At 38.8% G+C, this 1,153,433-nt stretch overlaps 5 protein-coding genes, 4 long non-coding RNA genes, 1 other non-coding gene and 2 pseudogenes across 29 annotated transcripts in view; 5 read left to right on the forward strand and 7 right to left on the reverse strand.

Moving 5' to 3' along the window:
* The first annotated feature begins 60,338 nt into the window (after positions 1-60,338).
* Positions 60,339-61,630, forward strand: LOC129491688 (RNA-binding motif protein, X chromosome-like; annotated as a pseudogene).
* A 44,192-nt stretch (positions 61,631-105,822) lies between these two features.
* On the forward strand, positions 105,823-620,001 carry COL25A1 (collagen type XXV alpha 1 chain). 6 transcript variants are annotated; one of them, XM_063611091.1, is made up of 38 exons: positions 105,823-106,744; positions 107,816-107,885; positions 359,656-359,700; positions 361,671-361,678; positions 404,753-404,770; positions 444,072-444,098; positions 444,238-444,264; positions 477,516-477,587; positions 478,320-478,427; positions 481,078-481,113; positions 498,279-498,305; positions 500,626-500,670; positions 518,721-518,774; positions 520,716-520,742; positions 523,151-523,195; positions 530,147-530,179; positions 530,628-530,663; positions 535,655-535,699; positions 557,819-557,881; positions 563,790-563,858; positions 564,624-564,668; positions 566,189-566,233; positions 567,479-567,556; positions 574,288-574,311; positions 574,934-574,978; positions 578,410-578,454; positions 581,014-581,094; positions 581,982-582,044; positions 582,663-582,713; positions 585,495-585,521; positions 592,827-592,862; positions 595,101-595,154; positions 600,402-600,455; positions 608,593-608,619; positions 609,583-609,636; positions 614,501-614,578; positions 616,398-616,436; positions 619,738-620,001. In XM_063611091.1, the coding sequence occupies exons 1-38, from the start codon at positions 106,448-106,450 to the stop codon at positions 619,738-619,740; spliced, it is 2,001 nt and encodes a 666-aa protein (XP_063467161.1). In that variant the 5' UTR covers positions 105,823-106,447; the 3' UTR covers positions 619,741-620,001. The 6 variants fall into 6 exon arrangements, with proteins under 6 accessions (XP_063467161.1, XP_063467160.1, XP_055152743.2 ...); XM_063611090.1 differs by lacking the exons at positions 361,671-361,678; positions 614,501-614,578 and adding an exon at positions 589,025-589,105 and having other exon boundaries at positions 359,656-359,708; XM_055296768.2 differs by lacking the exon at positions 592,827-592,862.
* On the reverse strand, positions 140,877-195,260 carry LOC129492006 (uncharacterized). Its single transcript, XR_008660686.2, has 4 exons — positions 195,049-195,260; positions 173,801-173,887; positions 168,741-168,864; positions 140,877-141,230 (listed from the first exon to the last, which is right to left on the reverse strand). It is a non-coding gene; the product is annotated as an uncharacterized lncRNA (long non-coding RNA).
* A 44,324-nt stretch (positions 620,002-664,325) lies between the features above and the next one.
* On the forward strand, positions 664,326-686,133 carry ETNPPL (ethanolamine-phosphate phospho-lyase). 6 transcript variants are annotated; one of them, XM_055296772.2, is made up of 13 exons: positions 664,327-664,563; positions 667,454-667,572; positions 667,862-668,003; positions 671,545-671,619; positions 673,314-673,404; positions 675,262-675,378; positions 677,253-677,335; positions 678,797-679,022; positions 680,134-680,288; positions 681,308-681,397; positions 681,630-681,760; positions 684,295-684,362; positions 685,548-686,132. In XM_055296772.2, exons 1-13 carry the CDS (start codon positions 664,508-664,510, stop codon positions 685,674-685,676), a joined length of 1,482 nt encoding a protein of 493 aa, XP_055152747.1. In that variant the 5' UTR covers positions 664,327-664,507; the 3' UTR covers positions 685,677-686,132. The 6 variants fall into 6 exon arrangements, with proteins under 6 accessions (XP_055152749.1, XP_055152747.1, XP_055152746.1 ...); XM_055296771.2 differs by having other exon boundaries at positions 667,844-668,003; positions 685,548-686,131; XM_055296775.2 differs by lacking the exon at positions 664,327-664,563 and adding an exon at positions 664,787-665,215 and having other exon boundaries at positions 667,844-668,003; positions 685,548-686,131.
* A 65,693-nt stretch (positions 686,134-751,826) lies between these two features.
* Positions 751,827-769,193, reverse strand: OSTC (oligosaccharyltransferase complex non-catalytic subunit). 3 transcript variants are annotated; one of them, XM_055296780.2, is made up of 4 exons: positions 768,982-769,193; positions 764,334-764,427; positions 762,302-762,499; positions 751,827-752,404 (listed from the first exon to the last, which is right to left on the reverse strand). In XM_055296780.2, the coding sequence occupies exons 1-4, from the start codon at positions 769,118-769,120 to the stop codon at positions 752,386-752,388; spliced, it is 450 nt and encodes a 149-aa protein (XP_055152755.1). In that variant the 5' UTR covers positions 769,121-769,193; the 3' UTR covers positions 751,827-752,385. The 3 variants fall into 3 exon arrangements, with proteins under 3 accessions (XP_055152755.1, XP_055152754.1, XP_063467177.1); XM_063611107.1 differs by lacking the exon at positions 751,827-752,404 and adding an exon at positions 752,967-756,405 and having other exon boundaries at positions 768,982-769,182; XM_055296779.2 differs by lacking the exon at positions 762,302-762,499 and having other exon boundaries at positions 768,982-769,183.
* Positions 767,539-767,645, reverse strand: LOC129492352 (U6 spliceosomal RNA). Its single transcript, XR_008660814.2, has one exon. It is a non-coding gene; the product is annotated as a U6 spliceosomal RNA (small nuclear RNA).
* Positions 769,194-794,831: 25,638 nt separating the features above from the next.
* On the reverse strand, positions 794,832-799,559 carry RPL34 (ribosomal protein L34). Of its 3 annotated transcripts, none has more exons than XM_055296778.2 (5): positions 799,450-799,559; positions 798,014-798,087; positions 797,831-797,930; positions 797,417-797,520; positions 794,832-794,963 (listed from the first exon to the last, which is right to left on the reverse strand). In XM_055296778.2, exons 2-5 carry the CDS (start codon positions 798,076-798,078, stop codon positions 794,879-794,881), a joined length of 354 nt encoding a protein of 117 aa, XP_055152753.1. In that variant the 5' UTR covers positions 798,079-798,087; positions 799,450-799,559; the 3' UTR covers positions 794,832-794,878. The 3 variants fall into 3 exon arrangements, with proteins under 3 accessions (XP_055152753.1, XP_063467182.1, XP_063467183.1); XM_063611112.1 differs by having other exon boundaries at positions 799,338-799,465; XM_063611113.1 differs by having other exon boundaries at positions 799,248-799,464.
* A 5-nt stretch (positions 799,560-799,564) lies between these two features.
* On the forward strand, positions 799,565-822,961 carry LOC129492010 (uncharacterized). 2 transcript variants are annotated; one of them, XR_010114048.1, is made up of 3 exons: positions 799,565-799,755; positions 818,630-818,762; positions 822,779-822,961. It is a non-coding gene; the product is annotated as an uncharacterized lncRNA (long non-coding RNA). The 2 variants fall into 2 exon arrangements; XR_008660688.2 differs by lacking the exon at positions 799,565-799,755 and adding an exon at positions 814,743-814,830 and having other exon boundaries at positions 822,779-822,958.
* Positions 822,962-856,200: 33,239 nt separating this feature from the next.
* LOC129492011 (uncharacterized) lies at positions 856,201-859,287 on the reverse strand. The gene is made up of 2 exons (XR_008660689.1): positions 859,202-859,287; positions 856,201-856,695 (listed from the first exon to the last, which is right to left on the reverse strand). It is a non-coding gene; the product is annotated as an uncharacterized lncRNA (long non-coding RNA).
* Positions 859,288-1,003,704: 144,417 nt separating this feature from the next.
* Positions 1,003,705-1,005,815, forward strand: LOC129491587 (exocyst complex component 7-like; annotated as a pseudogene).
* Positions 1,005,816-1,056,272: 50,457 nt separating this feature from the next.
* On the reverse strand, positions 1,056,273-1,081,851 carry LOC129491811 (uncharacterized). The gene is made up of 4 exons (XR_010114049.1): positions 1,081,767-1,081,851; positions 1,081,322-1,081,441; positions 1,059,089-1,059,143; positions 1,056,273-1,056,587 (listed from the first exon to the last, which is right to left on the reverse strand). It is a non-coding gene; the product is annotated as an uncharacterized lncRNA (long non-coding RNA).
* An 8,122-nt stretch (positions 1,081,852-1,089,973) lies between these two features.
* The window catches only part of LOC129492013 (uncharacterized), a 164,831-nt gene continuing 101,371 nt past the window's right edge, over positions 1,089,974-1,153,433 (reverse strand). For 2 of the 5 annotated variants that reach the window (XR_008660690.2, XR_010114040.1), the window contains 2 exons: positions 1,112,453-1,112,622; positions 1,089,977-1,090,609 (listed from right to left, as the gene is read on the reverse strand). The gene's annotated coding sequence lies outside the window, so the exon portion shown is untranslated. Of the gene's footprint in view, positions 1,090,610-1,112,452; positions 1,112,623-1,116,949; positions 1,116,984-1,153,433 lie in introns of those variants that run through there. The other 3 variants (XR_010114041.1, XR_008660693.2, XR_008660692.2) reach the window with 3 other exon arrangements.

The raw sequence follows: 1,153,433 nt of genomic DNA on the forward strand, positions 1-1,153,433 counted from the left end.
ATTCTGGAGCTACAGAACTGAAGGTGGGAGACAAGCTCTCTGGGTGAATCTGGTTAAGGTTCTCTTGATGACAGTCCTTAAGTCACAAAAACACACCACCAGGCCAGGCGCGGTGGCTCACGCCTGTAATCCCAGCACTTTGGGAGGCAGAGGCAGGCAGATCACGAGGTCAAGAGATCGAGACCATCCTGGCTAACACGGTGAAACCCCATCTCTACTAAAAATACAAAAATTAGCCGGGCGTGGTGGTGGGCACCTGTAGTCCCAGCTACTCGGGAGGCTGAGGCAGGAGAATGGCGTGAACCCGGGATGAGGAGTTTGCAGTGAGCCGAGATCACGCCACTGCCCTCCGGCCTGGACAGAGCGAGACTCTGTCACAAAAACAAAACAAAACAAAACAAAAAACCCACTACCAACCTAGATACCAATGTGGGTCTCATTCAGTTATCTAGGCATTTTTCTCAGCATAGAGTTTTTGTAAGTTCTCCAGGTGGTTCTAAAGCATAGCCAAGGCTGAGGACCACCGCCAGAACTGCTGAGACTTATTTACAAACCATCTCTTACCTGCAGTACAAACCTGCCTCTGCTCTCCTGATTCTTGTGAGCCTTTAATTACCGTCTGTGCAGTTTTCCCTGTATTCAAGGAAGATGGACTATAATGCCAAAGTTCTTAAGCGTTTTAATTCCTTGTGGCTTGGAGAATCTAACAAAAGCAACAGACCCTCTTCCAGGAAAACGCACTTTATCTTGGATATAATTTAAGCATCATTTAGAATCCCTGAATCCCATCTCTAAAAGCACAGATTAAAGTCTCTATCTTATCTAGATAATGTCAGAAACCAGATGCTCCTATTCTTTAACTTGAGTTGTTGCTTCTAAAACCTGTGCCTGAGAACAGGTGATATGGTTTGGCTCCGTTTCCCCACTCAAATCTCATCTTGAATTGTAATCCTTATAATCCTCATGTTTTGAGGGAGGAAAGTGATTGGATTATGGGATTACCGTTTCCCCCATGCTATTCTCATAATAGTTAATTCTCACGAGATCTGATGGTTTTACAAGCGTCTGACATTTCCCCTGCGTATTCTTCTTCTGCTGCCTTATGAAAAAGGACGTGTTTGCTTTCCCTTCCACGATGATTGTAAGTTTCCTGAGATCTCCATAGCCATGCAGAACTGTGAGTCAATTGAACCTCTTTTTTAATAAATTACCCAGTCTCGGGCAGTTCTTTATAGTGGTGTGAAAACTAATACAACAGGAGACTAGTGCATTTGTCATGTCCTTTCATAAGGAAGTTGAAGAGGTCACTGGTAAAGCCCCATGCTGTAGTCTATTGGTGGGGCTGTTAAAAAGTTGTTTGGGCGTGGCGTGGTGGCTGACACTTGTAATCCTAGCACTTTTGGAGGCTAAGGCGGGTGGGTTGACTGAGCTCGGGAGTTTGTGACCAGCCTGGGCAACATGGCAAAATGCCATCTCTATTAAAAACACAAAAAATTAGCTGGGCATGGTGGCGTATGCCTGTAATCCCAGCTACTCAGGAGGCTGAAGCACAAGAATCACTTGAGCCCGGAAGGTAGAGGTTACAGTGAGCTGAGATCGCACCACTGCACTCCAGCCTGGGCGATAGAGTGAGACCCTGTCTCAAAAAAAAAAAAAAAAATGTTGTCTGGAACTCTAGAGGTACAGGGACAGGAATATAGTAATTCAAAACCAGAGCATAATTCCAACAGTGCAACCCCATAAAGGTTACAGAAAGATGAAGTGGGATGATTTGTTTAGGTTTGAATGACCAGAACCAATCTCAGCAGCAGAGTAGATGAGATTAGCTTGATTGGTTTAGTTGGTGTTCATCCACGCAACAGGGAGAGAGTGGATGGACATTACAGGGGCCACTGTGGAAACAACCACAGTCAACACAGGTTCTCTCTGGTTACACTGTGGCAGCTCTAGAACATGTTATATTAACTGCATGTTTTTGGATCTCTTGACTTCACTGACATGTCCACATCTCTAAAGCAGTGGTCATCATTTTATCAGGAAACTCCATACATGCACCTAAGTTCAAGCACCCTTTTATTTTATTGTTTTTCTATCGTTGAATGATTTTCCATCTAAAATTTAAGAAACTGTATAATCAGTATAAATGGGCTTGTCTTATGGCAATTTATACACAATTTAGTATTGAACAAGACACATTTGAAACTAGATGGTATTGTTTTGTGTTGCTTAATAGAGAAATTGGTTTGAATCATAGCTCCTCTAAGTATTCATCTGAACTGAGATTTTTTTCTATTGTGAAGGAGAAAGAAACAATGTCATCTTTAATCCCAAGAAATCCTCTTCAGTTTATTTGTATGAAACATTTAGATTTGTTGGTTTTTTGGTCTTTTCTACTTGGAAGCACTCAAAGTTAGAAAATCCAGATGAAATGAATGATAGTCTTAAAACATGACTTAGAGTTACAGAATTTGTTTAAATCATTAACTACAGTAGATGGTGGAAAGTAATTAACTATGAACACCTTCTCCCAAAGAAAATACGCCCAGTTTATGAATGAGTTCTGCAAAACTTTTAAGAGCAGATAATTATTATTATGAACTGTTGAAGAATATTAGAAAAGTAGAGGCTTCTTTGTTTACTCTATATAGCAAGCATATCCCTGAGAACAAGAATGACACTCAAAGGGAAATTATAATCCAATTTGAGAATATAAATGCAAGTATACAAATTAAATATTAATAAATCAAATCTAGTGGTATATTAAAAATGCACGATGAAAAAATAGGTTTCATCTCATGAATAAAAAGGTGGTTCAACAATACAATTAATATTAATCAAATTCCCTACGTTACAAATGAAAATGGGCCAAATTCAATCTTCAATTGGGAAAATCATTTAAAACATTCTTTGTAAACTAAAAGTAGAGAACTCCCTTCAATGCCACAATAAACCCGAGTTTCATCCTCGGGAGCCATCTCCACTATAATTGGTAAAAAGGCAAAGACAACCACTATAACTGTCACCAGGTAATGTTTTATGGAGGTTCAAATAAATCAATAAAAAACATCAGGTAAATAATCTGTAAAACTATTGTGACTTACAAAAAAATTAACAAATGTGGTTGGAAACAAGGACATACAAAATTTATGGCATCTACAATTACCAGTTAGAAAATAAAATGAATAAAATAATACCATTTGCAATTAGCAACTCATCCCTAAAAGACCTAATAAGAAATGTTAGAAATAGGCTGGGCATGGTGGCTCAAGCCTGTAATCCCAGCACTTTGGGAGGCCAAGGTGGGCAGATCACCTGAGGTCAGTAGTTTGAGACCAGCCTGGCTAACATTGCAAAACCCCGTCTCTACTAAAGATACAAAAATTAGCCAGGTGTGGTGGTGGGCACCTGTAATCTCAGATACTCGGGAGGCTGAACAGGACAATCTCTTGAACCCGGGAAGTGGAGGTTGCAGTAAGCCAAGATCGCACCACTGCACTCCAGCCTGGGCGACAGACCCGGACTCCGTCTCAAAAAAAAAAAAAAAAAAAAAAAAGAATATTAGAGCTATATTAATAAAATTAAAAATACAGAACATAAGTCAAAGCATGTGTGTCCTGGATGGGAACATCTAACATTATTAGGACATAAACCTATTTTAAAGTTACTGATAAATTAAATACAACCCTAATCAAAATTCCATCAGAATTTTTGTTAGAAACCTGAAGTTCATTCTAAAGATCACATGAAAGAGGCAAATGCACAAAAGTAACAGATACATTCATAAAAAAGAACACAAAGGGTGGGGCTTCCCCGCCAGGCAGGAAAACATATCATAAACCTGTAGTAAATAAAACAGTGAGGCAGCAGCTCAGAAATAGACATAGCGATCAGTGAGACCCAAAGAGGCCCGAGGCAGGCTCTTGCAAATGCAGGGAGTTAGTTTTGTCACAGGCAGCCTTTCAAATCTGAGATAAAGAGGGGACAACTTAGTCAATGATTACTGGACAACTTCTCACACATTTGAAAAAAGTCACTATATCTGTTATAGAGCACTAGGGTCACTATAAAGTTCTTATATGTTTGCAAGAGATGGATTTAAGAAAAGACTAAAATCCTTTTGGAGGGTAATTTGTCACTATAAAAATTAGAAAACAATATTACAGAGCAAAATTATAAAATGATTAGAAGAAAATATAGGAAAGCATTTTTATAACTTCAAGTTGAAATAGGCCTTTTTAAACAAGACACATTCTAGAAATATATAATTAAATCTTTTTAAAAATTAATATAAAAGAATGAAAATATGAGCAATAAGACTGAGAAAAACATTTACAATTTATTTAGAGACAGGTTCTCATTCTGTTGCTGAGGCTGGGGTACAGCGGCACAATCATATGCTCTGTAATCTTGAACTCCCTGCCTCAAGCAATTCTCCTATCTCAGCATCCCAAAGTACTGGCATTACAGGCATGAGCCACTGTGCCTGGCTACAGTATATTTAACAAGCAAAGACAAGTCAGCAAGATATAACTTAAAATAGCTGAAGGATACAAATAATCCATGGAAAAGAAGATAAAAATGGACAAATGAAAAGATTCTCAATCTCACAAGTAATCAAAGAAATACAAACTAAAGGCTTTAAATAGATTTTTACCATTCAACTGTCAAAATTAGAACATTTATCTCAATTTTTTGGTAAAGATGCAGGAAAACATATTTCTATAAACTCTAGGCGAAAGTATAGCTTGATGTAGCCCTTTTAGAAGGCAATTTGTTACTCTATAAAAATGATAGTTCATGCCATTTGGGTCATGCATTTCATTTCTTGGATTCAAATCTTCAGAAATACAATAAATCTAGAAACAAATCTGCAAAGATATTCTAGCATTGTTTCTTAGCATGAACAATTGGAAACTAAATCTTCAGCAAAACATAGTATCTCTATTACTATTGAATACAATATAGCTTTTAAAACAATAATTGAAAATCATCAAGTCACAAAACATAGCTAGAATAACATGATATAAACAATTTTGCTTATACTGCATAGCCCAATGATCATGAATTCCCACCTTGCAGCCTTTTCTACTGCAATCAATAAATACTCTTGACTACCTGGCAAGTGAACCCAGGTGTTTAATCCTTCTCTTCATGATAAAATTATTCAGCTGAGCACTGAAATACAAGATTAGATCCTCATAGAGTGAAAAAGCAAGACACAAACTGGGAGAAGATAGTCACAAAGCATATATTTACCAATGATTTGTATCTAGAATCAATCAAAATGTTAAATAGAAACTCCTATAAATCAATAAGGTAGAAAGCCAAATTAAAAATAAATGGCAGAAGCACATCTGGGAAGGCAGATGAAGGACCTCCAAAAAATCCATTTCTATGTAAAAGCAGTAAGAACGTTAACAAGTGGAGAAAAATAAACTTTTTCAAAACTCTGAAAATTAGCCAAAGGTTTACAACAATCGAAGGGCATATCTATTCAAAGAAAAAAGGTGTAATATCAGTAAAAACAGTGAGCTTTGGGACATTATAACTTGCTCCATCCTCTTCCCACTTGCTCTGCAGAAGCTATGAAAGCTAACAGTCTTGTAACCATGGTAACTGTAAAACCCAGCAGCCTAGCAGCTACTGGGGAGAAGGGGAGAACAAGTTTGGAGCTGCTCCAAAAGCTCCATCCCCAGAAAATTGTTACTATTTGACCTGTCTGGCTGTTCTGAGAAAAGCTCCACTTTCAGAATTTGTCTCTACTTGACCTAACTCAGATCTTGCTTTTGCCTATCCTCAGGGTGTTTATCAAAAACAATAAGTGTCAAGATTGTTTGACATCACAACAACCTGAGATGGGGATACAAGTTGGGATACACAGGAGGCTGATCAAAAGACTTAAAAGAAAAAAAAACATGGGAATAAGTTATCCACAGGGCAACTTGGAAAGCTCTTGCCTATTCCTGGGAATCTAGAAGACTACATGCCTGTGCAGGGCTGTGCACAAGCTCAGGAAAGACCCAGGAAAACTTTAGTCTCTCACATCTGGTTTACTTTGAGGCTCTGTGCAAATAGAAAGTGAAGTCTAATGCAGATTTGTATACAGATGCAGCATAAAAGGCATGTTGTAGCTCATACCCAGAGCTCCTTGGCAAAGGCTGGGAGGCTTGCTGGTTCAAGGAATTTAAGGAATCTCTGTTCAATCATTATCATACTCAGCAGAGACTTCAGGGCTGCACACAAAAAGAATAAAGGCTTTACAGAATTAGTCCAGGAAAGTTGCTAAACAAACACAAAGAGCAACAGCAATGACCTGCAACAATGACAAACCCATACAGAATGAGGGGTGATCTGATTTCCAGGATTGCTACATGTTATCATTTGAAATGTCTAATTTTCAGCAAAAATTATAAAATAGAAACAGATAAGTATGGTTTATACACAAGGAAAGAAAAGCAATCAATAGAAACTGTCACTGAGGAAGCCTAGATGTTAGATATACGGTACAAAGACTTTAGATATTGTAAATATGTACAAAGAGTTAATAATGTTTGAAGAATTCAGGGAAAGAATGAGAATGATGTCTCACCAATTAGAGAATATCAATAAAAATAATTGCTTTCTCAGACTTTTGGCTAAGATAAAGTGTAACAGAAGATACAAATTATAAGAAAATAGAAATTGTTGTGTTGAAAAGTAAGAAGATTTTAGAGTATTTCAGCAGAAAATTTGAGCTGATAAAAAGAAAACTATCAGTGAACTTAGTCACTTGAAATTTTCTAGTCTGAGGAACAGAAAATAAAAAGAATAAAGTCAAAAAAGTTTCAGAATTCAATCATATGCATAATTCAGAATCAGTGTTTCAGGAGAGGAGAAAGGGCAGGAAAGTAGAAAGAATATTTTACAAAATAATGGCAGGAAACTGCCAAATTTAATGAAAAACATTCATCTATACATATAAGAGACTTAACAAATACCAAGCAGGACAAATCCAGAGGTCAAAACCTAGGCACTTCAGAGTTGAAAGTCAAAGACAGATAATCTTAAAAGCAGCAAGAGAAAACTGACTCAGCACATATAATGGATCCCCAATAACATTAATAGTTGACTTTTTTTTTTTATCATAAATCATGTAAGCCAGATGGCAGTAGAATGACATTCAAGTGCTGAAAGAAAAAAAATGTTAGCTGGGCACAGTAGCTCATGCTTGTAATCCCAGCACTTTGGGAAGCCGAGGCAGGTGGTTCACGAGGTCAGGAGTTCGAGACCAGCCTGGCCAACACAGTGGAACACTGTCTCTACTAAAAATACAAAAATCAGCTGGGCATGGTGGCCGGCGCCTGTAATTGCAGCTACTTGGGAGGCTCAGGCTAGAGAATTGCTCGAACCCAGGAGGCGGAGGTTGCAGTGAACTGACATTGCGTCACTGCACTCCAGCCTGGGTGACAGAGCTAGATTCCATCTCAAAAAAAAATTGCCAACCAGTAAGTCTATATCAAGAAACACCATCCTTCAAAAAGTAAGCAGAAATTGAGATTTTTTAGAAACAAATGAGAGAATTAATCACTACTATACTTGCCCTCAAAAAATACAAACTCAGGCTGAAATGAAAAGAAAAAAAACACTAGACAAATTCAAATCCATAAGAAGAAATAACACCAATAAAGGTAACTACCTATGTAAAGTATATAAGGCATATAAAGTATAAAAGGTAATAACAATGTGCTTTTGTTTTTTGTTTTGTTTTGTTTTGTTTGAGACATAGTCTTGCTCTGTCACCCATCCTGGAGTGCAGTGGCATGGACTCAGCTCACTGCAACCTCCACCTCCTGGGGTCAAGCAATTCTCATGGCTCAGCCTCCCAAGTAGCTAAGACGACAGGCAAGCACCACCATGCCCAGCAATTTTTTGTATTTTTAGTAGAAACAGGATTTCGCCATGTTGGCTAGGCTGGTCTGGAACTCCTGGCCTCAAGTGACCTGCTTGCCTCAGCCTCCCAAAGTGCTGGAATTACAGGCGTGAGTTACTGTACCTGGCCAATATCAATGTACTTTTGTTTGTACCTCTTCTCTACACTTAACATGATTTAAAAAGACAACTATATAAAACAATAATTATGAAGGTATTGAAGAAGTTACAGTGTATAAAAATGTAATTTGTTTGACAATAGCACAAAAGAAGGGGAAGAAATAGAGGTGTATACAAGAAAAGTTTTTGTATACTTTGAAAATTACGTCGGTATTAATCTGAACTAGATTTTTTAAACTTTTATTTTTGACTGACCCATAGTAATTGTACATACTTGTGGGGTAAAATGTGATGTTTTGATACATGCGTACATTGTGTAATGATTGAATCAGGGCGATTAGCATGCCCATCACCTTAAACATTGATCATTTCTTTGTGATAAGAACATTCAAAATCCTCTTTTCTAGTGATTTTGAAATATATAATACATTATTATTAATTATAGTCGTCCTACTGGGCAATAGAACACCAGAAGTTATTCCTCATACCTAACTAATTTTGTACCCGTTGGCCAACATCTCCACATCCTTTCCTGCCGCCCCCCCCCCCCCGTCTACATCCTCTGGCAATCACTACTTTCTCAACTTCTATGGGATCAACTTTTCTTAGATTCCACATATGAATGAGATCAGATGGTATTTGTCTTTCTGTGCCTAGCTTATTTCGCTTAACACAATGTCTTCTAGATTCATCCATGTTATCACAAATGACAGGATTTCACTCCTTTTTATGGTTGAGTAGTATTCCATTTGTGTATACATACACCACATTGTAAAAATTTATTCATCTTTTAATGAACACTCAGATTGGTTTCATATCTTGGCCACTGTGGATAAACATGGGGGTTTACTGCAATAAACATGGGAGTGCTGATGTCTCTTCAACATACTGATTTTATTTCCTTTGGATATATACATATACAGTAGAAACATTGCTGAATCACAGTAATGAGTTCTAGTTTAAATTTTTTAAGGAATTTCTATTTTGCTTTCCCTAATGACTGTGCTAATTTATATTCCCACCAATAGTGTGTAAGAGTTCCCTTTTGTCCAAGACCTAGATTATTTTAAGTTAATATGTTAATTACAATCCTCAGAGTAATCACTAAGAAAATAACTGAAAACATATAGTAAAATAAACAAGCAATTAAAATGTCATACTAGAAAATGTAAATGTAAAACAAAAGAAGAAAGTAATGGAGGTACAAAAGAAGAAAAAATATATAAAAAATGTAGAGTAAAAAGGCAAAAGAGTAGACAAATTCTACATTATCAATAATTACACTGACAATAAATGAAACACTTAAAAGGCAGACATTGGCAGAATGGATTTAAAACATATAATCCAAGGATATGCTGTCTACAAAGAAAAATGATTTATATTAAAAGAAACAAACAGTTTAAAGGTAAAAGGAGGAAAAAAGCTATGCTATGCAAACAGTAACCCAAAGAGAGCTACAGTAGCTCTACTAACATAGACAAATTGTTGATAGAGACAAAGATGGACAGTTTATAATGATAAAGGAGTCAGTTCATCAGAAAGTTACAAGAATTGAAGACATACATGTATCTAACAACAGCGCACAAAATGCATTAAACAAAAACTGAGTGCATTGAAGGGAGAAACATAATATAAAAATAACAGTTGGGGACCCCACTTTTAATAATGAACAGAACAACACGGCAGTAGGTTAAGAAGGAAATAGAAGACTTGAACAACACTGTAAGCCAAGTAGATAAGGCAGACATCTATAGGATACTCCACCCCAAATAATCAAAATAGACATTCTTTTCAAATGCAGATGGAACTTTCTCCAGGATAAACAATACATCAGGATATAAGACATACCTCAGTAAACTTGAAAGGCATAAAATCATACAAAGTATGTTCTCTGACTTTGAGGAAATGAAACCAGAAATCAATAACAGAAGAAATTGAAATCAGAAGAAAATTCAAAAAATTGACAAATACGTGGAAATTTAATAAGTAGAAGTAATGGTAGGCTTGATATTGGGTACAGTGTACACTGCTCAAGTGATGGGTGAACCAAAATCTCAGAAATCACCACTAAATAATTTATCCGTGTAGCCAAAAACCGCCTGTACCTCAAAAACTATGGAAATAAAACGAAAGAAGTAGTGGTAGGTTGGGGTTTTTCTATGACTTCCTCAACTAAATGATGGGGATCATTAAAGTATTATCATCCCCTTCCCTCTCCTCCCCTCTCTCCTCTCCAACACAGTCTCCTTCTTTCACCCAGGCTGGAGTGCAGTGGCACCATCTCACCTCAATGCAACCCCTGCCTCTAGGGTTCAAGTGATTCTCCTGCCTCAGCCTCCTGAGTAGCTGGGACTACAGGTGCACACCACCACACCTGGCTAATTTTTGTATTTTTAGTAGAGATGGGGTTTCGCCATGTTGGCCAGGCTGGTCTCAAATTCCTGACCTCAAGTGATCTGCCCACCTTGACATCCCAAAGTGCTGGGATTACAGGCGTGAGCCACCACACCCAGCCTATTATCATTCAGTTCTAAATATTTATACATTTTAGTTTGCTTATTTGAGTTGTGAGTTTTGTTGAATTGGGATTTTTCTAATTTCTAGGTTTCCTATCTTTTTGCTATTCATTCTAACTTAATTACATTTTGGTCAGAGAATGTGGTCTGTGTGATATGTATTCTCTGAAATGTGTTGAAAATTTATGTCCCAATATGTGATTGGTGCTTATTAATGTTTTTTTCTTTGCTTGAAATTAACATGTATTATCCAATTAGTGCTGGCAATACTTTACTTGATTTATGTTCATTAAATCAAGCTTGTTAATTGTATTGCTTTAATATTTTATCATTTCTGGGTTTTTTCTTTTGCCAGATCCATAAATGACAGACAGAGATTTAAAATGTGTCACTACAAGGGTGGATCTGTCAATTTATACTTACAGTTCTATCAATTTTCTCTTTATTTTGAGGTTCTGTTAGGCTGAATTTAATCATTTCTTCCCCATATTTAGTAAGGGACTTTATAAAACTCTAGTAATGTTTTCTACGTTAAACACTTTTTTCTTTTTTATATGAATGCAGTAATTATATCCACTTTCCCCCCCAGCTCTATTTTAGAGTAGTATAATTTCAAGCTTACAAAAAAGTTTTATAAGGAATACAAATGCTCTAATATCTCCTTCACCCAGATCCCCAAACTGTCAAGATTTTACCACATTTGATTCTCCCCCCTCCAACCTCAGTGGGGCAACTTCCTTAAAGACAAGGAAGTGATAGAAGAAGAGAGGAAGGAAAGGGAAGGAGAAAGAAAGAAATGAATGCCAGTTTTTCTTTGATTATCTGCCTGGTATACAATTTCCCTTTTAAAATATTTTAGTGACTCCTTTTTATAATGTTCTTACACATATAATGTGACTGGATTTTTGTTATTCTAGCCCAATAATCTTTGTGTCTAAGTGTGGAGTGCAGTCCACTTTTACTATAACTTTTGATATATTTGGGCTTATACCTGCCATCTTGTTTTGTGCTTTCTATTTGTAAGAACTCTTGGTTTTTCCTTTTTCTCTCTTGCCTTCCTTTGCATTACTACTGTGGAAATAAAATGTTCTACTTATTATGGTTACTCTAGAAATATACTATATTTAATAAAGTCTAAAATTAGTCATTATCAGCCAAGCACCGTGGCTCACGCCTGTAATCCCAGCACTTTGGGAGGCTGAAGCAGGCAGATTACCTGAAGTCAGGAATTTGAGACCAGCCTGGCCAACACGGTGAAACCCCATCTCTACTAAAAATACAAAAATTAGCCAGGTGTGGTCGTGTGTGCCTGTAATCCCAGCTACCTGGAAGGCTGAGTCAGAATTGCTTGAGCCTCGAGAGACAGAGGTTGCTGTGAGCAGAGATCGCGTCACTGCACTCCGGCGATAGAGCGGGACCTTGTCTCAGTAAATAAATAAGATAAAATTAGTCATTATCTTTACCTTTGTCCCGCACAATACAATGATGTTAGGACACTACCTTGAGTCACAGGCATCCTGACGCACTTACTATTGCTGTCCAGCAGTGTCAATGAGAGCCACCAACCTTTATTAGTGGGCTTGCAGTTAGGAATTATAAGAAGAAATTTTTTCTCCTTTTACCCAGAAGCAAGATTGATACAACCAGGTTTCTTTTCTGTTCCCTTCTGCAGGGCAAGTTTCTTTCTACTTCACCTTTACCCTGACTGTGTATCTCTCTAGGGTCCTGGCTTCCTGTAAGGGCTCCTATTAGTCTCTCTTGTTACCTTAGGCAGGTTCCAGGTTTGGTCTCTTAGTCCTTGACCTTGCACAGCCTACAAAATGGAAGCAACGGTGGCCAGGGTTTGGCACCTTGGCATTTGGACAAGTTACCTGTGAGTAAAGAGTTATATCAGGCTTGGGTTGATGAAGGCCTGCAGAAAACAGTGGAGCTCAGATGAACAGGGAAGGTAGTGTCTACTTGTTTGCTGTATGATAGTCAACACTTGCATCATGGGAGGTGTTAGCTAGCATACAGCACGTGAATCCTCATAACTAGAGGGGTTTAAAAGATTGGTGAAATATGGAGCCTGTGGCTTCTGTGTGTCAAGGTGACCTACACACCTTGCCTGTTGTCTCTGGCAGCCCCATGTGGGTAAGCGGGTGGGAGAATTGTGTAGTTGGCCTCATGCCGGGTCAGTCAATGAGACAAAAATGCTGCACCTGATGTATCTGCTGCCTGGGATCCTTCTATGATTCTAAGTAAACAGAATATTTTATTAAAGGCTATTTGGGTCTCCTAAGTCTAACTGCAAACTCAAACCCCTAATTCAGCCATGGTGTTATATTACTTGAATGCCCTATGCCTCGATTTCTTTACCTGTATGAATCCCATAGATTTTAAGAGTTGTGTACCTAGCCCAAAATAACTGTTACATAACTATTAGTTGCTATTACTACTATAGTCATTATCTTACTGAACAATTGTGGTTGTTTTCAGTAGGAAGGTGGTTTAGTTTCCCTAGTCCATCACACTGCAGAAAATAGAAGCCTGTACATTTGTTCACAAGCAGGACTGTGCAGCTAGCTGTGTTACCTGAGGCAAATTACTTGACCTCTCAGTTGGCAGGAGGCTGGAGAATTCTGCTTCCATCAGTCTCTCCCTCTTGGATGCTGCCACACAATGCATTAAGATGGTTTCTAAGAAGAGTCTGCAATCTGTACTCTCTTCTTGTCTCTCAATTGCATTCTGTCTCTATCTTTTCCTTCTCCTCCTTGATATTTTAAAAGCATTATAATGGACTAAGCAAAAATATATGAAGATACTTTACAGAGAGGGAAGTAAAATGAAATGACTTTATAGTCCACTATACTAATGGTCTCCAACTCCAATGCCTGTAGGAGTGAGACAGGTACCATAAGTAGATGAGGTGTGCTGGGCCAGACAGTAGCGAATGGCGGGGACTGTGGTGAACGGGAGAGCAAAGGCCTCATTCCAAAGGGTGCTGCTCCTACCCAGCTCCAGCCAACTGCTACCATGCAGGAATGTGGGTCCAGAATAGTCTTTTCTGAATTTTTTCCCAAAAGACAGAAATAATAGTTTGTTTTGGTAAAATCTCCTAACTTTTAAATATTGAAACTATTTCACATTCTGTTTTAAAACCATTCTGTGGCTGGGCACTGTGGCTCACACCTATAATCCCAGCACTTTGGGAGGCCGAGGTGAGTCGATCACTTGAGGTCAGCAGTTCAGGTCAGCCTGGCCAATGTGGTGAAACCCCATTTCTACTAAAAATACAAAAATTAGCGAGGCATGGTGGCAAGCACCTGTATTCTCAGCTACTCGGGAGGCTGAGGCAGGAGAATTGCTTGAACTCAAAGGATGAAGGTGAGGTGAGCCAAGATCACACTGCTGCACTCCAGCCTCAGCAAAAGAAGGAGACTCTGTCTCAAATCAATTAATAGATAAAAATAAAACCATTCTGCATGCCTAACAAACACACTGGTAAGTTCTCTTCAGCTCATGGACTGTCATTTTGCAATTTGTGAGTGAAACTCTTCTTGTTCTTTTTTCTAGGGTTAGGTAATTATAATAAATCTCTGGATATAAATACTCATTTCAAATACCTTCGTTAGTAGCTACTTTACCATAATATATAATGAATAAAATTCAATAAGAGTTTTACTTCACTAACGATGACATAAAATTAATGGTAATCCAATTGTCTGGGAGTTAATCCATTGTGGGGTAAAGTAGTATCCTTTCTCTTGTGGAAAATTGTAGTAAAATGTGATATATTTTTAGAAGAATCACTGGCAAGTGGAATAGGGAATAAAAAGAAATAATAAAATAGACCTGCATTTAAAATAATAGCACATAGAAAAAGAATTAGAGAAAAGATAGATCTAATGACATGATGTCAGACTTATAAAAAGCATATGAATATATAATCTCCTGAAGACAAATACCAATTCTTTCTTGGCTTTAGTGATTGCATCTAAAAATATTACAGCTTCCTTTAAAGCAGGTTATAATTCAAATGAGTATGTGCAAACAGCAAACCTTGGAAGTTATAGCGTAACCCACAGTTAGCACTTTTCACCTGGTCAAGTGAGAAAACTACTTCAGGGTCACATATCCAGGAGAGCAATTGAACCTGGAGAAAACAGGAGATGCTGGCATTAGGCTAGGCCTGGCTTTTACTGAGTTTGAGATGGAGTCCTGATTATAGATGCTGAGTGAGATGCTTTCTAAAGGATGAGGGAAACAGTTGGAAAATAGTGGTGCTGCAAGTCTGTTGAGTCTTATTTCTAATAAAAAGAAGGGGAGCCAATACTTTTTATATCTGATAATTGCAGAGAATGTATTTGGGAATAGGCAATTGTTGAGTTTCATCACTCAAAACATTAATGGGTAAACATAATCATTCTAAGTCATGGTTCTCTGTCTGACTACCTGTGGAAATGAAATAACACTACCTTAGGTGACAGTATTAGTTTCCCAGAGCTGCCGTAACAAAGTACCAACAACCATGTGGCTTAAGACAACCAAAATGTTTAGTCTTATAGTTCTGGAGGCTAGAAGTCTGAAATTAAGGTGTCATCAAGACTACGCTCCCTCTGAAGGCTCCAGGGAAGAATCCTTCCTTGCCCCTCTTCTCAGCTTCTGATAGCTCCCAGCAATCCTTGACTTGCGGCCTCATCACTCCAATGTCTGCCTCCATCTTCACATAGCCTTCTCCCTGTGCCTTTGTAGCTTTAGATCTTTCTCTTCTTAGAAGGATGGCAGTCATTGATGTATAGCCCACCCTGATTTAGTAAAAACTCCTCTTCACTTGATTACATCTGCAAAGACTCTGTTTCCAAAAAAGGTCATATTCACAGTACAGATTGAATATCCCTAATATGAAAAATCAAAATCCAAAATGCTCCAAAATTTGAAACTTTTTGATTGCTGACGTGACACCACAAGTGGAAAATTACATTGCACACTAGACCTCATGTGACAAGTTGCAGTTAAAATGCAGGCACATGACACACATTTTATTCAGGGCTCCCAAGGGAAAAAAGATGACCATAAATGACCTGAGGAAACAGAAAGATAAACGATTGCAGTTCTATGCTGAAAGTGATGAATGGACGTTAATGAAAAATAGAAAAACACTGCATAAAACTAAAAGTGAAGATTTTGATTGTGTATTGAAAGGGAGGATCCATCAGCATCACAGTGAATGCACAGCACTTAATGGTTTGCTGATCATAAAACAAGCAAAGATCTATCATGATGAACTAAAAATTGAAGGGAATTATAAATATTCCACAGGGTGGCAGTAGAAATTTAAGAAAAGACCGAGCATTAAATTTCTAAAGATTTGTGGTGATAGAGCATCTGTTGGTCACAAAGCAGCAGAGAAATTCATTGATGAATTTGCCAGAGTCATCACTGATGAAAATTTGATGCCAGAATAAGTCTATAATGCTAATGAAACATCACTGTTTTTGTGTGACTACCCCAGAAAGATACTACAGGCAATTAAACAGCCCTTACAGAATTAAGGGTGCCAAGGACAGAATAACTGTTCTAGAATGTACTAATGCAGCAAGCACACATAAGTGTAAATTTGCTGCAATAGAGGAACGCTTGCATCCTCGCTCCTTTCAAGCCATGAATTAGTGACTTTCTTACCAGCCTATTATGCTAACAAAAGGCATGGGTCACTAGGAACATCTTTTCTGATTGGTTTCACCAACATTTTGTGCCAGTGATACATGCTCACCGCAGGGAAGCTAGACCAGATGGTGACTGAAAGATTTTGTTATTTCTTGACAACGGTTCTGCTCATCCTTCAGCTGAAATTCTCATAAAAAATAATGTTTATGCCATGTACTTTACCCCAAATGTTACTTTGTTAATTCAGTCATGTGACCAGGGTATTCTTAGATCAATGAGAAATAAATGTAAAAACACCTTCTTGAGAAGCATGCTAGCAGCAGTGAACAGAGGCGTGGATGAGAGAAGGCTTTCAAAAGGAGCTTAGCATGAAGGATGCCATGTATGTGGTTGCCCATACTTGGAACACAATGACTAAAGACACAGTTGTGCATACCTGGAACAAGCTCTGTCCTGCAACTATGTTAAGTGATGATGATAAGCAAGATAATTATTTATGTTAAATGAGGAAGAAAAATGACAGTATGACCTCCTTACAGATGCAAAAACTATATCTTCAGAGTCCGTTAGTAAGCCGGGAGAAGTGGATATTGAAGAAGCTTTTAACATCCATAATGAGGCTCCAGGTGTTCATTTATTGAACAATGGTGAAATAGCCAAAATTGTTTTGAATCAGGGTGACAGTGATAATAGTGATGATGAAGATGATGATAACTCTGAAGCAAAAGTGCCTATAGACGATATGGTGAAAATGTATAATGGGCTTGTTGAAGGACTAGAGCAGCATGTATTCACAACAGGACAAGAAATCACACCAGTTTATAAAATCAAAGAGCAATTTCCAAGACAAAAACCCTCGTTAAGGAGGCAGATGACTATGGAGGGAACATTTTAAAACGCCACAGTAGAATGCCTCTTCATCCCTAGAAGACCCACTTTCTGGTCCCTCAACTTCTCGTGATGTTTTTATTTTACTTAAAAAATACAGTGTACAGTAACATCTTAATCACAACACAGTATTATAGGTGGAGACTAAATGCCTGTTGCTGTTTATTGTTGCCTGATGCAGATATTCTGATGATGCTACTCTGCTGCTTAGCTACCTTGAGTACATTTTTTTTTTTACTGCGTTGATGGTATGTCATGTTTTTCACTGTGTGAAGAAGTGTAAGAAAATGATTGCTTTTCTGTGACATATAAATTAACAATCAGGATGATGGTGATGTCAAACAACCACAGATTGTCCACATTGGGTGACTGAGATAGTGACAGCTTTGCTTTGTACACATATTTTTGTTTTATGCACAAAATTATTTAAAATATTGCATGAAATTACCTTCAGGCTATGTGTATAAGGTGTACATGAAACATAAATGAATTTTTTTGTTTAGACTTGGGTTTCATCCTCAAAATATATTATTATGTATATGCAAATATTACAAAATCTGAAAAAATAATTCAAAACCCAAAACACTTCAGTACTGGACTTAGGACTTCAACCAAGCTTTTTGGAAGACACAGTTCAACTCGCAACAATGACCACAGCTTGAATAACTATGTAAAAGGCACGTGAAAGAAATGAAATAGAAATCTTGCTTTCAAATATTAGGTTGGTGTAAAACTAATTGTGGATTTTACCTTTTTTTAACTTACATTATATGAAAGATCTGACACAGATACAGATACAATTTAAATACAATCCTATGCATAAAATATGGAGAATATCATTTTAGAGCTTGAAATGATCTTCAAAGTCATCTTTCCAGAGCCTTCATTTTTACATATGAAAAATTGTGGTAAACTGGAACTATCTTTGTTTTATTACTGTACAGAATATAGATATTCTAATTTATTGATCTTTTCATTTTCCTTTTGCTATATCCATCAAGGTATTTCCCAGCCCAGAATTTTAATATTGTGAATCAATATTACTTTATAATTTTAGTTTTTTACACTTAAAACTTGTGTGAATTATAATATAGAATGCTCATTAATGCTTTTTTCCAAATCACTTAATTAAATAAGTTAGTTCAATAATGTTTAGCTAACTTATTATTTCTTTGCTGACTATAAATATGATGATCTTCCTCAATCTGCTTCTTTATGTTCTGTTTTTTTTCATGGATTTGTCAATTCCTGAGTCAGATGAAAACTGTTTTAATTTCTGTGGTTTTACAGTATGGTGCAATATACGATAAAGTAGGTCTTTTCAATCTTTTTTCAAACATATTTTGGTAGATCTCAAGTTGTTCTTCAAGTAGAATTTTTAGCATTTTTTTTTTACAGTTCTGAAAATATTTTGTTTGGAGTTATGGTTGAGATTACATTACATTTATGGACTCCTGCCAGGGCACATCAGAGACAGAGCAGGCTAAGGAAGTGTTTACGTGGAGGGGAAGTCTGGAGTAGAGTGTCAGAGCCCAAATAAGGGGAAGAGGGAACCATTGCATAGCTATTGCTTGGTATTGCATGTTAAAGGTTGAGTAGGACATGGAGAGCTTCCACAAAGCGGGGATGCCCCAGTGGAGAAAGTCAAAACATGACATCAGGTCTATGATATTCCTACCAAAGATGCATTATTTAAATTCAGTCCTAAGGAAGTATCAGACAAGCCCAGTGTAGAGAACACTCTACAAAACAACTGGCCAATAGTCTTCAAAAGGATCAAGATCATGAAGTCATGGGAAAACTAAGGAACTGTTAAAGACTGAAGGAGAATAAGGAGATACTATAATGAAATGCCATGCATTCTGAGCTGAATGTTTTTGCTATAATTTTGTTTTTTGAGTCAGGGTCTCACTCTGTTGCCCAGGCTGGAGTGCAGTGGTGCGATCTTGGCTCACTGCAGCCTTTACCTCCTGGGCTCAGGTGATCCTCCTGCCTCAGCCTCTCGAGTAGCTGGGACTACAGGGATGCACCACCACACCTGGCTAACTTTTGTTTGTTTTGCAGTGATGGGGTTTCACCACATTGCCCAGGCTGGTCTCAAACTCCTGGGCTCCAGCGATCTCCCTGCGTCAGCCTCCCAAAGTGCTGGGGTTATAGGCATGAGCCACCACACCCAGCAGCTATAAAATATTATTGAGACAATTGGTGAAACTTGAATATTGGGTTTGATGATTAGATGGTAGTAATATATCCATGTTAATTTCTCAGTCATAATAATTGTACCGCCAGTATGTAGACCATCCTTCTCTGAAGAAATATACATTAAAAGTTTAGATGATGGGGAAACAGGAAAGCAATTAACCCTCAAATAATTCAGAAAAAATACAGGTCATTGATTATTCAACTTTTCTATAACTATGTGATTGCTTCAAAAATAATTTTCAAAACAGGAAGCAATTAAGTGTTGAAAGTTAATTTATAGACTAATTTGAGAGAGAATTTAATGTTTTTAGGATTAAATTGGAGAGAAAATGGAATGTTTTCAAGATTAAATTTTCCCTTCTAGGAATATCTAATATATGCCTCTATTCAAGACTTTACAAAATGCTTTCCAGTGTTGTTTCTTCCATACAGGACTTGTACATTTCCCTCTTAGGTATTTTATAATATTTTTATTGTTGCAAATGGATCTTTTTTCCATTTGCTGTCACATGAAAAACCAATTGACACTCATAGGTTTATTTTGTACCTTTGGCACTCAGCCTACTTCTGACCTTTCATTAGTTCTGCTATATCTTTAGTTCTTGCTCTTGTATTTCTTAGTGCTAAATTATATATCTGCAAATAATTTTAGTTTTATCTCTTCATTTTGCAAGTTTGTACCTTATTTCTTTTCTTATTTCTAGTAATTCCAGAATAATGTAATACATAGTTTTTTAAAATCTAGTTTTTAATTGGCAATAATTGTACATATTTATGGGGTACATAGTCATGTTTTGATACATAATAATGTATAATGATCAGATAATGGCAATTAGTTTTAAAAGCTGTTATCCTTGTCTTAATCTGGGCTCCAGTAGGAATGCCAGTCATGGTTTCTTGTTAGCTCTGATATTTACTATTTTTTTTTTATTTTATTTATTTATTTATTTTTTTGAGACAGAGTCTTGCTCTGTCGCCCAGGCTGGAGTGCAGTGGTGCCATATCCGCTTACTGCAAGCTCCGCCTCCCGGGTTCACGCCATTCTTCTGCCTCAGCCTCCCGAGTAGCTGGGACTACAGGTGCCCGCCACTATGCCCGGCTAGTTTTTTGTATTTTTAGTAGAGAGGGGGTTTCACCATGTTAGCCAGGATGGTCTTGATCTCCTGACCTTGTGATCCGCCCACCTCGGCCTCCCAAAGTGCTGGGATTACAGGTGTGAGCCACCGCGCCTGGCCTGCTATTTATTTTTAATACAAAATCTTTATCAGAGTACAAAAGTATCCTTTTATTCCTTAGCTTGCTAATATTTTTTTCCCTATGAATTGGATATTGAATTTGATCAAATATCATTGTGACAATTATCAAGACATTTATATGACTTTTCTTATTTAACCCAGTTGATTAATTAAATACATAGATTTCTTAAAGTTGACTCATTCATGAATTCTTGGAAATCATTCATCTCTGGGGTTTACATAGCATTGGGTTTAATGTGATAATGTTTTAGTAGGATTTTTACAACTATATTTATAAACAATATTTGTCTTTATTTGTTCACATCTATTATGTTCTTGTTTTTAACTTTAAGGTAGTGGTAACCTTATAAAATTAACTGGAGAACATTCCAATTTTTCTGTTTTCTATAATTGCACAGATAACATAGGCTTTAATTAAACCTTTGATGAATAGAGAGACATTGCTCCTAAACCCTGAGGGTCTATTGTCTTTCTTTTCTTTTCCTCATGATTTTTTAACATTTTTGGTTTCTTTCTTGGTTATTATGCTATGCATATCTGCTGTGTTCTTGAGTATATATTTTCCTGGAAAATTATCTCTTTGCTATGTATTCTAACTTCTTTTTGTTTTTCTTAAAAGCAGATGAAATGCAGTATTCTAGCTTCTTTTGCTCCCTTGCTGTCTTATCAAAGTTTCCTTTGATACTTTCTAGTGATTTGAAAGTTACATGTCCAATTTCTATTCTTTTCCTGGTTATCTTTACAGTAACAATATATTTGAACTCACATTCCTCTGCCATTCTAAAGAACAAAATAATATCTACTTACTCACCTCATGCTGTCTCCCACTCCTTCCCAAATAAGCTAAAAACTTTGGGAGGCCAAAGAGGAGGATCATGAAGGGAGGAGTTTGAGACCAGCCTGACCAACATGGTGAAACCCTGTTTCTACTAAAAATACAAAAATTAGCCAGGTGTAGTGGTGTGCACCTATAATCCCAGCTATTCAGGAGGCTGAGGCAGGAGAATCGGTTGAACCCGGGAGGCGGAAGTTGCAGTGAGCTGACATCACACTATCGCATTCCAGCCTGGGTGACAGAGCGAGACTCCATCTCAAGAAAAAAAAAGAGTTAACATGTTTTACATCCCTCTTTCTCCAATCTCTTCCTAGATTTTACTTAAGTAGCTCCAGGTTATTTTCAAAAATATTATACACTTTTATTTTAAAATGTATATTATTGCTTTACTCTTCAAAACCATAATAAATTCTTACTAAAGTATGTATTTCTTTTTAATCATCAAGTAATACAGGAATATATTCTAATTGTAAAAGTTTAATCCTTCTACATACACCTAAAGTCTTTTATCACCACCTGCAATGCCTGTGCTTTCCAAAGAAGGTATTACTGTTATAAATTTGGTATATATCTTTGCAAATATATGATGATACATGGCCTATATACCCAATTGTATAGGTATGTGCAATATTTTTAATAAATAGTTTAGTGTGGCTTAAATGATTATATAACATCCTTTCTTATAAACTGACCAATACACTTTGGAGATTTTTCATGTCAGTATGCATAGTTTTACTTTACTTGTTTGAACTGTGGCATCCCATAGTACGAATGCACCATAATGTATTCAGCCATTCCCCTATTGCTAGGCAGGTAAGTAATTGTTCTTTTGAAGTTATTACAGTGTTCCAGTGAGCACATGTACAAGTGTTTCATGTGCATGTATCAGCTGGGCTTCAATCTAGGAAATAGAAAGTGCTCTAGGTTTTCCAAACATGAAAGGATTCAATATAGAAGTAAGTTGTCAATAAAATAATTATACGTGTAGAAGACAGGTTTTATTCTGTTGGAACTTTGACTTCAATTTTAACCGTTGTTGATGTGACTCCAGGATTAGGCAGTTGCTGCTGCTACTACTACCAGAACTGGGGCCAGCACCCATATCCATGGAACTGGTGACAAGACAGTGGATTATAAAGTTTGCCTACCGCAAACGTTCTCACCCATTAGAGCTTTCTTGTGGGTCCATACAGTTGCAGAGAGATGGTGCATTCTTCCCTTCTGCCTTTAAAACAGCTCACGCAAAATGCATCTAAGTGGCAGAACCAAGTTTACATGTAGAATCCTAGCAGCAAGTCTGGGAAATAAAGTTTTTAGCTTTCTAATATATTCACATAGAAAAAAGGAATGAATTAGGAGTTAAGACAGCCAAACCAGTTATCTCTCACAGTCTAAACTTTTGACTACTCAGTATTCATAAACAAATTTGTATGCTTAGGAAATCTTCCAGATGCCCACATTGGCAACAATGTATTCCCACCCAACATTTTGCAACTCTGCCTCATACAAATAAAACAGACTTCCCCTCTTCCCAAAGAAAAGACCCAAATCCCATCAAAAGCTGTATCCATCCCTGATGATCATTCTTTTCTCTCATTCAATCATAAACCTATCTTGCTATCCTATAACCCCAAATTAAATTACAGTTAACCACAACCTCACAAAAACAGAATGAAGAACAGAGGAGAGAAAATACAAAATTGGTTAATACATACAAATATATTTGTACAAAGCAAGGAGAAAAATATGTGCAGCTATTATGATAGTCTTCAGTCCTGCAACAGGTCATAAAAACACAGTTGGTATTTATAGCTTCCTTTGTTCACTACCAATTGCATGGATCAATTTGCTCTCAGTCAGCAACTCAGTGGTAAGGGTTCCATGTCTAGTAGACTGACCCAAGTCTTCTCCCTAAGTGCCCATGTCCTTCCTGGTTTTGCCTGTATTGAGTTGTATGGTTTTCCATTTATCCTTTTTATTGGACATAAGAGATTGTAGGAGACACCCTAGGGAACTCTCTGAATTATAAATAATCCTTCCTATCCTTGATATGCCCCAGTAACTCCATTTCTGCTTGATAATCAAGGTCCATCACCCAAGCTAGGGCAGTAAACCTCTTCTTTGTCTATCAGTTCAGTAACATGAGAACCCCAAAGTGGCCTCAAGTGGCCAACTCAACTTTTAGTTCAGTGAAACCATTGTTGTGTCTTTGGTGGAAGTAGCCCTGCACTGGGAAATTAGGTGCTTAACCCAGCAGAGGTCAAATATGTGGGAATGGTGAGCAAAATGTTTTCAAGTGAATAATTAGATATAATCATAAAAGAAGCCACTCCCACATCACATCTTTGATTCCCAGATGCTCCTATTTAATCTTCAGGGAGTTGGCACCATCATGTAGGACTGCCCCCAATATCACTGGGTGTTATCTTTCAGCAGATGCACAAGTGAGTTTTCAGTGGACCATCCAGCATTGTATAAGGCATTTGGAAAACATGGTAAGATTCATAAATTTTAGAACAGTGAGCCCATTGTCACATTTATTTTTAATATGAAGTGAGTTCCTTGGGTAGAAGGAATATTGGGTGAAATACGATAACAAAGAACATTTAGTATAAGCACATGGATGGTGACTGTAGCAGAAGCACTTGAAGAGGGGAAATCCATAGCCAGAATGAGATTATTTTCTATGCGTTACGTGTAATAGACTAGGTACAAGCAGGTCACGGGAAAATTTCGTGAGCTCCAACTGCAGAATGCTCACTCATAGATTTGAGAGTCAGCTGGCATGCAGAAGTCTGGCCATGTCTGATGTGAAAATACTTAAATACCTGGGTACTGGATAGTAAACGGTACTTCCCTGAGCCCCTTAACTCTTTCCTTCTCTGAACTCCAGGCTGCCCTGGGTTCCTCCTTTCAGATCCAGGCAGCAGGGTAAGCAAAGATGTAAATGATCTGCTTTTGTTATGGTATAATAACACTGTTATTGTTATTTTAAGGATAAAAAAAGAGAATACAGCTCAGGAATTTCACTTCTGCTCACATATGATCCCTGGCCTTCCAAAATCAGTTTAGATGGAAACCTCCTTCATACTGAATAGTAACGTTAGTTTTTCCTGCTCTATCTGCATATCTTGTGAATACATAGAACTCCTCACCATATTTTGTTTGATAAACTAACATTTTGTAAATTACGCTTTGATTTGAAACTTTCTCTGAGTTCCAACCCGAGACTGAGGCGCAGGACTTGACTTTACCTTTTCTGGGCTTGTCCTATCCCACGTTAAGGAGGTTGTGGAAAGGAAAGGGAGGGATGCTTTATGGCTGGCTCTTAGTTTGGGCTGCCATAACAAAGTACCATAGACTGGGTGCCTTTAATAAAAGAAATGCATTTCTCATAGTCCTGGAGGATAGATGTCTGAGGTCAGGGTACCAGCATGGTTGGGTGCTGGTGAAGGCTCTCTTCCTGTTGCAAACTGCTGAGTTCTCATTGTATTCTCACAAGGCAGATAGGGAGCGAGAGAGCTCTTTGGGGTCCCTTTTATAATGCCATTCATGAGGGCTCCACCACCATAAACTATTCACCTCCCAAAGGCCTCACCTCCTAATACCATCACATTGGGGTCAGAATTTCAATATATACATTTTAGGAAGACACAGACATTCAGTTCATTGCACTGGCTTTATTGTCAGGCTCTCCCTCCAGAACAAGACCATTGTCTTGAATTGGCAGGTAGGCTCATCACTCACTTCTCGCCATGCCCCTTTCTGCTTACACACACACACACACACACACACCTTCCAGAGAACTTCCCAGTCCTCGTGTATATGCTGCCATCGTGCCCTGGCTTACAGCAGAGTCATGGAGTTTATTCTCCTGTAGAGTCATCTTGTCTCAGTGGGAAAGTAGGGGAGGGAAGGAATGAGTCCTATAGGTTGGGCTGCCATGTCTGTCTCAAAGAGTCCCTGATGAAGTTTATTTAAAAACATATAACATTCTGATAATAAAAGTAATATATGGACGTAGAAAAAAGTATAGCATAAAAATACATAGGAAATGAGACTTTCCCTTATTCTTATTCCCCTCTCCAGTGATGGCTCTTAGCATCAGTTTTACATCATAAACACACACACATGTATACATATACATGTATATATACTATATCATAGTAATTTATTGGTATATTTACCAAGGAGAATATTAGTATACAGTTGCACATTTTAAAATTTAATAATATATTTATTCCTATGGATCATCTTATTCTTTTGAACAGTGATATAGTATGCAGTGTAATTTATCTAAATCAATGTAGTATTAATAGATATCTAGTAGTTTATACATTTTGCTTTTTGATATCTATGTACATGTGATAACTTAAGGTAGAAATGTCATCTTTTCGTCTCTGGGTCTTGGACTCTTCTCAGAGGCTAGCAAAATACAGGGGCCACCTAAATGTATGGATTCATCGATTTGCTTAGAAAGCTAGATTTGCTTTAGGGTGTTAACTCAGAATCATTTTAAAGCAAAACAGTTTTCTTTATTTTTATTTGGAGAACAGAAAATTGAAGTGTGTGGTGTTGATGGGTGCAGTCTGTGTATAGCTATTCCTTAAATTAATGTCTAGCTCTTTAAAGAATGCATCTATCTATAAAGCACACTAAAATTAATCTTTGTTTTTGTCTTCAAAGAAAACAATCTGCACAATGATATTTCAACTAAACACATGAACACACACACCGCAGAAGTTTCAACTACTTAGATTAGAAAGGTTTTTATACTCTACTTGTAATAACCTTAAATTTTTTAGGCACTGAACCATTGCATCATCAATTTTCATTTCTTTTTATTTTACTTTGAGATGGCTTGGTTCTAAGTTGACCATGTCACATATTTAAAACAATTAAAAGTTTCATATTGCAGAAGAAAAATACTCTTTTCTCCACCTTGGAGTGTGTCCTTTTCTCCATTCATTTATCACCATAATACTGAAAAAAAAATAGTAAACCAAAGCAGCATTTCACATCTACCCTTCTTACTTCAAACATCCAAAATGCAACTTTTGAGTATATCTGAACTTCTGCATGTACTCTTGGAAGAGGCATTAAAACAACTAAATATTCTTGAAATTACATTTACAAATAATGTTTGTATATTTGTAATCTTTTAAGAGTATTTTATGCTGGAAAGGTGCCAGAATACAACAGTTTGTACAAATGACAAACCAAGGTGAAGGAAGAAAAGCATGTGCTGGTAAAAGGAAACATCACTTATTTGAAGACAGTAGGTGATGCCCATTGGTCTTAGTGAGGTCGCACTAGACTGTGACTACTCTTCTTCTGCAATCTACACTTCCTACACCCTTCCCTTCCCATTTCTACCAATTTTTCTTGTAGATTCATTGCACCCATTCGTATTTCTCCAACTGCAAGTGATGAAGACCTGAGAATTTCCAGGCACAAAGAATTAAGTGGCGGCTATCTTGCAGGGAGAAGAACTCATTGTTGGGTTTACTTTGCTCCTTACATAAAATTAAGAAAGCATTGATTGCATATGGAGATCGAGACCATCCTGGAGAACAAGGTGAAACCACATCTCTACTAAAAATACAAAAAAATTAGCTGGGCATGGTGGCGGGCGCCTGTAGTTCCAGCTACTCGGGAGTCTGAGGCAGGAGAATGGCATGAACCCAGGGGGCGAAGCTTGCAGTGAGCGCAGATCGCGCTACTGCACTCCCGCCTGGGCAACAGAGCTAGACTCCATCTCAAAAAAAAAAAAAAGAAAAAAGAAAAATAAAGAATGCCCTTCCCAACCTTCAACCCAGCAACATCATTGCTTTGAGAATGCACAGGATGCTTGAAGAGAATCTGCTGCAATTCTATTGCTTCACACGTAGTGAGACTGAGGCCCAATAGCTGAATAATGCTAACTGTTCGGTCACAGCAAGCTAAGGGCAGAGCTGGAGTCTCCTATCTCCCACTTCAGTGCTGATATTTACAGAGTGTGTTCAAAATGATCAGCAATGACCACAACCTTGAATGTGGGTTTGGAATGTGCCTTATATTTCAGTGTTGCTATTCCTGATCTTCTAAGAATTCAACTTAAATGAAATAATCAAACCACACAGCAAAGGCCTCATCTAAGGGGATATTGAGAATTGAAAAAAAAATTCACTTTTTTACTTTCTTATTGCAACGTCTGTTGAACTTTTCCTATAATGATGTTGTCATTGAATATCCAAGTATTCTCTCTGCTGCATGACAATTTCATTATCTGGATATGCCAAAATGTTTCAACAATGATAATTAGGAAGTATGTTGTAAATTCTTTTAAATAACTGAAAAAAATCTAAGGAGAATCTGTAATAAATTTGAAGGTAAGGTCACTGCTTTACCTACGATGACCATTTTATTTTTGGTTATATAGAGAGTTGAAAAAACTGGGATGATGGGATCAAAAGGCTCTCCTTGAAGGCAGAATGTTTTATCTCCTGTCAGTGCATCTTCCTAGTCCTTCACTGGAGAAAAAATACATGGGTATCTTAACAGTACACCTATTGCTGCTTGAAATGCACATTATTTACCACATGAAGATAAATATTGATGTGAAGGAATTCAATGTTTGTTTGCAACAATTCCAAAAGTTGTTTCAGGAAGTGGATTCCCACATAATGACACATCTAGGAGGCCAGATTGAATGCTATGATCTAGGGACAGGCATTACATCTCAAGGTGCAATGATCTAAAGACACAAGAAATGTTGGCCCTTTCAGCAGGTGCAAGATTTTCAGTAAGGGGAGCAGTGCTGCTGGCCACAAGAACTTTCCTCAGTGGTAGAAATGTTTTATGTCTGTGTATCTAGCACAATAGACACTTGCCACCTATGGCCATGGGCACTTTAAAAAATGCTAAATTGGCTGAGTGAAGTGGCTCACATATATAATCCCAGCACTTTGGGAGGCCAAGGCAGGAGCATGGCTTGAGCCCAGGAGTCCAAGACCAGCCTGGGCAACATGGAAAGACCCCATCTTCACAAAAAATTAAAAAATTTAGCCAGCTGTGGTGTTATGCACTTATAGTCCCAGTTACTCTGGAGACTGAGATGGGAGGGCTGCTTGAGTTCAGAAGTTCAAGGCTGCAGTGAGCCACATTCATGCCACTGCATTCCAGCCTGGGTGACAGAATATAAGAGACCCTGTCTCACACAAAAAGAGAAAAAAAATGGCTAAATGGATAAAATGTGACACATATACACAATGGAATATTATTCAGCTACAAAAAAAATGAGATCAACACGGACGGTGATATGGTTTGGCTTTGTGTCCCCACCCAAATCTCATCCTGAATTGTAATCCCCAGGTGTTGCATAGACCTGGTGGGAAGTGTAGATTATGGGGGCAGTTCCTTTCATGCTGTTCTTATGATAGTAAATAAGTTCTCATGAGATCTGATGGTTTTATAAATGGTAGTTTTTACTGCACTCTCATGCTCTCTCTCGCCTGCCGCCATGTAAGATGCATCTGCTTCCCCTTCAACCATGATTATAAGTTTCCTGAGGCCTCCCCAGCCGTGTAGAACTATGAGTCAATTAAACCTCTTTCCTTTGTAAATTACCCAGTGTCAGACAGTTCTTTGTAGCAGTGTGAGAACGGATTAGTACAGATTGTCCTGGAGGAAGTTATGTTAAGTGAAATAAGCCAGGCACAGAAAGACAAATATTCTATGTTCTCACTCATATGCACAAACTAAAAATTGAAATGATTGAATTCATGCAGATAGAATGGTGGTTACCACAGGCTGGAAAGGGTAGCAGGGAGGGGCAAAGTGGGATGGTTAATTAGTGCAAAAATATAGTTAGAATGAATAAGGTCTAGTATTTGGTAGCACAACAAGGAACTACAGTCAACATTAATTTTTTACTTAAAAAACTAAAAGAGTAAAATTAGAATGTTCCTTACACAAAGAAATCATGGTGATGGATACCCTAATTACTCTGATGTGATTATTACACATCGTATGCCTGTATCAAAATGTCACAGGTATCCCATAAGTATATGCAACTATTATGTACCCATAATAATTAAAAATATATTTTAAAAAATTCAAAGTGACTAGTACAACTGAGTAACTGAATTTTAATTTTATTTAATTTTTATAAATTTAAATTAAAAAGCCACACATGGTTAGTGGATACCAAATTGGTTCACGCAGTTCTAGAGCATAGAGGAGTGCTTAAGAGTGAAAAAAACCGACACTGGAATAAGTCATGATAGGAAATATACTTTGTCCTCTGGGGAACAAAGAGTAAGTTGAAGATGGCCGGGGTTCAGGGCCCTGAAATTGACATAAAGGATAAGGTCAGGAGCACAAGTGGGAAGAATGGCTATGGACTGTAGCTCACTGCCTGACAGATTAGAGGACACAAGGCAAGGATGGGAGCAAGAGAAGCTATAACTTATAAAGGGAAGGAGAAAATCTGAGGAAAGTCATATCAGATAGATTCAATTTTCGCCAAGTAGCAAGAGACCAGTGGGTCTACTGAAGTGGAGGGGATGAAAGAGTAGAGTGGCTGGAAGATGTGGAGAGAATACAGTTGTTCTGAAATGACTGGGGAGTGGCCAATAATAAGTGAAAGGCTTTCCTGGTGTTAAGAGAGGGGGCACAGCTGGAATTGAAGATAGTGGGTTTGAAATGGTTCCAAACTGCAGTTCCAGAAGATCATTTATGTGGGTATGAGACTGGAGAAAATGTATATTGTTATAGGTCTAGGGTTGGAGTTCCCCAAATAGTCACTGCAAAAGTCCTGGGTGAAAAAAAATTGAGAAAGCTGGCAAGGAATTACTTTAGATTATAATGGGAGGTCACAAATGACCTAGAAGAGCAAGTTAGGTCAGAGAGTAAAAAATTTGAGCTGAAGACTTCAGAGGCACAAATGTGACCCATAGATCCATGATGTGGCCATGCTAATAGATGGCTGAAAAGGGCTAGAGGTGTATGTCATTGGCGATGATGTGCTGGATGGCCATCCACATTAACAATGAACAATATGGCAAGACTTGGGAGAGAGGAGGAATGGGAGCCAAATGTAATTAATAAACAAAGAGTTAAGACCTCAGAAATGAACCTCAAGAAGGAGTAGGTGTCCTAGGAAGAGTAGGATGGCACGAGCATTAAAAGGTGGGCATTTTTACATGAAGGCAGAGAAATAATGCCACCTCTACCTTTGGACCCCAGAACAGTGCTGGGATCTTCGTGCGCAGTCTCCCATGGCTAGGGCTGTGGGAAAGCAGTGACCTTCAGAGTAGAGGTGGATTTCAGTTAATGAAGGCAATGGAGCAAGTGTTCAGTGACTAAGTGAATGTTACTAGGAAGCTTATTTACTGGGTGTGGACAGTTCCAGAGAGCCCATGGGTGATATAGCAGCAAAGGGCGTCCTTGAGACTATAGAGGAAGAAGTCAGCTAGAGAAATTATAGCAAAGGGACACAGCAAGATCTTTTATGGTGTGACAAATTTGTTAATAGAATATATAGTCATTTTTGCTGACTTTCAGAATGGTTTAGAAAAAAGTAAATAGACTGTGGACCCTAAAACCCTATCACCCGCTAGCTACGGGGCAAACAGTCTTTACTACAAATATGGGACAACCAGGTCTAGAAATTGACTTTCTTTCTCATCTATTAATAGAACATGATGACCGTGTATTCAGAAAGGAAAGGTGCAATGGAAGAGGCTTGTTGATCTAATTTGCTGAATGTCTTTAGAAACAGAATGAATTCTCATTAGTCTGGGATGATTCAGGTGTGACTGTCTACCTGAAAGAGAAGGATAAATTACATTGCCTTACAAATGCTTTTACATCCCAGTGATTTCTGTAAATCTAAGCTAAATTAGCTGAGATTCTTGAGTATTATAAATGTAGTGGAATATCACTACATTAGAGCTCGTGAGAGCTCCTGGCGCCCTTATTTTATAAACTTAAAACAGGTGGTCCAGCGATAGATGTTTTCTAATCTCTAAATTGAATAATATGGAATCAAGTTTGGTTAAACATTGAACATGCTGCCTTTATAGGAAAGAATAAAATAAATTTAAAATGGAATTGTCCCAGAGAAGTCTAAGATATATGTCTACTATACTTATAAGTGAGAATAATTTATCACGTGGATATTTCAGTAACCATGTCTTTTTTTTTTTTTTTTTTTTTTGTTTTTTTTTTTTTTTTTTTGAGACGGAGTCTCGCTTTGTCGCCCAGGCTGGAGTGCAGTGGCGCAATCTCGGCTCACTTTAAGCTCCGCCTCCCGGGTTCACGCCATTCTCCTGCCTCAGCCTCTCCGAGTAGCTGGGACTACAGGCGCCCGCCACCACGCCCGGCTAATTTTTTTTTTGTATTTTTAGTAACCATGTCTTTTTAAATATATTTTAAAAATTCTAATCTAGGACATAGAATGTCCCAGTGAGTTCCAGTGGAGTTATCCAAATCCAAGAAATGAAAGATAAAATCCTTATTGAATAATTTAGACTTTTCTCCACTTTAAGGTGCTTTGGCTTGACACTGGTGCCTTGTTTTATTCAACTGTTCAGAAACGCATCATCTCATTTAAATTGAAGAAGCCATTGAAAATAAGTTGGCTCTACTTCCAGAATTGTAACTAAAAGAAAATTCTTTCTTCTGCAAATGATAAAGAATTTTCAGCATGTTTATCCACAGCTAATCCTATTCCTTTGGGTACAATGTGGTACTGCACATTGAAACGTTGTAAGAGCATTACCCCGCTAGGCAATAAACACACTTCAAGAGCTTACTGGTAGTATGCTGACTCAAAGCAGAAATAATAATATCATCATTTTAAGTTGTCACATCTTCATTCTTCTTTCTAAAGACCCTTGCAGGTTTTTCAAGGTCTTTTGCCCCTCCATGACAGTTTGCTTTTGTAAGAGGCTGGTCTCAGAATTCAGATTTGTTCCATGATCTTAAAATACAGCAAAGCAAAAAAGCAAGAAAACCTTGATATTTATTTGAAATTTCCTGAGGTGAAGACTTCTTGGTCAAAAGATCAAGTAAGCCTCTTATTACTGGTGGCATACTGGAGTCACCTACAGGGTGTTTTGGGAACTGCCTGTGACATAGAAACTACTTTTTGTTGGGAAGTTTAGATGGGGTTGTGGGAAATAAAAGAGAAGAAAAATATAAATGTGAGAGGGGAATGAGAGGGTAGAAACCCCACTAGAGCCAAAAGTGGGCCACATAGGCAGAGCCAGAGCTAGATTAGGGGTTTCTGAAACTAGGGCTGTGGGAACAGGAGATGATTTCCCACTACATCTGGAATTGGAGGAAAAGGGAGGCTTGAAGTATGAATTCTTGGAAACTTGGGAGCTTTTTCTGAAGTTCCTAGATATTAAGAATGGGAGTCAGCTGTCTTGACTGTGAAGACACCGTGGGGTTCCCTGAGCTCATAACTACTCCATCTTACTATTTTTTAAATTCCCTCTTCCCTATAGAAACACTAGTAAATCCTTTAAGAGTGAATTTGGTCCATGAGTTTATTTTGAGACCAGTGAAGAAGGGACAAGCTAGGGAAAGAGAATCTTCCGTTTCCAGGTTTGGTGCACCAGGGAACAGAGGGTACCCAGCAGGAACAGGCGTCTTTAAAGAAGATAGGACTCAGGAGGCCTCAGGTGACCTCAGAGGGGCTCCTCCCAGAAAGCCAGCCAAGAAGCCCCTCAGGAGTTTGGGACGGCAACCTTGGCCTGGCGGTGGCCAGGAGAATCACTGGATTGGGAGGATCTTTGAGTAGCTGTAGTTCTGGGGGTCAGAGTCAGCCACTCTGGGTGGAGCCATGGAAGAATTCATGGGGTGTGTTTAGTCTCCATCTTTTCAATCTTTCATCTTGAATTAGTACACTGCACTCCTGTCTCACTGACATTTAAAAGCTATTAATCCCTAATAGCTCTCTATTATCCTCCAAATATGGTCCAGACTCCTTGACAATAAGTTCATGGCCAACTAAAGCCCACTGCCACTTCCTGATGAGGCATCCTATTTCCTGCTCTGAGTTTTGTAACCCCTCAGGAATTCCATTTTTGTTCTGCCACAGCAGGATCCTAGCTTCATGGCTCTCCCCTTCCTAGTCTTGTCTCCCTGGGTCAATTGGAGTATGACAGGTCTTTTGTTGTACAGAAAGCCACTGAGTTTCATTCTTGTTGTGTATCCAACTTATTTTCTACCTAAGCATTTTCAAGAGAGGCATGAGGGACTCTTTCTGATGCTCTGTGTTTTTGTGTAATGGGAAGAGGCGGAATGTGGGAAGGCATGGGAGATGGGAGGCAGCACACAATCCTTTCACTTCCCATTGTCATAATGACCTTCTATCCCTTTTGCTTTCTGTTATATGATTACAAAATCTCATCTCTTCCCTTTGTGCTCCCCAAGGCAGGGATTGAATCTTATTTAAATTTGTAGCTCCCAAGTCTAGCATGGTCCCTAGAACTCAGTACATATTCATTGAGTGAATTACAATTGGAATTCTCTTCCACTCTCACAACACACAACGAGTGACATCGCTCAGTGACATTCTCCATCAAGTCACCATCTGAGGCTTACAAGTTGACATGGATGACCTGTCAATTCTTAGTTATAGGTATCTTTGGTATAATCCTAGAAAGTTTGGCCCTAGAGGAAAAAGAACCTGGTGAGACATACCAGAGGATATTGACACAGCTTGTAATGGATTTAGTGCATCCTTTCTGCTAGTCTTCTTGTGTTGAAATTGCCGTATGACCCGGGCACTAAAAGCTTCCAGATAAAATGGATGCATTTCTCTTTATTGGGGATCAGATCCTACTTTAAAAGACCTAGCTCCTTTAAGACCCCAAAGGACAAGCCCTAGGGGCAGAGCTGACTGGGGAAGCCTGAACTGCCTAGCTGAAGCACCAATTGCTCCAAGCTTTCAACTGACTTAAGCCTCTCCTTGAGCTTGCTTCAGACCTGGCCTTCTGACTCTGGGGAAGTAACAACTCTCATTGCACCTTGCCCAGGGAGGTTGCCGTGGGTCTTTACTCATGACTGGGCCTCAGATATGCCCCATTCAGTAGTAGTCCCCATCCATCCTTCTGTTTAGCCTAGGCCAGTCTCAGACCTGCCAGTGTCTTGTCCCCTGCACAACCCAGCCTGGCCTTGTCTCTTGCATAGACCAGTGCTGACAATGATCCTGAAACATCAAATTCCAAAAGACACAATCCCAAATGCCATAATCCTGAATGTTGAAATCCCAAAAGAGCAAAATCCCTAAAGTTCAAATCCCTAAAGTCTAAAAACCCCTAACAACTAAAATCTTTAATGTCTAAAATCACAGTCCTGAAAGATTAAAATCCCTCATATTGAAATCATGAAAGCCACATTCTTCAGAAGGGATTAGTGTGTTTTCAACAGTATGAAGGATAATTGCATCATATTAGGCAGAACTATTAACTTGTTTTTGTCTTTACTTGGAAATTGTGGTTTAAGATGCATGTGGGTGCCAACTCGATAAGGGGTGAACTTGTGGACTTAATTTAGGTGTCAACTTGACCGGGTTAAGAAATACCTAGTAGGTATTCTTTTGGTTGTGTCTGTGAGGACTTTTCCAGAGATTAATGCATGAGTCTGAGTGGGCTAGGTTGGGAAGATCTGACCTCAATGTGGCTGGGCACCATCCAATCTGCTGGAGGTCTAAGGAGAACAAATACAGAAGGCAAATTGGTCTCTCTCTAGGAGCTAAGACAGACTTTTCTTCTGCTACGTTGGACATCAGAACTATAGGCTTGCCAACATAATTGTTATTGGTGCTGCAAAAGCAGAAAATTGCTTCATTGCAATGGCTGAGGAATAACGAACCAGACTTTCAAATGGGCAATGTATACTTACAAAATGTGTAGACCACATCCACCCTCCAAATACAAGTGCATATATGGTATTCTCCCCTAGATGCTGAAGTGACTGAGCAGAGGATGGCTTGTGCCAATGGGGTGCAGGGCCTGGGTGAGCCATACCATATGGCTTATCTATACCCAACATCTGTCTTCCTGGCCAGGTATGGTGGCTCACACCTGTAATCCCAGCACTTTGGGAGGCCAAGATGGGCAGATCACTTGAGGTCTGGAGTTCGACACAGCCTGGCCACCATGATGAAACCCTATCTCTACTAAAAGTACCAAAATTTGCCAGCTGTGGTGGTAGGGGCCTGTAGTCCCGGCTACTTGGAAGGCTGAGACTTGAGAATTGCTTGAACCTGGGAAGTAGAGGTGGCAGTGAGCTGAGATTGCACCACTGCACTCCAGCCTATCTTAAAAAAAAAAAAAAAAAGTGCTCACAAACATCAGTCTTCCGGTGAAATCAGGTGAAACTAGTATCAGTGTCATCAGGAAACAGCATTTACTGAGTCCTTTTTATGGACCATATGTCACATTTTCTAACCCATTTTTTTTCTTCCTAACAACACTCTAAGGTCAGTGCTATGAGGTGCATGTGGAGAGCCCAGGAGTGAGCATCTCAGTCTCACTCAGGGAGACTTGTTGCCCCAGCTGGGAGTGCTCTCAGCTCCTTCAGGGGCTGCCTCAGCTGTAGAGCATCCCCTCTCTCAGGGCATGCCCTTCCCATGGTGGCTTGCATCTAGTGGCAGATCATTCAGGGCACAAAGACCCACGTGGGGACAACTCTGAGGGCTGACTGAGTCCTTTTCTGGTCTGCATGGCACTTCAACTTCTCCCGTCACCCAGTCCTGCTTCTTCCCCCTCCCTTCTGCAGGTGTTGATTTCTTATAAACATCCTGCACCCAAACACGATCTCAGCATCTGCAGAAGCCAAACTGTGACACCCACACTGCAGGACACTCCCAGGACCTGGCTGATTGTGAGGATGCACACCTGACATCATCCAAGCTAGACCAGAGACTCTCCCCTGTGGATTGAGAATGGTGCTGGAGAGGGCTGGTTCAGCTCTGCAATGAGGCCAGACTTAAGATGGTCAGCTTAAACCTAAGTCACTTAAAAAATTAATATGAATGCTGATTATATTCTAGCTGGAAGAATGTGACTAGTTTATGGTATTTGAATTTAATTGCCCACTCTGCTACAGGAACATATGTGTAAAACTCTCTAATTATGTGTCAAAAATATGTACAGTAATATGTAGGACTAGATATGTCAAAATCCTACAACAAGTCATCTAAAACTACCAGGAGAAAAACGCTTTTCTTTTCTTTTTTTTTTGAGATGGAGTCTCACTCTATCGCCCAGGCTGCAGTGCAGTGGCGTGATCTCAGCTCACTGTAACCTCTGCCTCCCAGGTTTGAGCGATTCTTCTGCCTCAGCCTCTCGAGTACCTGGGATTACAGGCACCCACCACCATGCCCAGCTAATTTTCAAATTTTTAGTAGAGACAGGGTTTCATCACGTTGGCCGGGCTGCTCTTGAAATCCTGACCTCAAGTGATCCGCCCGCCTCGGCCTCCCAAAGTTCTGGGATTACAGGATGCGCCACCATGTCTAGAAATATGTTTTTTAAAAAGTCATATAATTGGAGAGTCAAGAAAATTCTTGGGCTCAGGGACAAAGTGAGAAAACCAGTCTGAGGTGTGTATGGATTGCTGAAACTGCTGCAATGTCTGAGAACAATCTATTGAGCCTCATTCTTAGAGCTTTTCCTAAAAGAGAGTTAGGACAGGCTAATATCTAAGAAAATGGATGAATAAGAAGAAAATAAGTCCAGAAGGCTCAGCAGAGAAAACTCTCTTAGCTTCCATTTTGGGTGGACGTGGAAAAGAAAGAATCTCCCCCAATATTTCAAGGCCAACAGCCATAACAAGGGGTTTTAGGCTTTGTATGTGCACTATTTGTGTCATGTAGGCAATCCCAAGATAAATGAGGCCCTGGTTAGACATTGCCTTATGTGACCTCAGAAGTAAAGACAAATTCTTTCTAGAGCAATGCACCTTCCATCCAGCCCTCCCACTCCCATAAAAGAGAGTTCCTACAATTGTAAGCCCTTAAAAAAACAAAACAAACAAAAAACAAACAACAACAACAACAAAAACCTGAACATACAAAGACAAGCCAATATGAATGAGAGTTAGTAGAAATAACAAACACAGAACTGGACCCACGAAGAAGTATAGAAGGCAATAAATAAAACAACTAGGTTTAATATATTTTTTAAAATAGAAGTTTGTAAAAGAGTAAGGCAAATTGGACAAAGATCAACTTTAACTTCTAGAAATTAAAAAAATGATTTAAATGGAAAACTTAATGGTATGGCTGAAGAGCTAAATAAACATAGCTAAAGAGAGAATTATGAGGACTCCAGATTAGAGAAACGGATCAAAATATAAAAGAGAGAGGTTAAAATGCCTGAGAATTTTTCTGGATTGTTGAAAAATACATCTCTCCAGTTCAAAAGACCAACAAATGTCTATCTAGGTAAATACAAAAAATCCATAATTAGAATTGTCTCAGTGAAACTATAGAACACAGATAATACAAAGAAGTGGTTAAGAGCAGCCAAAAATGGGGAAAAAAGGCAATTTACCCAAGAAGAAATAACGATTAGATTGAAAGCTGAGCTGTCAACAGCAGTGATGGAGCCTAAAGATGGTAGAATATTAAAATCTTCAAAGTATAGATGGAAATATAAAGCACGAATAATGCCGGTTTGTTGGCTCATGCCTGTAACCCCAGCACTTTGGGAGGCTGAAGTGGGCAGATCACTTGAGGCCAGGAGTTCGAGACCAGCCTGGCCAACATGGTGAAACCCCTACTAAAAATATAAAAATTAGCTGGGCGTGGTGGTGCCCCCTTGAAATTCCAGCTACTCAGGAGGCTGAGGCAGGAGAATTGCTTGAACCCGAGCTGCGATCATGCCACTGCACTCCAGCCTGGGTGACAGAATGAGGCTCTGTCTCAAAAACACAACAAAACAAAAGAAAACAAACAAAAAAAAAAAACCCAAAAGGACCAAAGAATTGCATCCATAGCAAAACTATCTTTTACAAACATGAAGAAGATATTTTCTATATGATAAAACTGAAAGGATTTACCGCCAATGTATTCTTGTTTATGGAATTTCCAAAAAGTGTTTTTCAAGTGGAAGGAGAAAAATCTCCAAAAGAAGATCTGAGCTGTAAGAAAAAATGGCATATAAACAAAATGATAAATATAAGATCTAATGTATATTGATAGTACTAATATAAAATGATGTCTGATTTGTGAGGTTGACAGTAGACAATATTGAGTTAAAAGACTGAATAAAAATTGAATCTAAGCTGGGGGAATGGGTTGGCAGTGGTTGGGAATTTTTAAAAAACTGTATTATTTGAGACAGAGTATATTATTTGACAGCTATATATACACCTGGTATAACAGACCAAAAATATATGAAAAAAATTAGTAGACCCACAAGAATAAATCGCCATATACAACCTCAGGGTGAGAAATTTCAACATAACTTTCTCATTATTTACAGGTCAAGAATAACAGCAAATATAGAAAATTTGAATGAAACAATTAGCAAGCTTAACTAATGGGCAATATGAATTACAATTAAAGAGTGTAAGTTATTCTCCAATGTACATTTACAAATTAATTATGTACTAGGATATAAAGCAAATCTTGATAAATTTCAAGAAACGGTTATCACATAGACCCCATTCTCTGACCACAACCCAATTAAATCAAATTTTAGACAATAAAACAATAAAGTTTAAAAATTTAAAGGAATTTGGAAATTAGATAATAGGTCAAAGATAAAATGAAAATTTAAAATGCTAAAAACTAAATAATAAAAAATATTGTACAGTGAAACTTGTGGAATACACAAGTTTCCCTCCAAGGGAAATTTATATGCAGAAAATGTATACTAGAAAAAGAGAAGGTTGAAACCATGCAATATCCAATTTTAAAAGTTAGACAATAAAATCAAAGATGGCATAATAAAAATAAGAGCAGAAATCCATGAAAATGAAAAAAATTCAGTGAAGAAGATCAAAAAAGGTAAACATATATTGGCTGAAAATAATGTAAAACTAGACAAATTTCCCAAGAATGTTAAAAAGAGAGAAGACACAAATAACAAAAAATATTAATGAAAAAGACATAAATACAAATGCAGCAAAGATAGAAAAGAGAATGCTGTCAATAACATTTTTTCTAGTATGTTTTGAAAACTTACATGAAGTAGAAAAATTCCTAGAAGATGTAACTTACTGTACCTGAGTATTAAATAAAGCAATAGCTAAAAATGTTTTCAGAACCAGTTTTACATGTGAGCTCTACCAAACTTTTAAGGAGCAAATCATTCCAATCTTTTATTAACTCTCCCAGATACATGGGGTGGGGGCAGAGGGAAGACAGTGCTCCCAAATTCATTCTGTGAGGGCAGTTTAACCTTGATATTCAAATCAGTTATGAACAATACCAGGAAGATATTAATTGTCGAACCGTTTTGCTAATTGATGTAAAATTTTAAAATCATTTTAAAATTCTGTAGATTAAGGCACCACATTTTTTTTTTAACATTTTAACATCTCAAGATTCAAGACACTGCTTTGAAAGACAAGTTTTGTTGTTATTTAGTTATGGCAACACCAGCAGATCAGGAGAATGGCTTCCATTGAAAAGAGCTTGTAACTCAAACAAAGTAAGTAAATGAAATAAGTTGTTTACTATCTCTAGGAATTACCTAATCCTGGGAGAGGCAGTCCCTGCTGTGTCAGCGAGGCTCCAGATATCAAAGCATCAAAATACAGAAAATAAAAGACAGGGTTAACACAAACATTTTTTACAATCAATGGTAACTTACAATAGCTACCAGATAGAAGTCATAGCATAGTTGCTATTGTCTTTGCACACATGAGCTTGGCTGTTATGACTTGGACAATGGCAACCCCTTGATATTTCAGTCAAGAAATCATCTATTTTGTTTGGAAAAAAAAAAGATTAAAATGAATCCTTTCCTAAACAAGTTTTCGTTTTCTAAGAAAAACCTTAAAAATATATTTGAAGAAAATATAGATGAACATATTGTATTATGAAAAGGTGGCTTAGACAAAGTACTAATAATATTTTAAAAGACTGTAAATTCAATCGCATTAAAATTAATAACTTATATTTTATCAAAAGGCATTTTAAGTTAAAAGAAATAATTAGCTATAAAATGAGAGGTTATTTGCAATACACATGACCGAAAGACAGATGCATGTGTGTGTGTGTGTGTGTGTGTGTGTGTGTGTATGTGTGTGTATCTGAACACAAATAGACATTCATAGTAAACACATATGGTTAATAGACAAAAAGATATGCTCAAGCTCAGTAAATAAGAAATGTGAGTCAAGATCACAATATCATTTTATACTAATTAATTGGCAAATGTTTAATTTTGTATTTACATATTTTTTTGAGACAGGGTCTTGCTTCATCACGAAGGCTGGAATGTACTTGCAAAATCATAGCTCACTGCAGCCTCAACCTCGTGGGCTCAAGCAATCCTCCCACCTCAGCCTCAAGAGTAGCTGGGACCACAGGCACACGTCACCACACTCAGCTAATTTTTTATTTATTTTTATTTTTTGTAGAAACAGGGTCTCCCTATGCTGCCTAGCCTGGTCTTGAACTCCTGGGCTCAAGTGAACCCCTCATCTTGGCCTCCCAAAGTGCTCGGATTACAGGTGTGAGCCACCATGCCCATTTGGCAAATATTAAAAACCCTGACATCACCAAGTGTTGTGGCATCCTAGCGGAATCTCTCACACATTGCTGATGGCTATGCCACTTGGTTAAAAACTTTGAAAGACAATTTAGCATTTTGAAAAGTTGAACTTATTCACATTGCAGCTCAGCAATTCCACTCTTGCACACAGGCATTATTCTTGCCCACCAGAATGTTCACAGTAGTAGTGTTGTGATAGCAAAACATCTAACCCTGTTTATTGGGCTCATCTGGGCAGCAGACGCTATGACTGAATTAGAAGTGCAAGGGACTTATGGGGGAAATGTTCATGAAGGATAAAAGGGAGGGGTCTCAGGAGTAGACAGAGAGTGACTTCAGACTGTGATGCAGGTCTGATACCTATGAAAGAGAGAGGAATAAAATATAGGGTAAGAAGATCCTCAGACTGCAGTGCAGCTCACAGAAAGTCTCTACCAGTCTGATGAGGACCCCAGAGGTGAGACCTGCTGTGGACAGAAACAGCCTGACTCAAGTGCCCTTGTGGTGCTCAGCTGTTGGTTGGGGGTAGCTGGGAGAGACCATGACCTCTGTAGGAATCCTGCAACCACTAAAGGATGTCAGCTAATTTGGCTCCTCAAAACAAGTTCTCTCTTGAAGGGGTAGCTGAATGCCCGTCTCCACATCTGCCCTAAATCAAATGCTCATTGCTAGGACACTAGATAAATAAATTACAAAATGGACATACAATGAAATACTATACAGCAGTAAAAAATAATCTGGAGCATAAAAATGTGGATGACTCCTAATTACATAAGGTCAAATGAAAATATCTCCATTCCAGAGGACTACATAGGAAACTTTTTATAAAGTCTAAAAACACACAAATCTAAATAGTACGTTTTTAAGGCACACAAATATATGTGAGAAAGTGACTTTTAAAACAGCAAAACAATGAAAAGAGATTAATAAAGTCAATGTAGTTATTACCTTTGAGCATGAGACTAAATCATATATGATGGAATAAAAAAGGTGTTCATAAATAGCATTGTTAGTGATATCAATTCTTAGTCTGGGTGGCAGGTTCACCTGCATAAATAACATATGAAAAGAAACACAATAAAAAGTAAAAGGCTAGATAACAAGGGTGTGTAAGCTTTGAGATGGGTGATAGGATTTAAGCATCTTTTTTTATTATACTTTACGTTTTAGGGTACATGTGCACAACGTGCAGGTTTGTTACATATATATATATATATATATATATATATATATATATATATATATACATGTGCCATGTTGGTATGCTGCACCCAGTAACTCGTCATTTAACATTAGGTATATCTCCCAATGCTATCCCTCCCCCCTCCCCCCACCGCACAACAGTCCCCGGAGTGTGATGTTCCCCTTCCTGTGTCCATGTGTTCTCATTGCTCAGTTCCCACCTATGAGTGAGAACACACAGCGTTTGGTTTTTTGTCCTTGCGATAGTTTGCTGAGAATGATGGTTTCCAGTTTCATCCATGTCCCTACAAAGGACATGAACTCATCATTTTTTATGGCTGCAGAGTATTCCATGGTGTATATGTGCCACATTTTCTTAATCCAGTCTATCGTTGTTGGACATTTGGGTTGGTTCCAAGTCTTTGCTATTGTGAATAGTGCCGCAATAAACATACGTGTGCATGTGTCTTTATAGCAGCATGATTTATAATCTTTTGGGTATATACCCAGTAATGGGACGGCTGGGTCAAATGGTATTTCTAGTTCTAGATCCCTGAGGAATCACCACACTGACTTCCACATGGGTGAACTAGTTTACAGTCCCACCAACAGTGTAAAAGTGTTCCTATTTCTCCACATCCTCTCCAGCACCTGTTGTTTCCTGACTTTTTAATGATGGCCATTCTAACTGGTGTGAGATGGTATCTCATTGTGGTTTTGATTCGCATTTCTCCGATGGCCAGTGACGATGAGCATTTTTTCATGTGTTTTTTGGCTGCATAAATGTCTTCTTTTGAGAAGTGTCTGTTCATATCCTTTGCCCATGTTTTGATGGGATTGTTTGTTTTTTTCTTGTAAATTTGTTTGAGTTCATTGTAGATTCTGGATATCAGCCCTTTGTCAGATGAGTAGGTTGCAAAAATTTTCTCCCATTCTATAGGTTGCCTGTTCACTCTGATGGTAGTTTCTTTTGCTGTGCAGAAGCTCTTTAGTTTATTTAGATCCCATTTGTCAATTTTGGCTTTTGTTGCCATTGCTTTTGGTGTTTTAGACATGAAGTCCTTGCCCATGCCTATGTCTTGAATGGTATTGCCTAGGTTTTCTTCTAGGGTTTCTATGGTTTTAGGTCTAACATGTAAGTCTTTAATCCATTGTGAATTAATTTTTGTATAAGGTGTAAGGAAGGGATCCAGTTTCAGCTTTCTACATCTGGCTAGCCAGTTTTCCCAGCATCATTTATTAAATAGGGAATCCTTTCCCCATTGCTTGTTTTTGTCGGGTTTGTCAAAGATCTGATAGTTGTAGATATGCGGCATTATTTCTGAGGGCTATGTTCTGTTCCATTGGTCTATATCTCTGTTGTGGTACCAGTACCATGCTGTTTTGGTTACTGTAGCCTTGTAGTATAGTTTGAAGTGAGGTAGCATGATGCCTCCAGCTTTGTTCTTTTGGCTTAGGATTGACTTGGCAATGCGGGCTCTTTTTTGGTTCCATATGAACTTTAAAGTAGTTTTTTCCAATTCTGTGAAGAAAGTCATTGGTAGCTTGATGGGGATGGCATTGAATCTATAAATTACCTTGGGCAGTATGGCCATTTTCACAATGTTGATTCTTCCTACCCATGAGCATGGAATGTTCTTCCATTTGTTTGTATCCTCTTTTATTTCATTGAGCAGTGGTTTGTAGTTCTCCTTGAAGAGGTCCTTCACATCCCTTGTAAGTTGGATTCCTAGGTATTTCATTCCCTTTGAAGCAATTGTGGATGGGAGTTCACTCATGATTTGGCTCTCTGTTTGTCTGTTATTGGTGTATAACAATGCTTGTGATTTTTGCACATTGATTTTGTATCCTGAGACTTTGCTGAAGTTGCTTATCAGCTTAAGGAGATTTGGGCTGAGACGATGGGGTTTTCTAGATATAAAATCATGTCATCTGCAAACAGGGACAATTTGACTTCCTCTTTTCCTAATTGAATACCCTTTATTTCCTTCTCCTGCCTGATTGCCTTCATATATATATATATATATATATATATATATATATATATATATACATGAAGACAGCCTTCTTGTGCTTACTGGACAGCACTTCAGCAGTGCAGTCGGGGACGATTTTAAACAGTGAAGTCACCGACAAAAAGCACAAAAATGTAAAAACTAAATTGACAGAGGAAAGGTCACTTGTTTACAGTATGAGAGCTGAAAAATGGAGAGTGTCACCTTGTTCAACTCAGTGGGGAATGTGTGCATTGAGCGACTCAAAATTTTCACTGCTCTACGAATGACCATAGAAGCCCATAAACATTGATTGTTGGGGTTCAAATAGGTTTTAGTGAGTAGGCAAATTTGCAAATACAGAATGTGCAAATAATGAGGATCAGCTGTATATGTACTTACTACTAGTTAGTATTTGTTGAGTGCTTGCTAATGCCAGTATTTATTTTAGGTTTCAGAAATATATCAAGACAGTTAATTCTTATAAAAGCTCTATTAGGTAGGTATTGATATTTTCTCTATTTACATATTATGGGGAGAAGTTAAGTGAAGTTTTTCAATCCACAGCTGGTAAGTATCAGAGTAAGGATTGGAGCCAGGCAGAGTGGTTCCAGAGCCCACATAGTTATCCACAGTGCCATGCTGCCTTTTTAAAAAAGTCCTTCTATTATTATTGTTCACATTTGGAGAACATTATCCTATCAGTGATCTTTTTCAAAGGGGTGTTTTTATGGATCATTCGTTTATTCACTTAATTAGAGAAATGATTTCGTGTGTGCCTACTTTGTGATGGCACTGTGAGGGTTTAGCAGTGAAGAAATACATGACTTCTGCCCTCACACAATTTCATTTAGCTTACAATTAGATAAGATAATATAAATTATATAGCTTAGGATTACAATTGGCTTTATATGATTTTAAAAATACAAATTAAGAGTGATTTAAACATGATAGAAATTGATTTTTCTTTTACATGAATAGAGTCTGGAGGTAGGTTGCTTAGGGCTGGTATGAAAACTCCACCATCATCAGTGACCCAGGCTGCTTCTATGTTGCTGCTCTGCCATCCGCATGCTGCTCGTAGTTCAGAGCATCTGGTCTAAGCTCCAAGCGTCCTGTCTGCATTGCAGTCAACAAAAAGGAAGGAAAGGGAAGAAGAGCACTTCTCTTAATGAGACTTGCTGTATGTTCCACTCACCTCACTCAGATCTCATTTGTCAGAACTCAGCTACCTGGTTACAACTAACTGCAGAGGAGGCTGGGGAATGTAGTCTGTTAGTTTGGTGGCAATATGCTCAACTAAAACCCAGAGTTCTACTTCTGTTCCCAAGGCAAAGGAGAAGAACTGCACACGGGAGGCAGTTAGCAAACCTCTACATATATGGAAACATTTTCTAAACTGCAGAGACCTTTATAAAATTAAAGATCTATTAGAGTGGGATAATGGCTGCATTTGTTTGATATTACATCTATTGTCTAATGGTTTTCAGTCTTCCCTTGTAGTAATTATTTTTCATTTAGAATCTAGAGTTGTCGTTTGATTTCTTTAGCAACTCCAGTATCCCTGAACTTATGCTCATCTTTTTGTTGTGCTTTGGGAAAAAGAAAGCTACATGACTTCATATATATTTTAGCATATATATTTGGGGGGTGCCCAAACCTGGGAGTGAACCAGGGACTTATTACATGAAAATTGTAATGTTCTCTTTGACATTATACATTACACAAAAATCTTTCAAAATACCTCCAAGAGGTGAATAATCTTTAGAGGATAGTTAAAGAATTAATATTATAATAAAGATTTTAAAAAGAACTTGTATTAAAAAACTGGGGAAAATGAAGACACTGTTTTGAATGGAGTTGATTCTTGCACTGTCCACATGGAAAAGGATGAAGCATTGAAGTACTTTAATTATGTAAAAATCTCAGATAAAAGTCGTTTTATGTTTTCTTTTACATCTGTGTAACTTAGAAATTTCTTCAATTCTCTATTTTATTGTTTGTACATGTATCACTCAGTATCCTTGCAGGAAGCAGATAATACAATTAAAGGGATCAATTGAAATGAGTTTGATGGAGAGACTATTCACAAAGGCTGGGCATGGTTATGAGAACCAACAAGAAATGGTGACTACCTGAGGACTAGCATCAGTGGGAAGCTGTTAGAACTGTGAGGCCTGAAGCAGCAAGTGGAGAGGAAATGACTTTACTGAAAGCTGATGAGAACTGTAGCCATGCCACAAGGCTCATCCAACATGAACTCTGGCCCTACACAGAGTAACACAGTCATTGTCAAACCAGAGCCTGGCAGAGAGAAAGAGGGAGTTGGACAGGAAAGGATGCAGAACATATCCCCCGATTTCTCCATCCTCCAGCTTTCTCTGATCTCCCGACGGTTCCCTATTATAGAATAGATCTATATGACAAATAAATAATAACCAGCCTCCGGGCATGGTGGCTCACTCCTGAAATCCCAGTACTTTGGGAGGCTGAGGCGGGCAGATCACGAGGTCCAGAGATCGAGACTATCCCGGCCAACACGGTGAAACTTCGTCTCTACTAAAAATACGAAAATTATCTGGGCGTGGTTGCATGTGCCTTTAGTCCCAGCTACTTGGGAGGCTGATGCAGGAGAATTGCTTGAACCTGGGAGGTGGAGGTTGCAGTGATCCGAGATTGCGCCACTGCACTGCAACCTGGTGGCACAGTGAGACTGCATCAAAAAAAAAAAAAAAAAAAAAAAAAAATAACCAGCACAACTTGTAAAGGTGATTGCAGTCATTTGAACAGACCCTATCTCAGTCATTATCACTGATTAAATAATGCCTGCTGACATCAGTATTATGCATTAATATCCCCAATCTGGCTGCAGATTAGCTTTTCAAGTGAAAACTTTACACACATGCTTTTTATTTCGTTTTATTTTATTTTATTTTTTTGAAATGGAGTCTCACTCTGTTGTGCAGGCTGGAGTACAGTGGAGCAACCTCGGCTCACTGCAACTTCTGCCTCCTGGGTTCAAGCTATTCTCCTGCCTCAGCTTCCCGACTAGCTGGGACTACTGGCACACACCACCATGCCCGGCTAATTTTTGCATTTTTAGTAGAGATGAGGTTTCACCATGTTGGCCAGGCTGGTCTCGAACTCCTGACCTCAAGTGATCTGCCTGCCTTGGCCTCCCAAAGTGCTGGGATTACAGGCATGAGCCATTGTGCCCGGCTGAGAGACATACTTCTAATTTTAAAACACGTTATCTATTTTTGTTCTTTTGATTTTGGCTATACTTGTCCCTGAAAATGGCCACAGTTTTAGAAAATCATGCTAGTGTGTAAAGATGTTAGACATAGAACAAACGCACCTGTATTACTCGATTTCACTACCAGGATCCATCAGTTGGGTTCTCGCTGTGAATCCTTGTTCTATCACTTCAGTGTTAACTATGAGCTGATGGAATCAGTCATGGATGGCTTAGTTCGGGTTCAGGAAACTGCAAAATTCTCTGTTCTCAAATGGTTCTTCCATCTATTTTTTGCCATCACATTCTACCTGATGTGATATTCCTGCCATTAGATACCACTCTTCTAGACCAGAAAAACGTAGGGCCTTCTTTCTATTTTTTTTTTTTTTTTTTTTTGAGACGGAGTCTCTGTTGCCCAGGCTGGAGTGCAGTGGCACGATCTCGGCTCATTGCAAGCTCCGCCTCCTGAGTTCACGCCATTCTCCTGCCTCAGCCTCCCAAGTAGCTGGGACTACAGGCGCCTGCCACCATGCCCGGCTAATTTTTTGTGTTTTTTTTAGTAGAGACGGGGTTTCACCGTGTTAGCCAGGATGGTCTCAATCTCCTGACCTCGTGATCCACCCGCCTTGGCTTCCCAAAGTGCTGGGATTACAGGCGTGAGCCACTGAGCCCGGCCAGGGCCTTCTTTCTAAAAGGAAGCCCACGATGCAAACTAGAAGGAGGGTAAGACCCATTTACCTTCTTCTATTAGCCAAGAGGTTTTTATGTTTTATTTTTTTCAGATTACTTGGTTTTCTTTTGACATGCTCAATGAAACAAATGTTGAGGAATCTTGGACAGGCAAGTTTGGGACAGAGGGAACAAGCAAATAACTAGGCCAAAATGAGCTGGCAGTGCGAGTGGCCCGGAGACTTAGAGGAAGGAGGTCTGAGTAGGAGGTTTTCACATGTATTGTCAAACTTTTCTTATTTGAGCCTCATCATCAGCCAGTGGCTTACACACAAAATATAGTATTTCTTTTTCAAAAAGTTAAAGATTATAAAACAGACAAAACCAAACTGAAGCCCAGATAGGCTTAAGTAACTTACCAAGAAAAATGGCTCAGCAGGCCAGGCCAACAACAGGAAACCGTAGATCTTCCCCATAATTGTTGTGTGGCTAAGGGCAGACCACTTTGCTATTCATGGTTCATTTCCTTTTCCTCCTTGTGGTATAAAAGAGTCTTTGAGAAACACACAGTGAAAAGTTCTAGAAATTCTTTAAAAAAAAAAACACCTTGCATAAAACATTAGTAACCTGGCTTTTTAGTCTTTTGACTTAAGCCCCCTAAGGCTTATCTTTCTTTCCCTCACTTAGCCTAGGCAAAACAATGGGAAAGGCAGGAAGAGAACTGGGAGAGAGTGACACTGAGGAGAGCTGGAGCCTGGGCTGAGGGGTGTTCAGGCACAGCCTCACACTCTTCCAAGAACCTCTGCTCCTTCTGATGCCTGGATTGCATTAGTCAGTTCTCCAGAGAAATAGAACTAATAGGATATATAGAGATACACATAAGAGGGGATTTATTATGGGAATTAGCTCACTTGATTATGGATGCTGAGAAGTCCCATGGTATGCCATCTGCAAGCTGGAGACCCAGGAAAGCCAGTGGGGTAATTCAGTATGAGTCCAAAGGCCTGAGAACCAGGGGAAGCCAACAATGGAACTCCCAGTCTGAGGCCAAAGGATTGGAAACTAGGGGGTGCTGGTGTAAGTCCTGGAGTCCTAAGGCCCAAGAACCAGGAGCTGTGATGTGCAAGGACAGGAGAAGATAGATGTCTCAAGAGGAGGGATAAAATTTGCTCTTTCTTTCTCCAACTTTCTGTTCTATTTGGGCCCTGAATAGATTGGATGGTGCCTGTGCCCACATACCTTAGTGAGGACGATTTTCTTTACTCATCTCCTGATTCAAATGCTAATCACTTCTAGAAGCAATCTTACAGACACACCCAGAAATAATGTTTTGCCAGGTATCCAGGTAACTTTGGTCCACTCAAGTTGACACATAAAATTAACTATCACACAGGACCTGACTAGCAAGGTCATTAACCACCCTGGTTTGCCCAGGACTGAGGAGCTTCTCAGGATATGGGACTCTTGGTGCTAAAACTAGGAAACTCCTAGGCAAACCAGGACCAATTGGTGACCCTATGCCTGTATTCTCTCCCTCTCTCTCTCTTTTTTTTTTTTCCACCAAGACAGAGTCTCACTCTGTTGCCCAGGCTGGAATGCAGTGGTGCAATCTCAGCCCACTGCAACCTCCACCTCCCAGATTCAAGCGATTCTCTTGCCTCAGCCTCCCAAGTAGCTGGGATTACAGGCACGTACCACCATGCCCAGCTAATTTTTGTATTTTTAGTAGAGACAGGGTTTCACCATGTTGGCCAGGCTGGTCTCCAACTCCTGACCTCACGGGATCCGTCCAACTCGTCCTCCCAAAGTGCTGGGATTACAGGTGTGAGCCACTGTGCCCGGCCTCTTTTTTTTTTACACAAGTTAATTTTCAGTTTCCCCTCTAGCTTTAGAAAAGATCAGTGTTTCTTCATTAAGAACCACATGTATTTTGGTTTGCATTTAGGGGCTATAGGTATGAAAAACATATATTTTAAAATAATAGACTCATGCTCAGTAAGGTGAGATGCTCATAGTATAAAAGCATATCAGGAACAGAATATATCCTAGGAAATAGCAGACTCAACTCCAGCTGGAGCTTACACGGGGTTATAAATTCACTGAGAAGAATGGCTATGGAACTGCAAGCATTGTTGAAATTGTTATTTATCTTTTCACTACCCAATACCCCTCGCCCCACAGGCATGTAAAATTAAATTCACAGAAATTAAATCCCTCCACTGATGAAAAAGGCATCAGGGTGTAAAAAGAAGATTAATCTAGCAATCAAATACCTCAATGAATGTGCAGAGTGGCTTGGAAGTGAGCAGTAGTTAAAAACAAATGTAACAAAATATAAGATGGAATACTTCACATCACAGTTTTGGCTGAGGCTCCAAAGACTGAGAATAAATCAGTATCTGCCCAGTCACCACTGTGTGCCAAAGGAGGTGCTGGATTGCCTCTTCAGGACATGCTACATGGATGGAGAGAAGATTCCTTGGGGAGATTTGGTGTGTGCATAACCAGTCCCGCCAGCACTGGAGAAAGGAGGAGGCCTGCACAGGTTGTACACGATTCTTTCCACCTGGAAACTTGAAACATGTGCCCTGGAGTTGAGGATGCTTGGTTTAATGATACTGATCTACAATTGAGAAGACAAAAAGGGCGAGACATACCTTCATGCAAGGCGAGGATCCATGAGTTTTCCTGTGAAGCAAGTGAGACCACTGGAGCTTGGTATAGGGGAGTGGACTCTCGGGGCCAACTTAAAAGTCATCTGGCTGACGAGCGCGGTAGCTCATGCCTGTAATCCCAGCACTTTGGGAGGCCGAGGGGGGCAGATTACGAGGTCAGGAGATCGAGACCACAGTGAAATCCCGTCTCTACTAAAAACACAAAAAACTAGCCGGGCGCGATGGCGGGCGCCTGTAGTCCCAGCTACTCGGGAGGCTGAGGCAGGAGAATGACGTGAACCCGGGAGGCGGAGCTTGCAGTGAGCCGAGATCGCGCCACTGCACTCCAGCCTGGGTGACAGAGCGAGACTCCGTCTCAAAAAAAAAAAAAAAAAAAGTCATCCGACTGAGAGGGCTCTTTGAATGGCGATGGAACCCCAGTAGAGAGAGGCTGGGGTGGACTGCCAAATGCCCGGGAGATTAGAATTGAGGTAATTAGTGACTAGCCAGAGAAAAACGACCTCTTCCTTTAAAAAATGTAAACTTCTGAGAAAACTTCCAAAGCACTCTGCCAGGGAAAGTACCAGCTCTAATCAACTCCCAAGCTCAGAGTGCTTCCATAATACCCACTTCTCCCGGGGCAGGCTTTGGAAGGGTTGGGAATGCTGACAAGGATACTAGCAGAGGAAGTAAAGCTAGTTGGTGAGAAGGAGGGAGAGCAAAAGCTGACCCTTCACATCCCCTCTCATCCCAGCCAATGCACAAAGCCTTCCAGGTATAAATGGTTTCAAGCTGGGATAGAGGAAAATCTCTACATTCGATAAAAGTTGGAAATTCTAGTGATTTAATACTACTCTATGTTTTAATTATTCAAATATAACTTATTGGGATAGAAGATGATTGGAGTAATCTTGAAAATTATGGAAAAGTTATAGGATCAGTCCAATATTTAATCCAAGGAAGAAACAAGATCTTATAATGGGTTTAAAGGGACTCGCGTGAGTGTGTGTGTGTGTGTGTGTGTGTGTGTGTGTAGTTGAGGAAGAGGAAGTGCACCTATTGAGCTCAGCCTGTTTAATAACAGCTGGAATTTACAAAATGCCTACTACATGCTTGGTACTGTTATTTTACATGTGATAAGTCATTTAATGTTCACAGAAAATCTGTGAAACAGGCGTTATAATTACCCTCTTTTTACAGATGATGAAGTTGAGACTGAGAGGTTAAATAATTTGCCAAGGCCAGACAATAAGTGGAGAATCTGAGGTTTAAACCTAGGAGTATATAGCTCAGGAGTTCATGCTCCTAATCACACTATGCTTTGCTTATTATCTGAGAAAATGGCTACAAAAAGATGCCGTGGGACTCACAGAAAAGGGACTTTTGAATGAGCAAGTTAGAACAATGGTCTAGAAGCAGCAATTGGAGGATCCAAGTACCAGCACTTTGGATCTCCAACTGGAACTTGGGTTCAAAATTATTCTGGGGCTGCAGTGGGTCTCCACTCCCAGGGAGCTCTCAGTTGACCTGGCATGGTGGGCTACCACTTCTTAATAATAGAGAAGACGTTCTTAAAGGTGGGCCTATTTAGGGTTTTTCGTTTTAAACATTACCTAATCTGTTTTGTCGTTGTGGTTTTGAATTATTTTGTTTCTGCTCTGGCCCTACTATCTGGGTAACTTTCTTTCCTGAGTCAGCAAGGGGCTAATGTTAAAAGCCATCATAATTATTTAATCATGATCCCCTTTTAACTCCAAAATGACACTGTATTGAACTGAAAAGCTTTTCTGATTAAGTATCTACTAATTGCCATATTTCATTTATAATGCTCACCTTTGTATGCAAGGAATATAGACATCACAGCTCCGGAATGGGCTCAAAACCATTTTATCTGATTAATTATTCTGATAAAGACTTGATTCCCATAATAAATTGGACATAATGGAGAATACATTCATGAAAAAAGTGGGTAGATAAATTTTTGCACAGAGTTTAATTTTCCAGTTTTGAAAGTCAGAGAATACAAAGTAAATTTTCATGAACTGTATTACCTTCTCATGCTTTTTACATTCCTAAAATACAGTGGAAGCTATTTTATTGCATGAATGCAAAATTAATGTCAAAATAATGAGGTTGCATTGAGGCTTACAGCAGGAAAACTAAGGAACTCAAATGATTTTTTCCTATCCTGTTCATTCTGGCCATAGCACCTAAAGTGTTCCATAACCTCCTGCCAGTCAGCTGTGAGAAAAAGGTGGCTGCAAATAGTGAGGAATCAGAGAAAAAAGGTAAGATTGTGAAGTCGAGTTAGTTACCTAGGAGTGGCCTGAGTTCCCCTCCTCTCTCGCTGTCACCTTTACCTTCCAACTTGGAGTTAATTGCTTAAAAGAATAAAATTTGGATAGGTTCAATAGGAAATTCAAGTTTTTCTAAATTAATTTTTTTATCATATTAATATTTGCATGTAGTTAAAATGCAAATCATATAAAACCTCATATAACAGTCTAAATTGGGTCAAAAATTTCAATTGGGTAGAATATAGGGTTGCAGTATTATAAACTTAACATAATTGGGGTGAGTCTAGCTCAGAGCACGGGAACCCACCACCAATTCCTTCAGTTACACTGAAATTCATAATATTGTGAGGTGTGTGGTCAAGGGGTTTTCCTGAAGTTCTAAATGTCATGATTAAAAGCAGAAATTTCCCTCTCACCTTTTCATACTTCCCATCTATAATCTGTTTCAATATTTTGAACTCTTCCTACTGGTATTGACATTTTTAGATAATAATTCAGATAATTCTAATAGATGTACAGGTATCTGCAAGAGAGGCATTTAATTTTAATTAATGGCATAATGCATAGATAATTTGTATTTTTAGATAATATTTTGGAATAACTAAAGAGAGTTATATGGTTGTGATATGTGAATATTATTTACTGAAGTTAAGTAATATGATATAATTATGGTTTCTTTCTTGTATAATTTTTTTTTTTTTTGAGACGGAGTCTCCCTCTGTCCCCCAGGCTGAGTGCAGTGGCGCCATCTCAGCTCACTGCAAGCTCCGCCTCCCAGGTTCAGGTCATTCTCCTGCCTCAGCCTCCCAAGCAGCTGGGACTACAGGCGCCTGCAACCAGGCCTGGCTAATTTTTTGTATTTTTAGTAGAGAGGGGGTTTCACCGTGTTAGCCGGGATGGTCTCGATCTCCTGACCTCGTGATCCGCCCCCCTCGGCCTCCCAAAGTGCTGGGATTACAGGCGTGAGCCACAGTGCCCGGCCTCTTTCTTGTATAATTTTTAATTAAATTTACTTATTCAGTTTTTCATATGTTTATCCTCAATTCTTTCCACACATACCATCAGATCTTTCATATATCAATTTATTTTCCAAATGCTCAAATATATCAGAATATCATCTATCTATAATGTAAATTTAAGCTTACCTTTAGTGGCAATTAATTAATATTAGATTTGCTGTACTCTATTGTTATAACTACCCCCTCCCCGCCCAAAAAATGAGTCAGAAAACAACAGGCACTAGTCAGTTTTAGAGTTTTATTCCATTAAATGACTGGGAAAAGTTCATTGCTTAATGTATATTTTAACTACCTTAGACTATTGTTTTAGTTTTTGAAATTAGAATAAAAATAAAATTTTACTCTTGAAAGAGACTTCATTCATTCACTTATTTATTTTTTTAACAGATGTATTCAACAGATTTTTGTGTGTGTGTGGGTTTTTATTTTTTTATTTTTATTTTATTTTTCCAACAGATTTTTTAAACACTTATTCAACAGCTTTTGATCTACCAAAATGGCAGTTTCATGTGATTCAAATTAATGCTGTGAGTCTGGTACTCTGCTAGGCACTTGGTCGTAACAGTCTTATTCCGTCTCTCACTTTACATGGTGGAAGGAAAAACAAAGCTATCTATTGATAAAGATTATTTATTTTAAGAACAATAAAGAGTAATGCATTTCTAAGAGCTAAACAAAAATATGATTGTTAGTACACGCATTAGAGGTTTACTTTCTGCAGCTTTATGGTTCCAAAGGCATTTCCTGATACTTTACTGTTCTAAATTTGAGCATGTTGCTGAAGTTCTATGTGATAGGTACTTAGAAGATGAAAAAGAAAACCTCCCTAAAGTATAAACAAATAAAAACATTATAAAGTGGGAGAGTCTGAAATCATGCCTATTTATTTGCATGTTAACGTGGAAAAGTCTTTAGCCTCCTGGGTAAATATTCATTATCTTAATTGGCTCCTGGCTAGTTAAGTCTTCAGGAGGATAAAAAAAAATAGCCTGTGGGTTAAATATATTTGCAGGGAAGTAAGAACTTTGAAATGAAATGAAATGTTGAATGAAAGCAACATCTGAATTTCACTCTGAAACCAGAAAATCTAATACAGTAGTAATGATTTAGTCATGCTGCTTTTTCCAGGAATGATCAATAAAAGAGGGGAAGTCAAGTCCTACCTTGAGCCCTCGAATTCAATAAAAAATAAAGCATAAGAGCTGAAAAAGGAATCAGAACTATATTATTTGGAAGCACAGATTGGTAAGAGAAAATCCAAACAGACGAGTGTGAAGAGGAATGGAAAGAAACAAAACTGTTCCATTAAAAAGGTGTTTAAGGGGCTTATTCTCCCTCAGTGTGCATGCATATAAATTCCATTAGTGTTAATAGGACCTAAATGCATAACTCAAGAGGAGAATAGAGTGACTTGTATACATATGGTTACATGAAGTCTAGGAAAAGTCTATTAAAAATGACAAAGGGTAGTTTAGGAGTCTAACAGACTTATAGTTATCTGCAAGAGAGGCATTTAATTTTAATTAATGGCATAATGCATTTTTCTTTTACTAAGTCCCCCCCCAAAAAAAAACCCATGAAAATGACAAAGGGAAAATAATTTTAAATAACCCCAAACTTAGCTCTCAAAATCATGGCTTAATGCTAAGGAATATATTCTTGCACTCCAGGTGGTAAAATTGATCCCTTGTGCAAGGTTTATAATTTACATTCAAATTGGAATATTGAGTTGTATAGAGAATTCAGCTCATTATTCCCAGCCTTCACTGTGTGTGTGTGTGTGTGTATGTGTGTGTGTGTGTGACAGAGAGAGAGAGAGACAGCGACAGAGACAGAGAGGTTGATTTCCATTGAAACTAAACTCTAGTCTTTGGTTATTTACAAAAGGGAGCATAATCAAGCCAGATTTGAAAAAATACTTAATAGTGCACAAAGTAATAGATGGAAATCTATTGAGGGAGAAATCTGTTTCTGGGAGAATAATTTGAGATTTCTTTGCGTAGTTAATATAGTTTCAAGTAAAGAATAAGGTTCTTTATCCAAAAGAGATAGAAAACTAAGGATATCTTTCTTTATTGAGAAAAGCTGGGGGTTACAAATAAATAAATTTAAATAATATTTATTACTTCTTTTTTTTTTTTTTTTTTTTTGAGACAGAGTCTCACTCTCTCTCCGTCTGGAGTGCAGTGGCGCCATCTCGGCTCACTGCAAGCTCCGCCTCCCGGGTTCACGCCATTCTCCTGCCTCAGCCTCCCGAGTAGCTGGGACTACAGGCGCCCGCCAGGACACCCCGCTAATTTTTTGCATTTTTAGTAGAGACGGGGTTTCACCGTGTTAGCCAGGATGGTCTCAATCTCCTGACCTCGTGATCCACCTGCCTCAGCCTCCCAAAGTGCTGGGATTACGGTTGTGAGCCAACCCACCCGGCCTATTATTTCTGCCATAAGAACGTTGAAACAGGAGCGTTATAATCCTCCACTTTATTCTTCATAATTCTATGTGCATTAAATAGGTGCTCAAACACTTACATAAAGAAGAATGCATGAACATGAGGGTGGAGTTGAAGAAAATGCAATGTCTTACCTGAAGTGCTTTCTTTGAAGTGTCTTATCTATCCTCTGCATTTGGAAAAAGTTGAATTTAGCACTGAGAAATGCTTTAGCGGGAAATTGAATGCCTAAGAATTTATATGATCTCTTTTCTAGTAAAAGGAACTACATTTAGGAAGAAGAACGTGAGTGAATTCTCTTTTGGGTAAATTTAATAAGAAGCAGATCTTAGAGGGACTCAATATCACACACTTGCATTACACTTTAATCTTCACTCTGTGATGTTTCCAATATTATGGCACTGAATCATACTTCTTGTTGTGAAGAAGTAAGTCTCTAATATTACTATCTTATTCCCATTCACTTTCTTTTTAGTAATTTTAAAGGGTTCTTTATATTTTAGGATCTAATACAGCATGATCTTTTTTGAAATAAAAGGTGTATAAAATTTTCACCTACTAGCACCAGGGGTGTGTGTGTATGTGTGTGTGTTTGTGTGTGTGTGTCTGTGATTACATATCTATGATTGTTACTATCAGATAGCTCCAAGTTAAGAAAAGTTAACTATGAGAAGTCTAAGAAGACCATACAGTGCGTAGTGCCATTTCTTTACTGACGATAGTGCATATCAGGTAGCACCAGAGAGGTGAATTTAAGTTTAATGTAAATACTTATTAGCACAGGGAATGTAGGGATAGAAGGTGGGGATGGGAAGCCAAAAACTCTCTCAATACAGTGGGAGGCAGGTGAGCTGTATAGCATAAATGAGGAAATTTATTATGAGGAATTGTACTTATTTGCCCTTACTTTTAATGGCAGAAACCGCAATTACTTTTGCACCAACCTAATAAAAGGGCTCTGCAATACCAAGTGTGGTAGGTACATTGTTGCAACCACTTTGAAAAACTGGGTGGCAGTATCTATTAAAGTTGAACATTTGCAAATCATGTGAACCAGCCATCTCACTTCTAGGTACATAAGCAACAGAAATGTTCAGATATTTGCCAAAAGACTCAGGCAAGTGTGTTATAACAACATTTCTAATAACCAAAAAACTAGACTCAACCCAAATACTCATTAATAATAAGATGGGTAAGTAAATTGTGTTATATCAAGTAAAGAAATATGTATAGTAACAGAAATAATAAATGAACTATAGTCATCTGCAAAAATATGAATGAATCTCACAAACATAGTATTGAGCAAAGAAGTCAGATAAAGACAAGTCAGTATTGTTTAATTTTATTTATGGAAGTTTAATAAGAAGCAGATCAAATTAAACTAGTAGGTCTCCAATAGGAAAAAGGAGAAGGATTGCAACTGTTTCTTAATCTGGGTACAGGTTACACAGGAGTGTTCATTTTGTAAAAAGCTATAAAGCTGTACGCTTACATTTTGTGCAGTTTTCTGTTTTTGTATGTGTGTTAACCTTCAATAAAAAATTTACCCTCCTTCTCAAATAAGTATAGATTTTGTAGATTCTTGAAAGCTACCTATAGGGGCAGAACTTCAGGAAGACAAGGTGATGCAGAACTTTAAATAGGAAGAAAAACTGGGGGAAGTGTGCAGCCGATGCCTCCAATCTGAAATCACTTAGGGGGATAGAATTTGTATTTGGGTAAAATCTTAGGTCATGATAAATCACAATATAGATTGACATTCAAAAGATCTGAGGAGACTTAAGCTTGAGTCAGAATAGACACAAATCAGCATCTGGTAATTTGTCTGATAATGGATATCAAATAAGACCAAAGGCAGGGACAGGCTGGAATGCCAGAGTTTAAAAACTAAACTTTTGAGGTAGGAGCAGTTTGTCACACAGTAGCTTAGAATGGTCTGCCAAACTCTGCTTGGGTTTAAATGACTCTTGTCCAGGAGTGAGAGTGTGACAACTTTATATGGGTTATAATTATATAAAAGGCTAGAGAGAAAACTACATGATGTAACATTTTATTTATAAGTCATTTACTCATATATAGTCATGCCCTGTGTGTGAAAATCTCATTTTTCAAACTATGCTGTGACTTCTACATGTAAAACATGGTGTAACAAATACACCAGCTTTTATTTACTCATTTAATTCTTAGTCTCCCATCAATGTAGGGTTATAATTAAGACTGACAAAGACCCAAAATAAAATTCTTACTGATTTATGGATTCTTTGTGCCTTAGTCCATTCAGGCTGCTATGACAAATAGACCATAGGCTGGATGGCTTAAACAGCATTTATTTCTCACAGTTCTGAAGGCTGGGGAGTTCTAGATCAAGATGCTGGCAGATTTGGTGTCTGGTAAGGGCCTGCTTCCTAGTTCATGGACTGCTGTCTTCTCCCTGTGTCCTCACATGGTGGAAGGGGCAAGGGAGCTCTCTGAGGTCTCTCCTATAAGGGCACTAATCCCATTCATGAGGGCTGCATCCTCGTGGTCCAATCACCTCCCAAAGGCCCCAGTGTCTATTATCATTGCACTGGGGGCTAGGATTTCAATGTATGTATTTTGAAGAGCTACAAATATTCAATCCATAACACTATATAAAGAGAAGCAATAATAAAAGCTAACAATTATGGAGTAGTTGCTATATACCAGGCACTGTTCCCAATACTTTACATATATTATTTAATCATCACAGCTAGTATGAAACTTAGAGGAAAAGGCACACAGTAGTAAAGGACACAGCCAGGGCTCAAGGCCAGGGTAGTCTGACTTCAATCTTTCTGCTGTGTTATTCTGTCAACTATATTTAGCCATCAGGCATAAAAATGCTTTGAAATCTCAATGAACGTGCCTGTAGGTTTCCCTTAGTTCATCCCTCAGCAAAAAGAGGTTACCCTTACACCATACTAGGCCTCTTTTCAATTATGAGAGCTGGAGCATATCCACAGAGAGTAGGCAGAGGTAGATGGGTAGGGCAGTGGGAGATTTTTCACTCCAGGAAAGACTAGGTGACCAGCTGGCAAAGACAATATAGTACACAGCTCTCACACACTTGAATAGTGTCCCTTACAGTAAGATTCTTTCTCTGTGCTGCCAGGTTTCAGCTCTTCCCACTCCTGAAAGGTAAGCTTGTTTCCCCTTTTATCATTCTTGGTGCAAGCTCCAGTAGCTTAATTTATTTCCCCAGTAGTCCATAAAAATAGAGCCCAAAGTTTTCCTCTTTTTGGGAGAACAAAGAGGGATGAGTCTTTTTTTTTTTCTTTTTTTTTGAGACAGAGTCTAGCTCTGTTGCCCAGGCTGGAGTGCAATGGCATGGTCTTGGCTCACTGCAAGCTCCGCCTCCTGGGTTCAAATGATTCTCCTGTCTCAGCCTCCCAAGTAGCTGGAACTACAGGTGCTCGCCATCAGGCTGGGCTAATTTTTATATTTTTAGTAGAGAGGGGGTTTCTCCATATTGGCCATGCTGGTCTCGAACTCCTGACCTCGTGATCTGCCCTCCTTGGCCTCCCAAAGTGTTGGGATTACAGGTGTGAGCCACCGCGCCTAGCTGAGGGGTGAGTTTTTAAACATAATTTCTTCTCTACTTTTCAGGAAAGAGTTTAACAATTCACTGTTGCGCAGTAGTGCTAGCGGCTTTGTGGTTTGGTCCTCAGACCCAGCAGCCGCCACTGGTGATGAGCTGCTAGGAAGCCCCTGTCGGCGAGCTCCTTGGAACTTGAACCCACTGTCACCCCTCTGACTCACCGGCCAAAAAAAAAAAAAAAAGATGAAGCAGGTCGTCCAGGAAAGTTCTTCATTGGTGGGCTTAATACGGAAACAAATAAGAAAGCTCTTGAAGCAGTATTTGGCAAATATGGACGAATAGTGGAAGCACTCTTGATGAAAGACCATGAAACCAACAAATCAAGGGGCTTTGCTTTTGTCACCTTTGAAAGCCCAGCAGACGCTAAGGATGCAGCCAGAGACATGAATGGAAAGTCATTAGATGGAAAAGCCATCAAGGTGGAACAAGCCACCAAACCATCATTTGAAAGTGGTAGGCGTGAATTGCCTCCACCTCCAAGAAGTAGAGGCCCTCCAAAAGGTCTTAGAGGTGGAAGAGGAGGAAGTGGAGGAACCAGGGGACCTCCCTCATGGAGAAGACACATGGATGATGGTGGATAGTCCATGAATTTTAACATGAGTTCTTCCAGGGGACCACTCCCAGTAAAAAGAAGACCACCACCAAGAAGTTGGGATCCTCCTCCTAAGAGATCTGCATCTTCAGGACCAGTTCGCAGCAGCAGTGTAATGGGAGGAAGAGCTCCTGTGTCACATGGAAGATACAGTTAGGGAGGTCCACCTGGAAGGGAACTGCTGCCCTCTCGTAGAGATGCTTATTTGTCCCCAAGAGATGATGGGTATTCTACAAAAGACAGCTCTTCAAGCAGAGATTACCCAAGTTCTCATGATACAAGAGGTTATGCACCACCACCATGAGATTGTACTTACCATGATTATGGTTATTTCAGTTCACGTGATGACTATCCATCAAGAGGCTATAGAGATAGAGATGGATATAGTCATGATCATGACTATTCAGATCATCCAACTGGAGGTTCCTACAGAGATTCATATGAAAGTTATGGTAACTCACATAGTGCTCCACCTACACGAGGCCCCCCCAATCTTATGGTGGAAGTGATGATTATAGCAGTTCACGTGATGGATATGGTGGAAGTTACTCAAGCAGCCAAAGTGATCTCTAATCAAGTGGTCATGATCGGGTTGGCAGACAAGAAAGAGGGCTTCCCCCTTCTATGGAAATCCTCCACGTGATTCCTACGGCAATTGAGGCTGTGGAGCACCAAGAGGTGGTGGCAGTGGAGGAAGCCGATCTGATAGAGGGGGAGGCAGAAGCAGATACTAGAAACAAACAAAACTTTGGACCAAAATCCCAGTTCAATGAAACAAACAAAAAGTGGAAACTATTCTGTCATAACTACCCAAGGACTACTTAAAGGAAAAATTGTGTTACCTTTTTAAAATTCCCTGTTAAGTTCCCCTCCATAATTTTTATGTTCTTGCAAGGAAAAAAGTAAAACATGTTTAATTTTTTTGACTTCTTTTATTTTTATTTTTTTAAATTATACTTTAAGTTCTAGGGTACATGTGCACAACCTGCAGGTTTGTTACATAGGTATGCATGTGCCATGTTGGTTTGCTGCACCCATTAACTCGTCATTTACATTAGGTATTTCTCCTAATGCTATCCCTCTCCCTGTCCTCCACCCCCCAACAGGACCCGGGGTGTGATGTTCCCCGCTCTGTGTCTAAGTGTTCTCATTGTTCAATTCCCACTTATAAGTGAGAACATGCGGTGTTTGATTTTCTGCCCTTGTGATAGTTTGCTGAGAATGATGGTTTCCAGCTACGTCCATGTCCCTGCAAAGGACAGGAACTCATCCTTTTTTATGGCTGCATAGTATTCCATGGTGTATATGTGCCACATTTTCTTAATCCAGTCTATCATTGATGGACATTTGGGTTGGTTCCAAGTCTTTGCTATTGTGAATAGTGCCACAATAAACATACGTGTGCATGTGCCTTTATAGTAGCATGATTTATAATCCTTTGGGTATATACCCAGTAATGGGATCACTGGGTCAAATGATATTTCTAGTTCTAGATCCTTGAGGAATTGCAACACTGTCTTCCACAATGTGTGAACTAGTTTACACTCCCACCAACAGCATAAAAGCATTCCTATTTCTCCACATCCTCTCCAGGACCTGTTGTTTCCTGACTTTTTAATGATTGCCATTCTAACTGGTGTGAGATGGTATCTCATTGTGGTTTTGATTTGCATTTCTCTGATGACCTGTGATGATGAGCATTTTTTCTTGTGTCTGTTGGGTGCATAAATGTCTTCTTTTGAGAAGTGTCTGTTCATATCCTTTGCCCACTTTTTGATGGGGTTGGTTGTTTTTTTCCTGTAAATTTTTTAAGTTCTTTGTAGATTCTGGATATTAGCCCTTTGTCAGATGGGTAGATTGCAAAAATTTTCTCCCATTCTGTAGGTTGCCTGTTCACTCTGATGGTAGTTTCTTTTGCTGTGCGGAAGCTCTTTAGTTTAATTAGATCCCATTTGTCAATTTTGGCTTTTGTTGCCATTGCTTTTGGTGTTTTAGTCATGAAGTCCTTGCCCATGCCTATGTCCTGAATGGTGTTGGCTAGATTTTCTTCTAGAGTTTTTATGGTTTTAGGTCTAACATTTAAGTCTTTAATCCATCTTGAATTAATTTTTCTGTAAGGTGTAAGGAAGGGATCCAGTTTCAGCTTTCTACATATGGCTAGCCAGTTTTCCCAGCACCACTTATTAAATAGGGAATCTTTCTCCATTGCTTGTTTTTGTCAGGTTTGTCAAAGATCAGATGGTTGTAGATGTGTGGTGTTATTTCTGAGGCCTCTGTTCTGTTCCATTGGTCTATATATCTGTTTTGGTACCAGTACCATGCTGTTTTGGTTACTGTAGCCTTCTGGTATAGTTTGAAGTCATGTAGCATGATGCCTCCAGCTTTGTCCTTTTGGCTTAGGATTGTCTTGGCTATGTGAGCTCTTTTTTGGTTCCACATGAACTTTTAAGTAGTTTTTTCCAATTCTGTGAAGAAAGTCATTGGTAGCTTGATGGGGATGGCATTGAATCTATAAATTACCTTGGGCAGTATGGCCATTTTCACAATGTTGATTCTTCCTACCCATGAGCATGGAATGTTCTTCCATTTGTTTGTATCCTCTTTTATTTCGTTAAGCAGTGGTTTGTAGTTCTTCTTGAAGAGGTCCTTCACATCCCTTGTAAGTTGGATTCCTAGGTATTTTATTCTCTTTGTAGCAATTGCAATTGTGAATGGGAGTTCACTCATGATTTGGTTCTCTGTTTGTCTGTTATTGGTGTATAGGAATGCTTGTGGTTTTTGCACATTGATTTTGTATCCTGAGACTTTGCTGAAGTTGCAAATCAGTTTAAGGAGATTTTGGGCTGAGACGATGGGGTTTTCTAAATATGCAATCATGTCACCTGCAAACAGGGACAATTTGACTTCCTCTTTTCCTAACTGAATACCCTTTATTTTTTTTCTCTTGCCTGATTGCCCTGGCCAGAATTTCCAACACTCTGTTAAATAGGAGTGGTGAGAGAGGGCATCCCTGTCTTGTGTCAGTTTTCAAAGGGAATGCTTCCAGTTTTTGCCCATTCAGTGTGATATTGGCTGTGGGTTTGTCATAAGTAGCTTTTATTATTTTGAGATATGTTCCATCAATACCTCGTTTATTGAGAGTTTTTAGTATGACGTGCTGTTGAGTTATGTTGAAGGCCTTTTCTGCATCTATTGAGATAATCATGTGGTTTTTGTCGTTGGTTCTGTTTATGTGATGGATTACATTTATTGATTTGTGTATGTTGAACCAGTCTTGCATCCCAGGGATGAAGCTGACTTGATCGTGGTGGATAAGCTTTTGGATGTGCTGTTGGATTTGATTTGCCAGTATTTTATTGAGGATTTTCACGTCAATGTTCATCAGGGATATTGGTCTAAAATTCTCTTTTTTTGTTGTGTCTCTGTCCGGCTTTGGTATCAGGATGATGCTGGCCTCATAAAATAAGTTAGGGAGGATTCCGTCTTTTTCTATTGATTGGAATAGTTTCAGAAGAAATAGTACCAGCTCCTCTTTATGCCTCTGGTAGAATTCGGCTGTGAATCCTTCTGGTCCTGGACTTTTTTTCGTTGGTAGGCTGTTACTTATTGCCTCAATTTCAGAACCTGTTATTGGTCTATTCAGAGATTCAACTTCTTCCTGGTTTAGTCTTGGGAGGGTGTATGTGTCCAGGAATTTATCCATTTCTTCTAGATTTTCTAGTTTATTTGCATAGAGGTGTTTATAGTATTCTCTGATGGTAGTTTGTATTTCTGTGGGATTGGTGATGATATCCCCTTTATCTTTTTTATTGCATCTATTTGATTCTTATCTCTTCTCTGCTCTGTTAGTCTTGCTAGCAATCTATCAATTTTGTTGATCTTTTCAAAAAACCAGCTTCTGGATTCGTTGATTTTTTGAAGGGTTTTTTGTGTTTCTATCTCCTTCAGTTCTGCTCTGATCTTAGTTATTTCTTGCCTTCTGCTAGCTTTTGAATGTGTTTGCTCTTGTTTCTCTAGTTCTTTTAATTGTGATGTTAGTGTGTCAATTTTAGATCTTTCCTGCTTCCTTTTGTGGGCATTTAGTGCTATAAATTTCCCTCTACACACTGCTTTAAATGTGTCCCAGAGATTCTGGTATGTTGTGTCTTTGTTCTCATTGGTTTCAAAGAACATCTTTATTTCTGGCTTAATTTCGTTATTTACCCAGTAGTCATTCAGGAGCAGGTTGTTCAGTTTCCATGTAGTTGTGTGGTTTTGAGTGAGTTTCTTAATCTTGAGTACTAATTTGATTGCACTGTGGTCTGAGAGACAGTTTGTTGTGACTTCTGTTGTTTTACATTTGTTGAGGAGTGCCTTACTTCCAACTATGTGGTCAATTTTGGAATAAGTGTGATGTAGTGCTGAGAAGAATGTATATTCTGTTGATTTGGGCTGGAGAATTCAGTAGATGTCTATTAGGTCTGCTTGGTGCAGAACTGAGTGCAAGTCCTAGATATTCTTGTTAACCTTGTGTCTCGTTGATCTGTCTAATATTGACAGTGGGGTGTTAAAGTCTCCCATTACTATTGTGTGGGAGTCTAAGTCTCTTTGCAGGTCTCTAACGACTTGCTTTATGAATCTGGGTGCTCCTATATTGGTTGCATATATATTTAGGATAGTTAGCTCTTCTTGTTGAATTGATCCCTTTACCATTATATAATGGCCTTCTTTGTCTCTTTTGATCTTTGTTTGTTTAAATCTGTTTTATCAGAGACTAGGATTGCAACCCCTGCTTTCTTCTGCTTTCCATTTGCTTGGTAGATCTTCCTCCATCCCTTTATTTTGAGCCTATGTGTGTCTCTGCATATGAGATGGGTCTCCTGAATACAGCACACTGATGTGTCTTGACTCTTTATCCAACTTGCCAGTTTGTGTCTTAATTGGGGCATTTAGCCCATTTACATTTAAGATTAATATTGTTATGTGTGAATTTGATCCTGTCATTATGATGTTAGCTGTTTTTTTTCCCCATTAGTTGATGCAGTTTCTTCCTAGCATGGATGACCTTTACAATTTGGCATGTTTTTGCAGTGGCTGGTACTGGTTGTTCCCTTCCATGTTTAGTGCTTCCTTCAGGAGCTCTTGTAAGGCAGGCCTGGTGGTGACAAAATCTTCCAGCATTTGCTTGTCTGTAAAGGATTTTTTTTTCTCCTTCACTTATGAAGCTTAGTTTGGCTGGATATGAAATTCTGGGTTGAAAATTCTTTTCTTTAAAAATGTTGAATATTGGCCCCCACTCTCTTCTGGCTTGTAGAGTTTCTACCGAGAGATCTGCTGTTAGCCTGACAGGCTTCCCTTTGTGATAACCTAACCTTTCTCTCTGGCTGTCCTTAACGTTTTTTTTCCTTCATTTCAACCTTGGTGAATCTGACAATTTTGTATCTTGGGGTTGCTCTTCTCAAGGAGTATCTTTGTGGTGTTCTCTGTATTTCCTGAATTTGAATGTTGGCCTGCTTTGCTAGGTTGGGGAAGTTCTCCTGGATAATGTCCTGAAGAGTGTTTTCCAACTTGGTTCTATTCTCTCCATCACTTTCAGGTACACCAATCAAATGTAGATTTGGTCTTTTCCCATAGTCTCATATTTATTCGAGGCTTTGTTTGTTTCTTTTTACTCTTTTTTCTCTAAACTTCTCTTCTCACTTTATTTCATTAATTTGGTCTTCAATCACTGATACCCTTTCTTCCACTTGATCGAATTGGCTATTGAAGCTTGTGCATGTGTCATGTAGTTCTTGTGCCATTCTAACTCGTTCTAGTTTGCCATTTGTCTAATCTTTTTTCAGCATTTTTAGCTTCCCTGCGATGGGTTCAATCATCCTCCTTTAGCTCGGAGAAGTTTGTTATTAAAGACCTTCTGAAACCTACTTCTGTCAGCTCCTCAAAGTCATTCTCCATCCAGCTTTGTTCTGCTGCTGGCAAGGAGCTGTGATCCTTTGGAGGAGAAGAGGTGCTCTAGTTTTTAGAATTTTAGAATTTTCAGCTTTTCTGCTCTGGCTTCTCCCCAACTTTCTGGTTTTACCTACCTTTGGTCTTTGATGTTGGTGACCTACAGATGGGGTTTTGGTGTGGTTGTCCTTTTTGTTGATGTTGATGCTATTGCTTTCTGTTTGTTAGTTTTGCTTCTAACAGTCAGATCCCTCAGCTGTAGGTCTGTTGGAGTTTGATGGAGGTCCGTTTCAGACGCTGTTTGCCTGGGTATCACTAATGGAGGCTGCAGAACAGCAAATATTACAGAACAGCAAATATTGCTGCCTGATCCTTCCTCTGGAAGCTTCATCCCAGAGCAGCACCTGCCTGTATGAGGGGTCAGTCGACCCCTACTAGGATGTGTCTCCCAGTTAGGCTACACGGGGAGTCAGGGATCCACTTAAGAAGGCAGTCTGTCCGTTCTCCAAGCTCAAACACTGTGCCGGGAGAACAACTGCTCTCTTCAGAGCTGTCAGACAGGGACATTTAATTCTGCAGAAGTTTCTGCTGCCTTTTGTTCAGCTATACCCTGCCCCCAGAGGTGGAGACTACAGAGGCAGCCGGCCTTGCTGAGCTCTGGTGGGCTCCACCCAGTTCGAGCTTCCCTGGCCACTTTGTTTACCTACTCAAGCCTCAGCAATGGCAGATGGCCCTCCCCCAGCCAGGCTGCTGCCTCATGGGTCGATCTCAGACTGCTGTGCTAGCAGTGAGCGAGGCTCTGTGGGTGTGGGACCCACTGAGCCAGGCACAAGATATAATATCCTGGTGTGCCATTTGCTAGGACCATTGGAAAAGTGCAGTATTTGGGCAGGAGTGTCCCATTTTTCCATGTTCTGTCTGTCATCCCTTCCCTTGGCTAGAAGAGGGAAATCCCCTGACCCCTTGAGCTTCCTGGGTGAGGCGATGTCCTGCCCTGCTTCGGCTCGCCCTCCGTGGGCTGCACCCACTGTCCAATCAGTCCCAATGAGATGAACCAGGTACCTCAGTTGGAAATGCAGAAATCACCTGTCTTCTCCATCAATCATGCTGGGAGCTGCAGACCGGAGCTGTTCCTATTCAGCCATCTTGGAATAGAATCCAAAATACATTTAATTTTATTTGACTTTATGACATTGCTTTTCAGCAAGCAAATATTAAATGTATTAAGACTTGTTGCAGTATTGTTGTAACTTTCCAAGTAAAAGTGTCCCTAAAAGCCACTTCCTATCTGATTTTTCCCAGTAAATGAGGCAAACAATTCTAAGATCTTCCAGAAAACATCTAGCCATGTAAAATGGAGAAATGAATCATTCTGCCTATACAAACAAGCCAGCTATTAGAGGGTGGTTGGGGTATGCTACTCATAAGATTTCAGGGTGTCTTCCAACTGAAATCTCAATGTTCTCAGTATGAAAAACCTGAAACCAGATACCTATGTAAGGAAAGTGCTATTCACCCAGTAAATCCAAAAAAGCAAATGGATAATGCTGGCCATTTTGCCTTTCTGACATTTCCTTGGGAATCTGCAAGAACCTCCCCTTTCCCCTCCCCCAATAAGAACTTTTAAGTGTGTGTTAAACAACTACAGAATACTAAATAAAGAGTTTGGCCAAAAGAAGAAATTAACATTTCACATAGGTTAGGAGTAAGGTAAAGCCACCCATTTTCCATATGTTAAGTAAGTCCTCCTAATGAAACAAAACAAAGGGGGAAATATCAGTTTAGCTTCATAATAAAACAAGTTAAATATTTACATCCTGCTAATATAGTATTAATCCAAAAGATTGAGAAGAAGAGGAAAAAAGTATAAGTACAAATGTGATAAATAGTAAACAAATAGCAAGATGATAGGTATAAATCCAACCATATTAACAATTACAATATACATAAAGTATATAAATGTTCTAATGAAAATACAGAGTTCTCTGACTGGATAAAAAAGCAAGACCCAACAACAACAACAAAATACACATACACACACACACACACACACACATACACACACAAAACTGCACTTTAAATAAAAAGACACAGGTTAAGAATAAAAGGATGGAAAAAGATATACTATGTAAACATTAAGCACAATAAATAGATAAAATTGCTGTATTAATATAATATAAATTAGACTTGAGAGCATTAAATATTATTAGGCATAAAGAGAATCTTTTCATAATTATAGAGAGATGAATTCATCAGGAAAATGTCATCCTAAATGTTGATGCACCCCAAAACAATGCTTCAAAGTACACAAAATAAAAAAGACCTGAAAAAAGAAGAGACCAAAACTCTCTTCAATTACATTGGAAGATTCTATGGCTCATGTCTCCATCCCTGACGGGAAAAAATAGACAAATCACTAAGGATAATAGAAGACTTGAGCAACACTATCAAACCAACCACCTAATTGATGTTTATAAAACACTTTACCTAACAATAGCAGAATACAAATTTTCTAACTTCATGTGAACCATTCACCAAGATGGATGATATGTTGTCCATAAAACATGTATCAATAAATTTATTTTAAAAATTGTTCTATTTTATTTTATTTTTCTTAGGGAAAGGATCTTGCTATGTTGCCCAGGCTGGTCTTGAACTCCTGGCCTCAGGTGATCCTCCTGCCTTGGTCTCCCAAAGTGCTGGAATTATAGGTGTGAGCCACTACACCCAGACGATCAACAAATTTTAAAGGACAAAATCATAGAAATTATATTCTATGACTGTTATGAAATTAAATTAGAAACAAACACAAAAAGTTAATCTGTCAAATCTGAAGTTTTGGAAATTAGACAAGACAGTTCTAAATAAACTATAGGTAAAAGAAGAAATAATAAGAAATAGTACAAAATAATTCGAACTGAATCAAAATAAAAACAAAACAAATTAAAATTTGTGGGATACAGTAAAGTAGTGCTTAGAGGGGAATGTATGGCTTTAAATGCTTTTATTAGAAAAGTCTAAAATCTGTGGTGTAAACTTCATCTTTAGAAACTAGAAAAAGGAAAAGCAAAAAAGAAACAAAAACTAACACAAAATAATCATAAAGAGGAATATGTTAAAGATAAAAGTCAATGAAAAGAAAATAGACAAATAATAGAGACAACCTACAAATATCGTGGTCAACTTATGCCAGCATATTTACTAATTTAAATAAAATGGACAAATTCCTTGAGAGACATATATTACAGCATTTACTGAAGTCATATGAATAGCCTTTATCTATTAAATAAATTGAATTAGTCATTAAAGCCTTCTCCAGAAGAAAACTCTAGGCCCAGATGGCTTCTTATTTAAGGAGAAATATTAGCAATTTCACATATACTCTTTTAGAAAAATGAGGAGAAAACATGTATCAACTTATTTTTCAAGGCCAGTATTACCTCAATACCCAAACCAGACCAAGACACTGTAGGAAATGAAAATCAAATTTAATCCCCAATACTATATAAAAGGACCAGGAATCTGAAGTTGGTTTAACATTCAAAATTAATCAATGTAATTGATCACACTTACAGACTAAAAATGAAAAACCATATGATCGTCTTAGTAAGTGTTGAAAAAGCTTTCTACAAAATCCAGCATATATTCATGATTTTTTTAAAAAGACAACTTCTCAGCCAATTAGGGATAGAATGAAATTTCATAAATCTGATCTAAGTCATCTACAGAAAACTGGAAAATAATATCATACACATTATCAGAAAGCTGAATGCTTTTTCCCTATCATCTGGAACAAGACTAGGATGCTTACCCCTACTATTCATACTCTACTATCTATTAGAATTTCTAGTCAGTGCAACAAAGCAGGGAATAGAAGTAAAAGGCATACATCTGTCTATGTATGCAAACAACATGATTGTGTATGCAGAAAATCCTGAGACATCTACCAAAGAAAATCCTTACCAGACTAATGATTAAGTTTAATAAAGTCACATGGTACAAGGGCAATATTAAAAAATATTAAAAGGGCAATTGTTCTTCTAAATATTTTCAATGTTTAATTGGAATTGAAATGGGAAAAGCCAGATTACTTTCAATTACATAGAAAATATAAAATACTTAGGGATAAATTTAACAAAATGTATGCAAGACCTATACAAAGAAAATTACAAAAACATTGCTTAGACCTTAAAGAAGATCTAATAAATGGAGAGATACACTATGTTCATGGACTAGAGATTTCATATGGTTAAATGTCAATTCTTTCAAAGTTAGACCCAATACAGTATCTACCAAAATACCAATAGGTTTTTCTGTAGAAATTAACAAGCTGATTTTTAAAATTTATATGGAAAGACAAAAGAACTAGAATAGCTAAAACAATTTTTTAAAAACAAGAATGAAGTTGGAGAGTTATACTACCTAGTTTCCAGACTTATAGAGTTATAGATTTCAAGATAATGTGGCATTGGCATTAAGACACAAATCCATATCAATGGACCAGGATATAGAGCCCAGAAGTTGGCCCACACATATTATTGGTTGATTTTTTTACAAAGATTATTAATGCCATGAGAAGAAATGATAGTCTTTTCAACAAAGGTGCTGGAACAACTGAATATCCATATGGAAAAAAGGACTCTTGATCCTTATTTCATACCATACATAAAATTAATTAAAATAAATCATCGACCAAAATATTTACAAAACTAAAACTATAAAATTTCTAGAGATAAACCTAAAAAGAAATCTTCATAACCTTGGGTTAAGCAGATTCCGTAGAACACTGAAAGCATAAACCATAAAGGAAAACATCAATAAATTGGATTTCATTGAATTAAAATTATTTAACAAAAGATACTGTTAAATAATTAAAAGGCAAGTTATAGATAAATACTTGAAATACATGTCTCGCAAAAGACTTAGATCCAGAACACATAAAGAACTCTTTTAAAATGGTCAAAAGATTTTGACCATTCTCTTAGTTTGGGCCTCAGTGGCACGCATCCAATCCCTCCCTACTCTAAGGTGTTGACTTACACAGCAGCTGCCCGCCCTTCAAGTCAGTTAGGACAGTGCTTTTCCTCAGTGCTAAGCTTTCCTACCTGTCTCTGTTCCACTGGAATCTGCTCTGTGCACTTCCCTTAGCACACTATTATTTGCTCCTTTAAATGCATGGATACTTTAAATTTCCAGCCACTGTGCTTCTGGCTCCTTATTTCCTCTTTATAGAGTGAGATCTTGGAAATTCATGTTATTCTCACCTAACCCCCGCCCTGTTAGATGACAACCTTACTCATCAGTTAGATTTAATTATATTTTTCCTGATTAGCCAGCTGAAAGGGACACCTCTTAATGGACCACACCGAGAGCTTTGACTGGAGGCTCTTGACAGAAAAAACAAGGAGTCTACTGACAGAATCAAACAAGCTTTCACGAGGCCTACAAGAAACAGGGCTGTTGTTAATAATGATCGCAAATTACCAACATCTGTCCAGAAACTTGTTCCTCCTTAGAATTTCACTAGTTAGCTCAAGCTGCAGGAGCCTTCTCAATGCTAGGAATCTGGTGTGAAGCTAGAGCCAGGATCCCCGGTCTCCTACAGATGAGTTTCTATTCCTCCTGCATCTCTGAGCTAGACTACAAATTTTCCTCTAGCTCAGAATGATTAGATGATTAAATATGTCCTAAGGGCTCATGGAAGAATAGTAGAATCTGGTACTCAGACTTCAACTTACAGGTAATAGGACACAATCCCTAAACCCTATTCTGAAACAGAACTCTTAGGGGTGGCTTCTCCTCTAAAGCCTCTGGCAGTAAAACTGCTGGGAAGGAACTTTCATGGACTCGCTGTCCCACGGACTATGCTGCAGGGATAGGATCAACACACAGAGGTCATAAACTTAAGTGTCTACAGGAAGGATATTTCAATGACTGACGGTGGTGGTGAGTCCTTGTGGTCTAGATTTTCTATATAGAAAAGTGGGGTTAACGATGTGTGTGGAGGGGGTGGAGGGTGGGGGATGAAACTGAAGGCCTAAAATTGGCTCTCTGATTACTAGAAGAAGGGCTGGAAGCTGCATTTATGTAACAGTTTTCATTAGGTGGAGAAGGTGAACTGTGCGGGGTGTGAAGGCTGATGGTGGGGGACTGATGGGAAATGTGGTGACTGGAATAAATGAGGCCCTCTCCAAGGAGGCAGCTTCCACTCGGCTCCAGCTGATGCTTGCCAGTTGGCAATGAGGACAGTTGCCAGATATTCTGAGTTTTCAGAAGATGGAAATCCAGATTTTTTTTTTAAATGGGAAATCTCTTATTTTTAAAACATGATGTGGGCCAAACCAAACACGTTTGCGGGCTGAATTCAGTCTGTGGCCTACCATTTTGAGACCTTTGATTTATAGTCCTCACAAAACATGAAATTTCTGTTCCAATTTGTAATCTCGAGGCGTGTTACTTCCAGAGTCAGTTCATTCTCTGCACTTCGCCCTCCTCCTTCACTCCTTTATTATTTATACGTATGTCTGACTCCCCCTCAAGATTATACATTCTTTTAACGACACAACTTACATTGTTTCCATTTTTGTATCTTCTCTGTGGTTTACTATAGTGCCTTAAAGAGGGTAACACTCAGTAAGTGCTGGTTAAAGAAGTGTTTGTTAAATAATGCATTTTCAAAGCTAATCTAAGGAAACTTGAAGCTCTACTTGGGGTCCATTCACTGAAACACAGTTTGCCAAAAACCAACTATCTGAAAGCCAACTGGGGATTTCCACTTCCAGTATTAGTCAACCATAATTCAGTCCAACCTTCATACAAAATATATCCAGAAAAAATATAGAAAACATCTTGTTGGTAGTATGAAATGCCTAAGAACTGGGAAGAATTGCCTTGAGAGAATAGAGTGATTGTAAGAGCAGAAACTGGTGAACTGGTAAATGTTTTATCCTGGGGGTATTTGCCATCCTTAGGAGGTGAAAAAAACAAGGAAATTAATAAATGGGGTAGGGCTGGAGAACAAGACAGAGACCCTGGAGACCTATCCGCCTTTCTTCCCATGTCCTTGGCGCTCTCCTTCCCCGACTTTAAATCTTTGACCTATTTGGGGAAACTGAGCAGTGCATTGGGCTTTAGAATGGCAGGAATAGAAGCTCAGAAACTGCTGTGACATATCCTTTCCCTGGGACAGGCTGGTGGCCTGGGTTTCCTTATTTGGCTTCCTTTCCTTGTAACTCACTTCTGATAAGGCTAGTCCTAAGTGAAATGACTCCTGAATCTATGGTTAATGCAGCTGTTTAAAGCTATGCAAAGTGTGCTGAGCATTAGCCTGAGGCAGTACCACCCTTATTCTCCAGGCCTGTCCTTTCCAGAGCCCCTGTTTAGACCCTCCTCCAGTGATTCTCCTCCTCACAGAGTGAAGACTCCACTGGGCCAAGGGCATATGCCCACCCAGTTCCAGTGCTGTTCTCTCTTCCCAACCCCAGCCATGCTCAACATACTGGACAGTGGAATTCCCTATCAAATAGTGGCCGCATTTCATAGGCCTCCACCTTCTTCAGGCTCATCCTCCAAAGGGTATAACTTACCATTCGAGTGTGCATCCCTTGGCCCCAGAGGGTGCTACAGGGCAGGCTGTGTGTGTTCGTTTGAAATGGGTGTAGAGAGGTGTGGACAAAGTTGGCCTATGAGGTTGAGTACCCACAAGACCCCACATGATGTTTGATTATAGGACCCAAAACAGGTTACTGAAAAGAAGCAAACTATCAGTCATCCTGGGAGCTTTATGAACCTGGGACTGTGTAAGGTTCTCTGTATGGGATTTGTTACTATAATATCAGAGTAGTCAAATCATCATGACAAAATTGTACCTAACACCAGTCCTGTTGTAAGGTTTGGATTCCCAAATCAAAGAAAGTTCTTTTTCAGGTGCCAGATGTGTAATAGATGCTATAATAGGTGGCCTGGAAAACTTAATTAATGAGGCAATTCAAATATATAGTCTGTCTGGATCTCTGCCTGTAGCCCATTGTACCCACTGCTAGGCCCCTCCTGATGCCATGCTCCATCCACTAGCAGAGATTTCCATGCAGTACTTATTCCTAGGAATTTACTTAATCACGTCTTAGATCCAGACACATTAGTGACAAGAGTAATAATAAGGATACCATGTTAGCAATGAGCTAAATATACTATTAATTATATTTATTATAATACACTATTATTATATATTATATATTATAATACATTTTATATATTATAATATGTATAAAAATATACTATTAATTATAATTATAGTAAGTGACGTCTCAAAAAGTGAGACCTCAAAATATCCTTTGAGATGTCAACATGCTCCAGAAAAAGCTTTCTGCTTTTCATAAACAAGCACTTCTGTCTTTAATACTTGTTTTACGGATGTTGGGACCTCATGCCAAACACACTGTGTTGGGAGAAGTGAGTAAAATGTGTTTTTTAAAAATTTTTCCCCTGAAAAACTATAAACTCTAACTGCATATTATATTCCATTTCAATTTGTATGTGGCAGATACGCTGCATGGGTGAGATGCTTAATCTTGATGTCTTTTTAATGTTTTAATTCTGTTGAATACTTGGTATAAATGGAAAGAAGTTTAATGCACAAGTTTTTAAAATTAAGGTAAAATTCACATAACATATAATTAATGATGATAAAGTATACAGCTCAGTGTCATTTAGTGTAGTCACATGCAATGTCGGGCAACCACCACCTCTCTCTAGCTTCAAAACTTGTTCATCTCCCCAGAGAAACACCCTCATTCCCATTGAGTAATCACTGTCTCTTCCCTGGTCACCCGGTAACCACGAATCTACTTTCTGTCTCTCTGGATTTGCCTATTCTGGATATATCATATAAAAGAGTCATATAATATGTGACTTTTTTTTTCGTCTGGCTTCTTTCACTTAATGTACTGTTTTTGAGGTTCATCCAACTTACAGCATTTATAAGTATTTCCTTCTTTTTTATGTCTGAATAATTTTCCATTCATGCATATATCACAGTTTATCCACTCACCCACTGAGGGGCTTTTGGGTTGTTTCTCCCTTTTGGTGGGACATTTATGGCCAAGTTTCTGTGTGGACATGTTTTCATTTCTCTTGAGTATATACCCAGGAGTAGTACTGCTGGATAATTGGTAATATGGTAATTCTACATTTAACTTTTTGAGGGACTGCCAAAATATAGCCAAGTTTTGTACATTCTGATTATATCTGAATTTTAAACATGTTTCATCTTTTCTTGTAAATGATTTTATTGAGCTAGAATTCACCAATCCTAAAATTCACCCATTTAAAGTATTCTATTCAATGGTTTTAGTATACTCAAAAGGTTATGTAACCATCACTACAATTTAAAACTATTTTTATCATGTCAAAAAGAAACGTTGTACTCTTTAGCAGTCACCCCCCCTCCCCACCCCGTTCCCTTTATCACCTCCAAGCCTAGGCAACCACTAATCCACTTTTTCTCTCAATAGATTTACTTTTTCTAGAAATTTTAGGTATTTCTTATATAAACATAATCATACAATACGTGGTCTTTTGTGACTAGCATCTTTCAATTATCATAATGTTTCTTTTTTTTTTTTGAGACGGAGTCTTGCTCTGTCACCCAGGCTGGAGTGCAGTGGCGTGATCTCGGTTCACTGCAAGCTCTGCCTTCTGGGTTCACGCCATTCTCCTGCCTCAGCCTCCCGAGTAGTTGGGACTACAAGCACCCGCCACCATGCTCGGGGTTTCACCGTGTTAGCTGGGATGGTCTTGGTCTCCTGACCTCATGATCCGCCCATCTCGGCCTCCCAAAGTGTTGGGATTACAGGCGTGAGCCACCGCGCTGGGCCTATCATAATGTTTTCAAAGTCCATCCATGCTGTAGAGGTATGAAGTACTTCATTCCTCTTTATGGCTCAATAATATTCTATTGTAAGAATATGCCCGCTATATCTTATTTATTCATTCATCAGTTAATGGCCATTTTAGTTATTTCCACTTACTGGTTATTGTAAATATTGCTGCTATAAACATATGTGTGTAAGTTTTTGCATAGACATATGCATATGTTTTTAATTCTTGTAGGTATATACCTACAAGTGGAATTGCTAGGTTATATGGTAATTATGTTTAACCTTTTGAGAAACTGCTCAAGGTGATGGTATATGGAGGTGGGAATTTTGGGGAGGTGATGAGGTGCCCTTGTAAAAAACATCCCAGGGAGATTCCCCCACCTCTTCTACTATGTGAGGTTATAGTGAGAAAATGGCTGTCTATGAAGAACGTTCTTTATAAGCCACCCAGTCTGTGATATTTTGTTATAGCAGACCAAGACACTAACACTTGTTATTATTCATCATTTTATTATGACCATCTTAGTGGTGTGAAGTAGTATTTCACTGCAGTTTTGATTTGCATTTCCTTGACAGTTATTGGTGGTGTGCATTTTTGTATGCATTTATTGGCCATTTGTGTATCTTCTTTGGTAGAAATGTCTATTCAGATCCTTTGTTCTTTAATTGGGCTATTTTCTTTTTTATTATTGAGATTTAAGAGTTCTTTGTATTTTTTAGATGCAAGTCTCTTATCAGATAGATGATTCGCAGATTTCTCTCCCATTTTGTGGTGTGTCTTTTCTCATTCTTGATGGTGAACTTGGAAAAGTTTTTAATTTTGAGGAAGCCCAATTTATTTATTTTTTCTATTGTTGCTTGTGTTGTTGGTGATGTATCTGATGAGATTGGATACAATCAGGGTGGTATGGCCATAGATTGTAGGTGTTGTGTCTAACAAATTGCTGCCTAAACCAGAGCCATAAATATTTATTCCTGTGTTTTTTTCTAAGCACTTTTTATTTTTAGCTCTTACATTTAGATCTTTGATTATTTGGGGTTAATTTTTGTATATGTTTTGGAGTGGGATCCAATTTCATTCTTTAGCACATAGATATGCAGTTGTCCCTGCCATATTATGTCTTTATATTATTGATATTATTTTGTCTAAAAATCTGAACATTTTCCCCGCAAATAAATTTATCTGCCATATTTCCCCATTTCTGCCAGTGGTATCATCATTTTTCCATAAAATGGAAACCTGGAGTTACTCTTTACTTGAATCTTTCAGTCCTGAACGTCTCATTCTTTTTCACTACTCCTTTCACAATTTTTTTGTGTAATTTCAGTGTTCAGCCAGGTGATTATTTCAATCGCCTGGTGACAGCTTTTTGTTTAACTTTTTTATTCCAAATGATTTTGTCCTACAGCTTGTCTCAGCCATTACCCTTAAGGTCTTATTCTAAATCAGTGGTTCTTAATTAGAATTAGAATTAGTGCTCGAGTAGAATTATCCAAGGACCTTTAAAGTAATGCCAATGACAGCCCCACTCCAGCCTAATTATATCAAAATCTTATGGCATATGGGATATATTTCTAATGCACCACCGGGGTCAAGAAACACTGCCCTAGACATTGCCATCACCAGTGACTTTAATCCTTTCCTTGTATCAAGCATTCTACTCTCCAGTTGCCACACCTGTTTTCCTGTTTCATTGCTTTGAGTGTCCTAACTCCAACAAATCTATTGGGATCTAGAATCCATTTCTCTGCACATCTTTTCATTGTCCCTCACATCCCTGGTGTCTATACTTCCCTTATGTGGTAGTTTGTTATATCAGTAGTTTCCAGGGAATCAGGCCTCCCTGCATTCATGTCTATCTGTAGTCTCCTCTTGAAATGGTATTAGCCACATTACTTGTTTTAACCACTAACATTCAGTGGAAATGACAATGTTCTATGAGAAGAAGCCCAGTTACCCTGATGAAGAAATGATGTGAAAAGACCACAGAAAAAGGCCACGTGGAGAAGCAGTGGCCAAAACACGTAATAGATTCAGAGAAGGCAAATTACAGTGAGAATTCATGGTTCAGACAGTCTGGGTGATTCCAATGTGCAGCAAAAGTTGAGAACTACTGATTTCTATATGGATGAATCCTAAATATCTCTACTGTCCAATGGTACTTTCTGTGAAGCTCTATAAGGTTCTCAATGATGTACTCTCCACCTTGTTATCCCTCTAACTTTATCCCTGCTTCCCCTTGCTTACTGTACTCCTGCAGGCTGATCTTGCTTTTCCTCAAACACACCCAATATGCACCCATTTCTGAGCCTCAGACTGTTCCCACTTTCTGCAGTGATCTTTTTCCAGATAGTCATATAATCCATGTCTCACTCCATCATCATTTTCTGGTCTTTGCTCAATGCAATGTAATGAGTGCTGCAATTGAGTTAATTTTGCTAGTCTTGTTGAAACGTCAACTAGCACAGATTTATTAGAATATGTGAAGATAAGAAAATAATAAAAAGTGTTACAAATGCCAGTTGGTGAGGGTGTGGAAAAAGAGAAATTGTTATCTATTGCTAGTAGGTGTATAAATTGGTACAACATTTTTGGAGTATAATTTGGCATTATCTAACAAAGTTGATGATGCATATATTCTTTTTTTAATTTTAATTTTAATTTTAATTTTGAGTTCCGGGGTACATGTACAGGATGTGCAGGTTTGTTACATAGGCAAACGTATGCCATGGTGGTTTGCTGCAGCTATCAACCCATCACTTAGGTATTAAGCCCAGCATGCATTAGCTATTTTTCCTAATGCTCTCCTTCCCCTGGCCCACCCTTTGACAGGCCCCAGTGTGTGTTGTTCCCCTCCCTGTGTCCATGTGTTCTCATTGTTCAGCTCCTACTTATAAGTGAGCACATATAGTGTTTGGTTTTCTGTTCCTGTGTGAGTTTGCTGAGGATAATGGCTTCCAGCTCCAGATAATACATATATTCTATCAAGTGGAAACATAGCTGTGGTGGTTTTAAAATAAGTCTGGAAATTATGTCATAGGTGGGGCTTAATCCCCTCATCTTGAATAGGGACTAGACTTAGGGACTCACTTCTAATGAATGAAATATGGTGGAAATGACAGTGTATGACTTCCATGAATAGGTCACAAAAGGCATTATAGCTTCTTTCTTACTTTCTCTCAGATCGCTTGCTGTGTGAGAGAAGCCAGCTGCCATGTCATAAGGACACTCAAGCAGATTTTTGGAGAGACATAACTGACAAGGAACTGAAGTCTCCTGACAATAGCCGGGGAGATACTAAGTCCTCTCACCAAGAGCCATGTGAGTGATCCATCTTGAAAGATCCTTCAACCCCAATGAAGCCTTCAGATGGCTACAGCTCCAGCTGACATCTTGACTGCAGCTTCATGATAGACCTCAAGGGCCACCATTCTCAAATTCCTGTTCCACAGAAACTGTGAAATCATCAAGTTTTGTTGTTTTAAGCCGCTATGTCTTGGGATAATTTGTTACACAGCAAAAATAACTAGAGAAACTCTCGCACATCTGTAAAAGTAGATGTGTGGAAGAATTCTTATAGCAGCATTGCTTGAAATGGGGGAAGGGGGAAGGAAACAGAGACAACTCATAGGCCCATCAACAAGAGAATGGATACATTGTGGTATAGTCATACAATGGTATATTTACAGCAGTAAAAATGTTTAAACAGTTACAACTTAAACAGATCCCTCAAATATAATGCTGAGAAAAAAAGGAGTACCTTTATATGAAGTTAAAAAAATATAAAGCTAAATAATATATTGCTTATGAATATATATGCATGTGGCAAAATTAAATAAATGAAGGAAAATTAATAGTCATATTCAGGATATGGTATATTTGTTATCTATTGCTTCATAATAAGTGGTCACCAAGATGAAGTGGTTTATAATAATAAACATTTATCTCATAGTTTTTGTAGGTCAGTAATTTGGGAGCAGATTACCTGGGTATTTCTGACTCTAGTTTTCTTATGAGATTTCATTTAAAATATTGGTTGGCACTACTGTCATCTGAAGGCCTGAATGGGGCAGGAGGATCCATTTCATCCATATACTTGGTAAATTGGTGCTGGCTATTAATAGGAGGCTTCAGTTCTTCCCCACATGGGCTTCTTCTTAGGCTGGTTGAAAGTCTTCATGGCATGGCAACTTGCTTTTCTTAGAGAAAGCAATCTAGGGGGAAGCAAAATATACTCATCCTCTCTCAAGACCTCCCCAGATCTCATCACATTGCAGCATCAGTTTGGAATGTATCATGTTCAGGGCTCCTGAGTAGTCCTAGTTAACCAGCTTCCTCAGGAGCAACTTCCCTTTGGTCCAATTTGCATCAAAGATGAGTCTTAGAAATTGTCTGATAGTCAAGCAGTTTATTCATTCTGGCATCATTCTTACAAGATGGATAGCAAGAGCAGACTGTAGCATGGGCCAGATAGTTGGGAGTCAGATGGCCACCTGACCAGGAGGGTCTTCCTCTGAAGACCATTCTCAGAGTTTGGGAGATTCTTCCCCATTTCTCATACTTGTATTCAATCTGGGTCAGTTGCCAGGTCTTTTTTTTTTTTGAGACAGGGCCTCCAGCCCAGGCTGGAGTGCAGTGGTGAGATCATATAGCTGCAGCCTCAAACTCCTGGGCTCAAGTAATCCTCCCACCTCAGCTTCTTGACAAATCACCATGCCCAATTAATTAAAAAAATTTTTTTTTGTACAGATGGGATATTGCTATATTGCTTAGGTTCATCTTGAACTCCTGCTCTCAAGGAATCTTCCTATGTCTGCTTCCCAAAGTGCTGGGATTATAGGCATGAGCCACCATGCCCAGCCTCAGATGTTTCTTTCAAAAAGAGAGTTTAAGTATTCTTGTAATAGTAAGCAATGTTTTCAGGTTTATGAGTTGCATCGTGCTGAGGTGATTTTGTCTCCTGGAAATCCCTGGGCCAGGATTAGAAAATCCCCAGGCCAGGCTGCATCATGCTGCTAAGTGACACATAGTGTTGGCTCTCTGAGATGTTTGTGTGGGTCTTATGGCTATCATAGGCACACTATGTCTCTCACTATATCACAAGCCTTATGGCTATCATAGGGACACTATATACTACATTTGTCAAACTATACAACAAAGTCAAAGATCTCGTCATCTAGATCAGATCCAGGTGTGAATGAAGCTCTTCAGATGTGGTTCCTTGATTAGGAACCTCAAGTTCCTCTCCTCAAATATAGTTACTCTTCGTATGAGGACCTGTGAACTAAAGAGACAAGTTATGTGCCCCACATCTACCAAGCATATGATAGTGAAACTGATGTAAGATAAATGCTACAGTCATTCCTGTTTAAAAGTGGGAGAAAAAAGACCACAGGAATAAACAATCCACAGAACTTCTGAAATTCAGCTAGAATTTGGAATGTTTGAGGTTCTTTGATTAAGACTGAGGTCTCTTCCATTCCAGGAATGATTTTTTTTGTGGCTCTTGGCTCTGCATTCTGGCTCTTTTTTCCTGCTTTTAAGTTATTTTTCCTTTCTGTAAAAGGTAGCTTGTGTTTGCAGCTCTACAATTTTTTCAGCCTGCTTCCTGCCTATAGAGGTTTTGGGGTCTGAAGGCCTCTTTTCCTCTTTTACTGTTTCTGTTCATTTCAGTCTAAGTAGATGTTTTTGAAATTATTATTTTCTTTAAATATTTGTTGGTCTCCTACAAATATTATTGGCATTGATTCTACCTTGAGTTTCTGCTGAGCCTACTGAGGAACAGCACCCCTAAGCTTTTAAGAAGCTCCATTGTTTGACTAAGCATTCTGAGGTATTTCTAAGGTCTTAAAGATTTTTATAACCATACTCAGCTTTTCTGTGTGTCTTCTTGATTCGACTTTGTTCAACAGTCACTTATTAATATTAGTGTAAGTTGTCATCTGGAGAGGCTGAGAATTTTTAATCCCAGCAATTCCTGGCTTCTTTTGATTTAACTGTCATTAGCTTATCTATCTTCTTTTATATTTTACCATACACAACCAGAAGAAACCTGTTGGCATCTTCAAAACTCTAAATGGAATCTACTCAGGTAGGTCATATAGTTCATTAAGTACATTTTTTATACTCTTTATGTTATTGCAGGCAACAGTGTTGTAGCATCTGCCTCTACATAGTACAAATCTCTTTCATTAGAGTTTTCAATGACACTTCCTCACTTCTTCAAGCTGTCTCCTGTAAGGCAATTAGACATTGATATGGTGTGGCTCTGCATCCCCACCCAAATCTCATCTAGAATTGTAATTCCTACATATTAGGGAGCGACCTGATGGGAGGTGATTAGACCATGGGGGTGGTTTCCCCCATGCTGTTCTCATGATAGTGAGTGAATTGTCATGAGATCTGATGGTTTAAAAGTGTGCATTTCCTCCCCATCTCTATTTCTCCTGCCACCATGTAAGATGTGCCTTGCCTTCCCCTTTGCCTTCTGCCATAATTGTAAGCTTCCTGAGGCCTCCCAAGCCACACAGAACTTTGAGTCAATTAAACCTCTTTTCTTTATAAATTACCCAGTCTCATATAGTTCTTTGTAGTAGTGTGAAAACTGACTAACACAGAAAACTGGAACCAAGAGTGGGGTACTGCTATAAAGATAACCTGAAAATGTGGAAGTGACTTTGGAACTGGGTAAGAAGCAGAGGTTGGAACAGTTTAGAGGGCTCAGAAAAAGAAAGATGTGGGAAGGTTTGTAACTTCCTAGAGGCTTGAATGGTTTTGTCCAAAAAACTGATAGTGGTATGGAAATGAAGTTCAGGGTGAGGTAGTCTCAGATGGAGATGAGGAACTTATTGGGAACTAGAGCAAAGGTTGGACTTGCTATGCTTTAGCAAAGGGACTGGCAGCATTTGGCCCCTGCCCTAGAGATCTGTGGAGCTATGAACTTGAGAGAGATAATTTAGGATATCTGGCAGAATAAATCTCTAAGCAGCAAAGCATTCAAGAGTTGACCTGGCTTTTTCTGAAAGTGTACAGTCATATGCATTCACAAAGAGATGATCTGAAACTGGAACTTATGTTTAAAAGGGAAGCAGAACATTACAGTTTGGAAAATTTGTAGCCTGACCATGTGGTAGAAAAACCCATTTTCTGGGGAGAAATTCAAGCTGGCTGCATACATTTGCATAAGTAACAAGGAGCCAAATGTGAATAGCCAAGAAAATGGGAAAAATGTCTCTAGGGCATTTCAGAGATCTTCACAGCAGCCCCTCCCATCACAGGCCTGGGGCCCTAGGAAGGAAAAAATGGTTTCATGGACCAGACCAAGGGCCTGCTGCTCTGTGCAGCCCCAGGACATGGCACCCTGTATCCCAGCCACTCTACCTCCAGCCATGGCTAAAAGGGGCCAAAGTACAGCTCAGGCCATTGCTTCAGAGGTTGCAAACCCCAAGCCTTGGTGGCTTCCACATGGTGTTGGGCCTACAGGTGCACAGAAGACAGGAGTTGAGCTTTTTGAGACTCTGCCTAGATTTCAGAGGATGTATGGAAATGCCTGGATGTCCAGGCAGAAGTCTGCTGAATGGGCAGAGCCCTCATGCAGAACCTCTACTATGGCAATGCAGAGGGGAAATGTGGGGTTGAAGCCTCCAAACAGAGTCCCCACTGGGGCACTGCCTAGTGGAGTTGTGAGAATCCTCCACACCCCAGACTGGTAGATCCATCAACAGCTTGCACTGCACATCTGGAAAAGCTGCAGTAACTGAAAGCCAGCCTGTGAAAGCAGCCAAGGGGGCTATACCCTGCAAAGCCACAAGGGCAGAGCTGCCTAAGGCCTTGTGAGCCCACTTCTTGCATCAGCATACCCTGGTTGTGAGATATAGAGTAAAAGAAGATTATTTTGGCACTTTAAGATTTAATGACAGCCCTGTTGGGTTTTGGACTTGCATGTGGCCTGTAGCCCCTTTGTTTTGGCCAATTCCTCCCATTTGGAATGGAAGCATTTACCCAATGCCTGTATCCCCACTGTATCTTGGAAGAAACTAACTCGGTTTTTATTTTATGGGCTCATAGGTGAAAGGGACTTGTCTTATCTCAGATGAGACTTTGGACTTGAAATTTTAGGCTAATGCTGGAATGAGTTAAGACACTGGGGGACTGTTGGGAAGGCAGGATTGTGTTTTGACATGTGAAAAGGACATAAGATTTGGGAGGGTCCGGGGGTGGTAAGATATTATTTGGCTCTGTGTTCCCACTCAAATCTCATCTCGAACTGTAATCCCCGCATATTAGGGAGGGACCTGGTGGGAGGTGACTGAATCATGGCAGTGGTTTTCCCCATGCTGTTCTCATGATAGTAAGTGAGTTCTCATGAGATCTGATGGTTTTAAAGTGTGGCACTTCCTCTCTCTCTCCTGCTGCTATATAAGATGTGCCTTGCTTCCCTTTTGCCTTCTGCCATGATTGTAAGTTTCATGAGGTGTCCCCAGCCACACAGAACTGTGAGTCAATTAAACCTCCTTTCTTTATAAATTACCCAGTCTCAGGTAGTCCTTTATAGCAGTTTTAAAGTGGACTAATACAGCTAACATAGGCATCTACTAACACAGTTTTCTAGGCTTTCAGACTTTTTCTATTACTCTCTTCAAGGTCCTTCCATAAAGGGTTTACTTATGTTCAATTTTACAGATAGTGACAGTTTTCTGAAATGCTTGTGTAAATTTACATTACAACCAGCAGTGTGTGAGTTCCAGTTGCTTCACATTCTTGTTTAAATTTGTTATTGTTTATCTCTTTAGCCATTGTGGTAAGTGAACAGTGGTATCATATGGTGTTTCAATGTGCATTTTTTTCTTATTACTTATAGGGTTTAGCACATTTAAGAATGTTTATTGTCCAAACAACCCCATTAAAAAGTGGGCAAAGGACATGAACAGGCACTTTTCAAAAGAAGACATATATGTGACCAACAATCAAATGAAAAAAATCTCAATATCACTGATCATTAGAGAAATGCAAATCAAAACCACAGTGAGATACCATCTCACACCAGTCAGAATGACTATTATTAAAAAGTCAAAAAATAACAGATGCTGATGTTGCAGCTTCTTTACTCCCATAGTTCAGCGAGCAGGAGGGAGTGACGCCCAGTGGCTTCTTCATTCCTGTAGTTCAGTGAGGAGGAGGGAGTGTTACAGCTCTTTCACTCCTGCAGTTTGGCAAGTTCCAGGTTCTTGTCTCATGACCAAGTGGAATGAGGGACACAGACACTGGAGAGTGAATAAGACAGAGTAGAATTTTATTGAGTGACAGAAAAAAAGCTCTCAGCAGCAAAGAGAACCTGAAAGTGGGTTGCCATCTGTGAGGCTGAGTCCAGGGTTTTTATGGGGTTAGAATGGGGGAATATGTGCTTATTGCTTATGGATGGGCTTGGAAAAGGCACCATTCGATTTGTTAAAAGGCATCGTTCAGAAAGAACTCATCGAGAGAGAGAGTGGGTAAGACGGGGATGGAAGTTCTCACTCAGGTCCATGGATTCTATCCAAAACTGGTAGCTTGGTTTTTAGGCGTTAGACTGTCCTTGGCTTGAAGGTCAAGTTTCACCAGGGACCTGTCTCTGTCTGCCCAGGAATTTGTCTGTCTCCTGTCCCTATCAATTCCCCCTCTGAAGAGGTATATCTAGCTGCCATTAGGATAGGGATAATGACTACTCTACATGCGTCATGCTGACAGGGGGTATTGTTTTGGGAAATGGCAGTCAGATCCCTCTCAGAGGCCTATTTAAGGGTCCCTGGTAAAAAGGAGGCTATCATTCAAGGCTCCATTTGCATGACCATTTATCATTCGATGACCTCTAGGTGAGAAGAAACAAATTTTACAAGGAGGTTAAGTATTCATGGACCAATTATGAGATTATAAAAAGAGGAGCTAAAAAGGAAAAATCCATGCCAGTGTGAGAGATAACAGAAATGAGAAGTAAAATAGACTAGTCATTCTGAAAACAATGTTGTGACCAGAACTGTTTCATCCTTGTGAAATAAATAAAATATTGTATAGGGGAGGGCAGTTACATTTTAGAAGAGATAGCGGTTTAGGAGAGTAGATAATCTAATGGGTATTCAGAATTAAGGGGTCCTTGGCAAATATGCTTTGTGGTGAGGAACAGAACAAAGGCAAGAACAGCAAGTATAAGCAAGACTATAAAGAGGATATCCATGGAAAGTTAATTATTGACACAATCTTTTTTTTTTCTTTTTTTTTTTTTGAGACGGAGTCTCACTGTCACCCAGGCTGGAGTGCAGTGGCACGATCTCGGCTAACTGCAGGCTCCGCCCCCCAGGGTTCATGCCATTCTCCTGCCTCAGCCTCCCGAGTAGCTGGAACTACAGGCACCTGCCACCTCGCCCGGCTAATTTTTTGTATTTTTAGTAGAGATGGGGTTTCACTGTGTTAGCCAGGATGGTCTCGAACTCCTGACCTCGTGATCCACCCGCCTCAGCCTCCCAAAGTGCTGAGATTACAGGCGTGAGCCACCACACCCGGCCGACACTTAATCTTTTATGATCGTCAGCTTGAGGTCTCTCTTCACATTGGTACTTCGGGTGGTCTTCTCAGTCAACAGAAGTAATTCTGTCAGTTCCCCAGGCCTTTACTTGAGTATATGAATCCAAGAATCTATTCCAGTGACCTTTACTGCTGAAAGAATAGAAAGAACTGCTGTCTAAATTCCCTCCCAATCCAGGCCTAGAGTGGGAAAAAGAGAAGGAAGAGCCTTTACCAGTACTAGGTCCCCTGGGTTGAATAAAGGTGGCCCCCTAGTTCACGGGATTGGGCCTCCAATAGTTGTTTCAGTTCCTGTTGGAAATGGGCCAAAGAAGTTACATGTTTAATCAAATAGGAGGTTTCTTGGTCTAGCAAGCAATCATTGGTGAGAAAATGCTGTCCATACATCATTTTGAAGGTACTTCAAAGGGGTGTTTCTAACACATAGTAGGGCCATAGGAAGAAGAGTAATCCAGGGGAGATGTGTCTCCCGAGACAGTTTTCTGAGGTGCCTTTTGAGAATATGATTTGTCTTTTCTACCTTTCCTGAGGATTGTGGTCTCCAAGCACGATGAAGATGGTATTGTATGCCTAGTACCTTTGAGACCCCCTGGGTAATAACTGCCTTGAATGAGGGACCATTATCACTCTGGAGGTACTTAGGGCATCCAAAGTGAGGAACTGTCTCATTAATTAGTACTTTTATTACCTCATTGGCTTTCTCTGTTCAACATGGAAACGCTTCTACCCAGTTAGTGAAGGTATCTACCCAAACCAGGAGGTACTGGATGCCCCTTATCTTTGGCATATGGGTGAAATCTATATGCTAGTCTTTTCCTGGGTGGCCTCCCATTCTTTGGGCTCTTGCAGGGAGAGGCCATCAATTGAGGGGATTATTATTTATTTATTTTTTTAGAATGATTGTGTAGAATTTTATTTATTTTTTTTTTCTTTTTTTTTTTTTATTATACTTTAGGGTTTTAGGGTACATGTGCACAATGTGCAGGTTTGTTACATATGTATCCATGTGCCATGTTGATTTCCTGCACCCATTAACTCGTCATTTAGCATTAGGTGTATCTCCTAATGCTGTCCCTCCCCCCTCCCCCCACCCCACAACAGTCCCCGGAGCGTGATGTTCCCCTTCCTGTGTCCATGAGTTCTCATTGTTCAATTCCCACCTATGAGTGAGAACATGCGGTGTTTGGTTTTTTGTCCTTGCGATAGTTTACTGAGAATGATGTTTTCCAGTTTCATCCATGTCCCTACAAAGGACACGAACTCATCATTTTTTATGGCTGCATAGTATTCCATGGTGTATATGTGCCACATTTTCTTAATCCAGTCTATCGTTGTTGGACATTTGGGTTGGTTCCAACTCTTTGCTATTGTGAATAGTGCCGCAATAAACATACGTGTGCATGTGTCTTTATAGAAGCATGATTTATAGTCCTTTGGGTATATACCCAGTAATGGGATGGCTGGGTCAAATGGTATTTCTAGTTCGAGATCCCTGAGGAATCGCCACACTGACTTCCACAATGGTTGAACTAGTTTACAGTCCCACCAACAGTGTAAAAGTGTTCCTATTTCTCCACATCCTCTCCAGCACCTGTTGTTTCCTGATTTTTTAATGATGGCCATTCTAACTGGTGTGAGATGGTATCTCACTGTGGTTTTGATTTGCATTTCTCTGATGGCCAGTGATGAGGAGCATTTCTTCATGTGTTTTTTGGCTGCATAAATGTCTTCTTTTGAGAAGTGTCTGTTCATGTCCTCTGCCCACTTTTTGATGGGGTTGTTTGTTTTTTTCTTGTAAATTTGTTTGAGTTCATTGTAGATTCTGGATATTAGCCCTTTGTCAGATGAGTAGGTTGCAAAAATTTTCTCCCATTGTGTAGGTTGCCTGTTCACTCTGATGATAGTTTCTTTTGCTGTGCAGAAGCTCTTTAGTTTAATGAGATCCCATTTGTCGATTTTGGCTTTTGTTGCCATTGCTTTTGGTGTTTTAGACATGAAGTCCTTGCCCACGCCTAGCTACCAATGACTTTCTTCACAGAATTGGAAAAAACTACTTTAAAGTTCATATGGAACCAAAAAAGAGCCCGCATCGCCAAGTCAATCTTAAGCCAAAAGAACAAAGCTGGAGGCATCACACTACCTGACTTTAAACTATACTACAAGGCTACAGTAACCAAAACAGCATGGTACTGGTACCACAACAGAGACATAGATCAATGGAACAGAACAGAGCCCTCAGAAATGATGCCGCATAGCTACAACTATCTGATCTTTGACAAACCTGACAAAAACAAGAAATGGGGAAAGGATTCCCTATTTAATAAATGGTGCTGGGAAAACTTGCTAGCCATATGTAGAAAGCTGAAACTGGATCCCTTCCTTACACCTTATACAAAAATTAATTCAAGATGGATTAAAGACTTATATGTTAGACCTAAAACCATTAAAATCCTACAAGAAAACCTAGGCAATACCATTCAGGACATAGGCGAGGGGATTATTTTTAAGGCAAGTCTCACAAGCATTAATGAGCTGTTTGGTCATTTTTAGCAGATTTTTACCTGAGAACAACTTTTGGGTCAATTAATAGGTTTTATCCTTTCCCAGGTAGAAGGCTTGGTGAAGAATTTTAAGAACTTTCCATTGGCTGGAAGCTGGTAGATGAAGTTTGCCATCCTCTTATTGTAGACACTCTAAAGGCTAAAGGGTGTATCCCCAAGAGGTGGCCCATTCTGTTTCTGCAGGAGAATATTGAGGTTTTTATTTCTGTTATGGAGCCCTCCTAGATCAGAGGGGCTTCAAGTGGATCAGAAATCTGGGGCCCTCTCATTGCTGATTTACCTGCTTGGTCTGCCAATTTATTTCCCTCAGCTCTTTCATCCATCCCCTATGGTGGCCTTTACAATGTGTTACTGCCACTTCCCATGGAAGGAAAACTGAGGATAATAGTCTATTAATTTATTGATAGTATTTAATGGCAAACCCATTAGCTGTGAGAAAGTCTCTCTTTCCAGATAGTGGGATGAGCATGAAGGACTAGGAAAGCATGCTTTTAATCAGTATAAATGCCAACTTCTTTCCTTCTGCTTGATTCAAGCACTCTCAAGCTCAGCTGTTGAGAAATTGTGCCCGAAGAGAGATGCACTCTCAACAGTGTCATTCAAGGTGACTACTGCATACCCTGCTTCATGGATCCCTTGTTCTACAAAAGAACTTCCATCCATAAAGAGAGTCCAGTCTGGGTTCTCTAAGGAGATTTCCTTGAGGTCCTCTCTGGCTGCACAGGTTTGCACTGCTATCTGTTTGCAGTCATGTTTAGTCTCCTCAGGTTCCTCTGGGAGGAAGGTGGCTGGGTTTAGACAGGGACAGGTTCTTTTTTTTTTTTTTGACAGAGTCTCGCTCTGTCGCCCAGGCTGCAGTGTGGTGGCGTGGTCTCGGCTCACTGCAAGCTCTGCCTCCCGGGTTCACGCCATTCTCCTGCCTCAGCCTCCCAAGTCGCTGGGACTACAGGCGCCCGCCACTACGCCCGGCTAATTTTTTGTATTTTTAGTAGAGATGCGGTTTCACTGTGTTAGCCAAGACAGGTTCTTTTTTTTTTTTTTTTTTTTGAGACGGAGTCTTGCTCTCTCTCCCAGTCTGGAGTGCAGTGGCACGATCTTGGCTCACTGCAAGCTCCGCCTCCTGGGTTCAAGCCATTCTCCTGCCTCAGCCTCCCGAGTAGCTGGGACTACAGGTGCCCGCCACAATGCCTGGCTAATTTTTTGTATTGTTTTTAGTAGAGAAGGGGTTTCACCGTGTTATCCAGGATGGTCTGTCTCCTGACCTTGTGATCTGCCCGCCTCAGCCTCCCAAAGTGCTGGGATTACAGGCGTGAGCCACCGTGCCCGGCCCCAAGACAGATTCTTAACTGAACTGTAGATCCCTCTAATAGTAGAGCCTGATATTTGAGGAGGCAGTTGTCTGTTAGACAACTTCTAAGGGGGAGTTAGAGGAGTCCTGCCATATTATGTTGTTATTCTCCACGGTTAACTTAGTAGCCTCTGGCACTAGCAAAGCTACCACTACAACCGCCTGGAGGTAGGCTGGCCATCCTTTAGCTACCAAATCAAGCTCCTTGCTTAGGTAGCCTACAGGCTGCTGGGCTGGACCTCAGGCCTGGGTTAGAACTCTCAAGGCCATTCCCTTCCTTTTTGATACATAAAGATTGAATAACTTCCCTATGGAAAGACTAAGGGCTGGTGCCCCAAGCAAGGCTTATTTCATTTGGTCAAAGGCCCTTCTGGCCTCTGGTTCCCAAATTCGGGAGTGATCCTGGCTGCCTGAGGTTATTAGGTGATACAAGGGATGAGCTATCTCATTGTACCCAGGTATTCATAATCTGCAGAATCCTGTCATGCCCAAGAATCCCCTCAGTTGTTTGAGGGTTTGGGGGAAGGGAAAGGAGGAGACAGGCTTAATCCTTTCTTCACCCAGTGCCCTGGTCCCCTCTGATAAGACTAGACCTAAGCACTTCACCGAAGTCTGACAGAGCTGAGCCTTAGATTTTGAGACCTCATATCCTGTTAGCTAGAAAATTAAGAAGAGGCTTAGTGTCTTCCTGAGAGATTTCCTTAGCTGGGGCACAAAGGAGAATGTCATCTACATTTTGTAAAACTTTAACCCGAGGATGAAGGGACCCAGAGAGATCTTTTGAGAATGCCTGTCCAAACAGGTGAGGACTATCCCAGAATCCTTGGAGTAGCACCATCCAGGTTAACTGGGTGGTCTAGTTGGAGAGATCCTTGAATGCAAACAAATTATTGGGAGTCAGGATGTAGCAGTTTGCAAAAAAATGTGTCCTTTAGGTCCAGGACTGTGAACCATTTAGTTCCCTCAGGTATTTGAGTTACGAAGGTATAGGGATTGGGAACACTGGATGAATTGGAACCACAGCCTCATTAATGAGGCAGAAGTCCTGGATCAATCTCCAATCCCCATTGTGTTTCAGTACTCCCCATATTGGGGCACTACAAGGGCTGTTGCAGGGTTTGAGGAGGCCCTGCATCCTCAAGTTATCAATGATGGCTTCTAGCCCTTTCCTAGCTTCTAGTGTTAGGGGATATTTTCTCTGGTTAGGGAAGGAGGTGGGATCCTTAAGGTGGATCCAGATCAGTATGGTGGTTGTGGCTCAGCCAATTTTCCCTTGAGTTGCCCAAATTTCTGGATTGATATCAGTCTCCACCAGGTGGAGGCAAGGAGTGTGTCCTGGAGCCATAAGGATGGTGGTTCACATATGAACTAAAATATCCCTTCGTCGCAGAGGAGTTGGGCTTTCAGGCATGATTAAAAAGACATGAGTAAACACGAGGTCTCCCCAACTACAACTAAAGGGTTGGGAAAAATATCAGGTTAAAAGCTTTCCTGAGACACCCCTCATGATCATGCTAAGGGAGGAAGGGAGGCCTGGATTGGAGAGGAGAATAGAAATGGCTGCTCTGGTATCCAGGAGGAAGTTCACCTTCCTCCCTTCGACCTCCAGAATCATTCAGGGCTCCTGGATGGTAATGGCCGTCTCAGCTGTCAGAGCCAGGAGCCCTGGCGCCCATCAATCCTGTTAGACACTTGTGAGACTGGCTTTGGACCTGGTGACCTGCATCTCTGGGGACAGTCCACCTTCCAGTGGTCCCCACCACAGATTGGACAGGGCTTCCTCAGCTGTCAGAGCCAGGAGCCCTGGCGCCCATCAATCCTGTTAGACACTTGTGAGACTGGCTTTGGACCTGGTGACCTGCATCTCTGGGGACAGTCCACCTTCCAGTGGTCCCCACCACAGATTGGACAGGGCTTCCTCATGCTGCCTGGGCAGTCCTTTTTAACATTCTCTGGGTTGCCACATTTGTTGCAGTTAACAGGTGCATCTTTGGGATTCTGGGGTTTGTAAGCCTGCAGGGTGGCCAATAGATTTTTCTGTCTTTTTCTTGCATCTCCTCTCCCTTTCTTGGCACTGTATGAGATACAAAGCTCATCTACAAACTTCTCTGCTGCTTGCAGGGCTGACTGCTTCTCAGTGGTAGTCAAGGTTTGATTTAAAAGTAACATAATATCCTTCCAGGAGAGTTCAAATACTTGGTTTAAATTCTGGAAAGCCTCTATATACCCATCAGGGTCATCTGAAAACTTACCAAGATCCCCCTTAATTTGTCTTAAGTCCTGTAGAAAAAAGACATGAGTAAACATGTCTAGACCTTAATGGGGCCATATTCACAAGGCATCTCTTGTAGGGGCATGAGTGAGGCTGGGACCTGCCTGAAACGAGGATTCCTAGGACAGGACAAGCTTGAGAGAGAACCTGGATAGGGAGGACATGATGGACCAGGAGTAGGACTGGAGGGGTCTGATCCCCCTGCTGGAGGCACCTCTGGGGTTTACTTCCCTGGGACTGTCCTTTGCAGCCTCTCCTAAGATGACTGCTAGGCAGGCTGGATCTATCCTACAATATCAGCGAAGGTCCAGATTATCCTGCAAGGCAAAGAAAACCTGCATGTATGAGACCTCAGACCATTTGCCTACATGTTTACAGAAACGGTCCAGCTGCAGGATAGCATTAAAGTTGATACTTCCCTCCAGAGGCCAGGCTTCTCCATCCTGCTGCTTATAACCTGGCCAAGCCCTTGTGCAAAGGAATATACAGCATTTTCTCTTCAGAATCTGCAAGTCAAAGGATTCCCAGTGATTCAGGATGCACTCTAGAGGAGTGCAGGCTGAAAATAGTTTGTTACCCATCTGAAAAGAGAGAGGGGAGAAAAGGTATCCTTTAGACTCTCCTCTATCCTCTTGAATTCAAGTCATCCCCTGAATCTCAATACCTAGTACTAGTGCCATGGATGGGCTCGTGGCGTTCACATCGTGGATGTGAACATGACCTCCACCCATGAAGTGGGAAGGCCTAATTGGCAGGGATAGTCATTCTTACCTGTGCTGTGCCCCAGCCTTTTGCTGTTGACTGCCTTTGGTCTCTCAAATCTAGTTTTCTTTATAGAGCTCCAAATTGAAGCTTGGAAAATACAATGGAGTAATACTAAGGCGAACGTGTGGAACCAGATCCTCCTCAAACAAAGGAAAGAAAGGAAATCCTGGGAATTGGGGACCTGGCCTAATAAGATGCCTCCCAAAAGGAAAACATTAATCCCTTGCATAGAAAAGCTCCTTGTATTCTCAGGATTATGTTGACTCCTGACAGGGTGGGAAAAAACAACTTAAATGCAGAGGAGAGAAGGTGCCTGGGGGAAATAGCCTCTTGTTCTGTGGTAATGAGTTTCTTCAACAGGGGAAAGAAAACTCTCTTAATTGTTACATTCCTCTATTTCTAAGAATAGACAGAAGCAACATTGTTCTGGATTACACTCCTGGTGACTAAGCTAAATCCTCATTCTATCCAGTAATAGTATCTCTTTTGGTTGCAAAAACACCCATAACATTGTCTATAAAGAGGGGATAGCAGTCAGGACACTCTTGAAAGAAAGAAAATTAGATAGAAAGGACTGAAAGCCTTGGCCTGGCACCTGAATGGGCTGTGGGGGATTGGAGCTGGTCCAGGAGCCTTCAGGTAACACCAAGGTGTGCCTTGGCCAGATACCTTCAGTTGTTCAGGAACTTATTCCAATCTCATGTAATGGCTAGACTTCCATGAAAGGAAACTGGATTGGAACAAGGCCAACATTCCCAACACCTGAGGATGAAGGGGGACTGACAATGTCCTCCCCAGCAAGCCTGTCCTCTGAGTCTTGTAGACTGGCAGTTGGTCTATTCACCCTTAACTGACAGAGACTTGGTGTTTTATCTGTTTTCAAAAAAAAAGTGAGGAAGAGAACCCTCAGAAATGAAAGTAAAGGGTCACAGGTCTGCTCTTACTCACCCTTCTGAAGACCTGGAAGAGCCTCCAGAAATGTTGCAGCTTCTTTACTCCCATAGTTCGGTGAGTGAGAGGGAGTGGCTCCCAGTGGCTTCTTCACTCCTGTAGTTCAGCAAGAGGGAGAGAGTGGCACCAAGCAACTTCTTTACTTCTGTAGTTCAGCGAGTGGGAGGGAGTGTTACTGCTCTTTCACTCCTGCAGTTTGACGAGTTCTGAGTTCTTGTCTCATGACCAAAAGGAGTGAGGTACATGGACACTGAAGAGTGAGTAAGGCAGAGTCGAATTTTATTGAGTGACAGAAAGAAAGCTCTCAGCAGCAAGAGGGGACCCAAAAGTAGATTGTTATCAGTGAGGCTGAGTCCAGGGTTTTTATGGGCTTAGAATAAGGGAATGTGTGCTGATTGGTTTATGGGTGGGCTTGGAAAAGACACCATTCAATTGGTTAAAAGACATCATTCAGAAAGAACCTATTGAGAGAGAGAGTGGATAAGGTGGGGATGGAAGTTCTCACTCAGATCTGTGGCTTCTATACTGAATTAGTAGCTCAGTTTTTAGGCTTTAGACTATCTTTGGCTTGAAGATTGAGTTTCACCAAGAACCCATCCTATCTGCCTAGAAATTTGTCTATCTCCTGTGGCTATCACAGCCAAGGTTGTGGAGAAAAAGGAACATTAATACACTATTGTTGGGAGTGTAAATTAGTTCAACCATTGTGGGAGACAGTGTGGTGATTCCTCAAACACCTAAAGACAGAAATACCATTTGACCAAGTAATCCCATTACTGGGTATATAGCTACAGAAATAGAAATTGTTCTATTATAAAAAACATTCATGTGTATGTTAATTGCAGCACTATTCACAATAGCAAAGACATGGAATCAACTTAAATGCCCATCAATGATAGACTGGATAAAGAAAACACGATACAAATACACCATGGAATACTATTCAGCCACAAAAAGGAATGAGATCATGTCCTTCACAGGGACATGGATGGAGTTGGATGCCTAACCTTAGTAAACTAATAGGAGAACAAAAAATCAAATGCTGCCTGTTCTCACTCATAACTGGGAGCTAAATGATGAGAATATAGGACACATAGTGGGGAACAACACACATTGAGGCCTACTAGAGGGTGCCAGGTGGGATGAAGGAGAGGATTTGGAAAAATACTAATGGATATTAGGCTTAATAGCTGGGTGATGAAATAATCTTTACAACAAACTCCCGTGACATAGTTTACCTATGTAACAAACCTGCACATGTACCCCTGAACTTAAAATAAAAGTTAAAAATGTTTATTAGCTGTTTTTTATTTTTCATTTGTAAAAGTGCTTATTTAAGCTTCTGCTAATTTTTTTTTATTAAGTTGTCTGGTGCTTTTTCGCACTGATTTGCAAGAATTCTTATACATTCTAGATAATAGTCTTTTTTCATTTCTATGTTTTGCAAATATCTTTTCTCATTCTGTGTCTTGTATTTCAATCATTTTAAGTTTTTTTAATAAACAGAAAATCTTGATTTAATATATTGCAATTTATCAATCATTTCCTCTGTGGCTAGCTCTTTATGTATATCATTTAGAAAACCTTGCCTCAATCCAAGGTCATGATTACATTCTCCTTCATTATCTTTTAAATGCTTTATGCAAGGGATCTTCAAAAAGTTCATGGAAAAATGGAATTAAAAGGTAAAAATAAAAAATATAAACTTTATTTCTCAAATTAAGCTCCATCAACTTCTAGACACTTTTGTCATCAATCATCCAGACCTTTCTTTAGTTCATTCCTAAAGAACTGAGGGTCTTGAGAATTTAACCATGTCAATGCAGTCTTTTTTAACGTTATTACCTAAAGAAAAATGAGTGTTCCTTAAAGATTTTTTAAAGATTAGGAAACAAAGAGAAGTCAGAAGGAGACAAATCAGCACTGTAGAAACTCTTCCCAATTTCCCCTTGTTAAGTGAGAAAAGAACAAACAGGAGAATTGCCATGGTGCGGAACTCTCTGGTAAAGCTTTCCTGGGCATCTTTCTGCCAAAGCTTTGGCTAAGTTTCTCAAAACATTCTCATAATAAGCAGATATTATAATTCTTTGGCCCTCCAGAAAGTCAACAAGCAAAATGCCTCAAGCATCCCCAAAAATTGTTGCCATGACCTTTGCTTTTGACTGGGCTGCTTTCGCTTTGACTGGACCATGTCCACCTCTTGGTAGCCATTGCTTTGATTGTGCTTTGTCTTCAGGAGCATACTGGTAAAGCCACGTTTCATCTCCTGTTACGGTTCTTCAAAGAAATGCTTCAGGATCTTGATCCCACTGTTTAACATTTTCATTGAAAGCTTTGCTATTGTTGGCAGCTAATCTGGGTGCAATGGTTTTGGCACTCACTGAGTAGAAAGTTTTCTCAACTTTAATTTTACAATCAGATTGTGTAAGCCAAACCAGTTGCAATGTCTATGATGTTGGCTATTGTCTCTGTTCTTAATTGTTGGTCCTTTTCAATTAGGAGATGAACACAATTTTTTTTCTCATGTCAATGAAAAGAGTCAAACTGTAAAATATATGAAGAGTTTTTTTCTGCACCAAATATGAGTGACTAATAGCCTGGGGCACAGTCCCAAGGAGTCCTAAGAACATGTCCCTGGGATGGTCAGCCTACAGCTTAGATTTACACACTTTAGGGAGACATAAGACATCAATCAATACATGTAAGATGTACATTGGTTTGGTCTGAAAGGTGAGACAACTCAAAGCAGGGGCTTCCAGGTCATAGGTGAATTCAATTATTTTCTGACTGCCAATTGGTTGAAAGAGTTAAATTACTGTCTAAAGACCTAGAATCAATAGAAAGGAATGTCTGGGCTAAGATAAGGGGTTGTGATGACCAAGGTTTCCATTATGCAGATGAAGCCTCCAGGCAGTAGGCTTCAGAGAGAACAGGTTGCAAATCTTTCTTTCTAGACTCAAAAAAGTGCCAAACTCCCAGTTGATTCTCTCCTGGATCAGGAAAAATGCCTGAAAAGGGAAGGGGATTCTCTATACAAAATGTAGATTTTCCCCACAAAAGACAACTTTGCAGGGCTGTTTCAAGATATGGCAAAGAAACATATTTTGGGGTAAAATACTTTGGTTTCTAACAGGCCTTGCTATCTGTCATGCTGGTATCTTCTTGCTATAAAAAGACTGTTCTGTCAGTCTTACAGTCTCATTTTAATGTTAATGCTGGTCAGCTGTGCCTGAATTTTAATGGGAGAAAGGTATAATGAGACATGTCCAACCACCCATTCCCATGATAGCCTGAACTAGTGTTTCAGGTTTACCTTAGAATGCCCTTGGCTGAGAGGAGGGGTCCATGCAGCTGGATGGGGGGCTTAGAATTTTTGGTTTACACTCACAAATTGATGTATTTATGATGATAAATTGGAGCTTTATTTTCAAAACCATCTTGTCTCTTCTTAAAATGAGTTATCCATTTGCAAATTGCTGATTTCTTTGTGGACACTGTCTCCTTAAGCTTTTTGTAAAACATCAATGATTTCACCATCCTTCCACCTAGCTTCACAATAAATTCCATAAATTTGGTATCTTTACTTGCTTCAATTTTAGGAGAACTCCTGTTGTTCTGATGGGGACTTTTTTCAAACTGATGTTTTATCCTTAATGCCTCAAACTAGATCCTATTAAGATATGGTCTAACAAATTAGTATGAGTTTATTTTGGTGCAAAACATTTTGAAATCCATGCATAGTTTTTTCATAACATGCATCTCCCATGAACTTTTTGAAGATCCCTCATGTTATCATCTTTTATATTTAGGTTTATAAACCATCTCCCTTTAATTTTTGTGAATTCTATGGAGAAAAATTTAATTTCTTTTTTTCTGTGTGAATATATAGCAAAATGGATTGAAAAGTTCACCTTTTCCTTACCCCTCTGCAGTGTTATTTCATTCTCATTTTAAGTACCTATATATATGTGGGTCTTTATTCTACTTCTTTGGTTTAATTTCTATCTCTGAAGCAATACTAAACTGGGTTAATTACTATACGTTTATAATATATTTTACTATCTGATAGAATCACATTCTCTTTTCTGTTCTTTATAAAAAGTGTCTTAGTTAATCATTATCTCTAAGTGACATGAAATTGTTTTCTCTGTTTTTGAAATATACAAAATAAAAACTTGTTTATACGTATTCATAGCAGTTTTATTTATAGAGCAAAAAATGGAAACAATTTAAATATCCACCAAGTGAACAGATGAACAAGTCATGGTGTATTCTAACAGTGGAATATTATGTCATAATAAAAATGAACAAAATATAACACTATAGACAAATCTCAAAAACATGTTGAGCAAAAGAAGCCAGGCACGTAAGAATATCTATGGCTGGGCACGGTGGCTCATATCTGTAATGCCAAAAATTTGAGAAGCTGAGGTGGGAGGATCACTTGAGCCCAGGAGTTTAATATCAGCCTGGGCAACATAGTGAGACCCCCATCTCTAAAAAAAAAAAAAAAAATTAGCTCGGCATGGTGTCACCTGCCTGTAGTTCTAACTACTACTCAGGAGGCTGAGGTGGGAGGATCACGTGAGCCCAGGAGTTTAAGACTACGGTGAGCTATGATCATGCCGCTGCACTCCAGCCTGGGAGACAGAGTGAGACTCTGTCTCAAACAAAACAAAAACCCCCCCAAAACCCCACCAAAAACAAATAACAAGAATATATACTGTATGCTTCTATTTACGTGAAGCTCTAAAACAGGCAAAACTAATCTAAAATGATATCAAATACATTAATGGTTGCCTGTTGTAGGGACTTTTCCAAATCATCCAGTAGCTGAAATGTTGCCCTGATGCTATTTTATACTTGTAAACTGAAATAGGACTAAAATCACGATTAGGATATACCGTTGCCCCATAGCATAATTGTATGCATCGTTCTTGCCTTTCAGAGTCTATAGTCAATAAACTGACACTTTTAAAGTAATAATAACAATAGCATCAACAAGAGGTAAATGTATATTGCACTTAATATCTACCAGGCATTGTAATGCCTTCACAAACCACTCCAGCGAAAGATCCTAATGTTTCAGTATTATCATTCTTGTTTTATATATGGCCCAGAAAAATGAGGCTCAGAAAAGTGAATTAATTTACCCAATGTCCCACAGCTATTAAGTGGCAGAGCTGGATAATGAATGCAGGCAGACTGGCCTTGGGTTCTGTGTTCTTAATCATGCACTGACTCAATGATATGAACATGTTCAGTGTATGTAGCATTATAAGAAAAAGTTGATTTGGAAGTTCAATGAAAAGTTGCCTCTTGTTTGAGTTAGCAATATAATTGGTGACTTTTGGGGAAGAACCCATTAAGTGGGGCTATTAACTTGTTATTTAAGATTTGAGGGAAAAAAAATACCTCCTCCTTCCAAATAAAACAAAACAAGAACAAACAACAAACATAAAACTGACTCTGCACAGAGGATTGATACTTTGGAGGGCTTGTATTATCCAGATTATTGCATTCATACAGTTGTAAGCCCCTTGCTTAACCAGGCTTGTATAAATAGGATCAGTTCCTTGATCTGTTTGAAAAAGAATTTTTCCCTGTCACTAAGAGCCAAATCCTTTTCTGCTCTTCTGCTCCTAAAGATATTTATAATTTGTTTATGATTTATTGAAATTTGCCTGGCTGTGGGAGAACTGCATCTTTTAAGTTTCAGCTCACTTAACTCTTTGCTGCCTACTTCATTCTCTTTAGGAAACTTTGTCTTCTTAAAAGATGTTTCCATGAGCTCACATTCTCATCTGAAGAATATAAAATAACATGCTTAATACTGTACACAGTGTATTCTCTCATTTTCTTTATTAAGGTACTTAGTGGACGCAACAGGTGGTTGTGGGTATATAAAGATGGCCACGGACTGGACGTGGTGGCTCATGCCTGTAATCCCAGCACTTCGGGAGGCTGAGGCGGGCGGATCGCCTGAGGTCGGGAGTTCGAGACCAGCCTGATCAACATGGAGAAACCCCCGTCTCTACTAAAAATACAAAATTAGCTGGGCGTGGTGGTGCATGCCTTGTAATCCCAGCTACTCGGGAGGCTGAGGCAGGACAATTGCTTGAACCTGGGGGGCAGAGGTTGCGGTGAGCCAAGATCATGCCATTGCACTCCACCCTGGGCAACAAGAGTGAAAGTCAGTGTCAAAAAAAAAAGAAAAAAAAAGATGGCCACAAATCTCTTCATACACTTGCTTCTGCTTGTTAGCTTTGTTGGTGAACTTTGGTTAAAATTGTGGTTATAAAAACCTAAGCCTCAAAAACTAATGGTGCTAAAATATATTTTCTAATGAAACTAAAAATTTTTTTGCAATGTAGTTAATAGCTAAAAAGAACATACCATGATTATCTCAGCTGTTTACTTTGGGCAGATAATCTTTCTAAATACACACAAACCATCAGAAATTTTAATATATGTTAGTTCCTCACTTCTATGCTTTATCTCCTTTAAAGATTAGCCTCTTAGAGGTATATAGGAGTGGATTATGTCTTTTTTAAAAATCAACAGTTTACCCACTTAAAAATCTCCTTTCTTCTGTCTCAATTTTCCCCCTTATCTTTTCTTGCTCTTTCTCCAGGTGCTTCCTTTCTTTCTTTAACTTCCTGATGTGCCTCTTTGTCATTAGTCTTTATTTCATTTTTTCTGGCATGGAGATTGGTAACAATAGTACTAGCAGGGGGCTGGGTGCAGTGGCTCATGCCTGTAATCCCAGCACTTTGGAAAGCCAAGGCAGGAGGCTCACTTGAGTCCAGGAGTTCGAGGCCAGCCTGGACAACACAGTGAGACCCCATCTCTACAAAAAATAAAAAATTAGCCTGGTGATTACCTGTGGTCCCAGCTACCCAGGAGGCTGAGGTGGGAGCCCAGGTGGTCCAGGCTGGAGTGAGCCATGACCATGCCACTGGACTCTAGCTGGGCAACAGAGTGAGATGCACTCTCAAAATAAATAAATAAATAAATAAATAAATAAATAAATAAATAAAACAGTAGCAATGCTGAGTCCTGGGTCAGGATCCTGGCTAGGCTAGCATTAGTAGGGAGGAGAGATGAGAGTGACTGTATAGCTTGGATGATTTATTGTTTTTGAGTTGCATTAATGGGAGGAATCAAGGAAACAAATTATTTTATTCAGTTTAATATGCCTTCATAAAGGGCATCCTAATTTTACATGACATGAGAGAGGGCATATCTCTCTGACCCTTTCCCAGTGGGCCTGTCAATGCAATAGAAATGTATAAACATTTGACAGGGCTTTGTTACTACAGGGCCTGCTTGAGCTATAGGGCATTATGGTGGTTCCAATATCACTTAGGCTGTAGCAGATGAACATTGATTTCCTGTGATTGCGATGATATTGGTTTCCTTTGCTCTTATAACAAATTATCACAAATTAGTGGTTAAAAACAATACAAAGTTATTAATTATAGTTCTGATAGCCAGAGGTCCTAAAATCAAGGTGTTGGCAGGGCTCTGTTCTTTCTCTAGGCTCTAGGGGAGAACTTGTTCTTTATCTTTTGCAACTTCTGGAAGTTGTTTATATTCCTTGATTTGTGACTCCCTTCCATCTTCTATACCAGTATTCACATCACTCTTACCTCTGCTTTTGTTGTTACTCTTACTCTGAGACCCTGCCTCCCACTTAGAAGGGCCCTTGTGCTACACTGGGCCCACCCACATAACTGAAGAAAATCTCCCCACTTCCAGATCTTTAACTGAATCATATCTGCCAATCTGTTTCAGCATGCAAGGTAACACATTCACTGTTTTGGAGATTAGGACATGGTCATCTTTGGGTTTCCATTATTCTTCCCACTGCATACCTGTCCTATAGCCAGCTGTTTGCATTTTACTATTAATACTATTGATATCAGGCAAATTGGAGTCAGCTAGACTATAGCATTTTTAGTACTATTTTTACTTTTTTGGAAGCCTCCACATGGGAACCAAAATAACTATGCTTTGATGAATCTACAGAACAGCATGCGTTCAAACCCTCAGAGCTTTGTTTATCCACACGTTCTCTGTGCTTGATGCAGAGAATCTACCAGATTTTGAAATCTTAGCGCTAATGGCTGATACATTTCTGAGGTCTTGTGCCCACCAAAGACATAAAGCAAATCTAATCCTCTGGATAAAGATCTCAAAGCCACAAAATTCCAACTCTATCTCTCTACTAAGATCTAATAGTGCTGAAGGCCTGCCAGAGTTGTTAATGTACCGTCTCATGGCCAATTTACACAAAGCATGCTATAAGAACATTGCATCATCCAAATTAAATGTGTAACCTACTGTAGGTATCAGTTAAGACAGAAAATGGCTTTTCTACTGAAATTTTAAGAGTGGTATGTTGTCCAAAAGAAAAAGCTCTTTATTCTCATTGTCTCCATACTTCAGAGAAACTGATGTGGAGAGTTTGAGAGGAAGAATGAGCAATGAGGCTGGTGAGATGGTAGACAGGGGGCTTTGTTGTGGGGGTCGAAAGATGTAAGATCTTTGCCCTAAGGACAACCAGAAGTATTGAAGGACTCTAAATAGATGAGGAGAGAGGGGCAAGGGAGAAGTCAGGGCCGGCTACTGGGTATTTTGGCTTGGGGAGACTGGATGGATGGCAACTCCATTGGCTGAGATGGGAAACAGAGGAAGCAGACAGAGTTTGGAGGTAAGCTGCAGGTTACACTGGAAATGAGAGTGAGACATCCAAATGGAGGTGACAAAGAGGCAACTGGCTATGTGGATCTGAGGTTCAGGAGAGAGGTTTGGGCTTTCGATATGAATTTATGACTCATCAGTGTAATGGGAACTCTACTGGAGAGAGCATACAGAGAAGAGAAGATGGAATAGACAGAGACCCAAGGAGCACCAACTTTCAGAGAAATGAAAGAGGAAAAGCCTGCAAAGGAGACTAAGGAATAGTTAGAGGTTACAGAAAGAGTTGGTACATTAAAATATTTGTACCCATTATTTGGGTCCTGTTATTGGAAACATGTTTAATCACAATTAAATGTGACTTGAAATTTATCTCTTTATTTTAAAATTTATTCAAAAATTTTGTTTATATTTAAAAGAGGAACAGTAAATCCTCACATAGCAGGGTTATGAGGCTCATATACAAAAAGTATTTGAAAATATTTTGGAAAGTATTATACCAGTGGTTCTCAAACTTTAGTAGTATATATCAAAAATTGAAGGGCTTGTTAAAACACAGATTGCTGGGTGTTTTTTTTTTATTATTATTATTTCAGTAGTGGTAGTAGCAGTTTCTGATTCAGATCTGTGGTAGGAACCTAGAATTTTAATGTTGTCTAAGTTCTCAGGTGATGCTGATGTTATTGGTCTAGGACCATCCTTTGAGAACGACTGTGTAATACAAATGAACTATGGTTTTGACTTTATAGCAAAATTCATTGAGTTTTCCTCTAATGTTAGTCTCTTTCCTCCTCTAATGCTGTTATTTCCTTACCTTGCTTCATACCTAGCAATATCCGTTTACACATGTGAAAGACCAACTTAGTGAAGTATTTTGTTGATTGTTTACAATAGTAAGCAACGACTTCAGGTTAGCTTAATTAAGGAGAATAGAAAAAATATATGGTATTTTTTTAATAGAGAGATAAGAAGGAACTCTTTGGAATAAGAGGTGGGATTTCTGTTTTCCCCAAAGTCAATTAGATGTCAAATGCTACTTGTTACCAACTTTCCAAAATCCCATTAGAGACCTTGTAATTTGATCCAGAGAGAACAGCATGAGAAGAGTCAGGTAAGAGGAAAAACTGACTTCATTCTTCATTCCTTTCCTAAATCCTGAGAAATGTGTATACCTCAACACTCCCTTTTCCAATCCCGCAAAACAGGGAATCAGGAAAACACATTAGCACCCTAGTACAGACTAGGAATACAGAGCTGGGAGGAGACTCAGTGCCGTCAAGACAAGGAAACTGGGGGAGGGGAAGGAAAACTTCCCCTCGTTGGACAATCTGCGGGCTGCAGTGGGAAGAGAAGGGAAGTGGGGAAATGTACCTCAGACGTCGGCCAGACACTTTGCCTCTGGGCATGTGGGAAAGTGAGGGAGGAGGGGAAAACGCTGCACCAGAGCGAGATAGCAAGAGCTCCTACGGCTGCTTTGAGTGAAGATCAGGAGAGATACAGCGTTCCGCTTCACATCTTCTTCCCGGAGGCCATTTCTCCATTTTTAAGTGGGATAAAAAGGGGGCGCTGGGCTGAGTCAGTATAAGCCAAAGTTGCCGCCTCTTGCGCAGCCGACCCTGCTTCGGCCCCTGGCCCAGGCCGGAGAGGTGGCCTTCGGGGACGCTGAAGTTACTCAGCGCAGGGGGAGGGGTCGCCAGGCTCCTCTCCAATCACGGTGGCCGCTCCAGCTATTTGCATATATTATGCTAATAACAGACCTCCTGCCCCGCTCCCACCCAAGCTTCCCGCCCCGCTGAGGGGTTCCCTGGGCCGGCCCGCGGGCTGGGCCAAGGTGAATATATTATGATAATAAGGCGGGCTCCTGCTTTGGCTTCCGAAGGGGGGCGCGCAGCAGCGGGAGCTGCAGGCCGGACGACGGGCGCCGGGAGGGGGTCGGGGGAGGGACGTCGTGCTCGGAGCGCGCGCGCAGTCATACACTCACTCACACGAGCATCCCGAAGGGTATTTAAGGATCGCGCACGCAGGGCTGCGGAGATCCTTCGGGCAGCCGCGACCTCGGCTTCGCAACTAGCATTGGTTCCTTGGGTTTATTTCGTTTTCCTTTCTCTTCTCCCCCTTAGCCGCCCCTTTCGCGCTGCGCTGTAGCGTGCTCTCACAGCCTTTTTGCCTCGAACTGAATGCAGGTGGGAAACAGGTCGGCGTTCCGAAAGACACCGAGTAGGTAGAAATAAGGCAAACTCACAGAGGCGCAACAGGTCCGGTCCTCCGTGGCCAGGGCGAGCCGCGGCCCCGCGCGGCGCCTCGGCCGCTGTCCCTCGGACCCTGAGCGGCCGCTGTCGGGGACCTCGGAAGAGGTGTCGGTCCTCTGGGAGTCGGAAGAGCTGCCTGGGTGGGTTTCGTCTTGCTTTTTACCCCACCGCCACCCAGTCCCCGGACGGAGGGTGCTTTTCACTTCCAGCTGGGAGGAGAGAAGAAAGCGGGGATGGTGCACGCCTGCGGGTCTGGACGCTGAGCAAGGCAGGGGTGCATATCCGCTCGTGGGCTTGACTCCACCAACTAGTTGTGCAGCCACAGGGACTGAACTTTGGAAGAATCGACCTTTTTCTTTCCTTTTAGGATTATTTGAGGTGTAGAGGGTGGGAAGCGAAGCCGAGACGGCCGACCCCGCCACGATGCTGCTGAAGAAGCACGCAGGGAAAGGAGGGGGCCGGGAGCCCGGATCCGAGGACCCGAGCCCTGCCGAACAGTATTGTGCCCGGACCATGCCCCCGTGCGCCGTCATGGCGGCCCTCCTGTCAGTGGTGGCCGTGGTGTCTTGCCTGTACCTGGGTGTGAAAACCAACGACCTCCAGGCGAGGATCGCCGCTCTCGAATCCGCCAAAGGGGCCCCCTCCATTCATCTGCTGCCTGATACCCTGGATCACCTCAAGGCTATGGTGCAAGAGAAAGTGGAGCGACTTCTGGCTCAGGTGTGAGAGGCTGGGGTATTTTGCACGTGGGTAACATCTTGTACAAGCGTGAGTCTGTGTGCATGACTAGCCGCTACCCTTACTGTACGCATACTTGGTGTGGCTGTGTGTGCGCGCGCGTGTGCATGTGTTGGCCAAGGATCTATGCTCACTGTAGCATATATTTATATGTGCACATCCCTTGATGTCCCCATCCCTATCTCTAATCTTCCCTCACTCTCTTAATGTTTGCGTATTAAACACATAGGAAGGTCTAAAGGGGTTCGGAAAGGGCATTTTATCTCTTTTTAGTTGTCCTAAGTCAAACCTAATCGTGGAGAGAATATTTCTTGCAGAGATAGCATCTGTTAAATCTTTTACATGTTATAAGATGGTTAGGGTCATAGATGTTATTAATATACAAAAAAGGTAATCACTCTTAAATGTAAAATAATCTCGTATATAATTTAAAATCAATAATTTCACACGTTGAATCTTTTCATATTAAAAGTTTAAACTTTTTTTTTTTTTTTAAGTAGCTTTATTTTTGGTAAAGGATGCAGTGCCGGGGTATTTATGAATGAAGAGCCCTTGGAGCTGAGAGTTGAAAGGAATCTATGTTATGTTTAAGGGCACCTTTAGACTAGAGTAAGGGGGTTTTCTGGAACCTTACCCTAGCGGGGAGCCTATTTGGCAGTAGTTGCAGCCTCGCATGATAAAGAAAGCAGTTGACCTTCATGTATAAAATATTGGCTGTTATTGGTAAGCCGCAGCTTACCTAGTACTGCAACATTTTAGTGCTAGGTTTTTACACTGACTACATATGCTTCAGCTGAGGGAGAGAGTGGTGGTAGGGAAGAATGTAGAAAGATGTTATACAAGTCCAGCAATCTTGATACCCTATCAGTGGTCATTTTCTTTTTTTAGGACTTAGGAATGGTTACTTTCTTGACTGGAGTCCAAGTACATATGTAAATGTTAGTTATGCAGGTTATGAAATGCCGGTAAATCAGGCGTATGGCCAGAGTCCCTAAAGACTCCATCCCCCTACAGTGCTACTAATGATTGTTAATAACTCTTCTTTTCCTACAGAAATCCTATGAACATATGGCTAAAATAAGAATCGCAAGAGAAGCATCTTCAGAATGTAACTGCCCAGCAGGTAAAATGGAACTTATTTAACAAGGTTTCCTCCAGAGCAGAGCATTTTAAAACAAAGGTCCTGTGTCTGTCAAGTCTACCTGTAAGAATAGTAAAGAAAGAATGCAGACCCAACTTGCTTTAATAAAATCAGCATGTCTCATTCAAAAGGATGGCAAGTAAAGCCCCAAATATTATTTTAAGCAGCATACCAAGGCCTGTTATGGGAAGGCAAAGGAGATAGAGATAATCACCAAAGAAAATATAGGCAAGGTGATGTACAAAGACAAACTTCTTAGATTCACAGATTGAAAAATATTATTCAATTAAATTGTCTTAATGTCTACAGTGAAAAGGACTGTAGAACTGTTAGATTCTGAATTCCTGGCTTGCTCATATTGTGTTGGTGCAGGGGTTTTTTTGTTTTGGTTTATTCCCTTTGGCATATGATTATGTTAGTAAACCACCTTCACTTCCTTTCCTGCTGTTTCTATTCTATTAAAAAGATTCCATCTCCTAACCTATAGCTAGAGATGATGACTGAAAGAAAATGAGTTCTTTATCTTGAGCTTCCCATTACAAACTCTTGCATTCTCAATGACTTTTGAAGAAGAGGCTCTTATATTTTTACCTTTTTTTCCTGTGTAGCTTCAGGGAACTATATTAAAGGCAGCATATTAGTAGAAGGACAGAGAAGAAGGACATCATGAATAAGACCCCCTGGGTAATCATTAAATCTTCCTTCATGGACCTTTGAGGGCTTGGTAGTCATCTTAGACCTAACAATTTAGAAGCCCTTCGAGTATGGCCATTGGAAACATCTAGTGGATTCAACTCATGTAAGTCATGAAAAACTCCCATGAGTTGAGATGTTTATTTCAGATAAGCATTGTTAATACACTGATGAGCATGATAATTTCTTTTATCATCACTCATGGAAAGTGAATCTCTTAAAATTTCTTTAGTATTAAGCAACATGATACTTAGGTGCTTATATATGAAAAGGCAAGTTCTTATATTTTTTCATATTCTGAAACGTTTTCCCCCTCATGATAACTTGTTTTGGCACAGCTACACAAGGCACCACATTTAGAAATTTTAAATGTCAACTCCAGGTTGTACATTATACAAATTTTACTATTTATATTCTGTTAAATTTTTGAACATAATAGAGCTATATTTTTAAAATGAAGCCCTTTTGATCGAGGAGACATATACGTTAGGTACCAGAAAAACAGAGTTAACCTTTGGCAGTGTAGGTCTCATTCTTAGTTGTTTTATGTTGGAAAATATCTCAGAAGTCAGATATTCAAGGAAGGCACTTTTCTAGTGTGAGAATTAACTCACAACCACCTCATCAGCCTGTAGGGATTATTTAAATTCCCAGGACAGTTGGTACAGGACTTCACTGATCATACCACTTAGAGTCCAGCATTTTTTTGTATACAATATTCTTACCAGCTCTGTGAAAAATAGCTAGTGCTTAATTAATAGAATTCTTAATAAACTTAGTAAAAATAGAAAAGTGACAACCACAACATTGAGTTCCATTTTTTGAGAAGAGATAATTGTTTCGTGATGTTTAATGTAGGCTAGCTACTGAAGTCTAACTTGCAATTTAAAAGAAATCTATTACATTTAAAATTTACTGTATATTATCTTAGATTATTTTGGACCATTTTTCATCTTAGCATGTGAACGTAATACTAAATGGAGATTTCCTACGCTTTTTTGTTGGCTGCCACTAATAGCTGCTTTACCTCTTGCCACCACTAGAGCTCCACATTACATCAGTTTTTACCTGGCAACTTCCAAGGTAAACATTTGAAGGTGTGCATTCTAATATGCAGAATCAAGCAGGTTTCTTGCTGACAAACTGCTATTATGGAAACACTCTGTTTTGCTTGAGGAATAATCAGACATCATCAAAATAAGGACATTATGCTGAAAATAATATCTTGGGGAAAACTATTTATTTCAAATATGGTCAGTGAGGAATTGTCTTAGGGAATGAATGGGCTGACCAAGAGGATTAGAAAAGAGATTCAGCACTTCCACCTGGTTTGGCTCTAACCCTGGTTTGCAGTGACTAAGAGTTGTCACCTAGACATCTGTTTGTAGGGCAGAGTGAGACAAGTCTGTGACCTCAGCTCAGTTCCTGTGGACAGATGCCCACCCCTTGAAGTTGACACTCTTGTTGACAGTTTTAGTCACAGAGCCAAGGACTGATAGCAAAGAAGCAATGATGTGTTGTTTGTGTTCACTCTAATTTCTTTTGATAGAACTCAGTCCCAGTGAGGTTTATTCAGGTAGGCTCTAAGGTAATCATAGAATTTATAGATATATTTTTATGCACAAAAAGGAACCTGTGTGAGAGAGAGATGAAAAAGACAGTTTTAAAAAAATAGCTTCTAACGGCAGGGGATGTACTCTCTAATTTAATTTTCACAATGACCCTGACTTAAGTATTAGTAGTCTCATTTTACAGACGAGGAAACTGAGACTCAGAGAAGATGATTAACTTAACATAGTAAAGGCAAGGTCAGGATTCATGCCCACATCTGATAGAACCAAAAGCCCAGTCTACCAAGGAATAGAGAATAAGTATAGGTTTTGGACCTGGATAATTCCGGATTGGAATCCTGGATCTAGTACTAAATAACTGTGTGACATTGGTCAAACTAATGAGCTTCCCGATGTTCTAATTTCCTCATCTGCAAAAAAAAAAAAAAAAAAAAAAAAAGAAAAGAAAAGAAAAAAAGACTAATAATACCTTCCTTTGGGTAATAGTTTACCTAAACAGTCTGGTATATTAGTGGCTATCCATTAGACAATAGAAATTACTATTCTTTTTAGTATATTATATGCTACTTAGTTCTGCTGTGATCTACAGAGACACATGAAATAGGTGGGAAAACTGAGACCTGGAGATGTTGTATAATTTGCTAAAAACCCAGTGGCTAATTAATGGCAGGTTTGGACTAGAACACTATACTTAATTAAACAAATATATCTGTAGATTATTCATGCAGATAATCATACTAGTCAGTATTTCTTGGTGCTATATAAATAAAGATTGGTTCTTTTTGATATTTATATAAGTCTCCTAAATTATTCGCACAAAAACTGCAGGGAAAACTTTTGACCTTTTAGGTAAACCATGATTGAAGTGGATAGGACCTGGGCTTAAAAGACCATGGGGATATTAAAGGATATCTTTACAGTTTTAATACCAGATGTTTCCAAAAAGAAGTAGCTTAATTATGTGACTCCTTTTCAATTTTTAATAGCCTATGGCAGTAAAATTTATAATATTTACCTATTTTAAGATTTTTAAACAGATTAATAGAGTTGGGCAGCCATTACCACAATCCAGTTTTAGATCATCTTGTCACCCTGGGAAACTTGCATTTATTTCTTTAATGCAGTCAGAAAGGCTCTATTTAAAAAAAATTTGATTTAAAGAAGCCCAAAATGATAATTTTAAAAATAATAATTTTAAAATTTCCATACAAATTGAAGCTGTGTTTAGCAGAATATTTGATTTAGCAGTAGCCGAACCAGAGAAATTCAGCTGGCATCTGTGGCTTGGCCTCTGTAAAATTCAACTCTAATTGGAAAGAATAAGTTGGCTCTTTGCTATGGCTGTAGAATTTAGTTTTGGGTTCTGTTCTTGGAGTCCTACATAAAATATGCATAAACCAGGCATATCTATGAGAAGGTTTTTATGTTTCAACTGATAAAGAACATTGGGAACCAGGCAGCCAACCAAAAGATGTGTAGATTACAAAGATTTCTCTATCTTACTCATCAGTTGTGTTGCCTGCCCAGGATATTAGGTATAAGAACCTCTGTGGTGTAATGAACGAAGAATGTGGATGCAGAATAAAGAATCCAAAGTTCTAATCCTGGCTTTGTCATTAACTTGTTATGCAATTTTGGGAAGTCATTTCCAAGAACACCTCTTACGGTTTCTATTTTCATATCTCCGTGCTGGACAAGAATGATTTTGAAGGGCATTTGTCAGTTCTTCAGGTTAAATGAAAAGGCTGCTGTATGCCAAATACTGTACTAGACATTGGGAAAATGTTGATGTACAAGGCAGACTTGGTATCTTCCCTCAAGAAACTTACATTTTGATGAGGATGACAAACAATTCTTTAAAAATGACATGAATGTACAGGTATGACAAGTGCAACCAAGAAAAAGTATAGTGTGCTTTGGGGCAGATGACTAAAATCTCTTCCATTTTTGTAAACACAAAGATTTTATTTTTCTTTTCTCTGGGGAAAATAAAGAAAAAAGTATAATTCTTTTCTAGAAGTTCACAATAGAGAAAATCTGGTTTCTGATGAAAATAAAAGCTCTAGCAATGGATAAAAAGCTGATTTGCCTTTTAGCTCTCCAAGAATTTATGAACAGATAGAGGTACACTGATACCTGGTATACTTACCCCATGTGAAACACAAAAAAGGCACTTTTAATATATAAAGCGTTGTTGTAGACAGGAGGATGATGGCTTATTTTTCTACTTTTCTTCTGAAAATAGGGAGAGTTAGGTTGAATAAGGAGAGAAACTTCATGTCTGGCTTACTGAACAGTACCACTGGACCTGGCTCCTGTACATTCGTGATAATCATTCAATGTAACACAGCTAGTCATTTGCTTGGAGAGTTTAACTAGAGATAGAAAAGATACACTAGGTAACTTCTGAGGTCTCTCTATACATTCCAAGTCCATGAAAATGATGGTGTACAAAATAAGAATACATGTAGGCAAGCAATTCACATAGGCAAGAAAGATTCATAAATGCAAATGATATTGCCCCTGGTGACTGACCTTGTTGCCTGTGTTCTCAGTTTTGGGTGGAAATAAATGTTAACTGTAGCTTAATGGTTGTGTGCTCTTTCCCATTGTATAAGAAGAACCTTTAAATTACCTTTCTAACATAAATTTACTTTCTCACATAAAACTTGTGTTTCGTACTATACGTGGTTTTTCACTTATGCTGTATGTTTTTATCCTAACACTCTGCACAATCTATGGAAAGAGTGCATCAAGTAAGGGGATAATAATGTGTAGATTTTCAATTATGTAAGGTAAAGAATAGTCAGAAACAGTTTGCAGAAAGAAATCAAATTAAAATGCTATAAATTGTATTTAAATGAGAATAGCAGGCATTCCTCTCTTCTTATAAGGCCAGACAATACAATGTGACATCCAAGTGCCTTCAAGCATCCATGTTAAATTGTTTCAGTCCTAATGAGTACAACAGTTTGGGCCTAACACTTTTAGTTGGTCCAGGAGTGACAGCTGGTAAAAATGCCCAGTCACCCAAAGGGCCAATGACAAATTGCCTCTTGAAGCAATGTTCTTGTTTCTTAGCTTCTCTTGCTTCTCTTGTCTACAAGTTATTAAGAAGCTAATTCTTAAACTACTCTTTTCTCTTTCTTACCTTAATAATTCTATTTTTTCATGAGCTGGGAATTACTTAAAAGAGGGATACAAATTCTGCATAGAGTTTAATTCATTCTAGCTCATTCAAATTATATGTAGACATAAAAAACCTCTCAGGGCCATAATATCCTACTGTGCTTCTGATTGCTTTGTAATTGTGCAAAATCAACTACATGATGTTAATGAAAATAGTATCTGAATGTCAGGCTTAGGTCTAGGGATGGAGAAGGGGCATCCTCTTATCAACAGGATTAGGTAAATGGAGAGATGATGGGGAAATATGTCAGAATCAGGACTGCTTTGCAGCCCAGGGGGTCATTTCCTGTTTCAGGGAATCTCACAGGACATTTATCCAAATAACATCAATCTATGTTATCCTGAGTGGAAACTGTCCAGAACCTATCATGAAAAAGGTTTTTATTTCATACTATCACTTTATAAACAATTACTTGGTGGTTTGAAGGAAGCTGAGAATGTGAAAACAATGTATGAGTCAATCCGGGCTGCGGCTATAGCCTAGTGTGCAATGGTTAAATATAGACGCATCCCCAGCCTCCCTGGTTTGCCAATATGGGTGAAGTTCCATGTGGTGGTTTAACACACCATAATATTTAGCACTTTTTCCCTGGTTTGTGTTAAAAATTACTGTAGTATGCCTGCATACTCAATTCTTAGACACGGATAGTTACCGCTTCATTTGGGATTTATTCAGAAATCTTGCAATTAAGAAATATTATTTTAAAATTGACTGTTTTAAAAAAGTAAGTATAGAAGAGTGAGAAGCAGAAGTAAGTGGAAATCACTTACAAATTAAAATTGAGCACTTTTCATTGGCATCATATATTCCTCCAAATGACTATTCTGTGAGTCATTTAAACTAAAGGAGCCGTTGAGGAAATGGCACCAGATGGCAGGCACCTCCCCCTTGTGACCACTAGGAGGAGGAACTGAGCTGAATAGCAGCACTTCCTCACTTCTGCCTCCTTCCCGGTTAAACCCCTAGCTGACTTCTATCTTTTGACTTCTGTTTGAAATGAAAAAGATTCATGGAGGAAGCAAGGAATTTCTTTCACCTGTATTTGAAAACTCTAGTGTCCTATCAGCTTTAAGATATTTAAAAGAATCTAGTAAATTTCACATTTATATTAGTCAAATCGTTCATTTAGTAGATAAATTCACAGATACGAAGTTTAAGCCAGTGTCCCCGTAGAAAGAATAAATGAACTAAATGTAATTGAACTTACCTGTTGAGGATTTTGTACTTATATTTTGGAATTTCTCAAAATCCAGAATCATTTGGAATCACTGTCATGCTTTTGACATAATGTCATCTGGAGTCTTCATTTCAACGTTAAGTTGCCACATAATATGAGAGTTGAAACGCATTTTTAATTTTTCTTCTTATTGTGTTCTTTAGTCTTGTTGCTAAATTCATCTTTTTGCTATAAAGGCATGTTTAGTAGATGTAGACCTTATTTGTCATGAATGCCAAGACTATGTCTGTTCATTTGGATGTTAATCATTTAGATTTTAGGAGCTCTAGTTTCCTGGTTTATATACACAATGTTTTTATTCTTGCATTTGAAATGTGGTCAGCACATTTTAAAACACAATTTTCACATTTAGTCTAAGTGGCTGAGTAAATTGTATGAATTGTAGCCAGCTCTAGTTTGTACATTATGGTAATACTGAGAGTCAGAATCTGTCTAACTAAAAGTAGCTGGTCAGGGAAGGGGTAAAATCTATTTTTTCCCTTCTTTACCAAAGAGTTCACGTGTAAGGAGAGTAAAAGAGGGGAGGAAAAAGCCCCCTTTATCCCTTTATCTCTCAGAATCATATTTCTTTATCATCATACTTAGAAAGCTTGATATTTTAGAGTTCTTATTGTTATATAATTCTGGACAATAGTTAGGGAGCCAGAGGAATTCTCTGTTATAGCTTTGTATTATACCTCCATTTTTGATCTTTAAGATGCTGCAGTGAAATATGTCAGGAAAATTGATCCATTTCTTACTCAGCATTCTGATGTCTTAGGTCAATGCTGGGAGCTGTCAAAGGTTAAGTTGTTTGTATTACCCTTCCAGGAATTATGCCCCAATTTGTCATCTCAGGGACTCCAGATTCCAGCCAGCATTTTAAGATAATATATGATATGATCATAAGATGAAAGTGATTTCCACAAACCACATTGAAAAACCAATGCTTTTACTTTAAAGTCATGCCAGAAATGCTGGCCGGTTCTAGGGCTCCTAAGTGAACTTTGGAACACTAAAAATCATTTTTTACTGAAAGAATTAGGGCACAAGGTCAGAGCAGATGATGTTCAAATGGAAAAATGCTTCTTAAATAACTGCTTTTCTCAGGATGGTTATCAACTTCATTGGGAATCAAGTGGGTTAAGTGGGTCAAGGATCAAGTGACTTTTGTGGGCAGATCCTGACGCATGCTAAGTGGTAAGTGGCCTCATGGTATAATTCTGTTCTACCACCAATGTCACTTATGGGCTCTCCAAACCCCTATAGATATACTTACAGTCTCTTCCCAGGTAAGCGGTCTCATGGTACAGCTGTATTACCAATCTCACTTGTGAGCTCCTTGGCAGGGCCTCTGGTTTGTATCTGTGTATCTCTAGGGCTCATCGTAGAGCTCTCTATTGAAAGTTCTCTATAAAACAGCAAGATGTTTATGATGAAGATCTGAAAATGTTGGTTGAGGCTTTTAATATGGTGCATCTCTTTCCATGCATTACTATTCTCATCTCCATGCTTTTTAAACATTTTCTCTGAGAACTTTGTGAGCCATAACATATTAAAACTAATACAAATCTCGGAGATTAATTAGTACAGGGATTTTATAACATTTCTTTAAAAGGCTGAACCTTTTTTAAAAATGAAATTATATGAGAAACCCCATCATATGAAATTGGACGCAATGTTAGCTACACTGATTGACCTCAGAGACTAGAGCGGGCAGAAGCCAATAGCCTCCATACTCTTTCTTTCCGCTGCCCACCTCTCTCCCTGATGCTGGCCTCTGAGGCATCTCCAAAGAACCTTAGGACTCCATAGGACACTATTAGAAAATTATTGAAAGTCCAAGCCTCAGAAGACTTACACTTGTCAACACACAAGTGATCTTTGAAATACTGTACTGGAAGCATGACTAGAAATGATGGTAGTAAAATTATTTATTCAAATTAAAGTCTAAAAATGACTATTGATGTAATATCATCTCTTTAATGGGTTGGAGTATTCCAGCAAGGAAGCTGATGTAATAATAGTGTCACAGGAAAGCTGGATAAACTGTGTAACTGAGCATGGTACTGTTCATTAGAAAAATCTACATCTCACCTCATCCTTTTTGTTAAAGTCACTTATTTTTTAAGACCTCAAGTCACAATATTGTTCTTGTTCTTTTAATGACAATTTTCTGTGTTTCTTCAAATTTCTTCCCTTATGTTTTTACTTATTTTTTAATTCTAGATATTCATATGGAGCTTTATTACCAAGTTACAGCAATTCATTCTTTTAAAATGTGTTTACTTAAAGCACTTGATTTTTTGACGAATAGTTAATATTTAGTCCACAAGGTAATATATGAAAAATAACTCTCCCTTAAATTATGTTATTTATAGAAAATATACATTATAAGACTTCTAAGATCTTCTAAAGATACTTCTAAGATCTCTGAGACTTTCTTACTTGATTTGATTTTTGGTTGTGTATAAAAATGATGATGTTTGTATATTGAAATTTAAATTGATGGCACAATGAGAATACATGAATTGCACATAAGTAGTAACAGGAAAAAATCTCTAGGAATTAACAGGATTTTAGCCAATAGCGAGTGAGATATACAATACATTTCACATAGAAAGTATAAATCTGGCTACAATCATACTGTAACAAGTACTGCAAAAGAAAATTTGGAAGACAATACTCTATCTCGCATTGAAATGAATGCCCACTGTCATCAGCAGCACTATTTACTGTATGAGTAGCTAGCTGTGGACAGTTGTTTGGCTAAGTGAAGCACCTTTGTCACTTGTCTGGTAGGACACAGAATGACACAGCAGTTCTACAAGTTATCAAGTGTTGGTGAGCAATTTATTTTCTGTTTAATACACAGTCTCAAACTATGGACTTCAAGGAAGACTGGAAGAGAAAATGACTTCTTTTTTAGCTGGTTACTTTGTCTTCTGCAAAAAGACTATCAGTAAAGCAACAAAGATAGGAAAGTTGAACAAGAAAGGCTGGAAAGACCACATAGGACAAGCTTGTCCAACCTATGTCCCTGCAGGCTGCATGTGGCCCAGGATGGCTTTGAATGTAGTCCAACACAAATTCGTAAACTTTCTTAAAACATTATGAGTCTTTTTGCAATTTTTTTTTCTCATTGGCTATCAATGTTAATGTGTGGTCGAAGACAATTCTTCTTCCAGTGTGGCCCAGGGAAGCCAAAAGATTGGATGCCCCTGATACATGCCAACCAAAGCTATTATAAACTACAAAAAAAGAGATTTAACTAAACAAACTATATTTCCTAAATTTCCTTCCCAACCCCTATAGATATACGGACAGTTTCCCAGGAATTTAAGCAGCAAGTCTGACAAGTGTGACTTAGTACTACCATACATGTTAAGCATCTGGAAGTTTTTAATTTGAAAAACCCGAAACCTCTAGCATTGAGAAATTACATCCGTAAAGAGACCAGGACTCTTATGTTCTTGCATATAATTTCCTCTGTACAAAATTATTTAATGCTCCAAGTTTTAGCTATTTCTGAGGACACTTTCCTGAATATTGGGTTGGTTTCTGCAACCAAGTTCTGTATGAGGAATGCTATATATTGGTGGTAAAATTTATTTACCATTTTTGGAATTTTTTAAAAAAGGTTCATTTATTTTTATAGCAAAAAATGCCGTTGAGTGGAGAAGCCTGAGGTATACTTTCTGTACTATGTGGGTGAGCTCATCACACATTAGGGTCAGAATGTGTTTTATTCTTTTAAGCTTTCATCTTTTTGAGCAGAAAACCCTTGCTTCCATCATCAACCCTCAAGAAGAAATCTCAGAGGAATTTTATAATCAGTAACATGTATCGCCTGTATATATGTATCATACGTCATTTTTTCTCATTATTTTCAAGTTATTACATCTCTACTTTTATTTATTTGTAATAATATACTGCTAGCATTTTAAACATTCACACTCTTTCACATTTATAGGATGTGATGAGAATAATGTTCGTTGGATTCCTAAAAAACCAAGAGTAAATACAGCAAACAGGCCCTCAATCAACAAGCATTGCCCTAATGTGATCCGTGGTTGGCAAGCAGAGTGGACAGGATTGTCTTTGGGAGGTAGCCATATAGCTATGAAACTACAAAAACAGAGGATGTTCTGTGTTCCTAAATAAGAACCCCATTCTACTCAGGGGGCTCCCCTATCTTCCCTCCCCTTCTCTAGCATGGATAGAACCCCTATTTTGCCTCCATTCTGTTGATGACACTTTACCTGGATTACTGTCAGCTTCTGATTTGGAGCTTCATCACCGTTGGGCCCCAAAGCCTCTAGACCTTTCCTGGGTGACAGCTATATTCATGACTCAATTTAGCAGCATAACTGAGAAAATATCAATGGCAAATATCAATATTTCTCCCACATTTCAAAAAGTAGCTGATTATTTTCTCAAAAATTACTGTTAAAATATAAATTTCAAAAAATAAAATTATGAGTTTCATACAGATGTAAAATTAACAAGTGTTAAAGATTTTACTTAAATCATTAAAGAAGGCACTAGTAAGGTATTATAACTAGTTCAAAGGAGAGTTTAAAGACATACATATTTTTAGTTCAGGAATGTTGAAATGGATGTACAAAGGGAGGCAAAACGGACTTTTTCACGGTGGGAAGTCAGTTATACGCAGAGTTTGCAAGTCTATAGATAAAAGTAATTTTGTTTTTCTATTAATTATCTACAACTTACACAGTTATAAAATAGCTCTCAAAGAATCAGAATCAGATACATAGGAAAGATGTGCTGTAGACAATGCATAGTTTTCTATAGGAGCACAAATTTTTTCCTACATTACTAAAGCAACTACATAGGAAACAGTTCTTTAGGTAAGCAAAAATTTTGTATATATATGTGTGTGTGTGCATATATATATATATATAAAATTTAGTATTCCTGGTAGTAATGATTGTTTATTATTCTGTTTTCTTTCATATTCCTAACCTATGGATTTGGGGGGCTGAATGTTTTCATTTCTGTTAAAATTAGTTATTTAAAAGACAGTTCCTCTGAGTTTGGGCTTTATATACTTTATCTGCTAGGCCCATGGGGTGGTGCTAATTGCTATGCTTGCATTACTGATATGATTTACATCAGTGTAAAATGGAAAATTGTAACACTGACAATTTGTTTGAGGCGGACACCACTTTGGAAGACACTGCTTCCTGTATTTAGGTACCAATGAATAGTTCCACTAATGTTAAAGAAGGAGTTGCTGACCTTGCCTTGTGTTTTGGGAAATTATGTACAGGTAGTTACATTAGCCTTTCTCCCTTTTCTGTACTTCCAGGGAACCATCCTATTAATAATAGGGTCCATTATAAATATTTAATATAAAAAAACCAGAAAAGTAAGATATACAAAGGGGTTAAAGAGCATCTTTGATCATAACGGATTTTGCAGGGAACCACATTGTGATTAGAAAAGAAAATGTTTGTGAGTAAATCAATTCCATGCTCCTGTCTTATATTTTTCACTGTGTGTATTTAGCAACAGAGCAAACAGAGCATGTTATACCAACTCCATTACTGTATTTAAAATTTTGAGCTCATAAATGATATTTGTTTCATAATCTACAAAAATATCTAGCCTTTTTCTTTTACACTAGCAAGAGATGTAGAGGAGGAAACTCTTAGCTCTTCCTGGGCCTGAGTAAGGCTGAGGAAGGGGAAGGACTGAAGGACCTTTTTGAATGGAGAAACCATTCATCTGTAGACAGCATTTGCCTGATATGAGCATATGGTTGCCTCTGGGATTTTACGCTGCTATTTTGGCCCTCCTGGCTTTGACTTCAGATATCTCATCTTCTAGTTTGTTTTTTTCTTGGATACTTCCGGCCAGTTTCCATCTTACTCATGCATGTGTTGTTGCTTCAGACAACGTTGTTTTATCCATACTTTGAAAGATTTGTTTGCCTATTCTTGGCCCATATGTCTCCCATTGGTCTGCCTTGTTTGATCTTGCTTTACCTCTTTTACCCACATGCAACCCGCTTTATCAGCTCCTCAAACAGCTCGGCCTTCAGTTTCCTAGGTATGCGGATGCTCTCCTCTGCTCCTGCCTGTCAGTTGCTGCCACCTTTTGGCTGAGGCGACTTGGATTCTGGCAGAAGAATGGCTGAAGCTAGATGATGGCCTTGCCTATACATTCTAGGAAGAAAGTATGTCAGAATGGGGCCTTTGGTTGAGGGGAATCCATCGAAACTGCAGGTGGATTGGTGGGTTTTGTAGGGAAATATTTATCTTCATTTAAAAGCAAGTTACATTCTGGTTGTCTCATATTACTAGGTAGAGGAGGGATTAATTATAAATATTAAACATTTTAGATATTAGTATTTAAAAATGATATATTGTGGATGGTAACTGACCTTTGGTATCACCTAATGCCAGTCGACTCTGGCAAAGGTGAAAGGTCATGTGTATAGCAGTCTTTAAAAAATTTTTTTATTCAATTAACTAATAAAATGTTTATTGTGACTTACTATGGGTGAGAACCTGTGCCAAATGCCTGACTGTTTAGAGAAATAAGTAGGCTGCTAAACCCTACTTATTTCTTCACCTAAACATTAGGTGAAGAACTAATGGTGGCAGAGAAGCAGACTGAAGACTGCAATAGAATTAACAGTTACAAAACTATGGCCTGTAGCCAACCGTATCCAATTTTAATGGATTTAAAACTACAATGATAATTGGTATTTGAACTCGTAATTCCAGTTTACTTTTCATGACTTCAAAAATAGTAACATGTTATCAGAAAAATTGGTATTTGGATTTTGTGTGTGTGTGTATTATGATACTTTGCAGAAATGCTGCTAACACACCAATGAGATGGTTTTTCTGAAGATAAATGATCTCTGCCAGTTGTTAGGTCAACTGTCACATTTTTAACTCCTCCCCAAGATGCCTTCTGGCAGTTATTGGAGCCTTGCTGGCTCTCCTAAATGTTGGATCAGACTCTATGGTCATGTTTTCTAGCAAAGGCAGAATCTCTGGGTCTTGGTTAGACTCCCTTGGGTTGTAAGAACAGAGATCGAATTAGGTGGCCTTCAGTAACAGTGGTATACAGATTTTCAACCTTCCCATTATTGATATTTTGGGTTGGTTAATTCTTTATGGTTGGGGGCTGGTCTGTGCATCATAGGATGCTTAGCAGCATCCTTTATTTCTATCCACTAGATGCCAGTTGCAGTCCTTGGCTTCCATAACCAAGCTGTTTCCAGATCTTGCCAAATGTCCCAGAGGAAGCAAAAATCATTCCCAGTTGAGAATCATTCTTTACTTATTCCTAGTGAATAAAAAAGGCAAGAATATATACTCTGCAGCTAGTTCTCTTAGAAGAACAGGAAATGAAGGGTAGTCAGAACAGTCAGGATATATGATCATCTTCTCACCAGGAGGCATCCATTATAGTGCCTGCTGGGGCCTAAGAATTTTATTTCTATTTCTATTGTTATATCAAAGCTGTTCTTTCCTCTGCATTATAGGTGCTTCTGTTGCCTTATGCTCAAGGTGTACCTCAAGGTTGAACTCTTTCTTTGTGTTTGATGATAGTATTGTTATTATTATTAAATGATGCATGCATATAACAAGAATGCAAAAATTTGAATTAAAAGTGGTATACAATATCCCATCTCTCTCTCTTCAGAGGTGTCTATTGCTATAGTTTATTGCATATTTTCCTAACACAAATTGATTTACATCATTCTTTTTGAAGGCTATACACTATTATATAATTGTACCACAGTTTAATAGGATGACAGATAACTTTTGAAAGTTCAGATACTATTTCCTGTTTCTAGTTTTTCTGTTTCCTGAGGAAGATTACTTTGATTTCTACTTCTATTCCACCAGCCTCAAGCTGTATATGTGGGAGCCCAGTCAATTCTTCTTGACTAAGATATTACTGATGTGGTATGCTGCTGATAAATGCTTAATCACTCTCAAAAAAAAACACACAAAAAACAAAAAAACAAAAAACAAAACAAAACAAAAAAACCCCAACAAAAAACAACCCAACTCTGATTTGTGCATTTGCAAGTTTTTCGGGTGTAAATATCCTACCAGGATTGATTTCAAGTTAACAAAGTAACATTAGGAAGTGATATTTGAGTGTTTATTAGCTTTGCTTTTAGAGTAATTTTTAAATGGTAAGTTTATAAAATTTGTTTTAATAATCACTGTGTTTAACAATGGGCTTGCAAAGTCCTGAAAGCTGAACCATCAGCTCTCTTGAGTCAGCATTCAGCTTCTCACACCCACTGGCACTGATAATCCCTTTTTTAGATTGTGTGAATTGCGTTATTCCTGATAATGTTGCCTCCAAGGGACAACGCTGCCTCGGCTAGTATTTTAGAATCCCAGTGTTGGAGAGAGTGTGTTTGAAAGTTGTCTAGACATACATTGCATTTGATACTTAAATTCCCTTGGTGACATTCTGGCTATAATAGTTGGTGACATAAGTCATTGAATTTATGATCATCATTTGAAATAGAGCTTTCAATTTTGGACAATTTGTTAGAAAACTTCATCTTTTTGTTAGGTTGAAATTCTTCTCTTTATATAGCATGGATCATTTGATTCTGTATACCATTCTCACTCTACATCATAAAAAACAAGTTGAGTACCTCTATACTACGATAACTCTTCGAGTATTTAAAATGACCTATTATATTTCCTATTGATGGCTTTATTTTTAGAATAAATTCCCTTAATTCATTCAGAGATTTAAGCTCATCTATTTCTTTCTTAAATTTGTACAACTGGTTCTCAGTGAAGCTCCAGATATGGCCTGACAGGCATATGCAAGAATGGGAGAGAAAAAGACTTCCCTAGTTCTAGAAACTATACTGCTAACTAAGGCAGACTAAAATTATAATAACTTTCTTGCTGGTCTTGTAATTCTATTGGCTGATACTGAATTTAGCACTGATGAAAATCCTTAAATATTTTTCTTATATATGCTGTTAAGTCCTGTCTTCCTCACTCTTTATTGTATAGGTTTTTTTTTCCTGGGTGGGGCATAGGGGGGACAAATTCAAGACTACATATATATTTTTACTAAATATTTATCTATGTTTATAAAACCTAAATCCAGCCTTGTCAGAATTTGTTGGAATAATTATTCTTTCAATAAATTTCCAGCTTCCTTTGCTTTCATGTGACTTGGAAATTTGATGAAAACTGACTAATGGTATTTTCTTCTGATTCTGTAATAAAATGCCTAAGCATGAGAGAGTTCAGCACAGAGCCCCATGGCTTTCTGGTAGTTTTTCTCTTTTAGTTGCCAATAATCTATTTATGAGCACTTTTGGAATTGCTTTTTTACAGTGATCCATTTACTTAATTGTCTTCTGTGCATTGCAGTGCTTTCAACTGTGTTCCTCAGAGCACCATTGCTTTATCTTTTCTTTTCTTTTTTTTTTTTGTTTTTGACGGAGTCTCACTCTGTCATCCAGGCAAGGCTGGAGTGACTGGTGCGATCTTGGCTCACTGCAACCTCCACCGCCTAGGTTCTAGTAATTCTCCTGCCTCAGCCTCCTGAGTAGCTGGGATTACAGGCACATGCCACCATGCCTGGCTAATTTTTGTATTTTTAGTAGAGATGGGGTTTTGCCATGTTGGCCAGGCTGGTCTCGAACACCTGACCTCAGGTGATCGGCCCGCCTCGGCCTCCCAAAGTGCTGGGATTACAGGCGTGAGCCACTGCGCCTGGTCCCGTTTCCTTTTTATTGTTAACAAATGTAAGGACGAAGGTTTTCAAGATCAAATAAATCAGAGATACACTAAATTAAACACATATACGCAGATTTATTTACTGTAGGTTTTGTGCCTTGTGAATCTCCAGACTGGAGAATATAATATAGCATGTTTTCTAAAATGTTTTTGGTCATAGAACACTGTTTTTTCCCATTTAGATAAAGTAATATAACTAACAATAAGCTGTTCTGTGGGTTGATAGATGTTTTCCACTGGAGATATTTGGAGGTAAGTAGTTTGGAGGTTTGCAGAACTTTAGCTGAGATGGTCTAAGGTTAGTAAAGAAAGTGTTTCTCAACTTGCAGAAGTAGGGCTTGATGAGTTTCTAGAAAGCAGGAAGAAATGGAAGAGAAGGGGAAGAAATGGTTAATATAAATGAAGATACTCTGGGTTGGACTAAAGTCTAAAGCCAGATGGCAAACTCAAATGTCAGACAAATAACACACTTGTGTGAAGTTTGTTAGACTAGGCTATCTTGCCAGCAGATTGGATTGTAAGACCTACCTAAAAGCATTCAAGTAATTTTTAAAAACACGTTGCCAGCTGATGGGGCTCATGCCTGTAATCCTAGCACTTTGGGATGCCAAGGTGGGAGAATCACTTCAGCCCAGGAGTTTGAGACCAGCCTGGGCAACATGGTGAGACCCTTTCTCTAAAAAAAAAAAAAAAAAAAAAAGAAAAGAAAAGAAAAGAAAAGAAAAAGAAAGAAAAAAAATTTGCCTGGCACACGCCGGGAGTCCCAGCTACTTGGTGGGCTGAGGCAGGAGGATTGCTTGAGCCCAGAAGTTTGAGGTTGTATGAGCCATGGCCACGCCACTGCACTCCAGCCTATACAATAGAGTGAGACCCTTTTTATTTAGTGAGGTCTAAAGCCTGAACTTTTGCTTTTTGTTCAGTGACCCAACTCAGCTATAGCAGCTATCTAACTCAAATACACAGAGATATTTTCAGTTTTGGAGAAAAAAAGAAGTAACTTGTATTTTATATAAATTTCTCCTTTTCAACTCAATTATCCTCTCTACTTAATGCTGCTTAGTTTTGTGTGTGACACATTTCAGAGTATACAGCTTGTTCTTATGTTCATTAAGAACATTATAGTATTTTTCTTTCCTTAAAAATATGATCTTTATCCTTTTTTCTTCAGTGCTCTACCATGCATAGAGCAATAGTAATACAGTTTAGATAGTAACTAGTCATAATTAGGTACAATAAATATTTTAGTTTCATCAAAGCCTTTTATGTATAGTCTGAATCAAGTAGCCTTAATAATACATAGCTTAAGTGAGTATTCTCAAGACTTCATATCTAGAACACAGCAAACTTAATGTATCTGTGTGCATTGTTGATAATTACCTATGGGTGGAATTACTGGTTCTAATTTTATGAACCCATAATGTGAACAGCTAAATGGCACATTAGCCAGGGAAAGAAAGTTCTGATCTCCAGGTATCCCCACCAGCACTGTGTTGAACTCTCAAAGGCAGAGTGATATAACCATAGTATAAATGATTAACAAATGATATTGAAGAATATCTTTAACAGTTCTTGACTCTATAAATAGTTAAATGACACCTTCGCAGAATTCCTGCCAAAATCCCAGTTCATTTTTCCACTGTACCACAAATCAGTGATGTTTTGTTGGGTTCAGCTTTGTCTTTTTCATTATTTTTTCTCATTTTTATGCAACACCTTTTAGTTCTTTTCCACTTCTGCTACTGGGTCCATTTTTGTGCCATAGAGGGGAAAACATTGTAGTTATCTAAGATCAAAGGAGTATTTTTGTTAATAATAATCACTCTTGACGTTTTGTCCTGAAGGTTTTGCAGGAACTTTCATTTCTGTTGTTCTTACTCTTTGGGGAACTGGATTTAAAACCCAGCCAGAAATCCATCAACATTTTACTGTGTTTTTTAGAGTAGCCGAAAAATTGCTGAGTATGAGTGTCAGTGTTCATATTAAAAAAATGATTTCGTTGAGAGATGAACTAGCTTTAAAAACAAACTTGAAGCAAAAATATAATTTAACTGTGCAAATCATCATTTTTCCCAGTGGGTTGGTTTTTTGCTGCCTTAGGCTCAGCTAGGAGAATTTATGATTATATTAACAATAGCACATTCGACTGTGACTTAGAAAGAGCACTCACTGTTCTTGGGGGAAAGTGTTTTTAAGGAAGTAAGTTTAGTAGTATAACAAACAAAAGTGCTTATATTGCTCTAAAATAAAGGTATAGTTTTAAAAGAAAACACCCTCTTGTAGTTATCTTTGCTTTAGCATTACTCCTTATTAACTAGATGGGTATAATCTTTTAGACCAGTTTTCTTAAAAAGGATTAGATTAATAACCATGGAATAAACATTTAAGAACTTGGAAGTGGCTTTTTCTGTTACTGAATGCTATTGAGCTTTGTGCATATAAAATATGGTTTTGAGTAGATTATTAGTAGTCAACAATCATTGTATCCCTTTAGGTCACAACCAGCTCATATCCAGGTGCCTTCTAGAAGGGACTGTCTGATCACCTAAACATTCCTAAGGTGGTTTGAGTGGTGGAGTGCTAGTAGAAATTAAAATTTCTACTGTTTGATTAAAAAGGAGCCTAAAATGTCAAAATAACTGTTCTTTCCATCCCTCCCACTTAAAAAAAATCTTGTTTATTTGGAATTTAGATTTTTTTTTTGCCATTTTAAGGAAAATAATGGAATTGTAAAAATATAGGAGCTGATGTGGAAGTTTGTTCAAGAAAACAGTTTTTGGAGAATGACTTTAAGTCAATTTATAACAACCTTTGTACTGTATGGTTACTTGATGGCATTCTGGCTAATCAAGAAAAGTTAAGCAATTCCCTGATCAGCTTTAGTTTAATTGTAATTTTATTCTTTGAAAACTAGTGAATGGTAACTACTATATATATTGCTTGTAGTTAACTACACTTATTTAGAAGAGTCCTTTGCATACTGTTTTGTAAAGTGTATTCTTGTACTCTCCCAATTAATTAACTTCTTTTCCTATTTAATATTAAAGTGTAACATTTTAAGATGTGCTTCCTTTGTCTATCTACATATTTATATCTATCTGTAGCTACATGTGTATGTAAACACATACATTTTGTTGAACCATTCAAATGTAAGTTGTAGATATTATGACACTTTACCATTAAGTATTTCAGCCACTTTGGGAGGTCGAGGTGGGCAGATCACAAGGTCAGGAGTTCGAGACCAGCCTGGCCAACATGGTGAAACTACATCTCTACTAAAAATACAAAAAATTAGTTGGGTGTGGTGGTGCGTGCCTGTAGTCCCAGCTACTCGGGAGGCTGAGGCAGGAGAATCACTTGAACTCAGGAGGCTGAGGTTGCAGTGAGCAGAGATCTTGCCATTGTGCTCCAGCCTGGGTGACAGAGCAAGACTCTGGCTCAAAAAAAAGAATTTCAGCATGAATTATCTAAAGATATAACGACAATACTGTAATCATACCTAAGAAAATAATTTCCTAATGTCATCTAATATTCAGTATATATTCAGGTTTCCACCATGGTCTCATGAATGTCTTCATAGCTAACTTTTCTCCTCCAGACCAAGATCTAGTCAAGGTTTATGCATTGTATTTGTTAGAACGTTCTATGGTCTCAATTTATTTGTTTATGCATGGTGTTATTTCACTTGTCTGCTATTTCTTATGTTTCCTGTAAACTTAGTAAGATTCAGGTTAAACATTTTTGGCAAGAATATTTTATAGATGACGCTGTCTCATCTTTTGCTGCTTTAATATCTGAATAGAATTCCATTGAATGGATGTGTAATTTTTAAAATAGTCTGAGTTGATGGATATTTGAGGTGTTTTTTGTCTCTAAACTTCTTTTGAACATATAGTAATGCACACTGGTGATCAACAGAAAGGAAGCCTCAACATTTAATCATGTTGTCATTTTCATTGTTCAGTCCTGTGACGTGTTTAACATTTTTAATTTTTATCTTTGTTTTTATAGCAGACCCAGATAGACCAGTCCAGGTAGTGCAGGTCAAACTTGTGGGAAAGCTCTAGGAACTCTAGTTTCCTCATAAGACAAAGTAAACCCTTTCCTAGATCTTAGACCCTGCCTCATCTTTCAGTATCCTGAGGATCATCAGATTGAGAATTCTTTATTAGAGCAGACTGCTCATGTTGCTACCCCAAATGTAGAATTTTCAGAACTGATTTGGTCTACAGAAAACAAATGTAAGATAAGAAAGTAAAGCTCCAGGATGCTGGAGAAAAAGGAAATGTAGATACATAGTAGAATAAAGGGCAAATGTTCACACGGTTGTTGTGGATATGGCTCATTAACAAAAAATAATTAATACAATTGATAAAAGCTTTTCAACACGTGTGTATGTGCCTGTGTACACATTTATCTTTTATATTAGTTTATTTACTTTTATAAACATTTTACTTTTCAAAAACTCACAGTTTATTTCTAATTATGAGAGAGGTATATTTTTTATTTTAATTGATTGAGACAGGGTCTTGCTGTGTCCCCCAAGCTGGAGTGCAGTGGCACAATCAGGCCTCACTATTGCCTGAAAATCCTGGACCCAAGCGATTCTCAGCTCAGCCTCTTCAGCAGCTGGGACTGAGGTGTACAGATTAGCCAGACCTGGTTAATCTTCTAATTTTTTGAAGACATGGAGTTTTTATTTTGCCCAGGATGGTCTCAACCTCCCAAAGCACTGGGATTACTGGCGTGAGTCAGTCACTGCACCCAGCCAGAGAGGTATATTTTTTAAAAATCCTAAAATTCCCTTCTTTCTGGCCAAACACAAAATCTGTTACATTCCTTGGTCCTTGACTATGAAAGTCTTACAGTAAGCCATATAATTAATGCAGAAATTAAAATAGAACTGTGAACCAGTTACAACAAATTGGAGGATTAATTGATTTTTTGATGTGGTCTGGGTGTCTGGGTCTCTCCCCCACCGCCCAAAACTCATATGTTAAAAAAAAAAAAAAAAAAAAAAAAAAAAAAAAAAAAAAAAAAAAAAAAGAATCTCCAGTGTGATAGAATTAAGAGGTACGTCTTTTGAGAGGTGACTACTTCATGAGGACAGAGGCCAGATAAATTGGATTAGTGCCCATATAAAAAGGTCCCTAGGGAGTTGACGTGCCCCTTCCACCATGTGTGAACACAACTACAAGGTGCCATTCAAGAGGAAGCAGGCCCTCACCAGACACTGAATCTGCTGGCACCTTGATTTTCGACTTCCCAGCCTCCAGAACTGTGGGAAATAAATGTTAATTTTATAAGCTACCTAGTTTATGATATTTTTGTTAGAACAGCCTAAAGGACTAAGAAGCTTTTCTTAAAAAAGAATCATTTGTCAAGAGAGAGTCCTTTAAGGGAAGTGAACATTATGCCAAGTCACCAAATTCTTTATAAACAGAATTGAAACTAGAAGGTGTTCCATGGGAACAATATTCTTGTTTTAACTACATCACTAACAGAAGGCAATTTCCTGCAATTAGCCAGACCTAAGTACTCAGCATATTGTATTGCAAATTTTCATGAGAATACATTTCATATATATTTGATAGTATATTTAGTTTTTCAGAATACTGAAGGAGCTGGCCAATGCACCTTCAGCTCTACAAATGTAACTTTCTTAGGAAAAACATAGAAAACATTTTCCGAAGCATTATAGGACTAAATTCAACACAAATTAATAGTTTAAGGCATCCAGCCTTTTTCTTTGATGAAACTGCCAAATATTTCTCTTTGTAAGATACGATTTCAACATATATGAAATACGAATGCCAGACAAAGGATATAATCACTGAACATTTGTAAAGCTACATAGCTGCATGTTCTCTGACAAGTAGATTATGTTGGATTTGAAATTATATAGATCAAATTCTATTTCTGTGCTGTAGAGAGGTGACCTGAATAGATATGCTGCTTCAGCTCAAGTTCATTAAAGTAATAGCACTTGTTTTTTGTTTTTTTTTTTTAAGATGGAGTCTCGCTCTGTTGCCCAGGCTGGAGTGCAGTGGTGTGATCTCGGCTCACTGCAACCTCCGCCTCCTGGGTTCAAGCGATTCTTCTGCCTCAGCCTCCTGAGTAACTGGGACTACAGGTGTGTGCCACCATGCCTGGCTAATTTTTTGAATTTTTAGTAGAGATGGGGTTTCACCGTGTTAGCCGGGATGGTCTTGATCTCCTGACCTGGTGATCCACCTGCCTCGGCCTCCCAAAGTGCTGGGATTAGAGGTGTGAGCCACCACGCCCGGCCAATAATAGCACATTTTGTTTGCAGTTCTAGAAATGGGAAATTATGTTTACATGCAAGTCATGGTATAACATAATAATAAATGTATTAATTGGGCCAGAAAACTCAAACATTGGACTGTAGAATCAGAAATGGATACATGGAAATGCTATATAATCTAAGTTCTCTGGAAGATTCCCAGGGTATTTACTATTAAGTGAAATTTTTCTGTGATTTATGTGTTGGTATTTTCAACAAAGACTCTTATTTGTTGTTTGAAGTGTATGAAGATACAGGTCGTCTGGGGAAGTTGTTCTGATATTTTCATATAGGACAAATCTAATTTAGTTGCTAGATACTTTCAGAAGAGAAAATTTTTAAAAAATCTGTTTCAAAACTGAAGAATTCAGTTAAGATTTTTCCTCCCCCACTCTCCAGCTCCCACCCTAGCCCCACTCTTGCTTTCTGTCTTTCAACCAGACTAATTACTTGAAGCAACTGCTTTTAATCCGTGGCTTTTAACAAAAGCTCTAAATTAGTATGAATATGTGGATAATAATGGACTTTATACACGAGTTTCTCTCTGTTTGGTTAAATACATGGTCATTGAGGAAACAGAGTTCCTAAATTCTATTGAAGTTTTTCATTATCCGTTTTAGAAGCATGGAGAGAGGGATACAAGGAGAAGGCTAAGGGGGAATAATTAATGCAATATTAATAAAAATATTGTTCGTGGAACAAAGTAAATAGTAGTTCTATTACATGATGCACAGTTTGAATCATGCATGCGGTATTTTGTTTCGTTTAGAAGGAAATGGTTACAAACTAGAGCAGTTCCAGGCGGGAGCAATGAAGATGAAAGCATCTAAAATTTATCTTTTAGGAATAACCGCAGAAGAGAATGGAAACATTTAGCTTGCAAAGGACAAGAGCTAGAAGTGGTTGGTGGTAGTGATGTTAAGGAAAGTGTGGTGGTTGTCTTCCAATGTGTGGTGGGCTAGTTCTCCAATGTGTGGTGGGCAGAACTTGGGTCCCGGGGTGGAAATGAACAGGGAGCACATTTCTATTGAAAATAAGAGAATTTTTTCCACTCTAACAAGGTTGTTTAAAAATGACTTTCTTTTCATGTGGTGGGCTCACCATCATTGAGAGAATTCAAGAATTGCAGTACAGAGCAATTCCTGCCTAGACCACACTGACTAACTGAAACTGATTACCCTGAAACTACTCTATGACGGACACCAGCCGCTAAAACCCTGAATGTTTCCTTCCCTAACCTCTTCTACCCTGTTGGAGATCCTGCTAAGGCTTCTTCAAGGTGGTGCTCTCTTCTGCTCAGTAAGTTGAATAAAACCCATTTTTGTAAGATTTCCCCCAAAAGAATTATACTATAAATAGTTATTAAGCACCTACTATGGCAAGTACTGTGTTAGATGTGTAAAAAAAAGACAATTTTTTTTTTTTTTTTTTTTTTTGCGACAGAGTCTTGCTCTGTCGCCCACGGAGTGCAGCAGCGTGATCTCGGCTCATTGCAACCTCCGCCTCCCGGGTTCAAGTGATTCTCCTGTCTCAGCCTCCCGAGTAGCTGGGATTACAGGCACCCATCACCATGCCTGGCTAATTTTTTGTAGTTTTAGTAGAGATGAGGTTTCACCATGTTAGCCAGGATGGTCTTGATCTCCTGACCTCAGGTGATCTACCTGCCTCAGTCTCCCAAAGTGCTGGGATTATAGGCATAAGCCACTGCGCCTGGCCAAGAAATAGGACAATCTTTATCCTTGAGGGTTTATCATCCAGTAAGAACATGTAATGATAATTAAATGTTATCAGTTCTATGACAGCAGTATATATGGAGGAGAAGAGTGAGCAGGGAAGTCTATAGAAAAGGTTGTCTTTGAGTTCAACACTGAATAATGGGTAGGTGTTTGCCCAGTGGATTGAGAAGCAAGGGTGGTGGAGGGAGGTTGTGAGGAAGGAAAATGCTCATATGACTTTCTCTGAAAATGCTGTAGAAGGCCTCTTGCCATTTTGGCATCAGGGTGGTGGCTAGACAAACCCTAGGGACTGTGACAATTCAACAACCCTACCAAGTAATTGCCTTCTAAAAAAAACTTTACAGAGAGAAGCCTAATGTTGCACTCCAGTTTTAAGTTTGCCTGGGGTCGAATAGGAATTGTCGTTTCTACTAATAATTCTTGGAGAAAGAGTGAAGGAGACAGGATCATTACAACTCTTTGAAAGAATGCTTGTTGGCATTAAAGAGCACTTGTTTCCAAGTGAAGACAGAAGCCCTCAGCCATCCTCATTTCTTTTCCCTCAGGCGCCTTTGCATATTCTGTAGTTGACTACATTCACTGTTCTCTATTCTGTATGGCAAGTGGGTCACACATCTCTGTGTCACTTTATGCTGGGACATACTAATCTTTTTGTTAGGACATGAGTGGTCACCTTAGCCTAAACCCTATGAAACCTCTGGGGAAAAATAGCTAGAGATGAACTTTTTGTGTCAGATAGCCGTCAGTTCAAAGCCTGTTTAGTGTCAGGGTTGAAGGAAACTATAATGGCTCGTGAGAAGAGGCTCACAGGGGGTCCTTTTTCAGGGTAAAAGGACAGATGGTTTTCTCTACTTGAGATCATACACAATACACAATAGACCCAGTACTTGCTTCCCAGCCATGCTACGTGCACGCCTTCTTCATGAGGGGAACATACACTTTTTGTAGACCCAGCGGGGGGACATTTACTCATTGCTACTGTTCTTTTCAGCTGTTTTGTTGGTAGGCTCAGAGTGTCCTTTTGTAGAGTGACAAAAAGGGGTTGTAATAAAACATTGGCTTCATAAAGAGGGCCATTGTGTATACATGTACCTTCTGTGTAAAAACTAATTTTATATTTTAAATACAATGAAAGGGAAGTGCAATAACCAAAAACTCTGGGTCTCAATTATTTGTGGTAATATATGATCAATGGTTTTACTGTGCCAACACATACTGAAAATTTTCATAGAGTTAATTATTCGTGTGTTATATAAGAAGATTCACAGTATAATATTCCTAGACAATTTGTATTATGGATGTATGTTTTGTACTAGGCCATTAAATATCCAGTGTGCCAGTTTAACTTGCTGAATTTTGTAATTTTCTAGTTATGTATAAAATGTCATTTTCCAATTAATATTTTCAGGGGTCTTAAGTACTGAGTTTAATTTTAAAAAGAAAAAGATAGCTGTGCATATTTCTATGAATTCTTAAATTATTTGTTTTAACAAAAAGTAATTGGCAAGATAATTTTTAGCATTTTAAAGTGTCTATCTCTTTTCTTTAAGATATTTTGGCATATGTTCCAGATATTCAACAATGTTAATATAAAATATTAGATGGAAGACTCTTTATTAGCTATTCATTATATGGAAATAAATAATCTTTCCATAGTTGTTAACTAATCGGAGGAAATCATTTCTCTCTCTGTAAACCAGTCTAAAGCTAAAAAGAATAGCTGTTGATTTATTAGAATCTTATAAAATGATATATTTTTCTTTTCATCTGTTTTTGTTATGTCCATCCTTATGGCTTAGAAATTTGTGATGAAAGTAATTTGTACACAGAAAATTAGGGTATGTTTAATTAGAGAATTGGAAGAGTAGACTTTGAACTTTTGGTTATCTTTTTTTCATTGAAAACGTAAATAGAACATTTGATTGAAAGGAAAATAAAAGATACTTTGAAAAATTCAAAATGGTGCAATGTATATACAAAGAAATATGACACCATCCGAGATTGATTTTCAAGTGAGTGATACCAACTGTATGTGCTCTGAATTCTGAGGAAAGAGGATTAATAGTTCCGTTTTTTGCCACCTATACCCATTACATGAGGGAATTGGATTAAATGATTTCCAACAAGTATTCCTGCTTTAAAATTTGGTTATGAAAGAGCAATAACAACTTGGTGTATTTGAAAGATTCCTTAATTTGTTTTCTTTTTTTTGCAGTTTATAATTGATCTCACATTAATTGTCTTATTTAATTCCAAGCAATAACTTGGACAGTAGGACTGACAGGCATTACTATCGCAATTTGCATATAAGAAAACTGAGGCTCAGGGGTAAGGCTCTTTGCCCAAGGTGGAGGTGTTAGTGTCTTATTTTTCTAATTATAAGGATGGGTTTTCTGCTGATGCACAGAGTGATTATTAGCCTTAAAATAGGATTGTTGTTGAACTGAGAAAGGTGGTCTTTAGTACTTTTGATAATATTGGAAACCACTGGGTCAAATATAATTGCTTTCAACCAACTAATTATATATATTCAGAAGTAATAATCATATGAGAACATATTGTCTTGACAATTTGGCATTTCATCATTTTCTAATAAGCAAGAAATATAAATGTTATATTACTTTTCTGTGTATTAATGATTATTGAACAACCTAATTTACTGATGTATTCAGTGCCAATTTGCTCCTTCCATAGGACTGTATAAGACTCTGCATGGCACTTAGCAATTTGAGGTACATTAAAATGTTCAATTATTAGCATCTAGTTTAATAAACAATTGGGGATATATTTTTACACGATTAATTTTAATTAAAAAATCTCATTACCTTTTATTGGAAGATTTCTACTTAGTAATGAGGACAATTCCTATAATCTTTGTTTTTTTAATCAATTGAGAATCTGGTAAGAATGAAGTATCTTAGTGGGCCTATGGCTATAGTGGATTACAAAGAAAGTAACACCATGTGTGGCATCTGACCTCTTTTCATCCCCTTTGTCTTTAGTTCATATACCCTCCTTCCCCTTTCCCATCCTCCCTTCCCCAGTTGATTTTTCATGGGGCATATATTGGGATATTTCTAAAATGCAAATGTTGTATCATGCTTAAATACCTCCATTCCTTCACCATTGCTTTTTGGATGAAGCCCAAATTGACCCTAACTTTCCTTTTCTGTCCCACTTGACACCGTACTTAATACCCAGCCATGGAGGCCTTCTCTCCCTCAGACCTGCTCTATTCCTGTTGTGTGACTTTGTCTCCCCTGCCTGGAATGTTCAGCACTCTCATTCTCTGCCTGGTAAATGCCTACCCATACTTCATGACATGCTCAAATGTCAGTTCAGATGATAAGGCTCCCTGCACATCTTCCAAGCATGGATGGAAGCTCTATTAGGCCTTGATCCATTGCTCTTTATAGTAATACCACTTTGCATCTCAATTATTTATTTCTGGGCCTGTCTAACTCCCACAGCGCCTTGTCCGTAGTACATACTTAACTAACATTTGATGGAAAAACTCTGCTTTCAAAGAACTTTATGAGGCCGGGCGCGGTGGCTCACGCTTGTAATCCCAGCACTTTGGGAGGCCGAGGCAGGCGGATCACGAGGTCAGGAGATCGAGACCACGGTGAAACCCCGTCTCTACTAAAAATAAAAAAAAATTAGCCGGGCATGGTGGCGGGCGCCTGTGGTCCCAGCTACTCGGAGAAGCTGAGGCAGGAGAATGGCGTGAACTCGGGAAGCGGAGCTTGCAGTGAGCCGAGATGGCGCCACTGCACTCCAGCCTGGGTGACAGAGCGAGACTCCGTCTCAAAAAAAAAAAACTTTATGAACAGTTGGGAAATGAATACAAACACCAGTGAATACATATTACAAAGGAGATTATTTGGCTAATCTTAGCTAATACTCTCATAATTCCCTCTGTTCTATATCCATTACATGAGGGAATTGGATTAAATGATTTCCAGCATGTATTCCTACCTTAAAATTTGGCTCTGAAAGGGCAGTAACAAGTTGGTATATTTAGAAAATGGCATGTAGCAAGTGGCAGTTCATTTACACAATGTGGCACACATCAATGAACAATTTCATTCTCCTCTATGATTTTGTTGTAATATAACGGAAAAGAGATATAACCTTGATTTTTATTTTATTTATTTTTGAGACAGGGTCTTACTGTGTTGCCCAGGCTAGAGTGCTGTGGTGATCATGGCTCATCGCAGCCTTGATCTCTCGGGCTCAGGTGACTCTTCCACCTCAGCCTCCTGAGTAGCAGGAACTGCAGGTACACACCACCATGACTGGTTAATTTTTGTATTTTTTGTAGAGATGGGTTTCATGTTGCCCAGGCTGGTCTCGAACTCCTGGGCTCAAGCAATCCACCTGCCACAGCCTCCCAAAGTGCTAGGATTACGGGCATGAGCCACCATGCCCACCTTTGATTTTTAACTTTAAAAAAATTTACAAAAATACACTTTATAACAAGTTGAATGAGAATTTACTGAAAATACCACTTACAATAAAAACATTGCTAGAATTTTGAGAGGAATTTTTTCTTGTAAATTATTTGAAAAAGGTTAGTGTGAGTACGATAAAATTATACACTTTTTCCTCAGGTTCTTAACCCCCATCTTAAAATTTGAAGTGAGAAGGAAATCGTTGGTATGAAAAATCACTATGGTATTCAGGGTTGAAGTTTTTGATGTAAAGAACTCCCTGGAAAGATGCTGGGCAAATTTCTCTTCTGCATAGTTCATAGCATGTGACTGACACTCAATAATATTTAATATAATGAATTACAGAGGCTTTGAAAATTTAGGCCTCCAAAGAGCAAATCCAAGATGGTAGATAGGATTTTCACATTACCGTGAAGACAGGGTGGATGTTGACATAGTTGGTCTTCTGGGAGTGCTTCATCACCTAAGTGAAAGAACCATATTCACCTAATTTATTTTACCAAGGGAAAGACTATTTATTCTCTTTATTAGCTGCTTATTTAAGGTCAAAGAGAAAAGAAGGCCAAAGGAAATATGTAATATAGTTTTCAGCTAGGTGAAGTAGAATTTAGTACACTATAAAATTGGGCATTTTCTCTTCCAACTTCCTTTAACCAAGAACCTTATTTTATTGACCTTCATTAAATTTACATTTTAGTTTTGCTTTTCTACATTACTAGGAAATTTGCACCTAAGTATTTTTGTGTAACAATAATAATAAAAAAGAAAAATAGCATTATATTGAAAATGGTTGCAAAAAGAATCTTGATTATTTTCCATTGAGGCAGCAGTGGTGTAGCCAGTGGAAGGGGCTCAGGCTTTGGAACCAGATAGACCTGGCCCTAATTCTGGCTCAGCTATTTACCCACTCTCTGGGCTTGGCAAATTATACTAAAATCCTTCCAGTCTCAGTTTCCTGATCCATAAAACTGAAATGCTAATATCTGTTAAGAATTAGAAATAATGCATAGTAGGCATTCTAGCACAATGCTGGCCCATAGGAGGGGATTCAATAAGTGAGTTATAGTGATTATGCTGGCAAGATATTAGATAATTATGATCTTTAGATTCTAATATTTATTGAAATAATTATATGCCATAGGTTTTCCAGGTGCCTAACACAAGACCTGACATGTAGTATAGTCTCAAAAAATATTTACTGAGTAAACAAATGGGTTTAGTTTTGTGCAAAAGGGGCTTGGTTCCATATACCGTTAGTGTCACATGGTAAAATATGAGATCAGAGTAACTGAGGAACTCAAGAGTGGAGAAGTAACCAAGTGTGCCAAAATCCTTGAGATGTCATGAAGCAGTGCTAGCCTGTATTCTCCAGGAGCAGGCTCTAGGAGAAGGACCTGCCCTTTAAGAATTTGCATCTTAAAAATGATGAGTTCGTGTCCTTTGTAGGGACATGGATGAAACTGGAAAACATCATTCTCAGTAAACTATCGCAAGGACAAAAAACCAAACACCGCATGTTCTCACTCATAGGTGAGAATTGAACAATGAGAACTCATGGACACAGGAAGGGGAACATCACGCTCCGGGGACTGTTGTGGGGTGGGGGGAGGGGGGAGGGACAGCATTAGGAGATACACCTAATGCTAAATGACGAGTTAATGGGTGCAGGAAATCAACATGGCACATGGATACATATGTAACAAACCTGCACATTGTGCACATGTACCCTAAAACCCTAAAGTATAATAAAAAAAAAAAAAAAAAGAATTTGCATCTTTATACGGGTGGGTGGAGGGACGGTTAACAGTGAGGTAACCATGACGGAGGGAGCCACAGGAAGCCTCCTGGTTGAGGAAGTGACCTCCTTAGAAAGAGGGAGCCTTTGGTCTCACAAGCTAGGCAGCTTGTTCTTCTGTTGAGCCAGCTCACACCGTTGGGGCTAGCTTTGCTGTGCCTCAAGGCATCTGGATTTGTTTCCTTTGAGCAGTGGAAGAAATCTTCTTTAGAAATTGCTTCTTCTGGTTTATACATATTAGGTTATCATGACTGACATGTAATCTGTTTCATAAATGATAGTTTTAAATTTGCACATGTCTTTGGCTCTATATATTTAATTTTAGAATAGTTGTTGTTTTTAAAAGGGTTACACAGGTTCATTGTACAGGAACAAAAAGGTAAAAGAGGTCCTACCCACCCCTAAGCCAAACTGCTCATCTACCCAGAGGAAATCACAGTAACTGATAACTTGTGTATTTCTCTAGAGGTGTCCTATGCACGCAAGTAGCTCTGTTCCATATCCTTTATAAACTTGGGCAGAGGTCATCATTTTCTCACCTCACAACAACAAGAATTTACAGCATCAAATGGATACAAGAATCATGAAAAAATAGACATAAATGCTTATCTAATTTTAATAGTCTCCTGAAAAGAAAGCAAAGCAAAGAAAAAGGAAAATATTCAGATTATTGCAGACATTCTTCAGTCGCCCAGATCTCTTAATGCCTATGCTATTACCTGTGACAAAAGTAATTGTGCTTTGATAAAACAATGTGCTCTTTATAATATATTGCAGATATTCACACCTCATTTTAACATGTTCAAAGGTGAGTTTTCAATCAGTAAAATGACTTACTTGCAGTGCAGATTTTATGGTTAATTTAGCTTGACATTTTAAAGTTTTAGATTTCTCTCCAAATTATTTCTCCTACAATACAAATTTTTTTTTGTAATAATGAAGTGATCTTGACTGATGTATGTCATGACTAAGGAAAGGCAATATAGACTAGATCCAAACGTCAGATGAAGTCAGATCTGATTAAAGCTCTTTTAGACTGTTTTATATAGGTCGAGTATCTCTTATCTGAGATGCTTGGGACCTGAAGTATTTCAGATTTTAGATTTTTTTTTTAAGTTAGAAATATTTGCATTATATACTTACAGTTGACCATCCCTAATCTGGAAAATCCAAAATCTGAAATGCTCTAGAGTGTTTCTTTTGGACATCATGTTGGTGCTCAAAAAGTTTTGGATTTTGGAGCTCTTCAGATTTCAGATTTTTGGATTAGGGATGATTCAACATGTACAATGTTATCCATAAAGGAGATATACTATACTGACTAAAGAAGAAACTGAAGAGCTAAAATATATTGTTTGATTATAACACTAAAAACTTACAGTGGAAATGCATTTAGTTTGATGGGAGACATTGAAGATTTTCTTTTAATTGGGTTATTTTCTAGTTTCTTTGGTTCGTTTTTCTTTTTTAGATTTCTGGATCTTTACAAATACAATTGAATAGGAGAGAACATTTAATGTTTTGGATTGAAAATGTTTTTTGTTTACCATGACTTTAGAAAGCTTTTATTCAAATAACAGGTAAATACAGGATTTAACCTGATTTATTGGGCTTTCTATATTTTGCTAGTTACAAGAATGAGAATTTGCAGTATTATTTGTCACTAGTGCTCGATGAATGAGAGTTTCTGATATCATATTTATATCATTTTTCGTAAACCCACAGAAAACTCAGTGGACTTTTCCTGTGTGGTTTTAAGAGCTACAGGTCAGTGTTTGGGTTCATTAGCCTCTCTACCAGAGAAAGGGCTGCATGCTGACATGACTTGGTTGCAGTTGCTATTGCTTAAAAAAATGCACACCAGTAAAATTTGTTACATTCTTTCTGTTTTCTTTGGTTGATTTTCTGAGTGCTTATTCTCTTAATGTTGCCTGTTTTAAATTGCCATCTAGCAGGCAGATTTAAGATGATCTCAGATTCAAGTGATGCGGTTTAATCTAATTAAGACATAAAGCAGAATAACTTGGAGTGCAATAGCGAAGGCTCCCAGAGGAGTCCCAAAAAAGCTTAACAGCACAAAAGTCATGGGTTCAGCTTATAACTATAATTGCTACTTGGTTTTTGCTTGAAGAAAACATGTAATTCAAATGTACAGAAAAAAGATTTGTATCCACGTTTTCATGTCACCTTTTCTATGGTTGAGAGTAATCTTTGTCTTCTCTTCCCACAATGAATACTTTTTTTTTTTTGATCGTAGTAATGGATGTAAACATTACAAACTGAGGTCATGCCGACTGGTCAGGAGGCAACCATTTATTTATGAAAGCCTGTCCTAGATTATTAGTACATCCTCCCCAGCCCCCCATATCTTCATAGGTTTAGTGCCAACAACATAAACAATCCACAAAGTATATTTTAGGGTCAGTGGAGCCTTTAAAACATTCTGTTACACTGCTTAAGGCATGAGATTGATATTGGCATTCCTTCTTCAAATCGCTCCATTGTCATGTGAAGATTTCTGAAGGTCATTCATCTTCACCTCATCATTTCTAGAGAATAACTGTAGCTTGTCCACTTCCTCAGCTGTTCATCCATAGCCTGCCAAGCAAATTATAAAAATAATAGCTGACATTCATTATTCTGACTGCCAAGCACTGTTTTAACATCTTTCTCATGTATTATCTTAGTTAATTTTTACAATAACCTGTTATCCCGGTTTAATAGACAGGATAAATGAGCCCAAAGAAGTTAAAAAACTTTTCATGTGTCATATAACTTTTAAGTAGCAGAAGTTAGCTATGTCTTATTCAAGTTCAAGCTTTTAACTCTTTAATGGTTACACCTGTTAGTCCTCAAGAGAAGACCTGTTTTAAAAAAACTTTAACACAGGAAATGTTTGGAGGTAGTATTGGTAGCAGGAAGAAAAGTACCTGAGAGAAGAGAAGGGCTATGGAAAACCACTAGGTTAATCTGAGAGGAATCCAGAGAAAGGGCTGCATGCTGTCATGACTTGGTTGTAGTTTCTATTGCTTAAAAAATGTACACCAGTAAAATTTGTTACATTCTTTCCATTTTTTTGGTTGCTTTTCTGAGTGCTTATCCTCTTAATGTTGCCTGTTTTAAATTATCATTTAGCAGGCAGATAATGAGAGAAAGCAGATTAACGATTTGAAAGTAACATTTAGGAAGGTCTGGTGATGTGCAGCACAGGACTGCAACAGTGGCTGTTCTGGAGAAGAATCCTGAGATCACTGGTATTCTCAAGTTACGGTATCTTGAATTCTTTATATAGTTCAAATGACATAAAAACACAAACACTTCGTTCTCCTCTTTAACACACACACACACACACACACGTACTGTTATTACTGTAAGAAAACACATGCAAGAATAGAAATTTATTGCCTCAATTATAACTTTAGTTTAATGGAAAAAGTATAAGGAAAGTGTTACTGTTAATTGAAAAGAGATACTAAAGAGAAAGCGTAGTTGATTTGTTTAAAGGAACTAGGGCAGTTTAAATCGTCCTTTGGACTTCAGTGCGGAGTATTTATTGACTATGTGATCATTAATTCAAAGCTGTAGCTCATGCTGAATACTGTGCAGTGTTTCAGCTCCCAAATGTTAATAGATAGGTTAACAGAATAGGAGAGTTAAAACAGATATAGCTCATGGTTTGCCCTGAAAACTGGAGGATTTTCTAATTAAATACTAGATGATCAGTGAACTTTGCTCAGCTTACTAAATCATGAATTTTTCCATCTTAGTGACATGGCTAAAATTGGAAATGCCAAATATGTCTGAACAAGAGCATGATTCATGAACTTGGACCTGAACTTACTTTCCATCTTCTTTATATAAAAAAGCATTATAAGTAGATTAACTGGAAATTATGCTAAAAGAAAGGTTAATTTCTTTTATGCTAAAAGAAAGGCTAATTTCTTTTAGCAAGGCTGTGTTTCTAAGTTGGAAAACATTCCCTTCCTTCAGGAAAGGTGATGTTGATCTTTATAAACTATAATGAAATTAATTATTTATTTAACATTAGAGTAAAAATCACGTGGTCCTCATTGGTGGGAATGAGTGGGATTGCTGAAGATACTTGTGAACCAGGGAGTGCCAATGATATCACATGTTGCTGGATTTCATTTGAAATCACCTTGGGGGAATTTGACCAGTGGGCCTGATCTATAGTTGGGCATCTCCAATTAAAAATGGCTCAGACTGAATCTATCATTACCCATTCCCCACTGAATCTGCTCTTCGCCCAGGCTTTTCTCAGTGAATGATGCTCATCGTTCACACCAGACACTTGAGAACTATTCTTGACTTCCCTGGCACCACCCATAATTTTTCATTCACCATGTCCTATTTTCCTCCCGATTTTCTCAAGTTTGTCCATTTCTCCCTGTTCCTTCTGTGACTCCTTTAGTTCTGCCAACCAGTATTGTTCCTTGCGTGATGGTAACAGCTACCAATGGGTTTCCCCTGGTCCATTATTGCTCTCCTCCAGTGTGTTCTCCACACCCACCCAGAGTGTTCTTTCTAAAGTGAAATCCATGCAATCCCTAATAAAACCCAACCATGCCAGCACGGCTAACAGGCTGAGGTTTTCATTATCCTGCTTAGCTGAGTCTCTCACCCTTCCCTCTGCTGGTCGCACTATTTTCTGTTGTTTTCTTTTTTCAACTTTTTGGCCTTCACCCAAGATGTTATTGGAGAGCCTTCACCCTCTTCAGCCTTTAATTCTAAGCTTAGGCTTCTCTTCTTTTTTGAAGCTTAAGTTCTCCTGCTTATATGCTTTTACAGAAATCTGAATTTCAAAGAATTTTGTTTTTAAAAATAATTTGTACTTAAAATCCTTTTTTGTTACTTCTTGTTGTATAATTTTTCTGTTCCATTAGGCTCTAAGTGACACGAATGAAGTGACTGTCTTGCTCACCATCTTATGCCAAGAGCTTCTCATGGTTTCTCATGGTGCTTGGTCCATAGAGGACATTTAGCAAGTATTAATGAATGAATGTTGAGGAGGTGTGCTGTTTTGTTTTTCCTTCTTGGTTGAGCATAGTATCTTTTATGTCATTTTGCCGAATGCCTTCTCAAGGCAGTAGGAAAAAAGAGTATTTAGTAAAAGTAAGTAGTAGAGAGCAGAGGGCCCAGTGCTCTGTGACAGAAAGCAAGGCAGCAATACAGTATGAAATTCCTGAGGCAGAGAGGGCTTTGTTTTAAACAACGTTCAGTTTATTGTTCTGTCCATCAATTTCCTAGCAATTTCCAAGGGAACAGAGCTATAGTTTTCCATGGCAATTGATTGTAGAAACCAATAAACTTTAGGGAATTCTTTCTAATATCTAACTTATATTTCTCTGCTTTAATATAAACTCATTTCTGATTTTTCTTAGGTGAAATCAAGAGCTCAATACACTTATATCATTATTAAGTTTTCCCTGTTTCCCTCCACTATCCAATATCTCCTCTTTCTTATAACTCTTGCTTTCTAATATTTTAATTATTTTTCTTACTAGTGTTTGAAGCTTTTTGAGTATGCCACCCTTTGTCATTAACTGGGATAATAAAAATCAGTTTAGTACTGAATTTAACGAAAGGACTACTGCTCTTTAAAGGCTCATTATTGTGTTCTTTTAAAATATATCTCCAGCAACTCCCCAACATGATATATTGTAAAAGACTTCGTAATTAACAATTTAAATACATTGCTCTTAGTTTGAAAGGTTTTGTTGTTGTTGTTGTTGTTGTCGTTGTTGTTGTTGTTTTGAGATGGAGTCTTGCTCTGTCGCCCAGGCTGGAGTGCAATGGTGCGATCTTGGCTCACTGCAACCTCAGTTTCCCAGGTTCAAGTAATTCTCCTGTCTCAGCCTCCTGAGTAGTTGGAATTACAGGCGCCCACCACCATGTCCAGCTAATTTTTGTATTTTAGTAGAGATGGGGTTTCGCCATGTTGGTCAGGCTGGTCTCGAGCTCCTGACCTTAGTTGATCCGCCCACCTCGGCCTCCCAAAGTGCTGGGATTACAGGCATGACTCACTGCGCCTGGCCTGAAAGGTTTTGATAGAAAAATTGCCAGACATTTATTTTCTCTAATAAAATACTATTGTGCTTAACTTAAAACCACTGTGTATGATTTTGGGGGATGTTAATGTGTGTAACTATTTCAGTGTTTTGTCTATATTGTTACTTTTATGAAAGAAACTCTAAAGAAATAAATATGCATTTTGCAAAGTGGATGAAATTTTGCTTCTGAAATTAATAACTTTTATCGATGAACTGAAAGGAATGGTTCTTAACATATAGTATGATGCTTACCCTAAACTTTTTTGTTAATAGGTAAACTTGGTTATGACTAATGTAGGAAGCTTTTTTTTGTTTTTTTGAGACAGAGTCTAACTCTGTCGCCCAGGCCGGAGTGCAGTGGTGTGATCTCTGCTCACCGTAACCTCTGCCTCCCGGGTTCAAGCGATTCTCTTGCCTCAGCCTCCTGAGTAGCTGGGACTACAGATGCATGCCACCATGCCCAGCTAATTTTTGTATTTTTAGTAGAGACGGGGTTTTGCCTTGTTGACCAGGCTGGTCTCGAACTCCTGACCCCAGATGATCCACCCGCCTCAGCCTCCCAAAGTGCTGGAATTACAATTATGAGCCACTGCACCTGGCCTGTAGGAGGCTTTTAGAGCTTGCATTATTTCATGCATTTAAAAATATAGTAGGTAAATGAATGTGTGGGAGGACGTGGAAATGCTCTGAAATGAACAGGTTAGAAATCAAGATGATGCTGGCACATGAAGGCATGTTCTTTAACCACTTATTCTTGCATTGATGAAAAGTGCCCTACTTTAGCGGAATGAAAGGGAAACAACGTGGGACCAGGATGTTTGAAATTATTGTATATCAGCCGGGTGCTGTGGCTCACGCCTGTAATCCCAGCATTTTGGGAGGCCGAGACAAGCAGATCACGAGGTCAGGAGATCGAGACCATCCTGGCTAACACAGTGAAACCCTGTCTCTACTAAAAATACAAAAAAATAGCCAGGTGTGGTGGCGGGTGCCTGTAGTCCCAGCTACTCAGGAGGCTGCGGGAGGAGAATGGCGTGAACCTGGGAGGCGGAGCTTGCAGTGAGCCAAGATCATGCCACTGCACTCCAGCCTGGGTGATAGAGCGAGACTCCATCTCAAAAAAAAAAAAAAAAGAAAGAAATTATTGTATATCAAAATATTACTTGCCTATGCTATTATTACCTGTGTAAGTCAATAATAATCTGCTACGGGAGCACCATAACAGATACTTGCAGAGATGCTCAAGGGAACAAACTTTGCCTACTAAAGGGAAACAAAATGAATTTCTTTACATTTATTTATATTAGAGACAGAATCTTACTTTGTTGCCTATGCTGGAGTGCCATGGCATGATCTTGGCTCATTGCAACCTCTGCTCCCCGACACCCGCCCAGGTTCAAGTGATTCTTGTGTCTCAGCCTCCCAGGTAGCAGGGTCTACAGGTGTGCTCTACCACAACTGGCTAATTTTTGTATTTTTAGTAGAGATGAGGTTTCGCGATGTTGACCAGGCTGGTTTTGAACTCCTGACCTCAAGTGACCCGCTTGCCTCCCAAAGTGCTGGGGTTACAGGCATGGGCTACTGTGCCTGGCCTAATTTCTTTATATTTAAAAGCTGATTTCAATTAAATACATAATTATCACTTATAATGTCTAGAGTTAAACTGTGTAATGTGAGGAATGCTATTTTTGATTTTAAGACTAAAGATAATAAAATCTCAAGGAAATATATTTTGAAATACAATAATTTGAAGTAAGGCAGCTTAAGCAATTCTATGGTTTTTACCTTCCAGTTTTTATCAGAAATATCCCTTGTTGCTTTATTTTGAAAAATGGCAATAACAATAGCAATAATTTATATAATTCTTGTAATTTATAGATTACTTTTACATATAGAAATAAATTGAGCTAGTCCTTTCATCTTGATATTTCCTCTGAAACTAAATTTTGAAAATCTTTTTTCTTTTATAATATTGGTTTTTTTCCCTCCTGATTGTGAAATTAATATAAACTTTTTGGGAGAAAATGTAGCATATAGAACTTACAGGAAAAATAGTTCTACTCACCCATGGCGACAACCGTTAATGTTTTAGCATGTGTCCTTTTGCTTTTTATAATGTAAAATACATTTTTTTCGTAGTTGAGATATGCCATAATGTTTTATTTTACTTTTTCATTTAATATAATTTAAACATTTTTCATGTAATTAAAAATCTTCATAAACATTGTTCTTAATATTTACATGATAAAGGTATGCCATAATTTATATAATATGTCTACCTATTTCATATACCTTAATTTTTCTTGTAATACAGCTTAAGAGAGCAAGCAAACAAAAACCAGTATATGGCCAGGTGCGGTGGCTCACGCCTATAATCCCAGCACTTTGGGAGGCCGAGGCATATGGATCTCTTGAGGTCAGGAATTCGAGACCAGCCTGGCCAACATGGTGAAACCCCCATCTCTACTAAAAATACAAAAATTAGCTGGGCATGGTGGTATGCACCTGTAATGCCAGCTACTCAGGAGACTGAGGCAGGAGAATGGCTTGAACCTGGGAGGCAGAGCTTGCAGTGAGCCAAGATCATGCCACTGCACTCCAGCCTGGGTGACACAGAGAGACTCCGCCTCAAAAAAACAAACAGAAAAACCAACCAACCAAACAAATCCCAAACAAACAGTATACTTTCAAGATAAGACTTTGGGAGGGGGGATAAGATATATTAAAACAATAATAGTTATTTGTATGAGTAGAGATGTTTATTTCCTGTTTAAGTTCCAAAATTGTTACTCCTTCCCCATTGTACCCAATTAAAAAAAAAAATTTAACCCACTGTTTTCCCGGTCACTTTTCTATGTAGCTCTCTCCAAATTAAGGACTCAGCTTATTATGAGAATACTTCTTCTCTTGTTTGCTGTTGACCAATACCTATTGAGTAAAAAGATATTTCAAAGAACTTACAATATGATATCTAGCAAAGAAAACATCGTCAAAATATTGATGTAGAAAATTGTGGCAGCTTTCTATAAGGAACTGGGTTAAACTAAGGACAGTTTTTTCACCTGTTCTACTTTGTACCTGGTACAGCTGCACCTTGACTCATAAATGAGAATTCTAGCTCTCCAGTAAAAATTTGAGAAAGAGTTCATGCATCGCCTGTTAGTCGTAAACTAAATTACCATTTTCAAGACTCTTCCTGCAAAGCATGCAATGCATGGATGATAGGGCAGCCTCTGGCTACATTGCTTATGTCTTTTCCTTTCTGTTTTTCTGTTGTTTTGAAACTGGTGTTGCTTTAATGGGATGCCAGAGGAAGGTATAGATGCCAGAGATAGGTATAAAAAATGGAAATAGTACGTATCTGCCTGCACACACATCAAAGGTTGTTTATGTGAATGTGAATACTTAGAAATATAAACATGAATGTATATTACATGTTTAAATTGATGCTTTTGGTAATTCTAACTATAATCTTTAGAGGTAGCCATAAGTCTTGGTAAGACTGTGCTGTTGAAGTGTAACGTGGCATTCCTACTGGAGCAGAACTAGGGTAATGCCTTGCGTAATTGAAATTAATCAACCTTGTCTTTGGACTTTATATATTAAATCAAAATAAAGATGTAGGAAAGGAAAATGCCATTAGTCACAGTGACAGAATTATAGCTCCTGTCTACAGACTTACTCTTCCAGTCACCAGGGCGATGAAATCCCATTTTTCTAGTGATTAAGAAGTACCAACAATATATTTGGAAAAAACAGGTGACAGTTTGCAGCAACAGACATTTTAAATGAAAATGGATTCTTTTAAAGTTGAAAAGCCATTTCTTAAAGAAAAATGGGATTTAGTATCTAAATACCTTGATTGATTTTTTTTCTCATTGTGAAAAGTAGTTTGTTTACTTTTTTCAACCGCTCTATTGAAACTACTTGCATGTGAGGGATCAATAATCTCCACACAGAAATCTGTATAGGCCTCCTTTATGTAAGGTGCAGTACTAAGGGAGAGTGACATTACATAGAGGTGTAATTCACAGTCCCTGCCCTGAGGGGCTTTACACAGAGAAATAAAACATAAGGAGTGATACACTTAAAAGTGATTTGCAAACTTTGACATAATATGAAAATATAGTGGGTTAAAATTTACTAACAATAAATTAATAAGTGCCACATAAAATGAAGATGAAAGCGTAAATGGAATTCAAAACTGTTAGAACATGAATTTTAGCTGTAAGAAAGATGTCTTAAAAGGGGTAGTAATTGGGCTGGAATTTTAATGATTATATTTAAGAATTTGATAATTTGAGAATGAGAAGATCCTTTAGATATAGAAAATAGAAGGAACAAATGCTTGGAGTTATATTTTAATGACATTAATCAGATAATTTTTAATGGGATTATAGCATAGTGGTTAAAAGCATAACTTTAAAGACATATTACTTGTGTTTAAATCTTGGTGCCAACACTGCTATCATTATTATTGTTAATAACATTTATGTTGAGGTGTTATACAGTATTTGGCCAAAAAGGCAATAGCAATTATAATTGCATTATTTTATTATAAACTTAGTAATGTAACAATGATAGTGATTACTGATATTTTTAAAGAGCTTATTCAACAGTGCAGGCACTGTTCCAAGTGTTTTACATATTTTAGTCTCAAAATAATTATATGAAGTACATACTGTTATTTATTCCCATTTTACAGATGATATACTGAGGTACAGATAGAATAATTAACTTACAGAAGGTCAAACAGCTAGTAAAATGGTCATAGAGCCCACAGGTTGACTAGGGCAATATTGGGATTCAGTTTTAATATAAAAATGCATATAGGCAGTGGAAAAGACTGTATGGATGAATACTGTATGGTAGTGGAAAACCATTTTGATTTCTGCACAGAAGTGTAATATGGTCAAAACAGTGTTTTAGGAATATGAAGTCGTAAAATACGAAGTGTAGATGGACCAGGGCACAAACGGGAGACCAAGCCAGTACATTTGTTCAGCTGTGAAATGATGAGTCTGAGATTGGGTGGGAGCAAGAAGAATGGAAAGGCAGGTCTGGAACTCAACTGGGCTCTGTTAATTGGTAAGGGAGAAGAAGGCATCAATGATGATTTATAGATGTCTCCTTAGGTTAATGGGGATATCACTAACAGATGGTTAGTGTGTTCTCATATTTTACTAACTTCCTAATGCTTAATATTTCCCACCATCCTTCGTTTGAAATTCTCTTTCCTTTTCCATGTTGGTGACCATCGTTAAATTTTGGTTCTCGTCTTAATTCCTCCTTCACAGTTCTTTTCTGGAGTGTACAGTCTTTGAAGTCTCAATCTGGGACTAATTTCTCTTTCCTTTACATGCCCACTTCATCATAAACTGCATATGCTGTCCCATTACCTTTAATCTGGAGGCAGCATAACCTCATTGAGGGAGACCACGCTGGGCCCGAATTCCAACTACACCATGCTTAGTTGTGGAATAACAATGTCTTTAATATTGGTTTACTCGTTTATAAATGGAAACAGCCTACCTAATGGAGTTACTATGAGCACTAAAAGTCTGCGGAAAGATAGAACACAGTAGTCCCCTGACAAGTTTCATTTGCTGCTTTTGTTCCTTTTCTTCCTATCCAGATATTTCTTTTTAGTTCAAGTTGCTTTCCTGATGGGGACTCTTCCTACATTAAGAGAAGTAGTCATGATTTTCTTTTGCTTACCAGATGTTAAACTGTACATGATCATCTTTCATAGATGAATAGCACAGTAATTGTCTTTGTTTTAAGCATGGAATGAGTTAATACTCTAAAAATATAAGATAGGGACTACAAAGAGATGTAATAATAAACTGGTTTTATGTGAAATTACATTTCAGACTGAGGGTGAAAATTTATCTTCACATTGGATTCTTAAGTGCAGCATGAAGACAAGTTGTGGGAACATGATATATGAAATATAAAATCTTCCAAACCCCTTACATATCTAGAAATTTTATTTGTACAGATGTTACAAATGACATAATGATCTTTTATGTAGCAATTAGGCTAGGAATTTCATTTGATTGAACAGATGCTATTGTGAAAAGTACTTATCTCGGCAAAATACTGACTCATACGGAATGATATAAACCACCTTTTTCTGTAGATAGATGAGCCTAGATAAAATTGTTAAGGGGAACTTGTCAGTGTGGTCAAGTTAGTTAAGTTCTTGTTAGGGGATTAGAAGTGACCCAGAGAAGACTTTTCCCTAATTCAGTTAACCTTCTTAGATTCCAGTTATCTCAAAGATAAAATATTAAAAATAATCACAGAATATAGATTAGAAAGAGGTTTAGGTATGATCTAGAACAACCACCTTGTTTTACAGAGGAAGAAACTCAGACCTAAAGATTTAAAAGAACTTGCCAAGATGCCTATAATAATAGTGGCAAGTCAGAGGTCAACTTAGGTCTTTTAATACCCGGTATTTTCACTGTTTTGCCACAGAAGCTCCATGTGTGTTAACATTATGTCAACCAATCACTGGTCTAGAAATGAGGCTTCTGTGAAATTGGAAAAATGTAAGTAATAAGACATGGAACTAAAACTTGTTTAATCATTATCCCTGATTGCTTTTTCTACTCTTATTTTTTAAAAAATAAATTAAAAAACACTTTGAGATCACAAAAATTCAGTTACCTCTCAAATATTCATGTGACATGGCTGCGTTAGGAGCCTGTACCACGTTGGTACCTTGTGCACTTTCATTCTGCTGAAGGACATGTACCTGGTTTGAGAAGATGCCTTAAAGGTCGCTTATGGCTAGGCTATTTGCAACTGTACGTATTCACCCAAGGTGAATTTGATTTGAAGAAAATTTATTTAACTGTCCATACATTTTCTGAATGAAAAAAATCTTACCATTTAACTATTGATCAAGTTTAATTTTGCAAAGTATCAGACATATAGCACCAGAAGGCTACTTTAAAACAATATGGTAAACTCTTGTGCTCTTCTCTCTAGGTTAAATTTGTACTCACACACACGCACGTGTGTGCACAGACACACACACACACACACACACAAAACTATGCTTAAAATGTTAATATCCACATGTATTTTCTCCACGTGGCTACTTTAGGAAAGGTTTCAGGTTCATGTGGAGGAGGTGAGATTAGCATTGATGAGCAGATGATGTGGGAACTAGGTATGCTCTGTTCTAAACGCCATTTGTGACTTCTGGACTGCCACTTGAAATCTTCTGTAAAATATTCATTTTACTTAACTTACTAAGGGTGCAAGAGCAGAATGGAATTGAAACATTCTAAACTCAAAGCAAGTTTTGTTGGAGTATATAACAGATGCAGTATTCATTGTGAGGTAAATATAGATGAGATTGTCAGAAAGCATCAATATTATAAAATTACTAAGCATTTTAATGAGAGGAATTTATTTGTTGTTGCTATTTTCATTTTTCTATCAGCTTCTCACTTTTCTTCTGGCTTAGGGGAAAACTAGAAAAGGGAAAGAGGTTTTTAAAAAGTGTCTAGTGCATAATAATGATTGTTAGAATGAATGAATGAGCAGTTTCTCATTTGGGAGATGGTGTAGTTGTGAGGAGGGAAGGGGTTTCCATAAGGATTCTCTAGGTAGTCTGTCCAACTACAAATATTCACCGTCTTTCCCATTCAGAGACACTCCACTTAGGGGAGAGCCATGGCTTTAGAGCAGCAGTTGAAATAAATCTGGAAAACACCCAAACCACAAGGCCTGTGAGCTTTGCACCAAATTTTCAACTTCAGTTGGGTCTGGGTTTGTTTTAGCAATGGGGCATTTTTTGGGTTTTGTGATTTAAGTTTTATTTTTAAATTCATTTGGAATATAAGATGAAGTTATCCTTGAAATATATGAGTTTAAATATTACGAGGGTACTATTTTATGGGCAAAATAATTTTTCATTATTGCTAAACTCAGAATTTTTGATAAATTACAAAAGTCATATTCATATTGTCCCCAGTGGCAGAGATCTTCCATCAAGTAAACTTTCATTGAGAAAAGACATTTTCCCACCCAAACAGGATACTTATTTTTAAAAATAGTTCAACTGCCAGCTTTCACTTCATAGAAGACAGCATTTTCCTTGCCCAGTGACTCCAATTCATCCCTGACAGGTGAGATTTTGTTAACCTTGTATTTGCATTAGTGCAATTCTGCGAAAGCACTTAGCACCGTGCCTGATGCGTGGTAGAAGCTCAATAAATGCTAATTTTCTCTTTTTCCTTTTTTTTTTTTTGGAGAGATATCTAGAGACATACAGAAGTCTTTTAAAAGAATTAATATATTTATTGGTTTGAAAACCCTGTCAAAAATCTAGAAAAATCTCTTTGCTGGGCAATGTGTCTTATTTTTAAGCATATTGATCAAAACATAGTAATAGTTAAGCTTATTAAAGGAATTTCTTTAAATTCAGCTCAATTTAACCAAAATTTACTTATTATCTACTATATGAAAGGCACTTGTGTAAACATTGTTGGAGACAGAAAGATGAGTACAACATCGTTCCTGTGTTTAAGGAGTTGATAATCGCTTAATTATGATAGCGATTAAGAAATACAATACATAGTCTTTTCTGGCTGTGGTGACATAAAATTATCTATACCACAACTTGTTGGTGGGATTCATCAGGGTTTTTGCTTCCTTTGTTCTTTAAACAATTCTTTTTTTGTTTTTTTAGACGGAGTCTCACTCTGTCGCTTAGGCTGGAGTGCAGTGGTTTGATCTTGGCTCAATGCAAGCTCCGCCTCCTGGGTTCACGCCATTCTCCTGCCTCAGCCTCCCGAGTAGCTGGGACTATAGGCACCCGCCACCGTGCCCACCTAATTTTTTGTATTTTTAGTAGAGATGGGGTTTCACCATGTTAGCCAGGATGGTCTCAGTCTCCTGACCTCGTGATCTGCCCTCCTCGGCCTCCCAAAGTGCTGGGATTACAGGCGTGAGCCACCACGCCCAGCCTAAACTTTTAAAAATCCTGTAAACAGAAATACTTTATTTTTCTAACGTTGCTATTATTTGGCGTTGGTCAAAAAGTGGATTTTAGAGTGATTCTAGGTGGAAAAAAACACCTAGATTTTTTGAGTAAAAGTTAGATTAAAGTAAATGTTTATGAGTTTTTGAACTATGGTATGATAGTTAATTTTGTGTGTCAACTTGGCTGGGCTATATGGTACCCAAATATTTGGTTAAATATTTTTCTGGGTGTGTCTATTATGATGTTTCTGGATGAGATAAACAGTTAATTCCATAGACTGAGTAAAGCAGGTGGCCTTCCCCAATGTGGGTGGGCCTGAATAGAACAAAAAGGCAGGGTAAGGGAAAATTTGCTCTCCCTGCCTGTCTTTAAGCTAGGGTATAGGTCTTCTCCTGCCTTTCAACTCAGACTTGGACTGGAGCTTATACCTTTGGCTTTCCTGGTTCTCAGGCCTTAGGACTCAGGTTGGAATTATACTTCTAACTCTCCTGGGTCTCTACCTTGCTGGCTGAAGATCTTGGAACATTTCAGCCTCCATAATCATGTGCACAAATTCCTTATCATAAATCTCCTTACATCATCATATTGGCTCTGTTTCTCAGGAGAATCCTGCATAATACAGATTTTGGTACCGAGAGTGGTTCTAGAGGAACAGAATCTTTAGTTTGAGTTTTCTGAATTGGTTATGGGGTTTCTGGAATTGGCTTTCTCATTTGATTAGATTTAAAGAGCTAAATGACTCAATTTCCAGTAGGAAAGAGAAGACACAAGTAAGTTACATGAAGAAGCAGCCCAAAAGCTTATGATCCCAACTCCTGCTGCCTTGACTTCTTTCTCCCAGTCTGTGCCTATGCCCTCACAGAAAGTTTGCTATGATCAGTTGAGAGAGGAGGAAAGACCTGGGCCAGCTTTACAGATGTTTCCACAGGAACCACGTGAAAGTGGACAGCAATAACACTATAGTCGTTTTCTGGGATACCCCTGAAGGTTAATGGTGAAGGGAAACTCGCCTAGTGGGCAGAGTTCAAGCTGTGCACCTGGTTGTAAACTTTGCTTGGAAGAAGAGATGACCAGACATGCGATTATGTACTGATTCATGGGTTGATCCAGTGATTTTTCTGGACAGTTAGGGACTTGGAAGGAACTGATTTGAACATTGGTGACAAGGAAATTTGGAGAAGAGGTATATGCCTGAATGGGCAAAAAACATGAAGATGTTTGTGCTCTATGTGAATGCTCACCAAAGGGTGACCTCAGCAGAAGAGGATTTTAATTATCAAATAGATAGGGTGACAATTTTTGCAGATACCAGTGAGCCCCTTGCCCCAGCCACACCTGTTCTCACCCAGTTGGCTCATAAAGTAGCCACTGTGGTAGGGATGGAGGTTATACATGGGCTCAGCAATGTGGACTTCCACTCACAAAGGATGATCTGGCTACAGCCACTGCTGAGTGCCCAATCTGACAGCAGCAGAGACCAGCACTTAGTCCCTGATATGGCGCCATTCGCCAGGGTGATCAGCCAGCTACCTGGTGGCAGGTTGATTTCACTGGACCTCTTCCATCATAGAAGGGGCAGCATTTTTTTCTTACTGGAATAGACACTGTAGATATGGATTTGCCTTCCCTATATGTAATGTTTTTGCTAAACTACCATCCATGGACTTATAGAATGTCTTATCTACCCTAGCAGCATACACACAGCATTGCTTCTGATCAGAACTCACTTTATAGCAAAAGAAGTGGGGCAAAAGTCCCATGCTCATGGAATTCATTGGCCTTGCAACGTTCCCCAACATTCTGAAGCTGCTGGCTTGAAAGATGGTGGAAAGGCCTTTTGAAGCCTCAGTTACAGTGCCACTTCAGGTGGCAATACCTTGCAAGGCTGAGGCAAGGTTCTCTAAAAGACTGTATATCCTCTGAATCAGTGTTAAATATACGGTGCTATTTCTCTCATATCCAGAATTTATGGGTCTAGGAATCAAGGGTAAAAATGGAAGTGGCACCACTCACTATTACCCTTAGTGACCAGCTAGCAAAATTTTTGCTTCCTGTTCCCATGACCTTATGCTCTGCTGGTCTAGAGGTCTTAGTTCCCAAACGAAGAATGATTCTATCGGGAGACACAACAATGATTCCATTGAAATGAAAGTTAAGATTGCTCCCTGGCCACTTTGGATTCCTCATACCTCTGAATCAACAGGCAAAGAAGGGAGTTACTGTGCTGGCAGGGGTGACTGACCCTGACTAGCAAGGGGAAATTGGACTGCATTCTACCACAAAGATAAGGAGGAGTGTGTATGGCATATAGGGGATCTCCTAGGGTGTCTCTTAGTCTACCATGTCCTGTGATTAATGTCAATGGAAAACCACAACAACCCAATCCAGACAGGACTGCTAACAGCCTAGATGCTCCAGGAATGAAGGTTTAAGTCACTCTACCAGGTAAAGAAACATAGGCAGCTGATGTGATTGCTGGAGACAAAGGGAATACAGAATGAGTGGTGGAGGAAGGTAGTTATCGATACCATCTATGACCATATGACCAGCTACAAAAACAAGAATTATTGTTATCCTATTTCCTCTTTATTTTGTTATGAATATGTTTGTGTGTGTATGTGTGTGTGTAAATATATGTAAATATATTAAGCAAAAATCTGTTTTCTTCCCTGATTCCCTTATTATGTAACATAAGATGTATCACTTTCATATGATAGTATTAAGTACTATTAATTTTACATCATAGTATTTAAATTATGGGATATCAAGAAAAATGTAGAAACATAACTCAAGGACTTTACATCCTCTTCTGGAGAAAGGATTAATGTGTTTTTGGGGTTATGCGGAATTGTTGTATCATGTTAGGCAGAGTTATAACCTTGTTATTGTCTTTAATTGGAGATTAAGTATGGTCTAAGAGGGTGTATATGGGTTAACAAGGGTGAACTTGTGATGGTTAGTGTTATGTGTCAACCTGACTGATTTACAGAGTGCCCAGATACTTGGTTAAATATTATTGTGGGTGTGTTTGTGAAGCTGCTTCTGGATGTGATTAACATTTAAATTGGTATACTCAGTAAAGTAGATTGCCCACCCCAATACGGGAAAACCTCTTCCAAGCCACTGAAAGGCCTGAATAGAACAAAAAGGTAGAATAAGGGAGAATTTGCTTTCTCTATCATCAAGCTGGGGCACAGACTTCTAACTTCAGGATCAGACTTGGGCTGGAACTCATACCATCGGCTCTCTTCGTTCTCAGTTCTTAAGACTTGAACTGAAACTATACCATTGGCTCTTTTGGTTCTCCAGCTTGCCAGTTGTAGATCTTGGGACTTGAACTTCTCATCCTCCATAATCATGTAAACTAATTCTTTACCTTCTCTCTCTCTCCCCATAAGTGTGTGTGTGTGTGTGTGTGTGTGTGTGTGTGTGTATCTCCTATTTGTTCAATTTCTCTGGAAAACTCTAATACATATGGTTAGTAAGTTTACCTCCCCCCCAGATGTTTATGCCTTAAAGCCTTTATGTTGTTTGGATGATACTAATTCGCTATAATATATCTTTGAGACAATTCATAATGAGACTATTGTTATCTTATTTTATAGCAAATCTATCAAGCTGACATTTTTAGAAAAGTGAACAGACCCGGAAAGTTTAAATTTGTTGCCCCAGGACAAAGAGCTCATCATACCAGCAAGGGGCCTAGAATCTAGGTCTTCAAACTCTTAAGCTATTACTCTTTCCACTATAACATACCCCCAGTACTACTGGTTGCCCATCTCCTCTACAAAAAAAGTGGGTTTTGATTCCTACCTTTCATTTACTTAGTCAGTGTAGCCCTTAAGTGCTTCAGTATCCTCCACATGTTAAGATTTCTCTCATTAAATTAGAGCATTTGAAGCAAGTGGGGGTGAATTTGCAAAGTATAATAATATAGATTATTTATAAGTAAGTATAACTTTAAAATTATCTCAAGTACGTAGTTACCCAATTTCCTTGCTAACAAAACCTTTTGTTGATAGAGGAAAGTAGGAATGTTATTTGGCCTGTTTCAATGAATATGTAAGATTTTAGTATAATTGATGTTTTAAAAATATCTAAAAACAGTTCATCTAGAAAGCTTAAGTAGGTCATGAATATTTAATAACTTTTTCTTTTTAGTAAATCCTTTCTTTAATAGGTGCAAAGGTGAAGTTAAAACCTATCTTAATCAAAGTGTGCTATGTTCGGTCTTATTGACATGGAATTATGATTATTTACTGTATTACACTGATACATAAAAACATTTTTGTTGTTTATTTTGTCTCTCCATTTAAATTTCAAATTTGATTTTGGCTGTAGCGAATAAGACGATTCCCTCCCCACCTACCCCAAGCATCTAACTGTGTTGGGCTAAGGTGGACAGCAGGTAGTCCATTAATACATTAATTATGCAAAGAACTACATTATGTTCCGGGGAATATGAATATATTAGAGACATGAGGTATGAAGATCACATGAATCTTGGCTTCAAGTTACTTATAGTCAATTAGGAGATGATGCATATAAGGAATTACAGTGTGGAATGTTCATCATGTTCCATAACAGAGGTCCAAATAGAGTGCTGTAAGAATTTAGAGAAGAGTCATTACTTTTGCCTGTGGAGCCTCAGAGAAACCTTCCTAGAGGAGCTGGTATTTCAGCTGGGCTTTTAAAGGCCAGGCTAGATTTGAACAAAAGAAGACATTCCTGGACAGTGTCTACCATGTAACTAAGTTAGTTAAGTTGATAAAATATCTAGTCCTTATTACAATGTCTGGCACCTAGTGGATTTACATTAAGTATATGCTGAATAAGTCCATGAACCACAGAGTTAATTGTATGCAACTAGCTGACTGTCTCCCTTATATGAGGGATGTCAGAAAAGCAATCAGAAAATTTTTGGCCAGGAGCTGGCTTGAGCAGTGCTTCTTCTTATCAAGGACTTTAACTGCAGTTTCCTTACATTCGTCTTCCCATTAACATTAACCATCATGGTTTGTCCCTGAAAAATGGTGCAGCTGCTTGGTGGCTATTTCACCCACCCCTCTTTAATCAGCTGTTCACCGGAGAGCTGGACTGATGTCTGACAAACTTGATCCCCTGCAGGGCATGAGAGGAGGAGTAGTCTGGCAGCTGGGAGGTACTAGTGCTTTGGCTTGGCTTTACTGCATGGCATGGGTGGAGATAGATGGATGCTTATTTTCATGCCATTTATGAAAATAGGAAGATGCTGATTCTTTTTGTGTGGGATACTTCTGAAATGCTGTGTCAGTGGAGGCAAGCAGAGTATAGAGCTGAGTACAATGCTGCTCTGGATTCCTTGTCTTCACTGCTGCTAGTTGAATGGGTGGCTGGAACAGAGGAGTTCATCAACACAACTGCCCTGATAACCAGTGAAGATTTCAGCCTCCTTCTAGGATCAAGATATATTCTGGACACACTTGTTAGTAAAATAAATCTTTACCATAGTTGAATATATGCATATTTATTGATAAAAAGTTTGAGAGTCTAAAAAAAGGAAATATTAATTCTATTGAATACTCATAATTCTGAATAAGCTAGATGAAGAATAAAAGGTTTCAAATTACCCTGGCTAAGGACTAGAGAATAATAGTAGTTATAATCATAGCAATACATTTATATAGGTATGTGTAGAAGGTAAAATATTCTCATATATTATCTTGACTGTGGGACAATACGGGTTTTTCTCAGGTCTTTTCAACTCTTTTAGCAATTGACTCTGTTGACTATACCTCCTTCTGTGAACTTTCTTTCCTTTGACTTTCAGGACAGTAAGCTCTCTTGACTCTCTTCTTTCTCTTATCTCTCTCCCTTCTTGACCCGTTTCTTGCCTTTGCTGGCTAAAAGCATCCTTTGATGTTTTACTTGGATCTTGTCTCTTATGTTTCTGTATTCTTCCTCTTGGTGTCATCTGTTCTGATGAATCTCAAATCTTTACTTTAGGTTTTGATCTTTTGAGTTGAAGACACATGTTTTTAACTACCTGGTGGTTATCCCATGTAGAATGCCTTAGTTTTACTTCCCACCTAGCATGTTCAAGGCTGACTTCATCTGCTAAATATGCTCCTCCTCTATCTATTTACTGTTTTTTCAGTGTTAACTTCCTCCAGGTCTTCCTTTCCTATGATTCTTACATTCATTGGTTTTAAAGCCCTTGCATTGTACCTAAGCAATATTACATGTTCCCTAATTCAGGCCTAAGTGACTGTCTGTAGGCTTGTCTAATAGTTTGAGCTGGTCTTAATTGCTGTTTTGCTACATAAAAGCATTAACTGGCTTCTTTTCTTTCACATTTCCTTACCTGACATTCAAGCCTTCCATGATGGGCTTGTTTCCACATTTTCAATCCTCCCTCCCTCCTTTCCTTTTTTTCTCAGTCTTGCTCTGTCGCCCAGGCTGAAGTGCAGTGGTTCGATCTCTGCTTACTGCAAACTCCCCCTCCTGGGTTCAAGCCATTTTCCTGCTTCACTCAGCTTCCTGAGTAGCTCGTATTACAGAACCACGCCCGGCTAATTTTTGTATTTTTGGTAGAGGCGGCGTTTTACCATGTTGGCCAGGCTGGTCTTGAATTCCTGACCTCAGTTGATCCGCCCGCCTCGGCCTCCCAAAGTGCTGGGATTACAGGCATGAGCCACCACACCCGGCCTCGAGCTTATCTTTCTTTACTTCCTTTTTCTATGTTCCAGCTGATCTGGAACACTTTACATTTCTTAAATACACAAACATCAAGCCTTTTTGTTTTAGGTCTTTTATTGTATTATTCCCCTTTTAAATCCCATTTCAGATGTAAGTTTCCTATCTAGAAATAATTTGTTCATCTTCTGAACCTACTTGCATTCCAGGGCATATTTTGTGCATTTTCCACGTAAGCTTGAAGATAGGACTCATGTTTGGTTTCATCCTTGTGTCCCTTACAAACCCTAGAACAGAGGCCTCCTCCTTAATGATTTAACAAGTTTATAAAGTAGATAAATAAATTAATGAAGAAGTTTAACACAGAATAGGTAAGAAAAAGAGAATAGAATCATATACAGGAGAAAAATAAGCATAGTAGAGTCAATTTTTTAGAATAATTAAGTAAGAATACAATTTAATTCTAAAATATTTATAAAATTTTAAGATTTGTTGAATGCCTATTCAGATTTTTTAAAATTTATAGATAAAGTTATAGATGTACTGATTATCATAAACTTGGTAGGAAAGTTGATACAGTAAAATATCAAATCACTTTTGAGAAAACAAGAATTCCTTGAGATTTGGTGGAGTACTCACTCATCAATTAAAATGCCATTTACTGTCTTTACCCTGTTTGACTATCTAAGGTCAGAATTTCATTGATATAGGTGAAAATGATATAGTCTCTAGAGCTTACTTTTACTTTATTTGTTTACTGCTAGAAGTAGTAGTTTTCTAGCTCTACCAGCTTACTGCATAGATTTGTCATTTGCATTTTATATCTCTGCTTAATTTTATATTAAGATATTGACATTTGCATGTAATACCTTGAGGACAATTTGAATATTAATCATTATAATCTTCATTGTTTTAAAATGTTACATCTGAGCAGCCTTAGAAATTTGAAGTATCTGCTATGATAGTATCTATTTTCATGCTTAAATATTTTTTCCTACCTTAGGTACCCATATTGCTGTTAATGTCTTCATTTTGTGTATTGTTTACGTTTTTAAATTTTTTTTGCTTTTAACAAAAAAGCAACTAGAGGTTCATCTACTGAAAAACTAGTTTTCAGGCCTGGCCTCTGCATATCTCTCCTCCCCATGGGCAAGGCCCCCTGGTCTTCCATCAGCCGGCCTAACCCTGATCCTGATCCCCAGGACAAGTCCCTATCATGTGGTGTGAACTTGCCTGTCTCTAATCATCGAGTTGTTTTTTTGCTGCTACCTTTGGGATATAGTTGTATTAACTGAAGTTCTGTTCTATTCCTGTTCCATGATTCTTGACATAGGACTTCTTTTTCTTTCAGATTTAATCCTTAAGTTGTGCTATAGTTTTTGTAAACAATCATCTGCTTTGTTTTTAGCTGATATTCTGTGTTGGTAGCTACTGCTATACTCATGAACCCAAGCTTAAGGTAGACTTTGGTTCATAGCAGGTATTCATGTAATGCTTATAGGTGATTGGATGATTAGATTCAGCCCTTTAATTCCAAGGGCTTACTGATTGTTTCCCTGCTTGCCTGGTACTCTGAAATGTTCCTGCATTTTATTCTGTCATCACCATGCTCCACACATATGATAGGATACCTTTGTTATTTCAAGTTTGGCTTCCACCATTGCTGACTTCTCCGGACTGGCCTTTTGATAGATGCTTTAACCTCCAAAATGAACTTCCTTTCTGCACCTTCATACCAGTTAATTACCTCCTGTATACCAGTCCCAACCCGGAGGACTAAGTTCCTGGAGACCTTGCAGATTCCTATATTTGGCTATAACAAACTGGACCATATTGGTCCATGATAAGGATGTTCACATTTTCTAGATTTGACTAGGAAAGTTCTGGGTATTTTTTTGCCTATTATTCTGGTATAATTATCAATAGGGCCTCCTTTACTCTCAAAGTATCTAGGTTTAGATAATAAAGTATATAATATAGTCACTTAAACCCTTCCTAAGATATGACAGAAGCTGAACTCTTGAATTTTGTCTTAACTGTGTCAATTATAATGCCATATTGAGAAAGTTGAAGGTTTACTTTTAAAAATCAGATTTTTAAAGTTATCTAGTGTATTAAGTGACTTTTAGTTTATGGCTATTTGAATAGAGATTATAAAAATGTAAATATAAAGATATCAAGACACAAAATATTTTTCTAGAGATCCACATATTTATTGGGCACTGTATTATCATAGTATTAAGAGTTTCTGGGAAGCAAATTTTAAAAGATTTGCTTCATGCCCTTCATCAAATATTCTGTGAGGCAACGCACTACCCAGACACTTAATTTTAAGCCTCTGTGATTGTATATGTTTAGTTATGTAAGCTCTTTTGGGGACTGCAGTGCAAGTGCTGCAGTTACTGAATCACTCAAGTGAAGAATGGTAACATTCTAAAAATACTGCGTCTTGGGTATTTTTTAAAAGTGATTGGATGCCTTTCATGTGCAACATAGCGGAAAATAACTAGGCCGTCATAATTATTCTCAGGCCTGCAGTTTGTGAATTAAAACTTAAATGCCTTGAATTGCAGATGCTTCAACTCCTTTTTATTCACTTTGCAAAGTTGCTTAAAATTGTTGCAAATTACCACAGTAGAAGGGGAAGAGTGGGATCTTGTGAGTACTTTTAAATGAAGTATAATCATAGGAAGGCCTACAAAGTGACACTTTTTTTGATAGTCTGTGAATTTAAGGATATTATCATCCTGCTTTTTTTAGTATGTCGATGGATACTAAAATATTGGAAAGCGGAAAAAGATAATCAGTGTAGACACTGTTTTTCTATTGTGCATGACTTAGGGAATTGGGTTTACCTTGACTTAGGGAATTCAGTGCCTGTTTTTCAGCTATTTTTCATGGTGGAAAAAAAAAAAAACATACTTTTTTTTTTTTTCTTTTTATTTGTCTTTACTTCTTCCAGGATAGGTAAAGAGGATAGTGTTTGTGTATGACTGTGAGATCAACAAAGGTAGGGGTTTACTGTAGTCTAGAGCTGCTTTGTGTAGGTCTGAGAATCCTCTATGTAGAAAAGAACCCTTATCTACTAGACTGTTTTAATCTTTGATGGTTAACTTCACTGCTTTCAGTACTTTCTTACACAAGTAATTCTACGTGCTCAATAGATGCAAAAGAAACTGACTTAACAACCATAGATTTTATAGGTATAGAAAAGACAATGAAAGAATTTATTCTCTGGCCTTCCATTAGCACCACAACTCTCTTCTACAGGAAGATGGTAATCTATGTCAGATTTAAAGACTTCAGAGTGGCTATTTCATTCCAATATTAAAAACCTCACTCTCAGAGAAATCTTTCTTAGATCTGATCTACATTTTTCATATTGGAATTTAAGGCTATTTCTTTTGGTTCTGTCCTCATTGTAGATAGAGAACAGCTGGTCACTGGAATAACTGATCAAATACATTAAGAATGTTTTTAAATCACTCATCAGTCTTCCCTTCACCAGGTGGAATAATCCTAGTTTCTTTATTCTTTCCCAATAGATACTACCTACCAACCCTTTAATTATCTTTGTGGCTCTTCTCTAGTTGAGTTAAATTTGAACCCTCCAACTTAGGTATGGATTTTAAAAAATTGTTTTTTTTAGAATGAAGAGTAACTATCTGGTCCTACAGAGCTCTTATCTTAATTACAGCTGTTCCAAAGTCCCCTCTCATCTCACAAGCAGAGCTGGTTCATAGACCTTTTCCTTCCAAGTTCACAGAACCATTTCTTCTATGTGTACTGATGGCATGAAGATGCATGGAGTTGAATAGAGATGAAGACTCAACTTGAAGGTTATACTCTTTTTAACTCCTATTTGCTCTCCCATCCCACATTGTAAAATTGTATTTAGTTTATGAATAGAACTATTAGTTGAAGATTCAAATAGTTTAATATTAAGAAATGAAAGTTTTTAGAGATACTGAAATCTACCTAGAAAAAGCTTTTCAAAAATTTCATAAAAGTAATACAAGGGAGATGTCGGTCAAAGGGTATAAAGTTGCAGATATGTAGGATGACGAAGTCTGGAGATATAATGTCCAGCATGAAAACCTTACTTACTAACATTGTATTTATACTAGAAATTGCTAAAAGAGTAGATTTTAGGTGTTCTTAATACATATATACACACATAAGATACCTATGTGAGATGTTGGATGTCTTAAGTGACTTGACTGTGGTAATCACTTATGTATATCAAAACATCATGTTGTATACCTTAAATATATACAATAAAAGATAAAAGAAAAGAAATATATTTGCTAAATTCATAATGAACAATTATTATGCATAAGGAACTTCCCAAACTCTGGAAATAAAAGAATTAAAAAAACTTTGGTGAAATAAAAAGTCAGTCACTTCTATCTATTTTTATAAAAGCGTTGGTGTCTGAATGCAAATAATGTCAATATCAAGCCAACTTTTACATAGAATGTGAGTTTTAAGGAACAGGGAAGAATCATCCGGAATAGTGTGTGACTTATGGTCTCCTGGGATTATACCATAAGCTTTGTCCAGTTCAAGCTCCATCTTAAGAATACTAGTGTTGGCTAGTCTCCCAGACCATAAAACAACCATTTGTAATTTGACCTTCAACCTCATCCCCTCACCTCTTGAAAAACTTTGACAAATTGAGTGTTGGTATGTGTGTTTATTGCAGAGAGTGAAGTGAAGTGCAGGTGGGTTAAGGACATTCATTATTCCAAGGTTAGTATTTGCCTTTAAAAAATGGGGCTAAATACTTTTGAACAGAATAGGCTGTTAGAAAAATTGTTAGTGGAATTGACTGTTTTCTTAAACACATGATGTGAAGCGGGGGAAATGTAAATGTGAAACAGCAGCTATTAGAGCGTTTGTAGAAAAAGCTGGATGGCAAGAAGATAAGTGTGTGCAAAACAAGCAGCATTCCATTTTACAAAGCCTCGGGACACTAATGTCACAGAGAATGTGACATATATGAAAGGTGAAGCCCATCAACCATTAATATTCCAGACCCAGGGCCCTTGATCTTTGTAGTCAGCTCCCACTACAAGCTTGACACAACTCAAGGACACAGGGTGGAGAAAAGTCAAGTCTTGATATGGTGACTTTCGACTTTTTAAAAAAAAGTGCAGTAGAAGTATATTTTACTTGTAATAAAAAAGACTTATGAATACATCAGGAATCTGTACAAATGAATTAAAGTTATCGAGGTAGTTGTCTAGGGGTGAGATTGGGGTTACTAGGTTCCACTAACTCTACTTCTACAACAAATTCTAAATGTTTCCTGTGTTGTAAATTAAAAACTACTTGTTTTTAATTAAGACCATCTGTAAGCTCAAAAGGACATGGGGACTAACAGAGTGCCAAGGTGAAAACTGGTGGTGTCTACCTGAGTCATTTATTCCTCAAGCAATTTTTTTTTTTTGGCTAGACAAATGCTTCATAGATTTGACTTAGCACATGACTTGTTTCCTCCACAGGTCCCCCATTAAGTGGCTACCAGGTGATTTAATGAGGGTGTATTCAGAAACCATCTAGAAAACAGGCCACCCTCCCTGGTGTATATATGACTTAGTAGAATTTTTAGCAGTAGATCTTGATTATTAAAACAAAGTTTCTGTTATTTTAAAGATTGCACAAAGAAGGTGAAAGTGAAGAGACAAGGCACTCTAGAAAATACAAACCATATTAGGTGACATTTTGGAAAGAAAGAGGGCATTTAAGGGAAAATGTTGGCAAAGCTAAAAAGGAGTGGCTTCAAAATAGAGGAAAAATTATTTGACTCTAATGGATATTACAGGTTTCTAGAATGTGAGAATTAAAAGACACCGTAGAGATTCTGTAGCCCACTCCTTTGCATTTATAGATTAAAAAAGGAAAAACAAAACCAAACAAAAAACCTCTTACATCCCAGAAAAGGTTTCCTTTCTTTTGTTTCTGTATTCTTCTGCTGATAGGCTGATGGGATAAATACTAAGGTAATGAACAGTAATTCAACAAATAGATGTCAGAGGCATTGCGTAGTGTTCTGGAAGAACTAATCTCTATTCAAATTAACAAATAATAACAAATTGACTTTAGGAAAAGCAAATAAGTACCCTCAAAAAATTATTTGTACTCTCCATTGTTTCTGAAAGAATTTATACTATAATATGGGATAAAAAGGTGTACAAGTGATCACAGTAACAATTGTTGAACTTAATGAACTCCCAGACTCCTGGACAGACAACTTAAATGTACTATTTCATTCAATTCTTTTAGTGACCTATAAGGTCACTTAAGAAGATGAAGTACAGAATATTAAATCACTAGCCCAAGTGACGGCATCAGGGTTTGAACTCAGGTCTTTCTGTCAGTGGGGTCTCTTCATGACTGTGATATTACTGTGTCGCTGATTATAAAGGCAAAATACTAACATACTGCAAGAAAGATGTAAATGGATGTGTGAATTCAATGAGTGATGAAAACCATTTGGGCCAATGGAGCACAGGGCTGGAGGTGCATCTGATTTGGTGGTCCTGGTAATGGCTTTTGAAGGATGGGAGATTTTAGACATATATTAATGAGAAGTATGTCCCTGAAAGTTTAAGGATGCCACATTACAGTTTTGCACTGCATGACAATGCTTAGAACAGTAACAAACTGCATATATGACCCATCAGATTTTAATAGATTTTAATAGAGCTGAAAAACTGTCACCTAATAATGTCATAGCTGTTGTGATGTCATGGCACAATGCATTACTCACATGTTTTTGGTGATGCTGGTGTAAACAAACCTACTGCACTTCCAGTCATACAAAAGTATAGCACATACAGTTATGCACAGTACGTAATACTTGGTAATGATAATAAACAATTATGTTAGTGGTTTATATATTTACTATGCTATGCTATTTGTCGGTATTTTAGACTGCTCTCCTACTTATTAAAAAAAAATTTAACTGTAAAATAGCCTTAGGCAGGTGTATCAGGAGGCATCCAGAAGAAGGCATTGCTGTCACAAGAGATGACAGCTCCGTGTGTGTCATTGCCCATGAAGACCTTCCAGTGAGACAAGATGTGGAGGTGGAAGACAGTGATATTGATGATCCTGACCCTGAGTAGGCCTTGGCTAAAGTGTGTGTGTTTTAGTTTTTTAACAAAATGGTTTAAAAAGTAAAACCAAAAAAATTTAAAAATTGGAAAAGTCTATAAAGAAAGTGTACAATGTGTTTGTGTTATAAGCTAAGATTTATTACAAGACAGTCAAAAAATTAAAAACATGATGAAGTTTGTAAAGTAAATAGCTAAGGTTAATTTATTATTGAAGAGAAAATTTTAAAAAATAAATTTAGTGTAGTCTAAGTATACTGTGTTTATAAGGTCTACAGTAGTGTACAGTAATGTCCTAGGCCTTCCCATTCACTCACCACTCACTCATTGACTCACCCAGAGCAACTTCTAGTCCTGCAAGCTCCATTCATGGTAAGTGACTTATGCAAGTACCACTTAAAAAAATATTTTATACTACCTTTTTACTGTAACTTTCCCATATTAAGACTTACAAATACCATTGTGTTACAATTGCCTACCTGCTGTACAGGTTTGTAGCCTACAAGCAATAGAATATAAATAAATACACACACACACACACACACACATATATATAATAGAGCTACATTATATAATAATATAAATATTACTATATTACTATAATATAAATATAATATTACTACAATATAGCTATTATACATAGTATAGCTATATTATATAGCCTAGGTATATAGTAGGCTATACCATCTAGGTTTGTTTAAGTACACTCTATGATGTTTGCACAATGACAAAATTGCCTAATGATGCAGTTCTCAGAATGTATCCTCATCATTAAACAAAATATGACCATATTCTTTTAGTAATGATGGGATGGATTTAAGAGTAGTTGGTTCAAAGATTTCCATCAGTAGAAACCTGTTTGACTTGAGTAGTTGTCATTGCCCTTATTGGGCCTCTCAGGAGTTACTGGTTAGCCTATGAATGGGTTCATGACACTGCTCCCATCCAGAAAGTGGCTACCTCTACTCTCCTACCCCCACCACTCTGCATGCAGGAGCTGTTATCTATCATCAGAAGGGAATTTCCACTGCCTGCTCTGTACTAGAGAAGTGCTAGGCTTCATAAATATTGGTAATGGATGCCTGAATGGGGTGCAAGTTGGCAGACCCTCCGGAATCTGGACCAAGATATACAGAGAATGGGCTAGGAATGGGGAAAACAAGGAGTAGTCCCAAGGAGAAGCAGAGCTGCTGTGAGAGGCAGAGAGCAGCCCATTCATGGTTCTCTGACCACACACCTTCTACTTCCACGGTGCTCAGAGGGATCTCTGTTTGTAAATGAACAAGCACAAAACACAGGACCATTCATTTGGCAGAAAATTGAGATCAAAGCTCCAAAATGCATGATAGTGATACCTGGTACTGCAAGGACAAAAGGAAAGTTCATTAATACTAGTCTACAGAGCCTCACATGCAGTAAGCCCTCAAGCACTTGGTTGATGATTGAACAAAAATTGCAAGCAGAGATAACAAAACTTTGAGATAGTTGCCTGACATAACCTTTCTTTGAATTCACTTATTCAGTACGTGGGTGCTACTGAGATTATCATAATGGGCCAAAACTCTGCCTAAAGTCTGAGGCAATACTTAGAAAGTATGTGTTTCTCTATTCTCTCCCTAAAGCTGCTTGGTAAAAAACTTGATTAGGAAAAAAAAATCTAAGCCCAATAATAAAAGTGTACCAAAATATTAAAAACAGAATTACCGTAAGATCCAGCAATTCCACTTATGGGTGTATACCTCAAAAGAAATGAAAACAGGATCTCAAAGAGATAGTTGTATACCCACATTCACAGCAACATATTAACAATAGCCAAAATGTAGAAGCAACACAAGTATTCATTGACAGATGAATAGATAAACAAAATGTAGTATGTATATACAGTGGACTATCATATAGGCTTAAAAAAGAAAAGATATTCTGACTCATGCTATGACATGGATGATCCTTGAAGATACTATGTTAAGTGAAAGAAGGTAGGAACAAAAGGACAAAAAATATATTGTTTTACTTACATGAGGTACTTAGAGTAGTCAAATTCAGAGACAAAGTGGTTGCCAAGAGCTGGGATGGGGGCCTAGAACAGGCAGTTATTGTTTAATGGGCACAGAGTTTCAGTTTTGCAGGTAAAAAATGTTCTGTGGATGGGTGGTAGTGATGGTTGTACAACAATATGAGTATACTTAATGTCACTGAACTGTACAATTAAAAATGTTAAAAGGTAAATTTTCCATTATGCATATTTTATCACAAAATAAATAATTTTTTAAAGCAAAAAAAAAAAAAAGATTGCCATCAAACCATTCCTTTACCAGTATACATTCTGTGCATTAGTACCAGTGGAAACTTGCCAATTTTGGCTTTAAATAACCCTTACGGCAACTCTCTTATTTATTCATGTGATTTTTATTTCTCTCTTTACTGCCCTGGTTGAAGGTTTATGCCCTTGTAAATTTTTCATTTGAAAAGTTCCATCTGGGTGAACCCTAATTTTCTCCCACAATATGTTGAGCTCTGAAAGATAACTTTTCTAAATACCTCATGTATGAGATGTTTTATTCATCTCCACTTATGAATGGAGACAAATTGCCCTTCCTTTCTATTTCCCTAGCTGTGCCATTTATTTGAGCAGTTATGCTTCAGCACTTATTTTTTGTAACGTGAAGATCACATTAGAAATGTTTTTTTGTTTCCTCTCTGCTTTCCCATGAAGGATAGAAAAGTATTGCTACTGGGATCCTGGGATGATATCTAGTGTTTTTATAAAATAGGGCATATTGTAAATGCTATCTCTTATAAATAAGTGATTCAGATCACTTGGCTTTTTAGCATGTTCAACTAACTGGTAGTATAAATTTTTGAAATTTTTAAAAATCAGATTTTAATTTTACATGCTTATGAGATATTTTGATGTATTTCCTTCATTTTCAGTGACCATTCTACATAATGTGAAACTATATAACAATGTTCCTAGAACTTTTTTTTACACTTAAACAATTTTTTTTTAAGAAGAGCAAAAAGAGTCTAGTCTGGCTATTTTGCATATCAATTCCTGTTGAGAACTAGACATAATAAAGACTCATATCCAGCATCCATAGCTTTTAACATGGTTTGTAAATGATATTTAAATAATGTAAGTCATTGGAGAGAAAGATTGCATCAAAAATGTTCTCAAAACAAATAAGATTATCATATTTTAAAGTGTGCAGAACTAAATAAAAAGGCATTTCTAGAAGAAATTTTTGGAGGAGACTCAGAATGAAAATAGTTTTCTTGGATAAGGATGACTTTTTAAAATATAAACAATATTTAGCAATCAACTAAATTTTGTGCCAGGCTTATAGATTGAACATAATATATTCATTTCCTGAAGTATTGAATGGAAAAGTGGCCATTTGTGGTTGTACTCTTAAGTTTTACGAGAGCTTTTAAGAATGAGCTATAGGAGTTACAGGTGTTTGGGGAATGGCTTTGCGTTTCATTCAATTCAGGACTAATGTTCTCTGTCAGGTTCTGCTGCCTCTGATGCCTAGCAAACCAGAAAATTCAAAATAGCTCTTACTTAGAGGAAATAAATATTGGTTTCTTATATCTTCCTTTATTTGGCAAATATATTCTGGAAAAATTGTGTATGACATAAAGTTTTATAAATTAAATGTTTTAAATGCATGTGGGAGCTTCTAATTTAAAGTGATATTACAAAAGTGAAGAAATCTTTTGTAAAGTGAATCACTTCTCTAAAGTTATACTTTTAAAAACCTAAGTGTTTGTTTCTTGGTGGTTTCTTGAGCTGCTATTATTTTACAATGGGATATAACTTTTAATCCTTAATTTTATGAATATGAATGAAATAACAACAAAGTATAAGCAATATATAAGAAATCAATATTACGTATTAAGCACCTACAGTATATTCAGTCCAGTGCCTAATTACTATGGGGTGTGGAGAAGTATAGAAGAATCTATGTCACGAGGAGATTCTACCTAGAGCTAACTGCCCAATCTGTGCCAATGAGAAGGTTATTCTTAGAAATAACTTTACTATAAATAGATAATGAATACCTTCACCATAGATGAAATTACACCTGAATGTAACTGCAAAATCTGTGTCACACAAGAGATTACACTTAGCCCTAATTGTGCAATCTATGCTCATAGATTGAGTTTTACCTGTACCTTGCTGTTTATTTGTTTTATGACTTTACTGGATGAATTCTTTCCTCTTTGTCATATATTGCCACAGAAGTATCTGCTCATTGAATTTAGTGGTCAGCTAATGATTAGACTGAGATATCCTTAAATTTTTTGAATCAGTAAGTCTTCCATTCTTTGCGGAGGGGCTGTGTGTGTGTGTGTGTGTGTGTATTTGTGTGTGGGTGTATGTTTGTTGGGGGCATACCTTCAGTGCTCCAGCAGTTTACAACTCTGTCTTAGCTTTCACTTCTTGCTTGTGCATTGCCTTAAGGTCAATCAGAAATGAGAGATGAGTATCTTCTCAGATCTTCCTTGGATAGACACACAGCCCTGCACATGCAAGTGCCTATTTAGATCCCCCAGGAGTATATTGGAGCTTTTCAAAGCGTGTTATGAATGTCTTATTAACCAGATTTTGATTACAATTTTTTTGTCAGTCTCTTGTTAACCCTAACTGGTATCACTGACTCTGGCCACTGAGATCTTAAAAAATTGCTGCTGATTGTTTTTAACAAACACTCTGGGGATAGGTATTTTCTCACTTAGCAATCTCTGAGTGGGGTCAAAAATTTATTCCTGAGAATAGAGCTTGTCACTGGTCAAATTGTGACAAGTCTCTGGGATGGAGCTTTTGGGAGGAGCTCCAAACCTGTTCTGACCCAAACAATGACTGTGGGGTTTCACAGCTTCCATAGTTTTGAGGCTACTGGTATTTAAGGTTGGGAAGAAGGGGATGGGAATAGGCTAAGTTAAAATTCCACAATTTGCTGTTCTTATAGAGATTCAACTGTTTTTCCTGAATAAAAATTCATCAGATTGTTGCAGGCCTTTGTTTAATTTCCAGAGTTCTGGAAAATATGATTATGACCATTTTTGCTGGTATTCTTATTGCCTTCAGGGAGGAGTGAATTTTGGGAGGTCCTTATTCTGCCAGTCTGGAAGTGCTTCTCTGGTGGCTTTATACTGAGGCAAGCTTTTTGTTATCTAAGATGGCTGCCAGCAGCAACTTTGACATGTTTCCTGATTCTTATCATGCAGGGGGATGGGAGAGAGAAAGAGTGCAGGATTAGCTTTTTTCCTCCAGAAACCCTGAACAAACCAAATTGACATAGACCTACTCTTTTCTGAAACTAATATTAACAATTGTCAACAGAGAAGAAATTGCCATAGTTGGCTTACTTTAAACATTTAGGAGTAGAGTAGATGTTGGAGAGTCTATCACACTGCTAACAGGCTTACTTCTGGAGAATAATGTTAGAAAAGGGGAAGGCACAGTCTTGAAGGAGAAAAACAGTTCAGAAAAAAGAAGAGTGGAGATGATTGAGAATTCTTGCCCAAGCATTATCTTTAATGCTTGGCCTTTATTTATGCAAAGAGACATTTTGATGTGGGAAGAATATTTACTTTAGTTATACCATGGAAAAAATTAATTTGTCCACATAGGCTTCTACCCATTATTTTTTCTATAATGTGATAATGCAGTAAAATTGAATAAGGCTGCTTCAAGAAATAGTGTGGGGCAATAGATTGACCATTGAGAACAAGTTTGTATGGAGTAAATAGGTAGGAAAGCAGAGTATTTGAAGCTGAAAGTATTCTGTTGCACTTCTGTTGCTCAAGTTGTGGACCTTTTTAACAATGCAGTATTATGTTTGGAAGCAGTAGCTATGATCTGAAGACCACGAAATTGTTGAGTAGATGGAAAAGGGTGACAGAGTTGTGCCTATCAAGCAGTATTAAGTATGGTACATTATGTACTTTGGCCTCTAGAAACCTATAATTACCCGCTGTAGAACACTGCAGCATGAGTAATGGGGCTTCATGCACTATATAGTAATGTCAAAGCCCTCATTTATTAGTCATTCTTCACAATATCTTTGTGAAGTATGTCAGTATTATTATAATCTTAACTGTCTCCTACATGATGAATAAATTGAATCTCAGGAATGTGGATTACTAAAGGTTGCACATATTAGCTTATAACTGGGTTTTTGAATCTGTTCTTCCAGTGCTTATTCAATGCTCAATGAGCTTCCTCAAACAAATGGAATTAGATATGACTTTTTCCAATAGTCAGAAAAAAGAAAAAATCCACATACTCACTGTCTTTCAATATCTCTGTTTCCTGATGTTCATGAGGTAAGATAGTTTTGTACTGGTTGGATCAGAATGAATATGACAGTCAGACTACTATGGAAAGAAAACCAAGTGTAATTAACATGTAGGGACAAAGAAAGAACAAGACAAAGAGAACATGGAATTAGCAGCCTCAAAATAAAATAAGTAATACATTTATTAAGTAGTTGATTATAAAAGTAATTATGTTTTCATTAGGCAGTACATTCCTCTGTCCTGCTAAGTGAATTGGAATGCTGTACAGATGATAAGCATTAAAAAGCTGTGTCTGCCTTAAAGAAATAAAAACAACCCCAGGTCCTTAAATTCTTAATATGCAGGTGAAAGCCATATTTGGAAGGAAGAAAAGAAGGAAGAATTCGTAAGTAACACAAAAATAGTTTTTGCTAACATTTGGTCCAATTCTAACATTTTGGAGTTCCTCTTTTCCACTGAAGATAGCAGTTATCACTTTTTAATGTGGCTTTGAAATTTTAGAACAGAATCCTTGTGAAGTGCATCAAACATTCTTGAACTGTTTTCAGGACATTCTTTTTATGAAGCCACAGAACCAGCTGCTCTTCTGCCTTAGTCAGTTAGTGTTTTGTCACTGATGCTTTTAAGAATGTGGGTATAATAAAACAGCCTCTGAGACATTGATCCAGTTGTAGCTATTTTAAGGAGGCGATTATAGCAAAATGAGACACTGATTTATAATGTATTGTTCTTTCTGGTGTAGGCCAAATTACATGATTTGTCACAGAGGTTACTTATATATATCTCAGAAAGAAAAATTCTATGGATGTAATTGCAGACCAATTGAATGGATATATTTTGTGTGGTAAAGGAGAATGCAGCTTACATTAGGAAATTATTATTGGCTAACATTCTTGATCAAGTCTTTCTTGGTAGCTACACAAGTGCATTTAATCGATAACACAACTATTAGGATAATTCAGTCTAAAATCTTTCTGTTGAAGACAATGACTCTATATGTTATAAAGGTGAATCAAAATTTCAGCCACAGTTTATAGGAGTGTTGTTACTTAACATCAATATTTTCTCATTCAATATCTAAAGTCATCTTGTAATTTTTATTGACTGAAATAGTAATACAAACTATCTTACTTATTTTTCAGTGTGTCATGTTAGAAAATCAATTCATATGATGAATTCTAAGTATATTATGCCAAAGACTTAGAGGGAAAAATTGTCAGCATGAATTATGATATGTTCTCTTGTTCATGGTGTGGCTTTATTGACAAAGTATTGATTTTTGTACTTAGGATTTAAAGGTACATTTTTCTGTTCCCATCTGCTTACTCCGCAAATTGGTTGTATTAAGGACTGGGTGACTTCTGAAATCAACGACAATCATATTTGGATTTTTGGTAACATCTGGGCTAACCCAAGAAATTGAAATGATGACTTCAGAATTTTTTGACATTATCCACGGCCAAAGAGCTATCATATGTTGAGAAATTGTATATAACTAAGTTCAATGTTAGATATTCTTTATAGTTTAAGCTGTTTGGTTTTCAAAACACTACCATTTTGTGTAAGAATTTAATTTCCTTCTTCTGCACATAAAAAAAACAAGTTCAGCAAGTTTTTAACTTGCCTAAAATCACATGTTTAGTAACAGAGTGCTGAGGTTTAGACCAGGTCTGCCTGAATTGCAAGGTCGCTCATTTCCATTCTTCCATGTTGCCTCTCAGCAATAAAGAAACATCTTTTCCAATAAACCTTAATAAACCTATTTAGAAAATCCCATTTAGTTTGGATGGTCAGAACAGAATTTAGAGTAGCTTAAAAAAATAAAGTAAGCAGAGCTACAGTGCTCACTCAAATGGTCTTGTTTGATTTCATCCCTGACCACACACCTCATGTCATGTAAAAAGAGCCACTGCCTCCCTGCAGTTGTCTTTCCTGGATTTCTCTGTGAATTTTTGCCTTCTTTGATATATAATACACACCACAAACAAGAATGTGCTGCAGCTTGAGATTACTGTAAACTGAGCTGGTGGTCACTAATATGTAAAATGAGGAGGTTGAACTAAATAATAGCTAAATCTTAGAAATTCTACATGGTAGAATTCTAAAATGTGTAGATTAGTTTGTCATGTAACATGAAGCTTGACTATGAGTATTTGGTGGGTTTGGAATACTGGAATGTAATAACAGTTGTTATGAGTCACAATTATATTGTAACTCTCTCTGGCCATGAATAATTTTATTGATTAACTTTAATGTAAGAAAAATTTTAAATTTATTTATTTATTATTATTTTTTATTTTTTTGAGATGGAGTCTCACTTCTGTTCCCAGGCTGGAGTGCAGTGGCGCTCTATCTCGGCTCACTGCAACTTCTGCCTTCCAGGATCAAGTGATTCTCCTGCCTCAGACTCCTGAGTACCTGGGACTACAGGCATGTGCCACCATGCCCGGCTAATTTTTGTGTATTTAGTAGAGATGGGGTTTCACCATGCTGGCCAGGATGGTCTTGATCTCTTGACCTCATGATTCACCCACCTCAGCCTCCCAAAGCATTGGGATTACAGGCGTGAGCCACCGTGCCTGGCCTTAAATTTATTTTTTACTTTTATCTTGCAGATTGACTTTCATTTTTATCAATATTTTTGAGTTTGTATTTTAGGTCATAGATATCTATTTCTTTGTCACCTACTTCCGTTTCTTCTCTGTACCGCTAATTCAAACGTCTGTTTGAGTGTGCTTTTTTATTATTTTATTTTATTTTTTGATTAAGCATTTTTGAAATAGAACCTTTGGACTGGCATTCTGACATTGGCATAGATGCTCCCCTTTTGACAGTTTAAACAATTTCATGTGGCTATTAACATCATTGTTAAGTTTTATAGCATCTTCTGGGCACTTAAACATTTGCAGAGTGCTAAACACATGTGCCTTAATTAAGGCCACATTATACATTTTTAATAAAATACAGCAACTGTTGATTGTCACAAGGCAAGAGTGATTTAAATAATTGAAAATGTTACAAGTAACACTGTTTATGGTACAACAATATATTTTGTTGCAGCATTACATCACTGAAAAAGGACCTTAGAAAATGCTGCTCTGTATGTATCAAATCTAAAATAGGGACTTCCTGTTGATGGTATGACTTTATTGACCATGATGGTGAGAGTATAGTTGATCCTTATTATTCATTGATTTTGTATTTGCAATTCACCTACTTGCAAAAATTTATTTGTAACCCGTTGATATAGTTTGGATATTTGTCCCCACCTAAATCCCATGTTGAATTGTAATCCCTAATGCTGGAGGTGGGGCCCGGTGGGAGGTGTTTAGGTCATGGAGGCGGGTCCCTCATGGCTTGGTGGTGTCTTTGTGATAGTGAGTTTTCACAAAGTATGGTTGTTTAAAAGTGTATGGCACCTCCCCACCCCTTGCTCCTGCTTTCGCCATGTGAAGTTCCTGCTTCTGCTTCACCTTCCACCATGAGTAAAAGCTCCCTGAGGGAGGTCCCCCAGAAACAGATGCCCCTACACTTCCTGTACAGCCTGCAGAACCACGAACCAGTTAAACCTCTTTTTTTATAAGTTACTCTGTCTCAAGTATTTCTTTATAGCAATGCAAGAACAGCCCAACATACCCTCCAAATCAATATTCACAGCACTTGCACAGCCATCGTCAGACATGTGCAGAGGGTTGAAAAATTTGAGTTGCCCAACACTCTAACAAGGTGATGCCCTGCCTTCTTGGTTCAGCTCTTATAGTGTAACCAAGTGTCATTTTCAGAATTTATTTAGTGCCACATATAAACAATTTTTGTACTTTTTGTTGGTGGTTTTGCTGTTGGAAATGGTCCCCAAACACAGTGCTGACTTCTTTCTAGCGTTCCTAAGTGCAAGAAGGCTGTAATGTGTCTTACGGAGAACTTATGTGTGTGAGGTAGGCTTTGTTCAAGCACGAGTTAAATATGCTGTTGGCAGTGAGTTCAATGTTAATGAATCAACAATATATATTAAATAAGGTATCTTTAAACAAAAACATACATGAAGCAAGGTTATGTATTGAATGGTTGCCGAAAATGTTGTAACCAGAGGCTTACAGGAATCTAACCTTATATTTCCCCTAGGAGCAATGGTTCAGAATTTGTGAATTCAGTGTTTGCGGCAATCTTATACACTATAACTTTTGCAAATAACAAGAATAAGTTTGTCATGTTGGAGTCACATGACAAAATGCCTCTGGAATAATCAGGAAGACCTTACAAATGTAGTTATTTAGAAATCCAATTTTTTAGGGGAGAGGGGTACCCCAGAGCTTAAAACTATGTTATGTTTTCAGCAGATGCCTCTCTGGGGGTTTTCTTTAAGATATTAAAATGTCTCTTGTGCATTTTTGTTCATTCTTACTTCCAAATTTTGCTACTTCTCTAGATCTGTACTGTAAGTTACCATATGATTGTATAAAAATGAACATTTCAGTCAGTTATGCAGTTGGGCATTTAAAAATAGATTTTGTTTAAAGAATGATGTAAATAACTCTAAGATAGGCTATTCATAAACTAACAGAGATGGAAAACATTTCCTACATCTTAGCCACCGTACTATCTGGAATTCCACAGTAATACCAAAAACTTCAGTGGGCCCTGCAAATCAAGGGATGATGGTGCTAGCATATTTGGTCTCTGGTCAAGAAAGGGATCTAGAGAGTCCTATAGCAAGTTTTCATATTGTAGGAAAAGCCTCGGTGAAATTCATTTTTGCCTGCTCCGATGGCCTAAGAAAGCAGTGCCTGTCATAATTTAGAGAGACGCAACCCTGAACACCATAATCCCGAATGTTGAGATTCCAACAGATCAAAACCTTTGAGGATCTTTTGATCCTTAACATTTAAAATCCGTAACATCTAAAATTCTAAAAATCCCAGTTCTAAAAGATTAAAATCCTGAGTGCTGAAATCCAAGAAGCCGAATTCTGGGGAAAGGGATTAGTGTATATCTGGCTGTGTGAAGGATAGTTACATCATGTCAGTTGCATCATGTTAGGTAAAACTATTACCTTATTATTGTCTTTATTTGAAAATTAAGTATGGTTTAAAGAGATGTGTGTGGGTGCCAAGTAGACAAGGGGTGGACTTGCGGATTTAATTTTACTTCGACTGGATTTTAACTTGACTGGATTAAGGAGTACCTAGAAACCTGGTAGAGCATTATTTTAGGTGTGTCTGTGAGGGTGTTTCCAGAGGAGATTAGGTGGGGAAGATCTGCCCTCAACATCAATGGATACCATCCAAATGGCAGGGATCCTAGAGAGAACAAAATAAAGAAGGCAAATTGGTCTCTCTGAGAGCTGAGACAGACTTTTTTTTTTTTTTTTTTTTTTTTTTTTTGAGACGGAGTCTTGCTCTGTCGCCCAGGCTGGAGTGCAGTGGCGCTGAGACAGACTTTTCTTCTGCCGCTGGGGACATCAGAACTCCAGGCCTGCTGTCCTTTGGACTCCAGGACTTATACCAGTGGTGCCCCAGGTCCTGAGGCTTTTGGCCTTGGCTTGAGAGTTATATACCATTGACTTTCCTGGTTCTGAGGCGTTCAAATGTGAACTGAGCCACCATTACCAGCATCCCAGAGTCTCCAGCTTGTAGATGACCTGTCTTGGGACTTCTCAGCCATCATAATTGCATGAATCTATTCCCCTAATAAATCCCCTCTCATATATCTATATATGTGCCCTATTGGTTCTGTCTCTGGAGAACCCTGAGTAACACAGATTTGCTATCAGGAAGTCGAACATCATTTTTTTCTTATCATATTCGTTGTAACACAGTGGAAGAGATCTGTAAAATTGTCCCCTTGCAGAAAGGCTGTGATAAGTGTATGAGGCTACTTAATGGTGAAAGATAAAAATTTAAAAGCTAATTAATTGATGCTGCCAAAGCAGAAAATCGCTAATTGCAATGGCTGAGCAATAACCAGACTTTCAAATGGACAGCTTATAGTTACAAAATTTGTAGACTATAACCACTTTCCAAATACAAGTGCAGCAAGTGTTTAGAAGATTATAGAAAAGTGAAAATGCCAGCAAAAATTACAAGAAATCTCCCCTGCCAAGTTATTCAGTCGTGTACGACTACTGCTCCTTCACACATAGTAACAATTCATTATGCTATGTATTTCATCTTCACATCATTTTTAATACCGGAGGTGTAAATTGTGTAAATAATTTTAGAGAGTTCTAACTTGTTTTATGCAATTCTTTTTTTTTTTTTTGCTGCGAATTTGACTCCATTAAAGTGCGTTATCATAATGTTGGCTCTGTGGGTAAGAATTGTATTTGTATATAAAAACATTGAAACCTCCTCAAGAAACGAAGAAATTTCCTTTTTGTACATTTGCATTTGTGAAGGATGAAATTTCTCAAGATCTTGACTCTTACTACGTATGTAGTGGTGACCTGTCATAGTTTGTGATCAATCTTGTTAAAAGACTTTGGTTATTCATCATGGTATTTCAGATAACTGCAGTTATATAGCTGGGTGCCCACAATTACCAACCACAGTGATATATGTTTTGCATTTTGCATTTTGACCAATTTCTTTATGAATCTGGTTCATCTACTCACAACTGCTATACTCATGCAACTATTGTTACTATACCTGAGTGTTTGTGCTTGCAAAAATATGTATATTATTATTGCCTATTTTATTGTATTAATATAAGGTGGCCTATCAAGTGTTCTGCCATGTTTTTATGTTTCCCAAATAAATCCCCCTTAAAAATGTAAATAAATGGCTTTAAAATATTTTTTAATTATTTTTTTCCCCAGAATTATATTTTTGAGATTTTGATCTTTTAGGACTGTGATTTTAGGGATTTTGGACTTTAGGGATTTTGGTGTTTCAGAGTTTCAGCATTCAGGATTCGATTTTTTAGGATTGTGTGTCTCAGGATTATGGCCCGCACCCCTAACAAAGAGGGGAAACCTGAGATGTTTTTCCTTGGGATTGATAAGAGATAAGCCTTGATTGATATTGAACATATGTAGGGATTGAATGGTGCTTTTCATAAATCTCTGCCATTTTTCAGTGGGAAAGTTAATATGAAACATTTATTTTACTGAGAAAAATTATTATTTTTTTCTTTTTAGAAAATAGAAAAATAGGGTACAAGTGCAGTTTTGTCACATGGATATATTGTACGGTGGTAAAGTCTGAGCTTTTAGTGTAACCATCACCCAAATAGTGTACATTGTACTCATTAAGTAATTTCTCATGTCTCACCCCCCTCCTACCTCCCATTCTTCTGAGACTCCAGTGTCTGTTATTCCATACCCCATGTCCATGTGCACATATTATTTAGCCCCCACTTATAAGTGAAAACATGTGGTTTTTGACTTTCTGTTTCTGACTTATTTAACTTAAAACAACGGTCTCCAGTTCCACCCATGTGACTGCAAAAGACATGATTTCATTCTTTTTTATGGCTGAATAATATTCTGTTGTATATGTGTGTGTATTACAAATACAGCGGAATACTATTGCATTTCATTACAATAGTATGCATATATTTGTATAAATACAAACTAGCGTGTGACTAGTGTGTAACAAGTATGTATACATATTTATATAAATATATATGTATTCTATTGTATTGGAATACGATAGTATTCCATTTTGTATATGTAAATATGTGCACACAATGAAATTGTATGTGTGTATGTATATATATAAACAGATATTTAATAATATATAATTAAATTATACACACACACAACAGTTTCTTTATCCAGTCATCCATTGTTGGACACAGGTTGATTTCGTATCTCTGCTATTGTGAATAGTGTTCTGATACACATACAAGTGCAGGTCTCTTTTTGATATAATTTCTTTTCTTTGGGGTATATACCCAGTAGTAGAATTGCTGTTTCAAGTGGTATTTCTCCTTTTAGTTCTTTGCAAAATCTCCATACTGTTTTCCATAGAGATGGTACTAATTTTCCCACCAACAGTGTGTAAGTATTCCATTTTCTCCACATCCTCGTCAACATCTGTTATTTTTTGTCTTTTTAGTAATAGCTATTCTGACTGGAGTAAGATGGTATCTCATTGTGGTTTTAATTTGCATTTCTCTGATGATTAGTGATGTTGAGCCATTTCTATGTCTTCTTTTGAAAATTGTCTATTCATGTCTTTTGCCCACTTTTTAATGGAGTTATTTATTCTCTTCATTGTTTGAATTCCTTGTAGATTCTGAATGTAAGTTTTTTGTCAGATGCACACTTTGCAAATATTTTACTGAAAAGAGTTCTTTGTGGATTATTTTTCAAAGTTCTCAGATATACCTACTGAAGTGATAATTTAATTGGAGAGTCTAACCCTCATGAGAGCTGAGTGCTCTGTTTCTTAAAGTGTGGTTCCAAGCCCACCTCTATCATAATCAGCTGGGGAATTAACATTGCAGATTCCCTAGGGACTTACTGTAGGCTGATTAAGTCAGACTTTCTGGGAGTGTGACTCAGGTATTTGTATGTATGTATGTATGTATGTATGTATGTATGTATGTATTTATTTTGAGATGGAGTTTCGCTCTTGTTGCCCAGGCTGGAGTCCGGTGGCACAATCTCGGCTCACAGCAACCTCTGCCTCCCGGGGTTCAAGCGATTCTCCTGCCTCAGCCTTCCGAGTAGCTGGGATTACAGGCACTTTCCACCACACCCGGCTAATTTTTGTATTTTTAGTAGAGATGGGGTTTCTCCATGTTGGTCAGGCTGATCTTGAACTCTCGACCTCAGTTGATCCACCCACCTCAGACTCCCAAAGTGCTGAGATTACAGGCGTGAGCCGCTGTGCTTGGCCAGGCATTTGTGTTTTTAAGGTACACTACAGTTTGAGAATCACTCTTAGTGAGTTGGTAGAAACAAGAATTTCTATCGTATTTTAGTCAAGTAATTTACATTCTTTGACTGAAATGGATTTGATGATTTTTAAAACTTTAAGGAGTACAGATGTAGCCCAAGTTAAGTAAACATAATACATGAAAATATAGACAAACTCCCAGGTGAGATTTTAAGTTAAGATGACTGATATCTAAACATATATGCCTGAACTTAGAAGGATAAATAATCTTGTTCCTTTCAATGCAGTCACTTAAAGGACCTCCATGTGTGGTTTCTCTCCAAGGCCTTAAAGGGTTCTACCCATATATTAGTGGGCAATTCCAATGACCTTTTTTTTGATATTTCCTGTCAGAGTTTTTCAGAACCTGGTTGACCAAACCCCTATACCAATTTGATTACTTTTTTCTCCTCCTCCTCCTTCTTTTTAAACACAAATGGTATTATTTATTATGTGTATCACTATTATCACAAGTCCTGGCTCAGAAAAACCTGTGTTTCTAAAAATCATATGTACTTTTAAAAAATAAACAAGCATTGAGGATTTTAAAAAACATTAAAAATTCCAAGACAGGAGTTCAGAGTATATTTCAAGCAATGAAGTAAGTATCATTATAGCACTGTAAGGTTTTTACTTGGAAGAAGATGACATAAATTCTGAGATATATATTTCCAAATCGGTAGATATAGGTATACTTCTTAGATATGTAATTCATAAATCTTTAGGGATATCAGTATCTTACACTCAGCACTTGTCACACACTAGTTTGTATGCTATGCCTGGTTCTAAAAGACATTATTTAGTAACAGAAATAAAAGATCTCTTCATTTAACCCCTTTACTGGTCCCTATTAGATACAAGATGTTTTGTTAAATAATCGGCTGATTATTAAGACCTAACTGGTAGGCCGGGCGCGGTGGCTCACGCTTGTAATCCCAGCACTTTGGGAGGCCGAGGCGGGCGGATCACGAGGTCAGGAGATCGAGACCACGGTGAAACCCCGTCTCTACTAAAAATACAAAAAAAAAATTAGCCGGGCGTGGTGGCGGGCGCCTGTAGTCCCAGCTACTCGGAGAGGCTGAGGCAGGAGAATGGCGTGAACCCGGGAGGCGGAGCTTGCAGTGAGCCGAGACTGCGCCACTGCACTCCAGCCTGGGCGACAGAGCGAGACTCCGTCTCAAAAAAAAAAAAAAAAAAAAAAAAAAAAAAAAAAAAAAAAGACCTAACTGGTAAATGCAGCAGATAGGGCACACTTTCCTGTACTCCAAGGAGTTCTTTAGAAAGGGATTATCTTTATCCAAATGAAGGCCATTTCCCTAACTGTTAGGGTCAAGGTGGAGGTGGGGGAGATGTCCCCACTCACTTTCTTTCAGAACTCTTTTCTGACTTGGTTTTGGGTGCTGCCAGCTGCTAGCAGCTGTCCCCAACTAATTCTGCATACCCTGAAACTTTGGGGATATTGTATTCTAAAGTCAATATTTAAGACATAGAACTATCATTAGTGCAGTTTTTTTTTGGGAAAATGTGGAATATAATAATAATTTCCAATGTTTTCATGTAAAAATGCATCCCAACTTTCTAAGAGCACACAACAATAAGATTGAGGCCTGCCTGGTTACAATAGACATGTTAGAATTGTAATGTTTATTTTTGGGTAAGTCCACATTGGTGACCTGATTAATAGGCTGAAATAGTTTGGAAAGATAAAAATATCTACAGTAACAGAACATTTAAATTTTCATTTCTCTAAATGCCAGGAAATTACAAATTAAATTGTGACATGAGGAAATGGAGGCTGACAATAAAGAAATGTCTCCTAATATTGTATAGATCTAAAGCATCCTTCAGGAATTAATTCTTGGTCTATTTGAGTTGGTATATATGTGATATAGCTGAAGGCGAGAGGATCAGCTTCTGTGATTCTGTTTAGGTCTCTGAATACAAAATGTTTATACACCTGTAACGACTCACACTTATTGTTAGGAAATCAATTTGATTTGGATAATTTTTTAAAAATTAATAAAACTAATCACATTTCTTTCCAGATATATACAAGACAGAGTTATTTAAACAATAAAGTAGATTTGTAGAGAATCTGTTTTGTCTGGGAGTTATTTAAAACAATGCAGTTTTTTCATTCAGCAATATAGGTTTGCTTAATCTTGAGCCCAAAATGGACAGCCTCCTTCGGGAATATGTCTGGTTTATAGCTGTAAAGACAACATGACTTTTTAAACTCTCTTGGGTCACTGAGGGAATAGTTGACTAGGTGTGTGAAGTAAGGATTCTAAATCCTACATTTAGCAAGTAAAAGATGATGGAATTTATTAGTTAAACATATTAAAATGTTTATGTAGTAATTATTAAAATTGATTGCTAAAATTAAATAGTTTAATATTAATTCTTGAGAACATAAATTCTTATAATTACTTACCAGGGGCCTAAAAGATTATAGAGTTGAGCTTTTAGTTTAGCAAGTTTCTCTGAAAATCAGTTCTTTAAAAATATGATTGTTCAAATGTTAAATGTTAGAATTGAGGTTAAAGAATAAAAAGTTGGCCAGGCGCTGTGGCTCACGCCTGTAATCCCAGCACTTTGGGAGGCTGAGGCGGGCAGATCACGAGGTCAGGAGATCGAGACCATCCTGCCCAACATGGTGAAACCCCAGCTCTACTAAAAATACAAAAATTAGCTGGATGTAGTGGCGCATGCCTGTAATCTTAGCTACTCCGGAGGCTGAGGCAGGAGAATCACTTGAACCGGGGAGTCGGAGGTTGCAGTGAGCTGGGATCACGCCGTTGCACTCCAGCCTGGTGACAGAGAGAGACACTCCGTCTCAAAAAAAATAAATAAATAAAGATAAAGAATAAAAGAATAAAAAGTTATTTAGAGCACAAATACAAAAAGTTACTTAATAGTTGATGTTATTTTTAAATTTGTTAGTTTCTTGGAAAGAATATGCCTATTTTGCTGAAACTTGTGACCACTTTATTCTTTATCTTCCTTTTGTAGGAGTTATTACCACAGCAATGTTGACCCATGATTGTGTCTTTATGAAAATTGGGGCATTTTATTTATTTATTTATTTAGGCATGAAAAGTCCTTAAAATGTATAACACTGAAGAAAATCAACATATAGGAACGTTAAGATATAGATACTGAATAATGAAGTCTTTTCATTTCAGATATGATCATAAGTCCATGCATTTTATAGGTTGATCAGTGAAAGGAAGGCCAAGATAGCTAGGTTTTTAGTAACACTGGTTAAGAGCCCATAACACAGAAGGTGTAAATTGGGTCACTTAACTGTTAACAGCATTGCAGTGACTTACAATCTGATACTCAAAAGTAGTATTGGTTAAAATAATAGAAATGTTAAAGCGTTATTTTCTGTTTCATTTCCCGTTTAATTCCATTTTCTTGTTACAACAGATATGCATACATGTTTTATGCATTACAAGTGAAGTACTTATATATTTTAAGGTCAGCAAAAACATGCTAGGTTCAGATGTGTTTCTGCATACTCTTGGAAACAGTAATTGTGATTTCATCCATTACTATTACAAACAAGGTTAATGACTGGATGTAATTCCTACAGGTATAGATTTTTAAAGTGCAGCTTACACTTTAAGAACTCATTGGAGAAATTTGCATGGACTTTCATTCTACTCTGATTTAAAGGTTTTAGGCAAATTTGAAAAATTTCAAAATTGCTGTATTTTTCATTGAAAATTTGTTTACACAAAGAGTAATATAGGGCTTTTTTTGCTATAGAATTTCATCAATTACTCATCCCATATTGTTTAGTACTTCGTATCTTATGCATATTAAGTAATTTTATCAATTATTCATCCCATATAACTTAGTACTTAATATCTCATGCATATGCATATTAAGATGCATACTTAGTATCTTATGCATATTAAGTACTAAATAATATGGGATGAGTAATTGATAAAATTGTGCAGGGTTGGGAAACTCTTGCTTCCTGGAAGTTTATGGCTCTGAAGACTTACCCTCACATTCATTTTCCACATTATTCAGTCTTGGTTCTACATTTCACCCATAAAATTTTCTGGAAAGATATCCACTCATATCAGTAAAATAGTTGTCTACTTATATTCTTTTCAGAGGAATTATAAATGCAGAAACCTCATAAGCAATGTGACATTGAAAACAGTGAAATAACAATATTATAGGGAATAAATCATAATATGTTTGAGTACTAAAAAGAAAGAAAATTGTTTCCATGTGCTCTAAAGGAATTTGAATTTAGTTTCCAGAATTTGGATTTCAATAAAGTACTTTTGAACCTTTTTCTATTATTATAATCTTAGTAACATTATCCTCATCAGGTTTGATTTGATTTTAATAGCAAAATACATTTCTATATGCTTGTCAAATAATTCTACTATTAAGATACTGCTATGTATACAATATTAAACATATCATTACCATAGCTGATACATGATAGAAGTAGTCTGGTCTTCAGATCTTCATTAAATAATGTTATTAAAATTCCCTGCATTCCATGGGGGAACCGCAGTGTGTCTGGTGTAAAACCTTTTGGATAGTCTTTGTGTCTAGTTTGAATTGCTTTTGTTCATAAAATTCTGCTATGTAGTTATTTCTGAATATCTCATCAGTTGAGATAAACCACAAGTACCTGAAGCGAAATGGATGTCTGTGTAATCTCAAGAAATCTTCAGATTCAGAAATATGGGTTCACTGAAGAGCAAAATCAGTTAATCTTTAAAATAAAATGTAATGAACCAATAAAAGAACCACAGTTCAGATGGCTGACATCATACTAAATGTCTTCCAGAAAACAGAGATTTTCTCATAGTGTGTTTTTTGGATGAATTTTTCCCTTATAGAATATACAAAGACTCAATTGATTGAGAACTCAAAGCAATTGGTGGCTCTGATATGGGTTCATTGCCTCTATTAGATTAGAAGTAAGACTATAAATGACAGATGGTATCTTCTAGCCTGCTTTCTAATTAGAAAACAAGTGATACATATAGGTTTTCCATCTCATTATTGAACACAGATACAAATAAAAATGACTTATTTTTCAGAAAATTATAATAGCATAGAGATAAAAAATGTACAACTATTTTTATTTTAGCACAGATTTCTGTTTAGTAGGATAACAAAAGAAGTTGATTTTTCAGAAGTTAAATTGGCATTTTGTAATTTTATATTGTCATATAGAAGGTGATCTCAAGAAAAAACTAAAATTATAGCTATAACTTGGCCACCAGAAAGTAATAGCTTTTTCCTTCAGGCATTAGTCAACAAAGTCATAGGAGGCTGCTTGTGCTAGGATGTTAATTTCCTGTTAAGTTTATGGAAAATAATAGACAGGAATTATCGAAAATAAGGGCGTGGCTATAGGAGAGGTTAAAACAAAAGTAACAGAACTCATGCCCAGCTTTATGTTTCTTTTGTGGGGGGTGACACAGAGAGTGGGAGTGTGGCAGGCAAGGTGGGATTGAGGAGGGTGAGAACCAGAGGAAGAAGCAGGGAACAGAGGGTGGAGACTAAGAGTAAAAACTGATAATTTAAAGAATTATTTGTTCTCAGTCTTTCTTTGTACCTTAAAAAAAAAAAACTCATTCTCTGTGTGACTATTGGTAGAAACTGCCTCAGAATACCAGGCCCTGAGAAGCAAGAAACAGTCTGAATCAGTGGAGAATACACTGGACTAGAAACCTGGTCATGTGTAAAGTCAGTGTCTTCTACAGCCTCAATTTTATCACCTGTAAAATAATGAGTTTATAGATTATCTGTACAGTTCCTTCTAGTTTTATTTTATTGTGATTTGGTAATTTAATAAATAAAGCCTTCCAGACAGACTTACTTGCTTTTATTCTTGCAGAATTCCAACTGAGGATCATAGACAACCTTCCCAGGGAAAGTTTGTACTAACTCATTAATATAAATTTAAATGGGTTTGCTCCGACTCCTAGAAATTTAAAGGTGGCTGATCAGATTCTCCCTATAACTAGTTTGACATCACTGAAACCTCTCATTACACATTTCACGTCCAGAAAACAGAAGTTTTGTGAGCCATCAAGAGCCTTGTGGAGGTATTCTAACTATGAACCTATTTTGGCAGCAAATTTTATGAAGAAGAAAGAATTATCACTTTAATTCTAAATGCAAATCTATTTTAGATTTGAGTTCAGTATAATCTCATTAGATAAAAAACTCCCATGAGAATGGCAGCTGAAGATTTGGTTACAGGGCTTACATATTCAGGGACATGCAATGTGTTCAAAGGGTGAATTTTATGTTTTTTGAAGTGAAAAGGATAAAAATTAGTGATATATAATATTAGATGCAAACCATTAAGTATTCAAAAGCAGTTCATTGGGTAAGAATATTTACCCAACATATTCCTAAAGTTAGGAGACTCATGTGGTTTCTGGCATAAAAGCTGAGAGAGTACATACTGCAGTATTTGAACAAGGACATGGCAGAGTGACAAATTATATCAAAATCTGAGATGGATGGAGGCACATCTAAACAGAGGCTGGATTGTCCTGGGTTTGGATAGAGTTTAAAACTTTCATGGGGCTTCTCTTTTTAAGCTGCCATGGAGAGTAAGTGTAGTTCAAAAGCCAAAAAAAAAAAAAAAAAAAAAACAAAACAAAAAAAAAAACCCAGCAATTGATTCTGCAGAATTTTAGTATTTAGTAACACTTTCCATTAATGGTACATTAGTAAGTCATGTCTCCTAATGTACAAAGTATTGTGAAGCTTCCAAATTGTATCTTGTCAAACATAACAAACCATATTACAGGATTCATCCAAAAGGTGAGTGTTCATTTTCACCATTACTGGCAACTGAGAAATGATTTTACTATATGACTTATAGTACTGTCAGTAATGATTTTACTATATGACTTATAGTACTGTCAGTAATGTCTATAAGTGAGCCAACTTCAGGAAAAACACATATCTCCATTAAAAAGACATGAATATGGAACAGTGCATAAAGGTGTAGGCTCTGGAGCCAGATCGCCTGAGCACAAACCTGGCTCCACCACTTACTAGCTATGGGAATATAGACAGATTACATACGACTTGTTTATACAGTCAGCCTCCGTTTCTGTGGGTTTAGTATCCTTGGTTTCAACCAACTGTGATTTGAAAATATTCAGGGAGGAGAAAAGGATGGTTGTGCCTCTACTGAACATGTACAAACTTTTTTCCTGTTGTTATTGACTAAACTCTACAGTATAACAACTACTTACATAGCATTTGCATTGTATTAGGTATTGTAATACCTAATGTGTGTAGTTTATATGCAAAATACTACACCATTTAATATAAGGGACTCAAACATAATCCACAAAGGACTCCATGGATTATGGTATCCTCGGGAGGTCGTGGAACCAATCCCCCACAGTTATGGAGAAATGATTATAACTAGATATCTGGCTTGTCAGAGCCTACCTGTAACCAAGGTGAAATACTAGAGACACATTGCATTGTATATTTCAAAGCTTCAGTGTTTCCACCTGCTAAATTATTAATGGGTTATTAATTGTATTTCTCTTAAAGTTATTTAGACTTAAAAGACTAATCTACAAAAGAGTTTATAACTATGTCTAACACATAGTGTTTAAAAAAATAATAGCTATTAGAGTAGGATGATTATTGTCTGTTTTGTATTTCAAATATATTAATGGTTAGATGGCCAAAGGAATAAACAGGATTTGCTTTAAAATATGGTCAAAACAAAAAAATTAAATATTAAATATATAATTAAACATAAAATACCCCCAGTAAAATTAATAGAATTATAAAAGTAACAAATTGCATATCTGCCATCTGAAAAGTTGCATTTTGGCATCTGGGGTAAAATATTAGCCCATGGTAAGAGATTGAACTTTAGTGTCAGATTTGTCTATTTCTTAAGTTGTTAGGCATCCCAAAGATACTATTTGTTAGGCAAACTTGCATTAAAAATTAAGGAAAGAGATTAAATACTAAACTAAGAAAAATAATTAGGTTTTTAAAAAGAATAATGTAACCTGTTGCTCTAAGAATTTCCTTTTTAAAATTCCTAGTGCATCTTTCATTTACTCATTGTTCTACAATCAGCTTTGGTTGAATATTACAGGAAATGTTTTAGTTAGGCAAAGTTTGTCTTGCTACAATCTTCCACTGTGGTTTTTGAGACCCTTCCCTTAATATACCCTTCTTTTATTGTGCCCAGTTGTATTAGTTTTCTAGGGCTGTTGTAATAAAGTATCATAAACTGTGCCTTAAAACAATAGAAATTTATTCTCTCCCAATTCTTGAGACTCAGAAATCAAGATGTTGGCAGGGTCATGCTCCCTCTGAAGCCTCTAGAGGAGGACCCTTCCTTGCCTCTTACAGTTTATGATAGTACCAGGCATTTCTTGGCTTGTGGCAGAAGAACTCTGATCTCTGCCTGTCTTCACATGGCTGTCCTCCTTTTGTGTGTGTCTGAATCTCTTCTCTTTTTATAAGGACAACAGCCATAATGGATTAGGACCTACTCTAATCCAGGATGACATCATATTAATTTGATTATATCTACAAAGACCATTTCCAAATAAAGTCATATACACAGGTATTATGGGTTAGAACTTGAGCATATCTCTTTGAAGAAGCACAATTCAACCCATAAGCATTTTTACCATGGCAACCCACTGAGTTTCTTCTTTCCCTTCCTCCCTCCCTCCCTCCCTCCCTCCCTCCCTCCCTCCCTCCTTCCTTCCTTCCTTCCTTCTTTCCTTCCTTCCTTCCTTCCTTTTTTCCTTCCTTCCTATACATCCATTACATAAAATGAACATCTGCTGTGTGTCCGACATTTTCCTAGGCAGTAGGAACACTGGATAGAGTGACATAAAGTTCCTGATCTCATGCACTTATATTCTATTAGAAGTCAATAGACAAGTGACATTAAACATATAGAACATATTTGAGAATAATTTTTACAAAGATCAGTAAAACAAGGAAAGAGAATCAAGAGATATGGGGGCAGAAGGGGATAGCATGTGGGTGAGAGGTACATTTCAGACTGGATGGTCAGTGCCAGCTAGCTGCCCTGCTACACATATCTATCTGAACCCAGTGTGTTGACTCATGCATGTAAAGTATTAAAAAGGTCTTTCTATAACTTATTAAGTCAGAGGAGGGGTGTTAATATAGATTTGATTTTAGAATGTAGAAAAAATGGCTTTGAGGAAGGTCTTAGGCTGTATTCATCCTCCCAATATGTGCTGAGTGCTTACTGGGTGCCGGAGCTGTGTTAGGTCAGAGGATGCAATGGTGAGCAAGAAAAGGTGGCCTCTGCCCTCATGGGACTTCCTCTCAAATCCTGATACAATGTGGAAGGCATTCTTAGATAAGAAAGAACTAGCAGCTGATTGGTATATGGGGAGGAGTTAATTCAGATTTGACTTTACTTACATCTTTCCTCCTGATCTCTAGCCAAAATAACTGAATATAGTCTAATTAGTTGTTTTAAAGACATATTCTACGTACTTATATCTTACTGACAAAAGGTCAGGTATCAAAATTATAGGGAGGTGAGAAAAGTTTTAGTGTAAGTGTTGATGGCTGACCTCCAAATAAACTATATTGTTTTCTTTGGATTCCCTTAATATGTTCTAGGATTATTTTTACAGAAATATTGTGGTGGAAAATATTGTTGTGAGCTACATAGCCCAGATGTGAGTCATGAAAGCTGGTATAAACCAGATTTTATTTGATGATTTGTTTATTGACTTTTAGAATAGAGAATAAAAAGAAATTATGTAGTTTCATTTAAGAAAACAAATCTTCATTTTGTGAAGGACAAATCAAAGTTTGCTAAGTAGCTCACCTAAAAAATGACCTAACTTGTTACCCTGATTTCCTGTAGACTGTGTGTATCTGCCAGCTATTGTTTTACTAGGATGAGTGAATCTCTGCCAAAGGATTTAAAAGCTCTTCTAGAACTAGAAAATTCCTTAGGGTACAGAAATAAGATTTGCTGAGATAAATGTTCATCAAAAGGCAATGCATCAAGCTAAGGGAAAAATCTCCAGACACACAGGCATATTGTACATTTAGACTTTCTTCTATGTCATGTTAAAAATTATGAAATGAATCTGTTGCTAGTCTAGGCACCAGACTAAACCAGAATGAAACCTGTCAAACTCTGTCTCGCTAGCGCTATGCCAGCCATGGTGAGATCAGAGGGTAACCATGGCTTTCACAGAGCACTTCCTCAGGTCGTTTTGGTGTCTTTCACTCAGACTAACATCACTAGTTCTGATCTCTTCTGCTTTCTGGAAGCACAGGGTAGATGGTTCCTTACTTCCCTTTTGTTGTATGTTTTATCCTGCATTGATACTTTTTTTTCCACTTGGCCCCTGTCCAACACGTAACTTGTTTTACAGATTATATATATGTATATATATTTATATATCTCCAAATGGAGGCGTTCAAAGTACTGTTGCAGGAAAATAAAAAATATATATTTAAATAATTTTAAGGCGACTATTAGTGTTTCTAACAAAGTTGGTAATCTAGGACTTTTCTCAGTGTTACTGGTTACTAGTGTTACTGGTGTTTCTTAGTGTTATTGTACTTAAACAATGTAGATTGACTTGGTTACTACGCCCAGTTTCCCGTAGACCACGTATATAAAATATTAATTATAAAGTTAAGGTATAACACTGTCTATTCCGCCTCTAGATGTTTTTGGTTCACTACAATGGAGCCTCATTTTAATGCTATTGTATGAAACAACCTAATTGATTTTATGAAGTTTTCAATATGTTTTTCTGTTACTTTTTTTATTTGTTTGAGGTTAAATTGGTCACAATGGACCGTTTATGAGGCTGAGGACACAGATTAGGCCCTATTAGTCTGAAGTTTTATTCCCTTTCATAATCACGTATCATACTGTCTTTAAGGCCCAGATCATTAATCTTACCAATAGATATCATTGGTTACAGAGAGCAATCAGGCAAAAGGCTAAGGATGGGTTGAGGCTAATCTATGATGACTATGGGGGACTCTACCTTCTGATGTGTGACAGTAGGGTCACATTCAGAGATGAAGGTGATCATGTGGGGGGCACTATTTTTAATATCTACACGATAGCATGTCACGTTATAGCTTAGATCTGTTGCATTACTCACCATAAAATATGATGGTAGATTCTCATGTTAGATGAAGCTCATTATCTTTAACTTACTGGGGAAAGGCAATATTAAACTTACAATTTGGACAGCTAAGGTTAGGACGTTGCATTGTATAATAAGCCATCCTAAAACTTGATGGTTTCTAATAACAATAATCATTTAATTTGCTTACAAACCTGCAATTTGGATAGGATTTGACTTCGTTTCATGTGGTGTCAACTGGGACAGCTCAATTGGGGCTGCAGGATCCATTTCTAAGATGACTCACTTACATGGCTGGTAAGTTGGTGCTGTTAACTGGGAGATTAAATGGGCTGTTGACCAGGGTTCTCAGTTCCTCCCCACATGGTCCTCCCCATTGGGCTGTTTGGGCTCCCTCAACAGCATGCAGCTGGTTTCCAAGAACAAGTATCACAAAAAGACAGAAAGTGAAAGCTGCCAGCATCCTAAGGCCCAGAAACTGGTTCAGCATCTCTTGTGCCATATCCTATTGGTCAATTAGTAGTCACAGAGCCCACTAAGATTTAAGGAGAGGTAATGTGGATCTCATCTTTTAATGGGAGGAGTGTTACATACTTTGCAGCTGTCTATAATCTACCACACACATTTCTTATGATGAGTATTATCTCTGTAAAAATATAGATACTCAGGCACTTCTGTCAGATTAGATTCTGCTAGTCATATTCCAAAACAATAGAAGCAAGTCAACAGATACCATGATTTAATAATTAGTGTTCTAGAAATCCATTCTAGCTTTTTTAGTCTTTTTCTGTTTCTAAGCACATACTGATGCATGAATCCCTTGTAGTAAACTTGAAGTCATCCCCACTTCTGGACAGAAACAGGACACCCTGTCAGTGGTCTCCAAATATTATAGGTTATGCATCTCTATTATCACTTATAAAAAGCAAGTATTTCTCCTATATATGTGGTGAAGAACAAGTAGGGACCTATGTCACTAATTCTTACACTCTCTTACTGTCTTCTTCAGCAGAAGACAGATAATTCCTTGCCTTCATTCCTGTTACTGAAATTTTTTGAGCATGTACCATACGTGTACCAGAGTACTGCTATTTTGTTTACTTTATACAACAATTAGAAGTTTTAAAAGCAAAAGATAAAAAATTTCAGAACTTGTAATTTTATCCTCATATACATCTCATTTTAGGGAACTCACCGGTACTACGTTTCCCCCTTCCTTGGCTTTCCACTTTCCTCCACAGTCATTTGTGGTAGATAGTCTATAAGCAGTTGTTTCTCTTCTGACATGGGCATACTGTCTTCATATCATGAAATGGAGTTTAATTTCCCCCTCCTTTAATCTGGGCTTGCCTTGATTTCTTAACCAATAAAGTGTGGCAGAAGTGATGTCATGCACTAACTTCTATAAAGGCATTCGGCCTCCCAATAGGCCTTTTAGAATGCTTGCTCTTGGAGGGCTCCCTTTTGGAACTCAGCCTCTATATTGTAACAATGCCAAGTCACATAGAGAGTCTATGCGTAGGTGGTTTGGTTGTCAGGTCAGCTGAACACTTAGCTGATAGCTAGCATTAGCTACTGGCCAGGTGCATGAGCCATCTTGGATGTCCAGCCCAGGTAAGGCTTCAAATGACTGAAATCTTAGCCATCATCTGTAACCATATCAGAGCATTGCCCAGATGAGGCCACACAACCATAGGATAATAATAAATTATTCCTTTAAATCACTAAGTTTATAGGTGGTTTGCTATGAGCAATGAATAACCAGATCATCATTCCTCTGCATTCTGTGTAATTGGTCTTCCAATTATTAATGCCCTTCTATGAGTTATGACTAGAGAATTATTTAAAATATTAAAATAACGTATTGTTTTATAGATGAGGAAACTGAGACTCAGAGTTATTTACTCCAAGGGCAATCAGGAAATAAAGGGCCTGGAATTCAAAATACAGGTCTTATGATTGTGAAAGCCCACATTCTTTCTCCTGCTATAGCATTCTTCAGGTCGAAGCATTGTGAAATAATATTAGACATTGGTCAACATGGTTGCCTGGAATTCTGAACAGACTATAGCAAATGGAAGTTCCAGTTGGATCTTTGGGTTCCTTAGGGTATGGAAAGAGGTTAAACAGTTAAACAAACAACCAGATTAGAAACAAATTTGGCAGGGTCAAAGAATCTTCAGCAATGGAATGTCTCTAAAATCCTTCATAGGCACCCTGCTAATGAAAGAGCTTTTCTTTCTCTTAACATCTTTAATTTTTTTTTATTTTTTAAGTTTTTTTCTGAGTATCTTCCAGGTTCATAGAATGGGATGCCCACTGATGACAATGCCAGGTAATTTAAGTAAGAACATCTTGCTCCCCATACCTCTTCTCCCTCATTATCACTCCCCATCTCTTAATGCCATTTGGAAGGCTCAGAATGAACAGCTAGCAAACAGGATAGGAGATGATCAGAAAGGAAAAGTGTCCCTCATGCCCTTCCTAACTGGGAGGCTTTAAAAAATGCTTTTTGTATTTTTAATTGTTTCATATATATAATATATATATATATACACACACGCACACAACATATATATATATATGTATTTAAAAATATATTTTTTCTTTTTTCTTTTCAACTTTTATTTTAGGTTCATATGCAATGCAGGTTTGTTACATTGGTAGATGATGTGTCACAGGGGATTTGGTGTACAGATAATTTTGTCACCTAGATAATGAGTATAGTACCCGATAGGTAGTTTTTCAGTTCTCATCCACCCTTCTCTCACCGTTCACTCTCAAGTAGGCCCCAGTGTCTGTGGTTCCCTTCTTTGTGCCCATGTGTACTCAGTGTTTAGCTCCCACTTATAATTGAGAACATGCGGTATTTGGTTTTCTGTTCCTGTGTTAACTCGCTTAGGATGATGGCCTCCAGCATCATCCGTGTTGCTGCAAAGGGAATAATTTTATTCTTTTTTATGGCTGTGTAGGATTCCATGCTGTATATATACCACAATTGCTTTATCTATTCCCAGGTGGGAGGCTTTATCCAGGAACAGGGGAAACAGCTGGAATATGGAGTGATGTTGGCATCACTTAATTATAGCAGGAGACTCACTTTCTAGGGGTCAGATTGAGACTGTATTTTGCAACCTAAAGAAAATATAGGCATTTTATTACATAAGAGTTATCAAAAAGGTCACGATTGTATGATTTTTCAGCCATGGCAGGGGAAGAACTTCACCCACTGTGTAAATGTTAAAAACGGTGGGAGGGAAAATAAGATCACATTGCAATTTTGTCTGTTGGAATATGCTGGCTCACCTTGCCTGCAAGTATCTTGGAAGGTATCTTACAGGTAGACTGCATTCTGCAGTGTTTTGTAAGGTGGGCAGAAACTTAAAAGAGAGAGCGACTATTTTGAACTTAGACCATTATCTCTTTTGGAACAGAAGTGAATTTTAAAATTTTAAGTAGAAGAGCAGAGACATTCAGAGGTTTTAGACAATTTTATTAAAATTGTGAAAATTTCAATATAAAACATTACAGTTATTCAATATAAAATGGAGTTTTTTGACAACCGTATTATGTGACTTGCAATTTGTTTTGATACTAGTAGGAGCTTTTTACCTCTTAGTGATTTTTTTGGAGGCTTCGCTCCTTTATGTTGCACCCTCCCTTTTCCCTTCCCAAATTGGTTCATCACAGAGCTATAATGAAATTAATACCTAACAAGAACCATATACTGAATTTTAATATTTACTTTTTCTTTTTTTTTTTGGAGATGAAGTCTCACTCTGTCTCCCAGGCTGGAGTGCAGTGGTGCTAATTTGGCTCACTGCAACCTCTGCCTCCCGGGTTCAAGCAATTCTCCTGCCTCAGCCTCCCGAATAGCTGGGATTATAGGCGTCCACCATTACGCCCGGCTAATTTTTCTATTTTTAGTAGATGGGTTTTCACCATGTTGGCCAGGCTAGTCTTGAATTTCTGACCTCAAATGATCTGCCCAGCCCGGCCTCCCAAAGTGCTGAGATTACAGTCGTGAGCCACCTTTCCAGGCTCGAGGTTTACTCTTGAGAGCGAGTGTTTCCATTGAAAACATAAGATACAGTAGTAAAGAGTGGGGACATCATATACTCCTTTCTGTGAAATATATACATTATGTAGAAATACTCAGTCTGTATTTCAAAGATAATAATTATTTACTGAATGTTTTTGAAAATAAAGTGAGGGAAATTTATTAATGTTGTTACTAATAACGTTCAATTCTGTTTTATGGATCTCATAAATATCCCCAAAGATACTAAAATTTACTGCTATGTGTCTGGAAAGAAATAGAGTTTATTGGTTAATCTTTTCTTTTAATTTTACATTTTAATGTTGCCTATATTTTTATTGAGAGAAACTCTCATTGCTTTGGATGATATTTCATCTCTGAAGGAGTTCACTGGGTTATTCAGACACATATGAACATGTTAGGAACTCTCATTTTTTTTTCTGGCGTTGTCTCCTATCTAGTTGTTTGGAATAAAAATGAAATCTTTACTATTCAGCATTGTTATGTGATTAGTTTCATCTGCTTTTGGAAATAGAAATAGATATAGCTTATTCTGAATATGTACAGAGCAGTGTTCACCTTAACCCATTGTTTTGGTGCCATTCTTTGTTGCATGTAACTCTCACCTAGGCTGTTACATTTACTTGAAAATATTAATTGAAGGCCATCTTGCTTTACCAGTATATCTAGAGGAAGAGGACCCGCAAAGGAAATGCCCCTATATAACATTCTTTGTCATGTAAATGGAAGAAATATTCAGTGAATACAATGAAAAGCACAATAATAAAACATTTCATTCAATTAACTACTGTTTATTATATACTCCCTATTTTCTCAGCACAGTGCTGAAAGCAGGAGGTAGATAAGTGTAAGAAACAATCTGGTTTATGTTTCTGAGTGTAAGTGAGAATAGAGAAAATGCAGTGGAAAATGATCCTCTTCAGGGCACTTTGTATTCTATGTAAGATGGTTCTGTCACATGCTACTGCTCTCTGTAGCTTAGTATTAAAAAAATCCAACTTGGTAAGATATAGGAAAGTTATGTGGACTCATGTATATGTGTGCCTTCTCTCTAAAATGGAAACAAAATCATTTATTTGAGTTATCACTTTCCTTCGTAATGTGGTTCTTTGTAGTTTGTTCAATGAAGCTAATAATCTTTTTTATAAAACAGTATATTAAAAGTTAAAAAAATATGAAATCACTATGCAGATAGTGATTAACTGTTGAGAAAAATTCCTGTTTTTAAACTATCTGAATAAGATCTAATAATTTGTTTTTTTTTCATTTTATTAACTAGTATCTTCTTTCTTGGAAAAAAAAATGTTCCCTTCAGGGTTCTCCATGTTCTGAAGTGCAGAGTGAGGTGGAGGCTGCATCCTTAGGGCGTGGAACAGTGTCTGCTAAAAAGAGACTCCTCAGTGTATGTTTGTTGAATGGATGAGTCAATGTGGATGGAAAGAATATGATAAATGACTTCATTATTTTTGGTGTGCTGGATTGCTCGGATTCAGAAGCATAAGAGCTACCTCGTAGATGGAACTCATTCCTTAAGTGAAAGTAGTTTTGCCCAGACTGATGCATGGTAGATAAAATGCAAGACTCATTTCAGAGTTGTTAATTATGTTTTAGCTGATCCTGTGCTGTGATTTTCATATTGCATGCTGTGTTGGAATTAGCAGAGGGCATACAGAGTGCGTATATATGTGTGTCTCTTTCTTTCTATAATGCTCTGTTAAGATTCAGGACAACCTAGTTTGTGATCACTAGGAAAAGTGGTGATTATATTAAGCCTGCTTTAGAAAGACTAGAAGAGGTCTTTCAATGATTTTGGAAAAAGTTTAAGAGTGTCTTGGCAACCATTTTCAAAGTATCACATTGAGAAGCAATTCTTTAATAGAGTATACTTTATTGCTAGCATGGTGTAGGTAGGATTGACTTATAAAACATAACTTTAAGTATTTGGTGTATTATAAGTTGAATGTTTACTTTCTTTTGTTTCTGACTCTTCAGCATCCTAAATATTTTTTAATGAGCAATTACAGGTATGGTTAGTAGTCACTAAGTTGTAAATAGAATTAGCACACATTTTGAATTATGGGGCAATGTGTAGTGCTTATTTCAAAACTTGTCATTTCTGTTTTCTTTAACACTTATCTGAACAGATAAGCAGTGTTTTCTTGTTAAAAACATTGGCTTAAGGGAAAACCACGCAGTAGAAAATTAGCATTTTGAGAAATTTCAATGAAAAGTGACATCCAACACCTGAGCTATATCTTAAGTGTTTTGTCAGTGATAGAAACCTCAGGGACAAGCCATCAGGAATGAGAGTAGAACTGTATTGAAGACCTCAGTGATCCTCTTGCAAATCACTCCAGCTCTGATATTACCTTACATCACTGTAACTATGCTCCAGGAAGACTGCCAAGATGTTAAAGCTCCCCCACCCCCACATCACTCACAGCTAATTGATGATCTGATATGGGATGCTTTGACTCAGCTGTATCACATATACACACAGTGAGGTACAGAGGCAGCTGGCACACTCCTTATTTCTTTGTTTGGCAACTTCCTAAAACAGCATGGGGTGTGCAGAAACATTTGGCTCTTCCCCTAAAAGCAAAGAAGTCTGTTAGTTAACCCCAGCACAAGGTAAATAGGAAGTTAGCCAGAGTCATTAAAGTGTTGGATATTAGGGTAAGGACTGTGATTTATGAGTCAGATTCATACAATTTTGGCCTTTTAATTTACAACCGTAAATTCTTATTTCTAAATTATCTGCTGAAGCTATGTACCTAAAGCAGATTTCTGTACGTAATGAAGCAATGCCAACTAAAAGATGTTCATTTGGTTGAGTTGGAGGCCAAGCTCAGCAGACTGGCTGGGTCCTCAGAGGTCGCTGATGTATTACAGCAGACAGTAGATGTGAGGGAGTTGTCAGACTGCCACCAGGGCTTTCTTTTTCCCACTCATCCCCGCCCTGGTTCTTGCCAAATCTGCTTTGCATTTGAAGTTGACTGAAATGGGTTTCACTGTTAACCTGTCAACTGAAACCTGTGATTTAGAAAGCTTTTTGTTCATTTCAGTTGTTGCAAGACATTGAAGTAAAAAATCTGGATTCTTTTAGAGCACTGAAGATGGCCAAATAGAGCAGCATCTGGACTTACCCCTAATTAATCGAAAAGTGTTGTCAGGTGCAAGAGATGAGATTTTTGTAGAAAGGTGGTCCTTCAGTACCAAAAGTTTGTTGTGGGTAATGACCTCTCTAGGGCTGTTCAGCAAATCCCTGGAAAACATTATAAAGAATTATACCTTCTTGGATTTAAGGTGGATTTATTCTTCCTAAGAGCACAAAATGCTTTCATATATAGGTTATTTCATTTATCTTCATAACATCAGCATGCAATAGTTTGTGGCAGGTATAATTATCCAATTTTTATGGAGAGAGAAGATAGGGTGCCAGGGGAAACCTGAGAGCCACAGAATGTTTATGTTTTATAGTGTTTTTCTCTCTGAATAGATAAAAGTACTTTATAAATATCTGAACCTGTCTTTAGTATATGAGAAAGCTATTTGTTGTGGGTAAGATGTGTACAATAGAAGGATATTAACCGTTTTGTGCCATAAGATAACGTTAGAGAAAAGCCGTAAGTTGCTGTCTATTAATCTTATATATTGTGTTTTTGGTGAATTGCAAAGACTATGAATGAAAAATATTTTTTTTTCTGAAAAATGAATTAAAATAATCTTGTTCTTGGTCCCTGAAAACTGGGAATTTAGCTTGCCCAGGAGTATGAGACAGAACCAGATGTTGTTTTCCAGGGCAGAAAGCAGCCTGACGTGAACACTGGGGTCATGGAATCTGGGGGTTAGGTCAATCTTAAAGCATTGTTATTAAATTACATCAGAGACACTGTGAAGAAAAATGATGTAAAATTATGGAAAGGGAATTGGACTCTTTGGAAAAAAGGTGTCTGGCAAATTTAGTACGTTGTCAAGAGCCCCTGAATTATATTTCAGGAAAGTGTTAGGTGAAACTTTATTAGATAGGATACAGATTTTTCTGAGGTAACGGAGAGTCTAAAAATACAATGACAATCAAGATAGAAGTTTATATCCCCTCTTGTAAGTCTGGGTAAATGATCAGGGGTGGCCTGGAAGCTTGACAGTATCAGGAACCCAGGATCCTAATGTCTTCCGTATTTGATCTGAGGCTTTCGTTTTATTGTCTAAGATGACTGTTTTTATTTTTCAATCTGTGGGGACTCCGAAAGAGGCAGTGGGAAACCTGCTCTTTACTTTTGAGTGCACAAACCAGAAGTCCTATTTGTCAATGTCTGTCCACAATCCATTGGCCAAAATTAGTCCCATGTCCACATCCAGCTTCAGGGAGGCTGGGAAACATAGTCTTTAGCTAGGCAGCCATATGCCCAGCTAAAATGTGAAGGGCTGATTACTGAAGCAAGCAAGCAAGAATGGATATTGAAAAACCAGCATTCTCCAGCACAGAAACATATTGTGGAAAATATTTAATCTATTTTAAGATATGTATCAACTCTATGATTGTTTTAGAGCTCAGTGTTATTCAGCATGCTTTCTGGATAATATTGCTGATGAATGCATGTTCTCTAACAGATTTTCCATAGTTCGGTGGAGACACATGATGTAGCTGAACCATTAGGATAATGAATTATGTATTTCTTATATTATAAGGACAAAGATAAGTTCAACACTTTTTGCCATGCTCCTTAATATTTTATATTGGAACAATCACACTGTGGTAACACACACACTAAGATAGTAAAGTTTTGTGGAAGCGTTGAGAATTTACTTATCTACTCTATAGTATAAAATCAAATTTATCAGTCATAGTAGAATCAGAACTGCCATTTAGCTGCAAGGCAGAGTAATGATAAAAATTCCCATTGGGAATTTTCCCAGAGTACTAAGAATAATTTTTGGGGTCCCGTGTGTGTATTTTCCATTTTTTTGTCTTTTATTTGGTAGGTATTGTAACACCTTTAACAATAAATTTCTTTCAAATACCTTAGAAATGTTTTCATTTACAGGATAGACAATATCAAATCACTTCCTGCTTTCTGTTGTTGAAACAAAGTAGTCATGCTGTGTCTGTAAGCAGATTGTTTCTATAAAAGGAAAGTTCCTCATGGTTTCTATTTCTTTAAATGGCATAATTGGTCATTTAATCTTAATGTAATATTTAAATTATTATCTGAATACACTACTGCTGGTGGTAATTGTTTTTGTTTTGTTAATAACCGTTACTGTATTTTGCTTTTCTGCTTGTAATAAAAGAGTATGCCTATTATACAGGCCATTTTTTCCAAATTATTCCTAAGCCATGCGGGGAAAAGAGCTTTCTGGTTGTGGCCTTTTTCTGATTCCTTCATACAACGTCTTTCAGAATTATTATCTCAAATTATAATGCAAAACTGATAACCTATATAAAAATGTCAAATTCCAAGTTGGAGTAATCCAGCCACTTTGGGATCCTTTAGGATAAAATATTTTCCTTTGAAATTTTAAATGACATTAATATAGGTATACAGTTTTAAAAATCATGATGATTATGATAAAAGAGTGTTTTTCTACCCCACCTTCCCTCCACCCTCAATTTCTGTTTTATAGAAGCAACAACTTGAAATCGTTTAGCTGCTGTTTCTGTTATTTACCTTCCTATTTCTAATAATAAGTTTGCAGGACTACTTTTTTATTTTAAAAAGTGTGTATTATAAGTTTTCTATTGATAACTAGCTTTTATAGATGAAGATTTTATTCTGTTATTCCTTCAGTTGCTCCACTCAAAACGCACACGTGTCTTCCCCTACCCTTTCAATCTAGCTGTAATCATAGAACAGTATGACCCAACTGTGGCAAATTTCTATTTAATCATAATACAATATTCACTGATGTTTATTGAACCACAAGTAATTGTTTGATTTTATTACAATTAAGTAGAAATTTGTCACAATTGGGCCATATTGTTCCATGATTAAATTTTTTCCCTTGGAATTAAACATTGCTTTACTTTTATTTATTTTCTTACTTTTCTACGCACCCTTTACTATTTATTTCACCTTAAGATACTCTGCTAAAGCTATCAAATTCATCACTATGGTAAAATCAGACAACCTGTAGGATTCTTTTCATTTGTTTTCTTGGTGGCATCCTGCAGGAGTTCTCAGTTCTCCCTCTGGACTGGTGGTCTCTGGCCTTAGAAATTGCTTTCCTGAAGCTTCCCCTTAGCATCATCCTGTGAATTCCTTTTGTTTCTCCTTCCTCCTTCCTGGGTCCCATTTCTTCTTCTTTGGGGGAGGCTCTGGGTTTGGTGGACTCCATCAGCTCTTAATTTCTGAGAAAGGGCAGATGAGAGGTAAAGTTTTTGAGAACTTTCATTTCCAAAAATGTCTTTGTTTGGTTGACATATCTGATTTTTAGTCTAGTTAGTAAAGAATCGTACTTTGGAAATCATTCTAGTTTTAAAATTTGAAGGCATGGCTCGTCTTGTCTTCTGCTTTCCATTATTATGGTTGAGAATTCTGATGCCGTCCTGATTATCCCTCAGATGCATCTTGTTTTTCTATCTGTAATTTTGTGAAGCTTCCTTTAACTACAATTTTCTGAAATTTCAGTATGGTATGGTTTTGTGTGAGTCTTTATTTAGTCATGAAGGTGGGACCTGGGGCCAGGGACTTTTCCATCTACAACATCGTCTAGTTCTAGGACTTTTGGGGGGAAGAAGGTTTTATTTCTTTGATTTTTTTACGCCCCTTTACTGCTATTATTCATTCTCATTCTCTCTTTCCTCCTGCTTCTCTCTTTCTCCCCCATGGCTGCCTCTCCAACATATCCATATATCTGTACAGTTGTAGATATCTCTCTCGCCACTTATCTATCTTTATAAGATATAGATGTCTATGTATCTACAAAAGTATTATTATCTCCATATAGCCAGATATCTCTATAGATATAGGTATACACACATATATAAAATATAGATATGTATCTGTAGATAGAATGATCAATTGATCGATAGATAATCTATTTTGTAAATATTTTTCCCAGTTTGTGGCTTGTCCCTTCATTCTCTTAACAGTGTCTTTTGTGAATACTGACAAACGAATTTACATACTATTTTATGAAGTCCAAGTTTTTAGTTTTTTCTTTTATGGATAGTGCTTTCGGTTTTGTATCTAAAAATTCATGACCAAGTCCAAGATCACATGGATTTTCTCCTGTGCTATTTTCTAGGAGTTTTATAGTGTTGTGTTTTTCATTCAGGTCAGTTATCCATTTTGAGTTAGGCTTTGTGAAAGACGTAAGGTCTGTGTTTGGATTCATTTTTTTTTTTGCATATGGATATCCAGTCATGCCAGCACTATTTCTTGAAAAAACATTCTCCATTGAGTTGCCATTGCTTGTTTGTCAATGATCAATTGGCTATATTTGTGTGGGCCTGTTTCTAGGCTATTTTCCTTTGGCCCGTTTGTCTGTTCTTTTGCCAGTACCACATTGTCTTGATAACTCTGGCTTTATAGTAAGTTTTGAAGTCAGGTAGCATCAGTTCTCTGATTTTGTTCTTCATTATTGTGTTGACTATTCTGGGTCTTTGGCCCTTTCATATAAACTTCAGAATTAGTTCATCAGTATTCACAAAATAACTTGCGGGGAAGTTGATTGGGATTGCATTGAACCTATAAATCAAGTCAGGAAGAATTGACTTCTTAAGGATATTGAATTTTCTGTTCAGGAGCGTGAAATAGCTCTCCATTTATTTGGTTCTTTGATGTCTCACCAGTTTGGTAGCTTCTCTGATGCAGACTTTGTACATATTTTATTAGATTTGTATCTTTCTTTTCAATTTGTGATAACATAAGTGGTTTTTATTTTTAATTTCGAATTCTAATTGTTCATTGCTTGTATACAAGAAAGCAGTTGACTTTGCATTTTAACTTCATATCCTGCAACGTTGCCATAATTGCTTATTAGTTCCAGGAGTTTTTGTTGATTTTTCAGGTTTTCTATGTTAACAATTATATCATCTGTGGAAAAGACAGTTGTAAGTTTTCCTTCCCAGTCTATATGCCTCTTATATCCTTTCCTTGTCTTATTGTATTAGTTAGGACTTCCAGTGATATTGAATAGAAGTGGTGGGAAGGGACATTCTTGCCTTGCTCCTGAGTTTAGAGAAAGAGCTTCTTAATTTCTCACCATTAAGTGTGATGTTAATAGTTTGTTGTTTGTAGGTGTTTTTTCTCTGGTTGAGAAAGTTACCCTCTATTCTTAGTTTGTTGTGTGTTTTTATAATGAATAGGTGTTGGATTTTGTCAAATATTGTTTCTGCGTCTATTTATATGACTGTATTATTTTTCTTTCTTAGCCTGTTGTGTGGTGGATTTCATTAATTGATTTTTAAATGTCGAATTGGTCTTATACCTGGCATAAATCCCACTTGGTTGTGGAGTATAATTCTTTTAATATATTATTTGATTTGATTTTCTATTAAACTCTATTCTTTATCATAAATTACTGGACCAAGTGCATACCAGCAGAAAAGATAGCCTTCTTCATATTTTCATAGCAGTCTTGTGTTAAGTTAGTACTGAACACAGATAGGATTTGGGAACTGATTGAATGTGGTTAGTGAGGAAGATAAGATTATTGAAGATGACATTGAGGTATTGAGACTTGTTGAGAATATCAATGAAGAAAGGACAGGAGGGAAATAAATATTCAAAAATATAAGTTGATTTTTGTGGTTCTAGTGATATGGGTAGGAGATATATATATATCAAGTAACCTAATATGCAGGAAACAAATTTAGGATAGAGGGTTTTGGGAATCATGTGTATATGATAGTGAGGGCTGAAGCTGTACAAGTGAATGAGATTATTGGGGAGAAATGAAAAAGAGATGAAAGATCTGAAAAAGACCTTAAGGCATACTTACACATAGAGAAATAAGAACTAACAAAGGAGACTTAGAAGATTCATGTTAGGAGAGGCTGGGTGCGGTGGCTCACACCTGTAATCCCAGCACTTTGGGAGGCCAAGGTGGGCAGATCACTTGAGCTCAAGAGTTGGAGACCAGCCTGGCCAACCTGGCGAAACCCCGTCTCTACTAAAAATACAAAAAATTAGCTGGGCATGGTGGTGCACACATGCAGTCCCAGCTAGGCTGAGGCAGGAGAATCGCTTGAACCCAGGAGGCAGAGGTTGAAGAGAACCAAAATTGTGCCATTGCATTCCAGCCTGGGTGACAGAGAGAGACCCTGTCTCAAAAATACCCACAAAAGATACATGTTAGGAGAGAACCAAAATGATACCGTATCAGAAATAAAAGAAAGAAAAATTGAAAAATTGAAGAGCCATGGATTTGGCGATTCAAAGTTCTTTGATAAAATTGCCAGAATGCATGAGGTAAAATGGAAGTGAAGCAATGATTGTAGACTATGCTTTCAGAAATGCTGGCAGTGAAAAGAAGTTAACTCCTAGGCATGGCAAGATTGAAGGAAGTGTCTCACCAGCAGTGAGGCTTGAGCACATCTGATTGTTGTGTGAAAGGAGATGCTGGAGAAAGACTTCGACGATGGAAGATGGAAAGTGAATAATGGAAGGAAGTTACCATTTCATATATTGCTCCTGAAAATAAGCCAACAATGTGTGATTGGTTACTTTATGATTTAGCTGCCTCTTACAAAGCTTTATACTTTAATATAGAAGGTGTGTGTCAATTAGTTTAAGCTAGGTTACTCTGTGATAACCCACAGTCCTGAAATCTCAGCAGTTTAAAATAACTGAGGTGTATTTCTTGTTGACAGTCTATGTATATTATGTAATAGGTCAGCTGGTGCTTTTGCTGCAGTTTGTTCTTACTCTATACCCAGGCTAGGAGAGCAGGCTTCTTCTTGAGCATTTCCAGTCACCCTGGCAGAGGACAAGAGTCATGGTAAATTACACACTACCTTTTAATGCTTCCAATCCCAAGTGACTTTCAGTCACTCTAACACATTTCGTTGACCAAATGAAGTCCCATGACCATGCTGGCTTCCAAGGGCTAGGGAAATACAATCCTAACCCATGCTAGGAAGGAGAGCTAACCACAGTGTTTGTAAATATCTCTGATGGCAACTATGAATATATACTTATTTGGATTACTGTATTCATGTATTGTTATAAAAATCTTTGTATTCATTTCTATAAAAAGTTAGGCATTAGTTTTTTCTTCTGGAAAATAATCGCATATCATAACTTTGCTTCTCAGGGGCAAATAAGATTAAATATATATCTCATTTTTATTCACAGTGCCGTTTTCAGAAATGCAGTTCCAATTTTGACTGGGCACGGTGGCTCATGCCTATAATCCCAACACTTGGAAAGGCCAAGGCAGGCAGATCGCTTGAGCCCAGAGTACGAGACCAACTCGTGCAATGTGGCAAAATCCCATCTCTAGAAAAAGAAAAACAAAAGAAATGTAATTCCAATTCTGTACCAGAAGTACACATAGTGGTGGTAAAGACATGACAGGGATCCATTAGATTTTGCCAATTATTCACTTTAAAATTAAAGTCAGAAATAATGAAATGTGTTAATAAGTAAAATTATAAAACATTTTTCTTTGAATGAGTTGATTAAAGATCCTTTACATTCTTTAAAAATACTAGGTAATTCTTATAAAAAATGTCAGGTGCTTTAAGGAGGAAATAGAAAGTGAAGAAAAGATCTGAACTTGGCTGCACCCATCAAATCTCAAACTAACAGTTTATCTCCTTCTACCTGTGCACTCCCATGTTGAAACATTCCCTGCTATCCCAGTAGGGTCTTATTTAGATTCAGTAACCAATTGCAATTTGTAAATTCTGTGCCAGGAAGTGTTTAGTGCTCAGAGAAAGTGCTGTACTATATTATCCTGGCTTCAAGCACAAGACTAATCTCATTAATCTGACAGATTCTTCACAAATGTACATATTAGAAGTCTTCAGGAAAGCATCCCAGACATCTGTAGCATTATTAAAGATTTAAATTATAAACCATTGTAAGTGTGGGCATGAGAGAAGTAGCCATTTTATGGATTTTGAAATATTTTTCTCATCACAGCTGAAACAGATTTTTCATTAACACTTTGCTGTGTCTGTTCAGAAGGGAGGCTCTAGAGCTAGCATAGAATGCAATCAGGGTGTTATTGCTGTTGTGTGACTTCCATTTCCTTGATGTCCTCTACAGACTTTTCAAGAGGCTTTCTCTAGGATTTGATTGTTCAGTGAGTTTTACCTGGTTATCAGTAAATTTAAGAGAGTAAAAGGAGTCTTTCTCTACAGTATTAATAAAGTTCCTTTGGAACACTTAAAAAGAGTTGAAATCAGATGTTGTGAAGCCTGCCAGAGAGACAAAATGGAGTGTGTTCTGAACATCGGTTTTCTGTTGATTAATGCATAGTATTAATAGCTACATATCAGTGTGTGTGTGTGTGTGTGTGTGTATGTGAATATGCAGAGTCCGATGTGGTTAATAAGGTGACTTAACTGTTCAGGGAGCTAAGAAAAGATGAATTATTTCTAAAGAGGGCCCTCCTGGCCTGTCTTGTGTTGGGTTAACAAGTCCACAAAAGAAGGAATCATTGGCCAGAGCCACACGCTCATCTTTGAGACCACCGGAGTAAGATACAATGAAAAACATTCAAAGTAAAAGCAAACAATTGATGTAAAAGTACAAGAAAAAATTACTTTTAAGACATGAATAATAAAAAAATCTTGCTGTTATAAAGAAGCAGAGCTTGTTTGATGTATGTTTTTATGAATGAGAAAATGTGTTGGATGAATGTAATATTGACAACATAGTAAAGTTGCATGTATATTATTCATCTCAGTTTACACTAGCATGCATTCCACTGGTATTTGTTAGTTACTTAATTTTATTGAATATAAAATGTTTTGACAGGATGAATAACTTATTCATCTTTTGAATCAGTCACCTTTAATCTGTAATAGTCAGGTATACATGCATATTGTCAAGTACTGAGTCTTACAAATAATTAGTTGATTTCAAAGACTCTGGATTAAGGTATTGGCTTGGTATGTTAAGTGAAATAAGGGTTTAGAAACAGCCTGTATAATGTTAGTGCTATGAAAATAAGTTACAGGCTTTTAAATTTACATGATTCTCAATGAGAGCATGCAAATTTTAATGTGAAATTTAAAAAAGATTGTCCTGTGACTCTCTCTCTCTCTCTGTTATTTATATATATATAAATTTAAGAGATATAGATCTATCATATTTATATATATAATTATTTATATATATAATAGAGAGAGTGTGTGTGTATATATGTATATATATATACTTGAGACAGGGTCTTTCTCTGTTGCCCAGGCTGAAGTGCAGTGGTGTGATCATAGCTCACTGCACCTTTGGCCTCCTGGGCTCAAATGATCCTCCTGCCTCAGCCTTCTGAGTAGCTGGGATTACAGGCATGCACCGCCACACCTGGCTAATTCTTTTTATTTTTTATTTTTAGTGGAGATGAGGCCTCGCTTTGTTCCTCAGGCAGGTCTCAAGCTCCTGAGCTCAAGTGATCTTCCCACCTTAGCCTCCCAAAATGCTGGGATTACAAGTGTGAGCCACTGCGCCTGGCCCTGTCCTGTGACTTTACATATTTACTGTTGAACATATGGTTTGATAAATATATGTTTGTGGAATATATACCTGGTAAACAGATTCTAAATGGACCATGAGTAACAAGAAATAGCAATACTATTTGTCTAAAAGTCTTTGAATTTTAACATTACTTGATAATTGTGTTAAAGACTAGCCTCTCTAAAGTAATTCTGATACCTTTCAGTATTTGCACATTGATAATCAAAATGTCTCTGCAGGTGTCTGATTTTTCTGTGTTGCTCAGGAGCACTGTAGCTTTCTTGTTAAATCCACTACAGAGATAGTCTTGGAGTGTAACATATGTATGATAAAGTACAGTCTCTGTTCTTACTTCTGAACACACAGAAGAATGTTTTGAAATGGCTTCTCTTTACCCTGAGCTGCACTAAATTTTAGCTGGACAAATGAAGAATAAAACTTTTCTTCAAAAAGATGTGGAGAATGCTGTCAGATTGTTGTTTGGAATTCTGGTAGAGATATGGTTGGGGATACATGATTTATGTCTGTGCTTACAGCTATATTAAATGCATTTAACATATACCCTGTATATAAACGTATATGTTTTCAAACATTTATATATACTTATATACACATATATACACACAGTCACATATATACATGTGTTACAATGCATATGATATTTTTATATTTATTCTCTCATACACTACAAACTATCTGAGAAACTTTTTCCTTTTTGTTTAGATAGCAAACTTTAAATAAGCATCCAAACTGTGTACAAATCTGTAAATGTTACTTTGGACTTAAAGAGGAAAGGAAGGAAGGCTGATTGCATTTCCTTTCAACACTGCAATGGTGATTGCCTGAGGTCTTGTCTCCCTGTAATGGATGTACATTATCTTTATTTGGCTCTTCCCAGCCACTTGTATACAGTGCACAGAGATCTTTGCATTAGGTATGGAGCATGACTCCAAGACCACTACACTAGAAAAGTACAACATTTACTCTTTGGTCAATTACCTTCTTCGCTTCTGTTGCTATTTCAGGGACAGGACAAAGGGTAACACAGGGCTCTGTAAATATGAAATTAGGAAGAATAGCTGGAAGTCCCTATACTGGGAGCCAAGTATACTTACCACATTCACTTCCTTCATAGAATACAGGAAAATGAAAAACATATGGGTTGACTTGTTGAGTTGATTTTTGTTCTGTACTCTATTCTTGTTATGGATTTGTTTCCAGAATCAAACATTTTGACTGCTTCTTGGTGGATGCATGTGGGTTTGAAAATATCACAGCATGTGAGACCCAGTAAAACATGAATTTTGTTTTCCTTGGCTTCTGTATGTCATGATGTGTTCAATATGACAGTCTGGGAAAGAGTACATTTTAGTAAGGTCTTACGACTGAGTTGTGGACTTTACTTCGGTGAGTCTGGTAATGAGAAGTTGACTCATGTTCAACTTGGTTCTCCCATTTGTACAATTCATATTATTGGGTTTTATAGTTTCTTACATTTTTGAAATTAGAACTTCTAATTATATGTCGGCTCATCCTACTACAATGTTTTACAACATGTGCAGTGCTTATTCACGTCTATTAAATGAACAGAACATTAAGATCTATTAAGATAAGTCTATATAAAATGGTATCCAGTCAATTGTTGCTATAATAATGCAACGTAACAAGCAACCATAGTATTTCAATGAAATACAAGTCATTTATGAAGCTCATGTGTCTGTGGGTCAGCTGGAGGTCAGCAGATCTAGATTGGGCTCATCTACGGCAACTGGCTGGGGCTACTCTGTTCCATGTGCTTCTTTTCATCCTCCTGGGACCAATGGGCTAGGCCTGGCCATGGTAGAAATGTAAGAAGGCAAGCCAGTCACACATGTGCACATCAATTTTTTTGTCTATTTAAATATTAATTTTTTAAAATTTTTGTGGGTACCTAGGAGGTGTATATATTTATGGGGTATATGAGATGTTTTGATACAGGCATGAATTTGAAATAAGCACATCATAAACAATGGGGTATCTATCCCCTCAAGCATTTATCCATTGAGTTGCAAATAATCCAATTATGTCTTTATTTTAAAATGTACAGTTGTTATTATTGACTATAGCCACCCTGTTGTGCTATCAAAACACATCAATGTTTTGATGGGAGGGTGTCACATTATACCTAAATGTTAGCCAAAGCATGTCACATGGATCAATCTGAAGTCAAGGAGCAGAGAAATATTCTTTCTCTTTACTAGGAGGAATTGCAAAGTCACATGGTATAAAGTGCGTGGATACTGGTAGTAGTGAAGAACTGGGTCCATTAATACAATCTACCACGAGATTATAACTTATTTTCATATTCTTCCTTTTGATGAGAACAAAGTATGTATCTAGAATGGACTGATGGAATCAAAGAAGCAGTTTACAAAGTTACCCATCCTAACCTATTGCCCGATTTGGTATATGATTTCCTAATTATATATCTTTCTCCTCCTCTCACTCCTTCTATATACTCCGTGGGGTAAGGATGACATCTGCTTTATTCATTAGGGTATACCAAGGTCTAGAATAGCTCTCGGCATGGAAGCTCAGCAAATATTTTTGCAATGAATTAGTGAGTTTTATCTAACACTAGGCTTCTCTCAAAATCAATTGAGATAACAGGCTAATAGATTTGTAAAGTTTTTCTGGGCACTTATGATATACATGACACTATGATTAACACTGTGTGGAATATGACATTGTAAAAGAGTAACCTCTGACCTAAAAAGGGGGAGATAAAATATACCTGCAAATATTCATTTTTTACATTAGCCTTTGCCACCACAATCCTCTCTACAGTTCATGAAAATGTCCAGTAGGATAAGGAGTCCTGGGTTTATTGTTATCAAATCCATTCCTTCTTGCCCAAATATTTGAGATCTTGCCATTAAAGAGTCTGAGTTAGAGCTACCAAAAATGCTTTAACAAGTTCGTATGCCCATGTTAGTGCTTAAAACAAATTGCTTGTTTCACATAGTCTATTTTTTAAATAAAGAGAATGGTATTAGTCAAAGACCTTGCTCATCAATTAATACCTTTATCCTTTAACTCTTTCTTCTTTCCCTTTTCAGTGGTTTATTCCTCTAGATATCATAAAGGCTCAAGTTGATTATGCAGTATCCTAAGGTTTTGGCCTATGACTTCCTGTTGTGAGTATGGCAGGGCTGGTTCTACAAGTTCTGAGTAAGAACCTGGTAGAAGACGTCTTTTCCTGATTTTTGGCAATGTTGTGTATTTAGTGACTCTTGGAGCTCATCTGTATTACTCAGGAGCAACAGGGGACTCCTACTCAGCATCCTGTCACCACAAAGGCAATGAAATATTAGGGGTCTCTGACCGAAGTTGGTGCAGCAGGAGAACAAAGTAAAAGAAGAGGTGGTGATGAAATCACCTCTGTATTTTGCTGCCATAAAACCAGATGGTTTCTGTGGTCATTTACCACTTCTTTCTCAGTCTCTGTCTCTTCACTTTGCCCGCAAGCTTTAGGTGTTCCTCCAAGTGTGTCTTCACATTTTTATTCTTATTCCTCATTATCTTCCTGAACAACCTTGCCTATTCCTACAGACAAGGAATTCCTCGTCTTCAACCTCTATCAAGATGACCGCAAAATTTAGCTCATTCCTGAAGTATTGCCACATTAACAATTACTTAATTTACATCTTTACATGGATTGGATGTCTTGTCAGAACTCCAACTTAAAATTTTTCAAATTGAATTTTTTTTTTCCTTAAACCAGCTTCTTCTAGTTGGTTGAATTCCTACTGTTTATGACATTTCCTGGTTGCTTGAATTGAAATCTTGTTAACTTTTACTCTTTCTAATTTTTCTTTCTCTGGTTGTAGCCGATTGCTCTGAATTAATCCTTTTCTAAATCGCTTACATCGTCCATTCCTGTATTACAGAATCTCCATTCCTGCTCTTACTAGTTTGCAAGGGCTGCCATAACAAAGTATTACACAACGATATAGAAATGTATTTTCTCACCATTCTGGAGATAGAAGTCCAAGATCAGGATGTCAGCAGGGTTGGTTTCTTCTGATATCTTTTTTGTTGGCTTGTGGATGGCCATGCTCTCTCTGTGTCTTCACATGAGCCTCCCTCTTCATGTGTCTGTGTCCACCGTCCCTTTTCGTTTTTTTAAATTTTGAGCCAGAGTCTCACTCTGTCGCCCAGGCTGGAGTGCAGTGGCATGATCTCAGCTCACTGCAAGCTCTGGCTCCCGGGTTCACGCCATTTTCCTGCCTCAGCCTCCCAAGTAGCTGGGACTACAGGTGCCCGCCACCACACCTGGCTAATTTTTTTGTATTTTTAGTAGAGACAGGGTTTCACCATGTTAGCCAGGATGGTCTCGATCTCCTGACCTCATGATCTGCCGTCTCGACCTCCCAAAGTGCTGGGATTACAGGCGCGAGCCACTGTGCCTGGCCCACCTTTCCTTTTCTTAAAAGGACACCACTCCAGTTGGATTAAAGCCCACCCTCATGACATCACTTTAACTTAATTACCTTTTTTAAAGACCCTGTCTTCAAAAACAGTGACATTTTGAGATACTGAGGGTTAGAACTTCAACATACGAGTTGGGGAGGGGCACAGCTCAGCCTATAACACTGCCTGTTCCCGCTGGTAACTGTAGTCAGTTCATGACTTTTATCTAGACTGCTGCAGCCCCCCACCCCGAATTCTCTGCCTTTTTTCTTTCACCACTTTACTACACACAATTACTGGATTAATCTCTTTAATGCCAAGATCTTTTCTCCTTAGTGACACCTTAATCACTCTCAGCTTAATATATATGGTCATCCATTACCGGGTTGCCTCTGCCTTTCCAGGATTGGCTGCCACTGCTCCTCCACATACCCTGTATTCTAGCCAAATGGAATCACTGCCGTGTCCCAAGCAGATTCTGTACTTCCCTTGGCTGTTGCTCTCTATTTCTAATGCTACCTGCCCTTCCAGACTCAGCTTAAATGGCTATTTAACCTAGGAAGATCTCTCTGACACTTCTTGTTGGAATTAATTTCCCTTTGACCACTATTCCTGTTGCACTTCTTTTAGAGAAGTTGCCACATTCTCCTTTGATTACAGTAATTTAGATGGCTCTTATCTCTGGTATCAGTGTGTAAATTCCTCTAGCATAGAGATTGAATCTTGAGTTTCTCCACAGTGCTTTCATACACTTGGTAAAATAGAATCTCACATTTATGGGGTACTTAGATGCCTTTTCTGTGCTATCTTACTTAGAGATTCAATAATTTGTGACATAAATTTTAAAAAACAGTATTGCTATATATATAAGTGCTTCTCACAGTTCTTATCACTATCAGCAATCAATAAAGGATTTCAACTATAATCACTATTTTTGGGGCAATAAATATTGGGTCTATTAACCTAGAATATGTAGACACTTTTTTTTTTTTTTTTTTTTTTTTTTTTGAGACGGAGTCTCGCTCTGTCGCCCAGGCTGGAGTGCAGTGGCGCAATCTTGGCTTGCTGCAAGCTCCGCCTCCCGGGTTCACGCCATTCTGCCTCAGCCTCTCCGAGTAGCTGGGACTACAGGCGCCCGCCACCAACCACGCCTGGCTAATTTTTTTTTTTTTTTTTTTTTTTTGTATTTTTTAGTAGAGACGGGGTTTCACCGTGGTCTCGATCTCCTGACCTCGTGATCCGCCCGCCTCAGCCTCCCAAAGTGCTGGGATTACAAGCGTGAGCCACCGCGCCCGGCCGTAGAGACTCTTAAGGCCGAATGCACTCCTTATGGAAAACAGGAGAGTCCTCAAAGCTGATGGTGGTTGGCCGAGGTGAAAGCCTTTCAGGGAAGGTGGCTGGAAACAGTGGGTTGCTAAGCCCTCAATCTTTTGAGCAGCTGCCAAGCTCCCTGTGTTTCACTCTGTCTTGTGGGTGACAAGTACCAAATCTACATGGCACACAAGGGAATGAAAATGAGAGTTTGGGGTTCCTGGCCTCAGCTGCTTGAATTTGTCACCCTGGTCAAATAGCACGAATTCCCTCCTCTCTCGTGCATTGTCCTTGATTTCCCACAAGAACGTATTTTTCCCAACCTGACAGGCAAATACATAATTTATTTCATCACTGAATTTACTGTGAAACTAATTGTTTTCCCAATGTGTGGAACCAATGTAAACCAAACCAAGAAGCATGGTTCGTGGCTTATTTAAAATCCTGCTTTCTGTGTACTATTCTAGCAAGCTGTTTGCTTCGGAATAGTGATCTGGTATGTATTAGCAACCTTGCAGGAAAATGCTGAAGCAATTTGCCATCTTCCCTTAAAAGTAACATGACTATAGACCAGAAGGGTGATAGGCTTTATGCCACAGATCTAAAATAATTTCAGACCTCATAAATTAAAGCCATTCTCAAAGTCTTATTTTGGATGATCATTTTCCCTCCTTATGTGAAACAGCACATGAAAAGATGCCACTCTGCAGTTCTGAATGTCAGTTTTGATGAGTGTCCCCAAGTTTACTAGTTAGCTTTAAAATCCACAGGCCTATATAGAGAGGAGATATGGATTATGATATAATAATGAAATTGCAAGCTTTAGAATATTTAGCCTCTTCTATGTAACTGATCAGTTCTTATTGCATCCATCCACTCCATATTTTCTTCAAGAAGAAATTACATCAGTGATCAGGCAGTTTCAGGCCTGTAAAAACTTCATTACTGAAAATTTTTCCATTTTATCCATTCATACTTTCTCTTAGATGCTGACCAACCTACTGTCTTATTTTACAACCTCAATCTCTCACCTGCTCCTGCCAAAGTTGCATTGTTTATGTTCCAGAAAGAGTCTGATGATCCCCACAATGGGATTGCATAGGAGTGTGGATATATGTTTGCCACCTATTTGTCTTTCCTCCCTTTCACCCTCTTCTTCCCTCCTTCCTTCCTCAATCTGAATGTTTTATAAATATTTTCCTTATTCTTGTGATTAAAATATTTGTCAATATGTTTCTGGGCTTTGGTCTCTTAAATTTTGCTTAAAATGTGATGAGCCCATCTCATTTGTATATCCATGATTTTTTTCAGTCTAGGAAAGTTATTCTTTGATTATGTCTTCTATTATTGTTTTCATTCCAATTACTTTGGAATAAATACCGAAATAATAGGCTGGCTCTGCCTTCTTTGGTCTACAAACATAATTATCTTCTCTCATTTATTTTTCATCTGCTTGATTGCTTCTACATTTTTAGAGAACATATCATACTTTTTTTCATATCACTGATTATATTTTCTTAAACATATATTTTACTGTTTATTGCCTCTGCTCGTTTATTTCTATCTCTGCTTTGTTAGTTTTTTTAAAACATAAAATTGTAAATTAACATTTAGAAACATACCACAAATGAAAGGAAAGGCATAGGACAAATATTTAGTGGGGAAAATATCCCACCAACAGTCAAAGTCGTTAACCTTAATGTAAAAAAGCTCTTTCAATTAAAAAAGAATATCAATGCCTTAAGAGGCAAAAATGGCAGAGACAATTACAAGTTATTCAGAGAAGACGAAAAGATAGACAAATACAGGAAAAGTGCTCAACCTAATTAGTAAAAATTTTAAATAAACATTAATACTTTCAAATATGGAGTATTAAGATAAAAAGTAGATACAGTGCTGAGGTGGACTTTGTGAAATGGATAATCACAAATATTGCTGATAAGAGCACAAACTTCAACAAACGTTCTTGAAACCCACTTGTTGATATGAGTGAAAAATGTTTGTTTCTTTTTTTTTTGAGATGGAGTCTCTCTCTGTCACCCAGGCTGGAGTGCAGTGGCGTGATCTCGGCTCACTACACGCTCTGCCTCCCGGGTTCACGCCATTCTCCTGCCTCAGCCTCCTGAGTAGCTGGGACTACAGGTGCATGCCAGCACGCTGAGCTACTTTTTGTATTTTTAGTAGAGACGGGGTTTCACCATGTTGGCCAGGCTAGTCTCGACCTCCTGACCTCAAGTGATCCACCTGTCTTGGGCTCCCAAAGTGCTGGGATTACAGGTGAGAGCCACCATGCCCAGCCAGAAAAATTTTAAATAGGAGGAAATTCATTGACACATCAATCTTATTTGTGGGAATAGATCTTAAAGAAATAATCAAAGATGTTATGAAAATTGTAAGCACAAAGGTACCCAGTATGATTTAAAACTGGAAAATATAAAAACCTAAATACCCAACAGTAAGAGAATTGTACATGATAGAATACACATGATGAAATATTATCCATCTTTTTAAAAATCCTGTTTTAAAAGAAAATGTAATGGTTTGAAGAAAACATTCATTTTAGTGTTAATTGAAAAAATAATTTAAAAAACTGTATGATGTTCATTAACTAAATTACCTCCCCTGCCCCCTACCCCCACCAACACACACAGAATCTTCATATATTTAACATTATTACTATTTACCTGATCCCATGGTTTTTTTTTTTTTTTTTTTTTTTTTGAGAGGATATCTCACTCTGTCGCCCAGGCTGGAGTGCAGTGGCGCCATCTCTGCTCACTGCAAGCTCCGCCTTCCGGGTTCACGCCATTCTCCTTCTTCAGCCTCCCGAATAGCTGGAACTACAGGCACCCGCCACGGCGCCTGGCTAATTTTTTGTATTTTTAGTAGAGATGGGGTTTCACCATGCTAGCCAGGATGGTCTCGGTCTCCTGACCTCGTGATCCACCCACCTCGGCCTCCCAAAGTGCTGGGATTACAGGCGTGAGCCACCGCGCCTGGCCCTATCCCATGGTCTTTTAATCATATTCTGTTTTCTTCTTCTGGATTCCCTTTTCATGAAAGGCCTGCTGTTTTGCATTCTATGGAGGATTTCCATGGCAGATAATGTTTAGATGTGTCCTCGTTTTTCTGATTGACGGTCTCCTTACTTTGTAGTAGTCCTGTCCTTTTACACATTTGATTTTTCTTTACTCAATCTTGAGATAAGAGATAGATCTATAGATGATGATTGCCAGTGGCTTGCCTTGTCCCCATTCTTGGGACCCCTTTGGTACGATTCCATTCTCAAAGCTACAGTTTCCTGGAAGTTTGACACATGTATCTCTTAGCCCAGTTTTTCACATCTAATAGGCTTTTATCCAGTGTAGCTTAGCTGGACTGAAATGGTGTCTTCTCTTGTGTTTGATTCCCCCACCCCACATTTCTCTGATACTCTGAAATGTGAAATCATGAAAAACTGCAAGGTGGAGTGTATTGCTTTCCGAAAGCTTCCTGGGTCTACTCTCAGTTACAGGATCCAGAGTACCACCAAGTGTTCCCAGCCTTCTCTTCCCAAATTTTTTGTCCAATTGTTTCCTTCTAGCTCAGTCTCCTTGGAAGGAGAATTAGTGAGGAAAGAACTGGATAGGGCATGAGGAGCATCCAGGAGAGGGGTGGCTGACCAGTTGGATATTTGTTGTAGTCCCTGTATGAATGTTGTAGTCCCTGTATGTATGAATCAAAAAGAGATGGTACGGAGGAGCATCGGAACATCGGCTCTATAGTCCCACTTTAGAGTTGACATTGCAATTATGATCTCTTACTGTGTTTTTCGATTAGTTTCATTGGCCTTGTAATTAGTGGGAAATTCTTCCATGTTCTTGTCACAGGTTTCGCTTACTCTCACTTTTCATTATTGTGACTTATCTCCTTTTGGAGGGTGCCTTCATTGATGTTTTTTCAAGAAGTTGGAAAAGCTTGCTTGCTTTAGGGGCTGCTTAACAATATGTAATTTTAAGTAGGAAGAGTGAGGAAAGGGTTTTTATTTTATTTTATTTTTCCCTTAAACCATTTTTCTTCAGTTGATGCACTTTCATTGCTATAGTATGAGAGAAGACATCACATCCTTGTACTTTGGGCAAGGGGAAAGCTGATTTTAGCAAAATTACCACATTTCTCCATTGCAGCCTGTATTATCACATTATAACACTACAATCAAATGAAGCCACCAATCACAGAGGACTGAGAAAAAAATAATCTTTCAAAACTGTGTATTAGCTTCATTTTGAAGCTACAATATGCTACATAAGTATGAATTAATAATACCAAGTTTTGTAGCTTTTATAATGTGCCAGCTACTGTTTTTAGCATTTTGCATTTATTAACTAATTTAATTCTCGTGCCAACCCTATGAGGCAATCTTACAAATGAGGAAACTGAAGCAGAGAGCAGTCAAATAACTTGCCATAGGTTTTATAGGTAAGTGTCAGCTAGGATTTGCAATCAGGCAGTGTGGCTCCATTATCTATGTTTTTAATCATGTTAGACTAGCAAAGGCCAAATGACTGAACATCCATCTTGAAATGCTTGATGAATTATTTCTGAATCTACTTAATTTAAATAAACGTAAAGAAACCTGGAGAAGTCTTTGAGAAGAGGAAAAGATGGAAAAGTTAATTATGTGTGTGTGTGTGTGTGTAGAGAGCGAGAGAATACACACAAAACACATGACTGTGTCACTATTAAAAAAAAGGTAGCATCACATGGCAATAATTTCTGTAGATTCTCCTTTCTTTCAAGTATTAATATTTTAAAAATAATTTAAATCATTTGCCTTCTTTTATAGAAAAATAATAACAATGATTACCCCAAATCATACCCCTAAGGGTTGTTCCCCGTAACAATGATCAAATTACATTAGCTCATTATTTATTTTCTAATACCACTTGCCATAGACCATCAATAGTTTGAATTTGTGAGCTAGATGAACACAGTTTTTAGTCCAGTTTTCAGTCACAGAAGAGAGCAAAGCATTTGCTGATGTTGAATGCATGACCTTGGACCTCCTCAGAAACATTCTCTAATCAAATGAACTCCTGGGAGCAGATTATTTACATCTGGAAGGCAAACATTATGTAAATATTTATTCTTCTCACATTTGTTTAGAGGGACTCAGAATTATCCCCAGGTGGGGAAATATACATTTTATTGTCTCTTTTTGTAGTGATCCTGTCCCATTTGTCAGACTATGTAAGGGGACCACTTGAAAGGCAATCACAGAAGGGCTTCCAATGTCTTCAGTGACCTTTTTGGATTTTCAAGAATTCCTGAAACTGCTAGAACATTCTTAGATTCTCGAGATGCTTTAAAAAAAAGTTGTGTTGGGATGTTTTTATAGGTAGCATACAATAATGTAATTGATGAGGTCGCAAGCAAAATTAACTTTAAAGCTAGAGATCTCTTCTGAAAAATTACTATTATTTATATAATTTTTCTTCTAATTTGTTTACATTAAAAATCCAGGGAATACAAATATCTGAGAAAAAGAGAAAAATGGAAAAATATATGCAAAAAAAATGAGAAAGATTAGAAAAAGTTTTGTTTTCATACAGATAGGATAATAGAGTGTTAGAATTGAGATCTCTCAATTTACCAAGAAAAGAGTTGACCAAGAATTGGAGTGGTTTCTGTAAAGCACAGCAGTCAGCACGTGGTCCATGGGAAGGAGATTTCCACGTGCTTCTCTTTCATCTCATTCATTCCCAACTGGAAGGTCGGAAGAATGACAAAAGGTCCTGGCAAGAGAGATGCCTCATTGCCATTCTTTTCTCATATATTTGGTAGGTTTTAGCAAATGATAGAAAGATTTTAAATTAGTTTGCCCAGGCTGCCACAACAGAATACTTATTTATGTATTATGACTGGGTGGCTTAAACAACAGAAATTATTTTCTCACAGTTCTGGAGGCTGGAAGTCCTCCAGATCTAGGTCCTGTGGGGTCTCTGAGGAGGCCTCTCTTTCTGGCTTACAGATGTCTGGCTTCTTGCTGTGTGCTCTGGTGATGGGGAGAGGGAGAGAGAGGAAGAAAGGCAGAGAGGGAGAGGGAGGAGGAAGTGGGGCAGAGAAAGGGAGAGGGAGAGAGAGAGAGAGCACACTCTTATAAGGACACTAATCCTGTTAGATCAGGGCCACACCCTTATGACCTCATTTAACCATAATTATTGCCTTAGAAGCCCTATCTCCAAATATAGCCACACTGGGGATTAGGGCTTTAGCACTGAATGGGGAGGGCACCAATATTCCATCCTTAACAGACTTGTAGTATCTTCTAATTTTAAAGAGGATTGACAGTGCTATAGAAATTCTTTCCAAAAAATAAGACAGGAAGGTTTGAATAGCAGAATAAATTTAGCTTAGGAATCAGACAGATCTGAATTTGAACCTGTGGCTCATCTACTGACTACCCATGTAGAAGTTATTTACTCTTTCTGAGGCTTAGTTTTCTCCTTTGTACCATGAAGACAGTAATGCTTCAGCTATTGCATAGAGCACCGAACACAATGTTGTTTATAAGGATAAGTGCTCAATGTATGAAAATGATGATTATTATTATCCCAGAGATTAGGTGTATCCCAAGGACTCAATTTACCTAATCCAAGTAAAACTATCATAAACAAGTATTTCCTCATCCTTGACTGCCTTATGAATAATTTTAGGGGAAGTAAAGCTACGATTATGAAATACATAATTAGGGAAAAAGCAAAGCTAGCCATACTTTTTTTAAGCCTTCAAAAATACCTTTCTTCAACCTTAACAATATTCTTGACTGCTCACAACACTTTCTTCTTTTCTACACATCTTTGAATTTCAAAAAACAAACCAAGTTATGCTAGTGAAACTTTTCCACTGACTCATCTTGTTCTGGGGGCCCTAGAGGCCAGAATCAGGATCAAAAGATGGGATTCCCCAGGAGAAAGATTTAATCTCTACTAAAGCAGGAACTTTGCAATAGTTTGAGCTGTTGAATAAGGAATGAGTTTCCTCACAAGGTGGTGAGTTCCTCATCTCTGAATGGGAGCCACTTGGCAGGAATATTGTGGTAGCATTTCAAGCAGTGGACAGGAAACTGCTATACGTGACCTCGGAGAGCTCTTCTGCCCTGAAATTATGTGATAACAGAATGTCACTTTCAGGAAGTCTCTCCTTTTAGAAAAGGATGTACAAATGGAAATTACCTCAGTGTCTGGCTTAGGACCTAGAAAATAGAACTCTGATTAACTTGTTCTGGCAGCCCTGGAACTTGAAGTTCTTTCAGACTGTGCCTTAAGTCCTAGGGCTACTGACCATGACTTTGGAGCTAAATATAGTCTAGAAAGTACCATTGTGTATCCGACACTAGGAGCCAGTGCAGCCGGCTTGCTTCTTACCTTGGTGTCTAACACTTCATTAGGTCCTGGACATGATCCTTTTGTTAGATGCGAGCACAAGCATTTCATTACAGATTCAGGAAATGATGAAGAGATAAATGTTAGAAAGAATGTTTCCAAGGAAGATATTAATGGAGTGTTAATGCATCTCACTCTCTTCCCAGAGCAGAATCCTCTAGAGGGATTTTAGATTTATGGGAGTGAGAGTTAATCTATGCTAACAGAATCTTTACCTTCATTTAGCAACAAAGTAAATATGAATGTTAATTAAAGTGCCTGGTTTAGCACTTCCTTGTAAGCAAAATTCCTTGAAAACTGCTATCTGGAAACAAGCCATATCCTTGCTCAGTCATGGAAATCTAGAGCCAGGAAAACTAATGTATGCTTTTCCTACCTCTGAAGTGGAAGACAATAACAACATTGTATTCTCCAAGCTGAAAAATTTTAGACAACAGCATTTTTTTCATGAAGCGGGCTTCAAAGAGAGTTGTGAAAGGACCTTTGAAAGAGTTTCTGGAGCCCAATCTTTTTTTTTTTTTTTTTTTTTTTGAAGCTGCTGTGTGTTTTAAAGGTATAAGTAATATGGACTTCATAAATATTTTAAGTTTAAACATCAATTTATTCTTTACCTTTCAACTTGCACACTGGAAATCATGATGCTATTATCAATATTTTAGCTATTATTAAAAGCCAGCCAGGGAAATGCACATATGGGCATACGTGTTGTGCCTCCCTCATAAAGTTTGCCTTTAGGTTTAGCATTTATTTCTAATGATAAAGAGTGCTTTATAGTTAGTAGCATTTTTTCACATTAATCGTTTCTAATGTTTTCAAGATGCCCCAGAAATCTGAAATACCTCATTATAGTTCTTGATCTATACAAAGATAAAATACTGCACTTGCTACATCTACAAATCAATTTAAAAATTACCTCCTAGATTTGAAATCACTTGGAGTATGGGAAGAAGAAAGAGAAAAGCACAGATAAGTCAGACAAGCTTGTAAAATGAAATAAAAGTCTTTGCATTTTTCTCATGAATCACAAAAATGATTGTTGTTTGCTCCTGAGGGTTGAGGTGTGATAATCTATTAAATTGTTATGTGTTCATCATTTGGTATGGGTCCAAACTTTTTGTCTTCAGTTTTTCTCTTTTTTCATTGTCTCCTCTTTTTTCTCCTTTGTAGATTTTTGGCAGGTGGGTATGGGAGCAAACCATCAGTCTTTGATATTATATCATCAGGATGCTGGTGGAGATGCTGGTTGGGTTAATTTAATTTAAAACTTCCTTTAATATGTTCGTGGACATGGATGGGGTGGGAGGCTTCTCTCTCTGACACTGTATTACTGAGGTTAATGTCATATATGGCTAATACATTATAGTTCTAAGAGTTGCATGTAACTAAAGTAACTAGGCTAATCCTAGTTTAAAATATTTCTGATGCCTTGGTAAAAAGATTGCAAGAATAATGAGCAATGAAGTGGGAACAAAAAGGATTTTGATAAAGTGAAGCTGATTCTTTTTTTGTGTGTGTGCTATGACCTCTATTGTTCTCCAAAAAGCAGCTTGAAGCTTGAAAGGTTAATAGGAAACCTTTTTTCCCCTTATATTGTAGCATCAAAAGCTCTCAGGCTGCAAGTGTAATTTATCCTAACACCTGCTGGGGTAGACACCAGGGCTCTATATCTGCCTCTAATTCTAATGGTCTTGTGATGTGACCTCAGTCACTTACCCATAAAGTGAGGGAATGTTAAACATCTGTCATCGCAGTTTTGTTTAATAGGAAGATTATATATATTTTATGTAGTGCTATCTAAATGAATTTTGTTTTCAGCTCTTACCTGGGCATTCCTGGCTCTTTAGTACTCTGTTGGAACAGATGTGAGATGTCAAGAGTACCTATTCACCAGAAAATTGCTGAAACCTTTACCATGTTTACTAAATGTTATACTTTTAAACACTTACATATTTTTAAATGAAGGATATCTTATTCAAATACTATTATGTAGCTGATGGGATCAATATAATCATGCTATAGTTTACCCTTTGCCTTCCTTAGTGATGAATAGACTCTCTTGTACATGCTTCCTGCTCTGTTCTTTACACAATTGAAAATAATAACAAACAGCCATGAAAATGGTAAACCGTTGGTGGTAATATAAATTATGGCATTATGGAAAACAGCCATTGTGGAAAACAGTGTGGAGGTTCCTCAAAAAATTAAGTCGAACTACCACGTGATTCAGCAATCCCACTGCCGAGTGTACACCAAAGGAAAGAAAATCACCACCTTGTAAAGATATCTGCATTTCCATGTTCATCTCAGCATTACTTGCAATAGCCAAGATATGGAATCAACTTAAGTGTCTGTCAATGGATGACTAGATAGGGAAAATGTGGCCTATATACACAATGAAATTCTATTCAGCCTATAAAAAGAGGGAAATTTGGCATTTGTGGCAACGTAAATGAACCTGGAAAACATTATGTTAAGTGAAATAATGCAGGCACAGGAAGACAAATACTTTGTGATCTCACTTACGTGTCGAATCTGAAAAAGTTAAACTCATAGAAACAGAGAGTAGGATGGTGGTTATCAAGGGCTAGGGGCAGGAGGGGATTGGGGAGATGTTGGTCAAAGGGTATAAAATTTCAGTTGATGGGAGGAAAAGTTCAAGGGATATATTATACAACATGGTGACTATAGTTAATAACAATGTATTATATACCTGAAAATTGCTGAGAGTAGATTTTCAGTGTTCTCATCAAAGCAAAATAAGTATGTGAGGTAATACATTTGTTAATTATTAGCTCAATTTAGCCATTCCATAGCATATTCACATTTCAAAACATCATTTGTACATCAAAACATTTGCATAATTTTTATTTGTCAATTTGAAAAATTTAAAAAGTAATACAGTATATTCTGTTTGGAAATTTAGCTATTGTTCTTTACTTTCAAAAGATACATAGCAATATTTTTAAATATATATAACAATATAATCTGATATCTTTACATAGAAATTAAATCTGTGTTAATTTCATCTGTATTTCATATGGGCAAATGATGTTTTACTGAAATATTAAATTTAATTTCAGGGTAAAATCAAATAGTCGTCATTTAGAGTAGTGAGTTCTATGGATGGAACTCTGGTCCATGAAGTCCCTGAAGTTGAATGTAAAAGATACATGTAAGTGAATTTTCAGGGAGATGATCCATAGCTTTTGCAGATCCTCAAAGGAGTCTCCTCCACCCCACCCCAATCGTATACATATAAAATTCCAGAACCAGAGGATTAACATAAAGTAGAATGGGCTGTCAGAAGCTTGGTGGGCTTGTGAAAGGCTTAAAAAATGTGTTTTTAGGAGTGCTGTAATTTAATGACCCTGAAGCTCAGTGAGAAAGTGCTTCCTGATGGACAGAGCCCACTTTGCTCAATGCAGACCTCCACAAATGTCTTCATGGGAACTTGCATTGCATAGATGATATTGGTGTTAGGAATTATGACATTATATATTTGATTCTACCTCTTCTTCAGAAAAAAGATATATCTCTAGAAATGTCACAAACATGAATCAAATCATGTTTTAATATTGTGTTTTATAAATACTAAATAATTAGCCAATGAATATTTAATCTTTTCATTGAAAATGTGAGTAACTTGCAAAAGCTGCTTTTATTTTCTAAAATTGCAGCCCTTTCAGACATATTTCAACGGAATCTTCCTTCAAGCCTTAAAACTATAGGTTTGAAGCTTATTTTATAAACTTAATGGAAATCTTCTTAATATAAATTTTTGGTTTTAAAAAAGTATATTTGAATTCTGAAAGCCCTGTATATAATCATCATCATTATCACCACCATCACCATCTGTAACAGGTGCTATTCTAAGTATTTTTATCCATTAATTCATTTAATTATTACAGCAATCCTATGCAGTAGATACAACTTTTAGCCCCATTTTACAGACTAGAAAATAGAAGCAAAGAGAGGTTAGGTAACTTGTCCAACTCTCTATAATAATGTTTAAATGAGTAAATAAATAAATGAATAAACTTCACTACCCTTTAGAGTTTTAAAATAACTAGTTGTCAGAGATGGAGAAATAAAAACCTGAATTTTTATGCATTTAACTTGTTATCTGCACTTCAGAGTCAAAATTATTTCAGTAATCAGCTTTGTATTTTGAGGCTACTTTGGCAATGTTGCCAAAGGTCTTATGTTATGGTCATTTGTGTGTATTTACTAATTAACTTGACCTCTACAAGCAGTTTATTTACATTTTAATCTTCCTAAATTTCTTCTTCTCCAAATAAACTCTGAGAGCAAGATAATAAACACACTCATTAAAATGAAGGCTTCACTGTAACCAGACATATTTCCATTTTAACATATTTATGCTTCTAACAACATTTATATATACTAAAAGCAGAGCGTTAACATTTTACCCAAACCACATGGTGCTTACTGCACTGAGGCATCTATTTGACAAAAGCCCTAGAACACAATAATTAAAATATGCAAATCTCCTCATAATAGGCTGATTTTACAGTCTTTGCTCATGGAAAATCCCTATTGATTTCATATGTGAAGCATTTTGTCATTAAGTTTTAATTGTTGATTAAATAACAAGAAACATACACAGAACTCTCTAAACCTCTACTTAAAAATAAAGCAACATTTTGATGAACACTTTCAGTAAGTTTCCAAGTTTCCAAACTGTACAGAAGACCACATTAAGAAAAATACAGCTTCAAGAAGTTCAAGTTTGGTTTTGTGGAAGATCTGAAAAAAGACAGCTTTATAACACAGAAAGTAATCAATAAGACAGGTGTTTAAGTGTTTTGTGACTGGTTATTTCAAATAATAAGATTTTTAAAACAAATTGAGATAGATGATTGTATATTCACATGGGAATTACCTTTCTCAATCCTAACATGCAAGGTTTCTAACAGGGGGTTTGCTTTCTGAAATCCAAAAAAATTGAATGAGGAGCAAGTGTTTAGGATCACGAATGCATATTAGAAGTCTCAGATGACCATGGCGTAACAGGATGGGATGGACATGCATAGTTGAACGGTACAGGGCTTTGAAATCAGCAGCTCTGGTGGGAGCTGCCCAAACAGCTGTTGTGTCAGGTGCAGTGGGGGGAGGTGAGGACAGTTAAGGCAGGTTGCAAGGAAGGCTGGGACTCAATAGTGGATGTGCTTCTCTTGCCAGCTTGGAGGCATCTCAGAGATGTTGATTTAATGGAGTGGAACACAGGTGGTGACCGTCATCTTGAAGCTCCTCCTGTCATTGCTGTGCCTCCAGACTAGGAAGTTGAGGATAAGATTTCCTGAATTCATGTCCCTGGTGGCAGATGAAACTTGGAAAAACATTTTAGGACAACTTTTTTTTTTTTTAAATTTTAAAAATGCTAGTCTGACATTTGCTTAAATGAGTATATTCCTTAATGTTACTTGTTTGAATGATTAATATTCTACGGTCCTATTGAGGCTTTATGTCACAAAGGCACTTTTATATACACTATTCCATTTGGTTTGGGTCTCAAAATTCATGTGAAGCATGGCTAGGTGATATGAAATCCATTTTTTTTTTTTTTTTTTGGAGACGGAGTCTTGCTCTGTCGCCTAGGCTGGAGTGCAGTGGCGCAATCACGGCTCATTGCAAGCTCTGCCTCCTGGGTTCACGCCATTCTCCTGCCTCAGCCTCCTGAGTAGCTGGGACTACAGGCGCCCACCACCACGCCTGGCTAATTTTTTTTTTTTTTTTTTGTATTTTTAGTAGAGACGGGGTTTCACCATGTTAGCCAGGATGGTCTTGATCTCCTGACCTCATGATCTGCCCGCCTCGGCCTCCAAAAGTGCTGGGATTACAGGTGTGAGCCACCGTGCCTGGCTGAAATCCATTTTTTTAGATGAGAAAACTGAGGCTTAGAGAGATCAGATAGTTTGTCCTCAGCCTCATTGTAGCTAACAAATTCAAGGTCAAATGTATACCTGAATTATTTGGCTCCACATTTAGTTCAAGTGCTCTTTCTGTACAAGGCTCCCACTGGGTGGAAAAATCTGGCTATTATTATTTTTCTCTTAACTCTCCAATGTTCAGGCTAAAAGGACAATGTTTTAAAAAAGTATGGACCCGTACTTAATAAATCCTTACCCAACATAGTTGAAAACGTTTTCAGCATTTTGATTCTTTAGGAGAAACGTATTTGGCAATTCCCTCTTTTAAGGAATGCTTCAGATGTTTGTTATACCTTATTTGAATGATTGGCATGAGGATGTATATAGGAGGGGCCATAAACTGCCAGAAAAGGACAAAGAAACTTATTTAAACTTATTTAAGTAGATAACTGAATTAGGGCAAGAAATTGAAGTCAATTCCCCAGAAATGGTATCAGTTTGTACTTAAACCTATTATAATGGACAAAAATAGGTATTCTACTCAAGTTTAATTCTCTTATTCATTTAGAAGCATTGCATTTGAAACACTTTATCTTCACTGTCTTCCCTCACAAGATTAACATGTCTCTCTGCTCTTTTGCAATATTTATATGGTTAATTTTGCTAACAGGCAGTTTGCAATCAACTGATGTTTGCTACAGAGGCACCCCAGAGGCACCCCAAACGCAAATTTAACTGGAGCTGTAATTACACAATGAATCACATTACCTGGCAATTTATGCTTTCGTTTTAAATTATTCAAAAATGTTTTTGTTGGGAGTCCTGGCACATCCTCATTAGCATGGAGCTGGTCAGCCAGGCTGCATCAATCATGCAGGGAAAATTCGTGTCCTGCCAGGCTTGTCACCTCCTGTTAACTCACAAGATAAACTTGGCCTGGAACTCATCTTGGCTGGGAAGAGTATAGGCTGTATTGATAGCAGATGGTGCCCACTGTATTTGGTCTAAAAGTTCAGCATCAAAATGAAGGAATAGGGTCTGGGATGGGGGCTGGTTCAAGGAGGAGACCTGTCTGAATAAAAGTTTTGTAGCTCGCTTTGGTCCCTGGAGTAACACAAGATATTCCATTTTCATGTTTTTGAGTAGAGCTTTTTACCAACATTCCCCAAATGCAGTGATGGGTGGGGGGTTCTTTAGGCTGTTGTTTAGGTTTTGTTTACGCTACGTTTTAACTCTCAACTTACTCTTTCTCAGTACCCCTCACTCTACAGATAATGAAATTGAGACTCTGAAAGGAGTGTGTACAATGACGCAACTAGGGAACGACAGATGGGGCTTCTGATCTAGGCCAATACAGACTCTACCATGTTCCATCTTTTTTGTCTTCAGAGACAAGAATATTATTTTCCAATTTAGAAACTTGATTTTGTGTGTTTGCATATTCCTTCCTGCTATTCATTCCTAGACTAGGAAATCCCTTTCAGGTACCCCACCTATATTAGATTCCTAGGGCTTCTGTAACAAATTACCACAAACTCGGTGGCTTAACACAAATTAAATGTATCCTTTCTCAATTCTGGAGGCCAGCAGTCTACAGTCAAGGTGTCAGCAGCACCATGTTCCCTCTGAACTCTAGGGGATATCTGGCCTTGGGCTTTCCAGCTTCTTGTAGCTCCAGGTGATCCTTGGCCTCGTGGAGCTCCTGCCTCTGCCTCTCTCTTCACGTGGCCTTCTCCTCTATGTTCCTCCTCTTCTGTCTATGTCTTTTCCTTTTATTTTAAAGAAACTTGTCTTTGAATTTGGGGCACCTGGTTAATCCAGAATGATCTATCTCGAGATCTTTCACTTAATTACATCTGCAAAGACCCTTTTTTCAAATCAGGTCGTATTCACAGGTACTGGGGACTAGGGCTTGGACATCTCTTTTTGGGGGTCAGAGTTCTACCCAATATACCACCCTTAGGTTATCTTAACTCATTCAGCACTCTACTCTTTTTCTTGGAACTTTCTTGTTTTCACTTTTTCTTTTCACCCCAACCTGTATTTGCTGACCATTTCTAGTTTTTGGGAGAAGCATCAATTATCAGTGTTTTCCCTGGATCCTATCCTCCACTCTTTTAAGCCAAGTCTCCTCTCTAGCATTTTTTTTTTTTTTTTTTTTTTTTTTTTTTTTTTTTTTTTTTTGAGACAGAGTCTCACTCTGTTGCCAGGCTGGAGTGCAGTGGTGCGATCTTGGCTCACTGCAATCTCCGCCTCCTGGGTTCAAGCGATTCCCCTGCCTCAGCCTCCTGAGTAGCTGGGCCTACAGGTATGCACCACCATGCCTGGCTAATTTTTTGTGTTTTAGTAGAGACAGGGTTTCACCATGTTGGCCAGGATGGTCTTGATCTCCTGACCTCATGATCTGCCCACCTCAGCCTCCCAAAGTGCCCTCTCTAGCTTTTATGTGAGCTCCTTGAGGACAGGAATTGTATAGTTTATCTTTGTAGCATCAATGAGTGGTCCTGGTAGGTGTCCAATAAATGTGTGCTGAATAGATGAATGACTGTATGGCAATCAGAACTTTTTGAACATTTATGGTCTATTATACAATTCTCTAATGCAGTTGTATCAAACAACGTTCTTCACTATAAGTTAAGGTTTAACTCTTACTGGAAAAGACATTTGCTAGGTCATAAAGTATAAGCTAAAAATAATTATAAATGAACTAGAAAGTACCAATACCATGGGCCTCATAAAGATGCAGGAAAAAACTTATTAGTTACAACTAGACATCTGTATGTCTTCATTAGACAGGACTTGACCTGTATTTTCAACTGTACCATGGCATTTTGTGTGGCTTAGACGTATCTATTGAATGGCTAAAAGTTCAATAGATATTGAAATATTTTATCCTCTGAACAATTAAAACTATTCCTAAAAATTAAATTTTGGGGAAAGATGAATAAATAAAATATCATGTTTTATGAATATTTGACTAAATTGACTTAATGTACCAGTAGAGAAACATTTAATCATCAAAACGATGAGGGGGAAAAGTAACATGTTTTTAAGACATAATCACAACTGTGTTTTATATGAAGAACTCTTATTGGAATGCTGTGTAGTTCCCCAATATTGTGGTTCAGTGGAACAAGATTCCTCAGAACCTATGCTAATGTACATTAGTTAAAGTTGGTTAATAATGATTACTTTGTGGAATATTCATTGAGTGGTATAGATTCACTCTCAGGGCCCCAGTGTTCAAATCAAAAGGTATCAACTGCATAAAAACCCAGGTTTGGGTTTGGCACAAACTATTTGCTTTATAATGCTAGAAACTTGATGTCATTTTTTATGACCTTGGCCATGAGTAGAAGCCCCTAGAAGCTTCCATATCCTTCTCTGGCAGTAGAGCTGAACACTCAACTGAAATGATGGTCTATAACAGAGGTCCCCAACCTTTTTGGCACCAGGGACCAGTTTCATGGAAGACAACTTTTACACAGATGGGAGTGGGTGGGAGATGGTTTGGGCACGAAACTATTCCACCTCAGATCACCAGGCATTAGTTAGGTTCTTATACGGAGTGCACAACCTAGATCCCTCACAAGTGCAGTTCACAATAGGGTTCATGTTCCTATGAGAATCTAACACCACTGCTGATCTGACAGAAGGCAGAGCTGAGGCAGTAATGCTCACTCACCTGCTGCTTGCTTCCTGCTGCTAGGCCCAGTTCCTAACAGGCCATGGACCAGTAGTAGTCTGCAGCCTTGGCTTTGAGGGCCCCTAGTCTATAAGAACAAAAGGTGAGTGTTTAATTTTGCATTCAATAGTCAATAAAGTTGCTGTTTTAATTGCCTCTCTTTTACCCCACTGATGAAGGAGAGATTCCTGCCCTGGAGTTCTGGGGATGGTGGAACACACAATACGCAATATGGGACAGGTGATATTGACAGCAGTTTCCTAGTCCCCTGTTCTCATGGCTGGGGGAGGAGGACTCCACATGTCCTGCAGTGCCACAGAGGGGTTACACCCAGGAGCAGTGTCAATGAGCAAATGCTGTGAGAGGCAGGCTTCATAGTGTCAAGAGGGTGGAGTACTCCCTGGTTCCTGTGGGAGGATGTGATTGGCTTGCTTGAAAAATTCTGTGGATTGGTGGGGAACTGAAACCTGCTACTCAGGAATAAGCAGGAGCTGTGTCTGGTCCGTGTGATAAAAAGGGATGTTTAGCTAGGGGACTTTATCTGTCAGGACAGAATGGGGAGGGGGAGCTGCAGTTTGGCCATTTGAGGCCTTCGTGATTTCACCACATGTCAAGGCAACATTTAAAATAGGGCTTTATTTTAGGCCTTACACCACAGTTGCTACTTGTATTCACAGACTTTTAATGTTTTTAGGTATAAAGCTGAATTCATTTCCCGTAAATATCAGAGATTCTGAAGGTGATAAATTTTTATTTGTAGTCTATGGACAGAATTTAGAAAGCAGCCTTAAGGTTATGGTTTCCATGGGCTAGCACGTCTCTCAGTATTTAGCTTTTAATACTCATACAATTAAAAAATATAGCCATATAGATTGAGCATCCCAAATCTAAAAATCCAAAATCGGAAGTGTTCTAAAATCCAAAATGTTTTCAGTGCTGACATGATGATGCTCAAAGGAAATACTCACTGGAGTATTTCAGATTTTGGAGTTTTGAATTTGGGATGCTCAACCGGTAAGTATAATGCAAATATTCTCAAATCCAAAAAAAAAAAAAAATCCAAATCCTCACTGATGGTCTCAAGCATTTTGGATAAGATAATACTCAGCCTGTACTGAATACATAAGAATTATATCTGACAATAATTATGTTTTTGAGTTTATGAATGATTTATTTTAAACTGAATATAATTATTGACATATAACAAATTGAGTTCATATTCTGTGAGAATTTCTGTAATTAAATTTCTTTTACGCTAGTATTATTGCCAGTTCAGATTTGCCATTTGGTGGCTCACAGAAAAGCAATACTCATAGAGAAGCTCATAGAAAAGTAATCAATTTCATATTAAAAAAGAGTATAACTTTGCATATTCTTATATACCATAAAATTTTATGCTTCTTTAATGCAATGCGATTTAATATACTCAAAATAAGATTTCCCACAATATATCAGTCAGGAATCTAACTGAAGGACATTTAATTCATCAGGAAATATCTTGGATATCAGAATTCCTTGGCCTGTGATCCAAGCACTTTGGGAGGCTGAGGCTGGAGGATTGTTTGAGCCCAGGTGTTTGAGACCAGCCTGGACAATATAGTGAGACCTCATCTCTACTAATTTTTTTTTTTTTTTTAATTAGCTGGATGTGGTGGTGTGTGCCTGTAGTCCTAGCTATTCAGGGGGCTGAAAGGGGAGGATCACGTGAGCCCAGGAGTTCAAGGTTACAGTGAGTTATGATTGCACCACTGCACTCCAGCCTGCATGACAGAGTGAGACCCTGTCTCTCACACACACAAAAACCTCACACCTTAAAGTGTGGTTTCTATAATGTCCAATTTTAAGAAGTACCCTGGCAACTTCTAATGGTACTTTTCTAAAGATCAAACTTCTTTACATTGCAAGCTACTGGATAGAATGTCATCAATCCTAAGATGTTTGAAATGCTTAAAGATGACATTTTAAGTAGTATTTGTATAACATCTCAAGTTTGTTGACCAGCCAATCATGTTACTGCATACCCCATGATGAATCTTCCGTTATGTGGATTTGATTTGTTTTCCCATTCAACTTAGATAAAGTGAAGGCTTGACAGAAGGAGGAGTGGCTGTTTTAAAGGCACACAGAACATTCTATTGCTACTCTCAGGCTTAAGAGGTTTTAGGATGCTGTTTATTCAACTGAATTGCATTAGAGAAACTTTCAAATTTTGGCCTCAGAGAGGGATTTCAGATTTTAGCATCCTAACAGGACAAAAGAGAGTTCAGTCATTACAGAATTGAAATGGTTTGTGGCAAAGTGGTATAATCAAGATGGATTATAATCAAGATGGATTATGGTCCTACAGGCAGGACACTTAGACCCACAGGAGGCAAGAAGGATCGGATTGTGGTCAGGACATGGATTTGTAGAAAGGCTTAAATCAATTAAATTCATCTTCAGGTCCCAACTTAGACATTACCGCCTCAGGGATGCCTTTTCTGCCTCCCACTCCCACCCCTTGGGATTCTCTTCTTGACAAATACCTCATTCTTCCTCGATTATATCTTATTGCATTTTTTGTATTTGCTTGGTTAAATATCTGTTTCTCCTGCTTGGCGGTACACTTTGTAAGGGCAAAGACTGTAACTGCATTATTTATTTTTCTTATCCCCATCCCTTAGCACAGTGCCTGGTGCAATGTATATTTTTGAACAGTGGATGGAAGGAGAAGCAAAAAGAGGCTTAAGTAGAAGGAAGTGTTCTCAGTGCGCTCAGTAAGCAAATTGCTCCTACCTCATCTCAGGCTTCCAGAGCTGATGGTTCAGGTGGCCCTGCAGGACGTATACACCTTAAAATACCTGGAACAATTGTATCAGGTCCTAACCCCTTGAAGGGGAAACACTTAATTAAATTTTCTCATTAGGCCTTATTCTCCGGGATATCTCTGTCTCTGTCAACACAGAGACCCATATTCTCTGTGGAGACTGGTCTTTAAACAAAGGCCTGGACTTCACATCAGTGATACCTTAGGGGGCACAGTCAAGGGACTAGAGGGCTCATGCGAGAAGTGTCCTGGCTATTCATCATCTATAGAAAATGGATTATCTTATTTGCATGCATTTCAAGGTGTGTGGCCATCATTTGTTCTGCAGACATATGTGAACACCAATTACATGTCAGGTGTTATGTCAAAGTAGTGGCTATTCAAAGATGAATAAAATACAGCACTTACCTTGGAAAAGCTCTGAGAAAGACAAATAACTGAGATAGAGGAGTTTTTAATATTTCTCCTGTTATTTTCACTTTTTATTTCACACCATTCACTTTATATTTTGATAAAATGAAATTAGTCTGTGTCTTAGCTTGAGTTGCTGTAACAAAATGCCATAGTCTGGATGGTTTAAGCAACAAACACTTATTGCTCAGCTGGCTAGTTCTTTGGCCTCTTGTTATAAGGGCACTATTCCCATTCATGTGAATTCCACCCTCATGACCTAATTATCTCTGAAAGGCCCCACCTCCAAATACTATCAAACTGGGATTAGGGTTTCAACATATGGATTTGGGAATAGGGGGAGGTGAGTCAGAATTATTCAGTCCATTGCATTGTCTGTTTTACTCAATCTTTATAAGTCAATGAAGTGAGACAAGAAATGAGAACTTTGGGATAAGAGTCCCAGCACTCTCAGTTGGCATGCCTCTGGCTGGAGCCTCTGCGATGCCTCCTTTTACTTCTTCTTAGTCATCCAGTTCTGCACATGTGACCTTTCACTGGATAGCAGGGCTAGGATTCAATGGATAACAGGTCTTGGTGGTAGGGTTCACATTCATTTATTCCATCAGTAATAATGTACCGAGCAGGGGACCAGGGATACAGAAGTGAAAAAGATAAAACAGTCCTTTCCCTCATGTAGCTTGCATCCTGTGGGAAGTGCCTCTACACATGTGCAGTTGATAGAGGAACTGGAAAGCAACAGACAGTACCCACAGGAACTACCACCATGTGAAATGGTCATAGAAGCACAATGTGGGTCAGTTAGGTCTGCAGGAGCTATCCCATGTCATACACACCTGGACAACGGAATTGAGGGAGAATATGTTCTGATTCGTTGTTTAAAAACTTTGGATGATACCTAAGCTATTTCTGCAAAGGATTGTTTACAAATAAATATACCACTATGTGTTATTCATTTTAAGGAATCTTACTGAGTTCAAGTAAGACAATGCATTTATTTCTCCTTCTATTCCTTCCTCTCCACCTGCCCATCTCATGATCTCCTTATCCATCCATGTGTCTGGGGGCATACCATGGACATGTGTACTCTGAATTGAGTTAGAATAAGTTCAGATTTTCTTTTCTACCCAGGAGCCAGGTTTTTTGTTTATTTGTTGTTGTTGTTGTTTTTAATCAGAAGATCATTTAGGCATTCATAGACAGTAAGAGTTCACACTGAATATCGGTGTTCAGACTCCTGAAGAGATGTGTGGATTCTATGGCCTGCACCAAACAGGAGTAAATCCAGTTCTCTATTTGAATAAACAAAAGAGGTGAAAGCTGCTTATCATAAAATGTTTTTAGAAGGACTGGTATGGATTTCCTGTTTCAAGAATTATACTTTTTTAGCTATAAATAAAATTTTATCAGTAATTTTCATCTTCCCTATTAGGGAATTATCTCTTCTCCTTAGTAAATAAAAGACCAGAAAAATAAACATAGAATACTGTTTAATTTTATCCTCGCTTGCATTTTTCCAATAGAAAATATTGATTCAGTAAAATTTATGGAACATGTCCTCAGGTCAGTTCTATGACATATTAATTTTTGTCTGAACCAATCAATGTTCATAGCTAGAAACACCAAACCTTTTAATATTTATTTTCTTGACTTGTACAATTAATATGAATGTTTATTCATTTATTATATATTATACATTTTCACATAAATGAAAATATGAACTAATATAGTTTTCAATAAGTATGGAATTTTTAATATTGAATTGTGTAACTCTTGTGGCTAATTAGACAATACCAGTATAACAATATGTTGCAAAGATGCAGGCTGTGTAATAAGAAAATTTTAAATATTTTCATTTATTTCTTTTGCTCTTTTCCCTTTTGAAAGAAAAATAAATATTCCTGTGACTTTAGGTAAACTTTTAAATATAAATCCAAATAAATTAGTTGAGGAAAAGGTATAATTAACCATATTATAATGGAAATTAGTTTTTTTATAGATTCATTTGGACTATTTTGTCAAATTAAAATTTCTAGGGCTGCAATAGAGACTGATCAACTTAGCCTAAATGGTTCAATTCAGTCTGAATAAGTCTTAAGAAAAATCATTTATCCAGCTGTCATGAGCACTTATATAAAGTATTAGACAGGTGACAGAGATATAGATATGTGCAAACACACAAGGATAATCAAGACATGGTCTTTGCCATCAAAGATTATGTAAGCTACAGCAAGTGAAGGAAAAGGGAATACACACAAATGTGAGTCATATCATAAGACACACAAATAAGTGTCATAACACCGATGAACAAATTGCCATGACAACTTTGTTAACCATTCCTGGCTACATTAGAGAAGGCTAGATTAGGAAGTTTGCCAGGCAGAGAACGGAGGAGTAGAGAATTTTAGGCAAAGTAAATTGTATGTACAGAAGGATTTAGCAAGGAGCACATATGGGCAGAAATGAGGTATTGCATGTAGCAGGACGCACTGAATGAATGAAGTGGAACAGTAGCTGAGGCTAGAGAGGTAGTTTGGGGATATATTTATATAAGGACACTTCTACCAAGTTAAAGAATTAAAATGTATACCATAGAGTGTGGGGCGCATGGGGAAGCTTTTAGACAAGAAGACATTATCAGATTTTTAACGAGAATTTTCCGCATAGTGTGGAGGAGGGAGAGGTTGTGGAGAGTAGCCTAGAGGCACATGCAGTAGTGCAGTTGAGAGATGCCCAGAGAGATGCTAAGCTGCTCGATATGTGGATGCAGAATGGCAAACATGGATGTTCCAGTGAATTCACATCAAGAGATATAAAAGATTCTAAGAAATTTGGTTTAAAAACGTTTTATTCTCTCTAGGATAAGTCTTAGGATTTATATGCCTATGATACTTTCTGAATCCAATTCTGAAGTAGTTTGAGTCACAGCTTGGTTTAGTTTTGTCTGGTTCCAGATTAAACTTTTGGCACGGCCCTGAAAGAGCACCTCTGCAAGGACACTTTAATATGATATATAGTAGCTCCTGAGAGTCATATATGTCAATGGGAACTGGAACTCCATCCGTAGATTCTGAGTTTAGAAAAGGATATACTATAAATAATAATATAAATTTGTGAATCTTTTATGACTGAGTGTTCTAAGGATTGTTTATGTGTATGTTTCTGTGTAAAATGCATGCAATAAAATTAGCTGGAATAATTATCTTTTCCTATTTGTAAGTCAAAGGAAGAATCATAACTTATGGTGAAATTCTAAAGCAAGAGAAAGTCGTTGCATTTACAAAGTGTACTAGCTAATACCCCCACTCTGTTGCTGGTAGTTGCTTTTGATCTCCATATTTATTTGGTAATATTTCTTCAGTCCATGATGGTAAGCATGATCTAATAAATTCACTTAAACTTATCAGGATTTTAAAGCCAGAGCAGAAAGCAAGAATGTAGGGTTTCAGTGGAGGAAGATTTCAGAGGGATATACTAAAATTTCACATAACCTTGAAAACAATCCTAGCCAAGGAATTGCCACGGCTCCATTTAATTTTTCATCAAGATGCAGAACCTTGTTCAGAAGAAACAATGAGCCATTGTGAGAGATTTGGATTCTCAAGTCTTAGTTCATCATTCTTTCTTAGGAGCCTCATAAATGGCAACCTAAGAAACCAACTATTACTGTTAACCATGCCCTTTCTACCCAAATTGACTGGGTTACAGAATTAAGGAAATACATGAGTGGAGGCCAAGATAAACAGTTTTGACAAAATCGTGTCTCTAGTTCCATGAAATCATTAATTGGCCCACCTCCCCTCATCTATCTGAAATTATAGATGAGTTTTTGTGTCACTCTAGATTGTCTTCTGTTATTTGTCCCCAGAGCATTGGTACCTCTCCATTTTTTTCTTTTGACTTGTTCAATGCTAGTCTTTTCTTCTAGACTGTAAGAGACTCATTCATCTTGTCAGTGGGGTATATCCAGAGCTTGACACAGTGTTCAGCCCCAAGCTAATGTACATGAAGTAACTCAAAAGCAAGGGAGAGAGAAGTAGGGAGGGATAGTGGGGAAGAAGGGAAGCTGATTTTGAAAAATAGAGAACTGGGTGAAATCTCATCACTTCAATTACAGTTACAAATGTAATTATCCTAAGGTTGTTCCTAAAATGAGAGAAATGTCATAATGATACATTTTAAGAACAATGTCTAGCACAGTAAGTATTTTTCCTAGAATTTCTCAAACTTATTGTTCATTCATTCGAGAGGCCATAGAGAAAAAAAGCTTTATTTCTTCATTTTGTATTACACACGTGGAATTAGAGACCAAAATACAGAGGAGTTATAGGGCATAACTCAGAAAGAACTTGGCTTTACTCTTGATGTGTCCCTTGCCTCACTTTGCAGCCATATATTGCCTAGGATTTGCACACATGTTATCCTGAATGGGACTCTTGAGAGAGAAAGACGAGTTTTATAAAATGTACTTCGAGTTCAACTTCAAGGATTATTTAAACCTACTTAAGATGTTACACAAATTCCTATAGGATTTTTGTTTAATACCCTCACGAACATTTGTCTAACAGGGCAATGTTCTCATTTTCACTCAATTTTGTAAGATTCAACAAAAGCAAATTTGTTAAACAAAGACCTCATTGATCATATTCATTTTCTAGAAATTTTATTAAAATTAACTCCCCAACTTCAAAGGCACATGATTTACATGAATCTTTCCCACCGCCCTATAAGTACTTTCCTCTTGCAGATTTTCCAATCACTAACTAGAATGAAAGAAACTCTTACAGAAATATCAAATTCAGTAGAAATGTCTATCACTCAGCAATTACAAAAAGCAATTTCACGCTTCTTGAAAAACCCATTAGTCACAAGCTCTAATTTGTATATTAGATTCATACTCGATGAATGCATTATTTGGCATTAGTTTCCAGAGAGAAACACAATGGCAAAGTGCAACATTTAGAACCTTCCTAGGGCTTGTGTGCTCACAGTGCCAGGAAATCTTTTCATTGTAAATATGCATTGTTGTTAGCTATGACTTTACACAGATCAGTGGAGTGCAAATCTCATTTCACAAATATTTTGATGTTTGGGCCTTGGGAAGACATAGCACCTGTTCTAACTCCAAATACAGTAGAGTCACAGTAGATGGCTTGTTTTTGTTTGGGAGGCAAAAGTAACAGGGAAAATTAGAATTCTCTGCACCAGATTTGTTGGAAAACTGATTCAGTTGAATTCTCAGCCAAAATAAAAGCAGGAAAATGACACTTACTTGGTTGAGGACATAAAAGAAGGAAAAGTGACAGAATAATAGATTGGCAGAAAGAAGCTGCATCCCAGCTGTATTTACAGGAAAAGCTTTAAGGATGTTTAAGCATAAGTAGTGATGGAAGGAAGGAGATGGAGACAATTGTTCTACTAGACATGCCAGATAAAATACATTTGTTATTCAGTAGGAAATCTGGAATATGCCATGGAATACCTTTAGCTCATCTTATAAGTTGCAACTAAAAATACACGCAATTTCACTCACTCATAGACAACTTACATTGATTTGAACCCTACTGATTTGAAATTCAGGCACTACAGTATGTGTATGACTTTTAAGTAGAAAAATTGATCTAATTTTATTCTTAGTGCAAGTTATTTTAAAAAGGAAAAATGGAAATCTCAACTAAAAAAGTCATTTTTTTAAGGCAAGAGCTTAAAAAATTGGAATTTTTAAATGTTGTAATTCCAGATGTTTTTGATACTAAAGATATTTCAGCTCAATAAACATTTATATTGAACAACTGTTTATGTACAAGCCTTCTTCTAGTTAGAAACTGTACTTAATGCAATTTTAAAGTTACACTTAATTTACTTAAAAAGTTCTTAATATTATGGAGATAGCATACACTTAATGTGAACCATACTTTTTCTCACTAGTGTACACCATCATGACTACTAATTATTATTATCTTTTTTGAGTCAGTCTTGTTCTTCACTCAGGCTGGAGTGCAGTGGAATGATCATGGCTCACTGCAGCCTCAACCTCCCAGGCTCAAGTGATCCTCCTGCTTCAGCCTCCCAAATAGCTGGGATTATAGGTGTGTCCTACCATACACAGCTAATTTTTAAAATTTTTTGTAGAGATGGGGTCTCAGTATGTTGCCCAGGCTGGTCTTGAACTCATGATCTCCAGTGAGCCTCCTGACTCAGACTCCCAAAGTGCTGGGATTACAGGCATGAGCCACCATGGCTGACCCTTCGTTATTTTTTTAAACAATGGACAGTGTCCAAAATTCCCTTTAAAGATGTTTGTATATGTATGCTCTAATTTTACCCATTTTCTTTTTTTTTGGAAATTATTAGAGATGACTCTGATAACTGATTTTAGGTCTTGACTGTTAGCTAAGAAGTTTTTTCTTAGCCTACATGCATGAGGACTTCGTGACCACTGTCTGTATTCTGCTTGAAAGCTATAAAACTTAAAAAAAATTTAAATTGCCCTTTCCTGATTATTAACTATTAAGCTTACAATCTAAATTTGAGTTAATACATGTGCTTGAATTCTTATTTCTGATAACTCAGAGAATACACAGTCTAGTTCTATGTGCAAAGGATGTTACATGACTATTATCATGTTATTTTTCTATTTGGAGGTAACAGTTTTTGTTGCAAACATTTGGAAGACATTTCTGAATTCAGGTATGGAGTCTAAAACCACAGAATGAAGTAGAGCTCAATGGTTTGGGAAACATATTTCTGCGAGACATCCAACCAGACTTAGTAATAAGCAAATTATTGAAAAGCAAGAAAGTGATGGTGTTTCTAACTAGATATAATCGTGATTATTCAGATAGACTGGGCTGGAAGTTTCATATTGCTAATTAATATTATAAAGCAAATTGTTGTGGAAATGCTTAAAATATTTAAAAGAACAAAAAGCATCCTCATAAACATAGAAGAACCATTTGATACAATGAATTCGCATAATTTTATTTGGTCCTATCCGTTTATAAAGCATGCACTCTAGAGGACTTTTGAACAGATTAACACGAGATAATTGATGCTTATTAAGTAAATGATTAAATGAATATTGCTAACCTAGTTTGAATTACAAACTTACACTAGTTGGAGTAACCAACACTGTTTACACCAACAATTTCCTCAAATCCTGTCTCTTAACATAAAAAAAAAAAAAAAAACCCAATCAACCAACAAACAAATATATTTCTTGATTAGGTCAAACTCCAATCTCCAATGTGGGAGATGGGGGTATGAGGGTAGAGGAGATGTCTCTGCTCTGAGTTCTTTTAGGGATCCAGGATTCTTTCATTGTTTCACTATGCTGAATTCCTTTCAGGGCTATGTCTTCCTCTCTTATCAAGCAGTGAATAGGAAAAGGAAAAAATCATGGAGGATTTGCATACCAGGTTTCTTGCACAAGCCAGGCCTACTTCTGCCTACATTCCATTGTGTGTCCAAGAGAAAAAGCAAGCAGAGTTTGGTGAATACACAGCATTCTCTTCCATAAGCATTTCTTAAAAAAAAAACCCTTGTAATTCATAATTTTCACTAATTGAAACTGAGCCATACCACTCGTTAATTTATATTACTCAGGTTTTACTACTTGGATTAAGTAATTACTTAGCAGAAGTGTTGAAGCAATTTACAATTTTGTGATCATCAGCATAGACCAGTTTCACATTGGTTCAAAGCTGAAGGGTCAGGAAATCCTTATGAATTATTTATTTTACTTTTGTAAATAAAATGACTCTTTGGTGCACTGCAACAGATCAGAACCAGAAACCAGCAGGATTTGATGAGCAGAGACACAGGTGGCTTCTCATAATGAACCTGATATGAGGGATTGGGAGTAGTTCAAGAGCCGAGCTGACTTCCAGGTGTTCTTGTTCCCAAAGTCAGACTTCAGTTACCTGCCAAAGAAGTAAAACCTCATTCATCAGAAAACACCTTTAGCCATTTATGCTGTTTAGGCTTCCAAAATCTGCCACACAGCCTGTGCAGCAGGAGTTCCTGCTGGGGGGAAATGGTTGATCTTCTGCAATTAGTCTGCTTCTATTTCCCTGTTGCTGCTTTTCTGTGTGTTGCTAACCTACCTCTCTTTGTCCTCAGTTCCTTCATATCCCACCTTGCATATTCTCTAGTCATATAGGCCAAAAAACTCTGCACAGTTTTTACATGGCTTCAGCAAAGGCCATTGTATCTGGTGGAAACAATTTTGGGCAGATGAACTGGCAACATAAAGCCTGTGCCACCCACTTAGTAACACTGTACACATCTCTAAACCTTGCTGGATTTGACCACATAGATTGAAAATCAGCACACTAAGTACTTGGGTTGAGTTTCATTTAGTAGATAGGATAGCTTTTGTCTTAGCCTGGGATGCCCAGAAAACATGGCCTAAGTCAGAAGCTTAACAAAATCCTAGCACTTTACTGAGGAGTGCAAACCTAGGGAAGCAGAAGTGAGGGGGAAATGGAGCAAAGCAGGGGAGGTGAAAGGTAAGTGAACAACTATAAGGAGAACTTTACCAGGCTGCAGTTTCACAAGAAGCACCTCAAAGACAGCTCAGTCTCACGGCACATCATCAGAGAGGACGTAGGAACTAATGCATGTCAGAACAGTGCCTCAAGGGGAGGAAGAGAGAACGACTTATCCACTGGCTCCCTTTTTAAAAAATTAGATAAAATTCACATTAGTTAAAATAAATTCACTTCTTGGAGAGGAGGTCATTAACTCTTTTGCATGTTCAGGCAGCTGCTGGGATGCCAGTTCCCCACATGTTCAGTGAGGCTGGTCTCTGTCAGACAGTGCCTCTCAGGCCACATCTGTAGCATAGCAGGTAAATCAGCTGTTACAGTCCAGTAAACTTTGACTCTTTCCATCTAATTCGTGTTAGTCACACTCATTCTTATTTCTATAGCTCCCATACTATCCACCTCATTTTAAAGTGCTCTCATTGACTCTAGACATTCCTCCTGGCAACTCAAACTCAGTGCATGGAACTTGCATTGTAGTTAGGGAGACCAACAAAAGTCAAGTAGGTAAATAAAAATGATTTTAGGGAGTCACAACTGCTATGCAGGAAACAAAACAAGCTGATGGACAGTAGTTGCAGGTGTCTTGAGAATCCATACAGCCTGGCACTTGGATGATTTCACCACTTCTTTTCCCTCTTCTGCATTAGACTGCTGACGTTAACAAATTAATTTCTGAGCACTCTCCAGTATGATCTACCTGCTCCAGTCACTTACAACTACTTGCAGTTCTCTGACTTTGATTTGCTAATTTCTATTTTTGGGCCTTTGCATGTACCAAAAATGCCCTATGCCTCTTTCTAGCCAATCTTTCTCCTCTTCTTCCTTCAAAATCTGACGAAAAACCTTCTACAGGAAGCCTTTCCTGATATATTTCCCCTGTTATTTCTTCAATTGCCTGTATTTATGTCAACTGCACCATATTATACTAATTTGAATTGAATTCTATGTTATCTTAAAAATGTCCTCATGTTCTTTTCTATGTTCTTGATTCTACATCACTTTCCTGGCCCCATATGCAGAGCACTGGACATGATGTTGGAATGACTGGCAGAGACCACACAGGAAAGTTCAGGGCCCTGCAGAATGATTCACTAGATGTTACCTGTTGCCTGAGATTTGGAGTGAACTACTTCTTCATACCTTACTCTAGTTAACACACGGTCCCTGGTGAAGTCACTAACTGGTCCGGGAATCTCAGACACTTCTCATCTTATTTCTCACCTATAAGAAAGTTTTACAAATGAACTCCAATGTCTTTTCCATCTTCAGTATAATTTTAAAGTATTAATATAGTAACTGGAATGTTATCTGTTTTCGTTTTTCTGAATTGTTTAAGAAAATACAATATAACTTCCAGAGTTTAAACATGGAAAAGCAAATACTTTGTTATATAAAACAAAGAAGATATTTGGCTTCCACAATTCAGAGTGCAGCAGAAAGACTACAGTGCTGGATATCAATGTAAATTCCCTTATCTCTTTCCTAGCAATTCAGATTCATCGTCAGGGGTTCAGAAAGCTTATATTTAAACAATCAATTCAGGTAAGTATAACAATATAATGTTACTTGATGTAGATATTTAAGGATAAGAAAACAGATTTACTAGATTATAAGGCAAATCAATAAGAGGAACTAATTCAGGTTTCTATCAACTAGAACAACCTTGGCACTATTGACATTTCAGACCAGATAATTCTCTGTTTTGTGTGGCTGTCCCATACACTGTAGAATATTTAGCGGTATCCTTGACTTTTACCCACTAGATGCCTCTTCCACCTTCTAGTTGCAAGAATCAATGTCTCCAGGGGTTGTCAAATATCTCCTGGGTGCAAAATTTCCCCTGGTTCTAGTTCCCCAACTAGATCATGATGTAGTTGAAATTCATATAAAATAGTTGAGGCCATGTGTGTAATCCCAGCATTTTGAGAGGTGAAGGGGGAGGATCGCTTGAGGCCAGGAGTTTGAAATTAACCTGGGCATCATAGTGAGAACCCTGTCTCAAAAGAGAATTAGAAAAAGAGTTATACTACGTAAATTATTATAAATATTTCATATATGGATTATATAAGATATACAGAGTGTAACAATATTCAAATTTATAAAAATAAAATGCTGTATTGTTATAATAAAAGGAAATAAGCCAATTATATAATATGTATGTTGGTAAAGGGATTTTAGGGTATGCTCATTTAAAAACTTTAGTTTTTGAGTTTAAAAAAAGAGTGAATCCTAATGAGAATTTTTAGTTCTTTCCTCACTTACAGGTCAGGCCAGCAGGTCACTGGCCATCCCTTGGGGTCAGTGTGTGGGTCATAGAGCTCTTCCTGCTGACCTCAGGCTCACTGACTGTTTGTGGGACCAACAATAGGCCAGTCTTGTAGTAATTAGTGCAAATATGCTAAATCGTGCAGATGGACAGAGCCTGTTCCCAAGGCATCTTATAGGTAGTAGTGGCTTATCCATGACAGGTTGAAGCCGGGCGAACTCAGGTATAAAAATATAAGTAGAAATCTCCTCTGCTTTTCTTTACCTTCAATTTAAAAACAAAAACTTGCAATAATATTTATTACTTAGGGTTGAGTATGGCCAATTTCCAAGGCAATTTTACTTTCTGTTAGTAGTTTGTTCTATTTATAAACATAACTTAAAATTTTTGTTTGATTTCATTTTGCTAATTCAGACATTAAAAATGAACAAAAGAGATGTTCTTCTCTTCAACTTTACATGTATGTTCAACTTTAAGGAGCGATTGTGTTTCTTCTCAGACCTTTATTTACTCATGGATACTACATCTTGACTCTCAGTTAAGAAAAGCAATATAAATTTCTATGATAGAATACAAATTAGAAAAAGCAATGTAAATTTTGGCCCTGGTGTTTAAACTTTAGTCATAGCTTTATTACACTATTCCTTTCCAAGCATGGTGTCTTTTATGGTTTTTCTATTTACCTATTATAAGAGAAACTGGTTTTGTCACAATTACAAACTTTTGTTATTTTACACTGTGACCTCCTTGAAAGTACATGATTTTAAATATTTATTTTGTGTCGTTTGTACTGTGGTAATCAGTTTTATTTCCTACCTCACTAGCAATCTTTGTTTGGATTGCCTCTATATTATATGTAGATTGTTCTGTTTGTTTATCATGTTGACAAGCTTGCTTACTTTCACACTTTCGACCCTCTCTGCTAGCTCACGAATATTTCTTCTGTTCCTGTGGATTTCACTCTTCTGCCTCCAAAATGTTAGAAATGGTCTAATGTTGATAATACTTTCCAAATCCACTATTTTAGCCACATAGTTAGAACCCTGTCTTGTGAGTTTAGAATACCTCAAATTGGAGCCTTTTCCTTACATTTTTCTTCATGATTAATGTTCTTCATAGCTCTTTCTTTTTTCTTTTATTCATTCTGTATTGTGAACCATGCTTCATACTATCAAATTACTCAACTGCTGGCCATTGCAGTTATTTGGAAGAAATCCTGAGGGAGCCAGTGCTGGGGAGGCAAAGACCTAGCAAAGGATGGTGGGACAAGGGTGGTGCTAGAAAGCATGGGGTGCAGAGGATTCCCTGTCATGTGTATTCTTGTACATGTCTCCAGTAGTGAAGTGACAATTGCCCATATACGTTATCTTTTTATTTCTTTAAAATATTGTCACCACACTCACCACTATAAGCATCATGAACATTAGGTTAGATCATAACCCAGTTACCCACTTAAGTAATTTATTCAATTATCTGAGACAGTAATTTTAAATTTAATTAAAGCCTTGTACTAGAGCATATTTTTAAAGGTATTCTTGCCATTTTCTTTTTTCCATCTAGAATGCATGTTATATTTTCTATCTTGTTTCCTGTTTCTTATCTTCTTCTCTACTTTGAAGCATTCTAAAAAATTTTTAGCATGTTTAATTGGTAAAAAGAGAATTTTACTTGATACATAGTAACATCGGAAGTCTGTTTTTATGGATTGCTCCACTTACTACAGAATGGATTTTAGTCATAATAAAATACATACTACGTAAATACATAATAAAATACAATATATTCATGAGAACGTCATTGGCAGGCAAAGCCTTTATTAATCAGGGAAGCAATATTAGAGTGTTATAAGAGACTCTTGTGTTAACATTGGATGCTTAAAGGAGAGCAAGGTAACCATGGACAGGTGTTACAAGGAAAGTGTTCAACACACAACCATTTCTTCCTTTTGAATTTTTGAAGCAGGTAACTGTTTAAAAAATAGTGTTAAAACTTTATAACTTAGGGTATTTTCTTTAAAATTCTCAAGCTTGTTCCCTGCAAAACCTATAAATTGCTGAGGCACAGTACCATGTACATAGCTCTCTAGATCCGTGAATCACATTTAATTCCAGTAATTGTCCATGATCTCTGTCCCCTTTATGGATAGTCTTGAGGGCAGGGCCACGACTCAGTCTTCTTTTTATCTCTGGAGCCCAGATTTGCTCCTAGAATTTTGTAGATACTTAGTAGTTTTTTTATAAGTGAATAGACATCTTATTTGTCTTTTATGTTTATTTCCACCTTGCTTTACTACCATTATGCCTGCATATTTAACATGTTCTGAATAAAATAATATACTATATAGAAGAATACAGCTTTTTAATAGTATTTCCTAGAAGAGTTTTAGTTGGGGAGAGTTGGAGGCATTGTTGGGAAAATGTGTAGCCTTTTTTTTTTTTTTATCTTTAAAACATTGGCATTCACAGGAAGACACACAGATTGGTAAACATTATAACAAAGATATCCCCCTGCAACCCTAAAGCATTTTGATAAACTAAAGTGTAAAATTTTCTTTTTTTTTGTTTTTTAATTTAAATTGTCATAACTCTCCATAGGCTGGATACTGCAAAGCATTTAAAGTAGAATATATGTATAAAAAATTCAAAGAACCATTTTTACAGGAATATACAGGGAAAAGTGGTCTTATAGGGGCACAATTTACTTTTTTTTCTTTAGTTCAACAGGTGGTTTGTCAACATCCATGTAATTTTATATAGAAGTATTCACAGGCTTTAGTGCTGGCTCCACATCTAGAGCTGTAGATGGTGGCATGCCAATTATGCCCGTGCCTTTGATCCTGCGTGTGCTTTAGCGCCGGGAATGGCACAGTGCCCCACGCTGTGCTCTGCAGCAGCGGCTGTATGGACACGTGCTAGGTGCCAATAGCCTAGTGTCTTGTTTCAGCGACTGCCCCCCTGGGCGTAAGCAGGGAGCTGTACTTGCAAAAGATGTATTTTTTATATATAGATGGTTGTCTTGTTACCAATAACCTATCAAAATCCTTGTAAGACAGGATTGGCGATTTATAAATAAATAGGAAATAAAACTGTGCCAGCCTTTAAATTTTGCTTTAGCAAGAGTATTAACATGCTTTTGAATGTATTACTATCTCTCCTTAAGAGAAGTGATTATCATCTCTCTTTAGGAGAAATGATTACCATGTTTCTTTATGTACACATTGAACATATTGTCTTCGAGGTTCCCTTGAGGAATTATGAGATAGTACAGGTGACTATATTGGAGAAACCCCACAGGAAGCACCTAAAGTTATTCTGTTGGCTAAATTATGGAACAACTTGCCTCTCTACACTGCACTGAGGAGGTCATCTACCAGGGAATTTCCTATGCTGAGTTAATTGAAAATGGTTAAGAACTTACTGGAGTATGTTCTTTGGATTTTAGTTGTCTTAACTCGAATTTTTCAATGAGACTTAATCTTGAAGATATGAGATTTTAAAAATCACAGTAATTTTTGTTGAGTCAAAATTCATTTTGTGAACTTTTATTTCAATTTCTTCATTAATTGAGAATATCCATAATACACAGTTCTTCTCTTCCTTCAGTCACTGTGCCCTTCCTGGGAATGCCTTGTAAGTTGTTCAGTTTCAGGAGCTACATGGAAGGCAATTGACTGTCAGTTAAAAATTTGAATGTACGCGTATGATCTTGCCCTGGGTCTTGTACACTTGTTTGCTGTGATACTTTTGCTTTTGTCAAGCTCAGGTTGAAAATGAAAGAGGTTCTTTAGATATTATAGATAATTAGAATACACCTGCAAATTCACATAAATCTAGAAAAGTGGCTCTTGAGTTTTGTTGGGTCACAGACACCTTTGAGAATGTAATGAAACGTACAGTACCTATACACAGAAAAAAGTACATTTGCAAAATCTTAACAGATTAAACGACTCACTGGAGTTCAAATAAGAACCTTTAATCTAGAGTTCATTGAAAATAAAAACTGGATGGAATAGAGTGCATTTTTGCTTTGTTTCATGCTATTTTCTTGTATCTGTGTGATTTATAGTTGAAATCCTAAATTATCCTTTTTTCCCATACTCTTTCCCCCTTATATCTTCAAACAGGCCTTAGTTTTCGTATCTCAACATATGAGTTTGCTTTGTAGTTGACGTAGCAATAGCAATATAGTGTAGACTTGGGGCAATTCCAAAAGGAATCAGCGGTGATGGCAAATTGCGATGGGAAGCCAAATTTAAAATCACTAACAGATGAATACCTTTCATAGCTTGCTGTTTGACCACTAAGAATTAAACATTTTTAACTAGCTAATTTTGCTGAAATATGGCATATAGCTTGTTATGATACTCCTCTGTTTTTACAAAGTACACCAGCAGACTTTGGGGGAAAAAAATCAAGCCGGCTTTCAGTATTTGAGTTGTCCTCATTTTAGTCCAGGGAAGCCTGCTTCAAAAGCTGGGTCTGAAAGGTCTTTAGCTTTTATCTAGAAAAGACAACGTGCTTGAGAAAGTTCCTTTAGTTTTTTGTTTCAGTTGACATTGACACACTGGGTCAGACTTGTCCTGAAGCACCATGTCTAAATGGCTTCCTTTGTGTGGTTCTAATTGGGATTCTTTCTCAGGAGGCCAAATTAGAGCTCCTGCAGTTGGAGCTACAGCACTGGCAGTTGACAGCATCAGCTCGGTTCTGCCTCTTGAGACATGTAAGACAGCCACTTAGAGTTTGTTCCTACAGACCTTTGACAAATGGCCCTACTCTGACTGTGTACCTAATGGACAGTTTTTGTTTTTCTTATGGATCTGTGCCAAAAACAGGGTTTTTTCCTTAAGCACCTTACTTCTGCTTTGTTCTCTTTGCTTTGCCTTTTGTTTGCTATGATTCAGTTTGTCCAAAAGCATTGGCTAATTTTCTTGTTTATGAATCATATCTGGCGTACTTACGTAATGGTGCCTGGTTTAACCAAATTCATTCTATGTGAATGAACAAAACAGAACTTTGGACATCTGAATTGCTCTGTTGGTCCGTGGATGAAGATAATGCATGATAGATTAGTCTGTGATAATTTATTTTGAACATCATAGCAATAAAAATTAGTTGATTAGCTATGACAGGATATGATCTAAGATTCATTTATTCATTGATTACTTTCTATGTAGCAAGACCTCTGAAGAGATACGTTTAGTGTGTTACTTTTAACCTTATCTCTCTAGCATTTTGTTATACAGGCTTTCTAGGATACTATTTTGGGTAGCTTTGAAACAGGGAGCTTTTATAAAGATTTTAAATTGCCTCATACATCTGAGTTTAGTTACTGGAATTTAAGTACCTTACAGTGTCTTTTAAAAACCCTGTTGTTTTAAAGCCCAAGAAGTAATTTATGACTGTAAAAATAGGAGTGATAAATTGGAGACCAAAGTATGTATTGCTTTTTCCCAACAGCCTGGGGGATAACAGAGGAGGTCAGACAACTTAAGTCTGTTTCTCTTTCTTGGGTCTGTAGTGTTCTTGTAGAAGAAGGAGAGGAATTGTTTCTGAATAGTAGAAGCAACAGTGCCAAATGACTCTTATCCTCAAGTGCTGTAAAGTTTAGTTAGCTTTATGCTCCCTTGACCAGAGTTGCTTAAAAAGGGAATATTTAATCTTATGAATATACTTAACACTATTAACATCATCCCTGCCTTGCTCTGAAATACTTTAAGTGATATCAGAGCTTCCTTTGTAGTCAGAAAGATCCAAATATATGGGAGGGGAAAATGGGAAGGAGGGAAGCTAGGGAGGGTATAATGGGATAATTTTCCCCCTTGCTATAATAGCTAAAGATATATTTGCCAAGCCCTTCTCCCTTGTCCACTAACGAAAGAAGACAATGTATCTTAATGATAGAAAGGATTGCTTAGGATTGAAATCTCAAGAGTTGGGAAGTTAAATTAAAAGAAGAGAAAGACTTTCTTTCATATTATTTGCTTCAGTTGACACTCATGGGATTTTAATTCCTTGGGGAAGATGTTTTTTCGTTTTCCACCAAGGATTTCAATTTCTTATTTGCATGAGCTTATTGATGATGATTGTGAATGTTTTCTGACTCACTCATGTTAGGCTATGTCTTCATATTCTTGCTGAGGATGGATCTGCCTCAGCTATGGAGAGGAACAACTGTCCTGCCAACGTCTTCAAGTCTGTATGTGCCCCACAGACATGACCCAACAGTCACACCATGCAGTCCCTAACTTTTTCAGACCCACCTTCCTCAGCGATCCACTCTTCCCTTGAGCTTTGGAAATAACTAAAGTTTGTTTTTGTGTATGTGTGTGTTTGTGTGTTAGAAAGAGAGATTTTAAGACAGCTCCTGAGTGGCAGAGGACTTCAAGAAATTACCTTGGATAACACTGTACATAAACTGTAGAAGACAGATGGTTGTTTTTGTCTGTTCTGTATTCTTAAAGATTCTAATACATAGAAATTCCATCATCTCCCTGGGTAGCCTTTAATTGCTACTCATTATTTAGAATATGAAATATATTTAATCTAGATTTGATTTATTATAAAGGTGAAAGTCATAAAATATATTTAACCTAGATTTGAGTTATCATAAAGATGATAATCATAAAGGATGTTTAGCCTAGATTTGATTTACTATAAAAGCAATAGTCAAAAATCCCTGAATTATTTCTAGTTTGCAAATAGATTATTTTTTAATTTCCTTGCTACTACTTTAAATTTTTATTTGCTCAAGTATATTGGTTTCTAATTGCTCATGGGCAAGGGCCATGTGTTGGTAGTACAGTCAGGCAGGCCCCTCTCAAACCCTGTGTGCTGCTCAGCAAGCTGCTTAGTCCTGGAGCTTCAGCTTCCTCATCTGAAAAGGGGCATAACACTGACCTTATGGGATTGTACTATACAGCAATTGAGCTAAAGTATATATGGTGTTTGGTACACAATAAGACACTTAATAAAAAATCGTATTTTTTTGTAAGATCCCTAGAACTCATAACCATGATGAGCATATGAAAGTCAGTGTTAGTTGAGTAATCACTGGTTGATAAAAATAATTAAATATGTATAAATTCTACAGAACCAGTATCAACTCCCTTTTCTAGTATATTCAAATATTATGTATCTTCACGAAAATCAATCAAGGTGTCATACACCTTGTTGTTGGTGACTACTAAATTTCATTGAGAAGATGAGTGGTAAAATATGTTGCTCTTCTTTGGAGGCATCAGCACTAGAATGAAAAGGAATAGAGCCTCTTGCGAAATATTTCCCTTTGGTTTAACACCTAGCTGTGCAAGTGCTGTTACTCTTCTTTTTCCTTTCCTTTTTGGTTATTAAAAAAACACATACAGAGTAATTTTTTTTTTGTTTTTTGAGATGGAGCTTTGCTCTTGTTGCCCAGGCTGGAGTGCAATGGCGCGATCTTGGCTCACCACAACCTCCGCCTCCCGGGTTCAAGCGATTCTCCTGCCTCAGCCTCCTGAGTAGCTGGGTTACAGGCATGAGCTACCACGCCCGGCAAATTTTGTATTTTTAGTAGAGATGGGGTTTCTCCATGTTGGTCAGGCTGGTCTCGAACTCCCGACCTCAGGAGATCCACCCACCTCGGCCTCCCAAAGTGCTGGAATTACAGGCATGAGCCACTGCACCCGGCCCAGAGTACTTTTGTAGCACTTAAAAGTACTTTAAATCTTTAAAATTGCGGTATAATGTGTTAATACATGATATAATATATAACATATCTCTTTAACCACTTAAATGTACAGTTTTGCGGTACATTCAGGTTGTCATGTAACCATCACCATCACCCATCTCCAGAATTTTTGCGTCTTCCCCAGCTGAATCTCTGTACCCATTAAACCCTATTTTCCACCCTTCACCACTCCCCGGATTCCTTTCCCTGCCCCTGGCAACCACCATTCTACTTTCTGTCTCTATGAATTTTACTACTGTAGGTACCTCATATAAGTAGAATCATACAATATTTGTCTTTTTATGATTGGCTTATTTTACTTAGCCGTATGTCTCTAAGTTTCATCTGTGTTGTAGTATGTGTCAGAAATTCCTTCCTTTTTAAGGCCAAATTACATTCCATTGTACGTATATACCGCATTTTGTTTTTCTGTTGATTCATTCATGGGTGTTTAGGTTGCTTTCAGCTTTTGGCTTTTGTGAATAATGCTATTTGTTTTGTTTTTTAAATGCCATAATTAGGTACCATTTAAAGTAAACTTTTGCTTCACTATATGACAATTAAATATATAATACCACTAATGTGGAAATACTAGTATTTTTAATATTATCAGGGGAGAATAATTTTTAGGGAAAAATGTGCAGAATAGCTCTATATATTTTACAGTGTTGGATACCTTCTTTCTCTTAGGTGCTATTTCTGAATTTTGCTTAGCCAGCTATAATTAAATATATGCTAATGAGTTTGTGTAATGTAAACCCATCAGAATTCAAGTATAATTTTTGAACTCCACTTATTGTATTCTGCTAAGTTAAATTTTGTCCCATTGATATTTTATCACAATAAATATTAAGGATTATTTATCTTCTTTGGGGTTCATTATTGAGATTTATTTTTCTGTAATACATACACTTGAAAGTAAGAGTCTCTCTTCCCTTCTTAGTGTAAGGTAAATGCCACTTTTTTTTTTTATTAAAAAGTCATGCTTTCTATTGAAAATTACCTGTTCATATAGAGAATTTGAAGAATTGAAGTTGTACTTCTAAACACATACATTTCATCTAGGAACATCATTAGGAAATATTGGACTAGATCTAGTCAAGCATCCAATTAAGTAGAAGTTTAGCAATCAGCTTAAAACTCTAAGCACAGATGATTCGTTGTAATGTATACCATTTTATGGAAGCTAAGTTAGCTTTATTCACTGGTTAGTAACAATTTCTTTGTTCTTGGCCTATATTGCCTGATGCAATCAGATCAGATAAAGGTTGGTCATATATTCAGAGAATCTTTAGAAACATGGAAGACTCTATTTTTAGAGTCAGCGTGGAAGACTGTTTTTATAGCCAGCTTTGGAGGAATAGAAAAGTCAGAAAGTGGTGATTTGTATATACCAACAGTGTGGAATTTTACTTTCAATATTTCTAGGATTTCTAGGGACAGCTTGGAGGGATTCCTATAACCAGTTGATACAAAGTAAACAATTTTCAATGCTGCTACTGGACTTTAAACTTTGTTTTTCAGGAAAATCAAGATTTTTTTTTTTTTTTAAATAAGGTTACTGGTGTTATATATGCCTTACATAGATAATTTTTCTCCCATGGAATTTTAATAAAACACTAATGCTGAAAATTGAATAGTCATAAGGTTCTGTGCTTATTTTGTGGTTAATGCCATTACATCACTATGGGAGAGTTAAGAGAATGCTAAGTCTAGTGTGTCTTAGAAGAGATACCAAATGGTCAGCAATCTGAGGAGGTTTTCCAGTTAGGAAGACATCATACATTGGAACATTTGCTAATTTGTAGGTAACTTGCAGCAGGATAGAAACAGTCTCTATTAGCATCCATACATTTTTTCGAGGGGAAATTAATATAAGATAAAATTAATCATTTTAAAGCATGCAATTTAGGTGCATTTTGTATGTTCATAATGTATATACTGTTTTTTACTAAATGATAAATACCATTAATATCTGTGGCATTTTTAGAATTTACTTTTACGCAGTTGAAGACCTTTTAAAAACATCTCAAATTTCTCTTTTTGCAGGTTATAACTAATTAATTTTCAACTAACCAAAATAAAAGTCTGGTAAACAGAAATGTAAACAGAAACAGTAGTGATTATTTACTCCTGCATTTGCAGAGCTTAATAAGTTTGGAAATACTAAGTTAAAAAATGAGTTGAGAACATAATCTATTTTTTAAAAGTTTAAATGAAGGAATATAATCTTAAGAGTAAACAAGTTCTTTAAAATGAAATTCAATTATAATATAGTGTACACGTCATCTTGACATCTGAAATTATTGTCCTGATGGCAAAACTGTAAAAAATATAAATGTGTATATAATATTTTCCAGCATTGAAATTTGTCATTAGACATAAACGTCCCAGTGTCAAGTTTAATTCTCATAGAAAAAGTCGTTTTTCCCACTTTAATTCTACATACAGTTTTCCTATCTTATATTCTGCTGATTATATTAATGATAATTATTTTTGAAACACACTGCTAAAATAAATTAGATAGCTGCAAGAAACTTTTCACCACATCTCGATATTTTGCCTTTTTACCTCCAGACTAAAATAAAAGTTCTTGCTATGCAACATCCCTGGGGTTTATCCAATGTATAAATTCCCATTTTCTTGACAGTCTAGAAATTATGACCCCAGTTTTCACTCATCTCAGAAGTACCCTTAGGAGGCATTACCTGATTAACTAGACAGGAGAGAACTGCCAACGACCTTAGAAACTTAAGAAACCTAATAGATTCTCCTTTTAAGAATCACAGTGGGGCTAGACAGCTTTTAGAGAAATCATAGAAAAAGAGATCAGAATGTGATCATTCATAGTATTTGATGGCCTATTTGATTTGTTTTCTGTGTCTCAAAATAATAGCAACTAGTTTGTTCACAGTAAGTTAGATAAGTTAGAGACAATACAGACTACCACGTTCACATACACACACATACAGACATACAAACATACACATACACACACTATACATACATACTCACATACACTCACGCACATACATACACATACACACAGATACACATACACACAACCACACATACACACACATACATACACACAGGTACACACACACACACACACATACATACACACACACACATGCACATAAAATTATTTCCAAAAAACTACCAATCCAGAAAATTTAATTAGGTGTGAACCTAGAAATGGCCTCTGGATCATTTATATATGTCTACATTATCATTCATCTAATCCTGTAGAACAACTAGCTATTTATGCTTCACATCATTTTTCATATATATATATATATGCATATTTTAAATACCCATTTAAAACATTCCAATTGTTTAAGAAAGAAGCTGCAAATAAAATACAAGTAGCACTGTGCCAGATATTTCATTATAACCACAACTCAGCATCCATAGAGATGTCTGATTTGTTGTGTTTTGTAGACTCATTTACATGTCACAACCTCGCACCTCAGTGACATAACATATATTATCCTTATGGCTGCAGCTGATGCCATAAATTTTTAGATTGTAAATTCCCATGGGCAGAGGTTATATTTTATTACTTAAAATCACCTCAGTACACAGCACTGTTATATATTTGAGTAGGCTCAATAAATATTCACTGATGCCAACAAGCCTGGGCAACACAGTAAGACCCCCATCTTAAAAAAAAAAATTCATTGGTGAACATTGAAGAACAGTGTAGTTTTTATATATTTCAATATTTAATTGCTGAAATTTAATGTTATTAAATGATTTAATATTTTTCAACTTTTCTTTGATCATGACAAATAATCCAGTAGGAAACCATTTCCGAAATAACTCATGATCATTGTCCATTGCTAATCGCAAAGTCATTGCAAAGTGATTTGACTCCACAAATGTTTATAGAGTACTTACTTGTAATACAAACACTTTATTGGAAAGTAAGGCTACAAAAATCAACATACAGCTCATAATTTACGGGTGAATGTGAAAGTTGAGATTAGGGATATCTGGAAGAGACATGTATGATAATACAATTGAAAGATGTTGTGATGATAAACTTGTAGAAGAGCAATTGACTTATCTTGTGTTTTTGAAGAAAGACTTCAAAGGGAAGGAGAGGTGAAGATGTGTGAAAATACGTAAGATAGAGAGAGGAGGAAGAAGAGAAGGGAAGTGGGTGGGAAGAAGATTCTACAAACAGTGAGAAGCACTAGCCAAGCCACGGAGAAGGAACATTGGAGAAAGGTGAGAAGGCTGGGCAGCTACACTGTAAGACCTGGCTGGAGGAGGGGAAGCAGGGGAAACTGGCCAGAGGTTAAAGCCAGAGTGGGAAAGGCCATGGAAACATGCTGAAGGGTGGCGATAAGGAGCCACCAGAGCATGAAAAGCAAGAGAGTGACAGGGTCAAAATTGCAAATGAGAAATAGAATTATTGCAACAGTATGGAGGATGGATTAGGATTGAGCAAGACTGGTGGCAGTGAGACAGGTGATCAGCTCCTGGAATAGAGCAGGGCAGTGTGAAGGGAGACCAGGAAACAGACTCGGGAGACTAAATGTGGTGACGGATGAGCAGGCATCCACGGGAGTGTTTCCAGTTTCTAATTTGGGTACCTGGTGGGATGGTAGAATGAATATTTGTTTTGGACAAATTGACTTGAGGTTCCTTTGTAAAGGTAAGAACAGGCAATATATTCTTTGTGCATGTTAGGTAACCCTTGGAATTCATCGTAAACTATGTATAAGTAAAATTGACATCTGTTCCTATTTTAAAAATATTGTTATTAAATCTCATTTTATGTCAATTTTTTATATCTGGAAAGTTGTGTGGCAAGTGTTTAAGAATTAAATAGTCACTAAGATTTGCTAAAGTTCTAGATGCTGTGACTATAAATTTCTGTTGATCTAATTATTTGAACTGAAACATTCGCATTGAACAAAAAGAGACAATAGTAATGAAATTCAAGTTCTTTATACTTATTGATACCTTCTCTCTGTAGTATTTATTTTCACTTTAATTTGCACTCCCTTGGCCCTTTTAAAACTGTAGAAAGTGAGGGAACCCCTACCCTAACAACCAGTCTAAAAGGGACTATTCTCTCCTGAACTCTTAGCTCAGTGATCCTGACCTTCTGCTATCTCCTATGGTAAAAACAATGTATTCTCTCAACCTGGCTGACCTTATAAGCACTCCATTCATACAGGCAATACATTCTCATTTTTAAATATGTAAATAGAAATACTCCAATACTTTTTTTTTTTTTTGAGACAGAGTCTCTCTGTGTCACCCAGGCTAGAGTGCAGTGGCACAATCTCGGCTCACTGCCAACTCCATCTCCTGGGTTCAAGCGATTCTTCTGCCTCAGCCTCCTGAGTACCTGGGACTACAGGTGTGTGCCACTACATCCAGCTAATTTTTGTATTTTGACTAGAGACAGGTTTTCACCATATTGGCCAGGCTGGTCTCAAACTTCTGACCTCAAGTGATCTGCCCTCCCTGGCCTCCTAAAGTGCTGGGATTACAGACGTGAACCACCATGCCCAGCTCTAATAATTTTTCAATGGATTATCAGTATAGACCCAGAATAAAATGAATTTTAAAAAACCTGATTACAAATACTTTTTGAAAGTAAATATTTGAAAAGCAGTTTCTCCTTAACTAATTCTCCTGTCCTAGGGTTCAGAGGAGTGAGAGATTCCCTTAGGGTTGTGCACAGGCTCATGGTGAGCAAAGTGAAGCCTCCTGTTTTAGTGCTAGTGGGTGGTTGATGCGGAAGCCCAGAGACTCTTTCCTGTTTCCTTGGGTTAGAAGGGAGGAACAGATTTCACTGATTTAGTGTTAATCTGTAAATGTGTTTGCAATTTAGAAGCCTGCATTTAAATTGTGTTAATCATTGGGAATTTTAAATTGAATAACAAGCTGAGAAGCAAACTCAGGTTACAATTAGGGAAATACAGGTGAGAAATGCAAATATTGCCAATGGTCTTTAACTGCTGGCGATTTTACCCCTTCTCTTGCCAAAGCATTTCTCATAGAGAATACTTTGATCCTCCCTAGGTCCACGCAGTTTTGTTTTTTTTGAGTTTTACAAGGTTTTGGTGGTCCTTGTTCCAGTTTGTGTCAGGTAGCTATGAAATGTTTATTTCCACTGTGTGTACACACACATACACAGATTTGGTCCGAAGATGTTTGCAGAATCCAGGAACACACTGATGCAACATTCTTAAGCCCAGTAGTTATCCAAGTGTAAAATTTGGAGGTCATTAATTGAAATAAATCATGGGAAATGAGGAAAGGAAACTTCATATTCTGCAAGAGTGGAAACCCACTTCTCTGTCTTTAAGGGAAATTGCTGCTGGGGGACATGGAATGCATCACCGCTGCCTCTTGACAGGTTCACCTTGGAGAGACACAAATTAAATCCTTTCAGTTGCTGTTTTGAAGCTAAAAGTGTTTGACCATTTCAGCCCCTGAATGGTGTTTAAAGAATAAAGAGAAAAGAGCAGGAAGTTCTAATTGGCAAATTACTCCTCGTTATTTAGTTTGGCTTCCAAGTTGGAAATTCCAATAATGAAGAGCTTTGTGGGACTTGCCCTTAAGCAGAACCAGGGGGCTTTTTGTTCAATTACTATTTAATGTGAAGATATTCAAGAAACATATTGTAACATTTAAGCCATCACTTTCTATTAAACAGTGTCATATAATGATTTTTAAATCTTTCTCCATGGATGCTTTTATGATTCTGAACCATTTAAGTGAAGTGTAAATTGCAAATAAGATGAAAATAGACTTTTCTTATTACATAGTAATTATGAGGGGTGTTAGTACTTAATGAGAGCTTCTCAAAATGTTAGAAAATACATTTTTACTTAACAGTTACTTCTTAATCATGGTTATTCTAATTCTGATTTTAAAAAAAAAACCTCAAAAGCTTTTAAAAAGTCATTCCAAACTGAATTTACAGCAAGATGAATATTTCTTTTGATACTAGTATTTCAAAATGTTAATGAAGAATTTATTTGATGGTTTATATTAAGTTACAGAAGAATTTTTTCACATTAATTTTGATTTACACATTTAAATTAGAAAGAAATAGGCTTCAATTTGCCCAATTACCTTGCACATTAATTAATATTACTGTAGCAAGGTGATAATATAAAATATTTGGATATTTGGAGATATATCCAAGTGGTAAAGAAGAATATTTTATACTTTCTCTCTTTATTTTTATTTTTATTTTTGAGACGGAGTTTAGCTCTTGTTGCCCAGGCTGGAGCGCAATGGTGCGATCTTGGCTCACTGCAACCTCTGCCTCCTGGTTTCAAGTGATTCTCCTGCCTTAGCCTCCTGAGTAGCTGGGATTAGAGGCACCCACCACCACGCCTGGCTAATTTTTTGTATTTTTAGTGGAGACAGGGTTTCACCATGTTGTCCAGGCTGGTTTCAAACTCCTGACCTTAGGTGATTTACCCACCTCGGCCTCCCAAAGTGTTGGGATTACAGGCATTAGCCATCGTGCCCAGGCTGTACTTTCTCTCTTAATGGTAACACTGAACTTTAGTATTTGACCTTGTCAAAAATTATAAAAGGAATGAAATAAAGAATTAGAGTTTTGCTCAATGAAAGGCAATTTTAAGGATGAATGATTACAGTATGTGTAAGTTTTCATTGAACTTCAAGAATGTGGCTATATCATTTAGATAAAAGCTGAGGTTTGGCTGGGCGCGGTGGCTCACGCCTGTAATCCTAGCACTTTGGGAGACCGAGGCGGGCGGATCACGAGGTCAAGAGATCAAGACCATCCTGGCTAACACGGTGAAACCCTGTCTCTATTAAAAATACAAAAAATTAGCTGGGCATGGTGGCAGGTGCCTGTAGTCCCAGCTACTCGGAAGGCTGAGGCAGGAGAATGGCGTGAACCCAGGAGGTGGAGCTTGCAGTGAGCCCAGATTATGCCACTGCATTCCAGCCTGTGTGACAGAGTGAGACTCTGTCTCAAAAAAAAAAAAAAAAAAAAAAAGCTGAGGTTTTTGTTGAAAAATTCTGCTTACTTTCATTTCGTAGAGAGAGTCACTGGATTTTGTAGGAGGTAGAGATCGTTCCTTTCTTGATTACTGGAACTTTCCATAGTCACATAACAGTTTGTTTCTTGGCTAAAGGATTTTATTACATCAATATTACCTGAAACAGTTGTGCAGTTGAAATGACTGTGAATTAATTACTAGTTTCCTTTTTACAAATAAATGTCTCACATAGGAACAATTTATATAATGCTTTTGGAAATGCTAATGGCTCCTGAGGTACTAATCTTGCCTTGTTTCTGAATACTTACACAATTGTGTCTCCCTGAGTGGGCCATGGACTTAGACATTACTGTGAAGTGCTACGCAGAGGTGTTAAGTTGGTAAATGGAATAGTTTTCTGAAGAGATGTGAGTCTGAAGTTTTTCCCCAAATATATTTGGCTTCACTGAACAAAAATAATGAAATTTCTTGGGCAGGGTATCTCTGAAAGAAAGGCAGCAGCCCCAGTCAGGGGCTTATAGATAAAACTCCCATCTTCCTTGGACAGAACACCTGGGGGAAGGGGCAGCTGTGGACGCAACTTCAGCAGACTTAAACGTTCCTCCCTGCTGACTCTGAAGAGAGCAGCAGATCTCCCAGCACAGTGCTTGAGCTCTGCTAAGGGACAGACTGCCTCCTCAAGTGGGTCCTTGACACCCGTGCCTCCTAACTGGGAGACATCTCCTAGCAGGGGTCGACAGACAAATCATACAGGAGAGCTCTGGCTGGCATCTGGCAGGTGCCTCTCTGGGATGAAGCTTCCAGAAGAAGGAACAGGCAGCAATCTTTGCTGTTCTGCAGCCTGTGCTGGTGATACCAGGGCAAACAGGGTTGGGAATGGACCTCCAGCAAACTCCAGCAGACCTGCAGCAGAGGGGCCTGACTGTTAGAAGGAAAACTAAGGAACAGAAAAGAATACCATCAACATCAACAAAAAGGACATCCCCTCAAAAACTCTATCCAAAGGTCACCAACATGAAAGACCAAAGGTAGATAAATCCACGAAGATGAGGAAAAACCAGCTCAAAAAGGCTGAAAATTCCAAAAACCAGAATGCCTCTTCTTCAAAGGATCACAACTCCTTGCCAGCAAGGGAACAAAACGGGACAGAGAATGAGTTTGATGAATTGACAGAAGTAGGTTTCAGAAGGTGGGCAATAGTAAACTCGTCCGAGCCAAAGGAGCATGCTGTAACCCAATGCAAGGAAGCTAAGAACCTTGAAAAAGGGTTAGAGGAATTGCTAACTGGAATAACCAGTTTAAATGACCTGATGGAGCTGAAAAACACAGCACAAGAACTTTGTGAAGCATACACAAGTATCAATAGCTGAATTGATCAAGTGGAAGAAAAGATATCAGAGATTGAAGATCAGCTTAATGAAATAAAGTGTGAAGACAAGATTAGAGAAAAAAGAATGGGAAGGAACGAACAAAGCCTCCAAAAATATGGGACTATGTGAAAAGACCAAACCTATGTTTGATTGGTGTACCTAAAAGTGACAGAGAATGGAATCAAGTTGGAAAACACTCTTCAGGATATTATCCAGGAGAACTTCCCCAACCTAGCAAGACAGGCCAACATTTAAATTCAGGAAATACAGAGAACACCACAAAGATACTCCTCAAGAAGAGCAACCCCGAGACACATAATCATCAGATTCACCAAGGTTAAAATGAAGGAAAAAATGTTAAGGGCAGCCAGAAAGAAAGGTCAGGTTACCCACAAAGGGAAGCCCATCAGACTAACAGCAGATCTCTGCAGAAACCCTACAAGCCAGAAGAGAGTGGAGGCCAATATTCAACATTCTTAAAGAACAGAATTTTCTTTTTTTTATTATACTTTACATTTTAGGGTACATGTGCACAATGTGCAGGTTTGTTACATATGTATACATGTGCCATGTTGGTGTGCTGCACCCATTAACTCGTCATTTAGCATTACGTATATCTCCTAATGCTATCCCTCCCCCTTCCCCCGACCCCACAACAGGCCCTGGTGTGTGATGTTCCCCTTCCTGTGTCCAAGTAAAGTACATAATTTTCAACCCAGAATTTCATATCCAGCCAAACTAAGCTTCATAAGCAAAGAGAATTAAAATCCTTGATAGACAAGCAAATGCTGAGAGATTTTGACACCACCAGGCTTGCCTTACAAGAGCTGAAGGAAGCACTAAATATGGAAAGGAAAAACCAGTACCAGCCACTGCAAAAACATGACAAATTGTAAAGACCATTGACACTATGGAGAAACTGCGTTAACTAACGGACAAAATAACCAGCTAGCATCATAATGACAGGAACAAATTCACACCTAACAATATTAACTTTAAATGTAAATGGGCTATATACCCCAATTAAAAGACACAGACTGGCAAATTGGATAAAGAGTCAAGACCGATCAGTGTGCTATATTCAGGAGACCCATCTCACGTGCAGAGACACACATAGGCTCAAAATAAAGGGATGGAGGAAGATTTACCAAGAAAATGGAAAGCAGAAAAAAAGCAGGGATTGCAATCCTAGTGTCTGATAAAACAGACTTTAAGCCAACAAAGATAAAAAAAAGACAAGGCCATTACATAATGATAAAGGGATCAATGCAACATAAAGAGCTAACCTAAATATATATGCACCCAATACAGGAGGACCGAGAATCATAAAGCAAGTTCTTAGAGACTACAAAGAAACTTAGACTCCCACACAATAATAGTGGGAGACTTTAACACCCCACTGTCAATATTAGATCAACGAGACAGAAAATTAACAAGGATATTCAGGACTTGAACTCAGCTCTGGACGAAGCAGACCTAATAGACATCTACAGAACTCTCCACCCCAAATCAATAGAATATACATTCTTCTCAGCACTACATCACACTTATTCTAAAATTGACCACATAATTGGAAGTAAAACACTCCTCAGCAAATGCAACAGAATGGATATCATAACAGTCTCTCAGACTGCAATCAAATTAGAACTCAGGATTAAGAAACTCACTCAAAACTGCACAACTACATGGAAACTGAACAACCTGCTCCTGAATGACTACTGGGTATATAACAAAATTAAGGCAGAAATAAATAAGTTCTTTGAAACCAATGAGAACAAAAACACAATGTACTAGAATCTCTGGGACACAGCTAAAGCAGTATTTAGAGGGAAACTGATAGCACTAAATGACCACAGGAGAAAGTGGGAAAGGTCTAAAATCGACACCCTGACATCACAATGAAAAGAACTAGAGAAGCAAGAGCAAACAAATTCAAAAGCTAGCAGAAGACAAGAAATAACTAAGATCAGAGCGGAACTGAAGGAGATAGAGACATGGAAAACTCTTCAAAAAATCAATAAATCCAGGAGCTGGTGTTTTGAAAAGATTAACAGATAGATCACGAGCCAGACTAATAAAGAAGAAAAGATAGAAGAATCAAATAGACACAATAAAAAATGATAATAGGGATCTCATCACAGATCCCACAGAAATACAAACTACCATCAGAGAATACTATAAACACCTCTATGCAAATAAACTAGAAAATCTAGAAGAAATGGATAAATTCCTGGACATATACACCCTCCCAAGACTAAACCAAGAAGAAGTTGAATCCCTGAATAGACCAATAACAAGTTCTGAAATTGAAGCAGTAATTAATAGCCTACCAAACAAAAGAAGTCCAGGACCGGATAGATTCATAGCCAAATTCTACCAGAGGTACAAAGAGGAGCTGGTACCATTCCTTCTGAAACTATTCTAAACAACAGAAAAAGAAGGAATCCCCTCTAACTCATTCTATGATGCCAGCATCATCCTGATACCAAAACCTGGCAGAGACACAACAAGAAAAGAAAATTTCTGGCCAATATCTCTGATGAACATCGATGTGAAAATCTTCAATAAAATACTGGCGAACCGAACCCAGCAGCACATCAAAAAGCTTATCCACCACGATCAAGTCAGCTTCATCTCTGGGATGCAAGTCTGGTTCAGCATATGCAAATCAATAAACATAATTCATCACATAAACAGAACCAATGACAAAAACCACATAATTTTCTCAATAGATGCAGAAAAGGCCTTCAATAAAATTCAACACCCCTTCATGCTAAAAACTTTCAATAAACTAGGTATTGATGGAATGTATCTCAAAATAATAAGAGCTATTTATGAGAAACCCACAGCCAATATCATACTCAATGGGCAAAAGCTGGAAGCATTCCCTTTGAAAACTGGCACAAGATAAGGATGCCCTCTCTCACCACTCCTATTCAACATAGTATTGGAAGTACTGGCCAGGGCAATCAGGCAAGAGAAAGAAATAAAGGATATTCACATAGGAGGAGAGGAAGTCAAATTGTCTCTGTTTGCAGATGACATGATTGCATATTTAGAAAACCCCGTCGTCTCAGCCCCAAATCTCTTTAAGCTGATAAGCAACATCAGCAAAGTCTCAGGATACAAAATCAATGTGCAAAAGTCACAAGCATTCCTATACACCAATAATAGAGAGCCAAATCATGAGTGAACTCCCGTTCACAATTGCTGCAAAGAGAATAAAATACCTAGGAATCCAACTTATGAGGGATGTGAAGGACCCTTCAAGGAGAACTACAAACCACCTCAAGGAAATAAGAGAGGACACAAACAAATGGAAAAACATTCCATGCTCATGGATAGGAAGAATCAATATTGTGAAAATGGCCATACTGTCCAAAGTGGTTTATAGATTCAATGCTATCCCCATCAAGCTACCATTGTCTTTCTTCACAGAATTAGAAAAAACTACTTTAAATTTCATATGGAACCAAAAAAGAGTCTGTATAGCCAAGACAATCCTAAGCAAAAAGAACAAAGCCAGAGGCATCACACTACCTGACTTCAAACTACACTACAAGGCTACAGTAACCAAATAGCACGGTATTGGTACCAAAACAGATATATAGACCAGGGGAACAGAACAAAGGTCTTAGAAATAATGCCACACATCTACAACCATCTGATCTTTGACAAACCTGACAAAAACAAGCAATAGGGAAAAGATTCCATATTTAATAAATGGTGTTGAGAAAACTGGCTAGCCATATGCAGAAAACTGAAGCTGGACTTCTTCCTTACACCTCATACAAAAATTAACTCAAGATAGATTAAAGACTTAAATGTAAAAACCATAAAAACTGGGCTGGGCACGGTGGCTCACGCTTGTAATCCCAGCACTTTGGGAGGCCGAGGCGGGTGGATCACGAGGTCAGGAGATCGAGACCATGGTGAAACCCCGTCTCTACTAAAAATACAAAAAATTAGCCGGGCGTGGTGGCGGGCGCCTGTAGTCCCAGCTACTGGGGAGGCTGAGGCAGGAGAATGGCGTGAACCCGAGAGGCAGAGCTTGCAGTGAGCCGAGATTGCGCCACTGCACTCCAGCCTGGGTGACAGAGCAAGACTCCGTCTCAAAAAAAAAAAAAAAAGCCATAAAAACTCTAGAAGAAAACCTAGGCGATACCATTCAGGACATAGGCATGGGCAAAGACTTTATGACTAAAATACCAAAAGCAATGGCAGCAAAAGCCAAAATGGACAAATGAGATCTAATTAAACTAAAGAGCTTCTGCACAGCAAAATAAACTATCATCAGAGTGAACAGGCAACCAACAGAATGGAAGAAAATTTTTGCATTCTATCCATCTGACAAAGGGCTAATATCCAGAATCTACAAGGAACTTAAACAAATTTACAAGAGAAAAACAACCCCATCAAAAAGTGGGCAAAGGATATGAACAGACACTTCTCAAAAGAAGACATTTATGTGGCCAACAGACATATGAGAAAAAGCTCATCATCACTGGTCATTAGAGAAATGCAAATCAAAACCACAATGAGATACCATCTCACGCCAGTTAGAAAGGGCTGGATGTGGTGGCTCATGCCTGTAATCCCAGCACTTTGGGAGGCTGAGGTGGGCAGATCACAAGGTCAGGAGATCAAGACCATCCTGGCTAACACGGTGAAACCCCATCTCTACTAAAAATACAAAAAATTAGCCAAGCGTGCTGGTGGACGCCTGTAGTCCCAGCTGCTCGGGAGGCTGAGGCAGGAGAATAGCATGAACCCAGGATGTGGAGTTTGTGTGAGCCGAGATTGTGCCACTGCACCTCCAGCCTGGGCAACAGAGCAAGACTCTGTCTCAAAAAAAAAAAAAAAAAGTCAGGAAACAACAGATGCTAGAGAGGATGTGGAGAAATAGGAATGCTTTTACACTGTTGGTGGGAGTGTAAATTAGTTCAACCATTGTGGAAGACAGTGTGGCAATTCCTCAAGGATCTAGAACCAGAAATACTATTTGACTCAAAAATCCCATTACTGAGTATATACCCAAAGGATTATAACTCATTCTGCTATAAAGACACATGTGCACGTATGTTTATTGCGGTACTATTCACAATAGCAAAGACTTGGAACCAACCCATATACCCATCAATGATAGACTGGATAAAGAAAATGTGGCACAAATATGCCATGGAATACTATGCAGCCATAAAAGGATGAGTTCATGTCATTTGCAGGGACATGGATGAAGCAGGAAACTATCATTCTCAGCAAACTAACACGGGAGCATAAAACCAAACACCATGTGTTCTCATTTGTAAGTGGGAGTTGAACAACGATAACACATGGACATAGGGAGGGGAACGTCACACACCAGGGTCTGTTGAGGGGAGGGGAGCAAAGGGAGGGATAGCAGTAGGAGAAATACCTAATGTAGATGACGGGTTGATGGGTGCAGCAAACCACCATGGTATGTGTATACCTATGTAGCAAACCTGCACGTTCTGCACATGTATCCCAAAACTTAAGGTATACATATATTAAAAAAAATGAAATTTCTGTTTTCTCCCTACTTCCTTAATTTCTCTTAATTAGAGCATGTATTTCAAAGGGGTGATAATAACCAAACATGCTTCAACTTCATGGCTTCTTCTTTGAGATGAATGTAGGATACTTTACTCATTGGTTAATAAGTTCAGATTCCTTTAACCTGTTGAGGAATTGTACCAACCACTCCACAGATGTTTTTTGAGATCCTACTAAATTCGGGTTCCTGTACCCAGTCAAAATTGTGATTTGGGAGATGATGGAGAATAAATAGGAGCCATGTCATGGAAATAAATATGTGATTTGTATAGCAGCTTATATTGTTTTCCATAATCTAATGGGATATATGATACTTAGCTTCTGCTTTTATGAGGATAATCTTAGTACAGTTTGGGGTGGATGGGAAGGACACCCTAGGTGGGGAAATGATTAGGGGGTTGTTGCCAGTGGTCCAGGTTGGAGATGATAGAGGCCTCAACTAAGGCAGTGATCCAGTGGATCTCAAGTGGAGAGGGGAACTTCTACAGTGTTTAAAAAGTTAATTAGATTGATTGTTGAATGATTAATTTGAGGAGTGAGGTATAAGTTTTATACAGGATATTGAACTTGAGAACTTTGTAACAGAAAGTGTTGTTTGCTTAATTTTTATTTTCATTGATAGTTCCAGATTTTTATTTCAAGCTTAATATGAGAGTGCTACTCAATGTCTAAAATTGCAAATAGGAACATTTCATCTTTCTTCCTGCTTAAAACTCTTCAGCAAATTCTCATTCTTTTAGATTAATGCTCAACTGAATTCTTTAACATGGTGTATTAGCAATCTATTGCTGTGCTAACAGATTACCCCAAAGCTCAGTGACTGGAAACAACTCGCATTTATTACCTCACAGTTTCTGTGGGTCAGGTGTCTAGGAATGGGTGTTCTGACTCCGGGTCTCTCACAAAGCTGCAATCAAGGTGTCAACCAGCGCTGCAGTCATCTCAAGGGAAAATCTGCTTCGAAGCTTACTCATGTCGGCCCAAAGAACATGCGGGCCTCTTCAAAGGAGGATGTGGCAGTTGGCTTCCCCCAGAGTGAGAGATCCATGGAAGAGTGAGGGCACCTGAGATAGAAGCCCTAAATCTTGGAAGTGACATCCTGACAATTTTGCTGTATACTGTTTGTTAGAGGGGAGGCCGTGATCCACATGCAAGGGCTGACGACTGCACCAGCTGGGGGTCACTGAGGCCTTCTCAGCGGCTGCCCGCCACACATGGCTTACATTATCTACACCCTAACTACCCATCTCTCCAGTTGATGCCTTGCCAGTTTTCCATTCACACCAGACTCCAGGCAAATCAACCTTTTCAGTTCCTGAAATGCTCCAAGCAATGGGACGTTCTTCCTTCTCCTCTTCATTTGACTAACTCACGTGTGTAATACAGACTTCAGTTTGAGTATTACTTCCTCAGGATGCATTTCCTGAAACTAATCTCTCCCAATTTTCCACATTTGGGTAGGAGCTCTTGCTCTTTCTTCAATTATAGCATGTATTGGGCTTTAAGATTATTATTATTATTATTTTGAGACAGAGTTTTGCTCTTTTTGCCCAGGCTGGAGTGCAATGTCACGATCTCGGCTTACTGCAACCTCCGCCTCCTGGGCTTAAGCGATTATCATGCCTTAGCCTCCCGAGTAGCTGGGACTACAGGCACGTGCCACCACACCTGGCTAATTTTTTGTATTTTTAGTAGAGACAGGGTTTCACCACGTTGGCCAGGCTGGTCTCGAACTCCTGACCTGGGGTGATCCACCGCCTTGGCCTCCCAAAGTGCTGGGATTACAGGTGTGAGCCACCGTGCCTGGCCTATTATTATTTTAAATTGTGTGCCCTTTATGCTAACTGTAAGCTGTATCCCTACCACCGGGGCTTCTGCCTGGCACAATACTAAGTATGTAGTAATATTTGTTGAATGAATGGATAAATGAACACCAAGATGCTTATGCCGTATATGTGAGACCATGTGCTTGTTGATTACATTAACTGTGTCTCAGACTCTAAGCTGTGTACAGTCTGTACAGTGAATGTGACCAACAAGCTTATGCTCTCTATATATGGATCTGTCAGAGAGCTACCACATGAGAGTTCCTCTCAATACATTTTATTGAGTCAGGTCTGAAGTCTGTGGCTTTGGGGGAAAAAAAATCCAAATTTCTGTTTTATATAACTTTATTCTATTTTTGCCTCTCATGTTTTATGACTTTATGACTTAATAAATAGATGTGTGTTGCAGATTGAATTTGGAGTTTAGAGGATAAGGTTAAGAAAAAAAAAAGCTCCATTTAAGTGAAGCTTCAATTGTTTGGGAGGAACCAGTTCCCATTTTAACTTAAGTTGTCCTCACTTGTGTTGAAAGTTGACAGCACATTCAGAAGGATCAAGGGAATTTAGTTTGAGTATAGTATATTTGCTTCTAATCTAGGTGGAGTTTTAGGTGGTATTAAAATTTTTGCATTGAAAATAGGGACATAACAGTATATATTTCCTGGTTTCACCATTAGGGTAAATTTATGTGACTGTGCTTTTCTTTTTTATTTAAAAGAATGATAAGGACACGTTCTTTTTGGTGAGTAATGACACAAGGCAGCCAGAAAGAATTAATATATTATAATTTATTCAAAGAGTCGTTTCTTTTCACTATAGTCATTCCCTCAGTTCCTACTCACTCTTCAGTTTGATCTAACCTGTCTTCTACCTGCCTATCTTCATGGAACATCTGGCAAAGCTCAGTAAGACCAGCCTACTACCAAAGCAAGAGGGCCCAAGATTTGATCTTACTGGACTTTTCTACCCCAGTTCAACTTGATCACCACCTTTTTTCCAAAACTCTCTCTACTTGGGTGTTTCTGGATAGCATTCTCTTGGTTCTTTTTTTTTTTTTTTTACAGAAAAGTTTACTTTTTGGCAATTTCTTCTCTGTTATCTTCTTGAGTTCCTCTTTGCCCACTCCCTCAGGAGGACTCTCCAGGTTCTATTTTGACCCTCTGTTTCTTCTTGATCTATAAGCGATTTCCTTACTTGCATTTTATCCATCATCTATATCCCAATGACTTCAAATCTCTAGCTCAGAATTTTTCTCCAAGTCTGACTTGTATTTCTAATTCCTATTGACCTTTTCATATAGTTGTTTGCAGGCATCTCAGACTTCAAACTTGCTCCTTCTCTGCACCTTCCTCCCCATCTCAGTCGATGGCTTCACCATCCATCTAGTTCACACAATAATCGTGGGTTCCTGTTTCCCCATCACTCACGCCTTTATGTGATTATCTAATAACCAAGTCTAGGTGATTTTCTTCTTATGTTTTTCTTCCCCAAACACCTGTGGGCTATGTCATGCTTATAGATATCATAATGGGTTACAGTGTTACTGACTCTCATTGGAAATGGGGAACGCGCTTCTTTGCCAAAAACTTTAGAGGGAGTGGAAAGCCCTGGGTAGATTGAAACAGGCTCCCACATGGTTCTAATAGACTCCAGAGATTGCGAATTGCCGTCCTAAGCATTGTGTAAATCAGATGCTCCTTTCCTTGCAGATGCTACTGTATTAGTTCAAGCCCTTATCAATTTTCTCCTTGACTCCTAGAACACCCTTCCACCTTCTGTCTAATCTATCTTCTACATAGTTGCCAGAGCAATTATCTAATATGAAAACCTATCATCTCCTACTTACCACTCTTAAAGACTCCTCATTGCCTGTAAGAAAAAAAAAAAACTCCTATAATCTGGCCCCTGTCTTCCGTTCTAACTCTGCCTTTCATTTAATTCACAGCCATGTGGAACTTGTCATTTTTGAACACACCCTTTTTTTTCTCATCTTCATGCTTCCCTCTGTCTGAGGTATTTTCTTTGATTCTTATCTGGCTGTTTTTCATCATTTAATACTAATTTCTTTCAAGAAACATTTCCTGACTCCCATCCCTCTCCCTGTAGTTCTTCCAGGATGTGTTCAAGGTGTTTACATAGAATTTTGTGAAAACCTCAATCAGTATACTTGCCATATTTCAGTTTTATTATCTGTTCTTTTCTATCTCTCCTAATAGACTGAGAGTTTTTTGAGGTTATGCTTCATATTTTATTCATCTTTATTTCCAATGTTTAATAGAGTGTTTCTATATGTTCATAAATGTCAAAGAAAAAGGTGAATTAATAGACAAGCAATTATCCATTCTTTTACTTTAAAATATTTTTTGAGTGCCTACTTTGTGCCAGTCACCATTCTGCACACAGAGTGTTGCAGTAATAATTTAAGTTCATAAATTCGTGCTGCTATATATCTTACATTCTACTGCTAATATATATTAACATAATAACTACAGATATTTACAAGAATATTTTGATAAGGAGAGGAGACTTTCCTAACAAACATTGAACAAATTTGGCCCTTTCTTGGTGAACAACTGAATCTCTGCTTGTTGTTTTCTTAATTTGTACTGCGGATATTTTTTTCCTTCAATGTCTTAATGGGCAGGTACTTATTAGGTAGAGTTTTGGGGAAAATAACCCAACAACGACCCTATAGGTCATAATGGTAAATATTAGACAATATCAGATAATAGTAAAAAATAATATTACAATAAGATCTAGTGTTTTCATAAAATGTTACTTCTATCACTTGGGTCATAGCAGTAAACCTTACTTTAATATCATAACTACAAAATATATTCTTTCTTCAATACTTAACACAAACTAAATTGTTAAATATGTTTCCTTATAGATATTTCATTCTAAATGTTATGTCAAGTAAGAAAATAATTATATTCTATCTGAAAACCAGTGTACAATAGACCTAGTAACAGATCCATAACTGCAGTCTAATGTAGTAGATGGTGTTCTAATTAATATTATAAATGAATTCTACATTGAAAGTTTTTTCTCTAAACAAGAATGAATATAGTTATTTTCAGGAGGAAAAAAGTCAGGTCCACAAATCAAGTATTTCATTATGAAAAATTTAAATGAATACATAAGTCTAATACTCCTATTTTTGTGCCACATTATATCACCGTGAATTAATCCTCATAGTTCTAATACTGCTATTCAGTATTTGCAAGTAGAAAAATCAAAGCATAACATATTTCCACAAAGTAATATGGAAATCTAGAAGGTTTACAGAATTGTATTATTAGAAGTGGCTTCGAAAATTATTCTTTCCAATCTTTTATCTCCTGAAAATAAAAAATCTATGTCATTACTTAATGACTTTCTTACCTTCAAAGAAGGATAATGCATAACCCAGAAAACACATTCCAATATGTCAAAGCTCATATTATAATTTAATTTGTTTTCTTAACAGCTAATCAAAATTTCTCCTTTTACTTAAATTGATTCTATGATTATTTAATGTATTTTTTTTGGATAGAATAGAATTCATTTAAAATGTGGTTTACAGAATCAAATTACGAAATAGCCTTTTGAAATTTTTATTTAAAATTCTCTTATATATTGTCAGGATTAAAGTGAATAAAAGCAAATCTGAGATAAGGCCTTTATTTTATGTCTCTCAATAATAGCTGATCTGTTAGTATTGGGTTCAAGGAAAGTAAGTTCTAGAAAGGGTATGGGAAGCAGCCTCTTCGAAAACTTTTCTTAAGAATCTGGGAGTGAAATTATCGTAATAAAAGAAAGTAAAAACAAACCATATAAATACATGTGTGTGTGTAGGCATGTGTGTGTGTATTATATATATTGTAAAGATCTAGACTATAGACTATTGAAAGTCTAATGGCTTTCCCTCCATGAGGCTTTGTTGGATGGGCCCCAACCATTCCGGAACTCTCTCTGTGACACGCTTACTGATGCATTTGTGACTATCTCTGCCCAATTCTTTTTGCTTTTTCAAATCTAATATTTTTCATTTTAAAACCTCATTGGCACTTCTCAGTACCATCTCTGCAAGTCTAGTTAGGATGAAGTTATTGAGGGGCCCTTATCTCTTGCAAAGAATGGTGCTCCTTTCTGTTTGAGTCCCTGGTAGTATGAAGAGAGAGCTGAGGATCAGCATCCATTAGATGGTATCAGTGGTGAGTGTGCTGGCATCGTCCAGCAACAGCGCATCCTTATCCTTCTTGGCACTGCGGGGTTTCTCACAATGCACTGCCACTGTTCAGGGGCACCATCTGGGTTCCTGGTGAATGGGGAGGTGAGGAGGACTTGCGCCTATGATGGGCCGGCCTCAGTATGTGCTGCCCTGCCTTTTTGTGAATGTCACACTCCTGCTCTCCTGAATATAGGTCGCATCTGGATAATGAGATATGAGAGGGAAGATTTTACTGCTCTGGTTGGTGATATTTTGATCACACAGCTTTCATCTCCCTGTACCCTGATCATGAACTCCCCCTCACCTTTTTTTCCTTGTATATTCCCACTGAATAGCTATAAAATATGTGGTATTAAATAACAAAATCATATCCTACCAAAGATGATCTGATTGAGTAAGGCAGTGAGTACAGCAGTATGTTTAAAACAATATTCAGAATTATCTTGCATTCCATCATATTTTACATTTCTGCCACATCAGTATAGAGGGCAATACTGTCCAATGGAAATACAATGTGAACCACATATGTAATTTTAAATTTTCTAATAGTCACACTTTTAAAAGTAAAAAGAAATCAGTAAAATTAAATTTAATAGTACTTTAATAGTAAATTAAATACATTAAATTTAATAGTACTTTTATTAAGCCAATGTTTCCAAAATACTATCTTTTCAATAAGCAACCAACAAAAACATTACTGATGAGATTTTAAAATTATTTTTATCTTCTCTTTAGAGTTATTTGTCATATAAGGCTAATCATGATTGTCTAACCATATCTTATTGTGAAATTATTTGAAATTAGCCAAAAGAGTGTTTGAAATATTGTTTCATTTACTATCATTATGCTGAACCTTGAGATATTAAGTAATGATGGTATAAAACTATCATGATCGGCATGATCAGCAAGATATTTAAAATTATTTTTCATTTCTTCTTTATGTCATTCCTTTAAATTTTCTGTTTTGGTATATGAATTATAAACAAATGGTTTAGTAATATGCAATATATATAAATATGTATTTTTAATGCAGTTTCGAAAATGAAAGGGTTACATGAACAAAAAAGTTTTATGACCAGTAGCATATAGGATAAAGTACAAATATTTCAGATTAGTTTTTCAGTTGCCTCTTTCTTGCCAGATATTGACCCATTGAAACTACCCTTGCTTTTGCTCATGGTTCCTCTAAATCAAGGCCATCAACTAAAAGCCAGATTTTTTTCTCTTTACTTGTTTGCTTGGTCCCAACATACTCATTTACTTCTCATTTCTATGATTTTGTTCAAGCTTATTTTCTAGTTTGCTTCACTCCTTCCCCTTTTTACTGATAAAAATATTCATCTTTGATGATTCAGAACAATTTCTATCTCCTGGAAATCATCCTTGATCACTCCATTCTATTTTCCTATCTTTCTAGCTGAATTCTTACGTTATTGTTTTTCAGTGCCATTCTTTGGGACATCTATTTATGTACTACTTTCTATTACTATTTATAATTCTTTAGTGTGTATATATTCACAACTAAATTTTGAGTATTTTGAAAGTAGAGACTGTATATCTTTTGTGTGAACATTTACTGTCTGTTATAATGTAGAGCACTATATAATATTATGCAAATAAACACTAGTGGAAGCAGAAATTTAAACTCTCCTCTTGATTTGACTTTAATCATCCTCATCAGTATGGCCTATTTTAGTCTCCACAGTCTAGAGAGATTTTATTGATTAACGTATGTATATGTATGTATGTATATTCTGTGGAAAGATGGATTTAATAAATTACTAATTGCTTTGTTAAGCCAAGGAATTTTCATCTGTTATCTCACCTCAAAAATCCACAATTCTTTTATTCTTAAACAACTTTGCAAGAGAGAGAGACAACTTAGAGACTTTCCTTCAAGGGCATATTAAACTTGGCCAAATCTATACAATCTATAACTTCTTAGTTTACTATGACAGTCCAGCAGGAATGAAAATATGGTATGGCTGCCACATTGGTTGCCAAAAAGATAACATTTAACATCTGTCGAAGGAATAGGACAAATTTTACAAATCAAAGACTAGCCTGGCCCAGGTTTCAGTTTTATCACACCATATAGTCATCACTTAATTCATATTTTGCCTATGTTATTCATAAATTGTCCACTCTAAACATTTTTGTGGTATCTCTTTTGAGTATTTTTATTACTTTTGAAGAATATTATATTACTTTATATGTTAGATTTGAGCACAATGATTGGGATTCAAGTGAAAAACTACAGAAAAATAGAAATTATTTGACAAGGGCTGGGCGCAGTGGCTCATGCCTGTAATCCCAGCACTTTGGGAGGCCGAGGTAGGCGGATCTCCTGAGGTCAGGAGTTCGAGACCAGCCTGACCAAAATGGAGAAACCCCGTCTCTACTAAAAATACAAAATTAGCCGGGCATGATGGTGCAGGCCTGTAATCCCAGCTACTCAGGAGGCTGAGGCAGGAGAATCGCTTGAACCTGGAAGGTGGAGGTTACGGTGAGCCAAGATCACACCATTGCACTCCAGCCTGGGCAACAAGAGCGAAACTCTGTCTCAAAAAAAAAAAAAAAAAAAAAATTATTTGACAAAATAAGGTCCAACTAAGTAAAGGCATGAATTATTTCACTGATTCCCAAGCCTGGTTGTACATCAGAATCACCTGAAGAGCTTTCATAAAATGCTCATATCCAGGCTCTCCTTAGACATGTTGAATCAGACTTTCCAGCCTGGGAATCTGTGTTTTGAAATCTCCCCAGTTTAGAAATTCCTGGCTTTTTCGGTTCCCAGTTTCACATATTGTTATAACACAACATGCTTAATACCATAGCTGGAGTTCTACAAGTAATACTGGTCAGTGGTCAGACAAGCCAGAAGGAACCTTAGATACCAGCTTCTCTGATTTGCTTATCTAATGCTCTCTTATCCAAAGGAGACTTTGGTGATTAGATAGCAGAAAAGTCCCTGAAGTCACCATTGCAAGGTTTCTTCCAGTATACCGTGGGCCCCTGTTTTAGTCTTACATTAGTGTCAAGTCACTGTGCTACTCTGGGATACACAGAAAAGGAAGGTGTTTATTTGCAGGGCACCAGACAAGGGCAATCTGGGTAGCTCATGCTTAAGACCCGAACTCCCTGATGTCTTGCAGGTAAGAGTTTTTAAAGGCAGGAGTAAATTTCAGGAAAGAAGTTACAGACAAAGTCATAAATCAATACACGGAGGCTACATTGGTTTGACCTAAAAAGGAGGAAGAGCTCGAAGCAGGGACCCACAGGTCATAGGTGGATTGAAAGATTTTCTGATTTGTGATAGGTTCGGGAAGCAAAGCTTTGTCTAAAAATTTGAGGTCGGCAGAAAAGAATGTTAGCTCTGGCTCATGAGCATCACCTCCTCCAGGCTCCTCTGGAAGAAATTTTGAGTAAGGAATGGTGGCCAGAGTTTGATCCTCAGCTTCCTCTTATCTAAGGTCTATGTGCCAGCAGATCTGTTTGGTGGGGGTTTGGGTTTCTGAAAAACAGCTCAGGACATATGCTGTTAGTTTTAGTTTCTACAAAGGAACCAAACATCTCCTGACTCTAACTTCCTTGGCTATTGTTTTAGGCTACTATTACCTTCTTGTTTATCAAGCTGCTTATTTACTTCTCAAGGCCAGCTAGGTGCTTGGAATTTCCCTTGAAGGAACTCAAGGTTTTATTTCCATGCTCAGGAGACTGCAGGGCCCTAAAAAGAGCGTCCCTGCTCTGCCTCAATAGCAAAGAATAACTCTGTCATTTCTCATTAGTTTTGACAATTTAGGTTCTATTTAAGTTTATTTTATGCAAGACTTAAAAATCACTTAAGCTGAATGATACATTAACTGTGAGCATTGCTGTACCTCCTCTTTTGTCTACTCATGAAGCAGCGTCCTTGTCTGGGGTAAATACCCGAGGTTCATTGTCTCATGCCAAGGAAATCAGGCATGCAGATAGACAAGAAGTGGGTTTAGGAGCGGAGGTTTAATAGGCAAAAGAAAAGAAAGAGAAAGAAGGATAACTCTCTCCTGTGAGAGAGAGGGGTGCCCGAGTGGGACTTCCCCCGGCGGCAGAGTGCACGGTGTTTTATAGACAGGCTTGAGGAGGGGGTGTCTGACTTACATAGAGCCCAAAGAGTAGTTGGACAAGGTGTGATGTCTACATAACCTGCAGGGAAACCTGGCACTCCACCCTAATCTTGTTATGCAAATGGAGTCTTTGCCTGGCCTTCACCATGTTGTCTGCTCCAGATTGCACATGTAATTGTCAAGGAAAAGGGAAGATGGAGCCGCCATTTTGAACATGCCTGGTACCCAGGTAGCCCCTTTCCTATTGGCACAACTGCTGGCATTCACCCGTGCAAGCTTCTATCTTGCCTTGCTATGTCTGCACAGGCTGCTCTTTGTTAGAAAAGAAAATGATTTGGGGGCTGCTTTTCATTAAAAGGAAAACCTTATCAAGGACCTCCTTACCCTCACTATCTGCCTAAATAATTTCTTTTTAACTCCTATATCACTCATATGTCTGGGAATTGTGTTTAAGTTTGTGTATGCAGGACCAATTTTCCCCCCCTTAAAAATGTGTATAAATTTAGGGGACACAAAAGTGCAGTTTTGTTGCATGGATATATTGCATAGTGGTGAAATCTGGGCTTTTAGTATACTCGTCACCTGAATAGTTTACATTGCATCCATTAAGTAATTTCTCATTCCTCACCCTCTCCCACCCTGCCACCCTTCCGAGGCTCCAGTGAGTATTATTCCACCTTCTGTGTCCAGGTATACACTTTATATAGTTCCCGCTTATCAGTGAGAACATGTGGATTTTGACTTTATGATTCTGAGTTGTTTCACTTAAGATAATGGCCTCCAGTTGCAATCATGTTGTTGCAAAATACATGATTTCGTTTTTTTTTATGGCTGAATAGTATTCTATTGTGGAGGCTGAATAGTATTCTGTTGTGGATATATATATCACAATTTCTTTATCCACTCATCCATTGATGGACATTTAGACTGATTCCATGACTTTGCTGTTATGAATAGTGCTGCTATGAACATTCAAATGCAGGTATTACAGGGCCAGTATTATATATACTGTTCCCCATTCAAATGATAATTATGACCATCACATCACCATCACATTCAGTAATATTTCTTTACTAATTAGATACATATTATACATAGATACAGAATATAAAGACAATATCTCAAATGAAAGAAGCTAACGTTTACTGCCTACTAAGTACCAACTGATTTTTAGCCCATTTAGCCCCTCGAGGTTGGTTTTTCCTCTTTTACTAATGTGGAATCTAAAGCTCAGAAAGTAACTTATTTGGCCAGGCGCGGTGGCTCACACTTGTAATCCTAGAACTTTGAGAGGCCGAGGTGGGAAGACTGCTTGATCCCAGGAGTTCGAGACCAGCCTGGGCAACATAGAGAGACCCTGTATCTATTTAAAAATAAAAATAAATAAATAAAAGAAAGTAACTTGTCTGAGGATACCCAACTAATAACCACTAGAGCTGTGTTTATGTGCTTCACATATATGAATCAAAAATCAATGATTTTTCTACTTTGGCATACTGTTGCAACTAGAAGTTACTTATACATTGATAATTAATCTCTTCCTTGAGTATTGGAAAGAATAATGGACCAAATTATGACCAAGCAGTGTTGAGGTTCTATTACACCTTATAAATGTTTAATTAAAGTAGCACACACTAAGGAACAAAGGCATGGTCCTCATACTCAAATGTATCAACACACTTTGGAATATTGTATTGCCAAGAAATAATATACCGTGCCAGTGTAATGTTCTATCAGATTATGAATAATTCTTTTCTTCAAACTTTTTAAAACTAACACCCTTGAGCCATGTGATTATGAGTAATTCTTATTCACTGTTCTGAAGCTTTTATCTCTTTCTCCATTTCTATTATTGTTCCCATCTGTTATTGTTCTTTCACTGAATGAAAAACATAAGTTAGCAAAATAAGAATGTAAAAGGGAAGTGAAGAAGTGAAGAGAGACGTTTCTTGAGAGGTAGCAACTCAAAGCTCTTCAAAATGAAAAGTTATCAGGTTATCTAATATAAAACATAAAGTTGGGGAAAACATAAGTTGGGAAAATAAGAATGTAAAAGGGAAGTGAAGAAGTGAAGAGAGAAGTTTCTTGAGAGGTAGTATCTCAAAGCTTTTCAAAATGAAAGTTATCAGGTTATCTAATATTTGGAATAAATACAATAGACATTGTGTAAGCCTGTAGTATCTGTTATAATCTGGCTTCTTTTGTCCTTAAAATAAGAAGAGCTGTTATAACTTTAGAACATTATTTAAATGTGCAATGTTTTAAATTTACATTATACCCTAGTATCATTGTGTTTTGTTTTTACTGTCAGTATATGACATAGTGATATGGTAATGAAATTTTCCCAAATTCTTGATCTCAAGTCAAAGCAGACCAGGTTTGGAAGCTTTGTTCTACCTTCTTGTTTTCAGAGTTGGATTTAGATTTTATTCACATTGTTTGCAAATACATTCTTATTCCTTGAAAGTCTCGATTTAAAAGAAGTTATATACAAAATGAAGTAAATTAATAATCTCTGATGACTCCGTTTGTCTTTTTAGAAAAAATGTCAACATTTATCAGGAAAGTATGTTTTTCATTTGCATGCTTTACTTTTCTTTTTTACCATAAGGATTATAAAAACATTCGGGATTTAAAAAAACCTCTTTCCATTTCAAGTAGCAAAATAACAAAATTTTCCTACATACATGTTTTCTTCCTATAAAAAATATTACGGCACAGCAAAGCACATAGGAAATAATTACAGAACTTGGTGAAGGAGTAAAAAGCTTTGTGGCTTAGTAATATGAATTGGAGTTACTATGTGTATCTCTTCCCACCTTTTAGTTTCCTTCAAAACAACAAAGGTAACGGTTAGTAGATAGTATTTTTTAAGGTCCCCAAATATTGCTTATTTAATAATCTTTCAAGAAAAATGGCAATGTTTGTGTTTACTTGATGTTGAAATCATGTCACTCATTCTTTCTGTGTTTGTATCTGATCAGCTCCCTAGGGCTTCCAGTGTGGGGCAACTGTTACCTCTTTCCTACAGGAGTTGTGCCAGTATCCAGTTTATTCTTCAGTGGCAATAGGCCACAGATGCCATGTGTTGAAAATTGATCACCATTACAACAATAATAATGATGTTAAAATAACTGTTCCATCAACTGCTAGTTCTTCTCAGCCAGTGACCACGGGCACACAAACCTTAGGAATAATTTTATAGAGAAATGAAGCGAAGAAATGTTGACAGTTTGTATTCTAGAAATACTTGGTTTAAGAAGATGTATTAAAATTGCCTATTTTAGTCTCACTTTTTGAGATTCATTCAGAGCTGGTTCAGTGTGGGCATGAAAATATACTCATTGAAAGAAATCGAGTGTTCAGCACCCTGCCAGTTGTATTTAGCACACAGTTCCTGTAATTTAGAAGGGTTACTTCCTGAGAAGGCTATTTGCTCTGTCACTAGGGAAAAATTTGCATATTGAAGGAACTACCTAGATTGCAGCAACTGCCTTCCAAAAAGTCCTTGTCATCATTTGTGAGGTAATACCATCAGGATTAGTTCCTTAAGGGATAGCCATCTACTACCTGCCTTCTCTCCACATACACATTGTAGTAATAGAGTTTAACTTTATACATCCCATTGATAACTCAGTTTCCTGTTTGTAGACATAGATTCTATCAGAAAATAGAGTCTTTTTAGGTGGAATAAAATCTTAAGACACTTCTGCTTACCTTTGTTGTTGTTATTCTAGGCGAAAAGTTTGGGGGGTGTTGCTTTGTTTTCTGTTTTTAAATTCTGTAATATTAAGCAACCATGACAAATAGATTATTTCAAGCTTTCAGGACATTTGGTCAGTATCAAACACAGTTAAATATATTCATTGACAAATTCCTAGTTTAAGTTAAGGGGGAGATAATATATACATATATTTTTATATCTTGCTATATGTTTTTCTACCCAAAGAAGAAAGGTAAATGTGTGATTTTTTTAAAGAATGAATTAGTAGAACTGCATTATTTGGCTATATAATTCTCTGTTTTGCTCATTTGATTTTGGGTAGAAATCTTTCTAGGAGTTAGGACAATTTAAGGTGAGAGATGGAGCATTTTGCATTTATTGTTGGACATCTGCTGTAGAGGGAAAACTTAATTATTTAATTAAATTTAATTAAATAACACATTTATTATAAAGGCATGATAACCGTTCTCAACTAGCAATGAAAGATTAGAAGCTGGAAAAAAATTTTAATTCTTCAGTCTTCGTGAGCTGATGTTTTTTATGTGACATTCTTTTGTTGTTAGACTAGAAAAATAAAATTAAAAGTTTGTGTATTAGTAAGGAGAGGTTGTAGCCAGAATGGAAAATTTCACAAAATCATATATTTTAAACTTTCATTTTAGAAGGTGATTATAGCTAATAATGTCTAGCCTTCTCTGAGTAATTTGCCCACATAATTGCATAGGATAACTTAAAATTACATTTTAGGATGTTAATTAAAACCTTGAATTTAAGTCAGAATAAAATGCTGAAAAATACATGGGAGAGGAAAGCTGAATAACCGTCTTACTTCATAAAATTAAAGAAATATAAGGAGCAGGGATTGTCAAAAATACCATTTGCATGAAGTAAAATGCTGATCTTACAAATTTTGAAGTCAATGTCAGTGCCTGAAACAGAATAGTAAAATAATAGAAAGTAGAGTTTTTCTTTGTGTATTTCTAGTTTTACATTTTGTGAAATATTTTTTTGTGAATGAAACATACTCTGAACTTTTAATGTAAAGTCATTAGTGAAAAGTTTGGGACTGGGCAAAATAGGTTGAAGTAGCATGTAGATTTTATGTATCTGTTTCTCAACTTGTATAAACTTACTCAACTTATAAACTTGTATAAACTTACCTTGTTTGTTTCCATTTGTGTGTCAGAGGCACACAAATCAGGATCAGGAGATACAGGGGTTTCAAGATGAAGGAGAAATCCTAAAGAGGGAGGAATAATCCATGATGGCTGTAGAACCGAGGCCTATGTCCAACAGCAACATCTGACCTCATTGAGCGCCTTAGAATAATTGCATATATATCACGATTCTTTATATTAATGTGGAAATAATTTCATTTTTCAATTCCAGCATTATCAATAGAATATTATTTCTTTGTAATTGTGAAATGCCTTACTTCTTAATCTTTGGTTCAAATATAAGCATATTACTCCATACATATTTTGTTAGGGAGAAGTTCAGTTTACTCTATGGTTTGTATTTCCATGTAGTTATTAATTTACCTAAACTCTATTTTTGCCAGAACTTAATCGTATCAACTTATTTATTTATCCCTTTAGCTCACATTATTAATATGGGATAGGCTTACTATAGATCAGATTGTGAAAATAATTAAAATAAGGTTTCATTTAGAAGGACATATTTAATAGAATGATATGATTTTGTTTCAGTAAGCAAAGGTTTATAGATTATATTTAAAGAAAAAACAACCTTTGTTTTTTTTTTTTTTTTTTTTTAGGCAGTCACTCTAGTATCACTGGCATTGGATCCTTATTTTTAAGGCTGCTGTTCATTTATTGGGGAGGGAAGACATCCTTATTAAAGTTCTTGTTGTCAGAGAAAATTTGATAAATATCCCACAACTCAGCTATTCATGTGAATATTCTGCCCTACACTTGAAAGGCATCAAATAGATACCTTTGGGAAGAAATTTCAAATCCATTAAATAGTGGGATTAATCTGCAGGATATTTGATTCTTCTTGCATAGCTTTTGTGGATCCGCAATAGTTACATTTTAGCTTCTTTTATTAAATAAGCAAACTGCAGATAACTAGGTATGTCATCTGGCATGATTAGTGCTGAACAGCACAGTCCCCTACAAGTCTTGATTGTCTTTATACTTGTCTGCTCTACGGTCATTCCTTGGCATTGGCTTATTTCTGAGGACTGTCAAAGTGTGTGAGTAACTCAATAAGTATATTTCTCTATGTTCATGGTTCACATATTTTCCTGGAAAGTTATTGCTTAGTAGATTTACTGTCAAATATACTTTTGGTTATATCTAAAAACCATGCTTACGTGTCTCTTTCTGTCCTTGATAACATTCACAGCTCCAAATGTCCTTCCATTAGAATTATGACTTGTTTCCCTTAGAAAGTTCACTGGGAATTCATCACAGTCCCATAATCAAAGTTGCTATAAGGTATAACTTACATGTTACAACATATGAGTAATGTCTTCCTTTCCTAATTCCTATAGCACTTTCTTTGTGGGCATCTTGGGCATAACTCACACTCTATCTACTTTCGCTGCCAAATTTATGACAGACTTCCCTTCTTCTCCCCTCGATTCCCCTCCCTTCCTTCCTGCTAATAAACTTAAATTTTTAGAGTAGTTTTAGGTTTATAGCAAAACTGAGTGGAAAGCGCAGAGAGTTCCCATGTACCTGCACCCCTCTTCACCTTCCTGTGCTATCAACATCCCATGCCATAGTAGTACCTTCGTTACAATCAATAAGCCGACTCTGACACATCATTATCACCCAGAGTCCTTAGTTTACATTAGGGTTCCCTCTTGGCACTGGACATTCTGTGGGTTTGAGCAAATGTATAATGACAGGTAGCCAACACTGTAGTATCATACAGAACAGTTTCACCATCCTAAAATCCTCTATGCTCAGACTGTTCATCCCTCCCTCTCCTCTAACCCTTGGCAGCTACTAATCTTTTTGCTGTCTCCATAGTTTTGCCATTTTCAGAATATCATATAGCTGGAATCATATAATATGTCGCCTTTCCAGGTTGGTTTCATTCACTTATTAGTATGCATCTTAAGTTTCATCCATGTCTGTTCATGGCTTGATAGCTCATCTCTTTTTAGCCTGAATGGTATTCCATCGTCTGGATGTATCACAGTTTATCCTTTCACCTATTGAAGGGCATCTTGATTATTTACAAGTTTTGGCAATTGTGAATAATGCTGTTTTAAACATCTGAGTGAAGATTTTTGTGTGGATATAAGTTTTCGGTTCCTTTGGGTAAATATCAAGGAGCAGTATTGCTGAATCATGTGATAAGAGTATGTTTCATTTTGTAAGAAACTGCCAAACTTTCTTCTAAAGTGGCTATATCATTTGGCATTCCTACAAGCAATGAATGAGAGTCCCTTCTGCTCCACATCTTTGCCAACATTTGGTGTTGTCAGGGTTTTAGATTTTGGTCATTCTAATAGGAGCATAGTAGTATCTTATTGTTGTTTTAATTTGCAATTCCCTAATGACATATGCCATTGAAATTTTCGTATGTTTACTTGTCATCTGTTTATTTTCTATGGTGAGCTACCTTTTTAGATCTTTTGTCCGCTTTTTAATTAGGTTGTTAGTTTTCTTATAGTTGAGTTTTAGGAGTTCTTTGTATATTTGAGATTATCACCCTTTATCAGATGCCTCTTGCAAATATTTTCTCCCAGTCTGTCTTCTCATTCTCTTTACATCGTTTTTCACAGAGTAGATTTTAATTTTAATGAGGTCCAGTTATAATTTTCATGGTTTGTCACTTTGGGGTTTTATCTAAAATGTCATCACAAAACCCAAGTTTATCTATGATTTCTCCTCTGTTATCGTATAGGAGTTTTATGCTTTTGTTAGTCCTTCAAATTTGTTCTTCAGTATTGAGTTAGTTGTTCTGGATCTTTTGCCTTTCTATATCAACTTTAGAATCAGTTTGTTGACATCCACAAAGTAACTTGCTGGGATTTTGATTGGGATTGCATTGAATCTATAGATTAAGATGGGAAAAATTGATGTCTTGATAATATTGAATATTCCTGTCCATGAATATGGAATGTCTCTCCATTTATTTGGTTCTTCTTTGGTATCTTTCATCAGAGTTTTGTAGTTTTCCTCATATAGATCTTGCACTTTTTTTTAGATTTATAGCTAAGTATTTTATTGTTTTGTGTGCTAATGTAAATAATAATTGTTTTTGAAATTTTGTTTTTTTCTTTTGTTGAGACAGAGTCTCACTCTGTTGCCCATGCTGGAGGGCAGTGGCACAATCACAGCTCACTGCAGCTTCCACCCTCTGGCTCAATTGATCCTTCCACCTCAGCCTTTTAAGTAGCTGAGACAACAGGTACATGCCACCACACCAAGCTAATTTTTGCATTTTTTGTAAAGATGGAGTTTTGCCATGTTTCCCAGGCTGGTCTCAAACTCCTGGGCTCAAGCAATCCATTAGCCTTGGCCACCACACCTGGCCTGGTAATGTGTTTTCAATGTCAAATTCTTCTTATTTAGTGTTGGAATATAAAAAAAAAAAAAAACTGACTTTTGCATATTAACCTTTTATCCTGAGATCTTGTTATTATTGCTTATTAAATCCAAGAGAGTTGTCTTTTGTTTATTTTTTCCAATTTTCTCCAGAGGCAATCATGTCATCTACAAAAAAAGAGGCAGTTTTATTTTTTCCTTCCCAATCTGTATACCTTTTAATTTCCTCTTCTTGTCTTACTACATTAGCTAGACTTTCAATACAATGTTGAAAAGCAGTGGTGAGAAGAGACATCTTGCCTTGTTCCTGATCTAAACTGGAAAGCTTTGAGTTTCTCACTCTTAAGTATGATGTTTGCTGTAGGTTTTTGTCAATGTTCTTTATCTGGTAGAGGCTCTTCTTTATTAGTTTGCTGAGAGTTTTTGTCATCAATGGGTGTTGGATTTTGTCACATGCTTTTTCTGAATCTATACATGCAGACTATGTGATTTCTCTTTTTTAGCCTTATGCTGTGATGGATTGCCTTAATGAATTTTTAAATATGGAGCCAGCCTTGCATACTGGGGATAAATTCCAGTTGGTTTTGGTGTATCATTATTTTTATACATTGTTGAATTTTATTTGCTAGTATTTTGTTGAAGATTTTTGCATCTGTGTTTATGAGAGATATTGATTGATAGGTTTTCCTTTCTTCTAATGACTTTAACTGGTTTTGGTGTTAGGATAATGCTGGCCCTGTAGAATAAGTTAGGAAGTACTTCCTCTGTTTCTGTCTTCTTGTAGAGCTTTTTAGAGAATTGATATACTTTCTTTTTTTAAATGTTTGGTAGAATTCACTCAAGCTATCTTGGTTTGGTACTGTTTTGGAAGAGTGTTAATTATTAATTCATTAATAGGCCTACTCAGATCTGTGTAAATGAGTTTGGGCAGATTGTGTGTTTCAAGGGGTTGGTTTATTTAATCTATGGGCATAGAGCTGTTCATAGTATTCTTTTGTTATCCTTGTAATGTCCATGGGTTCTGTAGTGATATTCCTACTCTCATATCCTTTATCTGCAATTTGTGTGTTCTCTAGAGGCTTATCAATTTTATTGATTTTTTTCTAAAGAACCAGTTTTGAGTTTTGCTGATTTTCTCTATTAATTTCTTATTTCTTTACTTTCTGCTCTAATTTTTATTATTTCTTTTATTCTGCTTATTCTGGATTTAATTTGTTCTTTTTTAGTTTCCTAATGTGGAAGCTTAGATTATTAATTTTAGATATTTCTTCTTTTCTAATACGTGCATCCAATGCTATAAATTTTCCTCTAAGCACTGCTTTCACTACATTCCACAAATTTTGGGAAGGTCTGTTTTTATTTTCATTTAGTTCAAAATATTTAAATAGTTCTCTTGAGAGTTCTTCTTTGACCTATGTGTTATTTAGAAGTATATTGTTTAATCTCTAAGTATTTTGGGATGTTTTAGCTATCTTTCTGTTTTTGATTTCCAGTTTCATTCCATTGTTATCTGCCAGCAAACATTTTATAGTTTCTATTCTTTTAAGTTTGTTACGGCATGTTTTAGCCCAAAAATGTGGGGTATCTTGGTGAATGTTCCATGTGAAATTGAGAAGAATGTGTAGTCTGCTGTTGGTTGATGAAGTAGTCTATATGTCACTTATATCCAGTTGATTGATGGGTCTGTTGAGTTCATCGATTTTCTGTGTGGTGGATCTGTGCATTTCTGACAGAAGGGTGTAAGTGTCCAACTATAATAATGGATTAATATATTTCTCCTTGCAATTCTATCACTTTTTGGCTTACATAATTTGATACCCTTTTGTTCGGCACATACACATTAAGACTTGTTTTGTCTTCTTGAAATGTTAACCCCTTTATTATTATGTAAAACCCTCTTTATTCCTGGTAACTTCTCTTTCTCTGAAGCCTGCTCTGTCTGAGATTAATATAGTTATTCCAGCTTTCTTTTGATTAGTGTTCCCATGGTACATTTTTCTCAATACCTTTATTTTTACTTTATTTACTTATATTTTTAATTGACAAATAAAAATTGTATATATTTATGAAGTACAATGTGATGTGGTGTTACATGTATATGTTGTAGAAAGAGTAAGTCAGGCTAATTAACATACCCATCACCTCACCATGTTATCTTTTTTTGTGGTGCGAATGTTTAAAATGCATTATTTTAACAATTTTGAAATATGCAATATATTATTATTAACTGGGGTCACTATGCAGTGCAATAGATCACTAAAACTCATTCCTCAAGTCTAACTGAAACATTGTACCCTTTGATCAACATCTCCCCTTTCTCTAGTAATACTTTTAGTCTATATGTCTTTATAGTTTAATTGGATTTCTTGGAGACAAAGTGTATTAATTATTGTTTTTTATTTACTCTGATAATTTCTGTGTTTTAATTGCTATATTTCGACCACTGATGTTTAAAGTGATTATATCATATTTGGTACTGTTTTTTGTTTGTTGTCCGTGTTCTTTTGTTCCTATTTTATATTCTATATTTTTTTCTGCCTTTTGGTTTTAATTGAGCATTTTATATCATTCCATTTTCCTCCTTTTTTAGCACATCAGTTATACTTCTTTTTTATTTTTATCTTTTTAAAAACACTGGTTTTAAGTAGTTGCTCCATAGTTTGCAATACACGTTACAAGTAATCTAAGTCCACTTTCTAAATACACTATACCACTTCACAGATAGTGCAAATAACTTATAATATCAAAATATTTCTAATATTCCTAATGTCTTTCTTCCATCTCTTGTATCATTGCTATAATTTCTCTTATGCATAAGTATATATAAGCATATATATAATACACATGGGCACACATAACTGAATACATTGTTGCTATTATTTTGAATAAAGTATCATTTTTTAGACCAACTAAGAATAAGGGAAATAACAGTTTCCATTTTACTTTCACTTAGTCATTCTCTGATGCACTTTGGTTATGTAGATTTGAGTTTCTGACCTAATACTTTTTCTCCTGTCTGAAGAACTTCTAACATTTCTTGCAAGGTGGTTCCACTGGCAGCAAATTCTCTCAATTTTTGTTTGAGAAAGTTTTGATTTCTTCTTTATTTATGAAGAAAAATTTCACAGAGTACAGAATCTGTTATGATGGTCCTTTTTCCCTCAACACTTTAAATATTTCCCTTTACTTTCTTCTCGTTTACATGGGTTCTGAGAAGAAATTGGACATAATTCTTATTCTATTTAGATTGTTCCTCAATAGATAAGGTGTTTTTTTCCCCCCCTCTGGTCTGTTTCAAGATTTTTGTTTATATTTGATTTCTGAAGTTTGAATGTGATATGTATGCCTAGGTGTAGTGTGGGGTCATTTATCCTGCTTGGTATTCATGTGTGGTTTGGTGTCTGACATTTATTTTGGAAAATTCTCAGTCATCATTGTTACAAATATTACTTCTGTTTTTTTCTCTTTCTTCCCCTTCTGATATTCCTATTACACACGTTAACACTTCCGTAGTTGTCTCACAGTTCTTAAATATTCTGTTTTTTTTCTTTTCTGTCATTTTTCTCTTTAGTTTTCAGTTTTGAAAGTTTCCATTGTCACATTCTCAAGTTCAGGGATTCTTCTCCTCAGCCATGTCCAGTCTGCTACTGAGTCCATCAAGGCATTCTTCATTTGTGTTACAGTGTTTTAAATCCCTAGTACTCCTTTTTTAATGCTTTTTTAAGAATTTCTGTCTCTTTTCTTGCATTAATCATCTCTCCTTGCATATTATACACTTTTACCTTTAAAGCCCTTAGCATATTAATTACAGTTTAAAAAATCCTGGTTTGATAATTCCAACATTCTTATCATATCTGACTCTGGTTCTGATGCTTGTTCGGTCTCTGACACCATATGTTTTTCTTTTTAGTATGCCTTGTAATCACTTTTGAGATGTGGGCATGATAAACTGGGTAAAAGGAATTGTAGTAAATAGGCCTTTAGTAATATGGTAAGTTGTGGGGAGAGGAGGAGAGTTCTACAATTCTATGATTAGGTCTCAGTTTTTGGTAAGCTGTGCCCTTGAGCTATGAACCTCACCAGTGCTTCTTATTTCCCCTTTCCTTTAAGTAGGATAAAATGGCTAGAGGAAGATTTTCCTAATCTTCAGGTAGATTAGGCTCTGATAAAATCGCAACAGGCTACGCTCTGTGAAAATAGATTCTCCTTATGGAGGCCTTGTTGACAAGAAAAAATGCTGTTGTTATTTCAGAATGGCTTATTTCCCCTCCTTCACCTGAAAGCATGACATTCACTGTCTTTTTCTCCAGTATTCACTGCGAGCCCCTGGCAGAGCTCCTAGAGATAAAACTCACAAAAGCGTGGGGGCCCCATTACTGTGTCCCTCTGGAGTTTTTGATTCTCATTGTTGTCCCTACTGAATCTCCAGCAATTCATCAACTACAGTTCGGGTTTTCCTATCCTGGCACTGGTTTCTGCTGAGTTCCAGTAAGTTTTGATTCTCTGTATCTGCCTGTCTGTCTCTCCAGTTTTTGGAGCCATGATTTGTCCTGTTCCCTCACTTCTCTGATAGATTTAAGAAGATCAGCATCTTATCTGTTATGTATGTAACCCAGGGGTCACCTCTAGGATACATGGTAGGTGCAGAGGGTGTTTTGTGTGCAGTATTGAGGTGTCATCTTGGCAGCAGCTTCTCTCCATCTCATGCTCCTTTTATATATCTCAGTGCTGCTTGGTCTCCTTTTCACACTGATAGTTTGGGAACTAGTATTCGAGAACTATTGCTTTCTTGATGCATCTGTCTGTACCCTGGCCTCTGGAGAAGGGGGTATTAGAAAAGCTACACTTCTTTTTTATTGCCTAATATTTTAGTCGTCTCCTGAAGGTACATCCTTAACATCTCCACATGACTTCCTGTGGTTTTAATCATCTTTGCCCAAGGAATGGGGATGATTGGTGGATGTTACAACATAGAAGAAGAAAGATACAAAATTGATGTTGTGACCATCCCCTTAGTTCAAATGAAAGGAGCTAAAAATATTTAAGCCCTACCCTTTCCATTGTGTAGCTTTGTTCCCTGACTTAACGTCGGCGCTTCAATTTTTGACAGAGCCCTTCAAAAACCTACATTTTGACTCTTTACCTGCTCCCACCAAATTTTACCCTATAGGATTTGGGATTCATCTTCCTTTCAACACAAGAAAGTCTTTAAGATGCATTAATCCTATAGCAGTTCCCACTGCCTGTAGTGTCGCCTAAAATAATATCTGGAAGTGGAGAAGAGAAAAATAAAGGTATTTGTTTTCTTTGTGTTTAGGCAAATCCCGTAAGTATCAGGTGTGGGGTTATTTTTTTCAGCTGCTGTTTATGTTAATTATAACTACTATTACAAGAATGTTATACCTTATTTTGACTCTTATCCAATATGTGAATTTGATTTTGGGCCAAAAGCATTTTAATGTATTTTGTTTCTGTTTTACAAGTATTTCACTTGATGCCTATGTTCATAAATTTTTAATAACATCCTGCTTCCTACTGTTCTAGCAATTAGTGGTGTAGTCATCTAATTTGACTGTCGTTTGATTTTGCTTGAACAAATACTTTATTGAAGCTGTTCTTACTATGCTGGTAATTTTCTTATGCCTTAAATAGATAGCCACTCCTTTTGGAAGACCAAAAGTTGGGTGGTCCTGATTATGTAGTACTACCACAATTTAAGTGCAACAGTAATTTTGGCATCCACATTGCCATTTTTAGTTGCTGCCAGTATTGCACATGCCTTTCATAAAGGAAAGACCCCATTCTCTAGGGTTGGCAACATCTGACTCTAGTACCTGCCAAAAATGAAATTCCTGTATGTCACATTGATATTCTTGGTAAATGTGTTGCGTCCTATGCTCCAGCCTTCCTGAAGTATTTGTAATTCCCAGGATGCACAGGGCTTTCTTATGTCTTCACGACTTTCACATGCAGCTCCCTGGTCCTACGTGGCACATTCCACCTCTCAACTCCATTCTACATCACTTTCTGCACCTGGATGACTCCTGATGTTTCAACGCTCAGCTCAGATGTCAGATCCTTTGAGAAGGCTCTTTTTGATTCTGTCATCTCCCTCAAGTCTGGATTGAATGTCCACCTACATTCATACTTACTCATAGTCATCTGTCTTTGCAAGTATACAGTTGTGTAAACCCCTGTCCTAAATTGTAATCCTGTTGATCTCAGGAACTATGCCAGTATTGAACTATGTCGATATTGCCAGCACATAATTAAAGGTTAATTATCATTTAATGAACTGATGGAATATTGCTGGTAAGTAATTAGTTGAGTGTTCATTCTAGATTTTCTGTTGTTCTTGGATGATGTATGCAGAGTTTATCCTTATACAGAACTACTCACAAATCCTGTAGGAAGGATGTTTCACTTCTTAATATCTTTGTATCTTGTTCTAGAACTATTATCATTGTGTTTTTTTTATTTTTTGATGATAATGGACATTGACAATTATTGGCATCTTATTACATGCAAGACCTTCAGCTAGGTGCTTAATATATTTTCTCATTTAGTGCTTATGGTGATTCTTTAAGATTTGTTTTTTCGTCTTCATTATATAATTGAGGAACTGGATACTTGGGGATGCTAAGTTACTTAGTTAATTTCATATCTGCTCAGTGGTAGAGCTAGGATTTGTATTCTATTATTTAGAGCTCATGCTTTTTGTACTACATATGTTGTCTTTCTTCAGCTGCGTATGGAAATGCTTATGAAAATATGTAGTGCTCATGAAGTGCTTATGAAGGGTTACCATAAGGACAGTCTCTTTTATGGAAATAGCATCACTGGAGTGATTCATAGAATGGTTAGTTCAGTCAGCAAGCTTTCTTTATTGCCCAATTTACCATAAACAGCTATTTAGTTTTAAATATGTTTGATGTTAAATGTATCCATTAACATTTTAACATTAACAACAAAATTAACATTTTGAAAAACTATATTGATATAAAAATATCAAAATGGACACATGAGAATTAGAGCAAATGTAATAATAATATTTAAACTAAAAACAAAATCACATTTGAGATCACACACACACACAAAATCCATATATGTTAAGCCATCAAGACAGAACTTTGTGTTAAAAATTCTCTTGTGTTATTAGAGGATCACTTTGGAATTCCCTAAAAATGTGATACTGCAGCTCTGCACAATGTCCAGGATACAGGGTCTGGTTTGCACATTGGTGACAAATCTCTTTCCAGAGCTGCGAAACAATTTGTTTCTGTCATCAGGGGGTTAAAGAACCAGTTTTCTTCCTGTGCTGTTGAGAGACATTTTTTTCCCAAAGAGATCAGGGAAATACATCAGAAGAAGAGATTATTCACATTTGCCCCAGTGCTACTAAAAGAGTTGTTTGTTTTTCCTCTCTCCGGTGTAGAAGCCTTTCCTATTCTCCACTTATCAAAGAAATTGAAGAACTAAACCTATGTACTACCACCGCTGCTGATTCAGTTCTTTGGTTTCCCCCTTATCAATCAGAGTTAAACTTGACTGTTCAGGGGTCTTTAGTTGAAAGCTCAGCTGAATTTGGTGGTCCTTCTGAAAGTCTTTATGGATGTTTGCCAATTTTATAAAACTACTACAGGGTTCAACAGACTTTCTCATTCTTGGCAAGGTTTTGCCTCTGAGAGATCTGGGCTAAGAACAGAAAGAATGCTGCACAAAGAAATAGAAAAACCTTTGTGGAAATATGATGAAGTAGTTTATATTATATACTTGTTCACTTTTCTCTGCTCTGTAATTATACGAATTTTTCAGGTTGTCTTAAACATAAAATTTACTTTCTTTGGGACTACTGTCATTTTTCTTTCTTTTTTGAGGATAAGTTTCCTTAATAAGGAAATATGTGCATATTAGTTTTACTTGAACATTTAATATAAACTGAGGAGATATATTGAAAAAATAAAAAATGAAATCTGCTTTTTAATAGATGGCATGGCAGAATAGAAACACTGTTTTTTTCTAATATTTTGTAAAATCATATATTTTAAAAAGCAAATAAACATAATTCTTAACCAAAGAGGAATTTGGGGTAAAAAAAATTTTCATTCCATAATCCACCACATTTATTATGGTCAGACAAGCATTAGCTTAGGAAGGACACATGTGCCTTTATTTACTTTAAGAAAAATAGACTGTGCTTACTGTCTTTCATTCCATCTACTTCCCAGGAGAAGAAGTAAATCACCTCAGAATGTTGGGTGGTTGAGTGGGGGAGGAATCTTAGGCCCCATTTAAATATCCCAAAGATCTCCTGTAACAACAGTTTATTAAACATGTTTATTGATAGGAAAATGAACATGTAGCAGGGGAATTTAATTTGTACTACTAAATCAGTTCAGTCATTCATTTACTGTTTTTTTAATTCCCTCAATAAACATTTACTTAATACAAATAAAAACAAGAAGATAAAGCAACCAAGACTAAGAAAAACAGGCAAACAGAAACTCGAAGGAGTAGCTAGGAACAATAATCTTAGATTAAACATGAGATTCTTCAAATGTATTGGTACATGAATTTCTTTAGTCTTAAGGGATTATTCACTGGAGAAAAATAGTATTGAACTAGCATTTTATTTCCCTTCGATCGTTATGTATTAAGCATCTACTATATTCCTGACATTGTCTGGTATTGTGGATATAACATAAATACCACAGTCTTCCTTTAAAGAGCCTATAGCCTAATGGGAGAAAAAAGTAAACAGATATTAATTACAGGATGAAAGCCGTGTGATGGAAATTTATCCAAAGCCTAAAAATTAATGACTCTGGAAAGGGTAAGGGGAGGCTTCACAGAGAAGTATACTGTTTGAGTTGAGACTTAAAAGCTGAGATGAATTTTACCAGAAGGTCCAGCCATTATCCACTGTCTGAGGCCAAATCTAGACCAGAAGCACTGGGCTGTGTCCAAGGAATCCTTGAGAGAAGTTCCAGAGGAAGGATTCTGAAGGCAAGACAGCGAGGGCACATTATTGGCACTGGGCCAGAAAAACAAACAGGTTGTGACATAAGACATGAGATGATGGGTTATGAATGGAAGAATTTGTAAAGCAAAGAATCCACCATAGATATAGGACTACATATAATGGGAAGCCAGGAGGATATATTGGCACTTCCAGTCTAGAGGAGGCTAAGAACAACTGAGGAATGACTGTGGGATAGGGTCAGGCCAGGGAACATTTTCCTGGACTGGATTCTGGCCCTCACAGTTGTTGTAAAGCTGTCAATTCCTGCTGGATACAGGGAAATGGAAGAGAAGACCTTTCCTACAGAAAGAACAGTCATTGCAAAAACACCACATAGTACATCAAATAAGCACAATTTATGCTGAATAAAGACTCCATGTGCAGGGAGGAGGTAGAGAAAAATCTGGAACAGTGGCCAGAGAAAGATTTTGAAGGGCCTTATGTGCCACATGGGGTTTTGAATTGATCCTGTAGACAATGAAAAATGCTTGAAGGGTAAATGTTGTCAGCTTTGAATTTTAGATCACTCTAGAACTTCTTTGGAGGAAAATTTCAGGAAGTTGGAATTGGAATCATGGAGCCAGAGTAGGATGCTATTGCAATAGTGCAGACAAAAATAGATGAAGAGCTAGACTAAGATGGTGGTAGATGTGGAAAGAGGAAAGGGAAATATATATTCTCCAGAACTGATGGGCTTTGGAAACTTATTTGTTGTGTGGGGTGACACAGAAGTCAAGGAGAAACTCCGATTTCTGGGTAGACAATTGTACCATAACTCTTGACTGAAATTAGGGAATGAAGAGGAGCAGGAAAAGTTGGAGCAGGAAAAATGGGGAGGAGAGAAGGAACAATGTGAACATTTCATCATTTCATTTCTTACACTTGAGGGGTCTGGAGAATTTGCCCATGTGAAATTGTTAATATTGACCTGGAGATCAGGAGTGATATGAGAGCTAAAACTACAGATTTGGGAATCATTAATATTTAATTTGAGTGACAGAAATAGGTAAGCCCCTGCAAGAAAAACAGCTAATAGAGAAGAAAGTAAAGGACATGAGCTTTGAGAAACACTAACGTTCCAGGGACAGTGAGAGGAAATGGGGTCTATACATAACAGATGGGATTATGGGAAGCAAAAGGAAAGAAGTTTCAAGGAGATGCTAAAAAATGTAAGCACTCCAGAGAATAAATGAGGCTTCCTGGGTGAATGCCAGCTGAAGATCAACGCTGGGTACAGATCACAAATCACTGACTTGGTACCTTTTTGGGAGCACCTGTTTGTCTTTAGCCCTGTGATTCAGGAGTATTAATATAAGAAGAAACCATTTTTGCTCTTGATGCTAATTTTTGAACATCCCTCCTGTACTAGATGTAGACTGAAACCATACAGAATGAAACACAAAGAATCCCAGACCTCTAGGTTCTGAATATGGGGCAAGAAAACACAAATTCGTACAATCCTGGTGTTCATATTTTTGTGAGAAAAGAAGAAAAGAAACGTGGTGAAGGAATGGCCACACTTGAGTTTATAAGATGGAAATAAGGGATTTAAAGGAAGTAAACAGTGACACGTGAGATAATAAGAAAGCTGATATGTGTGTCTATCTTCTCTGTGAGGGTAGGAGTGTCAGTGAGGATGCCATCACTGATCATCTCTGTTTCCACGTCTGCTACATCTTCAACACTGGTTCTGGAACTGCTCAGATGTGGTTGTAGACATTAGGGAGCAAGATAGCCAGTCCTGCATTTTTGGGATTAACAGTCCAGAAACAGTGTTAGGTGTGGGGTTAAGGGCATTTCAGATGGGTAAACTGGGCATATACATCCCCAGGTACAGAGTACCTGGTGACAACCATGAACCGTGAAAGGGAGCCACTGAAGCAGAGGAAAGCGGGGAGAGTTCACATTTCATTAGTTGTTTTAGGTAACAGCTACTTGTTAATGTAAAGATGAGTTTAGGCCGGGCACAGTGGCTCATGCCACCTGTAATCCCAGCACTTTGGGAGGCTGTGGCGGGCAGATCACTTGAGGCCAGGAGTTCGAGACCAGCCTGGCCAACATGGCAAAAACGCATCTGTACTAAAAATACAAAGATGGTGGTAGACATGGAAAGAGGAAAGGGAAATATATATTTTCCAGAACTGATAGGCTTTGGAAACTTATTTGTTGTATAGGGTGACACAGAAGTCAAGGAGAAATTCCGATTTCTGGGTAGACAGTTGTACCATAACTCTTGACACAGCCAGGTATGATGGTGCACACCTGTAATCCCAGCTACTTGGAAAGCTGAGGCACTGGAATAGCTTGAACCCAGGAGGAGGAGGTTGTAGTGAGGAGAGATTGTGCCACTGCAATCCAGCCTGGGATAGAGCAAGTCTCTGTCAAAAGAAAGAAAGAAGGAAAAAAAGATGAGTTTATTGGCATCTTCATTTTTTGAAAGGAATAATTATTTGCCAGTTTTTAGAAGTGTATATAAAGTATTTTGGAGTTTTCTTTCTTTACTTGATTGTACAGGCATACCTGTACAATGGGCTCAGTTACAGACCACCACAATAAAGCAGATATTTCAGTAAAGCAGATACCACAATAAAGCAAGTCACACAAATGTTTTGGTTTCCAAGTGCATGCAAAAATTATTTTTACACTATATTATAGTCTAAGAAGTGTGCAATAGCATGTCTAAAATGTACTTAATTTAAAATACTTTATTGCTAAAAAAAATAAAAAACCATAATGCGTACCATTTTAATTTTTTTCTTTTAAGAATCACCTTAGGCCGGGCGCGGTGGCTCACGCTTGTAATCCCAGCACTTTGGGAGGCCGAGGCAGGCGGATCACGAGGTCAGGAGATCGAGACCATGGTGAAACCCCGTCTCTACTAAAAAAATACAAAAAATTAGCCGGGTGTGGTGGCGGGCGCCTGTAGTCCCAGCTACTCGGAGAGGCTGAGGCAGGAGAATGGCGTGAACCCGGGAGGTGGAACTTGCAGTGAGCCGAGATCGCACCACTGCACTCCAGCCTGGAGTCTCGCAGAGCGAGACTTCGTCTCCAAAAAAAAAAAAAAAGAATCACCTTCATGAAGGATTGGAGGAAGAGAGAGGAGTTATTAATAAGGTAACAGAAACATCTAAAATTAAAGCTAATTATTTTTTATAAACAGAAAATAAGTGGTGAGTAACGATAGGTTAGCAAAACTGGAGGAGTAAAGAGAAGTGATGCTCACTGGTGTCTCTGAGTGCTCTGTAACAGGGCATGCAGTGCTCGGTTCTTCATGACTGGGTTACCGAGCATCCCGATTAGCACGTGTGCATCACTGAGTTGTAGACCAAGGGCTTTCCACTGATCTGTGTCTTAAAGGAAACAGTGTGTTGTAACTGGAGGGATAAGAAATACAGAAGATGTGGATATAATGCTGACCTTTACACACGTGACAATCAGTAGCTACTCCGCTCTTCTACCCTGAATGGTGATTAATTCATGCAAACATTTAAAAGAAAAGCTCTCCTCAGAAATAATTTGTCCTTGGAATTTATGGCACACACTCAACCTCCCTGTATTTTTTCATAGTATTTCAAGGTATGGCTATACTAGGAGTAAGTATTTGGGGGTTTTAATACTATATGTGTATATGCAAATGCTTCTCTAATTTATGTATGTATATGTTTTGTAGATTTGACTATGCATTGAAACAAATATAACCTAAACACAGTATTTGATTTCTCTATCCACAGACAAAAGTTGTCATTTTTAACCTAAAATGTAAAATTTTTACAAATATTTTCTACCAGATGCTATAAATAACTATCTATATTCTTACTTAAGATGTAGGTATTATAAAAATTGTCCATGTACATCAATAGCTTTTATTATTATTATTATTATACTTTAAGATTTAGGGTACATGTGCACAATCAATAGCTTTTTAAGGTATGTAGAAAGTTTACACTGATACTTTTCAGAATGAAAAGAAAAAGAATGGGAAGAGTTGATCACATGGAATTAGAAGTTAAATGGAATTTTTTAAATGCTGTTACACATTCACCCCATCCTCTGTTCAGTGGTAAGCTCTGTATACATGAGGTGCCCACAGTGAGAAAAAGAACAAAGAGCTTGGATTTATTTTTCAGTATTTTTTGTTTCTTTTGGTAGTCACATTGGTGGTCCTCTTTTGTGTAAAGGCTATCAGTTCTGGTATTTGTTAGAATGACTTTACAGATGTCAGTAATATTCTAGATGCTGTTTACCTAAATAAGAGAAGGCATCCCTCTCTAATTTCTCAGTCTATTTTATGTAAAATCACGTGATGAAAGGGGTGCAATACCTGATCCTCATCTCTTCTTTTTTCCTTTGGGCTTTTCTTCTCCTCATCTCCAGCATTTCCAACTTTCACTTGTCAATGATGAAAGAAATGTCATTATCTTACTAAATGGCAAGTGGTTAGTTTCCTTTTCTCAGTAAAATAGATGAAAAATGTTATATCACAGCTCAAAAAAGCCATAATACATATTACTCCTGAATTGTTACACTGAGGTATAAACTTCAAAATATCTAGTCATCTTTGAGGTTGAAATAGGAAAAATAAAATCTGTAAATACAGACTTTGTGGAAAATAACTCCTGAGGACCTTCATTGAAGTCCATTTAGAAACCTAGAATATATTTTTTCCTAAAAAATAATTTTATCTTAGGCATTTTGTGGAGACAGGGTAAAAAAAGGTGTTCTTAGTAACTGCCTAATTTTCTTTAATATTACTTTTTATCTAAATTGCTTCATTGGAACTTATGGTGGATACTGAATTTATCATTATGATTTACACTAAACTAAGTTTTAAAAAACATTTTGAAGCACTTATTAAATTTTAAATGGACCAGTCATGTGGCTTATGCCTGTAATCCCAAAACTTTGGGAGGCTGAGGAGGAAGAGTTGCTTGAACCCAGGAGTTCAAGACTAGCTTAGGCAACATAGTGAGACCCCATCTCTACAAGAAATAGAAAAAATTAGCAGAGCGAGGTAGCTTGCGCCTACAGTCCGAGCTACTCTGGAAGCTGAGGTGGGAGGATCACTTGAGCTTGGGAAGTCAAGGCTGCAGTGAACCATGATTTTGCCACTGCACTTCATGCTGGGCAACAGGGTGAGACCCTGTCCACTCCCACCCCCCCAAAAAAATTTTTTTTAAATGGATATTGCGAATTACACATGCATATAGTCCCAAAGTGATTGGTGGGGCTGAAATTCTGCTCCATTTTGGTGAGAACTTTTCATCCTATTTTTACAGCTAATATTCTCTGCCCAGTGTTAGTAAGATATAGGCACAAATGCTCTTGGCTATACTTTTCCAGAATAACACTAATCACATTGATTTTTTTTTAAGTTTCTGAGATAGCTTAATACCTCTTTCAGTGTCATGAATAATCCTATAAGGTAGCTGTGGATGAGCATAACAGTCTTAATCACAAATCTCTCTTGTATACAATATCAGAATGTCCTAGGTTTTGTATTTTGGCTAGGGAGATGGGGGCAAACTTTAAAGTAAAAACTCATTGAACTATCCAAGTAAATACAAATGCCAACATATTGATTTTAAGTCAGTGTAGTTGGCGGGAAAGTTGACAATTTAGGAGGAGTTGGAACAGAAATTTCACTGTTCATCACTCCCAAATTTTAAGAAATGATGCTTGTGGCTGGTGTCATAGGTCACTGTCACAATAGTCTAGTGTAGAAAATTGTGGGATAGGAGTAGGGAGGCAAAAAAAGAAAAATAATTTGTATAGCTCATCAGTATGTTTAGAATTTATGTTTATTATACGGAGATTAACTATTCTTTTTCCTATGTCATCATCCTGATTATGTGAGCGAGATCCCTCATACTGAAAATGTAGAAAGCACAGTAGTTCATTCACTAAATGTAATAGAGGATGGTGTCTGACATCCTTAATAATAAGATATTCTTGAGTAAAATTGATAATTAAGATTGTCATAAAGTAGTTTTGACAGAAAACTTTACAGCTTCTAGAAACTAACCATATTCAATAAATGGAAATAAAATTGATAGTTTCATAAAAGAAGTGTATTTAAAAGGAAAAGCTGCTGCTTGGTACATTAAAGTTTGCAGAAGAGGATGTGGGGTTTTATTTAATATCTTTAGCTTCTGTTTCCTTGGTAGAACCATCCTTAAGGGCAAGTGCCAGAGTTCTTCCTAGGGTCATTTTACAGTCTTCAAAACCAGGAAAATGGCGTATTTCCAAGTTGTGAAGCCTTATTTATCCACCCTTTCATAGCTCTCCATTTTTCTTTCTGTTCTTTCCATTACATATTATGAAATTATCACCAATAAGATTATTTAATGAACTTCTTCCAATTTCTTTGTCATTTAGTTTAAATACAATGAGAGAGCAGAATTTAGATTTTAGAATTTTGTTTGTTTGTTTGTTTGAGATGGAGCCTCTTACTCTGTATCCCAAGCTGGAGTGCAGTGGCACGATCTTGGCTCCCTGCAGCCTCCATCTCCTGGGTTCAAGTGATTCTTCTGCCTCAGCCTCCTGAGTAGCTGGGATTGCAGGTGTGCACCACCATGCTCAGCTAATTTTTGTATTTTTAGTAGAGATGAGGTTTCACCATGTTGGCCAGGCTGGTCTCGAACTCGTGACCTCAAGTGTTCCACCTGCCTCGGCCTCCCAAAGTGGTGGTGTTATAGGTGTGAGCTACTGTGCCCAGCCTAGGATCTTTTTATTATAGAAAATTATAAAAACAAATGCAAAAGTATTTAAAGTAGCTTCACAAAATAATTTATCCCCAACTAGCCTCCACAGTGATCAGCATATGGCACCTATTCCTACCCACTTCCCCCTACCACTGGGATTATCTCGAAGAAAATCCAAGGTAGAATATCATTTCATATGCAGGCATTTCATTATTTATCTTTAAGAATTAGGACTTTATTGACCATAACCACAATACCATTATTGCATCTAATAAATAGCAATTTTTATTAAATCAACAGCATTATTGCATCTAATAAATAGCAATTTCTTATTATCACTAGAAATCCAGTGTTTTCCTCTTTCTGATTGTGTTATTAATATTTAGCAGTTATTTTATTTGAATCAGAATTCAAACATCATCTTACAACTGGTTGAGATGTATAAGTTTCCTTTAATTTATAGGTTGCCTCTCTCTCCCTCTCTTTTTTTTTCTGTTGTTGAAGAAATTAGTTAATTTATCCTGTAGTTTCCCAGATTCCAGATTTTGTTGTTACATTCCTAAAGGTGTCTTTTAATGTGTTCCTCTGTTCCTTGTATTTCCTTCTAATTGGTAGAGTCAGAGGCTTAGTCAAAACTAAGTTCATGTTTTGGCAAACCCATGTCATAATGGGAATTTTGAGCTTGTATTAGGAGATACATCATGTCTGATTTTTGCTCCCTCTTGCTCTCCTTTATCTGACTTTAATAAACATTGATTGGAACCATTAATTCATTACAGATTGCAAAAAAAAGAGTGATTTCCTTTTTATTTATTTATTTTTTTTTGAGATAGGGTCTTGCCCTGTCACCCAGGCTGGAGTGTAGTGGCACAGTCATAGCTCACCGTAACCTCAAACTCCTGGGCCCAAGGGATTCCCCCACCTCAGCATCCCAAGTAGCTAGGACTATGGGTATGTGCCAACATACCCAGCTAATTTTTCATTTTTTTAATGAGACAGGGTCTCACTATTTTGCTAGGGCTGGTTTCAGACTCCTGGCCTCAAGTGATCCTCCCGCCTCGGCTTCCCAAAGTGTTGCAATTACATGCATGAGCTACTGAACCTGGCTAAAAAGAGTGATTTTCTAATTCTAGTATTCCTTTTGCATTTGTAGTTGGAATATTTCTATAAAAAATTTTCTGTTAAAATGTCTGAAATCATTGTCTGTTGAGTTATGCTGAGCCATAATTTCTATAGAAAAGAAATGATTCCCATTTAAGTCTTTTTCTTTATCAGTATTCAAAATAAGGAAGTCATTTTCTAGCATCTTCCAAAAAATGGCCGATGTGTATATTTTTGAATCATTAAAAACTCATGGACTTAATATGTCAACACTTTGTAGTTATTAACCTTATTAGTGATCAAATTGCACCATCTTTTATCCAAGTTGGCTCTGAGCCTTTTGAGAGAACGCTAGTGGTTGTGATAGCTTCCATGACAAGATGCTTCAGGTTCAATTTGTTCATTTTCCATTGTAAACATGAGTTCAGATACTTCTCCAAAGACTCTTCATTCCTTTCAGTGAGAAATGGCATTTCAATACCACAATTCTGGGTATTTTTGTGTTTTTTGAAGAAAAAAATTACTTTGAAACTTGTTTGACAATTTAAGAGAAAGTACATACTTGGTTATATGGGCAAATAAAAAATTGGTGACTTATAAGCATGACCCCATGGCTTTAGGTATGATCCTAAAAGTAGGTGGGAAATAAATTTATATTTTAATGATGGAATAATTGACTAATACAGATAGTGCAGAATAAGGGGTGAGGCAAAAAACAAAAGTATTTAGTAATGCTACCAAAGGAGCATAGATTGCAGAGTCTCACTGAAGCTGTCTAGAGAGTTAACATTTAACAAGATTTGATTTGTGAAATTATTATTTTAAAAATATAATTTGGTGCAAAGAAAAAGAATGAACTTTCTATGAAAACATTGAACTTTTATTATGGTTTCTTATTTGTTTTGCATAGTGTTGTATTAGTTTATTTGAAGTTAATGAAATAAGATCTCTTTGTAGCATCAGCTAAGGACAAGAATGTGTGTTTCAGAACATCAGTGTGTTGCTTTGGCTCGTATTAAAGGTTTCTGTGTTAAGACAACTTTTGTTTCTTGAATGGTAGTGCAATTACCAAACTAGTACGATATCTATAGTATTTACATGATTTATAAATATCTGCTTAAATACACAGCAAGATAGAAGATTTAAATTTAAACATAATAATAATTGCATTAAATGTAAATAGTCTACACACCCCCAATTAAAAGGCAGAGATTTTTCAGATTGGATAAAGAGCAACTGTTTGCTATCTGCCAGAAACTGACTATAAGCATCAAGTAAGCTGAAGTGGCTATATTAAAATCAAAATAGATTTTATAAAAGGAAGATTATGAAAGGTACATAGAGATATTTTATAATGACAAATGGGTCATTTCATCAAGGAGACATAACAATCCTAAATGTTTATGTAACTAATAACAGAGCTTGTAAGTATTTGAAGCAAACATTAACAGAACTGACAAGAGAAAATAGAAAAATCCCACAATTTTAGTCAGAGATCTCAACACCCTTTTTTCAGAAATTGATAGAACAAATAAGTAGAAAATTAGTAATGAAATAGAATACTTGAAAAATATTATCAACCAACTTGATTTAATTGACATTTGTAGAACATTCCACTTAACAACAGAAAAGTCTGTTTAAGTGCACATGGAACATTCAATAGCTAGACTATATTTCTGGACCATTAAACAAGGCTCAATAAATTTAAGAGGATTGAAACCATACAGGAAATATCTGACCATAATGAAACTAATTCAGAAATCAATAGCAAAAAGATATCTGAAAATTATAAAACCATCTATAAATTACACAAAAGTTAAGGGAAAAAAATCACAAGAGTAATTAAATATGTATTTACCTACCTGTATAAAATTTATAGTTTTATACATTATATTTTACATGTAAAATACATGTGCATGCATAAAAAGTTGAGTTTCAAACATGTTTGAGTTTTTGTGAAGTTAGTGAAATTAGAATAATTGAAAGCAATTGATTTCTATAAGGTGAACATGATAATCATATTATACTCTGTATGTAAAAAAAGTTCTCCTTATAAAGAATTTATATCCTAAGGGAGACAAAATATCACAGAAACATACATGTGATGTATTTCATATTAAGCTTTTATAAAATTGATAGTCTGGATAATGTGTAGTGGGCTATTTATGGAATGGGGTTCATTAAACTCTTGGTTGTGAGTTTTCATGGGGGACAGGGAAGAACATTTCATCTGTAGCTCAGTAAGTTCAGGGTGCGTGAAAGGGGGGCCCAAGAGAAGCATTGAAAGGGTCTTTGCTTTCTGAAAGAGACAGCCAGATGTCAGCCTGACAAGTGTGCTTTGTCTACTTCCATGCAGAGTGGAGAGCATTTCATGAAAGAGATAATAAACATATGGAATAAATTACTGGGAAAAGCAATTGGAGGAGCATAGATGAGTTCAAGAGACACCTAGACTTGTTTCTGGAAAAGAGGAGTTGGTGAATATTATGGGAAAGCAGGAGGATTGGATTAGCTTCTGCAAACAGAGTAGTGATACTGAGGGTTTTTTTCTTTCGTACATTTTGTACGTTTTTGCATATTTTGAAATCTCCATTTTAAGAAGTATCCCCCTCCGCCCAAATTACCCTGATCTTTTAACAATTCTTTTACAACTTTATCTTCCACAAGGCCGGATAGGCTTCGGTTTGTGGCACCAGGGGCATTTTACTGTAGCTTATTTAGCAAGTTTTGCTGCTACTGACTGCAGCTTTTCTCCACTGTCCTCACTCTTTTCTCACCTGCAGTCACCGAGGGCTCAGCCTTACCTGTGCATTCCTCCCCAGCTTCTACCTCTCTCATCACTGTCATGGAGAAATCACACAGTGTTTGGTGAAACACGTTGAGTCTTGTGGTTCTTTTTTACTCCCTTTGAATTCGATTTTGAAGTATTTTCAAATTGGCCAAGACAATTCCGTGACATCAACAATAATATTCTCATCACACTATAAAGGGGAAGTTTTGAGTTGTGTCCTATTCCTGTTATATTCCACTTCGATCTTTATCTAAGGCCCCTTTGAAGTAGCCACTTTAAAATTTTCCTACAATGATGGCTCTAGAATTCTGAGACCAGAAATAGCTAGCTAGTAAACTTTTATTAAATTGGTCAGAGAAAACCAACCTGAGTGTGGGTGAGGTCACCTTTTCATAACCATCACTGCCTGAATGTCTACCTTTCAGTTCTGAAGTCTGATTATGAAGCAATTGGAATCGGGAGTATTTCACTGTCTCTGGGGTTGCAGTGTATAGCATACCTCCTTCTCCAGTGTCATATTCCCAACTATGAACCCTGTAAAACAAACATTTACAGGTTATTTGTATGGAAATTCATAATTAACAGTACTTACTAGAGGTTAACATTTTTCTCTGGAGAAGATAAGCTTGGTGTTAAAGGTGTTAAAGAAGAGATTTTTATTCTTTAGGTATAGAAATGCTATAGGGAAAATATGTATAACTTTTGTGGCCAAAAATTTAGATAATATGAATAAGATTAACAAACAAACAAGTAAATGAAAAATTGAATTCTCCTTATTTCAATCACCTACATACAGCATGAAAGTGAATTCTTATTTCAATCACCCACAGACAGCATGAGACCTACCTCCTATTAACTTATGGGTGTATGTTTCTAGTCTTTTTTTTTTTTTTTTTTTTTTTTACAAAAATGGGCTTTTATCTAGTTTTTGTAGTTTTTGTCATTGGTTTTGATTTTATTTAAAAGTATTTTGAAAATGTTTTTCATATCTAATTGACATTCCACTTTTACGATTTTTAATGAGGGCTATCATCCTTTGATAATTTACTTAATGATTCTTCATTGCTGAAAATGACTGCATGTTTTACAGTGAACAAACCCTTGAGTGCCTCCATGATTATTTCCTTAAGTTAAATTACTAGAAGTAGTGTACCAAATAATATGCTGAAGTTACTAAACTGCCCTTCAGAAAAATTGCGCCATTTCCACTCCTATAGCAGTGTATGGATGTGCCCGATTTCTTGTGAATTTGTCATTCTTTTCAATAGTCTTAATATTTTTAGAGTATTTTGGGCTTACAGAAGGATTGAGAGGAGGGTAGAGATTTCCCACATGCTGTCCCCACACATGATGCTGTTATTTTTAATCTGCCAATTTGGAGGTGAAAAAATAATATCTCTGCTGTTTTAATTTGAATGAAAGATGGCTGTCCAAATATTAGCAGTTCAAATAGTTTTAAAATATGTCTATTGGTCTTTTTCATGTGTTTCTGTGTTTTGGGTTTTTTCTTTCAGATTATTTTTGCCCTCATGTTTTCATCAGAATTTTTTATACATTAGTTATACATATATATTTATTTTTTCCCTAGTTATTTACCTTTCAGACTAATTTATGGTGTTTCAGGATATGTAAAAGACTTGACTTTCATGTATTCAAATGTATTATTTGTTTTTCTTTATTGTTTTTATAACTTTGGGAGAACCTATTTTTAAAAGACTTCTCACCTTGTTTTATGTCTAATATTCAATTATTGATTCTACAAGTTCCATAATTTCTTGGATCTTTTTTCTATTTATTTTTGACGTTACATATAAATATTTCATTTGTAATATAGGCAAAGGATCACTTTCATGGAAGTTAAACAGAACCTTTGGTAAGAATGGTTTGCTATAAAGGTTATAGATCATTAAAATATACTGCCTCTTGTCTAGATATGCAAATATTTCAGTTGGAAATCTGTGCAATGCTGGCTTTTCCAAGTCAGTTTACCAAACTTTTATGTTGGTGTAGATTTCTCATTTCTTACTTGTTGTTACATCTACCTTTTCCCAAGCAAGGCAATCATTCTTCTGATTATCCGCTTACAAAATTCTACAAAAGGTTCAGGTTGATGGTTTTGATTTTGCTAATATTTCCCACCATACACAGAACTTCTTAAAGGAAAGCATCTTATTAACAATATTTAGATCATTAGAAAATAGTGTAAAATAATAGTAGAGCTAACCTTCATTGTGCATTTGCTGTGTGCCCTACATGCCCTGAATGCTTTACATGGATAACCTCCTGTAAAGTAGCTATTTTGTAGATAAGGAGACTGAGCTTTCACAGATTGATATCCAAGCTCACAAAACTGCTAAGTACTGGAGCCAGAAGTGAACCAAGGCAGTCTGATTTCAAAATCCATACTTTTAATTACTACCTAATATAACTGCTACTTTATTTCACTCTGTTGTCTAATCTTTCAAAGTTTGCAATTAACATTGGTTATAGACTAAACATCCTGTGCTTAAAGTAGGTTGGGGAATAGGGGTCATTTTGTTCTTTATCTTCTCGATGAATTATATTCTTCCTATCAGGTAAAATTATTTGACCTAAACAGTACAGTTGGTTAAATGAGTAAAGAATACTAATGTGAATAAAGAAGATTGATGAAGGCTTCAATGATCTAAGATGAAAATTTTGTTTTGTTTTGCTTTCTGAGCATAAGAAGATTTAATTATCCAGAAAGTGAAAATGATGCATAATATTGATCATAATTGAATTATACTTAAACTGCATCTATGACACAGGCAGATATTTACTCTCATATGAGCACTTGCTTCATCTTATCCAAAGTCTTACATCTACATGGATTACGGGTCTCCTTGATTAAAGCAGGTGCTGGTATCATGAACAGAAACAGCCACTTGTCCAGAGGTGGGGATTCTTGGGTTCCCAGTTTCCTATATTTCAGAACACCTCTAAGTAACCATCACTTACATGTCCGATTACCCAGGGCCTTCCCTTGGCCCACAGACACTTCTGCATGGGTCTTAGAAACTGGGTATCAGCTTAAGCAATTTAGCACTTCTGTGTCTGCCTAAAGAAAAGTAGCATACTGTAAATTGAGAAAGTAGATGATATTGATGAAGGGTAGTAAAAGTGTTGTCTGGAGCAACAAAAAAAGTATTCATGTAATGTGCATTCACAGAATAATAACAATAGTTTCCTGAAGCAGAGGCTTTTATGAAATTGATACACCATCTATCCCTAGAGAATGTCATTGCTCCATCATTTTAAATGGTTTTAATTTACATCTTAAAAAATGAAATTTGTGCCTGGTGCTGGTGGCTCATGCCTGTAATCCCAGCACTTTGGGAGGCTGAGGTGGGCGGATCACGAGGTCAAGAGATTGAGACCATCCTGGCCAATATTGTGAAACCCTGCCTCTGTTAAAAATACAAAAATTAGCTGGGTGTGGTGGTGTGTACCTGTGGTATGAGCTACTGGGGAGGCTGAGGCAGGAGAATCACCTGAACCCAGGAGGCAGAGGTTGCAGCGAGCCGAGATTGTGCCACTGCACTCCAGCCTGGGCGACAGTGCGAGACTATGTCTCACAAAAAATAAATAAATAAATAAATATATAAATAAATAAATAAATAAATAAATAAATTTGATGTTTACCTAACATAACGTAATTTTATTTATTTATTTATCTATTTATTTATTTATTTTCTAGATAAGGTCTTGCTTTTTTCACCCAGGCTGGAGTGCCATGGTGCCATCTGGGCTCACTGCAATCTTCGCCTGCCGGGCTCAAGTGATCCTCCTACCTCACCCTCCCAGGTAGCTGGGACCACAGGCGTGTGTGACCAAGCCTGGCTAATTTTTGTGGTTTTTTTTTTTTTTTTTTTTTTGAGACAGGGTTTCTCCATGTTGCCCAGGTTTGTCTCAAACTCCTGGTCTCAAGTGATCCTCCTGCCTTGGCCTCCCAAAGTGCTGGGATTACAGGCACAGGCCACTATACTCGGCCAGATAACATAATTTTAATTAACATGACTCACTTGTAAGTGTTAAGCAAAAATTATAAGAGGCCATTGTTTTGAACTGAGCTCTTGCACTAGGCACAAACAGACCAGACCAAACCAAAACGGAGTCAGTCATGCTAAATGCCACATAATCAAACTGAAACATTAAAGAAGCAGATAGATACTAAACAGGCCAGTTTTTCCTACAAACAGGGGATTTCAGTCTACTTGAGCCAGCATAACATGAAGTTCCTTCTGTTTTTAACCCTTACAAAGAAAGTAACCTGAAGTAACTTGAGGTTAACTAGTCAACTTTTTTCCTATTGTTCTGTTTCCTTGTTCCTACCTTACACAACCCACTATTACGCCATTGCCCAGTGGGAGCTCTCATTCTATTTTGTATAATGGAGGATGCCCCGATTCATGAATCATGAATTAAAGCCAATTAAATCTATAACTAAATTTGTCATAGTATTGTCTTTTGACATCAGCAACTGGTTCCATAATCAGGGAGAGGAAATAGCTATTTGTCAGGAACTGCAGCTGAGTGCCGTTCTATGACAGGCCTGTTTTTTGGTTGATTTATTATACAAAATTAAAAATAGAAATTGAACTTACGAAAACTTTCTATTAAGCTAACACTTTGACAAGTGGCATTTTAAATCTATATAACTTTTAATAATAATACAATTACGAGTGACTTGATGGGGATATGTTCTGAGAAACACATCATTAGGCAGTTTTGTCATTGTGTGGACATGACAGATTGGATTTACACAAACCTCATGGTATAGCCTACTGTACACCTAGGCTATGTGGTATAGCCTGTTGCTTCTAGGGTACAAACCTGTACAGCATGTTACTGTACTGAATATTCTAGGCAATTGTAACACAGTGGTAGGTATTTGTGTATCTAAACATAGAAAAGCTAATTTGTTGTGCTGTGATATTACAAAGGCTACATCACTAGGCAATAAGAATTTTTCAGCCCCATTATAATCATATGGGACCACCATCATAAATGCAGTCTGTCATTGACTGAAGTGTCATTATGTGGTGCATGACAGTAATCATATTACTAAAGGAAGTCTCTTAGTAGTGAACTGTTGAAGAAAAGTTTTATTATCTACTGAAAAAATGAAACTAGGGCAAAGTTTGTTTACAGTCAATACATTATTTTGCTATGCATGAAGAAAACATGCATTAAATGGTTAAGTGATAATGACAGTATTCATTTGGCTGTCATGTCGCCAACCCATTGTTTTCTATAGCTGTCTAACCCTTCATTCCAATTCCAGACACAATTGCTCCACTTCAGTTTCCTAACCCTTCACTCAGTTAGTGAATTCATCTTAAACTTGTGTATAAATTCCCGTCTTTGACTCTGCAAAGACCAAATTTCTACTCTTGGTAAACAATTTCTCTTGCTACTCTTCTGTGATGAATTTTGTGCTGTGGACATGCCCTTTAGGGGTTGCCAGGGATCATATGGCAGCTGATCCCCTCTCTCACTTTTCCATATAAGTGCCTCTATTAAGTAAGAAGATCACTTTGTTAGTCCAGCTAGGCCTTGTTTTACAAATACCCTTATCTGCTACTCCATTACTCTTAATTTTACTGCTATCTTATTGAAAATAATTCTTCAAAGGCTTTTCAGAAGGGCAGCTGATTTTCAGAGCTGGTTGCAGAAGGTTTACTTTAGCTTTCCCAGGGAACAAATGAGTTGTGCATGCATTGTCTCTGCATGATCTCTTGATATGAAGCCTTTGGGCCCCGACATATTGGCTGCATGTGGGCTGCACACCAGTAGTGTGCACTTAAGCACATAAGTCAAAAGAGAACCACAGTCTCTATTCATTTCTGGCACTTTGGTTCTGCATCATTGTGCCCTCTTCCAGTGAAAAATAATGGAATGAGTTTCCCAAAAGTATGTCTGAACACCAAATTTTTACTATTCCTAGGTTTTAAAAAAACACCAGTATATTTTGTTAAGAGAATTACATTTATCATCTACTTTGTTCTAAAGAAAGCTGAGTCCTTAAAAGCTGAGTGTCTTTGGTGTTCTGACAGACAAAATGGAATGGATTCTTACTGCATCCTAGAATCATTTATTAGTTGGTAGCAAGATAATATGTCAATTTACTGTCATTGAAAGAGTTAGCATTTGAGGAATTTCTGAAATTTTAACTCATTACTTTGAATATTGAAGTAACTCATTTTGTTACATGTGCTTGAATTTTTCAGTGTATTGCAACATTATTCACAGTGAACACAGTTTATTTGGGATGATGTTTTACCACATTTGCAATGAATGGTGGTTGGTTATAATGAGAGTAGAATAAAGTGAATTGTATTCTTTGAAAAGTTGTAACAATTAGAGAAGGGAGAAATGTAGACCAATTATTCAAATGCATGATTAGTATATATTTAAGCTGATTTGTTCTTGTCTAATCATTAGAAGGCTTTGCTTTACTTTTTGTAGTTTTGGAAGAATCTGTTTTCAAATATAGTCTTTGTAACTCATCAGATGACTTAAAGATAGACTTATTTTGACTTTTGGGGACAGCATTTGCAAACTAATCATCAACAATCTACATTTCCACTGATGATTGTCTGAAATTCTAAAGTTTTCAGACATGTGGAATGAAGTGTATTGCCAAAACGTAGTATCTTAATGCTGTGTGATTTAAATGATTTGATTAAGTCGATAGTCGGCTACCAAACATGAGAACCTCATGTCAAGGACTAGGTATGAATGTGAATTAAGCTAAGTCCAAAAGAAAGTTGTAGTTACAAGAAGGGAGTAGACGATTCCTAAGTTAGCAAATGTAAAACCACATATTCTCTTTGAGGAATCATTTTTAATTTTTTTTTAAAGAAAGGAAAGTTAAAAAGTGTTATGGTACACAGTGAACTTGAATGTTCAAGAGGATTACAGTGATATATTTAATGGTTCTCTTCTGATGGGGCTAAGTGTCTGCCAAGCAAATGATAATGGAAAGGAGGAAAATTAAATTCAAGGGTTTGCCTTGTGAAACTTTAGTTCTTCTGGCAGGATCTGAATGAATATTTGCTTGACTAGTCAACTCTAAATACTATCTTTTATTCATCATGTGCCTGTGGTTTGGATGGGTTTCTTTTTGTATTTTTATGCAACTGACAATGGAGAAAGGAAGAACCAACTCTCTTTCACTAAAGGATATTTCATATATGTAGAAAAGTTTTACAAAACCTTGGAAGACAAACTTATCATTTATTCACTCATTCATTTATTGTTTCCTTCATTCAGTACATATTTATTGAAGCTCTGTTGTTTTTTAGATACTGTGCTGTATTTGACTAGTCATATAATGTTAATAAACAGGGCCTGTGAAATTGTAATGTCTTTGATTTGGTATGGATATTTTCCAACTAAAGTTCTAAATGGTTAAAAACTTTTTTTTTTGCAGTGAGAAATGCTAAGTTGCTATAAATTTAGAAAAAGGAAAAGGCTTTTGATGATAAATTTGAAATTAACAAAATGTTGTCATCTAAATTGCATTAAGAATTAGTGTAAAACATGCTTTTAAAAATGTTAATTTCATGTTTGGCCTCATATATTATGTTACAGGATTGCCGTTAGTTCTGAAAATTTTTCTTAGTCCTTGAACTACAGTATTTTACTTTAAAACCCACATTTTGGCTGTGTGTATTTTTTTTTCTTTTAAGAGATAGGGTCTTGCTTTGTCACCCAGGCTGGAATGCAGTGGTGTGATTATAGCTCATTGCAGCCAGCCTCAAACTCCTGGGCTCAGGCAATCCTCTCACCTCAGCCTCCCATGTAGCTGGGACTACAGATGCACACCACCACAGTTAACTAATTTAAAAAAAAGTTTGTTTTTTTTTTTTCCATAGAGATGGAGTCTTGCTGTATTGCCCAGGCCGGTCTCAAACTCCTGGCCTCAAGTGACCCTTTCACTTTGGCCTCCCAAAGTATTGAGATTATAGGTGTGAGCCACTGCACCCAGCCTGTATGCATTTTTCAAGAGGAAGGATTAAATTAGTTGAGACGTCAAATGATTTTTAGTTGCAATCTACAAAATGGTTAGGAACTTCATCTTAGACTAAATAGGGGGACAAAGAGAATGTGATTTTTAGTTTTAGTTGGTATTTTCCAAAGCCTTATTAAAGTCATGTCTGATAGTTCCCTTTTATCATTTTAACTGCACATGTGCTTGGAAGATCTCCGGGTTTAAGACTTCTTGCTTTGTTCTGGCCTGGAGTAGGAAATCTGACCAGTGTTCAGTATAACCTTTCCCAGTGAGGATAAAAAAAAAGTGACTGTAATTTTACTTGATTTTGTAAAACAGTTGGCAGAGGTAAATTTTTTTTCTGGCAATAGTACATTTAACCTTCAATCTTCACAATCTCCTATGAATATAGGTTATTTTTACCCCAATTCTATAGGAAAGGAGCCTGAGGTTCACACAGATTGAGTGAGTTACTTGAGGTCCGAGACTCAAGCTGGATCTTCTCATGCCAAGTTGCATGCTCTTTTTCACTCCATTATAGCAAACTCTAAGAAATCTTAGGAAGTAAGGTGATATGCATATAGGAGCACTATAAAATGTCTTGTAGACATTGTCACTTGCCTTCACAGTTACCAAAATCACTTTTTAAAATTGACAGTAAGAGGGACAAGTTTAAGCAATTTTGTCAAATCCATAATTTAGTACAAGTACCTTAGAATTCAAGATAACTTCTAAGAGAGTAAGAAGGTAAGGGAGTGGACCTTGAGGGTTGCCCCAGAGGAAGTTTATTCTTTGTGGAAAGTGATGGCTGTGTGTGATGTGGGTGGCGTGGTGTGTACATGCATGTGTGCATCTCGCTCTGTCACCCAGGCTGGAATGCAGTGGCATGACCATAGCTCACTGCAGCCAGCCTCAGACTCCTGGGCTCAAGCAATCCTCTCACCTCAGCCTTCCAGGTACCTGGGACTACCTGAGACTGTGCACCACCACACCCAGCTAATTTTTTTAAAAAGAAATTTTGTAGAGACAGAGTATTGGTATATTGCCCAGGCTGGTCTTGAATTCCTGGCCTTAAGCAATCCTTCGACCTCAGCCTCCCAAAGTGCCGAGATTACAGATTACTTAAGTTCTTTTTAGGCTTTGTGCCTCTGTCTCAGATCTCCCTGTGGACTTGTGGTAGTGGCCCTTGTCTTATGGTCACTTTCCCTGGGTCGCAGATAGCTTTTTTTATTGCATCAGGGTGCTATAAATTTCTCATGATCCCAAGCTGAGTTTTAACCAGTCACCTCAAGGTGAAAAGCTCAGTATCACATTACTGTTTCCTTGGGCTGTCATCCATTGCTCCTGACCAACATGTCATAAATGTTTTAAGAGTCTTCATCTTTCGGCTTTGGGCTTGCTGCTAATCTGAGGCATACAGCGCTGGCTCACATCTTAATGAATCTTGGAAAACTTACTCCTGCACTTGTGTGTTTATGCAGAGCAGCCAGACCCTTCAAAATAAGTGGTGATGTGTCCTGGCCTATTTCAGATTAAAATGGATTCCCTCTGAGTCTGGTATTAAGGATTGCAGTATTGTACAGGGCTTTTTTTTTTTTTTTTTTCCACCTAAAGAGTTATTAGTCAGATATCTGAGCCACTATTTTACTAGTAAGCAGAAAGGGAAGAACTGTCTTGGAAATGCTTTAGCTAACTTCTAAAAGAACTCTCAGGAAGTGATATATGCTCTTGGGAACTCTATTGCCGTGCATGGCGAACTATGTGTTAGGTGTTGTGGGTTTGTATAAAAGTATAGGCTAGATAGACAGACACGCACACACACACAGACGATTTGGGTGAAAATAACGGTTTAAAAAACAACACAGGACATCTCAGAAAGAAATGCATGATAATTGAGAATTAAATTGTATAGACAATTGCTGTAGTGGTTTTGAGTGTAAAGGAAATACTTTGGACTGAGAAAGACTTGGTAAAATGAGTTTGAGTTGCATCTGAAATAGTAATAGGACTTAGAGAGACAAAAAGGGGAGAAGAGGGTATTCATGAGCACACAGAGGGAAAAAGCAAACACCTTTTGGAGGTGTAGGGAGAGACCAGTCTAACTGTAGTTAAGGAGTTACAGAAGGAGAATCAAAGCATACAAGTTAGAAATGAAGGTTGTAGTCAGAGTATTGAAGGCTTTGGATGTCAGTCTGTTGACTAGACTTTATTCTGAAGCATTTCAAAAACTGCTTCCTTGAACTGCCTTTTCAGCCACTTATATAATTCTTTTTCTTCCAGGAGATGTTGCCAAATTTGTGTTTTGCCCTTCACAGCTGGGGTAGAAAAGAAGGAAGCCAGGAAATTTAATGTCTATTCCTGTATATAAATATATAAGCTGTCCTGAGGAGAGGTCTTCCCTCAGAACAGTTCATTTGAAAATTTTCCCTTTGTTCAACCCAGGCTATAAATGTTAGCAACTTTGATTTAACTTTGATGATACACACTCATCCCTTGAAGATGTCAATCACTAATGCTGAGTCCAAAAGACTGTTTCCCAAGTAGTTACATCACATCATGCTGCTCCCTATAGTTCTCAATGATGTTAATTCAGAAAATAAACTTTCAAATGGAATTTTAAACTGATAATATTCCACTTGGCATTCTGACCAAGAAGTAAGTGGGTGAAACTAAGTAGTAAAGAAGGTTTTTGCTTTTTAAAAAAATAGCACTCATTTTCAAGTGTATTATCTTTAATAAGACATTTAGACATAACATAACTACATTTCAGCACTTGCAAGCAGTATGTTTAGTTCTAGTTGCTGTGAGTTCTAAAACTGTATATTTTAATTTTAAATTCTGAAAGCACTTTCATAGTTTCCTAACAGCCTCTTGACTTTTTGATAAATGCAATAGAATGACTGATGACAAATACTCTCCTCTATGTTTAATTAAGAAGAAAAGTCACTTACCAAAGTGAAAAAATTTTCATGTGAAGGTAAAAGGTAGAAGAAAAATAAAGAAAACCTACTAACAAGGAAATCATAGGGGACAAAAATTCAGATTAAACATTCATGAATAAATTAGCAAAGGTTTGCTAAAGTAGGAATTATGTAAAACTATCGGTTCCGTATGGTTTCTATAGGTCAAATGTACTACTTTAAACTTAAATTCTGTCTAGAGAAAAAGTAATTTTGCTTAAGAAATAACTTTATTCTGAAATAGAAACATCTTACATGTTTCTATTACATGTAAGTATTACGTTTCTATTACATTTTACGTGTTTATATTATATATGCACTATATTCTTAACTAGAAATGTGTTACATTTATATATACTGAATTTGGTAAACTCAAACTTCCTGCAGAATTTATAGTACTTCATATTTATGTCACTTTAATTGAATTTTTGAAAAAAAAAAAAAAACCCTATGCAGCAATTATACTTCTAAAATATAGCTGGGTGTCGTGGCTCACACCTGTAATCCCAGCACTTTTGGAAGCCGAGGCAGGCAGATTGCTTGAATGCAGAGTTCGAGACCAATCTGGGCAGCATGGCAAAACCCCGTCTCAACTACAAATATAAAAATTAGCCGGGCATGGTGGTGCATGCCTATAGTCCCAGGTATTTGGGAGGTTTAACTGGGAGAATCACTTGAGTTCAGGAGGCAGAGGTTTCAGTGAGTCGAGATCATGCCATTGCACTCCAGCCAGGGTGACAGAGCAAGACCTTGTCTCAAAAAAAAAATTTTTTTTTTAAATATACTCAAGTGAAATAATAGATGTAACTGTCCTATATGCTGCAAGTAGATCTGATCTCATAATTTGTAATCATTCAAACAGGAACTGAAATGATGTTGACCTTTGTGTTATGGAAAAAACAGAGTAAATAAAATGAGTACAGGTTTTATATAAGAAATTACTGTCAAGCACTTTTTAATTCTCCACTTAGCAGAAGAGAATCTATTATTTATTAAATACTGGAGCTGCTATATGCCTTCTTCATGTCCTATGAGGTGGGCATTCTAGTAAAGGAATGAAAGATGAGAGATTGAACTGACCTGCCCAAAATGGATTAATGTAATTTCATTGGAAATTACCTGATCATTTTGCCAGGATGATTAAATGGTCCTTTCTCTGCAAGGTTATGAAGTTATGTCTCTATTTTGATTGTTCTGTGTCATTTTTTCCCACAATGTGATGGCTTTTCCACTTCATGTCTTCTTTTGTTTAATATTTCCTTGAATTACTCTTTCCAAATGTCCCACTGTGCTTGTCCAGCCCTCCTCTTCAGGTGCTGGTCATGGGCAGGTGAAGCTCCTTTTTCACTTATCTCTGAAAATTTTTTAAATAAAGAGTGAACAAGTCAGGCAAAGATGCCATTTATCTTTCTGCTTCTTTCTCTTTGCTGTACGTGGTTGATTTATAAGCGAAGAGGGTACCACAGTATTAAAACTGGAATTCTCCCAGAGAAAACTGCTTGAAAGAGTTCTCTATAATCACTGTCTTCATTCTCCTACTCAGTTGGGTTCTATCCCCATCATTCATTCTCTTGTCCAAATCACCAGTAACCTCATGTTGCCAACTTCAATGGTTACATGTGGCCCCACAGAGAAGAGTATGTCTTCTATTCGAATGTAAATCCCCTGAAAGCAGGGAAACTGCCTCACTTACTACTATAAATTCAGTGCCTGGAACGTTACCTGGTTCTTAACAAATATTGCTAATTGCATCGTTATCATTCATTCATTCATCAGTTTTGAGCGTCTACTTCATAGGCACTGTATTAAGCTTCATGGGAGGAAGTTGAATGGGATAAGTTCCTGTTTCTAGACATTTATAGATTTATGGTGGAGGCAGACACATCAACCATTTTAGTACAGTATGACTCATAAATTATAGTGTCACCCCATAAATTTATATAATTATAAATTGTCAATTTACAATGAAAAATAAAATTACTTATTTGAAAACAAAACAAAAGATCTCAGAACCACTGATTTAGCCTCAGTTCAGTTTTGCCACAGGTTGCATCAGAACCCTAAACCATGCCCCATACCTGCTCCTCATTGTGGAGCCATAATTGCTCTAATTTTTCACGGATTCAGACTCATAAAGCTGAGAAAATTAAAGATGTTTTTGACACTCAACACAGCCTCTAAATTGCATCAACTTTATCAAGTACTAGACAAGATTGATAAACTTAAAACTTACAAAGCCTCTGTCAATAAGAGCAGCATAAAATATGCCTTTCTATGTGTGTTGATTAATTTTGAAATATTATTTCAGGTTTTAATATATATATTAAATATATGTATTTAAAAATGTATTTTCAATAAAAAAGGAAACTTAGAGTCTATTCATTACCACAGAAGCTTCAGAGTATTAAATAACTCCTGTACTAACTTTTTGGATACCAGTCAAGTTGTGTGTTGTTTCTAAAATATAATGATATGAATAGTATATAGAATGAGGTTTAAATAATAATCACAGAACAATGTATATCTCAGTCCACTGCAGCTATTTGACCCAATTTCTAACTATTGTGGGAATTCTAATTATTCAAGAAAAAATACAGGTGAGATTTCATATGCAAAAAGCAATAAATTTTTGAAGAATATATTTCCTAATGTATTTGAATGTCTATATTTAATAACAGAGCTTATTAAAATAAAGGAAGCAAAGTGAAAGTAATATGACTTCCACAGTGTATAGTAAACAGATCAGTCAGTAGTATATTAAATGTTTCTAATAAACCTGAAGTGTGCTTCAATAGAGTAGAGGACCACTGAATATGAAACAAGGGTCATCAATATATTTCTTGATGTGTGCATGTAAGTTTAGAAAGGCCACTTCTATTTTCAGGCAAGAGTGGTCCATGGATCACTTCAGAGAAGGCACCTGGATTTCAAGGCATGAGTTAGGCAGTGGCATTTCTATGTCTGGTGTCATTTAGGTGTGGTGCAGTCGGGGTGGGTAGCGCAGTTAAATTTCTGTGTTTTAGGTGCAGACCCCTTTATTGCTTTGTTCAGTCAAAAAGTTTTATGCAATCTTAAGCTTTCTTGTCTGTGCCGCTTCCCTCAAAGAGAGTTTTTTGGTTGTGATTTTTTTTTTTACACTAAAAGAAACAATAATGCCACAGCATGGATGCTAACAGTCACATTATTGAGGGCTGGGGTCCAGCCATGGCTCTTGGACTACTTGAATGTTGCTTCTCTCCTAGCTTCTTGGAACATTTTGCCATTTTGCCCACACACTGGGTGGTTGATAGGCAGGTCCATATTCATCCCTTTGTACTCATACTTGCATTCTGAGTAGGAGGGATCCTACACAGACTAGGTGACAGCAAGTGTCCCATTGTTCACTGACTGTTGACCCTTTTCTTGTCTCCCTCAACCTCCACTGGGCCACTTTGGAAAGAGACAGCACTCCATGTCAGTAGTCCTATCAATGAACTTATTTGTGGTATTTTCATAATGCTATGGGCACTAGCATGTGATGTTCAACTAACTCCTGTAAAGGTGGTTAAGGGGAGCCCGCTGCATTGCAGAACAGCTTTCCTAGGTCCCTCTGAGTAAAAACAGACTCTTCCAAGAAGACAGCCAGAGTTTTAATTGAATAGCCAGGCGTGGGTGATGGATAATTATTAATAGTCAAAGAGCAATTCCCAGCAGTCACGCATAAAACAGGGAATAACACTGATTTCTTATTTAGATGCATTAAGAGCCCTACTTACTTATTATAATGACAGAATCAGGAAGGCTGATTAGAGAATAGACTACAGAGTTTTTCTATTTATTTTTGAATATTTTAAATGTCATATGGTTCAAATCCTATTATAAAGGTCTCATCACAAAACATATCTCAAAGCAAAAATAGAAGATGATAAATTATCTGGAAAATAATCCTTTAAGGGAGGATTTTCCCCACTGTTCTTCCAACTTCATCATCATTACTAGACAAATTGGCATCTCTTCCTTCAGTTTATGGATGTTGAGAGTAAAACATGCAACATATGTTTTAATTTACCAAGTAAGGTTCCTTTTCTCTGTTGGTACCAGAATGTTTTTGAGCTAAACACTCAGCATCCTTTGGCCAGTGTGTTAATTATGCATTATTCATAGTGAAAGGTTCAAATTTGTTATGCTGCAACTGTTCAGCCCTTGACAAATGACTCTGATAGGTGACACTCATTTTTAAGTAAATAAAGAACAGCAGGAACTGAATTTCTTCTAAAAAAAATGTGTAGTACTGGGAGCTTCTTTGGCAAGTTACCATTTGCCCTCTTACTTTAAGTCTAAAAAGTCATTTGCTTTCCAACAGAGCTAATAATCTTTCAGGGGGAGTGTCCCCCTGGGGCTTCCTTAGTAGCCTCCATTCCCATTCCTCCTTTGGCTGGTTCTACTCTTTGGATTTAGTAAACTTTATAGTAACTTCTGCCTCATCCTTATAAAATATACTGGATGTTATTTTCAGGGTAAAAGATTCTTATAGGCTATCATTTATTCTTTTAACAAATATTTATTGAGCACTTTTATGGGCTAGGCAGTGTTCTTGGTGCTAGCAGTGTAAAGATAAACATCTTCACTTGGAGTATGCACAAAGATTTAGTATGTCAGTTTTGCTGAGATGCCAGATCCCCAAAGGGAGGAGAAGAAAATAGGTTGAAAAGGTGGTAGATATGGTAGATATTGCAGGGAACACTGAATTCTAGACAAAAGTTTTTGCATTCTATCCCTTGATGGCTTTTTGTGCAGTGGAAATAAATAACCAGATATGTCCTTAAGGAAGCTTCCTTTACATAAGAGCAGTGTATTTAATGCATTGGAGAGGGGAAAGACTAGAAACTAGTTCACTGAGAACTTTACAGTTGTCCAGGTGAAGGAAATTGACCTAAATTGAGATGGAGTAAGTGCAATCAGAAGAAAGAATGAGTGCAAGATATATTGCAGAATAGACGACAGAGAAAGGGAGTAAACTTTTAAATGAAATCAGAACCTGAGAGACAAGGAATATGCTATACTTCATCTGAAGGGAACCTGCATTCTGTTTCAAAATGTTGAATTTGCAGAGTCTGGAGGTTCTGTGGACATAGAAGGCAATTAGGAATGCAGGCTGGCCTCTTGTGTGGGGCTCAGCTGACTCTTTAGATGCAGGACTCAGCCAGATAGTGGTGATGGAGCCCCAGTTGCAATGGATGAGCTAGTACATAGAGAAGACAGTGGCACAAAACCTTGGAGAACAGGCACACCGATGTCACAGAGTGCATGAGAACCAGGATCATTTGGTGTCACAGAAACCAAAAGGAGGAGAAGTGCCAAATTCTGCTGTGACATCTAGACATGGAGACTGAAAAAAGAAAAAGGTTATTGAATTCGAAAAGTTATTGGTGACTTTTGAGAGGGCTCTGTTGGAATTGTAGGGATAAAAATTAAAATGCAAGAAAGAATAAGGCATTTATTAAAATGTAATGTAGTTTGCCATTTGAAAAAACAAAAACTAAGGAGCACTGGACAGTATATTGCAGAAAACAAAATAAAATGAATGCCACAACCTGAAAACTAACCAGGTAGCTCTCAGATGTGAAAACTACTGATTTATACAAAATGAGAGATTGATTTTGCATTCTAAATGAATCATGCTGGGCCCACAGAATACAATGGAATATGGGCTTAAACACAGGGCATAAAAACCTGATGTGTTGTTCTTGCTATAGCATTGCTTGTATAATAACATACAAGAATAAATTCTCAGGGAATTCAATGTAATATAAAAAGTAGTTTAGGCTCCCCTGTAGTGTTAGAGAGATTAAGTATGTGATGTGAAAATAAACAGGCTTCAGTCATCTGGGTTACCAGCAATGATCCTATCTTGTGAATTCGCAGTGAAAAGTGTGTTCTTTCTACTTTATGTTGCTGATTTTTTTTTCATTTTGAGAGCTAACTTATAAGCAGCTTCCTTCATTACAGTTTTAGTTTTTAAATTTCAACTCTGTGAGAATAGTATTAATACTGTGGCCTTAATTAAGGCAAGGCATACCTATAACTTACTCATTTTTGTCTTTCAACACGTTAGTTAGGGAAGTCTCTTTCAAATTCTGTACGGTCTACCGAGAAATCCAAGGCAATATGTGTCCTTTGCCCTCAAGGAACTTCCAGTCCCACAGTCAAAACAGATGGAACAAATTAATACAGTCATCTGTTTTATTCTCTAAGACAGATAGATGTACATGACTGGAAGGGGACTCAAAATGAGGAAGCTCTAAGTTCTGCTTCAGGACAAGGTCCTCAGGAAAAAGCTTTGTAGAGTTTGTGACATAAAATGAGTCTTGTGTAGTGGATTGTTCTCTTTTCTTAAAACAAAACAAAATGCCACATGTAGTCTTTTTCCTTTAAATTGTTTTTCTATTGTATGATAGACAAAAATGCAGGATAGAGAGAGGTGAAAATATGAAAGGCAAACCGACATGAAAAACTAGGGAGATAAAAGCATTTCCTTTTTTGTTCTCTTACTTTGTATCTGCCTTTGTGGAAGATTATTACAGAAACCTGCCTACTCTCTGTAGTTTTGTATGTAAAAATTATTGGTGTTTCTGTATTTGGTCATACTAAATAGCAGTTAAAGAATAAAGCAGTCTGGAATGTATGGAGTAATAAAATTGTTATGCTTCCCTTTAGAAATTTTTTTTCATTTTTTAGGCTTTCCTTTTTTAGCCTTTCACAATATCATTTTTTGATATTTAGAAACAACTAAACAAACTAATTTACATCAGTAAATCGCATTGATGACTATTATGGAGTTAAAAATATCAGACATTTTTAAACCAGACTTAGGCAAATACTTAGATTTGTTTCTCAGAAGGTCCTGAAATAGATGAATGCTTCTTTGTTTGGAAGTCCTATTAAATTTTCATTACAATATCAGATTTTTAAAGCTGCTTGTGCCTTTTACAAAGTTTTATTTTAGAAATGGCTGTATCAAACTTATTTTATATGCTACAGTTTTCATAAATATCCTTCTCTCATCATATTATATTTCTCATCTAATAATACTTAATGAGATTCTTTTTAGGAAAAAAGAGCATTATTTTGTTCAAAATATCAGTTTCTATTAACTATTGGGTATTAGGCTTAGTACCTGGGTGATGAAATAATCTGTACAACAAACCCCCATGCCCGTAGTTTACCTATATAACAAACCTGCAAATGTAACCATGAACTTAAAATAAAAGTTTTTTAAAAAAGAAAAAAAAGTGAAAAGGCAACCCACAGAATAGGGGAAAATATTTGCAAATATATCCCACAAGGCATGTGTATCTAGAATATAAAAAGAACTCTTACAACTCAGAAATAAAAAGACAAACCAATTTAAAAATGGCCAAAAGATCTGAATAGACATTTCTCTAAAGAAGATAAACAAATGGCCAATAAGCATATGAAAAGATGCTCAATATCATTAGTAATCAGGAAAATGCACATGAAAACCCCAATGAAATACTACCTCACATGCATGAGGATGGCTGTAATAAAAAAGCCAGATCATAACAAATGTTGGTGAGGATATGGAACCCTCATACATGCTGATGGGACTGTAAATGGTACAGCCTCTTTGGAAAACAGTCTGGCAGTCTCTCAAATAATTAAAGATCGAGTTTACCAAATGACCAGTAATTCCACTTTAGTCTATGCCTAAGAGAAATGAAAACATATCTATGCAAAAACTTGTACAGAAATGTTCATAGCAGCATTATTTTTAACAGCTAACCACTATAAACAGCTCAAATGTCCATCAACTGATGAATGGATGAAGAAAATTTGTATTTGCATACAATGGAATAATACTCAGCTATAAAATTGAATGTAGTACTGATGCAACATGGATGAATCTTGAAACATTATGCTAGTCCTAAAGGACCACATAGTATATAATTCTATTGATATGAAATGTACAGAAAAGACAAATCTGTAGAGATAGAAAAGAGATTAGTGGGCTGGGCGCGGTGGCTCACACCTGTAATCCCAGCACTTTTGGGATGCCGAGGCGGGCGGATTACCTAAGGTCAGGAGATTGAGACCAGCCTGGCCAACATAGTGAAACCCCATCTCTACTAAAAATACAAAAATTAGCTGGGCGTGGTGGCACATGCCTGTAATCCCAGCTACTCAGGAGGCCGAGGCAGGAGAATTGCTTGAGCCCGGGAGATGGAGGATGCAGTGAGCTGAGACTATGCCACTGCACTCCAGCCTGGCCGACAGAGTGAGACTCTGTCTCAAAAAAAAAAATAAAAGAAAAAAGAAAATAGATTAGTGATTGCCCATGGCTGGGTCTGGGGTGGAGATGGATGTTTAGGGGTTGATAGCTAAAGGGTATGGGTTTTCTTTTTGAGGAGATAAAAGTATTCTAAAATTTACTGTGGTGATGGTCGCACATATCTATGAATATACTAATTATCATTCAGTTGTACACTCTAAATGGATAAACTATGTAGTACGTGAATTACATAGAAATAAAGCTATTACCAAAAAACACACCAAAATATCATTTCTGAAAAAAGAGTATAGTTAGATCAGTTTGGGTTCATTACTAATGTTTATTAAATATTTCAACTGTAAAAAATGAAAGCAAGTGGAAATCTAATCTAAAGAGATTTTCTTTAATTTTTGTATATCCCTTGCCCTTTTTTCTGAATAGATGATCTAGAGCATCTTTTTTGATATGAGATAAAAAAACTATAGTGGGTGATAGAGTATTGAAAGCTGAGCCATAATGGTATATTAGATTGGAAGGACCTTGTACATTGTTCCAGTCAAGCATAAAACATACATTAGTCAATTCATACGTGTGAGGCAGAGGAGATGCACAGTAAATTACAATGGTATCTTGGGGGAATATTGACCATGCATGAAATGCTTCTGAATTCTCCCAGTGACCCTACTCACCAGCAATGTGACCTTGCGCAGGTTATTTATTCTCTGAAACTTTTTCTTACCTGTTCAATGTGGATACTACTACTCCGCTCAGAACTTTTATGAGGATCAAATTAGATAAGTATATTATGCATCTAGCACAATGCTTGGCATATCATATGAACTCAGTAATTTAAGACAGTTGATTGCAACAACTGAAGTGGGAGATTGCCGAAAATAGAACAGTTTCATTGAGGGTGGAAAGGAAGGAATATACCTAGAAAATATTCATAAAATTTAGGTGGTAAAATCTAATTATGTACAATTGTGAAAGAATAGTAATAAATAGGAAGCCGTTTAAGTCTGATATATCTAAATAACATAAAAAACAGAGGGCTCCCATGTAATACTCATTAGAACCCTGGTTCAACATCTTTTGATAATTACATAAAAAATATCACTGCTCATCATTGTTCTTAAGGTAATTAGTGAATTATGTATTTTAAAATTAATCCTATATGTTGGGTTATTTAGGTGAGAAAAATAGAGGAGTTTTTGGAAAAGAACTTGTCAATTTTTGCAGTAGAACACCTTTGGGTAAGGGTATCACAGACTTATGGAGTCCTACAGGTGATTTATCCCTTGCTTCTTATGTAATTTAATATTTTTTTCTATTAGGATTAACTCTCTTAGGTAAATATTGTATTACTGTATTTATTATTATTATATTTTTTAAATCCATAGAGAAACAGTTTAGTATAACAGTTAAGACCAAAGACTCTGGAGCCAGACTTCCTAACTCTACTACCTAATAATTAGTTAAGAAATTATTTAACTTCAGTATGCCTCAGTTTTCTTATCTATAAAATGGGAATAACAGTAGTACCTATCATATAAAGTTGAGGTAAGGATTACAAGAGTGATTAATATCTATAATAGCACAGTACCTGGCGCATGGCTTATGCTACGTGTTAGTTGTTAATGGTGGTGTGGTGGCGGTAATGATAACGACAGCTCAATTTGGTGATGACAGTTTGCAAACAGAAGTTGGCACAGCCCAGTTCCTTGAGTAAAGCACTCAACTGATATCAGTATAAACACCTCTATACTGACTGGAAAGAAAGCCATTGACCCACTTCCTATTTCCATTACTTTTGTAATCTGAGTTTAAATTACGTATCAATGGTTCCTATTCCATATTGCCCTTGTAGTCTGATTATTTCAGTAGATATGATGAAATTCTCAAAACAGCACCAGTTTTAACTCACTTCAACTCTTAAAAATGTAAATAAATAAGACTTTTCAGGAAGATTGGAAGCCTGTGACACAAAAATGTGCTTATCAGCTCCAGAATGCGGAAAACTACTCTAAATGGATAGAATTTTTTTTCTTAAGTTTTGCAATGAAGAGATTCAATTTTCTCAGCTGCTGCCTCCTATAAGCCAGAATTAACTCCTTTTATTGTGTGCACTTTTTAGCTATCCGAGCTTGAATTTATTCTAGCTCTTATCATAGGTGTTTGTTTATCTCTCTGTACATACTGAAATCCTCACATGGATAAGGGTGATGTGTTATTTTTCAGCTTTTCGTCTCAGGACTTAGCACAGTACCTAGCCCATAAAATGACAACATTTTTTGTTGCTGAATAAACGAATGTATGAGTCAATTCAGAAGGATTGCTCAAATGGCTATGAAAAATTTTCAGTTAATACCAAACACTATGCTACACAGTTAAAGTGGATGGATTAATGGTAAATAGTGGAGAATATTCTTCAATAGAACAATGAGAGCACTCAGCTGTCCAGCTGGAAATCTGTCTGGACACTGAAAACACATGGAAATCGTGGGTAGAAAAAAAAATCCACCTGAAAGATTGGTGAAGCTTTACTTTAGCTCAGTCTGAATCTTGGGATTATTATGAAACTGTATTTCACAATGATCTGTCTTATTTAACACCATTCTTTCACTCACCTCCTGAAAAAGCACAGTAACCTAGATCATCAATCTGTTTCCAGAAGCATCAGCAGAAATTGTAAGATTCTTCTGACCACAAGTCTCTGTAGGCTTGCCAGTGAAAACATGGATTTTTTTTTCCTTGCCTTTTGCACTTGGCATTCCATGTAGTAAGCAGAAACAAATATCAGGATTCAAAAGCTCTGTAGGCTGCTCTTTCCCCAGAACTCACATTCAGAAATGCATCTTTGGAAGCCAGTGTGCTGTAGCTGCTAATCATACTAGGGAGGTATTCAAGATTACAAGGGCAGGTAGGAAGTCTGCCCATGCTGCGGATTTGCAGGCACTTTACAGTGTTGCTACTTCTGTCACAACATAGTCCATGCTAAATTTCTGCCTTGCAATTCATCTAGTTTTTCCCTTATGGATTTTAACATTTCACCTAGAAATAACTTTCCTTCATATTATAAGCCCTATTTAAATATTTGGATGGGCTTTTGTGTAAATAGTGTCTTTTTTTCTAGATTCCATTTTAATAAATGTGTATTCTTAATCTGATGCCAGAAAGAGGTGTGAAAAGCAGCTTTATGATAAATATTGTTTAAACATTCTTTTCTAAACTTTCATTTTTTAAGAAAAGCCTGCATGACAGTTTTGATGATGCAAATGCTGTGTGTCATTTATTTTATTTAGTTTAAAGAAAAATGCAGACTTGAGAGTATCTGGTGATTTATGATAGATAACTTCAAAAATTATATAAAGTACTGCTGAAATTCACATGGTTAACTTAATTACACTGTGGCACATACTCAGAGGGAGCATCATAAGTATCGGAGGCTACTTTTAAATAGAACCAAGATCCCTGACTCTTACTTAAAAAGCAAAGCAAAACAAAAACCTTTAACAAATTCTAGGAAATGAGTTATGGGTGATGTTATTCCAGTGTTGTTTTGAGTTTAGGAAGTTATAGGAAAATTAGCAGAAAATTAGAGTTTAATAGAGAAACCCAGGCACTGCAAAAATCTTCTTAAAAGACAAGTCAAGAGGCTATCTGGACAGACCCGGAAAATGGGTGTCATTGTAAGATCAGCCGAGAAAAGATAAGAAAACACCCCTACTGCTACGAACAGACCACTTCTATCCTCTCTCCATCCCCAGAATTATCCTTTATGGGTGATGGCCAAAGAATTGAATACCTATATCTCAGACTACTCTAAATGTGAACATTTATGTCACCCAAAAAGCAGCGCGTAGGGAGACGACCCTCGTCAGAGTTATAAATGACCTCCTCACATTGCGGAGAAATTTTACTTTCTCCTGCAGTCTTATCCTTCGGCACTTGATCTTACTACAGCTTTCAACACCATCTATTATGACATAGCTTGAAAATGCTTGAGGGTGTTTGCCTTTCTGTCTGTTTCCATTTTAAAATAGTTTCATTCTTACCCTTCAGATGGTTGACATCATGTATCAATGGCTGCCCATTGCTCTGGGGCTAAAATGTTTGAAGCTGGTGTTCATTGGGCTTCTAATACACACTCATAGCTATTTAAAATTTTTAGGCTGCCTTTAGGCCTAGCTCCTGCTAGACAGAATAGTGGCTGTCAGTGTTAGCTGAAGAAAATAATGTTTAGAATAATGTTCCCGCTTTTGTTCCTTAGCAGAAGTGGTGGTGGTGGGGGCGGGGGGAGAGGCAATAGGTGGAAAGCTAGTTTTGTTTTTATTAGCATTATGGAAATAGAAATCTGAAAGAAATTCCACAAGCTGATAGTTTATCCCATGTTCCCTAGAGCAGTGCTTGGCCTTGTGCTTAAATATTGCTTTATAGATACGGATTCCACAATCTCTCATTTTCTACTGTTTCCATTCTAAAAGTTTATTGTTTTTAAAAATTTTCCTTTATATGACTTTAATGCATCCTGATTTAGTTTTCCATTTTCATTTAGCCCATGGTGGTCACTTATCAAACTCTTTACTTATTGTTTGGTATTGTGCCAATTAGCTTATCTGATAATTTGCTTTCAACACAGCAAGAGCAATCATTGCAGGACCCTCTACTGCAGAGGTCCCCAGTCCCTTCAAAGTTCGAGTATCGGTCCGTGGCCTGTTAGAAACTGGGCCTCACAGCAAAGGAGGTGAGCAGCAGGCAGGCAAGCCAGTGAAGCTTAATTTGTATTTGTAACCGCTCCCCATTGCTTGCATTACTGCCTGAGCGCCACCTCCTGTCAAATCAGTAATGGCATTAGATTCTCATAGGAGCATAAATCCTATTGTGAACTGTGCATCTGAGGGATCTAGGTTGCACGTTCCTTATGAGAATCTAATGCCTGATGATCTGTCACTGTTTCCCATCACCCCCAGATGGGACCATCTAGTTGCAGGAAAACAAGCTCAGGGCTCCCACTGATTCTACATTATGGCGAGTTGTATAATTATTTTGTTATCTGTCACCATATAATAATAATATAAATAAAGTGCACAATAAATGTAACGCTTTTGAATCATCCCCAAACCACCCCTAACCACTGGGTCTGTGGAAAAATTCTCTTCTACAAAACCAGTCGCTGGTACCAAAAAGGTTGTGACCACTGCTCTACTGTACTTACTAGTGTAGCAGATATTCTTATTAGGAATCATATGCAAAATGTTCTTCGTTGTTGTCTCAGGAATCAGCAGAACACCAGGGTTAGCACATAAAAAGCACTTGATAAGTGATAAATTGATTAATACATTAATAAGCTACTAGGGTTAATAAAAGTTGAAAGTGGGACAAAGAACAAATTCCCTCTTAAAGAGAGAGATAATTTTACTGTGAAGCACAAAGCGGATATTGCTGATATAGTTTAAGACATCTAAAAATCATATTCATGTGACCCTTCAGAATTCAGATGAATGTAGATATATAGTTGTTCCTTGGTGTCTGTGGGAAACAGGTTCCAGGACCTCCCATGGATACCAAAATCCATGGATGCTCAAGTCTCTGATACAAAATGGAGTAATATTTGCATATAAGCTATGCATATCCTCCCTCACACATTAAATCATCTCTAGATTACTTATAATACCTAATACAACATAAGTACTATGTAAATAATTGTTATACTATAGTGTTTAGGGAATAATGATAAGAAAGAAAAGTCTGCACGTGTTCACTACAGATGCAATTTTTTTCCCAAATATTTTCTATCTGTGGTTGGTTGAATCTGCGATACAGAATGCATGGATACTGAGGGTTGACTGTATTTATTGTTAATGCTTAAACATTTGAAATTTGCATTGTCATTTAGAATTCTCAGGAAACACTCGATGTTTTGGTATTTATATGGCTTTTAAGTGCATACATAAGATCATATAGATTGTTAATTTGGCTAAGTCTGTGTGGACTATATGGTGGGTAAAATATACACAGGAAGTGAAAGACATAAAATTCTTAATATATTTTTATTACATATTGTGTTAACTTTTTTCCTTTGGGGCTACATTTTTTCAATGTTAATAGATGTCTTTGAGAAAGAAAGTATAATTTGAAAGTGTGTACTCTCCCACAATTTTATGAGAAGATCTAATAGGTAAAAAATAAGGTTTTAATATACTTTGATATTTCATCTATTTTGTCATTCTATTTTATTCATATCACATAATATCAATTCTTATGATCATTTCCCCCCTCAGACATGATTCTAGTCATGTCTTTAATTCCAAGTGTATAGAATAACTTAAAATTTCTTCTCTATTTATATGTACATCTAGCTCTATTTATAAAACGCTTCCAATTTTAAAGTATATGTATTTAGACAGCTAATTTAGTAATTATTTTATTATAATAGGAAAGAAAGTGACTACATAGCACTTGAAAATTATTTAAAAGAACAAAATAATGAGACTAACAGTGATATTCTGTTCTGGTGTTAAAACTTCCACCATAGATTCTAGAAACTCAGGAAATGCTGGTGTTTCCTGGATTTTGAATGGGTACTTAACTGTCATATTCTCATCATAAAACTGTGAGATGATGTCATCTGGGGAATATTATCTGCTTTTAGAGGACTTGTGTTACTGAGAAACTTAATAACCTATTTTGGTGAAATTACCTTTTCTTTGTTGTTTTGCTTCTTTGTTAGGGATACGTGCAATACAGAGCTCACCTTACTTTAGCATTGTGTTTTGGGGGACCTATTTTGTGTACAGATGTGTGAGTTTATGTTACCAATTCTTAAGTCATGCGCATACTTCTTACAATCTTATTAAGAAACTTTATGCTTTTCTGGTGTCTGAGTGGTATCAATGGCATTCTAGTAAGTAAAAATTTGCTAAAACAAGCTCAGTTTTCTTAAATGAAACATCTATGATTTTCTTAGCTATATGGTTCCATTGAATGCCTAAATGGTGGCACTATTATGAATGAGTAAATCATTTAATCATCTCTCATAATTAATGAGAATAATACACAGAACTCCCTTTGGATAGTATGTTAATTTCATTACTTAAACTAAGTCACATCATCAGGAATCCAACTGCCCATAGATTAAATTTGATATTGTTTAAGGAGCTTGGGAGAACTCTTTGGATTGTATACATTAGCTAACCCTGTTTAACATTTCATATAAGTTGGCATATAAATGAATGTTGTACATTTCACTTTCTATGACAATGGGAATTTTTAAGAGTAGTTACTTATTCTTTCTTCAAAGCAAAGAAAGCCAATAATACTCTGAGGTGAGGGGACTAGAATTGTTTATTTTTTCTGGTGCCATTTTGATTTATGTCTCAACTAGTCCAAACAGCCACACAAATATTGAGTCTGCCTAAATCAAAGGTCCCCAGTCCTTGGACCACTGACCGGTCTTGTTCCTTGGCCTGTTAGGAACCGGGCTGCACAGCAGAAGGCAATCAGTGGATGAGCGAACATTACTACCTGAGCCCCACCTCCTGTCAGATCAGTGGTGGCATTAGATTCTTATAGGAGCGGGAACCCTACTGTGGAACTGCACATGTGAGGGATCTAGGTTGCATGCTCTTTATGAGAATCTAATGCCTGATGATCTGAGGTGGAACAGTTTGATCCCAAAACCACAGCCACCCACCCTTGTCAAAAAATTGTCTTCCCATTTATGCAGCCAAAAAACACATGAAAAAATGCTCATCATCACTGGCCATCAGAGAAATGCAAATCAAAACCATAATGAGATACCATCTCACACCAGTTAGAATGGCCATCATTAAAAAGTCAGGAAACAACAGGTGCTGGAGAGGATGTGGAGAAATAGGAACACTTTTACACTGTTGGTGGGACTGTAAACTAGTTCAACCATTGTGGAAGTCAGTGTGGCAATTCCTCAGGGATCTAGAACTAGAAATACCATTTGACCCAGCCATCCCATTACTGGGTATATAACCAAAGGATTATAAATCATGCTGCTATAAAGACACATGCACACGTATGTTTATTGTGGCACTATTGACAATAGCAAAGACTTGGAACCAACCCAAATGTCCAACAACGATAGACTGCATTAAGAAAATGTGGCACATATACACCATGGAATACTATTCAGCCATAAAAAATGATGAGTTCATGTCCTTTTTAGGGACATGGACGAAACTGGAAACCATCATTCTCAGCAAACTATCGCAAGGACAAAAAACCAAACACCGCATGTTCTCACTCGTAGGTGGGAATTGAACAATGAGAACACATGGACACGGGAAGGGGAACATCACACTCTGGGGACTGTTGTGGGGTGGGGGGCAGGGGGGAGGGATAGCATTAGGAGATATACCTAATGCTAAATGACGAGTTAATGGGTGCAGCACACCAACATGGCACATGTATACATATGTAACAAACCTGCACATTGTGCACATGTACCCTAAAACTTAAAGTATAATAATAATAAAATAAAATAAAAAAAAGAAAAATTTAGGACAAATTAAAAAAAAAATTTCTTCCATGAAACTGGTCCCTGGTGCCAAAAAGGCTGGGGACCACTGGCCTAAATAATCTACATCCTTTTGTGGGTTGAATGATTAGAGTCTGGGCAAAAGGACGTTGTTTTTGTTTTTCTATTTATTAAACTATTATTTTTAGTTGTGGCCTTGTATCATGGAAATGACATTGAGAAATTAGTAGAATCCAACTAGTGAAATGACAGAAAATTAGTCGACAGAAAAAGTGAAATTAGTAGAATTTGGCAAAATAATAGAGACCTGAAGATATGATCTATGAGTAGATATTAAATGCAGTGTTTTCAGCCTCTAAGGAAAGCAGCCAGGAAAGATATGATAGCATCTCAAAGTATGTAAATTATTGCTACAATGAGTAGAGGAATATTGATTATCAGTAGACCACACAAACAGATGAAGCTACAATATTCCAAAGGATACCTTTTGTTGTGGTTCAGAGATAAACCTTAAATATCTAGCAATCAACAATGAAATGTTATATTATGAAGCCAAAATCCCAGGGGGCGCTTATTAAAGAAGATCTGCAGCAATTGTGTTATTATTTTTGAGTAAATACACACCAGGTGGAGGAGCCAGCTCAAAGGATGAACATGAGTTTTGTCCTTTTGGAATCTCTGGTCTAATGGATCTCTACATTCTCATGATGCCCATCATGGAGATTATTTCTAGAGGTATTTCCAAATCCTAGAGTGAGTTTAAAGGAAGATTACCAGCCAAAGTTACATTCAGGAGTTGAAAGATGTTTGAAGTGCTCATTTATTCTTAGGTAAGAGACCAAGGGGTTTCCTCCCTCCACCATGCCTCCCCTCCTGACAACCAGCAAACACCCATGCACATGCGCCACACACACACACACACACACACACACATTATCAATATCAGAGGTTCTCTGAAATAGGCCAGATTGTGTGTATAACAGTATAGTGATCCCATCTGGAAACTGAAGGAATAATGGTAAATCTGTCCTCAGAGAAAAGTCTCAATCTGATAAAACTTGATTTCAGGGACCAGCCCAGAACACAGTGGAGGAATGGAATAAGCCATTAAATCCTACACTGTGCCGCAGAGTCAGGGCAACTCACCTTGGAGGTTGGAATGGGGTGGTGCGGAGGAGTATAAAGTTTTATGTGGGCCCCCTGTAGAGTTATGCAACTGATTTAACACATCTGGGCAAGGAATAGCTTGGCAGCTGTAGTGCTGATTGCGAAATTTATGATTGAGTAATAAGACATCTTGGTGAGAGTGGAGATGCATAGTGGTCATGGTGTTGTCATCTCAGAGCCTTCAAAGGTTTCAGAAAGAAAACAGAAAACTTGCAGAAGGTTCTGCAAGCTAAGAATGTGGGTGAGTCTGTGTTACAGACCTCAGAAAGGACAGAAGTGGTGAAATCACTGTTAGCCACCAGATTTGGGAGACCCATATCGATTCTGTAATTACAGGGAGAACAGAGTTCTAAAACCTGGGATCCCCATACTGATTCTATAATTACAGGGAGAACAGAGTTCTAAAATCTGGGATCCCTGTGATATGACTGGGTTACATTTTACATGAGAAAGAAAACGTCAATGATAATAACCACAAGACCAAATCTCAAAATAACAGAGAGATTTCTCATTGTTTGACTCTCTCAAAACTCATCCATACAAAATATATAAACTGAGCTTGTGAAAGAGAAAATGTAACTATTAAATAAAAAATGTTCAGCTTCATTAGGAAAGAAGAAAACTGAGTTAAATTAAGGTAACATCGTTCATCTGTTAACAGAAATTTGAAAATTAATGAAATTATCCAGTGGTGACATAGGTATGGAGACTCAAAGTATTATATATTTTGATACATAATAGTCATTATAAATTAGTATATATATTTTAGAAAGCAATTAGGTAGTACGTGTCAATTTCCACAAAATGGATTTTCAACTCCTCTTAGCCCAGGAGTTGTATTTCTCATACTTCATCCCAAGGAAACAATCCCTATTATGAAAAAAAAAAACAACAAAACTCTATCTGCACAAAAATGTTCCTCATGTTATAGTAGCCAAAATGTGTGCATGTGTCTTTATAGCAGCATGATTTATAATCCTTTGGGTATATACCCAGTAATGGGATGGCTGGGTCAAATGGTATTTCTAGTGCTAGATCCTTGAGGAATCTCCATACTGTCTTCCATGATGGTTGAACTAGTTTACAGTCCCACCAACAGTGTAAAAGTGTTCCTATTTCTCCACATCCTCTCCAGCACCTGTTGTTTCCTGACTTTTTAATGATTGCCATTCTAACTGGTGTAAGATGGTATCTCATTGTGGTTTTGATTTGCATTTCTCTAATGGCCAGTGATGATGAGCATTTTTTCATGTGTCTGTTGGCTGCATAAATGTCTTCTTTTGAGAAGTGTCTGTTCATATCCTTCGCCCACTTTTTGATGGGGTTGTTTTTTTCTTGTAAATTTGTTTGAGTTCTTTGTAGATTCTGGATATTAGCCCTTTGTCAGATGAGTAGATTGCAAAAATTTTCTCCCATTCTGTAGGTTGCCTGTTCACTCTGATGGTAGTGTCTTTTGCTGTGCAGAAGCTCTTTAGTTTAATTAGATCTCATTTGTCAATTTTGGCATTTTTGCCATTGCTTTTGGTGTTTTAGACATGAAGTCCTTGCCCATGCCTATGTCCTGAGTGGTATTGCCTAGGTTTTCTTCTAGGGTTTTTATGGTTTTAGGTCCAACGTTTAAGTCTTTAATCCATCTTGAATTAATTTTTATATAAGGTGTAAGGAAGGGATCCAGTTTCAGCTTTCTACATATGGCTAGCCAGTTTTCCCTGCACATTTATTAAATAGGGAATCCTTTCCCCATTTCTTGTTTTTATCAGATTTGTCAAAGATCAGATGGTTGTAGATGTGTGGTATTATTTCTGAGGACTCTGTTCTGTTCCATTGGTCTATATCTCTGTTTTGGTACCAGTACCATGTTGTTTTGGTTACTGTAGCCTTGTAGTATAGTTTGAAGTCAGGTAGCCTGATGCCTCCAGCTTTGTTCTTTTGGCTTAGGATTGTCTTGGCAATGTGGGCTCTTTTTCAAAGACTTGGAACCAACTCAAATGTCCATCAATGATAGACTGGATTAAGAAAATGTGGCACATATACACCATGGAATACTCTGCAGCCATAAAAAGGGATGAGTTCGTGTCGTTTGTAGGGATATGGATGAAGCTGGAAACCATCATTCTCAGCAAACTATTGCAAGGACCAAAAACTAAACACCGCATGTTCTCACTCATAGGTGGGAATTGAACAATGAGAACACTTGGACACAGGAAGGGGAACATCACACACTGGGGCTGGTCCTGGGGTGGGGGGAGGGGGGAGGGATAGCATTAGGAGATATACCTAATGTAAATGACGAGTTAATGGGTGCAGCACACCAACATGGCACATGTATACATATGTAACAAACCTGCACGTTGTGCACATGTACCCTAGAATTTAAAGTATAATAATAAAAAAAATAGTAGCCAAAATGTGTGGGCAATCAAAATGTTCAACAGTAAAATCAGGATCATGGATTTTGTAATTATTCTAAAATGAAACATCTACTTAACCAAATATGATTAAAGATCATGAATATGAAGGTTGACATAACATGGAAAAGGCTTATGATATGGGATTAAGTAAAAAAAAAAAGATTAAAAAATGTTATGCACATGAAATAAACTTATCAAATACATGCTCATAAAAGTACACTGGTGCCAAACAATAGTCGTGTCAGCAAAGTGAGAGGGTTTTTTTGTTTGTTTTTTGAGACAGAGTCTCGCTCTGTCTCCAAGGCTGGAGTGATCTCGACTCTCTGCAGCCCACCCCCCGGGTTCATGCCATTCTCCTGCCTCAGCCTCCCAAGTAGCTGGGACTAGAGGCATGCGCCACCATGCTCAGCTAATTTTTTTGTGTGTGTGTATTTTTAGTAGAGACGGGGTTTCACCTTGTTGGCCAGGCTGGTTCCGATCTCCTGACCTTGTGATCTCCCCACCTTGGCCTCCCAAAGTGCTGGGATTATAGGTGAGAGAGTTTAAAAAAAAAAAATTATTATTGCTCTTCTTAATTTTTGAAATTTCCTATTATATAGTTATCTTGCTTTTATTTTCAAAAATTGTATATTTTAATATTTAGCTATTTAAGGTAAGTAGCATATGCTTATTTCATATATGAATAATTAAAGTGAGTTTTCAAATGTTTAGAAGCCAGCAGCTTCCACGTTTCCTGGACAATTCTAGTTCTCATGATTTTCTCCAGGAAAAGAAAATATCACCATAGAGGGATATGAAGATTTCATTTACAGAGAGCCCAGAAAGTGTTCTTGTCTTGGCTTGCACTACACATCCCAATTCTTTATTGTTCCACCTTCCTTTTAGATGTAGTCACAAATGTTTGCCATTCAGCTTTTGACTTCAGCATACTTACACTGCTGGGACTGGCTTAAATGATCATGGTCCCTGATGTTCTACATTTAAGCAGTAGTTAAAAGTTGACGTGAAATTCCACATACTTTAAAACTAATTAGGGGCTGGGCATGGTGGCTCTCACCCAGCACTTTGAGAGGACTGCTTGAGGCCACAAGTTTGAGACCAGCCTGGGCAGCATAGCAAGACACCTTGTCTACTAAAAATAAAAATAAATCAGCTGGCTGTGGTGGTGCATGCCTGCTGTCCCAACTACTGGGGAGGCTCAGGTGAGAGAATTGATTGAGCCAGGGAGGTCGAGGCTACAGTGAGCCATGATCATGCCACTGTACTCCAGCTTGGGTGACAGAATGAGATCGTGTCTCTTAAAAAAAAAAAAAAAAAAGAAAGAAAACTAATTAGGTATTGTTAGTTTTAAATTGCCTTTTTTTGGCAAGTCTGCAAGAGTTTTCTGCTAAGCCAAAAAAAATTTTAATAGTTTAAAATATTTAAATATTAAATATTTTAAAAATATTTGAATTTTATAGAGTGGTTAAATTATAAAGTGAAGAAATTCATATTTCTTGAGGGCTTAATATGTGTCATAGCCTGTGCTATTCATATCTCACCTCATTCTTCATCATAATTGTTTCCTCTTATAGTACCTGACTATGTCTTTCATAGGACTAATCTCAGTATGTAAATATGTGACGTATTTCTTGTTTTCCTTGTCTCCCGTCTCCTCTGTTTGTATGTAAGCTCCATTGTAAAGACTCTGTGCATCTTTTCTTTGTTTTAACTGTACCACCGAACTCAGAGCCAGGCCATAGTAAGGTCTCTAATTATTTTTGAATAAGTAAATACTTCATGAGGTCATACTTATTATTTCCATTTTATAGATGAGGAAACTGAGAGTCACACAGTTGTCACATTTAGAGAATCACATATTTAGTGGTGATAGAATTATAATACAGACCTATAAGCACCAAAACCTATTATCTTTTCATTTGGCCATGCTGCTGGTTTTATATTTTAAACTACTATATAGGATTATCCGATTCATCATAGAAGATTTAGAAGTAAACTTCCTTTGACAAACTAACAATTTTTAAAATCCTGAGTTTGCGTTCCCTCCCATTTCGCTCTCTCTTCTCTCCTTTTCCCTACCTCCCTCCTCTTCCCTGCCTCCCTCCCTTCCTTCCTTCCTTCTTTCTTTCCTTCTTCTCTCCCTCTCTTTCAGTCTGGCTGTCAAAAATGGTAAATCTGTTGCATGTGCACCAGGTCCTTAGACTAAATATCCTACTTACTCATTACTCATGTTTCTTTGTTGCTTTTATCTTTTTATTCAACTGTAATAATCCAATGTTGTTTGAGTTTGGGGAGCCTTTAATATGTCATTAGGAAGACTTTGATAAAAGAAAAGGGCAGGTGTCCCACCTGTGAAAAAGCAATAATACAGGAGATTAGTTTCCCAAGTCCAGCATGGGGCTTACTGCACTGGCCAGCTTCCAAGCTACTGAAGATATGCACAGCTGGCCTTGGAGGAGCCACCGAAAGCAATGGCATGCACCCCAGTAGACTTCTGGTTATTGTGTAATGAGAACTGCACTTAGAAGACAAACTTGATTTTCGATTATTGTTGCATCTTTGACATTCCTTTGGTGAATCGGGCCACATAATACCCAGTATGGATTACCCAATGAAGGCACTATCTCATTGACTTTGGTTCTGAGATCTGACCCTCATGATTTCCCAACACATACTTTAATTGTGTTGAATTCTATTGGGAAAACTGTTCATTTCTCTAATCCCTTTTCTTCCATCTTTTTCTCCTATTCCATTTTGCTTATTTTCCTCCTTAAATCATTACCATAGTCTTGGCCTCAAAAAAATCAGCATAAGCCAAAGGCAGTCTCTTGAGGGAGATATTACTTTCATGTGTGGCCTAAACTTAGTATATAAACTACTCCTTGGAAAAGAAAACAAAAACTGTTCACCAGGAGATGGAGAATATATTATTCTGTAAAGAAATTTTTCCACTGTGCTTCCTGATATCCTAAATGTTCCCCAACACGATGAAACAAAATTTAGGTTCCTGTTTCTGGCACCAATATATTGTCCAATGGAAATATTTTTAAAAACACTCTGTGACTGTAATTTTTAAATGCAGTGAAGACAAAAATATTTTCAGTGTTTTTTTTTCCCTTAAACATCCAAGAGTTTCACTATGTTTAGATTAAAAGTGCTGGGGTAGGGGACACCTGTGCTCAATGGAGTCTCAGCCATTATATACATTCAAAAAGTATGGGTATTTGAAAAATACAAGTTCTTGAGATTATTTCTATAGTGAGTCAGATGAAAGGGTTTTATCTTATTGTTGATATTTTTATATCCATAGGATGTTCTCTTATAAAGCTTATTATGCTTCCAGAGGACAGTGGCGGGTATAAGACATGAAGCACAACTAAAAGAGTTCCCTCTTGGGACCATTAGTTCACCACTGCTATCTTCCTATGTGAAACCCAAAAAAAACCTTGAAGGCCACATGTGTCTATATGAAAATCCTTATAAGAAGTTGCAAATATTGTGTAAGAATGAGAATAATTTTATCTGAAAATACTATATTATCAAAGTGACATGGTGAAATTTGATTTTGGGGCTGGATGTAGTGGCTCCCACCTGTAATCTCAGCATTTTTGGAGGCTGAGTTGGAAGGATTGCTTGAGGCCAGGATCATTAGAGACTAGCCTGGGCAACATAGTGAGATCCCATCTCTACTAAAATATAACAATAAAAAAATTAGCCAGGTGTGTTGTCATGCATCTATAGTCCTAGCTATGTGGGAGAGTGAGGCAGGAGGATCCCTTGAACCCAGGATTTTGAGGCTGCAGTGAGCTATGATCGTGCCATGGCACTCCAGCCTGGGAGTGCTGCAGACAGAGCAAGATCCTGTCGCAAAAAAAGGAAGAAAGAAATTTGATTATTTTAGAGTTCATTCATCCATAGGTTCACCAAGTGTCTATTTAGAATCTACCATTTTCCTAGGCACTAGAGTTCAAAGATGAATTAGACTGGTTCTCTGTTTTTAAGTGCTTGAGAATAGTAGATTAATGCTGACTTATAAAGAAATAAGTGCAATACAACATGATATGTGCTGTAATGATGATGGAGATAGGCAGGGTAGTATTCAAAGTATTAATCAATTTGCCTTTCAGCAAATCATAGTGGATGCCAGTCTCAATGCTGGAACAGAGTATGGGAGACCTCCTGCTGGGCCAGGGGTTTTCTTCCTTGAGTACCCGTTTTGTGCGGCATTCCAGGGGCTCTGGGGAAGGGGCTAAGATTGTCAGGTATTAGGAAAAGAGGCACTTGGGGTGAGTGGTGCTTCTAAAACTGACCAACAGCCAGTGTGGTAGTGCTGATGTGTACCAGCTGCAAATCAGCTCTGGATTTAGGGTGATCATTTCATTCATTTAAATATGAATGTCCAGATATTTCTATCACTATTATTCTAGATTGCTGTCTATTTTAGCTTCACTGAGTATATTTCTGCAGCTGTCACTAAGCTTTGCTTCAAATGGTGTATGCACCGCCCTAGGGCAGGTGGGGCATGTAAAGAAGACTTTGATGGGCTCTGCTCAGCTCCAGGTTATGGATTTAAATGACCGATAGCATGTGTGCGTTCACCAAAGACATTACTACTACAAAAGGGTAGTTATGTGCTACCTTTAATCTGACCATATTGCATTTCATCATTGGTTGCTGCAGTGAAATAAAAAACCTTGCCATACATTGAATACTTTAATCTGTCATCACAAGGAAGGTCTTGTCACTTGTGGCTCAAAATCTAGGCCTAATGACCAGAGATAGTCATTAGACTGGCATAGTCTTTAAATAAAAATAGAATTGTTTAACAGGTTCTCTTTGCAAGACTTCCTCTAAATTAATATTAGATACTTTTGTTGTTCATCCAATGGAATAAAAGTAAGGGATAGTATTAAGGGAGAAAAAATTTATTTCTTAAACACACATGCATGCACCTGCATGTGCACACACATACACACACACACACACACACGCCGCACCAAAAAGGTATTTGCATGCCATTTGGTGTTGTTTGGATTACTGCATCAACATTTTCTAGCACAACAAACACAACATGTTTCTGTCAGGTAACTATAGAAAACAGTTCCCTACATTCTTCTGGAATGTAGAACTGATCTGGCCAGATTATAATTGACATGGCTGGACAAGGACTGGCTATTGATTTATCACAACTTGTGATGCAACTGAATGGGAGTGTTCCTACTTCTAAACAGTCCTCCCTCTCCCTCACAAGAAAGACAGAGTGTGTAGCCAGATCAAACAACTGTGCTTCATGATTGCGTGTACTCGGGCAGAATGATTAGGACTCCAGAGGGATTTGTGTGCCTGCATCATGCCCTGGGCACTTCCCTTCCTCAATCCCTTTGGAATTTCTCAGCTGTAGCCATCAGTCCAGTCCGAGGGGCTAGATGAGCCCAAAAGGAGCAGAGCACATTGCTCTCATTCATTATGACTCCCGAGTTCTTGCCACAGTTCTGGAAAGCCAATAGAATTCTGTGGGCTGACTGCCCTCCTTACCAGCACATTGGATACACCATGCTCTGCTTCTACCCTGGACCTCCTCAAGGAGGTGCTTCCTATGATACTTACATAATGATCCACATGCCTATTGGATGTGAAATCAATTGACTTGGCTGGCATTCTTGTATTTACTTTGATGGACCTAGGGTTAGGGCTTTTGTAGGTACTGGAGACCAGGTGTGGTCATTTAGTTAGAAAAAAATGATTTTCTTTTGCTTCTCATAGAATCATATTGTTGGAAACACATGGAGCACCAGTACAGTCCTTTCATGTTATAGATAAGAAGTCTAATATTCTGTAGAACTTAATGACAATGCATGGGAGGTCTCTGGCTCTCTAGCCACTGTTCCTGCTGTCTTCTTAGTTCAGGAATGATTCAAATCAATATTCAACTGATGAAAATTCTGAATTAAATCACTGTATTTGAGTGAAAATATTGGAATGGATTTCACAGATTTTAAGGGAATCGATAGAAAGATACAAACAACCTTAGTAGGTTTGGCCTCCGTTTGATGATTTGTTGGTAAGGATTCTGTATTATTAACATCAACTTATTATCCATTTACTTATAGAACTTTGTAATTATGTCTACAAAACTAACTTTGCATACTATGGATGCCCAAATACAAGAGCAAATGTTTTCCAAGTTTTGGAGCAAATCTTCAATTATAAAGGTCTGTGCATATCGTGTTAAAAGAAGAAAGGCAGACTCCACAGAGGATCTAATTCATATAAATATGCCAATATTCTGAAACTGTTTCCAAGGCCCAAGGTTGACATCTGACTATCATGTTAATGGCAGAGGGATCTTTTGTTTACTCTATCCAATATATGTAAGTAGTACCACCAATTTTCTATTCTACAAGGCTGAAATCCTTGGAGACCATCTTTGACTTTCAACCTGTTGTATTCACCTCCTAAATCCAATTAATCCTTCAACTTTGACTCTGTTTGTCAAGTATTACTTTCAGTATCTATTTTTTGTCCCCATTTGTCACTAGTCCCTTTATCACTGTGCCTTAGCTTCTGTAAGAGACTCGTAATTGGCTTCCCTAATTCCTGCCAGGTTAGTCCTCACAAAACACCACTTTCTTCATGTCATTATCTTACTACTCTATCTATATTTGATTCCTGTTACTTATTGGATAATTTCTTAACTTTTTCTCCTGCTATTTGAGGACTTTAATAATCTGGATGGGGCTTACTTATCCAGTCTTATTTCAAATAAAAATTCCAGTGAATGTAGTCTTATGGTAAGCTGCAGTGCATGTGGCTAGCTGTGTTTATGACGTATTATTATTATTAGAGACAAGGTCCCACACTGTGTTGCCCAGGCTGGTCTCGAACTGGGTTCCAGTGATCCTCCCGCCTCCGCTTCCCAAGATGCTGGGATTACAGATGTGAACAACTGCACTGGGGCTGTGCCTCATTTTTTTTACCCTTCCTTATCCTCTTTTATCCACTTTTTTCTTTTTTTTTTTTTTTTTTTTTTTTTGAGACGGAGTCTTGCTCTGTTGCCCAGGCTGGAGTGCAGTGGTGTGATCTTGGCTTACTGCAACTTCTGCCTCCCGGGTTCAAGCGATTCTCCTGCCTCAGCCTCCTGAGTAGCTGAGATTACAGGTATGTGCTACCAAGCCTGGCTAATTTTTGTATTTTTAGTAGAGACAGGGTTTTATCATGTTGGCCAGGCTGGTCTCAAACTCCTGACCTCAGGTGATCCACATGCCTTGGCCTCCCAAAGTGCTAGGATTATAGACATGAGCAGCCGGCCTTTTATTGACTTTTTAAAGTTAAATTAAAATTTCACTTTTCCGACAACCTTTTCTCAACACTTTTCTCTGAACAACTGTGGCATAATCAATGCCATTTGCAGTGTAACACTGTATTATATATTGGCTAACATTGTTCTTTATTTTTATTTTGTTTTTGTTTTAGGCCTCGCATCTCTCACAAATTCATGAGACCTTTTCAGAAGGAAACCAAACATACACATAAAGTGTTGATGGCATAGGCACTCATGGCTATTCTTTGACTTAAAATATTTTAACAGTCAAGAACTGTTTTAGTTATGTCCATTTTTATCTCAGCATAAAATATTCAGAGAACAATCAAATTCAATCAGGTGTCTTGGGGATTTATGTTATTTATAGTAATCCATTTTCATGCTCTGTATTAACAACTAACTTCAAAGCTTACCAGTAGAATTTAAGAATTTCTTAATAGTGATTGTCTAATGAGGAGGCTGAATATGAGGAATGATTAAACCTGATTAAGTCATATTCATAAATATGCATGTGGATGGAATATAGGTTGTATCAAAGTGGATTAAGATCCTAATTTCCTCATTTTTGTTCTTAAATATGGATATGAGAATCATTATTAATGAAAATGTATTCTATTGAATATATTTTACACAAAGCTTTGTGTACAGAATTTATTTTACTTATATTGTACGACTATCTTATCAAGACATCTTTTGTGTCATTTTACTAAGGAGCATAAAATAGACTTCATAGAATCCATTCTATTTCGATTATTATAATTCTTCTATATTTACTACAGTTAATTTTTTCCTTGAAGGTTTTCCTTCTGATGTTACTTGATATCATAATAAAATGCCATATTTTAAAACTCTCCTATTTTATGAAAAACCTTTATGATAGTTAAGTTGCAAAATAAAATAACTCAAATTCTACTTAGAAATTACCTTCTCCCTCATAACTTAAAGTTGTAATCCTTGAACTTTCACTCTGATAGTTAGCCCCAGAGCTCTTGGTCTACTTGATCAAGGACCTTTCATAAGTCCTTTAAGTTGATTGGCACTTGTAGTTAGGCCTCTGACACTCGTCCAAACCTCAGCATGCTTTGAAGCTTCCCATCTTCATTAGTACGAAAGATGCCAGATGGAAAGCCAATAAAATTTTGGTGTATGTTTTCTTTATTACTTAAGGGCAAAAGAGTGTGTGTATATCAAGGCGTTTGATATTTTTTAAAAATTCTGTGTTAGTTCCTATGCAACATAGAAAAGAAACTCAACCTCAGAAGTTAAAATCATGTCTTGGATTGGCCCGTCTGTAGTTTCATTGGAAAATGCTTACTTGCTGTGTGATAGATATAGCAGCAGTAAAGTGCTAGAATTATTATGAAATCATATGGGGAAACATTTTATTCATAGAAATCTACTCATGATGTTTTTGTATTCTAGGGAATTTGCCTGTTAGTATGAATCTGAGATTTAACTGTAAGGAAATAACTGTGTTTATTCCGAAGGAGGCAATGAAACTCAGTGGGGGAGGCTAGGCGATTTCAAGTATCTTTTTAAATGGCCAAATGGGATTTGATTTTCTGGTGAAGATCACCTATGTTAGCATTTTCTATGGGAGGCCAACCGTAATCCTAACCTACACTGCATTGTGTTCTCAGTTAGTTTAGCAAGATAATTTGGCATTTTGTAGAGCACTTTTTATATGTATGACATTTCCAAATACATCATAGCATTGAGCAAATTAATTCCTTAAATAGACAAAATAGCAGCTCCTCCTTAAACTATAGTTTGAAGTGTGAAATCTATTCCTATTCCTATTTAGGCAACTGGAGTAAAGTTTTAAAAATTTTGTACTTTTACTTAACAACTCTATTAAAATTGAACTGTATTAACCTGGTAGTGATAGTGAAGAAGGCAGAATTTCTGTCACAACAGGAATCAATTCATGGGTAGGTTGGAAAAAATACTAGAGGAGAAAAATGGGCCAAATACATGGCAAAGGAGAAAGGATTGTCACTCCTCTATTATGTCTTCTAGAAATTAGATTTAAGTAAGGAGAGCACAAGAGTGATGAAAGACCAAGGATTAGGCAAGACAGACTCTTTTAGGTAGTATGGAGACTTAGGGTTGAATTTGTTAGATAGGAGAAAACCTTGTGTGTTGGACCAATGTGTAAGTACTTCCTCACTTATGTAGCATGAAAGCTTATTGATCTGGAGAATTGCATGATGAAAATAGGTTAAAATGATTACCCTAGTAGTTTATGCAGATGGATTTGAGAGAGACCAGTAAGCATTTAGAGTTGAAAAGTATGGGCCCAAACTATAGCATCAGCATTGGGAATGAAAACAAAGGGACAGTCAAGAGTTGTTTCAAGGAAAAATATTGATGAAACACTAAATTTCACAAGAATGTGAGGGAAGGACTAAAAAATTGCCTTGATATTTTAAGCTCGGGTGAATGAAAAATTGTGTCATGACAGCCCAAATTCTGAGAGCCATGAACTCATTTTGCCAAATGGTTTTTTTTTTTTTTTTTTTTTTTGAAAATTGAGTCTGAGTTGGTACTGAGCACCCAACGTGTGGAAGGTACCATCTGCAAAGGACTTCCTAGACAGATGAGAAACATTCAGAGATGTGAAAAATCATTACAATTGGCAACATCTAAAGAATGTTTACTCTGTGCCAGACATGTATGTAAATGGACCAACTGCTAACATGTTCACAAAAATGAAACAGATGCTATGATTTACCTCATCTGCCAGAGTACATGTCCATTATCATTATGCTATGTGATACTGTTAGGGTCTGGCATAGCAAGGGGGCAATGAGGTGGGGGTCAAGGGGGCCATGGAAGAATTGTAGGAAGGGACAGATCGTTTTGGGAAGCTTGTGAGGGCTGGACTGTAGGCTGAAAAGGATTAGAGGTTGCTCTTTCCTCCCCGATTATCTAATTCATCAAAGTCCCCTAACCTAAATATCTCCTAAGTAGCACTTGCCTTTATGGGCACAGATGCCGTGTCTTCACAGCTGCTACGTGCTCAGTACCTCACAGGTAAAATATCTCACTTGACACTTAGAACAAGTCTGAGATAGATATTATCTACATTATAAACAGTCTGAAGCCCTTTATTTAAAGATGAAAGCAAGGGTTTCTAAGAGGTTAGTTTGTCCAAAGTCATGTAGCTAATTTGTTGAACAGACAGGTTCAAACATAGGTCCTTATGGCTGATTTCAAAAGTTGTACTCTGCCATTTGTTTTGTTTTGTTTTGTTTTTAACTGGCAGAAATACTACAGAAGTGTTATTGTTATTTCAGCCTTTTTAAAAAAAGGTCATCCATTTAACATTTAATTATGTGCCAGGTACTGAGAATGCAATAATGAAGAAGACAGGCAATATCCCTCCTTTCTAAAAGTTCAATATTTTTCTTATTTCTGTCACTTTAAATATATATAACAGCCTGGGTAAAAACTGCTGTGCATGGTATAAGAACATATTAACTGAGCTTAAACATAAATATGTGTTAATAACATCCCCTTAGGCTAGCCATGAGTGTTCTCAGTGTATGAAGAGAGAACAGTGTCTTTTTAACTTTGTAAAATAGAAGTTTATTAACTGTTGGCCAGTGATTTCTTTTGATTATTTTTCCTTTAAAATGAAAAGCTAAAAATAAGCCTATAAACAAAGATTTTAAATAAAGGGCTTCAGAAATACTCATGAACATATTTTTTCTAAGTTGACTTAAATCTCCTATTTTCCTTCAGGCAGTTGTGTGTTTTTGTATCAGAAAATACAGTGATCTATAGTGTGTTTAATAAGTGACCAAATTGTTAGTTTCAGCATTTGTAATCCAAGAGTCAGGCTGTCTGGATATACATCCCTAACCCACCATTTACTACCTATGTGCTGTTGAGCAAATCTTTTAATCTATCTATATCATCACTTTCCGAAATTGTATTGAGATCACACAACTAGTAAAAATAAGTGAGACCAAGCATGTACAGTGCTTAGCCCAGTGCAAGGTGTGTGATGGCACTCATAAATATTAGTCATCATCATTGTCCCTTGTATTATTTCCTAGTATTTTGTGCTTTTCCCCCACATGATACAGGGGCTCACTAGGTTCTCTGGCTTCCACAAACAGATCTCATGCTATCATTCCTGCACTAATTGTTTTAGTATGCCCGTGTCTTCTTGCTTATTTCACTGGGTCCAGACTTCTGTGTTACCCTCTCTCTCTGAACTACTCCTACTCTTACTCGAATGGCTTTGTCTTGCCTTTCTGTTTATTCATTTTCCATCACTCATTTTCAGTGTTAAACCAGTTCTGTATTATTATTCTATGAGTATTTTTACTACTGGGTGGAAATTTTGGCATCATGCTAAATGATTAATTTAGCACCCGCTTAAATATCTGGGCCATTTGCATATGTGTAATGGTGTATGTGGCGCTGCTGTGTTTAATTCATCCATCGGCAATTTGGCAAAAGCTTGTGGTGTCACAAAGCCATTAATAAAAACAAATCCTAGTTTCTATTAGCCCACTTTTTAAATTTTCTATGAAGATTATTTCAATCTCTGATAAATAAAAATTAACATAATTTTATTTATTGAATATTTGAAAAACTACATTCAACTTTTGTTCTTATTTTTTTCTGTTAGTTTAACATTTTTATCTTAACAATGTAACCACTCTTAGTTCCATTAGAAACATATAATCTGCAAAGCTAATTTAAAATATTTTTCTGCAAGCTCGGAAACTGTTTTTCATGTTAATATATTACACTGTATAGATAATAGCCACTCTTGTTACATAGCATGTAATCTCACAAAGAATCATGTCTCTCCTATTTGCCAACCCCTACCCTCTGACATCTTGCAGCCCCCTTCCCCACAAGTAGGAATAAAAAAAGCTGTCATGATAAATCCCCTGTAGGATCCTGGGGTAAAACATTCTAGTACCATAATAATGAAACACTTTATGTGTGGGAAAAGAATGATAGAAATAACAACTGTGCCACATCAGACCTCATTAAAGTCAATGAACTGCAACATCAGGCTATTTGTAGTCTTGAACAGTTTCTATGGAATATTCTACTATATTTATTATGTAGATATTAAAAACAGCAACAAAGATAACCCCCATTTTCTGGAATTCCATTTCTGGAAACAAAGCATCTATATAAAGCCCAGAAAACGTTGCACTCAGTTTGGAAATCGTTTCTTTTATTGTTCAAGTGCAGTAGTATTTTCCAGTATGTCCTTGTGAGAGTCTCCAGCTATCTCATGAATGTGATCAGTTTTTTCTACTTATAAAATTAATAAATAGCAACTAATTATCAGTTAAACTTGACATGCTTCATTTAATCCTGGCACCAGAAAGAACTAAACTTACACTGTGATAACTGGGAAGAAGTTTTAGAAGGTAATTTTGGTTTATTGACCTCTCTCCACAGGAGTAGAAACTCAACCAGTTTAAAAATAACTCTAATGATCACATAATGTTGAGAATTATATTTACCACAGTTCTGATGTAATTAATTTGTATTTACTTAAAACATCTTAATAGCAATTGTTAAAATTTTCACTTTATTTCAAATCAAGGCCAGGCACAGTGGCCTATGCCTGTAATCCCAGCACTTTGGGAGGCAAAGGCCGGCAGATCACCTGAAGTCAGGAGTTTGAGACCAGCCTGGCCAACATGACAAAACCCCATCTCTACTAAAAAAAAAAAAAAAAAAAAAAAAAAATTAGCTAGGCGTGGTGGTCCCAGCTACTCGTGAGGCTGAGGCAGGAGAATCGCTTGAACTCAGGAGGTGGAGGTTGCAGTGAGCTGAGATCATGCCACTGCACTCCAGCCTGGGTGACAGAGTGAGACTCCGTCTCCATAAGTAAATAAGTAAAATTGAAAAAAAATACAGAAACAAATAAGAGTCCTGCTCTCAGTGCATTTCATGAGAAAGATAACATGCTTTGCCAGAAGGGCATACCTTGCCGCTTAGTAACTCTCCTAGCCCAGGTACGATGGCTCACACCTTTAATTCTAACTCTTTGGGAGTCCAAGGCAGGAGGATTGCTTGAGGCCAGGAGTTTGAGACCAGCCTGGGCAACACAGTGAGACCTTGTCTCTACAAAAAATAAAAAACTTAGCTGGTCGTGGTGGTGTGTGCCCATAGCCGAAGCTGTTCAGGAGATTGAGATGAGAGGATCGCTTGAACCCAGGAGTTTGAGGTTACAGGAGCTGTTATCACCACTGCACTCTAAGTAGCGATGTTCGACACCACTTACACTGTCATCAGCCTTGGTGATAGAGTAAGACTGTGTCAAACAAAAAACTCTCCTAATGAGAAGTATATTCTGGAATAACTAACCCATTTTCTTCTAAAGTACTGGCTACTACACCAAGGAATATTACATTTTACATTTAAACCAGTACACACATACATATCCTCTTGGTTGACTTTAGGTGGTCTAATGTATATACTGATAATGCACCCACATTTATTAGCCACTTGAAGAGAGTTTTTTTTTAAATCTTTTTGTACCTTCCATGGGCTTTATTGTGTTTTATCTTCATTCAGTGAACATAGTTTCTGCATATTCTTTATGTTTTATAAATTTTATGTGGAATTGTCATAAATCCCTTGGTATAAAAGCTTGAAAATAAGCATACTTATGAAAGGACTATACATAAAATTAAATATTTGGTATTTTTATTTGATCTGAAAAATATCCTCTAGGAATTTCACAAAACAAATCTAATTACTCACTTTAGGGGAAGAGTATATTGTAAATATTCATAACTTTATTAAAATTATGTTGCCCTGATTAGGTTATAAAAAAATTTGGCAACTTAATTTTTGTTGTTTGTAACCAAAATACAGTAAAAATCTTCTAGCAAACAATTTAAATACATTTATTAGTTAAAGAATGTGTAAGAAAATAGTCCCTCAAACATTTGTTAGTATATCTTTTCTATTGTTAAAAATAAGGGAGAAAGACTTCCAAAGTTTCAATTGAACTCATTATCTTTAAAATGATTACTGTATATCTGAATAATACTCTGTAGTGAGAGTTATGGAACTTGGCTATTGTAAGCTGAAATTATTTCCTATTATTTATTATGATTAACTTTCGTTTATAAACTGACATTCCACAGAGATTAAAACTTGAGGAAATTTGAAACAAAAATAAACACATAAAAGATATTTAAAACAAACAACCCTGTGTTATATACAGTGGAGTACATGCTGATTGAGAAAATCTTGAGAAATAAATCTCCTGAATAAAAAAAGTCATTTCTTCTAAAAAATTAATGTATTAGGTTGGTGCAAAAGTAATTGTGGTTTTTGCCATAATAGTATGAAATAACGTTGGTGTGCATCAAATAGCTCATAGACAGTGCTCCTTTAAAGTTTTCCGAGTGGTCAGCCTCATGCCTGCTGCTGGAGATACAAGGATGAATAAGAGAATTTCTCCCTTCGTGAGCTCACAGTCTAGTGGAAGGCTGTCACAAAGATTAATAATACATCTGTCTAAGTAGCGATGTCCGAAAAATACGAGGTGGGCCATTGATAAAATAAAGTACTTTGGAAAGTTCGCACTGGTTATGGCTGGTTGTGTCTGTGGAATGTGAATTCAAAACTGACAGGCAGTGTGTTGAGCCACGGAACTCTCGGTTTGGAATCAGGAAGCTGGGATCTGCTGTGTGGGACTGTGGGCAGGTTGTTTCACCTCTGCTGGGCTCAGTTTTACATTTGCAGAAATGTGAATCATTTATAAACTTGTTTTAGTCATGGAGGTTTTACTTTAAACGGTTGCAATTCAGTTTGGCAATCTGGAGGTGCTCTGATGGTCCAGGTTCCGAGCAGAGCATGAAAACCTTTGGCTCATATGACTTCATGGGTCTGTTGTAGTACAGACATTTTATGAGTATGGAGAGAATAAATTTTATTTAGTGTTCTACTTCTACCAGGCATTGCCATTTAAGCCTTTTACTTCTAATTGTGGAATGAAACGCTTTGGTCCATCTTGAAGGAATTTCAGGCATTAAGCAAGCAAACAGGTGGGAGGACTTTGGGGAGAGCTCTGAAATTAATCTGTGCCTGCTTGTAAGGTTAATCCAGAAGACCTGAAGGTAAACCTGGTTTAGTCTCTGAACGTAGCTGGAGGATGGGGGAGGTTGGTTCAGAAAGGATGATCTGCTGTCTCCTCCGTGCCCAGACAGGTTTCTCCCTCCCAAGAGCCAGCTGCAGCTGTTGGCGACCTGTTCAGGGATCGTTTGGGGTGGAGGAGCATCTTGGGTTTGCACACATTTGTCCTCCAGACTTCCCTACCCCAGCGTGCGTCCATCAAGAGGGCTGCTCCATCTGCAAACAGCTTCGTCCTCACTCTGTCCCTCCCAGACCACAAGTTCAGTTTCCTGCCCTTTCCTTTGCTGTAGCATCTCCATTTTCTGCCTCCAAAACTCTGAATAAGAGTATTTTTTTTGGAATATTTTCTACGGTTTGAGGTATTTTATGATTTTTCTTATCTAATGTACTTGAAGTTCTCTGTGCTTCTGGGGATGAAACTTCTAAGTTTCAGCTTTTTATTAGAATGTGTCAAAATCTTACTATTTTAGAATTCTTACTATGTTTAAAAAGCTTACTATTCTTATTGATGAATATGACAGTAATATAGCACGGAAATGGTTTATAAGCTTCAACACATGAATGAAAAATGAAGGAAACACTTGTTTAGTATAATGTAATAGCACTTTACAGTTTCATCCTCACAATAATCATACAAATGGGGCAGAATGAGTATTATTTACCAGATAGCAGATTAAAATCAAAGAGATTAGTTGAAAGTCAGCTCAATTCACACAGTAGTGAAAAATCCGTAGGTTTTTAACTCTGTGTTCCATGTTGTCTTTAGTATATTAAATTGCCTCTTTGAAGAGTTTAATTATAAGGTGATATTAATCTCTTGCAATCTTGTTCACATACATAGTCAAATTTTATCAAATTCTCAAATAGAATCACAATGGACTAAAAAGAAAATATAAAGAAAGTAAAACTGGGAGCTAATATTTATTGAAGACCTAGTGTGTGTCTTTATATTCATTAATTACCTCCTCCATTCAGTCAGGAATTTATTATCTAATGACCTGTGTCAGTGGTGACCGTTAAGCCATTCTCGTAATGAGATAGCCACCTTCTCCCTATTCTCAGGTGTTTATGACAACACACCTAAGCACAATCACCCAGGGCGTTAGCCATCCCTTTGCTTTTTATCCACATGATACCTGCTCTCCAAAAGCAGACCCAGCCAGAAATGTGTGTTGAAATAGAAAACAAGAGGTCAAAACAAAACACCCAGCCAATGATGAATTCCGAAACTTTTCTCTAAATGCTTCATGTGTGTTTATTGTAAATGTTTATAAAAGGTAAAAATATTTTCAAAGACAAATAACATCCCTGTGAAAAAATCTCTTCTTGGAGTACCAGGAAAGATTACGTTTAAACTCAACCTTGAAATATTATACTCTTAGGAGTGGAGAAGAGTGAACAGATATAAGTAATAGGGGTAGAATTGACAGGTTTTGGTAATTCACCTGATGAGCTAGGGAAGGGTATTCCAGCTACTTCCAATAACCACCCACCTTCACGATCATGTGAGGGCCCATGGAGTGGCATATGTTTCCTTCTAGGTACATTTCTAACTTTAGAGAAGAGCGTTTTCAAGTGGATACATCATTAGTGAGGAATAGAGCGTTCAAACAATATTAGTCATGGGCCAAAAGAACTGGCGTGGTTTAGGAGGCTTTCCTTTGTTATTTGACGAATGGGATCTGTCTGGAGTTGAGTTTATAGTCATTGGTTTTTAAATAATTACCATGATGGCAAATTTTTACTAATTCTATCACAGACTGACAGCTTGCATCTATTTTTGAAAGTTAGCAAGAACTCTTTCTGAAGCATGAATAGTACCAATTGTCCTGAATTTTCTAATCCTGAAGAGCAATCTGGTTTTGTCGTCTCTCTCCGTTTTCTCTAACACATTCTTCATTGAATGAATTTTCTGCTTGTAAGTTTTCACTTCCTCTGTTGCTGATAGCTTCTGTTTTTTTCTCTTCCCATTCATGTTCTTGTACCAGTTTCTTTTGCAGAGTCATGTTTTTCTGCTGATAGAATTTACTGAGAATTTCTGTTGTAAAGATCTGGCCAAGTTTAGTGAATGAGAGCCATGTTCCAGGTTCTGCATGTGTTCATACAGCTCATGCCTGGTTGACAATTCATCACTCAGTTTGGAATGGAAAGGGCCACTATCTTTTGTGACAATTGTTAACATCAGTTTTGTCTGATTTTTCTTTTCTGATTTTCTGTCTTCTCACTCTGTTCTGCCAGCTATCCATTGCCAAATTCATCTCATCCATTTCATTTTTATTATTCTTTTTGTCTTTAAATTCGGAATCAAGATCAAATTATCTTATCTGCACAGTAGACTTCTTCAAACATCAAATTATTCTCTTTGTAAGTAAGATCTTTATCTAGGCTTTTCTGAGAGTTTTGTATAATTTATTAGTTCACCGAGGTCAGTATAATGCTCCCTGCAGTTTTCTGATTCTGATAATAATTATAACCTGCTTTTCTTAAATCCAATATTTTCTTTGTAAATTTATTAGAGTTTAGATTCCATCTTCTCATAACTTAGTTTAAATTCATTTTCTCTGTCAAATATTATGACATTCTTTGTAAAACCCTACCATATTCAACAGATGTGTGTCTTGCCAAGTGCCATTTGAGTTTGCTTGCATCCCGTTCTTCAATTCTCAGTATGACCAGCAGATTTTCCACAGCATTTGATTCATTTCTTTAAACTTTCTGATTGAATATTTAATCCAGATATGTTCAGAAATATTCATATTTTGGTTTTTGATTTCTTCAAAAGATGTGAGTGCTTCTTTAGTCATTTTTTTCATAATCTTCTGTCTGTTAAATAAAATAAAAATTTATTCAAGTTATTTCTTAAACATTTGTGCAATCTATTGTTTTTATTTGATGAAATCCACTGTTGAAAGACACATTCTTCAGGGGGAAAATGGCAAATAAGCTACTTCCCAATAAATAAGTAATAATTAGAGGCCTCTAAGACATGTACAAATCAGGGCTGGGCCTTTCTGGCACCATTGTTGTAGATAAGACAACGGTCAGTCAAAGTACTTTCCATTATGATTTCCCTCTGGTATTTCCTAACATTTTTTTTAATCTTTGAATATTCCTAAGTTTCTCCTTCCACATGGTTAGGGTGAATTATTCTTACATGCCACTTGAAATATAAGTTCAATCATAGGACTACTATACTCAGTTTTGGAAAATTCTCATCTGTCATCTCTTCCACAATGGCTTCTAATGGTCCTACCATGTGAACCACAGACACTATAAGTATATAGTAGTTGCTAGAGAGTTCTGAGTTTAAGTGATGTTGTACTAGAAAAAATATAATTCTTAGTCTTAAGGAAGTTTTATATATCAGATTATGTCTGTATGTATATGTGTGTGTGTGTGTGTGTGTATGTACGTGTGTTTGAACAGATGTATTAACTTTATATTTTCGTACATTTTAGGGTTCTTTGGGCTCGTTTACTGATTTATATGATTCTTCTCCTGTTCCCAATCTGGCCAAGATACCTTGAATATGATGAAAACATCCCTTTATTCTAGAATATAGAAAGAAATCTGAAATTTCTATTGACGGTTTTGGACTTTGCTACAAAGCTTATTCTCCTAATATTTTCAATAGGTTTTATTGCTTAATTGTTTCTTAACCTCTTACAAAATACAGATGGTCATACTTATTCTGCATAAGGGACTTGGAGGAAACTAACTGCCCCACTGATGTTTTTGTTTCTCATGATAGTGTTTCCATGTGGGAGCCGGTAGCTCAGGATCACATTGAAAGTCGCCTGGATACTAAGGCCTGTGCTGCTTGTGTCTTGAACTTTCTAAAGTTTGGAAGTCATCAGTCCTACTTAGCAGCTCATTCTTTAAAATCAGGCAGTTCTGTATTTTCCTTGGCCTTTTTCTCCTGGCAAATATTATAGGACCTCAATTCTCATTGTGGGCTAATTATTCTCTTCTATTTGCCTGAACCATAATTCAGTGCAAGGCTACTCCTGCCCAAGGAAATGAGGACAGAAATTATATAATTGAGAATAATGGCTTGAAAGCCATGAATGTCTAGAATCTTGTGCGAAGTCTGATACATACTAGCTTGGTGGTCTTTACCAGTAACTCACCGAAAAAAAAAAAACAACAAGTTTTTTTCTCTGCTTTTAAAATGGGATCATCATAAAGGCTAACTATTTATTGAATGACAATAATGAACTTGTCCTTGTAGAAAAATCAGGCCTATAATTACTACCTAAACACTGTCCTATTAAAAAGGTTGTGATTTTATTCAGGTGGTTGTTGATCGGTGAAATTCCAATATATTCACATTTAATGAAATATAAATATTTGTAAGGATTATTTTCCATTACTAATATATACATTTAACTAACTGCTAACTACGCATTTTCAGAAAATTATGATGGACCTGACTGAAAAGAAACTATAAATCATTTGGACTTAGTACTTCTAAATTATTAATTAGTACTTTAATTATTCATATACTGAAAAGAAATATTTCTTAGAAACATAAAACTCAACTACCAATTTTCTTAGCAAACCCTTTCTTTATTGATGATATTAAAGCAGGATGAACAAAAATTCCGAGTCATTAGTTTTCTTAAGTAACACTAGATGATCATGTATCTAGAGTAGCTTTTATAATTAAATGAACCTTAAGAGTTTTGCTGAAACACTAAAGACAATACTGACCTTTACAAATATCTGATCCCTTTCTTGAAGTTGGTAGTTAAAAACAATGAGAAAAAATATATAAATCATTTACTAGCTATTTTGGAACCAGGAAAAAAATTAAACTACACTAAAAAAATTATCCTTTGTATTTCAGGCCCTCCAGGGAAACGAGGTAAGAGAGGCCGAAGAGGAGAATCTGGTAAGTCTGTCTTTCAGCTGCTCTGTGTCACTCATGTTCTGGTTAAGTTCCGACATCTGTTCTTCCTAATTAATGATAATATTGTCTTGTTGGAGGTTATATGTGTGTGTTTAAATCTTTCTCTGCTAGACCTAGTTTTTATTTGTTTATTTATTATTTTTTAATCTTCTCCTTATTTCTATCAAACTGTAAAAAGGAGAAGTTTGCAAAGTATTGTTAATTGCAGTTTAGTAACAATTGGTACCCATTTGAGGCTTATTTACTCGGTCAAGTTAAGTCTGTCCTTTCTATGTACAATGGAGTGTTTCTCAGCTGCACACGGTGTGATAGCATCACCCACGTTTCCATCTATATAGGTAGGTGGTCAGTCAATGCAGGTCCTTTGCAAAAACATCTGCCTTGGGACACTAGGGCACATGTCTTAGAAAGCTGTGTTGTTATTTTATCCAATTGGCACAATTTTGTCATGCTTTTACTCTCATCGTTTTCAAACTTTGGGAATGTTTTATCCTTCTTGTACAACCATGGAATTTTAGTGATGACAGGAGCCTTAGTAATCAATCTAGAATTTTCATTTTGTAGTTGAGGAAATGGAGGCCCATAGCAGTCAGGTGATTTGGCCAAGGCAGAACTTGAAACAGAACCAATTGTCCTGATTCCTACTTCAGGACATTCTTGCTTTCAGGCCAAATCCCTATATGTAAAACAAATCCCCAATGTAAAACAGAAAAGTCAAGTAAAATTTCTTTGAAACTGAGATGATCTGTATAAATGAGTTCACTTACTGTTTTTCTTTTTTTTTTTTTTTTTTTGGAAATGACCACATAAAGTCTTATCAGGCCATTAATTCTTCCATGCAAGATAAAGTAATTTAAGGTTGACTCTAGCATGCTATAAATTATTTTTCAGTATTTTCTCTAAGTATATATCAATATTAAAAATAATCAATTACTAAGTATTGAAACAGAAACATTAACCTATCAAGAGCTGATAGCAGATTAATGTGTGGTTTTTTTTCTTGCCTCATTTCCTCTTCCATTTTAAGAAAGATGTAAAAGTAAAAAGCATTTGTGAAAATTTATTAATTTGAGCAGTGTAGTTGTTTATTTTAAAGAGTGTTGTCAAAAGCTACCTTTAAAGCTCATTGAATCTAAATAATTGGAAACTTGTATAGGTATTCCTTCATAAAGTGCAAAGTTTTCTAATAGAGGATACTTTATAAATTTGTTTTGAGGAAAAAGAAATGATAAAACATTAGTGGAATCAAATAATCATAGAAATGATCTTTGATCTTTGTCAAAAGAAAGAGGATTATGGGGAAAAAGTGAAAAATTTATGCTTATACAAAGTTTCATAGAAAATAAAAGCCAATTTCCAACTTCCTAGCTACTTAGAACTGGTATTTTAATTGAGCATAATGGTGTGTGAAATATTTAAAATTGTCTTAGACTTTGCTTGTTTTGATTGTTTTAAAGAAACTTAGATAAATGTGAGGACCTAGTCTTTTATATATTTACAATATTGTTGAATAAAAAATTCTAAGGAAAAATAATAGGTACGTTTCTCATTTGGCTGTTTTATCAAACTCAAGAAGTTATATATCAATTCTCTATAACTGGTCTATCATAAATTACCAAATATTCTCATAATTCATACTTATCTAAACTTTTATAAATTAGTCTGTACTTAAGATATATGAACATCACAGTAATTCATAGACAGGCTTCAGGGAATCTAAAAATTACTTGAAATTTTATGTAAAATTTTGTGTGCAATTGTAAATTTTTCTGAAATGGTCTGAAAGGCTCCATGGTCTAAAAACGATTAACAATCAGTGAATTTTAAAAAACTTCCATGTCTATTATGTCATGCTGATGATTATGCTCATATCTTTTGTTTGATTTTAATATTTTGCATATTCACTAACTCCTCTCTCTCTCTTCTTCTCTCTCCACCTGCTCCCCCCATAGGTCCTCCTGTAAGTATGTTTGCTGCACTTTGGCTTGTTTGCATTTTTCAGGATCATGTATGTTAAAACTTTGTTAAAACACCAAAATATAGTCTCTATGTGTATTAGAAAAATATTACTGACCTTTTAAGAGTATACTTAAAGTGGCCGGGCGTGGTGGCTCACGCCTGTAATCCCAGCACTTTGGGAGGTTGAGGCGGGTGGATCATGAGGTCAAGAGATCGAGACCATCCTGGCTAACACAGTGAAACCCCATCTCTACTAAAAATACAAAAAATTAGCTGCGCGTATTGGTGGGCGCCTGTAGTCCCAGCTACTCGGGAGGCTGAGGCAGGAGAATGGCATGAACCCCGGAGGCGGAGCTTGCAGTGAGCCGAGATCGCACCACTGCACTCCAGCCTGGGCAAAAGAGAGAGACACCGTCTCAAAAAAAAAAAAAGAATATACTTAAAGTTTGGAAAATTATTTGTTAGATACACAATTTTGTGATCATGTGGTATGTTAGAATGCAATATGTGTCCATTTAAATTTGTTTTGAATTTTTTATTTCCATAGGTTATTGGGGAACAGGTGGTATTTGGTTACATGTTCTTTAGCAGTGATTTGTGAGATTTTAGTGCACCCATCATCACCTGAGCAGTATACACTTCACCCTATTTGTGGTCGTTTATCCCTCACCCCCTTCCCACCTTTTCCCCCGAGTCCCCAAAGTCCATTGTGTCATTCTTATGCCTTTGCATCCTCATAGCTTAGCTCCCACTTATGAGTGAGAACATATGATGAAAAACATTTATTTTTGATATGATCACACACCAATACCCTCGTGGGATTTTTGGATAACTTATGAAGCTTCTGATTTTAAATCCTTTTCCTGGAATTCTGAGGTTTCTTTTGCAAGCAAATCTCCAAGCTATTTCACACTTCTTTTTTCATCTGTTTAAACTTGTATCTGAAATATTTGCATTTGCCAGTCTACCAAATGTAGATGGCAACATGATCATGGAAATGATACCCCCAGTGAGCTTGGGCCAGTCCTCCCTCCTTAGGCAACACTCCCTTTGAAGTCTGTTGGAGTTTTGCCTGCATAAAGAACATGAGATGGAGTCCTTGGAGAGTTTCACTTTCTTTTTTCTTTCCTTGAGTAGGTCATAACTGCAGCATTCCAGTCTGCTTTGCACTCACAGGAACAGATTATCTTGTCAGCTCTGAGCTAGATGGGTTTTTGAGTAATATCCTGGATATCTGGGTCTGACCCCAGTGTTTATACTGTGCAGTGTGCATTTACGGTAGCAATGATCATTGGCCTTGAGATATTTTCTCATCCTGGATAGTCAGTTTGCTCCAAGGTTTGCAGACTCCACGTTGGCAACTTATCTAACAGGCCAGCATGGTCCAGGGACAGGGGCTTAGCATATACTTATTTACTTTATTCAGAGGAAACATTGGCTTCCAAATATCTTTTGCAGTCTTCCTGCCACGTTCAAGGATGGAACATTAATCATGTTAGAAATGACTTTGCTTCTGTAACTGACTTTCAGCTCTTGCTTAATGCTAGGCAGATGGCATGTTTTAGGTCTACAAGTCTTTACTTTTTGGCTTCATACTTAAGTCTCTTCATGTTAAGTAAGCAACAAACCACTACTACCCAGAGGAAACTCCTGAGGTTACGGCTGGAGTAGAGTGTTCAAGACTTCTTTCTTTTTGGAATCCACATTAGCTATGCCAAGATTTAACTAAAATCTCATTTCTGCCTTATGAATTCTTCAGGATTCTAGTACTTCTTCTTTGATTCCTCGAAAATTCAAGCAACCCTATAGCTCTTGCTTTCTTGAGGCCATCTGTTAGTCCAAATTTTCTACCTAAAGATGTCAATTGTTTCTCCTTTTCTTATTATATATAAATAAGAGGGAATTAGCATTAAGCCCCTAGTGTAAGGCAAGCAATATTCTAGGTACTTTACATGTACAATTTCATTTTATTCTCACACCAACCCTCTGATGTTACCATTCCTATTGTTCAGTGAGGAAACTGAGGCTCATAGAGGTTAATTACCAAAGGTCACACAGCTAGAGGATTTGCAAAGTTGAAATTCAATTAGATATGTCTGATTTCAAAACGATTCAGTTTACCACTTTATTCCATTCCTTATGAATTATAGTTGTGTTATAATATGGATCATTGTTACATGGGTTTGTCAGGCCATGGGTCAAATCATATTCCTTAATTAAAATAATCACATATAATATAAAATTATGGCCGAAACTGCAAAATGGCTAATCTATAAAACAAGTATTGATACTGTCCCACCTTTACTACATTTTAAAGAAGTTATAATATGTTTGGCAAACAGTATCAAATCCAAGAAATAAAGTATTATCATGAGTTTCCATACTGACTGGAAGATAATTCAAGTTGCTTATGTTTGATAAGATGATAAAACATTGATTGTACAAAAGAGAAAAAAAAACATTGACTGTGCTATCTTTACTAATACAATAGAACCCTACCATAGTACTTAGGACCAAATATCATGGGCTTCCTTGTGGGTAAAATACATTATGATGAAATCTTCTCGAGCCTCCAATTCCTAAATCTCCATGTATAATATCTAAAAAGTATCTGCCTTCTGTCAAATTTTGCTTTAGAGTAGGTGGCTTTATAACAAATTTCTGGCATATTTTTTATATCTGAGTAAATATTAATGAACAATGGGATTATTACAGTTAGATAAATTTATCAGCAATATGTTTATTTAGAGGCAATACCCAATTATTCACAATTTTAATTTCTAGGGACTATTCCTATTTTTACATCACCTTAATTTTATGTACAGTTAACCCTTGAACAATGTGGGGGTGAGAGGCACCAACCCTCTGCTCAGTGAGAAATCCACAGATAACTTCTGACTCCCCAAAAACTTTACTACCAATAACCTACTGTTGACAGAAAACCTTACCGATAACACAAATGGTTAATTAATATACATTTTATATGTTGTATGTATTACACACTGCATTCTTACAATAAGCTAGAGAAAAGATGTTATTTAGAAAATCACAGTGAAGAGAAAATACATTTACTATTCATTAAGTAGAAGTGGATCATCACAAAAGTCTTCATCTTCACTGTGTTCACATTGAATAGTCTGAGGAGGAGGAGGACAAAAAGGGGTTGGTCTTGTTATCGGCAGAGGAGGAGGAAAACTGGCATATAAGTGGACCAATGTGGTTCAAACCCATGCTGTTTAAGGTCAACTGTATATATTTTCCTTTCACTTTTTTGCCTGAACTAAAATCTTACAGTTTCTGTAATTTTATTTTTTAGAGAAATGTATTGTCCTACTTTGTATCTTTTAAAACATTATTCAACTATCTCCACAAGAGAGCTATCGAGGCATATATTGTCATCTTAATCACAGTTGCCCTTGCCTCCATTCTGCACTCTAAATACAAAGCACAAGATTGGTCTGAGGAGTTAATCTTGCTTCTGGTGAGCAATCCTTGGCACAGAACCTACATCAAGTAAATTTCTCAAACTTCCTACTGGCTCGTAGTTCCCATGGTGCTGTGGCTTCATGTGTACAGACAGATTAGAAAGTGTAACCTGGGGTCTTGATGTGTTTTTTGCTGTCATTCACTTTCACTTCATTGTGAAATGTGCTCCAATAGTGCAAGAGACATTTGGACACTGAGTAAAACAAACTAACTAACTAATAAAAAATCAGGTGGCCCAAGGGATAATGGCAGGTCTCACTGTAAGATTAAAAGAAACAAAAAAGAAAAGCATTGATGATAAAATTTAATTTGGCAACCATATATTTGCAACTTTACTTAGAATGTTTTGGAAAACTTGGATATATTCCACTAGAATTATGTGTGGATATATAACTATGTGTTTCTTTTGTCAGTTTTTGTAGTCTTGTATATTGAGATCATTTATAATTTAAACTTGAAATACAACTGGAATTAGATCCCGTGTATCAATTTATTCTCTAGGAAGCTTTCAGCTTATTACTCAGCCTTATCTATTTGGAGATATATATATATATATATATATTTATATACATACACACACACATACACTATCAGAGGAGTCTCTGCTAAAAATGGCTGCAACAGAGCAATTTTGTGATAATGCATATAATTTGTTTTTAAGTGAATATCAGATACTTTTTTCTATTTTCTTTCTCATAAAGGTAACACATATTAGAATATTGTTCTAATGGACTCTATGCATATGCTTTGAGCATCAAGCTCAGATATCACAACTGTATTTGCTAGAATGATTTGTCAGTCCATTGTATTATGTGACTATCAAATAGTACCTTCTATTTTGGATCACTTAAAAATAAGTTTGCACTTTAATAGGAAGCAGAGAGAGTTTGATCAAAATTTACAAAATGACTTTAGGGTTTTTAAATGGAGCAAATTTTACACCTAATTTTGATCTTTTTCAGAGTCAATAGTGGATGCAGTCTCTCTGTCTCTTTGTCCCAAAAAGAAGTGTTATTGTAATATTCACGGGTCACAGAATCAAGCAAGTCCTGTAACTATAGCCAGAAAAGAGCCAGGAGACCTTTTTTTTTTAAACAGGCTGTTTTATTTGTATCAGTCTATCAAGCCCTATAATTATGCTTGACTGACAGAGATATGATGTTATTGTTGGTCGTGTAGAACCCTCTGAGGTGTGAAATACGACTCTGTTGTCAGCCTGCTCTGTCCTGTCCACCTTTAACAATTGTCAACTCGGTTTGAACCCTAGAATCTTGTTGACAGATGAATGAAGCAGACTTGGCCAAGTTAAGCTTACAATGCTATTTCTGCCAATGTGGTAGATGAATTAGGAAAAGAAATCTCAGTAGAACTTTTAGATGAAAACCTCTGATACATTTACTTCATATTGAAAAAATGATAAGATTTTTAAGTCAAATTATGTCTTTTCCTGATATACTAATAACTACAATTTATAGCAGCTACCTACCATGTGTCACTTTACATACCAGTTCTCAGACCACCCCGTGACCTAGAGAGTTACTATACCTATTTTACAGAGGAGAAAGGTGAGGATTGGACCAGTCAAATAGTTTGCCCAAGGGTGCACATCCAGCAGGAGACAGAACTGAAATATGAACCCAGGTCTGTCCCTTTTCAAAGTCCCCCATATTTCTATAAGATGTTTTTCAGGCAAGTAAGGTTTAAGTGATACCACCCTCTTTGTAAGCATCTTCTTTGTTGTATCTTATCCTATCCTCATCGTGTATGGTTCATATTAAGCTGTTAGTTATTTATAGATCTTACATCTTATGCCTGCTTTTTTAAACTGCCAGTTACTCAAAACAAACTCGTAAATCATCTAATTATCATTTAACAGAAGCAAATCATGTGGAGGTATGAGCTTTGCCTCTTGAGTTAAGAAAACTAGGTATAAAATTTTCTTGAAGTTTTTCAGCAAATATTCCTGTAATTACTCCTTTTTATATTCCTAATTATTGTAATATTTAAAAATTTATATTTGGACTCAAAGTGTGTGCTTTTAAATGTGTAGTAACTGTATTTTTTCTATAATAACAGGGTATTATGATTATTGATGGAGGGAACAAACCATTTATCTTGTAGGAGGCAGTATGAGTGTAAAATACCAGCATAGCTAGATCAATTCAGTCATTATAACAGTCACCATAACGAACCAAAGAAGCAAAAGCCCAGAGAATTAATTTGCACTGAAAGACTGTTTGGGGGTAGAGTTTTAATAGAATGATCTCAGGCTGTCACTTGTCAAATGAACAACTCAGTTTGTTCATTTTGAGACCCTGCACACTGATTTGTCTTCTAGGACAGAAAGCAGAAAAAGAAAAAGAATATGACTATGAATGTGTACATAGAATAGATTCTCTAGTGTCTTTTCATGTCTTCTGTATTGAGTGGCTTGGGCTTCCATGTTTGTAGAGGGCACTGTGTTCAGTGGCAATCTGTTTTAATGCTTCCTCTGCTATTGTTTCTGTAGATGTAGTGCCAGGTTAAGCAGAAGTTTGGAATTCTGGAAGTGGCAACAATAAGGGGCAAAGAGCTGCAAATTGAGCTTAAATAAGGCTGTTAAAGTAAAAAAATGAAAAAAGTTAAAATTTTAAAAAGGAACAAGGAAGAAGAAATAGACATACAAAAATATTGACTTTTTTTTTTGCAACATTATTTTTTTCTTACGGTCTATTTCTGGATACTATCTGTTTTAGAATAACTTTAGCTGTTGTAACAGACGGACCTTAAGATGTTAGTGGCTTACTATAGTAAAAATTCATTTTTTATGCATAGTGATGGGCAAGGCTCCTTGTAGGAGCCCAGACTGATGGAGACTCTGCCATCTTTAACATGTGTGTTCCAAGGCTATCTTGGGCATGGATGCCCAGCCATAGATAAGGAAAGAGTGGAGGGTCAGATGGAAGGATTTTTTTGACCATTATTGGAAGTTTAGAATTTTATGATTTATATCTCTTCTGACCACATTCCTTTGGCAAGAGTCAAGTCACATGTTCATACCTAACTGCAAGAGAGGGAGAGAAATGTAGCTGTGGGCTCAGAGGGAAAAGTAAACAAATTTGGTGAACAGCCAGTCTCCACTGCCCTACATCTCCACTGTCCTACTGGAAATAATTCCTGAAGAAATAAAAAGAAGCAGAAATCATCAGAGAAACGTACATTGGTATATCACTTGGGAATAATGTGGTCTCAGTCTTGTAACATTTTAAAGAAGAACATTCATTAAAACTATTATCACTAGAAACCTAGAACAGAAAAAAAAATTAAAGGAAGAGGATTTAAAAAAATGGGTGACATAAAAGTTAAAGGGTGGTCTGTAAAAAGAGAAAGGTATTAATGGCAGGTCATGAGACCCAGGCCTTCCAGATTACTTCATAATCTCATTGATAGTGAGGACTTTTTATCTTTCAGTATTTCTCAAATCTTTAAGCACCTGTATTCATTGTTACGGCCTTCTCTTTCCTTGTACTGTTTCTCTTGCCATGGAGTGGCTTAGATCAACAGGTTTGGGTCCAGGGTAACCTCCTCAACTAGGCACAACTCTGGTTATGTGTCTGGTTTCATATTCCCAATAGTTTCAGGATAAAGTTTAATTTTTAGCAATGCTTCTGTGAAAAAAAAGTGACTAACACTTTTAGAGTCAGTTTCATGAGGCTTGAAGAGTGAGCCACTGCCATTCTTATGGTAGGAAACAGGATAACATTTTAAAAGTGAGAGTTTAGGACTGAATCCTTTCTCTCTCCAGGATACTTAATAGGTAAAATTGAATTTGTTTCTTTTCAAATTAAAAAATAAAAACCAAAACAGACAGTACAAGGCAGTCAAAATTTCTAAAAAGAAAATTCAAAAAGAATGCCTCGGTTTTAAAGTCTTTGCTATTAGTTGATGATTGGACACCTGTGTACCGTTCTAATGTCCAGTCTCCGAACAAATAGAGTGTCATGTCACTGCTTCCTGTTTGCTTTCTTATGACCAAATACTGAGTCATGTTGCTGAATTCCTAGGGCTGTCTGCCTAATGCAGACCTGTAAATATCTTATGGGACTAATTAGGGAAGTAACTATATGACTCTTGCAGGTTTGTGAGGCAATAACTAGCTATATTCAAGAAAGCCACTTGAAAATAAAGTGCTGTTAAAAAGCAGCTTAGACACATTTTGAATGTTAATATTTTGAACAAGGTCAGATGAGTGATTTGAATGATTATTGTTTCCTCATGAATGGCTAAACATTTAATAATCTTTGGCAGCATGTGATAAGAGAAGGGCTCAATGTTCCCATTCTTCCAAACTAGCTACGTAAAATGCTGTGATTCCTCTTATACAAAGGGTGGCTTCTGCATAATTCTAATTATGTGGACATCATGAAGCTGGCCTACATTTGGCCTAAGTTAACTAAGTGCTGTGTTTGGTCTTAACTGGGTCATGGACTATAATGTGGAAAGAATCCCCTTCTTTAGTCATTAAATAAGTTTTTGTTTCTGTTTTAGTGGAATTAAAAAGACATCAAGATGTGGAATCTAAAGTGTTCCAGGTTACCTAGATGTTCTTATGTTTTTAAAAATTATTAATGATATTTTTATCATACTTTTTGAAACAAGTTCTCATGCATCCTTAAGATTTGCATAGGGTTAAATGGAATAAAACATGCATCTTTTGTTACTTGCTAATATCTTTGGCCTCAAAGATATATACACATACAAGCAAATACGCACACATATCTCTAGTTCTTATTTCTGTGTAATTTTGAAAGAAGGTATTTCTGTATGGTCAAGGAAAGAAAAAAGGATGGAATATAGAATTTAGAGACAGGAGAGACTTTAAAGGATTGTTAATAATTAGTTCATAGAGTTATTTAAAAAGATAATGCATATTCACACACTGATTCATTCATCAAACTAATACTGAGTACTTAATATGTACCACACCCTCTGCTGTATGATGAGGATAAATGGCAAATAAGATGTGACTTTTGTCTTCAAGGTCCTTATCATCTAGAGAGGAAGAAAACAAAACAAAAACATAGCAATCTTGTGAGAGAAGTATGCTCAGGATATGCCAAGATGCAGTGGGAGGACAGTAGAGAATATAATCCAGATTTAGATGTGGAGGGCATCAGAAATGCCTCTGGATCTGAGATCAGTGAAGGACTTGTCTGGGTGAAAAATCGAAGTAGTGTGTATTTTCCAAGAGGTTAGCATTTTCAAAGCCTTTGGAACCCAAGAAAAAACTGGCATTTTGGGAAGTGGTGTATGAAATAAAGCTGAAATGTAAAGTTCAAGAAAGAGATTAGGAAGTAACTAGTAAAAATAGAGATCAGAGAAGGATGAGGCTATGGAGAACTTTACATGCCATTCCAAGTGGTTACCCTAAAAGTATGCAGTCTTAGAAGGGCTAAAGGAGCAGGGTGGCAGGGTCAGAGGAACATTTGAGAAGGCCGTTCTGCTAAAGGACAAGGAGGAGGACAAATGGGAAGAGAGAGATGATTAGGGTATTGTTGCAGCTAACTAGGGGGACATAAAATGGTCTGGAAAGAATGGTAGCAGGGGAGATGTAGAGACTGGGGCAGATTTAGGTGGCATTAATGAGGTAGGAATGACAGATGCGTGATGATGTAGGAATGAAGAGACAGAAGTGGAGGTGGCTCTCAGTCCTCATTCTGGCGAATCATAGTGAGGCCACTGAGATGGAGAATAAAGACGGAAGAGCAGACTTGGGTAGGGGTTGATGCTGAGGGCTTCATCTGAGAAACTGTTTCAAGGAAGAACTATAAGGTTGCTGGAGTAGACATGAGCAGTCACCCAGAGGAAGAAGGGAAGGATGAATCTCCAGTGGGTGCAGAGGGGGACACTGCAGGAGCAGCAACTCAAGAAAAGAAGCCTCTTATGGGAAGCAAAGATTTCTGTTTTGAACATTTGAGTTTGAGCTATTGGTAAGACAGCTAAGTAGAGATATTTATTGACTTTGAGAGCCACCAAACTCTTCTCATCGTGTCCAAAAATGCTCATTTGCTCAGGACTTTATTCTGTCTACACTGTATTGCTGGCATGATTGGAATGCACATGTTCCTGCAAAATGGCAAATAAGATAAAGACTAAAAAGAATCCATTGGGATTACCAATAAAAACAGCCATGGTGATTGTATCACTCAGGGTGCTCCAGAGAAACAGAACCATAGGGCATCTATAGAGGTATGGGGATTTATTTTATGGAATTGGCTCATGCGGTTGTGGGAACTGGTAAGTCTGAAATCTGTAGGGCAGGCCTGAAGGCTGGAACTCAGGCAAGATTTCTAAGTTATATCTTAAGATAGAATTCTTTCTTCTCCAGGAAACTTCAGTTTTTGTTCTTAAGGCCTTCAAATGATTGGATGAAGCCCTCCCGCATTATTGAGGGAAATCTGCTTTTCTTAGTGAACTGATGGTAAACATTAATCACATCCACAAAATATCTTCACAGCAACATCTAGACTAGTATTTGTTCAAACAACTGGGCACCGCAGCCTAGCCAAGTTGACACATCAAATTAACCATCACAGTGAGGTTGTAAACAGACACCTCTTCAAGTTCTACTTTTTCAGATCCTTACTGAACATGCACAGCTATACCTTCACACTTGTCTTTCATGGCTTTCTTCTCCTCTCTCTGTAATTCCTTCCTCCTTCTTTTATCCATTTCCTTGATTCAGCTTTCATATTCCATGTGCATAACCTTGTAACTTGGCAGTATTGTGTAAATATGCATGCCTGATTTGATAAGCTTTCCTGGCTAATAATAATATAATACATTTAATTGAAAGTAAGTCATCAAAAGCCCGTTCACATAGGTCATTTGATGCTACGACCCCATGAAGAAGGCAGGACTGATGAAATTGTGCTATTTTACTTTATAGCTGTCCGCAAGGGCTCAGAGAAGGAGAGTGACAGACTTAGGGCACACATGGCTGAGAAGTGACATGTGGGCCAGCTCTAAGCTGTGGAAGGCTTACATTTTATTTTTCTGTAGCAAATAAATACAGACCCACACACTTTTAGAGAAAAGTTACAAAAGAGTCTCTCTGCTACTGACACATGCGAGGATGAAACATTCCTGGAAAACTGGCATTTGGAACCTATGTAAAAGAAATTGATTGGTGCTAGCATTTCTGCTGCCCAGCAGAGGGGCTGGCCAAGGATTGAGGGTAGCACTAGTCAGGAGGGTTTTGAGAGGCAGCCAGAGTAGGCTGCGCTGCAGACCATGCCAGACAGCCTCAATGTGTGCTCCCCTCCTCCTGGCTTTGGATCCATCATACCTCACTGTGTTCTGTGGAGGAAGAGGAGAGTGGAGATAGAAGAGCTAAAGAATCCATGCAAAGTGGCCGAGTCACCACTTCCATTAATAAATGAAATCCATATTTGTGCAGCTAACCCATGAGAAAGAAGGAGAGTATTTGGCAGGCAGAGTAGAAACCCAATCTGGAAACTACAAATTTAAAAACAATTATTTTATATTTTATATCACAAGCTTCCTTTTGGAGGCCTTTGTTTGCTACATCTGTGTTATGATGTTCTTCTGGGAGATGAAATGGAAGCATTCTAAGAGCTTTGTGCTGCCGAGAGCACAAGGATTTTATAGGACACATGAAAGCATACTTCTGTCCTGTACTGCAGACACGGTCTTTTATTCTGATATATAATTTCATTCAACTGTAGTAGACACACATACTTTGTCTCTTGATTTGCAGTTTGGGGAACAATTTCAACTTGCTCCCTTCCAGAGAGCATTATTAACAACCAGTTGGCATACAGTTCAGGCTTTTTCACAGGTGAGAGTGAAAATTGAAAGAGTGGATTAGAGAGTTCTCTGCAGGCATGCTGGATAATTTATCACCCTTCTGTGGTAATGGCTGAATGTATATATCTTTCACCATATGTAGCCTTCCATTTAGACTTCTAATCAATGGTGAAGAATAACAACTGGTTTTTAAAAACCATCCCTTGGAGTGGAACTAATCAGCTCGTGGTTTCCTTTCAGGTAGTCTGACCATTATTCAATATGCCCTATGTATATCCTTGGATAGGAAATGACCTAAACTTCCACTTCCAGTTATGTGGTTTATTTATCCTGATGCCCTCTCCACATCCACCCAACCCTCTACTTTGCATATTAAAGTTAAGCCTCTAATCGTTGAATCTTCATATCTGGAAAGCTGATCAGGAGTTGCCATTACAGACAAACTTACTTTGTACATTATATGGCATGAGTTGAAAAGAAACTATTATAGAATTCTTGTATTGTTTACTAGTTTGAAAGTCGTGTGAAAGATGAGAATTTATTCCTTTGTCTGACTAGATCCCCTGGGTTTTATTTGTTAAGAATGTTATTTTCCCACAGGCATTAGCTCCCTTGTTTAGAGGGGAAAAAAAAATCCTTTTTAAATCTTTAGTTTGGGCTGGGCATGGTAGCTCATACCCGTAATCCCAGCACTTTGGGAGGTCGAGGTGGGCGGATCATGAGGTCAGGAGATCAAGACCATCCTGGCTAGCACAGTGAAACCCTGTCTACTAAAAAATACAAAAAAGTAGCTGGGCACGGTGGCAGGTGCCTGTAGTCCCAGCTGCTCAGGAGACTGAGGCAAGAGAATGGCATGAACCCGGGAGGCGGAGCTTGCAGTGAGCCGAGATCACGCCACTGCACTCCAGCCTGGGTGACAGAGTGAGACTCCGTCTCAAATAAATAAATAAATAAATAAAAATAAAAATAAAAATAAAAATAAAAAAACATAAAAATCTTTAGTTTGGTGATATTAGTAGAGTTTAGGAGAAGAGAGTTTGAAGAGCATAAACAAACTGGTGGCAATTTTAGATCATTGGAACATTTTAAACAAAATGAAAAATTGCTTGACTTTGTATCAAATATCATAATTTATAAGGAATTCACTACGAAAATTGTATATTTCCTATAATACGAAGTTTCCTATGTGTAGATTTTAATGAAAACCACAAGGCAAATGAATTTGGATTGGGAAACCTCTTCCTATTCATCATTGAGAAGGAGAAGTTTTTATTTTGTCATTAAAAAGTATCCTTAAAAAGTAGGAACTTTCTTTCATTCCTGTTCATTTCTAGAATTCCAATACTGTCTAGAAATTCCAATAACTAAAATACCCCGGTCATTTCTAGGTTTCTATTCTGTTAAAAATAAATTTAAATAGAAAGTTTTTATTCTTATAAATTATTATTGGAAATTGATCTGTCTTCTCTCTCTTTATACTAACAGGAGCTCAAACTATTGCTCTTAAGTACTGTGACTTCCAAGATGTAACATACTTTGATACTTGCAATGATTTATAATACGCTTATTATTTTGTCAGTAAATTAGACTCCATGGACAATATAAGCATTCATTTTAGGAAGAGTTTGGTAACAGTTTATCAATGGTTTACATTAGAAGGTTTCTTGCTTGGGGACTGGAAGTCAGCATCATTTCAGATGTGCCTTTGTTGGCTGATAGTAGCTATGGCAGGTAGCATACTACTAAAATCAATATGATAAATCTCTTGAAAAAGGATACTTTTTCTATTACCTATATATTCTCACCTTGTCTCACCCTATGCTGGGTATGCTTTTAAATACTTTAGGATACCAAAAATGATATCCTACATTACAGGCCTTCAAACTTCTTACTTTTAAACTATAACCAAAATTAGCTAAATGTTGTTTGACTTTATCCATCAAGGCATCATATGAATCCCAGTAATATGAATATGTGTCCTTATATAAGATTTCAGTTCCCTGTCTAAACATCCAAATACAAAGCCCCATAGTGGAGTATTAAATTTTAATATTTGTCATTTATAAGATTTTAATTTATTTTAAAGAAATTTCAAAGTGATGCATATATAGAAATTGACCAAGATATTGACTTATCTTGTCAGAATTGTCTTGTAGCTCAAACTTTTCTGCTAAGTAGATAAAAAGAATCTTTCAGAAGGATATTTTCCTGAAATTTTATCTTCAAACCATGAAAAGTTTCAGAGTGCATAAAACATTAAATTTATAGAATTGATAAGAGTTAATAGAAAACTTAGAGATTGGGTCCAAGCTAGGTCTTCATTTTTTAAGTTAATGAACTGAAAGTGAAGCCCAAATAGGAATTTGAAGAGGGACCTTGTCACATGGACAGAACCACTCTGCAGTGATGAAAGTGGACACAATGAATTATGGTATACAGTATGTTGTTGTATCTAAATTAATTCATTTCTAAGGGAATATCTTTTTTAACACTCCATATATTTAAAAGTTCAATTCATCAAAGTCATCGTGCCATATCTGTTAAAAAGATTCATTTCTTGCTGAACTATAGCCAACAAAATTTCCAGAAATGACATTTTTCATAGTTTATTGTGTCCTCATTATCAAGGCAAAAACCACATCAAATGTGTTTCTTGAGTGACACTCAAGATGAATGAGAATGAGCATTCTGTTTCTGTATTTGGAGCTTTTAGTTTCTTGAGAATAATGAGAGCTTTTAGGTAAAGATGTTTTTCAGGTTTCAATACAACTACATTTTTGTTATTTAAATATTTGTGTGGTTAAGGAATGGAATAGTACTATCAAGGGAATCTATTTTCTTTTTTTTTTTTTTTTTATTATACTTTAGGGTTTTAGGGTACATGTGCACAATGTGCAGGTTTGTTACATATGTATCCGTGTGCCATGTTGATTTCCTGCACCCATTAACTCGTCACTTAGCATTAGGTGTATCTCCTAATGCTGTCCCTCCCCGCCCCCCCCACCCCACAACAGTCCCGGGAGCGTGATGTTCCCCTTCCTGTGTCCATGAGTTCTCATTGTTCAATTCCCACCTATGAGTGAGAACATGCGGTGTTTGGTTTTTTGTCCTTGCGATAGTTTACTGAGAATGATGTTTTCCAGTTTCATCCATGTCCCTACAAAGGACACGAACTCATCATTTTTTATGGCTGCATAGTATTCCATGGTGTATATGTGCCACATTTTCTTAATCCAGTCTATCGTTGTTGGACATTTGGGTTGGTTCCAACTCTTTGCTATTGTGAATAGTGCCGCAATAAACATACGTGTGCATGTGTCTTTATAGCAGCATGATTTATAGTCCTTTGGGTATATACCCAGTAATGGGATGGCTGGGTCAAATGGTATTTCTAGTTCTAGATCCCTGAGGAATCGCCACACTGACTTCCACAATGGTTGAACTAGTTTACAGTCCCACCAACAGTGTAAAAGTGTTCCTATTTCTCCACATCCTCTCCAGCACCTGTTGTTTCCTGATTTTTTAATGATGGCCATTCTAACTGGTGTGAGATGGTATCTCACTGTGGTTTTGATTTGCATTTCTCTGATGGCCAGTGATGAGGAGCATTTCTTCATGTGTTTTTTGGCTGCATAAATGTCTTCTTTTGAGAAGTGTCTGTTCATGTCCTCTGCCCACTTTTTGATGGGGTTGTTTGTTTTTTTCTTGTAAATTTGTTTGAGTTCATTGTAGATTCTGGATATTAGCCCTTTGTCAGATGAGTAGGTTGCAAAAATTTTCTCCCATTGTGTAGGTTGCCTGTTCACTCTGATGATAGTTTCTTTTGCGGTGCAGAAGCTCTTTAGTTTAATGAGATCCCATTTGTCGATTTTGGCTTTTGTTGCCATTGCTTTTGGTGTTTTAGACATGAAGTCTTTGCCCACGCCTATGTCCTGAATGGTATTGCCTAGGTTTTCTTGTAGGATTTTAATGGTTTTAGGTCTAACATATAAGTGTTTAATCCATCTTGAATTAATTTTTGTATAAGGTGTAAGGAAGGGATCCAGTTGCAGCTTTCTACATATGGCTAGCCAGTTTTCCCAGCACCATTTATTAAATAGGGAATCCTTTCCCCATTTCTTGTTTTTGTCAGGTTTGTCAAAGATCAGATAGTTGTAGCTATGCAGCATCATTTCTGAGGGCTCTGTTCTGTTCTATTGATCTATGTCTCTGTTGTGGTACTAGTACCATGCTGTTTTGGTTACTGTAGCCTTGTAGTATAGTTCAAAGTCAGGTAGCGTGATGCCTCCAGCTTTGTTCTTTTGGCTTAGGATTGACTTGGTGATGCGGGCTCTTTTTTGGTTCCATATGAACTTTAAAGTAGTTTTTTCCAATTCTGTGAAGAAAGTCATTGGTAGCTTGATGGGGATGGCATTGAATCTATAAATTACCTTGGGCAGTATGGCCATTTTCACGATATTGATTCTTCCAACCCATGAGCATGGAATGTTCTTCCATTTGTTTGTATCCTCTTTTATTTCATTGAGCAGTGGTTTGTAGTTCTCCTTGAAGAGGTCCTTCACATCCCTTGTAAGTTGGATTCCTAGGTATTTTATTCTCTTTGAAGCAATTGTGAATGGGAGTTCACTCATGATTTGGCTCTCTGTTTGTCTGTTATTGGTGTACAAGAATGCTTGTGATTTTTGTACAATAATTTTGTATCCTGAGACTTTGCTGAAGTTGCTAATCAGCTTAAGGAGATTTTGGGCTGAGACAATGGGGTTTTCTAGATATACAATCATGTCATCTGTAAACAGGGACAATTTGACTTCCTCTTTTCCTAATTGAATACCCTTTATTTCCTTCTCCTGCCTGATTGCTCTGGCCAGAACTTCCAGCACTATGTTAAATAGGAGCGGTGAGAGAGGGCATCCCTGTCTTGTGCCAGTTTTCAGAGGGAATGCTTCCAGTTTTTGCCCATTCAGTATGATATTGGCTGTGGGTTTGTGGTAGATAGCTCTTATTATTTTGAGATACGTCCCATCAATACCTAATTTATTGAGAGTTTTTAGCATGAAGGGTTGTTGAATTTTGTCAAAGGCCTTTTCTGCATCTATTGAGATAATCATGTGGTTTTTGTCTTTGGTTCTGTTTATATGCTGGATTACATTTATTGATTTGCGTATGTTGAACCAGCCTTGCATCCCAGGGATGAAGCCCACTTGATCATGGTGGATAAGCTTTTTGATGTGCTGCTGGATTCAGTTTGCCAGTATTTTATTGAGGATTTTTGCATCAATGTTCATCAAGGATATTGGTCTGAAATTCTCTTTTTTGGTTATGTCTCTGCCAGGTTTTGGTATCAGGACGATGCTGGCTTCGTAAAATGTGTTAGGGAGGATTCCCTCTTTTTCTATCGATTGGAATAGTTTCAGAAGGAATGGTACCAGTTCCTCCTTGTACCTCTGGTAGAATTCAGCTGTGAATCCATCAGGTCCTGGACTCTTTTTGGTTGGGAAGCTATTGATTATTGCCACAATTTCAGAACCTGTTATTGGTCTATTCAGAGATTCAACTTCTTCCTGGCTTAGTCTTGGGAGGGTGTATTTGTCGAGGAATTTATCCATTTCTTCTAGATTTTCTAGTTTATTTGCATAGAGGTGTTTGTAGTATTCTCTGATGGTAGATTGTATTTCTGTGGGATCGGTGGTGATATCCCCTTTTTCGTTTTTTATTGCATCTATTTGATTCTTCTCTCTTTTCTTCTTTATTAGTCTTGCTAGCGGTCCATCAATTTTGTTGATCTTTTCAAAAAAGCAGCTCCTGGATTCATTAATTTTTTGAAGGGTTTTTTGTGTCTCTATTTCCTTCAGTTCTGCTCTGATTTTAGTTATTTCTAGCCTTCTGCTAGCTTTTGAATGTGTTTGCTCTTGCTTTTCTAGTTCTTTTAATTGTGATGTTAGGGTGTGAATTTTGGATCTTTCCTGCTTTCTCTTGTGGGCATTTAGTGCTATAAATTTCCCTCTACACACTGCTTTGAACGTGTCCCAGAGATTCTGGTATGTTGTGTCTTTGTTCTCGTTGGTTTCAAAGAACATCTTTATTTCTGCCTTCATTTCATTATGTACCCAATAGTCATTCAGGAGCAGGTTGTTCAGTTTCCATGTAGTTGAGCGGTTTTGACTGAGTTTCTTAATCCTGAGTTCTAGTTTGATTGCACTGTGGTCTGAGAGACAGTTTGTTATAATCTCTGTTCTTTTACATTTGCTGAGAAGAGCTTTACTTCCAACTATGTGGTCAATTTTGGAATAGGTGTGGTGTGGTGCTGAAAAAAATGTATATTCTGTTGACTTGGGGTGGAGAGTTCTGTAGATGTCTATTAGGTCCACTTTATGTAGAGCTGAGGTCAATTCCTGGATATCCTTGTTAACTTTCTGTCTCGTTGATCTGTCTAATGCTGACAGTGGGGTGTTAAAATCTCCCATTATTATTGTGTGGGAGTTTAAGTCCCTTTGTAGGTCACTGAGGACTTGCTTTATGAATCTGGGTGCTCCTGTGTTGGGTGCATATATATTTAGGATAGTTAGCTCTTCTTGTTGAATTGATCCCTTTACCATTATGTAATGGCCTTCTTTGTCTCTTTTGATCTTTGTTGGTTTAAAGTCTATTTTATCAGAGACTAGGATTGCAACCCCTGCCTTTTTTTGATTCCCAGTTGCTTGATAGATCTTCCTCCATCCCTTTATTTTGAGTCTATGTGTGTCTCTGCACGTGAGATGGGTTTCCTGAATACAGCACACTGATGGGTCCTGACTCCTTATCCAGTTTGCCAGTCTGTGTCTTTTGATTGGAGCATTTAGCCCATTTGCATTTAACGTGAATATTGTTATGTGTGAATCTGATCCTGTCATTATGATGTTAGTTGGTTATTTTGCTCGTTAGTTGCTATAGTTTCTTCCTAGCCTCGATGGTCTTTACAATTTGGCATGTTTTTGCAGGGGCTGGTACCGGTTGTTCCTTTCCATGTTTAGTGCTTCCTTCAGGAGCTCTTTTAGGGCAGGCCTGGTGGTGACAAAATCACTCAGCGTTTGCTTGTTTGTAAAGTATTTTATTTCTCCTTCACTTATGAAGCTTAGTTTGGCTGGATATGAAATTCTGGGTTGAAAATTCTTTTCTTTAAGAATGTTGAATATCGGCCCCCACTCTCTTCTGGCTTGTAGAGTTTCTGCTGAGAGATCAGCTGTTAGTCTGATGGGCTTCCCTTTGTGGGTAACCCGACCTTTCTCTCTGGCTGCCCTTAACATTTTTTCCTTCATTTCAACTTTGGTGAATCTGACAATTATGTGTCTTGGAGTTGCCCTTCTCGAGGAGTATCTTTGTGGCATTCTCTGTATTTCCTGAATCTGAATGCTGGCCTGCCTTGCTAGATTGGGGAAGTTCTCCTGGATAATATCTTGCAGAGTGTTTTCCAACTTGGTTCCATTCTCCCCATCATTTTCAGGTACACCAATCAGACGTAGGTTTGGTCTTTTCACATAGTCCCAAATTTCTTAGAGGCTTTGTTCATTTCTTTTTATTCTTTTTTCTCTAAACTTCCCTTCTCTCTTCATTTCATTCATTTCATCTTCTATCAGCGATACCCTTTCTTCCAGTTGATCGCATCTGCTACTGAGGCTTCTGCATTCTTCGCGTAGTTCTCGAAACTTGGCTTTCAGCTCCATCAGCTCCTTTAAGCCCTTCTCTCCATTGGTTATTCTAGTTATCCATTCTTCTAATTTTTTTTCAAAGTTTTTAACTTCTTTGCTATTGTTTTGAATTTCCTCTCGTAGCTCAGAGTAGTTTGATCGTCTGAAGCCTTCTTCTCTCAACTCATCAAAGTCATCCTCCATCCAGCTTTGTTCTGTTGCTGGTGAGGAACTGCGTTCCTTTGGAGGAGGAGAGGTGCTCTGTTTTTTAGAGTTTCCAGTTTTTTTGGTCTGTTTTTTCCCCATCTTTGTGGTTTTGTCTACTTTTTGTCTTCGATGATGGTGATGTACAGATGGGTTTTTGGTGTGGATGTCCTTTCTGCTTGTTAGTTTTCCTTCTACCAGACAAGACCCTCAGCTGCAGGTCTGTTGGAGTTTACTAGAGGTCCACTCCAGACCCTGTTTGGCTGGGTGTCAGCACCGGTGGCTGCAGAACAGCAGATTTTCGTGAGACCACAAATTCATCTGTCTGATAGTTCCTCTGAAAGTTTTGTCTCAGAGGAGTACCCGGTTGAATGAGGTGTCAGTCTGTCCCTACTGGGGGGGTGCCTCCCAGTTAGGCTGCTCAGGGGTGAGGGACCCACTTTAGGAGGCAGTCTGTCCGTTCTCAGATCTCCAGCTGCGTGCTGGGAGAACCACTACTCTCTTCAAAGCTGTCAGTCAGACAGGGACATTTAAGGCTGTGGAGGTTCTCGCTGAGTTTTTGGTTGTCTGTGCCCTGCCCCCAGAGGTGGAGCCTACAGAGGCAGGCAGGCCTCCTTGAGCTGTGGTGGGCTCCACCCAGTTCGAGCTTCCTGGCTGCTTTGTTTACCTAAGCAAGCCTGGGCAATGGCGGGCGCCCCTCCCCCAGCCTCGCTGCTGCCTTGCAGCGTGATCTCAGACTGCTGTGCTAGCAATCAGCAAGACTCTGTGGGCATAGGACCCTCCGAGCCAGGTGCGGGACACAATCTCCTAGTGTGCCGTTTTCCAGGCCCGTTGGAAAAGCGCAGTATTAGGACGGGACTGACCCGATATTCCAAGTGCCGTCTGTTTCCCCTTTCTTTGACTAGGAAAGGGAACTCCCTGACCCCTTGCGCTTCCCAAGTGAGGCAATGCCTCGCCCTGCTTTGGCTCGCACACAGTGCGCTTCGCCGACTGTCCTGAACCCACTGTTAGGCACTCCCTAGTGAGATGAAACCGGTACCTCAAGCAGAAATGCAGAAATCACCCGTCTTCTGTGTCGCTGGGGCTGGGAGCTGGAGACCGGAGCTGTTCCTATTCGGCCATCTTGGCTCCACCCCAAGGGAATCTATTTTCTATTCTTTTAGTACTATAATATTATTCTTTAATTACTCGAGTTAAACCTTAAAACTTTGTTAGTCTTTAATTGCTTATGTTTCACTTTAATTTCTGTCAATATAATTGAGAGGAAGTTTGGGAATCCTTTTTAATTAAAATATTTAAGTAATTTGCCATTATTTATTAACTTTGATTTTATTATTCCTTTTGGATTATTATTGTTAATATTTGTACAAGTGAAAGAATGAAAATTTATTATGTAATGACATAAGATTAATGATGTTTGGTGCAAAAGATATTACTATCAAAATAAATTAGCTTTCTTTTCCTGCAAAGATTAGAGGAAAAATTGATTTTATAGCATTATTAAATGAACTAATATTTCTCATTATTCTTTACCTGCTATGTGCTCTTCATGAAAGGGAGATGTCGAAGACAATTTAGAAACCTGGAAATTTCCTACAGCAAAAAATAGGCAGGTTAAAATTCCATTCCTCAGGACCACAAAAGCAAAGAGGTTCCAAATGTTTTGTTTCCTTTCAAAATGTGAAAAATCTGAGCCATAGCTTGGTTTTATTACTTGACCTCTCTCCTCTGATGGGGACTGCCTTTCACTGTTCCTGCTATCACAACATGACTGTGCAAACAAGGGGGCCAGATTTCATTGTGCTGTGGATTGTTCATGTGGGGCACGATACATGGAAGCTAAAGGAGCCTGGAACTGTTACGTGCCTGCCCTCTGACATTGGTGAAAAATGCTCCCGTGCCTAATGGCACAACCAGGTCCCTTGACTGCCTCTGTGAATAAGGATAGTGCTACATAACTCTCATGTCCTGGTTCATGCTTCATACACCTATACACTCTTTGTGTGTATGTGAATCTGTACATGTGTTGTGTGTGAACTGAACTGAAACTTTTCCCTGAACTTTCCTTTCGATGAAACAAAACAAATGGCTGAGGTTTGCAATTTGTCAAAAGCTTTGAAAAGATTGCTTTAGCAGACTTTATTTCTGAAGGTTCATACTGCCTTTCCATCCTTTATGGAGGACCTGGTGGGATAGCCTAATTTACTTCTTGCACACCAATTATTAATACAAATGTCTACCTTGGCCTACTTCCTTTCATTTATACAATTTCAGGGATGGCTAGTCAGCCATGCTCCAGGCGGGACGCAGACCCATTCATGCATGAGGCAAGTGCTTTATTCTCTCCCCAGTAGACTCCGAGCATGCTGTGGCTACAGCCTATGGAACACTTTCTTTCATCCCTCAGCAGTTATTTAGAATCGTTCAGAAAGAACCTGCCGAGCCTCATTAATAGAGGTAATTTAGCCAGTGGCTCTAAAAATGCTAAGCTACATTTCCTGTCTCAATGGAGAACATTTATGCTATAAAAGAAATGTATTCAGATACTCTTAATTATAACATTACAGTATCTGATTTAATGTCAGCATCGCTAATTGTATAATGTTATCTGTTAAATTAAGGTGGTTGATTTCTCATTATAAAACATTTTATTGCAGTGAGAAGAGAGGACTTTAACTAGTTTTCACAACTTGAGCCTCTTTCAAAAGATTTTCCAATTGCTTGGAAAGTATGAGAATAAAGTATGTGAATCTTAAAGTGCACTAACCTCTTTGTGTTGCTTGTGACCATAAGTTCCCCTGTTGAAGAGTTTAGGACTTATTTTTCCATGTTTGTCTAGCATCACTGCGGTGCCTGGCTTAATAAATATAGGTTGAATAAAAATTCATATACGAATGATTTTTTTAAAAATCAAATGTTTTTGGCACGCCTTCCACTGTGGAAGGACTATGTGGTGTAACATCATAGTTGAAAACCCAGTCTCAGGAATCTGGCAGACCCGAATGTATGTCTCAGTATTTCCATTTACTAGTGGTGTGATCTAAGACAAGTCACTCAACATTTTCTGGTCTCAGTTTCCACAGCTGTAAAATGGGGCTAATAATGGTACCTACTGATGTCTGCAAAACCAACATCACAGTACCTGGCATATTGTAACAACACCATAAGTGTTAGCTGTTCAAGGAGCATGCGGTTTAATAGAAGAGATAAGCTATCAATACCTGTATTTTAAGGCAGAATGTAATGCTATAAAAGAATTGAGACAATGATCTGTGTATATTTGGAAGAAATAAAGTTCCCATCTGCTATAGGAAAGCAGACAAAGCTTTGGAAAGAGGTGAAAGCCTCAGAGCATGGATGGGATTTTGAGAAGTGAATGAGTGGGAGGACACCCCAGGTTGTGGGGATAGCAGGAACAAGAGTGTGCTAGGAGTCAGGAGCTTATAGCAATTGGAGGGAGGTCACGGGGCTAAGGGCCTCTACAGGGGCTGGAGCTAAGGGTTTTGACTGCCAGGTCTAACTATGCCTTGATTTGGTCAAAATGAGATGTCATTTTCTTTGATGGAGTACAAGTAAAGCTTTAAAATGTGGTCAGTACATCTCGCTGGAACTGCCTGAGTGCTCCAAGTGCCATTGTTCTCCCTCTGGCATTTCAGCAGCACTCAGCTTACCCAGCTGCTGTCATCCTTAAGGTTTTGTGACCTGGTAGGTGAAGTTTATTTGGTCTCACTACAGAAAATGTAGGAATGGTGATTTGTGTAAATTCTTTTTTTAAAAAAAAAGTATTGTAACATGGCCAGGTGCGGTGGCTCACGCCTGTAATCCCAGCACTTTGGGAGGCCGAGGCGGGCGGATCACGAGGTCAGGAGATCAAGACCATCCTGGCTAACACGGTGAAACCCCGTCTCTACTAAAAATACAAAAACAAAATTAGCTGGGCATGGTGGCGGGCACCTGTAGTCCCAGCTACTCTCGAGGCTGAGGCGAGAGAATGGAGTGAACCCGGGAGGCGGAGCTTGCAGTGAACCAAGATCGCGCCACTGCACTCCAGCCTGGGTGACAGGTATTGTAACACTTTAATATATGGCATATAATTATTGAAAGTTGCTTGGCATAAGAAAACGGGTCTGCATAGTAGTTATCCTGATACACACTGCATAAAATGGAGTTTTGACCAGGCACAGTGGCTCATCCCTATAATCTCAACACTTTGGGAGGCTGAGGCAGGTGGATCACTTTGAGTCCAGTTCAAGACGAGCCTGGGCAATATGGCGAAACTGTCCCTACAAACAAATACAAAATGTTAGCCAGGCTTGTGGACCCAGCTACTCGGGAGGCTGAGGTGGGAGGATCACTTGAGCCAAGGAGATGGAGGTTGCAGTGAGCTGTGATGGTGCCACTGCACTCCAGCTTGGGTGATAGAGCGAGACCCAAAACAACAACAACAACAACAAAATGAAGTTTTACCCTTTTAAAAATTTTTAACAGGCATTGCATTGTGGTACAACTGGAAGCCTGACTTTAATATTTCCATGTTGATGTGAAGAATCACTGCACAGGCCTTTGACCTACCTCAAAGCTCCCATACAGACCAGAGAGTCTACATGGCTGAATCTTTGCAACATCAGTAATTCACTACATTAGCCACTTATTCAAGGGTCTTTCACAGACATAATCCTCTTTTGTCTTCACAACTACTGAGTTCGTGCTGTGGGTCCTTGGTGGTTCCCTTCCTCCTAGACCTGTCATCCAAAGCCCAGCTCATTCCTTGCCCCTGCCTGTCCTCCCTGGAGATGCACTAGAGGCTATTCTACTTGAACTCTGTGGCCAGTGCTGAGCCAAAGTGTGCCCGATGGTGGGTGTAGGATGGGAATGATGGGGCAGCTGCCTCTCTCATAGTTCAGGTGTGGGGATTCATGAATTCTAAAGACCAGAAGGGGCAGGGAGTCAGGCAGCAGCTGCTTCCTTCTGTTGCTGTTTCTTTCATAGCCTATCTTGTTGGCTTCTGTGAAATGATGACCCAGGCACCACCTCTCTGGAGGGATGTGATACACTGACCTGCCTTCTGCTGCTTGTGTCTCAGTTGGCCTGCCCATGAGGCTTGGCCATTTATTTTCATCCTGAGGAAGTAAAGGTTAGAGGATCCAAACTCTGAGGAGCAGGAGGTGTGGAGAAAGGGTGTATTAATGTCCGTAGCAGGTATCAGCTATGCAAGGAAAATATTTAAAGCAGAGAGTAGGTGTAGGTTCTTTATCTATGAGGTGCCTGGATGCCTCTGATTTCCTGTTTTCAGAGTAAATTCTATAATAGCTCATCATGAATAATATATAAAGACAATAATATCTAAGAATTATAAGGAAATTAAGAATACTGTAGGCAGGAAATTACAAATTTGTATTAGCACTCTGTATTTCTGAGTTTTTGAGTTCTTATTGAATAAATATAGACAATATTATCTATATTATTTTTACATAGTAGTTCCTTCTTGTCCAAGGGGATATGTTCCAAAACCCTCAGTGGATGCCTCAAACTGCGGATAGCACCAAATCCTATACATATATGTTTCCTCCTAGAAATATGTATACACACATACCACACACATACACCTATATAAAGCCTAACTTATAAATTAGCTACAGTAAGAGATTAACAACAACAATAATAAAATAGAACAGTTATAACTATATACTATCATAAAAGTTATATAAATGTGGTCTCTCAACATATTTTATTGTGCTGTATTCACCCTTCCTGTGATGATGTGAGATGACAAAATGCCTACATGGTGAGAAGAAGTGAGGTGAATGATGTAGGCATTGTTGACATGGCGTTAGGCTACTATTGACCTTCTGCAGGTGACGTATACAGCATAGACACATTAGACAAAGAAGTGATTCATGTATTGGGCTGGATGGAGTGGGATGGCATGAGATTTCATCCCACTACTCAGAATGGTGTGCAATTTAAAACTTAGGTATTGCCTCCCTCCTGTATCATTGATTTTTCCTCTCTTTTGGATAATTTCATTAGCATAGAATTATGCCATAATATCTTTTGTCCTCAAAACGAAACTTCCTTGACCCCATATGTTTCCCAGATGCTGTTCCATTTCTTTATAGCTCCCACTCCCTTTTACAATGAAACTCTGGAAAGAGTTGCCCACACTCATCAAATATTGTTTTCCCACTCTCTCTCTAATCTAACATGGCCTCCATCTCTACCACTGTACTGAAAACATTCTTCTTAAGGGCACTGGTTACCTTTATTATGACAAATTTAGTGGTCAGAATTCAGTTCCAACTTTGCTGGACCATATTCAACACGGTGAATTGGTCTCTTCTTGAAACACTTCCCTTGTTTATCTCCTTGTTCTTATCACCTTTCAAGGTGCTCTTCCTATCTTACTCACCACTCCTCCCTTGCTAGCTAGTCCTTTTTCTTTCTTTTCTTTTTTTTTTTTTTTTTTGAAATGGAGTCCTGCTCTGTCACCAGGCTGGAGTGCAGTGGTACAATCTCGGCCCCCTGCAACCTCCGCCTCCTGGGTTCAAGTAATTCTCCTGCCTCAGCCTCCTGAGTAGCTGGGACTACAGGTGCACACCACCACGCCCAGCTAATTTTTGTATTCTTAGTAGAGATGAGGTTTCACCCTTGTTGGCCAGGATGGTCTTGATCACTTGACCTTGTGATCTGCCTGCCTTTGCCTCCCAAAGTGCTGGGATTGCAGACATGAGCCACTGGGCCTGGCCCCTTTTTCTTCTTCATGATTTCTACATGTTGGAATGGGCAGGGCATGGTGGCTCATGCTTGTAATCCCAGCACATTGGGAGGCCAAGACAGGAGGATTACTTGAGCCCAGGAGTTCAAGACCAGCCTGGGAAGCATAGCAAGAACCTGTCTCTACAAAAAAAATAGAAAATTAGCTGAGTGTGGTGGTACATGGCTGTAGTCGTAGCTACTGGGGAGACTGAAGTGGGAGGAGTGTGAGACTGCAATGAGCTCTGATTGCACCACTGCACTCCAGCCTGGGTGACAAAGTGAGACCCTGTCTCAGTAAATGAATGAATGAATAAATAAATGAATTTTGAAATGCCTGATGGCTCAGAACTTGGACCTTTTTTCTTCCTTATTTACATTGCCTCATTAGGTGGTCTCATATAATCTCATGGCTTTAACTATTATCTATGTGTCAAAGTCTCCCAAATGTATATCTCCAGTCTGAACTTTCTGAATTTTGGACTTGCATATCCAACTATCTATTCAACGTTTGCACATGGATGTCTCCTAGAGATCTCAAACAACATGTTCAAAACCAAATTCTAGTTCAAAACCCTTACCCTCCAAAGCTGCTCCTCTTCCAGACCTTCCACACATCACTAAAGAGCAGCTCCACTGCTCTAATTGCTCTGGTCAACCTTTGGAGTCATTTTTTACTCCTCTTTTTTCTCACACCCCACATTCAATCTATCTGCAAGTCTTGCACCAGAAACTGACCACTTTTTACCTCCTTGGTTGCTATTACCCTGGCCCATCCCATCCTTTATCTTTCACTTAGAATGTTACAAAAGCCTCCTAACATCTCTCCATGTGTACACCCCTGCCTTTCTACTGCCTTTTCCCCATAGTGGACATGATCCTTTTCAAATATAATTCAGATTGTGTCCTTTCTCTGTGCAGAACCTCCTCGCCATGGCTTTCTATTTCATCCAGATTAAAAGCCAAGTTCTTATCATGACCTGCAAAGTCCTGTCTGATCTCCTCCCTCCCGCTCTGTAACTTTCCTCCTTATTCTTTTTCCTCACTCACTGTAGTCCAGACGCACTGTCAGTTGCCGGACACGCTAAGCACATCTCCATCTTACAGAGCATTACTACTTGCTGTTTGTTTTTCCTCCTTTTTTCTGTTCAAGGCCCCCCATGACCACCCTGTAAAATAGCACCCTCCCGTTGAGTTGTTCTCTAGCCTCCTTATCCTCATGTACTTTCCTGCTGAGTCCTTATCGTTGTCTGCCATGTTATTCATAAACATTTCTCTTAAAGCCTGCTTCTCCCACAAAAGTGATAGCGGGGCTTTGTTTTAGCTACCATATTTACTATATTTCTAGTACGTGAAGAATGCCTGCACACTGTAGGTGCTCAACAAATATTATGTGAATGAATAAATAATCAATTTTATTCCTCTCACATCTGCCCCATCCCTAGCAGACTTCTATTTCAGAGTCCTCTGAGATTTAAGGAATGGAATACATCCATTTTCTGCCTCTGTACAGCAAATTGATCTGTATTTATTCTCACTTTCTTTCTTCTCATCTTATACAAGATGATGTTCTTTCTCTGCATTCTTCTTCTCTGACTCCACTTCCTTTTGTGTTCTCTTGCATGCTGATATTGCTCTGCAAGCCATTTCTTTTCTTTATGTCCTGTCCATTTGTAAACATTTTCAAGTACCTTCCATCTTACCACAAAAACAAGCAAGAAAAATTTTCCTTAACCCTATATGCCTTTTAGCTACTCTCCTATTTCTTTTCTTCTCTTCATGCACCGTTACTGAAAAGAGGTATCTACTTGGGCTAGCAAATCGTCGGCACACATGTTTTCCACTGTTGCTCTCTGTAGACATTCCCTATCAATCCCACACCCTTTTCCAAAGTCTATAACCAGCCTCCAAACCTTCTAAACATGTTATTCCAGGCAGTCATTAATAACCAGAGTTGACACTTCATATGATGCCTGCTTGCCATCTACGGAGCTTATTCTTTTCTTAATTTCCTCACCTCACTGCTTAATCAATTACAATACAAATTCCAACTTTCTACTTGTTAAATGCAATGGACTCCTTGTTTTAATCAATTTGCTTTCTTGAAATTCTCTCCAATCTTGATTTCTGTAACTCTAATTTTGTTGTCGTTTTTAGGTTTTTTTCATCCTCAGTTTCCATTTTGGAACACTTTTCCTCACCTGCTCCTGAAATATTTACATTACATTACATTACCCCTAGTCAGGGGTTCTTAACCCGAGTGAATTATTTCCTAGAGAATCCACGAACTAATTTAAGAGTGTATGTGTGTGTGTGTGTGTGTGTGTGTTGTGTGTGTGTGCAGTGTTTTATATGTGGATATTTCTAACCACTGCAGCTATAGCTTTTATCCAGTTCCTAAGAGGGCTAAGAATCACTGCTACTTTCTTTCTCTGGGTAATCTCGCCCAAGCCCATGGGCAGCCAGCATGACACAAGTGAAAGCTCAAAAGGGTCCAAGTCAAATAAACCCAGTTCATAGTTTGAACTTCCCCCTTTAGAAGCTGTTTGACTAAGGAAACGTTATTTAACCTCTCTGAAACTTGGTTTGTTCAACTGCAAAATGGTAGAAATGACCGCTAATTTGCAGCGTTGTTTTAACAAAGAGAGATGTCATTTGTAAAGCTCTTGGTGTTGTGTAGTGGTCAGTAAGTGGTAGCTATTACGATTCAGCCACAAACATCTGGGTCCCTCAAGAACATAAGCTTGTCACCTTGCAGAGCCTCTCCTCCCTCATTTTAAAACAGGCTTCATTTTTAGGATTCTGCCTTAGAGTGAAGCAGTTAGCATGATGTGACTCATGCATTATAAATTAATTGACTCTCTGGGTGTTAGAAATCTGCTAGCATGCATTTATTAATGTGAAACATCTAGGACAGCTGCAGAGAGCACTGTCAAGTCCATCTTTGTGCACAATATTTAGAAAATCAGAATTGGGCACATATAAATTTAATCAGACTGAAAGATGTTTATAAATTGGCTTCCAGTATTTATCTGGAGCAATCAAAATAGCACACATTAAGAATGTTATTAAACATAGCAGAAACCAAATTACTGAATATATACAGTGTAATAAAAATTGGTAGGGCAGTAAAAATTGCCTAGGTATGTGTTTTTAAAGCAATGGAAGCTGAGCAGGTCTCTTTTCAGAGGTCCTCCATGTATGTTTATTGTATCCTACTAAACATGTCTATAAAACTGATCATTTACTTACACCTTGATTGCCAATGCTGATTCCATGCCAGCTGGTGAAAAGGCTTGGATAAGCAAGATGTTTTAGAAGCTTGACAAATGTTTATAGTCAAAAGTGTAAGTTATTTATACAACTCCATAAAATAATGCAGTTAAATTACAACCCAGATATTTTGGTTTGCAAAACAGCAAAGGATCCAAGGGCCTCTATGCCTAGCAGGGATCCCTAGTTGATGTGGAGCCATGACCTCTTCAATTGGTGTCTAACTATATAACTCTCCTCCCCCTTTCTCTATTCCTACTTCCAAAAGTGATATGTGGCATACAGAAAGGTACATATAAAACCCTTACTTACTGAATTTTTGAGAGCATATCTTAAACATTTTGCAAGATTCTTCCAAGTAATTAAAAACACCCTGAATTGGGAGAAAGTTGGAACCTGGAATTCAAAAATCATTGACCTAGGTCTTTGAGTAAATGACTAATATGGAAAAAAATTAACAACTTAATTAAAAGTTTAAAAGTTTTCTGCAGTTAATTAGTTATCATGTGACAATATATTTTTGTAATCATGAGATGGGGCTGGTAAAATTTAGAGATGCATAAAAAACTTAAATAATAAAAATATTTACTTATAATCCTATCATCCATAGGGAACCACTATTTTTGTACATGTTTTCTTTCTTCCTCTCTTCCTCTTCATCTCTTCTTTTCTTTTCCTTCTCTTTCTTTTTTTAGATAGATTTATAACTATATGTCTGAATAAATATGTATATACACAAAAATTATATCCTAGAAAATATATAACCTGTATTTTGTATACTACAATATAAATGCGCATAATATATAAATATATATAAAGTTGATGATTGGAATAACATTGCATTTTTAGTGTTATAAATAGTCAGAAATATAGTCAGATATTCACAGATGCTCCTCAATTTATAATGGGGTTATGTCCCAATAAACCCAGAGTAAGTTGAAAATGTTGTAAGTAGAAAATGCATTTAATACACCTAACCTACTGCCCATCACAGCTTAGCCTAGCCTACTTTAAATGTTCTCAGAACACTTACATTAGCCTACAGTAGGGCAAAATCATCTCACACAAAGCCTATTTTATAATAAAGTGTTAGCTATCTCATGTAATTGATTGAATACTGTGCTGAAAGTGAAAAACAGGATGGTTGTATGGGTACTTACCATGAAGTAACATAGACAGAAGAATGCCCACTGGGCCTGAAGAATGTTTGAAGCATTGAACTAAAAATAATTGCTGGATGATGGAGATCTTGCAGCAACAGGGTTATCAATCTCTCTCTGTCTTCTGAGAGGCTTGAGAATAGCGGGTAGAAGGGCATTACACTTGTTGATGGTTTAGCAGGCACAGTGTTCTTCTGGAAGACAGCACGTTTTGACTGTATGGTTTGTTTCTTCTTTTCATTATCTATTTCTCTTTATTGCAAACAAGAGCATCCTGTGTCTGCCATCAGCACTTGTGAATCTCTTGTAATTGACATCCATTTCTCTAACTTCCAAAAGCCATTGCTAATAGTAGTAGCAAATATTTCTGCCAGTTTCTTTGCTGTGAACTTTCTTGGTGCCTTGGACATAACTTCTGCTTTCTTTGCCTCAACTTCTTTACTTCTTTCTTCCTCCAGTTCAGTCAGCTCCTCGTTGGAAAGTTCTTCAGCCTCAGTGCCAACAAGCTCATAAATTTTCTCTTTATCAATGTCCAATTCTAGTGATTTCCTAAACACTGGTATCTTGTTACTATTTAATTAACGGCAGAATCTTTGTTAAAACCTTTGGATGTGTTCACATATGTCTTCAAAACTTTCTTCCAAATGCCGTTCATGCATTGCTGTGTGACTTCTTCCCTTGTTGTGGTGATGTTCTGGATATAATTTAGAATGCAGCCAGATTTAGTTGCTCCAACAGCCTGCGCAAATGTCTGGCCTATCGGTATACTTTGAACGCAGCTCTTGTGCCTTGGTCCATTGGTTGAACGAAAGCATTTGTGTTCAGCAGCAGATTCACAACATTTACATCAAGATGCATGTCACTGATATGCTGTGGAAGCCCTGGAGCATTGTCTAAGATTAGAAGAATCTTGAATGGAATGTTGTTTTGCCCACAATATTTTCTTGCTGTGGAATAAAACAGTTCAAAAATTAGTCTTCAAACAATGCTGATATCCAGGCTTTTTTGTTATGGTGATATAAACAGGAAGCGTATGGTGCTCACATTCTTGAATGCTCTTGGGTTCTCTGAGTGGTAGATTAGGAAAGGCTTTAATTTGAATCCTGCAACATTTCTACCCCAAAGCAACATTTCCACCCTAAATTAAAGCCTTTCCTGTAGCACCCCAAAGCAGTGTTACACAGCCTTTGAATGCCATAGACCTTGGCATTGGACTCTTGGTGAATGTATGTATGCTGTGGCATATACTTTCAGAATAAGCTTATTTCATTGACTTTAAATATTTGTGCTGGTAAATACTTCTCATCCACAGTTACCCTATGTGGCTCTTCCCAAAAGCTTTGGTACCTTCAATATCAGCACTTGCTGCCTCACCACAGACCATCATATTATGAAAATTATGATGCATTTTGAAGTGTTGGAACTGGCCATGTCTTGCTATAAACGTTTGTATATATGTAGGATCATTGGTATACTCTTTGAACTTACAGAACACACTTCTTACCCTAGCCTAAATCATCAGTCGGCTAAGCGGTATGCATCTCTGTATCTGGTTTTCCATCCACATGACAAGTAATTTTTCCATGTTATCAAGCAGCCAAGCTCTTTTCTTTGTGATGATAATGGATTTAACCAATGCTGATGATTTCACTGCCTCACTGATTCACATCTTATCCTTTAAGATGGTTGATATCATGGATCGTGAAATATCGGGGGAACCCACCCCCAATATTTCAATATAGGTTCTTTCTATTTTCCCTAAGTGTCAGCCAGTCTGAGAAATAAAGAGAAAGAACACAAAGAGAGGAATTTTACAGCTGGGCCACCAGGGGCAACATCACATGTCGGCAGGTCCATGATGCCCACCTGAGCCGCAAAACCAGCAAGTTTTTATTAGGGATTTCAAAAGGGGAGGGGGTGTATGAACAGGGAGTAGGTCACAAAGATCACATGCTTCAAGGGGCAAAAGGCAGAGCAAAGATCACATGCTTCTGAGGAAACAGGACCAGGGCAAAATCAGAAACTCCTGATAAGGGTCTGTGTTCAGCTGTGCACGTACTGTCTTGATAAACAGAAAACAGGGTTCGAGAGCAGAGAACCGGTCTGACCTCAAATTTACCAGGGCTGGGATTTCCCAATCCTAGTAAGCCTGAGGGTACTGCAGGAGACCAGGGCGTATCTCAGTCCTTATCTCAACCACATAGGACAGACACTCCCAGAACAGTCGTTTATAGACCTGCCCCCAGGAATGCAATTCTTTTCCTAGGATCTTAATATTATATTTCCAATAAAATTTAATAATGCAAATTAATGAATGAGTCTTTATCTTTTTTGTGTTCTGTATGTGAAATTTTTATAACAAAAATGCATGTGATAAAATTTTTTACTTATGTTCCACATATGAACATGTTAGTCATAAGAGAGAAAAAATAAATATGGTATTGTGTTAGACAATATAATATTTTAAAATTAATGTGACAACTTGTTAACGTGTTTAAACATGAGTAGATTTTTAAATACAATTATATATTTATGAAAAGCAAATATCATGGAAGAAATCTTCCAAGTTTTGAATCTTTTTTTTTATATTGAAGCCCCCCCATAATAATCTCCATGCTCATTCTTGCTGTCTGTCTCTTTCAAATTTTTTAAAAAAGAAATATCCACCAGGTTTTAGATGAGCCACTTATTTTCCTCTGGAGTAGAATATGGCTTTTGCTTTTCAGCATTAAAACCATTGAGAATTCATTGTTTTCCAAAAGAAAACCTTAAATTGAAAGATTCTTATCTAAGTAATATTATTTGACTGCAGCTAAGGTGCAGATTAATATCTATCCTGTAGGATAGCACAACAGGTAATATAAATTATGAATAATGTTTATCTCAGTCAAGTGTATAAGAATCATTGGAGGCAAGAGCAGCTTATAGACATTGGGAGATTATGCAGTCTTTGCAAAGCCATTTTAAAATTAATACACATAATCCATAATGCTTTATGTTTTCAATTGCTTCTCTCTCTACTATATCATTAGCATATAATTAGTTTTAAAAATTAGTTGATACTTTATCTAAATTTGAATGAAATGAAGTGTTGGAATCAGATATATAACCTATTTTAAACCTCCATGCAATACTTACAGAGCATAATTTACAAAGTAATTTGATATAATATTTTCATGTTAATTGGATATGGAGACCAAATCAAACTAGAAAGTAATTTTTCTTCAGGATGGAACTTTCATGCTTCTCTTTTGTATTGGTAGGTGTATACATAGCCTCCTCTGGCCTTTGGCTGCCTCAGTTTTATCTTTATTATCTGAATAAAATTCCATTGAGTGTGCATTATATGGTTTGGCTCTGTGTTCCCACCCAAGTCTCATCTCCAGTTGTAATCCCCATAATCTCCACATGTCAAGGGAGGGACAAGGTGGGAGGTAACTGCATTATGGGGGCAGTTTCCCCTGTGCTGTTCTCATGATAGTGAATGAGTTCTCATGAGACCCAGTGGTTTTATGAGGCAGTTTTCCCTGCTCTTGCTCACTCTCTCTTGGCTGCCACCATGTAAGACGTGCCTGCTTCCCCTTCTACCATGATTGTAATTTTCCTGAGGCCTCCCCAGCTATGTGGAACTGTTAGCTAATTAAACCTTTTTTCTTTATAAATTACCCAGTCTTGGTATATTGGGGTCTGGGACAGAACTAATAGGATATATATATATGAGAGTTTATTAAGTATTAATTTACATGATCACAAGGTCACACTGTCTGCAAGCTGAGGAGCAAGGAGAGCCAGTCTCAGTCTCCAAATTGAAGAACTTGGAGTCTGATATTTGAGGGCAGGAAGCATCCAGTGCAGAAGGCTAGGCTGGTCTCTCTTTTTCACATTTTTCTGCCTGCTTTTTGTTCACTGGAAGCTAATTAGATTGTGCTCACCAGATTACGGGTGGATGTGCCTTCCCCAGCCCGCTGACTCACATGTTGCTCTCTTTTGGCAACAGCCACACAGACACAGCCAGGATAAATACTTTGTATCCCTCAATCCAATCAAGTTGACACTCCCTATTAACCATCACACTTGTGTATGTCTTTATAGCAGTGTGAAAATGAACTAATACAGTAAGACTTCCTTTTCAATATTGATGCATTTATTCTGCAGTGAACAGAAGCCAAGAGAATAGTTTCTGGAATATTAGATTGAGAACCTACATTTTGAAAATATACCCCTGTAATGTAAGAATAGTAACCATTCTACTGGTTCTTTAAAAATATTGTCTACCCTCTTTGGGCTAGTCAAAATGAGTCTCGCCTTTCAGCAGTTGAACAGTTGTTTCAGATGCACCTTATAGCTTGTGGTCTGAGATATTGGAGAAGAAAATGCAACATATTCACAGAGTTGAGGATGGGAAAGATCCCTAATCCCTGGTGCTGCAAGTGTAGAATACATCTGTTCCACTAACTGACACAGACTCTAGGTCAAACTGCAACTCTTGTAAGGCTGAGGGTCCCATTGAGAGGATGGGGCCAGGCACAGTGGCTCACGCCTGTAATCCCAGCACTTTGGGAGGCCGAGGTGAGTGGATCACCTGAGGTCAGGAGTTTGAGACCAGCCTGATCAACATGGTGAAACCCCATCTCTGCTAAATACAAAAAATTAGCTGGGAGCGGTGGAGCGTGCCTGTAATCCCAGCTACTTGGGAGGCTGAGTCAGGAGAATCACTTGAACATGGGAGGTGGAGGTTGCAGTGAGCTGAGATTGCACCATTACACTCCAGCCTGGGCAACAAGAGCAAAACTCCATCTCAAAATAAAAAAAAAAAGAAAGAGGATGGGATCAGGGGCCAGGAGAGGGTTCCATGTCAGGACACCTATTGGCCCTCAAGACCTCCTGCCACCAGAACAATCCTGCAGCTGCTCAGAGTTTTTTGAGGTGGTTCTAAAGCTTTATCTGGATGCCTACTACAGGTGTTATTTTATAGGTGCTTTTCCTTTCACCTGAAAAGAAAAATAAGCTTGACATCTCAGTGTGTGAATTTGAGAATTTTAAAGATAATGAAATTACAGTAATCATTTCAAATGATTGTTTTAGATGGCAAGGAATCCAACAATTCAAGAGAATAAAAACATTTGAATATGAGTATACTAAAATAAAAGTAGTAGTCAAGCTTGGGTTTCTTAATGATGAGTTTCTGAGTTATTGAGGCAATTTCTTTCTAATTATCTTGAAACAGAGGCAGTACCTTTTAGAGTTGTATGAACAATATTAATATTTCCTCAAGTTTTTGTAGATGGAAGTTTTTTATTTAAAATTGGTCACAGTAAAGATGTATGTGAATCTGTTATCCTAATCAATATTTCAAAATAATATTGTACTTTAAAACTACAACCTTTCTGTGCCTATCTGTGAGTGTATTAAATGGGAAAGCAGCATTTGTCCCATCTGAAAAGGAAAGACACAGATTTACCATCCATAAAAAAAGTATCATGTAGTGAAACTAATTGCCTCAGTCAGAGATCCAAATGAGTTTGTCAATTCAGAGAATTGTGTTAGAACTTACTGGCAACCATAATTGTGACAATGTCACAGGATCCTGTGGGTGTCACTTTTCCAACTGGAAACCTTTGTGGCCAGTGGCGCCTTTGCTTGAGTTTTGTTCAGACCCACTGGGCTCATTCTGCCCACTTGGCCTGGCAGGCTGTGCTCAGCTTGTGCTACCAGCCTGGGTCCCACACATGCCAAGGGTGAGCCAGATGCCAAATGGTGAGGGGTGTGTGAGTGAGCGCAGGGTCCAGCCATTGCACACAGCCAGGTACACTGGCTGCTGCAGTGGGGCAGGCAGCTCCAGGTGCTGTCACAGATGTCGGCTCTGTGCAAACCTGTGGCTGGATAAGATGCACTGCAAGTGGCTTCTGCTGGGGGCACCCATGTCTGGACAAGGGGAATGTGGTGGTGCCCAGAAACTTGAAGACACAAGAAACCACAGAGCCCCAAAGAGGGAGTCACAGCCCTGGCTCAGGGAGGCCCTAGGTCTGGGTTCCCTGAAGGGCCACAGCTCTTCTTTTTTTCTGGAGCTCGCAACATGGCGAGTGAGGGGCAGGTGTTTAAGCTCTGTTTGTGTTATGGCTCTTTCAGTCTTGCCATTTGTTGGGTCTCAAGTTCTTGTCCCACATTCAGGAAGAATGAGGTACATGGATAACTGGAGGATGAGCAGGATGGAGAGGAGCCTTATTAAGCAACAGAACAGCTCTCAGGAGACCCAGAGTGGTAGCTTCTTTCTGCAGGCAGGTCATCCTGACAAGTGTCCAGCTCTCAGCAGATAGGAGACCCAGAGTGGTAGCTCCTTTCTGCATGCAGCTCATCCTGACGAATGACCAGCTCTCAGCAAATAGAAGACCCAGAGTGGTAGCTCCTTTCTGCAGGTGGTAGTCCCCATGTCTGTGTGAGTCTGTCTGAGTCTGGGGTTTTTATGGACTTCGGAAGGAAGAAAGTGTGTGCTGATTGATCCATGGGCAGCCATGGGTTGGCCTGGACCCGGAATTGGCAGTCTGGTCCCCAGGCTTCAGGCCTTACCTGGCTTGAAGGAGGGGTTTCACCAGGGACCCACCCCTTTCCACCTAGGAATCTATCTGCCTCCTGCCATCATCAACATGTCTTCTATGGCACCTTGGCTGTTCATGCCAAGAGGCACCTGCAGGCCTGTACTGCACCACCCTCAGCCCCACTGGCCTCCATTCTGTGCTCATTGGCACTTAAAGTCTGGAGGGGGCTGAGGCAGCGGGGGGCTGCTGTATCAGCACTGCCCTGATCATGCACACACCCAGCTTGGTTGTGACAGTGTCTGGGCTCGGCCACAACTTTGCTCCACTCTGGAGCAGACACTAGGAGTAGGGAGAGGCCGGAGAGTGGGAGCAGGCACTTCTAAGTCTGCAGGGGCAGGAGGGGTTTCCCAGGTTCCCTAAATGCAGTGAATGCCTGGGTCTGGAGCCAAGATGCGGCAGCTGCAGCTGCCCCCAGAAGTGCGGGGCACCTGCCCCACCAACTCAATAGGGGGCAGGGATCCTGCCTCTTCCTGTCCCTGCTGGCTTCATGGAGCACACAGCCCTTGCTGCACCTCCTCTGCTGCAGCCAGCGTCTTCACAGCAGCCACACCAGATGGGCTGCTGCTGCCATCAACAACAGTCTAACAAAGAATAGTTAATATTGCTCTTTAGTTGCCTAAAGTAATGTATACTCCTGTGATAGGTCATCTCATTTATCATGTTCCATTGTGGCTTACTTGCATTGCCAAATTTTCAACCTCCTGTGAATACTTTCCTGTAAAACATCAGCTACTGGCTGATTGTTTTCCATTTTGCTGTTCTGATTACCAGTTTTTAAGATCAGCTTCTCCTGCTGTTTCTTCTTCTTCCTACTAGTACCTAAGCTGCCCCGAGAGCATTGCATTTAGCTGTTGACATACAGTGAGTCAGTGACCCAGAGCACTCAGTATTCTCCACTTTCTCATGTATGTTCCTGACTTCAGTATGTCTGTGACTTAACTGTTTCACTTGGTATGGCTTTTACGTTTACTAGATTCAGGTTTTTATTTATGAAGCATTTTGGTGATGCTTGGGAAAAACGATCTTTTCAGGAATTCCATTTTTAAAAAGGCAACTTACGGTGTGTTTTGTGAACCTTAATCATAATTTATAACTACTCATTCAGGTTGTCCTTTAGAAAAAGTTAACCTTCACAGTTAATTATTAATAGTGGTCACTACCTTTAAATTACAATAGACTAGAACACTACTACTCAGTAACGAATGAAAATATTTGTATTAATCAAACTACTCAGAAGCAACTTAAGGAAATTCTGAGGTGTTTCTTTTTGATTAGTCTGGGACAGTCTTTATCACCACACGCTCTCAGTCACTAGGAAGTTTCTGAGACACTCTCCTGCTCTCCCTCTATTCCACGGCTCCTGCTCAGAGTAGATACCATTACCATATCACCAGAAACCTCTCCTCTGGTCATGGCCCTGGTTTGGCCAGATGGCTCTATTATGACGACTGCAAGACTTGGCACTGCTGGACTGTCTTTTTGCAGATATTTTAGGTGTTGACTGTTAGGTCCTAGTGAGTGACAGGACGTGGTGTAGGCAGTCCTGGAATCTCATAGAAGAGTGGTAAGGCCTGTGTTGTGTATTCCAAGTTTTAGATTAGAGTTACCGAATTTGTTACATTGTATGCTTTGTTTCTCTGGGAAGCTTCTCTATCAACCACTTCCTCTTTTCCCTCCTTTTCATGTTCCCTCCCCCAACACACACACCACACATCCCTGAAATTCATATTACACATTAGAGTAATGTGAGTTCTTTAGTGCTATAAATTCTCCAATGCCTATATAGATGTCAGTTTTTAGTAGTAAACAGTCATTTATGGCTGTTTGTTCTATCACTAACATAAAATCCATAATGCAGTATATATTTTATATAATAGCATATAAGTATATGCACACATCGTGCCATATCATTTGGTCAGTATAATGGCAGGAATGCGATGTATTAAAGATGGACAGGAAAAGTCTGTCACTTGTAGAACAACCACAGGAGTCTGAAAATATCACAACTATACTAAACAAATTTATGTTTGAAGAAATTCTTCCTGATTTTAGAGAATCCTGCATTTTAACTTTCACATAACACATATAAGAGATGTAATATATTCTGGGATTCTATAAAATATTCATGTTTACACTTTTTTTTTTTTGAGACAGAGTGTCACTCTATAACCCAGGCTAGAGTACAGTGGCACAATCTCAGCTCACTGCAACCTCTGCCTCCCGGGCTCAAGTGATTCTCTCACCTCAGCCTCCCGAGTAGGTGGAATTACAGGTGTGTGCCACCACGCCCAGCTAATTTTTGTATTTTTAGTAGAGACGGAGTTTCACCATGTTTGCCGGGCTAGTCTCAAATCCCTGACCTCAAGTGAACCGCCCACCTCAGCCCCCCAAAGTGCTGGAATTACAGGCATGAGCCACCACACCCAGCCACATGTTCACATTTCTGAGTTTGCATTAGTTCAAAACATCAGAAAGATCAGAAGCTTAAAGCTGAGAGGGGTTGGTGGGGTGGGGGAAGAGTGCACAAGAGTGACCACGTGTTTGTAATTTTGTGTCCGAAATTGGTGGGTTCTTGGTCTCACTGACTTCAAGAATGAAGCCGCGGATCCTCGCGGTGAGTGTTACAGTTCTTAAAGACGGTGTGTCCACAATTTGTTCCTTCTGATGTTCGGAAGTGCTCGGCCTTTCTTCTTTCTGGTGGGTTCGTGGTCTTGCTGGCTTCGGGAGTGAAGCTGCAGACCTTCGCGATGAGTGTTACAGTTCTTAATGCAGCACGTCTGGAGTTGTTCGTTCCTCCCGTCCCAAGTTGTTCATTCCTCCTGGTGGGTTTTTGGTCTCGCCGGCCTCAGGAGTGAAGCTGCAGACCTTCGTGGTGAGTGTTACAGCTCATAAAGGCAGTGTGGACCCAAAAAGTGAGCAGCAGCAAGGTTTATTGCAAAGAGTGAAAGAACAAAGCTTCCATGGTGAGGAAGGACACCTGAGCGGGTTGCTGCTGCTGGCTCAGGCAGACTGCTTTTATTCTCTTATCTGGCCCCACCTGCATCCTGCTGATTGGCCCATTTTACAGAGAGCTAACTGGTCCATTTTACACAGAGCTGATTGGTCTGTTTTACAGAGAGCTGATTGGTCTGTTTTTGATAGGGTGCTGATTGGTGTGTTTACAGTCCCTGAGCTAGAAACAGAATGCTGATTGGTGTATTTACAATCCTCTAGCTAGAGGTTAAAGTTCTCCAAGTCCCCACTAGATTATCTAGACACAGAGCACTGATTGGTGCATTTATAAACCTTGAGCTAGACACAGAGTGCTGATTGGTGCATTTACAAACCTTGAGCTAGACACAGAGCACTGATTGGTGCATTTACAAACCTTGAGCTAGACACAGAGTGCTAATTGGTGCATTTACAATCTTTTAGCTAGACGTAAAAGTTCTCCAAGTCCCTACCAGATTAGCTAGATACAGAGTGCTGATTGGTGCATCCACGAACCCCGAGCTAGACACAGAGTGCTGATTGGTGCATATACAATCCTCTGGATAGACATAAAAGTTCTCCAAGTCCTCACCTGACTCAGGAGCCCAGCTGGCTTTGCCTAGTGGATCCCACGCCAGGGCTGTGGGCAGAGCTGCCTGCCAGTCCCGCGCCACACGCCTGCACTCCTCAGCCCTTGGGCAGTCAATGGGACTGGGCGCCACAGAGCAGGCCCATCAGGGATGCTCGGGCCACATGGGAGCCCACTGCGGGGGGGCTCAGGCATGGCAGGCTGCACGTCTTGAGCCCTGCCCCGCGGGGAGGCAGCTGAGGCCCGGCAAGAATTCGAGCATGGCGCAGGCGGGCCGGCAGTGCTGGGGGACCTGGTGCCCCCTCCACAGCTGCTGGCCCGGATACTAAGCCCTCACTGCCCGGGGCTGGCAGCGCGGGCTGGCAGCACCGGCTGGCCGCTCCGAGTGCGGGGCCTGCCAAGCCCGCACCCACCGGGAACTCACACTGGCCTGCGAGTGCCATGCACAGCCCCAGTTCCTGCCCGCACCTCTCCCTCCACACCTCCCCACAAGCAGAGGGAGCTGGCTCTGGCTTCAGCCAGCCCAGAGAGGGGCTCCCACAGTGCAACAGTGGGCTGAAGGGCTTCTCAAGCGTGGCCAGAGCAGACGCCAAGGCCAAGGAGGTGCTGAGGGCGAGTGAGGGCTGCTAGCACGTTGTCACCTCTCAATTTCACCCAGTACATGGATCTGGAAAGATCCATAGTTACATATAAGTGGTTCTTGGGAGAAAACCTTTGTAGCCAGCCTAGGCAACATAGCAAAACCTCAAAAAAATTTTTTTTACAAAGTTAGCCGGGCATAGTGGCATGTGCCTGTAGTCCCAGGTACTTGGGAGGCTGAAGTCAAAGGATCACAAGCCTGGGAGGTCGAGACTGCAGTGAGCCGTGATTGTGCCACTACACTCCAGCCTGGGCAACAGAGTGAGACCCTATAACAAACGAATGAACAAAAAATCTTCATAGTGTCTCCACAGAAATCTTCTCTATGTTTAGTGCTGATTTTAGAGCTATTACTCTCAAGAAGCTTTGCTGAACTGGCTTCTGTATATGTATCAGTTGCAGGTAGGAATGCCTACTGGTCCTAGGTGTGCTTCTGGAAGCAAAGATTCATGCTGTGGCAGCCCTGGAGTGGTTGGGAAGTTGAGAGTGTTACCCACTTGAAGAATGCTCTTGTACTATAGTTGATCAGAACAAGTCTGTATACAACTGTCAGCTTAAACTTCTAGGCCAAAAGGCAGAATGACCTGGTAGAAAATGTGTAAACCTTGAAATCAGATTTGGGTTTAAATTCTGGCTTTTCTATAAATTTGTATAAGTTGTGACCTTTAGCTTATTTCTCTGAGCCTCAGTTTCTCCATCTGAAAAATTCAGGGCAGTTATAAGAAATAAATGGAATAGCATATCCAAAAGTGCATGGCACTTGGTAAGGAGTTAATAAATGTTATTCTCTTTCTCTCTCTCTCCACCACTAGAGAGTACAGGAGTGGGGTGAGTAACATCTGCAGTGACTTGGTTTGGCTCCGCTTCCTAGTTTGACCTGCCAACTACATTTTCAGGCAAAGTTCTTGGAAATCATCTGTTCTATCTTCAGTGAGTTAGAGAACAAGTACCTAAGGAAATTGCAAGCCTGGAGAGACGCTAAGAGAGACAGTTCCCGGGACTTCTCTGGGAGTTATATTAGCTCTACACTTTCCTGTGTGATACGTGGTGCCACACAGCTGAGACAATGAGACTGCACATTATTTATTTACTTTTTAAGATTTCTTAACTTCAGTGTGAACATTTTCTTTAATCTCATCTGACACAAAATCCAGTTGGAGATTTTAAGAAGGTGATATGTAATCTGTACTTTTATTCACAGGTGATTGATCTTTAGCTAGAAGCATTTACAGTTATACTGCTTTGAAATTTTTGATCAGCTTAAATAAGAAAATGACATTCAAAATAAATTAGATTGGACAGAGGTCAAATACTCCATTGACTGTGTGAAGAGTTAGGATACATGATCCAAAGACCTCTCATATCCTTTTAAAATGTCCTTAGGCTCAGTTATGCAAAGTAAAAGATAAAGGTTTATTTTTTAAATTAACTTAAAATATCATTGAAATAATGCGAAATTAAAAGACTTGATGAGCTCTAACACTAAAGTATCTGCCTTTGTTTTTTTAAAATGTAACTCCGTCATGTTTGAATATGTAGCTCACAGTCTGCGCTTTGAATAGCTCATAGTTTGGGCTCATAGCCTATGCTGGAAGACTCTTCCTTTAAGTAACCCCTTCATCACAATAATACTAGGTGTGGTATTCCTTTTGCCTTCTCTTTTTCCAATTAAATTTTAGCGCATGCTAAAACCCTGGAGTCATTTTGGAGTTAAATAGACTATAATATCAGGATTTTAGATAAATAGCATAAAGTAAAACTAGTAGGATGCGATATGATTTTTTAAAGCCACAAGTGAAATCTGTCAGTAGTTAGGATATTATCTTCAGAAATATTTGTAAATATTTCCAGAACTAGTTTCAGTTTTGGTAGTGAAAATATTCACTTAGGATACAATTTTGTAATTGTTTTCCTTTTTCTTTTTAATTTCAGGGTCAGCCTGGTCCTCAGGTAAGATAACTCTTTTCTAGCAAATTATTTTCAATTTAGGATTTTCCCAGTGTGGAGGTCTTTCTGCAATTCTTTCAAAAGCTATAAAAAAGCTATGAACTGATAATCACGACACCACACAGTAGACCAAATATTTCCCAGGAGTAAACCCTTGGGGCCTCTTCAGGATTGTGTGAGCCACATCAGCTGTTGGGCCAGATGGCAGATTTAACAATGTACTATCATATAAAGCAAAACTCTTAACTGATCTGAAACAGTGCCACAGGACTTTAATGTAAGACAGCATGACATAAAAGTTGAGTATGAACTGGTTTGCATTATGTACTGATTAATCATGTACCAATAATATTGTTGTGAATCCCTGCAGACTCTGATTATTTAGACCATGATCCTGCTAGCTACTTTTGATTCATTATAGACAGATATTGAATTTTTAATTTAGAAACAACTGCCAAAGACATGATTTATAATTAAGCATGAATGCAGTCAACAGAAAATCTTATTGAGCCCTAAATCATATTGAAGAAAATGAGCAAATTTTAGGAAGGGGAGGAATGTGGTATGAAGATGGAAATACAAAAGAATACGTGAGTTTTCAGAAGTGAAGAGTCAGTACGAAAAACTCAACAAACAACAATATCAATACTAATTATAATCCCTAGGATTCTATAGAGAAGAAAATGCAGTTATTAATGTTTTACTTTTAATACTCTAGTGCCTATAAATAATTATTTACTGAACTCATCTTCCATCTCTTTCCCCTTGATGTACTGAATGCTATTTCTGCTTCAGATTGTTTCACAATAAGCCATTTTCATGATAGCTTTGTAGTCAATATCATGAATTATCTATTGTGTGCTCCACCTCATACCAGATCACAAGAATATTATTTATGGTTTTTATGATCTCTGTATATAGATGTCTAATGAAGCAAAAAATTCCACATACTTCAGTAAACAACTTCTTTCCACACCAAGCTTATGAGAAAGTTTGACTTTTAATTAACTTATAGTGATATCTGAAAATACCTATATTCTCATTATTTGTGATTTTTACTCTTGTATTCCATGTTTGTTCAAGGTAATTGTTAATGGAATAAAACCCACAGAAGAAAGTTATAGCTTGTTTACTAAATTTGAAATGGCCATATTACAATGGAATGAGAACAAAGTAAAAGATGCTTTGCATGGTTTTGTTTTTGTTTGTTTGTTTGTTTGTTTGTTTGTTTTGTTTTTTTCTGAGACCGAGTCTTGCTCTGTCGCCCAGGCTGGAGTGCAATGGTGCAATCTTGGCTCACTACAACTTCTGCCTCCCGGGTTCAAATGATTCTCCTGCCTCAGCCACCCAAGTAGCTGGGATTACAGGCAACTGCCACCATGCCTGGCTAATTTTTGTATTTTTAGTGGAGATGAGGTTTCACCATGTTGGCCAGGCTGGTCTTGAACTCCACTCCTGACTGTAGGTGATCTGCCCACCTTGGCCTCCCAAAGTGCTGGGATTACAGGCATGAGCCACCGTACTCAGCTTGCATGCTTTCTTTTATTTGATGCTTACAACAGCCTTGGAAAGTATTATTATCCTACGTGTGTGTGTGTGTGTGTGTGTGTGTATAAACATACAGAAACAGAAGACATAAATTACTCACAAGTGACACCATGAAATGGGAGCTAAACTGAAGTCTATCTCTAAAACCTTCATACCTTGTAGTGCTCAGCCCTTGAGAGAAGGTGGTGAGACAGCCGATGATAAAAGAAGTTGATGAGTTGGTTTTGAGAGATCGTAATCTTTAACATATTTTAATTTTTAATAGGACTTCCGTCTTAGCTGGACCTTCTTTCCTGCATCCCAAAGCAGTTCTTAAGAATTTCAGCATAAATAATTTATTTGAGAGATGATCCTAGAAAGCATCGTGAGAGAGTGGAGAAATGACATAGGGAAGGCAACAAAACCAAAAAATGGATGCCTCAATTAGCAGGTTACTGCTGTGGACAAATGGGGCTCAATCCTGCTGAGGAATCTGGAGAGACTGTGTAGAGTGTATCCCAGAATCATCCCAGAGACGGACAAGGAAGTTGGTGGATTTATCCACTAATTTCCCTGCCTTTACTACTGAGGGTCGCAGCTGGATGTTGGCTTTTCAGCACTCCTGGCCTGCTGTGAAAGGAATTTAGGAAGCCATAGGGACATATGGGACCTGTATTCTAGCACTGTCTTGGAGCAGGTAGTGGTGGGCAGGCACCTACATCTGCCACAACATCCAAGTGCACGTGTCTTATAGTCAAGACAGAGTAGGAAATTCAGATATGTATAGAAAGAATTGGGAAATTAAATATAAAGGCAGCATTCAATGCATAGTAGTTAATAAGATACTAAAGAGAGAAACTATAAAAAGAAAAACAGTCATAGTAAATCTTGAGTATACAGCCTCAGTTAATAAACAGAAGAAAGATCATAAACCAGCACTGGAAACCAAGAATGGACAGGACCAGGAGAACCGTGGATGATGGTGGCTAAGAATGAACATATATCATGGCACTTCAGAACACCTTCACATCAGGTCCTATATTGACTGTGTCTCTGCAGAAACATATTCTACCTAACTGCCTATGCTAGAAAATGTTGAAAATTTGCAAGGAGGTTGGGACCAGCATTTTCAAATGGTCCTGTTAGAAACCTGCTCTGGTTTCCTTTGTTTTGGCTACCAGTTTGCCTTTAGTGGATGTGAAATCTCATGATCATTTAGTTTAAGATGTCTTCCTCACATCACAGCAAAAGGAAGTGAATAAATTGAGGAAGGATAGGTATTAGGGAAAACGTGAAGCCAAGACATACCCTCACGTGATCTTTCCACAGCAGAAAAAACAAGCAAAGAGTTGTTGTTTTGTCCCCAAGGAAAAGCCTGGCCTACCTCTTACGCTTACATCATTATCATAATATTTTTCCAAAATCTACTACATGTATCATTTCTAAGTGCTCATATCTATGATACTTCCATTGATAGATTTGAAATTAAATAGCTCTTAATGAAGTTTTGCATTTGGTGCTTGATGGTCATTAGCTTTTCTCTGCTATTTTTAAAATTATAGATGAATTTTATATAGGCTCCTATCCATCTGTATGTTTTGTTTCCCAATTACCAATGTGTTACTTTCCTAACCCCTGCTCTGCTCTTGGGAAATTTTCTTTTACAAAAAAAGTGGACCTTAAACTGACTTTTTAAAAATTACTCTTCAGCAAAATGGGTTTTATTTATTTTTAACTTTTATTTTAAGTTCAGGGTTATATATGCAGGATGTGCAGGTTTGTTACACAGGTAAACGTGTGTCATGGTGGTTTACAGCACAGATCATCTGATCACCCAGGTATTAAGCCCAGAATCCATTAGCTATTCTTCCCGATGCTCTTTCTTCCCCCAAGCCCCCACAGTTGCCCAATGTGTGTTGCTCCCCACGATGAGTCCATGTGTTCTCATCAATCAGTTGCCACTTATAAATGAGAGTGTGCGGTGTTTGGTTTTCTATTCTTTAAATAGGCTTTCAACCACAAAACAAATTTTATCTATCAAAAATATGAGCACTTAAAAATGATACATGTAGTAGATTTGATTATCAATATGTGCAACAGTTTTTGTATTTTATAAAATTGTATCTTACATTAACACCTTACTATAAGCCTACTTTTTCTTTGAGTAAATTTACATGAACTGTACATTAAATCTGTTTAACATAGATCTATAAGGTACATACAGTGTATTAATAAGCAATATGCATTTAAAACCCAAATTAGAGGCTGAACGTGGTGGCTGACACCTGTAATCCCAACACTTTGGGAGGCCAAGGCAGATGCATCACTTGAGGTCAGGTGTTTGAGACCAGCCTGGCCAAAATGGTAAAACCCTGTCTGTCCTAAAAATACCAAAAAAAAAAAAAAAATTAGCTGGGTGTGGTGGCACACACCTGTAATCCTAGCTACTAGGGAGGCTGAGGCAGGAGAACCACTTGAACCTGAGATGGTGGTTGCAATGAGCCAAAATAGCTCCACTGAACTCCAGCCTGGGCAGCAGAGTGAGACCCCCCTCGCCAAAAAAAAAAAATTATAAACTTGTGATGGGTTTTTAAGTTGTTGAAAGCTTTCTTTTATTTGATCAAATTTTTCTTAAAATTTCCATGTTCTGTTTACTTGGCTCACTGAAAATGATCCTTTTCACATACAGTATATGTCTAGTAACAGGAACTTGAAATTTTGATTGTCTTCTTTTTCTTTTTTCCTCTTCTTTTTGTTGACTCAAAATGATACCTACTTTTCTTCTTAAAATGTCAACCCTTTTGATTTCTTTGATTTTATAAGATTTTGACCTAAAATGTCAAAATTTGTTTTTTGTTGTTTATTCTGTTCCTCTCCAGCTCTGGGTCTCCCTAGCACATGCTGTTAGCTATGGGAAAATGGAAGGGTATGGACATTGCAAAACTTCTTCTTTCACTCCTCGTCTTCTTTTGCAACTAGTTAAGAAAGAGAGCTTGTCATCTGTGCAAGGTTTCTACAAACAAATTCTCCCTTAGCCAACCCTTAAACGCACATTTCCCTGCCTGAGTCATGACCATGTCATTCAGACTCTTCTAATCCACATTTCTGACTTTCAATGGATTTTTCATTAAGACACTATTATTAATAATGGTCTTTTGCTATCGTATTATGGGGATATCTTTTAGGTACTTTAGGAATAGGCTTTTGTGGATTAGGCTGGGAAAATAACCATATTCATATTGTGATTCCTACAGGAAGATATAATTAGGTTTCCCAACAAAATACTTCCCCCAAAAAAGGGTTGTAAATGTTTAAGTTGGGGGATTGATATGGTTTAGACCTGTGTTCCCACTCAATCTCATGTGAATTGTAATTCCCAGTGTTGGAGGTATGGCCTGATGGGAGGTGATTGGATCATAGGGGTGAATCTTTCATGAATGGTTTAGCACCAGACCCTTGGTGCTGTTCTTCTGACAGAGTTCTCATAAGATCTAGTTGTTTCAAAATGTGTGTAGCAACTCCCTGCCATCTCTCTCTTGCTGCTGCTATGACCTTGTGAAGTGCTGGCTCCCCCTTTGCCTTATGCCATGATTGGCAAGGAAGCTTCCTGAGGCCTCCCCCAGAAGCAGAAGTTGCTATGCTTCCTGTGCAGCCTACAGAATCGTGAGCCAATTAAGCCTCTTTTCTTTGTAAATTACTTAGTCTCAGGTATTTCTTTACAGCAGTGCAACAATGGACTAATATAGGGATTGGGCATCCTTCAAAGTTTATTAAAAGACTTGGACAGAATTGTAATTAACAACTTGTTATTCCCGTGCAAGTGTTTATATCAGTGAGAATTGTCTCGCATAGGCTGAACATTCTCTTTGTTAAGCTGTTCTTGCGTCATTATAAAGAAATACATGAAACTGGTCATTTATAAACAAAAGAGATATAACTGGCTCACGGTACTGCATGCTTTACAGGAAGCATAGTGCTGGCATCTGCTCAGCTTCTAGGGAAGTCTTTGGAAGCTTACAATCGTAGTGGAAGGCAAAGGGGGAGCAGGCACGTCACATGGCAAAAGCAGGAGAGAGAGACAGAGAGAAGGTGCCACACACTTTTCAACACCCAGATCTTGTGAGAATTTACTATCTTGAGGACAGCACCAAGAGGATGCTAAATCATTCATGAGAAATCCACCCCCATGATCCGGTCACCTCCCACCAGGCTCTACCTCCAACTCTGGGGATTACATTTCAACAAGAGATTTGGACGGTGGCAAATATCCAAGCTCTATGTGTTCCCACATCATCTTATTCATAGTGTTTATATTATACAGTGCAAAACTTCTCCTTAGAGAGTAAAAAAAAAAAAAAAAAAAAAACCTCAATTCTACTTCTATATCACATGTTATTTTATAAAGCCTTCCAGATTAATAAGGTTTTATTTTGCAGACTGATGGTAAAAAGGGAAACTGTCTATTATTCAGTGAGTGGTTCTGATCATCTTCCTAAAGCTGAAGACAGCGTAGATTGTTAAGAATCGCTGGGACTAGAAAGCTAAATGGCAGCAAACTCTTTTACAGTCATAGTATGAAATTAAATAAGAAAGGAGACCTTAGGGAAGAGAGGTGAGTCTTTGCATTTACCTAAATGGGTGAGAAAATGGTTCTTGACAAGGGAAATGAGATGGTGAAAGGGTATTAGAATGAAAAAAAATTAAAAAAGCAATTCTCGCAGCTGTGGTTAAGATGGAAAAAGGGCCAGGGAAATGAAGAGAGAGGATGTTGCTGTGAATCTCCTGAATCAAGGGAAATAAAACTCTTGGAGAGGAAAAGGAAGGGAATAAAGTAAATAATGTCACAGCAACTTGGAAAAATAACAAGTAACAATAGAAGGTAAAGGCAGAAAGAAGAAAGGGAAATGAAAGAAAAGGCAGATGAGCATTTATATTTCGTTTTTTCGTTTTTGTTTTTGAGATGGAGTCTCGCTCTGTTGCCCAGGCTGGAGTGCAATGGCGCGATCTCGGCTCACTGCAACCCTGCCTCCCGGGTTCAAGCTATTCTCATGTGTCAGCCTCTGGAGTAGCTGGGGTTATAGGCGCCCGCCACCACGCCCAGCTACTTTTTGTATTTTTAGTAGAGACTGGGTTTCGTCGTGTTGGTCAGGTTGGTCTTGAACTCCTGACCTCAGGTGATCCACCCACCTTGGCCTCCCAAAGTGCTAGGATTACAGGCGTGAGCCACCGCACCCGGCCTTTTATATTTCAAACTAGAAGTAATGAGAATTATTTGAGGGTAAGGCTAAATTTATTGAAATGAAAGTTACCCTGACATTTGTTCATTAATTCATATTAACATAATTCAATTAACTACTCAACGAGTATTATTTAGCCCCTATATATAAGGTACAATGTGCAAGGCACAATAAGGCAGTGTAATTGTGGTGGATAAGCAGACCCAGTCTCTGTTCTTGTGATCGTTCTGGTTTTTTTAATTTTAAAAATTGTATAAATTTGTTTAAGTTCTTTGTAGATTCTGGATATTAAACCTTTGTCAGATGGATAGATTGCAAAAATTTTCTCCCGTTCTATAGGTTGCCTGTTTACTCTGATGATAGTTTCTTTTGCTGTGCAGAAGCTCTTTAATTAGGTCTGATTTGTCAATTTTGGATATTGTTGCAATTGCTTTTGGAGCTATCATTCTCAGCAAACTAACACAGGAACAGAAAAGCAAACACCACATGTCCTCACTCATAAGTGGGAGTTGAGCAATGAGAACACATGGACACAGGGAGGGGAACATCACACACCACAAACTGTCAGGGGTCGGGGGCAAGGGGAGCGAGAGCATTAGGACAAATACCTAATGCATGCGGGGCTTAAAACCTAGATGATGGGTTGATAGGTGCAGCAAACCACCATGGCAGATGGATACGTATGTAACAAACCTGCATGTTCTGCATATGTATCCCAGAACTTAAAGTAAAACAAAAAAAAATTGTATTTATATTTTTATTTAAAACTACTTAGTAGACAAAGACTGAATATACTCAAGATGTACAATGTAATGATTTCACATACATATACATTGTGCAATATTATAACAATCAAATTAACATATTTCTCACCACCCATGTTGTATATTCAATCCTCAGAACTTGTTCATCTTGTAACTGAAAATGTGTACCCTTTTACCAACATCTCCCCATTTCTGCCACCCTCCAGCCTTTGTTCTATGCTTCTAAGAGTTTGACCTCTTTAGATTTCACATATAAATGAGATTATAAAATATTTATATTTCTGTGTCTGGTTTATTTCACTTAGCACAATGTCATCCAGGTTTATGCATGTTGTTGCAAATGGCAGGATAGTCTTTTTTGTGGCTAGATAATATTCCATTGTGTATGTATACTGCAGTTTCTTTACCTGTTCATCAGCTAATAGACATTTAGGTTGATTCCATATCTTGACTATTGTGAGAAATGCTGCAATGAACACGTGCATGCAGATATCTCTTCAACATACTGATTTCACTTCCTTCAGATATATACCCAGCTGTGGGATTGCTAGGTCCTATGGCAGTAGTTCTATTTTAATTTTCTGAGAAACCTCTATACAATTCTCCATGATGGTTGTACTAATTGACATCCCTACCAACAGTGTACGAGGATTCCCTTTTCTCTACATCCTTACCAACACTTGTTCTTTTGTCTTTCTTACAATAGCCATTCTGACAGGTGTGAGGTGATATCTCACTGTGGTTTTTCATTTCCTTGATGATTAGTGATGTGGAGCACCTTTTCATATCCCTGTTGACCCTAGGTATATCTTCTTTGGAAAAATGTCACATCTCTTGTGATAGTACTTTTAATATTATCAATAATAGTCTATAAAGTGTCAGAGTTCTCAAATGTTGCAGACCCATCCCTTCCAAGGATGACTTTAACCCCACCTGCAAATCCTGCTCTGGCTAATCTCCACCTGCACATCTGGGTAATCTCCAGGTTCAGTGGAGACCTTAAGCATGGGGCATTTAAATAGGCCCTTTTCCAGCATGCAGGTGACTCAGGATCAATACTGTTATTCTAAGAATGGTCCTAGAGTCATGCCTTAGTTCTCTGTTAATTGAGTTTCTGCTCAGATTCAAAAACCCTTGTTCTGGAACTAAGTCATTTCCTGGATCCTCACCTCTGCATTCCCTTTCTACCTTATACTCTTCATCCCAGTTCTCCTTTCCTTTTCCTCATTACTGACAGGTATTCAAGTGTGCAGCTTTGCCAATGGCAGACTGAACAGTTAAAACCCTCTAGCTCACTGCCTACCTGACAGGATCTCAGATGCCTGTTTCTTTTAACTGTGGTTTCCCCATTGCCATTCTGCACACTGTGAAGATATGCCTGTTGTCTGGCCACTCATTGCTGCAGAGAGGCAGGTCAGGAAAGTGAGTGGTTAGCTTTTTCTCTGTATCTGTAGTGCAGGCATTTGGGATTGAGTGTACTATCAACCAGTAGCATCCTAATACAATTATATATCATAGTTCTGATTATGTCACTCTTCTGATCTCAAAACCTTGAGTCTTAATGGTTTTCATTTAGAATACAATAGAATCTAGATTCTTGCTTGACATTCAAATCCTCTTATCTGGCCTGTTTTCTAGCCTAATCTGCCATTAATTTTTCATTAATGCCCTTTCTAGACTATGCTTCACCAAACCAAATCAAACCATTTACTTATTTTCTCTTCAAATCTTTCTTTTTCTTTTTGCCTTTTCTTAAAGTAGCCTTTCCTCCTAACCCTTAGACACACTCAGTTTCCACAATCCAAATAGGATACCCCTTCGTATTTGAATGCTGCTTCTTCTATTAAGAAGTCTTTACTCTCCCTTAACTAAATGTAATTTCTCCCTTTTTCTGAATCCTGACAAAGTTTTATGTGTATAGTTTTTGTTTTTTTTTTTTTTTTTGACAGAGTCTCACTCTGTTGCCCAGGCTGGAGTGCAGTGGCACAATATCGGCTCACTGCAACCTTTCCCTCCTGGGTTAAAATGATTCTCCTGCCTCAGCCTCCTGAGTAGCTGGGATTACAGGCTTGTGCCACCATGCCCAGCTAATTTTTGTATTTTTAGTAGAGATGGGGTTTCACCATGTTGGCCAGGCTGGTCTCAAACTCCTGACCTCAGGTAATCCTCCTGCCTCAGCCTCCCAAAGTGCTGGGATTACAGGCGTGAGCCACCAAGCCTGGCACTTTTTATATAACTTTTTATATAACACTTTACAATTAAAATAGAGGGGCATGGACTTTGATCAGACAGATTACATAATTCAAATCCCAGCTTTACCACTTACAAACTGTCTATCTTTGGCAAGTTACTCAATCACGCTAGTATCATTTTCCTCATCTGTACAGCAGAGATAATTATGTCTTATCTCAACAGTGTGAGGATTAAAATAATATATGTAAGACATCTAATGTGGTGCCTAGTCCATAGCAGTCACTCAGTGAATATTAATTTCCTTCCTCCAGTTTCCTCTTTAAATTGTATTATAACTATTCATGAACACTTTTTTCCTTTCTCTCTTTTTTTTGCAGAGCTTGTTTTTATTGTTATACTTTAAGTTCTAGGGTACATGTGCACAATGTGCAGGTTTGTTACATAGGTATATATGTGCCATATTGGTTTGATATAATCTTCAACTTGTCATTTACATTAGGTATTTCTCCTAATGCTATCCCTCCCCCAGGCCCCCACCCCACGACAGGCCCGGTGTATGATATTCTCTACCCTGGGTCCATGTGTTCTCATTGTTCAATCCCCATCTATGAGTAAGAACATGCGGTGTTTGGTTTTCTGTCCTTGTGATAGTTTTCTGAGAATGATGGTTTCCAGCTTCATCCATGTGCCTGCAAAGGACATGAACTCATCCTTTTTTATAGTGGCATAGTATTTCATGGTGTATATGTGCCACATTTTCTTAATCCAGTCTATCATTGATGGACATTTGGGTTGGGTCCAAGTCTTTGCTACTGTGAATAGTGCCTAATAAACATACGTGTGCATGTGTCTTTATAGTAGCATGATTTATAATCCTTTGGGTATATACCCAGTAATGGGATCGCTGGATCAAATGGTATTTCTAGTTCTAGATCCTTGAGGAGTTGCCACACTGTCTTCCACAATGGTTGAACTAGTTTACAGTCCAACCAACAGTGTAAAAGCATTCCTATTTCTCCACATCCTCTCCAGAATCTGTTGTTTCCTGACTTTTTAATTATTGCCATTCTAACTGGTGTGAGATGGTATCTCATTGTGGTTTTGATTTGTATTTCTTTAGTGACCAGTAATGATGACCATTTTTTCATATGTCTGTTGGCTACATAAATGTCTTCTTTTGAGCAGTGTCTGTTCATATCCTTTGCCCACTTTTTGATGGGGTTGTTTTTTTCTTGTAAATTTGTGTAAGTTTTTTGTAGATTCTGGATATTAGCCCTTTGTCAGATGGATAGATTGCAAAGATTTCCTCCCATTCTTTAGGTTACCTGTTCACTCTGATGATAGTTTCTTTTGCTGTGCAGAAGCTCTTTAGTTTAATTAGATCCCATTTGTCTATTTTGCCTTTTGTTGCCATTGCTTTTGGTGTTTTAGTCATGAACTTTTTGCCCATGCCTATGTCCTGAATGGTATTGCCCAGGTTTTCTTCTAGCATTTTTATGATGTTAGGTCTTACATTTAAGTCTTTAATCCATCTTAAGTTAATTTTTGTATATGGTGTAAAGAAAGGATCCAGTTTCAGCTTTCAACATATGGCTAGCCAGTTTTCCCAGCATCATTTATTAAATAGGGAATCCTTTCCCCATTGCTTGTTTTTGTCAGGCTTGTCAAAGATCAGTGGTTGTAGATGTGTGGTGTTATTTCTGAGGCCTCTGTTCTGTTCCATTGGTCTATATATCTGTTTTGGTACCAGTACTATGCTGTTTTGGTTACTGTAGCCTTGTAGTATACTTTGAAGTCAGGTAGCATGATGCCTCCAGCTTTGTTCTTTTTGCTTAGGATTGTCTTGGCTATGCAGGCCTTTTTTTGTTCCATATGAAGTTTAAAGTAGTTTTTTCCAGTTCTGTGAAGAAAGTCATTGGTAGCCTGATGGTGATAGCGTTGAATCTATAAATTACCTTGGGCAGGATGGCCATTTTCATGATATTGATTCTTCCTATCCACGAGCATGGAATGTTTTTCCATTTGTTTGTGTCATCTTTTATTTCATTGAACAGTGGTTTGTAGTTCCCCTTGAAGAGGTCCTTCACATCCCTTGTAAGTTGGATTCCTAGGTATTTTATTCTCTTTGTAGCAATTGTGAATGGGAGTTCACTCATGATTTGGCTCTCTGTTTGTCTGTTATTGGTGTATAGGAATGCTTGTGATTTCGGGACATTGATTTTGTATCCTGAGACTTTGCTGAAGTTGCTTAGCAGCTTAAGGAGATTTGGGGCTGAGACGATGGGGTTTTCTAAATATACAATCATGTCATCTACAAACAGAGACAATTTGACTTCCTCTTTTCCTAATTCAATACCCTTTATTTCTTTCTCTTGCCTGATTGCCCTGGACAGTACTTCCAACACTATGTTGATTGGGAGTGGTGAGAGAGGGCATTCTTGTCTTGTGCCAGTTTTCAAAGGGAATGCTTCCAGTTTTTGCCCACTCAGTATGATATTGGCTGTGGGTTTGTCATAAATATCTCTTACTATTTTGAGATACGTTCCATCAATACCTAGTTTATTGAGAGTTTTTAGCATGAAGGGCTGTTGAATTTTGTCTAAAGCCTTTTCTGCATCTATTGAGATAATCATGTGGTTTTTGTCGTTGGTTCTGTTTACTTGATGGATTATGTTTATTGATTTGTGTATGTTGAACAAGTCTTGCATCCCAGGGATGAAGCCAACTTGATCATAGTGGATTAGCTTTTTGAGGTGCTGCTAAATTCTGTTTGCTGGTATTTTATTGAAGATTTTTGCATTGATGTTCATCAGGTATATTGGCCTAAAATTCTCTTTTTTTGTTGTGTCTCTACCAGGCTTTGGTATCAGGATGATGTTAGCCCATAAAATGAGTTAGGGAGGATTCCCTCTTTTTCTATTGATTGAAATAATTTCAGAAGGAATGGCACCAGCTCCTCTTTGTACCTCTGGTAGAATTGGCGGCTGTGAATCCGTCTGGTCTTGGACTTTTTTTGGTTGGTAGGCTATTAATTATTGTCTCAATTTCAGAACCTGTTATTGATCTATTCAGAGATTCAACTTCTTCCTGGTTTAGTTTTGGGAGGGTGTATGTGTCCAGGAATTTATCCATTTCTTCTAGATTTTCTAGTTTATTTGTGTAGAGGTGTTTATAGCATTCTCTGATGGTAGTTTGTATTTCTGTGGGATCGGTGGTGATATCCCCTTTATCACTTTTTATTGCATCTATTTGATTCTTCTCTCTTTTCTTCTTTATGAGTCTTGCTAGTGGTCTATCTATTTTGTTGATCTTTTCAAAAAAACAGCTCCTGGATTCATTGATTTTTTGAAGGGTTTTTTGTGTCTCTATCTCCTTCAGTTCTGCTCTGATCTTAGTTATTTCTTGCCTTCTGCTGGCTTTTGTATGTGTTTGCTCTTGCTTCTCTAGTTCTTTTAATTGTGATGTTAGGGTGTCAATTTTAGATCTTTCCTGCTTTCTCTTGTGGGCATTTAGTGCTATAAATTTCCCTCTACACACTGCTTTGAACGTGTCCCAGAGATTCTGGTATGTTGTTTCTTTGTTCTCATTGGTTTCAAAGAACATCTTTATTTCTGCCTTCATTTTGTTATGTAGCCAGTAGTCACTCAGGAGCAGGTTGTTCAGTTTCCATGTAGTTCTGTGGTTTTGAGTGAGTTTCTTAATCCTGAGTTCTAATTTGATTGCACTGTGGTCTGAGAGACAGTTTGTTGTGATTTCTGTTCTTTTACATTTGCTGAGGAGTGTTTTAGTACCAATTATGTGGTTAATTTTGGAATAAGTACGATGTGGTGCTGAGAAGAATGTATATTCTGTTGATTTGGTGTGTAGAGCTCTGTAGATGTCTATTAGGTCTACTTGATCCAGAGCTGAGTTCAATTCCTGGATATCCTTGTTAACCTTCTGTCTTGTTGATCTGTCTAATATTGACAGTGGGGTGTTAAAGTCTCCCATTATTATTGTGTGGGAGTCTAAGTCTCTTTGTAGGTCTCTAAGGATGTGCTTTATGAATCTGGGTGCTCCTGTATTGGGTGCATATATGTTTAGGATAGTTAGCGCTTCATGTTGTATTAATCCCTTTACCATTATGTAATGGCCTTCTTTGTCTCTTTTGATCTTTGTTGTTTTAAAGTCTGTGTTATCAGAGACCAGGATTGCAACCCCTCCTTTTTTTTTTTGCTTTCGATTTGCTTGGTAGATCTTCCTCCATCCCTTTATTTTGAGCCTATGTGTCTTTGCATGTGAAATGAGTCTCCTGAATACAGCACACTGATGGGTCCTGACTGTATCCAATTTGCCAGTCTGTGTCTTTTAATTAAGGCATTTAGCCCATTTACATTTAAGGTTAATATTGTTATGTGTGAATTTGATCCTGTCATTATGATGTTAGCTGGTTATTTTGCCCATTAGTTGATGCGGCTTCTTCCTAGCATCGACGGCCTTTACAATTTGTCATGTTTTTGCAGTGGCTGGTACTGGTTGTTCCTTTCCATATTTAGTGCTTCCTTCAGGAGCTCTTGTAAGGCAGGCCTGGTGGTGACAAAATCTCTCAGCATTTCCTTGTTTGTAAAGGATTTTATTTCTCCTTCACTTACGAAGCTTATTTTGGCTGGACTTGAGATTCTGGGTTGAAAATTCTTTTCTTTACGAATGTTGAATATTGGCCCCCACTCTCTTCTGGCTTATAGGGTTTCTGCTGAGAGATCCACTGTTAGTCTGATGGGCTCCCCTTTGTGGGTAACCCGACCTTTCTCTCTGGCTGCCCTTAACATTTTTTCGTTCATTTCAACCTTGGTGAATCTGACAATTATGTGTCTTGGGGTTGCTCTTCTCGAGAAGTATCTTTGTGGTGTTCTATTATTTCCTGAATTTGAATGTTGGCCTGCCTTGCTGGGTTGGGGAAGTTCTCCTGGATAACATCCTGAAGAGTATTTTCTAACTTGGTTCCATTCTCCCCGTCACTTTCTGGTACACCAATCAAAGGCATATTTGGTCTTTTCACATAGTCCCATATTTCTTGGAGGCGTTGTTCGTTTCTTTTCACTCTTTTTTCTCTCATCTTGTCTTCTCACTTTATTTCATTAATTTGATCTTCAATCACTGATATCCTTTCTTCCACTTGATTGAATCGACTATTGAAGCTTGTGCATGCGTCACAAAGTTCTTGTGCTATGGTTTTCAGCTCCATCAGGTCATTTAAGCTCTTCTCTACACTGGTTATTCTAGTTAGCCATTTGTCTAATCTTTTGTCAAGGTTTTTAGCTTCCTTGTAATGGGTTAAAATATGCTTCTTTAGCTCGGAGAAGTTTGTTATTACGAACCTTCTGAAGCCTACTTCTGTTAACTCGTCAAACTCATTCTCCATCCAGTTTTGTTCCCTTGCTGGCGATGAGCTGTGATCCTTTGCAGGAGAAGAGGCACTCTGTTTTTTGGAATTTTCAGCTTTTCTGTTCTGGTTTCTTCCCATATTTGTGGTTTTATCTACCTTTGGTCTTTGATGTTGGTGATCTAGAGATGAGGTTTTGATGTGGATGTCCTTTTTGTTGATGTTGATGCTATTCCTTTCTGTTTGTTAGTTTTCCTTCTAACAGTCAGGCCCCTCAGCTGCAGGTCTGTTGGAGTTTGCTGGAGGTCCACTCCAGACCCTGTTTGCCTGGGTATCACTAGCGGAGGCTGAAGAACAGCAAATATTGCTGCCTGATCCTTCCTCTGGAAGCTTCGTCCCAGACGGGCGCCCTCCTGTATGCAGTGTCTGTGGGCCCCTACTGGGAGGTATTTCTCAGTCAGGCTACATGGGGGTCAGGGACCCGCTTGAGGCAGCAGTCTGTCCCTTCTCAGAGCTCAAACGTCATTCTGAGAGAACCACTGCTCTCTTCAGAGCTGTCAGACAGGGACATTTAAGTCTGTAGAAGCTGTCTGCTGCCTTTTGTTCTACTATGCCCTGCCCACAGAGGTAGAATCCATAGAGGCAGTAGGCCATGCTGACTGTGGTGGGCTCTGCCCATTTGGTGCTTCCCGGCCACTTTGTTTACACTGTGAGCTACTCAAGCCTCAGCAATGGCGGACGCCCCTCCCCCCATCAAGCTGCAGCCTCATAGGTCAATCTCAGACTTCTGTGCTAGCAGTGAGCAAGGCTCCATGGGCATGAGACCCGCTGCACCAGGCACAGGAGAGTATCTTCTGTTCTGCCGGTTGTTAAGACTGTGGGAAAAGTACAATATTTGGTCAGGAATGTACCGTTTCTCCAGGTGCAGTCTGTCACTGCTTCCCTTGGCTAGGAAAGGGAAATCCCTGGACCCCTTGAGCTTCCCGGGTGAGGCGACACCCCTCCCTGCTTCAGCTAGCCCTCCATGGGCTGCACCCACTGCCCAACCAGTTCCAGTGAGATGAACTAGGTACCTCAGTTGGAAATGCAGAAATCATCTGTCTTCTGTGTCAATCTTGCTGGGAGCTGCAGACCAGAGCTGTTCCTATTTGGCCATCTTGGAAGCAACCTCCCCTCTGCCTCTTTTCTCTCTTTCTTAATAGATTTTCTGACCTTCAAAGGCAGGATCTATGCTTTCTTTCACTGTTAGTATCCCCCACAACACCTAATTTCTTTTCTTTTTTTTTTTTTTTTTTTGAGATGGAGTTTCACTTTCACTGCCCAAGCTGGAGCGCAATGGCATGATCTCAGCTCACTGCAACCTCCGCCTCCCGCATTCAAGCAATTCTCCTGCCTCAGCCTCTCGAGTAGCTGGGATTACAGGAACCTACCACCACACCCAGCTAATTTTTGTATTTTTAGTAGAGATGGGGTTTCATCATGTTGGCCAGGCTAGTCTCAAACCCCTGACCTCAGGTGATCCACCCTCCTCAGCCTCCCAAAGTGCTGGGATTACAGGCGTGAGTCACCACACGCGGCTTACCTAATTTATTTTCTTGCACACGGTGGAAGTTCAACAAATATTATTGAGTTGTGAATGGTACATGTGAGTGCTTTAGAAAAAGGAAGTTGAGGGAAAGAGAAAACCATTAGCTTTTTATAATTGGAAGTGCCTTAGCCCATTGTTGATGAATGGATAAAGAAAATGTGGTATGTTTACACAAGGGAACACCTATTCAGCCTTAAAAAATGAAGGAAATCTTGTCATTTGCAACAACATGGATGAACCTGGAAGACATTATGCTAAGTGAAATAAGCCAGGCACAGAAAGATAGCTACCTCGTGTTCTCATGCATATGTGGAATCTACAAATGCTGATCTTATAGAAGCAGAGGGTAGAATGGCAGTTATCAGCAGATGGCAGGGTTTGGGGTGGGAGTGTGGGATGATGTTGTTCAAAGGATACAAAACTCCAGCTAGAAGGAATAAGTTTAAGAAATCTATGGTACAACATGGTGACTACAGTTAATAACAATATACTGTATTCTTGGAAAATGCTAAGATTGGATGTTAAGTGTTCTCGCCAAAACATGATAACCATGTCAGGTAATGCATATGTTATTTAGCTAGATTTGGTCATTCTACAATGTATATATACTTCTGAACATCATGTTGTACATGAAAAATGCATATAATTTTTATTTCATTTAGCCTTGACTTGAGACTCAGAATACATATAATTTTCTCTGTCAATTAAAAATAGAATAATAATTAAGAACAAAAAAATAACAAAACAAACAAAATATAATGATCTAGTCAGTAATATCATGTGTGATAAATAGTGCCATTTAAATGACATCTCTGAGGTTCCTAAGCCCTGAGATTTTACTGAACACTTAGCAGTTTCAATAACTTGCTTCCACATGGTTTGGAGTGTGGATACCTTTGTTTCCTTCATTATAGTAGTTTATTTATATTGACATTTAATCTTTGGCGAAAATAAACAGTACTAACCCAGGGCCATACTTATGTTATGTTATTTTATTTTGTAACAATTTATTTGTGGGGTCCAAGGCTTGGCTTTCTTCGGACTATCATAGAAAGTAGTTCATGGTGGTTGTGTATAACCACACATTGCTTAGATATCAATATTCTTCCACTAATAAAGACTTCGATACAAATTGTAGAAGCTAGTTATGTTTTAAAACTTTCTCAGGATTCTATCCTGTATTCTTTACAAAGATCTATGGACCATGACTTTGGCCCAAATAACCCCATCAGTATCTTCAACAGAGGATGGTGAAATAGTGGAACATTGTATTAATGCTCTTCCATACTAAGGCCATTTCTTTTGCATAAAATTGTTAGTTTCAAAGCCTCATAACTCTCTTTTGGGGTTTCTTGAACATAAAGGAGATATAATTCCCTTAGGAATTTGGAGGACTAAAGTGTTATGCGTGTTGTAATTCTGTATTACTCAGTGAGAAAAAAATGTGAGAGAAACCACAAGCAAATACCATCAGACAACTGCACGCAGGGGCTTGAGGCTGCCATTTGTACTTTTTCAGATGCCCTTGAAAAGAAGTGGAGGATGTCACTTTGCCTTTTGCCCCAAATCTTTCTTTGCTTCCTTCTGTGTGTGTGTGTTCTAATCATTAATTTCATTTCACAGTAATTTCCTAAAATTTACAAAACTCAAGCTGTGTGTGCCTTATAAAGGAATTATTCCTGAATAAAATATTATATTTTGGGGCAGTATTTAACTTTCAATTCATATGTTTTTAATTATATACTAAGCTCCTTCTAACCTAACACTTTAGAAATTCCCATATTTCATGTTTGTGTTTCAGTCCAGCCTTTTTCAGATCATATAGCCTGACTTGGGGGCAGGGGGTGGAAGTAAATATACATTCTCCAAGAAATTCAAAAAGCATGTGCCTTTGCATGCATATGTGTGCATGTATGTGCAGAAAGTATTTTGCTCACTACATAATAGAACTATCATGTTAAACTAAGAATGTAGTCTATCCCAAAGAAATCATGCTAGACTTGCAAAGTATTGTCATTTTCCGTTATCTATATTTTACGTGGTGGTTACATTATAAGGAGAATGATAATAAAAGTCTTAATATATTAGAATTTTTGATGTTTTATGAAGAGATGGTTAATACGATATGAAAAACTCCATTGTACTCCAGACAGTTTATGTCTTTAAGAGTACACATGGTATAACAGCTTATTTTACTATAATCCATATTTCATTGTTTTTAACATGATCATTTGTGTATTTAAATGGTATAGTATCATCTCAGAGTTTAATTTTATCTTAGAATTTTTTCTCACTGAAATTAGCTGAAGGATTTCTATTGCCTACTTTGTGCTATGTTTTCTAATATATTCCTCTCACTTCTGCCTGAATAAAGGTGAATAACACGTAGCATTTCATGAATAATTAACTTAGTCCAACAATGTTTTGCATCTGTGGAAGCTGTTATCACTCCCTGAATTTACTCGTTATTGCATCTTTATACAATATTGATCTATAGAAAATGCACAATAAACTTCTGTTAAGTAAATGTATATATTTAATCATTCAGATTTAATGATAATTTTATATGCATTTGATGATCAAATTCTGAGCCTACTGAAAATATCAGCTTTTAGCAGTCTGGTTGTACAATAGCATATGAAACACACACAGGGTGAAGGGTATGGGCTCCAGGGGTAGGTACCTGGGTTTAAGTTGTGGCCTACCACTTATGAGCTGTATGACTTTGGACAAGTTAACTTTTTTCCTTCAGTTTTTCAATGTAAAATAAAAATAGTTGGTTTAACTTAATACATGACCTAATGAAGCACTTAAAACAGTGTATTGGCACACATATATAACTATTATTAGTAAAGGCATATTTATGCACATGTAAACACCCACATATATACCTTCTCACATAAGTACTCACACTGAGATAGAGCCATAATGACTTGATATTGCCCTTAGAAGTGGTACTTTACTTGCTGGATAAACACTTAATATAATAATAACCTCAAAGTAGATAGATTTTTTGGGATAAATAATTCAATATTAAAGTTAAGAAATAATGGAGCAACTATCACTGTTAGATATGGTTATAGCATAGGACCCTCTATGTAAATAAACATTTATGTGCACATGGTGTGTATAATTTTCTTTAAAGAGAGCACAGAGTTTTAGTTCAAAATGTTCTTCAGTGAAATAAGATTAATTCACTTTGAAATATTTCAAACTTTAAAAATTTTACTTATAAACTTTGTGATATATATTATTTCTGTAGATATAATTTCACATATATATTTTTATGGATTCTTTTGTTTTATTTTATATATATATACGTATATATATACATATATACATATATATATATATACGTATATATATACATATATACATATATATATATATACATATATATATATATATTTTTTTTTTTTTTTGAGATGGAGTTTTGCTCTTGTTGCCCAGGCTGCAGTGCAATGGTGTGATCTCAGCTCACTGCAACCTCCGCCTCCCGGGTTCAAGCGATTCTCCTCTCTCAGCCTTCTGAGGAGCTGGGATTACAACCTTGCCACTACACTCGGCTAATTTTTGGTATTTTTAGTAGAGATGGGGTTTCACCATGTTGTCCAGGCTGGTCTCAAACTCCTGACCCCAAGTGATACGCCCGCCTTGGCCTCCCAAAGTGCTGGGATTACGGGCGTAAGCAACTGCGCCCGGCCCATTTGGTAATTTTTATATCCTAGCCAAAATTCTTGATAGGCTACTTTTATTTTCTCTAAGCATCTTCAGACATTTCAACTGATACCACATTTTAAATATATACTTATTTTTTGGATAGTAGAGAGATTAAAATGGGGAATGCTATATGATGGTAGTTAGAAAAAGAGTTCCAGAAACATTTTGTTTTGTTTTCCTTCTTTTGGGTAGGGCATGCTTTAATCTTGTTAGCACAGTGAGTGTAGGAGAGTCTAATTTTTCACCAAGTTAATGTTAGCCTATATACTTTAAGGTTTGTTTTTTGTCTCCCCAAATTATCAGTATATCCAGTGCTAATTATTGGAACTCTTAAATCCGGCAGAATTGATCATAGTAATTCAAAATTAGTAAATTTTATTTTAATAAAAAATACGCAGAATTGAAGACAAGGCAAAGCTAATGTATCCTTAATTGATATAGTCAAGTAAATATCATCAATTATCATTTTGCTTAGAAGAGTTATAGCACACCTTCCTTGAAACCTCTTACCTGGCAACCTCAGCTATCGGGCTATTTGAAAAAAAATAAACATAGTAGAACTTTTCATTTGTGAAGGAAACATTACTCCTTGCAATAAGCTCAGCACCACCATTGACATTTGTGCACACTGTGCACTGCACAAAGCAGCTCAGCCAAGGGGCAGGCACAGTTTGAAATCCAGCTTCTGCCCCACTTGCCTAGCTGGGAGCCTGGCAGGGAGCTTCATCTGGGTGGAAGCCTCCTCTAACTGATCCAGTCCCAATTTGGGCCAGCAGGACCCTGAATAAAGTGCATGCGGTTTACTCAGAAGAAAACTACCAAGTCTTTGTGGTGAACATAATGATCTGAGATGAGAATAGGACATCCAGGAGCAGATGTAGAGTGGTCAGTAGGCAGAGTCCTGGAGAGAGGCCACAGTGGGATAGAGTGGACAAGTAGTAGCTGACACTGTGGAAATAAAGGGGATCCCCAGAGACTGTGTAGAGGGGAAGAAAAGACAGAAATGAGGGTAGGGTTAGTTATGAATTGCAGAAGAGGGAAAGGTCCAGGGAAGGAAACTGAGAAAGCCCCATTAGTCAAAGATCCAGAGGAAAAGTGTTGCCAGTGAAGCTAAGGGAGGAATGGTGAGCATGTGAAATGTTGTTACTGGGTTTACAAGTAGAAAGTTATTCAGTAACTTCAGTAGCCTGGTGGTTTTCAGTGAAGCATTTGCCACGGTTTCAGGAGTGACTCGTTATTGAAAATGTGGGGAGAGTGAAAACAGAATACTCTTTCTAAAACTTTGAAGTCACAGGGAGGAGGGAAACAGGAGCCAAAAATGTATGCCTGTGTTTGAGATATGAGAAAAACATTTCATTGAATACTGTTCATTTCCTCTCCAGGAGACTGTGCAAAGTTTTTATTCTTTCTTCTATTAACTCTTCTGACCTAGTGTCATAAGTCAACACATGAGAAATTGTAGTCATCCCAAAAGGCACAACTTCTTGATATAATGTATCCTCATACTTGAACTGTATCCTCATAAGCACTCATTAGAAGCATGTTGGGTACACAGATATCTGCATCTTTTTTATTGCTCTCAGGCTATTCAGAAAATACTAATTTTGGTCCCGATGTCTTGTTAAAGGCCTTTGTTGCAGAAAATATGCTAATGTATTTATTGGATATTTACCATGTACAAGGCACAAAGCTACACATTTGAGAGGAAGGGAGCGAAAGTAATATTTACAGAAAACCCTACATTCTTTTAATTACTTTCTACAACTTGCATATGAGGTAATTATTCTTTGCTCTAGGTTACAGATGTGGAAACTGAGGCTGAGAGAGGTTAAGTCATCTGCCAAAGGTCACATGGTAGTATATATTAAAGCTTCCAAAGTCAGTGTTTGTTATGTTTCCCCATGTCCCTCTTTTCCTACCCTCAAGGGCCCTGGTATTTTATTAAGAAACAAATCTTTTCCTAGCAGGATGAGCTAAGTTTCATAAAAGTGACACAAGTGCTTTAGGAGTTCAGAAATAAGGAAAGGACATATTCAAGGGATAGTCTGGTAATGCTTTGGGAAGCGAGATCATGGAGATGGGTCATCAATGATGGCTATAGAGATCATGAGCTTATGGGGGAGGTGGAGATGGGACTGTACTGCAAGAACAAAATTTTCTTCCAGAAACTCAAAATTTCTATGTTTTTTTTTTTTTTTTTTTTTTTTTTTTTTTCCAAGTAGCTTCATAGCTCAGACTTCCTGGTAAGAGGTTTAAGAAAGGTATGCGTGGCCGGGTGCGGTGGCTCATGCCTGTAATCCCAGCACTTTGGGACATGGAGGCGGGTGGATCATGAGGTCAGGAGTTCAAGATCAGCCTGGCCAAGATGGTGAAACCTCGTCTCTACTAAAAATACAAAAAATTAGCCAGGCGTGGTGGTGGGCATCTGTAATCCCAGCTACTCGGGAGGTTGAGGCAGAGAATTGCCTGAACCCGGGAGGCAGAGGTTTCAGTGAGCCGAGATCATGCCGCTGCACTCCAGCCTGGGCGACAGAGCGAGACTCCATCTAAAAAAAAAAAAAAAAAGAAAGAAAGAAAGGTATGCTCTAACTATTCCAAGCAAAATGAAAATTGATAATGTTTATTCAGGAGAAAGAAGAAGGATGTAAGTAAAGATAGAGTGAGAAGAGAGCGGGTCATTCTGAGAATAGATGATATTGAAGACAGGCTGGAGGAGAGGCTCCTTATAGAGAATTGGGGAAGATAAGGCAGAAAAGGAAAATTAGGAGCAGGTTATAGAAGGCTTTGGACACAGGTAGAAGTTAATACTTTATTTGCCATGAATTGGAAAAGCATTTTAAAATAAATTTTAAAATTATATAACTACTATGGGAATGTTCAAAGATTCTCAAAAGGAGGAGAAAATAGTATCATAAAGTGACCTAGACCTATCACCCAGCTTCAAGAAACATCAGTTGCTAATCTTACTTTTATGAATCCATTTCCTCTCATTTATTTGGTTTTGTTTAGTTCTTGTTGGTATATTTTAAAGCAAAGCTTAGATATTGTGTCGTTATATTTACAAATACTGAAATATGAATCTCTAACTGATAGAGGCTTTGGAAAACATAACCACCATTTTATAATCAACCCTAATAACATTAACAATGATTTCTTCATATCAATACCCAGTCCATATTTACATTTCACCAATAGTCTCGAAAATGTCTTTTTACAGATGTTTTGCTAGAACCAAGACCCAAAGCCTGCACTTGGCATTTAATTATTAAAACTCTTCAGTCTCTCTTATTCTATAGTGGTCTTCCTTCCCCTTATTGTTCCATGAAATCAGTTTTTCTAGGACATTTATTCTATATTTAGAGTGTCCCACATTCTGGATTCGTCTAATTACTTCCTTGTGGTATTATTTAACTTGTTCCCCTATGTTGTCTATTTTATTTAAACTATAGGTTACATTCAGAAGATTGAGTAGGTTTGGCTCAATTTTTAGGAAAATCTGTAATAAATGTATAGTATAATTCTTAGTTCATTATATCAAGAAGTACATGGTTGATCAGGAGGTCAAGGTGTGTTGACCTGATACCCAGCAACCTTTCACCAAATACATCTATTGAAGATTGTTGTCTATGGCAACTTTTTCATTGTAGATTACAAAATGGGCCCCTGAAGTTCTTTGAGCTGAGGAATGATATGCTCAGCAATGTGCTTTAGAAAAATTAATCTGACAAAAGTATGTAGGATGGAGTAGAAGAGGGAAGGCCAATAGAGGCTTGTAGATTATTCCAGTTATCCTGGAATAAGGGTGCAAGAAACATGAAAAGATGGCCATAGATTCAAGGGATTTTGTGGAAAATGAAATCTATAGGACTTGGCAATAGATTAAGTTAAGTGAATCAGATATAATACTCAGCTTTTAGGCTTGGAGGAGCAGTACTGTGTTTAACAAAAATAGGAAAAATAGGAAAGTCAAGAATCATGAATGGCTTGCAACAGAAATTGAGAAATTTGGTTTGAGAATGTTGAATTCGAGCTGATGATGGTATATGTTGGCTTATACCTCTGGTGACCAGTGGAGAATGCAGGATTGCAGCTTGAAAAAGAATTTAGGCCATAAGTCAGGTAATAGTTATAGCCTTAAGGGTATATATTTCATAGCTAATGAGGGAAGTAGAGTCAAAAACAAAAAAGGTTTACACACAAATTTGGGCAATCTGAATGTTTACAAGTTTTGTCAACCCCATCTTCCCAAAACTCCAGTTTATTTGGTTTTAGTTTCGCCAGAGATAACTCCTCTCTTGTGCCTGGAGGACTGGCTCAGCCATTTTCCTTTCCATAGTTCAGCTTTCTTCTTCCTAATGCAAAGAAATGTCCCCAAGATCAGTATGTGTTTCAACTCATGTTTCTTTATTTTTCCCAAAACAGACTATAAAAATATGATGTCTATTCTGCCTCCTCCCTTTCTGTCCTCCAATTCAACTTCCTTTCTATGCCCAATCTATTATTTAGGGAGACATTAAGGAAGAAGACAAGACATTAAAATGAGGGAGTAATGGGCAAAGGCAACTTTGCTTCCCCTTGTCTTTAGGAGAGGATGAAAGAACATGTTCGAAGAGCAGGAGAAGAATCCAAGGTAATAGGAATGATTGAAGAGACAAGTGAGGAAAAGAGTAACTGGGGCAAGGCTGGGGAGGAGGCACAGAAGTGGGTAGGTACAGTGTCCTTCCCTCCACAGAGAGAAGGATGAAGGTACAGAAGACTCTGAAGATGGGGAGTGTGGTAGTTGTAGAAGCTCATATTAAAAGCCTTTGATCATCTTAGGCATCAACTGAAAAGGAGGGAGATCCAATATACATTGGAAGAAGGAGAATGGTAGACAAGCCCTGAGAGTCAGACTGTCCTAGCCTCATCTGAGAGTCATTTTTTAATTCCTTCTGAGTATCTCTCTAGACTCCAAGGAACATCCTACCCTTATCCTGTGTTGTGCTCAGCGGCCCTGCATAAAACCTTTATTGCTCTATATGCTACTGCAAATGAAGCAAAGAATCGAACTGACCGGCAAACAATGTTTCTTAAGTAGCCCGGGTAAAATTATGTTGGGACAATATATTAGGAAACATGCTGAAATCGATGATTGTAGATTAAGCCCAAGGTATAAACATGAACATATCTCTGAATACATTTGAGTCGTTTTGAGGACAGTAAGAGCATTGTAGGATAGATTGCACCATTAGCTGTAAAATCACAGGCTACTAGGGTATTAAAAGTTGATAGTTTCTTTCGACAAAAGGAATGTTTAGGATTCCAAGTCTTTCACCATGGAGTTCATTTTATTTGACCTCTTAAAAATAAGTAAAAAAAAAAAAAATCAAAGTTAAACAAAGAAGTTTTAGCAATTTCTTAAAACATTTAAGGCAAGGAATGATGCTAGGAAGAAGGGCCCCCTTGGTTTTGATTGGCAGGAGGGGTAATTTGACTGTATTTAATTTGTATTGTGTTAGAAAAGAAAACCAGAGAGAGTGTCCCTGATTCCTGCTGTTTTATAAGCCTTTAACTCCATTGAGCTACATCAGTCTTACTTTTGAGAGTCCTTTTTTAATGTTTGGTTTTTCTAAATTTTCTTTAGTGCTAGACGCACTAATTGCTTCCTTATGGCAGCTGCTTATGATTTAAGACTGATCATGGGCACATATAGTCCCTTGTTCAGGGCTCAGATGGACATCACAAAAAACCTTATAGTTATGATCTTACGATGCAAAATGCCCAGAAAATAATAGCCATAAAAATTTGTTTTCTAGTAAGTGAGGCTGGTTTTGATATTTTAAAAGTTTCTGTTTATACCCACCCCCTCTGCTTGGTCTCTTTTAATCTTCAGTGCACACTGAAAGGTGTAAAGTCTGAAGCTATAAATCTGTTTATAGCTATAATTCCCTTCCCTGGCTTAGCAGAGTTTGACACTATAATAAACACGGTTCTTCTGCAGCAACATTGAATCTGGTTCTTCTATAATTCTTTATATGTTGCTGCTTTGAACACTGAGAGTTTTATTGCATTCTTTTCTTTCTGGGCCTTTCAATTCAGCAAGAACTGGTTGGGCACCTACTCTATGCTACGGGTGACTAGGTGGTTCTCGGGCTTGATGTTTAGTCTATTTTAATCATAAAAGTAATGTGGTTAAAACTACGATGAAGTTTATTTGTTTTGTTTGGTACTAGTTCCTTAACAATAGAGGTAGACTATGTTCGAACTTCATATTCTAGAAATATTTTCACATCCCCCCAGGACATTTCCCAAGGCATTTTTCTTTGGTTTAGGAAATCAATTGTATTTCTTTTTTGTTTTGTTTTTGTGTGTGTGTGTGGTTTTTTTGAGACAGAGTCTCACTCTGTTGCCCAGGCTGGAGTGCAGTGGCATGATCTCAGCTCACTGCAAGCTCCGCCTCCCCGGTTCAAGCAATTCTCCTGCCTCAGCCTCCTGAGTAGCTGGGATTACAGGCACATGCCACCACGCCTGGCTAATTTTTGTATTTTTAGTAGAGACGAGGTTTCACCATGTTGGTCAGGCTGGTCTTGAACTCCTGACCTTGTGATCTGCCTGCCTCGGCCTCCTAAAGTGCTGCATGAGCCACTGCACCTAGCCAGGAAGTCGATTGTATTTCTTTTTTATTTTTTAATTTATTATTATACTTTAGGTTTTAGGGTACATGTGCACAATGTGCAGGTTGTTACATATGTATCCATGTGCCATGTTGGTTTGCTGCACCCATTAACTTGTCATTTAGCATTAGGTATATCTCCTAATGCTGTCCCTCCCCCCTCCCCCCACCCCACAACAGTCCCCGGAGTGCGATGTTCCCCTTCCTGTGTCCATGAGTTCTCATTGTTCAATTCCCACCTATGAATGAGAACATGCGGTGTTTGGTTTTTTGTCCTTGAGATAGTTTGCTGAGAATGATGGTTTCCAGTTTCGTCCATGTCCCTACAAAGGACATGAGCTCATCATTTTTTATGGCTGCATAGTATTCCATGGTGTATATGTGCCACATTTTCTTAATGCAGTCTATCGTTGTTGGACATTTGGGTTGGTTCCAACTCTTTGCTCTTGTGAATAGTGCCGCAATAAACATATGTGTGCATGTGTCTTTATAGCAGCATGATTTATAGTTCTTTGGGTATATACCCAGTAATGGGATGGCTGTGTCAAATGGTATTTCTAGTTCTAGATCCCTGAGGAATCACCACACTCACTTCCACAATGGTTGAGTTTCTGCCAGAGAGAAAGGTCAGGTTACCCACAAAGGGAAGCCCATCAGACTAACAGCTGATCTCTCGGCAGAAACTCTGCAAGCCAGAAGAGAGTGGGGGCCGATATTCAACATTCTTAAAGAAAAGAATTTTCAACCCAGAATTTCCTATCCCGCCAAACTAAGCTTCATAAGTGAAGGAGAAATAAAATACTTTACAGACAAGCAAATGCTGAGTGATTTTGTCACCACCAGGCCTGCCCTAAAAGAGCTCCTGAAGGAAGCATTAAACATGGAAAGGAACAACCGGTACCAGCCCCTGCAAAAACATGCCAAATTGTAAAGACCATCGAGGCTAGGAAGAAACTGCATCAACTAACGAGCAAAATAACCAACTAACATCATAATGTCAGGATCAGATTCACACATAACAATATTAACTTTAAATGTAAATGGGCTAAATGCTCCAATTAAAAGACACAGAATGGCAAACTGGATAAGGAGTCAGGACCCATCAGTGTGCTGTATTCAGGAAACCCATCTCACGTGCAGAGACACACATAGACTCAAAATAAAGGGATGGAGGAAGATCTATCAAGCAAATGGAAAACAAAAAAAGGCAGGGGTTGCAATCCTAGTCTCTGGTAAAATAGACTTTAAACCAACAAAGATCAAAAGAGACAAAGAAGGCCATTACATAATGGTAAAGGGATCAATTCAACAAGAAGAGCTAACTATCCTAAATATATATGCACCCAACACAGGAGCACCCAGATTCATAAAGCAAGTCCTCAGTGACCTACAAAGGGACTTAAACTCCCACACAATAACAATGGGAGATTTTAACACCCCACTGTCAACATTAGACAGATCAACGAAACAGAAAGTTAACAAGGATATCCAGGAATTGAACTCAGCTCTGCACAAAGTGGACCTAATAGACATCTACAGAACTCTCCACCCCAAATCAACAGAATATACATTTTTTTCAGCACCACACCACACCTATTCCAAAATTGACCACATAGTTGGAAGTAAAGCTCTCCTCAGCAAATGTAAAAGAACAGAAATTATAACAAACTGTCTCTCAGACCACAGTGCAATCAAACTAGAACTCAGGATTAAGAAACTCACTCAAAACCGCTCAACTACATGGAAACTGAACAACCTGCTCCTGAATGACTATTGGGTACATAATGAAATGAAGGCAGAAATAACGATGTTCTTTGAAACCAACGAGAACAAAGACACAACATACCAGAATCTCTGGGACACATTCAAAGCGGTGTGTAGAGGGAAATTTATAGCACTAAATGCCCACAAGAGAAAGCAGGAAAGATCCAAAATTGACACCCTAACATCACAATTAAAAGAACTAGAAAAGCAAGAGCAAACACATTCAAAAGCTAGCAGAAGGCTAGAAATAACTAAGATCTGAGCAGAACTGAAGGAAATGGAGACACAAAAAACCCTTCAAAAAGTTAATGAATCCAGGAGCTGGTTTTTTGAAAAGATCAACAAAATTGATAGACTTCTAGCAAGACTAATAAAGAAGAAAAGAGAGAAGAATCAAATAGATGCAATAAAAAATGAAAAAGGGGATATCACCACCAGTCCCGCAGAAATACAATCTACCATCAGAGAATACTACAAACACCTCTATGCAAAGAAACTAGAAAATCTAGAAGAAATGGATAAATTCCTCAACAAATACACCCTCCCAAGACTAAACCAGGAAGAAGTTGAATCTCTGAATAGACCAATAACAGGCTCTGAAATTGAGGCAATAATCAATAGCTTACCAACCAAAAAGAGTCCAGGACCTGATGGATTCACAGCTGAATTCTACGAGAGGTACAAGGAGGAACTGGTACCATTCCTTCTGAAACTATTCCAATCGATAGAAAAAGAGGGAATCCTCCCTAACACATTTTATGAAGCCAGCATCGTCCTGATACCAAAGCCTGCTAGAGACATAACCAAAAAAGAGAATTTCAGACCAATATCCTTGATGAACATTGATGCAAAAATCCTCAATAAAATACTGGCAAACAGAATCCAGCAGCACATCAAAAAGCTTATACACCATGATCAAGTGGGCTTCATCCCTGGGATGCAAGGCTGGTTCAACATATGCAAATCAATAAATGTAATCCAGCATATAAACAGAACCGAAGACAAAAACCACATGATTATCTCAATAGATGCAGAAAAAGCCTTTGACAAAATTCAACAACTCTTCCTGTTAAAAACTCTCAATAAATTAGGTATTGATGGGACGTATCTCAAAATAATAAGAGCTATCTATGACAAACCCACAGCCAATATCATACTGAATGAGCAAAAACTGGAAGCATTCCCTTTGAAAACAGGCACAAGACAGGGATGCCCTCTCTCACCACTGCTATTCAACATAGTGCTGGAAGTTCTGGCCAGGGCAATCAGGCAGGAGAAGGAAATAAAGGGTATTCAATTAGGAAAAGAGGAAGTCAAATTGTCCCTGTTTGCAGATGACATGATTCTATATCTAGAAAACCCCATCATCTCAGCCCAAAATCTCCTTAAGCTGATTAGCAACTTCGGCAAAGTCTCAGGATACAAAATCAATGTACAAAAATCACAAGCATTCTTGTACACCAATCACAGACAAACAGAGAGCCAAATCATGAGTGAACTCCCATTCACAATTGCTTCAAAGAGAATAAAATACCTAGGAATCCAACTTACAAGGGATGTGAAGGACCTCTTCAAGGAGAACTACAAACCACTGCTCAATGAAATAAAAGAGGATACAAACAAATGGAAGAACATTCCATGCTCATGGGTTGGAAGAATCAATATCGTGAAAATGGCCATAATGCCCAAGGTAATTTATAGATTCAATGCCATCCCCATCAAGCTACCAATGACATTCTTCACAGAATTGGATAAAACTACTTTAAAGTTCATATGGAACCAAAAAAGAGCCCGCATCGCCAAGTCAATCCTAAGCCAAAAGAACAAAGCTGGAGGCATCACGCTACCTGACTTTGAACTATACTACAAGGCTACAGTAACCAAAACAGCATGGTACTGGTACCACAACAGAGACATAGATCAATAGAACAGAACAGAGCCCTCAGAAATGATGCTGCATAGCTACAACTATCTGACCTTTGACAAACCTGACAAAAACAAGAAATGGGGAAAGGATTCCCTATTTAATAAATGGTGCTGGGAAAACTGGCTAGCCATATGTAGAAAGCTGAAACTGGATCCCTTCCTTACACCTTATACAAAAATTAATTCAAGATGGATTAAAGACTTAAATGTTAGACCTAAAACCATTAAAATCCTACAAGAAAACCTAGGCAATACCATTCAGGACATAGGCTGGGCAAGGACTTCATGTCTAAAACACCAAAAGCAATGGCAACAAAAGCCAAAATTGACAAATGGGATCTAAATAAACTAAAGAGCTTCTGCACAGCAAAGGAAACTACCATAAGAGTGAACAGGCAACCTACAGAATGGGAGAAAATTTTTGCAACCTACTCATCTGACAAAGGGCTAATATCCAGAATCTACAATGAACTCAAACAAATTTACAAGAAAAAAACAAACAACCCCATCAAAAAGTGGGCAAAGGACATGAACAGACACTTCTCAAAAGAAGACATTTATGCAACCAAAAAACACATGAAAAAATGCTCCTCATCACTGGCCATCAGAGAAATGCAAATCAAAACCACAATGAGATACCATCTCACACCAGTTAGAATGGCCATCATTAAAAAGTCAGGAAACAACAGGTGCTGGAGAGGATGTGGAGAAATAGGAACACTTTTACACTGTTGGTGGGACTGTAAACTAGTTCAACCATTGTGGAAGTCAGTGTGGCGACTCCTCAGGGATCTAGAACTAGAAATACCATTTGACACAGCCATCCCATTACTGGGTATATACCCAAAGGACTATAAATCATGCTGCTATAAAGACACATGCACACGTATGTTTATTGCGGCACTATCCACAATAGCAAAGAGTTGGAACCAACCCAAATGTCCAACAACAATAGACTGGATTAAGAAAATGTGGCACATATACACCATGGAATACTATGCAGCCATAAAAAATGATGAGTTCATGTCCTTTGTAGGGACATGGATGAAACTGGAAAACCTCATTCTCAGTAAACTATCGCAAGGACAAAAAACCAAACACCGCATGTTCTCATTCATAGGTGGGAATTGAACAATGAGAACTCATGGACACAGGAAGGGGAACATCACACTCCGGGGACTGTTTTGGGGTGGGGGGAGGGGGGAGGGACAGCATTAGGAGATATACCTAATGCTAAATGACGAGTTAATGGGTGCAGCAAAACAACGTGCCACATGGATACATATGTAACAACCTGCACATTGTGCACATGTACCCTAAAACCTAAAGTATAATAATAAAAAAAAAAAAAGAAAATGTGGCACATATACACCATGGAATACTATGCAGCCATAAAAAATGATGAGTTCATGTCCTTTGTAGGGACATGGATGAAACTGGAAGCCATCATTCTCAGTAAACTATCACAAGGCTAAAAAACCAAACACCGCATGTTCTCACTCATGGGTGGGAATTGAACAATGAGAACACATGGACACAGGAAGGGGAACATCACACTCCAGGGACTGTTGTGGGGTGGGAGGAGGAGGGAGGGATAGCATTAGGAGATACACCTAATGCTAAATGACGAGTTAATGGGTACAGCACACCAACATGGCACATGGATACATATGTAACAAACCTGCACATTGTGCACATGTACCCTAAAACTTAAAATACAATAATAAAAATAAAAATAAATAAAAAAATAAAAAAATAAAGTCTATAATAATTTAGTGGTCTGAAGAAGAAATGTCTCTAAAAAATATGTGCCAGTAAAACAGAAAACTATGTATGAGTTTAAGGTGGAAGTAAATACTCGAAAGAACACATGTTCACATTCTAGTTGGAGGTAAACCTGTACTACATAAAACACTTTTTTTGAGAAGTAGAGTGGATGTATCGTCACCTAAATACCTAGGATCCCTATTTTTCAAGTAAAACAGTAGATTTTCAATTGTTAATACTATTTGCAATGTAGTTTTCTGCAATTTTGGAGACCTATTAAGAAACTGTGGTACCAAATTCAGTTTCCTTGTAAGTGTGGGGTTTGAGTATGTGTGTCGTTGGCACTATGAGCCAAGTTCATCATGCGATTTAGGGAGTAGGCAGTAGAATTGAAGCTTCTATCCTAGTTGTACAAAAGAAAAACGGGATATCCCGCTTCCTCCCTGGGAGATTGTGAACATCGGTAATGTTTGCTTGTGCCTGAGCACATCAGAAAGAAGACCCACATCAGACGTGTGGTGACCACTGAGGTTGTGCTGTGCTCCTAGAGAACGGCTCTTACAGCAGACTGTCTTCTTTATCTTTAAAAGAGTAGGAAACTTGTGGAGTTTAAAATATAATAATTCCATATTCAGTTTACAGTTGAAAAAGTAGAGGAAAGAAAACGTGATAAAGGTGTCCTCTATTCAGAAGTTAACACGGAAGAATGGTGGCTTCTGAGGGGAGGCAGTCATGACTACCTCTGTGCTGCTTCTGCTCAATGGTGATGATAGAGAGAATGTTTTCTCTCTCCTCAGCTATTTCCAATTATGCCAGCCGATGCTGCCAACACTGTGGATTTGAAATATAACACTAAAACCAGATTTAAACTCTATTTGATTCACTTGGCCGCGGAACTGCTGTGTTTATCTACGTTGAACCAGCTTAGGCCAATGCTTGTCTGCAAATACACTAAATTGTGAACCTTGAAATGAGTAGGACTTGTTAAAACATGTTGACACCTGTCAGTGGCCCCCATGTCCAATCGGTTAACTAGTCTTATTGATTTTTACTTGAGAAATGTCTCCTGAATCTAGAACTCTCCCTGTGCCTCCACTAGCACAACCTTAATTCAAAGCTTTACCATCTCTCTTTTGGACCAAGGCAAATACTTCCTAAGAATCCCAAACACCCTGTGTTCTCAGAGTTCCACAAAACAGAGCACACTTCATGTCTGCACTCCCTGTTACACTGATGACAGAATCCAGCCCAAACGCCTGAGTGTGGTTAACCAGCCTTTTAAAATCTCTTTCCTGCTATTTTCTGTCTCCACTCCCCACATGTTCTTACCACCCTGAACTCTTTTCTCTGACAGAGTGGTGTTTTCTTACAACTGGGCATGTGCATCCCTTCTCCCTGGCCTGCTTAGCTCCTCCTCCCTCCATCCCCTTATTCCTGGATATCTTTCAAGAGCCAGTTCCAATAGCATCTTTTCAACTCCAGCTCTCCCACTTCTTTCTGCTCTGTACTCCCACAACACAGTATTTAGTCCACTGATTGTGATTATATTTACATGTCCCTCCTCCAGACTCAGAGTATATCGCCTGGCTGATGGTGAGCCAGAAATGCTTAGAGAATGAAGCTTGCTTGTCCTCATATTTCTACAGCAATGAATAGATTAATCAGAAAAGGTTTTGTTATATTTCATGAATAAAAATAAACTTATCTATTCTTTCCTGGGATAGAAGTCATAACCTCGTCCTTATTCCAGGCACTCGGGCTGCCAAGAATTCCCAGCGTTCGCTAGTTTTCCACTTTTTTCTACCTCAAGCAGAATTTAATTTTGTTTTCATGATTGTCATCTTTTAAAAACTATTCCTGCCTTAGTTTTTTCCAGTTCAAAGCAAGTATAATTTACAGTTCCAGTAAATAAAAGACCATGATTGGGTTACTCCAGGCCTATGAATATATCTCTCTTTTCCAGCTGTATTTCCGTTGCTGTTATGTAGATTGAAATTCAATATTTTCCTGAATGTCATTCATTGTGCCTCTCTTTGTTTTTAGTTTGGTTTTATCATTTAATTGAAATAGACAATAGAGCATAGGAAAAAAGCTAAAACCTTAGTTACTTAAACAGAAGTAGATTTGAGGAGACTTAAATTGGTATAGGCCAAAATCCACATTAAAGGCTTTTTACAAATAAAAGGGTGGTTCCTGCAAACTCTGAATGTAAAGCCGTTTGAACAGGGGCTAATTTGAAGTTTGCCACGGAAATTTAGAAATCCTTTGGTAGGAAGTTGATAACATTCCAACAATGCCCTAAAATAAATGTTCTAATTACTAACAACACTAATAAATAAAAACTTTATTAGCACCCTTAAGTACTCATTTATGTAATTAACTTTAGGATTAATTACATACAACTAATTCAAAAGATCTTTTCAAATATTCTTACTTACTTATTAAAGTAGGGCTTATAAAGATTTGACTATTGGACTCTAGACCAAACCAGGACAAGAGTCCCCAGAAGGCCTTCTATAGAGCTGTGACTCACTATTCACTTCCCTATGACTGCTAATTTTACCATCTTTCCTTTCCATTGACCTTAACCTTGCTGGAGCAACAAAGTTTTATCTTCAAATAGTTACCAACCAGCCATTGATACTGTCACCTGAACAATAAATATGTCTACTAAATATTAGATTGTTGAGCTTGGTTTAGTTGGAAACAGCAATGTGCCATTGAAAAATAATTTTTAATTCAAATAGCCATTAATTTTTATTGCTACCTATCCTTTAGTTAATACTAGTTAGCTTTTTTAGTGCTAAAGATAAAAAAAAATTAATACCCCAATTTTAATTTTAAAGGCTAATGTTCAAATAAACCTTTCTTTCATTTGTAATTTTTTTGACTTAGAAAAGAAGTATGGCTTCTAAATTTTGGAAATATTATACCATCTGTGTTTACTAAGGTAGCCCACTTTGTTCTGCAAATTTAACCCATATTTTCAGTGAAGAGGGTCCAATTCGGAAGGAAGAGTGGGATTTCAGTCAGAGCAGAAGAAAACACCTGCTGTTAATCCAAGTGCACAAGTGGGGGCTGGAGCGTCCGAAGCAGCCGCTGCAGCTGTGCATGGAGGTTGACCTCGGCTTTGCTTCTGTCCTAAGCTGGCAGGTGCCAGGACGCCATACTGTCTGCTCAGAAACACCCTCTTTTGAGGCAGAAATATTTATTGCTCAATTGTGGATGCAAATTAAGCATCCTTGCTCAGGGCACGTTGGCTAAAGAACTCTAGTTGACACGTGGATTTGGCATGAGTAATTGGATTTTGAGGAAAAGGGTTGTCTCTGTTCCTCACTGTCAAATAACTTCACAAAAACTTTGTCCTTAAAGATGCTGTGTAACCTAACAAGGTGCCTTTAGAGGGCTGGTACAGTGGGAGATGTGGCCTCTGAAATCTCACTGGCAAAAGCAAACGAAAGTTTAAAGAGAAACTTGGGAAGGGGGTGGATATGGAGGCTGGGGAGGTGTCCGTAGTAACAGTTGACCTTGATGTAGCTGAATTTTCTAGAGGTCATTTTTTCTTAATGCTAGTATGTGGAAACTGTTTGCCTTAGACACCAGGCTATTTAGCTTCTCCAGGACAGGGACCATGTCTTTCTAAATCAGCCTTTCCCAACATATATGTTCCACCAGTGCTTACAATGTTGCCACACTGTATAGACATTCAACAAATGTGTGTAAAAATCAAAATAAAGTTAACTAACATGCTACTTAAGTCAAGACTAGAATCTCAATTGTATTTTTTAAATTTGGTGATAGCCTCTCATTATTCTTTTCTTTGGCTTTCATCTGCCCCACCACAAATAAAATCCTACTTGTATAACCTTAATAAGCATTTTGCATGTGTTAAAAATAATTGAATAAAGTCCTTAAACTTAATTTTCCAGAGATGAACACGCAGACTGTACTCACTAATTACTACTTGATTCATGGAAAATAATAAAAATGTTAAAAATTTATTGAAAACAAAAATAATTTTTTCTCTATCCTCTTTTAGCTGGCAAAATGATTTTGAGGGTAAGAGATAAAAAGGTTTTATAAAGTTGATTCCATTTTCTTAGTCCCCTCTGCCCCTCCTCACTCCTCCTCAATTCCCCTTTCTCTCATTTTGAACTTGAGACATTGGGACCAGTGTCTGTGACACTGTGGAAAATGCAGTGGGGAGGCATTTTAGGTGGCCCTTGTTGAAGGCAGGCACCAGATAGGTATCCTTCTTTCTAAGACTCTAGTTCCAGAGCTATGTTCCAATACTTTGTGTCAAAACCTCTGCATTTAAAGTCACACATACTGGGTTAAAGTCCTGGCTAACTCACAAGAAGCCTAACATTGATAGTCTTTGAGTTTCATTTTTGGCATCTATAAAAGGATTATCATAATACTTATCTTGTTGGATTGTGGAAAAGATTAAATGCAATAACAGGTGAAAAAGTTTCTTGTCAATGGTAAAAGACCCAAAGTATAGGACATGATGTAGTTATTAGAAATTTAATGATAATTTCACAGCTGTTACCAGAAGGGCCACACTGAGAATGGGAATTTGGTGCAGTTACTCTGTAGCTGGTACTTAGCAGAAGGAAATGTTTTGGAAGGTGGAGCATTGCTACATTCCCACCTGCAGTGACATAGCAGCGTCCACTGGCACCTAGGATGGGGTACTTTGCTAGAAGCTGGGCCTGTTTCCAGTCCAGCCTTGTCCTTTTTCCTCAGCCCTGCTGAAAATGGTGGTGAGAGAAGGTGACTCTGAAATGCTCCAGCTCCTCAGGTGGGCTGAAACCAAAACATGACTTTATCTTTAAGAGCTAGAAAATATAACATATCAGTGCCTCTAGAATTAGTATTTCTGTTCAAAGGTAAAGAAAATCTCAATAAGGCCCAGGAATAGACAGCTGCCCAACAAAATAGAAATTCCTGTAAAGAGCCACATACATAGAATCACTTAACTTATGACAAAGGTAATACTGTACTATAATGGGGAAAAGGTACATTTTCAAGAAATGGTGTTTGGTTAATTTGATATCCACATTTTTAAAAAACATCTTGACTTTTACCTCACATCATACACAATCAGTTCTTAATAAATTCAGATTTAAATATGGAAGATAAAATAATGAAGCTTTTGGCTTTTAAAATAAACTTTAGCTAAAAAAAAAGCTTCTAAAATAAAATGGAAAGCCCTCTTTATGACATTGAAGTAGGCAAAGATTTCTTAAGTGGAATATAAAAAGGGACAACTATAAAGAATAAAAAATGTTAAATTGAGTTTTATTAAAATTAAGAACTCAGAGGTGTTCATCAAAAACACCTCTAAGAGAATGTAAAGGCAGTAAACAAAGTGGGAAAATATATTTGCAGTAAATATATCTGACAAAAGACTCATTCAAAATATATAAATAACTCTACATCTACCTACATACATATGTACAATGTATAATATATAACAGATAAAGAAGTCTAGCAAATCAACAGGACAATTCAGTAGGCCAAGGACAAAAGGTATGAAGAGACACTTTATGAAAAAGGATGCAAAATGGTCAATAAGTGTATTAAAAGAGAGTTCAATTTACTAATCGCTGGGTAAGTACATACTAAAACATGATGTGAAATTACTACATCACTACCAGAATGCCTAAAATGAAAAAGATAGAAAATATCAAGTATTGGTAATATGGGGCAACTGAAATTCTATACATCGCTGATGGAGCTTAAATTGTTAAGAATTACTTTGAAAAACTATTTGGCAGCATCTACTAAAACCGAATATATGTATAGTCTATAACCTAACAGTTCCTTTTCTAGATATACACCCAGCAGAAATGAATATACATTTTCATAAAAGACGTGAATTACTATGTTCATAGCACTTTTTTTTGAGACGGTCTTGCTCTATTGTCCAGGTGGGAGTGCAGGGGCACAGTCTCAGCTCACCTCAACCTCCACCTCCCGGGTTCAAGCGATTCTCCTGCCTCAGCCTCCCAAGTAGCTGGGATCACAGGCATGCGCCACCACACCCAGCTACTTTTTGTATTTTTAGTAGAGATGTGGTTTCAACCATGTTGCCCAGGCTGGTCTTGAACCCCTGACCTAAAGTGATCCACCTGCTTTGGCCTCCCCAAGTGCTGGGATTACAGGCGCGAGCCACTGCGCCTGGCCATAGTGTTTTTTTATAATAGCCAAGACCTAGAAACTCCTGGAAACAAATGGCTGCCAACAGTAGAATGAATAAGTAAATGATGATATAGTCATACAGTGGAGTATTACAAAGCAGTGAGAACAATCTACAACTACACACAAAATTATGGATGAATTTCACACTAATTAAGCAAAAGAGGCCAGACTCTATGATTTTATGTACATAAAGTACAAAAACAGGCAAGCTAATCTATATTGTCAGGGGTCAGAATAGTGGTTACTGTTGGTAGAGGGTAGTGACAAGGAAATGTCCCAACAGGAGCTTCTAACTTGGAGGTAATGTTCTATTTCTTTAACTGGGTTCTACTTGCATACATGTGTTGAGTTTGTGAAAATTTATTCAGCATATTATGTACTTATGACATGATATGTACAGGTATATATGCACAAGCATATATGGTTATATGCTTCACATTCTAATATGATTATAGTTTAGAAACCAAAATTTCTTGAGAAACCTCATTGACAGCTATCTCTGTATTCTTTGAATGAATCTTTTAACTAACCTGGCTGATCTATTCAGTTTACAATATCTTTTTTTAATTAAAATTTTTTTCTCTTTCTTTTTTTCAGGGCCCTCCTGGTCCAAAAGGCGATAAGGTAAGAAAATGCATACCAGAAATAAAGTTATTGGAGATCCATATTGGCATGACCTACACTGTGTTACATTTTGATCTTTTTAATGAACATCATGTATACATTTTGGCTAAAACTATTATCTCACCTTTCTATTCTACAGGGAGAACAAGGTGATCAGGGACCTAGGGTAAGTTGTGCTTTACCCATCTTGGGCAGAAAATTAGTTTCTAACTCCAAGTTTATTGAATAAAAGTACCCCAGCTTCATAATTGCCTTTGTGCCACATGATTCAGTAATGGCTAGCAAAAATACCATACCACTTGTAAGTGAAAAAACCTAATTAACAATTTGGATGTATTCTGTTGCATTATCTTTACTTGATGCCTATAAATAGAAAATTCTACAATAATTAGACATACTGAGTAAGGGCCAGAATCACTTCTAAGAGTCAACAGCAGCCACCTTTCCAGTGACTATTGAGTCCTTCAGATTTGCATGAATTGTTTCGCAACATAGAGGCCATGTGGATTTCTATTGAATTTGACCTTTTGCTGCAGTTAAACCTTACGTGCTGTTGCATACATGTTTTTTTTCACAGATAAAATTATCAGTGCATTTTACACATTTGTTCTTTGCCATAAGTTTGTATAATACTTATTTGAATTTCTAGTTTTTATAGATTTTTAAGCAGATAAAAGGTGTAATACAATTTAGCATTGCAGGGAGGAGGGAGCATTCTTTTAAGCTTCTCAGATGTGGCCCTTTTAACCGTTATAACACAATGGTGAATGCTTTGTTGTTACCTTGGTAGTGCCAAGTCCTCTACTTCACATCTGTGCCTTATTACCCAAATGTTCAGACATACTGTTTCAATGATGTAGTGGCTCCGTTCAACATACCTCTCAATTTTCTCATGTCACTATGCACAAAAGCAAGTATTTGGCTGAATAGAGTAATTTTTTACAGTGGAAAGGCTCATTTAAAACTTTCAGGTTTAAAAAAGAAACTATGTAGGTCTTTCTGTAAAATTCACTGTGCTTAGTTACTTATTAAATGCATTTATACTGCATAGAGATATTTTTGCAAAAGATGCAGTTGATGCAAACTTGAAAGGTTTGTAGTTGTATTATCTCCTCATGTTTCTTAAACTAGATAAAAGTTATGCTATGATTTATCATACTTTCCCTTTTGTTCTTCAGCCACTTCTTCATATAGAAATACTGATTATGCTTCACAGCATTTTGTTTCTCGTGGCAGTTACTCTGGCTGATGACTAGCTTCAAGCCAAATACTCATTTTAGGAGATTAAACACCACGTTATCCACTGTCATGGATGTGAATAAAATAAGACTCTCATAACCTTAAGTGATTAGAATACAGCCATTTGCTCTGTATGTGGTGATTATTTCACATGACATGTCTCCTCATATCGAGTATCATTTCTTTCTACACGCAATATCAAAATCACTCAACCTCCCCTTTCCAGGTAAGAGGGAAACTGTTTCCATTCTGAGAAATCTTCTTTTGGCAAAGGAAGTGAAGGGTGGTTCACAGCTTAGCTGTCATCAGTATGCATGCAGTCCTCATTTTCAAAAAGGTGTGTTGGCTTTCATCGTTACAAAGAGTGATGATTGATTATAAAGCTAGGCCAAATTTTCAGGATGAAACCTGAAACCATCTGAAATTCACCTGGTTTCGTGTTGCATTACAAACTAAGACTTGGACCAGGTTCCTTGAAAGTTTGGCCAAAGTTCATGAACTACTTCGACAAATCCAGACTGCCTTTCATACAGATTTCAACCAGTTTTCGCACTGAATGGGGCCAAGTTTCACTCAATTCAGAGCACATTTAGCATTGCAGGTGGAAAGTGGCAAAAAGTGATTTCATTTTCCTTTGTATTTTGCTTTGTATTGAAGGAATTTGGATTGAATTCCTAATACAGGATGAATCTTCATGGGTACGAATCTAAGTGTCCTGGAAAGTAGAGGTGAAAGAGAATGAGAACCCACTGACTTGCCTGTCTTTTCTCAGATTCCAAGCAGGTCTCATTCAGTGCTCTTAGAATTTTATAAACATTACTATCTAGTAAGATAGTATTAGCTACATATTAGGAAATTGATCATATCAAGATAGTAGGATGAAGGCTCTAATTTCAAAAAACATCAAAAATAAGAACTGGAAAAGTCTCCAATTTTAATGAAAATTAATTTTACCCACATTCTCTATGTAGGCACAGTATTCCTGCTGATGACCAAAGGCTCTCTTTTTTTTAATGTAGTGTTTGTATTCCAGTACCCTGTCCATTTTCATCCTGTTGAAGATTTTGAATTACGCATTTTACCATTTGTTTCCAATAGTTTATTTCTTCCCATAATTAACAATATGAACTCCAAACTCCATCATGTCAGCTCTTTGTCAGGTGAATTTCCATTATGAGACCTATATCATTTTCTTGAATATTTGGAAGTTTCATCTCTTTGACTCCCCAAGTGTCCAGTGGGAATAAATTAAGCCATAAGAGGTAAATCAAAGCTGGAAAAACTTGAGGATCACATAGAAATTAAGAATGTGAGACTATTTTTAAGTACTTGGACATATATTCAGCAGTATATATTGAGCAGCTACCATCTTTAAGATACTGTGCTTAATACTATAGACACAATAAATGTGTCCACTTATCTCTCTTTTCTACTAACCACCAAATTCAACTTACTTTCATATTCTTGATTACTTCAGTGGCTCTCCAATTAATCTATTTCCACTCTTAACCTTGTATAATTCATTTTATACATAGCAGGCAGAGAGATCACTTGACATTGTAAATTAGATCGTGTTACTCCTGTGTAAAACTTTAGAATGAAATCCAACCTGCTGTGCTTAGCTCTTGCCCATCCCCACCAGCTCATCTCACACTAGTCTTCCCTCCACCTACGACACTCAGCCACACACTGTCCTCCATGTCCTCTTCAGACACACTGCACTTTCACCCAACTCAACAGCTTTCCATTTGCCCTCTTCTGGTCTTCTTGTGATTGAGTTCTTCTTATCATTGAAACTTCATCTCAACTATCACCTCCTCTGACAGAACTTCTCTAACTACTCAATCTAAACCAGAGAGTATTCTATCTTGTTTATGTATTTACTTGCTCATTATCTATAAAATATGCCCCCCTCCCTCCTTAGATCCTATATTCCATAAAAGCAAGGTTCTTCTCTGTCTTGTTCATACTCCTTCACATAGAATAGTGAAGATACAATAAATATTTATTGAATGTATGAATAAAATATTGTTATATCATTATGGCCCTCAAGAAGCTGATAATCTCATGGGTACCTGAGTAAGAAAACTGTGGTTATATGTTATATATATACCTCAAATAGATATACCAAGAGGTGCTAGAAAAGTGAAAATTCTTTCATTTTAAATGAGCACTGGCAACTGTGGAAGAGGTGACACTTGAGCTAGAACTTGATAAATGGGTAATCTTTAGGAGGATATGCTGAAGAGCAAGACATTACATATTCCAGGAAGAGGAAATAGTATAAACAATATTATCCAAGTAGAAAATGGCAGGATTTAGTTAAGGAACAATAATATTCCATTTGTGATTTTTAAAAATGTGATATACACAATGGAATACTATTTAACCTTAAAAAGAAGGGAAACTTTTCATTTGCAACAGCATGGATGAACCTGAAGGACATTATGTTAAGTGAAATAAGGCAGGCACAAAAAGATAAATAACTGCATGATCTCACTTACATGTGGAATTTTTAAAAGTTGAATACATGGAAGTAGAGCATTTCATGGTGGTGACGCATGGCTGGTGGGGAGGGTTTTGGTAGATGTTGGTCAAAGGATACAAACTTTCAGTTAGATAAGAGGAATAAGTTCAAGAGATCTACTGTAGATCAACGTGACCACAGTTAATAACAATATATTGTATTCTTGAAAATTGCTGAGAGTGCATTGTGTTCTCACCAAAAAAGATAAGGATGTGAGGTAATACAAATGTTAATTAGCCTGGTATAGCCATCGCATGAGGTATACATATTTCAAAACAACATATGTAACAATATATATATAATTTGTATTTGTCAATTAAAAGTAAGCTTTTAAAAGGACCCTAAAAAATAATATTCCATTTGCCAATAAATAGTTTAAGTAAAATATTGTGTCATATAGACTGAAAATTTTGGATTGAAGTTATATTATGGAGCATTTTGAATGTCTAGTGTGGTAGGCATTAGAGAGCCATTGAGAATTTTGAGTAATCTGTGCTTATCTTATTTTGAGACTGTCTGTGCTTATTACCAAATGTTCTTTATAAAAATATTTTTGAGGCTGGACGCAGTGGCTCACCCCTGTAATCCCAGCACTTTGGGAGGCTGAGGTAGGCAGATCACCTGAGGTCAGGAGTTCGAGACCAGCCTGGCCATCATAGTGAAACCCCATCTCTACTAAAAACACAAAGAGTAGCCAGACGTGGTGGTGAGTGCCTGTAATCCCAGCTACTTGGGAGGCTGAGGCAGGAGAATCACTTGAACCTGGTCGGAGGAGATTGCAGTGAGCCAAGATAGCACCATTGCACTCCAGCCTGGGCAACAGAGTGAGACTCAGGCTCAAAATAATTATTTTATATATATATATATATATTTGGTGGTAGTATCTGCTGTAGAATACAATTGGAAGAGACTGAAAGCAGGGTGACCAAATAGACCAGGAAACTATGTCACTTATTTAGGACAAAGTCATAAGAATCTAGCCTATACAGACAATGTCCAGTCCTCAGTGGAGAGGTAAGCGGAAAGGATAAGCTGACTTAGCATGGAACATCAGGTATCATTGGAGGCAAGGACACATACTGAGTAGAAGGGTCAGTGTCAGAGTGAGAATTTCAGTGGGGGAGTTAGGGAGAGAGGTGAAGTGGGAGGTGGTAAGTTGATGAACCAAGAAAGAGATTCCAAACTGGTCACCAAGATACGGACAAAAACTCCAATTTCACCATGAAAGCTAGGATATGAGTTTATTTTTCTCACATAAAAAGAAGTTTGGAGAAGGCAGTTGATAGTGTTATTTATATAATTAAATGGTGTTACTGTTGATTAAATGATGTTACTAAGTCTGTGAATCTCTTGACCTTGTCTCATGATTGCAAGAAGGCTGCTTCAAGTCCAACCGTTGCATCTAGGCGTGTATCAGCAGGAAGGATAGAGAGAGAAGAGTCTGAATCAAGAAAGCAACATTTTCCCTATGAACTTCTTAGTAGACTTCTGGTTATGTCTCATTGGCTAGGTTGTGTCACACAGTCATCCAAGAGCTGGAAGGGACAAGGGAAATAGGGCTGAAAGGGAAGTTAGGTCATCCAACCAATAAGGTTTATCACAAGTGCCAAGCAAACACCTGAGTGGACAAAGAGGGAAATCAGGGCTGACACTGATAGAGGAGCATTTGGTGAGAGAGAAGTCAAGAGGGTGAAAGATGGATCCCGTCCCTATTTGACTTACACTGAGGACCTGTGACCGTGGGTGGAGTTGTAGTCAGGTTAAAGTTTTTTAAAAAAGCAGTCAGGAAGTGAAATGGAAAGATGCTGAGGTGAAAATTCAAGACCAGTCTTGAAGCCAATTGGATGTAGGGGATGAAGTTGAAAAAGAAGATAAAAATAGGGCTAAAGTTTCTGGCTTGATGCTTGATAAAATAGGTCAGAAGAAATTGGGAGGATAAGTGAGAAGATAGATTTTAATTATGTTGAATTCGTGATCTTGATGAGATATTTCATTGGAATAGTGTAACACACAGAAACATGAAACTAGAATTCTAGGCAGTGCCATAACTGGAGGTAACTGTTACATAGCTGAACTATCACAGAGGGAGAATTGAAATCCTAGAATTAGAAACATGTTAGGCAAAAGAGTAAGAAGAGTACTGCCCTAGAATAGAGCCTTTAAAAATACTCACACTTGGCCGGGCGCGGTGGCTCACGCTTGTAATCCCAGCACTTTGGGAGGCCGAGGCGGTCGGATCACGAGGTCAGGAGATCGAGACCACGGTGAAACCCCGTCTCTACTAAAAATACAAAAAAAAAATTAGCCGGGCGTGGTGGCGGGCGCCTGTAGTCCCAGCTACTCGGAGAGGCTGAGGCAGGAGAATGGCGTGAACCCGGGAGGCGGAGCTTGCAGTGAGCCGAGATTGCGCCACTGCACTCCAGCCTGGGTGACAGAGCAAGACTCCGTCTCAAAAAAAAAAATAAAATAAAATAAAAATAAAAAAATAAAAATACTCACACTTATAGAGTGAGATGAAGAAGGAAGGAGTGTCAGCAAAAGAGAAAGCATTTGAAGGTAGAAGTAGGACACTGCAATGTGTGAACACCATACACAAAACTACTTAAAAAAAAAAAAAAAGAGTGGCCAATATAATGTTCTCAATAAAAAGAGAGCCTCAGGGATGAGATCTTTAAAAAGCTTTTGGATTTGCTGTTTTGGAGTCATGGGCTATTAAAGGAATATCTTTTGTTAAGTAGTGAGAGTGGAAGTCAGATTGCAAGAAGGTAAAAGGTAAATGGTAGGAAAGTTGACTGTCTTTGAATACAGTTGATGGCATATGATTTAATGCAGGAGGAAGTGGGCTAACTTTTCAGCATTAACTTTCTTTCAGTGTACATTGAACCAATTTCAGGCCTACAGTTTTAGGTATAATATAACAACCATAAATATCATTTGGTTTTATTCTACGAGGCACTGAGTGTTAGATTTCCACAAATGAATGCATCCTGACATAAGAATTGCACTTCCCGCCTTGATTCTTGGGGAGATGTCATTGCAGATTTGCCACTAATCTTTAATTCATTCTTCCAACGCTGCATTTCATTAGGCCTTTAGGCTTAGGGTCAGGATGGTGCTTTATCTGTGCTGTCAGTCACCACACATCGAGTAGCTAGGCACAAAGAGATAATTGATTCTCTTTATTTCATCCTCGTAGCATTGTATTGCAAAGTTTTGAGGCTATGACTTTACCTTGTATTTAAGTAGAGATTGCATGACCTGCTGAAAGGAAGTTGTCAGGGATTCCTAGGTTGAATAAGAAAGTTGGACTAGGAAATAAGACCTCATATAATAATTATAATTGCTGATAGCTTAGTCTTAACAACTTGCTGGATACTTTTCTAGGTAAGTTGCACACAGCATCTCTAAGCCTTACTGTAGTGCAGAGAGATAGATTATCAGGGAGGAAAAATAGGAAAAGTAGATGCAGTCGAGTTAAATGATTATCCACATGGGCTGAAGTCAGGCTGGACAGGGATCAAATTCTAACTCTACCACTATTTCTATGATTATGATCAGGATTAATAAAGTAATATATGAAATATCTGTAATAAGCTCTCAACAAACCGTATCTGATTTTTCTTCCCATATTTCTTCTGAGGAATATTGGGTAAAGTAACTTGCCCAAGTTGACATAATTTGTATGTGGTAGAAATGGGATTCAAACCTGACTTTCTCAGCTTGTAGTTTGTGCTGTTTTCAGTGAACAAGACTGCTTCCCTATCAATAAGGTAGTTGTTATAAAGTCATCGACATTAATGTGAAATGATAGGGGTTACAGAAATATCTGTGTTTGAAATAATAACAATAAGGATACTTTTATTGAGTTCCTAAAATACGCCAATCACTCTATGATGTCACACCTTATTGCAACAACCCTATGAAATACTTACTTTTATTATTCTCATTTAGTGGATGAGGAAACCAAGACTTAGAAAATTTAAATATTTTGTCCAAAATAATAATCACTCACTGGCAGAACCAGAATTTGAACCTAGTATTTACAGATTACATTTTCCATGTATTCTCTCATTTATCTTCTAAAGTAATGCTGTAAGTTAGTAGAATACGTATTAATATAACTTTTCTTCCTTTCTCTTTCTCTTTCTTTCTTTCTTTTTCTTTCTCTCCTTCCTTCCTTCTTTCCTTTCTTTCTTTCTTTCTTTTTCTTTCTTTCTTCTTTCTTTTTTTTTCTTTTCTTTCTTTCCTCTCTTTCTTTCTTTCTCTTTTTCTTTCTTTTTCTCTATTTCTCTCTTTCTTTCTCTCTTTCCTTTTTCCCTTCCCTTCCCTTCCCGTCCTTCCTCTTCTTCCTTTCTTTTCTTTTTTTTCTTTTCTTTTGTCTTTTCTTTCTTTTCTTTTAAGACAAGGTCTCACTCTGTTGCCCAGGCTGGAATGCAGAGCCACAATCATGGCTCACTGCAGCCTCAACCTCCCAAGGCTCAGGTGATCCTCCTGCCTTAGTCTCCTGAATAGCCAGGACTACAGGCACACACTACCATGCCCAGCTATTTTTTTATTTTTTATTTTTAGTAGAGACAGGGTTTCATCATGTTGCCCAGGCTTGTCTTGAACTCCTGGACTCAAGTAATCTGCCTACCTCAGCTACCCTGAGTGTTGGGATTACAGGTGTGAGCCACTGTGCATGGCCAACTTTATTATTACTAATTTTTTCTCATGAGGATTGAACTCAAGCAGATTAAGTGACTTGTTCAAGTTCTTTCACATACATTTACCAAAAGACAGTGTTGGGACTCAACGCCAATTTCCAATCCTGCTGTCTTTCCACAGCCTCCAAATGGCTGCTGGGAACCCTTTCAACTTGAAAATCCCAGGGCTCTGTGAATAAGATTGAAAAAGCTGGGGAACACAAGCACAAATAGGTGGATATTTTTTCTTTGCACTTATGATAGGCTGTTTATGCAGGCCATGCACTGTCAGCCCAACAGAAAACAAATGAATGGATGAATGCCATATAGTAATACCCCCCAAAACATAAGTGAATGAATGATTGCCACATAGTAATACTCTAGAACCTGTCTGTCACTGAGTAATTCCTTAGAACTCACTATATGGAGCAGAGAGGCAATGTTGGCCCCCCTCCAAGGATTGTAAGAACACCCAATTACCTTGTTATAATACAGATTTTACTTCTCAACTCAATAGCACCTATTCAAAAATTGTATATATTATCACACCAGTCTTAAACATTTTTTAAAAGAAAATTGCATATCAAGATCTTGCTTATACTTGCTATTAGTAATTGTTTCTTCAGGATAACCAGATGGATGAAGTTTGTTTTCTGCTCTTCATAATGCTGAGTTTGCGTAACCTATAAGCTATGTTGTTGATTCCACTTTTATTCTAAGTTTCTCTTTTCAAAAAAAATGGACTTCACTTCTTTATCAGTAACAGAACCTCAGTGTCAACTGTAAAAGTCTCAAGATTTTTAATGCTTCTCCCGTTGTCATCTACACCCACTACCGCTACCGCTGTCTCTCTTCATCATTAAAGAGGGCTTTTTGTTTGCCCAGTTCATAAGGGCCTCTGCCCTCATCATGAACCATAGCCCTGGAATCACAGTGACACCCAGGGCTTTGATGATAATGGCTCATATTTCTTTTCTATATCTTAGTGACTTAAAAACATAGCCTTAAAAATAAGCAAAGCTGTTTTAATGTTTAATAATGACTTTTTAAAATGGAATACCATGTTTTTCTGAAATTGTGGCAAATTTATTAATCAAACATAGGCAATAAAATGAACAAACATCATGAAGTTATCTTTTGATTATATATTAATCTCCTAATCAGTTGGTTACCATCACCTTGCCAAATAACACAGAGTCCTGATAAATAGGAGATTTAGTGGTTATTGGTCTCGACATCATCAGCCAACAGCTGGTTTTAAATGAGTCCTAAGCTCTCACAGTTTGAATAAAGCCACCCAGGAGCTCTGCTTCACTATTTTCATAAAATTCCTTTCTCCTCCTAGTGTATTCGAGTAAATTTTCATAACAGCTGGGACTATGCAAAACTGATAGCATCTTAAAAACATCTTTGGCAAGACAGATTAAGTTCCAGAAAAGGAAAGCATTTAGTTTATTTTATTATCTTAACCTTTGTTGACTTGAATGATTAAACAGATTTTTTGGCTCTGCTAAAACATTTAGGCCTGGATATTAATTTGATGTTCTTATTTGTTTAACCCTTGCCTTTCTCTGTCACCTTAATGAATATACTACTCATTGGGTATTGAATGTATTGCCTGAGAAAAGGGAATGGATATAACAAAATGGAAAGAAATAAATTATGAGAAAATTATTTTAACACTTTCCAGATTCAGAAGCTGGCATGGAAACAGTAAGCTCATTAAGATTTGCAAATGTTCTTATCATAGTTTCTAATCAGAGTTCTCTTTTGAGTGTTCTCTGTCATACTTCAAACCACCAAAAAGTTGTTGCATTGAATTGAACCCAGGTATATTTGTAAATTTGTCCTAATATGAGTCAATTTAGAAAATAAATTATTTTTTACAAACAATGGTAGATGTGTTGATAATATTTCCTTGGAATTCAGTGTTGTAAACTTTATCTCAGAGTTAGTGGTTGAATGGCTGGGCTCATCAAATATGAAAAAAAGAGATTTGGAAAGGATGAGGAATAATGGCTTTACCTATATTATGTCACTTTAAATCTTGTATATATGTCTTTAATGTAAAAGATTATGTAAGTAAATCTATCCCTACTGAATAAATATAGTAATTCAGTTGAGTAAACTTTTACACAAAATATATGAAAGTAAGAAGAAACACTTTGCAAAATGCTCATATTTATAAAATAGTATAGTAGTGGAATGCCTGAGATGTGAGCCTTTAACTGAAAATTCTGTTAATGACCACAGAGATATTAAAATCAAAACCAAAGCCAAAATCCAATCCTAAGCACATCCTCTGACAAGAAATTCTGGAAGATGATACCAACCAGTTTAAATAACCATTGGATTTCCTTTTTGTCTTTCGAGTACAGTGACCATCATATATAAATAATTATTTGATTATTTACATTATTTAATTATTTTAATTAATTTTATTATTTAATTTATTAATTTATTAATTTAAATTATTTACATTATTTAATTATTTAATTAAATTACATTATTTAATTATTATGATATGGAAATAATTATTTACATATGGAGTAAAGAGATTTCATTTGTCCATACTTTTGTGCTCATTGTTTATGTAAGCTGCAATAGTCTTCTTACCTTTTCATGTGACATATATCTCTGGATGTATGCCTTATCTTTTCAGGCTTAGGGGCACTATTTCATATTTTACTTGAAATTAAGCAGAATGACATATTTTAATTGAAAGAAAATATATTTGTGTATAGATTTAATATTATTCCATTATTATTCCATTTATATTTCTTTTGTTTGGATTTTTACAAGTGCTGCTTTTCATAAAATATTGGTTAAATAATGTAAAGACTTCCTTGATAAGTAATATATTAATAATCCTCTCTCAAACATGAAACTATACAGGTTTTATTCTTTGTCTTATATTTAAGCAAGCCTATTTTTTACTTGAATCCAAATATAAGATTTTTAGATTTATTAATTCATGTAATGTAGAGCTATGAGTTGCACTAATGCCTACAATGGAAGCATATGCTAAAAATGTGAAGGTCGATTTGGGGTTGGTGACTTTCGATATCGTATAGAGAATGTAAGGCTTTTAGTAAATCTACTAAAACCTGTATTTGAAATGGACAAAAAAAATCCAATTTGTACTTTAACTGGTAATACCTATGAATAATGAACACATTGTGGGTAGAAAATACAGCAATTTATAAACAATTTATACTAACAAAATTGAACATTATTACCACCATTATTTTTATATCACCCCCAAATGTAGAATTATGGTTGCAACTGGAAATATTTGAAGTGAATTAACCAAATAGAAGTCAAGAAAGTATAAAACAGCAGATTTTAATGATGCATCACGATTTACAGAAGAGACTGGAGGGCAGGATTATATTTTTGATTCTTCCCTTCAGAATGGGTGGAATAATGGCTTATGCATTGATAGATCATGTTCAGGGAGAACAGTTCCTGCAGGTCTGAACGAGTTGGGTCTCTGGAAAGACATTTAATGCCAGACAGCAGCATCCTTTCATAAGCATACCTGCACTAATGTGTCCAGCAGCCCCCTGTAGCAGACATAGCCTGTAAATCACAACTGGCAAACAAGACTGGCTTTGTAGGAAAAGGATGTCAGTTCCAAGGCCCTACTTCAAATGTAATTCTACAGTGACTTTGGGGGAGTGAGGAAGCTTTGCTTTTCATCTCTTAGAAGCCAGTTAAACTTTGCTTGAAAAACGTTGATATTCAGAGAAGTCTTTATTGATCACTAGTGGGTTTTATGAGCACAAATGAATTATTTAACACAAACATAGAGAGACAAATAGCAATCATAATAATAATAATAACACTATTGGTTTTACAGTTCCACATACTTCCACAACTTCCACATACTTCCACATACTTCCGGGCATTCTTATCATGCTTTATAAGCTTGTGAATTTAGCGTGAATCTGGTTGTCAAAAGAGTCCATGATGGAAAGGTAGTACCAAAAACCTCCAGTGTAGCATTCCAAACCATCAAAAAACTGGTTACATAGGATACTCTTTTCAGTACAGGTATTTTAGTCAGCTTCAGGCCTAAAGTAATTCCTTATAATTAAGAATTAAGGGCCGGGCACGGTGGCTCACACCTGTAATCCCAGCACTTTGGGAGGCCGAGGTGGGTGGATCATGAGGTCGGGAGATCAAGACCATCCTGGACAACATGGTGAAACACTGTCTCTACTAAAAATACAAAAACTAGATGGGCCTAGTGCCTGTAGTCCCAGCTACTTGGGAGGCTGAGGCAGGAGAATCGCTTGAACCCAGGAGGTGGAGGTTGCAGTGAGTCGAGATCCCACCACTGCACTCCCGCCTGGGCATCAGAGTGAGACTCCGTCTCAAAAAAAAAAAAAAAAAAAGAGAGAGAATTAAGGTAGAGAAATGGTGGTGGGAAAACAAAAAGAGAGAGAAATTGCCGTGGCAGAGTGAGAGTGCTGTCCTGGCTTGAAGCCTGTGGGATGCAACGGGAAATGGCAGGAACTAACTCTAGCATTAGGAAGGGCAAGAGAACAACAGGTGGTAATTTCTGTCTCATTTGCCATGTCTTCAAAAGAACATGTCAGCCTGAATATTCTGTTTATTGGCAGGGGAAGAAAAATCTAAGGGAGATACAATCAAATTTTTAATTAAGAATACATTCAATTGTTTTCAAAAATATTTTTATTCCTTTGGCCTTTCATCAGGCTTATTATTTTTAGAGGCTGAGTTAATTTACTTAGCTAGACTATTTAAATTATGGCCCATTCTTGAAATTTCTTGCCAAAATCTTGACCTTGTCATCATTGAGAGGAAGCGATCACTTTGTGATATTTCTGGGACTGCTAAAGGGAAATTCTTCCACTGGTGAGGTAGGAAGTACAGAATGAAGGAAGTGACTGAGGGAGTGATGCCCAAACACAGAACAGAACAGAACAGAACAGAACAGAACAGAACAGAACAGAACAGAACAGAACAGAACAGAAGAACAGAACAGGAGAACCTTCTGAGATGTGCCTTAGTTTGAAGTTGCATATGCTGTAATCATATGCGACTGAAAACTAAGTGGCAAATCTTGCGAAAGACAATCAAAATAATACATTTTGGATTGTCTTTCACAAGATTTATGAATTACTTCTTATATTAAGAATTATCAAACACTTGCCTTTTATAGCCAGTTGTTTAAAATATTGTACTGTATCTCATTCCATATGCTAGTGTGTGAACATATTTCAGTTCCCACTGACAGGAATTAGTCTATCTCTAGGTATATTTTATATACACATCTCTGTGTGTGAATACTTACTCGTAATTACACTCACCAATAATGTCTTCATGAAGCAGAGTTGTCCATAAATACAGATTCTCCACGTATACAAGATCTAAACATGTACAAATGTGAACCTATTCTTGTTTATACTCTAATTCCTGTTAAGAAAAGATAGGTAAATGTTCAAAGCAACTTATGAAGCTTTTTAGATTAACTTGATATGTCTTCCTTAGCTTTTTGCACAAAAATTATTAAGTTCCTCATCTTCTAATTAATTGTTTTTTAAAAAGTATTTTTCTATTCAGTGTAGCATTTCAGGATTAAAGAGAACGTAAATTAACAATAATTTAGTGCTAGAGGTTTCTGCTTGCATACCTTAACATGCAAGGAAATCATTTTTAATATTTCTTTGCAAAGTGAGTTGGAAGCAAGCACAGTGGAAGTTCTTGATGATCACATCAAAGACTGGCTCTGACTTCCGAATAAAGTCACACGTTTTCGAGATAATCTTGAAAAGCAAAGATTTACCTTGACTTCAATTTTAGAGAAAACTTGGAGACTAATTCAGGAGACAGATGACTTTTCTTAGATATATCTTTTCTTTCTATTTTGTAGTGGTTGAAGAAGATGGTTCTAGAATGCCAGCACCAAAGCTTCCTTTTAGGAATGTAAACTTTTAGATATAAAGGGGGCTCTAACGTAGTCCTTGAATTTAACAGAAGTTATAGCAGCACTTTGTAATTTTTCAGCCTTGATTCTTCCCTATCCTCAGTTCATTTTTTATCCTACTGAACTGTGCATTGAGAACATAGCATTGGAAAGATTTTAACCCACTGGCATAGTTTTATCTCATGTTTTGAACATCAAAAATTACTGTATTTTGTCTTTGCTAACATGGCTTATATGCATGATATGGTAGAAAGCCACTAGCTACAATTTAACCATTTTTATTAATGTTTTTACATTTCTTTGGTGGTATATCTTTGCTGTTTAAAAAATGCGTAATATATTTGACAATCACTATAATTTTGATGATGAAAAGAATAGTAAGGAATATGTTGTCTTTGAGCAATCTCTTTTTCTTTCTCTGCCAAATAGATAACTAGTATGTTTACGTTAAGAGCTTTACCCCACTACACACGTGATTTCATTTTCTGGCATAGATAAACACATTATTTCTATGTTGACAAAGTGAATTTTCTAAAGGATCTTCTATATTAGGAAACTCTAGAATACAACATTATAAAGCCATTCTATTTTTGTTGCCTTTTTTGTTCAGTACAAAATCACTTTTCAGTCTTGCAACCTTTTGTTTAGTAGTCATTTGCAATTATTCAAAAATTTTATAAAAGGAAATGAATTTTGAGGAGTTTCAGGAAGATGGGAATATCTGGAGATCTATTAGACTTTTTGGATTTGTTCAGAAAGCTAATGTAGAGATTTACAACTTCACCCTTCATTTTACATTTTTAGGCAGAAAAGTCAAACAAAATTGAATTGCAGAAAGCTTGCTATGTCACCAGTACAATGTTGAATGTTAATGCTGTAACTCTATGCTGGTCTGTGGTATTACTTCCACTTTGGAGCCATGTACTTCTAATAAAATGTGTCAGAGAAGAATGCAAAGTTTGAGTCATTGTATCTACCCAGAATTTTATATTATAACTGTTACAATAAGTCAAGATTTTTAGAATGTGTCAAATGTAATGGCATGTGCCAACAGGGTTGTAGTTTGAGAAACTGCCACAACTTATATGGAATTTCTTTTTAGGGTAGAGACTAACACCTTTGGTTGTAGTGGGGAAAAGGAATTCAATGTCTGTATTTTTTCCTATTATTGGAATGTGTTCACTATTTGTGCAATCTTCCTTCTGTATTTTAAATTAGTAATTCATAAAGGAGCAGATTAGAGGCTACAAACTGGTAGCCTGTGAACCAGATTTTGGTAGTAGATACATTTCATTTTTCTTTCTCAGATTAGTTGCTAATATTGGGCAATTTCATATAAATCTTACTTGAAACTTTCTCTTGAAAAATTTAAAAAGCTGGCACCGTTGAGTTTACATTCCTTTATAAGGAAGGTTGGCTGAAGGTGAATGGAGTCTGTCTGCTTTAGGTAGGACATGCATTTTGGATTATCCCCAGTGACACCCAACCTGTTCCATTTACTTACATATGTGTGCAGTTTCTGTTGGCATTGGAGTTTGCAATACCTGGATTAGATGTTAAGATGATTTTGCTTTTGATGTTATGATGACAGAGTCCATCAAAATATACAAACACATAGATCACAAAACAATTAATTATGAATCATTTACTTTCTAGAAAAAAAGGCTATAATAGTGCCTTTAACATAATTTACATACTGTTTATTTTAAAAGTATATAGAATTATTTTTGTACTTGTGGTTTTCAGTCTGTGGTAGTGTAGAATTTTTATTAGTATACCAGTCTGCTCAAAGACTAAAATTAGTATAGTTTAAACTTGGTAGTTTTACATCAAGATTCCAACAGAATTTATGTTATCTTCAAGATTTTTTTCTTTAACATATAAATTATAGAATAACAGAATTTTTAGAAAGTTAGCACAGTTGTAGATAGAATAACTATCATTAAGTAACATGTAAATAATGTCAAAAAGATGAATTTTAGTCTTTTAATTACATATGTTTAAAATTAGAAACATAGGAGACTTTGAAGGGGAGAATTTCAGAGTCACTCCTTTAAGGAAAAATGGGACTCTAAATTTCAGAATTTCCTAGAGGTTTTTTAAAAAAAATGTTGGTTTATTACCTAAGATGATCTAGCTTAGATATCTTATATAGGTCATAGCCAAAGTTCATAGATATTTAGAATCACATCATATTTAGTTGCATGTTTTCATTGTTGGACCCAAATAATTTCATTTATAATACTAGTCCGGATACTTCTAGAAACACCCATGTTTTAAGTTATTATGTATATTTTCTGGATTTTCTTTGTACAGTTGGGTTAATGGAACATTTTCCCTTATAAATATTTCTAACAAAATTGCTCTGTTGAGGCACCAAAGAGGAACAAGATCATGAATTGTCTGGAGTTGCCCCTTATGGTTGTATTGACAAATCTTAAAGAGGAAGAACTAATTTGGGTCAGTATTATTGGATTCTTTTTTCTTTGTGTCCACCTTGATGTAAAAATAAATTGAAAGTTACTTTATCTGAGTGCAATAAATATAGAATTTAATGAGATGGTCCAAAGGTTAAAAAATAAAAAAGATAACATAAATGGAATCCTATATGGTAGATTATATTTCCTTTTATGGGAAAGAGTTGAATGCATCTGAATTTTTTTTCTTATAGTGTTTTAAACTATTGGGTAATATAGGAGGTCACATTTTGCTTTTTATTAGAAGGAAAAATGGTTTGACAATGCCAGAAAGGCTTTCTAGGTAAATGTTAGTTGTCCTATTTTAAAAGAGTGATGAGGGGGAAGATAATATGGATAAGAGAAATTCACTTGCTGCCTCATCAAACTTTTTCTTATAACTGCAAAACAAACCCACTTCACTCATTTAGACAATTGGCCCTGCCAGCTAATTGCCTAAAAACTTCTATAGGATGTCCTAGGCTGAGTTTTATTCAAACATTTTCAGTGACAAGGAACTCACTCTTTTAAAAAGCAGACTATTCTAATCATAGACAGTTCTAAGATTACAAAGTAATTCAATCATTCATTCAAGAAATATTTATTGTTCCTTCTTTTGAATCAATATCTACCATTCTCTACTTCCTATACATTTAGTTTTGGTCCTGTCTTCTGAACTAATTATTCATCCACATGACTGTCCTTCAGTGGTTTATAGAATCACTGAAGCTCATGAGTGAAATGAACCTTAAAGCTCTTCCATTATTGGTTACATTCTTTGACAGTGATGGCCCAGCCTAAACTGAATACACCATGTGGTGGTGGTGGTGGTTCTGCTCTGTGCTCTCCCTTCAGTTTTCAGCCTGTTTAAAATACCTCTCACGTCCCATCTCATCTTCTCCTGCTCCAACTCCATCTTCTTCATCCAGTCCTCATGTGAACAGTTTTTCCCCTCTTACTGTCCTGGTTCTCTATTCATGCTCCTATATCCTCCTTAAAGGATAATGGTAGAAAGCAAACACATTTATCCAGGTGGGCCTGGATAAATGTGTTTGGGATAAAACCTACCTGTGTATGTGTCTGTTTATGTTAATACAGTCTGGAATTAGAGGAGCTTGAAATAACATTGGCAGCCATATCATATATTAATGTATAAATTTATCGACTTAAATTCTAAAATTTTTTTTTTACTGTTACTGTCGGCTCTTCAATCATGTATTTATGTAACTTGTTTATTGGATTCACACACCATTACTTTCTTTTATTCCATGTTAGTATACCACTCTCATCATTCCATCCTGTTGGGGTCCCCTCTGGATTCTGATTCTGCAATCCAACAAACATTATGTCTCTTCTTCTTTCCCATTTCCTGCAGATTTGAGATGTAGATGTAGAAACAGACATTCATGTAGAGACAAAAATCATTCCCACACCCAAAGTTTGAGAAGACTGATTCATTAATACATGTATTGAGGCCGGGTGTGGTGGCTCATGCCTGTAATCCCAGCACTTTGGGAGGCTGAAGCAGGTGGATCACCTGAGGTCAGGAGTTCGAGACCAGCCTGGCCAACATGGTGAAACCCCGTCTCTACTAAAAATACAAAAATTAGCTGGGCGCGGTGGCACGCACCTTTAATCCCAGCTACTCGGGAGGCTGAGGCAGGAGAATCGCTTGAACCTGGGAGGCGGAGTTTGCAGTGAGCCAAGATTGCACAATTGCACTCCAGTCTGGGAGACAAGAGCAAAATTCTGTCCCAAAAAACACGAACAAAAGTAACATATATTGAATGGATCAGTCCTGAGGTCCTGAACTGTGTGACTGGTTAAGTATTATTATCTGTGTAGATTGTTCAAGTAGTTATGAATCCATTCTTTTCATTGATTTTCGGTTCAGATTTCTCAATATAGAATCTAAGGATAATATAAGAAACCTTGGCATACCACTTACTGAAATCCAGTTATATATGTGCACCCACCTACTAATAACCCTTTTAAAAAAAGGAAGTAAAGTTAGTATTCTGTTATAAATTTTCACCAACAATCCTTTTAATAATATATTTTCATCTTAACTTAGGTCAATACAAATTTTAGCAATCTGTCTATACTTCACAGAGCTACCTTTTTCTCTCTTCTATTTCTTCTTGCACTTTTCACAGTTCCCGAAAAAATGATATGAATGGTTGAATAATTTTTTTTGGCAAATGCTCAGTATTTTGAAAGCTGTTTATTCAGGCTAAAACACATTTATATTTCCAAAGTTTTCATTAGTAATCTCTTCACTTTTCTTGGCATTTAATACACCAGTATCTGTGGCAATGTTTAATTCAAACAACTCTATTTTTTTTCTGTTTGACAGAGAATTAGAAGCTAAATAGGAACTGGTTGCTACTGCTTTCTTCTACCAACTATTCACATTTTATTCTCAGTTGACTGAAAAAAATAGATCTATTATTTTATTATGCTTCTCTGTCTGAATCTAACTGAATATGCTCTTTTTGTTGCCCTTAGAAATTCATCCCAGTCTTCATGGGGCCTAAGTGCTCCGACACAGATCATAATGTTCCATGCTACTCTTCTGCGTTAATCCTTGGATTGACTTTCACTTCCTTTTTTATTTCCTTCCTTATTTGTAATTAAGATATTCATAAAGAAGGAAATCCTACAAAGAATAGGAGAGGGGAAGGGAAGTCCACTCTGCAATTTGTGAATTATTAGGCCCTTAGTAATTCACAAATTGGATAATTATGCCTTGTACAAAAGTTGACTCGCATTTCTCTTGAAAAATCTTCTTTTTCTTAGTCAAATTCGTTTTGTGCCACTTTTCCAACATTAACTTCCCCAACATTTCACAAGTCAAGAAACACGGACGATTGCACAATTAAAGTTTATGAAGCTTAATCTCCACTTTTTATAATGTTATGAAGCTTCATCCCAAAGCTATAAAATATTAACTTCTTCTTACTCTCTTTCATGTTTCTTACTTGCTAAAATCCCGTATCACCCAAGTAGAATGATTGACAGTCCCTTATGTGAAAATAAGCAATTCAATTTCAATAATGACATGACAGACATACATCTTGTAATTTTTTAGCCACATATGTGAGTCATAAAACTTGTAGCTAATGAGGTGATAGAACTGGTCACTTATCTGGGTATCCCAGATGCCACCTGGTTTTTAAAACATAAACTTTATTCCTATGGGTATTGAAATCGAAGACCCATTTTAAAAAAAAGATTTATAACATACATCTGTAGTTTGTAAATTGGGCTATTGCTTTTAGATATTTTAAAACATCAGAGAAAGTTTTTTCCTTGGTCTTGATTAGTTATGCTTTCAAACCCAGAGCATGGTCATTCCCTTTTTTTCTCTTTTATTTAATAGCAAATAATGCATATATATCATTTAAAATTTACTAAGTTGAAAGACCATGGTTCACTTTGAATTAATTCATGTAACCATAAAAAGAGAAAATCTTTTTTTCTGTTATATATGGACAATTTTCTTTGATAAATGGAATATTAAGTACATTTAAATAAAGAAAGAATTGTTCCTATTCAAAATTGCACCTGAGGCATATTTTGAGCCCTCATTTTCAGTAAGGAAGACAATCTAATCTTTACTCTTGACATTTTTGTGTGCCTTATTATTATCTAAATTTGGAAGCATAAAAGTACTTGAGATTTGGAAGTATAAAAGACTTTTGAGGTTAAATATGAATATTATCAGTGTAGTTATTTCAAGTAAATTATATGTGCAAATAAATATCACTTTTAAGAATTAAATATAATAAACATGATAGCATGTGATACACTATTTAATATAAAAAATCTACTGCATTTCATTAAATAACAACATTATCAACCACAACTAGGAAATTAAAACCAAAAAGTAGAAAGTTTATTTTATGATTTTTCAGTATTTATGTCATTCTAAAGTTTAGATTTAATTTCACAGAAGTCAGGAAATTCGGTTTTGACATTCCCAGAGAAACCATAATTCTCATGTAGGTTACAACAGCCTCTTTCATTAACAGCAAATCATGGGACTCCTCCCAAATGAATTAATCACTATGGGATGTAGCTACGTCCTTTTCAAAAAGGAATTATACCTTGTTCTGTTCTTATTCCTGCTAGAGATAGTGTATAACAATCATATTTTGACATTTTTATGATTTAAGAATCAGTGCTCTGAATTACAATGTGTAATTGATGCAATAAGAACCAGTAACCCTTTCCTCAAATGCTAATGCAACAAAATAAAGTTCTATCAGCTGGGCTAAGTGTGCTATGAGGCAAAGTCCTACAGTTGTTTTGTTTGTATTTCACCACTCAAAAACACTAAATCAGAGATCTTTAACTGGTGATCTGTGAGACAAATCCTACTACCGAATGTATTTTCATTTGGAATATAAAATATGTAAACTAAATTTGAATTGTTAACAAACATTAAAATCTGAAGCATTTATTTTTTTCTTAAAAAAAGACTTTCATTTCTGGTTTCTCATGGAGCAGGTGAAGATGTAGCCACACTAGGTCTGCTTTCATCTGTGGCAAAAATCAAGGGATGTTATTGTTTCCTTTCAGCCCCAGCTTCACTCTTCTATTCAGCCAAGTCTCCCGACTTCCTTTTGTCTTAAACCTGCTTCTTTATTTATATTATCTGCCAAGTTCTTATAGTCATTTCAGTTTACTCCATATGTACAAATGACATCATATATAAAAATAATTATAGGATGTTCAAACATGTCCTAAATTGCAATAAATATTTTAGCCTCTTTGGGAAACAGGCAGAGTTCATGGATGCCCTCAAGCAACAGACTCTATTTTACTTTTGTATAATTGAACAAACCCTGAGAAAACACTACAAAATTAGGATTTGAACTAAAGGAGGATGTTGGAGAATAGGACCAGATGAATAGTACAGAAAGGTACCTAGAAGAGTACCATTGCAAATAACGTTACTCTACTGTTCCAAGCACTCCATTATCTTTTTGTTGCTAAGGTCACTTTTGAAGAGTTCAGTTATCCCAGAGGGCTGTCAGGCATTTGCTCTGGGCTAAACCTTATTTAGGGTAGATGTTGAACTTCAGAGGTATACAAGGAAGTACAGGATGATGTTCCGTCCATTTTAGCCATCTACTTCTTCCATGAATAGGAAAGAGGCTGCCATTCAGGGTGCATGCCCAAGGAATTTTAGAGTCAACTCAATCTAATATCAAACAAAGGATGTTTAGCAAATACTCATTAAACCAGAGTACTAAATAGAGTTTCCAGAGAATGGCAGGACACTTAATGCTTTCTCTCCCAGCATGAGACATGCAAAAAAAAAAAAAAAAGAAAGTTGAGTTTTTCTCACAGGCTACTGAAGAAATGCCTGTTTTCCCTTTAGTGTCAGGTGCTCTGTCAGCTACTGATCTTCTTTCCTGATCCATGCTGTGCCTCCTCTCCCAGATGTAGACTGTTTCCTTTCAGAAAATGGATAGGATATATTCAAGTTGAGATGAGTCCTTGACCTGGCAACCTCAACTGAAGAGCACCCTAGGTTTTATAGAAATGTAGTTCCAAAATATTATTGTATGCATGCTATTTTTATACTGCACCATCTTAGAAGACTTTTTGAGAATTAAAAAACTGTAATTTGAGCTCCACAATTCAAAATTTGTATTTCAAAGGCATATTGCATGAAATTCATATGAGGCTGAATTCAAGCCCGCTTTTGCACCATTTTTGTTTCCACAGGGAGGTTTAAGCAGATTTTTATGCAATGTTTGACAAATTGACTTTCTAAACAGGACTTCTGGAGAATTTTTTTCATTTCATAAAAAGATAAAATGTTCACAGTTTTTTTTTTTTGCTTATTTGCAAAACAGATGCTAATTATAAATGTGCTTATTTATTCATTAAAGCAATTAATTAAAAGATGTATACCAGATAATTGATCATACTAGTTCTCATTAATATGTAATACTGAAATCATAAAAGTAGATTTATTTTCAATTACTACAAACTGGTATAAATTATAATGTATAATGCAGATTGCCATATATTGAGACAAGGCATTTTTTAGACTTGTCTATAATTAATACATTTTATTGTTCAAACCCACATTCATTTCCTTAAATTCAAAACTTACCACTCTTTCTATAATCTTTAGTTCTGCTAAAGAGCTCTTTGTCATTAATTTTGAACTAGGCTCACAATCCCTTCTTAAAACTCTTATTAGTCAAGTGTGTTTCAGAACTTAGGGTTTTTAGGAATTAGAAAGTTAATTTAGTTCATGCTACGCATATTGTCTGACACCCTTAGGGGCCTGAGACACCTTGTAATCAAACCATCAAATTCTACAGTGAAACATATGCATATTCACACTTAGAAGGATTATTAACGAGCATAAATAGCCTTACATCTGTTCAAGTAAGTTTTTGCCATCACATAAGTTTCCTGCAAGCAGGAAAAACTTTAAAACTTAAGAAAAAATATTTTGGCTGGGCGTGGTGACTCATACCTGTAATCCCAACACTTTAGGAGGCCAAGGTGTGTGGATCACCTGAGATCAGGAGTTTGAGACCTGCCTGGCCAACATGGTGAAATCCCATCTCTACTAAAAATACAAAAATTTGCCCAGCATGGTGGTGGGCACCTGTAGTCCCAGCTATTTGGGAGGCTGAGGCAGGAGAATCGCTTGAACCTGGGAGGTGGAGGTTGCAGTGAGCCGAGATAGCGCCACTGCACTCCAGCCTCCATGACAGAGCAAGACACCGTCTCAAAAAAAAAGAAAAAAATTTTTCTAAAAATGAAAAAATATTTATCTTCAGAGACTTTGGATTTTGGAACTGCAGATGAAGGATCATGAACCATATCTTGGCTTTTAATCTGTTCTTTACTTTTGTCAGAATTGTCTTCCTCATACTCACATGGCATGGCACCTTCATTGTGTAAAAACCTTCATGGCTTTCCACTACTTCCCTCTTGAAGCTTCTTTTAAGACCTCCCACATCTGTGCCCTATCAATTTTTCCAGGCATTTCTCTAAAATGTGTGTGCTGCACCACAGCCAAACTCACCTTACCAGAATTTCCTGAGTGTTCCTTCTCCTTTGTTCACTGTGCTACAGACTGGAATACCTTCTTTCAGAGGCCTCCTGTCCATGCTTCACTGCAATACCAGGGTCCTAATCATCTTCACGTGTCCCAATTTCTACCTTTATGGGAGTCTTACTCCAGTCCTCAGACAGAATAAGCTTAAGTACTGCCTGCTCCTCTAACCAGAGCACTAATTTAACACATTTTCCATGTGGATTGACATTCATATGACAATTCCCTCTCCCCCATTAGATTTGAAACCCTGCAGCTTCTTTCACTGTTCTTGGTGTATAGCATGTATTCCAGAGATGTGTGTCACACGAAGGAATGCATGTTTTAGTTCATCTCTCTTGTTCTCATCAATCTGACCTCCCACAGGAATCCTTACAACCCTTTGCCATTGCCCTTATCCTGACCTTGCCCAAATTGAAGAACAGAGTCTGCGTCTCAAGGGAGAGTTCCTAAAATAGAACCTAATCTCTGTATACCAAGTGTTGATTCAATATGTCTTTAGAAAAGGAAAATATATTTTCTATTTTTTTTCCAGTGTTCATCTAGGTGGAAGTATCAGGAAGGAAAGCTATTGTTGACCTTTGAGAGTGGCTAGCCACAAGGGTCTCCTAGTGTGTCACGACTGCATCTGTGGGGCATGGGAATCTTTCTGCTACTTCTGTGCAGTGCTTCAGGCAGGGGAATCCTTTGCACGGCTGCCCACATATGTCTGTCTGACATGTCACATGGCCATTTCTTTGTGGTGTTGCTTTCCTGGAAGTGCTGCTGGGAAGCAGAACTTAGGTCCCTCTCTGCTCTCGGAGACTACAGATCTCTTTCCTCACTTCTAGTTTGGTGGAGTGTCTTTCTAGGTATTTTTCATTTCTAGAAATGTTGGTAGACAAGTTATGTCTTGCACTCTGCCTCCTCATGCCTCCGAGACCCTAAGCAAAGGGTCATCTAAGAGCTTGATGCAGGAGTGGGGAGGAAATGAAAAAATACAAGAGAAAAAGAGCATGGATAAATGTTAGCAAAATTGATCCCAGCCACATTTGAAGTTGCTTGTTTCATGTCTGCCTGCCTTCATACATTCTAAGCTCCATAAGGCCTGGTATAAGGTCTATCTTGTTTACCACTCTAATCCCAATGTCCAAATATTGCCTTGGTCATTGTGTGATTGTGTTAAATTCTTACTGAATAAATGAATAAGTGGAAATGAAATTCAGAGACTATGAAAAATTTATGGAAGATATGGGGCTGGGTGCAGTGGCTCATGCCTGTAATCCTAGCACTTTGGGAGGCTGAGGTGGGCAGATCACGAGGTCAAGAGATCGAGACCATCCTGGTCAACATGGTGAAACCCCGTCTCTACTAAAAATGCAAAAAAAATTAGCTGGGTGTGGTGGCGTGTGCCTGTAGTCCCAGCTACTTGGGAGGCTGAGGCAGGAGAATCGCTTGAACGCAGGAGGTAGAGGTTGCAGTGAGCCGAGATTGTGCCACTGCACTCCAGCCTGGGTGACAGAGTGAGACTCAGTCTCAAAAAAAAAAAAAGAAAAAGAAAAAGAAAAATTTATGGAGAATATGCTGGTTAAGATGGTTGACACTGGAGCAGGTGGCCAAGGGGTGACTGTTGGCTCTGCCACTTACAATTGGGTGGGCAAGACCCCTCACCTCTTCGTGTCTCAAATTCCTCATCTGTCAAGTAGTTGGTGTGAGGATTAAAAGAGCTAATATTTAGAAAACTCTTAGAAGAATACCTCACACGAAGAAAGTATCATATAAGCCTTGACCACTATTAATACCATCATCACTATTGTCATTATTTATTATTTTAACTATTATTAAGAAACCCTAAGACAGGACTGCTCTCTTGATGTTTATTTATAGAGAATAGCTCTGATCCAGTTCTAGCAGAGTGTATATAAATAAAATCAATACAGTTTTATTTTTCTACATCTTCCCAAACTGCAAGGCTGTTTTATTTTTCTTCCTTATATTCTGTGTCTATACTTCTCGGGTTCACTCAGACCGGGAAAATGCTTCTTCAGGAATTCTACCTCTTTTCATGGGGTCTCATCTTCTATTGGCCTTTCTTAGCTGTATGTCATTAGGAAACACTTTACAACAAGTCCTGGAATCCCCTAAAAGATCGTATACAGCAAGTAGAGCCTTTGGCACTATATGAGTAGTTTAGGCACTTTTCTTTTCTTTTTTTTTTTTTTTTTTTTTTGAGACGGAGTCTTGCTCTGTCCCCCAGGCTGGAGTGCAGTGGCGCGATCTCTGCTCACTGCAACCTCTGCCTCCCGGGTTCACGCCATTCTCCTGCCTTAGCCTCCCGAGCAGCTGGGACTACAGGCGCCTGCCACCACGCCTGGCTATTTTTTTTGTCTTTTTAGTAGAGATGGGGTTTCACGGTGTTAGCCAGGATGGTCTCGATTTCCTGACCTCGTGATCCGCCCGCCTCGGCCTCCCAAAGTGCTGGGATTATAGGTGTGAGCCACTGCGCCCAGCCTAGACACTTTTCTTATACTTTGCACTTGCCAGTGTTGAAGTTTATCTGCCGTCTTCTTATTCATAGATCTTTTGCAGGCTGTCTTCACTTACTTAGCATTTTAGTAGCTACAGTATTTAATGACATTTGTCAATACAGAGATTGCATTGTTTTCTTTCTCTTCTAAATAACTTGTAAAATTATGCTTATCATCAACATATAAAAAGTTAATTCCTGGAGTAACTAGGGTTAATATTTATGATAAAACATAGTAGAATGGAATTTAGAGTATCTATAAAAAAGAAAAACAGTAACTTTTTGAGCCAGTTGAAAATATTATATTCAAATAACTTGTAAAATTTACACTTACCATTTATAGACAAAAAAAGGTAATTCCTGGAGTGACTAGAGTTAGCATTTATGAGAAAACATAGTAGAATAGAATTTAGAGTATCAATAAAAAAGAAACATAGTAATTTTTTGAGCCAGTTGAAAATGTTATATTCAACTACAGAAGGCTAATTCTTCCCATAATTAATACTACCATGAGGCAATCTTTTACCATCAGTTATAACTTCGGATTTCCACAGGCTCCAATTCTCATAATACATGATTGTTCAAAAATTCTTTTAGCTGTTTAGCTTTATATAGTTGATTTTTCTATTCAGACAGATAAATTATACCATCTACTGCAATATGGAATGATCTAGCTGCAAATTTCTTTCTCTTAAATTCTTTTCTTTCTTAATTTAGCCTTCTAACAGTTTCTGCTAAACTGCAGCAATTCTTTTACCTAAATATTTTTGTATCCTGTTATAGTATTTCCCCATCTGGTCTCTCTTAGCTAGAAATTATTTTATCAACTTTGAGGAGTATTTATCTCTATTTATGCTGCACACATGCCCACTGTAATGGTCGTGTTGTAATGCATGATGTATTTTGGGCAAACAGAATCATGATAGTATTTACATTATGGAGAAACTTGGAGATTTCATTTCCCAGCATAATGCATATTTTTTCTTTCAATATGACTTGCTATTGGGGCCCCTTGATTCTTTATAATTAAGATAATTATCTTTTCCTCCATAGCCCTACAACCTCAGGTACACACCCTTGTGCTGATCAATGATCAGCCATTGTCAGTGACACTGGCCATTGTTAACCTGTTCTTATTATGAGTCATTTATGTGCATTTAGGCAGCATTATTGATGATGCAATAAACAGCAAAGTAAAGTATGTGTATTTATCATTTTGAGTCATTTGCCTGACTAGAATTTTTGTAAGGAGAATTACCATTCCTCCTGCTTCTATAGCCACTCCTTTTCATCTTCTTTGTAGTTGCCTCTTCCCCTGTTCATCCCTTAAACCTAAGTCTTTTGAAGGGTTCTTTCCTACGTCTGCCCTCTCTACAGCCTCCCTAGGTGACTTCACATATCCCTATGGCTCATAATTCTCCACCATAATACTTATCACTCTGTATGATAACTGCCAGCTTATTTCTATTTCTCCACTAGACGGTAAACCCTGTGATCTTGGGACCTTGCTCACCATTCAATCCCCAGAGCGTGGCCTAGTAAATGTTGCACAGAAGGTGCTCAACAAATGCTTTCTAAATATTGTTGAATATTAGTCAATTTTTAAGCTTTCTAATATTTAAACTGTAAAGCAAGTAGAACAAAATTATAAACACATAAATTGCATAATGACAAAGTTTAGAATCAGAAGACCTGGATTGAATTTCTGTCTCTATCATTGCCTTACTGAATACTTTTGAGAAAGCACAAAATTTTCTCACGATCTGTAATCTTATAACACTCATTATTACTGAGTACACAATAAAACTGACAATAACACCTTGAATGTATGGCCTCTAAGTAATTAGAAGCATTTCTTATGAATTATTTATTTGTTCAATATCCCTTTGGGGTAGGCTTGCATTGTTTCTTCTAGATGGTAATGAAGGGGGAGATATAGCCTTTCCTGTAATGATGTCAAAATATTCGTTGTGAGATGGTTGCCGACTTCACAGAATGTCATGAAGATTCATGAAGCTGTCTGAGGCTTTATGCTCTCAGGAGGGAAAAAAATTAGTTATATATGGTTGTTTTACAGCTCTTATACATCCGATTCCTTAAGAATTCAAAGTATTTGGGGGTGAAAATATGTACAGATTATTTCAGGCCAGGTGCGGTGTCTCACGCCTGTAATCCCAGCACTTTGGGAGGCTGAGGTGGGTGGATCACTTGAGGTCAGGAGTTCAAGACCAGCCTGGCCAACATGGTAAAACCCCGTCTCTACTAAAAATACAAAAAATAGCTGGGCATGGTGGTGCATGCCTGTAGTCCCAGCCTACTGGGGAGGCTGAGGCAGGAGAATTGCTTGAATCCGGGAGGCAGAGGTTGCAGCGAGCCAAGATCGCGCCACTACACTCCAGCCTGGGCGACAGAGCCAGACTCCATCTCAAAAAACAACAACAGAAATTATTTCAATATTCAGCTTATTCTTGGATTTTTTCTCCATATTTTTCTGGAGGCACATTTGTTTTTCCACACCTACTCAAACCATCTGTGTACCAGGCAAATTTTCTGACATGCAAAACCAAGTAAAATATGTCCATTTTATTTGTTTAGAAAGGCCTATGACTAATGATACTGTGGGAAAAAATGGTATAGTTAATAAAAATTATATCTTCCGTATGAGCGGCTAGAGAAGCTTAGCAGGTGTGGCCACACAACGCCATAAGGTGTCAACACCTGTACTGAGGATAGATGTCAACACCTGTACTTTACAAACCAACCCTCCAAAGAACTCATGCAAGAAGCAGAGTCAGTGTCTACCTAGGATCTGGAGGCAGCCCCTGTGAAATGGGATTTTTTTTACCACCATCAAATGGTGAAAATTTTTAAAACGTATTCAATTTTGAATGCTATAACCCTATAATATATCAATGTTTGCTTTACATAATAATGTTTAAATTTATTTGCCATTAATTAAGTAGACTTTTTAGGAAGATGCACCATATTTGTTAATGCTTTGAAACAGTCTCTAGGATGCTGGCATATACTCTGAGGGTTACTTTTACCCCAGTTTGAAAAGCACAGGGTCCTAGGACATTGCAGCCCAAATCATGGGATTTTTGTCAGAATTTAAGAGACTCTGTCCACATGTCCCCTTTTTACTTTGCTACACATAAACTTCTGAAAAATTCCTTGCCTAGCATGCTAATGAAATCTTTAAAATGTAGCACTAAACACCTAATTGGTAGCATTTTCACAGTCAAGATGACTGAGGAATATAAATCAGCTTCCTCAAATAGAGATTATTCTGTTTGAGGAAAAAGATCTTTCTGAGGTGAGAATTACCTATTCAATTCTCTCTTTAGATCTCATTAAAATTAGAACCCAAACTAAGGAGTTATAAAACTTAAGGCTTTTTTTGTGAGCATTTTGAAAATATGATCAAATAGAAAGCTGGTCGTGCTCAGAGATGAGTACAAGAAGTGACTTATCTATACATTCAGATTTCAAAATATTAAGGCCTACCATGTGTGCTGCTAAAAGGTTTTTAATTTAAAATTATTTTGTCAGATAATCCTGTTTTCGAGTGACATTATGATTTATCGCCACTAATCAAGATTCTGATCCCTCATAGACTTCTTGTTTGTATCTGTTTTTGTTCTTTGTTACATAAATATGAGGTTTATATATAAAATTCTGACTGTGTAATATAAGGCTAATGAGTCACAGATGGAAAGATGCTGGCACATTACCATCTAATAACATTTTAAACTCATATTCCATAGTAAAACAAAAGCAAATTGTATACATCTGTTTTCCAACTTGTAGCATTTCTGAATTTATGCAGAATCTGTATTTAAAGGACTTGTATTTAGAGAGAAGAAAAAGAGGACATAGGTCACCTCAAAACTACACAGCCACTTAATAGCCTTATCAGAACGGATTTGGCAAAAGAGATAAGATTTTCTCTGTTTTGCTTCCTGAGAAGTTGTAGTACTGAAGACTGAGAGTCAAAGGCATTAGAGCTGAAGAAATGTCTTCAGACTACAAACTAATTTTACTGCCTTTCTTAAAATGAAAAACATATCTCTAATATGAGGAATGTGGGGGGTGAAATATTCATGAGACTAATAAAATTAAAAATGTAGAAAATGTAGAAATTTCCTCGGCTTTCCTAAAATATCCACAAGATAAATTTGGGTGGGAAGAGGGAGAGCCCAGGCCATGTATTGCTGTGGTTGTTGTTTATTTTATTTATATGGTAAACATGTTCTGTTTTTTTTTTTTTTTTTTGAAAAAAAGGAATAAAAGGCTTTAGCTTCACATGTTGTTAGAAAAGAAATAGAACAAAGGCAAAATTTCTCTCTCAGACTTGCCCAATTGATAACGCCTGTGAGGAGGAGTTAGTACAAGTTATTGAAGAACAAGTGTCTAAAACATCTCTCCCTGTTCTCCTTGGATAAGGAATTCAAAACCACTTTTCTACATTAAGGGGTTGTGTGAACTGTCAAGTTCTTTTGGAAAAGTTATGTGACAGAAGTGATTACTGCAGAGTGTGACCATAAATCCCCCCGACGTGAAATACACATGTTGTAAGAGACAGATTTTCATCCACTACCTCTGCATGAATTCCTGAAACAGGAGAGATCTGAGATTCGTCATATGATTGGAGAGAGAAATTTTGATATGTGGGTGTCAAGACTATATTTTGTGAGGTGTGCTGTGTTTATTCTGGGGAATAAGTATGATCTGATGGCAAAATTTTGTTCCCTGTTGTTGTCCAAAAAAGAATTAATACACGTATTGTATGTCCTGAGTTGTAAACAGAATGTCAATTGAGGGAAATTACAGTGTGGTTTTTGTAACAGTGTCTATAGTTATCTCCATTTTGTACTAACATTTTGTAATTAAGATGTTGTAATTTTGTAAGGAAGATTCCAGAAATGCTCCATGTAGCAAATTCTTTACACCGTGTAGACGCAGATGCCATTGTACCTGCCCCAGGCTCAGTGACAATGAGCTCTCAGTTTCCCTATTCCGTGCTTTAAGAAATTATTGGTTTGGCTGGGCATGGTGGTTCACGCCTGTAATCTCAGCACTTTGGGAGGCCGAGGCAGTCAGATCACTTGAGGTCAGGAGTTCGAGACCAGCCTGGCCAACATAGTGAAACCCAGTCTCTACTACAAATACAAAAATAAGCTGGGCGTGGTGGCACACACCTGTAATCCCAGCTACTGGGCAGGCTGAGACAGAGAATCACTTGAACCCTGGAGGCAGAGGCTTCAGTGAGCTGAGATTGCACCACTGCACTCCAGCCTGGGTGACAGAGCAAGACTCTGTCTCAAAAAAAAAAAAAAAAAAAAAAGTCCGGACGTGGTGGCTCACACCTGTAATCCCAGCACTTTGGGAGGCTGAGGCAGGTGGATCACCGGAGGTCAGGAGTTTGAGACCAGCCTGGCCAACATGGTGAAACCCCGTCTCTACTAAAAATACAAAACTTAGCTGGGCGTGGTGGCAAACGGCTGTAATCCCAGCTACTGGGCAGGCTGAGACAGAGAATCACTTGAACCCTGGAGGCAGAGGCTTCAGTGAGCTGAGATTGCACCACTGCACTCCAGCCTGGGTGACAGAGCAAGACTCTGTCTCAAAAAAAAAAAAAAAAAAAAAGTCCGGACGTGGTGGCTCACACCTGTAATCCCAGCACTTTGGGAGGCTGAGGCAGGTGGATCACCGGAGGTCAGGAGTTTGAGACCAGCCTGGCCAACATGGTGAAACCCCGTCTCTACTAAAAATACAAAACTTAGCTGGGCGTGGTGGCACACGGCTGTAATCCTGGCTACTAGGGAGGCTGAGGCAGGAGAATTCCCTGAACCTGCGAGGTGGAGGTTGCAGTGAGCCTAGATCAGGCCACTGCACTCCAGCCTGAGCAACAGAGTGAGACTTCATCTTAAAAAAAAAAAAAAAAAAAAGATTTATTTTGGGGCCTCACGTGTCTAATTTTGTTTATGGTATATCAGATGAGGCAAAACTCCCCAGGAAAGGGAGGCGCTAGGTATGTGCTTGTTTTGTTTGTCCCCCAGTGAAATGTCTGTGTGACGTTTTATGTCGTGTTGTTTTGGTGCTGTGCTACGTCCATAGGGCCTGCCAGGCTTCCCCACAGTTGCTGCCCTGCACAGTAATCAGATCCTCACCGTCAAGGTTTGTGGTTGTCACTCATGCCTGCACAGTCAGAAATGCAATCAGCATAAGCGTGGGCAGGAACCATTCAATTGGCTTGCCAAGCCCGTTGGCTTCCTGTCATGGTATATATCAAGTTATTGGGCACTTGGGACCCCACTTGCATCATTGAAGTCAAATGTCTATTAAGAGGGTGTATCCTGAGCATACTTGAGAGAAGGATATTGATGTCAAACAGGTACTGTGAACAGAGGTGGGCATATCGATCTAGAACCATGCCATGCCTTGATGGCTTAATTTGCATGCATTCTAATGCTCTGTAATATTTTTCCAGTCAATTAAATAATCCTAAGTACTCTCTCTGGACTTCAGGAGTCAATAAAATGGCAGTCGAGTTCATGCCACATTATGCTGGTTGACAAGTCTGACGGAAATGGAACTGGCATTTTTGTCTCTAGACTTTCTGCTCAGACTTAAGAATGCAGGGGTGCACCTGCTTACCTGCTTCTGGGAATAAACTACATTAAAAAGATCCAACATCCACAGCGAAATGATGAGGCACAAAAAATGTTCATTACTACTGAAGATCTGGTCTCAGCATCCCATTTCAGGATTATATTTCTGTCAAGAAGAGCCAGTGGGTCTAATGTTAGACCTAAGTGCCAGTTCTATTTTGTTTAACAATCATTATAAGTCTAATGTGGATATCTTTATTTCTTTCTTGGGGCCTTCTGATGTCTATTCTTCAACTCTCTCATCTCTGAACTTCAACCTTTGACCTCACCTGACTGATCAGATGGTGTTTCCTAAAATCAATCATGGGTTTCTCTCTGCTGATCAGCAGCTCATTAAACGCCGCCTGATTAAGGTAGTGCTTATTCTTGCTGAAGTCTGATTTCTTCTTTACATCGGTTATTGCTCTGTGTGCCTATTGCTTTACCATTTATCTCTTATGAGTGGGGTGTGGGTGGTAGGTGGGCATTTATTTGGAAATATCCTCAAACAAAATTATGTTTAGTGAGCTGCATTTGTTTGAAATGTTAGATAAAGTTATCAAAAAAGGTATTAAAAGCCTATCTAATTTTTTCTTAATTAAAAAATTGTAAATTGTAACTACTAATAGATCCAGTTTCTAAGCTCTCTAGCTTTGGTAATTTATAAATTATTAGGCAGTATGATGGGAGCCTCATATGCTTAATTTTGTAGGGTATGAAAAAGTAAACACATTTGTCTAACTATAAATGCAGCCATTTTATTAAATGAGGTGAATGTAACTGATGCAGTGTGTCATAGATAAAGTAATGCACACGTTTTATACCAGCTCTGAGTATAGTGGTAACATATACACTATTTCCAAGAACTGGAAGTGCTGGTTCCTGAACTGCTTTGATTTTAATAGCATCTACTCAGTCACCCAGCATGAATATTTATTTGCTCCCTGCTGGGAGGCAAATTGCCTACAGGCTTTATATTTGTGGTTGTTCTGGTTCTTTTCATAGTGTAAATGTGGATTAGATAATACAAATTTAAGGTGCTGAAAAGAAGACCTGGGTCTTTATCTTTCATAGTTATTGCTGGTCTGTTCCCTTCTCCATCACAGGGTGACCAAGGACAGGCAGGGCCTCCAGGACCCCCTGGCCCTCCAGGACCAAGAGGGCCACCTGGGGACACAGGGAAAGATGGCCCCCGTGGAATGCCAGGAGTACCCGTGAGTCGCTTTTTGGATCACTTATTCTCACATGTTTTGCTTCATGTTAAGGGCTGACAACTAGGGTGGAGTAGGGTGGTGAGGGGCACCAGGTCAGGGGGTCAATTGAGTGGAGTGGGTTGAGGGAAGTAGGATGACGGGAAAGTCCCCAAGCAGCACAGGGCACTCCCAGCTGCATTCCTCTTTACCACTGAATCCACTGGGGATCCAAGCAAACCACAAGAGACACCTCGAGGCAGCCACTAAACTGTTTTTGAGGTAAGCCTCTTGAAGTCTCTGGAGTTGCCCAATCCCAGGCGTATCCTCACTGCCATAGTGTGCACCGGGGCCTTTGGTTTAAATGGGAGATTAGTCTGAAAAACTAAGTAGGAGGCTAATAACATTTTCCAAAGGTTCAACAGCAGACCAATAAAGTCCTATACTATTTATGGAAAGTAGAGGAAGTAAAATGTTCTAATATTTAATCCCTTATAAATAACTTGAACCCCCAAAATTAATAACCATAAAATGAATGGTTAAAACGTCAGTGGGTATGGTTTAAATATCATTTGTCTTTTGTATGGAAGGCTTATTCATAGAAATAATTTAAAATTAATCTCAATACTTGGCTACTAAGGTTGGCCAAGTGTCAATGATATAATAGTAAAAGGCAAAAGATAAATGGTTTGATTTCATAGAGGCAACCCAGCAATTAAAAGGAATATATGGAAAAGATCAAAAATTTTAGATTTATTTTGTGACTTTAGGACTAGAAATTAAGGTTTATTACTGGATTAAATTATTTATTCAATGTATTTATTTAACAAATTATTTTCATAGTATTTTTGTAGTACATAATAATAATGAAAATATTTATCCACAAAGCAGAAATTTTTGAAAATAAAACCAAAAAGAAAAAAATAAATTTTTTTTCTTTTACAATACTCATTAATGTTTACAATATTTACAATACTCATTAATGTTTTGGTATATTTTCTTTCATTTTTATATGCATATATTTATGCATTTTTAAAAGAATGACTCTTTATAGGAATATAGCATACTTTAAAACTTCTGAGACAGCCTCATAAGCCCATATTCCTTTCTGAAAGCTGCTGTGAATTTGCTGATATAAAATGAGGAACTGTCTTTCAACATGTGATTTGCTAGTTGTTAGGACTGCTTTTACTCAACCTTCAAAGACAGTGGTTGAATTCTGTAACTATCTTCTAATGCCTTGCTTTTTCTCATGATGATATTCCAAAAGGCATAGAGATCCACAGCATTAGGGATATTTAAAGCTCTCCCATTGATTGCTGGTTGCCAACAGAAATACAGTGAGTGTCTTTTCAAAAAGTAGTTAAAACCATTTTGATGGTACATTAGTCAAATCATTGAGCATTATATATTATACTCAAATTCAAGATAGAAATTACTTTTAAAAAACAAAATTAAAGTATGACAAACCACACAATCCAAAATTATATCATTCTTTAAATGAATATAGTTTATTCATGTAAATACGAAATGGAGCTTTCTACACATAGGACAAATTAACTTGTTTTAAAATTTTCAAAAATATAACGAACTGTATATGGTCTCAGAGTTTATTTATGTATACTATGATGACTGCTAGAAAAAGATTTTTTTTTTTTTCTGAGACGGTGTCTTGCTCTGTCACCCAGGCTGGAGTGCAGTGGTGCGATCTCGGCTCACTGCAACCTCCGCCTCCCGGGTTCACGCCATTCTCCTGCCTCAGCCTCCTGAGTAGCTGGGACTACAGGTGCCCATCACCATGCCTGGCTAATTTTTTTGTATTTTTAGTAGAGACAGGGTTTCACCATGTTAGCCAAGATGCTCTTGATCTCCTGACCTCGTGATCTGCCCGCCTCGGCCTCCCAAAGTAGAAAAAGATTTTTTTGTGTGCAATGAGGTCTTTGCTGTGTTGCCCAAGCTGTAGTGCAGTGGCTATTCACAGACGCCATCATAGCACACTATAGCCTCAAAGGCCTGGGCTCACACAGTCCTCCTGCCTCAGCCTCCCAAATAGCTGAGATTACAGGCATGTGTCATCATACCTTGCTAGAAAAAGACTATAAAAATTAACCGTGAAATACTTACTTTGAAAGACCAGCAATATCTATATTTATTGGCAATTTAAGACAAAAATATTTTTAGCCAATGACTGTCATTATAGTGACAATAAAATATAATTCTGTATCAATCTGAATATAAGAAAATGATAATGTCATGATATAGTGTAATTTTCTGTATCAAATGTAATAAAACATATTACTGCAGCCATCATTAATCCAGGAAGACCAAAATTTAACGTCAATCTCTGCTCATTTTATTAAACAGCTGCACTAAGATCAATTGTCTCTCCGTCCTATGTATGAAAGTTCTGAGTTCTCATAAAGACACCATGTCATTACCTTTATGTCATCCTAAAGAAGACATGATAATCTAGACTAATTTTATTAAACCCTAAATTTGTAAAGTTTATTTGTAGAAGGGAAATTAGCTCTCTTTTAATGTGCTACGTTCCTCTATTTAACCTGAAGAAATATACTTGACATTTACATGCCCCAGTCAAAGAAAAAAAAATGATTGAAGGGTCTTTTTTTAAATACTTACAGCATTACTAAAATTATCACTATTCTTTTTTAAGGGTGAACCAGGAAAACCAGGAGAACAAGGCTTGATGGCAAGTATCTCAATTTATCTTTTTCTATACTAAGCCAGGTTGTTTACAACTATGGTCAAGATTATGTGTGACAAATGTATCTGTCATATGACAGACTATAATAAAAAAGTGAAAATTAGTAAAAGTTAAAAGTAATGTGGCCTATCTACTACATGCTAACAGTCATAAGACTACATATTTACATTGCTGATGCAGGAGAAAAAGAAAGAGATTCCAGGTGTGGGGAGCGACAGAGACGCTGCAGGTCAAAGGAGAGAATTAATTAAGTGACTCTGCTGTAAGAGAGATTAAATTTAGGGACATGCCTATTAGCTTAAATAGAAATAGAAATCCCATTTTCAAAGGGGTCAGGTCTGACTAAATGAATTAGCACAGCAAACTTTGCACAGTGATTCAGAGTTTTTCTACTGTTGAACATCTCTACCTGGAGAAAAATCATTGTGCCTTTTGGTTCTCTGTCATTTAAAAAAAAAAAAAAAAAAGGCCCTGAAATGATTCCACATGGACTTACTCATAGACACACAGGTCCCAGTTCCCCATGGTTTGTTTATCTTTTGCTGGTAGAAAAGATGTTTGGTTAGGTTGGTGGCTCAGGAAGAGTAGAATTCCTTCAACCTACCTCATCCTGTCCCCTCCTGTCTGTCTCCTGAGCTGCCTCTCTAATCTATGTTATGATGTGAACACTATTGGGAAGCACGGGGTAATTCTCTAATAACCCAAATGCCAGAGGACGGCTCACACTCATCCTGGATACTGAAGGAGTGGGCCCAGAGATTGCCAGGGAGCTGACAGGTGACCACAATCAGCTTGACACTGTCCGTCCTGCATAATGTTTGGCATGCAGCATGCAGATGTTCAAGGTATAAAATGTAGGCTGGGCACGGGGGTTCATACCTGTAATCTTAGAACTTTGGGAAGTCAGGGAGGGGAGGATTACTTGAGCCCAGGAGTTTGAGACCAGCCTGGGTAACACGGTGAGACCCTGTCTCTAAATATATATATATATATATATTTAAAAAAACAGGTAGGTCCTAGTGAAACTAACACATAGAGTCAGGAATCAACAAGGCTTCTTTGGGCTTGGAATGCATTCAGCAGCTCTCCTGAGGAGTCAGCTGTAGATACAGCTGCCTTTGCAGGATCCCTGGTGAAATGAAAGCATTCTGGGTCCAGATCTCACTCACTGCCTGGAAATTCTCTGTTCCTGACCTGTAATATCAAGACACAATTTTTTTTGTTGTTGTGTTTGAGACGGAGTCTTGTTCTGTCATCCAGGCTGGAGTGCAGTGGCGCAATCTCGGCTCACTGCAGCCTCCACCTCCTGGGTTAAAGCGATTATCCTGCCTCAGCTTCCTGAGCAGCTGGCACTACAGGCGTGTGCCACCACGCCCGGCTAATTTTTGTATTTTTAGTAGAGACGGGGTTTCACCATGTTGGCCAGGATGGTCTTGATCTCCTGACCTTGTGATCCACCTGCCTCGGCCTCCCAAAGTGCTGGGATTACAGGCGTGAGCCACCGTGCCCAGTATAGATAATTTTTGGTGCTATAATGGTTTTTGTTTGAAAAAGAAAAAAGTGGAAGGAATGGAAAAAAGTCCATATGTAAAACTTAAACAAAACCTTTGTCATCAGTGGTAACTGCATACAAGTGCAGCATTAGCTCTCAGTGGTATGGAGTTACAGAGTATGAAGAATTCTGGGAGAACTACAATATAAATTTTGAAATTAATTTAAGCAATTGAAGGTACATGTGATTTTTGTCCTGGAAAATGGTGAAAACACATTCTTCCCATATATTCTTATATCGAAAGCTATGTGGGCTTCTCAGGAGCCTTTGTTTGTCCCCAGGTGTGCACAGACTACTCAGATTTTTATCGCTGGCATTGGCTTTTTTCCCTGATACCAAACACAGCATCCTAATATACAATGTTCTAAAATAAAATGGATATATTTTTAAAAATTCTTATCTTCCACTCAAGGAATTCTCTCTTACGTATTACATATGCTCTCTAGGATATACTATGTGAATAACAATATAATCTCATTTGCTTACAGTTCCCAGTTTGACATTGTTAAATTCAAATGTTTGACCTGATCCTAAATCACTTGCATTATTATCTTAGTGTGCTCCAATTTTCATTTCATATCAAAACTTTCTCGGGTGAAACAATACTGGATTTTTTTTTTCTACAAACTTTTCTTGACTCTTTAAACTTATGATTTAGTTCATGTTTTTATTTTTTAAATGCATTTAAGAAACCTAATGAAAATGACAAATGTTTCAAGGATGTGTATATTAAGTGATCTAAATGGCATTTAAAAATTACTGTTTTTAAAGATGTAAGATTCTTTTCAAAGAGAAAACCTCTTTAATGTATATAAAGAAAAGTGACAAATTATAGTGTATATCCCAGTGAATTTTCACCAAGTGAACATAACTGTGTACAAACCAGATCAAGAACGAGGACATTATCTTAAACCCTTCTTTACCCCCAGTTGCCATCCCAGAGGTAGCCTCCACCCTGACTTCTGTCACTATACATTAGTTTTGCCTACATTTGAATTTTATAGTAATCAAATCCTACAGTATGTACACTTTTGTGTCTGGCTTCTTTCATTCAACATTATATTTGTGAGATCATCTACTTCTATTTTAATGGCTTTCACAGCTTGTTTAAAAAAATAGGAGGAAGAACCATATTTCCTTGACTACCTCGTTAAAACTACATCATTCTGATAGCAGTAAATGAATGAATGTCCGTCTGACCTTGGGCAAGTCACTTAACCTCTCAATTTCTCATCTGTGAAGAAAGGATCATAATACCCTCTCTGACTGCCTTAAAAGGTTGCCAAAGACAATGCAATAAATTAGGGGAAAGCACTTTAAAACATATAATGAAGAACTATATGAGTATGTTATTATTATTATCACTCAATTGTTCTCTCTGGAGTAAATTACAGGTGAATGTGGATTTATATAACAGTTGTATTCCTGTAAAGTTTTGTATAAATCAGATTTTCTTAAATCAACATATTTTGAATGTGCCAGGGAATTTTGCTGTTTAAAAAATCCTATTCAGAATCTTTCTGTAAATCAGTGTAATCCCCTAATTCTTCTCCTCAGCAAACTGAATTTCTGTATTTTATATTTGCTTAACATGAAGTATTTCTCCATTCTAAAAATCTATCTTTTTAAAAAGAAATCATGATTTGTTAACTTGAATAGCACCTGTATATTTTAACTCATATCAAAGAGAGAAGAGGATACTAGAAATACAGCTGCAATTTTCATGAGAAGGAAATTTTTCTTTTTTTCTTTTATTATTATTTTTATTATACTTTAAATTCTAGGGTACATGTGCACAATGTGCAGGTTTGTTACATAGGTATACATGTACCATGTTGTTTTGCCACACCCATCAACTCATCATTTACATTAGGTATTTTTCCTAATGCTATCCCTCCCCCAGACCCCCGCCCCGCCGACAGTCTCCGGTGTGTGATGTCACACCCTGTGTCCAAGTGATCTCATTGTTCAATTCCCACCTATGAGTGAGACATGTAGTGTTTGGTTTTCTGTCCTTGTGATAGTTTGCTGAGAATGATGGTTTCCAGCTTCATCCATGTCCCTGCAAAGGACATGAACTCATCCTTTTTTATGGCTGCATAGTATTCCATGGTATATATGTGCCACATTTTCTTAATCCAGTCTATCATTGATGGACGTTTGGGTTGGTTCCAAGTCTTTGCTATTGTGAATATTGCTGCAATAAACATACGTGTGTATGTGTCTTTAGAGTAGCATGATTTATAATCCTTTGGGTATATACCCAGTAATGAGATTACTGGGTCAAATGGTAATTCTAGTTCTAGATCCTTGAGGAATCATGAGGAGGAAATTTTTCTTAGAAACTTAGAAATTTTCTTTCACACCTTGTGTGTGTGTCTGTGTGTGTGTGTGTGTAACTGTAAACTTGAAATCTGGTAAGGAGAAAAGTACATTGTATCAGTAGTTTCGGTTTTAGAACTACTTAGTGGTGTATGACTATAGTCTGTGATCCTTTTTACTGATCTATAAAATGTAGGTAATAATTCCTATTCTACCTGTCTCACTGGGTTATGGTGAGAAGCAAGTGAAATGATAATATGAAATGTTTTATGAACCACAAAGAGTTCCATAAATGAGAAGTATTACTATTAAAACAAATGTCTAGTGATATAACTTGGCATACAGAAAGGTGCTCTAAGAAATGTAAGGGCTAAGAACAGTTGAATAATAGCTACCAATTAAATTACAACATGTCAAATACTGCAATTAAGAGTATAATTTATTGCTTTTGTCCTATTGGTAGTTGTTGTTTTAGCCTTCTTCTCCTAAATATCATATCATCTTACATTATTAATTTTTCATAACATTCTCCTTCTCACCCACTTATTAAGACAAACAAAAGATAATAAATACCATTACTCTCATCTTTTTCACATTATGTAAACCCCACTATATTTGTTGGTTTGTGTCATGGAGGAGTGCTTGCTTACATAAGGGTCTTAAGAGGCACTAGAGAATTGTTATAAATTTAAAATGTCTCTGATGATGAAATGAACAAGCTAGAAACAATCTAAAATTAGCTCTTGCAAAACTGTATGAGTGTATCAGGTAGGGAATTAGTTTTCATAATCTAAGATATATAGTTTATATTGCAGAAGTAATCATCTGCCGATTAACAGCATCTATGATAGAATAAAAAAGAAAACCTGCAGCTCACGCAGTTCCACATTGATTTAATCCTGCCATCCATCTATTCTGTAAACATGACCTTTGGGTTTCCAAGAAGTTCAAGATGAGCTTTTAAGTGCAGATTTTGCACTTAAATAAATTTGACTCCATCTAAATAAGGAGAGAGCTGCTGTATCTTATAAAACTAGACCCAAGAATGAAACAAAGGAATGACCGTAATTGGAAGTGATCAAGTTCTGAATCCTAGCACAAATGATCTTTATCTTTCAGTTCTTCAGAAATTCAAATCGTTGTTAAAACAGTATTTTAAAAGGTATCTTTCCTTTCTATATTCTTGCTGTTTCTTTCTTTGACAGATGCAGAAATTTTCAAAAGCATGAAAGATAGACGGTATTGAAAAAAATACACCAAATTGCTCCAGTTTCATGTATATTATTTTTTGTTCCAAATTGTCTATATCCAAGTTTCAAAAACCAAATCACTTTCCTGTTTTGAAACTCTTTATTCCTTTCTTCTCCTCCTCTAAATATATATAAACTCCATAACATATTCATTTATCTTCTACTGAATTATAAGAATACTTAAAGTGTTCCTCATTGGGCCCTGGTGGTATCTGAGAGTTCAAAACTCAGAAATATTTGCTGTTGTGGTGCCTTAAAGTGAAATTTGGACTTTTGTCCAAACAGTTGATACTTTTAGTTTATTTTAATTTTACCTGCAAACACATTTAATACATTTGGGTGAAGTGAATATAATGTTTTTAAAATATTAGTCAATAACATAAGCATGAAAATGTTTCTGTTGCATTTAAAATAAAATTGAAATACCCAGTATGTGAAGGTTTACTTTAAATATGTTCAATTTATAATGCATTGCTATCCCATGGATTTGATAAAACTCATGGCTTTCCTTCACTGTGCTTTGATCTGCCTGCTATCTTGATCAGCAGATGGCAGACACTGAAGACAACAGCAGACTTCCTGATTTGGATCTGGCAGAGGAAGCAAGACCCCCAAACCTTCAAATCACAAATAACAAAAATGATTGAAATCATCTTATTGTAGTTAGTTATTAGACTAGATTTGGACAACAAAATCTTGTTTGGTAAAACTGCATGTCCTTCAGTTGTGCACACTGCCTGCTGAGATGCCTTAGCAACCATTCTAATGCTTTATCAGCCTCCCTTAATCTGATTGTCCATGAAGTACATATAAAATGGCACACCTGCAGGGCTCTTCCCACCTCCTTGGCACTTTTGCCCAGAGCTTGTAGTGCTGTTTTTCAAATGGACCAGAGAAAGTAGACAAGTGATGCCTTCTATTTCTGGTGCTGCCCCACCACCCCTTCCAGGGAGCCCTGCCAAAGAATCAACACAGTGGAGCTGTGTCTCCCCAGGCTGGGGGGACCTGCTCTGTGTTTATTCCTGTGTGCACAGACTTCTCTAGAGGTGTCTAAAGGTTACTTAGTGAGGTGATAGGAGGGAACATTTGACTTTCCTTTGAAGCTGGTTCTGTCTCCTAGAAATAAAACGTCATCTTGGGGAACATTTTCAACAATGATTTAGAAGCATGATTATGTAGCAGAAAGACAGTCTCAACAGCTGAGTAGATGACTCTGTCTGTATTCCTCTCTCGTTACTTCATTTTGTTTTCCTTAATGACCTCTAGGCTGTGAATCAGCTCTATTATTAACTATTTTTACAATGACTCCAGCTCAAGGTCTAATAAGCTCTATCATTTGGACAAATTAAGATATCTAGGCCTTAGATTCCTTATCTGTAAAGAATGGTGAAACTAAACGGCATGATTTCCCTTCCAACTCTAAAATCCCGTCATCCTACTCTGTTTCTATTATGAGTGCACAGATGCATATTATATGTATCTATTATATATGTTCTGTAAATAATTAAAAGCAATGAACAGTCATATGCTGTTTTTAATAGAAGAAAGTCTTAAAAATTGTCTCATTCTCCAAAATCATAATCAACTTCTCTAGTTGTCACTTCTTTTAACTTTAGAATCCAGCTTATTCTAGCTCTACTGAAGCAAAATAAGTGACTCTTGTATGAGAATATTAACTAAGTTATAATTGATCTGTCCCATCAAATTCTCATATTTCATCATTAGATAAAGAAGAAATTTTTAAAATAGAGTTAAATCTGTCTGAATGTGCTTTACATTTGCAGACTTAGGGCAAATGTACAAGTTTTAGGGCAAGAGGAAAAATGGGAGTCCTTATACAAAGTGTCTAAATATTTAAGTTATAAACCAACCTAATAAAACTGTTCAGCAAAATATGTTCTATCCCCCAACCTTTACAGATATATTCTCATGACGACTTGGAAAGTTCAAATCCAGAATTCTTGCACTCTTTGGAGTTTAAAGCCACCGTGTGGTGGCACGAGGAGAGCTGTAACTAGCCCTAGCCCTATCCTTGGCCTGCTTCCCTTCTCTCCCACACCTTCCTCCATTCTTCAACTTTATAAGACTCAGCCTCTAACTTTATAAAGGTTCTTGAATGCTCACAGGACCAAATTTCATCTATCCCCCTCAAAATACCCACCTGTTTGCCTTCTCTTTCAATTTGTTGTGGTGCACACCAGTGGTATGGTTCACCTTCAGAAGAACAGGACTGGGAAGAGGCAACACATAGTCTTTGAAGTGAGCTCAAGTCACTGGGGCAGAGAATTCCGGAGTCCTTAGTACCCGAAGGTCAGGTGGCTGGTTGGGGGTGTAGTAGGGCTGAGGGTGGAGGGTATATATGCAGGTGAGCATGTTCTCTTAGACCCACAGAGTCCTAACCCCCTGGGAAGCACAACCAGAAAAGAGCCCTTTAAAGCATGGGCGCAAGAAAAAAGCCTCCTTGCCAGATTTAAGGGAAGTTCAGGATCCATGTGTCTGAGTGAAACCTTAAAAAAGAAATAGGCTTCTGCTTGGTCACCTCCTTTGAGGAAACCTCACACATGCATACACTTTCACACTCCCCCAAGCTAAGTTAGAAGCTGTCTTCTCCCCTTCTCCACAGCATTTGTCACATCATATAATAGTTGTTGGTACTTAGTGTGTTTAATGAACAGAGTGACGGAGTGATACGAGTTAATCAATTAACAAATCAGGCTCTAATACAAAGAAATTAGCTTTATGTTTTTCTCCCAATTGATGTCATGTCATTACGCCCCAAGGGTAGGATTGAGCAGGATAAATCCAACAGAATTACACAAAATTGCTCTTCTTTTTCTTCTTTTGTTTTGTTTTGTTGTTTTAGAGACAGGGTCTTGCTCTGTCACCTGGCCTGCAGTGCAGTGGCATGATCACAGCTCACCTCAGCCTCAAACTCCTGGGTTCAAGGAATCCTCCTGCCTCAGCATCCCAAGTTGCTAGGACTAAGGCATGCACCACCATACCTGGATTTTTTAATTTTTATGTTTTATGGAGATGGAGGCTTGCTGTATTGCCCAGGCTTCAAGCAATCCTCTTGCATGGGCCCCCAAAGTGCTGGGATTACAGGTGTGAGCCACCACGCCGGGCCTGCATCTTTTTATATTTTTATATGTATTATAGATTATTTGGAGTATATATGTGCTTATAAATATGCATGTTGTAACTAAAAGGATGATTTTCATGAGGACAATGGAAAAGTAATTGCATCAATTTCTAGTCACACCAGCCGGGTGCGGTGGCTCATGCCTGCAATCCCAGCACTTTGGGAGACCAAGGTGGGTGAATTAGCTGAGGTCAGGAGTTTGAGACCAGACTGGCCAACATGGTAAAACCGTCTCTACTAAAAATACAAAAAATTAGCAGGCGTGGTGGTAGGTGCCTGTAATCCCAGCTATTCTGGAGGCTGAGGCAGGAGAATCACTTGAACCTGGGAGGCGGAGGTTGCAGTGAGCCAAAGCCGCACCATTGCACTCCAGCCTGGGTGATAGAGTGAGACTTGGTCTCAAAAATAAAAACAAACAAACAAACAAAAACAACCAAACAAATTCTAATCACACCATATGGCTGTTTATTAAGTAGGATATAAAAGGTTTAGAAGAAATCTTAGAAATCATTTAGCTTAGCATTTCACAGAACAGCATCAGAGTGAAAAAGAAACAGCCAAGGTTACAAAATAGTTAATGGCAGAACCAGGCTAGAATCCAGTTCACCTGATTGCAGTCTTGGTGTTCTATTGTCTAGATCTGCACTGTTCAATGCAGTCACCACTAGCTACCTATGGCTCTTTAAATTTAAGGTTGGCCAGGCTCTGTGGCTCATGCCTGTAATTCTAGCACTTTGAGAGGCCCAAGCGGGTGGATCACTTGAGCTCAGGAGTTTGAGACCATCCTGGGCAACATGGTGAAAACCCATTTCTACAAAACAAACAAACAAAAACAAAAATTAGGCTTGGTGGCTCATGCCTGTAGTCCCAGCTACTTGTGGGGCTGAGACAGGAGGATCGCTTGAGGCTGGAAGGTGGAGGCAGAGGTTGTAGCAAGTCGAGATCACGCCACTGCACTCCAGCCTGGGTGATAAAGTGAGTCCCTGTAGAAATAAATAAATAAATAAAATTAAAAATTCAGTGTCTAAATATTGTACTGGCCACATTTCAAGTGCTCAGTAGCCATATGTGATTGGTGGCTATCCTATTGGATTGACCAGTATAGAATGTTTCTATCATTAAAGAAAGTTCTGTTATTAATAGACAGTGCAGGTCCATCTAGGTAGAAAACAGATCTGAATAGGATATGACTATATATTATAATCTTAAATTTAAGAACTTTTTCTGTGGATCATGACTTATTTAAATTCTAGCAGCCAGTGTTTCTCAGCATTGTTGATTTAAAATAGGAAAAGCACTTACACTGCTCAATGGAAATATTTTTTACTGACTATACTGTAAGGTGATAGGCCTTTGTGAACCATAAATTTGTTTCCTTTATAGTACTTGAGGGAAGTATGTTTAATCACAGAGGACAAAGAAGCCTGTTAATTTTTCTTTCTTTTCAGATCATTTCCATTTTGGGTTTAACAATAAGAAGCAGTTTATTAAATATTTCGAAAGGATGGAGTGAGCTAATTTTAGTGTGGATATCTGGCAAGAGGTAATATCGAGTCTCAGTTTTGGAATCTGATCAAAAATAGATTTTTATATACCTAGATTTATCTTTAATCTATGGTATATAATGCTCAATATTTAGTCTTGGGTTCTGGTTTTGTCAAGTGGTGAGAAAAATGTATTACTTCTTTAATTTCCTGGGCTTTAAGAGACCTCCCTTAAAGAGGTCATAGCCTCATGATTTTGAGAAACACCATTAAATGAATCATCCTGGTTTAATATTTTCCTCAAAAATTCAGCACATGAGATGGAGAAGTCAAAAAGAATTTACTCTTTTAAAAAATAATTACTGCATGTAGAACTTTTTTTCATCAAATGCTCCTGAGTAAATATAATGACATGCCATCTTCCTAACAGGCTCTGGGTTGTAGAGGACTTTTTTCAAATAATAGAAATTATGGGGTGATATTACTGAAACAAAAATCTCAGATACTTAAACAGAACAACTGCCTCAAAACTGGGAACTCTTTCCAGTGATAGAGGTATGATAATATGAGTGTTGAAATAATGGTGGAAAGCCACTCAACAGAATTTAATAATTTTTAAATTCATTCATTCATTGTTTCCCTTTAGTCAATAATTATTTATGTGTTAGGCACTAATCTAGGTGCTGACGATGTGAAATATATGGCCTGAGGAAGTGGATTTTTAGTCAAGTGGATTTTTAAAATAGGTAAATATGTTAAAATATAGCCAGTTGAAATGTGCTAAAGAAACACAAAGGAAAAAAACAAGCTTTGTCTGGGTGCGCTGGAGAAGGCTCACAAAGGAAGTGAGTTATGACCGCTGGGCCTTGAAGAATGATTAAGAACTTCACATGAAGACTGATCGGAGAAGGATATGGACTTCTTGGGAAAATATAAATGATGAAGTGTGACTGAAGACAGGATCCATGAAAGACCTGAAACAAGAGATGAGGCTCTCCCTTCTCAGCACAGTCTTGCTCTGCTCTTGTTTATACTGTGTTCCTTCATACCCACTTCAACTAAATCACCGGCTTTTACATTGAAAACATTGCAGTGCACTCTCTTATATTCTAAACATTTCCCAATAGTTTCTAGTTGGCATTTCCACACACTTAAGCTATGAAATCCAAATCTTGTAAAACATCACTTGAATTACACTCCAGACATACATATAATAGTGGCTAGAGTTTATGTTTCTTAACCTTCCCACATCAAACATCCAAGCAGAACATGGCATTTTATATACATGCATCTTAAATGATTCTTTCTTAAGTAAGATAAATTTCCTCTTACTCTTTATAAACCAAGTTTATGTATTTTGTGATCTCATGATGCATTTCACCAGGTTAATATCTTTCAAAAAATTGTAATTAAAGTCTGTTGTACCAAACCCTTGAGAAAGTCTGGTACTAAAGTTTTATGACTCCATAAGTTAGATTATACGTGTTATCATTCTTCTCTTTGCAACTAGACTTTTAAAAGTATTTTCTTCATTTTGCCTAACTTTTATTAAATCGTGGAAAAATTCTTAAAAAGGAAATAATTTTAAATGGCTTAATAGTTTTGGGCTTTTATCCTCCCCTTCACAGAGGGACCACCTCTTTTTTGTTCCCTGTGTTTTTTATTACAGAAGCCAGTTGTGTATTCTTGTGTCCAGAAATGACCAGCAGCTCTCAGAGCTTCAAATTTTACTGTTAGTCATCAGGGACAGAACAGGAACTGTGTCCGCCCCCTACATCATTTCCTAATAGCAGACAACCAGAACTTGCCTTAAAACATGTCCCAAGAGGCATCCTAAGGCACATCATTTAGGAACTCAGCATCCTGTTTAAGTAATTAATACCTCAATCAAATTTGTGCTAACATCAGTAGTGTCAGAAAAATTCATTAATTTTTTTCCATCCCATGATGTATCTTTTTGTGCTATTTTTTTGTTCACAAACTGGAAAGTACAGCCAACGCATAATGGTCACAGAGTCATTCTTTTCTTAACAGCCTACTTTGAAGATTTACTTGGGTTGACAATTCTATCTACTGTTTGCATAATTGTTTTCTGAAGTGCGTTAGAGACCTTAGGCCTACATACACATACACAATACTCATTGTTAATGATACCATGTAATTTGGATGATTTTGGCCTTGCTGTATTCATATGGAAGTCATGACCTAAATTCCTCCACTCACACTTGCAATTAGAGCTAATCTTGAGGCTATTAGAATAGGCCAGCAATGTTAAAACGAGTCAGGTGAACAAAAGGGTGAAAAATCCTGCCATTTCTGTCTTGAGACACTATTGTTTAAAGTTTAAGAAAAAAAAAAACCTGATTTGCTTTATGTATCCATTTATTCATTTCTGTAAATTTTATCATACTCAAAGTAAACATCATTGTGCTTACAAGCACCTGCAAGGCCATACACACACAATTGTTCTTCCCTGTTCGCATCCCCATCTCCTACTACTCACTGATAGCCTCCTTGGTGTTCTTTGAACACACTTAGCATGTGCCCAACTCTTGGTCTTTGCATTTGCTCTTCCCTTGCCTGGAATATTCTTCCCCCTTCTATATGCATGTCTCTTTGCCTGACCTCTTTATCACTGAGAGCTTCACTAAATGACCACCCCGCCCCCACCACACACACAATTTAAACTATTCCATCAACTTCTCACAATCCATATCCCCCTCTTTGCTTTAGCAGTTACCACCTGACACAATTTTATATTTTATGTGTTTACTGTCTTACTACATTCACTAGTATATGAAGTCTAGGGGTGTGCATTTTTATCTTATTTTGTTTTGAGTGCTCACTGAGTGGTAGACAAAATAGAACTCAGTGGGCTCTTAAAAACTATTATGTGAGTGAATAAATGAATTAACCTCAAAATGATCCACTGAGCAATCACTATGTGCCAGCTACTGTGCATGATAAAGGCAATTTAGAGTGAATAAAGAAGTAACCAGACAATTATGATTATTGTTGGAAAATTCTGTGAAAACATCATAGGGTGCTTTGGAGAACAAAAGAAGGGCACCTAACCCCAAAGGTGGGGGCACTGAGCTCTGATATTTGGAATGGATGCAGGAGAGGACTGGGGAGAAGAAAGCCCCTTATAGGAACAGACAGAGGTGTAGAAATGTGGAAGCCTGGCTTATGCAGAAAACTGCAACTACTGCCAAAGCTCAGACTCTTCTACAAGGCTATGAAAAGCCATTGAAAGATATTTAAGTATGGGAAAGGTATGAAGCCATTAAGGGAAGCTCACGCAGGCAGCAGTGTGCAGAAAGGATTGGAGGAGACCCAAAGTAGGGTGGTCGTTAGCTGAACGTTACGTTAGCTAAGGGAGGGAGAAATGGGTTTAACAGGAATGTAGCAATGTGACTGGAGAAGAAGGCTGGACCACAGAGATATTCTTAAGTATCTGATGAACTGCAGTAGGAGGAGTGACACTTTACTCTGAGGCCCGAGTAACATGCTTTTGATAAAGACAGTCACCAACATGGGGTCTATCATGTTTCTGTAACTTACTTTCTCACCATATGCTGAATATTGTACATAAATCTTTAGATATGGAGTCTAGTGGGGAGAGGAAAAATTGGAAAGAATATCAAGTATACTATATAATTTCTTACTGTGTTTACAAGTTTTTATCTGAACTTTATTTTGCATAACTTTCCATGGTGTTTTCTGAAAGATTATTAAAACTGGTATAAATTTATATGCAGATTAGTGATGTTACTCCATGCTTAGAATTTTTCAGTGACTCTTTGAGTTTTTATCTTTTTGATAAAGTTATATTCATGATGCAGAATTCTTCAATTAAAAGTTTTTACAATTTATATCACCCAGGACCTATATTTAAATTAGTGTATTTTAAGGTTCTAATTATAGTTGACGTTTCTGGAGTTTAAAGAAATATAGCTTAATATGTTGAGATTCTGTATGTTACAGTTTTTAATCTTGAGATATATGCAAAGAAATTATTTTGAAAAAATAAAACTAGATTTTTTCATCTTAACCGGTTATATACAAAGTATATGCAAATATAAATAAGGAAGGACCACTTCATCAATTAATAAAGACGAACCAAAAAGATTATGACTCTAGGTTGGAAATCTACTTGATCCAAACTTACTAAATCATGAGGATAACAATAATGGAATTGTTTTAGAAATCTTGAATCACTAGAACAATTGACTTTAATTTTGGGAATAATCAGCATTTGTTTGACTAGTGAATAATGAATTTATGGCATTATTCATCCAAGTTGTTGTGCAGGATGAAAATATAAACAAGTGTAAGGAAGATTAGATAGGCTAAGAGTAGTAGCTAACACTTGTAATCCCAACACTTTGGGATGCCAAGGTGAGAGGATCGTTTGAGGCCAGGAGTTTGAGACAAGCCTGGGCAATATAGCAAAACCCTGTCTCTATAAAACATTAAAAACTTAGCCAGGCATGGTGACATGTGCTTGCAGTCCCAGCTACTTGGGAGGCTGAGGCAGGAGGATTTCTTGAGCCCAGGAGTTTGAAGCTGCAGTGAGCTATGATCATGCCACTGCACTCCAGCCTAGGCAACAGAGTGAGACCCTGTCTCAAAAGAGAAAACAAAAAAAGATTTGATAAATTAATGAATGTTTCTATGGTATTTGCCCATTACTTTATAAACTTACATTTGTACCAGAAACCGCAAGACTAATCAAATGTAATCATCTTAACCAACTGGTAGCAACATACCCTAATTTTAAAATCAATTTTTGAGTAGGGAAACTTTGATCTGTAAGCTTAACTTTAATTACCACAGTGTTATAGATATATAATGGTATTATTAATCTAAGGATACTCAAAACAAATGCATATATGTAAAATCTTGCTCAGTTAAATAACTGGTATTTCTGGATGTGTGCATGCATGCGTACACATGTCTGTGTGTGTGTCTGTGTGTGTGTCTGTCTGTACTTAAGTGTCCTATATTTTATTCTGCCTTAATCCCAGGTATCCCTCCCCCAGTAATGGATGATACTCTTGTTAGATCCCTACCATTTTTCCTGCCAGAGAGATCAAAGAAGTACATGCACATTTCTGGTAACTGTGAATATATTCTTGGCAGCATAGTTATGAAAATTCTATAAGACATGTATTCCCAATTCAAAATTAATGTTAAATCTTAAAAACTGCTTTTATTTTTAGAAGTTACCAGAAGTAGCAGTAGTTTCCTAACAGTAAGGGAAAATACTGTCTTTGTAGCTATCCTTAGATTTTCATTAAATATTGTGTTAAAATATACAACTTATTTAATGTTATGAATTTCAGAGTTGTGATTAGTCATTCTAAATCTCTGATTTTATGTGATTATGCAGCAGACCAAATTAGAAAATATCAGATATGTTATTCTCTAATTAAAATATTGATGTAGAATCCACTGTTATTTTCGTTTGAAATATTCCCTCCAGGGTTATATATCAATGTGGTGAAATAGACAATTTTAGTGAACAACATTTTTTTCAAGTGGCAGTTAGGTTTGCAGTGGGAAACAAGCCTTTGTGAATTGAACATACACATTCTCAGTCTAAATACTGAATTAATGTACTCCTTGTTCTATGATTTCCTTTCTAACATCCACATTTTAAGAAGTAAAGTACTCTAGAGACACTGGAGAAAATGATAAAACCCAAGTCCTTTCTTCATTCTCAGATCTCCTATCACCACAGCCTCCAAATTCTGCCCTTACTTAGCATGAACATTCACTTCCCAAACAATTTACCCAAGTGAGGAAATGATTAAATATGTTTATATGCTAAGGGGAAGAACAAGTTAAGAAGTGGAGCCTCTGATACAGATGCAGGGGTAACTGATTGCAAAAGATCCCTGAGGACAGAGACAAGGATGGATTCCAGAGTATACCGGATGAATTTGCCTTGTATAGGAGGAGGGGCTCTTCTTCCTCTGATACAGGAAAAAGGTACACATACGTTTGGTTTGATGAGAGACAAGATGTCGAGGGAATTTACACCTGATAGTCTCTATTTTCTCTGCAAAATCTAAAACAGAGAATTTTAAATAAAGGGAGTGAGATAAGTAGGGAGAATGTCTGACCACACAGGTAAACCAAATGACAAGCTCATTAAACAGTTGGTTGAGTAAATTAAATAGAAATATATAAAGGCAGTATTGCACAGTGTACTTTCAATAACCTAAAGCTGATTATATGAGGAAATTGTTAGTCTTCCTGTGAGGATTGCAAAATAACATGGGGAACAGATTCTCTGAATGTTCCTAAACATTATATATTTTTAATAAAAAGGATGCATGAGCAGGTCTTTTTCTGACAACCACCCTAGTGTTTTATTTAGTGTTACAGAGTGAGAATGCAACATGCTGATTCACTGAAATGTCACACACTGAAAATAAGCTGGTCATTAGTTAAATGTCATGGAATAAAGAGCTTTTAACATGAAATGATGAGTGTCTATAACTTTGCTAAAACATACTAAAAAAATATTTTTGAAAGAACTAGAAGAAAATGCTTAATAGTTATATTTAAAAATAGATACAAATAGAAATATAGCTATATCTCTTTGAGTTATTTTCCACTGTCTCAAAGCCATGCCTTGCTCTAAATAAAGCCAAGAGAATCCCAACACTGACTTTGTGGTTGAAAAACTGCTAAATCTCAAAACTGCTGCATTTCTATGCTGTATAAATATTCTCATTCATCTCACTAAATCTCCTCCACCCAGTATCTTAGTCTAAGAAACAACTGACAGCATCTTTTGTTCCCTTTTCTAGTATATACTCAGTATCACAGTTGACACTGGCCTCCCCTAGTTTGTAAACAAGTTTTGGTGCAGGTTAGTTGACCATATTTCCTAAGAGGGAGAACAGAAAAAAAAAAACATGTTTCTTTGTAATGCTATTCAATTATTTCCTTTGCAAATCTGCTTACTGAAGATTTGCAGGTGCAGAAGTCATCTAATGTGTCCATTTGCTGAGAAACTACATTGCATTTTAACTGCTTCTAGGGACTATATCTTCAGCCTTCTAAATGAGATTGATGTGATACATTTATAGGTATTTTTTTAAAAAAACAATATGTGCTGGAATGGCAAAGATTATTTTTTTAATAGAGAGGAGAAATCAGAATCCTGCTGCATATGCTTAGTGTTTTTCAGAAGAAAATTAGAAGAAAAGATCCATTTGGAACTTCAAACTGAAATTTTTCTTTTCTTTTTTTTTCCTGATATATGAAATGTCAACATATTTCAGTACAGCAAAGAGAATCTTAGAGAATAGGACAGTTTAAATTGGTCATCTAAGCTTAAATGGCTACAATATTATGTTAATTGAATTGTTTTTCTTTTTTAGGGTCCTCTAGGGCCTCCGGGACAAAAGGTAGAGTATAAACAACAATACTGTGAAAGTAATTATGCTCTCATGACCTAATGGCAAGCAGGAAAGGTGAATGAAATTAGCTACTGTAAGCCATGCTGAAGCAGTTAGTCTGGTTCGTGTATTCTGCTTTCTAAAAATACAGTCACATAATGTGAGCATTAGATTTCTAATTGACTCCATTATAAAAAATTCAATAAATCCAGAGCAGACTCTTTTTAAGTTGTCTGCTGAACTTGTACATTATTGAATTTTAATTCACATACTGGTAAAACATGACAAAATTTAAAATGTGGGAGATAATTTGATATTGCAAAATAAATGCATGGCCTTCCTCAATTATATGATTGCCAAATGGCCAGAGAACTGAGCCGAAAAAAAGGATATTGCTGGGTTCACTATATTCAAGTAGCCTACTGGTGTCCTTCTTTGCTGAGGTAACCTGAAAAGTGACTTCCTGATTGTCATTTCATTGTTATCGACAATCATCAGAATTGACCATTAAATTCTGATGGAGAGGCCAGGCACAGTGGCTCATGCCTATAATCCCAGCACTTTGAGAGGCTGAGGTGGTTGGATCACCTGAGGTCAAGAGTTAGAGACCAGCCTGACCAACATGGTGAAACCCCGTCTGTACTAAAAATACAAAAACAGCTGGGTGTGGTGGCACACGCCTGTAGTCCCAGCTACTCAAGAGGCTGAGACAGGAGAATCGCTTGAACCTGGGAGGCAGAGGCTGCAGTGAGCCGAGATTGTGCCACTGCACTCCAGCCTGGGTGAGACAGAGCAAAACTTGGTCTCAAAAAAAAATTTTTTTTTTCAAATTCTGATGGAGAAGATCTAGGGTTTCCAAAATTATACTTATCCTATAGCAGTAAATATATTAATAGCAAATAGATGGCATTTTGCCAACAAAATATCACTAAGTCCTCATTCCCCCATCCTTACACCCCTCAAGCCGGGAGGGGGATATTTAACCCGTGGAAAACTAAAGAAAACAATTGTATTATAACAGGTGGAAAAGTGATTATTCTTTATCTTTGGAATCCATCAAAGATAGAGACTTTTTATCCCCCAAGCACTGGGCATGTGGCATCTGTTGAAACATAATCCTACAAACCAAGTAAAAGTCCATGGGTTGCGAGACAACTTGTGCATAGGAACACTTTGTCCTTCACAATAATGTCTCCATTAAGCATAGTGTGAAATTGTAAAGCTACTCTAATCCACATACGACCAGGATAAAATTACTGCTTCAGGCTTCGGGAAGTCCTTTAATGACCCATTAAATATAATCATTGAACGCACTAAGGAACTTGCCATCTCAATTTGTTTTGATTATAATTACTGTTTTTTTAGTAGACTATTTTTTAGGGGAGTTTTTGGTCTATAATTACTATTTAAAAAAATCTTTTCCCCATTATTATTAAAGAAATGTAATATCAGAAAAATCTGTTTTCCAGTTTTAGACAAAGAATAAGCACATTGTATTTAAAATGGTTTCTCCAGAGCCTAAATGGAAGGTGTAATGGAGGGAAATGACATCACTGTTTGAAAATATTTGCTAATGTTTCTGTATCCAGTTAAATGTCATAGATTTTCTCAGGTAATAATTAGCTTTCTTATTCTCCAGCTCACCCATCTATGTCCAATCATTCATACTCATGCCACTATGCATGTGCACACACACAGCCACACGTGCTCACACACACACCTTAACATTTTTTGTATAGAAGTTGTGTTGTTCCTGGTCAGTGTATAACATTTTTTACACCTTTTTGAGTCACTGTGGAAGACATATTCACATTCATGTGGCTTAAACTTACTCCTTGAAAGTCTGGGAGGAAAATGCTTAAAATACAACAAATTTGAGTTTACGACATGGGCCCCTTATTTAACTGGGGAACAAATGGTTGTGATTTTAATTACCTTTGTTTTATGGTATTTTAACTCATGAAATCCAAGTGTTACTGCTACTGGTAGGCTTTTTTCCGGATGGAACTAAGCCTATTTATTCTTAAAAACATGAAAATTTAGAGCCATGTGGCCCTCTGATAGGTATGATTAATTTATCATGTAAATTTCTTTAAAACATATTAAAGTTAAGTGGATACTTAGAAGCAAGGTTTAATTTTAACCCTGTAGTTTCTGGGGAAGCTTGAGGAATCTGCTTACATTATATATTTGAACACATGGATAAGGTCTGAAAAATAAAACTTCCTAGAAATGTTTTAGCAAGGCTTACATAACTAATACAATATCAATTTAGAACTGAAATATTGTGTGTATGATATCAACTGAATTTAATCATGTGTCTCTTTAGGGTTCTATTGGAGCACCTGGAATTCCAGGGATGAATGGGCAAAAGGTGAGTTCTATAGAATATTGTATTTTAAAAACAATTTGCTGAGCATTGAAATCACAAAATTATTCTAGTCCATAATGTTAGTAATAAGCTTATATGCTTATAAAAACACTACGTTTTGAAATACAGGAAAATTGTGCTACAAATTACCAAATTAGTTTAATTTTTAAAGATGCATTAAATAGGAATTCTTTGAAAATTTTCCATTTCAAGTATTTTGGATGTGTTACTTTTCAATAAATTATGTATGTGATACAACTATATCTTTCTCATAAATATGGAATTGGAAAAATTTATGTTTAACATTGACTGTGATAAACAAAATGTACTTTAGTTTATTCTGGTCATGGTAAAACTAATATGTATTAATAATTGGCTAACAAAAGTTATTCTCATAGGAGGAACTAGTCAAACTTTCTGAATCCAGAAGGTAGCTCTTTTCACTGTTAAGCAAAGGTAGAAGTTAAATAGATTTGTCCTGCTTTGGTATTACATACACTTTTATTGTACTGTTAATAATGAGGGGAAAAAGTAAAGTGAAAGAAACAACACACTCTACATACACATATCTATGTGTTGTGTATATTTACTCCTGCAACATACTTACTAGTTGAACAAAGCATAGCTCCTCAACATCCCTGACTGGCTCTTCAGTCTGGAACCTTCACAGAAACCAGGAAAGCCACTGTGGCAGCTGACAAAGCCCATTGCTGAGCCAGTCCGTCAGGAGCCAGGAAGCTGAGCGAGGGACTTTCCTGTCTTCCCCAGAGTTCTTGGCCTGGCCCTTTTATACCCTGTGACCCATTATCTTGCCTTCTCAGAGTATTTTAAATCCATGCACCCTGGACCAAATTCTGAAATCATATGGAACTCAACCCTTTCAGATGCAATAAATACTCCTTGTGACCTTTTCCATCGAGTCCATCTTTTCTTCCTATCAATAAGACATAAACAACCACAATGTTAAACCTGGTAAGTTGCTAAGAGCATGAGTCTTCCCCTCAGAGGCTGTGTGAATTTTGGCAAAGTCCTTGGAATTCTCTGGCCTCAGTTTCTCATCTGTAAAGGGAGTCAATGACAGTGCCTACCTAGTAGAGTCAATGAGAGTTAAGGGAGTAAATAGATGTAAGGCCCTTAGACAGTATTTGATATTACCATTAAACTTTTCCTTCACTTCAGTTAAGTGAAATTCCGACAATTCCGTTAATCTATGTTTTTAAGAGGCTCTCTGTTCCTAGAAGTACTCAATTCCCACATGAAATTAATGTTCTCAGCCAAGGCTTATGGTGTCTTTTAGTCCATAAACCAAACACCACACACTCACCAGTAGTTAACCGCCCATGTCACAGCTACATTTTCCACTTAGTAAAATGCATATCCATTTGCTTCACAAATCCTGGCAAAGACAGAAGATTTAGAATATTTAGAATATTCTGTTTGGAATATTACAGATCATGGAGGGAAACCTAAGCAAAAATTTAAAACTGTATTCATTCTCAGATGGATTTGAAAATTATATAACTTAAGATAACATTTAGAAAGAACAAAATACAGATATGGCATATATGTTGTTTTTGACATTGGCGAAAAACAAAACTTGTATGCCTAAGGTTAATAATGTTTTCCTTTTTCTTCTTTGTTTCCTTTCATTTTTGAACTTTGACACAATCATGAAAATTTATAGGAACTTTTAACATGAAACAAAACAACTTTAAAACTGTCACATATTCTCTTTTGAAGACTGCATATTCTTTATTTTTGCAAAGGAAATATGCAATTTCCTTAGCAAGAGAAAGGAATGTGACATTTCCTTGTCCTAGTCACCAAATTTAAATTATATTTCAAGGAAATAGACAGTTAATATTTGCAGTTTTATGTCTTGTTATACATCCTTGTGGCATTTTAAAAGTGTTTTCTATAAAACCCAGGGAAATGAAATGATTTCACACTTTTATGAAGGTATCAGCAAAATGTAATTTAAATTTTTTTCCCTCCTTCAGAGAATTGAACCTAAAGCTTTGTGTATGGTATGGAACTTCTGTTAGGTCTAGTAATTACTTAACATTTGTAATACTTGCTATATCATTTTTAGGAAAAGAAAGTGTAAAAAACACAAGTCTCCTTCACTGAAACAGCAGGTCACTTAGAGAGTAAAAACAAAGTTGTCAATAGAGTAATAATTTTACATACTTAGAGCATATGAAATGAACTCTAGAATTTGTTTTTTTATTTTATTTTATTATTTTTATTATTATTATACTTTAAGTTTTAGGGTACAAATTTCTTGAACTCTAGACTTTGTTTTTCTGGAGTCTTGAACTCTAGAATTTGTTTTTCTAAGAAAGGAGATTACAATGACATAATAATTTTGTTTTAGTAAGAGCACCTCAATATCCTTAAATTGTCTTGAGAAAACATTTTGTTCTCCATTACAATTTTGCTTTTTCCAAAAGATTACTTTTGATACTTAGAAAAGTTTTCAGACAGTGGTTAGGGGAGGATATAATTTCTAAGCCATCAGAAATATGGCAAGTAATATCCAGCTACTTGGGCGGGGCGGCGCTCAGGCAGAAGGATTGCTGGAGTCCAGCTTGGGCACCATAGTGAGATCCTATCTCTTAAAAAGAAAAAAGTAAGAAATATGGCAAATAAAAACTAGGGAATAAAAAATTCTTTTCTTATGTTTGAAAAAAAGAAAGAAAAGTATACCATTTTAAGAAAACGCTGGCCAGGCAAGGTGGCCCATGCCAATAATCCCAGCATTTTTAGAGGCTAAGGCAGGAGGATTGCCTAAGCTCAGGAGCTAGAGACCAACCTGGGCAACATGGTGAAACCCTGTCTCTATTTAAAAAAAAAAGAGAGAGAGAAAGAGAAAAAGAAGACAAAAATGCTTTGTTTCCCATAGAACATTGTCCATGCATTCAGGTTGGCAAAATAGGTGATGGCCTTAGCACATAAACTTGGTGTGACGTTTTTCCTACACATCGTCTTTTACATTTTGATCACTTTGATTGCTAATCTGAATATTTATTTTTGTAATGGTCTTTCAGTTCCTCTGATTGTATTAGAAAGGACTGCTTATGCAGTGGCATGGCATTAGACTCCAATCTTGCCCCTTCTGGCATCACAACCCATGAAGGGCTACAGAACATCCTTCTGTGAAAAGTAGGAGGCAGTGTGATACAGAGAAAACTGCGTGGTCTCTGCATCTGAGAGAGAATGCTCTATGTCCTCATTTGGGCCAATGACTTAACCTTTCTAAGGTTCCAGTGTACAATATAGAGACAGACCTTGTAGTATTAATTAGACAATATATCTAAAGTGAATATTATGTAATAGATGCCCAATGAATATTGTCAAGTATCTCTAGTAGTATTCTCATGCCTTAAGAATTTCAGCAGGCTGGGCACAGTGGCTCATGCTTGTAATCCCAACACTTTTGGGAGGCCAAGGTGGGAGGATCGCTTGAGCCCAGGAGTTCAAAGTTACAGTGAGCCATGATCATGCCAGTGCACTCCAGTGTGGGCAACATAGTGAGACCCTGTCGCAAAAAAAAAAAAAAGGTTCAGCAAATGAGCCTTAGACTTACATTCAAGCAGGGAGGAAAAGCCAGTTGAATTCCTCATAGAGAGAAAATGAATATGCAGAATTACACATAGAGGTAGAATGTGTTCTCTACCCCCTGGCTGTCTCCCTGACCCTAAGGACTAAGGGCCCAGCTCTCAAGGATTGGGTAGTTGGAATGTCACTGCTATAGATATAAGAAAGAGAAACACATGTTTCACATTATTATGAAAGCACAGTCACCAGTAGGCTGATGTAGGAGCCCTGTCCTGGCATCAGAACACTCTGTGCTCTTTCACCTCTTGTGTAGCCTTTGAAGGATCCCTTTTTTCTTTTTTTTTTTTTTTTTTTGAGACGGAGTCTCGCTCTGTCGCCCAGGCTGGAGTGCAGTGGCGCAATCTCGGCTCACTGCAAGCTCCGCCTCCCGGGTTCATGCCATTCTCCTGCCTCAGCCTCTCCGAGTAGCTGGGACTACAGGCGCCCGCCACCATGCCCGGCTAATTTTTTGTACTTTTTAGTAGAGACGGGGTTTCACCGTAGTCTCGATCTCCTGACCTCGTGATCCACCCGCCTCAGCCTCCCAAAGTGCTGGGATTACAAGCGTGAGCCACTGTGCCCAGCCGGATCCCTTTTTTTCTCTGCGTTCAAAGGGGCTTCATTTGTAAAATGAGAGCAGAAGCTGTACCAATTTATCTCGTAAGTTTCTCAGAGATACTATGAGTACACAAAAATTCCCCCATCCCCATGTCTTGTTTCCAATGCAACCAGCTTTTGGCATCCTCTGTTCCCAATTCTGAAAGCTGATGTTTTCATAATTTGGACTTGTTTCCACCAACCAAGCAGTTAGGGCAGATCTAATGCAAATCCTACCTAAAAATATAAAATGTTATCTATTTCTTCTTTGGCTAATTATATTGAACACAAAAATAATATAATTCTCCTGAAGATCTTGTTGGTTTAAACATATAATTAACATTTTATTTGTCCTTCGTAATTTATTCTTTCCCCCACTACACACATGTGCATGAGTGCATGCACGCAAACACACACACACACATACATGAAGTGATGTATATTTGAATATTGGTCAATTAGTTCCTACTTCAAATACTCTGGAGAAATATGAGCTATTTAAAATAATTTTATGGTAGAACAATGTTTTTAAAGTGAATAATTTTTTGGCAAAATAGATTGCTGCCTACAATTTTTGTTTATATACTTATATGTCACTTTTAAAAAATCTGAACTGTTGAAAGGTGCTATTAAAACTCTGCATTTGTCTACTTTTTCCTGATTTTCATCTTTCTTAGCATCCATAAGAACAAATAATCACTATGACAATTTATTTGAAAAGCAATTAGTGCCCAACACTGTGCAAATGCCATGAAAGAGGAGCTGGAGGTCGGGTGTGGTGTCTCACGCCTGTAATCCCAACAATTTGGGATGCCGAGACGGGTGGATCACCTGAGGTCGGGAGTTCGAGACCAGTCCGACCAACATGGAGAAACCCCATCTCTACTAAAAATACAAAATTAGCGGGGCATGGTGGTGCATGCCTGTAATCTCAGCTACTCGGGATGCTGAGGCAGGAGAACTCTGGAGGCGGAGGTTGCAAGTGAGCCAAGATCACGCCATTGCATTCCAGCCTGGGCAACAAGAGCAAAACTCCGTCTTAAAAAAAAAAAAAAAAGGAGCTAGAGACAGGAAGAGTCCAGACAAAGTCCCATTTTTGCTCCTCTTAATTCACATCCTTGTCTCCTGATTACTATAAAAATAATGTTGAAGATTTTCAGAATTAAAATGAAATTTTTTTTGTCTATGCAAGTTAGAATTTTTCTGAGGCCTGCAGAGTCACAGGGATTGTTTCCAAAGCAAAAGATAAATATCAGATGATCTTGATTTGTGCAATTTTAAGTGCTTTCTAGAGTTTATTGTTATTTATAAAACTTCAAATATAACATAAATTTAAAAATTGATATTAGTGTGTCACCTATGAATCCATCACAAATAGCTATGTGATTTTTAAGTAACATTAAATTTTAATTAGTTTATAGTTATGACATTTGAAATTCCTTTTTATCTCATACATGGGTAACACAGTTCTTCACTGACATTAATCTTCACAGCATATTTTTAATGGCATTTGTATTGTAAGTATATTTAGAGAATAGATAAATTGAAGCTCTCAGACTTTCAAAGCTTAAGCCATTGATTCAAGTCTGTGCAGTGGACGATACAATAAATCCAATATTTTTTATCCCCCATTCACTTACTATAAACACTAAACACAGTTTTTTTGTTATTTATTTATATATTTATTGCTACCTACATTCCTGAAAGTTTTCAATATGTTGTAGGGCTGTTTTTGTTTTCTAGTTAATCAGCTTAAAATTTTCCTTTAGCAGAATTTACCCAGTAATTTATTATGCAATATATGTATGACTTTCTAATGCTAAACTTTAAGAAAAGATATTGAGACTAAATTAAGTGATAGATTGATGATTCCAGATTAGTTAATAGTTCAAGGAAAGTATCTTACAACAATTCAATCTTTTTTGTGTTAAAAGTGAGAATTATATTTTTTAATTTTTCAGTTTTTAACATATTTAATAATTGTATAGATTAGAATTCCAAGAGTACATGACCATTTTCCTCTAGTAACTACAATAAGAGGATGAATGCTTTCTTCTAAAAGAAGCACCATCATTTCCTGTTACAGATATTTCATAAAGTCAGATCACTTCATCCATTCCTGAGAATGATTTCTACATTCTCAGCCATTTTTATATACAAGCCTACTCTACTTTTAAAGACATTTTTCACTCAATTTTACTTGTTAAGCAGAACACAAGATATTTCTTTTCTTCATGTAATTATTTTTGGGTTTCTCTAGGGGGAAACAAAAAGTTAGTTGAAGGAAGTTTTTTCCTGCTGGCTTGAAATAAAATAAGTAAGATTTTCTTTAAAACCACTTTCTCACGACTTTATTTAGGCATGTTACTATAAAGTTTGATACCAGTTATTATTCTAGAAAATGAAAATATTGGGAGAAGGAAGAATAAACAGTTGAAGGATTGGGATTGCTGAGAGAAAGGGGTAGCTGAGGAAGTAAAGCTCCTCACTTGCTGTTGCGAAACAAAAAAAAAACAGCGAAGCAAATGTTTATTAATGAATTATGGCATCATGAAATCCACTATTTTCTATTTTAATGTAAAAGACACTGCATTTTATAGAAGAAATCACAAAAATACTGACATATTACATCTGATTAAATTGTATCCATAATTGGGAAAAGCTTTTTAAAGAAATTTCCCTTAAATGTACCCATTGATTAACTTGTTAATTTCCTCGATCATTCATTCAACAAATATTTATTTAGCCTTCACTAAATGTGAGGCACCAACTGAACACTGAGTTTACAGCTGTCTCTGCCTCATGGAATTTCTAGGCTAATGGGTAGTAGGGGGATTAAATGAACAATTGTATGAAAAATCTATAGATTTTTAAATTAGAGTACTGTGAAGTATTATAACAGAAAAGCACAGGGCTCCCTGGCCTGGTGCAAAGGGCTGAGTAAGAGCACTTCCCTGAATCGGAGACTTTCGGTGAGGTTCCCAGTGTAAACAGGAGTTGGCAAAAGAAGAGAAGCTATCACCATGTTGCAATACTTAAAATTTATACTACAGATAACCTTGGTCTTAGAATTCTGTTCCTAAAACACCGTATTATTAATATCATTGATCACTATAGGATTTTGTATTCATCATGGACAGCTTTTCCTTAAAATTTCTGACCACTAAAATATTAAATCAATATAAACCACACACCCTGTTTTTGTATCATTAGGTCTCTTGATTTTGAAATTTGTATTAAAAATAAGGCTGCAATGTAATAATTTATTGTCAAAACCATAACAGGTGAAATCTACTCCGTTCCATTTATTTGACACCAGGCCACATTGCCAAGGGGTAGCCATGATCCAACTGTGAGACAGCATCAGTGGGTTTAATTTACGAGAAACTTAATTCCTTTCAGGATCCTCTTCTCTGTCTTCTCTGCCTAGTGCAGAGAATAGAAGCAGTGTATCATAATTACTAAAATGTATCCAGTGTTTATTAACTGCTGAGCAGCATCCTAAATGTTATAGGCATCTTAGGTCATTTAGTCCTCATAGCAATTCTATGAAATAGGCACTATGATTATCTCCATTTTCTTAATGAGGAAACTGAGGTGCAGAAAGGATAAAAGAAGCCCAAGGTCACCCAGGTGTTAGTGGCAGAATAGAGCTTAAAAGCCAAGCAGTATGCTTCCACTGCATAGTAGTGGTCGAGAGTGTGGATTTTTAAATTCAGAAAATCCTAGCTTTGCCGCTCAGTGTTTGTATGACCTTGGACAAATTGCTTACCTTCTCTGAGCCTTAGTTTCCTCGTTTTTCAAATAGGGATTATAATGTTTACCTCTAAGTTTAATCAGATAAAGGAAGTAATACATATAACTATCTATTAAAAGACTGTTAAATAAGGGTAGATTGTTTTCCTCTTTGAATTGGAGGCATTAATACCTCTATGATTCAGAAACCTCTTAGGTGTCCAAGTGAGTATCAGTAAGAAGTATTATCTCATTCTCTTCATTGACCTTTAGAATTTTTCCACGTGGACATAAACATTTAAAATTTCTATTAATAATTAAACACATTCTCTTTCCAAGAGAAAGAATAATTTATCATTGAAACTATACACAGTATCTTTAAGAACTATACTTTAGGAAATAAGGAATTAGCTGGGTTTTAAAACTTTAAAAATGGATATATTTTCAAGGATACATTATGTTACAAGTCATGGAAATTTAAGGGAACTAGGTGAAAAAAGAAAGGTATTTCCTTAAGTCACATGAGCTTGAAAGTCCAGTGCTAATGCAGTCTTCAGCTTGGCTTTGTTCTGACAACTAAACTTCATCACTAAGAACCCAGGTTCATTCATCTCTTGGCCCGTCCTCCATGTTACTGCTGTCAACCTAGTTCCCGCTTTCCTCTCCGTTGTAACATGGCTGCCAATCACTCCTGGCGCCACCTGCATTCAGAGGGTGAAAGAATGTCTTTCCCAAAATATCCAACAACTCTGTTGAGCTCCTTTCTGACTGGAGACACGTAGATAGAGAGGTCTTCTCCTCAACCTCTTGCCAGGGGAATGTCAGATGAGGATTGGCCACTACTGCTGAAACTTCTTTTCTCATGGTCCCAGTCCAATGGAAAGTTGTAATAAACACTAATTGTCCAATTTAGAAGAGATTCTTGTAACAGAAGGGAGCTGAAAAACTGCTGTATCTGACTTTTCCCAGCCCTAAGAAACTCACTTCATATGACCCCCTTCATCCATTTTGATATTTCATATTCCTAACCTGTAAGCTTTTATTCTTAATCTTTTTCCCCCATAAGAGTACACATTGAGGACAATATTTTTATATCAGAACAGAGAACCCTCTGTGGCATTATGCTCTCTGGCTGGTTTAGGCTCACTTTTGCACCTTTCATGTTATTTTAAAAGGGGATACTGGGTAGTGCTTCTCTTGGATGCGGGCGAGCAGTGCCCCTCTTCTAAGCCTCCTTTGTCCATCTTGTGGTATCACCCTCCTCACAAATGAGGAGTCCATAGGGCCAAGGAGACTTGCCTGCCCATAGCCCTGTCTTCCCACTTCCAGATCATGTCTCAGGTACCTGGAAGCCAAGAGTTCCTGCCTCATCTGTCTTGAGTCAGCTTCCAGTGTTAGTAATGGGCCCTCCCCAGATCTGTATTCAGAAAGAGTGGACCATACTGCTGGCACATGCACCCCTAAGCCCATGGGTGGCCGTGGAGCACTGTTGACGAGGAGCTATGAACAGGGCTTGGAGGCTGTGGTGTTCACGTCTAATCCCCAAGGCACTTCCTAGAGAGAACTAGGGCTGGAGAGACAAAGAGGATGGGAAGAGAAAGGAGGAAATTATCAGGCAGGGAGTGGAATGGGGAAGACATCTGTGTGACCATGCATACTCCTGCTTAGACCTTCAGATTTTGTGAGTGTCCTCAAGGCAAATAATTCCTCTCATTTATGTAAATTTCACCCAAATAAAGTCAATTTAGCTATCTTTCGTGACCGCCCCCAAACTTCTATCTCTCTGCATTACATTTCCTTTGTTCAAATTGTATTGTAGATATTTCTGTCTACATGAACAGTATGAAAATCTAAAATTAAAAGTGTTAACCAGCAGACTTATTTCTGAAACACCTCATGCTGTTATATTATCGATACAACTATCATGTTTTCTTATTTATCATTTTTAGACATTTGTAATTTTTAAAAAAGCATAAGGAAGGTTTGGTCACCAGGTTAAATTTAGTTATTAAACAGTTTAAGTCCCATTTCAGCAAATTACCCAAAAGAGGGTATTTGTATTAAGTTCCTGGCTGATACACTTGTCTACTTTTCTGCTAGTCAGTATTCACATTACCAATGTGGACAAAGAGATTGAAACTGCCTTTGCAAAATTATAACTAAGGAAATTATGACAGTGAAAGATATCAGACTTAGCCAACTCCATCTTGCTTTTAACCTCTAAACTGTCCTTGTCCATTCCTGGGGGTAGGTTGAACTAGTCTTGGATTTTAGTTATTGTTTAAATAATAGCCCTTCCCAAAAGCTAAACTGTTCCTGTAAAATGAATGACAGGCCACCAGCCACCAAATAAGGAGCAGAGGGGCTGGAGTACTAAATGTTACCAGCCGTTATTCTGGAGGTCATAAGATTTGCAACTTACATCACTATTGTGAACCTAACATTGGCCTTTTGAGATGTCTTTTCAGGGTTTTGCATTTCTAACTGGATGGCCCCACCTCGACCTGCCAACTGGTTCTGTGGCCCCCACCCAGGAACTGACTTAGCGTAAGAGAACAGCTTCCACTCCCTATGATATCATCTCTGAGCCAACCAATCAGCACTTCCAATTCACTGGCCCCCTACCCACCAAATTATCCTTAAAAACTCTGATCTCCGAGAGTTTGGGGAGACTGATTTGAGTAATAATAAAACTCTGGTCCCCTGCACAGCCGCCTCTGTGTGAATTACTCTTTCTACATTGCAATTCCCTTGTCTTGATAAATTGGCTCTGTCTGGGCAGCGGGCAAGATGAACCCACTGGGTGGTTACGCGGTTCTAATTTTAGGGAGGGAGTTTGCTGTTTAGATAACGCAGTAGGGATGCCAGTTCTCTGATGCATAAGCAAACCTAATTGTCCAGGCTAGGGGTTTTCTCTTTTTACTTTTGCGTGTTACACAGCTTCCTCTGCTTCCAGGAATGATAAAGAAAAAGAATTAGGGATTGGGGATGCAAGTAGGAGCTAAAGACTGCTGAACTGCTACACAGAGAGAGAAGCTGATTTCCTAGGATGTTCTAGGAGGGAGGAAAGAAAGAGGACAGTGAGGTGGAAGAGGGAGAGAGGAGAAGCCAGTAAGATGAAGACAGACTCAGCTCCGTGATGACGCCTTCCTGAGAGTACCAAATGGTGAATCTTGAATTCACAAAATGCCTGCAGAGAGGAATTCTTGAGGAAACTGGTGAAGAATTGACTGAACCACCTGAATTGGTATGGGGCAAAGCAGAGACAAGTATAGATGCAAGGCTTGAGCAGGGGGCTGGAAAAAGCAAATCTTAGACTTGAGCCAAATTTAGTCAGATCTCTAAGAAATAAAGAATGACCAGGTAACATCTTTAGTCCAACAACAACAAGAGGAGCAACAACAACAACAACTAGTAATAATAATAAATCTTACTCCTTTAGAGTTGGAAGAAGCCAAATATTTGATTCAGCCCCACACACTTTACAAGAGAAAAACAGCCCCATGGAAGCATAAGCAAATTGTTCTTTGTCAGAACTGGAAGTTCAGTACATCTAACACCAATGTACTGAACAGCTATTATGTGGAACAGCTGGTATTACGGTATTAGGCTGGTATTAGTGTCCTAAAGCCACTTTACTATTTTATGTGAAAATTAAACAGAAAAGAAACGATAAAATTGAATGAGATTTTTAGACACAAGCTGCTTGAATAGAAAAAACACAAGATGAGGAATCAGAAGACCTGGGTTTTAATCTCACATCTACCTCTTTGTGGCTCTTTGTCTCTGGAAAAGTTACTTCCTCTCTCTGAATGTGTTTCTTCCTCTGTTAAGAATGACTGGCTTGGCTCCTTTCACTAAAATATTTCACTGTTTTGTGAGTGCTTCTGCTTAGGGAAAAGCAGATGTTAGTGAGTTCATGGAGTAAATGATGACACTTGTGTAAATTCTGAGAGGGTCTTTGGGGAACTTTAGATGACATGAAAATTTATAGAACCAGCATCGTCCCAGCTACTTCTCGCCCCTCATCTGAGGCACTGGGGGTGAAGGAAGAAGAAGCAGATAGAAGAGATGAGCAGTACGTGGAAATGTCGACAGTGCCCCAGGCTCTGGACCCACAGGCTGAATGTTGGAGCCTTTAGTCCTCTAGGTAAACACTCTTCCCCCAACAGAGTCCTGGAGGGTTTTTCTTGGAAGCCATTAAAGTTCTCATTCCTGTCACCCTGCCCTTCACAGACTCCTCTTCTAACTCACACTCATCTCGCTTCACTCCACCCCATGCTGTGCCTGTGTCCTTCAATCCCAGTGATTTGGACTGACCTGGGCATGACTTGGAGGTGTGCCACTGCAGGGTTAACATTTCTCCCATCTTTTCCTTGCTCCCTTCTCTTTTCCCGTGATGGCTGCCTTGCGGTGCCTGAGACAGAGCCATCTCTTGCCATGACAGTTCTATTATTTTCCAAACTCCCAGTTGGGCAGCCTTGCTGTCTCGTTTTCTACCTGGCCTGTTCAGTGCTTCACATCTTCATGTAGGCTTAATGCATTTGATTCTCCTATATTCATTCATTCCTCTAACACTGATGTACTGAACAGCTATTATGTGTGAGTGGTTTTAATAGGCACTGTGAAAGAGTAATGAGCAAAATAGACCAAGTCCTCTGCCCAAGGAGCTCATAGACCAGTGGTGATGGGGATGTGGGAGTGGAAAATATGGTTGTCAGATAAAATATAAGATGCCCTATTAAATTTGAATTACACATACCAATTGAGAATTTCTAATATGGCTATGTCCCATTTAATATTTGGAATATATTTAACTAAAATATGATTCATTATTTATCTGAAATTTAAATTTAACTCAGTCTCCTATATTTTTGTTTGCTAAACCTGAAAGTCCTAATGGCAGGAGACAGAAAAGAAACACAAAGTTGCATCTCAGGCGGCAGTTGGTATAATAGAGAAAGGCACAGGCATATACCTTTATAGGGAGTGGTGCTGTGGTTAGCGGAGTGGGGGAAATTCAGGGGTAACCCCTGTAGTAAGGGGATATTTGATCCAAAGTTAAAGGAGGTGAGAGAGCAATCCTATGGCTATCCAAGGAAAAAACATAGGAGGTCTGTTAGAGAGCGCCCAGATGCAAAGGCCCTGGTCAGGTGGCTGCTTTCCACACTGGAGCAAGGTGGGGCCGAGGTTCAGTGTGGCTGGAGTATGTGAGGGGGCAGCAGAAGGGAGGTCAGAGGAGCAGCAGGGGTCAGATCATGTGGGGCTGGGGCCATTGTAAGGATGTCGGCTCTTATTCTGAATGAGATGGGACAGGCTTGCAGAGAACTGAATGAAGGAGCTCTTTGCCTGACTTGCTTTTAAGAGAATGTTGGAAGCTGGTGGGTGGCAAAGAACTCCGTTAGTTGGTCCTTAGAGTCAGCCTCTAACCACTGCTTACCATACAGACAGTACAGAGACCGACTGTGGCTGTGCCATGTAACACACAAGAACTTGATCTCCTGGACCCTCCAAAAGCCACTCTGTCCTGAGCCAGAGCTTGCTTCTAGTCTCTCCACCCCCCCACATACTGCTCCAGCTTGGCAGAGTTCTCTGGTGCATTTTAACTGCATATGCAATGGAGTGGAGTCTCCATTCTGAAGCCTTGCTGTATGTTGACTTGCTTTAATACTGATAGTACTCCTTCCTTGATTTTAAAGGCTTTTGGTTCATGATGTCTTCTAATAATTAAATAATTTTAGAGTTTAAACCAATGCTCAATAGAAACATAAATATAATGCAAACCTCAAATACAAACTGCATATGTAATTTTTAATTTTCTGTTAACCATATTGAAAAAAGGTAAAAAGAAACAAGTAATATTGTTTTTAATAATGTAGTTTTTAAACTCAATATCTATTCAAAATTATCATTTTAACATGATATGAATTAATATTTCAAGAATAATAATATTCACATTTTTAGTGAGATATTTTACATTTTTTTCCTACTAAATCTTTAAAATTGTATTTTGCACTTACATCCATCTCCATTAGGACTAGCCACATTTCCACTGCTCCATAGCTGCCTGTGGCTAGTGGTACCAATTGGACAACACAGGTTTAAAATCTGCTCATTTTCCAGGTATAAGGTATAGGTCCATTCCATTCTAATTCCAATTTCCAGAAAGGAAGACTATCGTGATTGAAGTGATGATGAGCAATATTACTGCTAGATGACCTACTTCCTTTGAGCACTCAATATTCGTAAGAAAACCACATTTCTTTTTATCCTTAACTATTCATTCAAGTTGCCCTTGAATGACAGAACCTGAAATAATTGTTATGGCCTTGAGTGATGTTTTACATTAGAGTTCTAAAAGAGTTGTTTTTTTTAAAAAAAATGAAAGCAGCAAGCCATCCTTCTTAAAAGTCAGTCCAACTTGTTTTCAGCTTAAAATGGAAATGGCCATTTTGGAATGGTCATACTGGGAATAGCCTTTAAATTTAAAGTATAGTAGACAAAACCCCATTAATCTACCTGTGGTTAGGATGTTAGCTGCCGTTTTTCTTTATTACCATCTATGGAATGCCCTCAGTGTTTTAAGGATGAAATGTGTTCAGAAATAGATGGATACATTATGCAACAAACATGAGACCAGCTCCCCCCTCCCACATAGACACACACAACCTGGTTCCCATTTTTTTTGTTTGTACCTTTCTGATATATTTTTCTGTATATGTACATGTTCACTATTATGTAATAGTGTAACATCATTACAACTTTATTTAGAGGACTCATGATAATTTTTGTCCTTATATATTGAAATACTACATTAATACAATATAAGATGTATGCTTTATTCCTCAGCAAGACTTCTTGTTGATTTCTATTTATTATGCTTCTTACTTCATGAAGTGTAAGAAAACTTTGCCCCCAAAATTGTTTCATGAACTCAATTAGATGCCACCTAATGTGTATGTGTGTATGTGTATATGTATATATATATGTATATATTTCCCCCACTCAAAAATAAGCTCTTTGGGCACAGGCACCTGTCATGTCTATTTCATCTTTATGTCTCAGGAAACAGTCCACAGTAGAACGTATAGTAAATTTTCACTGTTAGTTGAATAATCAGCACCTACAGATTCCTATAGCTTGGCTATGAAACTCAGACTTGTACAGTGGTTTATCGTTTATATTCTTTTCACAGAACCTGGGAAACTAAGTGTGGACAATAACAGAATGCTCTGTAGTCCTTTAATCTAACTTGGAGTATGTGTTTCTTGATGTAACTATTATAAGGGTAAAATGCTATCAGTCATTTTTTCCTCTAGCTTTATTCACTTTTCAGCTGTAAAATTTTGTGAATACCTGCTTAAATTATGAGCCCACCAGAAAATATTTAAGCTCACAAGTGAAAAATTTAAAACTGAACAACAGTAAGCTCTCATTTGTGCTTATTAAAATAGCCACAAAAATAATTAAAATTGTGATATTCAATGCTGTTGTGAAAAACCATTGTTGTAAAAAGTTGTGAAAAAGTAACACAGAGTGGATGCCTATAAAAGCAATGCCTATAAAATTTTTCTGAAGTGCCTATAAAAGCAAATAAAACTCAGAACTCTTTCAGAAAGCAATTTAGAAATATGCAGTTAGTGCCATAAAATGTTTCCATTGACTAATAAAACAAGTTTAGATAATTTATCATAATTAAATTATTTGACAGAAAAATATGAGTATATTTACAGAGGTATTTATTTTAGTTTATCTTTAATAGTAAAAATTGGAAGAACACGAGTATTCAACAATGTGGGACTGATTAAACAAGTGGTCACACCTGACTTTGATAGATGATTAAACTATTCACAAGACAGTATTCACAAACACTGTGTGAAAACAAATGTGCGTATAAAGATTTAAAAAATCAGAACATCAAGCTATGCAATATGTTTACAATTGCTTGAAAATATGTAACTGTAAATAACAAAGACCAGAAAGCGACAGGACAAAATGAAAACAATTATTATAGAGCGATGGGGATTACAAGTACAATTTTTTGCTGCCTTTTATGTTAAAGATTAGCAACATAAAAAATCAAAGAAAAAAAGAAGATCAAGCCTTCGTCCCTCAATGTTCATATATTAAGGAGAATGTTATGCAGATACCTAAGCAACATTTCTCTTCCTTGCTTCAAAATCTCAGCATGAATTTTGTCCGGTTCCAGGAGCTTAACCATTTAAAAAAAAAAAAAACTCTGGCTACCATGGTTATTCTTTCAAAGTCTAAACAATGTTTGCATTGTTTCCTGGCGGCATCTCTTATTTGCATTAAACCATGAGTTATGATATTAGTGCTTCCTGTTGTGGATTCTTTGAAGCAAGCAGACTCCATAGGTCTTTTTCTGGTTGCACAGTAAATGATACTCCTTTTTCAGGGTGTATTCTGTTTCCAAGTTTTTATCCTTTGTTATGTACAAATGGCATATCAAAATCTTCCCATAATGACCATCATTATTCTAAGTCAAAATTTTTTTCCCATTTTACCAAGGAAAGTGCAAGAGTTACAATTACAGTGTGACTTTATATAGGAAGCAGAATTTTTTTGCAGGAGGTTAAGACTTTAGCAATTTTAATAATCCATTATAATAGTAAAATGCTTTTCGCTATTCTAGACACTACAAGCTTCACATTGCTTAGTTTATCTGGTAGATATTAAAAAATCATCTCTATGTAGGTTATATTTAATTCAGGTTTCTACACATTCTGGCAGTCATTTATAAGTGGGACTATAAACCAAATAATAATTAAGATAGAAATATTCGTCATCTACTCTCTCCCAATTCCTAGATACATTCATTCACTTATCAGTGTAACATGGTGTTAAGAGCATACCTTCTTAAACCACGAAGTTTCAAGTCCTGACTATAGTTATGTAAATCTGGACAAATTACTTAACTTCTCTCTGCCTTAGTTTCTTTGCCTGTAAAATAGAGATAAAAATAGTACCTACCTCATAGGAATTTGTGAGAATTGAGTCAATGAATATAAAGATCCTGGCACTTAAGAAATGTTACTATTATTATTAATATACATGTTTTTGACGCTGAGAACACAAATATAAAAGTGACAGAATTCTTGCCCTCCAGGTGACTTAGAAAACATTCTCAAAAATCAGTTAAGTTTGCAGTGAACCTAAAACTGCTCTAACAATAAAGTCTGTTTTTAAAAAATCAACGAAGGAGCAACTTTACTAGCCTCAATGGAAAGAAGAAAGTTGTCCAGTAATTGGGGCACACAGTGAAGGGCTTTCAGAATGGTTTAAAATGAGAACAGAATTCTAATTGCTGTAAGTGTGAGCCACATAGAAGCATAAGGGTCCAAAGTATCTTTTCCTTGTTTCTGGGCACTTCAGGGAGCTTTGTCTCTTTGGAAAACAATTGCTGGTTCAGAGTCTTGAAAGACTGGTAGACATCATCATCTTTCTGAAATAGGAAATTTTTCTAGCCTAATAGCCATCATCTTTTGCCCAAAAGCCTATCATTCAATATGACGATGAGATCCGTAAGTCTGAATGTTTTATTCTACTTATTTTTATGATGAAATTGGAAAGAAAAACCAAAGCTATTTTTAATGTTTACTTTTGTGTCAAATGTGTCTAAATGAATTAAGTAGGTGTTCAAAGATGTGTATGTTCTTCAAGATTTAGGTTTGTAAATGTTCATTTAAGTCTAATGTGAAAACAGAATGATTTATTCTTTCTTTTTTTGAGCTGATTAATCACTTAAAAGTTTTTTGTCAGGAGAGTCTTGTATTTTCAGATGTCTTTTACTCATTCAAAAAGTATTTATTTGATGTTCACAATGTAGCCAGCAACATGCTAGATGTTAATTTCCACTGATAAGTTGCTTCAGTTTTCTTAATGATGAGAAGACTGAACAAAGGAAATTAACCCCATTGCATCCTTGCTTCATTACATGCAGCATTTTGGACCATGGAAGCTAACTTGAATTTAAACTAATAGTCACTTATTCTTTATCTATTTCTAGAGAATTATTAGATGGCTGTCTCCTCTAATGATCCATGTAATGTGTTGATTTTGTCTATTTTACTTAGTAGTATCTGTTTTTCTATTTTGAGGGTGAGCCCGGGTTGCCTGGAGCAGTAGGACAGAATGGAATACCAGGACCAAAGGTTAGTACAAATAAAGCCAAGCAGAATCATTTGACACATGAATTGTCAGGAAATTGTAAGCCATTATTTAATACAATTTTTAACAACCTCACCAGTTGCACTTAAATGGGTATTTTGTGAATAGTATAATATGCTACAGTATAGAACTTTGTTACTAATGAATTAATTATATTTGTGATTCTCATTAGTATTAAATGCAGAAAAATAAATGGGATGTGATCATCTAACATCTTTATTCTGAGATACTTAAATAACATGAGTAGGCCTATGTTTCCAATATGGCTGTTGTCATTTTATCACTTAATGGGTATATGAAAACATAGGTCATATCCATATTGCCTAAAATTTTTATATTTACATGGCTTACTAAACATGACATTCACTATGGCTTTTCCCCAAGATTTGGCCACCTCCAACTCTTACACAACATACCCAGTTAATCAGATGAAGGCAGAATAAAGATGTTTAAAATTTAAAAATGGATGTAGTCTGAATTACTAAATAGGGAAAAAATGTAATGAAGATATTTTTTATTCCAAGTTTTCTTTGTTTCTTAAAAAAAAATTGAATCAGTTAAACATAAAAAGATTGGGGACAATTTAGTTTAAATCAAGCAGGCAGCCAAATCCCAAATCCTTTGATGAGTGAACATCCCTTGAAGTACAAAACTAATGTTTAATCCCATCAGCTGTGCTGGTGTGTATTCGTACCCACAGATGCCTGTCAGCTGATTTTACAGATCATTTGCTATTGACAGACGCCTAGGACAGACCTTAAATTTATAGACCTGTTCTTTGTCCTGCAGGAGAGGAAAGAAAATATTCCTTCTGGGACTCTAGCTGTTTTCCTGTCTTCTTCTCTCTCTTTCTCCATGCTAAAAAGCCAAACAATGGGAGTTAATGCTTAATGCATGTTCACAGTGCTATTCTGGTGTTGCCTAGCGACCATCAGGATGGGTGTTGAGCAGTGAAGGTGACCAGAAATGCAGAAAGCCAAAGGGTCAGGTTGAGTTCCAGAGAAAAGAGTCTTGCTTCCAAACTGACTTCTGCAGTGGGTTATAAATTTAAAAAAATACAATAATTGTCTTATTTCATTTTTTTTCCAAAGCGGTCTGATCTTATGGCAACATTCACTCAAGCTTTTCATAGGAAACTATTATCATAATGTATATGATTTACTTTAGGACTCCTACTCTCCTGCTCCAACCTCTGCCCTTTCCTGGGTAAAGTGAAAATGAGATTCTCTTCAGGGCACCATTTTGCATTTTAGTCCTCATGCTATCCAGGTCATCATTTTGAGTAAGGACATCATTCCTAAACTCACTTCAATTTTGCCCCATTCTAGTGTCTTTCCTTAAGGTGCCTCCTAAAATATACCTGATCTGGAGCATGCTCTTTACCAGAACCTAAAGAGAGTTTATGACATTGTAAGGGGTTCAAGATTAGGACTGTTTATGATCATGTTAGGGCAAGACAGATTGGGTAACTACCCTGGCACCCTAGACCCTTGAAATGATCTATGAACCAGGGAACACTTTGAATAAAAGGATTTTCAGAAAAACATGCTAGTCCACCTTATTAACTCTGAGTTTAAGCAGAATGAAAAATTGTAGGCTAAGAAGCCTCTCAAGATACTGAATTGTCACACCATCATTCTCCTTAGTGCTCCAAAAGCCAGTTTCTGGATGATAATCTTCAAATACATTTCTTTAGTGCTATAAAAGCAAAAAATTAAGATTACATTTGATAATTGATATTCATACTCAAATTCTCCAGGAAACTCATTTTATCATTTGTTTTCATACAGCAACTACATGTAGTCAAAATAGAAAGTGTCATGCATAATTTACCTAGTAAGCTCAATATCTGTTTTGTTTAATAATGATAATAAAATTAGATGTTTTATGATTTGATGTCACCCAATCTCTGTCCTTTTGCTCAGGGAGAACCTGGAGAACAAGGTGAAAAGGTAAGAATGATTCTGCCTGTATTTCTCTCTCCCTACTCCCCACCACCAGCATACCAAAGAAGTACTCAAACTAAATTGTATGCATGAATGGATGGGTGGATGGATGGATGGGTGGGTAGATTAATAGGTAGGTAGGTAGGTAGATAGATATAGATATATAGATATAGATATAATGACTCTTGTGTTTTTTCAAACTGTTAATTAGTGGAAGGAGGAAATAGTGTGATTCTTATGTATAGACAAAAATTTGGGTTAAAAAAAGTTTTAAAAAATAAAGAGAAAGGTGCCGATGTACCTTCAGAACAAATATTTAATAATGAAGAGAAAGGGAGCAAATTTAAACATTCTGTGTCAGGCTTTCAAATGGGTTTCAAAAATCCTTAGGCCTGCAAAATCTGGTCTGCCTACTTGCTAATGCCCTTCTAATACGTTTCCAAGCACCCACATCTCTCTCTACTGCTTCTGATGTCACTAGGTTAAAGGGATACAGATGTTTACCTGCAGCAATTATCTGAAGGTTGCCCACAAAGAATTCCCATAAAAACCAAAAAGAGAAACAGGAAAAGCACGGTGTTAAGTTATTCCTAGACTCTTTTTCTTACTTGGGCCTGTCCTGATTATTTTTAGGCTCTGATTGCATATTATGATACTTATTTTCCTGGTTCTCATGCTACTTATTTTAATAGTGTTTGAAAAATATGCTGAGTAGGAAACTACCAAGTTACTACAACATACTCTTTGTAAGTGATATGGTCTTTCTGACAAATCAGTATTATAACCTCTAATCCCAAAAGAAGTTTATGTAAAGATCAAGAAAAATTCTTGATTATAACTATTTTTCAACATTGTAAAGAAAAAAACCATTTATTTAATGGAGGGAGAGCAAAATACGTGGGTGGAAAGTGCAGTTTCCTGAGGGGGCAGCTCAGTTAAACCCTTCACTTTGCAATTACTCTGAGCCAGTTTCCCTGCTAAGAAGGCTGGTTTGTTTGTTTTGTTCTGTAATAGAGAGATTTTTGTGCAATTTTATAAAAAGCATGCAAATCAACTGCCTATCAAAGATCCCTCATAACACATTACTAGGACATTTATTTAGCATCCAATCAGTTCATGGTAATTAACCTGAAATTAATTAGTCACTGGGTGACTCTTTTGTGTAGAAATTAGGAGGGAAAAGGAGCAGTATCAGCACCATACCAGGCATTCATCAGAGAAAGTGTCCCAGGCTCTTGTGGCCTGCCGCAGTGTATTCGTCACGATAAACAAATGCCCAGGCAGACTAACTTCATGCTTATTTGAAAGAATAAAACAAAATACAGAGAAAAAAGTGAAAGTCTGCCTTCCCAACTTCCTTTCTCCCCCCTCCCAAGAAAGTTATGATCAATAGTTTCTGTCTTATTTTAAGAAACTTTTTGAGTAATAGAAAAGTGACTGCATTCCAGCCTATGGAATATGTGAATAGTAATGCATTGTTATCATTAATAGCTTATGATGTGCCAGATACTGTCCTAGTTGCTTTACACACAGTGTAGTACTTATTTCTTGTAACTGTAAATTATCCTTTCCATTACATTGCACAGGAGAAACCTGATGCAAAAAGAATCTCATTTGCCCAGTAGGTGCTGGAACTGGTCTGTCTCCCTGGCTCCAAAGTCCATAACATTTCCACATAACATATTGTAAGACTTATATTGAAGAATTCAGAATTTAAGGAAGATAATAAACGAATGCTTTATTTCCCTAATGCATTGCTTTGTAGGCAGAAAAGAGATGTCAGTGAGGGAACAGGCATAGGAAGTCTCAAAAATAACAACAAAAAAAGCATAAACTGTGATTTTTAAAATTTTTCTAGTAAAGCATAAAACATTCATTTCACAAATGCAAAACCATGTACGCCCAGATAAATAAATATTCAGTCCACAGGTTTTGAGGGCCCTGTCATGTACTTTGAGGCCCTGGAGATTTTGAGATATGCTTGAAGACAGGGCAGGATTTATACAGATGGAAAAGGAAAGAAAGTGACAGGAATGGTATGAAGAAGGCCTCAGAGTTGGCAAGGCCCATGGCATATTCAGGAAACTGTCAGGAGAAAACCTTTGTTTGAGTGGAGCTTTGGGCAGACAGAATTAAGAAGGCTTTAAGTGCCCAAATAAGGCATTGGAAGACAGATAAGTGTTTTCTATTAATACTGTGGAATAGTTTAAAACTGTTCAGCCACGTTCGTTGTAGTAAAATTTCTTTTATTGATATCAGACAGACTGGTCAAGTATAAATACATTATCTCTATAGAGCATTTGCAACAGATTTTAATATATAGTGTTCGTGAAAGAAAGCTTAAAATAATGAAAAATATTATTTGCTTAATGTCACCAATGTATTTTACATGTGTCACTTTTTCCCCTCCTCAGGGAGACACTGGAGAGAACGGCCCCAAAGGTGACACAGGCGAAAAGGTACAGTTTTGTAAGATATGAAAGGGTACATATATGAGCAAGAAATATATTTCAAGTTTATGAAGACGGGGGATTTTTAGAGAGATGAGTGAGAGTTGCTTAACATGAAAAGGTCAGAGATCGTTCTCCAAGATTAGAAAACATTTAAATATTTGATTTATAAAAGGTGATTATTCCACAAGCTCCTATCCACAAATTAAAATATTTTCAAAGTAAAATGATATGTCAAAAATTACAGAAAATGTGTAGCTAGGTTTTCAGTAATATGGCTTTCAAGGAATTAAAACACTTATTCATGTATAAATGGGATGCTCCCTTTATACGCAGGGATATGAAACTAGAGGCCCTAAAGTGATTCAGTTTGTACCAGTTTCAGGAGAGAACATGTCAGAGGATTGGAATGAGATTTAAAAGTCTGAGGCCGGGCACGGTGGCTCACGCCTGTAATCCCAGCACTTTGGGAGGCCGACGCGGGTGGATCATGAGGTCAGGAGATCGAGACCATCCTGGCTAACATGATGAAACCCCGTCTCTACTAAAAAAATACAAAACAATTAGCTGGGCATGGTGGTGGGTGCCTGTAGTCCCAGCTACTCGGGAGGCTGAGGCAGGAGAATGGTGTGAACCCGGGAGGCGGAGCTTGCAGTGAGCCGAGATCGCGCCACTGCACTCCAGCCTGGGCGACAGAGCGAGACTCTGTCTCAAAAAAATAAAAATAAAAGAAAGTTTGATTATAAGGCATAAGAATGATATAATGGACTTTGGGGACTTGGGGAAAGTGCGGGAAGGGGGTGAGGATAAAAGACTACGCATTGGGTATATTGTACACTGCTTGGGTGATAGGTGCACCAAAATCTTGGAACTCGCCACTAAGGAACTTATCCATGTAACCAAACACCACCTGTTCCCCCAAAAACCCATTGAAATCATAATTTTAAAAAGAACAGGAAAAGAAAAGTTTGATTATAAGTTAATGTTACTTGATTAGACCCTCTAATGCAATCTTGAAAATTTACCTCAATTCAAATTCCACTAAATCTGGGTATTTTGTCAGGCTTCATATTCTGTCCTGGGGCAAAGGGTCTTTTAAACCATTATTAGCATTTATACTGCAGTAGTCTTGTGGCTTGTCTTCTGCCTCCTCTCTTCTTCTTTTTCCTCAGGCTATCATTATAGCTTTCACCTGGATTCGTACTTTATAGATACCTCTGACAGAGGAAGGATGTTATACTTCACTTGTGCTATGTGTTAAGGATTAAGAAGATCTTTTAAGAAATTGAAAATAGAATAAAGTCAGATGGGTTTTAATTTAAATCAAGCTAAGTAATTGAGTGATGAAAATTTATTTATTTAGCCTTACAGTTGAGACTAAGACTATTCCACTTTGAAAATTATTACAGTACAGATGGATAATGGTTAGTCATAAAAACATAGCCACAAAATAAAAAGAAACTTATCTTTTTTCTTCTCATAAATATTAATATAAATATGGCATGTGTGGTAGGAATGAATTAATGTCACCAAGTAGCAATTATATTCATATTTGAGGAGTCTAGAAATTAGAGTGGGCTCCATTTCTTATGGATCTGTGTTTCTCAGCCTCAGCACTATTGACATTTGGGGCCAGATAATTCTCTATTACGGGGCCCTCAGATGTTTGGCATCATTTTTGACCCCTACTCACAAGATGCCTATAGCACCTCCAAGTTGTGACAATCAAACATGTCTCCAGGCATTGTCAAACGTTACCTGGGGGACAAAGCCACCCACAGTTGAGTATCGCTGCTGTAGGCCCATTTTATTTATCTGCCAAATTTAAGTATCATGCTGCAATCAAATATGGCATGAATCTGTTTAATACAAATGAGACCAGTGATATACCCTGATTACTCTCAAAGTCAAAATTTGAAACCCTAAATATATAAACCTGATGTTACATCTAACTTGCTTGTTTTTGCTTAAAAGCAGAAGTCAGTAAAGTGCCAGAACATAAATAGTTTAGATTTTGTGGGCCATGTGGTCTCTGTCACAGCTACTCAACTCTGTTGTTATGGCATGAAAGCAACCATAGACAATACATAAACAAGTGATAGGCTGTGTTCCAATAAAACTTTATTTCTGGACACTGAAATTTTAATTTCATGTAATTTTCATGTGTCATGAAATATTATTGTTATTTTGATTTTTAAAAACCATTTTTAGCTCCTGGGTCTTGCAGGTGGCCAACTGAATTTGGCCATAGTTACCAACCTCTGCTTAAAAGAAAGGAAATATTCTACGCAGAGGGCAATTTTTTTCAAGTGAAAAAAATTTATACTACATCTGAACTATGCCTATGTGGATTTATGTAGAGAATTTTATGCTTAAAAGATGTATTTTTAAAGTTTCATTTTTTGAATGTAGGCCAATAATTTTCTTTAATCATATTGTAAAATTAAATTTTTTGAAATTTAATTTTACAGTGGTAAAACAGCTTTTTTCTTTGAAAAGACCAAGGTCATCTCAAAGGAATACTGTTCTTATTTTATATATTAATGCAAATCATTTACCATACTGACTCACACATAATAAACTCTCAATAAATATTAGCTTTTCTTCCCACATGGAAATTGAAATCAACTAGATTGTTATTCTTTTTTTATCAAAAAGTTTTATTAGTCAGCTGAAATTAAGTATAAGAAATGCTTTGGTTAAAATGGAAATCATTTCTATAAACCTTCAATGGGTCTAAACGGGGGATTGTAAATAGGAATCTGTAATGTGTATAATATGTAATCCGACCTGTAGCATTTATCCCAAGAATGCTGTAATTGGAATATAATTTTTGATGTGTTTTTTAAACATTTCCTGCTTCTGTCATATAATTTGTTTCCAGCATGTTGGAAACACTCTTCTCATGGCCTTTGTGTTCAGTATGTGAAACTCATTCATCGTTTACCAAATTTAAGATGTAAAAATTTTTAAAAATCCTTCTTTTCTGCCATTGATGTAGTAAATTACGTCACTGATTGACTTTAATAGGATTTTTTTTTTCCTTTTGATTCGACTCAGCACCTTTGGATGGTAAAGTAATCTAAACCTTTCCAGACTGGTCATCTGGAAATACTGTGGAACTATAAAAACCACTAGGCTGGGTTTTCTCTGTGGCCAGCAACTTCAGCACACTCTGGCCAACAACCATGGTACACCGTAGGTTTAAGAGCATAAACCTGCCAAAGACGGGAGTTCACTCATGCATAGAGTTATTATTGAAGGATTATGTCCCACTCTTTGGAGTGTTAACCCCACCAAAAAGTGTAGAAATTGATTCCTTATCTATTTTCCCCTGTGCGAAATGGGGTATTTGTGCTGTACACTAAATGGTTTGGCCACATCACTCTACTCTTCACAATTCTGTCTGTTGGTTCAAAAGCTCTGCCTTCACTTTCTTAGCATTACCTGTTTTTTTCTTTGCTCCCCTCTCCCCCATTTCCATTCCTATGTGTATTCACACTGTCTTCATCTTCATACTTGACATCTACATAGCAAAGATGCATGTATGAAGTATGAAGTATGAAAATGCATCTTTGACTTGCATCCTCTGAGCCTTTTCAGAAGCCACATCATATTTGGAGCCAACCAAACTGTCTTCTTTTCATAAAATCACACCTGAAGGCCTATCCCAGTGGGCATTCCCACCCTAATCAGTGCCAGGCCTTCCCTAATTAGCACACATCATTCCCATAATTTAGAATACTGTTGCTGTCTGTCCTCCGCCCCCTGACTCCTCATCACCACTTCTCTACTTTCTAATATTACTCATTCTTCAGTCCACTGTAAACTTAATTTATACGTCATTTCCCTGGAGCAGCCTTCAGTCTCCTTTGGATTAGGTAGGTCACCTGCTATATGCTCCACAGCACTCTTTATAATTCCTTTGATAGCCATGCATTTGCTTATCGTGTCTTTTGTGCATGCATAGTGACACAGAATTTTCCAAATATGACAGTCTCTTCCTACACCAGATTTCAAAAAAGAAAAAAAAGGAAAGAAAGAAAAAAATAAATTATTGTTCATGCTTTCTATCAATAATATTTTTGCACTACATATATTAGAAAATGATCATCGTAACGCAGGACAAGGACAGGGATTGTAACTGCATTGTTCACTGTTATCTCTCAGCTCTCAGCATCTATTAATAGATATGTCTGGCACACAATTAGTGCTTGATAAGTATTTGTTGAATGAATTAATAACTGATAAAAATAAGTCACTACATTCACTTCATATATCCACATGTGCCTTATTAACACACATATAATTATCTGAGTGTTGTTTTGAAAATAATCACAAACAAAAATGGAAACTGTGCTTGAATGATACATAGTAAAGTCAAATTCATTTATCTCAAGTATCTTCTCATAGTATTTCCTCATCTATAACTTACCCTGTAGGAATTTTTACTTCCAAGCCAACTGACTTATGAAGCTAAGAGTATACTTAAGATGCAGTTGGGGTTTTTCCCCCTACTTTAATCCAGTATTCATTTTCACTTTGTGGGGAAGGAGGATTATAAACACACACAGTTTTATTTCCACTACTTGCAGCATTATCCTTTAAAATGTTCAACTTATGACTGTCTTCCAGCAGTCATGTTACCACTTAAAAGTTATAAAAATTCCTTGAGATTTCACAGTTCTAAGTCTTTAAAAAAGAAAAAAAAATCACCCTTAGTTGTTCGTCAAATGGAACTGCTCATATTTCCACAAATATATTGGCCTTTCAAGAAACTGTCTTTTTCTTTCCATCCACTGTTTATGAGAACTAAATCTAGTCTTTACTCACATTAGGGATTATCTGGATGCTTTTCATTAAGATATTGAATTAAACTACAATTAATACAAGCAGCTTCTTTGTATTTACAAGTTTACTACAACCTTTATGTCCTGTTGTCAAAATGAAATAAGCCAACAATTTTTTTGTATTAAAAAAAAAAAAACATAAAACACGGCAGTAGAATTTAGGAAGCCCCAAATTCACTTAACCTCTAGCTGCTTTGATATCCTTGTTTATTAAGTGGAAATAGTAATATCTGCCCCCTTTATTTCATGAGAGTTTTGTGAGGTTTAAATGAGATAAAGTAGGAACTTTGTAGAGTCAAAATTGCTTTTATGAATTCAAAGATATCATTGTATAAAATATTGCAAACCTGATTCATTGGTACTGATGGCTTTCAGACTTAATTTAGTAGAAATAAATATTCTTTTTATTGGACACATTTATGTTGCTTCCCATTTGGAACTGAATTGGATATTAATGATTGGCAAGAGGAATCAGTCTCATTCTACAATAAGACAGTATTAGGGTCCTCTTCTTTTTTATGTTTAGTTACATTTTAATTTTCAACAGGAGGAATAGCAATTATAGATGTCAAAGAAATTCACATAACTATTGGTTTACTTAACAAGCTAATTTGCTATTTCCTTCTCTTTCCTAAGCTTTTTTTTTCCCCTTCCTGAAGAATTTACATTTTGATCCTTGACAATTAACCTGTTTAAAAATTTTTCTGAGGTTTGTTCATTCGTTCACCATATATGTATTGAGCATATACTATGGGCCAGGGAACTGAATTAAAATAGATCCAGAATCTGCTCACATGCAGCTAACTGTCTAACAGAGAGACAGACAATGAATAGGCAGGAAACATAAATAGCCAATTAGAAAGTGAGCTGCGGTGGACATGAACAGAGCATGATGCTACAGAGTAAGATGTGTGCATGAGGGGCATGCGTCTGATGTGTCTAGGCTGGTTGGTGAAGGGGTCTTTGAGGCAAAGCCACTTAGTCCAAGAACTGAAGAGAGAAAGTGCCAGCCATGGGCAAAGGGAAGAGAAATTGAGGGAGCTGGGCAAGTGGCCCGTGTACAGAGGCCTGAGGCCTTATGTCTGTCTCTAAAAGAGATTGATGAGCAGCTTCTGGAATCTAGAACAAAGAAATGGGCCCCCAGAGCTCCTTGAGCATTTGTACAGATGAGACAGCTGAGGAAATCCCAATATGTGCCTCCCTCCTGTGGCTGTTTCTATTTTCTTGACAGTCTCAAATGACCTTTTCTTTTTCCTTCTAGCGTATTCATGAGACAGAGAGGGCTAGAAGGAACCTGAAATTCTAGGCCCTTTGCTGACTTCATTTCAGAAATAAGCAATATTCCCAGCTACCCTCCATATTATTTTCCCCATTAGTTCCTGTCTGCTTATTTACAACACATTTTCTGTAGAGAAGTATTCACCCTCTGTGAAATCTGGCTGGAATACAGTGCCTTTTAAAAAAACAGATTCTGTCTCAGGACTTTCTCTCAGAGCTCACATGTGTCCCCCTCACCCACAAGTCATCCATCATCCTGTAACTTCCTGGTGCCTGAGTTACAGTGAAATAAGTGTAAAGCTGGAAAAAATGTGCCCATTGTAACTGTGACAGTGCTTCATGAGGAAAACAAACTGATCTGCTGCGTGGCTTTTTCTAACTCAACATCATTAACCTCTGACTTCATCTGTTGAACCTTGACTTGCTGAAGAGCAAAAGGGTCAGGGAACTCCCAGTAAATGATAGCTGATGGCATTAATAAATTCCAGGAATAGAGAAAGCCAAAAGTCATATCCCTAAATTGTAATTTATTGCTTCACAATGTATTTTTAGCACTCTATCAAGGGAAGAAATTCATATGTTTATTTCACAGAATGTAGTCCTTATATATCTGCATGCGAAGTAAACCCAGTTTTTAGGAAGTACATTGTCTATCTTGGAAATTGTTGACATCTTAACAGCTGAGATATTGGTACAAAGTCTTATGGAACATAGTTAGGCCCATTAGTCATGAGGTACCCTTTGAGTACCTGTGTTGGTGATGGCTCTCAGTGCTTGTGATGTTTCCTATTCCCATAACTTGTGGCATAATCTCTCCTGGGTTTCATTTTAGGGTGACCCTGGATCATCTGCTGCAGGAATTAAGGTAACTATAACCTTGCAAGTATTTGTACTCCAGGAGTTACAGTTCTGATTTTTATAGGCCTCTACTTTCTCTCCCTTTTTAGCAACTTTGATGGTTATAACTCTGTTCTTATTCTCCTGAAATAACTAGGCTTCCAAAAACAATAGGGAATATCTGTGGGAAATTTGATGAAGGTTTAAATAAGAAGTCTTGCATTCTCTTCCCTTTCTGATTGGTTTTTATGGAAATGTGATTTATATGTTATCTATACCTATATTTACAGCAAAAAAAAAAAAAAAAAAAAAAAAACCCTATGTCTAGTGAGATGTAGAGTCGCAGGATAAAGGAAATAAAAGACATGTAGTTGAAGAAGGGGACTAGGCCATCCCTGTGATGGTGCCCAGAGGCCTAAGGGTTTTAGAAAATTCTTGTAAGACCATCTTTTTCACCTTTGGTTTTCTTTGGCCAGGGAGAACCTGGGGAATCTGGTCGTCCAGGGCAAAAGGTAATATCTCTATCTCTAGTGTGTTCTTACTGTCTCATATTCATCATTTTATATCTACCATCCACTGTGTAATATGAAAACAATTATTACAAAATGATGCGGTTTTCATGTTTTGCATTACAGAGTGTTATTGTTGTTTTGCATTTTAAAAGGTCTTGATGATGACCATAGCACAATGTGCAAACAAACTTTATATATGTAAAATATGCTTTGTGAAATAAAGTCTGCATATACTTAGCTGTTTGAAACTAACAAAGATCAGGTGGGTTGGAATGCCAACAATTTATCCTGCATGCTTAATGGTAATCTGCATGTTTCTATCTTTTTTTAAATAACTTTTTAATAGGAAAAAATGTCTATAATTGGCTGTGTTACTTTGCTGTTTCTATCTAACTGTCATTAAACTGTCTCAGTAGTAATGGACAATTCTTTATGAATTATATTCCTTTTCCTATCATTGCAAATGCTTCCATACTGATAATTTTTTGTGTGATTTATATCTACTTGTGCCATGACTGTTGTTATACACACTAAATTTGTTAATGAACTAAATTTTAATTAGAGGCACTAGCCATACCATTTTATGGATACATTAGTTTTTGTTTTTTTATTTGTATGTCACTTTAGCAATAAATTAGAAGACATGCAGTGAATATGTTTAGATTCATACTCACATTTGAGTCTGAAACGGGAAACATATGCTAGCAGTTTATCATCTGAGCATTTGGATATCAATGCCCATACAGTCAGATTTTAGACCACAGATGTAGCTAGCAAGTAAATGTGGATTCTATATTAAGTTGAATCTCTTAAAGATCATAAGATCATGACTCTGCCTTTGTCTAGCAGTAGCTGATGTTGTAGATAAACATATGAATAGAAAAATAAAATTTACCTCATTAGCAGAAAAGGGAAGAGGGAATACATCCCTTCTTGTATTTTGGAACCTTAAGATGTAGTAAAATAATGTTTCCAACTTCTTGAAGTCATTGAGAGGATAATTGCTTCATTTTAAACACTTAGGATGGACATAATTTTTGAGGAGGTCTTTCACATTCTTTTAACATTTCTCTAATTTAAAAACAGATTTTTCTCTTAAAACTAAGAGTCTAAGCAATGACTCATTAGGCCCAGTTTTAGGTAAAGTTGAGACTCTTTCAAAGAGCCTAGCAGAACTCTGCGAAATTTACTATTTATTTTCTAAGATTTCCTATCAATTCTTTATTTAAGAAACTTGGAATTAGTGATACAGAGATCCATGGTCTGCTTTGGTTTGAAAAAGCAACTGATCTTCTCAGACAACCTAATTTTAGGTCCCTTAGTCTTTCAAATTTAAAGGCTAAGTTTTTACTGCTCTCCAAGTCTGTGATTTGCTAAAAAGTCTGTAAGACAGTTGTGTCTCTAAAAAATAAACCAAAACAAACCTGCTATAATCTCATATAGTTTACACTGTTTTCAGAGTGGAATATTCAAATAGATTTTCAATTACTTAATAAAACATTGCCTTATCATAATGATTACTTAGAAATACAGTTTAGATTCATTCTGAAAGTTTATAGATTTACTTATGGGAACACTGGATTTCCTTTGCATTGCACTAAAAACCAGTTTTAAATTATATTGAGAGAAGGGGTAGAATCCTTAAAAGCTTACAGTGCTTCTGAATGAGTATGTGCCCTAAAGTGAGCATCATCTTTTTCATTAATATTTAGGCCAGATTCTACCATTTGATACAATCCCACTTTCCCACAATATTATGAATTCCTTTGTCTAATATCGGGATTTGGCAATACTTAGCCCAACATTGATTTAAAAGTAAATTATATCCATGCTTGCTGCTGATGTAGATTAGAAAAATAAACTGAACTGAGTACAGAATCTCTTCAAGAGATCTTCCACGGCATTTTCCTCTCCATTGCAGAACCATGCTGGGGGTTCATTGGCACTTAGGCTCCTGTGTCAGAGACACTCCCAGAAAAGTACAGAATGTGCTTTGTGACACAGCAAAAGCTCATCAGTTAGCTTTCTACCGTGTGGTCTTTTTCAGCATGAGAGTTTGAGATCTAGAGTTATATTTATAATGTAGGAATGATTCCATTGGATTTTCTTTATTTTATAGCCTCAAGAGTGTAGTATGTGATTGATGTGTGAGTTGAAGTGTATATATGTGCTTGTAGAGTGAGTGTGTAGATTTATAAAATAAGTATTGTGTTTCATCACCTAATTCTTTCCTTCCTAACTTTCCCACATCTTTTAAAAATAAATATTTTAATTTTAAATGAGTAAAATTGATCTCCTATCAGAAGGGCCCCTCACAGTTAAACGCTCTAGAAATATTTAGGGCACTCTAGCAGGGACATGAGGTGAAGGCAGAGTCCTGATTTTGAGGTTCTCCTGTAATGGAGAGTGAAAGGTGAAAAGAAGGGGAAAAAAGCAAAAGTCTAAACCTGAAGGTTAAGCTTTACACAGATATGTTACACTTTTGATTTATTTTGATATCCCCTTTGAATGGGATAACGAATCAAATCCTAATTATGACCAAGATCTGATCCCAGATTTTGGGTTGTGCATCCCTAGATTGAGTTCTTGAGAGAAGCCCTTGAGCCAAGGAATAGGCAAGAATGGAGAAGTTAACTGAAAAGCTATCACCTAGTTCAGGAGTGTCCAATCTTTTGTCTTCCCTGGGCCACATTGGAAGAAAAACTGTCTTGGGCCACACATAAAGTACATTAACACTAACAATAGCTGATGAGCTAAAAAAAAAAAAAAAAAAAATCACACAAAAAATCTCATAACATTTTAAGAAAGTTTATGAATTTGTGTTGGGCCATATTCAAAGCCATCCTGGGCTGCATGTGGCCCGTGGGCTGTGGGTTGGACACAGTTGTCCTAGTTAGAAGATAACCTTTTATGGTATAAAGACAGAGGATTTATATAGGAAAAAAATGTCTTTCTAAAAATGTTAGGCGATGTTCCACAAAGGGTAACATTACATGTATTATAATCTTTCATCATATCAACTAATAAACATAAACTTGAAAGTTCAAATTATGAAATATGAAAACTATGAGAAATATGAATTTCTAAGTATCTGTTCACTAAAAAATACATTTATTACTTAACACACATACGATGTAGAGAAAAGTTAAATGCTCAACCTCTGTAAGTAGTCAATCTACATTATAAAATATTCCATAATGTCTTACACATCTTTTTCTTGATTAAAAACATGGGTGTGTGTCTATGTATGCATGCATGTTTAAATAAATATCTTTCTTTAAAGTAGTCATTCAATCCTTTCATTTGGTAGGAAGAAAAGAGGTGACAAGAACACCTGTTGGACAATAATGTTACAACCTACGTATTTCCACAAATGTTTCAGATAGAATGTCTGCAAAAATGAGTTTGGGGGGACTTTTCTGAAAGAATGCAAAGCTATAGATTTGCCACCAATATGTTTACTTTTATTAGTTGTATATTCTATTGCAATTTACTGTTTTCAAGGGCCTTATACTTTTTTAACATAAAAGAGAATTTTCAGCAAAAAATATATACAAGCTCTTTTTACTGGATCCTCTTAAACTCATTGATTGAAAGGTAAAAGAGAAAGTAAAAGAAGATCAAATATATAATGTTATATCTGTGTGAAATTTAATCTACTTGGACATTCTTTGAATGGAATAACAAGTTGTTGATAATCAGCCTTTCTCCTCTGGCTTAATCTCATTTTAGTCTTATTGTTCACAGTGCAAACCTTCATTTATGTAGTTTCAGATAGAATTGTTTTTCTTTTGCATTCCTGAAGTAACTTTGACCTAAATCATCAAGAAAACCATTGTCCTTTTTTGGTCTAATCACACAGCTTAACAAGCAGTCTCAGGCATCACTTTGTGATAACACCAGAACAAACTATGGTGATTCATAATTTGAAAATAATAATACTAAAGATGAAACTTCTGGTTGGACTTAGTGGATGTTCCTTGAAATGAGGATTGTTAAAGCATTTAAATGAAAGGAAATGCTTTCTTTTGTCACTTCACTGTTAGTTTAATGCTCCTGTGTCTTTTAGTATAGTTGTCATCCCACAAACTGGCCATCACAAAATAGTATCACCCTTTTGCCTTCAAATGTTATTTCCACAAAAAATAGTCACTTCAATCCAACAGAGAGGGCTTTCATTTTCTCCTGAGATTCCTTTATATTTCTTTAGTAGAATTCAGGAGATTTTCTAAGCAATGGAACCTCTTGTTATCATTCTTTGGGCTTAAAATAATGTAGACAACTCTGTGAAAATGAGAAGGTTAAGCTTGACTCCAATATGCTCACCCAAAATGTACTACTTAATCTCAAACCTGTATTCAGCAACAGCTGCATAGTACCATTAGCCCTAAGCTGCTAAGCAGGGTTGCTCAGACTCAACAATTGTCAGAAATACAGACTGGAGTTAGGTTTAATCTTAAGTATTCATTTATCTTCTCATCATTCAGGAATGAAAAGGAAAACTTACTATACTTTTTAAGTGAGCAAGACTTTTAATGAATATTGTTTTGATGTGACCATCTGTTCATATAGCCAACTCTTGATTATCTAAGGTGGGGGAATACTGGGATAGGATGCATTGTTGAAATGCACATATTATCTTCATTTGGGCAAATAGATTCAGCCTCCCCAACAAATCATTTAATGAAGAAATAATGAAATACGGGAGTTTCTTCTCTTTTGACTCCTCTTTCTCGCCGTCTGACAGAGATACCAATGTGCAGTGAACTGAAAGGAAGAGAGAATATCCCGAAAAATATGTGAAGTGGTCAACCCATTTCTAAGTCAAGAGTTGACTGAATTGTATAATCTCATCAAACTTTTAGAAAGTAGACGGTTTTTTAATTTATCTTTGCAGAAAGTATTGAGCTAGGAACATTTGCCATGTTTTTCTCCAGATATTGTGACTGAGTGAATATCATTCTATAATGCTATATGATTTTCCTATGTAGGGTGAACCAGGGCTTCCTGGGCTTCCTGGACTTCCGGGGATAAAGGTAAATACTGCACAGACAGTCTTGGCTTCACAGAACTGTAATTATGAGATTCACCCAAATTGGAGGAAAATAGGGAAAAATGAAAACTAAAAATAGAATGCTGTTCTCTAAGTACTCTCCAGCCATCTCAACTAACTAAATTTTTAAATTAAAAATTAAGCACAGATACCTCTAAAGTTTGCAATGGCAATATGGATTATTTCTCCATTTAACTTACTATTGCCCCTTAAATAAATGTAAATGTCCCTTCATTTGAAGTCACAGGAATTCTTTAAAGTCTAAAATGTCTCTTTACCTTCACATTTTAGTTTTATTCTTAAGACCCTATCAGATTTTGATCAGAATTAGAGTCTTAACATCCCCATAAAGCTAACATTTAGGCAGCTGTTTTTGTGATTCACCCATTATAATAATCTCTCTAAAACATTTATCTTCTACTTCCTCTCAATAATTGTCACTGCAAAGTACAAATCATATTACTGAAATATTTTGACCCAACACATACACTGTCCCCATAAGCTTTCTAAATATCTTTTGAAATAATTGCTTAATGTTTAGTTTGAAAACATTTGTTTTAAATGGGCATAAACCACTTAAAAATGTTAAAAACATTTTTAAAAATTTTTTGCAATTTTTTGCATGGCAACTGACAAGACTTAAAGTTCTACTGCCTTAGCTATAGTTGCTCCTTTAAAATCAGCTTCTTACTTTAAAACTTTTTTTATATATTCTAGAACCACTTAATAGGGGTTAACATAATGCAAATACATTTTCTTTTGTTATTCTCATCTTACAAAGTTTTGAATCAATCTCTGTTGTACATTAGTCCATTCTAAACTTAGTATTTCTAGGCCGGGCACGGTGGCTCATGTAATCCTAACACTTTGGGAGGCCGAGGCAGGCGGACTATTTGGGTCAGGAGTTTGAAACCAGCCTGGCCAACACGATAAAACCCTGTATCTACAAAAAATACAAAAAAATTATCCGAGTGTGATCTCAGCTACTCAGGAGGCTGAGGCAGGAGGCTCTCTTGAACTCGGGTGGTGGAGCTTGCAGTGAGCTGAGACCACACCACTGCACTCCGGGCTGGGCAACAGAGTGAGATTCCGTCTCTAAAAAAGAAAAATAAATAAAGTTAACATTCCTACTTCTAGTGTGAGAGTTGTGTATACTGTTTTATGAAGGTTCTGCTTCAAGTGTGAGTTATGTGAAATAATGTGATTTTAGGATAGATATATTATTGAGTTCTCAGAGGTCATATGATATGTATAATATTTTATGAGTATATTTGGTACAATTGATAGACATGAAAGCTATGTCTTCTTGGTTGGCATTCAGCAATTTTAGTTCTATCTTTTTGTTTGATGTTTCTAGATTAGTATCATAAAAGTTCAGATATGTCCTTTTAATAGATTTTTAGTCTTTGGCTTCTTTGGTGAAAAAGTAACACTCTTTGACAACAGTTTACTAAATAGTTGAAGTCACTTGCTTATCATTTGATATTTAGCAAAAATAACTTCACAAATTAATAGGTGGTTTCATATTATAGAGTTAAATTATGGCATTTCTTAGTAACATACACACACACACACACACACAAAGATGGCTTTTTACAAATAATGGGAAGATCATAAAAATTTAAAAACTATTTGTTTAGAGTGATAAGAAAGTGATACTCAGCATTAATCAAAAATAACCTTGTAGCATTATAAATAAAGGGGAAGGCATTTAAAAGGAAGGGCTGAAGCAGTTTGCTGCAGCAAGTGCTTGTAGGTTGTCGGGGTACCAGCTTCTCTCGCAGGAACCTCTGTGCTTTGAAATCCAGTTGTCCCTTCTCCTGAACTTGAAGCACTTTCTTGAAGAGAGAGAGTACTTGAGAACGTGGAATTGATTATTTCCCTCCAAAGGAAAAAGAAAAAAGCAATTTTGATTATACTATTTATCATCTTACTTTAGTCTTATATCCTCCATCACAAAAATATCCCACTGGACCCTCGGAATTTGCCTAGTCATCTGTGGACTAGTCAGAATGTTTTGAGCTTTTTGAAGTTGGGAGGGATGTTAAACGATTTGCCACCTCTAGTAAATGCTTTTATTCCTCAGGTCTTAGGAAATGGCCAGATGGAGTTTGTGGAGGTCAGGTAGCTCTGATATTTTCTTTTGTTTTTCTCTGCTTGACTGCTGACTATACTGAAAAGAAGCTATTAATTGACAAAAACTGTTTACATCAATCACTAGACATACTCTTCTACATAATTATCAAGTACTGTTGGGTAACTATCTGGTATTTGATTTAAATCTTAGGCTCTACTTTTGGTTTAATAAGCTTTGTCTTCTCTAATCAGGATGTGGGAGATAACGTTTTCCTTATAATGTAGTCAGTGCTCACTATAAATTAGTAATTTTGAAAAGGAGACAATTTAAAGATACATCACAACTACTAGTGGTCATTGGATATTTATAAATGTAGAGTTAAAGGCTTATAATTTTATGACATAGTTTTCTTAACTTAGAATGTTCTTTTTTCCTTTAATTTACATTTCTTCTATTAGGTAGCCACCACAGGGCAGTTAACTATGATTTCATAGTTTGAACGAGTAACAGTATTTAAAAGATGAAACCACCATGTATGGATATAGAATGTGTGGAAGCAAGCACATTATTTATAATCTTCCTAGACCTGTGTGTTTCTTTATGCTTTGGAAATACTTCCTGTTGCTATTCATCTCCTTCTTATCTGTTGGTGCTACAGAGAGCATGTGAATGCCATCCGTTATTTCCAAGACTTTGAGGAAACCAACCATGACATACCAGGGAAGCTTTGATTCACCAGCTGTTGCTCTCGGGGAATGGTTGGAAACTTAATGAGCATCCACATGCCTTCCACAGCTCTCAGGAAATGAGCAAAGTGCCTAAATACAGACAGCATACTCATCTATCTATCACCTCAAAGTCCCACTCAGAGAAAAGTGCTAATACCTTAGGCATACATAATAAAAGTCACTAAGAACAGGCATAACTTAATTTCGAGCTACTCTTAAGCTTCCTGCAGAAGTATCCAAAAGTCCTCTTACCATATGGAAGACATTTGAAATTCCTGTTTCGTGCATTCGTGGTTCATATAGTGTCACGATGTTCAACTGGGAAAATTAAATTATGTACAATGTACCATGTAGACATTGATCTTCTGGAATAAGATTTGAACCCAGAAAATTAGTTTCTGAAACAAGCTTTCACATATTTTTAATGGGTAAAATTATTGTAACCAGCTTTTCTGATATCACAGAAAAGAGTAAGATTCTAAGTTCCTATTTTCTTAGGCTTTGCTCTCTACACTTATTTTGAAAAATGTAAATACATTACTTACCCCCTTTCTATGGTTATGTTGCCCTAGCAGTAAGCAGGATAGAGCAGACTTCATAACAGACCACCAATGTGCAGATCCTTGTCCACCCCTTATCAATAACATAATGTGGGGCAACTTCTATCATCTCTCTGTACTTCAGTTTCCTCGTAAGATGAGACTCACTGACCATAACTCAGAGAGTTTTTGTGAAAATTAAATGCACTAATACATGTGAAGTTCTTAAAATATTGCCAAGCATGTAGTAAATGCTATATCGGTTTTGATTATTGTTATCTCTTTTTTTTGGGGCAGCTCAAAATATTGGAAACATTGGTTACGCACATGTTCTATACAATCTTTCCTCCTGTAATTTTAACCTATAGGATGTAAAGCCATGTATACTCTGTAGGTTAGTAAATGTAAATCCCAAAAACTCCTTTGCAGTGACGAGTGGATGTTACTTTAGGAGCAGCCAGGATCACCTGCTTTTTCTCCAAACATGACATCACACTATACCCCTTTCCTATTACCCAAATGTATCCCAGGAACAAAGGATGAAGAACCACAGTGTTACGGGGATAGGACGTGGCACTGTCAATGTTCTTCTTCCTGGTTCTGTTCACAGGAAAAGTAAAAGCAAACCTTGACATGTAATGATGGAAATTCTCCAGGCTCCAGTCAATGTTGCCTAACCCAAGACATTTTTCATAAATGTAGATTTTTAGGCCGGGCGCAATGGCTCACGCCTGTAATCCCAGCACTTTGGGAGGTTGAGGTGGGTGGATCACCTGAGGTCAGGAGTTTGAGACCAGCCTGACCAACAAGGTGAAACCCCATCTCTACTAAAAATACAAAAATTAGCTGGGCATGGTGGCAGGCACTTGTAGTCCCAGCTACTGGGGAGGCTGAGACAAGAGAATTGCTTGAACCCGGGAGGCACAGGTTGCAGTGAGCCGAGATTGTGCCACTGCTCTCCAGCCTGGGCGATGGAGCAAGACTCCATCTCAAAAAAAATTAAAATAAAAAAATAGATAAATATAGATTTTCAGCACTTGCTTTTCCTTCTTTCAACATGTACCACCAGGCCGGGCACGGTGGCTCACACCTGTAATCCCAGCATTTTGGGAGGCTGAGGTGGGTGGAAAACTTTAGGTCAGGAGTTCGAGACCAGCCTGGCCAACATGGTGAAACCACATCTCTACTAAAAATACAAAAATTAGTTGAGTGTGGTGGCGCATGCCTGTAGTCCCAGTTACTTAGGAGGCTGAGGCAGGAGAATCACGAACCTGGGAGGTGGAGGCTGCAGTGAGCCGGGATCATGCCACTGCACTCCTGCCTGGGCAACAGAGTGAGACTCCATCTCAAAAAGAACAACAACAAAAAAAACCCATATACCATCAGTTTATTTCACCATATTCAGAAAGCAAATTGGGGGGGAAAAAAGGGGAACAAGAGAGATGTAATACAGTAAGAAACATATGAAATCATTTTAGTGGCAAATACATTTTCACAGTCGTATCATGCTTCAAAGCTTGATATTTTTGTTCTGGCTTCCACATTAGTGAAAATTTGACATTAAGATCAAGAACTTGGGGACTAGGAGGGTATGAGACAGTAACTAACTCTTTATATCCCAGCATATGAAATCATTCTTGCCACTAAATTATATAAAGACTAGCTTTTACAGGTGGCAGAAGCATTTACTCTGGCATTCCTAGGATTAAGTACAGTGCTCAGTAATCTAATAGAAGCTTATCTTCTAAATCCACCAGAGATGAGGTTCCTTCCTCACAAACATCAAATCACATTTTAAAAATAGCAGAGAAAAACTTCTGGAAGCAACATAGGATGTGAAATGAATTCCTAAAAGAGAAAAAGAAAATGGAGTACTGGTTAAACGAATAACATTGTGTTATCGTTACTTATAATTATTTCCTGTCTGCACGAAGTTCATCTGAGAAGTTGAATAATTGGAGAATCAAATTAGGAAACTCATATAACCAGAAATCAGAAGTTTTTAGCTGCCAGAATGAAACCTCCAATAAATACAAGGAATATGCTTTCATGACGTAAGCCAGTTAAGAAAAAAAAAGTCAGAAAGGTATGTTTTCTGGATTTTAAATAAACCTACTATTATAGTTCATTTTCATCAGTGCCACCAAGATGTTTTAATTTATACTAAAATTTGATCCTTACGGGAAATAAATGTTTTGGGGGCAGACTCTACTTTCTCATTCTTTTTTCCCCTCAATAATTTTACATATCAATCATTACCAAAACTGGCTGCCTGGTGGTTCTTATTACAACAAATGTTCTTACTGTAATCCTCAAAAGCAGGTATCATGCTGTCTTGAATTCTAATTAGCCTTTAAGCAAGAAGAATATTATATGGCTAATGCATTCAGTGTCAGGACACGTTAATCAAAATTATTGGTGACGCTTTTAGCACCCAGGCAGATCAGCACATATTTTTCAAGCCCTGCTGTACTATTTATTGGGCAATGAAAACTGGATCTTCTCGGGGGTAATAAATATCATGGAAAACATTATCTGCTTTAACCTGTTATACTAGAGGTTTTTTTTAGAGAGGTTAAAAAGTATTTTTTTGCTCCTTTAATTGATAATGACTTATAAAAATAAAACAAATGGTAAAATGAAGAAACCAGAGATTTTTCTATGGGCAACAGCTAATCAGTCAGGACATTCCAGCCACCATTCCATTTAGCAGATGGTAAATTCTGGAAGTTTATAGAAAAACACCTGATGAGTCATTTCTGTATGAATGAAGCTGTCTCCTCCTTTCTTACATTGACTAATAATCCCATCTAAGTATTTGTTGATTCTTATCATCATTATGTAAATTGGCAAAACAGTGTTAAGTGAACTGTCCCAATAACCATTTTAGAAGATAAAATAAGGTCACCTGAAATACTTTCTTGCTATGTATTACATATGGGTTTGAAGAAAAGTCAGTCAAGATTTTATTATTGAATTCCAAGACTTAATAAGACCTTTGATGGTCATTGTTAGATTTCAGAAATATCATGTTCCTAAGGAATTTTCCAGCTTTGCCTTGCCTTTCTGTAAAATAGAAGACCAGTTTTTGTTTGTTTCCCTTGTGGCTTCTAGAGATGATAGTTGTTCATGTGGTTTTTTTTTTTATTTGTTAGTTTTTTGTTTTTTGGCCAGAAGACAGTATTTAAGCTGCTATCTCAGTAGACTATTCGAATTTTTTAAAAGTAATAGCAAAGGAGTTGAGGAGAAGTGGCTTCAGTCAAAAATCTTACCTGAAAGGTATCTATCTTATATAGAATGAATAGGACCCACTTTCCTATAGCTAAATCTTCTGTAGTTTACGTCATTTCTGTGTGTACATATAGCCAGTTTATGGACACAAGAGGAAAGGAGAGAAAGAGAGGTTTAATGCTCATACACTAATTGACAAACTTTTTGTTTCATGCAAAAACAGGATCCTGTTTCACATATAGTTCACGTTAGGTACTGTAGCTGATAGTCACTGAGCTTATACTACAAGATTGAAGTTATGACTGCCTAAATGGAAAGATCAACGTGAGACGATGAGGCCCTCCGTAGTTGGTCATATGAAGATACACCACTGATTTCAGCTATAGTTATTCTCCATAGACTTGCTTAGGTATCTGTGTGCGCCCTGGCTGTTTATTTTTATTTTTTTTTATTTATTTTATTTTTTTTATTTTTTATTATACTTTAGGGTTTTAGGGTACATGTGCACAATGTGCAGGTTTGTTACATATGTATCCATGTGCCATGTTGATTTCCTGTACCCATTAACTCGTCATTTAGCATTAGGTGTATCTCCTAATGCTGTCCCTCCCCCCTCCCCCCACCCCACAACAGTCCCCGGAGTGTGATGTTCCCCTTCCTGTGTCCATGAGTTCTCATTGTTCAATTCCCACCTATGAGTGAGAACATGCGGTGTTTGGTTTTTTGTCCTTGCGATAGTTTACTGAGAATGATGTTTTCCAGTTTCATCCATGTCCCTACAAAGGACACGAACTCATCATTTTTTATGGCTGCATAGTATTCCATGGTGTATATGTGCCACATTTTCTTAATCCAGTCTATCGTTGTTGGACATTTGGGTTGGTTCCAACTCTTTGATATTGTGAATAGTGCCGCAATAAACATACGTGTGCATGTGTCTTTATAGCAGCATGATTTATAGTCCTTTGGGTATATACCCAGTAATGGGATGGCTGGGTCAAATGGTATTTCTAGTTCTAGATCCCTGAGGAATCGCCACACTGACTTCCACAATGGTTGAACTAGTTTACAGTCCCACCAACAGTGTAAAAGTGTTCCTATTTCTCCACATCCTCTCCAGCACCTGTTGTTTCCTGATTTTTTAATGATGGCCATTCTAACTGGTGTGAGATGGTATCTCACTGTGGTTTTGATTTGCATTTCTCTGATGGCCAGTGATAATGAGCATTTCTTCATGTGTTTTTTGGCTGCATAAATGTCTTCTTTTGAGAAGTGTCTGTTCATGTCCTCTGCCCACTTTTTGATGGGGTTGTTTGTTTTTTTCTTGTAAATTTGTTTGAGTTCATTGTAGATTCTGGATATTAGCCCTTTGTCAGATGAGTAGGTTGCAAAAATTTTCTCCCATTCTGTAGGTTGCCTGTTCACTCTGATGGTAGTTTCTTTTGCTGCGCAGAAGCTCTTTAGTTTAATGAGATCCCATTTGTCGATTTTGGCTTTTGTTGCCATTGCTTTTGGTGTTTTAGACACGAAGTTCTTGCCCACGCCTATGTCCTGAATGGTATTGCCTAGGTTTTCTTGTAGGATTTTAATGATTTTAGGTCTAACATATAAGTCTTTAATCCATCTTGAATTAATTTTTGTATAAGGTGTAAGGAAAGGATCCAGTTTCAGCTTTCTATATATGGCTAGCCAGTTTTCCCAGCACCATTTATTAAATAGGGAATCCTTTCCCCATTTCTTGTTTTTGTCAGGTTTGTCAAAGATCAGATAGTTGTAGCTATGCAGCATCATTTCTGAGGGCTCTGTTCTGTTCCATTGATCTATGTCTCTGTTGTGGTACCAGTACCATGCTGTTTTGGTTACTGTAGCCTTGTAGTAGAGTTTAAAGTCAGGTAGAGTGATGCCTCCAGCTTTGTTCTTTTGGCTTAGGATTGACTTGGCGATGCGGGCTCTTTTTTGGTTCCATATGAACTTTAAAGTAGTTTTTTCCAATTCTGTGAAGAAAGTCATTGGTAGCTTGATGGGGATGGCATTGAATCTATAAATTACCTTGGGCAGTATGGCCATTTTCACGATATTGATTCTTCCAACCCATGAGCATGGAATGTTCTTCCATTTGTTTGTATCCTCTTTTATTTCATTGAGCAGTGGTTTGTAGTTCTCCTTGGAGAGGTCTTTCACATCCCTTGTAAGTTGGATTCCTAGGTATTTTATTCTCTTTGAAGCAATTGTGAATGGGAGTTCACTCATGATTTGGCTCTCTGTTTGTCTGTTATTGGTGTACAAGAATACTTGTGATTTTTGTACATTAATTTTGTATCCTGAGACTTTGCTGAAGTTGCTAATCAGCTTAAGGAGATTTTGGGCTGAGACAATGGGGTTTTCTAGATATACAATCATGTCATCTGCAAACAGGGACAATTTGACTTCCTCTTTTCCTAATTGAATACCCTTTATTTCCTTCTCCTGCCTGATTGCTCTGGCCAGAACTTCCAGCACTATGTTGAATAGGAACGGTGAGAGAGGGCATCCCTGTCTTGTGCCAGTTTTCAGAGGGAATGCTTCCAGTTTTTGCCCATTCAGTATGATATTGGCTGTGGGTTTGTCATAGATAGCTGTTATTATTTTGAGATATGTCCCATCAATACCTAATTTATTGAGAGTTTTTAGCATGAAGCGTTGTTGAATTTTGTCAAAGGGCTTTTCTGCATCTATTGAGATAATCATGTGGTTTTTGTCTTTGGTTCTGTTTATATGCTGGATTACATTTATTGATTTGCGTATGTTGAACCAGCCTTGCATCCCAGGGATGAAGCCCACTTGATCATGGTGTATAAGCTTTTTGATGTGCTGCTGGATTCGGTTTGCCAGTATTTTATTGAGGATTTTTGCATCAATGTTCATCAAGGATATTGGTCTGAAATTCTCTTTTTTGGTTAAGTCTCTGCCAGGTTTTGGTATCAGGACGATGCTGGCTTCGTAAAATGTGTTAGGGAGGATTCCCTCTTTTTCTATCGATTGGAATAGTTTCAGAAGGAATGGTACCAGTTCCTCCTTGTACCTCTGGTAGAATTCAGCTGTGAATCCATCAGGTCCTGGACTCTTTTTGGTTGGTAAGCTATTGATTATTGCCACAATTTCAGAACCTGTTATTGGTCTATTCAGAGATTCAACTTCTTCCTGGTTTAGTCTTGGGAGGGTGTATTTGTCGAGGAATTTATCCATTTCTTCTAGATTTTCTAGTTTATTTGCATAGAGGTGTTTGTAGTATTCTCTGATGGTAGATTGTATTTCTGTGGGATCGGTGGTGATATCCCCTTTTTCGTTTTTTATTGCATCTATTTGATTCTTCTCTCTTTTCTTCTTTATTAGTCTTGCTAGCGGTCCATCAATTTTGTTGATCTTTTCAAAAAACCAGCTCCTGGATTCACTAATTTTTTGAAGGGTTTTTTGTGTCTCTATTTTCTTCAGTTCTGCTCTGATTTTAGTTATTTCTAGCCTTCTGCTAGCTTTTGAATGTGTTTGCTCTTGCTTTTCTAGTTCTTTTAATTGTGATGTTAGGGTGTCCATTTTGGATCTTTCCTGCTTTCTCTTGTGGGCATTTAGTGCTATAAATTTCCCTCTACACACTGCTTTGAACGTGTCCCAGAGATTCTGGTATGTTGTGTCTTTGTTCTCGTTGGTTTCAAAGAACATCTTTATTTCTGCCTTCATTTCATTATGTACCCAATAGTCATTCAGGAGCAGGTTGTTCAGTTTCCATGTAGATGAACGGTTTTGAGTGAGTTTCTTAATCCTGAGTTCTAGTTTGATTGCACTGTGGTCTGAGAGACAGTTTGTTATAATTTCTGTTCTTTTACATTTGCTGAGGAGAGCTTTACTTCCAACTATGTGATCAATTTTGGAATAGGTGTGGTGTGGTGCTGAAAAAAATGTATATTCTGTTGACTTGGGGTGGAGAGTTCTGTAGATGTCTATTAGGTCCACTTTATGTAGAGCTGAGTTCAATTCCTGGATATCCTTGTTAACTTTCTGTCTCGTTGATCTGTCTAATGCTGACAGTGGGGTGTTAAAATCTCCCATTATTATTGTGTGGGAGTTTAAGTCCCTTTGTAGGTCACTGAGGACTTGCTTTATGAATCTGGGTGCTCCTGTGTTGGGTGCATATATATTTAGGATAGTTAGCTCTTCTTGCTGAATTGATCCCTTTACCATTATGTAATGGCCTTCTTTGTCTCTTTTGATCTTTGTTGGTTTAAAGTCTATTTTATCAGAGACTAGGATTGCAACCGCTGCCTTTTTTTGATTTCCAGTTGCTTGATAGATCTTCCTCCATCCCTTTATTTTGAGTCTATGTGTGTCTCTGCACGTGAGATGGGTTTCCTGAATACAGCACACTGATGGGTCCTGACTCCTTATCCAGTTTGCCAGTCTGTGTCTTTTGATTGGAGCATTTAGCCCATTTACATTTAACGTTAATATTGCTATGTGTGAATCTGATCCTGTCATTATGATGTTAGTTGGTTATTTTGCTCGTTAGTTGCTATAGTTTCTTCCTAGCCTCGATGGTCTTTACAATTTGGCATGTTTTTGCAGTGGCTGGTACCGGTTGTTCCTTTCCATGTTTAGTGCTTCCTTCAGGAGCTCTTTTAGGGCAGGCCTGGTGGTAACAAAATCACTCAGCGTTTGCTTGTCTGTAAAGTATTTTATTTCTCCTTCACTTATGAAGCTTAGTTTGGCGGGATAGGAGATTCTGGGTTGAAAATTCTTTTCTTTAAGAATGGTGAATATCGGCCCTCACTCTCTTCTGGCTTGTAGAGTTTCTGCTGAGAGATCAGCTGTTAGTCTGATGGGCTTCCCTTTGTGGGTAACCCGACCTTTCTCTCTGGCTGCCCTTAACATTTTTTCCTTCATTTCAACTTTGGTGAATCTGACAATTATGTGTCTTGGAGTTGCCCTTCTCGAGGAGTATCTTTGTGGCGTTCTCTGTATTTCCTGAATCTGAATGCTGGCCTGCCTTGCTAGATTGGGGAAGTTCTCCTGGATAATATCTTGCAGAGTGTTTTCCAACTTGGTTCCATTCTCCCCATCATTTTCAGGTACACCAATCAGACGTAGGTTTGGTCTTTTCACATAGTCCCAAATTTCTTGGAGGCTTTGTTCATTTCTTTTTATTCTTTTTTCTCTAAACTTCCCTTCTCTCTTCATTCATTTCATCTTCCATCAGCGATACCCTTTCTTCCAGTTGATCGCATCTGCTACTGAGGCTTCTGCAATCTTCGCGTAGTTCTCGAAACTTGGCTTTCAGCTCCATCAGCTCCTTGAAGCCCTTCTCTCCATTGGTTATTCTAGTTATCCATTCTTCTAATTTTTTTTCAAAGTTTTTAACTTCTTTGCTATTGTTTTGAATTTCCTCTCGTAGCTCAGAGTACTTTGATCGTCTGAAGCCTTCTTCTCTCAACTCATCAAAGTCATCCTCCATCCAGCTTTGTTCCGTTGCTGGTGAGGAACTGCGTTCTTTTGGAGGACGAGAGGTGCTCTGTTTTTTAGAGTTTCCAGTTTTTGTGCTCTGTTTTTTCCCCATCTTTGTGGTTTTATCTACTTTTTGTCTTTGATAATGGTGATGTACAGATGGGTTTTTGGTGTGGATGTCCTTTCTGTTTGTTAGTTTTCCTTCTACCAGACAGGACCCTCAGCTGCAGGTCTGTTGGAGTTTACTAGAGGTCCACTCCAGACCCTGTTTGGCTGGGTGTCAGCAGCGGTGGCTGCAGAGCAGCGGATTTTCGTGAGACCACAAATTCAGCTGTCTGATAGTTCCTCTGAAAGTTTTGTCTCAGAGGAGTACCCGGTTGAATGAGGTGTCAGTCTGTCCCTACTGGGTGGGTGCCTCCCAGTTAGGCTGCTCAGGGGTGAGGGACCCACTTTAGGAGGCAGTCTGTCCGTTCTCAGATCTCCAGCTGCATGCTGGGGGAACCACTACTCTCTTCAAAGCTGTCAGTCAGACAGGGACATTTGAGTCTGTGGAGGTTCTTGCTGAGTTTTTGTTTGTCTGTGCCCTGCCCCCAGAGGTGGAGCCTACAGAGGCAGACAGGCCTCCTTGAGCTGTGGTGGGCTCCACCCAGTTCGAGCTTCCTGGCTGCTTTGTTTACCTAAGCAAGCCTGGGCAATGGCGGGCGCCCCTCCCCCAGCCACGCTGCCGCCTTGCAGCTGATCTCAGACTGCTGTGCTAGCAATCAGCGAGACTCCGTGGGCATAGAACCCTCCGAGCCAGGTGCGGGACACAATCTCCTAGTGTGCCGTTTTCCAGGCCCGTTGGAAAAGCGCAGTATTAGGATGGGACTGACCCGATATTCCAGGTGCCGTCTGTTTCCCCTTTCTTTGACTAGGAAAGGGAACTCCCTGACCCCTTGCGCTTCCCGGTGAGGCAATGCCTCGCCCTGCTTCGGCAAGCGCACAGTGCGCTTCACCGACTCTCCTGCACCCACTGTTAGGCACTCCCTAGTGAGATGAAACCGGTACCTCAAGCAGAATTGCAGAAATCACCCGTCTTCTGTGTCGCTGGGGCTGGGAGCTGGAGACCGGAGCTGTTCCTATTCGGCCATCTTGGCTCCACCCCTCCGCCCTGGCTGTTTAAATCTTTTGTTCAAATTAGCAGCCTGTGTCAGATTTTCAGCTTGCGGCTGCTCCCAGCAGTTTACTGTCAGGCCTACATTGTGCTTTATCCTGAATTAATAGCATTTCTTCTTTCCTAACTGAACCCCAGGTTAGTTGCCAGAATCACAGCTATTCTGTTATTCATCTTTTCTACCAGGTCTACAAAGGGAAATGTGCTGTAGTCTTAGTTTTGAGACCTGGTTTTTTAACTCATTGGTGGGGAGCTATTAATTAATGTTAAGAATAACCAAAGGATAAAACTCATGAAACAGTTCAGGAAGAAATCAGATGCAATATCCAGAAGACCAGAAAATTAGACCAAATTTGTCTTCATTTTGGAATTTGAAGCTGCATTAGTCCTATGCTATAATAACACCAACAGGGCTGAGATATCCATATTGTGGATATTCGGTCACTGGTTAGCATGTGGCTTGGGGAACAGAACAGGATGCCAGCTATTACGTGTTAGTAATTAAAATGTTGGATTGTCTTAAGGGTTCTGATAAATAATGTTATATATATTTTATCCCTAGGTTTTCATTAAATCATAGTTTTGTACTGATTTTAAGGGTTAGATAATACATTGTTTAGATTGTTCTGTTTGTCCCAAGAGTAGATCTAGTTGGAGATTTCCAGGACACATAAAAACAAAACAGAACAACAGAAAACAACAAAAACAAAGAGAACAGATTAAATCTGGATTTAATTTTTATGGTAATGTGGAAAGGAGGAGAACATTTTTAAATGCCTGTTCCTCTCTATTATTTCTCTCTCCTCTTGTCTGCGTCTCTCTCTCTCCTTCCCTCCCTCCCTGAATTCCTCACTACTCCTTCTCCTCATCGTTTTCTTCCTTCTTTTTACTATTCTCTCTCACCTTAGTTAGGCACTAACTTTTTTTATATATACTTTAAGTTCTAGGGTACATGTGCACACTGTGCAGGTTTCATACATAGGTATACATGTCCATGTTGGTTTGCTGCACCCATCAACTTATCATTTACATTAGGTATTTCTCCTAATGCTATCCCTCCCCCAGCCCTCCACCCCCTGACAGGCCCCAGTGTGTAATGCTCCCCGCCCTGTGTCCAAGTGATCTCATTGTTCAATTCCCACCTATGAGTGAGAACATGCAGTGTTTGGTTTTCTGTCCTTATGATAGTTTGCTGAGAATGATGGTTTCCAGCTTCATCTATGTCCTTGCAAAGGACATGAACTCATCCTTTTTTATGGCTGCATAGTATTCCATGGTGTATATGTGCCACATTTTCTTAATCCAGTCTATCATTGATGGACATTTGGGTTGGTTCCAAGTCTTTGCTATTGTGAATAGTGCCACAATAAACATATGTGTGCATGTGCCTTTATAGTAGCATGATTTATAATCCTTTGGGTATATACCCAGTAATGGGATTGCTGTGTCAAATGGTAATTCTAGTTCTAGATCCTTGAGGAATTGCCACACTGTCTTCCACAATGGTTGAACCAATTTACAGTCCCACCAACAGTGTAAAATCATTCCTATTTCTCCACATCCTCTCTAGCATGTGTTGTTTCCTGACTTTTTAATGATGGCCATTCTAACTGGCGTGAGATGGTATCTCATTGTGGTTTTGATTTTCATTTCTCTAATGACCAGTGATGATGAGCATTTTTTCATGTGTCTGTTGGCTGCATAGATGTCTTCTTTTGAGAAGTGTCTGTTCATATCCTTTGCCCACTTTTTGATGGGGTTGTTTGTTTTTTTCTTGTAAATTTGTTTGAGTTCTTTGTAGATTCTGCATATTAGCCCTTTGTCAGATGAGTGGATTGCAAAAATTTTCTCCATTCTGTAGGTTGCCTGTTCATTCTGACAGTAGTTTCTTTTGCCGTGCAGAAGCTCTTTAGTTGAATTAGATCTCATTTGTCTGTTTTGGCTTTTGTTGCCATTGCTTTTGGTGTTTTAGTCATGAAGTCCTTGCCCATGAGTTAGGCACTAACTTTGCAAGCAGCAGTGGTCTCAGATCTGTCTCTTGGTTGCCTTCATTCATTCCCTTCCACACACTATCTATCCTCAGCACCAATGTGAGGAATTCCAATTGACTTTGTCATGTTGTTGTTCTCACTGATAACAAAAGTAAAAACCTAACATGCTGTCTAACTTGAGATAGTGAGTGAACAGATGGAGAGATGGAGAATGAGGAATATCTATGAAATGAGAGAAGAAATATGTATAATACCTGAGGAAAAAAAAAGATTAAATTAATTCTGAAATAATTGGTGCTCTACCCAACTTATTCTTATGCTATTCATTGGCATCCTGATATATGCAACAAGCCAGAGGTTTAAGTCTTTGTCTTTCCCCCATTTTTCTTAGAATTTTTGTTATTTTCTTTAAAATGCACTAACAGAACATTAACTTTAAACACTTTCAGAAAATGTCCTACTTTATTGTTTTTACTTCAATGGTAGAGCTATTTTACTTGCAGTCCGCCTGTTTAAATCCACATTTCCCTGATAATGGGAGCAGGACATGCCCTTTTCAAAGGATCTCTGCTTTATGTTCCCAAGTTATTTCTAAAATGGCTCATTTTGAAATTATGATTTGGATTTTGCAATTTAGGTAATTGCCCAGTAAAAAAGAAAAATGAAAGAAAACCCTCTGGATTTATTTTTTTCCTTCATTAAAAGTAATGTTAAGTACTTAATTCCATTATAGTTCCGATTTCCTCCCTCACTTTGTCTACTCAGACAAATACGTGTGGATAATTTTCAATTTACTACTCTCCTATGTCCCATTCATTAAGGGAAATTAAATATGTAAAACAGCTGTGATAATCATTATACATTCCAATATAAACAGTTATTTCTCCTGTTTGTTGCCCTGAAAACTTATGTAAGCTCATTTTTGTGAAGTCTGATTGACTCCAAAGATGATTTCCCAAAAGTCCTTTGCGTTTGAATCGTACTTCAGCTGCTTCCTCCCGCCTTCTTCCCCAGCCTAGTCTCTTTCCTCTACCCTGGTTAACAGAAATTGTGACTAGTTGGGACTATAGTATAGTAGTCATTTGCTTATTTTTTTATTATAAGACAATATTTCTATAAACTTAGGTTGTCATTGCCTTTTGCCTAGACATTTTAGGAGATTCTAGAACCTCTAAACCGTATATCAATTCTTTTCAAAAAGATGGGGTTTTTTTTAAGATTACATTCATTTAGGGAAATTTATAGGTAGGAACATTTTGTTCGTTCCGTCTTTGAAGGAAGAAAACTCATTCTTAGTAAACTCATCACTTCTCTATCTTACACTGTTCTAATGTGTTTTAAACCTCTTTTGGTTTTGCAATCTCAACTGCTCTGGCAGATGGATATTGTCTCATAAACTAATGACATATTCAACTGAGAAAATTTAGGGTTACTTCTTGAAAGAAGTTGAAGTGGTATTGAGTATAACCCTAGGCAGGTTAAAAGGTGACAAGAAGACACTTTGTATATTACCAATTAGGTTGCAGAGATGTTGTAACACTACTACTACTACTGCTGCTACTGCTGCTGCTACTACTACTGCTGCTGCTGCTACTACTACTACTACTACTACTACTACTACTACCACTAGACAGCTAACATTCGTAAGCCTGTAAGATAAGGGAAACAATAATAATAAGCATTTATTGCACACTGACTTAATTCTAGGGAGAGGTTAAGTGCTTTGCTTGCATTTTTGTATGGTAAGTCTTAACTAAGCCACACCTTAACAAAGCCAGAATCCTCTATTAAGACTCCAGTTTGAAAAGTCAGCCTTTAATAAAATTCTGCATTTTTGTTCTAGCAGTTCTTGAACTTTTTGGTCTCAGAATCCCTTTACATTCTTACAAATTAGAATTAAAAGAGCTTTTGTTTATGTAGAATATGTCTTGTGTTATTTCTGCATTGGAAATTAAAGCTGCCTGGGGGCAGTGGCTCACACCTGTAATCCCAGTGCTTTGGGACGCAAAGGCAGAAGGATTGCTTGAGGCCAGGAGTTCGAGACCAGCCTGGGCAACATAGCGAGACCTAGACGCTACAAAAAATTTAAAAATTAGCCAGGCGTGGTGATGCACAGCTATAGTCCAAGCTACTCAGGAAGCTGAGGTGGGAGGATCCTTTGAGCCCAGGAGATCAAGCCTGCAGTGAGCCATGATCATACCACTGAACTTCAGCCTGGGCACAGATTGAGACCTTGTCTCAAAAACAAAAGAAAAAAAAAAGAAGTTAAAACTGAAAAAATTCTAAAAATCAATTACATGTTAATCAAATAGCATGCCTTATGAAATATAACTGGTTTTTAAGACAAGATTTTTTAAAAAGAGCAGGAAGACTGACATTTTGAGAGATATATGTGTGTGTGTATATATATGTATATGTATGTGTGTGTATATATATGTATATGTGTGTGTGTATATATATATATATATATATATATAGCAAATCTAATGCCTGACTTAATAGAAGGCAACTGGATTCTCATATCTGCTTCTGCATTCAATTTGTTGTTTTGGTTGAAGTATGTGAAGAAAAACTGGCCTCATGCAGATATGTAATTGGACAGGGGAAGGTTAGCCTATTCAGATAATTGTTGATATTTTTCTTGGCTATTATCCTAAACCCCACAAGTGGTAGTTTCTTAAAGGTTAGGTGCAACGTGGAATCTGGAACCATGTAATAAACCTTTCTTTTTTGTTTGTTTGTTTGAGACAGAGTCTCCGTCTGTTGCCTGAGCTGGAGTGCAGTGGCGCAATCTTAGCTCACTATAACTTCTGCCTCCCAGGTTCAAGTGGTTCTCCTGCCTCAGCCTCCCAAGTAGCTGGAGTTACAGGTGCATGCCACCATTCCAGGATAGTTTTTGTATTTTTAATAGAGATGGGTTTTCACCATGTTGGCCAGGCTGGTCTCAAACTCCTGACCTCAAGTAATCCACCCTCCTTGGCCTCCCAAAGTGCTGAGATTGCAAACATGAGCCACCACGCCTGGCCTATTGAACTTTTCATATTCCATGTACTCATGAAGGAATGAAAGTAAAAAGGCAAATAATGTCTTTGTGTTATTGTAAAAATAGTTTGACCTTAAAGACTTCCTGAAAAAGTCCAGAAATCTCCAGAGGTCCCCAGAGCACACTTTGAGAACCTCTGGTATAAGCTTAGGGAAGTAAGAAATAGCCCAACTAGCTGAAGACCATGAGTCAACATATCCATGCCTCATTTACTTCAACAATTGTTTTTGAAGTATGAGAGAAAAAAAAGAGAACAATAATTAACTCCTGCCCATCCTGCCAAGATATAGAGAGAATGGAGATAATGTTTCTAAAGTGATTCAGACCTCTGGAAGTAAGTAGACGAAAACTGTGATCCTAAAATTAAGTATGTGGTTTTTCTCCTTGAATAAACTGAAATAAGAAGTGTGTCAGAATGTATACATATGATAGATGCTTTCTTAAAGTGGCATGATCAGGTATAATGTATCATGCTCAAAACCTTTAAAATTAGCCAATCAATATTAATTGTGCTAAAATCATTGAGATTGTCAAATGCAGTGCTAATTTTGTGTCTAGAAATAAATTTTCCCCTGAATTTTCTGTTTCAAAGAACTATCGATGCTTTCAGCTAGCACATAAAAAAAAGAACTTTCCATACACTTACTAAAGAAAACAACATATCTTCTATTTTTTAAAAAGGAAGAAAAAAACAGTTTTACCTGGCAGCTGAGATCGCAAAGCCTTATTTGTTTGTGAATTATGCACCTGCATGCTTCATCTTTTTATAAACTAAACACTAACCTGTATAAGAAATATGTTTTTGCAACATTTACTCTTTTTTTCTTCTCTTTTATTAGTATGCCTTAATGGTGCATCTATTTGTTTTTCTAAAGAATGAAATCTTTTTATTTTCACTTGAATATATACAAGAATTCTTGTCTCCCTGTAAACTTTCAACATATTAACTTGCATTACATTTCCCTGACAGTAAGTTGTTACCAATGATACACGTTGACTTTAAAACAGCATTCTCTTGGGAAGGGAGAGGAAATATCTATTTGTATATATCATTTTGTTAGGTGAAATATTTTACATGTAAACAGATGTATTCCTTATAATGTTTTTGTTTGACTTAAGTTAAACTCTTTTACTAGAAGTAGAATAATCGCCGTTGATTTCTCTGAATATAGTTCAGATTTTCATTTTAGGCCATTAAGAGGTCCACCCAAAATTATATTTTCAGATTCTCCTTTCTAATAGGTGTAAGGGTGTGGGACAGGTAGACTAGGGAGTTACAGAAAATGTGCAAGCAATAAACCTAAAGCATTAGTTCCCCACTCCTGCCTTTTTTTTTTTCTTAGATCAGTCTCATGAGCACCAGGGCTAGAGATAAATGTATTTGAGTTATATATCAATATATGTCTGGTGGTGGTGATATCCTTTTGTTCCCCAGCCAATACCCAAGGTTTTTTATAGCATATTTTAAAAATTGACTTCTGTGAAAAATATTTGATGACATTTTAGCGTGTCTTTTTGTTTTGTTTCTTTGAGACAGGGTCTTGCTCTGTCAACCATGTTGGAGTGCAGTGGCAGCATCACGGCTCACTGCAGCCTCAACCTCCCGGGCTCAAACGATCCTCCCGCCTCAGTCTCCTAAGTAGCTGGGACAATAGGCTCGCGCTATCACACCCGGCTAATTTTTCATATTTTTGGTAGAGAATGGGGGTCTCCCTACGTTGCCCAGGCTTGTCTCAAACTCCTGGACTCAAGTGATCCACCCACCTCAGCCTGGGATTACAGGTGTGAGTACTGGGATTACAGGTGTGAGCTACGGCACCCAGCCTGACATTTTATCATGTCTTATAAAACATTTTCTCTATACATTCCTGCTCAGTTCCAAGTATCATGAAACAAAGATTGAAATACTACTGCCTTAGAAAGAAATCAAATATATTTTAAAATATTAACAACTGCTCCAGAAATCATCCAAGAGGGGAGAAAACAGGAACTGAGAACAAAGCCATTATGGCTTTTGCTTTAAAATTTTCTTATAGATTTTGGGTAAACTCTTATATTTGACCTCAAATAGTTAAAAAAGAAAATAAAACTTTATGGATAGTCCAGCTAATGTGAACGCTCATCTCAAGTATTTTCCAACACCAAATATGTAGTGTATTTTCCAACACCAGTTCTCTACCTCTCTGATTCTCTGACACCAACTGGGTGTCCTACAGTTCGATCCTATTGTGGCACTAACTCCCCTGGTTGGTATCAAACAGATTTAAGGGCTCAGTCTTACAAGAGTGACCTCATTTTGGTCACCAGGCACAGGTATTGAGCCCCCAGGTTACCCGTACTTCTGTCTGACTCAGCTACAAATTCAAGGGTTTGCACATCCCCTCCCCCCGACTCAGGATTGATATTTGCTACAGCAACTCACAGAAATCAGGAAGGTGCTATATACTATTACAGTTAATAAAAATGAACAGCCAAATGAAGAAGTACATAGGGCAAAGTCCAAGAGAGGCTTGAGTACAAGAGCCTCTGTTTCCATGGAGTTGATATATTCCACCCTCCCAGTGTATGGATGTGCTCACTGACTTGGAAGCTCTCCAGTCCCTGTTGTTCAGGGGCTCTTATGGAACTTCCATTACGTAGACGTAATTGATTAAATCATTGTCCATTGGTGGTTAGACTCATGTCCAGACCCTGTCCCTTCCCCAGAGGCTGGGAGGTAGGGCAGAAAGTTCCCACACTCTAATACCGTTGGCCCCTCTGGCAACCAGTTCCTATCCTGAAGCTGTCTAGGGCTCCCATGAGAGTCACCTCAGTGACAGAGACTTAGGTATGGTTGAAAGGAACTGGTTTGAATAACAAAAGATGCTCCTTCTCTATCCTATCACTCAGAAAATTCCATTTTAGGAGGTTGGTGCCAGGAATTGGGGACCAAGATGAAATACATCTTTATTTTACTGCTGGGTTTCCTCTAGGTAGTGGAGACAAGGTTTTGGAGGTATGGCAAGGAGAGATAGTTTTCTTTTCATGCTGAACATTCCTGAATCTCTTCTCTAACAACATTCATTGCATCAGTTATCTATTGCTGCCTACCATAATACCCTTAAAACTTTAGTGGCTTGAAACAACAAACATTAACTATGTTATAGTTTGTGAGGGACAGGAATTCAAGCACAGCATAACTATGTGCTTGTGGCTCAGTCTCCCATGAGATTGCTGTGAAGCTGTCAGCCAGGCCTGTGGTCGCATCTGAGGACTCTATAAGGGTGAGGCACTTGCTCCCAAGTTCACACATGTGATTACTGGCAGACCTCAGTCCTCAACATGTGATCCAATTAAGAGAGAACAAGAAAGGCCCCCAAAACGGAAGCCACAGGCTTTTCACAACTTAGGTTCAGATGTGATACTCCATCACTTCTGCCATATTCTGTTCATTAGATGTGAGTCAGTAAATCCAGTCTAAACTCAAGGGGAGAGGATTACACAAAGCGATGAACAACAGGAGGTAAGATTATTGAGGCCCGTTTTAGAGGCTACCTACCACATTCACCCAAACATAATGCATCTTATTTTGGTAAGTGATAAGAAACACTGGACAACAGATGAGAAAGGAAATTATAAGGACATTTATCTGATTACTTAGTCACTTTTACTTTCTAAAGCTTCTCCAAAATTTTGCTGAAAGTGTCTTCACTGATTAAAACCAGTTTGGATTAATTTTATAGTAAGTAGCTGGATCTCGGCAAGAAAGCTGTATACAACCAGGGAAGTAAAATCTCAGTAGAAGAAAATGAGTTTAGCTTTATTTATTCATTTATTTATTTATTTATTGTCAAATGATTAATGATCTCATATACCCATGTTTTTAAAGGGAGAACCAGGTTTCATTGGTCCTCAAGGAGAACCAGGCTTACCAGGTTTACCAGGAACAAAAGTAAGTGGGCTTCTTTCTTTTCTTTCCTTCTTTCTTTCCTTCTTTCTTTCTTTCTTTCTTTTCTTCCTTTCTTCCTTCTTTCCTTTCTTTTTCTTTTTTCTCTTTCTTTCCTTTTTATTTTTCTTTTCTTGCCTTCCTTCTTTTCTTTTTCTTTCTTTTTCTCTTTCTTCTTTCTCTCTTTCTCCTCCTTCCTTTCCTTCCTATCTTCCTTCCTTCATTCCCCTTCTTTCCTTCCTTCCTTTCCTTCCTTTCTTTCTTCCCTTCCCTTCCTTTCCTTCCTTTCTCTTTCTTTCTTCCTCCTTCCTTCCTTCCTCCCTTCCTTTCTTCCTTCCCTCCTTCCTTTCTTCCTTCCCTTTGCTTCCTTTCCCTTCCCTTTCCTTCCCTTCCCTTCCCCTTCCTCTCCTTCTTTCCCTTCCCTTCCTTCCCTTTTCCTTTCTTTCTTTCTTTTTTCTTTCTTTCTTTCTCTTTCTTCCTTCCTTCTTTCTCTCTCTCTTTCTCTTTCTTTCTTTCTTTTATCTTTTCTTCCTCCCTCTCTCCCTCCCTCCCTCCCTCCCTCCTTCCTTCTTGCTTGATTTCTTCTTTCTGAAATCTTTGTCATATATTTTTAGTCCACTATGTTGAAAGAAATGTGGGGTAACTTCGTAATTTAGGTGACCAGATATTTTTGCCTAATAGAGAATGAAAGCAGCTTAATCTACCCATTACTAACACTTCTCATGGGACCACTGTGTTCAATATTGAGTAGTGGAAAGTTAATTTTAGAAAGCCTTAGGCAAGACAACAGGATGGTGAAATATTTTAGTTGTTCCACTTGTCTCCCAAATTGCTCCTAAACTGATAGGATGCTGTTAGCCTCCTGTCCATATGGAAAAGTAGAGGAATTCTGAGGAGGAGAGATAGAACTCATTAACTCCTTCTTCTCATCACCAATTTCAGGATATACTTGTAAATCAAAGGTTATTACTATTCCCATTACTCCCCAGATTTCAAAGGCAAGTACTGATGTCATATAGATTCCTAAGTGCCTCATCCCAAAAGGATCTACTCTGAATAACGTCTGCAAAAATATTCTATAATGAAAACCATCTCATGATCTTCTACTTGGCAAACCCAGAGAGGGCTCTAAAAGCAAAATCTATATACTGCCATGCAAAAAAAAAAAATATGCTGCTATGAATACAGTCAGACCCAGAGTTCTCTTTTTATCTACCCTGAAAGACATAAAAAGTACAGCTCTGATGATGGAACTTTACTCATGACAGACTCATGAATCAAAGAAGGGGCAAAATTACATCAAACTGCATTCTTTTATTTTTAAACCATAGCAGGCTTTGCCTCAATGTGTATTGCATTCAACAGAAATAAGCCAGGGATGATTTCCAAGAGTTACAGAAATATGTTCATGGTCTGTTCTGACAGAAGGGTCCTCATTTCTGCTGGTCAAGTGAAAATAACTCTAAACCTAGTAAATGGAAACTATGTGTGTCCTGGGAGGACTGAAACGCCATCGGATTATGCAAAATTGTTTTCTTAAGAAATTTCTTCACATAATGAGCTGTCAGGCTTATTAACAAAGTATGAGGAATGCCTGTTTTAGCCTGAGCAGATTCACACAAGAAATGTCTTTCTGGAATAAAAAGAGAGAGTGAGAGCAAGAAAATAATGAGCATTCCCTGTTAATACAAGAACTGTTGCATTTACTCAGGCTTGCAGCCTTGGAGCAAGGGCAGGAAAGAAGGCAGCCTCGCAGATGGGCATGATACACAAAGAAAGGGTGGCCTGGTCAATGAAGGAGAAAGCCAGGCGTGAACTGGATCTAAAAGCATATGTGGCATTTTGTGTGCTGTACAAGGGAAAATAGAAAAAACACAAGCAGTAGAGAGTGAAGTTCATTCCTAAATATTTTTTCTTTAGTTTCCTGATTTTAAACTATTGTGCAGTTTCAGAAAAAGTTCCAGATGTAGAGGCATAAAGTCAACATTAATTACTGTTATGAAGAACCTAGCATGATTTTATAGACCAGGTACTCATATAACAGACACTACTCTGAACCCCGAATAAAAGTAAAAAATGTACTGTACCTATTTTGTATTTCCACAGAAGGGATATGGATAGGAAATTCATTTTACTGACATTACTTTGAGGTTAATTGTCAGCTGAATTACCTACCTTAACTCAGCTGTTAAAACAGCAACATGCACATGCACACATACACACACATCATCAGTATTATTTGAAATATCTAATTCATGTTGAATCCACATATGTTAAGTATAAACGTTATGGTTGGTTCAGTGTCATAATGGGAAAGTCATGATTATTTTAAAAATCTCTTTCAGCTGAACACCACCCTTCCACTTGTGTAGACAGTCTGGATTTGTACCACTAAATTCAGATTTAAAAAGTAACTAAGACTATGTTTCTTATTCCCAACACAGTGAAGAGAGATCATAATGAAGGAAGATGTACATCATCTTCCTTTGATGCAGCATCAAAAAATGCTGCATCTTTTATACCTACATTAGTATCTGAGAGGCACCTATATCAGGCTAAGGAAATGGGGGTAGGGGCCTGGGCATGGTGGCTTACGCCCGTAATCCCAGCACTTTGGGAGGCTGCGGCAGGCAGATTGCTTGAGCCCAGGAGTTTGAGATCAGCCTGGGCAACCTGACGAGACCCTATCTCCACTAAAAATACAAAAATTATCTGGGCATGGTTGTGCATGCCTGTAGTCCCAGCTACTTAGGAGGCTGAGGTGGAAGGATCACCTGAGCCCAGGAGGCAGAGCTCCCAAAGTGCTGGGATCCCTCCCAAAGTGCTGGGATTACGGGCGTAAGCCACCATGCCCAGGCCCCTACCCCCATTTCCTTAGCCTGATATAGGTGCCTCTCAGATACTAATGTAGGTATAAAAGATGCAGCATTTTTTGATGCTGCATCAAAGGAAGATGATGTACATCTTCCTTCATTATGATCTCTCTTCACTGTGTTGGGAATAAGAAACATAGTCTTAGTTACTTTTTAAACCAGGAGGCAGAGGTTGCAGTGAGCCGAGATCACACCACTGCACTCCAACCTGGGTGACAGAGTGAGACCTCAAAAAAAAAGAAATGGGACTATAGTCAGAATATTTTAGAATACTTTTACTAATACTGTTTATTCATTAATTCACCAATGTTTTTACCAAATATTTTACTGCATTTAAGCATGGGAAGTAAATGCAACAGCAACAGTTTCTATTCTCCTGAAGCTTACATTGCAGTGTGGATGAGGAAGAGATGGAAGGAGAGAAAGAAGTAAACAAATAGTATAATTTCAGAGAGTGATAGGGAACTAATAAGGGACATAACAAAAAGTGATTCTAGCTGGGTGTGGTGGTGCACACCTGTCATCCTACTCAGGAGGCTGAGGCCAGAGGACTACTTGAGCCTAGGAATTTGAGGCTATAGTGTGCTATGATAGTGCCTGTGAATAGCCACTATACTCCAGCCTGGGCAACATAGCAAGATCCTCTCTAAAAATATATAAATGTTAAAAAGTAAAGATGTATTGACTTCACTCTTGTGGCGAACTACAGATACATTATTTTTAAGGGTTTTTGTTTTTCATAGTGGACTGTTTTAGAAATCTGTAATTCTTACAGTAAAATATTAAAAGAAACACCAAATACTTTACAGTTTTTTAATAATTTTCATATACCAATAGAAGCTCCTTAGTCTCGCTCAACAGGGTAATGGGGTGGGGGATGACAAAAAGCAAAAAGTCCTTTCATTTCTGGGCCATTGTGTCTATCTCCTGTATCTAGAGAAGTCCCTTGTCTTTCTCCCAACCTCTCCATTTTCACAACCTCTTCAGTTGCTGTTAAGAAACCTACTGAGTCTTTAACGCTTGCCTCCTGTCTTTCTTAACCCTTGACTAACCTATCCCACCTCCCCTACAAAACCACAAAGGCTTCCCAAAGTGGGCATGATACAGATACGGATCTTGGAATTTAAAGCCCTACATGACCCACCACTGATCCAATTCTATTTTCTTATCTTTTCCAAGATGAAGTATTTCCTTCAGTAAGGAGAGCACCTCTTTCATCCATAAATATGTCATCAACAGTCTGAATTCTAAATGTTTGGTGATTGAAATTCTACCCCTTATGCAAGAAGCCAGACACTCTTTACTCTGTGTTTAGGGAGTATTAAAAGGTACCATCTTCCTGGAGGGCAGTTTAGCAAGTTTTTAAAAATATTCATACTTTTTGACCTAGCAATTTTCCAACTAGGAATTATCCTGAGAAAATGATCAAAGATGAGCAAAAGACTTACATTTAAAAGATTTATGTAAAAGTTGAAGATCGAGTATAATCAGTTTTACCCACTTTAAAAGCTTTGTCACTTTGAGCAAGTTACTTAACCTCTCCAAACTTTGGCTTCCTCGTCTGTAGAATATGGATAATAAAACTTTTCTCATTTGTCCTGAGGATTAAATAGGATAATGCATGTAAAGTGTTTTGTGCAGTTTCTGCACTCCTCCATTCTACAGTCATTAACAGCAATAGTTATGAAATAAACCCTACTCATCCTTCAGGACATGACTCAAGTCTCACCTCCAGGGATCCAATCCACAATAATAGAAACCAGTAGGGAGTCCCCTTCTGTCACATGTGGCCTTACATTACTCCTTATTCCTTAACTATTTTGGTTTTGCCGCTCTTGTCTGCCTAACTAGATCACTAGCTCATTGAGGACAGTAGTCATATTTATATTTCACAGAGATATGAATATATTAAAAAACTGTAAAACCCGAACACTTTTACATTCATAAACTGTGAGATGAGTACTATAACTTTGTCCATTTTTATAGAGGAAACTGAGATGTACAGAACCTAACTAACTTATCCTAGAACACAGAATTGATAAATAGCAGAGCCAGGAGTAAAACCTAAGATGCTGGATTACAGAGCCAGGAACTTAACCACTTTGCCATGCTTCTTGCCAGCAGTGCTTAAAAAGTGACTGCAGAATAAAAATGGATATTCGTTCCTATCTTGAGGTATAATGATGGTCTTTATCAATTCCCTTTAAAGGTCTTTCTATTTACCAACATAGCTATTTGACAGGCATTTACCAAACAATTTCCTTATCCATAAAATGGAGATGATAATACAAACATTGGATAATTGCATATTAGTCAAGTTTCTCCAGAGAGACAGAACCAATAGGATATATATAGGGAGATAGATAGATGAGTGGGGATTTATTAGGGGAATTGGCACATACAATTATGAAGACTGAGAAGTCCCACAACAGGCTATCTGCAAGCTGGAGGAGACCCTGGGTTGATGGTAGCATGGCTCAGTCCAAGTCTGAAGGCCTTAGGTCCAGGGAGGCAGATGGTGTAACTTTCAGTCTGAGGCTGAAGGCATGAGAGCCTGAGGGGCACTGGTGCAAGTCCCAAAATCCAAAGGCCAGAGAACCTGGAGTTCTGATGTCCAAGGACTGAGAGGAAGGGCTCTCAGCTCCGGAAGAGGGAATTTGCCTTTCCTCTTCTATCTGGGCCCCCAGCAGATTTGATGGTGCCCCCTCACATTGAAAGTAGATCTTCCGCACTCAGTCAACAGACTCACCCGCCAATCTCCTCCATTAACACCTTCACAGACAACCCAGAAGCAATGCTTTATAATAATCTTTCTATGTGTCCCTTAATCCAGTCAAACTGACACCTAAAATTAACCATCACAAATTGTTTTGATTATAAAATGAGATAATTCATGTTAAGAGATTAATAAAGTGCTGGGTACAGGGTAAGTCAATGAAAACTCTCTGCTTTCTTTGGTTTCATTCAACTCATTTATTAATCTACAGGGACCAGCCTGGGTGGGGGGAATGGCCATTTACCTGTTTTGCAATTTGTGACAGGGTGAACGGGGGGAAGCAGGGCCTCCTGGAAGAGGTGAGCGAGGGGAACCTGGAGCCCCCGGACCAAAGGTCAGTTATTCTTACATTGGAAAATAACCATTCTCTGGTTTGATTTGATTTAGAACACAAAAAACTAAAACAACATTCTCAACAGGTACTAAAACAGCCCAAATCACAAATAGTTTGTTGAAATGCACACCAACTGGTTCTTTTCAAAAGAGATTTTACAATTCACCTCACCCTGTTTGTTCTGTTCAGTGAGCAAATTGATAGCATATCCAAATGTAAAAGAAGTGCTGTCATATTAACACATTATCACTCAATGTGTATTAAAACGTACTGAGAAAAAATCCCTGTTGATAAGTGCTGTGTTAGTTTCTATGGTAACTTAATGGAGTGTAACACCTTGAAAATATTAGAGCTAAGGACTTGTCTGTTTGACCTTATTCATTTAAACTTTCTGCAAACTAATGTGGTCACACTTTATTTTAATAGCCCACCCTAGAGACACAGGAAACTATTTACTCACTGATGAAAAGGAAATTGATGCAGGCAAACACCGTTGAGACTAATGAGAATTATTCACAGAACTCTTCTCATCCACTGATGGGAGGGCAGCCTTCAAAATAATAATGGAATGAACTGATGATAATGGCGATGATACTTATGTTTAGTATTATAATAACCGACATTCTGTACAGCCATATATTGAGGCAGTTACAATAAAGTGTTTCCATTTTTCTTCATTATTCTGAGTTACTGCTAATTTCTATTTTTCTGTTCTTATCTCCTCTATAATTTTATCTTTTTCATCCTCTTATTCTGCTGTAATAGGGGAAACAAGGTGAATCAGGAACTAGAGGCCCAAAGGGGTCAAAGGTCAGTAACCAGATAACCGTTTAAATATAACATGAGGCCTTCAAGATCTGTGCTTTTTGCCTTTGCCACGGAGGCATGTTTTTCATGTTTTAGATTAAACTCTTTCACGCAGTGGAATTGCAATACTTATTGCAAAAGGGATTTCAGTATCCCTGTGGTGATATCTCAAAACAATACGTTTGTTTCATCTTGCTTGTTTTTGAATAGTCTAGTGCTTCAGAAAATTCTTTAAGAGAAGTTGTATTTCCTATTTCATAGGAATAGCTTCTTTGAAAAAAATTAAGAACTTAAATTGTGTATTGTATAATCTGATTTTTCATTTTCTGGCTATCTTTGTGATAAATGCTCAAATTATACTCTGCTTTTTAGTTGACTCCCTTCGTTGCATTAAAATTTTACTGCCAATTGAAATTCTCCTCTATATCATACTCTTTATACTATCTGCAATAACATATATACTGTCAGCAGAATCATATTATTTAAAATGCTGTTAGCTACTAACATGGAAGAAATGTGTGCAAGATGAAGAAAACAGAGAGCAAAGATTATTAATGCTTCATTCATAGCAAATTTATTATGATCAATGTTATTAGCACACTGTGGATGGGAAGAATTATAATCCTTTTTCCTGCTTATCTTTATTCATCCTTACCCAGTTTATAGGAATCTGTAGAAAGACATATAAAAATGCTTTGAAGTCCATACAGAAAAAGAACCCTATCAATTTAAGACTGTTTTAAAGAACCTTTAAATCTACACAAGTTCGAATCTCTTCTCCAAAGTTTCAGTTTACATTTCTAAGAATTTTGAGGGCTTAGACTATTCCTGCTGCTCTACAGTTGAGTTAATGCCACCATCAATGAAACTTCAGATAAATTTCATATTGCACTGAAAAAAGAGAGAGAGCTGGGTTTGCCCTGCCCCTGACCTTCAGCCCTGCCAACCTGTTCCAGCTGGCTGCTGTCCACTTCAGCACTGAGTGTTAAAATGCCTATATCTACAGATGAACTTTTCCTTAGATCCCCATCATCAGAGGGAGGCCTAGCCTGTGACCTTCCTGTCCTAATCCTCCCTAGAATGAGCTCTCTACTCCTTTCCTGTCCCAACTATCTATACTTTTCTTCTCAGAGGAAAAATGGTTGGCTCTTTTTCCCTTTGCCCCAAATCTCTTCATTAAAAGGAAGAACATGGCTCAATCTGCAAGACAAAAGCTTACTTTGGGTGCCATAGAAACCACTTGCTTTGCCTTTGCAGATCCTACCTAGTGAGACAGTTACCATATATATTGTTGTTTCAAGATACTCTATTACCTGAAAAGGGAGTTTTTTAAAAAAAGGAATTTTAGTTCTTTTCAAGCTGCATCTTAAAAAAGCATTTGCTATTTTGGTGGTGGTTGCTGTTGTTTTTCACTTCAGAAGTTCATATTAAAGGTGCTTCTGTATGGTGTAAACACGTTCTTACACGAGATTTCTAGATTCCCCCACTTCTAATTAAGTTTTTTCTCTTTCCAACGGGAAAAGGGGGATCATGGAGACAAAGGGGACTCCGGATCTCAGGGACCAAGGGTAAGTGTTCCTCTCATCCGTCTAAACGTTTGCTCCCTACAATCCCAGATTTGAATTCATGTCTGCATGGCTATTCATATGACATCTGTCATATGAATAATACTCAATAATATTATTGGAGGTAGACTACTGTAATTATTCCTGAAACACCCCTACCTCCTTTATTTTCCTCACCAGGAGCAGTGCATGTAGGGATTCCAACACATAAACTAAGCTTCTTTGAGAAGGTCTAAAGAACTCCCCCTGTCTACTTTCCGTCTGTTCCCATCCAGCTAATGGAATTTTCCACTTTTCAGTTAATTATAAAGAAAGCAATAACCCATATGTTCAGCATCTTTTTTTTAAAAAAAAAAAAGTCAGGGAATTATGACATGACTAATGGAAATTAAGTAGCAGATCTAATAAGTAGGGTAGAAGTCTTAAAAATATACATGTATTCTATTGTTTGTTCCCTATTTTGTTTAATTTTTGTGGCATTCATTCCTGATGGGAAAGCCAAGTATTTTTCTACAGAACAATGTTCTATCTTTTTAAAGAATGACAGCCAGGTGCAGTGGCTCACACCTGTAATCCTAGCACTTTGGGAGCCAAGACTGGTGGATCACCTGAGGTCAGGAGTTTAAGGCCAGCCTGCCCAACATGGTGAAACTCCGTCTCTACTAAAAATACAAAAATTAGCTGGGCATGGTGGTGCATGGGAGGCTGAGGCAGGAGAATTGCTTGAACACAGGAGGCAGAGGCTGCAGTGAGCCGAGATCACGCTACTGCGTTCCAGTCTGGGCAACAGAGTGAGACTCCGTCTCAAAAAAAGAATGAGGAAGCAATGTATGAGGTATGGATGAGGAACGAAAGGTTAGAGGATGCTGTAATAAATATGAATAAAGCAAATAAAATTTTACAGGTCACATCAGAGTAGCCTATATTTTAATTTTCAGAAAATGGTTTCAAAAATTAAATCTTTTTTTATCAGATTTCATATATTGAACCTACCAAAGACAGGATATAAGAAGTGGTTTGCCTCCCATATATTGAACCTACCAAAGACAGGATATAAGAAGTGGTTTGCCTCCTTTGAAATAAGGATACATTTTAAACATAATTACTTATGTATTCTAAAGTACAGTTGGGCCTTAGTAGGGAAATGATGGTCAGAGAGAGCTGTGAGTTGTATTTCTGTTTCTGTCACAGTCTACCCTACATGCTAAGCTAATACCCATGATTTTCCCTTGATTGGTTTTGTCCTAGGGTCCACCTGGTCAAAAAGGGGATCAAGGAGCCACTGAGATCATAGATTACAACGGCAACCTCCACGAAGCCTTACAGGCAAGTGACTGGTCCCTGCCCTGACACACACTGAGAAGGATGCTGAGGAGCACCCATGTAATGTGTGCAAATATGAGCTTCCACACCCTCTATCCTCAGAGGACTCCACTGCTCAAGGCACCCCTTCTCCCTGTTCTCAAGAACCCATCCCCTTCTCTCTGCCCCAGTTTATCTTCTTTATTTGTAGCATTTTTCAATAATTTCTTTCCTTTCCCTTCCACCTTCAGATATAGTTAAGCCTTATGAGGGATAAACCTTGTGTTAGTTTGGCCAATTTTTGCCTCCTTGCTTGCAGAGGGAATGTGGCAAGGCAATCAAGAGTTCTGTGCCTCTGGGGCTGGAGCTGCCTGCATTCAAATCTCAGCTCTCTTGTTTACTAAATGTGTGACCTAGGGCAAGTTATTTCACTTCTCTGTGCCTCAGTTTTCCGTCTACAGAATGAGGATGGTAGCATTATCTGCCTCATAGCCTTGTTGAGAAGAGCAAATGGCACAATATATATTATACTCTTAGAACAGTGCCTGGCACATAGTAAGCCCTCTGTATTTCTTATTACTGCTACCATGTAATTCTTTTCTTCTCATTAAGTAAGGAATAGACTATGTGGCTTGTCTCTATCACCTTTGCTTCCTATTCATTCTTTTCATGTTTAGACTCCTGCATTCTAGCCTCTATCACCATTCTGTTGCATCTTCTCTGACAAAGGTCAACAATAACCTCTATGTCATGTCCACTGGACTCATCGCCCCTGATGTTTTTCTGATATTGATATCAAACCACCTTCCTTTTGAAACTTTTTTTTGTCTCTCTGACCTTCTACTTTCATTTCATTTTTTCCATTTTTCTTCTCTGGCATATCACCTTTATTTTGGTGTTTCTAATTTGTCTGTCTATTCCCTAGTTTTTGGTATCCTCAAGTCGCTGATCTTTTCTTGGTACAGTCACTCCCTCTGTGTTCTTCCACATTATGGCTCTCAATTCTTTCATCTCTAGATATAATCTGTGTATGCCCCCAGCTGTCCAAGAATATTTCCATTATGGATGTATGAATGCCTTATCAACTTCCACCAATACACACAATTATACTGGTTACCTTTCCCACCTACCAAATGAGTCCCTTTTTTAAGTGACCGGTTTCTGTTAGTGATACCACGAATCTGAATTTTGAGGGAATAGAAAGTTTAGAGTCATTTTTAAACTATTCTTAGTCCTTTACTTATTCTATCTCACCAAGGGGCTGCTATTTCCTTTTTCAAAGTATCTCTTGAGATTGCCCGTTCTTTCCATTCCCAACTGAGTCCACATCCTGTTTACTTCATGCCTAATACAGCAAAAGCTCCTTGACCAATGACTCTTTCCCTAGTGCCTCCTTGTCCTTCTAATTCATCTTGTGTATCACTCCAAGATTAATTTTTATAAATGATCACGGCTTCGATGGTTCTAATTTGCTCGGAAACCTTAATGACCCCCCTACTGCCTATTCTATCAAGCCCAAGCTTCTCCATCTTAAGCCTCTATAGTCATGCCCTTCCTGTGGAGAACTTTTCATTTCTCCACAGCAGAGTTCCCCCTGATATAATCATTGTTATCATATCCATGCAAGTCTCCTCCTTTTTGCCTGTGTTCATCCCATTCTTCTTTCCTTTCTTTCCCATATAAATTCTACACAACAATCCACTGCTGCCACTCAGATGAGTTCTTCCTCTTAATCCTTTTAAACATTAGTAGTGGGGTTCTATTGGTTTACCATTTAAAATCCAACTCCATGGTTGATTTTAGTCTTACCTCTTATCAGATTGTAAGCTTGGTGACAGAAAAACAGTTTATGCTTATATTAACTAGATATGTAAATATTAAGTAAATGGTTATTGGTTGAATAAGTATACTTAATTCATATGTACAAGCCATTTCTTTGCTTGTAAGCCGAATTAGTTGTTTTAAATATTTCTCTGCCACTTTGTACCTGTTTGAATCATTTTTCCATCTTTATGATTTTACTGACACAATCTAATTATGACAGATCTGTACCTCTATATGTTCTTTGCTACAACTACCATTTTTAACTAGTAGAGTACTAAGTCGTTTTTTTTTTTTAATCTGTTTTCAGCTCAGCCTTTTTGTTGGCCTTTTCATTATTTTTCTTCTGGTAAAATACAAAGAGAAGCATGTTTACTGCTTGGAGAAATGTTGCTTGGACAGTATATTTAGTCAGGAGCTTGAATTAGTGTTCCTCTGTGTAATTGGATTCAATGTAAGTAGTGGCCTCTGGGTTATTGTCAAATTCTAGAACTAGTTTTCTAAATTATTCCCTTTTCCCCACAAGCTGATAACTAGGTAAGGAAAGGAAGGGAGATGGAGACAGGGAACACAAAGCTTTGGTGTGCCTACTGTTTTCAAAGTTCTTATAAAATATAGAGACTTTTTAAAAACTTAGTTTATTAGCAGTGTTGTAAATTGCCCTTGAACTACTTCCAATGGCCCCATAATTCCTGCTACCACCTTTAAGAGGCATCTACTTTCTTATCCTCCAAGAACTGCTCCAATATAATTGGGCATTTTCTGCAACACTGTGCTCAAGTTCTCAAAGCATTCTTTGCATGAACTGGGCCTGGCATGAGGCAAGCTATCCTTAGTCTAAAATGGAAATCTCTAATTACCTCAGTCATTTGGGGGAAATTGCTTAATATATCTATACTTCATTGATCTTATCTGCAAAATAAGGATGTTATTGGAATAAATTTTTTTCTATGAGTACACGAAACTTAATACTCTTCTTAGGGTGATTTTTCAGAGCTTCTGAACACTTTTTACTGATATGCCTAAAAGCATTGTACTTTTTAAAAAATGTGACACCTATATTTTGATATGAAAAGATATACCTCTGTTGATTTTTCTCATCTTTAATTCTATATGACTACAAAACAGTCAATATCCATCACAGTCAACTAGTTCATGCTTATGTCTCAACCTAAAGGTTTATTATTCTTATGGGGTTGGTTGTGAGGCAACTATTTGCCATGCTTATAAATAGTTTATAGTTATCTTTTCACATCAAAACTATTGGTTTCCCTAACATAGTGCTCTAGTGAATTGAGTCCCTCATAAAATTAATACATTAGATTGAGAAGAGATGGTAGACATTTATTCTTCTAATTCTCTAACCAGTGATGGATGTTTACAGTTTTGCAGGTATGTCATTATTATCCCTTTTAAAACAATCTGACAAAAATACTCTAGGATAATCAGATAAATAGAAATATATTACAGTTATAATCATACCATATTAGAAATATAAAATTTTACTGTTGCCTGTATTGAAGATTGTGATTTACATAAACATTGCCATAAGCTATTTATTTTTATTTAAGGTGGCTAAATTTTCACAAATTAGCAGTAAAACCTCTGTTTCCTAACTGACTCTTTAAAAAGTTCTCATCGCCATCTAAACTAAACCTGTTCTCTAGTATGAATCATGGGTGAGTTTAAGCTTTCATCATTATGAGAAATGAAAGAAAGTAACCTTTAATTCTAAAGAGATTCAGATAAACATTTCAGGGAATAAATCACAAAGCAGGCTGCTGGGCTTTACCCAATTTGCAGTTTCTGTAGTTCATGCCTCCCATTTCACATTGTGTCTCACTAGAGAATGCCATGTCTTTCTCCATCACCACCAAAAATTCTGGCTTTCAAATCATTATTTGAGTTCAAGAGAAAATCCTATTGAGTTTATATAGCTTTAACTTGGATTTGCCACATATAAGAAATGCACAGTGAGCCACATCATTAGGACTTCTCTGTGTGTCTGCATACTGGTGCTTCTAGATGGTGGTCAAGACTATGTATTTGCGAAGTTAGCTCAGCTTATTGTCATTGAAACCTATTAGCTGGATGGAACATTATACAATTTTAAAGTTTCACAAACATAGTTGTTTAACAAAATCATTTAAACTTCATCTGTTAGGTCAGTTACTATTAATAATATTCTTTTATTTTGCAGCACATTATTAAACATGTTGTTATCCTTAAATTTAAAAAAATATAAACTAGCATTATGTTCAGGTGAAAAATGAATTAATATATGGCACATGTTGGAAAACCTCAGAGAGCTCAAATTTGAAGCTCCCTTTCCTTTTTAGGGCTTTATGATCCTGTTTTCTAGTTAAAAAGTAACATGTAATTGGAAGACAATGATAAAGAAATTATTTCTACTCCTTAATTTTCTGATAGCCTTGTTTAAATGACTTCTCTACACTGTAGGATCAACAACAAAAAAAGTAGCTTTATCATAACTACAAATCCAATTCTTGTTCTAGGTGAATTCCTGAAGCATAAACTGAATGGAATTATGTCACACAGATCTGGTGGTGTAAAATTCTGGGAACTTATTTTTTTCTTATAATCTTGCCCCCAGTTTGTGGACATTTTACCTTTTACAACAATTAAAAAAAAAAAAAAAACAGTAAGAACAGCTCAAATCAGAAATTGGAGTGCAATAGTGGAAAACAGAAGGATGGTGTTCAACTGATATCTACGAGTTTGAATGTAATTGAATAATGTTTCTCTATGACCAGAGTCCCTAAAGGAAATGTTCTCCCCTCTGTGATTTCATAAAGTGGTTATCAACCCCATAGAACTTTCAGCACAGAACCTAGACCAGAAAAATGTTAATTCAAAAATATGATTCATGGATCAGGAATTATGTTTTAGAGATTCAGACTTAGACACAGTATATTTTGTTACAGTTCTCTAACACTTTAAGAAATTAGATTAATTCTTTCAGTATATACCCAGTAATGAGATTGCTGCGTCAAATGGTATTGCTAGTTCTAGATCCTCGAGGAATTGCCACACTGTCTTCCACAATGGTTGAACTAGTTTACACTCCCACAAACAGTGTAAAAGTGTTCCTGTTTCTCCACATCCTTTTCAGCATCTGTTGTTTCCTGACTTTTTAATGATGGCCATTCTAACTGGCGTGAGATGGTATCTCATTGTGGTTTTGATTTGCATTTCTCTAATGACCAGTGATGATGAGCTTTTTTTCATATGTTTGTTGGCCGCATAAATGTGTTCTTTTGAAAAATGTCTGTTCATATCCTTTGCCCACTTTTCGATGGGGTTGTTTTTTTTTTTTCTTGTGAATTTAAGTTCTTTGTAGATTCTGGATATTAGCCCTTTGTCAGATGGATAGATTGCAAAACTTTTCTCCCATTCTGTAGGTTGCCTGTTCACTCTGATGATAGTTTCTTTTGCTGTGCAGAAGCTCTTTAGTTTAATTAGATTCCGTTTGTCAATTTTGGCTCTTGTTGCCATTGCTTTTGGTGTTTCAGTCATGAAGTCTTTGCCTATACCTATGTCCTGAATGGTATTGCCTAGGTTTTCTTCTAGGGTTTTTATGGTTTTAGGTCTTACATTTAAACCTTTAATCCATCTTGAGTTAATTTTTGTATAAGGTTTAAGGAAGGGGTCCAGTTTCAGTTTTCTGCATATGGCTAGCCAGTTTTCCCAACACCATTTATTAAATAGGGAATCCTTTCCACATTGCTTGTTTTTGTCAGGTTTGTCAAAGATCAGATGGTTGTAGATGTGTGGTGTTATTTCTGAGGCCTCTATTCTGTTCCATTGGTCTATATATCTGTTTTGGTACCAGTCTACTATAAAGATACATGCACACGTATGTTTATTGCAGCACTATTCACAATAGCAAAAACTTGGAACCAACCCAAATGCCCATCAATGATAAGACTGGATAAAGAAAATGTGGCACATATACACAACGGAATACTATGCAGCCATAAAAAAGAATGAGTTCATGTCCTTTGCAGGGACATGGATGAAGCTGGAAACCATCATTCTCAGCAAACTAACCCAGGAACAGATTACCAAACACCGCATATTCTCACTCATAAGTGGGAGTTGAACAATGAGAACATATGGGCACAGGGAGGGGAACATCACACACCGGGGCCTGTCAGGGGGTGGGGGACAAGGGGAGGGATAGCATTCGGAGAAATACCTAATGTAGATGACGAGTTGATGGGTGCAGCAAACCACGATGGCACATGTATACCTATGTAACAAATGTGCACGTTCTGCACATGTATCCCAGAACTTAAGTATAATAAATCAATCAATCAATCAATTTTAAAAACTCATTTGTTTTTCTGATTAAGTTCACAAAAAATTGGAATGCCAAAAAAAGGAAATTAGATTAATTCTATGTTGACTAATATCTTTAGTTACAGCACACACACACACACACACACACACACACACACACACACACACAGTTAGTTTTAATGCAACAAATGAGCTGCAGACCAAAAAAGAAAAAATATACAGTTGGGTATTTCAGTTTTCTCTAATGAAGTACTTTCTAGAATAGAGCTTTTATCAATAGCAAAATTTCTCAGTTCACAATTATACTAACAAGCCTCTAGCATATATGGCTTTGTTGCATTATTTTTTCAATCAGGTGAATTAAAATTTTGACATTTCTTTTTCTTCAGCCATAGATTTTTAAAATAGGATTCTAAAAATAATTTTTAAAAAATCTCTACAACTATACTGTATTGAAGATAGGATAATATGTTCTCAGTATCTTGTCAAATCCTTATAAGATATCAGACTAGCCAAACATATTCAAAAAGTTGATTATTTCACAAATGTATTACTGTACTTTGGCACACAAAATAGATAACTCTGTCTTTGTCAATACGTTTTCCCAACAGAGGATTACCACCTTAACTGTCACGGTAACTCCTATTGCATGCTTTCTGTGGTTTGTGGTTTTGTATTTGGTGTTGATGCATGCCAGCCAAAATGGTACTAATGTAGCTATTGTTTTTATCTGATACTTAATTTTATGTTTTCTTGTATTAATAATCTTTTACATTTGCTCCAGTTGAATCACTTTGTCTGCTTAGTGAAAAGGTCAAGAAAAAAAGTGATTGCTAATTTTCTTAAAAGTCTCTGGCCTTATCTGAACAATATAGCTTTATTCTTTAGGGTTTGGGAAATCAAAGCCTTTGGGGTGGAGGGGTAAGGAGTGTATGTAGAAACAAAGCTAATATTCATAGGCTAATTCATCCCAATACGATGAGTGTGGAGCATGGCAGCAATTTTACATTACCTTACCGAATCTACCCGGAAGCACCTTCCGTATTATTTTGACCTCAAATGTTTTAATATTTTATCATATAAATAGGTGTTTTTTTCTAATTATGTAACTAGTAAAATTTTTCCTCATTGCAAATTTATATTTGGGGATATCTGATTATGATAGAAATAAGGAAGGTGTATAGTGTGCCTATTTAAGGCATGAATTTTAATACATATAATTACTACTTTTAAAAACTGTGCTTTTTCTTGATTTAGGGTCCCCCTGGACCTCCTGGACCTCAAGGAATACAAGGGCCAAAGGTTATTCTTTATTTACTTGTTTCCATTTATCACATACAGTGCAGAGAATCCCACATTAAGTATATGCATCTTTGAAAATCAGTCTTACAAAATGCTGAAGAAGCTGAGATCAACAGTATTGTTTTGGAGAGTGAAGAAAAGAAATTGAGGTCTGGACTGAAGGAAGACAGAAAATTAGAAAAGAAGAAGGGAAAATAGGAAAAGAAGACAGAGAAATTTAATTTAGGGGAAGACATTGAAAAAAGATATTAAACAAGGGAAAAACAAGTTCACCAGAAATTATAAATGTAAAAAACACTAAATGTGGTGTATGAAAACAAAAGAAAATGTTTAATTAAAGGAGGGTTAGAGAAAATTTAACTTGACACCAAGAAAGGTCCTTGCTTCTAATGCTTTTGTAATAAAAAGAGTAAGAAAAGTTTTAGTATGGTGCATTCACAAATCAAAACTTTAGGAATCATTTTTCATAATGTATTCTTTATTATATACTTTCAGACATTTTGCCATTTAAATCTTATCTAATGAAACATACCAACTAAAAATAGTAGAAGGCTAGAATTGCTTGCTTATATCTAAACTTTGTTGATGGCTTTATCCCTCCAAACTGAAGCTTAGTCATTCAACCATATTTGATCAATTAACACACGGCCAGTGATTCTGGCTTTTCAGAACTGAGCTACATGTGTTGAAATATGACTTTCATCATTGGATTCTTGTAGGAGATTCAAGTTATTTCAAAATTCATCTTTTGTTAATGCTTCTTAAGGCAGTTTATTTGCTAAGTCTATCATAACACACACACACACGTATCAGCTTTCATACTCTCTCAAGATACTTAAAAACAGAAATCTAGTATATAGAAACTTTATTTTTCTATTATATAAAGGAATATAAATTACAATATTACTGAGCTCCTTGCCTATATATTTAGAACATAGATCCTAATTTCAAATGGATTTCATGTATAGCATTAATATAAGGTGTGGGATTTTTAACTTTCTATTTCTCCAGCACATTCTGGTCCCTTAGAGACATAACACAAAAAAACTATACATAATCTTTATTCTTGGTGAGCAACACTGCCTGGATCCCCATTCAATAATATCTTGGTGAGCTGGACTAGATATCCTAGAAGGAAATCTGCAATTTCTTTTTTCCTTTATGTAGAACCAACCAAGTGTCTAAGTTCATTATTTCACCTCCTCACTTGACTAAGACTCCAGAACCAAAATTGTCCCCAAAGCTAAATACATATCTCATTTACCACAAACCTCAAAAGTTTCCAGGACTTTTCTCTTCTCTACAGTCCAAAGGCCTAGAGAAGCCCCAAAGGCACCCATTCTTTGACCCAAAGAGGCAAAAAGGACCTCCTAGGTAAAAAATCTGTATCACTAAAACCTATATTCCCTTGATTTTATAATCCAATTGCTATTCATGTATTAATTCAGTTATTCAGTAAGTAATTTTTGAGCCTCTACTCTATGGTAAGGACTAATATCTAGTAAGGATACTAGAAAGAAATTCCAATAAAGGGCTTATGGCCTAGGGAGGGAGATAGGCAAATAAAGGTACAATTATTAATAGAGTAAGTGCATAGAAGGTCCCTCTAAGTCTTAAGAGCCAAGGGTGGCTTTGAGTTGAAACTGAAAGACAGGAAGAAGTTGCCCAGATGAATATCTAGACAAGCAATATGGAGGAGGGTTGAGTCATTCTCGCTTACCTCCTACCCTTGCCGTCCTTCCCAGTATGCTATCATCCCTACCCCACCCACCCCACAATGGTCTTATAATTGAGATCTTGTGTTAGCTGATATAGTCCTTTATGTTTTTCATGATCTGTCCTTGAGAAGGTTGGGATAATTGGGGTGGAATGTAGCTATGACCAAGAGACAGCAAAATGTAGCCTGAGTCAAGTATAGAACCCCTTCTGATCTTGGAACTCAGACTGAATGGGAACTTACTAAATTAGTATTTCTCCTTCATTTGTCACACAGGAATTGTTTGATTCCTTACACATCAAATAACTCTTACGAACCCCGTTTGAGGGGTGAAGGATAAATGAATAACTCATGAATTATGTTTTTCTTTTAAACACTTGTGAGTCATATTTTAAAGGGAAAAGTCTAGCAAAGCCATCATTATTGGACCCACAGTGCTGACAAGTATTCAGACTCTGAATGAAACTAGGGCTTAGCCAGGTGCATCCAACCTCAGCAGACTTGTTTGTGGCAAAATAAACTTTGCTGCTACCACAAAGAGCAGGAAATCTGAAATAAGAAAAGGCCCTTCCCCCGCCACTTTTCTTGCTTCATTTGTTTATAACCACAAGATCATGCCTTCCTTAAACACTGGAAAGCTCAAATTTGATGCTGTACCTCATAGCTCTTAAAGTTTTTACCAGGGAAAGGAGCTCTAGCCATTTCAATATTGTGATTTATAGTATCACCAAACAGGCCTTTCTAGAAAATACAGCCTCAGGTCAGCTCCTTTGGAAATCTGTCTGTGAGGCAGGCCTCTCACACTCAGAAGAGCTGTTTTTACAAAGTTTCCACAGTGTGGGATTCAGGGATATTTGTAATGGGATCCACATAAATGACTCATTGATATAAAATAATTCTTACTTTTCAAGGAATTTATTTAGTCACCTTTCAAAACTGAAAAGTGACTAAACATTCGCTGTTCGATTGACTTTCTGGCATATTGTATAAATTTGCTTTTAATGGAACATCTTCAGTTTAAAAAAGCAAACAAAAATATCTATATTTTGAGTTTGTCAAAAATCCTTTTAAATCATAACATGAATAGTAAATTTTAATTCATTCATAACACAGTATAAGAAATTGAATTGATCCAAAAGTAATTTTATATGGATTAAGATATCTGATTTATGATATCCTTCAGTGAGGCTTTTCTGGAAATTGCACACTCACAATCATGAATTTGTAACTAACTGAACTGTGCCAATTAAAATATTGTTGCAAATTCATGGGGCTTTGCATTTTATTTTTTTAGGTTAACTGTTATGTTTTCCTTTTTACTGAAATTGGAAAGTAAGAGAAATCATACAGAAATTGTATGGAGAAAAAAATTAACTAACTGAAGCAGATAGGTTGTTGCTATAGGATATGGTCAGCTATCAAATTATGTTATCAGTTTTCCTTGATCACTCTTTTTTAGCCTGCATCTCACATGGAGAAAAAATAAAAACACTAAAAGCATTGGATCTTAGCTACATATAAATACTATACATAATCTTGAAGAAATGTTATTACTTCCCTTAGTTTAGATATGTGCTATAATAGAATATTCTTGGGTTATGATGTATTTGCTGAAAGTCAAAGTGTACTGTTAACCAACTAGCATCATTTTTTTATGTAGTGCAGTATGTTACCAATGAGAATGGAGGCAAGTCATCTACTTTTATCTTAATAGGGAGAGCAAGGATCTCCAGGAATCCCAGGAATGGATGGAGAGCAGGTAATTTTCAAAGATATATGTTATTATTTAAAGCATCATTCTTGATTACTACTTTTATTGTAGGTTTGAAGCCAAAATGTCATGAGCATTATTTGATACCCTCTTTCTTTTAACCATTTGTTCTAGAGACTTCGTTGACTCTAAAAAGCAATTAGTTTGAAATTAGACATTAGTTTTCTCTGCAAAAACATCTAAGCCATATGATACTTCAGTTTTGTTCTTAATACTTTATATCAACCTACCAGCGACTCCCCTGCAAATTTTTAATAGACTCGTAAAATCATTACCTTAGTAAAACTAGCCTAATTTTTGTCAGTGAATACAAATATGTCAAGATTAAAATCAGTGACCAGAGTTTCCACAAAACTAAATCTTGCCTATTATATGCCTTATTTAGACAATATTTTCTTTTCCCAAATAAAGATGACACCTAATCCCTAGATCCTTAGAAAATACAGAAACAAGCAGGGAACTTGTAGATTGACAGAGTATGGTAGTATATCTCTGAGGGTTCCCTCTAAAACAGAAGTCAGCAAGCTTTGTTAATAAAGGTCCAGATAGTAAATGCTTTAGGCATTACAGGCCACATATAATCTGTGTTGAAGTTTCCTTTTTATTTATTTATTTTTGGTTAACACCTCAACATTTTTTTTTAAAATTCACTCTGTACAGAAACAATCCCTGGGATGAATTTGGCCTGTGAGCCATGGTTTGGTGACCCCTGCCCTAAAAGAATCTGAGTTGGAGAACGTGGACAGTATTCAGAATGTGGAATGGAATCAAAAGGGTTAATTTCAAGATCTTTAGTGTTTTCTTGATTTCCATTATTTACCCAAGAAATGGCTAAAATCAGGAAAATCATAAGAAATCAAAAGGATTCTTTCTTAATACAGTTAGTGAACATATACTCATCAGAAGAAAGTATTAGGAAAATTATGTTTAGGAGATGTTATTTTTACTATCAGAGTTATATGCTGAAATAATAATAATGCCATATTAAATGAACATGTGGTAAACAAAAACATAGATACCTTAGATGATTTGCCATATCATAGATCACTTAGAATTTTTAAGTCTGTCTATGTTATTTCTCTGACCATTGGTCATTATAAGTAATTAATTTGACATGCATAATGATATACAATATGGCTCCTACAGATATAGTAGCTAGCTTTTTTTTTCTTCTGTAGGCTTTGCAAGGTCTTCTTCTATCGCAAAGTACAGTGGGTTGCCGTCCTGCTGCTATCACTAGATCCCTAAAAATAATCCAGGTCTTATTAATCAGTAAGATCCATCTATTCATTCAGGCACCTACTCACCCATTGGGTAATTCTGAACTAGGTGCTATTAAATAGGTACAGTTAACAAGAAAAGTTCCTTTCCATAATAATTTTTCTCCATAGTTTTTAACAAAGAAAAGATAAACAGGTTTGTGCAGCCTAGAAGTCCCTTACCATAATAACTATGATCATCTCTACTGAAGAATGAGCCATCAGTGTATTGAAGTGAGTTTCCTAGGATGAAAATGCTTAAAAATATAAATTAATGTCAATATTAATATTATAAAATTCAGGGCAGGCATGGTGGCTCATGCCTGTAATCCCAGCACTTTGGGAGGTCAAGGTGAGCAGATCACCTGAGGTCAGGAGTTTGAGATCAGCCTGGCCAACATAGCGAAACCTCGTCTCTACTAAAAATACAAAAATTAGCTGGGCATGGTGGCACATGCCTGTAGCCCCAGCTACTTGGGAGGCTGAAGCAGGAGAATGGCTTGAATCCAGGAGCCAGAGGTTGCAGTGAGCCAAGATCGTGCCATTGCAGTCCAGCCTAGGTGACAGAGTGAGACTCTGACTCAAAAAAAAAAAAAAAAAATTACAAAATTCAGATTTGTTAACATTCAAAATGCATATTTATCTATTTCCTCACTGTAAAGGAGAATAAAAATACCATTCTGACTCACCTCATAGAGACATCATGAGAACAAAATAAGAACACTGTGAAGAGGTTGTCATACTTTTAAGCATTGATTGAGCGTTAGTGTGCGATAAATGATCCAATGATTTACCAGTCTGTAGACTGGACCATTGGAAACTGATGGTGACTGGAACTTCTGCCTGCAGTTAGGAGGGAGGGGAGTATAGTGGGTAGAGATGAGAGAAATTTGGACATTTGTTATTATATAACACTAGGTCCCAGTTCAAAATACGTCCTGTATTGTTGAGAATTAAATCTATTAAGTGGTGTTCAGGTCTGGTGAGATAGAATTAGCTGCCAGGTAAAAATACAAAATCAGGAGAAATTATGTCAAAACCTAAGTTCATGTTTTTCATGCTTAAATGGCCTAATAGAACTTAATCTATTTCATTACAAGGAGAAATACTACTGATTGCGTGTAGAAGGTTGCTGTAAGAAATAACTCTACCTAAAAACAAAAATCAGAATCATCTCAACATTAAACCCACCTATTAACGAAATTGATCTGGAATTCTATTTTCCTTAGGATGTAATTATCAGGGGTCAGTATGCTGCTTACATGCCAACCCTATCTATCATTTTTAGGGACTCAAAGGCTCAAAGGGAGACATGGGGGACCCAGGTATGACAGGTGAAAAAGGAGGAATTGGACTTCCTGGATTACCGGTATGTTTATACTTTCTCTTTGTTTATACTTTTTATGTTATGTTCTTATTAAGATAAATTAAACAATCAGAAAAGAGTTATATTATTAGCTCCAATCTCATCTAGTGGTTCATCTAATATTTTTATTTTGAAATATATGAGGTATTATTGGTTAATTACTCTAGGGAACTCAAATTGTAAGGCATGTAACCAAATGAATTATAAAGTAAGCCTTCATGTTTTCCTGAATTGTTTTCCCTAGAAGATAATAAAATAAACATAGTTGGCCACTTTAATTTAGTATGCATAAGATGGTGGTAACTGGTTATTGTAAAATAAACCATAATAAAGAAATGAGCCAAAAAATATAGGACAATTAAAAAACAAATTACTCTGGAAAGTGTCCTCTGTGTGTATGGTACTATGGAATGGTGTTTTATGGTTTTACGCATAATTCTAACTGAGAATTTGGAGGAGAAAATGTAAAAATTGTTTTAAAAAATGCAGTAAACTCCACTGCCTTAGACTTTTTTATAAAACAAGGAAGTATATAAATGTCAGTGAAAACTAAGTTAAAAGACTCACCTTTGCTATTTAAATTGCACACCACTATAAAAGATATAACATTTATAACTCAATGTATTTAACACTGTAGGTCTTTAACCAATCAAGCTCAAACTAGTTTTTATTTACTTTATATTTTATTCTACGTATCACCCATAATCCTAGGGATTTTAATAAGCTTGCTATTTTAAGCTAGAATTCAAGGAGATAAATCCTTCTTTTATGTAGCAAGTGCATAATATTATAAAATGTCAAGAGAACAGTGAGTTTGGGGAGAAAATTCAGTTGTCTCTTACACTGGAAATAACTTTACCTGCTTAACTCTGCTTAATGGTTATTTGTAGGGAGCCAATGGAATGAAAGGAGAAAAAGGAGATTCTGGAATGCCGGGTCCACAGGGTCCTTCTGTAAGTCCCTGGTGGCTGAACTTCCATGGTTCTGAACCTCCTCACACGCTGACCTGTTACTTACCTATTCCACCTCTACCAGATGGCTGCACAACAGTAGACAGACCTCAAACCTCTTGGTTTGTCAAACTGTGAAAGAAACATCCGTCAGCCTTGCACAGTGAGAGACAAAGTATATCAGAGGTCTGAGGTAGAAGCAGGTTTTCAGAGGACTGTCTAATCCTGAGGAAAAAAATCAATGGTTTTCTCATAACAGTGGATAGATCTTCATGAATATAGAACATACTTGTTTGTTTCTCCAGAGCCCTGCTTATGCTTAGTGAAATATTTGAGTTAGATAGCAGTGACATTATAGCATTTCATGGTAATTAGTTGCTTCCTTTTCTTTTAACATAGTTTTCATTTATTCTGGCTTTTGGAGAACTTTTTTTTGGAGTTTTTTTTTTTAATTCTCAAAGGGAATTTCTAAATCTAGAGAATCAAACACATCGCTTATTCCAGTATCTTTCTTCCTCTCCAACTACTAATGGCCTTAGCAGAATCCCAGCACAAGATTCAAGTTGAACTGCCTTATCTAAATGAAGTAACCAAATACATTTTTATTTTTTGGACATACAGATCATAGGCCCACCAGGCCCACCAGGTCCCCATGGCCCACCTGGCCCCATGGTAAGTTTCCCTTCTTTCTAAAATGTAATTGCTTATTTATGACCATGCTACTAGAGAGAACATGAACACATCCCTCTAAACAGCCAGCTTGTATTTTGTACTACTCTCTGTGGAATGGATGGAAAATACCAGGTGCTTTGAGATATATTAACTTTACAGTGTTGTCATTCACTCTCCCAAACACATATGTTGGGAAGAGATAGAGTAGTTTTGCGATAGAGGTGAGGAAAGATAGACACATATAGCAAGCTCTACTACAACCTTACAGCGTGAACACCGGCAAATCATTTTATCCAGCTACTCCTCTAACCTGATACCAGCAGAATAAGATTTAGAATCGGCTGGACACAATGGCTCATGCCAACACTTTGGGAGGCCGAGGTGGGCAGACCACTTGAGGTAGGAGTTACCAGCCTGGGCAACATGACAAAACCCCATCTCTACATAAAATACAAAATTAACTGGCCATGGTGGCACATGCCTGTAGTCCCAGCTGCTCAGGAGGCTGAGGTGGGAGGATTGCCTGAGCCCAGGGAGGCCGAGGTTGCAGTGAGTTGTGATTGTGCTCTTGCCCTTTAGCCTAGGACACAGTGAGACTCTGTCTGAAAAATAATAATAATAATAATAATAGTAGTAATAGCCATTAAAGAATGTTTCTGAAAAAGTTTGAGGTTTGAACTCTTTAATGAAATGTTCAATAGGAACATTTATTTATAAGGTATCAAAACATCACATTGTATCCATAAATATATAGTTATTATGTGTCAATTTTAAAAAAGAATATTTGTAAAATAGTATGATAAAAATTGAAGCTTACTTCCTCAGATAACATATATTGTTAGATCTTTTCCTTCTTACTTTTATGATACTTTGATTGATTCATTGAGCCAGGGCCAGTGTTAACTGCAGGTGTCTTGCATTGGCCAGTGGTGACAGTGACCCTGCCCTCAAGAAACTGATGTCCAGTGAGGAAGGCAGCCATTAAGCAAGTATAATTCTCTAAATGTCAAACCAATGACAGTTGTGTTAAGGTTAGAATGTCGAAGGCAGAGTGCTTCAAATGCTTTTGACTGGGCAGAATAAGAGCAAGTCAGGCAGGCTAGAAGCTCACATGTGTCTCTCAGGTGTCAATAAATTAAAAGACTTCAGTATTACAGAATAAGTAAATTATGGTCACTCTTTCCTCCCATTGCACAAGAAAGAGCATTATTGGAATGATCTAAGCCAAGAGCATAGCCAGTGACTAGCTCCATTTCTATTTTATAACATAAACAATTATTATTGACCTTATTTTCTTTTTCTTCTTCTTCTTTCTTCCTTCTTCTTTCTTCTTTCTTCTTCTTCTTCTTTTTTTTTTTTTTTTGAAACAGGGTCTCACTCTGTCACCCAGGCTGGAGTACAGTGGCACGATCATGGCTCACTGCAACCTCTACCTCCTAGGCTCAGGTGATCTTCCCACATCAGCCTCCTGAGTAGCTGGGACTACAGGCACATGCCACCAACCATGCCCAGTTAATTTTTGTATTTTTTGGATAGATGAAGTTTCACCATATTGCCCAAGCTGGTCTCAAACTGCTGGGCCCAAGTGATGCACCCGCCTTGGCCTCCCAAAGTGCTAGGATTACAGATGTGAGCCACCTTGCCCAGTGTGACCTTATTTTCTTAAAACTAGATGGTTCATTAAGAATTAAGCAAATGGCATACTTTTGGCTTTTTTAAAATACTCCCTCTAATATAAGATAGAAGGTTAAATTAGAAAATGCTACAGCCTGTTCATATCATAAAATTAATTAGTTTAGAGGAATTTTAAGCCATTATTAAAATGAGGTAAGAATACCTGATAAAGTAACAGCCATTTCCTGAAAATGCTTATCTGAAACTTATCGAAAATGAAAATATTATTCTAATGTGGATATATGTAACAAATATATAGGCATTGCTTAATAAAAACTTTTTCCTGCAGTTTTATAATTTTACTGACGGATATTTAAATACTCCTTTCTCCAAATAGTTTGTTTAAATCACTTGAAAGGTTTACAGCAATCCACAGTAACCTTAATTTGACTAGTCTGTATATTTAGATTTTCTACAAAATATGTGTTTTGTAATCCTGATTCACGCATGCATTATGACTTTCTTCCACTGATAAACAATTATTACAAGAGCTTCGAGGAATTTGTTTTTGTAAAAATAAATGCAATCTAAATAATAATGCTTAGCTTTCCTACATAATAATCTTTTCTTTAATCTTAAATAAATGATGCTACAGAATCCCAAACTTGGGTGTCATCTCCTCACTTCATGTCTCCTTTAGATTCTTCAACACCTTGGGTCTGGAGGAGTTAATGGAAAACTTCTCCTCTTCCTTGGCACATAAAGTCTGGAGCTTCTCTTTGGCAAACTTCTCTTTGAAATCATATTTTTATTTCATTTAAACTCATGAAGCATCTCACGTATTCCACTCAGACTTTTTAATGGTAATTTGAGTTCAGAATACCTTTTTTTCCTACTTCTTTCTTCCATGTAACCCTGGCGAATTTCTCCCTCCTCAAAGGTATTAGCAGACAGAATTGCTATTAATGAATTTCCTATTACAGAGCAATCCAAGAGGTGGAAGGAACTTTTGGTAGGTAATAAATAGTATCCACTAGCCTGCCTCTACCTATAGCTCAAAAAAGAGGATGCTTGTCTTGTATCTCTTTTGTTACGTGATATAATATTCACTCCTGCTGGGAAACAGTGAATCAATTCTTAATTAAAAGCTCTGTTTTCCATTTTCAGGGACCTCATGGACTTCCTGGACCAAAGGTAATCCAACAAATCCCTTGATTATTTGATTTCTGCTTCCTTGATAATCATGGAGAAGCATGATAGAAGCATGTCTGTCCTGTCTTATTTATTTGTCAAGTAATGTTGATAATCTTTGAGCCTTTAAGCATCCGGATGTTTAAATCTCATAACACAAAATGACTTATAACAAATTTAAATGATATCACCTGGAGGTAAATTATTCCTCATTTTGCCTTTTTCCTGGTCACTATGTAAGCTTCTCAAATTACGAATCATAATGTACTCAAGTCAACCATTTAGAAGTGAATCTGATGAGATTCTCAGACTAGTCTAGATGCTTTTTTTAATAGTGTCTCTAGCTGTATATTTGGATGTTATTAATTGATATTTCTTGCTTTCCATGTAGTCATACCACATCTAAATGCTTTGCCTCTCCAGCATCTTAATTTTGTACTCGCTCAGAGGTCATTGGTCTAGAAGCGGGTGGGTTATTTCAGGTGTGCTATACTGGGAAGACGATCACATCACTTACATGCATTCTATACTTTTGGGTTAAGAAGAGAACAAGGGAGAAAAGCTCCTCTTTGTCAGAATTAGTGTAGCTTGCATGATGAAGATGATCTCCACCTGTCTTTTGCCTTAGTCTAGACCGCAAGGACATCCTGGCGGATTAAAATAAGCCCTGAAAGACAAGCTCCCCCTTTCAGGGCACATACATGATGAAGACTTATGTTCTAATCTCAATCTTGCCAGGCTGTATCACCTTGAGCAGATTATGGACCCTCTCTGATCCTTTATTTACTCAACTGGGTAACTCACCCTACAGTGCTGATAACTTAATGAGGTATGATTATAAAACACTTAGCAAAATATCAGGTGCAGCTGTTGATAAATGTCAAAAGACAGCTGTTATTGTTGCTATGTGACACTTGGTTCCGAACAGAAAAATTCTGTAACTCATCCTCAACCCTGCTTGAAAGAAGGTTCATGAACTCCTGAAAGTGCATCAGTAGTGAGTTGGTGCAACTTACAGGTAGGGGCTGGGGAGACACATAAAGGCAATGTTGGCACTAGGTGTCACAAAGCCCAGAGGCATGCCACTGTCTCCTCTGGGGAGGCTGGCTCTCTTTGGCCTACCCAACTCTAGGGGTGGTGGCAGGTATTGGTCTGACTCAGGAAATCTGGGTTTCCTTTTCCCAGTCAGGCAGGTGACACCCAAGAATGGGTTCATGCCTCTTTATTCTTCTTAGACTACCTTACCTTCCAGTAAGGCCAGTGAGTAACAGTATCTCAGAAGCTTAGACTTTGCAGTGAGAGTACTATCTGGGGGGGGTCAGAAGAGAAAGCCCCATCTATCAGCTTTGTGATCTTAGTAGTCATTTAATCTCTCTGGGCCTTTTTCCCCATCTAGACTAAATCAATGCTTCCTACTCATGGATTTTTTTTTTTTTTTTTTTAAGACGGCGTTTCACTCTTGTTTCCCAAGCTGGAGTGCAATGGTGCAGTCTCAGCTCGCTGCAACCTCTGCCTCCTGGGTTCAAGTGATTCTCCCGCCTCAGCCTCCCAAGTAGCTGGGATTACAGGCACTCACCACCACGCCCGGCTGATTTTTGTATTTTTAGTAGAGACAAGGTTTCACCATGTTGGCCAGGCTGGTCTTGAACTCCTGACCCCAGGTGATCCCCCTGCCTCGGCCTCCCAAAGTGCTGGGATTACAAGCATGAGCCACCGCGCCCAGCCCTACTCTTGGATTTTAAGATGCCACCAAAAACCAGCCTGGTCTTAATGACTAAGGATAATGCCACCAAGATATTTAATTTCATAAGTGATTCAGATATGCCATCACCACTGGATTAGGAGATGCCCAAGATGCTTTTGATTTCTAAAATGCAACAATTTATTTTGTCCATACAACTTCAATTCTTACTTAAATCATAAGTTTCAGATAATTATAAAGTTGAAAAGACCTCATAGATATCTATGCAAGTTCCCTGATTTCATAGATGATAAACTTCAGGCCCAAACAGTTTAGGTTATTTGCCCCTAATTACACAGCTAGTTCATGACAGATCTGGGACTAGAACTTAGGTCCGGACTTGAAATTTGGTCTTTCTGTCACTGGATTTAACCTCAAGTATCTCAAGACCACTTGCTGAAAGTGCACACACATGCAAAGCCACGGATCTCAAATTAGTCACTGACTACTGAGCCTTGGGCTTAATACCGTGTCCTCAATCAGTAGCATTCCCAGGATACTACCTTACCAACACTAGCACATTTGGACTTGCTATTGTGGCTGTACTGCAAACATTCTATCTTAAAAATCCTGAAAATTTTTTATGCCATGCCAGTGTGTTCATCACTTTGCAACCCCCTTTGAAAGTTCAAATATATCGCATGATTCCATGCACGAATCTAGCTCAGTGTTTCCCAGAATTTCCTGATAAGAATCACCTAGGAGACTTATTAAAGATACCCATTTCTGTGCTACCATGGACTGGGTGGGACCCTGAACTCTTCATGTTTAACAAGCGCTACACTGACTTATATCATCAGGCAAGTTGAGTAAATACTGCACAGGTTAAAAACCCCTTCTGCCATGTCAGTATAGCCCCTCCCCCTTCCCGCCCCCACCCAGCAAGACTCTATAGGGTATTTGTGTCTGAAATCATCTTTCTTTCATAAGTCCTTCAAGATTTTCTTGGCAAATTAATGTCTACACTTAAGAGTTGAAAAGTATACAGGTCAGAACTTGATATCTAACATGCTGTTACTGATGGAAAATAGGTGTACTGTATTCCTTGGTTTTTAAAAATAGAGTCAAGAATTTATCATTTACCGTGGCTTTTATAATGTCACCCTGAGTTAAATGCATACTTTCTTTATTCTAACATTGGGCAGATGAATAGTTAGTAAAACTACATTGAAGTTCTTTGATCTTCATATTTTCTCCTGGGATTGGTGATTTGTTGATTAGTCCATGTAAGGATCTGACTTGGCAAGGGCAGTGAATGAGGACTTGCTAAATGGCATTACTTCAAACATCAGCTGCTACATTTTTAGTTCATTCCCTTGGGCAACATGCTTAAAGGCTTAAAATATCTGTCTATAACCCTGTCCTGCATATTCCAGTTTTCCATTCCAGCAGAGTGGGTTTTTTTTCTACCGATTCTTCTTCAGCATCCTCCACTCGATTGTTTTTGACTTATTTGATCATAAAAATGTGGTATAACATGAATTTCCTTGAGATAGAATTGAAAAATTTAGGAATTCAACCATACATATTTTTATTGTAAGGAGCACACTTTCTTAGGAGTTTTGATTTCTAGAATATTAATTGTTGATGTCAGTTTAGTAACTATTTTAACTTTAAAAATTAATGTTTGGTGCAAGACAAATCTAGCCTGACTCTGCTGTTTCCTAAAACTGGAATCTGCAACTATTTCAGAGACTGGCTCTCTTCTCTCACAGTTTAAACACCCATAATAGCAACCAAAATTGGCATTTGCTTTTGCATTTAGGGTGAACCAGGGTTAAATGGTGTTAAAGGATTGAAGGGTGAACCAGGTCAAAAGGGTGACAGAGGACCCCTTGGTCTTCCAGTAAGTAAAGAAAACTTTCCATTTTAGTGCAAATCTCAGATTTTTCTTTCTACCCTACATGATAACTCTGGTTTACTCAGCAGCTCGTACTGTTGAGGTTTCTGTAATTAGGAAACATATTATGTTAGAGCAGAGCTCAGCTCAGTTTTGTTTTCTCTGATGTCTGCTCTTGTGTCAGAGGAAGACCCACAACAAACAATGCTATAAATGTCCTGTTGTTCTTCAATTACATACATGCCAACCTTCCTCTTTTAGGGCTGACAATTCTTCTTCCATTATCCCCTTCTTTCGAAAGTGTCGTGCTCATTATTTCATAGTTTCTCCCAAACACTTTTTATAATCTAGTGCAGTTTAAAATGCTTCCTCAATTGTTTTTTCTCCTTGGATACCAAAAACTGTAGCCCTCTGTTGGTGGCAGGTATGGAATTGGCCATTGTTGATGAAGTGAGGTCAATGCTGTGGCTCCTTACATTAATCAATCATATCATGTTCTATGTGTTTTATGTTGTTCGTTTTGAAAATTCCCTGTTATGAGGTTCTTGTGGCAATAGTGAGTTGTATAAAAGAAGTATTTTGCAGTTGTTTAGAGATTTTTATTTTTAATGAAGAAGGAATCTCCCCCTGGCTCTTCATTTTCTTTATGTCAGCCTTCTTTCCACAACAACTAAATGGAGATTTTTAAAAATTGTTATTAAATACGAGGCTTTAATTTCAAGCCTTTAATATGCTATCTATTTGGTGAATACAGATACAAATCAACAAACAACAATATAGATTACATTAGTAAAATATGACATAAAATCAGTAACAGAATATAGTTTATACACAATTTGAAATGTGGGAGGAAAAAAAGGCTGATGACCACTTATTTCATTTTTGCCATGGGTATTATACTTTACGCCAGTTGATAGCAAGTGCCTTACATACATCCAGCATATAGTAGATGGTCAATAGGTATTTATTTATTGAATGACTGATATAAGCCTTGTATTAAAATATAGGTTCATTTTATTTATTTATTTTTGAGACGGAGTCTCACTCTGTCACCCAGGCTGGAGTGCAGTGGTGCCATCTTGGCTCACCACAACCTCCATCTCCCAGGTTCAAGCAATTCTCGTGCCTCAGCCTCCCGAGTAGCTGGGACTACAAGTGCACGCCACCATGCCCAGCTAAGTTTTCTATTTTTAGTAGAGACGGGGTTTTGCCACGTTGGCCAGGCTGGTCTCAAACTCCTGACCTCAGGTGATCCACCCGCCTCGGCCTCACAAAGTGCTGGGATTAAAGGCATGAGCCACCAGCCCAGCCTAGAATATAGGTTTAATCACACCAATTAGATCAATAGACCATAGGCATAAAGCCTCTATAATATATGCGAGTCATTATTTCAGCGTTCTAGGTAGATATAATAGTATCAGTGTAAAATTATTACAATTTCCCCGTTTATTTTCTTTTTTCTTTGTTTGAGACAGCGTCTCACTCTGTCACCCAGGCTAGAGTCTAATGGTACAGTCACAGCTCACTGCAGCTTCAAAGTCCTGGGCTCAAGCAATTTATTTTTAAAAATATTTTATAGAGCTTGGGTCTTGCCATGTTTCCCACGCTGATCTCTACTCATGGCCTCAAACAATCTTCCTGCCTCGGCCTCTAAAAGCTCTGGGATCAGAGCTATGAGCCGCTATGCCTGGCCTACATTTATTTTCAGATGTTATAATAATGGTAACTGAAGAAGGTATCAAAAGGCAAAAGAAAGTTTGGATTTTCTATTTTATTTAAACTTTCAATTTAATTTATTTAAAGTCTGCCCTAATTTAAAATTTAGGGCTATTGATAATTTTTATGCAACATTTAGCTAACAGCTGTACCTATGCTAGCCTTAAACAAACGAACAACAATATACATTTTTATTGTAATTATTGCTAACAAAAGACGTATGTAAGGCCGGGCGCGGTGGCTCATGCCTGTAATCCCAGCACTTTGGGAGGCCGAGGTGGGCGGATCACCAGGTTAGGAAATCAAGACCATCCTGGCTAACACGGTGAAACCCTGTCTCGACTAAAAATACAAAAAATTAGCCAGGCGTGGTGGTGGGTGCCTGTAGTCCCAGCTACTCATGAGGCTGAGGCAGGAGAATGGCATAAACCTGGGAGGCAGAGGTTGCAGTGAACCGAGATCGCACCACTGCACTCCAGCCTGGGCAACAGAGCGAGAGTCTGTCTCAAAAAAAAAAAAAGACGTATGTAAGCCGGGCACGGTGGCTCACACCTGTAATCCCAGCACTTTGGGAGACGGAGGCAGGTGATCAGTGGAGATCAGGAGTTCGAGACCAGCCTGGCCAACATGATGAAACCCTGTCTCTACTAAAAACACAAAAATTAGCCGGGTGTGATGGCGCATGCCTGTAATCCCAGCTACTCAGGAGGCTGAGGCAGAAGAATTGCTTGAACCTGGGAGGCAGAGGTTGCAGTGAGCCAAGATTGTGCCATTGCACTTCAGCCTGGGCAACAAGGGTGAAACTCCATCTCAACAAAAAAAAAAAAAAAAAAAAAGATGTATGTATTTTGCAGTTATAGTATGGCTCATAATAGGATTATACAGAAGAAATTTTAAAATAAAAACTCAAAATACTCAAAATATATATAGAATAACATCATTGGTAGAGTTTTCATCTGGAATAGATTTTTTTTTTCCATTTTGTGTTATTAACTGCATCTGAAGCATAAAATTGGGAAATAGTTCTGCAATCTTGACAATAGAATTTTTAGGGCCAGTGCATTTTCTTTCTTAAATACTCCTTGATCTAACCAATATTTTTAAAGGACTATAAATAAATATTTGGGCTTTGAGACACAAAAACCGTATCAAAGAAATAATTGTGCTTATTCTTGAAACAAGCATTGAAAATGCCATTGTTTAATCATACACTATTTATGTGTAGCCTAGCGTTCAAAGTGAAGAAAAGCATGCATTGTCTGAGAACATTCGATTTTTAAAGTTATTTCCCCCATCAGGCTTTGATGCAAAGATGATTTGAAGGAATTGAGAAACAATTTAGTTTGGAAGTTATTTTTTGCTTGGTCGCACACATTGTTTTCTGGCTTTTTCCCTTTCCTAGAAGTCCCTCTAGTGGAAAGTAGTGTGAACAGTAGGAACAACCCAGAAAACAATGAGTAATTATTGTTCATGTAAAATCCACCAAGAGTCATCCTAACATGTGAAAACCCTGTATTTGTTATTCATAAATACTATTTTAACAAGTATAACCGGAGATCTTTTTTCTCCTCTGAAATGCTAAATTTGATTGATTATTATAATGAGCCCTTTTTTAGGAAATTACCGTTCTTTTCTCTTCAGAACCTAAAGAAATATATGGTGAATAGCACAGTCTTTAGAAAATGAATTCCATATGGAAATTAGATAGAAGCCTGCAACCGTTATGAGTAACTACTTTGTAGCCCAGTTTATACACTTCATTAGCTTGATTTCTAAATAAGAATTTGTCAAATAGAAATGTCATTAAAATGCCATCATCTGTGGGGTGTTTGTCATGTGGTTTTTTTTTTTTTAACTAACAATTTGTAGCAATGTGATATTCATCCCAGAACCCTGTAACTGCGTATTATGTTTTTGAAGTGTTACATTTGTTCATCGGTACCTCATACTAATCTCTGTTCTTGTCATTTGTGTTACACCCACCAACCCTGCTACCAACCAAATCACACAGGGAGCATCTGGCTTAGACGGAAAGCCAGGATCCCGGGTGAGTCAGTCCCTTGTCTTGCTCTGACATGTTTTGTGGCTGTGAATCATGTGCTTCAGCACAGACCCCTTTGCTCCATGTCCTCTCATCAAATGATGAGGGTGTACTTAGAGCTGGAGTAAAAGGGGAAGGTGGACAAAGATGGCGGCAAAAAGGGGAAAGTTGGACAGAGGACGGTTGCAACTCTGTCCAGAGAACAGCTAAACTGCCAGAATGTCTTTCTGAAGCTTGTGTTCAAGTCTGGATAATTTGCTAGGTGGGAAGAATGACCAGACTAATGGGCTTCATTGTCGTAGAATCCCAGACAAATTTTTCCAGAACCGATTGACAGACATTCCGTACAATTCCATGAGAGCGGCCCTCTGAAGAGATTAAAATAATGTGAAATTATTGTAACTTGCTTTTCCTTTTAGACTGATGTCCATCAAATGTAACTTCTTCCTTGGCACTAACTTTCAATTTCTGTTCATAGAAATGACTTGTCTGTCTTCTGTCATTTTGTCTTTTTTTCTTTGGTTCTTAACAGCTCCAGCTCTTAAATTTCAGCCACAGATACTCAGTATTTAGAAGTCTTCTGAAGGTGAACTTTGAATCCAGGCAGTAAGAAAAATATCAGTTAAGCTGATGAGAATTCAACAACATTAGAATGAATTTAAGACTCTGACTTCTTTCTTATTACAAAGCTCTAACAGAATAAACCAGAATAGTAGAACAGAAATGGGAATACTAAAGAAAAATCATGATGGAATAGTTCCTGCATTTGCAAATATTATAATCAATTTTTTGTGAATCTAAGCATAGTCATATGGGAAATGAGCAAGTATACTTGAAGTCCTGGCTACAGTTTGAAGAATCTAAAAGAAATTCCCATCTTTTCAATTCTAAAAACTTGTTTCAGGCAGTCGTTATTTTCACTGGACCTCAGTGTTCTTAACATTCATTCAAATATCACCTCTTCTACCGCAGAAATCCTAATCCTGAACTAACCAGGGGGACAAAGGGGAATTATACCTTTAAGTTATCTTGGCTGCCTGGTTTGTGAGTTGTAAGCCTAGTGACCAGCCACAGCCGCAGAATCTATAAGAATGATTCCTTTCCTGTAAGCCCCTGCTGCCCCCAACAGAGCTGCAGAAAGTTTTTGGATTGAACAGTTACACACTCTTTTCATTTACTTAATAATTTTCTTCTACTTCTATAACTGTTCAAGCCCCTTAAACAGCTGAAAACAAGAGTTCAGAGCATGCCCGGCTAAGGATGGCAGTGGGTGTAGAGAAAGGGCTTGAGGAAGAGGTGACAGGAAGGAAAAACAATTACATTTTTCTTCTTAAGATTATGGGGCAAAGTGAAGATGCTTTATTTATTTATTTATTTATTTATTTATTTATTATTTATTTATTATTTTTTGAGACAGAGTCTCGCTCTGTTGCCCAGGCTGGAGTGCAGTGGCACGATCTCAGCTCACTACAGTCTCAGCCTCCCGAGTAGGGGAATGCAGGCACCCGTCACCATGCCCAGCTAATTTTTGTGTTTTTTTTTTTTTTTTTTTTTTTTTGAGACGGAGTCTCGCTCTGTCGCCCAGGCTGGAGTGCAGTGGCGCAGTCTCGGCTCACTGCAAGCTCCGCCTCCCAGGTTCACGCCATTCTCCTGCCTCAGCCTCTCTGAGTAGCTGGGACTACAGGCGCCCGCCACCACGCCCGGCTAATTTTTTGTATTTTTAGTAGAGACGGGGTTTCACCGTGGTCTCGATCTCCTGACCTCGTGATCCGCCCGCCTCGGCCTCCCAAAGTGCTGGGATTACAAGCGTGAGCCACCGCGCCCGGCCTATTTTTGTGTTTTTAATAGAGATGGGGTTTCACCATGTTGGCCAGGCCGGCTGGCCTCAAACTCCTGACCTCAGGTGATCCACCCACCTCAGCCTCCCAAAGTGCTGGGATTACAGGCTTGAGCCACCGCACCCAGCCAGTGCTGCTTTATTTAGTCAGAGGAAAAAGATATAATTAAATATGATATGCAGCTTTTTGTGTGTACCTTTCATTGAAACATGCAGTTATATAATTCATCCTTTTTGCATGACTTTCTTGAAAACTGCTGGCCTGAAATAAGCATAAAGCACTTTGAAAGGAGATGAGTTGTCTTAGTGATATTCTTAGGCACCATTCACCTAGGAAAAATCCAGGATAAATTATAACTGCTATTCTTGCAGCCCTTGTGATATATCTCATATTATCTTTTTTTTAGGGTACAGATGGTCCTATGGGACCCCATGGCCCTGCAGGTCCCAAAGGAGAAAGAGTAAGTTGTTGCTGAGGTTATTAAGCTTGTACTAAAGAAAACACAGAGCATGGCTTTTCCATATTAATTGAACTGTTCATTTTTCAGAAGAAATAAAGGGCTATCTAATATTAAATAAAAAGAGATACCATCCTAAGTTCTATTCAGAGTCCTAATATTGAGAGAAGAAAACCACAGAGCATAAAATAGAACACGGCTGCCTTAAGAAAAACAGTACATACATTTACATAGCTAAAATGAATAGCTCAGATGATTCTTCCTTCACCCATAAGGAAGATATTTTCATTTGGCCTTCATCCAGAAAGTTGAAGTTAATGGAGCTAAAATTTCCAGGAGTATGTATTCTGGTTGATAATCTTTTATATAAAGCTACTGTACTCATTCAGAGTAGGTTATAACTTTTTTCCAAAGGAAATAATGAAACCTAAGTATTCTTTTCTGCACAGTTACAAATGCTCCCCCTTTTTTAAAGCTAAAGGATAGGCTGTTTTTCTTTAACCATAAGGAAATAATTTCAGTGCATTATAAAATGAAAACTTTTCACTAACCTCTCTATTGCTAGGCCACGTTTCCATATCTTTTTGGGGGAAAAAACGACATTCAGAATGGAAGATAAATGGTCATCTGTCTGGAACTTTCTTCTCTCTTCTCCCTGTGATGCGTATGCTCGCTCTCTCTCTCTCTCCCTCTCTCTCTCCCCCTCTCTCTCTTTCTGTTTTTCTCCCACTGTTTCTTTTCCTCACCTTGGAAATCTTAGAATTATTTTTGTGTGTCTGAGTGGAATTATGTCATCAATTTCCCTACCATCCAGGAGAGGATATAAAGAAAGTATTTTAATAGTGAAGTCTTCAAAATGTCAGAATGATTCACTGTGCAAGTTTGTGGTCTTTTAAAAACTAGATAGATTTTCATCAGTCTGGGATAATTTGCTTTAAAAAAAGAGGGCCAGTAGTCATTTCTTTAACATACCTTCCAATTCCATAATTCTGTGTTCTGTAGAGTGAGCTCATTCATTCAGGAAATATTTACCAAATGCTACTATGTGCAAAGCATGGTATTACTACTAGTGTGAAATGGAAACACTCTCCTCCCACTTAGGTAAAGCCTATTTTGCTAATTTGCTTCATTACATTGAATAATACCATTATAATTGATTAATTATCTCCTGGTCTTTTATTAATATTTTTATTAAAATTTATTAATATATACTGAATGCTGCAAAAAAAGCAGCTATTCTTCCTGACCTAGAAGAGTTTACAATCTAATTGCAGAGAAAAAAAAATGCATGAAGGAAATAACCAGAGAATGAGGCCAAAATATTACAAATAGTACAAGCTGTACAGTGATGAAGATTGGCTTTAATCCAAGAATGCTTGTAGAAAGAGATGAGTTCTAAGGGAACATGTAATCTGAATGTGCAATTGTCATATTTCTAAGATCAAACCAATGACTTCTGAAGATCATCTTAATTAAAAATATTTAAAAGCTAAAAGCCTCAACACTGCTGACACAGATTGGCTTTCAAGCATTGTATGAAGAAACCCAGCCCATGCACTAAAAATGGAGCAGCAAATCTCAGGCAGTCTTTTGGCAGAATGCCCTGGGGCTCAAGAGGGTTTACCCTGTGGTAAATCAGCTGCTACTTCCGATAGCTCCACAATGTCACAAGAGTATCAGGTCTCAGTGCTGGAGCAGAATTAACCAGAGGAGCAAATGAAATTGCTAAGAATTTTGAAGGCATAGTTTCAGTCAAATGGTGTGCAGTGTAAAGTGTTACTCTTGTATTTACTCAGCATGTTAACTATCTTAACTGGATCATATATCAGTACTCTCCAAGTGCCCCTCACTGGAAGTGCTAAACTGGAGTGTGATTCTCAGAGTTAATTGATGGAGGCGCCATCTGGACTCTCCTGAAAAAGTTTCAAATTTTAAAGAAGTCGGAATCAGCAAAGGGAGGTGTTCTAGGATAATACCTCAGTGTTGATGTGCAAATTAAAGAACCCGAATGAAATTAGAACAACCTAAAAGAAACCACACATTTGACAGGCAATGTTATTCAAACATTTTCAAGTGTATGATTGACAGCATCAATATTCCAGTCTGCAAGCACCTGATCCTCCCTACCTTAGCTGATTTCTTCATTTGGCTTTGGAACTCTATAAAGTGTGTTAAGCTTGAGAGGTTGAAAAATACTTTTGGAATTGCTTAATCCAGGAAAAGGAGTTGTACATTCAAATCCCTGTGTTAATATTTCATTCCTAAAAGTTTTCAAGCTGGAATCATTAGAATGCTTTTTGGCTCTAAGTGACAAATTCAAAATGGCTTACATGATAAAGAAATACATTATTTTATATAAGAAAATATTCAAAGGAGGACTCTAGGTTTTGCTTGGGAGCCCTTTTCCACATGATGGCATTGTCTTCTGACCACAGACAAGCTAGGCACAGTGGTCCAAGCATCCTCTCTGGTGAGACACTGGCAGAGAACAGAGAGACTACCCCCATGTCTCTTCCTGAGCAGAGAGGAACCTTCCCCAGAGCTCCCGGCTGATGCCCCTGACACCTCATTTGCCAGAACTGGGTCAGCTGTCCATTTCTGAGGCAGTCACTGGCAAGAGAAATGGAATTGTCGTTAATAGCTTAAGTAATTATTGGGGGTGGGCTGTTCTAGAAGAGCAGTTTCACAGACACCTGTTTTAGTGACAGCTTTATTCAAATAAGCCATAGCATATTTGTTTTAAGAATAAGACAAAGCCAAGATTCTCAGGTGAGAAGGGAATGGTTATATCAAAATATTCTATGGAGATTTTTCCAATTAGACCCACCCTAATCTATGGAGTTATTTCAGTTATTTCAAACTAGACATAGTCCAGTTTATGTGGATCCTCCCTTAAAACCCTCACCTCCCACTACACGTGCGTGTGTGCACACACTCACACAGACAGATAGATAGATGATAGATAGATAGATAGATAGATAGATAGATAGATAGATAGATGATAGATAGATAGATAGATGATAGATAGATAGATACACACTTACACATACACACCTTACTAGTTATTTTATTTGGTTGTTTTTTTAGAGATAGAGTCTCACCTTGTTCCCCAGGCTGGTCTCAAACTCCTGGCCTCAAATGATCCCCCTGCCTTGAACTCCCAAAGTGCAAGGCATAAGCCATTGCACCCGTCCCTTGCTCCATTCTTAAAGGGACTGTTTTTGATATTTCACTATTAAGAAATATGCTGTAGATATTTTTTATAGATGTCTCTTAACAAATTAAGGAAATTTGCTTCTTAAAAAAATGTTTAATGTTTCATTTAAAATCTGGCCACTGTGCTGAGTGCAATAGCTTCTGCTTTGGTAATAACCGTGAAGTAATAATGAGTAAAAGTTCAAACTTTTATCATACTTATTTTCAGTAATCTCACCGGTACCATATTGCCTCTAGGTGACAGTGTTAATTAGTTCCACTGACCCCTCAAATTTAGATAAAGAAAATGCTAACAGGGACCTGAAATTTGCTCACATGGGAATCTGGAGAAACACAGGCATATCAGGTGGCTCTGCAGGCACTGTTATCAGCTGAACCTGGCGTTTTGCCGAGAAAAAAGATTTGCTAACCTTTAAACTCCTTCAGGGGTATGATAAAAGGAGATAAGATTTTCTGTTTGGCTACTCATATAAAATCACCATTACTCCTGAAGTTTTCCTACTAAATACTGACAAACACTTCAATTTGGAGATGGCAGCAGCAGCAAACACCATTTGAAATACAGAATATCTCTTTCTTTATCATCACAATTATTCTATTCACAAGATTACCTCCAATAACACTTATTCTTTATAAGCGTTCAAGAATATCATGTAAGATGGGGAAAGCTGTTCTATTTAAATAGGCACTTGGAGAGAAAGTGAGGAAGATAACATATACCTACCTTATCTAGCATTCAGAGGGGTTGAAAGTTTTTAACCCTCTTTTTCAGGCCAGGCATGGTGGCTCACGCCTATAATCCCAGCACTTTGGGAGGCTCAGGTGGTCACCTGAAGTCAAGACTTCCAGACGAGCCCGGCCAACATGGTGAAACCCCGTCTCTACTAAAAATACAAAAATTGGCCAGGCATGGTGGTGGGCACCTGTAATCCCAGCTATTCGGGAGGCTGAGGCAGAACTGTTTGAACCTGGGAGGTGGAGGTTGCAGTGAGCCGAGATTGTGCCACTGCACTCTAGCCCGGGCAACAGAGCAAGACTCTGTCTCAAAATAAAAAATAAATAAAAAATAAATAAATCCTCTTTTTCAGAAGGGACGCAAACGGTGTATATGATTATATAGATTCATTTTGATTCATTCATTCAACAAACATTTACTGATATGCCATACACTATTCTAAGCTATAAGGATGCTATAGGGAACAACAAAGCTAGAGGCCCCGGAACCCTCGTGTGTGTATTCTAGTGAGGGTAGCAGAGAATAAGCAGGTCATAAGCTTTATGCGTCTTCTGGTGTCTAAGGGCTGTGAAATAAAATATAGCTGAGGATAGGAAGTGGGCAATCGAGAAAAGGTTTCCCTGAATAATTGTTTTTTGATAGAAGAAAAGGTATTTCAGGCCAGGCACTGTGGTTCAAGCCTGTAATCCCAACACTTTGGGAGTCCAAGGTGGGAGGATTGTTTGAGGCCCCAGAGTTCAAGACCAGCCTGGACAACATAGTAAGACCTCCATCTCTACAAATAATTTAAAAACTACCTGGGCATAGTGGTGCTCGCCTGTAGTCCCAGCTACTCAGGAGGTCGAGGTGGGAGGATCACTTAGGCCCAGTAGTTTAAGGTTTCAGTGAGCCATGATCATGCCACTGCACTCCAGCCTGGATGAAAGAGGGAGACCCTGTCTCAAAAAAGAAAGGCACTTTATTCTTACATTTAAAGGTGCTAACAAAATAATTAGTAACAAACAAATGTTTCACACTAATGCCAAAGAAACCTAAGTATAGCATCTGAGATATGCAAATGCTTTTGCACAGCTGGCCAGCAGCAATCTTGTGCTGCACCTCTTTCAAAGGTGATTTAGTAAAAGATGCTACTGTGGATTACTTTCCAAATATCACTGGCAGTGACTCTGCAAGAGCCTAAATCTTTGAGATTTTCTTAGAATGGTCCTTGAAATAGAGGCTTTAGACATAGGTCATGAGAGAAAGTGTGTGAATGTAGGTGTGTGTGTATGATTTGAACTTTCTAATTTTCATTTTAGGGTGAAAAAGGAGCTATGGGAGAGCCTGGACCAAGAGGGCCCTATGGGCTGCCTGTGAGTTCCCGGTCACACGCACATCCCCACCTTCCGCATGCGTAGTTGACCAGTCACTGAAATGGTTAACCCTTCCCTTGTGGGGCAGACTAATGTTAGAGAAGAAACAACAATCCACTCATTATCTATGCATTCAATACTTCCATGTCCTTCACAAATAGGTCATATTCAGTCTCTCGCCCTCTCATCATGTACAGACACATATCCAGGCACTTCACAAGATTGACAGGATCAAAGACTATCTCTAGAATAAACTATTAACTCTAGAACAGGATCCTAACTGTCAGAAGATGCCCTCCCTACGTCATCTGACTGGACACTCATAACTGGCACTTCCTTGGAAGATCACTGGATCCAAAAATGGCTGTGGAAGCTTCACTGAAAACAGCCTCTTCCAAAAATGGCTGTGGAAGCTTCACTGAAAACAGCCTCTTCAGACTTTATCTGTTCCTATAGACTATTTACTAAAATGACTCTTGCTAGTAAAAATTATTCCCCAAATTACATTGATACTTATGACGACTTGATGTTTCTGACTTTCTAAATTATTGTGATAACAAATGATCTTCAGAACATAGAACATTGATAGTGTTCTGTCTTCTGAAAATTCTTCTCTTCTTCTTATTGAGATGGAGTCTTGCTCTTTTGCCCAGGCTGGAGTGCAGTGGCACGATCTTGGCTCACTGCAACCTCCACCTCCCGGGTTCAAGCGATTCTCCTGCCTCAGCCTCCTGAGTAGCTGGGATTACAGATGTGTGCCACCATGCCAGCTAATTTTTCTATTTTTAGTAGAGATGGGGTTTCACTATGTTGGCCAGGCTGGTCTCAAACTCCTGACCTCAAGTGATCCGCTCTTCTCGGCCTCTCAAAGTGCTCGATTTATAGGTGTGAGACACTGCGCCTGGCCTGAAAATTCTTAATTACACCGAATTCAAATTGAGACCTCTGGTTTGCTTTGAAAATATCATCTTGGGAATAATTATAATTGATTCATTAAGATAGGGTAGGACAGGGGTGGAGCCAAGATGGCCGAATAGGAACAGCTCCGGTCTCCAGCTCCCAGCCCCAGCGACACAGAAGACAGGTGATTTCTGCATTTCTGCTTGAGGTACCGGTTTCATCTCACTAGGGAGTGCCTAACAGTGGGTGCAGGGCAGTCGGTGAAGCGCACTGTGTGCTTGCGGAAGCAGGGCGAGGCATTGCCTCACTCGGGAAGCGCAAGGGGTCAGGGAGTTCCCTTTCCTGGTCAAAGAAAGGGGAAACAGACGGCACCTGGAATATCGGGTCAGTCCCGTCCTAATACTGCGCTTTTCCAACGGGCCTGGAAAACGGCACACTAGGAGATTGTGTCCCGCACCTGGCTCGGAGGGTCCTATGCCCACAGAGCCTTGCTGATTGCTAGCACAGCAGTCTGAGATCACCCTGCAAGGCGGCAACGAGGCTGGGGGAGGGGCGCCCGCCATTGCCCAGGCTTGCTTAGGTAAACAAAGCAGCCAGGAAGCTCGAACTGGGTGGAGCCCACCACAGCTCAAGGAGGCCTGCCTGCCTCTGTAGGCTCCACCTCTGGGGGCAGGGCACAGACAAACAAAAACTCAGCGAGAACCTCCACAGCCTTAAATGTCCCTGTCTGACTGACAGCTTTGAAGAGAGTAGTGGTTCTCCCAGCACGCAGCTGGAGATCTGAGAACGGACAGACTGCCTCCTAAAGTGGGTCCCTCACCCCTGAGCAGCCTAACTGGGAGGCACCCCCCCAGTAGGGACAGACTGACACCTCATTCAACCGGGTACTCCTCTGAGACAAAACTTTCAGAGGAACTATCAGACAGCTGAATTTGTGGTCTCACGAAAATCTGCTGTTCTGCAGCCACCGGTGCTGACACCCAGCCAAACAGGGTCTGGAGTGGACCTCTAGTAAACTCCAACAGACCTGCAGCTGAGGGTCTTGTCTGCTAGAAGGAAAATTAACAAACAGAAAGGACATCCACACCAAAAACCCATCTGTACATCACCATCATCGAAGACAAAAAGTAGACAAAACCACAAAGATGGGGAAAAAACAGACCAAAAAAACTGGAAACTCTAAAAAACAGAGCACCTCTCCTCCTCCAAAGGAACGCAGTTCCTCACCAGCAACGGAACAAAGCTGGATGGAGGATGACTTTGATGAGTTGAGAGAAGAAGGCTTCAGACGATCAAACTACTCTGAGCTACGAGAGGAAATTCAAAACAATAGCAAAGAAGTTAAAAACTTTGAAAAAAAATTAGAAGAATGGATAACTAGAATAACCAATGGAGAGAAGGGCTTAAAGGAGATGATGGAGCTGAAAGCCAAGTTTCGAGAACTACGCGAAGAATGCAGAAGCCTCAGTAGCAGATGCGATCAACTGGAAGAAAGGGTATCGCTGATAGAAGATGAAATGAATGAAATGAAGAGAGAAGAGAAGTTTAGAGAAAAAAGAATAAGAAGAAATGAACAAAGCCTCCAAGAAATTTGGGACTATGTGAAAAGACCAAACCTACGTCTGATTGGTGTACCTGAAAATGATGGGGAGAATGGAACCAAGTTGGAAAACACTCTGCAAGATATTATCCAGGAGAACTTCCCCAATCTAGCAAGGCAGGCCAGCATTCAGATTCAGGAAATACAAAGAACGCCACAAAGATACTCCTCGAGAAGGGCAACTCCAAGACACATAATTGTCAGATTCACCAAAGTTGAAATGAAGGAAAAAATGTTAAGGGCAGCCAGAGAGAAAGGTCGGGTTACCCACAAAGGGAAGCCCATCAGACTAACAGCTGATCTCTCAGCAGAAACTCTACAAGCCAGAAGAGAGTGGGGGCCGATATTCAACATTCTTAAAGAAAAGAATTTTCAACCCAGAATTTCCTATCCCGCCAAACTAAGCTTCATAAGTGAAGGAGAAATAAAATACTTTACAGACAAGCAAACGCTGAGTGATTTTGTCACCACCAGGCCTGCCCTAAAAGAGCTCCTGAAGGAAGCACTAAACATGGAAAGGAACAACCGGTACCAGCCCCTGCAAAAACATGCCAAATTGTAAAGACCATCGAGGCTAGGAAGAAACTATAGCAACTAACGAGCAAAATAACCAACTAACATCATAATGACAGGATCAGATTCACACATAACAATATTCACGTTAAATGTAAATGGGCTAAATGCTCCAATCAAAAGACACAGACTGGCAAACTGGATAAGGAGTCAGGACCCATCAGTGTGCTGTATTCAGGAAACCCATCTCACGTGCAGAGACACACATAGACTCAAAATAAAGGGATGGAGGAAGATCTATCAAGCAACTGGAAATCAAAAAAAGGCAGGGGTTGCAATCCTAGTCTCTGATAAAATAGACTTTAAACCAACAAAGATCAAAAGAGACAAAGAAGGCCATTACATAATGGTAAAGGGATCAATTCAACAAGAAGAGCTAACTATCCTAAATATATATGCACCCAACACAGGAGCAGCCAGATTCATAAAGCAAGTCCTCAGTGACCTACAAAGGGACTTAAACTCCCACACAATAATAATGGGAGATTTTAACACCCCACTGTCAGCATTAGACAGATCAACGAGACAGAAAGTTAACAAGGATATCCAGGAATTGAACTCAGCTCTACATAAAGTGGACCTAATAGACATCTACAGAACTCTCCACCCCAAATCAACAGAATATACATTTTTTTCAGCACCACACCACACCTATTCCAAAATTGACCACATAGTTGGAAGTAAAGCTCTTCTCAGCAAATGTAAAAGAACAGAGATTATAACAAACTGTCTCTCAGACCACAGTGCAATCAAACTAGAACTCAGGATTAAGAAACTCAGTCAAAACCGCTCAACTACATGGAAACTGAACAACCTGCTCCTGAATGACTATTGGGTACATAATGAAATGAAGGCAGAAATAAAGATGTTCTTTGAAACCAACGAGAACAAAGACACAACATACCAGAATCTCTGGGACACGTTCAAAGCAGTATGTAGAGGGAAATTTATAGCACTAAATGCCCACAAGAGAAAGCAGGAAAGATCCAAAATTGACACCCTAACATCACAATTAAAAGAACTAGAAAAGCAAGAGCAAACACATTCAAAAGCTAGCAGAAGGCTAGAAATAACTAAAATCAGAGCAGAACTGAAGGAAATAGAGACACAAAAAACCCTTCAAAAAATTAATGAATCCAGGAGCTGGTTTTTTGAAAAGATCAACAAAATTGATGGACCGCTAGCAAGACTAATAAAGAAGAAAAGAGAGAAGAATCAAATAGATGCAATAAAAAACGAAAAAGGGGATATCACCACCGATCCCACAGAAATACAATCTACCATCAGAGAATACTACAAACACCTCTATGCAAATAAACTAGAAAATCTAGAAGAAATGGATAAATTCCTCGACAAATACACCCTCCCAAGACTAAACCAGGAAGAAGTTGAATCTCTGAATAGACCAATAACAGGTTCTGAAATTGTGGCAATAATCAATAGCTTACCAACCAAAAAGAGTCCAGGACCTGATGGATTCACAGCTGAATGCTACCAGAGGTACAAGGAGGAACTGGTACCATTCCTTCTGAAACTATTCCAATCGATAGAAAAAGAGGGAATCCTCCCTAACACATTTTACGAAGCCAGCATCGTCCTGATACCAAAACCTGGCAGAGACATAACCAAAAAAGAGAATTTCAGACCAATATCCTTGATGAACATTGATGCAAAAATCCTCAATAAAATACTGGCAAACTGAATCCAGCAGCACATCAAAAAGCTTATCCACCATGATCAAGTGAGCTTCATCCCTGGGATGCAAGGCTGGTTCAACATACGCAAATCAATAAATGTAATCCAGCATATAAACAGAACCAAAGACAAAAACCACATGATTATCTCAATAGATGCAGAAAAGGCCTTTGACAAAATTCAACAACCCTTCATGCTAAAAACTCTCAATAAATTAGGTATTGATGGGACGTATCTCAAAATAATAAGAGCTATCTACAACAAACCCACAGCCAATATCATACTGAATGGGCAAAAACTGGAAGCATTCCCTCTGAAAACTGGCACAAGACAGGGATGCCCTCTCTCACCGCTCCTATTTAACATAGTGCTGGAAGTTCTGGCCAGAGCAATCAGGCAGGAGAAGGAAATAAAGGGTATTCAATTAGGAAAAGAGGAAGTCAAATTGTCCCTGTTTGCAGATGACATGATTGTATATCTAGAAAACCCCATTGTCTCAGCCCAAAATCTCCTTAAGCTGATTAGCAACTTCAGCAAAGTCTCAGGATACAAAATTAATGTACAAAAATCACAAGCATTCTTGTACACCAATAACAGACAAACAGAGAGCCAAATCATGAGTGAACTCCCATTCACAATTGCTTCAAAGAGAATAAAATACCTAGGAATCCAACTTACCAGGGATGTGAAGGACCTCTTCAAGGAGAACTACAAACCACTGCTCAATGAAATAAAAGAGGATACAAACAAATGGAAGAACATTCCATGCTCATGGGTTGGAAGAATCAATATCGTGAAAATGGCCATACTGCCCAAGGTAATTTATAGATTCAATGCCATCCCCATCAAGCTACCAATGACTTTCTTCACAGAATTGGAAAAAACTACTTTAAAGTTCATATGGAACCAAAAAAGAGCCCGCATCGCCAAGTCAATCCTAAGCCAAAAGAACAAAGCTGGAGGCATCACGCTACCTGACTTTAAACTATACTACAAGGCTACAGTAACCAAAACAGCATGGTACTGGTACCACAACAGAGACATAGATCAATGGAACAGAACAGAGCCCTCAGAAATGATGCCGCATAGCTCCAACTATCTGATCTTTGACAAACCTGACAAAAACAAGAAATGGGGAAAGGATTCCCTATTTAATAAATGGTGCTGGGAAAACTGGCTAGCCATATGTAGAAAGCTGCAACTGGATCCCTTCCTTACACCTTATACAAAAATTAATTCAAGATGGATTAAAGACTTATATGTTAGACCTAAAACCATTAAAATCCTACAAGAAAACCTAGGCAATACCATTCAGGACATAGGCGTGGGCAAGGACTTCATGTCTAAAACACCAAAAGCAATGGCAACAAAAGCCAAAATCGACAAATGGGATCTCATTAAACTAAAGAGCTTCTGCACAGCAAAAGAAACTATCATCAGAGTGAACAGGCAACCTACACAATGGGAGAAAATTTTTGCAACCTACTCATCTGACAAAGGGCTAATATCCAGAATCTACAATGAACTCAAACAAATTTACAAGAAAAAAACAAACAACCCCATCAAAAAGTGGGCAGAGGACATGAACAGACACTTCTCAAAAGAAGACATTTATGCAGCCAAAAAACACATGAAGAAATGCTCCTCATCACTGGCCATCAGAGAAATGCAAATCAAAACCACAGTGAGATACCATCTCACACCAGTTAGAATGGCCATCATTAAAAAATCAGGAAACAACAGGTGCTGGAGAGGATGTGGAGAAATAGGAACACTTTTACACTGTTGGTGGGACTGTAAACTAGTTCAACCATTGTGGAAGTCAGTGTGGCGATTCCTCAGGGATCTCGAACTAGAAATACCATTTGACCCAGCCATCCCATTACTGGGTATATACCCAAAGGACTATAAATCATGCTGCTATAAAGACACATGCACACGTATGTTTATTGCGGCACTATTCACAATAGCAAAGAGTTGGAACCAACCCAAATGTCCAACAACGATAAACTGGATTAAGAAAATGTGGCACATATACACCATGGAATACTATGCAGCCATAAAAAATGATGAGTTCGTGTCCTTTGTAGGGACATGGATGAAACTGGAAAACATCATTCTCAGTAAACTATCGCAAGGACAAAAAACCAAACACCGCATGTTCTCACTCATAGGTAGGAATTGAACAATGAGAACTCATGGACACAGGAAGGGGAACATCACGCTCCGGGGACTGTTGTGGGGTGGGGGGAGGGGGGAGGGACAGCATTAGGAGATACACCTAATGCTAAATGACGAGTTAATGGGTGCAGGAAATCAACATGGCACATGGATACATATGTAACAAACCTGCACATTGTGCACTTGTACCCTAAAACCCTAAAGTATAATAAAAAAATAAAAAATAAAAAATAAAAATAAAAAAAAAAAGATAGGGTAGGACAACAGGAGAAGCGTACGTTGCATTAAGGGTTTTAACATTTCCATATCTCCCACATGCTTTTTATGAATTGAAATAATAAACATAAACCATGATTACCTAGTGCTAAATCAAAAAAAAGATGCTGATTTTGAAATAGGTTTCAAAATCTATTGATGAAATCAAAGTAACCTCTCGTGAACTTTGGATGGATCCATAATATGACACAATAGGGTCATCACCGTGATAATCTGCACCATGGGAGTGAATTTATCATTCTTGCCTAACAGTCTTACGACTTTTAAAAAAAATTGGGGGATTATTCATTTACAAAGCTTACTTAAAAACAGCTTTTAAGTTGCAACCTTCACACCCTTCCTACACAGTGTGCACATCTAGCCAAATTAAAACTGTATTTCTACGTTCTTTACTCATTTGTGAGCTAACTACTAAGTTATCAAATTAAAATAGCATTGATTCACATCCTCTATTAGTGCTGGTATGTTTTTAAATCAACTAAACAGTATTTTTGCTTTTAACTTAACTCCTGGACTGGTAACTTAGATACCAAGCTTTAAACATCAGCAGAATATTAGTCTATTTAACCCAATATATCATATAAAATTTTCATGACCCTTAACTTCAGCACTAACAGTCACTAATCAACTAAACAGTATTTTTGTTTTTAATTTAGCTCCTGCACTGATAACTTAGCTACCAAGCCTTAAACATCAGCAAAATATTAGTCTATTTAGCCCAATATATATTATAAAATTTTCATGACGCTTAACTGCAACACTAACAGTCACTAATCCAAATGAGAATCTTTTTCACATTTCTGAAGTAGTTGTTGTAGTACTAGTGTTGCATGTTCAGACAGCCTTAAATAAAGCAGTAATCTATTCATAAAACTTAGAAACACTAATGTAGCTACTATGGTTCTTTGGCAGGGGAAAGATGGAGAGCCTGGTCTTGATGTAAGTAATAAGTACAATAAACATCATCCTATTATAATAGATGTTGATGGTCTCCATCATCAATAACAAAAAGAATACTTTTTTTCTGTGCATATAGGTATGCATAGAACATATATTGCCGTGCATGTAAACAGCAATATAAAATACACTAGTGTTTGCATGAGATAAAACAGAAAAGCAAAAAAACACAATTATCTCATATAAAATTAATAACTGGTAGTGGATAGTGGCACTTCAAAATACTTTCCCAAACTGAGGGTACTCTTAACATCAGTATGACCTATTTATGAAAAATATGCATAAAACCAATATACTTCTCACATGCTATCCTTACAGAATGACATATTATGTTTTTTTCTCAAAGCAGTTATGCAATATTTTTTCCTTTTAGCATCTAGTCCCTATATATCTTATGCTAATATGATTCTGTGAAAATAGAGAATGTCGAAAGTAAATGCCTCTAGACACAATCACTGCTCATCCTGTATTACATGAATAATGAGAATACCAAAAGTAATACTAGTTACTATTTATGAGCACCTGTTATGGGCAGGCATCATTCTGGTACTTTGTAGTACATCATCACGTTTAACATTCACAACAGCTGTCTGGTAGATATCATTAACCCCATGTTACAGTCAACGGACTAAAGTGCAGAGAGGTAAGTGATTTGCCCAGATCTGCACAAATCAGTGAACTTGCCAGAATTCAAACTAGTATTCTGGTATTTTTTCTACTTTGTATTTCTTAAATGAAAAAGCAAGAAACCTGTTGTTTATAGATAATTGAGACATTAGAAAACTTATGTTTCTAAGCACTGCTTTATTATCTAAGTCTTAAGACTGGTGAGCCATTTCTTGTTGTATTTAGGCTCAGAAATGTAAAATCCTAAAATATTTGTTTCTATATGATTTTGCCAATATTGCACCAATAGATCTTTTTGGTTTGCTTTTTATCTTACAGGGCTTCCCTGGTCCACGGGGTGAGAAGGGTGATCTAGGAGAAAAGGGAGAAAAGGTGACCTCTCCATCCCAGCATGCACCTTGTTTGATTCTTCTCCTGCTGTCTGCTTTGCTGTTCAGCTTGTGTGATTCCATTTGACACTTAATCTTTCTCCATCCTGTGCTCCAAAAACATACTCATGCCTGATTTAAGGAATCAGGTCTTCAGAGAGGAATGAAGAAGGCTGTACTGCCAGATATAAGGGCACTGCCTGGCATAGAAGAAAAAATTATTATCCCCAGGTATTCTAGCTACAGTTTTTCAACCACCTGACACCAATTTATTGAAAAATAAAGGATTTTTGAAAAAAAAATTATCTTAAAAAGTAAAATTAAATGGCACAAATCTGCGGTGGTATTTGGCAGAGCTCATTGAACCCTGCAAAGGCAGCATCTCACTTGTCTTCACTACTTCCCAGTAGAGAAATGGAGATATGTTTTGTACATTGATATTTTTTTATTTGAAAATGGAGGAGAAGCAGTGTGACTGATAAACTACAGTAAGTTCACTACGCAGGACTAGGACTTGCCACTTTCAGATTCAGAGCAACAGCGATTTTTAAAACAGAGATACTGGTGTGTTTCATGAGGTTGATGCTGAAGTTCTATCTCAGAACCATCAGCTCCATGGTCTTTAGGAGCCAATATCAGGCAATGTGGTTTTATGACTTGAAAGAAAAGTTTGGATTATGCATTTTAAAAGTCATTTTTTCCTTTCTTCTCCTTTGTTCTTTTCTCCTCCCTTCCCTCCTTTGCTCTCCTCTGTTTCTTTTCTCTCCTTCCCTCCCTCCCTCCATTCTTCTCTCTCTCTCTCTCTCTCTTTCCCCACCACCCCTTTCTCAGTATTTTGCTTGGGTCTTTTACATGGTAGTAGATCTAAGGAGAATTTTTTACATTGGACACAACAAAAGAAGCCATCAAAAACTCAATCCCTCAATAGAACAGTGAAAATCTTAAAGTGGCTGAAACTACATTTCACAGTACAAACTTAAACCTGTTATATTTCTCAGGTTAATTTATGTCTCTGCTCTATTTAACCTTATGAAGTCTCCTGAACAGTGACATTCATAGCTGTTGACAAGCCAGGCTAAATGAGAGCTGTCAAAGAAAGAAGATTATTAAGCTTGTGGTGTAAGTTTTAGGCCTTAAGCATTGCTTAGACTCTCCTCCCACCCATTGGTAAGAGAGCCCCTGTAAGCGGTTATCTGAAAGCCCCATCATCATCACCGGTATCTTCACATTTACTGAGCATTATGTGCTTTCCCAAGAGCTTTACATATGATAAGTCTTTTAATCCTCATAACAATCCCCGAAGTTGGCGTTATTTTCCCCACTTCACAAACAAGGAAACTGAAGTATAAAAAATTCCTTTATTCTGAATTATAAATTCTGACTGTAAAATACATATGTTTTGAGATAAATTGTGCATATAAGCTTTCAGCCCAAGACGATTGTGTCTTAAAGATGATATGTAGCTGGGTGCAGTGGTTCATGCCTATAATCCCAGTGCTTTGAGAGTCCAAGGTGGGAGGACTGCGTAAGGCCCAGAGTTCAACACTAGCCTGGGCAACCCATCTCTAGTGAGACCCCCATCTCTACTAAAAAATAAAAAAATATGGTGGGGCATGGTGGCATGTACCTATAGTCCCAGCTACTCCAGAGGCTGAGGTGGGAAGATCACTTGAACTCAAGAGTTTGAGGCTGCAGTGAGCTATGCTCGCACCACTGTACTTTTAGCCTGGGTGACAGAACAAGACTCTGTCTCTAAAAAAACTCAAAAACATATATATATGCATTTTATATTTACCTAATGGGTTGTATGAGTCTAAAATCTTAATCACTCAAAAACATATTATCGCTGGGTGTGGTGGCTCACGCCTGTAATCCCAACACTTTGGGAGGCCGAGGCGGGTGGATCACTTGAGGTCAGGAGTTTGAGACCAGCCTGGCCAACATGATGAAACCCCGTCTCTACTAAAAACACAAAAATTAGCTGGGGGTGGTGGTGGGCACCTGTAATCCCAGCTACTCAGGAGGCTGAGGCCGGAGAATCACTTGAACCCAGGAGGCGGAGGTTGCAGTGAGCCGAGATCACGCCATTGCACTCCAGCCTGGGCAACAAGAGTGAGACTCTGTCCCAAAAAAAAAAAAAAAAAAAAATTACCATTAGGAGGATACTCATGTTTATGAGAAAGAAATTACCAGCATTACAGCATAGGAAAGCATAAAAGCCAGAAACTTGATCCTCAGAATAATGTTAATCACCCATATAACATATTTCCATGTTCAGCTTCCATGATTAGAAGTTTCAAATTTACAAAAATTGATTCTAAATGAGAATAATTCATGTATATAATTCTTTGACATGGGAAATAAAAGTTATCAAGAGCTCTCATGTACTCATACCCACAATGACATGGTTTTGTACTGCATGGGGAATCAGTACATACTACAAAACAATGCTGACTAGTAATAACATCGGCACGTTATTCTTCATACTGTAGTGTTTCTTTCCCATAAAGCTTGAGGCTCACTAAAATATTACTGAAAAATGATTCCTATAGCCTGGCACAGTAACATTCATATGACAACATTTTTCTGTTGAGTGGTTAATCTGCGTTGATTTACCAATCCAATAATAAGTTGAATTCCAAAGTGATAATACCCAACACACCTGGCCTCAGACACACCTATGTGAAGAGTCCACTGCCCTCTGGGAGGGAAGAGCTCACCCAAATGAGTTTACATCAGTTTTATGTCATGGTACTGAAGTGATTTGTTAAGGAAGGATGTTGATCCATCTTGAGTGAGTGACCAACTTACTCCTGAATGTTCCTCCCATCTTACTTTCTATCACAACTGCTCTCATTTCACCCTGACTTCTGAGGTCATCATTGTCTTTGATCATGATCAACTAAGCCACAGAGAATGTCTCTTTGCCCCATATTCAAGAAATCCAAGTGTTTTTGATTCTGAGCCTTCTGATGCAATCTTTTTGGCACACAGGAGATAAATGAAGAGCTTTTGCTCATGCTGTCAGAATGAATGTATTAATTTGAATGCACATCTCGTATATTTCTGTTACATATATCTCTTTTAACCTTTCAATATTCATGTTGCTTTGCTTCAGAGATTATTCAGTTTTATTACAACTCCCATCCTGATTGCAGAATGAATACATTTATTTAAGTACATATTGTATAGTATTTTGAATTCTGCATGGCACTAACTCCCTGTCTATAAATATGCAGAGATACTGATGTTAATATAAAACAGCTGAGGTGCATTCCTTCCTACTCCTCCTTTTGCCTCCTTTCCTTAATTCCTCTGGCCTTATGACCCGTGCAGATTTCCCACAACCTTTACCTTGATTCCTAAATACTAATTTCCATAGCTACATTCCCACTATGTAATTATCCTGCTTAGCTCATTTTTACTGAGTCCAAGCTGCTTTTCCTCTCCTGAACAGATTTTTTTTTTTTTTTTTTGGCTTTTGTTACATTGTGAGTAAGCTGGAAACTCATTTACCATTGTAAATATGTGGCATGAGATCAGTAAGAGAGTTAATTAAAGAAGATCCCTAGGTTTATAAATAAGTCTGTTTCTCCAGTTGGCATTGCTGCAAAGTATTAACACTTTTAACATTTGTTTACCTGACTTAATAAGGAAAGTATTTGCTTTTAGTTTCTTTTAAAAGAAGTTTTGCTATAACAAAAGGATGTAAAAAATATTAAAAGAAATAGAAGCATATTTTAAGATATTGAATATTTTTGAATGAGAGTTACACAAGTAATATCAATCATAAAGTTGGATACATTTCAAAGAAATAGACACTGTTAATATTCTTTCCTTTTCCTCTGGTTCAATGCAGCTTTCATCTGTTACAGGATTAGAAAAAAGCAAGGTGACAGGTATTGAAAATTGAGTGAAGTATCCATTATTTCCCTGAACTTCATCTGCCACTGACTGGCTTCAATGGTTTTGGTACCTGTCATCCTCACAGGATCTCTGACTCAAACACCTAATTCATGATTGTGACATTGTGGTCTAAGTTAGCACTTCTGATGTATCAGCTTTTAAGCCTCCTTCTTTTGTCTTGTTGAGTATCTTAAATAAAATCCCATATGCCCCTGCCCAGAATCCATTGTCACTCTGAAAATATAAGTTAGCTTTTATAATATCATGCCTTACCTAAATCAGAAAACACTGGTAAATGCCCTTCCAGAATTTTCTTACCTAAACCATCTTTTGAATTACCATTATTTTCCCCCAAATAAAATTTGTCTTTTATTTAAACCCTTGTATCCACAGGGGGAAAAGGGAAAGAAAGGCAAAAAGGGGCCTAAAGGGGAGAAAGGAGAACAGGGTGCTCCTGGATTAGATGCACCCTGCCCGTTGGTATGTCTGCCTTGTGGAACTGTCTCCAGATGTTTGTGTGAGGGGATCAGATGGGAGAAGAGCAAGCTGGAGGGATCCGTAACAGGAGGGTTTCTGATTGGGGTCGTTTAACATGGACTTCAAGATACCCAGAAACATTTATCAGTTATCCTGATATGTTCCACATCTTGTCTCTGGCCACTAGCTCTGCCTGGTTTCTTAACCCCCAAATATCACAGCACAACCGGAACCTGAATGTAAGATCCGAAAGAAACTAGCACTATTCCATACCCCTCAAAAGAGAAGGCCACTGTTTTCAGACAAGCCCCCGTTGTAGGAATATGTCTCCCTCCATTTTACTTTGCCCAACTTCACTGGATGTTACTTTTCCCTTCAGAGTTGCTCCTCTCCCAGCCTTTGTTGTTGTAGTTACTTCTTTCGCAGAATTTGTGCTTAAGTGATTTCTTGTGTTAGTAACATTATGAGTTAATCTTTACAAACAGGGATTCCGTGGCGTTAAGGGGGAAAAAGGGGAGCCAGGCCAGCCTGGCCTGGATGGGCTGGATGCCCCTTGCCAATTGGTACAGTATTTCTCTTTCCTACCACCCTGCATGCAGTTCCTTTGTTTATCACATGTTCATCTCTATCAGTGTAAAGTGGTGCTTTCTGGGCAAGCTTTACATGATAAACACCCTACATGCATGTGCATGAACAGGCTCCTTCTGCCACTCTGCAGAGTCAGAGAGCAAGCACGCGTTTCTATCAATGAATGCAAATTAATCTCCTGATGTTGTTCTCACAACTGACATGACCACCTTTTCTGTGTTCTTTGGGATATTAATTTTTTCAATAAATATTTAAAGATTACATTAAAATTATGTGAAAATATTTGATGCAAAGACACTGCTAGACCATAATTTTGGTTTTCCACCTAAGTTTGACTTTTTTTCTTTTTCTCTAAAACAAATAAAGGTATTTCTGCCTTTTTTGCTATATTTCTATCAGGCTGTAAATAAGGCCCAATCTACGGAATTCAGCTTCTGTTGGCAAGTGTTAACCAATTCAAGAGAATGCTTTAAGAGACCACAGAGAAGAAGACCAAACTTCTCTGAGCTTCTAAAGATGATAAAAGTCTGCAGCCCCAACCTTCTTCTTTGTCACATAACCTTTTCAATTTAATGGTCTCTCCTTTTGAAACTCACTTTCCTAAAGTAGACAAAACTCCCTTATCTCCATTGGCATGAACTCAAAATCCTCCTGATACTAAAATCTAAAATTCTGCTGGTTGAACCTTCTCCTTGTACCAATCTGGCATTACCAGTTTTTCCCAAATATTTTATGCAGCTTTTTAAAAGTGTTCTTTTTTTACATTTAAAATGAAACTATATTCATATTTTCTGAGGTATAAATAAAAATTTTTATGTTTGCATTGATGGTTATACTGGTCTGCATGTTCTTATATTATTCTTCAGGTATAAGCATGATTCTTTAAAGATAAATTTATATTTCTCTTTAAGAGATTGTATTTATATTTTAAAAAATTAAGCAGTCCGTGATTATAGTTAGAAAATCTCAACATGAAGTTCCCAGTTCTTTGTTTGCTTGGTATTGATGATAAATCATATTTTATGTTCATTTTGTTGGGGGAAAAGTAGAAGCATGCCTTCTTGATGTACCAACTCTTCCTGCCTTATTTGTATCATTTGTATCTGAAGAATGCATACACTTTAAAATAAATTTTGCAACACTTAGGAACCTCTTATTTTATTCAGAATTTGTTAACTAACTTTTGAATAATTTAAATAGAGAAATCGATAAATGCTATGGATAATATTTTATCATAAAAATATAGATAGGCTGCCTGTCTTCTAATTCAATTGAGTATGTTCTACTGTATTTACTTTCAATATAGAAAAGTGAAAAATACTGACATGTGAAGAGCTACAAACTTCAGATAGAAATAGTTTATCATTGATTATTCATCATTATCATGAATTCAGCCATAGTCTAATAGTGACCAGGAAGAGAAGTTATTTTGGTTTACGTAATAGAGATACCAATGAGATGTGTTTTAATGAAATTAAGAGTATAGATTTATTATCTAAAAATATAGATATGAATATAGCACTATGCTTTGTAAATTGCTTTTTCAAAATTAGGCATAACATTTTCTATACTTTATGTGTTTTCAAAATGTGTCCTCACTCTGGAAAACATTTGAATTTTCTTTATTTTACCTAACGCTGGGAAATATATTGGGAGTTGCTAATTAGTAAAAGATGCCCATGACCCAAGCCACTAATGGGTAGAAATTTATTTTTAAGCCTCTGAGCATGTGAATTATGAAGTTTAATCACTCTTACGGAACCTGAGGAATTCTTTTTCTTCTCCTTAAAACAGGGGCCAGATGGCTTACCCATGCCTGGCTGTTGGCAAAAGGTAGGCTTTACCGAATAATTTCTCAAAAGAAGCACTCTTCCTTTCTCTTAACCTGGACTAGACTTTTCCATTCAGAACAAACCTTTGGATGTGACATTCCGAAGAGTTCTTTGGATATTAAAAAGCAAAAGATTTCATCTCCAGAATATCTTTTGATCAGTATATTTACTGCTGATTTCTTCCTAAACTGATTAGCTAATGCAATTCTTAGCAAACATTGCAATTTGGAACCTTCCCTATCTAATCCTTTCTTTAGAATGGAAAGGGGCAGTGCACCCTGATAACGTTTTGCTTGTCTCTCAAAATCTTTGTCTTCCTAATATTTAAAACTATTCTTAATTGTGATTCTTTTTCTATTTATCCTTACTTACACTGACAAACATGCTAATACATGGTAGAACCCTGTCAATATTAGTCACAGAGCTGAGAAAGCAGAAAAATATAAGCATCGTTTGTTTAATGATGTCTTGACTTATGTAGGAGAAACTGAATTAAATTTAAGTGATGTCCTTTATGACATCAGTTTATTCTAGCCTCTTCATATGACTGCCCATAGTCACTGTGTGTGTATTCAGTGAGGAAAGAAGTTTATAGAGAACCTTCTATGTGCAAAGGCTGTATGATAGCCTTTTCATATAGAGAATATCATTTCACTTAATCCACACAATGACTCCGTAAAGTCTTATTACCCTCAGTGATGCAGATGAGGAAACAAATTCGAGAGGTCAAGGGCCTTTCAAGAGCACAGAACTAGTATGTAACACAACTAGGAGAGGGAGAGAGAGAGAGACAATGGAAAGCAACAGTAAAACTGTAAGCAGGGAAGAGATCATCCATATGAGCTGTGCTATTCAGAGAATATCAAACCTTTATGCAATAATGGTGAAGATCTCATTATAAAGGCTGTGCACATACTACTGAAGGATAAAAGCATTCCAAGCATGAAAAATGAGCCGAGGAAATGCACAAGATGCTTCAATCATTTTGAAATTTTTTCTCCAGCACCTTGTGGCTTCTTCAGTAATTTTGGACAGGCATGCTTTATTAGCAAAATTATAGCAAAACTATGTAGCAATGCAGAAAGATGGGGAACCTGACTCTTAGTTGCCTCTTACCTTAGCATCTCCATTGGTGAGAAAATCCTGAATAACTCACTCTCTTTCTTAATCAGTTTCACCTACTTGACCAGAGAAAGTAAAACCTCTCTCAGTAGTGTCATTTATTTAGCAGCTTCCCATACTCCGCTTTCAGCCTGTCAGATAATTAGCTTGATCACCCAGGGTCAAGTGGGTCTCATGAAAATGGACCTATCATCATATTCTTCTTCACCTGAGAAAACTATCCCTCCACTCTCATAACCCCTATTCACAGAATTTTTAATACCATCTTGAGCTGGAATTACCACTTACTCTCTAACCTTTGCCCTGTAATCTAATAGTATAATGATTTTTTAAACCAGCCATTAGCACACTTCACATAGAGGAGATGCAATAGGCTTGCTTTAGCCAGCCTTCTGACACCACTCAGAACTTGGGTTCACAATCGTTCTTAGCCACCTCTGAATCACTGCCTTTTTAAAAGGGGTTTATAATCTGAATCGCTGCCTTTTTTAAAGGGGTTTATACCCTTAAATGGCAACAAAGAACTCATCATCTTTTTGGTTCATGAAATGGCCAAACCTGGTAGTAATATGAATACGATTAGAAAATCAGAAATTTTCCTTTTAAATACTCCTTTTTCCACAGAATAGACACTATACGCTACATAAGATTAAAGATCTTATGAATCTAGCATCTTCTTATATAAAGAATAAGAAGTATGAAACTTTAGTATTGTTTAGCACACCCACCCAACACACACAAATGCAAATCATTCTGATCAACCTCTCCCACCCATCCCCAGAAAGGAAAGAAACAATTAGAAAATGAAAATGTTCTCAAATTTCTTATGTGGTCAACTTAGCTGTTACATTGAATAGTCAAATATAATTATTTTTTAAATTATATTTTTAAAATAAGGTCAGTGGATTGCTTTTAGTGAGTCCTATTTTGGGTATATCACCGTTTTGAACACTGCTGTGTTTATTAGGCTGTAGGGCACAGTGGCAAATGTTTGCTTGACTTAAAATTCAAATTGTGGCAGTCGTATAAATCACTGATTAATTACCAGCTTCTCTTGGTCATGCTCCTCTCAATGATTTATATATGCAAAACTATTTGATCGTTGTTTAGTTTTCTTTCTAGATATAGTTCCATTTTCTAAATTTACCAACACAAGAAGAGTTAAGAGAGAGAAGTGAGGGTTTGGAAAAAGGAGTGCTTCCTATAGACACATTTTTTTAGCATTGGCAAGACAGGCAAGAATGTCGAGTGAACTCCATCTCTGAAGATTAGAAAGCAGCCTCCAAAGCACACCTAGTAGAGCATCTATTTTCCTTGAATAGAGAAAAACAAATATTAATAAATAAACTTAAAGATGACTCCATGCATTGTGCAGGGTGAATGAAGAGACCTCTGTTATTCTCCTTCCCTGTACAAACTACTTACTGATTTTTCTTTGAGTAAATGTCAAGGATGTCTCTAAGATCTGCTTTGTAAGTGTATATCTCAAAGACCTCTGTTCCTCAGACCTCTGACTTAATGCAGTTCTAAGAAAACCTTAGTTATTATGACTGCTATGAGAGAGAGATGAGAAAACAGAAATCTGTGGTGAGAAACCAGAAATCTGTGGTGCCTTAGGTCACAATGGAACCTGTAATACAGATTGAAGGCCTGACAGCAGGCAGGTCTACCTTGCACAACATTCACAGTGGGCAAGGCTTGCAAAAGGAAGGAGGAACCAAGAACTGAAGAAGAGAGGATTAGAGTCAGGTGTTGGTGAAGTAAACAACATTATCGAGGTCAATCCTCAGCCCTTTCCACAGCTGTACTGTAATGCTTGCAGAAGATTATATAGGTTACAAATGCAGAATTAAATTTAATTATGGTATATATGTGATAAACATCCTAAGTTTCTGCTTTCTCAGAACAGTTACTGAGCAAAACACTTACCCTAAAATTCTCAGTGGCAAAGGAAAAATGTGGAATGAACCTCAGATGGAAATTGCCATGACATCTTGGAGTTTAGAAAGTAATACATAGCACACATATCAGATAATCAATTGGCTCATTGATAGCCAGTCAGTTGGCTTATAGACTCTATTCAAGGTTCTACCAGTTTTCTTAAAATAAGTATTGATTTAAAATTTTAATTCAAGACTACTAATTCCATGTATTTGTCTTTTTGTTGTCTTTTTCTGCAGTGATGAATCTAACCTTTCAAGCATGAAGTTGTGTATATAATGGTCCATTTTTAATATTTATAGTTGAAAACTGAATTGCAGATTTTACAAGTCTGAGATATGTTTACATAGGGCTGCTTCTTCCTGCTGGCAGTAGTATACATGTCCATTTTTACTCCACTTACATCTGAAATTGGGCAATTTGTGAAACCAGTGAGAATCCTGCAAAAAATATAGAACAGTATCTCTTTACCTTATGTGAAGATACGTATTTATATGGACAAATCAGTGGTAGAGAATGATTGATTGTACTAGCTATTTTCCTTCTTTGGGCTTGCTAATTGCATGGACAAAAAGTGCCATGAAATAGTTTACATGAAATGGTGACCAAATATGGACTCAAAGCTATGAAAATGTACTATAGTGACTGATTTTAGAGTTATCACATTCCCATTCACCATTCATGTTGTCATTGACTCATACCTACACCACCCATTGAAACTAACTAAAAAAGCATGACTATGTGCCAGACCTGCTTGCTGTGCAACTTCAAATGCTAGCATGCTGATCACGAGTCCTTTGATTACATCTGAACCTTTATTCCTTTTGTCATCTCAAGGGAGTTACACCATGGCTTATTGCCAAAAAGAGATAAGGTGGTGGAGAGCACACACACAATTTGTCTTGTATTTTGAGGGAGTTGCAGTCCTGACTGCAGATCTACAGCTTCCAGTATTGTGGGCTCATGTGGCCACTTTGGTTGAAATACGAAGGGGTTGAGCCTGTTGCTGCCGCCAGTTTTCCTTGGGCTGCCCTTGGCAGTGAAGACAGGGGAAGAGGACCGATTGAGCCTCCAGCACTGCCTCTCGTGTGACCAAGTAGGAAAGAGGTTTACAAATGCAAACATGCAGAACCACAGACTTTAAAAACATATATAAATAAACTGAATTTCAGCAAGTGTTAATATAGGTGCTTTTAAAAATGACAGAGGCACAGCATTTCTTTAGGAAATAGGAGATTCTTAGAATGGGAGCTCCTGTCCCTGAGGGAAAAGGGATTAACATCCCACCAAAACTTGGGTTGCTGAAGAAATAACATGTTCTGAGAAGGGATCAGCCAAAATCGCCTCTCCCAATGATGTAGGAGAGCTTACTGGGACAATCTGTGCCAAAGTTGTTGTGAGAGCTTTCCTTCCTCCTAAGATCCAACCATGTCAAACATTTCCTACAAAGTTCGAGAAACAGAAAGGTATTTTTCATTCTTTTTAATGCTTTTTTCTTTTTCTTTCTTTAGTCCCAAGAATATTGAAAAAATATTCGTTTCAGTTTTTGTCACATATGTTTTGAACAATTTTTTTAAGAAGTCTTCAAATCATAATAATTTGGCTCCAATAGTCAAAATGACCTTTTACTAACTTCTCTCTTGTTTTGGATAATTGGATAGAATATAAAAGAAGCTCCACTTTCAGTCTAATCATTGTAAAGCATGAAAGTTATGCATTTTTAAGTATGTTTTGACTTTTTTTACATGATGAATGTAACGTACATGGAGATTATCAGTTAATATAAAGCCAAGATTTTGTCACATTTGGTAATATTAACTAATTTCTGTTTTTATGGTTTTAAGTTTTGTCTATATTTAGATTTCTTTCTCTTTTTAACATTTCTAAATGTGTCTTATCCTCATATCCACAGACCAAATCTAAGATCTCAGAAAGCTGTGAAATATAGTTGCCATAAAGAGAATATTTTTCATCTACTTGCTCAAACTTTACCTAACCATATTAGATGGAACAGTTATTTGCATAGTAAAGAGTTGGTAGCGTGTTTTGAAATGGCTTATTCTAAGTGGAAGTGTTAAATTAAAAGAAACATTATCAATGAGGAGTAGGCACCCTTTCAGCCCATTAGAGAATTTAATTTCTCTCCTGACTCAATGCCATCTTCTGGGAAGATTTCTAGTTTCATGCATAGGTGTCATCACCAGAAGGGAAATTAACTCATCCTTGGCTTATAGTTAAGATATAACCATAAGACAAGGAACCTAAAATCCTCATGATCTCAGTTATGTAACCAAATGACAGTCATACAAAATGGCATCTTCTTTTTTTTCTATTAAATTTTTAAGGTTGAAAGATGTTTAAACTATTAGATCAGTCTAATTGGTAACATTTCTGGTTACATTCCACACCCCTAAGCCAGTTTAGCATTTTTAAAATAATGGAGGGCATTTTCTAACAATTTCTTGTATGGCATGGTGTTAGGATAAGGTATTGCTCAATGTCTGACATGCTTTGTCTTAAATGGTTTGGAAAAATGAACTGAAGTGGGTGGAACTACATTCTCTTCAGGAAAACAAACTACAGTGTCCAGTGGCTATATTTTTTTCCCTTCTATTTTTTTTCTGCTCCTCTAGTAGAAAAAGGTGGATTGAAATGGATCACTATTTAAAACTTGCACAGCTTCAGGAGATGATACCTCAACATCAAAAGAAAAACACTTTACGTATAAAAAATTTTTTTGAAATACAGCCCTTCAAAGAATACTGTTCTGTCCCGTGTGTATATTGAGTTTTTGCTCTATAACTGATTTGACAACATCGACTTATTTCATGATTAAATGAGCTTGTAAACTTTCATTACATTTATTTCCTTGGGAAAAACAAAGGGATGGAAATACTCCTCCTTGTTCAGTGGAATTGCTAGGTCTTAACCATGAGGGATAATCTTTAACTTTTGGTTACTACAATGTTTTCAAGCTTCCATTTTGTCATCAAAATAGAGAATTCTTAAATAATTTCTAAGTGAATGAAAGAATTGTGTTTGTTGATATGTGTTGATAGATAATATACTTTCCTTAAAGATTTCTTTAATGTGTGGTTATTGGATAGAGGGTTGAGAAAATATACATGAAAGACACATTGGAAATAAGGCAAGGTCAGTTTCTATTTCTGATAAAACATTGAAGGATAGCAAATTGATATGTGTTTTAGATTTAAAATTGTTTTTCATTTATGTTGGTTGGTGCTAATGTATCTCTTTTCCTTTTTCTCTGTGGACAATGCAACTACTATGGATAATTTTATTTCCCTGTTTAATAGCATTCCTAAATCATTAGTATGTTATTTTATTTTTAAAGTTCATGAATTTGCTATAATTATGGTCCAATGACCGGGCTTTCTTAATGTAAAACAAAACAGTGTACGTATAGATGATGTGTGTTTACTCGGATCATGGATCCTCCTATTTCATACATCATATGCCTTTATCTACTTTCATGTGTCTCATCTTTTTCATTCACTCGTCTTTTAGTTTATATGATTTGATGAAACATGACAAAACTAGCATCAGAGAAGTCTGCACACACCATATAGAGTACCTAGTGCACAAATATGCCTAATTTTTTCTTTCAGTTTTTGTTTTTCATTAGCAAAAGCAGTCTTGGAGGATTTTTTTTTTCTCATGTGATTTTATAGAGGACATTAGAATATCTTTAATTCCTACTAGAAGAAAGGTCTTGTTTTTGAATTTACATTCTGTGCATACGATGTTCTGATGGGACAGCAAGAACTTACACATCAAGTAGTTTATACTACATGTCCTTTGTCTAACTATCTATATAGACATATATGCCAGTTTAGAAAATTGTCAAATCAGCATGTCAGTACCAATGGAAAAATTGTCTTTGATATGTTATATTTTTATCACTTAGGAAATGTGCTTAATTTCCAAGGGTTTTTTATTTTTAATGTTACTATTGAAGCATGAAAATTTAACATCATTTGTTATCCTTTCTTTCCCCACTATATATGGTCTTACCCAGAGTTGGGCTATACTTTGGTCGTGTTTAAAATCTTCTAATAAGTGATCATAAGCAACATACAGATGCTAATATTTGAAATCTTGTTTTGTCTTGCTTCCTAACAATCAAATTATATTAATATTTCACACTACAAAAAATAGGATTTTCTAATTTGTAAAAACAAGAGCTCCTGCTATCTCTTGGAAGTTAAGTCCTTAGGAACCCTATCTTATTTTTCTAAAAATAATAAGTAAGAACAATTACATGTGATTCTAGCTATTAAAATCATACATCCCTAGTGGAATTAACAAGCTTGACCAGTTATGATTATGCTAAATTGTTTCAGACTAGAAAGACTGTCAGTCCCTACTTCTTCCCATTTTTCTTGGGATATCTTTATATTGGCTAGATTTGTTGCCAATATAAAATTAACACAGCAGAGACACTCTTCTAACGTAAATTTTTACTGGAGTTTGGTTTTTGCTAACCCCATACTAATAAACACTTTAATGACTTTTTTCATTTCAAAATATTTAAATGTATAAAACTGCCTATGCTGCTTATTGAAAGAACTGTCCTTTTGGGAATAGGAAGATTTTTTCGACCTACACCGTTATGTGTGATTTATTAACAACCTAACAAAGAAAGTGCCAACATTTCTCAAAATGTAGTTGATATTCTCACCTATCTCAGAAATATTAATAAATTGGATTCACAAAAGAATGTCTTATATACTGTTGACATTTATGTGAATATTCTTTATACTGTTGTAAATGTTTCATTCAACTTAATAACATTTTAAAAAGATGTATGTATCTGATTTTTCTTTAGAAAATATTATATTTTTATTTGTATTTTTTACATTTTAAAGTTCATCTCTATGTGCAGCTATTTTTATATTGCCAAAAACTCACATAAATACAAAATAAGTGAAATATGCAAAAAAAATATTTTGGCAAGCATTACACTGCATATTTTTTTAAATGTTTGTGGGCCAGTCTCATATAATTGATTATTCTAAGAATGTGCTGTGTCTTATCACTGTAAATATGGCACAAACCTGTTTATCTCAGTAGTGTAAATAATTGAAAGATTGAATTCTCCCTGTTCAATTTTTATTTTAATTTCATTGTAATTTCTCCAGCTGACATTACTGTATCAAAAGATGCATAAGATTTTTGATTTGCGGTTTGGAGATAATTGCATTGTGTTCAGTTTCCAATTTGTTTTTATTTGCTTTTTAAATTTGTTTTCAGGGTTCCTAGTTTGTGAGAAGTTGATCTTCAGAATTATTTTTACACTATTTATGACTTATTTTCATAATGTAAAAAGTGTGTAATTATTACAATATTAATCCAAACAATGATAATGAATTGTATTGTTATAAAGCTTTACTGATGTTCTTGAAAACCTTGGCCTCTTTTCTTTGATTTAAACATTATTCATAAAGAATTTTATTCTACTCTTCTACAATATTGTAACCCCACCATTTAACCTGGTGCACATACCTAGCTATAGGGATTTTCTAAAACTAGAACTTTCCGGTTTGGGTTTTTTTTTTTTTTTTTGAGATGGAGTCTCGTTGTGTTGCCCAGGCTGGAGTGCAGTGGACCGATCTCGGCTCACTTCAAGCTCCACCTCCTGGGTTCAAGCGTTTCTCTTGCCTCAGCCTCCTGAGTAGATGGGACTACATGTGCCTGCCACCACACCAGCTAATTTTTGTGTTTTTAGTAGAGATGAGGTTTCACCATGTTGGTCAGGCTGGTCTCAAACTCCTGATCTCGTGATCCTCCTGCCTCAGCCTGCCAAAGTGCTGGGATTACAGGTGTGAGCCACCGCGCCCGGCCTCCCCTTCTAATTTTCCTCCACTATTTTCCATCTTGATGAATTAAGTTACCTTACATTTAGTTGCCTCTTACCATCCTCCCATCAAATTAGTCATCAGTATATGATTAGAATGTAGCGTATAATAGTCACTTAATAAGTATTTAATGGGCTGGGCGCGGTGGCTCATGTCTGTAATCGCAGCACTTTGGGAGGCTGAGGCGGGTGGATCATGAGGTCAGGAGATCAAAACCATCCTGGACAACATGGTGAAACCCTGTCTCTACTGAAAATACAAAAAATTAGCTGGGCGTGGTAGCAGGCACCTGTAATCCCAGCTACTCAGGAGGCTGAGGCAGGAGAATCACTTGAACCTGGGAGGTGGAGGGTTGCAGTGAGCCCAGATTGCACCACTGCACTCCAGCCTAGGGGACAGAGCACGACTCAGTCTCAAAAAAAAAAAAAAAAAAAATATATATATATATATATATATATATATATATATAATATATATATGTATGTATTTAATGAATGATGAATGAATAAATGCCTCCACAAAGACACCAATTATTTAAAAGTCCCAAATAAAAGAGTACTTCCCAATGCTCACCTTTCTTATATTTTTGCTTTTGTAATTGAAAGATAAAATTGTGTGTATTTATTGTGCAAAATACGATGTTTTGAAGTATATACACACTGTGGAATGGCTAGATCTAGTGCTCATCTTTGTTTATCTTCCCAGCAGCATTAGATGCAGTTGACCACTGCCACCCTCTTCAGCACTCTTTTTAGTTCTCAAGTCTTTATATTCTTGTCATTTAATCTTACTTTTCTTTCTTATTTTCCTCTGCCAGCTCTTCCTTCTCTACCTGATCATTAAATGATGATTCTCAGGGCTCTCACTTTCATTCTCTTTTCTGCTTTTGCTTTTCTCAGCCACGCATTCCCTCTCTCCAAAAGAGCTCATTCTTTCTCACAAAGACCACATTTCTGTCTTCATCAGACTTCCTTCTGACTTTCAGACCAACTGATAAAGGCATGTCCACCTGGATGTCCCACAGGTGCTTATCATCTTCCACTTCACCCATGGTTCTCTTACAGACTTCCATATCATAATAAACGGTGCCACCTTCCCCACCTGCCATCCAGGCAAACAAGGTGGAGGCCTCAATCATTTTGGACACTACCCACCTCCATCACCCACCCATCCCCTCATATGCACAGCATCTAATTCATCACCAAGTTCTTTCAATTCTGCCTCCTAAATCTCTATCAGATCTACCCCTTCTCTCCATCCTCATCCCATGATCTCAGTTTAAACTTTCCTTATTTTTCAGACTTTTGGAGAAGCCTTCTAACTGGCCTCTCTGCAATTATTAACTATCTCATACCCTCTATCACTCTGAGGATGATGATTCAAAGAAAGTAAATATGGCTTTATTTATAAATTCATCCTTTTATTTCACTTCCCATAATATTTAAGAAAAATTAAAAGAACATTTATAAAGAACACTATTGCCAGGCACGGTGGCTCACTCCTGTAATTCCAGCACTTTGGGAGGCTGAGGCAGGCAGATTGCTTGAGCCCAGAAATCTGAGACCAGCCCAAGCAACATGGCAAAACCCTGTCTCTACAAAAAATGCAAAAAGAAATTATTCAGTCATTCTTGTACACACCTGTAGTCACAGCTACTTGGGAGGTCAAGGCTGTAGTGGGTCAAGTTGGCGCCACTGCACTCCAGCCTGGGTGATGGAGGGAGGAGACCCTGTTTCACTAAAAAAAAAAAAAAAAGAAAAATTTTAAAATATATGAATTCGTTTAAAAATAAGAACCTGGAAAAACATATGTAAACATAGTTCAGGACCACAAAGAAAGTTATAATGAAAAGATAGAAAATATAAAACTCCATAGTACATTAAATCAAATAACCAGCATGGCTCTGAGCTCCCTGGTGTTCATAACAAAAAGAAAAATAAATCAGTAGCACACTTATCCATAAAGTGACAAGGCACAGGTTCCTCAAAATAACCAAAGCTAATTGAAAATATATATATATATATTTATTTAAAGTATATATTTATTTATAAATTTATATATTTATATGTTATATAAATATATATACTTTAAATATTTAATTTAATTTATATAAATATATATTAAATATAAATATATATATATATATATTTTTTTTTTAGATGGAGTCTCACTCTGTCGCCCAGGCTGGAGTGCAGTGGCGTGATCTCGGCTCACTGCAACCTCCATCTCCTGGGTTCAAGCAATTCTCCTTCCTCTGCCTCCCGAATAGCTGGCATTACAGGTGCGTGCCTCCATGCCTGACTGATTTTTTGTATTTTTAGTAGAGACGGGGTTTCACCATGTTGGTCAGGCTGGTCTCAAACTCCTGACATCAGGTGATCTGCCCGCTTCAGCCTCCCAAAGTGCTGGAATTACAGGCCCCAGCCACCACACCCGGCCTGAAATTTTTTTTTTTTTTTTTTTTTTTTTTTTTTTTTGAGATGAAATCTTGCTCTGTTGCCCAGACTGGAGTTGAGTAGTGTGATCTCGACTCACTGCAACCTCCGACTCCCTGGTTCAAGTGATTCTCCTGCCTCAGCCTCCCAAGTAGCTGGGATTACAGGCACGTGCCACCATGCCCAGCTAATTTTTAGTGGAGATGGGGTTTCACCATGTTGGCCAAGATGGTCTCCATTTTCTGACCTCAAGATCCGCCCGCCTTGGCCTCCGAAAGTTCTGGGATTACAGGCCTGAGCCATCACACCTGGCCTGAAAATATTTTTTTATGTGAGATTTCTTATAAAGAACACTTCTACAATAACTACATCAGCAGATTTTGATAGTGTTTCTCAATGTAAGCCAAGCACGTGTATTTCCTAGTCTATTTTTGTGTTGCCAGAAAGGAGTACTTAAGGCTTGGTAATTTATAAAGAAAAGAGGTTTATTTGTTTCAGGGTTCTGCAGGCTGTACAAGAAACATGGCATCAGCATCTGCATCTGGTGAGAGCTTCAAGCTACTTCCACTGATGGTGAATGCGGAGCCAGTGAACAGGGACCACATGCAGAAAGCAGAAGCAAGAGAACAGGGGAAGGTGCCAGGCTCTTTTAAACACCAGCACTTGGGCAAACTCTCACAAAAATGAGAGCTCATTCATTACCACGAGGATGGCACCAAGTCATTCTTGAGGGATCCATCCCCATGACCAAAACACCTCCCAGTAGGCTCCACCTCTAACAGCGGGGATCAAATTTCGACATGAGACTTGGCATGAACATACCATATCCAAACCATAGCATTGTGCCAAAACCAGCTTCCCTAAAAACAGTTCTACGGGGAAATTTAATCATGCTATTCCTTTGCTTAAAATCTGCCCGTAGTTTCCCATCCTCATGCAGATACCTCAGTGTAGAATCCGAGGCCCATTGTGATCCAACCATCACCAGCTTTATAACCTCATGCCTTGCTGGCCAGCAACCCTCACCCAAGGTTCTCCCATGTTAAACTATTTGAGGATCCCTTTGGTTGCTCCCTAGCCTTGAAATAGTCTCCATCCCCGTCCCTGACATTCATTTGAAGAATACTTGCTCTTCTTCCAAGACTCAACATATGCATCAACTTACTAAACACCCCTTCCTGCCAAGTTGAGATGCTCTTTCTTTACTCCAATAATTTCTTGTACTTGGCACTGCTAAAACACTTATCAGATGGTTAATAACTGTAGTTTGTCTGTCTCCTCCACCACATGGTAAAACTAAGCAGAAACCCAACTCAGTGAGTTCTCGATTAATATTTTTTATTAAATAAACGGTTATTTCTCTTGGAAGAAAAAAAGAAAAGAAATAACAAAAGCTGCATGAACAACAAAACTCACTGGGACTTCTGAATTTTATTAATGTGCATGATGTGCAAAACAATCCACAGAGCTTGTCTGTAGCATGCTAACTATTTCTCAAACTAAGGGAAGATGTGTTGTGACCTTTTACTAGTCTAAAGATATGTTTTATATAAAGTATGGTGTGATATCACCTGCTTGGTGGTAGATGGAATATCACCTAATAAGTGATCAGGGAGGAATTTAAAGAAAGTAAAGAGGTTTGAATTAGTCCATGGAGAACAGGAGTAAGAGCAGGAAGCCTACAATGATTAATGTGTGGTTTAAAGCAAGCCAGTGAAACTGAGGACCACAATTTTGTCCCGATCCCTCTGCACCTTTGTACAGTACACATGTTGTTATCTATTTAAATATGAAATGTTTGCCTTCTAAATCTTCTCTTGATTTCTATTTGTTGACTTTTCATTGTCTCTTCATGTTAGGAAGCTAGATCTAGTCTGGAAGTTCTCAAACTTCAGCATTTATCAGAATCACCTGGAGAACTTGCGAAAACAGATAGCTGGGCCCCACCCCCTAAATTTGTGATTCAAGAGATCTGGTATGGGACTTGAGAATTTCTATTTCTAATAAGCTCCTAGGTGGTGGTAGTGCACTTGTTCCAAGGTCCACACTTTGAGAAACACTGCTAGTCTAGTCTATTTTAATAAAATGTAAGTTAAGTAACTGACATTAATTCAGAGGTGGTGACCTTCCTTTTATTGTGAACATCTTCGGTGAATTTTCTCTCCTCATCAGTGCCTTAACTAAAACTCTGAGGTCACTCTTTTGCAACTCCTTCAAATAGAGGCTGCTAATTTTCCCACAATTCTCCCACCTAGATGGAAAGAAAGTTGGGCATCCACATTGCTCCTTATTGCCAGTTCCACACAATTAATTCTTCATCCATGTATAGAAAGCCCCACTTATTTGAGTCTTATGATAACTGGTTACTAGCACCCTCTGCCCTTCTTCTTTGCAGCCATCTTCTGTCGTTCCCTTCATTAATTGAAGCCTTTAGCACGTGGTTCACAGTCTTATTTTTCTCCCTACATGCTATCCTTTGAGGTAACTTACATGTCAACATGGTCAATATAACCAACACCTTATTCCATTATCTTCTCAGACCTCATTTCTAATGACTTTTTGCACCCTCCAATTCTGCCACTCACTCCCCTGACATCCTGATTTCTATCAATCCCTGAAACTGCTCCAACTCTGGAATAATGCATTCAAACATCCCACTCTGAGGGCTCTCTACTATCCTGGCAGGATTTCCTTCCCAGTGACTCCCACTGTACCTATTCTTGCACCTAACAACCACCTCCATTCCTTATATCTCTCGGCCCTCCTTACCATGCCCCACACAGCTCCACTTCCTCTGCTCTCTAACTTAGGTTACACAGAACAAATTTTCACCTACACTGATGCCAACAACTTCCTTACCCCATTGTTCCATGTGCCCACTTGCCAAAAGCCAAATATGTAATAGCCCATCTGTCCACCTTCTCTGCATCTTTGTCTTGTATAGTCCACTCAATGCTATGGGAGAAGATCACTCAGTAGTCCAGGTTGGTTCATCACAAATTCAAAGTCTCCAAATTTATTTGTGCATTCAACAACTACCAACAACTAACAATCTGTCTGTGTTTCCCTAATCATGGTGGTAATTCAAACTTTTTCTACTCTCCTTTAATTTCTTCCTTTTCATTCTCAGTGGGTAATCTTGCATTCACAAAAGAAAAGAAATCCACAGAGAGACTCTCTCAAACCCCTCCAGCCGACTGAAAGTGTGCCCACCTCTACACTCTTGATTCCTTCCCTCCCTTCTATTACAATTGAAAATGATGTCACTCTCCCTGCTTAAGGCTAACCTCTTCCACAAATGCTCCACATCCACCCCAGGCTTCTCAGGGACCTTGTCCTGTTGTTTCAACTTATCCTTCCCTTTGACTAAACACATTTAAGTATATTCAGGTATCTTCCATTTTTATAAAGGCCTTTCCTCAACCCTGTGCACCACTTTAGCTGCTGGCCTTTCTTTTTGCTGCTTTCCCTTAAAGACTGACTTCTAGGAAGTTGATTATATACTCACCATACCCACTTCCTCACCTTCCATTCACTCCTCAATCCATTATTAAGCCCTCCCCCACCACACAGTGAAACTACTGTCTCCCCTAGGGAGCTCCTAAAGCCTTAGGAATTAAGTTACCATCAATATGCCACTATCTATCTCCAAATTCCAGTTTTGATTGCAGCTGCATACTTCTGGATGTGCAACAGGCACCTCAAACTCAACACATGCAGAACGGATCTTGCCCACTGACCCTCTGCCACATTCCTCCTCCTCTGCCCCACATAGTATCACTATGGGAATAGTATCAGCACTCACACAATTGATGAAACCAAAACTTACCTGTCACTTCTGACTTTACCCTCCTCATCATCCCCAGTCACTCTTCATGAACAGCAGATTCTACTGATTCAATATAAACGACAACTGCCATCTTCACAGCATTGCATGGCCACAACCTAAGGCCAAGTAACTTATGTGTCATGTCTGAATTACTGTAACTGCAGGTCTTACAGTGGTTGGTCCTGCCCTGCACAGTAGCCAGAATTATCTTTCCCTGCTTGAAACTCTTTAACTTGAAGCTCTGTTTCTCTCAGGATAAATCTCAAATTCCTTACCGTTTACAAGGCCCTTCTTTATTCAGTCCATATCTACTCCTCTGGCCTTACCTCTCAGCATTCTTTTCCTTGTCATTTATGTAGACAACCTGCACTTACTTTTCAGTTATTCAACCAGGCTCTTCTCTGTCATTTCCAGACTTTCTCTCTGCTGCTGTTTCATCCCTCCTAAAAAACCACTTTAACTCCCTAACTTCTACTTATCCTTAAAGTGTCAGCTTAGTTGAAGTTGTCTCAGAGGCTTAAAAAAAAAAAAGAGGCCGGGCGCAGTGGCTGATGCCTGTAATTCCAGCACTTTGGGAGGCTGAGGCGGGTGGAGGACCTAAGGTCAGGAGTTCAAGACCAGTCTGGCCAACATGGTGAAACCCCACCTCTATCAAAAATTCAAAAATTAGCTGGGCATGGTGGCGCATGCCTGTAATCCCAGCTACTCGGGAGGCTGAGGCAGGAGAATCGCTTGAACTCGGGAGGCAGAGGTCTTAAAAATCAGTGAGACTCTGTCTCAAAAAAAAAAAAAAAGAAAAAGAAAAAAAAAATCTCAGCTTAGATGTTACTACCTCTGGGGAAGCTTCTCTGGATTTTCCAGTGTTGGTTGTGTAGCTCTCTTCTGTGCTCCCTTTGCCTCTTGTACTTCATTGATCATAGCACTTTTGACATGCTACGACTCCATGAAGAGAGACAGAGAGCTCTGTGTTGTTTGCCCTTATGTCTTTAATGTCCAGCACATAGTTGGCACTCAAATACATACTAATTAAAGTAATATATTAATGAAAGCAATTAACCAAATGAAAAAAAGAACAAGTCATCCAGGGATATTGGGTGTGTGAATATGCAATGCAACAGTGAGCATGTAATTCATATTAAAATCTGCATGACTTTTCTACTGATTCAGAATTGATAATAAAGAATCCCTTGGCTGGGCACAGTGGCTCACGCCTGTAATCTCAGCACTTTGGAAGGCCGAGGCAAGCAGATCACAAGGTCAGGAGTTTGAGACTAGCCTGGCTAATACAGTGAAGCCCCATCTCTACTAAAAATACAAAAATTAGCCAGCTGTGGTGGCGGGTGTCTGTAGTCCCAGCTACTCAGGAGGCTGAGGCAGGAGAATCGCTTGAACCCGGGAGCAGAGGTTACAGTGAGCCGAGACCGCACCACTGCACTCCAGCCTGGGTGACAGAGCGAGACTCCGTCTCAAAAACAAACAAACAAAAGAATCCCTCAATACAAGAGACATAAGTCTATGTGCATTTTCCCTTCTATTCTCTGTGGTATCAACATCAAATAGTGATAGCAGAAAAGACTTGGTGGTGGGGCTGTTCTTTACTTCTTCTAAACCAAGCTGTGTCCTCCGGAAAACAATTATCCAATAAAATAGTGATAAGTATTCCACAAATAAGATAATTCAACATAAGAATATGAACTGGGGCTGGGCGCAGTGGCTTACACCTGTAATCTGAGCACTGTGGGAGGCCAAGGCGGGCAGATCACCTGAGGTCAGGAGTTCGAGACCAACCTGGCCAACATGGTGAAACCCCATCTCTAGTAAAAATACAAAATTAGCCGGGTGTGGTGGTGCATGCCTGTAATCTCAGCTACTCAGGAGGCTGAGGCAGGAGAGTCACTTGAACCCAGGAGGCAGAGGTTGCAGTGAGCTGAGATCACGCTATTGCACTCCAGCCTGGACAAAAAAGAGCGAAACTTGGTTTCAAAAAAAAAAAGAATGTGAACCAGAATGTCTGTTAAAACCCTGATAAAGGATATATCTTTCATAGACACAATTTGGGAAACGCTGTCCGGCAGCAGTGTTTGCTCCAATTCAGTCAAAACTTGCCATATCTGAGGTACGCAGGGCCTTGTTGCTCAATTGGCATTCCTATCACAAGAGTTGTTCCAAGGAGTGACTATTCAGAGCTGTCTTCGCTGGTAACTCCTCACTCTTTGGCACTCCTTTCCATTCTTTTCATCTCCACTGCACTCCACCCTCAATCCCCTCTCATATCTCCACCCTAAAATGCACCAGGATTCACTTCTTAGCTTGAATTAAAGCCTGCTTTCAGCATCCACCAAATCCATCATTCAAGGGCAATGACAAGTTCTAAAAGTAATAAAGTCCCATTTGGAAAATGTTTTTCAGTAGAGTACATAAAAGGCAGTCAAGTAGATATAAGCTTTTCCAAATTATGAGTTTATACTTACAAATTAAAAGGAAGGTTGGAATACAGAAACAATGAAAGAAAGAAAATGACTCATACTTATAATGAGCAAATATATCAAGTAATTGGCTGAGAAGACAGGAGTTCTGAAATGGTCAAACTGTGGTGGAAATAGTTGTTGACTTCATCTATGGTTGAGATGTTTAGTAAATGGACAAAGTATCAAATATCTTAGCCATTTTGACATTGAATAATTATGAAGTTTCCTATACTATTCTGTCTACTTACAGAAAATGAAAACAAACATAAAAGCAAGTGATAATGAAAAAATTGAGTAAAGATGTTCCACTTGGCCAGGCACAATGGCTCACGCCTGAAATCCCAGCACTTTGGGAGGCTGAGGCGGGTAGATCACCTGAGGTCAGGAGTTCGAGACCAGCCTGGCCAACATGGTAAAATGTTGTATCTACTTAAAAAAATACAAAAAAATTAGCTGGGTGTGGTGGCTGGCTCCTGTAATCCCAGCTACTTGGGAGGCTGAGGCAGGAGAATCCCTTGAACCCGGGAGACAAAGGTTGCAGTGAGCCAAGATCACCCCATTGCACTCCAGCCTGGGCAGGCAACAACAGCAAAACTCCATCTCAAGAAAAAAAAAAAATAGATGTCAGACTAGAGAATCTACCGATAGCTTTAGCTACATATTTTACACTATTTGCTGTTTTAAGTTTACTGCCCACAACTTACTGTCTATAATTTACTGCCACAATCAGCTAATCAGCTCTCACTTTCTTCTTTAATTCATCTAGCAATTTTTGGTACTGCTTTGAGAACTCACCAACAATAAAATTATTTTTTCTACTTTTAGGGCTAAATTATTCATTACTTTTAAAGAGTACTCTCCTCCCCAACTCATCATCTTTTCCAAAGATGTAAGAAAGAGGGAGAAAGCCTAATTATGCTATTTTGGGTACAAAAATTAGATAAGAAATGTATAACATAAGAAAGGGGAAATTAAGATATAATATTTGATAAAATTTAATAGGTATTCTCTGATTTTAAAAGATGAAATAGAATGGAGTTTTCTTAACCTGACATAGGAATGAATATATTAAAAACCTATAGCAAACATATTTCTTATTAGCAAAAAGTTATAAACATTCCTTTTAAAATGAAAAACTAGAATAGAACATTTAATACTATTCTATTAAGAGAAGCAATAATAGCCTAATTAATTATCTAATTAATTATACTAGTAATTATTAATAGTATATTTAATAGAAGCAACAATGCAATTACAATATGCAATTAGCCAGTGCAAATAATGTAATTAGCCAGTGCAAGTAGGAAAGAAAAGTAGGCCAGGCATGGTGGCTCATGCCTGTAATCCCAGCCCTTTGGGAGGCTCAGGCAGGTGGATCACGAGGTCAGGAAGTCAAGACCAGCCTGACAAACATGGTGAAACCCCATCTCTACTAAAAATACGAAAATTAGCCGGGCTTGGTGGCATGCACCTGTAATCCCAGCTACTCAGGAGGCTGAGGCAGGATAATTGCTTGAACCCAGGAGGCAGAGGTTGCAATCAGCAGAGATCACACCATTGAACTCCAGCCTGGGTGACAGAGCGAGATTCCGTCTCAAAAGAAAAAAAAAGAAAAAGAAAAGAGTTGAAGAGAAAGAAAACTGCCTGTGTTAATTCTATGTCTGCTATAACAAATTACCAAAATTCGGTGGCTTAAAATAACACAAATGCATTATCTTACAGTTCTGTAGTTCAGAAGTCCAAAATGGATCTCATAGTGCTAAAATTAAGGTGTTGGCAGGGCTGTACCTTTCTGGAAGCTCTAGGGAAGAATCAGTATCCTTGCCTTTTACAGCTTCTAGTGGCTTCTTGCATTCCTTGGCTCATAACCCTCTTCATTATTCCTCAAAGCAACATTAGGCCAAGTCCGTCAGATGCTGCAGTCAGTCTGGGTCTCTCTCTTCTACCTCTCTTTCACTTTTTAGAACCCTTGTGATTACATTGAGCCCACCTGGATAACCCAACATACTCGCCCTATTTTAAGGTCAGCTGCCAGCAAGCAACCTTAATTCCATCTGCAACCCTAATATCTCCTTGGCATACAGCATAACATATTCACAGGTTCTGGGGATTAGGACATGGATATCTTTATGGTGTCATTATTCTGCCTACCACACTGCCACCGCTCACAGGTTGTGTATATAGATAAACCTAAAGAAACTGTAAACCATCAGATTTTGTGGTATTGTCATCTTCTAAAAATTATAAGTAGTTAGCATAGCATTCCTATGTTTTTATAAAATACAGATACTTAGCAGAAACATGGGCTGCAGGTAAAAAATAAAAATAAAATAAAGATGCCATTGGCATCTCATACCTTTCACATGTTCCTCTAGTATGAATACTTAGAACACTTCTTTCTTTTTTTTTTTTTTTTTTTGGGACGGAGTTTCATTCTTGCTGCATAGGCTGGAGTGCAATGGCACCCTCTCAGCTCACTGCAACTTCTGCCTCCCAGGTTTGAGTGATTCTCCTGCCTCAGCCTCCCGAGTAGCTGGGATTACAGGCACGTGCCACCATTCCAGGCTAATTTTTTGTATTTAGTAGAGACAGGGTTTCACCATGTTGGTCAGGCTGGTCTCGCACTCCTGACTTCAGTTGATCCACCTGCCTCAGCCTCCCAAAGTGCTGAGATTACAGGCGTGAGCCACTGCGCCCGGCCAAAACACTTATTATGGTAATACTTAACAAATGTTTATTGACTTCCATTTATCTTCAAAATATTATGGTGTGTGATTTTTGCTACTTGTATTGATCTCAGTTGGCAGGCTGTTTCTGGCTTTGTTTTGTTTTCTTTTAGGCTGAGGATTTCCTGAGAGAGCATGTGATAGGACCCTACACTTAATCCTCATATCCCTGGAAAGAAAATATAATTCTCTTTCACAAATAGAGCCGAGACTCAAAGAAGCTGGATCACCAGCCCAAGATTATTAAGAAAATAAGTGGCTGAGAAAAGATTTTAATGCAGGACAAATGTTACAGCTCTTTCCACCCTACCACTATTCCTTGTTACTAGGTGACTCTAACACTTTTTCCAATTCTGAGATGACATGATTCCATATATGGCTGGTGACAATAAACAACTATAAATACCACTTTATATTTCCATACCGCTTGGTATTTTTAAATCATTTCCTATCAGTTCTATCTGATTCTCCCAATAACTATATAAGATTAATAGCATTAATATTTTCACTTGGAAAAAATAATCCAAAGAGAATGAGTGACTCAGCCAATGCGATACAACTATTAACAGCAGAGCCTGGAACCAGAACCTCCTAACTCTTAGAACTTTGTCCTTTCACTGCGACATGAAGCATGAAAGCCCAAAAAAGCAGTGTTCCAAAAGCCTTTCTAATGTGTATTTTCCATGAGATGTTTTTGGGCAAGAAAAAAATCTACTCTAAATTTTTGTCATTTTCTTCTTTTTCCTTTTTTTAGTTAGGAAAAAATTATTTCTAGACTGTTCTCAATTGATGTTTGCGAAGTCTTTTTTGGCATCCAAAACACAAATTGTTTAGTGTTGAAGAACTCAGTTACTGGAGCCAATTAGCCTTTTTTTTTTTTTTTTTTGAGACAGAGACTCGCTCTGTCTCCTAGGCTGGAGGGCAGTGGTGTGATCTCACCTCACTGCAACCTCTGCCTCTTGGGTTCAAGCGATTCTCATGCCTCAGCCTCCCAAGTAGCTGGGATTACAGGCACGTGCCACCAAGCCCGGCTAATTTTTGTAATGTTAGTAGAGACTGGGTTTTGCCATGTTGGCCAGGCTGGTCTCAAACTCCTAACCTCAGGTGATCCACCTGCTTCGGCCTCCCAAAGTGCTGGAATTACAGGCATGAGCCACATGCCTGGCCCAATTAGCCTATATTTGAATCCCTGTTCAACCACTTACTAAAGCAAGTTATCTCTCTGTGGGCCTTGGTTTCCTAATTTGTAAAATGGAAAAGATTAAATTACCCACCTCAAGATGGTAAGTTAACACAAATATTTAGTGAGTTAATACACATACATGCTTAGGTCAGTCTCTGGCCCAGAGTCAAGTCTCAATGAATCACTAGCTATTTTTCTCTTCAGAACAGGAGCCTTGTATATCTATCAGATCAGTAGGAAGTTTGCAGTGATTAAGAAGGTCTGCTCTATATTAAGAAAGTGAAACACTTGTTCTTAAAATCTAAATGCTTTTTCTTGCATTTTAATGACTATTTAGTGTCCCAAAAGTACCTATACACTATATATACCGGCTTAAGGACTAAATTTTATATAAAAGCTAATGAGAGAAAAGGATAGTTTTCTTCAGATAAATTAAAAAATAATGAATGTCACCACCTCTTAAGACACTTAGCAAGTTTCCTTGTGTAAAGATGGTAAACTATTGATAGGAAAAAAATATGGGACTCCCAGGACAGAACAATTTGTGAGAAAGCCATCAAAAGACAGCTATATTAAGAATAGTTGAAATAGGGGCGTTTTGCTACATCCTCGCCCCTGTTGTTTGCGCAGCCTAGTTAAGCTGCTGGACAAGCTAGAATTCCAAGTGTCTTGCTCAAACAGTTGTGCATGCCAGAACACTTATATAACCCTGAACTTTTTTATTCCAAGCCTGGCATTATGCAGCATATTGTAATATTAACACAGACAAAGAGATTATTAACACCTAGCTTAGGGTAATGGGCTTCTTATGAACTTGTCTCTTCCTGTTCAACTAGAATAGTGCAGAATTTTATTGACATGCAATAAAGATTGACTCATAAAAATGTCATTACAGCACTCTTTCTTTTGTCATATAACTTTTTAGCAATTCAGTGTGTGCTTGAGCTCTCTTAAAGATATTTTCATTTTGACGAAAACATTATTAAAGCATTATTATTTAAAATATAGCACAGCAAGAAGTCAATAAGTAACTATAATGATGCTTCCTCCACAGAGGTGATGCCTCTAATACACATGTGTGTAGGTTATTTTTCTAACACTAGTGATAGGTTTGCAATGAACCAAGAAAATACTCTTGTTCGAGGTCCTTCAAGGCCAGTAGCATGAATTTAAGTGATCCGCCAACATGTCCAAAACTAACCGGTTCCTTGGCTCTATATAATGTGGGCACTAGGTGACCAAACTCTGATCAATTAGTTCAGTTTAATAGTCTCAGAGGGCTGCAGCCAAGCTCTTTGCAAGTAAGACATGAATTCATGAGCAGCACAAGTATAGAGGTAATAATAGATGTCATTGACTTAGTGCTTACCACATACTATTATGCTGAGCCATCATATATCTTATTTCATCCTTACAACCACACTGTGAATTGGGCACTTTATTATTCTCATTTTACACATTAGAAAACTAAAAGTCAGAAAGATAAGTAATTCACCCAGGCTCACACAGCTAGAAAGTAGCAGAGCCAGAATTTGAAACTAAGTGTGGTGGCGCATGCCTGTAATCCCAGCTACTCAGGAGGCTGAGGCAGGAGAATCGCTTGAACCTGGGAGGCAGATGTTGTTGTGAGGCAAGAGTGTGCCATTGCACACACTCTCATCTACAAAGCTACGGGGGACCACAAGCCCAAGTCTTCCACTGCAGCCCGAGAGGTGAAGACTCTGGATAGCATTTTCTCAGAGCAGGTCACCAAGGGCTACTCACACACCTTGGTGACAGCGAGAGACAAACGCGAGACTGACAAAGCGAAGATCAAGAAACTGCCAGAATACAACCCCCCAACCCTCTGATGCTCCTGGAGACTCCTCCAACTCCACACTTCTCGCAACAGCTGTCATTTCCATGAGCACTGGCACGTGAAGTCAAACTAGGAATTTAAAAAAGCAAAAGTTGCTGGGCACAGTGGCTCAGGCCTGTAATCCCAGCACTTTGGGAGGCTGAGGTGGGTGGATCACCTGAGGTCAGGAGTTCGAGACCAGCCTGGCCAACGTGATGAAACCCCATCTCTACTAAAAATACAAAAAATTAGCCAGGTATGGTGGCATGTGCCTGTTATCCCAGCTACTCAGGAGGCTGAAGCAAGAGAATCACTTGAACCCAGTAGGCAGAGGTTACAGTGATCTAAGATGGTGCCACTGCACTCCAGCCTGGGTGACAAGAGCGAAACTCTGTCTCAAAAAAAAAGCAAAAGTTGACCAAAGGTGCATTTTTGTTTAGGCTCCCTGAGGTTCCGTCTTACAAGTGATCCAACATTAACTACCTTTTTTTCTGTATGCTTTCCAAAGTACGTTTTTTCCTCTTAATGTTGAATTAAAATATTTGCTCATAGTTGACTTACCATTCCTACGAAACAGGCAGAAACTCTGAGGAATCTAGGTTTTTTAAAAAGTTATTTCTTTCTTCCTCTCCTAAATACACTCCCCAAAACACCCCTTTCCAGTTATAATTAGCATCGTGATCCAAACGGATGCTACATGGAAGAGGAATCGCCATTTACCCAGAAAAAAAATGTCCCTTACAGGAACCGGCAGCAGCTAGGCAAAGTTGGTCCCTGCCGGCCGGCCTCCATCCAAAATCATGCTCTCATGCTTCAGAAGCATCCTTGACACTCCTTTCCCGCTTTTTCTTGCACATCAGCCGAGGCCGGTGTCGGTTCTGTTTCTCCCCTTTGCTGCATATACGCCCACAGCCTTCTGGCTGCGCCATTATAGAATCTGCCGTGTTCCTCCTGGTGGGAGTGTTGGGGGTCTGTGTTTAGCCATTTATACCTACTTTAGTGTAAAAGAAGTCCAAATGAAAATCAGGTGATGGTGGAACCGTGGGGACTTGGGGGTGGGGCAGAGATGGGAACATTTGTATCAGTTGAGTCAGCTTCATGGCTCCCTGTGGAGCCGGGGCGGAGCCTTGTCACGCGCACTTGCCAATTAGAGATTCATCAGCCAGCAGTCAAGTGCATTCTCCAGTCCTTGCAAGAAGGATCAGCCTTTTCCGTACCAGCCTTGTGCAAGACGTGCTTTGGTCACCTTCTCTCTCCTGCCTGGATCCTGCCTCTCACAGGCCGTCCTGTTGCTGAGACTCAGGGTACCTTCCTGCTGACCCAGCTCCCTTTAGTCACGTTTGCTTGGCTCTGGTACCAAATAGTTGGGATTACCGAAGAGTCCCCTTCCTCGCGTGTCAGCACAGATGCTGTGACTGCCAACCGCCACCCTGTCAAGTGCCCATGCCCGAGCTTGCCGCCCTGTGCGCTGCACTGAGTGACTAACGAGGTGCCTTTCCTAGAACCCTCCTCTCGCCTGGACCCAAGACAGGCAACAGCTCTGGCTGGGGCTCTTGGTTTCCAGAGGGTCTGGACTGGTTTGGGTGCTTTAAAATAGATATTTAGTTCAGTGGTGCTTATGGGGGAGATGGAAATAGAACTTAAGTGTGAGACTTGGGTGGATGGTTGTTAAATATTGGTCTCTTCAAGTTTTTTTTTTTTCTTTTACTGTTGTTACCACTTATCACTGTCTCCATGTTAAAATGCCAAAAACGATCTAGCTGTTGTTGCTTTTTTCCCAAGTTTCCACCCCAGTTACTCCCTACCATGACTCCTGCTGGTAGAGGGTAGGAAGCAGTGTCTGTCTCTGCAGTCCAAAGGCCCTGTGGGAGGAGACTGGCCTTCATCTCTCTAAGACTTAGTCTGACACCATGCTCATCTCTTGTTCTGTGTTCAATCAGTAGTCCTGGGGAGATCTTCTGCCACTTCAGAGCTTTGTTAAACTAACCTAATTTGTCCAAATCACCCCCTAAACCACCATCTCTGACTCAAGCTTCCATGCGACAGCCTGATCTGTTTCTCTGGACAGGTGTCTTTCCTGGAACACAGCCCAAGCACCTGTTGCTCCTTGCACCCTTCAGGTCTCTCCTTTGAGTCGTGGTTACCGAGAGGGTTGAGGAAGCAGCACCTGAGGTCCTAGCCTTTGCAGGAGCCGCCTTGGGCAGAACTGGGCTTAGATCTTCCGGTGGCCTCATGTAAACCCAACAGCCAGTCTCTTCTAGAACCCTTGCCAGGGACTGGAGCAGGAAAGGGACCTTGGAAGCGAAGACTGCCATGTCCCATACCTCCTTTTGGCTTAGACTGAAAAATGAACTTCCTAATGGGTTAAATCCTTTACAACAAGGAGTTGGGGGGAAGGACATCATGCATTCCTAGAGAAAGGTACACAGTCGCCCAGCTGGGAACATGCTTGGCACTGACCCTGCAGGCATCTGGCCGGTCTTCCAGCTCAGGAAAAAGAATTTGAAAGAGGCCTAGAGTGAAGGGGAATCAAAGAGGAGGTTGTAATTTGGTCGAAGGATCCTGGTTTAGTGCTGTAATTATTTCATATATATATATATTTCTTGGAGTAAACATTTTAAATAATTTTTTTTTTTGAGACGTAGTCTCACTCTGTTGCCCAGACTGCAGTGCAGTGGTGCGATCTCCACTCACTGCAACCTCCACCTGCCGGGTTCAAGTGATTCTCCTGCCTCAGCCTCTTGAGTAGCTGGGATTACAGGCTCCTGCCACCATGCCTGGCTAACTTTTGTATTTTTTAGTAGAGACGGGGTTTCTCCATGTTGGCCAGGCTGGTCTCGGCTTCCCAAAGTGCTAGGATTACAGGCGTGAGCCACCATGTCCGCTTTCACCCATTTTTTAAATTATATTATTTGTTTTCTTGGTATTGAATTGTCTGAGTTTCTTATTTATTGTTTCTTTTGCTGTGCAGCTTTTCAGTTTTTTATAATCCTATTTGTCTATTTTTGCTTTTGTTGCCTATAAGTTTGAGCTGTTATCCAAAAAAATCTTTGCCCAGAGCAATGTTATGAAGCATTTCCCCAGGGTTTGCTTCTAGTAGTTTCATAGTTTCAGTATTTACATTTAAATCCTTTTTTTTTGAGATACGGTCTCAAAACCTAGGCTGGAGTGCAATGGCGTGAACACGGTTCACTGAAGCCTCAATCTCTAGGGCTCAAGCAATCCTCCCAACGCAGCCTACAGAGTAGCTAGAACTGCAGGCATGTGCCACCATGCCTGGCTAACTTTTTTAAATTTTTGTAGAGAAGGGGGCTTGCTCTATTACTCAGGATGGTCTTGAACTCCTGGCCTCAAGCAGTCTTCCCACCAAAGCCTCCCAAACTGCTGGGATTACAAGGGTAAGCCACAATGCCTGGCCTACATTTATATTTAATCCATTTTGAGTTGACTTTTTTATATGCTGAGAAATAGAGGTCTCTTCAATAAACGGTGGTAGGAAAATTGGATATTCACATGCACCATTTATTGAAGAGACTGCCTTTATTGAAGAGACTGACTTTATTGTCGAGACTACCACCATTTATTGAAAAGACTGCCTTTTCCCCAATGTATGTTTGTGATGTCTTCACTGGAAATCAGTTGGCTATAAGTGTGTGAATTTATTTCTTTGTCCTCTATTCTGTTCCATTGGTGATGTGTCTACTTTTATGCCAATGCCATGCTGTTTTGGTTATTACTATAGCTTTGTAGTATATTTTGAAGTCAGTTTTAAAAACAAAGATAGTTTTTTTAAATTTATGTATTTATGTTTGTTTGTATTTTTTTTTTTTTTTTTTGAGACAGAGTCTCGCTCTGTTGCCCAGGCTGGAGTGCAGTGGTGTGATCTTGGCTCACTAAAACCTCTGCTTCCCAGGTTCAAGTTGTTCTCCTGCCTCAGCCTCCTTAGTAGCTGGGAATACAGGCCTGTACCACCAGGCCCAGCTAATTTTTATATTTTTAGTAGAGATGGAGTTTCACCATGTTGGCCAGGCTGGTCTTGAACTCCCGACCTTAAGTGATCTGCCCATCTCGGCCTCCCAAAGTGCTGGGATTACAAGCATGAGCCACTGTGCTCATGCTTGCAAACTGTCAAAGACAATTTTTAAATTACAAAAATGCCAATGTGTAAACCCAGTTAGATTCCACAGTCCACTCACGTAGCATTTACTCCCTAGAGAGTAATATACAAAAATGTATTTTTCTTCTCCAAGATTTTTCACGTTAGTTTTTTAATGACAGAGAAAAGATTACATAAAAAATAAAAACAATGCAAAAGAGTATATAATTTTAGTATTTTTACACTAATAATCCCATTAAATGTTAATTTTAAAATAAAGTTATAACTTTGTTTCATGAAGTTATAATTTCATTGTAAATTAAAAACCCTTACATTGGCGGTATTATGCAATGAACTAAAAAAGTTATCTCTCTGAATATTTAGAGTCTCATTAATAATTAACAAGAGCATTGGGTTTACTATTAGTGAGTAACTGGTTTACAAAAAGGATCAAGACACATTTACGTAAAATCAAATAGTGTATTCAATGCATGGAGAAAATGGAGTGGCCTTTACTCCTGCATCAATGAAAATGTCCAATCCCTCATTTGATTCAAGATTTTTAAATTACTTCTTCTTCTAATTGTGAAATTGAAAAATGTCTGTAATTTGTCTATTTTTCTTTAACTTTATCCCTATCCTTTCTGCATTAACGGCAAATCCCACAGTGAGAAAAATTATAATTTGTTTTTAAAGGGTTTTCTACCTCATTCACATCTGACTTCCCATACACTATGCCTAATTGATAAAATTTATTTCAATCTAATGCAGAATTCTGAGGGATAAAGGTATTTTTATGCACATATCACCGATAGAGGGCAGACCCTGAATGCCAAGGAAAGTTATGTATCCTTCAATGCCCTTGATCTGTTTCCTTAAAAGTTCATACATAATAAAGAATTGCAGCTACAAGTCTTTCCACTTATGTCAGTGACCCCAAATCTAATGCACTTATTTGAAATATATCTTCTCTACACATACATCTTATCTTTCAAATAATTTTCTGTTTTTAAGAAAATGTATCAAAATCAAGTAAATAAGCAAACAAAATGTTTCTACAAGTCCCAGATCTTCACATATACAACTAGCAGGTTTTTCCTGTAAATCCAAGGAAAGATGTGTATTAATAAAATCCAAAGGCTGGGCACGGTGGCTCACGCCTGTAATCCCAGCACTTTGGGAGGCCAAGGCGGGCGGATCACCTGAGGTCAGGAGTTCAAGACCAGGCTGGCCAACAGGGTGAAACCCCATCTCACTAAAAACACAAAAATTAGCCAGGCATGGTGGCACATGCCTGTAGTCCCAGCTACTCGAGAGGCTGAGGCAGGAGAATTGCTTGAACCCGGGGGATGGAGGTTTCAGAAAGCCAAGATCGCGCCACTGCACTCCAGCCTGGACGACAGAGTGAGACTCCATCTCAAAAACAAAACAAAACAGAAATCCAGAAATCTAGGTGCTAACTATGTAAAGATTTATATTTCAATTAAAATAATAAACTCTAAACAAATGTATTTCCCCAGGAGACTCATCTAATGAAAACTGGCTTTAATGAAAACAGCCTTTGCAGGAGCCGCCCTGGGCAGAGCTGGGCTTAGATCTTCCAGTGGCCTCATCTAAGGGACTTGCCTGAGTTTTAATGAATTCTTAACTTTTAAAATTTAAATTTAAAAATTTAATTAAAATGTAAAATTAAATGAATTTTTTAGGTTCTTTTTAAAAATAGTAATATTACATCTTATAAAGTCACCTCTGTTAAATTGAGAGCAAGTTCTAAAAATTCAATTAACATAAAATTATTGGCCAGGCGCGGTGGCTCATGTCTGTAATCCCAGCACTTTGGGAGGCCGAGTCGAGCAGATCACCTGAGGTTAGGAGTTCTAGACCAGCCTCACCAACATGGAGAAACCCCATCTCTACTAAAAATACAAAATTAGCCAGGTGTGGTGGCGCATGCCTGTAATCCCAGCTACTCAGGAGGCTGAGGCAGGAGAATCACTTGAACCTGGGAGGCAGATGTTGTTGTGAAGCAAGATTGTGCCATCGCACTCCAGCCTGGGCAACAAGAGCAAAATTCTATCTCAAAAAAAACAAAAAAAAAATTATTTCATTATATTCTAAAGGTGAAATTTGTTTAATATTTTTCTCCTTCTATCTTTCTCAACCCTCAACCTATCTCTCCCACCCTCACACTTTAAGTCAAAAACACTTTAGCGCACAGCATATACAAAGCACCAGAATAAGATTAAGCATTCTTATCTTAATTCTGCCGAGCACTGTGCCTGGCAAGTGGCTCATACCTGTAATCCCAGCACTTTGGGAGGCTGAGGCAGGCGGATCACCTGAGGACAGGAGTTCGAGACCAGCCTGGCCAACACGGTGAAACCCCATTCTATTAAAAATACAAAAATTAGCCGGCAGTGGTGGCGCATGCCTGTAGTCCCAGCTACTTGGAAGGCTGAGGCAGGAGAATCGCTTGAACCCAGGAGGTGGAGGTTGCAGTGAGCCGAGATTGCACCACTGTACTCCAGCTTGGGCAAGAGAGTGAGACTCTCTCTCAAAAAAAAAAAAAAAAAAAAAGAAAAAAGAAAAAAAAGAAAAAGAAAACAAGGTTTCTGCCTTCAACCTATATGGCAATATAAAATCAACGCATTGGAATGTTCCAGTAGCATAAAATAAATTCTATATTAGTGACACAAAGAAAGTGTTATGGGGAAAACTGAAAAGAAACATTAAATAGTTCTTGAACTAATAGTTCTGAAAGTGAAGAAAAAGTGCTTGTATATTATCTACCTTGTTTTTAAGCCCTGAATCAGGGTTTTCTTAGTGAGTAATTACATTCCAACCAGGGTTTAACAGAGGTTCAGTTACAATTGAAAATGAATTTGTTTCTGCACAAATTCATTTTCAATGGTAGATTTTAAATATAGATTAAATGGTAGATTTTACTATTTTTCAGTGGTAGATCTTTAACATATAAAAATCTTTTGGCCAGGTATGGTGGCTCATGCCTATAATCCCAGCACTTCGGGAGGCCGAGGTGGGCGGATAACCTGAGGCCGGGAGTTCAAGACTAGCCTGACCAACATGGAGAAACCCTGTCTCTACTAAAATCACACACACAAAAAAAAAAGTTAGCTGGGCGTGGTGGTGCATGCCTGTAATCCCAGCTACTCGGGAGGCTAAGGCAGGAGAATCGCTTGAACCTGGGAGGCGGAGGTTGCAGTGAGCTGAGATCGTGCCATTGCACTCCAGCCTGGGCAACAAGAGTGAAACTCCATCTCAAAAATACATACATACATACATTATCTTTTATGTATCACCAATGGACAGGCAGAGCAGTGACCTGTCTGGGAGTGGATGGAGTCCTAGGGCTGTCCCCTGAAACCGGTGGTGGCTTTGGGCCATGGTGACCCTCAAAATGAGAAGAATTCAAAAGGAGGGGTTCCCAGAAAATGGTGTACCTAATAGTTCTGCTGGAACACATATGACAATCCGTCATTTTTATTCCATGACAGAATGTAGTTAAGACTATGGAAAACAGCTTGTGATTTCTCCTTCAACCTCTGCTAATCACTAAGTGTGTTTACTGAGGTACGAAATAAGAAAGTAATTCAAGGATCAAGAAAAAAGTACATTTGGAAATAAAGGAGAGTGTATTTTCATTTATTTTTGAGCATGAAAGAATCTGTAGAGCCAGGTACAGTGGCTCATGCCTGTAATCCCAGCACTTTGGGAGACCAAGGCAGGAGGGTCACTTGAGCCCAGGAGTTTGAAACCTGCCTGGGCAACAAAGTGAGAACCCCATCTCTACAAAAAAATTGTAAAAATTAGCCAGGTGTGGTGGCATGCACCTGTAGTCCCAGCTACTCAGGAGGCTGAGGTGGGAGGATCGCTTGAGCCCAGAGGTTGAGGCTGCAGTGAGTTATGATCATGCCACTACACTCCAGCCTGGGCAACAAAGTGAGAGCTTGTCTCAAATAAAAATTTTAAAATTTACGGATCTATAAATATAATGCCTATATGCCCCCTCTACTCTCTCCAAAGTTATCCAAAAAGCACATGGTTAGTGTAACTCCACATAATAATCTCCCCAAAACTCTATCTTCCTTCTTCAAATTATATATCATGGCAAATAATTAGCAACATTTGACTAACATACATTTTATAATCTTTCTTCAATATAATATCTTGCCCAAATACTGCCACCACTGTAAATGGGAAAGAATCATATGCCTAGGATCTTCAGCATTATGAGGACTAAAAGAACTAAAAATACGCTCTAGGTAAGCCTTGAGGTCACACCTACTAATAAAATAAGTGCACCTGCTACTGTTACCATTATTATCAACATATCACACAATAGCTTATCTTTTGCACATTCCCCAACTTAAAAATCATTTCATGTAAAATGTCATCTGAATCTTACCCAATCTATAGAAACAAGCTCAGGAAAGTGAATTGCCTTGCTGCCAATTCCCCATAGGAAGTGAGGAATAGGGACTAGAATCCAAGCTTCCTGGCTCTAGCTCCAGGCAGAAAGAGTTCCACGTGTCTCATGAGACCTCTCAAGAAAGCTAAAGCTGTCAATAATGAGTTACTATTAGGAGGCTCAGAACCATTTTAATTCAAGATTACAGCGAAGTGCAGGGTGATGCACATTCAGGGATAAGGAATAAAATCAACCACTAGCCCTACACACATCCTGGTAATTCAGCACTACTAGGTTTATTATCTTCCTGAAACTGGAGGTGGGAAACTGGTTTGGGTCAGAAATAATTCACTAAAATAGCCTAGCGCATTAACAATAAGAACCAACATATTTACCGTTCATCAGAATTATTAATTTATTTACCCTTCTTTCCTGCAGAGCCAGCTACCCTATTTTACCCAAGGAAACCAAAAACGAGAAAAACTAAGTGATTTGACCAAGGCCACACAAGTAAGCTCAGAGTCAGGACTTGAACCCAAGCCCTCTAACTCTAAAGTCTGAACTCTCACACCAAGCTATTCTATATCTCAGCAGAGTTCCTCACAATCAGAGCACTAAATAGTTCTGCTCCACCATGACAAAGGGCGAGCAGGAAAGCTTCTTTCTTTTCCCAAAACTTCCTTTTAAAAAACTCTTTGCCGGGCACGGTGGCTCGTGCCTGTAATCCCAGCACTTTGGGAGGTCAAGGCAGGTGGATCACCTGAGGCCAGGAGTTCGAGGCCAACCTGGCCAAGGTGGCGAGACCCCATCTCTACTAAAAATGCAGAAATTAGCCAGGCAATGTGGCATACACCTGTAATCCCAGCTACTCAGGAGGCTGAGGCAGGAGAATCACTTGAACCCGGGAGGTGGAGGTTCCAATGAGCCAAGATTGTGCCATTGCACTCCTGCCTGGGTCACAGAGTGAGGCTCTGTCTCAAAAACAAACAAACAAACAAACAAACAAAAAAGCCTCTTTATTTATCCCAGTACTTCAGGAGGTCAAGGTGGGAGGACCGCTTGAGCCTGGGAGATTGAGACCAGCCTGGGCAACATGGCAAAACCCTGTCTCTACAAAAATTACCTGGGTGTGGTGGCATGCGCCTGTAGTCCCAGCTAGTTGGGAGGCTGAGGTGGAAGGATTGCTTGAGCCTGGGAGGTCGAGGCTGCAGTGAGCCAAAATTGCACAACTGCACTCCAGCCTGGGTGAAATAGTGAGACTCAGACTCCAAACAAACAAACAAAAAATCCTCTTTATTTAGTATGACATTCAAAATCCTGGCATTTGGGTGTATGCCTCAAATACCACGGAAAGATGCTATCAACCTGAAGCAGTACTAGGAAAACAGAACGAAGTGTGAGGAAAACTGAGTAGCATGAAAAGGCAGAGTGTGCTGTCCACAGGGACAGGATGCACACTGGCAGGTCGAAGATTCTGCATTAGAGGACAAATGACAAGGAGATTGTTAAAGTGGAAAGAAAAACATGGAGTATATCTCATAGAACTCACAGTACCTTTTTTTTTTTTTCCAAATAAAATATATGTATGTATCAACATTTTTTTTTTTTTTTTGAGACAGGGTCTTGCTCTGTCGCCCAGGCTGGAGTGCAGTGGCGCCATCTCGGCTCACCGCAAGCTCTGCCTCCCGGGTTCACACCATTCTCCTGCCTCAGCCTCCCGAGTATCTGGGACCACAGGTGCACGCCACCATGCCCAGCTAATTTTTTTGTATTTTTAGTAGAGACAGGGTTTCACCGTGTTAGCCAGGATGGTCTCAATCTCCTAACTTCGTGATCTGCCCACCTCGGCCTCCCAAAGTGCTGCGATTATAGGCGTGAGCCACCACGCCCGGCCTCAACAACATTTTAAACTTCTCTGGTCAGAAGTCTTTATTTTTAAAAAGTGCAGAGGTGTTTTTTAAGCTTCTGTGAACCTTCATAACTAACATAAGTGATCGGTTTAGTCTCTTTTAGTTAATTCTTCTGGGAAAAAGAGGTGTGGGTAGCATGGGAATTCACAGCTCTTATATTTAGATAAAATCAAAGTGCAAAAGTCATTAATCAATGTCTTACCAAACCAGACATTTTACATACATAATAATAATAATAGCTGCCACTTATTAAGCACTTGCTGTAATACCAGACATGATTGAAACTGCCTTTGCAAAGATTATGATAATGGGAAAAGTCTAGCATGGCTGACTCCATCTTGCTTCTAGACCCACAAGCCGGCTGTCCTCACTCATTCCTGGGCATAGGGCAAACTAACCATGGGAAGAATTTAGTTTATAGTTTAACTTTGAAGCAAGGATGATAACAGTCCCTCCCTAAAACTAACCCCCTCCTTGCTCAGGAACTGAAACCACCTTTGTAAAACTAATGAAAGCCCCCAAGGGTTTATGGGAGGGGCCTGAGTTCTGCTAAAATGTAGGCATAGCGTGCCTTGCTATAATCCTTTACTGTGCTGGAGGTCACAAGATCTGAGACTTCCCCAGTTGCTCCCATAGATAACATCATTACTGTAGAACCTAAGATTGATATTTTGAGATGCTTTTTCAGATTCTTGCCTTCTGGCTACTGACAGACTCCACCCAAATCTATGACTCAGGACTCCACCCAGAGGAGTACTCCGTGTTTTTCCACACCCCTATGATTGCATCCCCAACCAAACAACAGCACCCATTCCCTAATGTCCCCATGTCCCCCAAACTATTCCTGAAAAACCCTAACCGCTGAGCCTTCATGGAAGTGAATTTGAATAATAAATCTCATCTTCCTGTTCAGCTGCCTTGCAATAATTAAATTGTTTCTCTACTGCAATAACATGTCTCAGTGAATTGGGTTTATCTGTGCAGTGGGCAAGAAGAACTTGTCTGGCAATTACACTAAAGTGCTTTACTGTATTATCTCATTTGACACTCCCAACAACATGGAAGCTAGATGCACCGATTTGCCCCATTTTCTTTGAGACACAGTCTCATTCTGTTGCCCAGACTGAAGTGCAGTGATGGTGCTCTCTGCTCACTGCAACCTCCACCTCCCAGGTTCGAGTGATTCTCCTGCCTCAGCCTCCCAAAGTGGCTGGGATTACCGGCGTAGGCCACCACACTGGCTAATTTTTATATTTTTAGTAGACACGGGATTTCTCTACCATGTTGGCCAGGCTGTTCTCAAACTCTTGACCTCAAGTAATTGGCCCACCTTGGCCTCCCAAAGTGCTAGGATTATAGGCGTGAGCCACCACCCCCAGCTGCCCCATTTTTTATAAGAGGAAATTGAATAACTTATCCAAAGTCACAGGGCTAGCAGATGGCAGAGCCAGGACTTGAATCAAGCACTTTGGCGTCAAGACCTGAATTTTTAACCTGTGTATGAGATGTCTTTTAATTTAAGCCTCTTCACAATCCTGTGTCCTATGAGACTTTTTTTTATGGCTGAAAAAATAAGTGGCTCAAATGGGTTAAGCAATAGAAACAGAGATCGGTTGCAAATTCCGGTTAGCCTGTCTCCAAAACTCCTCTTCCCTCTACCACAGTTTCCCTAAAAAGAAAAGAGGTACCAAAGATGAATACAAGAGACAGGCCTGGGAAACTCCACTGATGCAACCCAAATGTCATCTTGCCCCCTCAAAATCTAGGAAATAGTGCCTATAAACCCCCTTCTGCATTTTGGGAGAAGTCCCACACAGGATCCAGAAGCCAGTGGTTCCCAGGCATGGCTGAGGTTGCTGTTTTCTCCTTACCATCTGTGCTTCACTTTCCCACACCTGCAAAATCCTAGTTTCACTCTTCCTGGGGACACAGGTGTGGAATTCAGCCCTGTTCTCATGATTTCCACAAAACAGTGACATGGTAAACACAGTGTGTGTGTATGATACGCTTGCCTAAGACTTGGTGGCATGAAGGGTCTACATGACTGTATCAAATCAAGCAAATCAAAATGGAATAATGGAAAGATTCCTTGACCTTTTCTTCTCTGCAGGCTCATCTCATCTCTCTCTTCTTTCCCCTGGTCTCTCCTCCTTGAGCCCTCCATCTCCAGAGCAAGAATGCTCTTCCTCTTTTCCAGGGGATGCAATCTAGTCACTCACCCTGCCCATTTAAGACCCTGCCCTGAAGCTTACAATTTCATATCCAGAAGCCTTAGGCATTTTGCTTTCCACAGTAGCCCTCTTTCCCAAAAGAAGCGTGGTTCTGGTTTTTACAGTACCAATTTTCTCCTTGCTATAAATCATACCACATATCTTTATAATCAGGAAAACTAAAGGGGAAGGAGTGGTATTTAAAGGTTCAAGACTACAAATATTAAATGCCATGAAAACCTCAGTATACTTAACTTTTTAAAAAGTTTACATTGGGAGGCCGAGGCAGACGGATCACAAGGTCAAGAGTTCGAGATCAGCCTGGCCAACATGGGGAAACCCTGTCTCTACTAAAAATACAAAAAAAAAAAAAAAAAAAATTAGCCGGGCGTGGTGACACATGCCTGTAATCCCAGCTACTCGGGAGGCTGAGGCAGGAGAATTGCTTAAACCCAGGAGGCGGAGGTTGCGGTGAGCCAAGATCATGCCATTGCACTTTTGTCTGGGCGACAGAGCAAGACTCTGTCTCGGTGGGGAAAAAAAAGTTTATAAGGGCCAGGCGTGGTATCTCCCATCTGTAATCTTAGCAATTTGGGAAGCCGAGGCAGGTGAATCACTTGAGCATGGAAGTTACAGACGAGCCTGGACACCATGGCAAAACCCTGTCTCTACAAAAAATACAAAAATTATTTAGCCAGGCATGGAGGCACATGCCTGTCGTCCCAGCTACTCAGGAGGCTGAAGTGTGAGGATCACCTGAGCCCAGGGAGGTCAAGGCTGCAGTGAGCTGTGATCATGCCACTGCACTCCAGCTTGGGTGACAGAGTGAGATCCTATCTCAAAAATAAATAAATAAGTAAAAATTTCAAACAAAAAGTTTATAATACCTAATTTATAATATTAAATTAGATACCCACTTTACTTCCACTTTTAAAAATTGAACACACATACTGCACAACTTTTGCTGCTTCTGGTCTGCTTCCATGTCCCTGCAGTCTCAGGGACAAGCCAGGAAGAAAGGGCTCTCACTGGGCAAGAACTTGGCAGCTGCATGGCTCCTAAGGCCTGCCAGTTCCCAGTGAAGCTATTTCCTGGAAAGCTGCCTGGAGGCGTGGGCACCCCTGTGTGCCATGTCTGTTATTGCAGTGTCACCCAATATTTCTGTACCTACTTACCTAGAGACTTACTGACATTTCTGGACTTCTTCTGCATAAAAAGGAACTATAATATGTCAGCTGAATGCTGCTGCATAGATGGCTTTTTAAAAAGATTTTTCCATTTCACTGTGATTTTCAAACATAGACTTTCTCCAGGAAAATCAGCTGATGCTGTCATTCTCAGTCAAATGTGCAAGGAGCTTTGTCTTAACTCTATGTTAGCAGAGACTATCTTTGTAGTGCAAAGAAGAGAATAAACACACAGTTTTGAAAACAGGAATTTTGAGAAGAGGGTAGATAAAAATGGCACATCAGGTAGCCCTCAAAGCAGTCAGTCAGAATGGAAGGAGCACGGATTTTAGAGTAAAACAGAAACAGATGGGAAACTTGTCCTGGTTCTACCCCAAAGCAGCTTTGTGGCCTTGGGCAAATCATACAACCTTCTGTGTCTCAGTTTTCTTCTGTGAAAATGGAGATAAAATCTACCCTGCCGATATGAAGATAGGAGAGATGTAAATCCAAGTACCCAGCATATGCCAACCACATGGTGGGAAGAGGCAATAATTTGTAGCTGTGATTGCTATCCACTAATTACTAAAATTGACTTCTATTTGTTAAGTATTTATTGAGACTCTATTGTGTGCCAGACCCTGGACTAGTTGCTAGGGTAAGCGGGATAAGGTCAGATACAGTCCCTAGCTTATAGAACTTTGATTCTAGGGAGAAAAAATAGACCTTAAGGATATAACGATGGCTGCTCTGCCCATGGAGCAGCCATTCTTTTATTCCTTTACTTTCCTAATAAGCTTGCTTAAAATATATATATATATATATAAAATGACACGTCTAATTTTTTAAGTAATTAATTCAAACAGTTTACTTCAAACACAATGCCATCCTGAGCTTTTTCTGAGAGGTGGCAGCAGAGTGAACATGACTGAAGAGCAGATGCTAATGGCTTTTTTCATTGCTAGGTGTTTTGCCATCATTCTCCTGAATGGTACAGAAGTCAAACTGTCTTTTCTCCTCCTGATTCTTCATCTTCACACTTCCTTTGAGGAATGTTGAACATATTGGTACAAGAGAGCCTTCCTACTTCTGCCTCAATCTCTGTCAAGTGTTGACTTTGGAAAACAATCCAAGGCACGTATGTACAGAAAGTAAAAGGACTCAAAAGAGTTTCCAGTCTTTCTGTGTATCTGACATTTTCTCCTTTCCACAGCACATGTAATGCTTTTCAAACATGCCCAATACTTCTGTGCCAAGTATTACTGTGTTGCTTCTAACTTATGTAAAACGAATTTCATCTCTTTTTTTCTCTACTAGGCCCATTGACTGGTTTATTATAAAGGATATTACAAAGGAGGCCAGGTGTGGTGGCTCACACCTGTAATCCCAGCACTTTGGGAGGCCGAGGTGGGTGGATCATTTGAGGTCAGGAGTTCGAGACCAGCCTGGCCAACATGGTGAAACCTTGTCTCTACTAACAATACAAAAAACACAGGTGCACGACTGTAATCCCAACTACACGGGAGGCTGAGGCACAAGAATTGCTTGACCCCGGGAGGTGGGAGTTGCAGTGAGCTGAGATCACATCACTATGCGCAAGCCTAGGTAACAGAGTGAGACCCTGTCTCAGAAAAAAAAAAAAAAAAAAAAGGATATTACAAAGGATACAGATGAAGAGATGCATAAGGAGAGGTACGAGGGAAGGGGCATATGGAGCTTCCATGCACCACGTGGTGCACCAGCCTCCAGGAAGCTCCACATGTTCAGCTGCTGGGAAGCTCCTGATTTATTTATTTATTTATTTACTTTTGAGATGGACTTTCTCTCTTGTTGACCAAGTTGGAGTGTGATGGTACGGTCTTGGCTCACTGCAGCCTCTGCCTCCTGGGTTTAAGCAATTCTCCTGCCTCAGCCTCCAAAGTAGCTGGGGTTACAGGTGCCTGCCACCATGCCCGGTTAATTTTTATATTTTAGTAGAGACGAGGTTTCACCAGCTAGGTTTGGCCAGGCTGGTCTCGAACTCCTGACCTCAGGTGATCTGCCCCTTGGCCTCCCAAAGTGCTGGGATTACAGGCATTAGCCACTGTGCCCAGCTTCTAGTTTATTAAATACAATTGTGACAAGTGCTGCAAAAGAAAAATGGGATACCATGAAACTACTAAACAGAGATAGACTAGCTAGACTTGATTTCCTAAGCGGGAGAGAAGGGTAATGGGGTCACATGTTAAAAATATTGGTTACCAGTACTCCACTCTGGAGATTCAGTTTTAGTGGATCCAGGATGGGACTGGGGATTTGTACTTTCCACAAGCTTCCTGGGTGACTCTTGTTATTAGGCAAGTTTGTCTAGTGCTAACCTGCCATGTACACTGAGAAATACACTTTCCTTTTCCTTTCAAAATAAATCCATACTTTTAGAAATTGTGCTTTTCATGACCCTAACCAACCCAGGTTGCAAGTGTAAACTTTTAGTTCACATTATGCCTTCTCTGTTTAGAACTAAAAGCACTTCAGCTATCATATTTCCAGTGTTCAGATCACCTAGATCCATGTTTTTTGAAATGTGTCCTTGAAATATGAATTTTTCAGAGTATTAGTGGAGGTACAGCTGTCAACATAGGCATGAAACAGATACTTCGTGTCTGCCAAAACTGTGTGGAGCAGCCAGAATTAAGAGTTATAGAATAAAGCAACCGTCTTTTTCTACATTCTATGAAAGTCCTGCAGAGCTGAATGGCACCTCCCCAGTTCACCATAAGGATACAGTACTTCTCTGCCAAGTCATCGAACTTGGGACTTTGTTACTCACCTCCCAAACTCTGCCAGTTGCTCCAAAAGAAAATATCGAGACCTTAAGTGGATAGTGTCCTTGGAAAATTCTTACGTATTATCCAGTTGGAAGAAGGAAACTTTTTGCAGTAAACTCTCCTGTTATCTTTTCTGACTGTTCACCCACAGAGAGGTAGCATAGCATAGTAGTTAAGAGAACGAGCATAAGAATCAGACTCCCAGTGTCCACATCCTGGCTCTTTTACTTACTAATGGCAGAAGTACTTAATCTCTATGTTCTTCAGTTTTCTCATCTGAAAAAGGTAACAGCAATAGCATATTAATTTGTTAGGGCTGCTGTAACAAAATTCTACAGGCTGGGGGACTTAAACAACAGAAATGTATTGACTCACAGTTCTGAAGTCTAGAAGTTGAAGACCAAGATATTGACAGGACTGGTTTCTTCTGAGGCCTCTCCCCTTGGCTTATAGATGGCTGCTGTCTTTCAGTGACTTCAAATGGTCTTTTTCTATGTGTATATCTGTGTCTTAATCTTTTTTCTTTTTTTTCTTTTTTTTTTTTTTTTGAGATGGAGTTTCGCTCTTGTTGTCCAGGCTGGAGTGCAATGGCGCGATCTTAACTCATCGCAACCTCCGTCTCCTGGGTTCAAGCAATTCTCCTGCCTCAGCCTCCCGTGTAGCTGGGATTATAGGTGTGAGCCATCGCACCTGGGCAATCTTTCTTTCTTATAAGGACACTAGTCATAGAGGATTAGGGCCCCTCACAGTGACCTAATTTTACCTCATTAAAGTCTCTGTCCCCAGTAGAGTCATGTTCTGAGGTATTGGGGGTGGAGACATCAACACAGAATTTTGGGGGGGACACTAGTCAGGCCATAACAAATGGTATCCATCCAACAGGGTTATCCCCAGAATTTAAAGACATACTGCATGTGCCTGACATATAGTAAGTGTCCAATAAATGCTGTCTATTGGCTGGGCACAGTGGCTCACACCTGTAATCCCAGCACTTTGAGAGGCCAAGGCAGGTGGATCGCTTAAGCACATTGCTTGAGCTCAAAAGCTTGAGACCAACCTGGGCAACATGGTGAAACCCTGTCTCCACAAAAAAATACAAAAGTTAGTTGGGTGTGGTGGTGCACACCAGTAGTCCCAGCTATTTGGGAGACTGAGATGGGAGGATTGCTTGAGCCCAAGCAGCGGAGATCGCAGTGAGCTGAGATTGTCCCACTGCACTCCAGGCTGGGTGGCAGAGCCTGGCTCTGTCTCAAAAAAGAAAAAGAAAAGAAAAGAAAAAAGGAAATGCTGTCTATTGTTATCCACTCATTCATACTGAGCACCTGTGATGTGTGAGGTACTGTGCTTAAAGTGCTGGGGGTGTGGTGAAGAAAAAGCTTCTAACATCTCTGCCCCTGGGGAGTTCATTTTCTAGTAGGGCAGGCAAAACAGGTAAACAAAAATGGACACAGTGAGAAGTGCTATGAGGAGACTAAAACATAGCAATAGGATAGAGCGGTAATGTAACAGAGCAGGGGGCATACTTTAAAGAACCAGATAGCAAATATTTTCAGCTTTGTAGGCCACAACTACTCAACTCCACTGTTCTAAAGCAAAAGCAGTCATACACAATACATAAGCAAATGACCATGGCTATGTTCCAATAAAACTTTATTCATGGACACAAATTTAAATTTCTATTTTCTTTCTTTTTATTTTTTTTAAAGACAGAGTCTCTCGCCGTCACCCATGTTGGAGTGGAGGGGCACAATTTCAGCTCACTCCACCCTCCACCTCTTAGGTTCAAGCTATTCTCCTGCCTCAGCTTCCAGAGTAACTGGGAATACAGGCTCATGGCACACCTGGCTAACTTTTTGTATCTTTAGTTGAGACAGGGTTTCACCAAGTTCACTAGGCTGGTCTAGAACTCCTGACCTCAGGTCATCCACCTGCCTCAGCCTCCCAAAGTGCTGGGATTACAGGTGTGAGCCACTACACCTGACCACAAATTTAAATTTCATATAATTTTCAAGTGTTATGAAATACTCTTCTTCTTTTGATTTTTTTAATTATTTAAACATATTAAAATTGTTCTTAGCTCATGGGTCACACAAAAACAGGCAGTGGGCCTGATTTGGTGCCTAGGTCTTAGTTTGCCAACCTTTGCTCTAGGAAGTTGACCCTGGCAGGGGTGAAAAACTTTACCCACTTAGATTCAGTGCTGAGGCTTGTGAACTAAACTGACAGAAGACAGATTGATGAAAGAAAAGACAAATTTTTATTCATGTGTGTATGTGGGAGCACAAAGAAAAGTGTGACTTAAAAGAACAGTTAGTGGCCAGGCACGGTGGCTCAAGCCTGTAATCCCAGCACTTTAGGAGCACAAGGCAGGCAGATCTCTTGAGGCCAGGAGTTTGAGACCAGCCTGGCCAACATGGTGAAAGCCCGTCTCTATTAAAAATACAAAAAATTAGCCGGGCATGGTGGTGGGCATCTGTAATTCCCAGCTACTTAGGAGGCTGAGGCAGGAGAATCACTTGAATCCAGGAGGTAGCAGTTGCAGTGACCTTAGACTGCGCCATTGCACTGCAGCCGGGGCAACAAGAGCAAAAATCCATCTGAAGAAGAAAAAGAAGAATTGGGGGCTTATAAACTGTCTTAAGAGAAGAAAAGAAGGGAGAGGAAGAGAGGAAGAGCACTTACGAAAAAAACAAATGGGCCGGGCGCAGTGGCTGATGTCTGTAATCCCAGCACTTTGGGAGGCCAAGGAGGGCGGATCATCTGAGGTCAGGAGTTCGAGACCAGCCTGGCCAATATGGTGAAACCCCCGTCTGTACTAAAAATACAAAAAAATCAGCCAGGCATGGTGGCAGGCGCCTGTAATCCCAGCTACTTGGGAGGCTGAGGCAGGAGAATCGCTTGAACCCAGGAGGCAGAGGTTGCAGTGAGCCGAGATCACGCCACTGCACTCCAGCCTGGGTAACAAGAGTGAAACTCCAACTCAAAAAAAAAGCAAAAACAAAAAGAGAAAAAAAAATGACATTTAGGAATAATAATGGGACATTTAGGAAGAATAAATGGGTCCTTAGGAAAATACTTGGGAGATAAGATAGCTTTGTGGCAATGTCTGCTTAGGTGATCTCTTATCCTGAAGCTGGCTTCTTGGCTCTGGTGACAAAAGTCAATCCTCCCTCTTTGTGAAACTCCTAGGGAGGGGACTTCAGATGACTGAGTTCCTTTGGGAGACTATGCTTTTAGGTAGATAAGGGATTTGAGAAAACAAGCCTCTCTGTCATCTGTTGATTCTCAAATGCCTTCAGCTCAAATTAACTTTTATTCCACAGTGGCATATTCTGCTCCACTTCACCATTGGAGATAAACTCATGAGAAATAAACTGAAGCCATATTCTAGATCCCTGTCTCCATCTGGAGCACCATGAAGTACAAGTACCAGTCATCAGCTTCTTGGGTTTTGTATGTGGCTCATAGGTTGGCTAGAGGTTTCAGTAAGAACTAAGATGAGCCTAGGGTATTTAAAATATAACCTTACTGCCCCCTCTCTAGAAGTCTCCCCCACCACACACAAACACAAGTCTGGAAGACTCCTCTGGACTTAGTTTGGAAGGGAACTTCAGGATGAAGGGAGTAGACAAAAAGGTTTATACAGTTTTAAAATTTAATTAATTTATTTAGAGAAAATAAAGATGGAATCTCACTATGTTGCCTGGGCTGGTCTCGAACTCCTGGGCTCAACTGATCCTCCCACCTCAGCCTCCCAAAGTGCTGGGATTAGAGGTGTGAGCCATTGTGCCCCGCCAGTTTACACAATCTTGATGTGCCATTGATACACAGTAGAGGCACACATTCACACATATTGTTTGTTTTGTTTGAGACACAGTCTCACTGTATCACCAGGCTGGAGTTCAGTGGTGTGATCTCCACCTCCTGGGTTCAAGCAATTCTCCTGCCTCGGCCTCCCCAGTAGCTGGGACTACAGGTGCACACCACTACACCAGGCTAATTTTTGTATTTTTAGTAGAGACGGGGTTTCACCATGTTGGCCAGGCTGGTCTCAAACTCCTGACCCCAAGTTATCCACCCGCCTTGACCTCCCAAGGTGCTGGGATTATAGGTGTGAGCCACTGCACCCAGCCCACACATATTGTTTGTAGTCAAATGGCTTCTTTGAAGTGGGTTTGAACTCCCAGAGATGGACACCTGTTTTAACCTGTCAGCCTCCTTCTAATCTGAACTAGGAGCTGTGTGCACAGTTATATGCACACGTTGACAGCAGTGTAGACTTCTCAGGTGAAGTTTAGACATGTGAACTATATTGCTCATGCAAAGTTCTCTCTGGGGTCAAGGATGCCCTCTTTGGATATCATGTGTCAGGTCAGAAAAGCACCACACCCAGAATTTGTCCCAGATGATGTATGATTTTCAGAAAATACAAATCCCTGTGAAGCACAGGGTAGATTAGGCCACGACAGGGTCTACAGGAAAGAGTGAAAAATTTCAAATGCCCACGTTCCATCTTGAGTAATGTCTAATAAGCTGAATAATCTCTGTTCTTGGGAACATACAGTTCACCCACACATTTTTACAGGGTTTTTACCAATAAGAAAATTAAAACTTGCCATTCAGAGTCTTCTTATTGGACTATTGAATGGAATTCTTATTTTCCCAAGCTTGTGTGGGCTGTACCTCCTCATTTCAGTCATGCACAAGTATGGTTTGTTTGGCCAAGCCTAGGTTGTTGAGAAATCTGTGACCTTCAGATCAGGACTCACTAATACAGTGAGCCAATCAATAAGGTCAGGACCAAAATTGAGCAAATGTCAACTTCTTTTTTTCTTTTCTTTTTTTTGAGACAGAATCTTGCTCTGTCACCTAGGCCGGAGCTGGAGTGGCACAATCTCAACTCACTGCAACCTGCACCTCCCAAGTTCAAGTGATTCTCTTGTCTCAGCCTCCCGAGTAGCTGGGACTACAGGCACATGCCACCACAGCTGGCTAATTTTTTGCATTTTTAGTACAGATGGGGTTTCACCATGTTGGCCAGGCTGATCTTGAACTCCTGATCTAAAGAGATCTGCCCATTTCTGCCTCCCAAAGTGCTGGGATTGGAGGTGTGAGCCACCATGCCTGGCCCAAGTGTCAACTTCTGGAGAGAAAAGGCACTACAGCATACATTCCTACCAAATAATTCTACATTTGAGAAGCACATGAGAAAATATACCCCAAAATACCTTGGGATTTGTTTTTTGATAAAGCTTTGTATAGTGTGGATGTCTGTCAACTTTCATCCATCCTTATTTTGATCCATTATGTGTCAGTTCTTTATTTAAAGACTGTCCTTGGTACTCAGTCAATATTATATATTCTATTGTGAAAAATGTTAAATAATGAGGAAATTATCTTTTATGTAATGGTGACTTGATTTCCCATAAAAGATAAGGAATCTAAGAAGCCTTCTCCTAAATAAATGGTTAAAACATAAGTTAGCACTCTTGGGAAAGAGTGAAGAGAAAAGAAGAGGGTTCAGGACTCTACCCTTATAAAGACCAAATCATGATTTCATTCAAGCCCTACTTGTAATGCTTTGAGTCAGAGAGTTCTTCTTTTTATGAGACAGGGTTTCACTGTGTCATCCAGGTTAGAGTGCAGTGGCACAATCTTAGCTCACTGCAGACTCTTCCTCCTAGGCTTATGGGATCCTCCCACCTCAGCCTGCTGAGTAACTGGGATTACAGCTACATGACACCAACTCTGGCTCATTTTTTAATTTTTTGTACAGACAGAATTTCACCAGGTTGCCCAGGCTGGTCTCAAACTCCTGAGCTCAAGTGATGCACCTGCCTCAGCCTCCCAAAGTGTTGGTATTACAGCTGTGTAGCTCCCCACCAGCCAGAGAGCTCAGTTTTCAATACAAAGAAATTTGGTCTCAGAAAGATTAAGAGGCCCAGCTGGTTTATGGAACAACCAGATCTAGAACCCAAGACTCTTAATCCAGAGTTTCTTAAGGCACTGGGAATATTAACAACAAGAATCCATAAAGTTTTATGAAGGAAGCGTGACTATGACTTCACCAGGTCAAGGTGGTTTGAGAGTAGATATACAGTTGGCAATATCTTTCAGGCACAGAACTAGACCAAGATGACATAGTTGGGATTTTTTGCAAGTCTCCAAAGTGCTTCCTGCTCTTCATTTATAAAACATGGAATTCTTTTTTTTTTCTTTTTTTTTTTGTAGGGGGGATGGAGTCTCACTCTGTTGCCCAGGCTGGAGTGCAGTGGCATGATCTCGACCCACTGCAACCTCTGCTTCCCGGGTTCAAGCAATTCTCCCTGCCTCAGCCTCCCGAGTAGCTGGGATTACAGGTGCCCACCACCACACCCGGCTAATTTTTGTATTTTTTTTAGTAGAGATGGGGTTTTGCTATGTTGGCCAGGCTGGTCTGGAACTCCAGACCTCAGGTGATTCGCCCAGTTTGGACTCCCAAAGTGTTGGGATTACAGGTGTGAGTCACGGTGCCTGGCCTAAAATCTGGAATTAACACACTGTTCCTCAGAGGACTCCATTTCTCTTTCTACCTTAAGCAACCGAATTCTACTCCTCCTGCAGTGCATGAATATATATTAATAACTTTTTTCAAGAGAAAGATCAGTTGCAAATATTTATCAAATGTGTTGATACATGCAAATTAGGCTTTCCCTGCTGCCCTTTCAAAACACAGAGAGAATAAAATGACCTATCCTTAACCCAATGACTGTTTGTGTGAACTTGAATAAACCTTCACCTTTCCTATGCCTCACCGTTCTTATCTACAGAGCAGAGAAGTTAAACCAGATGACTTCTAGTTAAAATAATGTATGATTTAATGATACAGTTAATTAAGATTCTATTGGGAGGCCGAGGCAGGGGGGGATCACGAGGTCAGGAGATCAAGACTATCCTGGCTAACACGGTGAAACCCCATCTCTACTAAAAATACAAAAATTAGCCGGGCATAGTGGCCGGCGCCTGTAGTCCCAGCTACTCGGGAGGCTGAGGCAGGAGAATGGCGTGAACCCAGGAGGCGGAGCTTGCAGTGAGCCGAGATTGCGCCACTGCACTCCAGCCTGGGCGACAGAGCCAGACGCCGTCTCAAAAAAAAAAAAAAAAAAAAAGTTTCTACCTGTGCACATATTTAGCTTCAGATATGATCTGTGTGGGAAGACTATCTTGAAGGAAGTCAAATCTAAGAATGAGTCCCATTTTCAGCATCAAGTGGATGTGTAATCATTAGAACAGGGAATATCCTCACTTTCCCCGTTTATTAAATGGGGTAACACTCGTGGTCATCTCTCAGGGTTGTTTTGAAGACTGAACAAGATAAGTCATGTGAATGTGTTTTGTAAGTTGTATAGTTAGAGGAATTAGAAGTGTAATTATTGTTAAAGGAGATGTTTGAAACACTGCATACATCATCACTGCCAATGGAGATAACAGGCTGAGTCCGGGTTATTTCTCCTTAGGACGCGTCCTTGTGCTGAGTAAATGGTAGGTTACCTTACCGGACTGCGCAGTGAGTCTTGATCCGGGAAGGGCCTTACTCCTGAATTTTTACCAGAAAATAAAGGACTACACTAAAAAGAAACCAGAAAGAACGTGGGAAGGAGGGAATTCGCAGGCAGAGGAGGAGGAAAAGCAAAGACGAGGCAAAGTTAGGAGAATGAAAGGCGAATTCAGAGGAATGATAGGGGCGGGTAGGGCCCAGCCGGCCTGGCAGGACAGGGTGGTGGCGAATGAGCTACTAGCCCGGCGACCTGCCCGCTGCCCCGGCGGGGGAGAAGGAGGGGCTTGGCAAAGGGCAACGCCAGAGCCAGACTTAAAAGGGAGATGATCCTAGCTAGTTGATGCCACTAGTGACCTCCGACGCCCCGGGCAAGAGAACGCCACGAGGGATAACTGGAGAAAGGCCGGGGCCGCCAAGGCAGTCCCAGGCTCGCGTAGGAGGCACGCAGACCAGACAGGGGCATCTTGCACCTTCGCGGCGCCCTGCACCCTGCCACCATGTGCGAGCTGTACAGTAAGCGGGACACCCTGGCGCTGAGGAAGAAGCACATCGGGTAAGGGCACCCTGGCCCGGAAGAAAGTGCAGAGAGGGGGCAATAACGAGTGCAGAGGGTGGAGAGAGAAAGCCGGCTAGGGAGCAAGCGATGCGCTGCAGCCGCCCTCCGTGCCCGCCGCGCCTGTGCACGCGCCCCGCGCGCCTCCACCTGCAGGGGCCGCGCGGGCTCCCAGAAACGCTCCTGGAGCCCGGAGCGCTGGGCTTCCTGCCCGCCCGAGAAAGTCCCCGGCTCGCTCTGCAGCCGGCGGACTAGCGGGGGCTGCCGGCCGGCTAGAGGGGTTGGTGGATGACGGCCAATAGCCATAGCCGACACCATTCCAGGGATGGGAGATGGGTGGAAGAAAGATAGCGCTCCGCCACCCCGATCCAGCTCGAAAGTTTTTGGAAACTGTGAACTCAGAAATATTTTTTCACGATGGCTCTGCAAACAAACTAATTCTGACAATCTTTACTTAAAGTGAGCTTTTTCTTCTTGCATGCTTGGTTAAGCGGTGAAGGGTTAATCTAGCCAATAGAAAAACTTGAAACCACCTTCTGTTAGAAAAGCAGAGACTTTATTTAGATCCCTCTTACCCAACTTGGTCTCCCAAGCTGTGTTCTCCCCAGCCTGCTTGTCTTGCCCGTGTCACAAACGACTTAGTAATATAATGGTGAGTATATAAGACCGACAGGGGCTCTGGCCCTCGTTGGGTGTCATATTCCCTGTGTGACCTCTGTCAAATTACTTTAATTGTCTCTTCTATGAAAGTAGGAATAACATTCTACTTCACAGGAGCAAGCAGATGCGATTAACATGTTGTGTTTTGTGTGTGGTTTTTAAAAAGATACGTGTAAATATAAATGATGATTAATGACCTCGAACACTGTAAAGTCAACCGTCTGCAATATTCACTTGAAATGAACGACTGCAGCGGGGCCAGTGGGCATGAGAGAGCCCTTGGGGTTACAAGTAAGAAAACAATCCACATCCTCTTCGGAGGAATGCTGGACAGTTTCTCAGACTGAAGCTCCTCACCCCAACTGGTGGGGTTTCTGGATGGTTTGGAAGACTAGTTCCATCTCTCTCAGCCGCAAAATGGGATCAAAATAATCCAGTTCTTCCTCCATTAATTAATCACTACCCTACTTTTTCTAATCACTCACTCCGTTAGTTTTCAATCTTACATAGTTAGATTCCAGTAAATGCCTAATGGTTTCTGACATGAGCAGAACAAATTTTCTAAAAGCACAAGTGTAGCCATGGGCTGACTGGAAAAAGGAGAATTTTACCTGAAGTCTGACGGGCAAGGTGGAAAGTGTATTAAAAAGGCAATGTGAAGTCTGCAGCTTTCAGCTCACATCCTTAACAAACTTTTTTTTGGATTTTAACTTGTAGGTATAAACTAACAGCTGAGTTTGAACCAATAAGAAATTCTTATAAAATATTATTTTCATTTCAGCTGATGATGCCTAAAAAAAATCAATATATAACACAACCTTATGCAATTTTAAAATCTGAGGTTACCTACTGTTTGTAATAATCAAAATTCCTTCTAAACGGTTACATATCAATTTAGTATATTTCTACTACTAGAACTACCTCCAATGTGTGCGAGGGTTTTTTTGTATGTATGCAAAATCACCAAAATAAATAAATATATATATATATATATATATATATATATATTTTTTTTTTTTTTTTTTTTTTTTTTTGAGACGGAGTCTTGCTGTGTCACCCAGGCTGGAGTGCAGTGGCGCGATCTCGGCTCACTGCAAGCTCCGCCTCCCGGGTTCAGGCCATTCTCCTGCCTCAGCCTCCCGAGGAGCTGGGACTACAGGCGCCCGCCAACACGCCCGGCTAATTTTTTGTATTTTTAGTAGAGACAGGGTTTCACCGTGTTAGCCAGGATGGTCTCGATCTCCTGACCTTGTGATCCGCCCGCCTCGGCCTCCCAAAGTGCTGGGATTACAGGCTTGAGCCACCGCGCCCGGCCATAAATAAATATATTTAACTTTAGTTCTTAAATGTTCATAAAGCCAAGATTAGAAGCCTTTATGAAATTTCTACGTGCTAAAATGTATACTCCAGACATTCATCCAAATAAATGTATGGATGACTTTATTGTGCTCAAAACAACATATTAAATGCTTAGAAGAATAATTGAATTTCACTATTTAATAATGGAAAATCCATTTGATACAGGACAAGTACCACTCAAAATACATGAAAAGGAAAATGATCTATAAAACTTCCTTCATAGTATTTAACTTTAGGTTATTTGCATTTAGCTTTCAGTGCTATTCATGTCTTTATACATTAGATTGAAGGGGAAACACATGTCTACCTTGGGCTACAGCACAACACAGCCTGCTTGCAAATTCTGGTTTTCTCATTTTCTGTCTGTGTAACCTTAAACCAGTTTCTTAATTTCTCTGTGCCTTGGTCTCCTCACCTATAAGAGTGAGAATGATAATAACCTCTATTTCATAAGATTGTTGACAGGATTAAATAATATTTACAAAATATATAACAGTTTCTGACACATTAAGCTCCCCAAAAACACTTGGTTATTTTTTTTCTGATAGAACAAAATTTCTCAAAGGAAAATTAGTTATTGGTTTGTGCGATTAGAACCATCAGAGAGTGGATTCATGTACCTCTAATAAATTGTCAAATCATGGCATATTTAATATAACAAGCATAAGGAATGTGAACAATATCATGAATGGGGGATTAACATAAAAGTTTCCAGGTTTACATGAAATGAAAAGAAATGTATGTCATCCAGGTTGTGTTTTCCCTTTCCTTTATGTAATTGTACTTTTCCACTCATGGGGACCTTCATTGAGAAGGAAAAATACTGAGAATAGTCCTACCAGACCAAAGTGTTTCCTTTGATTATTTCTAGGCCCTCATGCAAAGTTTTCTTTGCGTCGGATCCCATCAAAATAGTGAGAGCCCAGAGGCAGTACATGTTTGATGAGAACGGTGAACAGTACTTGGACTGCATCAACAATGTTGCCCATGGTAAATGTCCTGTCCTTGCAGTGCTTTGGAGGAAATGTTCACGGAGTAAAGCTGACTTGGAACACTTAATCTTTGTCTAGGGAATTGCAGTGGCTGCAGTTCCTTTGCTGAGTGGGCCAGTAGTCCTAGTGGGGAAAATCGCAGCAAAATATGGAAGAGAAAGGAACTCAACTTTTGTTTGTTTGTTTGCTTGCTTGCTTCATAATTCCTCTCATTCCCAGGCACTTAGAATTCTAACTTATTTCTTGGGCTTTTGTTTCATAAATTTTAGTGGGACACTGTCACCCAGGAGTGGTCAAAGCTGCCCTGAAACAGATGGAACTGCTAAATACAAATTCTCGATTCCTCCACGACAACATTGTTGAGTATGCCAAGCGCCTTTCAGCAACTCTGCCGGAGAAACTCTCTGTTTGTTATTTTACAAATTCAGGGTATGTTTCATGGTTTCCCACCCCTCCCCATTCCCACTAAACTTTGTCTACTCTTGCACACAAATCTTTCCTTTTGATTCATGGTGGAGCTTGTCCAAAAAGGTTTGCTGAATTTCTTGCCATTCACTAAGTGATCACACATTAGGGACCTGGCCTTTCTGGTTCTCCCACTTTATTCTATGACTCTGAATCTAACCGGTCAAATGATGCTCACCTCCTTAGGCAGTGCAATAAGTAGCTTAAGGATTGATAGGCCAAGATAGTCTTTCAATGAGTGTATGAGGAACTTTAGCCAAGAAATAACTCTACTAAACAAGCTAAAACTTTTTTTTTTTGAGACGGAGTCTTGCTCTGTCGCCCAGGCTGGAGTGCAGTGGTGCGATCTTGGCTCACTGCAAGCTCCGCTTCCCGGGTTCACGCTATTCTCCTGCCTCAGCCTCCCAAGTAGCAGGGATTACAAGCGCCCGCCACAACGCCTGGCCAATTTTTTGTGATCCGCCTGCCTCAGCCTCCCAAAGTGCTGGGATTACAGGCGTGAGCCACTGTGCCTGGCAACAAGCTAGACTTTTTAAAGATTTTTTATTGTTGAAAATTGAGCATATTTCCCTAACACAAACACAAGAAAAGAAAAAAGAAGGAAACTCAAATAGATTCATTTCAACTTTCATTTATTTATTTATTTTTTTGAGGTGGAGTTTCGCTCTTGTTCCCCAGGCTGGAGTGTAATGGCACTATCTCTGCTTACTGCAACCTCTACGTCCCAGTTTCAAGTGATTCTCCTGCCTCAGCCTCCTGAGTAGCTGGGATTACAGGCATGCACCACCACACCCAACTAATTTTGTATTCTAGTAGAGATGGAGTTTCTCCATGTTGGTGAGGATGGTCTCAAACTCCCGACCTCAGATGATCCACCCACCTCGGCCTGCCAAAGTGCTGGGATTACAAGCATGAGCAACCGTGCCCAGCCAGAAGGAGCCCCAAGAGGCGTGGGCTGGTCTGGAAGGCCATGCGCAGGGCCACCAGCAGCGCCTTGGGGTCAGCGTGGGGACCCTGGGGCCAGCACCAACACCCACAGGCTGGCCATCTCCACGCAGGCACCTCGGGCCGCCTCAACTTTTTAACCTAGTTTTTTGTTTTGTTTTGTTTGCTTTTTAGTGAATGTCTCATTATGTTGCCCAGGCTGCTCTTGAACTCCTGGACTCAAGCAATCTGCCTACCTCAGCCTTCCAAAGTGCAGGGATTACAGGTGTGAGCCACCGTGCCTGGCCCCAACTTTTAAATTCTGTAAATTCAAATCATTATATATCCATTCTATAGACTATTATGCAGATATTTAGAAGTATGTTTTTGCAAATGCATGTCTAAATATGTGCTTAAAATGCAATATTATATTGGGGAAAGCTAGATAGATATATAGTAGAAACTCCTATTTTAAAAACGAAATATGGTTCGGCGTGGTGGCTCATGCCTGTAATCCCAGCACTTTGGGAGGCCAAGGAGGGTGGATCACGAGGTCAAGAGATCAAGACCATCCTGGCCAACATGGTGAAACCCTGTCTCTACTAAAAATACAAAAATTAGCTGGACGTGGTGGTGTGCGCCTACAGTCCCAGCTACTTGGGAGGCTGAGGCAGGAGAATTGCAGTCAGGTTGCAGTGAGCCGAGTTCACGCCATTGCACTCCAGCCTGGCAACAGAGTGAGACTCCGTCAAAAAAAAAAAAAAAAAAAAGAAATATATGTGAAAATTAACTATTAGACATTCCATGAATATTTGATTATATGACTCTCTGTGATTCACTTTTCATTAAGATATTTTAAAACCAAATTTATGTCCAGCGTGGTGGGTCACACTACTGTGCCTGGCTCAGCTTCCCAAAGTGTTGGGGTTACAGGGTGAGCCACTACGCCTGGCCTAATTTTTGTATTGTTTGTGGAGATGGGGTTTCACCATGTTGCCCAGGCTAGTCTCAAACTCATGGGTTCAAGCAATCTGCCCGCTTCAGCCTCCCAAAGTGCTAGGATTACAGACATGAGCCACCGCACCCAGCCAAGACTAATATTCTTTTTTTTTTTTTTTTTTTTTTGAGAAGGAGTCTCGCTCTTTCACCCAGGCTGGAGTGCAGTGGCGTGATCTCAGCTTACTGCAGGCTCCGCCCCCCTGGGGTTCACGCCATTCTCCTGCCTCAGCCTCCCGCGTAGCTGGGACTACAGGCACCCACCACCTCGCCTGGCTAATTTTTTGTATTTTTAGTAGAGACGGGGTTTCACTGTGTTAGCCAGGATGGTCTTGATCTCCTGACCTCGTGATCCACCCGCCTCGGCCTCCCAAAGTGCTGGGATTACAGGCGTGAGCCACCGTGCCTGCGACTAATATTCTTTTTTTTTAAATTAAAAAAATTACTTTATTATTTTTAGAGACAAGGTCTCACTAGATTGGTCAGGTTGGTCTTGAACTCCTGACCTCAAGAAATCTTCCCACCTTGGCCTACCAAAGTGCTAAGATTACAGGCGTGAGCCATTGCCACCATGCCTGGCCAACAAAATATTCTTAAAGTAAAAAAGTCTTCAGTCTGAATCCTGCTCTACCTCATATTAACTATGAGACCGTATTCTGATTCCTTTACCTCTCTGAGGCTGTTTTATCCATATAAAGGAGATGGCAATACTTGTAATGTTGTTATGAGAATAAATACAAGTAAAATTCTCAGCATGATGTTTAGCAGATAGTAAACATTCCACTTATTATTATTTTCTTCTTTTTTTGGGTAGTGTATTTAGATTGTCTGAAATATATAGGAAAATATTTGATACTCATTTTATAGAGAAGGAAGCTAGTCAAATGTTGGGTAAATATGACATAGGGTTGGCAGCCAAGCTAGTGGGCCCTCAGTCTCCCATTCCTCCTGTGGAGATCAGATTTAATGAAGGCTTCTTCGTGTCCTCAGTCACTATGTGGCTGAACCAGACTACAGTCTGAAATGGGCAGCACATCCTTAATTTTTATTGGGTTTCTTCTATATGTCTCATTCTTTATTGAAAACATCTAAGGAAACTTATATTAGAAGGGTAAAGTGGGCAGGCAAGATAGAGGAAGGAGAGGATTTCAACTTACTATTTTATAAGTTTCTGAATAAATGTAATCTTACAACTTTTGTAATTCACATCCTAAATGTTTTTTGTTGTTGTTGTTGTTGTTGTTCTGGAGATAGAGTCTCACTCTGTTACCCAGGCTGGAGTGCAGTGGGGCGATCTCCGCTCACTGCAACCTCCACCTCCCAGGTTCAAGCAATTCTCTTGCCTCGGCCTCCCAAGTAGCTGAGACTATAGGCACACACTGCCGCACCTGGCTAATTTTTTGTATTTTAGTAGAGACGGGGTTGCCTAATCTGGTCTCTAACTTCTGAGCTCAGGCAATCGGCCCTCCTTGGCCTCCCAAAGCGCTAGGATTACAGGTGTGAGCTACCGTGTCTGGCACATCCTAAATGTTTTTAAAAGAGACTGTGTCACAGTGTCCTCTCTCTCTCTATGTTATCTTAATAGATCCGAAGCCAACGACTTAGCCTTACGCCTGGCTCGGCAGTTCAGAGGCCACCAGGATGTGATCACTCTTGACCAGTAAGTCTTGGACACAAGATTTCTAAGCAAGAAGCTTCTTCAGAGACAAAATTGTATTGATCCTATCCATACTAATAACATAAACGCATGTGAAAGAGGACAGATATATGGAGCAATGTTTTTAAAATTTATGTATTAAGCTATCAAGGCCAGCTTAAATCCAGAGGGATATTTAATTCCTTCTAAGTAACAGGAAGTGGGAGAGGCTCTCTTGGGTACTGTGGGGGATGTAGCTTCATGGAGTTTGCATGAATCATGGATTAGTTTTCACACATTATTTATTGAGCCACTAGTAACATGTAAGTAATTAGTTTTCCAAATAAGAATACAATTAATTTCCAAAAAAATTCAAGCATTCACTTCACTATTGCAATTATTCGCAGTCACTAATTTTAAAGATAACAATTTAGAGCAAATTTTAAAGAAAACCAGCAGCCAGGTAAAATTTAAAACTTTTTCATTAGCCTGTAATTATTAACAATCACTATATAATCTTACCACTCAAACATGAATTTATTACATTTTAAACCAGAAATCTGGCAACTTCCATCTTTGTTAGAGTTTTGGTTTGTTTGTTTGTTTTTGAGACGGAGTCTCGCTCTGTTGCCCAGGCTGCAGTGTAGTGGCACGATCTCCACTCATTGCAACCTCTGCCTCCTGGGTTCAGACAATTCTCCTGCCTCAGCCTCTGGAATTAGCTGGTATTACAGGCGCCTATCGCCATGCCCGACTAACTTTTTTGTTTTTTTAGTAGAGACAGGGTTTCACCATGTTGGCCAGGCTGGTTTCAAACTCCTGACCTTAAGTGATCCACCCACCTCAGCCCCCCAAAGCACTAGGATTACAAGTGTGAGCCACCGAGCCTAGCCTAGGGATTTTTTTTTTCATTTAAATTTCTGTCTACTCCTCCACCCCACTCAATAACTTCAGATGTAGAGGGTGAAGTTAGATATGCACCTCATTTCATGCCCTTCCCAATTGCTTTTGGGAACTTATTCATAAATTCTTTGCCAAGGCTGATGTCCAGAATGGTATTTCCTAGGGTTTCTTCTAGGATTTTTACAGTTTTAAGTCTTAAATTTAAGTCTTTAACCCATGTTGAGTTAATTTTTGTATATGGTAAAAGGCAGGAGTCCAGTTTTATTCTTCTGCATATGGTTAGCCTCAATCTTAGTTCTTAAAAAGATCTCCTTTTCCTTCTCAAGTATATTTGCCTAATATTTGCAAGTAGACATGCTTTAGAAATCATCCCAAACAGAAACAGATGCCCATTCTATGATATAAAGTTGTTTTTAAATTTACTAGAATGTAACACATATTCTTTTAACACATTTAAAGAATACATACATGTAAAGTATTGCATGAGGATATAGAAAACAATTTTTCACATTTAGACAATCTAATTTAGCAATATAATCCAAATGCATCAGTTTTTCCCAACTAAAAAGAAATTGTCAATAAGGACACATGCTTGGCTTTCTATGAGTTTTATTACATGTAAAAGAAGAATTGCACACATTGAGGGCCAGTTTTGCCATGAAAAATTAGATCCCATATAGTCAAATCTGGCACCAATGTTGAGATTCTCCCTGGATGGATGCATATGGATGAAATGCAACACTGGTTTTCATATATTTGAAAACATCTCTCTTGGAATTATTTTGGTTACTGTTTTTTTTTCTTTCTCTCTTCAGTGCTTACCATGGTCACCTATCATCCTTAATTGAGATTAGCCCATATAAGTTTCAGAAAGGAAAAGATGTCAAAAAAGAATTTGTACATGTGGTAAGTGTCTTAGAATCCTAAATCAGAATGTTAGTATTGGAGGAATGCTTAATGATAATCCAGCCCAATGCTTTCATCTAGATGAACCATGAAAGAGAAACTAAAATCAAGAGCAGTTATGTGGCTTGCTAAGGTCAAAGGGCTAAATAATGACAGAATGTTATTTAAAATCTATTTATCTATTTTAAATACATTGATGAGTATTACAATAGGAAAATTAGTTTAGTAGTTGTTCAGAGCTATCATTTTATTTTTCTTGCTCCTTAATCTTCAGTTACATTTTCTTTCACAAATGCCAACTCAAAATTCAGAGTTGAACTAAGTGTGTGTTTAAATTGCTCGGCCAGGCGCAGTGGCTCACGCCTGTAATTCTAGCGCTTTGGGAGGCCGAGGTGGGCAGATCACTTGAGGTCAGGAATTCAAGACCAGCGTGGACAACATGGCAAAATCCTGTCTCTACTTTAAAAAAGTACAAAAATTATCCAGGTGTGGTGGCAGGCGCCTGTAGTCCCAGCAACTTGGGAGGCTGAGACAGGAGAATCGATTGAACCTGGGAGGTGGAGGTTGCAGTGAGCCGAGATCGTGCCACTGCACTCCAGCCTGGGTGACAGAGCGAGACTCCATCTCAAAAAAAAAAAAAAGAAAAGAAAAAAAAAGGTAAATTGCTCTGTATAATAAAGCTAAATTATTATATAGATTTATTAAGTAAAATAAAGAAACCAAGCGAGTTGTTGAAAAAGTGTAATATATTTGGTGTATTTGTCTTAACTGAGGATCAGTATAATTTTTTTCTTTTCTTTTATTTATTTATTCATTTATTTATTTATTTTTGAGACAGAGTCTCGTTTTGCTACCCAGGCTGGAGTGCAGTGGCATGATCTTGGCTCACTGAAACCTCCGCCTACCGTGTTCAAGTGATTCTTCAGCCTCAGCCTCCCGAGCAGCTGGGATTACAGGCATACGCTACCAAGCCCTGCTAATTTTTGTATTTTTTGTAGAGACAGGGTTTCATCATGTAGGCCAGGCTGGTCTCAAACTCCTGACCTTAAGAGACCTGCACACCTCAGCCTCCCAAAGTGCTGGGATTACAGACATGAGCCACCGCGCCTGGCTAAATTTCTTGAGAATCATCAGTACTTTCAAGATTTTAAGATCAGGCCGGGCGCGGTGGCTCACGCTTGTAATCCCAGCACTTTGGGAGGCCGAGGCGGGCGGATCACGAGGTCAGGAGATCGAGACCACGGTGAAACCCCGTCTCTACTAAAAAAATACAAAAAATTAGCCGGGCGTGGTGGCGGGCGCCTGTAGTCCCAGCTACTCAGAGAGGCTGAGGAGGGAGAATGGCGTGAACCCGGGAGGCGGAGCCTGCAGTGAGCCGAGATTGCGCCACTGCACTCCAGCCTGGGTGACAGAGCGAGACTCCGTCTCAAAAAAAAAAAAAGATTTTAAGATCTGGAGTGAGTGCTAACACACTCTAGTTTTCTGAATGATTACGATTTGTAATATAGTTGATCGGTGTTGGCTCATTTTAAATACAGACTAGTTAATACAGTTTCCATTCACTGACATTTTTAAATAGTATCATCACTAGTTGATTTGAATGTTCAATTTATGTGAGGAGGGATATAGTCTTGATTTATAACAGTCTGGAAGCAAATCCAAGCTTCTGTTCACAATTCAAAGATGTCAGTTCTAAACAGAATTTAGAAATGTTAAGGAAAAAAAACAACAAAAAAACCTAAAGTATCTTAAGTTCACATGATCACCATTCTAACATGTTCTTGTGGGGAAATGCCTTTTTTTTAAGGTTTGTCGATAGGGCAAATTACAAGCAACTGCGTTATTTGACGTTTTCAGGCACCAACTCCAGATACTTACAGAGGAAAATATAGAGAAGACCATGCAGACCCAGCCAGTGCTTATGCAGATGAAGTGAAGAAAATCATTGAAGATGCTCAGAACTGTGGAAGGAAGGTTTGTATTTATAGCTTTGGAAACATCTAAGCATCTTTTATAAAAGGGATTAAAACTGTTGGGATTCACTAAAGAGATGGAAAAGGATTATATCTAATGTCCCTTTCTGTTCTTCTCTAGTTACATTTTCACTTGATTCAAATTTCAAAAATGCATTATTACAATCATGCCTCTAACACTGTCTACTTGTATTTATTCTGGAAATACAACCATTATCTGGTTCCAGAACTGGTTGCCTAATTCTGACCTTTTCAGTGGTATGCAGGGTCTAGCCTAGAGGGGTAGGAGTCATTATATGGTGAAGGGAAGAGAAGAGGCAAAGTAGCCCTGGGACCTCAGGACCAATGCAGATTTCCAGACCCACAAGGGAGCCCTGGTGCTTCCCTTGAACTTCAACCTTTTTGAAGCCATGGAGCCTGGGGCTGGTTTGCACCTGGGTAAGCCAAGGCAGAAAATGTTCTTCCGATGTGGGCCTGGACTTCTAAGACAGAAACAAAATCCTTGAGAGCAGGAAAAAAGTGTTTTCACTTTCTCGGTCTTCACCCTACTGTCTTCAGCTTAATGTTCAATTCTCAGCCCATCTGTAGGTTACTTATGTGGATTTTAATGCAACTTGACAGTACTTTGCCTTAAAATTGGCTTATGGCATAGACTTGGCTATTTTAAAAAAAAACCTTAGCTGAAATAAAAATGAGGCCTTTTCTTTTTCTAATTAACTCAAATATTTTTGTCTTCACGACTAGAGAGCCATTCACATTTCTTAACTGCTTCTTCTTTTTTTTCCCCAACCCATTTTTTTTTGTATCTTCTTATGTGAAACATCCGTGCAGGTAGACCTACAGCTCTATGTGTTGTGGGAAGCTTCATATTCTTCCTCTTCAAATGTGGTCTGTACCTGTTTAAACAAATGGCAAACAACACTTTTAGGAAAAAGTTTACATTAACAAGATCTCTCGGACTCTTTGCTGCTAAAAGAGGGTTTGAATAATTTTTTGAGAACATTAGCATTCAACATTTATTGGACTGTTGCTATCATATTAGCAGTGATGAAAGCAATGAACAAATATAAGATCAGTGCTTCAGAATATTAGATGTGCTTGCAAAGTCATGGATTGTACAGCAAAAATCTTGAGTCCAACAGCCTCATTTTACAGCTAAGAAACCAAATATCTAAAAAGTGAAGGATTTAACCCAAGGTCATACAATTACTAAGGGGTAGTCTGAACTAGAACCTGGGTTCTCTTGATTTCTTATCTCACATTCTTTGTGCTTTCTCTTAAACATTATCTATTTCCTACTTCTCTTTTCTTAGTCTCTAGAATGATTCATCTGTAGTTCCTATTGTTAACTGCCCACTGTTGAGTTAAGCGTGGTTTAGGGCAAAACCTAGCAATACAGCACAGTAACTATAGTGTGTGGTCACAAACCACCCTCCCATTTTCGTGGTGCAAATTCCAGCCTCAGGCAGCCCTACTTCACCAAGCTTAAGAAACAGGCATCACAACAATGCTTTTGGAATCTAGGTAACTTTTTACAGGTTCATAACCAAAGACTAACAAAAATAGCAGTCTTATTCAGTTCATCCTAAGAAACTGCTGCATGTAATGATAGAGAAAAGGAAGTTGCCCTCTCATCTCCTCTATTTCTCATGGTAGCTTTATTGGTACCCTAGATTTTCAGAAGCTAAAGCTTTAAATCAATTGCTTTTCCTGAATAGACACCTTTTCCTTTTTCTTTAATCAAATGGCCAGTTTGCCACTTGCTACAGATCTATTCCTAGCCATTTTTAAAATAACCTGCTCTATAAGATATCCTCTTTTTAGGGGGGTTGTAGGGGGACCTAATGGACTTTGACACCATCTTCTCTTGTATAGATTGCTGCCTTTATTGCTGAATCCATGCAGAGTTGTGGCGGACAAATAATTCCTCCAGCAGGCTACTTCCAGAAAGTGGCAGAGTATGTACTTGACTTGGGCCTCCTTGGTCAAACTGAGAGCACTATGACAATTCTGCAGGGCCATACTAGTTGCTAACATATTAAAATAATTCCTGATTAGCTGGTAAATAGCCACACCTGAGTGCCTGCCATCCCAGGACTCCTGGATGTTCTCTCAGCCTTCCCCAAGATCCAGCAAGTACAAGATTTACACATGGTCCAACAGTGGAGATTCAGAACTCTGCTCCAGCCCCCAGCCTGCATCCTCTCTGATTGTCTAGTACCAAATCTGTATTGGTCAGCGTTCTCTAGAGGGACCGAACTAACAGGATATAGATATATATATATACACATACATATATCACATATCATATATATCATATATATCACATATCATATATATATCATATATATATCACATATCATACACACACACACACACACACACACAAACACACGGTGGTATTAAGTATTAACTTACATGATCACAAGGTCCCACAATAGGCTGTCTGCAAGCTGAGGAGCAAGGACAACCAGTTTAAGTCCCAAAACTGAAGAACCTGGAGTCCGATGTTTGAGGGCAGGAAGCATCCAGCATGGGAGAAAGATATAGGCTGGGAGGCTAGGCCAGTCTCTCCTCTTCACATTTTTCTGCCTGCTTTATATTCGCTGGCAGCTGATTAGATTGTGCCCACCAGATTAAGGGTGGATCTGCTTTCCCCAGCCCACTGACTCAAATGTTAATCTCTTTTGGGAACACCCTCACAGACATACCCAGGAACCCAGGATTAATACTTTGTGTCCTTCAATTCAATCAAGTTGACACTCAATATTAACCATTACACAAGCCTTCTCAATTAGTAAATATTTGAAAACTAACCCTGTTAACAACTACTTGTTTGATTCTTTCTCTTCCCACTTAAAATACGGTAATAGGACTGGGTGCTGTGGCTCATGCCTATAATCCCAGCACTTTGGGAGGCCAAGGCAGAAGGATCACCTGAGGCCAGGACTTCAATACCAGCTGGGCAATATAGCAAGATCCCCCTCTCTACAAAAACTTTTTAAAAATATTATCTGGGCATGGTGGCACACGTCTGTAGTTCCAGCTACTCGGGAAGCTGAGGTGGGAGGATGGCTTGAGCCCAGGAGTTTGAGGTTACAGGGAGTTTGATCATACCACTGCACTCCAGCCTGGGCAACAGAGTGAGACCCCATCTCTTAAAAAAAATACTGCAATATAGCTTACTTTAAGCAGCACAAACCCAACTGGTATGGAATATATCTAATCTAAAAATTATGTGATTATATTGTAAAGTCAATGACATTTATGTGGGGTTTAGAGTACTGAAATGTTTTTTAACAAAAATTAAGGCTTCAGGTTAACAACTTTTTTTTTTTTCTTCAATAATTTGCATCTTTGTGGGTGGGTTTGGGGCTCTCAGTGACCTGAAGGCATTAGACTGCCGCTTTGCTTTCTAGATATGTACACGGAGTAGGAGGTGTGTTTATAGCTGATGAAGTTCAAGTGGGCTTTGGCCGAGTCGGGAAACATTTCTGGAGCTTCCAAATGTATGGTGAAGACTTTGTTCCAGACATCGTCACAATGGGAAAACCGATGGGCAATGGCCACCCGGTGGCATGTGTGGTAACAACCAAAGAAATTGCAGAAGCGTTCAGCAGCTCTGGGATGGAATATTTTAACACGGTACATTTTGGTCTCCAACTTTAATGCTAAGAAGGAAAAATAATGCATGTTCTTATGTTTTTTGTCAATGTAGTAAAGAATAAAGCTCAGTATTGCTGACTAACCACCCAGAACTCCGGCCAAAGTTTTTTCTTATTTTAATAAAACATCTTAAATACATACACATATACATATATATATATATGTATGTATGTATAATTATACTTTAAGTTCCAGGATACATGAGTAGAATGTGCAGGTTTGTTACATAGGTACACAGGTGCCATGGTGGTTTGCTGCACCTATCAACCCGTCATCTAGATTTTAAGCCCCACATGCATTAGGTATGGCCAAACTTTTATCTAACCAGATTTTATTCTGTCTGACAAAATGCTCCTTGTATTTCTGCTTGTGTATCTTTACCCGTCCTAAAACAGTCTTATTAATTTTTCCAATGATCGATGGTTGCCCTGCTAAATTCTACAGGTTATGATATTTTCATTTCTTTGTTTCATATCATACTTAAATTTCCAAAACACTTTTAAAGTAGTTTGATGACTCAGTACTATAAATGTTATACGGCTGTCATAAGAGATACTACATTTTTATCTTTGGGATATTATATTTCTTTGCCTTATCCCCATAAGCTTTAAGCTTAGAAAAATTATTGTAGTTTGTTCAGTATATATAATAGGACTTGTTACAGCTAAAAGTAAGATTCAAATCTGAGGACATAAATTGTTTGTGGAAAATGTCATTGCTTAGCTATTTTTACTCAGCTCTTCAAGGGCAGAAACCCCTATTTCCCTCACTGGGCAACACTATGAAATCCTGAACTCCCAACATAATGTCTGCTTTTGTTTGGATGAGCAAATAAAATCACTGGTAGTCCTTCATACCAGTTATGCAGCTTGGATAATATAATTTAGAATGAATTTTCACTCAGTCGTGAATAAATAGAATCATGCTCTATTCTAAATATGAGAAACTAATATTATAAGAGAACATTGTATTCAAATTATACCTTCACTTAGTATGTATGAGCCAAATTTCTCGTGGATGAGGGAATACCATTCATTCAACTGGTATATTTTCTCAGTTGTCTTTTTTTTTTTTTTTTTTTTTTTTACAGTATGGAGGAAATCCAGTATCTTGTGCTGTTGGTTTGGCTGTCCTGGATATAATTGAAAATGAAGACCTTCAAGGAAATGCCACGAGAGTAGGGAATTATCTCACTGAGTTACTGAAAAAACAGAAGGCTAAACACACTTTGATAGGAGATATTAGGTATGTTCATCATGAAGTTGTCATGTAGTTACTCATTTTTTTCAAAATAATAGTAGTTTATAGGCTGGGCAACATGGTGAAACCCTGTTTCTATTAAAACTACAAAAAATTAGCCATGTGTGGTGGCACACACCTATAATCCCAGCTACTCGGGAGGCTGAGGCATGAGAATCGCTTGAGCCTGGGAGGCAGAGGTTGCAGTGAGCCGAGATTGTGCCACCGCATTCCAGCCTGGGTGATAGGGTGAAATCCTGTCTCTAACAATAATAATAATAGCTTATATTTTATCTTGTAAGTTTATAATAAAGTACATAGAAGTAAATCTAGAAAACAGCAAAAAACAGAGATAGCAAAAATTATTATTATTCCAGAATCCAGATATCACCACTGCTAACATTTGGGTGGGGCAGGATGTGGTGGTTTACATCTGTAATCCCAGCACCTTGGGAGGCAGAGGCAGGAATATTGCTTGAGCCCAGGAGTTTGAGACCAGCCTGGGCAACATAACAAGAAACCTTGTTTCTATAAAATAAATAAATAAACCAACAACAACAAAAAACATTTGGATATATGTCTTTCCTGGCTTTTATACTTTTTTAATAAAGTTAGGATAATGTCAGCACCCAAAAGATGAAAAGAAGGAACTTAATGTAGCTCTAAATAATTTACTAAAAATTATTTAAAATGCTATTCTGAAAAGCTGGATATTTTTCATATATATGTATGAAATATTGACATATATATGTATGCTAACATTTATCATCATTAACATCCTGAGAAACTAAATAGCATGAAAGGGTTGTTTTTAAGCCATTTTCTTTTATAATTGAGAAAAGAAAACTGGATGACAAACACTAATTTATTTCCAAAAGTAGAAACAACTGTGAACATAGATTGGTATCTCGGATTAGTTAGAATTAAACTTGGAAATTAAATGGAAGTTTGGTGATAGTGTTAACTTTTTGTGACAATGAAGTGGTGGACAGATTGTGGGTCAAGTTTTTCTTCACCTCTCGCAGGGGCATTGGCCTTTTTATTGGAATTGATTTAGTGAAGGACCACCTGAAAAGGACCCCTGCCACAGCTGAAGCTCAGCACATCATCTACAAGTAATTCACCCCCACACCCACCTGTTTGGTATCTTGGCTGCAGGAGGCCTACCCACTTGAAAGCTTGCTTGACTTCCTCCCATCCCTCTGAAAAAGGAAAGTTTAAATACGTCCTATTTATAATGTGGGCTTCTTAAATGCAGAATACTTAAACTGCTCTATGTTCACCTAATTCTTCAGTAATCATAGTTATCCTTTGCATGCACTCACATGCATTTCCTACACAAACTAGGATGAGAGAAAAACGTGTGCTTCTCAGTGCCGATGGACCTCATAGAAATGTGCTTAAAATAAAACCACCTATGTGCTTCACTGAAGAAGATGCAAAGTTCATGGTGGACCAACTTGATGGGATTCTAACAGGTGGGTCCATGGATCTTTAAGATGTTTTCTTGTTCCCTCTCCCAAACCCACCCCTCAAACCCTGGTCTAGTCATAATGAGCATATGCACCTTGTTATTCATGATGGAAGTGAGGCAGGGAAGAAATAAATGTGTAACTTTCCATTTAGGACTGGAAAAAGATAGCTGAAAAGTAACTACATGGACCCTTAAATCGAAATTTTCAGTTTGTGTTCATGTAACTCCAAATATAAGTTTTTGCTGAAAGAACATACTGTTTTGCCATTTATTTTTACTTTAGACTAGCTAGCATATTTAAAAGTGCATGTCTGCATTGTGCCATGCACCACAAATACTAGTGTATAGTATTTCAGCATTGTGTGATTAATACATGAAACATTTCTAATAAAAAAATGATATAGGCTACAGTGTGACAGTTCTTTGCTATATGCTGAATCATTTAACTTTGCGTGGTTTTTATTTTTTTTTGAGACGGAGTCTCACTCTGTCATCCAGGCTGGAGTGTAGTGCTGTGATCTCGGCTCACTGCAGCCTCCGCCTCCCGGGTTTCAGCAATTCTCCTGCCTCAGCCTCCCAGATATCTGGGATTACAGGCACCTGCCGCCATGCTGGGCTAATTTCTGTATTTTTAGTAGAGATGGGGTTTCACTATGTTGGCCAGGCTGGTATCGAACTCCTGACCTCAGGTGATCCACCCACCTTGACCTCCCAAAGTGCTAGGATTATAGACGTAAGTCACCACGTCCAGCCTAACTTTGCATTTTTAACTTTTATTTTTTAATTTTTATTTATTTATTTTCTGAGACAGAGTCTTGCTGTGTCACCCAGGCTGGAGTGCAGTGGTGGGATCTCGGCTCACTGCAACCTCCACCTCCCAGATTCAAGCAATTCTCCTGCCTCAGCCACCTGAGCAGCTGGGACTACAGGAGTGTGCCACCACGCCCAGCTAATGTTTGTATTTTTAGTGGAGACAGGTTTCACCATGTGGGCCAGGCTGGTCTCGAACTCCTGACCTCGTGATCTGCTCACCTCAGCCTCCCAAAGTGCTGAGATACATGCGTGAGCCACTGCACAAGGCCTTAATTTTTATTTTTTTCTTTTGTTTTTCTCTTTAAAAATATTTAAAATATTAAAATATCTTTTACTATTTAACTTTTGAGGACCTTTGTTATTCAGAATTACAGTCTATCATAAAAGTATATCTTTTGTTTACCCATATTATGCAACTAGGTTAATTTATTTTTTTGTTATGAACATACACTGGATTAGAAAGTAAATTAGCACTGTAAAACCATGTTGAAGAGCATAAAGCATGATAAAAATGATAGATATTGTTGTTTTTGCTTTAGTTATATTTTTACAATTCAGGCCAGCATAGCAGCACATGCCTACAAGATCCCAGAGGCCAAGGTAAGCAAATCGCTTGAGTTGAGATCAAGATAGCTCAGGAGCTGGAGACTAGCCTGGGCAACACGATGAAAGGTTGTCTCTACAAAAAATAAAATACAAAAACTAGCCAGACATGGTGGTGCGTGCGCCTGGAGTCCCAGCTCCTTGGGACTTGGCTGAGGTGGGAGTATTACTTGAGACTGCAAGGCAGAGGTTGCAGTGAGCTGTGCCACTACACTTCAGCCTGAGTGACAGAGTGAGACCCTGTCTCTCAAAAAAAAAAAAAATTCAACTTCTTTACTCGCTTCTCAGCCTTTTGGGGTTAGGATAAAGGCGAGAAGCTAGGAATCAACATAGCATAGAAAATAGATATGAATAGTGAATGCTTGGAAACTTGAGAGTCCACATAAGTTATTAATAATAGGGTCACTGTCTTTGGGCTCAGACAGCATGCTCACACCCAGACCTGGCAAGCATTCCTCACAAGCAGATGTGTCCTTTGATCCCATAGGGCAGGGTAGAGGAGAGAGTGTGGCTTGTGGCTTGGGGCAATCTGTCACTCTATGTCTGCATCAACTCAGAGCTTCAGTGTTATTAATAGTGGGCCAGAAGAATTTCCTTTGAGTAAAGTGAATGAGGAGTAGGTAAAATGGGCTTAGTGCCACTTATAAATGATAATGGTAAAATACTACAAAAGAATCTTAAAGTAATTTTAATAGTGACTTTTTTTTTTTCTTTTTGAGACGGAGTCTCACTCTGTCGCCCAGGCTGGAGTGCAGTGGTGTGATCTCGGCTCACTGCAACCTCTGCCTCCCAGGTTCAAGTGATTCTTCTGCCTCAGCCTCCTGGGTAGCTGGGACTACAGGTGTGTGCCACCACATCCGGCTAATTTTTGTATTTTTAGTAAAGACGTGGTTTCACCATATTGGCCAGGCTGGTCTCGAACTTCTGACCTTGTGATCCGCCCTCTTCGGCCTCCCGAAGTGCTGGGATGACAGGCATGAGCCACAGAGCCCGGCCCATTCTTTTAACACATAACATTTCCTTCTGTTCTTCATTAAAGGTATTGCTAAGATACCAAAAAGTTTTTTTTTCTTAAGGTTTTTATGTTATTTTGTCTTCTCCATAATACCTTCCTTGATTTAGTTTTAGAAGAAGCTATGGGAACCAAAACTGAAAGTGTGACCTCTGAGAATACTCCATGCAAAACAAAGGTAAGAGTCGGCTACTTTATTTTTAGGGGGAATGTTTAAAATTTGGGGAATGTTTAAAAAAGCAATACAAATTTTCAAAAAATTGTGCAGTGACCATTAGAACAATACCAGCCTGTATTAGGTTGTCTTATTGTTGCAATTTTGAGTGCACAATTACATTTCCACAGCAAGTGTCACAACATTTGACAGGACTAAAGCCAAAGAACCATTCTTACAGGATCATTCCCATTCCAAAAACAGCCTCGTGGGCCTGCAAAGAGGGCCTATAAAATATATATAGAGAGAATTAAAAACGGCCTAACCTCCTTCCTGCTTTTCCTGAGGGCTGCCTGACTCTGCCTCCGATTCTCACACACTGCCTTTACAATCAGCAGAAGCATTAGCAGGGAGGTTCTGAAGTGCCAGAGTTTGGTTCTAAAACGAACTAAAGCGTAAGCTTCGAATGGCAGTGGGGCCTGGGAACCGTCTCGCACCGCCTGGCCTAGTTTCTGCATTTGATGTGCTTCCAGCAGAGGGCCTTGCCATTCTCTCCTGAGCTGCCCAGGGTGTGAGAAAGAGCACCCTGGGCTGGGAAACAGAAAGGCAAAAACTTGAGAGGCTTTGTTGCATAATTTATTTGTTTATGAGTTCGATGCATAAAGGAACACTCAGTGCCTCGAGCCCGCCTGCGCATCCAGTGGAGTCAGCAAAGTCTTTTTTCATTATTAAAATCATCAGGCTGTTTGAATGAGAGCAAGTGATTTGCTAACGGCATGGCTTCTGTTTCGTCTAACAACACAAACCAATTATAGGAATCAATTATTCTTTGATGTCAAGAATAGTTTATCAAGTCTAAGACAGAATCGCAGCTGTAACTACTGGTTCCCCAAGCATTAAAAAGAGTCCTGCAAACAAAACAAAACAAAAGAAAAGAAGTGTTCGGCACAAGAAATCCCACTTTATGGTTAGCAAAGTTGGCACACATTTTATGAAAAGTTGACTCGGAGTCCCAGATTTTCTGTTGACATCACATTTCAAATGTCTATTGAAGATACTGAGGAGAGGGTTAGAAAGGAGCAAGCAGTGTTGTTTTGTTTGGTTTTTCTGTGTCCTTTGTTTGTGTGTGGGCTCGTTAAGTCAGTCTTGTGGAGGCTGGTTGGGATTAGAGGTGGATGCCCACTGGAGCTTTGTGCGCCTGTCTTACAGATGCTGAAAGAAGCCCACGTAGAACTGCTTAGGGACAGCACCACTGACTCCAAAGAAAATCCCAGCAGAAAGAGAAATGGAATGTGCAGGGATACACATTCACTGCTCAGTAAGAGGCTCAAGACATGAATGATTTGCATTTTAATGCAAGATGCGATGTCCAGAGTTATAGAGAATGGGTAGATGTGTCTCATCAGTTAATAGCTCTATTGTACCTCTAAAGGTGAAATTGTCAGTTTAGATTCATAAATGAAAAGGTAAATGAGTAATCAGAATAAACCAAGTGATAATCAAACCATGTCAAGATTATTAGTTCAGACTCTAGCCTGTTAATTTTCTTGCTTGATTTATGAAGCTACCTGATTTATTCTATTAAATGTAAGCTTGCAAACTCAAAATAAGTTGGCAGATTTACCTCTCATCTTTTAATGTTTCAAATTAGAGAGCAAAGTATAACAGGTTCCTTCACTTTTGAGACTTAGTGCCTTAAAATATGTATTCTATAATGATTTCATATATAAAAGTATATTTATTGACTGTAATAAAATAAAATATGATGTAAACAAAAAAAAAATTACTAGAAAAGTGTTTACCTACCCTTTGCAGGGAATATTAAGGGTTGGGATGGTAACAGCAAATATTAAAAAGTGATAGAATAATTCAGACCTCTAGCAAGGAACTTGGTTAATCACCATCCAGTGGGGATTGAGAAGGGAACAAGGAGTATACACAGAAACACACGCATAAAGACGTTTCTGGAACAGCAGCAGTAGCTGAAGCAGGGCATTCAGAGTCAGGAGACTTCTGCTTTGTCTATTCACGGATTGTATCACCCAAACCAAGTCATTTACCTGTCAGGTAAGAAATTATCTTTTGAGACAGGGTAGTTGCCCAGGCTGGAGTGCAGTGGCACTATCCTGGGTCACTGCAGCCTGGACCTCCCAAGCTGAAGCAATCCTCCCACCTCAGTCTCCTGAGTAGCTGGGATTGCAGGTGCACACCACTGCGCCTGGCTAATTTTTGTATTTTCTGTAAAGACAGGGTTTCACCATGTTGCCCAGGAGGCTGGTCTTGAACTCCTGGGCTCAGGCAATCTGTCTGCCTCAGCCTCCTAGTGCTGGGATTACAGGCGTGAGCCACTGCACCCGGCCAAGAAATCTTCTTTTAACCAATCATCTTCCTCTTACCATCAAGTTTATCATCACTTATGCCCATCCCCTGCATGTACTCAGGCAGGAGCACATGAGTGCACGCGCGCACGCACACACACACACACACACACACACAATCTCTAGCCCGGCACTGGCAAAAGGAAGTTGGAGAAAAGTGCGACATCGAAGATCTCTTAGTTACATGATGCTGCCATGAGAGGTTCATTCGGAAGCTAATAGACTAAACTGGAAGAAATTTGAATTTCAGGGTTGATTTTTCCCATTATCTCTCTATTGCCTTTCTAATAATTATTAAACTTTGTGATTTATTTTTATTTTATTTTATTTTTGAGATGGAGTCTCTCTTTGTTGCCCAGGCTGGAGTGCGGTGGCACGATCTCGGCTCACTGCAACCCGTGCCTCCCAGGTTCAAGGGATTCTCCTGCCTCAGCCTCCCAAGTAGCTGGGATTACAGGCACACACCACCATGCCTGGCTAACTTTTGTATTTTTAGTAGAGATGGGGGTTTCACCATGTTGGCCAGGCTGGTCTCATACTCCTGACCTCATGTGATCCACCTGCCTCAGCCTCCCAAAATGCTAGGATTACAGGCGTGAGCCACCGTGCCCAGACTGTGTTTTATTATTTTATTCCATAAAGAAAATAATTTTGCTACAGCTGTTTAATGATAGCTAAGGGGGAGGTTGAGAGGAAAATTAATTGTAAAAAGCTTCCTTCCTGAGTTCATCATAAAAATGCAGGGTCTTATTGTTAAACACTTTTTGCTCCTAAAACTATGCTTGTGACTCTGGATCCCGGTTGGATAATGCTGTGGCTGGTTGCCAGGAGCTGGTGAGGAGGAGATGGAAGAGAGGTCTCTGTGGTTTGCTTCTAGGGAGCAAGAGCATTTTGAGATAATCAGACCTTTCACAGATTGACACTCCTGTGAGCATATTTTGTTAGCATGCTCAGAGAGTGCCCGCCGCCTCTTATCAGAGTTGTTATTATGTTCAAGAGAGTGGGAGGAAGGAGAAAGCCTCATCCATGTGTTATGAGTTCTCCAACTAAAAAATAATTGAAAACTAAGGCTCTACTTTTCAACATACTCCACTATTCTTTATTACCTATAATTTAGGTTTTTATAACAAGGAAGGAAGATATAGAAAGAAATGACTCCTTCCTGAATACAACAGACATATCACTTGTGAGTGAGGTTTCAGGTAGCTACCTCATTTCCATGGTGTCAAAATCAAGGCTGTGTCAGTGTGGTCCTCTCGGACCCCAGACATGCAAATAATCCCAGGGCCACAACTGGACTCATCATGTCCCTTGTCCACGATTGAAATTCCACTCACCCTCAGCTAACAGTTCCACTCATCTGGACATGCACCAATCTTCATTCCTAAGGAGTCTGAGCCCTGGTGACCATGCGCTTCTTGGGCCAGGGCTGCTATATTTGTCCATTCACAGCTACGATTAGACAAGAGGCACCAAGGACACCAAAGTGTGTCCTCTGGGTTCCACACATGTCCTTCCTGCCCCTACTGTGGAACAGCAGCCCTACCTACCTGCTGATCATGGTCAATTAACCCTGCCAACACAGGGGCTCCTGCTACTCCCTAGACACAATGAGTCAAAGGTGCTCAGGTGTCAGTCCTAGCTTATAGTTTAACAATACCCTTGCTTTTTCCTTCGGCAAAAGTGCACCCCCTTATGAGACCAGGGCCTCCAACCCCCCCAGAGTTGCAGGGATGAAGAGAATAAAATTCTCCAATGAGTCACTGAAGGTAAGTGGGGCCACTGCCTGATTTTGCCTCTTGGATCCAGGATCGTATTGGAGACACAGTGACACGTGGAAATCCCTGATTCGGTGCAGCTACTGCATCCTGAAGGATGGCACCCCATGCTTGCAGACAATTGCCCCTGAGCTGGGGCCTCACCTGCACCTCCAGTAGTATACTCCAATTCTACCAACCTGGCTGCCTCTGGAGGGTGTGAGTGTAATACAACCAGCCAATCTCATGGGCACGGGCCCGCTCCTGCACGTCTTCACTATAGTATGGCTCTGCTCTTTGGACGATCTGATTTATGGGATTCTGTGCCTGTGCATCAGGCACTCTATTCCTGTGGGAACAAATCTCTGGCTCCTCCAGGATAAAAGGGGCCCAATAAAGTCAACTTGCCGCCAAGTGGCTGATTGGTTTCCTCAAGGAATAGTGTCATATTGGAGGCTCAGTGTTGTTCTCTGCTGTGAGTAGATTAGCTATGCCAGGGGCCAATAGTTAAATCTGTCTTGGTAAGTGGGAGTCTGTGCTGTTGATCCATGCATGGCCTCCATCTCTGCCACTGTGTCCACTTTGTTCATGAGTCCATTGTGCCTGTTGTGGGGTGGCTGGTGACAAAAACTGGCTAACGTCAACCAGTCAAGTCATTTTGCCTACTTGGTTGTTCAGTCCCTCTTCCGGGGTGGACACTTCTTAATGGACATTACATGTGATACAAAAATAACAAGTAGTATTTACTCCCTATACCCATTTATATGCCTCTATCCCGTATCTCCTTTGTCTCAGGTATTCTAGTACATTCAGAGTCCTGGCTAGCTAGCCAGGCCATTCACCACCACACATAACTCCATATATATATATGCACCTTACTCCTCCTTCCACACAAGGTGGATGACCAAGTGTGCTACTCAAAGTGCTGCCAATGGGAAGATTTTTCATTGCTGCTCTTTCAAGGCCACCACTGAGTGTGGCTAGAAAGCAGCCACCATCTATTTTACCAAAACGGCAGGACTCTGCATCTTCATAGGGTTTATCTCCCGCCCTCTCCAGCATGCTTGTTTTACCCAGGCCTCCAGTGTACTGGGTCATAGTGAGGAGCACCTCTTACTCCTCCTGCTGAGTCAGCATGGTGTCATCAGCATAATAGATCACTGTGATACTCTGCAGGATGCTCAGATAGTTTGAATCTGTTCAGATTAAGTCATGACATAGGGCAGGAGAATTAGCATAGCTCTAAGACAAAAGTGTAAAGAATGTTGTCCATTCCATAGGAATGCAAATTATTTCTGATTTTCTTTTACGATTAGCTTAAAAATAAGTATATTCCCCCCCATTTAACAGCCATTTATCATGTAGGTGAGGTCTTACTAATTTGCCCTGGCAACAATACTACGCCTGGCACTGCAGCTGTAATTGGGGCTACTGCTTGGCTGAGTTTGCAACAATATGCAGTCATTCTCCATAATTGTCATGTAGTCTCTGTGCCCTACTGGCTAATGGAGAGATGTGATGAGGAACAGAAACCACCACTCCTGCATCCTTTAGATTTTTAAGAGTGGCACTAGTCTCCCCCATCAACTCCCTAGAATGTGATGTTGTCTTTGATTTATCATCTTTGTTGGTGGGGGAACAGGAATGTGGAGAGGTAGCTTCGGGTGCTCCAACCTTGCCTACCCGACCATGATAGCTTTTATTCCACAGGCCAAGGACTTGGGGGTTAATCCAACTGCCAAGTACAGATGCTCCTCAACTTATGACGGTGTGACCTCCCGATAAACACATTGTAAGTTGAAAATATTCTAAGTCAAAAATGTACTTAATACACCTAACCTACTGAACATCATAGCTTAGTTCAGCCTCCCTTAAACATACTCAGAACACTTCCATTAGCCTGCAGCTGGGCACAGTCATCAGGCAGCACAACACACTGTAGATCTCACTTGTTTATCCTTGTGATGCCATGACTGTCTGGGAGCTGCAGCTCGTTGCCACTGCCCAGCATCACAAGAGAGTATCCTATGACATAGCACTAGCCCAGGAAAAGATCAAAATTCAAAATTTGAAGTACAATTTGTACTGAATGAGTATCGCTTTCACACCACCGTAAAATGAAAGAATTCCAAGCGAACAATGGTATGTTAGGGAGTGTCTGTACGTCCATCCCAATCATGCATTCAGGGGCTGCAGAAATGACACAGGTGGTCTTGATTAGTGAAGCCTTGAGGAGCAGTGAATTTTCCTGCTCACGTCCTCCAACAAGGCACGCATTCACTTAGACTAAGATGATAAGGCTCTCTTTGGGGCGGTACAGGCAAGCACATAAGCAGGCTTTAAACAGGGCACTTTGTGAAGAGGGTGGAGGGATATTTTTCAGGGAGAGCAAGAAAAAAAATATTCTCAATATCCAAGATAGGACGTCAAGCTGAAGTAGAGGCAAGGAAAATCCAGGATGCTCTCCAATTTTTCTGAAACAAAGAGTCTATGCCTTGATGGGTCTACATTTGGTTAGTTTTATTCAGAGGTACTTGATATATTATGGTACCATTGCAAATGGTATCCTTTTCAAAATTCCGTTTTCTGACTGTTCTTGGTATTTAGAAAGTAATTTTATGATTTTATTTTATTTTACTTATTTTGAGACAGAGTTTCACTCTTGTTGCCCGGGCTGGAGTGCAATGGCGTCATCTTGGCTCACTGCAATCTCCTCCTCCCGGGTTCAAGTGATTTTCTTGCCTCATCCTCCTGAGTAGCTGAGATTACAGGCACATGCCTCCACACCAGGCTAATTTTTGTATTTTTGGTAGAGACAGGGTTTCACCATGTTGGTCAGACTGTGAATGAGAAATGTTATCAAAGGATATGTGTATCTGTTTAAAGGATGATATGATTTCTTCTTTCTTCTGCACATGTGGTGACTATATTGATTTTCTCTTTCTTCCTTTTAAAGCACGTGATCTTTTTCTGACCGTCAATGCTTTCAGTCCTTTTTGAGGAATTCCTTTTCATTGTGCATTCTCTTAAAGTCACTTTACATTATCACCTTATTTTAATTGTTAATTTCCTTCACATCAGTAGCCATTTTACATTTTGTTATTTAAATTTTTCCTTCTCCAGGAAAATCCTTATAAATTTTTTTCTATACATTTTTCTCCAAGTTTTTATTCTAAAAAATTTCAAAGCTTCAGTGAAGTTTCACATCATATCCTTCACCTGAATTCACCAGTTGTTCATATTCTGCCCCACTTGCTTTACTATCTATGTACACACACATGTGCATGCATACACACACACACAGTTTGGGTTTTGGCTCAGCCATTGGAGCCATTTGAGATTTGTTTTTGGCTGAGCTATTTGAGATTTAGTTGCAGACATCAAGGCAATTTATCCCTAAATATTTCTCTTTGGGATCAGGTGTGATGACTCACACCTGTAATCCCAGCACTTTGGAAGGCGAAGGGGAGAGGATTGCTTGAGTCAGGAGTTCAAGGCCAGCCTGGGCAGCATAATGAGACCCTGTCTCTACAAAAAGAGACAGATAGGACAACATGGCAGAGGGGACAGCACAGGGGAGAGCACGGTCTTTGTCTCTCCCCAAAACAAGGAGTATTCCTCTTTGTCTCCCCTAAAAACAAGGGCATTCTCCTACAAATCAATGATCATATTTGGAACATTTAACATTAAGTTATATTATCTAATGTATAATTTATATTCAAATTTCCTAAATTGTGTCAATAATGTCCTTTGTAGCTTTTTTAAAAATTCGGAATCCTCTCTAGGATCCTGCATAGCATTTAGTTGGTGCTTCTGTTCATTCTCATTTAATCCAGAATATTTTTCTATCTTTTTTTCTTTCATCACATAGACATTTTTTAGGAGTCCAAGATAGTTGTTTTGAAAAATGCCAGTGTGAATTTAATTTTTCTCATGATTAAATTCAGATTAAACATTTTTGGCAGGAAAATTACATTAACGATGTACACAAATGGATTTTCAAATGCTAAACTAGCCTGAAATTAACCCACTTGGTCATGATGCATTATTACATATACATGTGGTATGCAAGGATTTTGTTTAGGATTTACACGTCTGTGCTCCTGAGTGAGATTAGCCTGAAAATTTTCTCTCTGATAATGTCCTTTTCAATTTTTAGTACCAGCGTTAGGCTGGCCTCAAAAAACAAATTCTACTTTTCTAGTCTCTGAAAGTATTTGTGAATATTAGCATTGTTTATTCTTTAGATTTTAGGTAGAATTTACTGAGTGGTCATTTGAGGCTGGTATTTTCTTTGTGAGAAGGTCTTAAATTATCGATTTAATTGATTTCTTACTGCATTTTGGTCAGAGAACATACTCTGCATGATATCATTCCTTTGAAATTTGTTGAAACTTATTTTATGACTCAGCATGTGGTCAATTTTGTTAAGTGTGTTATGTGTACTTAAAAAGAGTATGAATTCTGTGTTCTATGTGTGTCATTAAGTTTTTGATGATGTTCAAACCTTCTATATATCTTTATTGGAATATTTGTTTGCTTGTCTATAAGTTACAGAGAGATAGGTGTAAAAGTCTCTCATAATACACGTGACTTTTTTATTTCTCTGTAGTACCATCAATTTTTGCTTTATAAGATTCAGAGTATATTACTACATGCATACAAATGTATGATTATTAAATATTCCCAAAGAAGAGAGTTTTTACTCTTTTACTGCCAACTTTTCTATATCCATGAGTTTAGATAGGCATCTTTTTTTTTTTTTAGATGGAGTCTCGCTCTGTCACCAGGCTGGAGTGCAGTGGTGCTATCTCAGCTCACTGCAAACTCCGCCTCCCAGTTTCAAGCGATTATCCTGCCTCAGCCTCCTGAGTAGCTGGGATTTACAGGCACGCGCCACCAAGCCTGGCTAATTTCTGTATTTTTAGTAGAGACAGGGTTTCATCATGTTGGTCAGACTGGTCTTAAACTCCCGACCACGTGATCTGCCCGCCTCGGCCTCCCAAAGTGTTGGGATTACACGCTTGAGCCACCACACCTGGCCAGATGGGCATCTTATAAATAGCATATAGAGTTGTATTTTTTTATTCCATCTGACAATCTTTGTCTTTTAATTTGAGCATTTGTATGTAATGTAATTCTGATACATGTGAATTTAAATATATCCTTTTTATTAATGATCATTTGTTCTATTTGTTCCTTTTTCCTTTTTTTCTCCTTTCTTGCTTTATTTGGAGTATATTTGAGTATTTCTTTTACTTACCCAATTTGTCTGGATAAATTGAGCATTTTTTTATCATTCCATTTGTTTCTTACTCATCATGAATCTGGAAGTTATTTGCCATTTTAACATTTTTAAGTGGTTACCCCAGAAATTAGAGCATACATCCTTGAATCATTAAAATCCAGTATTGACTGAGATTTCTGTCCTCTTCCTGATTAATGCAAAGACTTTAGAATTCTTCGACTTCACTTATTACACCCTAACTGGAATGTTACTTTTGTATCTCTTAAGTTTGTAACTTTGCGCCTAACTACATCTGTATTTATAAATCTATAGGTTGATGTAAAAGTAATCATGGTTTTTGCCATATCTGTGTTGTATCTCTAGCTGTGCTATTTCATATACTCAGTATTATATTAGATTTACATATATCACAATTGCTTTTTTTCTGGTTGAAGTGCCCCCACAGCCTCAGAGGCCGAGCTGGGACTGGCACCTAGAGGACTCTGACTCCCAGGCCAGTCACACTGCTTAAAAATGTCAGTATTAGACAAATGAAAGAGTCGTCAACTGGCATGGATGGTTGACTCCCCTAATGAAATGCAGTCAAACCAGTTATTTTGATGAACTGATTCTCAATTACTAGCAAGCAAGAAGCAAAACTGTTTATCAATCAGTGACAGACGTGAAAATGTTAATTAGGAAAACTCACCCAAGTGACACAGTAACAAATACACTATAATTCTACCAGGTAATATTGACTTGAACGTAATGAAACATTGGCCACCAAATGCTGACTTATGCATCCTTGCTACTTTTTATATCAATAGCAATATCATCTGTGAACTGAAATAAATAGCTACCACAAGCAAGTAGAAATCCAGAGCTCATTTTCCATCCCCTAGAGAGAAGAGAGCAACAGTAGCACAGGATTTAAAGTGGAAATGGAACTGTGAGAGTAGAAAGCACAGATTTAGAAAGCAAGAAGGGTTTGCAGAGAGCCAAGGTCTTCTAACTTTGCTCATTCGGGACACATTGAGGATTCCCCTGATGTGAACCATGCCCTTATCATGCCAAACACATAGTTCATGTTTTTGGTGTGATCAGAATTTAAAAAGAAGGAAAGGGAGAAGATTAAGGGATAAAACTAATCATTCATTCCTTTCAAATACTCAATAATTTGCTTTTATTTTTCACTGTCTCCTAATATTGCTCTGGGATATAACTGAGATTCCTGACCTAGGATGTCTATCTTAGGATTTTCAATTATTTTTTTCCCTTTCTGAACTGCTGCTTTATTTAATTCCTCCTTTCTATAGAGTTTTCATTAGCAGATTACTTTTCTAGAAGCAATCTAGAACCAATTTCCCCATGATGGTCAGAAGCAATCACTCAATCACTCCTATCACTGCCCATCCTATCACTTTGGCTTATGAGGAAATGGGCTTATGGTGGTGGGGATGGAGGCAGGCAAACCACCTGAGGTCAGGAGTTCGAGACCAGCCTGGCTAATATAGTGAAACCCCATTTCTACTAAAAATACAACAAATTAGCTGGGCATGGAGGTGCACACTTGTAATCCAAGCTACTCGGGAGGCTGAGGCAGGAGAACCACTTGAACCTGGGAGGCAGAGGTTGCAGTGAGCCGAGATCATGCCATTGCACTCCAGCTTGGACAACAAGAGTGAAACTCTGTATAAAAAAAAAAAAGAAAAAGGAAGGAAGGAGAAAAGGAAGAAAAGGAAAAGGAAAGGAAAGGAAAGGAAAGGAAAGGAAAGGAAAGGAAAGGAAAGGAAAGGAAAGGAAAGGAAAGGAAAGGAAAGGAAAGGAAAAGAAGCTGAGACTGCCACCTGACCACTTAGGGCTCCTCACGACATTGAACCAACACTTATATAAGGTGGTTACTTTATCTCATTGGGGTGACTGATCCTGATCATTAAGGGAAATTGTTGTTCCTAGTACACAATTAGTGCAAGGAAAAGTATGGCTAGAATGCAAGAGAAAAATAAACATCACCTCAAATTTTTTTAAAGGGGCCATGGGAACTCTGTATCCCATTCTGGGAAAAGAAATAATGTGTTTTTGGTTGTAGGTGGTATAGATTTATCATGTTATGTGAAAACATGAAGTTCTGATTGTTTTTATTTGGAGATTAACATGGTTTACAAGCTATGCATAGGTTCTTATTTGAAGTGGGAAGGACTGTGGTCACTTTGTAATGTGTCAACTTGCTTGGATTAAATTCTAGATTCTTGTAATTTCCAAGAATTCCTTTTCCTGCATGTTTTTGGTGGTTAGAGTGGGCCACCAGAGAGGTTCTGGTGTAACATTTTGAGGGAGGAAGTGAAGCAGTGGCCATTCTGTGGCCTTCACACATTGTCACTGACTTACCTCCTTGGTGTGAGGCAGTGACTGAGCCTGCAACTCCTCCTCTTCCCATGGCTTCCTCCTTAGCTCCTCCAACTCCTGGACCTGAGGTATGTGTTAAGCTTCATGACAATGGGCCCCAGCCCATGCAGAACACCCATACCACTAGGGTGAGAGGCAACAAAAACTCAGCTGGGGTTCAATCTGTCCTCATGGCTCCATGTTACGCTTTGGATTCCAGTTTGTTGTCCTATCCACCTTACACTCGTCTTCACTTTCCCAAAGCTTGCGCTGCTTTACAAGGATGGTACCACAATTATTGCATGAGGTCAATTCTCCATTACAAATCCCTACAAATGTAAATATGTATAAGCATAAATGTGTGTGTCTCATATAGATAGCTACAGATATCCTAGAGGTTCTTCTTTTACTATTGAACTCTGATACATTAATCAAAGTATTTTCTGACCATAATGGAATTAATCTAAAACTCAGTAACAGAATAATAACAGGAAAAGGTACAAACACTAGGAAGTTAAGCAACACACTTATAAGTCATGGGCCAAAGAGGCAGTTTCAAGGGACATTAGAAATGGTAAATGTCAAACCTCAAATATACCAAGTTTCAATGTTGCCCTATAGCGCCTGAAGTGCATTAATACATTCTCTGTTGATTAAAGAGTATCTTAGTTTGGGTTTTCTAGAAGCAAAGCCTAAGACAGGAATTCATGTGTAAGAATTTATTTGGCCTCAGAAGGATCTTTGGAACAAAAATTACATCACACAATTAACCTTTCTTAACAAGGAGCCGGCCCTTCATTGTATCAGGCAGTCGTTGCTGCAGAATGAAGGACGAGGCTATTTCCAGACATCTCTGGGCAGCCAGCCCCATTGGGCCATTCTCCAGAGAAAGGGGCAGCTGTGGGCCATCAGCAGCTCACAGCAAATGGGGACGGAGTGCACCACCTGACAGAAGGGATCTGGGTGGGGCACCAACAGAATCCGTTAAAAAGGGTTTATTCTTTTAAGCACAGAAGAGACTTTAAACATCATTTATTTGTTTTGACATCTCTAACATATTTTCTCATTTTTTGAGACACTAAGGTGTCTGAGCATGTGGAAAACATTTTAAAAACATCCTTTTTTTAAAATCAGTGGTATCCTAGCAGTAGGTCCAGTGGGCCCGGAACAACAAGAAACCCCTCTTTCCATTAGAGACAAATCTAGTCATCAGCAGGAAACAGTAAGATGCGCTCCGCAGTGTCAACTTTCATCCGCATGAGTGAGGCAAGTCCAGAGAATCACAGGCGCAGGGCAGGGCTCAAGGTCCCTGTTCCCAGACCACAAGCACATTGGTTGACAGGTCAGAGGTCACAGCAGGATCTGTTCAACCAGGCGGGAGACCGGAGTTCTCTCCTAGCTCTGCCACTCACTCAACTACTGTGTGACCTCAGTGAGTCACTGCTTTTCGGAATCCATTTCTTCATCTGTAAAATAAGTATAATACCACATGTGCAAGCTACTGCATAGGTGATTGCGAGAATGAAATAATACATTTGAGAATGCTTAGAAACCAGGGCTGAACTAATGGAAGCTCTTAGTGCCAACTTTGAAAACTCAACACATCTCACCAGGATACTGAACAACTCTTGATTTCTGCCCCAAAGATTAAGGTAGCAGAAACTACCAAGGGAAAACAGAGGATACTGTCTGACATCCTTGTGTGGGGGTGTTTTGAACTTGGTGTCTGAAAGTTGAGGAAGAGTGCGTCTGGGAAAGAGGCAGCCCAGCATGGTGTTAAGAGAGAACAGGAGGAGAAATTGCTTGCTTCTGCCCTGGTTCCATCCCTGCCATTGCCTTGGAATACAGTGTCTTCAGAACTCAGGTCCAGGTGCTCTCAGGAGTCATATTGTAGTGTAACGTCTGTGGGAGGAATGTGTGTAAGGACTAACTGACCTCAGGCTGTTGCTTTCACACCCCTCCTGCTCCAAGCCTTCTGGCCAAGAATGGTGATCTAAACTGGGTCTCTCTGTCCTGAGCCTCTTCTCCTAGAGGTAAAGCCTGGAATAGTGGCTGTGTGAGGTGGGGTGTGCTTGACTAGATTTCTGAAGCCCAGTGTTTTCCACCTGCTGCACCCTGGTCCCTGAGCTTGGGGATTCTGGCCTTCCTCCATATGCATTGCCCCACCCAATAACCAATAACCCACAGGGTGAGCACAGTCACAGGCCAAAATAGCAAGACGTTTGAGAAGCACAAGCATTTCAGAAATGGAAACAAACACAAAAGATTACAAGTAGCAAAATTGGCCAAATTATTAGAAAAAAATAAACCAAGAGTTTTAAATTAGCTTAATAAACATATTAACAGAACTAAGGGAAGATATGACTTGAAGCAAGGACAAGAAGACATTTAAAAACCAGGAATATTTTCATTAAAAAATACAAGAGCAATAGTTCTGAATTTTTTTTTTTTTGAGGTGCAGTTTCGTTCTTGTTTCCTAGTCTGGGGTACAATGGTGCGATCTCAGTTCACTGCAACCACTGCCTCCTGGGTTCAAGTGATTCTTGTACCTCAGCCTCCCAAGTAGCTGGGATTACAGGCATGCTCCACCACGCCCAGCTAATTTTTGTATTTTTAGTAGGGACGGGGTTTCACTATGTTGGTCAGGCTGGTCTCGAACTCCTGACCTCAGGTGATCCACCCGCCTCGGCCTTCCAAAGTGCTGGGATTATAGGCATGAGCCACCACACCTGGCAATAGTTCTGAAAATTAAGCATGGATCAGAAGAATCCATGGAAGGCTTGTTAAAACAAATAGCTGGGGCTTGCCTTTAGAGTTTCTGATTTAGTAGATGTTACATGAGAACCTGGGATTTTGCATTTCTTTTTTTTTTTTTTTTTTGAGACAGAGTCTCATTCTGTCACCCAGGCTGGAGTACAATGACATGATCTCAGCTCACTGCAACCTCCACCTCCTGGGTTCAAGTGATTCTTCTCCCTCAACCTCCCGAGTAGCTGGGGTTACAGGTGGATACCACCACCTCACCCACCTAATTTTTTTATATTTTTAGTAGAGATAGGGTTTTGCCATGTTGGCCAGGCTGGTCTTGAACTCTTGACCTCAAGTGATCCACCTGCCTCAGCCTCCCAAAGTGCTGAAATTACAGGCATGAGCCACTACACCCGGTTTAGGATTTTGCATTTCTAACAAGTTCCCAGGTGATAGTGAGGCTGCTGGTCTACTGAACCCAATTTAAGGTTAAATTAAAGAAGAATAGGACACAAAGTCGGGATAATTGAAAGAATATATGCAACTGAGGGGGAAAAGTCAGCAAATTAGAAGACTGAGAAACCCTCCCATAGCAAAGAAGAAAATACAAAAATAAAACAATTGTTCTTAAATCTTTTTTTTTTTTTTTTTTTTTTTTTTTTTTTTGAGACAGAACCTTCCTCTGTCACCCAGGCTGGAGTACAAGTGATCTCGGCTCACTACAACATCCATCTCCCGAGTTCAAGTGATTCTCGTGCCTCAGCCTCCCAAGTAGTTGGGATTATAGGCGTATGTTGCTGCGCTCAGCTAATTTTTGTATTTTTAGTAGAGACGGGGTTTCACCGTGTTCTTCAGGCTGGTCTCAAACTCCTAACCTCAAGTGATCCACCAGCCTCACCCTCCCAGAGTGCTAGGATTACAGGCGTGAGCCACCTGACAGTGTTCTTTTTTTTTTTTTTTTTGAGACAGAGTCTTGCTCTGTCACCCAGGCTGGAGTGCAGTGTCGCGATCTCGGCTCACTGCAACCTCCATCTCCCAGGTTCAAGCAATTCTCCTGTCTCAGCCTCCCAAGTAGCTGGGATTACAGGCACCTGCCACCACATCCGGCTAACTTTTGTATTTTTAGTAGAGATGGGGTTTCACCATGTTGGCCAGGCTGGTCTCGAACTCCTGACCTCAGGTGATCCACCCACCTCAGCCTCTCAAAGTGCTGGGATTATAGGCGTGAGCCACTGGGCCTGGCTGGGCCCTGTTCTTAAATCTTTTTTTCTCTTTTTGAGTTGGAGCCTCGCTCTGTCGCCCAGGCTGGAGTTCAGTGGCATGATCTCAGCTCACTGCAAGCTCCGCCTCCCAAGTTCGCGCCATTCTCCTGCCTCAGCCTCCCAGGTAGCTGGGACTACAGGCACCTGCCACCATGCCCAGCTAATTTTTTGTGTGTTTTTAGTAGAGACAATGTTTCACCATGTTAATCAGGATGGTCTCGATCTCCTGACCTCGTGATCTGCCTGCCTCGGCCTCCCAAAGTGTTGGAATTACAGGCGTGAGCCACCACGCCCAGCCTTAAGTCTTAACTTATATATAAGAATCACCTGGAGAGATTGATAACCAGTTTCTTGACCCTCAATCCCAGAGATTCTAATTCATTAGGTGTGGGAAGGGACATGAGTTTTCATTTCTAATAAGCTCACAAGTGGTGCCAGTGCTGCTAATCTGAAGACCATGCTTTGAGAACCACTAATATATAAACAAGGATAAATGATAAGACAAAGACTTATGCCAGATAATGGAAGTCCTAAAGAGAAATTAAAATAATATTTAAGTCCAGGCATGGTGGCTCACACCTGTAATCCCAGCACTTTGGGAGGCCGAGGCAGGCGGATCACGAGGTCAGGAGATCGAGACCATCCTGGCTAACACGGTGAAACCCCGTCTCTACTAAAAATACAAAAAATTAGCCGGACATGTTGGCGGGCGCCTGTAGTCCCAGCTACTTGGGAGGCTAAGGCAGGAGAATGGCGTGAACCCGGGAGGCGGAGCTTGCAGTGAGCTGGGATAGCGCCATTGCACTCCAGCCTGGGGGACAGAGCAAGACTCCGTCTCAAAGAAAAAAAAAAAAAAAAAGAAATTCATTTTCAAGTATCTGGATTTTGAACAATCATTCCAGATAATTCTGATAGTGGCAATTTGAGGACATATTTTGAGAAATACTGGGCTAAAGACTTGAAGCAAGAGAGGTGTTTGAAACAAGAAAGCTCCCATTGGGGTAGTGACTCAGTAATGGAACAATTAAGAGTTCCAACTATCACCCAATTTTCTTGTGGGCAAAGTAAGCCTTTTAAGTTATGAGTTCATTAGGAAAATGATTCTCTTCTTTTTTATCAGTTTAGTCTGTGTCTTTTAAGGATTTATATTAGTCCTTAGGAGATAAGAATGAGTGTCTGTGCATTATATGTATGTGTGTGTATTTCTTTTCCAACACTTACCTCCTGGACACTTAGAAAAACAAACAAGTATTTCTGCAAACTCACTCAGGCAGGGAGTCTGTGAAAAGGATTGAACTTGGACAGACCAACAACCACCCAGCATGGGCCTTCTGGACCGATATCTCAAAGCTCACTGTACACTGTAGTGCAACCAAGTCAGCTACTCATATTTGAATCTGTTTTTTTTTTTTCCTTCAAATAGAATGTTGCAAAGTGACCCTCAAGGTGGAGAGGAAAAACTGACATTTGGATTTCAGATATTATTAAACCACTGCTAAATTTGTTTTTTCTTTTTTTTTTTTTTTTTTTGAGACGGAGTCTTGCTCTGTCACCCAGGCTGGAGTGCAGTGGCGCGATCTCGGCTCACTGCAAGCTCCGCCTCCCGGGTTCACGCCATTCTCCTGCCTCAGCCTCTCCGAGTAGCTGGGACTACAGGCGCCCGCCACCACGCCCGGCTAATTTTTTGTATTTTTGGTAGAGACGGGGTTTCACCGTGGTCTCGATCTCCTGACCTCGTGATCCGCCTGCCTCGGCCTCCCAAAGTGCTGGGATTACAAGCGTGAGCCACCGCGCCCGGCCTTGTTTTTTCTAAATTAAATAAACCCAGTTATTTCAGGTTTTCTCCCCCCAACCCCCAATCTCTCTTCTTTGGCTAAAGACTTTCTTCATAGAAACCAGTTTCCCAAGCACTGATCTTTTTTAAGTTCAGATTTTTTAAAGTATAAAATTATACACAGTAAATCTGCCATTTTTAGGTGTACAGATAGATAACAATATATTTCATATTTGACTATATATATATGAAAAGTCAGGATGCAACCAAACCTCCTTCTTTCCGGTCTACAGTCAATGTGTGATTCTAGGAAATATAGTTATCAGAACAATTATAGGTTAAATTAAACAGCTCCAAGGGAGAGGCAAGGAGAATATTTGAGTCTTCCATATACCCCAGTGGTGCTTGTAGAGTTTATATACTGTGTTAGCCAGCTCAGGCTGCTGTAACAAAATACCACAGGCTGGGAGACTTCACCAGCCAAAGTTTATTTTCTCACAGTTCTGGAGGCTGGAAGTCCAAGACTGGGGTGCCGACATGGTCAAGTTCTGCTGAGGGCTCTCTCCCTGACTGCCTTCTCACCCTGTCTTCACATGGCAGAGAGAGACAGCAAGCTCTCTGGTGTCACTTCTTCTAAGAGCACTGATCTCATCACGAGGGCCCTACCTTCATGATTTCATTTAGACCCAATTATCTTTGAAAGCCATTGTCCCCAAATACCATTACGTTAGGGGTTAGGGCACAACATATAAATTTTGGGAGACACAATTCAGTCCATAGCATACTCATAGCATTCTCACAGAGTGTATTTCAGGATCAGAGCTCCAGACTTAGACATGGGTAGGAATAAAGAATCTCAACTTCTACAGAAGCACTGAGAGATTCTCCTGTTGTCAAGTCTTAATGGGGAAATGTGAGGGTCAACTGTTTTTGTGGGCAACACAAGAGCTGGGTGTTTTCTTATGCCCTGTTCAGGTCAAAGGATGTCAGGATGAGACTCTAGATTACTACTCCTCAGTGTTGTCGCTTGTGACTCAAGAGTTGAAGTTCTGGCTTTCAGGGAAATCGGTGTCTTCCCCAGCTCTTTTTTTTTTTTTTTTTTTTTTTCCTGAGATGGAGTCTCACTCTGTCTCCCAAGCTGGAATGCAGTGGCGCAATCTTGGCTCACTGCAACCTCCGCCTCCTGGTTTCAGGTGATTCTCCAGCCTCAGCCTCTTGAGTAGCTGGACTTATAGAAGCCCACCACCACACCTGGCTAATTTTTTTTTTTTTTTTTGAGATGGAGTCTCACTCTGTTGCCCAGGCTGGAGTGCAGTGGCCTGATCTTGGCTCACTGTAGCCTCTGCCTCCCGGGTTCTGGCAATTCTCCTGCCTCAGCCTCCCAGGTAGCTGGGATTATAGGCAGGCACCGCCACACCCGGCTAATTTTTGTATTTTTAGTAGAGATGGGGTTTTACCATGTTGGCCAGGCTGGTCTCGAACTCCTGACCTCAGGTGATCTGCCCACCTCAGCCTCCCAATGTGCTGGAATTACAGGTGTGAGCCACCTGTGCCTGGCCTCTTCCCAGCTCTTGAAGTCCATAATCAGATGCCTGACAACTTGAGTTTAATTTAATCCTCTTTATCCTAACCAATGAGGCCCTGATTAGTCTGATTTTAAAAGAGAGTCAAGATAATGAATTTTCTCTGATATTTAAAGTTTTAAAAATAAAACAGAAAAGTCAAGTTGACTCCGATGGATTAGAATGAAGCCCAAAGCTTCTGCAGCTGGTTATTTACATAAGATTTGCTTTTACATGAAAATGTGAAAAGTTATTGTTGCCAAGAACTGCTTTGGAAATCAACAAACAAAAGAATTAATTTGTGTATTCAATAGGAAAATCTGTGAAGAATACAAAATTCTAACTGAACCCTCAAACTGGGTCACTTTGTCTCTACCAAAAAATAATAATTATACAAATAAGACATCTATAGCTTTGAAAGTGAAACTGAAGAGTTTCTCCAAAATCCTCTAACACGATGAGATCCAACTATAAAGACAATCTGAATAAATAAACTTTGCACCAAAAGTGCATAAAATCCTTTCACTGCAATTGTTTCCATGTGACTTTTTGAAAGCCTTGCAAGTAAAGTCCAAGACTGATATAAAACAGTCTCTTTTTTTTAATGTCATGTTTGCATTAGATATTCCCACATTAGTGTTGTATCTGATCCGGCTTGATTCTGGGTGTTATAATTTGGGAGTGCAGATGGACATGGCCCCTAAAGAAGAAGTTGCTGCCAGTTGAAGGAAAGAGAAGCAGAGTATCCTCTAAATTACCAGAAGATTAGGACTGGTAGTGAGATTTCAAAATAAAAGATAGAAAAATGTTCTTATCTCCATCCCCATAATTAAGTAAAGAAAGTCTTGATTTTCCCTAATGAGTAGCCATGTGGTTTTAAGTAATGCCTTACTTTGGGTTTTTCTAAAAGCAGACCCTAAGACAAAGACCTGGAAGCAGATAGCTTGCACTGGAGATAATCCCAGGAAGCAGAAATGAGGAAGTGGGGAACTGACTGGGATGGGAGAAAAGCAGTCATAAGGGAATCACTACCCTGGGCAAACAGGGCTGTCTAACAAGTTTTGTGGGACACATTTTAGCATTGTCCCACTGCAGGAGGGGAAATGTGGAGCATTTTTCCACTCACTCCTCCATTGGTTGAGGGTTGCCCCAGGGATGTTAATGCCCTCACTGTTCTGGGTTGCATCTGCTTGCATTGAAGCAAACTCCCAAAGCCCACAGATGCCATCCTCGTGAACTCAGTAGTCCAACAGACCAGACATCAACAGTGTTTGATGCAGTGAGGCCCACTGAAACTTTTCTGAGGGCCCTGTCTAAACATACAACAGAATTTTGAAAAGAATGAAATACATACATATATTTATATACATGTATATGTATATGTACATATATATATGTATATGTATAGAGAGAGGGTCTCGCTCTGTCACCCAGGCTGGAGTGCAGTGGCACGATCTCAGCTCACTGCAACATCCACCACCCAAGTTCAAGTGATTCTCCTGCCTCAGGCTCCCAAGTAGCTGGGATTACAAGTGTGTTTCACCACACCCAGCTGATTTTTGTATTTTTAGTAGAGACGGGGTTTCGCCATGTTGGCCAGGCTGGTCTCAAACCCCTGACCTCAAGTGAACCACCTACCTCAGCCTCCCAATGTGCTAGGATTATAGGCATGAGCCACTGTGCCCAGCCAAAAGCTATATTTTTGAGGAAACTGAGCCCTCATCTTTGAGTGAGACTGATGCCGTTGGCACAGCCACCCTGCTTAGATCAAGTCCTGAGACCCAACCAAATCCCTTCAACTTTTCCAGGACATGAGACTTTGCAGAGTCCTCAACAGCCAGTTTATGCTCCAACAAGCATCACTAATGCTATCACTAACAGGAGGCATCAGGCTTCTGCCCTGGGACCAGACAACGAAAATGGAAGGGTATGTGCACCTGTGTCACAAGTGCCATCTGCAGTCTGTTCCTTGGCCCTGCAAAGGAGCATCTACTGTAAAATGAAGCTTAAGCTTCAGGGGCCCTCTTGCACAGACCCTTTCCAAGGCCTTAAATGGTTCACTGCCAATAGGTTCATTTGGTCATTTGTTTATATAACATTAGCAAATCAGACATTTGTATTTTTCTTCAAGAGGGCCAGAGACTGCATAAGTTTTAGGACTCACACAACCTGGATTTGCATCTACATCCCTGGTTGTATAATTTGGGACTACATCATGACAATTTCCAAACTTTGATTTAATTATTATTCCTTTTTGATTGCCTGATCTTAATTTTTATCCTCCCTGTTCTTTCTCAATCTTTCCTGCTCTCTTGGACTCTTTCTATTATTTGCTAGGTCTTCGTGGAGGCGGGGACAAAGAAAGGGTGGTAGTGAGGACCACGTTTGTGCCTCAGACTAAAGAACAAAAGGGTCAGAATAAAACGGCAATTGACAAAGTCCTGGGTCTACAAGGTGACAGACCAAAGCACCTTATTTTCTCTCATTTTTATGTCTTTTTAAAAAGTACTTTAAGGTCATTAATTAAAGGTTAAATGTTAATTTTAACAAACTCCCCATGATTTAGAATTTTTGTATATCTTTCTAAAAATATTACCAAGCTGGGCTTGCTCTTGCTGTATTTGTGTCCCTAAGTACAAGGGTTATGTTCAAGCTGAGGGTATCCGATACCCCGACTCTCCAACCCCAGCCTGTGACTGCAGTGTAGACATGTTTAGTAAATGTAAACCCTGAGGAACCATTTTAAAGCCCATCTACACTAAACTAGAGGAGGAAAGGAGAGATGGTATGGTTCACAAGAGACCTGAAGACAAGATGAGGTGACAAAGGCATGATCATCCATGCCTTCAGCAATTCCTTTTTGGATTTTTCCCATGTTCCTGCCTAGCAGTGTTGGCTTCTACCAGGAGAACAGAGGTAAACAGCCCAGTGACAGCCCTCCCTTTTACAAGGATTCTTGTGATTACACTAGATCCAGCTGGATAATCCAGAGTAATCTCCCCATCTTGAGATCCTTAACTTGGTCACATCTGCAAAATCTCTTTGCAATATAAGGCAACATTCACAGTTCCAGGGATTCTAATGAGAACATCTCCCAGGACCATTATTCAGCCTGTCACAGTGGTAGCTTCCAAGTGAGAGACAAGTCAGATGAAGCCACAAAATACAAGAGAATAGCTTAGAATTAGGGAGCTCTAGGAAGGAAAAATGTAACATTTGATTTTATTTTCCCATATGCAGAATAAGAAACCTGTTACAAATGAGCAGACCATCAACAAATATACTCAGGTGATAGGAATTACTATTGTGAATGCTCTAGCTTTTTTCTCTTCTTATCCAATGTTTTCACTACATTTTTTGTTTGCTTTAATTATGTAAGTGCTGTAAATCCAGGGTTGCAGTGCCCCCCAGAGTCCCGCAAAACATAACAATGCTCTCTTTCACGAGGCTTTGATTACAATCTCAAAGTTGGCAAACGCTGCAGTGAAAGCACGTTGATGTATAGATATTCAGGGAATATATCTTAACTATTTCTCTCTTTGAGGCCCTTGAGAGCACGAGGTCCTCTGATTCATATTTTTATCTCCCACAGAGTGACACACATTCTACAGTAGACATTTGTTGTCAGGTGACCCAAGTATACCTTACTCCTTTCCACAGCCTAACTACTAGATCTTCAACTGGATATCAACCCACACATACACACAGATGCACACTTTGTTGAAGCAAATCAGCATGTTCCATTCCTTGGGCCACACTCTACAGACCATTGACCTAACCCAGTCCAGGCAAAGTGAGTGATGAAACAGAAGAGCTCTTATGTTATGAGGGTGTGAATTTGGAACTTCTATAAACACTTAGCCAGCATAAGGATAAAAGTGATACCTCCACATAGAGAAGCACATCATTGAACCACTGAAAAAAATCAACCCTAAAGCCTGCCCTTCCTCTGAACTTTCCAGTTAAATGGGCTAATTAATCTTTTTATTCATTAAGCTAGTTTGAAATAGGCTTTCTGCTTTTGCAAGCTAACGTTTCCTAACAGGGACATATTTATTCCTTGCTGAATGAATGTAAATGAATAAATGAATAACAAGTAAAACTTCTTCATTATCACATTCTTCATAACACTATTCAGAACATTCTTTGGACTGATATTTTTAGTGTTGATTTCATCAATTTATCTGCTTTTTTCTGAGTTTTTGTAGAAATCAGGAATATATAGTAATGTAAATTTAGAGTTACGTATGTCAAATAGAGATATGATAGAAGTGATTTTCTTTTTTTATTTTTATTTTATTATTATTATACTTTAAGTTTTAGGGTACATGTGCACAACGTGCAGGTTTGTTACATATGTATACATGTGCCATGTTGGTGTGCTGCACCCATTAACTCGTCATTTAGCATTAGGTATATCTCCTAATGCTATCCCTCCCCCCTCCCGCCACCCCACAACAGTCCCCAATGTGTGATGTTCCCCTTCCTGTGTCCATGTGTTCTCATTGTTCAATTCCCACCTATGAGTGAGAACATGCGGTGTTTGGTTTTTTGTCCTTGCAATAGTTTGCTGAGAATGATGGTTTCCAGCTTCATCCATGTCCCTACAAAGGACATGAACTCATCATTTTTTAATGGCTGCATAGTATTCCATGGTGTATATGTGCCACATTTTCTTAATCCAGTCTATCATTGTTGGACATTTGGGTTGGTTCCAAGTCTTTGCTATTGTGAATAGTGCCACAATAAACATACGTGTGCATGTGTCTTTATAGCAGCATGATTTATAATCTTTTGGGTATATACCCAGTAACAGGATGGCTGAGTCAAATGGTATTTCTAGTTCTAGAAGTGATTTTCTATATAGAGGGTTTGAGGGGCAGCAAGCCCAGTCAGACTGTTGAGAAGTTCCTGGTCTTGGAGGAGCTTTGCAAGGTGAGCACCTTGATTTACTTAGCTTATATGAGTTTGGAGGATGGCTTCAGGGCACTGATGGAGACTAGGAGGATGTCAAGGCTGCTCCTTGATGCCATTCCTGGATCAAAGATTGCTCCTCACACCTTTTCCAAAAATTATTTAGTGTAATTAAATATCAAATAAGGAAATGGAAAAATCAATTGCAGCACTGAAAAGGAACTCAGTCCCCAGGTCACTTTATAGTTGTTAATAAGGCAGCTAAAGGAAGGGGAATGTAAAAGGTAGAGGCTGCCCACCACTTCCCTAACTCCTCCTCACTTCACATATTCCATTTAATCCACTGCATTTCCATGAACACCCTGAAAGGCAGAGGACTGAGCATTTTTGACCTTCCAAAGTCATAGGATAGGCCTAAGCCACCTGCATGGTGACCTAAGAAAGCCCTTACAAAATTGCCTCCCTCCCGCATTTAAACTTCTTCTCCAGACTCTTATCTGTCCTGCTATTCTGCGTGATTTGTCCACTTGTCTTACTCTACTGACTCTCAGAAGAAGAAAGTGCAAAACACAGCCTTTTAGAGATTTAAAATTTCTGCTGACTTTTCATATATGCTAACTATCTTCATATATGCTATATATCTTTCATATATGCTACTGCTATCTTAAATATTTTAATTAACTGTAACTATTTTATTCCTGGGTCCTCACTGCATTTTTTTCATCAAAAGCACCCTTTTATAACTATAAATATATCTAAGCATAGTGAACAATATTTTTCCAGAGCAGTTTATGTAGTATGTATATAAACCAGATTTTTACTCTCCCATAGCAATAACAGAGAATACAATTGGCAAATTGCATGCAAGAGCTTACAAACAATAGACCCTACACTTCTGATTTTTCAACTGCTTGTAATTGGTGAACTCTTTCCTAATGGTGTTGGTAGAACTAGGCAGGCTCCTAGAGAAAAATGAAGATAGATCTTTAGTCCACACTTTACTCCGGGTTAAATCTCCTTAAGTAAAGGATTTACATTAAAAAAAAAAAAAAACTTGAAAACAACTAGGGAAGAATTTTTAAAAATATAATCATGAAGTGCAGAAAGCCTTTATAAACAAGTTGCACAATTCAGAAAACAAAAAAGGAAGAGATTGCGGAATCTACCACGTAAAAATCCATTTGTAACAGCTCTTAAAACTTTTTAAAACTATTTGGAAATGGATGTATGGAGATTTATTAGCAAACTGTAGCTACAGCAATGAAATTTTCATACTAAATATTCTATGCATATGTGTGTGTACCTATGGGGGTGTGTGGAATAGTGGGGTCCTCAGACAGGAAAACTGTCTTTCTCAAGTCACACTCAAGTCTACGTCCTCACACATTGTAAAACGTCTGATCTCCTCCTCCATTCTTGTCTGCACCTAGAGGCTGGAGAAAGCGGCAGCGGCAGAGTAGAAACGACTCCCTGGCTGCCTATTAATGAGGGGGTGGAACCTAGTTGAAAGCTCCTTGCCTGGAGAATCTCCAGCATCATCAGCCCCATTTGTAGCCACAACCAAACTGCCACCTCCAGGTATCTGAGCCCTCGGACAAGGGTCTTAATTCTATGAAAGCTCTCCCTCATCTGATAGGGTTGTTTGAGAAAACGGAGAGAAGAAAAGAGTGTGGAAATAGGAGGTACTATATAGGTACCATGTTATTATTCTTGACATCAATAACAATGACAGGAGGCTTGCAAATCGCACCTATGTCCACCCATTCATGCTAGGGTGGATTATCAGGCTGTCCCAGGGTCCAGGGATTCTGAGGAAAATGGCTGGGACACAGCAGTGGTTAACTTTCTGATCTAGAAGGCCAGCAAGTGGTTGTATTTGCTCAACGAATTCCCCTGGGATGACAGAAGTGGTCATTAATGGTGGGAGGAGCCTGAAGTGGTGCCCAGAGCCTCGAGTGGATGGAGTCATGGAGGAGAGCGAGAGGGGCTGCAGTGTCCCGCCCACTTCTCGGCCTCTGGCTGAGCAGAGCAATTGCTGGGGAGCTGCGCCAGAGTGTGAGCACCCCCAGCCTTGATGCAACTTAGACTTGACCAGTGTGTGAAAACAATCTGATGCACACGAGGGCGTAAAAGTGGATAATAGGCAGGGCTGCGAGGAACTGAGAGAGAGATTAACTGAGGAAATACTCACTTTCTTTTTTTTTTTTTCCAGCCAGTGTTTTTTTTATTTTATTTATTTATTTGTTTGGTTTTTTTTATACTTTAAGTTCCGGGTTACATGTGCAGATCATGCAGTTTTGTTACATAGGTATACACTTGCCCTGGTGGTTTGCTGCACCCATCAACCCAACACCTACATTAGGTGTTTCTCCTCATGTTATCCCTCCCCTAGCCCCCTACCCCGCAACAGGCCCTGGTGTGTGATGTTCCCCTCCCCGTGTCCATGTGTTCTCATTGTTCAACTCCCACTTATGAGTGAGAACATGCGGTGTTTGGTTTTCTGATCTTGTGATAGTTTGCTGAGAATGATGGTTTCCAGCTTCATCCATGCCCCTGCAAAGGACATGAACTCAACCTTTTTTAATGGCTGCATGGTATTCCATGGTGTATATGTGCCACATTTTCTTAATCCAGTCTATCATTGATGGACATTTGGGTTGGTTCCAAGTCTTTGCTATTGTGAATAGTGCCGCAATAAACGTACATGTGCGTGTGTCTTTATTGTAGAATGATTTATAATCCTTTGGGTATATATGCCCAGTAATGGGATTGCTGGTTTAAATGGTATGGAAATAGTTATTCACTTTCTACCTGTTCCTATTTGCTAGCATCGAGTTCATAGTTAAAGCAAATGAACCATGTACTGTCGCTTGGTAGGCAGATAACACAAGCAGCAAGTGGAGGAGAAAGCTAACCACCAAGTACAGTCTATCCAGCTCTAACCATTGCCTGCCTCCTGCAGGATGTCTGCAAGCTCTAACCATCTGCCTGCCTAGTGCAGGATGTCTGCAATCACTCCTCTGTGTGGAGGTTGAAAGAGACGGAGGAATTCACACAAGGCTTCCTGATCTGCCTTCTGAGCCACCTATTATACATAGTCTTCTTGATCTGGTCCCAATTTCCAGAAGGAAAATAATTTAGGCCAATTTGAAAGGGAAAGGAGTCTTGGGTAAAACATGGCGGCTCTTCTGTAAAGATGTACCCCGGCAGTTACCAGAAATGATTGGTTGTTGGGCTCTAGAAAATTTCATAGAATGGCTGGGCGCAGTGGCTCACGCCTGTAATCCCAGCACTTCGGGAGGCCGAGGGAGGCAGATTACGAGGTCAGGAGTTCGAGACCAGCCTGACCAACATGGTGAAACCCTATCTCTACTAAAAATACAAAAAAAAAATTATGCAGGCCTGGTGACGCATGCCTGTAATCCCAGCTACTCAGGAGGCTGAGGCAAGAGAATCACTTGAACCTGGGAGGCGGAGGTTGTGGTGAGCCAAGATCACACCGTTGCACTCCAGCTTGGGCAACAAGAGTGAAACTCCATCTCAAAAAAAAAAAAAAAGAGAAAGAAAATTTCATAGAACAAGAAAAGGAGTGGTACTGAGTTTATAAATACAGCAAATTGAAGCTGTAATTGATCACAAAAAAAGGTGTTTGATTTCAACCCCTTTCTATTATATAGAAAGAAATAGAGACCTAGGGAGATTAAGTGATGTTCCCAGGGTTGTACAGTGCCCCTCTGAAGTAGACAGCTTTTGGTGGGTCTGCCAAGTCTGTAAGCTAATAACCTCCCTACACCTTCTGTGGGAATTTTCCTTAACACGAGTAGATCCCTAAGAGCCGTGTTTGTGCCCTGTGCACTTAGCCCACTTGCTATAACTGACTGGGCCAGGGATGTATACCCAGCTGTGTCAATCACTTGATTTGCCTCTGTAATTGAACTACCTATGATTAAGACTATGTGGCTAGAAATACAGTTTGTAAATTCAAGAAATATCATTGTAAGTATGTTAGACAACCATATTCCCCTGCCTTGTATCTATGTACAAAGGAACAGAGAAACTGGGCAGCATAGTGAAGCAGCTGTGCAGAAATCAGAAAAACATGGAGACAGTGAGCCCTGGGCCTTCTCGTTCCCCTTTCCAGTCCCTCATTTAGCCCAACTACATTCCTACTCTTGAGTTCCATGGTGCCTCTTTTCTTCCCTCCCCCTGCCCGTTTCCCCCCTTATATTAATTCAAGTAACTTGCTTCTATTACTTGCAACCAAAGAATACTAATTAATACCTTCCACACTAAGTGCGAGTAGATATTAGTGCTGATATAACTCTTTCTGCTTGTGCTCTAAACTATCAAGCAGGGAGCCTGCCTGATCCTCTCTTCTCCTGTTGACTGCTGAGGAAACACTGACACAGAGAGACATGGAGAGCTGCTTTACTAGTCCAGAAGGATAAAGCACGGAAGGGACATTGCTAAGAATACTAGGATGCCCACTTGATGGGGATGCATATAAAAAGCTGGCCACCAGGGCCTAGGCCACAGCTCAGCTTGTCTGATGATCTGGATTACTGCCCTCAAACACTTCTGTTTTTTTTTTTGTTTTGTTTTGTTTTTTGAGATGGAGTCTTGCTCTGTCGCCCAGGCTGGAGTGCAGTGGCGCAATCTCGGCTCACTGCAAGCTCTGCCTCCGGGGTTCACACCATTCTCCTGCCTCAGCCTCCCGAGTAGCTGGGACTACAGGTGCCCACCACCACGCCCGGCTAATTTTTTGTATTTTTAGTAGAGACGGGGTTTCACTGTGTTAGCCAGGATGGTCTTGATCTCCTGACCTCATGATCCGCCTGCCTCGGCCTCCCAAAGTGCTGGGATTACAGGCGTAAGCCACCGCGCCCAGCTGCTGCCCTCAAACACTTCTTTGGACAGCCTAGCAGTGGCTTTCTCCATTTCTCTATCTGCAATCCCATCACGACTACTTGCTGTCATGGTCTCTGTGTGTTCTTGGATCGTGTCGTTATGGCCCTTTCTGCAAGCCTAGCTAATCTGGGTCCCCTCCCAGGAAACAAGCACTGTCTAACGCAGTTCTTCTGCAGTCCCTTCTACCTGACAGACTCAGGACTGTGGACCTGGCATTGTCCAGCAGGAAATAAAATCAAAAGACAAATCACATATGGGGACCCCAGATCCCTGTATGAAGAAGTGACAAACTCCAGAACCTTGTGACTCATGCCGGTGCTCATCCCTGCTCAACTTCGGCTGTCAGGGAGCAGAATTAGATTCATTTCACCTGATTTTGCACACAGAAGATGCTATTTTGGGGCATTAGTCGTGTATGTGTAAAGATGATGGTGTTTGATGTTAAGAAATAGCGTTACTTCCAAGGCTGTTCCAAGATTTTTTAATCCAATATCTCTTTCTCTTTTTTCTTTCATAAATATAAATGCAGCATCAAGAAATCCACAGGACAGAGATATTTGTCCCTCTGTTAAAAGAGCATGGACTTTGACCCAATCAATTATAGACTTAACTCTAATTCTGCTTTTGTGGCTTAAAAAGTCCTTCCAAACCCTGAAGTCATGAAAACATATTCCAATATATTTTCTAAAAGCTGTATAGCTTTAACATTTCAGTATTTAATCATTCTAGCATTGACTTTTGTATTTGGGAATTTTCCTCCATATGGTTACCCAATTATCCCAACAACTTTTATCAAAAAACCACCTTTTTTCCACTGGTCTGCAATGTCACCTTCTTACATATCAAGTATCTACATGAATATGAGTTTGATTCAGGCTCTTTTCTGTCCCATTGGTCTATGTGTCCATTCTTGGGGCAACACCACCCTGTCTTCCTCAGTATGGCTTGTAAGTTTTTCTATTTGGTAGAACAGGTTTTCCTACTTTATTATTTTACTTCTAGACTGCTTCACCAATTCTTGGGCTTTTGCATTTCTGTAGATATTTTACAATCAACTCGTAACAATAATTATTGAGATTTTGATTGTGATTGTTGAGTCTATAAATCAATTTCGGGAGAATTGACATATTTACAGTACGATTCAATTTTTATAAAGTTAAACACCAGTGGTTCTTAGGGGTTGATAAGTTTTAAATAGCGCAAGGAATTGATTACTACACAAGTCAGTAGAGTGGTTACCTGTAGGGAGATGTAAGGATCATCATTTGGGAAGGATACATAAGGAGTTTTATTTCTTGACTTGATTATAGTTATATGTCTGCTTTATAATTATTTATTAAAATATGTATGTTTTTTGTTTAATTTTTGTGCGTATATTTCATAATGAAATACTTTTAAATTTCCAACTCCACCTCTTAGCTAGTTGTTACATTAGTCCTTGTTCCATTAGTGTCTTTCTCTCCGCAGCTTTCCCATTTGTCAAATGGAGCTAATAACTGCATCACAGATTTGTCTCCTCATACAATACAGTAGTCCCCCCTTATCTGCCTGTGCACTTTCTACAGTCAACTGAGGTTCGAAAGTAGGTGAATACAGTAAAATTGTGTAAATATATATATAACAGCATGAGGGTAACTGCCCCGTGATTCAATTACTTCCTACCGGGTCCCTCCCATGACATGTGGGGATTATGGGAACTACAATTCAAGAAGAAATTTGTATAAGGACACAGCCAAATCATATCACTGGGATTACAGACATTCATCACTATGCCCGGCTAATTTTTGTTCTTTTAGTAGAGACAGGGTTTCACTGTGTTGGTCAGGCTGATCTCAAACTCCTGGCATCATGTGATCCACTTGCCTCAGCCTCGCAAAGTGCCGGGATTACAGGCATGAGCCACTGAGCTCGGCCATTATATTTTGAGACAGAAAGAGAGAGAGAGAGAGGCCATAGTCACATAACTTTTATTACAGTATATTGGGGGATTTTTTGTTTGTTTTTAAAGTGGAAACAAGTTTGTTAACAAAGTAAAAGAATAAAAGAATGACTACTTCATAGGCAGAGCAGCCCTTTATTACAATATATTGTTATAATTGTTCTATTTTATTGTTAATTATTGCTGCTAATCTCTTACTGTGCCTAATTTATAGATTAAACTTTATCATAGATATGTATATAGAGAAAAAAGCATAATATACATATATAGGATTCCATACTATCCACAATTTCACACATCCATTAGGGGTCTCAGAACATAACCCCCTGGATAAGAGTGGACTACTGTATTACAAATAGCACATAGTACAGTACTTAGCATATGATAAATAATTTTTTAAAATGCTGATTTCGTTCCCCCTCCCCAAAAATCTCTAGTAAGATTACAGCCAGAGATGAGAGGACAACTTCTATAAGGGTTACATATTCAGGAGTGCCCTACATGCTGTCTTGGACTTACATTCTGTCCTGTACAAAAGCAATGTTGACTGGACAGTGAGGTTACCTCTTGCTCTTTCTGAAAGTCATGACGTCTATCGGTTTTATCACCTTAGGTATAGGGCAAAGTGAAGCTCATTCAATAATGCTTATCTCTAAACAAGCCTTCTGCCAAAGTCACCAATTGGCAGAGGGTTTTCTCCCCACCCCTTTTACTCTGCCCTTGAGTCTAGAGAAAGTGAACCTGTAGAATTTGATCCCTACTGGTAAGCACTGCCAGATTGTAACAAATGGTGGTAGAATTTTTTTTTTTAAGAATTCATCATGAATTGAGATCCCTTTAAAATAATGTCATAAAGCACCTATGACATATAGGTTTTATGTGTATGTCCTTTGCAGATTTTGTGAGTTAGGGATGAAGATTGGTCTCTTAATAATAAAAACCAAAACAGTAATTGTTAAGATATCTTGAGTGACTATTAAATGTGCCAAGCATTTTGCTAAGCATTTTAGGTGTATTATTGTGTTTAACCCTCACATGACAATAAGTATTATTTTTCTTCCTCATCTGACAAATAAGTCAACTGGGCCTTAGAGGAGGTATAATTTACTCAATGTCCCACAACTAGTAAACTGGAAACATTTACTCAATATCTAAATTTGTGTAAGGACAAGTTATGGATTGAAATGGTAGATATACACACACACTCATGCATACAATCCAGCTCACATGCCATGTGTTCTATTTCTACAATGAATGACTGTCACAATAATAGTACATTCCCCAACATGTGTCATTTATCTACAGCTGATGGCCACATATCAGATAACTGATTCATCTGATTAGATAAATGGTGAAAAACAGAGAGAGAGAGAATTGGCAAATAACCATGACGTTATTGATGAATGAGTTCTCATTTATCATGGTAAAAATGAGATCATGGAGGAGGAAGAGCACACACCTTATAACCCCAGTTACAACAAGTACATTTTATAGTCGAATTGTTCCACCATCTGAAGGAAATAAAATTACCAACTGCACACAGAATTAGCTGCTGGTTGGCCTTAGAGAAATTATCTGTGTAGTCACAAGTTATGCCTGACCCTAGACCATTAAGATCCTCTGCTACAAAATCTGAAACTAGAACAAAGAGTGGTTTGAATCTCTTTGTTTAGCCAGAAATGTACACATAAACTCAGGAACTCTGAGGAAACCATATACCCCGCGCCTAGAGGAACAGAGAAATCTGTTCACCAGAGAAAGAGCAGTAAAACAGTTGTACAAAAAGAAGCAGAAAAGCAGGGTTAGGAGAAGGAACTCTGAGAGTTTGGGGTTTTTCGTTCCAGCGGCCCTGGAATCTCCATCCCATCCTATCATCCTTTTCACTTGTATCCGTTTGTATCCGTGTTGGTTGGTTGTGTGTGTGTGTGTGTGTGTGTGTATTTTTTGTAGAGACGGAGCCTCACTATGTTGCTCAGGCTGGTCTCGATCTCCTAAGCTCAAGCAATCCTCCCACCTAGGCCTCCCAAAGTGTTGGGATTACAGGCATGAGCTACCACACCCAGCCAGTTGGTTGGTTTTTGTCTTACACTAGTTTGAATGTAAACAGGAGGTTAAAAAGAAAATTCCTCCTTTTTTTCCACAGCAGAGCTTAGAAAATATTTATTTGCCAAGCCTTCCAGCAGAGCCCCCTAGCTTTCCTTCATGTCTGTCTTCACTGGGGCTTTTCACTCCTACTCCAAGCTTCCCTGTCAAGCTCCTCATGTGCGCTTTGAAGGTCGTTTAATAACACACCTTACCGGCCGGGCGCGGTGGCTCACGCTTGTAATCCCAGCACTGTGGGAGGCCGAGGCGGGCGGATCACGAGGTCAGGAGTTCGAGACCACAGTGAAACCCTGTCTCTACTAAAAATACAAAAAACTAGCCGGGCATGGTGGCGGGCGCCTGTAGTCCCAGCTACTCGGAGAGGCTGAGGCAGGAGAATGGCGTGAACCCGGGAGGCGGAGCTTGCAGTGAGCCGAGATGGCGCCACTGCACTCCAGCCTGGGCGACAGAGCGAGACTCCGTCTCAAAAAAAAAAAAAAACAAAAACACACACCTTACCAGCATTGTCATTTAGCCCTAATTCGAGACTTATATGGTGTCCATTTTCACAATAAACAAGATGGACACCAGAACCTGTCCCTTTTAAAAACAATCAAAAAAGTACAATTCTCTAATTGGCTAGAGGTGAGCATGGCATAACCCCAGGCTATTTTCCAAAGCAGAGGCTCAAGCCTGCTATTGGACAGAAAGAAAAGACAGAAAATGAAGGGAATGTAGACAGACGCATGTTGGACTCACCTGGGGAATTATTAAAAATCATGATGCCATGGTCTCACCCCCAGAGATTCTGATAGAATTAATCTGGGAACCCAGCATCAGAATTTTTAAAACACTCCAACTCATGAGGTGATTCCAATGAGCAGCCAAGACTGAGAACAACTGATGTAGAGGTGAGTTGGACAGGTTTTAGGAAAAAAGAAAGGTGATGACAATTACATTGTCTGAACCTCTTACCCTCCACAGCATCTAGTTTCAAGTAATGACTCTCTATGGAGCACATGCTGTATGCCAGAAAGTATGCTTTACATTTCTCCTCTCCATTCCTCAGAGGGACCCTGGAGGTTTTTCAGCTAAGGAAGCTGAAACTCAGCGAAGTCAAGTAACTCCACTAAGGACAAACAACTTCTAAGTTGCAGAGTTTGTATCTTTCCTGATTCACTGGTTGTTCTCAGCCTTCTGTGTGCATGAGAATCACCAGGGGTGTGAGCTAACAATGCATTTCTTGGCCCTATCATGCTGGGAGTATATTTGGTAAGTTTAGAGGGGTTCAAGAGTTTTCCTCCCCAGCACCACAGGTTAATCGGATGCAGTTGGTTTACAGAAAATTTTTTGAGAAAGAGTTTCCTGATTCTACTGTTTCCTCTAGCAGAGTGTCCCAAATATAGTAGATACTAAAGAAAAAGGAGGAAGGGGGCCAGGTGCGGTGGCTCACACCTGTAATCCTAGCACTTTGGGAGGCCAAGGCAAGCTAATCACCTGAGGTCAGGAGTTAGAGACCAGCCTGGCCAACATGGGGAAATTCCATCTCTTCTAAAAATACAAAAAATTAGCTGGGCAAGGTAGGGCACACCTGTAGTCCCAGCTACTTGGGAGGTTAAGGCAGGAGAATTGCTTGAAGCTGGGAGGCGGAGGTTGCAGTGAGCCGAGATCGTGCCACTGCACTCCAGCCTGGGCGACAGAGTGAAACTCTGTCTCAAAAAAAAAAAAAAAGAAAAGAAAAGAAAAGAAAAGAAAAAGGAGGAAGAGAAGAAGGGAGAGGAGTTGGGTGATGGACTTGGGACTTGGCTACAGGAATAACTGAGACAGCTGTGACACAATAGTTAAAAATATTAAATGGTACACTTCACATATCTGTGAGGCTTGTCAGTCTTTCTTTACATTAGATGCCAAAGATGTAAAATGAGGAATCCTGAAGGTCTGGTGCTTAGAGGCAGAGAAGGGGCAATGCCAGCAGCTGGAAGCAGATGAGGTGGATATGTCCTTCTGCAGAGCCATCGGCGTGGATTAGATAACAGCAACAGACACATCCAGTTCCAAAGACAGGTCTCTTGAGCACAAAGGTGCTTTCTTGTCCACATACCTACTCTACGTAGCTTGGCTTTGACACTTGTGAATAAAAACATTCATTAACACACACAGGATCTCAGAGAGTGAAGCCTACAATTCCAGCTGGCATTTTAGCTTTGCATAGTAAATAGTACCATCCAGCAAGAAGAATCTCATACTTGAAGAAAAGATCATAGGCAAAGTGGCAAAAACAAACTAGATTTGGAGATTAAATAATTCTTCCTGCATAAGCAGGACAGAATCACTCCAAGTTAGATGCCATTGCCTCCAAGATTTCTGTACTGAAAAAAGAATAATTCCCAAGCTCCAGTGGCACACAATATTTCATCCAACCACATTTGTGGCCAATAAAGGAATCTGGAAAGTCCCTCAGAGTCTGTTCTCTGCCAAGGGCAGAATTATATTATAATGTTGACAAAGGGCCAAGCCACATCTCTTCCTGCTTCTCCCTTCTCCCCAGTTCTCTACCATCACCATAAATTACCTGTCAAACTGAGTAAAAACAGCTGAGCAGGGACCCAGAGATATAACTTCAGTGAACATCTCCCCTTACAACCAAACATGTGGACACAACTGGTCTATCATGGACTTTCAATACGTGTTTGTTGAGTGAATGGACAAACTAATGAATGAATATATGAAAGAATGCATTAACCATGAGACAGCCCAGGAATCAATGTTAACAATGTTATATAGCACGAGAAAAAGTCAAATGCTTGGCACTGACTCAGAAATACTGTAGTAGTTGCTCAATAAATGACTGTTAAATGACAAGGGGTAAGTACTTATGAGACACTGACACATAAGAAGCATATTTATTCAAAATCCCAGGGCAATGTTCCACAATTTGCCTACTACTAAAAAGTATCTAGTGTTCTTATTAAAAATACAAATCTTCAAACTCTATTTCTACAGATCTGTGGCAAATTCTGAAAATCTATATTTGCAAAATACCTAACTACCCTAGGGCCACAGTGATAGGGTAGTTTGCTATTTTTCTTCAATCTACTAGAGTTTGACCAATTTATTCATTCATTAAACAAACGTTTATTGAATTTTTACTCTATGCTAGGCACAGAGTTAGGCACTAGGCATATGGTATGACCAAAAAAATATATAAGGTTTTCTTCCTGATAGGACTTATCCTGGGGGAGATTTGAAAGTCATTAGTAGGAACAAGATAACACTCATCAGCCTCTGAAACCAACACAAACAAAAACCACCTATATAAAGTCCCTGGACTGGTGAATGAGAAAGGGTAGAGGATATACACACACACACCCACACACACACACCTCTCTAAAAATGATTAAAATTCAAAGTTTAGGCAGGTGCTGGAATTTGCCTCTTTTCTTATCATTCCCCATACCTTGGCTGGTGTGGCCTAAGAAGGGAAGCATTCAGGGTCACTTCAGTGACGAGAGGTGACAATGGGGCCAGGGCTAATGCTCCCCCATGATTTCCAGAACAGGAATGCGTCTCTCCCTGGGACCTATGGGACTTGACTTAGAAGAGGTTCCAGAAAATAAATGTTATAATTACTGCAACAGATGAGTGAAGCTTTCATTGCAAGCTGAAGAGCATTTGTTGTGAATGTCTCCTTAGGGAGGTGATTGTGAGCCTGGGGCCCTAGTGTTTCTATCTTTATCTCCAGTAGAAAGTAGGCAGGGCTGAAGTGCAAAATAAGCACCAGTTTTGGAGTTAGGGAGAATTGGAATCCCGACTTCTCCACTTATTTATTGGGTTAGTCAAGGTAATTCCTTGAGCCTCAGTTTTCTTGTCCATCGGGGTCACTGGGGCCATTAAATGACAAAATACATATAAAGTGCTTAGCAGAATTACTGGACCATAATAAGCAATTCACAAATCTTTGCTATTATTTTCATAGGTGTGCAAAAAAGGGCAGCAAGGATCTCCGTCTATATTTACCTATATCTGTGCATATTAATTTGTAGCTGTCATCTTGACAAGTTTCCTACTTATAGAAGCTTGGAGTTTTCACACTTCCCTTCCAGATTTTCTGTATATGAGATATTCATGAATTGGGGAAGGTTATGAAAGTCGAAAAATAAAATAAAATAAAGATATTCATGAAAAACTTTCCTTATTCAAAGGTGTAAAGGCAAGGACCTAGTGGGTTTAACACCATTGAAGGAGGATCCTGGAAAGACATGGCTGAAGACATGTTTCTGGGGAGTTCATTTTCACCTGTAATCCCTGCCCAGTGAGAATTGTTTCTGGTATGTAAATCATTAACAGTATTGATTCTTTGGCTAAAGAGAGAGTGGAAAGAGGGCTGAGGGTGTTGGTGGATTGCAGAACTTAAACTTTGAGAAAAAGATGGTTTCAAAGGTGAGGGGAAGCACCCAAAGTGTTGGGTACAGGAGGCAAGCAGTAAGGATGTGGGGTAAGGGGAGTCCCAAAGGAAGAGAAGATGATGAAAGAGAGGGCAGGACACCTCTCTTAGGTCCTTGGGTACTTTGAGCATTGCCTGGGTCTCACCGCGGCATTGAACCCTGCCAGGTCATTTCTTTACGGGTTCATTTGTTGATTCAACAGATATTTATTATGCACCTATTGTGTATCTGCTCCTCATAGCAGGTATATAATAAATGATTGGACTGGATTATCAGGTTGCTCCATGTAATGACTGCCTTTGGGCAGGTTACTTTACCTCCATGCCTAAATTGACTAATTGGTAAAGTGAGTATGATAGTAGTATTTACCTCATAGATATGTGGTGAGGATTAAATCAACACTGTATGTGTACAGGGCTAAGAAGAGTGCCTGGCAAAAGGTAAATTCTCAATAAATGTTAGCTACTGCTTACTGTTAACACAAGGCCATTTGGGTGTCAAACTAGGAATGCTATTTTTAGGAGATTATCAGTTCTTTTTTTTTTTTTTCTTTTGAGAGAGTTTCACTCTTGTTGCCCAGGTTGGAGTGCAATGGTGCAATCTCAGCTCACTGTAATCTCTGCCACCCAGGTTCAAGTGATTCTCCTGTCTCAGCCTCCCAAGTGGCTGGATTACAGGCACTGGACACCACACCCAGCTAATTTTTGTATTTTTAGTAGAGACGGGGTTTCACCGTGTTGGTCAGGCTGGTCTCAAACTCCTGACCTCAGGTGATCCACCCACCTCGGCCTCCCACAATGTTGGGATTACAGGCGTGAGCCACCACGCCTGGCCAAGATTATCAGTTCTTTCCACACGCTTCCCCTCACAAAACACACTCCAGTTCAAGAATACATAATTTCTACCGTCAGTTTAGCTTTCCCAGACTTCAACATTTCAGAGATTTTTCCTTTTCGTTCCCCTATATACCTCACATAAGATTCTCCTGTTTGGCCTCATTTTTATTCCTTTATTTAATTTTAGCAGCTTTAGAATTCCTGTTTTTGTTTGGAGTATTCATTTTTTTCTCAAACTTCTTGCCCTCTGCACAGGAATGAATCCTTACTTCTCTGACACCTATGATTGGAGACAGTTTAAAGAGCCTGAATAGAAAGCTCTCGCTAGATTTTTTTTTCTCTTTCCTCTCATCATTTCTTCTAACATGACTTTTTGTTCTTAAAATCTATGATACAGGTTAAAGATGGCTGGTTCATCTCAAGGTGATTGATAGACTTTAATTCATTCATATACCCCCAAACTGATGAATCTCATGGGATTCAACACAAGATTTACTTATATTTGAGCTATGTCTACAGTTTTCTTCAAATCTCCCTGTCTCCATTTCCCCACTAGGGAGAACGGAAATCTCGTCAAATTCCTGCCGACCTCACAAGGGTGTTATAAAGGTTAATGAGGCAATTTCCCAGCAGTTTCTTGAGTGCCAAGAGTGTATGAATTTTATTATTGCGAGATTATTGAGGCTTTTGGTGCTTATGAAATAGCAGACATTCCCCTCAGACTATTAGATAAGAGTTCTTACTTTTAATTTTTCATATTTAGTAAACTCAGCTTCTTTCATCTTTAGAGTTTTGTTAAGCATTTTGTTAATATTTTGATGAGATGGAATTCTGAAAGTATTATATAAATCAGAATATATAAATACAAATATTTACATGCATTTATGTGTGTGTAAATACTTGTGTACCACATCAGTGATTTTACATATAATACTAAAAACATTTTCCAGATAAAAGTTTCTCAAAGAATAAATATTAAAGATTTGAGAAAGGAACACTTAACTCTCACTAAACCCTCCATCCAATACCTGAATTCCCCCCAAGACATCCCAACAGTTGTTGTCCTATCTCTGCGTACATCTCTCCACTGACAATGTGTTCCATTCTGTAAACTTCTTACCATGTAGAGATTCCCTCCTTTTGCTAGGAAAGGGCTGTGTCATGTTGTCTCCTCTCCCCTGAAATATCCAACTCTTCCTCCATCCTCACTAAGTGAACAGTCTGCTTCCTGCTCTGCTGAGGAAACTGAAGCAATCAGAAGAGAACTTCCACAGTCTCCATCATGCTATATTCTGCTTTTACTCCTCTTTCTATGGTTGAATAAACTTTCTGTGCTCCTAGCTAAGGCCATTCTCTCTCATCTACTTTAGGACATTGCACCAGCATTCTCCTCGCTGTCTCTTGCGTCGTCCATTTTTCTTTCTCTACTCAATTACTCCTATCAGCATGTAAATGTATTGTTAATTTGCTCATCTAAAAATAACTTTTTAAATCCCACTTGTCCCACCAGCTAATATTCATTTCTCTTCATCCCTTTTCAGTAAAAGTCCTTATAAGTATTGCGTATACCCACTGATCTGATCTCTCTCCTCCCATTGCATCACAAACACATCATTCAAGTTTCGGCCTCCACTGCTCCCCTGAAACTACTCTTCTTAAAGTCACTAGTGAACTTTGCATTGCTAAACCTGATGATGATTTCCCAGTCCTCATCTTACTTGACCTAGCAGGGTCACTCTTTCCTGCTTAAATACCTTCTTTGCTTGCCTTCCAGGACTTCACATTTGCCTTGTTTTCTTCTGACTTTTCTAGCTGCTCATTCTCAATCTCCCTTGTTTGTTCAGCTTCAAAACATATCACTTCTAGCCTCACCCTGACTGTCCCTACCCTTATCCAAGCTCCTATTATCTGTCACCTACATTATTGCAATTAGCCTCATAATTGATCTCTCAGCTACTGCCCTTACTGCTTTAACAGTAGCCAATTGATGCTGTTAAAATATAAGTCAAGGCCAGGCGCGGTGGCTCATGCCTGTAATCCCAGTACTTTGGGAGGCCGAAGCAGGTGGATCACCTGAGGTCAGGAGTTTGAGACCAGACTGACCAACATAGTGAAACCCCCATCTCTACTAAAAATACTAAATTAGCCAGGTGTGGTGACACACGCCTATAGTTCTAGCTACTTAGGAGGCTGAGACAGGAGAATTGCTTGAACCTGGGAGGTGGAGGCTGCAGTGAGCCAAGATCACACCACTGCACTCCAGCCTAGGTAAGACAGTGTGAGACTCCAGCTCAAAAAAAAGTGTATATATATATATATATATATATATATATATATATATATACATACTATATGTCAAGCCGAGTTATTCTTCTGTTCAAAACCCTCCAGTGGCATCCCATCCCATTTGAAGTCAAAGCCAAAGTCATTTTCATGTCCCACCAGGCCCAATGTGATGTGACCCTGTGTTGTCTTTCTAATCTCCTCTCTCCTGCTACTCTCCCCTTGTTCACTCAACTCCACCACACCAGCTTGCTCACTGATCCTTGACTCACCAGGTCCACTTCAACCTCAGGAACTTGGTACTTGCTCCTTTTTCTACCCTTCCCTAAAGGACCACATGATGAGCTCCCTCACTTCTTTCATTTCCTTACTCAAGAGCTACCTTCTCAGTAAGGCCCTCACTGGCCATCATATCAAACACTGTGAACCTTCCCACTCCCCTCGCTCATATTCCCCTTCTCTACCTTTTTCTTCCTTATCAATTCTCATATCTACCCACAGTTTACTCATTTGTTTACTATCTGTCTTCCACAGAAGAATATAATCTCCATGAAGACAAGAATTTTGTTGATTTATTTACTGTTTTATCCAGTGCCTAGAATTATGTCTGGAAAACAATAATCACTCATTATAAATATTTGCTAAACAAATGAATGAATAAAGTAAATAAATAAAACCATTTATTAAATCTAGCATATTGTTAAGAAGATAAAATCCAAATATTGATATCAAAACACCTAATCCATAGATGGATTAGGCCATCTATGTGCCCTGTAGGCTCTGGTGTTACTGAAGCACCTGACTGAATGACCTTCACCCCAGTTCCACAGCATCACTTGCTGGCCACATGCTTCCCTGCAGTAGCTTGGTGTGTGCCCAGAGAACACTGGCTCTTTCCCAGGAGTTTGCCAATCTCATCACTGTTAACTAATCAACAGAGGCAAATAGGATTTTGTCCTTTTTCAATATTCAACTAGGTTATCAGGTCTCAATCTTATTAGCTTTTGCCTCTTAGTCTTGTTCCCAAATCCAACTGGTGATGATTTCTATTCATACTTAATTTAACTCTTAGGGAACTGGCTGCATTATAATTTTCTGCTTCTCTAGTTTACCTAAGTAAGATATCATTCATCAGTCAACAAACACCTATAGAGCTATCAGGTTACAGGCATTGTATAATGGATGCAAAAATAAATAAGGCCCAGTCCTTGCCTTTGAGGAGATCAAAGTCTAGAAGACGAGGGAGACTTGTAGACGGACTCAGTACATTAGAAGCTCAGTGATAAAGCGTTATGGAAACACTGAGCAGAGAGCAATTAAGTCTGCAGAAGTGAGTTTTGAAGAATGGCAAGATGCTTTCTGAAAAGGTAAAGTGCATTGTAGTCAAAATAACTGCACAATATTCAACCCACCCTCAATGTTTCCAGCTTTGCACAATACCACATGAGTCACTTTCTGCTTGCCTTGAGGTTGAACAGTGTTCCAGAGCTCCAGTTTAAAATAACTTGAATTTTTACAAAATTGTATATATTTCATATTCATGGCATTTGATCCATCCCCAGGAATTCTCCTCTCTGGAGATCGTCAGCCTGGATAAAGTAATCCAAGCTGCCTACTTGGTACATTTTTCACTGTGAACTCATAGACTATTAGAGCTGTGAGTCTGGAGACCAGCTTTGCCCAAACTTGACCCTCTTCACTGCGGAGAAAGCCAAGGCTTTCTTGGTGACAGCCAAGTCACCAAGAAGGTGACAGCCTCCCCAAGTGTGCATGGTGATTTAGGTCACCTCATCTCTCAACAGAAACTAATCTGAAGATGTACCAATTCATGCAACACATCTCCAGCATCAAGCCTGTTTTACTTCTCTCCAGACTTGAAATAGGCAACATTGCTCTGTTCTACTGCCCTCTCCCGTCTTGGCAATTTGATTGCCAAGGGTCTATGTAGCCAGGAGAAGCCAGTGTCAGCAGTCTGACCTAACCACTTTCCCACATCTTAACACAGTCCTTGAGTCACCCCAAGCTTTGCTTTTAAAAAGGTTCCAGTGTGTCTTGAAGGTCTGTGAGTCAAACTTCATACCTAGGTCTTTGTCGGGTGTTAAAGCCTATCACATCCCAGCATTGCAGACTTTTTCAGATTCTCCAGGGTGTTCCTCACTGACTCAGATTCTCCAGAGCTTGCCTAGATATAGAACAAGAAAAGGAATGACATATTCCCTGCTCAGTACTTATCTTCCCTACCTGTCTGTAGCTCTGTAAATAAATGTATGTAGCCCAGCATCATCTAATGTGAATGTTTGGCTCTTTCAGTTTCCATGCTCAAGTTGCCTCAGTTAATGAGGACTTATTTAAAGTACCAAAGGGAAATAAGAACAGGAAGCCCTCTTAGCAGTCAAATCATTGGCCTGTGCAGTCACTCAGGATACCATGGTAGACTGGTAGTCCACCAGTCTGAGTCTGGGCCATCCAGTCATCTCTGCTCTGTTACCTCCCCTATTCCCCTCCCCTCTGCCTACTTTTTCATCCTTTATTAATGCTTGGTCTACTTCTTCTGCTGCCACCAGTCACCATTTAAAAATATATGATTAAGTCATTTTTCATAGTTTAATGCATTTCATTTCTGTTAGTCTTGATATAGGCCACTAGTTGGTCTCTCTCTCACTGCCTTGGCCTCAGGGAGCATCTGCGGATGGGGTGAGATCAATGCCGCCAAGCCGCAGCACATGGAGATCTGGACATAAAGAACTACCTGTAATCAATCATCTCAGAATGGGGCAGGGTAAATGCAGGCCAAATGGCAGGTCTACCCCAAATGGCCTGTTCCACACACACAGTTTCAAACTCTGTGGTTTCTTTGAACTCTTCCCTGAAAAACAGCATCTGTGAGAAATGTCATGTAGAGAGGAAAGTATAAGAGCCATATATGTGCACGAAGTAGGCAAAATTCCTTATCTTTTTCAGTTTCATATTCTTAAAACTTGGGCTTAAAATACCCAACTTACAGAACTGTTTGAAGGACTTAAAGTGCTGCACACAAGGCCACACTGCAATATGAATGTTCATTCCCTTCCTCTAAAGCATACACTTATGCATGTCAAGTGTTTAAACAAGGTCTGTTCCTCCCTAGCTAAGCCATGGTCTGGCTACTCCTTTGGATCCAGGCCAGGGAGAGCAATAGTAACACCTCATGTTTGCTGACCGCTTTACCTATGTTAACTCCTTTATATATAAAACCCCTTTATATATATAATTCCTTTATATATAATATATATGTGTATATATATGTATATATTGTGCATATATATGTGAATTGTATACCCTGATTCATTTATATATAAAATATATGTGTGTGTATATATATGTGCATATATATATTGGTGAAAATAAATATATAATGTCAGGGAGACAAGTGTTATGAAGGAAAATGAATGAGGGTAAGGATATGATGATATGTATATATATATATTATATATATACACACATATATATGTGTGTGTGTATATACATACGTACATATATACATATATACATATATAAACACACATATGTATATATGTATATATATACATATGTATATATACACACATACACATATATATTATATATATATATATATATATAATATATATAATCTTGAATGTAATCTCCAAGAGTTTAAGAACCTATGGTTGCTCACTGTTATATTGCCAGGGCCTGCAAGTATACTTGACAATTAGCAGCATCCTTTAAATGTCTGTTGAATAAATAAATTTAACCCACCAATGACCTATGATCCAGGTATTATGATTACCCCTTATTTCAGGAAAGGAAATTTAGCACTGAGTAGTCAAGCAAATAGCCCAATTCACATAGCAAATAGGTGGTGGAGGGCAAATTAAAACCCAGATTGACCCTGGAATCCCCATGCTTCATCGTTGTCTTCCATGGCCTCTTGGCATATGGCACTGCCCAGGTGCACTGAGAAGAAAGCCTTTCTTTCGCTCTGCTTATTTGAATCAGAAGCAGACCTAGTTCTAAAAAACAGAAACAATTGTTATTTTATGAACTAATGCTATGTATGATCGCCAGCAGCACAATTTTTACCCGCCCCCCCCGCCCCACCCACTACAAAAGGAAGCAGCATGGCAATCACTATATCCAAAAACATACCTGGTCAGGGACCATTGTCAGTTCCAGAGAACCAAACCACCTGGAACTTCAACAAAAATGATGAAATACCAGCATCTCAGAAAGTTAAAGTGGATGATCCTTCACAGGGGTTGCCCAATGGTGCTGTAATCTGAACTATTGCACAAATAAAGGCCTTTTGACAGCTGGTTTGTGTTTTTCCAAAAGATGAACCATCAGTTCTTCACAAACAATAAAGAACATGTCCCACATTGACGTGTCCTGAGAGAGGAGTGTCAGGGTCACTTCATTTACAGCCTGTTGAAACTGTCACATCAAGATTGTCACAGAGGAAAAACATTCAGCTATGTCTAAGGCAACAAAAAACCTTCAAAAACAGAAGTGGCTGGCTAAAGTTGGGTAGTAATACTTTTTCCTCACAAGTAAACATGTCAAGAGAAGAATAATAATATGATTTAAATAGGATCAGAATTATAGTATTTGAGCTAGACTTATATGACTTCCCTTTCATAACAATTTATGAAATGTGACTGATATCTATGGAATACTGTAATTTTGGCCTAATAGCTATATTCTAAGAAATATAATTATTCAAAAATATATATTTCTTTACAGATAAATACATATCTTATCATCTGGGATTTACTTCAAATCAACCTGGGTTGGGAGCGGAGGAATGAGGGTACACATTGATTAAACAAGACTGGCCATACATTGATAACAGGTGAAGTTAGGCAATGGGTAAGGAGAGATTTATTAGTACTATTAACTTTGCTTTTACTTACGTTTAAAATGTGGCACTATCTAAGAAGCTGAACTAATTCATTTCACATACCAAAAAATAATACTAAACGATAAAGTATATAATGAAACAGTGTGCACAATATCAGTAAAGTAATACATAGCATTAAAAGCGATCCACTTAATTATGCCAACCTTGAAATGCCTTACCAACTAAGTATATGTTGAGAAAGGCAATCCACCATGGGCCCTGAGCATCCTCACACCTTCTTGCTGGGTATGTAAAGCCTGCAAGGCCGTGACTGATCTTTACCCAGACCGTTGCTCAGGGTTGTGCTTGCAGCAAGCAACCTTGAGGAATAAGATAATGTCTCCCTCCAAACAGACAGCAGGTTTGCTTACTATAAAAGCAGCGTGTTCCCCAAGCTTAGTGCTCCCTGGCTGCCACATGAACCAGCTATGTGTAAACATCAACATAGGCCTTTCTGCATTGCCCCTGTGGGACTTGCAGTGTGTTGGAAAACCAATGCCAACATAAAACTCATTTTACTTGCTCCATTGTGAGTAATAAAGTCCTTTCTCTCTGATCTAGAAGTCTCATGTCTTCTGCCAGTATCCATGAAATAGTAATAGGCTAGCTTATTAGCTTGCAAACAGAATAAAATTCCAGATCCTGACACTGCCTTAGCTTTGGAAAAACGTAACCAGATTATAAAATACACCAAAGCACGACGAACTGTAACACAAGTCAGCAGCTCTAGCAATTTACTAAATGTTCATTGTCTCAAGTGGCATAGATGGCAGACAAATTAGCTGAGAATTTATTTTACTTGTAACATCTCACATGATCTAAACATTTTAGATGAAGAAGTCGTTTCCGAACAAGGTGTGGGCTATGTGACTGGTTTTTATGTAGCTTGAATGTGTGTACAGTCCTGACCTCTATTGTCAATTATTTGTTAAGTATTCATTAATCAACTACATGTCAAATGTGGCAGCTCATGTCTGAAAATGACTCAAACCTGATTACTTCTTACATTGATTAGTGAATTAGCCAAAGATGTCCCAAACATGGCTAAACAGAGACAGCTAACATTAAGTTTTGGAGGAGTTTTACTGACAGATCGTCAGGTGGGCCTCAGGGACTCCAACTGATAAAATTGCCTCTATGGTTCTAGAAGTTCCTCAGCTTTACACGATCAGAAATGCAGTTTTGCGTGCACTTTGAATTATTCAGTCTGAAGAACATGACCATATTTATGAGATTTAATTTGTAAATTGCAATCCCAATTTATTGCATGAGTGTCTAACATGATGTTTGTCACAACCAAAGCCCTGTCTGAGGTGGGCTTGTGACCACACACCTCTAGGTATAACTGCCTGGATCGGAAATGGGCTTCCAGTGTGTGGATAACCAAAGCATGAGGCCTGGCTCGGAAAGATAAACTAGACGAATTATAATTATCAGTAGAATGAGTCTGCTGCAAATGAAGCTGAAGCTGAAAATATACATGGAGAGAGACTACAAAAAAATCAGGGGACTTAATGTGTAGAGATGAAGTTAGGGATATAAAGAGTTAAGATTAGTTCAAGTTGGCTGGGCAAGGTGGCTCATGACTGTAATCCCAGCACTTTGGGAGTCCGAGGAGGGCGGATCATGAGGTCAATAAATTGAGACCATCCTGGCCAATATGGTGAAGCCCCGTCTCTACTAAAAATACAAAATTTAGCTGGGCATGGTGGCGTACCACCTGTAGTCCCAGCTACTCGGGAGGCCGAGGCAGGAGAATTGCTTGAACCCGGGAAATGGAGGTTGCAGTGAGCAGAGATCGCGCCACTCCACTCTAGCCTGGCAACAAAGCGAAACTCCGTCTCAAAAAAAAAAAAAAAAAGATTAGTTCAAGTTATAAAGAGGAACAGACAATGAGTAAGAAAGTTGTCAGGGAAGATACTTGGCAGAAAAAATTAACTCCAATTGTCCTGGGATGCTTAGATGCTTATAGCAAATCAGCCAATTCTTATATTTTCCTGAAGGGTTACATTGAGTAATTCATTGAATATTTATTGAGCATGTATTATGTCCGGGCACTGATCTATGTCTTGCCTTCATGTAGCTTATATTCCAATCCAGATAAATAAGATAAACAAGTCAGTTATATAGTATGATAGACAGCCCTGAGTGCTATGGAAAAGAAATTAGAAAGGTAGAAGTTGTAATTTTTAAACAGAGAAGGAAGGGAAAGCTTCATTGAGAAATGACCTTCGAACAAAGACTTGAAGGAAATGAGGGAATGAGCCATCTGGGTAGAGGGAGAGGAAAGGCCACGAGGCAGGGTGTGATGGGTGTATTTGAGGAACAGTAAGGAAGGCAGTGTGGACAGAATGAACTGGAGGACTAGGAGATGAGATCAAAGGATGGAGAGGGGGAAGAGGCGATGTACAGGGCCTTTGGGGTCACTGTTAGGAGTTGGGCTTTCATCGTGAAGATTTTATCTGAAAGATTTTAATCAGAGGAATAAAACTTTAGCCAATCAAATCAGCAAGTGGCTTTGGTGAGTAGAGCCAAAACAGTGGGAAATGAGTGAACCTAAAATGTCTCTTAAAGAAGAGTTTGAGGCACTTCTTTCCTTTACTGAAATAATCTTGCCAAAGGCTCCTTCTAATCTGGACAGTGCAGGAGAAACCTTGGTTTAGGGGATTTTCTTTTTATGGTCTGGCCCGATCCTCCTGCTTCTATCTCCTATCTATCTGCAGACTCACCACAGCACAAGTGAACAGATCCCCTGGGATCAAACATAGCTCACCTTGATTGGAGTTGGGTGTTCCCCAAATTTTCAGTTCCACATTATTATGATTTCTCAGCTTATAATCCAAGATAGCGAATCATCTCTTTTATAGGAACATTTTACCAGCTTCATAAAGGGGTTCTCGTTTCTCATTTTTCTAAGTTTATAGTATAGCTTACCTCATTACTGAAGCCATGAACCACCTATATGAGTAAATTTCCTTTATTTATCCTCTTCTCATGCCTGAATTTAGTAAAATGAAATATAAAAGCTGCATTATCAAAAGAAACATATGTACATATAATCTTGCACATACAGTTTGGGTAGAATTAAACTAACATGCTTCCAAAGGGAAGTTATATGGAAAAATACTTTTCTAAATTTCAAATAAATGAGGCCATGTTAAATATCTATAATTAGTCATAGGTAAAACAAGGAACATATCCTTTGTAAACTTTAAAGCATTCTCCAAAAGTTATTTCTATGTAAGTCCCCAAACATATGTCAAGATATATATAAGATATATGTAATATATAATATTATATATTGTTTGGCCATGGTGTCTCACACCTGTAATCCCAGCACTTTGGGAGGCTGAGGTGGGTGATCACTTGAGGTCAGGAGTTCCAGATCAGCCTGGCCAGCATGGTGAAACCCCATCTCTACTAAAAATACAAAAATTAGCTGGGCATGGTGGTGCATGCCTGTAGTCCCAGCTACTCGGGAGGCTGAGGCACGAGAATCACTTGAACCTGGGAGGAGGAGGTTGCAGTGAGCAGGGATCACACCACTGCACTCCAGCCTGGGTGACAGAGTGAGACTCTGTCTTAATAATAATAACAATAATATATACTAACCATTGTGCATATTGCTCAGATGCAAAGACAAGTGAGACTAAACTGATAAAACTTCTAAGTGCTACAACAAGTGGGTATGAATATATAGCTAGAGGTATGGTGCAGAAAATTTTGTAAAGTAACTAAGAAACAGAATCAGACCCTGAACTTAGGCACTTTCCAATCTAGTCAACTTTTTTTTAAAAAATATTAAAAGATTATTATTCCTTTGAGGCCAAATAAGGACACGTTCCTAGAAGGCTCCATTGCGGCGGTTAGGAGCAGAGGCTCTGGATCTCTACTGCAGGCTTGCCCCCTAGGACCTGTGCAATCTTTGGCAAGTGACTTAATCTCTCTGAACCTCAGTTTTCTCATCTATGAAATGGCCTTAATTGTACTATCTCATAGCATTTTATGAGGATGCAGTGAGTTAATACGAAAAATGCTTGGAACAATATCTGGCACGCAGTATGCTCTTAATAAATGTTATGCTCTTAATAAATGTTAGCCATTTTTATTACCCATATTTCCTTGAACAACAAAGCTTTTCACAATCAAAGAATAGCTTCTCAAGGAGAAGAATTAGGGGTTAAAAGGGTTAAAAGTTCTGAAGAATGAATCAGCATTTTTCTCTCCCTTGTTTATCCCTGTCTGTTTAGCAACACTGATTAACAGCTCAGAGGAAGAGATCCAGAATGAACTTGAATGACAAGGAAAACAACTAATCTTCCCTAGGCAATATCTTTATTAAAGTTTCACTTTAGTAACAACCAGGCTTTCACTGAGGCAGGTTGGTTGGTGTGGGGTGGGTAGAAAAAGAAAAAGTAGGCAGGCACAGTGGCTCACGCCTGTAATCCCAGCAATTTGGGAGGCCGAGGCAGGCGGATCACCTGAGGTCAGTAGTGCGAGACCAGCCTGGCCAACATGGTGAAACCATGTCTCTACTAAAAATACAAAAATTAGCCAGGTGTGGTGGCAGGCGCCTGTAGTTCCAGCTACTCGGGATGCTGAGGCAGAGAATTTCTTGAAGCAGGGAGGCAGAGGTTGCAGTGAGCCGAGATCGCGCCACTGCTCTCAGCCTAGGCAACGAATGAGACTCCATCTCAAAAAAAAAAAAAAAAAAAAAAAAAAAGGAAAAGAAAAAATAGGTCTGCCTCGACATGCGAGACCCGAAAGACCCAGAGATACAGATTCCTTTTCTGGGCCACTTGTCTGCACTTCTGAAAATGCTGACCAGGTGTGGCACACAGGCAATGGGACACCAAACCACATGGTCCAGACAGATGATGAGCGTGCTGTGATTACCTGCACAGTTTACTCAACCTCCAGGTACCTCCATGAAAAGGCATGTACACCAAAGGGGAATGTGCCTTTTCCAAAGGGACACATGTCCAGGTTTACTAAGTGGAAGAGCTAGTAATTTCTCCTAGCTTCTCTCTGAGAGGTTATCTAAGTGTTTGATGAACCTTATTTGATTGTTCGAGCAGTTTTAAGTGGTATTGCCAGCTTAAATTCAGCCCCTGTCTTGGGACATCTATAACTTAGAAATGTTAAATACAATGTAACTACTACCCTACAATTGAGTGTGGCGTTTTACAAAATAATAACAAATACTGGACAACTATAAGAGAGTTTTGAGAGAGGCAAAGAGAAAAAAAATTTCAGAAACATCTGAATTTTTCTACTCCCTGTTTTGAAGCATCACTTCAAAAAAAGATGATATCTATTTATAGATAAAATATATTAATAATTAAAAATTTATGTATAATTTGAAAATGTTATCAAATTTCTCATGATTTCTGTACTATTTATGATCACAATTGCTTTTAAAAATACACTTTCCAGCTACTGAGCTCCTGGGCAGTATTTGGAGACCACAGAAAATGAGACATATCAGCTTCTTCACAAAAGAGTCCTGGACTGCTAAGGTCACTTAACCCCAGGCCTCCAATCATGGCAGCTAGCACTGGGAAACATCTCAGAAATCACCTAATCCAGTTTTCTACAGGGAGAAGTTTCTTCTTAATAAAATGGTAAGTGGTCCTTTGAAAACTTTACCACATGTGAAAATAATTTGAGATAGGCCTAAGAACATTATTATGTAAATCTAAAGCAGCAGCAGGATTATGCTTAGGCCAATGCCTGGCACATTATGGTAGGCATTCAATAAAGGCTTCCTACGACTAATAAATGATAACTGAGCCAGCAAGTAAACTTAAGTACTATTCAGGTATCAAGAGCCCCATCTGCTGGTCAAAGAGAATTCATCTGTAGCCCTGCAGATAGTGATAAGAAAACTAATGTGTCAGAAAATTAGAAAATATTAAAAGGAATATCAAATAGGAAAGGGGTATTAGGGATCATCTGCTGAACCCACTTACTATACAAATGAAGACACTTGTTACAACACTGACGAATTCCCAACCAGAAGAGGAAAAAGTCAAATACTGTAGTTTATCAAAATCATAGTTCACACAGAGTAACTCTGAAAAACGTTGACTGTGATACAATAAGTATGAAATTTTGTGAGGTGAAAATAATCTACATATTGAAGATGCTTTCTGGTTTAAAATTGCTTCCTGCTCTTCTCAGGAAAAAAAAGGTGATTATGAGAGTTTGGACTTGTAGTTAAACTTATGTCCAAATGGAGTTTCCACCATTGCTAGCTATTTCTTGGTTGAAGTATCTCTGTCTTAATATCCTTCATCCTTAATGTGTGAGTCATAATATTCTACCATGAGGATACAAGATCACCTATTTAATGTATAATGGTGGGCATGTAGTAGGAATCCCAAAATTGGAGAAAAAGAAAGGGTGGCTGTGGGTGTTGCTATTATTAATACTGTGGACTAAAGATAACTTTCCTACATGCCTCACACCGGGATTGTCAGAATTGAGATAATGTATGTAAAAGTTCTTTGTAAACTGAAAAAGTGTAATACAACTAGAAGTTACTGTGCTTAGACACAGAGATAGTAATGTACCAAATATTACAATTTTAATCATCAATTTAACAACAAAATCTTAAAAAAAAAAAAAAAAAAAGAATAAGGCTGTGCATGGTGGCTCATGCCTGTAATCCCAGCACTTTGGGAGGCCGAGATAGGCAGATCACCTGAGGTCAGGAGTTCGAGACCAGCCTGGGCCAACATGGCAAAGCCCCGTTTCTACTAAAAATACAAAAATTAGCCGGGCCTGTGGTGTGTGCCTGTAATCCCAGCTACTTGGGAGGCTGAGGCAGGAGAATCACTTGAACCCGGGAGGCGGAGGTTGCAGTAAGCTGAGATCACGCCACTGCACTCCAGCCTGGGTAACAGAGCGAGATTCTATCTCAAAAAAAAAAAAAAAGAATAAATAAATAACATTTCTTGGATAAGCTATGTTTTAAAAAACACAAGCTTTCATTTGCTGCCTGGAAAGATTGTTCTGGGCTCTGTTTCCTCTAAACTCAGCTTAGAAACTGAACAAACCTTAGTTCATCTGTCTCTTCTTACATTTCATAATATACAGTAGAAGACAGTTGACTTGGCACTTTCTACTTTCTCCCCAGCTGGATCCATGAGTTCATTAGGTGCCCTTTCTATGCCCTTCCACCACCACTGCCTCACATGGTTAGAGCATTAGCAAACTTTGCCTTTACATAACAAAGGTCCCTTCTCTTCAGCCTCCAAGGTCCTTGACCTCACTGTCTTGAGGCATCAACAGCTCCACTTTCATTGTCTTCTCCAGGCCTTTCTGGCTTGCATTTTTCATCTCTTCAAGACCCTGCAAGTTTCAATCCATGTTTGGTCCTAAAGCCACACATTCATCCCAGTTATTGATTGCTGATTAAAAGCAAGCCGAACCTTTAGTGGCTGAAAACAGTTTATTCCTATTTCCCAAGGTCCTGCAGGCTGACTGGACTCAGCTGAGTAGTTCTCCCTTGGGGTACCTCACGCAGTTGTAGTCAGATGGCAGCTGAGCTAATGTCTATGAAGCCTCCTTTGCAGGACTGGCAGTTGAGTGTAGCAGCCAGCTCCAAGCTCAGCTGATGTTGACAGGATTGGCCACATGTGGTTTTTCCATATGGTTTGGGGTGCTCACCATCCTGCAGCTGGATTCCAAGAGGGTGCATCCTAAGAGCCAGCATTCTCAGAGGCAGGAAGCAGAAGCTGCCAAGCTGTTTAAAAACTATGCCCAGCACTGACAGTCACTTTTGCCATCTTTAACCACGCAAAGTGGTGACAAGGCTGGCCACATTCCATGAACAAGAGAAATCATCTTCTTCTCTTAATAAGGAGCAGCAAGTTCACTTTGTATAAAACATATGAGTTAAGGGTTACTGCTGCAGTCACTTTTGGAAATGACAATCTACCATTTATAGATGTTTTTAAAAATTCCTATCAACTCACAAATAATTAGAAAGAAGGGGAAATAAACCTCGAAAAGTTAGACAAATAGAATAAAGTGAGGAGGAGATATAGAAAAGTCCAAATATATAATGCAGACAGTCCCCGACTTATAATAGTTAAATTTAGGATTTTTCAACTTTATGACAGTGTGAAAGTGATACACATTCAGTAGAAATCATGCTTCTAGTACCCATACAACCATTCCGTTTTTCATTTTCAGTACCATTTTCAATAAATTACGTGAGATATTCAACACTTTATTATAAAATAAACTTTGTGATAGATGATTTTTCATAACTAGGGGCTATGTAAGTGTTCCGAGCATGTTTAAGTTAGACTAGGTTAAACTATTATGTTCAATAGATTAAGTATATTAAATGCATTTTTAACTTTCTATATTTCTAACTAGTGATAGCTTTATTCAGACATGACTCCATCATAAATTGAGGAGTGTCTGTAATCAAATTCCTGAAAGTAGATCACTCATTAAAAGACAAGATTGACAGAATAAAACAAAAATAAACAAATCTATATGATATTCATAAGCGATACCCCTAAAATATAAGAACGAAAAAAGTTTCAAACAAAGTTATAGAAAACAATACATGGCAAAACAACAACTGCAAAGGGCTGAGTTAGCTATATGAACATGAGAGTCCATCAACTTTGAGACAAAAAATTACTATGATATGAGGAGGGTCACTACACAATGATGAAAACTTGAATTCACCAGAAAGATATGACAATCAGATTTTGTAAAACTGATAATATATTTAAAAATTATAATCATGGCAGAAGATACAACACACAACTTTATTATTATTATTTTTTTGAGATGGAGTCTCGCTGTGTTGCCCAGGATACAATACACAACTTTATTATTATTATTTTTTTGAGATGGAGTCTCGCTGTGTTGCCCAGGCGGAGAGTGCAGTGGCGCGATCTCGGCTCGCTACAAGCTCCGCCTCCTGAGTTCAAGCGATTCTCCTGCCTCAGCCTCCTGAGTAGCTGGGACTACAGGCACATACCACCATGCTTGGCTAATTTTTATATTTTTAGTAGAGACAGGGTTTCACTGTGTTGGCCAGGCTGGTCTCAAACTCCTGACCACAGGTGATCTGCCCGCTTCGGCCTCCCACACTACTGGGATTACAGGCGTGAGCCACCGCGCCTGGCCCACAACTTTAAATTATTGATGTGTCAAGCAATAACTCAAAAGCGAGCAAAACAAAATGATATTTAAGTATTCATATATATGTGTTCACACTATTCTTTAAAAAGCAAAGAAGTGCTTTTATATGCATTGAAATACAAAGATAAAAAAGCAAAGATATGATAAACACCAATTCAGGGCAGTAGATGCCTCTAGAAGGAAGGGAGGGAAGTGGATAAGGATAGAACACAAAGATAGTATTAAGAGTATTGACAATATTTTAATTCTTATATTGGGTTATAGGTTCACAGGACTTTATGCATTTTATTATGCTTTATAATGTATAACTGCTTCATATGTGTTTGAGTATATTAAATATTATAAAGTAAAATGTATGTAAAAGGAGGCCATGCGCTGTGGCTCACACCTATAATCCCACACTTCGGGAGGCTGAGATGAGAGGATTGCTTGAGCCCAGGAGTTCAAGACCAGCCTGAGCAATATAGTGAGACCTCATCTCTACAAAACCAAACAAACAAAAAAAATTTAAAAACTAGCCAGGTGTGGTGGCACATGACTTTAGTCCCAGCTACTCGGGAGGCTGAGGCAGAAGGATTGCTTGAGCTCGGAGGTCAAGGCTGCAGTGAGCCAAGATTGTGCCATTGCACTCCAGCCTGAGAGACAGAGTCTTGCTCTGTCTCAAAAAAAGAAAAGAAAAACGACATGACATCAAGCTTTATAGGGGAAGCAAAGGAATGTAAAATGACAAACTATAACTTAATTGAATTAACAATCTGAGTCCTTTTCCATAATCCATTGCTTTAAAAATTTTTTTCTTCTGACATTTTTTTTCAACCTGATAGGGGCTCTTAAGCTGTGTCTCTGGATGATGTACCTTAGGACATTCATGAGCTCCCTGAAATAACAGGGAAAACTCTGTATCTGTGAGCGTGTGCGTGTGTGTGTGTGTGCGCACGCCCGTGAGTGTTTGTGTGTGTATGAGTGTGTGTGTGTGTGTGTGTGTCGTAGAGGGGTAACAAGAAAATAATAGCACCCACCTCTCAGTGTTATGACACAGCTGAAAGGAGCAAATATATATAAAGAGTTTGGCACCGTTCGTGATAAAGAATGTACGTGCTTTGATTATTTCTCTTTTTATTGTAACTTTAATCAAATCTTCAATTCATCCGTGACCCAAAAGATTAAGCATCACTCTTAGAAGAAGCAACTCCTTCCCTTGATTCTGTGTATTTGGATCTCATTTATCCATTGTAAATAAGCAAAATGATCAAGAGCTCACTTTTTCCACTGCAACATACAGGCACATAAAGAGTTAGATTCGGGAGACAAGTAAGTAAAAAGCTTACACTTTCAAAAGAAAAACTAGCTTTAAAATGTTTCCTATTGAAATATTTCTTACAAACATACATAAAGTGCACAAATCCTAAGTGTGCAACTCAGTGGGCTTTCCCAAAGGGTACACGCTCATCTAAGTAGTATCCAAATAAAAAAACAACAGTACCAGCAACCCCCTTTACATCCCTTTCTGGTCACTACCCCCACCTCTCAAAGTAACCATTATCCATGGGAAAGATTGACTTTTAATAATGAATTAGAACATAGGATAAGTGTATGATGACCCAGTTGAAAGTACAAGGGTTTTAGAGCTAGACACACTTCAGTTCAATCCCAGCTGGTCCCTATTACAAGAAGACAATAATATATACTAGAATGGATTGTTGTCAGTGCTGGAAGTCATACGTATAAAGTACCCAGCGTGGTACCTTTCCTTGTTTACTTAGCTCTTTCTTGTTATGATATTAAAAGATCCGGGAGGTGGGTGGGGTCCTTGCTAGGGTTAAATGAGATGATAGATGTGAGGCCACTTTTGAAAGTTGAAATATGTTATTATACAAGTGTAAAGTGTATGTGAAGAGATACAGTACAGCAGTTGCCATGGGGGGTTAAACTTGTTGGCTATTTTCCTATCATCTCAGTTAAAATCGTGCAGACAGTGCTGGGGACTCTGATTTATAGCTATTCCTACCTATTAACCTGGTTAGACTTTGAGTGCTCTGTGTGCTCACACTCCACTGTCAAGAGAAAACTTTTTTTCCGAGACGGAACAATTGCCAACATAAGCACTTAATGACATGTGCAAAGGTTCATCCACGACAGGAGGCATCTGAAGAAATGGACTTTATGAAGAGGAGGTGCCATCCATTACCCAAAGGCAGCTCCTTGGCCTTCAGTCAAGCAGTGGCGTCATGCTGCTTTGAAACTATTTCCACCCTGCAACAGATACAACATAAATCATAAAAGCACTGTTTTCATTGAACATAGAAATAAAAGCAGACATTCCATGATTCAACTATATTTATCACACCTGCCAATGTATGCACATTTATACCACTTCCATCTCCAGAGGAGAATGTACAATCATGCATTGAAAAAAGTATGGGGTATGAGGAGGAAAATAACTACAGATAAGTGGAGAAGTAACATTTGTGGAGCACCTCACGTGTTCCAGAGGCTGTGCATTATCTCATTTAATTATCAGAACATCCCTATGGGGTAGGTATTGTTATCTTCATTTTACCAAGAGGAAAGTGAGGCTTGGAGAATATTTAACTTGCTAAAGGTGAAACAGCTGGTAACTGGCAAAGGCGGCATAAGAATCCAAATCGAATTGGTTAACATAGTTTTGGAGAAGTATTTAGCCACCCAAACGGCTATATTGGTCCAATATAAGCTTTCTAAGAGCAGTACATATTCTTTTGGGGACTTTATTTTCAAATTAACATAGAGAACCTAGAGTGCAATCAGACAAGAGTGATCATAAGGGAACCAGACCTCATGTTTCTGAGCCTGAAAAACTAGAAATAGCTAACCTGAGAAAAATGGAGGCACATGACAGGCTTTTAATATTTGAAACACTGGCTGTCATTATGGTGTGCAGCTAAGTATGTTCTGTATAGGCACAAGGGTGGAACCAAAACCAATTAACTAAAACCAAAAAATAGCTTTCTAAAACAAAAGTGATCTGAAGATGGAACGGGCTGCCTTGAGAGGTAAGGAAGTTCCCATCACTGGTAATGTCAACAGTAGTTAGAACACACCTCATTTTGGCTAATGAAATTATAATTTGAATTTTCTTGTATATTTTATAACAAATTACCTAAACTAAATTCCATAAACTTGACAACAAGTGGACTTTGGGTAATCTTGTAAAGAGGTAGCTAGACCACAGGGTGCAGCAGGACTGAGGGATGGGCAAAGAGGAAGGAAGAAGTAGAAGTTTATAGTCAAGGGTGTGCCCTATTAAAAACTTGACTTTTTAGGCCAAGCACATGGCTCACGCCTGTAATCCCAGCAGTTTGGGAGGCCGAGGCGGGCGGATCATGAGATCAGGAGATCGAGACCATCCTGGCTAACACGGTGAAATCTCGTCTCTACTGAAAAAAAAAAAAAAATTTGCTGGGCGTGTTGGTGCGTGCCTGTAATCCCAGCTACTCGGGAGGCTGAGGCGGGAGAATGGCGTGAACCTGGGAGGTGGAGCTTGCAGTGAGCCGAGATCGCGACACTGCACTAGGTGACAGAGCCAGACTCTGTCTCAAAAACAAAACAAACAAAAAAATTTTAAAAAAACCTCGACTTTTTAAAAACAGCTTTAAGATATAATGGACATTTTTAAAATACTACACATATTTGGGCCAGGCCGGGTGAGTCACGACCTGTAATCCCAGCACTTTGGGAGGTTGAGGTAGGAGGATCACTTGAGGCTAGGAGGCCCAGTACAGCCTGGGCAACATAGGGAGAACTCATCTCTACTAAAAAATGCAAAAAATCAGCCAGGTGTAGTGGTGCGCACCTATAGTCCCAGCTACTCGGGAGGCTGAGGCAGGAGGATCACTTGAGCCCAGAAGATGGAGGCTGCAGTGAGAGCCGTGAACACACCACTGCACCCCAGCTTGGGCAACAGAGTGAGACCCTGTCTCAAAAAAATAAATAATAAACTACATGTATTTAAGATGTGCAATCTGGTAAGTTTGACCTTTGTTCTGGAAACCATGCCACAATCAAGATAATGAACATATAATGTGGAATCTAGAAACGTTGAACAGTAAAATCATGGTTACTAGAGGCTGGAGAGTGGGAGGAGTTGGAGAGATGTTGGTCAAGGAGCACAAAATTTCAGTTAGGCAGGAGGAATAAGTTCAAGAGATCTACTGAACGTCGTGGTGAATATAGTTAATAATAATATATTGTATACTTGAAAATTGCTGAGAGAGTAGATTTTAAGTATTTTCACCAAAACAAATATGTGAGGTAATTCACATTAATTAGCTTGCATAGCCATTCCACAATGTGTGTGTATATATATATATATATATATACACACATGCACATCATGTTGTATACTGTAAATGTATGCAATATACAATTTTTATTTGTCAATTAATATTTGAAAATATAAACTTAAAATACTGTAAAACATGTTGTATAGATTAATCTTGAATATGACTGATTTATTTTCTTCAAGTCAGACATTTTAAAAGGCCAAAATTATGAAACATTAAACAGAAAAATATTACCCTCACTTCCTTGCTAGGTATGTCCTTGGTGATGTAGGGCTGGGCTCACAAGCACTTCCAACACTATTGTTAATAAATTCAGGAAAAGATGCCCTGTGGCATCCTATTTTTAAAATCTATATTCACTGATGAGTATATATGTGAAGTTATAGCTGGTCTTCACTTGAAATGGTACTTCATAGGCACGTTCCTTAACTTTACTTATGATAACTAAATTTATGGAGTACTATACTTTCTGAATAGAGCCCAGAGTTTTGCTCTTTGATAAGCTGTGTCAAGACAAGACCGTTGTTTATCTCCTCAGAATTCCCTTGACTGTTTTCAAGTCCCACAGACTGGTAGACTATGTGAATTAAAAAGAATTTTTGTCATCTAGAAAGCCAGCTGAGGGGCACTGATCAGCCCAGTAATGTTTTCAGTGCCTCCTCACAGATAGAACCCAACCTCTCTTGGTTAAAAGGCAGCTGGGCCTGTGTCCACTCAGGAGAGGATCCTAGTACTATACTTGTAACCTTTAATCAAGTTAATGAAAAGCTTGGCATATGGGGGGATAATCTTTGGCATATGTCTATAATATCCCCTGTATTTTAAAATTTTTAAAATTTTATTAAGGTATATCTTGGAGTCCATCATTTTGGGTCATTTTTTCTGGTTACTACATGATCTTTCAAAATAGTTTCAAATCTCTTATTTCAGGAAAAATAATTTGTAAGTATAATTTAGGTATTATAATCCTTCCTTTCTTCCTTCTTTCCTTCCTTCCTTCCTTCCTTCCTTCCTTCCTTCCTTCCTTCCTTCCCTCCCTCTCTTCCCTCCCCTTCTTCCCTCCCCTCCTTCCCTCCCTCCCTCCCTTCCTTCTTTCCTTCCTTCCTTCCTTCCTTCCTTCCTTCCTTCCTTCCTTCCTTCCTTCCTTCCTTTCTTCTTCTTTTTCTTTGCATTTTTAGCTACTAGAAGGGGCTGGGGCCCTGGTGATGCCCTGAGGCATCCTGTTCAATTGATGTTAATGAGCATCTTCCCATCCTCTTCATCCAGGGGTTTCTGATGGTATCCATTTTTACATCCAATTTTTAATACTATTGATTTCCTTCATAAACTACCAAGGTAGCCTACATTTTTTTATTAAAAGTAAAATATAATGAAAATATCCATCACCCAAATAAGTTTCCTCATGAACTTTTGTCACTGCTCCCTCTCATATCTCCCACTCTGCTCCCCAAACCCCACCCCCACAACCATATATAACTAGATACAAGTCATTTGTCAGATATATATTTTGCAAGTATCTTCCAACAGGCTGAGGCTTGCCTTTTAATTTTCTTAACAGTATCTTTTGAAAAGCAAAAGTTTTTAATTTTAATTCAGTCTAGTTGATTGATGTTCTTTTCATTTATAGCTTATGCTTTTGTGTATCATATTTAAAAATCTTTGCCAAGCCCAAGGTCACTACATTTTTCATCCATGTTTTCTTCTAGAAGTATTATGATTCAGGCTCTTATATTAAAGTCTGTGATCCATGTAATTCATGAAGTTTTGTATATGGTGAAGTAAGCGTTGAAGCTTTTTATTTATTTATTTTTGCATATGGTTATCCAATTGCCCCAGCATCGTTTGTTAAAAAGGCTATTCCTGCCATGGGCGGTGACTCACACCTGTAATCCCAGCACTTTGGGAGGCCAAGATGGGCAGGTCACCTGAGGTCAGGAGTTCGAGACCAGCCTGGCCAACATGGTAAAACCCCATCTCTACTAAAAATTAGCTGGGCATGGTAGCAGGCACCTATAATCCTAGCTACTCAGGAGGCTGAGGCAGGAGAATCACTTGAACCCGGGAGGTAGAGGTTGCAGTGAGCTGAGATCATGCCACTGCACTCCAGCCTGGGCAACAGAGAGAGACTCCATCTCGAAAAAAAAAAAAAAAAAAAAAAAAGCTATTTGTTCCTCATTGAATTGCCTTGGAACTTTTACCAAGTCAATGGGTCATATATGTGTGCATTAATTTTTGGACTCTCTTCTGTTTTATTGACCTATTTGTCTATCCTCAGGTAGATTAACTTTTTTCAATCATTTCAAATGTATTACAGCTGCTTTAAGGCCGATCTTATGGACTATCATGTAAACATGTGATGTGCACACCCATTGTTGGGTGTAGAGTTTTGAAAATGTAAGTTGAATCAAGGTAGTCGATAGTGTGATTCAGGTCTTCTAGGTTCTTGTTAATTACTTGTCTTGTTCTATCAATTTCTAAATAGAAAATGTAAAAATATTCAACTCTGAAACTGCTTCACTCTCCAATTTTGTCAATTTTGCTTTGTATATGGTGAGGGTCTATTATTAGCTGCATACAAATCTATTATTGTAATGTCTTACTGCTAAATTCACTCTTTTGACATTATGAAATTGAAATATACATTTTTATCTCTGGGGATACTTTTTGTTTTGAAATTTTAGTAGACATTAGTATAGTCAGTCCAAACTTCCAGTGCTACTGTTTGCATAGTATATCTCTTTTCCCATTTATTTTGAGCTGTGTCTTTATATGAAAAGTCTCTCATAAACAGCATACAATTATGTATATGTGTGTTTATCCATCCTGACAATCTTAACCTTTCAGTTAAAGTGTTTAGTCCCCTAACATTTAATATAATTACGGATATGGTTGTTTGAGCCCACCATTTTATTGTTTTCTATTTGTCTCCTCTGTTTTTTGTTTCTGTTCCTCCTTTCCTGCCTCTTCTCAATTTTGTATTATGTGAGGCTGGGCACAGTGTAATTCCATCACTTTGGGAGGCCAAGGCAGGCAGATCACTTGAGGTCAGGAGTTCGAGACCAGCCTGGCCAACATGGCAAAACCTAGTCTCTACTAAAAATGCAAAAATTAGCTGGGTATGGTGGTGTGCACCTCTAATCCCAGTTACTTAGGAGGTTGAGACGTGAGAATCATCTGAAACCAGGAGACAAAGGTTGCAGTGAGCCGAGATCATGCCAGTGTACTCCAGCCTAGATGACAGTGAGACTCTGTCTCAAATATATGTATATATATATTTATATATAATAATAACATATATTATGTACTATAATACAACCTTGCAACTGTAGGCCTATATCCCATCTCTAATCATTATGCTATCATGTTTATATGTATTACATCTATGTACATTATAAACCCCACAAGATACAGTTGTTATTCTTACTATAAAGTTGTATGTATTAAAAAGAAATTAGGAAAAAAATTAAAAAGCCTTTTGCATTGACCCATATATCTACCATTTCTGACACCCTCCATTGTTTTATAAGGATCTAAATCTCCATTTGCTTCATTTCCTTTCTATCTGAAAAGCTTCTTTCTTTTAGTGCAGGTCTTTGGACCACAAATTTTTTGTTTTCTTTCATTTGAAAATTGTATTTCATCTTCAGTCTTAAAGAAAATTTTCATTGGTTATAGAATTCTGGGTTAAGCAACTTCCCCCACCCTCACCTCTACCCCAAGCCTAAAACACTATCTGGCCCTACTTAGAAAATGCTTGCCAACCACTGGTCTAAAGCAGTGGTTCTTAAAATGTGGTCCTTGGATCAGCAGCATCAGTACCACCTAGGAACCTGTCAGAAATTCAAACTCTCAGACCTCATCCAGACCTAGTGAATCAGAAACAGTTACTTCACACTTCACAATTCAAATAAACATTAACAAATACAGTATAATATTTCTAAGCAAAATATAAAGGTTTTCTCCATTTAATTCTATTAACAGCATCTTTTTTCTTTTTTCTTTTTTCAGTCTTGCTCTGTCACCCAGGCTGAAGAACAGTGGTGTGATCTCTGCTCACTGCAACCTCCACCTCCTGGGTTCAAGTGATTCTTCTACCTCAGCCTCCCAACTAGCTGGGATTACAGGCGTGTGCCACCATACTGGCTAATTTTTGTATTTTTAGTACAGACAAGGTTTCACCATATTGTCTAGGTTGGTCTCGAACTCCTGACCTCAAGTGATCCACCCACCTCCCTCTGTCTCCCAAAGTGCTGGGATTAGAGGTATGATCCACCATGCCTGACCAGTATTTCTTTTTTTTTTTTTCTTTTGAGATGGAGTCTCGCTCTGTCATCCAGGCTGGAGTGTAGTGGTATGATCTCAGCTCACTGCAACCTCCTTCTCCCAGATTCCAGCAATTCTCCCACCTCAGCCTCCCAAGTAGCTGGGACTACAGGTGCACACCACCACGCCTGGCTAATTTTTTGTATTTTAGTAAAGATGGGGCTTCACCGTGTTGCCCAGGCTGGTCTCGAACTCCTGAGCTCAGGCAATCCATGTACCTCGGTCTCCCAAAGTGCTAGGATTACAGGCTGAGCCACCGCGCCTGGCCCAGTATTTCTTTATAATAGGTTTTCTTTATAAATTTGTAGGGCCCAGCAATTTGTATGTTAATAAACTCTCTGCTGTGTTTGAGACCCATTGGTCTACGGTAGTGTTGTCCAACAGAAATAAGCAAGCCGCATATGTTAATTTTCAACTTTTCCAGTAGCTACATTTCAAAAGATAAAAAGATGAAATTATTTTTGAGATTTAACTCAATATACACAAAAATTTCAACTTGTAATCTACATAAAAATATTGAGATATTTTACTTTTTGATATGAAGTCTTTAAAATCCAATGTGCATTTCATCCTTACAGCACATCTTAATTCAGACTAGCTCCCTTTCCAATACTCAATAGCCATACATAGCCAGCAGCTACTCTATTAGACAGCTACCACATAATCCAATTATGTTTGCTCTTTGAGATGGTAGCATTGTTTACTTTAAATTTACTTAATTCTAATTATTGGAATTAATCATTCCAATTTGAATTACTTAAAATTCTAATGATTTGGCCGTGTATGGTGCCTCACGCCTTTGGGAGGCCAAGGCGGGTGGATCACTTGAGGTCAGAAGTTCGAGACCAGCCTGGCCAATGTGGTGAAACCCCATCTCTACAAAAAATACAAAAATTAGCGGGATGTGATGCCATGTGCCTGTAATCCCAGCTACTTGGGAGGCTGAGGCAGGAGAATCGCTTGAACCTGGGAGGTGGAGGTTGCAGTGAGCCGAGGTCACGCCACTGAACTCCAGCCTGGGCGGCAAGCGAGACTCCATCTCAAAAAAAAAAAAAAAAAAAATCTAATAATCTTAAAGTGACACCTTTTTCAATTAATATGTTAGATAAAAGGATGGCCCTAGTTTTCTGTAGCACAATAGGGTGACTATAGTGAAAAATAATTTATCGTATATTTCAAAGTAACTAAGAGTGGAATTGGAATGTTCCTAAAGCAAAGAAATGATAAATGCATGAGGTAATGGATACCCCAATTACCCTGGTTTGATCATTACACATTGTATGCTTGTATCAAAATATCACATGGACCCCATAAATATGTACAATCATTACGTATCCATGATAATTAAAAACAAGAAAAAACCCAAAGACACACATGGCGTATGAAAGCATCTTAGCAAATTTACCGGTGTTATAAGAAATAAAAAATATGGTGAAAAGCCAGTACTATCATCCCTTGGTGCATATTAATGCTTCTACTGTTCAGACCCTGAAGCACAAGCCAACAACCTAACCCAACTCTTTGAATGTATTTTCCAACATGAAAGAACACTCCAGGTAAATACATCAACCAAACTGGTCAACTAGTCTTTTCTCTGGCACTTCTGTACTTTGAATCTGTTAATGGAATCAAGGAAATTTCCCCTGTGGTGGCTGAAGACGTCAAGCGTAATCATCAGGATAGGTTAGCAGTCATGATTCTCACCACTCTGAACTGGAAGTGACCAGTTTTATAGAGAGGAAAGCATTACACAGACCCATACAATATATCAGAAATGAACAAGAGTTCTTCCAGTACCACATTCCCCATTCTAGTACTCCCTGCTGCACTCATCTTTAGTATCATGGTTCTCCAGTATCCTAATATATTATCCTCTTTAAGATAGTCTGAGCTTCTCTTCCTTGCAATTAAGTCTTAGTATGTAACAAAAATGAGTGAAAGATTTGGACAAACATGTATTAGTGCTCAAAACTTTTAAGCAGATTAGTAGCCCACTGTTCCAAAAACAAATTACAGCCTTCCCTTATCTCAAATCTGGGTTTAGGTGTTGCTCCCACAGCAAAGAGAATTTGCCTATTTGTGTGTATTCACCCGACTGTAAGTTCCACCTGGACAGATGCTGTATTTTTCTTGCTCATTCTGATGTAATCCAGCATCTGGCACATGCCTTCCTTTGAATAAATAAATGTATATTTCTTATTACTATGTTCAAAGACTGATCTTCTGCACCAGCAAATAGCAGCACATAATGAAAACAACTGCTCTATTCAGAGCAAAATTCAAGCAAAAATAATAATCTTTTTTTCCAACTTTACCCTTCAGAAATGTACCATTTACTGAGAGCACCTAAGTTAATTCTAACTTTGCAATTCAAGTAATCACAGTGTAATCATTCTAAGCAAATTATATAGGATTTCTTCATTTTAATTCTATAAATGGGATGTTTTCTTTATAAATTTTTGGCAGAGATGTGCTGCTCAGATCTCCCCTCAAGCACTCGCTACCCAACTGCAAGGACTTGCTACCCAGCTGTGGCTAGCTGACAGCCTCGTTACTGGCTTTGTCGGAGTTTACCTCAACTTTCTAGCCAGGTGAGGTGATCCCCAGCCAATTACCTGACAATGCAGTGGGACAGTGGTCTAGCCAGTTCTGCCTAACATACCACTCTATCAGGGAGTCTCTACTCCGGAGCTCTCACTGGGCTGACAGCAACTTTGTCAACTCTGCATCACGCCTGACAGTTTCCCCTTTCTGCACCCTTCCTTCTCCTTTCACTGGAGTTATGCTCTACTAAAACATTTTGCACTTCTAGCTACACTTTAGTATCCTCTGCCTGGGGGGATCTTTCCTGTGACAAAAATCAAAGATTCATTTATTTCTAATTTAGTCTGTAAACTTACTTTCTCATCTATTAACCTCTTTTATGTTAATAATGCTTGGCAGGCTTTCCCTCAGACTGTGACATTTTGGTTTCATGTCCCCAAAACATTTTAAACCTAGTACAATGTTTGTTTCTTCACATAATCATTGTGCTTTTACCAGCAAAACATTTTACACATTGATTTGAAAGTTTGTATTATTGATATTTTAAAATATAATTATTTTAAATATCTTTCACCTTATTAGGTAAAGATACGTTTATTATTCCCCCCAAAAAGCCTTAAGAGTTTTCAAACAGAAAAAAACAACAAACCTTAACAGCACCATCTTATGGTACTTAACTAGGAACTATTCACTACTCAATCAATGACAAAAAGCAGACTTTTGAAGCCATAATCACCCATGGTTACTTCCTGTCCACCTAGTTTGAACAAGGTTTTAAGATACAGCAAATGACCAAAAAACAAAAAACAAACCAAAAAGTTCTTACTATTGAATCAAGTCTTTTAAGTTGATAAGTGCATACAGGTCCTGTTTTCCTTTCTCAAGGCTTTGGAAATACGGCAACCCTTTTTCTCCATCTCTCCCATTATTCTCTATAATACAGACCTTCACTTGCCTTGCTTTTTTTCCCCTTTGTTGAATTTACTAGTATCTGACAGTTTAAAACATTTTAAGTCTGCTGATTTCCCCACAAGAATGTAAGCTCTATAAGGGCACAGTCTTTATTCATTTTACTCACCCTGACATTCTCAGTGCTGCCTAGCATGAAAAAGGTACTCAGAATTTTTGAATAAGTAAGTCCTTTTTTACTTAAAGAATGGTTATAATTAAATCAGCCTTGGAATAAGCAGGAAAAAAGCTCACTTGAGAGAAAATTTCACTATAAACTTGAAGATCTTAGGAAAGAATGAATTGAGCCATCAGAGAAGTGAAGCCCATGGCCAGCCAGGGAGAACCGAAAGGCCTGGATAGAAGAAATTAAGTCCAGATTGGTCCAGAGATGTTTTTGTTTGTCTGTTTGTATTTTTAGTAGAGACGGGGTTTCACCGTGTTAGCCAGGATGGTCTCGATCTCCTGACCTCGTGATCCGCCCGCCTCGGCCTCCCAAAGTGCTGGGATTACAGGTGTGAGCCACGTCGCCCAGCCCCAGAGGTGTTTTTACATGTGTTCATCTAGCACATTCACATTGACAACTCTGACATAGATATGCATCCTGTGCTTGAATATTTACAAGGATATAAAGATGCTAACTCTCAAGGTATCCTGCCAACCATATTTTGAAATCTTAGGCTACCAAAAGCAGCTAAAGAAAGTCATAAGATGGGAATGAACGATTAATAGACCAAAAACTTAACACTGTCAGTTAAAAAACAAATATAAAAGGTATTAATTAGAAAAAGTATTTATTTCTGCTCCGTTCATACATCTTATTGTTCAGGAAACAGTTTTACATACATATCTGAAATAATCTACCATCACACACTCTAGTTAAAGGCAAAGCACCATAGGTAAAGCTGATCAGCTGTTCAGAGTTCTCAGCTTATTGAATCTTGCTTCCGGATTTTATGTTAATTTCTGAAAATCAGAAATGTCATCTCCAAAAAATGTTAAGGGGTTGTAAAAAATAATCACTTTATTTGATATTATAGTTGTAGATATGGAGTATATTTTAAGAAATGAAAAACTAAAAAGAAAATGCCACTCAACATCATTGGTATAGCAATAGGTCAGCAGGAAAGAAAAATACTGTGATAAACTTGTCTCTTTAATACCAAGAAGAAATTCTAGTCCAAGCTTCAATACGCTTCCTGTTTTTTCACTAGTTCTTTCTTTTACTGCTGCTCTTCATTCTTCTCCACATGTCGTATTAGAGGATTGGTACAGCCTTTAAAACTTCATTGACAGGAGCAAATCCAGTATCCACTGATTTCTTCTCAAAGGCACTCTAACCCATCAGATAGCCCCTGCAGAAATATAATTATAAGCACAAAAAGGGAAAAGAATTGTTTTTGTATTCTCTTATTATTATAGTATTTCAAAATGCCAAAACAAATTTTATGATATATCAAATAAAAATCCAAAAATATAATTGTGTGATTCTTCACTATGGTCCTTATTTCATATCTTGCCCCCCTCGCCCCAATATACAAATAAATTACTGAGCCTCAGTTCTACTATCCTTCCCTCTTTTTTTTTTTTTTTTTTTTGAGACGGAGTTTTGCTCTTGTCACCCAGGCTGGAGTGCAATGGTGTGATCTCAGCTCACTGCAACCTCCGCCTCCCCGTTTCAAGTGGTTCTCCTGCCTCAGCCTCCCAAGTAGCTGGGATTACAGGCGTGTGCCACCACACCTGGCTAACTTTTGTATTTTTATAGAGGCAGGGTTTCGCCATGTTGGCCAGATTGGTCTGGAACTCCTGACTTCAGGTGATCCGCCTGCCTTGGCCTTCCAAAGTGCTGGGATTACACGCTTCTGAAGCCCAGCAAAAAAAGTTTTTTTTTTCTTTTGAGATGGAGTTTTGCTCTTGTTGCCCATGCTGGAGTGCAATGGTGCAATCTTGGCTCACTGCAACCTCTGCCTTCCGGGTTCAAGCGATTCTCCTGCCTCAGCCTCCCAAGTAGCTGGGATTACAGGTGACCCAGCTAACTTTTTCTATTTTTAATAGAGACATGGTTTCACCATCTTGGCCCGGCTGGTCTCAAATGCCTGACCTCAGTTAATCCATCCACCTCGGCCTTCCAAAGTGCTGGGATTACAGGTATGAGCCACCGCGCCTGGCCCTTCCCTCTTAAAGTTACAAAGCAATATGCTAAACAACACAGAATAAGAAAAGGAAGTAAAGAAAAGAAAATGATATCTAAAAGTTAAAGAGTCAGAATCAATCTATTTTAGGCTCTCAGAAGTGCAACAAAATCAAGCTGTTTTCTATGGAAAGAAACTGGTTTGGATTTCTAAAAACTCTAATATTACCAGAAGAGAACTGGGAAAATCAGAAGCTATTCAGGTCTAGGAGATGAGCCTTTGAGACTTCAAAAAACAGTGTGCACCAACATCTGCCCCTGAACCTCTAATACTTTAGGAAATGTCTGGATAACAGGAGCTTTAGCTGTACCTGCTGGTAAGGTCAAACTTTATGCTGGTCAAACAGGAGATCCTTTTATTAAATGTGCAAGTTAGGCCCTGAAATCCACTTTAAATTAAAGCATTAAATCTAGTGTTATAAAAGTTCCAAACCTTTCCTTTGGCAATAAACCCTTAAAGTCTATTATTAATTAAGAATCTACAGGATCAGGAAAAAAAAACAGAAAAATTATGTACCAGCATCCACATTAAGAAAGGGTTTACTAGGCCGGGCGTGGTAGCTCATGCCTGTAATCCCAGCACTTTGGGAAGCTGAGGCAGGTGGAGCACTAGGTCAGGAGTTCGAGACCAGCCTGGCCAACATGGCGAAAACCCACCTCTACTAAAACTACAAAAATTAGCTGGGTGTGGTGACAGACGCCTGTAATCCCAGCTACTTGGGAGGCTGAGACAGGAGAATTGCTTGAACCCAAGAGGTGGAGGTTGCAGTGAGCCAAGATCATGCCATTGCACTCCAGCCTGGTCGAAAAGAGCGAAACTCCATCTCAAAAAAAACAAAAACAAAAACAAAAACATCCTGGCTAACCCGGTGAAACTCCGTGCTCCAGCCTGGGAAACAGTGTAAGACCCCCGTCTCAGAAAAAAAAAAAAAAAAAAAAAAGGTTTACAACACCCTATACTCACTGATGGCTTCAGAATGCCTCTTCTTTTGACCCTACTTCTACCACTTACTGCATGAGCCTGGCAAACCTCACTCAGTTTCCTCATCTGTAAAATGGAGTGCCTCAAAGTGTTTTAAGGATTATCAGAGAATCTACTCGTATAGTACTTGCTACTCATAGTTATATGCGCTTGACAAATGTTAGCTGCTATTTTTAGAGTCCCAAGTTTCTTCACTGGTAACGTAGGATTTAAAAACTACTTGATAATACTGACGTCTCCTCCAGTGCTTGGCACACAGCAAACACTCAAAAATGTGACTTCCCTCCCTTTCAGCTTCTGAACTCACTTGACTCCCTGTATGATTAGACTTATGTTCAGCCAATGCAATCAACCTAGAACTCACGTACTCTTTTCATTCTGCTATATCAGCCTGGCCAATCCACACTCTGAGTAAAGAGAACTTTGATCTAACACAACCACCTTGACAACCAGATACTTCTCACCTCCTCCCAAATCCAAAACTGAACAAAAATTTAAAAATAAAAAGGTTCAGCTGGGCACAATGGCTCACGCCTGTAATCCCAACACTTTGGGAGGCTGAGGCAGGTGGATCACGAGGTCAAGAGATAGAAACCATCCTGGCCAACACGGTGAAACCCCGTCTCTACTAAAAACACAAAAATTACCTGGTGTGGTAGTGCACGCCTGAGTCCCAGCTACTCAGGATGCTGAGGCAGGAGAATCGCTTGAACCCGGGAGGCGGAGGTTGCAGTGAAACAAGATCACGCCACTGCACTCCAGCCTGGCAACAGAGCCAGACTCAGTCCCCCACAAAAAAAAAAAATAAAATAAAAATTAAAAGGTTCTTTGGATATATACATTGACTTTAAAGACCTCACATAAATTTGCTACTATTAATGCCTGATGTGTCACAAAAACGATACTTTAAAACATAAGCTTCACAAGAAAAAAAAAAGGTTCAAGAAGATTTTAAGCAAGCATCCACTAGTATCTGCACTCTGTAGTAGAAGTTACCCAACAGCTAGCTTACACTATGAAACAAGGGTACTAAAGACTCATTAGGAGTAACTTCTTGTCATTTGTATATACCTATATGTGAATATACACTTTGTACTCTATCTCTTAACATAGCTATATATTATGGTATCCTTCCTTGTAACTAGTGGGTGACCCATGCTTGTCAACCTATATTTAGATAGAAAAGAATATTTAAATAGACATGTCCTGTTCAAAGCTGCCAAACTTCAAATAGTTTTACCTTAAGGACGATTTTGGAGATACTAAGAAATATTATAATGCTATAACAATACCATGTTAGAAAAAAGAAAAGAAGAACAAATACATTACTATACTTCTTGGTAGGAAATAAAAATAAAATTGTTGAAATACACTTACTATAATATATACTCAATCACTTAGCCCCCTCTCATGACCCAGAAAATTTCATAATCTTATATTCAGGCCTGTGAGAATTTTACATAAGTAAAATTGTAGATAAATACAATAAAAAGTAAATCAAGAACTCAAAAACCAACTAGAAACAAGAGAAGCCACCATGAAGGACCTTCTATTTAATCTTTATTTTAAGGCCATTCTTTCAATAATCACTCAGTGTGTCTGTATATTAAGGCAAGCACTGTGCTAGGTTAGCACTAACAGAAACTTCTCAAAACATTACCACATTCAGTATTGCATTTAACCCTTGCAACAATCTTAAAAAGGTGTGTGAAACAAGGATTAGTCTCATTTCACAGATGAAGAGTGTGACAGCAATTAAGTGGTTTGCTCAAAATCACAAGACCAGAAAAGAACAGAACCAGCATTAAAACACAAGTCTCCTCACTCCTGGTCTACTACCCACTCCAATGGTCCTAGAAATGGAAACCTCACTTTCTTCTTTTAGAAATAGTAATGGTTTATTCAGGCTGGGCACGGTGGCTCATGCCTGTAATCCTAGCACTTTGAGAGGCCGAGGCAGGGGCATCACGAAGTTAGGAGATCGAGACCATCCCGGCTAACACAGTGAAACCCCGTCTCTACTAAAAATACAAAAAATTAGCCGGGCATGGTGGCGGGCGCCTGTAGTCCCAGCTACTAGGGAGGCTGAGGCAGGAGAATGGTATGAACCTGGGAGGCGGGGTTTGCAGTGAGCCGAGATGGCACCACTGCACTCCAGCCTGGGCAACAGAGCGAGACTCCGTCTCAAAACAAAACAAAACAAAACAAAAAAACAGTAATGGTTTATTCATTTATTTTTGAAACTGTGGCCATAATCTAACTTGATTAGAACTTTTAGGACTTTTAGGACTCTATCTTTAGAATGAAAACACTGACATTGATTAACACATTATGATTGAGAGCACACCTTCTTATTTAATCTTGACAACTGTAACTCCCCAAGGTATATTAATACTTCATTTAACAGGTTTGGAACCTGAGGCCAAGAGAGTTCACAGAACTAATCCAAAGTCTCAGAGCTATTAAGTGGCAGGCCAAAACTGGACTCCAAATTCCTCACCCTCTCTGCTACACATTGTCCTCAGCAGCTGTACAAATGTTTTGTTTCTTTAGAATGAATTACGTCCCTTATTTGCTAAAAATGAACCTCGGATATCAGCTTTTTAGTCACTGAAACAATCCAGCTGCTAGTTTCTCTACAGCCTTAATTCTCTAAAATATAGCTCCAAATCTGGAAGGAAATGAAAGAGATTCTCAAACATCTGAAAGTATGGTTACAAAGCCAAGCCATTAAGCTCTCCTTCAGCCAGAACTGATTTAAAAGGTAATTAACAGCTAGGTTATCTATTCCCTCAAGTCACAGAATAACCAGCAAACTGAAAAGAAGAAGAGGGAAAGGATGAAATTACAATAGGTATATACTGATCACCATGACAAGTGACAGGCCAGTGAAATCAACAAAACTGAAAAGTAGTACTGCGCATAACAGAAATGTAAAATGACCCTCAGTGGAGAATGACCCTCAGTGGAGAACGTTAAATTATGTTTAATCTCAGTGTCCAGCAAATAATAGTTATCAAATAATAAATATTTGCTACATACAAAGGTGAGTGTTAACGTGTAATACATCAAACGCTTTAGAAAGAGGTCTGTTGAAAATGAATACAATGTTTTAGTATTTATGTATTTTCAATTACATGGAATCACGTATATGCATCATATCATTCCCTAAATGATGTTAGTTTAAATATTATTACATTCATATTTTTTATTCCTTTCTCCCTTTAAGAGAACTTGTTTTCTGAACTGATCCCATGATCTCAGATTTATCCAGAAGATCCTTAGCTTTTCCTCTCAAGCTTAATAAACACTAGGTAAAATTGCTAAAAAGCCATTTTTGCCAGCTGAAATAAGGCAGGCCTTTTGTCCTCAATTATATGATAGTATCTATTTCAAGTAGTTTTATACAGCTTTATAACAGACTTGCCTGAATGTAGGAACCCATCCCTCCATCTCCAATTGAACACTTCGCCTGACTTTAGGGCATTACCATGCCACCACAGGCCACCTTTTATTTTTATTTTTTTAAGATTCTGCTTTTGGCCGGGCATGGTGGCTCACCCCTGTAATCCCAGCACTTTGGGAGGCCGAGGCAGGCAGATCACTTCAGGTCAGGAGTTCGAGACCAGCCTTGGCCAACATGGCAAAATCTCGTCTCTACTAAAAATACAAAAATTAGCCTGGCATGGTGGCGCATGCCTGTAATCCCAGCTACTCGGGAGGCTGAGGCAGGAGAATGGCTTGAACCTGGGAGGCGGAGGTAGTAGTGAGCTGAGACCACGCCATTGCACTCTAGCCTGGGTGACAGAGCAAGATTCTGCCTCAAAAAAGGAAAAAAAAAAAAAAAGAAAAAGATTCTGCTTTTAAGTTAAAGCTGCCCTAAGAGTGGAGGCTAAAGACAATCTAACGAAGATTCATTATTTTTTCAGAAGAATCAAGTTCAAACTTGTACCAGTCTTCTACTCAGTAACCGAACATCATTTCCTTTGAGTCTATGTATATTTAAAATGCAGTGAACATACAGGCGCATACATACATGATTTCACATACATTACCTCATAAATTATATTAGAACATTTTCATTTTCACAAAATGAAAATTACTCCTTTGAGACTGTACTAATAAAAATATTAGGGACTATGGTTTAATTTTTTCCTTTTAAATGTACTGCTATGTGTGCAAAGTTAATAAACAATCATTCTTTTTTTTTTTGAGATGGAGTCCCACTCTGCCACCGAGCCTGGAATGCAGTGGCACAATTTCGACTCACTGCAACCTCTGCCTCCTGAGTTCAAGCAATTCTTGTGCCTCAGCCTCCCAAATAGTTGGGATTACAGGCGTGACCACCATGCCCAGCTAATTTTTTTTTTTTTTTTTTTTTGAGACGGAGTCTTGCTCTGTCGCCCAGGCTGGAGTGCAGTGGCGCAATCTCGGCTCACTGCAACCTCCGCCTCCCCGGTTCACGCCATTCTCCTGCCTCAGCCTCCCGAGTAGCTGGGACTACAGGCGCCCGCCACCACGCCCGGCTAAATTTTTGTATTTTTAGTAGAGAGGGGTTTCCCGTGGTCTCGATCTCCTGACCTCGTGATCCACCCGCCTCGGCCTCCCAAAGTGCTGGGATTACAAGCGTGAGCCACCGCGCCCAGCGCTAATTTTTTTATTTTTTAGTAGAGACTGGGTTTCACCATGTTGACCAGGCTGGTCTTGAACTCCTGACCTCAAGTGATCTGCACACCTCGGCCTCCCAAAATGCTGGGATTACAGGCCTGAGCCATTGCGCCCAGGCAACAGTCATTCATTTTTGATGTTTCTTCAAAAGTCAAGACATCAAATAAAACATGTTTTAATTAGTAAAATTATATCAATAGGGGAAACATCAGATCTTTCAAAAAGCATAAATCAGAAAACAGAACCAGTAATACTGTTTCAGTGCTACTGTTTTCTCCTTTTCTAAGGCATCTCTTGCTAAAGGTAACATCTTTGTAAAAAAGAATTCCACCCTGGAGGTTATCATGGTGCATCTTATGATACAGCTATCCTTTATCTCAGATGCTAGAAACTTAGTTGATTCGGAAAAACCAGTGGCTATTGGTGTTTTCTTTTTTTGACATCTTTTTTATTGTTGTGGTTATTCCACTCACTATAATCAAACTGTTAGGTCATCATAGATAATTTGCATGAAATAAGAAAGATACACCCTTTCCTTGCTGGGATAGTAACCACAACCCTGTTGTGTGTAATACAGGCCAAAAGTCCTTGCTCATCATCTCCTCTGGGACCTGCAAATATTCTAGGAAAGGTAGTATCATTACTTCCATTTCTTATATAAAACTGTCCATTGTCTCTCCCCACTCCATACCCAAGGTACCAGGCATTAGGAGCTGCAGATGAGAAATGGTATCACAAAGGGAACCATAAATTCATATTAAAAATTCAAATCCTAGATTTAGCTGCATAACAAGATACAGAAAGTAGCAATTTTCTGTTTGGACCACTGTCCTGTTTTGATTAGATCTAAACATAATCTACAGCTGAAACCCAGAAAGTATACCCTTTTTCCCTAGCCTAAAGTTTGGATTTAGTCAATGGTGTTACATACTAGCCAATAGAATGCGGACAGGAAGACAAATGTTCACATAAATGACTGCAAAAGTAAGATGAAGGCAATCCAGAGTATTAAACACTTGTCAAAGCTTTTCTGTCAGCAGGAGATAGCTCTATTATCCTGAAAGTCATATTTTCTTAATAGACTCATTCCTAAAAAGAGGACCTAAAACTATAAAGAAGGAAAACACTACGTAGAACGAAAACAGCAGGTAGAATGAGAACAAATTTGATTTTATAAGCAAAACCAGGACACTTTCTCTGTTCTGACACATGCCTCCAAAGGTTTCTTTTGTTTTGGCTGTAAATTTTCTTTTTTTTTTTTTTTTTGAGATGGAGTCTTGCTCTGTCGCCCAGGCTGGAGTGCAGTGGCGCGATCTTGGCTCACTGCAAGCTCTGCCTCCTGGGTTCACGCCATTCTCCTGCCTCAGCCTCCCGAGTAGCTGGGACTATAGGCACCCGCCACCATGCCTGGCTCATTTACTGTATTTTTAGTAAGAGACGGGGTTTCACCATGTTAGCCAGGATGATTTCAATCTCCTGACCTTGTGATCCGCCCGCCTCAGCCTCCCAAAGTGCTGGGATTACAGGCGCGAGCCTTTCAGTAACCTCTTTATTCTACCTGGAAGTCTCCTCTTTTCTTGCTCTGCTAATGAAAACTTCAGTCTTTTCTATACCAGTATAACTTACCAGGCTATGGTGACTTACTTCCACTACGAGCAGAAAAACAACAAAAAGAAGAGGCTGGAGTACCTTAGTCTTCATACAACTTAGCCAATGGCCAGAAATGCCTTCCCCAAATGAAAATAAGAGCTGCTGCCAGGCCCAGTGGCTCACGCCTATAATCCCAGCACTTTGGGAGGCTGAGGCAGGTGGATCATGAAGTCAAGTGTTCCAGAACAGCCTGGCCAACATAGTAAAACCTTGTTTCTACTAAAAATACAAAAAAAATTAGCCGGGTGTGGCGGCGGGCGCCTGTAATCCCACCTACTCGGGAGGCTGAGGCTGTAATCCCAACTACTTGTGAGGCTGAGGCAGGAGAATTGCTTGAACCTGGGAGGCGGAGGTTGCAGTGAGCCGAGATTGCACCACTGCACTCCAGCCTGGGCAACAATGCGAGACTCCATCTCAAAAAACAAAAACAAACAGACAAAAAAAAAACAAAAAAAGAGCTGCTGCCAGAGGAAACTGAGGCAGCTATACGGCCACACAGAAATTCAGCTGACAAAGAACTCCATGCTTTCCCTCCCATCCTGCCGGGACTAAAATGGGAACATGATGATTGTGGGATCATCATGTACTTTTGCCCATTCTACCCCAGGTGTGTTACAGATAATGGACAGGTTAAGTCACAGAACAAGTGAATTTGTAAAATTCAAACACACTAAGAAATCAGCATAGTTGACACTTGATGTTTAACACAGTCCCTAAAAAATAAAATACTAAAAATAAAATACTAAGAGCTAATCTTTGTGGTATGCTTGCCCAAATTTCCTGTTGTTACTGTAGTTACTAATGCATCCATGAATTAAGTCAGAATATATGGAAATGTGATTGTATTTGTTCACATTTCAAGTAAATAATCTTAAACAGAAATATGAAAGATGTCATAAACCATTTTATTTTTCTTCTAAAGATATTGAAAAGTTTTCTGAATCAAAATAATCTTTAAATAGACATTAAACACACACACACACACACACACACACACACACACACACACAAATATATAAACATCCTTTTCCTATCTTTTTGAAGGGCAATAACTCTCCCTTCCCTTACAAGGCATAATGGGTTTTCTTCCCACCAATATTCAAAGAGCAGCAACAGTGAGTGATTTGAAGCTATTCCCTACCATTAATACTACTGGAATCCTGTGTTACAGATTAGCCAAATGGCATTTTAAAGAAACAATGATAGCCGGGCACAGTAGCTCATGTCTATAACCCCAGCACTTTGGAAGGCCAAGGCAGGAGGATCACCTGAGGTCAGGAGTTCAAGATCAACCTGGTCAACCTCGTGAAACCCCATCTCTACTAAAAATACAAAAAATAGCTGGGTGCTGTGGTGCGTGCCTGTAATCCCAGCTACTCAGAAGGCTGAGGCAGGAGAATCACTTGAGCCCAGGAGGCAGAGGTTGCAGTGAGCCAAGATTGTGCCATTGCATTTCCAGCCTGGGCAACAAGAGCGAAACTCTGTCTCAAAAAGAAACAATGACTATCTTCAGTCATTGATGCCAGGACAAAGTAACTAAATTTTCTCATGAACATTCATGGGGATAACAACTAAGAAGATCTATTAGTTTCAATTTTATAAACTATAGCTATAACCTGACGAAGTCACAAATATATTTGGTTTCTGGATTTTTCACCCATGTAAATGAAAGTTAAATTAAATGTCCTATGACTTTACGTTTTCCAGGTAATCATTTTACCAATTTGCAACATTAAGTTGTTGATTACACAAATAACTTACGGCAGTTTCATTCTCATGAATACTCTAGCCATGAAAAAACTCAACAGGACACAGACGAATCCAATGAACAGAAGAAGAAATCTATTGAGTTTTGGGATATTTGGTGCATTCGATCGGTCCAGGATTATGAAACCTAAACCTCCCATTGTAAATAGGAAGCTGGATGCAAGTCCTTCCATAATATACTGTCCATTTACTCTGGAAAAGAAAAGAATGACCACAGAAAGATAATAAATAGAAATGTTTCCCCTTAAATTGAAATTTCTATTTCTGTTTTGTGCCAAAACATTTTTGTGCTATATTTCTTATTCTTATCCTTACAACTATTTTACTATACCTCTGGATATTCATCTGTCCATTCAACAGATATTTGTTGAGTCTATCAGGTAGCAAGCACTGTTTTAGGTTCTGGGGGATACAACAATGAATAAAACAGACAAAAATCTTTGTCTTCATGGAGTTCACATTCAAAAAAAGTTGTAAAACCTCAACTAACACAACCGTTTATGTAAAATAAATACTCTTTATGTATATGAATGCTTTACCCAGAACTTTAGCTTAACTTTTTTTTTGAGACGGAGTCGTGCTGTCGCCCAGACTGGAGTGCAGTGGCACGATCTTGGCTCACTGCAACCTCCACCTCCCAGATTCAAGCAATTTTCCTATACCTCGGCCTCCTGAGTCGCTGGGACTACAGGTGCGTGCCACCATGCCTGGCTAATTTTTTGTATTTTTAGTGGAGACGGGGTTTCACTGGGTTAGCCAGGATAGTCCCAATCTCCTGACCTTGTGACCCGCCCACCTCGGCCTCCCAAAGTGCTGGGATTACAGGTGTGAGCCACTGCGCCCGGTCTAGGTTAGCTTTTTTTAAAAGTTATGCTATTTAAATTTCTACTATCAATTTCAAACTAATTTTGAATTGGTTAGATGTGTTTCTTGAAGTTTTATGTTAATAATAATAAACTTGTTTCAAATAGAAATATTTTAAAAAGAAACTGTTCTTAAATAAGGCTCCATGAGCCCCATAAGAACTTCAGTGAAGTTCAAACCCCTATAATTGTATGTAACTACAAACCCCTATAATTGTATGTAAAAGTGTGTGTGTGTATTTTTCTAGGGATACAGAGCTTTTATCAAATTCTCATAGTTCAGGGACCTCAAAAAGAAAATTTCTCGTTAAAGGGATCATTACACATAGGCATATGTAAAGAGAGTGTTTTTTTTTTTTTTAATCAATTGTTTTCATTGAAAACACAATATATGCACCAGGTTCAAAATTCAAACAGTGTGAAAGAGGGCACTATGAAAAGCCACCCTACCATCAACCTGTCATTAACTCCCCTCCACAGAGAATACTAATAAATCTTTCCAGAAATATTCTATGCATAAATAGCATTACTGCAAACATAAACATATAGCTATGTTTAGGTAGATATTTATCAAGTAAATTTTAGAAAGCAATATAAGCATTGTTCAGGTGAACAAAACCACACTGGAACGGGGTTTCACTGATGAAATAGAACCCTCAAGTCTCAAAAATATTTTTGTTATTTAATGGTATAGGCCAGAGTATAGTCCAAAAATATTTTCTTAAGTACCCATATAGTAAATATCTTAGGCTTGCGGGGTATATGGTTTGTGTCATACTTATTCAACTCAGCCACTGTAGCTTAAAAGCAGCCATAGATCATATATAAACACATGGGCATGCTTACCTCCAATAAAACATTTTTGGGGGAAAAAAAAAGCAGCTATAGTTCGCTGACTCCCAGAACAATCTGTAAATGTAGTTTAAACTGACACCCTACTGTAAATTGGTGATACATCAATCATTATGAAATACTTTATTTCTTAATAAATAATATACTCTTGTTCTTGACTCACTTTCTGCCATTTCAGAATCCAGCATTTTAAAACAGCTGTTGTCTAAATACACATGGATCCCATAGGTTTTATTCTATTTTTAAATAAGCTGGCATACCCCAGCAACCTTCTTTCCCACCACCAAATCATTCAAAAAGGTATCTTTTACCTGTAGGCCAAGAAAGCTACTGGCCTCTGATGCCCATGTTCATCAGTCATAGAGCCAACACTTGGAGGTTCAACAATAACATCATAAATTATTCCTATAAGAAAGACAACAGAACAGATTAGATTGTATTACTAATTTTTGAAAACAGGATTATAGTTTTCATTGTCTTTTAAGGTTCATTTACTTTTTTTTTTTTTTGAGACAGAGTCTCGCTCTGTCGCCCAGGCTGAGAGTGCAGTGGCGCCACTTGGTTTACTGCCAAACTCCGCCACCCAAGTTGAAGCAATTCTCCTGCCTCAGCCTCCTGAGTAGCTGGGACTACAGGCACCTACCACCATGCCCAGCTAATTTTTGTACTTTTAGTAGAGACGGGGTTTCACCATATTGGTCAGGCTGGTCTCGAACTCCTGACCTCAGGTGATCCACCTGCCTCAGTCTCCCAAAGTGCTGGGATTACAGGTGTGAGCCACTGCACCCGGCCAAGGTTAATTTACTTTTAAATAGGAATGCTTTGATTGTATTATTATAACCAAATGTGGCCCAACTCATCTAAGGTTCTGATAAATCATTCAGACATTCAACTCAATGTTTTAGAATTACTTTGAAAACAGTATGATATCTAAATGAAGTACAAATTTCATAAAGGAAATTCATCCAATAAGGTTGCTAATACTCATGAATGACTTTAGTATAAAGGGGATTTAAAACTAAAGGCTCTACTTCAGTTCACAAAAATTGTCTCAGATATACTTAGTTTCTATAAATTGAAAAATAACTAGAGAAATTGCTTAAATGTAAAACAAGGAGACATTTTAAAACCATGCCATCAGGCAGAATGGCAATACTAGAGATTCATAATCATTAATATTAATGTCCACCATTATGTCATAATGTCATCGTGATCATTAATGTTCATCAGCACTAATAGTTTTCTCAATCTCCCACTGTCAACATCTACTCTACCTTCTCCACTGTTCTCAAACATCTTCATCTCCAGCTTTTCTTAAGCATAACAAGCCTATCTCCCTTATCCTAGCCTGACAAAACAATCCTATAGGAATTCCCTTGTCTTTTCCCCACCAAATCTACAAATACCTGGTACCTGCATCCATCCTCACTTCCTTCTTTCCAGCTACAAAAAGGAAGATTCCCACCTCCTATTATGTGGGATCCCTTTTGCAATTATCAGGAGTCCATTCCCACTTGGACTCTCAGTGACCTTATTCCTTTGGATATCTCTCCTCTCTCCTGTATTTTCAAGCTCTCCTTCCCTACATCAACCCTCCTTGACTTCAGATCCTCTTAGCTAACATCCTATTTCTATCTTTGCTTTCTGAAAGGGAGTCAGACTTTCTTCTGGAAAGACTTAGGCAAACGTGCCATCTCCCCTTTCTTACTTACCCTTCATTCTTCAACTCAATCCAATCTGGCTTCTGCAACCATTGATACTGCTCTTTCTAAGGTCACCAATGATCTCCATGTTGTCAAATTCAATGGACACTTTTCAGTTCTCATCTTAGGAGACTTCTCAAAAGCACTCAATCCAGTTTACTAAACCAATTTCTTGAAAAACACCTCCTTATGGCTTTTGTGATACTCCTCTTCATGTTTTCTTGCTACCTCTCTATTAGGCCTCTTCTTTTATAAAACCACTAAATGTTGGAGGCCCTCAGGGATTGGTCCACTGTCCTCTTCTACTTCTCTCCAAAATGAACTCCCAGGGCTTTCAATTTCATGTGCTAAAGACTCTCAATATGATGTGCCAAGGCCTCTCAAATAATGCCAGTACCATTAGAATTACACGTAAGCTCCTCAAGAACAGGGACTTTGGACTTTGCCTATACTCTTCAGTGTCTCATGGGAGTTCCAGAAATGTCTGTTAGTTGACCAACCTCAACACAGGCCTCTTTTCTCAGGTCTAGACACATGTGACATATCCAACTAATTTTACCCCAAAACAACCTCTGGTGCACCATTTTCCACCAAAAGCTTTGTTTTTTCAATCTCAGGAAATGATACTTCCATCTATTCAGGTGCTCAAACCAGAAACCTGTAAGATTCCTTCCCACTTCACTCTTCCCCTACACCCAGTGAATTCAAGACCTACTGAATCTACTTCCAACATATCTTTCATTGTATTATCCTAATCTCCACTACCATAAACCTTGTATAGTCTAAGTCAACTACAAAGGCCACCTAATTGGTCTTTTGGTCTCACATCTGCCCTACGTTTCCCTCTGCCTAGCATATCCTTTCCCCGAACTCTTCAGATTTTGGCTTACATATCATTTCCTCAGGAATCACATCCAATCCAATCCAGATGATGCTTCCAACTCCCTTCATTTTCTCAAAAACCTCTTGTTCTTTTCTTTCACCGTATTTATAACCATTTTTTGTTTGTTTTTATTTTTTGAGAGAGGGTCGGGTCTTGCTCTGTCACCCTGGCTGGAGTGCAGTGGTGCCATCACAGCTTACTGCAGCCTCAGCTTCCCAGGCTCAGGCCATCCTCCCACTTCAAACTCCTGCACCGTAGTCCCAGCTACTTGGCATGTACCACCACGCCTGGTTAATTTTTTGTATTTTCGGTAGAGACAGGGTTTCGCCATGTTGCCCAGGCTGGCCTCGAACTCCTGGGCTCAAATGATCCAACTGGCTCAGGCTCCCAAAGTGTTGGATTACAGGCGTGAGCCACTGCGCCTGGCCTGTTTTTGTGACCATTTTTAATGGACAAAAAAATTACGTGACATTTAACATGTCTTAACTATGACATTATAAGCTTCAGGAGGTCAGGGTCCTTATGTTTTGTTCTATTATCTCCAGTACCTAGTGCCTGGAACTTAACAGGGACTCAGTACCTATTTGCTGACTATTTGTCAGCAACAAATATTTTATTTATAAAGGTGCACTCAGTTTTTAGAAGAGACTTCTTCCCTTCCAGTGGCAAAACCAATTCAGCACACAACATACCTCATAGACCTGGCCACTAAAAGGCATCCTTTCCACTTTCCCCCAATGGTTGGGATGGAGAATCTCCCCATTGCAATAATCAACAGGGAAAAAAAGAGGGCCACAAAGAAAACTGAGGCTTCTCGCAAAGAATCCGACTCCAAGAGAAGTAAGGGTTACAGGAAAGAAACTAGCATTATTCATTATTATTACTGAATAATGACTTTTTTTTTTGTCCAACGACCTTCGTGAACTGTGCAAAAATATGGAACGCTTCACGAATTTGCGAGTCATTCTTGCACAGAGGCCATAGTAATCTTCTCCCTATCATTCCAATTTTAGTATATGTGCTACCAAAGCGAGCACTCAATAATAATACTGAAATATTCTATATCATTTATTTTTAAAAGTTTAAAAGCCACATGCATTTTAAATTTTGTTTATTCAGTACAGTAGCTATTAACTTGATGAGCAAATGTTAATGGTTAATGCTAATGCAATGCTAGATAGTATCTTGTTACCAAAAAAGTATTTAAATGTAACTCAAATATTTAAATGTAATTTATTTAAATGAACAAAAGTTAATTTTCACTATTCTAGATTGGGGGAAGGGGGTAAATTCAAAGGTGCCTTCTAGAACTCAGCTCTCTCAGTCTGAATCCTCCCCCTTCAGTGCCAACTATTCTCACAAAACATCTATGAAAATAACAATTATATGGCCACTCCCTTAAAAGTAGAACTACTTTTGCTATCCCAAACCATAGCTTTAATTTTATAATTTCCAGGTTAAGTACACCACTTCCCAAAATCTAAATTAATTTTATAATTTCCAAGTTAAGTACACCACTTCCCCAAATCTAAATGTACACAGTAGCACAGTTCTAAGTAAATCTTGGAACTGTGGCCTGAGAGAGTAGTGGCTCTGATAAGACTGTAGCCGGACTGCCAACTCACCAGTACATAAGGCAACGCCCTTTGCAATTTTCTATTTGAAAAGGACAGAATAAGATGATAGACAATTCAGAAGCGTTTAATAGTAATGCTATTTATCTTATTTTTTAATTCTCAACTTCTGCCCACTGAAATACAGTATCGTCTGCCAATCTCATCTCCAATCTCAAATATTTATCACACCTGTGATTTCATAAAATTCCATTGATATTTATTGTAGGTCATGCAAAAGGCAACACAGAACCGTAGGTTTGAGCCAACAAAACTAAAGATTGTCAAGTCTCTTCCAAGATTCCAGGACAAAGACAAGTTTAAAAGTCCCACAAGCTCTTGACCAACCATGGAAGCGGAGTTGGCCAAACTAGACTTTCCCAGGACCTTTATCAAACAACCAACCATGGAAACGGAGTTGGCCAAACTAGACTTTCCCAGGACATTTATCAAACAACGTATGACAAGCAACAAAAAGAGCAACAATTTGGCCTTGAAAAACATATATTTGACTCGGATCCCTGGGATGGGAGGGCTAGGAGAGGAAAGGCAATGGGAGTGAGAACATGAATTCTCTCAAGACAGGGCCTGAGGGCGAATAAACTTGGACGTTAACACTCCGGACCCCAGAACTCCCCTCCACCCTCAGAAAAGATCCAAAGCAGAGCGATGCTTCCCCCGGGGCTGAGAGTCAGCGGACCAGACGCGCCTCCCGGGGCGGGTCAGTTCTCAGCTTCTCGGGCCCGACAGCCCGAGTTACCTCCGGTGATGAGGAAGTAAGACACCACCACCAGAGCATACACAGTCATGGCCGACGGCATGTGTAACCAGGGCGGCTTCTTCAGCTTCAGGTTGGGACATTCGAGCACTAAGAACGGGACACGGTACAAAGTCTCCATGTTGGTGGCAGCAAGCGCCGTTCTCTCCCTCAAGCCCCACGCGCCACCCGGAAACAGGCCCGCCCTCCCTAACAACTGCGCGTGCGCGAGGAAAGGACCCGCAGATCCGTAAAGCTCGGAGGTGGTTACTATACTCATAGAAGAAAATAAGAAACTAAATAAAACAAATAAATGATATGAATAAAATGTTGTAAATTATTTAATCTAATTAAACTTAAATTGTGATAATGTACTCTACTTTCTTCTAATGGATATATAGGTAATTTGTGTACCTTCAAGGACCTGCGGGACTTCTAACGTGGCCAAGCCGGAGAAGCGGAGGCCAAGGAATCTAGCTGAGCCCCGCCCACTCGCTGATGCTGGGGATTTGAGAGTTGATTGGACAGGGGACGCTCCCGGTTCCCAGAGCGGGAGATGAATGGGAACTTTTGGATAGAAATGCCTTTTATATTAGAGGTTTTTTCAAGGCATAGGAAAAGCCGGAGGCTGCTGAGCTTTTACTTCCGGATGTAGTCGTGGTAATAATAAGAATTAATAATAATTGCTAAAGTAATATGTTATCAATTTTTTTAAACATCCAGCCTGGATCACAAATGTCAACAGGACATCTCTACAGGGATGCCTTAATGCTGATAGCTTGGCATGATCATAATACTATTTTGAATAACTCATCCTCTCAACTTTGCTCTTCCCTTGGTCATCTGTATGTCGGTAAAAGGTAAAATCCCTCTGGCCAAAAATCTATGTCGTCTGGATTTCTCTCCTTACTAACCTTCTGCATCCAAAATATTAGTAGGTCTCTTTGGCTGTACTACCAAAATATCTCCAATTCATCTGCCCCTCACCATTCCACCACTGACACCCTAGTGTGAGCCACCGCCATCTCTGGTCTGGGCAACATTTACAATCCAAATAGATGAAAATATATGATGGAGAATTAGCCATTAGGGATGGACTAGAAAGTCTAAAAGATTTTTTGTTTTCTGTTTTGCTTTTCTTTTTTATATAATCTTTGAAGACTCTACAAATGTTAACTTCCTTTTGGAGCAAGAGTTAAGAGTCACTGATTACATAAGTCCAGAGCATACTGACACATTATAGAGCCAATGTTTTTATATTTTTTTATTTGCTTGTTACTAAGCCCGTGGTTTTTTTTTTTACAGGATGCCATGTATTGGTTCTGCACTTCTAATTAGCTAACAACTCAATTGTTAAGAAATTGTTTGAAGACCATAATGAAAATACTATCAAAACATTATAGTATCCAATTCTAAGTACAGTTGAGGCTTGCTGCCCTTACTGTTCATTAGTGAGACTCTCTCCCAGAATCGTATTACCTATGTCTTAACGGAGCCACACGAATCTTAGGTTATGTAAAGGCCAGTGATAACACCAATAAGGAATGCATTTACACCAGAACCAGCGTTTATATGTAGGAAGTTTCTCTGGGCACTGTAAAGCAGAATGTTTCTGAAATTCCCACAGTTTTATAAGTAAGGAACACTTTGAAACAATTAAAATATTTTGCTTTGGTATGAAGAAAAAAATAAAAATAAAATATTTTGCTTTGGAAAAACAGGGATTAAAGGTTTTTTAATTTCGTTTATAACTTAAAAAGGAATCTAACATTAATTAACCACTGCTTGGCAGGTACTATGTTAAGTGATTTACATTTGTGCTTATACACTCTTCATGACAATTCTGTTAGGTAAATACTAGTATAACTGCTTTACATATGACAAAACTGACTCCTGGGAAGGGAAATAAACTCAAAAAGTGTAGTATAGTCTGTGACTGGATGAGACCTAAAAGGCAATTGCTGTAGAAGTAAAATAGATTTAAGAGGTTTAAGATGGCATATGTTTATATACTTATTCTTCTTCCTGTATATACTAGGGACACATCCTTTCTACATACATTGTGGAAAACATCGAAATTATTAATATATAATTTTTAAATGAAAAATTAATTTCACAAATAATAAAATTGCCAAGTCAGAACACACTGCATTCATCTCTATGTTGAATTATTCTATCACTTTCCAAAAAGTAAGTTTGCTCCAGGAACCAATTCATTACTATTTTTTAACCTCCTAAGCTTTGAAATATTTTTCAACATGAGTTTATAATACTCTATAAGCCACATATAAAAGAGACCTTTCATGAGTAAGATATGCACGTCTCTTATCATCCATGTCCTAACCCACAATTCATACAGAAAAATGTTCTATTTAAACATAACATAAACTCTGTAACTGAAAACCAAAGAAATAATGAATATAACAGTGGGCATTAGAGCATGCCCTTAAATAAACATATAATCTAATCATTCAGTGGTTGTCTATTTATAGATGAAGAAGGACAAATGTTGAGAGAAACACAGTTTATAATATGCAGTAGAGCTGTCATCTTAAGCTACACATAAAGCAAATGTTAATAATTCTTACTGTGCACAAGCAAATATATATTCAAAGAAGAAAAAAGTGTAAAGATGGTATCTACCAAGCTTTCTGTGTTCATTGTAGAATATTTTAATAAAAAGCCTTGAAGTCAGAAATGGTTCTGCCGGTCAAAAGAGAGGGAGAGCTCCACAAATAAGTTTTTAACTAAATTCTAAACAAACCAGAATTACAAAGGCTACAAATATTATTGACTTCTGTTTATTTGAATATGTGTTGGAGAGGAAATTAGTAGCTTTGTTTTTTGTAGGATAATAATACTAATATTAACCTGGGTTTTTATTTATGAAGACATTTTGCAGTTTGGTTGACAGTCTCTTGAATTATGTTCTTTCCCACTAGGTTCTGTATAAGCATGAGTACAAAGCACTATTATGTCTCATGATCTAAATAAAAACTCTTTCTAATGCAATATTGTGGAGTTTGGTGTTATTGTTGTAGTTATTTTACATTTTGAAGGTTGTTTTTAAAATTATATGCAAGTAATGACTGGGCACGGTGGCTCACACCTGTAATCCCAGCACTTTGGGAGGCCTCCTCACCTGAGGTCAGCAGTTCGAACCCAGCCTGACTAACATGATGAAACCCCATCTCTACTAAAAAATACAAAATTAGCTGGGCATGGTGGTGTATGCCTCTAATCCCAGCTACTTGCAAGGCTGAGGCAGGAGAATGGCTTGAACCCGAGACGCGGAGGTTGCAGTGAGCCAAGATCGTGCCATTGCACTCCAGCCTGGTCAACAAAAGAGAAACTCCATCTCATAAACGAATAAACAAATACATAATGAAATAAGAAATAAAATTATGCAAGTAAAACATAGGAACCTGCCCAATGTAAAATAATTAATTTATTCAAATATTAGAGACACATATGGAACAAGTTTCCCATTATCACTACTCTAATTTTAGTTCTCCTTCCAGAGGTAGTGAAATCACTGAGTTCTAAAATGTACAATTGGGATAAATGTACTCAGCAAATGGAAGAATCACCATATTGGTTTCCTGACCCATATTGTGAGGGCTTTTATGGCAGGAAAGTCTAAGTGTAACCAGTAGAACTGCTTTTACCTACAGAAATAATAAATCTAAAGTGACTTCAATGACTGATGTGCTATCAAAGACTTGAAAGATGCTGAGTAGTGATTTCTGCCACATTTCGCTCAATTAACTTGGCCCTTGCAAAAGAAAGATGGACCTTGGAGAACAACAGTGGATTATTGTAAATTTAATCATGTGATGACTCCAACTGCAGCTGCTATTCCACTTGTGGTTTTGTCGCTGGAGGACATCAACACATCTGGTGGCACCTGTTAGCTGTTCTGGCAAATGCTGTTTCTACTTACGCCTATGGTAAAGATCATCAGAAGAAGTTTGCTTTCAACTGGCAGAGTCAGCAACACACCTCCATTTCAGAATTATATCAATTCCCCAGCTCTATGTCATAATCTGATTTGCAGGAACCTTGATTGCCCTCTCATTCACAGAATATCACACTATGACACTGCATTGATAATATGCTAATTAGACATAGTGATCTAAGTAGCAACCACACTAGATATATTGTTAGGACAAATGCATGTCAGAGGATGGAAAATAAGCACAATAAAATGTCAGGGTCTCCTCAGGGAAATGTCTAGGGGTTAAGTGATCTGTAACACATAGAATATCTCTTTCAAAATAAAGGATATTTGCTGCACAATGCTCAATGGACGGACCACTTGCAACATACACTTCATTTGGTCATACCATTTTGAGGTATTTGCTGAGCAATCCAATAAGCTGCTAGTTTTGATTGGGATCCTGAATAAGCAAACGTTCTTCAATAGCAAACTGCTCTGCCACTTGGGCCATACAACTTAGTAGATCCAATATTACTTGTAATGTCTGTGGTAGATAGGCATGCTTTATGAAACTTTTGACAAACCACTATAGCACAGAGCCTTAGAGCTTTGGCACAAACCTATGTCATCCTCTGCCGAGAAATAATCTCCAGGCTTGCCACTGAGATTATTTAACAGGCAGTCATTGACAAATGACTCCAGGCTTGCCACCGAGCCTTAGTAGAGATGAAGCTATTGACCATGGGCAACAAGCTACCATGAAACTTGAACTACCCATCATTTGACAATTCGGCATTGTCTAATCTATCATCCAATAAATGTGGGTGTCTACAGCAGCATTCCATCATCAAATGAAAGCGTTGTGCGTAAGATCAAGCTCAAGTAGATCTTAAAGGTACAAGTAAGTTGTACAAAAAATAGTTTCAAATGCACATGGCCCACATTCCTGCCACATTGTCTCTTTTCTCTCAACCTATATCTATGGCATTATACCTTCAGGCAACCTATGACCAGTTGACTGAAGAAGAAGAAAAGCCTGATTTACAGATATTTCCACACAATGTGCTGGCACTCTCTCAAAGTAGATGGCTTTGCACAACAGCCTCACTTTGAAGGAGAGTGGTAGGCCTGAAGGAAAGTGGTGAGGAAAAATCTTCCCATTGGGCAGAACTTTAGCAGTGTACCTGGTTGTTCATTTTGCCTGGAAGGAGCAACAGCAAGAGTTGCAGATCAATCATTTAGTTAGATTCATGGGCAGTTCAATCATTTAGTCAGATGGTTGAAAAATGGGAAGAACACAATAGGAAAATGACTGAGGAGGTCTGGAGGAGAGGCATGTGGATAGACCTTCCTGTAGGGGTACAAAATGTAAAGATATTTGTGCCTTATGTGAGTGCTTGCCAAAGAGCAATCTCTGCATAGGAAGATCTTTATAATTAGATGGACAAGATGGCCCATTCTGTGTACATCAGTCAGCCTCTTTCCATATCCATTTGTGACCTTGCCCAAAGGACCTACAGATGAAGTGGCCATGGCAGGAGGGATGGAAGCTATGCATGGCCTTTCATTCACTAAGGCTGATCTGGCTAGAACCACTGCTGAGTGCCCAGCCTGCCACAAGAGAAACCAACAATGAGCCCACAATATGGCACTATTCTACAGGAGGATGAGCCAGACCTGGTGGCAAGTTAATTACATAGGACCAGGTCCAGTAGGCACTTGGTTTTTACTGAAGTAAACACACTAGAACAAAGTTTCCTTCCTTATGCACGATGCTGCTACCAAAATCACTATTCTGTAGGCCTGGGGAATGCCATAATCATCACCATGGTTTACTATACAGCATTGCTTCTGGCCAAGGAACTCATTTAACAGCAAATGAGTTGTGGCTATTGGCTCATGTTCGTGAAACTTACTAGTCTTAGTATGTGAAATGGTGGTATGGTCTTTTGAAAACTCAGTTATGATGGCAACCACTTTGGGAGCAGGTCCGTGTCTTCTAAGATACATATATGCAGTAAATCAGTAAGCAACATATTTCTCTCACAGTTAGAATTCACAAGTCCAGAAATCATGTGTAGGGAATGGGAATGGCTCCTCTCACTTTTACTCAACTTAGGGCTCTACTGATCTAGAAGTATTAGTACCAAAGAAGAATACTTTCACCAAGGAACACATTAATGGTTCCATTAATTTGAGAGATGAGACTGTCCGCTAGCTACTTCACAAGTCCTCGTGCCAATGAATCAAGAAACAAATAAAAGAATACCTTATGGGCTAGGCAGATTTATCTTGATGATCAAGAGGAAATTAGATTGCCATCACAAAATAGTAGTAAGGAAGAGTATGCCTGGAATGCAGTAGATCCCCTGAGATGCCTTAGTAATCTCATATCCTGTGATAAACTTCAATGGAAAATTACAACAACCCAATAGAGCCAGGACTGTTAGTGGCTTAGACCTTTCAGGGATTAAGGTTTAGGTCACTCCAACAGGCAAGAAACCACAACCAGCTGAGATTTTTGCTGAGGGCAAAGACAATATGAAATGGGTAGTGGAAGAAAGTAGTTATAAATACCAGCTATGACCATGTAAGCAGTTTTAGAAATAAGCACTGTAATAGTTAGGAGTATTTTATTTTGATACAAATATATTTTTATGTATATTAACCAATTTTTTTCAGGCTCCCATTCTCCTAGTCAAATGTAATATACAATTTGTTGATAATATTTAAGCTCTCAGTGTTTAAGTAATTGGATATCAAAAAGGGAATATTGAAACACCTAGAAGAGAGATGATTATCACCCAAAAATGGATAAAAGGAGTTCATTTCCTCTTTTGGGGAGACAGCATGTTTCAATTCTATGAGGGATAGTTACATTATTAGGTGGAAGCATAATGTTGTTATTGCTGTCATTTAAAAATTAAGCAGGCCGGGCACGGTGGCTCATGCCTATAATCCCAGCACTTTGGGAGGCCGAGGTGGGCAGATCATTTGACGTTAGGAGTTCAAGAGCAGCCTGACCAACATGGAGAAACCCTGTCTCTACTTAAAATACAAAATTAGCTGGGTGTAGCCCGGTGTGGTGGCACATGCCTGTAATCCCAGCTACTTGGGAGGCTGAGGCAGGAGAATCACTTGAACCTGGGAGTTGGAGGTTGTGGTGAACTGAGATCACACCATTGCACTCCAGCCTGGGCAACAAGAGAGAAACTCCATTTCAAAAAAAAAAAAAAAAAAAAAATTAAGCTAAGCCGAGTGCGGTGGCTCACGCCTGTAATCCCAGCACTTTGGGAGGCCAAGGTGGGCAGATCATTTGAGGTCAGGAGTTCAAGACCAGCCTGGCCAACATAGTGAAATCCCGTCTCTACTAAAAATACAAAAAGTAGCTGGGCATGGTGGCACACACCCATAATCCCAACTACTCGGGAGGCTGAGGCAGGAGAATTGCTTGAACCCAGGAGACAGAGGTTGCAGTGAGCCAAGATTATTCCACTGCACTCCAGCCTAGGCAACAGAGTGAGCTCCTTCTCAAAAAAAAAAAAAAAAAATTAAGCCAAATATGGTTCAGAAAGGTATATAGAGATATTTAGTCGACAAAGAATCAACTGTGGTGGATTTGTATTTGTATTGTGTTAACTTAGCTAAGCTGAACTACATCTCCCAGAATCCCTTCATTGCAGAGCTCTAAATTAGTATGGGCCATAAGAGACATCATTATTTTTAAGAAACATATTGTTTAACTAGTGAAGTAACTTTCCAACTGATCTTCAGTTATTTCTGAAACATTAAAAATACCCAACTAAAAATAGTGGGTTAAAAAAATTGTAAAGCATTCATATCGTGGAATATTATACAGCTATTAAAAAGCACATTGTGGAAATTTATTTTCTGGAATGGACAGATGTCCAAAATAGCTGTTTTTTTCTGAGACAGAGTCTCACTCTGTCACTCAGGGTAGAGTGCAGTGGTGCAGTCATGGCTCACTGCATTCTTGACCTCCTGGGCTCAAGCAATCCTCCTGCCTCAGCCTCCCAAGTAGCTGGGACTACAGGCACACGCCACCTTACCTGGCTAATTTTTGTGTTTTTTTGTAGAGATAGGGTTTCACTATGCTGCTTAGGCTGGTCTCGAACTCCTGGGCTCAAGAGATCCACCCACCTTGGTCTCCCAAAGTGCTGGGATTATAGGCATAAGCCACCATGCCCGGCCTCCACAATAGGCTTAAAATGAAGAAAATCAGACCATAAAATTGTATGTAGAGTACTGGCTCATTTGTTACTGTATGCATTTTCCACTGGAAAAAAGTCTGAAGGAACATAAGATGACTGTGTCTATGTGATGTGATTATAGGTTATTTTTCCCTTCTTTGAAACTACTCGTATTTCCTAATTTTTCTTTAATAAGCATATATTACTTTTGTAATTAAAATAAACTTTTATAATAGTACTTTGTAAGAACACAGAGTACTTTCTGGTCTCACATCAGCACATCTGTCTCTCTATCCAGGTGTTCACTGCTGTATTCTGTGAGAGATGCATAATAATGCTTCTCATATTTGCTTACATTCAAGTAGGAGTGATTGGGTGTTTATTACTAGGTACCATTACACAGCCAATTGTAATATCAGAAACTCAGTGTCTCAAATTCAGGGACAAAATCTTTTTCACCATGGAATTCCTACCACCTCTCACAGTGCTGGCACATAGTAGGACTCATTAAATAAGTTGAATGAATCAATAAATGAACCCCTGATTCTTCCATTTCCTTTGATCCTTCAAGGTGTCATCTTAGCAATTGTACTTCCTTAATGTTTATTTAGTTTGTTCCCTCCTTTCTACCTCCACCACCACTTATTAATTCAGATCCACATGATGTCCTGCCTCTATTTCTCTCTACATTGCAGCTAGGGTGCATTGTTTAAGAAACAGAACAAATCTCATTATGCCAATCAAGATGCTGTCTTTACTGCTAGTTAGAGAGAAGTAAGCAGCTAAACGGGAAGTAAAATTTGGTTCTTTTTATTCACTACTGCCTTCTTTGCTATGTTACAACTCCTTTCCATATTTTAATACTTGTTTTGTGGAAATACGCCCAATCTCACACACTTCCCTCCGTTTCCTTGCCAAGATGGGAATCAATGGCAGCAGGCAAGGCCGGGCATGGTGGCTCATGCCTGTAATCCCAGCACATTGGGTGGCTGAGGCCAGTGGAAAACCTGAGGTCGAGAGTTCGAGACCAGCCTGGCCAACATGGCAAAACTCCATCTCACTAAAAATACAAAATTAGCTGAGCGTCGTGGTAGGCATCTGTAATCCAAGCTACTCGGGAGGCTGAGGCACGAGAATCACTTGAACCCGGGAGGTGGAGGCTGCCGTGAACTGAGATTTCGCCACTGCATTCCAGCCTGGGCAACAGAGAGAGACTCCGTCTCAAAATCAAACAAACAAACAAAAAAGACAGTAGGCAGTAGTGTTGGTGATGACAATGTTCATCACTTATTCATTCATTCATCAAGCATTTATGGATCATGTAGCAGAAACAAGCTGTCCTAAATGCTGTCAGTGCCAAGATAACCAGTGCATAACTCTTATCCCCAAGAAACTGTTATCCTAGTCTGAGGAGAATGCACGCTATGGCAGAACTGCCTGAGAAGCACATGCCTATTGGAGGTTTGGGCCAATTGGGCTTTGAGAGACCTGAGGAAATAGTGATTAATTCTCACAGGTAGGCAGTGCACAGTGGCTCATGCCTGTAATCACAGCATTTTGAGAGGCCAAGGTGGGTGGATCACTTGAGGTCAGGAATAGGAGGTCAGGAATGGCCTGGCCAACATAGTGAAACCCCGCCTCTACTAAAAATACAAAAATTAGCTGGGCGTGGTGGCACATGCCTATAATCCCAGTTACTTGGAGGCTGAGGCAGGAGAATCGCTTGAACCCAGGAGGCAGAGGTTGCAGTGAGCCAAGATCGCACCATTGCACTCCAGCCTGGGCGACACAGCAAGACTGTCTCAAAAAAAAAAAAAAAAAATTCTCAAACAGGTAGGGAAAAGGCAGGCTTACAGAAGTGCTCATATTTGAGCTGGAGCATTGATAGAAGAGCTGGATTCCTCAGTTGGGAAAAGGCTTTCAGGCATGTGGACAAGGCTGAGCAAAGGCAGAGAGATGGGAAAGCCCCAAAGGTGGTAACAGAGTGATGGTGATGATGGAGGAGTAAAAGTGGAGATGCGACCTAAAAAAGAAGAAGCCTGACTAGTCAGGGTCTTTCAATGTCATGATGCTTTTAGATTTCATTATATAGGCATAAAGAAGTATTGAAGGATTTTAAAACTTGAAATGATTAGTATTGTGTTTGGAAGAATAGATGGGATGACAGAAAGACTTGAGGCAGAGAAACCTTTTAGGACCTTAGTGTGGAAGTCCAGATGAGAGACAGCGAGGGGCTGAGACAGACTGGGAGTGAGGAGAGCAGGGAGGGTGGTGGTAAAGCAAAAGCTATAAAAGATCTTTTTTTTTTTTTCTTTTTTGTGAGCCGGCGTCTCACTCTGTCGCCAGGCTGGAGTGCAATGGCTCGATCTCCGCTCACTGCAACCTCTGACTCCCTGGTTCAAGCGATTCTCCTGCCTCAGCCCCCTGAGTAGCTGGGATAACAGGTACCTGCCACCACGCCCAGCTAATATTTTTATTTTTAGTGGAGAGGGGGTTTCACCATATTGGCCAGGATGGCCTTGATCTCCTGACCTTGTGATCCGCCCGCCTTGGCCTCCCAAAGTGCTGGGATTACAGGTGTAAGCCACTGCACCCCACCATAAGATCTTTCTGTGCAGATAGAAATATGAGAATTTGATTAAAAATAAATATAGGGCTTGAACACTCTGGAAAGAGAGGGCTCTGATGAAAGTGAATTGTGTAACAATGGCTCCAGGCAACACTACAGCTGTGTCCAAGCCGGACCAGAGAAGGCTTTTCCTGGAACCAGAGAAAGAGAATGGGAAAATGGCCAGGGTCGAGCAGTAATTCCATAGATAGCAAGAGGCAAGGCCAGAACAGAGCTTCTGCACCCCAGGGACTCTGATTATACATGCACCCCTCCCATCACCCCCAACCCACCCAAGCCTCACAGAGGGGCATGCAAGGAGTGGGAGACAGAGGTTCTGCCACCTGCCTGATGAGAACTATTATTCTAGAAGGACCCTCCAGGAGGGACCTAGGCAGAGTTGGGAAGATGGTCGCTGGAGCATGGGAAAGAGGTTTAGGGTTGGAGATCCAGGAATCAGCAGCATGTGGAGGATAATGGAAGTCACCACAGTGGAAGAACGTGCCTACATGTGAGGTGGAACTGGTCAGGGTTGTTATTGGGAGGGTCATAGACCTCCTTGCAGAGCTGATAAAAGCTATGAACTCCTTCCTAGAAAAATGCATGTAGACACACACACACACACACACACACACACACACACACCAAATGTAGTGTATAATTACAGGAAATTCACAGAGTAAAGTTAAAAGAGTGAGAAAGAAGAAAGCCAAAGATGGATGCCTAGGGAATCACCCCCATAATTAGGAGGATACTACAAAGTAAATACAGCAAGATCAAAGGAACAGAAGAGCCAAGGGAGCGGTAGCAAAGAAGCCTTGGAAAGGGAAGTTTCCAGCATGTCAGATAGATTGAAATTGAAAGAAGACATTTAGCTTGACAATTAGACATTGGTGATTTTTGGCCAGTAAGTACAATATATTGTCAAGCACACAGTATTATAATGACTTGTTACTGAGCACAGTGCCTGCGACATGGTATCATGATAAATGCTTGTAAATATTTGATGAATTAATTCATTAATTTCAGTAGCATGTTGGCAGGAGAAGCCAGATTGCAGAGGGGAGTAGTGATAGGAATTTTTAAAATAATAGTAGTGAATGATTCATGGCACCCCACAGCTGGGTATGAACAGAAGAAGAGAGCTGAAGTGGTAATGACAGAGGTTTTTATGGATGATGAGACTTGGGCATGTTTGTGTAAGATGAGAGAATAAAACTGTGGAGAGGAAGGGACCAAAGATGTCAGAGGGAGGGAAGGAGTTAAGTAACTGAACAAAATTAGGGCCATGGCAAGTGAGTATGGGATAGAGTTCAACAGAGGTAAAATTTACCTTGGAAAAGATGCATGCCATCTTCTAAAGAAAAGAGAGCAGAAAGAAGATTAGAGGCATAAGGCAACAGTTAGGATTTACTATGCACAGGAATTATATTAGGTTGTCTTACGTAATCCATCCAACAAATCTTTGGAGTAGGCATTATTAGTTTCATTTTTTAGATAAGAAAACTCAGGCTCATAGAAATTGGGCAACATGCTCAAGTTGACACAGTCAGAAATTGATAGAGCTCCAGATTACCTATTTCAAAGCCCATGCTTTTACATACATTAAAGTTTTGAGGTGCCAAAGATGAAAAGGGAGTTACAGACATTCATAACTGATAGTTTCTACATTTACAGATATTAGAAGGCTGCTGGGAGTGAGAGGGAATGTTGCAATAGGAAGAGAGGTAAACAGTTGGGACTGCCACTGTGAAGAATAAATTGTTTTGCAACATTAGGGACCCAGCTTAAAACAAAAAACACTCACAGAGGCACACAGATATTAAAATGTGTTAAAGAAAAATAACTGTAGATCTACATGTTTTTTACCTCACTTGCAAAGCTGTTGCAATTCAACTAAATAACAACAGCATTTTTCTCGCAGCCACCCACATGTAATTCCTTTCTGTGGCCACAGTAGGGCAGGAGTTCTCTTTTATAGGAATCATAGTCCTGCATAATTTTATCCTCATCAAAGTGTATTTTTGATACTTTGAGATTTACAAACTATATTCGCAAGCATAATGAGAAGGCAAACTTATTTTAAAGAAACTTGCCTCAATGCTGTGATCAAGTAAATGCAATTAAACATTACATAAATGGGAAAAGCTGCATCCCACAGCATTCGAGCATATCTTTAAAATGCAAATGATTTATTTCTTTAATGATGAAAGAAAAAATCTTGTGAAAGCATCATTTTCAGATGAATAAAATATCAAACCCAGGGTATTTTTTATATCTAGTTGTCTTACAAATATTTTACATACAGGCTTGTAAACTAAAAAAGAAAAAAGTATATTTGGCACGTTTTGGTAATTGAATCTTAAAAATAAATAATTTCTAGCTAAGCTTTCAAAAGTATACTTACTAGATTTCATTTTTCAATTCAGAAATTTAAAGAGAATTCATAACAAAAATGGTCTACAACACCATTATACAGACGATTCCTTTTTTTAAAAAATAAGATAACATGTTTGGAGTTATAAATTCAAAAAGTACGAATCATTTTAAAAATGCAAAGCAAATGTCACCTTCCCCTTATCATCTTCTCCCCTCCCCTATTCCTTCTCCCTGAAAGTAACCACTGTTAGATTCCTGCGATTGAAGAACACTTTCCCAAGGAATGTTTTACCCTAAGATTAGGAATGGCATTTAAAACAACAGGCTTTAATCACTTCAAAAGAATTTGAACCAGAACCCAGGTTGCAATTTGATTGCACATGTGAAATGTTGCAATGGCCTCAGAACCAAAATCCCGAGTAAATGGCCAGCTATTCCCCCACCATTCCCACCAACACCTTTCAGAGGGAATGAGAAATCAAAGTGCCTGCTCACCTCCAGAAATGATCTTTCCAGAGGTAAAATATTTGGGGTATGCTTAAGCAGCAGCTGTTCCTGCTGTCTGCCAGAAGCCCAGAAAAAAGACTCTGTCGCCAGGGCTGTCAATATGGTCCTTTCTTACACACTGAGATCAATTTAACAAAACAAAACAAAAATATGCTAGCTTAGAAATGACAAGGAATTTAGCCATACACGTTGAAGAGAAAAGTGTGTTTTACATATATCCTGAATAAAGTATCTAACTTTTAAAGAATGTTGTAAACTATTTCCATATGTACATTATATCAAAGTACTTTCCGCAAGTTCAGTTGAAAGGAAATACCCAGAGCATTAGGCCCATCAGAAATGATGTCTCCAGTTGTGGTTTTCAGATGCCCTGCCATGCATTTGCCCAGAACTAATCAAAGACAGCTTGATACTATCAGCCAGTGTGTGTGTATGGGGGTGTGTGTGTGTAATTCCTTACAAAGAGAAAAAAAAATCATTTTAGGTAAAACATGATACAGGAGGATATCAGTTGGCTTTTTGGTTTATTTCCAATATTATCACTGCTCTTCAATCATTCTAAATGAGAAGACTTCATCCTGGCCATCTTGATGCATTTTTTTGTGTTTCTCTGTAAGTAGGTAAGAAGGCAGCTCTTGTACTGCAAGCAGGAAAGAGGCTTACTGAGCATCTCTACCATGAACCATGTGCTCTGCGATGTGGACCACACAAGGTATTTCAGCAACCCTCAGAACCTCTGAAATTATGATTATTTATCTTCATTTTTACAGGTGAGGTGACTAAGATGGAAGGAAGATAAGAAAATTGCTCAGTCACCTAACTGGTTAATGGTAGACCTATGATTTAAACCCATGTTTGTCTAACACCCAATCGTACACAGTTTGTACCACATCGTTGTGAAAGGGCAGTTCAAGATCCATCTGGGTGAAGATCAGCCAGGAGATCTGTTACCATGAAAGTTCTTGGCCTGACTTTCAGAGGTTCTGATTGGGGACATCTTTGATGGAGCTTGGGTTTCTGAATTTTAACAAGTTTCCCAGAAGAGTCCTAAGTGAATCTAAAGTGTGAGAACCACTGACAATATTGTTAAGCTCAGATTTTTGAAACAGAAAAGGAAATTTCAGAAGACAAACCTCATGGGAGCTTCTGATGTCAATTTCTGAAGACATGGCAATCCCAAGTGTTTTCTTCACTGCCGATCCTGTCCTTTGCATTACCTCTTAGCTTTGTGTTACGTTGAATAGAGTGATCCTTGACTCCAAACAGATTGAGTTACCAGCTTTCTCTGCTTAAAATTCCCTCAGCAGAAGTCAGTCTTTCAACCCACCATCAGCAATTACAAAACTAAGTATATAAATACTCCTTGAGGAGGGAACATGTTGACTCACATGAAATGAGCATGTGTGTGGGTTTGGGTGCCTAGGGCAGGGGTTCCAGGATTATGTCCAGAAAGAGAGCAGACATTTAGGGTTAGCATGCTCCTTGGTTCCCTGAACTCTTTGATTTGGGGGTGGGATATTGGCAGGTGAAAGCCAGAGCAGCGCCCTCTAAAGCATGGGACCCAGAGGAGAGGCCCCTTGTCTGAGGGCCGCACTGGTCCTAGAGATGAATGGTAAGGACCCACACAACCTGGTGTCTGGAGAACCCCCTAACCTCATTTCTGTTGTGCTTTCCCTCAGCTTCAGGACCTCCTCCTGCCTCCGGACTATTCTCTGCTGGAAAGCTCTTTCCCACATATCCTTATGGCCACCCTCCTCACTGCCTTCAGGTCTTTGCTTCAATGTCCCCCTCTTGGGGAAGCCTCCTCTCACCAGGATATTCAAACTGCAACCCCCTACTTCCACCCTGCATTCTATCCCCTTTATCTGCTTTATATATATATATATATATATATATATATATATATATATATTTTTTTTTTTTTTTTTTTTTTTTTTGAGACGGAGTCTCGCTCTGTCCCCAGGCTGGAGTGCAGTGGCGTGATCTCAGCTCACTGCAACCTCCGCCTCCTGGGTTCATGCCATTCTCCTGCCTCAGCCTCCCAAGTAGCTGGGACTACAGGCGCCTGCCACCATGCCCAGCTAATTTTTTTGTATTTTTTAGTAGAGACGGGGTTTCACCGTGTTAGCCAGGATGGTCTCGATCTCCCGACCTCGTGATCTGCCCGCCTCGGCCTCCCAAAGTGCTGGGATTACAGGCGTGAGCCACCGTGCCCGGCATCTGCTTTATATTTTGTATAGCATTTATTGTTCATATCATGTTTTTTACTTACTTACCTATTGACATATTACTTATTCCTTCATTCATTTATTGTCTGTCAGCCCTCACTGGAAGGTAATCTCCAGTAAGGCGGGGATTTTTGTCTGTTTTGTTCTTCTGAGTGCCTATATTAGCATTTTGTACATAGTCAACGAATTGTAAATAATACTTGACTGATTGTGAAGAAATTTTAAAAACCAGGGGCTTGGTGTCTTTCCCATCTTACATTGGAGCAGGATATCCTGGCTGTCACTGGGGGACGGCGTGAATTCAGAGATAATGGCGAATGGAGTGAGGGAGAATGATGATGATTTTCATTTAGCAACCTTATCCTCTTTCGTCTCCCCCAAATTGTCAAAAAAATGAATCTTCCTGAGGGAACCCCTTGAGAATGAAGCAGAGAGCATGGTTGAAGAGGCAGCAATCAACGCCTTATTTTATCCACGGGATAAATGAGTGGCAAGACTCCATGACTCTCTCTTTTGCTTGTTCTCTCTTAAAAATAGAATTGTAGGGCCGGGCGTGGTGGCTCATGCCTGTAATCCCAGCAATTTGGGAGGGCAAGTCGGGTGGATCACCTGAGGTCAGGAGTTCGAGACCAGCCTGACCAACAAGGTGAAACCCTGTATCTACTAAAAATACAAAAATTAGCTGACCGTGGTGGTGGGTGCCTATAATCCCAACTACTCGGGAGCGTGAGGCAGGAGAATCACTTGAACCCGGGAGGTGGAGGTTGCAGTGAGCTGAGATTGCGATTGCGCCATTGCATTCCAGCCTGGGCAACAGAGTGAGACTCTGTCTCAAAAAAAAAAAAAAAAAGAAGAGAGAGAGAGAATTGTGGGAATTCCCAATCAGGAAAATATTTCAACATAAAAATATATTGGCTTAAAATTCTCTGGAGGAAATGTAATGGTAATATATGTCAAAAAGAAAAAGGGGTGACACAGTGGCTCACATCTCTAATTCCATTGCTTTGGGAGGCCGAGGCAGGAGAATCGCTTTGAGGCCAGGAGTTTGAGACCAGCCTAGGCAACGTAGCAAGACTCCATCTTTTTTTTCTTTTTTTAAACAAAAACCATTTTACAAATTAGCCAGGTGTGGTGGTACATGCCTGTAGTCCCAGCTGCTTGGAAGGCTGAGGCAGAGGATTGCTTGATCCCAAAAGTTTGACGTTGCAGTGAGCCAGGAATGGCACCATTAAACTCCAGCCTAGTCAATAGAGCAAGACCCTGTCTCTAAAAACACAAAACAAAATGGAAGAAAAAAGAAAGAATATAAAACTTCCAAATGTTAGAAAAGCTTGTTCCTGTCTTTTTGAAAATGGCTACTATACTATAAAAAAGAACGATATCATGTCCTTTGCAGGAACATGGATGGAGCTGGAGGCCATTATCCCTAGCAAACTAATGCAGGAATGGAAAACCAAATTCTGCATGTTCTCACTTATAAGTAGGAGCTAAATGATGAGAACACATGGACACATAGAGGGAAACAAACACTGGGGCCTACTGCAGGGTAGAGGGTGGGAGGAGGGAGAGGACCAGGAAAAATAACTAATGGGTACTAAGCTTAATACCTGTGTGATAAAATAATCTATACAACAAACTCCCATGACATAAGTTTACCTATATAACAAATCTGCACATATACCACTGAACTTAAAAGTTAAAAATAAATAAATAAATACATATACAAAAACTCAAAAAAATGGCTATGGAGCTTTTGATATGCTTAAAAATTGATAAAACAGTTCTCTTTAAAATTATTAAAATGTTCACTCTGTTGGAAATGATATCCTTTGCAAGGATTTACATTTTGAATGAAAAGTTTCAGATGACAATCTGAAAATGTGCAAGAGTCTACATAACTTTCCAAAATGTTAAGGGGTACTCAAGTAAAAAGAAATATTTAAACATCATTGCACTGTACCATTGTTTTAGAGGTATGTTGCTATGTAACAAATCACCTCAAAATTGAATGGAATTTAAAAAGCAGCCATTTTATTTTTTCCCACCATCCATTGGGCTGATTAGACATAACAAGGCAGTTTTCCACTAGTCTTGCTTAAGGTCTCTCATGCAATTGCAATCAGATGGCAGCTATGGCTAGAAGCAGAGTTGTCTAGATCAGGGTCCCAAACTATGAGCTAAGAGACCAGATCTGACCTGACATCAGTTTTTGTAAATAAAACTTTATTGGAACATAGCCATGACCATTTGTTTATGTATTATCTATGGCTACTGACACTCTACAATGGCAGAATTGAGTAGTTGTGACAGAGAGACCATATGGCCTGTGACATCTTTTTTTTTTTTTTTTTTTTTGAGACGGAGTCTCGCTCTGTCGCCCAGACTGGAGTGCAGTGGCGCAGTCTCGGCTCACTGCAAGCTCCGCCTCGTGGGTTCACGCCATTCTCCTGCCTCAGCCTCTCTGAGTAGCTGGGACTACAGGCGCCCGCCACCACGCCCGGCTAATTTTTTTTTTTTTTGTATTTTTAGTAGAGACGGGGTTTCACTGTGGTCTCGATCTCCTGACCTCGTGATCCGCCCACCTCGGCCTCCCAAAGCGCTGGGATTACAAGCGTGAGCCACCGCGCCCGGCCTGCCTGTGACATCTTTATATGACTTACACTAAGATGCAATAAACATGTGAATTTTCTTCAAGACCATTTGTTCTTTAGGCAAGTCAGGCTGTAAGCTTATTTTCAACCCTAGAATGAGAGCGAGTTGAGAGAGTAAAGCCTTCAGGCTATTTGCACAGATCAAGGAATATAGAAGCTGAATGAATATCAAGGGAATTTGGTCAGTAAATTGATTCTTTTCCTCCTTAATGGTAGGTGGTTGATGCCTAAATTATCTAGAGGATTGCATAATTTAAATATCCCTTAATGTAGAGGAGGATTTATTTGCTCCTAACTAAAACAGTTTAGGAAAGCTTTTCTTTTGCTGGTCTCCCTTAGGATGGAAAAGTAGCCCTGGGGCCACACAGGTACAGTAAAAGCTATGTGCTGACAGGGATGTTCCTTCTTAGTGTTTAACAATTAGTTCACACATTTCAGGTTTATTGGCCTTTAAATATTGAGAGTGAATTGGATTGCCTGAATTGATTTTGTTTTTCATAAATCTGTTTCTTGACTTAAGGCATTTGCACATGTTGGTTTCTATGTCCGGAGTGTTCTCCCTTTTTGTCACCCAGCCAACACCTACTTATCTTTGTTGTGAGCTTAAACACTTTCTCAGAAAAAGCCTCCCTTAACTCCCCCATGAGGTTCCCTTTCCACATTGTTTCACAGCACTGTGGACCTTCTTTTTGTGAGTCTAATCCCAGTGTGTGCAACAACAAATGTATTTATATGTTCCCCATTTAACATTGTCTCTCCTGTGTGCCATGAGGCCAAGGGAAGAGTCTCATCTGCTTTGCTGACTACTGTATTAACATTTATCCAGCAGCATAGTTTCTGGTACATGGTAGTTTCTAATAAATATTTATCAAGTAAATGAATGAAAGCTAAAGCAATTATAAAAGAATGTAAATGTTTGGCAAAAATACATAATCCTTCGGGTTAACCAGAAACATTTAAGAAGATTTATTAAAAATTATTGAATAGCTAATATTTTGGAAACCCAAAAGCATCTTTTCATCCAGAATTATTGCGGATCTTATCCTTTAATTTAGAAAATGTTAGGGACTGAATGTTTGTGTCCCCCTCAAAATTTATATGTTGGAATCCTAACTTCCAATGGGACGGTGAGGCTTTGGGGAGGTATTATATATAATTAGATTTTGAGGATGGAGCCCTGATGACGAGATAAGTGCCCTTCTAAGAAAAGACATGAGATAGGTGATCTCTCCACCACGTGGATACAGCAAGGAGATGGCCATCTGCAAACAGGAAGAGACATGGAATCTGCCAGTGCCTTGATCTTGGACTCAGCTTCCAGAACAGTGAGAAATAAATGTTGTTCAAGCCACTCAGTCTGTGGTAGTTACAGTAGCATGAACTAGCTGAGATAGAAATGAAATTCATAAAGACAGTGTTAACTTCTTTTCTTTTTTTTTTTTTTGAGACGGAGTCTCGCTCTGTAGCCCAGGCTGGAGTGCAGTGGCGCAATCTGAGCTCACTGCAAGCTCCACCTCCCAGGTTCACGCCATTCTTCTGCCTCAGCCTCCGGGTAGCTGTGACTACAGATGCCCGCCACCACGCCCGGCTAATTTTTTGTATTTTTAGTACAGACAGGGTTTCATCGTGTTAGCCAGGATGGTCTCCATCTCCTGACCTCATGATCCACCCACCTCGGCCTCCCAAAGTGCTGGGATTACAGGTGTGAGCCACCATGTCCAGCCAGATAGTGTTAGCTTTTCTACTCCTGGTTTAGAATAGTGTTTACCACATCTAGTTGTTAAGAAGATGGAGCTTTCCCCTTTGCAAGATTTTAAATTCTTTTCCCTTCCATTCATACAGAGAACTGGTCACACAGAGCACTGGATTCAATAAAAGGCTCGTTTTGGATTTTATAAAATCAAACCCCAAACTCTTTACAGAATCAAAGTATTAATAAGTACTTATAACAAAAATTTATAAAGTGCAAGTCATTATCAAACATGTACCAGATATATATCAGAGCTCCTGGTACCAAGAGCATACTATATTAGTGATCGTATACTGTAACTTGAGTAATATCTAGGGATGTGCTGGTAGTATTTAACCTCCAGCTCTCTGAGGGAAAATAGGATTTTGTAGCATTTGCTGAGGTGTAAATACTCTCACCATAACAATCTCAAGGTGCCAACCAGACGTCACTGGATGCAAAGCTGGAAAGAGGTGCACACAACTGGCTCTCACAAGCTGAGGTAAGATAGCTCCAGCACACCAACTTTTTCTATTGGACCTAATAATGGCAGAATAATTATTACCATCAATAAATAATATACTTTAGAGAAAAATCATAACATTCAGAACTGCTTCACAATCTTACGCTGTGAGGATTATATGTGGTTTTAGTTGGTTTGATAAGATGCATAGTTTACAGTGAAAGTTGGACATAGCCCTGACTATCAAAATTCTGGAAGCCCAAGCTCTTAATCATTAGGGTAGAGATTATAGGATGTTATTAAGTTGCTAAAACAAACTTGATTTGCTTACTTAAACACTTGGAGATTTTATATTTTTAAGGGTAAAAGAACCCTTTCAACCCTCTAACAGAATTTATAAGCAATTCAATGGAAGGAGAAATATTAGACTTTAAAAAGAAAACCACTGACTACATTCACATGTCTTTTTAGGAACCTGTCAAGAATACTTTGTCACACACATAGAACTGGATTCAATAAGAGCTTCATTTTGTTTTTTACAAAAATCAAAACCCAGAAGAGTTATAGAATCCATTTGGGTCACTTGGACAGAGTCGTTGCCATGTTCACACCCGTCAGTGCTCTTTGTCTTCTAAATACTGAACTTCAACACCAGCTTGTGAATATGAAAAAACAATTCAGCATAAGTGAAATAATCAGACGTGTAAGAATGCTCATGTTTTAAAATAGAGAAAAACTGGAAATAGCCCAAATGTTCAAAATAAAGGGAATGTCTAAATTATAGCATGTAAATTTGATACTGCATGCAGCTACTAAAATATTCTTTGAAAAATGTAATCACAGGGGTTATGTGGGGGAAAAAAAAGAGTTGAAAGTTTATATATGCAGTGGCCTTCCAGTTTTGACTTAAAATGTCTCTTTCATTCATGGAAAACAAGATGGGAGGAAAAACATCCAACTATTAAAAATGACTGAGTAGTGGCCAGGCGTAGTGGCTCAAGCCTGTCATCCCAACACTTTAGCAGGCGGAGGCGGGCGGACGTCCTGAGGTCAGGAGTTTGAGACCAGCCTGGCAAACATGGCAAACCCGTCTCTACTAAAAATACAAAAATTAGCCAGATGTGGTGACAGGCGCCTGTAATCCCAGCTACTCGGGAGGCTGAGGCAGAATGGCTTGAACCCAGGAGGTGGAGGTTGCAGTAAGCTGAGATCACGTCACTGCACTCCAGCCTGGGTGACAGAGCGAGACTCTGTCTCCAAAATAATAATAATAATAATAATAAGTAGTGAAATTGAGATTTTTTATCATTCTATTTTTCCAAACTTTCCAAATAGTCTACAAAGATATAAGTAAAACCATTTAACATACGAAGAATTCTTGGAAAAGAATGTACACCTCAATTCTTTAACTTCCTTACATTTCTCAAAGTTCACCCATTTCATATTTTGCTGAAACTTGCTAGTTCCCACCAGCTAGAGCCTGTGTGTCCGGTCATGTTGTTCTACCTAACTTGGAGCAGCAAGGAGAGGGAGGAGCCTCCCTCCACCAGCAAGAACTCAGGCTGGGGTGGCAAACAGGCTTTCTCTTCCACAGCAATTTTTCAGAAATTACATCTCAAACCTTTCAAAAACTAGACTGGCCTACAGAGCAGCCAATTAATTTAAGTTTTAAGGCACATTATGGTCTGAGCATATTATTAAAAGTGCCAGTTTTTAGATTGTTATATCAAATACAATAAAACAGTCACAGAACTGCTTGGTGCAGTATATATAAGCCTAAATCATGAGACAGTGATGTAAATCTGCCTTAAAATTCAAGCTGTTCAATTCTATCCCTGTTTTATAATATTTTCAATATTGTGATTAAGCATTATACAAGATAATTAATTCTACTATCCTGGTTTCTTAACAATCTTTGGGATTGGCAAGTGTTTGGAGAAAGCTAATGGATCTCAATCGTTTGAGACTATGAATGTTGACAACAGGGATCCCAGCTATCATTGATTATGCTAGCATTTATCAGAGTGCCCAGTCAATAGACTTATTCACTAGCACAGCTGCAAAAATCCTACCAACAATACAAATGGTTCTGGGTTTTCTATAACCTGTGTCTGTTCTCTCATCAGTAAAATGGGAATGAAGCTGTTGGAGTTGCTGGGAGGACTAAAACAGATTTGGTGGAGTCAGGCACACAGCCAGTTAAGTGTACTGTGGTTAAAATGAAATTTTTTTTTTTTTTTTTTTTGAGGAGTCTCACCGTCACTCAGGCTGGAGTGCAGTGGCACAATCTCGGCTCACTGCAACCTCTGCCTCACAGGTTCAAGCGATTCTTCTGCCTCAGCCTCCTGAGTAGCTGGCATTACAGGTGCATGCCACCACTCCTGGCTAATTTTTGTATTTTTAGTAGAGACGGGGTTTCACCATACTGGTCAGGCTGGTCTCGAACTCCTGACCTCCGGTGATCCACCCACCTCAGCCTCCCAAAGTGCTGGGATTACAGGTGTGAGCCACTGCACCCGGCGGTTAAAATTAAATTCTTAAAAGGGAGATCAACTGCCAGCTTTGCCACTTACTAGTTCTGTGACTCCTCTTCTGCAAAACGCTAATTAAAAATTTTTTATACCAAGAACAAGTTAACTGGCAGTGGGGTACAGTAAAGGTGTTATGAGATCCCATTTTTTTGGCCTTTTACCTTAAGGGGTATTCTTATTTTTTAATTATTTTTTAGGCAGGGTCTTGCCAAGCTGCCCAAGGTGGTCTCCAACTCCTGTCAAGTGATCCTTCCGCCTCAGCATCCCGTGTTGCGACTGGGACTGCACGGGTGAGCCACTGAGTCTAGCCTAAGAAAAGGATTTTTTTTTTTTGAGACCGAGTCTCGCTCTGTCGCAGTCAGGAGTGCAGTGGCGCGATCTTGGCTCACTGCAACCTCTGCCTTCCGGGTTCAAGCAATCCTCTTGCCTCAGCCTCCCAAGTAACAGGATTACAGACGCGTACCACCACGCCCAGCTAGTTTTTTGTATTTTTAGTACAGACGGGGTTTCACCGCGCTAGCCAGGATGGTCTCGATCTCCTAACCTCATGATCCACCTGCCTCGGCCTCCCAAAGTACTGGGATTACAGGCATGAACCATGGAGTCCAGCCAGAAAAGCATGTTCTTATGTATAACTAAGTGGTAACTCTCCTCTGCTTAAGTAGTTACATCATGCCAGTTAGTAGGTAAATTTTCCTCAACTGAGGAAAATAGTCAAAATTTACTGAACTCCCCAGGTACTTTCAGCTTCTGCATTCCATGATGGCTCAAGGTCTCTGCTCTCTACTCAGAGATTGGAATAAAGCTTGTTATGGCTTGAAGAGATGGTGTTGGCTGGGTGCAGGGGCTCACGCCTATAATCTCAGCATTTTGGGAGGCCGAGGTGGGCGGATCACTTGAGATCAAGAGTTCAAGATGAACCTGGCCAATATGGCAAAACCCCATCTTTATTAAAATACAAAAATTAGCCGGGTGTGGTGGTGGGCGCCTGTAATCCTCAGGAGGCTGAGGCAGAATTGCTTGAACCCAGGAGGTGGAGGTTGCAGTGAGCCGAAATCGAGCCAGTACACTCCAGCCTGGGCAAGAGCAAGGCTCCATTTCAAAAAAGAAAAAAAAAGGTTGTCAGCCAACAGGCTGGGCAGAATGGCTCATGCCTGTAATCCTGGCACTGTGGGAGGCTGAGGCAGGTAGATCGCTCGAGCCCAGGAGTTTTGAGACCAGCCTAGGAACATGGTGAAACTGTTTCTAAAAAAAAACAAAAAGGTGGTGCCCATGTGTAGTCCCAGCTACTTGGGAGGATGAGGCAGAGAATCACTTGAGCCCAGGAGGTGGAGGTTGCAGCAAGCCAAGACTGCATTCCAGGCTGGGCAGCACGAGTGAAACCTTGTCTGAGGTGGCAGAAACGCTACATAGTTCCCAAGAAAAATGAGGTCTGTATTTTAATATTCTGGCCTGGATAATAAATCCAATGTAGATCAGAAACTATACCCTTGACCCAAGGTTTTATATACAGTAGCTCACTCATTTGTTAAATAAGGAGTTCTGAGCTCTCCAAGATACCATTTTTGAACTGAAGTGACCTAAAAGAACAGTGGGTTTAAAAACAATCTTAAAAAGGTTCTATTCCAAGGAACTAGAATACCAAGGTTTCTATCCTGTGAAACTTGCTGATGTAAAGGAGATACTATAATAAGGATCAAAGGGATATTAAAGTTTCAGATAGAAGGGCCATTCCTCCCAAACTACCCTGAAGTCTCAGCCCACAAAGAGAAGGACATTATGCTCCAATGCAGCGGTAGAGCTGTCACCAAAAAAATTCTAGCCATTAGTGACCACCAATTATTTCTTCAGAAAAAGTAACCCACTGGCTGGGTGCGGTGGCTCGCACCTTAACACCAGCACTTTGGGAGGCAGAGGTGGGCGGATCACCTGAGGTCGGCAGTTTGAGACCAGCCTGACCAACATGGAGAAACCTCGTCTCTACTAAAATATACAAACTTAGCCGGGCATGGTGGCGCGTGCCTGTAATCCCAGCTACTTGGGAGGCTGAGGCAGGAGAATCACTTGAACCTGGAAGGCAGAGGGTGCGGTGAGCTGAGATCGTGCCATTGTACTCCAGCCTAGGCAACAAGAGAGAAACTCTGTCTCAAAAAAAAAAAAAAACCAAACCGAACCAAAAACAAACAAGCAAACAAAACAAGAAAAAGTAATCTGCTAAAAATTACGGGGTCGGCCGGGCGCGGTGGCTCACGCTTGTAATCCCAGCACTTTGGGAGGCCGAGGTGGGCGGATCACGAGGTCAGGAGATCGAGACCACGGTGAAACCCTGTCTCTACTAAAAATACAAAAAATTAGCCGGGCGTGGTGGCGGGCGCCTGTAGTCCCAGCTACTCGGAGAGGCTGAGGCAGGAGAATGGCGTGAACCCGAGAGGCGGAGCTTGCAGTGAGCCGAGATTGCGCCACTGCACTCCAGCCTGGGCGACAGAGCGAGACTCCGTCTCAAAACAAAAAACAAAAAACAAAACAAAAAAAACTACGGGTCCCCAAATACCACACAGAAACAAAATCTGTATACTAACACATTACAACAGAAAAAAAATCATACATACAGCAAGTCTTTCCATTTTTATTACTCAAAAAAGTTTCATTTTTTTTATTTAGCTTTCTGACTCTGTGCTTGTGCCTTCAACACTTTCACAACGATTTTCTGCTCCTCGATAAGGAAAGCACGCTTGATCCTAGAAAGGAAAATACCAAATTAATCGTTTCTTTAAAATGAACTTCATTTTTTATTTAGCACAGAGAAGGCAAACATGGTAAAGAACTAACCGAAGCAATCAGGGAACCCAGGAAACTATAGGATACACAAATATAGAGTAAAACCTAAAAGCTGAAATTCATTTAAAGCAGGATAATCCTTCAATTTCATGCCAGTAGTTATCTGTCCTCCTTCTAAGTCAAGATAAACTATAAAGTCATCCCCACAGGAGACCACTTACGAGAGCCCTAATTTATTGTTAGCATCCAGGAATAGTGGTATTTCTTGATTTGCAAAATGTCTTAGAATATTTTAACCATATTTTTGAAAATTCCCAGTAAAAAACAACACAGAAGGGGCTATGTGCTAGGAACCTAAAAGGTAAAGGGATATTAGCAAGAGACACCTCACCAAGAGTAAGGATTTTAGAACCTGTTTACGGCCAACTCCACCACACACTGGCTGCACGCTGGACAAGCAACCTTCTCTATATTAAGGCACAAAATAGTTTCACATCTATTTAACAGGGAGTTTATGAAGATTAAATTTGGAAAGATTTTCTAGACTTTGAACCTCCACTAGGAGTGCATTTTATGGATCACTATCATTACAGTGTTGCACAGGACCTAGCAAAAAGCAGGTCTCCCTAGCATTTGTTAAATCAGAGTTACCGCCAGAGGTAAAGCACTCCTCTTGCTTCAACTTAAACCTTCCCCCACCCCACTTCCCATTGGTAAACCTGGTTATCAAACCCTAGCCTCAAAACTCTGGGTTTTGTAATTTCTTCAAATCTCCCCCATGTGATCCTATCAGAGACACATACAACTGAGTCATTTAAAAATTCTCTTAACTTACTCAAAGCACAGACCACATGCAGACCTGCTCAGCATCACAGCTAACAATGCTAATTTCTAGGCTATCATGTAAACCTAAATTCAAATCTTCAGGAGATCAGGCCCGAGAATTTGTATTTTTAATAAATGTGCCCATCTGATTTTGTGTTCAGCAAAGTTTTAGAACCAAAGACTGGGGACAAAAAGCCAAACTTCTTCAGCTTAAAACTCATGACTTATCTCCAATGTACACTTCCATTTCTCACCCACAATGTGACAGATCAGTCTGTACTTTTCTTGCCTGGAATGCCCTTTCTGCCTTTTGTCCAAAATTCACCCATCATTTAGGTTCCAACTCAAATGCCATTCCTAGTTATTTGCAAGTAATTTCTCCTTTAAACTTCAATCGTAGTTAAGCTTTGCTGTGTATCACAGAAGCTGTATTTATCCCCTATTTGTATTAATGTAGTACCTCTTACTGTTCTCTTACAAACTACCTCCTAAAATGCAGAATGAAGCCTACATTTGGTGTCAAAAGATTTGGCTTAAAAACTCAGCTAGGACTGGGCGCGGTGGCTTACACCTGTATTCCCAGCACTTTGGGAGGCCGAGGCTGACAGATCACGAGGTCAGGAGATCGAGACCATCCTGGCTAACACAATGAAACCTTGTCTCTACTAAAAATACAAAAAATCAGTCAAGTGTGGTGGCATGTGCCTGTAGTCCCAGCTATTCAGGAGGCTGAGGCAGGAGAATCGCTTGAACCCCGAAGGTGGAGGTTGCAGTGAGCCAAGATCACACCACTGGACTCCAGCCTGGGCTACACAGCGAGACTCTGTATCAAAATCAATCAATCAATAAAAGAATTAAGCTAATCTACCTTTTATTCTGTAAAGCCCCTCATAATCTGGCTTTTCTTTTTTTTTTTTTTTGAGACAGAGTTTCGCTTGTTTCCCAGGCTGGAGTGCAATGGCGCAATCTCAGCTCACCACAACCTCTGCCTCCCAGCTTCCAGCACTTCTCCTGCCTCAGTCTCTGAGTAGCTGGGATCACAGGCATGCGCCACCACGCCCAGCTACCTTTTTGTATTTTTAGTAGAGATGGGGTTTCTCCATGTTAGTCAGGCTGGTCTCAAACTCCCAACCTCAGCTGATCTGCCTGCCTCCGCCTCCCAAAGTGTTGGGATTACAGGCGTGAGCCACCGCACCGGGCCATAATCTGGCTTTTCTACCTTTGTTGTCCATCATCTCCTGCAACCCTATGCTCCAGGCACATGAGAATACACAACTCTTCTATTCCTACACTTTTAACACCTTCCACACTCCATCTATCTTTGTCCAAACCACTAACGGAGACTTTCTTACCCACCCCCCGAACAAAACCAAGTTCCTTTTAATCTCCACATCTAGCATAAATATGCCCCTAAATTATTACGCTAAGTATCATTTCCTGCTTTGTGCAGCATCAATTATCCATAAAGAAAGGGTTCTGAAGTATGCAACTGGTTTAAAATGAGTTGTTTCACCATTGTACTGATTAGCAGACAGTATAACACACACAATAATTTGCTAAAGAAAGCCCATTTAAGCATTTAACTTACCTGTCACGAACACATTTAGCACACATGGAACCACCATAGGCCCTGCTGACATGTTTCTTTGTTTTGGACAATCTCATAAGAACTTTAGGTCTTACAGCACGAACCTGCATAAGAAAAATATTAAGATTTTTGTGATGCTTTAACAGAAATTTTCCTAAATTTTGTTAAGTGTTAAGCGCAAGTTTAAAGTAGGTTACAAAGGGAAATGGTGTACTGATTTATCTGAAAGGCATTTCACTGCATTTCTCAGATTGGTTTAAGAAGTCTGTGTTCTTGGCAGATTTGGCTCATGAATGTTTAGTAATTCTCAACCCTCTTAGTGGTAACCTCTCCTTGATTCGTTCCATCGTCAAGGGATGAAAGCTCAGTAAGTTCAAGACTTGTTAGGCTGCACACAGTAAAAGGTACACTTACCCCTCGAAGTCTGCCTGGGCACACACCACATGCAGATTTTGGTGCTTTCCCAACCTTCTTGGTATAAAGGTAAACAATTCTATTACCAGGGGTTCGGGACCTAGAAAGTGAAACAGTCAATAATAGGTCAGCATTTTGTAGAGTAAATGACAATATATACTTAAAATTTTTAGAAATACTTACAGCCTAGTTTTGTTAGAGGCTGTATTGTAGGAAAGCCTACGTCGGTATGTCAAACGCTGGACCATTCTGAGTGCCTAAATTAAGAATAGAGTAACATCAAATCTTTCTATTGTGAAAGTAAATAAAATCTCAGAACAGTATCACGTGGTCTATTTCATTCACATACATATCCTTGTACGTAACACCCTTAAATTAAGATGTATTATTCCACGTTTTAAAACTACTTGTATTTAAAGGTGACTGATAAACAAGAGGCCAAGAATGTTAGCTTTCCTGATGGTAATCAAACGTGGCACTTCCTTAACATTCTGATGACCAGGCTCCTTACTCAAGAGTCTGATTTTGTTTGGAGTGGTGTCCAGAAAAGTGCTACGAGCCCAGTTGGAGAAACACTGCTTTAAACAAAGAGCACAAAAAGTGAGCTCTGAAGTCGAATCCTTACCTATGCCATTTATTGGGAATATACAGGGCAAGGAGTTAGCCTCCTTATCTCTAAAATGGGAATTCTGCCTACTTTATACAGCTGTCATTAGGATTAAACGACGTGAGCTATCCCTCCCAACACAATGCCTGGCACATATCTGGGTTCAATGTCTTGCCCTAAAGCACTACCTGCGTAAAGGCATACTCTTTAATACTAATTTTGATATTACACAAGTTTCTTTGGGTTATGGCACCTGCTTTCTTCCCACTTCTGGAAACATCGCGATGTTATTTAGCAAATCGGTTATAAAGATATGCATACGAGCAACTTCGTTAAGGGAACTACCCAACGTAAAACATAATCAATACTTGAACTAATTTAATCTTCCCATTCCACACCTTGTAACCACTTCGTTTGTTGTCACAAGCCTCTCACTAAAATTAAACTAAAACAGAACTACCAGACACCAAAACTTGACACGTAAAACCAGTGCGAGTGATTTATGAAGCCATTATTCTGTTTACATCTCCAAAAGCAAGACAGAAACTTCTCTCTCACTAACACACTTTTCTCTTCCTTGACATCGGCCTTGGAAGCAGAAGCCAAATAGCGAAACAACCACCCGAACTCGCCGGTCCCTGCCCTCCCAAAGACTGAGGACACGTAGAGGCGTGCTGTGAAAACGTGGATGTAAAATATGAAAACGGTCGGCGACTTCCCAGTCTCAAACCGCCAAACCACAACTCGTTTGTCTCCAAACGCTACACTTGGAATGCAGCAAAGTCCCGGTGGTGAGCTCTGGCTACTCACGGCTTTGGAGGGGCCACCAGGAACAAGGGATTTCCGAAGATCAAAGTGAGGAACTTCCTCACCACCAACCTCCCTGGTTGTGCCCCTTACCCCTACGCCAGCTCAAAGGACTGCTCCTGAGAGCTCTAGGCTTCCTCAGCTCCTCGGATGGCAGCCGATTGGGAAGGAAATATAGACAGGGAAAAGAGTACAACATCCATACCTGCAGCCAACGTCCCCGGAAGAGGAAGGAAAAAGCCTTTGCCAGTTCAAAGGTCAAATACAATTGCGCAGGACAGGAAGTTGCGTCAGAACCAGCGGCGTGGCGGAGAGGGCGTATCCGTGTTGTACGGAAGCCGACGCACCTCTCCGACGTAGGCGGAGATGCAGGGAACCACCATGTTGTACGGCAACCAAGGTGCCGCCCCTCTGTGGGCGGGGATGCACACTAACTGTGTCAAGGCCACACAGAAATCTGTTGGAAATCCCTGTGGAAACAAACGCAAATGAAAAGCCGCAAAGAGCAAAGGTGGGACAAAATCAACTTCTTTCGTTGTCATGGACACTGCACGTTCAATCTAAAGGGCGCCGGCTCTGGCGTTAGACCTGGGTTTAAATCCCAACTCTTGACATTTATGGTTAAGGGACCTTCAAGGACCTTCCCTTTTTCAACCTTCCCTTCTCTTTCCTTGTCATTTATTCAGAGCACAAGCTTTACAAACAAATTGGGATTTTAATCCAGTGTCTGCTAATTATTAGCTATGTTACTTTGAACAAGCCCTTAAATCTCTAAAAGGAAGATATTAGGACCTACCCTGCCGTGTTATGTCATGATCAAAGGCATTATGAAGTTAAAGCACTTAGCACAGGGTCTTATAGAGAGGAAGTGCTCAGTAAATGGTTGCTAATCTTATGATTATGTACAAAGAGCTACTTGAGGCTTTTCATGGGTGGTAAAGTTTAACCTTTAAAACAGTATGTAAAATTTTACATTAAGTGCACGTGTGTATTTTTCTGTGAAGAGGGTCCCTGGCTTTCATCACCTTGTCAAAGGGATTCACGACCTCTAAAAAAGAAAAGAACTCTTTGCCTGGGCTCTAAAAGACAATTCTAAAAGGGGCCTTTAAAGATTAGGCTCCCTGGAAACACACCTCGGAGAGACTTGAGTATTGGTTTATGGGGAGCACTCTTAGAATGTACCTCCAGGAAGCTGAGAAAGGCGGGGTCAGGTGATCCACAACGTGGTTGCAACTGAAGCCTGAGCTGTTCCAACAAGGAGCTCTGGAATTAGGATGAACATCATAGTTGTCCCAAACAAACAAGGAAGTCCTGCCTTTGTGCTCCCACATCAGCCAGTTCTTGGCATGCTGCTCCCTGACCATGGGTGAAGCACTTTCCTGAAGCTGAAAACGTCCAGTGAGGAAGGGAGCTGTGAGGCAGCTGCATTGCCCCAGAAGAGAGGATTTGGATAGGATATCCCAGTACCCACTCAAGGTTCCTTCTAGTATTTCTGATCCATCTAGCAAACCAAGAAAGCAGGCAAGTGACTGAGGGCATGTAGTCTGTCTTGAACTGTGAGGCCTATTAATTCTATCAAGTCTCACATCACTGCCATCTTTGTCACAACACCAGATGGAAGACTCTGGTTATATCCTTCCCTCTGCTCACTCTCAAATAGCTGCTTCTCCCCCGACCTTGTCATCAGCTGCTTCCCTCCTTTCCAGTCCTTTGATTTTTGTCCTCTGAAATCCTTTTCGTCTCTATGCCAGGCATTGAGATGGAAGCTTGCATAGAGAGACAAATGTGGTTTTTGAATAAATACACTAATGAATGTATTTACTTGCAATATGTTCTCTATATTTTAAGAGAGACTTTGCAGAGCAGAAGAGAACAGGAGATGGGAGCCCTTGGCACACTATGTTGTTGTTTACATCTCTGTCCATTCCTTCCTCCACCCCAGTAGATAAGAATAGTGGTCTCATTATTGTAGTTTTCCCTTAAGGTACTTAACCCAGTTCCATAATACTATTTTTCCCTCTCTTTAAATTTGTATTTGCATTTTTTCTTGATCAGTCTTGAGAGAGATATGGCGATCTTATTAAAAACTTCAAAGACAGCCAGGTACAGTGGCTCATGCCTGTTAATCCTAGCACTTCGGGAGGCTGATACAGAAAGATCGCCTGAGACCTGGAGTTAAAGATCAGCCTGGGCAACATAGTGAGACGCCCATCTCAACAAATTTTTTTTTTTTAATTAGCCAGGTGTTGTAGCACACGCCTTTAGTCCCACCTACTCAGGAGGCTGAGGCTGGAGGATCACTTAAGCCTAGAAGTTTGAGGCTGCAGTGAACCATGATTGTGCCACCATACTCCAGCCTGGACAACGGAATGAGATCCTATCTCAATAATAATAGTAATAATAATAATAATAATAATAAATGTACGAAACTTTGGTATATGACAAAAGTAATATATCAGATTGGTGGGGAAAGATTGGTGACTATTCAGTAAATGAAGTTGGGAAAATGGTTATACATATGAAAAGAAAAAAATTATATCCTTAAGTCACTCTACACCGAAAAAAAACCCCTTAAATTGGTCAATAATAAGGCTTTAATTTATTAGGAAACATAGGTGACTATCTTATAGACCTTGGAGTAGAAAATGATTTTTTAAACAAGACACAAAAAGCACAAACTCAGAAAAGACCAATAAATCTGACCACATTACAATTAATAGCTTTTATCAAAAAACTCTTAAATAAAAAAATGTTAAACCTGAAAGTTTCCCAGTCCAAGCCAAAGTATGATAGGTTCACCTTATTTTAATTTCACAAAAATTTGTAAAATATTTAGTAAGTGCACACAGAAATTAATGAACAGAGAACAAAGACAGATTAAAAAAACAAATGAGGTTCTTTAGGCCGGGTGTGGTGTCTCATGCCTGTAATCCCAGCACTTTGGGAGGCCAAGGCAGGTGGATCGCTTGAGGCCAGGAGTTCAAAACCAGCCTGGCCAACATGGCAAAACCCCATCTCTACTAAAAATACAAAAATTATCTGGTCATGGTGACAGGTGCCTGTAATCCCATATACTCAGGAGGCTGAGACACGAGAGTCACTTGTGCCTGGGAGGTGGAGGTTGCAGGGAGCCAAGATTGCACCACTGCACTTCCACTGAAGTTGCCAGCCTGGGCAACATAGAGAGACCCTGTCTCTAAAAAAAGAAATTTTAAGGGATTTTGTACATGTGATTATGATTACTAATCAGTAGACTACAAATGAAGCCAAAATTAGAAGTGGAATGAAGGAATGTGTTACAAGACACCAACAGCTTTTGTTATGCTAAAAATAGAATTCATTATTGGCAGTTGTTTTTTCTTGCTTTTCTTGCTTTTCTTGCTTTCAGTACTTTATGCCACTAAGCATAAAATAATCATTTTAGTATGCTCATGGATTCTATGGATCAGGAATTTCTACATGGTATAATGAGAATAGTTTGCCTTTACTATGTAATGATTGGAGCCTCAACTAGGGGGTAACTTGAATGGCTAAGGTGTGCATGGGTTCTCTAGAGAAACAGAACCAATAGGGTGTACATTTATTTGTTTATTTATTATAGGAATTGACTCATGTGATTATGAAGGCTGAGAGGCCCTGCAATCTGCCATCTGCAAGCTGGAAAACCAGGACAGCTGGTGGTATAAGCCCTAGTCTGAGTCCAGAGTCCCAAGAACCAGGAGTGCTGATATTCAGGAACAGAGAAGATGAATGTCCCAGCTTAAGCAGAGAGAAAATTCACTCTCCACATTTTTTTCTATTCAGACCCTCAACAAATTGGATGATACTCACCTACATTGTGAAGGCAATCTTCTTTATTTAGTATACTGATTCCAATGCTAATCTTTTCTGGAACCACCTTCACAGACCCAAGAAATAATGTTACCAGCTATCTGGGCATCTCTTAGCCCAGTCAAGTTGACACATGAAATTAATCATCAGGCTGGGCGTGATGGCTCACACCTGTAATCCCAGTGCTTTGGGAGGCCAAGGTGGATAGATTGCTTGAGTTCAGCCTGGGCAACATGGCAAAACCCCATCTCTACCAAAAATACAAAAAAGTTAGCCAGGTGTGGTGGTGCATACCTGTGGTCTCAGCTACTTAGGAGGCTGAGGTGGGAGGATTACTTGAGCCTGGGAGGCAGAGGTTGCAGTAAGCTGAGATGGCACTACTGCACTCCAACCTGAGTGACAGAGTGAGACCCCATCTGAAAAAAAAAGAGAAAGAAACTAATCATCATGGGGTGGGGCTAGAAGGTGAAATTATCTTTTTTTTTTTTTTTTTTTTTTTTTTTGAGTCGGAGTCTCGCTCTGTCCCCCAGGCTGGAGTGCAGTGGCGCATCTCGGCTCATTGCAAGCTCCGCCTCCCGGGTTCACGCCATTCTCCTGCCTCAGCCTCCCGAGTAGCTGGGACTACAGGCGCCCACCAACACGCCCGGCTAATTTTTTTTGTATTTTTAATAGAGACGGGGTTTCACCGTGTTAGCCAGGATGGTTTCGATCTCCTGACCTCGTGATCCGCCCGCCTCAGCCTCCCAAAGTGCTGGGATTACAGGCTTGAGCCACCGCGCCCGGCCTGAAGGTGAAATTATCTGAACACTTTTTAGTTTAATGCCTGGACTGGGCTACTTCAAAGGCTGGGCTCTCATATGGAACTGTCAACCAGAGCAACTACATATGGCCTTTCTATAAGGCTTAGAATTCTCACAAACGGCAATTTGGTTCTGGGAGGGAGGTTCTCAAGAGAAAGCATCTAGGAAAAAAGCATTCTAAGAGAAACAACAGAAGGTGCATGGCCTTGGAATTCACATAGCATCACTTCGGTCATACTCTATTGGTTAAAGGTGTCACAAACCTAAAAAGATTCAAAGGCAGTAGACATATATCCTCATTCTTTTTCTTTTTTTTTTTCTTTTTTGAGACAGAGTCTCGCTCTGATGCCCAGGCTGGTGTGCAGTGGCGCGATCTCGGCTCACTGCAAGCTCCGCCTCCTGGGTTCATGCCATTCTCCTGACAGCCTCCGGAGTAGCAGGGACTACAGGTGCACACCACCATGCCTGGCTATTTTTTTTTTTTTTTTAGTACAGACGGGGTTTCACCATGTTAGCCAGGATGGTCTCGATCTGACCTCATGATCCACCCGCCTCAGCCTCCCAAAGTGCTGGGATTACAGGCGTGAGCCACTGCTCCCGGCCTATATATCCTCATTCTTGATGGAAAGATTGTCAGTGATTTTAGGATTATATTTTAAAACCACCATAGTTTCTTTCCCGCTCTTTAATATTTAAACCTTTTTGTTCTTACGTGCTTCTGACCTGTCTCCCAGTCCAGCAATGTCTAATGTGCTGTTAAAACCATCCAGCGAGTTTGTAATTTCAGTTGTTACATTTTTCTATTCTAAACTTTCAATTTGTTTCTCTGTTTATATTTCCCATTCTAGGCTGAAACTTTCAGTCTTGGCTTTTTTCTTTGAATGCCTAAACACATTTAATGTAATTATTTCAGTGTTTCATTATCTGGGTTTTCTTAGGATCTCTTTGTACTGTCTGATGTTTCTCTTGGCTTTATGAAAAATTGATTTTAGGTCCTAGATATCTACTCATTTTCTAAGACCACTTTGTTTTCATTCAAGATGCTTTGTATAATAAATGATATAATATCTCGTAAGACTGACCCCTCCCAATGTTGTTCTACTTTTTCAGGGTTTTCTTGACAATTCTTACTGATTGTTATGTACAAATTTTTAGCATCAACTTGTTTAACTCCAGATAAAAGTTGACATTTTTATGTGTCAATTTTGTGTATTAACTTGAGGAGATTTGACATCTTTATGATCCTGAGTCATCTTATCTAAGAACATGGAATATCTATTTGCTATGTCCTTAAAGTTTTATCCCTAAAAGCTCTGTACATTTCTTATTAAGTTTATCTCTAGGTATTTTATCTGTTTTATTGCTAACATAAGTGGTATACTCTTACCCACTACTCCATTTAATTGTTTTCTTTTAAATTGAAGCCTATGGATTTTTGTTTATTCATGTATGCCCTGCTACCTTACTGAATTATCTTGTGATTGGTATTAACTTTTTATTGATTTTATTTTTTTCAGATATTACCTCTTCCTTTCTAATTCTTATACCTATTATTCAATTCCATTGACTTATATCTCAAATGCAATACTAAATAGAAATAGTAGTATAGATTAATGGCATTTTTGTCTTATTCCCGAATGCAGGAAAACATCCATGTTTCTCCATTATGTCATATGTTAAGAAAATAGCCACTGATTACTATTTGATTACTATTTCTTTTTTTTTTTTTTTACCATGTCAGGAATGGATATTAATTTATGAATTGCCTTCTCACTATCTATTCAGATGAGAGTTTAAATTTTCTCTTTAGATCAACTAATGTAGTGAATCATATTGGGGGAGGGCGATGGGGCGCCTTTTCTAATTTGCATAAGACATCATGGTTTTCATGTCTCACTGGCTGTTCTTCTGCCTGGAATGCTGTTCCCCAGGTATCTGCATGGCTTGCTCCCATTTCCTTTATGCCTTTGCTCAAGATCACTTTTGAAATGAAGCCCATCCTAATCGTCTCATTTAAATTGAACTTTTTGCTGTCCTCCAATGGCATTTTTAGTTCCTCTCACCAGGTTCTTTTTTTCTCACACTTATCACTTTCTAACATACTATATATTTATTTATTATGCTTATTGTGTGTCGTCTGTCTCCACTACAAGTGTACTCTGTCTCCACTACAAGTATACCCCATGAAGCTAGGAAGTTTGGTCCTTTTTTTCTTTTTTCCTTTTTTTGACCTACATGTTTCCAATACCTAGAGCAGTGCTTGGCAAATAGTAAGCATTCAAAAATATTTTTTAAATGAATGCATAAGTAGAGATTAGCACCTACCAAGGAATTATTCAAGAAGAATATCAAATAATAAAATTTAGTATTATTTCTAGCGAAGGTTAGACTTACAGCCATGGAGATAAAGAGATTAAAAGCATTTTCATTGTAGAAATTTTACACGTTTTTCCATTATTGGGCCTCATAGCCTATATTGCACCATGAACCAATGCCTTTTATTAATCCTGTGATTATTTGTGAATGGCCCAATTATAGTCATGTGTTGCTTAATGACAGATACATTCTGAGAAATATGTTAGGTGATTTCGTCTTTGTGTGAACATCATAGAGTGTACTTACACAAACCTAGATGGTAGAGTCTACTGCACACCTAGGCTTTATAGTATAGCCTTCTGCTTCTAGTCTACAAACCTGTACAGTATATTACTGCAGTGAATAGTGTAGGCAATTGTAATACAATGGTAAGTATTTGTGTACCTAAACATATCTAAACATAGAAAAGGTAGAAGAAAAATATGATATAAAAGATAATGGTACACCTGTATAGGGCACTGACTATGAAGGGAGCTTGCAGGACTGGAAGTTGCGCTGGATGAGTCAGTGAGTGAGTGGTGAGTGAATGGGAAGGCCTAGGACATTACTATACACTACGGTAGACTTTATAAACACTATACACTTTATATGCACTATATATATATTTATATATAAAAAGATAAATATATACACTGTATGTATATACACTGTATATATTTATGTTTTATATACACTAAATTTATAAAAAGTTTTTTTCAATAATAAACTAACCTTAATAAGCTTACTGTTACTTTTTTACTTAATGAAGTTTAAAAAAAAATTTAACTTTTTGACTTTTTGGTAATAACACTTAGCTTAAAACACAAACACATTGTACAACTGTACAAAAATACTTTCCTTATGTCATGACTCTATGAGCTTCATTCTCCTTTAAAATTTTTTTAAGCCCTTTTGTTAAAAACTGGGACAAACACACATATTAGTATAGACCTATGCAGGGTCAAGATAATCAATATCACTGTCTTTCTCCTCCACATCTTGTCCCATTTTGTCTTCTCGGGCAATAACATGCATGGAGCTGTCATCTGCTGTCATAACAATGCCTTCTTCTGGAATGCCTCCTGAAAGACATGCTGAGGCTGTTTTACAGTTAAGATTTTTGTTGTTGTTGTTTCTTGGTAAGCAGAAGTAGTACATGCTAAAATAATGAGGCCGGGCATGGTAGCTCACACTGTAATCCCAGATACTTGGGAGGCTGAGGCAGGAGAATGGCTTGAACTGGGAAGTGGAGGTTGCAGTGAGCCGAGATCACACCACTGCACTCCAACCTGGGTGAGAGTAAGACTCCATCTCAAAAAAAAATAATAATAAGTAAAATAATGAGAAAAGTGTAGTATAGTCAATACATAAACCAGTAGCATAGTCGTTTATTATCATTACCAAGCATTATGTACTGTACGTAAGTGTATATGCTATACTTTTATACAGCTGGCACGATAGTAGGTTTATTTACACCAACATTACTACAAACATGTGAGTAATGGGTTATACTATGATGGCTGTGATGGCCACCACATCATTAGGCTATAGGAAAGTTACAGCTCTATTACAATCTTATGGAACCACTGCCTTATGTATGCAGACTGTCATTGACCAAAATGTCACTGTGCAGCACATGACTGTATACAAATTACATTTTGTGTATTAAAAGGATTAACTAGTTCAGTGTAAATATTTAAAATATATCATGGCTTTGATGATGTTGCTTTGGCATGTCTTCATTTTAAAATGTATGTTGAGAACCTTAAGGAAAGTAGCAGGAGTAGCCCAAGCTTTTTTCAACTTCTGAGAGGCCTTACTAGAGACCAACTGCTCACCTTGTATTCTGTAGCTCTGGGTTTTCTTCTAACTGCTGTTGAGTCCTTCTGCCAAATGTGTCACTGCGTCTTTAATTGCTTTGCCAGCTTGAGCTGTAATTTAGCAACAACTTTGGCTACAAAGAGTTAAAATATCACAGCCACTCTAAATAACCACTGTACATTTTAGAAATAGGAGTTTGAAACAAATTAGATTTTTCTAATAGAAATGTTCTGAGCCTAAAGCCCTAAAGGGGAGTAAGGAAACCAATTAACTTTAATTTAAATAATCATGTCTTAAGTAGCAAATGAGCCAAGTTCTATTGTTAAAGAACAACTGTACTAAATCCCCGAAAGGTTAGATTCAAAATGGCATAAATGCAGTGGTTTCACATCTTACTAATGAAATAAGTTTCTATTGGTCATTGTAACCTCTGCTTCTTGTCTTACTGGACATTGTTACTGAGGGTAGAGGAAGGGAATGATTGAGATTAAGGGCAGAATAATTATGTGCAATTCCCATTGATGTTCCTATTGTTAGTAACTTTTTTAAAAGCAACCAATGAAACAGCTAATAATTTTATTCCTGGGAAAAAATAAGAAAATCTGAGCAAAGCTTATTTTCTTTTAAGCTTTTATATGTAGTATATGATTTTCTGTTTGTACTTGCTATTTAAAAACAATGTATTTATAATGATTGAGGTCACCATGCTGTTTTATATACAAACATGCCCACTATTTACAGCCACAATGACTGAATTTCTGCCAATATCTATAAGCATTAAAGCAACCATCAAAAATGTATTCATAAGGCATATATTATTAATAAGGTATAATACAGTAGATACTAAACTCATGCCTGGAGTTTTATTCTGGATGAGTTAATGTAGTAAAGTAGGAAGAGAGTGAGTTTAGCAAGCAGTTTGAAGCCAGATGATGGAAAGTTTTAAATGCTACGCTTAAAGGCTTAAATTGTTTCTCTCGTGCCTTCTCTTTTGATTTCTTTCTCCTCACGTGCTACCTTTGTGACCTTCAGAAAGCAAGTTAACCTCACTGAGACTGTCTCTTTATCTGTAACATGGAAGTGGGAATCCCATATTGTGGGTGTGCTGGGGGAATTAACGGAGATTAAGCACGTGGCTGAGGCTGGCACACCATGGCTGCTCAACAGATAATTGGTCTTAGTATTGTTTTCTAGAAATGAAATGCTGCCTTCTGCTTTTCCTTATTAACCAGTTTTGCACATCACTGTTACATCTTATACCTTACGAATGTTTGTGTGTTCTTAGGAGAACATTTTTATTTCCTTGAGTTATTTTGGGGAACTCTAGAAAAACCACTATAGAATTTATCAAAATGGAAAAATAGCATGGATTGACAGAAAAGGGCAAAAAAGTTAAAAGAGTTAGTGTGTCAACTCCTTGACTTTCTGGAGATCCTTTTTTTTTTTTTTTTTTTTTTCCCGAAACGTAGCCACTGCCTTTGTGTCTTGTTCCATGACCTGTGTCTTGTTCCAATTATTTATGCAAATGAAGACAATTGTTTTCCTATGAAAGCTTGGTGAAAGGATGCTATAGAAAAATCCAGTGCATTTTCATTATTGCTTGCTCAACAGCAATACTCTTGTAGAAAGAAGAAAATAATTTTGCAAAATTCTCCCCCACCCCCACATGAAAAGTAAAAAGTATATAATATCATGTTTGTGTTGAAACTTTGTCTTCCAAAATGTCATAACCCCATACGAAAGAGAATTAAAATCCCATTATTTTAATTTACATCTAGCCACAAGATAAGTAAAGTTATCATTGAAATTCTAATTAAATGGGATGATTGACTAAGGTAGCACATCAAAGAAGAGAAGTGAATATGATAAGTCGAAGACTTATTAATTAGTCTGCGTGGAAGAAATTCCAGGGATGTCAAGCTGAGCCTGCTGCAAGGAGAAAAAAAGCAGACAAGAAAACGTTCGTTTCTTTGAAGTTAGGAACTGAGATAGTGATGGAGGTAATTGCGTCTGACTGGATCCAGTAATGAAGAGCTGTAAATCAGACTGCAGAATCGAAAGGAAGATTCAAGTAACGAATGTGGCTGCCTCCCCCTGCTGCGAAGAAACAGAATGCAGAGCGCACTAATTGACCCAGCCTATTTCTCAGTAGTTCTCTGTTATTATTTATTAATTTTTAATTTCTGAATTATTTACGTCCTGGGAAATTATTCTTGACAGCCTGTTAGGCGTGCCAAAGTTAATGGAGGATGAAAGGACTGATACCAGAATTAGCAGGGATGTAGTCACAGGCTACTAGATTTAATGATTTTGGAAAGAAAAATTGATTTCACACAGCGTGTCACTTTATACTACTTTAGGGATACACCAGCTATTTGATTAATTGAGGAATAACCAATTCAAAGTATATTTGAAGTGTAAATGAGTCACAGTGCTCAGCTGTTTACTTTTCTCTCTTTCTGAGAGATCTGAATTTTCTTCAAGCTGATGATTAAAAGCCGATGAAGACACACTTGCATGCTTTGAATGCACACCTGTTTGATTCATATTAAACTCAGAAGGGAGGAAAACCCTGAAGTACATGAGAAGATAGTTTCACTTATTTTTTTTTCTCCTTTCTAATCGTTTTATGTGATTTCTTTCCTCCAGCATATAGCACAGCAGTAGTTGCAATCTGCATCCCTTAAGAACAAGGCTCAAGAAAATTTCTCATTTGCTTTATGACCTATGAGCACAATCAGAAAGAAGCAGTGCTTGCTAATGAATAGAAGAACCAAGTAGAAAAAATGTATTAACAGAAAACAATGACTTTAATGAATAAGGGAAGAGGATTAACCTATTAGGAAAATGAGTGAGACAGAAATGTGCCATCGCCATCCAGGCTAAAAGCCCTGTGTCATTTCTGTCTTCTCCCTTTCCGGGCTCCCTCATTAGCCACCCTCTTTGTTCAGCTATCTTTGGCCTAGTCCTCTAACTGGTTTTCTTAGGTCAAGTCTTCCTCTTTAATTATATACTATACCGGTGGTTCTCAAATTTTAATGTGCAAACAAATTGCTTGGGACTCTTGCTACTGTACAGGTTTAGATTCTGTGGGTCTGGGATGGGGACCTGAGATTCTGCATTGCTAGTAGGCTCCCAGGTAAAGCCCATGCTTCTGGTCCTTGACCACTCTTTGAGCAGCAAGGTTCTACAAAACTCTGACAGGCACATTTTCTTTAAAACACTGATTTTAACCATGTAACTCTCTCATTCAGACACTTTAAGTGATTTTCAGTGCCTACAGTTAAATACAGATTCCTTAGCATGGCATTCAAGGTCTTCCTAATATGACCACAACCTGCGCTTGTAGGCATATCCTATACTTTCCCATCTCCAGGCTGTTGTTTTTGTTTTTTCTTCTTTGTGAAACACCTTTGTCTTTGGAAATTCTAACAGTGCCTCAAGGCGTGTTTCAAATTCCACATCCTCAATGTTGGCCCACTCAATAAGACATGAGCTGTCCTTCAAACTCTTCCTCTCATACCTTTTTACTTTTTTTAAACTGGTTTCTTGAGAAAGGACAGATGTTTTACCTCTTTCTTGCTATGTGGTATCTTCAGTCTCATATAATTGCTATTAATATTGCGATTTCTCCCTGTTCACATACAGAATTGTGAGTTATGTAGGAGTAGGGACTGTTCCTTGTCTTTGTATTTTCCCAAGGGCAGGTGCAGAGCACAGAGTATGTGTCTCACAAATATTTCAGTTAAACTAAACTATATAAGAACATTCTCTCCATGGTCGTTCCTACTCTTGCAAATTTGCAGCATCTCTGAAATCCTTCGGAATAGCTCACAGATGCTATTTTTTGCTACTTCATTCATTCATCAACTTACCTATTTACTTATAAGCATTTGAGCATTCTTTTCGTGTCAGTGCAGTGCCAGGGACTGGAAATATTGAAGTAAAACAACAGTCTTTCACTCCTAAGCTCCGATGATTCCCCCTCCCCACATTTATGTCCTGCTCCCCCACTTCTATATTTACTAACGTCAACCCCCAAATATAAATTATATAAGCAATAATTCTGGCCGGGCACAATGGCTCACGCCTGTAATCCCAGCACTTTGGGATGCCGAGGCAGGCAGATCACTTGAGGTCAGGAGTTCAAGAACCGCCTGGCCAACATGGTGAAAGCCCATCTCTACTAAAAATGCAAAAATTAGCCGAGCATGGTGGCAGGCACCTGTAATCCCAGCTACTTGGGAGACTGAGGCACAAGAATTGCCTGAACCCAGGAGGCAGAGGCTGCAGTGAGCTGGAATTATGCCACTGCACTCCAGTCTGGGTGACAGAGTGAGACTCCATATAAAATAAAAATAAAAATAAATTATATAAGCAATAATTCATGTATTTCTTAAAAAACCAAAACTCTTCTTGAAAATTCTTGAAGAGAAATGCTTGAAGGCTCAAGCACCATTACCTCAGAATATGGACTTCCATGAATCCTGAGAGACTTTCTGCTGAATCTGGGCCTTGCATTCATTTTCCTCTCCAAAGGATTTAAAAGATCCGTAAAGCCTTGGCCATTCACTACATTTCTCACCTCACTCCCACTCCCCAGTACCCATTTTTCAGCCTTGCATCAGTTCTCAAACTGTTGCTTCTACCTGATCTAATTTCTCTGAGGGGAGGGCACTTCAACATACTTAAAAAACTTAGCCCTTCATTTCTTCTGTCCTCTTCCTCTGTCTTTTCTATTTATGTTTCGTGCCCTTTACCCTACCCTGATTTCCAGCCTTAATCCCTATACCCTACCAAATGCAGAGGTAAGAAACATTTTTTAAAAGCTTCTAATTTTGTATCTTTCATAAAGATTCAGTCAAGAATAAACCACAACAAGCAAGTGTGACACAAAGTGTATGACAGGGAGATGTCCAGGAGTCTAATTGTCTAAACTAATTAAAAGAGATCAAAAAATTATATCATGGTTCTTTAGTTGCAGGCAACAGAAGCCAACTCTGGGCAACAAGCAAAAAGGGAAGGAGAAAGATGCAAGGGCTGCTCAGAGAATAGATAATATAGTAAATATTAATGACAATATTATGAGACCGAAGACACCACATGGTAAGAAAGAGGTAAAACATCTGTCCTTTCTCAAGAAACCAGTTTTGGTTTTTTTTTTTTTTTTAGAAAAACGTAAAACAGGTATGAGAGGAAGAGTTTGAAGGACAGCTCATGTCTTATTGAGTGGGATAAGGTTAGATAGCCAACACTGAGGATGTGGCATTTGAAATATGCTTTAAGGCACTGGTAGAATTTCCAAAGACAAAGGTGTTTCACAAAGAAGAAATAACAAAACAAAAGCCTGAAGATGGGAAAGTATAGGATATGCCTACAAGGGAAAGTTGTGGTCATATTAGGAAGACCTTGAATGCCATGCCAAGGAATCTGTATTTAATTTGTAGACACCGAAAGTCGCTTAAAGTGTCTGAATGAGAGAGTTACATGGTTAAAATGTAATTGAATTTTGGAAAACAATGATGGCACCAAATAAGAGAGTGATCCTTTAGTGCCTATGCTAGGAGAACCTGCTTTGGTCTAAATCTTATTCTGTCTAAGAACTGACTTATAAGTGGAATGATGCAAGGAAGGGAAATGATTACAGCTAATCCATTTCCCTTGGAGACACTAGCTGTCGATTCCTTTATCCCCAGAGCTGTCTGTCTGGTATAATAAATGTTAATAACAATAATATGAGACTGAAGATACCACATGGTAAGAAAGAGGTAAAACATCTGTCCTTTCTCTCTTTTTTTTTTTTTCTCAAGAAACCAGTTTAAAAAAAAAAAAGTAAACAGGTATGAGAGGAAGAATTTGAAGAACTCATGTCTTATTGAGTAAGAGAAGGTTAGAGTAGCCAACGTTGATTCTTTTTCTTCTTGAATCCTGGCTGTTCAGCTTTTCCTCCACTGATTTTTATCAGTGGAAGCCAAAGAACTCTAACTGATACAAGAGACAGTTGCAATAGCAGTTGCTCAGTAGCGGTTTGCTCATCATCCATGTGGTTTATCAGATATGAGCAGATGAGTTTTTAACTCTATCACAGCTCTAAAAGATTTACTGAGAAAAGCATCCTTAAAGAAAAGGCAGTCAAAGAAAGTTCTAATGGCAATATTTATTAATATTGCTTAAAAGGCCAAACTCTATAGCTGATGAGATAAAGCAAAGGGAAAGTAAAGAAACTTTTGTTGGGATGTTTTAGGCTGATATATTTATATCAGCATACAAATGAGTGATTCAACCTACTAATTATTGAGGAATATTACAAAGCAAAGGCAGTGTGGTTCTGGTGTAGGAACAGACAAATGGAACAGAGGGAGAGTTCAGAAATAGATCTGTGTGCATGTGGGAATTTGATATACAATAAATGTGGTAAAAAAAATGGAAAAGAATGCGTTGTTTGGAATATAGCATTGGGAAAACTGGCTCATCATCTGGAGAAAAAGCTGGACTTTTACGTTACACTATACAAAGATGGACTCTAAATGAATTAAAGACCTAAATGAGACAGGTAAGTATTCAGAACCAGAAGAAGAAAATAATTATCTTTGTGAAGTTTATTAAACCACTGAAGTACAAACAATAAGTGAAAAATTGATGATTTAGCTACATTAATGTTACAGCATTTTTTTCAGCAAAGGTTACCAAAAACAAAGTTAATAGACAAGGAGAAGACAGTTGCAGCATCAAAAACAAAGGATAATATTTACATCAGTGCTGTCCACTAGAAATGAAATGTGAGTCACATATGTAATTTAAAATTTTTAGTCACGTTAAAAACTAAAACCATTCTGGCCAGGCATAGTGGCTCACGCCTGTAATCCCAGCACTTTAGGAGGGTGAGGTGGGTGGATTGCTTGAGCACAGTTCAAGACCAGCCTGGGCAACATGGTGAAACCCTGTCTCTACAAAAAATACAAAAAAAAATTAGTCAGGCATGCTGGCTCGCACCTGTAGTCCCAGCTACTTGGGGGGCTGAGGCTGGAGGATCACTTGAGCCCAGGAGGCAGAGATTGAAGTGAGCTGAGATTGCACCACTGTACTCCAGCTTGGGCAACAGAGTGAGAACCTGTCTCAAAAAAAAAAAAAAAAAAAAAAGAGAAATGTATAAAGTCATTATTGCTGATTTTTATTATGAAGAGTTTCAATTTCAACATAAATTGTTGTTCCTGTCTGGCTAAATCACTAATAAACTCTTCCTTTTTTTTGGAGTTTAAAATTTAGCTTGCTCATATGTAGTGTGATATCCGTGAGAAAACATAAATCATATTGTCATTTTGTCTTTGATTATTGAATATTCCTTCCAATTCAGGAACATATTAAATTGGAGTTAAAAGTACTTTCTAAAAATTCTTGGCCGGGCGCAGTGGCTCACGCCTGTAATCCCAGCAATTTGGGAGGCTGAGGCGGGTGGATCACGAGGTCAGGAGATTGAGACCATCCTGGCTAACGTGGTGAAGCCCCATCTCTACTAAAAATACAAAAAAAAAAAAAAAAAAAAACTAGCTGGGCTTGGTGGCGGGCACCTGTAGTCCCAGCTACTTGAGAGGCTGAGGCTGGAGAATGTCATGAACCCAGGAGGCAGAGCTTGCAGTGGGCTGAGATTGCACCACTGCACTCCAGTCTGGGCGACAGAGTGAGACTCTGTCTCAAAAAAAAAAAAAAAAAAAAAATAATAATAATAATAAAAATAAAATAAAATAAAAATTCTTCCACAACTCTTATCAATGAGCACAGGCAGAGAACACAAGATTAAGAAAATCAGTCTTCTATTTCTTTCAAAAGTTCCATAGCTTGGCAATGATTTATAGCATTAGTGTATAGATACTAAATGACATTTATTTATTTATTTAGAGACAGCCTTGCTGTGTCATGTCACCCAGATTGGAGTGAAGTGATGCGATCTCGGCTTACTGCAACCTCTGCCTCCTGGGCTCAAGTGATTCTCCTGCCTCAGCCTCCCGAGTAGCTGGGATTACAGGCGCCCGCCACCACGCCCAGCTAATTTTTGTATTTTTAGTAGAGACTGGGTTTCACCATGTTAGCCAGGCTGATCTCGAACACCTGACTTCAGGTGATCTGCCTGCCTTGGCCTCCCAAAGTGCTGGGATTACAGGTGTGAGGCACCGCGCCTGGCCCTAAATGACTTTAAGATAATTGTACTCCATAACAGTTTTCATACAGTGTGCTTTAAAACACTGAGCACAAAGATTTTCAATACATATCATACAGTGGAACAAAGCAATAAATGAAATAGAAATCTCTTGTCTTACTATTCCAACAAATCTGGATTTTTACCTAACATATATGGGCCACCATCTGTCATTATAGGCACAAATTCTTCTTTGATGTTTATAAAAGATAAAAAACTACTCCAGAAATTTAGGTGTTTTTAATTCAAATTTAATAAAACTTCATAATTTTGGAAGTCCTTTGAGACACAAATATACCCAAAGTATTAATAGACATTGTCATTTTTTTGAGATAGAGTCTCACTCTGTAGCCCAGGCTGGAGTGCAATGGTACGATCTTGGCTCACTGTAACCTCCACCTCCCAGGTTCAAGTGATTCTCCTGCCTCAGCCTCCCGAGTAGCTGGGTTTCCAGGTGCCTGCCACCATGCCTGGCTAATTTTTTTTTTTTTAATAGAGGCAGGGTTTCACCATGTTAGCCAGGCTGGTCTTGAACTCGTGACCTAAGGTAATCCACCCGCCTCGGCCTCCCAAAGTGCTGGGAATACAGACGTGAGCCACCATGCCTGGCCGACGTTGTCTCTTATATCACATCATCCATTTAAAACTAAAGAAAAGTACTTGTAATTTTTTAAATTGTTAATCAATTGAGCTTTGATACTGTATGGTTAGAAAGTTCTTGTAATCTATGGGCCATTTTTTAATGGCTTAGTTGAAGGTCTTTCACTTTTTGTAAAATATCTTCTTTAGTCTTTTTCTCATAATTTTCTAGCAAAATTTCCGCAACTGATATAATGTTTTACTATCTGACTTAAAATGACTTTCATTTTTCATCCCTCCCTTTCCCCTCCCTCCCTCCCTCCCTCCCTTCCTTCCTTCCTTTCTTCCCTCCCTCCCTCCCTCCTTCCTTCCTTTTCTGTTTCTTTCCTCTCCTCCCTCCTTTCTTTCTGTAAGAATCCAACACATTTTTTAGCTGACTAAAATTACAAGCTCAGGGACCAGGTGCGGTGGCTTATGCCTGTAATCCCAGCATTTTGGGAGGCTGAGGTGGGCGGATCACCTGAGGTCAGGAGTTTGAAACCAGCCTGACCAACATGGCAAAATCCCATCTCTACCAAAAAATGCAAAAAAATTAACCAGGCATGGTGGTGTGCACCTGTAGTCCCAGCTACTCGGGAGGCTGAGGAATGAGAATTGCTTGAACCTGGGAGGCAGAGGTTGCAGTGAGCCAAGATCATGCCACTGCACTCCAGCCTGGGCAACACAGCAAAACTCTGTCTTAAAAACATAAATAAAATAAAATAAAATAATAATCTCAGATCCTGTTAAGAACCACTAAGGATTTTTTGGTCCTATATTCAACTCCTATTTTGAACTACAATTTTGATTCTTTTTTGACTTCCAAGGGGAAATGTCTTATCAAATTCATTATGTATTTACTTAAAATGTCTCTTAATATTGTCTAATTTATTGCTTAAAATATTTTTTACACACAAATAGCTTTTTTCATTTTGCTGTGTTACAGCAAATTGCAGTTTCCATTCATCGAACAATTTGTGACATGCTTTCTTTCAGTCCTTTTCCTTTTTTTTTTTCTTTTTTGAGACGGAGTCTCGTTCTGTCCCCCAAGCTGGAGTGCAGTGGTGCGATCTTGGCTCACTGCAAGCTCTGCCTCCAGGGTTCACGCGATTCTGCTGCCTCAGCCTCCCGAGCAACTGGGACTACAGGCGCCTGCCACCACGCCCGGCTAATTTTTTGTATTTTTAGTAGAGACGGGGTTTCACTGTGTTAGCCAGGATGGTCTCGATCTCCTGACCTTGTGATCTGCCCGCCTCGGCCTCCCAAAGTGCTGGGATTACAGGTGTGAGCCACTGCGCCTGGCCTTTTTTTTTTTTTTTTTTTTGAGACGGAGTCTTGCTCTGTCCCCCAGGCTGGAGTGCAATGGCGCGATCTTGGCTCGCTGCAACCTCTGCCTCCTGGGTTCAAGCGATTCTCTTGCCTCTGCCTCCTGAGATTACAGGCACCCGCCACAATGCCGGTTAATTTTTGTATTTTTAGTAGAGACGGGGTTTCACCATATTGGTCAGGCAGCTCTCGAACTCCTGACCTCAGGTAACCCACCCTCCTCGGCCTCCCAAAGTCCTAGGATTACAGGTGTGTGCCACTGCGCCTGGCCAGTCCTTTTCTTTTAATAGCCCAGTTGTAGTACTAGTTTCTGTATCTCCACTTTATTCTGCATTAGTGGTATGCATTCATTTTATATTTAAATTTGGTTCATTTTTAAGCTATAAAAATGATTTTATTATAGTTACAATACTAGGTATTTAAATTTAATTTCTTCTCAGACAAAGGAAACTAAGAGAATTACCAGTCGACCTACCTTTAAAGAATGACTAAGGATGTTCTTCAAAGGAAATGATAACAGCAGGCATAGAACTTCAGAAAGAAAGAAAGAACAATGGAATGAGAAAAAATAGGGTAACTATAATAGAATATTTTTTATCTCTTATGTTTTAAAAATTATGTTTAATGGTTTAAATTTGTTTCCTATCGCTGCTCTAACAAGTAACTGCAAACACAAGGGCTTAAACAATACAAATGTATTATCTTATAGTTCTAGAGAGCAGAAGCACAAAATGAGTCTCACTAGGCTAAAATCAAGGTGTCATCAGCAGGGCTGCATTCCTTCTGGAGACTCTAGGGGAGAATGCATTTCCTTGTCTTTCCCATTTTCTAGAGGACATCTGCTTTTGTTGGCTCATGGCACCCTTTTTCCATCTTCAAAGACAGCAATGTTGGTTGAGTCCGTCTCACACTCACACTGCTACCTCTCTGGTTTTCTTTTTTGTCTCTCTGTCCCACACTTATGTCTGTCTGTCTGTCTGTATATTTGTGTGAGATGGGGTCTTGCTATATTGCCCAGACTGGCCTGGAACTCCTTGGCTCAAGCAATCCTCTCACCTCATCCTCCTCAGTAGCTGGGACTCTGGGCATAGAACTGGCTGCTCTTCCACTTTTATGAATCCTCGTGACTATATTGGGTTCCCCTTGATAGTATAGAATAATCTCTCTATTTTAAAGTCAGCTGATTAGCAGCCTTGATTCCATCTGCTCCCTTACTTCCCCTTTGCCATATAACCTATTAACTGTTTTGGGGGATTAGGGTGTGGACATCTTTGAGAGTGGGCATTATTCTGCCCATCACAGGATTAAAAAATTATAATACCAATTGGATGTGATATTCAATGTATGTGGAGGAAATACTTAAGACATTATGTTTAAGAGGTGGGGAGGGAAAAATCACTAGGGAATTATGCTGAATAAAAGAAAGCCACCTATAGGTTGTATACTATATGATTTCATTTTTCTAACATTTTGAAATGATGAAATTTTAGAAATGGATATATATTGCCAGGATAAATGGTTGCCAGAGGGTGGGGGCGGGGGAAGGTAGGAGGATGTGGTTATGAGAACAACACAGAGGATCTTTGTGTTTTGGAACTGTTGAATATCTTGATTGTAGTAGTGGGTACATGACCTACATAGGTGATAACATCGTATAAAACAATATATAAACACATAATAAAAATAAAATGAAGACAAAAACAGAAAACAATATATAAACACACACAGACACACAAATGAATACTAGTAAAATTAGAACATCTGAATATAATCAGTAGATTGCATCAATTTCAATATCCTGCCTTTTTATGATTATTTGATAATTTCTGAAGGGATGAGAAGTAATGATTTAATTTATATGTTATTCCAAGTTTCTCTGCAGAATGCAGGATATTTTAGGATATTAGTCATCTTGTTAGTCTAGAATCTTAAAAAATGGTTGGCAGAGGTGGGAGGGAGGTGGATGTGGGTGTAAAAGGCATCAGGTGGGTTCCCTGTCGTGTTGAAACTGTTTAGCATCTTGACTGTGGCAGTGGATACACAAACCTGCACAGAAGATAAAAATATATGGAACTTGGCCGGGCGTGGTGGCTCATGCTTGTAATCCCAGGACTTTGGGAGGCCGAGGTGGGTGGATCACCTGAGGTCAGGAGATCGAGAACAGCCTGGCCAACATGGTGAAACCTGTCTCTACTAAAAATACGAAAATTAGCTGGGTGTGGTGGTGGGAGCCTGTAATCCCAGCTACTTGAGAGGCTGAGGCAGGAGAATGGCTTGAACCTGGGAGGCAGAGGTTGTAGTGACCTGAGATTGTGCCACAGCACTCCAGCCTGGGCAACAGAGGGAGACTCTATTTCAAAAAAAAAAAAAAAAATATATATATATATATATATATATATATGTATATACACACACACACACATATACACATATACATATATATATATATATATATATATGGAACTTAATACATCACACACATGCAAATGATTCCAACGGGAAATCTGAATATGATCTGTGTATTTTATCAGTGTCAGTATCCTAGTTATACTGTTATGATACAGTTTTGTAAAGTTTTACCATGGAGGAAAACTGGAATCAGCATATAAGGAATCTATCTCTATTATTTCTTACAACTGCATGTGAATCTACAATTAGCTGAACAAACATTTCAATTTAAAAAAGTGAAAGAGTGAAGGGACCTAATAGAAGTAAGGTTTCTACACTCAAAGTGGTAAAATGTCAACGCTGTTAGACTGTGATAAATTATGCAATTATATTGTAATATATAGGGAAACCATTAAGAAAACTATTCAAAGAAATATACTCAAAAAACTATAAAGTCAGAATGTAATTCTAAAACATTCTCAAGTGACCCACAGAAAGGTGAGAAAGGGGAAACAGAGGAATGAAAAACAGAGAACAAAGAGTAAACAATTAATAAAATAGCCAACTTAAGCCTAGCATACCAATCATTACTTTCAATATAACTAATCTAAATACGCCAATTAGAAGGCAGAGATTGGCAGGGTGGATAAATTTAATTATCAAGGATGGTTTAAGTAGGTATCACTATAACTCTTGCTGTTTGCACAAAATATTCAAATAAACACATTACAGTGTTACATAGTTCACAGAAAAAAATCATTCAAACCAAATCAGTCCATTGACACTGGCTACGTTGGTGATGTTTTTATGTATAATACATAAGAAATAATACATAAGAATATGCTATGTATAATACACAAGAATATTTCTTATGTATAACACATAAGAAATAATGTATGTATAATATATAATATATAATATAAGAAAAATGTGCACTATAATAAAACAATAACAATATCTTAACATAAGTTAAAGTAAAACGTACATTTACCAAAATGCTGCTTCAGTTTTAAATTTAAATTAAATGGAATGAAACGAAATGAAAAATTCATTTCTAGCCGCATTTCAAGTGCTCAATAGTCACAGACCCAGTGTAGACACAGAAATCCTATATAGCAAAAACAACCCAAAATTAAAAAAAAAAAAATGTGTAAAGCATGTTAATAGGTAATTCAGTGACAAAGACATTTACTAGTAATCTGAAAGTTAATTAAAATTCTACATGGGTTCTGAGAGCTTTTACCCTTAAGTAATACATATCAGTTCAATTCACATTTCCTCCACCAAAGCAGTCTCTTCGTCACACTTATCATCAAGGGGAAAATAAGTAGCTAGGAAGTGCAGTCCTACTTTGTGCTGAGCAAAAGATCTGGAAATATTTGGAGAATAGCATTATTGTCTACATAAGCCACATATGAATATTTTTTGTTACATTTGTGAAGCGGAGAATTGAAAGCAATCTAGCTGTCTCTCACCAGGTGGATGGCACTTTTTTTTTTGAGATGGAGTTTTGCTCTTATTGCCCAGGCTGGAGTGCAATGGTGCGATCTCAGCTAGCTCGCCGCAACCTCTGCCTCCCGGGTTCCAGCGATTCTCCTGCCTCAGCCTCCCGAGTAGCTGGGATTACAGGCACGGACCACCACACCTGGCTAATTTTGTATTTTTAGTAGAGACAGGATTTATCCATGTTGGTCAGGCTGGTCTTGAACTGAACTCAGGTGATCCGCCCGCCTTGTCCTTCCAAAGTGCTGGGATTGCAGGCATGGGCCACTGCGCCTGGCCGGCACTTTTAATTTATGTTAATCATTGCTACTGTTCATTGAGAGCTTAATTTGTGACTCACTGTCCGGAGATTCTACCTTTAATTTTTTTTATTTTTTGAGATGGAGATTCACTCTGGTTGCCCAGGCTGGAGTGCAGTGGTGCAATCTTGGCTCACTGCAACCTCCGCCTCCCGGGTTCAAGCTTCGCCCTCCCAAAGTGCTGGGATTACAGGTGTGAGCCACCGCGCCTGGCCAAGATTTTGCGTTTATTAATCACATTTAACCACCCTATACATCCATGAGGTGGATATACTGATAATTTTCCTTATATTACATTAAGGAGTAACTTGCCTAGGATCACCCCTCTGTTAAGTGGCAAAGCTGGAACCTGAACTCACTATTTTCTGACTTTATAACCCAGGCCCTTTTATCCTTTAGGCCGTACTGCCTCTTTTGATCAATTTGCCCTGTTCATGGTTATGCATGCTGATGGAGACTGCTTTTGAAGCATCTTTATTGAAGGAGCGGGAGAAGAGTAAGAAAGTTGGAGAGGACTAAGAAGACAGGAAAGAAAGAAAAGCAAAAGGAAGATAGAGGTCAGTGAGAAATGAGTGACAAAATGGGTGTTGGTTACCTCACAGGTTTTTTAAATTTCACAAGGCCCTATGCTGTCTTTGTCATTCTGTCCTCCAGATTTCTTGCTGGTGGCTCTCCTTGTCTGAACGCAACCACAGGGCACGTGAATCTGTGATACAATCCATAATGGTCAGCTTCCCACGACACAGATTAGAGTGCAGCAAAAACTCTAGCATACCATGTTTTCTTCTTTCTTCTTTCTTCTTTTCCATTCATTTTGGTGGGAGCATATCCTTACTAGCTTCTTGAGAAAGAGTACACGGGAATTAAGTTTTTGAGACCTTGATTGTCTGAAAATGTTTTTGTTGTTGTTGTTGTTGTTTGAAGACAGAGCCAAGGGCTGGGCGCAGTGGCTCGTGCCTCTAGTCCCAGCACTTTGGGAGGCCGAGGTGGGCGGATCACCTGAGATCAGGAGTTCAAGACCAGCTTGATCAACATGGAGAAACCCCATCTCTACTAAAAAAATACAAAATTAGCGGAGCATGGTGGTGCATGCCTGTCATCTCAGCTACTCGGGAGGCTGAGGCAGGAAAATTACTTGAACCCGGGAGGCGGAGGTTGTGGTTAGCATTAAGACAAATACCTAATGCATGCAGGACTTAAAACCTAGATTACAGGTTGATAGGTGCAGGAAACCACCATGGCACATGTATACCTATGTAACAAGCCTGCACATTCAGCACATGTATCCCAGAACTTAAAGTAAAATTAAAAAAAAAAATACAAAAATTAGCTGGTGGCCTGGCACAGTGGCTCACGCCTGTAATCCCAGCACTTTGGGATGCTGAGGTGGGCAGATCACTTGACGTCAGGAGTTCAAGACCAACTTGGCCAACATGGTGAAACCCTGTCTCTACTAAAAAAATATAAAAATTAGCTGGGTGTGACTGCATGCGCCTGTAATCCCACTTACTTGAGAGGGTGAGGCAGGAGAATTGCTTGAGCCTGGGAGGCAGAGGTTGCAGTGAGCTGAAGTCACACCACTACACGCCAGCCTGGGTGGCAGAGCTAGACTCTACCTCAAATAAATAAATATATAAATTAAATTAAATTAAAAAAAATTAGCTGGTTATATTGGTGCATGCCTATGGTCCTGGCTAATCAGGAGGCTTAGTTGGGAGAATTGCTTGAGCCCAGGAGATCGAAGCTACAGTGAGCCAAGATAGAGCCACTACGCTCCAGCCTGGACAACAGAATGAGACCCTGTCTCAAAAAAAAGAAAAAAAGAATAGCGTTGTTGGAGTTCCCCCCTCTCCCGTATAGTCTCTATTTCCTTCAAGTTGCTTTCTTTTGTTTATTGGTTTGGTCTTTATCTTCCATATCTTGTCATCCTTTCTTTATGATTAAGAACAAGGGATTTAAATCATAACTGGTTGCTCTGGGTGCTTCTGTGGAGCTTGTTTACTTTGGATGTCACTGTCAAGTGATCTAGATAGGCTCTTTGTACTTCCAATGTCAATATTTAAAAAATCTTTCCTCCTGGCAGGGCATGGTGGCTCATGCCTGTAATCCCAGCACTTTGGGAGGCCGAGGTGGGCGGATCACTTGAGGCCAGGAGTTCAAGACCAGCCTGGCCAACATGACGAAAACCCGTCTCTACTAAAAATACAAAAATTAGCTGGGTGTCGTGGTACATGCCTGTAATCCCAGCTATTTGGGAGGCTGAGGCAGAGAACTGCTTGAACCTGGGAGCCAGAGGCTTCAGTGAGCAGAGATTGTGCCACTGCACTCCAGCCTGGGCAACAGAGCAAGACTCCAACTCAAAAAAACACAAAAAAACAAAAACCCAAAAAACAAAAAAACTTTCCTCCTACGTTGACATTTTTAGCAGAAAACATTCTTCCAATCTCCTTACTAAAGGGACATGACCAGGCTTCTGGCATTCTGGAAGCCAAGTGGAGGAAGTGATGAAAGGTTTTAGCATTCCATATGCATTCAGTCATGCAATCTCTCTGTGTTTGGTATGATGATAGATCTTTAATTGCATCTCGTATCCTGCATTTCAAAGGCCTTCTGTTGTGCTTACTCCTCAGAATAAATCAGGTGAGGAATGGGCAATGTGAATTAAGATATAGAGATTTAACCCAATGGAACAGCTTTCATTCAATCCTTATTTTACCCTCTTCATTATTTTGGCCTCCCCTCTACACCAGTGGTAGGGGTATATGGCACTGCCAGTTGTCAATCTGCTTTTCAGATTCCAAAATTTTCCTGCCTTTGTATTCTCTTGTGCTTGCTTGCCTGTCTTTCTTTCTTTCTTTCTTTCTTTCTTTCTTTCTTTCTTTCTTTCTTTCTTTCTTCCTTCCTTCCTTCCTTCCTTCCTTCCTTCCTTGCTTCCTTCTTTCCTCCCTCCCTCCCTCTCTCTCTCTTTCTTTCTTTCTTCTTTTTTTTTTTTTTCCAGAGTCTCACTCTGTCACCTAGGCTGGAGTGCAGTGGTGTGATCTTAACTCACTGCAACCTCTACCTTCCAGGTTCAAGTGATTCTCCTGCATTAGCCTCCCAAGCAGCTGGGATTATAGGCACCGACCACCATGCCTGGCTAATTTATGCATTTTTAGCAGAGACGGGGTTTCACCATGTTGGCCAGCTCCTGATCTCAAGTAGTCTGCCCTCCTCAGCCTCCCGAAGTGCTGGGATTAGAGGCGTGAGCCACCGTGCCCGGCCTTTTTTTTTTTTTTTTTTCCAGTTTTTTCTTTGTTTTTTAGTTTCTTCTTTTTTTGTTTTTGTGTTCTTTTTCATGTGAGTTGTACCTTTTCAAGAAAATCACTTTACTCAAGTTTTATGGAATTTTGTAGAGCAGCAAAATTAGATGTGTGGTTTAGTCTACCATCTTAACCCAGAAAACCATTTAGATCTACTTTTGCTCCTTTTAAAATGAACGAAGTAGAAGTTTCAGGATACAGAGACAAAGACCAAAGCATTCTTCTGTCTCCTTTATTTTCTCTCCATGACAATGTGAAACCATATTTAGATCAAACAAGTGTTCATTTAAGCCCTGTGCTTTTGAGAAAAATAGTTTTGAAAGTTTGAGCAATCTGAGCAAACTTGGCCCTTGGAGCTGACCCAAAGGAGTTTTCTACAAACCATGACCAAACTTTGTGGACGCAGAGGCTGGTTGCTTAAAGAATAGACCTCTCCTAGGTCAGAAATGATAGGTTCCACTGAGAGCAAATTCAAACAACCCTATTTCATTTGAGGGAATTTCAATATCTAGGTTTTTCTCTAATAAATACATTAAACAATAAGCTTAATTTTTCTTGTGTTACTTATTACACAATTACAGGTGTTACTTACTGAAATATGGATAAATTGTCTTTTAGGAAACGTTGACTGAGGACTAAGTGTGAAGTACAATAAACAGAAAGTCAGAAAATACTAATCCCATCCATTTCCTATTTAAAAATGAGAAAAATGAATTATTAATTGTATTGTAAGAGTTATGGATACTTCAGGACTATAAACTGGGAATTTTGCAAAGTGTTGCTCAGACCAACCTTGATTAACATTCATTCACCATTCATTCATTTATTCATTCATTCACTCACTCAAACATGTTTCTTGATCCCCCATACATGCAAGGCTCTGAACTAGTTACTGGACCTCTACCCGTGAACAAGGCAGACCCTGCCTTCTTGGAACTTGTGCTCTGGCAGAACGGACAAGCATGAAACAAGTAATTGCAACATGATTTACTGTGGTAAGAATATAAGAGAGGGGTGCTTGCCTTAATCTCAGGTGTAATGTTTGAGCTGAGATCTGAGAGAGGAGTAGAAGATGTTAATTAGCCAAAGAGCAGGGATAGAATAGGGGGCCTGGAAATCTACCGGACCTAAGTCACGGAACAGTCAGTGTAAAAATACCCAGAGACGTTCCTTGAGACACAGAGAGGCACAGACAGACAGAACAAGAGGACTGGGCAGGAGGCAAAGTCCGCATCATGATCAGCTGTAATGCTTCCTCAGGAAGACAAGAACTCCTCACAGCAGAAACACAGGGCAGAGAAATATATCTGCCCAACAGTTTGAACGGTCACCCTGCTTCAACATGACAAAACAAGCCAATGAAAATATTTTACTCAGGACAAGTTTTCAAAAAGTATAAATGCATTTTTTAACGGTTTAGACTTTTATTTGAATACAAGATAAAGTCTCTTACTGGTGAATAAGAACAGCATCTATTAAGAGTACCCAAATACCATCTATTATGTTATTTGCTAATGTATTTATACCACTCCCTCAACCCGGTGTTTTTGTTTTGTTTTGTTTTAATCACAATTCAGTGTTAAAAAGATAAAGCTTTTAAAATATTCACTGTTGCTCAAAAGCTGAGTGCATGTGCTGTCCCAGATCATGAGGTTAGTGGTGCTTATTTCAATATTAAATAAAAGGATTCATTTTCATTGAAGCAAGCAGGGAATTAAGCTTACAACTTCAATTACCAATAATTAATTCCTCACACTGCAAGCCATGCAGTTTGCATTTAAACTCCCAATGCCCCAAGGATAACAAAAATCTATTTTGATCACTTTATTTTCATCATTTAAAGAGTACATCTTATTTCAATTAGGCACATACATTTCCAGATTATAAGAAAGAACAGATATCCCTTCTAAAAAAAAAACCAGGGAATTATGGGGAGTGGGGGGCAGAGGACTTTTAAGCATGACAAAGAAATTTCTGAGATCTTTTCTTTCTCTTGCTTTTATTGAAAGAGCACCTAATATTGTCGAGAATTAGCTTCCTCATATCCACGAAGCTATTATTTACAGGCAGATGAATAATTTCTCTAAATTCATTTTTCCTTATGCATTAAGCTATTCTTTGCTGGCTTTTCATTATTTAAGAGAAAGAAAGCAGTTGAGCACATGATTTAAAATGAGGTAAAATTAAGTCCTGCTCCAAAGCCAACCCCACCAACTCTGGAAGCAGGCATAAGGATGAGAAGGACTCTTCAGAGAGGAAGGCTTGACCTAGCGGTGGGTAAGGGAGACTGAGCTCATCAGAATCTTCCACGTTCTTTTGACAAATTCTGAGCAACAGAAAGGAACCGCCACGGTGTCACCAAAGCAAAGACACAATCAGAGCTGGAGTTCTTAGAGATAAAAAGAGATGCTTGGAATTAGGTTTCATCAGAAAGAGGCAGACCTGTGTGGCATCCAGAAAATAAGTTCTAAGAAGACTTTTCTTTCAAGTTTTAAAGACATTAGGTTTCCTCCAGCCTGTAATTGCTAACTTTGCCCCAAATAAATCTCATAATTCATAATACAATTGACCATGTTACAGTAAAATCTCATTTAAGTGGAACTTAATTAAATGAAACCATAAATTAACTACAATTAGCTTCTATACTTGGCTTTCAGAAAAATAGGGGAATCATAAAAAAATGCAGTATCAGTCATTTAATAAAAAGTAATAGTTACGAAGGCAAGTTCTAAGGTCAGTGCAACTTCATCCTAGTCTTCAACCCACAGCTGAACAATGTCTAAACATATCCAGAATCTTACAAGATCTTTAATATAGGCAATAATATACTTTCTTTGTTTGTTTGTTTTTGATGTTTTTTTGAGACGGAGTCTCCCTCTGTTCCCCAGGCTGGAATGCAGTGGTGCGATCTCAGCTAACTGCAGACTCTGCCTTTTGGATTCAAGTGATTCTTGTGCCTCAGCCTCCTGAGAGCTGGGATTACAGGTCTGTGCCCTGGCTAATTTTTGTATTTTTAGTAGAAACGGGGTTTCACCATGTTGGCCAGGCTGGTCTCAAACTCCTAGCTTCACGTGATCCACCCACTTCAGCCTCCCAAAAGTGCTGGGATTACAGGCGTGATGCACCATGCCCAGCCGATATAGTTTTAAAGATTCTATTAAAAAGATTTGAGGGCTGGGTGTGGTGGCTCATGCCTGTAATCCCAGCACTTAGGGAGGCCAAAGCAGGTGGATCACTTGAGGCCAGGAGCTCAAGACTAGCCTGGCCAACATGGTGAAACCCCATCTCTACTAAAAATACAAAATTAGCCAGGCGTGGTGGCGGGCACCTGTAATCCCAGCTGCTCGGGAGGCTGAGGCAGGAGAATCACTTGAACCGGGGAGGCGGAGGTTGCAGTGAGCCAAGATTGCGCCACTGCACTCCAGTCTGGATGACAGAACAAGACTCTGTCTCAAAAAAAAAAAAAAAAAAAAAGGGATAGAGGAAGAAAGTTACTTTCTGGCTAAGTGAATCTTAAGGATTACAAATTTTAATAGCTGTTCAACCTGTTATTCAAGCATTCTGATTAATTTTTTCCAACATTACGCAAAAACTTATACATTAAAAGAGAGCCACCTGTCTAATGAAATTCAACCAAAAGTTTCCAAATGCAAAGAGAAAAGGGAAGCCTTTGCTGATATTAGTAGACAAAACAGAAACAAAAACAGATTTTATGTTCTGAAAGCCAAGAGCCACATCTACTAAAATCGTTTATTTAAGGAGCCTGGCCACTGGCTCTGCGTCTCTATGCTTGATGCATTGTCAGCACAAGCAAATATTTCCACCCCGGGAAATCAAATCTAAATAGTATAATAAGCAATGTCTTTTCACAAGACAGACTTTAAAGAAATCGTTTGTTTTTTTAATGCAGTTTTTGTTTACAAATCACTCTGACAGAAAAATCAGGAGGTTTATTTTGCTGGGGAATTAAAAGTGACAATATGACATTAATTTCTTGGTTTCTGTCTTTAAATCTTTCAAGATCATGCCTTCAGCAATGAAAGTAAGTAAGTCCTGCATTTAGACACTTTATTACTCATGTCCCATCCCATCTATAAGACACATCCTCTCTTGTCATTGAAGGCTTTGGTTCCTGTCAATGGTCTACTGAAGTTTTTAGCACAGACAAGCAAATTCTACTCAGGAACTTTATTGTGGTACCATACAAATGTTTCCAAGCACAATGGGTGTTATTAGCCCAAAATATCCCTGATGGACCACACAGCTCTAAGACCCAGCTCCTTGTCATAGATAGCCAAGGGGGAACGAAGAGAACAGAGAAGCCTCAAATTGGCTTGGAAGGATAGGCCAACCCAAGGAGGTCTGGGACAAGAAGCAGCTGAATGCCTGATGGGTTTGCCATGACATAGCTGTTCCTGCCTGGGAAGAGGGCAGGGAACACTGGTACCCACTTTATAAGATTCTGTAAATGACAAACTCCTGAAGGCAACAGCCTACCACCAGCTAAAAACATCTGTGGGAACTGAAAACAGACTAGATTGGAATGCCACTGAGATCTGCGTTGCTTTCCGTTTGGAACCGGAGGCTGTCCCCAAGATTCAATAGTCAGCCAAAGCATGGAGAAGTGCTATTTTTCACAAGGAAAAGAGACACCGTTTATGGCTGTTGTCTGTCACTCAAGCATGTTTGAGTTGTTTTTCCACTAGAGATGATGGTCTCATACTCCCCTGCTCTATGCTCTGCATTACCAGACTAAGGTTTTTGAGGTGACTACCTAGTTAGGGTACAAATTTTGGTAGTGCAAGAGGGAGAATGTTGATTGCTTTTTGAGGAAATAAACCTCTGCTTCGGCCCTCAATAGTGTCAAGCTCAGTTGAACTAACTCAATATTTAGCATTGTCTTCATTTGTTTCATAGAAATTTGAAAATGAAAACAAGTTTGATTATGAAATAAAAAAATACAATAGATATTCACTTGTTTTCCAAAAAGTAACAAATTTTACAAACTTTTTTTGTTTTCTTTTCATCATCACAATTTCCTAAGCTGCTGGCATTCCTGGGTAGGTTGACAGAATAAATCAAATAGCTGGACCATCCGATTCTCTGTTGAGGGAATTTTGTTTAAATTAGTGGTATTTGAAATTCAACATTACTTAAAACGGTTTACAGGTTTCTTCTTAATATGTCTTCGCTATCCTATCACGTTTTCTTTGTTACTCTTTGTTGGACCCAATTATTCTCTTGCAGTCCAGTGAATGAACACTATGAAATGAAAGTTTAGAGAGGTCAAGTGACTTGTCCATGGTCACACAGCTAGTTAATGACATAGTTGAGGCTTGAATTTATATTGCTTATTTGTTAGTTCAAGCAAGATTATTTTCTGTTACTAAGCTACTTCTGAGACTACAAATAGTTGTAGTAGTTAAGTTGATTTTTTTTTCTCCTTAAAAATGAATTTCAAAAATGAAGAAATATCTCTTTTATCTCTTTTTCCAGGATCTTCAGTACAAGGATAAGCTCTATTAACATGCTTAGCATAATAGATGACAGATTTTCTTGGCTTTATATCTGCCCTATGCCTCTATTTTCATTAACAACAGCCCCTCTCAAAGTGTTAAAAGTAGTCTCTTAAATTTGCAACAAATATGATTAAAGGATTGAAAAGTAAAGCTTATGAAGGAGAACAAGGGATGATCTAGTGGTCTTCAAGGATTCAGAAAGTCATGCGAACGATAATGTATTCCTCTGCATTTTCAAAAAGAAGAACTTTCAAGTAAATTGTTTCTAATTATAGCTGCAATAAAATCAGATTTTATTTTAAAATATTACTTGTGTCCACCTATATAAATAGAGGAAATTAGGTTTAAGAAAGAACACCACAGGAACGATTTCTCCCATGTTGGAGCGAATGTTGGTATGCATTGATAAAACAGTTTATACATCTTGCCTCAAAAATACTGCACCACGGCCAGGCGCGGTGGCTCACTCCTGTAATCCCAGCACTTTGGGAGGCTGAAGTGGGAGGATCATGAGGTCAGGAGTTCGGGACCAGCCTGACCAACATGGTGAAACCCCGTCTCTACTGAAAATACAAAAATTAGCTGGATGTGGTGGCATGCACCTATAATCCCAGCTACTCAGGAGGCTCAGGCAGGAAAATCGCTTGAACCCAGGAGGCGGAGGTTGCAGTGAGCCAAGATGGTGCCACTGCACTCCAGCCTGGGCAACAGAGCGAGACTCTATCTAACAAAAAAAACAAAAACAAAAACAAAAAAAACTGCACCTCTCCCAATACCCAGAAGTTGTGATGATGCATGGTTTTTACACTGTGAAAGGGGGAAATTTCAGAACCAAGTAAGGCAGGTAAAGGTAGACTCATTTAAAAACTAAATTTAGAGCTGTCCTCTGCAGAAGAATATCTCAATGCCTTGTTGTATAATCCAATGACTTTAGCCCTTTATTTTTAATTTGACAGCCATAGGTCATATAACATCAACTCTTATTGCATAGAAGTCCAAAGAGATAAAGTGACTTAAAATTTCTCGAGATCATAAAACTAGCTAATAACCAAACACAGGCTTGAACTCAGACCTCTTGTTTGCTTACTCCAAAACTCTTCTCACTTTACCATGCAGACTATATTAATCATTCCAGTTTCTAAGATAGATGTTATTCCCCTCTGCGGCAGGCAGAACAATGGCCCCCCAAAATGTCTATGCCCTAATCCCTGGAACCTGTGAATATGTTTCATTACATGGCAAAGAGGAATTAGGGTTGTAGATGAATTAAGTTTGCTAATCAGCTGATCTTAAAATAGGGAGACTATCCTGGATTATCGGGGTGGGTCCAGAGAAATCACAGGGGTCTTGACGTGTGGGAGAAGGAGGTAGAAGATTTGGCATCAGAGTGATGTAAGAAATCTTGACTGGCCATTGCTGGCTTTGACAATGGCATGGCACTAGCAGCAAAGGAATGTGGGCAGCCTCTAGAAGCCAGAAAGGCAAGAAAATGGATTTTCCCTGAAAGGTCCTGAAAGGAAGTGCCCTGCCAACACCTTGATATTAGCCCAGTGAGACCCATTTTAGACTTCTGATCTCCAGTACTGGAAGAGAATATATTTGTGTTGCTTAAGCCACTGGATTTATGGTACTGCATGAACCAATATTATGGAAATATGTTACAGCAACAAGAAAGAACTAATACACTTTCAAAAAAGTATTTTAAAAAACCACTATAGTATTTAAAAAAAACACAAGATAACAAAACTCAATAATACGTCCCACTATTTTTTTTCCTAATAGGCCATTTTTTTTTCATAGGTTTTTTGGGGAACAGCTGGTATTCGGTTACATGAGTAAATTCTTTAGTGGTGATTTATGAGATTTTGGTGCACCCATCACCTGAGCAGTAAACACTGAACCGAATTTGTAGCCTTATATCCCTTACCCCCCTTCCCACCCTTTCCCCCAAAGTCCCCAAAGTCTATTGCATCATTCTTATGCCTTTGCATCCTCAGAGCTTAGTTTCCACTTATGAGTGAGAACATACAATGTTTGATTTTCCATTCCTGAGTTACTTCACTTATCATTAACTAGACTTATCAATACTAGACTATCAATAACTAGTCTAGATGTTAGATATATTAACTCATTTAGCCCTTGTCAGAATGTTATGAGGTGGGCTCTGTTATCATCCTAACTTTATGGAGAAAATGACCAAGGCACAGAGAAGTCATGCAGCTTGCCCAAGCTCACAAAGCTGAAAATTTCCAGAACTGGGATTGAACCCAGACAGTCTGGCTCTAGAGTCTGAACACTGCTATGCTCTTCTGCTTCTCTCAGATGGTAGTGGCCAAATACATCGCATTTTTACCAAGCGTAGACAGAGATGATCTTGTCTTTTACCCAGGAGATAAACAAAAGTGCTTATGGAAATATATTTTTTTTCTAATTCACAGATTTTCCTTTGAAATATTTTTAGCTTTTTCCTATAAGCTTCTCATACTGCTGCTTAAACTTTTTTCTCTCCCTAGCACTGAGACTGTTTTCATATGTAAATCACCAACAATTTTATAATCTTGCAGATATTTATTATTCAAGAGCTTATCAACATGGCTGTGGTTTTCCAGCTCAGTTGTCTCTGTACATTTTTGTGTCTTGCCCGCTGCAGATCCCATGAACCCATCTATCAGTCTACATGCAGTGAAGGGTAGAGAAGGTGAAAATAAAATCTGCAGACTTAGTTTCTTGTTAATAACAGCTCTGACAAAAGAGGAGGTTTGTCTATGGTTGCCTACCATTGATTTTTTTTTCCATTTTATTTTTAAATGAAATGTAAGCTCTTTGTAGTCCTCTGGTTTTTATATTTAGACATTTCTTTTAAGTCTCATTTCTAACATAGGTTTATTAATTTGATTCATTCATGCTAAACCACCCTCTCCAATATCACAGATGATTAAGAACTGGCTTTAGTCATTTTGTTTTTTCAGTTTCTAGACACAGAAAACCAAAACAAGTAGTTAAAGTCAGTTTGTTCTTCTTCAAGTTTTGCTTCCTGTTTTAAATTTGCTTCCCTTTATGCTATAGCCCAGGAATGGAAATAGATTAGTGGTGGCTGATGGATCAGCAGAGATTGTCCAAAGTATTTTTGAAAAGGATTTTGTGGAAAAATATAGACTGTACGGAAAAGAGTTTGGTGACCTATTCGCTGATGTAGATGTTTATTAGCAGACCTAGACATATGTTTTGGAGGTGAGCTGGGTATTGCAACTGCCACATACTTACCGTCCCTGCTGTAGCAAGTCAAGCACTACCTCACTGTCAATCCTCACTGAGCACCTGTGCGGAGGAGCTCGGGTATGGGTGGCACCATCTGTTTCAACATTACCATTTTTCTGAGTCTTCAGAGTTTTCAAGAACAAATAATGGAAACCAGATATAACCACATAGAAGATATTATGTGATTCTCTAAAATATAGCCAAAATGAATTGAATTAGGATTAAATTAAATACAGAGAGTTTTGGGCTTCAAATAATATTTTACCAACTCGAAGAATTGTTAGATAATGCAGAAAGTCATCGGGAGCTGGTTTAACCTTTCTTTTTTAAGATAACGGTAGCTGGTTGGGCTCTTTTTATTTGTACAGCCCTCTATTAAGTGACTTTAAATAATTTATTTAACCCTCATCCAAACCTGGGAGGTGAGTATTTATTTTTAGCTCCCAGGTTGCAGAAGAGAAACTGAGGCCAGTGAGGTTAAGTAACTTTCATTTGGGTTTGTGGAAACACAGGCAGGATGTCAATTGAGGACTCTGCCTGAAATGGGTCTCATAGGAGTCTCTCAGGAAGGCCTCAGTGGAAGATTGCCTTCGAGACAGGAAATGGACTGGATAGATGCCTTGTGAATGTCACCTTCATCCCAGAGAGGAAATTTAACTCATTTTATATTATCCCCATTTGAAAGAGGAAGAGCCACTAAAATAGAAATGTTTGAAGTCACTGAGGGATTAGACAGAGCCAGATCTCTGAAACATCTACCTCCCAGGATTGCGTGAAGATGGAGCAGCTAGGCTCTCTCAGTTCCTTTTATCTCGCTTTCTAGGTCAGTCCCTGCAGGGTTTCAATCCTATCAGTTACTCTTCTCTACATCGCCTATCAATTATTTGCTGTTTTGCTCTAGGGTTGTGATATTTAAAAGAAGATACAAGTCAAGCTGTGAGATTCTGCCTGAGTTTTCTGGGTACTTGCCTCAATTTTATGCTGAATTTCTGCTTCGGAGACCAGTTATACAATGGGTGGATAGCCTTTTGCGTTAGAGGTCCTTGTAGGAAATTTGGAAAGCTTGGTAATTAACAAGGGTTCGTAAAATCAAACCTCTGCCAGGAACTTAAACTGAATGAAATAGCAATCCAGAGACTGTTGGATGTTCTGTTGAGGCACTGTCTGGGTTTAAGTGTTCAAAAATTCATAGCTAAAAAACAAAACAAAACAAAAAAAACTCATAGCTTCAGCTTCAAATTGGTTCATGCAGTATGCCTTTGAAAACACTGGTTTGGGTCACACAGGCCAGGAAGAAAAGAACAAAAAAACATTTGGGTTATGTTTAATATGATTCACTCCAGCTTTCAGGATTAAAGTTAGGTTAAAGTTACTGTGTCTGCCATTTTTGATAGCCAAGTGAGTGGAAAAGAAAAGCGCTTTCAGAGATTCAGGTAATTGGATGGGAAAAACTGAATCTGTGTGCCTTGAAGAGGCACCTGAGACACAGATGATTAAACATGTGACATAGATGGTTACTGATTTCTAAATACCTTTTAGTTAGAATAGTACCATTATTTTATAGACTTTATGTTTATTATTCCACCTAAAAACCAAATGATAATATCTCCAGTTATGGGAACAACTGTGAGATTATATTCTTTGTTGCAAGTCCCTGCTGAAGTTATAGGGATTTTTGTGGCAAGATTGCTATGTGTACACCAAAATCCATTTTCTTTTTTTGTTGGTTTGTTTTTGTTTGTTTGTTTTTTTGAGACAGAGTCTTGCTCTGTTGCCTAGGCTGGAGTGCAGTAGCGCGATCTTGGCTCACTGCAAGCTCCGTCTCCCGGGTTCACGCCGTTCTCCTGCCTTAGCCTCCTGAGTAGCTGGGACTGCAGGTGCCCGCCACCACGCCTGGCTAATTTTTTTTTTTTTTTTTTTTTTTTGTATTTTTGGTAGAGGTGGGGTTTCACTGCATTAGACAGGATAGTCTCGATCTCCTGACCTCGTGATCCACCCGCCTCGGCCTCCCAGAGTGCTGGGATTATAGGCGTGAGCCACTGCGTCCGGCTAAAACCCATTTTCTTACTCCCTGGGCAGACAGACTACATTTCCCAGCCTCCACTGTACTTAGCTGTGACCATATAACTGAATTCTGGCTACTGGAATGTGGGTAGAAGTGATGTACAATACTTCTGAGCCTGGTTCTCATTCTTCCCCCACCCCCCAACAAACCCAAAAGACAAAGCCAAAAGACTTTTGCAGTGTTCTTTCTACACTCTCTGATGTCCATCCCCTGGCTATAGGATCCAAGAGAGGCGTCTGAGACCCCAGTTATTTTGAAGTCACAAGATGGAATGACCACATTGGACATTTTGTCAGAGAGAGAAATAAACTTTTATTGTGTTAAGCCATTTTAGACCTTGGGATTTGTTATAGCAGCTAGCATTACTTACCCTAAATAATAAAAAAATGGTTTTTGCAATCAAGGTAAAAGATGGTGGTGTTATTAGCAGGCCTAATGCACAAAACTCTCTTTTTCACTAGTTCAATTGGATTTGAATTGAGATATCAAAATTGATACTCTTATTGCTATAGCATACAATAGCCAAAAAAACTAGCTGGTATCCAGTCAGCTCATTGTGCTATTTTATCATTTTCAACAACTGGTTTGTCTGATATGTAAGTTAAATTAACAGGTATGTAAATTCAAGAGACTATTTGGTAACATAAAATAAATTTTCAAGTGCCTCACTTCTTACTTATGTTAGGCATATGAGAAATTTATTTTTTAATCTGTTTTCTTTTTTATTTTTGAGATGAAGTCTTGCTCTGTCACCCAAGCTGGAGTGCAGTGATGCGATCTCAGCTCACTGCAACCTCTGCTTCCCTGGTTCAAGCCATTCTCCTGCCTCAGCCTCCTGAGTAGCTGGGATTACAGGCGCTGACTGCCACACCTGGTTAATTTTTGTATCTTTAGTAGAGATGGGGTTTCACCATGTTGGCCAGGCTGGTCTCAAACTCCTGACCTCAGGTGATCTGCCTGCCTTGGCCTCTCAAAGGGCTGGGATTACAGAGTGAGCCACTGAGTCCAGCATCTATTTTCAACTATAGTAAAATTAATAGAATTCATCTTTTTGAACCTTTAGCTTATGTGAAGGCATTTAAATATTCAAGTTAAAGTAACAATATATAATTTATCCTCAGAGTATCTCAATGATCTTTTCACCAGTTTTGTTTATTTATTTATTGAGATGGAGTCTTGCTCCTGTCACCCAGGCTGGAATACAATGGCCCTATCTCAGCTCACTGCAACCTCCGTCTCCTGACTTCAAGCAATTCTTCTGCCTCAAACCTCCCAAGTAGCTGGGATTATAGGTGTGTGCCACCATAACTGGCTATTTTTTGTATTTTTAGTAGAGATGAGGTTTCACCGTGTTGGACAGGCTGGTCTTGAACTCCTGATCTCAGGTGATCTGTCCACCTCGTCCTCCCAAAGTGCTGGGATTACAGGCATGAGTCACTGTGCTCGACCAATTTATGTACTTAGGTTTTTGTTTTCCAGAGAAATGAGCAAGTAAGTCTAGACTCTTTTGAGGAAAAAATGATAGGGAATATGATGCAAAATAGTAAATTTTAAAATTATAGTATTCACCATAAGATTATTCTGTGAAAAACAAAGAAGTAACAGAATGAGATTTTTTTCTTTTTTTTTTTTTTTGGAGACAGAGTCTCTCTGTGTCACCCAGGCTGGAGTGCAGTGGTATGATATCAGCTCACTTCAACCTCCGCCTCCCAGATTCAAGCAATTATCCTGCCTCAGTCTCCCAAGTAGCTGGGATTATAGGCATGCACCACCACACCCAGCTGATTTTTGTATTTTTAGTGGAGGTGGGGTTTCTCCATGTTGGCCAGGCTGATCTCGAACTCCTGACCTCAGGTGATCCGCCCGCCTTGGCATCCCGAATTGCTAGGATTACAGGCTTAAGCCACCGCTGCCGGCCCGGAATGAGAATTTTATGAATGAATATGCTTTTAAATCTTATAATATGAGAAAAATGGAGCTTTAAAAAATAAACCTCGTTGGTAGAATTCAGATGACTTTTGGAACACAAACTGAAAGCTACTTATTAAATAAAGGTAATTTGTTCTAGGTCCACACCATAAAATGGCTTCAAACATTTTTAAAGTAGGTCATTTGAATACTCTAAAATGTCTGGTGTATGGTAACATTCTTAAGCAAGTTCATGTGAGAGTTAGAGTGTATCCCAAAAGCATCCTTGGGATTTCTGACCATATCAAAGCAAATGGAACTACATTATCAAGGAGCTCTAATGAGACAGTTTGTTTAATTGAAATGCTTTAAATTACCATGTAGTACAGCATGAAAAAATCATTATTTTCATTAGCTGAACTATTTCTGTTAGCCCCAAACTAAAGGTTCTAATATTGAAGCATGATAAATGCACTGTAAAGCCAGTAGGTCACAAGGAGGAATTTAAATGAAAGAATTCATCTAAAATACCAACATTTTGCCTTAAACATTACACGTAGGTGTCAATATCCTATCACTGATTCTCCCAAGCCAGAGGAAGTATTAACTAGAAATAGGCCCCATCTATCCAAATAAAAAACTAATTATTGTGGCGTCACCATTTAGTTACTTTGTCTTAATAGGCAACACAGCTCTTCTATCAACACATGGGCATAGTGGGTTGCTTTAGACACAGTCTACTTAAGAGTTTTCCTTTGACTTTTTTTTTTTTTTTTTTTTTGAGATGGAGTCTTGCTCTTATCACCCAGGCTAGAGTGCAATGGCGTGAGCTTGGCTCACTGCAACCTCCGCCTCCTGGTTCAAGTGATTTTCCTGCCCTAGCCTCCCGAGTAGCTGGGATTACAGGTGCCTGCCACCATGCCTGGCTAATTTTTTGTATTTTTAGTAAAGGTGGGGTTTCACCATGTTGGTCAGGCTGGTCTCAAACTCCTGACCTCAGGCGATCCACCCGCTTTGGACTCCCAAAACGCTGGGATTACAGGCGTCAGCCACCGCATCTGGCCCCTTTGATGATTTTATTATGGAAGATAAATTTGTTTTATTTTGTTTTGTTTTTTTCTTGAGACGAAGTCTAGCTTTGTTGCCCAGGCTCCAGCCTGCCTCAAGTGATTCTCCTGCCTCAGCCTCCCAAGTAGCTGGAATTACAGGTGTGCACTACCACGCCTGGCTAATTTTTGTATTTTTATTAGAGACAGGGTTTCGCCATTTTGGCCAGGCTGGTCTTGAACTGCTGACCCCAAGTGATCCACCCTCCTTGGCCTCCCAAAGTGTTGGGATCACATGTGTGAGCCACTGTACCCGGCCACAAATTTGTTTTGACTTAAGAAGAACCCACCTATAGTAAAGAGGAGAATATTCATATAGCATTTGCCTTGATCATCTTTCTATGGAGAAAAACTGGCTAACAGTGAAATTCCAGAATTAAATTTCCCATTCAGTTAAAATATGATCTATCTCAACAGGAACCACTTTTGTTCTAAAGAAGCAAGAAACCGTGGACTAAGAATTGTGCCCCTCACTCATCTGATATCTGATCTTCCGTAGCATGAGTTAGATCAAGAAGGCTTCCCGGGAATGGGTAGGATGTGAAAGAAGATGCAGAACAGAAAGGGCCTGAATCTCCTTGGTAGGCAAACCTCACGTCACTTAAGGGTACAGTTTCCATTAATAATAGATTAGCTCAATCTTAAGAAGAAAAAGAATAAGGTTCAACTTGGATGACTGTGAAGTGATTTAAGATCGATTTTTTTTTTTTGAGACAGAGTCTCACTCTGTCGCCCAGGCTGGAGTGCAATGGCATGATCTTGGCTCACTGCAACCTCCACCTCCCCGGTTCAAGCCATTCTCCTGCCTCAGCCTCTGGAGTAGCTGGGACTACAGACGCACACTACCAAGACTGGCTAATTTTTGTATTTTTAGTAGAAACGAGTTTTCACCATGTTGCCCAGGCTGGTCTTGAACTCCTGTCCTCAAGTGATCCATCTGCCTTGGCCTCCTAAAGTGCTGGGATCACAGGCATGAGCCACTGCGCCCAGCCTAAGATGGGTATTTAAAATGTTGACTGTTAGCAATAGAAAATACTCTTTGCTTTTTGAATGATAAGGAGGTTTGAATTATTGCTTTTGTTTTGTGCAAAGAAATAATTATGAGAAAATTTCCTTTTTCATGAGTTAGGTATATGGAGGCGTAAATCTTGAAGATTTTTTTCTTTTATTTTTCTGTAATTTTTGGGTCATGTAAATTTTGCTGGTCTCTTGTGATTCATGATTAAATGGGTTAGATGCCATTCCACTAATAATCATTACCAATAACGAAGTTCAAGAGTTTCTCCAGTTTCATACAAGAAGTAACTATGGACAAGGAGAACTGCATCCAGGAACTTTGTTTCATTAGTTTTCTTACACCTCTGACGTATTTTGTACTCTCTCTCTCTCTCTCTCTCTATATATATATATATATCTATGTATAGATATATAGATATATAGGGTTCTCTTTTAGGGATCCTGGAAGAACTCCTCCCAGATAAAAAGCATTACTGTATTAATAGATTATGTAAACTCTTTTTTTCTGAGGTGTCATAAAGTTGAAAGTTGAATAGTCCAGCTTTTTTTTTTTTTTTTTTTTTAAAAAGGAAACTTGAAAGCTTTGATCATTAGTCCCTTGAGTCTCATTCTTGTTTGGAGTTTTATTTTCCCATTCTTGATCCAGTCTGATGTTCTTTGTTTGCAATTCAATCTCTATTGCTTTAATCATTTTGGGTTGTACCAATGTCTTCTCAGTAATAAAAGAAATGGGGAGCCAGGCTTGGCATGGGACAAGTCTCTTCAGCTGCAGTAAGACGTTACATATGAGTTCTCTACCCACAAAAGGGCCCACTGTCAGATTAAATTAATGAGCTGCATGTTTTAATCATTAAGGTAATAGCAATATGTGGATTATTTGCCTAAGTTTTAATCATTTCTGTTTTTACCAACTAGGTCATCAAATGCTTTCTTTAAAGAAATCTTCCTATTTCATAGCAGAGAATAGCTTCTATGTGGGACAGAAATAAATGCTTCAGAGTCCTAAAACACTAAACGGCTCCAGGGTTTGGTAAAATTTATAGTTATGCCTTTGTCCGTCAACACAGGAATTTGGAGGGACTGGCCATGGTCACCATTAGCAAATGGAACCAGCATGAGTTCCAATTTGCAAAGAGTTAAAGTAGAATAGGGGAATTTTAGGTCTCAACAGCTGAGGTGGAAATGAATTATTTTGTGGACCATGGGCAGCACTGAGACCGGGTGAGTTGAAAGAGATACTGCTGACTATGCCTGCAGGGGATCTCATGGCTTTGCGTCCACTGGAAATTGCTTTGTACAGACTTTCAACTCACAGTCTGGTATCTGCATGGCAAATGTTGGCAAGAGGACTTGCTGTTCTCAGGAGAGTCCACAGTAAGTAGATCAAGACACAACTTCTACAGCTGATTTTTCTAATAAAGCCATGCTTCAGAAAAGGAGGGATGAGTTTTAGCACCATTTGCATTTCTTCTTAGATATTTAGGCTATACCTAAGTGAAACCTAGAGCATAGGGTCAAAAAGAGAAAAATCTAACTTATTACTTATATCGTTGGGGTAATGCCAATCACACGGCTCAACTGATTTTTAACCGAATTTGCTAAATTGAAACAATCATTTTATGAACTCTGTGATAGTACTGTCCAGTGTGTTACCACAGCATTTGTTCGTAGCTCAAACATAGCTCTTCCTATGTGTGTTATAGTGAATTACACCATTTAGCTATGTGCTTCTGGAGGTCAGGGACAGTAACATATTCATCTGTGTGTCCTCATGTCTTTATACAGAGTTGATGATCACAGAACATAATTGACAGTGTAGGAATCAATAGAGAGTTTCTGCTTTCCTTTCTGGAAACTGTGGTGTGGTGGGAAACCAACGGATATAGGGGGTGGGTTTATAAATACAGAATTATAGATGAGAAGGGCTCTCAGAGATCACGTAATTCAACACTTTCATTTTACGGATGAAGAAAGTGAGGTCCAGAGAGTTTAATGACTTTCAAGGTCAATTTGTTGGTGGCAGAGCCAGAATGGAGGCGACATTGGAACTAGCATTTACCAGAAGCTGCTACAGACTGGGCATTGTGCTTGACCTGTGCTGTCTGATTCATCCATTCTTCTGTCCTTTTTTTTTTTTTTTTTTTTTTCTTGAGACGGTGTCTTGCTCTGTCACCCAGGCTGGAGTGCAGTGGTGCCATCTTGGCTCACTGCAACCTCCACCTTCTGGGTTCAAGCGATTCTCCTGTCTCAGCCTCCCAAGTAGCTGGGATTACAGGCACCCACCACACCTGGCTAATTTTTGTATTTTTAGTAGAGATGGGCTTTCACCTGTTGGCCCAGGCTGGTCTCGAACTCCTTGACTTCAAGTGATCCGCCCGTCTCGGCCTCCCAAAGTACTGGGATTACAAGAGTGAGCCACCGCGCCCAGCCTCTTCTATTCTTTTTTACTGATTTATCCGTTTTCCGTGTGTTTGGAAAAGGACTAACATTTATTTTCAAACTAAATCATTTGGAAAAAATATTAAAGTACATATTGTATTTAAATATTTGCTTCGTTCTTGTTTCTAGTATAGATCTAATATTTTGTCCAGGTGAGAAAGATAAAAGACAATCTGGCAGCTCTGTGTGGAGTATATTTCCCATACAGGCAGCCTGAAGATGATTCTTGCTAAGAGTTGAGACAAAGATATTTTACCGTAATTTTGCTCTGAATTCTAACATTGGCCAGATACAGATGCTTAAAAATGTGGCAAAAAAAGTTTAGGTCCCAGCTACTCGGGACGTTGAGGCAGGAGAATCGATTGAACCTGGGAGGTGGAGGTTGCAGTGAACTGAGATCGCGCCACTGCACTCCAGTCTGGCGATAGAGCGAGATTCCGTCTCAACACACACACACACACACACACACACACACACACACACACACACACACACACAATTTAGACACACGAACCCATGCTTTTGATGAAAGAGGAGTCAGATTTTCCCAAAGACTGAATTCACCGTGAATCTATTTGAAGAAGAACCCACCTCATAGATTTCCTAGCTGTAGGTGTTGGTATAATTATACCGCAATTGAGTTTATCGTCAATAGAGGGCGCCAAAGGATGGAAAAGTAATTACTGATGACTGGTTTCTCCAACTCAATTCGCTAGTACATATTTTTTTTGAAAATAAAGGGAACATCACACTCCGGGGACTGTTGTGGGGTGGGGGGAGGGGGAAGGGACAGCATTAGGAGATATACCTAATGCTAAATGGTGAGTTAATGGGTGCAGCAAAACAGCATGGCACATGGATACATATGTAACAAACCTGCACATTGTGCACATGTACCCTAAAACCTAAAGTATAATAATAAAAAAAAAGAAAGAAAAGAAACCTTTGAAAAGTAATCTTTCCATCTTTTTTTGTTTGTTTGTTTTGAGACGGAGTCTCGCCCTGTCACTCAGGCTGGAGTGCAGTGGCGTGATCTTGGCTCACCGAAACCTCCACCACCTGGGTGCAAGCGATTCTCCTGCCTCAGCTCCTCGAGTAGCTGGGATTACAGGCACCCGCCACCACACCCAGCTAATTTTTGTATTTTTAGTAGAGATGGGGTTTCACCATGTTGCCCAGGCTGGTCTTGAATTCCTGACCTCAAGTGATCCGCCTGCCTCAGCTATCCACAGTGTTGGGATTACAGGCGTGAGCTACCGTGTCTGGCCATCTTTCCATCTTGAAAAGGGAGAATCAGTACCTCTGTCCATATGTGTACTGTCATTTCTGCCCATCCAGGCAAAGCCAAGCTGAACAGAGCACAGCCTGAAGCTGGACTTTGGTATATGGGTGGTCTCTGAAGTTGAGAAAAAGTTTCTACTCCTGCTTTTTTTTTTTTTTAAACCAAAAGATATGGTCCCTATTTCCCCAGATAGGACTCTGTCCAACAGCTTTACGTGCACCAGTCCTTTAATTGTTAGCAATTCACATTCCAATTCCTGCCATATGGCAGGCATATTGTTAGTTTCTGGGTAAACCAGGTACTAAAACAGAACCACCTGTTTGCAGCCTACAGTAAAGTGGGCAACAGAGACATTAACGAAACAGTCACACAGGCATACCATCAAAAATTATCTTGACAAAGTGGTGTTTGAGTTGAAATCTGAAAACTGAATAGGTGCTAACTAGGCAAAGAAGAGAGGGTGGAGGAAAAATATTCCAGCTGCAGAGAACAACAGGGTCCACACATCTGAGCCAGGAGGGAACATGGGCACTCCAGGAGTAGAAAGCCAGAGTGACTAGAGCCTGGGAAATGAGAGTGAGTGGCTGAGGCTGGACGGGAGGCAGAGTCATATCATACAGGGACTTAAGACAGTGGCATGGAGTTTGGATTTTGTTGTCTGTGCCAGGCAAAGTTCTTGATAAGTGGTGATATGGATAGATTTATTTTTTTAAAAAGATTTCTCTAGCTATTTTGTGGAGAATGGATTAGAAGAGGGCATGATCATGAGGAGGCTACTGCCACAGTTTAGATGGGGGAGTGGCAGAATGTGGTGGCTTGGACCACGATGGTGATCATGAAAATGAAGAGACATGAATAAAGAGGGAGATAAAATTGGCTGAACTTCATTGTGGATCAAACATGGTGGTGAGGGAGGGGGTGGATGACCTCTAGGTTTCTGACTTGCAAAGTGCACATAGGTTAGAGTTTTCAAACTTGGAAAATACAGCTGGTGGTATTTAGGAAGTGTTGTCATTACTGAAGTGAGGTGGAAATCAGGAACGTAAACACTCGACAGTAGCTCATTGGGCAACCTGAGTTCTGGCTGTTGGTCTTTGCATCAAATCTCTAAACTTCTGTCATTCAGTGGACATTTCAAGCAGAGCTAGGAATGAGCAACAGCATTGTAATGTGATATTTAAATACGTAGCCTATACCAGCGTGTACATATGTATATACATAGAAAAATTCTGGAATATAATTAAACCATTAACTGTCATGTTTGAGAAGTGAGTGGGAGTTCCAATTTGAAGTCCAGATGTTACTATGTTGTTTGAAAAAATTTAAAGTAAGGCTTAATTGGTCTTCTAATTAGCAAAACTCATAAAATCACTGTCATTTCCAATAAAAAGCTTTTCAGTTGAGAAATTTGAAGCCCTTGTGGAGGCCCAATAATCTCTCACCTCTATTAAATTTCTCTACAGGAATTTAGAGAGTCTTTCTATTTTGGGACCTTCTAGCCACAGACAGCGTAGATTTCTCTCACTGCAGTTCATTAGAGATACTCAGAAAATCAACTTGAGGACAAGCTACAGAAGCCCTCCAGTACCCTTTGATCTTTTGAGTAGCAAATATGTCATTTGTAGCATGATGGTCAAGTTCTTATGTGAGGCTAAAACAGAGCCACTCCAAGATGCTTCTGAGACTCCCTGAACTCCTACTAACTACCAGCCTTTCTCCCAATTGATGTATCAGTTCTGCCATCTCCCCCGGGACATCATTTCCACTTGCTTGGTAAATAATTAGCCTGGCTGCCTTTGGCTACAGCAAGGATTATAAATATTTTAAACACTGCAAGCGATTGAAACTGTTTCTATTTGATTTTGTCTATTCCTTCGATGCTTTGGGTAAAAACTTAACTCTAAGTAGGAAACATCTTTGGGAAGAACAATGTTCTAGGTATGAGAGGATGAGGTGTTGTATAGGCTGCTAAGGTCATCGGGCATTCAGAAACATGCTATAAGCCAGTAGTTTGAACCTGTCCAGTTTTAGCTCATACTAATCAATCTTTCTCACATGAGAGAGATAAAAGACCCCATGTCTTAAGAACATTTCTATGCTTATAGGATTTTTTAAAAAATAGACCCTATTTTTTTTTTTGAGACAGAGTCTTGGTCTGTTGCCCAGGCTATAGTGCAGCGGCATGATCTTGGCTCACTGCAATCTGTGTGCCTCCTTGGTTCAAGTGATTCTCCTGCCTCAGCCTCCCAAGTAGCAGCCTCTCCTGCACCACCATGCCCGGCTAATTTTTTATATTTTTAGTAGAGACAGGGTTTCACCATGTTAGCCAGGCTGGTCTCGAACTCCTGACCTTGTGCCCACCTCAGCCTCCCAAAGTGCTGGGATTACAGGCTTGAGCCACCACACCCAGCCATAGACCCTAGTTTTTAAAGCAGTTTTAGGTTCACAGCAAAACAGAATGGAAAATTCTTACATGCCCTCTGCCCCCACACATGCATAGCTTCCCCCAACATCCTGCGCTATAGAAGTACATTTGTTACCATCAATGAACCTACATTGACATATATCACCCAAAGTTCATAATTTCCATTAACTTTCACTCTTGGTGTTGTACATTCTATGGGTTTTGAAATGTATAACGACATGCATCCATCATCGTAGTATCACACAGAATAGTTTTATTGTCTTAAAAATTCTGCATGCTCCTCCTATTCATCTCTCTCCCTCTACCCACTGGAAACCACTATTATTTTTACTGTCTGCATAGTTTTGCCTTTTCCAGAATGTCATATAGTTGGAATCCTTATAGAAATTTAAAAATAATTCCTCTTACAGTAAGTTATAAAACATAAGAGTTCCCATTCATATAATCGATTCTAATCTTTACAGTGAATTCTTTGTGATTACTGCGGAAACCCAATGTCTTAACTAGACCATGTCCATATCTTACTAGAGGCTCTTGGACAACCTGGTGAGAGCCACCGCCCCATGCAAGGCAGGCAGGGAAGTTGGGGCGGAGAAGATACTGGTGTGTTGGATAGGGGATCTATCCAGAGATCTGCAGAGTATTTGTTCTCAGCTCTTTCAGGGTGACTTGTGATGGAAATAGTAACATGTGCCTATTGATCCAAAAAGTAACATACTACAATGGTGTACAAAGTAAATACTGTCCATGCTTTTATCCCCCAGAAATGACCTCTGTTAACAGTTAATGTATATCCTTCCATACTACAGATGAGTTCATACTACACTTATTATTTTGCAACATGCTGATTTTATGGAAGAGTGTATCATGGTCCGCTTTCCATGTCAATTCCTGAAAATATCATCTTTTTAAAGATTATAAAAATTTATTTAATCCTCTATGGATGGTAACTTGGATTATTTTCAAATATTTGCTGTGAAACACCAGCAATAAAGATTCTCATGCCTCTTTGCACATTTGGTTATTTCCTTAAGATAAATTCCTAGAAGTGAAATTTTCAGATCAAAAGATAATCATGTTTAAAAGTTATTTTTTATTTGTTGTGTTTAAAATTTTTATACATGTTGCCAAATTATACTCTTACCAAAAGCATATGGGAATACACTTTTCTACATCCAAGTCAAGAGAAAGATTAGTCTTTCATCTTTGCCAATTTGTTAGGTAAAAAAAGGTTTTAGTTTTAACTTTTTTATTCAGCTATTAATGACGTTTAATTTTTATTTCAGTGCTGCGTTATATGAGTATATTTAGATTGTGTGAGCTATATATTTGTGATATGCATACTTTATTGGGATAAGTATTATATATTGGCCTTTGCACAGGGGTCGGGGGGGATTTCTTTCTTTTTTGAGACAGGTTTTCATTATGCCACTCAGGCCGGAGTGCAATGGTATGATCCTAGCTCATTGCAGCCTCAACCTCCCAGGCTCAAGCAATCCTCCCACCTCAGCCTCCTGAGTAGCTGGGACCACAGGCATGTACCACCATGCCTGGTTAGTTTTTAAATTTTTAGTGGAAAAAGACTCTCCCTATGTTACCCAGGCTGGTTCTGAACTCCTGGGCTCAAGAAATCCTCCTGCTTCAGCCTCCCAAAGTGCTGGGATTACAGGTGTGAGCCACTGCACCCAGCCAAAGTTTCTTGTATATCTGTTAGGCTGCTTAGGGTTGCAAATAACAGAAAAGCCCAAATCAAATATGTATAGATATATTCGTCTTCTCTCATATAGCATGAATTCTCTGACTAGGGTGTACAGGGTTGATGAATTCTGCAGATCAGTGCATCCTCAGTCATTCTCAGTGCTTTGGCTTAGCTCCCCTCATGCATGCCAGATGGCTGCAGTAACCCCATGTCTCATGTGGAAATGCTGCAATATCCAGTGGCAGGAGAGAGACCATTTCTTTCTACCTATCTTTATCCCATATCTGAGGAAAAGTTTTTCTCAGATACTCCCCTCCTCTTCCTAAGGCTTGCTCTCACATCTAATTGGCCAAAATTCTATCATGTGTCCATACTTCCACTAGTCAATGGCAAGAGGAATGAGAACACCATGACTGATCCAAATGGATAAAGATTCTCCCTCTGCAGCTGCAGCAAGGCCCACCTTCCCTGCAGTCCATGGCTGGGTGGAGGAAATCAGCAGTGTTTGCTAGAGATGGAGTATGTATAGGAAAGCAATGAGAGATCAGATGGGAGAGGCAGAGGGGAGGGGATTGGGACAGACCTGGGTTGCCAGTTCAGATGGACTTGAAGGGAGATAGTACAGACTGAGAGAGCTGTTAGCAAGCCACTTTATGGTCTACAGAAGATAGTGAAACTCAGTATTCATTGAGGCCCCTCTCAATGTCAGATAATGTGCTTGGTGCTTGTGGATGCAGTGAGGATGAAAGCAGACTTTATTGACATTACAACCAGCATCTTAACTCAATGACATTAGGACTCCATTGCATTGAGAGGCATAAAAATGATATTAATAGTAGCTAATAGGCTGGGCGCAGTGGCTCACGTCTGTAATCTCAGTGTTTTGGGAGGCTGGGGCCGGTGGATCACGAGGTCAGGAGTTCAAGACCAACCTGGCCAACATGGTGAAACCCCATCTCTTCTAAAAATACAAAAATTAGCTGGGCATGGTGGCACACGCCTATAATCCTAGCTACTTGGGAGGCTGAGGTAAGAGAATTGCTTGAACCTGGGAGGCGGAGATCGCAGTGAGCCAAGATCCTGCCAATGCACTCCAGCCTGGGCAACAGAACGAGACTCCATCTTGGGAAAAAAAAATGTCTAATAGTTACTGAGAGTTTCCTACAGCTGGGTATTGTTTTAAGTACTTTAATGAATTAACTCATTTGGTGCTCACAGTAACTTTAGGAACTAGGCATTATCACTCCTATTTTAAAGGTGAACAGACTGAATCAGAGAGGTGAAGTATAATCAATTACCCTAGGTCAAAGGGCCAATAAACAGGGGAGACAGGAATTGAGCCCAGGCAGTGGGACTTTTGAATTCATGTTCCTAAGTGATCTACTGTGTTGCTCAGGAAACCCACACATCAGCAGCTAGAATGTTAGTAATATGAACGGTGGACTCAGTACAAAATGGTGGAAGCAGTACAAATAGAAAAGGGGGTAGCTGTGATTATATTCCTATCTGACAATTACTGAGTGCTTACCATCTGACAGCAATTGTGTTAAATGCTATTTATGTATAATCTCACTTAATTCTCACAAGTCTGTAAAATAAGTACCCTACTCCACCTGTGAGGAAACTGTGGCTTAGAGATGTTAAGTCATTTACCAAAGGTCAAAATTGTATTTGAATCTGGGTCTTTAAGACTCCAAAGCCTATGGAATTGGTTAATTCCACTATATTAGCATGAGAGTTATTTTCCAAACAGAAGACAAGGAATTCTGAAAAAGAGCACTAAAGGACTTAAAGGTGTCCTTATGTTCCTTTTTTATTGAAGAACTTCAAGACAAATCTTAAATGTTCTATTGCACTCTGGCTGGTCTGAGCTGGCCTTCACATCAGCCATGGTACACTGATCAGACACGATATATATATAGTTTTTGAGATGAAGTCTCACTCTGTTGCCCAGTCTGGAGTGCAGTGTTATAATCGCGGCTCACTGCAACCTCTGCTTCCCGGATTCAAGTGATTCTAGTGCCTCAGCCTCCTGAGTAGCTAGGATTACAGGTGCCCACCACCACGCTTGGCTAATTTTTGTATTTTTAGTAGAGACGGGGTTTCACCATGTTGGCCAGGCTGGTCTCCAACTCTTGACCTCTGGTGATCTGCCTGCCTCGGCCTCCCAAAGTATTGGGATTATAGGCATGAGCCACTGCATCCGGCCAGATACGATACTTTAGGATAGCTCAGATTATTTTTTCCTGAGAAGCTAAACCCAGAATTCAGAAACCCTTTTCCAAACATTTTTTCCATTAAAAAAGTTTCGTATGTTAACATTTTATCATGCATTTATAGTCTTTCTGCAATACATTTGTGTATATACTAGGCATCTTGTATTTACTAATTTTTATAGATGAATGCAAATCAATTTTTATTTGTATAACCAACCAGCCATTCCATTGCTGACTGTTCTCACAAACCAAGAGCTCCACCTCACCCCACCCCCATTCAACTGTGGTCTCCTTGTGGAGGGAGGCTTGCTGTCCTGCCTAGTTAGGGAGCACAATTACCTTGAGCAAGCCTGTCCAACCCACAGCCCATGGCCCACATGTGGCCCAGGATGGCTTCGAATGCCACCCAACAGAAATTTGCAAACTTTCTTAAAACATCAAGAGTTTTTTTTTTGTTTTTTTTTAAGCTCACCAGCTATCATTAGTATTAGTGTATTTTATGTGTGGCCCAAGACAATCTTCTTCTTCCAGTGTGGCCTAGGGAAGCTAAAAGATTGGACACCCATGGCCTAGATGGTTTTTTTCTTTTCTTTTTCAGTTTCCAGGGAGATTCCCTCAAGCCCTCGTCCAGATGTTAATGTGGCATGTGTGGCATTGGAGTCTTAGCTTTTCAAATCTTCTTTTCTTTACTAGAATGACTGGATGGAGCAAAGGAAACTCTTACAAGGTATTATGGTTTCTTTCTCTTCTAAGCTGAGTTGAATCCAGACAACATCATCAGTGACCAAAGTCACTGCCATCTGTCAATTGTGGGAGCCCTAAACAGGTGGTCTTCCTCTGCTCCCAGTGAACAGGTAACTTGCATCTCAAAAACCAACACACCCCATCTGGAACTTATTGGCAGACTCAAAAGAGAATCCAAAAATGAAATGAGTCACAGAGATAGAACACACTGCTTTTTCTTGGAGCTGGTATCTCCTGGGTCCAGGCTTGTGGCTTATGGGTTGAACAATTCAATAAAGTTTTCCAGTGGTATAGACCAACTGAACATACTTTTCTAAAGCACAATCTTCTTCCAAAAATGGAAAGAAAAAATAAAGCCCAAACCAAACACACCCAAATCAGCTCACTTCTCTGGTGTGCCATATAAAACATTAATAACATTGCCTGCCATGAAGATATTTGAATTTAAATTGTTGTCAGGTCTAAATAGGGTTCGCTGCTTGAGAGATAATCAGCATTATAACAAAGTACAAACACTATATACAAAGCACTAACACTATAATTAGTAAACACAGGTGGAACAACTTCTTGCTTCCTCTTCCTTAGATATATAGAGATTACCGGGGGAATAAGAATGACAGGATGGAAAAAAAATAGAAAACATGTAAGGAAATAACTTTATAAATAGTCAGAATACAGTATAGTTTTGCATCAGAATGACAAAAATAAATGCACATCTCTTTAAATATTATTTTATTTTGCAATATTTCATATACACATAAGTATACAGGTATATAAAGTTTTAATCATCACTTGTTAGGCTTTACATAGCATTGCCTCTCATATGCACTTCAAATAACAATATACAGTTTATTTCAAGTATAAACCATGAGTTCCATTATAATAATATTAAAGAAAGAGTGAACAATTTAGGTGGGTCAGGGACATGGGAAGACTGTATTTGAAGAGTAGTCTGATGTATTCCTGGGGAGGTTGAACAGGTAGAGATTTTAGAGGGAATATTTGTCCTGCACTCAACCAGGGCCTTATATACATACATTTTTCTCTGGAGCTTTGAGCATCAAGTGAAAGGAGTGTAAGTAGGAGAAAATTCATGAGCTCCGACATCAGACAGCCCTGGATTTAACTCCCGGCGCTGCTACTTACTAGCTGTATGAGTTTAGGCAAGTTACTTAAACTCGTTCAGCTTCAGTTTCCTTATCTATAAAATGAGAGTTGTTAACACCCTCCTGGCAAGCTATTGTCAGGATCAAATAAGATAATGGTATTAAAGCTCATAGGGCATAAGTAATGCTTCACCGCTGGGCGCAGTGGCTCATGCCTGTAATCCCAGCACTTTGGGAGGCCGAGGTGGGCGGATCACTTGAGGTCAGGAGTTTGAGACCAGCCTGGCCAACATGGTGAAACCCTATCTCTACTAAAAATACAAAAACAAAACAAAATAAAACAAAAAAAACCAGCCAGGCGAGGCGGCACACACTTGTAATTCCAGTTACTTGGGAGGCTGAGGCAGGAGAATCACTTGAACCTGGGAGGCAGAGGTTTCAGTGAGCTGAGATCATGCCTTGCACTCCAGCCTGGGCTACAGAGTGACACTTCATCTCAAAACAAACAAACAAACAACAAAAAGGAATGCTTCACCAATGCTGTTTCATTTCCTCTCGCTTGTCTGTAGGTGTAGGAATCGGTGTCATTCAGATTACCAAATACGTTTCTCAGACAGAGACAAGACAGCTTTAGCAGACTAGAATCCAGTCTTTTCTATCTTGCCCCCTTTTTCCTCTCTTTTCTCTTCCTTTTTATTTTTCATTGTAATAATAGTATCATTACATGACCCTAGTGGAAGATCTGATTCACTTTCAATGTTCCTTTTCCCTAACCCAAGAGTAAAACCTACAGTATTCACTTCTGGTAAAGAAACATTTTCTTAATTTGGTGTTTTTTTTTTTTTTTTTTTTTTGGTGGGGACAGAGTTTTGCTCTGTCGCCCAGGCTGGAGTGCAGTGGCACGATCTTGGCTCACTGCAACCTCTGCCTCCCGGGTTCAGGCGATTCTCCTGCCTCAGCCTCCCCAGTAGCTAGGATTGCAGGCGCCTGCCACCACGCCTGGCTAATTTTTGTATTTTCGGTAGAGACAGGGTTTCACCATCTTGGCCAGGCTGGTCTGGAACTCCTGACCTCGTGATCCACCCACCTTGGCCTCCCAAAGTGCGGGGATTACAGGCATGAGCCACCGCGTCTGGCCATTTTCTTAATTGTTAAGGGAAATTTATAATTCAGCCACACAAAGCTTAATTTTTCTTTTTGTTATTATTATTTTTATTATACTTTAAGTTCTAGGGTACATGTGCATAATGTGCAGGTTTGTTACATATGTACACATTTGTCATGTTGGTGTGCTGCACCCATTAACTCATCATTTACCCTAGGTATATCTCCTAATGCTATCCCTCCCCCATCCCACACCCCACAACAGGCCCCGGTGTGTGATGTTCCCCTTCCTGTGTCCACAAAGCTTAATTTTTCTACCTCAGTAAGAACATATGAAGGATAAAAGAACACTAAGGATGCTTGCTTTGAGGTTACTTAGGGTCAGTTAGATATTGTACTTTTCTGTTTCTAAGTCTATATCTTCATCTATCCCAAAGTGATTGAGATGCATATAACAATTCTGTTGGTGTGGATTGGGATAATTCACTCCTACCTCATTACTTCAATGTTGTGCCATCATGGGCTCCTGAGTGTATGTGAGTTTGTCAATGTCTGGATGAGTCTACTTGTTTTATACCTTTTATCGTGCCAGCTACACATGGGGCATCCCGGAAGCAGTCGGTAAATTCTGAATGAGCAAATGATGAATGAATGATTTTAAAATAGTATTTCTTCAGTTTTTGAAACTTAGCCTTTTTTTTGTTTTTGTTTTTTTTTGAGATAAGAGTCTTGCTCTGAGGCCCAGGGTGGAATGCAGTGGCATGGTCTTGGCTCACTGCAACCTCTGCTTCCCAAGTTTAAGCGATTCTCCTGCCTCATCCTCCCCAGTAGCTGGGATTACAGGCATGCGCCACCACACCCACCTAACTTTTGTATTTTTAGTAGAAACGGGATTTCAGGCGGGGCGAGGTGGCTCACGCTTATAATCCTAGCACTTTGGGAGGCCAAGGTGGGCAGATTGGCTGAGCTTAGGAGTTCAAGACCAGCCTGGACAACATGGGAAAACTTTGTCTCTACCAAAAATGCAAGAATTAGCCAGTTGTGGTGGCACACACCTGTAATCCCAGCTACTGGGGAGGCTGAGGCAGGAGGATCGCTTGAACCTGGGAGGCAGAGGTCACAGTGAGCTGAGATCACGCCACTGCACTCCAGCCTGGGCAACAGAGCAAGACTCTGTCTCCAAAAAAATAAATAAATAAAATAAAATGAAAAAAGAAACAGGGTTTCACCATGTTGGCCAGGCTGGTCTCAAACTCCTGACCTCAAGTGATCCACCTGCCTCAGCCTCCCAAAATGCTGGGATTCCAGGCATGAGCCACCAGGCCTGGCTGAAAATTATGCTATCTTTTGATCAACAGCTCCCACCCCCCAAATGTGATACTCTTCTACAGGGTCCCCTTCCAATGATGATGAATTGTATTCTCCACCAGTTAAAACTTTCTAGTCTCTCCCACTCTAATTACACACTAAAAAAATACTACTGGACATGCTCTCTCCCACCCAAGGTTCTGCTATTTACCCCATTTCCAAAAGTTATCTGCACCATTTTAGATCAGAGGCCCCAGAAAGGCAGGGACATTCCTATTTAAACATCTGCCTTGCATAGACATATTAGGTACCAAATAAGTGCTTTTGATAATGACACAAAGTGACAGCTTTGGGAAAGCTGTAGTGCCCTACCATCACCGATTACATTCAGCCATTCAAAACTAGATTTAAATCCAGACCTCCCAAGTAGAGTCCCCATAGCCTAGTCTGAGATGGAATGCATGGCATTCTTCAACCTCTCTTCCTTAAGTATCTGTCCAGATTATGCCCTTTCATGTGTTTTTGAAGTAAAAAAGAAAATTGTATCCTCTCCTAAAACTTTTCCTGACTCAGGCATTTAATATTATTAATGAAGACTAATGGCTGCAGTTTAATTATTTTAATGTTTCCAGCTCAAACTATAGAAGTCCAGGAACCAAATGTTTGGCCCATCGTAGCTAAAAGCCTGCCTATACTTTTCATGTGCATGACTATAAAATGAAAAACAAGGAAAGTGGCTTGTAATTGTATAGCAACCAAACACATGGTTTTTCCCTTTCCTTTGGGATGAAAATGCCTTCCTGTAGAAACTAAGGTTATGCCCCTACTTCTGAAGCCCAAGGAGGGACACTTTGATGTGAAAGAGGATCCTGGCCAAGTAACGGATGCAGAAACCAGTGTGGGAATAGGAGGAGCCTCCAGAAACAGGAAAAGGCATTGTCCCAGGGAGGGGTTATTTCATCCCACTCTGTCGTCATTCGGGCTGTCTGGTTTATTTCCTCCCCCAGGTTGGTGTGAGTTGGAAGGACAGTCCTTTGTTAATGAGGTCAAGAACAAGACTGGCCATTTTGTGAGGTGGTTAGGGCTGAACTTTCAGATTTCAGATTTTGTAAGAAATGACCGAGAAAAAAAATTAATCTGGGCTTCATCTAAGCAACACCAAGGCAACTGGTTAGGAAGTGAGAAGTCCAGTCAATTGGTGTGGCTAAGCAACATCAAACACCTTGGTTTTTCTAAGGTAATATTTCAACATGCCAACAGCTTAGGCTTTATGCAGATACAAGACTGAAATCCTGCCTGCAGCCAGGTTCCCTCAATAAAACTTGCTAAAATAAAAAAGATTTTAAGAGTTTCATATCACAAATGAATAGCTGCTGGTCAAAGCACTGATAAACACAAAGCAATGTATAGAGCTGGGAAAATCCCTGGGCTTGTTTTCTGGAACAGCATTAGCAATGCCCCCATGTGGGTTCCATCTTTATTGGGGGCTTTCTCAGCACACACTTGTGTGTGCCCTGCAGCTCCTTGTGGGAATAGTGATGCACGGGTCCTGGCAGAATCTTCAGCCAAACCTCAGTCAGCTGGGAGCAGCAGTATGGGAAAGAGTGGCCAAAGCTGGTTCCATCTGGCAAAGGCCCGAGGCCTCTGGCCACATTATTTTCATTGTACTTAGCACTGAATGCTTCATAGTGCTTGAGAAGGCTTTGTCTTTATTAGTTTTCACACCAGTCCATGTTGTAGGATATTTTTAATATTAGATTTCCCATTTTAGAGTTCAAGAAACTGCTGATCAGAAGGCTTAAGGGACTTGTCCATCATCACCTGGAAAATGAGTATTTGACCCAGGATTAGGTTGCATAAATATGCCTGGGTCTCTAATGGCTGCATAATCCGCAGAGAGCATTGCCATTTTCTCTGAGAACCTAAGGGAATACTTTTCTCATCTCGTAGGAACCCCTCTCTTCCCAGGGCCCAGGGAAGCCCCTGCCAGTCTTATCTCAGGACATGAACTTGGTCTGAACTGCTGGAGGCACTCTCTTAGCCGAGGTTGGGCTCAGCTCAGCTCTCATTCTATGTCACACAAAAAGACCCACGAGGGTTTGAGATGAGCTGGGTTTTTTGTTTTTTTTTTCTAATCTGCAATACTAGTACATAAAAACAAAACCTTAGGGAGCATAAACTGAATAAGCCAAAGCTAATCTTATAAAGTAATTCAATTTGATATGGCAAAATATGAGTCATCTTCCATGTGCAAGGCCCAAGGATGAATGAAAAACAGTCCTGACACTCCAGGAGTTCACAGCCTTGTGAGGTAGACAAATGCACACACACTCATTTGCACTACAGGGTTCACTGCATAATTGTTACACAAGAAGTAGAAACTACATGTTAAGTGGGCCCAGAAGAGGAAGGAGACTGCGATTCTGACCAGGGATGTCTAGAAGCTTTCTCTGAGGAGATGGGAGGGGCCCTTGACAAGTCAGACTTGCAGAAGCAGAAACAGAGGTCCTGAGTAGTGTGATTTGCCCAAGCTCAGAATGCATTTCTTCATCCATCATACCAAATAGCTTCAGAATCATTATCTGAATGTTACAAGGGAGATATGGTGTATTGTAAAATTGAGATGATTTTTATTCTCAGCTCTATTTTGCAAAAAAAAAAAAAAAATTCCATGAATAAGGCAGTGGCAGAAGTGACCCATTTTTCTCATTTTGCATAAATTTGTATTTAAATTCTCACTATTGGGGACTTTAATAATAATAAGATTTATCCAGAGCCTTGAATCAGTGTTAAAGAAGGACGTTCATTCAGAGGGAAATTTTCAAAGAGATCAACCATGCATTGAAATCCATTTATGTTTTCTATGTTTCTAACTGGCGTTTCTTGAAATATTTGCTAATTGCTAAATTATTTTAGCCAAGATTAAATCCCCTGGTTTTTCTACTTATTTGAGTCAGTACCAAGTGAATAGATAAGGCGAAATCTATTTCCTCCATGGAAGTAGATTAAGAGGTTATAAACATAGGATTAGACTTAACTATAGTATTAAGCAGGAGAAACTGGTCATAATATATGACAATGAGTCTTTTTCCATGTTCAAAAATAGCGTACTTGTCAAAGCACCGGGGCATTACACTGAGAGATGCTTCATAAATACTTTCTATTAATATCTCCCCTTTAAAAGTAGTTTTCTGAGAAATGTCTAATACAAAAAATTTGTTCTGGTTAGATAGATATAAGTGTTCTTTGTTTTAAGGTATCTACTTGTGTGGAAATTTCTGCTTAAAACCAGTACTTTGAGGCTGGGTGTGGTGGCTCATACCTGTAATCCCAGCACTTTGGGAGGCTGAGGCAGGCAGATCACTTGAGGTCAGGAGTTCGAGACCAGTCTGGCCAACATGGTGAAACCCTCATCTCTACTAAAAATACAAAAAATTAGCTGGACGTGGTGATGTGCACCTGTGGTCCCAGCTACTCGGGAGGCTGAGGCAGGAGAGTCGCTTGAACCCAGAGGGTAGAGGTTGCAGTGAGCCAAGGTTGCACCACTGCACTCCAGCTTGGGCAACAGAGTGAGATTCAAAAAAAAAAAAATCCAAAAAACAAAAACACCAGTACTTTGAGATAAGACATTGGGTACATGTGAATCTGACAGAGAGACTATATGTTTAATTTTGTCCAAAAATCTTAAGTCACCTGATTATACACAGTATTGTGTACAGTGTTTTTCAGCTGAGAGCTGTACAATCCTAAGGTTAATGAATTCAGGCCGAGCTCCGTGGCTCATGCCTATAATCCCACCACTTTGGGAGGCTGAGGTGGGAGGATCACTTGAGCCTAGGAGTTCAAGACCAGCCTGGGCAACATAGTAGGACCCTGTCTCAAAAAAAATTAAAATAAATAAATAAAGCTAATGAATTCAGTCATTTGATTAATCATTATTGAATACATATGATGCACCAGGCATTGTACTACATGCTAGTGCTTGCTTTAAAGAAGCCTACAGTTTTATAGAGTAGACAAACACTAAACATACAAACAACACTCACTGAATGTGATGAAAACTCTATTTTCTTGAATAGAAATGGCACAGGTTATAAAATACACCATTTAAAAAAATCACTTAGAAAAACTGTGGCCAATTAAACTATGCCACAGTATTGATTATAAGATTCATCCCAACTTCAGAGATGTTAAAATATGAAAAAAAGTATATATCAGAATCAGCAAAATGCAGTACTCTCAAGGAAAAACAGGGCTGCGTTAGACTATCACAGGGAGATCTTTAAATAGGGATGGCCTCCAAGCTGAGATACATTTTAGCTCGTACCTGAAGAATAAGAAGTTGGTCCCACTTCAGCCCAAGAGGAACGTTCCAGACAGCAGGAAGAGCCTCAGGTCACAGAGGCATGTTTGAGGTGCCTAAATTATATTTCACAAGTTTAGTAGCAGTTGTCTTGGGGCTGCTTCCAAACCACCACTGTTTTTAATATAGAATTCTAAACCATTGAAGCATCTCCCTTTCCACATGGTCCTCTGCAGCTGTTGTAGCTTTCCTGCTGTTGTTGTGTGTTCTGCTTTCAGGCTGCTCACCAGCCCATCTCCTCTCATGACTGCTGCTCTGGGAACCACCTCTCTGCTCTCCATCGCTACCACTCTAGCCTGTGGCCTGCTCCTGGTTGAAGAAGCCATCAATCAAAATGAATACCACTCTGGAAATCTTGGGTGGCCTGACCCGATATTTTCGCATAGTGGCCACAGATATTTTAGGCCCCCAAGAGGTAGTCATACTCTTTCAATTTTACTGGTTCCACTGTTTGAGGAACTTGGAACAATTTCCCCAGGGACTGGTCTGGAGGTACTGTTGAATAACACCACAGTGTTTTTCTTCCTCCCCACTAAGGGCCCGTTGATGTCTCAAGATGAGACATAAACCTCTGGTGCTCAACTCACTCAGAATGAGAGTCCTGCTTTCCTTCAGCACTCTTGCCCTTCGAGGGTGGGGCCAAATGTTTTCTCCCTTTATTACTGGGGACTTCTGATCCTGGTTTTTGTTATTTGTCATTCCCGGGGGAATTTACCAAGTACCCTGTGTCTTGGTAAATTGTAAGACCACTGTGGATTTTGGGGTTAAGTCTCATTTCCCTATCCCTCCCTTCAAGAGAAGAAAGAAAGAGAACACTCAAACCCTGCATCGTCGTTCACTCGCCTGTCCAGAGCCTATGGAACAGCCATTGCGGCAGCTGTTACGAGCTGTTCACACAGCTTACAGAAGTGCTTACAACTCCCCGCAATGGTTTTGAATGTGTCCTCCAAAATTTATGTGTTGGAAACTTAATACTCAATACAACAGTGTTGACAGGTGGGACCTTTAAGAGGTGATTAGATCACAAGGGCTCTGTCCTCATGAATGGAGTAAGGTTACTGAGAGAGTGGGACCGCCATGCAAGCAAGTTTGGTCTCCTTCCTGTGTGCTCTCTCTCTCTTTCTCTCTGAAAAAGAATGGGAGTTATTAGATGGCTTTTTTCAAAAAGAACCCTGGCTCCTTATACTATCTCTACAATTTTTTACATCCTATTCTCTCTAACTCCTCACATTCCATTCCTCCTTAATCTTACTTAACCTTACTATAGTTTTCATTTTCACCAAGATTTACAGTGACTCCAGCTAGTCAAAAACGATGGCTAGCATTCTTTATGATTTCATCTTACTGACCAATTGGCATGTGGTTAACCACTCTTCCACTCTTAAAACACCCTTGGCTTCCCTGATACCATGTTCTTTGGATTTTTCTCATACCATTGGCTTTTGTTTCACTCCTTCGGGTTTTCTTTCTTTGCTCAAGTCCTAAATTTTTGAGTATTCTATAGGCTTGATTTTGGTTTCTCTGCTTGTTTTCTGTCTTTATCCTCATTCTAGGCAATCTCATAACCACCAGAATTATGACAATTTCCAAATGTATTTCACTAGCCCCACTAAGATCCAAACTTACATATCCAACCTCCTCCTTAATATGAAATTTGATAGCTAATAATAATTTGAAACCAGAATTCTTGATTCCCCTCTCAAATCTGTTCTTGTCTTTATCATTTCAGTAAATGACATATCTACTTAGTTGTTCAAGCTAAAAACCTAGAAGTCATTCTTGATTCCTTCCTTTCTGTCACCCCTGTGTCCATCCATCAGCAAATCTAGTCAGCTCACCCTCCAAAATCAATCTCAAATCTGATTATCTCTTTTATTCTCTACCTTTACTCTCTTAGTCCAAATAATAGGCTGCAGTAACTATCTAACTGGTCTCCATGCTTCTATGTTTGCCCCCTTACAACCCATCCTCTACATAGCATTCAGGGTGATTTTTTAAGAAAAATGTAACTCAGGGCATGTTTATTCTCTGTAATTTAAATTAAACAAAATTTGACTTCTTCACTTTGTGTAATTTGGCCTCATCACACAAGCTTTATCCATTTGAGATTTTGTTAATTTGTTATCAGGTGCAAAGATAGATCCTTTTATTCTTTAAAGGCAGATATACCTTTTCAAATACATCCTTTTACTTTCAACTAAACCCCAGTTTTGCTGGCAAAAGAACACTGCTTTTCCTTTTTAGGAACTGGTTGTGGGCAGGTTTAAGGGACTTACAGGATGACCAGACGTGTAGTGGAGAACCCCAGTGTCATTGCACAAATGCCAGCCTTCCCCATGTTCATGGCTGAGCCTAGTTAAAACTGTAGGGGAATTAAAGTTTTCTTCAGTGCACCAGCCATTTTTTGGGGGGTAATTATTGGGGGGAATGCCATATCACTATCACCTGCCTCTCCTGCACTTATTTTGCAAAGTTTGTAGTGCTTTCTTCTAGGCCTCCATAAAAATTTGTTCTCATAGTTTCTATGTGTGAAATGTGAACCCAAAAGTATCTGAGACAGGTCTCAATCAGTTTAGAAAGTTTATTTTGCCAAGGCTAAGGACACACCCAAGACACAGCCTCAGGAGATCCCGACAACATGTGCCCAAGGTGGCAGTGTACAGCTTGCTTTTATACATTTTAGGGAGACATAATAATACATCAATCAACAGATGTAAGATTTACAGCAGTTCAATCTAAAAAGGCAGGACAACTTGAAGTGGGGACTTCCAGGTCATAGGTAGATTTAAAAACTTTCTGATTGGCAATTGATTGAAAGAGTTTTTATCAGTAGAAAACAATGTCTGGATTGTGATAAGTGGTTGTGGAGTCCAAGCTTTTATCATGCAATTGAAGCCTCCAGGTAGCAAGTTTCAAAGAGAATAGATTGCAAATGTTTCTTATCAGACTTAGGGTTTGTGTTGATGTTAAATGCTGGTCAGCTTTTCCTGAATTCCAAAAGGGAGGAGGGTATAATGAGGCATGTCCAATCCGCCATTCCCGTCATGGCCTGAACCAGTGTTTCAGGTTATCTGAGGAGTGCCCTGGCCAAGAGGAGGGAGTCCATGGTTGGGAGGGTCATAGAATTTTATTTGTGGTTTACAGAAATAATCTGTAAAAATGTATTAAAAACAACAAAGCAAACAGTTTGCATTTGTTTTTAAAAGATAGTCGTGCCTTGTGGCATGTAATACTTGTAAATCCCAACACTTAGGGAGGCCAAGGTGGGAGGAACACTTGAGGACAGGAGTTCAAGACCAGCCTGGGCAACATACTGAGATCTCATCTCCAAAAATAACAGAAATAAAAAAAAATTAGCCAGGCATAGCAGCATGTGCCTGTAGTCCCACCTCCTCAGGAGGCTGAGGTGGGAAGATCTCTTGAGCCTAGGAGTTTAAGGTTACAGTGAGCTATGACGGCACCACTGCACTCCAGCCTGGATGACAGACAAGAAAGAAAGAACAAAAGAAAGAAAGGATGAACAAAAGAAAGAAGTGGGGAAGGAAGGAAGGAAGGAAGGAAGGAAGGAAGGAAGGAAGGAAGGAAGGAAGGAAGGAAGGAAAGAAAGAAAGAAAGGAAGGAAAGAAAGGAAGGGAAGGAAATAGTTCATTTGACAAAGACTCCCTTATTGAGCAAATGTAGTCAGGCTCCTCTGAGCCCTCCTTTTGACTAGACTTTATCTTTGGCCCAATCTTTAGCTTGCCAAGTCTAGTTTTAGCATTGGATACTGCTTAGCCAGTTTATAGAGAATCCCACCACCTTTGATATCTAATCGAGCTCTCCTCCCCACCCTTGATGTCTTATCAAGTTCCTCTCCCCCAATGTCCTTGATACCTAACCAAGTCTCTCTTTAGTATGTTTCTATCCAATGACTCCCTCATCATGCCCCTTGAATATACATTCCCACTTATCCCTGTTGTATTTATTTATTGATTGATTTTTGAGGTAGGGTCTCACTCTTGCACTTAGATTGTTATCCCTGTTGTAATTATAATTGAGTTCAATCTCTCTCCTCTAATGCAATAGTCTTGAGTAAAGTCTTCCTTGCCATTTTTAACAAGTGCCTAGTGCAAAATTTCTCTTCAATGTATTGATTCTAAGCACCTCTTTTTCACTTTTAAATTATCATTAATTCTCCCCCTATCCCCCACAGTATAAATCTTCTCTTCTCACTATGTTCTGACACATTTATTTAAGAAAATTTATTATTATTTTAAAAATCATAGACATCTATCTATTCCTTGATCTCTGTTCTTTAGAGCTGCTTCACAGTTGTAATCCTGATATCTCTTTCACATTGCATTTTGGGGATTCTTTTTGCCTTTCTCTTATGTAGGATTCCCCCATTTACTTCCGCTGTCTTCCTCTTTTTAAGTTTTTTAAACAAATTTTTGGGGTACATGTGAAATTTTGTTACATGTATGTAATGCACAGTGATCAAGTCGGGGTATTTAGGATGTCCATCACCTGAGTACAACACATTTTTTGTTAACTATAGTCACCCTCCTCTGCTATCAAACATTGCATTTATCTCTTCTATCTAACTGCATGTTTGTACTCTTTAACCTATTTCTTTTCATTCTTTCTCCTTCCCCCAGTCGCCTTTCCCAATCTCCATTATCTCTTTCCACTCTACCTCCAGGTGATCAAATTTTTTAGCTTCTGCATGTAAGTAAGTACATACAATATTTATCTTTTTATGCCTGGCTTACTTCACTTAATATAATGACCATTCATGTTGCTGCAAATGACATGATTTCATTCTTTTTTTATGGCCAAATAGTATTCCACTGTGTATATTTACCACATTTTCTTTACCTATTCATCCATTGATGGGTATTTAGGTTTGTTTCATATATTTGCTATTGTGAATAGTGCTGCAATAAAAATGCAAATGATTTGTATCCCTTTGATCTATTGGTTTCTTTTGGATAGATACTTGGTAATGGGGCTGCTGGATTGAATTCTGTTTTTAGTTTTTTGAGAAATCTCCGTACTGTTTTTCATAGTAGCTGCTCCAGTTTACATTCCCAGCAACAGAGTATACAAGTTCCTTTTTCTCCACATCCTCACCAACATCCATTATTTTTTTGTCTTTTTAATAATAGCCATTCTGACTGGGGTGAGATGATGTCTCATTGTGGTTTTGATTTGCATTTCTCTGATGGATTAGTGATGTTGAGCATTTGAGCATTTTTTCATATATGTGTTGGCCATTTGTAGGTTGTCTTTTGAGAAATATCTATTCATGTGCTTTCCCCCACTTTTTTTTTTTTTTTTTTTGAGACTGAGTTTTGCTCTGTCGCCAGGCTGGAGTGCAGTGGTGAGATCTTGGCTCACTGCAACCTCTGCCTCTTGGGTTCAAGCAATTATCCTGCCTCAGCCTCCCGAGTAGTTGGGACTACAGGCGCACCACCACACCCAGCTAGTTTTTGTATTTTTAGTAGACGGGGTTTCAGCATGTTGGCCAGGATGGTCTCGATCTCTTGACCTCATGATCTGCCTGCCTTGGCCTCCCAAAGTGCTGCGATTACAGGCATGAGCCACTGTGCCCAGCCTCTCCCACCTTTTAATGGAATTATTTGTTGCCTTTTTATTCCTGTTGAGTTGTTTGAGTTCCTTGTATATTCTGGATATTAGTCCCCTGTTGGATGAAGTTTGCAAATGTTTTCTCCAATTCAACAGCATGTCTCTTCACTTTGTTAACTATTTCTTTTTTGTGCAGAAGCTTTTTTTGTTTAATTAAGTCCCGTTTGTCTATTTTTATTTCTGTTATCTATGCTTTTGAGGTCTCAGTCATACATTCTTTGCCTAGACCAATGCCCAGGAGAGTTTTCCCCAGGTTTTCTTCTTGTATTTTCATGGTTTTAGAGCTTGTGTTTAAGTCTTTAATCAACTTCAAGTTGATTTTTGTATGTGGTGAGAAATAGGGGTCCAGTTTCCTTCTTCTGGAATGTGGCTATCCTATTTTTCCAGCACCATTTATTTAAGAGATTGTCCTTTCTCCAATATGAGTTCTTGGTGTCTTTGTCAAACATCAGTTGACTGTAAATATGTGGCCTTGTTTTTGGGTTCCCTGTTCTGTTCCATTGGTCTATATGCCTATTTTTATACCAGTATGATGCTGTTTGGGGTATTATAGCCTTGTGGGATATTTTGAAGTCAGGCTATGTGATGTTTCCAGCTTTGTTCATTTTGCTCAGGATTGCTTTGGCTCTTGGGTTCTTTTTTGATTCCACATGCGTTTTAGGACTGTTTTTTCTAGTTCTGTGAAAAATGATGGGATGTTTTCATTAAAATTGCATTGAATCTGTAGATTGCTTTGGTCCATATGGTCATTTTAACAATTTTAATTCTGATTCATGAGCTTGAGATGTTTTTCCATTTGTTTGTATTATCTTCAATTTCTTTCATCAGTGTTTTGTAGTTTTCCTTGTAGAGATCTTTCACCTCTTTGGTTAAATATATTCTTAGGTTTTTATTTCTTTGTTTGCTTTTTGTAGCTATTGTAAATGGGAATGCTTTCTTGATTTCTTTCCTGGCTAGATCATTATTGATGTATAGAGATACCACTGATTTGGGGGCATTGATTTTGCATCCTGCAGCTTTACTGAATTCGTTAATCAAATCTAAGAGTTGTGTGTGTGTGTGTGTGTGTGTGTGTGTGTGTGTGTAGTCTAGGTTTTTCTAGGTATATCATATCAATAGCAAAGAGGGACAATTTAACTTCCTCTTTTCCATTTTGGATGCTGTTTATTTTTTTCACTTGTCTGATTGCTCTGGCTAGGACTTCCAGCACTGTGTTGAACAGGAGTGCTGAAAGTGAGCATCCTTGTCATGTTCTAGTTCTTAGTGAAAAGGCCTTCAACTTTTCCACATTCAGTATGTTGGTAGTTGTGGGTTTGTTGTATATGGCCTTTCTTATTTTGTGGTATGTTCCTTCTATACATAGTTTGTTAAGAGTTTTTTTTGTTAATCATGCAGCCATGTTGAATTTTATTAAATGATTTTTCTGCATCTGTTGAGATGATTATGTAGTTTTTGTACTTCATTCTGTTGACATGATATATCATGTTTATTGACTTGCATATGTTGAACCATTCTTGTATCCCTGGTATAAATCTCACTTGATCATGGTGTATTATCTTTTTGTTTTTTGTTTATTTGTTTGTTTGTTTGAGACAGGATCTCCTTATATTGCCCAGGCTGGAGTGCAGTGGTGTGATCTTAGCTTATTGCAGCCTCAACCTTCTGGGCTCCAGCAATCCTCCCACGTAAGCCTCCTGAATAGCTGGGACTACAGGTGGATGCCAACACACCTGACTAATTTTTGTATGTTTTGTAGAGATGGGGTCTCACTATGTTGCCCAGACTGGTCTTGAACTCCTGGGCTCAAGTAATCCTACCACCCTGCCTTGGCCTCTGAAAGTGCTGGGGTTACAGATGTGATAATCCGATAGCAAATCCAACAGCACATCAAAAAGATAATACACTCTGCCAGGCCCTGGGGTATTATCTTTTTGATGTGTTGTTGGATTTGGTCTGCTAGTATTTTGTTGAGGATTTTTGTGTCTATATTCATCAGAGATATCAGCCTGTAGTTTTCTTTTTTGTTGTCTCCTTGTGGTTTTGATATTAGGGTGATGCTGACCTTATAGATGAGTTAGGAAGAATTCCCTCCTCTCTGATTTTTTGAAATAACTTCAAGAAGATTGATATTAGTGCTTTGTACATTTGGTAGAATTCAGCTGTAAATCTATCTGGTCCTGGGCTTTTTGTTGTTGTTGTCTTACTCATTCAATCTTACTATCTGTTATTGGTTTGTTCAGGTGTTCTATTTTTTCATGATTCAATCTGGGTAAGTTGTATGTTTTCAGGAATTTATCTGTATCTTATAGGTTTTCCAGTTTGTCAGTATATAATTGTTCATCATAGTCTCTGATGATATTTGTATTTCTGTGATGTCAGTCGTAATGTTTCCTTTTTCATTTCTGTTTTTATTTGGATCTTCTTTCTTGTTGGTTATTCTAGCTAGTGGTTTATCAATATTGTTTATCTTTTTGAAGAACCAACGTTTCATTTTGTTGATCTTTAGTATTTTTTTAAGTCTCTATTTCATTTAGTTCTCTTCCAATCTTAGTACTGTTTCTTTTCTTCTGCTAATTTTTGATTTAATTTACCCTTGGTTTTCTAACTCCTCGAGGTGCATTATTAGAATGCTCATTTGTAATTTTTCTACCTTTTTGGTGCAGGCATTTATTCCTATAAACTTCCCACTTAGCACTGCTTTTGCTGTGTTCCACAGGTTTTGGTACGTTTGATATTTATGTTTCATTTGTTTCAATAAATTTTTTGATTTCTGTTTTAATTTCCTCATTGGCTCAATGGTCATTCAAAAACATGTTGTTTAATGTCCTTGTATTTGTCTAGTTTTGAGAGTTTCTCTTGATATTGATTTTTAGCTTTATTCTATTGTGATCTGAGAAAATACTTGATATGAACTTGATTTTTAAAAATTTTCTGAGACTTGTTTTGTGGCCTTACATATAGTCTGTCTTGGAGAATTTTCCATGTGCTAATGAGCAGAATGTGTATTTGGCAGTTGTTGGATAGAATGTTCTGTAAATGACTAAATAAAGCCTACTTTAAATTCAATTTTTTGTGTCAATTTTCTGTCTAGATGAGGTGTGTAATGCTGAGAGTGGGGTGTTGGGAAATCCCCCACTATTCCTATACTACAGTCTATCTCTCTCTTTAGATATAGGAATATTTGCTTTATGAATCTGGGTGTTCCAGCCTTGGGTGCATATATGTTTAGAATTGTTGTATTCTCTTACTGGATTGACTTTCATTAATATATAATTATCATCTTTGTCCTTTCTTTTTTTTAACTGTTCTTGATTTGAAGTCTGTTTTATCGGATATAGCTACTCCTACTCACTTTTGGTTTCCATTTGCATGGGATGTCTTTTTTCATCCCTTTGCTTTCAGTCTATATGTCTTTACTAGTGAGATGAATTCCTCAAAAGCAGCATATAGCTGAATCATTTAAAAAATATCAATTCAACGATTCTGTATCTCTCAATTGGATAATTTGATCCATTTACATTCAAGGTTACTATTGCTATGTGAGGTTTTGTTCCTGTCATATTCCTAATTGTTTTCTGATTTTCAATATATTCTTTGTTAATTTTTTATCTGTTATTGTCTGTCATTGTGGTTTGGTGGGTTTCTGTCATGGTACCATTTGAGTCCTTTCCTCCATTGTGTGATTTCTTTACCAGTGAGATTTACAGTTTGATGTATATTCATGATGGCAAATGACATTCTTTGCTTCCAGGTTTAGGATGGCCTTGAGCATTTCTTGTAGAGCTGGTCTAGTGGTAATGAATTCCCTCAGCATTTGCTTGTCTAGGAAAGACTTTATTTCTTCTTCATTTATAAAGGATAATTTTGCTGGATCTAATATTCTTGGCTAGCAGGTATTTTTTGTTTTTTAGCACTTTGAATGTATCATCCCATTCTCTTCTGGCCTTTAAAGTTTCTGGTGAGAAATCCACTGTTGGTCTGATGGAGTTTCCTTTATAGGTGACTAGATACATTTGCTGTTTTTAGGATTTGCTCTTTATCCTTGACATTAGACAGTCTGACTATAATGTGCTGTGGAAAAGAATTTTTTGTGTTGTGTCATCTGGGATTGCTGAATTTCCTGTATCTGAATGTCTAAACCTTTTTCTAGACTTGGGGAGTTGTCATCTATTATTTTGTTAAATAGATTTTCTAATTCTTTAATTTTTTATTTGCCCTTGGGGATATCAATAATTTGTAGATTTGGTCTGTTTACATGTCCCAAATGTCACAAAGGCTTTACTCATTATTTTTATTTTCTTTATTTTTATCTGACTGAATTATTTCAAAAGACCCATGTTCAATTTCTGATATTCTTTCTTCTGCTCAATCTAGTCAGTTGATGAAGTTTTTAAATGTATTTTGTATTTCATTCAATGAATTATTCACTTCCAGAATTTGTTTGATTCTTTTTAAAAATATCTATGTCTTTAGTAAATTTCTGATTCATATTCTGAACTGTTTATCTGACTTCTCCAAAAATTCTCTTTTATCTCACTGAGCTTCTTTAAAATCAGTATTTTGAATTCTTTATCTGGAATTTTATAAATTTATTTATTTTTGAGATGTCATTCTGTTGCACAGGCTGGGGTGCAGTGGTGTGATCTCAGCTCACTGCAACCTCTACCTCCCGGATTCAAGCAATTCTTCCTGCCTCAGCCTAACAAGTAGCTGGGATTACAGGCACCTGCCACCATGCCCAGCAATTTTTAAAAAAATTTTAGTAGAGATGAGGTTTCACCACTTTGGCCAGGCTGGTCTCAAACTTCTGGCCTCAAGTGATCCACTGGCCTTGGCCTCCCAAAGTGTTGAGATTACAGGCATGAGCCCTGAGCCCAGCTTATAAATTTCTTTTTGATTGGGATATGTTGCAGGAGAATAATTATGTTCCTTACGAGGCTTCATATTTCCTTGCTTTTTTATGTTGATATTTGTGTATCTGGTGTAACTGTTGCTTCTTCCAATTTTTTGAAATTGCTTTCTTAGGGAAGGACTTTCTCCTGAAGGTGTATGTAATGTTGTTGGTTGGGTAGGACACTTTGGCTTTTCTTTTGGGAGCATGCAGTATTGTAATTTCTGTATGACTTCTTTGGCTATAAACAGTATCAGTGGTATCTGTGATTTACTCAGTGGCTTATGATGTGGTTATTATTTGAGACTGTGGTGAAGTTTTGCTGGGGAGTAGGATGCCATGGGCCAGTCACCAGGTCTCAGTGGTGGCAGTGGTGAGCTTAGCATGCCTGTTCTTTGGCTTCAAGGTAGCTTGTGCTGGCACTGGTGTTATTGGGTCCAGGAGGGTTGATCCTTGCCTCTAGGTGGCTTGGGTGGGTGCTTGTAGTGCCAGTGGGGGGGGGGGGGTTGCTGGGCATGTGGGCAAGTTCTTGGGCCCTTGGAAGCCAGTGTGATATGGGTGATGGCAGTGGCAGTGATGGAGCATCCCCATTGGAACCCACACTGTGGCCTGTGAGAAAGCCCAAACTAAACATGTGAAAGGCTACGTGGAAAGAGAGAAATGCCCAGCAACCCCCAAGATGTTCAACTCACCCATCTGAGATAATAGACATTGAGAAATAGAGACAATCTGTCTCCTCTGTTCTCCATCCAAATTCTTGGAATCAAAAGATATAGTTGCTACAAGTCACTAAGTTTTGAGATCTTCTTCATGAAGCCACATAAAACTGTAACATATAGGAAATAATTTGAGACCTTGAAGGTCTTGAAATGTCTTCCATTTATCACTTATTTAATAGTTTGGATGGATATAGAATTCTTGATTATTAGATTTTTTCTTCAGAACATTGAAGGTATTGTTCTGTCATCTTCCAGCCATTAGTCACCTCAGTGGCATACAAAAAGGCACATATTACTTCAGAGTTTCTGAGGGTTTTCTGAGCTATGTGATAGAAAATGAGGCAGAGATCAAGTATATATTTCTTATTATAATATTGCACTCTAGTTCCTCCATCTACATCCTAGTTTTCAAAATTGTGTTGTTCTACCCCTCTACTACTATCATTCTCTTGTAGATTAATTCCTTCTTAAACCATCTACTATAATATTAATAGGATTAGGGGAAACAGTGGTTGTAATTGTGTGTGCAGGTAACCTGTATTTCTGTTTTGTATGCTGTATTATTTAGAATTATTTGTTTCACATTGTCTCCCCTATGAAATTGTAAACTCCATGATTAGACACCATTCTCTTTTTCACTACTATATCCTCATCTCCCAGCACAGTGCCTGGCACATAGTCATTATTTAATAAACATCTCTTAAATAAATGAATAAAGAAATGCCCGAGGCAGGAGGCAGGAAAGGTGACAGGGACTACACATCAAAATGAAACATTATAATATCCCTCATCATTTTGTCTAGACCAGTGGTTCTTAAAGGAGGGTAACTTTACCACCCAGAAGACATTGGTAATGCCTGAGGACATTTTTGATTACCAAAATTAGAAGGTGGGACAGTTTGCTATTGACGTCTAGTGAGCAGTGTCCAGGGATTCTGCTAAACATCTTACAATGCACAGCACAGCTCCCTGCAACAAAGAATTATACAGTCTAAATGTCAGTAGTGCTGAGGCTGAGAAACCCTGGTCTAGACCAAGCTCTAATATATAACTAATATTTATAATTTGGTATTTCTTAAATATGTGGCCCATTTTCAAAATACCACAAGCATGGGTCAGAACTTCTATCTTTATGCCTTTTTTGGTGTATGGGCTCGGTGGAGAAGTACTAGGTTTGAATATCCTATGGCTCACCCCTTTATGGCAGTTGATTTTACATATTCCCCACCTTTTTTTTGAAAGCTAGGATTAGTGGATAAGGAAAAGAGTAGGAAAGAAATCCACAGAGTCCCTACTTAATTCATTAATTTTCTTCCTACCTTCAGTTTTAAGTAGATTTAATGGTGTCTTACATTGTTTCTCAGCTCTTCCCCTATCTTCTCAGAGAAACGTGCCTACTAGGCTGTTCACAATAACCAAACAGGGTAATAATAGCACTCTAAGACTAGAATGGGCCTCATTTTAAGATAAAGTAATTATGCCTCATGTAGCTAGCTCAATACAGAACTAGAATAAAAATTTGGGTTTGTACTATAAGATAGCTGTATTCTGTTGTAGCATGTTCTTCGAATTAAAAACAACAGCCACAAAACTCTGTTGACTACACAAATCTACCTTCAACAACGCAGTGAATAAAATGCTTACCCTATTCTACTTTCATAAAAAACTGAAATCACCTGGGGCGACCATTCCATGTTATCCATCCATACCAAATGCTACACCACAGACAGTTGATTATGACCTTGCAGACAAAGCATGGATTTGTAGTTATACGTTGTGACATGCAGCACATTTGGGAGTGTTGCGTAAGCTATGTTTTGATGACAGCTATGTTTGCAGAATGAATTCATTCAGGCTAAACTCAGTGGTTAGTCATGGTTGGTTATTTAATGCTTTACCACTCCCCAACTCCACCTCTCTCTTCCAAATTCATCATTTAAGTCCAGACAAAGTTGGCACAAAAAGGAAGTTGAGCCTTCTCCTCTGCAGTTCTTGTTCCATTGATGACTTGCTATAAATTCAAAGCTAAACTATTTTGCTTCTGTTACTCTCTCTAGAAGCTGGAAAATAATATGGCCTCCTTCCTCATTTTCTTCTCCCAGAGTTTTTTTTTTTTTTTTTTTTTTTTTTACATGGAGTGCAGTGGCACGATCTGAGCTCACTGCAACCTCTGCCTCCTGGGTTCAAGCGATTCTCCTGCCTGAGCCTCCTGAGTAGCTGGGATTATACGCGTTTGCCACCACACCTAGATAATTTTTTTGTATTTTTAGTAGAGATGGGGTTTTGCCATATTGTCCAGGCTGGTCTCGAACTTCTGACCTTAGGTGATCTGCCTGGCTCAGTCTCCCAAAGTGCTGGGATTACAGATATGAGCCACTGCACCTGGCCTTCTCCCAGAATTTCCGAAAGCCCGTAACACAAAAGTTCATTGACATCTTCAGATAAATGAAAGCTCTGAACCAAATCCATGGAGCCCTGACTACTTCTCCCTTCACAGCTCTGTATCATGAGATTTCAGTCATTCCTTTCTTTTCTCACCTGGCCTAAAGGTGTCCTCTTCCTCCAGGCTCTGCAGTACTTCTCTAAGCCTGAATATTTAACCACACTTCTGGGCTGGGTTTTTTAACAGAAGTCACTCAACCTTCTCATTGGGCCACAGACTGGAGTAGATAATCCGCCATCATCTGTGACCACGGAATAGCTTTTAAGCTCCTTTCATTGCCAAGAGGGAGCCTGGATACTGACTGCTTTTCTATCAATCCCCCACTGAGCACTTCCTCCTTCCTCATTTATGTTCATTTTCTTGTATCATTTATGTACGTTACTTTTCTCCACTAAATGTAGTTCCTTGAGAACAGGACCCTATCCACAGAATCGCCATGACAGCCAACTCTATGGTTTGTCCTTAATGGATTTAATTAGTATTTGTGCTACAGTGATGGAGGAAGTTATAGCAGATGTGCTCTATGCCCTGGTCCTTATTTCCCTTTTTACCTTATTTATCTGGTGACTCCCTATTTATGTAGCTAGATCAGGGGGCATTCATTTCTTTAGGGGTTTTCAGTGATGGGATCAGAAAGGAAAAAATGCAAATTCTTGCAAAATAAATTTAATATCAACATTTTTGTCCTAAATATTAAGATGGGAAAATTTTTTAAGGATAAGCAAATAGGTAGAATCATTTTTTCTCCTTCCTCCCCACTTTCCCTACCAGGTCAAGATCCCAGCAACTAAAGATAAAGAGTGTGGGAGGAGCAAAACAGTTTAAGAAATTAGTCTGGCCAGGAGCAATGGCTCATGCCTGTTATCCCAGCATTTTGGGAGGCCAAAACAAGAGGCTCACTTGAGGCCAGGAGTTCAAGACCAGCCTGGGTAACATAGTGAGACCTTGTTGCGATAAAAATTTTTTTTTTCAGTTAGCTAGGCATGATGGTGTGAGCCTGTCATCTCAGATCTTCAGGAGGCTGAGTGGGGAGGATTGCTTGAGCCCAGGTGTCTGAGGTTACAGTGAGCTGTGATTGCACCACTGCACTCCAGCCTGGGCAACAAGGTGAGACCCTGTTTGTAAAATGAAAAAGAAAAGAAAGACATTAGTTTGTCTGTGGACCTTGTCTCCTGCCCCAACTCCCGGAGAGCTTAAGGATATCCCTGATCTGAGTTCACCTGGTCTTTCTGATATCTTCTGGAACTCATCTATGACTTAGAGAAAAAGGGTAGAGATAGCATTGAGGGTGGAAGGAGCACAGTGAGTGCCTGTGACAGTTCGAGGTTCTCTGGGGAGCCCAGAGGACTATAGATGACTGATCTTCTGATTCTGTAAGAAAGTCCAAGAAAATAGGGACAGAAGGAGAGGTGAAAACCGAGAGAGAGCTGGGGAGAGGGGAAGATGAAAGGGGAGAGAGAGAGAGAGAGAGAGAACCCACTATCCAGCAAACACGTAGAAGGAAAAGGGGAAAGAAATAGAGAAAAAGGAAAGAGAGGAAAAGGAAAAAGGGAGAGAAAGAAATGGGTTACCTTCTCTACCTGGCTTGAGTTGAGATTTTCTACAAACTAGGAAAGGGTCGTCCGAGAGATATGTAGTAAGTAGATCAAAACTGTTTCGTAGACCTGAAACAATTGGTTGTCAGCAATATCATATCATTTAACCTAATATCACAGGCAAGGCTGCATGGTAACTTTCAGGAGCAGTAGGCACTTCCTCCTTAGAAAAAAAGTAAAAAGTGTATTTTATGACCAGGTTAGAATAAAGGTGAATATATTAACATTACATATTAAAACATGTTCTTTGACCTAAAACTTTATTTTTTCCTTCTGATTTCTAAAGAAATAAAAATCTGTCCATGGGCCCTAAACATATTGTGAGTCTCTAGTCGCTGTGCCCTTTGTGCCTGCTGGGGATATTGGCCCTGGCAACAGGATGAACATGGACCACTGGAGCCTGGAATTCTGCCACTGAGAGATTCCCGGGAGCATGGCATTCTTTTCTTTCCTGGGTTCCATGGATTCTCTCCTTCTCCTCAGGTATGGTGTGCTAGTCCCTCTTGCATTCCTATAAAGAAATACCTGAGGCTGGATAATTCATAAAGAAAAGGGGTTTAATTCACTCACGGTTCTGCAGGCTGTACAGGAAGCATAGCAGCAACATTGGCTGGGCTTCTGATGAGTGCCTCAGGAAGCTCACAATCATGGTGGAAGGTGAAAAGGGAAGCCAGCATATCACATGGTGAGAGCAGGAGCAAGGGAGAGAAGGGGGAGGTCCTAGACTTTTTTTTTTTGAGACAGGGTCCCACTCTGTCACCCAGGCTGCAGTGCAGTGGTGCAATCATGGTTCACTGCAGCCTCAACCTCCTGGGCCCAAGCAATCCTTCCACCTCAGCCTCCCAAGTAGCGGGGACCACAGGTGGGTGCCACCATGCTCAACTAATTTCTTTTTTGTTTTTTGTAGCGACAGGATCTCACTATGTTTCCCAGGCTGGTCCCGAGCTCTTGGACTCAAGTGATCCTCCTGCCTTGGCCTCCCAAAGCCCTGGAGTTACAGGTGTGAGCCATTGCACTTGGCCTCCAGACTCTTTTAAACAAGCAGATCTCACATGAACCAACTGAGCAAGAACTCACTCATCACCAAGGGGATGGCACTAAGCCATTCATGAGGGATCTGTCCCCATGATTCAATACCTTCCACTAGGCCCCACCTCCAACATTGGAGGTCATGTTTCAACATGAAATTTGGAGGGGACAAACATCCAAACCATGTCATATAGGTTTCTCCTGCATTGGCCTTTACACGGGTAAATAAATGCCTCTAATCTCGAACCCCAATCAGAAAGTCCCTTGTGTCATTAGTAAGGATAACTCCATTTCAACTGGAAACTAGTTGTAAATGCAGGGTTTTCATGCTGCTGTGTATATTAGCTTGACAATCCAACTGAGAGCTGCCCATTCTAATATTAAAAAACAAGCAAAACCTCAAAGCATCACTCTCACCATATGGATACAGAGCTCCTGACCACCATGCACATTGTGGCTAGTGACCAGGGAAGGGAACGGAAAGCTCGTCTTCGTTGTTGGGTGCATTCACATATTGGCAAGCTTGCAGAACTCCCACCCATTTCCTTCTCCACTAATTGCCCTATTAAGACTGCAGCAGAAAACACATCGGATCCTGCTCTGAAAACCACAGGGGCTCATAGAAGTGAGTGACATTTTATTTCTCTGCCCTTCAGGAATTAGCCTCCTTACTGTCAGACCAGCCACAGAACTTTCTCCCACTTATCCCTTAGATGTCAACTACCCACACTTCAAATTACCCTGGAGACTGATGTGACTGGGATGATTTGACTGCTTGTAGGTCAGAGCTGCCTCCAGGCAACTTGTGGGGCCAAGGCTCTGTGGCTAGAAGGAAGTGAGCATTAATACATCACTTAGAACAGCAAAGATTATCACCTGAAGATCATCATCTGCAAGATCATCATCAGAAGAGCTGTGAATATCACCGATCTGATAATTGGGTATTTTTGGTAAAACACACACACACACACAGCCCTGCTTTTATGAGAATTGCGCTTAAATTGATGTGGGTGGAGGTTTTACTGAACTGAGTAATTGTTAACTTTTGGAGTACAACACCTAGTCTCCTAATTCCTGTCCTGCATAGCAATGCTTATACAGTATTTTAAAATTAGAGATAATTAAATTTGATTTTGTTTCAATAATTTTTTTGACAGTTTTAAGGTATCTTTTGGAATTGTTTGTACCATTCCAATCTTTTTCAAATCCAAGACTGAAATGAATTTTTCTAGCTATTTATCCCATCTTTGAGTTAAGAACATAGGTCCTTGCATTTCAGTTTAATAGGTGATTCTTTTTTTTTTTTTTTGAGACAGAGTCTTGCTGTCGCCCAGGCTGGAGTGCAGTGGCGCGATCTAGGCTCACTGCAGGCTCCGCCCCCCGGGGTTCACACCATTCTCCTGCCTCAGCCTCCGGAGTAGCTGGGACTACAGGCGCCCGCCACCTCGCCTGGCTAATTTTTTGTATTTTTTAGTAGAGACGGGGTTTCACTGTGTTAGCCAAGATGGTCTCGATCTCCTGACCTCGTGATCCGCCCGCCTCGGCCTCCCAAAGTGCTGGGATTACAGGCCTGAGCCACCGCGCCCGGCCAATAGGTGATTCTTTAAAAGTTGTTTATTTATTTAGAAACGGTCTTACTATGTTGCTGGCTGGTCTTGAGCTTCTGGGGTTAAGTGATCCTCCCACCTCAGCCTCCCAAGTAGCTGGGATTACAGGTGTGAGCCACTGCACCTGGCTCTAATAGTTGATTTTTGAAACCATATGGAACATTTCAAGTTAATAAGAATTTTTAATTAAAAAATATGTGCACAATTCACAGATGATCAGTCTTTTGGAATTATTATAGAATATTTTTGACAATGAATCTATGCTGAACTCAATCTTTTCTTAATAATTATGAAGAAGATATTTTCTGATTGCAAAACTATGGAAATTAATGTTCATTGTGATATTGATGTGAGTCTAGGTCAATGGAGAGTTCTGGGGACAGAATAACACCTAAAGTAGATCTGTTTTTTACTTTGGGAACTGATTATAACACTTGGAAATTATGTATTATATTATTTAATTAAATGAGACAACGTATATAAATAAACCAAGCATTGGGGCTTGGCACATAGTATTTTTCAGTCAATGAGAGAAGAGCTTGAATATGAAATTATTACGCACTGGGGAGTAACTTCCTAGATCTATTTCTCTATGTGCTTCCTGTCTGTCAATCTCACTCATTCAACAATACTTACTAAGCATATACTATTAATATTATATTGCATCGATTCTAAGTCAGACACATAGTCACATTTTATTAACTCTAAAATTGTGATTGCTGGTGGCTTACAAATACTGTCAGCTAGAAGCAATCATGATGTACTAGTTGGCTATTCTTTTTGGTGGCACAATTGGATAACTCAGCCCCTTCGTGTTTCTGTCAACTGACGTTTATGTTTGAGGAAGACACATGAATCAGGGCCATTGTTTGAAATCTAACCTTTGGCAAAAATCAGTAAGGAACTAGCCCTCAAACTTGCCTAATGGTGGATGTCAGCGGCTTGGATGAAAATTTCCAGGGATAATAGTGGAGTACTATTTTAAGAAATAGTGTAGCACCAACACTCTAGATGGCACAGAAGATGGATACTGTGGGAAAGTCAGGGACACTGATCACTCTATCTGAAAGGTAATTCAGCAAATTTAGACTCACACATATAAAGAAGTTTAAAAAATTGAACCAATTACTTTTGTTTATATTTTTCTTTTTATGTATGTGTAAGAGATAAGATAAATATCTGTGACTAAATATGTCTCTTATACCAAATAGAAAACTATACCCAAGAAGAAATTATGTCATTGTTTTATTAAGCATTATGTCATTCTTTTTGGAGGCATTTCCACCCGTTTTTATCTTTCTTAATGGTATATAAAATTGCAGTGCATTTCACCATCAGTGGTTCATTGGATTCGATGAAGTCTAAGTAACTGCTGGACCCTGCGTTAGGCTTTTTAGATACAATTAATTAAGCAAATATTTATTTATTTATTTATTTATTTATTTATTTATTTAAATTGAGACGGATTCTTGCTGTGTCGCCTAGGGTGAAGTGCAATGGCACCATCTCGGCTCACTGCAACTTCCGCCTCCCAGGTTAAAGCGATTCTTCTGCCTCAGCTTCCCAGGTAGCTGGGATTACAGGCACTCGCCATCACGCCCGGCTAATTTTTGTATTTTTGTAGAGATGAGGTTCTACCATGTTGGCCAGTCTGGTCTTGAACTCCTGACCTCAGGTGATCCACCCACCTTGGCCTTCCAAAGTACTGGGATTACAGGTGTGCACCACCGCACCCAGCAGCAAATATTTATTGAATGCCTACTGTGTGCCCCAAGCTGTTCTATGTGCTATAAATGGGTCAGACAAGCTGTCAGGGAGGTTGCCCTGGCTGGGAAGAAAGACATCAAACAACATAATTCCAGAGCTGGATAAATACTAGGGAGAAAAAAAATGCGTGATGTATTATGATGGATATTGTAATAGAGTTAAACACTGGGATTTAAGACACAATTTCTGTTCACAAGACATGTATGATCTAGGGTCAAAGATAAATGGATATTTTTTAAGTGGTGGGTAAAATGCCATGAACTCCTGAAAAGTGTGAAGGAGGTAATAGTTAAACTGCCCTGAAAGGCTAGTAAGGTTTAGCCAGCTGAAGAGCATGGGAAGGGCATTCCAAGCAGAAGGACGATCATGTTTAAAGGTCAAGAAAGAAGAGGGAGGCTGGTGAGTTCCTTCAACAGCAAGTAGTCAGATGGCAGAGTCTACGGTGTGAGGGGCAAAGGAGAGGCCTAGAAAGGTAGGCAAGGCTTGGAACATCTTGGATATTATGGTGAGTCTTTTGGTCTTTATACTAAGAGCAATGGAGAGATACTCCAGGATTTCATGCAGGGTATAAGCATGATAGGATTTGCGTTTTAGGAAGATTACCCTTGCCGGAGTATGGAGAGTGGATTAATCATCTTCCCTCTCCCTCTGCAAGCAAAGATGACAGTTGCAGTCATTCAAAAATAAGAAGATGGTAGCCGTGTTAAATTCCCCAATTTTCCCAACTTGATTGGATTGTTGTCCTGTTTGTATGGGATCTTTCTAAGAAAATGTCAACTTCAGCAGCCTATGATCTCTGCCCAAGGTGAGCCCAGTTACAGACACTACAATCACTTTTAAATGAAGTCCTGTCAAGTTACTTGATTAGAAAAACAGATTAATAAACCCACTGATCTAGTGAACAAACTATCAATAAAAATGCCACCCCAATTACATGATAAAGTCAAAAATCAAAGTGTACATTTACCCTCCTAAGCTTCTGTGAGACTGAAGAATTTCCATCTGAGATTTATCAAAGGGTCTCAAAAGGCAAAGGATGGTTCAGATGAAACTCAATTGATTTTATATTTCTGCCAGAACTCTGAGCTTTCTACAGGTCACAGCCTGTCAAGTATTTAAAAAATCATAATTTTATCAGCGATTCCTTTTACGGTTTGGAAGGAAGAATGCCCCAGCAAGTGCTAGACTGATAAATGCTGGTCATGTGTCTGTTTAAGCAGATATAAATGAAAATGCCAAAAGGCTCAAGTTCAAAGGATTCAGTACCTGAGAAATGTCCCTTTTTGGAATTCTCTCTTTGGAAATGCACTTTGCAAAAAGGTTTCTTAAGCAGGCTGGGAAGCCACAGCTTCAGTACAGTTTGTGCCTCTCCCAGCCAGCTTGACCACCATCATTTCTTCTTGGAGCCCGTGAAGGGCTGCAATGCCTAGAAGCTCACTTGGAGAGATGTGCTGTTTACTGAGCTACCCTGCAAGGCCCCAGATCACAGAGCGTTGACATGTGTTCCTCAGTTGCTTATGCCATTTTGAAAGTAGCTGAATTTCATAAGCAAACTGTTGTTGCAAGGAAATAACAATGGGCCAGATTAGTCACCTACAGACATTTTATCCTGTGTACTTTTGTATTTCTGTATGTGCACAGGCCTTAGTCCTGCAGGGAACCATTTAAAGAATATAGATAATACCTATCAGTGTTGAGTCACCCTGTCAAGAGAGTAATGTACAATTGTGCATCCTTGTAAGTTATCATACTCCGAGGCTTGAAGGAATACAGTTTCCTTGATGAAGAGATAAAAAGGAGCAACATAAAAGCCAGGTAAAAGAAGAACATCATTAAAACTAAATCTACCTTCCAGTCTTAACTTTTTTTGAGTTGATTTTTTTGATTAGTAAAGTATTACTAAAATTTATCGCACAAAAATTTACTTTGTAGAACATCTTTCCAAAAAAAAAATAGAACATGTTCATGACAGAAGGAATAAGGTTGGAAAAGGACAGAAATACACGGAGACTGAGAAAAGCAGAGAGATTGGAAGACAAAAATAAAGCAAAGATGAGAGAGAAAGAGAGAGGGAGGGGGGAGAGAAGTTGAGAGTTTAAGAGAGATAAACTAAAGAAATCGAGTTCTGTAGAATTGGAATCTTCAAAATACAATTAAACAAACTAATTCCCCAGGGAATGAAAGTAAACAGCTCTGAAAAAGCACCAGTTTTCTCTGTTGAAATTAGTGAGAGGAGTTCTGTCCAGTTGAACAGAAAGGACTGAGCCCAACTCCATTTCACTCCTAAAAGAGGGTTATAAAATGAGGCTATAGAGAATAGGACGAGTCAACAGGAACAACAGATTCTAACTTGAGCAAACCAGCACTCTTCACCTAAACATGAGGGGTCGAAGCAAAGGTTTTGTAAGGTGCTTTGTGGTTCTAGAATTCTATGTCTCCCAGGGTGGGTAGGGTGGCCACTGAGAAGTACAGTGGTGGGCTCAGATCCAAGAGAGGGTGGAGAAGGAAGGAAGTTGGTGTTTTATTCCATGTTGAAGTTTAATTCAAATTCTAGCTTGTTTATCCTCTTTCTTCCCACTGCTCCTTTAGAACAGAACCTCAGGACTAAATAACTCTCATAAAAAGAGCTGATTTTCAGGACAATATTGGGGTTTAGTTAAATAAGCAAGGTGAGAAGTCAATGCTTTTTAAAGCACTACTTAATACTGTGACTGTTTAAAAGGACTTAAATTTGAGCTATATAAATAACATGGATACAGTTTCTTTGTAAAAATTGAAAATATTATATGTAAGGCTAAACTCCCCTTTCACCACTACCCTTCTTTTTTTTTTTTTTTGGCGGGGTCTCGCACTGTTGCCCAGGCACAATCTTGGCCCAGGGCAATCTCCACCTCCTGGGTTTGAGTGATTCTCATGCCTCAGCTTCCTGATTAGCTGGGATTACAGGTGCACGCCACCATGCCAAGCTAATTTTTTTTTTTGTATTTTTAGTAGGGACGGGGTTTCACCATGTTGGCCAGGCTGGTTTTAAACTCTTGGCCTCAGGTGATTTGCCCACCTCAGCCTCCCAAAGTGCTGGGATTATAGGCATGAGCCACTGCGCCTGGCTTTCACCACTATTCTTAATCTCAAATCACCCCAACCTCTCCCAATCAGTTTACTACATTTTCTTAACAGAACTTTTTCTAGGTAGAAACTACATAGTATTGTTTCATGTTTGTAAGTATGTCTTTTTAATATAAACAATATATTTTTAAAAAATATTATGTCTTAGAGATGGATCCTTATCAGTATGAAGTTCTATCTCATTCCTTTCAACTGCTTTGTAGTGTTCTATGGCTTGGATGGATCATAGCTTATTTAGTCATTCCTTTGTGATCTATCAGTGGTTTCCAAGTTATTGTTTGCTTTTTGCTACTGTAAATAAATGCTATATCCTTGTATATGCTTCCTTGTATACCCTATGCAATTGTTTCTCTAAGGTAGAAATAATTTGGTTTTTAGCCTTTGGGTCTCCAGGTCTTATGAAGGCAGCTTGAATTTAGCTACATGCCACAGAAAATTTGAAAAATGGCCCCCAAATTGGAGAGAAGAGTCACTTTTTAATCTTAGCAAAACATTGGCCCATTTCGCAGCTTCAGAAAATGACTACTGTATTCATTTTCCTGTCTAGGTGAGATTATTGATTAAGAATGCTACATATGGCATCACACAGAAAAATACTATTTTAGTGCTCGTCGTGGCAGCACATATACTAGAAAAATACTATTTTAATATTCTTTCTTTTGTAGCTTGCATGTTAAAAATGTTTCAGGAATAAAAAACAATTTTATATTTATATGAAAACATGTATAAACCAAGACTTTCAACATACTGCAAAGAGCCACTCTGTAAGAGTAATGTATTTTCTTTTACTAAATGAATATTTAATCAATAACATGAAATGGGCAAGAATGAAAAGAGAATAATGTCAAAATTGAAAAGCAGCTGATAAGCTCACCTTGTCATTTTTGACATGTAATGTCTATACTGTCAGCTTTAGGATCAATCCAGTCACAAATCCTTTGAGCAGCTGTTTATATGCTTTCGACTAATGAAGCTCTTTGAGTGCTCTGTTATTAATGTCATAAAGGGGGAGAGAGGATAAAGAAAGAGACAGTGGACCAGAGAAGAGACATTCTAAAAAGAGACTCCCTTTCCCCAGCCACTTGTGGAAATCCATTTCAGGTCAACTGGGACCAATTGTGAGTTCTGGCCTTGGGCAAAATTCCTATTTGCAGTCAATAAATTAATGGGTGACACCTTGAAATGGGTTAGCTTTAACTGAATCAATGTCTGATGTGGCAATCTATCCTCAGGCCAAATTCCCACTGAAGTTCATAGGTTGGGGCTCACTGAAGAAATGAACAAATCCTTGAACTTTTCTTTTTTTTTAAATCACTTCTTTAAAAAGCAGCATTCAGGTGCTGTTTTTACTTTCCTGTCCTTGCCCACCCTCTCTTTAATTGGCATTTAATTGGGAAGAACTCCCAATATTAATTGATTTTATTTGTACAGAACTCTACGACATACAGAGTTCTTTGCCTGGGTGATTCTAGTTGAATCTGTTTCTTCTAAAAAAGTTGTCCATAAGGCCAAAGAGGTAACCGTTCCTTTACAGTAGCTCCTTTTGAAACCTCTAGGCAGCAGGAAACAGAGAAGGGCTGCTCTGTTGGTTCAGCTGGCTTTTACAGCTGAAGATAACATGAACCACAAATCTGTCGAGGTTCATGTTTTCTTGGAGGGGGAGGAGAATTCAGGGAGCAAAATAAAGAGAAGTTGAAGTTTAATGTTTCATAACTGTGTGCTCTTTTCCAGGTTTTATTCCTGTAATATTCTCTGTGTGTGGCCAGACCCTTCATAACACAGCGCTATTGAAGAAGGAGAGTGAAAAGGAAAAGGGAGGAAAGGGTGGAGGTAGGGATAAAAACTAGCCTTTGAGGGGGCAAAAAGACCACTGCTTTTAAGTAACAACTGTGACCTTAACTGGAACTAATCAAGGCCTCATGGAATTGAGTTGGCCATTCAATTCTGAAAATAGGATAAGGGGTAAGTATGTGGATGGAATTTGTAGTGAAGCCACAAAAGGGAAATGACCCACTTAGAATCTTCTCTGGAAAAAGTGGGTTCCTGAGGCATCAAAAAGTTGATGGGCTGAGAGCTTTCCTTTCCCTGAGGGTATATGTGGGTAATGTCTGCTAGGAAAAAAATAAAAATTGAGGGACAAAGATGGTGGAAACATTGGAACATAATTTTTTTTTCTATTTTGGAATCTATTTGTGGGATTAAAAATTGGGAGAAATATTTAAAATCTCTGGAAAAAGAGCAAGCATTGGCTTGTCTACGTTATGTATGCAATGCTGTTCCTGCCATCAGATGGGGAGGCTAACAAGCTTAGCTGCTGAGGAGAAGCATATTTTATTCTCAAGTTGGCCAAGCTGTTTCCTGCCCTTGGAGCAAAAACCAGTACAGCCAGTGCACCCTGGTGATATTTGTTTTCTCCGAATATCAGAACCTTTTAAATAACAAGCACATTATTCTTTTAAGGGCTCTGAAAACATGAATAGAGAAATAGAACAACATCGTTGTATCTCTTCCCTTGAGAACACCCCTTTCTCTAGAACTATACACCATTGCTGGAGTTTCTGAATGTAAATTTAGTAAATGACCATTTTTCTTTTTTTTCTGCCCAAACTGGACTCGAATTCCTGAACCCAAGTAATCATCCCACCCCAGCCTCCTGACAGCTGGGATTACAGGAGACTACCACTGCACCTGGCTGGCAATTGTTTTTTCACCTCTCACGAGTGAGAAAACATAGCCAAAACACATAGTAGTGATGAAGTCTCATAGCCTTGAATAGAGGCAATAAAAATAAGGCCAGTTATGGTTTCTGAGCTGAGCTGGGGTCTCTCAAAGCTGAGCAGAGTGTGCTGGGCAGGGCGGAGGAAGAGCGGGGCGGTAGCGGTACTTGTGATGGAAAGGCTCCACAGTAGTGTTTGACAGGTCACGTCACTGATGAATAGTTCTCAGGTGCATAAGCCTAGAGCTATAACAAAAAGGACCTCAGATTTCATATAATCCAATTCCTTCATTGTGCAGAATGACTTGCAAGAGTTAGCGGGAGAGTCAAGCCTAGATTCTGGGGCTCTTGTCTTCCGGGTTGGTATTTTCCATTGCTTGGAGTTGGGCATTTGACCAGACAGATTAAAATCCACAGTCTCTGTCCTCTAGTAGCTTACAATTTAAAATGTCTGTTTCCCAGAAAAAAAAGGAGTAGTTTAGGGAATGAATTAACACTAAGAGGACCAAAAAAGACACTTGGTTCCAAGCTCGCGTCGCTGGGTGACCATAACAAAACCACTGATCTTGTCTGTGCTTGCGAAGGAAGCTGAGGGAAAGCGGGGACTGGGCAGCAGCTTCATTCACCTTTTTAACAGTTAGTGATTCTGCACCAAACCAACGAAGGCTCTTTACTGTGCCATGAGGGATATAAGAGTGGACAAATGTGAGGTTAAATTTCTCATTTGAAAGTGTGATAATGGAATAATAATATTAACTGTTTCTCTAACAAAGGTCAATGTGCATTCTCACAGTGACACAAAATACCCTGGCTCTGTACTTCTTCCTTTACAAACAGGCCCATGTCAGCTTCCTGGCTGACTTCTGGTAAATCATCCTAAAACGATTCCTGGCATTCACCTCATAGAGGGTTAAAACTTCCTCTGCACAAACCAAGGGCTACACACAGAGGAGAGAGGCTACAAAGGAGGATATTGTTGCTTATTTTATACCAACTGGGAGAAGAGAATGCTGAAAGGAGAAAATGCTGTGGTATGATTTTTAAAATCCAAATTCATAAGAAAAATTTTATGGAGGTTATTTTATTTTATTTTTTAACTCAATTTTTTTCCTCTCTGTGTTCCACCCAGCCTAAACCATCCCTAAAAATGTCCTTATTTGGGTGAAAAAGACTCAGTGCTATGGAATTCTGTGTGGAAACCCAGAAACAGAAGGTTGACTAGAGGCAGCACACATAGGGGTTAGTGATATTGATCCCTTGCCTTCTCACCCTTGACCCTAGAAGGGCTTAGTGGCAAAAGGAGAATTTCCTGCAGGGCTGCATTCATCCTTCCTGTTAGCAGAACTGGAGGAAGAATACAACGTACGAAAAAGCAGCCCCTCCCTCATTCCTCTGCCTCATCTACTTCTTTGAGAGAAATGAAAGAAGGAAAATAGCCATATCCATCAACAACCCTGAGAATCCCTGACAAATGGCCCTAAGGTATATCACACCACATCCTTGCAAACCAGGAAGAAACCAGGGAACAGGATTGGGTTTAGCTCATATAATTGAGTTTAGCTGTAATTACTGTGTGGAAAACTGCAGTATTTTCCCTACCATAGATTGGATATTCACCCCTCATGAATACTGTGCTGGTCAGTACTACATCTTGCAATCTTTTGCTGGTGTAATTTTCAAAGGCGGAATATATGCAATGAGGAATTAATGTCTGTTGAAAATACATGAGCTGCTGGAAACTTGCATGCGGTTACATTAGAATATGCAGACAAGCTGATATAGTGCATGCTGGAACAGTCCAGAATGAGACAATATTAAAAATATTTATTTTGGGACCCGAGGTAGGTGTTGAAATGGATATGAAGGGCTTGCAGCCTCACCCAACTGTCTTTCTGTGCATTGCCGTGCTGTTTAAAGGGCCAAGCACCTTTTGAGAGTTGATGCGCTTTATTTACTAAAAGTAAAAATATCTTTGGTCCCATTTTTCTTTTCTTTTGGGGGTAAAAAATAATTCGTTAGTTGTCAAGATAGCCAGGCTGAAGAAAAAATGGCTTTTCCCCTCGTTTTTAACCTGCTTTGATAACAAAGTAACCAAATAACCAAGTGGTTCATATACACTCAAAATATTGAATCACAGTCTCTAGGGATCATCAGAACTTTTCTAAAGTTCCCCACATCACTCTATTGTGCCATCAAGATTGAGAAACCACTTGTTTGAAGTCTCACCAGTCTGAACTGACATTAGTAAGGAGAAAACTTAGTCCAAAAGAGAAGGCTAGCAAAAGGGAACATGTAAATCAGCTATGAAATGTGAATGTGTTGCTTCAGGAATTGCTTCATTGAATTAAAGGCATGAAAAGAACTTTGAGAGTTCAATTATTTCATTCATGTGCATCCAGATAGAAACATACTCCAGGAATTGATATTCTGTTTTTAACAGCTTTCAGTGCTACTTATCCAAGTATCTTTTTGTAATCCATTCCCAAATATTGCAATGGATGGAAAAGCAAGCAAGCAAGTAGACCAATAGTACAAAACATTATAGAAAGAACTTATTTTTACACATAATTAAAATGGAAGTAAAATTAGTTACTTTAGGATTAGTTAAATTAGGACAAGTTAAATTAGGATTGAGATTATGCATCATGGGTAAATTTTCATATATACATATTACAATAACACTGATTTTGCAAGACCAATTTATGACTACTCTTAGAGCTTCCTACCAGAATATTTCTTCTTAATTCCAGAGAGGATGTTTTTAGCTATTTCTCTGATCTCTTATAAAGGTACTGGCCTGGCTAGATTTATAAGTAATTTTCAGGTCATAATAGCAATAACCTATAACTTACTGATATTTGAAAGCTGTAATTATTGGAGGAGAAAATTACAGGTGAATCTTTCATCTTCATTGAGATACAAGGGGATAGGAAAGCTTTATAAAAGAAAAGACCAAAAAAAGTCATATAAATGTTAAGGTTGAAAAAAGAAAAGACCAAAAAAAGTCATATAAATGTTAAGGCTGAAAATATAAGAGCTGTTTTCTTAAATAAAGGAATTTGGCCACATATAATGGTAAGAAGGTTTTCTGTTGTTATTTTGATTTTCAGAGCTAAACAGGCAACCAGCTGGGCTGAGCTCCATGTCGGACGGTCTCACCTCTTTGTTTCCTTTAGGGTAATTTCCTTTTGTCTTGTCTCACTGTACCCAAGAGGTCAGTGGAGATCCTTAGGGAAGGTGTGATGGGCCGTGGGGAGAGACCTCAAGGTGGGATTCCATTCAGATGATAGCAGGCCCTCACTGTTTGTATGAAGCAAAGTTCAAAGAGCTGAGCACAAGGAAGGAAAGCAGTTGCTGAACAATGATGAACAGGATCCAATGGGAGACACAAAATTAAGAAGCAGGGAGCAGTTACTTAGCCCACTATATTAAATAGTCAGACTTTCCCAGCTCAGCCCAAACTTCCCAGGGGCCTCTTAGGATTTTCATGTACCCTAGGATGCTTTTGTCTTTGTGGGTCCCTTCTTTCATTGAAACAATACTAAAAATTGTATTTTATGACTGCGTTGATATAAAGACAAATAATATTGTATGTTAAAATATAGCTTTTTAACCTAGAATTTTTTCTTCTGTTTTTTAAAAGAAGTTAAACATTTTTGTGGGCTCCTAAAAGCAAGGCTCAGACCTTCGGCACCATGCCAACTGCCTAAAGGGTAAGTCAACCCTAACTGGAGTGGGTTAAGCGAGGAGAGGACTAGCAGAATTAATAGGAATAATAGCAGGTGGACAGATCACATAGGGCCCTCTAGGTCACAGTACAATGAAAAGGATGTTAGAGTTTATTTTCATAAGTGAGATGGGACATTTTTGAGGGTTGTAAACAGAGAAGTGATATGACGTGAAACATTTTAAAGGGATAGTTCCTTTTATAGAGAATATGCTATAGGAGATAAGGAAGAAAATCATAGAGACCAGTCAGGAGGCCATTCTGATAATCCAGGGAAGAGATGATGTGGCTTGTCCTAACGTGATGGTAGAGGTGATAAGAAGTGGACAGGTTCTAAATAGATATTAAAGGTAAAGGCAAAAAGGATTTGCTGATGGATTGGATGTTGAATGTGATAGGGACGATTCAAAGATGATCTCAAGGCTTTTGCTTGAACAACTGGAAGAGTGAAGTTATCATTTATTGAGATGGGGAAAAATTGTAATAAGGAAAGCACATTTAGGGAGGAAAACTGAGAGCTCGGGTTTGGACATGTTAAGTTTCATATGTTTATTAGACATACAAGAGGAGATAGATTAGTTTAAAAGTGTTTCAGACTGAGGTAGAAATTTGGAAGCATCGGCTTACAGGTGATATTTAAATTCAGAAAGAGAGGATGATATCAGAGAGATGGTATTATGTAGATTCAATAGAGAAGAGATTGAAGGACTGAAATCTCAGGTATTCTCATATTTAGAGGTTGGGAACATGAAAAGGAACCAGCAAAAGCAGATTTGTAGAAGTGGCTAATCATTGCCAAGAAACAGCGGTGTCCTGGAGACCAAGTAAAGAAGCACTCAGGTCTGTATGAACAGTTGCTTTCAAACTTGGACCATCTCTGGCTGCTTAACACCACAAGAAATTATGGTGCACCCACAAACTTCCTTCCTGATGGGGGAGGAGGCTAAGTGCCTACTGCCAAAAATGGAATGGAAAATTAATCTAACAACCATTTCCCCACTCTATGTGACAAAAAAATTTAATCTCATATGGTTCAGTTAAGGCACAAATACCACTAAAAGAGTAAAACATGCCCAAGAAATAAGTTTTTTCTCCTGGCAGGAGAGTCCTTTCTGTAGACGGAACCCCTCTTCTGGTCACATCTGAGAAGGCATTTTCTTCCCTAGAGCTCCAACATGATTTTAGATGTATAAAAGGAAACATTGGGAAGCATGTACAAATGGCAGTCTGAGGAAGGAACCCAACAGTGAATTCTGTCATGGATGTGGACATGGTGAACATGTAGATATGAAGATGGAGGAGCTTAGAAAAAGGAAAAGCATAGCTTAAACCTAAGAGAGAAGGAAAAAGATGCAGTCATAAAAAAACCAAAACATTCACTGATACAAACTGAATGTTCATGTCCTCTCCCACCTGAAATTCATATATTGAACTTCTAATCCCTGGTGTGATGTTACAGTAATTCTCTCTTTTCCATAGAGGATATATTCCAAGACCTCCAGTGCATGCCTGAAACTGTGCATAGAACTGAACCATATATATACTATGTTTTTTCCCATACATACATACCTAAGATAAAGTTTAATTTATAAATTAGGCATAGCAAGAGATTAACAACACTAATAACACAATAGAACAATTATAATAATATACAGTGGACCTTTGAACAATTCAGGGTTAAGAACCACTGATTCCCCCCTCGCGCCTGTGCAGTTTTGACCTCACTTAACTACTAATAACTCACTGTTGACCAGAAGCCTTACCGATAACATAAACAGTCAATTAACAGATATTTTGTATGTTACTTGTATTACATACAGTATTCTTACAATGAAGTAAGCCAGAAACAAGAAAATCCTATTAAGAAAAATCATAAAGAAGTGAAGATACATTTACTATTTATTAAATGGAAGTGATCATCATAAAGTTCTTTATCCTTGTCATCTTCACATTTTGTAGAGTGAGGAGGAGGAGGAGGAAGAGGAGGGTTTGGCTTGCTGTCTTAGGGGTGGCAGAGGTGGAATATGTGGAGAAGGTGGAAGGGGAGGCAGGGGAGGCAGGTACATTTGGTATAACTTTACAAAAATACTTTATAATTTCTACATGACATTTTTGCTCTTCCATTTCTTGAGAAATGTTTCTGGTGGTACCAATCCTTCTTCCACCATTTGTTTTAGTTTCAGTGATTGTATCAAATGATCCATGTTATAAAAGAAGTCAAAAGCAATCTTGAATAATTGGAACCCTCCTGCCAGCTTGTCTAATGTCGACTTGTTTTCTGACACTGCTTCTTCTACATCTTCCTCATGGTCTGGCAGTGGTTCAGGAGCACTCATCTCCATCAAGTTGTCTTCTGTTTCTTCCTCTGATGTGGTGTCCATTAGAGCTTGAATTCATCCAAAACCCATATCCTAAAACCTTTCACTTTTCTACCTTTTTTTTTTTTTGCCATATCCACAATCTCTTTCATGATTTCCTTGATTGACTCCGTCATAAATTGTACAAATATCAACACCATTTCTCCAGTAGGAATTAATTTTTTTCATGCTTAAACTCGTTTATGCCTAGTGTACCATAATTGGAACCCTAAGCATGTGGGAGTTATTTATATCCTATTACTCAAGGTCATCACCAAAGTCTGATTGCAAAAATTCAAAAAATTGCAACCTCAGTCATAAATGGGTTAATGGCTTTCATAGTTTTTTCTATAACAATGATGGCGTTTTCGATGGTGTAATCCTTTTGGACTTTCATGATGTGCTTTCTATCAGGGTTCTCTTCCATGGCATTGACCGTCCTTTCCCTACAGTAATGTGTAATAATCTTTAAAGGTCCTTTTGACCCCCTGCTCTAGATGCTGAATTAGACACATTGTGCTTGGGGGCAAATAGACCATTTTGGCAACTTTGGTGTTGAAGCAAAGAAGAACCCATGGGGTTCTGGGTGGCCTGGGGCATTGTCCAATAGCAAACATTAAAAGGTTACTGGCAAGGTACTTCCTGACTTCAGAGACAAAGCATTGATGGAACCCATCCAGAAAAAGTGTTCTCATTGTCCAGGCCTTCTTGTTGTACAACCAAAAGACTGGCAGCTGACGTTTATCTTTTCTCTTCAAAGCTCACAGTTTTAGTGGCTTTATAGATAAGGGCATCCCTGATCATAAAATGGACTGCATTTTCACAAAATAGTAAAGTTAGCCTATCCTTCCTGCTTTAAATCCTGGTGCTCACTTGCCCTTCCTATTAATAAATTTCCTTTGTGGCATTTTTTTTTTTTTTTCAGAATAGAGCACTTTTGTCTACGTTAAAGACCTGTTCAGGCAGATATCCTTTCTCCGTAATGATTTCCTTCATGGTGTTTGAGAACTCTTCTGCTGCCTTTTGGTTGGCAGAAGCTGCTCTTCCTGTTATCTTCACAGTTTTTGTTGTTGTTGTTGTTGTTGCTGTTGTTGTTGTTGGTATTTACAGACGGAGTCTCCCTGTGTTGTTTAGGCTGGCCTAGAACTCCTGAGCTCAAGAGATCCTCCAGACACAACCTTCTGAGTAGGTGGGACTACAAGTGCATTTCACAGCACCTTACCTGGATATTTTTAAAGCGAAACCCCTTTCTAAAATTATCAAACCATCCTTTGCTGGTATTAAACTTTCCAGCTTTAGATCCTTCATCTTCCTTTTTTTTTAAGTTGTCACATGATAACTTTGTTTTTCTCAGATTATGTTAGAGTCTATAAGTATGCCTTTTTATAGCAATCATGAATCCACATAAAAGCTGCATTTTCAATATGAGATAAAAAGATTTTTGCAAAAATGCAATGTTTTTGTGCCTGTTGGAATAGCTGCAGCTATGGCTTCAAACATTTTCTTTCCTTTCTTTCTTTTTTTTTTTTTTCCACAGTGATCCTTACACTGGATTCATTTATCTTAAAATGGTGGGCAACTGCAACTCCTGACCTCAATCTGCAGTACATATGAAGCAATCAACTTTTTCTTGTAATGTTATGGCTTCTCTCTGCCTCTTGGGAGCACTTCCAGCATCACTAGTGGCACTTTGTATGGGTCCCATGGTGTTATGCAAGGTTTATGATATTGCACTACACACAGTAGGAAATACACAAGAACCACAAAAGATCACTTTTTACTGTGATACACAATTTACTGGAGAGAGGAACTGCTCACATGGAGATGATTAGCATCACAAAGCATTTTAAGCAGATAATCATAACACTCGTGTTCATCACAATAGTAACAGGAGATAGCTACAAAATTATTATGGTAGTGTGGTATTACTACAGTTAATTTTATGCAGTTATGATTTATGCTTGTTTACATTTCTCTTGACTGTAAATGGTGCCATATACAGTATTCTGTTTGTGTGTTTTGATAAATTTTAACTTTTTATAACAGATTTTTATATATTTTATGGTAGTAAATGAGAAAACAGACTACTACCTACATATATTTTATGCATTCATGACATACCTATGTTTTTCTTAATTTTTAAAAATATTTCTAGGCTGTGCTGTTTGCAAGTTTTTTCAAATAGTCTCAAATCTTAAAACATTTGTTCAATATACTTATTGAAAAAAGTTTGCATATAAGTGGACCTGTGCAGTTCAAAGCTGTGTTGTTCAACGGTCAACTCTACCGTAAGAAAAGTTATGTGAATGTTTATTTCTGGAATTTTTCATTTAATATTCTTGGACTGCAGTTGACTGAAGGTAACTGAAACCTCGGAAAGTAAAACTGCAGACAAATGCGGGAATACTGTATTTGGAGGTGGGAATTTGGGGAGGTAACTAGATCACCAGGGTGGAGCCCACGTGATGGGTTTAGTACCCTTATATGAAGAAACTCGAGAGAGATAATCTCTCTCTCTGCCATATGAGGAATCAGCAAGAGGATGGCTGTCAACAAACCAGGAAGAGGACTCTTGCTAGACATCAAATCTGCCCATATTTTGAGAAGTGTGAGAATGAAATCTTGGTTGTCTAATTCACCCAGTCTTTGGTATTTTTTTATAGCATCCCCAATTAAGATATTTGCTTTGCTCCAAATAAAGCCTTGCACAAAAATCAAAAGTTACACTTAAACATGATTGTCATGGATTTAGTAAGACATTGACCATAAATACAGTGTCTGCACCCAAGGCTGCCATTATGATATCTCAGACGACTTTGAGAGGATGGTAGAAGAAAGTCTTGGGTTGCATTTATATAGGGATATAGCTTTAATTTTTTAAAAAAGGTGTGGGAGAAGGAAACTAATTGCCATTATTCACAGAGGGATGGAAGGGGATGTCTGAAGTTTTTAAGCAATTGAGAAATAAAATCTTTTTAAAAGTCCCTGCTTCTGAGACTCTTTTCTGACTCTAGAAATATAAATACTGTTTATATTTTTATAATAAATGTTATTTATATTTATTAACCTCATTCTGTTCAATGGGGTTAAAAGTACAAAGAAACAAAACCAGAAATAATGAGTTTATGACTTTAAAAATTACATACACATCTCTCTATATATGTCAGTGTGAAGTAATACAATCACATGAAACTTTGAAAAACAAAGAAAAGATCAAAAAATCACCCCACATCAAACCACCCAACACAACTACTATTATAGTCTATTTCTTTCTAATCTTTTTTCTAGGCAAATTTTAAAAACTGTATTATAATTATAAGATAAATTAATGTTCATATCTTACTTTTTCCACAGATCATTAAGACATAATTTTTAAAGTGGATAATTGCCTTTCTAAACTGGAAATTTCTTACAGCAGGATCATACCTACCTTTGGGCAACAACTCTTTTATTGCTTCAAAATTATTTTCTATAATCAACTGCCCTACAGCAAGTTTCCTTCTTTTTCCCCAACAACCTAAATCCCACTTTTGTAAAGATGTTTATACATCATTTATTTGCACCCATTCCCAACTCCAAAGTGAATTGTAGCCAGTTCTGATGGTCCATTCTTCTTGTGAGGGATAAGTATGAGCATACAACTCAATTCTACTTAATGAAGTGTAAGAGGAAATATGGGGAGACTTTGTTATTAGCAAAAGAGTCATGAAGAAGAGACAATCTTCTTCCACTGGACACTGTCACATCTGTTTGATAAAAAAAAATCTGGAACTCTGGAAGTCATCTTGTAACCAGGAAGAGAGCCAGCCAAGGAAAAAGCAGATATGCTAGGGTTGGTGGAAAAAAACGATGAAAGAAACCTAAATACTAATTTAGGTATTTGTGCTCTACTTAACATCCTACTTAACTGTTATTGCTTAAATTGCTAAGTTGAAGTCTTCTGTTTCCTGAAGCCAAAGCCATCTGCATTAATACTGTGCCACTGGCCTGAAGCTTGATCCTCTCTTCATTAGGAATTGAGGCCATCACTTGGGTTGCTCAGAGAGAAGGGCCCCCAAAGCGGTTACCCTTGGCTCCTGATGTTGTTGAAGAGTTTGGCCTGTTGTAATGACTGCTTATTTTTCTCTGATCTGTGCTTTTCTCCATTCTCTTAATTTCATAAACAAAACTTAAAGTGTCTCTGGGATCTGGTATTAAGTGTTGCAAAGCTTAAGTTTGATATTAACTCATTTACATTTGAGCCCTTTCTCTGGTCTTGTATTAGACATTGCAAGTACAACTAAGAATGAATTATAATATCAGTCCTCAGGTTGTTGAATCAATATGTATTGATTGCCAGTCATGTGTTAGATGCTGTTATCATAGAAACCAGAGTCTGATGGGAAAAGACAAACATTCCCTCCATACCTAAACTTAATATAATGTACTATATGTTCCAACAGTGGCATAAATAAAATATTATAGGAATCAAAATGGAAAGGTGACTCGTTGCCAAACAGTCAGGAAAAATTATACTAACTAAAGGCAAGAATATTTGGCTATGATGTTACTGCGTACAGAAATAATATTTGAACTGGGTACTGCAAAATGACTAAAAGTTTTTCTGGTGTGAAAGTAGAGCAGGAAAGGCTATCTTTGACGGGCGTAATATGAATAAACATGCAGAGTTAGGCTAAAAGAACATAGAGAACTTCAGGAGGGCAGGAGATATGTGTGAGAAGAGTTAGAGATGAGCCTACAGAGATTGATGTGTGATTGCAAACAACCTGGTGGGTCAGGCTAAGAACTTGGGGTTTTATCTTGCATGTAAGTGAAATTGCACACCAGGGGAACATGGAACATGGCACTAAATATGCAACAGGAGCCACCCAATTTAAGTCTTGTGGTTTATTATTGTGAATTTTGCAATCCTACTCCATAATATATTTGATATAATAGACAATATATTTTTCTAAATCTTTAAGTAAAATTGATGGCTAAGGAAGACATTTCCATTTTTTTTCTGTGTATTAATCCTCCAGCATACTGTCACAATCTTTGAGAGTACGTACCATAGATTGAGATGCACTCTGCGGGCAATGGGAAGCTAAAAATTATTTTTAAGGAGCAGTTAAGGAACAGGAATAGTGTACCCCACCATCTCCTGAAGGTATCAGTAGTAGATGAACAAGATAGATAGAGACAAGACAGGTGACGTGCGTGGAGAGAAAGCACAAAATCAGATTTAGTGAGAAGTGGGATTTAAGATAAAGTGAATATTAGTTTGTCTTCCCAGCTTCTAATTCCCCTCCTTCCAGCAACAGCCTGGCTTTAACGTGTGTATCCACTCTTCAATGTTCCACTTTCGGCTCATATGGTCTGCGTAGGGCTGTGCATTGAGCCCTAGGAATGGAGAGCTTGACTCTGCTCTGAGCCCATCAGCAAGTGGCATTTTCCTGTCCACAGAGATGGATTAAAGAGCAGTCACGTGACCTAAGTGGTTCAATCAGGCAAATCTCAGAATTTATGCTAACAATGCTGGGAAAAAGATATTTGTTCTTTTCTACTGAATTAGAAGCTAGGAAGATTCAGCCCTAGAAGCTGTTGGAAGCTTTCTTCTGATTATTTGGACCCTGAAGCAGGAGCAAGAAACAAAGAAAGAAATATAAATCCTGGCTCAATTTGGATACCTCAGTTATATAAGCAAGTAAAGCTTTGTTTAAACCAGTTTGATTTGTATTCTCTGTCACTGCAACCAATAGAATCCTAACAGAGAGAGAAGAAAAAGAAACCTGTTCTATTTCTGTGTTATATTTGCTGAAGATATGTTATGGGTCAAGTTCTATGGAAAACTTAGAGACGTGAAGAACTTTATATATTTTTTAGGCTTCACTGTTCCTTGCCCAAAAGTAATCAAGTTTTCAGCAAAACTGATAATACACACAAAAAGAAAAAAGCTAAATTCTTAAAATTAGGTATTTAAGAAGATATGCTTTTCAGAGGCTATGTTGGGAATATCTTTTACATACACACACACACACACACACACACACACACACCTTAATTTGCATGGAGAATTTTTGCATAACAGTGATTTGGTGGAAAGCCAAATGAGAAACAAGATCATATCTAAGGTTATTCCTCTCTGGCAAATCCACTGATATACTTTGAAGCAACTTGCTCTAAAAATCCACTTTCTCTACACCGAAACCACAACTGAATACTCAAAGTAAAAAATAAAAATTACACATTAAGTAATAGTTTCTAAACTCTAAAACTGTTCTGACATAGGTTGAATCTGGTCTAGAGATTTGAGGAGATAATCTGGCGCTTACATTGCCTGAGCAAGCTATAGCTACTGTCAAGGTCACTGCCTCTATTTCTTCATCGTGTGTCTCCCCCGACTCCACCCTATCCTGGGTTAGCTATTTCAGTGATTCAGCACCGCATATAGAAACCTACTGACCCATTAAACAATGATCAAATCTTTGGTTCAGGCATTTCAAGTCGGAAATGTATTTTCAGCCCTGACAGTAGCTGACACATCAGATTTCCGTTTAACTATTAAAAGACTAAGCCCAAAAGTTCAGAAAACTTCTCTCCTTCTCATGAGTGTTCCAAATGCAGTGTAGTGTGGTCAGCAGTAAGCAACTCACAAAGAAACAGACCTTATTTTTAGGGTTCTCTTGGATAAAATTTTCTCCAAAAAATGCTCCAAAAAACAGGCATTGCTCTGTAAAACATTTAAAAGTGATTGGTTTTGGATGATAACTTTGATAGCTGTGTGGCAGATGGATTAGTAAGGGCACTGCTGCTGCAATAGCCCAGATAAGACTTGAAGAGCACAGAGGTCATGGGTACAGGTAAATGAGCCTTATGGAAGAGTCTTGTTGGTTGAATAAATACATGAAGGAACAAATAAATTACCCTGTGTAACCACTTCTTACCCTGCTTTCCAACTGTCTCCATAGTAACATTTAACTCCTACCAAGCCAGATGCCACTTCTTCAGACTAGACTATATTTTTCTGTTGTATGATTTTATTGTTTGCTGCACTCTTCCTTTATTGTACTCATTAAACTACTCAATGTCTGTTATTCCTAATAGACCATAAGCTCCATGACAGCTGGAATCATGCCTGTCTTGTGTGCTGCTGCACTTAGTACATTTGTTGAATGAATGATGCTACATAAATATTATTAAGTATTCTTATCCTTGCTTTGCATATAAGGAGACCAAGTCTTCTGGAAGCTCAGCGACTTGTAGAAGTTAATAAGGTTCATCTCAGAATATGTTAAATACATTGAAAACTCCAAGGTAGACTGTAAAGAGAAATGCTCTAAAAGTTAATTTTTAATTTCTCAGGTCATTTTCATTATTTTCAGGCCATATACTATAATTTCAACAATTTTAAAGATATATTGAATGCGAGAAATCAGAACACACATACACTTACACATACACACACCTGCCTATGCATTCCACTTTTTCTTAAGTATTCTGTATATTTCAATCTCTGTTAGTGCCTCAGAGCATTGAGTTAAAAATGGGAAGACCTAACCAGTATAAACCTGGTGTAGCTGGTAAGGAAAAAATTATGGTAGAATAAAAAATAAACGCCAAAATAAAAACTTCACACTCTCAACCAAACAAGAATCATAGAAGTGATAACGATAATAGCTAACTTTTATTAAGTGCTTGGAATATGCTCAAAACTCTGCTAAAAGCATGCCATTCTCTCTCATTCAAGCCTCACAGCAAAGGCATGTGGTAGACATGATTAATAGTCTTACTTTATATAGAAGTAGACTACCTTGGAGAGGTTAATAATATTCCCAAAGTCACATGGACAGTGAGTTATAAAACTCAGAACCAAATGTGCATCTGTCTGATACCCAAGCCTATCTTAGAAAACAAAACACTGAGTGCTGCATCACCCAGTGATGGTTTTAATCTTGTTGATCTTTAAAAAATTTTACTTTAAGTTCTGGGATACATGTACAGAACGTGCAGGTTTGTTACATAGGTAAACGTGTGCCATGGTGGTTTGCTGCACCTATCAACCTGTCACCAAGATATTAAGCCATGCATGCGTTAGCTGTTTGTCCTGATGCTCTCCCTCCCCTTGCTCCCCCTGACAGGCCCTGATGTGTGTTGTTCCCCTCTTTGTGTCCATATTTTCTCATTGTTCGGGTCCCACTTATGAGTGAGAACATGCAGTGTTTGGTTTTCTGTTTCTGTGTTAGTTTGCTGAAGATGACGGTTTCCAGCTTCATCCTTGTCCCTACAAAGGACATGATCTCATTCCTCTTCATTGCTGCATAGTATTCCATGGTGTATATGTATCACTTTTGTTTTATCCAGTTTATCATTGATAAGCATTTGGGTTGGTTCCATGTCTTTGTTATTGTGAATAGTGCTGCAATAAACATACATGTGCATGTATCTTATAAGAGAATGATTTATATTCCTTTGGGTATATACCCAGTAATGGGATTGCTGGGTCAAATGGTATTTCTGGTTCTAGACCCTTGAGAAATCACCACACTGTTTTCTGCAATGGTTGAACTATTTACGTTCCCACCAACAGTGTAAACATATTCATATTTCTCCACAGCCTTGCCAGCATCTGTTGTTTCTTGACTCTTTAATAATCACCATTCTGACTGGCATGAGATGGTATCTCACTGTGGTTTTGATTTGCATTTCTTTAATTATCAGTGATGTTGAGCTTTATTTCATATGTTCGTTGGCCACATAAATGTCTTCTTTTGAGAAGTGTCTGTTCATAACCTTTGCCCACTTTTTGATGAGGTTGTTTGTTTTTTTCTTGTGAATTTGTTTAAGGTCCTTGTAAATTCTAAATATTAGACCTTTGTAAGATGGTCAGATTGCAAAAAATTTCTCCTATTGTGTAGGTTGCCTGTTCACTCTGATGATAGTTCCTTTGGCTGTGCAGAAGCTCTTTAGTTTAATTAGATCTCATTTGTCAATTTTAGCTTTTGTTGCAATTGCTTTTGGTGTTTTAGACATGAAGTCTTTGTCCATGCCTATGTCCTGAATGGTATTGCCTAGGCTTTCTTCTAGGGTTTTTATAGTTTTGGGTTTTACATTTAAGTCTTTAATCCATCTTGAGTTAACTTTTGTAAAAGGCATAAGGAAGGGGTCCAATTTCAGTTTTCTGCATGTGGTTAGCCAGTTTTCCCAGCACCATTTATTAAATAGGGAACCCTTTCCCCATTGCTCATTTTTGTCAGGTTTGTTGAAGATCAGATGGTTGTAGATATGGTGTTATTTCTGAGGTCTCTTTTCTGTTTCATTGGTCTATATGTCTGTTTTGGTACCACTACCATGCTGTTTTGCTGTTTTGGTTACTGTAGCCTTGTAATATACTTTGAAATCGGGTAGCGTGATGCCTCTAGCTTTGTTTTTTTTTGCTTAGGATTGACTTGACTATACAGACTCTTTAAAATTTCATATGAATTTTAAAGTAGTTTTTTTCTAATTCTGTAAAGAATGTCAGTGGTAGTTTGATGGGAATAGCGTTGAATCTATACATAACTTTGGGCAGTATGGCCATTTTCATGATATTGATTCTTCCTATCCATGAGGATGGAATGTTTTTCCATTTGTTTGTGCCCTCTCTGATTTCCTTGAGCAGTGGTTTGTAGTTCTCCTTGAAGAGGCTCTTCATGTCCCCTGTTTGCTGAATTCCTAGGTATTTTATTCTCTTTGTAGCAATTGTGAAGGGAGTTCATTCATGACTTGGCTCTCTGCTTGTGTATTGTTGGTATATAGGAATGCTTGTGATTTTTGCACACTGATTTTGTGTCCTGAGATTTTGCTGAAGTTTGCTTATTAGCTTAAGAAGCTTTTGGGCTGAGATGATGGGGTATTTTAAATATAGGATCATGTTATCTGCAAACAGAGACAATTGGACTTCCTCTCTTCCTATTTGAATATGCTTTATTTCTTTTTCTTGCTTGGTTGACCTGGCCAGAACTTCCAATACTATGTTGACTAGGAGTGGTGAGAGAGGGCATCCTTGTCATGTGCTGGTTTTCAAAGGGAATGCTTCCAGTTTTTGCCCATTCAGCATGATATTGGCTGTGGGTTTGTCATAAATAGCTCTTATTATTTTGAGATATGTTCCATCAATATCTAGTTTATTGAGAGTTTTAAATATAAACGGATGCTGAATTTTATTGAAGGCCTTTTCTGCATCTATTGAGATTAATCATGTGGTTTTTTTCATTGGTTCTGTTTATGTGAAGGATTACGTTTATTGATTTTCATATGTTGAACCAGCCTTGTATCCCAGGGATGAAGCCAACTTGATTATGATGGATGAATTTTTTGATGTAAAGTACCTTTTTTAAAACTTTTTTTCTGATATTTGGAAACATGACCAAACAAGTCTTTAAATCCATCATTTTTTGTGGCTGCAAAGTTGGCTTAAAATGAATGTATTTCTTCTTCACTAGATAAGGAATCATTTTACTGTTTTCTCTCTCACCCTGCCCCCAAAGCATCTCCTATCAAAGAAGCTACATTTTTGGTACAAGTGTGGTCTGGTGGTCTCCATTCCTGGCTGTGCATCAGCATCACTTGGGGAGTTTATTTGATTTTTTTTGACTATTGTTAATATTTAAAGCAAAACAATTCATAAGTGAAGCAAAAGAACAAGACAAGCATTGTGTTAAATATGTTACGTTAACCTTCTCATTTAATCCTTCCAGCAACTTTATCGCATTAGTGAACTGCAGTGCAAATAAATTGTTAGTTGCCAAGTCACACAGTTTTAAGTGGTCCAAGCTGTTAAACGCTGGGATACACTACTTTCTTTCATTGATGATATCAAAACCATTTCCAAAATAAACTTAACTGGATCCCCCCACATTAACTAATATTCTCTTCGTTTATTCCTTCAGAAGGCCACCCTCATCTCTTAGGCGGTGATTCCACATTTCCTTTTGTAGAAGCTACACTTTTTCCCATTGTTTCTAAAATTTGTCTAAAATGAAAGACCTTCTGCTAGAGGAAACACAAAAGTACCTTTCATTGTTGCTATAGAAAATTATAAAATTTTCACTTAAAGAGTAAAAGAGCATGCAGATTAAAAAGTAGAAAAATATTGCAGAAGTGTCAGGTAGTTAGTACACACATTCTGTTAACCTGGATTTTGTGACATTTATAGTATTTGTCAACTTTGTAAAATTATTCTTAAATAGTCACTTTCTTACCTAATGGTACTTTTATGTTCTGTTTCTTTTTTTTTTATTATTATACTTTAGGTTTTAGGGTACATGTGCACAATGTGCAGGTTTGTTACATATGTACCCATGTGCCATGTTGATTTCCTGCACCCATTAACTCGTCATTTAGCATTAGGTGTATCTCCTAATGCTGTCCCTCCCCCCTCCCCCAACCCCACAACAGTCCCCTGAGTGTGATGTTCCCCTTCCTGTGTCCATGAGTTCTCATTGTTCAATTCCCACCTATGAGTGAGAACATGCGGTGTTTGGTTTTTTGTCCTTGCGATAGTTTACTGAGAATGATGTTTTCCAGTTTCATCCATGTCCCTACAAAGGACATGAACTCATCATTTTTTATGGCTGCATAGTATTCCATGGTGTATATGTGCCACATTTTCTTAAGTGGCATAAGCATCAGCTTCCACAGAATGGGATATGCCCCTGGGGAGGGAATCATACTCATGATCTTGGTCGCCTAACATAGTGTTTTAACCAAGGAGCTAACCTATGAGTAGAGGCAACATATAGCTATTATCATCTTCTAGAGTCCACCTGTTATTCTAGAACTGGATTAGAATGTCATGGATAATAATAAGTAACTATCTTGTTAGTTTATATCAGCTGCCAAATTGTTGGATTAAAAGAAGTCTGTGACTGAGTAGAAAGTTAAGAATGTTAGTTCTCATTTATCCCTGCTTGGTTTCAAAAAGGAAGTAATCCATAAACTAGTCAAGAAATGAAAGTAACATAACAGTACTGCTGGGAGTATTTAACAGAGTATCTGCCTTACGTTGTTGTAACAGTTGAGTTGGGCCTTTTCTAAATTTTCTATGTGAACATATATTTTGGTAAATGTCCCTTAACTAATAGTACACCCAAATCGACTGTATTTAACTTACTGAACACGGGACCCCAGCAGGTGTAGTGGTCCGTAGCCTGTTAGGAACTGGGCCGCACAGCAGGAGGTGAATGGGGCAAGCGAGCATTATTGCCTAAGCTGCGCCTCCTGCCAGATCAGCAGTGGCATTAGATTTTCATAGGAAAGCAAACCCCCTTGTGAACTGCACATGTGAGGGATCTAGGTTGCATGCTCCTTATGAGAATCTAATTAATAATTAATGCCTGATGATCTGAGGTGAAACAGTTGCATCCCAAAACCATCCTCTGCCCCATCTTCCCCTACCCCCATGTATGTGGCAAAAGTGTCTTTCATGAAACCGGTTCCTGGTGCCAAAAAGGTTGGGGACTGCTGTATTTGAAGGTGGCTTATTCAGCCATTTCAATTTTCTCGAAGATATCTGCTAGTTCAGAATAAAGTGGAATAAGACAGGCGAGTATTGTCACAAATTTCATTCATTACATGTACATTTTACTCATAGATGAGCCACAGCAGGTCTCACTTCTTCTACTAAATTTAGTTATATGATTGCCTACCAGTAAGTTTAAAAGAAGTAAAAAATGAAGAAATTTGGTTCATGCATAGGGTGCTACAGGAAGGTAGAATTACTTTGGATATAAGAAGGAAGAAAAGCAATGAAAAGAGGAGACAAGAACTTAACTGGAAAAGGAGCATTTAGCATGAGGGCAAACAGTTCCACGTATTATAATTGTTCCTGAGGACTTGCATAGTAAATGATGTTCATAATAAACATCTCTTGGTCATGTATAAAAGTTTAATTTTTCCTTGGTATTCCTTTGAAAATAATATTAAACCTTATGGTGCTTAAAATTTTGATTCTCTAAAAAATTATTTATATATACCGGTTTATCTTAAAATAATGTAGTTTGAAAGATAAACTGTAATAAAGAGCCACGCTAGAACAGCATTCTATTTTATCCAACTTCGGAATGCTGTTTGTGAGATTTTCTCAGGTGTTATTCGCTTTGATGCTATTACAATTATTTGCATTCCCTGCCCACTCATCAAGGACAAGTTAATGAGTCAAATATCTCAGGTTAGAGACAATGTAAGATTAAATAACAAGACGAAATATTTGTTGTTTATAATTCAAAATGTGCATATATGTAACCCACACATGATAAACAGTGAGTAATTATGTACCACCTGTGATGATGGACGTAAAACCTTTCTCCCTGTATTTAGGGCCACATGAGCTCTTGTTTCTGAAGTCGCATTGTAATCCCCCAGTAGATGGTGCTGAACAAGCAGGGAGGACTGGACCGGGAGCCTTTCCGATCCCCCGCCCCCATCCTGACTCTCACCTCTCCGTTCTGCTCGGTGCTTGATGTTTCGAGAGAGCGATTGTTCAGGAATGTCTAACGATAACAAAACCTCTTTCAAACATTACACAAACACAAGCCGAGGTGGGTCAACATCATTAGCGGACTTCTCCTTTGTTATTAAAAGGAGTGAAGCCCAGTAGCCTAAAATGCAAGCTGGTGAGTTTCCAGTTATCCTTTCAGTAACAAGGCACCTTTTGAAAAACATGGATTATCTGTTTGAGGTGGAAGAGAGTAAAGGGGGAGGCACAGGATAGAAGAACATTTAAAAAGTGTGTGTGAGTGGGGGTGGAGGGGAAAAATGTGAATTATCCTTTGACAGCACGGTTCAAGACTCAGACACAAGCCCCCTAGGGTCAGATGTTCTTGTGTTTGAACCTGCATATTTATAGAGTCAAAAAGAAAGGAGACGTTATTTATGCAAAGCTGAAATATCATACACTTAAATGGATAGCTCCTTGTAACAATAAGTGACTCATATGTCAAGACAAGTAATCAATTTTTCATTCTGATTAAGACCTTTCAACTTAACGCAGGGAGAATGCTCCTGGCTGCCTTAAATACATCCTATTAAAACAGAAGTCTGCACTTAATCGCTCCTTTTTAGAACATGAGTCTGATTTCAGGCCAGGCAAAAACATGGGGGAAAACACTTTAGGAATAAAGTAAGCTTTGTTTCCACTTTTGCACTGGAAAAAAAACCATAAAGCATTTGAGTAATGTTAATACTTAGGTGTTCATTTTAGAGAAACTTGGGGGATCCAGTGAGCTGAAACTAACTCCTTACCTTATAAATCTTAAAGAACTCAAGTTGAAAGAATTTAACTTAAAATAATGCTATCAAAAAAGGAAGTTAAGCATTATTACTTTTCTGTTAGTATTATTGCCAAACCAACTAGAGCAGAATTTCTTGACCAAGACTATGAATCTACAATAGTTCTTTCTGTAATCGACCAAGACTGGCATAACGCTTCCTTCATTGCTTCCTCCAGGGAGAAAAACCTGTGTAGAAGTGTGCATTGTATTAGTTCCTCCAGAGGACTGCCTATGTGCCAGGAAATGTAGGGGATGTGGACAGTGGGACTACGTTTGGGGAGGCAAAGGGGAAATTGGGATGTATATAGTATCAGAAGTAGGGATAAAATTGCAATCATAGGCAGTTGCAGCTATGGGTCTACAGACATATGCAGGAAGTGAGAAACAGCTGAGGAAGAGGGAATTTTGCAGCCAGGAACAATAGAAATGGGCATGGATGTGCCTGTGTGTTTCTCAGCAGCCCTGTTTTGAAGGGGAGCTTTGTTTCAGGATGGAGGCTGAGAAGAGTGAAAACAGACTGGGGAGGAGGGTAGAGACATGCCAAAATTCATACCCCTAGCAAAGTTCAAAGGACTCAGAAAGTTATTCTAGTGTCTTTTCACCAAGTGCCATGCTGTGTTACCACCAGCAAGGCATCAAAGCTGCAGCCAGTGTGCAGATCCCAGGCGGCTGGGCTATGTGATTGCTGACTGCCAGCACTGAGGCACCTCTCTGGGTGCCCACCTAGTGGGAAGATCCTCACAACCACATGGTTGCCTGTGGCCACTGGGCTGTCACCTGGAAAAGGAAAGCCATGCAGCACCCTCATAAATGGCTCCGAGCTGCTGGGGCAGTTCGCTATTGGCAGATGACCTTGGTGAGGAAATGATGAGGAGTGGTGAGACCCAGTGTCACAGCATGTTAGGTATTTATTGCTGCATAAAAATTACCTAAATCTTAGCAACCTAAAACAATAAACCTGTATTATCTCATCAGTCTCTGTAGGTCAAAAATCTGGGATTGACTTAGTCGGGTGGTTTTGGCTCAGGACTTCTCATGAAGTTGCAGATATTGGTCAGGGCTGCAGGCATCTGAAAGTCTGACTGAGGTTGGATGATCCTTTTCCAAGGTGTTTTGCTTACATGCCCGGCTGATTCCTCCTGGCTGTCGGCAGGAGACTTCAATTCCTTACCCAGTGGGCCTTTCCACTGGGCTGCTTGAGTGCCTTCACGACATGGCAGATGGCTTCTCCCAAGACAAGTAATTAAAGAGAAAGTGCAAGAAGGAAGCCACATGCTTTTTATAACTTAGTCTTGGAAGTCATATACCGTCACTTCTGCCACATTCTGTTAGTTAGAAGCCAGTCATTAAGACCTTTCCACACAGAAGAGGAGGGGAATTAAATTCCACTTTTCGAAGGAAGAATTATCAAACAATTTTTGAATGCATTTAAATATCACTACAAACAGAGAGGACGGCCATTAGAGGATGGCCAAATGGATATATTCCAGATGGCTAGGGCAGATATCTGTCTTCCACAGACCCTGGAACAGTTGTGTATTGTCTCAGTTGGGAGATTTAAAAAGAAATGTCAGCACAAGGGTCCCAGTCCAGACTAATACGATAAGAATCTTTCTGATGGTGGAGGCTGGGAATCTGTATCTTTAAAGCTTCCTGTACAATTTTGCATAGAGGGAAGTTTGAGAGCCCCTGATCTAGAACAGCGCTGTCCAGTGGAAATAGAGCATAAGCTGAATATGTGATTTAAAATTTTCTAGTGGACTCATTAAAAGAGTAAAGAGAAACAGGTGAAGCTAATTGTAACAATATACTTCCATTAATATGGCTAAAATAGTATCATTTTAACATGCAATCAATGTAAAAATGATTAGTGAGATATTTAACTTATTTTTTCACACTAAGTGTTGGAAATCCAGTGTGTATTTAACACTTACAGCACATTTCAACTTGATCTAGTCACACGGATCTAGTAGCTATTGGATTTATTGATTAGTGCTGGTCTAGAATAGAGGGCCATAATCATGGGAAGCTTGACTATTTTGTTCACTGCTTTGTGTAGATCCTGTGACATGGTATGTGTTCAAGAAGTATTTGTTGAATAGATTAATAATGTGTTGATATGAACTTAAAGTTCAATTATAAAGTATATATCCTTTTCATATGGAGTAGATTTCCTAAGATTCCTATAATTTTCTGGACTTTTCCAAAAAAGATTGAGCTATGATACACAATGCATGGGAAGCTTGACTATTTTGTTCACTGCTTTGTGTAGATCCTGTGACATGGTATGTGTTCAAGAAGTATTTGTTGAATAGATTAATAATGTGTTGATATGAACTTAAAGTTCAATTATAAAGTATATATCCTTTTCATATGGAGTAGATTTCCTAAGATTCCTATAATTTTCTGGACTTTTCCAACAAAGATTGAGCTATGATACACAATGCTAAAACTCTTCACAAGAAAACTTTCTGGTGCTGAAGTGGATTTATGGGATACATCAGAAATATTCAGAAGAAACACTAAAATGTGATCAATTTGGAAGAGAAACATAACCAAGTATACCTGGCATCTCTGGAATATAATTTCAATAAATTGAAACATAGATATTAAAAAAAAGAAAAAACTTTCTGGTGCTTGTTATATCTTGATCTGCTTTCAATCCGAAAAAAATCTAAATAATTTTATCCTCTGTGTGTTTGATCTGACTACTACAAGCCTACATACATTTTATTTATTTATTTATTTAATTTCAATTGATTTTTAGAAGACAAGTGGTGTTTGGTTACATAAATAAGTTCTTTAGTGGTGATTTCTGAGATTTTGGTACACCCATCACCTGAGCAGTGTACACTGTACCCAATGTGTAGTCTTTTATCCATCACCCCCCTCCCATACCTTCCTCTGAGTCCCCAAAGTCCATTGTATCATTCTTATGCCTTTGCATCCTCATAGCTTAGCTCCCACTTATGAATGAGACCATACAATGTTTGGTTTTCCATTCCTGGGTTGCTTCGCTTAGAATAATGGTCTCCAATTCCGTCCAGGTTGTTGCAAATGCCATTATTTCATTCCCTTTTATGGCTGAGCAGTATTCCATGGTGTGTGTGTATATATATATATATATACCACATTTTGTTTTAACTGTAAAAATGATGTGTTTATTGCAGAAAGTTTAGAAATTACAGGGAAAAGCACAAAGAAGAAAATTAAAATTAACATCCTTGCGTATATAATTTGTTCTTTTGTCTACATATATATTTTAATAAGATTGAATTCATATTGTATGTACCACTTATAATCTTTTTTCATTTAACAGTATAATAAGTAATTTGTCATATTTTTATTTATTTTCTTTTTTTAATTATACTTTAAGTTCTGGGGTACATATGCAGAACGTGCAGTTTTGTGACATAGGTATACGTGTGCCATGGTGGTTTGCTGCACCCATCAACCCATCACCTACATTAGGTATTTATTCTAATGCTATCCCTCCCCTAGTGCCCTACCCCCCCACAGGCCCCAGTGTGTGATGTTCCCCTCCCTGTGTCCATGTGTTCTCATTGTTCAGCTCCCACTTATGAGTCAGAACATGCGGTGTTTGGTTTTCTGTTCTTGTGATAGTTTGCTGAGTGGTTTCCAGCTTCATCCATGTCCCTGCAAAGGACATGAACTCATCCTTTTTTATGGCTGCATAGTATTCCATGGTGTATATGTGCCACATTTTCTTTATCCAGTCCATCATTGATGGAACTTTGGGTTGGTTCCAAGTCTTTGTTATTGTGAATAGTGCCACAATAAACATACGTGTGCATGTGTCTTTATAGTAGAATGATTCATAATCCTTTGGGTATATACCCAGCAATGGGATTGCTGGGTCAAATGGTATTTCTAGTTCTAGATCCTTGAGGAATTGCCACACTGTCTTCCACAATGGTTGAACTAATTTACACTCCCACCAACAGTGTAAAAGCATTCCTATTTCTCCACATCCTCTCCAGCATCTGTTGTTTCCTGACTTTTTAATGATCACCATTCTAACTGGCATGAGTTAGTATCTCATTGTGGTTTTGATGTGCATTTCTCTGATGACCAGTGATGATGAGCATTTTTTCATATGTCTGCTGGCTGCATAAATGTCTTCTTTTGAGAAGTGTCTGTTCATATCCTTTGTCCACTTTTTGATGGGGTTGTTTGTTTTTTTCTTGTAAATTTGTTTAAGTTCTTTGTAGATTCTGGATATTAGCCCTTTGCCAGATGGATAGATTGCAAAAATTTTCTCCCATTCTGTAGGTTGCCTGTTCACTCTGATGATAGTTTCTTTTGCTGTGCAGAAGCTCTTTAGTTTAATTAGATCCCATTTGTCAATTTTGGCTTTTGTTGCCATTGCTTTTGGTGTTTTAGAAGTTTTTGCCCATGCCTATGTCCTAAATGGTATTGCCTAGGTTTTCTTCTAGGATATTTATGGTTTTAGGTCTTACGTTTAAGTCTTTAATCCATCTTGAGCTGATTTTTGTATAAGGTGTAAGGAAGGGATCCAGTTTCAGTTTTCTTCATATGGCTAGCCAGTTTTCCCAACACCATTTATTAAATAGGAAATCTTTTCCCCATTGCTTGTTTATGTCAGGTTGTGTCAGGTTTGTCAAAGATCAGATGGTTGTAGATGTGTGGTGTTATTTATGAGGCCTCTGTTCTGTTCTATTGGTCTATATCTCTGTTTTGGTACCAGTACCATGCTGTTTTGGTTACTGTAGCCTTGTGGTATAGTTTGAAGTCAGGTAGTGTGATGCCTCCAGCTCTATTCTTTTTGCTTACGATTGTCTTGGCTATGCGGGCTCTTTTTTGGTTCCATATTAAGTTTAAAATAGTTTTTTCCAATTCTGTGAAGAAAATCATTGGTAGCTTGATGGGCATAGCACTGAATCTATAAATAACTTTGGGCAGTGTGGCCATTTTCATGATATTGATTTTCCTATCCATGAGCATGGAATGTTCTTCCATTTGTTTGTGTCCTCACTTATCTCCTTGAGCAGTGGTTTGTAGTTCTCCTTGAAGAGGTCCTTTACATCCCTTGTAAGTTGTATTTCTAGGTATTTTATTCTCTTAGTAGCAATTGTGAATGGGAGTTCATTCATGATTTGGCTTTCTGTCTGTTATTGATGTACAGGAATGCTTGTAATTTTTGCACATTGATTTTGTATCCTGAGACTTTGCTGAAGTTGCTTATCAGCTTAAGGAGATTTTGAGCTGAGACGATGGGGTTTTTTAAATAAACAACCATGTCATCTGCAAACAGAGATGATTTGACTTTCTCTCTTCCTATCTGAATACCCTTTATTTCCTTCTCTTGCCTGATTGCCCTGGCCAGAACTTCCAATGCTATGTTGAATATGAGTGGTGAGAGAGGGCATCCTTGTCTTATGCCAGTTTTCAAAGGGAATGCTTCCAGTTTTTGCCCATTCAGTACGATATTGGCTGTGGGTTTGTCATAAATAGCTCTTATTATTTTGAGATACGATCCATTGACACCTAGTTTATTGAGAGTTTTTAGCATGAAGGGATGTTGAATTTTTTCACAGGCCTTTTCTGCATCTATTGAGATAATCATGTGGTTTTTGTCATTGGTTCTGTTTATGTGATGGATTACATTTATTGATTTTCGTATGTTGAACCTGCCTTGCATCCCAGGGATGAAGCCAACTTGGTCATGATGGATAAGCTTTTGGATGTGCTGCTGGATTCAGTTTGCCAGTATTTTACTGAGGGTTTTCACATCGATGTTCATCAAGAATATTGGCCTGAAATTTTCTTTTTTTGTTGTGTCTTTGCCAGGTTTTGGTATCAGAATGATGCTGTCCTCACAAAATGAGTTAGGGAGGAGTCCCTCTTTTTCTATTGTTTGGAATAGTTTCAGAAGGAATGGTACCAGCTCCTCTTTGTACCTCTTGTAGAATTCAGCTGCGAATCCATCTGGTCCGGGGCTTTTTTTGGTTGGTAGGCTATTAGTTACTGCCTCAATTTCAGAACTTGTTTTGGTCTTTTCAGGGATTCAACTTCTTCCTGGTTTAGTCTTGGAAAGGTGTATCTGTCCAGGAACTTATCCATTTTTTCTAGATTTTCTAGTTTATTTGTGTGGAGGTGTTTATAGTATTCTCTGGTGGTAGTTTGTATTTCTCTGGGATCGATGGTGAAATCCCCTATATCATTTTTTATTACATCTATTTGATTCTTCTCTCTTTTATTCTTTATTAGTCTGGCTAGCGATCAATCTATTTTGTTGATCTTTTAAAAAAAAAAACGGCTCTTGGCTTCATTGATTTTTTGAAGGGTTTTTCGTATCGCTGTCTCCTTCAGTTCTGCTCTGATCTTAGTTATTTCTTGTCTTCTGCTAGCTTTTGAATTTGCTTGCTGTTATTTCTCGAGTTCTTCTAATTTTGATGTTAGAGTGTCAATTACAGATCTTTCCTGCTTTCTCTTGTGGGCATTTAGTGCCATAAATTTGCCACTATACACTGCTTTAAATGTGTCCCAGAGATTCTGGTACATTGTGTCTTTGTTCTCGTTGGTTTCAAAGAACATCTTTATTTCTGCCTTCGTTTTGTTATTTATCCAGTAGTCATTCAAGAGCAGATTGTTCAGTTTCCATGTAGTTGTGTGGTTTTGAGTGAGTTTCTTAATCTTGAGTACTAATTTGATTCCACTGTGGTCTGAGAAACTGTTTGTTATGATTTCTGTTCTTTTGCATTTGCTGAGGAGTGCTTTACTTCCACTTATGTGGTAAGTTTTGGAATAAATGCGATGAGATGCTGAGAAGAATGTATATTCTGTTGATTTTGGGTGGAGAGTTCTGTAGATGTTTATTAGGTCTGCTTGGTCCAGAGTTGAGTTCAAGTCCTGAATATCCTTGTTAATTTTCTGTCTCATTGACCTGTCTAATATCAACAGTGGGGTGTTAAAGTCTCCCACTATTATTGTGTGAGAGTCTAAGTCTCTTTGTAGGTCTCTAAGAACTTGCTTTATAAATCTGGGTGCTCCTGTATTGGGTGCATATATATTTATGATAGTTAGGTCTTCTTGCTGCATTGATCCCTTTACCATTATGTAATGCCCTTCTTTGTCTCTTTTGATCTTTGTTGGTTTAAAGTCTGTTTTATCAGAGACTAGGATTGCAACTCCCGTTTTTTTTTTGTTGTTGTTGCTGTTGTTGCTTTTGCTTTCCATTTGCTTGGTAAATATTCCTCCATCCCTTTATTTTGAGCCTATATATGTCTTTGCACATGGGGTGGGTCTCCTGAATACAGCACACTGATGGGCTGTGACTCTATCCAATTTGCCAGTCTGTGTCTTTTAATTGGAGCATTTAGCTCATTTACATTTCAGGTTAATACTGTTATGTGTGAATTTGATCCTGTCATTATGATGCTAGCTGGTTGTTTTGCACGTTAGTTGATGCAGTTTTTTCAGTGTCGATATTCTTTACAATTTGGTATGTTTTTGCAGTGGCTGGTACCAGTTGTTCCTTTCCATGTTTAGTGCTTCCTTCAGGAGCTCTTGTAAGGCAGGCCTGGTGGTGACAAAATCTCTCAGCATTTGCTTGTCCATAAAGGATTTTATTTCTCCTTCACTAATGAAGCTTAGTTTGGTTGGATATGAAATTCTGGGTTGAAAATTCTTTTCTTTAAGAATGTTGAATATTGGCCCCCACTTTCTTCTGGCTTGTAGGCCAAGAGATCCACTGTTAGTCTGATGGGCTTCCTTTGTGGGTAACCCAACCTTTCTCTCTGGCTGCCCTTAACATTTTTTCTTCATTTCAACCTTGGTGAATCTGACAATTGTGTGTCTTGGGATTGCTCTTCTAGAGGAGTATCTTTGTGGTGTTCTCTGTATTTCCTGAATTTGAATGTTGGCCTGTCTTGCTAGGTTGGGAAGTTCTCCTGGATAATATCCTAAAGAGTGTTTTCCAACTTGGTTCCACTCTCCCCATCACTTTCAGCTACACCAATCCAATGTAGATTTGGTCTTTTCACATAGTCCCACATTTCTTGGAGGCTTTGTTCATTCCTGTTTATTTTTTTTTCTCTAATCTTGTCTTCTAGCTTTAGTTCATTAAGTTGATCTTCTATCACTGATATCCTTTCTTCCACTTGATCAATTCGGCTATTGATACTTGTGTATGCTTCATGAAGTTCTCTTGCTGTGGTTCTCAGTCCCATCAAGTCATTTATGTTCTTCTCTAAACTGGTTATTCTACTTAGCAATTCATCTAACCTTTTTTTCAAGGTTCTCAGCTTCCTTGCATTGGGTTAGAACATGCTCCTTCAGCTTGGAGGAGTTTGCTATTACCCACCTTCTGAAGCCTACTTCTGTCAGTTCGTCAAATTCATTCTCCATCCAGTTTTGTTCCCTTGCTGGCAAGGAGTTGTGATCCTTTGGAGGAGAAGAAGTGTTCTGGTTTTTGGAATTTTCAGCATTTTTGCCCTGGTTTCTCCCCATCTTTGTGGATTTATCTACCTTTGGTCCTTAATGCTGTTGACCTTTGGATGGGGTCTTTGAGTGGACGTGCTATTCCTTTCTGTTTGTTAGTCTTCTTTCTAACAGTCAGGCCCCTCTGCTGCAGGTCTCTTGGAGTTTCCTTGATGTCCACTCCTGACCCTGTTTGCCTGAGTTACACTAGTAGAGGCTGCAGAACAGCAAAGATTGCTGCCTGTTCCTTCCTCTGGAAGCTTCGTCCCAGACGGGCACCTGCCAGATGCCAGCCAGAGCTCTCCTGTTTGAGGTGTCTGCCCCTGCTGGGAGATGTAGCCCAGTCAGGATACATGGGGGTCGAGGACCCACTTGAGCAGGCAGTCTGACACTTAGCAGAGCTCGAACACTGCTGGGAGCTCTGCTGCTCTCTTCAGAGCTGTCAGGCAAGGACGATTAAGTCTGCTGAAGCTGTGCCCACAGCTGCCCCTTCTCCCAGGTGCTCTGTCCCAGGTAGATGGGGGTTTTATCTATAAGTCCCTGACTGGGCCTGCTGCCTTTTTTTCAGAAATGCCCTGCCCAGAGAGGAGAAATCTGGCAGTCTGGCCACAGCAGCCTTGCTGAGCTGCACTGGGCTCCACCTAGTTTGAACTTCCCAGGCTTTGTTTACACTGTGAGTATAAAACCACCTACTCAAGCCTCAGCAATGGTGGACGCCCCTCCCCCCACCAAGCTGGAGAGTCCCAGGTCCATTTCAGACCGCTGCTGTGCTAGCAGTGAGAATTTCAAGCCAGTGGATCTTAGTTTGCTGGGCTCTGTGGGGTGGGACCCACCGAGCCAGACCACTTGGCTCCCTGGCTTCAGCACCCCTTTCCAGGGGAGTGAACGGTTCTGTCTCGCTGGCATTCCAGGCACCACTGGGGAATGGGAAAAAACAAAACAAAACAAAACAAAACTTCCTACAGCTAGTTCGGTGTCTGCCCAAATGGCTGCCCAGTTTTGTGCTTGAAACCCAGGGCCCTAGTGGTGTAGGCACCGCAGTGAATCTCCTGGTCTGCCAGTTGTAAAGACCATGGAACAAGCGCAGTATCTGGGCCAGAGTGCCAGGTTCCTCATGGCACAGTCCCTCACAGCTTCTCTGGGCTAGGGGAGGGAATTCCCTGACCTCTCGCACTTCTCAGGTGAGGCAGCGCCCCACCCTGCCTTGATACACCCTCTGTGGGCTGCACGCACTCTCCAACCAGTCCCAATGAGATGAACTGGGTACCTCAGTTGGAAATGCAGAAATCATCCACCTTCTGCATTGATCTGAATGGGAGCTGCAGACTGGAGCTGTTCCTATTCAGCCATCTTGATCAGGATCTACCACATTTTCTTTATCCACTCGTTGATTGATTGGCATTTGGGGCTTCCATATTTTTGCAATCGTGAATTGTGCTTCTATAAACATGCCTGTGCAAGTATTCTTTTTGTATAATGACTTCTTTCCCTTTGGGTAGATACCCAGGAGTGGGATTGCTGGATCAAATGGTAGATCTACTGTTAGTTCTTTGAGGGATTTCTACACTGTTTTCCATGGTAACCACTATGGTTGTACTAGTATACATTCCTACCAACAGTGCAAAAATGTTCCCTTTTCACCACATCCATGTCAACATCTACTATTTTTTGATTATGACCATTCTTGCAGGAGTAAGGTGACATTGCATTTTGGTTTGGATTTGCGTTTCCCTGATAATTAATGATGAGACCAACAACCATGTGTTTGTTGGTCATTTGTATATGTTCTTTTGAGAATTGTCTATTCATGTCCTTAGCCCACTTTTTAATGAGATTGTTTGTGTTTTTCTTGCTGATTTGTTTAAGCTCCTTGTAGATTCTTGATATTAGTCCTTTGTTGGACGTATAGATTGTAAAGATTTTCTCCCTTTGTGGGTTGTTTCTTTACTCTGCTGATTATTTCTTTTTCTGCACAGAAGCTTTTTCATTTAATTGAGTTCCATCTATTTATATTTGCTTTTGTTCCATTTGCTTTTGGGTTCTTGGTCAGGAAGTCTTTGCCTAAGCCAATGTCTAGAAGGGGTTTTCCAATGTTATCTTCTAGAATTTTTATAGTTTCAGGTCTTAGATTTAAGTCTTTGATCCATGTTGAGTTGATTTTTGTATTAGGTGAGAGATGAGGATTCAGTTTCATTCTCCTACACGTGGCTTGGCAATTATCCCAGCACCATTTATTGAACAGGGTTTCCTTTCCCCACTTTATGTTTTTGTTTGCTGTGCCAAAGATCAGTTGGCTGTAATTGGCTTTATTTCTGGGTTCTCTATTCTGTTCCATTGGTCTAGGTGCCAATTTTTAGACTAGTACCATGGCGTTTTGGTGACTATGGCCTTAGGGTATAGTTTGAAATCAGGTAGCGTGATGCCTCCAGATTTGTCTTCTGCTTAGTCTTCTTTGGCTATGTGGGCTCTTTTCTGGTTCCATATGAATTTTAGGATTGTTTTTTCTAGTTCTGTGAAGAATGATGGTGGTATTTTGATGGGAATTGCATTAAATTTGTAGATTGCTTTTGGCAGTATGGTCATTTTTACAGCATTGATTCTACTCATCCATGAGCATGGGATGTGTTTCTATTAGTGTTGTCTATGATTTCTTTCAGCAGTGTTTTGTAGTTTTCCTTGTAGAGGTCTTTCACCTCCTTGGTTAGGGATATTCCTAAATATTTTATTTAATTTTATTTTTTGCAGCTATTTGTAAAAGGCGGTAGAGTTCTTGATTCAATTCTGAGTTTGGTTGCTGTTGGTGTATAGCAGAGCCACTGATTTGTGTACATTAATTTTGTATCCTGAAACTTTGCTGAATTCATATACCAGTTCTAGGGGCTTTTAAAATGAGTCTTTAGGGCTTTCTATGTATATGATCATGTCACCAGCAAACAGTGACAGTTTCACGTCTCCTTTTTTTTTTTGAGACAGAATCTCCCTCTATCACCCAGGCTGGAGTGCCAGTGCCGTGGCGCAGTCTCAGCTCACTGCAACCTCCGCCTCCTGGGTTTAAGTGATTCTCCTGCCTCAGCCTCCTGAGTAGCTGGGATTACAGGAATGCACCACCATGACCAGCTAATTTTTTGTATTTTTAGTAGAGACGGAATTTCACCATGCTGGCCAGGCTTGTCTCAAACTCCTGACCTTGTGATCTGCCTGCCTTGGCCACCCAAAGTGCTGGGATAACAGGTGTGAGCCAACGTGCCCAGCCCTTGACTTCCTCTTTAACAATTTGGATGCCTTTTATTTCTCTCTCTTGTCTGATTGCTCTGGCTAGGACTTCCAGTACTATGTTGACTAGGAGTTGTGAAAGTGGGCATCCTTGTCTAGTTCCAGTTCTCTTGGGGAATGCTTTCAACCTTTCCCCATTCAGTATAATGTTGGCTGTAGGTTTCTCATAGACGCCTTTTATTACCTTAAGTTATGTCCCTTGTATGCTGATTGTGCTGAGGGTTTTAGTAATAAAATGATGCTGGATTTTGTGAAATGCTTTTTCTGCATCTGTTGAGAGATCTTGTGACTTTTGTTTTTAATTCTGTTTCTGTGGTGTATCACATTTGACTTGCAGACGTTAAACCATCCCTGCATCCCTGGTTACTTTAAAGTTCAAAACATAGCCCGCACCTATCCCTGTGCCCAACACCCCTACACTGCCTCCCCGACCCTACTCCACAGATCCTGGTCACTCCTGGTTCATTGTATTTCTGGACTTTAGTTGTCTGTAGTGGGAGGGAATCATGAAACTCCTATTCAGCCATATGGCAAGAAGCCAAACCGCTTGCTCATCTTCTTTAGCATCTATCTATTTCAAGAACAGTGTTCAGCACACTGAAAGAAGCTCTTCGGTAACTCTTTTGGGATATTTTGCTTTTCAGGATGAAAAAGAGTTTCTTGGAATCACAAAAAGACTGAAAACATTGATGACACAAGAGAAAAAATATAGAACTCAACTTCAACAGAACATAGATTTTAAAGATAATATCCAGAAGCTGGAGAAAATGTACTTCTAAATTATAAATTTAGAGGCCTGTTTTTGCTCAAAATTGTAAATATAATGCTTAAAAGAAATAAATATGAGCAAAAACTTTAGAAAACCTATGTTTAGAAAACGTATGCATGTAAAAGACAGTATTCCAAATTCAAACTCTTCCAGTTACTTTTTCCAATTCTTATATGTGTAGAAAAACATTTTTAAAAGTGGGAAATTACCTACTATTCTGCATTACTTTTTTTTTCTCTTAATAGCATATTGTGACTATATTTTCATGACTCCACACAGTCATTTACCTCATCATTTTTGGTTGAATGCATAAAATTTCATGGAAACAGGTAGTATTATTCTCATTATAAATGTTACATTAAACATACCTGGACAATGTAACAAAACAAAACAAAACAGGAGAGGGTTGCTTAGCCTCAAATGAACAGCCCTGAGTATATAAAGAGTGAGGAAGAGCTACAACAAAATTCATGAATTTTACTATTCCACGAGTGGGGGTGTTTAATATAGCATACAATACTATCCACTGTGGAGCTTACACTTTCTAGATGTCTTAAACTATTTCTAGGAGCCGGGAATTCCATTGGTGGGCAGTTAGAATACTTTGCCAAAAGCTGACTAACAAAGACACTCGAAGTTCTCCGTCAAAGTCATCAGCCAAGTAAAATGACTGATTCCAAACAGAGTAGCAATCAAGAATGCATGTAGCGAACAGCACGGCTAGCTTGCTCTCCCATGTGAGACTGATTCTTCAGGCACTGGCTATCTGGGACCAGAGTTCGAATGGGCCAATAAATGGTGGAATGATAGGTGAGGTGAGTCAATACAGCTCCCACTCATCTCAGGAAAAAATAATCTAACTCCATGTGCTGGGTCTATAATAAAGAGACAGTAGTTCTATGCTGGCAGCTTTTTAGGAAGTATATCATACTCCCAATCTTGTAGATTTTAAGTTACAATGACCTCAAAGCAAGTATTTCGTAGTGACATGACACTGGGCAAGTGACTTAAACTGTCAAATTCAGATCTCTCATTTGAAAAATAAGAACCGTAGTACATAGACCTTAGAGCTAGGGTAAGAATAAAATGAGATAATCCATGCAAAGTGCTTAGGACAGGATCGGGCACATAGAAAACACCCAATACCTGGTAACTGCTGTTATTATCTGGAGGAGCCCCAGGAAGGAAGAACATATGAAATCTACATAGTGCGTGACACAAGATAAATATATTCACTGATACATCAAAGTTAACGAATGTACTTGTGGGAGGAAAAATTGGCCCATGATTCAGTGGGAATAAATTCCCACTAAAACAATGTTCAGCTTCAAAAACATGAAAAAAGACTAAAGCAGACATCAGATAGGGCACTGAAAGTTGTTGCTCGAAGACAATAGTTTACCTCCCACATGGATTCCATTCAGTTTGTTAAGTGCTAAAAGTCAGATCACAGTCAGGTACTGTACCTTATTTTCTGTCCCCGAGGGCATGGTAACCAACCAGGGCACCTGGCCACATGTCAATGATCCATGTTGTAACAGCAGCTCTGACAATGCACATTCATGGCGTCTCTCCAGGGATGAACCAAGCTTTTTCATTTCCTGTTTAGTTTCGCAGCCTGGTGATTATTTATGGGGTAGCAGGAGTTTTTTTTTTTTTTTTTTTTTTTTAGGTTGAGCAACCAATTGTGGGTTTTGAGGTTCATTCTCTAAATAATAGTAAAACTAATAGTTTGGTTAATCTAAGTTAATACCAGTGAGGGTAACATCACTACACTTGGCACTGAGGGGATGTCAAAAATACAGCTCCCCAAAATATCCTGGAACGCTCCATAGGATTCTGATGTCACTGATTTCACTGTTTGTTGGCAGCCATTTCCTGGAGTCTCTTCTGCCAGGAGTGTCTATACCTGGTTGTTGACTTGTTTCTGGCCTGCCATTCCTCCCCAGTTGAGTACCTTCTCATCACCCTTGTGAATTTTCCTAGTTCCCTTTTGGCTACAACCCCTGAGATCAGGCTTTTCTCTGCAAGGCCTATATGACTGATTTAAGGCTGCACAAAACAGAGTTCTCCATTGTTCTTGGTCCAGTGTGATGCATAGACCAACCCCAATTCCCATCTTTCTAAAGGAAGTGCAGGAGAATTTGCTATGTAGTGTCTAGAGTCAGCTTCCTAGTAAGTGTTCGTAGCTAGAGAAGGTCTTTCTGCTTTAGTCCAAGGTGGGGAAAAGTGGTGTCTTAAACGTCCATTGCCTTCTCACATCCACTCAACACTAGCTTTAGGCAACAAGCTCACATGGAGCTAGCTGCATGCACACCTGAGCTTCTGGACAAGAAGACACACCACATTCATATATTCTCATTTACGTATTTATTCAATGTTTATCCCTATCCCAAATTGTATTTCTGTTGGGCTCAAAATGAGCAAGAAGAAGAAAAAGAGCAACATGAGCAAATGGTTTGGAAAAATTTAGGAACACTTAGAAAAAATTTATTTAAAGGCAGGGACCATGCCAATTTCATTCATCTTTAAATCCTGAATTCAGATATAGTGGCACTGTATTCCTGGCATCCATTCCCAGTTCTTCTTTTTCAACAGTACTCATTTTCCATTTATAGATTATGTGGTTCCAGGAATGACACACCTGGCCTGGGCTAAGCCAGTTATTGTATTCCTTCTTCTGGTCCTAGTATTGGCTCAAAAGCGTGCATGTGACCCAAACTGGTCCAATCGCAATAAATCTCAGAAGATTGCTAGGAATTATGAGGCAAATAAACTCTTTCTCGGAGCTGTTAGTAGCTATTTTGGGATGAGTAGGGGATGATGTAGAAACCATAGGAAGCAGAGCAGAGAAACAGATGGCAAGGAAACAGCTTCCACGTTTGACATGTTGAGCCACTGGGTGACACCCAGCCAGAAGAAGCCAGCCCCATCTCTGCACTTTTCAGTTACATGACCCCAAACATTTTCTTTATCTTCAAGGTGTTTTGAGTCATGTTTATTTTTATATGCCACCAAAAGCATCCTCACTAATATATTGTAATGGTGCCTGCCACATAGTAGGTACTCAATAAATATTTGTAAAATCAGTAAATTATTGAACAATCACACCACATTGAAACTTTAATAAAGAATGAAAATATCTTTGTTGTTTCTATGCTTCAACAATCATTAAAACTAGGAAAATTAGGATATCAAAAGTAGAGGAAGTCATCAATTTATATGAAGTGTTAGGGTTTGAATATGTCTATACAGCTTTTTCTGGATGAAAACACTGGTAACATTTTAACCCAGAAGTGTGTAACATAATGGAGGTAAATACCCTGACCATCCTATCAAAAGTTACAGCCTCTGCTGCAACACTGTTGAACACCTTCCTTTCTTTTTTTCATGCATAACAAGTATTACCATCTAACATATCGGATATTTTCTTTTACTTATTTTACTCATGTATGCATGAGTGTAAGCTCCAGGCGTTGGGGATTTTGATCTCTTTTATTAAGTGCTGTATCCTCAACACCTAGAACAGTGCCTAATGTAACAAGCACTTGTAAATAATTGACAGGTGAATGAATAAATTATCACCTTCCTTAACAATCAGCAATAAAGACAGGCCACACACAAATCATCATTTAGAATAATTCAGGGTCTTCTCTTTCAGATTAGCTAACGGAGTTTACTGAGGACCCAGAGACATCCTAGATCTGAGCTTTAGGAGCTCCTGTTTCACTAAAGATTGGATGGGAAACATCAATTTCATTTTGTCCAAAACCAGAGAGAGACACACAGTTGGTCAAGACGTCTCTGTGTCCTCTCATCCATATTGTTGTCATTCTCATCTCTGACAGGCTCTGATTTGAGGCTCCTTGGAGCCAATTTCAGTGAATCTTTAAAAAAAAAAGTTTCCAGGTTAGTAAATCAAACACAGGTGAGGCCAAAATGACAACAGTTGCATTTTGCTCCAGGAGTAGACAATGCCTTTAAATTCAGCTGCCAGTTTTCAAAATAATCAAGCATTGTAGCAAAATTTAAGGAAAGGTTTCCGCTCTCAGGAAATATTTTTATCAGAATCATATAAAATACTTTGGGTCCAAGTGTATAATTTGTCAAATACATTTATATCACAAGTGTAGTCACAATAGCCTTCTAAGAAATCCTTTGATTTTTCCAAACCAAACAACGAGACACATTTCAAAGCATTACAGGAATTCACTGTAGGCTGCATTTTGTTCTGGACATTTCTAAGCTTTTCCAAAATTAGTGGCATTCTTGTTTCTATAGAAACTAATGCACTTTAAAGGGAAAAGTAGAAGAAAACTTACGGACAAAAGTGAACAAAATGAGAAAGCCTTGTGACAGAAATCAAATACCTGAGGGAAGAGTTTGTCAAAGAGTTTTCCTTTAAGGAACTTTTGATTGGAGAAAAATATCTTCAAAGAGTAGCTCATGAAGTTGACTTACATTAATAGTTATGAGTTATTATTTTTTCTTAATCTTTAAGTACTGAATCATGCTGGAAACTGGGTAGGATCAGGTGAAATGGAAAAGATGACCCATTAATTAAACAGTGATAAGCATTTACTTTAAAAAAACTGACATAAAGTTGTATGTATTTATCATGTATAACATGATGTTTTGAAGTATATATATATATATATATATATATATATATATAGCTGGGCTCAGTGGCTTATGCCTGTAATCTCAGCACTTTAGGAGGATGAGGTGGGAGGATCACTTGAGGGCAGGAGTTCAAGGCCAGCCTGGCTAACATAGTGAGACCCCCGTCTCTACAAAAAGAAAAAAAGGAAGTATGTATACATTGTGAATGGTTAAACAGATGAATTACCTCACATAGCTATCACTTTTGTTATGAGAACACTTAACACTCACTATGACTAGCATTTTTCAATAATAAAATACGTCATCATTAACTGTAGTCACCATACTGTACAATAGATCTCTTGAGCTTATTTACCCTTTCTCTTCTCTTCTTTTTTTTTTTCTGAAGTCAGACTCTGGCTCTGTCCCCCAGGCTGGAGTACAGTGGCTCAATCACAGCTCACTGTAACCTCAACCTCCTGTGCTCAAATGGTCTTCCTACCTTAGCCTCTTGAGTAGCTAAGACTACAGGCATGCAGCACCATGTCTGGCTAGTTTTTTTTTTTTTTTTTTTTTTTTTTTTTTGTAGAGATTGGGTTTTGCCATGTTACCCAGGTTCGTCTTGAACTCCTGAGTTCAAGCGATCTGCTTACCTCAGCCTCCCAAAGTGCTAGGGTTACGGGCGTGAACCACCACATCTGGCCCTATTCACCCTTTCTTACTGTAAATATCTGTTCTTTTACCAACATCTCCCCAAACCCACTTCCCTCTAACCATTGCAGCCTCTGGTAACCATCATTCTACTCTCTACTTCTATGAGATCAAGTTTTTAGACTTCACATATGGGTGAGAAGAGGCAGTATTTGTATTTCTGTGCCTGGCTTATTTCACTTAATTATATCTTCCAGGTCTATCCATGTTGTTGCAAATGACAGGATTTCCTTCATTTTATGGTTGAATAGTATTCCATTGTGTATATATACCACGCTTTCTTTATTCTTTCATCTGTTGATATACCTTGGCTGTTGTTAATTGTGTTGCAGTAAATGTGAGAGTGCAGATATATTGATTCGACATACTGATTTCATTTCCATGGGATATATGATTGGTAGTGGGATTACTGAATCGTATGGTAGCTCTATTTTCAGTTTTTTGAGGAATATCCATACCATTTTCCATAACGGTTGTGCATTCTCACCCACAGTGTACAAGGATTCCCTTTTCTTCACATCCTCTCCAACACTTGTCTTTTGCCTTTTTGATAGTAGCCCTGCTAACAGGAGTGAGGTGATATCTTATTTTGGTTTTGATTTGCATTTCCCTGATGATTAGTGATGCTGAGCATTTTAAAAATATACCTGTTAGCAATTTGTATATCTTTTTTTGAGAAATGTCTATTCAAGTCTTTTGCTAATTTTTAAATCGAACTGTTTGTTTTCTTACTATTGAGTTGTTTGTATTCCCCACATATTTTGGCTATTGACCCCTTATCAGATGTATAATTTGCAAATATTTTCTCCCATTATGTAGATTGTCTTTTTACTCTGTTGTTTCCTTTGCTGTGGAGAAGCTTTTTAGTTTGATGCAATACAATTTCTCTATTTTTACTTTTGTTGCCTGTGCTTTTGAGGTCATATCCAGAAAATTGCCCAAACCAATGTCATGGAGATTTTCTTCTATGTTTTCTTCTAGTATTTTCATAGTTTCGGGTCTTTTGTCCATTTTGAGTTAATTTTTGTATATGGTGAGGAATAAGGATTTAATTTCATTCTACAAGTGAATATTCAGTTTTCTGAACACTACTTATTGAAGACACTGTCCCTTCCCCATTATGTGTTCTTGGCACCTTTGTCAAAAATCAATTTGGTATAAATATTTGGATTTATTTCTAGGATCTCTATTTTGTCCCATTGGTCTGTGTGTCTGTTTTTATGCCAGTACCATGCTGTTTGGGTTACTGTAGCTCTGTAGTATAATTTGAAGTCAGATAGTGTGATGCCACCAACTTTGTTCTTTTTTGCTCAGGATTGTTTTTGGCTATTTGGGGTCTTGTGTGGGTCCATATGAATTTTAGGATTTTTCTTCTATTTCTGTGAAGAATATCATTGGTATAGGGATTTCATTGAGTCTGTAGATTACTTTGGGCAGTATAGACATTTTAACAATATTTATTTTTCCAATCCATGAACACAAATATCTTTCAATTTATTTGTGTCTTCTTCAATTTATTTCATCAGTGTTTTATAGTTTTCAATGTAAAGGTCTTAAACCTATTTGGTTAAATTTAATCCTAAGTATTGTTTGTTTGTAAGTATTGTATATGGGATTCTTGTCTTGGTTTCTTTTTAGATAGTTTACTCAGTATATGGAAACACGCTGATTTTATATGTTGATTTTGTATACTGCAACTTTTCTGAATTTATTAGCTCCAATAGCTATTTTGGTGGAGTTTTTATGGTTTCTAAATGTAAGATAGTGTCATCTGAAAACACAGACAATTTGACTTCCTCCTTTCCAATTTAGATGCCTTTTATTTATTTATTATCATTTGCCTAATTGCTTGGACTAGGACTTCCAGTACTATATTTAATAGTAGTGTCAAAAGTGGACATCCTTGTCTTGTTCCAGATGTTAGAGGAAAAGCTTTCATCTTTTCCCCATTCAGTATGATATTAGCTGTGGGTTTACCATATATGATAATAATATGATATCATATATTTATGTTGTTAAGGTACATTCCTTCTATACCTAATTTTTGAGAGCCTTTTTTTAACCATAAAGAGATGTTTAATTTTCCCAAATGCTTCTTGTGCATCTGTTGAATGTTCAGTGGCTTTTGTTCTTTGTTCTCTTAATGTGATGTATCATGTTTATTGATTTGCATATGTCAAACCATCCTTGCATTCTTGGAATGACTCCTAACTTGATCATGGTGAATGATCTTTTTAATGTGCTGTGGAATTTGGTTTGCTGGTATTTTGTTAAGGATTTTTGCATCTATGTCCCTCAAGGATATTGGCCTTTAGTTTTCTTTTTTTTTTTTTATTATATCTTTGTCTGGTTTTAGTATTAAGATAATGCTGGCCTTATAGAATAAATTTGGAAGAATTTTTTCCTCTTTAATTTTCTAGAATAGTTTGAGAAGAATTGGTATTATTTCTTCTTTAAGTGTTGGGTATAATTCTACAGTGAAACCATCAGGTCTTGGGCTTTTCTTTGATGACAGACTTTTTATTACTGATTCAATCTTCTTACTCATTATTCATCTGTTCAGATTTTCTATCTCTTCATAACTCTATCTTGATAGGTTGTGTGTGTCCAAGAATGTATTCGTTTCTTCTAAGTTACTCAATTCATTGGCATATAATTGTTTATAATACTCTCTTATGATGCTTTATATTTTGTGATCAGTTTTAGTGTTTCCTTTTTCATCTCTGATTTTATTTACTTGAATTTTCTTTCCTTTTTTCTTGGTCTAGCTAAAGATTTGTCAATTCTGTTTATCTTCTCAAAAAACAAACTCTTCATTTTGTTGATCTTTTCTATTGATTTTCTAGGCTCTATTTCATTTATTTTTGCTCTGGTCTTTATTATTTATTTTCTTCTACTAATTTTGAACTTAGTTTGTTCTTATTTTTCTATTTCCTTAAGGTGGAATGTAAGGTTGTCTGGTATTTTTTTTTTTTTAAGTAGGTGCTTATTGCTATAAGCTTCCCTCCTTGTACTGCTTTTGCTGTATCCCATAGGTTTTGGTATAATGTGTTTCCATTTTCATTTGTCTCAAGAAAATTTTTAATTTCCCTTTAAATTTTTTAGTTGATCCTTTGTTATTCAGGAGCATATTGTTTAATTTTTATATATTTGTGAATTTTCCAAATTTTCTTCTGTTACTGATTGCTAGTTTTATACCATTGTGTCAGAATAAAAGATATTTGATATGATTTCAATCTTAAATTGTTAGGATTTGTTTTGTGACCTAACATATTATTTATTCTGGGGAGTGGTCCATGTGTAATTGGGAATAGTGTGTATTCCATAGCTGCTGGGTGGAATGTTCTGTGTCCTAATATGTCTGTTAGGTCTATTTGGTTAGCGTATGGTTTAAGTCTGATGTGTCCCTGTTGATTTTGTCTGGATGATACATCTATTGCTGAAAGTGGGGTATTGAAGTCTCCTGCTATCATTGTATTGCAATCTATCTCTCCCTGCAGATTGATTAGTATTTGCCTTATATATTTAGGTGCTCAGATTTGGGATACATATATAATTCTTATATCCTCTTGCTTAATTAATCTCTTTATAATTATATAATTACCTTCTTTGTTTCTTTCTACAGTTTTTGACATAAAGTCTATTTTACCTGATATAAGTATTGCCACTCTTGCTCTCGTTTTGGTTTTCATTTGCATGGAATATGCTTTTCCATTTCTTCATTTTCAGTGTATATGGGTCCTTCTAGGTGAAGTGAATCTATTGTAGACAGCATATAGTAAGGTGTTGTTTTTAAATCCGCTCAGTAACTCTGTTTTTTGGTTGAATAATTTAATTCATTTACATTCAAGGTAATTATTGGTAGGTAAGGATTTACTATTGGCATTTTGTCAACTGTTTTTCAGTTGTTTGATAAATCCTTTTTTTCTTCCTCTCTTACTATCTTTGTTTGTTATTAAGTGATTTTCTTTAGTAGTATATTTTTTATCTCTTACTTTTTTGTGTGTATCTATTATAGGTTTTTGTTTTGTGGTTACCATGAGGCTTACAAAAAAAATCTTATAGTTATAACAGGTTATTTTAAGCCGATAACAACAAGTTTGTTTATTCAAGCTGATAACGACAACTTTATTATTATCATTAAAACTTCACTCTCCCCCATACATTTTGGATGTCATGTTACAATTTACATCTTTCAATATTGTACATTCCTTAACAAATTATTTTAGTAATTAATATTTTTAAGTTTTGTCTTTTAACCTTGATACTGAAGATATAATTGATTTACACATTCCTATTACAATACTAGAGTATTATAAATTAGACTGTGCTTTTATTAGTGAGTTTTATGCTTCCACATGTTTTAATGTTACTCATTAGTGTTCTTTTCTCTCAGATTGAAGAACTCCCTTTAGCATTTCTTGTAAGACAGGTCTGGTGGAGATGAACTCCCTCAGCTTTTTTTTGGTATGCAAAAATCTTTATCTGTCCTTCATTCCTAAAAGACAGCTTTGCTGGGTACAACATTCTTGGTTGGCAGTTATTTTCCTTTAGCACTTTAACTATATCATCCCATTCCTTTTGCCTCATAAGATTTTTGCTGAGAAATCTGCTACTAGGTGTATTAGAACTCCCTTATGTGTTAGTTGCTTCTTTTCTCTTGCTGTCTTCAGGATTCTGTCTTTGATACTTGATAATTTTATTATAATATGTTTTGGGGCAGTGTTATTTGGATGGAAATTGTTTGGTGGCCCTCGAACTTCCTACATCTAGATATTTCTTTCTTTCTTCAGGTTTAGAAAGTTTTCTGCTCTTTCTTTAAATAAGATTTCTACCCCTTTGTCTTTCTCTATTTCCTCTTGAACTCCAATTACTCTAATATTTGCTTTTTTTTATGTTGTCCTATTAATCCTATAAGCTTTCTTTATTCCTTTTCATTCTTTTCGCTTTTTTCTCCCTGACTGTATAGTTTCAAATAACTTTCAGTTCACAAATTCTTTTTTCTACTTGATTGGTTCTGTTGTTGATGCTTTCTATTGCATTTTTCATTTGTTTATTGCATTTTTAGTCTTCAAGATTGATTTTTTAAATTCTTATTTTAAACTCTCTATTTCTTATTCTTGCCTTTTATTCTTTTCCTCATTTCATTGAAATGTTTCTATTTATTATCTTGAAGTTTGCTGTGCTCCCTTAAAAAAGCTACTTTGAATTCTTTTTCAGGTAGTTCATACATCTCTGTCTCTTTAGGGTTGGTCATGGGTACTTTATTTTGTCCGTTTAGTGACATCAGGTTTCTCTAATTGTTCCTGATTCTTGGAGTTGTGTGTCAATGTCTGTGCATTAAAGAAGTGGGTGTATATTCCAGTCTTTTTAGTCTGGCTTTGTCTAGGAATGCCCTTAAACAATAAGTTTGTCCAGAGATACTAGGCAGGTAGTATGGCCTGGTCCCTATGCCTGTGACCACTGCAGCTGTTTCAGCACTAGGGGGCACACTAAGTCCAGGACCTTCATGGCTGGCACAGTGCTGGGCTGGAATTCTGTGTCCACTGAGGCTGGTGCAGCACTTGGTGTATTTGAAGACCCTGCCACTGAGGCCAGCTCACTGCTCTGCTTTGTCTGAAACTCATGGCTGCTATAGCTGACTGGCAGTGATTCAGGCCAGAAATTGAGTCAGTTTTGCAGAGGCCATGGGTTCCCTGTTAACACAGGGAAGCTCAGTCCATGGGTACTGGCCTGGATTCAGTGGATTCAGGGGCCACAGGAGTCTGCCTGGTGCTGGATTTTACTGTGGTGGGCCCAGTGTTGGAGACCAAGGCAAAGTTCTACACTCAGTTCCCTCACTTTCCCCTAAGTGAATAGTACCTCTCTCCTCAGTGTGCTGCTCAGGATTGAGGGAAGGGTGAGATGGGTAATGTGAAACTGTCCATCCTACTCTCTTTAATGTTTAATGTGTCTTTTAACATTATCCCATAATTAAGTACTGTTATCTCTCACCTGGTTTTCTTAGCTCTTGCTAAGGTATGTTTGTGCACGCATAGTTGTTCGAATTGGTGTTTCTGTTGGGGATGATTGATGGAGAGTCCTATTCTGTGATATTGCTCTGCTCTCTTCCAGTGGTTAAGTATTGAACTGTGTGGTATGACTTATTATGGCTGCTTAAAGGCAAGGAAAACAATAAAATAAACTCAGAAGGTGAGTACTGATGTTATGTTCCAAGGTGATAGGCTTTATCTGGCAATGGCACATAAATACATTGCAGTAAATAACTTAGCAAGATCAGGTATCAATTTAGCAAGATCAATGTTGATTTAATTTATTCTCTTGTGACAAAAGAAGTTACCATGAAATTTATTCTGCATATGTGAGCTTGAGTGTGTTTACACACACACACACATATCCATGCATATGAAACATGTGGATAAAGAAAATATGAGCAGGGAAGCTATGCAGCATCAGGAACTAACATAAATTTTATGGCATTTCAATTAGCTCAAGGGAATTTTAGTGGAATGTAGGTATATGCAACAGGATGGACAGGAGCAGACAGAGAATAGGCATGACTGCAAAATCATGTCATCTGCTATCATTATCTGCCTAACACACATGTACGTTTCTTGCAGTAGTACATATTGAAGCTGAATCTATATTTCACAGTCTCCATCCAGGAGACTTCTCAGTTGAGTGGGGCTGAGGGAATGATATTTTACAACATACAAAAACCGCCGGGCGCGGTGGCTCACGCTTGTAATCCCAGCACTTTGGGAGGCCGAGGCGGGCGGATCACGAGGTCAGGAGATCGAGACCACGGTGAAACCCCGTCTCTACTAAAAATACAAAAAATTAGCCAGGCGTGGTGGCGGGCGCCTGTAGTCCCAGCTACTGGGAGAGGCTGAGGCAGGAGAATGGCGTGAACCCGGGAGGCGGAGCTTGCAGTGAGCCGAGATTGCGCCACTGCACTCCAGCCTGGGTGACAGAGTGAGACTCCGTCTCAAAAAAAAAAAAAAAAAAAAAAAAAAACCTTGGGTTCATGTCAGCAGATGGAATTGACCTAAAAGATATTTGTTATATTTTTACCTAGAACCAGTACTTTAGAATAGGGTATTTACTTGTAGACTGACACATATTTGCACAACTAAATAAACATCTGCATTTTGGTTGACTGACTGACTTGGTAGAAACAACAAACCACAAAATCAATTTAAATATAAGAGTGGGAGAAATGTGAAAGAAGAAAAAGTTAGAAGAAGAAATTTATATCTTATGAAGATGTTAGCATTACAAAATTTTTACCAAGATACACTTCATATTCTAAAGGCAGTGATGTAGGAAGTATGTAGATAGACAGAAGTCAAGGTTGAATTAGTCAAGTTAGGCTAAAACAAGTTAGGCGAAATTCAAGGTTGAATTAGCCAAGTTAGGCTGCAGTAACAAATTAATTCCTAAATCTCAGGGTTTGATGCAGTGAAAGTTTTTTTCTAACACACAAAGTCCAATGTCTATTGTCAGAGACTCTCCTCCTCCCAAAGACTCAGGAATCCAGGTTCTTGCCACTTCAAGATTCTGCTCTCTTCACAAGTGGCTTCCAAGTTGTTAGATGAGAGAAAGATGAGAAGGCTATGATGGTTACTTTTTTTTTTTTTTAGATGAAGTTTTGCTCTTGTTGCTCAAGCTGGAGTTCAATGGTGCAATCTCGGCTCACTGCAACTCTGCCTCCTGGGTTCAAGCGATTCTCCTGCCTCAGCCTCCCGAGTAGCTGGGATTACAGGCGTGCGCCACCACACTTGGCTAATTTTTTGTCTATTTAGTAGAAACAGGTTTCACCATATTGGTCAGGCGGGTCTGGAACTCCTGACCTCATGCAATCTGCCCGCCTTGGCCTCCCAAAGTGCTGGGATTACAGGCATGAGTGACCACGCCAAGTGGATGGTTAATTTTATGTGTCAACTTGACTGGCCTAAGCGATGACTAGATAGCTGGTAAAACATTATTTCCAGGTGTATCTGTGAGATTGTTTCCAGAAGAGATTAACATTTGAATTAGTGAACTGAGTAAAGCACATGGCCCTCCCCAATGTATGTGTGGGCATTTTCTAATCTACTGAGGACCTGAATAAAACAAAAAGCCAGAGGAAAGGTGAATTTGCTCCTTCTCTATTTGAGCTGGGACGGTCATCTTCTCCTGCCCCAGGACATTCTGTCTCTTGGGCATTCAGAGCAGTACTTACACCAGCCCAGCGCCACCCACCTCCACCCTCCCCAGGCCTTTGGACTCAGATTAAGACTTACATCATTATCTCCATATCTATCTATCTATCTATCTATCATCTATCTATCTATCTATCTATCTATCTATCTATCTATCTATCATCTATCATCATCTATCTATCATCTATCTATCTATATCTTCTATTGGTTCTATCTCTCTGGAGGACCCTGACTACTACAAAAGCACTCTGGCTTTTAAGTACCTTAGTCTGAATGTGACAAATGTTATTTCTGTTCACAGTCATATTGCCCCAACTCAACTCTGGGGCAGTCTGGGAATTGGAGAGAAGCATATGCATGTTCAACAAACATTAACTGATTTAGCAACTGACACTGAAGGAAATGACAGTTAATGGGTGAAGAAAGGAAATCACAAATAAGTGAATGAGAAATGTAATGGCAGGAGAGCAATAATCACCCCCAAAATCCAGCCTCTCTCTCATGGCATTAATGAATGATCTAGGGTTGATTTTAATCTTCATTTATAAACAGTGCTTTTCTTCTTTCATATTTCTTAATTACAAAGTAATGCATGAGGACATTTAGGGGAAAAAAGAATAAAAAAGAAAATAAAAAATTATATGTATAATTCCACTCCTTGATATAATTATAACATGTTTTTCTCACTTTTTAAATTTTATGTGTCAGAACTAGATATTTTGATGAAGAAGTATGTGGTAAAAACTTCTGAAGTTTTTACCTTACTGAAGAAGTCTGTGGTAAAAACTCTTTTAACTATTACTTCCTCAGAAATCCTCAAGGAATCTAGACTAGTAGGAGGCTGGGATGTGTGGAGGTCTAAGTCTATAAAGACCATGTGATACACAACATTACTGGAGTGTGCTAGGGCAGGATGGGGCCATTGAATGCAGTTAATAACTTATACCACAGAAATAGAGGGCCATCTGCTAATGCACAGGATAAAGGTGGAAACTATAGGCATTTCAGAGAAACACAGGATAAGAAAAAAAAGTGAGCCGGGAAGACCTAGGATGTCTAAGACTGAGATAGAGCTTAGCAGAAATAACTAGACTATTCTAAATTCGAACAGTGAGAGACCTGTGAGTATATTTCAGAAGGCCATGAGGGCTTCTGTACATTTCAGAAATGTTGCCACGAGGTCTTCCAGAGAGAGGGTTTGCTCTGCAGCTAAATGGACTGACATGTCAACCAGACAGAATATTCTTTTTCCAGGAAACAAAACATAGCCTTGGATGAAAGACTAAAAATTTTAGCAAGAATAAAGACAGGATAGTGAGTACAAAGGGCTGGGCTTTGCGAAGGGGGAGGGACAAAAATTGGGAGAGAGAAACAGAGAGAGTAAGGAAGGGACTGTCTAATGTTTGCTGAGTGGAACCAAATGCTTTAAACCTGTGCGAAGCTAATTGAATAATGTGAAGCTTTGTGCTTATAACTCACATGATCTTTATGTCACCTGTGCTTTGAGATGCTCTCACATTGTCATATACACAGTTCATACACATGAACCGATTATGTCTTCCGGTTCAGTGGCTGCAGTGTGGAAAGGACGTGGCTGGAGGAAAGAATGAAGGAGAGACCAGAACTGCCGGGAGCACCCTGTTTAAAGGAAACAATCCTGATATTCCCCAGGTGAGGTTAAAAAAAAAAAAAATAGAGAAACATGGAGAGAAGGCAGTGCTTTCTACTTGGAGACTGTTTGTGCAGTCTTCCTCTCACCATCCTCTTCTTGTTGAGGCTCAACCTGTTCTGAGGAAATGGTCTGATCCTGCTTTGGAAAGATAGACTTGGATCCTCTAAGCCTGCTGGGATGAGTCATGGGCAGGACCTACATTATTCCAAAGCAGCAGAGAGAAAGGCTGTGCTAGTCTCTGCTACCACTGTGAAACTTTGGACAGTCTCCACACCCTTGGTACATCTCTACAGCTATCAAAAGAAAATAGCCAATTGTCCTCAAGAATGACAATTTTTATCAAAAACCTGGGCAAGATGAAAAATTACATAAATATATTGTCAGTTCAGACTTAAGGCAGGTTGAAGATTCCACAGAGAAGGAATGGAAGTGAGTGGGGGAACTATTGCCCATGGGAACCAACAAGTAACTAAAGGGGCAAAGTTGAGGCATGATCAGAAACTCCAGTATTTAGAAATTAAATACAGTCATGTGTTGCATAACAACATTTTGGTCAACAACAGATTGCATATATGATGGTGGTCCTATACGGTTATAATGGAGCTGAAAAGTTCCTATCACCTAGTGATGTCGTAGCTGTCATAACATCACAGCACAATTGATATGGTTTGGATTTGTGTCCCCACCCAAATCTCCAGTCAAATTTTAATCTCCAGTGTTGGAGGAGGGGCCTGGTGAGAGGTGATTGGATCATGGGAGCGGATTTCCCCTTGCTGTTCTCGTGATAGTGAGTGAGTTCTCACAAGATCTTGTTGTTTAAAAGTGTGTAGCACTTCCTCATTCTCTCTCCTGCTCCGGCCATGTGAAGACATGTCTACTTCCCTTTCACCTTCTGCCACGATTGAAAGTTTCCTGAGGCAGGCCAGGTGCAGTGGCTCATGCCTGTAATCCCAGCACTTTGGGAGGCCAAGGAAGGAGGATCACGAAGTCAGGAGATCGAGACCGTCCTGGCTAACACGGTGAAACCCCGTCTCTACTAAAAAAAAAATACAAAAAATTAGCCAGGTGTGGTGGCAGGCACCTGTAGTCCCAGCTACTAGGGAGGCTGAGGCAGGAGAATGGCGTGAACCTGGGAGGTGGAGCTTGCAGTGTGCCGAGATTGTGCCACTGCACTCCAGCCTGGGTGACAGAGCAAGACTCTGTCTCAAAAAAAAAAAAAAAAGAAAGTTTCCTGAGGCCTCCCCAGCCATGCTACCTATACAGCCTGTGGAACCGTGAGCCAATTAAACCCATTTTCTTTATAAATTACCCAGTCTCAGGTATTTATAGCAGTGCGAGAATGGACCAATACAACAATGCATTACCTTTTCTATCTTTAGATACACAAATACCATGCGTTACAATTGCCTGAAGTGGTCAGTATGGATATATTCTGTACAGGTTTGTAGCCCGGGGCAATAGACTATACCATATAGCCTAGGTGTATAGTAGGCTATTCCATCTAGGTTTATGTATATACACTATGATGTTTGCACAATGATGAAATCACCTAGAAATGCATTTTTCAGAATATATGCCTGTCATTAAGCAATGCAGGACTGGACTCTCAATTCACACCATAACACCGTAGAGAAGCATTCCCTATAAAGTTGAGACAATTCTAATAATATTAGTAATAGAGAGCTGGCATTAAATTTATACCATATCAAGTACAATCATTGAGAAAACTGAGGACAAAAAAAAGATATGACTTTCTCTAAGTCACATTATTATTGAAAATGTGAACCAACACGTGAAAAAATATGCAAATGACCCGTCAATATGCTGCCAGCCCTCAACTGAAAACAAATAATCCCTCTCCCATCTAATAAACACAAGTAGAGCCTGCTAAACACAAATAAAATTACAACCACCAAAAAGACATATCGCCACAAAACAAAACAACAAACTCCTGTAGCCATAAAAGTTCATTTTATAAAAAGTGGCGTTATGGCATAGACATTTGGCAAAACTTGTGACAGGGAGAGGATTTGCATCTCCAGACTCTGAATCCATCTGAATCTTAGCACTTTTGACAACTCCCATGTATTAATATTGATTTGCTGTCTAGTCTTTACTCCCCCGGGGACACAGCCCTAGACAGAGCCTAAGGTGGAGCTAAAACACGCGGGTGAGGAGACCTCCTGATTCCTCCCCCTACTGTGTCCTCACTATGTGCTAGCTGCTTGACACTCATTATCCTACTTAATTTTACAGCAGCCTTGGAAGTTACCTCATCTACCTCACAGATGAAGTAACGGAGGCTCAGAGCTACGAGTAGCTCTCAAATTCACGTAGCTAGCGGATGCTTAAGCTGACACTTGAGCCTAAATCATGTTCTTTTCACAATGCGTCGCTCTAGGTCTCGGTTTTGCTCAGAGCTACAAAGTCCAGGACGCATCCAGGATTCAACTCAGCTGCTCACATGCCCAGGTCACCCACATGAGTGAGATCTTAAGGCCCATCTGTGAGAATCATTTCACTACATCCTAGTGGCTTCTTTCTCCTGATAAGAGCAAGGGAGGGTGTCACTGGTGGTGGATTTCCAAGCGTGATGATAGCTCTCTTTAAATAAGTGACCCTGTTTGTTTGAAAACAGCACTGGCCTCCTGATGCAGTTGATTCAGAGCCTCGGCCTGCCATTTCGATAGCCCAGCCTTCATCACATCAGCACTGATCACCATCCAGTGCCTCTCCTATGGGTCTCTTTGCCTCTTAGGCACTGTCCCTGTGCCCAAGCAGCACCACCCTGGCAGGAGGGCAAGGGTATAGGAGAGAGAACACCTGAAAAAAGAAAGGCCAAGTTTGCTGCAAGAGAGCCTCCCTGTTTCTTTCTGACTTCAAAGACATAGTACATGTAGTGGTTAAATTCTCAGGGATTAGACTCTCTAGCCTGTTCTGACCACCTCCTATTCACGTTTTTTTGTGAAAGAGGGACCCTAAATGGAATGAGGTGGCCCAACACATGACACCCAACACTAGGCAGATGAAATCAACAGCTGTTTATTAGCCACATATACTTGCTACCTGGGGGAGGTGAACACTACATACAATACAGGACCACGCAAGGGTTATGTCTGGGAGCAGAGTGAACCAGAAGGGGCTGTGGGAGGCAGGCTCTGTAGTAACAAGGGGGTGAGATGCACCTTGGTTCCTGTGGAAGGATGAGATCGGCTTGTTTCAGGAGTTTCAAAAGCTGGCAGGGAGGTAAAACACATTAGATTGAGGACCAGGTGGTGTCCTGCTGGTCCAGCTAATAGGGGAACTAGCCAGGTGTGAATCCTCTCCTGCTGGGTCATGTGGGTGTCAGGGGCAGGCAGGGAGACAGGCATATGTGGTAAGAATAGGGAAATTTCATGATTATGCCTTTGGGGCCCAGTGAGGCTCAAAGATGTTCAGGCAGCACTTGAAATTTCAAGCCTTACAATACATTGCCCAAGGTTGAACGTGTCTGCTCCACTATGTTCTGGCTGTATGACCTTGGTCAAGTTACCTCCAAGCTTGCTCTCCTATGAAAAATGCTGTGTAGTACGCACCTCATGGAACCACTGTGAGAACAAGTATAAGGTGCCTTATGTGCCTGGCATGTAAGTGTTGAGTAGATGTTAGTTATTGTCATCATCTTCATCATCATCATCATCATCACTGGAGATAGTAACTGCAGCGGATGGTTTCCTTCAATCTTGTTCTTGGTTGAGCAGATATTTGAGCAAGATCTTGCTTTTAGGTTTTGGATCATGTAGTGGCCTCATCAGTCAACTGCCTTGACTTTACTTGGTAGCAAATACTTTCCAGCATCACGAAACAGATGCGGAAGAGGTCAGTAAGTGGCTTAAAAGGTGACGGGGAGAAACAATTCTAGCCAAGTCCTTTCTTTTTGGCTGAAGATTTAGACTACTTATAAGTTCTTTCCTTTTTCTGTCTAAAAAAATCTTTATTTTGATCAGAAATGGAAACAAAGAGATTAAAGGAATCAGAAGAGTGATTTGTAATTGGTCTCCAGGCTGCACTTCTGTTTCCATTTGTAAAGAGCAAGCTAGTGAATAAAACTCCACGGAAGACTTCATTAGCAGTAGCTTTCCTCCTGCAGCCTGGGATTAGAAAAATACTTTAACCTTGATATATTCATTTTATGATTACAATGCCCTTCATCTATATGTCTATTTTCCTCTTTTCATATTGCCCTGATCCTGGTAGAAGCTTTCAAAATTAACAGAGAATGGTTCCATGTTTCTTGCTTCTTTCTCTTTCCGTTTATTGCTCCCTTTCTCTCTTTCTCTTTATCTTCCCCTAATGTACCCACCAATCTTTGCTAAGACAGAAAAACAAACCCTCAAGTTTATTAGTCTTGCAGATGTCGTTTACATTATTCTAGAAGTCTGCTAAAGAGGATATAAGCATTGCCCTCAATGAAAAGTCAATGCATATATTAACAGTATTGATTTCCAAAAAGAAATTTATTGAAATTAATAGATATCCAGGAAAAGCACCAAAGAGCATGTATTTTTCTACATGTCACCCTCTTGTTACTACAGAGCCTGCCTCCCACAGCCCCTTCTGGTTCACTCTGCTCCCAGGCATAACCCTTGTGTGGTCCTGTATTCTATGTAGTATTCAAAAGCTGGCAGGGAGGTAAAACACACTAGGTTGAGGACCAGGTGGGGTCCTGCTGGTCCAGCTAATAAGGGAACTAGCCAGGTGGGAAGCTATCAACTCATCTACAAAGAAAAAGGGAAACTAGGAATCTGTATATGAGAAAAATATGCATGACACATTGTATCAGTATGGTGATTGTGAAAAAGATACATAACCTTGTTTTTAAGAATTGATCTGAAATTGGTGTCAGGTGGGTGCCACTGATGTGCATCAGTCTCTGAGGTTCAAGTGTGTAATTGACTTGTATGTTTGTTAATGTGAGATCTTTATTCAGAGTTAAATGTTAATTATAAAACACTTGACTACAGTATCTCAAAGACATAATCACCTTTTTTGTTTGATAGGTGGGAAACCTATCCATTGTATACCAATTTAGTATAATTATGGAGTTTTATTTTACTTTTTTCTTTATCCAGCAACATTTTTGACTTATTTTAGATTAAAGTGTATGTCTCGTTAATTATGGCATTTAGTTCTCGGCTTGTAATTGGTATCTGGTGCTTCTAACTCCTAGTGCTCTTAGTGTCACTATTTCAAGGGGGCCTGATGAATTTGCTTGAAGTAAACTAAAATGGAAAGTACCGACTTTCCGAAATAATTTGAGTTATTTATTGTGGCTTCCGCAATTTAAGATTGCTCCAGCATAGGGGGTTGGGGTGGTGAAAGGTAGGTGGTACATCTGATAATCTTCCAATCAGAGGGACTGAGATAGGGGCTCTATATTACCGGCAGGGCTGTGTGCCAAAATGTAATCAAATAGGAAACTGGGTGCCAATGGTAATTTTTTGAAATGTGCTTTTATGACATCCTCCACAAAGATGAAAGCAGTGTTCCCTAAAACAAACAAACAGCACCGGACTTGGGCTAAAGCTCTGATATGAAATTTATTTATGTTTCACCAACCCCAACTTGAAAGTAATTATACATGATTTGAAACTTTTAATTGTTCTTGTTATTTCTCTCTGCAAATAAGGAAATCCTGGCTTTCTGCGAAAAACTCTAGATCCTGGCTATTGGTTTCTTTTCAAGGTTCTGCCACACTAATTGCTTTCTGTTTGATTCTGTGCCCTTCTGAAATTAAAGGTTGCCTCAAGGCAGGGATAGTAGCTGTGGGATGACTTGTGGGTTTGGGGACTGGGGTAACCCACAGCTGTGGCAACAAGCCAGTCTCATTATCCCACAGTTCCACTGGGCCATCCAGGGGGCCCGTTTTACTGCTTCAGATCTGTGCCTATGAATAGAAGGGTGGGAATCTCAAGGCTTTTTCTTTGCATTATTTATCATTTCTGACTGTTAACAGCACTACTTTCTTCTAGGAACCAAACACTGGTCGTTATGATTTTGTTTTAATGTGGTACTTGGTATTGTATTTCACTGCTCTTCAACCACAGATATAAAAACTAAAAATAGATTAAATGACATGTATTTCACAGGAAATAGACATTTCACTTCTTTTCAGCAATCATGTGACTTTATTGCTCTTACACCAACATATCTCTAATATTACCATGCAATTGCTTCTATTAAGTCTGGCTACACTGATGTGATGAAAGTTGAAGTGACTTTATTGGTAACTGTGAACAGGCATATGCTCAATGAAGTCAAAGACAATTTCATCAGTTGTGTAACAACGGTTTTGTAAATGGGATTTCAAAACCATGAAATCAAAGTATTGTATTAATAAAATGAATTGCTTAGTTATCCAGAAAAGTTGACTCTGTGGGCTTTATAAACATCCCTCTGAATGAAAACTTTACAGAGAGTGATAGTTAACAGGGAAGGCTATGATCCAGACTGCCTAGGTTTAAATCCCAGCTCTATCACTGTTGCTCACCAGTGAGGAAGCTCGACTGAGTAACGTCTCTGTGCTTCAGTTTCTCATATATCACCTCAGGGTTATAATGTTACCTGGGTCATAAGGCTGTTAACACATGCCTAGTGCTTAGAACAGCACCGGGCACCTGGCGGTGGTTTAGTAAATGTCAACTGCCATTATTTTCCTAAAATGTGCCAGGCACTTCCTTTTATTTTGTTCATTAAATATAATTTAGACTTTTCTTGCACACTCTGGGTGATCATTAGGGACTTCAGTGATTCCACAGAGACTCCCTGGAGGGGCTCTGAAGGGATCTGCCTGCCCTCGGGGTGGTGCGGTTATATCCTAGAGCCATTAGTCGCCCACCCACCACCTTGTGGGCCAACCAGGGTATTTTCTTGTTTTTTTCCCTCACATCTCTCTCTGTTTTCTACCTCACTGCTTTTTTCTCCCCCAATTAAAACACAACTTCCCACACTACCCTTTCATCATAGTCATCCTGCTTATAATGACCCAAGTCAGTCTTTCCCCCAACCCTCTGGCATTCAGTAAGCTCTCCGAGTCCAGGACCACACACCCGTCCTGTCCCGTGCTCTTCCCCAGGGCTCTGATGCACAGTGTATACTCCACTTACGGGCACGTGCTCCAGTGGCCCACTTCCTGGTTTCAAATTCTGGTTTTACAGTTTGCTGGCCTGTGTGATCATGAGAAGATTACCCAAAATTTCAAGTTTAAAGCTTTAGTGACTCGATTAATGAAAAAGTTGATAACAGTACTGACTTCTCATAATTGTTGCAGGTATTAGATGAAGCAAGTCAAGTGGAACAGCTAGAATATAAGTGCCCAATAAAAGTTAGTAGTTATTATAATTGTGACTAAACTGAGAAAACAATCCATGATATTCATCTATGTACCTCTTGCATGCTTTGTTGTAGTGTTAGTGAGAAGCGTATGAAACTCTAACATGATCAAGAGAGTAGGTGTTTTTGGTGTAATGTTGTGGCATTGCAAATAGGACAAAGCAGGGAGTTGAAATAACTATTCTGCTCATTCAAATTATAACTAAATATCATCTTTTGGCCAGGTGTGGTGGCTCACGTCTGTAATCCCAGCACTTTGGGAGGCCGAGGCGGGTGGATCATGAGGTCAGGAGATTGAGACCATCCTGGCCAACATGGTGAAACCCAGTATCTACTAAAAATACAAAAATTAGCTAGGTGTGGTGGTGGGTGCCTGTAATCCCAGCTACTCAGGAGGCTGAGGCAGGAGAATCCCTTGAACCCAGGAGGCGGAGCTTGCGGTGAGCCAAGATCACGCCACTGCACTCCAGCCTGGGTGACAGAGTGAGACTCTGTCTCAAAAAAACAAACAAAAAACCAAAAAACAAAAATCTCAATATCATCTTTTGACTCTTAAAGCAGCATGTTTCGTTTTCTAAAAGGCACCTGCTATCTCATTTTATCTATGCATTAAACTTCAGCTGGACCTGAATTACCTGCTCTTTGTCCACATGGCCCAAATTCACTAAATAATTGCAGGTATGGACTCAATGGTTCCAAGCACCATTCTGTCTGTAAATTTAAATAAAACTATACCTTGTGTTTTCTCTGCATAACGATACAATCTAAGCAAACAGAGTTTTTGTCTCCAGGCCACCTGGCTCATGGCGATACTACCACAGTTGTTATGGGGCATAGAGTCACAGGCCCCAGGTCTAGAGCAAACCTCAGGGGCCATCTAGTTCAATCACATTATTCTACAGATGAGGATGAGGAAGCCTAAAAAGGTGAAGCCACTTGTGTAAGGCCATACAGCTAATAACTAGTCAAGGAACCAGAAGAAGGCCTCCTATCATCCATTAGTTGCTGAGCTAAGACTTGTGAAAGTATAAGTGCTCAGACTTATCCATAAGTTTTTTGCTAAACTATCTACTTTGATTGTAGGTTTTAATAAAAATTGTATTTATTGAAAGAACACTGAATCAGGAGTGAGGAAGCCTGGCTTGCCTGACTCTATCTGTTATAATATTGGGAACTGAAACATCATTTATTCCCTAGTCTTTGTCTAGAAAAAAGGAGAACATGATGCTTTGCTCTGCCGCCTTCGCAGGGTTGCTATAGCTATCAAATGAACTGACGAAGGAGAAAGTACTTTAAAGTCCAAGCAGACACTTGTGAGAGCAGGGCTTTGGAGTATTGGTCATGAACCCCCGCTCTGCCATATATCATCTGTGGAACTTTGGTCAACGCAATTCATAAATGGGTATAAAGCTGATATTACTATTATTAAATCCACTTAAAGACTGAATAAAATGTCAGGCATATAAAGTATCTGCCACAAAGTAGACACTCAAGAAATGGTAGCTGTTACTAAATAATTAAAACAGTGTAGAAAACAGTGGATTGTTGTCTGTTTTCTATTAGAGGGATGTGTGACTGCATTCTGTTCAATGCTGTTCCCCATATTATTATATTTCACTTTCTGTGAATTTTTATCTATCTTCAACAACGAGAACAAAATCAGTCAATAATAGAAATGAAATCAGTCAATAATAGAGATGCATGACGCATTCATGCTGAACTGAACTGAGTACACCTAGAGTATGTTTCGACTTACAAAACGGCTCGTTAGAAACCTTCACTGTAGAATTTACAAAAGGAAGAAAAGGCTATTTTGAAAATCAATTCTGATCTTATTCAGGTTGTTCTCAAAACAATGAACTCTTCCACTTCATCCAAATTCAAAATCTAATAAATACAGTGTATGAGGAGATCAGGCACAAATCACAGACCAAGGGGGTCCCTGCACCTCTAAATGGCCTTGGCCTGATTGCTCTCTTCATATACAATGTGTGCATATGTATAAACGTCACGAAGCCACGTGGAGATCACCAAAAAGGCCTGTGTGGCAAGTGTGCACACTCCGAGGCTGATTGGGAGAATGGAAACTCCATGTGCAGATATTTTCCCACATAGGAAGCATGCGCACCCTATGGCTCTTTTGGCTGACTCCGATTTTATTCTTCCATTTATGAGGAAGAAGAGAGACTGAAAAATTAGGCTGATGCATAGTAATACACATAAATTCATAAAGTCCTTCATTACAAAGTAAAACCACAGGGTGGGAGTGATCAAAATAAATTGTATTGTCATAAAGCAATTAGGAGAAAATTAGACAATCATAAGGTGATAAAAGCCTGTTAGTTGAAGGGCCTGAAAAACACAGCGGGTTGTAAAAAATTAAATTCTCACACACAGAAAAAACACAAATACATGCAATTGTCTCTCCATGGCAAAGAGTCAAATTACTGATGTGTGTGAAGAGTTAAAATAGAAGCCCTGAAAAATGTTAAGTGCAATTTTATTTCTCATCAGTGCTCAGATTTGAGATTCTAAGTTCTTAGTTTTTCTTTCCATCACAATAAGCCTTACAAAACAATTCTGTTATTTGAAAATAAGGAGATACACCCTTTACAATGAATGTAATAGTATGTAATGAATTTCACATTGATTTCTACTTTTTAACTCATTGAGACCATTCTAGAACTATAGTCTTCAGATGTCAAAAGAATTTTATTTCTAATGCCATTATTGGAAATTGAGAGACTGAAACATGGGGACATTAAAGCCAAGTTTGCATTTGGCTAATGAGTTAGTTGATGGGAGTAGATCTGATTCTAGAGACTAAATCACTTCTGCTCTTTTTCCCAATCCAGAGCCCTTTCCATTCAGCTATCCTGTTTTTCTTCTATAATGTTAGTGCTTGAAAAAGTTGGGCTATAACAGCTGCTGGGAAACTTTTTATGTAAAGAGACAGACAGTAATATTTTTGGTTTTGTGGGTCATAGGGTCTTTCTTGCAGTTACTCAGTTCTGCTGTTATAGTGCAAAAGCAGCCACAGACAATACATAAATAAATGAGCATAGCTGCATCTGAATGAACTTTCCTTTCAAAAACAGACTCAGGGCCAAAACTGGCCTGCTGGCAGTAGTTTACCAACAGCTGTTCTGTATCTTTTTTTTTTTTTTTTCCGAAATAAGTAAGAAGGTTTTAAAATAAGTTAAACCAAAATTTCCAGGTATCATAAAGATATTTGTAATGGGAAGATTGACCAGTTCCCTTACTCAAATGCATTGTTTTTCCTGAGCACTATTCTGAGGCCATCCTCACTGAGCCCAGTTCTTGGTATTGGTATTACAAACACAAGAAGTTCCCATCTCAGATTAATCTTACCCTTTTCTTCCTCCACTTCAGTAGATGGTAACACAATACAGACTGGTACCAGTACACAATGACCCTGTAGTTATCCCAGGACAGTCCTCTCTCTCTTTGTCCAAAATGGCTGATCTGAGTTTAAGGTAGGAATCTAGCTATTTTTCTGCAGCTGGAAAACCAGTTGTCCCAATGTGCCTGGAATTGGTGGGTTCTTGGTCTCACTGACTTCAAGAATGAAGCTGTGTACGCTCACTGTGAGTGTTACAGTTCTTAAAGGCGGAGTGTGTGGAGTTTGCTCCTTCTGATGTTCGGATATGTTCGGAGTTTCTTCCTTCTGATGGGTTCGTGGTCTCGCTGGCTCAGGAGTGAAGCTGCAGACTTTTGCGGCGAGTGTTACAGCTCTTAAGGTGGCGCATCTGGAGTTGTTCGTTCCTCCCGGTGGGTTCATGGTCTCGCTGGTTTCAGGAGTGAAGCTGCAGACCTTCACGGTGAGTGTTACAGCTCATAAAGGCAGTGTGGAGCCAAAGAGTGAGCACCAGCAAGATTTATTGCAAAGAGAGAAAGTACAAATCTTCCACAGTGTGGAATGGGAACCAAGTGGCTTGCCACTGCTGCCTCCGGCAGCCTGCTTTTATTCTCTTATCTAGCCCCACCCACATCCTGCTGATTGGTAGAGGCGAGTGGTCTGTTTTGACAGGGTGCTGATTGGTGCGTTTACAATCCCTGAGCTAGACACAAAGTTTCTCCATTCCCCCCAGATTAGCTAGATACAGAGTGTCCACACAAAGGTTCTCCAAGTCCCCACCAGAGTAGCTAGATACAGAGTACTGATTGGTGCATTCACAAACCCTGAGCTAGACACAGGGTGCTGATTGGTATGTTTACAAGCCTTGAGCTAGATACAGAGTGCCGATTGGTGTATTTACAATCCCTGAGCTAGACATAAAGGTTCTCCAAGTCCCCACCAGAGTCAGGAGCCCAGCTGGCTTCACCCAGTGGATCCCACACCAGGGCTGCAGGTGGAGCTGCCTGCCAGTCCGTGCCGTGCACCCGCACTCCTCAGCCCTTGGGTGGTCGATGGGACTGGGCGCCCTGGAGCAGAGGGCGGCGCTCGTCGGGGAGGCTCCGGCTGCACAGGAGCCCACAGAGGTGGAGGGAGGCTCAGGCATGGCGGGCTGCAGGTCCTAAGCCCTGCCCTGCAGGAAGGCAGCTAAGGCCCGGTGAGAAATTGAGCACAGCAGCTGCTGGCCCAGGTGCTAAGCCCCTCTCTGCCCGGGGCTGGTGGGGCCGGCCACTCCAAGTGCGGGGTCCGCCGAGCCCACGCCCACCCAGAACTCGCGCTGGCCTGCAAGCACCGTGCGCAGCCCTGGTGCCCACCGCGCCTCTCCCTCCATACCTCCCGGCAAGCTGAGGGGGCCAGCTCTGGCCTTGGCCAGCCCAGAAAGGGGCTCCCACAGTGCATTGGTGGGCTGAAGGGCTTCTCAAGTGCCACCAAAGTGGGAGCCCACGCAGAGGAGGCGCCTAGAGTGAGCGAGGGCTGTGAGGACTGCCAGCACACTGTCACCTCTCACCAACACTTCAAATAATCTCTTTTTGGCACTGACTAGGAATGCCACATTTATCATATATGAAATTTCTCTATGTACCTAAGTCTGTCTCCAGATTTGCACTTCTGTTTCATGAATGTACCTATTTCTCTGTGAATACGTCTTTACTATATTGTATCTCTCTACCAGGAAAATCTCCATTTAGGTTTTCTTTTGGATTTCTTTAACAAAAAATCTACAGTTTTCTACATATGTCTTGTACATTTTTATAATAGCTTTTACATAAGCTTCATTTCACTGATTTCTAAAAGAGCAAACAGTAGTACACATAGCTGAAGACTGTGCACTGAAAGTATAGAAGACTGAACTGTAAACAATTGCCAACTGAGAGCCTGAGAGTGTGGTATAGTTTCTATATCCTTTCTGGTACTAGAAGTGACTGACCAGTGTGCAACAAACAAACAAAACAAAAAAGAAATACAGACTGGAAAAGACCAGGAAGAAGAAGAAAAATAGCCAGACAATTTTACAAAGGACCTGGCCCCAGGCCAGGAGAGTCTTGTTGAAATGTCTTATCAACACCCTCTGGAGGAGGCATCAGAAGCTGTCCCTGGGAACAAGGATTCCAGGAAGAGCTGGGCAGGCAACACCCTCATGTGAGGTTGCACAGGCTTTGGAGTTTCAGTTAGATGAAACTGATCTTTCTATGTTCTCCTTCTTCCAGATCTCCACTCTTCCCATTCTGGGTAACTGGCCTCCATTCTCATTATGCACTTGGGTTGATTTAGCCCAGTGTGCCTTATTTTAGTTACTTGTTCTCATTCTTACATTCACTTCTGAGCCTGTGTTTATTCGAACTGGCCTGTTGTTCATTTACTACATGGTTCTAGTCTCTTGGCTTCTCTTGCTTTGCTATGAGAATGACCTCTACTTGGGTCATTTTTGACTCTTGGTTTTCCATTCTTGGGCAATCCCTCTGCTACTCTGGTCACCATCTATTCTCCTGGAACATCTCTCCCCTCAGAGGCTGCTGGCCTCCTGGGTGTGACTCCAAGCCAATCCAGTGCCTCTATTTTCCCCACAACTCATTATTGCTCTAGATGACACTGGTAGCTAATTTAAATTATTCTGTGTGTGTGTATGTGTGTCTGTGTGTCCACATTTTACAAAGTGGTACCAAATGCATGCCATAGAGTAGGGTCACTCCTCAACTAATCCTCTTATTTATTTTATAAAGTCCTATGTTAAACGAACTGTTGCAGATATTGAGGAAGCAGTATCTATACCAGATGGATTCAACCAACATATGGAGTCACTCTCTTAGTGAGCACATTGGACAAATCAGGTGAGCGGTGCTCCTTAGACTAAGCAGATGTTATATGAGTTGGTGTTGCCACCCTCTAAGACAGTTAACATATTATTTGATGCATAATCTCATGTACATACACTTTTATTACGTAAAGAAAGATACATCTATACAAAGCTATGGCCAATAGCCACAGTAATGTCACCAGAAGAATTCCAGCTCGTGTTTACAACCTGAATTCACACTCATACAGAGGTCTCCAACCATGGTCTTAGAATTATCTGGCAAACTTTTAAAAGATAGAGATGCTCGGCTGGGCGCGGTGACTCATGCCTGTAATCCCAGCACTTTGGGAGGCCAAGGCGGGTGAATCACGAGGTCAGGAGTTCAAGACCAGCCTGGCCAAGATGGTGAAACCCCGTCTCTACTAAAAAATACAAAAAAATTAGCCAGGCATGGTGTTGGGTGCCTGTAATCCCAGCTACTTGGGGGGCTGAGGCAGAGAATTGCTTGAACCCAGGAGGCGGAGGTTGCAGTGAGCCGAGATCGCACCACCGCACCCAGCCTGGGTGACAGAGCGAGACTCCGTCTCAAAAAAAAAAAAAAAAAAAGATGAGATTCTCAGGCCATACTCCAGACCAATAAAAGCAGAGTTCCTAAGAGTGGGGCCCAGGCATTCATAGTTTTAAAAAATTTCCCAGGTGATTCCAATATGCAGCCAAGGCTGCAAACCACTGTTTTAGCAGAACTTGAGGAGGCACCAACTTTTTTTGCTATACATCCTAGTGTCACCAAATCTTCCGTCTCTTAAAATTACAGAAGACTTATGGGAGCTCACTCTCTAATTTAGGTCAGGCAATCTAACTTAGTATTCAACTTGGTTTTATTTTTGTCCTTTCTCTATTGCATTAATCCTCTGAACTCAGAAAGCAATGTATCAGAGAGAATTATTTATAATTTTTAAAAGGGCCACATCAATACTCAGATCCCATGGGTTTGTCTCCACAGGGACACAGCTGTGGTGTTTTTGAAGAGCCTGGTAAGAATTTCAACAGAATGAAAAGTCCACTGAGTATTATTAGACTTAAAGCAAGTCCACAGTGGAACAGTACTGCTGAAACAATATTGTATCTGTCAGTCTTTCCAGATGCAGACAAGAGGACTCACTGCAGCTAGTGTAAGCAGAAAATGAATTTATTAAGGGTTAGGTTGCAGCTAGGAGGAGTGCCCAAACCACGCCATGGGATTCCTTCTATAAAGACTCTGCTGCTGCCGTTGGAGGACTAGATAGGGCAGTTCACACTGAGGACTTGGAACTAGACTCCTAGAAGTTCTGTTAGCACCTATGCCTCCCTGCAACAGATGCCTCCATCACTAGCTTTGCCAAGTGATGTCCTTTCTCAAGGTGCACTTTTCTAAGTGGAAATCTCTCCAATGTGCACAATGCACATTGTGCAAGATTGTGCCCAGCTGCAAGAATTGCTGGAAAACAGTACTCTTTCTTCTCTTTTTTCTAATTTTTATTTTTTAAATTCTACCCCCACTGGGATGCAAATAGTACTTTGTTTTAACACTGGGGAAGCAAAGCAGATTATGAGAAATTCCTAAACATAGAAAGGATGCTTAAAAGATTTAGAATGGTCTCAAAGAATGACAAACACCCTTTTGTGTTCTTTCACTTTTCTTCCTAAAGGTACCCTGTGTGCACACACTCCTACTAAAAATTTACTGGAAAAGAACTGATATCATTCATGTCTATATGAATTTAAGACCCTGGCACTATCTCTTTCTAGAATATTTGCATGTTGTCTCATCTCTGATTGTATTAGCCCTTTCTTGCATTGCTATAAAGAAATATCTGAGGCTGGGTAACGTATAAAGTGGTTTAATTGGCTCACAGTTCTGTAGGCTATGTAGAAATCATGGTGCTGTCGTCTGCTCGGCTTGTGGTGAGGCCTCACGGGGCTTTTGCTCATGGCAGAAGGCAAAGTGGGAGCAGGAGTGTCACATGGCATGAGCAGAAGCAACAGGAAGAAGGAGGTGCCAGGCTCTTTAAACAAATGGTTGTTACATGAACTACCAGAGCGAAAATCCACTCATTATCAGGGGGATGGCACCAAGCCATTCATGAAGGATCTGCCCCCAGTGACCCAACACCTCCTACTAGGACCTCCTCCAACATTAGGGATTACATTCCAACATCAGATTTGGAGGCAAAAAATATCCAAACCATGTCACTAATAACAGAGTGGAAGAAAGGCTTTATTCTTTCCCCCCAAAAAATTAATCCTCGAAGAGTTCCCTGCAACCCCACTGTATTAGTCCGTTCTCACGCTGCTATGAAGAAATACCCAAGACTGGATAATTTATAAAGGAAAGAGGTTTAATTGACTCACAGTTCCACAGAGCTGGGGAGGCCTCAGAAAACTTACAATCATGGCAGAAGGGGAAGCAAATACATCCTTCTTCACACGGTGGCAGCAAGGAGACGTGCAGAGCAAAGTGGGGGAAAGTCCCTTACAAAACCATCAGATCTCGTGAGACCTCACTCATGATCACGAGAACAGCATGGAGATAACCACCTCCATGATTTAGTTATCTCCTACTGGGTCCCTCCCCTGACACATGGGGATTATGGGAACTACAATTCAAGATGAGATTTGGGTGGGGATACAGCCAAATCATATCACTCACCTACTCTGATTTACACACAACGTGTCCCTGAAGTCCAGAGTTGAAGTTTACAGTCAAGAAAGTTTACAGGGTACTTGAAGCAAATCTGGAAATAACTACACTAAAATACTAATAGAAAATTAAAGCTATGAGGAAATGCTGGTAAGAGAATGCTGAGAAAATATGAAAAAAATAAAAATACAATAGATTGTATGGAGAAGATGGTACTCTTTCTGTCAGGGACAGAACAAAGGGAATTTTTTAAAATTATAGAATAAGAAAAGGAGTTTATTTAGACAAAGAACAGCTCCCCACAGTGTTGTCCTCAGGACCCTCAGCAATTCCCTTGGCTTTTCAGTAGAGGAAATTCTCATCTAAGGCAGATGGTTTCCAGGAGGACTTGCCTAGAGGCAATATAATGACCCAAATAATCTCTTCAAGTTTTAAAGGTTTTGATGCTGTGAAAAAGCTTATTCTTAGTCCTGCAGTAGAAACCAAGTTAGTGTCTTCAAGTACATTGGTTAAGTTTGTGGAGCCAAATGAAGCCTCTGCGTACTCAATGGAATGTGTGAGTAGATACACATCTGAGAGCCTGCCTGTGCAGTGTTCTAGTCTTAGCCTCTTCTCACAGCACGAGAAGTTTGCTTCCGTCTTGTCCTCCCTGCCTTCCTACCCAGAGTGGCCCCTTGCTTTCTGAAAAGGAGCAAAAAGTCTAAAACACAGACTTCAAAGTCAAACGGAATTCTATTTTAACATTATAATTTCATTAAACTGTTACCAATCATGAAAGGTCATCAGTAAAGAACAAACAAGATAAGCATTGGTCTGGACGTCCTCCAGAAAGGCTGAGGAAGGAGTGGCTTCAGAGAAAAGCACAACATAATTAAATCTGTGCTGGCTGCTGATATTGCATTTTCAATTCTGTCTGTGCACAGGAGGGAGCCATTTTCTATCACATTTGGTTAGGGTTGGTCCAGTTTCACTGCGCGAGAAAAACTACTTGTGGGAACACTTACTGTGTTATCAAGCTACTTGAAGATGTTACTGTTTCTTTTTTATCTTCTTTTTTAATACAACTTTTATTATAATTATTTTGGAGCAGTTTTATGTTCACAGCAAAACTGAGTGGAAAGTGCAGAGATTTCCCTTATATCCTCTCTGCTGACACACGTATAGCCTTCTCCATTATCAATATCCCACAGAAGAGTGATATATTTATGACAATTGATAAATTAACATTGACACATCATAAACACCCAAAGTCCAGAGTTTACATTAGGGTTTTTTTCTTGGTGTTGTACATTCTGTGAGTTTTGACAGACATTTCACAACATGTGTCCACCAATATAGTATCATACAGAGTATTTTCACTGCTCTAGAAATCCTCTATGCTTTATTTGTCACCACCCTGTTATACTCTGGTAACCACTGATCTTTTTATATTCTCAAGAGTCAAAAAAAGAAATTAGGGTGGCTCAGGCCTGTAATCCCAGCACTTTGGGAGGCTGAGGCAGGCAGATCACCTGAAGTGAGGAGTTGGAGGCCAGCCTGGCAAATATGGTGAAACCCTGTCTCTACTGAAAATACAAAAATTAGCCAGATGTGGTCCCGGGTGCCTGTAATTCCAGCTACCCGGGAAGCTGAGGCACGAGAATCACTTGAACCCAGGAGGCAGAGGTTGCAGTGAGCTGAGATCGTGCCACTGCACTCCAGCCTGGGCAACAGAGCAAGACTCCATCTCAAAAAAAAAAAAAATCATTCTCAGTCGTTCAACTTTGTTTTTTTCTAGGATGTCATATAGTTGGAATCATACAGTATGTAGTTTTCTCAGACTGGCTTCTTTCACTTAGTAATGTGGATTTAAGGTTCCTCCAGGACTTTTCATGGCTTGATAGTGTAATTCTTTTTAGCACTGAATAATATTTCATTGTTCGGATGTATCATAGATTATCCATTCACCTACTAAAGAAAATTTTGGTGCTTCCAAGTTTTGGCAACTATGAATAAAGTTGCTATAAACATCTGCATACAGGCTTTTGTTTGGATGTAGGTTTTCAGCTCCTTTGGGTAAATACCAAGGAACACATTTGCTGGATTATATGGTAAGAGTTTTCTAAGAAACTGCCAAACTGTCTCCCAAAGAGGTTATACCACTTTATATTCCCACCAGCAATGAATGAGAGTTTCTATTGCTCCACATCCTTGTCAGCATTTGGTGTTGTCAGTGTTCTGTGTTTAGCATTCTGGTGTGTAGTAGTGGTGTCAGGCTGTTGTTTTAATTTGTATTTCACTGATGATATATGATGTGGAATATCTTTTAATTTGCTAATTTCCATCTGCATGCCTTCTTTTATGAGGTGTCTGTTAAGGTCTTTGGCCCATTTTGAATTGAGCTGTTTGTTTTCCTATTGTTGAGTTTTAAGTGTTCTTTGTATATTTTGGATAAGTCTTTTATCAGATGTGTCTTTTGCAAATATTTTTCTCCCAGTCTGTAGTTTGTCTTTTCATTATATTAACATTGTCTTTCACAGAGCAGAAGTTTTTAATTTTAATGAAGCTAGAGTTTATCATTTTTTTGTGGATAGTGCCTTTGATGTTGTATTAAAAAAGCTACCTTCATATCCAAAGTCATCTGGGTTTTCTCTTATGTTATGTTCTAGGAGTTTGGTAGTTTTACATTTCACACTTAGGTCTATGGTCTATTTTGAGTTAATTTTTGTGAAGGGTATAAGGTTTATATCTAGACTTATTTTTTTGCAAGAGGAAGTCCAGTTGTTACAGCACTATTTGTTGAAAAGGCTATATTTGTTCCATCTTATTGCCTTTGTTCCTTTGTCAAAGATGACTATATTTATATGGATTTATTTCTGGACTGTCTGTTGTGTTTTATTATTTTTCTATTCTTTTGCCAATATCACACTGTCTTGATTACTGTAGCTTTATATGATGCCTTGAATTGGGGAATGTCAGTCCTTTAGCTTTGTTTTTCAATATTGTCTTGGCTATTGTGGGTCTTTTGCCTCTCCATATAAACTTTAAAATCCCACAAATAATTTGCTGGAATTTTGATTGGGATTGTATTGAATCCATAGATCAAGTTAGGAAGAACTGACGTCTTAACAATATTGAGTCTTCCTATTCATGAACATTAAAAATCTCTGCATTTACTTCTTCTTTGATTTCATTCATCAGAGTTTTGTAGTTTTCTTTATATAGATATTCTACGTATGTTGTTGGGCTTATACCTAAGGATTTAATTTCAAGGTTACTAATATAAATGGTAAATTGTATTATGGGTTTTTGTTTTTGTTTTTGTTCTTTTTTTTTGAGACAGAATCTCTCTCTGTAGCCCAGACTGGGGTGCAGTGGCACAATCATGGCTCACTGCAGCCTTGACCTCCTGGGCTCAAGCAACCCTTCCATTTCAGCCTCCTGAGTAGCCAGGACCACAGGCATGCGCCGCCATGTCTGGCTAATTTTTGTGTTTTTTGTAGAAATGGAGTTTCCCACATTGCCCTGGCTGGTCTTGAACTCCTGATCTCAAGCGATCCACACCTCCCTCGGCCTCCCAAAGTCCTGGAATTACAGGCCTGAGCCAACACACCCCGCCATGTTTTTCATTTCAAATCTCACTTGTTCACTGCTGGTAGATAAGAAAGCAATTGACTTCTGCATAATAACCTTGTGTCCTGCAACCTTGTTATAACTTCATATTAGATTCAGGAGGTTTTTTGTTGCTGTTTATTCTTTTGGATTTTCTACATAAATGATCATGTCATCTGCAAACAAAAACAGTTTTGTTTTTTCCTTCCCAATTTGTATATACTTTTTATTTCCTTTTTGTGACTTATTGCATTAGCTAAGACTTCCAGTACCACATTGAAAACAAGTGGTAAGAAGGGACATCTTGTTCCTGATTTTAGGGGGAAAGCTTTGAGTTTCTCATCATTAATTATGATGTGAGTTTTAGCGTTTTTTTGTGGCTGTTCTGTATCAAGTTGAAGTTCCCTTCTACTTCTTGTTTACTGAATTTTTATTATGAATGGGTGTTGGATTTTGTCAAATGCTTTTCCTGCATCTGTTGATAATCATGTGATTTTTCTATTTTAACCTATTGATATAATGGATTACCTTAGCTGATTTTTGAATATGGAACCACCCGCGCATACCTGGGACAAGTCCCATTTGGTCATGACATGTAAGAATTATATGAGCAGAACACTCATACATTGTTGGATTCAATTTGCTAATATTTGGTTGAGGATTATTGCACCTATGTTCATGAGAGATATTGGTTTGTAGCTTTCTTTTCTTGTAATGTCTTCATCTGGTTTCAATATTAGGACAATGCTAGCCTCATAGAATAAGTTAAGAGGAGTTCTTTCTACTTCTATTTTCTGAAAGGAATTGTAGAGAATTGGAATGGTTCCTTTGTTAAATGTTTGTTCTAATTCACCAGTGAACCAATCTGGGTCTGTGTCTTCTGCTTTGAAAGGTTATTAATTATTAAATTTCTTTAACAGAGATAGGGCTACTCACATTATGTATTATTGTGTGAGTTTTGACAGATTATGTCTTTCAAGAAGTTGGTCTGTTTCGTCTGGGTTATCAAATTTGTAGGCATACAGTTGCTCATACTACACTTTCTTATCCTTTTAATGTCAATGCTCTCTACAGTCCCCTCTTTCATTTCTGATATTAGTAATTTGTGTCTTCTCTGCCTCTTTCTTCATTAGCCTGGCTAAAGGTTTATTGATTTTACTGTCTTTTCAAAGAACCACTTTTGGTTTAAATGATTTTCTCTATTGATTTCTTGTTTTCAATTTCATTGATTTCCACTCTGATTTTTATTACTTTGTGTATTCTGCTCACTTTGGGTTTAATTTTCTCTTCTTTTTCTAGTTTCCTAAGGTAAAAGTGTAGATTACTGATTTTAGATTATTTCTTCTTTTCCAATATATGCATTAAATGCTATCATTTTCCCTCTAAGCACTATTTTTGCTATAGCACACAAATTTTAATAAGATGAATTTTCATTTTCACTCAGTTTAAAATATTTTAAAATTTCTCTTGAGATTTCTTCTTTAGCTCATATGTTATTTAGAATTGTGTTATTTAATTTCCACATATTTTGGGATTTTCCAGTTATATTTCTGTTATTGATTTCTAGTTGAATTTCACTTGTGGTCTGAGAGTAGACACTGTATGATTTCTATTAAATTTGTTAAGGTGTGTATTATGGCCCAGAAAGTGATCTATTTTGGTGACAATTCCATGTGAGTTTGAGAACAACGTGTACACAGCTGTGGTTAGCTATAGTAGCCTATAGATGTCAATTATGCTGCTGTTTCTTAAACTTCCAAGTTCCATTCTGTTCTTGGATGTATATATTTTGCTATTGGGAGTCTGTCATAGATGTCACAGCAGCAGGCAAAGTGTGAAACAAGGGGCTTAAACAAATATTTTAAAAGATATGCTTATTTCCACTCAAACTCTTGAGGAATGAATGAATGGAAACAAAAATATCTTGATAGATATTAACATCCAGCACTTATTTATTTACCAGACACTATAAACATACCATCTCAACTTTATCTTCAAAAAAATGCTCATGAAGTACCTACTATTGAGGAAAGGGAGGCTCAGAAATGTTAGGGAATTTGTTCATAGCTAAAAACAGGATTTGCTCATAATCTTTCCATTGGGCTACACTGTAACTTTTGGCAGATTTTATTGCAATCAGCAGAAGCTGTTGAGTGATATAATGAACACTATCGGTGTCCTGCCATATCCTATTGCCCTTCCCATTTTAGTGTATGCTGCCCACCTTCTAACTGCCAGCTCTCGCAAATTCTTTGCCTGAAGACTTTCCCTGGCTAATTGGAGCCCATTCTGCTTCTGCAGCAGTACAAAAGTATCCACACATGAGTGCTCTACGTCCACCCAACCAGTTGTCAACCATTGACTGAGAGGAGCTGGTACAGAAATATCCTAGCTCCTTCATCCTTTAGGTAGGATAACTCTAAGATGTGTGTTCTACACTGGCCCCAAGTGAGTTCTCTAGCAAGAATATGCTTCAGTTATCCACAATGGTAAGTAACTTGCTAGATAAAAAACCTTTTATTAGCTGCTTCCTTCCCTTTCTCAACTCCTCACCTTCCTATCAGTGTTTGCTAGCATTGCCATTCAAATAAACCACTTGTATTGGATCCTTGTCTCAGAACCCACAGGAGCTCAAACTAAGACAGTTGTGCTTATACCTTGCTACCAATAAATAAAAAATTGGGGCCAGGTGCAGTGGCTCATGCCTGTAATCCCAGCACTTTGGTAGGCTGAGGTGGGTGGATAGCTTGAGCCCAGGAGTTTGAGACCAGCCTGGACAAAATGTGATACTTCATTTCTACAAAAAACACAAAATTAGCTGGACATGGTGGTGTGTGCCTGGAATTCCAGATACTCAGGAGGCTGAGGTGGGAGGATCACTTGAGCCTGTAGGGCAGAGGTTGCAGTGAGCTGAGACTGTGCCACTGCACTCCAGCCTGGGCGACAGAATGACATCCTGTCTCAATTAAAAAAAAATGAGGCTGAGGTAAGTATGATGGTTTGATTGAAAAATGGCTCCAATTTTATACCCCTCTCTATATCCAAACCCTTTATAATGTGAGTTTGCAGCTCCTCCCACTAAGAGACAGAGTATATTTTTTCATTCCTTATATCTATATTGGCTTTGAAATTTGCTTTGGCCAACATAATGAGGTGGAAGTGACAATGTGACAGTTTTGAGCCTAGGCTTCATGAGGCTTGGTGAGCTTCTGAACATGCTTGCTCTCTCGCTCTTGCTCTTGCTTTCACTCTCTCAGAGGTCTTCTACCTGCATAAAAACAAGTCTAGGCTAGTTTCCTGGAGGCTAAAAGCACATATGGAACCAAACCCCTCAGAGGCTCTAGCCATCTGAGACCAGCCAGCCCTTAGCTGACTCACCAGCTGACCACAGATACATGAGTAAATCCAGCTATCTCAGCCAAGTACAGCCCAGATCAGCAAAACAACTTAGAAAACCGAGAGACTGGGCAAAAATAAATGTTTATCCTGTAAGCTACCACTCTTTTCTATGCAGCACTTTTGTGGCAATAGACAACTGATGCAGGTACCGTGAGCTCTGTTGATTTCTGTTCTTTCCACCTCCTTCCTTTTGCCATAACCTCTTTATACTCTCTGCTAGTGTTTGTAAATATATTAATATTTTCTTCTGATCACTGATTAAGCTGAAACTGCTAAGCAATGTGTAGTAGCCTCTGCCATTAATTTCACTGCAATCTAAAGTTTCAGAAAATCTTTTTAGACCTTTCCTTCAGTTACTCTGCATATTGCATGTTGAGTAGCTAGTTTATTTTTATTAGAAATGATTATACTATAAGGAATTGTCTAAACAGAGAGTAGACGGCTGAGGGAACACAGGGACCTCAGAGAACATAATGGGAAAGGACAATTCTCTCCAGAAAAAACATTTTAAAACAGCAAAGAGAAGATGAGAGACAAGACCATGGCTCCATTTCTTCATCCTGCAAATTGTTCAGATTCTACTGTGTTCAATGCTGAAGATTCTAGGCATATAAAAAGATGGTCCCTGCCTTTGAAGAACTAAGACTCTAGTAGAGGATTGTGCTCAGAACAAAAAAAAATTAAGTAATTCTCTATGTTCTGGAAGTTTGAGAGAACATTTAGTAAATGTGTGTTGCTTATTTGGGGATGATGTTAGACAATGAGAAAGTTCCTATGTGGCCTGAGGCTTCCTGGAGGGCAATACGAAGAAGATCAAAAGCGCAAGGAATGGCAGGGTAAGGTCAGTACTAGTGGGAGGGAGGACTTGACAGAGAAGGAGCCGAGAGGGAATTCACAACCACTACCATGCTTCAGTGCATGCAGTGGAGTCCTGAGGATCTGGGAGGCTGGACACGGCAAGGTGCATCCCGAGGGCTCCCATGCCTGCTCAGGAAGAGAAATAAAGCTTCTGTGGTTGCTGAGGGAAGTAGGTTTTATAGTCACTCGGTAGTTCACAGATTTACAGAGAGTCTACATACTTAATGGCAATGAATGTGTCATTTGGCATTTGTGTTAAACTTTTTAATAAAACTTTGGGTTGAGAGTGCTTATCTCATATTTCAGACATTCCCAGGAGTGCTTAGAAAGCGGCTCGAAGTAGGAAAAATATGCCATTTGGCAATATTCCATGAAACTAATTACCATAAAGAAGTCATGAAAATGTGCACAGAAGGGCTTGCTGCAAAAATTTGAATCAATTCAGAAGATAATTTACCGAGTTTTGCCAGTTTCTCATTATATCCAGTCCCTCACCTCCCACATAGAAGCTTGAAAAGATTCCGTCACTTTGCCTCCCTGAATTTCAACCATCTGAATTTGTCCCTTACAATCTGACTTTTAGGACCTCTTGGAGGTCTATATACTAACACTATGATATAGCACAGTGTGTTTCTCTTTGCTTTTTAGAACAGACTCATTGACATGAAATACATCATCAAAGTTCCCAATTTAGATCAAGTTCTCCATGGTCATCCTCTGAGACACAGAAAATGGTATCATGTCAGCCACTTGAATGCCAGCTCCTGGAGGGCAATGATTTTACCAGTTCAGTTCAGCTCAATTGTATTCCCAGTGCCCGATGTATTTGTTCAGTAAGTGGATAAAAGGATTAAATACCATCTCATGCCCAAGAATAACAAAGCCAGTTAAAAACAAAAACAAAACAAAAGTGAGCACTTCTTCTCTAGGGAAATGAAAAAATAAAGCATTTCTCAATAATATATGAATTAGGGGTGTCTATATAGAAATTATTTCTATGTGGTCCAGGGTATAAAGGGGCCTTAGAATAGGCCAGGGAAAATGTCTTAGGTCTCATAATTTGAAAGCCTCTGGCCAGCTCTCTATAACTGTTGTCTCAATCATATTCTGACTATCTGCCCCTATTCAAAAGAACCATATGTGGCCCATGATGGTAGAGAGAGAGATGGCCCCCTTTCTCTGGTAGGTCTGAGCCAAGGGGATTTTGAATAACAGAAGACTGGTAGGTAGTGTTTTGAGAAAGAAAGTACTGGTCACAAAAAAGATGATGAGGCCGGGCATAGTGGCTCACACCTGTAATCTCAGCACTTTGAGAGACCTAGGCCAGCAGATCACTTGAGGTCAGGAGTTTGAGACCAGCCTGGACAACATGGTGAAACTCCATCTCTACTAAAAATACAAAAATTAGCAGGGCATTGTGGTGGGTGCCTGTAATCCCAGCTTTTCAGGAGGGTGAGGTGGGAGAATCGCTTCAACCTAGGAGGTGGAGGTTACAGTGCAATGGATGGTACCACTGCACTCCAGCCTGGGCAACAGAGGAGGACTCCATCTCAAAAAAAAAAACCATGCTGGGTCCCTCCCAGCTTTCTCCTTTTTGTGGTCTTCTGTCTTGATTCTTTGGTTTTATAAAATACCTTTTCTTAAAATAATGACATTATTTTTATTGTTCTTCAGATTTAATTTGGTTCTGCGTGTCTGTGAAAGATTTGTGACTTGCTGCTTTGCAAGTCACACCTGGTAAAGCATTCAGTGAGGTCCTCCCCCATACTAAGTTTGTGACTCCAGTCTTCACCATCATCAGCCCTGCATTGGCATGCAGAGGAAAATCATTCTGGGTAAATGATTTCTGTCACTGAAATCCTATGACCACAATTTTCTCAGTTTCTTCTATGGAAGACAAAGATGTAGCTCTGGTATTTGATAAACATCAAAAGCATTTGGCTTAATCTTGACTTTGTCAGCATAGGCTTTCTTTGAGACCAATAAGAAATGCTTTAATTGAAAACCAAGGGATAGATTGAGGCTCTTGGGCAGTACTCTGGGACTACTCATGCTTTGCTGACATAAGGAACTGAACTAGTGTTTGTCAGTAAATGTGACCCTTTGTCTGGGGTTATCAGTCCTAGATGAGAGTCTCAGAGTTGGAAAGGACCCTAACAGTTTTAGGGTCTAACCATTCATTTTGTGCTTGTGAAACGGGCAAAGTTCCCTTGTCCCCCTCACAGGGTGTGCTATGGTGGTGTGGCTCGCTTCTTCAGTGCCCCACTGCTCAAAACCCCTAGTGGGAGCAGGCAGACAGGCAGGTCACAGGGAGTGTGGGCTCTGATCCCACAGCAGCATCTAAGGGTGAATGTTTACAGCTCCTGAAGCCCTAGTGGGCATATTACAGTGTGCTCTTTTAGTTTTGCCATCTGTAGGTGGCTTATGTTAATCAGCTCAAGTAGAACCTCTGCCTTATAGCAAAGACAGAGGGCTTTCTCTATCCTGGGGTTCTTGTCTTGGTGTACTGGAAAAACTGGATCACACGTGGGCTTGGAGAATGAGTGCACGGTTTTATTGAATGATGCAAGTAGCTCTCAGCAGATGGATGGGGAGCCAGAAGGGGTATGGAGTGGGAAAGTGGTTTTCCTCTGGAGTCAGGCCGCTCCCAGCTGGACTCTCCTTCAACTGCCCCAGGCAAATTCCCCTGGGTGTCCACATTGTTCTGCCAGTTGATGGCCTGACGTGTCTGCTGGTGCCTGTTGGTGTGCTCTCCCACTCCTCTGCTCCTCTTGATGTCCAGCTGCCTGTGTGCTCTTCTGCTGGTGTGTTCCTCTGGAAGTCCAGCTGCTTGTGTGTGCGCCCATTAGGGACTCAGGTCTTACAGGCACAGAATGGTGGGCCTGGTGGGCCAGGCTGGTCTTGGAAAATGCAACATTTGGATGCAAAAACAAGAGGGCTTGTCCTCATCTAGGTCAATGGGCACAGGCCCAAGGGTGGAGCCCTCGCCAGGGACCCCATCCTTCTCCTCCCAGCAGTTCCCTGTCCCCTGTCCCATATCACTAGCATCACCACAATGACATATTGCCCATCTCTGCCTCTGCTCCTCGAGGTATTCCATCCCATACAACAGAGATTGCAAACTGGCAGTCCACAGAAGAGTTTTATTTGGCATACCTAGAATTTCAATGTTTTTAAAAATTATTTGTTAACATTTAAAAGTTGGGAGAGTCCTCATAGATTCTCAGAACTCTGGCTTCTCCTGAAAAACAGTTAACAACATTGGTGAAACAATAGCCTGGAGCACAGTAGCCATTCCCCACTTACACAAAGCATATGCTCTCCAGCTCAGCCCAGTTTCCAGCCAGACTGCTTTCCATTCGTTTACATTGCTTTTGTAAGCCTTTGAGTATCTGACTTCTGTCTGAGAACCCCTGTTCACTGTCTTGACATTGTAAAAGACCAACCCTAGTCTGTATGAGTGTCCGTGTTTTTTTTTTTAAAAAAGGAAAACACAAGTTAATTTCTCCAGTTACAGTCTTCCTGCTATGGTTCATGTTTTCTTCGCTCTTTTAATTTGTGTAAAGACACAAACCTATTGATACTCTAGTTCATTTTAATGTTGGACTCAAACATTATTTGGGCTCTCACAGGGTCTACTGTTTTTTAATAGGTTCTATAGTTGGTGTAAGAATAAGTGAAGAATATGGTCTCTATATTGAAGGAGTTAATAGCGCATTTAGATGAAGTTAAAGGATGGTTGAAAATAGTTGAGGCAGATTAATATGAATGAAGTAATAAATAGATCAGGATAAATGCTATCACCCAGCTGTGGGAATCCCACCTGCAGAGAGGTTCACTTATTTGGCATCGGCTAGCTGGTTCTGCCTGTGTTGAGAGAACAACTGAGTGCTTTCCCAACATCCAGTGCTGTTAGACCCTACTTGAAAGAAGCGAGTATCTTGTCCATATGGGAGCTGAGTCTGATACCTTTGTCTAATATCAGACTCAGTACTTTTAATGTCATCAAAGCAAACTTCTTAAGGGTCCTTTGCTTTTTCTGGACTCACTTATTGTTGTGTGTTGTGCTAAGCTCAAATCATGGGAAAGCTAAGATTGACTTTACATTCATATTCAAAATAAGAGCATTCAAAAAATAGCATTGCAGCTGCTTTCAGGTGGTCTAAATGCCTCCTCAAACTTGGAGAGCCCACCCAGCTGTTAGGAGAGGGAATTTCTTACTTCTAAATGATCAGATTTCTATTTACACATTAATAACAGGACTTCCTTCAACAGTACCTCTCAGAAAATCTAAATTTTTAAAATATATGTATATACACACACACACATACAGACACAAAGAGAGAGAAACAAATAGGGAAATTGTAAATGTAGAAAACGTTACCTTAAAACATATCTCAAGACATACATTGTCTACTCTTGTCACAAGCAGATAGCAGTGAATACACAATTGACCATCTTCCTGAGCTTCTCCATGAAGTGAAAGAAGCTGATCCTCCCCACTGGGTCTCACTGGCTCCCCAGCTGTTTAACATCAACAGATACTGGCATGGTGCACCACATTTACTGGACAAATCTATTAATAGTTGGGAAAAGGGGAATTGTTTCAAGTAAAATAAAATATAACCGAAATCCTTAACCCAATCCAAGCTCTATTCCATTTCTGGAAGTCTGATCTATATAGTTCACATTTTAAACTGTGGCTTTTTCAAACCGTAACCTTCTTAAAGGGTGACTTAGGGCTGGCCACAAATCATATCACACAAAAGCATTTTCCCTGATGCTATTTCTAGCCTGGTTGGAAACTGAAAGCCTTAGAAATCTACCAAGACTACCTAATTTTGCTAGATTTTTAGCTCAATATTGAGGCCTGTGGGTTTGGATAAAGGTCAGAGAAGTCTGTGGTAATATCTCAAGACATACATTTTCATATAAGATAATATGAGGCAAAGAGAGAGTGGGAGTGTAAATGAATGTTTTTAAACGGCGATCCAGTATTTTATAAGTTCTAATGGTTTTAGCTGTTATCCAGAGTAAAATTGCAATTGAAATGGAAACAATTTAATTTGTCTTAAACATGCTAGATGGTAAGTGAAGTTACTGAACTCCAATCAATGTGGTCAAGGCATAGGTACTTATGGGTCCACTCTGAGTGTGGTCATTGAAAGAATTCCGAAGAATGAAGATTTGGGAGAGCACCACGAGACAGTGGCTCATGGAAGAGAGGCTTGGGAAATTTACCTAGAAATCTTTAAATCAATCCTTGAATTGGTATAGGCTTCTACAGGAAGCAGAGAGAAGTGAAGCCAAAGTAAGAAAGACCAAGACCTAGAGACAGGACTCAGTGTGATAATACTCAGACAGAGCTTCCACTGGTAAAATAAAAACTCTTTGTGTTGAGCATGGGTGCCCTTCCCTTTACAAAGTGGATTTCCTTCTAAGAACTTAAAAATAAATGAAATTTTGGTAAAGTGATTCCTACTGGAGGAACAAATGAAAGAATATTTTGTTTTTGTTGTTGTCGTTGCTATTTTATTATTTGAGACAGGGTCTCACTCTGGTTGCCCTACAGTGGCCCAATCTCAGCTCACTGCAGCCTCAACTTCCTGGGCTCAGGTGATCCTCCCACATCAGCCTCCTGAGTAGCTGGGACTACAGATGGGTACCACCATGCCCAGCTAATTTTTTATAATTTTTTTTGTAGAGATGGAGTTTTGCCATGTTGTCCAGGTTGGTCTCAAACTCCTGGACTCAAGAAATCTGCCAGTCTCCACTTCCCAAAGTGTTGGGATTACAGTTGTGAGCCACTGGGCCTGGCCAAAAGGATCTTTTATGGTTATTTTACAGAGATTCCTTAATAACATAGGTAATAAATTGCTAATTTGGTTATTTTGTAAGTTTGCATTTTTTTATGATGATATTTTTAAAGAGGGCACAACTGTTGTTTATGTATCCAACTGAGACACTTGAAGGGCAAAGGTTATGTCTTGGTTAATTTATTATTGTTTATTATTGTTAATTTATTATTGTTTTGAAGATATTTCTACTCTATTTATAAAACTCAGTAAAGGGCTGCTCGCCATTTATTTGGCATCATAGCTATTGTAAAAATAAGTTTATCTTGGATTTTTAAGACTTTCCTTTGTGAAATATGGCCTCAAGATAAGAGGACATGCACTTAACTTAGTCGTCCCTCTAATCACCAAGTCACAGGGAGAAGGGAGGTGCAAGGAGGATATTCTTTGACCTGAATAGAGAACATTAAGGGGCAGAGAGGAGCTGGCAAGGCATTGATATGATTAACAAATATGTTTTAAAAACTTGTTGCGCCTGTAGTCCCAGCTACTCGGAGGCTGAGGCAGGAGAATGGCGTGAACCCGGGAGGCGGAGCTTGCAGTGAGCCGAGATTGCGCCACTGCACTCCAGCCCGGGCAACAGAGCGAGACTCTGTCTCAAAAAAAAAAAAAAAAAACTTGTTGTGATAGACAAATTCTGCCTTTCTAGGAGACATGTGAAACCCACTCCTCTAAGCGTTTCCTTCGGAATTGCATCACAGGGCTTTTTATTGGCCTTCAGCCACAGCTATTGACTCAAGAAGATGGTGAGAACTGTTGTCTTTCCTGTTGCAAAGTTCATTTGCTGCTGAGCCAGGGCCATCCTTCAGGACTGGACACCTGAAGATGGGTGTAGGAAAAAGGAAACTGGAGAGTGGAGACAGGAAGGCATTTGAGATGTCAGTTTTCCTGAGGCCAGGCACTTTAGGATTAAGGAGCAGGTCCCAGTTTTTTTCCCCCAAGACTATGCCAGGCCACCTCATCCATCCCAAATAAGGTCCAATGGGTGCTTCCAAGTCAGTGGCTCAAACCACTTGTTTGCTTGGTTCAACTAACCCTCCATTGTCTGACAGACTGAGTAGGAGGGAGAAATCACAGGAGAGAAGAGGAGGACGGAGATCCTTTATTTAGAAATATTTATTTTTCTTACTCAACTTTCTTGCTTGTAATGCACTGACAGTATTATTAATCACAAATGATATTGGAAGAGTAAATAAAAATAATGTTTGCGCTGGGTCGCTTGAGCTCAGGAGTTTTAGACCAGCCTGGGCAACATGGTGAAGCCCCATCTCTACCAAAAATATAAAAATACTAGCCGGGTTTGGTGGTGTGCACCTGTAGCCCCAGCTACTCAGGAGGCTGAGGTGGAAGTATCACTTGAGCCCGGGAGATGGAGGCTGCAGTGAGCCAAGATTGCACCACTGTACTCTAGTCTGGGTGACAGAGTGAGACCCTGTCTCAAAAAAATTAAAAAAATAATGTTTTCCAAAAATCCCACAGAGGCTCTTGTCCACAGACAAGACATAATATACTGGTGTGAATCTGGACTTCATTTCTGGTGCCAGTGCTAATCCCAGGCTATAGTGGGCAGGGGCAGCTCTAGAGGATGGCGGAAAGGCACGATCACTTGCAAATGCACTAATTCCAACAGCCACATGATAATCCTATGTCCACCTTGGCCATTCTTACTGAATCTACTGTGCTAGTTATTAAGCTATCACCTCTCAGCTTTAAACCCATCCTTCTATACTCCATGCTGGGACTCAGGAAACTACATTTTTCCTTTGTCAGCTGGTCCTCTGTTAGATTCTGCCAATAGAGAGTAATAGAGGAAGGCTGAAAAGCAGAAAGGGGAAGCATGGTGGAGCAATTGGTTCCTATCTCTAGCTTGTACTTGCACTCCCAGAACCAGTCTCAGTTTCAATGTGGTTTCATACTGCTATGGTTTCAATGTGCCCCCCAAAGTTCACATGGGCTGGAAATTTGATTCTCAACACAGCTGTGTTGAGAGGTGGGACCTTTAAGTGGGGATTAGGCCATGAGGGCTCTGCTCTCATAAACTAATTAATGTCATTATTGCCAGGATGGGTTAGTTATTGTGGGAATGAATTCCTGATAAAAGGATGACTTTGGCCCCCTTCCTCTCTGGGAAATGTGCTCTCTTGCCATTTCACCTCCTGCCATGGGATGACATAGCAAGACGGCCTTTGCCAGATGTGAGATCCTAAACCTTGGACTTCCCAGCCTTCATAACTATAAGAAATAAATATATTTTCTTTATAAATGTACCCAGTCTGTGGTATTCTGTTATAGCAACACAAAACAGACTAAGTTAGTCTCCCACCACTCCCATTAGAGATGTCAACACCAGCCCGGTGGTACTCCTTCTCAGAGGTATGAGTCCCAGCTCCATGTGGTTATCCCTTCAAGTTTCTAGGTTATGATAACACCAACATCTTCCCTGTGTTTTTCTAACCTTAGAGGTGGTGGATAATTTTCACACTTAATATTGCTGCATTATTTCTGACTTTTTTATTCTCAAGCGCCTATTCTCTATTTTCTCACATTTTACCATAAAGTTTAGAGCACTATACACATGGTGCTGCACCTTATATTTTTAATGTCACAATACATCTTAAAGAGATGTGTGCATAGAGTTCTTCACAATTCTTTATATTAACCGATAATATTCCGTTAGGCTGAAGTACTATAATTTATTTAACTAGTCTGTGATTGGTGGACGTTTGGCTTACTTCAATATTTTTCCAATTGAGAAAAAATGTCTTAATGAATGACATAGCAGAATTCAGAATTATATACACCATACATCATTTTTCATATTTGCAAATGTCTCAGTTCATTTTGTGCTGCTGTAACAGAATACCCAAGACTAGGCAATTTAAAAAGAACAGGAACTTATTTCTCACAGTTCTCAAGGCTGGGAAGTACAAGGTCAAGGCACCAGCATCTGGTGAGGACCTTCTTTCCATGTCCTCAAATGGTAGAAGGCAGAGGGCAAGAGAGAAGCAACTCCCTCTGCCAAACACCTTTATAATGGCACCTAATTCCATTCATAGGGGTGGCACCTTCATGGCCTGGTCGCCTCTTAAAGGCCTCATCTCCTAATACAACCAGATTGGCAACACCTAAGTTTTGGAGGGGATTCATTAAAATCATAGCAGCAAGTGTATCTGGGGGACAAATTTTGCAAAGTGACCTCACCTGGATCTAAGAGTATAAAAAAAAATTGCCCCCCATAGTGACTGTACCAATTTACACTCATACGAACAATGTATGAGAGTGTTTGCTTCCCTCACCTGCACTGAAAGAGTGTTATCAACCACTTACTGAAGTCAATAAGATGAGTCTTTCACTGAGCATCTGAAGTCATGGCTTTGGTAGTTAAAAGGTACTCTCTCTCTTTTATAGACCTTAAAAATCCAGAACGCTACTTGGCTGATCCATACACGGTTCTTTTTTCAGGGAGACAGTTCAAGGTTCCTTAAGAAGACACCATACTTTTTCCTAGGCCTATCTTCTTTGCTGTCTCAGCACAAAATGAAGCCTGGAGTGAGGCAGCCTAGGAATCAAAATTCTAGCTTTGCAGTCAAAAGCCTGAAGGTGTTGCTAGATGTCAATTTGACTTCCCTCTTGTCCTTACTTTTTTAGATTCCATTCCAGTGTTATCCTTTGATAGTTTTATTTCAGGGAATTTGATTTTATTTCCCAGGCAGTAGAAGTTTGCAGAAAGGTTTCATCAGGGGAGTGAATAGGGAAAATGGACTGATGGTGGAGGGGATTAAGCCCAGGGGGTGGAAGTCCAGGTGATTCATGATGGAGGACTCATGAGGGCAGTGTGGCAGCAATGGTGGAGGGTGGCACAGAGACTCAAGATACAGAGAGATGAAGACCAGATGATAGGAGGGAAGAAAGTAGGAGATCTGAAGAGGAAAAGAGAAGCTACAGATGATTCTAAGATTTTTAGCTTCATCTACTTGGTAAATTATGAATAGAAAAAAAAGGGAAGGGGGAGGCAGAAGAAAAGTATTAAATTTATATTTATATTTTTTGGCTACTCTTTCTCTACTTTTTTTGTTTTTTGCCTACTTCATTTTCCCTTCATATTCTCTACTTTTTTGTTATGAAAATTTTAAAACATGCAAGAATGTTGAAGGAAAGTACATTCAACATTCCCACACTTACCCCCTAAATTAAAAAATTATTAATGCTTTGCCGTATTTGAGTTATACACACATGCAGATGTTTATTTTTGCAGAACGTTTGCAAGGAAGTTGCAGGTAACACAAAAGTTCATCCCTAAATGCTTCAGCATGCATCTCCCAATAACAAAGAAATCCTCCTCCAAAAACACAATACCATAAACACATTTAAGAAAATTCACATTATTTCTCTAATATTAGCTCATTTAAAGCTTGTGTTCAAATTTTCTACATTATACCCAAAATATCTTTTATAGCTGGTTGTTTCAAAGCAAGATTCGATCACGTTTTATGCATTGCATTTGACTGTTATCTCTTTTAGATCTTTTATCTCAGAACAGTCTCCATTTTTAAAAATGATATTGACTCTTATTGTCTTTTTGAAGAGACCAAGCCAATTGACCTATAGAGATCACACAATCTGAATTTGCCTGATGGTTGCTTTGTGGTGTCCTTTAACTTTTTACTCTCTCCCTTGTGTTTTATACAAACAGTAAGTTAGGTCTAAAAGACTTGATTACATTCAGGTTAAACATCATTGGCAAGAATAACTTACAGGTATTGTCACATACTTTCTATTTATCCCCTCAGCAGGTATCGAATGGCAGATTGTCCACAATTTGTGATAGTATATTTGATCACTTGGTTAAGGTAGTGGCCATCACATATTTTCATTCTGAAGATACATTTTCCTCTTTGCAATTATCAAGTTGTTTGTGGGGTGATATTTTAACACCTTGCAAATATCCCATCTCTCCTTATAGCTTATATTTTGGAATGCTGGCCTATGGAATACCAGGCGCCAATTGTCCAATGAGCAACTGGTAAAGCTTAGGGAGTTGAGTTTCAACAATAGGACTTGAAGCGACTGGTATCGGGATGATGGTTAAAGCCAGTGAAAAGGGTGGGACCATCTAGAAAGAGTATACAGAGAAGAGAAGAGAACTGGGGATGGGCAGAGGAAGCAGAGCCAGTAGAAGAGACCTAGGGGAAAATAATCCTGAACAAGAATAGGAATCTGCAAGACTGGGACGTGAAAGTTTCACGTAGGGGTAGGAAGAGGAAACAATATTCAACCCTGCAGAAAGTCTTATAAGACGAAGCCCAGAAGGACGTCATGGAGGAGGGAAACCACCAGAAGATTCTTAGTAGAATGGTGAGGACAGAGTCTGCTTGGCAATGAGGGCAGGCTGACTGTAGGGGCAAAGAGAGGGAGAAGAGCATATTCAGAAATAAGGTAATATGGTTTTGAAAAAGATTTTATTTTCTTGCTTGTTCATTTGAGGGATGCAGTATATTTGATCCTATTTGAGGACAACTGGAAAAGAACCAGTGGAAAGGGAGAGGACTAAGACTGTAAGGGGATGATTTATAGATCACGGTGTTGGAGGAGAGGGCAAGGGAATGTGATTAAGGACACAGGGGTTTCACCTTGCGAAAGGATTGTCCCTTTCACGACAGAGCAACCTCAGTAAGAATGAGGTTTGACAAGGATGATTATGTTGGAGGAAAGTTGGAGGAATTCTCACCTGATGACCTCGATTTCTTCAGTGAGGTAGGAGATGATCTCACGTAAGCAGGTGTGGGTAATCTGGGTCTTGAATCCCAAACCTTAAAGAGAATAGAGAGTTTTGAACAGCTGTTGAGAAGCCAATGCATGCCCATATGACAGCAAGGAAGAGGAATATGAAGAGCCCACCAAAAATATGAATGAAGGGTCTGTTCCTTACATATCTGTAACTCACTAAGTAGAGCATAGCTTCCTAAAGGGTCCTCATCTGTTTTCCATTTGCCTCTGCTATTGGTTTAAAATATGGTGTCAGTCAGTGCCTGGCCCTCTGCATTCCCACCCTGTCTGACAACCAACCATTGCTCAGATGGGCCGCCCTCCTGCCCCTCATCCAAGCCCAGTGAGATGCTTGAGAAGTCAGACTCACAGAGACCCATTGTGGCATGTCAGAACCCACAGAAAGTGTTCCTCCTGTGCATTATTTATGACTTTCCTGCATTTATATAATATCCAGCTTCCTGAAAGTAATTTGTTTTGGATTGTGTAGTGCTGGGCAGCACATCAAAGGTATGCTAAGCAGTGGTAATAAAACATTGAGGTTTATGGTCACTGAGGTATTAAATATCGCTCATAAATTACAGGGTGAGTATTTTAAATGAGCTATGGCTCAGAGAACAGTAGGCGCCCCATCTCTACACATATTAATTGCTACTGCCTGGCTTATTAATTATCAATAGTTTCAAAGGCTTTGTTGCTGTCATTTTCTTAAGGAACCATTCTATGCCCTTTCTGTGGTTCTGTGAGTGTTCATGTGAACGATGTGTTATGTGCATAAGCCGGCATTAGGCATAATAAAAATGTGAGGATACTTTAGAATATTGTAGTGTCTGATAGCCTTTCATTTAAAAATCAAATATTCCCCCCGTTTTAACCACTGGCACTCTGGTTGCTTTTTCCTAACAAGGCACCCTGCTTACTGCTCTGGACTTCAAGTGGCAAAGTCAGGAGGAGAGTACAGATCTGTTTCATTTCAGTTCTGATCAACTTTTGGTTGTAAGGCTCTATCCCATTGATTCCCACCTTTTTCTGCCAAATTGCCCTGTTGACATTTGATTAAGTTTCACAGGCTCTTTTTCCGTTTGAAAACTCCCATGTCCTTTTTTTTCTATACCTGCCTTATCATTGTTTTATCATCATCATATCTGAGTTCCTACTTTCTCTCCTCCGCAAGTCTCTGCATATTTCCTCTCAGGCGAGTTCCTTGAGATTCTTGGGTTTAATTATCCAATGTAGAAGTTACCAAGGAGTCCCAGAGGACACCCAAGCACCATACTTGGAAAGGAGCTGGTGTTTCATAAAGTTGAATGGCTCACAATGCATCCCTTGGAAACCTCATTTAAAACAGACATTCCAGACACACAAAGTCAACCCAAAGGTACGGAGCTTTGAGGCATTCTCTCCAGCTTTGTGTATTGGTGGACCAGAGCTATAACAGGCAGTTGAGAGGTTTAAGAAGTAGGTGGCTGAGTGTATAAATCAGATGAGACTCTTGTCATCAGATGGCGTTGACCTTGCTGGTCAACCCACATTTTTTGCTGGAGGTACCTCTGTGGGGCTACCTTTGTCTGGCAAAGCCATTCTATACATTTTTAGTTTGATTTCAATCAGATGAGTATAGGAATCTCAGAGAGGAAAGGTGGGTGGATTTGTACAATTTCTTAGTCCTACAGGTTAGATCTAGTCCGTCCAATATAGCTGCGCATGTGGCTAGTGGAACTTAAAATGTGGTGAGGAAGACTGAGAAACTGAATTTGTAATTTTATTTAATTTTACTTAACTTAAAAGTTTAAAATTACAATTTAAAATTTAAATTTACAAACTAATACCTCATTTAGTTATTAGGAAGCTTCTAAGCATATTTGAAATAAGTTGAGTATGTAAATCTGCATTTACAACTGTAAATTTTATGAGATCTAAATACAGATCAAGTAATTCTAGCAAAAATTTAACATCCAAATAGAGATGCACTCTACATGTAAGATGCACATCAAATTTTAAAGATTTAGTATAAAAAAGATTTTAAAATCTCAATTTTGATGAATTACATATTGAATCTTTTTAATATATTTAGTTAATATCTATTATTACCATTAATTTCATCTGTTCATTAAAAAATGTGGTTAATAGAAAAATTTAAATTACATACGTGGCTCACATTCTGTTTCTATTGGACAGCTCTGTGTTACTATAAAACAAATTCTTCTTGGAGCGGTGTGGGGACTCGGGCCCATGTCTACTAAATTCTGTGTAAATTTCTATTGTAGCAATTATTTGGCACCAGTGAGGCAAAAGTTTCAAGAAAGTGCTGAAATACTAATGTGAGAGAAACTGCCAAGACTAGAAATTCAGCCTCTACATGCAGATTAAGAGTCTGAATTTTTCTCTGGTAACCACTAGTTGCCTTCTTTTGAATATTTTTAAATTTCATACAGGCAACATTTTTACTGTATGCTTCCACAGGACATTTTTTTTTTGTCCTGAACATTATGTTTTTCTGAGAGTTATCCATAATGATCCAGAGTGATATTTGTAGCTCTAATGAGTTCAGTTTCACTGCTGTATAGTGTGTAGTATTTCATTACATGAACACACCATAGTTTATTCATTGGCCTCCTTTTGATGAACATTTAGATTGTGTCCATCACTTGGATAGTTTCTCCCCATTACAGACAAATGGTGCTAGGAAAGTCCATATGCACATGTGCAAGAATTTCTGTAGAGTGTAAGTCCAGAAATGAAATGTTGACCTTTAGTGGATACATATCTTCAACTCTACTAGACAGCGTTAAATTGCCTCCAGGAGTTGTATAAATGTGTATTCTGACAGTGTCGCTTTACTTTTCTCTCCACGTGTGATAATCTCTAAATAAAAATCCTAGGCCACCTCAAGTGTGAAACGGTGTCTCTACTGTTTAATTTGCATTTCTTTAGGCATCTTTTTTACATTTATTGGTCATTTAGGTTTACTTTGTGACATTCCTGTCCATAACTATTGCCATTTTTTTCTATTGGGTAGCTGGCTTTTTCTTCTGAAGAACTCTTCTACCAGTCATCTGGAAACAGATATGTAGGTAATAATGCTGGGCTGCATCGCATTACTGGGTATATACCCAAAGGATTATAAATCATGCTGCTATGAAGACACATGCACACGTATGTTTATTGCAGCTCTATTCACAATAGCAAAGACTTGGAACCAACCCAAATGTCCATCAATGGTAGACTGGATTAAGAAAATATGGCACATATACACCATGGAATACTATACAGCCATAAAAAAGGATGAGTTCATGTCCTTTGTAGGGACATGGATGTAGCCGGAAACCATCATTCTCAGCAAACTATCACAAGGACAAAAAACCAAACACCGCATGTTCTCACTCATAGGTAGGAATTGAACAATGAGAACACTTGGACACAGGAAGGGGAACATCACACACCGGGGCCTGTTGTGGGGTGGGGGGAGGGGGGAAGGTTAGCATTAGCAGATATACCTAATGTTAAATGATGAGTTAATGGGTGCAGCACACCAACATGGCACATATATACATATGTAACAAACCTCCACTTTGTGCACATGTACCCTAAAACTTAAAGGATATAATTAAAAACAATAATAATAATGCTGGGGTGCACAAGAGCTCAGCATTGCTCCTTTTTCTGGATTTGTATTTTCTTTTGTCTAAAAGTTTGTCTTTTATATTTGTCATCTGAGATCAAAAAAGGACCCGTCTTTCCAATTCGCTGCTAACTTCTGCATTTTTTGATAATTACAAGGAATGGAGTGAGAAGAGTCAGGCAGGATGTTAAAGCCATGAGCTATGAATAGTAGAAGATAGGAAGAAACAAAGCAATCTTGATTTCTTCACCATGATCAATGGCCATTGTTATGTGTTCTTCCCATGTTAAGAATAAAAACTGCTGTTCACAGCCGGGCGGGCACAGTGGCCCACGCCTGTAATCTCAGCACTTTGGGAGGCCAAGGCAGGTGTATCATACCGGAGGTCAGGAATTCGAGACCAGCCTGGCCAACATGGTGAAACCCCATCTCTACTAAAAATACAAAATTAGCTGGGCATGGTAGTGGGCACCTGTAATCCCAGCTACTTGGGAGGCTGAGTCAGGAGAATCCCTTGAACCCAGGAGGCAGAGCAACGTTGTAGTGAGCCGAGATCTCGCCACTGCACTCCAGCCTGGGCGACAGAGCGAGTCTCTGTCTCAAAAACAACAACAACAACAACCAAAACTGCTGTTCACAAGACTACCACAAAAACTACCACGTTTAGCATATGCAAATATTAAGAAGGTTCTACTGAGAATATATTTAAATGAAATAATTTGAAGTTTCCAAAATTACCTAGTTTAAAAGTAGTAATAAAAACTAGTTTGAAGACAGCAAAAATGCTTTAAAAGGCATCTTTTGAATCTATAGCTAAATATCAATTTGAACTCATAAGACTGCAGTTTTTAAGCTGACAATGAGATCTCTTATTTCAGCTGACACAAAGATCTCTCGGTAATTCTAGCTTATGTCTTCATAGATACTTGGGAAGCAGCCTGTGAAAGCTTTTCTGTGGCCTGTAACAGCTTTTGTTACTTGGGACACTTAGTATCATAAGTATAGATTCGGTAATTAAATGTTAATAATGATACCTAGTATTTATATAACACCTTTCATCCAAGGACCTCAAAGAACCAAGCAAACATTAACTTGTTAATTCCCATAAGAGCCATGAGGCAAGAGTTTTTATATCCATTTTACTGATGAAGAAACTGAGGCACAGAGAACTTAAGTAACTTAACTTACTCAACGTCATATAGGACATTAAAATTTTACTAAAAAGAGGTCCAGTTCTCATATTATCTGTTCAAAATTGTCTAAAAAATTATCTACTCATTTTCAAAGATGTGTGGGATTTTTTTCCTCCCCTCCTCTATTTTCGCCTAGTGAACTGTGTTAAATAAACAAGTAGCAAAAGGGGGAGATTTTATGCTTAATAGTAAATTTCCAGAAGGCAGAACAATGGCATAGAATTTTGAAGACATATTTATTGAACAAAAGGATAAATACATGTGGCAGAAGAGGGCAAAAAGATTATATAAACTGTATCTAGTTTCTGATTTAAGAAAAAAAAAAAAAAACCTAAAAGCATTCCCTAAAAGAAGTTGCCTGCCATTTCTTTAAATTAACTAAGAAAACTCTGCCGTCTAAGCTATCAATAAGCTCCACCATAATAATAAGAACTAGACATTTTTGTTTCTGCTTGACTAATCCCAGGGAACTTCATTAGTCTACTTGCAGCCTATTCTATGAAGCTCTAAATTTCTTTTTATATTAAACTCACATCTGACCTCACTGGTCTTAGTTCTGGCTTCTGGGCTTCTGGCGTGATACAGGACAAGGCCAGGCTCTCTCCAGTATTACAGATCTTCACAGCTTTGGACCCAGATCTTTCCTCGCCCTTATGCCTTTTCCCTGGAGCAACCAGTTTCTGCAACTGTAACTCATATGTTGCTGTTTCTGGGTACACCCCATCATGTTCACCCATATCTAACACACTGCAGTTGATCAAGGTCTCTCTTTAAAATGTGGTACCCAGCATTAAACATAATATTCCAGATGTGGTTTGAGATTGGAGAACAGCTGCTCCCACTAACCACACCAGAGTTCTTCCTTTATTTCAAAACTGTGGTTTAATCTTCCTGCAGACTTCTTCAGGCAACAAAACAAAACAAAAAAAGCAAAAACAACCCAATTTACATTGTCATTAAAGATTTATTTTTCATTATTTGAATAATTTCTATTTCCTAATTCTCTTTTTCTAATGTATTCTAAATTTCATAGAAGTGAACATCATGATCAAATAACATTTTAAAGCTGATTTAAAATGATGAGCCTCAATTCAAATAAATCTTTTTTTCTTTTTCTTTCTCCCTTTTTTTTTTTTTTTTTTTTTTGAGACAGAGTCTCGCTGTGTCTCCCAGGCTAGAGTGCAGTGGCACTATCTCCACTCACTGCAAACTCCACCTCCAGGGTTCAAGTGATCCTCCTGCCACAGCCTCCTGAGAAGCCAGGACTACAGATGTGTGCCACTGCACCCAGCTAATTTTTTGCATTTTTAGTAGAGATGGGGTTTTACCATGCTGCCCAGGCTGATCTCAAACTTCTGGGCTCAAGCGATCTTCTGGCCTTGGCCTCCGAAGTGTTGGCATAAACCACCGTGCCTGGCCTTTTTCTTTCTTAATCTGCTGTTAGGTTAACCTTGGCACATATGCCTAGACATGAGAGTCCACATTTAATATTTGCAATGCAAGTTATATGCTAAATATTTATGTTTATTGTTTATTTTTAGAACAAAATAGTGTGCGCGTGCGTGTGTGTGTGTGTGTGTGTATCTGATTACCAAAGAAATAAAGTTTAGCACAGAGGTTAGTAGCTTAAGTTCTTTTTTTAAGAGACGGGTTCTCACTATGTTGCCCAGGCTGAACTCGAACTCTTAGGCTCAAGGGATCCTCTTGCCTTAACCTTCCAAATAGCTAGGACTACAATTGTGCACCACCGCACCCAGCCAATAACCTAAGTTTTGAATCAGATATACTTGGGTTTGAATTCTGGACCCACCACTTACGAGTTTGGGCAAATTTATTTAAATTCTTTCAACTTCATGTGGAAAGTGAGGATGGCTGAGCATGGTGACTCAAACCTATAATCCCAGCACTTCTGGAGACAGAAGCAGGAGGATCACTTGAGCCCAGGAGTCCCAGACATGCCTGGGCAACATTGTGAGACCCCACTCTCCACAAGAAGGATAAAAAGGAAGATTTTTTTAAAAAAGTGTAAAGTGAAGATAATAATAGGATCTCTCTTATGGGGCTATTGTGAAGATATTATGTAATAACGAACATTAAAAACTTAGCACTGAACTTGGCCTAGAGAAAACACTTAACAAATATAAACTATTCTTATTGTGGAAATTTTTAGCACATACAGAAAGACAAAAGAAAATAAAAGTCACCTGCAGTCCCAGTTTAATCCAGAAATAACTACTATTGGTATTTAAAATATATTCTTTTTCCTGCATTGTAACTACCTCTGAGTAAAAGGGATACTTGCAGAGCAAACAAGATTTTGAAAACAGTGAAATTTCCGATGTATCATGAAAAGCACTAAAACAACAATAATATCAATACTTTAATAGACTTAGCCTAGAAATACAAGAAATACACATATACACATTTTAGGTCATTATCATTAGAATTTGCCTGAGAATAGTACATAATGGATCAGATGCAGCATTCTGTCTTTCATAAAAGTAAATCAGAAATGGACATCATTGATACAGTGGACATGGTGAAAGAAAGCCTCTCGGATAACCCGCTGTGTCCAGGACAGGTATACGTAGATCCAAGACCAAAAAGCATCAGGGAAAGTGTGGTTCTCAGAACCTTCTGTGATTTAACATGAGCAAATTAGAGATTTATCAAGTTTGGCGAAAATACCAAAGTCGTACTTCGAAACTAGGAATCTCATCAGGCAATTTATATTCCAGCAGTAGTTTATTAAAATTTACTTAGTGATTTACAGGAGTCATCTAACTGTAATCAATGTGAACTTGCATTAAGTAAGTTTGTTTGTTTCTCTAGGAGCCATCGCATTTTCTTCCTAAAATGTGGCCTCCACCCTGGGAAAAAGAAACTATGGTTCCCAAAGCAATTTTATTTTTGGCTTCTTGTTGTGCCTGACATGTGTGAGAATATTATTAGACATAGGAAGACACTTGTTCACCAGGATGTGCATGGAGCCTTCAGTTTTATTTCACAGTTCCTTCTTTACACAGCCTCCTGCAACTGCTAATATCCAGCTATTACCCAGCAGGGCTGGACTTTGGCCGAAGTGGGCAGACACCCAGGCTCAGCACGAGACCCTGAGGCATCCTTTACCATCCCTTTCCCAAACCCCTGAGCCACACCATTGCTGTGTAATAAAACTTCTAAACCAGGCACTGAAGCCAAAGCATGGGGCACTGACTTCACTGACTCCAGCCGAGCCCTTGCCCTCCTCAGCCACAGGTTGGGCCAACTGTGTGAAGGTGGAGCATCTGCCAGGCAGTCCTGGAAGCTGCAGAGACTGGGTTGGGTGGTAGGTGGGGAGGGGAGCAGGAGCTCCAGACACACCATGTTTTATGGCACCATCATATCAGCACAGATGCGGATGGCCATGGAGGCTGTTTAAAGAGAAGCCTGTGACAGCCTCGGAGAAGGTGCATGCTGCGTGAGTCACGCCAACAGGTGTGTGATTATCGAGGTGATGTAGGGGACCTGGAATGCGACTTAAAAGGCTGTCATGAGACATTATTCATAAACATATTAACTGCTTCAAGTAACATGGCACTAAAAGGTGAGAGCAACCCAATTCAGATGAAATCTCTGCTCTCTAAGTGATCAAATACAAGTGACAAGAAAGCAGAATAAATAAGTGAAGTGGGGGCACCACCTCTCTCTGGAAGAAGCCACACATTCCTCACTCTCTATACTTCTCTCTTCCTCATTTCCCCAACATAATCCCTGTGACTATTATAAACAGCCTTCCTACATGTGATATACATTTAGTTTTCAAGACAATCTTTTATTTTTCCTGCCACCCTGACCTAAGATGTAAAGCTTTCCTTTTTCGTGAGCTATTGTTTGACTTCAGACTAGAGGGCAAGGGGTCTAGCATTGCCCCCTATTTGTTCCTGTCTTTCAGGATGTAAAAGGATGTGTTTACAATCCATTCTGCAGATGTGGAGACCTTCTCCAGCCTGGGGCTCTGCACAGTAATCAATAGCAGTTGTTTTCAGCTTTATAACGCTGACTGCAATCCCAAGAGAGGTGTGTGCAGTGACTGTCTTCAAGGATGGTGTCCATTCATGACTGTAGCTGATATGCCTGAACCTTGATCTTTGGTTCTAGACCAGGCTCTTCTGCACTCTGCAGGCCTGTTTCTATCTGCCAACCCAACAGCCTTACCAGAGTGCCCCTCAGGTACCTCAAGGAACATTTTATTATCATCAGAATCACTTCAGCAAAGACAGACTCAGGAGGTTACCCCGACCGTTGGTTATGAGTAGGATGATTACCCATTCCAAGTCACCACATTATGTACGTGTCACCTGCTGTTTTCCTGCCTATGGAGTCAGGAAAATTTACAGCTTGAAACCTGCTTTACCTTATTCCTTCTTGACTGTTTTGCCTTTTACCAGTACTAACATCTTCAATAATAATCACCATCAACTACATTTGCCCATACTTCTTACTTTCTCTAAGTGTTTTTAGATATTGCGTATTATCCCACTATTATTATTTCACGATAACTTTATAGTTGATCTATTTGGAGCAAATGCAGCACACTATTAAAGAGTATCGAGTACATTTTAAGATTGTAATTTGCTGTCTTCATACAAAAGACATTAGGTGTTGCCTCCATGCATTAGCTCAAACTTCAGCTGATACCTGATTTGAGAGAATAGTTTTTCCCAAACATATTCTTTACTTAACTAATGGCTTTTTTGTCCTGATTAGGAGAAAGGAGGAAGAAACTAACATTCATTAAGGTGTAATGTTTTGAAGTGACTTTTTCATGTCTAATCTAATTGAGTCCTCCATTGATCCTAACAGATAGCTCTTATGTCCATATTACAGATGAGAACACGACAATATCACCCAAGGCCACAGAATTAACACGGGAGAGATCCAGAATTTAAACTCAGTTCTGTTTTTCTCAAAATATTCCAATAACAAGCCTGAATTTCTGGTGTACCATGTGAGACATCTGGGATCTCCAAGCCAGAGTATTCAGCATTTCAACTTATTTGAAAAAATCAAATAAATGATATATAACCAAGTCATGAAGACAGATTCCATAGGTTAGAACTAACCTTGTAACAACCTGTAAGCTTACTTACTTACTAGGGACATTTGATTTTCAATTCTCTCACAAAGGATAACTTAGAAGCAAATCTGAAATTACTGAAGTAATGACAAGGTTAATAAAGCGTTTTTTATTATTACATAAGTTAAATACTTCAGCTTATGTCCTCTATGTGATTAACCTACATTGATTAATTGATCGATTGAGACAGGGTCTCACTCTGTCACCCAGGCATGATCTTGGCTACTGCAGCCTCAACCTCCCAGGCTCAAGTGATCCTTCTGCCTCAGCCTCCCTAGTAACTGGGACTACAGGTGTGCACTACTATGCCCATCTTTTTTTTTTTTTTTTAATTAAGTAAAGACAAGGTCTTTGTATGTTGCCCAGGCTGATCTTGAACTCCTGACCCCAAGCAATCCTGCCTCGGCCTCCCAAAGTGCTAGGATTACAGGCATAAACCACAGAGCCCAGCCCATCTTTCTATTCTGTTTTCGAATTCAAGGTGCTGAGAGTTTTATTAGCTAATTCATTTCCACTGCCAGACAATAGCAATCTTTCTGCAGATGAGGTAAGTGGACAAATGTCCGGTAGATGCTAATTGTCATATTTTCTCCTTTACCCTTGTGCCACACTGGAAATGGACAGAAACTGACATCTACCAAGTATGAGTTTCTGATGAAAAATTGAGCTGGAAATTAAATTCAAGCTGTAAAGGATCACTGCAAATAGTCCTTGACTTATATCTATGGGATATCTGTGGTTTGTAATCTCAAGAGGATCATTAGAACTTTCTGTACCTCAGTTTCCACATGTAAAGAGTGGAACTAGATAACTGCTACACACCCTTATATTTCAAACTTCCATGGTTCTATAATTCACAGCAAGATCAGAGCTAAGTTCCAATCTTGTTTCTCTGTATAACTCCTGTTTGGGGCTGCCCAGAACCCTTTCCTCCTTTGTTGGTAACTGCACCTGCCCTCACTCTTGTTTTGCCAAACTACTCTTCTTTCCCCATCACCCCAACAACCACTATGCACATGTCATTCTGGTAAGGCAGCCACTCCAAGTATTCCATCTACTTGACCACAGGGACAAGCCAGTGGTGAGCATGTAGCCCAAGTAGGGCCGGGTCTGGGGTTTTTCATCCAGAAGGTGGCAGGGATGTTTATCTTTTTCCTTTGGAACTCTAGCCATGAAGATGTGTCCTCATGTTACCCAAAATGAGCAAGAGCTGGTAAGCAAGAAGCCCGGCCTGAGGCAGAGGCCAAGATAAGAGGAGGGAAGGAGCAGATGGATTCCTGACGGTGTTCACGTTCCTGGATCCGAATGATACTGAAGTGAGCTCTGTGGTTGCCTTTCTGTGATGTGAGTAAACCACTTCTTTGCTTAAGTCCTTTTTGTTTGGAGTCTCTGTCACTTACAACCAAAAGTTGTTGTAACCAATATAATTGTCCTAACCAATATAATTCTCCACCTTCCTCTAAACTGCTAATATTCTATATTTCAATTCAGTCAATTTAACAAAAAAAAGTTTTTATGACTCCAGCAGTTTAAAAAGTCACCAGATCCTCAGGCCTTTTGCTTCTGAGGTAGTACAATCAAATCATAGACTTACATCAGTGCTGTGAAACATGGTGATTTCAACTTCCGAGAACTGAGTTTTAAGAGATGGATACTTTAAATCATGAACCAAATACACTTCTTCTTCTACAAGAGTGTCGCAGACCTTCTTCAGTGTCTTGATTTTCCAAAAGACAAATTAAGCATGAAGAAAATATCAGATAAGTTACTAAGTCTCTGTATAGAACTTCTAGAGTGAAATCCAGGGATTGGGAATGTCCTCTGTCATGTAGGATTTGACACTAGGATCTACTACTAGTGGTAACAGACCCTTTTTCTGGTGTCATTTGCAAGGGAGCAGGAAGAGAGGAGGGAGCAACAGTGGTTGACAGCTCTAGAAGCCCTGATCTGGCATCATGGAGATTTTCTGGCCAACCCTGGAGAGATTCCTGAGTAGCGCATTCTGAGTGAAGGTACAGATACAGCCCAGAGCACCCTGGCTCCCCATTGCGGGGAAACTTGGGGTGCATGTTTTGGGGGAGTAGTTCAGCAAGTAGAGAAAACATATAGATTGGGACATTTTGTTTAATGGCGAGGGAAGAAAACCCCATACAGAAACTTCAATCTAGCTGAAAAGGTAGGGGGGGAAGAGGGGTCTTTCTGCCTCACTAGTAAGAACAACTTTAGAAAGCCCAAAGGCAACCGCCAAGCCCGTGTTTGGAGCATGGCAGAACTTATGAAAGACACAAAAGCCAGTGAGTGGCTGAAAGCACTGACCAACTCCTCAGATGGGGAGAGATGGATGGCTCCTGGGAGAGAAAACCAACTACAGCTGCTCTCCACCACAGACATGCAAAGATAAACAAGATTGTTTTCCATTTTAAGTGCAGCTTATTTGCTTTAAATATAGGTACACCTGAACCCAAACTGCAAGATGACATGTATAAATCCTATTCCTTCTTTTACCATTTCCACAGTCAGAACAGTTTGTAGTCTCATAGTTGGGATTTGATTTACACAAATATAATTATCACTGCAGCACACTAGTATTTTGAGAATTAAAGCTTTAACATTGCCATACAAAGGATTGCATGGTAAGTTATTCTAAGCACCACAATTTTGGTCATTGTAAATTCAACTCTGACGGGTTTATAGGATTGAGCACTCCATATAAATTATTTGTGCCTCATTCTTTTCCCCATTGCCTCAAGCATTTGGACACTTTTCTAAAGTCATACTTTGATGCCAAGTGGTACCATTGAAATGATCTGGCCTAATCTTGTCTTTTGAAGACCAAGATACAAAGGCTCAAACAGATGACATGACTTGCTCTGGGTCATACAGGCTTTTTTTTTTGAGATGGAGTCTCACTCTGTCACCCAGGCTGGAGTGCAGTGGTACGATCTCAGCTCACTGCAATCTCCACCTCCTGGGTTCAAGTGATTCTCCTGTCTCAGCTTCCTGAGTAACTGGGGCTACAGGTGTGTGCCACCACACCCGGCTAATTTTTGTATTTTTAGTAGTGATGGGGTTTCACTATGTTGGCCAGGCTGGTCTTGAACTCCTGACCTCAGGTGATCCACCTGCCTCAGCCTCCCAGCATACAAGCTATTAATGGCAGAGCCAGCGCTAGAAGCTGTGTCTCTAGAATGCCAGCTTCTGACTCAAACTCCTGCTCCGCGAGCTCCTATGCAGAAAATGGTCACCGTTAGAGGAGTTTACAAGAGGAGGTGAAAAGGACAAGCACACTAACCCAGATTGACCAGAATAGATTTGAGTGAGCAGGTCAAAATTGTGGCAAGATAAAAACAAATAACGATTATTTGAGTGAAAATTACCAGGGATTTGGGGGGTGGAGCCAACATGGCCGAATAGGAACAGCTCTAGTCTACAGCTCCCAGCGTGAGTGACACAGAAGACGAATGATTTCTGCATTTCCAACTGAGGTACCAGGTTCATCTCACTGGGGAGTGTCAGACAGTGGGTGCAGGACAGTGGGTGCGGCACACTGAGCATGAGCCGAAGCAGGGCGAGGCATCGCCTCACCTGGGAAGCACAAGGGGTCAGGGAATTCCCTTTCCTAGCCAAGGAAAGGGGTGACAGATGGCACCTGGAAAATTGGGTCACTCCCATCCTAATACTGCACTTTTCCAATGGCCTTAGCAAATGGCACACCAGGAGATTGTATCCCATGCCTGGCTCAGAGGGTCCTACACCCATGGAGCCTCACTCATTGTTAGCACAGCAGTCTGAGATCAAACTGCAAGGTGGCAGCGAGGCTTGGGAAGGGGCACCCGCCATTGCCAAGGCTTGAGTAGGTAAACAAAGCAGCCAGGAACCTCGAACTGGGTGCAGCCCACCGCAGCTAAAGGAGGCCTGCCTGCCTCTGCAGACTCTATCTCTGGGGGCAGGGCGTAGCCAAACAAAAGGCAGCAGAAACCTCTGCAGACTTAAATGTCCCGCCTGACAGCTTTGAAGAGAGTAGTGGTTCTCCCAGCACGCAGCTTGAGATCTGAGAACGGACAGACTGACTCCTCAAGTGGGTCCCTGACCCCTGAGTAGCCTAACTGGGAGGCACCCCCCAGTAGGGGCAGACTGACACCTCACACAGCCGGGTACTCCTCTGAGACAAAACTTCCAGAGGAACAATCAGGCAGCAACATTTTCTGTTCACCAATATCCACTGTTCTGCAGCCTCCGCTGCTGATACCCAGGCAAACAGGGTCAGGAGTGGACCTCCAGCAAAATTCAACAGACCTGCAGCTGAGGGTCCTGACTGTTAGAAGGAAAACTAAAAATGGAAAGGACATCCACACTAAAACCCCATCTGTATGTCACCATCATCAAAGACCAAAGGTAGATAAAACCACAAAGATGGGGAAAAAACAGAGCAGAAAAACTGAAAATTCTAAAAATCAGAGCACCTCTCCTCCTCCAAAGGAACGCACCTCCTCACCAGCAATGGAACAAAGTTGGATGGAAAATGACTTTGACGAATTGAGAGAAGAAGGCTTCATACTGTCAAACTACTCCAAGCTAAAGGAGGAAGTTCGAACCCATGGCAAAGAAGTTAAAAACCTTGAAAAAAGATTAGATGAATGGCTAACTAGAATAACCAATGCAGAGAAGTCCTTAAAGGGCCTGATGGAGCTGAAAACCACAGCATGAGAACTACACGATGAATGCACAAGCCTCAGTAGCTGATTCAATCAACTGGAAGAAAGGGTATCGCTGATGGAAGATCAAATGAATGCAATGAAGTGAGAAGAGAAGTTTAGAGAAAAAAGAATAAAAAGAAATGAACAAAGCCTCCAAGAAATATGGGACTATGTGAAAAGACCAAATCTACGTCTGATTGGTGTACCTGAAAATGACGGGGAGAATGGAACCAAGTTGGAAAACACTCTGCAGCATATTATCCAGGAGAACTTCCCCAATCTAGCAAGGCAGGCCAACATTCAGTTTCAGGAAATACAGAGAATGCCACAAAGATACTCCTCGAAAAGAGCAACTCCAAGACACATAATTGTCAGGTTCACCAAAGTTGAAATGAAGGAAAATATGTTAAGAGCAGCCAGAGAGAAAGGTTGGGTTACCCACAAAGGAAAGCCCATCAGACTAACAGCTGATCTCTCAGCAGAAACTCTACAAGCCAGAAGAGAGTGGGGGCCAATATTCAACATTCTCAAACAAAAGAATTTTCAACGCAGAATTTCATATCCAGCCAAACTAAGCTTCATAAGTGAAGGAGAAATAAAATACTTTACAGACAAGCAAATGCTGAGAGATTTTGTCACCACCAGGCCTGTCCTAAAAGAGCTCTTGAAGGAAGCACTAAACATGGAAAGAAAGAACGGGTACCAGCCACTGCAAAAACATGCCAAATTGTAAAGACCATTGAGGCTAGGAAGAAAGTGCATCAACTAATGAACAAAATAACCAGCTAACATCATAATGACAGGATCGAATTCACACGTAACAATATTAATCTTAAATGTAAATGGGCTAAATGCTCCAGTTAAAAGACACAGACTGGCAAATTGGATCAAGAGTCAAGACCCAACAGTGTGCTGTATTCAGGAAACCCATCTCACATGCAGAGACACACATAGGCTCAAAATAAAGGAATGGAGGAAGATCTACCAAGCAAATGGAAAGCAAAAAAAGGCAGGGGTTGCAATCCTAGTCTCTGATAAAACAGACTTTAAACCAGCAAAGATCAAAAGAGACAAAGAAGGCCATTACATAATGGTAAAGGGATCAATTCAACAAGAAGAGCTAACTATCCAAAATATGTCTGCACACAATACAGGAGCACCCAGATTCATAAAGCAAGTCCTTAGAGAGCTACAAAGAGACTTAGACTCCCACACAATAATAATGGGAGACTTTAACACCCCACTGTCAACATTAGACAGATCAATGAGACAGAAAGTTAACAAGGATATCCAGGACTTGAACTCAGCTCTGCACCAAGCAGACCTAATAGACATCTACACAACTCTCCATCCCAAATCAACAGAATATACATTCTTTTCAGCACCACACCACACTTATTCCAAAATTGACCACATAGTTGGAAGTAAAGCACTCCTCAGCAAATGTAAAAGAACAGAAATTATAACAAACTCTCTCTCAGACCACAGTGCAAACTAGAACTCAGCATTAAGAAATTCGCTCAAAACCACTCAACTACAAGGAAACTGAACAACCTGCTCCTGAATGACTACTGGGTACATAACGAAATGAAGACAGAAATAAAGATGTTCTTTGAAACCAGCGAGAACAAAGACACAACATACCAGAATATCTGGAACACATTCAAAGCAGTGTGTAGAGGGAAATTTATAGCACCAAATGCCCACAAGAGAAAGCAGGAAAGATCTAAAATTGACACTCTAACATCACAATTAAAAGAACTAGAGAAGCAAGAGCAAACACATTCAAAAGCTAGCAGAAGGCAAGAAATAACGAAGATCAGAGCAGAACTGAAGGAAATAGAGACACAAAAAAAAAACCTTCAAAAAATCAATGAATCTAGGACATGGTTTTTTGAAAAGATCAACAAAATTGATAGACCACTAGCAAGACTAATAAAGAAGAAAAGAGAGAAGAATCAAATGGATGCAATAAAAAATGATAAACGGGATATCACTACTGATCCCACAAAAATACAAACTACCATCAGAGAATACTATAAACACCTCTATGCAAATAAACTAGAAAATCTAGAAGAAATGGATAAATTCCTTGACACATACACCCTCCCAAGACTAAACCAGGAAGAAATTGAATCTCTGAATAGACCAATAACAGGCTCTGAAATTGAGGCAATAATTAACAGCTTACCAATCAAAAAAAGTCCAGGACCAGATGGATCCACAGCCGAATTCTACCAGAGGTACAAGGAGGAACTGGTACCATTCCTTCTGAAACTATTCCAATCTATAGAAAAAGAGGGAATCCTCCCTAACACATTTTATGAGGCCAGCACCGTCCTGGTACCAAAGCCTGGCAGAGACACAACCAAAAAAGAGAATTTTAGACCAATATCCCTGATGAACAACGATGCAAAAATCCTCAATAAAATACTGGCAAACCAAATCCAGCAGCACATCAAAAAGCTTATTCACCATGATCAAGTCGACTTCACCCCTGGGATGCAAGGCTGGTTCAACAAACGCAAATCAATAAACATACTCCAGCATATAAACAGAACCAAAGACAAAAACCACGTGATTATCTCAATAGATGCAGAAAAGGCCTTTGACAAAATTCAACAACCCTTCATGCTAAAAACTCTCAATAAATTAGGTATTGATGGGACGTATCTGAAAATAATAAGAGCTATCTGTGACAAACCCACAGCCAATATCATACTGAATGGACAAAAACTGGAAGCATTCCCTTTGAAAACTGGCACAAGACAGGGACGCCCTCTCTCACCACTCCTATTGAACATAGCGTTGGAAGTTCTGGCCAGGGCAATCAGGCAAGAGAAGGAAATAAAGGGTGTCCAATTAGGAAAAGAGGAAGTCAAATTGTCCCTGTTTGCAGATGACATGATTGTATATCTAGAAAACCCCATTGTCTCAGCCCAAAATCTCCTTAAGCTGATAAGCAACTTCAGCATAGTCTCAGCATACAAAATCAATGTACAAAAATCACAAGCATTCTTATACACCAATAACAGACAAACAGAGAGCCAAATCATGAGTGAACTCCCAATCACAATTGCTTCAAAGAGAATAAAATACCTAGGAATCCAACTTACAAGGGATGTGAAGGACCTCTTCAAGGAGAACTACAAACCGCTGCTCAGTGAAATAAAAGAGGACACAAACAAATGGAAGAACATTCCATGCTCATGAGTAGGAAGAATCAATATCATGAAAATGGCCATACTGCCCAAGGTAATTTATAGATTCAATGCCATCCCCATCAAGCTACCAATGACTTTCTTCACAGCATTGGAAAAAACTACTTTGAAGTTCACATGGAACCAAAAAAGAGCCCACATTGCCAAGTCAATCCTAAACCAAAAGGACAAAGCTGGAGACATCACGCTACCTGACTTCAAACTATACTACAAGGCTACAGTAACCAAAACAGCATGGTACTGGTACCAAAACAGAGATATAGACCAATGGAACAGAACAGAGCCCTCAGAAATAATGCCACATATCTACAACTCTCTGATCTTTGACAAACCTGACAAAAACAAGAAATGGGGAAAGGATTCCCTATTTAATAAATGGTGCTGGGAAAACTGGCTAGCCATTTGTAGAAAGCTGAAACTGGATCCCTTCCTTACACCTTATAAAAAAATTAATTCAGGATGGATTAAAGACTTACATGTTAGACCTAAAACCATAAAAACCCTAGAAGAAAACCTAGGCAATACCATTCAGGACATAGGCATGGGCAAGGACTTCATGTCTAAAACACCAAAAGCAATGGCAACAAAAGCCAAAATTGACAAATGGGATCTCATTAAACTAAAGAGCTTCTGCACAGCAAAAGAAACTACCATCAGAGTGAACAGGCATCCTACAGAATGGGAGAAAATTTTTGCAATCTACTCATCTGACAAAGGGCTAATATCCGAATCTACAATGAACTCAAACAAATTTACAAGAAAAAAACGAACAACCCCATCAACAAATGGGCAAAGGATATGAACAGACACTTCTCAAAAGAAGACATTTATGCAGCCAACAGACACATGAAAAAATGCTCATCATCACTGGCCATCAGAGAAATGCAAATCAAAACCACAATGAGAAACCATCTCACACCAGCTAGAATGGCCATCACTAAAAATCAGGAAACAATAGGTGCTGGAGAGGATGTGAAGAAAAGAAATGGGAACACTTTTACACTGTTGGTGGGACTGTAAACTAGTTCAACCATTGTGGAAGTCAGTGTGGCGATTCCTCAGGGATCTAGAACTAGAAATACCATTTGACCCAGCCATCCCATTACTGGGTATATACCCAAAGGATTATAAATCATGCTACTATAAAGACACATGCACACGTATGTTTATTGTGGCACTATTCACAATAGCAAAGACTTGGAACCAACCCAAATGTCTAACAATGATAGACTGGATTAAGAAAATGTGGCACATACAGACTATGGAATACTATACAGCCATAAAGAAGGATGAGTTCATGTCCTTTGTAGGGACATGGATGAAGCTGGAAACCATCATTCTCAGCAAACTATCACAAGGACAAAAAACCAAACACCGCATGTTCTCACTCATAGGTGGGAATTGAACAATGAGAACACATGGACACAGGAAGGGGAACATCACACACCGGGGCCTGTTGTGGGGTGGGGGGAGGTGGGAGGGATAGCATTAGGAGATATACTTAATGTTAAATGATGAGTTAATGGGTGCAGCACACCAACATGGCACATGTATACATATGTAACAAACCTGCACGTTGTGCACATATAAGTAAAATAAAAAAAAGAAAATTACCAGGGATTCATATCTAATCTCCAGTGAAATATTGAAAAGTTAAGTTATTAAAATTGCCTTTAAGACTTTGATGATAACCAGCATTTGCCTAATACCTTTCATCTGTGAGTTTTCAAAATATTGTAAAATTAGTATGAGTAACCCAGTTTTACATATGGGAAAGCTGAGAGACAGGGTGGAATAAAAACTTGCCGAAGTTTATACAGAGAAACAAGAATGGAACCTAGGTTATGATCTTCCTGTAAATCACAGAACCATGGTGGTCTGAAATGAAAGGGTCTGGATGATTATCTGGTTCTACCCTCTGAGTGTAGAGACTGCGGTGCGGAAAGGTCTAATGACTGGTCCAAGGTCACAAAGCTAGTCAGTAAGTGAGCCTCAATAACGCTTATGCTCCATGAATCCCACTACTGGGTTTTCTTCCCTTGTTCATATGGCCTGAATATACAGTATCCCTTGGTATTGGTAGGGGATTGGTTCCAGGACCTCCTGCCAATACTCAAAACTGCAGATGCTCAAGTACCTCATATAAAATGGCACAGTATTTGCACATACCTCCTCCTGTATACTTTAAATCATCTCTAGATTACTTATAATACCTAATACAATACAAATGTTCCATAAATAGTTGTTATACTGTATTGTTTTTTATTTGTTACTTTTTATTGGTGTATTGTTAATTTTTATTGCTTTTTTTCCCCCAAATATTTTCAATCCACAGTTGGTTGAATCCAGATGCAGATCCAGGGACTGGGAGGGCTGACGGAGGGCTGACTGTGTTTCTGCTCAGGCAAATGTGAAGTGAGCCCTAAAAAAACTTCCCACCGGCCAAGGTACTTTCTAACTGTAGAATCATGCTTCTTCCCACATTCCCCCAAGGGATAATCAGCTCTAAGAGGGCTGACTATCCATCCTTCCTCTGATGCTTGAAGACCCAGTATGAGATCCAGGTTGAGAATAAGGAAGGGTGGCTTAAGGAAGTCCACCCAGCAGTCCTTGTTTCCACTGGACAGTGGCATCTCCCAGACTCTTCAACTGCATCTGCTGCTGCAGAGGCTGCCAGTCATCAAACTGGAGGTCTGGTAGTTGCTAAAATGGCTTGGCAGCATTTGGTGGCTACTGACTGGACTTATTGGTTCCATTAAAGTGTCTTAATGGTGCCTTCTTCAACTTGAAAATGCTTGTGATTCTTCCTCCTACAGGCCACCCCTAAGCAAAGAACAACCTCCTATTTTTCGTTTAAGTATTATTTTGGCAACCACAAGAGATGGCAATCCTGCTACAGTTGGAAATGTGCTCCACATCAAAGCCACACTTTCTTTTCAGCAGACTCACAAAGCTCTTTATTTCCAGCCCTCCTGAATACTCCACATGCCACCAATGTTTACATTTTTGTCCAGCCTACGCGTCTTTTCCTGCTTAAGAACCATATGCCCTATCACTTTAGTCATGTGGCTAACACACCCTGCTTCCTTCCTTTTCCTCCAGCTTTTCTGGCCTCTGACTCAGTTACACCCATCCTGGCTGGTAGGGAACTTTTTTTTAACATATCAATTCTTGCCAGTGCCCTCTGATGTGGTTCTCTTGTGCAGCATAGAAAAGATTGCAAGAGTCCCCAGTGTTCCTCACTACTGATCCCTTCATGCTAAGTATTTCACTAAATGTTCTCTGATGGTGACCACTGTAGAGTTTGTTTCATCTGAAGTCTACTTGGACTGTTCTTATCTTTAGTAAATAGGAGACAGTAAGAAGTGATGTTTGGGTTTGCAAGAAAGGTACAAATTTAATGAGGTTGCAATCTATATCTTGCCTCAAAATGAAAATAGAAACCCCATTCTACCCAATTACATTAGGTGGAAAAAATGCAACAGTCATGTTGGGGGCAGTAAAGCCAACACCGCATGTTCTCACTCATAGGTGGGAATTGAACAATGAGAAAACTTGGACACAGGATGGGGAACATCACACACCGGGGCCTGTTGTGGGGTAGGGGTAGCGGGGAGGGATAGCATTAGGAGATATACCTAATGTAAATGACGAGTTAATGGGTGCAGCACACCAACATGGCACATGTACACATATGTAACAAACCTGCACGTTGTGCACATGTACCCTAGAACTTAAAGTATAATAAAAAATATATACATATAAAAAAATTAAAAAATTAAAAAAAGAGACTTATTCTCGAATCCTGTTAAAGAATGGGGAAGTGAATTTTCCAGAGAACTCCTCATTCTTTCATAGCGCAACTCCTTAAAACATCAAGTCAAGCCATCTTCTTAGGTTGTGGCTGGACTTGGTAATTAAGTCATTCAACAAAATATTTATTGACTCACTACCAGGTTTGGGGAACTGTGCTACGTTCTGGAGATAGAGGAGTGAGCAAAACACATGCAATGCCTACCACCATGGAGATTACGGTCTAGTAGAAGACTATGCACTGGCTGCCTACCTTGCTCAACTAGGTCAAGTCAGTCAGTTGACATGTTAAAAAGTTAAATATCAGCCGGGCGCGGTGGCTCACGCTTGTAATCCCAGCACTTTGGGAGGCTGAGGCGGGCGGATCACGAGGTCAGGAGCTCGAGACCACAGTGAAACCCCGTCTCTACTGAAAATACAAAAAAAAAATTAGCCGGGCGTGGTGGCGGGCGCCTGTAGTCCCAGCTACTCGGAGAGGCTGAGGCAGGAGAATGGCGTGAACCCGGGAGGCGGAGCTTGCAGTGAGCCGAGATTGCGCCACTGCACTCCAGCCTGGGCGACAGAGCGAGACTCCGTCTCAAGAAAAAAAAAAAAAAAAAAAAAGTTAAATATCCATGGAATACAGGGTATTATATAAGGATATAGATGATTTGGTGTTGAGATATTTAGTAATAAGTCCTGCTAAATCTGGAAGCTGCAATAAAGTCCTGCCTAGGGTCAGCGGCCTCCCCAGCAGCAGGCACCACTGCACACTAGGGCAGAGACAGTAGCCAAGTCAGCCTTTTGGGTGCTCTCTAGGCATGGAGTGGGCTAGAGGACACTTTTCACCTACTTACACTGCATGGAACATTCCAAGTGGGCCCACACTCTGTGCTATGTACATAGTCTCATTGAATACTCACAATTACCCTGGAAGTAGGTTTTGTTGTTTCTGCTTTATGGAGAAACTGAAAGTCAGGAAGGAAAGTGACTTGTTCAAGATCAATAGCTAATGTCAGGTCTGAGCTCAGATCTGTTGACTCTAAAGTTCTTGCTTTCAGGGGATCATGACACACTCTCTCTTAAACCAGAGAAATTAAGATCTGCAATGTAATATCTCAAAACTGAAAACCTGCCAAAGTCATCATTTGTGTAATAGAGAAGACGTACTTTCAGAAAGAAGCTGTTTGACTGTTAGATCCATAAGGATGGGGTTCAGTAGTAAAATATTTTCCCTCCACCTCACCTTTTCTTTTCTTATCTCAGAGCTTTTAACTACAGAAGTACCCTTGATTTTACAGACACACACACACACACACACACACCCCTACATCAGTTTCAAAAGATGTATTCCACATCTGGATCTACTATTTCATTTTTTGCCCCAGTCCAGACCACAACAAAAACACCAACACAAAAACATGAGTAAAAGGGAAATATTGCAGGAGCATTCACATGAGAATTGTTATTTAGAAATCACATCCCTGAGCTCCACTTGTTCTGCGTCTCTGATCCAGTCCCCAATTCTCCAGACAATGTAATAGTTTGTCATACCCTAAAGGAAAACAAAAAAGCCAAAAACTACTTCAAAGCACAGAAAGTCCTCACTAACTTAAAAGAAATGATCAAGCAATTTAATATGAAAATAAGTCAAACTTATTTTAAAAAACAAACATAATTTGAGTCCTATTGAATGAAGCAAAATAAATAATTAAGTTTTTTTTTGAAGCAGATTGTTTTGGAAGGAAATCAGGCTTTTGTAAGAATTCCTACACTTATTGAGTGTGGTCAGGTGGTTGCAACATGGGCATGGAAATGTAGAATTCATGGCCTCCTTCTCTAAATCGTGAATGTCTGATGTACTATAAGCTTTCAGAAAACTTGTTTACAAACTCTGTGCTGTTGTTTGGCTGTCTATAACATCAGTGTTACTTTTACAATATCATTTTTTAACTAATGACTCTTATAAGATTGTAGGAACTTACAACGCAAGTGGAATCATCCTGCCATGATACAGTCTGACGGGCAGAACGGCACCGTGTGATGAAAAGAGTGATCAGGAGACATCAGTGAAAAAGAGGTCTGTGTTTACAACAGTGTCTGTGGGAACTTAACACAGAATGGGTCACGAATGGACATGGAGCCCAGACAACCAGGAGGGCACCAGGTCAGTTTTTGGAAGGAGCTAAGGAGGGAGGTATGTATTTATAGAGTCTGAGCTATATGCTGAGCTGTGGGAAAATCCAAATCCTGGGTCAGAAAGGTGAGCTGGCTATAAAAATGGAGCAATGAGGTGAGAAATGAGACAGAACCCAAGATTAACAGTAGCGGCAATGGATGGAGAGGGTTTGGGAAAAGATTCCTTTCTCCATACTAATGAAGATAACGTTGCATAATTATTGATTTATAAGTATCCATTATATGCTAGAGTCAGCATTAAACATGCATGTGACACACTCATTTTATTTATTTATTTATTATTTTTGAGACAGGGTCTCACTCTGTCATCCAGGCTGGAGTGCAGTTGCTTGATTCTAGCTCACTGTAGTCTTGACCTCCTAGGTTCAAGTGATCCTCCCACCTCAGCCTCCTGAGAAGGTAAGACTACAGGCACATGTCACCATGCCTGGCTAATTTTTTTACTTTATTTCCTGACATACTCATTTTTAAGCAAAGGACTTCTAAGTCATGGCTTGTTAATCTAACACTGACGATAGTGTCTCAGGCAGAAGCCACAGCCCAGAAGACTTCCCAGCATGGGAAGGCTTAGGAGACCAGCTGGCATCAGGCACATTCCACAGAAATACTGAGAAACTTATGAAGAACAAACAGACCCGGCAGGAGCAAGAGGAAGATACCTGGCCTGAGTAGCACTAAATATGTCCCAATTAAACAGAACTACTATCCCAATTAAGCAACTGTCATGACCATTAATAAACTCAAAAGGGCGTGTTGCACGATGGCCTGATTCAGTGCCGTTACTGATTTAGTGCACTGTAATGATTATTAATAATCCTCAGCTACTGCATGCTTCTCTGAGTGCTCTGGGAATTCACATTTGCCTGGATCCTTGAATGAAGATGATACTGGAAGCGAAACTCAAAGAGAATCATTTGGGTGGCCAAAATAGGTCTGATGAAACTGCTGATACAGATGCCTGAGTATTTCATGGAATTCTGGGCCATTTCCTCTCCCTGGTCATCTCATGCCTTGTGATCTAACCAGCTCTTAGGGGTTCCTTGGTCAAGCACTCTGGCCCTGCTTCCTCCTTTCGCTTGGCTGGCAACTCTCACATAGACTTCAATGGCGAAAAGCTGTCAACAGTTCATAAAAGGATCAAACACCTTAAGATGTTGTATACAAGTTCCAGTGATGTTTTCAAATATACTTCCTTTCCTAGTTCCTCACAGATAACCTTTTGGCATCCAGTGAAGTAACGTGGAGGGCAGATACCCAGTTCTGATTTGGGGAAATGTTTTCCACCCACTAGTTGTCATCATACATGGTTTGGTTCAACACATTTCATCAATGGAACCTTGTGATGTTCCTGTTAGCAACTTTTTTTTTTTCCTGGGGAATAGGGGTCAAGGAAAGGCCTTTCAAAGGAGGCCAACTGTAAAGAGCTGGGCTTACTTTCATGTTTGCCATCACAGCTCTTAACCATTGCTTCCCAAAGAGAAGCAAAAGAAAACACAGCTTTCCATGAGGCCTGTTCCTTTCATGCCAGCCTAGTTCCAAGGAAAAAGATTTTCCAAATCAAGTAGAGGTTTTAGATTTTTTTTTAAATTTCCAACTCTGAGTCTAAATATTGGTAAAGAGAATGCTTAAAGAGGACTTGAAAGATAAAAACAAGGTATTTTGCTAACATCATATCCATGGCTAGTGGGATTGTTTTGGGGTGTGTGTGTGTGTGTGTGCGTGTGTGTGTGTGTTTTGATTTCTGGGACAGGAGGCAGTGAATGGATAAACTAGCAAGGAAAAAGTGAGACTGAACCATTAACCCGTTGGTAAGGAAATCACAATCTCTGGTAATCTATGAGAAACATTTCCTAAGGACCTTTTTTGAGACCTTGCAGCTTTTCTCAATTGGAGTTTCTCATGTGAACTACAAAACAGACAATAATTTAAGTGACTATTTTCTCAGTTCTCCCAAGATGGCACAGAGCTAGTACTATCCCGGAATATGCATAGAAGAGAAGGTAATTCATTGTGTACAATGGATATCTTACAACAATTAGGGCTTAGTTCTATCCCTGAAATGGTTGAGGAAAACCATTAGAAAAACACCACACCTAAGGCCCAATCCTGGAGACAGACCAAATACAAATTGCCTCTCCAAGAGGCACAGATGATTAAAGTGGTTTAAAAATAAATGTATGTACATACTTGAAATTTAACTTTCATGTAGTCACAAAGTTTAGGGAAAATTCTTTCTGAAATATCTAAAAGTTCCAAAAGTCTTTTAAGCCTTTTGATGATGGGGTTAAGAAAAAAAAAGGAAACAAAATCCCTTCACTTTGGAGTCAAATGACCAAACACAGGCACACTTCTCATAATATTAACTCTGTAGCAATGCATTAATTTCTCCTTCTTTCCAACAACAAACATTTTGTTGTTGGATGATGTGCGTTAGGGGCCTACTAAATGTTTCAGTTATAGCTGGGTGCAGTGGCTCACACCTGTAATCCTAGCACTTTGGGAGACTGATGGCAGAGACTCACTTGAGGCCAGGAGTTCAAGACCAGCCTGGCTAACATGGTGAGACCCCATCTCTACAATTTTTTTTTAACTTAGCTGGGCAGGATTGTGCATGCCTGTAGTCTCAGCTACTCAGGAGGCAGAGGCAGAAGGATCACTTGAGCCCAGGAGTTCGAGGCTGCAGTGATCCATGATTGTGCCACTGCACTCCATCAAGAATGGCAGAGCAAGACCCTGTCTCCACAAAAAAAAAAAAAAAAAAAATTAAAAAAAAAAGTTTTTAGCTCTAAGTTAGACAATGTCTGTTGTCAAGGCTCTCATAATAATTGCAGGGAGGAGGACAAGCATACAAAATGGCCCTGGGAGCAAGAGACAGAGGGAGATGAGAGAAAGATTAAGGAAATAGAATCTTTATGAGTTAGTAATCAACTCTATGTGTAGATTGAAGGAAAGAGCTAATTTGAGTGATTGGCTTTTCCAGGCCTTAAATGGAAAATACATGAGGTAAAATTGATTTGTTGTGGTTGTCATTATTGTGGTTGCTATTGCCACGTGTGGTGGGAGAGATGGTGACAGCCAACTTAGTGCTGGAAGAATTTGAAGTTCCACTAAGGCACTCAAATGAAAGTATACTGCAAATAGTTGGACACAGCTCTGAGTTTCAGGAGAGAGTTCTCACTGGAGATGCAGATCTGAGAATTACTAAAGATCGTGAAATATATCCAGCTCATTCATGGAAGATGTGTTTACTGAGGAGAGGAAAGGTCTTTATTTTTGAAAACTTGAGAAAGAAAGCTGTATTTTCAGTTGCACATTCAAAAGATGATTTAAAAGCAGCCATCAGCAAAATCCATAGTATTAACTTTGATCTGAGAAAACCTTTGCATGCTCGCTGCTTTAGGGACTAAATTCAACAGCTTTGACACTGTTTTCTTGGATGCAACTCCTTTTTCCTCTTTCAAATGCTACAATTCTCCCGTTTTCCCTAAGCACTTGACTTCCCTGAGAGAGACCCTAAAACCATCTGTGCTTCAATATGTCCTCTTTGGAAATCCATTTGATTATGCTGCCCATTGCAGGAGGAGATTAAATAGGAAGATTAGCTAATAGATTTTAATATAATTAGTATCCAAGTAGCCAAAATTTTGCCAGACTCTTGACAGCTTAAAAATATCTACATCTACTCTTGTGACAAAAGAGACAACTATGATAATACGAAATTTTAAACACTGACTTCTGTCTATAAACCATTACACAAAAACGTTCCCATGACAAATATTAAAACATTGTATATGCATGACAAATATTGAAACATTGTATACATTGCAAAATACTAAGAAAGTAATGTAATTTGAAAAGTAAAATTTAGCATACAGTAAAAATGAGAGATTACATATAGTTACTTTCACCTAGGTAAGTGAAAAAAGTTATCAAGTATTAGTGATAATATTCAAAATTATATGTAGTAATTAATTGGTGTAAAAAATCAATGAGTATTATAGATTAAAATATATTTTTTTCTAAATGAAACAAAGAATATCTTCATAAACATACTCCCCCTCAGAAAAGGTTCACACTATGTAGATTCAAATCCTTACTCCATAGCATAACCTTGGGCAAATTATTTGACTTCTGTAAGTCTCAACTTTCTCATTTTACAAATGAGAAATATCATTAGAACTTTTGGTTAAGGCCAGTGTAAGGAATATATGAGAGAACAGAGTCTGGTACATATGTTCAATAAATATTGAAGTGATGATGACTGAAAGTGGTTTTGAATTGAGATGTGACTCAAAACCACTCCTTATGAAAACAGAACATTAAACAGCGTTATAAAATACAAGACTTTTACAATATGATACTGATGGAGAGTCAGAGCTGCTGCATTTGGCTGTGCAGTCTGTGCACTGAACAATTCCAGGGCTCCATTTACAGATATGGTGACATGCACAGAGCCTGCAGTATTTATGCAATGCAATGGTCCTGGCTAGAACAAGAAATTAACCCACATGGAAAAGAACTTTTCTTCCCTCTTGGAATTCACAAAGAGTTTTTTTTTTTTTTTTTTTTTCATTTAATCTTAGAATTCTTAACCTCTGTACACAGTTCTTCACCTCTGCTACTTTACCTAAATCAATGATTCCAAATAAATATCTCCGTGGGCCAGGAGTTGAAAAGGTATTGTGTGAACTAAGCTTGCTATAACCAAAAGAAAGAAGAGGCATTACCTAAAGGTATTCATATTCAAATGGTTTTGAAACACTGCATAGACCAAATAAAACAAATTTGTATGCCTTAGCACACTAATCAACTTTGTGGCCTTGTTTGAGTCATGTAATTTCAGTTTTTTTAATCTAGAAAAGTGAAAGATAGGATCATTTTCTTACAGTGGCTCAAGAATGACGATCACAGAAACTCAGAGATTCAGCTCTTGTTCAATTTTTTCTTCTAACCCCAGAAATTATTGTCTCCTGAGTCAGCTAAAGATGGTGGTCTGAAAAACAGCCTGTTTCTGCAGAAGCAGCTCAATTCCCCTCCTCCCACTGCTCTATTGCATGGTCTCTATTTATTTGAGTATTGCTTTTTAAAATTACCTAAAGGAATAAATGTTTGTTTTAAATTATAGCATTGAAAAATACGGCCGGGCGCGGTGGCTCACGCCTGTAATCCCAGCAGTTTGGGAGGCCAGGTCAGGAGGTTACGAGGTCAGGAGATTGAGACCATCCTGGCTAACACAGTGAAACCCCGTCTCTTCTAAAAATACAAAAAATTAGCCGGGCATGGTGGCAGGCGCCTGTAGTCCCAGCTACTCAGGAGACTGAGGCAGGAGAATGGCGTAAACCTGGGAGGTGGAGTTTGCAGTGAGCCGAGATCGTGGCCCTGCACTCCAGCCTGGGCGACAGAGAGAGACTCTGCCTCAAAAAAAAAAAAAAAGAAAAAAAGAAAAGAAAAGAAAAATACCGAAAAACAGAAAAGAGAAATAAAATTTACCTGTCGTCATATCTCTGACGATAGGTAAATATATATGGACGTCACGTATCTATTTGGTTTTTCCTCTGGTACACATTCACGTATTAGTTATATGGAATTGGGATCATTCTATGTATGCTCTTTTAAAATATACTATGTTGTTTTTAAGATTTAAATCAATATATCTTTTTAGAATAGTTTACAGAAAAGTTGCAAGGATAGTGCAGAGTTACTGTATACCCAATACCGTTTTCTCTATTGTTTACATCTTACATTACTGTGGAATTTTTGTCACAACCAAGGAACCAGCATGGATACATTGTTATTAACTAAACTACACACTTTATTCAGATTTCACAAATTTTCCCCTAATGTCCTTTTTTCTCTCTCAAGATTCCAGTCAGGATACCACATTACATTTAATAATCATGTCTCCAATTCTCCTCTTGGCTTTGACAGTTTCTCAGATTTTTCTTGATTTTTATGGACTTAATATCAAAGGGGTACTGGTTAAATATTTTGTAGAATGCTCCTCGGTTTGGATTTGGCTGATATTTTTTCACTGTTTTGTAAACAATATGAGTTTTTGGAAGGGAATACATAGAGTTGAAGTTCATTTTCATCACATTCTATCAGGAGTATGTGTATCAGCATGACATATCACTGATGAAGGTAACTTTGATCACCTGGTTGACTAGCGTTTACCAGATTTCTTCATTATAAAGTAACTTTTCCACCTTTTCATATTCTACTCTTTGGAAGCAAGCTGCTAAGCACAACCCATTCAAGGGGTGTGGAGTTAAGCTACATCACCTTGAGGGAGGAGAATCTACATAGACTACTGGGAATTTTTCTGTTTAGGAGATCTGTCTCTTCTTTATTTACGTGTTCAGTCATTTACTTATGTCAGTATGGACTCATGCTATTTATTTTAAACTTTGGATTATAATTCTATGTTATGTTACTATTTTATTAGGCTGGCACAAAATTAATTGCAGTTTTTGCAATTAAAAGTAATGGTAAAAACCGCAATTACTTTTGCACCAACCCCAACCTACCATTTATTTTGTTGTTCAAATTCTTTGGGTATTAGAAGCTCTTTCAGGCTGGCTCCTGGGCCCCTCTCACATGGCTTCATCCTTTTTGAGCACTTCTAGTTTCCTGGCATGACAAAAATTGTTCCAGGCTCAACTTGTATATTCTCTGTCCCAGCTCTACAATATGTCATTTCTCCAGGGAGTCCTGGTTCCTTTTATTGGAGAAGAGTATTAAAAACCAAGGTCTGAGCAATTGGTGTGTTTATTCCTGTCTTGATGTCATCTTTTCTAGGCCCTTTCAGTAGAAAGATCTAGGAAACCTACGTATGTGTACCAAACCATGTATTGCATATATCTATGATTACTTCTGTGCCTATTCTTCTGAATCTGCATTAAGATAAACATGAGTTCATACTGGTGTCTCCAATTCTAATCTATTACCACATGGTTCATTCTAACCTTGCTTCTCTGTTACACTCCTCTTTAATCATAAGAAATGTGGCTCCAACCAGCTGCTGTCAACTTGTTTACTTGTTCAATTCCAGTAAACATATTCAGCAGTTTCAGAATTGTTAAACCATATCCTCAGGAGAAACAAATTTACCAACTAGAAAACAGTGCTTATGTTCAATCTTCAGTTCCTTTTGTCTTTTGTTTTATAGTTTCCAGTTAAAACACCATTTTCGTATAAAGTGGACATGGGACACACCCATAATCCCAGCATTTTGGGAGGCCAAGGAGGGTGGATCACTTGAGGCCAGGAGTTCAAGACCAGCCTGGGCAACATAGCAAAACCCTGTCTCTACAAACATACAAAAATTAGCCAGGCATGGTGTCATGCGCCTGTAGTCTCAGCTACTCAGGAGGCTGAGGCAGGAGGATCACCTGAGTCCAGGGAGGTTAAGGCTGCAGTAAGCCAAAATCACACCACTGCACTCCAGCCTGGGCGACAGAGTGAGACTCTGCTTCAAAAAACAAAAACAAACAAAAACAACAACAAAAAGCCCCACTGATATGGTTTGTCTCTGTGTCCCAACAAATCTCATCTCTAATTGTAATCTCCACATGTTGGGAGAGGGTCCTGGTGGGAGGTGATTGAATCATGGGGGTGAACTTCCCCTTGTTCTCCTGATAGTGAGTTCTCACGAGATCTGGTTGTTTGAAAGTGTGTGTGGCATTTCCCCCCTTGCTCGCTCTCTCCTGCTCCACCATGGTAAGACACGCTCGCTTACCCTTCACCTTCTGCCATGATTTTAAGTTTCTTGAGGCCTCCTAGCCATGCTTCCTGTTAAGCCTGCAGAACTGTGAGTCAATTAAACCTATTTACTTCATAAATTACCCAGTCTCAGGTAGTTCTTTTTAGCAGTGTGAAAACAGACTAATACACCCACCATTTTCCAAAGTTACTTAGGTGAGCATCTTATTCTCCCCAAACCCTTCAGTGAGGTTACGTCATATATTTGTAATACAATTATATTATTTTGTCAGAGTCTACAGTCTATCCGGAGATCTGTTGACCTCTCGATCAATTTTTTATTTGCATACATTAAGGTTCATTCTTTGTACTGCAAAGTTCTCTGTGTTTTGACAAATACATAGAATCATGTATCTGCCACTACAGTACCACAGATTAGTTCCATCACACTTTAGAGATGCCCAATGCTTCCCCTAGTCAAATACCTCTTTCCCCCTAAACTCTTGGCACCACTGATATGTTTTCTATCCCTATAATTTTGACCTTTTCCAGAATATCATATGGTTTGAATTATATTGTGTATGTAGCCTTCTTGCTCTGGCTTGTTTCACTTGTAAAATGCATTTGTGACTCATCCATGTAGGTGAGTGAAGTAATGGCTAATAAATACTATTCAATGCTGAATAGTATTTCATTATATGGATATACCACAGTTTGTTCATCCATTCACCTACTGAAGGAAATCTTGGTTAATTCCCGTTTTGAGTAATTATGAATAAAACTGCTATAAACATTTGCATGCAGGTTTTGTGTGAACATAAGATTTTAAAAGAGTTAGGTAATGCCTAAGAGAATGATTGCTGGGTCATATGGTAAGCCTATGTCTAACTCTGTAAGAAACTGCCAGACTGTCTTCCAAAGTGGTATAGCATTTTACATTCCCACTAGCAATGAATAAGAGCTCTGCCTTTCTCACCGGCATTTGATATTGCATTTTTTTTTTATTTTAGCCATTCTAATAGATGTGTAGTGGTATCTCATGATTGTTTTAATTTGCATTTCTCTAGTGACAAATGATATTCAGTGTCTTTTCATATGCTTTTTTGCCATCTGTATATCTTTTTAAGTGTAGTGTCTTTTCAGATCTTTTGCCCATTTTTAATTGGGTTGTTTGTTTTCTTATCATTGAGTTTTAGAGTTCTTTATATTTTCTAAATAAAGTTCTTGTCAGAAATATTACTTGCAAATACTTTCTCTCAGTGTGTGGCTTGTCTTTTCATTCCCTTAGTGGTGTCTTTCATGGAGTAAGAGTTTTAAATTTTGATTAAGTCCAATTTATCTATTTTTTCTTGGGAATTATGCTTTTGGTGTTGTAGCTAAAAACTCTTTGCTTAACCCAAGAATACACAGATTTTCTCCCATGTTTTTTTTTTTTTCAGAAGTCTTATAGTTTTACATTTCACCTTTAGGTCTGATATATTTTGAGTTAATTTTTGTATAATTTGTGAGGTATACATTGAGATTCATTTTGCTGTGCATGAATCCCTAATTGTCCCAGTACTATTTGTTGAAAAGACTATAATTTCTCCATTGAATTGTCTTTGCACCTTTGTTAAAAATAAGTTGACTATATTTATGTGGATCAACTATTTCTAGGCTCTCTACAATTTTCATTGATGTATGCGTCTATCCTCTTCCTATTTCCACATTGTCTTGATTACTGAGGCATTACAGTAAGTCTTGGAATTCAGTAATAGGAGTCTTCCAACTTTGTTATTTTTTTTTCAGAATTGTTTGGCTAATCTTAGTTCTTTGCTTTTCTGTGGTTGGGAGAGGGCTATATTAAAAATCACATTTTTGATACCCACAAAAAAACTGCTGGAATTTTTATTTTAAATCTGTAGGTCAAATTGAGGGAAAATGGCATCTTAACAATCCTTGAGCATGACATAGCACTCCATTTATGTAGGTCTTCATTGATTTCTTTCATTATGGTTTTGTAGTTTCAACATACAGATCTTATACATATTTTAATAGAATCATATCTAACAACTTTTGCTGCTATTTTAAATGGTATATATGTTTTTTTGCTTTTATTATTATTTTAATTGACACATAATAATTGTACATATCATGGGGAACAGTGTGATATTTCAATACATGTATACAATGTGTAATGATTAAATCAGAATAATTAGAATATCTATCACCTCAAACATTTATCATTACTTGTATTGGGGACATTCAAAATCTGTTCTTTTAACTACTTGAACATATGCAACAGATTGTTGTTAATAATAGCCACTCTATCATGCTGTAGAACACTAGACCTCACTAGACCTTATTCCTTCTAACTAGCATTACTTTTGTGTTCGTTAACCAACCTTTGACAATCCCCTCCTTCCTCTACCATTCCTGTTCTCCAGTAATTGCTCTCTACTTCTACAAGATAACTTTGTTAGCTTTCACACATGAGTGAGAGTGTGCAATATTTATCTTTCTGTGTGTGTGGTGTATTTCACTTAATATAATGTCCTCGAAGTTCATCCACGTTCTCACAAATGACAGAACTTTGTTCTTTTTATGGCTAAATAGTATTCAATTGTCTATATGTACCTTTTTTTTATTCATTCATCTGATGATGGACGCTTAGATTGAGTCCATATCTTAGGTATTGTTAATACTGGGGCAGTAAACATGAAAGAGTAGACATCTCTTTAACATGCTCCATATTTCTTTGGATATATACCCAGTGGTGGGATTGCTGGATCATGTGTTAGCTCCACTTTTAGTTTTTTAAGGAATCTCCATACTGTTTTCCATCATGGCTGTACTAGTTTACATTCCCACCAATAGCATATAAGAGTTCCCTTTTCTCCACATCCTCCCCAGCATTTGTTACTTTTTATCTTTTTGATAAAAGCCATTCTAACTGTGGTAAGATAGTATCTCTTTGTGGCTTTGATTTGCATTTTCCTGATGATTAATGATGTTGAGCATTTTTAATGTACCTGTTGGCCATTTGTATCTCTTCTTACAAGAGATGTCTATTCAGCTCATTTGCCCATATTTTAATGAATTATGATTATTATTTTGCTGTTGACTTGTTTGAGTTCCTTATATATTCTGGATTTAATCCCTTGTCAGATGGATAGTTTGCAAATATCTTCTCCCATTCTGCAGGTTGTCGCTTCACTCTGTTGGTTGCTTTCTTTGCTGCACAGAAATTTTTTGGTTTTATATAATCCCATTTATCTATTTTTGCTTTTGTTACGTGTGCTTTTAAGGTCTTCTCCATAAAGTCTTTGCCCAGACCAATGTCCTTAAGTGTTTACCATATATTTTCTCCTACTAGTTTCATAGTTTTGGGTCTTATATTTAAATCTTTAATCTATTTTGAGTTGATTGTCTTATATGGTAAGAGATAGGGTTCTAGTTTCATTTTTCTGCATATGGCTATCCAGTTTTCCCAGCACCATTTATTGAAGAAACTGTCCCTCCCACCAATGAATGCTCTTAGTGCCTTTATTTATAGTCAGTTGCAGGGTGGGGAGCACTAAGGAAAAAAAACTAGGTAGTGGGAGCCATAGGGTTTGCAGCTATGATCCTTCCACTGGAGACATTCACCTGGCTGCCAGAGATTGCAGAGAAGCTGAATCAGGAGGAGGAGGTACTGTCCTATATTCAAGACAGCCTGGAGAAAAGTGACCAGCTCACCAAGAACATGATGTCTATCCTGTCATCATATGAGAACCACCATATAAAGCTGGAGAATTCCATCATTCTGGTGCACAAGCAGACAGATAATCTGCAGCAGCTGCAAGATAATTTTGAGAAGACGCTATCCATCCTGGACCACATCATCAACTCCTACCATGTTGCCAGTGACACTTAGCAGATCATCAGAGAGGGCCCCACAGGTAGGCAGGAAGAGTATCTGGGAAGCATGGCTAAGATTCAGAAGGCTGTGGAGTATTTCCAGGACAATAGCCCAGACAGCCTAGAACACAACAAAGTGAAGCTGCTGCTTGAGCAGGGGAAGGAGTAATTAGAGTCTGAGCTCTGCAGCCTGATGACCAGGCACAATAAGTTTGTATCCCCAGTGCTCATCCTGGATCTGATCGTTGGTGATGATGATCTGGAGGTACAGGAGATTATGTCCCTAGAGCACCTGCCCAAGAGTGTGCTCCCGGATGTAATCTGCATCTCCTGCTGGCTGGAATACAGCTGCAACCAAGATTTTATTAACGTCTACTACAAGATTTGCTCCAGCCAACTGGACCACTTCATCAAGGCCTGGAAATTATTTCTGGAAGAACAGTTCTTTTTCTGGAATTCCCTACTCTCTTTCTATCCCCAACAAGAGGAAAAACACACCCATCAAAAAGCCAGTCAAGTGGCCAGGGACAAGTCATAAGGCTCAAAACCTTCTGAAAACAGTATTCATTCCCAGCATAGTTTAGTTGCGGAAAAGGGATGCTCCAACCCCCTTCCTTTGGAAGGTCAAGAGCATAATTTCAAAATTAAGCACCTGTCCGAGGCCTTGAATGATAAGCATAGGCTGCTGGCCAGGAGAGATGGTGGTTATGGAGACTGATGCCTACATCCACTGTGTCAGTACCTTTGTCAAGCTGACCTAGAGCGAGTATCAGTTGCTGGCTGACATCATTGCTGAGCACCATCGGGAGAAAACCTTTGACTCTGATACAGGATGTGCTGGATGGGCTGATACTTGAAGGGGAGAATATTGTCTCCCGCTCGGAGGCCATCATTTGACCCAACTTTTCCATGGTGCTCACTGTCTTCTCCATCCCACAGTGCCTAAGCACAGCAAGCCTGAGTTTGACCAGGTGCTCTAGGGCATGGCCGCCATCAGCAAGAACAAATCACCTGGCCTCATCATCTCCCTAGAGGTCACTGGAGCCAAAGCACTGGAGGACTTTGTGGACAACATCAAAAATGACCTCAACAATGAATGCAACATGCCCAAGAATGGCACCATGCTCACAAGCAACGTCATCCTCTTCCTGCAGCAGCTTCTGGAATTCCAGGAGATGGTGGGTGACATGCTGGCTTCCCAAGAGGCCAGTTCTTCAGCCACAGCCATGGTTCCAAGTTCAGCAAGTGACTGCTAAGCATCTATATCTGTAAAATTCTGGGCAGCCTGCAGTTGAACTTGCTGAGCAAGTCCAAGGCGTATGAGGACCCAACTCTGAGCACCATCTTCCTGCATAACAACTACAACTACGTCCTCAAGTTCCTGAAGTCTGAGCTGATCCAGCTGGTGGCTGTGACTCAGCAGACTGCTGAGCACCCCCACTGGGAGCACATTGAGCAGTAGATCCCGACTTACCAGTGCAGTTGGCTAAAAGTGACTGAATATTTCACAGAGAACAATATACTTGTGTTCCAACCAGGAGTCCAACTCTAGAATAAGGAGCAGCAGATGATCAAGGAGTGTTTCAAGGGCTTCAGTGATGGCCTTGAAGAACTGTGCAATATCCAAAAGGCTTGGGCTATTTCAGACACAGAGAAGAAGGACAGGATTGGCCAGGCCCAAAAAAACATTGTCAAGGAAACCTATGGGGCCTCTCTGCACAAGTTCAGCAGCATGCCCTTCACCAAGAACCTGGAGAAGTACATGTACACATGGAGCAGGTGGATGACATGATCAATCACCTTTTCAACACCTCTGCCTGGGTCTTCTGCTAGCCCTGCCTGGTTGTGCCAGACTAGCCTGGTCATTGGACAGATAAACCCATGTTAACTTGCCTCTGGGCTGGGTGAGTTTGAAGTCCTTTAGGAAAGAGATTTGTCTTCACTGCTCCATCCAGGAGCCCCCCTCCCTGAGCCCTCTAGTCCTGGTTTCTGCTTTTTCCCTGTAGCCCATGTTTCCAACCAAACCAGCATTCACCAAGAAAGCTGGGTTCCTTTTCATCTTGGGTTTTGTGACACTGATAGCTTGTGAAATAGGATAGGAGAGAAAGAAGACAGAGGCCTGTGCCCACAGCTGCCTCATGTGTACCAAAAGCAGGAGGGCAAAACCTCTGGCCTCAGTCAAAAATGGGTACTAGCACTTCCTTTTCAGCCCAAAAATGTGGGTAGGTCTCAGAGGAGTAGTCAGAAGACCTGAGGAAAAGCAATCAGGTTCTCTTGGATTTTGTGCAGAAAACAAATTCCCCATTGCCCACAGACCTGAAGTCTGGGGCTGTTCCGTCTCCTAGGAGTCCCCTAGGTGACTGGGGGCAGGACTGCCTGCCAGCTCACCATTCTCTCTGGGGTCCAGTACTCTGTAGGAGGCATTCGGAAAAGGAGCCCTGACCCATCCTCTGTGGCCTGCTTCCCAGGCCTCCGTCTCCCACTTCCCAGCATTAGTGCCTCCTGGCCCAGGGCCAAACAGCAGTGGTTGCAGAAGGAGAAGTAAGGCTGCATGCCTGTGGACTGGGACACTGGTGGACAGTGGAGAGAAATTCAGGAGCAAATTGAGGGTGAAAAGTAAAGTCCTACCTACGTAGGATCAGAATGAATAGCTGAGTTCAATGAAGACAGACCCTTGAATTGTACTCGCACTTGGGGATGGGTTTATTTCAAGCTCTTTGCTTATATGCTAACAGAGGGAGAGCTCAGGGTGGTTTAGGGTGTTCTGGGGATAGAGACGAGATCTGACTTTCCTCCTCAGCTCTCCAAAGACCCTGTCTTGGCTCTTCCCCCAGCCACGGGAAACCGAAACTGCATCCTAAAGTCTGCAACCCAGGCCCAATGCAGTTACAGCCTGGGCTGCTTGCCATGGGGTACAGCCTCTCTAGGGGCTGAGTTGGACTTACATGCTGTTCACATCCAAATTCCCGTGAAGATGAATTGGCTGCACAGCACCCAGGCCACATACATGAGAAAGAAGTCACGGTCAACAGTCTCAGCCCAGCTCCTCTTTGACCCCTTTATTCTTCTGGGTGCTTCCATGAAGCAAAGATGCAGAGAAAGGAGTTGTTCTTCAGGCCCCCCCACCAACCAACATGAGCAGAAGGATGAACCCCAGGAGTCATCAGTCTGTATCCCTTCTGGAAAGTCTCAATTAATGAACGTTTGGGTCTGGCCCATTGTGGGCCATCTTCGATGGAAAAAAACACCATCTTAGAGAGGCTCCGCAAGGCAACATGTTAGCTTGGAGAGTTGAGGTCACCTGGGCCTTTAGGGAGGACAAGCTTGCCCCCTGATGCAGACCTGCCTCTAACAAGAAAGGATATGGTGGAGCCCAGGGACAGGAGAGCCAGCAGGGTTGGTGCAAGGAACCATACCCACCTAGCAACCCCTGCACCCTCACCCAGCCCTAGGCAGGCAACCTGCCAGTTCTTCTCTGTTCAAACCTGCACTTAGGTCTCATTCCTTACCCCTCACCCCCAGGAAGGTGCCTCAACCTCCATCCACTTTCAGGATTAGACACTGGATTATCATAATCTTGCTTTTCCTCTCTCAGGACTAGGCTGGGGCTGCTCATAGCCCCAAAGTTGCCCCAGGCCAGCAGCCCAGCCAGCAGCACAATCTCTGTGGCACTGAGGAAGAGGAGCAGCAGCAGCATGACGCTGAAGTAATAAACTGGAGGTGGAAGGGCAGGTGGGATGGTTAGGGGCCAGGTCCGGTGCCTCTGATGTCCAGGGAGCTGAGCTGAAACACTCTGGTATGGGTGACAGCAGGTGGGAGAAACCAGGAAGGCCAGGTAAGGAAGTAGAACTTACTGAGGGGCGGGTTGCAGGAGGAGCTGGGCAGGGCCTGCAGCAGGGAGGAGTGTAAGAGAAGTAGCCCAGCAGCAGTCATCTTGGAAGCAATGCACTTGATGGCCTGGAGGGGCAGCAGCCCCCCTGCATATGAAGGCCAATATAAGTGCCCCTCAGGTGCCAATAGAGCTATGATGGACTTTAGCGCTGTGTTATTCAGGCTCAACTGGAAGGGGAAAAACTGGGGTTTTCCAGGGGGAGATGGGGATTGGGCAGCAGGGATATGGGCTCATGCCTCTGGCCCTGCATCCCCCACCTTCCTACCTCCATTAGCCCTCCTGTCAGCCTCTTCCTGACTTGACTCACTGTCACATGGAAGCAGGGCACCAGATGCTAGGGTGGAAATCATGAACTACATACTCCCTCTTGACACTCATGATCTCATTCACCACGTGGGCCTGGAACTCCAGCTCCATTGCTGAAAAGGGTGGGGGTGAGAACAATTAATAGGAAAGGGAGATCCCTGCCCCCAAATCTCCTGGGAACAGGGCCAAAAGCAATCTGGAGCCCAGGGCGTGATGGAGACTTCTGATGGCTTCTGGGGGACAGACTTGAGGACAAAACTGGTCTATAGGAGGGCTTCCCAAACCTTATTTTGCAAAATTTCAAATTGTCTGAAGGTCTTTATCAGATTCACAGATGAATTTTCATTGTAAAAATCAATGAACTTCCCACCAAAAAAGAAAAAGAACACCAGTTGGCTGAAAATAAGTGGACTTATTTCTGGGGTCTGTATTTTGTTCTATTGGCCTATATGTCTGTTTTGATGCCAGTAACATATTGTTTTGGTTACTATAGCGCTGTAGTTTGATAGTGGGATTCCTTCAGCTTTGTTTTTATTTTCGTTATTGTTGTTTTTGCTCAGGATTGCTTTGGTTATTCAGTCTTTTCTGGTTCCATACGAATTTTAGGAATATTTTTTCTACTTCTGTGAAAAATGTCATTGGTATTTTGATAGAGGATTGCATTGAATTTGTGGATTGCTTTGGTGGTATGGTCATTTTCACAATATTAATTCTTCTAATCTATGAACATGGGATGTCTTCCCATTTTTGTGTGTCTTCAACTTTTTTCAGCATTGTTTTATAGTTTTCTCTGTAGAGATCTTTCACCTCTTTGGTTAAACGTATTACTGGGTATTTTATTTATTTATTTATTTTTATCGCTATTGTGAGGTTGTTGTCTTGGTTTCTTTTTCAGATAGTTTATTGTTGGTGTATAGAAACCCTATTGATTTTTTTACTTGATTTTGTATCCTGCAACTTTGCTGAATTTGTTTATCAGTCCTAAGAGATTTTTTTTGGTGGAACTTTGGGTTTTCTATATATGAGATCATGTCATCTGCAAACAGGGATAATTTAACTTCTTTTTTTCCAATTTGGATTCCTTTTGTTTCTTTCTTTGGCCTAATTGCTCTGGCTAGGGCTTCCAGTATTCTGTTGAATACAAATGGTGAAAGTGGGCTTCCTTGTCTTGTTCCAGGTCTCAAAGGAAAAGTTTTCAACATTTTCCCCATTCAGTATGATGCTGACCATAAGTTTGTCATATATAGACTTTATTGAGTTGGAATACATTCCTTCTATACCTAACTTGTTGATAATTTTTATCATGAAAAATCATTGAGTTTTATCAAATGTTTTTTCTGCATTTATTGAGACACATACAGTTTTTGTTCTTCATTCTGTTAATGTGATGTATCATGTTTATTGATTTGCATATGTTGAACCATTCTTGAATCTCTGGGATAAATACCACTTGATTATGGTGAGTAACCTTTTAATAATGCTGCTAGATTTGGTTTGCTTGGATTTTCTTGAGGATTTTTGCACTTATGTTCAACAGGGATATTGGCCTGTAGTTTTTTGTTGTTGTTTTGTCTGTCTGGTTTTGGTATCAGGGTAATGCTGGTCTTGTAGAATAAGTTTGGAAGAACTCCTTCCTCTTTAATTTTCTGGAATAGTTTTAGAAGAATTGGTATTATTTCTTCTTTAAAAGTTGGATAGAATTTCACAGTGAAGCCATCAGGTCCTGGGCTCCTCTTCGATGGGAAACTTTATTATAGATTCATCTTGTTGCTTATAATTTGTCTGCTCATGTTTTCTATTTCTTCTTGGTTTAATCTTTTCAGATAATATGTATAGAGAAATTTATCCGTTTTAATCATTTCTGCTAGATTTTCTAATTTACTATCATACAGCTGCTCATATAATCTCTAGTGATGCTTTGTATTTCTATGGTATCAGTTGTAATATCTCCTTTTCCATTTCTATTTTATTTATTGGGTCTTTTCTCTTGTTTCTTGGTTAGCCTAGCTAATAGTGTGTGGGTTTGTTTACATTTAAAAAAAACTTTTGTTGATTTTTTTTTTTTTTTTTTTTTTTGAGATGGAGTCTCGCTGTGTCACCCAGGCACCCAGGCTGGAGTGCAGTGGCGCGATCTCGGCTCCCTGCAAGCTCCGCCTCCCGGAGTCACACCATTCTCCTGCCTCAGCCTCTCCGAGTAGCTGGGACTACAGGTGCCCGCCACCACGCCCGGCTAATTTTTTGTATTTTTAGTAGAGACGGAGTTTCACCGTGGTCTCTATCTCCTGACCTCGTGATCCACCTGCCTTGGCCTCCCAAAGTGCTGGGATTACAAGCGTGAGACACAGCGCCCGGCCAACTTTTGTTGATTTTTTGCATTTTTTTAGTCTCAATTTTATTTCTGCTCTGATCTTTATTATTTCTTCTATTAATTTTGGGTTTGGTTTGTTCTTGCTTTTCCAGTTCCTCAAAATGCATCATTAAGTTGTTTATTTGAAATGTTTCTACTCTTTTGATGTAAGAGTTTATTTCTATAAACTTACCTCTTAATACTGCTTTTGTTGTACCCCATTTGTTTTGATGTTGTGTGTGTATTTTCATTTGTTTCAATAAATTTTAAATGTTTCTTCTTAATTTCCTCATTGCCCCATTGGTCATTCAGGAGCATGCTGTTTAATTTCCACGTGTTTGTACAGTTTCCAAAGTTCCTTTTGTTGTTGATTTCTAGTTTTATTCCATTGTGGTCAGAAAAGATACTTGATATGATTTCAATTCTTTTAAATTTGTTGAGACTTATTTTGTGGCCTAATATGTGTTCTATCCTGGAGAATGTTCCATGTGCTGGTGAAAAGAATGTACATTCTGCAACTATTGAATGAAATATTCTATAAATGTCTGTTAGGTCCATTTGGTTTAAAATGCAGTTTAAATCCAATGTTTCTTTGCTGATTTTCTGTCTGTCTGGATAATCTGTCCAATGCTGAGAGTGGGGTACTGACGTCCTCAACTATTATTGTATTGAAGTCTATCTCTTCCTTTAAATCTAATAACATTTGCTTTACATATCTGGATACTTCTATATTTGGTACATATGTATTTACAATTCTTATATCCTCTTTCTGAATTGATCCCTTTGTCATTACAAAATGAGCTTCTTTTTCTCTTTTTCCTTTCCCAGAGGAAGATGTGCTGCTTCCGCTCAGGCCTGGGGGACATGACTTTTCCAGGAAGCCCAGACATCATTTCCCTGGAATGCAGGGTGCCACTTCAACTTAGGTATTGGGGTGCATGACCATTCTGGGTGGTCAAGGAACTGTTTCCAAGGGACGCAGGGCACTGCTTCAGCTTAGGTACCAGAGAGATATGACTTCTCTGAGTAGCAAAGGTACTATTTTCTTCAGCTTCTGCCCAGGACGGCACAGGGAGGGGTAAGCAAAGCACTTCCACTTCTGCTTGGCTCCACAGGGAAGGGTGTAATAGCTACTTGCAGCTCAACTTGTGGATGTCAGGCCACCGGGCTGGGGTGGTTCAGTGATGGCTTAGCCTCAGGGATGAAGGGGAGCTGTGGCTACTTGCCCCTGAAGCAAGACACATTTCAGCCACAGTTCCAGTTCGAAGACAGTGTAGCACAGTAGCTGTGGGTCACAGGGGAGAGGGCACAGTGTCAGCTCCTTCCCTGTGGAAAGCACAGCTATGTGGACTCCAGGTAGCTCCCTCAGCTGGGCTTCGTGCCTGGGAGAACTTCAGAGGACTGCAGTGGTGAGGTTTATAGGTGTCCAGGGTGCTGATGGGGATTGCTAGGATCCTTTTGCTTACCTCTTCACCACAGAGAGAAGTTCCTCCTGGTTCCCAGCTGATCCCAGTTGGGGGATGAAGTGGTGGAAGCCAGGCATTTTCTTACGTTCTCTGTGTGGTCCTCCTTAGTTTCTGTGATCAACAGGTTTCCGTTACTCCCATGATGCACTCCAGAGTTCCCTCTCAGTTATTTTTGTTAAAACATAATTGTTTATTCATTGTTCTGGCTGTCTTTGATGAGCACGAGGGGGTTGTACTCAACCATCTTGCTGATGTCCCTCCAGCATATACGTTTTCAATTTGGGAGTTCACTTTTTCTTTGCCAGTATATAGAAGTACAATTTCATTTTTTTATAGTGATCTTGTTTTCTGCAACATTTGCTAAACTTACTAGTTCTAGGAACTATTTTGTAAATTCTTTGAGATTTTCTACACAGACATGAGCAAATAGAGACAATCTTATTTTTCTATGTCTTTTCTTTCACTTTCTTTCTTTCTTCTTTCTTTCTTTTTCTTTCTTCTTTCTTTCTTTTTCTTTCTTCTTTCTTTCTTTTTGTATTGATTGCACTGGCTAGAACATACAGTGCAATATTAAATAGGACTGGGGATAGAGAACAGCCTTGCCTTATTTCTGATCTTAGAGGTCCTCCTCAGTGCTCTTGTCATCTCAGTCTATTGTTATGGGCCCAGAGGCTGCTCCCCACCGTTTTTTTTTTTTTTTTTTTTTTTAACTATTCTCTTCCCATAGTTTTATTGTGTTTTCACCAGTGCCCCAAGTACATCAGTGTTTATAGCCCATCGTTCCGCAGAATCAGGCTTCTGTTCCATAAGTAGTAAGGGAGGGAAAAGCGTCTGAGTGGAGTTAAGTGCCCCTCCAACAGCAGTTGCTTCTCGTCCTCCATGCTGCACCCAAAGGACAACTTGTTAAACTTAACTTTCTTCATTCTTTTTCTGGGAGTACCTGGTGACATTTGTGGAGAAAAACCTGAAAAAGGAAATTTCAATGCCCCAAGGGGCTTCCCATTCTTGCACCATCTCCGCATTGGGCTCTACCACATCCCCAACCACTGCATTGAACTCCTTTTACTGTGTTCGGTTGAATCCACCTGTGGATGCCAGCACATGCATTTCTCTTCCTGGGGCACCTGTTTCTCCTTAGACTGGGGGCCAGCTGGTTGCCCTGCAACCTTAGCTCCTTGACGAGTTCAAGGAAATGCATAAATTTGCAGTCTGTCTGATTTGGTAAGAATAAGAGCAAAATTCTTTCCAGCTGTTTAGATCCTTCAACAGAAACAAAAAATAACTTTTTTGAATAACAATTAAGACACTCTGTACTACTCACAGAGAGGTCCATATAGATTTGTCTTTGGTTACTGGCTTAACTTAAAGGGAAATTTTTCAGTATCTAATACTTCTGATTTCTACAGATGAAGGAAAAGAATACCCTCAAATTCATTTCTTCAGGAACCTACTTGGGTGGCACCAACGTTTGCTTTCAGATGGATAAGTATATCCACAAAAAGAAAAGTGGTGATATCTATACATTAAACCTAAAATGCATCTGGAGAAGGTTCTTTATGAATCTCAGGCCATTGTAACAATTGAAAACCCAGCAGCCATTATTCTCCAGGTATACCAACCAGCCTGCTGTACTTGAGCTTGCTCCTGCCCTAAGATCCATCTGTTTTGTTGGGCACTTTATTCCCAGAACATTTAGGCAGCTTTCTAGGATCCTCCTCCTTTAGTGAACTGAACATCAATATCTTCCAAAGGCATCTGCTACTAACCTGCTCACTACTGCGCTACATAACACAGATTCCTCAACTCTATTTTGCATAGGATATTGACAACTTGTGCAAAAATGAGGGTACTCACTAAAAGGGTCTGACATCTGACATAATGGTTGCTGGCCTATGAGGTCCTGCTTGGGTGTGGCACTATTTCCCCTGAGCACCTGTGGGAAGTCATACCTGATCTCTGCTTCTACAGTGATACTAGAGAGATTGAAAAGGAAGAACAGATTGCTGCTGAAAAGGCAGAACAAAGAGAAGTTTTGGAGAGAATGCATTACTTATGTTGGCAGATTTACTGCAACTCAGTCTGAGCTCATAGATTCATCTGAAAGAGTCTGCATCTATTCAGTATTGATGAAGAATGAAGTGCTCAGATTGTTGCTGAAGACAGATCTATAGCTGCCAACTGACCCTAGCATACAGAACTAGGGTGAATAGAAAGGAAGTCTCAGTTTGAGATATTATAATAATAATAGCAATAGTAATAATGATAATATTTATGAAATAAACTTAAAATTTAGAGTAAATTCTCCTCCATGAGAATAATAAAATGAAAAGAACAAAAGTATGTCTAATGTTTACTGAGCATTTATTCTGTTGAAATTGAGCATTGAGCATTGAGCCAAATGCTTTCACATACATTTTATCAGTTATTTTTTACAGAAAGTCTAATATAATAGATACTTTCCCCAGTTTATAGATGATGAAACTGAGGTTCAGACAGGTTAGCTGACATGGTTTAGATGTGTGTCCCTTCCAAATCTCATGTTGAAATGTGATCCAAATGTTGGAGGTGGGGCCTGGTAGGAGGTATTTTGGTCTTGGAGATGGATCCTTCATGAATATCTATCTTGGTGCCATCCTCACAGTAATGAGTGAGTTCTTGCTGTATGAGTTCACAGAAAATCTGGTTGTTTAAAAGGGTCTGAAACCTCCCTGTTCTCTCTGGCTCTGTCTCAGCATGTGATATGGTTTTCCTGTGTCCCCACTCAAATCTCGTTTTGAATTCCCACATGTTGTGGGAGGGACCTAGTGAGAGGTAATTATTCAATTATCATGGTGGCAGGTCTTTCCCATGCTGTTCTTGTGATACTGAGTAAGTCTCATGAGATCTAATGGTTTTAAAAAGGGGAGTTTCCCTGCAGAAACTCTCTTCTCTTGTCTGCAACCATGTAAGATGTTCCTTTCACCTTCTGCCATGATTATGAGGCCTCCCCAGCCACATGGAACAGTGAGTCAAATAAACCTCTTTCTTTTGTAAATTGACCAGTCTTGGGTATGTCTTTATCAGCAGTGTGAAAATGGACTAATATACCATGTGATGTGTTGACTCTCCTTTTCCTTCCACCATGATTGTAAGCTTCCTGAGGCCCTCACCAGAAGCTGAGCAGATGTTGGTGCCATGCTTATACAGCCTGCAGAACCATGAGCCAAAATAAACCTCTTTTCTTTATAAGTTACCCAGTCTCAAGTATTCCTTTATAGTAACAGCAATGGACCGACACAGAAAATTGCTATGAAGGAGTGGGGCATTGCTATAAAGTGAACTAAAAATGTGGAAGTGGCTTTGGAACTGGGTAATGAGCAGAGGCTGGAAGAGTTGGGAGATCTCAGAAGAAGACAGGAAGACAAAGGAAAGTTTGGAACTTCTTAGAGTGGTTGTGACCACAAAATGCTGGTAACAATATGGACAGTAAAGTCTAGTCCTATGAGGTCTCAGATAGAAAAGAAGAATTTATTGAGAAGTGAAGTAAAGGTTTGTTATGCTTTAGCAAATAATTTGGCTGCGTTGTGTCCATGTCTTAGGGCTTTGTGGAAGGTTGAACTTAAGAGTGATGACTTAGGAAATTTAGTGGAAGATTCTAAGCACCAAAGCATTCAAGAAGCAGTGTGGCTGCTTCTAACATCCTGCAATCAGATACAGGAGCAAAGGAATGACTTAAATTGGAACTTTTAATTAAAAGGGAAGCACAGTGTAAAAAACTGGAAAATTTGCAGCCTGGCCCTCTAGTAGTGAGAAAGGAGTATTTTCAGGAGCAGAACTGAAGCAGACTGTAAAGTATCCATTTGCTACAGAGATTTGCATGACTAAAAGGGAGCCAGGTACTAATAGCCAAGACAATGTGAAAAAGCCTTGAAGGCATTTCAGAAGTCTTCAGGACAGCTCCTCCTATCACAGACCCAGAGACCTAGGATGGAAGAATGGTTTCAGGGGCCAGGCTCAAGGCACTGCTACCATGCTCAGCCTCAAGACACTGCTCCTGGATCCAATTGCTCCAACTCCAGCTGTGGCTCAAAGGTCCCCAGATATAGCTCAGGCTGCCACTTCCGAAAGTGCAAGCCTCCACATGCCTTGGTGGTTTCTATGTAGTGTTAAGCCTGCAGGTGCACAGAATGCAAGAGTGCAGGAGGCTTGGCAGTGTTTGCCTAGATTTCAGAAGACGCATGGAAAAGCCTAGGTGCTTAGGCAAAACCCTGCTGGGGGGATGAAGCCCCCACAGAGACACTCTACCAGGGCAGTGCTAAGCAGAAATGTGGAGTTGGAGGCCCCAAACAGAGTCCCCACTGGGGCAGCCCCTAGTGGAGCTGTAGAAATGGGGCCACTAGCTACAGATCCTAGAATGGCAGAGCTACCAGCAGCTTGTAACCTCAGCATGGAAAAGCCATGGGGGCAGAGCTGCCCGAGGCCTTGGGAACATGTCCAGGACACTAATGTGCCCAGGATGTGGGACATGGACCCAAAGATTGTTTTGGAGCTTTAAGATGTAATAACTACCCTCTTGGTTATCAGACTTGTATGGGGCCCACTGCCTCTTTCTTTTGGCTAATTTCTCCCTTATAGAATGGGAATATTTACCTAATGCCTGTACCACCATTGTATCTTGGAAGTAAACAACTTATTTTGATTTTACAGGCTCATAGTTGGAAAGAACATGCCTTGAATCTTAAATGAGACTTTGGACTTTTGAATTGATGCTGGAACAAGTTAAGATTTGGGGGGAACTATTGGGAGGGGATAATTGTATTTTGCAATGTAAGAAGAACATGATATTTGGAGCCCAGTGTCAGAATTACATGGTTTGGATGTTTGTCCCCTCTAAGTCTCATGTTAAAATGTGATTTCCCCAGTGTTGGAGGTGGGGCTTAGTAGAAGGTGTTTGAGTCATGACAGTGGATCCCTCATGAATGTTTGGTGCCGTCCTTGTGGTAATGGCTGAGTTCTTACTCTGTAAGGTCACAGGAAATCTGGTTATTTAAAAGAGTCTGGGACCTCCCCCTTCTCTCTCTTGCTCTCTCTCTTTCTCTCACCATGTGAAGCTGTGGCTCCTCCTTCACCTTCTGCCATTATTGTAAGCTTCTTGAGGCTCTCACCAGAAGCAAAGCAAATGTTGGTGCCATGCTTGCTTGTACAGCCTGCAGAAATATGAGCCAAAATAAACCTCTTTTCTTGATAAATTACTCAATCCTAGGTATTTCTTTATAGTAACACAAATGGACTAATACATTAACTAACTTGCCCAAAGTTGCAGAACTAGGAAATGTTTTGTACCTCTATAAAATCATGCCAAGGAAGGCTTTTGGAATCCTAGCATTTTCAAGGTAAAATAAAATAATTTTAAAGACCATCTCCTTCAATTTCCTTGTTTGGAGAATGAGGAAACTAAACTTCAGGACCTAATGTCACTCAGTCACTTAGTTCTTTATTGCAGAGCCAGAACCAGAACTCAGGCTTGTTTACTTTTAGTCCATTGCACCTTCTATAATTATACAGATATTCCTTGATGAGACTGAACAGACAGACCTCAGCAAAGGGTAAGATCCGCTTTCTGAGTATTCCTACTTGTCGTGGATTTACCAATACTCTAAAGGTAGGTCTACAGCAAGCATCAGATAAATGTGTTAAAACCAGTCTTCTTCTTGAGTTGGACCTCAAAAAGACACTCCCAAGCAGCCAATTTCAATCTGGTCATGTAGACTAGTCCTACCTTCCACATAGCCCCATTGCCTGAGATCTTTCTGCCTACCACTGCCTATATCCCCTTCAGCTCCTCTGAGCAGGAGGTTCAAGGCAAAAAGGAGGGTGGGAGGAAAAGGTGAAGTATGTAAATAAGAAAGAAAATATTCCACCAAGGGAGAATGTGTGCAACTATCCCAAAGACAACTATCCCAAAGGAAGTTAAAAATAGGTTTTGGGCGAGGATAACAATGTAAAAGTTAATTTGAGGCATCTTTGGAGGCCTACTGAAAGGATTGCACTTATTTGGATGTTTATAGCCTGGCATGTTACTGTGAAAATGATCCTTATTACCTTATACTCACACATAATACCATATTCAATCCTTTATAATGTCAAATAAAAGGGAAATAATAACACCTTATGTTTGTATATTGTTTTACAGCTTACTGAGTACTTTTACAACCACGATCTCACTTGATTGTCACAATAAAGTTGTGAAGTAGCTAAGAAAGGTTATTATTAATCCCATTTTACAGTTGCGGAAACTGAGGCTCAGAGAGATTAAATGAGTTGCTCAAGATCACTCAGCTAGATAATAGGGGCCAAAAACAGAATCTGGCATTTGAGACAGAGTGGTGCTCTGCGACGGGCTATTGAAACACCAAGTATGGCCAAAGAGAAAAATTTTTCATTTTATCCATTCAAGATACAAACCAAGGTCTCAACGAGTTCAGGACTGAAACAGATTTTGAAAGCATGTTGACATGGAGCAGCAACATGTAGAGGGATCAGAAGGTGAAAATTCTCTGCAAATAGGGAACTGGCTGTACAGTTTCAAGACAGATGTAATTTTTATAACATCATTGCTAAAAAAGGGGAAGGAGTATGTGCTAATAAAATGGAAGTCCAGGAAAGCCTTAGAAAGATCACAGATAACCAAATAACGTGAAGTCTACTTTTGCCTACTCAGAAAAAAAAAAAAGAAAAAAATAGAAATGAGGAAAAATTAGTTCCTCATTCCTGGGACTCTGTCTACCAAAAATTGCCAAGTATTTCTAATCTCCCCACAAGACATACACAAATAATTTCAGAACTAAATGTGTGTGTGTGTGTGTGTGTGTGTGCATACACAATTATAGGCTAAGTTAATGGTGAATATTTACATAATTTGAGGATATAAGAAGTTTTCTAAGCATGACACCAATGCAAAAGTTGTAAAGAAAATATTTATAGATACAATTATACAAAATTTAAACATTTTTTTCTTAAATCAAAATAAAATGCTATAAAATTTCAAAAGAAAATGCTATAAAAATTAAAAGCAAAAATTGTACAAATATTTGGAAAACATATGTTTCACGAGAGGTTAATGTCTTCATTTTTAACATCTCTAATGAACTAATGTGATGATTATGACGACAATAAAATTAACTTTCTATTTAAAAAAACACAGGTTTGGTGAATTAACACAGGAACAGAAAACCAAATGCTGCATGTTCTCAATTATAAGTGGGAGCTAAGCATTGGGTACAAATGGACGTAAAGATGGGAAAAACAGAAACTAGTGACTGCAAGAAGCGGGAGAGAGGGAGAGGGACAAGGGCTGAAAAACTACCCATTGGGTACTATGCTCACTACCTGGGTGACAGGATCATTTGCATCCCAAACCTCAGCATCATGCAATATACCCATGTAACAAACCTGTACATGTACCACCTGCATTGAAAGTAAAAGTTAAAATTATAAAAAATAAAATAAAAATGAAAATAAAAAACATAGGCTTGGAATATGAACAAGAAATTCCAGTTTTAAGAAATACACAGCCAGTATACATATGGCAATCTGTACCACCCTTATTTATAATTGTATCAACCCACACTAAAATTTATTTTATTAATGTGGCAAAATTTTATAATGAATGTATTTAAAAGATTATAAAACCTTATGTTCAGTATTATTCTTTTTTTAAAAAAAACATACACATCTAAGTTCTGAAAGAACAGTGTCACTGAAACATAAACAGTGGTTATCTCTAGGCAGAAGGATTATGAATACTTTTTCTTACTTAGTTTTAAAAATCATGAACATGAATTACTTTTGTAATAAAGAAACCAATTGGCCATTATACCTGTAACCAGGGCCTAACTTCCTATTACACAATGGTTTCTAATTAGAAATCACATTTGACTTACGGTATTTGGATTTTCAAACTCCATGTCAAGAACACAATCTGCCATAAACGGGAAAGCTTTGTGCACTCCATTTGAATACATAATTTGAGTTGGCTTGTTCCCTGCCTGGTCTTCCTGCCCTTCAGGGTGATTTGCATAGTTACCTCCTGACTTCCTAGATGTAATTACTCTACTAGGAAAAGAAGTATCTAGATTATTATATAAGCAAACAGCATAATCATAAATGGTATCTTCTGGAATTTGGGTTGTTGCCGATTTTTCTTTCATAGCAAAATTAGATTTAAGTAAATTTTGCCTGTGCTACGTTAGAAGCTTAACACTTTCAAATAAATCAACCATAGGGGCCAGATATAAACTCTAACTCAACTGATTACTTCCCCCAGTACAGACCCTTCTTTCTTTAATAATCTCACCCTAGCATCGCCACATATTCAGCCCCACTAACAAACACAATCTGCTACACACACCATTTTTCAACCAGATGAGGACAAAGAGAATGAGAAAACATTCCCACACTCAGCCATGGGACAACACCAGAATGCAAATAAAAGGTAGTTTGACAAAATTTCACTTTTTGCCTCTAAACATTCCAAAAAGTTAGATTATACTCATCGGAGAAGAGGGATGATCTAATACTTTAAGAGACTTTGATATCCTGAGAATGTTTTTGTTTCTGTGGCCTTTTATGGAAGGAAACTTTGCAGAGGCACTTCATCTTTGTGAAAGTCAAGGTAGCAGATGGGTTTTATACACCCAACCTGTTGTGGCTCTCCTACCACAAAAGTGAAGACAAAAATTATCCATAAGAAGGCATCATTATCATCTATGCTGTGTACCATGAGTGCATGGTTGAAGTGGAAATGGTTGGCTATGCTCCTGCTGAACCATATACATGATAGACTATTTTGTATCTTGAAGCCACTGATCACTGCCACTTGTCACCCCCCGAATCTCCTGACTACCATTGCCCCATAAATAGGAAGAAGCATTTCTTTTTTTTTAATTTTAATTTTAATTTTTTTAATTTTTTTTTATTTTTATTTTTTTTAATGAGACGGAGTCTTTCTCTGTCACCCAGGCTGGAGTGCAGTGGCTCTATCTCGGCTCACTGCAAGCTCCACCTCCCGGGTTCACGCCATTATCTTGCTTCAGCCTCCTGAGTAGCTGGGACTACAGGCACCCGCCACCATGCCCAGCTAATTTTTTGTTGTATTTTTAGTAGAGACGGGGTTTCACCGTGTTAGCCAGAATGGTCTCGATCTCCTGACTTCATGATCTGCCTGCCTAAGACTCCCAAAGTGCTGGGATTACAGGAAGAAGCCTTTCTTAGGTGAAAATGGCTTCTGTTGTTCTCCACCTCTCAATATTCCATGGGACCATGTGTGTGCAGTGACTCACGCATGTGGCAGCTGTGAAGGTCTCATTTGGAACCCAAATTGAAATGTTTGCTTGAATCTGGCAGAATCTGGTAACAGTGGAAGATATTTCATCATCATAACGATGATGCCACATCACACTTTTCATCTTCAAAGTACTTTACAAACAGTAATTAATTCCTGTAACACTCATGAGGTAAGTAAGTAAACACCATTATCCCCATTTTATAGATAGAGAAACTGAGGTGAAGAAGCCAAGCAAATGGTCCAAGACCAAAAGGAGACAGTCCAAGAGCAGGGATCAGAGGGAAGAAGCTCCTGGTATCTGCTAATCCTCTCCGGCTTGCACCATCCCAAACCTGCGTCAGGGGAAAGTGGCCACAGAGCTGAAGATACCCAGAAGCTGAGGGAGGGCAGGCTCTCCCAACAGGCCTGGCTCTGGCCTCACTGCCCTGGAAAATGAATGCTGCTATTCATATTGTGTGGGCAGTTTGTGGGCATACACTTCAAGATCACTTGCAAAATCACAACAACAAAAAAGCCCATTGAGGCCCCTTTCTCCTTGGACCACGTATTTCCTGAGTTTTTCCTTGAAATCAGGGGATGCATAGTACATATACGCCCTCAGGAAGCAGGAGCATTCAGCCCACCCTACAATTCTTGGGAGGCTACATTCAGCAACGTGACCACAGACCCGGCTGTGCGGCAGGAACCTTCTCCTACGGGTTCCTGTCCCAGCTCCTTCACAAGACATTTAATAGCCATCTGGTTGGCTCCACACTGGAACACTTATCTAGTTGCCTTCTCACTGTGGGCCTCCCAACTCCCCATGTCCAAGACGGACACATCTCAAGTAGCCAGCAATTAGATTGAAACCTTATATTACTGCTGGCGGAGGCGGCCTGGTAGAAAACGTGAATTGAAATGAAATGAACATGGCTTATCAAGGGAGGAACCTAGTTTCAGGGGAGTCGCTGACCAAACCGCTACCCCACTACAGACCTGAATGTTACCCAGACCACCCTGCTAGACAGCAATCCTAAGTTCCTCACAGGCCCCAAGGACTTATCAAACACTCCTTTTGATTTCCTCCCACCTGCCAAAAAAATGCTCCTACCTGTTCACTATCCTGCATCTCTCTTTCCACACCTCACATTTCCCTCAACAGCCCACAGGTTGCCCTGACCACCCACTTCACATTTGGGGCAAATCTGGAAGCTGCTGCATTAAGCATTATGTTGATCATGTTAGTGTCATGACTTGGCTCCTAATGAAAGCTAATAGGCTTTGAAGCTCTGAACCACACACAACAAATAACTACACCATTCAGCTCCACTCTCTCACCTTGGCTGACACTGTGCCGCCTTTGGCAGCATGTGGCCTGCAGAGCTACAGAGAAAGGGAAACTTTCCCTCTGCTGCCCCTCCTGACTTTCCCAGGAGATCAGACTCAGGGAAATTTGGAAGGTCTCGGAAACGTTTTTGGCTCAGAAAACATAGTAACGGCACCCAGGAAAACACTGGATGGAAACTGTCAGCATCAGTCACAACCCAGGGGCGTCTGCCCGGGAGAGGCCCTTGTCTCACACCTCCTGAGGCACCTTCCTGGCTGTTGCTTGGGATGACAGCCTCTCTGCCCCACCCACCTCATTCACATCTAATCTGCTACGGAGAGAGTTAGGTTTACTAGAGTACCAGTTTATATAGTTTATACATGGCCTTCCAGTGAAGATGAAATACCTCCAGGCACAGCCTTGCTGAATGAAGGAGCCCTCCAAATTGAATAAGGCACATATCTTGAATACATAGATGATATTAATCAAATAAGACAACGCCACTCTCAGGGGTGACCTTCTCCATTCCACGTAATTGCAAAGACTAAACAATTCTGATAATCATCAAGGATGACTGGACAACAGAGTTACACTCATCTCTGGATCCCCTGGATCCCCTGCTTTGTGGGCAGGCGAAATCCCCTCCTCTAACCAAAGAGCAAGCTAAGGCCACAGGAAGAATTCTTCTCCGTCCGCCTGAGTGAACTCCACTTCCCTTCCCACACTGAGGTCCCCAGCAGCCCCATAGCTGGGCGCGTTCCAGACTCAGGCATTACACACGTTTGTTCCCTCCATCATGACACACTCCAGGTGAATGCTGGGGAGAAGGGTAGAGCAGAGAGGCATAACTTCTCACCACATGAAAGAGCCAGGCTCCGGCTGGCTGCCAGAGCGCTGGCCGCACAGTGACAAAGCACGTCACACCTTCCAGATTTGGAAGTTCATAAATAGATCCACAATGTTGATACTTCAGGGGGATGGTGGGTGGGAGTTGGATTTCTGTCTCTCCAACTCTGTAATTAATATAACCAGCAACGAGGCTATAATGATGCCAGGAAGAGAGAAAGAACCCCTCAGGGGGTTGTCTGTGGCTTTTCCTCACAATGACTGGGTACTCTTGGGTTGGAGCTGCAGCCTAGATGTGAATGAATTGAAAGCTGTGTGTGTGTGTATGGTCTATGTATGCTGTATGTGATGTGATGAAGGAGTGTGTATGGTATGAGTGTCTATCTGTGGTGTGTGACCGTGGGATGGTGTTTGTGTGTGTGTAATGCGAGTGTGAGGTGTGGTGTGTATCTGTGTAGGGTGGTGTGGTATGTGTGTCTGTGGTGTGTGAAATGGTGTGGTATGCAAATATGTGTCATACAAGAGCATGAGGTGTGGTATATGTGTACTATCACATTTGTGGAGTGTGTATGTTTACGTGTGGTGTGTATGTGGTACATAAATGTGAATGGGCTCTGTGCGTATTATGTGAAAGTGTGAGGTAATATGTGGTGTGTGGATGTGTAGTGTGTATGTGCTGTATATAGGTGCATTGAGCATGTATGTGTGTGGCATGTGAGATACAAGGATGTAAAGTGATATGAATGCTCTGTAGTGTGTGTTACATGTAGCTGTGTAAAACGTGGTGTATGTGGTGCATATATGCGTGTTGTATGTGCATATTCAATAAGTGGGTGTGAGGTATTGTGTGTATGCTGTAGTGTGTTTGCTCTGTGTGATATTTGGTGTATGTGTGCTATATTTATGTGTGGAGTATACATGTATAATGTGAGGGTATGAGGTGTGTTGTGTGAGTTACATGTGGTGTGCATGAGTGTGTGGTGTGTGTGTTATATGTGGCATGTTTGAGTGTGTGCTATATGGGATATGTATGAATCTGGGGTGTGTGTATGTGTGTGTGGCATGTGTGTTACATGTGGTGTGTATGAAGGCAAGTGTCGTATGTGGCATATGTGAATATGTGTACAGTGTGTGCGTTATATGTGGTGTGTGAATGTGTGTGATGTGTTACATGTGGCATGCTTGAGTGTATGTTAAACACTCATGCATGTAGAGTGTGTGTGTGTGTGTGTGTAGTGTGTGTGCGTGCTTGGCCGACAAGCACTTGTGCAGACAGGCCGGGCCTTTACCTCTTTGATCCTGGTGCAGCTGGCTGTGTCCCCTCCCCCCACCCCTTTCTCTGAGAGCTAAATCCTAGTGCAGGAAGAAAGAAAGGCTGCCAAAGCACCACGCCCTGAGCCCTCAGGGAAGGGTTTGAAATCAAGGACACTTTACTGGGATTCGACTCAGGCCTGCCAGTCCCTCAGGCTGCACTGCTGAACACAGGTCTTACTTGCAGGAGCTCAGAGAGTGAGGGGAGCGGAAGATGATAATGGCAAATGCAGAGGAACCCAGGGCTCTGCCTTTCCTCTCTCTGGGTCCCCAAGCTCAGTTCTGACACTTCCCAGTGACATGAACAAGTTAGTTAAGCTCTCAGCTCAACATCTATAAAATATATTTAATAACTTCTTTCTCCTGGGATGAGAATTTCATAAAATGGTATTGCACAGTGAGTTACTGTTTCCCACCTCTGTCTTTAATGGGGGTGTGAGTTTGCTTAGGAATTGGGATTCTTTGGCTTTTTTTTGGCTTCAGAAGTTTTGGTACTCACCTGGTACCCTAAAAACCCTCATCTCCAAAGCTCAGAACTCGTTGGCAAATAATATAATTGGTAGCTTGCCCTTTGTCATCCTTGTTTTCTGTTTCTAGAGCTTGTGGATAGTGCTATCAGGCCTGGAGAAAGTAACTCAGCTTCCTTGTCTCTGAAAGTGGGAAGGGAGAGAACATAAATTTATTACGCTGCTAATTCAAGCCTCACAACAGGCCTGATGCTTTGCCATGGGGCAGTATTCAAGTAACAATAGGGGCGCGGACTTTCAAGTTTCTGCCCATCAATTGCTGTGTGACTTTGGACACATTGTTTAACCCCTCTGAGCCTCAATGTTTAAAATCTCTAAATTGGAACTAATAGTAGTCACCCATTCATAGACTTATTTAAGGACTAAGTGAGATAATGAATAATAAACTCTAGCACAGTGCTTAGCACTTAGTCAGTGGTAAAAATATGCTTTACAAGATAATTCCTCTGCCTCCCCTGGATAGGTATTATATCCATACAAAAGGAGGCTAGACAGGTAAAGCAATTTGCCCAAAATCACAGCTAATAAGTGATGGACCTGGCTGTCTACCCAAATTCATCTTGTTAGCACATGGTTTGGCCACACTCTCTGCTCTATTTCTACCCTATCATACTGCCTGCCCTTGCAGCCTCTAGAGACCTCTCCAGGAGAGGCTGCTGAGTGCCAGAGGGGCTGTCATTCAGTTGAGCTTTAGTCCTGAAGATATTTTAGCAAGAAGGTATGAAGAACGGAGAAAAAGCCATGAGCTGGCAAAATGAGATTACTTCCTTCTGTAGGAGCTGAAAAGTGCCCTGACCCGTACATGTAGACTGGTAGAATTCTACACGATATTTTTGAGATGAATTTGTTGCTGAGTAAAAACAAACCTCACTGTGACTACTCCCACTTATGACAGAACCTACTATGCTCTTCCAGGACATCACGCTTTTGCACAGGCTGTTTCCTCTCATAGGAACACTTTTTTTTTCACATGGGGTCTTGCTCTGTCACCCAAGCTGGAGTGAAGTGGGGCAGTCATGGCTCACTTCAGTCTTGACCTCCCAGGCTCAAGTGATCCTCTCACCTCAGCCTCCTGAGTAGCTGGGACCACAGGCTCACCCCACCATGCCTAGCTAATTAGGAACACTCTTTCTCTGCCCTGCCAATCACCACCTCCACCTCCCTGGGGCTTCTTCCAACTCTTCTTCCATTCCACTTTGAATATACTTCTCTTGTAATTGGTATCTCATTGATCTAATTATTTGTTTATATGTCTGTTCCCTGCCCCCGGATTGTGCACACCCAAGGATGGGGGCCCAGTTCCACTCACTCTTGTTTCCCTGACACCTGGCAGAACCCCTAAACAGAAGGCACTGCTAGAGCCATCGTTTGTTTATACAACACACTCAGTGCTGTTGGCACTGACATTACCCAGGTACTATGCTGCTGCTCCCGGTACAGAGCAGAATGAGGTGCAGGCTCCAGGATGTGGGGTGTGCATCACCCAGTGTCTTGATAGAAAGTAGAAACCGCTTTAAGTACTTACAGCAAAGGGAATTTAATGCAGAGAATTGGTTCCATAGGTGTCATAGGACCGAAGAAGCCAAATAGAAGAAAAGAGAGGCAAACCAGAAATTAGCCACAAATGGGAGCCACGACCATGCCTAGACTGGAGAGACAGAGGAGGTGGAAGTTCCTCCCAAGAGCTGAGGCAACCTGTCAATGGGTGGAACCACAGAAGGCCTGTCCTGTGGGGGCAGAGGCCATCAAGGACACGCAGCCACAACCAAAGGCAGAGAGCTTAGGGAGAGAGAGACTTCATCTTCCACCCTCAGCTGGAAGCAGGAGCCTGGAAATGCCTCCTGCAGGAGTCAGCCCCCTCCAGTATAGAAGAGCAGCTGGGAAGGATGGGGCATGGATCTGAGGGTTAATTCACCAAGGATCAGCCCATATGGATAATACTGCACTTTGTGGATGGAGGGCTACTTTGAAGGGCATGCAAGACCAGGGTGATAATAGGCTGAAGAGGTGAAAGTCAAAGTCATGCAAGCTCACTGGTTTCAGGGCGGGTAGGTGGATTCGTTATCTGTTGGTGCATAACGAATAACCACAAATTTAGCCAATTTAAACAATATACATTTATCTGCAGTTTCCATGGGTCAGGAGTCTGGATACTACCTAACTGGGTTCTTATTCAGGATATGAAAAGGATGCAATCAAGGTGTTGGCCAAGCTGCATTTTTATCTAGAGACTTGACTGGGGAAAAATCGACCTCAAGACTCACTCAAGCTGTTTGTAGAACCCCTTTCCTTGTAGCTGTGTGACTCAGGGCCCAGCTCTTGCTGGTTGTCAGCTGGAGACTACCTTTAGGACTTAGAGCTGCCTGCATTTCTTAGCCATGCAGATTTCTCCAATATAGTCACTTACTTCATTAAGCCCACAAGGACAGTCTCTAGCTCCAGTCAGCTAAGAGGGAGTCTTCTATAACATAACTTAATCACACGCTTGACATCCCATCACCTTTGCCCTGTTCTGTTGGTTGGGATCAAGTCCCAGGACCCACCTGCACTCAAGGGGAGGAGATTACACAAAGGCATAAACAGTAGAGGGCAGGGATCATGGGGGAAGGGGGGCCACCTAGGGTCTGTCCACAACAGTACATCTCACACATCTCACAATGTAGCTTTGTGCACCTCAGTTCTGATTTTCTTCTTCTGTAAATGTGAATTCCTTAAAGTACTCACTACAGAGTAAAACGATAGGAACAATCTTGTGAATGTTTTATCATCTGGCTCAGAAGATTACCATTAAAGTCCACAGACATTGCAATTAGTGAAAGCTCAGAGATGGTATAAAAATTTGCTAAAGCAAATCCCATGCCAAATGCAAACTTAAATTTTAATTTGGGCTACACAAATATATCTTAAATGCTTTAATATTTTGCAAGCTATTTGACAAAGAAATTCCAGTTCTGGGAATTTATCTGAAGAAAATTATCATGGATGTATGCAAAAATTTAGCTATAAGGATGTTAACCACAGCAATGCTTATAATTGAACAAAAACTGAAAACAACATATTGCCTTGCAATAGGATATTGGCTGCATAAAGCTATGATACATTAATACAATAGAATATGATGCCCTCTTTGAATATGTCATAAAAGAATATTGAAGTATGTGGAAAAATGTTTGCCATATAATGCTAAGGAGAGAAAATGACCTTAAAAGAGCATACACATCATGACTGCATTTTGTCTTTGCTGTGTTATTTTAGTATATATAGGCATGGATAAAAGACTGGAAGAATTTACACAAAATTTTAACAATGATGGTATCTTCAGGTAGTGAGATCAGATGTGCTTTTTATTTTGCCTCATTATACCTTTTAGATTTTCTACCATAAACATGTATTATTTCTATGATAAGGAACATGTTAATTTTAAATAAATTTTAGGAAGTTTTCATAATCAAATATTAGGAAGAACAGGCAACCTCAATAGTTACTACTTTGCAGCTTAGCATTACAGAAAGAGATAAATTTGGGGCGTAGTTCTATTTGCTAGCTCTGTTACCTCAGGCAAAGCGCTTAATTTCATGAACCTCAGTTTTCTTTTGTGCAAAAGGAAGTACCGTTCACTCTGTCTAGTTCATAGCAGTGTCTACTGTTACAAGGAAGACTGTGTGTAAGAAAGGGCTTGCTAAATTGTAAAGCATGAGTAACAGAGTATTCAAATTAAGTAAGGTATATTGCACAGAGGTATCCGGAAGGACCTGGTGGTTGAAGTTGTCATTGAACATTGTTCTGTGCAGGGATTCCTCCTCAGCAGTATATTTAATTACCATCCCACTTGGTGTTTGGGGTTGATGTGTCTGAGTGTATATCTTGTTTACCATTAGCTGGCTGCAGGGTCTTGAGTGTATCATTTACCTTTCTGACTTTAGTTTCTTACCAAAACCTTGCAAGATAAGCATCGTATTGGGTTTACAAGTTTTTCTACCAGGCCTGTTTCTGCCAAGAAACTGATTCTTTACAGAGCTTTCTTCAGATCAAATGCTCTATGACTTGAGTAGAGTATTTTTTCATGGGTAAAGCATAGCCAAAGGCTGTCCACCAAAATGGTGAAAAATAGGGGTCAGGGTTTTCCACCTTCAGGAAATTTTTGGGTTGGTTACATTCCTAGCTGAGGAAAGAGTGAAGGATCTAGGTGACATATTATATCATTGACATCATCACAAACCTCTTAAAGCTGACTACGTCGGTATGAGGGGTGGCATCAGAGAACATGAGGAAGGTGGGCTCTGGCATCAGCTGACCTGGGCTCAAACCTGACTTCGCCTTACCCTTTGAGTAATCTTGGACAAGTTATTTCAACTTTCTGAGTCTCCGTTTCTTCCTCTTTAGACCTCCTATGACACTTGCCTTACATGGTTCGGGAAATTAGGAACTAGTAAAGTGCCAGGACAGAGTCGATACTCAGTAACTGGTAACTTTGACTATTTGAGGTTAGTTGGAATAAAGCAATCAGAGAATATTCTTGATTTACTCTAGTTCCTCATTTCTCCTGGGTAAAGAGGATGACATCACAGCCTAAGACATGTCATTGTCATGATTCAAAGTATCATTTAACCATGCCCAATCATATAATGATGCCCAAGTTTTCCAGGGTCAGCTTTTTAGTCATTGCTTACACTTGGGTATTCAGCTACCAAATTCCAAATCTGTGGGGAAGAAGCATGTTAAAATAAAATACCTGTGGCTTTAAGGAATTTCAATAGGAGACAAGTCTGTTTCTGTTTACTTAAAGATGTTTTCTTGAGCATCCCAACAATATTTGTACTTGAGTTTTCCTACAAATATTCAGAAGATGTGGAAACTCGAAACCTATTGCCGTGAACTTGAACAATGAATCGAATTCTGCCCTCACATTTTGTCCCAAAGCTGTGAGTTGAATGGAGAATCATGGCAGAAAGTTGTACTTAGTGGTCTAATGTGTAAAGACAGAATATGATGCAGCTTCTGTTGATAAATGAAGTTGTATGCATTTGGCCACATCACCTATACCCAACAGGGCTTGGCCTCCCATAGCACAGGAGCAGGTACAATGTTTCTTATGAGAAGAACAGCCAGTCTCTTGGTTACCTGGGACCAGGATGATAGCACCAGCTTCCTTTGCTGTTCCTTAACTGGGGTGTTCTCAATGGCCAGGGTTTTTGCAGGGACAGCTGGGCACCTGTTCTTTGGTGCTGAAGAGTGTGGGAATCTTGGTGTGTAGATTATACCCTCCCCTCCCATTAGTGAACAAGAGAAGGGACCCTGGCATATATTAAATCACCTTTGGTACTTTGTGTCAGAGATTGGTTGAAATATCTGAGAAGCACTTTGTCGAATAAAAGTATATTTTATAATGGGTAGATCCTGTGAGCTAAAGGTTTTGAGTGAGTTTCTCCTTAGAAAGACTAAGTTAAGGATTTTCCTCCTGTAAAAGACTTAATATATTTACTAAATACTAGGGCTGTTTTGCCAAGAAACTTTTTTGTACATGGGAAATTGCAGAAAAGATCCTGCTTAAATAATGAGAAATTAATACGGTTTATTTTTAAATCCTATTAACTTGTTTCCTTTTTATTATAATAGTAATACATACTCATGTTAAGAAATTTATTTAGACAAGATTCATAAGGGAATAAAACAAAAAGAAAGAATCCTCTCATCAACCCCACCTAATCTTCAGAGCTACTTGTCTACCTCTGCAGAGGTAATCTGTGTTAAAGCTGGCTATGTGGCCCTGCAGAATTTTTGCTGCTTACATTGCATGCATATATGATATTTATGTTTTCTTAAACTAAACTTTCCAGTATTTGTAGATTCATGTGCAGTTTTAAGAAATAATACAGAGACATCCTGTGTACCTTTTACCCAGTTTCCCCCAATGGTAACGTATTGCCAAACTACAGTATAATATCATAGCCAGGATATTGACATTAATACAGATAAGAGACAGAACATTTTCACATGCACAAGGATCCATCATGTGCCCCTTTTTATAGATACACCTACTTCTCTTCCACAACCACCCCCTCATTAGCCCCTAGCAACCACTGTGTTTTCCATTTATATAATTTCATCATTTCAAGCATGTCGTCTGTGTAGAACCATACAATATGTAACATTTTGGCGTTGGCTGTTTGTTTTTGTTTTTTTGTTGTTGTTGTTTTGAGACGGAGTCTCGCTCTGTCGCCCAGGCTGGAGTGCAGTGGCGTGATCTCGGCTCGCGGCAAGCTCCGCCTGGGTTCACGCCATTCTCCTGCCTCAGCCTCCCGAGTAGCTGGGACTACAGGTGCCCGCCACCACACCCAGCTAATTTTTTGTATTTTTAGTAGATACGGGTTTCACCGTGTTAGCCAGGATGGTCTCGATTTCCTGACCTCGTGATCCGCCCATCTCGGCCTCCCAAAGTGCTGGGATTACAGGCGTGAGCCACCGTGCCCGGCCGGCGTTGGCTGTTTTTATTCAGCATGGTTCCCTGGAGATTTTTCCAGCTGGTTGTATCTGTTAGTAGTTTGCTCCTTTTTATTCCTAAGTGGTGTTCCATGGTATGGATGTACCACAATTTGTTAAACCTTTTACCTGTTGAAGGACATCTGAGTAACTTATAGTTTGGGGGTTTTATAAACATAGCTGCTATACACATTCAAAAAGGTTTTTAGGTGAACACATTTTCATTTCTCTGGGATAAATGCCCAGAAGTACAATTGCTGGGTCATATGGTAATCACATGTTTAGGTTTTTAGGAAACTGTCAGACCATTTTTCAGAGTGGCTGCACTATTTCACATTCTCACCAGCAGTATGAGTGATCCACTTACTCCACATCCTCATCGGCATTTGGTGTTGTCACTATTTTTTATTTTCTGCATTCTAATAGGTATGTAGTGCTATCTCACTGTGGCTATAATTTGCATTTTCCTAATGGCATATGATGTTGAACATCTTTTTATATGCTTTTTTATCATAAAAATCTATTTATATTATCCTCAGTGAAGTATCTCCTCATGCCTTTTGACTATTTTTTGATTGGATTTGAGAGTTCATTATATGTTTTACATAGTAATCTTCTGTTGGTTTTCTAGTTTGCAAATATTTCCTCCCAGTCTCTAGTTTGTCTTTTCACTCTCTTAACAGAATTTTTTTGCAGAGCAAAGTTTTGAATTTTTTTTTTTAACTTTAAGTTCTGGGATACATGTACAGAACGTGCAGTTTTGTTACATAGGTACACATGTGCCATGGTGGTTTGCTGCACCTATCAACCTGTCATTTAGGTTTTAAGCCCTGCATGCATCAGGTATTTGTCCTAATGCTCTCCCTCCCGTTACCCCGCTACCCTCCGACAGGCCCTGGTGTGTGATGTCCCCCTCCCTGTGTCCATGTGTTCTCATTTTTCAACTCCCACTTATGAGTTAGAACATGCAATGTCTGGCTTTTTGTTCCCGTGTTAGTTTGCTGAGGATGACGGCTTCCAGCTTCTTCTATGTCCCCCTGCAAAAGACATGATCTCATTATTTTTTATGGCTGCACAAAGTTTTGAATTTTAATGAAGTCCAATTTATCAGTTTTTCATTTTCTGTGTCATGCTTTCAGTGTCAAGTTTAAGAACCCTGCCTGAAGCTAGATCCTAAAATTTTCTCCTATTTAGTTCTAAAAGTTTTATAATTTTTTGTTTTACCTATGTCTGTGATCCATTTGAGTTATTAATTTTTGTCTAAGGTGTGAGACAGGCTGAGGCTTTTTTATTCTTTGCCTATGAATGTCCAATTTCCCCAGCTTCATTTGTTGAAAAGATCACCTTTCCTCCATTGAATTGCTTTTGCACCTTTGTCAAAAATCAATTGGATACGCACTATCTCTGGATTTTCTGTTCTGTTATATTTATCTATGTGATTATCTCTACACCAATTCCACTTATTGTAGCTATAGAATGTCTTGAAAGAGGTTGGACGGAGTCCTCTCATATTCTTCAAAATTGTTTTAGTTCTTCTATTTCCTTTGCCTTATCATATACATTTTAGAATAATTTTGTTTATACTTACAAAACATCTTGCTGGGGTTTTAATAGAAATTGCATTAACCTGTATATTAATTTGAGAAAAATTGGTGCCTTTACTATGTTGAGTCTTCCAGTGAACCATTAATACAGTATGCCTTGCAATTTATTTAAACTATTAATTTTTTCATCAGCATTTCATAATTTTCAACATGAAGTCCTGTACATTTTTTTTATATTTAACCTCCAAGTATTTCACATTTTTGTGTAACTGTAAATGGTATGGTATTTTAAATTTTGGTGTCTATGTGTTGATGACTGTTATAGAGAAATACAATGGATTTTTTGTGTGTTTATCTTTATCCTGCAATCTTGCGTAACTCATTTATTAGTTCTACATAGTTCATAGATTGCTTGGGATTTTCTACAGTGACAATCATATCATCTACAAATCGGGACAGTTTTGCTGATCTGTATGCGTTTATTTCCTTTTCTTGCTTTATTTCACTGGTTAGAAATTCCAGTACTATATTGAATAAGAGTGATGAGTATACATCCTTACCTTGTTTCTAATCTTAGGGCAAGAGCATTGAGCCTTTCACCATTAACTATAATGTTAGCTGTAGGCTTTCTATAGATTCTCTATCAAGCTGAGAAAGTTCCCCTTTATTCTTACTTGTCTGTGAGCCTTTATCATGAAGCGGTATTAAATTTTATTAAATGATTTTTCTGCATTGATTGATATAATTGGGATTTCTTTTCTTCAGTTTGTTAGTGTGGTGGATTATGATTTATTTTTTAATTATTGCATTTCAAATGCCTTGCATCTTGGAATAAACCTCACTTAGTCATTGTGTGTAATTCTTTTAATATATTGCTTACTTCTATTTGCTAATATTTTGTTAAGGACTTTTGCGTCTACATTTATGAGCGATATTGGTCTACAGTTTTCTCTTTTTTTGCTTTGACTCTGTCTGGTTGTAATATTAGGGTAATACTAGCTTCATAAAATGAATTTGGAAGTGTTCCCTCCTCTTCTACTTTCTGGAAGCAGTTGCTTAGAACTGGTCTTCATTCTTCTTTAAACACTTCATAGAATTTTCCAGTGAAACCATCTGGGTTTGGAGATTTATTTCTTAGAAGTTTTAAAATTACAAATTCAATTTCCTTAACACAGGCTATTCAAGGGGTCTATTTCATATTGAGTGAGTTCTAGTAGTTTGGTTTTTTTTTTTTTTAAGGAATTGGTCCATTTTATTTAAGTTTTAAAATTTTTATGTGTAGAGGTATTCATCGTAGCCTACAGGGTTTGTTGTGATTATCTCATTTTATATTCCTGAAATTATGTTTTGGTTTCCAAGTGTTTGGTGATTTTCCTTTTATCTTTCTGTTATTGATTGTCATATTAATTCTATTAATTTAAATGTATTCTAGAGGACATACTTTATATTATATATCTGGGTTCACCAGTTTGAGTGAAGTATGAAACCATTACCTCCTTTTATGTTCCTTTGCTGTCCAACATGTATAATAGATTTACCTGAAATATTTCCTTTACGTGCAATTCAAGCCAAGTCAGAGTGTTATCCTTTTTGCTTTAACTGTCAAACATAATTTAGAAAGCTCAAAAGAAGAAAACTTCATTATATTACCTATATTTTGTTTTACCTTTGCTTTTCTTCTTTCCTGATGTTCCAAGATTCCTTCATCACTTATTTTTCTGTTTAAAGAACTTCCTATATGAAGTTCTTTTAAGGTAGGTCTACTGGTGACAAATTCTCTTAGTTTCTCCTAATCTGTGAAATGATTTTCCTTTCATTCCTTCTGTTTTCCATGGTTTCTGATGAGAAATCTGCTGTTCGTTGGAATGTGTTCTTCCTTATAGGCAAGGTGCTGTTTTTCTCTTGTTGCTTTCAAGGTTTTTCATGGCTTCTTTGCTTTGCTTTCAGAAATTTGACTCTTATATGTCTTAGTATAGATTTCTTTGGGGGTCCTACTTGGGGCTTACTCAGTTTCTTGAAATCTATAGATTTATATCTTTTACCAAATTTGGGAAACTTTCAGCCATTATTTTTTTGAGTCTTTTTCAGCCCTGTCCTCTTTCTCCTCTCCTGAAACACTAACAACAGGAATGTTAGACCTTCATTTATAGTTCTATAGGTCTTTGAGACCCTCATCATTTTTTTTTTAGTTTATTTCCCCTCTATTTTTCAGATTGAATAGTTCCTATTGTTGGATCTTTAAGTTCACTGATTCTTTCTTCTGTCCTGTCTATTCTGCTGTTAAGCCTACCCATTGGGCAGGTTGTTTGTTGTTGTTGTTGTTGTTAGCTACTGTGTTTTTCAGTTCTAAATTTCCATTTGGTTCTTTGTATGTTCTATTTCTTTACCAAGACTTCCTATTTTTTATTTGTTTTGAGCAAGATCATAATTGCTCATGGAAGCATTCTTATGACAGCTGCTTTAAAAATCTTATTCCGATGATAATTCTAACATTCCTTTCCTCTCAATGTTGGCATCTATTGATTGTTTTCAGGTGTCCAATTTGAGATCTTCCTGGTCCTTGGTACAATTAGTGATTTTTTTTTTAATTAAAACCTAGACATCCAGGGTCTTATGCGGCTCTGGATCTTTTTTTTTTTTTTGAGTTTTTTTTTATGTTTTATGTTTATTTATTCATTTATTTATTGAGATGGGTCACTCTGTCACTCAGGCTAGAGTGTAGTGGTGCAATCTTGGCTCACTGCAACCTCCACCCCCCGGGTTCAAGTGATTCTCCTACCTCAGCCTTCCCAGTAGCTGGGACTATAGGCATCCGCCACCACACCCAGCTAATTTTTGCATTTTTAGTAGAGATGACGTTTCACCATGTTGGCCAGGCTGATCTCGAACTCCTGACCTCAAGTGATCCACCTGCCTTGGCCTCCCAAAGTGCTGGGATTACAGGCGTGAGCCACTGCATCCAGCCAAGGCTCTGAATTTTATTAAACCTTCTGTTTCAGCTTCCGGTGACACTGCTTTGGCAGAGGAAGAGGGAGCACTGTCTTATTACTGCCAGGTGGGACAGCATAGCCAGGTTCCCCTCATAGCTTCTGTTGACACCTGAGATGGGAGTGCACCTCATTTATGTTGGACACAGGTGGGAATTTTGCTACCCCCACCCCACTAGGTCTTGAGAGGCTGGGAGGGAAAGGGATATGTTCTTACTGCTTCCCTTGTGGCCTCCACTGACACCGCTGCGGGTAGTGGTCTCATTATGTCTGGGCAGTGGTGAAGATGTGACTCACTGCTTGACCTTCTCTGATATCCTGCATGGAAGTCAGGGCATCTCATTACATTCCAGCCTGGCAAAGGTGGAAATCTAGGCACTCCATTCAGCCCTTGCTGTTGGAGATTGGGCGGGGGCCATAATTTTTTCTGTGTTTTTTTTTGGCTGGAGCACAGCAGCCATTGTCTAAAAGTTTAGTGTTTTGCTACGCTGCCCTACTCCTGGTCCATTGGTTAGAAAGAGTTAACTTTTGTTGAGGCTTTTTTTTTTTTTTTCTGTACCTGTTGATGTTTCCAGTTGCCAACTTCTTCAGCTCCAAGTCTAGAATGTATGAGGCAGGGACATCACCGCTGTGTTGTTTCTAGGGTACTGAACCCCTTAGCAGTTTTGCCTTCTTGTCTCCACCTTTCAGAGTCTCCTCATGTTTGTTCCATATATAACAAACATACATCTAAGCCCAGGGCGTTTAGCTGTACTTAGTGGGAGGAACAGGGAGAAGTGCATCTACTCTATCTTCCTAGAAGTGGAAGCCCATGGTTTACTTCACTTAACAGGGCCTTAAATAGTACAAGTTTTCCCTTGAGCAATCAAGCATGCAGTTTCAGCAACTACAAAGAACTAGCGGAAGACTACAATTAAGGAAATCTTTAATCTTGAAATTAGCTAAATAAAATCATAGTGTCTGTACCTTCTAATGCATAACAGGGAAAACTGAATAATGCCTGTGTATTAGAGGCCCAGAATTACGGAGTCAGAAGAGCTTAATTAATATTTTAAACCAAGATTGCAAATCGAAGTGTTTTCTGCGCTAACAGAAACATCAAAGTAAAATTAAGGACCCAGAGTGCTCACAGACTATATCTTATTGTATGTAACCCTTTCTTTCTCCTTTTTTCTTTCTTCCTTTCTCTTCCTTTCTTTCTCTATCTTTGTGACTTTCTTTCTTCCTCTTCCTTGCTTCCTTTTGTTCTTTCAACTTTTCTCTTTTTATTTTTAAGACTTTGCCTTTTTTGCTTTGAGTTCTACACTGCTGCCTCCTGCCTTTATTTTGAGTCTGTCTTTAGATCCAACTGATTTGAATTATCATTTTGAAGAATGTTACAAATCTATGGATTATTCTGGACCAATCATAAAAAAACCACTTTAGCTAAAGATAATTCTACAGAATTCTTCCAAATGGTAACTTGGAATATCATTGCATAGCATTTTGTTTTCTGACTTTTCCAGAAACCCTGTTTAGAAAAGTGTTTTCCTAAGTTTATTTACATCCCATCTTCACAAATTGTGCCAAATCTTTACTTGTTTTATTCTTTACTTTAAATTTTTCTTAAATCAACTCTTTTTAACCTTTTAATGTCCTTTAAAAATGTATAAAGATAGGAAAAATAAAACAGTGTTGGTAAAGTTTTATCTTTAAAAAACAAAAAGGTACCACAATCTCACATAGTAAGCAAATTCATATTTTGCAAATTTAGAGCAATGAAGTTCTCTGTGATGTCCAATCTGCCTTCTTATCCGTGAATGCACTTTAAACTAAGTTATTTTGGTTTTGTGAAAATAAATCTCCTACAGCATTGGACACATGATCTGTGGTAGAGGACCAAAACTTGACTTTATTCTTATTTCTTCATTAAAATTGTCTCCTTTAACATTTTTGTTTCCTTTAATCTTGCCTCTTTTAAAATTTATTCCCCTGCCACTTGAGGAAAATTCAACAGGCCCCATGATTTTTCTGCTCACTCTTAGATAACAAGCTGTCTTAAAGTCTCAAATCAGCAGAAAGAATGTGTTCGAAGATAATAATCAATTCTTCAGTTTTCAATTGAAGACCAGACCTCACCTTTCTTTCCTTCTTGCTGGGGCCTGCAGTTGGTGGCTCCTGCCCTGGGGGCAAAGGAGGATGTGGCCAGCTTCTGCTCACCTCCTCCCCTACTTCTAGTCTGGTACAGACCCCAGCCAGGTGACAGAGGGACAAGATAGGACAGGAAAGTGGGTGGAACAGTCCTTCTTTGGTTAGATGGCTTTGTGTTGTCTGGCACTTACGGAAGATTGACGTTCACCCTTTCCAAGATTTCCATCCCTGGGGGCCTCCCTCCACACCACACTGGCAGCCTTCCCCTCAGGAGCCCGCAGCAGGAGTCTTCTTCTGCAGGATTTGGGAAGGCTTCAGTGCGCTCCTCCTCTCCTATGTGGCCCTAATCTAGTCCCTGAAAAACAATCAGGCACCCTTTACTCTGAGAAATTAATGTGCAGCTTATTTCCAATTCAGCATCACATTCCTGAATCTACCATCAAAGCCATTCACCAGCCTTCTCCTGTCCTCATCATTTCCCCAGAGAACAGAGCCAAGCTAACTCTGTCTTCCATCTCCAGGACCTCTGACTGATTGTAGAGCAATTCTTAAATTTTTTTGCCTTTAGAAAATATGCAAGTGATAATCTAGTACCTCACTTTGGAATTTCACATCTATATTTTTCTCAGTCAAAACTTTAATATTAACACCTAACAAAGGAGAACAGTAACTCATTTCCATCCCAACTGACTTGTTGATATTTCAAGACTGTTATTAAACCTTTCCCTGCCCTATTGTTTCAGAAGCTGATTCCAATTCTTACAGCCATTTTTCCCAAGTTCTTTAATAACATTTATTTCTGTACTCTAATTTCTCTAGTTTTGCTATGCTTCAAATAATGTGTACATCAGACAAATGAGCTTTCAAGAGGTATATGGTGTTTATGGTTTTGTTTTATTTTTATTTTATTTCATTTATTATTTTGTGTAGCTCATACTTTTATAGATTTCACGATTCTGAAATAACAAAAAGGGTATACAGTGACAGTTTCTTTTCCCTTCTTGTCTCCAAGCCACCTAACACTATTTCCCTACCCTAGGAATGAGTATACTAGTTCCTTCAGAATACTTCCAACCATACTGTGTATACATACAGGAAACTGTGTATTTATATACCAACTCACTCTCACACTTTCACCCTTTTCACTTAAATAGTGGACACTTTTACCCTTCCTTGTTCCCTGTTTATGAGGAAATCTTTGAGATCCTCCGTATCAGAAAAGAACGTCTCATTCTCTTTCTGTAGCTGCATGGTAGTCATTTGGTCAGATACCTCACTGTTTATTTAACCAGCTATTTCCCTTATTAACCAGCATAATCCCTTATTATCTGGTTCCCTTAACCAGAATAATCCTTTATTCTAGAACATCCAAGTGGCTTCCAATCTCTATCACAAATAATGCTTTAATGAATAATCAGTACCTACATCATCTAGTTCATGTGAGAATTTATTTATGGGATACATTCTTAGAAATGGAATCACTAGTCAAAACACGTATGCAGTTATTATTCTAATGATGTTGCCAAATTGCTTTTCACTGGGGTTGTACCAATTATGCTCTCCCCAGCAGCATAGAAGACTGTCTGTTTCCCCACACTTTCCCCTATTTTGCGCTATCAAACATTTTAATCTTTGACAATCTGGTTGGTGAAATGTATCTCAGTTGAGTGAGGCTGAACAGATAATGTTGCATACGTTTCAGTACTTATTTTCTTATTTCGTAAACTATCTTGAACTTTATAATTGAACGTTTATCTGGAAGGTCTGCAATGATGGAAGGACTATCTCAACAGGCATGGAGGCGAATGGTAGGAGATCCTGTCACAGAAAAGAGACCAGGGTCTAACACAGGAAGCTTCAGGAGACCTGCAACAAGAAGCACAGACTCTTTGCCAGAGCATGATACCAACTTGGACCGTGATGAACGTCAGCTGGGTGTAGTTCATGTCCATCAGACAGGCAAATTCCTGGATTGATAATGGTTCCAAAAAAAAAAAAAAGAATTATTAGCAGATACACTGCTTCTTCAGTTATACATGGCAATCAGGAAGTTACAAAAAAAAAAGCAAAAAAATCTTGAAAATATTTGGCACCCTCCCATGGTAAGACTTTATAAACAATCTATCAGCAGTAAAGAAATTTGGTCTTGCAATTACTGAATCTATTGGGAAAAAAAGATATGTATGAACACATAGATGTGTGTGTATGTATGTATAGTATATATTTATAAACATATAGTATATACCATTTTCAACATATACAATAACATATATAGTATCCATATATACTTTTTAAATATTTTGTAATATTATAATTGTTAATGTAATTTGTTCTAAGAACTATTAAGTACTCAACTATTGATTGTTTGGCGGTAGAACTGTAGTCAACTTTTTTTTTTTTTTTTTTTTGAGACAGAGCCTGGCTCTATTGCCCAGGCTGAAGTATAGCGGTGAGATCTCAGCTCACTGCAACCTCCGCCTCCCAGGTTCAACTGATTCTCCTGCCTCAGCCACCCAAGTAGCTGGGATTACAAGCACCTGCCACCACACCTGGGTAATTTTTCTAATTTTAGGAGAGATGAGGTTTCACCATGTTGGCTAGGCTGGTCTGGAACTCCTGGCCTCAGGTGACTCACCTACCTTGGCCTCCCAAAGTGCTGGGATTACAGGTGTGAGCCACCACGCCCAGCCTGTAGTCAGCTATTTTAAAAATTGCACCCAACTCGTTACTAAAACAAAACAAGTGAGCAAAAAGTATTTCTGCTTGTTGTATATGGAAGGAGGTGAGGATGTTGTTTTGCTTTAAAAGCATTTGCAAATGTAGGAAAGTCACTGGTTGGAGACTGCTGTGGTTTGAATGTCTCCTCTAAAACTCATGTTGAAATTTAATTGTCATTATGGCAGTATGATAAGTTGGGACTCTTACGAGATGATTAGATAAGGAGGGTTCTGCCCTCATGAATGAATTAATGCCATTGTCATGGGAGTGGGCTCCTCCTAAAAGGATGATTTTGGCGCCTGTTCTCTGTCTCACACATCCACTTGCTTTTCTGCTTTCTGCCATGGGATGATCCTTACCAGATGCTGGTGCCATGCTCTTGAACTACCCAGCCTCCAGAACTGTGAGCCAAATAAACTTTTGTTCTTTGTAATTTACTCAGCCAGTGGCATTTTGTTATAGAAGCATAAAATAGACTAACAGACAGACCTTAAACCGTTAGCTAATTTATTTAAACTTAAAGTGTGTAAAAGAGAACTTTTTAATTTTTAAATTTCTTCCAAGAAGTGTGCAAAACTGACAAGGCTTGCATACAGAAAGATTTCCTTCCAAGTTATCTTAGCTCCTTTCACTGACCTTCGGGCAAGCTGACTCCTGAATAACCTAAAGTCCTTTAAGTTGACAATCTTTGGTTGCCTGACCCAGATTGATCCCCTCAGATGCTGTTACTGATGGCAAATGTGGCTCCTTCAGGGTTTTAAGACTCTTTGGCCAGTTGACACTCTAGGGTGCTTTGATAAGCTCCTCACCCTGTAACATGAGACTGACAAGAAGGCAACACCTGAACATGTTCAGGGCTTGAGTCCACAAAGGAGAGCAAGTCTGGGAGCCATGTGCATCTAGTTAAGAACAGGAATAAGCACAAAACAATATTAACTTTAGAAATGAGATGAAAGCCCATGTGTGCTGGCTTTCACATGGAAAGGGAGACCCAACGAACCTCCACCCCCTTCGGCACTGCTTTTAGATGGAAATGATTTTGTTGAATACTGACACAAAAGGAAGATACAAATGAAGTGAAGAGCCTTAGTGAACAATTACATGCAAGTAGGTTACATGAAAATATAGTCTCAAGTGTATGATATCTTGTGAATATTAATTAAGGAAATTATTCTCAGAGCAGCTAGTGTTTAAAACAAGATCTAATCTCTGCTGAGTGGCCCCACCATTCTTCCTCTCAATGTTTAACTTCAAAGGGCTTTGGGGTTGGGGCAAATGAGATTATTATTACTTCAATCTAGGGAAAACGTATTCTAGCCAATTTGATGATAAATTCTAGAATTACACATAGCAGTTAATACAAAGAAGAAAAAAATATTCTATACCCATGAAAGTCTGCCTGCTTAAAAAAAAAGGTTTTTAAACCTTATCTAATCTACTCTGTTCCCCTACAAAAATTGCACAATTCAAATATAGAGCTGGAGAAGGATATGGCCCAGTCGAAGATATAATTTTTTTTTTAAAAAAGCTGTTCTCCTCTATCAGTTTGGTACCATTTGAAATAATAATATCACTAATAATAATAGCTAATGCTCATATACATCTGTGTGTCAGGTGCTAAGTGTTTTGCTTATATTAGCTCATTTAGTCTATGAGGTACTGCATGGTAAACAAACATGGAGAGGTGAAGTGACCACGATGGTTCAGATATGGAGCTGGGAGTTGAATCCTAGCACCAGACTCAGAAGTTTAACCACCATGCTATGCTGCCCCATAGTTACAGCTCATGTAGAGAAAAGGCAGTATTTCTCTCTGTCAATCAGGATAGTTGTCTGACGACCTGTACAACTCAGAGTAGGAGGATAAAGGCAAGTCTTTAAAAAACAAAAGACAAGAACCGTATTAGGTAGTACCAGCAAAACTGAATTATATTCACAGATTATTAAGGATGCCCATATGGATTTGGCAGATGTGTGCTTAAAAAAGTTTGAGGAAAGATAACCAATTACCTAATGTTAAAGATTTAGCTGTTGGTGAAATCAGTGCTCCTGCCATTCAGCGTATTCAACTGTAAACAGATGCTGAGTATGGATAGGTATTGAAGCACCCAGATGCTGAATGGATACAGTTACAATGGGATGAGAGATGCAGACAGTGAATCAGGACAGAGCGGCTGCAGATGTGTGCCAGCCATGGATAAAGGAGAGCATATCCATGCTGGGGTCCCCAGCAGACTTTTAGACTGCCATGGTGCCTGGATCCTCAGCTGTCACACTCCACAGAGAGTGTCGGAGGTAAATGGAAGTGTATTCTGCCATTCTTGGATCAACCTGAGACCCAGAAAACTTAGGCACCACCAGTTAAAACAAAGATCTGGAGAATGCGAGGTGCCTGGCGGTGGGGGCTTTTCAGAGCCAGCCTCCCCACCTGACACTTGCCCTGCACAGCAGCCCCACAAGGTCACTCCTGGTTTTCGCATGTGCTGCGCAGTGTTCCCCTGCATGCCTTTGGCAATGCTGTTTCCTCTCTCCCTGATGCCTTCCTCGCAACCACCTCTCTAGGAGATAAAACCCTTCTTGTGATTCCAGACCTCCAATCTCAGAAACTGAGATTGCCCTTTCCTTTAATGTGGATGTATAGCCTTTAGTTCCATTCCAGCACTTATTATTACATCTGCTTCTGCTTCTGTCTCTCCCCTTTGCTTAATGAAGGATTTGAAAACATGATCCATGTCTTTCGCATTTTTATATCTGTTGGCTCCCGAAACAGTGCCAGGCACATCGTAGGTACTCAGCAAATAATTGTAGAGTGAATGCTTATTGCAGGGAAATCTGAAGGCCCAGAGATATGTTTTCTTTGGTCTACAAATGACTTAAAAATAATAAATATGATGCAAATATTTACAGTTTCAGGGATTTCACAGAAAAAAAAAGTGTTGTTGTCTTCTCTAGAAATAAAAAACAAATCTGGCCACACTGGGCTTGAATCACACCTAACATCAGTTAGAATTGAGTAGTGGCTGTACCCTGTGGACAAAACGTTCACTTGGAGACTTGCTTCAGTCTCTACCCCTCCCCAGGTATTTTTGCCTTACATCTGCCCTCTTCCCTCCTTATGAAACCCACTACACCCCTGTTAAGCAATTGATTTTTCATCCCCTGAACCCATCAAACCAGATCATCAGACCCTCCTGGAAACTTTGATTGCCATTCCCAGCACATGTGTGCTACAGTGGTTTTCCATCGTTCAATTTTCACCATACCCACATCTCACTCCTGAGTCTATTCATAAAAGGCCTAAGAGGTAGGAGAAGGATGCTTCTTTTGGTTCATGGGAAGGGAGCTCAAGGAAAGATCTGTCTTCTTCTGGCATATCAGCTGTTGGCACTGGTGAGAAGCAGGATGCTGGCCAGGATGGACAAACAAGCAGCTGGGAATGGCAGCTCCTATATTTCAGCCAGCAAAAGCCTTTTCAAAGCCTACTTTGCATAAGACAGTTCCGCTGACCACATTAGAGTCACAGGGGAATAGTTACCTCTGGAACTTCCTTTCTGCAACAGTAGCACCCTGTTTAAAGGAACCAAGAATGGAATATGATCATCTCCTATATATGCTGCCATGCGGTTTCAGACGACCGTACTGGCATGAGCTTTCAACATTGAAAAAATAAATGAAAGCTCTCTGTAAATAATAAGAGCACTGTGTCCTGGAACCCAAAGAATAATAATCCTAGGTCATCAGTCATTCAAGCTGAAAAAGTTTCTTCCTCTCTCTTTACTGTGCCTGGGATGACGTGACACAGAGCTTAGTTCAGGAGTGATATGAAACCTGGCCCAGAGACTCAGAACAGGCTGCTCCCACCACTGCCAACATGCTGAGTGAGACAGGGGACTCATCCCTCACTGAGGGTGAGGGTCACTTCCTAGGTGTTGATGTGAAGCACAGTTTTGGAAGACAGGTTATGCTTCATGAACTGCTAATATTTGGATTTAAGGGGGCCTTCAAAACCAATCTGGAAGAATCACAAGAAGAACATGAGCCAGGTATTGAGAATTTATGTTCTCAAAAGCCCATAAGTCTTCGCCTTGTGTGGACTCATGCAGTCTGAAACAGTGGGCCCCCTTCTTAGGCCCATTTTCCAGATGAGGGTGCTGCAGCTATGCAGGCTGAGCAAGGTCACTAAGCTTATGAGTGGCAGGTTATCATTTGAACTTGGGTCTGTCTGTCTCTGATCCCAGAGCCCTGGCTCTTAACTATAACTTTCTCTTATTTCCCCCATTCATTCACTTATTTTCCAAATATGTATTGATTACCTGCTATGAGCCAGACACTGTTCTAGGTGCTTGGGATACAACAGTGAGCAACTCAGATAAGAATCCCTGCTTTCAGGAACAAACAAATAAAAAATCAAATAATGTACGTTCTCATTAATAAGTGGGAGCTAAACGTTGGGTACACATGGACATAAAAATGGGAACATTAGACACTGGCAGCTACACATTAGGTATAATACTCACTACCTATTAGGTACTATGTTCACTACATATTAGGTACTATGCTCACTACCTATTATGTACTATGCTCACTACCTATTAGGTGCTATGCTCACTACCTGTTAGGTACTATGCTCACTACCTATTAGGTACAATGCTCACTACCTCTTAGGTACTATGCTCACTACCTATTAGGTACAATGCTCACTACCTCTTAAGCACTATGCTCACTACCTATTAGGTACTATGCTCACTACCTATTAAGTACTATGTTCACTACCTATTAGGTACTATGCTCACTACCTATTAGGTACTATGCTCACTACCTATTAGGTACTATGCTCACTACCTATTAGGTACTATGCTCACTACCTATTAGGTGCTATACCCACTACCTATTAGGTACTATGTTCACTACCTATTAGGTACTATGCTCACTACCTATTAGGTGCTATGCTCACTACCTATTAGGTACTATGTTCACTACCTATTATGTACTATGCTCACTATCTATTAGGTACTATGCTCACTATTAAGCACAGTGCTCACTACCTATTATGTATTATGTTCACTACCTATTAGGTACTATGCTCACTACCTGTTAGGTACTATGCTCACTACCTATTAGGTGCTATGCCCACTACCTATTAGGTACTATGCTTACTACCTGTGTGATAGGTTCAATCACACCCCAATTCTCAGCATCACGCAATATACCCAAGTCACAAACCTCCACGTGTACCTCCTCAATCTAAAATGAAAGTTGAAATTGTTAAAAGAAAAAAAGAGTCTTTGCTGTCAATGAGGTTGTATTCTACCAAGTGTATTTTGCAGTGCTGTGGAGTTTACAGTCCACGGTTGTGAAGACTCTTCACAGTTAGGCCTTACTTCTAAAGTACCTAGGGCAAATATGTGAATTTGGGGAGAGGCATGAGCTTATTTGCTGTATGTGAATTTTTAAACTAAATTCAAGGGGCTAAAAAGTTCCTAGTGAACTTGGAAATGAGGTTGGGGTATGGTCTATCAGTTTTCCCTGGAGGGAAAAAATCCCCCAATTTTAATTCTCTTCTGAACTCCGCCACATGTTGAGATAAGAAGGGTGGGGTTATAAATCAACTCAGCTCCCTTGGGAGAAAAATTATAGTAATAAGCTTTAAAAAAAGATAATAATAAGCTATATGATTTCAAAGTGACTCACCCCCACCCCTTTTTTTTGACAACTGAAATTGATTTTGAAAGGAAAGGCTGTGGAGATTTTAGTAGAATACAATCCAGACACTCTAAATCTAAACCCTCCAGATCTGGAGACGCCTGGGCTCTGTTGATAATGCCCTACACCATGCCTGACATACTATACCCACCACCACATGTCACTCAACATGCCTGAGAGTTCATAGATGAAGGAAATAAAGATGGAATGATATTAAGACTGAAATCAATACAGCTTTCTTTTACATTTCCCAATAGTCTCAATAACTTCAAAGAAGCAGATATGAATATAATTAATGAACAGAACAAACACCAAGTGGAAAGTAAATCTGGACCTTGTTCTATGAGCAGCACTAAAATGACGGATTTAGGATTATAGACATGTTTGCTGGCAAATCTGACTACTCATTTTCAAATGGTATAATATTTTAGGGCAATTGAAGTTGCTTCGGCTTGAGTGTCCCTTTGTAAAAACATCTTGCTGGAACTGTTTGGTACCCAACTAAACAGAGCCCTTGTACTTTGATGCATTCAGCTGTATTAACATTTATGTTAGAATCAGTATTAGAATGAATCCTCCAACCAGCTCTCCATTTGACTGCTTCTGCAAGCTAATCCTTCTTTAAAATATGTATATTCTTAGAAAACAGACTAAATTGAATAACAACGATGTTCAGAGGAAATTCATACTTGCGTTTGGAAAAGAAAGAAGAGTTCTTACTAGGGAATGAGTTCAAAAGCTAGGGGAAAAATGGCCTTGCTGTGGTCTAACTGTTTCTGTGTGGCCTTCCTTATGGAAGTCCCTCAAATATCTGACCTTCAGTTTCCTCATCAGTAGTAGCAGTAGTAGTAGTACTCATAGTAACAACAACAACGATAAAGTTATTGGGTATTCTCTTCACTATGTATTAAACTGACTGTGCTAAGAGGTTCACATCCTTATCTCCTTTAACCCTTACAACAGCCTTATGAGATAGTTCTAGTATACTCTCATTTTGTGGAGGAGGAAAATGAGGATCAAATAGGTACAATGACTAGCTTGTCCTTTTTAAGTACATAAAGGCCAGCATTTTACGTAAAGCAGCCTGACTGCAGAACTTCCATTCCTAACTACTATTTTCTTAGGGCTGGTGGTTAGGAGGTGTCGGATGTGAGTTCATTTCCATAGCCATGGCTAAGTTGATCTACTCTGTGCTGCAGCTTCCTCATCTCTAAAATGCTGATAATAATACCGACCCACCTCGCCTCTTGCACTCAGTACATTTATTATGCAAAAGTCAAAAGAAGAGGGAGAAATACATGACAAATTGTGATGGTTTCTCTGTGATGGAATCAGAAGCAACTGGATAAAAATGGTCCTTCTAGTTTTTTGTAGCATACCTACAACATCATGAGTTCCAAAGACATGAGTATATTCATCCCATCACTCCCAAGACTTTCTTAGCCTGTTGCGGCCAATTTAAACGACTAATTATTTAGGTGTCCTATACCAAGTCAATATAGCAAAAATAAGAGAGTTCTGGTAATTAGTTATACATACACATTGTGTAGAATCAAACCAAACCATTTAGGCCTTGGAGTGACTGTTAAAAAGCTAGACTATTAACCCTGATTTTCTATTCAAGATCAAAGTCATTTGTTTGTCCTCTAAGGCATTGGTCTGATATTTGGCACAGCAACAACTCTGTTTCTAAGACATCTGCCCCCCAGGGACATGAATTTAGCCAGAAAATGTCCTGGCAAGCAGTCTCATTATAAGACTTACACAGAGAGAAAGAGAAGTAAGTTTGTTCCAGTGATTTGTCATGAAAGACACATAAATGTCTTGATATTCTTTCTTTTACCAGTTGTAAAAACAGGAATTGTTTGCATCTTAACTTACGACTAGAACAACGATGTACAAATCCTGACCCACCTGGCTGCTTCAGTCCACAGGGCGGAAGTGAGAGCCAACTGTAGGGAGGTGATGGCCCCTTCTCAGGGGGACTGATGGTAATCCCTTTGAAACTGCCTCATAGGCAGAGACAAATACAACATGCAGAGGTCATGCTACTTCTCAGGCCTGACCCTGGAGAAGGGCTTGGGTAGAAGGAACATCCCATGTGCCCTGCATCTGCTCCAGCAGCAGTGCGGCATCCGTACTTGGTTACCCAGCACAGCAAAATTAAAAACATCGGGCTGGGTCAAAACGGGGGAAAAAAACCACTTGCATTAGCAAACTCTTTGTCTTTTTATGTGGTAAGGAAATCTAAGATCTAATCAGTATGCTTAATTGAAAGGCTCAGTGAGGGGGATCCTGCAGATCTTCTCCCTGTCATTAATTTGAATGCTAGCCCTCTTGCGGGTGTATTGACAGAAGTGGAGGTGATGCCATGTTGAATCCTGCGGCCCCATGGTAGGAGGCTGAAGCACTGTCACTGCAAAGTCACTGTGCAGCCAGGTGCCTGTTGGAGCTTCTTGTGGCCTCACACCTGTTCTCCTCAAGAACTTTCAGTCTCCGCCTCTGCCCACTTGCACCTCACACTGCCCCTCCTTCTGCCAAAGGAGAAAGACTTGGCCTGCTGCTACCTCCTGACCCGCAGCTTTCAGGAAGGCCACATGCTTAAAACCATCTGACGATGAGGGGTTGGGGAGGGCTGAGACACGGCTGGGGAGGGCTGGAGAGGGTGGAGAAAGGTTGAGAAGGTTGGGGTTGGGGAGAAAGTGAACCCATAGAGCAACAGCAAGAACTGCCTTTAAAGAAACACCAGCTAGTCTTTTCTTCTCCTGTATTTATTTCTCTAATTATTTTTGAGAAACAGGGTCTCACTATGTTGCCCAGGCTGACTTTGAACTCCTGGGCTCAAGCAATCATCTTGCCTCAGCCTCTCGACCAGCTGGTACTACAGGTACATGCCACCACATCCAGCTAAGTTTTAAGTTTTTGTAGAGATGAAAGTCTTGCTGTGTTGTCCAGGCTGGCCTCAAACTCTTAGGCTCAGGCAATCCTCCTGCCTCAGCCTCCCGAATAGCTGGGACTACAGACATGAATCACTACGTTCAGCTTTCTTCTTCTTTATTTTTGCAATTTTGTGGAATACTCCTACTAAGTGCTAAATTAGAATTTGCCATAGTGCTCATTTAGGTGCCACTTTGGTGCAAAGTACTTGCTGTTACACAGGATGAGCTTCCTTTTGCAGGAATTAAGACTTTAATAGTGTCTCCTTTGTGCTATCACCAGTTTAATGCCAGAGCCAAGCGTAATTACAGCGCAGGCTGTTAATGGATTAGGTGGTGGCTTTTGCCGCCTTACTGTGTGCCTGTTTTCTTCCATTTGGCTTTGTGCTGGCTCCCATCATCTAATTATCTGTTCCCCTCTTTGCTTGACTGCCTTAGAAGTTATCAGGGTATTATCTGAACCCAAATTAAATTTCTTTTTTCTTTAAGGAAATGAAAAAGAGAGGTTTGTTTTTTGGTTTGGTTTTGCTTTGTGTTAGGAGTGGCACACTCTATCCAGAGTAATTGAACAGGAAAGACATATAAAAGCATCTATGGTGTTCAAGCTCTATGAAGCCAAAGAAGCCCAAGTCAGCTCCAGCCTTGCTTTGGATGCAGTGGGCATATTCAGTCTCTTCTCCACCTCAGGGTATCCACCTGGAAAAAAAAAAATGAAATAATCACACTTACCAATCTCAGCATGGCAACTGGTAGATTTAACAGTGCCCTGAAAATGAGAATCCTCTATTTAACGAAGCATTTTATTCAAAGGTTCATTTGGTTAATAAAAACCCCATTTTTCACTTGTGTTTGAAGCTAGTCCATTATTCTTTCACGTGTGGTTTGAACCAGTTTCCCGTGAGCTGTGGTCGCTCCTGAGGATGGATATGAATGGCACTTATTAGGAAGGGAAGAGCTCATGAATTCAGATCATCCCTAATGCTGAAATGAGCTGTAATGAAGCCCCGAGATCAAAGTGCTTGAGGAGCAACAGCAGATGAATGGGCCACGGCGCTTGGGTCTGGGTTGCTGTAGAAAAGGATTAGGAAACTTCACTTAAGTAGCCAGAAAGGTTTCCACAGGCTATCATGCTACGCATTTAATTGTTTACGGGATTCATGGACGAAAGACACTTTTAACAGATATATAAATAATCTCCCTCAGAGAAAACGGTGTTAGCAGATATTTTCCACGGGGAGAGAAAAGGCTGTAAATTAGCAGCAAGAAGAGAGGCAAGGCCATTCTTAGCTTCTAGGGAGGAGGGAGAGGGAGGCCAAGGGAGGAGTGCAGACCCAGACCAAGAAAGAGGGAACGACACGGAAAGGGGAGAGGAAAATGCCACCCTTCCCTCTAACCTTCAGCGTAAGCATAGACTCTCCTTCCAGGGAAAAGCAAATCCCACTTTTAAAAAAATACTGAACATGAAGCACAACGGAGCGCCTGAATTGCAGTGAGGGTCCCTCCCTGCCACGCTTGAGCGCAGCAAGATGTGGGGGGAATGGAAAGCAGATGCAGGGGCATAAGTGCTCCAGCGAACCACTCTCCTCCTCGAAAAGATGTCAAGGATTATTTGTGTTACCTCTCTGGAAAAAGCAGAGACATTCTCTTAAAGGATGAATGAAAGATGAGTACAAAGAGTTAATTTGAAACCAATCAAGCCCTGTGTTCCTCTACTGCTTCAGAAATCCTTCTATTTAATGATGAATTTATTTTCAAAGCAGTGCCGATCCTTTTGAGGGGAATTCCACCTCTCACAGCTGCACAATCTGCCCTGCAGTGTTGAGCTTTCTCGCCCACCTGCTCTTTGTAAAGCAGCGTGGACTTCCCAGAGCTGAGACTGTGCCAAGCCGGCTGAGCCCGCCAAAGAGCCATCGTCAGCCTCCCGCCACCAAAGTATCAGTGAATCCACACACCACAAACCCCTGCAAAACAGGCAAAGCAACTCGGTGGAGCCGCACGACCACATGGCAAATCCACAGGCTCCCTCTCGCCTAGCAAAAGACCCTATTGAATTTTCTATGGTTGATCTGTTAACCTAACTTGGCTTCCTCCGCTGCCCTGTTCAAAAGCAACTGCATTGAAAATATTACTTGCAAAATTTTTAAAAAAACATCACACCTGAAAAACCCTAAACAAAATTCCCATTTCATATTCCAAGTACAACTCCTGAAGAAACTGGAAGGTTTGATCTACTTTAACTGGGATGGTGCTGACATGTTTGTTTTGAAATAGCACCTAGCCATGACTTTAAAAGCTCCACTTAATAGCTTTCGGTTCCTTTCTTTCTTCTTCGTCTTTATTCAAAGACACCTAATTGTAATTTTCTGAAATTTAAATATAGTTGCTATGCATTTGGTTATCAACAAACAATTTCTAGATTAATGCAGAAACACATTTAACAGGGCAGAATGCTGTCCCTTTGTTTCTTTGAGGACATCCATAGTTCTATTAACTAGGGGGATTATAAGATCTGACCCTAGGCAGTGAAAGGAACCCTGTTCCCCTCTCTGAAAAGATTTCTCCTTTGTCAAGTCGTCTGAGATCCACTAGTACTTATTTCCCTTAGTAAAATGGAAACATTGTACCAAATTACCAATTTTATAATGATGATTCATTGGAAAAATGCACAATTTGTTCTAAATGGAATTTTATAAAATGGACATTTGGCATAACTTATTTGTTTTTCCCTCTCAACCTCAATACCTAATTTTTCACATCTTTATAGTTCTCTCAGAGTTGACCGAGAATCTCAAAATGAGCTGATAAATAATTGGTGTGCCTGCCTTGGCAGTGACAGCCATAGCAGTAGTAATGATGGGCTAAAGACAGGGCACTGACTTCTATGGGGCCTCGTTGAATAAGATTTGGTATTATCACCCCAGAGCATCAAAATTCTTGTGCTGTCTTTCTATGAGTCTTTGTTAAGACTGTGAATAAGACAAAGATCACTGTTTATGCTACAGCAGCATATAATTTAGAAATCTACAAAATGCAGCTCACAAGTGTTACTCAGACAGCAATTTAAAGATTTTCAGGAAGAAAGCACGCTTCCATGAAGTATACAACATGTACCTACTGAATAGATAGCGCCTGCATACCCCCAGGTACTCGTGAGAAACTGAATTTTCAGGATTCCTCATTTAGTTCTCATCCCACTTCCAGCCCTACTGTTGTGGTGGACTCACTAGTGATTGTCCTGTCGCCCCTGCCTGCTGCCAAGTTGGTAAACTCTACAGACACAGTGTGCTGCAGAGAACATTTCCAGACAATAAGAGAAATAGCTCCACAGCACACTCTCACACTCTCTCACCTCTCCTTCCCTTTGCCATGCCCAGGCAAAAGCAGCCTGCTTAAGACTTAGGTTTAAGACACAAAGCAATCGCCTGGATCAATTTTCCCAAATATGTAAATATATTCTATTATTGATGCTTAATTGCTTCCTACTGAAAATCTAAAGCAGAATCAAATAGAAACCTTATACATTCTCATAGTGAACCTCCTCTAATTCTGTCTCATACACAGTCTATTTGTTGGAGGTGTAAATAAACAAGCCCTCTGACTCCCATTGCAATTCCTTCATGGTGCACTGTGAACTAGGAAATCATTCTAGAAATATCAGAGCAACGGTTTGGAGTTTTGCCCCACCTCATGTGCCCCCTCCCTCTCAAACTTGTGCTATGAATTTTTTGTTTTGTTTTTTTTTTTTGTTTTTTTGTTTTTGAGACAGAGTCTCGCTTTGTCACCAGGCTGGAGTGCAGTGGCATGATCTCTACTCACTGCAACCTCCGCCTCCTGGGTCCAACGATTCTGCCTCAGCCTCCTGAGTAGCTGGGACTACAGGTGTGTACCACCACGCCCAGCTAATTTTTGTATTTTTAGTAGAGATGGGGTTTCACCATGTTGGCCAGGATGGTCTCCATCTCTTGACCTTGTGATCCACCTGCCTCGGCCTCCCAAGGTGCTGGGATTATAGACGTGAGCCACTGCGCTCGGCCATGGATGTTTTAAAGATCTGCTTATGCGTGTTTGTCTAGACTGGATTGTCCACTGTGGTAACCTCAAAGCCTAGCACAGTGTATTTTTTGAAGTGGAATTGTGTTGCTTCCCAGCACTGCGCACCTCCCCTCCATTGGAGAGCAGCTTTGCGGTTTGTATGGGTTTGTCTACCTCTCCTCCAACTCCAAGGAGTATGATGCTGATTTCCTATCCACAGTGACTGGTTTAAAAAAGAAGGCACATGACCTAAGCTGGTTCAATAGGAGTGAAGCACAGACCTTTGTTTGCTGATTTGAGGATAAATTCTTCCAGATGGAGGAAGAATTTCTGACTGTGAATATGAGCTGCAAAGTAAGACAGCTATTCTTCTACCAGGAGAAAAGCCAGCCTGAAAATAAAGGTAACACCCAGAGGAGAGCCAGAGATGAGAGAACTGTAAAAAATCAGAATCCTGATCAGACCATTCCTGAAGATTGAAATCACCTTGGACTTTTCCATTTATGCCTCCCAACAGATTATCTTTATTCCTTCAGCCACCATGAACTCAGTTTCAGTTATTTGCAATCAAAAGCTTCCAAACGAATACAAAAATGGTTCAATAAATATTTTTAATATTATTACATCATTACATATAATTTAGTCCACATTAAAATATAACATTATTAATCACCACATTTCTGTTGCTAAAGTTTGTATCATCAGCAAGCTCTAGAACTGAATCTGAAAATCCCAGGCTGGGTGCAGTGGCTCACACTTTGGGAGGCCAAGGTGGGCAGATCACCTGAGCTCAGGAGTTTGAGACCAACCTGGGCAACATGGTGAAACCCTGTCTTTACTAAAAATACAAAAATATTAGCCAGGCGTGGTGGTGCATGCCTAATCAGCTACTTGGGAGGCTGAGGCAGGAGGATTGCTTGAGCCTGGGAGGTTGAGGTTGCAGTGAGATCTGATCATGCCACTGAACTCCAGCCTGGGTGACAAAGTGAAACCCTGTCTCAAAAATAAAAATTAAAAAAAAAGAAAATCATCAAGTATTGGAGTTTTCATCCATGGTAACAGACCATTGCTCAGTGAGTTTATGAACAGAAACATAGGCTATCGGTCCCTGAAAATTTCCTATATGCTTCCATAGAAATGAAAAATATAACATGTACTCACTACATAAACATGAAGTGAGACACAGAGCTTAAAACTGTTACAGTATAAAAAAATAATAATCCTCTAATTCATCGTGAGGAAGACAAGAACATCTCCAAAACAGTGATGGATTTGTTCTAGGTCCTCCATCCTCTCACTTGGTCTGCAGTGGCCAATGACACACAGCTGTGAGGTAGCTGGCCAGGCTACAGACTGGCTCAAAGCCCTCTAAAGACCATCTCCAGGTAGAGCCAATTAGTCCTTCCACAGATGCTAGTACTCAAAGGAGAGCCAGGGCTGAGAGAAAAAAACAGAGCCCTGATCAGACCATTCCTGAAGACTGAAATCACCCTAGACTTTTTCATTTATGTCATCCAACAGCTCTATGAGGGCAGGGACTTGACTTACTCTCTGCTGTGTCTCAGTGTCTAGTATGTGACACACAGTACGTACCTGTGTGTATACAACTCATGACACATAGTGGGCTCTGAATAATTATTTGCTGGATAAGTGAATGATTAGAATTTATGACTTGGGTCTCCTTTGCACTAATCTTATTCTGTGCTTCATACAACAAGTAGGAGGGAGTGCAAGAGATAATTGAGTTAATTTTGGGTTTTCCCCCAAGCTCCTCTTTCATCTCTTGGACATTCATCAGATTCCTGCATCCATCTAAGCTCTCTTTAAGATGCCGTTATACACCCTTAAGGAATTTTTTTTTCAACAGAAAATATGCAGAATCTGCTTGTAGAGAGAGAAAAATCAGGTGAGTCTTTAACCTAAGGAACAAGATGTAAATAACCTTGTTTTGCTAATTGTGAGATTTTAGAGAAGTCACTTTACCTCTCTGGGTCTCAATATCTTCATCTTTCAAAGGAGAGAGTTGAACTGGATGAGTAGCTTTTTGAGCTGTGTTTGATAGAGCCACGGTATTTTCTAGAGTAAAAAGACAGGAGGCAAGGCCAAGTGGGCAGGGTCTGGAGTCCTCCACTCCCCACGTCAACAGAAGGGATTTCTGAAGTTCACTGCCTGGCTTCAAATCACAGCTCTACTATTTACTAGCTGTGTTATCTTGGGAAGTTAATTTTTCTGTTACTCAGTTTCCACACCTGTAAGTAGAGATGACAATAATACTTTTTATAGGGTTATGGAGATTAAATACATTAGTATAAATAAAACCTCATACACAGAAAATGCTATATAAATTTTGGATATTATCGGTTTTATATATTGGAGTTCCCAATAATGTTTGGGTTTAAAGGATTTAAATGTCTTCTGCTGCTAACAAAACAAAAATTTTAAGATGTTAAGGGTCTTTAATTAGGATGTAATAAGGAATACGAATTACACAGGGTCCGTTAGACTGACATTAACCTCTCCAGCCACAGCCCCATCATTGTCATTAACACCACACCTCCCCGCCGCCAACCAGACTCTCTCCAGCGTCTTTAACTCAGCACAATGGGCTGCTGCCACTCATGTGAGCTTGCTTTTTCTTCTGAAGATTATTCTGCACTTCCATTCAAATGGCCTCTGTGTAGCTGGGCGTCTGATGCCTGATGCTAGACAGAGAAGGGCTCCGTGGCTAATCGCCTGCATTCCTGTGAAGACTGAAGGAAAAGATAAATTTTGCTAACAGTCAACATTTCAGGGAAGGCATTTTTTTTTAACAGAAAATGGTAAATATCTGAAAATATAGAAACCTCAGGCAGTTGGAAATTTGCAAGGAAGGAGTGCCTGGCAGTTCAACTGCTTTAAAATTCCATTTCCGAAGATACCTTATGAATCTAAATAAAACCTGAATGATTATGGTAATTATTCACACTAATAATCTTGCTCTGAAACTTCTTTATCAGTGCTTTTACTTCCAGAATATCCTAAGGATTGTGAGACATCTCCTTCCTTCTCTTACCTATGGAGGAAGATTCAGGTAATTGACATCATTCTCTAGAATTGAGATTATGGTACCATCTATTTCTAGACCCATCCCAAACATTGAACACATATTTCCATTTCCCCAAACATTGAACACATATTTCCTTTGACATTTGGCCAACATTTAAAATATTTTCATATTTGTTCTCACTTTCTCCCTGCCTTCTTCTGTTTCTTCTTCCCTTCTTTTCACCCTTTTCTCCAACCCCGCCCCCATATTTCTCCCCTCTCATTCTTTCTCTCTCTCTCTCTTTCTCCCCTTTTTCTTTTCACTCAGTAAAAAGAAAAAAAAAGCGTCTGCCTATTCCTTAGAACTAAGGTTGGACAGGGGCATCACAGTCCCAGAAATATGCTAAGATTAATCCAATTTGCAAGGGCATGTAGGAGCTGTAAATATTTATGGGCAACAGAGAAGAAATTGACCCAAGCAAACAAAGTAAAGAGACTGGGCAGAGGCATGGCCAAACATCAATGACCCCAAGTGTCACTCCATGGGTGCCAGGTGCAATTAGCTGCCAGTGCCTCCCTTTGGGGTGGGAAGATGGGGAAGCAGGAGGAGGGTGGAAAATCTGTCCTTGGCATCAGGAGCAATAGAAGTATTCTCTCTCCTTTTCCTCAAACCCCAGCCCGTTTCTATCTACCAGTCTGTTGGAGGTTTTAGGGACCGATTTTATAGTCTGAAACTTTCCACACCTCGGATATGCCTATGCCTGGCTTAGATGGTGTCGTACACTCCTGGGGAAGGAGAAAACACATGCTCACCACCCACTCACTTACCCACCCCTCATCCTTAAAAGAGTCATTGCTTTTTCCGCACTTGCACCTAGGCATATGTGAGTTGTTTTAAGGTCCAGGGTTTAAAATCCATAGGATAATTTCTAGAATATTCTCTTCCTTTGTTGTAATTTAGACAGAAAAACTTAGAGATAAATGCATTGGTTTTTTATTAGATGGTTTATGACTATAAATGTATTATTACAGAGGAAAATTTTCACCAAGTAGTCACCAGCCCTCTCCTGCAGTCTGCCAGGAATGAGACACTCACTACCACCAAAAGCAGCTCAGTTATGTTGGCCTCATTGTGTTCATTAGAAAAACATTTTGAGGGCCAGGCATGGTGGCTCACACCCGTAATCCCAACACTTTGGGAGGCCAAGGCAGGTGGATCACTTGAGGTCAGGAGTTAGAGACCAGCCTCACCGACATGGTGAAACCCCGTCTCTACTAAATATACAAAAAAATTAGCCAGGCATGGTGGCACGTGCCTTTAGTCCCAGCTACATGGGAGGCTGAGGCGGGAGAATCCCTGGAACCCTGGAGGTGGAGGTTGCAGTGAGCTGAGATTACCCCACTGCATTCCAGCCTGCGTGACAAAGCAAGATGCTGTGTTGAAAAAAAAAGAAAGAAATACATTTTGAAATCAAATGAATATCTGCTTCCCAATTGCATATGTCCCTTGTTCTTTTTCCTATGTCTTAGGGTCTTACACAAATAATTGCACATTGCTACCTAGTAGTGTACACTGGCTGGTTTTGCTTTCTTGTTTTTGTTTGTTCATGTCTGCCCAGGCCCCTAACCCTGTCCTTCTCTTGGAATTAGTTTCAATTATGTACATCTTAGAGGGAGGCAGGGCCCTGCTTCTCACTATGGAAGCCAAAGGGGCTGGGTATTCCTCTGCTCACTCTTAGATAGCAAGTGCATGGCCATTAGCCATTTGAAAGCTCTGAGTAGGATTTGTAATATGGAGCAGGAGGAGACACGGTCCAAGACTATCTGTGGAAGCAGAGAAAGGCCTAGCAACAGTGGCCCCAAGGGTGTGGTAGAGGTGGTCCTGGGGGCAGCAACCGGGCTAGATGGTTCTTACAGAGTAACCACAGTTCTATCTTCTGCTGCCAGCCTCCCTTGGCTCTTGTGTGATTTCCCCTCCAGGTTCCCTAGTTTTCCAATGATCCCACAAGTCACCCAATAACCTTCCCACAACTTTCTTTTTTGACTACGTTAGACAGAATCCATTTCTGTTGTTAGCAGCCACAAGCCCTGACTGATACACTTTCTTTCAGATAGTCGAAGATAAGTATTATGTACTCTTGATGTTTTTTATTTTTTTTTTAGACTAAACCTCCCAAGTTCCTTCACCACATGGGTCAGCTTCCCACCCCCTCACCTCATTGCTCACCTACTGATGTGCTCATTGTCTCTGGGCACTTGAACAAAGCAGGGCTGTCCTCTTTCTAGAGCTAGAGATGATACTTTTAGTAAGTGCTACCCAGAATGTATGGCCACATCACGCTGTTGACTCATACTGAGTCAAATAAAATCTTAAGTTCTTTTTCTACATATTATAGGAAAGCCATATCACCCTCATTCCATAGTTGTGTGTGTGTGTGTGTGTGTGTGTGTGTGTGTGTTTTAATTTGGAACTCCCAGGTCATTAATAAGGTCAGAATTGCTCTGTCTTAGGGGATTTCAAATTCCCCAATAATTAGGTTCCTGCCCTTTTTCTCCTATGAATGAGTCTTACTTTATACCCCGTTTCCCCAGGGGTTAGTCTCTGGCCTACCCCTTACCCTTTATCCACCACACCCCCCTCACAGGACTGGATAGCCTGCCCTGAACCTTCTCCAAATTATACAGCCAACCGTGCCTAATGAAAACCACCTGCGTGCACGGCTGCACTTGATTCACTTGTTCAGCCTCTGCTTTAAATACACATGCTGGATGTGAGACCTAGGAGATTACTGGGTGGCTTTATGCATGTCACCCATTCTTTTCCTCTCAGACTGATCTAGTTTAGCTTGACTTTAAGATTAATGTCTCAAATAACTAATAAGAAGGCATATTTCATTGCCTATTCTTAATTGATCTTGGACATGGGAGAATAGGAGATAAAAAGGAGAAGATTACATTTGTTGGGTGTTTATTATATGCCTGGCATGGTGCTAGACCTTATAAGCTTTACCTAATTTATTGTACTCACCAGTTCTCTAAGATAGATATGACTGTCCCAATTTTAGAGATCACACAAGCGTGTCTCTCAGAAAGGATAAACAACATCCATTAAGTGGAAAATTTAGAATTCAAACCCAGATATTTTGCAGCCTGAACTCTCCTGGCCTCATTCTGACACCACAGATTGAACACAAGTATGTGAATTGAGAGATTTGGAGTGTACGGCCCAGCAAAGCGTGCCACACTCCCTCTGTGATGCATTTCAGAGTCGATGAAGAATATGAGTTCTAAGAGTGACTCATGGTCTTCCTGTCATTTCTCCCCAGAAATAGCCTTGTAGCCACCCAACCTCTTATATACTGATTAGAATCAGCATGTTCAGACAACCATTCATCCTGGGTGTTCCTAATCCTCAGAGAACTTCTTGACTCTGAGGGCTACTTTTACCAAGTCTATGACACATCTTGTAGCAAGAGGGTCCCAGCAGTTCCTTACACTGCCCAGAGCTTTGAGAGGGAACACAGGATGTCTCTGAGAACCAAAAATACTAAAGTAGGAATAAGCCAACCCTGCTGTAGGTTTCACTGGACTCAAGCTGAAAGGAGTGGATGGAGAGACCCAGGACCTGCTTGGCCAAGCCTTTTGATTGCTCTCAGAATTCTCTCCAAGAGGACAATGCCACTTAGAGACACACATCATGTATAAACTGAATACTGGTCAGTAGCTCGAGTCATTTCTGTAGCCAACCCTTTTCTATAAAGTACTTACAAATAGAAAAATTGTCCAGATCAAATTTCACTTCCTTTCTAGGATTCTGCCTGAGTAGGGAGGGAAGAATAAAGGCCCGGGTTATCCAGAAACTAGTAAACTGCTCTCTAATGAGAGCTGATGGTATCTTGTTGAAGGCAATGCAATTCCAATAGCATTGGCCTATTTTTGTTTTGAAACCTCCCATCCTGGAACCACAATTGCTACTGCTTTGGTGGCAGAGGGAAGATGTTTATCCTTAACAAAGACTGTGAGCTTTCCAACCCTTTATGTAATCTCCCCGGCCACCAACAGGCCAGCCACGTGGTGTCTGCAGATGCAGAGAGAGGCGGACAATTCTCATACCAGGAATTCCTCCGCTGTCCTTCCAGTGTGAATAACAGGACTCTTCCCTTCCTTCCCTTCAGGCAGACAACCTGAGGCTCCATTCTTGACTGCCAACTGCCCACGCAGGCCTGACAGCAATTTGTAACTCAGCTTATACAGGCTCTCCTACTGTCTGCATTTTTGTTTGTAAAATGAGCAATTTGCTCTTGGTTGCTTGGCTTCTCTGTGAAGTCAGCCGCAAGGGCAGCCCACCAAGCAGAAGAGCTGGTCAGTGAAAGCAAACGTCGGACCCTCCAGCGCATCGCCCGCGCCTCGCCCCTGCCTGGATCCTGTAAGTAGTTTTGTTACAAGGAGCTGCTCTCAGAGGCCAAGCGCCAGTTCTCCATGTGTGGTATCATATTTGCAGCAAGAGATAAATCAACCCAGAAGGAAGAAGCTTTTGACAGGATGTTTGGGAGGTCTGGGTAAATTCAGTGCTTTTCTGAGCAGCCACTTTCTTTTAAGAGATGAAGCATGGGAGTGGGGAAAAAGAGATGGCAAAAATGTCCTAGCTCCCACTCCAGGGGTAAAACAAACTAATACATTCATCAAGTGATAAAGACATGGTGAGGAAATCAGAAACCACAGCCAATGCTTACTGCCTCAACGGCTGTGACATTATCTCACCACTCCTCTAGAACATATGTTTGACAGCAGCGTGAAGATTTGGGGTCTCAACTGTGCTCTGAACACAGGAGGGAAGAGGAGAGAAAAATTGCTTAGTAAGGGCCCACATGACGAGTCCACCAGAAATCCTGAGACCTGTCTTCCCCTCACACCTCCCTCCCACTGCCATCATCACCATCTCTACCATATGCACACTTTTGTCATCAAAAACCATCAATAACTGCCTTAAAGTGTGGCAGTTACAGCTACCCGTGTAGGACATTTGCAAAGAGGAGGTAATATGAGCTTAGTCTCCTCCCTGACCCCTTCTCCCAACCTCCTTCCGTCAAGGGGAAAAGGTGCAGACTCACACTCTTATCAAGCACTCAGATGATTTCATGGGAACACCACACTTTGTTCTACTCTGGCTTCCCTCACAAGGGGTGAGGGGTGGCACATCTTCAAATGCCTGCTGGCTTAAATGGTGACAGCTGCATGCAACGGGCTTGCTTACAGCTTGCCTGGTGCAATGAGAGATAACTGCAGGGTAAGACTTCAAAGACAGACCCACTGCAGCCATTCCAACAGCCTAGGGCTGCTGCCTCCAGTTGGTGGCTCCCTCCATGCAACAAGTGAGCCAAGGGAAACTAAGAAATTAGAACTTTCTCACATGCATTGTGAATTATGATGCAAAGAGGCAAGAATGAGCCTGGAGAGGCATTTAGGGATTTCTGCAAAGCCCAGAGTTATGTTTTGGTCTTAGGCAGCTAGTGAGAAGAACCAGCTCATCATAGCATGTTTGACCAATACTCATGTTTCTAACAGGTTATACATCACATTTAAAGACCCAGAAATGAGGTAAGATTTTTTAGCTTTTATTTTGTAGGTGTGTATATTTCTCTGGTGTTACCTCAATTACCCATCTTTGCAGAAATCATTTATTAAAATTTGGCTCTATGTTATAATGTCTGGTGGCTTTTGATCTTCAACTAAGGAGCCGTTATGGGAGAAACTGTCACACAGAAGATTCAAGAGATGACTTGAAATCCTCAGTTCCTTGCAATGGGTAGCGCAGGTGGCTGTTTGGGGAACCACATTAAAGAGCCACTGTGAAAGGTAGTTATTTCCTGTCTTCTCCATCTGGCAGGTCCTAACGAAATGCACCCCAAGGAACAGACTCACTGTGATATTGTGTAGATGTATGTGGTTCATGATGCTTTTGGTGAGGCTATTGGTTTTGGTGAATTGCCTCTTTCTGCTTACATCACCCAACTCAGCCCCCATTTCTCCTGTCTGGATGTCAAAATCCTAACTGAACATGGGTAACTTTATATACTCTCCTTAGTTTTGTCATCTGTGAAATGGGAATGAAAGTATCTTATAACAAAGATGATTTTAAAAACCCTTGTTTTGCCTCAGGTAGGTTGACTTGGTTCCGCAACTTAAAAGGAGCCTAATTAATAAATAAATTATAATGTATTCTTATGGTGGAATATAATATAACCAAAAATGTCTTAATTGATAAGCATGGGGGAAATATTGCATTGTAACTGTTAAGTAAAAAGAGCAAAAGTTTTGAATGTAATAATCCATGTAAAATGATGAGAATAGGGCATCACATGGGCAGCACTTAAAACATGTAAGTCATTACCACTGTTACTTCTCCTTTGTGCCCAGATCAATACCGTCTCCCTTATGAAGCCCTATGTCCCAGCCAGAGGTAATCTCTCCTTACAACTCTATCTAGTCACTCTGCCTTTGCCATTTCTCACTGTAGACTCGGGATCGTACTAATTTATGTCATGTTCTATCTCACCTTGTAATAAATATCTGTCCTTCTTGTTCTGCCTCAGTTAGGTTGAGTTGGCTCTGCAACTTAAAAGAGAGCCTATCTAATTAATAAATTATGGTCTATTCATATGATGGAATACAATATAACCAAAAATGTCTTAAGGCATGGGGAAAATGTTAATTATGCTTTGGTGAGAAAAGTTGCATAGAAACCTGTTAATATAATACATTCGCAAGCAATAAAACAGAATCAAAAAATTACACATGTATACATTAACATGCATAGAAAAAACACTGCTGAAAAATACGCCCAATAATAATAGTGAGTAATATTTGGGCATAAGATTATAGTTGATATTTGCATTGCCTATCTTCATATTTTCTGGAATTTTTCTATTTCTACTCATCAGGAAAACAAAAAGTAATATGCTCTTATTAAGAAGGCAAATTGTGTCTGGGTGTGATGGCTTATGCCTGTAATCCCAGCACTTTAGGAGTCTGAGGCAGGAGGATTGCTTGATCCCAGGAGTTCAAGACCAGTCTGGGCAACATAATGAGACCTCATCTCTACAAATAATTTAAAAATCATCCAGGTGTGGTGGCATGTGCCTGTTGTCCCAGTTACTCAGGAGGCTGAGGCAGGAAGATTGCCTGAGCCTGTGAAGTCAAGGCTGCAGTAAGCCATGATTACACCACTGCACTCCAACCTGGGTGACAGAGTGAGACCCTGTCTCAAAAAAAAAAGGGGGGGGCAAATTGTTAGTTACGAAAATGAGGACAAATAAAAGCAAGGTGTTAGGGAGAATTTCATGAGGTTCCAACTTTATCTGTTCATCCAACTAACATTTTTAGAACAACTACTATAAGAATGAGGATGTGATAAATACTATCAGAGAAAATAGACTTAAGATAGATCCTGACCTCAAAAAACTTAATATTTAGTTGAGGAGATGATACAGACAGATGGAAGTAATAATGCAGAAAAAGCAGTAGAGGAAGAGAAAAGATGAGCCACCTAAACAGCAAAGGCTGCCTGTGCTCCTCCTGATGTGTCCACCATGCTGGGGAATGGGCTTCACAAAGTGGCCATCTCAAGGACTCTTTGATGGAAGAACGGACTCTGTGGCAATTAAATTATTATACAATCAAGGAAGTCAGGAATGAAACAGTTAAATTAAATCCACACATCTAACATTGTACTTTAAATCACTGATGTCAAATCATTTCCATGCTTTTTCCCCAGTTTTGCTAGTAAGTAGCAAAATAGTTTGAGTGAAATTTCCATCAACTTTTGGTTGACCTGTAGAGAAATGACAAAAAAGCAAACAGCTGAAAGAAAAAGAGAAGCAGGACAAAATATTCTCAACCGGACTTTCCCCCAGAGACTACTGGAGCTATAAAATTTGATTTTTTCTTTTAAAATTATGTTTTAATTTTACTTGAAAACCAGCGTAATAGTAAACTTTGATTTTTTTAATGCTAAAATGTTCTCAATTCTAGGTAAATGCTCTTCCTGCATTGTTTCTGAATAGGAAATTTATCTGATTTTCTCAAAGCTAATGTAAGTAATTTAATCCTGCCCCTTGTTCTAGTTGAAAATGTCAATTATCTTTGCAAAGAATCTTAGTGGAATTTATTGTCAATATATCCAAATTTTATCATATAGAAATATATAAAAAAACAATAGTTTTACTTTGATGGAATTTTTATCTGGGTTCAAAGCTACTAGATTTTCCCTTCTACTTGCTAATGGAAAATTTGACAATCTCGAACTATGGCAAATCCAAATAGTTGGCTATTCCTTTGTCACACATGAAGGAAGCATGCTAAGAAAGAGGAATGGTATTCTAATCGTCCTTTAAAAAGAAGAAATTGTGGGTATCAGTGGTGTCTGAGGTAGTCACATAGAAGCAGACAAAAATGCAGGTTGTTTAGAAGACTTACCTAACCCAACTTACTATATCAACTTAATCAAAGGTGACATTTAGGCTGGAAATTCACTTTCAAGAAAATCAGAGGCTTCTTTAGTCAAGGCCAGAATATTCTGATACTTCCCACTAACTTATAAAACAGTGACTCAGGCTTTCAAACTTGGAGAAGGCCCTCCACATCAAAAAGTTTACTAAGGACCGTGCATGGTGGCTCATGCCTGTAATCCCAGCACTTTGGGAGGCTGAGGCAGGTGGGTCACTTGAAGTCAGAAGTTCGAGACCATCCTGGCCAACATGGGGAAACCCTGTCTCTACTAAAAATACAAAGATTAGCCGGGCATGGTGGTGTGCACCTTTTAGCCCTAGCTACTCGGGAAGCTGAGGCATAAGAATCGCTTGAACTCGGGAGATGGAAGTTGCGGTGAGCCGAGATCACACTACTGCACTCCAGCCTGGGGGACAGAATGAGACTCTGTCACACACACAAAAAAAAAAGTTTACTAAGGAAATACATATTTCTGCATTCTGAAGAAAACCCAATGATTACATGAAGTTACTGATGTCACCACTAGCAACAGTTTTCAAAATCAGGCTCTTAGGTGTGATATTTGGAAATAAGTACTGTCTTGATTACTTCTCTTCTTCCTATATAGTCAGGGGTCAACAATTACATTTCAGAGCTGAATTCATCCCAGCTCACAGTGCCAGATGGGCCTCCAAACAGATTCAGTCAGTGGAGACCAAGACCAGGAGCAGCTGAACCTTGGCTGCAGTTCAAGATGAATCTAGCCCACTTTGCCTCCCCCACTCCCTGGGGCTTCTCCAGACTTCTGTTTAAAGACAAGGCTAGAGACTGCCTAGCACTCAGCCAGAAGCTTCAGCAGACGCTGGAGGCGCCTCAGCCCAAGAAAACATAGATTTACCTGGCTTAATCTTATCACCCTTTGACTTCCAGAACTGAAACTAGAGCCTCCAAGGCAATTTTCCGAAAATATTTTTTCAAGTCATTAAAAATATGCATAATATTATCAGTTACCATTTATAGCAGCTGTATTTCTAGTAACTGGCATTGTTGTTACTTTAGGCAAGCCAGAAACTAAGCATGCCAGGAACTGACATGGTGTGTTATGTCACCAAAACAAAGAGTTCACACTGATAAAAGGCAGATTGGCTTCTTTGTGGGTTTTCCCCTTCCTTCTACAAAGTGTAGCTGTTGTCTTCTTTCCCGCTCTCAATATGGGGTGAAGTGTTGAGCAACATAAGAAGCTGGAGTCTCTTTCAAAGACATCTGTGCTCTAAAGGTAGCAGGTTTATCAAATGGCCCCAATTTGAGCAGGTACAAAAACTCTAACTATTTCCTTTGCCTTAGATCTGATTATCTAGTGATGTTTTTAAACAGCTGATATTCCTGGGAATCATGCTCTTCTGGCATATTCATCTTGTAGGGAGGAAAAGACATGATTTTTTTCTTGTCATTAAAGCCCTGGGTGGCCAGGGCTGCTTGGAGGGGGAGGCAGTAGAAACTTACTCAAGTAGCAATGAACAAAGAGAAATAGCTATTAGGAGGAAACATGACAGAGTAGGGAGGATGGTTATAAAGCTCTGGAAGATAAGGTTGCGGGAAGCCTCTCCCTCCAGTTCTCCCACCTACCAATTTCTCCCTCACGGCATCCATTTCTTTTCCAGGCTCAGTTAGCCCCATCACAGACAAAATAAGAAAAGGGCCATTGTGGAAGTCAGTGTGGCGATTCCTCAGGGATCTCGAACTAGAAATACCATTTGACCCAGCCATCCCATTACTGGGTATATACCCAAAGGACTATAAATCATGCTGCTATAAAGACACATGCACACGTATGTTTATTGCGGCACTATTCACAATAGCAAAGAGTTGGAACCAACCCAAATGTCCAACAACAATAGACTGGATTAAGAAAATGTGGCACATATACACCATGGAATACTATGCAGCCATAAAAAATGATGAGTTCGTGTCCTTTGTAGGGACATGGATGAAACTGGAAAACATCATTCTCAGTAAACTATTGCAAGGACAAAAAACCAAACACCGCATGTTCTCACTCATAGGTGGGAATTGAACAATGAGAATTCATGGACACAGGAAGGGGAACATCACACTCCGGGGACTGTTGTGGGGTAGGGGAAGGGGGGAGGGACAGCATTAGGAGATACACCTAATGCTAAATGACGAGTTAATGGGTGCAGGAAATCAACATGGCACATGGATACATATGTAACAAACCTGCACATTGTGCGCGTGTACCCTAAAACCCTAAAGTATAATAAAAAACAAAACAAAACAAAACAAAAAACAATTAGTACATGTAAAATACTTGACACAGTCTCCTGTATGAAGTAATAATAAACGTTGCTTGCTGTTATTAAAAAAAAAAAAAAAAAAAAATGAAAAGGGCATTCTCTGCTGGGGCCATTTTCATTGATTTTTTTTTTTTTTAAATCTTCTCAAAACCAAACACACATTACTGCTTTTTCAAAAGAGAAGCTAGTATTATTCGTGATTTCCATCTTCATATGTATGATTTGTTTATACTGATTTCTGCTCTGGCTGGGTCGATGTCCACATGCTGCCTGAAGTATAAAGGCGTGTGCACATATATTAGACACAAACTACGACCATGGTGGTAAAGATTGCTGTACATTTAGCCCCCAAGTCTCTTTCTCTCTGCACACCCAGCTAGGAACACTGTGGAAGAAAACTACTTGCTGACCGGGAACACTCACCGTAAACACTTACATGAGCAAGCAATTAGCTCCTGCTATGTTTAAACCATAATACATTTTTGGTTCTATTTGTGACAGCAGTTTAGCCTAACTTAACAATACCCCCACAGTCACATTTGACATGAAAACACACACACACACACACACACATCATACAAGCATAGTTATCTTCAAAGGTCAAGTTCTTTTGAAAGCTGGAAAAACCTTTAGTGCTCTAAGAATATATTACATCTGAAGAGTATTTTCCAATTGTCAAAGCATTTTCATGTGTATTCTCTCATATAATCTAACAATTTTGTAAGGCAGGTGTTTCAGTCTACAGGTGAAACAATTTGGCTCAAATAGGAAAGCAGCTCTCCCAAAGTCACATAGCCAGCAAATGGAAGAGTTTTAAGAAGGGCATAGACCCAGATCCATTTCTCTGGGAAGGTCTTTCCTCCTGTGCACTGATGAACATTGACACAGCTTATTAAAGTTCGGCTCAAGCTTCACCTGCTGCCGACTTTCCTTGCCACTTCCACTCCAGTTAGAGCTGTCTGTTCTTTTGTGACCCACTTAGCCTTGTACATACATCCAGTAAGATACTCACCACATGTTATTATACTTACTTATTCACATGGGCTCTAAGGGTACTGAATGAGGAAGAAGACCCTATTGCTTCTTAAACCTGCATGATTTCAAATCCATAGTCAACATGCTGCAATGGTAATTTACATGGCTCCAAACGTATGGGCATAATTTGAAAGGATGCTTACAATATTGCAGAAGCACAGTGTTTCTTTTGATAGAATTTGAGCATAGTTAACAATCCAAAAAATTTTTTAGAAGTTACATATGAATCACTAGACCTTCTTAATATTAAAAGCTACCTGAAATACAGATTATTCCTGTTTAGGCCAGAATTGTTTTAATCTGGCTAGACTAAATCAGTTTCGATAATGTGAATGGTGTTACATAGTCCTAAGTAATTCCAAAATGTAACTCTATAAGCCAGCATTAATACAAATACATTCATAAACACATATATCCACATATTAATGAGGAGAAAAGATACTATCTCACTTCTCTTCATTTTTTTTTTTCATTTCACACTTATAATACTTTTATCTCTGTTAAATAAACCAAGCGAAGGTAACTGAAATTGAGTACATCACATGGCCTAACTGCACAGGTTAGGAGCAATGATATTAACCCTGTGTATACTCAATTATAGGTAAGGCATTTTGGGGTAAAGACTCATTACATTTCCACAAGTTGGGCAAGCAGTCAGGTTTAAATCTTGTAGGCTTAAATCCTGCCAGCAAAAATATTAGAAGTGACTCTCACCTTTTTCTGTCAGAAATCTAAGACTTTGAAGTCATGCTCCTTGCTGCATGCAGGCAAAGAAACATGAAGGAAACATATTTGTCTGCTGGAGCTACATGGGAAATTCGAAAACACCCACCATTTGTCATTCCCAGGAATAAAACTGGGAAGGGTGAACAGAACTCTCACCAATGTTAGTTTTCTAGAACATGCCTTGGGCATAGTTAGTGAGAAAGAAAGAGGGAGAAAAAATCAATTGGTGAGCTTCCCTGGCTGAAAGACAAGATTCAAATAAGCGCTTTAGCCCTTGGTTTCAGCATTCCCAAACATCATGAAGATTTCAGCTCTTGTAAAAGGGGAGCTAGTTGTTTACAATAGTCTATTCTGGAGGGATTGGGTCTGTCTCATGAGGCAAATATTTGCCCATAGGAGGTAATAAAATTGTATTAAGCTTTTCTCCACTACTGTACATGGTCATCAATGTGATTAGCTCACTCAAGTCTATTTTAAGATCCTGTCAGGCACAAACATTAACACAAACCTGGCATTTCTCCTTACGAATATATAATTGACCTTTCAAGTCTGTAATCTCATTTATCAAAGCGGATGGCAAGGATTTATGCAGAATAGTTTGCACACCTCTTTGATTTCAGCCCCCTGAGAACCCAAACATGCATCCCACCCAATCCTGTTTTATTTTCGCCATATCCTGTGTTGTTGAATGGACTCTTGTAAAAATGCATTGTGCACACTGCCCCCCACCCCGTTTTTTTCTGAAGTTCTAAACAAATCTTACATCAGTTGTGTAAAATGTGCAGTTCTCTTACATTCCTCAGGCAGACTTTAAAGGTCAAAGTTCTAATCTATTTGCAAGGACAAGAATCCACATGGCTGAAAACAAGAAAGTGGCTTAGTGGACAGTAAAGCAAGCTGCGGGGGCAAAATCACACTCCAGAAAATGATGGGTAGAGGGGAGGGTAGGAGTGTGCATATCTGGAGCTTTCTCAAACTATCACCCTCTGCTTGTTATACCCTTTAACTCAACCTTCTGGAAAAATTCACTGACCAACAGTACTGCCTCTTCATTACAGCAACAGTGAAATGGAGTGAGATACTGTTAGATTCTCAGGAAGCCAAAAGGACAGTGGAAGAGCTGGTAAAGAAAATAAGGTGAAGGCCTCATTGTCCCCATCAGAGCTAAATCCAGCCATTAAAACTCCCCTTAGCATTTCCATTTCTGTGCCTTCACGATTGAGCTCAGCCCTGTCCCATCTCATAGTACCCTCAAGCACCGTCATTTGAAATAATTTTATTTTCATAAACATGTATAAAACAATGTTTCTCATAAACATCTATGCGTTATAAGGATTTAGCTCTAAATTCCCTTTCAAGTCAGTTCAGGTGCGAGCAAGGATCCAAACTACTCTTGTGTTTCTGGCTGAATGATGTACACAATCCCAAGAAAGACACCAAAGAAGCACACAGCTCTGTTGCTATAAAACTAATAAATAGTGCAATCAACACAGGACACATTCCACAGAAAGCCTGTGCTCAGTGGCTGAGTACATGACTCAAAGCAGCAGCCTCCCACTATCAAGAGTGGTCGGAAGGTTGGGTTGTGAGGATAGGGAAAGGATTACATGTCATAAGAAAAAGGAAATTATGTTGATAATGATTTCTGGAGTCACTGCCAGCAACTTCAGCCAACTTGCCTGCAGGTTATCAAAATGTGCCAAATGTAGGTCCAGCCCTGTCAAGATTCAAAACATTCTTCACTCAGATCAAAGGAAGACCCTCAGAATAATTTTTTTACTCAATACAAATATTGTCCCCAAAATCAGAGATCTCTAGACTGTTAGACTTAACGTATAGTAGAACAATTTCCCAAGTTACTGTTTTAGTATGAACGTATGGGCATAATTTGAAAGGATGCTTACAATATTGCAAAAGCAGTGAGTCCTTAGTATCACCATTCAATCATTGTTCAATCATTCACTGAATGCATTTCTTGGGCACTTAGTGTGCAAAGTATTTTGCTATTTCTGTGCAGAATCCAAAGTTGGGAGGCAGGATAGCATCACGTTTAGAAATACACACTCTGGTGGCATTCCAAACTTTGGCGGGTCACTTACTAGAGGTGTTATTTAACATCTCTAAGTCACATCTACTTCCTATGGCCCTCATAAAGATCAAATGAGATAATGAATGTAAAATACTTGGCAGAGCTCCGGGCACATAGAAGTGCCCAGTACATGTTAGGAGGTATTCAAAGTCATAATTTCTAGCATCAAGGCAACATTTCCGAGAATGAAAAAAATCATGGATGTTTGACAAGATGTTTGTCCAGATCCTTAACAGAACGCATTCCCTCTTCACACACACATACACAATACTCATGGAACTCTCAGATTTTCTTTCTGCAGGTAAGTATTTGCTATTAGGTTTATCTATGCATCGTACTTAGAATTTTTTTTCTTAAACAGTCAGGGTAGGTGGCTGTGTCAGTCCCACTCTGGACTGATACTTTGAGTCACAACAAATCCCCTATTGTCTGTACCGAAATGAAACTGCTCCGGCATCTCCAGGGAAGTGTTTACTGACCTGTAAATTACTCCATTGTCCATCTGAGGAGAAAGCAAATCAGCCATCAAGGGGAAAACACAGGAAAGGAAAACAGTTGTTTGTCACAGCAGAGGATTGTGTTTTGTGTTTTTTGTTTTTTACAAGCTCCTCCATGTCCTAAGACAAAACAAGAGCCTATGGCTCTGTCCAGTAATGACTTTCCTCAGAAAAGCTGTGTCCTCCCCAAGGTACAGGCAAACCTTTTGCTGAAGTGATGGACTCCTCTTTTGCATCCAGTTAGCACCTGCTCTCAAAACTTGATCCCTCCTTGGTTTGTTTCAAGTGGAGCCAGGGGATCAGGACTTAATCAGCGGTGATATCTCTCATACTGATCAGTTCCATCCAGCTTCCCCTGAGGCCCTAGATTTGTCTCTATTTGGAATTCCCGTGCTTGCTGGGAGGCTTGTGTTTGCAGTTAGCTGGCAGACATTTCCCACTGCAGTGCGGGGTGGCAGGAACACCCCTCGTGGCAGAGCAGGCGGCCCTTGGCTGGGCTTGGTGGGAGGCAAGTCTCAGCACCTTCATTTAGCCTGGCGCCCACAGCCCAGAGGCGGCCCCACCGTAGAGCTTCCCACGTGCAAGGACGAGGCCCACTGAGGCTGCCTCAAGTGACAAGGAGTCACCCTCACCAGCTGAAGGAAGAGCCACGGAGGTCTCAGTCCTGTGTGTTTGCAAATGGCCCTTGGGCTACTGAGGATGGATTTTTTTTTTTTTTAAGAGGGGAAAATGCCTCAGCTCTGTACCAGCTTGAAGCCAAAATAACATGTTTTGGCAACCATTATTTGGCAATTAGGGCCTCAGCTCACTGGAAGCATTCTTCCATGCAAAATATGCCTTAGAAAGAAAACACTAAACCACATCTGTGTGAAAATAAACAAAGTGAACACAGGAGTGACAGAGCAGTGAGAGTCCGAAGGGGGCTTACTAGAGTGGGTTGGAGTCAGGACGCATTGGCGGAGGCCAGGCAGTGACTGGGTGACTGCATGTTTTCACAGCCTTACCTCCAAATCTGACCCAGTCCGGTGAGAGACTAACGATATGGCATGGTGACATCCTATGTGTGTGTCTCCTCCTGCCAGATGGTGGACTTGCCTTTCTCTGGCCTTCAAAGGAGCCCTCCCACAGGTTTTATGCAAAGGCAAAACAGAGGAATGGACCCAGGCCTGGGATCGCAGTTTGCTGGTGGGTGCACCAACCTCCCTCACCTCAGTCTCCCAGAGGGCAGGCAGAGGGAGCAGATTGGGGCTGGGACACTCCCAGAATTGAGGCCTCCACCAGGGACTGGTAGCTCTTTTCTCCCTTTCATCCAACATTTGAGGGGAAAATGTGGGAGGAAAAGTAAGAGAGATTCGTCTACCCAACCTTTCATGGAACCCACATTCTTTGATAGAGAGTAATCAAGCAAAATATACTCCTTAATGATGCAATTTTACAGAAACAAAGAGAGATTATGACACATGGCACATGATTTCAGATCAATGTGAAGTTGTCTCCCACATGTTTCTTGAGATGTTACAAACATACATGTTGCCTCATGCTATGGTCTTCTCTCTTTTATGGGGTGCCTTTTTTCTTTCCTACCTCTGCCAAACTCCTCAATTTTTCTGGTGAAACACTTAGTCAAGGTAAGATTTTGAAGGCAGGAAACCATGCCCAGTTAAACCTCCCATGCCCATCAATGGTAGGCTGGATAAAGAAAATGTGGTACATATACATCATGGAATACTATGCTGCCATAACAAATAACAAAATTATATCCTTTGAAACAACATGGATGGACATGGAGACCATTATCCTAAGTGAACTATCACAGAAAACCAAATGTCTTCACTTATAAGTGAGAGCTAAACACTGAGTATACAGGGACACAAAGAAGGGAGTAATAGACACTGGGGCCTACTTGAGGGTGGCGTTTGGGAGGAAGGTGAGGATTGAAAACTACCTATTGGGGTACTATGCTGATTACCTGAGTGACAAAATTATCTGTACGTTAAACCCCCACAACACACAATTTACCCATGTAACAAACCTGTGCGTGTGCCCCTTGAACCTAAAAGTTGGAAAAACTCAAACTAAAATAAAATAAAAATAAAGATTCGAGTGACTAAGACTAATATAGACTAAGATATTTAAATAAGATATGAATTATTTGTGGTACACTATCTTATAAACCTAATGTGAGCTACAATTTTGCATAGATAATATCCTCACCTATGGTAACTGAATGAAATTAAAATATCATCAACTTCTTTCCATTTGTGTATTAAACTTTTAACTTAAGTATAGAGTGACAAGGTAAACCAGACCATGCAGACATGGAAGAAAAGTCTAGTCAGCTTAGAACTGGTCTTGTCAGCTCTCCATCCCTCCTTTCCTGGACTTTCTTTTCTCCGTCTCAATGTCCACAATCTGGAGAAGTTATAGAAGCTTGGCGATATGCCTGCCTGTGTTGGCTTGCCTTTCTTTAGAAACCTTTAGAAAAAGTTCTGCCTGCAACTGAGTTTAAACCCTGAAAACAGTAAAGTATATGATATATTCCCTCTGGGCTCTTATTAGGAAAAATGTTTATCTCAACTACTGAGATCTCAAGGCTCTACAGAGGTTAATGTCTTTCAAAGAAGGCTAAGGGGACTCCATCCCTGCTTAAGCCAGCAATCCCCACTCACATGGGTGTATTGTACACGCAGCTAGCTCTTGGAGGGCAACATGTGTCTACTGCCAAGAATAACGGGAAGAACATATGAAGGGTATAGAAATTTACTACATATACATTTTATTGACTTTAGGGAAGGCAGCTAGAATTTTCTGGCAAAATGCTGCTCTACCCTTGGGGTTAAAGGTATTCCTGCCCCAGCAGAAACAGAAGTAAGCTCATTTTTACCAATATTTGAAAGGATCATGGGAATAGAATAGATGATCATGGATTCCTTTCAAAATACTTTTAAAAAATCAATTACTCTTTGGAACATCAAAAGCCATGTAAATCCATATTACATATTGTAGGAGCTAAATGAATAATTGTTGAATGAAGAGATGAATATTAGAGTCCAATAGACCTAACATACATAGCTTCTAATCAAGCTTTCGAGGTACTAGATTTTTTCAGGAGCATAACTCTTACCATATCATTGAATAACATTCTAGGGTATTCCCCCTTAAACAATTCAAGACATGGGTTTGAAAAAAAATGTCCTTAAACTGATTCTGTTTCTTATTAATTGGTTTAAGTGCAGTCATGAGGCAGGTTACCCAACTACAATGTGCTGTTTTCTTAACAGGTTTGTTGATGGATTACTAGCTAGGATTTTTCTCTTTGTGCACATCTCACAGCTAAGAACATTACTATAATAACACATAGCATGAATGTCATTTTTCTTTTTCTTTTCTTTTTTTTTTTTTTTGAGATGAAGTCTCACTCTGTCAAAAGGCTGGAGTGCAGTGGCACGATCTCTGCTTACTGCAACCTCCACCTCCCAGGTTCAAGCTATTCTCCTACATCAGCCTCCCGAGTAGCTGGGACTACAGGCATGCACCACCACACCCAGCAAATTTTTGTATTTTTAGTAGAGACAGGGTTTCACCATGTTGGCCAGGATGGTCTCAATCTCTTGACCTTGTGATCCTCCCGCTTCAGGCTCCCAAAGTGCTGGATCACAGGCGTGAGCCACCATTCCTGGGCCGATGCCATTTTTCTTTAGCATTCACCTTGTCTTACACTTCTTCCTTGCCTGAAGTCACTATGCTTCTTGATTACACTGTCAAACACTTTGTTAATGAGGTGTTATAGTTCATATTAGGCTACTAAAAGGTTGCCATGATTTTAAAAAGTTAAGCTAAAGAAAGAAAGGATGAATGCCACATACATCCAGTGAGTCATGGTGGGGAAGTGGGAGTCCTTGCCATCTTGCAAAACTGTCTGAAATGCATCAGGCAGGGTCTCAGCAAAAAAGAGTCTGATTCAGAAAAGTACCTTGCTGGAACAGTGATGGAATTTAACTTCCAAATTGGAAATTGAACTATCCATAAAAAGGTCTACTGGAATGAGATAGGCATGGGTGCAAATCTCTTAAAAAATTATAGCAACTCTGCTTTGCCCTGTGAGAAGCACTGGGTCAATCATTTAAATTCTGTGGTTTGGTGTCTGAATCTATAAGAATAATAATTCTGTAACCCTTCACAGAGACATGGGTATGATAAGTGAGCTGTTGTTAAAGGGCTTCTGGTGCCTTGGATATAGCTTTAACATTAGGCTATTTATTTGATTGGTAGGTGAGATTATTATTAGTTGGAATGGAATTCTTATCTCCAAAAAGACAAAGCTGTACGCCAAACAGTGGTGTTCTTAATTCAAAGAAGTTGGTGCATTTAGTATGCCACAGTAACATTTAATACTCTTCATTCACTGAAAGTAAACTTCTTTAATAGTGAGCCCCGTGGTGTCTTTGTGCTCTGCCAAGCTGGTCATAAGCAAGGCACTCCTTAGCTCCTAAAAGCAAGGGCTTGTCTATGTCTGTATGTGGGAACAGTAGCATTTTAATTCTCTACACAGGGTTTGAGAGTTGTCTCCTTTATTTCCTGTTGACTCAGCTATCTTCTTCCCACATTTTGGGGTTTGTGGTAAATGAAGAATTTGTATTTGGCCCACTGGAAACAAGGCCTTTGAATAAGCTGAGAATCATGTGGACCCTGTGATTTTTCTAAATGATCTGAAATTCTCCTTTTCTCATAGATTCATCAACATTAATAAGAATTATATATGCATTTGCTAAAAGTGGGACCTTAGTGATAGAAGAAAACTTACTATGAAACAAAACACAGTTTTAAGATTCCCAACTTCCTTGAAATTCCTTCTAAAACAAACCAGCCCTTGTGAAAGATGCACAAAGCCTTGTTTTGTTTCCACAACTTTTCTCTCTCTTGAGAGGCAATAGACCTCCACCAGGGAAAGAAATACTCAAACCCACAATGAGAAAAATAGAAGCTGTCTACGCATATCCAAGCACACACTGCAAAAGTACTTGGTGTAAATTTGACCCAATCCATTTAGTGTTTTTGAAGAATTTTACAGAAGCTTTTCTATTTTCTATTTCTCTTTCTCTTTCCTTACTACTTACACAGTTATGGGAAAAAATCACTGAAAGTATGTAAATGTTCACAATTTTAATTTTAAACTTCCCAAATCAAAAGAATGAGCCTATTTTAATTATTGCCATTATATACGCATAGACACACACACACACAAACATTTTAGCCATTTTAAAGTGTACAGCTCAGTGTTGTGCAACCATCACCACCATCCATCTTCAGAATGCTATTTTCATTTGTTTTTTGTTAGACATAGGACCTCATTCTGTCACCTAAGTTGGAGTGCAGTGGCCTGATCATAGCTCATTGTAACTTCGAAGCCCTGAGCTCAAGTGATCCTCAGACTCCTAAGCAGCTAGAACTATGGAGACAAGCCATTACACTCAACTAATTTTTGAATTTTCTGTGGAGATGGAGTCTCGCTATATTGCCCAGGCTGGTCTCAAACTCCTGGCCCCCAGCGATCCTCTCACCTCAGCCTCTCAAAGTGCTAGGATTACATGTATGAGCCATCATGCTCAGCCCAGGATTCTATTTTCTTTTGAGCATCAGTGTTTAGAACTATAATCCAAAGGAATTATTCTGGATCTTAGTATAAGACTGGGAGTTACTGGATCCAAGTACAAGAATAGGAGAGTTTTTCAGGGATAGGTCTGGTTCAGGGGTGATAGAAGTTTGAGTCCAGCTGGTGGAGGCCTGTGTCAAGCAGAAGGAGGGGGCAGATGTGTGGCTCAACATAGACAAGTCTCTATTCAAAACACAAACAGGCTATGTTAAGTCTGAGGGACATAGCACACTATGATGGGAAAATAAAGGTGAAGTCAGTGGCAAAACTCCCAAGGGGTGATAGAAATCAGCGTACAAGGTACAGCAGGAGTGGGAAGTTCTTCAGGTAGACCTTCAGTGGATTAATGTCCAGGAATCCTTCTGATCTGCATTCTTTATATAGTTGCAAGACAAAAGCATCTTTTAAGATGTCATTTCCTAATCAGTGTATCTTCTTCACTCTTTTGGCTCCCATTTCCCCATGTTTACTAGTGAAAGAATAAACTCCTTTTCCAGCAGTCATGATGCTATATTTCATCATATACAAGGTATTTTGAAACAGCATTTTGGGTAGGAAGAATTGCTACCTAAATTCTGCTAGTGAAGACAATATCCTTTCTTCCTTCTCTCCCCTAGTCCATTAAACTTGTTTTTTGCTTCTGTTAATATGCATTGGAGTTTTGTGGCTGCTGTTGTTTGGTAACTGGAAAAAGAGAGGAGTTTTGGTGAGGGCTTTCCCAGAGGAGTTTGAAGGGAATGGTGCAGTATTCATTTCCCAACTTTTTTCCATGAAGTTCTTTTTTATGAAAGGGGATAAACAGAAGCTCACAAAACTGTGAGACCACGAGCTTAGGAGCTGTGTGATAAAATGTGGCCCAAAATTATGGAGAAAGTTATTTTCTCAGCTTCGGCATAGAAGCTAGTATTACTTTAATATGCCAAAGACGGAAAGCTTCACGGCTTTTTTCATGGGCATTACTGTTCACATAATGGGCAGAAGCAACATTTTTCAAAGTGGCTTCATGGCCAGCAGACATCACAGTTTGGAACCAAAGCAAGAGAAGAGTAGAGTGGGTACCATATGATGACAGTACCAGACAGTCTGATTCATGGACACAAGTAATGCATCCCTCTAGGGATTTCTGCAAGTAACCTATGGACACTTTGAGGAAGGGCTTAGAAACCTGCTATCGCAGGGTGGAGGCTTTAGGCTAAGTGACCTTTGGGTCACATTGTATTACTCCAAAGTATTAGATTGTTTATTTCTAAATTTTCTCTGCCAAGTGGCAAATATACTAATTATCTAAAATATGGAACTGGCCGGGCACGGTGGCTTACTCCTATAATCCCAGCACTTTGGGAGGCTGAGGCGGGTGGATCACTTGAGGTCAGGAGTTCAAGACCGGCCTGGCCAACACGGTGAAACCCTATCTCTACTAAAAGCAAAAAATATTAGCTGGGTGTGGTGGCACGTGCCTGTAGTCCCAGCTACTCAGGAGGCTGAGGCAGGAGAATCTCTTGAACTCGGGAGGTGGAGGTTGCAGTGAGCTGAGATGGTACCACTGCACTCCAGCGTGGGTGACACAGCAAGACTCCGTCTCAAAAACAAACAAATAAATAAAATAATAAAATAAAATATGAAACTTACTACCTATAGGGGTCAATATCTCAACAAAGCACTAAGATTCCACTTGGAAGTATCTTGTAAATATTTATTTGCATGCCAAAGATATGGCACTATATCATCTAAAAGTGGCAAAGATGCTGGAAGATTTCAATTCCGTGCAGGATGCACAAAAGTTAATTCATTCACCTGATAAATATACTCTGAAATTCAATTATGAGCTAAGCTCTAGGGGTAAAAGTATGAAGCAGCATCTGTTCTTTAGACTCAAAGACACAAACTTGAGGACGATCCGTGTAAAACATGAGCTACGTGTAAGGCCAGAAGAGTGCTGGTGTGGAGAAAGCATCAGCATTGGAAGAACAGAAACAGGAGGAGGAGTCCTCACGAGGGACACAAGAGCATTGGCAAAGAGTGTTCTCTACATCCCAGAGTCCCTCTGCACGTCATCTTCCCAGCAGGGGCACGTGGGACATCTGGAGATCTTCTATGCCAAGTGGAGGGGTTTAGGGAGGACACAGCCCATATCAGAGCTTCCCTCTACCTAAACATGGCATCTTTTTCTTTTTTTTTCTTGAGTGTGGTCACTCCATGTTACCAAGGCCATTGTAAGGAACAGCCTTATTTCAGAGTCCCAGTTGAAAAGGATTACACAATTCTTTCAGTTCCAGGATTCCCAGATCTTTCCAGGAGATCTCCATGCTGCCTCCTCACCTTGTACCCCAACTTCAGTAAGGTTTTCAACCCACAGTCACCTCTCAATGTCCTGGTGTTCCTATGCCTCTCGCATCAAGTTACAGACCTCCAGCCCAGCAAGAGTTTCTGTTTTGTTTTGTTTTGCTTTGCCTTGTTGCCCTCTGGTTTGACAGGAAACCGCCATACATCACAGTTCATCATTCATCCTCCCCACTCTATGGTTATCGCTATAAACTATGCTCTAGTTTTCTATTTTGTTTCCTTAGAACCCACAAATCCTCTCCTCTCTCAACAAAGCCTGGATCTTGCAAATGAAAATCTTGGCTTTCACATCTATTTTCCCTGAAATAAGTTTCAGAAGCCTGTTTTGGAAGTCAGAAGCTCAACACTGACTCCTTTGTTCTTGGCTGGCTACTACTGCCTTCCCCCTGAAGTAAGGGGTGCCCTTGGCTTCAATGGGTGGCAGGAGGAATGACCAGAAAGGAAAAATACATCCAATAATATTTTAAAATATTGTCCCATTATAGAAGAACATCAGATAGCTGCTGAGATTAGAAATCTTGAATTTGTAGCAGTGCTAATCTTACAGTTGCATGATTTTCCGTAACAACACTCGGAAGACTGAGTTTAATCCTGGACTGATCTGGGGTGGGGTGTTTAAAGGCAAATGATTTGACAAGACAATGGACAGGCCAGGTGCAGTGGCTCACACCTGTAATCCGGCACTTTGGAAGGCTGAGGCGGGCAGATCACTTGAGGTCAGGAGTTTAAGACCAGCCTTGCCAACATGATGAAACCCCAATCTCTACTAAAAATACAAAAAAAAAATTAGTTGGGCATGGTGGTGGGCACCTGTAGATCCAGCTACTTGGGAGGCTGAGGCAGGAGAATTGCTTGAACCCGGGAGGCAGAGGTTGCAGTGAGCTGATACCATGACCCTGCACTCTAGCCTGGGCGATAGAGAGAGACTCTGAAAAAAAAAAAAAAAAAGACAAAGCAGTTGAAGCTATTGTATTGACAAGAGAATGATTACTAGATAATGGAAAAAGTAAAGTTGAAAGGGGGCTGGAGGGTCTAGAGGCTAGAATTTATGAGTTCAGAGATGAAACAGTTTATGGAAATTCAACTCAGGTGGGGTGGCATTCAAACATGCAGAAAAGCATCTTGTTGTGTCTAAATAATGTTATTTTATGGATACTAGCAGTTACCTAAAACTTAGTGCATTCTTTCTTTTGCATCCCAGTTAGTATGCCACTGTACACTACCTTGGGTGGTTGCTGCCAGCGTGAAAGGACTGTACCAAAGGCTTCCATCCCCTGCCTTCTTACCACTCCTCACCACAGCACCTGATCCTCACCTTGTGGAGGGCTTGGTGCACCACACCCAGGGAAGAGCATAATGTTGGTAGCACTGATGTCAGCTCAGCTTTGGCTGGTCTTAAATACCATGTCTTCGCTGCTTAGCTCATGGAAGACAACTAGAAGATACAAATAATAATTGATATTTATAAAGCATTTTTTAATTTACAAAATCATTTTATTTATCTATTTTTTAACCCCCATGTTGTTATTATACCTATTTTACACATGAGGAAATGGAGGCTCAGTGAGGCTAAATGCAAGTTCACAAAGCTAATCCATCGTTTTCATCCCTCACACCTGGCCCGGGTACCATCTCCTTGCCTGACATGGCTCCCCATCCTCTTAACTGTACCCCAGGTTCATCTTGCCCAAGCTACCTCCTGACCCAGCACACCTCCTTGCGTTAGACTTACGGCTCTGTATTGTAACATAACAACTCACCTGTCTGTGCACTATCCAGGCCCAACACCTAGCACAGAGCGTGGCTCCTGCCAAGCCATCTTGAGTGGTTTCTTCAGTGAAGACATGGGCAACCTCGAAAAGAACACAGAAGGTCAAGAGCATCTGTGAATAAACCATGGCTTTCCCTAGTCCATTTGCTGACAACTCTCAAGCTATCAGGGGCTTCCAGTCTGCATGCTCACAAATTGATTTGTGAAATGAGAAGGCCTCAGGGCTTGGATTGACCGGCCGAGTATACTGCAGGTTATACTACAGGGGAGACTGGCATTTACGAAATGGAAGTTTCATAGGCAGATAATCTCTCCTGGACCTTTGGGCTTGAGGAAAAAAAGGGCAGGAAGGAGAACAGAATTTTTACAGCCTTGTATATAAAGATCTTCTTGTAAAACCAAACTTCAAAGGGATAGAGAATATCGTTCCTTTCCAATGAGTCTCATTAATTATCACAGCATCTCTGCAAGGGAAGCACACTGGATGGAATATTTCTCAAATGAAGAAACTGAGTGTAAAAAGGTTTGATTATTAGCAGACTAGAAAAATATAACATGGTACTTCCAGGCTCCTCTTCTAGTGTGCTAGCAACCTCCACTAGGCCATTTAGACACTCATTAAAGAAACATTTATGGAGACCCTGCTTTATGCCAGGCACTGTGCAGGGAGCCAGGAAATATCGTCCCTGGCTTGGAGGGTTCCACATGTCACTTGGTCACTAGGGAAGTTTGCAGAGTCTAAACGGGCAAACAAATACCTGTGACACAAGGTACTAAATAGAAGGATAGAAGAATGGAGAAAGAGCAAAGAAGTCACAGAAAGGAAAGCGATGATTATTTTTGCCTGGGAAGATTAAAAAAGACATTAACTGAAATCTTTAGTTCATCACAAGATTTTGACAGCCGGCATTAGCAAAGTTCTGGATTAACCCTTTGAATGAATTTGTTAAATGAGAATAAGCCTTCCCTCCACATTACTGTGTTTTCACAGTCTTACAGAATTTGTTATCCACACCCCTATCTCCACCAGCAATTCAAATGTACTATGTAGACAGTTGTCAAAATCCCCAACATTTACTCATTGCTTACCATGTACTATGCTAATGTTGGTACTATCCCATTTAATTCTCATAACAAATCTACAGGTAAAAAATGTTTGTGTCTCCATTGTACAGATGAAGGAGGTTAAAGGAATTAAGTAACTTGCCCAAGTGTTCACACTGAGAAAAATCAGATTTCAGATCACTGGTATTTAAGGAAGAGCAGCCCTTCCTCAAATTAAGGAGGGTAATTATTTGTTTTGGTTACACGTCTATTGAGTTACACAAATTAGCATTCATTTTTGGAGCTAAAAATTAATTAATAGCATTTATTTAAAAAATAGCATTTATTTAAATACAGTTAATATTCACCTTTCATGTAAATTTTTCCTGTTTCTCTCTTTGTAACACCCAAACTGCCCCTCCTCTAAAAAACACTCTTAATAGAAATGTAAATAAAATCACTAATTGTATGTCATATTATGAGCTACATAGTTGAGCTGATGGACAACAGTTCCCCAAGTTCAAAATACCCTTCATCTACGCATTAATGGTGACTTATAAAGAGGCAGCTTGGGTTTTTTTAAGCTTCAGCTCAAAATATCCTTGACTGGGTGTGTTAAACCAAAGCACCTAATTAGAGATGACTTAAAGTAATACCTTCCTTTGTCACTTAATATCTTCTAACCACGAAAATCCTGAGGTTTTTACCTGTACCACAGAAACCTCACTTCCAAAGACATGATAATCACTGTAGGCTTTTAGCCTCCTGAACTCAGACAATGTGGAATGCCAGGACTCATCTCCACCGTTTCTATAATGGAAAATTTCTGATTCCTGCAATCTTCCAGCAGAGTTAAGTAGAATCCCACAACAAATATCCATTTAGAGAAAAGTGAGTCGCCAATTAATTAATTATTCAGAGCATCGGTGTAGATGGCATTTAAATGCTCAGTTTTTAGCCTCATATTGCCTGGGTTTGAATCCCATTGCCTCTACTAAGTATGTGACATTGGGCTAGTTTTTCAAACTTGCTAAATTGAATTTACCTCATTAGTAAAATATAGATGATAACTGGTGGAGACTGAAAGTTGCCCAGAGACCTAATGGGTTTAGTTAAGATTTCAAAGAAGCCTGAATGTCTATAAATAAACGACCAGTGCCGGCACTGAAATCCTTTCTCTCACAGTAGTAGAATAATGGCTGAGTATATGCCTGCTCTACCAGACTGTATTTCCTTGTCTCTCTTACAGCCAGGTGCAGCCATGACTGAATTATCTCTAAGGGAGTAGGAATGGGAATTAGGTCAGGACACAGGGATCCTGGAGGTGCGCTCCTCATGCTCTCTTTCCCCTTTCTCCTGCCTATAGATGGTAACAACTGCAACAATTATGGAAGACACATGCTGAGGAACCACCCCAGCATCCTGGGTCCCTGGATGGAACAGAGGCGTATATTTACGAGACTTATGAGAAAAGCAGACTTCTATCCTGTTTGAGCCATGACATTTTGGCGTATTTATATAATAGTATCTAAATCATAAAATACTTACAAGGGTTGAGAAAGGTAACGCACGAGCTCTTAGCACAGTGTCTGGCACTTCATATAACAAAGCATCAGCTATTCATGTGAGAGATAGTGTAAGGGGTAACAGGGGAGCTTTGCACCCAGAATCTGTGTTCAAATTCTGGCTGTTTCTTAAAAACCTGTTTAAACTGAGAGATGCTTTGTAGTAGGGAAAGAAAGACATGAGAAGTTTCCTTCTCATTCAGGATCTGGCTGAGAAAACCTGTGGGCAAAGCTAGGGATTCTTTGCATTATTATCCTGATGTTAGTTCGTTTCTGCAGTGAAACCAAGCTACCGCAGAGTTCCAAGTGCTGTGACTCAGAAGCCCCCAGCTGACCCAGAAAACGTTCAGCCAGATTATAGAAGACACAAGGTCAAATAGATAAGAATCTAAAAGCCAAACAGAAGCCTCTAATTAATGCCAACAATCTGCTCTTTATAGCTCCAGTTTGGTCACTAGTTGACTGTTAAATTAACTGTAGTTCATTTCCTGGTATAGTCAACTTACAATTAGACATAATAATGAAGGGAAGTAATGGCATTCATTATTTAAAATAGCAAGCAATACAAAAATAATCTTATTTGGCTTTGGAATTGTGGGCATGTAGCATGTACACGTATATTTACTCTTTATCATATACACAAGGAAATGCCCCCTCCCAAAAGAATTGAAAACAATTGGTTATCTCTGTTTTTCTGTTGCTAATTTTCTATTCCTGTGATTAACTTTACACAGGACTAAAATAAAATTATTTGCCTTTTTACTAGTGTAATTATGTGAAATCATTTCTGGACTGGTATTTTATTAAAAGACATTCAAGCATCTTTTAAATCTTAACTTGACTCATCAGATTTCTTGAAAACGTGAACTGTATTTCCTCCAGCACAATCACAAGCTCCATTCTGGTTGGGCTGAAAGATAGTGCCCAGGATGCTGTTGTCCAGCTACGTCTCTCTACCCACTCCCTTCTGTGTATGTGCCCTGTTATAAAAGGAGAGTCAATGGAGAGACCTGAAATTCTTTAATGAACCGTTTTCAGTTTGGTTGTTTCATTTCTAAGGAGCTTCACTTTTAGTGGGGCTCTTCAGGAAGAAAGGTATTTAAGGACTACAGGAGACGATTTGTTTCCTAACCTTTTGACCCAAGTCAAGGGTCTGGTTTTCTCCAGGCACATTCTATTATCAACAGCAGGATATACAAGACCACAGAAGGGTACAGAGGGGATAATTAACATTGGGAGGAAAAAAGTAACCTGCACTCCATAGCTACTGATAAGAAGGCAGCAGCATTACCTCCTAAATCAGTTCCTGGAAACTCAAAGAAAGTTGGGTGAGTAAACATCATTTAATATATTCCCCTCCCTTTAAATGTTTCCCTTAAATTCTCATATTCAGCTGATGTTAAAAGCAATTTGGTAACATCTAATAACAGTGAAGATATATGTCCCTAAGGACCAGCAATTCTACTCATATATATTTATACTGAATTATCTCTAAGGGAATAGGATCTGAGCCAAACAGTATAAATGTAGACAAGCACTTACCTATACACAGAAGAACACATGCAGGTATGTGTTTACTGGGGTATTATTTAAGTAGAAAAAAGTAGAAATAGTCTAAATGTCTACCAATGAGAGAATGGAAAAATTAATTCATGAAATGGACATTCGAACTGCAGTACAAATCTATGTCTCTTTGTTTATAAAAATGTATAAATATGACTAAATATAAAAACATAATATTAAGAGAAAAAGCCAGTGGTGGACTTATATGTTAAACATAATACCGCTTATATAAAAACCAAATTGTATAAAACAAAACTCAGTACTGTTTATGAATATTTATAGCTATTATCATAGCTATACAATATTTGAATTCCAAAAAAACGTGTCGAGGATTGTTAAAACTCAAATTCAGGATAGTAATTATCTTGGGGCAGAAGGGGGAATGTAAGAAGAATGGGCTCAAGGAGAGGCACTGAGTAACTCAACAAAATTCTGAATGGTTTATTTCCTACCATCAGAATAAACCCTGCAAAACATTAAAATTTGTCAAAGTTCTGTGACGCATCTATGAGTGTTCATTATATTATTTTCTAGATTTTGCTTATGCCTGAAATATACGACTTTCCAAAAGAGTCTCTTGGCAGATGGATATGACTGGATGTCATTGCCATTGCCTCATTTCTGCTTCTGGAATGTTGGCCATTGCTTTTTCAGACAGTGGAGCTATGAGTGAGTCAGCCTGTGGTTCAGGTAAGGTCCCAAGCTCTTCTTAACTGCCATGGAGCTGCAAGCAGTAGCTAGCAATGTTGTATATCAAGGATTTATGGTCTAGACTTAGTACTGAGCATGCACTGCCTCCTATATTCCTCAAAACAATTTCAGGGAGAAAATATAATTATTATTCGCATTTTGCAGATGAAGAAACCGGGTTGCTGAGAATGATCTAGCCAAGGTTTCCTGGTGAGTGGAGAAGCCAAGAGTCAAACTATGCCCTCTTAGACTCTAGCCACCACTTTATACTCCCTCCTCATGATTGGTGTCCATTGTCTTTACAAGTAATATTGTCCAGAATTGTCAGGTTCAAAAGGTCACTTAAGTTCCCAATATAGGAGGTATGGGAATCAGTGTGTAGCAACCCTCTGACACTGGCTGTGGCTCCACAAGGAACCTCACTGCTTCACACCTGCCTGGCGCAGCTGCCACTGCATGCTCGGGACAGCACCCCCGTGAACTTGAAAGCTGTCCTCCAATAAGACCTTGATGCGTGAGTCAGATGGACCAAGGCCTCTTGTCATGATAGCTCAGGAGGCAGCTACGTTCATTCACAGTTTACATCTATTCAGCAGCAGGCCTGAAACAGAGACGTCGTAAATCCCATCAAAATCTCCTCCATTATGTGACACACTTTGTTAGAACAGAATAAGGGGTTCGGCTCTGTTGGACCAAATCGAGTTGGTCTATGTGGAGTATCACATTTTAGATTCAAATCCCTGTTAAACCCTCTGCTTAGCCTCGTGGTTAACAATATTTTTATATCTGTCTGCAGAGATGACAGGCAGCCCAGCTCTCGAGCAGGCCTAGAGGCCTCTGCACGGCTGCTTTTAGAGGCAGGCTTCATAGATGAAAGGCAGAAATCCCACCACCCCAGTGTCTCCTGATTAGCCCGGAGAAAAGCTGAATGACAAACATGTTTCCAATCTGCCTGGCCCATGCAGGGAAATGGGGCAATCTGGCCTGAAAAGGGATTTAGACTTTTGTTGTGTGCAAGGGAGGGGGGCTGGAGAAAAAAGCTGATTTAAATCCATCTACAATGCCTTCCCACTTGGTGAACTCTTAGATAAGAAACAGCCTGGCTGTGGTTCAGACCCCCACCACGCCCGTGCATCTTCCTTCTGCCTGCCTCGCCACTAGGTATTCTTGGCCCTCTCAAAGTCAGATACTATAGAGATGACTGCAACTGGTCATTTCAGAGCACTCACCCTTTTGGCCAGAAGCCTATGTGTTTGTTGATTAATAAAATTGGCATACAGCAAAATTCTCTATAGAATTTCTAGGCTAAAATAAGCATCAGTAACAAGGTATACACTACCTAGTTAGCTCTTTGGTTGCTTATGCTAATCACACTACAGTACACTAGTTTCACAGTAGTATACAATACTACATAAAATGATTGCAAGGCTTATGTGGCAAATACTGAGTTAAATACGTGATTTATTTATTGGACACATTGCATGAAAACAGAATATTTTCATTTCTCTCTTCCCGATAGAGAGAAGAGCCCCACAGGTATTGAAATCATACACAGTTGATACAGAGCTTCTTTTAACCATATAAGTCAATAAATCATCTGCCACATTTTATTACATAATTGTATATTCAGGTGGGCTGGGTTTTGGTGCTAATTTTTTTTTTTTTTTTTAACCCACAAGCCACATAGATGGCAACACTGCACTCTGATAACATTTATTCTGGCTTCAAACAAATCATCCTTTTCCTTTCTCAATGCATTCACCTGGGTATCAAACTGATGGAATAAAGGGTAGGGTTGAGGGGAGTCTGTCCCCTTCAAGAGTCACTTTCTTAGGGTGTAGTATATAAAAAGCACCTGTAAGATGGCTGCCTGCCACATGGCCATGGCTGCCTGGGTACAGCTAAGGCACCTTGCTCTGCCGGCATCAGCACAAGGCTTCTTCAAACACAATTATCAAAACAGTCCTCAGTGACCTCTTATTGCTGCCGTATTTGGGAAATAGCATTCAGATGCAGATTGGCTTAAATCCTATCAATCCATTCAACCATGTGTGTGTGTGTGCTTGAGTGTGTGCACATGTGCGTTTGTGAACACACATCACACATGTATTTGCACTTATATAAGTTCTCCGTAGGGCATTTAAACCCCCCCCAACCTAAAATGTCCAAATGAGGAGAAATGCTTATTTTCCCAGGCAACTTTGTCAATTGCTCCTGTGCTCTTCTTATAAATATTTCATAGCAAATATTTAACATGATTCTTTCCCCAATCGGATCAGCTTTGAAATGCTCCTCAAAGTGAATTCTCCCCCAACAATAGCTTGATGCAAAAGCGCTTTTTTTCTCTCTCTTAAGCACAGGGTCTGCTGCCATAGCAGCATGAATAGTTCTTATTTAATGGAAAAGAAAAGATACTTTCCATTAATCCAGTAGGCAGTGCAGGTGGGGGTGGTGACAGGCACAGCACATGCGTACCTTAGGCTTCCAGTATGGAGGCACAGCCTACCTTGACCTCCCTTCCCCCAGCATGCCTGCGATTACTACCCAGCTGACATTAGAACTGTAATGGGAAGTGACAAGTTTATGTAAATGATCCACATACAGATTTTGCTCTTGTAAAACAGAGCAGTTACTCTGGGCTTTCTAATTATTTCATGCCTCGTGGTTCTCTGATGGGGCAGAGATGACTATACTTGAAAAGTACCCTGTGATTGACAGACTTCTGTCCCCCTGGAGCTCATTAGGGCTTAGGCTTTGGAAGATGGGAAATAACCCTACCAGGCACCAAAAAAGAAAAAAAAAAAAAAGAATTCTCCCCAGCACGAGTGATTCTGTAAGATTCATTTGTTCAGATTTATGTTTTGTTGGGGAAACAGTGTTATCATAAAAGTGCACTATTGCTTTCCTGATCCAACCAGACTCTCTGCTTTGGTGCTTTTGATTTTTAAAACCTACGTTTAGAGCCACACCGGCTGTATGATGTAGAACTTGAAGGGTATGAAATGTCAGTGGAATTCTTCACAATGAACTATTCTGAAGAAGAAAGTGGGGAAGGAGGGAAGTGAGAGGAGCAATATGCCATATAGAGCAGCTATGGAATCTAACTGGACTTGAACCAGTGTTATCATTTTATAGACACAGCGTGACCTGTTCCTAAGTCAAATCCACAGAGACATCAATGAAGGGAGCAAATAAAATTGAATCATTAATTAGGAAAGTCTGACTATCCTCTCACTTGAAATACACCGTGAAGAGAAAGAGAAGAAAGTGCTGGGATGAGGGAAGATTGTGAAAAAAATATCCATAAGCTGGAAAGATTTCAAGGTTCATTTATTTTAGTCTTCCCATTTTATGGGTTAGAAAATTAAGAGGCAGAGTGGTCATATAGCTCACTAACAGTATAGCCAGTATGGACTGCAGCTTTCTACCCAGTACCCGTTTCTCTGGCGCAGAACCAGGAAGGGGATAGGATCTGGGGAGACCAGGAAACAAGGTCTCCAATGGGTAAGGTTCCAAATTAAGGAAGCCAAAATTGTTAGTCAGTCTCATTGTAGTAGGGTCAGATTTTTATCCACCGCACTGAAATATGTAAACATTGGAGCATTCTTTATGTTTCTATAACTGAGTAGTAAGGAAAAAAATACTTAAACTTCCTAATTAATGTAAGTTCAGTGTCTCTCAGTATTAAAAGTTTCATTCAGGTTGGTTTATTTTCATTCAAGTTCAATGGCCATTTGTCTTGTCTCAAAACTTCCCCAATCCCCATGACTACTTTCCTAAGAAGGCATCTGCGTATGTTATGTGCCTGTGTTGGGACTAGAGGGACTGCTTGGGCTGCCCTCTGGTCTTCTGATGCCTCTTCAGCTTGTCTGTTGTCAAGTAAATGCATATGCAGATAGCCAGCTTCCCTTCCCCTCATCAATACAAATGCAAGAAAATGTCCCTCGAACCAAAGAAATCATCTTAGAACCTAAGACAGAGAGAGAGGGGAGAGAATATTTATTCAAAACGCAATTGTGTTAAACCATGTTACTAAGATACTTTCTTTACATTTTGCAAATTTCAGTACCACCACATACCCTTATGTTGTCCTTCCCTGCCTCTATCATTGACCTCATGAAGGGATCATAAGGAAGTTTGAGTCAGTCATAAAAAATTATTACCATTAAATGCACATCTGAGCCCAACAGTATAAATTTTCACCCCCTGCTATATATAAGCAACACAGAGGCAGAAAAGAAGGCACAGAGCATGAAGGGGCGCATGTAAACCAAACCAGGCATGAGAAGATGGAAGTGTGGAAAGAAAAAGAAGGCCACTCTGTAACAGAGGCATGCCACAAAACCTCCAAGTTAAAGAATACAGAAAAGGAGGAAAGCAGCCTAACTCATTTTAGGAGGCTAATAAAACATTGATTTCTAAAACCAGTATGGACAGCACAAGAAAAAAATTGCAGGTCTATTTAACTTATGAATATAGGTGGAAAAATCCTATATAACATGTGATCTAAGTAAATATCCAATAATGTATTTAAAAACAAGCCAAGTGTGGTTTTTCCCAAAAATACTATGGTTTAATATCAGAAACCCCACTGTTAAAGGAGAAAAGAAAGAAAAACATCTATGAATGCAAAAGTGTTTCATGAAATTTATATTTCCTTGTGGTAAAACAATAACAATCTCAGTAGCCAGGAATAGAAGGGGACTTTCATTTGCTAAAGATGCTATACCAAAAAAGTAATGTCAACATGATAGCTGGTGGATAAACCTCAGGCTCTATTCCTTTAATATCTGGAACAAAACAAATTCCCTTTGTCTCTGCTGCTATATAACCTGTCATGGGATGTTCTTGCCAACAAGAATTAAAAAATAGAAAACAAGAAGGATAAAAGATTACAGGATGTGGTGGCTTGAAATATACTCACAGAGTCTTTGAAAGTTCCTTGAAAAAGTGGAAACTAATTTTTCTCCCCTTAGTTTGGACTGAATTTAGTGAATTGCTTCTAACAAATAGAATAAGGTGAAGTAATGCTGTGTCATTTCTGACACTAGGTCAGATTCCAGGATTCTTGACCTCAGAGACTGTATGTATGATCATATATGTCTATTGTTTTAAGCTGCTAAGTTTTGGGATAACTTGTTTGCAGCAATTGATAACTGGTACACCAGCACCGGAATAAAAGATATTAAATTGTCATTCATTGCTGACAGTATGATCATCTACATAGAAAATCAACAGAGCCAACAGACTATTAAAAGTAGTCAGAGTCTGGCAAATTTGCCTTAAGGCAAGATCAACTTACGAAAGTCAATAGTGTTCCCCCATCCCAGCAATAACCAGTAGAAAATTAAGTACCATTCACAATAAGAAGAGAACTGTAATGCATCTGAGAGTCAACTTTACAATAAATGTACATTTATGGAAAAAATATTAAAATTCTACTAAGAGACATAAAAGAAGACTAAATAAATGAAAACATATACCACAGTCATGGTTGCTGACTTGATATTTAAAATATTTTAATTCTTTCTCAATTAATGTATAATTTCAACACAAAGACAATAAAAATTCCAGCCAGGTTTCCCATCTGCCTGATGGCTTATTATTGCCTATCACTGTGTTCTACAAATACTGAATACTTTCAAGTAACTTCAAATACTATGCTATGCCTTTATCATTAGAATTCCTCAGGTTGCCTTTGGCTGGGTCAATATCAAGGGCCTATCTTACCTCAGTGTCCACATTTCTTTTCCAAGCCTCCACCCTATGTGCTTGGGCTCACCTTGTTATTTACTGAGCTATAAGCTTCTGTTGTGAGTTGAGTGATGATAAGAAAGGGCAAACGAGGAAGGAAGGGGAAGGAGGAGGAGTGGGAAGAGCAGGAAGGAGGAGGGCACTACAAAAATAGTAATAACAAATATGGATCCTGTGAAGACTGGACCCCTTTGAAGACAGTTTTATTATGAAGTCAAGAGACCATAAGATGGGAGGGAACCTGGTTATCAATTTATTTGAATAAACCCATGGGGCATATTTATTTGCAGTAATTAAAACTATTAGAAGTGAGAACTTTTATGCAAAGTTTAGAAAATACATCAAAAGAAAACATGTCAGAACTGTGTGGCTATTTTATTTAACAGATCAATGCAAACAACATTTTTACCATCTTCATGAATAAAATAGCAGGTTTGAAAATTATAGACTAGTTTAGATTGGCAAGGAGGTAAATATGAAATAGGGCTTTATCAAAAAAGAACACAGGATTACCTAAGCAGCAATTCTTTTTATTTGTTAGTCAAGAAAGGTTATCATTGATAAGGAATGCAGCTACAGGACATCCTGTAGTTAGGTTTCAAAAAATCATCTGATACAATGAGTAGTCAAGTAATTCAGCTATGAAAGATTTTTCCTCCATCTTTTATTTTAGATTCAGGGGCACATGTCCAGTTTTGTTACAAGAGTATATTGTGTGATGATGAGGTTTAGGGTCCAGTTGAACCCATCACCAGGTACTGAGCATAGTATGCAATAGGTAGTTTTTCAGCCCTTGTCCCCCTCCCTCCCTCCCTCCCTCCTGCCTCTAGTAGTCTCCAGCATCTATTGTTCCCATCTTTCTGACCATGTGTATCCAATGTTTAGCTCTCATTTACAAATGAAAACATACGGTGTTTGGTTTTCTGTTTCACATTAGTTCACTTAGGATATTGGCCTCCAGCTGCATCCATGTTGCTGCAAAGGACACGATTTCATTCTTTTTATGGCTGCAGAGTACTCCATGTTGTATGTGTACCACATTTTCTTTATCTAATCCTCTGTTGATGGCCACCTAGGTTGATTCCATGTCTTTGTTACTATGAATAGTGTTGTGATGAACATACAGGTGTATGTGTCTTTTTGGTAGAATGATTTATTTTCCTTTGGGTACATACTCAGTCATGAGATTGCTGAGTCAAATGGTAGTTCTGTTTTTAGTTCCTTGAGAAATCTCCAAACAGCTTTCCACAGTGGCTGAACTACTTTATATTCCACAACTATGAAGGATTTGACGTAATGCAGAGGCAAATATTGGCCCCCCCTAACTAGAATCTGCACTCCCAACATATTCACACCCTACTCCTCCTGGCTTATTTCTTTTCATGCTTTGAAACTCAACTCTGATGTCAACAGTTCTAGAATGCTTTCCTTCATCCCCCTTCCTTCCACCTCAATTTCTACTAATTGCCCCTTCTCGTGCTCGCTTCGGCAGCACATATACTAAAATTCTACTAATTGCCCCTTCTCAATTCACCTTGCATTGGCCCTTTCATAGACATGTTACCAAAGCGGAATTTGTTTATTCATCTGCTTCCCCAATAGACTGTGAGCTCTTTAAGAGCAGGAACTGTGCCTTTAATTTCTGTCTCCCAAAGACTCGATCCAGTCCCTTGAAGATAGCAGGCTCTCAATAATATTCACTCAACGAATGAATAAATGAATGCTATTTCTCTCTATAAAAGAGAATTACATGTAATCTCTACAAAGATGAAAAGAATTTGTATGCGTAAGAGAATAGTGTCACTGAGCCAAATGTGAAGGACAAGTATGAAAAGGGAAAAGAAATATGAGTGTCCAAAGGCACAAAGGAAAGTCATCAGAGACTGGAGGAGACGGAAGAGGTGGTAAGCAGGAACTTAAATAAACCATAGGAAATAAAGAAGATAGAGTTCAAGGGCCCTATAGGCAAAGAAAGGTATTTCCAGAAGCTAAGGATAAATAAGAAAGTACAAGAAGAAGACAAGAGGAACAAAGTACCCTCTGAGAAGTGAAGACAGGGTAGCGGGTTTCACTTAACCTCATCTGAGGTTTCTACAGAGGAAAGATGAATGATGAAGAAATTAGGGAAACTAACCAATTAATGCCTATACCAAGAAGGTATGGAAAGGGCAGAAATGCCAAAAAGAAGAGTGGCATAATAACAGTCAACAATTTGTTGGGCATTTTCTCAGGCCACTGTGCTAACTTGTGTGTGTTAACACATTTACTCTTCATAGGTAGGTGCTATTTTACAGATGTGGATACAATGACCCAGAGTAGTAAAATATGTTTAAATTCACAAAGTTAGCAAGTTGTGGAGATAAGACTCCAGTTCAAATCTTTCACTATCTGAAGCTCAGGACCTGAGACAAATAGGCACTGAGGGGAGGGGAAGAAGGAATGACTTACGGAGGAAGCCTGAATGTACCAAGTACATCCATCAAATACAGGTAATGCATGACTCCCAGTAGAGTCCCACAATTCAGATAGCATGAGAATGTCAGAATTTGGCTTTCAGCGCTCTAAGGAAGTAACTTAAGGGAAGAAAGAGAAGAACAAATGTTTTCTTCTATGTGGTTAGGGTCAGAGAATTTCTTTGTAGGAAGAGACACAAACATGTTGAGACCTAAAGAAAATAGTACAAGCTGGTAGCAACCACCTGCATCTCTACACGGGGCCCTAGTTTCATAAGAAAGTGAGCAGGTGCTCTACATGATAAAATAGAGGGAGTAATTTAAGTTCTGGGGGGAGAAAATGCAATAAGGAGAAGAAGAAGGAAGTAGGCAAGAATGTGGCTCTATAAAGAGAGGCTGGAGGAAAAACATTCCCCCAGCCAAGAGAGCATCCCTAGAGAGATGATACAGAAAACTGAAAAGTCTAACTGGGATTTATGAAGTGTTTTATTGTGAGTTGTTAGAGTTAGGGATACAGACTCCTGTATGATCTTCAGCAAAGGCAATGAAAAACAAAATTTAACATTCTGAATATGGCTGTGTTGCTTATATAAAATGTTGAAGCATGCTAGGGCAGAATGCTGGTTTTACATTTGGTCAACAGCCTGTTTGACAAGAGGACAGCTAAATCTGGATTACATTTATAATATATGAATACTTTCAGAGCAAACCCATGAAGCATCACATATCAAAAGCCTGAAAAAGCTGAGTCATACCTTTTGTGCCAGCAATTGTACTACTTGGACCTCATCTTATGGAAGTAATAGGTGATGATTTTGCCTGCCATTATTTCAATGGAGAAAACTTGTGAGGAATATAAACTGCCCAAAGTGATTGGTTAAGTACATTGTGATAAATCCTTACAATTGAGGACTATCTGCATGCAAAAATTACATTATAGAGTCATTCATTCATGTGGCAAGTGTTTATCAATTGCCTGCAATGTGGCCAGTGTTATTCTAGGCACAAGTGACACAGCTGAGAACAAGTAAATGTCTCTGATCTGCTGGAAATTACACTTCAGTGGAGGAGAGAGAAAAACAACATGCAAGTAAACAAATAAATAAGCAATATAATTCAGATAGTGATAAGTGCCAGGCAGAAGAAGGAAGAAAGGGAGATAGAGATTAATTCAAATGTAGAAGAAATGGCTATTTTATAAGCGTGTCCAAGGAAAGTCTCATTGAACGTAGGGTTGCCTACACACAAAGCCATGTGTCTCCTGGCCAGAGGTGTTTCCTCTTTGGGAAACATGATCTCTATGGCCGAATAGCTCAGCATTGAGAAGACAGAAGGTACACAATCCCAGGGGATTACCAGGAGAGATGGTAAGCAGGACTACTCCTACTTCCATTGGTTCCTAGATCCACGTATTCCACTTACTGGGACACGTCTTCATTTAAGTTTTTTGATTTAAAGTGACCACTGATTCGCAAGGGTTGTTCCCCATCCTGCAAGCTGGTACTGCAGCTATGCCTTCACATTCCCCTTCCGTCATTCTAGCAGGCTGGCAATATCTGGATGTGTCACATGTAGTATGACCAGTGGATCCCATGGGTATAGAAAGGAGGGTCTTGGTCTGATGTAATGTTATGTGTAATCCCATGCAGATGGACCAAACACTTCATAAGCTTTTGGAATGTGATGCTGGCTGAGATCTTGAAGACAGGAAAGGCAAACATAGGTTCGAAATATGTATCTCTTCCAGTCGAGGTGAATGCTGCTTTTTTTCAGGTAGAAGGAGCCCAATGTAGTCGACTTGCCACAGGTAGCTGGCACTGCATCTGGAACTCACAATTGATCTCTGTTATACACAGCTTGGTTGTTTGGCAATGGCAGCTATATCGTCTTTGGTTGGTGAAATTGTATAAGGATTCCTAACCCTAACTCAGCCACACAGCAAAACACTTCATAAATTTCCATTCACTTATATTTATTTCAGTAGACATTTCAGTTCTTCCCAACATTTCAGTTCTTCCAGCCTCTAAGGCTACTCTTCTGGCCAGAGAAGCTTTTCTCATCCAGCCCTCTCTCCACAGAGCTTCATTCTGGCTTGCTCACTCCTCATTTCCATTCTTAGCCTCCATGACTAATCTGTTCAAGCATTCAATGTGCCAAGACCAGGGTGATGACAGAGACTGGCTCGTGTCAACCAGGCTAAGTTATTGTGCCTACTAACCAAGTACTTACTCTCCCATGGTGGATGCTTTCTTGTGGGCATTAACAAGCAATGGAAAGACCTTTACACTGCATGGCCATTCCCATGTCGATCCACAGGCCTCTACCCCGGTCTCCTATCTTCCAATCCTCCTCCCAGGACCGTCATAAGGTGACTATTTGCCACAGCCCAAGTATGAGTCTGTGTATATTCTACCCTCAGGCCATTCTCTTTCCACACAAAGTGGGCAACCAGGTGCACCACCCAAACCTCCGTCATTGGGAGGATTTCTCCCTACTCTTGAGTATGGCAGCAGTGCAACTGCCATCCCTTTTCAGTTTACACACACAGACCACACCCGGGCTGACACAGCCACGAACAAAAGAGGGCTTATTACTCCTCTGTCAGTTTGTCATGAAGGATTCACAGGAGGCCACAGATACCAGCTGAGAGAGAAGGGCCAGCCCAACAGTTGTGGGTGGCATGGGGTCCTGGGCTACCTTGTATAGCTTCCCTGTGCTCTCCAGCCATGCTGGATCCTGGATATGCCACTTGCATCCTATGATAATTTGAACTGGGCTCATCTACCCTTACGACTTGGTGGTCTGACAGGACCCAGCTCAAGATGAATTGTTCTGGTGGCCTGATCACTTGGTGTTCCATGATCCAGCACTTCATCTCTACTAGGACACAAGGCTGGGGGCTGTTTTCAAAAGGTGTATAATTCTCCATGGCAGATGGCATACTTCTGCTCCAAAAACCCAGGGCTCTGTCATGTGAATCTTCTACTGGGGCCTGTCACAAAAACCACATGGTGTCTTTTTCCACCATGACATCTCTAATATCATAGGTTCTGCTGGATCATATGGCCCAAATGGAAGGGCTGCTTGTACCACAGCCTGGACCTGCTACAGCAAACATCCTGATTTCTACTTAAATCCAATAGCTTTTTGTGTCATCTGACATATGGATCAGAGCAGTATTTGCAAGTGTGAAATACGCTATTTCCAGAACCCAATGACGTGTTATGCTTTCTTTTTTTTATGATGGGAGATACAAGATGAAATAATTTGCTTCTTATTTTGTAGTGGGTTTGGGGATTTTCCCCATGCCCACACCACTGGATCCTCACAATTTTCACTGATGTGAAAATGCCTCTGGATCTTTGTCAAGTTTATCTCTCACTCTCTGGAGGGGATGTTGTGTCACCAACAGGCAAGCCAGCAGGATGTCATCACTACAGTGGACCCATGTGATGTCTGGCAAGCTGTTCAACCACTCAAGACTCTTCAGACAATAGTATGATAGAGGACAGGAGAGTTAATATAGTCCCAGGGCAAGATTGTAAATATAATCTTTTGCCCGTTCCAAATGAATGTGAATGGTTTTTGATCCTCTTTCCAGATCAATGACCACCTATCATGGACCTAAGACCTAGTTAATCTGCTGTAGCAAAGAGACCACACCTGACACAGCAGCTGCAGTTGTGAGTACTACATGTCTGAGTTTGCAGTAGTCCACTGTCATCCTCCAGTATCTGGTTTTTGCTGGGGCCAGACTGACGAATTAAACAGATATGTTGGGGCCCACAACCTCAGCATCTTTGCATCTTTAAAGGTGGCTGGCGTGTGATATTATTTTTTGATTGATTATTTTGGCTGGGAGTGGCGAGCGAGTTGTAGGATTCAGAGCTCCACTTGGCCTTCCCACTATGATAGATCTCATTCAAAAGTTGAGGGAATACGGGATTGTGCCAAATACAAAGTACACATGCTCCTCATTTTACAAAGGGGTTGCGTCCTGATTAACCTACCATAAGTTGAAAATATTGTTGAGTCAAAAATGCATTTAATACACCTAACCTACTGCACATCACAGTTTAGCCTAGCCTGCCTTAAATTTGCTCAGAACACTTACCTTAACCTATAATTGGGCAAAATTATCTAACACAAAGTCTATTTTATAATAAAGTGTTGATTATCTCATGTAATTTATTAAATACTATACTGAAAGTGAAAAATAGAATGTCTATGGGACTTGAAGTACAGTTTCTACTTAATGCTTATCACTTTCATACCCTCATACGGCTGAAAAATCCTATCACACCACTGTAAGTTGGGGACCGTCTGTATACCTTCTCCCATTACACGTTTGGGAACAGAGAACTGACCACCAGATGGATCCGTGGACCCAGTGGAGCCACTGTGAGCTAGGCCTGGGGCAGGATTCTACTTATTACTTGACTTCTATATGACCACATCATGATGCTTCAGGTCTTTGGATATCAATGTTAACTTTGAGCCTGTGTTTAGTTAGGTATTCCCCTTTCCCTAGTATATGGTCACCCAAATAAACGGCCATAGGTCCCTTTGAAGGAGGACTGGGGATCCGTTACCATATCTTCTTGTCATGCATGATATTGTAGCATCCTTTATCCTGGGGATGGCAGCTCCTTTGGGCAGGGGTTTCTAAGAATAAAAACTGGCTCAGGGTCAGAAAGTAAGCAAGAGACTGTGATTTTTTTTTTTTTTTTGTAAGTGTGATGGCCCTCAGTCTCTTGATCATTCATCCGTGATTACTTTTGATCGAACAGCTTGAGTAGCACCCTGTTGGCTGCCTATCTAGTTTCCCCCAGAGATAGTATATTCTATTAGCCAACTATATAATTTTCTCCTTTTTCATTTTATTTTTTAAAATTTTATTATTTTTAATTTTGGGGTACATAGTAGGTGTATATATTTATGGGGTATGTAAGCTGTTTTGATACAGGCATGCAATATGTAATAATCACATCATGGAGAATGGGGTATCCATCCCCTCAAGCATTTTTCCTTTGTATTACAAACAATCCAATTATACTCTTTTAGTTATTTTTAAATGTACAATTAAGTTATTATTGACTATAGTCACTCTATCGTACTATCAAATAGTAGGTCTTATTCATTCTTTCTATTTTTTTTGTACACATTAATCATCCCCTTCTCCTCCCCACCCCCTACTATCCTTCGCAGCCTCTGGTAACCATTCCTCTACTCTCTATCTCTATGAGTTTTATTGTTTTGACTTTTAGCACAAACGAATAAGTGAGAACATGTGCTGTTTGTCTTCCTGTGCCTGGCTTATTTCACTTAACATAGTGATCTCCAGGTCCATCCTGTTGTTGCAAATGACAGGACCTCATTCTTTTTTACAGCTGAATAGTATTCCACTGCATACACATACCACATTTTCTTTATCCACTCATCTGTTCATGGATACTTGGGTTGCTTCAAATTCCTAGCTATTGTGAACAGTGCTGCAACAAACATGGAAGAGCAGATATCTCTTCGATATGCTGATTTCCTTTCTTTTGGGCATATACCCAGCAGTGGGATTGCTGAATCATATGGTAGCTCTACTTTTAGATTTTAAGAAAACTCCAAACTATTCTCCATAGTGGTTGTACTAATTTGCATTCCCACCAATAGTGTAGGAGGGCTCCCTTTTCTCTACATTCTCACCAGCATTTGTTATTGCCTGTTTTTTAGATACAAGCCATTTTAACTGGAGTGAGATGATATGTCATTGAACCAACTACATAACTTTCTGTGGGGCAGGTCCCCCTGCACTTCATTCTGACCTTACTCAATACATTAATTGCACTGACTTGGCCTCTGTGGTCAAATGCTGCCACTTAGTCTCTAATGTTTGGGATTCTCTGATCCCCATTGCTATTGATGAAGCCATAGCACTAGTTAGTGCATTTTTCTTCTACCAATATCCCATTCCAGTTCTCCATTCAGTGAAAGCTTTAACAATGCTCTGCTTCCTTGGGCCAGGGGTTGTCTATACTCCATCCACCACCACTCACAGGGTCTTGGGGAGAAAGTGAACCAGCTAGAAACTTGTATCATAGAGTCTGCTTTCTCAGGCCACTCCCAATGTAGCTGTTATAGATTAGGCCCCCCAGAGAAAAAATTCTGAGACTGAGACTAACATATAGGAAGTTGATGAAAGAGTGCTCCTAGGGTCACGTCTCTGGAAAGGAAGCCATGGGTTGGCAGGACTGAGCAGAGCGAGAAGACGGGCTATAGTGCTGTCCCAATGAAGGCCTCAGTCTACCCTACAGGGGGTTCTGAAGCTGGAATAACCCTTAAGAATTATCCCAAGTCAGGGCAAGAGAGGCTGGCCTTTATATCCCTGCATCTTGCAGCCACTGGAAGCCTGCAGCTGATGGATATGGGTTTTCACTTCGGCAAGGCAAATACCTTCATCCAACAGTTCTAAATAGAGCAGAGGGCTAAGGGGTGCCTGCCAGCAGCATACAGATGGGTAATTAAGTCTTCTAGTTCTGAAGGGAGATCTGGGTGGGACATTATAGCATCAGCTTATCATTACTTTGAATGAACCAGAAAGATACTGAAAGTAGACCAATAAATGAAAAAAAATCAGGTTATAAAAGGATATGACTAGATGATCCCTTCTGGAATAGCAGAAGGGATATATATCTAATATTGATATAAGCTAATAATAGTTTGGCATATGAGCTACATACATACCAAGATTTCCTATCTACCTCCTGTCCCCACACATGCAGAGCCTCCCCCTGTTATCAACATCCCCCAGCAGAGGGGTAAATTTGTTACAAATGATGAACCTGTTGTCACACATGATTTTCTGATTTGTTTTTCCTCCTACATATCTACATTTTCTGATATTCCTTCAACTGATTACTTCTATAATAAAATTCTTAATTTTAAAATTTTCTGAGGATAAAATTGGTCATTATATAAGAAATTAGAAATAAAGTGTTTTTTTATTTCCCTTTATATTTTAAGCTATTTAACTTAAAAGTTTTTTTTTTTTTTTTTTTTTTTTTTTTTTTTTTTGAGATGGAGTCTTGCTCTGTCGCCCAGGCTGGAGTGCAGTGGCGTGATCTCAGCTCACTACAACCTCCTCCCATTGGATTCAAGAGATTCTCCCGCCTCAGCCTCAGGAGTAGCTGGAATTACAGGCAGCCACCACTATGCCTGGCTAATTTTTTGTATTTTTAGTAGAGACAGGGTTTCACCTTGTTGGCCAGGCTGATCTCAAACACCTGACCTCAGATGATCTGCCCACCTCGGCCTCCCAAAGTGCTGGGATTACAGGCGTGAGCCACCGCACTCGGCCTTAACTTAAAAGATTTAAGTTGTGACTTTTATTGATTTAAGTAGGTGAAAGTACAAACGTGAGTTAAGGAAAATATGTTGGATTGTATAACTAGTAAAAACATTCACATTGCCTAGTTCTTCTAAGATTAAAAGTTATATTGCTATCATATTGTGATTTTCATCCGTGCACCCAAAAACTTTTAATGAGAATGGTAACTCCTATTTAACTGATGGACAAAATAAAATGTAGAGAGGTAAAGGGATCCAGCCCAAGCTACACAAATTACTGGCAGAAAAGACTTCTCAGCTTCTGATTTGGAACTCCATTTTCTAATTACTCAGCTATCCTTTCTCCAAGTAAAGTTTAGGTCAAGGGCATTCAATACCCAACTCACTAGTTCTAAAATGGCCCTCTTAATTACCAGTGCTCATTAACTTTATGTGTCATTATTAGAGCAAGGAGGTGGGGAGGGAAGTGGGAGATATAAAGGAAACAGGAAGTAATAAATTAATTTCTAACCAAGGTCAGCTGTTCCCCAGAGCACAAAGCAATGGACAGTGGATTGCTCCAGGGGCTTATATTGGCAAGAAAGTTATTTTGACAAAGTTCTTATGAAGTGGACAGAAAATTCTGTCAATGACAGCAAATATTCACCAGATAAAAACTATGTTTTTTTTTTTTTTAAAAAGAGATTTGCATTTAAATATTTCCCTACAAGTCCTTTCTTCTATATGTCTGTTCTGCACAGAATAAGTTTAAACAAAAGCAACCTATAGGAAAATAGAATGAGATGATCTTGGTAAAAAGGAATCAGAGAGACAGAGAGAGAGAGAGAGACAGAGAGAGAGAAACTGAGAGAGAGACTGAAAGAGAGAGACAGAGTGATCTCCAAGCGTTCTTTCAGTTTGCCAGGCAGTTTGGACAAGCATTTCAGTTTCTATCATCCTCTTCAAGGAGCTATCAACATTTCTGAGAGTCACACATTACTATAGTCATCAGTTTAAAAAAAACCTGTTTGATATAAGCTAATAATAGTTTGGCATATGACCTACATAGATATTCAAGACTTATAACATTTTCTAAATAGACACTACAAATTCCAGAGATTTTGTAGACGAGGACAAAAAACACTTTAACTAAAGTTGACAAGAATCAACACAAAGAACCTTAAACAAGTGACCAAGCTTAATGTGCAACTGACACTAAGAGTCTCCTGAAGGGACGACACAAAGGGAGACACTCTCACCGGGGTAGTGTTCTTATTAGAAGGCTTTACCTGGACCTATTAGCAAGGCCAGCCGAGAACACTGGCCAGCATCCTCACAATGTCATTGCCATGAAAGGAGAAAAATTCACAGGTGGGAGTTGGGGGTTCTGTTTTAGATTCAAGTTGACTAAAGAGACATGACAACTAAATGTAAGGAATGATATTTGAGAAAATTCTAGATTTTTTTTTTTAAAAAGAGGTATAAAGAGTATTTTTAATAGGGTGAACTTGAATATGGACTATATATTAGATGATATTATTGTAATATAGTTTATTACTTGTCTGTGATAATGGCATTTTAGTTATATAGGAGAATGTCTTTGTTCTTAGGGGATAGGTGCTGATCTTTTTAGAGGTGAAATGTCATGGTATCTGCAACTTACTTTAAAAATGGCCAGGAAATGACTGAGCATGGTGGCTCAGCCCTGTAATTCCAGCACTTTGGGAGGCCAAGGTTGGTGGATCATTTGAGATCAGGAGTTCAAGACCAGCTTAGCCAACGTGGTGAAACCCTGTCTCTACTAAAAATACAAAACTTAGCCAGATGTGGTGGTGCACGCCTGTAATCCCAGGTACTCAGGAACCTGAGGCAGGAGAATTGCTTGAACCCAGGAGACAGAGGCTGCAGTGAGCCAAGATCGTGCCACTGCACTGAAGCCTGGGCAACAGAGTGAGGGAGACTCCATCTCAAAAAAGAAAAAAGTCAGGAAATAACTGAATGTTCATACACATAAAGAGAAATGTTTATACATGTGTATATATACACATATCTGCATGTTTATAAATACATATAAAATATATGTACATATATAGAAATGTTTATGTGTGTATATAGAAAGAGAATATGACAATATGATAAATGTTAATTAGTAAATCTAGATGATGTACTGTTTTTTTCAACTTTTCTACAGGTTTGACTTTTTTTCAAAATAAAAAGTTAAAGAAAAAAAAAAGAATGAACTCAAAATGGAGTCAATTATTTGTCCATGGAAGTGATCTACACACCAAAGGAAGTATACATCCTGTTATCTGAGCTTTACATCCTTGATGGCAGGCCAAAGGAAAAGGTGCTGGCTCTTAATTCTCAGGTTGGAGCCCTTTTCAAAGAATTGATGTTCAAAGCAATAAATCCAGTCTTTTAATTTTCACTATTTGGTGAAAGGAAATATATTTTCAAAACTACTTTTTGATCTATATGAAATGTTACCTATCAGATACACTCTCCTATAATTTTTTTTATTTTGAAGAAATTTGAACTTCAGTTTCTTCCTTTAGGACTATGCAAGAAGACTTTGGAAATACATAAAATATAATCAAAAGCAACTTATGATCTGGCTATAGAAATTTAAATTTTGAATTATAAAGATCTAAGACTATTATTATAAAAATGCATTTTTTCTAGTTAATGATGTCACAGAAAAATATGTAAATTTGGTTGAATATATGAACTTGACATTTTTATAGGTCAAAAAGAGTTGAGTAGAGGCAATTTCATATAGTTCAACTATATATTTTTCTATTTACCATACAGATCCAATGATAATATAAGGTGCTTTTATTTATTCAAAAAAAATCCTTCTGAAAAGAGTTTATTCAAGTCCTTGCAAATCCTCTAGTATTATAGGGAGCTCTATAATTACTTTATTTTGAACCACACAATATTTTGGGGGAAAACACATTAGCCTGAACTGACTTCGCCCAATACGTACTTTGGATGTTTTTGGTGGTTACCCAGAAAAATCATTTAATTTTTTTTTTAAAAACAAATTAACACAGATTTAATAATTACTCCAGAGTAGTTGACCCATCTTTAATGTTCAAATTCATTTCACATTTATCTATTTATTTCAATTGTGGTGAGACATACACAGAGCCACCCTCATACAGAGAGAGATCATGATGATGATGATGATAATGATGATGATGATGATAGCAATTTCATTGAGAACTATGTCGCAGGCACATTCCTAAGCAGTTTATGTGAATCAATTCAAGTAATTCTCACAGCATTCTGTGCAGTAGCCTATGAAGCCCTCCATGATTTGGCTCAAGGCTCTATCCTGACTTCATTTCCTAGCATTTTTCCCACTGGTTGGTCATTCTTCTTCAACCATACCAGTCTCCTTGGATTCCCCGAACATATCGAGAATGTTCCATTCTCAGGGTCTTAACACTGCCTGCTCCCTCTGCCTGGTGTGCTCTTTCCCAAGATATCTGCAAGGCTTAATCTTCTCTTCCTTCAAACCTCACCTCAAATGTCACCATATCAGAGAAAACTTCTTTTACTACCACATTAATAGCACATCCCTTATAAATTTGTGTTTTAAAATATAAACTTGTGTTATAAAACTGTGTTATAATCATGTTGTAAATAGCACTATGTACCCTATCTATAGTGGAGATGGTTATATGCCACCTCCATCCCCTCAGGACTGAAGGGCTTATTCTTCTAGGTGCTGGGAGTAATGTCAGTTGACAACCCTAAATTCTCAGCCTTCTCTAAAAATTGCCCTCAGCTGAAAAGAGCCATTTTTCTAGGGGCAGCCCATGTCCAGTGGCTGATCAATGCAGGGATATAAAGACCCAAACTCTTTGTCCCAACTTGGGTCAATTCAGAAAAGCCATCCCAGCTTCAGAACACCCCATGGAGTCAACTGAGGCCTTTCCCCTCCTCCTGCTTTTCTGTTCTCACCAGGTATGATCCTGTGTCTCCATCGCAGAACCTGTCTCTCAGGGAACCCAACCTGCAGGACCACCCATCATTCTCTTTTATTCCTACTCTGCCTGCTGTTCTTCAAATAACTTAGCACATCTGGATATATTACATATTTATTTGCTTATTGTCTCTCTAACCATCTGTAGGTGAACTCCATGGAGTCAAGGACTTGTTTTGTTTGTTGCTGTATCCCTAGAGGACCTAGAATAGCAGCTGGCATGGAGGCGGAGCTCAAGGAACACTTGTTGAATCAATAGGTGGGCAAATAAATTAACAAACACCACTAGGAAGTTATTGGTGTTGGCATTTTACAGTTGAGAAAACCAAGATTCAGAAAGATTAAGTAACTCGCCCAAGGTCACACAGCTAATGATCAGTGAGGGGGATAGAAATACATATATGGCATGTCTCAATAGAATGTAGACAGGAAGAGCTGCACATAATTTGCTAGGGGAACTTGAAGTAAGCCAAATAAAGGGACACACTGGTGAGAGAGAGAGGCAGGAGAGAAATGAGACAAATCATGGTTTCTGCATCAAAACTTGGGAAGTACCAGGGTGTGAAGCTTATTTTTTAAAAAGTCAAGAAAGCAAAAAGAAGCATTTCACCACCCTGGTGAATGGCTAAATACTCTGGACTCTAAGAAAGATCAATCATTTCTTAATCTATCCCTTTATTTAGATCCAAAGTCATCTGAAATTAACTATTTCTACTGAATTCTTACTTTTTCCTAAACCATCAGTTACTGGGAGCCTCATTTAAACTAAGATTTGGATCATAATGAATAATCAGATGTGTTATGTCACTGCTGGTATTCCTAGCTGTTCCAAAGTGGTAAAGGCATGGTGGGAATATAAAAGGAGAACCTTCCCCTGTTGCAGCTGCTGAGAATTTCAGTGACACCAACAGCTGATGGGTGACAAAGTTATGGAAAATAGTTCCTTAGAGAAGCCTCCACATTTCAAGTATAAAACTCCATCTTTAGACAAGTGAATAGCTGCTTAGAAAAGTTACCATTTGTCTTGTTTCTCTTGTAATAACAACAACAACAACAAAATTTAACGATCTGTGTCTCTGCCACAGAGAGAAGCAATAGAAGATTATACTAGTTTTTGGAACCAAAACAAGGAGCATTTAGGATCCGGGTGAATACAATGTGAGCAGTGGGGCAGGTGGATATTGAAAGAAAGTCGAGGGTCCTACAACAGAGAAGGAGTTTTGACTTTCTTTTTCCCTACAACAAGTAGCAGTCACTTTGACCTTGTGGGGGATATTTCAAAGATCACAAGGAAAAAATCTACAAGAAAGGTATGTGGGACCATAGAAGGAAATCAAAGACTAGCACATGACTTTCGGTGGCTTGCAAAAGAAAAGATAAAGGAAGCAAAGAGACAAAATACACCACAGAGTTAGAAAAAAATTATACTTTCACAAGTCTATCAAAGGAAATAAAATCCCCAAAGGGAAGTATACCACTAAATAAGGAAGGCAAATATAAGAAGAAAACTCAAAACTATTAAAATGCTTAGCAGACCACACTGCAAACTGAAACCTTGCATGCTCGTTAGAAATTACTAACACACAGTATATTTTCCCCTAATTATTGAGATATCTAGGTTGACCATCAGCAAATTCAATTCAATGTGATTAAACTTTGCTCATTCATCATCTCCCCTCACCAGAGGCTCGTGTGGAGCTGAACTGGCTTCTGAGGATGACTTCAGATTGAGTGCATTGGGTATCTGAGCCTGGAAGTCAACAGCCAAAGGGCATTCAGCTTTGCTTCAGATCTTTCCAGAGGTTGCCTCCCCTCAGCCCACCTCCCACCTCCAACCTCTCCCCATCCTGCCTCCCCCCACACAACATCCCCAGACAGGAATAACCTGGGCTTCTCCCTTATCCTTCCCTTTCACAACTATTTACTGAGTGCTTGCTATAATAAGTGCCTGGCACTATGCTAGGCCTTGAACCTACAAAAGTGAACAAAAGACACACAGTCCCTGTCTCATGTGGAATCACGTGGTAATAGAGACACTAATCCGATGATCAGACAAAGATTTAATTATGCATTGTGGTAGGTGCTGAAGAAGCACCGTGAGAATATATGACGTGGGGTTCAGTCTAGCCTGGTGGGTCAATGCTTTCCTGAGAAATTAATGTCTGAGCTCAGAACTGAAGGACAAGCAGTAGCAGCCAGATTTGGGGAGTGGGGCTGGGGAAGAGGATTCCAGGCAGAGGAAACAGCTTGTGCAAAGGCCCTGAGGTGAGAGGGAATGTGGTGCACTTCAGGACTGCAAGAAGGCCAGAATGCAGGTAACAAGAAGGAAGGGACAATCCAGGGCTGGAGAGTGAATTGAGGCCCAACAAAGCAGGGTTTTATGGATCACCGTAAGGACTTGTGGGTACTCCAATAACAATCAAGAAGGGTGTTAAAGGGGCAGGGAGCATTTGACACACTAGATATTTTTAATTTGTTGTAAGTAGAGCCAAGACCAACTATAATACATAATTTTCAGGATTCAAAGCAAAATAAAAATACAGGGCCCTTTGTTTAAAAATTATTTAAAATGTCAAGGCTATAACAGTAGAGCATTATAACCAAGCAGGCCCCTTCTAAGCCAGTCCTGGGAGGAGCATCCCTGAGTCCCTGGGATGTCTTGATCTTGGGTTAGTCGGGATGGCTCCAGGACTGGTCTCAGCCTTTGCATAGTCAGGCCCCCTCTGAGCTCAACAAGAAAGCAACATGGGCCCCTTGCTCTGCATTTTAAGATGCCATGCAAGGTTTCTAGTCTTCAAATTCTTTAAACTGACTAATATAGAGAGAGAAGTTAGTTGAGGTAAACAGAAGAGCTATCAAGCAGAGTAAGAGTAATCTGGCTGTGAGGCTTCCTGCACTATCACAATCCACAGATCTCTCACCAGAGACTCTGGAGTCCAAGGCCCAGAGTAGGGTGAGGCAAGGGAAGCTCCTGGGTGCAAAATTTAAGGAAGCACTTACTTTCAAAGAAGTACAAGTGTAGATTCGGAACCTGAGATGTAGTGCCTCCTTAAATTTACCCCTCCCACCCCACGTCTGGCTTGCCTGTCATCCTAGTTCCAGCCCTGGTCTGAGCAAAGCACCAGAGGTGTAAATCTGGAGTTTTGGAAGCCCAGCAGACAGCAAGTGAGCTCTGTGCTGGGGTAGGGAAATGCCTGAAGGTTGAGAAAGCAGGCCATCTTTGGGGTGGAAATACCTTCTGAAATTCAGTGACACGGGGCAGGCCCTTTGGAGCTATCTACTTGCCAACTCTATACTAGCAGGCTTGAGCCAAGTAAAGATCTGGGTGACCCAATGGGCATCTTTGCTGTGTTATACTTTGTATATTACGGTGACCTATATAGGGTCTGGTCATTTGGAAACTCAGTTTAGCTGACTTACTTGTCTAGGAATTCAGACAGTACATTGCTGATAGGAAAACAGATCTATCCATGTTCGCTCAGCCTTGTCTTATCAACGCTGTTATTTATTTCAAGCAAATCTCAATACACAGGCTCTGACTCTTTTATGTGAAGAGAAATAAGATGGTGATTTGGTTAATCTTACCTTTTCTGCCATCTCAGTACTTGTATTCTCCTACCCTCCTCTCCCTGTCCCTTTATGAAGAAGAGAACTTCTTCATGCCCCACTGTCCATTACAAAACATTAAAGATGATTTCATTTGTGGCCAAGTAAAAGCTCTCTGCAAGTCCCATCAGAAGCCTGGCCAGGAAAGCAGATAAGTTTTCCAAAGTGCAGACTATCTCCATAAAGTAGTTTGACCCCAGAGCCCTGTCTGATTTTGTCTGTCTTCTATCTATTGCTTTGTCTGGATTTTTGCTCCCCTTTGCATTGAAAAGTGCAATTATTCCACAGCAACTGATTTTCCTGTTAGAAGATGGAAAGGCCGTTATTAATTTGTCCTCATGTTAATATACTTCATTTCCTTTCATCTTTATTACCCATCTATATCTTCCTCAGAGGTCTTGTTTACATAAAACAGAACTCCTGGATGCAGAAAGTACTTAATGAGTCTCAGCATAACCACTACTGAGCAGACATGGTCCATTCACCCTTTATAATTATGAATCATTTGACAGTATTAAAAAACATCTTCAGCAAATGGTGCCAGGCAGTTTCTTTCTAGATTTTTTTATTACCATAAAGATCAGCCATAAACTATATTATGAGCTTGGTCTATGACATTCTGGCTTTAAACTCTAATAGTAAGCGCATATATCTTAAACTGTACTCACATTATAGGCTTGAACAATTTGGTTCTTCTTACCTTCACAAGTTCCCCTTCCTTCCTTCCTTCCTTCCTTCCTTCCTTCCTTCTCTCCTTCCTTCCTTCTATCCTCCCTTCCTTCTTTCCTTTCTTCCTTTCTTCCTTCCCTCCCTCCCTCTTTCCTTCCTTCACTCTTCTTACCCTCACAAGTTCTCCTTCCTTCCTTCCTTCCTCCCTCCCTTCCTTCTTCCCTTCCTTCCTTCCTTCTTTCCTTCCTTCCTTCCCTCTTCTTACCCTCACAAGTTCTCCTTCCTCCTTCCTTCCTGTTTCAAGCATTTGCACACAATTGGAGAATTATGCACAGAGAATTAAGACTTCAGGGGCATCATCTCCCTGAATCCTACTCACATTCTGTTTACTCACTTAAGGATCTCTGGTTTAGCAAGACTGATCTGAAAGCCTGAGTTGCTGACCAGTGGGTTTCCTTCTAACTGAAACTATACTATAAACAAAGAACTTGGAGCAATTGGTTCAGTTTCAACAACTAGTTATTAAGCAACCAATATGCAGCTGGCATTGTTTTAAGCACTGACAAAAAACAAATATGAGAGCAATTAATTCTGTCTTGGCAGGATGAGAAAACCTATGAGATTCACAGGATATTTTAACAGGCTTTGAAGGATGAATAGAAGTTTGCTAGATAGATAAGGAGAAAGGACATGCCACACAGAAGGTCCAGGATAATAAAAATCTGGAAATACAAAAATACACCAGGGATTGGAGAAGCCTGCTACATCCTAGTATGATTGGGTTACAGGGATTCTAGGAAGGTGTGACTGGAGTGGAAGATGAAAATGGAGATGAGGGATGGGTGGCATGTGAAAAGCCTTATGTTTATAGAGTAATAAGTTGATCAGTTACGCAGAGGTGATCTCTAGTGTTTACAAATCATAAACACAGTTCAAAGGGAATTTAAAGGTGAACAATGTAGGATGATTCATTCTTCCACATAAACATTTTTGAGTGTAAGTAGGTATTAGGGTGGAATAGAAAAATGTGGTCCTTGCCCCCTGGGGGCTTACAATCTATCTAGGAATAGAGAGCTCCATAACTAATGACAACTCAAGGCAATGTGAGACAAAGGGGTAATAGGAAGCCTATAAAGCAAGCATACAGGAGGGAGCAGTGAATGCCAGAAGGAATGGCTTCAGGAAAGGTTGGCTGGGGGGAAATATATGTCTAGGGGTACAAAGAATGGCATAAAAAAAGGCAAGAGCATGCCAGGCAAAAGGAATGGCCTGAGCAAAATAAACAGGATGTGAGAGATCCGTTTGTGTTTAGAAAAAGGTGGAGCACAGAAGTTAGGCTTTGAGGTAGAAGATGATGGTGGAAAGATGGGCTGGGATGAGTTCACGGAAGGCCTTGAATGCTATAACAAGAAGCCTAGGCTTTATCCAGGAGAAAATGGAGATTAATAAAAGACTACTTAACAGTGACATTTTTTCAAGCACATAGTCAAGGCAAATATATTTCATCTTTAGAAAGTACTCATTTTGATTTATTAATAGCCATTACTGCCAGTGAAACTGGACACTTCCCTGACCCCTTTGTGGGGCTCACGAAGGGTTGTCTTGTTTACTCAGCCCACAGCTCTCAACCCCTCACGGGAGGGGGAGCATGCAGGTGAGCAGGGGCAGGGGCTGGGATGAGTACTTCTGGGCACTGGCAAGAGTAGAACTCCATGCAGCCCCGCAGCAGCATCTAGGGGGGTACCTGCAACCCCCGAAGCCCCAGAGGGTGTGTGTTACAGTGTGTTCTTTTAGCTTTGCCATCCACTGATGGCTTAAGTGTTTAATAGCTCAGTGGGGGGCCAGGGTGATAGCCTTTTGCACCCACCTTGTTGGTACTCGAGTTCTTGTCCGACATTCAGAAAGAGTCAGGCTGCACGAATTGAAAGGCAGTGAATGTGGAGGATTTTACTGAGCAGTGGAAGTGGCTCTCAGCAGGATGGGGAGCTGGGAAGCGGATGAAGTGGGAAAGTGGTCTTACCCTGGAGTTCAGCCATCCTTGGTTGAACTCTTCTCTGAAGTCCCATCGTCAAGCTGTCCCTCTGAAATCAAGCTGTTTCTCTCTGATGTCTGGCTGCTACTTCTCTTCTCTCCTTTGCTTCTGCTCCACTCTGCCTCTCAGCCACTCTGCTGTGCCTCTGCCAGTGAAGCCTGGGGTTTTTGTGGGTACAGAATCAGGGGTGGGGCGGGCCAGGGTGGTTTTGTAAAAGGCAATATTCGGGTGGGAAAACAGGAATGCATGTTCTCACTTTGGGCCATGGTCCCAGGCTTGAGGGTGTGGCCCTCGCCAGGGACTGTCCTCTTCTACCCAGTATTTCCCTACCTCCTGCCTGTCCATATCACCAGAAATAGTGTCTTGAGAAGGATTTGGGGCTCAGTGAGGAAGAAATGAATTCATTTATCCACACAGTTATGTGTCATCACTAGCCTGAAGGGCACGCCTTCTATGTGAGTAGTAGACAGCATCTGGGACAACAATGGTTTAATTGTCTTTGGGAATATTTCCCTTGTATTCACCTGAATAAGATCTCAGGAATAATGGAGCAACACTCGTAAGAGAAAGCAATTCTACCCTCATGAAGTCAACATCAGAACTGAGCTATTAACACTGGCCAAATCTTTTGAAGTTCAAAAGTACCATAAACACACTACAAATTGTTATTAGTAACTAATGAAAGAGAGACATCTTTCTAGCATCCAACATAACAGGCCAACTAGAAAGTTTGAAGATCCCAGGCTGGGCACGGTGGCTCATGCCTGTAATCCCAGCAGTTTGGGAGGCCGAGGTGGGAGGATCACTTGAGGTCAGGAATTCAAGACCAGCCTGGCCAACATGGTGAAACTCCGTTTCTACTAAAAATACAAAAATTAGCCAGGCATTGTGGCGCATGCCTGTAGTCTCAGCTACTTGGGTGGCTGAGGCAGGAGAATGGCTTGAACCCAGGAGGTTACAGTGAGCCGAGATTGCACTCCAGCCTAGGTAACAGAGCAAGGCTCTGTCTCAAAAAACAAAAAAAAGTTTGAAGATACTGTAAGTGGTATTCCCTCCTTCTTAGTTACTACAATGACTCAGGACATTGTCTCAGTTCATGTCACAGGCAGCTCTGCTTTTCCTGAATATCAGAGGACACTAGGAATACGCAGGGTCACCTGGCTCTAGAAATCACTGGCATTACTTGCCAAAACAACAAAGAGAAAAACAGATGAGTTGTTAGAAACCTTAGAAGACAATAATGGAACACAGCAATAGAGTCTTTGAGATGGGGAAATTGGAACAATTGTATTCTAGGTCTAGACAAAGCATCTGTAATCAGGGATCCATAGGATACCCTCCTCCCCAAAGGGTGCCTTGGATGAAATTTGAGGAGGTGGTCACTGAGCTTGGGTGGAAAATAATTTCCATCTTTATTTTCAATTACCTATAATTGAAATTTCACGTTTCCTTTAATTACGAATGTAATAAACCAACCACAATAGTATTAGCAGTACTTGTGATTTTTTTTCACCAATAGAAATCAGAGTCATTTTCATGTCACATTACAGTAGTTTTGGATATCTTGGAATATTGTTTATAGTCATCACTAATTTGAATTATGGTAGTTAGACTCAGTGCTAGATCTTCTTAAGTGTTAATAAAGAAATGTAGATATTAGTTTAGCACAAAAGTAGGATTTTTAAAACATATAGACAATTTTTTAAAGTAGTGTTAGATTCACACCAAAATGGAGTGGAAGATACAGAGTTCCCATGTCCCCTCCACCCACATGCATGCGGAGCCTCCTCCACTATGGATATCCTGCTCCAGAATGGTACCATTTGTTACAATTGACACCAACATTGACAAACCATTGTCACCCAAAGTCCATAGTGTACACCAGGGTTCACTTTTGGTGATGTACATTTTATGTGTTTTGACATGTATAATGTCATCTATCCACCACTGAAACCACCGTTGCAAAATTATAACTGAGAAAATTACTACAGTGAAAGAGACCTGACCTAACTAACTCCATGTTGCTTCTAACCTCCATGCTGTCCCTGTTCATTCCTGGGCATAGGCCAAACTAACTTTTGGGAGGAACTTAGTTTACAGTTTAATTTTGAAACAAAGATGATAACAGCCCTTTTTCAAAACAAACCTCCTTCCTGCCTGGGGACTTGACTGCCTTCGCAGAACTAACAAATTAGCCACAGGATTAGAAATTACAGTGAAGGAGTCAGGCAGCTGGAGGCTACAAGATTCCGACCCTCACCAAATCTCTCCTGGGGATAACATCACTATTGTAAAACCCGAGATCAGTACTTGAGATATTGTGCAGACCCTGCACTTGATGGATCAGCTGGCACCACCCAGATCAATGAACTGGCTCATCTGGTCTTGTGGTCCTCACCCAGGAACTGACTCAGTGTGAGGGAGTGGCCTCACCCCCCCATGATTTCATCTCCCACATAACCAATCAGCACTCCTGACTCACTGGCCCCCCACCCACCAAATTATCCTTAAAAACCTCTGATCCCCAAATGCTCTGGGAGACTGATGTGAGTAATAATAAAACTCCTGTCTCCTGCACAGCCAGCTCTGTGCGAATTACTCTTTATTGAAATTCCCCTGTCTTGATAAATCAGCTGTCTACGCAGTGGGCAAGGTGAACCCACTGGGTGGTTGCACCATTATAGTATCATACAGAATAGTTTCACTGCCCTAAAAGTTTCCAGTGCTCTACCTGTTCATCACTGCTTCCCCACAAACAAACATGGTTTAAAAATTTTTTTTGATTACTACTTTACTATAACAAAAATCCTATATCTCTTATGTGTTTTAAAATTTTGAAAAGGAGTCCATTGGCTTTACTGGACTCCAAAAGAGCCCAAGGCAGAAATAAGTTTCAAGACACTGTGTTCCTTCCCCCAGCTCCCATAACCTCAGAGCTGGAGTCTCCTCTGTCTTTCCCTTCCAGCATACTGTCTTTTTTCCTTCATCTTCTTGGTACATCTCCCATCTCTCCCTTTTTATGTAAAGCTATTTAACTTTTCCCAGTTTCTCTTTCTAAACTTGCATACTTTATACTGTGATTGAGGAATTTGTGATTTGCAAACAAAAGATTATCTAGTTACTAAGATCCAACCTTCTTGAAGACAGTGGGGATTATACACAGTAATTTTTTTCCCTGTGACATGTTCAAATTAAGAACCAGAGATTAGGCAGTGTGCGGTGACTCAAGCCTGTAATCCCAGCACTTTGGGAGGCCAAGGCTGGTGGATCACCTGAGGTCAGGAGTTTGAAACCAGCCTGGCCAACATGGTAAAACATCATCTCTACTAAAAATACAGAATTAGCTGGGCATGGTGGCGGGTGCCTGTAATCCCAGCTACTCAGGAGGCTGAGGCAGGAGAATCATTTGAACCCGGGAGGCAGAGGCTGTAGTGGGCCGAGATGGTGCCACTGCACTCCAGCCTGGGCAACAAGAGTGAAACTCTGTCTCAAGAAAAAAAAAAAAAAGAACCCGAGATTACATGTCCAAAACAGGGGCCAGACCACTTTGCATTTCACCAATTACATAAGGAATAATGTGAGAAAACTACACCTAAACGGCACCATATTCCTAACTTTCTCCAGGGATATTTTTGTACCCTTTCTAGAGAGGCACCCGGGAGCCAGTGGCTTGCCCATCTTTGAGTTCAGTTCTCCCTCCATCTGGACTGCCTTTTCCCCACCCCACTTGGTCTTGTCCATTTGCCTCTCCACTAACATCTCTTCTAGAAGGTTTTTGTTTCCTAGCCCTTTAGGTGTGGTCTCCTGTCTATGGACCTAGCACTTATTACATCATAATTGTTTGCTTAGTAATACTGGCTAAGACTTATTAAGTATCTGCCCTGTGCCAGGTACTTTTTTCTGCCATCTCAACAGTGGTTTATTAAATGCTTAACATATGGTGCATCATACTAGGACTTGGTAAATTTTATCCAATATTCACAACAATTTTAATGATATTAGACTCTTCCCCAGGTCGCAGATAAGGAATCTGAGGTCCAGGAAGGTTATATAATATTTCAAAAGTCACACAAACCTGGTCAGCTTAACTTTAAACCTTGTGTCAAAATCTAAAATTTGAAGATTAACTTGATGTTTTATAACATTAAGGAATTATTGTTAATTGTTCTTGTGATAATGGTATTATGGGTGTTTTTAACGTCCTTATCTTTTAGAGGTACACTCAGAAATATTAATGATGAAAAAAATAAAACTCAAGTCAATCAATCAGATCAGACTCTAAGTATTCCATCCATACAAACCCCCAAGATCACAGTGGTCTAGAAAGGGCCAAACCCAGAGGCCAGAGCAGGGTCTTTCCTAATAATCTTTTGTTACCCAAGGTGAGTCCCTTCACCCCTTCCTTCTATAAATGAAGGAGCTGGGCTTGCGGCTTTCCACGCACTGTTGAGTTGGTGATTCTCAAGCAGGATAATGGTTACTTACCTCTGTCTTGTAAACCGTTCCATCATCCACGATGGTTCTTTAATAGAGTATAGATTGTAGCCAGGTATGATCCAATCTGCCTGAGTTTAGACATAATTGTAATCAAAAACATATTCTCTTACATGATGCCAGAAGCCTTGTTTTTTAAACTTCTTGTGTTTGTTTGCATATGCAGTAGAACCTTTTCTTCAAATGAAATATTACACAGATGCCTAATTTATAAAACCTTTGAAGATAGTTGTCCTGGTTTGAATGAGAGATGAGAATCCCCCAAAATATCACTCTTTAAAAACTCACTTGTCTAATATCACCCAGCAAAAGTTTTAATGATTTATATTTGTCTATTAACTCATTTAATTCTCATATCATCCAAATGAGATAGACTCCATTTGAAAATAAGGAAATGGAGGCATAGAGAGGTTAAGAAACTTGCCCAGTGTCATACACAGGAAATGTGTGAGCTGAGATTCACATCCGAGCAGGCTGGCTCCAGAAACTGTCCTCTTAGCAGTTACACTACTGTCTGCTCAATGTGATTACACATTAATCCCCATTAAACTGCAAGCTTCTGGGGGAAGGGTGGGAGTATGTGACTTTGTATTCCTAGTGCCCAGCCTAGTGTCCAATTCAGAATAGATGTACAGTGAACATTTGTAGAATAAATGAAATTTATTGGACACTTTTCTGGGAGGCTAAATCAAAGCTCATTAAACTTTATGAGCATGAATCGATCATGAAGATCAACCGAAGAAGCCCCTTATTTTAAAGATGAGGACAACTGAAGCCCTGCAAAGGTAAGTGATTTGCCCAAAACCAGTAAGTTATTAGCAGGACTAGAACTAGAACCTAGGCCTCCTGATTAGTAGATACTAAATAATCAATATTATAAAGGGATTACTTTAATAAATGCTTACATCTCTTCTATCTTGAAGCTGTTCTTTTTCTGGTCATGGGATGTTGACGATTAGGGGAGTGGGAAAATTGTCCTGGTCACAGGAGAGCTGGAGGAGACTCAAGACGTACACTCCAAGGAAGGTCCCTTTGTATCCAAAATACCCTTAAGGGGCACCAGTTGGCAACCCACAAAGTGTCTACTAGCTGACATTATTACTACCAAATTGCCTGGTTCTCCCAAGCCTTTTCCTCCCTCAAGCTTGAGCCAGGAGACCACAAAGTATCGCCTCAGCCCTATTCCATGCCCCACAACAATCAGAACATATTATAATTAAGAAGTCCCAATTCAGTATTCAGGTGACTGAGTATTAAATCAATATATATGTCTAGTCCTTTGCTAACCTAGTTCTAGGAACTGGGCTTCTTTCTTGTTTTTGAGAACAAGCTCTCACATATAACCCAATTCTGGACCATGTCTTTTTCTTTATTGGGCCTAAGATACAATCTTAGTAGTTGGCTTACTACAAAATGCAGGAATAGAAAACATCTCAGCAGATGTCACCAATTGATCACAGCATTCTTTCCTGCAGACTCTAGAAGTGACTTCAGGATCTTTCTCTAGGAAGCCACTACGCTCAAGAGGAAACCGATTTGCCACAGCTGTATTTCCTTAGGGTCTGGCACTTGCATCATTCTGGTTTTCTTCTCCTGAAGAACTAGAGTACTACCACGGGCCTTGCTGCCTGCCAAGTGACCTTTCTGATGCTGAGCACAGCCCAAACACCTGGGATCACTGGGTAAGACAGACTGCCCTCCCTGCCTCCCTAAAGGAGTGATTTAGTAGAGGTCATTGGGTTAAAGCCATAAGAACACATACATCTCACTTAGATTTCAAGGACACAGTATAAAAAGAATAAAAAGAAGAAGTGTTAACTTCTTAAAGCCGGGAAAGGCATTTGAGGAAGACTGTAAGCAGCAACTGAAGGCCAGCACAGAGAAAGGAAACTGGAAAGTGAAGGAGACCAGACAGTGGTGGAACAGATCAAGGCTGTGGATGGGTGAGGGACGAGGAAATAATTATACAATCCATCACACTTCTCTTATTGTTGCCAGAAGCTCAGAGTGAAACTTATAATATAAAAATAGTAACTAGATTGGCTCTCATCACTAGACTATTTGCTCTCACCTCCCTTTAGAGGGTTTAGGGTTTTCGTTTTGTTTTGTTTGAACAATATGAGGTGTATCTAAATATATACATATTGCATATGTATTAATTTCTACATTTTCCATTTACAATAATAATGGGTCTGTCCTAGCCTTGCTAAAAGCCCATGTGACCTCAGACTTCTATATGGAAGGAGTAATTTTAAAAAGTAGCATGAAATAAAAAGCCAGAAATCTTCTGTTGATCTTCTTCTCCTGGTATAGCTCAAGAAGTCTGCATTGGGAATCGAATTTGTGTTGAGCTCTGAATTAAATGCTGTGAAAAACATAAAACCAAAATGGTGACCATGCTGCTTAGGAGCTTAGCATCTTGGAGAGGCTGACTATACAAAAACATAATAGTTCATGTAAAAAGCTGACTCACGTGGTTATTATTGTGTGAGTAGTAAACCTCTGTTGTTGTAAGTCATTGAGATTTTGCAGGTCTCCATCACACAGCACCCCTAACCCAGTGATTCTCACAGTGTGGGGCCCAGACTAGCCTCATCAGCATCACCTAAATATTGTTAGAAACAAAAGTCTTCAGGTCTCACCTCAAACATACTGAACCAGAAACTCTGGGGTGGGGCCCAGGAATCTGTGTACTATGTCAGGTGATTCTGATGTGCTAAAGTTTAGAAAATTCCAACCACAATATTCTTTACAATGCTCCACATTTTCCCCTCTTCCACCTCCTGTAACACAGGACCAAATCATGCAACTCTACATAATCCAAAATGCAATGGCAGATAGAGGAAGAATAGAATTCAAACAGAAGCCACCTTACTGAAGGTCCAAGCTAACAGTTCCCTTTATAAAATTTAGACGCTGGCTGGGCACGGTGGCTCATGCCTGTAATCCCAGCACTTTGGGAGACAGAGGCGGGCAGATTAACTGAGGTCGGGAGTTTGAGATTAGCCTGGCTAACATGGTGAAACCCCGTCTCTACTAAATATACAAAATTAGCTGGGCGTGGTGGCGCATGCCTGTAATCCCAGCTACTCCAGAGGCTGAGGCAGGAGAGTCGCTTGAACCCAGGAGACGGAGCTTGCAGTGAGCCGGGATCGTGCCACTGCACTCCAACCTGAGCAACAGTGAGACTCTGTATTAAAAAATAAAAAAATAAAAAAAATAAAATTTAGACGCAAATATTTACGCAAGAAGTTGTTTAAAATGGTGTGAGCTTAAGGGAAGGTGGCCTGCAAGACACAAATTTAAAGAAAAGACCACAATTACTGATCATCTCCTATGTGTTATTTGATCCACCACTTCCTTACCTATTTCCCTACCCCAAACCTATAAAGAAGGCAAAATTATCATTTCCAATTTACAGAGGAAGACACAGAACCTGAGAGCATTCAAGGAACTTTCCCAAGACTCTACAGTTTGTACATGGTAGGGTGGATTTGAAAGCAAATCTGTCTGACCTGACCACAGAGCCTGTGCCCCCCACAACTCACCTCCATTAAAGAAATGAGCTATTTTGTGAGAGTGCCTGCGAGCTTGGAGGCCTGAGTAATGAGTCAACCCCCCGATCATATCACCAACTCTACCCCTAATTTGTTGGGCGTCACTTCACTATTGTGCCTGTAGGTTTTTTTGCTTGAAAATGAGAGATTCTGCTACTTACCACCCACTTACTTACCTGGAATGAATTGAGGTATGTAAAACTTGAGAGAACTAAGGATGAAAAGTGTTATAAATAGTATTATTACAAGTAGCAATAAATCAGGTAAAGAATGTAATGTGCAAGTTGGAACATAAACTGGAATTAAGTCTCATAAATATAAAATAACCCAAAGCATGTGGTTCCTTGAATTCTGACAGTAAAATGTTTCACCTAAATTTTAAGTTACAGAGGCATCCAAGGAGCCACCTCAGAAAGGCACCCTCTGAGAACACTGGGGTAGGAAAATAACAAGGAACTTTTTTTTTTTAGATGGAGTTTTGCTCTGTTGCCCAGGCTGGAGTGCAATGGCAAAATCTTGGCTCACTCCAACTTCCGCCTTCCAGGTTCAAGTGATTCTCCTGCCTCAGCCTCCCAAGTAGCTGGGATTACAGGCATGCATGACCATGCCCGGCTAATTTTTGTATTTTTAGTAGAGATGGGGTTTCATCATGTTGGTCAGGCTGGTCTTGAACTCCTGACCTCAGGTGATCCACCCACCTCAGCCTCCCAAAGTGCTGGGATTACAGGCACGAGCCACCGTGTCTGGCTAAGGAACATTTTTGAAAAGGTGGCTAATCTGGTGTATATGTTTAATGTTTTTAGGAAATATTATAGTAATAAAATTTGACTGCTTACTGTGTGCCTGAGATGGTGTCTAAGCCCTTTACGTTATTTAACTCATTTATTTTCACAACAATTCTATGAAGTAAATCATATTATCCCTTATTCTGAAGATGGGAAGACTGAGAAACTGAGTTCACATAACTGTCAAGTGGCAAGCTAGAATAAGAACCTATGTAGTCTGGCTCTAGAGTATACAAGTATACAGTCTTAAGCCTAATGTTATGTACTAGGACGCACCTTTTTTTTTTTTTTTTTTTTTTTTTTTTGAGATGGAGTCTCTTGCTCAGACTGGAGTGCAGTGGCACGATATCGGCTCACTGCAGCCTCTGCCTGCTGGGTTCAAGTGATTCTCCTGCCTCAGCCTCCTGAGTAGCTGGTACTACAGGTGTGCACCACTATGCCTGGCTAATTTTTGTATTTTTAGTAGAGATGGGTTTCACCATGTTGGCCACGCTGGTCTCAAACTCCTGACCTCAAGTGGTCTGCCCACCTTGGCATCCTAAAGTGCTGGGATAACAGGCAGGATGTATCTATTGATAAGTAATTTTTACAATCTCTTCCTCTTTTTCCATTAACGTGCTGTTTATCCCTCTTCTCTGTTTTTTACCATTATCCCTGGCTCACACTCCTTACACAGAATTCCAGTTGTAGGTCAGTGAGTGTTACAATAAGCTATTAATACAATAAAACAAAACAGCACTGCAATGATACATGAACTTTTCAATCTTCTCAAATAAAACCATCTAGACAAGAATGTTAATTAAACACATTTGTGTCAAAGAACCTCCAAACAAGAAGCAAGTATTTTGCCCTGGTACATAGCATAACAAAAGGAACAGAGTATATTTATATCAATTCTTTGTTCTCAGTGATAACTGCTGCTCTTAACAACCTCACACACTTCCTTCCTCTAGCAAGTCTCACTCGATTCCTCTTATCTAAAAACTCTGCCCCAAATTGATGCCTTCTAGATAACTTTTTCAATGTAATTTCATTTCAAAGTATCTTAAAGTTGTCAAATTCTTAGAAATCAACTACCTTGATCCCATGAGGCCCTGAGAAGTGAGGTTTGCTCAGCCTAAAACAATGGGTCAATGCCTATTGCTGCAGGCCAGGCTGTGCCTGGCCAGACCTGCCCTGAGCTTGCCTGAAACATTCCTGAATGAACAGGACATCTGAGCACGGTCTCATCTCTCCAACGGATTCCAGTGCCAGGCCCAGTTTCACCATTTCCTAGATATGTCATCTTAAGAAATTAAGCAGACATTACTATCAGAAAGAGATTCAAATAAAATTATTTGCAAAGGGTGCATGATTGCACAATTAGAAAAGCCAAAAAAATTCACTAAAAAGCTATTTACTTTCATAGATAATATTTTATCTCTCCAGATACATAATAAACATATAAAAATTCATCACATTCCTATGTACCAATAATAACCAGTTAAAATGTTTAATTAATTTCTTCCTGAATGGCTACCCAAAATACAAAATACTTACAAATTTAGCAAGAGGGATACATTACTTATATGCTGAGAAAGAAGTCAATTGACTTGGTAGGAGGAGAAATGTTTCTTCTCCTAAATGGAAAAATTAGATGTATAAATTATGTATGATTTTTTACCAAAATAACATATGTCTTAAATGCAATCCCAATAAAAATCTCAACAAGATTAATAACAATATCCTACAAAATTAAAATAAAATTCATCTGGAAAAACAAATGAGTAAAACTATAAGCAATATTTTGAAAGAAGTACACAAGGATAAAGGCCTATTTTTGGTGGATAGTAAAATATGATATAAAGCAAAATCAGAAAAGTGTTAATCCTAGTACAAAAGTAGAGACACACTAATAGAGCTATATAGAAAGTTTGTTATGGTTTGGGTTTTTGTTCTTGTTGTTGTCTTTTGAGACAGAATCTCACTCTGTCACCCAGGCTGGAGTGCAGTGGCACCATCTTGGCTCACTGCAATCTCTGCCTCCCAGGTTCAAAGGTTCTCCTGCCTCAGCCTTTTGAGTAGCTAGGATTACAGGCACATGCCACCACGCCTGGATAATTTTTGTTATTTTTGTTACAGATGGGGTTTCACTATGTTGGCCAGGCTTGTCTCAAACTCCTGACCTAAGTGGTCTGCCCACCTCGACCTCCCAAAGTGCTGGGATTACAGGTGTGAGCCACCGTGCCCAGCCGAGAAAGTTTGTTATGCAAGAATGTAATACGATATGGAAACTTAAGCTATTTTATTAATGGTGGTGTACTATCTGGTTAGAAAATGGGGGAGAGAGATAAACTTAAGTCCATACTTTACTTACACAAAAACCCAAATGAGTTCCAAATGCTGTTAAGAATTAAAGGGGCCAGTTTTTATACCAGTACCATGCTGTTTTGGTTACTATGGTCTTATAGTCACCCTCCAGATTTGTTCTTTTTGCCTAGTCTTACTTTGGCTATGCAGGCTCTTTTTTGGTTCCATATGAATTTTAGGATTGTTTTTTCTAGTTCTGTCACATAGATGAATGGAACAGAATAGAGAACACAGAAATAAATCCAAATACTTAGAGGCAACTGACCTTCAACACAGCAAACAAAAACATAAAGAGGGGAAAGGACACCCTATTCAACAAATAGTGCTGGGATAGTTGGCTAGCCACATGTAGGAGAATGAAACTGGATCCTCATCTCTCACCTTGTACAAAAATCAACTCAAGATGGATCAAGGACTTAAATCTAAGAGCTGAAACTACAAAAATTCTAGAAGGTAACATCAGAAAAACCCTTCTAGACATTGGCTTATGCAAGGATTTCATGAACCAAAACCCAAAACCAAATGCAACAAAAACAAAGATAAATAGCTGGGACTTAATTAAACTAAAGAGCTTTTGCATGGCAAAAGGAACAGTCAGCAGAGTAAACAGACAACACACAGAGTGGGAGAAAATCTTCATAATCTATACATCTGACAAAGGACTAATATCTAAAATCTACAATGCACTCAAACAAATTAGTAAGAAAAAAACAATCCCATCAAAAAGTGTGCTAAGGTCATGAATAGGCAATTCGCAAAAGAGGATCTACAAGTGGCCAACAAACATATCAAAAAATGCTCAACATCACTAATGATCAGGGAAATGCAAATCAAAACTACAATGCGATACCACCACACTCCTGCAAAAATGGCCATATTAAAAAATCAAAAAATAATAGATGTTGGCGTGGATGTGGCAGAAAAGGAACACTTCTACACTGCTGGTGGGAATGTAAGCTAGTACAACCACTATGGAAAACAGTGTGGAGATTCCTTAAAGAACTAAGAGTAAAACTACTGTTTGATCCAGTAATTCCACTACTAGGTATCTGCCCAGAGGAAAAGAAGTCACTATATGAAAGAGATACTTGCACATCCATATTTATAGCAGCAAATTTGCAATTGCAAAAATGTGGAACCAACCCAAATGCCCATCAATCAATAAGTGGATAAAGACACTGTGGTATATATGTATACAATGGAATACTACTCAGCCATAAAAAGGAACGAATTAATGCCATTCGCAGCAACCTGGATGGGATTGGAGACTATTATTCTAAGTGAAGTAACTCAGGGATGGAAAACCAAACATCGTGTGTTCTCACTCATAAGCAAGTGGGAGCTAAGCTATGAGGATGCAAAGGCATACGAATGATATAATGGACTTTGGGGACTCAGGGGGAAAGGATGGGAAGGGGGTAAAGGATAAAAGGCTACAAATTGGGTTCAGTGTATACTGCTCGGGTGATGGGTGCACCAAAATCTCACAAATCACCACTAAAGAACTTATTCATGTAGCCAAATACCATGTGTTCCTCAAAAACCTATGGAAATACATAATAATAACAATAAAGAATTAAAGGGGCCAGGCATGGTGGCTTATGCCTGTAGCCCTAGCACTTTGGGAGGTGGAGTCAGGAGGATCACTTGAGCCCAGGAGTTCCAGACCAGCCTGCAGGCTAAGGTGGGAAGATTATTTGAGGCCAGGAATTTGAGACCAGCCTGGGCAACATAGCAAGATCCATCTCTGCAAAAAAAAAAAATAAATTAGCCAGGTGTGGTGGCTGTGCCTGGAATCTCAGCCACTTGGGAGGCTGAGGTGGGAGGATCACTTGAGCTTGGGCGGTCAAGGCTGCAGTGAGCCTTGATTGCACCACTACACTCCAGCCTGGGTAACAGAGCAAGACCCTGTTTTGAAAAAAAAAAAAAAAAGGAAACGGGAAAGGAGGCCGGGAGCGGTGGCTCATGCCTGTAATCCCAGCACTTTGGGAGGCCGAGGTGGGCAGATCATGAGGTCAGGAGATCACGACCATCCTGGCTAACACAGTGAAACCCCATCTCTACTGAAAAAAAAAAATACAAAAAATTAGCTGGGCGCGGTGGCGGGTGCCTGTAGTCCCAGCTACTCAGGAGGCTGAGGCAGGAAAATGGCGTGAACCCGGGAGGTGGAGCTTGCAGTGAGCCGAGATAGCGCCACTGCACTCCGGCCTGGGCAAAAGAGCAAGATTCCGTCTCAAAAAAAAAAAAAAAAAAGGAAAAGGAAGGAAAGAAAGAAATTCTCTTAAAATTTTTTAAAAATTATAAATATTAAAATGAGAAGGCAAATAGACTAAGAAAAAAATCACTAAAAGTGACAAATTGTCAAGTTTATATTATCTTTACAATATAAAACACCAGTTCAAGTCAATTTTTAAATGATATTGAAATATTACTGAAATAAATTATATAAAGAACTCTCACACATAGACAAGAAAATAATAAGACCTTAATGGATAATTAGGCAAAGGAAAAAACACAGACAATTCAAACAAGAAGAAATGCAATTAATAAACAAGTCTCTGGAAAAATATTAACATCACTATTAATCAAAGACATGCAAATTAAAGCAACAATGGAGCACCATTTTCCAGCTGTAAAATTAACAAACATTCTTTCCCACTAAAAATACTCAGTGTTGGTGAGGTTATAATGAAGCTGTACAGGCATGTATTTCCGACAGCAGTGTAGAGGAATATAGACATTTTAAGCCATAAAAGTGTAATTCACTTTGTGTTAAAAAAAATAGTTCAAAAAAAAAAAAAAAAAAAACAACTGGAAGCACAAAGGTGTTTACAGTACCGTTGTATTTTTTAGTAACAACCCCCTGATCTGTTGCTTCCTCACCTTGAGGCCACGTCAGTGTTACTCCCCTGTGCGTGCCTATCACTGGCATGTCCTCGACTGCTGGCAAGGGCCTGCCACATGGTAGGGCCTTAATAATTATTTGTTGAATGAATGAATGAATCAAATGAATCCTTCTTAAACAGTACCAGATTGCCATAGTATGGTTCTTGATGAAATGTGAACCTATTAATTTGCTAATTATGAAAAGTATGTTGCAACTTGGAAAATGCTTCAGGGTAGTAGAGCAAAGTGGGGGAAAAACAGAATACATAATTGTGCATATATTATGATTGAAACTAGATAGCAGTTGTCGGCACATGGACAGACCCTGGAAGATAATATGTAAATTTAATAATGTTTTTGTTGGAATCATGACATTATGGATGTTTCAGACTTTTTCTTTTTTTAAAGCATATTAATTTTTCTCTTTTTACAATTATAAAAAAAAGGCAGAGGAAAAATTTCACTGGCTTTAGAGTCAGAATAGTTGAGTATCAGTCCTGGCTCTACTATTTAATAGCTTTGTGACCTTGGACAAATTACTGGAACTCTGTGAGCCTCAGTTTCTTCATCTATTAAATGGGAATTATAATAGCTACCTCTCAGAGCTGTTGTGAGGTATAAATGACCTAATGCATGTGAAAGGATTTTATAAGCAATAAAGTGCTATATAAATGTAAGACACTATTATTATTAAAGTAGCCACTTTTTACACACTTGATCTTAGCCAAAAGGCCGAGAAGTGATAGTAGCCACTGTTTCCTAAGAAAAATACGCTTTTTATTTCTTCTAAATCGTTTACGTTTAGTAATTTACATACAATGCAAAAATAATTTTAAAGTCATTGAAACACACACCATGAAAACTGCGTTTCACAAGCTGATACTAAATAAGCCCTAAACACAGCCCACCAGGCAGCAGTGGACTTCTAACTGGATAACAGAAAGGATCTAAGAGATTCTGGGAATGAATGGGAAATGCACCCAAAGTGAAAAAGCTTCTCTGGGTAATTAAGTCATAGAAAATCTATCACCAACTGTATTAGTCCGGTCTCACACTGCTATAAAGAACTGCCCCAGGCTGGGTAATTTATAAAGGAAAGTTCCCTCAGGAAACTCACAATCATGGGAGAAGGGGAAGCAAACATGTCCTTCTTCATATGATGGCAGGATGCAGAAGTGCCAAGCAAAGAGGGAAAAGCCCCTTATAAAACCATCAGATCTCACTCGAACTCACTCACTATCTCGCAAGAACAGCAGCATAGGGGTAACCTCCCCTCTTGATTTAATTACCTTTCACCGGGTTCCTCCCACGACATGTGGGGATTATGGGAACTACAATTCAAGATGAGATTTGGGTGAGGACACAGTCAAACCGTATCACCAACTTTTAAATGTTAATTATTTTATTATTTCAAAACTCAAAAATATATAAAAGGAAAAAGAGAAAAAAGCCACCCCCCATTCCTGTCCCTAATCACCTAGTGCCCTTTCTCCCAAATGGCTACTATTATTTGTCCTATATTTGTCCTCCTAGGATTTATTATGTGTCCTTCTAGGATACTTTATGCACATGTAGACAAACATAAATGTGTTATTTTTCCTGTTAAAAAAATTAACAATACATCTTGGTGCTATTTACCTACTAGTACATAAACCTCTTCCCTATTCTTTTTTTTTTTTTTTTTTTTGCAGCTGTGTTCCATTCATTGAACAAATGTACCTTTATTTAGTGCATTTTATCAGTCCTCTTCGAATAAAGGAACATCTAGGCTGTTTCCAGTCATTTGCTATGCCCTCTGAGGAAGGAAGTTTCATTTTGCCCTAAGCAGTGACAACAAGTCACTCTTGTTGGAAGGAAGCGTCTCTCCAGTGCAATCCCGCTGAGAGATCCCATTGCTTGTTTCTCTTCTGATCCATGAGACAGGCTTTTGGAATCTCCTCAGTTATTTTTCTCAACCTTGCTCAGAACTACATGATTGGAGGGATGTACCTCAGCCTTTTTCTTAAAAGTCATTATCATGTTTTGTTTAAGACTCTGAAGCTTACTACTTGGGTCCAAGAGCTGGTTCTTCGCATTTACTATTCAGATTTTCTCTGCCTCAGAGTGGGGATAATCACAGTGCACCCCTCACAGGGTTTCACATGACTTAGTGAGTTATTATGTGCACTGGTGACTCTTATGATGTCCTCCATCTTTTGGAGGATATTCAGTTAGGAGGATCCACCAAAGCAAATAAAAGGCATCTTAATCTCAAGAAATTATGCCCTCAATATTCCAAGTATGGTCATGGACCAACAGTATCACCTGGGAACTTGTGAGAACTGCAAACCTACCGAATCAGAAACTCTGAGGGCAGGACTTAGCAATCTATGTTTTAACAAGCCTTCTAGGTAATTCTGTTGCACACTATAGTTTAAGAATTATTGCTCTAAAACATAAGGATTGGCAGGGGAAAGTGGTTTTTAAACATATTCAGATCATGGAACACCTGAAAACAATTCATGTCACCATGAATTGGTGACACAGAATTCTATGCATTTCACTAGTAGAAGAATATCCCCACATTATTTGTATGCTATTCTCTGCATCTCAAAATATACATACGGAATTGTTTTCTCTCAAATCACATTTCTAAAGTTTTCTCTTAACATTTGTTTGCTATCAGTTCAGTAGCACTGCTAAATTAAATATCAGCAGATCTCAATGTTTTATTTAAAGGTAGAAAGGAGAAAAATTCAAAACAAAATATTCTGGTAAACTCATTCTAAATTACAAAATGGGAATAGAACACCATGATTTAACTTTAGCCATTTTTTCTTTTCTTTTCTTTTAAATTTTATTATTTTTTGAGACAGTGTCTCACTCTGTCACCCAGGCTGGAGTACAGTGGTCTAATATCGGCTCACTGCAATCTCCACCTCCCATTCTCAAGGAATCCTCCCACCTCAGCTTCCTGAGTAGCTGGGACTACAGGTGCATGTCACCACACCCAACTAATTTTTTTTGTGTGTGAGAAATGGGATTTCACCATGTTGCCCAGGCTGGTCTTGAACTCCTAGGCTCAAGTAATCTGCCCACCTCAGCCTTCCAAAGTGCTGGAACTAAAGGCGTGAGCTACTAATCCTGGCCATTTTTTTTCATTCATTTATTAATTCAGCACACATTACTAAGTATTGACTACATGTCAAAGACAGCAAAGCACTTGGAATGTTGGTGCAAACAAGACAAACAGGAGGAAGATATTATCTGGCTACATATTTATCTTATGATCCATCCATAGAAAATAACAGTCCATTTGTACTATACTCATGTTTCCGTGGTATTAGGCAGACCTTCCAGAAAAAAAAAAACAAGCCATTACTCTTCCTACTCTTCCTGGGTCCAGCAAAATGGTTTCCCCAATGAAGAAATGCTGCTATCCTATAGCATAAATCAAAGATGTCAAATCGGTCTGAGGTTAATTTCAGCCAGTTGGTAAGGCCTCCTTGGAACATTACTTTGAGAAGGATTCTCAGAAGATATCCGGGCTGGGCAGGAAAGAGTGCTGTGATGAACGGTCACACACAAGAAAGAAGGTAGTACCAAGATAAAGGTCTTTCATTTGCATCCCTTGGATAGTTCAGCCTTTCTTTTCCTTTGGGATATGGGAGGCTTTTTCTCAGCATTTCTTGGATTACAAAATCAGGCCCTTCACCTCTGCCTGAGGCTACCATTATTCCCCTTCTTTTTTCCCCTTGTACTTACCAATGGCTTCAAGAGCCATTGGGAATGGCCTTGCAAAGTTCAGAGTCAGTGAACAGTGGTTTCCTGATGCCAAATACATTAGCATGGAAGATGATCTCTGTGGTGTTTGGGCTGAGGTCCAAGTGCCCAGCCCTAATTCTTTCTTCCACTGGCTTTGAGACACCTGGCTTGCTCCTAAGCATGAAGCAGCAGGATTTGTATTTCTGAATGAGACAGCACACACTTTCTCCTTTGCTATTTGGCTTGTGTTACATAGATGTGAATAAATGGTCCTTTACCTTCCATCTCCATGTAAACCACCCTCTCAGAATAAACATAAAGAAGAGTCATACTGCAAGCTTTATGCAAGAGAAAACAAGAGAAGACGAAGTGGGCATTATAGTCAAGTATCCACTGTTGGGCTTGTTCTCCATTTGCTGTACAATTAAAAGGGTGCATATGACATTTCTAGATAACTCTTTATTTGTTTACATGCCTCTCCTACAAAAAAATCATAAATCCCTATTTAGGATCCATTACACTCATAGCTGTAGGGAAGTTTTATCAGCTCAATATGGATCATATGGTCAGCTAGAACCATAACTTGGAATTTATGGTGCAGAAAACCTGTTCCATGATTTAAGAAATGACAAGGACACTGGATCTCTAAGTCTGAAGGTCAAAAATTTTGTTTCCTAACCAATTTCCTTCAAGAAGATCCAATATGCAACATTCCTAGGAGATTTTTCATGAGCTGTACTGAGAGTAAATGGAGATTGTATTTATCCTGATTTGCTAAAGACATCTAGAAATCATTTTTCCCAAAAATGTTATTTTATTTCCCTTTCCTCATATTTTGCCTCTTTATTAAAATCCAAAAAGGTCACAATACTCACTTGTCATTTGATTATTTTTAGGTACTCTTTGGATCTCCATTTATTGGCTTTCCTGTCTAAATATTTCTGGTTTTTTTAAGTATCAAACATACTGTTTTTAAGATCTTATTTTACTTTTCTTTCTGGTCATGAAAAAGTACATATATGTTCTGGAGTTATCTAATTCTAAACCCTACCACAAAGTCATGCTTTACACTTTTTGTAGAGCTGTAAACAGGGAATTAAATCAATCTTTCCCCCAAGATAATTAACTGTAAAACTATTAGGTCTTCACCTGGTTGATTCTAATTTTATGCCATCTGATTAAAAGATGAACAACTCTCAATTACTCCCTAGTAATAATGGATAGGAAGAGAAGTCTATATTACATTAAATTATAAATTGCTTTTTTTAAAATATTATTTTTAGAGACAGAGTCTTACTTTGTCACCCAGGCTGGAGGGCAGTGTCATGACTGTAGTGCATGATGGCCTTGAACTCCTGGGCTCAAGCGATCCTCCTGCTTCAGTCTCCTGAGTAGCTGGGACTGCAGGCATACACCACCATGCCTGGTTGGAGATTGCTATTTTTATAATAATATCAGTTTCCTCCATCACCAAATGTGTACACAAAGGTAACACTGAAGAGTAAAACTGATAGATGAATGCTCACGTTCTTGTTGTTTTTCTTCCCATCTTCTTTCAGAAGAAAAACAAAGAGTAAAGCAGAAAAAAAGAGAGTAAAGCAGAAGGAATGTGGCTCTGCTGACACGTTAATTTTGGACTTTAGCTTCCAGAACTGTGAGAGAATATCTTTCTGCTGTTTTTGTTTTTAAAGAGAGAGAGAAAGTAAAGGATGAACATCAAAAAATGGGAAAATGCCATGAAGAGTAAAATGCCCTGGAGAGTAAAAAATTGGCCTTGGTTGGGACTTTCAAGATTGTGGACAAAAAAATGTAAGCCATGTCCATTCATTGGCTCTAAGCACAGGTTTTTTTACAGCCAGTCATAAAAGGGAAAGTAAAGGTTCATTGTGAAACAGTTGGCACACATTTAACAAAGGTAAGACAAGCTGGCACCACTATAATTTATACTTATTAGTCTTAGGTGGTTAGCCTATGGTGGAGGGCACAGCTAATAAAGAACTTCAAAAGAAGAGAGAACAAATGATAAAGCATAGTGTGGGCAGTTCACCATTTCAACTATGGTGAAACTAAATTCTACTTGCAAAGATTAGAAAATATCACTATTAGCACATATAAATAGCCGAATCATTCTATACATGAATGCAGATTTCACACAATGAGTTTTGCCATAAAAAAGCCCTGTTATCACCGCACTATTTAACTTTTAAAAGAAATGAAATGGCAGCTCTTGAAAGCACTTAAGAGAGGTTATCTGTCAAATCTTCACTTGTAAAGATTTTCCTTGTGAAGAAAGAGAATAACTGGATCTCTTTGCCTTGTAATGACCTTCTATATTTCTAAAAATGAGAATTAAGCGACTCCTTCATCTCTACCTTTACAGGTAAAACAATTCCATCCCCATCAGCTTTTTCCTGAAGAACCCATTTCCATCTCCATGGTCATTTGGTTACTTTTCTCTGGATCTCCTCCCTGCTCCCACTTTTCTCTTAAAATAAGAAAAGTAGTTAAGTCTCACTAAAATTCTTCCAAACCTCGCCCAGAAGCATTTCCACTTCTTCCTCTTGTGTACTTTTCTTTAGCTTGGGCAGTTTCATAAAAAAATAAAATCAGACGATTTTAAATTCCTGAGAGAACAGATTTGAACACAAATGAAAGATGACAACTCATCCTCCAACATCGTAATAATACCAGGCTCTCCATTAAGTGTATGGAGGGTCTGCAAATCACACGAGCTCATCCTAGCAAACATGCTGTTTAACTGTGAACCAGCAGCTTTACCATGAGTCAGGCTCTCTGCTCCTCTTAGGTTTTGGCCAAAGAGCTTACAGTGTAATACACAATATATAGAAGGGAAGGAGAGCAAAACATGGTGATTAGGACACTTAAATCTGTTTGGTTTTGGTGCATTACATTAATTGTGAGAAAGCTGAATGAGTCAAACTCTTTCTGAGACCCCAGATATCAAAGAGAATTTAGTTAAGGGAAATTGAAGAGTAGTAACCATACTATCCTTTACCAAAAGTTCTGAGAAATGTGAGTCTTGGCACACTTACTTCTGTCATTGTTAGGCACATTTCACATGTCATGGAAATCTGTGAAAAAGTATATATGTGACCATTTGAAATTTGTCTGGACTAGCATTTTGTTGTAGGATAGCAAATTGTGGCATGGCGCAAGCTGAAGGAATGTCTTGATGCTATTTAGTAGTGCCACAACGGTTACATCAGTGAAATCCCTCAAAAGTTATGAAATAAATATACACAACTGTAAAGTGCTTGGTAGTCAAACTAAAACAGAGACTTTTGTTGTTTAACCAGAGGGACTACACTTCAGACCTAAAAGAAGTGCCATAAATACAACATTCATAAACCCTGTCTCTGTTTTTCGCCCATGTTGTTCAGCACCTTGTTGCTCAAAGGGTGGTCTCCAAATCAGCAGCATAGGCATCACCTGGGGGCTTGATAGAACTGCAGAATCTCTAGTCTCATCTCAGACCAGTTTTTAAATTAGTTAAAAACACTAATTTAACAAAAAATAGAGCAGCTGCAACTCCCTTGTAGAACCATCAGCAAAGCCTTCTTTCTGTCTTTAGATTCATAGGGTGGCCTATTCCACCATTTCACCCAAGCACTAAGGCAAGGGAATAAAAAACAGTTCAAAGAGTGCCTTCAGTGTCTTACCTTGTCTGGTGAAGGATCTCTCCAGAAGCAGCTTTTTTTTTATTTCACACACTTTCCTACTACTTAGAATTTTTAAAAATTTCAAAGGAGAACCACGTGCTCTAAGATTAACAGCTATTCCTTATTGTAATTAATTTACTAAAATAATTGTTTAATTCCATAGTCATCCTAAGGAGATTTTGAACCAACCAGAAGAGCGAGCAAACTGTAGGTGGACTCGCCAGAGATCACTCTATCCTGCAACTCGTAAAAAAATGAACCTTAAAAGATAGGGGAGGGCCAGGCGCGGTGGCTCATGCCTGTAATCGCAGAACTTTAGGAGGCCGAGGCGGGTGGATAATGAGGTCAGGACATCGAGACCATCCTGGCAAACATGGTGAAGCCCCGTCTCTACTAAAAATACAAAACATTAGCCAGGCGTGGTTGCACGTGCCTGTAGTCCCAGCTACTCGGGAGGCTGAGGCGGGATAATCGCTTGAACCCAGGAGGCAGAGGTTGCAATGAGCATAGATCGTGCCACTGCACTCCAGCCCAGGCGACCCGGAGAGACTCTAAAATAAATAAAAATAATAAATATATTTTAAAAAGATAAGGGAGGGGTGAATATTCTATTACCAAAAGTTCCTGGAATCTTTTCTCGTCTGTTCAGATTAACACAGGAATGGAATTGTGGGGATCTAACTTGAGGTGAATTGCTTTTCTTTTGCAAGGACCTCGAAACAAGCCTGTGGTTTAGTCTTCCATGATGTCAAGCACTTAGCAAAACTTCCCTGGGTAAGGATTTTAGGAGTGGAGGCATGGGTTCTGATGGAGGAAGGGTAGATTTCCAAAGTTTGGTTTCAAAGGGTATGGGAAATTATTTCTCACAATTCTAGATCATTTTCACTGGGGACGAAACAGAAATTGGTGGTCATTCTTGCTGGTTCTGCAACGTATCCTTCTCTAAAAAGTACTTAGATATTTTCAGGCATTTTAAGGAATCATTTATAAATGGGTTGTTATGTTTTCCCTTTTTTGTTTTTTCGGCCTAGCATATGTGTGGCAGTATCTTCAGGGGATAGTCTGTAAGACAAGCACTGTAAACAATTCCTTACAGTAGTGTTTCTTAAAAACTGGACTAGAAGTCATCTGTACCAGAATCACCTGGAATGCTTGCTAAAATAAAGAAATGTGGGTTTCACTCCAAATCTACTAAACTAGAATATATAGGAGTTGCATTTTAGAATCTCCCTTTTTAGCAAGCTCCTGGGTGATTTTTGCACGTGTGAATTCCTGCTTCCAGTTTAAAATCAGTTGAATTTTGGACTATGAGAGTACTCCAGCCTGCATAGTACTCCACTACTACCTCCAACATTTAGCTAGGGGTGTGAGTAAGCCTGAGATGTCTTACTACCCTAGAAAATTCAAACCCAGCCCAGATTGTTTCTCCATATAAATGCATTAGGGGAAGGAACAAAGTATACCGGTAGACACTTTGGTAAATTGAAATGCTCCCCTGGTGACTTAAATTGTAGCTTGGTGGATCTCTAATCCAGATCCTCTCTGCCCAGTTAAAAGATGTTTTTACACCAGCTAGCTCCAAACTGTGAGAATGGAACAATCACTGCAGGACAAGAAGTGGTATTCCAGCTAGATAATTGTGGAGACCCCTGAAGTTTCACCCTAGTAGACCACCTTGGAACATACGGCCTTCCCAGTAGGTATCTGCTTAGTCCATGTGTGAACTTACCTTGCAGCTGATTCATTACATCTTGTGTTGTTTTAGAATTTATAATGCCACCAAAATTATGCTCCCAATTCTTGGTTTGTACACTAATAAATGGTTAAGTTTAAATTTTCCATCCGGGTAAGTAGTAGTCAGCTGTGGTTGAGTGTGCCTATTCACCAATCTCTAAATTCACTGTGTTTTTGTCACATTATAGGTGTTGGGTTGTTTTTTGTTTGTTTTGTTTTTTGTTTTTATCTTTCCCTGGTAGAAAGGGAACATTCATATGAACAGTAGAATAAGAAGGTGGTCCAGAAAGAGAACCATCACAATAATCAGTGTTTGTAAGTGAGTACTGATGCACATTTTAATTTAAGCTCCAAAAACAAGTGAATTATCCAGTACATACTTTAAGCAACATGTATAGCAAAAGAGTTCTCCTTCAATTATCTGTTTCTTATCAACATAAATTCAGTCTTCCACTGAATCAGCAATGACATAACAGATTTTCAGCAGGGTTTTCCCACCAACCCATATACCCAGCCCAGATTCATAAGCCATCATCTGGACACCTACATATTATGATTAATAGCCAACAGTCTCATGTTTCACTTAATGTGAGATTTCCTATTTGAGGTCCTGTATTTAAAAAAAAATACACAAAGAATTAAGTCTCACTTCAAAAGAGCAATAAAAGAAATGTTATGCTTGGCCCAAGATCTAAATGGTTTCCATCCTCGTGAAAGGCAGACAGCCATAGGTGTACGACCAGGGATTGATTCAGGTCCCTAATACGTAGTCATCAATTCCTTTTCCCTAAAATGACCCTATAAATGACTTACAACTTACAAAACTCAGAATGAAGTAATCTTGGCCTTTGGATGACAGGAAGTGAGCATACCTGAACTTTGAGTGACATGTAGCCACTCTCACTTACATTTTTAACCCTTTGTTCTCCAAACTACCTATTTAGTGTTTGGTGTTTCTTGATCTGAAGTGCATACACTTGGCCAATTTATTTTGAATGTTTTAACAAAGCTTTGTGTGTTCAGGTGACAAAAAGGCAAATCGTGTATGACAGCAAGTCGGAGGTAGGGGAAAAAATGGCTGTTTTCAATGTGAGTTTTGTGAAGCATGCTTTCATTGTCAGGTAGAAGTGAAGAAGTTGCTGCTTGAGCATTCATGAAGCCCTGTGGAGACAAGATGCACCCTTATTCCAAAGTTCATACTGCTCCCAGCAGAGGTGTGCATTTCTCATTGATCATCAGTTTATGAAATTACTAAGAGCTTGTTTGCCCTTAATTTCCAAGATTAACAGGAAATATCATCTAAGATTATCACTATTTAATAGATCAAAAATACGGTACTTTTCAAATAAGTTGAACGACTTGACTCAAGTTATGTAATAATTACATGCTGAGGCTAGATTAAAACTCAGAATACAAAAAGGCCTGGAAAGAGGATATAGAGTGTGTTCTCTGGGCCCATACCTTATCTAACAGAACAATCTAACAAGAATCTTGTGAAGTAGGTTTTCTTATACCCATTTTACAGGTGAAGAAATAGAGACTTGGCTTAGGTAATTTGCTATCTTTACAGCACTGGAAAATGTAAGAGCCAGGAATTAAACACAAGCCTCCTTATTAAAAGCTCATGCATTCTAAGCTCTAAATCTAGTGTTTCCCGAAGTGTAATGAGTACAGCACATCACTAGCTGGTATGTGGAAGAAAACTTCTTCAGTCGTGCAGTAGTTCTCAAACTTTATTAATTTTTTTTTAAGACAGGGTCTCACTCTGCCACCCAAGCTGGAGTGCAGTGGCACAATCTCAGCTCACTGCAGCCTTGAACTCCCAGGCTCAAGCAATCTTTCCACCTCAGCCTCCTGAGTAGCTGGGACCACAGGCACACACCACCATGCTCGGTTAATTTTGTATTTTTTGCAAAGATAAGATTTCGTCATGTTGCTTAGGCTGGTCTAGAACTCCTGGGCTCAAGCAGTCCACCCACCTCAGCCTCCCAAAATGCTGGGATTACAGGTATGAGCCACCGCGCTCAGCCTCAGACTACTTTGAGTGAGAATCACCTGTGAAGCTCATTAAAGTGCTTTCCTCCCCAGGAGCTTCAGAGTCAGTGCCACCCAGGTGATTCTGGAGCAAGTTCTGATGGTCTCACGCTAGGGATGAAAATTTAATTAGCACTATGAGCCCAATTCACAGGCATTTTCCCCTAAATAAACTTAAGATTTGGGTAATGGGTACACTAAAGGCCCGGACTTGACCCCTACACAATATATACATGTAAGAAATCTGCACTTGTGCCCCCTGAATATATAAAATAAATGTTAAAGTTTTTAAATAAACTTGAGTGAAAAAGTGGGAGGGTTAAACCCACACACATTAACGCTATTTTTAAAATTTAACTTTAGTTAAAGAGGCAAACAGTAAGGAAATAATAGTAGCAGTGATGGCAGGTCTGCCAGTTTGGGGAGGTGGTCTATGATAACTGACAATTGGGAAACGCAGTAACTCACTATTCTGAGATTGAAAGGAAAGAAACATACCTCTGTTTGTCCAGATATAGGCATAAGCTGGTGAGCAAAGACCTGTCTGGAAGCTCAGGGACTCTCTGCTGCTTCATAGCCTGATTCTGGCACTGGGGACATGATGCAGGTGAGGGCACAAGAAAGATCACTGGAGTCCAGACAGCCAGGCCTTCTCCTCACTTAGCCAAAGGCACAAAGAAGCACCTCCTACACTACAGTGGTTCAGTTGCACAAAGGAACATCACAGCTTGTTCAGCTCCTCCTGGGTTTTGAGGGTTCCTGAACTTTGGGGTCACAGGCCGCTTTGATAGCTAATGAAAGCTTTGTACCCTTTCCCTAGAAAAATGTGCTCATACACAGAAAACAAGTCTCATAACATATCGGGGGATTCTCAGGCTCCTTGAAGTTCAATCGCAGACTCCAATTTAAGAATCTCTTCTTTATGTGAGAACAGAGAACATTTCAGCTCATGGCAAGTTCTATTAATTTCATTCGCTACTGATTAATATTGAATTTTGTTTGAATTCACCTTATCCCTCCCTGAGTAAAATATCTTTTAAACAGGAATTCTTCATCTGGAGTTCATAGTTCCCAGTGGAGTGGAGCTGGGGAGGCAGGGGTTGGAGGTGTCTACAGATCCCTCAACACCACAAGAAATAATCAGGTGTTGATACAGTTTTCTGGTAAAGACTTTGATCAGAATGTCAGAGCAGCTTACGACTAAAAAACAGTTTTTAAAATACATCTTTTTAAAAAAACTTAAAAAAATCTTTAGAAATCTACAGTAAAATACAGATAACAGAAAGTCCTCACTAAACGAAAGTCTGGCTTAGTGAATTATTATTGAGGCAGGAGAATAGGGTCTAGAGGGAGGGAACCTAAAGTCAATTCACACTGACTTCCTAGAACTCAATCAAAAGGAAAATCCCAACTTTCCATGCCCAAGTAACAAAAGGACCAGAGGCTACTCCCTTTGCAAGCCCCCTACTTTTTTCTGGATGGCAGATGAAAAATTAAAAGTACTTTTGATTGGTCCCCTTCTGCAACCAATCAGGCTGGTCATAGGCCAAGTCTTCATTTGCATAGGAGTATAACTTTGTAACTTCACTTCAGCCTCTGATAGGTCACCTTCTGCAACCAATCAGACATTTGCATAGGGTGTAACTTTGTAACTTCACTTCAGCCTCTGATTGGTCCGTTCCCACAGCCAATCAGACTGATAACAGGCCACTACTTCATTTACATAGGATGTATACCACATAACTAATGGGAAACATCTAGAGGGCATTTAAACCCCAGAAAATTCTGTAACCGGCCCAGCCCACTCCCACCCAGTGGAGTGTGCTTTCATTTTCAATAAATCTCTGTTTTTGTTGTTTCATTCTTTCCTTGCTTTGCTTGTGCATTTTGCCCAATTCTGTATTAAAAGTGCCAAGAACCTGGGCACCCTCCACCGGTAACATTATCAGGGTAACATCCTGTAACCACCAAAGTTAAGAAACAGGACTTTGCTGGCCACCAGCAGGTCTTCTCTGTGCCTCATTCCAATCACAGGCTCCTCCCTCTTTCCAGAAGTAACTACTATCCTAAGACTAAAAGTAATCATGTCCTAATAATATTTTGCTTGAATAGTGAATGCTATGTTACCAAATAGGCTTTATTATTTTTAATATCTTATATTAAAACTCTGTGATTCAATAATAATAATAAAAGTAATCATGTCCTTGCAATCTTTATGGTTTTACTACCCAAGTGTGCATTCTGAGACACTGTAGTTTATTCCTGCCCATTCTTTAACATTTGAGATACATTTTCCATTTCTTTTAATCTACATGTTATCTTCCAACCCTTGTTTTGATTATTATTTTTACTGTGTATATTTAAGGTGTAGAACATGATGTTTTGATATACTTATCTTGATATACACATACATCGCGATCACAATAGTCAAGGAAGTTAACATACCAAGCACCTCATTCCCTTTCCCCTTTTTTCTTGATATACACATACATCGCGATCACAATAGTCAAGGAAGTTAACATACCAAGCACCTTTCCCCTTTTTTCTTTTCTTTTTTTTTTTTCTGTGGTAAGAGTAGCTAAAATCTACTATGCTTTTGACAAATTACTAGTATACAATACAGTATTCTTGACTATAGTTCTCACGTTGTATATTATCTCTAGACTTATTCATCCTTCATAATTGCAAATTTATACCTTTTGACCAACACGTCTCCATTGCCCCCCTCTTCTCTCCTCCCTGCCCTGGTAACCACCTTTCTACTCCCTGTTTCTATGTATTCGATTCACTTTTGTCTGTTTCACATATAAGATCATGTAGTATTTATCTCTTTCTGTGTCTGGCTTGTTTCACTTAGCATAATGTTCTCATAGGTTCATCCATATTGTTGTAAATGGCAGGATCTTCTTCATTTTTAAGGCTGAAAAATATTCCATTGTATATATAAATACAATTTCTTTATCCATGTGTCCATTGATGGGTACTTTGTTCCATATCTTGGCTGTTGTGAATAATGCTGTAATAAATATGGGAGTGCAGATATTTTTACAAGGTGGTGACTCCTTTCCTTTGGGTATATACGGAGAAGGATTGCTGGTCATATGGCAGTTCTATTTTTAATTTCCTTAGGAACCTCCATAGTGTTTCCATAATGATTGCACCAATCTGCATTCTCATCAACAATATACAAGAGTTTCCTTTTCTCCACATCCTCCCCAACTCTTATTTCTTGTCTTTTTGATATTAGCCATCTTAACAGGTGTAAGATGATATCTCTGTGGTTTTGATTTGCATTTCCCCAATGATTAGTGACGCTAAATATCTTTTCATATGCATATTGGCCATTTGTTATGTCTTCTTTTTAGAAAATGTCTAGTCAAGTCCTTTGCCTATTTTATAACCAGGTGATTTGGTTTTTTTGCTATTGAGTTGGATGAGTTTCTTACATCCTTTGGATATTAACCCCTTATCAGATATATGGTGCACAAATATTTTCTTCCAATCTGGAGGCTGCTTTTATTTACCTTGTAATTTATCTGTTGAAAAAAATCTCTAGCTATTTGATGCGTAGAGTTTCCTACAGGCTGGATTTTGCTGACTGCATACCCTTGGTGTGGTTCAATATGTTCCTCCAACCTTGGTATTTCCTGCAAATTAGCAGCTGGATCCAGAAATCAGATCAGATTCAGTTTGTTAAAACTCTAGATGGTGTTATGTTCTTTCATCAAGAGGTACAAAATGTCTAGTTTCCCTCCTTTTTAATGTAAGCAGCCATTGATATTCATTGTTTGGATCTGTTAATTCATTAGGAGCTGTAAAACTGACATTCTAATTGTATCATTTTGTTTCTATTTGTTAGCTATAATAATTTTATAAGGAGATATTTGTTTAGTAGTACAGTTCACAGAAGAAAAGCAGATAAATGCTTGATTTTTCTCTTTTATCAACCCAGTTTTCAAAGCAACAAATTGGTCCTTGTTATACACACACACATAGCAACTTGCTCTCTAAGATGTCCTGGCTCAGTGCTCTCAACCCACCTACTTTTGCCTGAATCTTTTCTTCTCATCTCTCTGGTGTGGGTCTCTACCTTGGAAGAGAGCCTGGGACATTAGTTTAAAGAGCTCTCAAGGGATATGCTGCTCCAGTCATTTAAACCTCACCATGGGCCTCCTACATCACCAGCAACTGAGTAGGCAAACACTTGACAGTTTCAGCAGTTGTTATCAAATTGATCTAGTGTAACTTCTACTTTCATCTATTTTGGGGTCCTTCTATTCTCAAATCCATCCAATTCAACCTCATTGCTTCCCTGTTTTCTCTTACACAGATGCCAGAAAGGCACAGTCTTGTGGCTAATATTTTAGGGTTTCTAGGTTCACTTTATCCTCTGGCTTTGTCATATATGTTGTCCATGAGTTTTTGGTTTTATGATCTAGTTGGTCTGGTTTTTTTCCTTATAGTTTAGGATCCTGAGCTTTCACATATATATACATATATATTTCACATATATATACACATATATTCACACATATACACATATATACATATATTCATATATATACATATATGTGAAATATAGATGTATTTTTAATATAGGATCTCACTCTTTTGCCCAAGCTGCAGTAGCCTCAAATTCCTGGACTCAAGCAATTCTCCAGTCTCAGCCTCTCAGCTAGCTGAGACTACAAATGTGAGCCACCATGCTTAGCTACTTTAAAAAAGATTTTTTGTAGAGACAAGGTATTGCTATGTTGCCCAGGCTGTTCTTCCTCCCAAAGCACTGAGATCAAGGTGTGAGCCACTGTGCCTAGCCACGTAAATATATATATATATTTTTTTTCCAACAGCTTTATTGAGAAGTAATTCATATACCATAAAATTCACCTTCTGGTTTTTTTTTGTGGGGAATTCAGGAAGATCCAAAAATCACAGTACCATCATTTTCTCAGCATTCCAAAACCATACTTTAAGACAATCATCAACATTAGACTTTTGAGATAATGAAGATTTTATTATGGTAGCAGATCCAATGGCTAGTGTAATTAGAGACAGATTGGGAATGTGCAGTGGGTGGCAGAGACATGGTGCTGTAATTTTCCATGTATTTAAAAGCAGGAACTCCAAGGGCTTCTTGTCACGTGTGGTACGTGAGCAGTTCACAATTACTGACAGTGCTATGATGGTGACATTGTGATATGGTTTGGCTCTGTGTCCCCACCCAAATCTCACCTCGAATTATAATCCTCATGTGTTGGAGGAGGGGTCTGGTGGGAGGTGACTGGATCATGGGGGCAGACTTCCCTCTTGCTGTTCTCATGATAATTAGTGAGTTCTTATGAGATTTGATGGTTTAAACATGTGGGCACTTCCCCCTTCAAGCTCTCTCTCTCTCTCTCCTGCTTTGCCATGGGAAGACATGTGTGCTTCCTCTCACTTTCCACCATGATTGTAAGTTTCCTGAGGCCTTCCACTTATGCTTCCTGTTAAGCCTGCAAAACCGCGAGTCAATTAAATCTCTTTTTTTTTCTTAAATTACCCAGTCACAGGTAGTTCTTTTTTTTGTTATTGTTGAGACAGAGTCTCGCTCTGTCACCCAGGCTGGAGTGCAATGGCATGATCTTGGCTCACTGCAACCTCCACCTCCCAGGTTCAAGTGATTCTCCCACCTCAGCCTCCCAAGTAGCTGGGATTACAGGCACCCACCATCATGCGTGATAATTCAGGTAGTTCTTTATAGCAGTGTGAAAATGGACTAATACACATTGGCAAGGACATTTGAAGTTCACCAATGATCCCCCAAATTCATTAACTTTATCTTTGTTATCTATTGCAATTTCTTCTAGTTGATCAGTGTGAGAAGTAAAAAGTAATGAGGGTTGGAGGTGGCTTTTCATTGGGTATAAAGTTTCAGCTATGCAAGATGAAATAAGTTCTGGAGATCTTCTGTACAGCCTCATGCCTATAGTTAAGAATACTGTGTTAAACACTTAAAATTCATTAAAAGGGCAGACCTCATGTTAAATGTCCTTACTACAATCAATCAATAAATATATAAATAAATAAATTACACAAGTGTAATTTTTCCACCTTCTGCCAGGGCCTCCATATCTGTGTGGAATTCTCCCCTTCTCACCCAAGAAGCACAGTTCTGCACTGAAGAAAGTCTCAATGATTCAAAACCTAGGTCACGTTGGAACAATCAACACACTGTGAAACAACATACTGGGTTGGCGCAAAAGTAATCGCGGTTTTTCTCATTGCTTTTAATGGCAAAAACCGCGATTACTTTTGCACCAACATAATAGCTTATTTTCAGGGGCTCATTTCTGAAAACTTCTTAACACAAAAACAAACAGAACACTCAAGGTCTCATCTGGGGCTCTTCCTAGCTTTTATGATTTGGAGGACACAGAGCCTGTAATATCATTTTGAAAAGTGTTTTCCAGGCCTATCTGACAAGAAGGCTATATTTTTTTATCCAGGCCTATGAACTTCTGATTCTACTACTAACTCTGATAGACATTTCTAGCAGAGCCTGATCATACAACAGTCTGTAAACTGCTAACTAAGCAAAATTAAACTTGTTGGAAAGAATCTACTCAGCCTCCAACAATTTCTTCCCACAGGTATTAATAAGTCTCAATATAAATGTATACAAATCTCATCTCTTCTGTTTGCCCTTGCCCATTTTTTAGGAATGTGTTAAAAGGCAGCCAAAGAGAGCACCCTCACGTAATCCACAGCATGGATAATCAGTTCCTAAGAAATGGACACGAGGCTTCATAATATTTTATTTTACAGCTGCACCTAGACCTTGTAGGTACAAAACAGCAGCTCTTTCTCCCCAGAACAGTTTAAGGATAGAGGCCACCCTCAGAATGCCACCCTAACACAAACTGATTCTCATATACACCCCACTAGTCATGATTTGTTTTCTTAAACAGCAAAAGTTTATTTTATTTCACTGCTCCATCAAAATTATTTATCTCATTTATCATACAGTTCCTGTCTAGTGTATTTTGCCAGAACTAACAAGCATGAAAATTATGTTAATGGGCCCTGGACTGGTTTTAATGTACTTCATATAATCAAGAAATTAAACAAACAGAAAGCTTTCTGAAAGGTGCTCATTCTACCAGGAAGGACCGCTTGCTCTCCTAAGACACGTTTTTGAGGGAAGGAACTGCCAAGAATCAAACCACCAGCAGTGCCCTTAGAAAAGACCCGTTTATTCAAAGAAGAAAATCGACTGAGAACTTATGGTTGTATCCCACTCCATCAAGTACCCGAGGTTTCCATTAACCAGTGGTGGTTTCATGGAGAGAGACTGGGAAGTGATTTGGAAAAGATTTTTAACACGAAAACTAACCGACAGAAAAATGAAGTTTCGATTTTTGAAGACCAGCCAGCTTGGTGAGACTCGTCCACTGCATGAGGAAATCACTGTGGGAACACACAGGATGTCACTATCATGCTGGCCGGTGGACCCTCCAGAGCACACTGATGTAGAGAAAAGCCGGATTATAAAGAGTTCTTTCTGCTGCTTCTGAGAAGTGAATACCCAAGGATTTAGGACAAGAGGAACCCACATTATCATAAATTTTCCTCCATAAATAGGTCTTATGGAAAAGCTCCATTAAACTCGTTCAAGAACTGAAATTTTGAAGCACGAACTTTAAATAGCTTTGTGATATTGCTTTGAACAGTTATACTCACATGCTGATTTTTTTATAAAAAACTGCAAGAAAAAATTATTGAGAGCCAGGAATTAGGCTAGTCTCTGCAATACAACCACCCTCACAGGAACGACAACAAAAAACCTTATTGGCAATATCAAAAGAATGCTAAAATCAAATAAAATCTATTTTCTGAAATGAAAAAAAGACATTATTTTCTTTAGCTAATTTAATGATAGTAGCAGATGGACTGATTGATGAATCGAACCCATGGATTTAGACTTAGTAGTTAAGAGGGTCAAAGTATGTGATCTCTAAAGGATTTCTGTGTAAAATATGTAACTTTCATTTTTATCTCAGATTCCATCCAGGACATTGACATCATCTCTGTACTAGTGACAGGAGGACCTTTGTGCATTTCACAGGAGAAATGGAGCTGGCTTCCAAGTTTTTGTTTTTGTTTTGTTTTATTTTTGCCTTATCTGTCTTCCATTGAGAACAAGCACTTTGATTAAAAATAAGACAACAAAACACATAGCTAGATGTCACCAAGCTCAGAAGAGCAGGCCCTAACCATGCTGGGCCATGGGACAGGTTGCTGGAGCAGGGCTAGAGATTGCAGGCTGGCAAAGAATCTACAAGTGAAGCAGGGAACAAAATACATGATATAATTTCGGTAAAGCACCCTCCCTATATGGTTCAAAAACAACAGCTACAGCTCCACAACTGGAACACTTGCTTTGATTGAAACTAATCAAGCCTTGGTGTATGGAAATAAAAATATATACTCTTGAAGAGAGGTGGCATATTAAGCTTATCACTTACTTTGCACTTCAACTCAAATTCACTCCTTACTGTTTGTTGTAATAAGGACCAGCTTGGTGGGGAGGGTTTGTGAGGGTGGAGTAGGGGTGAAGGTAGCAGTGGTGGGACAGACAGAAGGGGAAAAAAAGTGAGATGACCCCTGTGGTGAAAAGAGAAAATAAACTCTGAAGGAGTAAAATAATCGAAATAGAAGAAGTAAAAATAGAAAAAGAAGCCAAGTCTTAATCATGTATTTCCCCCCTTTGGCACTTCACTTATAGTCAGTCCTGTAGGCAGAACAAGACAATAATTCCTCTCTACCGTAAACTATTCAAATTTATGACAAATATTATGTCTATGAGTATGCCACATTTTTAAAAAAAGACATTGACCAATTGTAGTATGTCCAGCACAGTATGACTAGAAAGATGAGAATTCTGTAGAATCTTTTAGGAGGCTAAGTATGTTTAGCTAGGGAAGATTTAGCAGTGGCATGATAATTAACTCAGAGTTTACAAAGGGCACAAGGCAGGTACATGCACACTTATGACAAGCTTGGGCAACGTAGGGAGACCTTGTCTCGACAAAAAATTTAAAAATTTGCTGGGCATGCTGGCATGTGCCTGTAGTCCCAGCTATTCAGGAGGCTGAGGCAGGAGGATCGCTTGAGCCCAGGAGGTTGAAGCTGCAGTGAGCCATGATCGCACCCCTGCACTCCACCCTGGGTGACAGAGTGAGACCCTGTCTCAAAAAAAAAAAAAAATGTACAGTCATAACACAAGTGTTGCCACTGATAGCAGATATAGGGTCAATGAGCTCAGACAAATTTGGAATCAATGTAGAACTTTGTAATATTCAGAATCACCAAAACGAAATGAACTGCTTCACAAAATGGTGGGGGCCCCTATCACTAGCTGCATTCAGGAGTTGGCTGCTGAGTACTCATTGGAGTTATCATAGAAAGGAATTATATTTGTCAGAGCTCTCAATTGCAAGTGACAAAATACTAATTCAAATGGCTTGAGCAAAAAGGAAATGGATTTGGTTCAACATAATTCTAGATTCAGGCATAAATGGGCCCAAAGGCTCAAATAATATCATCAGGACTCTCTCCACTGCTCAGTTCTGCCTGCTTTTGTGTTGGCTTTATACACAGGAATGTCACCCCCGAGTTAGTTGCAAAAATGGCAATCTACAGCTCCAGTCTTACATTACACCAGCAATGCCTTTTTCTTGATAGCACCAGCAACTGCTAGAATTCACTCCAGCTTAGGTGAAGCGCCTCATCTCAGCCTATTGCTGTGGCCATGGGAAAGACACGATCTCATCAGCCAGAAGGCATATGCTTACTTCTGCCACATCTTGGTGGCTATGGGCATAGAGCATTTTCTGTGGCCAGATCTGAGTCATGTGTACACACCAGAGCAGAAGAATGGGACGGGGGCCAAAAATTCCTCCTTCCTAGATCATGTGGACTGAGAGCTGGCAAGAGAAAACTCAAGATGTTATTATCAGAAGAGGGAAGAGATTCACCAAAACAAAATAACAGCTATCCTGTAACACGAGTTCTTCATAAAATAGGAGGCTGGCCCACAAAACTTTTACAGCCTCTTCCAGTTAATATTATATTTATTTCTAAGTACACATGCTATGTCAAGAACTGGATATTCATTCTATAATTTAAAGCCACATTTTTGACATTTTAGGTACTTAATCCCTTTAGATATTCTGTAAAATCAACACAGAAAGTGGATTATTCAAGTAGTAGCTTGTTACCTCCCTTTGTAGGATGTGTATAGACAGAAACAAGCGTTATGCTGGTATGATGGCTATCTGAAAAATGAACCCCTGATTTATAGCATTTGCCAATTTCCATGGTGCTAATACTCCCATAATTGCCAATTTCAAGCTATCAGCATGAGGTCACAAAACACAGAGTTGGGGAGAGATGCAATGCTCATGTACCTTCATCTCTCTGAGCTGGTGCCATTCGGCTCTAACACATCACTTAACAAGACCTATTAAATGTTACAAGTCTGTGAAAAATGATCTTGGATGATGGTGTCCAGCTGATCCCATTTCGTTTGAGGACATAGTAAAAGATTATGGATCGTGGTGGCTCACACCTGTAATTCCAGCACTTTGGGAGGCCGAGGAGGGCAGATCACCTGAGGTCAGAAGTTCAAAACCAGCCTGGCCAACATGGCAAAACCACATCTCTACTAAAAATACAAAAATCAGCCAGGCATGGTGGCAGGTGCCTGTGGTCCCAGCTACACTGGAGGCTGAGGCAGGAGAAGCACTTGAATGCGGGAGGCGGAGGTTGCAGTGAGCCGAGATTGCGTCACTGCACTCAAGCCTGGGTGACAGAGTGAGACTTTATCTCAAAAATAAACAAATAAATAAATAAATAAATAAAATGTATATATATATATATATAGAGAGAGAGAGAGCATAAAAATTTAAGTGTATCAATTTCTCTACAGCAGATGCTATTAACTACATCAGTGGGTTTTTTTCAACACGATATGGAATTCTTAGTGAGGTTGTCATAAAATAGCTCTCGTTCTCAAAGTTTGAGAATTGGAATGGTTTTGAAAGGAAACAGAGGCACTGTTAATTATTGATAGCAAATGATGGTACCCCCAGCCCTGTTTGAAAAGCCTAATATAAGACCCCTCTCCACCTAACAAAAACTGGTATAAATTTTGTCGAAAAGAACCAAACCTAATTGGGAATACGACATATAAGTTTATGATAGTTTATCAGTGACTTGACTTATTTTGTAATCAATACGAAAATATCACAAAAACAAATATAACTGTGTATCAATGTCACATAGCAGGCAGTCAGCTAGGGAAGAAAATATGGGGGAGTGACACAGAAACTCAACAGAAGAGTCATTCCTTACAGTGTGAGAATACATTAAAGGTGCCTTTAGCCAAGCTTCTTCTTATGTTTCACTCCCAAATGCCTCAGTTCCAACTTCAAGCAGCTTGTATCCCAGATAGACAGTGGCAATGATTTAAAAGGAATTACTTATAATTCCAACTTCTTCAAATACTGTAAAATAGAATATAGCTAAATACATTTCTTAGTTTGTTTATAATATCCTGTATGAATTTTAGAAATTAGTTTTTGTCCTCACCATCAGCTGCCTCAACTATTTAACTATTTTTGAACTGTGATAAAGACAATTTCAACTCAACACTGGGAATAGTGACAGTTAACACTTACACAACCCTTACTTTGTCTCAGGCACTGTTTTACTTAATACAGGCCCTTTGATGCATTCATTCAACAAACAATATTGCACCAGACTGTGGTCTATAGGCCCAATAAATGGGTCCCAAGAGGTCATTCAAACATGTAAGTGCTGAATCAGGGGTTAGCAGCAGAAGCCCAAGCCCAGAGGTTGCACAGAATGACAAGAGTGAGGGAGACCTGAGAACAGCCAGGAAGGCCAGAAACAGGTTCTTTCTTTGCTCTCTGAAGCCTCTCAGAGTGCTTGTTCCACTTACCATAGATAAAAGAAATACAGAACATCTTTTTAAAAATTAGAAATCTGAATTTACAATGAGAGAATTTTTTAAAATTCTGTAGGGAAAGTATTTTGAAGGAAAACAGAAACCACAAAAAAAAGATTAATCTACTGAATTTGTCTCAAAATTTAAAACTTCTATAGGAAAAATATGCCATAAGTAAAGTCAAAAGACAAATAACAAACTTGAATATAACTTTTGCAATACATATTGTTTCATATAAAAAGATCTCTTATAAATCAGTGGAGGGAGAGAAATAGAGAAAGAGAGAGGAGACAGGAAAAAGGTAGAATTAAGAAAGAAAGGCAAAAAACAAACACAAAAAGTCTCATAATTTTATATACATCATTCATAATTTAAAAATATTAACATCCCTCATAATTTTAAAAAATCAAATTAACACCACAATGATGTATCCTGTTTTAACCTACACATCCAAAATTTAAGCAAGCATGTAAGCAAGTATGTGGTGAGAGATAAATTATGCAACTTCTCTCGGGGACAAATTTGGCAAAACATCAACATTTAAAATACATGTATTCCTTGACTTTGAAATTTGATCAGAATCCAGAAAATAAATGAAATCAGGATTTTGACTAACAAACAAGCAAGCTACCTAAAAATGAATACTACCGTTTCTATGTGATTGATGATATGACTTGTAATATGGGAGAATCTGAGTTTTCCTGGACTGTCCTAATGGATACAAGTCAACTTAGCGGAATATTTATCAGCAAAGCTAATAACAAATTCTGGGCCTAATTTGATCTGTGACTTGCTTGAATTGGTTTTGCCTTTGCCCTCCCCCAGACTCAAGAAACCCAGAGAAACCAAGGCTGTTCAATATCCAGCATATTACAACCCAGATTAGCAAACCATGTGTTGCACTGTGCCGGGGACCTGGGAGGAGAGAGAGAAAGCAAGAGGCCAAGTAACAGAGAAACCAAAGGCTGTGTGAATACATGGGTGGAAACAGCTTCACAGAAGAATACTACATGAAACGGACCTTGAACAACAGGAAGAAATTGGAGAGCTGCAGAGGATTAGAAGAGCATTCCAAGGGTAGAGAAGAGCAAGGCCAAGAGTCAGAAATGGGCAGGAAAATTCAAGACTTAAAAACAAATTTAGAAGATATTGGAAGAGGAGGCATAAAATTCTTGGCACTCATCCACAGCCATCAACAGACAAAGGAAAACAGAGTCCCTGTATTGCAAGATGCCCTATAATGGTGTCTCAAACTTCATAAATTCATGAATTTCCTTCAAAAGTCTTGCCATATTGGCCTATAGGCATATTTACTCTAATTTTTTTCTTTAAGTTGACTTCTTTTTCCTTCAGCCTCATTTTAGGAAATAATATCCATGAAATAGCAGGTTTGGTATGCCAGAAATAGTCTTCTAATACATGTTAAATAAATATATAGCCAATAAGATGTTTTTAAAAGTTCATGGTTTACCACCATATCCCATTGTGAGGCATGCTGCTCTTTAGAGATAGTCACTTTAAACTGAGCACCAAGAAAGCTGTATTTGTTCATGTTTATACCACATATGACAACCTAGACCAAACACGGAGTGTGAAATTGGGGATACCAGATGGCATTGTAAAAGTGTGCTGAGGCATAAGTTAACTTACTACAGTAGAATGATAAACTAACATTTTTTGAACAACTGTTGTGTGCAGCCTGTGTACTACTTATATAAAATAGCTTATGAATGGACATGGAGTTTATACAAAATCAAATAACGTAACCAAGCAAGTAAGCTCCTAATGCAAACACCTTCACATTCTAAAACCCTGACAACCTGACATTAAATTAAATATCATTTCAAAGTCATTTTGGCTCAGTTTTGACTTCCAACCTTTGAGGAAGGTTGTTATATCCCACTTAAAAGGATGACTATCTTTTAAGGGGGAAGACCACAATACCACAAGAAACAAGAAAAAAGATACAACCATCAATTATCCTACAACATTTACTAAAGACAGGAGAGGTTTCACAATAGTGTGGCAGCTGGTTGGAGTCATGGTGTGGTTTCTCTTTATCTGTTTATTTGCTCAAGGTACATGCATTTATGTCTCCCACCAGCAGAGTTTCCTGGGTGACTAAGGAAGATTTTTAACTAGGATTCTAATTGTGTTAATATACACCTCTCTTCATGGAAAACTAAACGACTCATCTTCCATGGGTCACAGAAAGAAATGAAGGAATTGTTTCTTACTCTCCTAGTTAAATGGCCTATGGCTTTGGGAATTTGAGAAAGGTCTGTTTCTATTCCCCTGTTTACCCCTAAACCATACAAAACCCCTCTTCTTCAAGTAGCCATATGTGTTTGCTGAAGTGGAACAGGGCAGAAAGTACCAGCTGAAGCACATTCTGGGACACTTGGAGAGAACAACCAAAATGTTTAAATGTTTGGGAAATAAGTTTCACAACAAAAGAAATGAAGGAATTTGGGTATATTGTGCCCTAAGAGAAGAAGGCTGAGGGCAGACATGTGACTATATTCCCAAGGGATGGGGGCAGTTCTTGACAGGCAGAAGATAAGGATCTGCAGGCATATACATGCAAGTGAAGCAATATTGACCTTAACAGATGTGTTATGCGAGCTGTAATTCCCTGTAGGTGAGAGGCAGGACAGCAAACAATTTAGGTACACAGACTCTGGAGCTAAACTGCAGCACTCCTGACTGCATGACTACGGGCTCTCTAAGCCTCAGTTTCCCTGCCTGTAAAATAACAACAATAATAGTGCCTACCTTATTAAGGTTTTTGTGAAAATTAGATTTGTTACCATATGTAAAATGTCTGAACCAGTGCCTGGTGCATAGTAAGTGCTATGTGTTTGTTACTGCTGTTGTTGTTTTGTTAGGGTTACACTAATTATAAGCATTTGCTGTATTTCCATTAAGAATAAGAAGTTTGGGAATTAAAGTGCATGAAATTGAGGTGAGATGTTGAATAGAATGAAATTTCTTACTAAGGGAGACTGGGAGTTTTATCTTTCAGGATTGTTTTGACTTATTTTTATTTGTTTCTCTTGTTTAAGCTGGGCTGCTATGAATGTAGTTCTTTCTAGAAGGTAAGGTGGACACAAGGTGACCCACTGAGTTCTTCACAGCTTGCTCATTTGGTATTAACAATGTGACCACACCAGCCTTGGATAGAAAAGTTTTTCTTAAATGCAACTCACAAGAAACGTCTCCTGTCAAGGTCAATGTTGTTTCACTTGCATGCATATGGCCAACAGATCCTTGCATCTACCAGTCAATAAACATGTGTGATGGCGTCTCTTCCTACATTAGGAGTGGGGGTTGGGAAGTGTCTCTGAATCCGAACTTTACAAAAGATGCGAGCAGGCTCTGTGTGTCTCTGCAGTCCATGTCAGTCAATAAAATTAGTTCCTTACATCTCCCTTTTCTTGAAGGCATTTAATAAGTTACATATTCATTGTTTTAAGAAGCACACTTGAGTAACAATACAGCTTGTGGGCAGAAAAAAAGAACACTCAGGCTGGGTTCTCATGCCATTAAAAAACTTGGTAAGCCACGCGGATCACGAGGTCAGGAGATCGAGACCATCCTGGCTAACACGGTGAAACCCCGTCTCTACTAAAAATACAAAAAAATTAGCCGGGCGAGGTGGCGGACGCCTGTAGTCCCAGCTAGTCGGGAGGCTGA

This window comes from Symphalangus syndactylus, chromosome 10 (assembly GCF_028878055.3).
Source record: "Symphalangus syndactylus isolate Jambi chromosome 10, NHGRI_mSymSyn1-v2.1_pri, whole genome shotgun sequence".
Lineage (NCBI taxonomy): Eukaryota > Metazoa > Chordata > Mammalia > Primates > Hylobatidae > Symphalangus > Symphalangus syndactylus.

Coding starts and splice junctions, on each gene's coding strand:
- RPL34 (XM_055296778.2), bottom strand. CDS start 798,078: ATGGTCCAGCGTTTGACATACCGACGTAGGCTTTCCTACAATACAGCC. Junction 797,931..798,013: donor GCCTCTAACAAAACTAGGCT/GTAAGTATTTCT, acceptor TTCACTTTCTAG/GTCCCGAACCCCTGGTAATA. Junction 797,521..797,830: donor GCCCAGGCAGACTTCGAGGG/GTAAGTGTACCT, acceptor TTTCTTATGCAG/GTTCGTGCTGTAAGACCTAA.
- ETNPPL (XM_055296771.2), top strand. CDS start 664,508: ATGTGCGAGCTGTACAGTAAGCGGGACACCCTGGCGCTGAGGAAGAAG. Junction 668,004..671,544: donor TGTTATTTTACAAATTCAGG/GTATGTTTCATG, acceptor TTATCTTAATAG/ATCCGAAGCCAACGACTTAG. Junction 680,289..681,307: donor ACTTTGATAGGAGATATTAG/GTATGTTCATCA, acceptor CACCTCTCGCAG/GGGCATTGGCCTTTTTATTG.
- COL25A1 (XM_063611088.1), top strand. CDS start 106,448: ATGCTGCTGAAGAAGCACGCAGGGAAAGGAGGGGGCCGGGAGCCCGGA. Junction 478,428..481,077: donor GTGGAATGCCAGGAGTACCC/GTGAGTCGCTTT, acceptor TTCTTTTTTAAG/GGTGAACCAGGAAAACCAGG. Junction 530,664..535,654: donor CTGGTCGTCCAGGGCAAAAG/GTAATATCTCTA, acceptor TTTCCTATGTAG/GGTGAACCAGGGCTTCCTGG.
- OSTC (XM_063611107.1), bottom strand. CDS start 769,120: ATGGAGACTTTGTACCGTGTCCCGTTCTTAGTGCTCGAATGTCCCAAC. Junction 762,500..764,333: donor GTAGCTTTCTTGGCCTACAG/GTAAAAGATACC, acceptor TTTCTTTTCCAG/AGTAAATGGACAGTATATTA. Junction 756,406..762,301: donor TTCATGAGAATGAAACTGCC/GTAAGTTATTTG, acceptor TTTTGTTTTGAG/ACGGAGTCTCGCTCTGTTGC.